Source organism: Mustelus asterias, chromosome 5 (assembly GCF_964213995.1).
Source record: "Mustelus asterias chromosome 5, sMusAst1.hap1.1, whole genome shotgun sequence".
NCBI classification, from domain to species: domain Eukaryota; kingdom Metazoa; phylum Chordata; class Chondrichthyes; order Carcharhiniformes; family Triakidae; genus Mustelus; species Mustelus asterias.
The window spans coordinates 87,173,305-88,092,694 of NC_135805.1; the positions used below are offsets into that span (position 1 = coordinate 87,173,305).

Genomic DNA, 919,390 nt, shown 5'->3' on the forward strand with positions numbered 1-919,390 from the left:
AGAAGAATGTGAGAAAAATAAGAAGATCATGCAATAGAAACCTATAATCAAGTGATGTGCATTGGGAAATTGTGCTACAGGTTTATTCTCAATTCTCAGTTACAATACCCAAACAGAATTACAATATTTAGTGTGCCTAGAAACTTGTTTCACTTCCAACTGTACCCAACAGTGCAACGCAAAAAACAGCCATGACTTATTTTATGATCACTTCTTGAATTAGACAAAGTTAAAATTCACAATTGTTCAAAGCAAAAAAAATGCTCAGAAACAGAAATACTAATTGGGAGGAATCTTCCACTCCTGCCAGTGGAAGTTTGGTAGCTGGAAGAACTCAGTATGGTGTTAGGTCCAAAATCAGTTTCCCAACGTCATGATGAACTTTAGGAATTAAGATCTCAGGACCTTAAAGGCGGGTTAAAGGGAGGTTAAGCTTCCCAATGAACAATGTCAGGAAGCCCTTTTGCAGCATAAGCGTGACATGTGTGTTCATTAAAAGTGTGGTGAACCATAGTTGGTTACCACTATGAGTGCTGAGCCATGGATGGTCAGCACTATGGGTGTTTGTAGATATGTTACTGTAGTTACTGTTGGTGTTAGGGTTGGGCTGTTCTACCTGTTGATATTGTTCTGTGGTACACTCCAGTTGGCTCCACCTACCTGGGGAAGTATAAAGGTCACTGCACTGCCTGGTGACCCTTTAGTCTGGGATTGTATTGTATATAGTGTGCTCCATTCTTGTTAGTAATAAAAGCCTTTATTTCCCGGGTACAATCTAGCCTCCCGAGTGATTTAATCGCGCATCAAAAAGGTCACCTCGTTGAAATCAAGTTACCCTTCCTAATTGAGTTCCTCGCTCATCGGAATGTAGAATATTCACTTTTATGATGATATATAAATGTTGTGCACATGGTGAGCTTCACCTTTTCCACAACTTTGAGGTGAGTAGAATATGCTTTTGTTGTCCTGGGGGCTGCTCACTCATATTGAGTGCCGGTAGGGCACGCTGTGCAAAGGCTAGACATGGGAAGCAGATAAAGTGTGAAAGGCTGTCTGGGTGCCCTTTAAATACAGTGCCGGACCTTCAATCTCATAGGGTAACTGAGGGGATGGCAATTTCCTGCCTGACCCGCTGTGAGATTTGCCATGCTCCACACGGATGCGTAGATAATGAGAAGACTAGTCTGAGATCATGTATGTGCTGCCTAGGCAGTGCTCCACAGCACTATCTGCCATAGTCAATTGATGCAAGTTAGAGCCATTAGAAGCAGCACTGCACAAACAAATTTCTCACCCCATTTAGTGGCAACAAGAATGAGTTCATTGCTATAGACAGAAAAAATCTGTCAAATGTTATTCCTCTGGAGCAGCAGTGAGTTTCCTCTTGATGGCAGAGATCTTGTCAAGAGTCCCCTTTGTGCCTTTCATGAGGAAACAGGGATGGTGTCAAGTTGGAGCAGGTTGGGATTATACTCGCTGGAGTTTAGAAGGATGAGAGGGCATCTGATCGAGGAAGAGAAAATTTTAAAAGGGATTGATAAATTAAATGTAGACCAAATATTTCCTCTTATGGGGCAATCTAGAACAAGAGGTCACAGGTGTAGGTTGTGAGACAGTGGATTTAAAACTGAGATGAGAAGGAACTACTCCTCACAGAGGGTGGTGAGATGAGGAGGAACTACTCCTCGCAGAGGGTGGTGAGATGAGGAGGAACTACTCCTCACAGAGGGTGGTGAGATGAGGAGGAACTACTCCTCACAGAGGGTGGTGAGATGAGGAGGAACTACTCCTCGCAGAGGGTGGGGCAGATTTAGAAAAACCCAGACCAATGTATTAATTGTTCAGGTGAAATCACTTCATTTTTTAAAATGTCAATACACTCCCCCGCTCTCCTCTCCTGAAGACTTCAAACTCATTACTGCATCATCGGTTCACAGACTGAGTTGCCCTTCAGTATCTTGGTGATTTCTCACGTTTGGGCCTGGACAGGTAATTGAGCAAAACTCTAGATTATCCATCAAACTTTACAACCTCCATTAGACATGCTCAGCCAGGGGCTGTCCATAGTTCACATGTGACAATTCTTCAGTCTCGGCCGCATAGGAGCTCTCAGATTCCATGGAATATCCAATCATTGTTCTACATCTCTTTAATCCCATATCCAGCTTTTTTTAAGGTTTCTGCTGTGCGGATGATTAACTGACATATGTGTGCGTATGGGTGGATGGGGATAGACAGTTTTACTCTAAACTCAATTAGACTGCTCCAGGTCCAAAAGGAGGCACTAACATAGAAACATAGGAATTAGGAGTAAAAGTAGGTACATTCAGCCCTTTGAGCCTGCTCCACTACTCAATCAGATCATGGCTGATCTCTCCCTGGTCTCAAATCCCCCTCCCCACCTGTTCCCCATATCGCTTATCCCTTTTTAAAATTAAAAATATATCTATCTCCTTCTCGAAACCATTCAACGATTCAGACTCCACCGCGCGATGGGGCAGTGAGTTCCACAAATTCACCACCCTCTGCGAGGAGTAGTTCCTCCTCATCTCAGTTTTAAATCTACTGTCTCGCAACATACACCTGTGACCTCTTGTTCTAGATTGCCCCATAAGAGGAAATATTTGGTCTACATTTACTTTATCAATCCCTTTTAAAATTTTCTCTTCCTCGATCAGATCCCCTCTCATCCTTCTAAACTCCAGTGAGTACAAGCTCAAACTGTTTAATCTCTCCTCAAACGTCAACCCTTTCATCCCGGAATCAATCTGGTAAACCTGCTCTGAACTGCCTCCAATACCATCACATTCTTCCTCAAATAAGGAAACCAAAACTAGAGACAATGCTCCAGATGTGGTCTCACCAACACCCTATACAACTGCAACAACACTTCATTACTTTTATACTCCAGTCCCTTTGCAATAAATGCCAACAACCCATTTGCCTTTTTTATTACATGCTGCAGCTACATACCGACTTTCTGTGATCCCTCTGCCTGGATGTATTTTGAATCTGCTTTCTATTTAGGTAATAATTTGCCTTTCTATTTTTCTGCCAAAATGGACAACATCACACTTATCCACATTAAACTCCATCTGCCAAATTTTGGCCCATTCTGCTATCCTATCTATATTTGTCTGTAAAATCTTTATATCCTCTTCACTGCCTGTTTTCCCACCTATTTTAATATCTTCTGCAAATTTTGCTATGTTACACTCTGTTCCCTGCTTGCAGATCATTTACACAGATTGTAAACAGCTGATGTCTGAGGACTGACTCCTGCAGCATCCCGCTAGTTACATTTCACCAGCCAGGGAAGGACCCATTTATCCCAACCTACTGCTTTCTGTTAGTCAGCCAATCCTCAATCCAATCCAGTACCCTGCGATCTCACCTTCTGGATGAGTCTTTTATGCAGCACCTCTGGAAGTCCAAATATACCAATTCACAGGTTCCCCATTATCCACTTTGCTGGTCATGTCCTCAAAGAACTCAAGAAAGTTTGTCAAGCATGACTTACCCTTCATTAACCAACATGGCGGATTGACTTTCCAAATGCTTGTTCATCTCCTCCTTGATGATTGATTCCAGCAGCTTCCCCACCACAGAGGCCAAGCTAACTGGCCTATAGTTTCCTATTTTTTGCCTCTCTCCCTTTATGAATAAGGGCATCACATTTGCCTGTTTCCAATCCACCGGGACCTTACCAGAATCCAAGGAGTATTGAAATCACAACCAATGCATCCACTATCTCTGCTGCCACCTCTTTTAATACTGTAGGGTGCAAGCCATTACATCCCGGAGACTAATCTGCCTTTAATCCCATTAGTTTATTCAATACCTTCTCCCTAGTGATGGTTATTGCACCACATTCCTCTACATTAATGACAGCTTTTGGAAAATCTTCATTATTCTTTACTGTGAAGATAGAGGCAAGATATTGGTTTAGTGCCTCCACCATCTCTGTGTTCCCCATTAATATACCTCACCAGTATTGTCCTCTAAAGGGCCAACATTTACTTTAGCTATTCTCTTCCTCTTTAGATACTTATAGAAGCTTTTAGTGTCTGTGTTTATGTTTTCTGCTAGTTTCCTTTTGTAGTTCATCTTAGCTCTTTTGATTCTATTTTTAGTAGCCTTTTGCTGAACCTTAAGGAGAGAAAAGAGCTCCTTCATCCAAGGAATTAGGATCAAGAAGGCAGATGGAATGTTGTTGTTTATTGCAAGGAGGATCGAATACAAAAGTGGAAAAATTTTGCTGCAGTTGTACCAAGTGATGGTGACTCCACATCTAGTACTCTGTACTATGTACTCTGTTGGTCTCCTTACTTAAGAAAGAAAATAATTGCATTAGAAGCAGTTCAGAGAAGGTTGACATGACTGATTCCTAGGATGAAGGAGCTCTCTTACGAAGAAAGTTTGGACAGGTTGGGCCTGCATTAATTGGAATTTAGGAAAATGACAGGTGATCTTATTGGAACATATAAAGATCCTGAGTGGACTTGACAGGATGGATGCTGGGAAGGTGCTGCCAGAATGTTTAAGTTTTTCCAGCACTTCTGTCTTTAATTCAGATCTGCAACATCCACAGTATTTTGCTTTTATTTTGGTGTTAATGCAATTTGGCCCGTACACAAGATGAATGGCATCCTTCAATCACTTCAGCCATCTTACGAAGGAAGCCAATGGGGCAGATTTGAGAAAATGACAATTTTATTGCCTCCTTTCTGGATCTGAGGCAGTGCCTCAGTCATCTTTTTGATCACACTTCCATTAATGAATGCAATCCAACCCATTTCTGGTTACGGTTTGCATAGATGTGCAGGTTTGGTTGATTGGCCATGCTAAATTTCTCCTTCGTGTCCCAAGATGTGTAAGTTAGGGGGATTAGCAGGGTAAATATGTGATTACGGGGATAGGGGCTGGGTGCAAACTCGATGGGCTGAATGGCCTTCTTCTGCATTGTAGGGATTCTATGATTCTATGTTTGCATAGAAACCTGGTTCAACTGAATTAAGAAACTAATGCATTGAATGAGAGAAGATCATTCGGTCTGCCAAACCTGTACCTTCTACGAATTATGCATAATTTACTCTGTCATGGATTGTTCCCTGAAGAAATCTATCAAATTTTGCTTGCCACTGTAAGCTGAATCAATACTTCCTCCAGAATAAACTTTTTGCCTTCATTGGTATGAAATTCCAAAGTCCCAGCAGTTCGGGAATTGTTTTCCACATGTCCTGCCAACACTTCAATCTGTATGAATCATAGAAACATAGAAAAACTACAGCACAAACAGGCCCTTCGGCCCACAAGTTGTGCCGAACACATCCCTACCTTCTAGACCTACCTATAACCCTCCATCCTATTAAGCTCCATGTACTCATCCAGGAGTCTCTTAAAAGACCCTATTGAGTTCGCCTCCACCACCACTGACGGCAGCCGATTCCACTCGCACACCACCCTCTGTGTGAAAAACTTCCCCCTAACATCTCCCCTGTACCTACCCCCCAGCACCTTAAACCTGTGTCCTCTCGTAGCAGACATTTCCACCCTGGGAAAACACCTCTGAGAGTCCACCCGATCTATGCCTCTCAACATCTTATACACCTCTATTAGGTCTCCTCTCATCCTTTGTCTCTCCAAGGAGAAAAGACCGAGCTCCCTCAGCCTATCCTCATTAGGCATGCCGCTCAATCCAGGCAACATACTTGTAAATCTCCTCTGCACCCTTTCAATCTTTTCCACATCCTTCCTATAGTGAGGCGACCAGAACTGAGCACAGTACTCCAAGTGGGGTCTGACGAGGGTCTTATATAGCTGCATCATTATCCCTGGACTCCTAAACTCAATCCCACGATTGATAAAGGCCAGCACACCATACGCCTTCTTAACCACCTCGTCCACCTGCGGGGCCGATTTTAGAGTCCTATGGACCCGGACCCCAAGGTCCTTCTGATCCTCTACAGTACTAAGAGTCTTTCCCTTTATATTATACTCCTTCATCCCATTTGACCTACCAAAATGGACCACAACGCATTTATCCTGGTTGAAGTCCATCTGCCACTTGTCCGCCCAGTCTTGCATCCTATCTATGTCCCTCTGTAACTTCTGACATCCCTCCAGACTATCCACAACCCCACCAACCTTCATGTCATCGGCAAACGTACCAACCCATCCCTCCGCTTCCTCATCCAGGTCATTTATGAAAATGACAAACAGCAAGGGTCCCAGAACAGATCCCTGGGGCACACCACTGGTGACCGACCTCCACTTAGAAAAAGACCCATCTATACCCACTCTCTGCCTCCTTTGGGCAAGCCCGTTCTGGATCCACCGGGCAGCAGCCCCTTGGATCCCATGCCCTCTCACTTTTACTAGAAGCCTTGCATGGGGACCTTATCGAACGCCTTGCTAAAATCCATATAAACCACATCTACCGCCTTCCCTTCGTCAATGTGTTTAATCACATTTTCGAAGAACTCCACCAGGCTCGTAAGGCACGATCTGCTCTTGACAAAGCCATGCTGAGTATTCTTGAGCATACTAAACCTCTCTAAATGCTCATATATCCTGTCCCTCAGGATCTTCTCCATCAGTTTACCAACCACTGAGGTTAGACTCACTGGTCGGTAATTACCTGGGCTATCCCTATTCCCCTTCTTGAAAATAGGAACCACATCCGCAATCCTCCAATCCTCCGGCACCTCTCCCGTCTCCATCGACGATGCAAAGATCATCACCAGAGGCTTGTTATCAATCATTATCAATCTAAATCCATTTCTACCGAAATAATCATTCTTTTAAAAAAACGTTTCAGGTAATTTTCGGGTGAATTTTAACTTATTCATTCTCAGGATGCGGTTGTCTCTGGCAAGGCCAATATTTATTGTCCATTTGCATTTGCCCTTGAGAAGGTGGTGGTGAGCTGCTTTCTGGAACGGCTGCAGTCCATGCGGTGTAGGTAAACCCATAGTGCTGTTAGGGAGAGAGCTCCAGTATTTTGACCTAGCGGCAGTGGAGGAACATCTGTATATTTCCAGAACAGGGTGGTGTGTTTTACAAATGGTGGAATTTACAAATGGTGATGTTCCCATGCATTTGCTGCCCTGTCCTTCTAGGTGATAGAGTCTATGGATTTGGAAGGTGCTGTTGAAGGAGCCTTGGTAAGTCACTGCAGTGCACCTTGTAGATTGAACACACTACTGCCACCATGCATTGGTGATGGAAGGAGTTAATGTTGAATATGGATGGGGAGTCAATCAAGTGGGCTGCTTTGTCTTGGATGGTGTCAAGCTTCATGAGTGTTGTTGGAACTGCACCCATCCAGGCAAGTGAAGACTATTCCATTGTATTCCTGACTCATGCCTTGCAGATGGTGGACAAACGTTTGGGATTCAGGAGGCGAGTTATTCACCACAGAATTCCTAATCTCTGACTTGCTATTTTATTTCAATTTAGAGATTGAACTGGACTAGCCGCTGTATTTAATTCCATCCAGTTCAATTTCTGGTCAATGGTAACCCTGAGGATGTTGATAGTTGAAGATTCAGTGATGGTAGTTCCATTGAATGTCAAGGGGAGATGGTTAGATTCTCTCAAGTTGGAGATGGATTCCTCCCGTGGTCAATGCTGCCTTGATACTAAGGGTTGTCACTCTCACCTCACGTCTTGAGTTCAGCTTTTGTGTCTATGATCGGATAAAGGCTGGAATGAGGTCAGGAAACAAGTGGCCCTGGCAGAACCCAAACTGAGCATCCATGAACAGGTTATTGCTGACTAAATGCTGCTTGGTAGCACTGTTGATGACACGTCCATCACTTTGCTGACGATCAAGAGTAGAATATTGGTTGGTTTGGATTTATCTTGCTTTTTCTTCGCAGGGCAATGATGGGCAATTTTTCACATTGCCAGGTAGTAATATAACTGTTCTCATGAAGTATAAATTACTGTTCCTTTTACAATCTAGCAAGAGTACAAGACAGAAAGCTTAGGGCATGTGTCTTTTTTCAGCAATTCTCAAGTTCCATTCCTCAGGAACTTAAAGATGCTTCCATCGTACACCTTTACAAGAGGAAGGGCAATCGGCAAGTATGCGACAACCATCGAGGAATCTCGCTGCTCTCCATTGCAGGAAAAACCCGCGCAAGAGTCCTGCTAAATCGTCTGGTCACTCATCTGGAGCTGGGCCTGCTTCCAGAGTCACAGTGTGGCTTCCGCAAAGGTTGTGGGACTATTGACATGATTTTTGCCGCGCGCCAACTTTAGGAGAAGTGTCAGGAGCAGAATCGCGAGTGCTACACAATCTTTGTTGACCTTGCGAAAGCCTTCGACACTGTCAGCCGACAAGGCCTGTGGAGGATCATGTCAAAGTTTGGCTGCCCCCCCAAATTCATTCAGATGGTACGCCAGTTCCATGATGGCATGATGGCCAGAGTACTGGACGGCGGAGAATCCTCTGAGGCATTCCCAGTCACCAATGGTGTCAAACAGTGCTGTGTGCTCGCACCCACACTGTTCAGCATGATGTTTACTGCCATGCTGAATGATGCCTTCCAGGACAGTGTTGCTGGAATCAGCCTTAAGTACAGAGTGGATGGGAAGCTCTTCAACCTGAGGAGACTTCAAGCTATTACCAAAGTGAAGGAGACTGTTCTGAGAGACTTCCTCTTTGCCGATGACTGCGTCCTGTATACTGGCTCAGAGCCAGAGATGCAAGTCGGTATGGACAAATTTTCCACGGCTTGTGACAACTTTGGACTCACCATCAACATTAAAAAGACCGAAGTCATGCACCAGCCTGCTCCTCATGCACCGTACACAGAACCCATAATCACAATCAAAGGGCAGAAACTCCAGGCAGTGGATCAGTTCACTTTTCTTGGCAGTACCCTCTCCCGAGCAGTGACTATTGATACAGAAGTTAACTGCAGAATAGCAAAGGCAAGTTCTGCATTCGGTAGACTGCGTTCCACTGTATGGGAACAAGGTGGGGAAGACAATGGGAGCACAGCTGACTACCTTAAATTCTATGAACCATTGAATCCTTCCAGTGCAGAAGGAGGGCATTTGACTCATCGAGCCTGCACCAACAACAATCCCACTCAGGCCCTATCCCCGTATTTACCCCATGTATTTACCCTGCTAATCTCCCTGACACTAAGAGGCAATTTAGCATGGCCAATCAACCTAACCCACACGTCTTTGGACTGTGGGAGGAAACTGGAGCACCCAGAGGAAACCCAAACAGACACAGGGGCGAACGTGCAAACTCCACACAGACAGTGACCCAAGGCCGGAGTTGAAACTGCACCCAATTTTGTTCTAGACATAGGTGGGAGCGTGCAAGCATCTTTACAGGAGATGTTTTTGATACAAAGCTGAGAAGTACTGCCAAAAATTCATTCAAAGTTAGAGAAAACTTTGCTTTACAAGGTGCAACCAGTGTTGAATGAGCCAGACTGTAAACTGAATTGGTAATGAATACTAGATACAACTCACTAACATAATATAAAAGAAGCCCATTAATCATAACAGTTCAGGCCTCTTCACGATTGACATGGAATGGAGAGGTGTCCCGATCATGGGCTGGGATTTAATGGGGCAGCGGTGGCTTTGTCCAGGGGCCAGAAAGTTGAAAACCTCACCTTGACCGTTTTTAGGATCCTTGATCAGATTTTATATCCATTAGGCAGATAATGAGCTTCTGTCCCTTTAAAGGATGAGATCCCGTTGCCAAGAGCTGTCCCCAATCGGAAAACCTGTTTCCAGCAGTGGCCACTGCTTTATCCGGTCTAGCAGAGCATCATGGATCATCATGGACCACCCTCAGACCAGGATAAGTGGGGTCAGGTTTGCCAGGGCCAGCCAGGCAGGTCCTGGTCTGGGGGAGGTGGTTGGCGAAGGCAGGGCCTGAGCTTTGCTGTTTCAATATACCTTTAAAGGATGGAAAAATACCATCGTTAGAAGGAAAGTGTGTCTTGTGATCCAACTTCAGTTTCACTTCGGCCTGTGAACAGAATATAATCAGCTCTGCTGTCTGTGTTTTTAAACTTTCTATGCATGTATCTCTGTTCTCATGTGCCTAGTTCAAATAAATGAACCTACAATCCCATATGAGTGATTGGTACCTTTATTTCATTATAAAAACATGACATGCTATCCAGCGGTGGTCAAACAGCGCCCCAACAAGATTAAGTTCAGGTATGACAGGATGAACAGTCTTACACCATGCTAAATGGCATGAGATGACCCTTGATGTTTTGGTCAGACTGCAATGGGTTTGCAACATCAGAGAGTGTTGTAAATGCAGTGTGCCGACGATGGAGAAATGCTCGGAAGACACTGTGAGATTGTACTCAAATAAAGAGCTGGTAAGTAGACCGATCCCTCGCGGTGAGGTTGCAGCGCATAGCCTGTCAGTTTTGAGTGGGACAGCATGCCGAGAGGACCAGCACTGGGTTGGTCTGTCAGGAAAGGCAAGTGACCAGGGTGCGGGGCTGAATCAATAGTGAATGAGAGAGCATCGAACAAAATAAACCCCAAAACCATCATGAAATCAGGCCAGAGAAGGTTGTGATTATAACGGTTGGCTTTAAGAGTTGCTGAACAATAAATTGAATAAAACAAGGAGGAAGGTCAAAGGGAATGTCCACAAAATTCCCCAGTTTGAATTGGGATGCAGCTGGCTGACTGTCTGAATTCAGAATGTTTAAACAATGAACAGAGCTATGGTTTCTTGATTCATGTGTGTCTGAACCAGACAAGCTGTGGTGAACCATCATTGGTTACCACTGTGGGGTTATTCCAATGTTACTGTTGGGTTAGGGTGTTGACACTGTGGGATTAATATACCTGTGGTGGATGTTGTTATGGCACATCCTGGTCGGGCCCCGCCTCCTGGGGAGAGGTATAAGACCCTCTGCTCAGGCGGGACCCCTCCAGTCTGGATTGGTGTACTCGTGTTAGATAGTTCCATTGTTTGTCAATAAAAGCCTTCAATCGCTGAAGCCTTGTACCTCGTGCTTGATTGTCGCGCATCAATTTTATTGACAAACACAAAACTCTCGACAGTAAAGAGAGTATGGAGCAAATGCTGAAACCAGAGCGTCTGACGCTGGACCCACGTGCGGTCGGTGCCTCTAACACCTTCGACCACTGGCTGAAGTGTTTCGAGGACTACCTGGCGGCCTCTGCAGCAGTTACTACGGACGACGACAAACTCCAGGTCCTCCACGCGAGGGTAAGCGACACGGTCTATCTTGCGATTCGTGCGGCCACCACTTACCCGAGGGCCATCGAGCTCTTGAAGAAACGATACACGAGACCACCCAACGAGATTCACGCTCGTTACCTCCTCGCTACACGACGTCGGCAGTCGGGCGAAACCATGGAGGACTACGCCAATGAGCTCTTGCAGCTTGCCAGGGGCTGCGACTGCAAAGCTGTGTCGGCTGAGCAGTATATGTACAACCTCGCCCGAGATGCGTTCGTAGCAGGGGTAGGGTCCTCATACATCCGGCTTAAGCTATTGGAGAAAGGGAACCTCAACTTGACCCAAGCGATGGAGATGGCTGAGATGCTGGAGGCAGCGTCGAAAAGCTTGGCTCTGTACCCCAAAGACCACGTGGAGACAACGTGGCAGGAGCAAGCACAAATCCCTCCTCGCCTCACGGGCTCGCGCTCCCATATCAACCAGACGACGGCGGCAGCTCCAGGCGGCCAGCGATGCTATTTTTGCGGAGGAGCCAAGCATCCACGGCAACAGTGTCCAGCAAAAACGGCGATCTGCAGTCAGTGCGGTAAAAAGGGGCACTATGCTAAAGTCTGCAGGTCGAAGCCCAAGAACGGCAGTGCAGCCTGTGACCCTCCAGAACGGAGACAATCTCCTTCGGCGTCGCAGTACCCGCGAGGCCCGACCACGTGCGAATCCAGGACGGCGCCATCGTGGCTGACGGAGGAGGAGGATGACCACCAGGAGTCGCTACACTTGGCGCCCTCACCCACGTGCGATTCATGGGGGCGGCCATCATGGTCGACGACGACCAGGAGCGACCAGCAGGGGTCCTCAGTATCAACCTCGGTTGCATGCAGTGACGCCCAGGGGCCAACGGTGGCGTCGATCTCTCTGGACCAGACAAAGCATCACAGGCTTGACAGTTCGATGATGAACATCAAGGTAAATGGTCGTACTGTGTATTGTCTGTTTGACAGTGGGAGCACCGAGAGTTTTATTCACCCTGACACTGCAAAAAGGTGTGGACTCCGGGTTCTACCTGCCAAACAGACAATTTCTATGGCATCACGGTCCCGGTCTGTACCGATCCAAGGACGTTGTATGGTAACCCTAGAGGTGCAGGGCACAATTTACGAGCGATACAGGCTCCTTGTGTTGCCGCACCTTTGCGCGCCAATTCTCCTCGGACTAAACTTTATGGTCCACATGAAGAGTGTGATCCTACAGTACGGTGGGCCACTCCCTTCACTGGCAGTAGGGAATCAGCCGCAGCCTCCAAATTGCCCAAAGCGCCCCGCATGCAATCTTTCCACACTAAAGATCACCACACCTTCTTTATTTAAGAATCTGGTACCAGGCTGCAAGCCCATCGCTACTAAAAGTAGGCGTTACAGCGCTGAAGACCGGATCTTTATCAGATCTGAGGTTCAGCGGCTCCTCAAAGAAGGGATCATACAGCCAAGTGCTAGTCCGTGGAGAGCGCAGGTCGTGGTGGTTAAAAGCGGGAACAAACCCCGGATGGTCATCGACTACAGTCAGACCATTAACCGTTATACGCAGCTGGATGCGTATCCTCTCCCGCGCATATCTGATATGGTCAATCAGATTGCGCAGTACCGGGTGTTCTCCACCATAGACCTTAAGTCTGCCTACCACCAACTCCCCATCCGCCCAGAGGACCGACAATACACGGCTTTTGAGGCGGATGGTCGTCTATATCAGTTTCTTAGGGTTCCATTTGGTGTCACCAATGGGGTCTCGGTCTTCCAGCATGCTATGGACCGAATGGTGGACCAGAACGGGTTGCGGGCTACCTTCCCGTACCTGGATAACGTCACCATCTGCGGCCATGACCAGCAGGACCATGACACGAATCTCCAAAACTTTCTGCGCACTGCATCTCGCCTGAATCTGACCTATAACAGGGAGAAGTGTGTATTCCGTACGCGCAGGTTAGCTATCCTTGGATACGTGGTGGAAAACGGGGTCATCGGTCCTGATCCAGACCGTATGCGCCCCCTTACTGAACTTCCCTTGCCCGCTAGCACAAAAGCACTGAGGAGATGCCTCGGCTTCTTCTCTTATTATGCGCAGTGGGTCCCCAACTACGTGGACAAAGCCCGTCCGCTCATCAAGTCCACGACCTTCCCACTCACGCCAGAGGCCCAATTGGCCTTCAAGGCTTTGAAAAGTGACATTGCGAAAGCCACGATGCACGCGGTGGATGAATCCATCCCTTTTCAGGTGGAAAGTGATGCATCGGATTTCGCCCTGGCCGCCACACTAAACCAGGCAGGCAGGCCCGTCGCGTTATTTTCCCGCACCCTTCAAGGCCCCGAAATTCGGCATTCAGCGGTGGAGAAGGAGGCTCAGGCCATTGTGGAGGCCATCAGACACTGGCGCCATTACCTGGCGGGGAAGCGGTTCACCCTGATCACGGATCAACGATCCGTGGCGTTTATGTTCAGTAATACGCAGAGGGGCAAGATCAAGAATGATAAGATCTTGCGGTGGAGAATTGAGCTCTCCACCTATAATTACGATATTATGTATCGTCCAGGGAAGCTCAATGAGCCCTCGGATGCCCTCTCGCGCGGAACATGCGCTATCATGCAGGAGGACCGCTTGAAGGCCCTTCACAATGACCTGTGCCATCCTGGAGTCACTCGACTCTACCACTTCATAAAAGCCCGCAACCTGCCCTACTCGGTGGAGGATGTCAGGTCAGTAACGAGAAGCTGTCAGATTTGCGCGGAATGCAAACCGCACTTTTATCGACCGGACCGGGCACAATTGGTCAAGGCCACTCGCCCCTTCCAGAGGCTGAGTGTGGATTTTAAGGGCCCCCTTCCCTCAACGGACCGGAATGTCTATTTTCTCAATATCATAGATGAATACTCCCCGGTTCCCGTTTGTTGTCCCCTGTGCGGACACGTCGACTGCCACAGTGATTAAGGCATTCAGTGATCTTTTTACCCTGTTCGGGTACCCCTGCTACATACATAGCGACAGGGGCTCGTCGTTCATGAGTAACGACTTGAGGCAATTCCTGCTCTCATACGGGATTGCCTCTAGTAGAACCACGAGCTACAACCCAAGGGGTAACGGACAGGTGGAGAGGGAGAATGCTACAGTCTGGAAGGCTGTCCTATTGGCGCTGAAGTCCAGGGGCCTTCCAGTCTCCCGTTGGCAGGAGGTCCTTCCAAATGCGCTTCATTCCATTCGCTCCCTCTTGTGTACGGCAACCAATGCTACTCCCCACGAGAGGATGTTCTCATTCCCTCGGAAGTCGTCCTCGGGGATCTCCTTACCAGCCTGGTTGACGTACCCAGGACCCGTCCTTCTGCGGCGACATGTGAGGGCCCGCAAGTCCGACCCCTTGGTCGAACCGGTCCAACTCCTCCACGCCAACCCTCAGTATGCCTATGTGGCATATCCTGACGGGCGAGAGGACACAGTCTCGATTCGAGACCTGGCGCCCGCAGGGGACGTAGCAACTCCTGTCGCTCCTATACCCCCTGTCACGAACCCCCTTTCACTTCTTTCTTCCCCAGACGTGGCGCGGTCAGCACCGGGACCAGTGCATAACAGTTATACTCCCATGTACAGCTTGCCTGAGACTCGGAGATCGGCGCCACCACAGAAGGTTCCAGGATCCCCTGCACCACCGCCTCACCAGGGTCAACTGGCCCGGGAGTCCTCGAGGGGACAGCCGGACGCTGTTTTGGAGAGAATGCCACCGCAAGCACCTGCTCCGGTGTCACAACCGGTGTTGAGGAGATCACAGCGACGGTGCGGTCCTCCAGACCGTCTGGACTTGTGAATTTTGTATATATGTGACCTGTTTTCACACCCCGCCGGCCTTTGTTTTTAAAGGAGGGGTGAATGTTGTGAACCATCGTTGGTTACCACTGTGGGGTTATTCCAATGTTACCATTGGGTTAGGGTGTTGCCACTGTGGGGGTTGTTATAATGTTGTTGGGTTAGGGTGTTGACACTGTGGGATTAATATACCTGTGGTGGATGTTGTTATGGCACATCCCGGTCGGGCCCCGCCTCCTGGGGAGAGGTATAAGACCCTCTGCTCAGTGGGACCCCTCCAGTCTGGATTGGTGTACTCGTGTTAGATAGTTCCATTGTTTGTCAATAAAAGCCTTCAATCGCTGAAGCCTTGTACCTCGTGCTTGATTGTCGCGCATCACAAGCAAACCATAACAATTTACCTAGCAACTGGGAACGAAGGGCAAGACAGGCTGAACACATCAGGATTAATAGCAGAAGAGCTAAAGGATGGCAAAATGTCAATGGCAGCAGGATAGGACCCTTATATGGCCCTTAATTGGTCACTGAAGGACTTCAATTCACCTGTGGGGGGAGCGCCATCCGCCACCTCACCCACTGCTGGTAAGATGTTGGTAGTGGCGGGAAGGGGCTGGCCAGACCACCCCCATCCTTCCACCTGGTTTTCTTGACCTCCCTGTCTCCCAATCCCCTCCTTTAGACTCATAGGCCGGGATTCTCCCATCCCTCCACCACTGGAATTCTCGCGGGCGGGGGGCGGATCATGTAAAGGTCCACTCGGATGGGAATCTCCAGTTTTCAGGCGAGCGTGGCCGGAAAATTCCGCCCACAAAGTCACATCCACAGCATCTAGAGTCTGCCTGATGCACATTGCATACAAAAATCTACCCCATTACTTATGTGGCAACGTGCTTCGGTTAGCTTGTAATTTCTTCTAAAAAATGCTGAGTTTAGAATATGTCCTGGGCCCCGAACAAATTGTAAATCCTTTCTGCACAAAAATCCTTTATTAAAATATTTTTAAAATGGTTTACAATTGAGGTACAGAGTTTTGTAAACACATTGATAGTTGGTATGGTAATGGATCTTAAAATACTCATTGTTCTCCTTCTGTTTTAAGGTCTGATTGATTCCTCAATAATAAACACACATTCGGTACAGATTGTATGCACAGAACTTTCTGAATTTGCATTCCCCAAAGGCATTGAAAATGACAGAGTAATTTATGCGCTTAAGGACAACAATGGCCTTTTCAAATGTAACAAATGTGTTTTCTCTTCCAACAAAGTGAATCAAAATGTTTGAAATTGTATTCAAGCAACAGAGAAAGGAAACAATATGAGCTCTAAATCTATTTTATTAGTGTTGCGATTTGTGGCTTTATTAATACTGAACAAGGTATTTTACAATGTTCATCTGTTTCTAGTCCAGAAATTATATTCGCGGTGAAGGTTTTGATGGATGTCATACCCCTAACCGGTGCTATTAAGACATTTAAAATGATTTTCTCTCACCAGCTTATATCTGATCACTAATTCTGCTTGCCTGTGCTGTTTCCTTATGGGATGTCTTAAGTGTAATGATCATTGTCCATCACTATGTCGTCAAATTGTGTACTGTCAACATTATTTGACATTTGACCACCCCTGACAGTCCAAGTTTCAGCAATCTGACTGAAAAAGTAATCAGGAGAGTTTGTCACTTCTCCATTAGGCTGTTTCCATCGCCTCCGATTTCCAATAACAATTGACCAAACAGAAAGCGCAACTAATGATTAGCCTTTTATTGTCGAATGCCAATTGTAGATTTAAAAGACAAAAGCCATTGTCTTCGGTCCTGTATACTCATCAGTGATTCCATTTCCACCACATAACACCAACCCCCGCCCCACCCACGCCACCCCACACCCCCAAATTGACTGTTGTTTCAGGCTACACAACACTGCTTTTAAAGTTTAAAGTTTATTTATTGGTGTTACAAGGAGGCTTGCATTAACACTGCAATTAAGTTACTGTGAAAATCCCCTAGTCGCCACACTCCGGCGCCTGTTCGGCTACACTGAGGGAGAATTTAGCATGGCCAGTGCGCCTAACCGGTACATATTTCGGACTGTGGGAGGAAACTGAAGAACCTGGAGAAAACCCACGCAGACACGGGGAAAATGTGCAGATTTCGCACGGACAGTGACCCAAACCAGGAATTGAACACAGGTCCCGGGGCGCTGTGAAGCAGCAGTGCTAACCACTGTGCCAACACTGCTCACAATCTCAGCATCCGAATCAACCATAAGTTAAATTTTTGATCTCATACCCTCATCATTTCAAAGACTGTCTATTTCTACATCTGTAACATTACCTGTCTCGGTCCCTGAGATTCTCAACCATGATGTGGAGTTGCTGGCGTTGGACTGGGATAGGCACAGTAAGTAGTTTCACAACACCAAGTTAAAGTCCAACAGGTTTATTTGGTAGCATGAGCTTTCGGAGCGTTGCCCCTTCATCAGGTGAGTGAAGAGTTCAGTTCACAAACTCAATTACAAGATAATGGTTGGAATGCGAGTCTTAACAGGTAATCAAGTCTTTACAGATGCAGACAATGTGAGTGGAGAGAGGGTTAAGCACAGGTTAAAGAGGTGTGAATGGGTTCATGTCACACTATGCCTGGGTTTGCAAAATCTCACTAACTGTCCTGGCTGGAGACAATTCACACCTCTTTAACCTGTGCTTAACTCTCTCTCCACTCACATTGTCTGCAGCCTCCCTAAGATGTATCCCACTTTTTTCTTACCTGCCTGCTCTCTAAAGCCCATTCATATCAACTTCACCCCTCTCCATAAGGGGTCCAAACCCCTGCTCGTCCAATAAGCCAGACTTGCCTCACTCCGGGATCCATTGGGCCTTCTTCTTGGGACTGGTTACAGCTCTGGCAGAACCCATTGATTAGATCTTGTTGTGGCCCAGACTGCTGGAGCTGACAACCCAATTCAAATAGCAGGCAATTCCCGAAGGTGGGCCTCCTCCCCAGTGAGGGCCAGAAGTCCCAAGTTAGCCCGCCTGCATCATGCTGTGCCAGCGGGCTCGACTGGTGTGGTGCTACTCAACTTCCAGCTGACTTCCCTTCTGGGAGGGGTGAACCGTCCACCCCCACATCCCAGTTTCTCAGCATTGCTGGGATTTCTGAATCCCAGTTCCCAATGCCTTCAATTTAAATTCTCATCCCTACGTTTAAATCCTTTCATGGCCTCATCCAGCCCTATTACTGTCACCTTCTCAAAGCTTAAAACAGCCTCTCCCAAAATTTTTGTTCTCCGACCCTAGCCTTTTGTGTGAGCATCCCCCCCTTTGTTCCACCATCTCACCCACCTGCATTGGAGATTAAGACTGAGACATAATAAGGGCAAGCATTTCAGAAAAACGATTCAGTTATATGAAGTTCTATTTTATATTAGGTTCTGTGTTTGCTAACATAGAATTAAAATAACTGAGACGAGAGCTGACATGCAATCTCCGCAAGGCAGCAACAGTCGTATAAAAAAGCTTTGGAAGCATAATTGGTTTTTGGAAAGTTCAGTCGCATGTTGATTTTTTTCCCTAATTGTCATTAATAGATTCAGATGAAATTTTTCTTGCGTTGTGTCACATGATGAATTATTTTCTCCAGATCATTGCTGATTCTCATTCATGCCGAACAAGGACGTTTAGAATCATGCATTAATGTATTTTGGGCAAAGGGATACAATGGACATGTATTGGCTAAAATAAAGTGTCAGATCAAGCCCAAGATCAGGTGCAATGCCTTTTCCTGTCAGCTTCGATCTTGTTTGTCTCTCTCGTGGGGACCATGAATTGGATTCAATTTGAATTTGGTTTTTGGAGCAAGAAAGGAGATGAAATTGGGTCTGCCCCATTCACCCGGGGCGGCACGGTAGCACAGTGGTTAGCACTGCTGCTTCACAGCTCCAGGGACCTGGGTTCAAATCCCGGCTCGGGTCGCTGTCTGTGTGGAGTTTGCACATTCTCCCCGTGTCTGCGTGGGTTTCCTCCGGGTGCTCCGGTTTCCTCCCACAGTCCAAAGATGTGCGGATTAGGTTGATTGGCCATTCTAAATTGCCCCTTAGTGTCCCGGGATGCATAGGTTAGAGGGGTTAGTGGGTAAATATGTAGGGATATTGTGGATAGGGCCTGGGTGGGATTGTGGTTGGTGCAGACTCGATGGGCCGAATGGCCTCTTTCTGCACTGTAGGATTCTATGATTCTACCCCCAAATTGGTGCTGTCACTTCGAGCACAGAAACCTGTGTAAGAATTGTGCAGCAAAGAGTGGTGAGAATGTGGAACTTGTTACAATTTCGGACACAACTGCTGCTACCATGGGGATAATTTTGAGCTCGCACTTTCCATCTGTGGAAATGGCAACATGTGCTCCAAATCCGGCGAGTTTGAGTTTCGATCTTACTGGCCCTCATAAAATCATAGAATCCCTATGCAGAAGGAGGCCATTCAGTCCATCAAGCCTGCACTGAAAACAATCCCACCCAGGCCCTATCCCTGTAACCCCACATATTTACCCTGCTAATCTCCCAGACACTAAGGGTTAATTTAGCATGGCCAATCAACCTTAACCTGCGCATCTTTGGACTGTGGGAGGAAACCAGAGCAGCCAAAGGAAACCCTCACAGACACGGGGAGAATGTGCAAACTCCACACAGACAGCAACCCAAGCCGGGAATCGAACCCGGGTCTTTGGCGCTGTGGGGCAGCAGTGCTAACCCTTGCCAGTGGAGTGGTGTGAAACACGCCGCGGGATCGCAGGAAGGTAATTTAAATTCATGAGCGTGTCATTAGTGAGCACTCTCTCTCTCCGGGACTTCTTCCCCCTCACCGGATATTCAGCTGCATTCCGAAGTGAGTTGCTGGCATCCCTTCCTGACACCCGTGACTCTGCCTTTGAAGCTCCAGCAGCAGTGGGATGATCGGACTCAGGGACATCATTGGCTCAGCGGAGTCCTGGGCTCCGGCATCCCTCTGAGTGCCAGTTCCCTGGGACATTCCTGCCTCCACCTGCTGTGGATCTTCAGTTTGAGGTGCTCACCAGTGAGTGACCCAGAAGCCTGTCTACTTATTGGACCCCCCCGAGGTGTGATGTCTCTTCCATGGTCGGGTTGGAGAAGTCGCCCTCTGAGCTGCTGGAGTCCAGTGGCTCTAGGGGGCCCAAGGATGGTCTGACCTGTTTCACTGGTTGGCCTGCAAGAAAAGGGACCTGGCATCGATGCATTACTGGGGATACAGAAGGGACTTTAATTATTCACTTGAGACTTGAGGAATGACAGCAGATGTGTTGAGGATTCTCATGTTTCTCTGCTGCCTCCACTTCACCAGCAGCGCAGACACACTCTTCCTCCTCCCCGGCCAGCTCAAGGGCTCGCTCTTCAAACCGTGTGAGGGTTCTCAGCCCGGGCATGACTCCATCTGGCTGCGCCCATGGATGTCTATTGTGGCTGAGCTTGTCTTGCAATGATACAGAAAGGAAGAGTGTAGATGGGAGAGTTGACATTTAATATGGTGATGAGGTTTTGGCAGGTATGGGTCATCGGTGGGAGCTGGGGTCTGCGGAGCACGGCAGCAATTGGGGAAACATGGTAATTATGGGAGGGAGGGGGGAACCTGGTGTCTGGTGTTGGCAAAGGCCAAGGTGGCTGAATGGGAGAAAGGGTTGGGGGTGCGAGGGGTGTGCGAGGGGGTCCAGTGGGACCCTGGGGGTGGTTCACTTACCCTGGCTGAGCAAAGAAAATCATTCATCTCCTTCGGACACTGCTGCTCTGTCCTCTTCTGGAGTGCGCTTGCACTGACCAAGGCTGTGACTGCATCCCGGGCAGGGGTGGTGAAACCACTGGACGGCCATCTCCAGGAGCGGGGGGGGGGGGGGAAAGAGTGTGTCCCGCCTCTGCTCCACTCCATGCAGCGTCCTGGTGAGGGCCCCTCCGAAAAGTGCGGTGCCGCCTTCTTGCCTGCCATCCCTTGCAGTTGTTGTGGAACCAGTGCTGGGAGCCGTTTATATGGAGTTCCCCAATGCCTGTAGCAGTTAAGTCGCTGTGCGGCGGGAAATCAGAGGCAGCACATCGCTGGAGCGGTGTGAAACTCGGAGGCATAAATATTATCGCTAATGAGGCATAAGATTTGGCCCGAAAATACGCTGGTGCCATTGACGGAAACACTCCATTTTTCTTGCCAGAACCAACACTCTGCCATTTTTTGATAAGATTTCGTCCACCGTATCTATTATTTTTTAACGTGTTAACATTTTGTAGCTATCTTGCTCATTCACATAATAAGTGTAATTGCTCATTTAAGAGATTTTGGATCTGGATTTAATGAACTCTTCATTTTCCCCTCTTTATGTCTGGTTCCAGTCAGACAAGTAATACACAATTGCTGGTGAATCAGGGGCTGATGTAGTGAGCTATTCCTGAATGAGCAGGAAAATGATGTTTCGGAGAGCTGCAGGAAGACATTTCACATGCATAGCTGCTAGGCCATGACATAAATCAAACTAATCAATTGCACGCTGTGATGTCAAGTAAAAACGTAAGGCAAAATACACCAACACATCAGTCACTTTCTTCCAGCTGCCAGCACCCAACATTCACTGAAATGCTGGTGCTTCATGTTTTTATCCACAAAGGCTGCTGATGGGAAGTTGGACATAAGCAAAAGTAGCAATCTCTCTCTCTCTCTCTCTCACAGTGGCACCAGATTTATTACAAGAACAGGTCATGCAACTCACAATTATTCAAACTGAGTCGAGCTTTTTTTTTGATGCCATCTAAATTGGATTAATTTGCATGATTTAGATTTCAAATTCTGTACCAATCTCATCAGTGCAGCAAGGAGCAATTCAGGCAGCAGGAGGAATGGTGATTGCCCGTTTATAAAATGCAATGCTAAAAATTGAATTTCTTCACCCCAAGTAACGCCCTTATCTTTGATGTGGCAGCATTTTGATGGCGGCAGCCTGTTTAAACTTTCTGATGCTGACATTATTTGGTTACGTAACCTTTATTTCCTACACCAACTTTTCAATGTTGAAATGTGACCCCTCAGCTCTTTTCAGACATCCTATAATCAGCACGGATTTGTGAAGGGCAAGTCGTGCCTCACAAATTTGATAGAATTTTTTGAGGAGGTAACTAAGTGTGTTGATGAAGGTAGGGCAGTTGATGTCATATACATGGATTTTAGTAAGGCGTTTGATAAGGTCCCCCATGGTCGGCTTATGATGAAAGTAAAGAGGTGTGGGATAGAAGGAAAGTTGGCCGATTGGATAGGTAACTGGCTGTCTGATCGAAGACAGAGGGTGGTGGTGGATGGAAAATTTTCAGACTGGAGGCAGGTTGCTAGCGGAGTGCCGCAGGGATCAGTGCTTGGTCCTCTGCTCTTTGTGATTTTTATTAATGACTTAGAGGAGGGGGCTGAAGGGTGGATCAGTAAATTTGCTGATGACACCAAGATTGGTGGAGTAGTGGATGAGGTGGAGGGCTGTTGTAGGCTGCAAAGAGACATAGATAGGATGCAAAGCTGGGCTGAAAAATGGCAAATGGAGTTTAACCCTGATAAATGTGAGGTGATTCATTTTGGTAGGACAAATTTAAATGTGGATTACAGGGTCAAAGGTAGGGTTCTGAAGACTGTGGAGGAACAGAGAGATCTTGGGGTCCATATCCACAGATCTCTAAAGGTTGCCACTCAAGTGGATAGAGCTGTGAAGAAGGCCTATAGTGTGTTAGCTTTTATTAACAGGGGGTTGGAGTTTAAGAACCGTGGGTTATGCTGCAACTGTACAGGACCTTGGTGAGACCACATTTGGAATATTGTGTGCAGTTCTGGTCACCTCACTATAAGAAGGATGTGGAAGCGCTGGAAAGAGTGCAGAGGAGATTTACCAGGATGCTGCCTGGTTTGGAGGGTAGGTCTTATGAGGAAAGGTTGAGGGAGCTAGGGCTGTTCTCTCTGGAGAGGAGGAGGCTGAGGGGAGACTTAATAGAGGTTTATAAAATGATGAAGGGGATAGATAGAGTGAACGTTCAAAGACTATTTCCTCGGGTGGATGGAGCTATTACAAGGGGGCATAACTATAGGGTTCATGGTGGGAGATATAGGAAGGAGATCAGAGGTAGGTTCTTTATGCAGAGAGTGGTTGGGGTGTGGAATGGACTGCCTGCAGTGATAGTTGAGTCAGACACTTTAGGAACATTTAAGCGGTGATTGGATAGGCACATGGAGCACACCAGGATGATAGGGAGTGGGATAGCTTGATCTTGGTTTCAGATAAAGCTCGGCACAACATCATGGGCCGAAGGGCCTGTTCTGTGCTGTACTGTTCTATGTCTATGTTCTATCCTTTGGTCCTTGCAATGAACCTTTCTGGGAATTGAGGCCACTCAAATCAGGCCCAAAAGATGTGGAAACATTTTAGCATTTTGCGGAACTGAAAGGGGCAGAATGCTCCACAAGGTACGTACAGGCCACTGCTGGCCTCTCCTCACCATAACCACCCCCACCTCCATCTCGCGACAGATTCCCTTCACAGACTGATTTTAATGCCATGACCTGGACTAAAATTCATCAATTGTCAAATGGCGAGATGCACTGAGATGCCTCAATGGCACCTGCAGCTTCCCAGATTTATTCTGGTGGTGCATGAAGGTAAATTTATTTCAATTCTCGGGCCTTTCCATTCCTATGACCATTGCCACCTACTGCTAGAATCACACTTCATTTGGAGCTCAAAGGAATTTAGGTTTAGGTTTATTTATTAATGTCTTAACCCACACAGACATGGGGAGAATGTGCAGACTCCGCACAGACAGTGACCCAAGCCAGGAATCGAACCCGGATGCCTGGCGCTGTGAGGTAGCAGAGCTAACCACTGGGCCACCATGCCGCCCCCTCATTGTTCCTGAGGCAAGAAAGTTTGAAAGCAGACTCAGGTTGATTATATTAATACAATCTTGCAGTAAATTAACTCCAACACACCAAACATGTTGCTTTACCACATGGAAGAAAAGTCATGCTGTATCACACACATATTTCACAATGTGGCAGCTCAAATTCCCTTACTCATTGCACGAGTTTCCTAAACCAACATCAATGTCTTTACTAACATTGGCAATGAAAGGAACGAGCTTTAAGAGTCAAAAAACATATTCTCGTTCCATGTGTTTTTATAGAGAAAGAAAAGGAGGGTTGCTGAACATGAGACAAAAGAAAGTGTGAAAGGGAATAAATAAATCTGAAAAACTGAACTGGGGAGGACTAGAAGGACTGCAAAGAATGTCATAGATAAAATCCCTACAGTGCAGAAGGATGGCCCATTTGGCCCATCGAGCCTGCACTGACAACAATCCCACTCAGGCCCTCTCCCTGTAAACCTCTGTATTTGCACTGCTAATCCCCCTGATACTAAGGGGCAATTGAGCATGGCCAATCAGCCTAACCTGCACACCTTTGGACTGTGGGAGGAAACCAGAGCACCCGGAGGAAACCCAGGCAGATACGGGGAGGACGTGCAAACTCCACACATACAGTGACCCAAGCCGGGAATCGAACCTGGGTCCCTGGTGCTGTGAGGCAGCAGTGCCACTCCTCAGGAAAGGAAAATATGAGGTTTGGCAGCAGTTACTATCATTTCTAGTTTATCCTACTTTCATTTGTATTTATTGTACGTTTCTTATTTTAATTCCCTTGTTTGCCTGTACTGTGCTTGTTTTCCATGTTGAAGTGCCTGTTACCAAGCCAGCATTGTGCTGATAAAATATGCAGCATTAGATGCTCCCTACCTGTGCAATTAAATAACTCCAGAGGTGCCTACATCAGGTGAAGCCTGCACTGAAGGAACATACATCTTTCTTTTTCTAAATCAGACAGAAGAGGAGAGTATTTTGTATTGAAAGTACACCCCAGGATTTTCCTCTCCCTTGAATCGAATCGTATTTCAAAAAAAACTTTTTGTGTCCTAGGCAAATTACATTTGGGATAGTAGATTCACCTTCGAGCATTGTAGGAAGGCAAGACATGACCTGCCTGATAAACAATGGCCTCTGGGATTGTGCACTTTTATTCCAGCTATTTCCCAGCATCAGAAGACTCTTGGTTGTAGCCAAAAGCTGATGCTTTGTGATGACTGAGATGTTGCCAAAGTGCTTGCCTGGGAAACAAATATAGATGGTTCTCACACAGCTTGGTTAAAACAAACAATTTTCTGCAAGATTTCATAATTTTGGTAAACGATCCTGATTATTTTTTGGATAGGCTGATTTTAAAACTGATACATTTTAATCTTGGAGTTGCAGTTAAGGATATCATGTTATTTATTCCTCAACAATGAATTGAGCCAAAGGTCCATCACAAAACACATTTAAGAAGGCTAAAAGAATAGCTTTTTCCAATAAGAGTTGCATGAATAGAAAAATATGATTGTTAGCATTTTTTATCATGGTCCATTTTAGATTATAATTTTAGATATTATGATGAAAGGAACAAGCTTTAAGAGTCAAAAAACATATTCTCGTTCCATGTGTTTTTATAAAGAAAGAAAAAAGAGGGTTGCTAAACATGAGACAAAAGAAATCATAGAAACCCTACAGTACAGAAAGAGGCCATTCGGCCCATCGAGTCTGCACCGACCACAATCCCACCCAGGCCCTACCCCCATATCCCTACATATTTTACCCACTAATCCACACATCCCAGGACACTAAGGGGCAATTTTAGCAATGGCCAATCAACCTAACCCGCACATCTTTGGACTGTGGGAGGAAACCGGAGCACCCGGAGGAAACCCACGCAGACACGAGGAGAATGTGCAAACTCCACACAGACAGTGACCCGAGCCAGGAATCGAACCCGGGTCCCTGGAGCTGTGAAGCAGCAGTGCTAACCACCGTGCTACCGTGCCGCCCCATGAAAGGGAATAAATAAATCTGAAAAACTGAACTGGGGAGGACTAGAAGGACTGCAAAGAATGTCATAGATAAAATCCCTACAGTGCAGAAGGTGGCCATTTGGCCCATCGAGCCTGCACTGACAACAATCCCGCCCAGGCCCCATCCCTGTTAGATGAAATGTGTAAGAAGGCCAAGACACAAACAGAAGACTAAACCTAAGGCTAAAACTCAGGCAGAAGGCTAAACCTGTGTTGTAACAGAGAACAGTAGGGTCAAAGTTAAAGTGTTCAGACAATTTGATTATCTAATAAGGAAATATCAGATTGTTTATGTTCTCGTTATGATAGTCATATCTCCTGTGATGTTGGTGGGTCTGAGATTTAAGTCAAACTGCAACTGATTCCTACAAAGATTCCATAACTATTGACTTGCGAAGTGAATGCCTCTCTCCAGAAGTGAGCTGGAAGCTTGTAAAGTTAATAGAATCATAGAATCCCTGCAGTACAGAAGGCGGCCATTCAGCCCATCGAGTCTGTACCAACTGCAATCACACCCAGGCTCTATTCCCGAAACCCCACACATTTACTCTGCTAATCCCCCTGACACTAGGGTCAATTTAGCATGGCCAATCAACCTAACCCGCACATCTTTGGACTGTGGGAGGAAACCAGAGCACCCGGAGAAAACCCACGCAAACACGGGGAGAATGTGCAAACTCCACACAGACAGTGACCAAGACCAGAATTGAACCTGGGTCCCTGGTGCTGTGAGGCAGCAGTGCTAACCACTGTGCTGCCATGCCAATGTGTTGGTACATTGTCAGAATTAACTAACTCTTCTAACTTGCAATTTTCTAATCATCCAATATTTGGAAGTCATATGGCTAATAAAGCACAGGAGTTGCCATCACTCAGATCCAGTTACAATCCAAGGACTAAACTTCCCCTGTCTATTGGACTCAAGCAAGGAGGTGGGATGGCTGGCAATATGGCAGGAGTCATATCCTGGAGGGCCCTGAGTGAATTCCTGAGGGGTTAACCTTCCTTTTGCAGCACTCCATGGCACGTCGGCAGCAATGGCTGCCTTTGTGCACTGCAACTCCCTGTCCAAATTGTTACGTTTGCCTGTCGAGCCTGGTTTCTCAAAAATACTGACAGGATCTTCGAGGGAGCCTCTCTTATTGCCCCTTCCTTTAAAACTCACTGTCACACCATGCGGGACAAATATACTTTACTTTTGGAAGCAACTCATCTCTCTCTGCTTAGCCACATTGCTGGATACTCAGCCTTGTCCTTCTTTCCCATTTCATGTGCAGATGTTCCACAGTGTCCCGTGTAAGCAGAGGACGAAAAAGAGGACAGCATTGATTCAAAAGCAACATTCAATCTTATATTTGCGAAAAACAATTCAAGAGCTGCCCCCAGGTGTAGTTCAGAGGGCACGCTAGCGGGGTCCGCACATAGAGACACACTCAGCAGGAACCAGGACAAGAGTAGAGAAGGACCAGGAAGTGACTCTTCCATAGGAGAATTTATATCTCAGTCCTTCTGCAAAAAGCAATGTTGGAGAGAATGGAGAAGTCCAGCCCTAATCTGTAGGCTGTTGTTGCACGCAGCATCAAGACCATGCAGTCAAACTTGGAGTGAGCATTTGAGGGGAGTGATGGAGCCTCTCCCGATAGCTCTGACAATTTTGGTGGGGGTCAGGTTGCTGCTACCTTGGCTTTGCAAGCCAACATTCCCACTGATACAGAGGAAATCATGAACAAGAACATTCCAGCACACTTGTAATCAGGATTAAACAAATTCTGAGAAAGAATTCTACACAAAGAATTTCCTAGCCAATCTGGTGTAAGATTAGTGAAATCTTGTCTGAAAAGTAAGTTTTTGTAAGCTGAGAATGATGAGCCAGAGACTTACCTTGATGAACTTGAAGATCTTTTTAAATCGAGATTATGAAGGTTGTTCTCACTGTGATTTGCTGGACAGATTTAGGAAGTGAAATTTCAGGAACGCAAGAATACTAATTTCTCAGAATGTGTCCTGATTCAGGTACAGGCCCTTTATTAAGATACAATAATCATGCCTTCATTTGTCTCAGTCAGTCAAAGGGAAGCATTGGTTGTACTCATCAAACATTTAATCACGAAGTGGGCTTTGTGGCATCTGTTTTGGACCTAGAGAATGGGTGAATGACATTCCTCAGCATCTTTACTGCATAATATTATTCAGGTGAATTTGAATACTTCAGAGCACAGCAAACCCCCATGTGTTCAATTCAAACCCTGTGATTATCAATTCAAGCTCTGATGATGTAATTTTCTGTATTTTGCCTTTAGCAATTCTCACCAGCCAAGCCAGGTAGTTGAGTCAATGGCATGGGGGTGGTGGTGGTGTTGTTTATGAAATGCAGACAAATTGTTAGTGGAAACATGGTGATTGCTGAATATTCTGGAATCTGCATTCAGTTACTAGATGGTAGTTATCCAGAATTTTCCTTAAGTTTAGTTATGTGGGATAGGTTCAATATTGGGATGGATTGATGGTGTATGCATTAATCTGGGACATGGCATCGCTGTCTGGACAGCATTTATTGCCCATCCCTAGTTGCCCTTGAGAAGGTGGTGGTGAGCTGCCTTCTTGAATCGCTGCAGTTCATGTGCTGTGGGTTGACTCACAATGCCATTAGGGAGGGAATTCCAGGACTTTGACCCAGTGACGCGAAGGAATGGTGATATATTTCCAAGTCAGAATAGTGAGTGGAACTTGCAGGTGGTGGTGTTCCCATGTATCCATTCCCTTGCCCTTCTAGATGGGAGTGGTGGTGGGATTGGAAGATGCTGTCTAAGGATCTTTGGTGAATTTCTACAGTGCATCTTGTAGATAGTACACACTGTTGCTACTGAGTGTCGGTAGTGGAGGGAGTGGGTGTTTGTGGGTGTGGTGCCAATCAAGCGGGCTGCTTTGACCTGGATGGTGTCAAGCTGCTGAGTGTTGTTGGAGCTGCACCCATCCAGTCAGGAGGGGAATATTCCATCACACTCCTGACTTGTGCCTTGTGGATAGTTATTAGGCTTTGAGGAGTCAGGAGGTGAGTTACTCACCGCAGTATTCTTAACCTGTGACCTGCGCTTATAGCCATTGTGTTCATATGGCGAGTCCAGTTGAGTTTCTGGTCAATGGTAACCCAAGAATGTTGACAGTGGGGGATTCAGTGATGGTTACACCATTGAATGTCAAGGGGCGGTGGTTAGAGTGTCTCTTATTGGTGATGGTCATTGCCTGGCATTTGTGTGGTGCGAATGTTATGTGGCAGTTGTCAGCCCAGGCCTGGATATTGTCCAGATCATGTTGCATTTGAACATGGACTCCTTCAGTATCTGGGGAGTCCCAAATGGTGCTGAACATTGCGCAATCATCAGCGAACATCCCCACTTCTGACCTTATGACAGAGGGAAAGTCATTGATGAAGCAGCTGAAGTTGGTTGGACCTAGGACACTATCCTGAGGGACTCCCGCAGAGATATCCTCGAACTGAGATGACTGACCCCCCCCCCCCCCCCCCCCCCCCCCGCCCGGTGCCAGGTATGACCCCAGCCAGCAGACCCCTGATACCCATTGATTCCAGTTTCGCTAGGGCTCGTTGATGCCACACTTGGTCGAATGCAGCCTTGATGTCAAGGGCTGTCACTCTCACCTCACCTCTGGAATTTAGCTCTTTTGTCCATGTTTGAACCAAGGCTGTAGTGAGGTCAGGAGCTCAGTGACCCTGGCGAAACCTACTGATGAGGTTATTGCTGAGCAGGTGGGGCGGCACGGTAGCACAGTGGTTAGCACTGCTGCTTCACAGCTCCAGGGTCCCGGGTTCGATTCCCGGCTCGGGTCACTGTCTGTGTGGAGTTTGCACATTCTCCTCGTGTCTGCGTGGGTTTCCTCCGGGTGCTCCGGTTTCCTCCCACAGTCCAAAGATGTGTGGGTTAGGTTGATTGGCCAGGTTAAAAATTGCCCCTTAGAGTCCTGAGATGCATAGGTTAGAGGGATTAGCGGGTAAATATGTGGGGGTAGGGCCTGGGTGGGATTGTGGTCGGTGCAGACTCGATGGGCTGAATGGCCTCCTTCTGCACTGTAGGGTTTCTATGATTTCTATGAGGTGCTGCTTGATAGCACTGTTGATAACCCCTTTCATGTTCTATTGTTACCTACATTACTGGAGAGGCTGATGCTCTGACTGATACCACATTTTACAGCTTTTATGTCAGCAGTTTTGCACAGCAAGGTTTGTACAAGGAGTTACAATACAGATTGTTTTTCCATCAACCTTCGCACTTGGTCGTGAATAGAGATGATCAAGTAGAAAAACTGATGTTAAACCACAGGGACCTTTGCAATTTAGAAACATTGAAACTAGAAGCAGGAGTAGGCCATTCAGCCCTTTGAGCCTGCTCCACCATTCATTATAATCATGGCTGATCACAGAATTCAATATCCTGATCCCAGCTTCCCCCCATATCCCTTGATCCCTTTAGCCCCAAGAGCTATATCTAATTTCTTCTTGAAATCACATCGTTTGGCCACAACTGCTTTCTGTGGCAGTGAATTCCACACATTCGCCACTCTCTGGGTGAAGGAATTTCTCCTCACCTCAGGCCTAAAATGTTTACCTCTTATCCTCAAACTATGACCCTTAGTTCTGGACTTCCACACCTTCGGGAACATTCTTTCTGAATCTACCCTGCTCAAAGTTTGTAAGTTTCTATGAGATCCCCTCTCATATATCTAAACTCCAATGAATATAATCCGAACCAACTTAGTCCCTCCTCATCTGGCAAAGATGCCAGGAATCAGCCTAGTAAACCTTCGCTGTACTTCCTCTATAGCAAAAACATTCTTCCTCAGATAAGGACACCAAAACTGCACACAAACTCCAGGTGTGGCTTCACTAATGCCCTATGCAATTGCAGTAAAACATGCCTATTCCTATACTCAAATCCTCTCACTGCTTAGGACAGGTACCTCATTCTCACAATTTGCCAAACGAAAGTATTATGTAAAATTCCAAAGAATGCACTGTGTAAGGCCGCTTAATAAAAAATAAATGCTTAGACTAAAGGCCAGTGTTAATAATAAGGTGCTTCTATCATTTCATTTGCTTATATTGGCAGGTCAGCTGTGCTGATATGAATCCCATTTATTTGTTCTGGATGAGACAGTCTTGTTTTTATTTTAATTGTTTTTATTGACATTGTAGCTTTATTTATGATTTTTACCTTTTGTATCGACTGCACTATCCTCTTTAGATCTTTTAAGCATCCTCCAACATTGATGTTGTACATTCTTAGTAATCAGGTCTGTAACCATTAATAGAGTTATAACTAATTACCAAGAAATTCAGCTAACACACTTTGAAAATGATAAACGGCCTCTATTTTTTAAAATTAGTATTGAATGATACCAAAAAATCAATATTATTGGTACATTTATCATAATTTAAAACTGTAATGATAAAGTGGCAGGAGGAGTAAGTAGCCAATGGAGAAAATAGCTTCCTGCTAATTGATGTCAACATGTGAATAAAATAAGCAATAGGACAATGTTTGCTGGTGAAACTACTCAAGGTCTACAGAAAACAGGCAATGATAGATTGTTTGCATTTTTTTTCCTTTCTGATTCTCAGTTATTTGTTATTTGCTCCACCTTTAATTTCTCTCCTTTTTTCCTCCAACCAAATAAATAGAAGTTAATATATTTACTGATGCTCCTTTTAAATTTGTTGCCAGGGGAAATGTGAGAGTATTGCTAATTATTTACAACCATAGTAAATTATTAATTTTCTATTTCTATAAAAATATGTATGGATGAAGCAATGTTTTCACTTTGGCTTTTGGTTCAACATTTCTCAAAGAAACTTGCGCCCATAATGTCTCTCCCAAGTGGTGCCTCACAGCGCCAGGGACCCGGGTTCGATTCCGGCCTTGGATGACTCTGTGCGGAGTCTGCACGTTCTTCCCGTGTCTGCGTGGGTTTTCTCCGGGTGCTCCGGTTTCCTCCCACACTCCAAAGATAGATTAGATTGATTGGCCATGCTAAATTGTCCCATAGTGTCCCAAGATATGTAAATTAGGGGGATTAGCAGTGTAAATATGTGGGATTATGTGATAGGGCAGGGGTTTGGGCCTGGGTAAAATAATCTGTCCAGAGAGTCGGTGCAGACTCAATGGACCAAATGGTCTCCTTCTGCACTGTAGGGATTCTAAGTAACTTGAATATGATTGGGAACTTACCCTGCAAGTAACAATAGAGGCCTATGGCCTATTACTCCCTGCTAGATCAAATTTACATTATTTTCAAAGTAACGCAATAAGATAACTAGTGAGTTCAGTTATTGAATTGTAAACTAGATTTTTTTTCCTATTTGTTGTCATTGGGTGAATATAGACGAGGAAGCATTGATAGCTATAAAGTGGCAATCACTTAATGGGTTTATATGGAACTCAATTCCTCCACTAAAATAACAGACAGAAGCATTTTACATCATTGCAGCAAGCTTTCAACTGCTCCTCTGGGCTGATCTCTAGCCAATACATCAGTGCCGGATTTAGACTTGGTGAGGCCCTAAGCTATTATAAAGCTTGGAGGCCCCTTGTTAAAAAGACTTTGCTGATCACCTTGGGTTTGTAGATCCTTATCTGTTTCTGGAGTAAAGTACTAAAGTAAGCTTTTCCCCAGGTCTGTGGTGACGTTCACGAGGGGTCATAGGTTCAAGGTGAAGGGGGGGAGGTTTAGCACAGGTATCAGAAGGACATATTTTACACAGAGGGTGGTGGGGGCCTGGAATGCGCTGCCAGGCAAGGTGGTGGAGGCGGACACACTGGGAACGTTTAAGACTTATCTAGATAGCCATATGAACGGAGTGGGAATGGAGGGATACAAAAGAATGGTCTAGTTTGGACCAGGGAGCGGCACGGGCTTGGAGGGCCGAAGGGCCTGTTCCTGTGCTGTATTGTTCTTTGTTCTTTGTTTGTCAATGTTTGGTAATTTTTTGAGTTGCTCTTCAAGCTGGTGCTTTCTTTTTCTTTTCTGGTATCTGCTCTTAAATGTTCTCTTCATTGTAAACCTTCTGAAATTTTGTGAGGCCCCTACGGATTGTGAGGCCCTAAGCTGTAGCTTGTTCAGCTTATGCCTAAATCTGGCACTGCAATACATACTGAACTGTTGCCATTTGGAGCTGAACAGTCTATACCTAAACTCACACCCTTGGATATTTAAACAAAAGACGGAACATCCATGAGACCCTTTTCCCCCAGGATTCCTTAGTCTCACACAGGATATATATCGAATTGTTGAGAAGTTGCACTGCTCTCAGGCCTCCAACAATGGTCTTTTAAGTAGAAGATGTGGGCGATACCTGGGCATGATTATCTTTAATTGTGTCCCTTATTCCCTCTCTCACAGCGAAACAAGCACGGGGGGCTGTATTTGCATCAGGGACAGTAAGGAGTCTAACAACACCAGGTTAAAGTCCAACAGGTTTATTTGGCAGCAAACACCACTAGCTTTCGGAGCGCTGCTCCTTCGTCAGGTGAGTGGGAGTTCTGTTCACAAACAGGGCATATAAAGACACAAACTCAATTTACAGAATAATGAATAATGATTGGAATGCGAGTCTTTACAGCTAATCAAGTCACAGACAATGTGAGTGGAAAATCCACTAACGAAGGGGCAGTGCTCTGAAAGCTAGTGGCAGTTGCTACCAAATAAACCTGTTGGACTTTAACCTGGTGTTGTTAAGACTCCTTACTGTGTTTACCCCAGTCCAACACCGGCATCTCCACATCATGACTTTGCATCAGGGAGGCAGAAATCAGAAGTCAGCATTCTTCCCAATATTGTGATCTTGCCTCTGTCCCAGCAGTGCTGGCAGGGGAAATTTTCATCTCCTGAAAAGAGGTCTACCCCTACACTGGAACCATCCAGGTCAGGGAGTGCAGGCTTGCTATCCACACCTTTATCCTGAGCTGGTGGAATCAGAGGATTGCACATGTATTCTCCACCATCAAACGGCACCATGTACTGGCATCTTTAAGATGTTATGGATAGTAAATTGGTTAAAAATCAAATGCAAAGAGTAGCAGCCATTTCTATCCTGCTTGTGTCTTACCTTTTCTGTAGTATTGAATGTTATTTCCTGGCCAGGACTGTTCGGATGGTGGAGTCTCTTCCTACCATTCGAGGAGACGGTGCGAACACATTGTGCTGAAGGAGATTCAATTGGCTGGAAGCAGGAAGTGGGGACAGGCACCCACAGAGGCCAGACCTTTTGGTGGGGTGCCTGGTTGTGTAATAGGAGGCCATTGCTGGAGGTACTCTTCCCTGACCCTTCTAACCCAAGGCCTGAGCAGGGTCACATTTGGGCTTCCACCCTGCCCGTAAATTGGCCACTTGTGGGCATCAATTCGGTGGCGGCGTCTCCATACAGACTCCTTACAGACTCTACTACACAATTAGAGTCAGAGAGTCATAGAGGTTTACAGCATGGAAACAGGCCCTTCGGCCCAACTTGTCCATGCCGCCTTTTTAAAAAATCTCTAAGCTAGTCTCAATTGCCCACATTTGGTCCATATCCCTCTATACCCATCTTACACATGTAACTGTCTAAACGCTTTTTAAAAGACAAAATTGTACCCGCCTCTACAACTACCTCTGGCAGCTTCTTCCAGCCACTCACCACCCTCTGTGTGAAAAATTTGCCCCTCTGGACCCTTTTGTATCTCTCCCCTCTCACCTTAAACCAATGCCCTCTAGTTTTAGACTCCCCTACTTTCGGGAAAAGATGTTGACTATCTACCTTATCTATGCCTCTCATTATTTTATAGACCTCTATAAGATCACCACTCAGCCTTCTACGCTCCAGAGAAAAAAGTCCCAGTCTATCCAGCCTCTCGTTATAACTCAAACCACCAAACCCCGGTAGCATCCTAGTAAATGTTTTTTGCACTCTTTCTAGTTTAATAATATCCTTTCTATAATAGGGTGACCAGAACTGTAAACAGTATTCCAAGTGTGGCCTTACCAATGTCTTGTACAACTTCAACAAGACGTCCCAACTCCTATGTTCAATGTTCTGACCAAGCATGCCGAATGCCTTCTTCACCACTCTGTCCACCTGTGACTCCACTTTCAAGGAGCTATGAACATGTACCCCGAGATCTCTTTGTTCTGTAACTCTCCCCAACGCCCTACCATTAACTGAGTAAGTCCTGCCCCAGTTCAATCTACCAAACTGCATCACCTTGTATTTATCTAAATTAAACTCCATCTGCCATTCGTCAGCCCACTGGCCCAATTGATCAAGATCCCGTTACAATCGGAGATAACTTTCTTCACTGTCCACTATGCCACCAATCTTGGTGTCATCTGCAAACTTACTGACCATGCCTCCTATATTCTCATCCAAATCATTAATATAAATGACAAATAACAGTGGATGCAGCACTGATCCCTGAGGCACACCGCTGCTCACAGGCCTCCAGTTTGGAAAACAACCCTCTCTAATGACCCTCTGGCTTCTGTCAAGAAGCCAATTTTGTATCCACATTAGATACCTCACCCTGGATCCTGTGAGATTTAACCTTAAGCAACAACCTACCATGCGGTACCTTGTCAAAGGCCTTGCTAAAGTCCATGTAGACAACATCAACTGAACTGCCCTTGTCTACCTTCTTGGTTACCCGTTCAAAGCTATGCTGACTGTCCCTAATCTGTCCTTGCATCTCTAAATGCCTGTAGATCCTGTCTCTCAAAATACCTTCCAACAACTTACCCACCACAGATGTGAGGCTCACCGACCTGCAGTTCCCAGGCTTTTCCCTGCAGCCCTTTTTAAACAAAGGCACAACATTTGCCACTCTCCAATCTTCAGGCACCTCACCCGTGACTATCGATGATTCAAATATCTCTGCTAGGGGACCCGCAATTTCCTCCCTAGCCTCCCACAATATCCTGGAACACACTTCATCAGGTCCTGGGGTTTTATCTACCTTGATGAGCTTTAAGACTTCCAGCATCTGTTTCTCTGTAATATGTCCTCAAGACATCACTATTTATTTCATCAAGTTCCCTAACACCCATACTTTTCTCAACAGTAAATACTGATGAGAAATATTCATTTAGGATCTCACCCATCTCTTGTGGTATCCGCACATAGATGACCTTGTTGACCCTTAAGGGGCCCTTACTCTTTTGCCTTTTATGTATTTGTAGAAGCTCTTTGGATTCTCCTTTGCCTTATCTGCCAAAACAATCTTGTGTCCCCTTTTGACTATCATGTGGCTCTCAACATCATATCATGGGTGGTACAGTTCTCCAATTCCACATCAACACCTACTCTACAGAAGACCCTTATACTACACTGGCATGCTGCTGTCCCTTAAAGGCTACGCCCCCCTTTCTTTATAAAAAAATACATTTTCCCCTTCCAACAAATTATGATTGCTTAAAGTACAATCCTCAACTGGCCCCACCTCCTCCCCCTACCCCCAAGCAAGTCTCCAATTTTATAAATTCAGTCGGTCTTGTGGTTTGACAATTCTTCCAGCTCTCGGTCAGTCACGTTTGGAGGGATGGTTGTCTCAGTAGGTAGGAGTTGACTTTGTCTGTTTGGTGTTGAAACAGTAACTTGTTTCCTGTACTTGATTGCCTTCATTTGATTCGCTTTTTGCGTTCCTTCAGGTTGCATTTCTCTCAATCCAAAACCCCAGCTGCTTTGTTTGGACACAGTGGGCGGGATCTTGAGCCCACTCGATCCGTCTGCAGGAATGGCGCTGTGGGCTCAAAATGCAGAGCGTTTGAAAAAACCTGATTCCCACCGGCAAGATCGCTTTTTCCGACTTTGACCTAACCTCGCCGGTGGAGTGATGCGAAACATGCCAGGTGGGGTGTGAAACTCATTGGAACGCATCAGCATAACATCAGTGAGCACTCATTCCAGATACTGAGGCCGCACCAAATATTCAGCGGGCACCGGCGTGACATCACATTGGCGCCATTTACAACAGCTCTATATAAACGTGAAACTGATGCCTTCACCGCCGAGGGGGATATCAGAGATGAGCACTCAGCCGGCTATTACTTTTCAGGCAGTCCAACATTCAAGAGGCACTAGGGAGAATGATGGGGATGTGCAGAAGTGCAGCTCAAGGCCAGGACTGAGGGTCACTGTGACCATCAGGGGAGGGGGAGGGGGAGGGGGGGAGGGGGGGCAGGTTGCCGGGTCTGGGTGGGTAGCTCAGAGGCCTTACCTTCCCTTCGTATCGGGTTGCCCCTTGCTCCAAGGGCTTGTACTGGCTCCCAAGCAGGCATCGCTTCCTGGTTCCTCCGTGTGGGTTAGTGTTCAAACCTTAGCTGATTGGATTCCCTTCCTTGTTGGGAGCTGCAAACTGGGTGGGAGACAGCCACAACACAGGGGCAGTAGTGGGGATGACTGAAAGGTCCTGGGGTCCTATTTTGTGAGAGGCCAGGCTGCAAGGGCAATGTTGGGGGGGGGGATATCAGTAATGGGGAGCTACCCTGTCTCATGAGGCATAAAAACCTCGTGGGAGCGGCTAGAAAATCCTGCCCAGTGTGTCATCATTACCACTTACCTTTCCACCGATTTTCCTATCATCCGCAAACTTGGCAATAGCACAATCACTTCCCCCGTCTAAGTCGTTAATGTATATTGTAAATAATTGTGGCCCCAGCACTGATCCCTGTGGCACTCCACAAGTTACAGGTTCCCATCCCGAAAGCACTCCCCTTATCCCAACTCTCTGTCTTCCATTCGTTAGCAAATCCTCTATCCATGCTGATATACGACACCTAACACCATGGGGTCTTGTCTTATTAAGTAGACTTTTGTGCAGTACCTTATCGAACATTTTTAGGAAATTTTTAGTATATTACATCGCCTGGCTCCCCTTTATCTGACCTGCTTGTTCTCACCTCGAAGAATTCTAATAAATTTGCCCGGAATGATTTCAGCTTTGATGATTCATTATATTGGCCGGGATTCTCCCAACAAAATTCTAAGTGCCAAATTCGTGTAAAAATGGGAATAACTCTCGCTTTTTTTAAGCGGTATTTTTAAAAATGAATCTCCCACACTCTGAGTTATGCAGAGTGCCTCAAGGAGATTCACGCTGAAAATCAGGGGGCATATTCCCACCCATGAGGCCGGCAGCATAGTGCTGAGTGGGCCACTGCGCATGCGCCAATCTGTCAGAGTGGAGATCAGAGCATGTGCAGCAGCCTTGCACTGCCGGTCTCCTGATTACTGGCCAGCCTGATCGTTGGCCAGTCCCCCAACCCTACAATGTTGCCTTCTGAACCCCCCAACCCCCAATCGCTGGCCTCTTGGATGTCTCTGGGCCAGCCCCGGCCACCTTGATCTCCCCCTCTCAGCCCTGAAGCCCCCCCCCCCCCCCACCCCGATGGCCAATCCCGATCAGCCCTCTCCTTCCCTCTGCCACAGATCCTGACTGCAGAGTGGCAGTGGGACCTCCCACCCCCACCGATTTCACCCCAATAGGCCTTGCCCCCTCTGGCCCCACCCGTTTGATACTACCTGATGCCCAGTAGGGAGTGCCAAGATGCCCCTTGAACATTGACACTTTGCCCCTTGGGCAGTGCCAGGGGACCAGGCTGGCACTGCCAGGCTGGCAATGCCCAGGTGGCACCCCTCTCACCCCCGACCTCCTAGGGGGCGTCCATGGCCTCCGTTCACTCCAGCGAGGTCGGGTTGCCAGCTCCCCATTAGTGGGGAGCTGTTGTAAACCCTGCTGAAGTGAACCACTCCTGGCAGGCCCGTTGCACTGCTAGAATAGCGCAGCAGGCTGGGAGAATCAACCCCCTTATGTTTATCTAAATATTCTGCTGTTGCATGCTTTATAATGGATAACATTTTCCCAATGACATGTATTAAGCTAACTAGCCTGTAGTTACTTACTATTTTCTCGCCTTATTTGAATAAGGGTATTACATCAGCAGCTTATCTGGGACATTTCCAGAGTTTAAAAGTTCTTAGACGATGACTACCAGTGCATCCACTATCTTTCTAGCTATTTCCTTTAATACCGTATGATGCAACCCACTAGGTCCAGGGGACATATCCTTTAGCCCTGTTAGTTTCCCTGGTACTTTTTCTCTTGTGATAGTTATTGCATTTATTTCCTCCCACCTTAATTTAAAATCACAAGAGGTCTGGACAGAGTAGATGGGGAGAAATTGTTCCCACTCGAGAAGAGATCGAGAATGAGAGGGCACAGATTTAAAGTAATTAGTAAAAGAAACAAAGGTGAGATGAAGAGAAATGTTTTTACGCAGTGAGTTTGGAATGCACTGCCTGAGAATGTGGTGAAGGCAGGTTCAACTGAAGCATTCAAAAGAGAATTAAACTGTTACCTGAGAAGGAGAAATGCATGATTATAGGGGGAAAGCAGTGGAATGGGAATAGGTGAGTTGTTCATTTGAAGATCCAGTGCAGACACAATGGGCCAAATGAACTCCTTCCACACTAACAATTTTGTGAAATAGAGGTGTTGGGTTACTGAGGCAGTGAGCTGGTTTTAATTGGATGATTCAGTAGTTTCTGCCATTGGGTTTTGCACTATTTGGAAATCACTTTGATTGCACTTTGTTCTCCTAAGAGGTCAAACAAACCTTTCTGGCTTTGTTAATTCTTGCAAGGATGTCTTCAAAATGCAGGTTGTTTTCCTTTGTAACCTACTTTGTAAAGTTATCAATCTCGATAGTGAATATTTTTAGCCTGTCCTTTGAGGACATTTACTTGGCAAAGAACTGTTCGTTTGCTATTGTTATTTTAAAATTCATTCAATGACAGCAGAACTTTATCAAGGCAGATTAGTGAGACTCAATTGTATTTTCAACAAGTGGAATTGAATTTAAAAGAGAACCATTATTTTGCATGTTTTTGTTGCTGGCGAGGCCAAAATTATTGCCCATCTGTAATTTCCCAGAAGTTGACTGTGGGTCTTCTTAATGGTTAGATACAACTGATAGGTCGTTTCAAAGGGTAGTCACGAATCAAGTGGGTAGATTATGACTTTGTACAATAATGTAAAATGGGTGATAGTGAACTGGCGGCCAGTTTTACATCTCTCTTGATTTTTATTTCCATTTGGAGATGTAAAATGATCACCAATTTGTTTTATACTATCACAAGTCAAGATCTACCCCCAACCTGTGTGAAATGTGGGCCAGATTGGGTGAGGATAGTCAGTTTCCTTCCTTAAATGAGTGTGACTGTAACTCCAGCACCTTCTGACACATTGTGCCTATTCCTGCTCCTAATTCGCTTCTCGGCCTTTTGGCTAAGATCAAGTGTAGTATGGAGAGGATGCTGCACTTGGTTGAGGTCATTAGGTTACATTGAAGCTTCATATGTTTCATATGAAGCAATTTTTAAAAGCGGCATCTCGGCCTTTTGGCTAAGATGCAAATGAGCCCAAGTCTTGGAGGAGGAACCTCCCCCTTCTCCAATCAGCTTGGCTCATGTAGATCGGGCCCAGGACAGGGTGATTTGGTCGCTTGCCCTGTCTTGTCAGCCTGGATCGGAAATGTCTCAACTTGTTGAGACTCTGAATTGGATTTGATTTGATTGAATTGGAAAAGTATTTTTTAAAAAATTCCTGCTCCTAATTCATATGTCCGTATGTGTGCATTGTTGCTGCAACTCCAGCAGGAATGTGTTAAAATAGTCACAAATAAGGCCTAGAAGTTTTGAAAAAGGTCATTGCCCTAAAATGTTAACTGCACTTCTCTTCTGCAGATGCTGCCTGATCTCCAGTCATTGGCACAAGAAGCAATGGCAATATGAGGAAAACCTATTTCACACAGTGAGTGGTTAAGATCTGGAATGCACTGCCTGTGAGTGTGGTTGAGGCAGGGTCAAACTGAGGCATTCAAGAGGGAATTAGGTTATTATCCGAAAAGGAAGAATCTGTAGCTCTACAGGATGAAGATGGGGGAATAGGTACTCGGTGAATTGCTCCTCTTAGGAGCCAACACAGATATGACTGGCTGAGTGGCCTCTTTCTGTGCTGTAACCATTAGGATTTTGGACTGATGAGTCTGCTGCACAAATAGCAGCATCCTGGGGCAGGTGTACTGTGGTCCCACAGATTGTCTCTGTGGCGGTGCAGCATGTTTTCAGTGAGGAGCAACAGAAAAACTGGGGGAAATTTTGTGGAGTCCACAAAAGCAGAAAATATCGCGTGCGGGATGTCTTAACTCGGCATTATGGGATTCTCTAATTTCTCAACAGCCGGTTAAAATGTAGAGATAAAGTCAGTGGCAGCATTGCATGCATTCTGCCAGCCTGTAGTAGGATCCGGCTTGTAATATATTTGCATTCCATGAATACTCATTAGCATAAAATATTTTTTAATTACACCCTTCCATCAGGATAATGTCAGCAACACACAAGAGTCTTGTGGCACCCGGTTCATGATCATCTAAAGGCGGTGCCCCTGTGGGCTTAGTGCCAGTGTATCTGCGGTCAGTGGTTTTCTTGGTGTTCTGCACTAACAGAGTGCTACCATCAACCCAAAAAGATGTTCTGCCTATCACATAAAGGAGTAATCTGGTATTTGAAATTAAGTGCCAGTGTGATGCTAGGTATGTAGGCCATGCATCCACTGACTGGTGGATTGTATCAAAAACAGCACATTCCTTTGGCTGTTTGCAACAGGCAAAGCACTGGCCACACCTAACCAGCCTGTGCTTGCAAAATTCAAAACATTGGGCCCTATTTTACCATTGCCTCGCACCCGTTTTCGGGCGCAAAAACGTGGTAAAGTCGGGTGAGAGGCTATTATTTGCATGCATTTAAATTGAATTAATGAATTGCCTGCCCAACTTTATCAGCATTTCCCACTTTACCACCACGTTTGCCAATCTGGAACCGCGCCGTAATGGACCTGCTAAATAAAAGTCTGAAACGGACGCTCCAGCTTCTGAAGAGCGCGTTCAGTGTTTCCAACGGCTGACTCAGATCAGTGGTGAGGGGGAGGAGGGAGGTGGTCAGATCATTCTCTGGGTTGGAGGGGGGAGGAGGGGAGTGAGGCCAGATCGTTGTCTGGTTGTGGGGGGGAGGAGGAGAAGGCGGGTCAGATGTATCTCCGTTGGGGGGTGGGGGGGGCGGGGGCGAGAGGGCTGACCGTTGTCTGGTGGTGGGGGAAGGGCTAATCGTTGTCTGGTGGGGAGGGAGGAGGAGGTGGGTCAGATGTTCCTCTGGAGGGGAAGGGGAGTGAGGCCAGACCATTCTCTGGGGTGAGGGTGTGTGAAGCCAGTTCGTTGTCGGGGGGGTGGAGTGAGGCCAGATTGTTGTATGGGGGGGGAGGAGGAGGGAGGCGGGTAAGATGTATCTCGGGTGCGGGGAGGCCTGATCGCTCACTGGTGGGGGGGGCAGATGGATCTCTGGTGGAGGGGCAGGGGGGTCCGCTGTCACTCTGCGGGCGATCGGTGGGGAGGGGAGGGGGGCAGGGGTGGCGATCGGTCTGGGTAGTGGGGGGTGGATAAGGGGGACAGTGATGTGTGTGGGTAGTGTGGGGGTGGATAAGGGGGACAGTGATGTGTGTGGGTAGTGGGGGGGTGTTGATAAGGGGGACAGTGATGTGTGTGGGTAGTGGGGGGTGGATAATGGGGACAGTGATGTGTGTGGGTAGTGGGGGGGTGTTGATAAGGGGGACAGTGATGTGTGTGGGTAGTGGGGGGTGGATAATGTGGACAGTGATGTGTGTGGGTAGTGGGGGGGGGGTGGATAAGGGGGACAGTGATGTGTGTGGGTAGTGGGGGGTGGATAAGGGGGACAGTGATGTGTGCGTGTAGTGGGGGGGTGGATAAGGGGGACAGTGATGTGTGTGGGTAGTTGGGGGGTGTTGATAAGGGGGACAGCGATGTGTGTGGGTAGTGGGGGGTGGATAAGGGGGACAGTGATGTGTGTGTGTAGTGGGGGGGGTGGATAAGGAGGACAGTGATGTGTGTGGGTAGCGGGGGGCGGTGGATAAGGGGGACAGCAATGCGTGTGTGCACCATCACTCCCGATTTTCGCTCCCGGGCCGCTTTCTCCGCTTTCTGCGGCCCGGGAGCGATCTGACACGGACGTACTTTTTCAAATTTTTTTCAAACTGCGCATGCGCAGTTCAGAGCTCCGATCGTTTTGGCCGCGCTAAGCCCCGCCCACAGCGCGAATAGGACTGGAGATGGCTGAGAGCGTATGGGGGCGCCTGAAAGCAGATTTCTAAGTCGGATCTGCATTACGCCCAGATTCGGCACGTAGAATGAAAATGGTAAAATCAGGCCCATTGTGTCCAACATTAGAAGTGATTCTGCGATTGTACAACACTTGCTAAACAATCCTGATTGTAATAAGAACATTGACAACCAATTTATCATTATTTTGGCCTCTCAGCATGGCTCATTTACATGTGCTAGAAGCTACATGTATTCACACAGGGGTCCTGTCCTTTGCAGACAGAAGGAGCATTTATAAACATTGCACCTTATTCAACTAAACAAAAGCTTAAAGGAGAGCCATTCCCTGGTTTGTTTGCCATTGCAATGCCTTGATCAATCATAGTCAACCAGCCTGGTTTGAATTTTTAAAAAAGCTCAGCAGTTAACTGCTCCCTAGTGCATTCATCATGGTAACATTTCTACTAATCAGATTCCACTTACCAACCAATCAACAGTCTCTTCTCATGCAATATAAATTGTTGTCCCCTTTACAATTGGTATTCATGCAAATTCAGTCCTGATGAGTGCAAGATGAAAAGCTTTGACAGCATGTCTCTTTTTTCAGCAATACTCAAGTTTGTTTAACTCAACGGCACAAGTGAGGGGAGCAGGAGAATTGCAGCTTACATGGAGGCTCAGGACCGGCAAGGGTGATTCAAGCATAGGGGGTGTTTTGGAATGGGTTAGGGGCATGGAAGAAGGATAGAGAGCAAAGTTGGGAGCATGGAGGAGTGAAATAGGAAGAACCTGGTATCCAGCTATGGTGGGTGGGTGCTGGGGACAGTCGGTCAAGGAAAGAAAATGAGGGGGTTCAAAGGGCAATGTCAGTACTATCCAAATGTGGGTCCATCTCAGAGTGTTGGCTTGCAGGGCCCTTAGAGGGCTTTGAGTTCACCTACAACATTTCAATTAATTCCGCTGAGAGTGATCTCAGACACTGTTCCTTTCAATGCATAGTCCCATAGTGTGGTGAGTACAACCCTGGATACCAACATGAACTTCAGTAAAGAGTGAATGAAGAACAAAACATTGGCTGGGATTTTTCCACACCCCTCCCATGGTGGGGTTTCCAGTGGCAGAAACAGCTCACCATTGTCCGCAGACTGGATCTTTGAGTCCAACCGAAGTCAATGGCCATTTGCATATTGTTCAGCGGCCGTGTTGACATGGAACAGTGTTGATATGGAACCTGCTATTGGTGTGGGGAGGTTGCATTCAGTGGGACCAGGACATCTTGCTGTCAGGATCAGAAACTCCCGTCCACTGTTTCTTCCACAATAAAGGAAATGTACCTAACTCCACAATAAGTGTGTGCCAACAAGGAGGTGTACCAATACATTTAGCTCACTGACTAAGCCAGTCTCAACAAATGACAATGATGCACATGCGATTAACTAAAACCAATATAATGTGAAATATTTATAGTTTAAGTTTAATTTTGGAAAACACTGGTGCCACCTTTGCCCTTCAATAAGTCTTACGTTAGGGCATTTGAGTTGGGATGGAAAGTTATGACCCTGGTGCAGAACCTCACTGTTTGACCAGGAGTTCCATTACAGGCCACTCATAGTTGCACCATTGTGAGCTGATGGCAGATTCTCCCAGCGTGTTTTGTGTGCTTGCTGCTGGCACTCAGAATTGGAATTATAATTGCATGGGAAATGGTAAAAAGAGAGAAAGTGGAAGTGATGAAAGGCTGTTGTCAAAATCCTGGCCACTGAGTGGAATTAAAAATTGGATTGAAGATTCATGAATTTTAAGAAGGACCAATTGAAAGAAAACACATTGTAAAGGTTTTTTTGGGTTTCTGAAAAATGCATTCATGAAGTCAATATTTAACAGCCCAAAGAAGATACTCGAAAAAGACTATTTGTGATGGACAATTTTCAGAAATTGGCCAAACCTTGTCTCCCAGCATTCCATGGAATCTGGACATTAAAAAAACTTGATGCTAACCAGCAGATAACCTAACTTTAGGGGAGCAGGATACTGATGTTTGTAAGTTCATCAATGTTACAACAAACCACTAAAAAGAGAAGTGTGAGCCTTAACCTTTTTCTCCACCCAGATGTGGTCAGGATGAACCTTTGAGTTAGGAATATAAGAGGAGTGGTGTTGGTTCACCGACCTACCGACTATTGATGCAAGTGCCTGGAACTACTACTACTATGTAGCTACTGTTAGGAGAACAAATGTAGTTTTAAGGGATTCATATTTGCATTGATAAACATTAGAAATAAGGTATAGTTTTAAGCGGGTTTAATTTAATATTTCTGTTGTTATGGTTCAGGTTAGAAACTCAAAAGTGTTTTATGTAGCCTGCCTGGATCTTAAGTTTTGCATAGAACCATAGAAAATTACAGCTCAGAAACAGGCCTTTTGGCCCTTCTTGGCTGTGCCGAATCATTTTTTGCCTAGTCCCACTGACTTGCACTTGGACCATATCCCTCCACACCCCTCTCATCCATGAACCCGTCCAAGTTTTTCTTAAATGTTAAAAGCATTTACCACTTTATCCGGCAGCTCATTCCACACTCCCACCACTCTCTGCGTGAAGAAGCCCCCCCTAATATTCCCTTTAAACTTTTCTCCTTTCACCCTTAACCCATGCCCTCTGATCATTTTCTCCCCTAGCCTCAGCGGAAAAAGCCTGCTTGCATTCACTCTATCTATACCCATCAAAATCTTATACACCTCTATCAAATCTTCCCTCAATCTTCTACGCTCCAGGGAATAAAGTCCCAACCTATTCAATCTCTCTCTGTAACTCAGCTTCTCAAGTCCTGGCAACATCCTTGTGAACCTTCTCTGCACTCTTTCAACCTTATTTACATCCTTCCTGTAACTAGGTGACCAAAACTGTACACAATACTCCAAATTTGGCCTCACCAATGCCTTATATAACCTTACCATAACACTCCAACTTTTATACTCGATACTCCGATTTATAAAGGCCAATGTACCAAAGGCACTCTTTACGACCCTATCCACCTGTGACGTCACTTTTAGGGAATTCTGTACCTGTATTCCCAGATCCCTCTGTTCAACTGCACTCTTCAGAGTCCTACCATTTACCCTGTACGTTCTACTTTGGTTTGTCCTTCCAATGTGCAATATCTCACACTTGTCTGCGTTAAATTCCATTTGCCATTTTTCAGCCCATTTTTCCAGTTGGTCCAAATCCCTCTGCAAGCTTTGAAAACCTTCCTCACTGTCCACTACACCTCCAATCTTTGTATCATCAGCAAACTTGCTGATGCAATTTACCACATTATCATCCAGATCATTGATATAGATGACAAACAACAATGGACCCAACACCGATCCCTGCGGCACACCACTAGTCACAATCCTCCACTCAGAGAAGCAATCCTCCACAACCACTCTCTGGCTTCTTCCATTGAGCCAGTGTCTAATCCAATTTATTACCTCCCCATGTATACCTAGCGACTGAACCTTCCTAACTAACCTCCCATGAGGGACCTTGTCAAAGGCCTTGCTGAAATCCAGGTAGACAACATCCACCGCCTTCCCTTCATCCACTTTCCTGGTAACCTCCTCGAAAAACTCTAATAGATTGGTCAAACATGACCTACCACGCACAAAGCCATGTTGACTCTCCCTAATAAGTCCCTGTCTATCCAAATATTTGTAGATCCTATCCCATATCACACCTTCCAATAACTTGCCCACCACCGACGTCAAACTTACTGGCCTATAATTTCCCGGATTTCTTTTGGAACCTTTTTTAAACAACGGAACAACATGAGCCACCCTCCAATCATCCGGCACCACTCCCGTGAATACTGACATTTTAAATATGTCTGCCAGGGCCCCTGCAAGTTCAACACTAGCTTCCCTCAAGGTCCGTGGGAATACCCTGTCCGGTCCTGGGGATTTATCCACTCTGATTTGCCTCAAGACAGCAAGCACCTCCTCCCCTTTAATCTGCAAAGGTTCCATGACCTCCCTACCTGTTTGCCCTATTTCCGTAGACTCCATGCCCGTTTCCTCAGTAAATACGGATGCAAAAAAACCATTTAGTGTCTCCTCCATCTCTTTTGGTTCCAAACACAGTCTACCACTCTGGTCTTCAAGAGGACCAATTTTATCCCTCACTATCCTTTTGCTCCTAACATACCTATAGAAGCTCTTTGGATTTTCCTTCACTCTGTCTGCCAAAGCAACCTCATGTCTTCTTTTAGCCCTCCTGATTTCCCTCTTAAGTAGCTTCTTGCACTTTTTATACTCCTCGAGCATCTGATCTGTTCCTTGCTGCCTGTACATTTCATACAACTCTCTCTTCCTCTTAACCAGTGTTACAATCTCCCTCGAGAACCAAGGTTCCTTATTCCTATTTACTTTGCCTTTAATCCTGACAGGAACATACAAACTCTGCACTCTCAAAATTTCTCCTTTGAAGGCCTCCCACTTTCCATTTACATCCTTTCCAGAGAACAGCCTGTGCCAATCCACACTTCCCAGATCCCTTCTCATTTAATCAAATTTGGCCTTTTTCCAGTTCAGAACTTCAACCCGAGGACCAGATCTATCCTTATCCACGATCAGGTTGAAACTAATGGCATTATGATCACTGGATCCAAAGTGTTCCCTCACACTCACATCCATCACCTGCCCTAACTCATTTCCCAATAGGAGATCCCATATCGCATCCTCTCTAGTTGGCACCTCTATATACTGATGTAGAAAATTCTCCTGAACACATTTTACAAACTCTACCCCATCTAAACCTTTAACAGTATGCGAGTCCCAATCTATATGTGAAAAATTAAAATCCCCTACTATCACAACTTTGTGTTTCTTGCAGTTGTCAGCTATCTCTCCGCTGATTTGCTCCTCCAATTCTCGCTAACTATTGGGTGGTCTATAATACAACCCCATTAATGTGGTCATACCTTTCCTGTTTCTCAGCTCCACCCATAGGGCCTCTGTAGACAAGCTCCCTAATCTATCCTGCCTGAGTACCGCTGTAACATTTTCCCTGACCAACAATGCCACCCCCCCCACCTTTTAAGCCTCTTGAATTTAGTTAGGATAAGCATATGTTTCATTTCAGGTATGATTCAAATGACCCATTAGGGAGCTTTTTATCAAACAAAGTTTATTTAAGAATATAGTTAACATATATAGTAAGAATAACTTTCATAACTTCTATCAATTACCAACAGCACAAAACAACTATGGTAATGTCTAGCCTTTAACAAATATACCTAATATGTTTCAATCAAACCAATCCCATAAACAGCCCTTTGCACAGGTTCAACACAGTAAAGACTAATGCTCATGTGATACTGGAACAGAGTCCTTTGGATGAATGCTGCAGGTCTCCTGATACACTCAAAATAGTTTGAAGTCAGAACAGCTTCCCAGAACACCAGGATCTCTGATCAAACCAGCAACAGCAGATTTTCTGCTCCAGGAAGGCTTTGAGCTAACCAGCAGAGTTTCCAAAACCAGGGAGAGAGAGACACACACACATCTTTCTAGCTTGATGTCCCTTCTAACACTAAAACCTGCAGCTCAGAACTGAAAGTGAAAGAGCTCCTGTCATCTGACCTGCAAACATTCTTCTTCCTGACAATGCAGGATCATAAAACTAATTCCCAAACTAAAAATAAACAACCCTGATTTAAGCCCTGAAGGAGCAATAAGAGGACCTCTCCAACCAACTCGGCAACAATGACCTTAGCTGAGAGTTACAGAGGAAATGATTTTTTAAAAACTCTTAAAGGTACATTAACATCACACTATGGAAGGAAGAGTAAACCCTATAGTTAGATTCATGCTGGTCAAAGGTGTTTGTATGTGTGGGGGTTGGTTCAGTTCTAACTGTGTTTCTATTGTGCTTAAAGAGGACTACAATGTGAAGAGTAAATAAGCCAGCAGAAGTTTGCTGGGATTGTTTCGCAACTGGAGGCCCTTTGGGAGGTTTTTTGTTCATAGTTTAGCTGAATCTGTTGGCAGTTGGAGACAGGACACTAAGGAGTGAACATCTCTCAATTCTGCCAGAAGAAAAACTGGACAAGCTTGGAGCTGCAAAGAGGCAGGCTGCCCAAAAAACAGTTACTATCCAGATAACCAGGGAATTGGGACAGAAAGATTGTCTTAATATGACCAAAGTTAAGAGATCAAAGATCAAGGGATTTAACAGGAGAGTTCAAGGAAGAGTGAAGAAAATGCTTTGAGTTAAAGAGACAATTGAATAACCAGATTTAAAGTGGGAATACATAATTCAGAGGTAAATAAAAAGTTTGAAGCTATTTTAATAGAGCCTGGGAATTGAGAGTTAAAGCAATTGTAAGCAGTTTGTTCAGCAGGCAAGACAAATAAATCTTTAAGGGGTTGGTGTAAAGGCTGGATACTGGATTTGTTATTGGAAGTGGAATAGGAGCTTTGTTTAAAAGGGTCATTTGGAAAACCTGGACTGAATTTCAGAATGCAAACCACTAATGGAAAACATTATTGTGAAAGATTTTAAAGCATGTTTTTGGGAGTGGAATTTGGAAACTCTCACGTGACAATTATCTGGGGCATTCTGAGGAGAAATCGATCGACATTAACTTGGGTTTGGAGTGGTGTGTGTGTATTTGGCCACAGCCAATCTGTGTACTTAAAGGGATGTTGTGTTACTGAGACCATTATATCTTAAGGTGTACTTTGTAATCCATGTTAATCTTAAAATGTGTGTGTATTTGTTAAGATAAGGTGGGGGGAAGTAAAGGAGTATTGCATTATAATCCATTTTTTCATGCTTAATAAATGTTTCTTTTCTATTGCTAAACTTAATTGATGGTCCTCCACGTTTTCTAAACAAAAAGTAAAAGTGGTCTTTTGAACCAGGGTTCCATTTCCATCATAAAACTACTATTTGGCTTTTCAACTTGAATGAGAAAAAAATCTAACAAAACATTGTCATTTTTAAAAAATCAATTTATTTCAACAAATTGAATCATTTATAGAAAATTGGCATTTACAGTATTTGTTTTTTTTATATCTAAAAAAATCTGCAACTTGCTCTACAGAAGCAAAGTGGAAAGTAGAGTGTACATTTCACACTTCCTGATTCAGCACTGCGACATGGCTGCATGCAGTGGCAGGTTTGCATGTAAGCCAGACCGAGCAGGAATGTGAACACAGACTCCAGGATTTCAAAGAAGTTTCTATTGATGGATCTCTTCCTTGTCCACCTGGGAATAACATTGGCGTAGGAAATCATTGCATTTTTTTGATACCTCTTCTATCATACCTGTAAGGACTTCTAATAGTCCCAGCATGTTAAAAACCAGACCACAATGAACCAAGTATTGCATTTTGTACAACAGTTCAGACATGTGGTAGTACAACCAAGGCAAAACTAAAATTAGAATTCAGAATGAACAAATCTGGCAACACAACGCTTTTAACTTCTACTGAATAAAGATATGTGCAACGTCGTTAAAACTATGCAGTTAGGCAACACTTGAAATGAGCAAATATTTGATTGTAGTGTTAAATGTTAAAAACATGATGTATTTAATTGAGATTCACTTTCAAACTTACATTGTGATAACAATCAGAATTATGCCTCAAATGCATACACTGTGCAAGGACATGCTGATTTTTTGCACTGACTTCTGAGAACCATTCCAAACAAAATATTTCACTACCTGGCTTGGGTGTCGCATTGCACAATCTAATTTAAATACTACATTCTTTCCAATAATTAGTTCAGAACTGGCTAAACCCAAAATCTAATCCAGTTTACAGTACATTTTAAATTTATCCCAGCAAAAATTCACTTCAAAGTATTATTGACACCCTGCTGATCTGAAGTTGTTATTATTAACAGTTACTCAGAAACCAAATGCTGTACAAATTCTGAAACAAATTAATATCAATAAAATGCACATTGACAGCAAATGACAGAAAAAATACACTAAAACTATTATATAATTAAATCAAGAAACAATACTGATATGCTGCTTGGGAGCTTGATCCAATAACAGGATGCTTGCAAAAAAAAACCCAAACTGATCCTGTAAATGGAAGGATAGTTTGTCAGCGTGAAGCACCTTGAGGGAAACACCACATTAAAGAGAAAGCAATTGAAATATTGTAATATCATATGCCACAAGTCTATCTTAAGCTTATTACGCTTTCATGGAAGGAAAACAATGTACCGGGTTAAAAAGAATGCTTCTTGAATACATTCATTTGTGCATTTTTCTGTACTGGGATCTCTTTAATGATTTATGTTTGTTGGATATGCTGTACATGATGCATGCTGTGTAGAACACATATTTTACAGAAAAATGGCAGCCCTATTGGGGAATTCTCTGATAGGCTTCATCCCTGGTCCCTGTAGGAGCAGCCTACACTGAATGTCTGCTCAAATATTGCCAATGCTGACTTCTGGGAAACGTTTGTATTGCGGTCGAGGCTGTAACTGCTGAAGGATGAGCTTTGCAATTTGTTTTTCCAACGTTATTTTAGATCAGTTAACCTAGACTCTCCAACTGAGGAGCCTCTCAGAAATCAGATGCTGCACAGATTCTGAAACAAATTAACCTCAATAAAATGTACATAAAGCAAATGCCAGAAAAAATACACTAAAACTATTTTATAATTAAATCAAGTAACAATACTGATATGTGGCTTGGGATGTTGATCCAATAATAGGAAGCTTGCAAAGAAAAAGCCCAAACAGACCCTGTAAATGGAAGGATTGTTTGTCAGCGTGTAGCACCTTGAGCACCTTTAAGAGAAAGTAATTGCGGGAGAGTCACTGGGTTCCCGCCTGATGTGGCCAACTTTCTGACCTGAGGGTCACTTGAATATTGGAGATAGCCTTTCTACCTTTTGCTGGGGAGTTGCATTGATTGGAGACAGCGGGAGGAGGAAGGCAGCTACTGAGCTAGAATCATAGAATCCCCACAGTGCAGAACGAGGCCATTCTGCACCAACAACAATCCCACCCAGACCCTATTCCCATTACCCCACATAATTCCCCTTACACTAAGGGGCAATTTAGCACAGCCAATCCACCTAACCAACACATCTTTGCACTGTGGGAGGAAACCAGAGCACCCGGAGAAAACACACACAGACACGGGGAGAATGTACAAACTCCACATAGACAGTCACCCAAGACCAGAATTGAACCCGGGTCCCTGGCGCTGTGAGGCAGCAGTGCTAACCACTCTGCCACCGTGCTGCCTCTGCTTGGAGAAGGCATCATAAAGTGCCTTCTTTGCTTGGAGAAAATATTTTTTTCCATAAATATTTTATTCCTTCTGCTTTGGATCTGTGCACAGCCACACTTTAAGAATACTTCCACAATCACCTCCATAATTGAACCAGCAAGGCTCCCTCACCACTCTCACTAACCTTTGAATGTAAGATGTTGGAACCAAATAGATGTCCTATGCATCCAGTTTTTAAACTGAGACTAAAGTACACAACATGGTGGAGGCTGTGCTTTCCTCACTTCCAGGTCATTTTTGTGCAACTGTCCAAATATGGGTGACAATGTTTTTTGCCAACTCGCTGCTGTTCAGCATTCGTGGTGGTAGGACATTTTAGTGCTCATTTCAAGGAGAATAATTGGCCCTATCCACTCCAGAGACAGCAGAAAACGAGTGCATTGTGGCCAGAAAACCTAGACACTGTCTGTATTTAACTAGGAAGCAAGTTACTAGATCTTGTCAAGGGATATAATTCAAAAGAAATTAAATTTCTTTATGAATCAGGCAAGATAACGGAATTTCAAATTTTAAACATAACTTCCCAATGACTACAATTAACACTCCAGGAAAATAACATCAGCGTAGACAAAATGGACCAACGAATGGGTCAGGGTTATTTAAAAGCAAATTTATAAACAAATCAGAGTGGATCAACAATTCATTATTTTAATTTCAGTTTCATACCAGAAATTTAAATTAATTAAACCTGATTCCATTAACCATTTGATATTTTTCATGAATAATATAAATGAGAATGCAATCAGCTGTTAAAATAAACCAGAGTGCATGTTAATCTGCTGCCCATTGAACCTCCATATGAAGATATTATAGACCAAACCAAAGTAATACCCTTGTGACGATCAATATATTAAGAGGCTTTCTGTCACAGAACTGAGACTCCTGTTGTGTCAATGTAGATGTTTCTCAACATAAAAGCTATTTCATAGCAATAACCTTCTAGATCATAACAAAACAAAATGAATATGTCGATGTTTCATACTGGCACATGAGTATTAAATACATTTGTAATGATAAACCAGCAGCATCATAAAGTGCCTTCTTTGTTTGAATTTCCGAATCTTTTGGTCTGGCAATCAATATATAGCGATACAATCAGATTTAAAAGGAATCATTACTTGTGGCTATTCTTTGAAAAGTTTTGCATACAATCAGAATGAATCTATAAATCTAACCTGCATACTTTGAAAAAGGATTTAAAAAAAAAAGCGGCTTAGAACTGGCAAACGACCAGTCACCTAGACAAATTCATTGTTACAACTATTAGCAAAAGCGACCTTGGATCATGCTATTTCAAAACTGGCTTGTTTATTTATTTTTGGATATGTGGAGTACTTATTTTTAAAGATGTATTTCTAGGGTTCCAAGAATCTTTCTGTACATAACTGACTGCTCAGAACCACCAGAAGTTCCAAGCCCGTGGGCTACAGGACATCACCACTGGCCCCACTTTTTTGTATCTACTTAGACCACAAAGCTGAAAACACTGTATATTAAATATATATTAAGAATAGCAATTGCTATATTAAAACATAATGTTATTGTTTAGGATTGTAAGTGTACCAAATTCTGATCCTAGTAATCTTCTCAGATATTGTAAGGTTCATGATACAGGACCAATGGTTTCATTCAGCTGTGAATTCAGTTGGTGCGAATCAATCATTAACACCTGTTAAGATTTCTTTTTCAATCCAGCGTGCAGTATAATTTCAAAGATAAACTGTGCATGTTATTCTGTAACTTTATCGAGTTCTTACACACCATTTCTTTTTGTTCGCATTGACTATACTTTTGACCATTTAGAAAGACACACCTGTCACAGAAAAATAATTAAAACGCAAGAGATGACAACTACATTTTCATAAGAATAAGCAAAAACGAAACAAAAACTGATTTGTATTCAGCTGAACTCCCAATCCCCCTGCAAGCTATAGATAGAAAATGTACATTCTTGGACCATAAATTTGCTGTGTTATTTATCCCTAAAATCCTCAAAGATTAGGCACGATTGTCAGAGATGTCAGTCAGTATACACAAAATAAAACAGTAATATGATCAGAAACATCTCCAAAGCCTGTCTGGCAGCTATCTTTCTTTCAGATTGCACTAGTTTCATTGTTGTTTGGTCCCCAGAGAGTGGAGTATTCTTGTTCTTCTGTGTGACAGCGTCGTCATTAATTACTTGGGGGGGCTCTATTTGAATACAACAGCCAGTTGTCACAGGCTTGTATGTACAACAATCCAGCTCAATTGTCTGTGGCAGACCTCTATAACCGTTCAATGTCCCGGTACTTCTTGCGCAGGATGGACACTTGGTCTTTGAAAAGGATAGGATCCAACCTCATCTGTGAGTGAATGAGAGGCATGAAGCCAAACCAGCTGGCAAAAGTGTTCATGCAGGTCTGGCGTTGTGCAAAATGATCTGGATCAGCCCAGCGGGAAGTCTTTGATCCCTGGAGAGAAAATGCAGAGGCAAAACTCAAAAATGAAAATTAAGTTAATATGGCCAGAGACCAAACAAGTTATTTAAAATGCTTCCAATACCACTTTGAAAAGCTTCCCTAACATCAAACAAGAGATTTAAGCCAATGGGATATTCCACACATTGCAGACATGAGATAAAGAAACACAAGAAGGATAGTTCTAACTTGTTCTAACAGGTCAGCATTTCCCATGAAGGAATCATATTTTTAAAAATTATCTTAAAAAGAATAATACAAAATAGGAAAATATGGCCTGCAACCTGTTACCTTGTTAAGTAGAAAGTTTGTACATTAGTAAGCCAGGTTGTTATACTGCCTTCAGTGTGAAGTTTATTGGAAATTATTTTTGATTGCAAAATTTAAACTGGTAAAAGAGAATCCTCTCTGAGAAGATTATTTCAGTCGTATTTCAGTCATGGAACTTTAACGTTGAGACTTACAAGTTAACCTCAAATAAACTCTGTTCTTTCAGGTTCAACCCTAGCATTGTCCATACACCTGCCGACAAGTCAACAGTGTTGCTGTTTACCAAACAGACCTCTACCGACCAGAGAATGAACACCAACACTACCTATCTCACCCCTGGACTATGACCCCTACTATTGAACATCAAACTATCGTTTCAAAGTGTTAATTACTTCACTTCCTCTGGATAACTTCCCTCTGCAATCTGACATCTCACAATCCCCCAACCCTGCTTTTTTGAGAGTTTGGGGACTGGCAAACCTGCCCAGAAGCAGTGTAAATGCTCAGGTTCATACTGGGTACATGTGAAATTTTGAGGATTGAAAGATGGGACAATACTATCCTGGAATGTACAACTTGAGGGATGTGGGGCAGTCACTTCAATTATTGGATGGCCCCAGGATGGTTGGTCACCCTGCTCCCAACACAACCAAAATGACTGCCCTGGGCGACTCATTATTTTAGCCTATTTTAGCAATTTGCTGGACCCGACCATCTCCTCTTCAGCACGGACATCCAACCCCTCTATACCTCCACCCCCACCAGAATGGCCTGAAGACTCTTCTTCCTTGAACAGAGGTCTAACCATTCCCCATTCATCATCACCCTCTTCTGCCTGAATGAACCTTTTTCACATTGAACAACTTTTCTTTTAATGCCACTCATTTCTTCCAAATGCAAGTTGCTGCAATGGGAACCTGTGTGGGTCCTAGCTATGCCCAGTCACCACCCTCAATTCTTTTTTATGTTACATTGATGACTGCTCTTCCCCCTAGCTGGAAAACTTTGTTTCCAATTTTCATCCTTCCTTCACATTGACATAGTCCTCTCTCACTCTGCCCTTCCTTGACTTACTTCCCTGTCTCCATTTTTGGAGTAAGAAGTCTAACAACACTAGGTTAAAGTCGTTAGACTTCTTACTGTGTTTACCCCAGTCCAACGCTGGCATCTCCACATCATGACTCCCATTTTTGGAAACAGACTATCATGAATATCCACTATAAGCCCACTGACTCGCACAGATGCCTAACTAAAGTTTCTCATAACTACTTTCTGCAAGGTCTCTGTTATATTCCCCCAGTTTTCTGCATTGCATTTGTTCTGATGATGTCACCTTAGATACGAGTGCTTCTGGTATGTTTTTCTTTTTTCTTAACTGAGGATTCCCTTCCACTGTCATTAGTAAGCCTCTCCATCATGTCCATTTTATTTTCTGTACTTCCCCTCCCTCCCAGAACCACAGAAGGGTTACCCTAGTCCTCATCTTCCACCTCATCAGCTAACACATTCAAAGGATCATCCCCTATCATTGATCCCAATTTGAGTGTGAAGCCAAGAAAGACATCAAACCCTTCCCTTTCGGCATTCAGAAGGGACCGTTCCCTCCGAACAAGCTGGTCCATTCATCAATCACCCCCCAAAACCCCATTCCATTTCCCACAGCACATTACCATGTAATACCTGACCTTTTACCTCCTCCCTGTTCAGAGTTCCAAGTACTCATGTGAATCGGTGATTTATTTGTTCTCCTTTCAATTTAGCTATATTGGCTGTTCAGTTTTGGCGATATTGGGTGTTTTATCCAGAAAACTAGGTGGTGAAGGATAGAACTAGAGCCAATCTTTACACACTTTTCTTTACAGAGAGACATTATAAACATGCACCTCCTAACCCACAATTTCAATCTTTTCCTATTTATAGCTGTTTTGAAGAAACCACAATTAAGTGCCCCATTTGAAGGAGTTACTACTAATCCACTATAACAAAAAAACTTCCAATTTAAAAATAAATAAATCCATTTATGGAAGATGGGCATCACTGGCTAGGCGAATCTTTATTGCCCATCCCTAGATGCCCTTGAGAAGGTGGTGGTGAGCTGCCTTCTTGAACTGCTGCAATCCCTGAGGAGCAGGGCACCCGGACTGCTGTTAGGGAGAGAGTTCCAGGGTTTTGACTGAGCAACAGTGAAGAAACAGTGAGGTATTTCCACTTCAAATTGAATTAAAAATTACATTCTCGGAGCTGATAATGCACCATGGCAGCCACCACCAATACTACCCCCCTCCCCGCAACCAGGTGCCCACTGTTAGCGAAAGGCTGCAAATGTATCAGCAGACACTGCATCCTCCCTCTCCAGGGACACCTGGGAGTGGACCTAGCCATGGAAGGGAGGCAAGCAGACTTGAGTGCCTGCTCTTTTTTATAGGAGTACAAGTAAATCCCCAGTAAATGCTCACCACCTCCAGAAAATAGGGCCGCACAGTGGTTAGCACTGCTGCCTCACAGTGTCACGGACCCGGGTTCTATTCCCGGCTTGGGTCACTGTCTGTGGGGTCTGCACGTTCTCCCCATGCCCGTGTGGGTTTCCTCCGGATGCTCCGGTTTCCTTCCACAGTCCAAAGAGCAGCTTAGGTGGATCAGCCATGCTAAATTGCCCCTTAGTGTCAGAGGGATTAGAAGGGTAAATATGTGGGGTTGCAGAGCTAGGGCCCTGGTGGGATTGTTGTTGGTGCAGGCTCGATGGGCCGAATGGCTTCCTTCTGCACTAGGGACTCTTATGAAATTAAACACAAAATAAAAATAACGCTGTGGGAGACAAAACGCAAGCTGGGAGGCCACTTTGGAACAGCTCCATTGGGTGTGATTTCATGGTCTCGCCCGACCAGAGACCGGAAAATCCTGCCCGAGGTCCACGGGCTTTCCCATTTCCCACCCCTCGCCTGCTTGAATTCCCGTGGCAGGTGGGACGGTAGAATTCCGACGGCTAATTCTGCAAGCTTGTTCCTAAATTTTTGCTCAGCTGACATTTTAATTCTCCGCCTCACTCCCATGCTGACCTTGGTTTTCTACACTGTTCCAACAATGCTGAATGTAAGTTCAAGGAACAGCACCTTAATGTTCAAATAGGCTGTTGAGGGCCTCCAGACTCAACATAGGTTCAACAATTCCAGAACATCTGCTCGTATTTTTCAAATGGCAGCTGACCATGATTCCGCTGTTTCCATTTACATCTCATCGAGAGACCTATCCTTCATTTCTTTACTTGTTTCAGTATCACCACCTATTGCCTTGCACCATCAATCTTATCACTTAAACTCTCCTGCCTTTCACTCTATCTCAGACCTTCTTTATCTTTTCGCTCTTCCCATCTTCCCTGCCTATATCATTATTTAAAATCAGTTCTGATGAAAGATTTTTGATTTGAAATGTTAACTCTTTTTCTTTCTGTACAAACGCGACTTGTCCTGCTGAATATGTCCCAGAATTTTCTGATTTTGTTATAAATAAAAATCGTAAACATTATTTCCATCGTGTTATGGATCTCAGTGAAGAACGCTGCAACACAGGAAGAGAATACTTCTGTGTTCTGGTTATCAGTTACAACAGCATGCAAATGTATCCGATGCGAGAATGGCTTCTCATTTCAGTACTAGAAATGATCTTTAAGCACCCCATATTTTAACGTGAGTCTTACAAAATAAAGCTACTCTTAGTGATGATGACCACAAAGTTATTATTTATTGTAAAAACCCATTCGGTTTACTACGATTCTTTAGGGAAGGAAATCTGCCATACTTATCTGGTCTGGCCTACCTGTGACTCTCGACCCACAGTAACGTGGTTGAATTTTAATTGCCTTGTCAAGTAGCCAAACAAGCTACTCAATTCAGGGGCAATTATGGATGCGCAGCAAATGCTGGATCTGCCTGTGGTGCTCAGATCCCATGAATGAATCAAGAATAAAACTGATTTTGGTATTGATAACAACTATCTTGCAACTTCAAAAGTGCTATTTTTTTCTTTGATTGTTACACAAGCTAATCCTGAAAAATCTCATCCTCTGCTTCTAACCTTCATGTGAAGTCCTGGAAGTGCACAATGTGTGAAGCTCAAAAGGACAATTCAGGCAGCAATACGGAATTTGCTTTCCAAACAAGATGGAAGATGGCAATTACTTTTATCTTTAATGCAGTCTTAGAAAATTGAATTCCCAAGTCTATGTTTGCATGTTGCTCTTTTTAATGTGCTTACAAATACACCATCAAAGCACTTTTAAGTGGTTCATTTGTTCTCAGGACCAGGGTGATGCTAGCCAAACCAGAGTTTGATTGCCCTTCTCCAGTTGCAATGAAAAGGTGGTGGAACATTTCTTTAAACTGTTGTTGTCCAGGTGCTGACAACAATATTGTCCCACAATGATGATTTTTTTTATTCTTTCATGTGACATGAGCATGATTGGTAACCACTGCAGTTATTCTGTTGTAGGTAGAGCCACGGTGCCCTTTGGAAGGGAGTTCCAGGATTTTTGACCCAGTGACAGTGAAGAGACAGTAATATAGTTCCAAGTCAGTATGTGTGTGGCTTGGAGGGGAACTTGCAAGTTGTGGTGTTCCCAGGCATCCGCTCCCCATGTCCTTCTATGTAGTAGAGGTTGCAGGTTTGGAAGGTGCTGTCGAAGGAGGCTTGCTGAATGGATCTTGTAGGTGGTACACAATGCTGCCACTGTTTGACAGTGGTGGAGAGAATGAATGTTTAAGATAGTGGATGGGATACCAATCAAGCTGGTTGCTTCGCCCTGGTTGGTGTTGAGTCTCTTGTGTGTTGTTGGAACTGAACTCATCGAGCTAAGTGGACAATATTCCGTAGACTAAACATTTCTGATCAATGGTAATCCCCCAGGATGTGGTTGGTGGCGGATTCAGTGATGGTAATGTCATTGAATGTCCAGGGTAGATGGTTAGATTCTCTCTTGTTAGAGATGGTCATTGCCTGGCACTTGTGTGGCACATATGTTTTATTTATTTCCAAAAAGGTCACACACACTACAAATGATTACAATCACAGCATTTACAACGATTTCAAGATTCAAAGTCATCAGTAAATGTGGATTGCTATGGAAGGCTGGGGAGTGGTTGTAAGTGTTCGCTTGAAGGTTAACTCCTCTTGAGGAACAGAAAGGCAGAGAGAAAGAGGATATGTGATCCATAGGAAAGGAAGCCAAAAAGCTAAATCTTCATGTTATACCCTGTTACTTGCCACATAACAGCCCCAGCCTGAATTTTGTGCAGGTATTGCACATATTGGCACATTAGTTCAGTATCTGAGAATTTGCGAATAGCGCTGAACATGGGGCGGCATGGTGGCACGGTGGCGAGCACTGCTGCCTCACAGCGCCAGGGACCCCGGTTTGATTCCTGACTTGGGTCACTGTCTGTGTGGAGTTTGCACGTTCTCCCTGTGTCTGCGTGGGTTTCCTCTGGGTGCTCCGGTTTCCTCCCACAGTCTGAAAGTCTGCTGGTTAGATGCATTGACCCGAATAGGCTCTGAATAATGGCGACTAAGGGAATTTCACAGTAACTTCATTGCAGTGTTAATGTAAGCCTTACTTGTGACTAATAAATAAACTTTACTTTAAACATTATGAATCATTAGTTAACATCCCCACTTCTCACGTATGATAGGGGGAAGGTCATTGATGAAACAGCTGAAGATGGTTGGGCCAAGGACATCCTGAGGAACCCCTGCAACAACATTCTTGGGCTGACATGATTGGCCAACAACCACAACCATCTTTCTTTGCGTTAGGTTAGACCAACCAGTGAAGAGTTTCCCCCTGTTCCCATTGACTTCAGCGCGCCTTGATGCCACAGTCAAATGCTACCTCAATGTCAAGGGCAGTCACTCTCAGCTCACTTCAAGTTCAGATCTTTTGTCCATGTTTGGGCCAAGGCCGTAATGAGGTCAGGAACTGAGGCGGAACTCAAACTGAGCATCAGTGAGCAGGTCATTGCTGTGTTAGTGCCACTTGATAGCAGTATATGGTTAAGTAGGAATTTCCAGGATCTGACCAGTGTCTAAGAAGGAATGACATTAAGGGCGGGATTTTATGGCCTTGCTCATCCCGAAACCGTAAGATCCTGCCTGAAGACAAGGACCTTCCCATGTTCCTCCCCTCGCCCACTCCGATTCTCTTGTCAGACGTGATGGTAAAATTCCAGCCTACATGTCCAAGTTATGGTGAGACACAGGGGACTTGATCACAGAATCACAGAATACTACAGTGCAGAAGAGGCCCTTTGGCCCATTGAGTCTGTACCAACATATGAAATGCCCTGACCTGCCACCTAATCCCACTTGCCAGCACTTGGCCCAAAGCCCTGAATGTGCCGAGTACTCATCCAGGTACGTTTTAAAGGATGTGAGGCATCCCGCCTCCACCACCCTCCCAGGCAGTGCATTCCAAACCGTCACCATCCTCTGAGTAAAAAAGTTTTTCCTCAAATCCCCCTTAAACCTCCCACCCCTCACTTTTAAATTGTGTCCCCTCGTTACGGATCCTTCATCTTGAACACCTCAATCAGGTCGCCCCTCAGTCTTCTCTGCTCCAAGGAAAACAACCCAAACCAATCCAATCTCTTTTCATAACTTAAATGTTCCATCCCAGGCAGCATCCTGGTAAATCTCCTCTGCACCCCCTCCAATGCGTTCACGTCCTTTCTATAATGTGGTGACCAGAACTGCACACAGTACTCCAGCTGTGACCTCACCAAAGTTCTATACAGCTCCATCATGATGACAATGATATTCCCATGATTTTGGTGTACTTGAAAAATTTTGTGCTTTATGGAAGTTGCAGAGTATACTCACCAGACTGAAGTGACTGTTTCAATAGTTATACCTACGGGTCGATTTTAACCCCAGGAGGGTGAGAAGTTTAAAATAAGCAGGTTATTTATCCCCTCAGAACTCAATCCTATTTCTGATTTTAAGTTGCAGGGCTCAGCAGACAGATGGACTGTTTGCCTAAAACAGGCAGAAATCTAATCAAATTATGTAAATTGGAATCCTATTACTTAGCAGGTCTGGAATTGTTCTGTAGTCAGAGAGGCATCCCTAAATGTTCCTTTGGTGGGCCAGGAGGAGTGGGACTGAATCTAGCTCTTTGCTTACATGAACTGAACACAAATGTGCAAGGAAAGAACACATACATTCTTCAACTGAGTGATCGAATCACAGCATTCATGAAGAAACCTGCATTTTGGAGGAGTACTATGCTGAAGTTGAGTTAAGACTCCTTCCTGCAACTTTCTGAATTACTGTCTGTCAATGAAATCAAACAATGCTGAACGACCATTCTCAGTCACTTTATACTTGGCACAATTTTCCCCCGATCTGGATGTGACAATGTTCGATTGGATGCAAAACCGCTTTCAATGTCAGTTTGGCACCATGGATTTGCCTGCAGCTGAAACTGAACAGCTTATTGAAATGTCATGCCAGTGATTTTTGAAAAAATATAAGTTCCAGTTTCTGCATCAGAATTCCTGTTTAGTATTGGTTATCTGACATTGCACGAGGCACTTGAAAGTGATGGTTCTTTTTTCCAGCACGTATTTGTGTGAAGCTGAATTTAGAGCACTTCCCTGCTTCAAATCTTAATATCGAATATCAATCAACCCTGGATGTCTAATCCGAGTTTAGATGGGCAGTATCAACCATGTTGCCAGATTTTAAGAGACTGTGTCACAACATTTGTCCCATTAGGTCTGGTGACGAAACCTGTTGGACTTTAACCTGGTGTTGTTAAACTTCTTACTGTGAGTGCATAAACTAACATTTTTACAAATTACTTTAAAACACAGATTTTCATACCTATACAATGCATTTTACATCTATCTTCAATGTGCAAACTTAAGTAATTAAATACTAAATGTTATCAAATGGCTGTTTTGTTGGCATCCAGAGTGGTGTTCATTTTTAAGTGCTTAAATGGGGTCACACTGGAAAATATTTAGGGAAACACTGGCCTAGAGGCTCTCCCACTTTTATTTCTCTTCTCTGATTTATTTCCCCTTTGCTAGTTTTACTGAAACCTTCAATTTCCTTCCCTTAATCTCCACAATAAGTGTCACTGTTTTTGAATGGTAGATATCTGCATTCCTAAGCTCCCCTTTAGTGTGTGGTTAATTTAAAGCAGACTTTCAGGGGTTTAGAAATACAGTATTAATTCATACACTTATCCTGGAAAATTTAATTATTATGTCATTAACACACCACACATTCAAGAAAGACACAATTAAAGAAAATAGCGCTCTTCTACAAGTATTAAACCAAAAGAATAGTTAACAGTTCATATGTTTGGCTTTGTGTAGGAGTGATGTGGAGATGTCGGCATTGGACTGGGGTAAACACAGTAAGAAGTCTCACAACACCAGGTTAAAGTCCAACAGGTTTATTTGGTAGCAAACGCCACTAGCTTTCGGAGCGCTGCCCGCTCCAAAAGGGGCAGTGCTCCGAAAGCTAGTGGCTTTTGCTACCAAATAAACCTGTTGGACTTTACCCTGGTGTTGTAAGACTTCTTACTATCTTTTTGTGGGAGACCATTAGTTTGGGCTCTGATACAGAGGTGATGTTTTCAACTCTTGAATTATAATTCTGATGGGTCCAAAAAGCTGAAGTCAGATATCTGGATTGGTGCAGGATTCCTTCAAATAGATGAATATTCAGCAGGTTGTGAAACTTTGGGGTTTTCAAACCAGCAGGTCAATTTCTTCACAGATAAACTTGAATTTTGGAATCAGGCTGGAAAGTTTTGAAAGATTTTACAACCTTCTGGTTCTTAAAAGGCAAATATGGCACAGCCTTGTTGCTGCTGTTGCTTTGTCATATTTGGAGTTCTCTTGCAGACTGTCTAGGCCTTTTCTGGGTCAATAGATCAAAACTCGTTATCGCTGGTCGGTTTTGGTCACATGACCAGTACTGGCATTGTCTAACCAGAATGGTTGGGAAGTACAAAGGCATTACGACACAATAGGAGGTAGATGGTGCTCTTTCATATTTAAAGGTAACCGATCTGTTTAGCTCCCTTTGGTGAAGCATTGATCTTGGAAACAAGAAGTCTAGGGGTCTATTGATTCTGTGTTTGAGCTAGACTTCGAACAATGGTGGGTGTGAATTCCACAAATAACATTCATCTTGGTATGTCCATATCAGAGGAAGGTTACCACCCAGGTGATTCAACTGCAACTTTCCAGAAACTTGAGGTAGTCTATGTTAAACAAGCAAGGGTCACTTGACTGTTGGCAGGCATCAGCGTCTATGTTAAAATATAAAAGACAGTTCCAGAAGATTCCACAGGAACACAGTCCATGTTTGAGCTTATGAATAGGACATGGCTTCACTGGACATGACACTAGATTCAGTAACAAATCCTTTTTTGATGCATTTCTTGTATACTGGGTTAGAAAGAAACTGTAAAAGCTTTATTTCTCTGTCCCTTTAACTTATCTCTTCTGGTCAATTAATATTGGGGTGGTTGAAATTTCCCGTGATTGTTACACTTTTTAAAATATACTTCCCTAATTTGTTTGCATTTTTTTCCTCCACCTCCTTTTCATTATTAGGTGATCTGCAAACTACAGCTATGAGTATGATTGATCATTTATTATCTTTATATGTATGGATTTTATCATAGAATCCCTACAGTGCAGAAGGAGGCCATTCGGCCCATTGAGCCTGCACCGATAACAATCCCACTCAGCCCATATCCCCTTAATGCCACATATTACCCTGTTAATCCCCCAGACATTAAGGGACAATTTGGCATGGCCAATCAACCTGACCTGCACATCTTTGGACTGTGGGAGGAAATCCATGCAAACACGAGGAGAACGTGCAAACTCCAGACAGACAGTGAGCCGACACTGGAATTCATCTTGGGTCCCTGGTGCTGTGAGGCAGCAATGCTAACCACTGTGCCACCGTGCCGCCCCAATGTTTGTCTTACTGATGGCTGCATCACAATTGGCTGTTAAATAGCAGAGTGGCAGCCGGTATTCCCCTCAATGGGATCTTCCTCATCTTTGGAGAAATATTTTTCTCTGGCTGCTAAAAGTGAGTGAAAAAGTTGGTGAATATAAAGTACAATAAAACCTTTTAAAATCACATTGGCTTTTTAAAAAAAAGAACTCATATTAGTGAATAGAGGAAGACATATCTATTGATGTTCAGATCCTGCCCAAAAGGTTTTATTAAATCTTCCAACAGTAAATCCAACATTGTGTGAACATTCTGATTATTATCACAACTCCAATTAGGCAAATCATACCAAGTTATGAGGCTGCAATAAAAAATCATAACTTCCAACATTGCTGAGAAATAGATTCTTCAATTAGAATGACAGAGGTACATTTACTGGTTATTGTTGGAGTCTTGGTTAAGTTGAATTTTGTAGGTGTAGGTGAAATTTGGGCCGTGATTTAGCGGTTGCGCTAGCTGTAATGGCCGCTAAATCTCACAAGAGGCCAAATATGGGATTTGTACTGCCGAGGTTTTAGTCCATGATCCACCCCCACGATACCGCTATCAGGTTCATACCCAGGAAGGATGCAACTGTGATTAATATATATTAGCTGCTGTGATCACTATGCTGGGGGCTCAGAGGTAAATATAGCCCTCGGGTGGTGAGGGACATGCCCCTGGAATCCTGGCAGTGCCAACCTCTTGGGAGCCCAATTTGGGGGCTTCCCTTATTGTGTGGTTGGGGGGGGGGGGGGGGGGGAGGAGGAGATGGGGGTGGCGGTGAGGGGGGAGGTGTGGAATGTGCCAATGCCATTGGGATGAGGGAGTGCCTTGGTCCCAGGAAGGGGAGGGTCGTCCCAATGCTTTTGGTTGGGGTTTGCCCCAATACTTGTTGTGGCTTTTCTGTGTCTGGGGGAGATTATTTATTTGTACTGCAGAATGGGGCACCCTATAAAGACAGTACCCCAATCTCTGTGGAGCAAGGCTTGCTGGCTCTATTAGGCCCCACCATGCCAGAGTGACGGCACAAACTATGCCCCAAGATCCTCTGTGCACTGAGTGCCACAGGGTCTGAAGCGAAAGCACGGCTGTGTAGCTGGAGGACAACACACCGGTTTTCAGCCTGAAACTAACACAATTTTGGGAAGGTTCCACCCTTGATAACTAGGTGACTATAGACCCCTAGCACACATAGTCACAGGCATCTAATTTCTTCCCCTAACTTTCTCTCTTGCTCTCTAAACGTGCTGACCTTTGTTAAAGTTAATTGATCCTCTCCAACAGTTAATTCAAGTGACGATTTCTCCATAACTACTCCAGCAAAGATCAGCTAACAATGCCAATCAGAGATCTATCCAGCTGGTTTGCATGGTTGAGTTCCACAATGGGCAATTTTAGTAGCAGTTGAATCTCCACATTTTAGCCCAAAAAATCTATTTATTTTCTTTCCTGATTAAATTAGGCACCCTTATTGACAGTCTTAGAATACATGCAAATAATGCTAATTGCTTTTATTTCAAATGTTTATCCCCTGTAAGACTGAATGTGTTTAAGTGTACATAACTGTTTATTTTTAACCACAAATCATTCTACAATGGGCTATCGGTATTGTAAGTACGTTTAAACTGCATAACTAGGGTAGTAGAGAAGGTTTTGAACTAAATAGTAGGAGCAGGGATCAAATGTGGGCAGATGTGCTATTTCAAAGAGTAGTGACAAGGGAAGAGAGGAAAGTATTAATATGGGAAATGATAAACAGACCATGACAGGAAGGAACAGGGAGTACAAATCTAAGAGTAAATCAACAGATAAAGCTCGAGGTTACAAAAATAATATAAGGACGAAACATAAGGCTCTGTATCTGAATGCAAATAGCATTAGAAACAAAACAGATGAACTGATAGCGCAAATAGAGATTAATGAGTACGATCTGATAGCCATTACAGCGACATGGCTGCAGGGTGACATAGATTGGGACTTGAATATTGAAGGGTATGCGATTTTTAGTAAGGATAGAAGCTAAGAAGGATGGGAGGTTCTGTTAATTAAGGTAGGCATTAGCGCAATAGAGAGGGCTGAACTAACTTCAGAAGCATTTTGGGTAGAGATGAGGAATGATAAAGGCACAAAGTCACTTGTGGGAGTGGTGTACAGGCCCTCCAACAGCAATCATATGGTAGGACAGGATGTCAAAGAAGAAATAATGGGAGCTTGTCAGAAAAGTACAGCAATTATCATGGAGGATTTTAATCTACGTATCAACTGAAATAATCAGATGGACAAAGGTAGCATGGATGACAAATTTCTAGAATGTTTTCGGGGTAATTTCCTAGATAATCACATTCTGGAGCCAACCAGGGTGCGGGCTATACTAGATCAGGTATTGTGCAATGAGATAAGATTAATTAATGACCTCATAGTGAAGGCACATCTAGGTAGCAGTGACCCTAATATGGTTGAATTTTACATTCAGTTTGAGGTTGAGAAGTGTGGGCCTAAGATTTAAATTTAATTAAAGGCAATTATGAGGACATGAAAGCAGACCTAGCAAAAGTGAACTGACAATTTAGGTTAAGGGATAGAGATGCAGTGGCAGACATTTAAGGGGATAGTAAAAAATGACCAAATGATTAATAAAGAGGAAAAATTAGAGTACGAGAGAAAGATGGTTAGAAATATAAAGTCAGATAGTAAGGATTTCGATAGATGTTGGAAAAATAAAAGAGTTAAAAAAAGTGAGTTTGGGGTGTTAACAATTGAAAATAAAGAGAACCCAGATGAATTGAACAGTTATTTTGCATCATACTTCACTACAGAGAATACAAGTAACATCTCAGGAATAACGATAAATCAGGAAGTGGAAGGGAGGGAGGAACTCAATAAAATGACAATCACCAGGGAAGTGATACTTAGCAAATTGCTGAAGTTGTGGGTTGACAAGTTCTCGGATCCTGATGGATTTCACTCTAGAATGTTAAACCAAGTGGCTAGTGAGATAGTTGATGCATTGATACTAATTTTCCACAATTCACTAGATTCAGGGAAGGTTCCATTAGATTGGAAAATAGCAAATATACTTCCTTTATTCAAAAGGGGAAGGAGACTGAAAACAAGAAGCTACAAGCCTGTTAGCTTAACATCTGTCATAAGGAAAATGAGAGAAGCTATTATTAAAGACGTTATAACAAAGTATTTAGAAAAAAATCAAGGTAATCAGGCAGATTCAACATAGTTTTGTGAAAGGGAACTCATGTTTAACAAATCCATTTGAGTTCTTTGAAGAAGACATATGTGCCATCGAAAGAGGTGGATGCATTATACTTAGATTTTCAGAAGGCATTTGATATGGTGCCTCATCAAAGGTTATTGTGGAAAATAAAAGCTCATGGTGTAGGGGGTAACATATTGGCATGGATAGAAGATTGGCTAGCTGACAGGAACGAGAGAGTAGGCATACATGAAACTTTTTCTGGTTGGCAGGAGTGGTGTGCCATTGGGATCAGTGCTGGGACCTCAGCTCCTTACAATTTATATGAATAATTTGGATGAAGGGACCGATGGTGTGGTTACTAAATTTGCTGATGACACAAAGATAGATAGGAAAGAGGATATACGGAGGCTACAAGAGGAGATAGATAGGTTAGGTGAGTGGGCAAAGATCTGACAAATGGAGTATAATATGGAAAAATGTAAGTTGTCCATTTTGTCAGGATGGATAAAAAAGAAACATATTATCTAAATGGTGAGAGAGTGCAGAGCTCTGAGATGCAGAGGGATCTGAGTGCCCTAGTGCATGAATCATAAAAGATTAGAATGCAGGTGCAGCAGGTAATTAGCAAAGCGAATAGAAGATTATTGTTTATTGCAAGAAGAACTGAATACAAGAGTAATTTATGCTTCAGTTATACAAGGCATTGGTGAGACCACATCTGGAGTGCTGTGTACAGTACTGGTCTCCTTATTTAAATGCATTGGATGCAGTTCATAGAAATCATAGAAACCCTACAGTGCAGAAGGAGGCCATTCGGCCCATTGAGTCTGCACCGACCACAATCCCACCCAGGCCCTACCCCCACATATTTACCCGCTAATCCCTCTAACCTACGCATTTTAGGATTCTAAGGGGCAATTTTTAACCTGGCCAATCAACCTAACCCGCACATCTTTGGACAAGAGTTCTGAGAACGTTTACCAGATGAATACCTGGGATGGACAGGGTATCTTATGATGAAAGGTTGGACAGGCTAGGTTTGTACCTGCTCGAGTTTAGAAGAGTAAGAGGTGACTTAATTGAAACATACAAGATCCTGACTAGACTTAACAGGATGGATGTGGAAAGGATGTTTCCTCTCATGGGTGAATCTAGAACTAGGGGCCACTGTTTAATAATAAGGGCTCCCACATTTAAGATGAAGATGAAGACAATGTTTTTCTATGAGAGAGTTGTGGGACTTTGCAGTTTTTTTCCTCAAAATGCAACTGAGGCAGAGCCTTTGAATATCTTTTAAGACAGACATAGATAGATTCTTGATAAGCAAGGTGGGGAAAGATTATTGGGGGTAGGTAGGAATGTGGAGCTGAGGTTAAAATTAGATCAGCCATGAACGTATTGAATAGTGGAGCAGACTCGAGGGGCCAAATGGCCTATTCCTGCTCCTGGTTCATATGTTTGTGTGTAAATGACATAAAAATATTTCTCTGTTCATTTAATTTTATCAGTGCTCCAAACTTCTTTATCTCTACTTCTTGCCTAATATTAGTGAACAAGAGAAAAATATAGCCCTTAATAATGTGAATAGCAAAGTGCATCAGGCAATCTATGTGATTTACTGTGCAGAGTTGCTGGAACATTTTGAGTGTGAACTTTCGATGACATCAAAATATAATCTGCACAGAACCATCTTGCCATAAACAAGCAGTTCAAAGCTTCACATTTCACTGGCAGGAATTATGCCTCTTAATGAAAAATTTCATTTGGCCTTGATGCTTTATTTGTTGATTTGCTGGTAATTCAAAACATGGCTTATAATAGTTGATTAAATTGTTCAAGCTTATTTAAAACATAAGATATTTGTACTTTCTGTCATAAATCATTTCTTTTTTTCTATGGGTTTTGAATAACTGTGAAGATGGCCTCTGAAGATGTAATTAAACACTCAGGTCAGCAAGAAACAAAAGGTGAAAAAACAGCAATATTCAGAAAGATGTTGCTCAACATATCATTTGACCTGAACTAACAGAGAACCAACCCAGTTTTTTTTGAAGGCCTCCCTCAAGCAACCTCACTTTTCTCATAACCCAACAGATTCATCTCAACTCTTTATTGATATTGTTATGAAACATAAACAAGCATTACAGACTTTGAAAAATAACCCTATTATATAAAAATACAACATCAATACACAAGATATAATCCTGCACATAACTCTTGGAAGGATCTTGGAAGTATTGTTTTTTAAATCTGCACAGTTATTTGTCTATCAGGCCATGTTCACTTGCTGAGATCCACACTGAAGTTATTCATTATTCCCCCTTTAACTTTAAAAACTGTTAAAATCTGGATCTATCACTGAATGTCGAGGAAATGGCCACATAATTATGCAATGGTAATAATTATCTTAAATCTTGAAGGAACATTTTGTGGAATTCACTGGGATTAAACAATATGGCCTATAAATGTGTTGTGGCACTGTCCGTTTTAGATACAAATTGGCCTCCTTAACCCCCAATATCATGAGCAGGAAATGTAAAGCCTGACATATTGGGAATGGAAATAAATGTCCTTTACCCATGCTTGAAGGAGATATTAAGCCCTTTGCATATGTAAATAAGGAGTCTAATTCCTGCTTCAAGATTGTCCCAAATATCATTGCTGACTGCACTCAGGAAAGTTTGGCCTAGGAGGCATAGCCTACTAATCACAAAGCTAACTCGTCTATCTGAACCTGGAGCTGTGAGAGGAGGGATGCTCCTCCAGACTCTACATATAAGGAATTTATTGCTGCTGCTTTTGATCCATCAAGGCCGCCGCTGGCACTGACATTTGATCATCCCAGCTCCTGGTCTGACCCCTTGATCCAACCCTACTGCCTTCTTTGCCGACCCCCAGTTGGCCCCTGTGGACTCTGCTCCATTTTGGCCACTTCTGCATTCGCTGTCAACCTCTGATCACCCACTTTGATTTACAGGCTCTCTGGCCCACGGTCTGAATGCAGACCCAACACCTGAACCCACCTACCTGAGGGCTGCAAATAATCTCTGAGACCATATTGGCTTCTTTTAAAATGAAGCCCCAACTCAATATCTGGGGAGCCACATGTTTTACCATACAGGTACAAAGAAAAAAATCTTGTGCCTCTGTGCGGTCCATGTCTGTATCTACATAGTGTGAAGGAACAGAGATCCATCTTATTTAAGATGATAAAACATGAAGGCCTTATTTTAACAGGAGTGAATATAGGGGAACTGGACACGGAGGGCAGTCTGCTAGATTTGTGGTGCTTCCAATATTCCAGCCACAAAAATCCATGAAAATCAAGAGTGAAATTTCCAAATTAAAGTTTTAAATTTTGAAACATCCCCAAGAAATGGAACTGGAGCAGTCTGCAATCTTAACATTGATTTTGCTGATGGATGAGGAGCTACATGAACTCTGCTTGAAACCTCAAGCCAATCAGATTGTGCAACGTTGGAGATGCTTCATTGTATCTTTGAAGCTGATCTGATTGACAGCTTTGCACTCAGACTTTTTGGGACTGTGATAAATACAAGCAGCTCAACTGACTGAACAATATTTCTAGATCACTGCAGTGAGACGGGACGGGATGAGAATAAAGGTATATACCTACACAAACAGCTAATCAAAAAATTCAGCAGACTCAGGAAACAGTTTAATGCGCTGGTAAAAGTTAAATTAACATGACACTATTATTACTCTGCTAATTTAACTTCTATGCTTAATTCTTTCCCATAATCAATATTTTATATATTAGTTGGGAACATATGGTTAGTTAACATAGTATTTATCTGCCTTTTGGAGAGATGGAGAATATACAGTGCAGTTATGTGTCAACTTGGTTTAGTTTGTAACGCTCGATAACTGAGCTAAAGGATTATGAGATGACTTTTAATGCCCGCTCCGCTGGCAGCTTTGAAGGTGGAGGGGGCACATAAATTTCAGTGGTGCCCTTTCCACTGCCTACCCACCTGCCCCTCCCCTGTCTGAAATGTAATGAGGAACAGGGAAGGCATTGGGCAACCCACCCATCCTTCTGCCTCCTGAAGCCCTTAAGTGGTCAATTAATGATCACTTAAAGGCCATACTCCATCACTATCTTACCCACGGTGAGGAGGAGGTATACACCACACAGGCAGCTCATTAGCCTTATCTGTGCAGGTTGGTGTCAGGCAAGGCAGGGGACCTCCTATAGGGGCTCATTCAAGGTGCTTAAGAAACATTATCTGGTCACTCATTCATTTTCTATTTGTGGAAACTTGCTCAGTGCAAAGTATCTGTGGGTTTTCCCACATGGAGTAACTGCACCTCAGAAATAAAATCCACTGGGATGTCCTGAGGACATGGAAAGCACTTTATAAGTGTAAATTATTTCCTTATATCTGGAATAACAGAAGGCTGGTGTGTTCGAGGGACCCTAGTGGCACTCAGTGTCAAACTTGGCCTAGATTTTGAAGATAATGACAAGTGAGTTGAGATGGACAATTTATGATGGAAGTCCGACAACTCCTAGAATGGAACAGCCTGTGCTGCATTTTGTAGTAGCCTCTCAATGCACCTAAGATGCGGTCCCAGTGATGTAGGTGCCTGAGGAGAGTATAAGAGGATGCCTCCCTGAGCCTCCTCAAACTTCAGCATCAGGGTTACCAATGGGTGTGCCATGAATGTTGCCCACATGTATTTAGTCACCCACAGTCCTTGTCATCTGGTAGAAAGGAGTGCTGTATTGTGAGTAGGGGAACATAATAAATTCTAACAAAACTTCAGCAAGAATACCAGAACCCACCTTTGGTCACTGCTGTGTTTTACAAAGTGATCGATTAACAGTAGATCTGGAAATTGATCTGGGGCTGAGAAATAACAGTGAAATGACAGCCTAATGAATGATTAGAGAAACTGCAGACACCACCCTTTCTGCTCAACAGACACTAACAAGTTGACCCGTTAACTAAATGTAGTAGATCATTCGTCAGAGTTTTGCGAAGTATTGGATGGCAAAAGTATCCCATGGCTTGTGACCCAATATAATTCATCTCTGTCAGCTTTCTGTGCTCTTTTTTCCTTTCTGTATATAACACTGTCCTCTAAGTTAGAGATGGTGCAGCTCCTGGTTCTGTTATGCACTGCAAATGTTAAAATAATTCAAGGGCAAATTAGACACATTTCAAGAGATAATATCCTCATGCTAAAGATTTTGGAAAAGTGTTTTTATTTGATTGCAATTCCAAGATGCAACTAAAATTGAAACTGCATCATTGTGTTATTTGTAAGCAATGTCACAATGAAGATGATACATGTCTATTCTGCTCTTACCTGTTGAAATAGAAATAAATCATCTTTTTGCCTGAAGACAGTGCTCCTTTAATAACAGAGTAATTATTCTGAAGTTTATTTGTTTTCTTAATAGACAGCCAGTTCATTTTAAAGGCTTCTCATCTTATTGCAAGGGCAATGAAATACAGAAGTCGGGAAGAGTTGCTGAAACTACAGAGCCTTACTGAGACCACATCTGGAGTACTATATATAGTTTTGGTTTAAGGCATATGATTGCATTGGAAGCAGTTCAGAGAAGATTCACTCGCCTCATTCCTGAGATGAAAGGATTGTCTTATGAGGAATGATTGAACAGGTTAGGTCTATTTTGAAGTTTAGAAGAGTGAGAGGCGATCTTATTGAAACATACGAGATTCTGAAGGAACTTTACAGGGTGGATGAAGGTAGGATACAAGTAGGGTGTTTCCCCTTGTGGGGGAGTCTACAACTTGGGGGCACAAGCTAAAAATAAGGAGTCTCACATTTAAGACAGGGATGAGGAGGAAATTTTCTCAGCGAGTTGCTGGACCTTGGAATTCTCTTCCCCAGAGAACAGTGGGGGCTGGGTTATTGGTTATATCCAAGGTTGAGTTCGACAGATTTTTGATTGACAAAGGAATCAATGGTTATGACAGGCAAGCAGGAAAGTGGAGTTAAAGCCACAATTAGATTAACCAAGTGATGGGCTAAATGGCCTCTTCCTGCTCCCATTTCTTATGATCATCACTCTCAGTATTCCTACAGACTCTGCCTACCTTGGTCTTTCTAACACTCCATTTTTCAATTGATTTGGGAGCAGCAGTGAGACAAAAACGTTAAAATAAAAAGCTTCCCGCCTCTGTCATTTCTTAAAGGGTCTTGATTTAAGCAGCCAGCTTTAATAATCTATTCAAATTGAGTGCAAAGTCTGCTCATGGATGGTACAGTTGTAAAATGGCCAATGTCAATTGGCAATATTAAAAGTTTACACAATTGCAATCTTTCAGATAACCTTAATTCCTCCCACTGCTCTCTCTGTCCATGTCCTGAAGCACTTTATTGTCACCCTCTGATTTGACCACTCGGTTTGCTAGGTCTGAATGCACATGTTGTGGTTTCCCCACCGATTTCCTGTCTTATCAGCAAGCTGCTTTCCAGTGTTGGAAACGTGAGGACAACTCTCCAAGAGCAAAAGAGGTCCAACTATCAAAATAGTTTTCATCTCTCACTGGTGACATCAGATGGGCTTTTTGATTGGTTCATCAAATATACGTTGAAGATGATAATTAATTCCATTGTGAAAATAGTTGAAGGCAAACTGAATGAGATCCAAGAAAAACAGTCCCCACCATTTCTATGGTCCAAGCTCATCTCCAACAGTTGTCCACACTGGACAATTCTTTGCCCAACACCAGAAAAGGCAATTACAAAAGTGCACTATAAAATACTAGGCCATCAACTATTTCAAACATTTCAATAAGTACTTAACTCATACTTAGTGATTTAAAGATCTCTGCTGATTTTAGGCACGATCTGATTTACATTCAGATTCAATCAGCTGTTCTCACCACAGTAAAGTGCAATTACTTTAGTAATGAAATTCTTGATCCAACTATTAACAATTAGGAGAAGCAGATGCTCAGTAAGATTTCCTGTGCTTTTAAATTATGCTGGTTATTTGCTTTTTGTTTTACTGCCCACCGTGCATGGAGAACAAATTGTGTTAACACCACATGGTCACTATAAATGACAGTGAAATATTTATTCAATGTGCAGTGGAGTCATCAACCAAACAAGCAGAACACTGAATGATATAGCCAAGGGTCCCAGGGCGGGGAGGATCGTGAAGGCCTGGCTGATTGCGAGGGGGGTCTCGCCGGGGGAGGAGGGTGGGAGGTCAGGAGGTCACTGAGCCTTAGGGGGAGGGTGCTCTCAGTCAGAAGAGGCCACCCAAGATCAACCTGCATTTTCAGGTTTCCCCTCATGAGCTGTCATCCATCTGCCAACCTAAAGATTGGAAATACCCTTTAAGTGTCCATTAATTGACCACTTAAGGGCCTCATTTGGGGCAAGGGGAAGCTTCCCGAGGCACTGCAAATCTGGGGCATGGGGGAATCCCATCTGCGTAATTTCATGTTCCCCCTGCCCGCCTAAATATCCGCTGGGGTGGAGCATAAAATTGTGGCCCTAGATTCAAATCTGACCCATATTGATGGGATGAAATTCCCCAAGGGCTACTGAAAGTGTTCTAACTGGAATGGGTTTTGGCAGTCTGGATTCAACTCTGAGCATTGGCATTATCACAAAACTATCCCTAACTGTTGCTCATTCAAGGCTAAGGATGGTAGGTTTGGGGAATTGTAAAAGGTATCACACCAGTGTAATAGGGGGTGCTATTCCCACGATCCAGATGGAAACAAGTAGTTGGGGCAGATTGGAGGGAGCTTTGCTTTGTTTCTGAATGACATTGGATGAACTATCATTGTGACCCTGCACCTTCAGGAGCGCAAAAAGCAATGGCAGAAGCCAGAAGATCAGAAGTCAATACAAGTCTAGGACAGCACTGCAAGAGTCTCCACTCACCTGATGAAGGAGCAGCGCTCTGAAAGCTCGTGATACCAAATAAACCTGTTGGACTGTAACTTGGTGTTGCGAGACTTCTTATTGTGCCCACCCTAGTCCAATGCCAGCATCTCCACATCAGAGTTTCTCAAGGCAGCACTCTGAGCCCAACTATTTTCAGTTGCTTCACCAATGCCCTTCCCTCTATCATAAGATCAGAAGTGTGTCTGTTCCCTGGTTAATGCACGGTGTTCAGCTCCATCTGCCATTTGTTAATAGTGAAGCAGTCCATGCCAACATGCAGTAATACCCAGACAATATTCAGGCTTGGGCTTGGCTTGATAAGTGGGAAGTGACATCACAAACATCAGGCAATGATCATCAGCAAATATCATAACCATCCTCCTTGACATTCAACAGCATTACCAAACCTCCCGATCAGATCGTCATCCTGGAGAGCTAAAATTTAAAAAGTGTTGCATTCATATAGCATCTTTCGTACCCACAGAATGTCTGAAAGAGTTTTAAAACCAGTGAAGCACTTCTGAAGGTATTGACTGTTGTAATGTACAAAATGTGACAACCAATATGTACACAACAAGCTCCCATAAACAGTAATATGATAGTGGCCAGATAATCTGTATCTGTGATGTTGTTTGAGGGATAAATAATTGGCCAGGGCAGTCAGGATAAATTCTGCACTCTTCTTCCTTTTCATTGGCTAGAAATGGAACAGGGCCAACATACAAAGCATAGCTACTAGAATTAGCATCCCAGTACTACAATTCAGATGGGAGTCAAATCTATTTTTCTTAAATTTGTATAGACTGGGCTCTGGAAATATGGAAATATTTTCATTTTTAAAAATTGTAACAAATGTTAAACTGTTAAAGTGAAAAATAAATTTTGTAGATATAAAATTGAAGATAATAAATTATGGTTAGTATGATATTGATTTTTACTTCATGAGTCTGACTGAAAGCATAACTCGCAAATGCCGTAGGCACTAGTGAGTTAAGTTGATTTCTTCTCATGAGTGAAGTAAAGATCGATATCCTATTTGATCTCATTTATTGTTCTATGCATTGATTGACATTTCTTTCCCAACGGTGCTGCATTGTATTTTCTATGCCTTCCATTTAAAGACCTCTTTGCTCGAATTTTCTTTGGGGCTTCTCCTGCTGTCGGACCACAGTAAAAACACAATGACCAGCAGGGAAAGGAAGGAAAAGCATGAGTTTGAACAAGAGGCAATGGAAGAAGATTACCATTTTAATGGGGTCACAGTGGGAGAAAGGACTGAATGAAAGGCCAAAGTGTCTATGTAGAAACATGGGACTTGAATGGGGTGAACTGGGTCTTGAGATGAAAGATCATCTTTGTTTAGATCTGGATGGGGTAAAGTAATGTTTTCTGGCTCTAGATGTGGTAGAATGACTTTGTCTGGGTTTGGAATGGGTACAATGGTTTTGTAAAAATGGTCATGGGAGAACGGATACCAAAACCATTTAAAAGTTTATTTAGTGCTCCTATTTATTCTATATATCTTCTACCCTCCTCATTTTAAAGTGCACATAAGGACTGTTTTATAAGCTGTTGTTGGCTTCCATTTTATTAATTTTAAAAAAAATAAAAGCTTTTTAATTTTCATGTCATGATTTTGTATGTTTATGACGGTTTTATTATATATTAGCATGATGGCAACATGGTGGCACAGTGGTTAGCACTGATGCCTCACAGTGCCAGGTACCTGGGTTCAATTCCGGCCTTGAGTGACTGTGTAGGGTTTGTATGTTCTCCCCGTGTCTACGTGGGTTTCCTGTGAGTGTTCCAGTTTCATCCCATAGTCCAAAGATGTGTAGGTTAGGCGGATTGGCCATGCTAAATTGCTCCTTAATGTCCCAGGGTGTGTAGGATAGGTGGATTAGCAGGGTAAATACATTGGGTCACAGGGATAGGGCCTGGATAGGATGTAGGCTCAATGAGCTGAATGGTCACCTTCTGCACTGCAGGGATCCTACGATTCAATAAAAAGTGAAACCAAAAATCTCCTACTGGCATGTAAATAGTAAATGGATAGTAAGAGGTGGGATGGGACCTGTTAAGGACAAATAGGGTGATATAAATTTAGAGGTGCAGAGAAAGGCTAGAATAAATTTAGAGGTGCAGAGAAAGGCTAGAATAGAATGTTTGTGCCAGTTTTCCTAAGGATATTGGTATCAACAGAGGCAGAGATACTAATATCTCTGTGGTGAAAATTGATAGGCACAATGTGCTAGAAAGGCTGTCTATGCTTAGAGTGAATAAGATACCTGGTTCAGATGGCTTTCATCCCAGGTTGCTAAGAGAAATGTGCTTGGAGTTAATGGAAGGGCTTGCCATAATCTTCCAAACTTGCCTCGTTTTGGGGTGGTGCTAGGGGATTGGAAAGTGGCAAATCTGACACCTTTGTTCAAGAATGGGCAGTAACTACAGGCTAGTCAGTTTTACATCAGTAGTGAGTAAGAGTCAATGCTGATATGCATGAATGAGTTTGGTATTGGAATACAGAGTAATATTTCAAAAATTGATGATGATACCAAACTTGGAATTGTGACAAACAATGAGGATGATACCAATCATCTACAAAAGATTATGGATAGGTGAGGAAAATGGGCAGGTAAGCAGCAGATGGAATTTAATACAGAGAAGTGAGAGAAAATGCATTTTGACAAAAGGGTTTAGGAAGAAGCAACATAGACTAAATGGCACTGTTTTAAAATGTTTACAGGGACAGAGCAAACTTTGCATGCTTTGTGCATGTAGATCTTTGAAGATGGCAGGATGTATTGAGAGAGAAATTAGCACAGTATATGGGATCTTCGGCTCCATAAATAGATATACTGAGTACAAAAACGGGAAATAACATTGAACCTTTATGAAGTTCTGTTGAGACCACAGTTAGAGTATTTTGTCCAGTTCTGGTTACCACACCTCAGGAAGAATAGGGAAGTCCTTGAGAGGGTGCGGAAGAGATTTACTTGGTTCCAGGGATTGGGGATGTTAGCTTCAGGGTTAGATTGGAGAAACTGGGGTTGTTCCTCTTGGAGCAATGGGGTTGAGATTTGATAGAAGTGCACAAAATTATGACAAGTTTAGATAAAGTAGACAAAGCAAAATTGTTCCCATTATCCGATGGTTCTAATTCTAGGGGTTTTAAGGCTTTGAGCAAGAAAGCAAGGTCTCACATAACAGACTACTATGTAAAGTTAATGCACATGGGATTGCAGGTAATGTCTTGAGATGGATAGAAAGCTGGCTAGCAGATCGGGAGCAAAGAGTTGCTATAAATGAGTCATTTTCTGATTGGCAGTCAGTGACTAGTGGGGTTCCGCAGGGATCTGTTCTAGGACCCCAACTGTTCACGTTATTTATTAATGATTTGGAAGAGGAAACTGAATGTATTATCTCCAGGTTTGCAGATGATACAAAGTTGGGTGGGAGGGTGAGCTGTGAGGAGGATGCAAAGATGCCTCAGTGTGATTTGGACAGGCTGAATATGTGGGCATCTTCATGGCAGATGCAGTATAATGTGGATAAATGTGAGATTATCCACTTTGGTAGTAATAATAGGAAGGCAGATTATCATTTGAATGGGTTCAAATTAAAAGTGGTGGATACTCTGCGAGACCTTGGAGTTCTCGTGCATCAGTTGCTAAAAGTGCACAGGCAGTAAAGAAGGCAAAGGTATGTTGGCCTTCATAGTGAGAGGATTAGAGTATAGGGATAGGGATGTTTTGCTGCAATTTTACAAGGCATTGGTGAGGCCACACCTGGAGTATTCATACAAGATGATCAGAGGATTAGATAGGGTGGATAGTGAGAGCCTTTTTCCTCGGATGGTGATGGCTAGCACGAGGGGACATAGCTTTAAATTGAGGGGTGAGAGATATAGGACAGATGTTAGAGGTAGGTTCTTTACTCAGAGAGCAGTAAGGGCGTGGAATGCCCTGCCTGCAGCAGTAGTGGACTCGTCAACATTAAGAACATTCAAATGGTTATTGGATAAACATATGGATGATATTGGAATAGTGTAGATTAGAGGGGCTTTAGATTGGTTTCACTGGTCGGCGCAACATCGAGGGCCGAAGGGCCTGTACTGCGCTGTAATGTTCTATGTTCTTCTATGTTCTATGTATTGTCATAGAGTCATAGAATAGAATCCCTTCAGTGCAATGGAGGCCATTCGGCCCATTGAGTCTGCACCGACAACAATCCCACCTCGGCCCTATCCCCGTAACCCCACATATTTATCTCTCTAACCTACGCATCCCAGGACACTAAGGGGCAATTCAGCATGGCCAATAAACCTAACCCGCACATCTTTGGACTGTGGGAGGAAACCGGAGCACCCGGAGGAAACCCACCCAGACACAGGGAGAATGTGCAAACTCCACACAGACAGTCACCCAAAGCCAGGAATCGAACTCGGGTCCCTGGAGCTGTGAAGCAGCAGTGCTAACCATTGTGCCACCATGCCGCCGGTGTGCAGTTTTGGTGTCCTTATCTGAGTAAGGATGTCCTTGCTATAGAGGGAGTGCAGCAAAGGTTTACCAGGCTGATTCCTGGGATGGCAGGTCTGTCATGTGAGTCGAGACTAAATTGGTTAGGATTATTCGCTGGAGTTTCGAAGAGAGGTGATTTCATAGAAACTTATAAAATTCTAACAGGGTTAGACAGTGTAGATTCAGAAAGAATGTTCCCAATGGTGGGGGAATCCGGAACTAGGAGTCATAGTTTGAGGATAAGGGGCAAACCTTTTGAACTGAAGTGAGGAGAAATTTCTTCATCCAGAGGGTAGTGAATGTGTGGAATTCACTGCCACAGAATGTAGTTAAGGTCAAAATGTTGCCTGATTTCAAGAAGAAATTAGATATAGCTCTTGGGGCTAAAAGGATCAAGGGATATGAGGAGAAGGGGGGAATCAGGATATTGAATTCGATGATCAGCCATGATCAAAATGAATGGCAGCGCAGGCTTGAAGGGCCAAATGGCTTACTCCTGTTTCTAGTTTCTATACATGCAGCGAGTGCTAAATGACTTGGAACTTGCTACCTACAAGGGTGGTGGAAGTGGAGGTGATCAATGATTTCAAAAAAATAAATTGGGTAGGTGCTTGAGGGAAATAAACTTCAAGGGCTATGGAGATATGGTGGGAGAAATGGGACTGACTGGATCGCTCTGTAAAGAGTCGGCACAAACTCAATGGGCTGCCTGCTATGATGTTATAAATCTGTGAATATCACATTCCAGAATAATTTTTTTTGGCTTCAACCGTTGAATCACTATACATGTCCTGGAAAATGCATCAAAATGTGTCCAAAATTAAAATTAATTGCTAGACAATATAGTTTCATCATCAGAGTTAATTTCCCACTTTACAAATGTGCCAATGCACCGTGGCAAAAATTACACTTTTGGGTATTTGAGTTTATTCATTTATAATCTAACTGATGGCAATGGACCTAATTGTATATTAAGCCATCGCAGCTTCAGGTTCCACTGCACTCTCTTTGTAATCACTTGTTTTCAAATGCCATTCGATTTTAGTTTTAGCAGAAGAATAAAATGAATTGCCAAATATCCCCAAACGCCATTAGAATCCTGAAATCCAATGTGATAAAAATGAATGAATTTACCTCGTCTTGAAGCAGTGGCCTTGATCATCAGGCTGTTTTCAGTTACGTGCTCTTTTTGAGTGACCACTTCGTTAGGCACAGTGCAAGCTTTGCTGGAACTGTTTATGAGCTTCTCCATGTTTATAAGTGAAACAAAACCTGATAAAATGGTGTAAGATTTGACCAGCATTTTATACATACCTGCTGCATCATAGTTTCCTTGTACTGCTTTTTCTGTGTGACTTTAATCGGAGGGAGTTTGGTGATGGCTGAAACCAGAAAGTTCATTAGGATATCTTCACAGTTTGTCATCTGGTCTATCATGTTGTGAAGACTGGCTGGCAAGTAATAACTGTACAGGTAGTGATAATATCTGTAACAAAACAGAAATTTCATATAGACATCTATTACCCAATTAATATCTTCCAACTCAGAGCATAATTATGACAGAACAAGTGAGTGGGAGGATATTTCCTCCTACTGATATTGGAATATTTTCATCAAACAATCATGAATCACAGATGCTGCCTTTCAAAGTTGAAAATAAATTGTCTTAATTCGTGTCAACTGGTTGAAAGCTAAAACAAAATGGTTTTGGGTAAAAATTTGTTTCATATTATTTCGAGATGATTCTCTCATTTGACACTTACAACAACGGGCTGGATTTTCAAAGGGGTCAAGGTTGGGATCTCAGGCAATTTTAGCGCCACTTGTCTTCTTGCCAGTTTGATGTTATAATCCCGCCCACAGCCATTTTCAACAAGGATAGCTCGGGGACAGATTGGCTCGGGGACAGATTAGCTCGGGGACAGATTGGCTCGGGGACAGATTGGCTCGGGGACAGATTAGCTCGGGGACAGATTGGCTCGCTGCTGGCGGGCAGCCAATATTTTCAACTAATGGGTCTTTGGAGTTCTGGCATTTTCAGTTGGCAATATGGGCAGCCATGCTAGGCTCAGGGTGAAAGGGGGAGGGGGTGTATGAAAGATTAAGGGTGGAATTTGCAAAGGTCCATTGACTTCAGGCAGGATTTTCTGATCTTGGGGCGAGTGTGGCCAGAAAATTCCACCCCAAATGAGGGCCCACCTTGGACCCAAAACAGCTACCCGGGCACAGCTGTGGCTTCTGGCTGTCCTGGCATGTTGGTGCCTCCAGGATGATACAGACAGGCATTTTAAAAAGTAAAAACAAACTTGCCTGGCCCTTTCTTTCATGGACTTCATGCTCAGATTGACAGCTCCCACCTTAGCTGCTGCAGACTGGATGGGGGCCCGCACGCTGACCTTCAATTGCCTGGAACATTGAAGATTGTGGTGGACACTGTGCAGGATTGGGGCCCAGCGATAGCCCCCGCTTTTGGTTACTGACCCCTGATTAAAAATCCTGCCCAATATATTTAAATGAAAATGACAATACAAATAAATGCTTGGTTTTCAGCACTCAGGACAACAATCTTTAATTTTGAAGTATATTCCTCTGTATCTGAATCTTGCAACACATGCAAGAAGGAAAGGGCTAATGATTTCCAGCATTCACAGTATCTTTTGGTGTTAAATTTCTCTTCTAGAAATGCCCACCTTGAAGAAATTCTGCTCTTCTCTCTGTTGGGATTTCTGTTTGTTTATTTTACAGATGTTTGCTCTTTTTCATCTTTCACTTCATCTGTCACTTTAAATTTATCTACCTCATTTCTGGTGTCATGGATGCAAGTTTCAAGTATTCTTGGACCCTATGGATCCTTCTTGCACTTCACATAAGACCATAAGACATAGGAGCAGAATTAGGCCACTCGGCCCATCGAGTCTGCTCGGCCATTCAATCATGGCTGTTTTATTCTCATCCCTATTCTCCTGCCTTTTCCCCATAACCCCTGATCCCTTTATCAATCAAGAACCTATCTATCTCTGTCTTAGAGACACTCAATGACCTGGCCTCCACAGTCTTCTGTGGCAAAGAGTTCCACAGATTCACCACTCTCTGGCTGAAGAAATTCCTCCTCATTTTTGTTTTAAAGGATCGACCCGTTAGCCTGGGTTTGTGCCCTCTGGTTCTAGTTTTTCCTACTAGTGGAAACATCCTCTCCAGATCCACTCTATCCAGGCCTCGCCGTATCTTGTAAGTTTCAATAAGATCCCCCCTCATCTTTCTAAACTCCAACGAGTACTGACCCAGAGCCCTCAACCGTTCCTCATGTGACAAGCTCTTCATTCCAGGGATCATTCTTGTGAACCTCCTCTGGACCCTTTCCAGGGTCAGCACATTCTTCCTTAGATATGGGGTCCAAAACTGCTCACAATAGTCCAAATGGGATCTGATGGGAACCTTATACAGCCTCAGAAGAACATCCCTACTCTTGTATTTTAGCCCTCTCGACACGAATGCTAACATTGCATTTGCCTTCCTAACTGCCGACTGAACCTGCACGTTAACCTTAAGAGAATCTTGAACAATGACTCCCAAGTCCCTTTGTGTTTCTGATTTCCTAAGCATTTCCCATTTGGAAAATAGTCTATGCCTCCATTCCTCCTTCCAAAGTGCATAACCTCACACTTTTCCACATTGTATTCTTTGCCCACTCTCCTAACCTATCCAAGTCCTTCTGCAGCCCCCCTGCTTCCTCAATACTACCTGTCCCTCTACATATCTTTGTATCATCTGCAACATTTGCTGATGCCATCCATCCTTCCAACCTCATCCTTTGCCACCTTTCCACTACCCTAACCGGGCAGCACGGTGGCCCAGTGGTTAGCACTGCTGCCTCACAGCGCCAGGGACCTGGATTCGATTCCCAGCTTGGGTCACTGTCTGTCTGGAGTCTACACATTCTCCCCGTGTCTGCGTGGATTTCCTCCGGGTGCTCCGGTTTCCTCCCACAGTCCGAAAGACGTGCTGGTTAGGTGCATTGGCCATGCTAAATTCTCCCTCAGGGTACCCAAACAGGCGTTGGAGTGTGGCAACTAGGGGATTTTCACAGTAACTGCATTGCAGTGTTAATAAACTTTTAACTTTTAACCTTCCGCCTTACTGCACTAATACTTCTGATATGTCTTTTTTTCTCAATTCCATAATCCACACCACTGTGGTTGAAAGCACCCTTGGCCCATTTCTATATCCAGCATTTTCATCCCTTCCCCTCACTCCCAGAACCATCATAGGGGTCTCTTTCTCCTCACATTTCAACTGAGCCTCCACATTGAACAGATTATCCTCCTCCATTTCTGTCTCAGCAGTGATGCCAATATCAAATACATCAACCAACCCTTTTAGCATTCCAAAGGGACTGTTCTCTCTGCAACAGGGACTGTTCTCTCTGCAACACCCTGGCCTACTTTTCAATCACCCTCAACATCCCTTCCCCTTCCCATACGACTGCAGGAGAGGCAACCCCTGCCTTCTTACCGCGTCCCTTCACACCATCTAAGGTCCCAAACTTTCCTCCAGATGAAACAGTGATAGACTTGCACTTCTTTCAACTTCTTATACTGTATTCACTGCTCAGGATATCATAGAATCCCTACAGTGCAGAAGGAGACCTTTCAGCTCATCGAGTTTGCACCTCCCACAATCCCATCCAGGCTATATTCCCGTAACCGCACATATTTACCCTGCTAATCCCCTGACACTAGAGTAAATTTAGCATGGCCAATCAACCTAACCCGCACATCTTTGGAGTGCGAGAGGAAACCGGAGCTTAGTTTCTTCTATGTTGAGATTGGGTGACTGCTTTGCAGGGACACCTCCATACAGTCCGCAAACAAGACCTTACACGCCATCTTAGACGTTCACTTTTGTTCTTTCCTCCCTTCCCCACATTGCCTGCTTCTTGTGGGATAGAGGGAAATTTGGTCAATTGGATAAGTAACTGGCTATCTCATAGAAGACAGAGGGTGGTGGTGGATGGAAAATTTTCAGACTGGAGACCAGTTACCAGCGGTGTACCACAGGGACCAGTGCTGGGTCCTCTGCTATTTGTGATTTTTATCAATAACTTGTAGGAGGGGGCTGAAGGGTGGGTCAGTAAATTTGCTGATGACACCAAGATTGGTGGAGTAGTGGATGAGGTGGAGGGCTGTTGTGGGCTGCAAAGAGACATTGATAGGATGCAGAGCTGGGCCAAAAAATGGCAGATGGAGTTTAACCCTGATAAGTGCGAGGTGATTCATTTTGGTTGGACAAATTTGAATGCAGATTACAGGGTCAACGGCAGGGTTCTGAGGAATGTGGAGGAACAGAGAGATCTTGGGGTTCATATCCACAGATCTCTGAAGGTTGCCACTCAAGTGGATAGAGCCATGAAGAAAGCCTATAGTGTGTCAGCATTTATTAACAGGGGGTTTGAGTTTAAGAGCCGTGGGGTTATGCTGCAACTATACAGGACCTTGGTGAGACCACATTTGGAATATTGTGTGCAGTTCTGGTCACATCACTATAAGAAGGATGTGGAAGCATTGGAGAGAGTGCAGAGGAGATTTACCAGGATGCTGCCTGGTTTGGAGGGTAAATCTTATGAGGAAAGATTGAGGGAGCTAGGGCTTTTCTCATTAGAGCGTAGGAGGATGAGAGGCGACTTGATAGAGGTTTATGAGATGATGAGGGGGATAGATAGAGTGAACGTTCAGAGTCTATTTCCTCGGGTGGATGTAGTTGTTACTAGGGGGCATAACTATAAGGTTCATGGTGGGAGATACAGGAGGGATGTCCGAGGTAGGTTCTTTACTCAGAGAGTGGTTGGGTGTGGAATGGACCGCCTGCTGTGATAGTGGAGTCGGACACCTTAGGAACTTTCAAGCGGTTATTGGATAGGCACATGGAGCACACCGGAATGATAGGGAGTGGGATAGCTTGATCTTGGTTTCGGACAAAGCTCAGCACAACATCGAGGGCCGAAGGGCCTGTACTGTGCTGTACTGTTCTGTTTTCCATGTTATACTTGCTTAAAACCTAACTTTTCTTGCCTTGATGTCATGCAAACTGAAGCACTAAAATATGTTTCTTTCTCCACAGATGCTACCTGACCTGATGAGTATTTCCAGCTTTTTCTCTTTTTATTTCAGGATTCCAACATGCAGAGTTATTTGCTTTTTAACCTTTATTGTTATGCCCAGCATTCTGCAATACAACTCTGAAACTATATACTAAATTCCCGAGAGTGAAATGATTCTTTCTCTAATGCTTCTACTTTTTGTACAGTATTGTTTAACTTGTGGGAAGCATTTCTCCACAGCAAAGTGAATGAAATTTGGGATCTGGGATCATGGATAAAAACCAGTGTTTCATCATTGGAATTGGATTTGGTCTGTGACGCAGCCTTTAGTGAAGTGGCATTGCTTTCTATATCAAGTTGTATATCTCATTATTTGGAACTTACAGTTTTCCAACTCGTGCAGCATCCTATCCCCTAGTAACTCCTTAGTCTCTTTCTTGACAAAAATCCAGATGTTAATTTGTTTCACCACAACAGATTGTGGTATAATGATGTACCACTAATTTGAATATAAGTCTTCGAAGCGAATATAATTGAGATCTGACAAGCCTTTCACTGATCAGCACTGATGATACAAAAACTCTCAATTTGGCCCAATGCAGTTATCAGAAAATTATTCTATTTTCACTCGTATTTTTCTTATTCTGCATGTTGAGCTACTTTTGGCTTATGTGCAGAATTTCACCCAGCTGTGAAATTGTATTGCATCAGAAGTGCATCAGAAACATATATATGTAAATTAATACAGTCGGATGATTTAACAATCACATTCAAATTTTGAATTTGTGTCAGTAAAATGGTCAAACAATTATATAGATAGGGAATTACTCCGGTTTCAAGTATCATGTAATGGCAAACACCCCTGATACATTCCCAGTTAATATGGATAGATTTATTATATTATGGATAAGTTTATTACTTGGAAATATTTGGATAATAGCAGCTTGGTTCAGTAGGTAGCATCGTCCCCAATAAGCAAGGTAGTTGTGGATTCAATCCCCACTCTAAAACCTGAGCACATAATCTAAACTATAATTTTATCTCAGTGCCAACACAATGTTGGAGGTGGCATGCTTTGCATGAGATGTTAAATTGAGATTGTAGCTCCCCATTCAGCTGGACACTAAAGGTCCCATGGCACTATTTGAAGAGGAGCAAGGAACACCTCCCTGTTATGGTTAAAATTCCTCCCTCAAAAACCCATAAGATAGACTCGCTGGTTATTCATTTCAGATTTCGAGCAGCTGCAGTATTTTGCTTTAGTATTAATTGGTTATTTATCCTGTTACTGTTCATGGGAACTAATGGGACTGGTTTCAACGACAGACAGTTTTTGGGCAGTGAAGAGGGTGACTGGGCTGCTCACCAAATGCCATCAGATTGAGGGCAGGCAGAATTGAGGTCAGGGTTTTCAGTTGGTCTGTGCCCAAGCCAATGGATACAAATCGATTTCATATTTGCTTTTCCATCGCTGATTATTTTATAATTACCTATGCTAAAATCTAGCTGCGTAAGTATTTTAATCCATCCATATCCCCTGGAATGTTATTAATCTCTAACATTTATCATCTGGCCACACATCTGCGTGTATCAGCAAATATTGTCAAATTACTAAACATCCATTTCTTTCCAATGTTTATGTCTCGACTGCTTTTTGAAATCTAAGCAGCAAAGAATCTATTCACAAAAGAAACAGTGAATTCAGAAATGAGTTTAAATATAAGCACTTACATAATCATTGATGCAACCGAATGAACAATATGGCCGAGAATTTGGTTCACACTGGAATTCAGCCATGACAATAGGATTGTCAACTCAGGCTGGATGTATATCTGGAGATTTTATCACCAGAGCTCCCATCACCTTCCTCCAGAGTTAAACAGCATTTGTTCCCAGCTCCAGTAATTCTGCAACTTAATTTTTTTAAAAATGTTCCTCTGAATTTTCTCTAGGTTTTGCTCGCTGCAGAATCTTCAACTCCCCAACATTCGAGGGCCATCCTGGAGGATTTGCAATGACTGTGGTGCTAAAATGTCTACAAGAAAACCATGGAACATTGGTCCTTTTGATTGGTTCTCTGGAGGTTCCTGTTGCATCCCAGGAAGCAGTGACAAATAGGTCACTGGCAGGAGAATGGGGATGAGAAAAATATCAGCCATGATTGAATGATGGAGCAGACTCGATGGGCCGAGTGGCCTAATTCTGCTCTTATGTCTTATGGTCTTAGGCCAAGAGTCAGTTGATGGGGTTACAGACATATGGTCTACTGTGAGCCTGGGAAGGGATGGTGAGCAGGACTCGGGTAAGTGTGAGCTGCAGAGATTTGCAGTTCCATTATGGTGTCAGAAGCAGTCCTACTCCTCCTGGCAATATGGTCAGGATTGTCAAGATTTTTGTACTGACTTTCATTGTGGCAACCTGCAGTAGTTCTTTTATGGCCTCCTGCTGAGAAGGTGTTAGGCTTGAAAAAACTGTACTCAGAATGCACTGGAGTCAGTTGTAACCCAATTACAGAAAAGGGCTTGAAACAGATGCTAATGCCTGGATTTGCAGAGGGAATAGGCTCAACTCCACTTTGGGGCGAATTGTCAAGCATGCTAATGAATTTGACAAGTTGCATTCTCCTGGCGAGGAATGAGCCCACATACATGCAGCATATCATACTGGATTCTTCAATGCCTATTCTTCACCCTAAAACAGACACTGCATGATCCCATTTCTAGGTCTCTTTCAGCTCTCACCAGCATTCCTGAAAAGATCGGAAAACCTTAATTACAGAAGCGATGCCTGAGGCTAAAACGCTGTCTTATATTTCTTAACAGAAAGAAACAACTTACGTTACTGGAGCTCAGAATAACCTAACATTGCATCTTAAGTTCAGCCAAACAATTCAGACCTTGTCATGCAGAGAAATGATTACAGTGCATGCTTAATGAAAAATCAATAGTTGTGATATTTTAGTACTGACACTTCCTTCCAGCCTGTTGATGATATGACATCTTTCAGAACATGGCTGTTCTCCTGTTCGTTCAGTTTTCTGTGTCAAAACCACACTTTCTTCGAATACAACACCGTCAATTAATTAATGTCTTCCAAATTTGAAAACACTGTATGAAATTCACTGTATGAATGGTCTCTCGCAGTCATTTTGGAAAATTATGTTTTTTATCAGATCTTTTTGAGTCAATTATCAGGAGCTATTTTTGCTCTCACTAAAGAAGTAATAAAGCTTAAATGTTTCCTCACAAATCTACAAAGAAAAAGTGTTGAGTTATTATGACTCTTCCAAATTAAAACATTAAATCAGCTCCCCTTTGATTTATGGCTTCTTTGATGAAACGCATCATGCAGCCTTTATTTGTGTTAACTACCAAGGTAGAACTTCTGCTATGAGCCAGTGAAAAATATATAATTAAATCCACAAATAAATCAACTATTCCCTCTGGTGCACATTTAAAATTGGCGATGTTCATTTGACTTTCAGCAGCATTGAGCTGCTCTCTTCCTGTTTAAAGTTTTATTTAACTGTGATTGGAATTCAACATACAAACAATCGCTCTCTAACCTCCAAAAATTAAAATAATGGAGTGCTGGTTAAAACATTTTGTGACAGTGGAAAAGAGGCCATAGTAGTTCAGCTATTTGGTACTTGCCCTGCATGATTCACCTTTCTAACCGTAAAACAAAGATGTGTAACCAGCAGCCAATCCACCACCATTTGCCTTCTGCTGAGTGTTACAACGGCGGTAGAAGGGAAGCCCAACATGGCCCCACCACCACCAGATATTACCAAAAGTGGGGAAGACAGTGATTTGGGGGCCTGCAGACTGAGATGGGCAGCCAAGTAAGGTAATGAATTGGTCGATTTTACTGGCATCAGAATAAACCTGTGTCGTGTTGGGTGCTACATCGAGCTGGCTTTCCCAGCAGATTCCTGGAGAGGTGTGGGCCTTCCTTTTCCTTTCATATCACAAGGCAATGATCATCCCCACAATCCTAATGCCACAGATGTTCACCATGCCAATCTGTTTGCATGGCTCTGGTACATTGAGCCATTTCTTGCCGGTCCTTCATGTATGCCAAAACATGGCAGCACATTCTCCTTTCCCTTTCAGCCTCTGTATTAGCTACCATGATGGTGAGGCTACAGAAAAATGCTGGAAAATCTCAGCAGGTCTGACAGCATCTATGGAGAGAGTCGAACCAACGTTTCGAGTCTAGATGACCCTTTGTCCAGCTCTGATGAAAGGTCAGACATAGGAGCAGAATTAGGCCACTCGGCCCATCAAGTCTGCTCTGCCATTCAATCATGCCCCTTCTAGCCCTGGCAGATGTGAAGATCAATCCTGGTATTTTGATCTCAGGTAGCTCTGTGATTAATATCTTCATTCCATTTCTACTCAGCCATGTTTATTTACCTTTCCCATCATGTTTAAATGCATTTCAAGTACCCCTAACCGCAATGTTTACAAAGACTCTAAGCCTGACTGACAGCTATAGTTTTTCAAAGGGAATAGGTGGCCTGCAAAAGAGGAAGTGAAACCATTAAGCTGTGAATGAAAGCTTATTTCAAAGCACTGCACTATGAAATTGGAAGATATCAAAGATTTGCAGTGCAATAGAGAGGGTTTCAAAGGTTTCAGCTTTCTAGGAAGGCTTAGAGACTTCAAATAAAACTGTGTGAATACATTGGGGCTGAGTGAAAGCTGTGGAGAGGAGAACACTGCTCTCCTCCCAGTGAAATTAACATCCCCTGTCTGTCAGGGTACTTCAAAGGGGTCTGCTCACACCTGCAGTTTCTGACAAGGAGAAAGGGGAATCTCTGCTGCAGAATGGAGTGTTGCTGTGATTTAAAAGCCTGTCAGGTGACCATGGGGGCACAGAGATTAAAGTGATCTGATCACTTCAAATATTTACAGCTGACAGGCAGGAATAAAGATGTTAATCACAGAACCGTCTGAAATTACAATGCCAGGGATAATCTTCAAGTCTGCCAGAGCTAGAAGGGGCAGTCCAGCTATGGGACTCCCATCCCAGGGGAGAGTGGCAAGGTCAAACCCTTGACCCCAGCCTGAGCCCACCCAACCCCCAAGACCCTTGGGGGACCCTTGCCCTGCAGCCTGGCAGCAGCAGAGAGCACATAAGCACTGGATCTACCTCCTTGAGCCCCCTCAGGGCCCAAGGTGGCAGGCCAGGGTATCTGTGCTGGGGGCACTGCACCATTGGCACTGTCAAGGCACATAGCCTGAAGTGGGGACTTAGTAGTGATCTGAGGGGGAAGAGAGGCTTTTTACTCTTATGTGAGGAATAAAAGAATGACCAGGGTGAGGTTAGGGCTGGTCAAGGACAGTAGTGGGAACTTGTGTATGGAGTCAGTAGAGATAGGCGAGGTGATGAATGAATACTTTTCTTCAGTGTTCACCAAGGAGAGGGGCCATGTTTTTGAGGAAGAGAAGGTGTTACAGGCTAATAGGCTGGAGGAAATAGATGTTCGGAGGGAGGATGTCCTGGCAGTTTTGAATAAACTGAAGGTCGATAAGTCCCCTGGGCCTGATGAAATGTATCCTAGGATTCTTTGGGAGGCAAGGGATGAGATTGCAGAGCCTTTGGCTTTGATCTTTGGGTGCTCACTGTCCACGGGGATGGTGCCAGAAGACTGGAGAATGGCGAATGTTGTTCCTCTGTTTAAGAAAGGGAATAGAAATGATCCTGGTAATTATAGACCGGTTAGTCTTACTTCGGTGGTTGGTAAATTGATGGAAAAGGTCCTTAGAGATGGGATTTACGACCATTTAGAAAGAGGCGGATTAATCCGGGATAGTCAGCACGGATTTGTGAAGGGCAAGTCGTGCCTCACAAATTTGATAGAATTTTTTGAGGAGGTAACTAAGTGTGTTGATGAAGGTAGGGCAGTTGATGTCATATACATGGATTTTAGTAAGGCATTTGATAAGGTCCCCCATGGTCGGCTTATGATGAAACTGAGGAGGTGTGGGATAGAGGGAAAGTTGGCCGATTGGATAGGTAACTGGCTGTCTGATCGAAGACAGAGGGTGGTGGTGGATGGAAAATTTTCGGATTGGAGGCAGGTTGCTAGCGGAGTGCCACAGGGATCAGTGCTTGGTCCTCTGCTCTTTGTGATTTTTATTAATGACTTAGAGGAGGGGGCTGAAGGGTGGATCAGTAAATTTGCTGATGACACCAAGATTGGTGGAGTAGTGGATGAGGTGGAGGGCTGTTGTAGGCTGCAAAGAGACATAGAGAGGATGCAAAGCTGGGCTGAAAAATGGCAAATGGAGTTTAACCCTGATAAATGTGAGGTGATTCATTTTGGTAGGACAAATTTAAATGTGGATTACAGGTCAAAGGTAGGGTTCTGAAGACTGTGGAGGAACAGAGAGATCTTGGGGTCCATATCCACAGATCTCTAAAGGTTGCCACTCAAGTGGATAGAGCTGTGAAGAAGGCCTATAGTGTGTTAGCTTTTATTAACAGGGGGTTGGAGTTTAAGAACCGTGGGTTATGCTGCAACTGTACAGGACCTTGGTGAGACCACATTTGGAATATTGTGTGCAGTTCTGGTCACCTCACTATAAGAAGGATGTGGAAGCACTGGAAAGAGTGCAGAGGAGATTTACCAGGATGCTGCCTGGTTTGGAGGGTAGGTCTTATGAGGAAAAGTTGAGGGAGCTAGGGCTGTTCTCTCTGGAGAGGAGGAGGCTGAGGGGAGACTTAATAGAGGTTTATAAAATGATGAAGGGGATAGATAGAGTGAACGTTCAAAGACTATTTCCTCGGGTGGATGGAGTTATTACAAGGGGGCATAACTATAGGGTTCGTGGTGGGAGATACAGGAAGGATATCAGAGGTAGGTTCTTTACGCAGAGAGTGGATGGGGTGTGGAATGGACTGCCTGCAGTGATAGTGGAGTCAGACACTTTAGGAACATTTAAGCGGTTATGGAGCACACCAGGATGATAGGGAGTGGGATAGCTTGATCTTGGTTTCAGATAAAGCTCGGCACAACATCGTGGGCCGAAGGGCCTGTTCTGTGCTGTACTGTTCTATGTTCTAGAGGCTGAGTGGGGGTCTGAGGGGCTTAAGGGGGTCAGGTTACCCTCATGTCTGCGTGATGTGGGGGATTGTGACCCATTGTTTGAGTGGTGGGGGGGGAGGATGTCCCTCTTTTCCAAGGGGTTAATGGTGCTCCCCTGGGTCCTCAGGGTCCAGCATGCCAAGGCTATTTTCCAGCACCAAAACCCACCAGGTGCATTTCCTGCTGGAGAGGAGGCTGAATGGTTGGGGACCAGTGAATGGGTCGTCAAACCCACTGTTTGGATTCCAATTATTGGGTTTGCATAATAATCAGATTGCTGCCTGCTCTGACCAGGAACCAGATCAGGGCTGGTGGGTTGGGTGAATCGCAATAGCCATCATGCCTGGCGGGAATCCCGATTTTTGGCCGACACCCCATCGAGCGGGGCATCGGGATTCCCGCAGGCTGTCTGACAAAGCTGGAGAATCCCACCCACTGTCTCCATTGCAGCAGCTGTCCTGAGTGAGCAAGTAAGAAGTGCCAGCCCGTCCCCTCTCCTTCCTCCACGCCTGCCCTCTTCCTGCCTTCCCCAGCATTGCTGTGCATTTCCCAGTCTGGATTTCACGCTGGCTGTCTGTTAATTTTCCAGCCAGCATGAAATCGCATTTTGAGGTCAATTGCCACCAGAAACCCATTTCTTGCCCATTTCTCAGCCGAGTGCACGCACTCTACGGGCAAAAGGTTCAGGCCCAACACTTTCCTGGGGCATTGGAGACTCTCAGTCTATCCACTGTTGAAACAGAGGCTGTTGCCATTGTCCCCAAGCATAAACACCTCGCACCTTCTTCCAGTAAATATAGTCAGGGTCCCTTTAAATTTCGAACAATAACAACACCCAGACTTGCTCTCGGGCAGACTTCAGGACATGTAACATGACCCCTTCATTTTACCTTAAAAGAAAGGCACAATCCCAAAACAGTGAAGGTAATAATGTTTATTAATGAAAATAAGGAGTTTTGCCGAGGTGAAGCGTTTCACAATGTATCGAATAGTTAAATTCCATTTAAAGCTTAAAGTTTATTTATTATTGTCACCAGTAGGTTTACAGTAACACTGCAATGAAGTTACTGTGAAAATCCCCTGGCCGCCACACTCTGGCCCCTATTTGGGTACGCTGAGGGAGAATTTAGCATGGCCAATGCACCAAACCAGCACGCCTTTCAGACTGTGGGAGGGAACCTGTGCACCAGGAGGATACCCATGCAGACATGGGGAGACCATGTAGACTCAGCACAAACAGTGACCCAAGCAGGGAATTGAACCCGGGTCCCTGATGCTGTGAGGCGCTGTGAGGCGGCAGTGCTAACCACTATGCCACCCCATCTTGCTTAAAGTTGAGTAAGACAGACTGGTGATGTGCAGTGGTGTGCTGTTTTCATTGTCTGTTTAGTATTTTAATATAAACAGAAGTCATATACCTTGAAATTAATCAGATCATCAGTTGTTTATGTATTCACCATACTGTGAAATAATGTAGCATGACATATTCTTCTTGGCCATTCTTGGAATGATTGAATCAATAAGAATGTTAAAGATGTGAATATTTGGTTTAGGTCACAAAAGTTGTTCTAGGGCAATGTGAGTCAATTTCCATAAAAGTGACATGTTCAGCCCTGTCAGAAGAGTGATGGATACTGTAGAATTAAAGAAAGCATGCATCCTCTCAAGTTACTTTAGTTACCTTACTACTAATGTAACGGCAGCAAAAGGCAAAATATGAAACACATTAATCAGTTCCATTGACAGCTAACCTTTTTAATCCAGTCAAAATTCTGGTGATGTCAAACTAAATACTGTAATTCAATTTATTATTACACTGGAAGCATGTTTCATAAGCCCTTACAGCTTCAAAATTCTTGAATGTGATTTGAAGTAAAAGGAAATAATATTAGCCTTAATACATCATTTCAATCACAATTATATGCCATTATCTATCTACTTGTGAAAATAATTTTGAAACTCCCTTTAAATTAGACTCAAAATTAATTTATTGATAAGTGGAAAGTTGAGACTATAAGTTGTAACACATGAATTTTAATGTGGGCCAGAATTCTCTGACCTCGCCTGCGACTGGGGTTATCCAGTCCTGCGGCTGTGTACAGAGATTTGGTTGAGCGCCAAATTCTCCGTTCTCGCTAGCAGCGGTAGTGGGGCGTGCAAGACCGGAGAATTCCGGCCTCTGTATTGAATATATGTAAAGTTGTTTCGATGGGGGGCGTAAGAGAGCAACAAAGTAGATATTCTAGATAAATCTGAGAATGCCCCTATAAGTGATAAAGGATCTAAAATCTGGAAACTATGGTTTGTGCCAACAGTGTACCAAAATCTAACGTGTTCATTGGAAATTCTTTAACTTACTATTTTGTTTACCAAAAGCACAACCCTGCAAATTAGTCTCATCTCTAATAATGATATGGTGCAAAATCCAAATGCTCTAAATTATGAAAGAATGGGAAAATGAAATATTGATTTATTGCAGTTCTTTAAAAACATCTGAAAGAAATTTAAACATTCTGATATAGAATTCTTGATGGATTACAAACATAAAAAATGTTGTTCTCTACTGAGGAGTGTGTATAATATGGTAGTTTTTCCATAAAATAAAACAACATGAACTACTAAATATAAAAAAAGGATAAAGTGTAGCAAAGTGAATGTGAACTTGCCTGTGATAAAATGCTGCTCCTGTTAGAATCATGGAGTACTCATTGGTCCATTTCGATGTATACCCCCATCGCCCCTTAATGTTGTCCCAGTAATGACTCCTAGCTGGGTAACCAACGATACGGTCTGGGAAACTGTGCCACACAATGAAGGCAAAATCAACCTAAGAATAAGATGATAAAGTCAAAGGTCTGTTTCCATAGTCAAAAAACTCAAATATAGGCATTTGGAGACTAGCAATGGAAGTGTTCACATTCCAGTAAAGCAATCGTGGAGTAAAATATTTACAGCATAGGTTTTGTGGTTCTGGGAAGGAAAAAGAACCAATGAAAATATTGAAACTTTTCCCACAAAATATGGGAGAGGAAACAGTCTCATTACATATTTTCTGTAGAGTTGTACGGAAACTTCAATTATTGTTGTGTACGTGGTGTTTGTCTGTCTCTTTAAGACAGCACAGCAGGAGTGAGTCATCTGACTTGACAGACCAATGGGAACTGAGAATGAGTGATCACACCAGAGTCCTCCCTCAGGCATTTTACTTCTGGAACCATGTTCTAAGCACGTAGAACAGGAGCAGTTTCATTTACAAGGCAGTAATGGTGTAGGACATTTGTCAACAATGCAGATAGGCACAGTGATCCAATAAACAAGGCTTGTCTCCTGTGCCATACATGTCCTGTAAAATACATGCATCGATGCCAGCTTCAGGCTTTGTGCATTGTGGACATATAAAGCTGAAAAGGATTTAGTTGCTGACAAACCAGAGATTCACCTTGACTGAACGATAATAAAAAGGAATTATGAAAAAAATACGATCAAAGAGTTGGGAATCAAATCACATACTTTACAAAGAAATTCTGTATATTTTTAAAATCTATTTGAATACAAAACACCCTCCTTGAAAAAGTATTCAGGGAACTTATTAACAGTAAGAAAGTTAATCATTCCAATATTGTTGAAATGTCCAAAATAATGCCGTAGATTCCCAGCAATCTCTATCTTTAAGTCATACGTTTGATCCCATACAATTGAATTCACAAGTGTAGTGGGGAAATTAAAGAAATGGTTACCTGGCACACAAAATGGTTACCGGGGAAGGGACATTAAACAGGCACTGGCTTTTAGCACAGACAGTTACTTAAAGTTAAAACATGCAGGGACTAAAATGCTGCAGGAAGCTAGTCAGAGCTTGAGGCACTTTAAGATAAGGGCAGACCCAGAACAATAAAGACTGATAATATCAGCCTTAGATGGGAACATAAATACATAAATGCAACAACACCAATCACTGAATGGATAGATCGAAACCAGTCATTGATAGAGGAAATGTATCCATTCTATGAACAATGCTATGTTAACTGCCCATGTCTGTAACTGTCTGATTGTAACGATGTGTTAACTATCGATCACCATGATCTGTCTACTCAACTTATAACGATGTGTTAAATGGCTAATGTCCGGACTACCTATTGTCTGAAAGGTATAAAAATGATCAACTGCTATTGTGTAATTGAGAAGGTAGCTGCCAAGTACTGCAGAGTACCAGTGCTTTCTCCCTGAAGCTTCGTGTCCGAAATAAAACTGTATTATTGAACCTCCAGTCTGACTCCGGTGGTAAATTTCCCAAAACACAAGAACATAAGGTCCAAAGATGTGCAGGTTAGGTGGACTGGCCATGTTAAATTGCCCCTTAGTGTCCCTAAATGTGTAGGTTAGGGGGATTAGAATGGTAAATACTTGGGGTTATGGGGAACAGGTCTGGGTGGGATTGCCCCTTAGTGTCATGGGGATTACATGGGATTAAAAGGACAGGGCCTGGGTGGGATTATTGTTGGTGCAGACTCGATGGGTTGAATGGCTTCCTTCTGTACTGTAGGGATTCTGTGAGGTAAATTCATCTCAGGTAGATGAGAAAGTAGAATATAAATAAAGGGCTAAGTCAGAAAATATGGGTTAGCATGGCTTGACAGGGGTCAGAGAGGATAGCATGACTTGAATAAAATGAAGGTATACAAAGAATGGAATGCTCTGGAAAAAAAAAGCTACAACCACATAAGTAATTTAATTATGGGTGTAATTGTATTCTGATAAAGACCGATTGGGTAAACAAGGTAGGAAGTCCATTGTATTGAGGAATGTGATTAGATCTGTACAGACAAATAGCCTGCTCTGCCAAACGATAAGATCATGGTTGACAAATATATTTGTCTGATTGGATCTGTGTAAAAGATGGCTGATGTGATTAGATTTGTACAGACAAATATATTTGTCTGATTGGATCTGTGTAAAAGATGGCTGATGTGATTAGATCTGTACAGACCTGAATAGATTCGTATGATCTGTATAAAAGACGGCTGTAATAGGACACCTTTGAGCAGCTCCTTCTGATCACTCCCAATGGCCATTGTAAGTGCAAAATAAAGTAATATTGTGTGGATTTGCCATGATGTAGGTTGTTCTTTAAATGTTTTCTTTAAAATAGACTAGGGCAAGACATTATTCAAGGCAACTAAATAACCATGGAGACTGACCCCTTACCTGACAATCTCCCATTTTAAAGAAAGTTAAAGGGTAAATTATTGGTTACTGAATAGGAAATCTGGAAGTCAGGTGCCAAAATTCCTAATATAAATTTTCGGGTCTGATGATAGAAATGTATCTCCGAGTGCCATTTTCTATCACCCTGTGAAGCAAAATCAAGTGGTTAATGCCTCTCTAACCCTCAAATCCCCCCTTATTCTGCAAATGCTCCAAGAAATCTGCTCGTCAATACAGGGCCATTCCACTGTCACTAATTAAGATTTGTTGCTTTGATAGATTATATACTCCATAGCAAAATGTGTGACAGCAAAACCATCTGGCTATGCTTGCATGTCAATAGCCTACTCAAATGAAGAACTTATCTTTCAAAATTCAATGCAGTTCACCATCTGCACATAAGAAATAGGAGCAGGAGTTGGTAATTTGTCTCTTAGAGCCTGCTCTGCCAAACGATAAGATCATGGTTGATCTGACGGTGGCCTTAACTTGACTTTCCTGCCTGTCCCCCATAATCTTTGGCTTGCTTGTCAATCCAAAAATCTGTCTAACTCTTTAATGAATAAACTCTGTTCATTAGGGGCGGCACGGTAGCACAGTGGTTAGCACTGCTGCTTCACAGCTCCAGGGTCCTGGGTTCGATTCCCGGCTCGGGTCACTGTCTGTGTGGAGTTTGCACATTCTCCTCGTGTCTGCGTGGGTTTCCTCCGGGTGCTCCGGTTTCCTCCCACAGTCCAAAGATGTGCGGGTTAGGTTGATTGGCCAGGTTAAAAATTGCCCCTTAGAGTCCTGGGATGTGTAGGTTAGAGGGATTAGCGGGTAAATATGTGGGGGTAGGGCCTGGGTGGGATTGTGGTCGGTGCAGACTCGATGGGCCGAATGGCCTCCTTCTGCACTGTAGGGTTTCTATGATTTCTATGCCGGTTGGATTTTCCCATTCTGATGCAGTGAATGGAGGTTTGGTTGGCTGCCAAATTCTCGAACGTCACTGCAGTGGGAGTGTGGCGTGAATGGCAGGTACGATTGCACTCATTGATCCAGACTACACTATGCGCTGGAAGAGAGCATTCCAAAAACTAATGAACCTCTGAGAGAAGAAACTTCTCATCTCCATCTTAAATGAGAGACCCTTATTTTTAAATTGTGCTCTTTAGTTCTAGACTGTCCCATGAGGGGCAACACATTCTCAGTTAACCCCCTTAAAAGCTTATATACTTCAATTAGATCAACTCATGTTCTTCTAAACTCCAATGAATATAGATCCAACCTGCTCAACCTTTCCTCATAAGACAACCCCTTCATTGCAGGAATCAGCCTTAGTGAATCTACTCTGAACTGCCTCTAATGTAAGTTGTCCCTCCTTAAGTAATTTGGCACAAAATGTTTCTGTGCCAGGCACCATCTCAAGCCCATTGTTGCTATTCTCACAAAATCACAGCCGAGATACAACAATGTCATTTTAAAATCTATTTCATAATATCTGTCTGAGAACAATTTTAATCTGCCAACATTTGAATTGTCATGACCTTGGATCACTTTCATCCACCAAACCTAAGTACTCAATATCTTTTCTGGCAAAATCTTTTAAAAAATGACATACTTGAGTCGAGTGAAGAATGTAGTGACAAGGTTAAAATGTTTTTTCATATCTGGATGGCTGCAGTGACTCTATGCTGTCAGCTGAGAGAGTTTTGGGGAAAGTTTAACACAAACATTATAAGCAGAGTTGATGAAATAGCTCCAGTAACTAATATGATGAAAAGCTATGTTATGATAATAGCATATTTTAATGTGTTGCAATGCATCAAATTTCCTTAGGATTTTGGTGCTTAAGTTTCAGCAGGATCAGGACTTTTGCTGAACTACCAACCACAGTGACAAATGAATTTTGTTTTCACGAAGAAATATTTAGCTGTATCTGTAAATTTCGGTGGCACAGTGGTTAGCATTGCAGCCTCACAGCATCAGGGACCTGGGTTTGATTCTCGACTTGGATCACTATCTGTGCGGAGTCTGCACGTTCTCCTTGTGTCTGCATGGGTTTCCTCCGGGGGCTCCAGTTTCCACCCACAGTCCGAAAGGCGTGCTGGTTAGGTGCATTGGCCATGCTAAATTCTCCCTCAGTGTACCCGAACAAGCGTCGGAGTGTGGTGACTAGGGGATTTTCACAGTAACTTCATTGCAGTGTTAATGTAAGCCTACCTGTGACACTAATAAATAAACTTTTAAACTATATTTAGCTTAGATACAGAATCCAATATAGCAAAACTACATAGCAATTGATTCACTAAAGGCAAGATTAACTCTACTTTGGTCAGAAAATAGGAAAGGTAACTTATTATCTAAATGGAGAGAGACTTTGGGTGCTTCGGTGCAGAAGGATCTGGGTGTCTTTGTGCATGAGTCGTAGAAAACTGGAATGCAGGTACGGCAGGTAAAAAGGAAAGCAAATGGACCTTGGCATTTATAGCTAAAGGAATAGAGTATAAAAGTAAGGAAATGAATGCATGGCTCAAAGACTGGTGTGGGAGAAGTGGGTTCCAGTTCATAGGGCACTGGCACCAGTACTGGGGGGAAGTGGGGGCTGCACTGTTGGGATGGTCTAGACCTGAACTATGTTGGGGCTGGGGTTCTAATGAGTCATATAACTGGGGAAATAGAGAGAGTTTTAAACTGAATGGTGGGGGCAAGGGATCAAATTTGGGAAGGTGTGGTATATCAAAGAGCAGAAACAAAGCAAGAGAGGAGGGTACTGATATGGAAAATGAAAAACAGACCACGGCAGAAAGAGAGTACAAATCTAAGAGTAAATCAGCAGGTTAGACTACATACAACAAAAACTATAAAAGGATAAAACTAAAGGCTCTGTATCGAAACACAACAGCATTTGAAACAAAACAGATGAACTGATAGCACAAATAGAAATTGATAAGTATGATCTGATGGTCATTACAGAAATACTTGAGATACTAATAGATCCCTAGATTCGGGGAAGCTTCCATTGGATTGGACGATAGCAAATGTAACTCCTTTATTCAAGAAGGGAGAGAGACAGAAAGCAAGAAGCTACAGGCCAGTTAGCCTAACATCTGTCATGGAGGAAATGTTAGAAGCCATTATTAAAGATGTCGTAGCAGGACAATCTGGAAAAATTCAAAGCAATCAGGCAGAGTCAGCATGGTTTTGTGAAAGGGAAATCATGTTTGAACATTTTATTGGAGTTCTTTGAAGGAGTCACATATATTGTGGATAAAGGAGAACTGGTGGATGCACTGTACAGAAGGCATTTGATAAAGTGTCACAGCAAAGGTTACTCCATAAAATAAAAGTTCATGTTATGGGGGTAACATATTGATATGGATAGAAGATTGGCTCGTTAACAGAAAGATAAGACCGTAAGAAATAGGAACAGGAGGAGGGCCTTCAGCCCCTTGAGCCTGCTCCGCTATCAATAGGATCATGGCTGATCCGATGTTTCTCATGTCCACTTTCCTGCCCTTTCCCTGTAATCCTTGATTCCCTTACTGATCGAAAATCTATCTATCTTAGCATTAAATATACACAATGACTCTGCCCTCGCAGCTTTCTGTGGCAAGGAGTTCCAAAGACTCACAACCCTCTCTAAGTGAAAACATTCCACCTCATCTCAGTTTTAAATTGGCACCCTTTTAATCTGAGACCATGCTCTCCGATCCTAGACTCTCCCATGAGGGAAAACATCCTCTCAGCATTTACCCTGTTAAGGCCCTTAAGAATTCTGCATGTTTCAATGAGATCATCTCTCATTCTTCAAAGTTCCTATGAATAGAATCCCAACAGGTTTAACCTTTTCTCATAAGACAATTCCTCTGTACCAGTGATCATCCTAGTGAATGGTCTCCAATGGAACAATATCTTTCCTTAGACAAGGGGACCAAAACTGCTCACAGTATTCCTGATGTGGTTTCACCAGTGCTTTGTACAGTTGCAATAAAACTTCCCTACCCTTATACTCCAACCTCCTTGAAATAAGGGCCAACATTCTATTAACTGTCCTGATTATCCGTTGTAGTTTTTCTCTATTTAAATAATACTTTGGGCTGCATGATGGCATAGTGGTTAGCACTGCTGTCTCACAGCATCAAGGACCTTGGTTCGATTTCAGCCTTAGGTGACTGTGTGGAGTTTGCACATTCTCCCTGTGTCTGTGTGGGTTTCTTCCGGGTGCCCTGATTTCCTCCCACAGTCCAAAAATGTGCAGATTGGGTAGATTGGTCATGCATTATTGCCTAGTGTCCAAAGATGTGTAGGGTAGGGGGATTAATGGAATAAATGTGTGAGATTATGGGTTTAGGGCAGGGGATGGGCCTGCTCCACACTTGGCTCTGTTAGAGAATCAGTGCAAACTCGATGGACCAAATGGCCTCCTTCTGCACTTTAGAGATTCTATGATTCTGTTCTTTTGTTCTCCGGTTTCTAAACTTGCTGATGACACACGAGGATAGGTGAGAAAATAAATTGTGAAGAGGACATAAGGAGGCTGCAAAGGGTGATAGTTAGGTTAAGTGAGTGGGCAAAACTCTTGTCAAATGGAGTATAATGTAGGCAAATGTGAAATTGTCCATTTTGGCAAAAATGAAAAAGTAGCTTATTATCTAAGAGTGAGAGATTGCAGAGTTCTGAAGTCCAGAAGGGTCTTGGTGTCCCAGTGCATAAATCACAAAAGGTTACTCTACAGGTGCAGCAAATAATTAGGAAAGTTAATAGAATGTTATCATTTATTGTGAGGGGAATTGAATACAAAATAAGGAGGTGATGCTTCAGTTGCACAGGGCATCAGTGAGGTCACTTCTGGACTTTTGTGTTCAGCATTAGTTTCCTTATTTAAGGTAAGATATAAAAGCATAAGAAGCAGTTCAGAGAGGTTTACAAGATGAAGACCAGGAATGGGTTTATGAGGAATGGTTGGCAAGGTTAGGATTGTATCCACTGGAGCTTAGAAAAGTAAGAGGCAACTTGATTGAAAAATGGAAGACGCTGAGAAGTACTGACAGGGTGGATGTGGTGTGGATGTTCCTTCTGTTAAGAGAATCTAGAACTAGGAGTCACTGTTTAAGAATAAGAGGTTACTCATTTAAGGCAGACGAGGAGAATTTCTTTCTCACAGAGGGCCATGAGACTCTTCCTCAAGAAGTGGTGGAAGCAGAATTATTGAATATATTTAAAGCAGGGCTAGATAGTACTTGATAAGCAAGGAGGTTATCAGGCAGGAATGTAGGGTTGAGGTTCCAACGAGATCAGCCATTATTGAATGCTAGAGCAGGCTTGAGGGCCAAATGTCCCACTCCAGCTCCTAATTCATATGTATGTATGTCTGTCTTATATCTAAAAATAATTTATTTTCTTGTTTTTTTCTGCTGTTTAATGGCTTAAGACCACTTTAGTTAACTTTCGTCACTGACAGAAATGATAAAACCTGAAAAATAATCACATGTTCCATGGGTCCCATGGATAATAAAATGCTTTTCCTAAAAAAAATAGTTTTCTATCTTTCTTGATGAAAAAAACTCACTGTAGGTATTGATTTGAAGTTCCAAACAGTTGTAAATGGCTATGACTATAACTCATGTTGGGATAACGTTACTTAATTAAATATTCACCAGGATGCATTATTTTTACGAACAGTTAAGCCGCCATACATAAACATCAATTTGTTCTGTTACTTGCTTCATGTCTTTCATAGGTGAAATAAAATGCTTGTTAATAATTTAATGCAGCTATAAATTATACATCGCTCAATTATTTAAGGATACCTATGGCAATGCATAATATATTGTCTCAGACTTTGATGGAGTACTGTATCTAACAGTGTGTGCCATTAAGTGACTTCGTCTCTCACTCTTCACTTCATAATATTTCAGTCCTAGAGATTGCTGGGACCCTGAGCTGATAAAAGCACAGGGAGCGTTCATGGACTCTCTGGGGCCTTAGTCAAAGACAGGACCAAGAGTGACGAATGTGCTTTAAAATTTGATAATGAAACAGTGGAAAAGGAAATAGAGTGAATTAGAGTCAAAATAGGTGAAGAAGAAAAATAAAGAGAGGCGGAATAAAACTGCATTCAAAAAATGAGAACAGAGGCAGAGGGTAAAAGGAGAAAAACATTAAAGAAAATCTTTTATACCAATTTACAATCTGCTGGAATGAGACGATACAGTTTGCAATGTTCCCTTTGGGCCAGAGAGGTTGAGTGGCCTTCCTAGGAACATTAATCTTCTCATTAAATGGGATTTTATAAAGTTATGTAGAAGCCCATAGAATCATACAGCACAGAAGAGGCCCTTCGGCCCATTGAGTCCGCACCAACACATTAGAAACACCTGAACTCCCACCTAATCCCATCTGCTGCCCATTGGGCAGCACGGTGGCACAATGGTTAGCACTGCTGCCTCACAGCGCCAGGTTCAATTCCGGCCTTGGGTCACCGTCTGTGTGGAGTTTGCACATTCTCCCCATGTCTGCGTGGGTTTCCTCCGGGTGCTCCAGTTTCCTCCCATACTCCAAAGATGTGCGGGTTAGGTTGGTTGGCCATGCTAAATTGACCCTAGTGTCAGGGGATTAGCAGGGTAAATATGCGGGGTTACTGGAATAGGGCCTGGGTGAGATTGTGGTCGGTGTAGACTCGATGGGCCAAACGGCCTTCTTCTGCACTGTAGGGATTCTATAATTCTGCCAGAACTTGGCACATAGCCCTGAATGTTATGATGTGCCAAGTGCTCATCCAGATACTTTTTATAGTTTACGAGGCAACCTGCCTCTACCACCCTCCCAGGCAGCACATTCCAGACTGTCACCACCCTCTGAGTAAAAAGGTTTTGCCTCACATCTCCCCCAAACCTCCTGCCCTTCACCTTGAACTTACATCCCCTCGTGACTGACCCTTCAACTAAGGGGAACAGCTGTTCCTTATCCACTCTGTCCATGTCTCTCATAATCATGTATATCCTCGATCAGGTCACCCCTTAGTCTTTTCTGCTCCAATGAAAACAACCCAAGCCTACGCAACTTCACTTCGTAACTTAAATGTTCCATCCCAGGCAGCATCCTGGTGAATCTCCTCTGCACCCCCTCCAGCTCAATCACATCATTCCAATAATGTGGTGACCAGAGCTGCACACAGTACTCCAGCTGTGGCCTCACCAAAGTTCTATACAACTCCATGTCAAATTACTCCATCCAAAGTATATCACCTCATACTTTTCAGGGTTAAATTCCATCTGCCACTTATGTGCCCATTTGACCATTCTGTCTATATCTTTTTGTAACCTATGACACTCCATCTCACTGTTAACCACTTGTCCAATCTTTGTGTTATCCGCAAACTTACTAATTCTGGCCCCCACATAGTCATTAATGCCATTTATATAAATGACGAATAATAGCGGGCCCAACACAGATTCCTGTGAAATACCACTGGATACTAGATTCCAGTCACTAAAGCAGCCTTTTGTCATCACCTTCTGTCTCCTACAACTGATGTGGAGATGCCGGCGTTGGACTGGGGTAAACACAGTAAGAAGTTTAACAACACCAGGTTAAAGTCCAACAGGTTTATTTGGTAGCAAAAGCCACACAAGCTTTCGAGGCTCTGAGCCCCTTCTTCAGGTGAGTGGGAATTCTGTTCACAAACAGAACTTATAAGACACAGACTCAATTTGTAAATTGAGTCTGTGTCTTATAAGTTCTGTTTGTGAACAGAATTCCCACTCACCTGAAGAAGGGGCTCAGAGCCTCGAAAGCTTGTGTGGCTTTTACTACCAAATAAACCTGTTGGACTTTAACCTGGTGTTGTTAAACTTCTTACTGTCCTACAACTGAGCCAATTTTGAATCCACTTTATCAAATTACCTTGTATCCCATGTGAATTTACCTTCTTTACCCAACTTTCGACAACCAGTTTAAATGGCAACTCATGTGCAAATGCAGAAATATATTTTCTTTATTTGTTCATGAAATGTGGGTGTTACAGATAAGAGCAACATTAATTGTCCATTCTTAATTGCCCTTTACTGAGTAGTTTACTAGATCGGGCGACACGGTGGCACAGTGGTTAGCACTGCTGCTTCATAGCGACAGGGACCCGGGTTCAAATTCCCAGCTTGAGTCACTGTCTGTGTGGAGTCTGGACGTCCTCCCCATGTCTGCGTGGGTTTCCTCCGGGTGCTCCGGTTTCCTCCCACAGTCTGAAAGACGTGTTGGTTAAGGTGCATTGGCCATGCTATATTCTCCTTTACTGTACCCAAACAGACGTTAGAGTGTGGCGACGAGGGGATTTTCACAGTAACTTCATTGCCGTGTTAATGTCAGCCTACTTGTGACACTAATAAATAAACTTAAAAAAAATAATTTCAGAGGCAGTTAAGAGTAAACCATATCGTAGTTGGTCCAGAGTTATATGTAGGTCAGATCAGATCAGCAGATTTTCTTCCCTGAAGGAAATAGATTTTTATGACAATCTGGTAGTTGCATGATCATCATTACTGATGATCATTTTTATTCCAGATTTAATTATGAACTGAATTCAAATTCCCTGGCAGCCAGTTTGGATTTTGAACTCCAGTATCCAAATTGTTAGTCCAGGCCTCTGGATTATTGCTCCAGCGACATGAATACTATGCTATTCCTTGAAACTTGAGGGGTGGTTGAGAGCAAGCTACTGTTTTCACAAAACTGAATTGAAGATGCAGTGGTGCAAATTGCCCAGCAACATGTGGTGATTGGCAGTTCATGGGGTAACTCTTCTTTGTCACAAATTGTCACAAATATTTTGCACATTAATAATGGTGAGCATCTTTGTTACTTTGACAAAGAAATCTGAGTCATTGTCGTTATTCTTCAGATCTTAGATAACACAACCTGGGTGAAAAACAAATGGCAGATGACAATGTGGCTGCAGCATGTACCATTTACAAGATACACTGCAGCAACTTGCCACAGCCTCATTTACAGCACCTCTCAAACATATGACCTAGAAAGATAAAGGTAGCATGGGAACACCACCATTGGCAAGTTCTCTTTCAATTCATATATCATTCTGACCTGGAACATTGTTCCTTCATCATCATTGGGTCAAATTCCTGTCATTTCCTCCCCAAAGGTACTGCAGAGGCACTTACACCGCACAAACTTTAATAGTCCAAGAAAGTGGCTCACCAGTACCTTCTCAAGAGCAATTAGGGGTGGTCAATAAATGCAAGCCTTGCCAGCATCATCCACATCCCATGAATGAATAAATATATATATTAAAAAAACCCTTAGAAATATTTTAATCAATACAGTTAATTTACTACTGATGATGAATCACACATCATTTCTTTTCATCTTTATTTAAATAAAAAAAAACATAGTTAGCTCTAATTTCTTGTCATTTATCCCATGAAATCGATTCCCAATCTGTGTTGTTGAAAGACACACAGGAGTAAATTTTCCAATCCCGTCCACTGTTGTGGGTGGCATGGACAATTTAAAGGTCAGTTGAAGACTGGAAATATTTTTCTCCCTGGAAAGACGGAGAATGAGGGGAGATCTAATAGAGGTGTACAAGATTATGAAGGGGATAGATAGGGTGAACAGTGGGAAGCTTTTTCCCAGGTCAGAGGTGACTATCACGAGGGGTCACGGGCTCAAGGTGAGAGGGGCGCAGTATAACTCAGATATCAGAGGGACGTTTTTTACACAGAGGGTGGTGGGGGCCTGGAATGCGCTGCCAAGTAGGGTGGTGGAGGCAGGCACGCTGACATCGTTTAAGACTTACCTGGATAGTCACATGAGCAGCCTGGGAATGGAGGGATACAAACGATTGGTCTAGTTGGACCAAGGAGCGGCACAGGCTTGGAGGGCCGAAGGGCCTGTTTCCTGTGCTGTACTGTTCTTTGTTCTTTGACCTCGGATGGGGATTTCCAGTCTTCAAGTGGGCGGGACTGGAACATCCTGCCCTCAGAAATGTAAAATTATCATAAGTCTGGGAACTTAATGCTTATGAATTTTTATTTACTGCGAATAAAGTATCAGGTATCAATATGCTTCTCTTTTTATATAAACTAATTTGGTAAACCCAAATAAATTTTAAGATGTGAGCCTCTCAAGATGTCTTTACCAATAAAACGCAACAGTCAGACATCAGTTACTTTCTCTCAGGGTCAGGAAGCTTACAGCTCAGCGCATTTCCCATTCCTGTTTATAATAATGGAAATAAACAATGGGTTTGTTTTTAATTATTCCTTTTTGAAAGCTTCACTAGATTGACTGGCTTTTTCTCCTTGACAGGTTAGTGTGATGCCTCAAAGTGAGAGCACTAATTTATTGCCAATTAAAGCCACTTTTTAGGCAGGTTTTTTTTCCTGTAGACAGGTTTGCCTCAAGGAACTGAATTTAGACTCATTTCATGTTGAAACTTTACAGGCACAAAGGCAGCACATTTTCACCTCATTAGTGGGTGGTTATGAACTGATGCTGGAAGACATGTTTTGTGTCACTCAGATCCTCTCAGTTGCTTTTATATATCAATATATAGAAACAGTGTGGTAATCTTTTTGAAACAGGGATTGTGTACAAAGTTTATATGTGTTTTGTTTTATTTCTACTTCATGATGTAACTCCACATTGCGATGCTCCAAAAAGCCTCATGAGACTGGAACAACCTGTTCTGAAACAGCTGCAATGTCACTACGTGGTTCCATTTGACAAAGTGCACACTCCAAAGGGCATATTTTCTGGTCCCGGTGCTTAACCGGTATAAGGCCATAAGACATAGGAGCAGAATTAGGCCACTTGGCCCATCGAGTCTGCTCTGCCATTCAATCATGGCTGATATTTTTCTCATCCCCATTCTCCTGCCTTTTCCCCATAACACCTGACCCCCTTATAAATCAAGAATCTATCTATCTCTGTCTTAAAGACACTCAATGACCTGGCCTCCACAGCCTTCTGCGGCAAAGAGTTCCACAGATTCACCACTTTCTGGCTGAAGAAATTCCTCCTCATCTCTGTTTTAAAGGATCGTCCCTTTAGCCTGAGGTTGTGCCCTCTGGTTCGAGTTTATCCTACGAGTGGAAACGTCCTCTCCATGCCCACTCTATCCAGGCTTCGCATTATCCTGTAAGTTGCAATAAGATCCCCTCTCATCCTTCTAAACTCCAACGAGTACCAACCCAGTCCTCAACCGTTCCTCATAAGACAAGCTCTTCATTCCAGTGATCAATCTTGTGAACCTCCTCTGGACCCTTTCCAAGGCCAGCACATTCTTCCTTACATATGGGGCCCAAAACTGCTCACAATACTCCAAATGGAGTCTGACCAGAGCCTTATACAGCCTCAGACGTACATCCCTGCTCTTGTATTCTAGCTCTCTCAACATGAATGCTAACATTGCATTTGCCTTACTAACTGCCGACTGAATCTGCACGTTAACCTTAAGAGAATCTTGAACCATTTCGAAGATAGTCTATGCCTCCATTCCTCCTTCCAAAGTGCATAACCTTACACTTTTCCACATTGTATTCCATCTGCCACTTCTTTGCCCACTCTCCTAACCTGTCCAAGTCCTTCTGCAATGACTACCTGCCCCTCTACATATCTTTGTATCATCTGCAAACTTAGCAACAGCGCATTCAGTTTCTTCCTCCAAATCGTTAATGTATATTGTGAAACGTTGTGGTCCCAGCACTGACCCCTGAGGCACACCATTTGTCACCGGCTGCCATTGTGAAAAAGACCCCTTTATCCCCACTCTCTGCCTTCTGCCAGTCAGCCAATCCTCTATCCATGCCAGTATCTTACCCTTAACACCATGGGCACTTAACTTATCTAACAGTCTCCTATGCGGCACCTTGTAAAAGGCCTTCTGGAAATCTAAATAGATCATGTCCACTGGTTCTCCTTTTTCTAACTTTACCTAACTGGTATCACCAGCATGCTGTGATTTTGTTCTCCTTAATCAGGAGGGTAGGGAGATGGTTTCGCTCAGTTGGCTAGACGGCTCACACATGGTTCAGAATAATGCCTGCAGTCCAAATTCAATTCCAGATCCAGCTGAGGTGAATCTGGGACCTGCCTCCTTGTCCAGTCTCTGAGAGTGGAAGGCCATGGCAAACCACCACTGACAAAAACTGTTCTGAAAATAGCTCAGGATGAAGCATCAGCAGATGATGAGTCAAGGACCTGTCTTTGGGCTAAGGACTCATACCATACCAACTGGGAAGGGAGTGAATCTGCTGGACCTATGGGACCTGCTCTAATTTACTACAAATGATAAGATGGAAAACTCAGGGACAGAGCTGCCTTGAATGTTGGGGGAGATGATTAGGCTTTTCCTTGATCTTGATAATCATTGCCTGGCATGTAAATGCTGTAAATGTTACCTGCTATTTGTCAATCCAGACCTGGGTGTTGTGAATACCTTACAGGAAGTTGGAAACCAGACTAACAGAAAGTGATGACTGGCCTGGGATTCAAGCTGCGCTAACAGAAATGGTGGCCTCAATTTTCATCACATTGGGTTGACTCAGGAGCCATTTAAAAATGGCAGGTGCTCCCCAATCCCGGTATTCCTGACCTGATCCCCGGGCTGTGCAATTTTTCAGAGTGCCTTTGAAAGGTGCGGGCTGCTTTCTGTCAGGATCCTGCATCCGGCACTTGCCACTTGGCTGACTCCATTGTGGAAAAGAGGCAGCTCATATTGCTCTGCAGTTTTTATGCAGTTGGGCCAGGTTTTTAAGGAGTCATAATTCAGGGCCCTTAGAGGAATTGTGAACCCTGGTCTGCATGAGAGGACTTTTTAAAAAGTTAGTTTAAAAGGTCCCCCTCATGCTCCCTATATCAAGCTCTACTCTTCCACTCTCCCGTCATGTCCTCTCAAGCCCCCTATGTGAAGCTATGGCATTTCCATGGCCATTGACCAACTGTACATTGTCTAGAACCAATGAACACTAGAGTGGAATGTGTCAAAATAACCTCAAAAGGAAGTCATTCGTTAAGAACTTTCTCCTATGTTTGAAAAGAGTCTTAAGTACAAGCTAATAAAAGTGTCAATCATCTAGGCTCTTTAAAATTTTTTAAAGTACAAATGACAAACCCTTGAAATCCATAATACATGTAAACAAACACTGTGATATTGACTGTGAAAGCGATTATTTTTAGATTTCTCTTAGTTTAGACAGAATGCAGACATTGATGATGACTTACCCACATATTAATGCAGTAAGAGATTTAAAGCAAGCAACTATGATTTTAAGACATATAAGTTGACATTTTAAATGCATTTCAATATTTTACTATGATTAAACATTTTCAATCAATGCAAGGTACCAAAGCGTAATGGGAAAATTAAATAATTTGACCATAGTCCTGGGAACCCTAGCTCGTATGGCTATATCTGGGAGATTATTGTAAGGGAACACATTTTGAAATTTTAATGAATAGTTGGTTCGCAGCCCAGATATAGATTAGACATAGGGCCTGATTTTACCATTTTGAGTCTAAGTGCTGAATCCGGGCGTCAAATAGATCCGCGCCTGGAATCCTCTTTCCTGCGCGCCCATACGCGTTTTGCCGGCTCTGGTCCGATTCACGCTGTGGGCGAGGCTTAGCGCTGGCGGACCAATCCAAGCTCTGAACTGCGCATGCGCAGTTCGAAAAAATCTGACAGAGCGCGCCCGGGCGGGGAGAAAAAAAAAGCAGAGAGCAGGGCTCTCTGACGGTCATCCTCTGGTCGGGCGGGAGGGCGTGGGGGACCCAGATCATCCTCTGGTCGCAGGGGGGGAGGGGGGGGTGGGGGGACCCAGATCATCCTCTGGTCGCGGGGTGGGGGGGTCTGCTGCCAGTCTGCAGCCGATCAGTGGGGAGGGAGGGGGCAGAGGGGTCCGCCGCCACTCTGCGGGCGATCCCTCCTCCCCACTGGAGGAACGAATCCCTCCTACCGGAGTGAACGTGCGGCCATGCCATCCCACAAAACCTTCAGGATGAAGCGATTTCTCGCTAAGAAGATGAAGCAGAACCGGCCGATTCCACAGTGGATCCACATGAAAACCGGCAACAAGATCAGTACAAGTCCAAGAGGAGACACTGGAGAAGGACCAAGCTGGGCCTGTAAAGGGATACACCATCACTGGTACACTACCAGCCACAGATTACTCTTCCCTGCAGGGGCAAGAGAGCGGGAGAGATGGATGTGGCTGGTAGTGTACCAGTGATGGTGTATCCCTTTACAGGCCCAGCTTGGTCCTTCTCCAGCGTCTCCTCTTGGACTTGTACTGATCTTGTAGCTGGTTTTTATGCGGATCCACTGTGGAATCGGCCGGTTCTGCTTCATCTTCTTAGCGAGGAATTGCTTCATCCTGAAGGTTTTGTGGGATGGCATGGCCGCACGTCCACTCCGGCAGGAGGGATTCGTTCCTCTGGTGGGGAGGAGGGATCGCCCGCAGAGTGGCGGAGGACCCCCCTGCCCTCTCCCTTCCCACCGATCGGCTGCAGACTGGCAGCGGACCCTCCCACCCCCGACCAGAGGATGATCTGGATCCCACCCCCCGCCCGAGGATGATCTAGGTCCTGCCCCCCTCCTCCTCCCACCTCCCCCCAACCCGAGGATGACCTGGATCAAGGAGCCATTGGAGGCTCTGACCCCGCTCTTCGGAAGCTGCAGCTTCAGACTATTATTTTGCAGGTCACTTACAGCGCGGATGCGGATCGGGCCAGAAGACGATAAAGTGAGATTTGGTGGTAGAGTTGGGTGCGCGGTTCATTAAGTCGATTTAAATGCATGCAAATGCATTTAAATCGTCGGGCTTCCCGATTCGGGCACGGGCCGGACCCGCGCCTGAATCGGGTGTCGGTAAAGCCGTGATCTGCTCGGAATCGGATGCAGATCGTGGTATAGGCCCGACGCCCAACTTTACCGCGGTTTTGTGAAATCTGGCCCATAATCTTAGATACAAGGACAGATGTCTAGTCAATCTTGGCAGTGAGCCAATGGGAAAACTCCATGTTGGCCATTATAGTAATGGCTGCCATATCCAGGCAACAGCGAAGTAATAAAACTGGAGTCGGGATAACGTCCGGTTAGCAACGGGCAAATAAGAAACCATTATGCTAGAAAGTACTGAACTGAATTTTCTGACAGAGATCTATATTGATGTATTGACATTAAAATGAAATTATTCTTATACTCCTAACTTAATGTAAGGCGGAGAATTAGATTAAGAAAATGTATAACTGTCTTGATTTTTATTGATAACATCCCTTATTTGAGGGGTCTAGGCATTCTGTATCTGAGACCATCATCAATATCTCTCCCATTGATCACTGGTTTTTTAATAAAGTTTTACCTTTATACCGTGACATTGGTTTCCTGGGTATATTTGCCACCTCATCGGAAAACCCCTCTTACAGACTGCATGATTATATGAGAGCAGGGACAGCTATTCTAATAATAGAACACCTGCTCCACAGAGGAAACATTGTTTGATTAACAGCTCAGGCTCTCTGACCTATGCTGTCACTTTCACAATACTTGTTGCACAAGTTAAGTGGCTTCAAGAGTTTGTGGGTTGTATTTTTTGAGATTTCAAACAGCCTGGATGATTTAACAATATCTTGTACTTCAGACTTCTATTTACAAACATAGGGAAAGTTCTCAATGGATGATTTATTTTCAAGGGTTTTTAACAACCTACTCTACATTATAGGGTCTATTGGTTCTAGAATGTGTACAGTGGGCCAATGGACATGGAAATGCTATAGCTTGGCATACGAGGTATGAGGGGTATAGGGGATAGGTGATGGGGCAGAGCTTGGAATAGGTGGCATGTAGATTAGTAAGGGGTGGGTGGAAGTGGGGAGCATGACATCAGGGACATGAGAGCCCATGAGCGTTTGTTTGGATGGAGAGTGTTTGTAGGGTGAACGGGGTGTGAGGGATGAGGGATGGAGAACTTTTTAGACAGCTCAGCTCCACACTTGGCAACTCCTGTGGCTGCCTCCGCACTTCTTCCTGGGTGACTAGTCCGATTCTAGCTCACACCTGCCTCCTTCCAATGAAGCTTCCACCTTTGGGGGCACTTTCTCTCAGGTGGGAAGGCCAAGTCAGGAAATTTCCCAAATCCCCGACCTGCCATGAGGACGGAAATCCAGGCCTGTGCCTCAGAAACTGATGTGCAACATATGTGTACAAGCTGTGCTCTAGCTACATGTTGGTGTGAGCCTCCTCCTAAGCTACTATATTAGACATCAACATATGCAGTCAATCAAATCAGATCACTTAATAACAACAACTTGCATTTATATAGTACCTTTAATATAGGAAAATGTGGCAAGGTGTTTCACTGAAGCATAATTAAGCAAATATTGAGAAAGAGCAAAGGGGGAAATAGAAGGAAAAATGACTGAAGGAAGTAGATTTTAAAGAGGATCTAAAAGGAAGTGAGAAGGATGGCGAGGTGAGGATTAGGCAAGGAATTCCTGAATGTAGGGGCTGCAAGCACAGCCACCTTTAGGGTAGAACAAAGGGAGACAGGGCTACACAAGAGGCTCTAATTGGAAATATGCAGAATTTTGAAGGGTTGTAGGGATGGAGTAAAGTCAGGAAGGGGCAAAGCCATGAAGGTATTTGAACATGAGGATGAAAAATTGTAAATGAACGTGTTTGGTAGGGGTGGGAGACAATGCTGTTTATGAAGGACAGGAGTGATGGGTGAGTGGGATTGTATGTTCATTAGGAGACAGGAAGCAGAGTTTTGAATGAGCTAGATTTTTTGGAGAATGGAGGTTGGATGGCTAGCCAGGCTGATCCCAGCACAGGGAGGCCAGCCACTATCTGCATTAGTGGTTGTGCAAAGGCAGTCAGAGGCACCATCCCTCAGGAGATCAAATGGAGATTCTGAATCGTGTTTTCCCGAGTGACTCACCTCATTGCTTGACAGCACAGTGTCTTCATCTAAGCTGAGTACAGCATCTGTCTGGATGACGTGATATGGGAAGAAACGACTGCTCATGCTCTAAAAATACAAAAACAGCAAGTTTTATAGTCCCTGGAACTTTCACACCATCCAATATTCATGTTTAATTAAGCTTTCCTAAAGAACTCATTCGGAATAATGTTTTGTAATATATGTTTGTAGTTTACCAATCTGACTTCTTCTGTTATTCTTTTATTTTAACTAAAATACCGTTTTGTTTCAATGTGATATTCTATAAATAAGATGTAACGCTGCTACTATTCAGTAAGTTACTGCTATCTTTTGGGAAGTAAAGCAACAAAAAATAAATTCCAAGCACAATTTCACAATACTCAGTTCTTGAATATGTGAATAAGGCAGCTAAAATGGTAATGAAGTTCATAATACCATTTACTGCTCCTGCTCCTGTCCATTGCCATTTTACCTGAGGATCTTCTCCAGTGTGGCCCAGGTTTCTGCCTGCTTTAGGTAAGAATCTATTCATAACATGCAAATGGGGTCTTGTGCTAAAAACAATTTTTAACCTGCCAATGGATAAGGTGTGTACTATGTTTGTGTTTAATTCTAAACTATAAATAGATTATGAGATAGGTCGGTACAGCAAAACAAGGAACAATTTATTTAATGTCTTTGTCAGTCCAAGACTGACTTCCCTGAGTCACCTGGCCCACTCTCCTAAAGGAGCATAACACCCCAAAACTACATATCATAGAATCATAGAAACCCTACAGTACAGAAAGAGGCCATTCGGCCCATCGAGTCTGCACCGACCACAATCCCACCCAGGCCCTACCCCCATATCCCTACATATTTTACCCGCTAATGCCTCTAATCTACGCATCCCAGGACACTAAGGGGCAATTTTTTTTTTAGCATGGCTAATCAACCTAACCGGCACATCTTTGGATTGTGGGAGGAAACCGGAGCACCCAGAGGAAACCCACGCAGACACGAGGAGAATGTGCAAACTCCACACAGACAGTGACCCGAGCCGGGAATCGAACCCAGGTCCCTGGAGCTGTGAAGCAGCAGTGCTAACCACTGTGCTACCGTGCCGCCCTGTATAACAGTGTGCACTGCACACATCGCTCATTGATAAAATCTGTTGAGTGGTCTAAACATTTGTCCTTAAAAGGGCAGCTTCTGACCTCTCAGAAAACAGGGAGTAAAGGCTTTCTCTCAAAAAACGAATTTTGGAGACAGAAGGAGCATCCATGATGCAGCTGACCCTACTCAATTCTTCTGGTCCACTATTGGCTCATCAGCTCTTCCCCCAAGGGCATTGCATTCTCTTTCCAAATCAGGCTTCTAGTCGGACTTCAAGAAGGAACTACTGAGATTTTTGCCTTGCTGACTGGCAAGTTGGCTGGTTCTGCAATCGCTGTTTGCCGGCATTAAAGGAATGAGGCTTGTCCATTGAGCTGGTTGAACCTCTTGTCAAGATCTCCATGTTACATGCTCTCTCTAATCCTTGTAGCCATATGACAACCTGAAAATGGCGGCACGTGAGTCAGCTCCTTTAAACTACTGTTCGTGCACAGCTGTGCAAACAAGACCTAAAGGCCTTGTGTACTTAAACAAATTTCCCATGCACTACAAAAAACATTAGACGGTTTGTTGCTGCAGGTCATTGCCTGAACTCATAAGCCCCACCTACACCACCTCCTGCCGAACCCCACCATGATTCTTAACCCAATTAACTGACATCCTGTGTTGCTATAGTCTGATTGGCTGAAATTATAGTCAAAACTACCAATACATGAGTTTCCATGCCAGGAATGCTATAAAGAGGGAAATTTACTTGATGCCAATAAGGAGGTGAAATACCTAATTGAATCAAAATGTTGTGAAATCATGCTTTATATATGTATATATATATTAATTTACTGGTTTGGAACCCCTAACTGTTTTTTTTAGTAAAGACTAAAGTCACTTTCCAGTGACTTGGGATCACAGTCAAAGATAGCTACACACTTGCATCACTGTATTTCCTGCATTCCAGAACTACTGAAATGGAGGCATCCTATGGGCGGCACGGTAGCACAGTGGTTAGCACTGCTGCTTCACAGCTCCAGGGTCCCGGGTTCGATTCCCGGCTCGGGTCACTGTCTGTGTGGAGTTTGCACATTCTCCTCGTGTCTGCGTGGGTTTCCTCCGGGTGCTCCGGTTTCCTCCCACAGTCCAAAGATGTGCGGGTTAGGTTGATTGGCCAGGTTAAAAAATTGCCCCTTAGAGTCCTGGGATGTGGAGGTTAGAGGGATTAGCGGGTAAAATATGTGGGGGTAGGGCCTGGGTGGGATTGTGGTCGGTGCAGACTCGATGGGCCGAATGGCCTCCTTCTGCACTGTAGGGTTTCTATGATTTCTATGATTTCTATCTGCAAAGCAGCACCAGGAACGAGGGGATGAGTGGGGGTCATCTCCTACCCTATTAGTAAAGCATCCAGACAGTCACCTCGTACTCAGCTGGGTGGAGACAAACCATTAGACAAAATCACTTGGGTAATGAGCTGGAAGAGGGATTCCTATCCATGATCTAATCAAGGTAACCGGAATACACCAGCCAGGACCATATTTGGGCCATCGAGCAGTTGGCGAGATAAGTTACATGACAAACCAACCCTTTGTATATTTCAAACCCCTTCTATCCTTGCAGAACTGGTCAAGTAATTGGGACACTGAAGCGACAAAACCTTGAGTAAATTCCTTCCCTCTCTCTCTCCATCTATCATGCAAGTCGAAACCTGATTGCTGATTCTAACTATCCAGGTACTGCAGACAAAAATTTTAAAAATAACTTAATCTTGCACTATTGTCTCTGGAAGAACAGGTAAATCGTTCATCTATAGCCTCAACACTGAAAGCAGCAGGACAGAAAGTTCGACCTGGGGTCAGGTGTAGATGTGTGTTTGTACGTGTGTGTATATGAGTACATGCGCGTGAGTGCGCGTGCGTGTGCGTGCGAGTGTGCATGAGTGTGCATGTGAGTGTGCATGTGAGTGTGCGTGTGCGTGTGAGTGTGCATGTGTGTGTGCGCGTGTGTGTGTACATGTGTGTGTGTACATGTGTGTGCGTACATGCGTGTGTGTACACACACTTCAGGTGTATATATTTGTGAAAGCCAGAGCTGGGTTTAGTACAACAAAAATTATCTTCTTTTCTCTTTTAAAACTGAAGAGAATCTGTATGATCGTAGATCTTCTATGGTTACAGCATGTATACAGGTAAACACTCACAGAACTGGAAAGTCATAGAATCAGAGAGAATCATAAAGTGCAGCAGAGGCTCTTCAGCCCATCGAGCCCGCACCGACACATTAGAAACATCTGAACTCTCACCTAATCCCATCTGCTAGTACTTGGCCTATAGCCCTGAATGTTTTGATGTGCTCAGTGCTCATCCTGATACTTTTTAAAGGATGTGAGGCAACCCGCCTGTACCATCCTCCAGGCAGCGCATTCCAGACTGTCACCACCCTCTGGGTAAAAATGTTTTTCCTCACATCCCCCCTAAACCTCCTGTCCCTCACCTTGAACCTATATCCCCTCGTGACTGGCTCTTCAACTAAGGGGAATAGCTGCTCCTTCTCCAATCTGTCCATGTCTCTCATAATCTTGTTCACCTTGATCAGGTCCCCCCTTAGTCTTCTTTGCTCCAACGAAAACAACCCAAGACTATGCAACCTCTTTCCATAATTTAAATGTTCCATCCCCGGCAGCATCCTGGTGAACCTCCTCTGCACCCGCTCCGGTGCAATCACATCCTTCCGATAATGTGGCGACCAGAACTGCACACAGTATTCCAGCTGTGGCCTCACTAAAGTCCAACATGAATTCCCTGCTTTTGTAATCTATGCCTCGATTGATGAAGACAAGTGTCCCCAATGCCTTTTCACCACTCTACTAACTTGCCCTTCCGCTTTCAGAGATCTGTGGATAAACACGCCAACGTCCCTTTGTTCCACAGAACTTCCTAGTGTCCTACCATTCATTGAGTACTTTCTTGTCAAAATGCTCCTTCCAAAGTGTATCACCTCAGCCTTTTCAGGGTTAAACTCCATACTTATCTGCCCATTTGACAATCCCGTCTATATCTTCTTGTAGCCCAAAACACTCTGCCTCACCATTAATCACCCGGCCAATCTCCGTGTCATCCGTCTATTCTTTTTTTAAACAAAATAACTTGTTGTAGTCAAACGAGGAGGGGGGAAAAGATGGGTGTCATTTGACACCCCCCTCCCCTCACCTGATTGCAATATAAAGAAGTGAATATTAATTTTTCTACAAAATGAATATCTAGTCAATGTAATTGCAGGAACATGCAGTTTTGAAACATGCTACCTCCAACTGCGCAATATTTTCAATGAGTAATTAATCATGGGGGGAAAATAGCACTCTCTCCATTTTTGTTGGAAGAGAAATTGTCTCAGCAAAATAGAGGAACATTGGTTGATAAACATTCAAAATTATTTGTGCAGAAGCAATTTTTTAAGGGTGAGATTTTTTTAAGAGGATTGGTTTAATTTTTGATGGCTTTGAGTTATCGCCCAGCTATGAACAATCCATTCACAGCAGGTTTAAAGGCATTTGGGGATTGTCAAGTAACTGCCTAATATATCACAGTGGAATCTGAAAGGATAGTATAGACTCCTTTTTAATGAAATGTGTACTTTAGAATTCCCTATTAATTTGTAGTTATACTAGACTTCTATAGCACCAGCACCATACTTGAACTTCATACATTATTGAAACAATGAGATGTCTGCAGTTGGCTTGATAATGATTTGAAAAAGAAAATCAACATTCAGCTTACAATATTTTGATTACCTTCACGTAACACATACGATATTGAAACAAGGCAGATAAGGGCAAGAGGTTTTAGGCTCAGCTGTTACAACTGGTCAAACCCTAATGCTCATTTGTGCCAACCCTTCAGCTCATTAGAACAAGTGAAAGTCACAGGTTTCAGTTCAATTGTTAAAGCACGATTATATCGCAAGGGTTTTTTCATTGCCTGAGCTGCCAGTTGTTTAGTGGTGAAATTGTTGTGGAATGTCAGTACCTTATACTTGAATATCAGAGTTAGATTGTTTCAATGCAGTAATAGCGAACTGAACTACAATTAGTTGGTGTATATATTTGTGAAAGCCAAAGCTGGGTTAAGTACAACAAAAATTATCTTTTCTCTTTTAAAACTGAAGACAATCTGTATGATCGTCGATCTTCTATGGTTACAGCATGTATACAGGTAAACACTCACAGAACTGGAAAGTCATAGAATCATAAAACGCAGAAGAGGCCCTTCAGCCCATCGATTCCACACCGACATATTAGAAACACCTGAACTCCCACCTAATACGATCTGCCAGCACTTGGCCCATAGCCCTGAATGTTTTGATGTGCTAAGTGCTCATCCTGATACTTTTTAAAGGATGTGAGGCAACCCGCCTGTACCATCCTCTCAGGCAGCGCATTCCAGACTGTCACCATCCTCTGGGTAAAAATGTTTTTCCTCACATCCCCGCTAAACCCCCTGCCCTTACCTTGAACCTATGTCCCCTCGTGACTGGCCCTTCAACTAAGGGGAATAGCTGCTCCTTATCCAATCTGTCCATGTCTCTCATAATCTTGTACACTTCGATCAGGTCACCCCTCAGTCTTCTTTGCCCCAACGAAAACAACCCAAGACTGTTCCATCCCCGGCAGCATCCTGGTGAACCTCCTCTGCACCTGCTCCGGTGCAACCACATCCTTCCGATAATGTGGCAACCAGAACTGCACACAGTACTTTAGCTGTGGCCTCACTAAAGTTGTATACAACTCCAACATGACTTCCCTGCTTTTGTAATCCATGCCTCGATTGATGAAGGCAAGGGTCCCATATGTATTTCACTACTCTACTAACTTGCCCTTCCGCTTTCAGAGATCTGTGGACAAACACGCCAAGGTCCCTCTGTTCCACAGAACTTCCTAGTGTCCTACCATTCATTGAGTACTTTCTTGTCAAAATACTCCTTCCAAAGTATATCACCTCCCACTTTTCAGGGTTAAACTCCATCTGCTACTTACCTGCCCATTTGACCATTCCATCTATATCTTCTTGTAGCCCAAGATACTCCGCCTCACCGTTAATCACCCAGTCAATCTTTGTGTCATCCATATTTTTAAAAAATACTTTATACTTGAATATCAGAGTTAGATTGTTTTAATGCAGTAATAGCGACACTGAGCTATAATTAGTTGATAGGAAGCATAATTTCATATTGCTTTATATGACATTACAAGTGTTGCCATCTTCTCCTTGGTTGGAAATAGCACTCTGTAAGGCAATTGGGGTAGAAACCTATTTTTAATTCTTCTTGCAGGTAACAAATTGACAATGAGCCTGCAACATTTGCTCAATGAAAGAGATTCGGGGCTGACCTGAAACAATCTTGTAATAATTGGGATGTGCTTATCAGAGGATGTTTGCCACTTTCAATTCTTTCAATGATATACTCTGGGAAGGGGGGATGGAGAATGGGAGAGATGATCAGGGCTAGCTGTGGGCAATTAGGAATGCCATGGAGTTGGGAGGAACATTTTATTTTTTAAAAAAGATCTCTTGTTGGCTTGGTGGCAGCTTAAAGGCCTGCATCCATGGCAAGAAAAGCTGAACACCTGGTGCCTCCCCTGCTTAAGGAATTCCAATTGCAAGAAGAGTAGCTAAAACAGGTATTTGGGCCCTTATTTGTATATACCAGGGGTCCTAATACTTGGACTAGACTGCCACCAAGTCACAAGGCATAACCTCATCAAATTGGCCCTTTTTAACTCGGCCCAACATCTTCTCCAATTATATTGTGCTTGCACACCAATTGGTATCAAGTTAGAACTTTCTGCTTCAAAATGGTAGTGATGGATAAAACACAATCATAGATAGTAATAGACAATTTCTCAGGTGCGACAATGATACTTCCACTGCCTCTCCTTTGGGATACACATCCTTCGACAGCACTTTCCAAATCCACAACCTCTACCATCTGGGAGAAAGGCAGCACAAACATGGGAGCATCACATCCCAGAGGTTCCCCTCCAAGTTATAACCAGCATGACTTGGAAGTATATCTCCATTCCTTCACTCTGGTTGGGTCAAAACCTTTCCTAACAGCACTGTGGGTGTACCTATACTATATGGACTGCAGCAGTTCAAGAAGACGGTCGACCACTACCTTCGCAAGGGCAACTAAGGATAGGCAGGAAATGCTGGCCTAACCAGCGATGCCTACATCCATGGAAATAATTTTTAAAATATTGGTGTAAAGATAGCGGGGTTAAAACATGATGCCATACATGTATGCAGCAACATCTTATTGGACCAGCACAAAGAAAATAGAATTCCGGTCCCTATGTTATCAGAAATCTTAAAATGAATTCTAGGAGCAGCTCAGCAGTCAGCAGTTTTTGAATTGTAAATTGTCAATTTACCACTTGCTGCTAGGACAATACACTCTCCATAATTAATAACCAAAGTGAAGCATTTGAGAATAAATTCCTGCCTGATTATTCACAGGTGGGATAAGCTACAAATAATTTGCATAACTAATAGCACTCACTTCACATAATTGTATAGGTTGTTAATTTTAGAGCAATATAACAGCAAAAATCATCTCCTCTCATTCATGTAAGAGCTTGTCCTTCATATGATAGGGAAAATATATTTTAAGTGGACAATTTACAGTTGCTTACTTAGTCTCACTGACAGAATATAAAAAATATACTGTTTGTTAAATTATCAAAATTTAGCCATTGAAAATGAACGTATCAGAAGCTCTTTAAGCAGCCTTGCCATATGATTATGCACAGATAGCAGAGTATTACTTATGCTACAATATACTTCAGGTCTACTTTCCCACAACTGCTCCAACTGAAAAATCAACACCATGTTGAACATGAGTGTCGAATAATAGTCTTTTAGAAAAATGAAAGATATCTTTCACACTGATTAGAGTGAGCGAACGGCATTCATATTTGAGATCTGTCAATCTGCAGCCAAAAGGTGATGTAGCTATTTGGAGCTCTTTGTAACTTGGCCACAAAGGTAGTCAAACGCGTTGAGATAGTCACTCTCCTTTACTTATAAAAATATTGAAATTCAGTACAGCACTAACTCAGAACTGGAGGCAGCGAGTTCCACAGGTCCCTTGTGGTGAGACCAAACCTGCAAAGGCCCATGATATCACTCACACATGCTAAAACCCGCTAAAGACATCACTGTATAACAGAGAGCAATGTGTAACTTCAGAACTATGTGCTAAAAAGCACTACAAAAAACTACTCTGGTGTAATCCACAGGATGGGTAGTGGGTGGTATCTGGAGACAACACCAGAAAGTACTGGTTATCTATAGTTTGAAAAACGTTTTGCTAAACTGGGAAATGTTTGCCTTTGTGAACATCGGGTCATGTAATTGTATCCAAACAAATATTCCAGGAGCTAATTTCCCCTCATAAGGATTCACATATACATATTTAGCTTTACATGAATTGGAGGTTAACTTTGAGCTCTTAACTGTTGTCCTTTCCACGCACCAGACAAATGCCGGATCTCGCCATGATTAGCTATGACTAGGTAAATAAATACATAAACCTGAAGACACTTGACATTTAGATAACTAGGTAAAGAAACTGTGTAGCAACATAAACACAATTTGTGTCAAAAGGTCTAGTTATAATTTGCATGTACTTTCCACAACCGCATCATGGAAACTATTCTGCTTACCCTGCTCTTTAAAAAAAAGCATACAGCAAAAAAATGAAGAAAGCAGTCTTACAGAGAGCCCAGTTTCAGCTTTTGCAAAGAATAGTAATTTTACTTGTGAAAATTATAGCATCATAAATGGTTACATCACAGAAAAGGCCATTCTGCCCTTCATGTCCATGCCAATTGGATAAGGTGAATAATCATGCATGATACATGCTCCTTGAACAGCTCCAAGTAAGTCAATGTGTATGTATTCAATATACCTGAAAGTGAATGGGCTGAATTCAACAAAACGCCCCTTTCTTAGCCGAAAGGCCAGTGGGAGTGGGGAGGGAACCAGTCCAGGGCAGGTACCTGCAGCCATTAAGGCTGGAAGCACGATTTCCACCTCTCAAAAACAGGTGGTAATACCTCAGAGACCTGCCAGCCAATCAGAGGCCAACAGGTATTGGCAGTGCCATCATGGTCACTGCAAGTATTGCCAGTATTGCACTCGGGGCTTGAAGGGACATTCAGTGATGAACCAGAACTTTGTAAGTATTTGGGATAGGGAGGGGGGTTGTCGGGGCGGGGGGGCACGTTTGGTGATCAGGATTTGAGAGGCCATAGGAAGAGGGGAACTTGGGAAGCCCTTGGATGAGCCCCATGGGCCAGTTTTTGAGGGAACCTCCTTGGCCACCCTCAACCCTCACAGGGAAATCTGCTGGGTTGGCTGCTTGCTGTGACCCTCTCCCACATCTGGTGTATTCATGGCAACGTGAGATGAGGCCCTTAAGTTTAAGTTTATTTATTAGTGTCACAAGTAGGCTTACATTAACACTGCAATGAAGTTACTGTGAAAATCCCCTAGTTGCCACACTCCGGCACCTGTTCAGGTACACGGAGGGAGAATCCAGCATGGCCGATGTACCTAACCAGCACGTCTTTTGGACTGTGGGAGGAAACTGGAGCACCTGGAAGAAACCCACGCAGACACAGGGAGAACATGCAGATTCTGCACAGACAGTGACCCGAGCTAGGAATCGAACCCGGGTCCTTGGTGCTGTGAGGCAGCATAGCTAACCTCTGTGCCACCATGCCGCCTAAGTGGGCATTAATTTCCCACCGAAGGGCTTCAATGGCCTACTGGCAGACAGGCCACCTGTGCCATCCCCGCCGCTGGTATAAATGCAATAATGGGTGGAGAGACCACCTGCTGGATTTTTACACCCCCCCCCCCGCAACCCCCACCCCCCATGTTCAAACTCACTGAAGGGAGACTTAAAACCCAGCCCAGTAATGATGTTATAAATAATTTTACCATGATCTACCATGACAGTTATATGATACAGGTTCCTGAACACTGGATGCAGAATTTTACTCACTGGACTGAATTTGGCCACAAGTGTCCCATGATTTTCCAATCGTTAATTTTAGTTTTTGAGCAGGCGGTCTCAGAAATTTCTAAAAACAAAACCAAAGACCAATATCACTGCCATTAAACTGGGGTCAATTTTTTTCCCCTTCTCTGTTGAATTGCTGTTTCTCTGATGCCAGTACCATCTTGGTTTCTTGCTATTAGTAAATAATAGAGCTTCTCCTTTTGGTACATGTCCTATGGTTGTTCATCTATGTCTGGCAATGACAGATTTCACATTTGCAATGTTTTGTACAATTTCCAGTGGTGTCTTTGATTTATAGTATTAAAAGAGACATCACCCAACTGACTTTTGGGACTGATCTTGGGCTGGATTTTGTTTTGCTGGAGTTCTGGAGGATTATATGTCTTTCCATTTCACACCAACCCTCATACCCACAATCCTCAACCCTCTCCCCATGCCCCTCGATGCTGATTGTCACTCCAAGGAAATTACAGCCCAATATTTTCAGAAACTTGCATTTTTGAGCCCACCTGGCTCTGAATCTACTTGTTGTCAGATCAGTCTGACAGAAAGCCACAACCTTTGATTTAGAGACTAATGTGCAATCAACTGAGCTAAGTTAACACATGTTAAATTTGTTATTGTTGTAAGATTCTTATTCTGCTGTACAGTGTAGGAATGGCTATTTTATTTTGTCTTTCCCCTCTTGTATTTTGCTCAATTTTGCCTTTGTACGTGATATTGCAATGGAACAAAAATTCCAATATGCTACTAAAACATTACCTTCTTTGAGAAAGCTTAACTCTGGGCAATTTGCTTTGTTACAAACAATTATTACCTGTTACTTGAGTCTCTCAGTTTGTGATGTTGCTGGGCTGGCACAGTCTCCAGCACCCAAGAAAGGCCCACAAGTTGACATGCCTCAATCAAATTTTGAAGAGACAATTAAGTATTTCTAAGCGTCACAGTGGCACAGTGGTTAGCATTGCTGCCTCACAGCCAGGATCCCATATTCCATTCCAGCCTAAGGTCACTGTCTGTGCGGAGTCTGCACGTTCTCCCCATGTCTACGTGGGTTTCCTTCGGATGCTCCAGTTTCCTCCCACAGTCCAAAGATGTGCGGTTTAGGTTGATGCTAAATTGCCCCTTAGTGTCAGGGGAATAGCAGGGTAAATAGATGGGGTTAAGGGGATAGGGTCTGGGTGGGATTGTTATCAGTGAAGGCTCAATGGGCCAATGGCCTCCTTCTGCACTTTAGGGATTCTATGATTCTACCATACACCAAGCCCAAAAGTGACAAAGCTCAAACAGTTTGTAACCAACAGCTCAAACTGTATTCAGTCCAACATGCTTCTTTTGCTAATTCCTTTTTCCTCCAAGAACACTTAAGGAATGGATCAACTTTCCACAAATCTCAGTCTCCATGCCCTCTAAGGATTTATTTAAGGGAAACCTGTTGAACTTTATAAATGAATGTGAGCATTGACTGACCTCATTGTGCACTGCCTGTGAAAGTTCCTTTGCGGTACGCTGGGAAACCTTATCAAGTACCAAGTAGCACTAAAAATGACACTTCTGTAAAGAAAAATTGCTTTACAACTGGGATTTCTGGCACAGTATGTTTCTGACTGAAAATAAATTGGAGCCCTAATTAACGGATGCATTTAATCATGAATGAAAATAAAACCCAAATTTCAACTGAAAAATACTTTTTATTGTCTCTCTCTTTCTGAGACACATCTGTCACCTATTGATTTTGTTTACATTGGAGGGGAAAATAGATTGATGTGCCGATAGGAACAAAGTGAATGGGTGCAAAGGATTTCAATCTCAACTCCAGGAGCCAAGGGGCTAGATATTCCTCTGCTATAGTTCTACACTCCCCACCTAAATCAATGCCAATTTAAGTAGTCTTTCAGAAGGGAAATTTGCTGGGCTACAAAGAAAGTGCAGGAGAGCAGGATTAGCTTGCAGAGAACCTGCACTCACAGGATGGACTGCATGGCCTCCTTCTATGCCTGTAGCTACTTTGATGGTTCTCTGCTGGACGGAAGTTCATCTGCTGTTCCTCAACCAATTAGTCACAATAACCAGTTTGCCATATGTAAATAAGAAGGGAGAGCATAGCCAGGGACCTGTCAGATTTCCCTGCCATCAACACCAATAACTGTCAGGAAAGAGGTGGTAACAGACTCTTGAAGTTCCTTTCAGAGAGAGACTACCCAGTACTGAGTTCACCTGTACCTTTCCTCAAGCCCCAAATACTGCCCATCTTGGATTTCAACTCAGTTTCTGAGACTAAACTAACATGGAACTTCACATCTACAAGGCTTTTCATTGCTCCCAGCTCCACCCACAGTGTGGCTCCTCTTGTGGTGCTGGAATAGGTATCCTAATCTTCCTCTGATCAACCCACTCAGAGGAAAATCTAGGCATTAATATAAGTTTAATGAATCGGAGACAAATAATAACAAAAAGTGTCCTATTCATTATGGCAGATGAATCTGAATGGCAGAAAGTCTAGTCGGAACAGCAAAATTTTAACTGCTGAATTATGTTATAAATGATAATACGTTATTATGTTATATATCATTAATTAAATTAGGTTGTGATCAGATTTTTTAAAATGACTTAGACTCAATTGACAAGATATATTTTGAGGTGCTAACATAAGGAATTATGGGATACCAAAAGGTTAGCTGGCCTATAGAATGTTCCATGACATGGACTTTATGTAACTCTTGCTAAAACACTTAGGAGGCTAAATTGGGTATTCCCTGAAACCAGAGACTGGGGTCACAATGTGCGATTAACCCAACTGAAATGCACTATCTTTGTGCTCCTAGTTGATTAAGAGGATTGCTGTGTGCAGCCAGGACTAACCACACACTACTTATTGGCAGCTCGCACCAGCAGGAGGCCTGAAATTGTAACTTTCTAGTGTCAATTAAAGCAAACCTGCATTGTTTAAAGCTGGCCTGCACCTCAAATAGGGGAGGTGCATTGTGGGATGGAGAAGGTCTGAGGAGTCGTACAGGAGTTGAGTCTGATCTGGGAAACTGGAAAAATTACAAAACTGGAAAGAACATTTCAGATCTGGACTGAATATCTTAGCGGAGGGGGTGGAAAAAAGAGAGAAGTCCTGTATCTGCAAGGGAGCAGAAGGCTGTCCAGACACACAATCACGCCAGTAGGAGCAGATAGCCATTGAGGTCAATGCCAGACGCTTAGACTTGAGTACCTTGAAGCAGTACAGCAAGAGGTTCAATGATCTCACAAGAAAGGTCAAGGTATCTTCAAGTATTATATCCTACTAATTCATAGACTCATAGAATCCCTACAGTGCAGAAGGAAGCCATTTGGCCCATCGAGTCTGCGCCGACCATCTGACAAAGCATCTTACCTTGGCCCAACCCCCACTCTATCCCTGTAACCCCACGCATTTACCTGACTAATCCCCGAACCGGCACATCTTGGGACATTTAGGGGCAATTTAGCATGGTCAATCCATCTAACCTGCACATCTTTGGACAGTGGGAGGAAACCAGAGCAGCCGGAGGAAACTACACAGACACGGGAAGAACGTGCAAGCACCACACAGTCACCCAATGTTGGAATCGAACCCGGATCCCCGATGCTATGAGGCAGCAATGCTAACCATTGTGCCACCGTGCCGCCCCAATTGCAACAAGAGTCTCAGAAACTCTTCAATTCACCACCCTGTCACTCACCAACAATATATTAATCAGAACTCATATCTGAAAATCAAACATTCCACCGTACTCACACTATTAGCACCCTTACAAGTCTCTGACTCACACATCAGAGCTTGCACATAGTGCCAGCAGTTCAGCCATGACAGACGAACCAGCCAAACAAATTGCACAACATTCAATTACATACTTCCCTTTCTTGCATAGGAACCAGCTGAAGAGCTCAAGCTTCCATGTCCCAATCCCTGTGGGGAGATAGAGCTCACTATTATTAGAACAGTCATTGCTGAGATTGTGGCCACTAACCGAGTCTCTGACTTTTCCCCCTTCTCCCTTGTGCTTTTTATCTTCCGGGTACTCAAGAACAATTGAGCAGTGGAGGAAAATCAAAAGAAAGCAACGTTGAAGTCACATTGTTACTTGATTTCACACTTGCAGCCATCAGTTCAGATATTGAACCAGAGAGACCTACTAGTGCCTCATGTTATGCCGCCTAATTGCATAAGAATTCTATAATATTCCGAAAAACAACAATTTTTACAGTGGCCTTTTTAATGTAGTGCCAGAATTCCCCTTGGGTACATGGCCCAACCCTGCCATTGAAAACATCCTGTCCTCCGCCAACAATGTGTCGGTACTCTCTCTGGTCGATAACTGGTTGACTGGTGCTTAATCACAACAGGATCTTCTGGCTAGCACAGAAGCTTTGAAGTCAGTGAAATGTATTCAGCATCTGCTCACCACTCCCTGTAGACTTTTGAAACTGGAAACAACCCGTGGAAAACACCAAACGTGTAGATCTGCAGCAACAGCCAGAAGAAATCAATCAGCAACAAATACGCAAGTAGATGATTGTACCTTGAAACAGCACTGGCAGGGCTCTTTCCGGTTGCTTTTTGTTTATTCATTCACAGGGTGTGGGTGTTGATCCATCGACAATGAAGGGACGGCGATATATTTCCATTTCAGGATGGTGAGTGGCTTAGATGGCAACTTCCAGATGGTGTGTCCCCAACTGTCCGCTACCTTTGTCCTTCTAGATGTCAGTGGTCATGGATTTAAAAGGTTCTGTCTGAGGAGACTTGGTGAGTTGCTGCAGTAGAACTTGTCGATGGCACACACTATTGATACTGTGTATTGGTGGTGCAGGGAATGAATGTTTGTGAATGGAGTTTGAATCAAACAGGCTGTTTTATCCTAGATGGTGTCAAACATCTTGGGCGGGATTTTACGACCTCGCTTGGGCGAGACTTGTAAAATCCCGCCCGAGGCCAACGGAGAATTTCTTTCTGCAAGCCTCGCTCCCCCGGATTCTGGCCCTTGAGTGTTGTAAGAGCTGCACGCATCCAAGTAAGTGGAAGGCTTAATGTGTTCAGCTGTTTGAGCTTAACGGGTGGCATTGGTTTGAGGTACGAGCTCCCGAAATGGCATCTGAACATCAAATCAGCATTACACCTGATTGATGTCATGATCTGCCTATTCTGCATAGTTCCAGTGGACTTTCACTGCACAGGCACTAACAGCTGCACGAAGATGTTATCTGGCGTCTTAAGATTCATGTCACAGCTATGTGCGTGTGCGCATGTGCCTTAGATGCTATTTTGGAGCTTGAAGTGCCTGAACAGCAGGAGTTATTAAGCCTGACTTTTTCCCCTTGAACACCAAACCACTTCTAACCACAGGGAACATTTGGGGTGACCCCCATCAAATTTATTTTGATCCTAAAGACAATCGCGTAAAAATTCTAGGATATCAATACAATGTTATTCAAGTCTGATCTGGCATATAGCTGATGAGATCTATTACACCAGGGGCTCAATATTTACGGATCACAGAAGGTCAAGGCAGTGGAAGCATGTGGCGCACCAGCTCCTGCCTTGTCCTGTGATTAAACACCAGCCAGACAGTTAGTGGTTGACCAACGAGAGTACTGACAAATTATTGGCCGAGGGCAGGGTGTCTGCAAAGGTGGGTTTGGGCAATGGATCTGAAGGAGATTCTGGCACCACATTGAAAAGGCCACTCTAAAAATTGATATTTTTCAGGATATTATAGAATTCTATGGAGTTAGTTGGAATAGTGTGCAGCTATCTGGCAGAAATATTATTTCTCTACTCTCTCTGGTCAACCCATAAACCGTCATTAGACATGTCGAGGTTGCCAAGTTCAGGTTTCCATGTTGACATTCCTAAGTTGATAGGTTGGTATCTTGTTCACTCTTATCTAAACAGGTGGCTAACAGGAGTTGACAAATGGCTTCCAGTATGAAATAAGCTAAAAGATGATCTCAACTAACGTGATGGACAGTGGAGAGGTGACACTTTGGGTACCTGTCCTGCAGCCACTGGCCAGAGCTACTTCAATAAGTGATTGACAAAGGATCAAATAAAGCATATTAATGGCTGTTTGGGGACAGGATTCAATCCTCATCAGGCAGTTCCTGATTTTGCCTGGAAGAAGACCAGGGAAGATGGAGAAACGCCAGGGTAAGAGCTTCCCAATACTTTGGTTACTGAGCAGAGGCTGCCACCACAAACAATTAACATATGCTGTGCCATCCATTCGTTTGTCCTCTGGGATTTAGCTGATACATCATATCTAAACTGTTGTTTCTTAATAAAGTTTCTGATTGCCTTCTTTGGGTGATCTATGACTCCTGAGCCTTAAAAACTTACAAATTGGTGTCCAGAGTGGGATCTCAGAGATATTGCGGGCAGGATTTTCCAGCCACGTTCGCCCCAAAACTGGAAAATCCCGTCCGAGGTCAATAGGGCTTTCCATGCTCCGCACCTCACCTGCTCCGATTCCCGTGGCAGGCAGAAATTCACCCCTGTATGTCAGAGGCTTCAGAAGCCACATTTTTAGGTCTTAATTAAACATACGTGGACTAGTTCCAAGCAAACCAGGATTCACAATTGGTTTGGCATATGCTAGGGAATGATAGAGAGTCTGACTGAGAAAACAAGTATGTCTGGGATGAGAGATAGCTTGGAGCTGGAGAAGAATGTGACAGAGATTCCGAGTGTATTGTTGATTAGCTTTCTAAAAAGATTCAGAAAGGCAAGATTAAGTTAAAGAAACAGCAGAATAAATTGACCTTAGAGCTGAATAGAAAGTATAGGGAGTTAAGGGAACAGATAGATAGGTTGCAAAAGTAAAGTGATAGGAGAGCATTGCTGTTTTGCACAACAGCTATACTGGTAACAGGGGACACATCATAGAGCACATATAAGGAAAACACAGGTGATTGACAGTCAGAAAATGCCAGACTAAATGAAGAGTTAGAAAATGTAAAAGGGGCTTTATTGGAGTAAATCCGGCAAAAAATGTTGTCCCCCTGAAGCCGTACGCTCCCCACGCTAAGCTAAAAACAGCTTCAGACACAAACTGGCCAACAGTGGCCACTTGTGGCTGCTTTCTCCAAAACTAAGGCAAGTAACTCCTCCCTCTGCTCCCCCTCTCCAGTGCAATGAGGGAATGCCAGTGCATGTGGTCACTACAAGCGTGGACCACAGGGCAGGTTAAGACCAAGATAGAAGAGGGCGCGAGGAAGAACCATCGTCATCTACTGGAGTCAGGAAAGAGGTCACAGCAACATTCTTGCATAGGCCCTTTTCCCTGGTGAGGTTAGACCCCTGAAAGAGGAGTTGGATATGACACCCCCTTCCTCTGGCACCACAATGGGAAGTTGTTAAGATCATAAAGATGACTTTAAACAGTTTGTCCTAGCTGTATGTCCCCAAGAGTTAAAGCAAAAGATGGACTGAGACAGTATGACCAATGGCTCACTTGAGACGGTAGAAGCTGACCTAAAAAAATGGCCCCAGAGGAAGAACATTGATTTTCACGAGGTTCTGGTTAGCAAAAAACAGACCCCAACTGAAGACCCAGGTGTATTTACAGAAAGGTTTCATGACTGTCTCCGCCACATGAGGGGCAGTGAGGGCCACCATTTTGACTCCCTGAGCTTCAGGAGCCTTTTTCTGAAAGGGCTGTAGCCATTAACCCATAGCACACTGAAAATTTATGAATAATATAGTGGCCTAGGACAAGCTGATCCACCATTTTGGTATTGTCGGGGAACAGGTGTGTTGTAATGGCCCCCCAAGCACCATTGATGAAGCCTGAGGTAGCGGTTATTGAAGGCCTATTGCCTAACCACAATGCCAACCAACCAGGAACTCGGTGCTGAGAAGAGGCACCCTGTTGTGCTGTTTTAATTATAACCGCCTGGGCCACTATGCTCATGATTGCCACAATGGGTGCACTGCCGAGCCTGACAGTAACAGCGAATCCTCATTTTCAACTCCTCTTGTACAAATGAATCCCGACCCTGTTGAGCAGCAGTTAGAGAGAATGGAGGCAGCAATAGAGGCCAAGCAAAGTAATAACAGAGTTTGACCAGTTGCTGCATATCAGATGCCCAGGTAAGTAGCTCCAGATCTCCACTGATGTGAGAAAGCCTCCCATAGCGAAGTGATTCCCAATCTAAAATACAATGGTATTGAGAGACCATCAGACTACACTGTTGATAATGGAAGCTGTCAGTAATTAATGTTTCCTCTACCACCATCATCCATGATCTTTAACCCACCCCATGAAGCAGTATTCTTACCTAGCTGAGACTACGCCACACACTTGAAACACGGCAAGTCATTGTAAACAGAACGTTAATCATGAATGTTAGAAATCCAAAAAAAATCAGCTAAAGAGTTTGGAAACCATTGGCATTTTATCTAAAATGCTGCCAGCTTTTGTGTTGAGAAAAACTATCATTAAAATTACTAAATGAAAGTATGCCTTTATGTACGAATTAAAATGCATGCTTGCAGCCGTGTAAAGACACTACAATTTCACAACAAATGAGTTTCAGCCTTGACCTGCAGAAATCCGCTTTGAGCTTTTCAGAAACTTTGCTTCAGAGCTTAAAGAAAACTGCTAAAAACACTCAACTTGGAGGTGTGAAGACCTGGTGGAGATTCCAGGGGATATGCACACTCTGGCAAGGACATTGGAGGAGTTCATCCAGCTCATGAGCATTGCAATCTCCCTCTCGTCCGCACGTGCAGATATCTCCATTGAGAGATTGCTCACAGGGGGTCCTGGTGGATGCGTGGCTCGCACTGCTTCAGTGCTCAGCCCCTGCATCCAAATTCCTTATCGTAATCATCTCTTCAGTGGATACCTCCTATTGCTCGCACTCCTGAAAAGTGCATATGTGACTACATGATGCAGTGATGTGCTTGTGAAATGCTGGACAGGTCTCCAGTTGCTCCTTGAAATGAGTATGAGGCATAAATGTTCAAGGCTGCAATCAATTTACGAGCCACAGGTATGGGTGTCTATCTGCACAATTAGACCTTATCTCTCCTGCCACAGAGGTGTCACTGTCTCCTGGGAGCCTGTCTGTACGGTAAGATATTCTTCTTAGACGGCCTTGCTGACACTACAACCTTCTGCCCCTTCAACATGACCAGCTGCCTCTTAGTCAGCAGGGTGCTGCTGTCCCTCCTTCTTCCGTTCAAAAACACGTCACCTCTATCAGCAGGCTCAGCTGCTGCTTTCACCTTGAGTTCTTCTCTAGCCCTGATAGAACACCAAGTTTGCCACTCATGCAAGTCAACCGAGAATAACTCCCCTCCACCCCCCCCCCCCACCCCCATTTGGATCAAACACTTCCTGAAAAATGACAAAATCTGAGTTAATTTGCAATTTATGCAATGTCCTATATTGGGGGATTGCAAAAAATTCAGGCCCAGGTCTCCATTCACCCACTTACACTGCTACAGGATTTCCTGGGATATCCCGTGTGTGAACAGTTGTGCCTGTGCTTGTAGTTGGTGCAGGCCCAACGTTGGTAGGGAGAGGCTGAAGAATTCACGTGGGAATGTAAAACATTTCCAGCACCCCTCCCACCCTGACTTTGACAGCCAGTGTGTGTTGCTGCAGGTTTCTCATCAGGCAAAAGGAAGGAAACATGAGTAGATGGTTCCTCAGAGGCACAGTGTTAGCTATTATGCTGTAATTCTTTAAAATGCAAATCAAAGTACTAATGTTTAACAGTCTTCACATAATATTTTTGCTCTCATGTATTAAACTGGAGGTGATACCATTACTGAATAATTGCATGGGGAATACTATTTCTTGTTGTAATTTATTAGAAATTCAGGAAAGGTTGAAGTTAAAAGGGACAATTATAGAGCCAGAGGTTAATATAAACATGCACTGTTGCCAAGTTTAGTCCAAAGACATAAAATTAATCAAGGCTGAAAACAAAACTTGTTTGAGAACGACGATTACCAAATTAAAATAGGTTTCCTTGCATTGCTTATTGTTTTTATTTCTATTTCATACTTCTCATTTCTCATTGATGAAGTTACAAAATTGTGTTATACATTTATTAGATAAACTCAAATTAGCTGAAAGTATTCTTAAAATCTCGGTATTTGCCATCTATTTATCAGTCAGGTGGATTGCCGAGGTGTGTTCTGTCTTCAGTGTAATGGAATTGGCAAACAATGTGAAATCTTTTCTTCAATTCCCATTGGTGCTTTTCTTTTCATCACTATCTGTTGTCAAGCCAGCTATTGCCTATGGGACGTGTGCATTTCAGCTCCATTCCTCCAGTATAAATAATTCATCATGGAGGTACATGGGGGTCAGTAAGAAGCAAGCAGCTGGGGATCGTAAACAGTCTTAAATACAGATCTTTGCTCATTTTGCCTGTCAGCAGAGTTCAAATAAAGTTGTACTGTATCATTGAGCTGAAACATTTGCAGTGCTGTCCCTAATGAAATCGTCATGTATTATAAAGCACAGCCTAAACGCATCAGCCCAGTCATTGGATTTCTGCAGATGGAGCAGACTGGTGATGTAATAAAGAAACTGTCACATGTCTGTCGTTGCTCCAGATGGTCCAACCCCCTCACCAGAGAGGTGACTCATCCCATCAAGCTCATTTTATCTCCTAGAGTGGTCCTGCTGTAAATTTGGTTTTATTATTATCCTCCTATTCTCTGAACTTCCTAAATCATAACCCAATTCTATCAGCATGTTGTTCTAAATTACCTCTGTGATCAATGAGACTAAGGTACCTTGCATGGTTAGCCAGTTTATAAGTTTTCACAATACGGTGTTACAAAAACAACCATCCAAGATGCATTATCGGTCAAACTTTGATTCTGGAACTGAAAATCTTTGAAATGAAGCTTTTATTAGAATCTACAAACCTTCTTGGGACTATACATAGTGCGGTTTCTTTCATATTGCTCAGCATTTGCGAAAAGATCCCTCCAAACGTTTATTTAGCAATGATCTGCTTAATTTTGTTCTTTGTTCCTGAATCATTTCAAAATGGTTGCTAGTTTTTATCGTTTCCATTTCCTTCCTCATTTAAAACCAAATGCAAGGCATCTCTTCTCACATCCTCCATTGAAGAAAACAATCTTGATCCTCTTACTTTGGTGGATCTATTTTTTTTTAAATGTTGCTCTTCTGTGAAACCTATTCCTATGATTTATTTTACATGCTGCCCAAAATGAAATGCAAAGTTCTTGCAGGACACAATAATGTATTGCACAAAGTCAGTATTGCGTACTTTTCTCAAACTCTTTGTGCCTGAAAATGCCATCTCACATTGTATTTGCATTAAATTAAGAGTGATTTCAGTCATTAACATGACTATATAGTCTCCTGGTATTCCCTTTCAGGTCATGGGGGGGGATTTAAAATGTACTCTTCCCCCCCCCCCCCCCCCCCCCCCCCCGCCCCCCCCCTTATTCCCTTTAATCTCCAAAGGCAATTTAATTTTAATTTCCTAATCTTTCCTAAGAGTTTCCCTTTCTTTCCTAATTTGCATGCAATCAATCTCCATCTGTTTTTAACACGCAATTTAATTCTTTACAGGCTACTTATGTTGCTGAGAAATCTCCTGATTGCTGGAGTTAGAATGAGATATACCCATGGTAGATGATTACCAATTACCACATTTTTACTGGGAATAATTTTATAAAATCAGGTCTCCATTAACATTGTTTTAGCCCCAGAAATAATTCACTCTAATGGTAGCTTTATTTGCAGCAGTGCCTTGTGTTGCTAATATCTAGTTCATAATTCATATGTTTTAGAAAATAACTTCTAAATTTAGAAAGTTAAAGACTTAAATGGAAAGCAATGGAAAATCTTGACTGAGAAACTGGTGATAATACTGAACTGAATGAAAGTTAACAAGAAGGAAATTAATTACATTTAATTGTTACCCCATGTTTATCTTGCAAGGTTAGAGTTGAAGTGTAAATACCGGACAATTGATAACCCATTTCTGGACCTCTTGATAGAACAAGGGTATCTATCATTACTTCCATAAAATAAGCTAAAAGCTAGAAATTGAGATGAAGGGCAGTAAAACTCCGTCAGAGATCAAAATTATTGGTATGTTTTCCCAGAATCAAGGAAAGCTTTGGAATGAAAAAATGGTTAATTTGCCTTTCTACCTGGAAACAGGCCATGTGCGACATGTTGCCAAAGAGGAAATCAGTGTGCAGCTTTGGTTAGGAAGTTACTTTGTTTAACTTATTTGTGTGTGTTTACTGACAAAAGTAGGCAGCACATTATGGGAACAGAGAGAGGCAGTTGCAGCTTTGTTTTGGTGAAGACTGCTTCTCACCGGGTTGAGAGACCCAATAGGCAATGACAGTCAGTTAGGCCTACATTTCAAGCAGATAAGATACTAACTTCATTACTTGCTTCATGGAATGTGAATGGGGCTCTATCTCAGTTTGGATTTCATGAGGGAGAAGCAGCTTAACAATTGGTGTTAGCTTGCAGATAGCGGAAAATATCTACAGTGGTCCTCACAGAGCATTGTAGCAGAAAGCAGGCAGCAGATTTAGCTTGGAAAGCTGTGGGGAAGCAGTTGGATCTGCAGAAAACCTGAACAAGGAGTTGAGTCATCCAAAGTCATGACGTCAATAAAGGAAATAGTGGGGGGTTGTGTAGCCAAAAAGGTAATGGAAGGATCCCAACAGAATCTTACCTTGGAGGAATGGCTGGAATATTAATGAGAATGAAATTAAATTCTGGAGGTCTGTGTCTAATTGTGTGCTTGAGGTCGAGATGGGATACTTTGGGATTTGCTTATTCTCCCAAAGTAAGCTGTTGGAGATCGTAGTTTTTAAAAACCATTATACTTTATTTACAGCTACGACATACACATTGGAACTCTGCAAGAGTTTGGAACTTCTGCTCCCTTCAGATCTCTGTTACTCAATCATGTGGTGTTACATCATCATTCTATCAGCATCATAAGATGCTGATGTTAACCCCTTACTTTATATCTCACCCCTCAAGTCTTTATCTCTATAATATTTAAGAACATAAGAACATAAGAAATAGGAGCAGGAGTAGGCCATCTAGCCCCTCGAGCCTGCCCCGCCATTCAACAAGATCATGGCTGATCTGATTAGTTCCCCTTCCCCATAACCCTTAATTCCCTTATTGATCAGAAATCTATCTACCTGTGACTTAAACATATTTAACAAGGTAGCCTCCACTGCTTCAATGGGCAGAGAATTCCAGAGATTCACCACCCTCTGAGAGAAGAAGTTCCTCCTCAACTCTGTCCTAAACTGACTCCCCCGTATTTTGAGGCTGTGTCCTCTAGTTCTTGTTTCCTTTTTAAGTGGAAAGAATCTCTCTGCCTCTACCCTGTCCAGCCCCTTCATTATCTTATATGTCTCTATAAGATCTCCCCTCAGCCTTCTAAACTCCAACGAGTACAGGCCCAATCTACTCAATCTCTCCTCATAAGCTAACCCCCTCATCTCCAGTATCAACCTAGTGAACCTTCTCTGTACTCCCTCCAAGGCCAATACATCCTTCCGCAAATAAGGGGACCAAAATTGCACACAGTACGCCAGTTGCGGCCTCACCAGTACCTTGTACAATTGCAGCAAGACCTCCCTGCTTTTATACTCCATCCCCTTCGCGATAAAGGCCAACATTCCATTTGCCTTCTTGATTACCTGCTGCATCTGCAAACTGAGTTTTTGCGATTCATGCACAAGGACCCCCAGGTCCCTCTGCACAGTAGCATGTTGTAATTTTTCACCGTTTAAATAATAGTCCATTTTACTATTATTCCTTCCAAAGTGGATAACCTCACACTTGTCAACGTTATACTCCATCTGCCAGATCCTCGCCCACTCACTTAGCCTATCCAAATCTCTCTGCAGACTTTCCGCATCCTCCACGCAATTCGCTTTCCCACTCATCTTTGTATCATCCGCAAACTTTGTTACCCTACACTCGGTCCCCTCCTCCAGATCGTCTATGTATATGGTAAACAGTTGAGGCCCCAGCACCGATCCCTGCGGCACGCCACTAGTCACCAACTGCCAACCAGAAAAGCACCCATTTATTCCAACTCTCTGCTTCATGTTAGGTAGCCAATCCTCAATCCACACTAACACTTTACCCCCAACTCCGTGTACCTTAATCTTCTGCAGCAACCTTTTGTGAGGCACCTTATCGAAAGCCTTCTGGAAATCCAAAAACACCACATCCACCGGTTCCCCTCTGTCAACCGCACTCGTTACATCTTCATAAAAATCCAGTATATTCGTCAAACACGACTTTTCCTTCATGAATCCATGCTGTGTCTGCTTGATCGAACCATTTTTTTCAGGTGTCCTGCTATTTCTTCTTTAATGATGGATTCCAACAATTTCCCAACTCCGGACGTTAAGCTAACCGGCCTGTAGTTACCCGCCTTTGGTCTACCTCCTTTTTAAAACTGTGGCGTCACATTAGCTGTTTTCCAATCAGCCGGCACTTCCCCAGAGTCCAGCGAACTTTGATAAATTACAATCAACAAATCCGCTATTACTTCTGCCATTTCTTTCAGTACCCTGGGATGCATTCCATCCGGGCCTGGGGACTTGTCTACCTTTAGTCCCATTAGCCTACCAAGCACTACCTCTTTAGTAATAGTAATCGTTTTAAGGACCTCACCCTCTACAGTCCCACAACCATTAATTTTCGGTAAGCTATTTGTGTCCTCTACCGTGAAGACCGACACAAAAAACTTGTTTAAGGCCTCGGCCATTTCCTCATTTCCCTTTATTAAATCCCTCTTCTCATCTTCTAAGGGTCCAACATTTACTTCAGCTACTCTTTTCCTTTTTATATATTTGTAAAAACTTTTACTATCAGTTTTTATATTTTGTACCAGTTTAGTTTCATAATCTATCTTTCCTTTCTTTATCGCTTTCTTAGTAGTTCTTTGTTGTTTTTTAAAGCTTTCCCAATCTTCTAATTCCCCACTAGTTTTGGCCACTCTGTATGCATCGGTTTTTAATTTAATACTCTCCTTTATTTCCTTAGTTATCCACGGCTGGTTATCCCTTTTCTTACATTCCTTCTTTATCACTGGAATATATTTTTGCTGAGTACTGAGAAAAATCTCCTTAAAAATCCGCCACTGTTGCTCAGCTGTCCTACCAACTAGTCTGCGCTCCCAGTCTACATTAGCCAATTCTGCCCTCATCCTATTGTACTCCCCTCTGTTCAAGCAGAGGACACTGGTTTGGGACCCTACTTTCTCACCCTCCATTTGTATTAGAAATTCAACCATATTGTGATCACTCATCCCAAGAGGATCCCTCACAAGAAGATCATTAATTTTACCTGTCTGATTACACAGGACGAGATCCAAGATAGCTTGCTCCCTCGTAGGTTCTGTAACATACTGTTCGAGGAAACTATCCCGACAGCATTCTAAGAACTCTTTCTCAAGTCCACCGCGTCCGATTTGAGTCAACCAATCAATATGCAGGTTAAAATCCCCCATGATTATTGCTGTTCCGTTTTTGCACGCATCCATTATTTGCTTGTTTATAGCCCGACCCACCTCAAAGTTATTATTTGGGGGCCTATAGACCACGCCCACCAGTGACTTTCTCCCCATACTATCCCTTATCTCCACCCACAACGATTCCACATTCTGCTCCTTAGAGCCGATATCGTCTCTCACTACCGCCCTGATGTTATCTTTAATTAACAGAGCTACCCCACCTCCTTTTCCTTCCTGTCTATCCTTCCGAAATGTCTGATACCCCTGGATATTCAGTTCCCGGTCCTGGTCACCCTGCAACCACGTTTCTGTCATGGCCACTAGATCATGCCCATTTGTACTGATTTGTGTCATCAACTCATTCACTTTGTTTCGAATGCTACGTGCATTCAGGTAAAGTGTCTTTATGTTAGTCTTTATATGGACCCGATTTGTTAGTGCATTCTTTTGATTGCACGCTCTGTCCCTACCTGTCGCAAACTGGTTATCCTTCCCCAGACCGTCTCCTTGCACTGCGTTGACCACCTCCCTTCTTGTGTTTGTCACCTTTTTTACTCTGCCTGAGCACTTGACTCCTTTAACTAGATGAATGTCCTCATCATTAACCTGCACTCGTACCCTCTCCTTTACCTTTGATTTTGTAATTCCCCATACCCCTGAACCCTCCCCCCCACTATTTAGTTTAAAGCCCTATTTACAGCCCTGGTTATACGATTCACCAAGACTCTGGTCCCAGCACGATTCAGATGAAGACCATCCCATCTGAACTGGTCCCATCTTTCCCAATACTGGTGTCAATGTCCCATAAATTCAAACCCATTCCTCCCACACCAATCTTTGAGCCATGCATTTACCTCCTTAATCTTATTGACCCTGCGCCAATTCGCTTGTGGCTCAGGTAGTAATCCAGAGATTACCACCTTGTTGGTTCTGCTTTTTAATTTGGCTCCTAGATTTTCATACTCCCTCTGCAGAACCTCTGTCCCTGTTCTGCCTATATCGTTGGCGCCTACGTGGATCACTACAGCTGGATTGTTACCCTCTGACTCCAAGTTCCTCTGCAGCCCAGATGAGATATCCTGGACCCGAGCACCAGGCAGGCAACACAACCTTCGGGATTCTCGATCCTGGTCACAAAGAACAATGTCAATGCCCCGAACTATACTATCTCAAATTACCACTACATTTCTTTTTTCTTCCTCCACCTGAACGGCTCCATGTACCACGGTGCCGTGGGCAGTTTGCTCGTCCTCCTTGCAGTCCCCATTCCCGTCCACACTGGGAGTAAGAATTTCAAACCTGCTGTACAGATTCAGGGGCTGAGGCTCTTGTAACTCCACCTTCTGGATCCCAATTCCTGCCTCACTCGCAGCTACACCCTCTTGTCCCTGGCCCCCGGCTGAATTTGTTAGTCTAAGGGGTGTGACTGCCTCCTGAAACAGTGTCCAGGTAACTCTCCGCCTCCCTGATATGTCGCAGTGTCTGAAGCTCAGACTCCAGCTCATCAACCCTGAGCCGGAGTTCCTCAAGCAACCAACACTTGCTGCAGACATGCTCACTGGGAACCACAGTGGGGTCCACCAGCTCCCACATCATGCAGAAAAAACACATCATATGACCCTCCATCACAATTAACTCATTTAAGTTATTATAAAATAAGAAAAAATCCTACCTCCCTCGCCCGTTTCCGCCTCAGCCCAATGAGCCAAAGCCCTTTAGCTCTCACTCTGCTCCCTGCTCACTCCACTGCCCGCTAATGAAGCTGCCCGCTGGATAGTGTGGCCTGCCTTTTAAACTTTACGCGCTAAAAAACCCTTCTCAGCTCACCCCATGGCCCACTTCCGCTTTACTTTTAAAGTAACTTTCCTAACAAAAAACAAACCCCGCGAAAAAATAAAAATTAGACAGTCGCCTACCTTCACTCTCCCGCCACAAATCGATCCTCCTCTCAGCTTGTTCCGACAAACAATGAGAGAGATTTGCCAGGTGAGTGATTTTATATATTTTTTAAAAAACCCTTCCCAGCTCACCCCACATAACAATATCTTTAAGAGAGAAAGGTCTGAGCGAACCTTTCCAGAGTCTGCAGCTTCCCTGGATTCACTTCCTTTCCCTTCAGTTGCTTCAAGTCCCCAATTTCCCCCAGAATGAGAAAAGAAATGGAAAGGGGGAAACATTGATATTTACATCGATATTTACATCCTCCTACATCTGCCACAAGGTCTTAGACTTCACCAGTTTAGTCTCTGAGGTGCCTTGACTAATCTTCCTGATCTTTTTCTGAGGTCAAGGATAGTTTGTACTTTCCCTTCTGCTTGTGTATTTTTTTCCCTGGGTGGTTGTAGAGCTTTAGTCTGTCTTCTTCTTTCTCTTCAGGATCTGAGTAGTATGGCCAAATTTATTTTGGCTTTCTTTCCAAAAATATTAAGGCTTCTGCTTATAGTTCCCTGATCTGTCTCAATCCTATATGATCGCAGTTGTGGAGTTAATTTGATTATTGTGCCTCCTCTCTGTTGGTCTCAAACCTATTCTCTCTCACCAGGCTTCAGCACTGATAACTCACATGCCTTGTGCCTGTAGTTAAAGTTAGGAGCCTGCTTGTTACTTTGTTCTTCCTCACGTTGTTTTACCCTCTCATGGTTATATTGGTTTAAGTTTCTGTAAGAAGTCTCACAACACCAGGTTAAAGTCCAACAGGTTTATTTGGTAACACAAGCTTTCGGAATGTCGCTCTTTCTTCAGGTGAGTGAGGAGTTGTGTTCACAAACAGGGCATATATAGACACAAACTCAATTTACAAGATAATGGATGGAATGCGAGTCTTTACAGGTAATCAAGTCTTAAAGGTACAGACAATGTGAGTGGAGAGAGGGTTAAGCACAGGTTAAAGAGGTGTGAATTGTCTCCAGCCAGGACAGTTAGTGAGATTTTGCAAGCACAGGCAAGTCATGGGGGTTACAGATACAGATAGTGTGACATGAACCCAAGATCCCGGTTGAGGCCATCCTCATGTGTGCGGAACTTGGCTATCAGTTTCTGCTCAGCGACTCTGTGTTGTCGTGTGTCGTGAAGGCCGCCTTGGAGAACGGTTACCCGAAGATCAGAGACTGAATGCCTGTGATTGTTGAAGTGTTCCCCGACTGGAAGAGAACAGTCCTGCCTGGTGATTGTCGAGCGGTGTTCATTCATCCGTTATCGTAGCGTCTGCATGGTCTCCCCAATGTACCATGTCTCGGGACATCCATTCCTGCAGCGTATCAGGTAGACAACATTGGCCGAGTCGCAAGAGTATGTACCGTGTACCTGGTGGATGGTGTTCTCACATGAGATGATGGCATCCGTGTCGATGATCCGGCATGTCTTGTAGAGGTTGCTGTGGCAGGGTTGTGTAGTGTCAGGATCGCAACAGACACCTCCAGACACTGAAAGACACCCTCATAAGAACAGGATATGGCGCTCGACTCATCGATCGACAGTTCCGACGCGTCACAGCGAAAAACTGCACCAAACTCCTCAGAAGACAAACACGGGACACGACGGACAGAGTACCCTTCGTCATCCAGTACTTCCCCGGAGCGGAGAAGCTACGACATCTTCTCCGGAGCCTTCAACATGTCATCAATGAAGACGAACATCTCGCCAAGGCCATCTCCACACCCCCACTTCTTGCCTTCAAACAACTGCACAACCTCAAACAGACCACTGTCCTCAGCAAACTATCCAGTCTTCAGGAGAACAGTGACTATGCCACCACACAGCCCTGCCACAGCAACCGCTGCAAGACGTGCCGGATCATCAACATGGATGCCATCATCTCACATGAGAAGACCATCCACCAGGTATACAGTACATACTCATGCGATTTGGCCAACGCTGCCTACCTGATACGCTGCAGGAAAGGATGTCCCGAGGCATGGTACGTTGGGGAGACCATGCATCCGCTACGACAACGGATGAATGAACGCCACTCGACAATCACCAAGCAGAAGTGTTCCCGTCCAGTCGGGAAACACTTCAGCAGTCACAGGCATTCAGTCTCTGATCTTCGGGTAAGCGTTCTCCAAGGCGGCCTTCACGACACACGACAATGCAGAATTGCTGAGCAGAAACTGATAGCCAAGTTCCGCACATATGAGGACGGCCTCAACCGGGATCTTGGGTTCATGTCATACTATCTGTAACCCCCACGACTTACCTGTGCTTAACCCTCTCTCCATCACATTGTCTGTACCTTTAAGACTTGATTGCCTGTAAAGACTCGCATTCCAACCATTATCTTGTAAATTGAGTTTGTGTCTGCATATGCCCTGTTTGTGATCACAACTCCTCACTCACCTGAAGAAGGAGCCTGAGACTCCGAAAGCTTGTGCTGCCAAATAAACCTGTTGGACTTTAACCTGGTGTTGTGAGACTTCTTACTGTGCGTACCCCAGTCCAAAGCTGGCATCGCCACATCATAAGTTTCTGTGTCAGAACTGGGAGTTGTGTTCTTAATCTCCTTCCCATCAATAATACAGATGGGGAGAACACATTTTGTAGAGATTCAGAAATTTAAAAGGACTAAATTAAGGTCTTCGTTCTTTTGATTTTGTACGGTAAGGAAGCTTGGAATGGGGGTGGGGGGAGTAAAAAGTAGAACTGAGTGTTGTAGCTTACGTCCTTGTAAGTGGTAGTGTTTAGTGGTACTTAACTTGTTTCATTCTTTTTGTTATACAGTAAAGTTTATTTTTGTTTGAGAATGTGAACTCTTGTGACACAGTTCTGTTGCTGAATTGCGAGGTGTCCGGATTTCTTTAAATATTCACGATCCTGAACAGGAGCATAACAACATTCAGTGCATACGTCCTCCATCCATATTTTAAAACATTTCTTCAATATGCTTTTCATCAACAGGCTAGTTTCCATTTGTGGTGATTCCTTAATTTAAAATCTCTGAGTGGGGCTGTATGTTAGAGACACACAGACATCCATTGTGATCCAGTGTTGCTTGGGGTGTAAATGGAGAAACAGATGCTACATAGTGCACCATGATACCACCTACCCCAAGCTCTAGTTGGGCATTATGACAGATGAAAATGGGCAGACCTGTTACAATCCCAAATGATGTTACTACTGTACAGGAAGATCCCAGAATGGAATCCTGGTTCAGAAGACTGCAACACTTTCCTTTTTCAAGAAAACTTTGAGGAACAGAGTCACAGGGTTGCTGATTAACTTTTAACAGCAAGAAAAAATTATTAAACACGAAAAGTGTAATTATAATACAATACTCCTTTACTCCCCCCCTTAGCTTCACAAATGTATACAGTTTTCAAAGCTAAAACCCCACTCTGAAACCAAACGGCCAATGCTACTCAACTAATCTTTCATGGATTTCTCAAATTCCTTCCACATGAGTGACTCCACTCTCAAAAGGTCACGCTTTAGAATCTTATTTCAAGCAATGCTTTCTATCAGCCGTTTTCATTCAGAATCCAGCTCCAGATTTTCCAAATATCTTTTCAAACCAAGCTTCCACATCACTGTTTTGATAAGAAAAAAGAGCACCAGGTTTTCCAACTCTCCTTTCAGAATTCTTTTGTCTTGAACTACAACATGCATCCAAAATGCTACACAAAGTCAGGTACTCAGTCCCCAACAAAATACTGTTGCTTCAAAAACTGGAAATAAGGACACTAAAACTTATGATTGCGAAACGTGGCTCGTCTGTGGCCAACCAGCTCTTCTCTTCCCGAACAATACCATGAACAATACCCTATTCCAAAGACATTTCCTCTTTAATCCTTTTTATTTCAATATTCCTGGAGCTTTTTTTCCATTCCTTGGTTTCTAGAACTAACTGTCCTTTAGTTTCTCTGGAGCATGCTTTTGTGCACCATATTATTCCATGGTATGGCTTTCCTTCTGCTAACATAGCTGAGAGCTGTTCACTCACTTGCTTCTAAGCCCCAACTGCTATGAATTCAGCTAAAGCTACACTCAAAAACCTTCTGCCCCTAAAGGTGCCCCGGTTGCTAAGCAACAACTTTTTACTTCTCCCAGCTTGTTTATTTTACACCTATAACCCTCTCTAAGCATAACAAAAGCACAGTTTGAACTGACTGAAAGCCCCACACATACAAACACCTTTGTCTAGCATGAATCCAACTAAATGTTTACTCCTCTTACACAGAATGTACTAAATTAAACCCATTTAAATCCATATCTTCTTAGAATCTTAGAAACCCTACAGCACAGAAAGAGGCCATTCGGCCCATCGAGTCTGCACCGACCACAATCCCACCCAGGCCCTACCCCACATCCCTACATATTTACCCACTAATCCCTCTAACCTACGCATCCCAGGACACTAAGGGCAATTTTTTTTTAGCATGGCCAATCAACCTAACCCGCACACTTTTGGACTGTGGGAGGAAACCGGAGCACCCGGAGGAAACCCACGCAGACACGAGGAGAATGTGCAAACTCCACACAGACAGTGACCCAAGCCGGGAATCGAACCCAGGTCCCTGGAGCTGTGAAGCAGCAGTGCTAACCACTATGCTACCGTGCCGTATTTAACAATACAAACATAGATCCCTTAAAACTATTTCTGTTTTCCTGACAGATTTCTCACACATCTCACAAGGTCACAAAAAATGCAGAAAAATAATAAACAGACACGTGAATGACAGAAAGATTTTACAGCTGGGATTTTCCATTTTATTTTGGTTTCAGATACAGTCCCAACGGAGTAGCACATTTGCTCCCTACAGCGGATTAATGATATCTAAACACTAAAAAAAGGAAAATCTGTTTCCAAAGGTCAGAGGTGGAAGGGCACTGTTATAGACCAACACCCACAAAAATGTGTCCCATTGTTAAAGCATAATCACTGTGTCTCAAATGTTCCAGCACCACGATAACATAGTTGTGTCGTGAATTGATTCAGATGCTACATTTAAAAGGAATCTTGTATTACCTGGATAGATTTGTTTTCTTGAGGGCTTCGTCCATTTCCAAACAATTGAAACTGAACATATACAACACTTTCATTTATTTGTGCAAATAGCTCTGTGTTAGGCTGCTCGCATTTACCCAGCTGTTGTTCAGGTCTTTGCTTAGCATGAATTCTACTCAAATTGATTCTGACAGTTGACCATTAAGATTCAGCTCTTCTTTCGTGTAGACCGTCAAGTTTTCCACAACAGCTCTATTAACTTAAAGCTGATCTGTGCTGGAAGAAATCACACTTACTGCAAAACCTATTTCAGTTATTAGCATAGCGACTAGGAGACTGCGTAGCCTTGGTCGTACAATAATAAACATTTACTGGTAGCTTTCTCTGGGTATAACAGGAACATTACATTGCCCAGCCATTTAAGAACAATTAAGATGCATTACAAAAGAAAATATTCTTACTCAACATTGTGAGGATGTTAAAACCGACTCACCTTACTTTCTCCTTCAATTACAGTTATAGGCACTGGGGTGGAGGGCCATTTGTTCTTGGGTGGTAATGATCTATCACAATTCCATAACACTATAATCTAAAAAAAAAATCAGGTGATGCATTAACATTATTTTCAAATTAGAAACATCTTTCATTCGCAAACATCTTCATGACCTGAAGAGCTTACAGAGAAAAGCTTAGGGATTTTTAAAATATATATTTTTCAACCATTAGCATCATTAATACTTTCTTCCACAAACATACAATCAGGTCAATTAATCTTACATGCTAATATAAACTAACTGTTTTCAAAATTATAGGTACCATAAGAGATTAAAGAAAAAAGATTAAACACTTAATATTAACATTCATTTAAAAAAAAATCTTAGAACAAAATAAACAAAGCTCGATTGTTCTGAATTTTCAGTTCATCAGATTGTTCAGTTGGTAAATTAATTGGGACTGAACCACGCACATCAGAAAGGTTCCACTTCATCCCCAGCTATGTTCTGCTTGTTGATCTCAGTCATTGATTCCAGTCAAGATGTTGTAACTAGTCTCTCTACCTCTGGGCCAGGGAGGAGAATAAAACACCATTATCCAGGCCGCCCATTTCTGACTGGAATCCACTCCCTCTGTGTGGACATTGGATGCAGCTGGGTTAGTCTGAAATTTCCTCCTATGATTGATACCTTGCCAATGTTTATTGCCTATTCTAAGTTAACTCAAGAAACATGGGCACTTGAGTGAGGTACTGAAAACCAAACACCCGTCACAAACTTCACTTTCACATGAATCAGTATCATACATGCCAACTTAGAAATGCTGCAAAAGCTAGCTTTAAAAAAACAGCCAATTCAAAACAGCCCTGAAAATGTATAAATAAGTATTTACACAGAAAGTACAGGAAGACATAGGCTTGTAATCTCAACTCTAACATTCCTTTATCCATGTTGCAGACATATTCATAGTAGATGGAAGCCTGAAAAGGCATAGAGATGCAAAATACATGAGTGATGGGAACTTCTTCTAAGTTCTCCGAATTGGCTGTCATATCTTTAATAGAAGATCAGTGGAAACTTTGAATGCACCAAAGTTGCTGCAACTAATTGAGAGAATGGAGAGGAAATTGTGGGTAAAGAATTATATTCTTTGGTGTTTGGGTGGATACCAACCAGAAGGTTTTCACTTTTAATATTTTATTTGGTGCATTTTCCAGCATTTTTGATTCTGCATTGATTGCAGTCAGGGTGACATAACTGGCCTCAGAACCTCTACAGCTCTTTGAAAGAGTTATCCCACTCACTATTTCTTTCCACTTAGACCTGCAAACGTTCCCTCGCAAAGGCGCCCTTTGCTTTATTGAGGCGAAGTTACTTGTCAAGCATCATATTCTTCCAAACATTTTAAATCGACTTTTCCTTCTGAAAATATATTCAGTATGTGAGGGTGGGGAATAACTGTTAAAGAGGGAGATACAGTAGGGATTAGATCGGCTACTTGTTTTGCATACCATCCCACTTTTACTGTCTAACTTTATAGTAATATAGATGACTCAACCAATTTGTGTGCCCCTCATGTGCACACATGCATGTGTTACACTTCAAAGATAAAATCATCCCAGAACTGTTTTAATAAAGGAAAAATAAACAACTCTGAGGTAAAAAATATCCATTTTTCTCCTCATCATTTTCAACCACATGGACACTTTTATTAAGCCTTTTCTTGCAGCAGAGCCCACTTGATGTTATAGATACGTAAGGGAACAGTTGCACAGGGATTCCTATAAATCAGCATGTAAGTTCGTGCTGGATTCTGACAGAAAGTTTATTTATTAGTGTTCATAAGTAGGCTTATATTAACACTACAATGAAGTTACTGTGAAAATTCACTAGTTGTCACACTCCGCTGCCTGTTCGGGTACACTGAGGGAGAATTTAGCATGGCCAATCCATCTAAACAGCATGTCTTTTGGACTGTGGGAGGAAACCAGAGCACCTGGAGCAAACCCACGCAGACACGGGGAGAACGTGCAGACCCAAGCTGGGGATCGAACCCAAGTCCCTAGTGTTGTGAAGCAGGAGTGCCACCATGCCACTCCATTCCATTCAGAGCCACTCGCTGACACCACCATAAAAGATGAGTTTATCAAATTATCAGAAATAATTTGAAATACTGTGCTACCAAGGAGTTAAGAGTCAATAATAAAAATTAGGTAAAAATGTTTTTGCTATGTTGATGGGGGGATTTCACATTTCCGGTTACCCATATATTTATAATTTATGTAATTTAAGATGTGGAGATGCCAGTGTTGGACTGGGGTAAGCACAGTAAGAAGTCTCACAACACCAGGTTAAAGTCCAACAGGTTTATTTGGTATCACGATCTTTCAGAGTGCTGCTCCTTCATCAGGTGAGTGTTCAAATAAACCTGTTGGACTTTAACCTGGTGTTGTGAGACTTCTTACTATGTAATTCAAGAGTCAGATTGATACTGTAATTTCTGCAATCCTGCAGGTATGGTCTTCCTACTATTTACATTGGATACACCCATTCATAATATTTATAAAGATAAATATGTACAGACTCACATTTACATATATTAATTTATCTCCAACTAAATACCACTTTTGCCCATTTTTCTCTCCTTGTAAGTGCTGCCTGATTACTCTAAAAATATTGGAAATAAATAATCCTTCACAAAATCTACCGTTCTTTTATTTCCTGACACACTGTTTGGTGCTTTATTGATGTACAAATATATCTTTTATGGGATGTTAATGTTTTTGGTCATGAAAGGCAGCATTTGTTGCCCATCCCTAATTGTCCTTGAACTCAGTTGTTTGCTTGGCCATTTAAGAGGGCAGTTAGGAACCAATCACATTGTTGTGTATCTGGAGTCACACATGGGCCAGATCAGGAAAGGGTGGCAGATTTCCTTGCCAATGGGACATTAGTGACCAGATGCATTTTTACAACAATTGATGATGGTTTCATAGTCACAATTACTGAGACAAGCTTCCATATCCAGATTTTGTTCATTCACTGAATTTAAACTTTGCCAGCTGACATGGTGAGATTTGAACCTGTATCCCCAGAGCACTCGCCTGAATTACCTCGCCACCGTCTCTCCCAGAGAGTGCTTTATCACGGAGTGTTATAATGTAAATTTTTCATATGGAGGAGAATTGCATTGCTGGAAGCCAGATTCTTCTTCAAAATGAGGAAGAAGAAATGACAATATGTTGCCCAATGTGTGTTTTTAGACACCTCCGATTGGACAATGCAGATTACAGTTTTAAGTTTAAAGTTTATTTATTAGTGTCACATGTAGGCTTACATGCAATGAAGTCACTGTGAAACTCTCCTAGTCGCCACACTCTGGTGCCTGTTTGGGTACACTGAGGGAGAATTTAGCATGGTTAATGCACCTAACCAGCACGTCTTTCAGACTGTGGGAGGAAACCGGAGACCTGGAGGAAACCCACGCAGACACGGGGAGAATGTGCAAACTCCACACAGACAGTGACCCAAGCTGGGAATTGAACCCAGGTCCCTGTGGCACTGTGAGGCAGCAGTGCTAACTACTGTGCCACCGTGCTGCCAGATGGGCAATACTCAAAGTTTCTGAGCAGGTGACTTGCTTGTATCCTTGGTTAGGAAATGGTGTAGTATAACTTAGAATAGAGAACATTACCTAAAGATGTAGCACTAAAATGCATATAGTTATTTCTTATCATTTCGTATGGGAGCACATGAAGAAGAGAGGTTTGATTCCCAGTCTATGTCTGTGACAAGTTTGCTGATTACAGCAAAGGATTTGAAATATTGTCATTGGTCTAAATCCCTGGATTAGGAAGTGAACAAAATAATCATCCAGGGTTCCTGCTTATAATCGCGATTCAAATGGCCCCCCTTTGCAACGTGCACAAATCCTAACTCAGGAGCAAGAGTATTCCCACCGAGTAAAGCTGACACTTCAGTCAGACATCTTTGCATTTGTGCCTTTCTGACAATATAATGGGCCAGATTGTGTGGTCAGAATAACGGTGAGGCTATCAGCTCATTGTTATTAAGAAGTAAATTGGAGAGCAATGCCCAGCATTTGCAAATGTGCTATTAAACATGCAAACCAAGAAGCTGCTTTCTGATTTGTTCTCCTGCACAAACTCTATGATAACAATGATTCACCGAGAGTCAGGCAAATACATGGAAGGTGTGGAGTTAGAATCATAGAATCCCTACAGTGCAAAAGGAGGCCAGTCGGCCCATCGAGTCTGCACCGACAACAATCCCACCCATGCTCTATCATAAACACACACATTTACTCCGCTAATCCCCTGACACCAGGGTCAATTTAGCATGGCCAATCAACCTAACCCGCACATCTTTGGACTGTGGGAGGAAACCGGAGCACCCGGAGGAAACCCACGCAGACACGGAGAGAATGTGCAAACTCCACACAGACAGTGACCCGAGGCCGGAATTGAACCTGGGTCCCTGGCACTGTGAGGCAGCAGGGCTAACTACTGTGCCACCATGCCACCCCAGTTGCTGTACTTACTCACCAGTTAGCCACTAAACACAGGAGAAAAAAGTTTGAACTTGTCCATTTAGATAAAAGTGAATTTTTAATTCATAATAACTCTTAATTGCTCTCGCACAATGTCTCTGGCACAGAAAAATAACTTTTACAAGAGTGGAGGCTTTTCTTCCTTCAGATTTTAATTATTGGTGGAGGAGCAACAGTGCTGCCTCCCAGCTCATCAAACATACCTATTTTCTTGTCTACCATCACACCCTGCCTCTGGAAATTCCCCAACAAAGGACCCTGGGAGTGGCAACCATGCCTTCCCACACCTCAACAAGCTTTGGTGAGGCCGCAGCTGGAATACTGTGTGCAGTATTGGTCCCCTTATTTGCGGAAGGATATATTGGCCTTGGAGGGAGTGCAGAGAAGGTTCATCAGGTTCACCAGAGATGAGGGGTGTTGATTATGAGGAGAGACTGAGCAGATTGGGTTTGTACTCGTTGGAATTTAGAAGGCTGAGGGGGGATCTTATAGAGACCTATAAGATAATGAAGGGGCTGGATAGGGTAGAGGTGGAGAGATTCTTTCCACTTAGAAAGGAAACTAGAACTAGAGGGCACAGCCTCAAAATAAAGGAGGGTCAGTTTAGGACAGAGTTGAGGAGGAACTTCTTCTCTCAGAGGGTGGTGAATCTCTGGAATTCTCTGCCCACTGAAGTGGTGGAGGTTACCTCGTTGAATATGTTTAAATCACGGATAGATGGATTCCTGATCAGTAAGGGAATTAGGGGTTATAGGGATCAGGCGGGTAAGTGGAACTGATCCACTTCAGATCAGCCATGATCTTATTGAATGGCGGGGCAGGCTCGAGGGGCTAGATGGCCTACTCCTGCTCCTATTTCTTATGTTCTTATGTTCTTTGAACCTTGCCCCCAGGCTATTAACCCATACAGTCTTCCTGCATACTCACAACCCAGTCTCACAGCTCCCAGATCCCCTGCAGAGGATGTCTCACTGCTTGAGACTCGCAATGACTGTAAGTTGTTGCTCAAAACACACTAAATGGCCATGGACAGCTGTATACATAATGTATACATGTACACAAGACTCACCTGACGAAGGAGCAGCGCTCCGAAAGCAAGTGGCGTTTGCTACCAAATAAACCTGTTGGACTTTAACCTGGTGTAGTTAGACTCCTTACTACATAATGTATGGCAAGGATCATTTGTTTGGGGCTAACTTCAAAATCCAGGCCAATACCAATGCAGCAATGGTGAAATTTAAAGGTTCACAAAGATCGCTATCCATTCAGCCAATGGGTCACAAAAGGACAGCTTAGCCATTTGCATATTGAAAGGTTCCACATTTTTGTCCTTCCACTTAAACCTTTTAGCTTTTTTACCCTCCTTTAAAAATCTTGCTGGAACCGACAGCTGTGAAAAGTTTTGGTCAGCCTTTCAAATGGCCCAGATTGGCCCGTCTCCGGATGGTCGGAAACTGAACATACTCCAAAAGATGCACTAGGGGACCGCTCAGAAGCCCCAAGGCAAGGACTCAACAAGAATTGCTCAGGAAGTTTCCACTTCTGATGGGCAATTACCCTGTGCCCTAGGACCCTCTGAAAAAGTCTCCAAGTCTGAGTAAGAGTCGGTGACTTTGGACAATTCTGGCTTGTTAACCCGAATAATTAACTAAGAAATATTCGTAGGAAAAACGATGTCGAACTCCTGGGTAATTATACAACTGACCCGCATCAGTTGGGAGTACATTCACTGTAGAATGAGGAGGAAGTCCATAGAAACCTTTAAAATTCTAACAGGACTAGACAGGGTAGATGCAGGAAGGATGTTCCCAATGGCGGGGGAGTCCAGAACCAGAGGTCAATTTAGGACTGAGATGAGGAGAAATTTCTTCATCCAGAGAGTGGTGAGCCTGTGGAATTCTCTACCATGGAAAGTACTTGAGGCCAAAACATTGTGGGTGCAATCTTACCGGCTGTTCATGCCACATTCCCACTGCAGCGAGTTCGGAGAATTTGGCGCCCAGTGGAATGGGAAAATCCCATCGGGGTGAACTGCTGTAACATTCCGCCCTGTATATTTTCAAGGAGGAGTTAGATATAGCTCTTGGAGCTAAAGGGATCAAAGGATATGGGGGGAAATCTGGAATAGTTACTGTTTTGGATGCTCAGCCTAGACAATTATGAATGGCAGAGTAGGCTCAAAGGGCTGAATGGCCTATTCCTGCTCCTATTTTCTATGCTTACCCTGTAAACCAGGATAGTTTGTGCCTGCAGTCTACTGTGGAAAGGCATCATAGCTGATCCCAATCCTACCTCACCTGAGGATGAAATTCTGTTCATAAAAATCAGAAAAATGCATACTTTTCTCCATTATTAAATCACTTGCCACTGAAGTTGTAGAAATGCATGGATGTGAAATGAGACTTCTGAGATTGCTCTGATGCATGTGCTTGTAAATTATGGAGAAAAATAGATGTCAGTCATTTTTCACTAAAAGTGGAACTGTTTACCGACTGATGTTTACACAGATGCTCTTTCTGGCAGATATCATAGAATCCTACAGTGCAGAAAGAGGCTATTTGGCCCATCGAGTCTGCACCAACCACAATCCCACCCAGGCCCTATCCACATATCCCTACATATTTACCCACTAACCCCTCTAACCTATGCATCCTGGGACACTAAGGGGCAATTTAGAATGGCCAATCAACCTAGCCGCACATCTTTGGACTGTGGGAGGAAACCGGAGCACCCGGAGGAAACCCACGCAGACACGAGGAGAATGTACAAACTCCACACAGACAGCGACCCGATCCGGGATTCGAACCCAGGTCCCTGGAGCTGTGAAGCAGCAGTGCTAACCACTGTGCTACCGTGCCGCCCATTGGATCATTGGATTACTGATTGCCATCATTGGATAGCAATCAGTAATGGGAACTCTGGTTCATTTTTCCTCTCTGGGTCTATTCTAGCATCTGTAGTCCTGGCCTAGCTAAGATCCGTCAAGTCCGGATAGGAACAAAGGAACCTGGAACTTTCTGGCATTTTCCAAGTATAATTATTTGTTTTCTAAAATGAGATTCTGATAAACAATGTGAAATATCAGAAAACAACAAGGTTAAAATCAGGACCTGTGGACCATAACTGAACAAAAATTTTCAAATAAATTAAAAGTTATAATTTGTTTTTCTACAGCACAACTCTGCAATGTGTTAATATTCTTTCCTCTTCGTTGCGTACCTGCTTGCAGTATTTTGATCTTGAAACAGCTAATATCAGTTTAACAATGGGCTGGGATTGCGACAGAAGAGGAGAAACTGCCTGAATGACTGCTGTGAACTCCTCTGTTGGGTTTGTACCTGTTAAAACAAATTTACATTCATATTGAAATAATGGAAACAATCGGCTCATCAACATAAATTAATTTGAACAGAACATGAAACTCTCAAAAGCAGAACTGGTGGCTGATTTTGAAGTAAGAAAGACAAGCTAATCATTTTACCTCAGGATTAACACATACAATCACTAAACAATGTTCCGAATTATCTTGTGGACTAAATGCACTTTTGGTTTGCTGTATGAGCCACGAAAACCAGGAAGGTCACAGATCCAATTCTGAATGAGCTAATTCTCACCCGCAGCAGTATGGGACATCCATGTGTGCCTCGCTAGGGAGGTCAAGAAAAGAAAAGTCAGTCAGGTTCCTACCTCAAATCAGTGCCTAGTGAGTTCCCTTTAAACTGGATACTGACATGGCCAGGCTCAGCTGTGATGTGCCACACAGTTAAATCACCTGCCAACATTCACTGGCTGTGCTCATAATTTAAGAATAATCACTTGGGCACGATATGGGAGGGCTGTTGTGTCTCTGGCATCACACAGCAACTTGTGTCATAAAAGGCGAGAAGAAAATTGAAAATAAAACATGCAGAAATCCTCCTGTGAAAAATTTTATTAAAAATATTTATTTGTGAATAATCAAAAAGTCTTATAGAGGAAGTACAAAAAAATACATGTGAAAAGGTTCAAATAAAAAAAGACAATTTCACGCCACAGTGGCCATTGCAGCTCTTCTTTTGTATCTGGGTACTATTACTACTGGGGTTTTGCACTTGTACAAAGGCTGCATTTATACTGCCACTTATTTTTAACCAAGTGAAGTGATTTTGGTGCACATCAATATACAAGTGGGAGTATAACCCAGGATATTTCTAAGTGCACCAAAGTCCAGAGGACTTTGACCCCATTTTGCTGGTGGTTTTTTAAACATTGGTTTGAGCTCCCCAGGATTGCAATACAAACCCAGTCTCTCTTATGCAAGGGTACATAGGAGGATATAAACACGCAACTACAAAACTAAATCTGTTATTTATGTGGCAAATTATTTTCCTCAAGTGACTCTGGCATTGATTTAACTGGATGCCCCCATCTCCCTCTCCAAGTTGGTTATGGCTGACAAACTACACACTGAAAACAAAGGATGAAGTTTTATAATTAATGGACCTGTCCTTATTGAGCCAGCCCCTGCGGTGTGATAGACTCCTGCACGTGTTGTTTTATGTCATTGTTTGGCTATTCTGATTCAGTTCTCAGTGAGGAAACATGACATAAAATGTAAAAAGAAAGTGTTTGTCAAGAAGAATAAAGGTTAAACACATGGTTATAAAATTTAATCATTTCATCTCGTTGTCAGTTTTACTTTGGTGGCTAATGATTAGGAAAGGAAAGAATACTTGAAAATTTGGCTAAAGTCTGAAAAAGAAAAGGAAGACGTGCATTTACTTAAGTGCTTTTCATGACCACCAGACATCTCAAAGCACTTTATGGCTACTGAAGTATTTTTGAAGTGTAGTCACTGTTGTGATGTAGGAAATGCCTGGGATCACTTTTCTGATTTAACCAGGCTTTAACTGAGTGGTGCTTTATTGGTTCCTCCTGAACCAGTATCGCAGGTTGTGAAGATGGAGCCAGGACAACTCCTGCCATCACCCTCGGTGGCGAGGTTGCTGGATTTCTGGCCATGTGAGAGAGGTGAATACACAAGATCAACTAGGGGGGGGGATTGGTGTGAGATGCTTCCATGTTAATGAAGCTCTTCCACAGAGCCCAGAAACATCGATGCTTGGAATATATAGATTGACCTGGGCTAAATGTGATCCAGAGGTGAATAGACAGTGTGCTGATTTGTTGTGACACCTCGCCCCCCCCACAACCCACAATTCATGCTGAGTCTAATCGAGTCCAATTTTCATCTCACAATTGGCTTATTCTGGCAAGGACTCAGGTTCTCTTGTGTGTTATTTATGATTCTGTGTTCAATGGTTACTTTAAATGTGAAGCAATCATGCAATATGTTTTTTTTATATAATCTGCTGTAGCGATTGCACTGCATCTGTTTTCTTTCTAATTGTGCTGGTGTATATTCATTGGAGGAATGCTGAACAGACATAGCTTAAAATGCAGAGCAACGTAATCTTCAAAATATCACAGAAAACAGATTATTGAAATTGAAAATGTCAAGTCAGATGCTCTTTTTTAACAAGTGAGCAGATTAAATTTACATGTTCCAATATTAACCTACATAAAACCTGTGAGTGACCTCACTCTCAACCGCACAATGGATGGTCTGACAAATATAACTCCTAACAGATTAACAGGACATTATTCTTCCTTCAGAAGCATGGCTGTGCGCTGGAGGCAATTTTAGCTGCACTACATCAATGGCAATAAATGGCTCAAAGAGACTTAGGCTTACAATTTGACCGTACACTTGACAATCAAAATTAGATTTTAAAACACCAGCTATTTTAAAATGCAATCAATATCTTCCACCCTTTCAATCATAGAGGCATCAGAGCAGATAGATGAATAAAGGGATAAAATTAACAACACGTAAGTCAGTGATTTTCTGAGTCCTTGCCTGTCTTTGAGGTGCCTTGCATGCTGTGGGGATGCATCACGGGATCGCTAGCCATGTTTTGCTGCTATGTGTTTGTGGGATGCAAGGTATTTTACTGAGGGTGAGGATTCTTATAATTTAAATCCCAGAGTTAGAAAACACGACTTAGCCCATCAATAGCACTCCATCCAGAATCTATGTAAGAACTATTGTCTCATGGACCACCCCGTAACCACCCCAAACACACTCTTACCATGACCTCCTGCTTTAAGAAATATTAATTCCATTCCCTGACTTGCCTGCCTGCACAACAAAGGTATTCCTCTATCAGCCTAAAGTCCCCTTCTCAACATATATTGATTCATTTAAAAGGATTTTCAGGTCATCATTTAGAAAGGCATGGATTAATCAAAGATAATCAGCATGGATTGCTTAAAGGAAGGTTGTGTCTGACTAACGTCATTTCACTTTTGAGGAGGTAACAAGAAGCATCGATAGAGGCAGTTGATTTGATGTAGTCCACTTGGATTTAGCAGGCTTTTGACAAGGGCCCACATAGCAGACTGATTCGACAAAAAATGGATCCAAAATTGGTTCTGAGACAGAGTAAAGGCTTTAAAAAAATTTTCAATGGCATGTTTCTATAGCTCTTGGGACTAAATGGATCAAGGGATATTGAGGGGGGGGGGGATCAGGATATTGAATTTGATGATCAGCCATGACCAAAATGAATGGCAGAGCAGGCTCGAAGGGCCAAATGCCTTATTCCTGCTTCTATTTTCTATGTTTATGTTACTATGTTTCTGTGTGGGCATCGCAGGCAAGGCCAACACTTATTGCCCACCCCTAATTGCCTTTGAAAGGAATGGCTTGCTAGACCGTTGCAGAGGATAGTTAAGAATCAAACACATTGCTGTGGGTCTGGAATCACACGTAGGCCAGACCAGGTAAGGATGGCAGATTCCTCACCTAAAGAACATTCATGGACCAGATGGGCTGTTACAACAATTGACAATAGTTTCATAGTTGCCATTACTAATTTTCAATTCCAGATTTTATTAATTGAGTTTAAATTCCACCAGCTCCTGTGGTATCTCCAGAGTATTAGTTTGGGCCTCTGGATTACTAGTCCTGATTACTATCACTGTTTCCCTGGGTTATGGTTGTCAGGTGTTTTTGTGACTGGAAGGCTCCTGTGGGTTCTGCAGGGTTCCATACTGGGTCCCTTATTTTTCGTGATATATATTAATAATTTAGGCTTAAGTATGAGGGCATGGTTAGGAAGTTTGCAAATGTTACAAGAATTGATCAAGTGGCTGATTATGAGAAAAAAAAACTGTATACTGCAGGAAGATATGAATGGATTCTGTCAGACAGGCAGACAAGTGGCAAATGGAATTTGATCCAGAAAAGTATGAGGTAATGCATTTGAGGAGATAAACAAGGCAAAGAATTACACAACAAATGTTTGGATACTGAGAAATGTAGAGGAATAGAGGAAACTTAAGTGCATATCCACAGATCCTTGAAGGTAGCAGGACAGGCAGATAAGGTGGTTAAGAGAGCAAAGGGAGGCTTTCCTTTATTAACTGAGGCATATAGAAAAAATCAGGGAGTATATTAGAATTGCATAGATAGGCCACAGTAAGACTGCTGCATACACTTCTGATCAGTGCATTATAGGAAGGATGTACATGCACTAAAGAGGAGATTTCAGAGGATATTGCCAGGACTAGAGATGTTAGCTGTGAAGCAAATGCTGCCTCAGAGGGGGTGGGAGTGTTTTTCTTCAAATGTCTCTGGAATACTGTCCACTCAGTCTGTGGCTAGGAGGCCACCTCCTCTCACTGGCCATTTTTTGACCACCGCAGGGGACCCACGTACTGACTGAGAAGTCCCAGCCAGGACAGGCAAAGAGCCTTAATAGGCTTCTGAAGGACCTCAACTGCTGCTTGTGGGCAGTTAGCCACCTCGCCAGCAACACAGCATGCAGCTACTGAAGATGGGTGAGTGAGTGTGGTGCCTGAGTGTATGCAATTCAATGTGGGCGACGCAGCATGAGTGACTCAGTTTGGGTGTCTAAATGTGAATGACTGAGCAAGGGTGTCTGCGTGTGGCTGACTGCTGCCAAGGGAGCTGAAGAAACCATTAATTATGAGAATATAAATTTCCTCAGTAGATGAAGTGTAAATGATCAGCCAACAGTTAATTAGAATGCAACAAATCATTGAGGTGGGAGCGATTTAGATCCTTCTCATTAAAACAACACTATACGCTGCAATTTATTGGCTCTCTGAGCATGCAACAATACAATGCTATTAAAGACAGGAAATGCATTGCACAAATATTGCACTGTTTTATTGTATTATTTGAACAGAGCCATCATTCATTCATTAGGGTGCATATATTGAACATCCCCATCACTTCTGGCAGAAAATCCAAGACATGGTGGTGCCCTGAGAGAGCCGATGAATCAAGTCTTCAATGTCCTTCAGAAACTGCTGTAACCTCATCAAAATGTTTCCATAATATGTTCATATCATAGACTCATTAATGATTTCATCTTGGACTCCTTGGCTGTGCAAACTATCCCTTTAATTTGGTAGATCTCTATAAAATAACCAATTTTTAAGCAGAATAACTCTGGTTCAAAAGGATCTATAATGGCTAACAAAATGCCATTTTGCATTATGATTGACATAACCTGACCAAGTTAACAGCAACAATGCCATGATTTAATAGTCAGCTCTAGCTCAGAGAGATGGCGATAATTATTATGCATCCATTTCTCCTTACCACTGTGAATTTAGACATCGTTATCCAATTTCTCTCTTATGAATATGAATGTTTGACAAATATTCTTTCCCTTAGATTTGTGGTTAGTAAATCATTTTGATTTGATTTGCTTTTGAAATGAAGATGGCATGAGGTTCTACATGTCTTAGCCACATGTGGAAAATTTCTACATCAACATTTTAAAAAGTCAAGGTCAATGTTGCCTCGAATATTTTTGTAATGTACACTTATTCAGTTAGGTGCATGGGCCCTTTAAAATTTTTTGCACAGCCATGTATGTTCTGCAATTTAAAGGGGTCAACTTGTTCTTATCCTGAGTGGGAACCTTTGGGTTGCTGCACCACTGCACAGCTCTGGGGTGGGGAACATTGGTCATGGCGAATTAACTGCAAACAATAGCCATCAAAAGTTTATTTATTCGTGTCACAAGTAGGCTTACATTAACACTGCAGGAACACTGAAGTTACTGTGAAAATCCCCTCGTTGCCACACTCTGGCGCCTGTTTAGGTAGAATTTAGCATGGTCAATCCACCTAACCTGCACATCTTTGGACTGTGGTAGGAAACCGGAGCACCCGGAGGAAACCCACACAGACACGGTGCGAACATGCGGACTCCACACAGACAGTGACCCAAGCCGGGAAGCAAACCTGCGTCCCTGCCGCTGTGAGGCAGCAGTGCTAACCATTGTGCCATCGTGCCGCCCCAAATATAAATTATATTCCCCCTGGGGGAATTGAACCCCGGTCTCCCATGTGGCAGGCAGGGATACTAAACACTATACGCAGAGCCAGGGGAGAAGACAAAGGCATAATTCAGTGCTCTAATCTTGAAAATGACAAGAAGCTAACAACATAAATAATTAAATAATAAGGTTTGGCCCAAAAAAAATGTTTTAAATTATATGATTATTTAAATTATTGCTTTAAGTCTCCAAAATGGTGGCAGCAGATGCTGCTACCTGTCAGGCTCCCAGCTGCTGAAACAGCTGTGTGGTTCACTATGGTAAATATAGCATCAAATGTTGGATCTGCCAAAATTTTACAATAAATAATAATTTGAATAGGACTTGACAGCAAGAACATTACGTTCACTTCAAGTATTACTTATTATAAAACTACAGAAGATATGCACCATAAAATTACAAAAGGCATAAGATAATGAAATATGTTTCTACATCAGCACCCAGGACCTGACACATGGCAAAGTCTACCAAATGAGACAGTGGGGAAGAGGACACAAGGACCAGCTTTCTAATGTACAGATATACTTTATAATTTGGGGGACTTATTTCCTCTAAATTGGATTAAAACCTTGTGAAATTTTGATTATTCATTTCTTCATTCAAAGCTACAGTGCTGTAAATGCAATCCTAAATAGATCGTAAAATAAGGCATAAGAGGAAAAATAGCCTGTACAGGGAAAAAGGGTGCATTAGGATGCACGCAAGAAATTGAAGCAAATCATTTAAGAAAGGAGCTTAGAGTCGTAGACAGACGTGTAAAATGCACAGCAGCTGATGCTGTGAGAAACAGTAAAAAAATCTTTTAATAATAAAACAGCAAGAGAGCAGTCAGAAAAAGGGTGGAAATCAGAAAAGATAGAAATCAGCTGAAAACTGAGGATGAGCACAAGACAATAATTATTCTTAATGACTCCAAGTATTCTGAACCAAAACATAAGGAGCCTACGCTCCCTGAACAGTTATCCCAAATAAAATCAATAACAGACAGAAAAGCTAGAGAGGTGAACTGGGCTGGAAATAAATTAATCCCCAGGGAAATATAGTATTTATCTCAGAGTTCTGAAAAAGAGCAGGAAGGAGATTTGCAAAATGCTGGCTATCATTAGGAAGGACCATTGGACACTGGGGAGATGCCAGAAGATTGAAAACAGACTAATGTGGTGCCCATATTTAAAACATGTGACAACATAGACACAAATAACTCAGGCACATCAATCTTACTTGAATTCTATTATTGGGAGTGTGATCCGTACAACAATGATCTTGTGATTAACAGTGAATATGGATTTAGAAGGGGAAGATACTGCTGACTGACTTCCCCATCTTCTTTGAAGAAATGAAAACCCAAGAGAACTGTTTTTTTAGGCTTGATGACAAGAAGGGAGAGGCAGTGGTATTGTCACTGGACTCCAGAGTAATCCAGAGATCAAGGGTAATGCTCTTGGGACTTGGGTTCAAATCCAACTATGGCAGATGTTGAAACTTGAATGCAATAAAAAGCTGGAAATAAAAGTTTAATGATGACCATGAAATCATTACTCGATTGTCATAAAAACCCAGCTGGTTCACTAATCCCCGTTAGGGAAGGAAATCTATCACCCTTACCTGGCCTGGCCTACATGTGACCCAGATCCACAGCAATAAATGCTGGCCCAGACAGTGACACCACATCCCATGAACAAATTTTAAAAAAGGCTATTCAGTCCATCTTCATTCACCCTTTAAAGAGATCTGGATGATACCCTAGAGTGCACTGAATGTATATCCTGTGCCATATGGAAATTCCAGAATGTGTCCCAGCAGGACAACCACAGGTGCAGGAAGAGTTGTCAGCTGGAGTTGCTCAAGCTCTGAGCTATCTGTACTGGAATTGCATCTGCAGGCTGAGAGGTCAAGATATCATATTCAATATTGCATCCCACATCAAATTCCATATTTGATCATCCCAATCCTTGCTTATCAATGTTCGTTCCTGATCCACACAGACAGTGACCCAAGCCAGGGATCATATACAGGACCCTGGAGCTGTGAGGCAGCAGTACTAACCACTGTACCACCATGCCTCCCTGAGACTGATTACAGAGACAAGTTTTCTTAATTCAATACTTTTATTAATCGTATTTATGAATTAATTGAATTAAATTTCACCAGCTGCCTTGGTGGGCCTTGAATCCATGTCTACACAGCATTAGCCTTGGCCTCTGGAGTACTATTCCAGTATCATTATTACTATGCCAATATTGCCCCAGTAATCTGACAATATTATGATTACTTAACACTTCAGAAAATGTAAATCAATAAAATATATTCTACATCAAAAATACACATCTAAAATTACAGTACTCACCCAAACTTAAATAATAAAAAGGAAGAGCAGCTAAATTTGTTGAATACTGTGGTAATATGTAAAGTCCACCTGGTGGTTTATTCCATATGAACATATTTCTTGCTATATGTGAATATATCCTATCGTGTATAATCTGTGGAAAATAATAAAGTGTTATTCAGTTTGATTTTCATTGTACAGTTTGATATAAACTTCGCACAAATTGCTAAAAACTACAATGCTCACCACTCTTCCATGCTACAAGTATAAGATATTGTTAGAGAGGGGAGACTGGAGGTTTGCTGTGGACTCTCAAAGAAACACAGCTGCTTAGTTAGGAACACAATTTATTCCACTGAAGCAGCTCAAGAAATGAACTGAGACTCGTACTTGCAGTTATGTTTTGCTATTAAAATTAAAATATCTTCTAGTGTCAGCGACAGTGGTGTACTTTGTGCAGGAACTATTTCTCATTGCAATTATGACTTGCTTAAAAAGCATTAAAAACTTACAACTTCTTGCAAGACCTCCAATCAACTGCAATTAAATTTTGCAATGTTTATTTTATCGAATTACTTGCAGTTATCAAATATGTAGAAGTAGCTGTGTTTTAACTTTGTACAAAGTGACTGGCAGTTTAACATTATCATGTTAATAGTACGTTTTCAACAATAAACAAAAAAAAATTCATTTGGATATGCTAATATATTCAATACTATTGTCATGGATACAATTTCAATCCAAAAGTGTGGCTGCAAATTCCATTCATAGTTTTTTTAAAATTCTTTAATCAGATGTAGACATCACTGACTAGACCAGCATTTATTGCCCATCCCTGATTGCCCTCGAGAAGGTGGCGGTGAGCAGCCTTCTTGAACCACTGCAGTCCATGTAGTGCAGGTACACACACAGTGCTGTTCGGGAGGGAGTTCCAGGATTTTGACCCAGCAACAGTGAAGGATGGCAATATAATTCCAAGTCAGGATGGTATATGACTTGGAAGGTGCAGGTGGTGGAATTCCCATGTATCTTCTACCTTTGTTCTTCCAGGTGTAGAGGTTGAGGGCTTGCAAGGTGCTGTTGAACGAGTCTTTGGTGAGTTGTTGCAGTGCATTTTGTAGATGGTACACACACCTGCTACTGTGTGTCAGTGGTGCAGGGAGTAAATGTTTAAATTGGGGATGGGGTGCCAATCAAGCAGGCTGCTTTGTCTTGAATGGACTGAAGCTTCTTGAGTGTTGTAGGAGCTGCACTCATCCAGGCAAGTGGAAAGTATTCTATTACAGTCCTGACTTGCGCCTTGTAGATAGTGGACAAGCTTTGGGGAGTCAGGAGGTGAGTTACCTGCCATAAAGTTCCCAGCCTCTGACCTGCTCTGGTAGCCACAGTATTTACATGGCTAGTCCAATACAGTCTGTGGGCAATGGTGTGCCCTGTTTGAGAGCAGATATCCACTCCATCTGACGAAGGAGCAGCACGCTCCGAAAGCTAATGGCATTTGCTACCAAATAAACCTGTTGGACTTTAACCTGGTGTTGTTAAAACTCTTACGGCAATGGTAATCCCCAGGATATCGATAGTGGGGGATTCAGCAATGATAATGTCATTGAATATCTAGGGTAGATGTTTGGATATCTCACATTGGAGTTGTGTGGTGCGAATGTTACTTGATATTTATAAGCCGGTGCCTGAATGTAGTCCAGGTCTTGCTGCACATTGGCACAGACTGCTTCAATCTCTGAGGAGTCACAACTGGTGAACATTGTGTGGTCGTCAGTGAACATCCCCATTTCTGATGTTAAATAGAGGAATGATCATTGATGAAGCAGCTAAACATAGTTAGGCCTCTGACACTACCCTGAAGAACTCCCAGGGCAATGCCCTGGGACTGAGATGATTGACCTCCAACAACTACAATCATTTTCCTTTGTGTTAGGTGTGACTCCAACCAGCAGGGAGTTTTCCCCCTAATTTACACTGATTCTAGTTTTGTTAGGGCTCCGTAATGCTATGCTCAGCTAAATGCTGCCTTGATGTCAATGCCAGTCACTCTCACCTCATCTCTTGAGTTCAGTCTTTTGTCCATGTTTGGACCAATGCTGCAATGAGGTCAGGAGTTAGTTGGCCCTGGCAGAACCCAAACTAATCGGTGCGCACATTATGCTGGGTTAATACCGTTTGATAGCACTGTCGACGACACCTTTCATTACTTTGCTGATGATTGAGATTAGACTGACAGGGTGGTAATTGGCTGGGTTGGATTAGTCCTACTTTTTGTGGGCAGGACATACCTGGGTAATTTTCCACATTGCCAGGTAGACGCCAGTGTTGTAACTGTGCTGGAATAGCTGGGCTATCAGCGCAGCTCGTTCTGGAGCACAAGTCTTCAGTACTGTTGCCAAAATGTTGGCAGGGCCCATAGCTTTACAGTATCCTTCAGTCATTCCTCGATATCACATGGAATGAATAGAATTGGCTGAAGGCATCTGTGATGCTGGGGACCTTAGGAGAAGGATCATTCACTCGGCACTTCTGACTGAAGGTTGTTGTTTCAGCTTTATCTTTTGCACTGATGTGCTGGGCTGCCCCATCATTGAGGATGGGGATATTTATGGAGCCTCCTCCACATTAATTAATTTTAAGTTCATTTAATCGTCCACCACCATTCATTACTACGTGTGCCAGGACTGCAGAGCTTACATCTGATCCTTTGGTTGTGTGATTGCTTACTCTATCACATGGAATAGTTCTATGTTGTGGCTTCACGAGGTTGATGCTTCATTTTTAGGGTATGCTGCTCCTGGTGCACCCTCCTACACTCTTCATTGGACCAGGGTTAATCCCTCTGCTCAATGGTAATGGTAGAATCAGGATATGCCGGGCCTTGGAGTTACGGATTGCGGTTGTGTACTATTCTGCTGCTGCTGATGGCCACAGTGCCTCATGAATGTCCAATTTGAGTTGCTAGATCTGTTTGAAGTCTGGGAATTGAATTTAGCACAGTGGTTGTGGCACACAACACAATGGAAGGTATCCTCAATGTGAAAACAGAGACTTTGGCCAGAATTTTCCATCCCGCCCACCACGGGAATTGTAGTGGGCGGGACTCAGACCATGCAAAGGTCTGTTGACCTCAGACGGGATTTTCCAGCCTTGGGGCGAGTGGGGCCAGAAAATCCCGCCCTCTGTATCCACAAGCATTTGGTGGTGCTTACTTCTACCGATACTGTCATGGACAGATGCTTTTGCAACAGGTAGATTGGTGAGATGAAGTCAAGGAGGACTTCTGTCTCTTGTTGGTTCCGTCAACACCTGCCGCAGACTTAGTCTAGCAACTATGTCCTTTAGGACTCGGCTAGCTCTGCCTATATTGCTGCTACTGAGCCACTCTTGGTGATGGACAATGAAGTCCCCCACCCAAAGTACATTCTATGCCCTCGCCACCCTCAGTGTTTTGTCCAGTTGATGTTCAACAAGGATTCACCAGCTGAAGGGGGAGGGAGTGTGTGGGTGGTAACCAGTAGGAGGCTTCTTTGCTCATGTTTTACCTGATAGCATGAGACTTCATGGGTCCAGAGTTAATGTTGAGGACTCCCAGGGCAACTCATTGCTGACTCTATACACCATGTTAGTATCTGGGATATTGTCTGTAAAATATGATCCATGAGTATGACTATGTCAGGCTGTTGCTCAACTAGTCCATGAGATAGTTCGCCCAATTTTGGCACAAGCCCCAGATGTTACTAAGGAGGACTTTTGAAGGTTAACAGGGAGGAGAACTTTGCAGGGGGTTGATGGACTGGGTTTGCCATTATCATGTGCGGTGCCTAGGTCAACACCAAGTGATCTATCAGGTTTTATTCCCTTTAGACTTCATTGCGGTTTGATATAACTGAGTGGCTTCAGAGGGCATTTAGGTAGGATTGCAGATTTCCTTTCCTAAGAGGCATTAGTAAATCAGGTGGGTTTTTAATGACAATGTTTTTGTGGTCACTATTGCCGAGACTAGCTTTTAGTTTATTTCCAGGTTCATTAATTGAATTCAAATTTCAGCAGCTGCCATGGTGAGATTTGAACTCGTCTTCCCAGAGCATTAACATGGGCCTCTGGATTGCTAACCCAGTGACATTACCACTATACCACTGTGACATTTTCATAATTTACTGAATGATTGAAAAAGGTTCCCCCACAGCTACTATTATGCAAGAATAAATTCACTGATTCAGTACTCCAACAGGGAGCCATGCTTGAAATATAGGTCAGAGATGGAGCTATGACAGTGTGGTGTTGAATCTACAATCTGCACTCCTTTGAGAGCAAGATCAGCAAATTTACTCCATTAATGTCATCAGAACAACAATGATGACATTGAAACAAAAGTACCATCCTCACTTTGTCCTCCACATTCCATAATGTTTATTTTTGAAAATTAAGTACCTTTACAACCTTTAAAAAGTGAGCTTGCTTTAAAATGTATATATCAATAATACAAACTGTATGTGCGCCGTCATTTAACAGGTCGGTGTCAGCACTGATTATGCGTTTCTCCATATTAATTGTGTTAACACTTACTGATACCCGCCCAGTCATGTTTTCTTTATGAATTTCTGAACAATGTGTGTAATACGGCAGTTGCAAACTCTGGCCACTGGGTGACACTTGTGGAGCAGTGTATATTTCTTCTCTCAGCTCTAAATTGGTGCCATATTGGAAACCACTTCAATTAATTAGCTTTAATGAATACTTTTACCAGTATTTATAGTTGGCAATGCTTTCAGGTCATATATTTAAAATGTTTCTTTGGCTCCTGTTCTGACCAGGCCTCTGATGTTTCCGGCCTCATGAAAATAGAAGGGAGTTTTGGTACGTGATAATGTATACCTCTGTTTCTTTCATCACACAACAGCTTATATTTATTGAGTGCCTTTTGTGTAATGAAATGTCCCAAGGCACGACACAGGAACATTATAAAACAAAGTATGACACTGAGCTACAAAAGGAGATATTAGGTCAGATGACCAAACGTTTGGTCAAAGAGGTAGGTTTTAAAGAGTGCCTTAAAGGAGGAAAGTGAGGTAGTGAGGGAGAGAGACATAGAGAAGGAATCGTAGAGTTAGGGCCCTAGATAACTAAAGGTGCAGCTAGCAATAGTGGATTTGGTTTGATTTATTATTGTCACATGTATTAACACACAGTGAAAAGTATTGTTTCTTGCGCGCTATACAGACAAAGTATACCGTTCATAGAGAAGGAAACGAGAGAGTGCAGAATGTAGTGTTACAGTCATAGCAAGGGTGTAGAGAAAGATCAACTTAATGCAAGGTAAGTCCATTCAAAAGTCTGACAGCAGCAGGGAAGAAGTTGTTCTTGAATCGGTTGGTACGTGACCTCAGACTTTTGTATCTTTTTCCTTACGGAAGAAGGTGGAAGAGGGAATGTCCGGGGTGCGTGGAGTCTTTAATTATGCTGGCTGCTTTGCCGAGGCAGCGGGAATGTGTAGACAGAGTCAATGGATGGGAGGCTGGATTGCATGATGGATTGGGTTACATTCACAACCTTTTGTAGTTCCTTGCAGCCTTGGACAGAGCAGGAGCTGTGATACAACCAGAAAAAATGCTTTCTATGGTGCATCTATAAAAGTTGGTGAGAGTCGTAGCTGATATGCCAAATTTCCTTAGTCTTCTGAGAAAGTAGAGGCGTTGGTGGGCTTTCTTAACTACAGTGTCGGCATGGGGGGGCCTTGGGGGATAATAAATCAAATCAAAATTAAAATCCTAAATCTCCATGCCTCAGGTAGCAAAGGATTCAAAGCAACGAGCTGTCTAGTCCCAGTAGAAATTGTTACAACCTGTCTATTCTATGTCCATCCCCTTCCCTAACATCCTCTCTCCTCCATCTCTTTCTGATCTTATCTCTTTCTTCCTTTCCAGTTCGTCCTTTTCACATCCCACATCTAATGTCCCCTCCACATCCATTGCCGCCACACTTCTTCTCTTTTCTACTGCCCGCATCATTTATTCTCCTCTTTCTCCTTCATCCGTCTCCTTTCACCAACCACTCTCCCCATCTCTGTCTCCTTTTCCCTCCTCCGTCTGTCTCCTTCAATCTGCCATTTGCTCTTTCCTTATTTACCTATACCACTATTCCCCTGCCCTATTATCCCATTGTCACCTTCTCATTACTTGATCCTCAGTATCTGTTTGCAACACCACTGAGAGGTCAGATTGAGGGGGAGGGGAGGGGGTCACTAGAATAAGTAATAATTTGCATATGGGGTGAAAGCTTTATTTTGGTTAATTCAAATGTTTTTGCAAAGTATTCCTGTCTTAAGCCTAAACAGAAGAAAATAATTGTGACAGAAGTCATACAGTGTCTGTTCTTCCCAAATAACATTATTTTGGCAAGGGCATCAATTAATCTATCCAGAAATGGGTGGCAGAGAGCATTCTCTCAAGCCTTGTGACGTTATGGGATTAGGCAATCTTCTGACCTTGGATGTGATATGTAATCTTCTTGTCAGTCTATCACTCTTTAAACTCTATCACTGTAGCTCAGCAAATAGCATCAAGGTTGTAGCAAACTGCTATTTGTCAATTCCATCTAAAATTGGACAGTCATTCCATTATTTCTTTACTTAAAATCAGTCAAGTGCTTTTCGGAAATCATATTGAATCGATAGATAAAATGCAATGAAAAATGTTTGCACCCCTCACAAAGTGGCCTAAAAAATATTCTTTCCTCAATTTATTCAATTCATTGTAACGTTCAAATTATTCAGGAAAATATTAGGGTTACATACGAGGATTTTTGTAAGGTAACTTAAAACATGCAATTTTCTTATTTGAACAACTGGCTCAAAAGTAGCTCTCAGCTAGGAGTAAAATAGGGAAAATCATATAGCAAAGAAGAATTTTATCTCTAAATAGAGCTATTTAAAAGGACACTTTATGATACTCATCACATGTATGGAAGTAGGATAAGTGTAAAAATATTGTGTGGAAACCGTGATAGGCAAAACAATGAGAGACTAGATAATAAACTGAAATAATATGTTTTGTGACATTTGTGACTGTATTGTGCAAATATCCACTGGATACAATGTTAATGGAACCATTGTTATTTGTGAACAGCTATTTGTTAATTGAATAACAGCAAACTGGAAGACACACTTTGGACAGCTATTTATTTAACAACTAACAGCCATGTAAAATACTAGGGAAAATAAAAACATCAATTATTCAAGATGTATGCAACTGAAACTAATGTCTTGATACTACAAATTGTGAAATCTGTGTGAATTTGATCTTAAATATACAATTTAGATTCTACTATAGAACAGGTTAACAAGATAGTTGTATTTTCTCTCATTTAAAATAGTGTTTCAGTCATCTTTGTTTATTCAAAATAACTTAATTTAAATGATAAGTGTAATATCAAGGCTTATGTTTTGGGGATGCTAATGAGATGATGCCAGTCATTCAATTCAGAAAGAGGTTAGTTTTGTATGAATTTCAGCATTGGGTAATATCAGACTCAAATGTGGTTTCATTGTGGTTATGAGGTGGAACTCACTAACAGCTTTGGTAACAGTAACAAAGTACTGTCCTGAAGTTACTGCATTTTATTTCTGTTGCGTAATGCCACCAGAATGAACTTGCTTGTCTTCTTCAAAGAAATTAAGCAAATAAAAGTAGGATTTATGATCCGATTATTCTGTCCTTTGAAGTCTGAAGAATAGTCTGACAAAATAATTGGATCAAGACTTGAAGAGGAAAAGTTTTCAGAGCGATGAGGAAAAGGCAGCAAGTGGACTAATTGGGTAGCTTGTTCAAAGAGCTGGCACAGACACTTTGTGCTGTACAATTTTATGAAGAGAAAGTTTATCATTCTCACCTTTCAAGTGAAATTTCTGAACTGGAGGGATGAACAAAAGAAAACATTCTATTACTATAAGGCATGAAAAGACTGGCCTACACAAATTCCCTCTACCCAACAGCAACAGTCTCAGGAGTTAGCCTGAGGTACATCTCACAGTTTGCGTTTGTAGTGTGGAGTTTTGCCTTTGGAGCACACATTGAAGACTTGACTGGAGGGGTCCAGAGGTTCTGCAGAAAATTCTGTTCACTAATATTGGAAAAGAAACATTTTGTTTTCTTTCTAAAAACCAAGTTTAATTCCAAAAGACTGCTCTCACTACTGGAGATGGGTTAGCGTGTTTTTTTATAACTGTACCTGGTTTTATAAATAAATCTGATCAGTTTTAGCTTGTTGAAAAATCTGGTTTTGGTGCAGTATTTTCCACTGATCTGATATGTGTGTGAGTGTATCTTTAATCTAGTAACAGTCAAACCCTTGGGATAACTGTTAACTATTGTGTCTACACACTGCATGGCAAAAAATGCGAAGATACAGATTCCAGATAGTAGGGCTCACAGTCCATTTATGGAAGCTGCTGGCAGGTCATTGAGTGGGGGAACTGTGCAAAAGAAGCCAAAGCTGCAATAAATTAATTCAAAGTACAAAAGTCGATCCACTCACCTCTAAAGTAGTTAATACTATCTTTTCTGCAGAAGAAAAATAAGCATCCCAAAGGAATTGTGTTTGTTGCCTAAGTGCCAATATCTTCTCATGGTGTATCGATCTAGTTATTGAAGGAATCTGCAAAAAAAAATCACAGAGAGAGAACAGGAGAATTAAATGAACATTGCAAAGAATTCTGGATTGGGGTGGCACAGTGGCTAGCACTGCTGCTTCACAACACCAGGGACCCAGGTTCAATTCCTGGCTTGGGTGACTGTGTGGAGTTTGCACATCCTCCCCGTGTCTGCATGGGTTTCCTCAGGTGTTCTGGTTTCATCCCATAGTCCAAAGATGTGCGGGTTAGGTTGATTGGCCATACTAAATTGCCCCTTAGTGTCAGGGGGAATTAGCAGAGTAAATACATGGGGTTACAGGAATAGGATCTGGGTGGGATTGTTGTCGGTGCAGGCTCAATGGGTTGATTGACCTCCTTCTGCACAGTAGGGATTCAAAGACAATACCAAAAATGCTTTAGGTGCAACATAAATATGATAGCGTCTCTGGGATCATGGAAGTATCATTTTATCTGGTTATCTTTTGTGTTTGCTAGTGACAGTTAGTGTTTGGTTTGCTTTTAAAAATTAAAAAGGTGCACATCATCTCCTTTTAGTTACTCTTCTGTTATGAACACACTCCTAAAACATCTCTTTCTCACTTGCTTTTATTGCCTTTCTCTATCCTAGCAGTAGCTGAACTATTCCTATTCTCTACATATCTTAAATGATATCCTACACTCTCCTCTCTGCCTTTTTAAATGTGCTAAAATCACTGTTTGTCACTTCGGGCAAATAACAGAAGATGTTACATGCAATGCCAAAGTGAGAAGAAGGATAAAGATAACCAGAAGTAATTTTGTGAAGTTGAAGGATGTGTTAACAACAAGAAAACTCAAGCTTGCAACAAGGAAAAAAACTCATATGATGCTCCTGTGTGTCTCAGAATCCTAGATGATAAGTAAAGATCTGTGGAAGCAAACAGAAGCCTTTGAAATGTGGATGCCAAGATGTATGTTTAAAATTCCAAATGCAGGTGATAAGAAGAGTTGATTGAAATTGGAAGAACAAAAATAACTCTAAAAAGAGACACCTAGAACAGAAAATGTCAGTATTTCGGTCATTTGAACAGACCTGAAAAGCTACAGAGATCTCTTCTAGAGGGCAAAGAGGAAGGCAGCAGAAAGAGGGATCGACCTCAGCATAGTTAGATGACAGATGTCACACAGTGATTGCAGACAAGCTACCGTGGATGTGTCAGGATGGTGCAAGACAGGGGAGTGTGACATGTACCACAACAGTAGATCTCCTGCTAGGAGTAACTATAAGCACTAGTAATCATCAAGCTGTCTCTTCATAAGCTTACAGCTGAAGGTGGTAATTCAGGACCCTTAATTCATCAATCCAGAACACATTATATACTTCTTGGCTGCACCTAATTGTTTCATAGAAACCCTACAGTGCAGAAGGAGGCCATTCGGCCCATCGAGTCTGCACCGACCACAATCCCACCCAGGCCCTACCCGCTAATCCCTTTTTTTTTTAACCCGCTAATTTACCCGCTAATCCCTCTAACCTACGCATCCCAGGACTCTAAGGGGCAATTTTTAACCTGGCCAATCAACCTAACCCGCACATCTTTGGACTGTGGGAGGAAACCGGAGCACCCGGAGGAAACCCACGCAGACACGAGGAGAATGTGCAAACTCCACACAGACAGTGACCCGAACCGGGATGACAAATAAATGATTCCTGGAGTTTTGTCTCCAGCTTTTGGCCCACATGTTGATTAAAAGTGTTGATATTGTATGGATGAAGAATGAGCGCCTCCCGACATTGATTCTAATATTACTATTTTTTTGGTTTGACTCTATGTGCCCTTTGCCTTTTTCGCACAATTTAAATGAGTTTTCCAACGTGGCTTACTATCTTATACCACACAACTGATTTAGTTTTTCATTATGGCTGGAACATGTCCAATACTATCAGGCTCAGTTGACCTCTGCCAAAACTGCTTGCTACTCTAGGATCATCCCACAATGTGAATATAATTTTCTTTTGCATCACTAACCATCTGGTTAAACTCTTCTCCCCTCCCCCAGGCAGCTTAACTTGCAACAGAAGTGCAAGGCGCTCAGGAACTTATTTGTCATTAATATTAGAGATCATTCACTCAGAGGTCTCTGCCCCATGCCTCTGTTCCCCTTCCCCACCCAACCACACTCCAACCTCCATTCCCTTCTACCCTAGCTATGAAGCAGAATCTTTCCCCAGTTCCTCTCCTTTCTCACCTCATGGCATCAGCTTATCCTGTTCATAAAACCCACCTTCTGTTCACATAACTCTTTTCCCACTGAACTGGTAAACACCCAACATTCCTTCCTGGTTCCCATGCTAGCTGATATTGATATTTTCAGGCACTGTCAATCTTCCTCTTGAATCTGCCATCATCAGCCCTGCTTCAAATAATTCAGTGCTGACCCAATTAGACATTGCAAACTACCACCCCATCTCTGAACTCCTATTTCTGTCTAAAGCTTTTCAGCATGTTGCTACCTCCTGTATACCAATACATGTGACAATAATAGATCAAATCAAGTAGAATCCTACCCATTCCCATCTTTCAACTTCTCCAATCAAGTTTCCACCCCAGCCACCAAACCGCACTGGCCCTAACCAAAGTCACAAATGATATCCTCTGATTGTGAGCATTGTGCATTATTCCTCTTCATTCTTCTTGATCTATCTTCAGGAATGCAGCCATCATGGAAGGTTGTACAGATCATAGAGGTAGGGAGACATAATGCCACATACTGATTTGAACACAAGGACGAGAATTTTAAAATTGAGACAATGTTTGTTGGTGAGCACAGTAGGTGATAGACTATCAAAACTTGGTGCAGATTGTGTTATCGGTAGAAGCATTTATGGGAGTTAATGCTGACAAGGAGAGCATTAGAATAGTTGTTTCTGGAGATAACAAAGGCTTGCATGAGGGTTTCAACAGCAGATGAACTGAAGCAGGGCGATGGTACAGGGTTGCAAATACACTGCAGGCATCTTAGTGATGGGCAGGGTATAGGATTGTAAGCTTACCTCAAGGTCCAGTACCGTCAGCTATTTTTATGGAATGAGTTCCTAATTCTGCCTACCAACATGAGGAGAGATTATGCTGAATAGGGACAAGTGTTTGCAACCCTCAGTCAAAGCATGCCAAAGTACTTTAAGAGCAAGTTGCCCATTTACCTCCAAAGCCACGAATGAAATGACCCAAAAGGAATTGGAGGAAAAAAAGAGTTTTGCCTTTAAAAAATTGATGTATAGAGATGATGATCCTGTACATTTGCTGGTGATATGACTTTTGGGAGACTCTGGTATTACATTATTACAATATATTCAGGGTCAATATGTTTCAGAAATAGTTCATGAGGAAATTGCTTTTCCTTATTAAACATCAAAATTGAGACTGTAGCTTCACTGTCTCCAAATTCCAGGCAGATTTGTAGATTTTGATTTATAGATTATCCAGGCTGCAAACGATGGATTCTAGATACAGATCAAGTTATTTATTCCTTAAAGGACAATTGGTATTTTGTTTTTAAATTCCAAGCCATACCAATCAGACATAAAAATGGTTTGCTGGCAAATGTCAAACATTGTGAATGTATTACATCTTAAATTGCTGCACCATCAAGGGAGCTTTATTCGAAGAGGAGGCAGATGTCAAAACCAACCAGGCAATCAGGTGACTAGGAAACTCCTGTTTGCATCTCATCTGCTGACACATTAGAAATGGTTAATATCCTAATTGCCTGTTGATGGAGAATAAATTATTTGATCAACAGATCCATCGACTTTAACATTAGTGTAAAAGCCAATACTTAATTGAAGATCAGCGACATGGTCCTCAGTTTCCTGCCTCAAACATGAGTAGGGCTACAAAGATGCTCTTTATGAGGCTGAACTCCCACGTAACAATAAGCCATTGAAAATAATGGCAGAGATTGGACTGTCCTTTCTTTTTTTGTGCAAGTCAAGTGTACCAAATTCTTTCAGTGTCATTCTGCTTTTAGAAACATAGAAACATAGAAAACTACAGCACAAAACAGGCCCTTCAGCCCCACAAGTTGTGCCGAACATATCCCTACCTTTTAGGCCTACCTATAACCCTCCATCCTATTAAGTCCCATGTACTCATCCAGGAGTCTCTTAAAAGACCCTATTGAGTTTGCCTCCACCACCACTGACAGCAGTCGATTCCACTCGCCCACCACCCTCTGTGTGAAAAACTTCCCCCTAACATTTCCCCTGTACCTACACCCCAGCACCTTAAACCTGTGTCCTCTCGTAGCAGCCATTTCCACCCTGGGAAAAAGCCTCTGAGACTCCTCCCGATCTATGCCTCTCAACATCTTATATACCTCTCTTCGGTCTCCTCTCATCCTACGTCTCTCCAAGGAGAAAAGACCGAGCTCCCTCAGCCTATCCTCATAAGGCATGCCACTCAATCCAGGCAACATCCTTGTAAACCGCCTCTGCACCCTTTCAATCTTTTCCACATCCTTCCTATAGTGAGGCGACCAGAACTGAGCACAGTACTCTAAGTGGGATCTGACGAGGGTCTTATATAGCTGCATCATTATCCCCGGACTCCTAAACTCAATCCCTCGATTGATAAAGGCCAGCACACCATACGCCTTCTTAACCACCTCCTCCACCTGCGGGGCCGATTTTAGAGTCCTAATTTTGTGCAATTATCTAATAGCTTTAGCCTGAACATGCAATGTGGTATTTCTCAGCTTTTTGAAGAACTTAGTGACCGTCTCGCATTGTCCCCACTGTTTTGTTTGGTGCAGCTGGATTATGAACTTAGCACAAATAATGGCACAAAAGTGTGTGTGTTAGGAATCTGCATTTTACATGGACACCAGCATAGCCAGAATTTTACCGTCCCACCCACTGCGGAAATCGGAGCGGGCGAGGGGCAGACCGTGCAAAGGTCCGTTGACCTCGGTGGGATTTTACGGTTTCAGGACGAGTGAGACTGTAAAATCCCGCCCAATGCCTGTGTTTGTTGTTTAAAATCAGAAGAGAACAAACATCCCACACTAAGCTCCTACACTCAATAAGATTCACTGAGCTAAGTTTTAATATGAAATACTCAGTCCATGGTGACACAAGACAGGAGACCTGATGGTGACTCTATAACCTTTCCAAGATGAATTACTTATTTCTTTTAAAAGTCAGAATTACAACAAGTTTAAGTGTAGTTAGATTTGGATAATCATAATACTGGGTTCAGAATTTTGCCGGTCTTGGTATCCCAGCACTTAATAGCCTTTCTCCTAAACATGCATATGTATGAATCATCATCCATCATCTATATAAAACCTACTGTCACAGTACCAAATTCTGTAAAGTTGTGTCCATAATTTCTCTTTAGTTAACTGATCGTACATCATTTTCCTTGAAGACAACGCTGTGTTATGTCTTTAGATATAAAGGAAATCAAGAAAATCAGAGCAAACTAATGCATGGGGTAGAATCTTTCTGGAATGTACACATTCGCTGCAGGAAGGCCAGCAGTGGATTGGAAACCTCTTTGATTCAGTAGCCAGATCTTTAACTGAGCCACAACATAAACAGCCAGCTTCCAGATCCTGACCAATGACAGAGTGTGAGCGTAATGATGACCTGCACTCTGTTAAAGTAAGGATTTCTAATCAAAGGGACACTGGCAGAGATCAGAATAGCTTAATTAAACATTGCTTCCTGAGGTTTCAGATGCCCTCGGAATGGAGAGAAGACCTACAAAGGCTGCTCAGTGCCCCCACCCCCGACACCTCAAGGTCACTTACTTCCTGGAGGTCCTGCCGTGGGATTGAAATGAAGTTCTGTTTCCTGTGGATGGTTAGAAGAGATCAATCTTTAAAACTAAGCAAGCATGGATGGGTGGCTGAGAAAGTGAGCAGGAGAAGTGTGATTCCCTCCAACCTGGAGACTGTGCACCAAGAAGTTCAATGACCGAATGAAGGCAGGAAAAGTGAATGGCAATCCATTTTCAGGTGCCACATCCTACAATCAGACTATGAGCATTTTGTTGCACGGCACTCTTTTGAATAATGCACCTTAGAGCTCCACTGATTTCCCTCTCTCCAGACCCCTTCCCACATTCCCCTCCTGAACAACACACCCAATACACCTTCATCTTTGTACCATCCCACTCATGCTTCATGTCACCCTCCAAATTATTGTCACTATAATCCCCTTGCACAATCCATTTCTCAATTTTCACATCCAGGCACTCTGCTTTCTTTCCTTGAAGAAGAGAACACAACTTAGTGGAAAGGCAGAGAACCCAGGAATGGTCACCCACTTATAGCCACTTTGACAGCCTCTGGCATCAACTGTCTACCTGGTCTGCGATTAAGGAGCTCTTGCTGTTGTGAATGCTGAAGGTTCCTGAGGTGCTAATTCTCAGATATGCTGAGAAAGCTGCCTTTTGATTGTGTGTTGGGGGTATCACCTCTTTGGATCTTTGTGTCCGTCCCCCCTGAGCTGAGGAGAAGACAGCTAGTATTGCTGCTGCTGAAAGTGACAGTCCAGCAGCTACGCAGTTATAGTCTAAAGGCTTTCCAACCTGTCGGATTTATTGAGCAATGGCTCTTCATTGCATTCTCGCCTTGTTGACTCTGGCAAGTTATACACAGCTTGGGAAATTTGTCTTCTCACTGCTAAAGTCAGAAAACTGGGTTCAATCCACAATTAATTTATGGTTTAAATTATTTATCTGACCGCTCCCTGTTTGCCTGCAAACCCACCCTGATTAAACCTAGAAGTTGGTGGAATCAAGCTGGATTCCTGACTCGCTTCCAGCACTTTAACTCCCCTTGATTCCCCCCAAACCCCTCTTGTGGTAACAATTCTGCCCATATTATTATATTGCCAATTGTTAAGACATATCCACACAAAAGGTAATTGTTCATTTTATCAGATATCTGCATGTTGTTTTTTAAAGTTTGTGAAGATAGGGGTCAATAAAGAAAGTAGAGTCATTTTAATTAAAAAAAGCTTTAATGATTACTTTAAGTTCTTATGTCCAGCTCAGTCTCCATAGCAACAGAAACAATAAAAAGTCAGCTGCGATGATCAAGCTGTACAGTGAACTGAACGGCATCAAAATAGTCCAGTTGCTAGAAATACACAAACATCTTGAAACTATATAATAAATCTGATCTTCATGCTCCTGCACTGTTGTGTTTTAAATCATGACCCACTTTGAATAAGGGCCTGTTCTGAATCAAACAACTCCAGCTCACCCGCAGCACCACCCTTGTTTCCCACACAGTTTAAGAAAAATGTGATTAAAAAGTCTTGTAAATCATGTCGGCAGCAGTCATTTCCATCTAACATCCATCAAGTGGGAGAGCTGAGTACAATTAAGATGGAATCCTTTTAGTTGATTTGAGTAGCACAACTTCAATTTAAAGATTTACGCAGTGAATTTTGTTTCACACACTGAGTTCCAAGACTGTGTGAATTGACTGGTCCCAGGGCAGCAGGCTGGGAGGCAGTGGAGCAGGGAACTTAGTGGTGTGACCTATGTCCCATTGGTACCTTGACTCAGTCCCGCCACCAGGAAAGTTTTCCAACTCGTTCTAGATTGTCCTTTGTGGGGCAATGAAAAGCCATAGTTTTAGGCTTAAGGGCTGGCAGATTTATAACAGAAATGAGGAGGAATTATTTCACTGAAAGGGTCGTGAATCTGTGGAATTCTCTACCCTAGAGTGCAGTGGACACCAGAACACTAAACAAATTTGAGGAGATAGATAGGTTTTTCTTTAGTAACAAGATGAAGGGTTATGGGAAGGGGCAAGAGGGTGACGAGGAGGCCAAGACCAGCCATGATCATATTGAATGGCAGAACAGGCTCGAGGGGCTGAAATGCCTACTCCTGCTCCGAATACTTATATTTTTATTTGCTCGCACTGCAGCAATCCCATAGGTTCCATGGTGCAGGGAGATGGCTGCCAACAGTAAAAGCCACCCCCACCATTGCCACTGGAAGGATTTGCCCTCCGTTCTCTGGGGCCAGTCGGCTGAATGTATCAGAAAATTCAAGTTATGCTCACCCTACGGAGGGGTTTCCATTTTGTTTCATTCTTCTAGTTTCCTTGCTGAGGTTCTAGTGTTGCCAGCCCTCTGATTTCGATTTGATTTGATTTATTATTTATTATTGTCACATGTATTAACATACAGTGAAAAGTATCGTTTCTTGCACGCTATACAGACAAAGCATACCGTTCATAGAGAAGGAAATGAGTGCAGAATGTAATGTTACAGTCATAGCAAGGGTGTAGAGAAAGATCAACTTAATGTGAGGTAGGTCCATTCAAAAGTCTGACGGCAGCAGGGAAGAAGCTGTTCTTGAGTCGGTTGGTACGTGACCTCAGACTTTTGTATCTTTTTCCTGGCGGGAGGTGATGGAAGAGAGAATGTCTGGGTGTGTGAAGTCCTTAATTATGCTGGCTGCTTTGCTGAGGCAGCGGGAAGTGTAGACAGAGTCAATGGATGGGTGGCTGGTTTGCGTGAAGGATTGGGCTACATTCACGACCTTTTGTAGTTTCTTGCGATCTTGGGCAGAGCAGGAGCCATATCAAGCTGTGCTACAACCAGAAAGAATGCTTTCTGTGGTGCATCTGTAAAAGTTGGTGAGAGTCGTAGCTGACATGCCAAATTTCCTTAGTCTGCTGAGAAAGTAGAGGCGTTGGTGGGCTTTCTTAACCATAGTGTCGGCATGGGGGGACCAGGACAGGGTGTTGGTGATCTGGACACCTAAAAACTTGAAGCAAAGCCTGCCAACTATCCTTAATTGGCAGCTTCCCTGCCTGCTGCTCTTAATTTCCTTCTCCTGACAATATCATGTGTGCTTCTGCCTCACGATCATGTGAACTTCTAACCCAAACAAACCCTATGATGAGACTTGCACCAGTTTGGAAAAATCTCAACCAATAACTGCAACCTTTAATTCGTTTGCCATGTTCATATCAGATTTTTAAGATAATGTATTTATTTGCGCTTTATGTTCGCAAGACCAGCACTTAGTGCCCATCCTCACTGGTCTCAAGACGGAGATGGGGGTTTTCTTCTTGAACCACCACCATCCATATGATAACATTACTGCCTTCAGTTACTGGTTTGTTGATCTCCTTGAGAAATTTGTTAACGGCCAGAAAGTGATTTCCAATTTGCAAATCTGCAAACCTATACAGGGTGCTGCATGTTAGTGTTCATTGTAGGGTTCAATGCAGAGAGCAATTAAGAAATCATTTTAAAGAGAAAAAGTTTTGCCATTCAGGGTTTTTGTGAGCGATCGAGCACAGTACCTTTCAGTTGGCCTTTTGGCCACTGTCAACATCCTTGGGGTTACCATTGACCAGAAACTCAACTGGACTCACCAGCCTTTCACTTAAAAACATGATCCCCCCCCCCCACCCCAGTCTGTGAGGCCCATGCACTGACTGCTAAATCAGAGAGGCCATGTAAAATTGCAGATGATTGCCTTTTTAATGGGTTTAATTGCCTATTTAATTGTCAGCACTGGCTGTCATATGGCATGAAGGCATTAAGATGCCTGCCTGAAACCCTCGTACGATGTGATTGGGGCGACTGTGCATCCACTCCTAGAATGTAAATTCTGGCCACAGTCTTTCTGCCGTGGGTTTCTAATCTCTGTATTTGAAGAATTTGCTCTGGAATTCTCTCCAAATGTCACTTCCACTCATACTGCTTTAAGAATGGCACACTGCACAGTGTTTCAATCTCACCTTCTGAGATTCCTTGCCACTGAATCTATGTGTTTGATCAATCTTCACCTTCCAAGCACAATTTTAGATCTTCAGCTGTGCCAAGCAGAACGCCACTGCTCCAAAGGGTTACCTTTGCTCTTATGGCCCACAACATGGAGTCACCAAACATTGGCTGTCCTCGTGGATCCTCTTTACATCAAGTCTGCTCCTCACAGCTTTATCTTTAACATGGAGCCTACTTCTCTGTTCCTTTCCCTCAAATTTACTTAACAGCGTCTGTTTCTGCTCTCTGTCCTTGTCCCTTACCTGGGACTCATTTCTGGAACCTCTTTCTGTCCCATTCTGTAGGTTGGGACCTTGTCCAGTGCCCTGCTCCCTGGGACACTCGACACAATGGCATTCCAGTTCAGGTCATCCGACCTACAGCTTTGTGCTGTTTCATGTCTTTGCATCCCTTTTCTTTTGTGCAGGCGTGCAGGACATGTTCCCAGCAGATGCCAACTGCACTGGTGCGGCCATTTCCCAGCTGGCATATGAACAGAAGCCCCAAGGTCCACCAGAAACTGTGGTTCCTGAACTGTGACTATCAATTCAAAGCCAAAGCAAGTATTGGATTTTGTGATAATAGTTATAAGAAAATGCAACAGAGATGGAAAAGCTCCCTCGACTGATGGAGGAAAATAAAGCTGTAGGGAGGTATGATTCTAAAGTAAAGAAACTACATGCTCAATTTAATGTCACTAATTAGAAATTCATGTGACTTTTTTAATGAATAGATTAATGCTCTCCGGGAAAAGAAATCATCTGTTTGATGTAATTAATTCACTAAACTCTTTAAACTAGGTAAGTTAAAGTTATCATTGAAGAATCAAGAGTAAGAATGTTACTGAATGAATTACCTGATACACTAAGTAATGTGCAGACAGAAATTCTAACTCCTAAAGTCAAGCTGCTTTAGATTGATGGGTTGAAATTCGTTTTAATTGAAAAAGCGTGACTGTCACTTTTTTCGTGTAATTAACTCATTAATAAAATAATGGAAATGTGTGACTTCTAAATGCAATCCCCTTATTGGTCATTAATTGTGGCTGAAAACATTCCCCGGTTTTGTATTAAAAGTTAAATTTTACTTCTCGAGGTTGTTAGATTCTAGAGAGATTGACATCTAACACAGTGATTGTGGAATTGGTTGAAATATTTGAGGAGCAATGGGACAGATTCCGGAATTGTAAGCAAATAAAAGAAGATGGATTGGTGCTTTACAGCAGTAATATAATGGACCTAAATGGTGGGTTCAGCTAAATGGATGAATGACTTTTGCTCATCTCTATCCACTCAGGTTGTGTGTCAATCCTGACAATCACAACCATTTTACTTTATTCAGAGGATATAGTGAATGCTATTTTATCTCATCATATTTGACAACAGAAGCTTATTGAATAGTATCATTTGAGCAGGATAGAATTGAATGCAACTTGCTAACTATAATTGACAGTAATTGAGCACATACGATCATAGATTGGTTACAGCATAGAAGATGGCAATTCAGCCCACCGTGCCCATACTGACTACATTAGAGATTATTTTATCAAATTAATGGATTAAAATGATAAATGATCATCACTACTGTATATTTATCTACACTAGGTGGACTTTCAGGTTCACAGGACTCCTGCTAATAGACTTCACGAGAAATTATTTTCTCTTTTTATTTAACCTTCTGATGAAGTTGAATTAGTATCCAAAAGAGTAAAATACAAGTCAGAGGAAGTCATGATCAAACTGTACAGTTCTATGGTAAGACCACACCTTGAATAATGTGTCCAATCCTGGTCACTGAGAAAACAAAGCAAGAGATTCAGCTTTGGGAACAGTGAACAGAGGAGTCTTAGGGCTGGTCCCCAGAGTCAGTGCTTTTAGTTAGGAAATACCGGAGAAACATGGGCTTTTCAACCTGGAAAGGAGGCAACAGAGAGGTGAATTTATAGTCAGAGGTAAGCATATTTAAGGAAATGAAACAACAATTGTTCCAGAATGCCATGTTAAGCTAAACTGTGGGAGTAGGACTAGAGGATTTAGTAAATGTTGATATTAAGTCATTCGTCATGCAAAGAATGAGCAACAGTTGAAATAAACTTTCAGATAGAATGGTATCGGCAACAAATAATAGAAACAACACTGTGGGATTGGAATGACTTTCTAGAGGGATAAAGTAAGATGAGTCAAAAGATATTCCTCAATATAAATCTCTTGTAATCCTCTAACCAAAAGAATCTAGGATCCTAGTTTACTGTGGTTTATAATCATAGTGATTACCATTTTTATACATGATGTACTTGTCAAGCATTCCTGATCGAGATTTATTGAGGTGTACAGAAAGTTTTTATGATTGACGGATAAGGTATTACAGCCTCAGTGTTGCTGAAACTGTGGTGGAACTCAGCTGCCGGATATACATGCTACTGGTCTTCCGTTTCACCCAATACAATATAACGGGTGATCAGGTAGTGTGCACAATAGACAGCAAATCTGAACCAGTCAGTTATCTACCATTGTCAAAGTTCGAAGTTACTTTCATTATTTTACTGGAGCTTTCTTTATTAAAAACCACAATGGAAGTTTTACACATGTTACAAATTTCAGTCTCAGAACTAACCCACCAAGAGGTTTCTGCAGATACTCTAAAAGATTAAAGCTTTTAACTTTGACTGAGATGGGTTTTTTTTTGGCAATGGCAGAAAATGGGAGGTAACAGATTGGGAGCTGTTATACACCACCTGATTTTCCTTTGATGGAGCACTGGACAGCGTATATAATGGATAATTGACTCCCAGTGTATGAATATTATTGTACAAGTAGCTTTCATCAAATTTCTTTGCTCTCTATTTTAACAGACATATTGAATGAAACATGGTATAAATGAATTTTATATAAAACATTCAGCTAATAATTTTAAATCACAAGGCTTTTAGGAACATCCACATTACTAAGCCATTAACTGAACAAATGATTTGTTGTTGCATAAATACACTCAAAAACTGCCTCTGCAATTTTTCTATGCACTATTGCTGTACTTGTACAGGAGATAACAACATATGCACTAAGTGACTAAATCCATGGGATGTTGCGCTGTACCAAATTATATGTGCTAGCAATGTCGAATATAGTGTAAAAATACAAATCTGTTCCAAACACATCAACAGCTTCAAAAAAGTGTTGATACCCATCTATGTTGAGTTGCTGTACTGTGCCAGATTTGCTGTTTGCAAAGTTATCCCTGCTTCATCAACTAATTCTTTTAATTGCATACTGTGATACCAGAGGGTGGTTTCAATGCTATTTTATCCCCAAGATTAAGAAACGTGTTGACGAGTGCTGAGAATTAATTAAAACTTTGGCAATAAAAATGATTACTTGCGTCAACAACTCAGAGAGATTGGATGCTTGGGAGGCAATAGTCAATCACAGGTAATTTTACAAGTTCATGCTTTCAGCTTAGGATCTGCAATAAGAACACTTATCAGGAATTTGGGCTGAAGGTCAGATGGCCTCACAGGATCTTATGCCCTTAAAATGTGCATTAATTCACACACTGCAATTCCCCCATGTAGGAGCTCCACTCAGAGGCACATATTGGTACATTCTACCTAAGAATTGATCTGGCTTCATGCATGCACCAGAAATTCTGAAGTTCTAAAATTAAACAACATTATGAGATCTGCTGGCAGACATTGGCAGATCCTGTGATGAAACAAAAATAGTCAAGCAAACATTAACTCCATGTAAACAGATTCAAATACCGGTAACTCTTTGTTCCCCAAATCCCTGCTCTGCTTCTATGATCCTTAACATTTCCAAATTCCAATCAATTCTTCGAGATCAATTTAATCTATTGCATTTTTTGTTAAATCATGGACTTCACTGAGTTATGAACCTTGGTCTTTCAATTAAAAATCCTCTTTTACATTGGCAGGAAGATTAAAATAAAAATTACTACTCATCTGTTTGGAAGGCCTAACACACACATAGGCAGTAACATATTTGCTCAACAGTGTGGACCCATTCAATCAGATTTCCACTGTTCAAAATGTGTTAGATTTCAATGCTGGCCTGTCAGATTAATATGACATAGAATGGAAAGATTACCATTATGAACACAGAGGATGAGCAAATAATAACTGTGGTAGCAAAGATGCTGAAATTGTCAATGCTCACTGTCATCACTCCACTGACTGCAACTTCTGGAGTCCACACACGAGCAGTTCAATGCGGAAATCCAGATGTCACTGGCAGTGATTCCATGCCTCGCTATAATGTGCATTATTGAAGAACCCCAGACTGCAATTATTTTATCAGTGTACAGACAAAAACTTTCCTTTCATTGATCTCACTGTAAAAACTCTTGAAAAAGCTACACATTGTTGAATGGGGCAGAACTGGGTTTTTAACAGTGTGCTTCATTCATAATTACTACTGGACAGCTTGAAAGGGAGCTCTTGTGGCACAGTGATTAGCGTCCTTGCCTCTGAGCCAGAAGCTCCAGGTTCAAGTCTCACTTGCAGGACTAAAGTAAGCAACAGGTTGAGCATTATCTGGCTAAGTCCTTCCAACATGCCAGTGGCAAGTGGTAAGAGCGGAACAGCCTCCTGGTCAGCCATGCTTAATGTGGAGTGGCCCGGCTCAAGCTATAAACATCTGGCGACAGGCGAGTGATATGCTCCAAGAAGAAACCTCACTATGGGAACAAATAAAAGTCTGCCTTGTGCACCACGAGGCGCAGAAGATAAACTACAACAGCTTGAAAGACTAATTTCATACCTGTGGAATGTCAAATTTCTCCATCATAAAAAAATAATAAATTACAAAACAATTGTTGCGATTTCAGCTTCAACCTTAATCCTGTGTGCATCTGCCAGATATTTACTTCACTCAGAAAAAAATGACCATTCAGCACATTTTATTCCTGGTTTGCTGTAGTGTGATTGGCTGCTTACCCTCCTTGATAACACCACAATTGTTGGATGCTTGGAAATCCCCTTAAACTGGCTCCAGCTTCAAACTAACATTGGGAAAGGGGAAAATCTATTCCATAGAGATTGCTAGATCTTTGTGGGCAACTTTCCTCAAGATCTTGGGTAGCACTAGTACTCCCATGCTGGCTGCAAAATCTGAGCATTTTTAAAATTCTTTCATGGGATATGGGCATTTGTTGCCATTCCTAATTTAAGGGTCGACCACCTTACTGTGAGTCTGGAGTCACATGTAGGCTAGACCGGATATGGAAGGACAGTAGTGAACCAGATGGGTTTTTAAGATAACCGACAACAGTTTTTGGTCGTTCAGATTTTTATTCAATTCAAATTTCACCATCTGCCATGGTGGGATTCGAATCCAGGTCTGCAGAGCATTACCCTGGGTCTCTGGATTACTAATCCAGTGACAATACCACCCAACAGTTTAAATTAGCTGCACGCAGTGAAGGGATTTCCTGAAATGTGGGGCATGATGAACACCTACAAGTAACTCCCTAAAGCAGAAGCCTTTAATCAAATGTGTGCTATTTGTACAATGGCAAGGCAAGTAGTTTAAAGTTTTTAAAAGTTTATTTATTAATGTCACAAGTAGGCTTACATTAACACTGCAATTAAGTCACTGTGAAAATCCCCTAGTTGCCAGACTCCAGCGCCTGTTAGGGAAGAAACCGGAGCACCCGGAAGAAACCCACGCAAAAACAGGGAGAACATGCAGATTCATCACATACAGTGACCCAAGCTGGGAATTGCACCCGGATCCCTGGCACTGAAGCAGCAGTGCTAACCACTGTGCCACCATGCCACCAAGTAAGTAGGGAGAGATTTGCAAGCTGAAAAGCAACATACCAGCCAGAAAATGAAATTATAATTGTAGAATGCCATCCAAATATTGGATCTAAATGGTCCAAATGACACACAAACTCGACAGAATAAATGGAATGACCTATAAAGTGATTAAGTGGCAAACAGGTAACAGCTAAATGGCAGTAGTTCCATTTTTACCCATTTTAATGTGAATTTTCTGTTCCTTTTTAGATGTTTTGTATCTGTAACTTTCAGTTCTATGAAAGTGTCTTCTCCTGAAATATTGGCCCATCTGTCCTCTCTACAAATATATACTGAGCAGCCTAATGTTTCAAGCATGTGTGTTTGTGTTATCCAACAGACCCCTGTCATTGTACTTGGACATCATACTTTTCTCAAATTCAGACTTGTGGTGTTGTTGCCTTTAGCACGTCAGGCCACCCTTTAATATATATGAAGTCAAATACATTTTTATATCCTACTGGCAAGTCAAACCTCAATGCATCATCAAGGAGCTTACACCAACAGTGCAAATTATTTATTTTATCAAGTGGTTAACATAAGCCTCACTTTGTTAACAAAGAGCTCAATCAATCATTTAGAGCTAAAAGGTTTCACAATTTGATGACAAATTCTGAATGTGTCTAGCAGAAAATAGGTGGCTGTTTCCCCCGCCGTCCCCATCCAAACATTAGTCGGGAAACAGTGTGAGAAAACTTCCTTGCCAAAGAATAAAACACCTCTTAAAATGCTTCAGGCTATTTAAATGATAATAGAAGACACTTTGGAGAGTTTGGAGAGAATGAAAGGCTTCAGTTGTGTCAGAAATTATGAAAAGTTAAGATTGAGGGAGTTGTACACGTCATTAGCAAACCTGATTAACCTTTAACTTAACTCTACTGTTGTCCATGCATGTTTTGTCTCTACTGTGACCGATTAAAAGCAATTATGTTTTTATAATGATAATACTAAATAAGGGTGGAATGAATGTTTGGCTTTAAAATAGGCACTAAATTATGTGTGCACCTTGGCCCAAGTATATGCACTCTCTAATTCCACTTCACCTGACGGCTACACTGGTCTTGATCTCCAGGTTCAATTTAAACTCATTCTTCCCAATTGGAAACGGGCAGATGCAGAGCTAAAATTGTTACACTAAGACTCTATGATCATCCTCAACACTGGTGCTCCACAAGGCTGTGTCCTCAGCCCCTTACTATACTCCTTATCCACCTTTGACTGTATGGCCAAATTCCCCTCCAACTCGATTTTCAAGTTTGCTGATGACACCACCGTTGTGGGCTGGATCTCAAACAATGATGAGACACAGTGCAGGAAAGAGACAGAGAATCTGGTGAACTGGTGCAACGACAATAATCTCTTCCTCAATGTCAACAAAATGAAGGAGATAGTCATCGACTTCAGGAAGCATAGTGAAGGGCATGCCCCTGTCTACAATGGGGAGGAAGTAGAAATGGTTGAGAGCTTCAAGTTTTTAGGTGTCCAGATCACCAACACCCTGTCCTGCATTCAGCCTTGGATCTTCAGGTAAGCGTTCTCCAAGGCGGCCTTCACGACACACGACAGCGCAGAGTCGCTGAGCAGAAACTGATAGCCAAGTTCCGCACACATGAGGACGGCCTAAACGGGGACGTTGGATTTATGTCACATTATCAGTAACCCCCACAGCTTGCCTCCTGGACTTGCCGAATTTCACTGGCTGTTCTGTCTGGAGACAATACACATCTCTTTAACCTGTGTTGAATGCTCCCTCCACCCACATTGTCTGTACATTTAAGACCTGGCTGGCTGTAGAGATTTGCATTCTAATCAGTATTCTGTAATTTGATTTCTGTGTCTGTTTGCACTGTTTGAGAACAGATATCCACTCCATCTGACGAAGGAGCTGTGCTCCGAAAGCTTATGGTATTTGCTACCAAATAAACCTGTTGGACTTTAACCTGGTGTTATGAGACTTCTTACTGGTCCCTCCATGCCAACACTATAGTTAAGAAAGCCCACGAACGCCTGTACTTTCTCAGGAGACTAAGGAAATTTGGCATGTCTGCTACAACTCTCACCAACTTCTACAAAAGCATTCTTTCTGGTTGTATCACAGCTTGGTATGACTCCTGCTCTGCCCAAGACCGCAAGAAACTATAACGTGTTGTGAATGAAGCTCAGTCCATCATGCAAACCAGCTCCCATCCACTGACACTGTCTACACTTCCCGCTGCCTCGGAAAAGCAGCCAGCATAATCAAAGACCCCATGCACCCCAGGCATACACTCTTCCACCTTCCTCCGTCTGGATAAAGATACAAAAGTCTGAGATCACATACCAACCAACTCAAAAACAGCTTCTTCCCTGCTGCCATCAGATTTTTGAATGAACCTACCTTGCATTAAGTTGATCTTTCTCTATGCCCTAGCTATGACTGTAACACTACATTCTGCACCCCCACCTTTCCTTCTCTATGTATGGCATGCTTTGCCTGTGTAGTGTGCAAGAAACAATACTTTTCACCGTTGTCATGTGAGTATACCTTTAAGAAAGTTTTTTTAAAATCATGCAGCTTACAGCTTCAGCGATGTCATTGGGGGTGGAGCTAAGCTGTGGCAGTCAGGTGATCGGGCTTTCAGTTTCATTTGTGTAGTCAGGTGATAGGGGATTTTTTTCCTTTGAGTTTTCAGTTTCGTTATGGGGAGTGTGTTGGAAGCGGTTTAGCTAACAAGCAGTCTCTCTCTCTCTCCCTGTTCTTCTCTTTGTTTGGTTCTGAAACTATTATCAGTTCGCTGAAGGAGAGGCTCATTGCCATCCTGCCTTAAAGAAGCTGTGTTTTGGGAAACAGATTCGACTACAACCTCTTCTGAGTTTCTTCATTCAGCATTCAACCCAGGAGACTGGATTGCTGTAACAAGTGGACATTAACCTATGCTGTATTGTGCTTATTTGGAGGGTTTTGTGTATTGGATGTTGGCTTTGGTTGGAACACATTAGAGATATTCTTTAAAACTTATATATTGTGGTTGTTGTGTTTCCTGTTCGTAATTGTTAAAAGTTCTTGCTAATTGTCTTACTATACATGTCAACAATATTCTTAATTAAACTTTGTTTCTGATAAAAGCTTCTCCAGGGTCACACCTGAAGTGAAACCTCTCATGCTCATCCTAGCCAAACTGAAACGTTAAATGTAATGGCGAGCTTCATAGAACACCTTGAAGTATCTGACCTGACTTGTAACACTGTATACTAACAATAATAAATCAAATCAAATCAACCTTATCCCCATGTTCTCACTCGATTCCTGTCCACTGCTAATTGGGTCTCTTTTCCTGGACAGACAAAGTTAGCAACCCGGCTTAGACTGAAACTTCATTAATACAGACAAATCGGGCTATCATTAGAGTCCCAATAGCATTTTAACTTGGCTGTCGTTGGTGCCACACTCAGTAAAAACTGAGGTGGAAGAGATGTCCGTTTATGATATTTCAAAATCTTTCTTAACAGGCAGGCTAGGAGTGGGAGTGTTCCTGAAGGTTCCACAAGAGAAATTTCGTCTTCTGCTGCCTTGGCTCCCCTTCTCTGCCCACCCATGAAATTCCAGCACTCACTGTGCCTTACCTTGGTGATAGCAAGCAGCCTCCAGGCTCCATATGTTTTAGGACCATGGAATCATAGAATCCCCATAGTGCAGAAAGAGGCCATTTGATCATCAAGTGTGTGCACTGACTCGCCAAAACCCCATGCATTTTACTAAGGGTAAGTGTTGTGCCTGAAGATGGCCAGGTGCCTTTTTCTACCTATTGTGGTCAAGCAGCTGGCAGATGGGATGAAAATGAAGCTCAGAAGTTTAAATAACCTCGGTCTCAATACAATGACAATGGTTGAGTTTTACACAGGTCTCAGCCCCTCCTCTGGCCGAACACCAGAACCCAGTTTAAATTGTGTGTGTGGAACACCATTGGATATCAATTTATAATATGAGAAATCATCCATTTTGTGCATCCAAGATAATTTTTCCATGATAAATTCCTATGTCCACATTTATGATGGAAACTGTCTTTGTAAACTTGTCATGCTGCATTTACACTCTCTTACCATTAGTAGTAATGTAGCATTTGTGAATTCTCCAGCTTCTTAACCTATAATGTAAATGCCTAACCTCAAACGAGCTAATCCTGTGATTTCCAAATTGGTGCACATTTGTGAGTTAGTCATGAATAATAATATAAATACAATGATATGTGGGCAGATCTCCCATGGTGTTGTGCATGGTGAGTAAAAAGATTCTCTGTTTTACAACAATAGAAAATGTATACCATGGATAAAATCAAGGCTACTGATTTACGGTCATTGAATAAAATATATTCAATTTTCAATAAGATGGATTCTAGGGATTTTTGCACTTTGGGGATTCTGTTTCACATCTCTACATTATTATTGTGAAAACTGTACATGAGTGGTATTTACATTTCATATACATTCCTTTACCCATATATTTACTATATATCCTATACCAGTTTAAAAAGAGTATACACAGCGTCATGATACGCAAGATTTATTAATTCAGGATAAACATTTATGCCCTGATGATCCAAAAGCTCTAATGAAAGGTCATCAACCTGAAACATTAATACCTACGCTTGCATGCCATGAATATTCATTTGTGTGAAACACTTTAAAATTACGTCCTAACTTCAAGATAAAGTCAGCCAAGCATGAGAATCGGGTGGCACCCGGTTCACATTTGTTTAAAGGTGGCATGTACCAGTCAGCTTTGTGCAGTTGTGGCTGAGGTCAGTGGCACAAGGGAGGAGGAGCAGGAGAACAGCAACTTGCATGGAGGCTCGGAACCAGCAAGGGTGAGGAGTGGTGAGGGAGAGAGGTGTGGAGTGGGGTCGGAGACAGAGGCATGGAGGAGAAGGCATTCAGAGGAGGACAAAGACTAAGGTCAGGGGCATGGATTAATGAAGTGGAAAGGGCCTGACAGCCTGGGTGTAGTGGGAACAGGCAGTTAAGGCAAGAAAATCAGGTGTTTAAGACCTAAAGTCAGCACTGTCTAAATATGGGTTAATCTCAGGGTTTTGGCTGGCTGAATCCTCGCAGGGCTTTGGGTCCACTTACAACATTTTCATTATCCCAGCTGAGAATGATCTCAGACTATGTTCTTTACGGTGTATAGAAGGAAGGGCCAGCTGAGCCTGCAAGTTCAGCCATGTCCTACAGGGTGGTGAATACAACACTGGATGCGAACATGAACATTTAGTGAAGAATGAACAAAAAACACAACATTGTTTCTTCCACAATAAAAGAAACGTCCCTAACGCCACTGTAACCGTCAATGCATGCCAACCATGAGGTGCGCCAGTACATTTAGTCTCTGATTAAGCTAGTCTCAACAAATGATAATAATGCACACATGAATAAAATGAAACCAAAGTTATGTGAAATATATACAAGTGAAATTTGCTTTTGAAAAATATTTGTGCCACTTTTGTGCTCTCAAATCTTATTTTAATGGCAATTAGTTAGAGTCATAGAGGTTTACAGCATGGAAACAGGTCCTTCGGTCCAACTTGTCCATGCCGCCCCTTTTTTAACCCCTAAGCGAGTCCCAATTGCCCACGTTTGGCCCATATCCCTCTGTACCCATTTTACCCATGTAACTGTCTAAACCCTTTTTAAAAGACAAAATTGTACCATCTCTATACTGCCTCTGGCAGCTTGTTTCAGACACTCCACCCTCTGCGTGAAAAAATTGCCCCTCTGGACCCTTTTGTATCTTTCCCCTCTCACCTTAAACCTATGCCTTCTAGTTTTAGACTCCCCTACCTTTGGGAAAAGATATTGACTGTCTATCTGATCTATGCCCTTCATTATTTTATAGACCTCTATAAGATCACTCCTAAGCTTCCTACGCTCCAGAGAAAAAAGGCCCAGTCTATCCAGCCTCTCCTTATAACTCAAACCATCAAGTCCTGGTAGCATCCTAGAAAATCTTTTCTGTGCTCTTTCTGGTTTAATAATATCCTTTCTATAATAGGGTGACCAGAACTATACACAGTATTCCAAGTGTGGCCTTACCAATGTCTTGTACAACTTCAACAAGACGTCCTAACTCCTGTATTCCATGTTCTGACCAATGAAACTAAGCATACCAAATGCCTTCTTCAGCACTCTGTCCACCTGTGATTCCACTTTCAAGGAGCTATGAACCTGTACCCCTGGATCTCTTTGTTCTATAACTCTCCCCAACACGCTACCATTAACTGAGTAAATCCTGCCCTGGTTCGATCGACCAAAATGCATCACCTCGCATTTATCTAAATTAAACTCCATCTGCCATTCATCAACCCACTGGCCCAATTGATCAAGATTCTGTTGCAATCCGAGATAACCTTCTTCACTGTCCACTATGCCACCAATCTTGGTATTGTTGTGGGAAAAGTACCACTGGGTCAGGCTTGAAGGTTTCAAGAATAGTTTTATTTTAACGAAGCTTCGTGGGAGACCAAGGCACTAACAAGCAGCAAACCTTCTCTCAATGAGACAATAGGAGCAGTCCATCTTTATACCCTTTACACAATAGATGGACCGGACATCTAGCCATTATCACATCGTTGTAATCAAATAGGTGATATATCGTTAACACATCGTTATAGACAAATACAGACAGATACAGACATGAACATGTTAACATCGCATTGTCTTATGAATGGATACATTTCCTACGTCAATGGCTATCAATGGTTTTTAGTTTCGGCCTATTCATATAGTAATTTACAGTAATTGGTTTTCCTGCGGTTATGTATTCCCAATCCCACCTGTAGCTAATCTCATTATCTACCCCTATTGTCCTTATCCTTAAGCCCTGGCTGGCTTCCTGTAGGATTTGATTCCTGCATGTTTAACTTTGAATAGCTGTCTGTCCTTTATGTTTTAATCTCAGGTGGCTGTCTGTACTGAAAGTCAGTGCCCGTTTAATGTCTCTTTCCCAGGTGACTGTGTGCCAGGCAACCATCTTATGTGTACCCGTCTGTATATTTTTCCCACTTCAGTATCATCTGCAAACTTACTAACCATGCCTATTAAATTCTCATCCAAATCATTAATATAAATGACATATAACAGTGGACTCAGCACCGATCCCTGAGGCACACCACTGGTCACAGGCCTCCAGTTTGAAAAACAACCCTCTACAACCACCTTCTGTCTTCTGTCATCAAGCCAATTTTGTATCCACTTGGCTACCTCACCCTGGATCCCGTGAGATTTAACCTTATGCAACAACCTACCATGTGGTACCTTCTCAAAGGTCTTGCTACAGTCCATGTAGACAACATCTAGTGCACTGCCCTCATCTACCTTCTTGGTTACCCCTTCAAAAAACTCAATCAACTTTGTGAAACATGATTTTCCACTCACAAAGCCATGCTGACTGTCCCTAATCAGTCCTTGCCTCTCTAAATGCCTGTAGATCCTGTCTCTCAAAATACCTTCTAACAACTTACCCACAACAGATGTTGGGCAGGAAAGTTGTGACCATGATGAAGAACCTTTGTGTGTAACCAAGAGGCTCTTACATACCACATATAGCTTCAGTATTGTTAGCTGACAGTGGGTTTCAAAAGTGAAATGTTTTCTCTACTGCACGATTGCTTGTGTCTCACGTGCACAGGACCAGTGCCTTGATTTTAATTGTAATTGCAAGGGAAATGGGAAAAAGCAATAGAAAGGAAGTGGTGCATATTTGCGGTTATGCCGTAGGGAATGATAAATTATGACATAGACATAAGCACATTTATTGTCCAAGATATTATTATAGGTGAGCATACCTCTCTCAAATTCAAAACTCTTCAGTTTAACAGTGTTACTGCCATTAATCAGCATCAATGTAATTAGCAAGCATCACACTTATCCGATTTAGGTTTGTTTGCTGCAATGAACCATGCTATTTAAATGTATATTCTTTAATTCTATTCCACAGTATCACCCCCATTAACAAATATTAGTATTATTAGCAGGTATTGCACCCATCCGATTTCCACAAAGCATACACTGCTTGAACTCATAGTCAGTTGTCAACCCTTTCTTTACAAACTAAATCATGCAAACTTCTGTGTCACTTCACAGAAATCAAACAGGAGCAGGAAATATCAGTTGTAACATTCATAAGTTGCCACCTTGCTTAAACGAGCATACAATTCTGATCTCAACATAACAGTCCTTAACTTTTGAGTGTTTACTTAACAATGAAGCTTTATAGCTTTAAAAGATCACATTGCTATACGCAGGCAACCAAATTATACGTTGGGAATCAATTTTCATTTCTACTTATTCAGCAGAATAATACATTCTAAATTTTATATGGTATAATCTTCCTTTCCTTATGAAACAGCAGATCTTGTGACCTTACATGAGCAGAACAGGAGGGATGCCTGTATGTAACTGAATGTGGAACTCAAAATTAAAATTCTCATAGGTTTTGTGAAGTCCGTGATATTTTTCCTTGGTTTGGAAGAAAGATGAAAGACCTTGGGTCCCATGGTGAATGTCGTTCATGATTTTAAAAATGGGCTATTTATACTTATAAGTGAGCCCATGCATGTAGGTGTCACTTACAGAATTAAATAGCACAGAATGAGGACATTCTTTTACTGACTGTAAAAGTTTCTACAGGTATGTAAAGAGAAAAAGATTGACAAAAGCGAATGGAGACGCCTTATTGTCAGAAAGGGGAGATTTCATAACGGGGAACAAAGGAATGGCTGAGGAACTTAATTCGTACTTTTTTTCTGTGTTCAACAAGGAAGACATGAATAATGCACCAGAGGTTCTGAGAGAAACAAGTTTTAGTGAGGAGCTGAAGGAAATCAGTATTAGCAGAGAAATGGTTTTGGGGAATGGATGGGATTGAAGGTGGATAAATTTTCGGGGCCTGATAATCTTCATCCCAGAGTATTTGGAAATAGTAGATCCACCTGGTGGCCATTTTCCAAAATTATTTGGACTCTGGACTGGTTCCTACAGATTGGAGGGTAGCTAATGTAAATCGCTATTCAAAAAGGGAGGTAGAGAGAAAACAGAGAACTATGGTTCAGGGAGCCTGACGTCGGTACTGAGAAAGTTGCTAGAGTCCATTATCAAGGATTTCATAACTTGGCATTTGGAAAGCAGTAGTATAATCAGACAAAGTCAGCATGGATTTACAAAAGGGAAATCATGCTTGATGAATCTACTGGAATTCTTTAAAGATGTAACAAGTAAAGTTGACCAAGGAGAATCATTGGATGTGATTTATTTAGACTTTCAGAAGGCTTTCGACAAGGTTTCACGTAGCAGACTACCATATAAAGTTAAAGCACATGGGATTGCGGATAGGGTCTTGAAATGGATAGAAAACTGGTTAGCAGATAGGAAGCAAAGAGTTGGCATAAATGGGTCACTTTCTGAGTGGCAGGCAGGGGCTAGTGGGGTACCACAAGGATCCATGTTAGGACCCCAACTGTTCACATTATATATTAATGATTTGGAAGAGGGAACTAAATGTATTATCTTCAAGTTTGCTGATGATAAAAAGTTGGGTGGAAGGGTGAGCTGTGAGGAGGATGGAGAGGTGCCTCAGTGTGATTTGGACAGGCTGAGTGAGTGGGCATAAGCATAGCAGATGCAGGATAATGTGGATAAATGTGAGGTTATCTACTTCAGTAGCAATAATAGGAAGGCAGATTATCATTTGAATGGGTGTAAATTAAGACTGGTGGATACTTAGTGAAACCTTGGTGTCCTTGTATACCAGTTGCTGAAAGTAAGCGCGCAGGTACAGGAGGCAGCAAAGAAGACAAATGGTATGTTGGCCTTCATAGTGAGGAATAGGGATGTTTTACTGCAGTTTTACAGGGCATTGGTGAGGCCACACCTGGAGTATTGTGTGCAGTTTTGGTATCCTTATCTGAGGAAGGATGTTCTTACTATAGAGGGAGTGCAGCGAATGTTTACCAGGCTGATTCCTGGGATGGCAGGTCTGTCATCTGAGGTGAGACTAAATCGGTTAGGATTATATTCATTGGAGTTTAGAAGAGTGAGAGGGGATGTCAGAGAAACTTATAAAATTCTAACAAGATTAGACACCGTAGATTCAGAAAGAATGTTCCTGATGGTGGGGGAGTCCAGAACTAGGGGTCATGTTTGAGGATGAGGGGTAAACCTTTTAGGACTGAGGTGAGGAGAAATTTCTTCACTGGGAGAGTGGTGAATGTGTAGAATTTATCACACAGAATGTAGTTGAGGTCAAAACGTCAAGTGATTTGAAGAAGAAATTTGATATAGCTCCTGGGGCTAAAGGGATCAAGGGATATGAGGTGAAGGCGGGATCAAGATATTGAATTTAGTAATCAGCCACGATCAAAATGAATGGCAGAGCAGGCTAGAAGGGCTGAATGGTCTACTCCTACTTCTATTTTCTATGTTTCTATTTGGCACATTGAGCCTGTACTGGCTCTTTGACAGAGCTATCCAATCAATCCCACTTCTCTATTCTATTTCTATATCCATAAAATATTTCCCCTTCAAACATTTACCTAATTCCCATTTGATAATTAAAACTGAATGTGTTTCTGCTACCCTTTCAGGCAATGCATTGCAGAACATATATGACTCATTGCATAAATAAAATTTTCCTCAACTCCCTTGGTGCTGTTGTTGATTGCCTTAAATCTGTGACTTCTAATTACCCACCCTCCTGTTAGTGAAATCAGTTTATTTCTATTAACTCCATCAATGCCCATTATAATTTTGAACACTGATACGATCTAGCCTCAAACCTCTTTACTCTAAAGAGAACAAGCCAAGCTTCTCTAGTTTGTCCACTGAAGTCCCTCATCTCTGGGATCATTCTAGTAAATGTCCTCTGAGCATCTCCAAGGCACTGAAATCCTTCCTAAATGAACACAACATTCCAACTGAAGCCTAACCAGTGATTAAATTTTTTTTCAGCATATCTTTGTGTCACTTTGAATTCTATTCCTCTATTTATAAAGCCAAAAATCTCATTCTCTTTTTTGAAAGCGCACATATTTTTTGAACTCTTTAAACATTTCACTGTGGTGAGAGAAGGAATGTGATTCTTGGTAAAATGAAAAAAAAACAAGCAGCAAATGGGCTAGGAGTACCTATGCCTTTCCAACCACTGCAAATTCAGAGTCAGAGGGCTGGATTTAATGCAGCCTGTCGAGATAGAAAACATGGCGGCCAGGCGCACTTAATTATGGGAGAGGCCCAGTGTCAGTCTCCTGACGGCGGCAAAATCTCCCCCGATTAAGTCAGAGGGCAGGAGGAGCTGACACTGGAATCCCGGACTCTGTTAGTGGGATCTCAATTAGGTTCATTAATGGGCCAACTGACATCATCACCCCTGAACCCACTTCAATTTAATGGTGGCTCAGGTATAAATTGGGAGCCACAAGTCTTTCACGTGTTGTTGGAAAGCAGGGTTTGCAGAACTCCTTTGTAGTCAGGCATTCTGTACCCAATCGAGGATTCGGGAACTCAGGCAAGGATGTGGTCGCTGAAAGTAATCCCTTGCCCTTAATTACTGACCCTTGCTCCCCCTCACCCCTGAGACCCCCCACCCCACAACCTCCATCCTGTCCTCACTCAGCTTTGGCCTGTGATCCATTGATGAACCTGGGCCTCCAGTGGGTTCACTGCTGCCAGCAGCAACCGCTCCGGCTGTCATCAGGAGCTGCCGGCCTCTGATTGACAAAAGACTCTCAGTGAGCAGGACTTCCACCACTGTGGGCCTCAATTTGCCACTTAAGTGCCAAAGGGAACTTGAGCTTAAGCTTCCTCAATGGAAGTGAACGGGGTTCCCCTCAGTTCTCCAACCAATCGGTGAATCTCCCGTCGGCCTGTCAAGTTCCCAGTCAAGATCACTCCTGGCACAAGATCCACATTAATAGCATTAAGAATTAAATGAAACTCAATAAATAGGGATGTTACTCAGTTACCTGGATTGCCTGAATACAAAGGTGGCAAACTTACCGACCCCACCAGGAGTGCACAGGCATTTGTGAAATTTTATTGTCCATTGACTATCCTTTTCTGGTCCAGTAGGGTAGGTTAAAATGACCCCAATAATATTTGTGTTTCAAATGAATGCAGAATTGGTGGAAATTTTCATTATCTTTTTCAGGAATTCAGCCCTCTTTTTTAAGCTGTAAGTAAATTATTTCTTTTATGGAACTGCAGGCTTACCAGAAAATAGTTCCACAATAATGGGAGATAATCATGCAAAGAAAAACCATTCTACATAAAGATTGATTTACTTTATGGTCTATGTCTAATTTTCCTTTAGACGTTTAATCTTTTCCTGCTTCTTTTTGAATATGTTAAGAATGATTATCAAGAGCACAGTTCTTTAAAGGGACCATTAAATACATTTACATGTAGTACAACCATTGTATTCTGGTGAATGTGTTACCTGTAGAAGAAGCCTCTCATCCCCTATAACTGCTGCTTTACTCCAATCAATGATCTCTGAAAATGGTAGCTCCCATCCATTGCTCAGTAATACTGGGATACATGCAGCCTGTAACAAAGGATATTGAAAGCTATAATTACATTACACTCTTTACCATATTAGTTTTAAGTTTGAATATTTTAAATGAGCAACTACAGAGATCTTCAAGACAGGAGTAGTTATTATCCATTTTCTACTATGTGCCTGACAGTCCGAAGTCAGTTGTAACTATGGGGGCAGGACACATCCTTCTAGTCAGGCAAATCAATCAATTTTCTGGACTTTAGAATCTCAGATTTCTCGCAAGACTTAATTTAAGCTCATATGTGTGAAGGTGGAATCAGCTTGGGGAGTAACTCTTGATAAAATGGGGAAGGAATTAATAATTAGGAATGTCACCAGGCCAAAAATATAAAAGAACTGGTACGAAATGATCAGATCAAATGGTAAATGCATTACGAACAGAAGAGTAAATAATATAGAGGATTTAAATTACAGATATTTAAAATGAAGCATAGAGATGCTACAAAGTGGGGAGGTCAATTCATATCATGGATGCAGCACCATTTCAGTGTGTTGAACGATTGGGCCAGAAATAAGACAATAATTGATTTAAGTAGTGATTCTGAAATGGTGGAAAGGTTAGAGCTTAGGCAGAACTGATGATCATAATATTATTTAATTCAATAGTATTGACAGGGATAGCAGTTAGAAATAATGAAACTGATGTATCCAATTTTGAAGAACAACTGGAACCATTTAAATATGAGAGCAATAAAACCTTTCTGTACAGAAAGAATCAGTACCATGCATAATATGATAACTTTTAGAACTAAACTTGCATCTAAATTTATAGAAACAAAATAGGAACTGATGCTATTAAAACTTAGAAGTGCCCCCTGAATTCGTGGGTGAGTTCAACAATAAGATGGCTAAAACGTGTATATACGTTTGAAGGACGTCTCAGATGCAATTTCCAGTCGATGCTGAGATAACAGTTGATTAGGAAGGCAGTAACAACGTTACATTTTTTGTCATTCACGAGGTGTATGCATTATTGGCAAGCCAGCATTTATTACCCATCCCTAATTGCCTTTGAGAAGGTGGTGATGAGTCACCTTCTTGACAATTAAGTGCTTGCTGGGCCATTTCAGAGAAAATTAACAGTCAATGGCATAGCTGTGGGTCTGGAGACACATGCAGGTTAGACCGAGTGAGGACGGCAGATTTCCTTCCCCAAAAAGGACATTACTGAATCAGATTGATTTTTTACAAAAATCGATCACAACTGATACTCGCTTTTTATTAGTTTTTTATTTCAGGTTTACTTAATGTACTGTTCTTAAATCCTCCAGCTGCTGTCATGTGATTTCTCTGGATCATTAGTCCAAGCCTCTGGAATACTCATCTAGTAAAGTCATCAGTATACTGCTGTTCCTGAATATTTACACATACACAGTTACAGTTGGCCTCAACACTCCTGGATTTCAGAGAGAGAAAAATGACAATATTGTCTATTCCCGCCTCTGTTAATATTGGGTGAGGTTTAGCCATAATACCCACTCTATGATCAGAAACCTGTCAATAATCATTACCCAACAGGCTTGGACATGGACACTGGAAAGAGGTTTCAGATGAGAGTGAGTGGAGCCTGTGGAACAAAAGCCCTGGAAAATTTGATGGAGAAATGGAGGAATTAAAACAAAAAACTGGGGTTCTTCAACAGTCATGAAGCACTGAAAAAATGATGGATTACAACCATGGGAGTTTAAAGAAATTATAGGAAAAGAATGCTGTTGTGAATTTTTTTCTGCTCATTGGGCTCCGAGGTGACACAAAGAATGGAAAATAAGTATTGTTATTCCACTCTATAAAAATGTTTGAAGCATAATCTCAGGAAGTGTAAATCTGCCAGATTAAGATCTATTTGGACATATTTACATTTAAATCTATGGTGAGAGTCTACCAGAAAGAAAGCAATCTAAGAGAACAGCCCACATCCCTGTGGTGAACCATCGTTGGTTCCCACTAGATAGTACTGAGCCAGGGTCTGGCCAGTACTACAAGTATGTATATATGTTGCTGTTGGGGTTAGGGATGGGTTGTTCTACTTGTTGCTGTTGGGGTTAGGGTTGGGCTGTTACACCTTGTATTATAGTTATTGTGGTACATCCCAGTCGGGCTCCGCCTCCTGGGAGAGGTATAAAGGTCACTGCTCTGTCTGGGACCCCTCAGTCTGGGATCGTGTATATAATTAGTAGCTTCGTTGTAACAGCAAATAAAAGCCTTTATTTCCTGTGCATCTCAAGCCTCGTGTGTGATAACGCGCTTCAATCCCATCCGATTTAGAATCATAAAAGGCAGACCATTCAAATCTTAAAAGATATAATAGTAATTACATGATATGAAAATGATTGATAAGAAGACTTTTCAAATGCATTTGATAAGGTTCCACACATACTTGTAATTAAGGTGTGTATTCATTGCATTCAAAAAATATAAGCTGGATAATGATTTTATGATATAATATGAAACACGGCAATTGTCAGTGATTGGGGCATTTTGTTCAGAACAATTTTCCAATTCAAGCAATTCATATCATTTCTGATTTCAGTGGGGGTCTGCACATTAAACATCCAAGTTTATAAAGTGTGCCAGTTAAGGTGGGAACATAGGTTCTAAGTGGAGTGACATGATTCAGTAAAAATATACCAACCTAGAAACCTAGTAACTTAATGGCTTATGCATGATTAAAAATAGAAAAAATTATAAACAATTTATACTTTGGGCTTAAAATCATAATCAATTAGGCAAAATTTCAAGAGCTGTAACAATTAACAAAAGATAGATCATCTACTCAGGCATTTTGATTTCCAGGGCATAAATGGCTTTGTGTATTCCAAGGAATCTAGATGCATTATAAGTATTCAACTTTATATTGATCAGAAGTGCATGAAGTACCACTTACTTGATGACACAGATCCAGTTTCTGTATTTCAATAAAAGGGAACACATATTGAAAGGTATTGAAAGAAATGTCAGAGGTAATAGTGGATGCGTTAGTGATTATTTATCAAAACTCGTTGCATTCTGGGGTAGTGCCGGTTGATTGGAAAACGGCTAATGTTACGCCGCTGTTTAAAAAAGGAAGGAGACAAAAGGCGGGTAACTATAGGCCGGTCAGCTTAACGTCTGTAGTAGGGAAAATGCTGGAATCCATTATTAAAGAGGAGATAGCAGGGCATCTGGATAGAAATGGTTCGATCAATCAGACGCAGCATGGATTCATGAGGGGAAAGTCGTGCTTGACGAACATGTTGGATTTTTATGAAGATGTGACGAGGGCGGTTGATGGAGGAGAACCGGTGGATGCGGTGTTTTTGGATTTCCAAAAGGCGTTTGATAAGGTGCCCCATAAAAGGCTGCTGAAGAAGATTAGGGCACACGGAGTTGGGGGTAGTGTGTTAAAGTGGATTGGGGACTGGCTATCCGACAGGAAGCAAAGAGTCGGAATAAATGGGTGTTTTTCTGGTTGGAGGAAGGTAACTAGTGGCGTGCCGCAGGGATCGGTACTCGGGCCGCAACTGTTTACCATTTATATAGATGATCTGGAGGAGGGGACGGAGTGTAGGGTAACGAAGTTTGCAGACGACACAAAGATAAGTGGAAAAGTGAATCGTGTGGAGGACGGAGAAGATCTGCAGAGAGATTTGGACAGGCTGAGTGAGTGGGCGAGGATATGGCAAATGGAGTATAACGTTGAGAAATGCGAGGTTATACACTTTGGAGGAAATAATAACAAATGGGATTACTATCTCAATGGAAACAAATTAAAACATGCTACCGTGCAAAGGGACCTGGGGGTCCTTGTGCATGAGACGCAAAAGCCCAGTCTGCAGGTACAACAGGTGATCAAGAAGGCAAATGGGATGTTGGCCTATATTGCGAGGGGGATAGAATATAAAAGCAGGGATGTCTTGATGCACCTGTACAGGGCATTGGTGAGGCCGCAGCTGGAATACTGTGTGCAGTATTGGTCCCCTTATATGAGGAAGGATATATTGGCATCGGAGGGAGTGCAGAGAAGGTTCACCAGGTTGATACCGGAGATGAGGGGTTTGGATTATGAGGAGAGGCTGAGGAGATTGGGTTTGTACTCGTTGGAGTTTAGAAGGATGAGGGGGGATCTTATGGAGACTTATAAGATAATGCGGGGGCTGGATAGGGTGGAGGCGGAGAGATTCTTTCCACTTAGTAAGGAAGTTAAAACTAGAGGACACCGCCTCAAAATAAAGGGGGGTCGGTTTAAGACAGAGTTGAGGAGGAACTTCTTCTCCCAGAGGGTGGTGAATCTCTGGAATTCTCTGCCCACTGAGGTGGTGGAGGCTACCTCGCTGAATATGTTTAAAGTGCGGATGGATGGATTCCTGAGCAGTAAGGGAATTAAGGGTTATGGGGATCAGGCGGGTAAGTGGTCCTGATCCACGTCAGATCAGCCATGATCTTATTGAATGGCGGGGCAGGCTCGAGGGGCTAGATGGCCTACTCCTGCTCCTATTTCTTATGTTCTTATGTTCTTATATAGTTACATGTTTTATATCATTGAACTATGAAAGGAGACAAAGTCAGCTCAAGCTGTTGACATTGCAAAAGACAAGGCAGAAATTAAATAGGCCGGAATTTTACCGCCTCGTCCTCCACAGGAATCAAAGCGGGTGAGGGGCAGATAATGGGAAGGTCCGTTGACCTCAGGCGGGATTTTATGGTTTTGGGGTGAGCGAGGCCATAAATCCCAATGTCTCTTAAGTTTTAAAACTGTTTGAATAAAGAGATTGATGTGTTTTCTGAGGAAGCTAGAATGATAAGCCAGTGATCATAGCTGAAAGCTGAAAAAGCCACATATTAAATATAGTTTGAAGTGTAACTTCTTTGCAGAACTGCAAGTCAAGCAGTGTAGTAAGTGTTAACTCAGTACAGGAAATAAAAAAGTATCTATTCAATGCAGAGATGGAGAAAGACCAGTTGCTGAAACGGGAAGGTGAGGAGAATGGTCCGTGTAAATCCCAAACGAGGGACTAGACAGTGAGGTGAACTGACACATTGAACACTCTCCTCATTCCTACTATCTTATATTAAGTGCATAATTTAAATGTGTAATGTCCTTTCAGCAGACTGGCCAACATTCTTGTCAACCTATAGCACTGGAAACAAATTAGTTTGTGTTTCGTCTCATTGCTGTTTGGGGGATCTTGCTGGCTGGTATGTTTGCCTCCATAACAATAGCCTCTGGACTCCCATGTGATTCATTGCACAAAGTGCTTGAGGTATCTCGAGAGATGTGACATGGAACAATATAAGAACAAGTACTTTTTTCTGTAATTGTGCATTATAATTGTAATAGTTATTCTTGTTCTAAATGCTTTATTCAAGGTAATATTGCATTAAACTGTAATTTGTAACAGATGGGTTTCATTCAAAATAACGTTGGTTCATTACTGCATCTAAATACATTGGATTAACCAAGAATGATCAACCTTTGTATTAATTTAATGTATCTAGAATTTTTATTAATTGTTTCTACAAGGGCCTCAGGATTGTGATTTCCGAAGTAACCTTTGGCACAATCACGCTGCATATTTAGTGTGGAAAACAGATTTGGGGTGAGACAGGGGTTAAGCCGCATAGCAGCATAGCACATTAATACTGTAATACGCTGCGTCACTGAATGGATAAGAACCTAGCTGATGCCTTTTTGATTTCCAACTCAGCAAATTCCAGAATATTGGGAAGTGCAAGGTGAAAGTTAAGAATGTCTCATTGGATGATCGAAAAAAATCAATTATCTCGTCTACTTAGGCTGCTTTTACACACTTCGCAGTGCTGGTTCGATAGAGGGTTGCTTAGCTACCCCCTTGTCCTGAGGAATAACGTATGCTGCAAAGATGTCAAAACAAAGGAGAAACTATTTACTCATTATGGTGGTGACATGGTAGAAAATTATCCGTAAAACAGTTTGTTTCCTGAACCAGAAGATGGATGGTTCAAGACCCATCTACGAATTATGAACTTGTGTTCAATCCTGACACCACACTTTAGGTACTGGGGTTGGGGGGAGTAAGAAGAGAGCAGTGAATGGTTTAAAGCATTGCTTTTCCACAGGGACCAATATTAATTACATATGGTAATTAACTGGGTTTTAGGTTGTAAGTCTTCAAATAATTACAGAAAGATCAGGGATAAAAGGTATGCACATTCTTCTGAAATATTTGATTAATTATTTAACAGTACCATCAATCATACACGAGAGAACAATATTGGTATGCTGTTTTGTTTTGTAGTTGTTACAGTTTTGCAACTGCGATCGCCTCTGCCAAAATTCCATTTAAATGCGTACCAATGTAATTGAAATATTAGGAAGCTTTATTTGCACAATAATAAATTTTGTCATACTCCGATATTTTTCCAAAATATCTACTCAGGTTTGCAATTGCTTTGCTAGGTGAAAGGTCACTGTATAGATTAGGAAATGAGAGGTGTAATAATACGGAACCCCACATGCTATCTATCTGAGCCGAGAACAGGTGCACCCTGACACTTGTTCTAAATCCAGATGAACTGCTAATAGTTTTCCCTTTTTAACAAGATGATTAAGTCGCACTGCTGGAGAGCCCTACAGTCTGCTGCTTTTCAACCTTGACTGAAAGAGAGACCATCTGGGAACATGGGTTATGGAGATTAATGTCAATATTACATGTTCTAAATTTAATATGAAAAAGTAGAGAATTTTAAAATTGTATAAAAAATTGTTTCGCAGTTGCATTAGTAGATTGTTATGAGTCATTACAAAGTCTTCCAAAGGTCCAAAGAGACTATTTGGAACTCAAGGTTAAAATTATAACCATTAAATTATGTTAAAGAACAGCTAATAGTCTGTGAACATCCTCTTGTTTCTCTAGTGCATTACCTGAAGAGCCTCCAGAAATCGGAAAGAACCCAGCCTCCTCCCTCTTGGGACAAGACAAAAGCTTGAATTGTGCAGCAATTCTTGGTATTCAAACCTGTAGAGACAAAATAAATAAATGCAATTAAATCCACTATTTCGACAAAAATAGTTCTTAAAATCATGAGCACTATTTTAATTGTGTCCCTTCTTCTTGGAGAATATCGAAATAGATCCTGGTTGTTTCAATGCAACAACTTTGCTTTGAAATAAATCTTACTCAAAGACTGACTTATGAGGCAGAATGATTTCCTAGTTCACTCTCAATAATCTTCATGTCAAATAAGTAGCAGACAAGCCTTGCAGTTTTGGACGGGCTGGTGGGAGGTTACATACCATAAAAATCGATGGTGGACGATAAGTCACCAATTAAACAAACCCACTGATTAATTTCAGGAAAATCTGGTTGGAAGTGGCCAATCCACCATTGCCCATATTATGACCATGCCAAAGCTAGGGGATGGGGAGACTTTCGGTTGGCTGCCAAATGGGCGTGATATTGGCAATCTACTTGTGTCACTTACCCAACATAGCAATCAAAAAGCCCAGAACATTTGCAGACTTAGGCATTATTATAATTTTTTCAGTGAGTCATTTGTGCCACATGCTGGTGGCGGAATCGAGCTGGAGAGGATTGGCCTGAAAATACCAGCTCCAGGTGGCATATCAATTTCAAGGCCAATCCTTGTGCCAGCAATAATCACCAGTGCAGGGGGACAGCGGGAATGGAATCTTGCTCTCCTCTCCATTGAGGCCAATTAGAGTTTGTTGAAGTGGGAGGGCGGAATACTTAAAGGGGTGCAGGGATTTCAGAAGCTTTCAGTTTCTGAGCAGCTAAGGGGAGGTAGGTACACAGTGGGATGTCAGGGCACCACTCTGGCCCCATTAAAGGGCCAGCAGGGCAATGGGGGACTGAGCACTTTTAAGGAGGTGTCACCTTAATACTGAGCTGAAGGGAAGGAGAGTGGGCACCCTGCCAAGCTTTTCAACAAAGTTAGTAATTCTCTGGCATTGTGGGGGCAGTAGAGCAGGGAAGAAGGTTGCCAAAGACAATTGAATGGCCATAAGTCCCAGAATGAAGGCTCAGATCTTGCAATAGGGGCACGATTCTCAGACTTTGGGCCCCACGGCAATAAAGGGCAACACCCTAAATAGGAAGGACAGAAATCCAGGCCTCATGAGGAGAAAAAGGGCAACAGAAGCCAAACCATTAACACAGGATTGACTGGTGGAAATTGATCTACCTGGAAATCACCAAGGACCAGTGCCACAGCAGACTGACTCTCCAGGCTGATGGTCACAGAGATCTAAGGCCTCATCACCAAAGATCTTCATTTTCACAGCACTGGTTGCCATGCCCTGCCAGTAGTCATCAAAGTCACTGTGGCTATAGGCATCGTCATTTCTGGCTCCATCCAAGGATCAGTTGCGGACATTATTGCACCACAAAAATACAGAAGTTAGAATCAGGAGTAAATCTCACAGCATGCAAGCCTGCTCCAACATTCAATATGATCATGATTCATCTAGAGCTTCAACTCCACCTTCCAACCCACTTCTCAGATAGCCTTCCCTTTCCCATATATCCTTCCCGCTCCCCATATATCCTTCCTTAAGATGAAAAATGCACACAGTATTCCAGGTGTGGTCTCACCAAAGTCCTGTAGCAAGATGTATTTATTCCTGTACTCCAATCCCCTTGTAACAAAGGCTAACTAGCAATTTGCCTTTCTAATTGCTTGCTGTATTTGCATGAATTCCTTGTGTCTCTCCGAAAATCTCTGATTACTCCATCTATACCTTTTGCTTCCTGTCCACTAACAAATCTTTTATCAATCTTAATATATGATTTGATTTGGTTTATTGTCACATGTATTAGTATACAGCGAAAAGTATTGTTTCTTGCGCGCTATACAGACAAAGCATACCGTTCATAGAGAAGGGAAAGAGAGAGTGCAGAATGTAGTGTTACAGTCATAGCTGGGGTGTTGCTATATTGTTCCCAACTTCATGATGATTTCTTATCTTGCTTTGTGATGGTTTCCTAAACAACATATTCCAACACTTTCCCAATGGCTGATACCAGGCTACCTGGCCTGTATTTCCCTGTTTTCTCTCTTCCTCCTTTCTTGAATATTGCTGTCACATTTGCTAACTTCTAAACTGCTGGGACCATTCCAGAATCTCGGGAATTTTGGAGAATCCTAGCCAGCCAGAGCATCTATCTCTGCAGCTTTTATAATCCTAGGATGTGGGCCATCAGGCTCTGGGGATTTGTTGGATTTTAGTCTATAAGTTTCACCGGTACTTTTGCTATCCTGGTATTAATTTCCTTAATTTCATCACTTTTTAGCATCGAGGTTACCATCGATTTTTGGTATGCAACACCACTGCATCTTGCTGGTCACTGAACCCCTCTTTGCCAAAGTTAGCACATTCAGTTAACGACAGACACATCCTCACAGTGAGATAAGGAAGTGAGTTTTGCCTCTATTGCTAGATTGTCCTAAGTGCAGGCCATCATCAATTGCACCCAAGTGACCATCATGATCATTGACCAACTGATAAGAGCCATCAACAAAAAGGTCTTCTTCTAATCGCTCCAACTGGTCTGCAACCCCAACAAAGGTTCCCTGCTGGTGCGTCAGCCGTGGCTCAGTTGGTAGCACTCTCACAAGGTTTCCGCTCCAGAGTTTGAGAACAAAAATCAGGGTTGATATCCCACTGCTGTACTGAGGGACTGCTGCATTTTGGGAGGTAATTTCTCAGATGAGGCATTAAACTGAGGCCCTACTTGCCTGTTTGGGTAGATGTCATAGATCCCATGGCAATATTTTTAAATCCCTAGCAGCCTGGCCAATATTTATCACTGAAACAACCTCATAAAATACAAACGATATGGTCACTATCACATTGCTGTTTGTAGAGGTTTGCTCTGTGCAAATTAACTGTTGGATTTCAATAGTGACTACATTTCATTGGTTGTAAAGTGCGTTGAGATGTTTGGTGTTCATATAAATGCAAGTCTTTCTTTTTAATGTGTTCACTTGCTTTTCTGGTAGCTGATATGACTCCTTCATCCCAGGCTATCTGGGATCTTCATTCCAACTCTCAAACTCTATAGATGGGTCCTGGGGGACAAGGGAAATGCCTGACGAAATGGCTACTCACCCGTCTCGTGGAGCCCCAGACAGAGGCACAGAATTAACGCAACTAATGTCAACTTCTCACCCGGACAATCATTTAGCAGGCCATCGGACGATTGAAGATGCAATTCTTGTAGCTAGAGTGACCATGTGTTGGCCTCCAACACCTTCCTGTAAATTTCTTATTCATTCTGGTGGTCAACTGCGCCCTCCAGGCAGGTGTGAACCCTGAGGACGGAGGTCATTGCAGGCAGAACAAGTGCAGGAGGTGAGAGAGGAAAAGAAATTGGAGGCGGAGGGATGACGCAGAACAGAGAGGTGCTTCGCTGTTACATGACGAGGTGAGCTACTCATGTCGCCCTCTGAGAAGAAGACCTCCCTCTGTTCCTTTATGACCGCCAACATTAGATCTGGATTGGCATTAACAAAGGGAGGGGCAGCCATGCCCTGGGTGCTAGGTTTCCAGCTCCCTTGTGGTATCTCACTTCCCTCTACTGAAGTGGAATGCTTTGGCACAACCAGCAGATCTCTCCCTCAGAACAATCAGCTCACCCTCACAAAAACCTTAACTTCAATCAGTTTCCCACCGAAGGCCGTTTTCTGACTCCTGGTTCCCATCTCCATGACGGAAATTCAGCCCGTGATACCTCTTCGGGAGAAAGAAAGGGAAAAGAATGGCAGCTCTTCCAGCTGACTGGCAGGTAAGGTTTCATAGGGAGAGAGGAGCTGGGTGGGAAACGTGTAAAGCAGGATGGGCCAACAGCAGATTGAAATAATTTTGGGGCTCAGGGGCTCCCACTGGCCCCCAAAAAGACTGTTCAAAGAACTGGAGAGGCCTTTAAAGCTCCTTTGGAGGTCCATAAATTAGGCCTCTCAATGCCTGCAAAAATGGAACTGATATATATATTATGCACCTTTTGCCAGTCTCCAATCACTTGTATAACAGGTATTCCACTACTATTGCAAAATGCAAATCACCTTCTGCTTGTGTGGGAGTGGACGATGCCCATATAGTTATGTCTGAAACTTGATTCAAGCAGATAGATCAGTGCACAAGGTCCCCACGAAACCTTGGACTGCTGGCCATCCTTTTTTACAACTGGGAAACAGGCAGCAGGCAGATGAAAGCTTTGCCTGTGTTGTTTTAAATCCGGATGGAATCACTTTCTGTAATCTTCTTTTGGCAGTAGAGCAAGGATCTTTCCCTTTATTTGCACATAAAATATGTATGTCACAGTTTTTGGATTTATAATCTGCAGGGCAAAACATTCACATAAACATTAATGTTTCCTCATCATTCGAGGAGAACGCAAGGAAAATATTCCCTCTTGTTAATAATTAACAGAATCACCCTTCAGTTTGAGTTTTTTCATGAACGCACTGGCATTTCTGCACAGCAACCATCATTAACTCATTTCCCGGGCCCCGCAGCCGTTATTAAAAAGGGACATTTCAATCCTACTGAGTACAGTGCACATTCCAACAAGTCAAAATTTGTGTACAAAGTTAAATGCCCTGGGAATTTACACGTTTAGCATTTTGCAACTGTTATAGAGATATATTTTTGGAAGAGTGTGCACTTTTTAATGCACTGGGAATATTATACACCATTCAATGGTTTAGAAAACTACAGTTCAAACTATTAGAATATTCTATACAGTCCATTATGTCATGAATGCTGCATGCATTTGAAACACTGCAGACAGATGAGAAACTGAATACTGAAAGCAATAGTTGAATGTAAGCACATTGTATAGTACAGTGTGTGCACACTTGGGGAGCTCATTGTGCCTAGTTCAGTGTGGCAGAACCACTTCATGTGGTTACGTATTTTAAGAGCAAAAATTCTAATTTTTACAAAATACTGCACAAAGATAGTTTACTTAAATGATCATACATGGTTTATTGAATCATATAATTATATAATCTAATATAGATTATATAATCAGCTTGGAGCACTATCCTGGTCCCATAGATAGTGAATTCTACACAGTTATTGCATTGGGTTCTCATAGTTAAAAAGAGTTGGAAATTATGAGTCTCAATTAACTCACAATTGTTTGCCAAACAACAGCAACTTGTATTTGTTTAATTTTTAAAAATGCCACAGAGGCTTCACAAGCAGGTTATGTGAAGAATGGCACCAAAGCAGGATTACGAGTGGTGACCAAAAGGTTAGTTGAATAGATGGATTTTGAGGGGTTTTTATAGAATGAGAGAGATGTGGAAAGATGGAAGCATTTAGGGATGGAATTCTGGAAAGTATGTCTCAGCAACAAAATGCTCTGGTACCAACATCAAGGGTGATGAGAGGCACAAGAGGCCAGAGTCCAAAGGTACAGAGAGTTAATGGGTAAAGGTGGGATTATGTGACAGGAGGAGATAGCTAGAGCAAGGTCATGAAGAGTCACAAAGACAAGAATGAGGTTTTAAATTCAAGGGACTAGAGACAGTCAGTATGGAGTGATGTGTGAACAAAACTTAGCATGGGACAGAACACAAGATGAAATTCATGCAGGATGGAAAACTGTTCATGAAAGCACAGGAGCATCCAACTCTGGAGGTGCATGAGGGTTTCTGTAATGGATGAGGTGAGGTGGGACAAAATAATTAACAAAAGGTGAACACATGTTCTGTTCATAGATTACAGATAAAAGTAACTAATGAAATACAGGGCGGTCATGTAAACAGGAATGTTTTCATTGCAGAACAACAGTGAATTAAGAGTCTATATAAACAAAAGATAAAGTACCTGTGCTATTGATGATCAGTGTGAAAATGACTACGTTTGATGGGTTCATACTTTTTACTGTAGTTAATGTAGCATAAATTGTTGAATGGGTTAATAATTGTTCTTTATGTCAGAAATACTGTGCATAATTTAACAAACTGATTTGATTTATTATTGTCATATGTATTAGTATACAATGAAAAGTATTGGTTCTTGTGCTATACGGACAAAGCAAACCATTCATAGAGAAGGAAACGAGAGAGTGCAGAATGTAGTGTTACAGACATAGCTAGGGTGTAGAGAAAGATCAACTGCAAACAGTATACGTGGAATATGAGTTAAGGAAGAACTTGCAGGAATTCACGTGGCAACACAGGTTCTGCCAAATCACATCCTGAAGAATGGAAACCTTTAAAATTATGGCATAATAACATTTCTTTTCAGCCATTGCTTAACATGCATCATAAAATAAGCATTCCGAACTTTTGGCAGACCAAGAGAAAGTCACAATTTTTGCTGTGTCAGGCAGTGTGAAAGAAAAGTTGAAATGACCAAATTGAAGATGTTGGAAGAAATTATGATGCTGAACTAGTCAGATTGATCATCATGGCAAAAGTTTCAAATGTCAGGGGAAACACATTTAAAGAATAGGACTAAGAAGTGAAGATGGTTGATACATTTTTACATAAGATATATTGGACATATGGAGCAAGTTACCAGACAACGGCACTAAAGAAAAGAGTAAAGATGAGTTCAAGTCCTAAGCCCTTATGTTTCAGAAACTGAACTCAGCCGGCAGCTAAATGGGGATGAAACCAAACAAGAGATAGGCTTGTGGAACTTAATGACCCATTCCTGATTTTAAAAATGATTTTGTATCTATAATGTTCAATTTAGAAATCCGCTCAAAATAAGTTCTGAAAGTGAGACCCTTGCATTAGAAAATGTATGACTGTTATAGACTCCCTTAGTCAAATGATAAGACAAAAAAGTTGACCATCTTGTCTTGTGGGGAGTTATGGTGGTCTCTGCATGGAACTTAGTAACCTGTATTAAGCATTACATTGATACTAGGGGTCTCTATAGGAACATAATTCCAAATGATGCAGAAATGCCATAGCTTCATATGAACTGGGACTGGGTAGGTATTCCTGAAAAATTACTAATATATTGGAGTCTCAAAAAAAGACATAAGATCTACAAGGATGCCATTTTCAATTCTAGTAATGCTGTGTCTGATAACTGAAAATCCACCAACGTTTCTCCGCTGTTGACCAACTTGGTGGAACTGTACTTGCCTCTTTCCATTCCTATCCATCTAATTGTAGCTAGAGAATGACTTCTCTCTTTGCTCCATTACCTCTGTCGTTCCCCCAAGATCTATCCTTGGCTACCTCCATTTTCTCATCTACATGCTGACCCCCAACAACATCATCCAAAAACACCAAGCTGGTTATCGCCTGTATAAAACCAAATCAGAACGTTCTGGAAATGCTCAGCAGGTTCGGCTGTATCTGTGCTCTTTCATCAGCACTGCATGAAATAAAAAATACAATAGGTTTTGAGTATGTAAAGGGTTGTGGCGGGGGGGGGGGGATGGTGGTGAGCAAGGAGGCGGGGGGTGTGGGGAAGAACAAATGGGAAGGTCTTTTTACTGAGTCGGATAACTCCAGTTGGGAAATTTTCTAACTTGGGCTTCCCACCTCGATAGTGAAAATCCAGCCCTCAAGAGTCTTCTCATTTGAAAACTCACAGACTGCTGCCATTGAGTGCGAGAGGAGGCAGCAGATCAGAAAGAGGGTGAGAGAGACAGTAAGGAGAATGAAAACAGCGTGAGGGGAGACAGTCAAGAGATCGAAATCAGTGAGAGCGAAGAGACAGGACGTTGAAAACAGCCCGAGAGGAGAGGCTGTTGGGAAAGTGGAAACAGGATGAGAAATCGGAGCGCGAGCTTGGAATTTGGAGCTCCTGAGGTGACATCAGGATTCAAAAGTGAGGCAGGGAAAGTGGGAGCATCTAACTGGGGGAGTGCAGCCAACTAAGTATTTACTACTTTTAATCGCTTTATTTTGTGGTTTATAGTTTGTAAGGGCTATATTCTTGAGTAACGAGGACCAGGGAAGAAGGCCCCAAGGAGTAATTGATACTATTCTCCTGTTCTGTGTGGGAAGCCGGGAGTATTTCCAGCCGGGAGCCAGCATGTGTGCAGGAAGTGTCTCCAGCTGCAGCTCTTGGAAGCCCGGGTTTCGGAGCTGGAGTGGTGGGTTTGGACAAATTGAGTGAGTGGGCAATTGCACGACAGATGCAATATGATGTGGACAAATGTGAGGATATCCACTTTGGTAGCAAAAACAGGAAGGCAGATTATTACCTAAATAGCTATAGACTGAATGGGGAATGTGCAATGAGACCTGGGTGTCCTTGTGCACCAGTCACTGAAAGTAAGTATAAAGATACAGCAGGCAGTAAAAAAGGCAAATGGTATGTTGGCCTTCATAGGTTGAGGATTCGAGTAGATAGGGCAAGGAGGTCATGCTGTAATTATACAGGGCCTTACTGAGACCACACCTGGAATATTATGTGCAGTTTTGGTCTCCTTATCTAAGGAAGGATGTTCCTGCTATGGAGGGAGTGCAGTGATGGATTACCAGACTGGTTTTTTTGGGATGGCAGTACTGACATATGAGGAGAGATCGAGTCGGTTAGGATTATATTCGCTGGAGTTCAGAAGAATGAGGGGCGATATCATTGAAACCTGTAAAGTTCTGACAGGATTAGACAGGGTAGATGCAAGAAGGACGAGCAGCAGCTTCTCACCTGGCTAGGGTAGGAGACCTTCAGTTTCACTGATCAAAGACAATCCGTTATGTTTCACTGAATAAGCACTCACTGCTGTGCACTCGCCTCTGTGAGCTTGCCGAATTGCTAATAGGTCAGGAAATGGGCCCAGAATCCGTGGTTCAAACACAACTTATTGCATTTTAACCAACACAACACAATACAATTTTAATATTGAAATAATTTTCCCAACAACTGCCTGGGTTACCCCACTCACTGAAAACCCAAATGGGGTCAGCACGATAGTACAATCCTGACTCAAAATCACATTTAAGAGATTTAACTCCCTGTAAACACCCAAACCTGCCTCTCCGTGCCTGTCACAATTCTCCCTACATCACATATCATGTGATACAAGTTTCACACAGATCCTTTTTCAAAAATGTTTTTAAATTACATAAAAGCATGTCAGACAGAAGGATATCAGACATCTCTTTTACAAACCTAGTGGAACACTCATCACAGGACAATAATACTTGGTATATTTACAATATGAATAGTTAAAAAGGCGATATAATGCTTGATTCATAGGCAAAATGTTATTTTGTGTGAGTACAATAGTTGCTATACAGTATATAGCATTGATAAAGAAATCTATTACAGCAACATTCTCAATAGCAAATATTCACTCGGAGATTTTGCAAGTTCCTTACTGTACCTTTATCACAATGTGCTATTACAAGCATGGCTTGCTTTGCTTGATTCTGCGAGTGGAAATGCAAAGCAATCATTCAGATTTTTCTTCCCTTGCAACCTTGGCAACAGGCAAACCCTTTCTGACAGGTATCTGCAATTAGCTGCAACTGACGGACTGTAACCCAAATTTCCAACATATGAAACTAGCAAAATCTGACCAATAGCTTAGTAAATGTGCAAGTTAACATGCAAATACGAAAAGCAATTAGGAAGCCAAATGGTGTGCAAGCTTTTGATACACAAGATGATAAGGGAACATATACATCCTTCACAATAAGAGAGGTGAGAGCACTGCTGGAGATTGATGCATAGGACAAAAGTGACTTGTGGGGCAGAGAAAGTAGGAGTTGGGTGGAAACTAAATAATGCATGAGGTTAACAGTTTGTGGGAAGAGTGAACTTTTGGAGTAGACGTAGAGTAAATGACAAACTCTAATAAAAGCTACTAAGCATGTGCATAAGGAGCTATGTCACACTGATGTCACTCACTGAAGGAAGTGACTGAGAAGCATCTTAGAGAGTAGCTCCTGTTATATTTTGGTCTTGTTTAACCTTTGTAAATAATTAGCATGTAAATAAATGTGTTTTCATCAAAAGACCATTGTCTCCAGCAAGATCTTCGAGAATCATAGAATTAGAGAATCCCTACAGTGCAGAAGGAAGCCAGTCGGCCCATCGAGTCTGCACCAACTCTCTGACAGAGTATCTTACCCAGACCCTCTCACTATCCCCGTAACCCCACACACACATTTACCATGGTTAATCCACCTAACCTACACATCTTGGGACACTAAGGGGCAATTTAGCATGGCCAATCCACCTAACCTGCACAAGTTTGGACTGTGTGAGAGAACCGGAGCACCCGGAGGAAACCCAAGCAGATGCGGGGAGAACGTGAAAACTCCACACACATAGTCACTCAAGGCCGGGTCCCTGGTGCTGTGAGGCAGCTGTGCTAACCATTGTGCCACCCTTAAAAATAAAAAGCTAATGACTCAGAAGCTAACTCCCGACTAAGAAGCGAACGAATCCCGAGATAACACCCCCCATTAACAGACTAATGCCATCTTATCACGTGTGACTGTAAATACAAATCATGTCTTTCTGCACTTACAGATAATGTTGAAAAACAAAATGTATCTTCAAACATTGTACCTGACAATGCAATGATAAGGAAAGACTGTGGAAAAAGGGATAATCAGCCATGGATATCCAAGGAAATAAAGGAAGGTATCAAATTGAGAGAAAAGGCATACCAAGTGGCAAAGATTAGTGGGAAACTGAAGGATTGGTAAATCTTTAAAGGTCAACAGAAAACCACAAAAAAAGCTATAAAGAAAACTAAGATAGATTATGAGAGTAAACTAGCTCAGATTATAAAAAAGCAAATGTTTCTACAAATATATAAAACATAAAAAAGAGTGGCTAAGGTAAACATTGAGAAAAGATTGCCTAGATTTGAGTGCACAACACAAAACAAAGTTTGCTTAGCTTATTTTTTAATTGAGCAATTACTTTATATATAATGATCAAGTTAAAAATGACTTGTTGAACCTCTTCATCAACAGAACCTAATTAATGTAGTTTTGAAAAAATGCACCTGGAAAGCAGTAAGCCTGGTTTCTATTTGTACTGTTCACCTAGCTCACTCAAGTAGCATTATTTACACGGAGAAGCTCATGTTAACTAATCATTCCAGTAGTCCAAGTTTTTATTCTTTATGACATTCTGTAACAATCATGAAAAATAGATTGATTACTCATAATTTTATCCAACACAGGTGAAAGAGCTTCAAGTAACTCAAAATATGAACAAAATGATCCAATTCTGGGTGCTGCACTTTAGGAAGGATGTGAATGCGCTGGAGAGAATGCAGAACAGATTCATCAGAATGGTTCCAGGGATGAGGAACTTCAGTTACAAAGACAGATGGAGAAGTTAGGACTGTTTTCCTTAGAGAAGAGAAGGTTGAGAAGAGATCTGATAGAGATATTCAAAACCATGAGGAGTCTGGACAAAATAGATAGAGATAATCTATTCCCACTCATAAAATGATCAAGAATAAAAGAGCACAGAATTTAAAGTAACTTGCAAAAGAAGCAAAAGCATTATGAGAAAAAACTTTTTTCACGCAGCAAGTACTTAAGGTCTGGAATGCACTGCCTGAGAGTGTGGTGGAAGCAGGTTCAATCAAAGCGCTCAAAAGGGAGTCAGACTTGTATCTGAAAATGAAGAACGTGCATGGTTTCAGGGAGAGGTCAGGAGGAGAATGGCATTAAATTAATTGCTCATTTGGAGAACAGGTGCAGACTTGATGGGTCGAATAGCCTCCTTCCACGCTGTAACAATTCTGAGATTCTATGAAAGGCACCTAATAACCAATGGAGATTAATATATTCAATTACAATGATAAAGTTATGTTCGGGACAGGATTCTGTTTAACATAATTTGCACTGAAGAATGTGAAGAAGGAAGATATTCAGCTTCAAGCCTGTTCCGCTTGCTATTCAATCATCGTGGGTCTGTATCTCAACTTCATCTGCTTGACTTGGCTCTGTAACCCTTAAAAATCTCGCCTAACAAAAACCTATCACCCCAAAATCAACATTTTCAACAGCTTTTTGGGGGCGAGAGTTCCACATTCCCATGATCCTTTTGCGGACAATGATTCTTTTAAAATATTTTATCTAGAGCCAGAATTGAAGGGTATGTATGTTAATACAAAAGCATAAAGACTAATTTGAAAAATTTAAAAGTATAAAATGATGGAGGTTTATAGTATAATAAATATCTGGCACACAGTTTGACAGGATGGGAATTAATAGTTACATTTAATGTGAAAATAGAAAAGGATAATGAATAGTCAAAGATAAGTATGCTAGAATGGAAAAAAAAAGCTAAAATTCAATGAACTAAGAAGTGATCTGACCCAAATTAATAGACAGAAAAAAATAGCATATCTCTTCTCAGCCCTCTATACTCAAAAGAATACAAAACACGTTTAAGCAACCTGCCCTCAGTATTTAGCCCTTTAAGCCCTGACGTCATTCTACATAATTCTTGTAGGAAAGTAGATTAACACAATTCATTGTGATATTTGAATCAGATTGCGATTTTGTCTTCGCTGACCAACCCTTTGTATCCACATTGAACAATACTGAATTCCTGCACTTTCTAAACTAAAACAGTAAGCGCTGGAAAAACTCAGCAGGCCTGGTGGTATCTGTGGAGGGAGAAATTTCTCTCCACAGATGTTGCCAGATCTGCTGAATTTTTCTAGCACTTTTTGTTTTTATTTCAGACCTCCAGCAACCTTTTGTCTTTTGCTTTCATTCCAGTATTTCCTGGATATTTTTCTTTTTCACACGTTTTATAACATCAACATTATCACCAATGTGTCTCACTCACACTAGCATCCTGAATATAAGAATACCATAAGGCTTTGTGTACTCTCAATAAAGTGACACAGCAGAAACATCAGAAAAGCAAATTGTGTGATTTCCTGAACCAGCTCACTGAGTGTGACTGTTAATTTTTGGGCAAATGAATATTGTGGGTTTGTGCCAGATAGAACTGGCTGAAACGACCCAAACTCATTTAACTTGCAAGACTTACAGCTGGCAGACACGGGAGACTTTCATTTCATCAGTCTGGGCTGTATTCCAATCCTGGTCCCAGAGGTGATAGGACAGTATGTTAATCCACTGCAGCAACCAACTCTGACAGAAGAGTTGGCACAAACATCATATGTGTCCAGTTCAGACACAAAACTGGGTGGTGTCACTCCAATTTATTTTCATAAACCATCCTGCAGAACTATCTGTTGATGACTAGCACTGGTAGTGCAGTTCCATGGCTGTCATGATGTGGGCAGGGATAGTGAAGTTGTCCCTCCCAATAAGGGCTAGCTAATTATTGCTTTTGTTCGACATCAACAGTATTTCAATGAGATTGTACTGTACTATGTAATGGACAGCATCAGGAAATCATTCTTCTAAGAGGCTCATGTTTACTGTGGGCCAATTATCAGTTGTAACTTGACATGACCCTGAAACGTCGCAATTTCTTTTCAGTCTAGACACATCTGAATTTTTCTTGCGTGCTGCACAGAAATATTTACCCTCTACCCGTGTCACCCAAACAGCACAGCTGAGGTGACAATGATAATGACTACAACAACTTGCATTCTTATCGCAAAAAGCATTGCAGAGCTTCAGATCTGACTCAACCAGGAGCATATAGAATCTGAGAGGTTGTTGAAAACACTATGAAAAAAGTAGGTTTTAAGAGAGGTTGGGAGAAATAGTGCAAGGCAGAGGATTTGAAGAGTGGATGTCAAAGTATAGGAATCATACTATGCCACCAATGGGAAAGACGAGAAGTAGGGAACATTATACAGCTACATAGAGAGAGAGCAGGGTAGTGGGATTAGTTCTGAGATGCTTCAGCAAAGACTGTGAAGTCAGGTAATTAAGAAGGCAAATGGAATTTTGATCTGCGTTGCCCCACGGAAGGGGTTTAAAAACAGGGAGGCTATGTTGCAGCAGTATAAGGTGCTGGTGTAGTTTTGGTCTCCTTACTTGAGAAATGATATAATGGCACTGGAGGGGGTGCAGAGGAGATTCACTAGGTTGATTCTGGAGTTGAGAGCGTTGGCTTACGTGGAGAGACTGCATAGATTGGGACTATACTCATTGGAATTCAGAAGAATGGGCGAGGATCTTATAGAAACATATAAATTATGAAGGGAATAGATAAGATAGAAGCAGGGAGGTTGTTTCTATTGGCCGGATGGGGTTTAAAAAGAGGGAGGGGCTATGTTGCAGCAGTATAAGGTGCTGGTGAGGCCACACCTGGAGTACTGTGTAGTTTTGGTCTCCTTACTAGGGAGCATGACCTCAAAATAAGGGGGAGCAGATTTACTGAGTTGAGGAGGAACTCAAATCAAATTAAATCGAACTTCTTCACTCAAAGGGTTGTGAATCTATGGAACTTCCCACCCAGTAAAGCAGTTGAGGCTAACTGTCGAATGTTTTTAAGGCAAAGATTGATAAGATTTTTGAACAGTAGAGGAATTAAGGGCTATGGTGAGCGGGTGGGTAAGTGGAGCTCAGTCCACGAAAGGATCAGCCATGATCTTATTGAATGGCGGAGCAGGTTCGAGGGGCCAGGTGGCCTACTTCTGCTCCTAGTTCTTATGTACAAAAGGGGCAAGGATATGAATCTGGAGGGGGGAAGATTTTGACTTTGGTGTGTTGAGCTGCTTCTCTCAGGAGACCTTGGTTGCAACTTGCTGCAGATCTGATGTTAGCTGTTTTCCCCCTTTTCTAATTGTTCTACAGTTATACCATTTCTTTCCCTTTAATTTTATCCCTGTGGAGTTGGCTCTTGACATGTCAGTTTCCTTATCTCTCCATTTTGAAGTCACCACTTCTATAGCCCCATTGTTTTCTCTAGTAACATTTGTAAAATATTTGTTTTCCACTGCTTGGCTCATTCACACCTTATCATTTCTCCAGCTATCTACCTCTAATCAACACCCCGCCTTTACTTTGTATTTTTAATCTTAATTTTCACCGATTCTTAACATAGCAAAAATAGTGGATGGCAACAGTATGCTTTTAATCTTAGAGATGCCCACCTACCCTTCCTGACCCCACATTCAGTTAAGTGATTTTGTTCAGAAAACCTATCTATGTGGCATCTTTTATGGCTGCCTCAAGCCTCTTCCAATTATTGTCTTTATTAATAAGAATTGTTCAAAAGCTGCATGGCTGCACCTAGCTCCCGACATGTCTCCTGCCGAAAAGGACTCCGCCACTTGGGATGATTCCCACTCTGCGTCCGAATTGGTCCCTCAAGCCAAGTGATCCTTAATCTGCTGTGAGGGCAACAATCAGCACAAGATGGTTTTCTTGAATGCGCCTGGCCTAGTGTCAGCTGCACTTAGAACAAAACCAATTTGGTAAAGGGGACATCAAAGACACCTTAGGATCTATATATGTATGTGCAAAGATCTGCAGCCTATTTCAGGGAAACATCCTTTATTACCTCTTTTGATTCCTATCCCCAAAATATCAACAAACAACTTTCATTCATCTAGCTCTTTGAAAGCAGGAAAATGTTGCCCGTACACACGCCATTCACCTTTGACATCCATTAAATGCCTATAAAATAGGTGCAGCATTGGTGAATTTCTAGGTCAAAATTTTGAGAAGAAAAGACAGTTTATGTTTCTTATTTCACCACATTATTATCTGTCAGTACACTCACAAATTTAATGGCTTTGAAATTGGTTTAGAATCATTTCATTTTAACAAAATTCCTGGTGAGTCCAGAATTCTATCATTCAGCTGAACATAATGCCATTAAGCAGTGTAAATCCAATTTCATAGGTATAATGCTGTCAGCTGCAAAAGTAATTAAATAGAGTTATCCCTGGGCTATAGTGCTTCTCAAGCAAAGACAATCAGCTGTCACCAGAATGTGATCTTCCTATTCTACTTAGTTGGCTATCAGCTGAACTGATGCATTTTTAGCCTAAATGCTAGCCAACGTGCAATTGATTTTAAAAAGAACAAACTGAGTGTAATTTTAAGTAATGCAGCCCAGCAGAAACTGACAGGATTAAATCAACTCTGAATTTTATACCTTGCCTGATTCTATAGCTTCAAAGAGAGAACAATTGGGTGGGATGTAAAGCAGGTAACTGATCTATTCTTATTCTTTTCTTTCTGAACAGGTTACATTAAAACAGTCCCCCGGATTCTCCAGCCCAAATAGCAATAGCAAGTATGGAACACATTGCAGTCGATAACCTTGCTTTCTTCATCATTGTTATTTTGTACAAAATAGGACTGCATGTCTTGAATTTCACAGGATTATGTGGAATATACACCACAGAAGCAAGTCATTCAACTCATAGAATCCCTTACAGTGCAGAAGGAGGTCATTCGGCCCATCGAGTCTGCACCAACCACAATCTCACCCAAGCCCTATTCCCGTAACCTCACATATTTACACTGTGTGGTGAACCATCGTTGGTTCCCACTGGATAGTGCTGAGCCAGGGGCTGGCCAGTACTACAAGGATGTACATATGTTACTGTTGGGTTGTGCTATTGTTGCTGTTGGGGTTAGGGTGGGGTTGTTACACCTTTGTACTGTAGTGTTGTGGCACATCCCAGTCGGGCTCCGCCTCCTGGGAGAGGTATAAGAGTCCCTGCTCTGGCCGGGACCCCTTCAGTCTGGGATAGTGTATATAAGTTCTGGTAGCTTCGTTACAGTAAATAAAAGCCTTTCATTTACTGAGCTTCAAGCCTCGTGTTTGAATAGCGCATCACACTGCTAATCCCCTGACACTAAGGGTCAATTTATCATGGCCAATCAACCTAACCCGCACATCTTTGGACTGTGGGAGGAAACCGGAGCACCCGAAGGAAACCCACGCAGACACGGGAGAACGTGCAAACTCCACACAGACAGTGACCCGGGGCCAGAATTGAACCTGGGTCCCTGGTGCTGTGAGGCAGCAATGCTAACCACTTGTGCCACCATGCCGCCCTAGCTAGCTTGTTCTGGTGCTTACATTTCAGAAATCTCCTCTCATTCCATTGATCTCATCAGTCTTTAAAGTACTTGTCTAATTTTCTTTTCGAAAGCATCTGAGTTATTTGCTTCAATAATTTCCTGAAGTAGTCTTTCTGAGTGAAGACATGTCTATTTATTTCCATCTTGGATTAAGTAAGTGTCTTGCATTTATAGTCCCCAGTTTTGGATTCTCTCACAAGTGGAAACATTCTTTCACATCAACTCTGTCCAACCCATTTGTAATTTTAAAATTCTTCAGCAAGTTACATCTAAGTCTTCCCTTTTTCAAAACAGAAAATCCCAATTCTTTCAATCTTTCCCAATGGCTGAACTCTTTTAGCTTTCATCCTTCTCAATCTTTTTTACACTTTCTCCAGTGCTTTTATATCTTTTTTAAAAGTGCAGATCCAGAACTATGCATGTTAGTCGAAATGTACCCTGACCAAGATCCTACAGAAGCTTAACATAATTGCAATTTTTTTCAATACAATAGGCATTAAATGGGTGTCAAAGCATCTGATCTGGTGAATGGCATGTGTACAGGCAACATTTTCCTATTTTCAAGGAGCCATATAAATGAAAGTCATTTTTTTGTTGTTATTGGCACAGGCATCAAAAGAGGCATTGAGGATCTCTCCATGAAATCGGCTACAGTACTTTTGAATCTTATATCCCTGGAAACAAATCCTAGAGGGAAAAACTGCGTAGCGCAGCTTCAACCACTGCTAAGCAGAGACTATGTTAATTCACCAGGGACAGGCAGTCAGTCCCATGGGCCATTATATGCAGGTGACAGCCCATGGTGCTGCCTATCCCTGCAGAATCAATGCAAGTCTGCATAGTGCTGCTTGAACTGGACGTACACCAATCATTTTCTTCCTCGCCATTTTTTAATTGTCTTGCTAACCTATGATGCTGCATTTAAATAATTTGTTCAAGTGTATCCTTTGCTCCTCTATACTATCCAGTTCCTTATTTTCTAAGGTGCAGATGATGTTTTGTTTGCCTACCGAAGTGTATCACCTCTCATTCATCTGTCTGTTTTGTTCATTTTCCACTTAACAGCCCAGTCTGCAAGTTTTCCAATGTTTACTTGTATTATGTTCCATGCTTCCTCAGTGTTCCCTTTATCCTCCAGTTTGATATAACCTGCAAATTGTGATATTGAGTTACATGTTTCTAAGATCAAATCATTACTGCAAATTATGATCCCAGCACTGATCCTCATTACCCTTGTTTTCCACCTTTCTCCGATCTAAATAACTTCCCTTTACCCTGACCTCTGACTTTATTATTTTTCACCAAATTGCTGCTGTTTCAGCTATTTGTCACTTCAGGACTCCACATATGTTCTGGTACCTTATCAAAGACCTTTTAAAAATCCAAGTGTCAGGCATCTACTACATTAGGTTAGCATCTTATGATCAGTAGATTGTTAGATTAACAATCTTTCCATTACTTCTCCAAAAGAATTTATCCATTTAATTAAGCATGACTTAGCCCTTTGCAATCCATAACTAATTCTTCATAAATTTTCTGTCCGAAGATGCTTTTCCAATACTTCTTTCAGTATAACTTCCATAATCTTTCATACTGCTGATATCAAGCTATGGTTCTGTAGCTTCCAGGTTTGTTCAGCAGAATAACATTCGCTGTCTGCCAATTCTCTGGCCCTATTCTATCTACTATGGAACGTCTGTACAAAAACACCACATGTATTCAGGCGAAACCCCTGCAATTTCAACTTAGATGGACCAGATGCTGTGTCTGGATGGTCAAAAAATCCTTCACCTAGGTCTTGTTTTCTCAACTTTCAAATGGGAGGGCAAAGAAAATGTTTCTGAAGCTCTCCTTGAACTGAGGAACCATTGACATTAATGACTGGGAAGGGCTTGCTACCAAGTGTTCAGAATGGCGGCAACTTGTCCATCAAGTTACATTATGCATTGAATCATACATCTTTATGGTGAGCAGAGCGTGGCAGAGAAGGTAAGAAAAATAAGCAAATCCTGTACTCTGGATCCCACTACCTCACAGAGCATGCTGTCCCCTGAGCTCAAAGATGGAGAATCAGCCTGTTCAGTAACATAAAGACCCATATGATAGAAACCAGTGACCCTGAGTAGACATCATCAGTCAACAACTTATGTGTCTTTATCTTCAGATTCCATTTTCTCTTTGGTTCTTTATTAACCCATGATGTGCCATAGCTAAGTTGCTCATCTTCGACTTTGAGAGAAATGCATTTTTCTTGAAGTCGAGATTCCCTTTTAAAGATTTCCCAATGTTTCTACCTCGTTGTTTTCAAGATTTTCTCCTGGTTTCCCCTCTTTAGTTCCATCTTAATTTCCTCATAATTAGCTCCTTTACCATCTATCACTTTACTCTTTGTCCTACTTTTGCTATTCTCAATCCTGATATTGAACCTTACCATGCTGTAATCCTTATGATTAAGATGCTCCCCAGATCTTACTTACCCTATCTATTCCACTTCATTGTTTATTTCAAAATATACCAGTAATTTGTTTCTTATTAATCTCCTTGTGTACCGAGACAACAGGCCTGTATATATTCCAAACACTCAATTCACCTTTCTTGTTCTTTTGCTTCTCCAGCCAGTTACCTGAAATCTCTCATGATGATTATTCTATATCTGCTACTCACCTCATAATTTGCCAACATATTTCTTCTTCCAATTCCTTCCAGTCCAGCATTTTGTGATCAATTGTATTCCTGTAATAGGGGGACAGGACCCTTCTTTTCTTTTAGCTTAATCCATATGGATTATAAATTTATCTTACCCTAGTTGTTCCCTTTTTATCCACTGCAGAGCCATTCTACTTCTCTTTCTCCAGCCCGTTTCCTTCCAAAATGTTTTATAATCTATAATTTTTGATTGGCAATCCTAAATCTTTCTTGGCTTGTTTAAAGGTTTCCTCGCCTTGTTGGTGATGCGCGTTATCACACACGAGGCTTGAGATGCTCAGGAAATAAAGGCTTTTATTTGCTGTAACAACGAAGCTACTAATTATATACACGATCCCAGACTGAGGGGTCCCAGACAGAGCAGAGACCTTTATACCTCTCCCAGGAGGCGGAGCCCGACTGGGATGTACCACAATAACTATAATACAAGGTGTAATAGCCCAACCCTAACCCCAACAGCAACAAGTAGAACAACCCATCCCTAACCCCAACAGCAACATATATACATACTTGTAGTACTGGCCAGACCCTGGCTCAGTACTATCTAGTGGGAACCAACGATGGTTCACCACATTCACCCCTCCTTTGAAGACAAAGGCCGGCGGGGTACAAAAAAAACCAGAATAATTTGTCATCAGTCTATAAGTTCAGACGGTCAGGGGGACCGCACCGTCGTTGTGACCTCCTCAATACCAGCGATGACACCGGAGTAGGCACTCGTGGTGGCGTTCTCCCCAAGGCGATGTCCAACTGTTCCTCCACAGTCTCACGGGCCGGTTGACCCCGAGGTGATGGTAATCCATGGAGTTCCGACACACCCTGAAGTGGCGACCATCCTCTGGACTCAGGCAAGCTGTACACGGGAGTAAAAGGGTTAAGTAATGGTCCCGATGCTGCCCGCGCCATGTCCGGAGGGGAAACAAGAGTTATGGGGTTTGTAACAGGGGGTATGGGAGTGACAGGGGTTTCTACGTCCCCTGCTGGCGCCAGGTCACGGATCGAGACCGTGTCCTCTTGCCCGTCAGGGTATGCCACATAGGCATACTGAGGGTTGGCGTGGAGGAGATGGACCTGTTCGACCAAAGGGTCGGACTTGCGGGCCCTTACATGTCGCCGCAGGAGGACAGGTCCTGAGTATGTCAACCAAGACGGTAGTGAGGTCCCAGAGGAAGACTTCCGAGGGAATGAAAACAGCCTCTCATGGGGAGTAGCGTTGGTTGCCGTACACAGGAGTGAGCGTATGGAATGGAGCGCATCAGGGAGCACCTCTTGCCAACGGGAGACTGGAAGGCTTTTTGACTTCAACGCCAGTAAGACAGCCTTCCAGACTGTAGCATTCTCACGTTCCACCTGTCCGTTACCCCTAGGGTTGTAGCTCATGGTTCTACTAGAGGCAATCCCATATGAGAGCAAGTATTGCCTCAAGTCATCGCTCATGAACGACGAGCCCCTGTCGCTGTGAATGTAGCTGGGGTACCCGAACAGGGTAAAAAGATCACGGAATGCCTTGATAACTGTGGCAGCGGATGTATCAGAGCAGGGAATAACAAAAGGGAATCTCAAGTACTCGTCAATGATGTTGAGGAAGTACACATTCCGATCTGTTGAGGGAAGGGGGCCCTTAAAATCGACACTCAGTCTTTCGAAGGGATGAGTGGCCTTGACTAATTGTGCCCGGTCAGGTCGGTAAAAGTGCGGTTTGCATTCCGCGCATACCCGACAGCTTCTGGTTATGGACCTGACATCCTCCACCGAGTCGGGCAGATTGCGGGCTTTTTTAAAGTGGTAGAGCCGAGTGACCCCAGGATGGCATAGGTCATTATGGAGAGCCTGCAAACGGTCCTCCTGTATACTGGCGCATGTTCCACGCGAGAGGGCATCCGAGGGCTCATTGAGTTTCCCTGGACGATACATGATGTCATAGTTATAGGTGGAGAGTTCAATTCTCCACCGCAAGATCTTGTCGTTCTTGATCTTGCCCCTCAGCGTGTTATTAAACATGAACGCCACGGACCGCTGGTCTGTGATCAGGGTGAACCGTTTTCCCGCCAAATAATGGCGCCAGTGCCTGACGGCCTCCACAATGGCCTGGGCCTCCTTTTCCACCGCTGAATGCCGAATTTCGGGGCCTTGGAGGGTGCGGGAAAAAAAGGCGACGGGCCTGCCCGCCTGGTTAAGTGTGGCGGCCAGGGCGAAATCAGATGCATCGCTCTCCATCTGAAAGGGGATGGACTCATCAACAGCGTGCATCGTAGCTTTCGCGATGTCGGCTTTTAGTTTATCAAAGGCCAATCAGGCCTCTGGTGTTAGGGGAAAAGAAGTGGACTTGATGAGCGGACGGGCTTTGTCCGCGTAATTGGGGACCCACTGTCCATAATAAGAGAAGAAGCCTAAGCATCTTCTCAGTGCTTTTGCACTAGTGGGCAGGGGAAGTTCAAAGAGGGGACGCATACGGTCTGGATCAGGGCCAATGACCCCGTTTTCCACCACGTATCCGAGGATGGCTAAACGGCACATACGAAACACACACTTCTCCCTGTTGTAGGTCAGGTTCAGGCGGGATGCAGTGCGTAGGAAATTCAGGAGATTTGTGTCGTGGTCCTGCTGGTCATGGCCGCAGATGGTGACGTTATCCAGGTACGGGAAGGTAGCCCACAGCCCGTTCTGGTCCACCATTCGGTCCATAGCACGCTGGAAGACCAAGACCCCATTGGTGACACCAAAGGGAACCCTGAGAAAGTGATACAAGCGACCATCCGCCTCAAAAGCCGTGTATTGTCGGTCCTCTGGGCGAATGGGGAGTTGGTGGTAGGCAGACTTGAGGTCTATGGTGGAGAACACCCGGTATTGCGCAATCTGATTGACCATGTCAGATATGCGCGGGAGGGAATACGCATCCAGCTGCGTGTATCTATTAATGGTCTGACTATAGTCAATGACCATCCGGGGTTTGTTCCCACTCTTGACCACCACGACCTGCGCTCTCCACGGACTAGCGCTAGGTTGTATGATCCTTTCCTTGAGGAGCCGCTGAACTTCAGATCGAATGAAGATCCGATCCTCAGCGCTGTAACGCCTACTCTTAGTCGCAATGGGCTTGCAGCCTGGCACAAGATTCTGGAACAAGGAGGGTGTGGTGATCTTCAGCGTTGAGAGGCTACAGGTGGGGCGCGTTGGGTAATTTGGTGGCTGCTGTTCTCCCACTGAAAGCGGAGGGAGTGGCCCACCGTACTGTAAGGTTACACTCCTCAAGTGGACCATGAAGTTTAGTCCGCTAAGTATTAGCGCGCAAAGGTGCGGCAACACCAGGAGCTTGAAACGCTTGTAAACTGTGTTATCACGCAACTCCCTAGCACGGTGACAGACCGGGACCTTGATGCCATAGAAATTGTCTGTTTGACAGGTTGAATCCGGAGTCCACACCGCTTCACAGCGTCTGGGTGGATAAAACTCTCAGTGCTCCCGCTGTCAAACAGACAATAAATCAAGTGGTCGTTTACCTGAATGTCCATCATAGACTTCACTGCAGGCGGCTGAGATTGACGAGGATGACCCCTGCTGGTCGTTCGCGGTCGGTGCCGACCAACATGGCCGCTCCCATAGGTCGCACGTGGGTGATGGCGCCAAACTCAGCGACCCCTGGTGGTCACACATCTCCGACTCCGTCGACCGTAATGGCGTCGTCCTGGCCTCACACGTGGACGAAACCCTCGACGATGCCGACGACGAAGAACCGGGCTCCGAGGAATCGCAGGCCGCACTGCTGTTCCGAGAAGCAGATTTAGATCGGCACACTTTCGAATCGTGCCCCTTCTTACCGCAGGCGGAGCACAACACAGCTTTAGCGGGACACCGTTGCCGAGTATGCTTTGCTCCCCCACAGAAGTAACACCGCGGGCCGCCCGGAGCTGCTGCCGTCGTCTGGCCCGAGTGTGAGCACGCCATCACGCAGCTTTTCGAACCCGAGGGACGAGGAGGGATCAGCGACTGCTCCTGCCACGTTGTCTCCACGTGGTCTTCAGGATACAATACTAGGCTTTTGGAGGCCGTCTCCAACATATCCGCTAGTTCTATTGCCTGGGTGAGGTCAAGATTACCTTTCTCCAGTAGTCTGAGTCGGATGTAAGATGATCCGACTCCTGCCACAAACGCATCTCGAGCGAGGTCGTTCATATTCTGATCTGCTGACACTGCTTTGCAGTTACAGCCCCTGGCTAGCTGTAGGAGCTTGTTCGCGTATTCTTCCGTCGTTTCGCCGGACTGCTGTCGTCGAGTGGCTAAGAGGTATCGAGCATGCATTTCGTTGGGCGGTTTAATATAACGCTTCTTAAGAAGCTCGAGGGCCTTTGTGTAGTCAGTGGCCGCACGGATCGCGAGGTAGACTGTGTCGCTTACCCTCGCATGGAGGACCCGGAGTCTGTCATCATCTGTGGTGACCGCTGCGGAGGCTGCCAGGTAGTCCTCAAAACATTTCAACCAGTGGTCGAAGGTGTTAGAGGCACCCGCCGCACGTGGATCCAGTGTAAGGCGTTCAGGCTTCAGTATCTGCTCCATACTCTCTATATCGTTTATTTTTTCGACGAGAGTTTATTTACAGCAAATAAAATTGATGCGCGTTATCACACACGAGGCTTGAGATGCTCAGGAAATAAAGGCTTTTATTTGCTGTAACAACGAAGCTACTAATTATATACACGATCCCAGACTGAGGGGTCCCAGACAGAGCAGAGACCTTTATACCTCTCCCAGGAGGCAGAGCCCGACTGGGATGTACCACAATAACTATAATACAAGGTGTAACAGCCCAACCCTAACCCCAACAGCAACAAGTAGAACAACCCATCCCTAACCCCAACAGCAACATATATACATACTTGTAGTACTGGCCAGACCCTGGCTCAGTACTACCTAGTGGGAACCAACGATGGTTCACCACAGTTGGTTCTGATGACGTGTCATTGATCTGTTTCTCTGCGCAGATGCTGGCTGACCTGCTGAGTTTTTCCACCATTTTGTGTTTTTATTTTGGCTTATTTAAATGTCTCTTCAAAGCAAATGGCATAGCAATGCACACATCCATTTGAATACATTTCTGATAAGAGTGCATTTATACAAAGAATTTAACAGGAGTGTGCAACAGCATACTGTCATTAAACCTGTATGGTGTAAATCAGCTGCTATGGCCTGACCTGACCAGTGTGAAGCAGATGAACAATCCTAGCTATGGTGAGTCCCCTTTTCATTCAAGTACCATGTAAGGCCCTGACTCAGGATTCAGGCTGTATTTATGTTGAAGTTTCAGCGTTTGTGAAAAACAAAATGACTTTGCATTGACACTACATTTGTGGTGCAAGTAATGGCCCCAAATAGAAGTTCTTTTCTCACTATATGGTGGACCTACTTGTTTTATGAGCTTCAAACCATTCATAGATGCTGATTTTCCTCAATGTGGCATCTGCAAAATGCTCAGTTTCCTATTTGGCTCTGCAATGTATTCCAGCATATTATTAGCCTCAAATTGCCCGAGTATTCTTTGTGATTGATCAATTGATCAACAAACACCCCTCAAAAGCTCACCTTTCTTCACGGTATACACTTATTTCATGTTCCAATATGCTTAACGTGCACAGAAAAATTCAGCAGTCGGTGAGTTCTTGAAAGTAAGCAGAGAATTCTGCCAAATGCTGGGTACATTACCAGAGCAAACAAAGATTGTACAGCAAGGTCTCATTTCCCCTGAGCCTTTAAAGGGCAGGGATATGCATTGACCCTGGATGCTGCAATGTTCCAGGCATAAACAAACAAAAGCAGTGCCTATGTAAGTGGATGTTCCAGTCTGGTACTCCTTAGAGAAAGTAACTGATTGCAACAGTGAGCTGCTGCCTGTCAATCTGAAGCATATTTGCATTGCATGTAGCCAGCATTTGTCAATCTAAGGATGCAGGCTTACTGCTGGCCGTCACTTCAATTGCAGTGGAAAGTATCAGTATTATGTTTTGTTTAAAATCTACAGTATGTTCAGGATTTATTTCTCACATTTTGTGACTGTAAACATATAGAGTTGACCCAAATGTTCTGCATTCTAAAGCATTTCATAGCTGTACCTTGTGTATGATGGAAAAAAACAACAGCAACCTGCATTTATAAACTGCCTTTTATGTAGAAAACCATCCCATGGTGCAAAATTGCACAAAAATGATGCTGAAACAAAAATGAAAATCTTAGCAGTAAACAAAAGCTTGATCAAAGAGGTGAGTGTTGAGGAGAGTCTTAAAGACAGAGAAGAAGTTAGAAAGGTTTGGGGGATAGGGAAGGAATTCCATATTGTTGGTTTGAGATGACTGAAAGTATGGCTGCTGATAATGTTACAAGATGGAAGTGGATATGTAAAAGGAAAGGCTCAAAGGGATGCTCGGTGATGCGCGATTGATTCACACGGGAGGCTAGGACGTACCCGGGAATAAAGGCTTCTATTCACGACAAATAGGAGCACACTACTCAACAATATTATCCCAGACTAAAGACTACTAGGAAGTAGCAGTGACCTTTATACTCCTGTAAGAAGGCGGAGCCAAACGGAGTGTACCATATAAACAGTAATAACAGGTGGAACACCCAAACCCTAACCCCAACAGTAACAAGAGTAACATATGTACAAGTACCCATAGTGGTAACCATCTATGGTTCACCACACTCGGTTCAGGTTGATGGTGAGTCTGGAAGATTGAAGGAAGGTTACAGAGGTGAATTTTCTGACAAGGGTGAAGTCCTGCTGCCGGGCTAGAAGTGGAAGATGGTACGCTTCTGTTGGCTGAAATGGGCCAATATAAGAGGAGGAGGTGCTGAGGGTGTCATCATTGTACAATGATCGCATATTGGCAGATGATGCCACCTAGAGGTAGAATGTTGATGAAGAGGAGGAAGGAACCAATGATAGATTCTTAATTTACTGTGTGGGAAAAGGAAGAGAAAACAGATTGGAGCAGATCCAGCTACCATTGGCTAGGTCAGAGGATAATCAACCAAGGACAACCTCATTCAACTGAATAATGAAGGAAAGGTGCTAATGGAATACAATGTGGTTAATGTGTCAAAGGTTGCAGAGAGCTCAAGGTGAAATAATGCAGCCCAGTAATGGTGGATGTTAGTTGTGACTTTGGTTAGGAGTGTTTGAGGTGCTGTATGAAATCCTGATGGATGAGATACAAACATGGGGTGTAGAAAAGATAGACATGTTCAAGATATTTTTTAGAACAAGAGAAGTTGCACATGGAGCAAGAAAAACCAAAAATGCTGAAAATGCTTAGCAGATCAGGCAGTATCTGTGAAGAATGAAACACAATTAACATTTTCGGTTGATGACCTTTCATCAGAGCAGGAAAAAGTTAGAGACTCAACAGATTTTAAGCAAGAACAGAGTCAGAGAATGTGAGGAGTTAAGGATGAATGAAAGGGAAGTTCTGTGATAGTGCGGAAGGCGGGAGAGATTAAATGGTGAAAGCGATGATGGCACAAGGCTAAAGAAGATAGCAATAGGGCAAGTGAAGATATAAAAGATAAGTTAAGATTAGGTGTAAATAGAAATAGTGGCATTATCACCAACAGCTGCTGTCCAAACAAATGGTGACAGTGGTTACGATCTGAAATTATTAAACTCAATGAAAGCTGAAAGGTTGAAAAGTGGTGAGTTGAAAGATCAGGTGTTGCTCTTGGAGTTTACTTTGAGCTTCAATGGAACAGTGTCGGTGGTCAAGGGTAGAAGGAGTCGAGTTGTCAGGATGGAGAATTAAAATGGCAGTCGGCTAAAAGCTCACAATGTGATCTCCTTTACACCAAACACAATTGAATGACCATTTTGTGGGACATTTCTGTGGTGATTGTCCTTTTAAGGGTGACACAGGAGAAGAGGGACACCTGGTTTGAGCAACCAATTGGGGCTGAGAGTGGGGAATAACCCCTGGGGGGGGGGGGGGGGGGGGGCGGAGTCCTCTCTTTGGCAGAAGATATGTGGAAGACATGTATGGACTGGGACAGTCAGTGGTGGGGGGGGGGGGGGGGGCGGGGCGGCGGGGGTGGTGGCTGCTTGCCTCTGTACAGTTTTCCCTCATTAATAAATACCCTCTGTGTTTCTGATAAAGTCTATGAGCGTGCATCATTAAAAGTTCTGTTCAGGCCACATTGAGCTCCTGGTCATCTGTCAGCAATGACTGAAGATGATCTTGGAGTAGTGGTTGATTTTGACAGAAAAGAGCGAGATCTGATAGTGCTTGAAGTGATTCAGAATGGTCTTATGGGTTCAATGGAAACAAGTGAGCAACAGATACACTCAAATTTATGTTTCCTGGACTTGGAGAAAATCTGTGTTCCTTGGACTTGGAAACAGAAGGTGGCGGCATACCAGGGACACCCACTGGGCTGGGAGAACGCGAGGGGCAGAAAATAGTCTCGAGCAAGGCGCAAAACAGGCAATACCTGATGGGCAGCCAATTATACACAGTGCCTGATACTTAATTCCATTGACTGGAATGAAACTGAATATCAAATTCTGTGTATAACTAGCAGCTGATTCAATGCCTCCTGTTTTGCACCACTGCCTGAGATAAATGTCTATCCTTAAATGTTTTATTTGGAACAAGGGCAAAACAGGTGGATGGATGAGGGAGCGGTTGATCAAACTGACAGCTGCAAAAAGTATTGCATTGAATGAAATGCCAAAAGCTAGCCTGTTGTGATTTGGAAGATTCAATTAGACACATCAGTTAACAAAATTAAAAGTTTGTGACAAAAAGGAAATTGTAAACTTTCTATGCACTGCTGGATGTACCTAACTCAACGGAACCAAAGTATGCCATAAGACAGTTAACCCTTAGACTTCAATTAACTGCAGTGTACCTTATGTCACCAGAAATGACTGAATTTATTGATTTACCATGCTCAAAATGAGATGCTAATATATATATTAGCAACAAAGATAGTCAGAGTTCAGTAATCCTCTATTAATCTAATAATAGGAACAGGAGCAAGCCATTTTGCCTCTTGAGCCTTTCCTGTCATTTAATGAGATCATGGCTGATATATCTGCAAATGCCTTATTTTCGTTAATACCTTTGGTTAATGAAAATCGATCAATCTCAGGTTTAAAATTCACCATTGACCTAGCATCAACTACAATGTGCAAAAGAGCATTCTAACTTCCACCATTCTTTGCAGAGGAGCTTCCTCATTTCAAACCTGAAAGGTCTGGCTCTAAGTTTTAGATTATGCCCTTTAGTCCAAGGCTTTCCAACCAGTGAAATAGTCTCTATTTACTCCATCAGTTTCCCCAATAGCTTGAAAATTTTGATAAAATCTTCCCCAAGTAGTTTAAATTCCAAGGAATATAAGCCTAGTTTGTATTATCTCTCCTCATTAATTAACACTTGACATCTTGGTATCATTCTAGTAAATATATGCTGCACTCCCTCCAAGGTCAATATATCCTTCCTAAAGTGTAGGACCCAGATTTGCTGAATACTCCAGGTGTGGTCTAAATAGGACTTTTGAAACTGCAGCATAATTTCTACCCACTTGTATTTTAGTCCTCTATTCCATCTTCAGCCAATTTGATTTACTTCATATATTACCAACAAACATCTGACAGTACTGCAAAGACTATGGGCCCTGACAACATTCCAGCAGTAGTACTGAAGACTTGTGCCTCTGAACTAGCCATGCTGTTCCTGTACAGCTACAACACTGACATCTACCCAGCAATGTGGAAAATTGCGCAGGTATGTCCTGTCCACAAAATGTGGGACATATCTGACCCAGCCAATTACTGCCCCTTCAGTCTACCCTCAATCATCAGCAACATAATGGAAGGGGTCGTTGACGGCACTTAAAACAGCACTTAAATCTGTTCATTGATGCTTAGTTTTGGTTCCGCCAGGGCCATTCAGCTCCTGACCTCAGCCTTGCTCCAATCATGGACAAAAGAGCTAAACTCAAGAGGTGAGATGAGAGTCATTGTCCTTCACAAAAAACAGAATTTGACCAAATATAGCATCAAGGCGTTCTAGCAAAACTAAAGTCAATAGGAACGAGGAGGAAAACTCCACTGGTTGAAGTTATACACAGCACGAGGGAAGCTGTTGTTGTTGCAGGTCAATCTGCTCAACACCAGGATATCACTGCAGGGGTTCCTCAGATTAGTGTCCGAAGCCTAGCCATCTTCAGCTGCTTCATCAATGACTTTTTCTCCATTATAAGGTCAGAAGTTTGGATGTTCACCGATGACATTGCACAATGTTCAGTACCATCCGTGACTCCACAGATGCTAAGACAATCTATGCCCATAGGCAGCAAGACCTGGATAACCTTCAGATTTGAGCTGATAAGTGGCAAGCAACATTCATGACACATAAGTGCCAGGCAATGACTATCACCAACAAGAGAGAATCTCACTATTGCCCATTGACATTCAAAGGCATCACCATCACTGAGTCTCACACAATCAATATTCTGGGGATTGCCATTGAACAGAAACTGAACTGGACCATCTATTAAATCTGTGGCTGCAAAAGCAGATCAGAGGCTGGGAATTTTGTGGCGAGTAACTCCCTAAAGCTTGTTCACCATCTACTAGGCACAAGTCGTGAATGCGATGGTATACTATGTACATGCCTGTGTCACAAAAACATGCTTAACGCTAAATAATTATTTTTAATCCACTGGTTGAAAAACTGAACATAAAACAAAGGCCAGATTTTTCCTCGAGATATCCTTGGAGATATCAGGAAAAGCAGCATTGAAGCTGCTGATGGCAATGGTAGCTTTCTCCACCATATATTGCGGAACTTTGAAGAAAAAGTCAAGTCCTGGTTCCCATGACATATTGCTGACAGGGCGGCCTCAGATTCGCCTTACCCGCCATACACTCAGACACTAGATGATCTGAGGTGCCAGGCCACTCTAGTGCACAGCGAGCAAACCAGTTTACTCAGGTGCTTCCCGACAGCCCTGGGCACTACCTGGGCATGAATCTCTACCTCCCCCCAAATATTGCACTCACCTGAGCTCTCCAGGAGGGAAATTGGGAGATCTGGACTGCCGGGGGGTGGGGGGAAGAGATTAAGGCAGGCTGTGGGGTGGGGGTGAGGGCTGGCCCAGACATGTTGGAAGGCCAGCGATCGGGATTGGGAAGGGGAGGCGCAGTGATGCGGAGTCTTGGGGCTAGCCAGCAATCAAACTGGTCAGCGATCGGGAGGTCGGCAGTGCGGGGCTACTGTGCATGCGTCGATCACGGCGCTGACAGATCGGTGCTTGCACAATGGCTCGCTCACCACTTTGCTGCCGGCCTCTAAAGGTTGTGAATGTAGCCCAATCCATCACTCAAACCAGCCTCCCATCCATTGACTCTGTCTACACTTCCCACTGCCTCGGCAAATCAGCCAGCATAATTAAAGACCCCACGCACCCCGGACATTCTCTCTTCCACCTTCTTCCTTCGGGAAAAAGATACAAAAGTCTGAGGTCACGTACCACTGACTCAAGAACAGCTTCTTCCCCGATGCTGTCAGACTTTTGAATGGACTTACCTTGCATTAAGTTGATCTTTCTCTACACCCTAGCTATGACTGTAACACTACATTCTGCACTCTCTCCTTTCCTTCTCTATAAACGGTATGTTTTCTCTGTATAGCGCGCAAGAAACAATACTTTTCACTGTATACTAATACATGTGACAATAATAAATCAAATCAAAATCAAATCTCTCGCATGAATAGGCCCTGCCCACTGAATTTCAGCGTGATTCACGCTAGTGTACTCTGCAGCGCAGAATGTAGGAGATTCATTTTGAAAATCCCGTTGAAAAAACCAGCAGAATTTACTCCAGTTTTTACGCGAATTCGACACATACTTTTTTTGGGAGAATCCCACCCCATGGCTTTACACTTCTCACTATATGTTTTTGCTCCCGTTGCTGAACCCACCCAATGTGAATGGGAGAGGAAAGTTCTCTTTAGAACACAGACAAAAAATGTCAATTGAGCTCACAACAAAGGTGGCGATCCAATTTGCAACACTGTACTCTCCACATTCCAATCCAATAAGATGGAGATACCACTTCTCCAATGACCCATTGAGGACAATGACCTCAGGAGAAAATATCATGGCATTTAGCTGGGGGTGAACTCATGGGTGAACTCATCAAGTTACAGTGGAAACACACCCAATCAAATGCACAATGGTATGCTGAGCAAGACAGCAGATTCCCAGACACAAAATGATTAAGTTACAAGGAGAAATGCACTAGTCATGACCATGTTTAGGTAATGGTCATGTGACAAACTACCCCACCTTTGTGTGTGTTTAAAGTTCTGTTTTCTCTGCAGAAAGAGGACAAGTAACTGAGACACTGAGGGGTTCGCTCATTTCCCTCTCTCTCCAACCCATCTTGCAAGCTTTGAACTCTGTATGCTGATTTGTGACCATCCCAGGAATGCACCTGCTGCAGACAGAGACTTTTAAAAAAAATCCCCCCCAACACTACTGTCTCCAGGAGAGCAGCCAAATCAGCCGTCTACATTTTTAAATTGGAAGCTTCGAAGCCACTGAAGGCCACCAAATTCAGCTTGAAGCCAGCTTAGTCACCAAACTACAAACTGCATATCCCTTTTATTTCTCTGGGCTCTACAGTGACAAACCTATCCTTCTACACTTCGTAATCCAAGTATAAAAAGCTAACCTTTTTATGTTAACCTCAAGAAAATCTGTTCGATGTTTTTTATGATCACAGCATGTAAACAATTAAATGCTCACTGACTTGGCATGTACATTCTTTTCAAAAATGCCCATTGCAGTCAAATGAAGAGAGAGGAAACAAAGAAGCCATTCAACCTTTCCTCGCCTGATCGTAGCACTGGGTTGAATGAAGCACCAACAACACTCAAAACTCGGTATCACCTAGAACAGAACAACCCACTTGATTGGCACATCATCCAATACCTTAAACATTCACTACCAACATACAATAATAGCAGTAATATGTATCATTTACAAGATACTCTACAGGAACTTATTAGACTCCTTTGTCAGCACCTTCCAAACCTGCAATCTCTATCACCAAGAATGACAAATGGTGCAGACACAATGGGCGGGATTTTCCATACCCATCTGCAGTGTGTTATGTGGTGGTCAATGGAGAACCACACCCACAGCAGGAAAACATGCCGCAGCGGGGCTGGAGAATTCTGCCCATGGATACACCGCCACCTGCAAGTTCCCCTTCCAGTCACACATCATCCTGAATTGGAACTATATAATTGTTCCTTCACTGCTGCGGGATCAAAATCCTTGAACTCCCTGTCTAACAGCACTGTGGGTGCACCTACACCACATGGACTACATCAGTTCAAGAAGGCAGCTCACCACCACTTTCTCACCTTAGGAATTGGCAACAAATGCTGACCTAGCCAGCGAGACCCACATTCTGTGAAAGAATATTTATAAAAAGATACAGCGGTCAGCATTCTGTAAGCCTTTTGATTATTTCCTGTTCATGTCATTTTCATGATTCGTTTACACAGATTCCAATGTCTCTGTGCCCTCCACCATTTCTAGCTTTTCACCATTTAGAAAGTACCTTGTTCTTCCCATTATTAGGTCCAAAGAGGGAGACCTCACATGTGCGACAATGAAATCTATATGCTATAGTTTTGTCTATTCACTTAATCGATTAATATCTCTTTGTAATTTTTTGCTTCCAATTACACTGCTCTTTATGCTGCCTATCTTTGTATCACTAGCAAACTTGGATTCGTAGCTTTTGATTCGATTATCTAGGGGACCAATTAGTTCAGTTGGCTAGATGATTAGGGTGCCGTTCAGAATAATGACCGCAGTGCAGGTTTGATTACTGTTCTGGCCGAGGACCTGCCTCCTCGCCCTGTCCCTGAGAGTTGAAGGCAATGGTAATCCATCACTGACAAAAACTGCCGAGAAAACAGCTCAGGATGAAGCCTCAGCAGGGATCAGCCAAGGACCTCCCTACAGGCAGGGCACTCATGAATGAATGAATCCCATTATCTAAGCTATTAATAAATATAGTATATAGTTGAGGTGGGACACCACTAGTCACATTTTGCCAATTCAAATACCTGTCCATCATCCCTGATTTTTTGTCTTCTGCCACCCAGCTAAATTTCTAACCAGGCCAATAATTTTCCTTCAATTCCATAAACTTGAATTTCAGCTATCAGTCTCTAATGCGGGATTTTATCAAATGCCTTCCGAAAGTCCATATAAATAACATCCATAGATTTTTCCCCCATTCACTACTTTGGTCACCTCTTCAGAAACTTCCTTAATCAAGTAGGATTTACCCTTTACAAATCCATACTAACTCTCTCTGATTAGCTGAACAATTTCAAGGTGCCTGCCAATCCATCCTAAATTATACATTATACATGGTCTGTGATCTGGATGCAATAACAGCAAGAAAAAATTATAATTACTTTAAAATATTTGGAGATCTGTAATTATTTTAAAAATGTTTGGAAAAGACTTTTAAGAGTCTGTCTCAATTGTAGAGGGATCAATTATAAATTTTGGTTAACCAGAAATACTGGTCCGTGTGACCAATTCACCCTTGAGCTAGATGCAGCAGCAATTGTAAAGAAGTCAAAATATAGAGGCTGTGTGGCACACAGATTTGAACAGAGACACCATGAAAAAAGAGGAGCTAAAGGTTGGGAAGGTTCCAGAAAGAAGTGCACCATTGTGTGGAGGATTGCACAGACGGATCCCTGTTTAATTGGACATGGCGAACTGCGACCGAATCCTTGAAGGAAAGGGATTGGAATTGTGTTTGGAAACACTATGTGGCTGAAACTGAGAGCATAGCACATTGAGTAAACTGTCTACTAACTGTGTGAGCTAGTCTTTGTTGTATCTGCTACTCCATATATAATGACTTGCCCGTTAATTCGTGTTTAATTTGCATTGATTCTGATTCCTGTTTAGGTAAAGTTATAAAATATGAAATCTTGTCTGGTAATTCCTGCATTTGGGGATCATTTGTTTTTTTTTTCAGTTTATGAATTCCCACAGGGGTCACAACAACAGCTTCATAATTTCCCAACAACAGATTTTAGGCAATTTCTGGTTTTCCTGCCTCATGTTTCTTAAATAACAGAATGACATGCACAACTTTCCAATCTAATGGCACAGTTCCTGAATTGAGAAAAGTTTGAAAGATTATAATTGGGGCATCTGAGGCATTCTTATTCTCAAAATCCTGAGATGGAAACCATCTGATCCTGGGGAGTTGTCATTCTTTATTGCCATTATTGTTTTCATTGCTGTTATCTTGCTTGAATTAATTTTGGTGAGTCTACAATGCTGTTCTACGATTAGCATTGTTGGGATATCTGGCACGTTGATTTCTTCGTCTACAGTCAATACCAATGCCAAGTAATCACTTAACGTGTCCGCCAATTCCTTATTTTCATTGAGAACATCACAGTTAGTAGTTTTCAAGAACTCAAATTGCTCCTGACCACTCTCTCTTTGTCCTAATATAATTGCAAAATTTTCTTATGTTGATTTTGAAATCCCTTGTAAGCTTCCTGTCATGTTAAACTTTACATTATGCATCTGAAGCATAGGTTCACATAAATATTCTGCAGTAATATTTTTTAAAATAATGAAATTGATAGGAAAAAACACAACTAGAAGATATTAAAACTTGATGTAATTCTTAGCTGATTCGTTTTTGATAATGAAACTTTCTGTTTAACAGGAAGACTTTCCTTGCTTGCTCTTTGAATTAGCATGTATATGCAAACTAAAACAGAGTGCACTTTTAAAACTGATCACAAGTTCTAATAAATAGAACGCAAAATGAAATCAGCAAAATATCCAGTTTGTAACACTTACATAACTAACTTTATCAGGTTTATTTATTCATGTCACTAGCTACATATTCTGCTGTCCACTTATGTGGTTTTTCTGCATTTTTCTTCAAGATACAATTATCTGCTTTGACCCTCAGTAATGAAAACAGAATTGCTCCAATAAAATATGTTTCCCCCTATGGCCTGATTAAACAGTCTGACAGAAAATAGATGAATTGGTATAGACTGATATTTTTTAAATAGGTCTTAGTTGTTCTAATATAAAGCACTGATTCATTTTTCTTACAATAATTTGCTCAGCTGTTTTGCTCACAAAGGTTGTATATTTTCTGCTCTACTGGGTGCAGAGGGTACATATACACAGAAGCCTGCGACAGCTTCTTGCCAAGTTTAAACAAAATATGATATACAGTAAGGAAACAATGAGCCAACAGAATGTTTTAATGCACTGCCAAAATTGACCAATTCCTGGAAATGGATAAGAAGCACCACGATTCTTCCAGATGTGCATGCTAGTGTGAATTGTATTATATTGACGGAAGTAGTGTCTGTAATGCCAGCACTAGGTCATGTCTGTAAAACCAGTATAATGCCCACCTTATACTGTGCCTGATACATGCTGTCTCCTCATGCTGCTATTACTCATTCCAATTTCAGCTGCAGCAAGTACTGTTTATCGCAGAAGTATAAGGCCGACATATTTACAGGTCCAGACTCTAATCATGCCTTTGAGTCTTCTTGTGTACCAATAGCTTTGTGAATTAATTAATACTTAAGTGTTTCAAACCTGACAAATATAAACACTGAATTTTTACTCTCGCAGAGCCAGGAGTAAATTATGTCACTGTTATAAGAATATAAAGAAGGTCACATAATTTAATTCTCAAGCAGCCTTGATGATAGTTCAAGCTCTCCATACTTCAATCTCCAAAACAGAGTGCAGTGAAAGCTGTCAGTGGAAATTTCAGCAGTTACTATGTCCACACGACAAACTCCATTCCCGAGCTACTGACTCCACCCCACTCCCTGGTAATGAGGCTGAACCAGATTGCTCACGTGAAAGGTCATTCTGATGAAAGATCATGAACCTGAAATGTTAACTCTATTTTTCTCCAGAGATGCTGCCCGACCTGCCGAGCATTATCAGCATTTTCAGTTTTTATTTCAAACTGATCACAACTCTGGTGTCAGACTTGACCCTGAACTGAATTTCCAACCACATTTTACAAAGATAGTCTAATTCTGCCTTTGTAGTATTGTCCAAATCATCTCCCGTCCCAGCTTACCTGTTGCTGAAATTTCACGCTTGCCTTTGTCACTGCTAGGTTTGACAATTCTAACACACTCCTGACTGGCCTTTCATGTTCTACTCCCTAACTCACACCAAGTCCTGTTCACTCATCACCCCAAGACCATGACTCCTCCAGCAACACCCTGATTTAAAAATTCCCATTCTTGTTTACAAATTCCTTCAGGACCTCACCCTCTCCTATCTCCCCAGCACATAATCCTACGAGATGTCTCTGCTTCTCTAATTCTGACTTCTTGGACATGCTGATTTTATTTTCCCTATCAATGGTGACCGTGCCTTCAACTGCTTAGGCTCCTAAGCTGTGGAATCTACTTGCTCAATCTCTCTACCTCACTTTCCTCCTTTAAGATTCTCCTTAAAACCCACACTTTGACTGAGCCATTTACATCTTCACTTGACCATCCAGCATGGACCTGCTGGAATACGATAGCCAGAGCTGTGGCCACAAACCGTCTTGTGCAGGAGGATCCTCTTTGTAATAGTGGCTTGATTGCTGTGGCCACGCATGATATTTTATTTGCCCCAGTGTAAAGAGAGCACCCCAATGTGAAGTACCCTTACAGTCTCCTACTTGCTTGGTGGTAGCACCACCACTGAACATTCCTTTTGAACTCCTGGTTCATTCGCAATCCCTAAATTGGGGTTGGTTCCCAGAAGCAGCTTCTTAATTGGTGATCCTCCAGGAAGATCACAACCTACCTCCCACCATAGACATTTTTCTGGGTTCCTGACCTGGAACTGAAGTTGATGTCAGGATCATGAACCAATCAGGAGAATTCAGCCCTTTTCTAAGAACAGCCACTCTCATGGGCTATTCTTAAGCCGTTCTCAAAAAACAAAATAGTTAGTCCTTAGAGAAGCAAGTTAGCTCTCTACACCATTTAACAAAGCTGAGAAAATGAATAAACTGAGAGCCAAAAATATCCTTCCCTGAAATCTCAGCTGAAGCAAAATCACGTCTGTTCAGTTATATTTGAGATGCAGCAGACATGATATAGTGAAAACTCCTCCAGTGCATTTAATATGGAGGATAATGAAGTTTTCACTTAAAGTGCTTTTAGCACTGGAATTGAGAACTAGGTTGTGTGTGCTTCCCCGTCAGGTGTTGATCTCAAAGCTACTAAATAGAGAAATAAGCTGCCATAGCCTTCAGCTTCATGGTTAAAGCCTCTTGAAGAAATAAACAAATCAAGGGTTTTTTTACATCTCATAAGGAAAGATCACGTCAGAGTTCCAGGGAAATCACATTCCCATTATTTGCTCTTCGTCCCGCTTGTTGTTCTGTGAAGCTGCCGTTTGATTTTGGATTTAGAAATGATGGCACTGAATTCACAAATACTCTTTTATATCGCATGAAGGAGTGAGCCACAAATAATTGGAAATTGGTCAATAACTGTTCAGACTCATTAAATTCATAACTTGTCAGTTCGGCTGAGAATTTGACCATAAGTCTTCACACATCCTAATGACAATAAACTTTGAATCTGGCAAAGAAGCAATATGCCACATCTCTTTACAGAATTTCAGGAAATTCCTGTTTCTGACTTCCCTGGATTATTGCTATAGGAACTTCCTGAGTCATCACTGCAACGTGTTACAATACTAGGCTTTGAGATAAAGTTCCTTGCTAGTTCAAAAACATGGAACACTTTTGCTGATTAAAAGGCAACTAGTTATTGGCCAAGGGAAATTCTGGTTAAAATAACATGGCGAATACTTTCACACGGGGAAATTCTGAGCTTGCAGATTGTAAACCAGCTTGGCTACGGACAACATTTAGAACAATTAATGGCTTTCGAACGCCCCATAAAAAAGACCAACTATGCATGCAATCAGTTCTGGCAAGTATTAATTCTCCACAAAGATTTTACTGTCTGATTTGATTTCAGTGAAGCCAAACACTTCACGGTGGAATGTCTATTCCTGAGATTCAGAGTGGCCCTCAAACTGCTGATTATTTTGTTATAGTAGAAACTAAACATAAAAGCTAAGGGGCACATAAACATCATCAAATCCATGAGTCGCAGCTTTATACAGATTTTAGGACATGTAAACCAGTGATTTTGTATTGGTATGACAGTATTTTACCAGCACAGTGGTTAGCACTGCTACCTCACAGTGCCTGGAACCTGGGTTCAATTCCAGCCTTGGGTCACTGTTTGTTTGGAGTTTGCACATTCTCCCCATGTCTGCATGGGTTTCCTCTGGGTGCTCCGGTTTCCTCCCATGGTCCAAAGATGTATGGGTTAGGTTGATTGGCCATGCTAAATTGACCCTCGTGTCAGGGGATTAGCAGGGTAAATATGTGGGATTATGGGGATAGGGTCTGGGTGAGATTGTGGTTGGTGCAGACTCAATGGGCCATATGGCCTCCTCCTGCATGGTAAGGGTTCTATGAAGTCACATTTTTACACAATTTTTTGCCATAAATATTACACATTCACAGTGCTGCCCCACCGGCGCTGTTTTTCTTTAATAGTTTTTTATCAATATCATGAGTATTAAATCATTCTCTGCATCACCCTATTTGCAATTCCCAAATAATGAAGTGACATTCATGAATGGACAATATTCAGGGTAAGGCTAATAAGTAGCAAGTAATATTAATACCACACAAGTGTCAGACAATGACCATTTCCAATGAAAGGAAATCTAACCACTTCCACTTGACATAAAATGGTATTACCATTACTGAATTCCCCACCATTGAGTTCCTAGGGGTTACAATTGATCAGAAAGTTAACTGGACCCAACAGACATAAAAACTGGATATTCTGTGGTGAGTAGCTCATCTACTAATTCCCCAAAGCCTTTCTACAATTCTCAAGGCACAAGTCAAGAGCATAATGGAATATTCTTTACTTGCTTTGATGACTGTAGCTTCAGTAATACCCAAGAAACTCAACACTAACCACGACAAAGCAATCTGCTTGATTGGCACCCTACTCATCAGCTTAAATATGCACACCCTGTCTCACCAGTACACAGTGTGTACCACAAGATGCATTATAGCAACTCACCAGAGCTTCCTTCACACCTTCCAAACCTGCGACCTCTACCACTTAGAAGAACAAAGGCAGTACATGCAAGTTCCCCTTCAAATTACATGCCATCCCGACTTGGAAATGTATCACCTTCACTCACTTTCACTGGGCCAAAATCCAGGAATACCCTCCCTAACAGCACTGTGGTGTATACGCCACATGGACTGCAACGGTTCAAGGAGGAGGTTGACCACCACCTTTGTAAGGCCAATTAAGAATGGGTAATATATGTTGCACTTGTGGTAATGGCCACATCCCACCATCAAATTTTTAAAATCTAATTTAAACACATGCTAGAAGTTGTAAACCATAAATGCAATTACTGCACAGTTTTAAAAATCCTACAAATTGAACAACTTATATTTTATTTAAGAAAACAATTTAAATACGACAAGTATTGCTGATTGCAGAGGATGGGGTGACCGTGAAATACATTTACTAGAGGAAGTTTGAGAGTGTTTGAAGGTCACTCAAGGCCCTCTGGAGATGATGGCATAGAATGTGTGAGCTGTCTGTTCCCAATGCGACCAGGTAGGAAGCCATCAAAGGTTACTGAGACTTGAGTTAATCTACACAAAGCCTGCAATTTTTGATAGTTGGTGACTTTTGATCCCCCCACCACCATCCCCCAGACGCCCACCGCACCCAATCTCCCAGACATCCACTTCGAGCTAAAATCTATCCATTTTAAGTTTTTCCTTCCTGCACCACCCAGCAAATTTCATTTGACCTATCCTGTGATGCATGAATAACTTCCAAGAATGGCTACTTTTCAGTTGCAGATTTCATGCTTGTATGGTGGAGCTCAAGCAGAAATAATTATCTGTGAATGGATTTAACTGAAGCATAAAAATATGAAATTGAATCTTCCTCTTAAATTCAAGCATCGATGTTCTCAGCAAGAAATCTGAAGGTTGCCGTTTTTAGAATTTTTTTTCCACCTCTTAATTTCCATCCAGCCTTTCCCGCAGACTGATTTATGTGCTGCAGTAAGCTTTCATGTATGCTGCCCGAGCATCATTGGAGGCATCACAGCAGAGTTAATTCAGTTCTCATTCACTCTTCACACGCACGGTTTGCAGCATTGAATAGCAGTCAGGAAGTGCTTTCCCAGCTCATAAGCAATGAAACCACCTGAAGCATTCCCACTGAGATCAACTAACTTAGAGCAGACTGGCGAACAAACATGGGAACTTTCCAAGCTCAGTTCCGCACGATGCGGCAAGCAGCTGAGCAATTAGAGGAGCCGGCTATGTGCTTTTGAAGGAATTACTTACTGGTGGGTGTACTTTTATTAAGGACCCATCCTTCAGTAAAGGAAAGGCATAGTACTGAATCTCTGGCTGGTGCATGGGGTAAGGCTCATTAAACTGTTCGATTAGTTGATCTGGAATCAAAGTTGCCGAGGAGAGATGTGATCTATATTTTATGGGCCAACAGTCGTAGAAACATGACAATGGCAGGTGTCTCACTGCATTAAGTCACTGTGTCAGGTACAGTGAATATTCACCCTTAAGACTACATTTTAAATATGATGGTGAGTGTAAAAAGAAAAAGTAGTGAAATTTCTCAGCATATAATACAAATATGGGTCTTAAATGTGGCACCATCTTATCTTCACAACTTATTAATATACTTATATTTCCTTCATTAGACAGGCTACAGGGGTCATCTCCAAAGATATGAAAAGTGGCATCAAATGTCTTCTATATAAAATCTGAGGATTTGTTTTCTGTAAATATTCAATGCTAATACTTTAATAACAGTAATATAACATAACTATGCATTGCTTTAGTTGTAAGTTTGTGAATAAATCCAAAGTAATTTTATTAAAATATTTCATATTTTATTCAGCAATAGTGCTGAAGACCTGTGCACCAGATCCAGCTGCTCCCCGACCTAATTTTTTTCAGTATAACTATGACACTGACATAGCCTGATAATATGGAAGATTGCCCATCCAGAAACGAAAACCAGGCTAATTCAGATGGACAAATTACTGCCTGATCAGCCTCTTCTCAATCATCGGTAAATTGATGGAAGGAGTCAACTACAGAATCAAACAAAAAATATTCACCAATAACCTGCTCACCAGCATTCAGTTCTAATACTGTAATATTCTCTATGTTACAACTGTGATCACACTTCAGAAATCTTTCTGGGTGATGAAGATAATGCAAAAGGAAACTTTCAGGATTAATGAACTATTTAATCAAAATCTCTGTAAAGCATATTGGGAGATCCTGAGTTTGAAGAATTATTTGAATTGCAAAGATTTGCAGAGCTATGGGAAAAACCAAAAGAGTAGGTCTCGTTAAATAGCTTCACCAAAGAGATGGCACAGACACAGTCAGCCTAATAGAATGATACACAGTAAAAGAAAACTAAGATCATGAAAGGTTCTCTCTGTCACCACCTTCATAACTGATGCACTGTGAATGCACAGGAGGCTCGCCATGACTTTGACAATGAGGAGGATAGGAACACAATGTTGTGGGAATTTAATCATCTCCTTCCTGTGCAAGTCACACATTAACGTGACTTGGCTCAACATTGTAGAACTTTCCTACATAACAGCACTGTGGGAATAACTTCATTGTAAGAACTACAACTGTTCAAGAAAAGCCACATCACCTTTTCAGGGCAATTAGGGATGAGCAATAAGTATAGACTTGCCAGCATTACTACATCTCAAAATTAAAAAAAACTATAATATATATATCATTTACATATTATATGTATTTATATTAGATTATGCACCAGATATTTAAATGTATATTAATTTTATATATTAATTTTGCAGACTTGACATCATTATATGCAGTGTTTAGTGATTGATTATAGACAATATTTGCTCCTGTTGAATATTTCAGATGATAGTCCTTAATAAATATTTATTCATTACAGAGATTTTGATAGAATGGTTCTCTAATCCTGAAAGTTTCCTTTTGCATTATTTTCATTGCCCAGAGAGATTTCTAAGAATCCACATCTAAACAATGATAAAACAACACACACAATTACCCAGGCAAACACGTTCGAGGGGGAAATCATGGATAGTGTCAGGGGTCGCAGTTATGTTCGATGAATCAAAATTCTTTATTTTCTCATTAGTGATGGTATTTGCTGCTTTTGCAGCTCAAAAGTTCAGTAGAAAATTTAAACTGGAGAAAAATATACAGAGTGTAATCAAAATTTAAATAGTGACTGAGTGCCTCCAAGGGGAAGAGGCTGTTAAGGGACATACATTTTATTTAGAAAAGTAAGCAGGTCTGATAACCAGCAAGGTATCTGTCCCGCAGCTAACTAATGTCTCACTTGGCAGAAATATCATATAAATACAAAGACATGTACTTATATATGGTTTATATTTAAGCTAAAAGTCATAATTTCAGGCGCTTGCTGCTATTTACACAGTTCAGGTTTCTCTGTGATGTTGACATGATGTGGAGGTGCCGGCGTTGGACTGGGGTAAGCACAGTAAGAAGTCTCACAACACCAGGTTAAAGTCCAACAGGTTTATTTGGTAGTAAATACCATAAGCTTTCGGAGCGTGCTGCTCCTTCGTCAGATGGAGTGGTCTCTGTTCTCTAACAGTGCACAGACACAGAAATCAAGTTACAGAATACTAATTAGAATGCAAATCTCTACAGCCAGCCAGGTCTTAAAAGGTACAGATAATGTGGTTGGAGAGAACATTAAACACAGGTTAAAGAGATGTGTATTGTCTCCACACAGAACAGCTGGTGAGATTATGCAAGACTAGGGGCAAGCTGTGGGGGTTACTGATAATGTGACATAAATCCAACATCCCGGTTTAGGCCGTCCTCATGTGTGCGGAACTTGGCTATCAGTTTCTGCTCAGCGACTCTGCGCTGTCGTGTGTCGTGAAGGCCGCCTTGGAGAACGCTTACCTGAAGATCCAAGGCTGAATGCCCGTGACTGCTGAAGTGCTCCCCCACAGGAAGAGAACAGTCTTGCCTGGTGATTGTCGAGCGGTGTTCATTCATCCGTTGTCGTAGCGTCTGCATGGTTTCCCCAATGTACCATGCCTCGGGACATCCTTTCCTGCAGCGTATCAGGTAGACAACGTTGGCCGAGTTGCAAGAGTATGTACCGTGTACCTGGTAGATGGTGTTCTCACATGATTGACATGATTGTCACTTGACATGAACCAACATATAATAGGCTGAATGTCTCTGCTGTGCTGTAAATTTCTGAAGTTCTAAGAGGTTGATTTTCTTATAGGATGCAATTCCAATATTCAGCAGATACATACACAATTCCTAGAGCAGAATGTAAGCAATAATAATGACGATGCTACTTTTTGTAATTGCTCCCAGCTTACAACACAACAGGAATTTTTTCAGCGCAAGACCCTGTATTCCATTGCTTTCTAATACACACGCCAGGACAAAGCTGTAGATTTCGAGCAGAAGAGAATCAAATCAAGGCCACGGCCTTAATACTCCTAGAAGACTGGTAGTAATTTTGCCTCTCGTTTTCCCACTGCTCTGCACAGAGGAGCCTGGCCTCGACTGGCAGATGCAGTATCATTTAGGAAAATGTCCACTTTGGCAGGCAAAATAGAAAAGCAGAAGTTTATTTAAATGGAGAGAGAGTACAGAACATTGCAGTACAGTGGGTTCTAGGTGGCCTTGCACATGAATAAAATCAGGTTAGCAGGCAGGCACAGCAAGTAATCAAGAAGGCAAATGGATTGTTGGTCTTTATTGCAAAGGGATGGAGTATAAAAGTAGGAAACACTTGCTACTACTGTGCAGGGCATTTGTGACACCATATCTGGAGTATTGTATGCAGTTTTGGTCTCTTTACTCAAGGAGGGATTTACTTGTTCTGGAAGAGAAGGGTCAGTGGGCTGATTAGTGGGACCAAGAGGTTGCTTTATGAGAAAGGGTTGAGCAGGTTGGACCTATTCTCAATGGAGTTTAGAAGAATGAGAGGTGACCTTATGGAAACATATAAGATTCTGAGGGGGCTTGACAGGGAGATAGTGAGAGGATATTCCCTTGTGGGGAATCAAAGAACTAGAGGCCATAGTTTAGCAATGAGGATGCCTCCTATTTAAGCTGGAGATGAGGAAGAATTCCTTCTTTCAGAGAGTCTTTGGAATTCTCTTCTACAAGTAGTGAAGATGGGGGTCATTGAATATATTCAAGGCTGAGCCAGACAAATCTTTGTTATAAAGGGAATCAAGGGTTATGGGGAGCAAACAATAAAGTGGAGTTCAGGCCACAGTCGGATCAACCGTGATCTTTTTGCATGGTTCAATGGGCTTACTTATTTTTATATGTTCCTTTACAGAATGTAGATATCACTGGCTAGGCCAGCATTGATATCCTACACCTTATTGCCTTTGAGAAGGTGGTAGTGAGCTAACTTCTTGAGCTGCTGCAGTCCGTGTGCTGTAAGTACACCCACGGTGCTGTTAGGGAGGAAGTTTCAGGATATGGAACTAGTAATAGTGAAGGAATGACAAAAAGGTTCCAAGTCAGGATGTCGTGTGGCTTGGAAGGGAACTTGCAGGTGATGGTGTTGCCATGCGTTAGTTGCCCTTCACCTTTTAGATGTTAGAGATTGTGGGTTTGGAAGAGGTAGCAAACAAGTGAGCTGCTTTGTCCTGAAGGTGTGGAGCTTCTTGAGTGTTGTAGGAGCTGCACTCATCCAGGCAAGTGGAGAGTATTCCATTACACTCCTGACTTGTGCCTTGTACATGGTGGACAGGCGTTGGAGGTCAGGAGGTGAGTTACTCGCCACAGGATTCCTAGCCTTTGACCTGCTCTGGAAGCCACAGTATTTATATGGCAAGTCCAATTCAGTTTCTGGTCAATGGTATCCTCCAGGATTTTGATAGTGGGGGATGCTATCAGTAATGCAAATGCCATTGAATGTAATGAGGAGATTTTTGGATCCTCTCTTGTTGGAGATGGCCATTGCCTGGAACTTGTATGGTGTGAATGTTACTTGCCACTTGTCATCCCAAGTCTGGAAATTGTCCAGGTGCATTTGGACATGAACTGAGGAGTCACAAATGGTGCTGAACATTGTGCAGTTATCAGTGAACATCCCCACTTTGGACCTTATGATGAAAGGAAGGTCATTGATGAAGCAACTGAAGATGGTTGGGCTTAGGGCACTACCTTGAGGAACTCCTGCAGTGAAATTCTGGAATTGAGATGATTGACTGCCAACAACCACAACCATCTTTATTTGTGCCAGCTATGACTCCAACCAGTGGAGGGCTTTCCCTCCAATTCCCATTGATGCTAGTTTTGCCAGAGCTCTTTGATGCCACATTTAGTTAAATACTGCCTTGATGTCGAGGGCAGTCACTCTCACCTCACCTCAGTTCAGCTCTTTTGACCATGTTTGGAACAAGACAGCAATGGGTTCAGGATCTGTGTGGCCCTGGCGGATCCCAAACTGAGCATCAATGAGCAGCTTAGTGCTGAGTAAGTGATGTATGATAGCACTGTCAATGATACTTTCCATCACTTTGCTGATGATCAAGATTAGACTGGGGAAGTAATCGGTTGGGTTGGATAGGTCCCGCCTTTTGTGGACAGGACATAGCTAGGCAATTTTCTACATCACTGGGTAGAAACCAGTGTTGTAGCTTTACTGGAACAGTTGAGATAGGTGGCTAGTTCTGGAGCTAGTGCTGGGCCCCTCGATCATTGAGGATGGGAATAATTGTGGCACCTCTTCCTCTGCTTTGTTGCTTAATCTTCCACTATTATGCACAGGGCAACAGAGATGATAAGCAAGGCTCCTCTGTCTTTTCACTTCTCTATTGATCGAAGACAGTGTGCTTAAAAAAGGTGTTTTCGCTCCTAAATACTTTAATTGTCATTGACAGGCAAGCGACAGGTTTTTTAAGTTTCAAAAGAAAGACAAATGTTTATTGCATAACGCTCAAATTAAGGTATCTATATCCAAACCCACGCATATACATACACACACCTAGATAAAGGTTGTGAATATAACAATAGCAGGCAATTATGTTTTAAGATTTCAAAAGCTCTTCAATTATAATTACTTTATCCCATGAGGTGAAGATTTGGAACAATGTAGGCCTTTAATCCTTTTGTCCACTAAAGAAAGCTCTGGTAGTTTAGAAGGACAAATGTACTGTTATTTTATGTTTGTAATAACAGATTTCTCTTTATTATACCCCAATCAAGGTGCAATAGTGCAGCCCTGGTACAGTTCCTTAGGTTGAGAATTCCAGGCCTTCTCAAGTCTCTGCCACTATATGACTTCAGAGCAAGTGATCATAGGTTTGATTGATCATTTTTCCCTCCAGAGGCAGTGATGTTTCTGCCTGTCTCACCAGAATATGTCTAAGTTGTGCTTCTAAGCCATTTTTGGTGATGGACATTGAAGTCCCCTACTCAAAATATATTCTGTGCCCTTTCCATCTGTTTCTAATTGTTCATTATGGAGGAGTACTGATACATCAGCTGAAGGGGATAGTGCAGTGGCATCAGTGGTAATTAGTAGTAGGTTTCTTTGCCCAGGTTTAACCTGATGTCATGAGCCTTGGGGACATTGAAATCACTTTAGATCATGACAGTGATGTTCCCAAGTAATATCTTTTTCAATTTAGAATGCATAATAGGATTTTTCCAAATGGGGAACAAGTCATAATGTGTCTCATAGAAACTAGAAGGAATAGGCCATTCTGCCCTTCGAGCCTGCCCTGTCATTCATTATGATCATCAAGTTCAATATCCTGATCCCCCTTCTCCCATATCCTTTGATCCCTTTAGCCCCAAGAGTTATATCTAATTTCATCACGAAACCACACAATAATCTCAATACTTACACAATGCTGATCAATGTAATGGTCAACTTAGCTTTGCAAGACAGAACCATATCACAGGAGTAAAGACACCACTAACATACAATCCAGAATCTAACCATCAAAACTGAAAGAACAGTCGTTCTTGCATTTCAAGGCTTGTCAATTAAAGAATTCCAGGAACTTTGTCTCCACTAGATTCAATAAGCAGTATTCCAATGTTCTCCTTTCAAGTCTCCCATTAGCTTCAGCTCATCCAGAATTCTTCACCCATATTCTAACCTGCAGCAAATTCCGTTCAGTCAACTAGCCCTGTCCTTGCTCACTTGTATTAGCTTCTAGTGCCCTCATGCCTAAAATTTTAGACCTCCTTCATGTTTAAATCCATTCAGCCAGCAAAGCTCACATCCTATAAAAATGGATAAAATAAACAATAATCTCCCCACTCCCTCTGTCCACAAACTCTTTCAACCACCACTGCATTCCTCCTCTCCCACTCTGATTATGGTGTATGTCCTCGAGGTCCATCTGCTCTCTCTCATTCAAAGAGCAGGGGAAATATCCCTGCGTTCTGGTCAATATTTATCCCTTAATCACAGTCACCAAAATCAGATTATCTGGCCATTATCATTTTGATCTTTATGGGAGCTTTGCACAAAGTTGCTGCCAAGTTTCCTACGTGGCAACAACAACGCTTCAAAATATTTTGTTGGTTACAAACCACTTTGGGACATCCTGGCATCATGAAAAGCATTCAATAAATGTTTTTTTTTCCCTTTCTGGTGGTGCATCCCCTCCTCCCCTGGCCCACAATTGGTGGACTTGCCTTTATTCACATTAGCCCCATGTTAGAATGTAACCAGCGACAACTTTGTATTGGATGTAATGTGACCAATGGGAACAAGATGTAATGGTCAGCTGACTCAGTAAACCATGGAACCAATTACAGTGATGTATTGGTCAGCTGACCAGCTGACTCACTATAAATAAGGAAATATGTAGAATTGTGGTAGCTTGGGGTGGCCCAGGGCGAGGCCCCAAGTTTGGAGTAATGATGTTTCTTTATTAAAGCCCTTTCTTTGATTTATAAGTTGGAGTAAGTTTTGTTGTATTTTCATTAGCTGCATTTTGAAGAGTTCCTTCTGAAGAAACACCCCAAAGGGTAATCTACCTCCTCAACCATCCTAGCTTTCCACTTTCCTCACATCCTTTTGGTTGCCCATCCTAATAGCTCCTTCTTGTACCTCTGTGATGTGCTTTGGGCCATCTTTCTACATTAAAGGTGCTAAATAAATGCAAGTTTCCACTGTCATGTGTAAAACAAATCGTCGGAAATAATCTGAGCTCCATCCTAACTTATATCACGGTAGTGTTTAATTTTAATTGGTGAAAAAGCCTTTCTTTAATTGCATAAAAGTAAAAAAACAGATCTAAATATTGGGTGCATTTCACATACTATATACATTAAGTTCAGTTACATGTTATGTAAGAAAAAACAAATAGCTGAAGGAAGACCTTTTATTTCACCAGTAATTAGTATGGGCATGAAATATTAGAAAAGAGTTAAGGAACCATTTGTCCAAAATCTCATTTTAGACATGAAGGCTCGCAGCATATTTGCGCGAAAGAACAGAAAATGGGAAATCTATTTGTTATGGTGACAGACAACAGTGAGACTTAAATGGTTGCTAAACTATAATTCCTTTTGAATCAGTACTGGCTCTTTTTATCTGTGATGTTATAGCAAACGGGACACATCCATCTATCTTCTAGAACATTTCGCTGTTTTATTGTAGACTGTTTCCAAAGTCAAATTTGTTTGAAATTTAAATTTCAGTGATTCACTGAACCACTCCTTGGGGGTGAGGTGTCACAACAGTTATCAGTCTCAGTGACACACACACAAATTGTGCTGCAGGAACGAATCTTTATATGCCTCATTCACAAAGGAACTTTGATTAGTCGTTTAAGTTACTGCACACTATAGCTGTCAAATGCTGTCCATTGAATACAATTCCAAATCCTTATCTTGAGTTATATTCTGGGTTGGAAACAGTGAAAAAGAATCCAATTCCACATGCAGAGTAAAATACTGCAAAGTGATGAAAGAAATACACTCACAAATAAACAGCAGCAGCATGCAATTCTTCATTCAAGTAAGGTCATATATTTCAGAAAAATCAGTGTGACATGGTGAATTATTATTCACTTATTGCAAAAAGTACTTAAAGACCCTTTTCCCAAAATGATAATTTTATGTTCTTGACAGATTGGCTTTCTAGCGTAATAACTACAAGTATTATAAATAAACGAATGTTAAGTATTAAGCTGCAGGAAGGTGTAAAAATGCTTCTGAATTAATGCCTTTGTTATTTTAAGTGTTGGCTACTTCCAATTTTTAAGCCTGAGTAGCGTGTATAACATTTTTCCCCGCCAATGATAAAAATACTTTTCTCGTCGAGGTGACGTAATTCAGTTGCTCTCTGCGGTACGCCATATCGTCTTCAATTTGTTTACTTGTATGGCTGGCCATTTGCTTTCTTAGTTACATCTTCCAGCAGCTATTAACTATTAAAATGAACTATCTTGAGAAATTAGAATTTCAGGTGGGCCACAGAACACGATGCCCGAACAAATCTGGGACCTATTTGAGATCTATTCAAGAGCTAAATGGAATCAACATGAATTATCCAGAAAATGCTGGGGAAACTCAGCAGGTCTGACAGCATCTGTGGAGAGAGAATAGAGCCATTGTTTCGAGTCTGGATAACCCTTTGTTAGAGCAGTCTCCAGACTCGAAACGTTAGCTCTATTCTCTCTCCATAGATGCTGTCGGACCTGCTGAGTTTCCCCAGCATTTTCTGTTCTTATTTCAGGTTCCAGCATCTGCAGTACTTTTTCTTTATCATGAATTATCCAGAATGAGATAAAGGGAGCAAGTAGATCAATGAGTATTTGGGAGCAGTGCCAAAAGTAATTTAAAATGAATTAAAAGTGCTGAATATCATGTGGCACATAATCTTATATCTATACTGTGTATATTCAGTTAATGTCCTGAGAATGGTTCCGGGGATGTGGACTTTGGTTATGAAGATTGGAGAAGTTAGGGCTGTTCTCCTTGGAGAAGAGAAGGTTCAGGGTAGATTCGACAGAGGTATTCAAAATCATGAGGGGTCTGAGCAGAGTAGGTAGGGAGAAACTGTTCCCAATGGTGGAAAGATTAAGAACCAGAGAACACAGATTTAAGTTGATTGGCAAATGTAGCAATTGCAACATGGGAAAAGCTTTTTCACACAGCGAGTGGTTAGGATCTGGAATGTGCTGCCTGAGAACGTGGTGGAGGAAAATTTTAAACACAGATTTCAAAAGAAATTTGGATCAATACCTGAAGAGGGAAAATTTGCAGGGCTCTTAGGAAAAGGCAGGGGTGGCATTAGACAAATTGCTCTTGGAGAGAGTTGGCATAGACATGAAGGGCCAAATAGCCGCCTTCTGTGCTGCAACCTGTGATTTTATATTGCAACTTATGGCGCAAGGATAGATTTTCAAAGGAAGGAAATAATTAAGGGTAGATTAAAATTGTATAGACTTAGAAAGCTGCGTGCATGTCCTGGCAGATGTTACTACATTCAAAAAAGAAAGAAAATGGAGAAAAATAGGAAAATAAGACAAGGGTTTGAAAAATCTGTGGCTTTCTAATGTATTCTTGTTGTAGCTCCAAGGATAAGAAGAGCCAGAAGTTACGTTGTATGCTTGCAGGGCCACAGTCTCAGAATTAGAGGTCAGTCTTAGGACTGAGGTCTGGAGACATTTCATTACTTACAGGTATGTAAATCTTTGGAATCCTCCACCTAAAGAACTGTGATGCTCAGTCACAGAGTATTGACAGAGGTTAATAGATTCTTAGGAACTAGGAATCTGGGGATAGTGCGAGAAGGTGGAGTTGATCGCAAATATCAGCTACCATGGCCCAGCAGACTCAAAGGGCAAAAGTATCAGCTCCTATTTCTTACGTTCTTATCCTTGTTAGACGTATTCTGGCATTTACAGCAGGATACATGTATCCCACAGATTTAAGTCGTGCAGTTTTGTGACTGTTACAAGTTCCTTAACAGTTATATGTTTTGCTGCTACCAGTGCTTTGTTCTTTTGATGATTCAGAAGTGTAGACCTGTCAAAGGTCACTAAATGTTGAGAAGGGATTTGTTGTTGTCGTAATAACAGTGAGATGATTAGTGGTCCCAATTATTTAAATAGAAATCAGACAGCAACTTCTGGTGACTATGCAGGCATGATTAAACATGGAAATCCAGAAGTTGTTGAAGATCTGATGTTCCTCCAAAATCTTCCTGAAAATGGCGGCACCTGACTCCCGATTCAAATACAACCTCCCGTTCAAATACGTTGGGGGTGAGAAAGCCCAACAGCTTCTGAAACAACAGAGACAAAGTGCTAGAGATCCGAGACAGGCCTTCTAACCAGCCCACCTTGGCCACAATTCCACCCCCACGGTTGCCTACCATCTGCTTCCGAGGTCGGAGAGCCCACCTCCATCCTATCCCCGCCACCCCAAGGCAAAGATTGGCCTTGCAGGGCCCTTTAAATTGAGGTGGGTCCGCTGAGTGATGCAACTTGTTGAGTTGAACCACCCACCTTGGTAGCCAATATCCAGCCCTTAGGATTACGAACATAATGGGGTCTGTTCTGAAGTGCTTAATGCAAGATGAACTTCAGCCAGCAGTGTCAAGGTAAATTTACTCCAAGACGATTCTGAGATGGTTTTGAAATACTATAAATAGCAATCCTGCACTCATCACTGATAAACATCATGTGCACTTGCATGTTTATACAGTATCTCCCTCCTGAGATTACATATTTAATTTATGGGGCTCTTATCTTTTATTTTAACAAGGCTTTTCCTAATAGTGTGGCAAACATGAAACAGCTCTGTCTCATTTGAGCTTAGTAAGAAGTCTCACAACACCAGGTTAAAGTCCAACAGGTTTATTTGGTAGCAAATACCATAAGCTTTCGGAGCGCTGCCCCTTCGTCAGATGGAGTGGTTATCTGTTCTCAAACAGTGCAAACAGACACAGAAATCAAATTACAGAATACTGATTAGAATGCAAATCTCTACAGCCAGCCAGGTCTTAAATGTACAGACAATGTGGGTGGAGGGAGCATTCAACACAGGTTAAAGAGATCTGTATTGTCTCCAGACAGAACAGCCAGTGAAATTCTGCAAGCCAAGGAGATAAGCTGTGGGGGTTACTGATAATGTGACATAAATCCAACATCCCGGTTTAGGCCGTCCTCATGTGTGCGGAACTTGGCTATCAGTTTCTGCTCAGCGACTCTGCGCTGTCGTGTGTCGTGAAGGCCGCCTTGGAGAACGCTTACCTGAAGATCCAAGGCTGAATGCCCGTGACTGCTGAAGTGCTCCCCCACAGGAAGAGAACAGTCTTGCCTGGTGATTGTCTAGCGGTGTTCATTCATCTGTTGTCGTAGCGTCTGCATGGTTTCCCCAATGTACCATGCTGTCCACACAACCCTGCCACAGCAACCTCTGCAAGACGTGCCAGATCATCGACACGGATGCCATCATCTCACGTGAGAACACCATCTACCAGGTACACGGTACCTACTCTTGCAACTCGGCCAACGTTGTCTACCTGATACGCTGCAAGAAAGGATGTCCTGAGGCATGGTACATTGGGGAAACCATGCAGACGCTACAACAACGGATGAATGAACACCGCTCGACAATCACCAGGCAAGACTGTTCTCTTCCTGTGGGGGAGCACTTCAGCAGTCACGGGCATTGAGCCTTGGATCAGAGTACCATTCGTCGTCCAGTACTTCCCCGGAGCGGAGAAGCTACGGCATCTCCTCCGGAGCCTTCAACATGTCATTGATGAAGACGAACATCTCGCCAAGGCCATCCCCACACCCCCACTTCTTGCCTTCAAACAACCACGCAACCTCAAACAGACCATTGTCCGCAGCAAACTTCCCAGCCTTCAGGAGAACAGTGACCACGACACCACACAACCCTGCCACAGCAACCTCTGCAAGACGTGCCGGATCATCGACACGGATGCCATCATCTCACGTGAGAACACCATCTACCAGGTACACAGTACCTACTCTTGCAACTCGGCCAACGTTGTCTACCTGATACGCTGCAAGAAAGGATGTCCTGAGGCATGGTACATTGGGGAAACCATGCAGACGCTACAACAACGGATGAATGAACACCGCTCGACAGTCACCAGGCAAGACTGTTCTCTTCCTGTGGGGGAGCACTTCAGCAGTCACGGGCATTCAGCCTTGGATCTTCAGGTAAGCGTTCTCCAAGGCGGCCTTCACGACACACGACAGCGCAGAGTCGCTGAGCAGAAACTGATAGCCAAGTTCCGCACACATGAGGACGGCCTAAACCGGGATGTTGGATTTATGTCACATTATCAGTCACCCCCACAGCTTATCTCCTTGGCTTGCAGAATTTCACTGGCTGTTCTGTCTGGAGACAATACAGATCTCTTTAACCTGTGTTGAATGCTCCCTCCACCCACATTGTCTGTACATTTAAGACCTGGCTGGCTGTAGAGATTTGCATTCTAATCAGTATTCTGTAATTTGATTTCTGTGTCTGTTTGCACTGTTTGAGAACAGATAACCACTCCATCTGACGAAGGGGCATTGCTCCGAAAGCTTATGGTATTTGCTACCAAATAAACCTGTTGGACTTTAACCTGGTGTTGTGAGACTTCTTACTGTGCTTACCCCAGTCCAACGCCGGCATCTCCACATCATTTGAGCTTTGCAGAGGTTCTTTTAATTTAATCACTAGAATCTTAAAAAAAAAACGCTGGCAGAATCTAGGGCCAAGCTTAACTCGAGACAAACATTTCAAGTTTCTTCAGTTGTTCATACATTTAAAAGGAGGGACCAAGCCATTCTCAAACACAGGTGTGCGACATGTTCAGACATAATGGGCTTGTCATATTGTTGTGGTACCTAACTCCTGATAGGCCTGGAAGTCTTTGGGGAACTGGCGCAGGTCAGTGGTGGTCAGTTGAACCCAATTAGGGAGCGACTTTACACCAGATCACAGGTTGGGGCTGGCCCTGATGTCGGGAAGCTCGCATTGGCTGGTGGCTGATGCTGGAGCAGGCAGCCAGCCTTTTGTTAGAGATGGAAATCATCCTATAGACTTCTTAAAAAACTCTTCAGTTTAAAACCTCAGCATCTGAATTTCAGTTGCTTCAGCACAAGAAGATGTTTCAAAGTCCAGATTCCTCCACCATCACACAAGATCATTCAATGGCATCAATGTGTTCAACTGAGGTCTGAGATGTCTCAATCCAACTAACGCATCCACTCCAGTGTTTGATGATGAAGGGAGACAGGGTGGGTGATTCCCAGGCTGTCACTACCTCTCCCTTTCCTTACAGGCAGCCTCCCTGTGACTCAGATCTATGGTGCCACTTTAAGGAATGGCCCCTCAGCATCTCATGTGTTCACTGCTCCTTTAACTTTTCAGATTCACAGAATTGTCACAGCACAGAAGGAGACCATTTGGCCCATCATGTTTTCACTGAACCCAGTACTTCTAGGTTCTGAATGTCTTGCCTGAGGCTCTACCCCTCAGGGTGTCAACTAAATAATTTTTTACACAGAGAAAACGTCTCCAAGGTCAATCTAGAACCCTGTGACTCGGTCTCCCGGGAGTCCAAAGGACTCTCTCAGTAAGCCAAGGGAGCCACATATAAAGCCACCAGTTTTCACTGGGTGAGTTCCTGAAAGAAAAACAAATGTGAATATCTATAAATAAATACGGCAGGATTGAATTGCATCAAATTGCATTTTGTAAGAGGGCAATTTAAGCACATCAATGAACTTTCCATCGCTTGTTATTTTCCTGTTGCTGACTTAATTGCTTATAGTTTTCCCACCGCTGGGAGTCTGACATGCAGCCTTTTATGCAATACTCTATATTTCATGCAATACTCTAGGGCGGCACGGTAGCAATGTGGTTAGCACTGCTGCTTCACAGCTCCAGGGAACTGGGTTCAATTCCCGGCTTGGGTCACTGTCTGTGTGGAGTTTGCACATTCTCCTCGTGTCTGCGTGGGTTTCCTCCGGGTGCTCCGGTTTCCTCCCACAGTCCAAAGATGTGCGGGTTAGGTTGATTGGCCATGCTAAAAATTGCCCTTAGTTTCCTGAGATGCGTAGGTTAGAGGGATTAGTGGGTAAATCTGTGGGGATATGGGGGTAGGGCCTGGGTGGGATTGTGGTCGGTGCAGACTTGATGGGCCGAATGGCCTCTTTCTGTACTGCAGGGTTTCTATGATTCTATGATGTCCTCCTGCCATCCTTCCTGCTCCAGTGGGTTCACAAAATCCAGCCTATTATACGATAAGCAGCTGAAAATGTTCTTGAAGGCAGGTTGGGATTCACCTATGAGAATTATGTGCAATGCTGAAGCTGAAAATTCCAGAGTAAGAAAGGCCTAAACATGGCCATCATTTTAACTGCGAGTTATTTAGTTCAGTTCCAGCTGGTGCAATTTTGAGAGATGTCATCAGAATCCCTGGGAAAAAATGAACAATTTAAAAGTCATCCAAGGATGACTCTTTCAAATTGCGGTGGTATATGAAGTACCAGTGCAGTGAGCTCCTTGACTCATCATTACATGTTGTAAAGATAGAGGAAAATAAACATGGATCAAGTAGTTGATCAACTACAGTAGTTGAAGAAATGTGGCAATGACCTGAGGAAAATCTCCTCGCTTATTCTCTCAGTCAGATAATATGAGTAGCACGGAAGATTGGGGGAAGTCGAAGGAGAAAAGAGATTAAACGTAAATATTCATGAATGACTATACACACAACTTTAATAGGTTGATGTCGATGGCATCGAGCAAACTTTAAGAACTACAAGTGAACTTTAATACAGTTTGATGGAAAAGACTTGTGGAGAAAATATACACAGTAAAATTTCAGCTGTCCAATTAATTCTCTTGAATCATGACTCAAATTCTGCAGCTGGACACCCCTTTCTGGATCAGTTATGAACAAAAGAAACACATTATCCCCCTACTCATCTGATAGAAGATATTTATCAGCAATTTGCGAGATGCAAATAGTCACACGAAACCAGAGAACTCGGAGTCAGCACAGAAAGCTGTTTGGAAGCTGTCCATTTCCAGGTAATGTTGAGCACATTTATTGGTTGCAACTGGCTCCAGCTGTTGTTCACATTTTCCACAGTACCATTTCAAATTGTGAAAATTAACTAAAGGAAATGAATATGTTACATAGGGCCTGTTACATAAGCCACCAACGAGATCAAAGAATCTCATATATGTAACACCTAGTGAAATGCACTAAGCATGGGTTTCCTCAATGTTATTTGAAAGCAAGACACTAGTTAGACCAGTTACTAGACTAGTTAGACCTCAGCTGAAATATATGCAAGACACGAGTCAGCTGGAATGTATACAAGACACTAGTTAGACCCCAGATGGAATAGACCTCAGCTGGAATATTGTGTACAGTTCTGGGCGCCACACTGTAGGCGTGGCGCCCAGAAGGATGTGAACGCACTGGAGAGAATACAGAGGAGATTTACAAGAATGATTTCAGGGATGAGAATCTTCAGTTCTGAGGATAGATTGCAGAGATTGTGACTTTTCTCCTTGGAGAGAAGGCGGTTGAGAGGAGATTTGATACAAATGTTCAAAATCATGAGGGGGCTGGACAGAGGAGATAGGGAGAAACTGTTTCCCTTTGTAAAAAGATCAAAAATGAGAGGGCACAGATTTAAGGTGATTTGCAAAAGAAGCAAAGCCTTTTTCACACAACGAGTGGTTTGGGTCTGGAATGTACTGCCTGGAAATGTGGTGGAGGCAGGTTCAACTGAGGCATTCGAGAGCATTAGATTATTATTTGAAGAGTAATAATTTGCAGGAGTACGGGGAAAAGGCAGGGGAATGGCACTAAGCCATAATGCTTGATTTGGAGAGCTGGTGCAGACATGATGGGCTAAATGGCCCCCTTTTGCGCCATAACATGATCATATTTATGTAGTGCCTTTCAGAATCCCAGGGTGTCCCAAAGTGCTTTAGAGTCAACGCAATATTTCTAACCTGATCAGCCAGATCTAACTGAATGGCTCTGAGCAGCTCAAAGTGCCAAATAACCTGCTTCTAAGTCTATGTTTATACCAATGCACTTTTGAAGTGCCACCAGTGTTGTAATGTAAGAAACGTCACAGCCAATTTGTGAACAGCAAATTCCCACAAAAACAATTTGATAGTCATAGAACCCCAATAGTGCAGGAGGACATTCAGCCCATCGAGTCTGCACCAACTCTCTGATAGATTATCTTACCCATGCCTTCTCCTCCACCTATGTATCCCCACATATTTACCATGGCCAATGCACCGAACTGGTACATTTTGGACTGTGGGCGGAAACCAGTGCACCCAAGGAAACCCACGCAGACATGGGGAAAACATGCAAACTCCACACAGCCAATCACTCAATGCTGGAATTGAACCCGAGTCCCTGGTGCTGTATCGTAGAATCCCTACAGTGCAGAAGGAGGCCATTTGGCCCATCGAGTCTGCACCGACCACAATCCCACCCAGGCCCTATTCTCATAACCCCTCATATTTACCCTGCTAATCCCCCTGACACTAGAGTTTATTTAACCTGGGCAATCAACCTGACCAGCACATCTTTGGACTGTGGGAGGAAATCCACGCAGACATGGGGAGAATATGCAAACTTCACACATAGACAGTGACCCGAGGCTGGAATTGACTGGAATTGAACCTGGGTCCCTGGCTGGCAGCAGTGCTAAGCACTATGCCGCTGCGCTGCCTGTGACCTGCATTTTTGCAATGTTGATTTGAGCAATAAGTATAGGTCACGTCACATCCAGGATAATTCCCTGCACTTCTTCAAAATACTGCCATGGGATCTCTTCAATCTACCTGATAGAGTGGACAAGACCGTGTTTAATGTCTCACTTGAAGGAGGCAGTTATTGCATAAGTGCTGAAGGTAGCAGTGCCCATGAGAGCTCATTTACACAGAAGTGTCATTCATGTAGCAGCACACTGTCGCATGCATTTCCCTTCCTCCTTTCAGTCCCACTGTCTTATCCCACTCTTCCATTTTTCTGCCGCTTCACTACCTGGCTTGTCATATACTCAGAAATACCCTACAGGAGGTATGTCTTCCCCATGAACATCCTTTCTCATCTTTATGGAATAAGAGGAGGAACAGCAGCACAAATAAATGAGGACATTAAGGCATATGTCAGAACACATCAGCTCACCAGGTAGCATCCACCATAACGGTTGGACGAGCAGCACAAGTGCTTGGAGGACTGATTCAAAGAATTTATAGCAACATATAATTCATGATTTCTAAGAGTATATCTGCTCCAGCAGCATTTATAATCCTGTGTTTTATACTGATCAGAATTAGTCTGGATGCATGTTATATTCTAGTGTATGCATGTGCGTATTCTTCTTTGCTTGTGCATTAATTCTCCCTATTCTACGTAACCTCCCCTTACATGTAGTCTCAGCAGAAGGCAGTTGATGGTAAGCATCCATGTGGCAAGAGAATGGGAATGAAATAGAATATAAATAATCCTGCCAGCAATCAGGGAAAAAGAAAATCCCTCAACATGCTCAGTAAGAGACATGAGGTTGAAGTACATTAACAATTATTCTCATTAGCCTTGTTTGTGAAACATGCTATCTTCTTCCCATTTGCATTTTGCTTACCCTATTCCTAAATGATAGTCATTCTAAGACTTAGTAACAAAGTACAATCATATTAGTGCAGGTCTGCTCAGAGGTGCTGCTTTACATCCACTAAGGTTAGCCCATGGCATGGCTCTTGGATTTAAATACATGGTGCTCTCACTCTTGTTGTATTTATATATATTCTACTTCTATTATTACAATATTGGGCCAGAACTTGCTGGTGAACAAAAGTAAGAGACCACTATTGAAAAGGTGAAGACTGACTACCAACTTGTGGTGAGGAAGAGATGACTGTTGTGTATTGCTAACTGGCACTGTCCTGCTGTTCGTCTCGCAAATAAAATGGCTCTCCCTGAGTTTTGTGGATTAATTTACCAACTAAACTCACTACAGAAAATTAGGGCTAGTAATTGGCAGCGTAAAGAGCCTTTACTTAAGCCAGTCTGGAGAGGGAACAATCAAAACTGGAGTCATATTCCTGGAGGTTCTGAGGCTGGAATCTTATTACCGTTCACGCCGGTGGAATTTTCCCATCTCACTGCAGTGAACAGAGATTTGGCTGGCTGCCAAATTCTCCAACCTTGCTGCAGCGGGAGCGTGGCATGGATGGCAGGTAAGATCGCGGCTTTAGAATTTTTTAAAAGTGCTGCTTTTAAAAATATTTTTCTTTCTTTTCGTCTTTTTTTCTCTCACTCTTATTTTTAATCTTTCTGTCTCTCTTTCCCTTTCCTTTATACGTCTAATTTGGCCCTGCTTCATCGACTAGGCTACTGTAGCAATTCTTAATGTATTTCTGGGCTCCCCATTACTGGACAGCAAAGAGTGCAGCACAAATTCATTAGAATGATACCAAAAATGAGTAGTTACAGAAAAAATTAGTAATTTTAGCATTATGCAGAAATGATTGAGGCAGGTTTTTCAAGTTTATGAATGGTTTGAAGAGAGTAAATAGTGACTGGTGTACTTCTAACTGGCAATTCAATAGCAGTATGTAGGGTGTAGGGAGGTGCACAATGTAAAGATCATCCCTAGAATATTGAAGGTGCAAGTTGGAAGAAATTTTCACAAAGGATTAATAGAAAATAGAATACTTAAGCAATACTTAAGCAAAGTGGTTATTGCAACAGGGGCTATAATGTTATTTGATAGGAATTGGGTATTTATTTGCCAAAGAATATAAAAAAATACGAGTTCAGACAGGGAAATTGAATTAAGTTTGGCGGATCCATTTTAAGAGCTAGCATCGAATGGCTCTGCTCTGTTCCACAACATTGATGGTTCTAATATTCTGGACCACATTGCATCTGGTCCAGAGTTTATTTCATACAGGAGCCATTGCTTAAATTGCTTTTAAATTCCATTAAAGAAAGTTTATAAAGTCAATAAATGGCTCGCGAGCAATGACTTATGATCCATTTTGTCACAGCTAGCATGCATAACTAACAAGCCTGAAGGGCCAAGGGTTACATTATGTATTCTTCTCACAAACTGGTTTATTTTCCAGTACAGTACAGTTCCAAAGTCATTTATTGGTTTTGTTAAATATGTTTTGGTGTAACTAATCAGGAGTGTTAGTGAGAGTTCCTCCGAGAAATAAACTGTGCTTTACGTGGTAAAGAATATTTTCTACATTGTGACGGAACACTGAATTTATTTTCTAACATGCTGCAACAGCATACTGCTATATTCTTCAAATGCTTGGAATATTATAAAAATATTTGAAAATAATGAAATGTAGAAACTGTACTCAATCATTAAGAATACCATGAACACTACCTATACTTTTTCATATAAATATATGCAACATTAAACATTCAAGTTTAAAAAGAACTATGATAACAGGAATAGCTTAACTGTAGACACTTCATTCTGATGGCAGGCGCAACTGATTTATTTCTCTAAGAAAAAGATGACTGTGCCAGTAGTTCCTTTCTTCCAATAGAGGTTCTGTAGAAGCAAATCTACAACACAACTGTTTTTAAATCACAAATCGTGCCAGTTTTAGCTCTAACGAAGGATATAAATCATGTTGGCAGGACTTCTCAAATCTTTATTCCAGTAAAAAAACAAACTTTCTGACAATTTTTCGCTGAAGAAGTGACCTTTTGAATATCATTCTCTTTGAGACAGCCCAAATCAGATTCCACATCCTTCTGACACCACTATCTCTGACACAGTAATTTTCCAACAGCACCTTTCAATGCAGCACGCCCTCAGAGACAGCATGCTTTTTGACAAAGTGAGTTCAGAGACCAAAAAATATGAGCAAAAACAAAGGGCTAAATCTGTCAGCTATAATAACTCACATTTCTGGGTGCAGTTCTGATAACAGGGTACATTCCAAACAATGATTAAAATAAAACACAGCTAAATTCAGTCTTAAGAAAACTGTATTTCAGCATTTGAAAATAAAATACTGTGTATTTTTATAATGTCTAGACTGTTAAACTGCAAAGATTAGGGTCTTTTTCATTCAGCAGCACTGTGGTGAGCCATATTGGAGCACCAAGATACAGCATCATAAATGGAGGAAAGCAGTTTCAAGTCTCCACTTCCTAATCCCAGTTGAACTGCCTACTTCTGAATGACCCTCAAATCTGGGAATGGAGTAGCTGGAATGAGAAAGACCGTACAAACACACAAAATAGCAACAAAAGTAGACCTTTCGGCCCCTCAAGTCTGTTCTGCCATTCAATAAGATCCTAGATCATAGAATCCTTACAGTGCAGAAAGAGGCCATTCAGCCCATCGAGTCTGCACCGACATTTTAACCAGGCTCACTCGCACCCTATTTCCGTAACCCCGTGCATTTTACCCCGCTAATCCCCTAATCTACACATTAAGACCCTAAGACCATAAGATATAGGAACAGAATTAGGCCATTCGGCCCATCGAGTCTGCTCTGCCATTCAATCATGGCTGATATGATTCTCATCCCCATTCTCCTGCTTTCTCCTGTAACCCTTGATCCCCTTTTAAGGGGCAATTTAGCATGGCCAATCCAACTAAACTGTACATCATGGCTGGTTTGTTTGTGTTTTGAATTCCACATTCCCATCTACACTCCCCCTACCTTTGATTCCCTTGCATAACAAGAATCTATCTACCTCCAACTTAAAAATATTTTGTGACCCCAACGCCGTCTCTTTTTGAAGCAATGTTCCAAACTCACACATACTCAGCAGGCTTGATTTCATTGGTCAGAACATTGAATACAGGAGTTGGGATGTCTTGTTGAAGTTGTACAAGACATTGGTAAGGCCAAACTTGGAATACTGTGTACAGTTCTGGTCACCCTATTATAGAAAGGATATTATTAAACTAGAAAGAGTGCAGAAACGATTTACTAGGATGCTACCGGGACTTGATGGTTCGAGTTATAAGGAGAGGCCGGATAGACTGGGACTTTTTTCTCTGGAGCGTAGAAGGCTGAGGGGTGATCTTATAGAGGTCTATAAAATAATGAGTGGTACAGATCAGCTAGATGATCAATGTCTTTTCCCAAAGTTAGGGGAGTCTAAAACTAGAGGGCATAGGTTTAAGGTGAGATGGGAGAGATACAAAAGTGTCCAGAGGGGCAATTTTTTCATACAGAGTGGTGAGTGTCTGGAACAAGCTGCCAGAGGTAGTAGTAGAGGCGGGTACAATTTTGTCTTTTAAAAAGCATTTAGACAGTTACATGGGTAAGATGGGTATAGAAGGATATGGGCCAAATGCGGGCAATTGGGATTAGTTTAGGGGTTTAAAAAAGGGTGGCATGAACAAGTGGGGCGGAAGGGCCTGTTTCCATGCTGTAAACCTCTATGACTCTATGATACTTCTGAGAAAAAAATCAGCTCTGTCCTAAAATGGCAACCCCTAATTTTAAAACAGTGCCCCTTAGTTCTGGACTCTCACACAAAAGAAACATCTTTTCCATGTCCATCTTGTCAAGACCATTCAGGATTTTACATACTTCAATCAAGTCACTCCTCACTCTTATAAACTCCAGTGAAAACAAGTCCAGCATGTCCAACCTTTCCTCATAAGACAACCCACTCATTCCAGGTAAGAAGGGTTTGTATTATATATTGCCTTTCTCAATTTCAAAACTTAACAGAGCACTTTGCAGTTAATGATTACTTTTGAAGTGTAGTCTCTGTTGTAATGTAGGGAAAATAGGAACATGGCAGCCGATTGCAAACAGTCTTTAGCTGTTTGTTGATAACATGAGGAGTGAATTAAAGTGGCTGAAGACTGGCATCTGTGATGCTGGAGACCTGATTCACTTAGCTACTAAAATTTAGATATTGTCTATCAAACTACTTTGACCTCGTACTTCAGCACAATTCGGTGGTGGCTCCTGGAATCTGTCATATGTTTAGGATATAACATGAATATGGGAGGCATAATTGGCTGTGTAGATGGTGAAATTATGAAAGTCCTGTACTTTTAAGACAAATTGATCCCTCATCTGTGCAACTTTTATAAAGTGGAAAGCTTACACTTTCGGACAACATGTTAATTTAATCATTCATTTCCTATCCCTTGGATTCTTGGATCACAATTTATATTTAAAGCTGCTATATTATTACTGGGTTGGTCTGCACAATTGCTACAGCAACCTCTTTCAATAATACTACAGTCAGCACTTTAGGCGCTTTCAAGCCAATCTAGAAGCACGCAGCTAAAATATTGTCAGTGCTAAGTTTTTCAATTTTTGTACCTCTGGAGCTGACATCAATGTTTGTATAAATGAATGGAGCTTTCCTGGACAAATTTGCAATTTATACTGTCAGAATGGTGCAATACATCCTAACACTCCATTAACAAATACATATCGCAGAATTTAGCAGTAAAAGTGTTCTTTTAGATTTGCTGCAAATACTGTGTTTCACGGGTTTTATAGGTTGTTCAATTGATCTGAAAAATCAAATAGTGGACAGTCTCTTTCTATCCAAATATTCTACAGTACAATACAGTGATCCATTGTTACAACTCAGCCATAACTAGCTATGAGTTGACTCCTTATTTGATCCTAATGTGGGTTATCTGGATTCAGGTGGTCGCATACTTACATCTGTAAGAAGTCTCACAACACCAGGTTAAAGTCCAACAGGTTTATTTGGACTGTTGAACTTTAACCTAGTGTTGTGAGACTTCTTACTGTGCCTACCCCAGTCCAACGCCAGCATCTCCACATCATACTTACATCTGTCTTAGAAGACTGCAGGCTTTAGCCCCGCTCTGGACTTGAGTGCTTAATCTCAGTTTCAGTGCAGTATTGAGGGAGTAATGCAGAAGTTCAAATTTGCAGATGAGGGGTTAAAATGAACAAAATAAATGGTGGCGCAGTGGCACAATGGTTAGCATTGCTGCCACATAGCGCCAGGGACCCGGGTTCGATTCCTGGCTTGAGTCACTGTCTGTGTGGAGTTTGCACGTTCTCCCTGTGTCTGCGTGGGTTTTCTCCGGGTGCTCCAGTTTCCTCCCACAGTCCAAAGATGTGTGGGTTAGGTGTACTGGCCATGCTAAATTGCCCCTTAGTGTCAGGGGGACTAGCTAGAGTAAATGTTTGGAGTTGTGGGGAAAAGGTCTAGGTGGGACTGTGGTCAGTGCAGACTCAATGGGCCGAGTGGCCTCCTTCTACACTGTAGGATTCTATGATTCTATGAATCAATCCGTCTTTTCACGTGGACATAAAATCACCTGAGTTACAGTTTCATGAAAAGTAGAGTTCTTTCAGTGTCCTGGCCATCATTTATTCCTCAACCAACATCAGCAAAACAGGCTAATTGATCACTTATCTCATTTGCTGTTTGTGACATTTTGCAGGTTTATATGGGGCAGCACAGTAGCACAGTGGTTAGCACTGCTGCCTCACAGCGCCAGGTACCTGGGTTCGATTCCCGGCTTAGGTGACTGTCTGTGTGGAGTTTCATGTTCTCCTTGTGTCTGCATGGGTTTCCTCTGGGTGCTCCGGTTTCCTCCCACATTCTGAAAGATGTGCTGGTTAGGTGCATTCCCCTAGGCACCGGAGTGTGGCGACGAGGGGAATTTCACAGTAACTTCATTGCAGTGTTAATGTAAGCCTTACTTGTGACTAATAAATAAACTTTACTTTTACTTTTTATCTACTGATCGTTTGGGCACAGAATAACACTTCAAAATAATCCAAATGCTGCTAAGTGTATTTGAGTTAAGGCACCATATAAATGCTTGTTCTTTATTTTCAGATTTTTCCATCTTTAACTTAGATTTGCTTTAAACAATAGCAAAGAATGAGGTACTATTCGTGAAGTTTGTGATTCATTGACATGGCATAATATATTGCATAATATATTGCATGAAGGGTCCTCATTTCAATCCTGAGTTCCTGCATTGTCTTCACCTAATCAGCACAAGTTATTTTCTATAATGATCTGGATATTCCACAGGGTGGCAAAAACAATGGAATGCTGCTTCGCTCAAACTTTTCTACATCCAAACACCGCTCTGCAATTCTTGCTGGGCAATCCCAGAAATGCGGATTGTGGCATCCCTGGAAGTGCTCCAGTGCAGCACTGAAGCATTGGAGGGAAGACAGGGCATGCCCCTTTTTACGGCACTAACTGCTGTATGGTAAGTTTAAATGTCCAGTGTGAATGCTAATGAATGGGTGAGTGGATGAAAGTTCGTGAACAGGAAGGGTGATATGGTGGGTAGGTAGGTTGACAGATAGGGGAGTTGGTAGGTGGATGAGTGGCAGGTGGGTAGGGTGTTAAGTGGGCAGAGTACTAAGTGGATAGGGTGGAAGGTTAGTGAGGTGGTAAATGGGTATGGAGACAGATGGAGATGGTAGTAAATGGGTAGGGTGATAGGTATGTAGGTTGGCACAAAGGCAGCTGGGTATGGTGGAAGCTGGGTGAGATAGATGAGGTGGGTGGATGAGTGGATTGAGTTGGCAATCAGGTGGGGGAGGGGGGAGCTTGCGTAAGTTGGCTAATAGAGTAGGTCATTGGGTGGTTGGGGTTAGCATGATTGGGGGGAATCAGTTATGTAGTTATCCAGGAGTTAGGCTAGGTTTTAATCTGTCTAACATTTCCTGGGTAATTACCAGGGAACTCTCCAAAGGCTCCAACTCTAACTCAGAGTCAGAGACTTTCGTGGAAGGTCCCGGGGAATTGCCATCGGAAGTTCTAACTTCCTGGACAATTCCCATGGAAGTCAGTGCATCTTGGGTCATATGTCTGGTCTCTGATGATCTGGAAACTGGAAGATCTGAGCCAATTAAAAGAGAAAGTGATGAAGTTCAGGAGGAGTCATATTGCACTTGGAACATTAACTCTGTTTCTCTCTCTCTCTCTTCAGATGCTGCCACGCCTGCTGAATAGTTCCAGCATTTTGTGATTTTATTTCAGATTTCCACTATCTGCAGGATCTTGCTTTTATTCAATATATTCTCAACCTCTTAAATTAGACAGCATTTGCAGGTCACATTTGCAGATACTATTCATCGACAATTTCTTTGTGCTCTGAATTTCTCAGGTAGGCCCCACAATTTCACGTGGTTGGTTAACCATCTTCAACAGGTTATTATGTGAGATGCTGAAAACAATCTTTAGAGGGAAATTCAGAAGGTGGTCATTATGGACTGCTCTTTACCACCCAGAATAGATTCTGTCCCGGCACTGGATAAAGGTCAGGTGCAAAATACGACAAGAGTATTATTTGGAATTGCAGATCAGTTTTCTGCACATAGAAGAAACTGAAACACAAGATGAAAAAGCAGTACAGGACATGCTCCATAGTGTTCGGCAGATGAGTTCCTCTCTCGTGCATTCTTAATACACTCAACTGTAGCGAGGATCTCATCATGGGATTCATATGGATGCCGAAGTCTATCATATAGTTTCATTTATCAGTAAACATTTTCTGTCTGGTTTGCATCTTTATATCCCATCCAGAACAAATCCTTACTTTACATTGTGGATGAACTTGCATACACCCACATTCTGTAGCGTCCTTTTATCATTGTCCACATTCCACTTCATGCCCATTTTAGGTCAGAGCTGACCAACAGTCTACAGATGACACTTAAAACCGCGTGGGCCTCACATTGCTGAGATTGGTGAGGTTTGGTGCTCAGCCACCTGATTCTCTCTCCCAGTTAAAATCAGAACTATTGGTTTTGCTTGTGCTTGTTGTCAAGGATGAGATAGTGTGAATAGATTGTGTAGAAACATGGGCTTCAAAAACATGGGGGTGATTCCCCCATCCCATTTCACAAGCTTCCCGCTGGACGCCACAGCCTCTGCGCATCTCCAGCAGCCGTATTTCCTGCTCGCAGCTGAATAAATTATTTAAATCAACATGTCCACCTATTTTAAATATTATTAGCAGGCCGGAATTGAAATCTCCGGGCCTGCTAGCCTCGCCCCCCCCCCACACTAAGAGTGGTTCACTCCAGCGGGGGTTAGTATAGCTCCCCACTATTGGGGAGCTGGTGGCCCAACCCTGCTGGAGGGTTGGGCGCTGGGGGGATGTCCCCTGGGTAATGCTAGCTTAGCAGTGCCAGCCTGGCCCCCAGCACTGCCCAAGGGGCAAAGTGCCAATGCCCAGGGGGCACACTGGCACTGCCAATGGGCATCAGGCAGTGCCAAGGCAGGTCTGATGGGGGCAATTGATGGGGGTGAGGGGGGGTCCCCTCTGCCACTCTAGTTGAGTGACAGAAGGATGGAGGCCAATGATCGGGCTGTGGGGGGGCTCAGAGGGGCAGCGATGGGGGGGCCGCAGGGCTGGCCAGTGATCGGAAAGCCAGCAGTGCGGGCTACTCGGTGCCAACAGTGGCCCATTCAGTGCTATGCTCCCAGCCTCTCCAGTGGTAATAGGCCTTGCCCCCTGATTTTCAGCATGATTCACGATGAGACACTCTGCAGTGCACAGAGCGTGGGAGATTCATTTTGAAACTCCCACTGAAAAAAACAGCAGTATTTACTCCAGTTTTCACGCAAATTCGACACTTAGAATTTTTTTGGGAGAATCGCTCCCCACATGTTTTCTTCAGGGCTTCACAATTTTGTTCTAACAAAATTAAGAGTACCTACTTGTGCGCAACAGTGTTGAATGTTGTGACATCAGACAAAATTGGTGTCCACTTACCATGAAGGGGCTATAACCTGGCCTGGCCTACTCTAGCGACATGTGCTTGCCCCATCTCGTATACTCTAGCTCTGTCTCCAAGCAGGCTGAGGACTAAACTACATATAACTTACCAAATAACAGTAAATAGTGACCAGTGGTTAGCACTGCTGCTTCACAGCTCCAGGGTCCCGGGTTCGATTCCCGGCTCGGGTCACTGTCTGTGTGGAGTTTGCACATTCTCCTTGTGTCTGCGTGGGTTTCCTCCGGGTGCTCCGGTTTCCTCCCACAGTCCAAAGATGTGCGGGTTAGGTTGATTGGCCAGGTTAAAAAAAAATTGCCCCTTAGAGTCCTGGGATGCGTAGGTTAGAGGGATTAGTGGGTAAATATGTGGGGGTAGGGCCTGGGTGGGATTGTGGTCGGAGCAGACTCGATGGGCCGAATGGCCTCTTTCTGCACTGTAGGGTTTCTATGATTCTATGATATGTAATTGTGCTGCTCTCCCTTCTATTACTTCCTGGTTTCTGATCGGGTTTTTTTAAAATCGGAGCTGGAGGAAGGTTTGTCAGTCATGAGAAGGAAAGAAAAGGAAGAGGGATGAGAACTCATCATACACCAATTCAGACTGGATGATATGCAGGTGACGATAACAGTGTGGGAAGAGAGAGAGAAAGTTTGCATATTTTCTACCTACTTTATATAAAAACAATATAACGCCACAGTATACTCTCATTCTCACACCTGTTCGTAACTTGTACAGTTCATGAATTATGACACCTCCGTTTGGTTGCAATTTCTTTTCAGGGATTTAAACTCCATTGAATCCAGCTTCCAATGTAAATACTTCCCTCATTATTAATCTAATGCACTGTAATTAATCACATGGCTACTGATCATGCATCACACAGCAAAACTCTCATTACTATAGAACTAATATCAGTTAACATCCATCATAATCAGGTTGGCCAAAGATGTCACAATTCCTCACCACAGCACTGTCCTCTCTGCCAGCTCCTGCAGCTAACTGCTTGTTCTGATCCTTCCATACAAGGTGAACGTAATATGTTACAAAAGCCTAAATCCTTTATCCACCGGGACAGATAATGTGTGACTTGCCCATTTGCACAATGGCCAGCTCTCAGTCTCAACATCAGTGCCTTTTAAAATTAAAACACTGGAACTGACTTTAACAGCATTTTAAAATTTATTTTCATTTTCTGCAACTGACAACATTATTTTAAAGTCTGGCTTTTACAGATTAATGAGCCAAGTGTGAGGAAACTATCGGGAAAAAAAAAACAGAACTCATTTAGTTTGTTACTTTCATACCACAGGTCCACATGTTTTGCAATAATATGTAAAATGTACAATAGTGATCTGGCAGCCCATTTTACACTTGGCCTAGTCCATCAATTTCACCCCATTGTTTCTTGGTAATATGATTTCCACATTGGAAATTGAAGAAAAATAATTAACATGTTTGTATAAAAACCTTTGAATATTCCTTAAGCAGCTAAAAAGTCACAGCGTAAATTGTGTAACCCATTTGCAAAGTCTGCAACTTGTGTGTCAAATGGCAATTAAGAAAATCCCAACTTTCCCTGGATTTCCAACTGATTTCCAATTTCAACTTCCCCGCTATTTTGATTTGATTTATTATTGTCACATGTATTAGTATACAGTGAAAAGTATTGTTTCTTGTGCACTATACAGACAAAGCATACCATACACAGGGAAGGGAGGGTGGGAGGGCGGGAGGGAGGGAGAACAGGGAAGGAAACGAGAGAGTGCAGAATGTAGTGTTACAGTCATAGCTAGGGTGTAGAGAAAGATCAATGTAATGTGAGGTAGGTCCATTCAGAAGTCTGTTGGCAGCAGAGAAGACGCTGTTTACGAGTCAGTTGGTACATGACCTCAGACTTTTGTATCTTTTTCCCAATGGAAGAAGGTGGAAGAGTATGTCTGGGGTGCATGGGACTGGTAAAACCACAAGCACATATCTTCCCAAACAAATCAAATGTAAATGTTTGCAGCTCTCTCAATAAGCATTGCACTCCTCCCAATCCTCACTGCCCAATTCAATATACAAAGAACTGTATTCTTGGACCCAAAAAGGAGTCAATTTTAATAAAAACATATTTTTTCGACATATATTCACATTCTGTTAGTTTCATGATTTCCGCCGCCACTCTGAAGTTTATGTTTCAAATATGCTCTGACCTATACTAGATGTACCTAAAAACAAGGGGCCAATCTGGTGAACACAGGACTGCAAGCACAGTAAACAGCACACAGCAAGTAGGATGCTATTGAGTGATCTCAACTGACCAGATCAAAGTTTTTCATTCTGCCACATCTAATCATGAATGGCAAACAATTAAATAACCAACCAAGACAGAAGACTCCATGAACATCCCCACCTTAATGATGGGGAGCCCAACTTGTGATTGTAAAAAGACCTGGCTGAAACATTTACAACCATCTTTAGCCAGAACTGCCAGTGGACGATCCATTTGTCTATTCTTGAAATTCCCAACATCACGGAAGTCAGTCTTCAGCTAATTATGCCTTATTCCACATAACATTAAGAAACAGCTGAGCGCACTGGATACAGCAAAGGCTTTGGGTCCCAACACAATCCCAGCAGCGGTACTGATTGAGCCACTCCAGTATTAGTTCTGCCTCTAGCTAAGTTGTTCCAGTACAGCACAACACCGACACCCGCCCAATAAAGTGGAAAATTACCCAGGTTTTATTGCCCTGTTCAAAAAGCAGGACAAATCCAACCCAGCCAATAACTGCCCCATCAGCCTACTCTCAATCATTAGTTAAGTGAGGAAGGGGTTGTCGACACTGCTATCAAACAAAATGTACTCACCAATAGCCTGCTCACCAATGCACAGTTGGGGAGTTACCAGGATAAATTAAATACAGGCCTCATTACAGCCTTGATCCAAGCATGGACTAAACAACTAATATACAGAGGTGATGTGAGGTGAGATGAGATGCGAGTGACTGCACTTTACAGGAAGAAGTTTAACAACACCAGGTTAAAGTCCAACAGGTTTATTTGGTAGCAAAAGCTTTTGCTACCAAATAAACCTGTTGGACTTTAACCTGGTGTTGTTAAACTTCTTACTGTGTTTACCCCAGTCCAACGCCGGCATCTCCACATCATGACTTTACAGGAAGGCAGAGATAAAAACAAGCATAGCTGCAAGGATGCCTTATAAATTGAAATCAATGGAAATCAGAGTGGAGGGGTGAACGGGGGACCTGATATGGATGTAACTGCGCCTTCTGCATCTAATTTTCTGATTAGCTTGGCTTTAGTTGCAGATTTAGATATGTGCAGGAAACTTGTGCGAATGGACAACTAAAGGATCACTTCTGGTATCAAAAATTCAGAAAGTTTTGCGAAAGGTTCAGGATGCTGAACCTACTATCAAATTTTACCATGCTCGAATGGAGTGGACTCAGAAATTGACAGACAAATCAGAAGATAAGGGAATCCCAAAGTGCAGACATATTGCTGCAGAAAAGTAACAGTCCATCCAAGCATCCAACCTCCATTTGCTCTCTGCTAAAGTGGAGGCATGGCTGCGTAGAAATGGTTACAACTCAAAGAAGGGTTGCACCTTGGAGCACATCCTTGTACCATCCCCACTGGAAAGCATGCCTGCAAAGGCTGAAGCCAAGATTTAGGCCAAAGTGGAACACTGTTCCCACTGACTACACCACACTATGCTGCATAGTGACTACAGGTGTCCTTGCAACAGATTGTACAGATTTGCCCCGGCTCTCTGTTGATCAGATCCTGTGAAAACAATTCCTCACAACTGACCCTAGGCAGTCACATTAGGGTCTCTGATATAGTTTGTATCCTGGCAGCTATGACCAATCAGGATACAGTGGCTGTTGCTCATCCTGACCTTTCTTTTCGGCAGTATTATTGCAAGTGTAGCACAACAAGATTGAGATGTTTTTGAGGTAGCACATAATGGGTCGAAATTTCCTGGCCTCCTATTGACGGGAGTTGACGGCAGGAGCTGGGAAAATTGGTTGCGGGGGGGGGGGGGGGGATTTAGGGGGGTGGGGGGGGGGCGGCAGTGAGCTATGTCAAGACAGCTTCCAGGTGATTTCCCATCACCACAGAAGCAGGCAGTTAAATTAGGGAAATGAAGGCCTCAGTTAGAGACCATTTCATGGCAATGTTGGTATTTTCCTGCTGGAGAGGCCAGTGTGTGCAGTGGCTGCCAGCTTACTTGAGGCAGCCTCCCAATGACAGGCCCTGCCAGTTCCCAACTGGGAATTGAGGCTGACATCGAGGTTGCAACCTAATCTGGACTATATTTCATTTGATTGGTCATTTACATATCGCATTGTTATTTGATTTGATATCCAGTTCCTTTGGGAATACAAACCTCCACCTGCACTAATCATCTAGCAAAGTGAAGTATGTTTATCTTTATCAATAGATACAGATATCTGCATACCACTGGGTTGGCATTGGGCAACTCTTTTGCAGCCTGACTGGCCTGACATTCCTCCACTGATTTTCCTCTTTTTTTCCAAACAGCTGAGATAGGGTGATTCCCACTGAGAAACCTTTTGGGGCCAATGATTGGGCTTTCAGAGGAAAGATACTGTGAATGCAAGGTAAGTTCATATGATTGAAGTCACACTTGGCACAAAAGGACATGGTTGTGCTTTATGAAGGCCAATCATCTCAGCCCAGGACATCACTGTAGAAGTTCCTCTGCACAATGTTTTCGGCCCAAACATCTGCAGCTGCTTCATCAATGGCCTCCCTGCCATCATAAAGTTAGAAGTGAGAATACTCACTGCTGATCTCATTGTTCACAACTCCCCAGGAAGTGAAGCAGTCTTTTCGCCACATGCAGCAAGTCCTGGACAACCTTCAGGCTTGGACTAAGAAGTGGTAAGTAACATTTGTGCCATGCTATCTCCAACAAGAGAGTATAACCACTTCTGCATGATGTTCAACACAAATACCACCACTGAATTCCCCCAGCATCAATATCCTGGTATTCATCATTAACCAGAAACTTATTTGGGCCAATGAACAAATACTGTGGCTACAAGGGCAGGTTAGAGGCTGGCAATTCTGTAGTAAGTAACTTACCATCTGACTCCACAAAGCCTGTCCACCATGTACAAGGCAAAGTCAGGGCTTTGATGGAATACTCTCCACTTGCAGCTCCAACACCCAAGAAGCTTGACAACATCCAAGGCAAAGCAGCCTACTTTATTGGTGCCCTATCCACCACCTTAAATATTCACTCCCTCCACCACAAGTGCACAATGGGAGAACTGTGTACCATAAACAAAATAAACTGTCCTATCTACCACCTTAAGCATTCACTTCATCCACTGCCAGTGCACAATGGGAGAAATGCTACCAAATACAAGATGCACTGCAGCAACATGCCAAGGCTCCTTTGACAGCACCTTCCAAACCCGCAACCTCTACCACCTAGAAGGACATGGGCAGCAGGCACATAGGAACACCACCACCTGGAAGTTTCCCTCCAAGTCACACACCAGTTTGACTTGGAAATATATCACCGTTCCTTCATTGTTGCTGGCCAAAATTGTCGAATTGCCTCCCTAACAGAAATATGAGTGTAACTTCACTCCACCTTCTCTTGGGCAGTGAGGGATGAGCAATAAATGCTGGTCTTGCCAGCACCACCAACAAAAAATTGTGTTTTATCTCTTTCAATCTGCAATTCTCTTATCCAGCTAACCAGCAATTTAATTTTAATCAGTCATCCATCATTCCCAGCTACCAGAGCATGAAGGAAGTCATCAGCTGGTATAGGTGCAATCGGCCATAAATCAATAAACGTTCTTCCGAGCTCTGCCTATTGGCATATCTCCTTTAGAAGATAATAACTGTTATGACAATTGACTGACTTCACAGTCCTGCTCAGCTCCGCCCTTAGTTAAATTATTTCAGTGAGCAAAGTAGAGAAAGTGAGTGTAACAGCAGCTTGTCACTATGGTACCTGGTAAATTCCTCTATGATCAGGTGATGAAGGAAAAGCAGAGCAAATATTGAAGATTTATGTTAAAATATAGGAAATAATAGATAGCAGCATCTTCCAAATCTGCCAATTTCCTGGTGTGCATTCCGAGCAGGCAAGGCACAATGACAGAAATATTGTATTGCTCATGTAAAAGTCAATCCCATGACTTTAGAACTAAAAGGCTGAATTTTTCATTTACCTCAGGGTGGCATAGTGGCACAGTGGTTAGCACTGCTGCCTCACAGTGCCAGGGCCCTGGGCTCAATTCCCAGCTTGGGTCACTGTCTGTGAGAGTCTGCACGTTCTCCCCGTGTCTGTATGGGTTTCCTCTGGGTGCTCCGGTTTCCTCTCAGTCCAAAAGACGTGCAGGTTAGATGCATTGGCCATGCTAAATTCTCCCTCAGTTTACCCGAACAGGCGACGGAGTGTGGTGACTAGGGGATTTTCACAGTAACTTCACTGCAGTGTTAATGTAAGCCTACTTGGACACTAATAAATAAACTTTTAAACTTTAAAAGGCGACAGCTAGTTTTTTTAAGGATCAAATCACATTGTGATTCTTAATTATATATTGATATTACTACAGTTGGTTAAAGGTACAAAGGGAAATCTTTGGAGGTTCCATCTGCCTACGCTAGCAAAACCTCCCAGCCAATTGACAGACTAATGTGTACCACATGATCTATCACAAAGCCTTCAAGAAAGAATAACAAGTGTGCAGCTCAAATTAAAATGAAAGTTGGAGCATTCACTGAGTAAGTTAATAATTGTAAAGAATGGGTTAATGAGGATTGCCAAAATAGTCACACTATCACCAATGGAACCATCCATCTCACTGCCTTAGAGAAGCAAGATAGTCATTCAACATTCAAAGTCAGTGCGAGATGGTGTGCAAGATTCATGAAAAGGCACGATTGAGTACTCTCGTCAGAAAACAAAAAATCTTCTGCTTGAACCCATGAACATACATGAGTGACATGCAGCGGAATCAAGAGCCAGAATCAGATAAGGACACGTTAAAAAAAAAAGTAGGAATGGGACAAGGAACATTAAAAGGAGGTTTTGTACTGGAATGCTCAGAGCATTTGAAATAGAATGGATGAATTAGTTACACAAATAGATGTAAAGGGATATGATATATTACGGAGACCTGCTCCAAGGTGACCAAGGATGGGTGGCACGGTAGCACAGTGGTTAGCACTGCTGCTTCACAGCTCCAGGGACCTGGGTTCGATTCCTGGCTTGGGTCACTGTCTGTGTGGAGTTTGCACATTCTCCTCGTGTCTGCGTGGGTTTCCTCCGGGTGCTCCGGTTTCCTCCCACCGTCCAAAGATGTGCAGGTTAGGTTGATTGGCCATGCTAAAATTGCCCCTTCGAGTCCTGAGATGTCTAGGTTAGAGGGATTAGTGGGTGGGATATGGGTTTAGGGCCTGGGTGGGATTGTGCTCGGTGCAGACTCGATGGGCCGAAGGGCCTCTTTCTGCACTGTAGGGTATCTATCTATCTAAACATTGAGGGCTATTCAATATTTAGGAAGAAAAAAGTGGTAGAGTTGCATTAAAGAAGGTATTGACACAATATTGAGGAAAGATATTAGCACAAATGATGTGGAATCTGCATGGGTCGAGTTAAGAAACACGAGGGGAAATAACATTTGTGGGGTGGTATACAGACCACCAAACTATGGTGGTAATGTGTGGAATAGCATTTGACAGAAAATCTGAGATGCATGCATCTGAAATACACCTGAAGCATAGGAATGTCGTATGGGCCTTAAATCCTTCACCCAGGCTTTATAAAAATAAAGGAGGGTATCAGATATAACCTTTACCATTGTTTTGCTTTTCCTCATGTACATTAATCTACATACATATAAACACGCAAACCTCATGGGGCCCTCCCAACTCACCTTAGTTCATTCAACCAAAATACTCTAAATGTCCCCTCACTGCAGCATCAACTTGGTTGTTAAATGATTGGCGTTTTGCTTCCATGATTCTGATCAGGAAGTCAATTCCATATATTGATCACTCTTCCTGAGACAGCTTCCTGATATGTACCTTTCACGAGCATGAACCTGTGTTGATTTGTCCCACTCATGTATGCTATTTTGAAGTTCCACATTTATTCCTACCATCATGTGAACTGTGGTTTACCTCAGGATATGCACAGTAATATCTTTGCTGAATCATCTGCAGCTGTCATGATTGGTTTTCCTTCTTGAAGGCAACATGGATTTATATTTCCTTGTCTTCTTTCTTGTTGTTAAAACATTATTTTTGGTCTACAATAAATGCTCACTGTCACAAATGTGTAGTTTTGATATATAATAGATTTTGTAAAAAAAAGCTAATCTTGCTTTTAAATGGACACAAGAAGCCTTAAAGATTGCTTCCAAAACTCTCTCCAACTACAATGTTATCAATCTTCTCGATGACTCCAAGTAGATTACAGAATTTTCCGGACATGTGAAGACATTTACCCTAAAAGAGGTAACAGAAACTCACTGACAATGGCTTCCCTGAAGGTATGAATATCTCACCAAACTAGGAAGAATGGGAGCCATTCAGGTTTCTGGTGGACACAATTAAAAGGTTACTTATCTTGGCTAAAAGACAATGGATGGGACCATGCCCCCACCCCTGGGCTAACCCAATACCTAATGTGGAAGTATGATTCAACAGTTTGGGATAGCAGCTATTTTGAGTTTTGAACTTTGTAAACTCTGGCCGAGTACAACCATTTTTGTGCAGAGAACCTAGAAGAGGATAGTTCCGTGTCAATAGCTCTCAGCTGAAATAACTGTGAACAGAATGTGAGAGCTGGATTTCTCTCTGCTGCCTGGAGTCACAGAGGAATTTGTCTAGAAATCATCATGGCTCTGATAAAAAAGGAATCCAGGCAGTATTCAAGTGCTGTGCTGGCAGAACCAGTTTAAAAAAAAAGAGACCTTCATTCGATATCCAAAACTGCTCTACCTTCTGAGTCCACCTGACAAGGCAAACACTGACTAATCTTACTACAAAACCCATGACACCTTCATTCCAGACAGCCAACACATCCGCAGCAAGGACTGAAATGAATCTAATCTTTTTAAGTGTAGCATTAGGGTTTGGTACAGAAAGGGTTGATGTGGTACTGAGCACAGTGTCGCTCACAGCACATGACCCACACCCAGGTTCAGTCTAGAGGTGGACAGAGCTATGGGTACCAGCAAGCATGGACATAGCTCTAAGCATTATTTATAAATATACAGTAAAAGGTTCAAGCTAAGAGTCAATAAAGACTTAAGATTAACAAATGCATGACTATGAAGACTTCTTCAGACTTACCGAACTATAATCAAAATCCTATAACACGATGGCGGCTTGTGGAAAAACCCACGATCTCTCTGAAAATGCAGAGACAAATTAAAATGCTGGTAGACTGAGAAACAAGTCAGCAAAGCAGTCTGACTTGAAAAGAAGCTCCAGAAGCCGAGGTGCAGAGGAACAATCACCAGGAAAAAGGTGCAAAGAAAGTCTTGGAAGCGGGAGGTGAAAATTTAAAATTCTTAACTGCAACGGACAACTCCATAGAATCTCCTCTGGAAGTTCAGTTTCTAATCCCACAGAGATAAAGGTGTGAGCTAAATCTTTAAAACTTTAGATTACATCGAGTCCTGGGAAATCTTTAAATAACAGAGTGCAATTTTTTTTTAAATTACTAAAACTGATCCTCAAGTCAGCTCTGAACATGAGACATCTGAATTCACTCCAAAAATAAAAATATAATTAATTAAATAATCTGGGAGAACCCCCACTTCTAAATTCAGCTGAGACAAAGCAAAAGCCAGGTTTCCACAAATTTGTGACTTTAAAGTAAAACACTGAGCAAGAGAGCCTGGAGTCTGTTGCTCAAGGTAGTCATTGTTGACATTTTTTACAAGCTGAGCATGATCACCATGGTAACATAGTCAGCCAAAACCAGCAAACATGGGAAACCCATTTGTCTCCAAGTGAACAGCAATGTCATTTTGAAATTCCTACATAGATTCGCTTATAAAATTAAAGAAATTCAGAAAGTTCTTAAAGCAGAACATACCCTTTTAAATTTTTAACCATGCATCAGAATTTCAAGCATCCAGGACAATTTGGACTTATCCAAAGGGCCAAAGCTAATGAAAAATTGGGGTTCTAAGGAAGAGAATTTGTAAACTATCAGATTACACTGGTCAAAGTAGAAAGTCAGAAAAAGTCTAGATTAAACCTTTTTTATACTGGCTTGGTGAACTTGTAGATGAAGTAAACTTAATGCAGTGCATCGATGAATCCTCAACCAGTTTCAATGAAATATTAAAAGCCTTTGATGAATATTTTAATCCTCAAGTTGTGGTGCACATAAAGTTTAAAAAGATAGAAAACCCCAGCAAGGCTGCAAAAGGACAAAAGACATTACCCAAGGAAACAACAGTAGGTTGTCAGAAAGGCAAACAACTTTCCATAAGTCCCAAAAATTTGCACATTACAATACATAGACTGCAGCAGTTCAAGGAAGCAAATACCACCACGTTCTCAAGGACAATTAGGGATGGCTAATAAATGTTGGTCTAGCCAGCAACACCAACATCCCATGAATGAATAAACAATATACTTCTCTATTTAGGTACCTAATTGGCCCAAGTGCTCCTCTAACAACCCTTTACTATTGGTATGCCAATAGAAAACTTTTGGGTTCTCTTTTATGTTAGCCTCATGTTTATTGTTGTATTGTTTCTTTGCCCCTCTTACTTCTTTTTTTCACTTTTCCTCTGTATTTTTATATTCAGTCTGATTCTTCTTCGCATTATCAAGCTGACTTCTGTTCTACACTGCCTTTATCTTACTCATTAACTCTTTTCACATCCACAGAGCTCTGAATTTGGTTGGCTTCTCTTTTTCCCATGTTGGAATGTACTTAAACTATGTCCGAAACATCACCTCTCTAAACACTGCCCATTGCTCTATTAAGTTCATACTTTCCAGTCTTTGAATCTAATTTACCCAGCCCAGATCCCTCTTCAATCTGTTGAAATGGGTCCTCCTCCAGTTATTTTTCTCCTCTGCTTCGCCACATTTAATTTTCCATGTTTGTTTGAACCACTTTCATTTGGACTTGCTTCACATTTGTCAGTCAAGTGATGCTTTGAAATATTTCCTTTCATTCAGCAAAGTCTCATAAAATCATAGGATGTCTGAGCCTGGAGTAAAATACTTGATAGTGCGGTTATAAAATGCTGCATTTGTTCATCATTAATGATTAATGACCACAAATCGGCTTTGTTGGATATATTTTGCTCATGTCACAAATCCATTTTCCCAAGAGTGGAAATCCTCAGAGCAGAACCGAACATGTTTGAATAGCCTGTAAGCATGTGCTACTGAATTCTTCAATTGACTCCACTTCGTACTTTACATCCGTAAACTGAGCAAATCACGGACTAAGTTCTTGGGTTAATGATTATATCCATTCATGTTAATCATTTTCCTGGAGACAGCCCGAGGGAGTAGAGTGGACATCACTGTGACTCCAGGCTGTTCTTGTACCACATAACTAACTGATTGGCATCAAGTTCTAGATGAGTTATAGCTTCCCACTGCTCAATGTTGGCAAAACTGATGCTTTTTCTTTTGGCTCGCACCAGCAGCCAATGCAGGTGGCTTTGATTGATTGAACTCCTAGTTTCTCACTCAAGCTGAACTCTGGGCAATCTTAATATTCTGTTGAATCTCATGTGAACCATTTACCCCATCTCACTAAGACTTCAACTCTGATGTATAGTATTATTTACCTCATTCATCAGCTGGTGGGAAAAAGGAAGGAGGTGGCCAGGAAGCATCCATAGCATTGTCATTGTGAGGCCAGGACCATTTTAATTCTACAGAGTTGAAGGAAGGACTGTCAGTTGCATTACCTGAAGAATCCGGCAGGCCACTTATATCCTCTCTATGATTTCTACTGTACTTCCTGATTATATTTAAAGTGGGGATGAGCCTCTATAATTAGGAGTAGAAAAGGCACTTCAGAGAAAAATCAAAAAAAGCTTGAAGGATTCTAATTAACAAATCATAAAATTTGCATATGTTCATTATGATTAATATAAACTTCAATTTGCATTTAAATGCCATAAATGTCAGGTGTGTGGGAATTGTATATTGGTATAGGTTTCTGTACAAACCTTTGTTTAAACAAGTGTCTCCCTTCACCACTTGTAGCATTTGCAATTGTATGCACATTTGTCAAAACATAAGGTTAATAGTGACTTCTATTTCTAATTGCTAGACAGTTTTAAATCTTGCGAGAGCACGTTCGAAGATTTGAAAGTAAAGGTAATAGCGAAGAGGATGTTGCAAAAGTGAGTTTCAAGACTGATCAGATAGTTTCCATAGAAACCACCTCCAAAAACTGCAAAGAATAGCTTTGTATAGAGCTAAGGTATGCAGAGATTTATTTCAATCTGTCAAAGTTAGTGCAATTATGTGACAAGTCTGGGGGAGAATCTATGGGGAGGGCAGAAGCATGAAGCTGGAGGGCATTCCTCTCACTAGTTTGATAGGAATCTCCAAATGTTTGTCTGACAGATAATGGAACCCTTCATCTAACCCAGTGACCCACAAAAAGAGAAAGTAGTTATTTGGTAACACCAACAATTTTATCTCGTTCTCCAGTTCTATTTTTACAGAAGTGAATTCTTTCAGTGTGTTGAGCTGGAGTTGTTCTAATTTACAGGCTAATTTGTTGAGTTGACATTACAAGAGACATTCAACACCAGGCAACGAATAAATGGCAGGATTCCAGTTATTTTCCAACTTTTGCCTGTATTTATTTGCTTTCATATTATTTGCCATCAAAAGGTAATACAGAATGTGAAAATACCAAACATTGGAAATAGAGGCAGGAGGAGGCCTTTATCCCTTCGAGCCTGCTCTGCCATTCATTATGATCCAACTCAATAGCCTGTTCTGACTCCCCCCCTGCCCCCAGCCCGTAACACCACCCCCATATCCTTTGATCCCTTACCTCCCAAGAGCTATATCTAACTCCTTCTTGATAAAATACAACGTTTTGGCCTCAACTACTTTCTGTGGTAGCGAAAGGCTTATCACTCTTTGGGTAAAGAAATTTCTCCCCATCTCAGTCCTAAATGGTCTACCCTAGATTCTCCCGAGTCCTGGACTCCCCCACCAGCGGAAACATCCTTTCTGCATCTACCCTGTCTAGTCCTATTCGAATTTGATAGGTTTCTATGAGATTCCCCCTCATTCTTCTGAACTCCAGTGAAAACAACTCAAACTGACTCAATCTCTCCTCATACATCGGTCGTGCCATCCCAGGAATCAGTCTGATAAACCTTCTCTGAACTCCCTCCACAGCGAGAACATCCTTCCTCAGATAAGGAGTCCCAAGCTGTGTCAGCTGCAAATTTGGAGATATTACATTTAATGCCCTCATCTAAATCATTAATATATATTGTGAATAGCTGGGGTCCTAGCACCAATCCCTGCGGTACCCATTAGTCATTGCCTACCACTTGGAAAAAAAAAACATTTATTTCTACCCTGTGTGTCCTGTCTGCCAACCAGTTTTCTATCCAACTTAATACACTGCCCCCAATCCCATGCGCTTTAATTTGATACATCAATCTCTTTTTGTCAAAAGCCTTCTGGAAGTCCAAATAAGCCATATGCGCTAGATCTGCCTCATCAACTCTGCTCGTTACACCCTCAAAGAATTATCGTTGATTCGTCAAGCTTGAGTTCCATTTTGTAAACCCATGCCGACTCTGTTCGATCCTGCCCTGTTTTCCAGGTTCTCTGGTATGAAATCTTGTATAATGGTCTCTAGAATTTTCCCCATTACAGACATCAGGCGGGTGACCGGTCTATAACTCTCTGTTTTCACTCTACTTCCCTTTTTAAGTAGTGGGGTTACATTAACTAACCTCCAATCTGTAGGAACTGTTCCAGAGTCTATAGAATCTTGGAAGATGACCACCAATACATCCGCTATTTTTAGGGCTACTTCCTTAACTCTGGGATGTAAATTATCATGCCATGGGGATTTATTGGCATTCAATCCCATAAATTTCCCAATGTCATTTCCCTACTAATACTAATTTCCTCCAGGTGCTCTCTCTCACTTAAACTCTGTGCTCTCCAACTTTCTGATATGTTATTTGTGTCCTCCTTTGTAAAGACAGAACTGATGTATTTAGTTGGTCAGCCATTTTTGTTGTTCCACATTATAAATTACCCTGTTTCTGACTGTAAGGGACCTACATTTGTCTTCACCAATCTTTTTCTCTTCACATACTTATAGAGACTTTACAGTCAGTTTTTACGTTCTGTCAAGCTTACTCTCGTACTCCGTTTTCCCCTTCTTAATCAATTCCTGTGTCTTTTTTTGTCCTACGATAAACAAAAGGTACAAATGACATGCCTTATTGTCCTGTGGAAGTTACATGCTACATTGGGACCTAAAGTCAAAAAGATAATGTTAAGGAGGTCTTTGAGTAGACTATTTAAAATGGTACTCCAATCAATGCCATCTCGTTGTGGCATTTAGATGGCGATTCTCCTCAGGGAGAACAAAAGGTTTTTTAGTCAAGTTCACAGTACAATGAGTTAAAAAGATGCCTTATTCCTTCAGCTCAGTGGTCATGTTCCCATTATAGGCTACATTCTTAAATTGAGCAGCAATCAATTTTTCTCTTTGGGCACCTGGTGTTAGAATCAAGTATTGTTGGGCCAGATACAATGTGGTAAGATGCAGAGTAAAGTTCCATCTCAAATATTCCCTAAATCCAATCTTCAAAGTGCATCCCTTACTGCTATACTGTGAATATTTTCATTTCCCACATCAGTTATCCTTGTGGCCAATTTGAGAATGCCAATCTAGTGTCAAGTTATTGACAGTTTTGTCCCATGGGCATCCACTCAATAAAATAATTTACAGAACTCATACAATTATGAGAAAAAGGATACTTTCAATGCTTTCACTGGACTGGATCCAAACCTCAGTCTCAGCTGACAGATCAGGTTTGTATTTCACTCTATCAGCTCGAGTCAGACTCTAACAGGGATCAGGATGGAGTTACTTAATGCACAATGAAGATGGGGGAATTCTCTTCCAATAAATTAGCAATAAAAGTAAGTATAAGAATGACTTAAATGGAAAATGAAACATGTTTAATTTTTGTATACTCCTGATAAAATCAAGTATTTTGGATTGATGCATCTAAAAAGCTTGACTAACTGAATGTATTCCTTCACTGGCTTGTGTGTGAACTGAACAAGCTGAGAATATATCCAAGTGTGAATATCATGAGGTTATTTGCATCACGTTCAGCAGAGAAAAGGTCATGGTACATTGAGGGAGAGGATTATGTGGTAGACTGAATGAAGTTAGAGAGCTGGAGCTGGATGCATTCAGGATCATCTGGGATGCTGAGCACTTTATAGATAAGAGTTTTAATGAGGCGGTCACACCAAAAGTGCAGGCAGAGAGTAGCTGGGTGACCACCAGGAAAGGCAAAGGGAGCAGGCAGAGAGTGCAGGAGTCTCCTGTGGCCATTCCCCTCGTAAACAAGTATACCGTTTTGGATACTATTGGAGGGGATGACTGTTCAGGTGAAAGCAGCAGTAGCCAGGTCTGTGGTACTACGACTGGCTCTGGGGCACAGTGGGAAAGGGTAAAGGTAAACAGGACCGTAGTGATAGGAGACTCGATAGTTAGGGGGACAGACAGGAGATTCTGTGGCCACAAATGGGAGTCTAGGATGGTGTGTTGCCTCCCGGGTGCCAGGGCAAAGAATATCTCGGAGCGGCTGCAGAACAATCTCAAGGGGCAGGGTGAACAGCCAGAAGTCGCTGTGCACATTGGCACAAATGACGCAAGAACAAATAGGGATGAGGTCCTGAGGAGTGATTATAGAGAGCGAGAAAAAAGGTTAAGAAGCAGGGCCTCGAGGGTGGTAATCTCAGGATTACTTCCATGCCACGTGCTAGTGAAGGTAAGAACAAGAGAATATGGCAGATGAATGCGTGGCTAAAGAATTGGTGCAGGGTAGGGATTCAGATTCTTAGATCATTGGGGTCTTCTCTGGGGCAGAGTTGACCTGTTTAAGAGGGACAGGTTGCAATTGAACTGGAGGGAGATCAATATCCTGGGAGGCAGATTTGCTAGTGCTACAAGGGAAGATTCAAACTAGATTGGGAGGGGTGTGGGATCCTCAGCAGCAGAGAAGCAAATAAGGGGCTGAAAGGAGATGCAGTACTCAGCAATGACAAGCTGAATAGACATGATAGGCAGGAGCACGGCAGGGAGCAGGGAAAACCTGTTGGATTAAATTGCATCTATTTCAATGCAAGAGGGCTGACAGCTAAGGCTGATGAACTCAGGGCATGGATAGGTACGTGGGACTGGGATATTATAGCCATAACTGAAACATGGCTAAGGGAGGGACAGGACTGGCAGCTTAATTAATGTTCCAAGGTACAGGTGCTAGAGGTGGAGGAAAGAGAGGAGGGGGAGTTGCATTTTTGATTCAGGAGAGCATCACGACAATAGTCAGAGATGAAATAGTTGAGGGATCATCCAACGAGGCTTTGTGGGTGGGACTAAGAAATAAGGAGGGGATGGTGACCTTATTGACGTTATACTATAGGCCCCAAATAGTCAACGGGAATTAGAAGAACAAATATGCAGTGAGATTGGGGAGACTTTCAGGAGTAATCGGGTTGTCACAGTAGGGGATTTTAATTTTCCTAACGTAGACTGGGACTGCCATAGTGTTAAGGGTTTAGATGGGGTGGAATTTGTTAAATGTGTTCAGGAAAGTTCCCTCAAGCAGTATGTGGAGGGTCCTACTCACGAAAGGGCAAAACTTGATCTACTCTTGGTAAATAGGGCAGGGCAAGTGACTGAGGTGACAGTGGGGGACCACTTTGGGACCAGGGACCATAGTTCTATTAATTTTAAAATACTTACAGAAAGGGACAAAAGTGGTCCACACTTGCAAGTTCTAAATTGGGGCAAGATGAATTTTGATGGAGTTAGACAGGAGCTTGCAGGGGTTGATTGGACTAGCTTGTTTGAGGATAAAGGGACCTTCAGCAAATGGGAGACGTTTAAAAGTGAAAGAGTTCAAGGTCTCTATGTTCCTGTTAGGGTGAAGGGCAAGGCTGGCAGGAGTAGGGAACTCTGGATGACACATTGAGGTTTTGGCCAGGAAAAAGCAGGCATGGCTCAGGTACAAGCAGCTGGAATCAAGGGATTCCCTGAAGGTGTGCAGGGGATACAGGAGTATATTCAAGAAGTAAATTAGGAGGGCAAAAAGGGGGCATGAAGTAGCTTTGGCTTAGAGGATTAAGGTGAATCCAAAGGGATTCTTTATGTATATTAAAGGAAAAAAAAACAAAGATGCATGGAACCGCAGGAGATGGACAAGGTTCTCAATGAATATTTCTCCTCTGTGTTTACTGTGGAGAAAGATATGAAGACTTGGGAACCTGGGAAAGTTAGTGGCGATATATTGGGGACAGTTCGCATTACAGTTGAGGAGGTGATGGACGTATTAAAATGGATGAAGGTGGATAAATCTACTGGCCCTGACCAGGTTATCCAAGAACATTACGTGAGGCTAGAGAAGAAATTGCAGGAGCCCTGGCTGAGGTATTTGCATCACCGTTAGCTACGGGTGCGGTACCAGAAGACTGAAGGGTAGCAAATGCTGTGCCCTTATTTAAGAAGGGCTCCAAAGAAAAACTGGGAATTAGAGACCAATAAGCCCAACATCTGTGGTGGCTAAGTTACAAGAGAGGATTCTGAGGGATAAGATATACAGGCATTTGAAAGACAGGGTTTGATTAAGCATGGCTTTGCGCATGGGAGATCATGCCTTACAAATTTGTTAGTGTTCTTTGATGAAGTGACCAGGAAGATTGATGAGAGCAGGACGGTAGATGTAGTCTATATGAGCTTCAGTAAGGCCTTTGATAAAGTTGCATATGATCGGCTTCTCTGGAAGGTTAGATCACATGGAATCCAGGGAGAGCTGGCAAATTGGATATACAATTGACTTGACGGTAGGAAGCAGAAGAAAATGGTGGAAGGATGCTTGTCGGATTGGAGGCTGTGACTAGTGGTGTGCAGGATGTGGAGATGCCGGCGTTGGACTGGGGTAAACACAGTAAGAAGTCTCACAACACCAGGTTAAAGTCCAACAGGTTATTAACCTGGAGAGAGTGCAGAAGAGATTTACAAGGATGTTGCCAGGACTCAAGGGACTGAGTTATAGGGAGAGATTGGACAGCCTAGGACTTTTTTCTTTGGAGCATAGGAATCTGAGGGGTGATCTTAAAGAGGTGTATAAGATCATGAGAGGCATGGATAGGGTGGATACACTCAGTCTTTTTCCCAAGGTTGGGGAAATCAAGGACCACAGGGTATAGGTTTACATTAAGAGGGGAAAGAATTAGTGGAAGCCTGAGGAGCAAGTTTTTTTATACAGAGGATGGTAAGTGTGTGGAATGAGCTGCCGGAGGAATTGGTTGAGGCCGGGACATTGACAACGTTTAAAAGGCATTTGGACAGATACATGGATAGGAAAGGTTTAGAGGGATATGGGCCAAATGGACTTAGCTTAGATAGGATTTTTGGTCAGCATGGACCAGTTTGGGCTGAAGGGCCTGTCTCTGTGCCGTAGATTCTATGACTGATCAGCTTCTTTATAAAATGCAAAATCAAAATAATGTGAATGCAGGAAATAAAAACTAGAAAATGCTGGATATAATTAGAATGTCAAGTAGAATTTATAGAGAGAAACAAAACGTTTCGGGTTGAACAATCTGTAACTGAACACATAACATTTCAGACAGTGAAAGCCAATCTCCAAAATGTGACATTGCTTCAACTCCCAGCATCTGCTAGAGTTTCAGAGATCAACTTTCTGTTGTATATTTGTACGTGAACTGGGCATTGCTGGCCAGGTCAGCATTTATTGCCCATCCCCTAAATGTCCTTGAGAAGAGAATGGGAGCCGCCTTCTTGAACTGCGGCAGTTTGTGTGGTGAAAGTACTCAGCTATGATGTTGGGTAGGGAGTATCAAGACATTGACCCGACGACAGTGAAGGAAGAGTGATAGATTTCCACATCAAGATGGTGCGTGGCTTGGAAAGGAAATTGCAGGTGTGGTGTTCCCTCGTGCTCCAGGGTACAGCTCGCGGGTTGGGGAGATGTTTCAAACTCTCTGACACTGCTAGAGATTAAATTCAAAACACACTGTGAAACTATACTTATAAATTATTATTGATGATGTTATCACACAAATCCTTAATATCAGATTTCTCCATCCACTGTGTTAACAAAAGTGTTAACTTGTTTATTCAAAATGGATTAGAACTCACACTCAATTAGCCGAAAGAAGAACCTGATGGGAATATTAATACAATTGGCAACAGAATCTCCTACCCTGCTGAGTAAACACACGTGCCTACTCACCATTAGACTGTCAAGCAACAAGGACATGTTATTATATCAACCCTTTTGGAGGTTTGCATGTATTCCCCACTTATAAAGACAGCTAGAAATCATGCAAGTTAAAAAATGTTCCCTTTGTTGCATTAGTCCTAGCTTCAGATGTTATCTGTCTACCTATTTGTTATTATGCAGATACGCAAAACACATTTGCATGTGCAGATAGTGATGGCAGTTTTTAGTGAATTGTTGAAATATTTGAAATAGATTGTAGCGTCTTGGGCTATATTACTGCAGTGCACACAACACACTATCTTGTTTGAGTGATATTATCATTCAAAATTATAACCAACTGAGGAAGAGTTGTACAGTAACTACAATTAAAATACATAAACATATATACTTCCTGGTGTTATTTTATCTTTACAGGTGATGTAATAGCTACAATATAGGACTGTCAAACAGCATAACAGAAGATTGTGCCCACAGTATAGACCAATGCTAATTCTTACCCATTTACACAATGATGACACACAATATCCACTCAGCTGCTTACCTCCAAAAAGAAAAGTTAGCTTATAATACTCAAAATGGGAACGATTCTCCCACTTCCCAGCGCCATTAGTAGATTGCACTGGTCCCAGAGAATAGCTTGCGGGCCTAAAAATCCATTTCATACCTGCGCCAAACAGTATGAGTGTCTCCTGGCCCCTTCCTAATGGCACGAACCAGATGGCGCCCAGAAAGGACGCAAGTCCAATTAGCCTATTTAAACTAGCATTTAAAATTCATAGCCTGTTCAAATCCCAGTGCATGGAATTCGCTGGCCTTTGGGCAGAGCGCAATAACAACGAGAATCACTATTGGTCCCCAGGTGCACAGAGAATCTGGCAGCGGGGCAGTGCCCGATATAGATCGGGACGCCACCTATAAAGGGCATCTCAGTCTGTGCAGAGAATAAACTCAAACCACACCGGTCTCTACAAGCAATGTAGCACACACTGCCCACTGCCCCACTGCCCCCCCCCCCCACCCTCAAACAAGCATTGGAGTGCATCCCCAACACACAGACATCTCCTCCCCCAACCTCACCACACATAAGAGGATCCATCCCCTGCCCGAATGGGCCCCACAGAGGGCCCTTCCTGGCACTGTAAGGTTAGCACTGCCAGAGTGCCAAGGGGCAATGCCAGGGCATTGCCCAGACTTGTCCCTCACCAGCCGAGGACTTTATTTACCTGTGTGTGCCAGCATGGTCATCATTACTGGTTTTTAAAAACTAAAACAGGTAGTGATTCGCACCAGCATGACGTCACGCTGGCTGGGTGGGAAGATGTGTTGAGGGTGAAAGTAGTGGTGTCAAAATCACTAATTATATGATAATCTATGTTAAAATCTGATAATCAGGCTTGCGCTGTTCCTGGGAATGAACCTGATTTCATCATTGGAGGGAGCAGGGAAGATCCCGAACTGAAATCTCGCCAGCGCATATCACGTTTTTAGCCTCTTGCAAGATTTAGAGGCCATTATGGGATTTACGTCCACAGCTAGCATGGTCAATATATCGCAGCCAGAGAGAGAGAGATCAAGAAGGGAGATGGGGCATCAATGGGGGTGGGGGGGGCGGTGGTGTGGTGGAGGGGGAGGACAGGGGCAACACCTTCTTGAACAGCCTCAGTCTTTGCAAGCAACGCTACTGGTAGATATTGCTTGTTTTTAGAGATAGCTCTGTGATAGTTAGTGTGAGGAGCCACAAATGACTCCCATGCTGCCCAACTGCAAACATGATGATTCAGGTCAGTACCTATGGAAGTTGTAATGCCGACCAACATGTCTGCTAATTTCAGAGAACTGATAACTTGTGTTAGGACTGGTTCCAGTGAGGAATTCATTGTACTGAGTGGAAAAAGCACCAAATTTGCTGTAAACAAACAGCCACTCCCTGTGAACTGACTTATGACATATCCACACAATATCTGGTAATGAAGAATTGCTAAAGTCAAATAATACATCCTTGTCACAACCCCTCGTGTCCTTGTTTTTCGATAAAAGAATAATCACTCTGTCAGACTGTAATCTTCAAATCATGCTTGTTAAAAATAAAGTCAAAAAACAAACGATCAATACAGCAGGTTACAGTGTGTGATTTGCAATCCCTTGGTTTGCAAAAAATATCTAAGAACATCATGTTTCTCCTCTGTTATCCATCTCAGTGGGACTGCAGCATATTCAAAATCCTTCATGGCTCTACCCACCTTACATTTGTAACCTCCTTCAGCCCTTCGACCATCCCAGAAGTCTTGGCTGCTCCAATGGCAGCGCAGCATGAGACACTGAGGATTCAGAGTGACAAGGGATGAGTGCTAAGTTGAGGAATAGTTACAGGTAGGAGGATATCTCTGGTCAGTCTTCCTCAAGCTACAATCTAGATTAATGGTTAGACTCTGACTTAGGACCTCAAAACTAGTTAGAAAGCTAGTTAAGAAGACTAGTTTAATAAATCTGCCTGGCAGTGGCAGTTCTGTCAATCAACTGAATTACTGGAACATGTCACAAAGGCAATGTAATAATGGTGGGGGACTTTAAACTTCATATAGACTGGATCAAAAAGTTGGCAAGGATTGGTCTTGAAAATGAGATGAGGCAGCAGTGCTAACTACTGTGTCACTGTGCCGGGGCGGCACGGTGGTTAGCACTGCTGCCTCACAGAACCAGAGACCTGGGTTTGATTCCTGGCTTGGGTCACTGTCTGTGTGAAATTTGCATGTTCTCCCCATGTCTGCATGGGTTTCCTCCGGGTGCTCCGGTTTCCTCCCACAGTCCAAAGATGTGCGAGTTAGGTGGTTTGGCCATGCTAAATTGCCCCTTAGTGTCAGGGGGAATAGCTAGGGCAAATGCATAGGGTTATGGGGATAAGGCCTGGGTGGGATTGTGGTTGGTGCAGACTCGATGGGCCGAATGGCCTCCTTCTGCACAGTAGGGATTCTATGGATTGTTTTTGTGGCAGTTTCCTGGAGCAATACATTGTGGAACCAATGAGGAAGAAAGCAATTTAAGATCTAGCATTGTATAATGAGGCATGGTTAATGAGTAATCTCACAGTAAAAGATTCGCTGGGAACGACTAATCATAATACAATTAAATTCTATGCTAAGCTTGAAAGGGACGTACACCAATGAGAGACCATCATCTTAAACTTAAAGCCAATTACATAGGTATGAGGGGAGAATTGGCTCAGGTTGAATAGCTGGAGAGACTGAAATGTTTCCCATAAATAAACAGAGAGAAACAACAATTCAAAATGTTCAACAAAATTACATTCCATTGAAAAAGAAAACCTCAGCAAGAAAGATCCATATGCAGTGTACTCAGAAGTCATAGAGGTTTACAGCATGGAAACAGGCCCTTCGTCTCAACTTGTCCATGCTGCCCCTTTTTTAAAAATCCTTAAACTAATCCCAATTGCCCACGTTTGGCCCATATCCCTCTGTACCCATTTTACACATGTAACTGTCTAAACGCTTTTTAAAATACAAAATTGTACCTGCCTCTACTACTACCTCTGGCAGCTTGTTCCAGACACTCACCACCCTCAGTGTGAAAAAATTGCCTCCTGGACACTTTTGTATCTCTCCCCTCTCACCTTAAACCAATGCCCTCTAGTTTTAGACTCCCCTACATTTGGGAAAAGATATTGACTATCCAGCTGATCTATGCCCCTCATTATCTTATAGATCTCTATAAGATCACCCCTGAGTCTCCTACGCTCCAGAGAAAAAAGGCCCAGTCTATCCAGCCTCTCCTTATAACTCAAACCATCAAGTCCTGGTAGCATCCTAGTAATTTTTTCTGCACTCTTTCTAGTTTAATAATATCTTTTCTATAATAGGGTGACCAGAACTGTATTCCAAGTGTGGCTTTACCAATGTCTTGTGCAACTTCAACAAGACGTCCCAACTCTGTATTTAATGTTCTGACCAATGAAACCAAGCATGCCAAATGCCTTCTTCAACACTCTGTCCACCCGTGTCTCCACTTTCAAGGAGCTATGAACATGTACCCCTAGATCTCTTTGTTTTATAACTTTTCCCAACACCCTACCATTAACTGAGTAATTCCTGCCCTGGTTCGACCGACCAAAATGCATCACCTCGCATTTATCTAAACTAAACTCCATCTGCCATTTGTCAGCCCACTGGCCCAATTGATCAAGATCCCGTTGCAATCCCAAATAACCTTCTTCACTGTCCACTATGCCACCAATCTTGGTGTCATCTGCAAACTTACTAACCATGCCTCCTATATTCTCATCCAAATCATTAATATAAATGACAAATAGCAGTGGACTCAGCACCAATCCCTGAGGCACACCACTGGTCACAGACCTCCAGTTTGAAAAACAACGCTCTACAACCACCCTCTGTCTTCTGTCATCAAGCCAATTTTGTATCCAGTTGCTACCTCACCCTGGATCCCGTGAGATTTAACATTATGCAACAACCTACCATGCGGTACTTTTTCAAAGACCTTGCTAAAGTCCATGTAGACAACATCAACTGCACTGCTCTCATCTAACTTCTTGGTTACCCCTTCAAAAAACTCAATCAAATTTATGAGACATGATTTTCCACTCACAAAGCCATGCCTCCTGTCCCTAATCAGTCCTTGCGTCTCTAAATGCCTGTAGATCCTGTCTCTCAAAATACCTTCTAACAACTTACCCACTAGAGATGTGAGGCTCACTGGCCTGTAGTTCCCAGGCTTTTCCCTGCAGCCCTTTTTAAACAAAGGCTCAACATTCGCCACTCTCCAATCTTCAGGCACCTCACCTGCGACTATCGATGATTTAAATATCTCTGCTAGGGGACCTGAAATTTCCTCCCTCGACTCCCACAAAGTCCTGGGATACACTTCATCAGGTCCCGGGGATTTAACTACCTTGATGCGCTTTAAGACTTCCAGCACCTCCTTTGCTGTAATATGTACACTCCTCAAGACATCACTATTTATTTCCCCCAAGTTCCCTAACATCCATGCTTTTCTCAACAGTAAATACTGATGAGAAATATTCATTTATTAAAGATTAAAGATAGTGTCTGATTTTTCAAAAGAGACTTCAACGGTTGCAAAGAATAGTAGAAAGTTCATGTTCATAGAATCTCTACAGTGCAGAAAGATGCCATTCGGTCTGCACTGACATTAATCCCACCCAGGCCCTATCCTTATAACCCCACGTAATCCCCCTTACACTAAGGGGCCATCCCACCCCGACTTGTTCCCTGTAACCCCAAGTGTTTACACTACTAACCCCTCTAACCTACACATCTTGGGACATTAAGGGGCAATTTAGCATGGCCAATCCACCTGCACATCTTTGGAGTGTGGAAGGAAACCAAAGCACCCGGAAGAAACCCACGCAGACACGGGGAGAACGTGCAAACTCCACACAGATAGTGACCCGAGGCCGGAATTGAACCCGGGTCCCTGGCGCTATGAGGCAGAAGTACTAACCACTGTGCCACCGTGCAGCCCAAAGTCTAAGGATTGAGAGTGTTTAAGAATCCAGCAAAGGACGGCACGGTAGCACAGTGGTTAGCACTGCTGCTTCACAGTTCCAGGGACCTGGGTTCGATTCCCGGCTTGGGTCACTGTCTGTGTGGCGTTTGCACATTCTCCTCGTGTCTGCGTGGGTTTCCTCCGGGTGCTCGGTTTCCTCCCACAGTCCAAAGATGTGCGGGTTAGGTTGATTGGCCATGCTAAAATTGCCCCTTAGTGTCCTGGGATGTGTAGATTAGAGGGATTAACGGATAAAATATGTAGGGATATGGGGGTAGGGCCTGGGTGGGATTGTGGTCGGTGCAGACTCGATGGGCCGAATGGCCTCTTTCTGCACTGTAGGGTTTCTATGACTTCTATGACTATCAAAAATTTGATTAAAAGATGAGAAATTGAATATGAGTACAAGCTAGCCAGGAATATGAAACCAGATTGTAAGAGTTTCTACAAGTATATAAAAAGGAAGAGAATAGCTAAATTAAACACCGATCCCTTAGAAGCAGAGACAGGAGAACTTACCAGTTCCAAAGAATAGTTATATTAGACTCAAAATATCAACTCTTAATTCTCTATCCACAGATGCTGCCCAAGCTGCTGAGTTTATTCAGCATTTCTTGTTTTTATTACAGGTGAAATTATCATGTGTAACAAAGGAATGGCAGAGACATTGAACAAAAACTTCATGCGCTGTCTTCACAGTAGAAGTTGTATACAAGTGCTAAAAAGTGAGGGAATTAAGAAAATATTACTGGAGACACAAGTTACCAGAATCTGATGGCCCACATCCGAGGATTCAAAAAGAGATAGCTGCTCTGGCTATGATTTTTCAACATTCCCTAGATTCTGGAGTGGAAGAGGTTGCTGAACTGGTGCAATTTCTGGGACCTTGCCAGTCCCACCTCTTACTATGTCAGAATAAATGATGAGCTGGTACAATAGTTGCTCACCTTCTCCCATGAGAATTTCTCCTTATTAGAAAAGCGGTGCAGATTCAGCAGAACTAGATTTCAACACACATTGTACCGCAATTCGCCAACTGCGGCATACACCATGTCCCATGCTCTCGCTAAGATTTTGAGACCTTTATATTTAAATTTCCAGCATCTGCCAGTTGTTCAATGTCCCATTCTAATGGATGTCGTGTTATTACAGAGCACAGCAACAATTATCGATATTTTGCCTTTCTGAAATAAAACGAGATCATCCTGTATTCTTATTCTGCTGAGGGCAACGGTCCATTCATTGCTAAAATAACATACTTTTGCAGCTGTTCCATTGTTCTAATGTCAATTCCCATTTATTAGCTTCTTCTCTAACAGTCAATATGGAAAATCAGTGAGCCAAGCTCATCAGTGTCCCTACCTCCCTGAGTGCCGCTCCCCCCCCCCCATCTTTGCACAGTACAGCTGAGAGGAAAATTAAAATATTAACTTGCTCACACTTGTGAAAGAATGCTGCTTGTTCCTGTAGCTAGTCTAAAAATGTTAGCCAACATCATGTGTGGCACTGTGCCAATGCAAAAAAATATACCACCTGTGCTTGGGATCAGATTCCAACTGACGGTTTTCAACAGAATCATGATGCATCTGCTTAGCAACAGAAATAGATATTTTTACCACATTGTGAGGGAATAAGTAATATCCTATGGAAATGTCCAACTATTAATAAGCAAGTGAAGAGAGAGTCTGATTATTTCACAGAGGATAGAAAGTTGGCCACTAAAGTTGCACAATGGGTCAGTGTGTTGCTGTTCTGACCTGCTGTACCACTGACCGACTATTTCTCATTTGCAACGGTTACTCAGGCCACTCTTGAAGACCTCAGATCAGATAAAGAGCATCAAGAATCATCTGAGAGTAGATGAATAGTCAGACTTTCAGCTGGAGAATGATTCAAAAGGACTGAATATTTTTAATAATTTGAAAATAGAATTAAAACATTCGGAAAAACCTGTGTGAATACACTTCTGTAGATTAAGGAAGGGCAGTGTTGCCCATTCTTTTAATTCTGGAAGATTACTATATTCCCCAGAATATGAGAACACTCATTTTAAACTAGATTGTCTGTAACAAGGATACATTTACATACTTTTGCCTTGAGAAATTACTCTCAAGATATCAATAGAGTAGGCTGCTTCAACGACTTCAATGTTATCAGGCCCATGTAAAATAGATAGTCCTGTACAACCTTAATTAAACTAATAAAATCTCCTTTTAAAAGATTATTTCATGGGCTGTGAGCAGGGCTGCATTTGTTGCTCATCCCTAATTTGATTTGATTTGATTTATTATTGTCACATGTATTAACATACAGTGAAAAGTATTGTTTCTTGCGCGCTATACAGACAAAACGTCATAGAGAAAGAAACGAAAGAGTGCAGAATGTAGTGTCATAGCTAGGGCGTAGAGAAATATCAACTTAATGCAAGGTAAGTTCATTCAAGTGTCTGACCGCAGCAGGGAAGAAGCTGTTCTTGAGTCGGTTGGTGCGTGACCTCAGACTTTTGTATCTTTTTCCCGACAGAAGAAGGTGGAAGAGAGAACGTCCGGGGTGCGTGGGGTCCTTAATTATGCTGGCTGCTTTGCCAAGGTAGCGGGAAGTGTAGACAGAATCAATGGATGGGAGGCTGATTTGCATGATGGATTGGGCTACATTCACGACCTTTTGTAGTTTCTTGCTGTCTTGGGCAAAGCAGGAGCCTTACCAAGCTGTTATATAACCAGAAAGAATGCTTTATATGGTGCATCTGTAAAAGTTGGTGAGAGTCATAGCCGACATGCCAAATTTCCTTAGTCTTCTATGAAAATAGAGGCGTTGGCGGGCTTTCTTAACTATAGTGTCAGCATGGGGGAACCAGGACAGGTTGTTGGTGATCTGGACACCTAAAAACTTGAAGCTCTCTACCCTTTCTACTTCATCCCTGTTGATTTAGATAGGGGCGTGTTCTCCTTTGCACTTCCTGCAGTCGATGACAATTTCCTTCATTTTGTTGACATTGAGGAAGAGATTATTGTTGCTGCAGCAGTTCACCAGATTCTCTATCTCATTCCTGTACTCTGTCTCGTCATTGCTTGAGATCCGACCTACTACGGTGGTGTCGTCAGCAAACTTGAAAATCGAATTGGAGGGGAATTTGGCCACACAGTCATACGTATATAAGGAGTATAGTCGGGGGCTGAGAACACAGCTTTGTGGGGCACCTGTGTTGAGGATGATCGTGGAGGAGGTGTTGTTGCCTATCCTTACTGATTGTGGTCTGTGAGTTAGGAAGTTCAGGATCCAGTCGCAGAGGGAGGTGCCGAGGCCTAGGCCATGGAGTTTGGAGATGAATTTCGTGGGAATAATAGTGTTGAAGGCTAAGCTATAGTCAATAAATAGGAGTCTGACATCGGTGTCCTTGTTATCTAGGTGTTCCAGGGTTGCCCTTGGGAAAGGTGGAGGTGAACTACCTTCTTGAACCTCTGCAATCCACGTGGTGTGGGTACATGTACAATGCTTTCAGATCCAGAGACAATGAAGGAACGTGATACAGTTCCAAATCAGGATGGTTTCTGGCCTGGAAGCGAACTTGTAGGCAAACCTGGAGGTAGTGGTGTTCCCATGCATCTGTTACCCTTGAACCTGGTGGTAGAGTTTTATTTTTCAGAGTTTTGGAAGGTGATGTCGAAGGAGCCTTGGTGAGTTGCTGAGGCGCATCTTGTAGGCGGTACACAGGACTGCCATTGTGCATCAGTGGTGGAGGGAGTGAATGTTTAGGGTGGTGTATGAGGTGCCAATCAACCAGGCTGCTTTGTCATACATATTATATAACATACATGATGAATAGCACAATGAGAAGCTAGATAAGTATGTAAGTTAGAAAGGTGTAGAAATGTGCGCGGTGGCACAGTGGTTAGCACTGTTGCCTCACAGCGCTGGGACCTGGGTTCGATTCCAGCCTCAGATCACTGTCTGTGTGGAGTTTGCACATTCTCCCCGTGTTTGTGTGGGTTTCTTTCAGGTGCTCCGGTTTCCTCCCACAGTGCAAAGATGTGCGGGTTAGGTTGATTTGGCCATGCTAAGTTGCTCCTTAATGTCAGGAGGATTAGCAGGGTAAATACATGGGGTTAGGGCCTGGGTGGGATAGTGCTGGTTCAAAGGGCCAAATGGCGTCCTTCTGCACTATAGGGGTTCTATGATTCTATATGTTGATATAATGAAATGTAGGAAGATGGGAAGAGACTTGTGTGGAGCATAAGCACAATTGGCCCAAATGGTCTGTTGCTTTGCTGTTAAATTCTTTGTATTTCTCTGCAATGGCTGGACAGTCTTAACTATTTTTTGAAAGCAAAAGATGATAGATACTGAAAATCAGAAATATAAACAGAAAATGCTGTAAATATTCATCAATTCAGGTCTCGAGCTCAAATGAAAGGTCATCAACTTCAATTGCCTCTGCTTCTCTCTGCACTGATGTAGCTTGATCTGCATTTTCTGTTTTTACACCTTGAAGATTTTATGTTCACTTCAGTCTATGTATTATCAATATTTCATCATTGAAATAAATTACAGATTAAAAGATGAATAAGGGATTATAATTCTCCCTGCTTTAATGTGTAACTTTTTCCTAATTAAGTAAAAGTTGCGTAAATTTCCAAAGCACAATAATAATACAATTTCTACATATGTTTCATTCTCACCTGATCAGTCCTGCATTTTTCCAGGCCTGTTGGGATGACAAGACACTACTGAGTCCATTTAACCATTGACTTACACAGTACCTGTAAAAATGTTCTCATGAGACTGGTGGAGAGGAACCTAGGGGTGCACACTCTTCAATCTATCCACACTGAAGATGTAGAGGACGCGTGCAATATAAATTTCCAACACATACTTTTTAAATTATACCATTAGATTTGGCAGATTGCTGATGGTACAATGCCAATGACTACTCACACCAATAAAGGCAACAATCTTAGTTCCTTTATAGGAAAGAGAATGTTATCAACACAACGCAAACACCACCGAACAACTGGAGGCCACCTGACGTGGTATCAACAGCAAAAAGTAAGAATTAAACTAAAAGCTTACGAAATGCTAGTGCAATATTAACACTGACAAGGGCAAGCTAAAATGCATAGTATGGCTATGGTTTAGACTGTGCAGTAATATTGTCCACTTCTTACAGCAATGTAGCTCAGTTTGTATGCTGCTGCACTGAACATCTATAATGCTAATTTTTCTCAATTAAAATGGACGTGAAAATGCAGACATTTGTCTGCTCACTCCACTACAATTTTACAAGCTGTCATTCCAGAATATTACATTGTTGATCCCCACCACATGAAATCATTTCCAATTTGTATAGAATTCTTGATCCCTGCACAAGATATTCCCTCAATTCTTCAATTATCAGGATTCAGCAGCACTAAAAGCAATCAACACATTGACAATATTTCACTGAGGGATCGCATTCTTTTTAAAAGCTCCAATCACTTTTGGTTAAAGTTTAGTATACTCAGTTGTGACAATTTTGGGAACTCTGCTTACAATCTGATCTGATCCCACACCAATTTCTCATGAATGTACCTCTAAATTGTATCACTCTTGTAGCTCCCTTAGATAATGAGCAAACTGAAGATTGAGGGAAAATGTGGCAATAAAACTACAGCTGATTTTATAACATAGGATATCATTACTGTATTTTCTGCTAACACACTGGTAGGGAATGCACTTTATACTAAAAGCACTTCTTTCTATCCTACCCTCTCTCCCTTAAGAATGTTCCATTCTGGACAGCCTGAGAATGGTTGTGGTTGTGATGATACAAATAGTTTCAATCGACTATTAATACTTGTTTTCTTTCAAAAAACCTGATCCAAACATAATCCTAAAGTGAAAATGGCTTAATTAGGGTTAATTTATGTACTGCAAGTCCAATTGCTTTTAATTTGCATTTTAATTACTATGTGACCTTATAGCTACTGCACACTCTTTGCAATGTTATGCCTTAGATTAGTGCATGTACTATTATCCACTTCATAACTGCTAACCAGCCCTGAAGAACTCACCTTTCTATCAATGAATGCAATTGTGACATCTCCTACTTTGGATGAATTTACTGATCTGGAGTACTGACAGAAATTTGGCACATTTCGAATTCCTTTCCCTTCATTAAAATCTTCCCACCCAATTACACATTGTCACCTGCCTTGCTCAAACTGCTGCAGTGGTGGTGTACTTTGAATCACCAAGTCCCACTTATCCATCCACACTGACGCCTTTGCTTCCTTTGAGCACCTCACGTTTAAAATTCTTACAATTTAAAACCATATCTCTTAAATCTTCAGCTGATTTTGCGTGATAAAATTCCCCTTTCTCCCCTCATTAACCTTTGCAGTAGAACTCCTGATCCGTGGTACTTCAGCTTATGTTTATACACTCTTCTTCTCCTCCCCCCCCAATCATTCCACTCTTTTATCCTCACTCCAAGTCAACAACCACCCACACACAATACAACTCTTACCCACACCATCAACCTCATCAACTCTAAAAGCACCGCTGCCACACAGCACCAGGAACCTGGGTTCGATTCCCGGTTTGGGTCACTATCTGTGTGGAGTTTGCACATTCTCCCCATGTCTGTGTGGGTTTCCTCCCACAGTCTGAAAGACGTGCAGATTAGGTGCATTGGCCATGCTAAATTCTCCCTCAGTGTACCCGAACAGGCACTGGAGTGTGGCGACTAGGGGATTTTCACAGTAACTTCATTGAAGTGTTAATGTAAGCCTACGTGTGACTATTAATTAAACTTTACTTTTGGTAAATGAAAATTTTGCATTCTGCCTGATTAAGTTAACCACCATATCATTTCCCCCTACATCGGATTCCTAAACCTGTTAATTCTGCTTCTTTTTCCACAGATGCTGCCTGCCTTCTCAGTATACCCAGCACTTTGTTTTATTTCAGATTTTCAGCATCTGCAGTATTTTGCTTTTAGGCTGTTCGATCACCTCTCCTCCTTTGTCCAAGAATTAAACTAAAAGCTTACGAAATGCTAGTGCAATATTTCGTAAGTTCGCATAGTTCCATATCGACCCTTCCCAATGGAACAAATGCATCATCCCCCAAAAATCTACCCTGGTGTCTTTCCTCTTCATGCTGCCCCTTGGTGACATCAATGGTAGGCATGGATCACCTTATTTATTCCTTGCTAAGCTACATTGAGCCCCAATTCATTAAATTTTAAAACCCTTGTCTGCATCTTCAAGTCCCTTTGTGGCCTCACGCTATCCTAACTTTACAGCCTCCCTGCGGCAAGTTTCCTCTCAGCCCTTCTGCTCTGTGCTGTTATGTTTCCATATCCTTCATCTAACAATAGTGGTACAGTTTACAGCCATCTCAACCCTTACTGTCAGGAACTGCCTCCCTAAATATCTCTCTGCTCCTCCACTTCTCCCTCCACCTTTAAAAACTTGCTCAAAATTCATTGTTCTAAACCAAGCTTCAGTCTTCCTAATATTTTTATGTATGATTCACTCTTAACATATTTCTCTGAATTGTAAAAAAACTCAAATTTTTGACATTAAAGCCACTTCATAAATGCAAATCACTTCAATTGTTTTTATTTTTTTCTCCTTTGGTCCATCATGCCACACAGAAAGGGGACCAGCTTCTGAGCTTTTCCTTGTGTCAGCTCTGTAATTGGTTGCTAGAAGCTTCACAAAGCTTCTGAGTTGACCACCATTGCCCACCTGCTTCCACTACGGTGCTTTCCTGCTTACTGTGAAGGAAATCACAGTGAGAAATCCAAACTGACACCCTTTCAGGCGCAAACAGTGGTGCAGCTGTGCAAAGTTTAAGTTTATTTATTAATGTCACAAGTAGGTTTATGACATGCAATGAAGTTACTGTGAAAATCTGTGAAATTACTGTGAAAAGTGAAATTACTGTGAAAAGTGCAATTTGGCAATCTTACTGTAGAATGAATTCCAGAGTGTGGGTCCTAGACAACAAAAAGCATGGCTGTCAATCTTGGCATAAAAAATGGGGGATTCACAAATGCTCTCAGGGCAGATTCACTGGATCACAGTCACAGAAGGCTTCATTGTGACTTTGACTAGGGCTGTTTTGGAGGGAACCTCATTAAACATTTGGAAGAAAGGTCAAATTTGGAAGTTGTGGGACAGATAGGCATGAAAATGGGAGCTGACAACCGATTTAAAGTTTTTGCGAAGTAAATGGACGTTGGGGATGGCAATGTAGTTTAAAAGGGCCAGAGGTCTGAGGTCATTTTTGATGAGTGTGTTGATGCTGGCAAATTTGAAAGAAAGGATACCACCGGATAAGAGGAAACCATTTACACTGATAACTTGTTTTGATGAACTTAGTTCAAATCTTTTTTTAAAAAAATCACTCTGCATTTAAGAAGTCATTAAAAATCCAATTATGTAAATGAGATTGCAATTATACATTTTTTGTAAAGAAAATTGTCCACTTGAACATCCAATTCATTGGTTAATTAGTTCAATTTAGTGCATTTACCATTTCTAGTGTCACAGCAAATTACTAAGATTCAAGATTTAAGATAAATTTCCTAACGTCAAGCGCTCAGCTACAAATTAGTGTATTTTGTCTTCCAATGGGCCACAATCTTAAATTGTCAATTTGAGAATTTTTTATAAGTGAATATTGTTAATTTATTTTTAAATAACCATAATTAAATCCAACATCAGCCACCTGAACAGAAATTGTTAAAAAATGTCAAAAGGTCTCCACTTGAGAGATTCTTCTGTTCAAGCAGTTTATACATAGATATAATTTTTTTTTAAAAGAAGAAAGCTTATATTTGTTAGCTAATGCAAGATTTTTTAAACTGTCTGGTAATCTTTAAGCAACTTTAACAATTTAGAATTGTTCAGTGAAAACACTTAGAGAATACTGGGATATCAATATATTAGCTTGTTTTCTGACTTTGTAAGTAATTGCATGATATCTTGCCTAGTGTTAATGAGGGGGCTATGTCGATTTGAGTGATATTGATTTGTCAACAGTAAAATAAGGGCAACTTCATTTTTTTCCTGCTCGATCTTTGTGCTCCCATTTCTTCAGCACTATTTTAAGTTTATTTGTTATATTCAGCCATATGTATTAAATTCTGCATGAAAACAATTTGTGTGAAAATATAATTTGCAATGATGGTTGGCGGTGTGATCAATATCTTATTTAACTTAACAGTTTAACTCAAAGTAGGAGATGTTAGAATCTGTAACCATTGAACAGCATCCAGTAAAGGGAATAAAAGTGAAGGAAAACGTGTGTCAAAAGCAGGAGGCCATTTAAGGAGTACTTAAAGCCTCTTCAAAGCAATCAAAGTTTGCTCTAAAGGTATATTATGATGCTCTGTATCATGCAGCTAGGAGTGTCATTAGAGAAATGAAACTCAATCAGTCAGACATTCCACTTAATGCTTTTTGCAAGACTGTTGACCTTGTGTCTTGTATAGCTCTCATAAAGAAACCAGAAGCAATAGGAAATCACAAATTTTACACAGAATGGATACTCCAGATCTCAGATTATTGTTGTCTGTCACCTATGATGCCACTCAAACTACATTAATAAAAGATTGATAGACTCAAAATATTGCAGATGCTGGAAATCTGTAATAAAAACAAAGTGCTGGAAACACTATCAGCTCTGGTGGCATCTGTGGAGAGAGATGTTTCAAAAAGGACATGACTCTTTCAGAACTCTTCCGAACATGATTCAGGTCTGCAGTGTTGAAGGATTGACTGGATGACAAGGTAAAACCTTGCATTACTTATCAGTCAGGTTCAAGGTTGTCCATCACCTGACCTATTTGACCCCTACTTCAATGATGTATTAAATCTGAAAGTAATTGGCATTCCTTTTTGAAGATGATATTGTGTTGTTGATAAATGTATCAGCTTGGCTTTATATTGGATTGCACAATTCATCAAGCTACTGATGAGGAGTTCCTAGTACATGACAACCAGCTACCAGGAATCAAACTCAAATTTATCAACTTTACAATAACCAATCACTGGTTACCTTCCTTGGGGAAAGGAAGTTATGTAAGTTCTCTTTGTAATCAAGGTGTCCCTAGATTGAATCACCCGTGGTATATTTGTCTATTCAATAATCAAGACAGCTAGGTGTCTGGTACTCCTGGGGACCGTTTATAATCCATCAGTTAGGTTAATACGTTGACCAAACATTTGGGGTTGGAATTTCTCTCAATCAGCAGTGGAAAATCCAGCAGGCCAGATCCCTAATCTGTGGCAATGAAAAGCTAGACAATGTTCTATTTTAGTTTGTGTATAATTGCACATTGTGTTGCGATTAAGACTAGCTTCAATTTTATTCAACAGCATCCTCATCATCATATGATGGAGATAATCATGGTGGACAATATCAAAATTGTGAACCTGCACTTTTGAATGTGCAGAAATTCCCTTCGGTTTGCTTTTAGGAGATGGAGTAATAGTGCACAATTCAGCATCACCTATTCTTCACCGTTACCAAGAGAACAGTATTGGCAGTGTTATAAAAACAGCACCACACATGTTCACGACTTACATCCTAAAAATAATAGCAACTTGGATTTAAGGCACTTAATTAATATGGAAAAGATTATAAAATATTTATAATGTAATACCTTTGCTATATACCACTACAAATAACCTTATTCCACCACCTGCTCAACACATAATTCTTTCCAAATGGGTGAGTCATAATGTTATAGTTACAAAAGTTGCAGCACAGCTTAACTCAAAGGGCAAATAAATTGCTGCGTATGCAGTGAATTCTCTTAAAACAGTAGTGTCTGCAACTATAAAACTTGGTGACTTAAATATTTACAGTCACAAACAAATTAAAGATATTTTTTGAAAAGTGTAGCCTTGGATGCAGTTAAAAGTAAAAGTAAAATTTATTAAGCAGATCATAGTTGTATAATTCACAAAAGATCAAACAGGCCTTCGGAGAGTTTCTTTGCTCCCATTGTTCATGGTAAAAAAAAACTTTGATTGTGTTAATGTCTTTGAAACGATGCAGGTTTTGCTTTTTCCCTGAAACTTGCAGAGAAACAAAACCCAGCTCCAATCAGGTCATGGAATATCATTTTAGTTTGAATCATACAGCATGACTGCAGGGATCTAAGGTCCATCAACAACTACAATGGCATTTAGTGTCAAAATAAACTTCAAAAATGAAATGGAACCAATTTTACGATCTCCAACTAATTCATCCGATGTTTTTCAATAAAGTCTAGGCAACATGGCAAAGCAATTTTAAAAAGATAACAGAAATATATATAAAGCCACAATAATGAATTTATATCTACAGCAGTAAAAACATAACATTCTGGAACAGTGGGTATGCTAAAATTTTAGAAACTAAAAATACAGATTTAATATTTTGAATATAGACTTCATCAGAACCAAAGGATCTACACCCACATTTTAAACATTTTTTCTCTTTTCATGTGTTAAACTAGTAGTTATCTATTTCCAGCATAAATGGGTTATATTACAGACTTTTAGATATTATGATCTATATTTATAGAACTGTGGCATGGTGCCACAGTGGTTAGCACTGCTGCCTCACAGCTCCAGGGACCCGGGTTCAATTCTGGTCTTGGTTTACTGTTTGTGTGGAATTTGCACGTTCTCCCCGTGTCTGCATGGGTTTGCTCTGGGTGCTCCTGTTTCCTTCCACAATCTAAAGACGTGCAGGTTAGGTGGATTGGCCATACTAAATTGCCCTTAGTCTCCCAAGATGTATAGGTTAAATGATTAGTGGGGGTAAATGTGTAGGGTTACGGGGATAGGGGAAGATGCCCTTTTGGAGAATTGGTGCACACTTGATGGGCCAAATGGCCTTTTTGGCACTGTAGGGATTCTATATGATATTGGAATAGTGTAGATTAGAGGGGCTTTAGATTGGTTCCACTGGTTGGCGCAACATCGAGGGCCGAAGGGCCTGTACTGCGCTGTAATGTTCTATGTTCTATAATTCTATGTAGAAATATTGCAAGAGCTTTGCAATAGATCAGCAATGCTTGCTTGGAATATTGTGTCCAGTTCTGGTCATTCTGCTACAAAGAAAAGTATGAATAGGCACTGATAAGGGTACTACGAACAGCAAGCTGATCCCTAATGTAAAGATTACTTTGAGGATATATCAGATAGATTCAATTTAGAAAGAAGGCAATTAAGGGGGAAGAGTTACTAAAGTGATTGTTGCAATCCCTATAGAGACCAATAACTTTTAACAAGCCATTTGAATTTCCAGTAATTGACTGGCAGCATCACACAGCAAGATTGAGACTTCTAGTGTAATAAACAAATTAAAAGCAATACTGACTAAACATGGCAATTTATACTCTACACTACAGAAAAGATCCACCTGTGTATTTTAACGCAAGCAAAAATACAATGTCATGGTTATTTTTTACTCTGTCCCTTAAGTGGACACTTTATTTTCTTGGAACAGCCCAAAGCAATACCCTGCTCCCGATGGTCTCCTTCCATTTTCCTTATTCAGCCATGTAACTTCTCATACCAGGACTGACTTTGACTGTGAGGATTACACTGGAAATCCCTGCTCTAGCCCAAGCTAGGTGAATTTTCCAGCCTCCTTTAACTCCTCAAGAAAACACTCTCTTGAATCAGAGCATGAACTTCTACCTACACTCTATGTGGCGAAGTATTTTCTCTGCTTCGGTTGCAGGTCGAGCATCCCCTATCTCCTGGCCTTTGCCTCCAGATGGCTACTAACTCTTTGGGTTTGTAAGGTTCAGGAAATACTTGATAAAGTTCTGTAAGCTGGGTTGCTATGGATTCTTCCCTTCCCAAAGCCCATCTCCATGGCAACATGAATTACATGGCTTTATTTCCAGATAGAAATGTCAATTAGCTAACAGCTAGACATTCCAGTTTCGAACAAAATAGACAATTTAATGTATAACCATTTATAAAGCCAGACATTCCTAACATTCCTTTTAGACCTGAAGATTTGCAGTCTACCTACAGTCAACACAGATGCTTTTGCCAATGTATAAAGTTGTGAACATCTGTCACCTTCTGAGCAAGTCTCCTGACTTAGGCCCCTCTTTTCCCCCATTGCAACTAAGCCACCTAGGCTTGCTCTCAGACAGTATACAGAGCAGGTCATATGGTCCCTTCATTTCACCTTAAATATAATTTTACCATCCTCATATTTATAACATGTGAGTTAAGTAAAACATGGAATTTGAAATAAGCCAAGAATGTAGAATCAAACGGGGGGGGGCAGGGGAGGGGGGCAGGGGCGGGGGGGGCGGGGAGGGGGGGCAGGGGAGGGGCGGGCAGGGGAGGGGAGGGCAGGGGAGGGGAGGGCAGGGGAAGGGGGGCAGGGGAGGGGGGGAGAAGGAAGGGAGGGAGTAACATGCAAGTAAAAGACACATTAATGGCTTGGGTGAAGAAACAGAGTATTATATATCCATGTTTTAATAGAATGATATCGCACAGAAGGCGGCTGTTCAGCCAATTGTGCCTGTGCCGGCTCTTTGAAAATGCTATTGAATTTGTCCCACGCTCTTTTCCCAAACTCCTACATAATTTCCTGCTTCAACCATTTGTCCAATATTCTTTTAGAAGTTACTATTGGTTCTGCTTCCACCATTCTTCCAGGCCATGCAGTTCAGATCTTGACAATTCACTTAAAAAAATTGTTGCCCAATGTCACTTCTGGATCTTTTATCAATTACCTTATAGCTACGTCGTTTTTGCCAAAGAAACAGCTCTTCATAATTTACTCTATCAAAACCCCTTATGATTTTTAATACATGTGCCAAATAACTCCTTGACATTGTGACACGAGTGTATCTTTAAGAAATGTATTTTTTTTAAATCATGTTCTCTGCAGTTGTAAGCAGGCCTTTTGGTTTCATTGTTGTTGCCGAACTGTCTGTCTTTTTATTGCTGTTTCAATGGCTTAAATGGGGTTCTGTTTATTTCTAATCTGGGCCTGAGGTACTTTCTGGGATTTGTTTTATGACCCTGCATTGTTAGGAGGAAGACTGGTTGGCAGGTCATGTGTTTTGGACAGTTTTGTTTTCTTTGTAGTGAATTCAAGGTTTCATTTTCAGTTTGGCTGCTGGCTGCTGTTTTAGTTTAGAAGGGGTGTGGACATCAGACTGAAAAGCAGTGTTTCTCTCTCTCTGTCTCCCTGGTATTGGAAATTCTGCTGGATAGCTGGAACCAAGGCTTCTTGCCTTCCTGGAGTGAAAATTCTGCTGCTGGTGGTTTTGCTAGTTATTACTTAGAGTCTCTCTCTCTCTTTGCGTGGTATTTTGGAAGCTGTTCTGACTTCAAGCTTGTGTGTGCATGTCTCAAGAGAACTGCAGCATTGAAGCAAAGGACTAAGTTCCAGCATCACGTGAGCATTTATATTTGCTGTGTTAAACCTGTGGCAAGGGTTTTGTTTATTGGGAAGTTTGTTTGATTGGAACATTGCATATATTTGTCAAGGGTTATGCAATTTCATGGTTGTTTTTTTTCATCTTTGTAATTGGTAAAAGTTATTGCCAGTTTTCTTTCCATACATGTTAACTGTATTCTTAAATAAACTTTGCTTGATAAAAGTTCCCTAGTGGGTGAGTTGAATCATACCTGAAGTGAATCATCTCTAGCCAAATTCAAATTGCAAAACTTATGATCCAGGCGGACTCTATCAAGCACTTTGGAGTTTGCGACAGTCCCAGCCACTTTCTAATGGCATAAACCAGATTATGCCCAGATAGAGTGCGAGGCCGATTTGTATGAGGTTGACTGGATCGCAGTCTCATTAGTGAGTTTGGCATGTGATCGTACCCCTTCCCGGAATGTTCCCAGCTCTCTGGCAGGAGGTCACTACTGGAGACCTGGCGTGATGGCCACACCGGGGGACAAGGAGGCCATGAAAGTCCCTGGGTGGCTGAGGGCATGGTCAGGTGGTGCCCATCAGGCTGTGCCCACCTGGCACATCAGCAGTGACCACCAGGCATCCTGACGTGCCAGTTAGGCACCCCAGCAGTGCAAGTTGGGCACCCCGGCAGTGTGCCGGGACAAGCACCAAAGGTGTGGGCAGTGGAGGGGGTGGATCACGTCGGGGATCATGATGGGGGGCCACGTCAGGGACAGTGATGGGGGGATCTGTCGAGAGGGCCCCGATACTGGCGACCCGTGATGTGGAGGGCTGGAGGAACATGCCACCGATGAGGTTTGGGGGGAGGGAGGGAGTGTCTCAGTGCACTGGTAAATTAGGGCATCCTTGCAAAACAGCACCTGAATGCTCTGAAGCCAGGCTCACTGGCATGTTTAGGCCCTTCCCCCTCTGCCACTTCTTCCAATTAAATTTCGTCTGACTTTTCTGATGCTCCATGTGCTGGGAAAAACCTATAGTACAATGTCTCTTTAAGAACAAAACACACGAGGGAGTACATTGAAATAGGATTAGTTAGTTTCCTGATTATGATATCACTAGGTTCCAATAAATTCTCATGAGGATGAACAGCTAAGAAGCAAAGGGTAAATAAAAAGTTTAGTGCAATGGGGTTTAGGTTTCAGTTTGCATTTTCCGGCTGCCAGTTCAGAACACTGAGAATTCATGGAAAAGAAAACAAGCAAAGCTGGCTCGATATGTGAGGTAATGCATGTTGGAAGGTCTAATACAGATAGGAAATATACAGTAAATGGCAGAACCCTTAGGAGTATTGATAGGCAAAGGGATCTGGGTGTACAGGTACACAGATCACTGAAAGTGGCAATGCAGGTGGAGAAGGTAGTCAAGAAGGCATACGGCATGCTTGCCTTCATCAGCCGGAGTATTGAGTTTAAAAATTGGCAAGCCATGTTGCAGCTTTATAGAACCTTAGTGAGGCCGCACTTGGAATATAGTGTTCAATTCTGGTTGCCACACTACCAGAAGGATGTGGAGGCCTTAGAGAGGGTACAGAAAAGATTTACCAGGATGTTGCCTGGTATGGAGAGCATTAGCTATGAGGAGAGGTTGGAGAAACTTGGTTTGTTCTCACTGGAGCGACGGAGGTTGAGGGGAGACCTGATAGAAGTCTACAAGATTATGAGAGGCATGGACAGAGTGGATAGTCAGAAGCTTTTTCCCAGGGTGGAAGAGTCAATTACTAGGGGGCATAGGTTTAAGGTGCGAGGGGCAAGTTTTAAAGGAGATGTACGAGGCAGATATTTTACACAGAGAGTGGTGGGTGCCTGGAACTCATTGCCGGGGGAGGTAGTGGAAGCGGATACGGTAGTGACTTTTAAGGGGCATCTTGACAAGTACATGAATGAGATGGGAATAGAGGGATATGGTCCCCGGAAGCGTAGGGGGTTTTAGTTAAGTCAGGTAGCATGGTCGGTGCAGGCTTGGAGGGCCGAAGGGCCTGTTCCTGTGCTGTAATTTTCTTTGTTCTTTGTTATATGGAACAGTTTTTGTTTGGCAGTCTTCAAACAGCTCCTGGTTTCAAAGCAAGTCTCTGAGATTAGGGCAGAAACTCTGTAATTGTAACGGTAATACAGTTGGAAAGGACAGAACAGTGAAGACAGGAAAAGTGCGGGATTATGGAAAATTGGACAGTATCCGTTGCTACTGTTAAAATAGTGCCAGAGAAGTAGTGCTGGTCAGAGAAGAGCGTCTTTGGGGCTTCACTGCCATCAGGACTATCATGACGAGAGTGAGAGAAATTTTGTAGACCTGCATATTGTCCGTATTAATCATGTCTGGGGACTTTGGAAGAATACAGTTGCTGGTAAATGTGATGCAAGGGCTGATGGGTTGGATGGGAAGTACAGGTCATTAATATATATATATTTAAAAAACAGTGGCCTTATACTGACCCCTGGGGAACCTCACTGCATACTTTCTTCCAGTCTGAAAAAAAAACCATTCATCACTACTCTGCTTTCTATTACACAGTGAAGGTAGTGGTGTAAAGGTATTGTCACTGGACTATTAATCCGAGACCCAGGGTAATGCTCTGATGATCTGGGTTCAAATCCACCATGGCAGATGGTGAAATCTGAATTCAATAAAAACCTGGAATTTGAGGTTCAATTATGACAATGAAACCATTGTTGATTGTTGGAAAAACCCTTCTGGTTCACTAATGTCCTTTAGGGAAGGAAATCTGCCTTCCTTACCAAGTGATTCCAGATCCACAGCAACCTGGTTGACTTTTAAACGCTGTCTAAAATGACAAAAGCTAAATGCTGGCCCAGCCTCTTTTACAGAGACATTGGCAACATTTTTTTTAATTCAAGGTAGATGCAAATTACTCATTCAGTACCTTAATTACACTCTCTGCCTCTACAAGGTCTCCTTTTTGGCCTCTAATCAGCCCATCTAATCAGCTAAGCTATATAAAACCTTGGTTAGGCCACATTTAGAGTTTTGCATGCAGTTTTGGTCACCACATTATCAGAAGGACGTGGAAGCTTTGGAGAAAGCGCAAAAAAGGTTCACCAGGATGTTGCCTAGTCTCAAGGGTGTTGGCTCTGCGAACAGGTTGAATAAACTAGGATTGTTTTCACTGGAAAGATGGAGGCTGAGGGGAGACCTGATAGGGGTCTACAAAACTGAGGGCATAGACAAGGTGGATAGTCAGAGGCTTTTTCCAAGAGTGGAAGTGTCAATTACATCGGGGTACAGGTTCAAGGTGAGAGGGGAAAGTTTAGGGAAGATGTGCAGGGGAAGTTTTTCAAACAGCGAGTGGTGGGTGCCTGGAACGCACTGCCAGCAGATGTGATGGAAGCAGGCACATTAGCAACTGGATGGGTACATGAATAGGGAGGAAATAGAGGGATACGGACTGAGTAAGGGCAGAAGGTTTTTTTTTAGTTAGGGCATCATGATCGGCACAGGCTTGGAGGGCCGAAGGGCCCGTTACTTGCTGTACTTTTCTTTGTTTGTTCATCCTTCTTTTGATGACATTTTTACCATTTATATGTGATGCGCGTTATCACACACGAGGCTTGAGATGCTCAAGGAAATAAAGGCTTTTATTTACTATTACAACGAAGCTACCATGTATAGTACACGATCCCAGACTGAGGGGTCCCAGACAGAGCAGTGACCTTTATACCTCTCCCAGGAGGCGGAGCCCGACTGGGATGTACCATAATAACTATAATACAGGTGTAACAGCCCAACCCTAACAGCAACAAGTAGAACAACCCATCCCTAACCCCAACAGCAACATATATACATACTCGTAGTACTGGCCAGACCCTGGCTCAGTACTACCTACTGGGAACCAACGATGGTTCACCACAATATGGTAATAAAATACTTCTGAGCTGTCTTACCCTTACACACCGTCTACCTTCTCATTTCCTTTGAAGTTCTCCTCTTGTTCTTGCTGTACTTTGCTTGGTTCTAAACTGCAGATGATCACTAAATTACGAGACTTTGTCAGTTGTGTGGAAGGGAACAAAATGTTACCAAGGAGTGGAAGAAAAGTATTTTGTTTAGTTGAATTTTGATTGTTGATTTCTTCACCATCACTATTTCTTGATTCAATTTTTCTTTGATGTTGTTCCTCATGCAATTTCCCATTCTTTCTTTCTCATAATCCAGCTCCATTCCTAATGTATTCATTGATGTATACACATTTAGACCTTTTGAATAGTTTACTGCTAGAAACAATCAAAATCGATGCTGCATATCATTGTCCATGAAAAAGCTTCAGATGTGAAACTGTCAAATTAAACAAAATCGGCAACTTCAGCCGATCACTTCTGTTCCCCTCAGCTATGTACTCCTTGAGGTTGAACACTATTTGTAGGAACTGAGGGAATGTGCTTTGGGTGTGGGACTTCAATGTCCAGAACAGACTCAGCAGTATCACCACTAACTGAATTCACAAGTCCTGAGGGTTATTCCTGCCAGATTCGGCCTGCACCCGATGGTGAGGTAACCAACACATGACAGAGTAACTTACTTCACTCCATACTCACCAAATATGTTGATGACTTTGGTTTTCTAATGTCATTGTGACTTAGTGGGGTTGAAATTAATCTTTGGTGATATCGTAAAATGGGCTTTAGTAACATCATGCCTTTCCCAGTGTTCTTTTCCTTCAACTTCAATGAAAACATTACTTCTGAACAAAATTCAGCATCACTACCTTCTCCAAATAAGTAACTTTGAAAGTTGTGGAGCAGACTTACACTAATTGATAATGGTATCACAAAAAACTCAAATGATTCATGGTATTTAGGAAGAAGTCACAACTATTTTTCCTTTAAAAGATTTTGTAGTGTGACACACATTATTGCTTTGATAGTTCTGGGCATGAACATCCTTAGGGATTCTCCTGCTTTGCCATCCTAACTTCAATGGGTATTTGGTGAAAGCATTGCTTACTCATTTAGACAGGGTTTCCACTGATTACCTGCCATTAACCTGTTTGTTTTAAAATAAGTTGGAGCTGCCCTGGCATCACTGTTTTACAGAACAAATACATAAATAAAGAAAGGAATCAGGATATCGACAGACTCACTTAGAGATACACGAGATAAACTTACTGTACTGTCAATGAGGTGATAAAAATAGTAAATAGTTACTTTGCTTTGGTATCTATCAGGGACTCATAAAGTTGAAATGACATTAGAAGAGGAGATCAAAATTCATACAATGGATTTTAAACGCGAAAGCAGGAGATCCTTGATAAACTAATCAAATTTAGAGAGGATAAAATCCCTGATCCGTATGGATTGCGTCAGCAACTAATAAACAAGTTAGCGAAGAGATAGCGAAAACATGGTTATACACACACACACGCACGCACTTACATTCATTGGAAAAGGAATATTACCAGTCATCTGATGTTATTCTTGTATTTAAAAGGGAACGGATCAAACTATAGATCAGTGAGCTCAGTGCCACTGGCAGAAAAGAGAGTGGAATCTTTACCCACAGTTGTAGTAAAGAAACATCTAGAAACCAAAAACACAATAACAATTGTCAGCATGGATTTCAAAAGGGAAGCTCGTATTTTACAAACCTTAACTGAATCTTTGAAGAAGTAACAGGAGGATGTAAGTAATATGTCACAGGAATATGTGACATAACACAGATGATGTAATATATTTGTATTTTCAAGAGGCTTTCAATAAGGTACTATTTCATAGACTCATGCCTAAGGTCAGATCATATTGAGTCAGGGAACAGGTAGCAGAATGGTGGCAACCTGGCTACAAAAAAGAAAACAAAACAAAGTATGGGTTAAGGGTAGCTGCTCAGACTGGAAAAAGGATAATAATGCAGAGATTACTTTTGGGAGCACTGTTGTTTACAATTTGCACCAATGATTTGGAATGAAAACAGAAAATGCTGGAAAAACACAGCAGGTCTGGCAGAACCTGTGGAGTGAAATGGAGTTAATATTTTGAGTCCAAGTTACCCTTCTACAGAACAATGATTTGGACTTGGGAATTAGAAGAAGAATTTTAATTTTTTTGGATACACCAAATTGCGAGGTGTAGTAATAGAAGCAATGTGACAAAAGACATAAATAAATGTTGTTAAAAATTCAAGTACAGGGTGTGGGTGTCACTGGCTAGGCCAGCAGTTACTGTCCATCCTAGCCCTTCAGAAGGTCGTGGTGAACTGCCTTCTTAAAGTGCTGCAGTCTCTGAGGTGTAGGTACACCCACAGTGCAGTTAGGGAGAGAATTCCAGGATTTTGACCGAAGGACAGTGAAGGAACGGCAATATGTTTCCAAGTCAGGATGGTGAGTGACTTGGAGAGGAACCTCGAGGTGATGGTGCTACCAGGTAGATGCTGCTCTTGTCCTTCTAGATGGTAGTGGTTGTGGGTTTGGAAGGTGTTGCCTAAGGAATCTTGGTAAATTCCTGCAGTGCATCTTGTAGATAGTACATAAGGTTGCCACTGTTCATCGGTGATGGAGGACTGAATGTTTGTGGAAGGGATTCTAATCAAGCACGCTGCTTTGTACTGGATGGTGTCAAGCTTCTTGAGTGTTGTTGGAGTTGCACTCATCCAGAAAAGTGGGATGTATTCTTTTACATTCCTGACTTTTGCTTTGTAGATGGTGGACAGGCTTTGAAGGTCAGGAGGAGAATTGCTCACTGCAGGATTCCTAGCCTTTGACCTGCTCCGGTAGCCACCATATTTATATGGCGAGTCCAATTCAGTTTCTAGTCAATGGTACCCCCCAGGATTTTGATAGTGAGGGATTCAGTGAGGGTAATGCCACTGAATGTCAAGGATCAATGGCTAGATCCTCTCTTGTTGGAGATGGTTATTGCCTGGCACTCATGTGGCACAAATGCTACTTGCCACTGTCAGCTAAAGCCCCGATATTGTTCAGATCTTGCTGCATTTGGACATGAACTGTTTCAATATCTGAGGAGTTGCAAATGGTGTCGAACATTGTGCAATCATCAGTGAACAACCCAATTTCTGACCTTGTGGTGGAAAGAAGGTCATTGATGAAGCAGTTGAAGATGGTTGGGCCTAGGACACTACCCTGAGGAACCCCTGCAGTGATGTCCTGAAACTGAGCTTATTGACTTCCACCATCACACCATTTTCCTTTGTGCTAGGTATGACTCCAACCATCAGAGGGGTTTCCTCTGATTCCCATTGATTCCACTTTTGCCAGGGCTCCTTGATGTCACACTCGGTCGAATGCTACCTTGATGTCAAGGGCTGTCACTCTCACCTCACCTCTAGCATTCAGCTCTTTTGTCTATGTTTGAACCAAGGGTGTAATGAGGTCAGGAGCTGAGTGATCATGGAAGAACTCAAACTGAGTGAACGCAAGCAGAATACTGCTGAGTAAATGCCACCTGACAGCACTGTTAGTGATCCCTTCCATCACTTTGCTGATGATCGAGAATAGATTAATGGTACTGGCCAGGTTGGATTTGGCCTGTTTCTTGTGTATGGGACATACCTGGGCAATTTTGCACATTCCTGTGCTGATGCCAGTGTTGTAACTGTACTGGAACAGTTTGGCTAGGAGTGCGGCAAGTTCTGGAGCACAAATCTTCAGGACTTTTGCCGGAATATTGTTAGGGCCCATAGCCTTTGCAGTATCTAGTGCCTTTAGCCATTTCTTGATATCACGTGGAGCGAATCGAATTGGCTGAAGACTGACATCTGTTATGCTGGGGACTTCCGGAGGTGACAGAGGTGGATCATCCATTCTGGCTGAAGATTGTTGTGAGTGCTTCAGCCCCATTTTTTGCACAGATGTGCTGGGCTCTTCCACTGAGTTGTTTAATTGTCCACTATCATTCACGGCTAGATGTGGTAGGAGTGTAGAACTTAGATCTGATCTGTTGGTTGTGGGATTGCTTAGCTCTTCTATCATGGGGTGACACAGTGGTACAGTGGTTAACACTTCGATTCACAGCACCAGGGACCCAGGTTCAATTCCAGCCTTGGGTGACTGTCCGTGTGGAGTTTTCACATTCTCCCTGGATCTGCTCCGATTTCCTCCTGCTCCAAAGATGTGCGGGTTAGGTTGATTGACCTTGCTAAATTGCCCCTTAGTGCCGGGGTGATTAGTGGGGTAGATACGTGGGGCTACTGTCAGCGCATACCCAATGGGCCGAATGGACTTCTTCTGCACTGTGGTATTCTATGATCAATTGCTGTTTATGCTGTTTGGTAAGCAAGTAGTCCTGTGTTGTACCTTCACCAAGTTGACTTTTAAGAATGCCTAGTCTTTCATGGCATCAGTTGGCATGGCAAGAAATTGTACAAGACATTGGTAAGGCCACACTTGGAATACTGTGTACAGTTCTGGTCACCGTATTATAGAAAGGATATTATTAAACTAGAAAGAGTGCAGAAAGGATTTATTAGGATGCTACGGGGTCTTGATGGTTTGAGTTATAAGGAGAGGCTGGATAGACTGGGACTTTTTTCTCTGGAGCGTAGGAGGCTTAGAGATTATCTTATAGAGGTCTATAAAATCATGAGGGGCATAGATCAGCTGGATAGTCAATATCTTTTCCCAAAGGTAGGGGAGTCTAAAACTAGAGGGCATAGGTTTAAGGTGAGAGGGGAGAGATACAAAAGGGTCCAGAGGGGCAATTTTTTCACAAAGAGGGTGGTGAGTGTCTGGAACAAGCTGCCAGAGACAGTAGTAGAGGCAGGTACAATTTTGTCTTTTAAAAAACATTTAGACAATTACATGGGTAAAATTGGTATCGAGGGATATGGATCAAACGTGGACAATTGGGACTAGCTTAGGGGTTAAAAAAAAGGGGCGCCATGGACAAGTTGGGCCGAAGGGCCTGTTTCCATGCTGTAAACCTCTATGACTCTATGGGGTCCAGTGTCAATGTTGAGGACTACCCAGGGCGATTGTATACCATTGTGCTGCCGCTACCTCTGCTGGGTCTATCTTGCCAGTGAGACAGGATATACCCAGGAATAGTGATGGTTGCATCTGGGACATTATCTGCAAAGTATGATTCCATGAGAATGACTATGTCAGGCTGTTGTTTTACACAAGTTTGGCACAAGTTCTCAGATGTTAGTGAAAAAGACTTTGCATGGTGAACAGGTCGCAATTAACTACAACGGAATGGCTTGCTATGCCATTTCAGAGGGCATTTAAGAGTCAACCACATTTCTGTGAGTCTAGAGTCACATGTAGGCCAGACCAGGTAAGGATGGCAGGTCCTAAAGGACATTAATGAGCCTAGTGGATTTTTATGAGAATCATTAGACTTTGAATTCCATTGAGTTTAACTTCCACCATCCCCACGGCGTTGGGATTCGAACCCAAATCCCCAGAGGATTCCCCTGGGTCTCTGGATTATTAGTCCAGTGACAATATTACTGTGCCATCGTCTCCCCTATTAAGTTAATAAACTTGTAGAATGGGCATGTTACTGGCAAATGAATCTCAATGCAGACAGGTAAGAATTTTGGCAGCAAGAATACTGCTTGAATAATAAGTCTAAATGAGGGAGAGGAGCAAAAAAGATTTAGGGTTACATATACATAAGGACATTAGGAATTAGGAACAGAAGTAGACTCAAAAATCAGGAAAAAAGTTAAAAAGTTAAAAAAAGTTAAAAAGAAAAAAGTTAAAAGGAAGGAGAACTCAGGAGATGTTATTAATGGAAGCGTTAGAATTCAAAAAGGTACAAAAACTAGCATAAGGGCACTTTATCTGAATACTTGTAGCATTCGAAACAAGGTAAATGAGTTGACGGCACAAATCATTGCGAACGAGTATGATTTGGTGGCCATTACATAGACATGGTTGCAGAATGGTCATGACTTGGAGTTAAATATCCAGGGGTATCAAACTGTTCGGAGGGACCGACAGGAAGGTAAGGGAGGTGGTGTAGCTCTGATATTTAAGGATGACATCAGGGCGATAGTGAGAGATGATATAGGTTCTGTGGAAAAAAAGGTTGAATCCATTTGGGTGGAAATTAGAAATAGTAAGGAGAAAAAGTCACTGATAGGACTATTATTTAAATGGTAAAAAATTGCAGCATGCTACTATGTAGAGGGACCTGGATGTCCTTGTGCAAGAATCACAAGGAGTTGGTTTGCAGGTGCAGCAGGTAATTAAGAAGGCAAATGGAATTTTGTCCTTCATTGCTAGAGGGATGGAGCTTAAAAACAGCGAGGTTATGTTGCAGCTGTATAAGGTGCTGGTGAGGCCACACCTGGAGTACTGTGCACAGTTTTGGTCTCCTTACTTGAGAAAGGATATACTGGCACTGGAGGGGGTACAGAGGAGATTCACTAGGTTGATTCCGGAGTTGAGAGGTTGGCTTATGAGGAGAGACTGAGTAGACTGGGGCTATATTCATTGGAATTCAGAAGAATGAGGGGAGATCTTATAGAAACATATAAGATTATGAAGGGAATAAATAAGATAGAAGCATGGAAGTTGTTTCCACTGGTGGGTGAAACTACAACTGGAGGGCATGGCCTCAAAATAAGGGGGAGCAGATTTAGGACTGAATTGAGGAGGAACTTCTTCACATGAACAGTTGTGAATCTGTGGAATTCCCTGCCCAGTTAAGCAGTTGAGGCTACCTCATTGAATGTTTTTAAGGCAAGGATAGATAAATTTTTGAACAGTAAAGGAATTAAGGGTTATGGTGAGCGGTCAGGTAAGTGGAGCTGAGCCCACGAAAAGATCAGCCATGATCTTATTGAATGGCGGAGCAGGCTCGAGGGGCCAGATGGCCTACTCCTGCTCCTAGTTCTTATGTTCTTAGACAAATTCAGCCCTTTGAGCCTGCTCCGCCATTCAATCAGATCATGGCTGATCTCTCCCTGGTCTCAGATCCACCTCCCCACCTGTTCCCCATATCCCCTTATCCGTTTTTTAAAATTAGAAATATATCTATCGCCTCCTTGAAACCATTCAACGATTCAGACTCCATCACACTATGGAGCAGCGTGTTCCACAAATTCACCACCCTTTGTGAGAAGTAGTTCCTCCTCATCTGAGTTTTAAATCTTCCGCCTCTCAATCTATACTTGTGACCTCTTGTTCTAGATTGCCCCACAAGAGGAAATATTTAGTCATTTACTTTATCAATCTCTTTTAAAATTTTATATACCTCAATCAGATCCTCTCTCATCCATCTAAACTCCAGTGAGTATAAGACAAACTGTTTTAATCTCTCCTCACAAGTCTACACTTCCATCCCCGGAATCAATCTGGTGAACATCCTCTGAACTGCCTCCAATGCCACCACATCCTTCCTCAAATAAGGAGCCCAAAACTGGACACAATACTCCAGACCTGGTCTCACCAACACCCTATACAATTGTAACATCACTTTTCTACTTCTATACTCCAGTCCCTTTGCAACAAATGCCAACATCCCATTTGCCTTTTTTATTACATGCTGCACCTGCATACCGACTTTCTGCGATTCATGAACAAAGACACCCAGATCCCTTTGCCCGGATACATTTTGAATCTGCTTTCCACTTAGGTCATAATTTGTCTTTCTATTTTTTTCGCCAAAATAACCTCACACTTATACACAAAGCATATAAGTGTCAATGCAAAAAAGATTGCATTTCTATAGCACTTTTCATGGCCTCTGAAAGCTACAAAGTGGCTTAAATTGAAGTATTTTTGAAGTATAGTCACTGTTGTAATAAAAGAAATGGAGCAACCTACTTGTGCAAGCAGCATGCTCCTATAAAAAGAAACGTGATGGTCACCAGATAAGCTGTTTTAGTGATGTCATTGAGGGATAAATATTGCCAGGACACGAGGGATACCTCCCCGGTTCATCTTCGAATCCATGATATAGGATCTTTTCCATCCACCCGATGGAAAAGATCCTATATCTTTGGTTTAACATTTTATCCAAAAGATGACTGTGTCGCACTCCCTCACTACTGCACTAGAGCCTTGATTTTTTTATTCAAGTCCTGGAGTGGAAACGGAATCCACAATCTAATTCAGAGACATGAGTGCTACAAACTGAGCTATGAGTAACACTATAATAATGCCATTTTAAACAAAAACTCAGGCACTGGAGTTCATTTCTAAAGGGATAGAAATAAAAAGCAGAGTAGTTTTATTTTGGATAATACTTATATAACTTAGAGAACCGTACATAGTTTTGGTCTGCATATTCAGTCCACACTTGGAGAATTGTACCCTGTTCTGGTCTCCATACTGTTGAAAAAGTGTAATGGAATTGGCAAAAGTGCAGAAAGATTTCATATGGCTGATACCAGAGGATATAATTATCAGGGAAGGTTGAAAAGGTTGGGACTCTTTTCTCAAAAAGAGAGATGATGGAGGGACGATATGATCTTTTAGACTACCTCCCCTTAACCATAAATGACAATCCACTTACGATATGGCTTCAAGTTATGGATCAATGGGTGGCTGGATTTTACATGGACTATTATTCTTTATCATAGAAGGTAAATTCACTAACTCAGAGCACCAATCAGGGGCTGCAATTTGGTGAATCATTACTACATTTCTATAGATTAATCTAGAATCATAGAATCCTTACAATACAGGAGGAGGCCATTCAGCCCATTGAATCTTACGACCCTCCAACAGAACATCTTAACCAGACCCTATCCCCGTAAGCCCGCATATATACTCCACTAATCCCCCTAACCTACACATCATTGGACACTAAGGAGCAATTTGCCATGGCCAATCCACCTAACCTGCACATCTTTGGACTATGGGAGGAAAGCGGAGCACCCGGAGGAAACCCACGCAGACACAGGGAGAATGTGAAGACTCCACACAGTCACCCAAGGCCAGAATCGAACCCGGGTCCCTGGCGCTGAGGCAACAATGCTAACCACTGTGCCACCCGCTAACCACTGTGCCACCCTCTGACCTTAGCTCTATTCTCTGTTCCCTGAGATTATATACTTAAAGAATGACAAATTTAGCTCTTTATTCTAATTAAAGTGAAATTGATAATCTCTTGAGATTTCTATTTTTTTAAAATCAGGTTGTCAGATAAAATACCACATACAAGCATTGTGACATTTAGAAAGCAAAATGCTTCCGTGATTAAAATAATCAGTGCACAAAATCAAAGCGCATACAGCATAACCACTGTCATTTCTTCATTTTTCTTGTGAAATAAGTGTAAAGCAGAGCTGTATTTAGAGGACTGTTTGTAAGCTGTATGGCTTCCACCCACTCCACCTTTCACTAGCAACACAGCCAGGCAAGTAATTGGCCCTGAAACAGAAACATTCCACCATGATTCATATTCAACTGTAACAAAGTGGAACTTAATAAGGTACTGCTTCAGTCATCAACATTTTACCATGTTCTAATTAGGTTTTTCCCATCGATATTGTGTAGATTAAGAATTAGGATGGACCATGTAATGCATATAAAACTAAAAGGCAAAAATCAAACATTTTTAAAGACAGGAAAAAAAAGTAGCTTCTCCACATGTTGTAACATGAAATGTTCCAGTTTGAAAAACTGATTTGTTTGCAAATTTAGATCTATGAATATTATGATAGAACTGAGAAGCTGCAGTAAGCCACATGCACAGCAAACACCATTTAGCATAGCTTGTTATTTGTCACTAACTGACTATACAATCAAAAATAAGTGACTTGTGTTGTAATGGACTTCAAAAGTGTTAAAGCAGAAAGATATGTACTCAGCAAGCAGAGTTATGTTAATTTTTCTGATATATGATCGGTTCAAAAACGTAAAACTGGCCTTGAATATCTCGCACATGATATTATGAATGGAGCTTGGAATTTCAAACTCCTTGATTGGAAGAAATTGCTATCAGCATCTACATTGATGTTTTTGCAAACTGAGGAAAATTGATTGTTTTGATTTGCAACATTTTATTTTAAGTTGAGGCTTTACTTGCATCATAAAATGCTGCCCAGCACATTTTAGTACAACAACAAATAATTTTAGTAAAGTCTGGTACACAGAGTGCATGTCACATGGTGAGCTACTGTACGTTTATGATTTGCTAATTGTAAAGACCTCAGAAAATGATTCACTACATTTCTTTTAAATTCATTCAAGGGATGTGCAGCAGGCTTCAGAATTTATTGCCCATCCCTAATTGCCCTCGAGAAGGTGGTGGTGAGCTGCCTTCTTGAGCTTCTCCTGTCCATGTGGTGTAGGTATACCCACAATGCTGTTAGGAAGGGAGTTCCAGGATTTCTTCACTAACAGTGAAGGAACGGCATTATATTTCCAAGGGAGGATGGTTTGGAGGGGAACTTCCAGATAAGACTCCCAAATATCTGCTGCCCTTGTCCCTCTAGATGGTAGTGGTCATGAGTCTGGAATGCCCTGCCTAAGGAGCTTTGGTGAGTTCCTGCAGTACATCTAGTAGATGGTACACACTGTTGCTACTGTAGCACTGGTGGTAGAGGGAGTGAACGTTTGTGGATAGGGTGCCAGTCAAGCAGGCTATTTTGGATGGTGTCAAGCTTCTGAGTTGTTGGAGCTGCACTCACCGAATTCCATCACACTGCTGACTTGTGCCACAGGATTGGGTGAGTAACTCACTGTTGGTAAACGTCTTCCTGGAGTAATTCTTCATTCAGTTGCTGTACTTTCTAAGGCAATGGAGTAGCTCCATTCTCTGCCACTACATCAATTACCATTTTCCCCATGTTCATTTAACATTTAGGAAAGTAATTTCAAATCACCTGGCAAAAATGTCACTGTTTAATCCCACTGCTACTTTTGTTTCCCCATTTCAGATTGTCCAGTTTTTGGATGTGTTCAAGAAACATTGTGTGTGTGACAAAGGGGAATTTTGCATCGAATTTGACCCGTCATCTTCTCCCTGCTGCTGCTGTGATTCTTTGAGCACAGAATACAAAAATGTGTTATTTCCTACTCCTGTTCTCTCTCACACCATGAATTTAAAAACATGCCACATTTCATCCCATTCAGTCTTAAATTTGCAGCAACATTTTTTCCTCCTCATTGCTATTTTGTTTGCCTGTTTACCAGCGTTTCTTTTTGAAGGAAATGTATTTGTAAAAGATAAAAGCTGTGGGAGGAAAGTGAAGGACACTGTAACAATGCATCAATATGGACTGTTTGCCCAAAATGAATTACACAGTGAAATTGTGAATATTGGCAAACTGAATCGTAATGAAAATCTTAAAAAATACACAGCAGTTTTTAATTAACGTCTAACACAGATAAAGTAATGATTTGCATAGAGAAGCTTTGCTGAAAAGTTCTAGCCCCTTTACGAAACGTTAATTTATCTTTCATGACATGCACCGGAATTCTATGCCCTGCCCGCCAGATTTGGAGTGGGTGAGGGTGGACAATGGAAATGTCCGTTGACGTCGGGCAGGATTTTCCGGTCTTGGGTTGAGCAAGGCCGTAAAATCCCACCCACGATATTTTTTGTACAAAATAAATATGAAAGACTTATATGTGTTACGATTATGAGGTTGAGATTATGATGTTTTGGGATTGTCTTTAAATTTAAAATAAAATGGAGAGTCATGTCACCTGTTCCGAAGACTGCTAAAGCCTAAAGTGGTTAGGGAGGTTCAGATTATGTTTCTGGGCAATGGTGTTAATGGTTGGGGACAATTGCAGCAGTCCCTGAGGTTCCAGTGGGTCTGAGTCTCCCCAGAAGGGAGCTGAAAGTTTTGGGTCGCGATCTTACCAGCCGTTCACGACACGCTCCCGCTGCAATAAAATCAGGGAATTTGGCATCAGTCAAATCTCTGTTCAATGCAGTAGGATGGGAAAATCCCACTGGCATGAACGGCCGTAACATTCCAACCTTGGTTTGTAGAAAATCTAGGCATTATAAAACCTATATCTCTGAAAGAGAATGGAAATCATTGAATCCCTCTAGTGCAGAAAGAGGCCATTCAGCCCATTGAGTCTGCACCAACTCTCTGACAGAGAGTCTTGCCCTCTCCTCTACCCTATCCATGTTGCCATGGCTACAAAAACAGAAAATGCTGGAAAATCTCAACAGGTCTAACAGCATCTGTGGGAAGAAAATAGAGCCAATGTTTTGAGTCTAGGGGACCCTTTGTCAGTGCTTTTATTTTACCATAGCTAATCCATCTAACCCGTTCAGCTTTGAACACTAAGGGGTAATTTTACCAAGGCCAATCCACTTAACCTATAATGCCAATTATGTCCAGTAATCGAAAGCATAGCCAGTTTTTGAAAAGTGTGACTGAGGGTAACAAATTGTGAAGAAATGGTAAACAGATGGCCTTTTCCAACTAAAATACCTCTTGCAGAATTCTGTGCTAGGTGAAGATTCTGGGCAGTTTGTTTGAGACATGGCAATAGAATAGATGCAGAATGTGCAATTAAAATATTCTGCACGAGCTTCTGGGTGCGAGAAAAGTTAACTAATCAACAAGAGTCTAATGAGATGACACATTGGAGTGTAAACTTTTTAGCCCCAGTCATCTGGTGTATAGTGTTTTCTAAAGTTTAAAGTTTATTTAATAGTCACAAGTAGGTTTACATTGACACTACCAGGAAGTTGTGAAAATCCCCCAGTTGCCACACTCCGGTGCCTATTTGGGTACACTGAGGGAGAATTTAGCATGGCCAATGTACCTAACCTGCACATCTTTCGGACTGTGGGAGGAAACCGGAGCACCCGGAGAAAACCCATGCAGACATGGGGAGAACGTGCAGACTCCGCACAGTCACCCAAGTTGGGAATCGAACCTGGGTCCCTGGCGCTGGGAGACAGCAGTGCTGACCACTGTGCCACTATGCCGCACTGGTCACTGCATCCTATATAATTGTAATTCCACAGCATGAAATGGCCTGAGAAGAAATACAAGTATGTAACTCTGCTCCTGTGATCCCACCCTTAATTATCAGATGCATATATTCAATTAAACATTCAGGAAAGCAATTCTGTTCTCTTGGCAGCCTTGATCTGGGAATGCTGTTTTCAAGGATAAGTTCAGAAAATGTTATCCGGACAACAGAAAGGTGCACTGCCTTACATCTGCTGCACTCTTACTCAAAATTATAATATTGTGATTTCTGTAAATTGTCTACATCTGTCAGTCTTTGGATTACCTTTAAATGAACTGTCAAATATTCTCCTGTTCTTTGTCAAAAATGGTTCTGTCAAAGTCTACCCCACTGTTTTGTTTCAAATACAGAGTGCTGGTTGTTTACATGCTAATGAGGTGCTATTGAGAGAAAGTGAGAATATACCTATATATGCTTGCTAGTTATTGATGGAAATTGGCATCTGAGGAGAATGAATATTTAGGTACACTCCTGTAAGATATATGTCGGATTAGGATTTGGTTTAATCTCATAAGATTTTTTTATTTCTTTTTCACTGATAAATAGCTTGTGGACTTCCATTGCAGCTGAAAATAATAATAGTTAATTTGCACATTCCCAGAGCCCTTCAGGGTACGAATAACATTTTGCAAGAAAAAGCTTAGTCAACAAGGAGGAGTCTTTTGGCAATAAGGAATAAGGGATAAGTGCTCTTCCAAATAAGAGAGTAGTCCATATCACAAAAGACAGTGGTCGACAGATTTGTCAGGAAAACTGAAAACCAGCTTTTATCACACCATAATGGTCGGGAGTTTTCGGCATTTGTGGTGATCACAACTGTGAAATTGACAATACTACTAGCATATACACAGATACAGTTAAATGGAGGAATCAGGAAGATGCTGTTGGTAATTCCCTACTCCTCCACAGGGTGCACTATTGAAGACCTTGAAGGTGACAATCTTCTCAAAAGGGCTAAAGTGTCGAAAATCTCCCATTTTATACTGTAATATCATTGTTAAATGCCTCCAATCTGAAAAAGTTATATCACGTTAAGTTGTGACTGGGTTTTTTAACAATGTACCAAGGCATGACTATTGCTCTCAAGGTTTTTACATTAGTGTAATGTCATTTTTTTCTATTATGATTAAAATTCCATTTATTATGAATGTTTAAAAGAATGTTTATGATATTTCAGCTTCTACTATGCATGCTCTAATCTTTATTTCACTCTGTGTAAAATTGAACAAAAGTGAAAGACATTCCGTTCATTTTACTTCCTGGTTTACTGTCTGAGAACTCTTCAATGTACTGGGCTGCTTAGCTTGCTGTTACTCAGCATTGCAGGCCTCCCAGATTTGGCCCCAGATTCAAAGTAATGTCAGGAGATTACTTGATTTCAGGTGGCTTTCTTCAAGGTCAGTAGCGACTGCTGTTGTTTCATCACTGGCCTCAAAATCCAAGCCAATGAATCATCAAGGTTACTAGGATGAATGGAAGTGACTAAAGCCTTATAAACTCCTTTGGTATCAATATTCCTTTTTCAGTTTCACCTACTTCTTTATTAGATGATGTAGTCATGTAGTATCATTTCCTTATGTATTTGTATTTTAGGGTTTCCTTCGTTAGATAGATATGTGCGTTTAATATATATATATATAAAATTAAATCATTAAATTTAGAATTTATAAATAAAATGCTTCTGTTAATGTATCTTCCATATGCCAGTTCCAAAAAGTAAATTCTAACTACTTGGCACAAGGTAACTTATTGGGAATGAACTTCACATCTGCAATCCCTTTTAAAAAATCAATTATAAGCAATTTGCACTCTTCAATCCTTGTTTAAAATGAATGCTAACACATCAGGATACTGACTTCCAATGGTACAACAAGGGGAATACACACAAAATAATTATGCAGTTCAAAGCTAATCATTATATTACAAATGGTTTAATTCACATTCCAATGTTTTTTGCCAAGCTAATGCAGTTCCTCACATGATCATCTGTTTTAATTAAATATAGATTGGAACTTCTTATCACAGAGCACCCCAGTTGCATTAAAAACACGTACCAGTTCATAGAGGTGATTAACTCATTAATTGTACTCCATAATGCCATACTTTTTATAATAGACTTTGAAAGTCTGTACACAAATGTAGAAACAGAGATATGTTGGTTGTCTGAAATAATTTTAACAAATTTCCTCAGCCTGACAGATCAGATGAAGCTATAATCTGAACAAAAAATGATTTTCGGTTCAAGAACAAATTTTATTTTTAAGTCAAAGGCACAACCTATGGGTAAGAAACTTGCCCCAACCTATGCAAACATATATATGGCAGAGTGGGAAGAGAATGTGTTTTAAGAGCGTGTCCCAGGTGCTCTCTGTGTGTCACTACAGATATTTGGATAACATTTGGGTTATCTAGACTCAGACAGAAACAGAATTAGAGGGATTCATAAATATCATCAATAATCACGTTCATTAAACCTAAAACCACAAAACCACAAAGAAAGTGTTAAATTCCTAAACACTGCAGTATTTAAATTGGCACAAGATAGCAAAAAAAGTTTATTTTTAAATATCTGACACACACACATGCATACAAACAGACATGTACAAACACTCACATCACTCCTTCGAAATGATGGGGCTCTAAATTAATTTGAACTGGATACCACAAAGAAAAAGAAACAAGAGATAGTGAATTGCAAAATTAGCAACACAGCTAACAAATGGTTTGAATCAAGTATAAGGTATACAGTTTTCAGTCAAGCTTAAAACTGAAAATGCCCATAAAAGTCCACGAGCTCACAGGTTTCGTAATCCCTATGATTAACAGAAGAAACCATATTTTACATCCCTGAATCATGGGAATTACCATCAGTTCGGATGTTACTGTTCTAATCATTTGAGTTTTTTGTCTGAGGAGTGATCGGCAAAAGAGGGTGATCGGCAAACGGGGGGGAGGGGGGTGTGGTATGTTAGCGGGCTGATCGGCAAAGGTGGGCATGTAGGGGGGTGGTGATCGCTAAGGAGGGCATATGTGGGGAAGTGATCAGCCAATTGGGGGGGTGTGCAGGGGGGCTGATCGGCAAAGGGGAGAGGCTGCAAGGGGGTGGGCTGCGGATGGGGTTGTGGTGGGAGATTCATTGGGAGGGTCCCGATGCCCCAGTGCTAACCTGTGTTGCTATGGGGAGAGGGGTGGGCTTCCCCAGTGAGCTTAGGCTCTGCCTCTCCTGTCGGTGTGAATCTCCCAACTGCCAGAGTGTGGGAAGATTGCGCTGGGTAGCTCACTGAAAAAAAGAGTGAAACACTCCAGTTTTCAGACTATTTTGACACTTGGAATTTTTTGGGAATATTGCAGCCTCTGTCTTTGGAGGAGCAACAAGAGGAGGAGAGACAGAATCTTTGATTGGAGGAGCAGCATCTCACAGGCTCTGTCTCTCCCATATACAGGGTGACTTTTCCCTCATTGGTCACCCCCATGATTGATTATTCGTGGCCATTTTGGCAGCTTTCAGGGCAAATTTGCTTGCTCCCCATGTGTAAATTCTAACCCTGATTGTGGGATTTTAGGTGGACACATTTTGACAGTTTTGCCTTTTGCGCCAACCCATGGGTCTTTGGTCCAACTACAGAAAAACTGTTACCATTGTTCGAACTATAACCTAAATCTGCCCGTGCTACACCTGCTTTGTGTGTTAATTTTTTATGCTGAATACAGAGTAAAATGTACTATTTCTTCATATCCATCACCTTGATGGGCATAAAAAAATATAAATTAAAATAATTGGTTGAAAAAATTAGGAATAAAACTCATCACCTGTCTATTAGGAGTCACATAACTTTTCAACAAGCAGCATGATGAGAAGCTCATACTGTGAGATTTCAGTAGGTTCTTCGTGTAAAAATAAATTACAGATTGAGAAAGTGTGTGACAAATAGCCACTATCCATGCTAATCTTTTTTGTACATGCACCATCTGGAGCCTTGTACTGGAAGAAAGTAATCTGCAAGATTTACTAACAAAATGGTAGAGGTTAAGTGTATACATGTTCTGGAATGGTTATTCTTCGAGGTTTCTAAATATTAATCTTCTTGGCTTATAACAACATATTACTGCATTAAATCGATCCTATAAACTTAGCAGCCACGTTCGCTCGTGTTGCTTGACCTTCGACAGCTTCCACATTCCAAGTCATGCATCTGATGGTCCACCAGCATTGTCTATTCGTACAACTATCAAAGATCAGTAGATATATTATCCACGTAAACAAAAGGATTGCCATTTCTTCTGGGTCTCTATACTGTTATATTGAAAAGTCTTATTGTTCAGTGGGGAATTTACTGAACAGGCTAGCTGAGCTAGCCTGTTCAGTGGGTGGCACGGTAGCACAGTGGTTAGCATGGCTGTTTCACAGCTCCAGGGACCTGGGTTCGATTCCCGGCTTGGGTCACTGTCTGTGTGGAGTTTACATGTTCTCCTCGTGTCTGCGTGGGTTTCCTCCGGGTGCTCGGGTTTCCTCCCACGGTCCAAAGATGTGCGGGTTAGGTTGATTGGCCATGCTAAAATTGCCCCTTAGTGTCCTGAGATGCATAGGTTAGAGGGATTAGCGGGTAAATATGTAGGGATATGGGGGTAGGGCCTGGGTGGGATTGTGGTCGGTGCAGACTCGATGGGCCAAATAGCCTCTTTCTGCACTGTCAAGTTTCTATGATTTCTATGAGTACAGGAGTTTGCACCAAAATTGATCTGCTGGAGAGTGCACTACGATAATACAAAATGCTTTGCCATAACAGCATAGATTTTTTTTAAAGCTCAGACCATACATGTATGTCATGGCCACAAAGGATAGCTGAAGTATTTGCTCACCATATATGTGAAACCAGATGGTGTGTTTTGGATGATATCACCATGGGGTAGCATGTAGATGAGAAATAGAAGGGAGGGCGGCAATAATAAATCATTGAGGAACTTCAGAGGGGAGAGAGCAAGAGAGAATGTGAAGTCATTGCAGGCCATTCTCTGGCTCTGACTGGAAAGCTAAGGATATACTTAAACATGAGTGTGAAGTTGTCCATTTTGGCAGAAAAAATAGAAAAGCAAATTATTACCTAAATGGAAACAGATTCAAAATGCATCCGGGCAGAGGGATAGAGTCATGGATGTTTACAGCATGGAAACAGGCCCTTTGGCCCAACTTGTCCATGCCGCCCTTTGTTTTTAAAACCCCTAATCTAATCCCAATTGCCCACATTTGGCCCATATCCCTCTATACCCATTGTACCCATGCAACTATCTAAATGCTTTTTAAAAGATAAAATTGTACCCGCCTCTACTACTACCTCTGGCAGCTTGTTCCAGACACTCATCACCCTCTGTATGAAAAAATTGCCCCTCTGGACACTTTTGTATCTCTCCCCTCTCACCTTAAACCTATGCCCTCTAGTTTTAGACTCCCCTACCTTTGGGAAAAGATATTGACTATCTACCTTATCTATGCCCCACATTATTTTATAGACCTCTATAAGGTCACCCCTCAGCCTCCTACGCTCCAGAGAAAAAAGTCCCAGTCTATTCAGCCTCTCCTTATAACTCAATCCATCAAGTCCCGGTAGCATCCTAGTAAATCTTTTCTGCCCTCTTTCTAGTTTAATAATATCCTTTCTATAATAGGGTGACCAGAATTGCACACAGTATTTCAACTGTGGCCTTACCAATGTCTTGTACAACTTCAACAAGACATTCCAACTCCTGTATTCAATGTTCTGACCGATGAAACTAAGCATGCCGAATGCCTTCTTCACCACTTTGTCCAACTGTGACTCCACTTTCAAGGAGCTATGAACATGTCCCCGAGATCTCTTTCTTCTGTAACTCTCCCCAACGCCCTACCATTAATTGAGTAAGTCCTGCCCTGGTTCAATCTACCTTGCATTTATCTAAATTAAACTCCATCTCCATTCGTCAGTCCACTGGACCAATTGATCAAGATCCCATTGCAATTGGAGATAACTTTCTTCACTGTCCACTATGCCACCAATCTTGGTGTCATCTGCAAACTTACTAACCTTGCCCTCTATATTCTCATCCAAATCATTAATATAAATGACAAATAACAGTGGGCCCAGCACTGATCCCTGGTCACAGGCCTCCAGTTTGAAAAACAACTCTCTACAACTACCCTCTGGTTTCTGTCAAGAAGCCAATTTTGTATCCATTTAGATACCTCACCCTGGATCCCGTGAGATTTAACTTTATGCAACAAGCTACCATGCGGTACCTTGTCAAAGGTCTTGCTAAAGTCCATGTAGACAACATCAACTGCACTGCCCTCATCTACCTTCTTGGTTACCCCTTCAAAAAACTCAATCAAATTTGTGAGACATGATTTTCCACTCACAAAGCCATGCTGACTGTCCCTAATCTGTCCTGGATCTGGTCTCTATGTTCATGAATCGCAGAGAGTCGGTATGCAGGTGCAGCATGTAATAAAAAAGGCAAATGGAATGTTAGCATTTATTGCAAAAGGACTGGAGTATAAAAGTAGAGAAGTGTTGTTGCAAATGTGTAGGGTATTGGTGAGACCACATCTGAAGTATTGTGTCCAGTTTTGGTCTTCTTACTTGAGGAAGGATTTGGTAGCATTGGAGGCAGTTCAGAGGAGGTTCACCAGATTGATTCCGGGGATGAAAGGGTTGATGTACGAGGAGAGATTAAACAGTTTGAGCTTGTACTTGCTGGAGTTTAGAAGGATGAGAGGGGATCTGATCGAGGTATATAAAATTTTAAAAGGGATTGATAAAGTAAATGTAGACCAAATATTTCCTCTTATGGGGCAATCTCAAACATGCGGTCACAGGTATAGTTGAAAGGCGATAGATTTAAAACTGAGATGAGGAGGAATTACTTCTTGCAGAGGGTGGTAAATTTGTGGAACTCGCTACCCCATAGTGCGATGGAGTCTAAAATGTTGAATGGTTTCAAGGAGGTGATAGATATATTTCTAATAAAAAAGGGATAAGGGGATATGGGGAACAGATGGGGAGCTGGATTTGAGGCCAGGGAGAGATCAGCCATGATCTGATTGAATGGCAGAGCAGGCTCGAAGGGCTGAATTTGCCTGCTTCTGCTCCTAATTCTTATGTTCCTATATTCTCAATGACTGAACATTCACAGGCACTAGTAATGTAGTGGCCCAGGATGATGCTCTGGGGACCCAGGCTCAAATCCCACCATGGCAAATGGTGAAATTTGAATTCAATAAAAAATCTAAAATTAAAAGTTTAATGATGACCGTGAAACCATTGTCGACTGCTGTAAAAACCCGTCTGGTTCACGAATGCCCTTTAGGGAATGAAATCTGCCATCTTTACCTGCTCTGGTCCACGTGTGACTCCAGACACACAGCAATGTGGTTGACTCTGAATTGCCCTGAGGGATGGGCAATAAATGCTGGCCCAGCCAATGACATCCACATCCCATTAAAAAAAATTTAAAATCTTGTCAGGGTTCAGAATTCCAAAGATTCTCAAGCCTTTGAGTGAAAGAAATCTCTCTCCAGTTGAGCTCCAGCTGTTATCCTATGACCCTGAGTTCTAGCCTCTCCAGCCAGGAAAATAGTTTGACCACATCTACCCTGTCAAGTACTCCAAGAATTGCATGTGTTTCAAGAGATCCCTTCTCATTCTTCTAATCTCTAGAGGACAGGGGTTAATCTTACTTGATTTTTCCTCACAGGACCGACCTCTCATCACAGGAATCAAGTTAGTGAACCTTCATTGCGCTGCTTCCAAGGCAAGTATATTTCTTTGGAATAAGTGAACCGAAAGTGCACACAGTGCTCCAGGTATGGTCTCCCCAAAGCTCTATCTATTTGCAGCGAGACACCCTTATTGCAATATTTCAAGCCCCTTGCAGTAAAGGCTAACATGGCATTTTCTTGCCTATTTCTTGCAGCCCCTGCATGTTAACTTACTGTGATTCATGTAAAATGACACACAAGTCACTCTTAAAAGCAATATTAGCCAGTCTACTATCTTTCAGAAAATATTTTGCTTATCCGTTCTTCCCACCAAAGTGGATAATTTCACACTTGTCCATATTATACTCCATCTTCCACCTTTTCTGTAGAATGAACTGGAAAAGGCGAATTGTCCTCAGCTGCATCTAGCTTGTGATCTATTATAGCTACTCTTCAGTAAGAAACTCATTTGTACAATAGAGTACTGACAGGGAGCATTAGTATGTAGTTGTTCTTAAATGGAATGCATAAAGTCAATGGATAAGTTGGGAATTCGATAAGAGTGGGAGATTTGTGAAGGGCAGGAGGAGGTACTGTTTTCTGCCTTAAATATTTATAGTAATTCATGTTATAATAAATAATTAATTTGATCTACATTTACCTATAATCTATATTAGGTAATTAGTTAAAAACAAGAAGCTAATTTGATTCTAAACACACAGATTTTAATTATATAACCATTTTTGCAGTAAGTGCCTGCATCTCAATGATCATCAGCTCAGGGTTGTTGAACTTATGTTTGAGGTGCAGATGTTGTGGGTCATCAGGGAGGGGGAAGAGTTACCTGGACACTTTGATCCAGGAAGCAGTCACGTCCTTAGGCTCGGAAGGATTGCAGACCTGTTTAGTCGTCATTGGTAGGGAGGTGCTACTGAGAGTCAGGCAGGTAAAGGGACCCTAAGTGTAGGGTTGGAGGAGCCTCAGCCTTTTCTCTTATCCAACAGGTACCTGGTTCTTGCAGACTGTGTGGATGAGCGCGGAGTCTGTTAAAAGGACCGAGCAAACTGGACACAGCACCATTTAAGTAGGTGGAGTGAAAAGGAATGCAGTAGTGATAGTGAACAGTGTAGTTAGGTGAATAGATATTGTTCTCTGCAGCTGTAACTGGAAATTCTGAAGAACGTGAGTCATTATAAAAACAGCATTTCCCTCCCTCCTTCCCGAAATTTCCCACTCTAACTGAATTTCCAATTTATCCATTTAGTTTATGCACTCCATTTCTGGTCACTTTGTACAACCACACATTAATGCTCTCTATCAGTATTCTATTGTACAAGGGGGCGTCTTACTGGAGAGCAAGTGTTACCAGTATGGTGCCATGGTTGAGAACATCTCCTTATGGTTGAATTTTTACGGCCCCAGAAGGCAGGGGGAGCTGGTAAGATCATCAGGAGTTAGGATGGATTGGCTCCCCAATGTGGTCCCAGTGTTGGGGAACTGTACTGACAGCAGGACCAGAGGTGGATAGGCTGCCTGTCCAAAGGAAGCAGGCAGTCAGTTTCCATAACCAAAGGTTCAATTCGGAACCATTTACAGTGCCGATGGCATTTTGCCAGTGGTGGACCAACCACCTGCCATGTGAAGTGGCCTCCAGGTAAATGTAGGCAGCTTCCCATTGGGACCCCTGGGGAGAAGGTCTTATGCAGCAAAGAAAAGGAAGGCTGCTCCTGCAGCCCCAGGTATATTTTCATAGGTCCTTCCCCTCCCGCACTTGGTCTTTTGATTATTTTAAATGTTGTCCTCACCAGCGTGTTGTCAGCCTCAGGTCTTCTGCCTGTGTCAGCAGTGACCATCAAAACCGATGGTCCTCTGATTGGGCCAGCAACTCTTGGGGATAGATGGCTGTCCAGTGGAAGTCATTTATTTGGCTGTTGCCAGTAATATTCAAGGAGAAGCCAACTGCCTGCCGGCCTTCAGATATTGGTACATCTTGCAAAATCTTAACTTTGGAGGATCCAGTTGTTATAATTCATGTAGGATACAATGATGTAGGTAGAATGAGGAGAGATTCTGCTGAGCGAGCTTGAACACTTATGGTCAAAATTAGTATGCAGAACCTCAAAGGTAATAATCCCTGGATTACAAACAGCCATGTGAAAATTGGCATTGTGTCAAATAGATCAAAGAGTTGGATGCATGGCTCAAAGAGTGATGAGGGAGCCTGGGGTTCTGATTCTTGGGGCATTGGCACCAACACTGGGGAGAGAGAGAATTGTTCTGTTGGGATGGACTCCACAGGCTGGGAACAGCATGTCAGTAAATTGAATAACTCGGGTTGTAGTCATGGCTTTAAATAAAAAAGGTGGGAAAAGGGTTCAGGTGAGGGGAGGTTTATAAATATAAATAGAAGTCAAGGCCATAGAGCACTGTAGTGTAAAGATAAGCAGAGTGTGAAAGAAAGGGACAGATCACAATGGTAATACGAATTGAATACATTTAACACAGGGATGGACAGAGTTTTGATATCCCAGAGAATCCATTAATGTGAAGAATGGGTGGGAAAGTGAAGTTGAAGCCCAAGCGCATCCGCAGTCATATCAAATGGTGGAAAAGGCTCAATGGGCCACAGGGTTTACTCCTGATGCTATTTGTTTTGTTCTTGTGCAACAGCACATCAGTGAATAAGGTCAAACCAAGGAAAATGATAAAATGTTGAAATTAGAGATGGAGCAGGCTCGAAGGGATGAATGGCCTACTGCTGTTGCTAGTTTCTATGTTTATCACAATGTGTGAAACATTCTTAACAAAATAAATAAATTAATGGCACAAGTGGAGGTAAATGAGTATTGTCCATTTGCCATTATGGAGCCACAGTTGCACGGTCACCGAGGTTGGAAACTATTCCAGTGCACTACATGTTTCAAAAAGAAAGATCAAAGTGAAAAGCAAAATAAATAGTCCTGATAATAAAGGCTGATATAAGTGAGGAAGCATCTTGGTTTGGAAGAGCAGGAAGTGGACTCAGAATGGGTGGCATTATGAAACAACAAGGTGTAGTTCATAGGCCTCTAACAGTAACTAGAGTATTAATCAAGAAATGAGAGATAAAAATGTAGAGAGAAATAGAGTTAACATTTCAGGTCTGTAATCTTTTAGCAGAACTGGGAAAAGTTAGAGACATAATAGATTTTTAGCAAGGGATAGATGGACAAGGACAATTGTGGTCGGTGCAGACTCGATGGGCCGAATGGCCTCTTTCTGTACTGTAGGGTTTCTATGATTTCTATGATTTCTATGAAAAGGAAGGCCTGTTATACGGTGAAAGTCAGGTGAGAGTGAATGACAGAAGAATTAGTGTTCCAGAGCTAAAAGGAATGGTGTTGGAGCAAGAAAGAAAACAAAATAATAAAAGTTGTCTCCAGGATAGCTTTGGGCTGCTGACCAAAAAGAAAAAACAAAGCGAGCAAAGACGAGGAAATAAAATGGAGCAGAAATTATTGTCTGAAATTGTTGAACTCAAAAGTCCAGAAGTGCCTAATTGAAAGATGAAGCGTTGAGCGTGAGAGCACTGTGCGTAGTTCCCCAGAAGTTTTGGTTTCCAATCTCACTTTCCCTATAGCAACTGGAAGGTTAATTTCCCTGCTTCAGTTAGGGTCTGTCTCAAAAAATACAAGCCTTGATGTGGGCATTGCTGGCAAGACCAGCATTTGTTGGCCATCTCTAATTGCCCTTGAGAAAGCGGTGGTGGGGATGAGCTGCCTTCTTGAACCGCTGCAGTCCATCTGGTGCAGGTACACCCACAGTGCTGCTGGGAAGGAAGCTCCAGGATTTTGATCTCGGGACGGTGAAGGAATGGCCTTGCCCTTCGCGGTGGTAGGGGTCAGAGGTTTGTCGTCGAATGAGACTTGGTGAGATGCTGCAGTGTATCGCGTATATAGTACACACTGATGGCTGTGTACATCTGTGGCGGTGGGAGTGAATGTTTAAGTTGGTGGATGGACTGTCAGTCAAGGTTGAGAAATAAAGTTCTGGAAATGACAGCAGTTATCACCTGGTTTGAAGTTTAAACATATCACATACCAGAATACCACTATCGGTTTCTAATTTCTGTTTTTAATACTTTAGCAAAATTAAATTCCTAACAACATTGCCTCCAAGAAAAAAAATCCTTCTTTGAAGACTGAGGCAAACGAGAAAGAATCTTTGTTGCTTTCCTACCACACAGCAATAAATTAGAAAGAATAAAATAAAGCCCAAGCCAAAAAGCATGGAGGAGGGGGGGGAAGGGCGGGAGTTCACAAAGCCAAGTTCTGCATGAATACTGAACAAATGCTTTGAATGCGAATGTGATAATTCGGCATCCTGGGGTTCTTCTCTGTACAGCAACAGCATGCTCTATTATTTACGAGTAATTCTTTATTTCACAAGTATTTGCATGAACAGGCACACAGACATAACGAATACTGACATGTTGTACCCTGTCTGACCTGACACTGTTGTCCTGTCCAGATGTACACCTCACGCTGTTTCTAGCTGCAGTGAAGCTAATGAGATTCTGAAGGTCATAAATTGGTAATGAAAAAGCAGGCACACTTATGCCTTCTGACTCAGTATTCAGACACAATCTTCCTCTTTATTGTGCCTTTATTTTTTCAGCTGAACAGATGCAATGCAGAAATCTGTTTCTCTCCATGGCTGCTGCCTGACCTGCTGTGAATTTCCACCGTTTGCTGTTTTTATTTCAGCTCCCCAGCATTTGGTGCATTAATTTTAGATTTCCAGCTTCCATAGGATTTTGCTTTTGTGTTAGTTTTCAATTCACTGCCATCGCTCTTCCAGGAATGCCCATCTTGAAGAAGTTTCACTCTCTCCAGTGAAATTTCCATTTGTCTCTTTGAATCTGTTCATCATTGCTTTTTATTTCACTTCTCATGTTTTTTTTTATTCGTGGGACATGAGTGTTGCTGGCTAGGCCAGCATTTATCATCATCCCTAATTGCCTTTGAGAAGGTGGTGGTGAGCTGTCTTCTGAAAGCACTGCAGTGCATGTGATATTTACCAAAGTCTGCTTTCACAGTCATATCTCCTTCCTTAGCAATCGTCTCCAGCTTCAACTTATTCCACATGGTTTCCATATGAAATCATACCCTTTGTACCTGCTGTTCTCGCCACATTAATTCTGATAAAAGATCACCGCCTATTTTAGGGCGGCACGGTGGCACAGTGGTTAGCACTGCTGCCTCACAGCTCCAGGGACTTGGGTTCAATTCCCGGCTTGGGCCACTATCTGTGTGGAGTTTGCACGTTCTCCCTGTGTCTGCGTGGATTTCCTCCGGGTGTTCCGGTTTCCTCCCACAATCCAAAGATATGCGGGTTAGGTGCATTAGCCATGCTAAATTGCCCCTTGGTGTCCTGGGATGCATAGGTTAGAGGGATTAGCAGGGTGAATATGTGGGGTTATGGGGATAAGGCCTAGGTGGGATTGTTGTCGGTGCAGACTCGACGGGTGAATGGCCTCCTTCTGCACTGTAGGGTTTCTATCATCTTTCTATGAACTGAAACATTAATTCTGTTTCTCTCTTTACAAATTCTGCAAATTTTGCTGAATATTTCCAATGTTTCTATTTCAGAAACCTTTGTTGTTCACTCACACTATTGGTACACAGCATAACTACTTCTTAATCCGTGGCTGAGTTTCAAACACCACATCTGGTCCATCATTGTGTGCTTAATTCTGCCTCCTGAATAGTGTCCATTTACATACTACCTCATCCTTACCATCCCTGAAACCCTCATACAAATCTTCGCCACTTCGAAGTTCGACTCCATCAGTCTTTGTCTCCGCAATCTTCCCAGCTTCATCATACTTAAACTTTCATTCATTGTGAACTTAGTGTCGGGTAGAATGTAATAACATTCTATATGCCTATCACATTATTTTTGACAACCTCAAATGGCTTCCTGTATCCCAGTATTTAATATTGATATACAGCCTTTAAAATAGAAAACAAAATCCCAAGGCACCTTACAAAGGTGCAATGAGAAATGGACAGCAACCTAATGAATAGGGCTATTCAGAGAATTGAGAGTCTCTTTTGGTTGTAAAGGGGGCTTAGAAGAGGAGGGGAGGTGGAGAGGTAGTAACGTTTAGGGAAGGAATTCCAGAGGCCAAGACATAGGTACCAATGGTCAGGTAAGGGAAGGGGCAGATACACACAAAAGTAAGAGGAAAAACAGTTAATGGGTGGGAGCACAGGCAAGAAAATGTTACAGAAATATGGAGTTGAGAGTCCATGAAGGAATTTGACACAAGGGTGAGAATTTCAAATTTGAGCATTGAGAAAGGGGTGCCAAAGTCTGTCAGCGAGGTGATGGTATGCATGGATGCACAAAAAAATTTTGGATTAAATAGTCAATGATTGACAAAGGATGAAGGATGGTCAGGATAGCAATGGAATTGCCATGTCTGGAAGTGACAAAAACAGGGATGAGGGTTTCAGTGCCAGATAGGCTGAGATAAAGGCAAATGTGATCATCCTCAGCCCTATATCCCAATCTGTGCGCTTTGCACCTTCATCAGTTTTGCACCGTTAGATTAACCGTGTGTTCTGTTCTGTTCCTGCTCAACTCGTGACTCAACCTTTAGCCAGCGTGCATGTATTATTTTCAGTTCAGTCATCATGCATCTACACGCTAGAACACATCCACCACTGCCTGAAATTCATTCCCCAAATCCATTTATCTTTCTACATCTCTCCTTTCCGGCAAAAATCTCTTCAAAACCTAACTCTAACTTCACTTTTGACCAGAACTACTACTTCTTCTGTCTCCATCGTTATCCTATATAAAAAGCACCTTGAGCTTGTTGTTCGTGTTAAAATATGTAAGTTGCTGCAGATGATAAAATGTTAGAATTTATGAGGCAATAAATTGCCTTCATGCTGAATAAATGATGAGACAATATCAATTTAAATCATTTATGATCAAACAGAGGTCTGTAACTTGACAAATGCACTTAAAATCGGAATTGTTAAAAATGACCAGGTGGCATTAAATCAGAAGCACAATTCTAAATTTAATACAAAACAACATTCAAAACTAGAAACAATTGATCAACTGACACCTCTCAATCAATCAAACACCAGGATTTTCTAATCATTCCACGAGGGCTACAAACAACTTTATTGAACCGGAAACGCAAGGATTACGTTCCAAAACCGTTAAATGATTTTTTTAAATGAATTTATTATTTTGAAGTTTAAGATTTTCATTTCTTCTCATATCTGGTCCAGAAAATAAATAGTAAAGCTACAACTGTCAAATCATTATGACCTTGATTATATTGTACAAATATTTCATATGTAAAATGGCAGATAAAGGTACTTCATAATATCTAATGAATGTTAATATCTTTCACAATAATTTCAAGATTCTGACTTTGAATTTAGGAAAAATAAGGAATTAGACTGTCATTTATTGTGCCTGATTAGGTGTAGAAGTATGTATTAAGGAGAAATGGGCAGGGAAGATTATATACCCATAAAATGTGCTTGGAATATTTTAATCTATTTAAATGATGACAGAAAATCAAGTTCTGTTATGGGTGTGCAATTCAATCTTCCCAGCATTTGTTCTTGCACTCTTTCTAGGTGGCTCTTTACACCCAAGCACAACAGAGGGTAATTTGCCCCTAACATTAACAAATATCATTCCTACCCATCCCTTTTTCCATTTAATACAATTGTATTATACATCAGAGACACCAAGAGCTTTCTCAACACCAGCTGTAGCTGGTCATAAATGACTTGGCTTGGAACTTTGTCATTTCTTTCACTGTGGAAGCCTTTTATTATCCAGTAAACTTGGCAATTCTAATATATCATTCATATTACTTTCCTTATAGAACTCTCATGCCTCTTAAAAATATAAACCAAAATAAGGGCCTGTTCAATCGCAAATATTTTGACAAAACTGAAGTACTGAAAATCTCTTTGAAGAGAACGATATCCTGGAAAGAAGCTGATTTTTGCAAAATCTTTACAAATGGAGTCCTGAGGGCTCAGAATGGTTCAGCTCATTAAATCAAGACAACAATTTTTGTTTAAATAATTCCTAAATCAGGTCAGGGCTGAAGCTTGGTCGAGAGGAGCAACAAGAAATTGTACCACTATTGTTCAAGACTAGCTGAACTTAACAAAATTACATATTTTTCATCATAAATAAGAGTAACACTTTATATTATCTAATTTATTGAACAATCAGCAAATAAACCTATTTATTCAGCTTTGCTGATTCAAATTGTTTTCCTGCATGAATAGGTCTGTGAGACAATTTTAAACAAAGACCCAACACATTTCAGAATCTGTAACAACTCAAATTATATACTGCCTGTGTTTTTTTTCTTGGTATCAATTGCAGGTTAAATTCTTGTGAAACATCTGTGGTTACACTGCTATTTTAATCACACACAGGATTTTATCACACAGTGAATGAATGCATGCATCATTATGGTTGCTGATGTGTGCTATGACAACCACCTTTGGCTAAACAGAACTATCCTGCCGGCTCTAAATAAAACATAAATATAATTTAAAAAGGTGGCATTGAGTACAGCAGTTTACAATATTATCTGATCCTTCAATGAAAAGAGTGCCTTGTATTCATTTCTGGGTATCCGCTCTTTTTGCACTTAAATGGAGTTTAAGGTTGTGAGGTTGGAAAGGAATTAAAATTGGAAGCCCATCTCTCATCACTAACAATAAGGTTCATCATGGAAATTAATTATCGCACGATTGTTCGCAGATTCAAAGGTTCACCACATGCATGAAAATTCAGGCCAGAATTTCGGAAGAGATGGGCATGGATTTGAATTGTCATAACATGTTCAACAATCAGAGAGAGAACAAAAGAGGTTGGAGATAGGATGATAGTTGAAAGAGGATATTAAAGTTGAGGACAGAGGAGAAGATTTGAAGATTTAACAGTTTGAGAATTAGATCCCAAACAAAAAAGTCACTAAAGGTGTTCATGAGCATTGGGCTGAGAAAAAGTACTTGTGTGCTGAGAAACCGGGCAAGTAAAGGATCAATCTTGCAGCAGTTGGGTCTCATGGAGGCCATGAGCTGGTGAGGACTGGGAGTGGGGAGAAAGTGCCAACATGATACAAAATCATTGCAGAAGTGTGGTGATAGTTAAGAGGGGCAGAGTCATCAGGCAGGGGACAAAGAGGAGGCTTAGGCAACCAAATGGAGAGCAAGTGGAGAGTCTCAATCTTCAAAACGAAAACAGATCCATGCACTTGTCACACAATGTTTTAACTGAAAGTGGGGAAGGGAAGAATAGAGTCTGAAGTTATCCTTATCCTCCAGAATAATCTTGGGATTTGGGGGAGGAATTGGGATATATCAGTGGTGGGTAGGTGAGGTACTTTCCACTCATTGGACAACTTAAGTGTTCAAGGTTCTTCATCAAGTCTTCTCTATTCATTATATTTCCATCAGGTTTGCATTATTTACATTTAAGGTAAATTTCCAAATACTTAGCTCGCAGAATTACTCTACCCATTTCTTGTATTTTGTTGTTGTCAGGGTAATGAACCTAAAATGTCAGAAAACTAATCCTGTGAGAGTTGTGTGTCTGTAAAATCTTGGTGTTTTTCTTTGCTATAGTAGCAACAGCCAAGTCAAATTCTGCCTAGAGCTTTTCTTCTAATTTTATCTACAATTTATACAGAATGTGTGATGTTATTTTTTCAAATATTTTGGATATCCTTAAGGAAACTTTATACCACATTTTAGTTGAGGTCCTGGAATGCAAGAAATGTTTAAACGTGTTTTGAAGACATATTGTTGGCATCTATATTATTATGCCTTTGTATATTTTCCAATAACCGCACATTTTCCTAAATATAGCTGTGCACAAAAAAATTAAGTCAATAATGTTATCAACCACACAGCTACTGAGTCCTGAACCGCCAGTACCCTGCATGTACAGCACATGTTGCCATCTGACCATTGCACAAGTTAAAGTTCAGTCTTTTAATTGGGATTTCTGTTAAGGCCGGATAAATCTCACCTGCGACAAGCATGTGCATATCCCAGCTGTGCAAGCTGTCCTGCTGACTTATTAGTTGGCAATCAAGAGCAGGCTTAGAAGAAAAAAATGCTATGTGGATTGGAAGAGGTAAAAAGAACAGATAAATTAGCTTACTGAGTGCAGTTGGTAACAGTGCCACTTGGTACATCAGTGGGATAAAACAATTGTTAATAATCTTACAGAAGCATTTTGATAAGCTTTTGTACAATATATGGCAGCAAAAGAAATTTGGAGTTAATTTTGGGATCTCCACTTCTCCACCTCAAAGGTCTCTGTTGTTACTTCAAAAGCAAGCAAGACCGAACCAGGGGGATACAGCAGAATCAGGGCTTAAAATATAATGGTTTCACCCTCAAGACATTTCAGGAAAACATCTTTTATTTCAATATTTTCAAAAGTGGCTACCCTCCTGGTTGGAATCACAATGCCAGTGCTGTTTCTGAAGCTGTGGGTGGAAGGACATGCATCATATTCCCCTTTTAGTTGACAAACAGGTTAAAAACCCACTTTTTGGCATTAATAATGGCCCGCTGATCAAATGGAAAAACTGTGCATTTGCTAAATGAGGATTTCATACAAGTGTAGATTTTCCAAGATCTCTTTGGTTCCTGCTGCAAGTTCCAATCTGAAAATTGTGAACAAGATGGCTGCGATTTTTTGTCACTTTATTTCATCTGATGGGGAATTCAGAAAGCTAAATTGGTGCAAATCAAATCATAGAAAATCATAGAATCCTACAGTACAGAAAGAGGCCATTCGGCCCATCGAGTCTGCACCGACCACAATCCCACCCAGGCCCTACCCCCATATCCCTACATATTTACCTGCTAATCCCTCTAACCTACGCATCTCAGGACACTAAGGACAATTTTTTTTAGCCAATCAACCTAACCCACACATCTTTGGACTGTGGGAGGAAACCGGAGCACCCGGAGGAAACCCAAGCAGACACGAGGAGAATGTGCAAACTCCACACAGACAGTGACCTAAGCCGGGAATCGAACCCAGGTCCCTGGAGCTGTGAAGCAGCAGTGCTAACCACTGTGCTACCGTAATCGCATTAAATCTGCCAGTTATGTAAACCCGCTACTGAGAATTATGGAAATGGACAACCGTGGTACACCAGCATGAACAGAATGAATTTTCATTCACATGTCTTTCACAACATTGCAAGGCACTTAATCATCAATTAAGTACTTTTAAAAAATAAGTGCAGTCTCTGTTATAATGTTGAGAAATTAAGCAGCCAATTAACACAAGTGAGGTCCTAAGAACAGCTTGAAAATAAATGACCAGATAATCTGTGTTAATAGCTGCTGGCTGAGGTACAGATATTGGCCAGTACATCAGGAGAACTTACCTGCTTTAGGAATAGTACCATGGAGTATTTCACATCTATCAGAGATGGGTCAGGCATTGGAGAGGTTGGGTCTTGGAGTGGGGGTGTAGTGTCGGATTAGGCCTTGGGAAGGAGTTGTGTCCAGCTTTGGGGGGGGGGGGGGGGGGGAGAGCATGTGGGGGGAGGAGAGAGAGAAGATGGTGGGGGCAGATAGGGTTGTGCCTCTGTGTGTGTATGTGGGGGGGGGGGGGGCGGAGGGGGAGAGGTGGTAGGATAGGTTGGCGAGTTCTGTGGGTTTGGGGGAAGGGTTCCAACACGACTCTGCTCTCTGGTCTGTGTGGAACTATACCAAATGCTTTCTGGAAGTCCGCGTACACCGCATCAACAGCATCACCTTCATCAGCCCTCTCTGTTACCTCTACAACAAACTCTGGAAAGTTAGTTAAACATAACTTTCCCTTAAGAAATTCATGCTGTCTTTCCTTAATTAATTCACATTTGTCCACATATTATTTTTGTCCCGGATTATTATTTATTACAAGTTTCCCCACCACTAAAGTGGACTGGCCCGTAGTTCCTGGGCTTATCTTTACATCCTTTTTCAAACAAAGGTGTAATATTTGCAAATCGCCAGTACTCTGCCACCAACGCTGAGTCTAAGGAAGACAAGAAAATTATGCCAGTGCCTCTTCAGTTTTCACTCTAACATCCTTGGATGCATCTCATCCTGTCCTGGTGCTTTATCAGTACAGACATCATATACAATACCTCTTCCTTATTGATTTTAAATCCTTCTAGTGTTTGAATTAACTCCTTTTTCACCGTGGCCTGGGAATTATTTTCTTCCTTGGTAAAGACAGATGCAAAGTATTTATTTAATGCTTCAGCAATGTCCGCTGCCTCCATGTGTAAATCCCCTTTTTGGTCCAAAACCAGCCCTATTCCTCCTTTTACCATCCTCTTACTATTTTTATGCCTATAGAAGACTTTGGCATTCCCTTTTAAAGCATTCCTTTAAAGGAAAGCAGCATCATACTTAATGAAAGTAGAGTTGTTTTTCTGTAGACAGTGCCTTCATATTCTCACTCTACTACAGTGTTTCTTCCATACGAGATCTTAGGATCATAGAAACATGAATAGGTCATTCAGCTTATTGAGGCCAATCCAGCATTCAGCTGGATCATGAATTATCTGTACTACTTCTCCATTTACCTGCCTTAGCCCCAAACCCCTTGGAAACTTTACCTAACAAATATCAATCTCATTCTTAAAAGCCCATTGTTTCAGTATTCACAGTCTTTTGAGGGAATGAATTTCAGGTTACTATCAGGAAAAAGTGCTTCCTGATTTATCTCCTAAATGGCCATCTCGAATTTAAAATTATGCCTTCTTCTCCACTCTCCCATCAGAGGAAATGAGGTCGCATAAAATCTGCCAGTTATGTAAACCCATTACTAAGAATGACTGAAATGGACAACCATGGTACACCAGCAACAACAGAAAGAATTCTCATTCACGTCTTTCACAGCAGCGCAAGGCACTTCACCATCAATTAAGTACTTTTTTAAAAAAGCCTGTGTTATAATGTTGAGCGCTAAAGTTGGGATAGTTGAAGCAAGAATGGGTGCAAGAATTGTGATGTGGAATTATCCTGTGCCTGTTGCTTCCAATGTTCATGCCTGCATCCTGCTTGCCAATTAATATGGGGCAGAACACTCCCACGGTCCTGCCAGTGGGTCAACGGCGAGTGGGACGAGCAGGAGTCCAAAAATCGGTTTCACTCGAGTGAATTTCCCATGGGATCTTCTGCCATGGTGGATTGGGAAACCCACTGAAGACTGGCGTGAACTTGATTTGCATCCCACGGATGGGGTGCAGATGAAGGCCTGATTGGGATCTTGTGGGAACACAGACTGGTCCAGAACATTTCTGGAACACCCTGGGGTGCAGAAGTCAGTAATCACCTCAACAATGCCTGGGGATGTCTCCAGAGTTTGGGATGGAGGCCGCCAGCAACCCTGGATTCCTGATCCAGGACAAACAAGGGTAGATGGAAAACAGGATACTGCCTTTGCTGGCAGCCCTCCTCTAATCTCGCAGCTGGCCCTACTCTGCGGCATCTCTGCTCATTCCCTCAATCTGTATTCCAAGTGGAATGTCTACTACTGCACCCAGGTCCGGAAGCAACTAGTTTGTGCAGAAGTCATTAAGTCAGGACTAATTCCCTCAGCACCTGCCACAAAAGGTCATTGACCTGAAACATTTTTAAAAAAATCTCCCTTGAAGCTGCTTGACCTACTGAGTATTTCCCAGATTATCTGTTTTAATTTCACTCACTGTAAGACTTTTGGAAATTTAAAGAACTCTAGAAAGCATCAGACGGATGAATAATTGTCACCACTGCCGGGGGAAATTAATCAGCAACTAACCTGAAATGATTTGATGATGTCTGTAAGTGGCGGGCTGTTTTTTCTGCTTCCGAACACAAATTGAGCAGTGTGTGATTAAGGAGCATTGAGCTCCAAAATGGCACCACTGGCATCAAATCAGTATGCCTACTCTGTATACATCTAGCTAAAGTGCACTGTCTGCACTTAACACCTTCACCAATTGGCATCCAGCACAACTTACGTCAGAAAAGTGTGAGCGCATCAGGGACACCATTTTCAACATCTAAGGTCACTTGTAGCACCCAGAAAATGGGTGTTACAAATTCAAATTTACACTGTCTGAATCTATTCCATTGTATTCTTCTATCATTTTAAAACATAAAATCACTCAATCAATCTGAATACTCAAGGGAATACAAACCAAGTGATAAATTCATCTGCAATCCCTGCACTTTTTACACATATATGCAAAAGTTTTCTTCTAGTATTAAATCTAAATTAAACCCCAAGGCTTTTTACTCTTATGTGAGGAATAAAAGAATGACCAGGGTGAGGTTAGGGCCGGTCAAGGACAGTGGTGGGAACTTGTGTATGGAATCAGTAGAGATAGGCGAGGTGATGAATGAATACTTTTCTTCAGTGTTCACCAAGGAGAGGGGCCATGTTTTTCAGGAAGAGAAGGTGTTACAGGCTAATAGGCTGGAGGAAATAGATGTTCGGAGGGAGGATGTCTTGGCAGTTTTGAATAAACTGAAGGTCGATAAGTCCCCTGGGCCTGATGAAATGTATCCGAGGATTCTTTGGGAGGCGAGGGATGAGATTGCAGAGCCTTTGGCTTTGATCTTTGGGTCCTCACTGTCCACGGGGATGGTGCCAGAGGACTGGAGAGTGGCAAATGTTGTTCCTCTGTTTAAGAAAGGGAATAGAAATGACCCTGGTAATTATAGACCGGTTAGTCTGACTTCGGTGGTTGGTAAATTGATGGAAAAGGTCCTTAGGGATGGGATTTACGACCATTTAGAAAGATGCGGATTAATCCGGGATAGTCAGCACGGATTTGTGAAGGGCAAATCGTGCCTCACAAATTTGATAGAATTTTTTGAGGAGGTAACTAGGTGTGTTGATGTAGGTAGGGCGGTTGATGTCATATACATGGATTTTAGTAAGGCGTTTGATAAGGTCCCCCATGGTCGGCTTATGATGAAAGTAAGGAGGTGTGGGATAGAGGGAAAGTTGGCCGATTGGATAGGTAACTGGCTATCTGATCGAAGACAGAGGGTGGTGGTGGATGGAAAATTTTCGGACTGGAGGCAGGTTGCTAGCGGAGTGCCGCAGGGATCGGTGCTTGGTCCTCTGCTCTTTGTGATTTTTATTAATGACTTAGAGGAGGGGGCTGAAGGGTGGATCAGTAAATTTGCTGATGACACCAAGATTGGTGGAGTAGTGGATGAGGTGGAGGGCTGTTGTAGGCTGCAAAGAGACATAGAGAGGATGCAAAGCTGGGCTGAAAAATGGCAAATGGAGTTTAACCCTGATAAATGTGAGGTGATTCATTTTGGTAGGACAAATTTAAATGTGAATTACAGGGTCAAAGGTAGGGTTCTGAAGACTGTGGAGGAACAGAGAGATCTTGGGGTCCATATCCACAGATCTCTAAAGGTTGCCACTCAAGTGGATAGAGCTGTGAAGAAGGCCTATAGTGTGTTAGCTTTTATTAACAGGGGGTTGGAGTTTAAGAGCCGTGGGGTTATGCTGCAACTGTACAGGACCTTGGTGAGACCGCATTTGGAATATTGCGTGCAGTTCTGGCCACCTCACTATAAGAAGGATGTGGAAGCGCTGGAAAGAGTGCAGAGGAGATTTACCAGGATGCTGCCTGCTTTGGAGTGTCGGTCTTATGAGGAAAGGTTGAGGGAGCTGGGGCTGTTCTCTCTGGAGCGGAGGAGATTGAGGGGAGACTTAATAGAGGTTTATAAAATGATGAAGGGGATAGATCGAGTGAACGTTCAAAGACTATTTCCTCGGGTGGATGGAGCTATTACAAGGGGGCATAACTATAGGGTTCATGGTGGGAGATATAGGAAGGATATCAGAGGTAGGTTCTTCACGCAGAGAGTGGTTGGGGTGTGGAATGGACTGCCTGCAGTGATAGTGGAGTCAGACACTTTAGGATCATTTAAGCGGTTATTGGATAGGCACATGGAGCACACCAGGATGGTAGGGAGTGGGATAGCTTGATCTTGGTTTCAGATGAAGGTCGGCACAACATCGTGGGCCGAAGGGCCTGTTCTGTGCTGTACTGTTCTATGTTCTATGTTCTATGATTTCAAAATTGCATTGAATTTTCACTGTGTCGTCATACTTTTTACAGATCCTTCCTGAAGCTTATATCTGTTGCTGTTAAAAATGTTTATCTAGTTTAATGGATGGTTTTGAAATTATACTGACCTTTATGCTTTTACAACAGGATAAGCAATTCAGAAAATACAAAAAAAGCGTGGTCTTAGGTAGTAAAATGGAGATATGGAGAAATTTAGTGGAGGGTGGGGGCCCGTCTGGTTTCAAGATGGAGGGGGAAGTGATTGTCTAAAGCTGTTGAACTCAATGTTAGTCCCGAAGGCTGTGTTGTAATCCCTGGAACATTGCAGCAGTCCAAGAATAGACACGTGGGCATGAGAATAAGATGCTGAGCTGAAATGGCACGCAACCAGAAGGTTGGGGTCATCCTTGTGGATGGAACAAAGATGGTCTGCAGAGCGGTTATCCAGTCTCTCTTTGGTTTCCCCAATATAGAGGAGGCCACCTTGGGAGCAGCGAAAACTGCAGACCAAGTTGAAGGAGATGCAAGTGAAAGGCTGCTTCAACTGAAAGGAGCGTTTGGGCCCTTGAACAGTGAGGAGGGGGGAGGTAAAGGGACAGGTGTGGAGGATGATCCGTTGAATATGGAGGTTGCTGGGGTGAAAACTGAAGAAGGACCCTGTCATGGTTCTGGGAGGGAGGGGAAGCAGTAAAGGCAGAGGTATGGGAGATGAGTTGGACATGGTTGAGTGCTCTGTCAACCACAGTGCGGGGGAATCCTTAGTTGAGGAAAAAGACCGACGTGTCCAAAGCGCTATTTTCGAAAGTGGCATCATCAGAACAGATGTAGTGGGAACGGAAAAACTGTAAGAATGGAATGGAATAGAGTCCTTACAGGGGGCGGGGTGTGAGAAGCTGTAGTCGTGGTAGCTATGGAAATTGGTGGGTTTCTAATGAATATTAGTGGTCAGTCTATCATCAGAAATGGAGACGGAGCAGTCAAGGAAGGGAAAGGAAGTGTTGAAAATAGACCACATGAAGCAGAGAAGGGAGGAAATTGGAAGCAAAATTGATAAATATTTCAAGGTCCAGACAGGAGCATGAAGTGGTAGCAATACAGTCATTGATGTGACAGAGGAAGAGTTGATGGAGGGGGCCTGAGTAAGACTGGAACAAGGAGTGTTCCACATACCCCACAAAGAGACAGGCATAACTGGGATCCATGTGGGTATCCATAGTCACACCTTTTATTTGCAGGAAATGAGATAAATCAAAGGAGAAATTATTTAGTGACAGGACAAGTTCAGCTCGGCAGAGGAGAGTGGTGGTGGATGGGGATTGTTCGAGCCTTATTGAGACAAGGAGGCGGTTCGGGCTGGGAAACTGAAATTTTTTGATGTGATGTAGGGCATCGGAGGAATCACGAATGTACGTGGGAAGGGAGTGAACAAGAGGAGTGAGGCTGGTGTCAAGGTAGGAAGAGACGAGTCCAGTGAGGCAGGGACAGGCTGATACAAAGGCTGAAACCCTACCACTTCGCTCATCCCGGAATCTGAGCGGACAAGGCTCCCAGAACAGAAATCGCCATTGGCCTCAGGCAGGATTTTACATCTCGCCTGAGCGAGGCCATAAAATCCCGCCAAATGGGTCTAGCTGGGCATTCCTATTTGGGGATTTTGCGAAGGAGATTGAAGAGGGCTGTGCTGGGTTGGGAAACTGAGGTTGAAAGCTGGCTGGTGGGCGGGGGCGGGGAGAGAAAGAGATATCCCCAGAGCCTATGAGGTCAGTGACAGTCCTGGAAACTATAACTTGATGTTTCCTGATGGAGTCATGGTCAAGTGGCAGATAGAAGGATGTGTTTGAGATTGGCGCTCAGCCTCTGCGAGGTAAAGGTCAGGTCGCTGGATAACAACAGCAACACCCTTGTTAGCAGGTTTGATGACCAAGTCAGGGTAGGATTTGAGAGACCAGAGTGCAGCCAGTTCTGAAGGAGACAGGTCGGAGTGGCTGGGGGAGGCAGAGAAATTGAGGCGGCCAAGGCCACGCTGACAGTTCTCAATGAAACGATCAAGAGCAGGTCAAGGGCCAGAGGGTGGAGTCCAGGTAGAGGGAGAAGACGAGAGGCGGGTGAAAGGATCCATTGAACTGAGGGAAGACTCCTGCCCAAAGAAGTGAAGTAAGAAGTCTCACAACACCATGCTGGTGTTGTGAGACTTCTTACTGTGCTTACCCCAGTCCAACGCCGGCATCTCCACATCAAAGAAGTGAACACAGAGATAGAGGCAAGGGAAGAAGAATTAAGCATTGTGTCGAGCTGTGTCACATAATATATCTGTGCTCAAACACCTACAAATATCTCAATTATCATCCTCTGTGATGCTTAAGTTTCCTTGTTTTCTGATCTTTAAATCCTCATTTTCATTTCATTTAATCCTGTCCCTAACAAACAATATCTACAGTAAGCATTCACCAAGTCTAACAGCTTAAATGCTGTCCTGTGAATGTCTAGTTCTTATTGGTGGGATTGCAATACTCAAAACAGTTTACAGTATAGCACTGTTCTGAATATAGATACTCATTGAAAAAATAAATAAAAGTTCTGGAGCTGCAGCTCCGATTGTCTCCATCTCTCCAGGTATTATCTTTTACCACTTCTGCATGAGCTGTATTTAATTTGGGAGTTTGAAGCATTTAATCTCTTTCACTGCTGTGCTGATATTCTCCTGTTCTTTGAACTCACTAATGGAGTTCAATTTTTAATAATTGCCCTCATCTCCCTGCCCTGCCTACACGATTTGCATGAATTATTTATGCCTGGCCTTTAACAAGGCTTTAACCAGCAAATACTTCAGTTTCACTAACTTTCCTGACTATTTATGGATAGCAGCAGTCTAGCATTAAAGACAAATGAATAATCCATTATTATTTTACACTAGTTATGCGCAGCAACCATCATTAAAATTAGTAACCTAGGGAACATATGTTCCAATGTTTCTCCACTCATTTTATTTTCCAATATTCATAGAATCCCTACAGTGCAAGGGGCAGCAATTCGGCCCATCAAGTCTGCACTGACTCAGCATCTTACCCAGGTCCACACACCCCACCCACCTGCCTGATCCCTGTAATCCACCTTACCTACACATCTTGGGACAATAAGGGGCAATTTAGCATTGTCAATCCACCTAACCATCACATCTTTGGACTGTGGGAGAGAATGGGAGCACCCAGAGGAAACTAACGCAGAAATGGAGAGATGTGCAAACTCCACACAGACAGTTACCCAAGGCTGGAATCGAAACCGGGTCCCTAGCGCTGTGAGACACCAGTGCCACCGTGCCACCCTACTGCAGAATTGAAAAATTGTGAGAGTTAGCTGCCAGGTATCCTCGCCCCAGGTTTGAAAATAACAAGAGCATAATATTATCAAAAAAGACTTCTAACTTAAAAGCATTTTTTAAAAGTTTACTTGGTCGTATGAACATATGAATAATGACAGGAAAAGACCAACTAGGTCAAACTAACCTATCTCACAGAATTGTAATACCTTGTGTATCACAATATATGCACCCTCCACTTCACCCCTGATCATGTGATCTTCTGGGAGAAATGTAAAACCAGACAGAAACTGAGGCAAATTCAGAGGAAAAGAATCTGAGAAGTTTATCTTTGACCATACCTACTGCTGATGTGATCTTAACCAGTCCAAGCAATCTCCCTGATCCTGATAATACTGTGCAGTGTCTAACCTTTTGCAAGGGGTGATCTCCAACTCAGTTAGATACAAGCTCCTGACTTAAGAAATTCAGTGAACAGCCATACACCACAAAAGCTGTCAGTTTGTTCCACCAGGAGCTTGGAAAACAAACAGTCTCCAAAACATCTAACCTGGATATGAACATTAAAAACTTATACCACTTAAACTCTTGATGCGCTTAAACCTATTTCATTGAAACAAACAGTTAACCCTTATGCAATATATATACCCTGTATCAGTTTGCCCTTAAGTCTCTATAAGGCTTGAGGTCAACCCATTTTCTTTTAAGTTTTTTTGGAATCCCATTTTAACCCATGTTTTCTTTTGATCGAATTTTTGAGTATTGCTGAAAAAAAGACACGTCAAAGCTTTTCATCTTGCACTCATCAGGACATTTCACAAGAACATCAGAATAATGGGAAAACAGTGACGCTAGGTATATAGACCATACATCCCACTGACTGGCAACGGATTGCATCAAACAGTATGTTCCAGCTGCAGTTCGCAATGGGCAAGGTACAGACTGTACACACTCAGTCCGTACTTGCAAAACTCAAAACACAGGGCATGATTTTCTGCAGTGTGTTTTGTGGCAGCAGAGGTGGCCCATCATTGGCAGGTGCCATATCTTCTGATCTTGCCGCTGTAAATGGGGTTTCCGGTTGTTTACAGCCTCCGCCACTAGAGTTGCAGATGGCAGGAACAGCCGGAAAATCCTGCCCACAGCGTCCATCATTAGATGTGATTTCACGATTGAACATTTGCTGAATAATCCTCAGTGTGCTAAGAACTATGCTGACAACGTATTTAAGATTGTCAACTGGGCTCGCAGTGTGGCACATTTGCATGTATTGGAAGCTACATATATTAATACATACAGCTCTGTTTTTAACAGACGGAAAGAACAGGTACACACATTGCCCCTGTTTCAGCTAAACAAAATGAGTGACAGCCATTCGCTGATTCATTCCCCAGTGCAATGCCTTGTCAAATCAGGGTTAAGCTGCCTGGTTTAAATTTCAAACGTTGGCAGTAATCTGCCAATTTCTGTAGTTAAGAACCCCCCTGCTGTTAAATGTGAGGGTGCTCCAAAGCCCCAAAGGGTAATTGGAACACTGGTGTATATTTTCAATTTGGCATAATGTGAGAAAGATATGCAAACCAGGGAGGAATAGTCCAGTCTTGTTGAGATCAATTAAAAAAGAATATTTCTTAAGTTCAAAAGAAACATATGACAACAGTACACTGAATTACATTAATGGCTATATGCCCGCAATATCTCAAGAAGTTACCCTTTGTTCCCAACTACTGACATTTCCTGAACTCTGTCCCTTTTCTCCCAATCAACATCCAATATTAAGTAACTCTACGGACTAAATCAAGAATATAGTTACCACCCCCACAGGTTATTTTACAGGTTTGGGAAACCTGTCTTCAGTATTTAGCGGAGAGATTCTTCTTGGTTCAAGCTCTGATTTTGAGAGCAGCCTTTCAGCAACAGCTTGGTTTCAGGAGAGCCTGCTTTCTGCGGCTGGGTGTGGCTATGACAGTAGCTGTTTCTCTACCTTTTTCTCCAGTTACCTTGCCACAGATTGATTGTTTCTTCGCTTTGATGTTACCTACCCTGTCCAGGCTTTCACTTATCTCTTCACTTTAGTCAGCTCTTCCATACACCATTGTTTTCCCCGAGTCACTTAGGTAAACACTAATTCACATCTCAAAAACACCCCTTCGGACAACTGTACTTATCGGTTCCCCCTTTATCCCATTTCTTTATCATATTTTAAATCTCAATTCCATTTTTAAAATCTTGATTTCCCTCAATTCTCAACACCTTCAACTGGTGCATTTGCCATGGCAAATACCTCCACCAGAGTCCACTTGCCCACCAACCAACATTCTTTTCACATGCAGTATAACTTGTTGTTCTTCACCTTTTATTGGTATTGTTGAGTCCTGATGAGTGCAAGATGAAAAGCTTTGACGTGTCTTTTTTATTAATGCTTGTACAGTAAGTTGCTTTAGATATGATACTCATACTTGCAAACAACACTCAGATGTCCTGTGTGCAAGAATGGACAAAGAGTGGTGAAACAGAGGAAGATTGCATGACTGAAGAAATTGAGAAAAGAAAATGCGTAGAGGTTGAAGATGTTCCAACACAGAACAGACCATACATGGCAAATAACAAACAGAAATGAGCCCTCTGACAAAAAGAATGAAGTTTGAAGCTGGCTTCAAGCTAACAGTCGTAACATTTGTTAAGTTGTCAAATAACTGTGTTGCAGGAAGGAAATCTGGTATTAGTAAAAAAAAACTGGTGTGAGAATAGAAGGAGGAGGAATCTGTCTGATGAAGATGCCCAAATATTCCATGAGAATGGGGACCAGCCACTCACCTGATCTGGAGATGTTTCAAAATAGGCCCTCGAAAACTGTCATGATGCTGACATTGTCATCAGGAATGTACTGTGAATATACACACTTATGTAAGTCAAACCAAATCCTGAATCCAGCAAAGGTCTCAGAGAAACAACTAGTTGATGTAACTGTTTTAGGGAATGAAAATGTCACGTGTTGTAGCAGAAGACTAAGATTGCTCATAAAACTGCTCGTAAAATGCAGAATATCCAATTCACTGGATAGGGAGGAAGATGCTTGGTTGTGGAGGGATGATTCTGGAACTGGAAGTGCTAAATCTTATCATGATGCCATACCCAAAGTGACTTGGAATGAATTTAATGAACTCTTTGCGTCAGATGCCAAAGGCAATGGCCGAAAATTTCCGGCCCTTCCCACCAGCAGGACCTTCTGATTCCGCCGATGATGATCCCCCAACGATGTATTCCCCGGCAGCGGAGGTTGCGGTGCACGCCGAGCCCTGTAGACACTGGCAGGACCGGAAGATCCCACCTCTAGCCTATGGCAGGCTGCCTCTGCTGCTGGAAAATGCAAGCGGGGAGGCTGGAAAATCCCACCCAATGAATTTGATGTTGTTAAAACATTTTGATTGCAGTTAAAGTATCCTTATTGAATTCATTCATTCAATAACATGTGTTACATTGATTTAATTTGAAATATCAGTTTGTTTCTCACGCTCGTGGCTCACATTTTAAATTTGGCATTGAAAGAATTGTTCGAGGTTTCACAAGTCGATTCATACGCCATGCTCTACGGAAATTGCCAATCATGGGACCTTTCAGTGATGCCTACATGACAACAATCACTGGCCGTCAAATAAATTTATTCTATGTGAAATACAATGACCATTACAAAGATGAAGAGTATTTTAATATTTAAAAAAGGTAAAGTCACCAAAATTCCAGGTGACCAAAGGCTGCTGTCTCTCCTTTGATGGAGAGAGCTGACTGGTGGTGATTTAACCTAAGAATCACCACACCTCAGGCGAGGGGCAAGGTTGAGAGGGCAGAGCCTTCATGAATAACCTCGGCTGGTACACGAATTGAACTCATGCTGTTGGCATCATTCTGAATCACGAACCAGCTATCTGGCCAACTGAACTAACCTACCTCCCATTTTAATATTATCCTAGTACTAAAGTCACATCCAGGAGTATTGCTTTCATCTGCAACTATCTTTACATTCTAGTTGTAATTGTTGTAAACATTAAAGACCTAATTCGCAATGAATTAGAAGTTTTATTGCAATTATCCTGCAATTGGCACCAGTAAAGCAGATATATTGTGGATTGCAGTAACTCCATTATTCAGTGAGCATCTGCAGACTTTTGTTGCACTTTTACAAATGATATAATTGGCCTCTTATTGCATCCCATGACTACAAGCAAAGTAAAGTCACGTGTTGTTTTGGAAATCAACAGAATAGCTAATGCAGCAGAAGAATACAAAAAAGGGGACGGTGGCAAGTCAGCTCTGAAAAAACTACTTCCTACAAAGGTGACTAGTACTAAAGTGAACTTTCCAGATGGATCAAGCTCAGGTTCACGGGAGACCATGAAAAATAAACGGCAACAAAATACTTTCTCAAACAAAGAAAACCTCTCAAATCATGAGAGTTCCCCACACATTCAAAGCGGAATGTTCTGATGTAGAAACAGTTTTATTTCTTATTCAGTTGGGTATCATTGTGCCCAAGAAAATAATTTATTTATTTGAGTTCTGGTAAGGCAGGGTTTTTGGTATTCTCTTTTCTTTTGGGATGGGGGAGGGGTGGAACAGAGGACTGAATGACACCTTTTGGCTTGATTTATCTACGTTAAGTGTAGTGTGGTCATACTTACAGAGGTGCAGTCAGTGCTGATACAATGGTGAAGTTGACTGAAGACGATCAGCTGCACAATACTGGCCTTCATTCAAATTATTGGGGCAATTGCGATGCTGTCCACTTTCTACACATTTCCAATATGCTTTATGAATAGTTTGGAAGCTTCAGTAATTAGAAACAAGCTTTTCACAAACATTTCAAGAGCATGTCTAACATAAGGTGGTATAATTGAGCAGTTAGTTCCAGCTCCAATGCACTGCCCTACAAAGTGGTGGAATGGTTTGAGATTCTCCGGCCCCTGTAATGGGCTGAGAGGCAGGAAAGAAACAGCGCTTTTCTGCTCCTGCTGAATTTAATGGCAGAATCAGACATACAAGGATCAGGAAGGCAGGTGAAATGGACATCCAGTTGTGGGAAGGGAAACAAGTATCCCTTTACTATTTTCTGGGAAAAAAATAATATTTATATTGTGTGAATGCTGTGGTGCCTTTATGCTTTACAGCATTGAAGAACAAACAGATAGGTGAATAAAACTGGCAATCTTCAAGTGCAACTAGTGGTTAGGTCCCCCCCCCCCCCCTCAAACAGTACAGTCTGGACATGACATAGATTTGTTCCATTCCATTCTGAAGATGCCAAACTTTCAGATAATAACACAGTTCAATATTGTGTTGGGGTTGCAGGGGCACTTTTAACCCTACCCACCTGCATGCATGCAGTGAGGTGGTTTACCAGACAACATCTCAGTCACTTCCTTCAATTTTAACCTGCTCTTCTGACCAGGTGGCAGGTGTGAGAAAATAAAACCAATGGGATCTCTTCTTTAACTATCCAGATTGGACTCTGATGGTCTTTTCAGGACTACCATTTTAATCAGTAGATTGAGTGGGGATGTAGTTGTGTTTTTCCACCAGGTTAAACTAGTGGGAAGAATTGGGACCTGAAGAGGCCAAAAGAGGTGATTTTTAAAAAAAAACTTTATTTTACTTTCGTCATGGAGTTGGAGTGCTGCACTGTACCCCACAAATAATATCTAGGCCTCCTCGTCCAAATCACAAGGCCCTCCCAAAACAATCTCCCCATGACTGGTATGAGAATGGTCAAGTCCTGGATTTGGGCTTGAATTCAGAAGCTTTGCAGCCACATACATTACCACTATGCCAAGAAGGCACATGTAATGCCTAAAAGTACATTTTGTGGATCAATCACTGTACTCTAATGAAAAAAGTACACCTAATATTTTTGAAAAATTTTAGGCAGCAACATATAATCAGATCCTTCCATTATGTTCATTGACTGCTATCTCAATCAGAAAATTCCACATTGACAAGATTAAAAGAAATAAGAGTAGGCGCGTCTGGCATGTGGGAGTCTTTTAAGGAACGATTGATAAGGCTGCAGGATAGGCATGTGCCTGTAAAAAGGAAAGATAGGAAAGGTAGGATTCGAGAGCCGTGGATAACCAGGGAAATTGAGGATCTGATTAAAATGAAAAGGGAGGCGTACGTTAAGTCCAGGCAACAGAAAACAGATGGAGCTCTGGAGGAATACAGAGAGAGTAGGAAAGAACTCAAACAGGGAGTTAGAAGGGCAAAAAGAGGTCATGAGATGTTCTTGGCAGGCAGGATTAAGGAGAATCCTAAGGCATTCTATTCATACGTTAGGAACAAAAGAGTTGTCAGGGAGAAAATCGGACCTCTCAGGGACAAAGGAGGGGAATTATGCTTAGAACCCAAGGGAATAGGGGAGATCCTAAATGAATACTTTGCATCGGTATTCACGAAGGAGAGGGGCGTGTTAACCGGGAGTGTCTCGGAGGGAGGTGTTGACCCGTTAGAGAAAATCTCCATTACAAGAGAGGAAGTGTTAGGTTTTTTAGGGAACATTAAAACTGACAAAGCCCCAGGGCCTGATGGCATCTATCCTCGACTGCTCAGGGAGACGAGAGATGAAATTGCTGGGCCTCTGACGGAAATCTTTGTCGCTTCTTTGGACACGGGTGAGGTCCCTGAGGATTGAGGATAGCGAATGTGGTCCTGTTGTTTAAGAAGGGTAGCAGGGATAACCCAGGAAATTATAGGCCGGTGAGCTTGACGTCCGTGGTAGGGAAGTTGTTGGAGAGGATTCTTAGAGACAGGATGTATGTGCATTTAGAACGGAACAATCTCATTAGTGACAGACAGCATGGTTTTGTAAGAGGGAGGTCGTGCCTTACAAATTTGGTGGAGTTTTTTGAGGAAGTGACAAAAACGGTTGATGAAGGAAGGGCCGTGGATGTTGTCTATATGGATTTCAGTAAGACATTTGACAAAGTCCCACATGGCAGGTTGGTTAAGAAGGTTAAGGCTCATGGGATACAAGGAGAAGTGGCTAGATGGGTGGAGAACTGGCTTGGCCATAGGAGACAGAGGATAGTGGTCGAAGAGTCTTTTTCCGGCTGGAGGTCTGTGACCAGTGGTGTTCCGCAGGGCTCTGTACTGGGACCTCTGCTATTTGTGATATATATAAATGATTTGGAAGAAGGTGTAACTGGTGTAATCAGCAAGTTTGCGGATGACACGAAGATGGCTGGACTTGCGGATAGTGAAGAGCATTGTCAGGCAATACAGCAGGATATAGATAGGCTGGAAAATTGGGCGGAGAGGTAGCAGATGGAGTTTAATCCGGATAAATGCGAAGTGATGCATTTTGGAAGAAATAATGTAGGGAGGAGTTATACAATAAATGGCAGAGTCATCAGGAGTATAGAAACACAGAGGGACCTAGGTGTGCAAGTCCACAAATCCTTGAAGGTGGCAACACAGGTGGAGAAGGTGGTGAAGAAGGCATATGGTATGCTTGCCTTTATAGGACGGGGTATAGAGTATAAAAGCTGGAGTCTGATGATGCAGCTGTATAGAACGCTGGTTAGGCCACATTTGGAGTACTGCGTCCAGTTCTGGTCGCCGCACTACCAGAAGGACGTGGAGGCATTAGAGAGAGTGCAGAGAAGGTTTACCAGGATGTTGCCTGGTATGGAAGGCCTTAGCTATGAGGAGAGATTGGGTAAACTGGGGTTATTCTCCCTGGAAAGACGGAGAATGAGGGGAGATCTAATAGAGGTGTACAAGATTATGAAGGGGATAGATAGGGTGAACGGTGGGAAGCTTTTTCCCAGATCAGAAGTGACGTTCACGAGGGGTCACGGGCTCAAGGTAAGAGGGGCGAAGTATAACTCAGATATTAGAGGGATGTTTTTTACACAGAGGGTGGTGGGGGCCTGGAATGCGCTGCCAAGTAGGGTGGTGGAGACAGGCACGCTGACATCGTTTAAGACTTACCTGGATAGTCACATGAGCAGCCTGGGAATGGAGGGATACAAACGATTAGTCTAGTTGGACCAAGGAGCGGCACAGGCTTGGAGGGCCGAAGGGCCTGTTTTCTGTGCTGTACTGTTCTTTGTTCTTTGTTCTAAGCCTGCCTTACCATTCAGTAGAATCTGACTAATCATGGTTGATATGATTGTGTGTGCCCTCATAATCTTTGAATCCCAGCGGATAAAATTATAAAAAATTAATTAGTGCCCAACTCACCCTCCGCCTACTTATAAGATCCCAGGGAATAAATAGAGAACTCCCCTGTTCTTCTTCAAAGTAGGAGCATGGAATCTTTTCTATCCACCTGAAAGGACAGATAGGGCCTCAGATCAACGTTCCATCTGAAAGATGGCAGCTGTAACAGTGCAGCACCTCCTCAATAGGGAGTCCTCACTTAAAGTTATGGCTGTGCTGAAAATAATGATTTTAAATGAAATGACTTTAAGTGAATCATGGGTTCCTATAGAACTCAATGTTAAAGCCAGAGTTAAGTTCCTTCAGACATTTGACATCTTGCACAAGTTGAAATACTGTACCATACATGTGCAGTGCTATGCTGAAATAACTCAAATATAAAATAACCCATTAAATATAAAAATACAATACATAATATAATTTAAAAAAATTGCACTCCCTTCAGTTCAGTAATTTTAGATTGAGCAGGCTCCATCTAGTGACAGTAGTTGGTCAATGCATGAAGCTGCTGGAATGCTGGAACTGACAACCTACACTGAATAACCTGTGCCACCAAATGAAGCCCGGGGTTTTCAGTTTAGAATGGGAGCCAAAAGTGGAGCATGCAGTGAAACCAGGGCAAAGCAGCTGAAAATGGACCTTAGTAATAGCAGAGGGTGGGAGTCAAGGGCTGGGAGGCCAGGAAAGGAGGCAAGCCAGAGAGCAATCGAGGAGCTTGGAGCTAGCAGAAAATAAGGAGACTTGGAGGCAGGTTGGACAGCAACATCGGGGGTTGGACGCAGGCCCAAGAACAACATCACTGGGGAGAGGCAGGTCAGAGAACAATGTGAGGAGGCAAGGTGACACAGGGGGAAGAGGGACTGAGGGGTCAAGAGCAGAAGTGCTGCGGGAATGGATTTATGTGCAGGCAGGCAGCCCATAGAAGAGGAAATCTGTGGCAATCGACTTGAGTGAAACTGACAATATTAAACAGATACACTGACACTACTTCATTAACATGCAACATGATGCAATGTTAAGTGAAATGATGTTAAGCGATGAATTGCTCTACTGCGCTGGAGTGGATTTTGAGTCCACAACTCCACGCTTTGTAAATTATATAGGAGGTACTAACATTGATCCCGTTGGGTAAACGTAGTGTAGGTTGACTTCTAAAAATATGAATTTGGAAACATTAATCTTTTGCTTAAGTATTCAGTGCATACAATGTGTATGGTCAGCAGAACTGTACACATATACTCAACGAAATTAATCCTCTGTGTCCTGCATTATAGCACTATACTTTGATAATGAAAACCATTAAAAAAATACATTTGAGCAGGAAAATGGTTAACATGAATACGTTTATCCCACATGCAATGTTTATGGAAAACCAATTCACAGAACAAATGCAAATAGTTACCTGGTGGAACCAGCAGTGGATTTACAGTTAGTGAGGTCCTGTTCTCAGCTTCATTTTCTCTTCTGTCCCTGCACCCCCGCTCTCTCTTCCCCCACTCCTGTGCCCCCACTCTTTCTTACCCCCACTCTGTGCACCCATTCTCTCTTCCCTTTTCCACTTTGTGCACCCATTCTTTCTTGCCTCCCCCACTCTGTGCACCCATTCTGTCCTTCTGCACCCATTCTCTCTCTTCCCCACACCCAAGCACCCATTCTCTCTCCCTTTCCCATCCCCCTCATCAGTGGTATAGTGGGAGATGCAGGAGCTCTAAGAAATTGTGTTGGCCATATAATTTTTCAATCTTCTATTACATTGTTTCCCTATGTATTAATCATTTGTGCCCCCAAACATCAGTAAAACTATGCTTTTTCAGTGAAAGATATTAGTGCTGGCTGGCATTTTATTTGAAACCTGGATTCATTGAATCATTAGTCTTTAGCATAATCAGAATTTGTTTTTCCAAAAAGTTTATTTATTAGTGTCACAAGTAGGCTTACATTAACACTGCAACGAAGTCACTGTGAAAATCCTCTAGTCGCCACACTCCAGCGCCTGTTCAGGTACACTGAGGGAGAATTCAGCATGGCCAATGCACCTTTCTTTCAGACTATGGGAGGAAACCGGAGCACTTGGAGAAAACCATGCAGACACGGCACAGACAGTGACCCAAGCCGGGAATCGAACCCGCATCAGGCAACAGTCCTAACCACTGTGCCGTCCCAAAATTTTGTTATGCAACAGTTTAATTGTGTAATTCAAGCAAATTACAAAAATGCTTTGCTTAAAGATATGGAACAAATCTGGGTAAATAGTTATAATGCAGATCTGCCATAATGGCAGAACTAGCTCAAGGGGCCGAATGACCTCCTCTTGTTCCTATGTAGATATCAATGAATGTTGTTTGGCATGTGTGCAAACATTCATGTATCAAGTTCTTTCTCCAATCAATTCAAAGTAGTCCAGATCTTGAAGAATTATTAGTTAACTTCAGCTATATCTGATAGCTATACATGGAGTCTTGCCATTGTTTTATACTTTGTGAAATGTTTATTTTTGAGGTTACTTTCCCTATGTACCTCCATTAAAGCATTTATATTTCTGCTTAGCATATACTCACCTATTTACGGAAAGAGCATAAATTTTCTGACGATATATGTCAATTATTTTTCTTCTTTATAACTTATTTCCATCAACCAGAACACCCCAATCTCCATTTCTAAAACCTTTCTTTTTACCTGAAAATTGAGCCCATTCTTAAAGTAGGTACCAAATCGTCTGCAATAATAATTTTCTCAACCAAATGAAATCTGATGACACAATGACTATTGATCTGAATTGAGGGGTCGTTAGGACATGGAATGTTCCCATCAAAAACAGTAACTGAAATAGAATCTATCATGTTTCATATCTGAATTTTTTTTTAAAGAGAAATATGGGAAATAGGACAAGACAGATAGTTCTGAGAGTTATGCAGTTACAATGCTTGCCAGAGTAACTTCCTACTATGCTGTGAAATTCTATGACTTCCATATGGAAATTGGATATCATCTCAGGAGTACAGCTACTGATTAAATCTGTTACTTCCCAACATGTTGAGTAAGAAATTCCTGCCTTCACCTTCAACTATCTTTTCCCCTGCCATATTATCTATTGAGTAAGGTAAAACACCCTAATTATTGACCAATTATCACTGTTTCATAATATACATAGCTAATGGTGATGCTTCAAATGAAGCGATTGACAAAACTTCTGGGGCCCAAAGAAACCTCTATATTCCTCTATATTATAGAAAATTTTGTTCTCTATGACCCAAGTCTTGATCCTTGTAAAACATTAATTAGGCTGGGAAGCTTAAAGAGGTCGCAGCTCTACTGCCGGGATTCTATAACATAGGTTTCTGTCTGATTTGAACCTGCTTGTGATAACATAAAGGAGGAAAGGACATCAATCAAAAAGCAGAATACATTGCTCTTTTCTGAGGGAAAGCCGGCTTGAAGTGGACTGACTTGGTCTTGTCTCAATGCTGGGCGGAGAATTTTACCTTCAGAATGTGCTTCTCTCTCCCCGTGAACTGGTGGTGCATTCCTGTTTGCTACTGTGATGGTGGCTACCCCTTGAACACTTCCAGTCGCCAACTGCATCACAAGGCCATGTGACATCTCTCTGTGTGGAGGACACAGAGCATCAGCTCACACCTGAAGGTGTGGGCCCATTTCCTAGATACAAATGGGTCTCCCACACACATACACTAACTCACTCTCACTCACACAGATGGCAAACAGCCTTTTCCTACTGGGGGATGAGAGGTGAAGGAGTGGGTGATGGGGGGTTGGTGAAAGAGGGGAGAAAAGGGGATGAAGGGAATGAGATGAAGGGGATGCAATCCTAGTTCCCACTGCCTAGTTACAGGTGCACAACTCCAATTCCAGCCCCATCCATATGACAGCCACTCCAACTCACACTTTCTCAGATTCAAACTCCTGAATGCTGGGCACCAACTGCTATTGCACGCCCATCAGGTAACGTGGGCTGTGTCTCCCTGATTCCTCACTGCGAAGATCCCCAGCCACATGTAATTCCGAATAGGTGGAATGTTTCCACAGCACCTGCGCAGAACCAAGAGCTGCAGCAAATTAGATCAAACACAGCCTCTGGGATCAGGTGGCACAGTGGTTAGCACTGCTGTCTCTCAACACCAGGTACCTGGGTTCAATTCCAGCCTCGGGCGACTGTCTATGTGGAGTTTGTACCTTCTTCCCCTGTCTAGATGGGTTTCCTCCGGGTGCTCCAGATTCCTCCCACAGTCCAAAGATGTTCAGGTTAGTTGGATTGACCATGCTAAATTACCTCTTAGTGTCAGGGGGACTAGCAGGGTAAATAGATCGGATGAAGGGGATAGGGCCTGGGTGGGATTGTTGTTGGTGCAAATGGCCTCCTTCTGCACTGTAGGGATTCTCTCATCTGTGCTTGGCTGAGATTTTTGAATTGTGAGCAGCTCTGCCTGAATGACTGTGAAAGACATCAATCAGAGAGCCTACATTTTGAGGCTCTGCTGCCTTTGGGTCCCCGTGCTAGAGCACAGTGTGTTTCATTGCAAATCTGCCCCTGGGTGGAACTCTGTCAATGTTAACGCAATTGCTTGCCCTCATTTGTCTCACCACCTCATCCAAACACACATTTAAATGAAGATAAAAGCCCATAACAACAACTCTTTTTGGGAGTGGAAGGTACAAACTCAAAGAAAAATTGGTATGAGCAAAATATCTTACCAACTGAATTAACAAAATCTCATCAAATCTATACAGTAAACCACAATGGTCAAGTGCAAGAGTAAAATAAAAAGATGTAGCACTGCAGTATATCAAAGTTATTTCAGAACTTTGGCCACAAATTGTAACACAATCTGAACACTGAACAGATTAACTGACCTTTGCATGGTAACCGGTTTTATCTCGAGGGTTTTCGATAGAACAACTTAGAATCATAGAAACCTTACAGTGCAGAAGGAAGCCATTCGGCCCATTGAGTCTGCGCTGACAACAATCCCACCTAGGCCCTATCCCATAACCCATATATTTACTCTGCTAATTCCTCTAACCTACATATCCCGGGAGACTAAGGGGCAATTTAGCATGGCCAATGCACCTAATCTGCACATCTTTGGACTGTGGGAGGAAACCAGAGCACCCGGAGGAAACCTACGCAGACACGAGGAGAACGTGAAAACTCCACACAGTGACCCGAGACCGGAATTGAACCCGGGTCCCTTGCGCTGTGAGGCAGCAGCGCTAACCACTGTGCCACCGTGCTGCCCCACTTATATAGAGAGAATATAGAATCCTATTATTTGCTTTATAGCTGCAACTGAATATTTATGCAAAAGCAAAGTATAACATTGCACCTGGGTTCCATGAACCGTTTTGTTTAGAAATTAGAAGCAGCTTTGAAGTTATTGATGTGTACAAGTTACGAATGCTATCATTCCATAGCACACCTCATACATTTGTCAGGGCTCAAGGATTTTCTGCGGTAAAATGTCAAATTTGAAAAAAAAATCATGTTGTTTAACATGGTCAATTTAGAATTCTATTCTACGCCAACAAAGCTTTTTAACAATCACCACAGCTTCGATGCATGCTCTGATAATTGTTTTATGTATTTCTATCTCTGAAAATGTGTCTAATGTTATAATGCCATGAAGATTTTTACTTGAGCTCTGTACTTTCATCAAGAACATTTTTGGCATTTACTGAGACACTGATCCAAAGTCTGTGGTCAGCGGTGAAGCAAAGGCGCTCGCTCGCTCCTTGGCAACAAAGTCTCGCTGAGAAATTGAACAGTTTCTCGAGTGAGAATTTCACCTCCAGCACTGTGCAGTGGCACTGCAACTGATTGCAAAGTTCTTTACTGGGCATATCGTGGAGCAGCAATGGTGTCATCAGGCTGTTCAAGCAGCCTGTCACATTAAAGGATTTCCACAGATATCTCCAGACAGCAGACAAAAACACGAATAAAATCACTTGAAATTTATTTTACCTAGAACAACTTAAAGGTTGTGATATACATATGGGCTGAAGGTAGAAAGAAGGTGAAACAAATTTGAAGAAAATATTTTAATAAATTATTTCAAAAATTAGTGTAAAAATCTACTAATTAATCATTACAAGCTCTGCATAACTACCAGGTACGCTTCACTAAATTAGGTGTAAATCTTTTAAGGGGCTTCCAGCAATTTGTGATGAAAATTGTAATTCTCTGGCCTGGGGGAGTGGGGAGTGGGGACCAGGGCGGGGGTGTCATGAAAATTTTAATCCCACTTCTCGACTGAAGTGTGCGCTAAGGCGCAAAGAGAGGCAAAATACAGGCAAAGTGGCCATTGTATTTACTGCAGGCAATGAATGAAGAAAGCAGGGGTAGAGATTTCAAGACTGGAAACAAAAATTCCAACTTTCTGGATGCCCTGCTGAAAATAACATCTCTTTTTAATAAATTTACTTGAAATTAAGTGTTTTTAAAAGTAGGTTTCCTGCCCGGCAGCCAGCCTGATCAACAACTTGCTTGCTTGTGAGATGAGGAAACAGTCAATGGCAAGTAAGGAGGAGTCTATGGGGAATGGCGAGATGTGAGAGTTGGCTGATCACAGGAAGGGCAGTGGGCTCAAACAGAGGTCGCATGGGGGGAACTGGAGATGGGAGGGTGAGCACTCCAGGTGACAGGGCTTGGGGGGTAGGGGTGGGAGTCATTAAAAATTTTAACAATCAGCCTTCTGAGAGTAGATGGAATGTGAGCATCACCCCCAACCACCAATTTGTCTCTGTTAAAACCAGCTGTGAAGAGGTTGGGGTTTGGGTTGAGATATTTTAAATTTTCACTTCTTACTCCCTCCCAGCCCATCCATCCTCGGGGGTTAAATTACCTTCAATGTGCTTGACTGTATTTACATGCTATACCACATTCATTAAAGTAAATGTCCATATATCCTGCTTTTTAACTCCTGTAGTGCAATCTTGTGCATTTGTCATCCAGTGAATTTGCTAATGAAATGTATAAAATGATAAATGTTGCCTTTTCTTCAGGTCCTCTTCCAGCTTGTTCATTCTCCTGCAGGCAACCACTTAATGGAAGTACGGTTCCATGGGCAGCAACACTACCCCTCCAGTGCCTCATCTATTCTTCATCTCTAAGGTCAGGAACTGAACGCCAGCAGATTATTATATAACCATTGTTACGGAGCTGACTTCTGTCCTCACACAACACCCATACAAATGCACTTTTCAGTATGGATCATGTAACAGTCATCAGATGTGGGAATCCTTGTTGGCATTTTCCTGGGGCACTATTGTTAGTTATAGCATTTCCATCACTGACTCAGTTGGGAACAATCACCTCAGTAAAGCCTATAAATCAAATTTGGGAATGACATTTCAGAGATTTGGGTGGCATTGATAAATAACTTAAGCTTTGCTTTTGTGTTATGTATATGCAAACTTTGCACTTGAGATTAATCTATGAAAAACAGAAGTTAATTTAGGAATAAGAGTAGACAATATTTGATCTTTCATTAAAAAAAGGTTACAATGTCAATGATGCTCACTGATCTCCAACAGGTAGGATTTATTTCTGGGTTGGCATTCAGAGTGATAGTGAGGTGAGACTCAGACAACAACTACCAGTTCTATTTTCGGAATGCATTCCACCAGTATCCTGAATTTTCCGCCAGGGCAGGGCCCAACCCCTGTTTTAAAAGTAGGGTCAAGCCTGCCCATGTGCCTTGGAAACCCTAAGCTGATATCACGGTCATTGGGCTGTCAACTGGCTCAGGAGACTTCTGCCCATTTCTCAGAGGAAATCCCACTGAGAGCTGCTGGCCAATCTGACAACTCTCCAATCCCAACAGCACCACAGGGATCATGGCCACGACTGGACAGTGCCCGACAAACGCTGGAACCAAATTGGAAAATGGGTGGGTCGATTATGGCAGGGTCGGTCTGGCAGGCCCCAGCGAGAAGCTGCTAAGGGTGGGAGTGGGGAGCAAGCAGAGCAAGAGTAGGAAGTATTATGGGGGAGGTCTCCTTGGGCATAGTGGTAGGAGGCCCAAAAAAGACCATTAATTGCCAATTCATTACCCAAGGGCGGGCAAGCCACCTGAAATAACAGCAGAGGCAGGTAGATAATGGGAACGGCAGACCCCACATGCTACCCCATTGTACATCCCCCATCCCCACCTGCCAGCTCACTCCCAAGGAAGGGTGTGAAATTCAATCTAATAGTTACAGGGAAGTGGAGAAGGAGGAGTAATGACTTTCAGCTACTGGCAAACCAAACAATTTGCTAATGTGGCAGCCCTCTTGAATTTAACTACAGGGTCTAATTTGAATTTTATTTCTTTGTTTTTTGCCTGGCAAATGATCAGATTGACAATCTGGCCAGTGGGCACTCTAAGAAAAGAGGGAGAGGTTGCAGCAAGGTGAGGGGTAGCAAAGCTGCCCCTGGCCCACAAGCTGTGCTGAAAAGCACTCATCTGATGTCGTCGGCAATTCTTGTGTCCCTTTAGCTACTATGTTTCCTGAGCCCTGGAAAACTGAGTCCACGGCTGTAAGTGCAAATGGCTGCTGAACTCTGTTGCTTTCAGTCTCATGAACATATTTCAATTATTGACCTGCCTCTCAAGAATGGGCTACTCACTCGGTCCCCAACCCACCTTGGTTAAACCGAATATGAGCACGTTCTTCTGTTTGCAGCTTGGAGCCAGATTTCCAACTTTTAATAATTTATACCCCACACTCTTCTCACACCTGTCCTGAGAGTTCATTCCCACCATTCTCCACCTTGTGGTCATGCTCTGCAATTTCCCAATTTAAACTGGTGCTCTGAATTTTCCGACTTACGAAGGTGTATCATGTAAACCCTTTTACAATGTGCAAGGACAGATACTCTCAGAGAATGGAATATGGAAAACTATTGTGATTCCAGTTATACTGATGATGTTAAAGAGATTGGATTCAAATTTCACAACATGCACTTGTTTATTTATTCTTAATTAAAAACTGAATTGAAAGACTAATTACAAACTAAATTGGAGCTGGCCAAAATGTCCATAGGGGATGTTATTCTACTCTTAAAAATGGTGACATTTCCTTTTCAAAAAACCTGGACTCGTTATGCATCATTGGCTCATTGCTTAAAAAACATCTTGTTTCCTTCTAGCTGTTCAGAGTGCACACAGTCATTATCCTATTGCCAACTGATTAAATTATTATATTCATGAGAATATATCTTACTTTGAGAAGAATAAGTATTTCCAGAAGCTGTTTCCTTCTAACAAGCTGTGAGGTATCTTAAAATACCTCTGACAGCTTATCAAACTCTTTATATTAGTCTACAAACAAAAGCATCCATATGTCTTGCAATCTGTTCCAACCACAACTTTATAGACTACCTACTACCAAGCAACTAAAACATATAGAGGGTGTTTTTGACTATCCAACAGTCAACCCACAGAGTACATAGGCCAGCTATCCAGTCCATCGAGGGCGAGACCACAGTAAAATGCTGAAGGACTACATGTCCCAAATGGACACCCACTGCACATTGGTGGCTTTAATCTGTCATAATATTAGGGCAAACAGTTGGCAGAAAAGTAGTTCCTGGGTGGAGTGATTGCAGAATTTAGGGAAACAATGACCCATGTTATTCATAGAATCAGACAGCGCAGAGGAGGTCCTTCAGCCCATCGAGTCTGCACTGACTAGTGGTGTCAGGTTGACTACCAGGTTTTGCTGAGCGGTGTCCATGGTGCATGCTCTGTTCACTCGGCACTTAGGCCCTATGTAGTTCATAATATCCATTTTACATAGGACCAGAATTTGCTTAGATTAACGAGGTCTCTGCAAAAGACCCAACTTAATATAGCAGTCGAGCAGAAATGGGTCAGTAAGTTGACTACCTTGATTTTAATTCCACTACTATCCTGTGTCTGCCAGACAGAGTTAAAATCATTCCCATCACTTCTTGCTAACAAATTATTGCTTTGCTTTCTTTATCAAGAGAAAAGTGGACTGGCAAAGAGTTCCATATCTATTGGAACATATTGTGGCCTACAATATGTAGCAGCACAAGGACTCAATATATTAAAGCTGTGATACCCCAGGAAAGATATAATTTGAAAATACAGCCACCTCAACATATTTCCTCAATTCCATTGTTGTGGAATTACAACCCAAATTAGTAAAGATATCAGTACCAAAGATATTTTGTTGCATTTTGTGAATCTCAGGCACCCATTATCAATCTGGACACGAGACCAGGACTAATCTTTTTCCCTAAAGAAGACCGAGCAGCAATGTGCCCTTAAACATTTTCAGAATGCAGTGATGTATTTGCGCTTTATATTCTCCAAGTGACTATGCCACATTGAGCCAGCCTCATCCAATAATATAAGGACAGCTCATTCCCAGATTTTAGCAACAGCACATAGTACAAATGCCAGTATCGCAAAGGCCAGACTTCCACTGCCAGCAGCTGCTAAAGGGATGCTGGCTGACTTTAAAGAGGTACTGCAGATTTTATAACAAAAATGACTGCTTATAATATATCATAAATGCCCCTATTAGTTGGAGATAGAATACTGAAAATAACCTTTATGGTACGTGCTTCATTATCTCCTTCTCTTTATCACTGAATATTATTCTTATGATAAAAATTATTATAGTGCAATGCTCATGGTCTTTGTAATTGCTAAGGAAAGGCAACATTTAAAAGGTTAATTGCATTTGCAGTTGAGATTACACTGTCATTGTCAGCACACGGTTTCACTTGGAATTTAAATCAGCCTGCTAATATATTTAGTTTTGTACATGCATGCAGCTTATCATGGAACATTACAGCACAGGAACAGTCCACTCAGTCCATTCAGTCTGTTTTTCTCCAGATAAGCCACCTCGACCAATTCCACTCTCCCGCTCACTCCCTTTATATTCCAGTATTTAGTTTCAAGCAACTATCTAACTTCTTGTTAGAATTACCTGTTGTGGCGGAGTGTCTTCGACATTTGACATCAGCATCAAAAATGGAGAAATTTGAAGTGCTGTGGTGAAATCACAGCAGAAGTCGAGTTTCCATGGTATTTCAGACTGATTTTTAAAAACTTGCGAAGGAAGCCAACTTGCCAAGCTCCCTATCGAAGTAGAGTTGGCCAAGGCTCTGCCAATTGAGCTTGTTTCCTTTGAGGAAATCAAGCTGTTTTTTTACTTGGGTACAAAAGTCGGCATCTTACAAAAGTTTTAAAATATCAAGTATTTAATTTTACTAAGAAACCATTCGCCAACGAAACGGTAAATAGTTCAGGATAGATTTTTTGAAGTAATTTTCACACATTTTTGATTGAACAGTTACAAAAAATTCTTACTTTTTGAGACTAGCCTATTTTCAGTTGCATTAATAAAACTGCACCAAGTTACAACTCTTAAATATATCAAGCAATGTTCTTTATGCAAAGAAATAAAAATAATTACATCCAAAACTCTGCCCAGTGACACTGAGTGATAAAGGACTTCATGTTTGTGACTGTGCAATTAAGTTTCAGTGGAAACTTGAACTATTAATTCATTTCAGAAAACCAATGCACAACTTCCACCTGGATTACTGATTTCATCCAAAATGAAAACTCAACTTCATTGTCTTTGAATATATATTTGAAAGTATTTTTTAAAAAAATCATATGTACTTATTTGGGGTTGCTAACAAACTGCAGGATGTAAAATCCAGTATAGAATTTAATCTGTCATAGTCAAAACATTGAATTAAGCCTTTGAATTTCACTATTTTTATTGAGGTAGGTAGCTCATTAACAACTGCGTAGTTAAACAAACTCTGGTGAGATAATAAGGTAAAAGCTTTCTGAGGTTGCCACATTTCATGAAAAAAATCACTAAGGATTAGCTTAGGATAAGTTAAATCATTACTGGTGTTCAGTGTTAATCACAAAGTAGCTAAAACATTAATTAGTCTGTCAGAGGATACAGAGGAGGTGCAGAGAGCAAGCCATGCAAGTTTGTGAGTAAATGTTGATCTGATGATAGCATTTCATTAACAGAAATCATCATATTGCTGGAACCCAAATAAAACAAAGTTTCTACCGGAACATCACAATTTGTGTTTTCAAATAAGAACGTCCATCAATACATTCCCTTAAATAAACTGATCAAATGTAATGCTTCTCAATAGATTGCAGAAAACATGAGCATCTGTTTGAGAGTTCTCATACAAAGCTTATATCCTGTATTTTTTTTAAATGAAGCAATACTAAAATTTAGACATGACTATAGGAAATAGGAATGTTTTTAGGGGGGGGAAGGGAGGGGGAAGGGAAGGGGGAGGGGGGAGGGAAGGGGGAGGGGGTAGGGGGAGGGGGGAAGGGGAGGGGGTAGGTGTAGGGGGAGGGGGAAGGGGGGGAGGGGGAAGGGGGGAAGGGGGGAGGGGGAAGGGGGGAAAGGGGAGGGGGAAGGGGGGAAAGGGGAGGGGGAAGGGGGGAAAGGGGAGGGGGGAAGGGGGGAAAAGGGGAGGGGGGAAGGGGGGAAAAGGGGAGGGGGGAAGGGGGGAAAAGGGGAGGGGGAAGGGGGAAAGGGGAGGGGGGAAAGGGGAGGGGGGAAAGGGGGGAAAGGGGGGAAAGGGGAGGGGGGAAGGGGGGAAAGGGGAGGGGGGAAGGGGGGAAAGGGGAGGGGGGAAAGGGGAGGGGGAAAGGGGAGGGGGGAAAGGGGAGGGGGGAAAGGGGAGGGGGGAAAGGGGAGGGGGGAAAGGGGAGGGGGGAAAGGGGAGGGGGGAAAGGGGAGGGGGGAAAGGGGAGGGGGGAAAGGGGAGGGGGGAAAGGGGAGGGGGGAAAGGGGAGGGGGGAAAGGGGAGGGGGAGGGGGGAAAGGGGAGGGGGAGGGGGGAAAGGGGAGGGGGAGGGGGGAAAGGGGAGGGGGAGGGGGGAAAGGGGAGGGGGAGGGGGGAAAGGGGAGGGGGAGGGGGGAAAGGGGAGGGGGAGGGGGGAAAGGGGAGGGGGGAAAGGGGAGGGGGAAAGGGGAGGGGAGGGGGATAGGGGAGGGGGAGGGGGAAAGGGGAGGGGGAGGGGGAAAGGGGAGGGGGAGCGGGAAAGGGGAGGGGGAAGGGGAGGGGGAAAGGGGAGGGGGAGGGGGAGGGGGGAAAGGGGAGGGGGAGGGGGAGGGGGGAAAGGGGAGGGGGAAAGGAGGGGGAAGGGGGAAAGAGGGGAGGGGGAAAGAGGGGAGAGGGGGAAGGGGAGGGGAGGGGGGAACTGAGAAGGGGAGGGGGGAAACTGAGAAGAGGAGGGGAGGGGAGAACTGGGAAGGGGAGGGGAGGGGGGAATGGGGAAGGGGAGGAGGAGGGGAAGAGGGGAGGGGGGAACGGGAAAGGGGAGGGGGAGGAGGAGAGGAGGAGGAGGGGGGAGGAGGAGGGAGTAGGAGGGGGAGCGGGGAGGGGAGGGGGGAATGGGAAAGGGGAGGAGGGGGGAGGGGGAGGGGGGAGGGGGAGGAAGGAGGGTGGGAAGGAGGGGGGAAGGCGGGGGGGAAGGAGGAGGGGAAGGGAGGGGGGCAAGGAAGGGGGGAAGGGGAAGGTAGGAAGGGGAAGAGGGGGAAGGAGGGGGGGAAGAGGGGGAAGGAGGGGGGGAAGAGGGGGAAGGAGGGGGGGGAAGGAGGGGAGGGGAAGGAGGGGAGGGGAAGGAGGGGAGGGGAAGGAGGGGAGGGGGAAGGGGAGGGGGAAGGTGAAGGGGAGGAGGGGGAGATGGGAGGAGGGGGAGAGGGGAGGAGGGGGAGAGGGGAGGAGGGGGAGAGGGGAGGAGGGGGAGAGGGGAGGAGGGGGAGTGGGGAGGAGGGGGAGGAGGGAGAGAGGAGAGGGAGGGAGATGGGGAGAGGGAGGGAGATGGGGAGGGGGAGGTGGGAGGGGAGAGGGGAAAGTGGCAGAGGTGTGAGGGGGAAAGGGGCAGGTAGCAAGGGGTGACGGGAAACGAGGTGTAGCGGGGGCCGAGGGGTGGGGGGGGGGCGAGGGGTGGCGGGGGCCGAGGGGCGGCGGGGGCCGAGGGGCGGCGGGGGGCGAGGGGCGGCGGGGGTCAAGGGGCGGCGGGGGGCGAGGGGCGGCGGGGGGCGAGGGGCGGCGGGGGGTGAGGTGCGGCGGGGGGCGAGGGGCGGCGGGGGGCGAGGGGCGACGGGGGCGAGGGGCGGCGGGGGGCGAGGGGCGGCGGGGGCGAGGGGCGTGGGGCGGCGGGGCGGAGGGGCGAGGGGAGGAGGGGCGAGGGCAGGAGGTGGATGGGGAGGGGATTGGAGGGGATGGCGAGGGCATGGGGAGGGGATGGGGAATGGGAGGGGAGAGGAGGGAGGGGCAGGAGGGGGGAGGATGGTGGGGGGGCAGGAGGGAGGGGGAGGAGGGGGAGGAGGGAGGGGGAGGGAGGGGAGAGGGGGGGAGGGAGGGGAGAGGAGGGAGGGGGAGGAGGGAGGGGCAGGAGAGAGGGGGGCAGGGGAGAGGGGAGGGTTAGTGGGGTCAGGGGGAGGGTGAGGAGGGGAGGGTGAGGAGGGGAGGGTGAGGAGGGGAGGGTGAGGAGGGGAGGGAGAGGAGGGGAGGGAGAGGAGGGGAGGGAGAGGAGGGGAGGGAGAGGAGGGGAGGGAGAGGAGGGGAGGGAGAGGAGGGGAGGAGGGAGGGGGAGGGAGGAGGGGGGAGGGAGGAGGGGAGAGGGGGCAGGGGAGAGGGGAGGGTGAGTGGGGGCAGGGGGAGGGTGAGGTGGGGAGGGAGAGGAGGGGAGGGAGAGGAGGGGAGGGAGAGGAGGGGAGGAGGGAGTGGGAGGAGGGAGGGGGAGGAGGGAGGGGGAGGAGCGAGGGGGAGGAGGGAGGGGGAGGAGGGAGGGAGGAGGGGCAGGGGAGGGGAGGAGGGGTGGAGAACAGGGAGAGGAGTGGAAGGAGAGGAGGGGACGAGTGGAGGGGGAGAAGGGGATGAGGGGAGGTGAGGACTGGGGAGGAGGGGAGGGGAGGGGGACAAGGGGAGGGGGACAAGGGGAGGGGGACAAGGGGAGGAGGGGAAGGGGAGGAGGGGAGGGGGACGAGGGGAGGGGGACGAGGGGAGGGGGACGAGGGGAGTGGACGAGGGGAGGGGGACGAGGGGAGGGGGACGAGGGGAGGGGGACGAGGGGAGGGGGACGAAGGGAGGGGGACGAGGGGAGGAGGGAAGTGGTGGTGGGGTTGGAGGGGAGGGGAGGGGAGGAGGAGGAGGGGCGGGGAGGAGGGACGGGGAGGAGGGGAAAGAGGGGCGGGGGGAGGGGAAAGAGGGGCGAGGGGAGGAGGGGCAGGGGGGAGGAGGGGCAGGGGGGAGGAGGGGCAGGGGGGAGGAGGGGCATGGGGGAGGAGGGGCAGGGGGAAGGAGGGGCAGGGGGAAGGAGGGGCAGGGGGGAGGAGGGGCAGGGGGGAGGAGGGGCAGGGGGGAGGAGGGGCAGGGGGGAGGAGGGGCGGGGGGAGGAGGGGCGGGGGGAGGAGGGGCGGGGGGAGGAGGGGCAGGGGGAGGAGGGGCGGGGGGAGGAGGGGCGGGAGGGAGGAGAGGCGGGAGGGAGGAGAGGCGGGGGAGGGGGGGAGGGGCGGGGGGAGGAGGGGCGGAGGGACGGGTGGGGAGGAGGGACGCGGGAGGAGGGGCAGGGGGGAGGAGGGGCGAGGGGAGGAGGGGCGAGGGGAGGAGGGGCGAGGGGAGGAGGGGCGGGGGTAGGAGGGGCGGGGGTAGGAGGGGCGGGGGTAGGAGGGGCGGGGGTAGGAGGGGCGGGGGAGGAGTGGCGGGGGAGGAGTGGCGGGGGAGGAGTGGCGGGGGAGGAGTGGCGGGGGAGGAGTGGCGGGGGGAGGAGTGGCGGGGGGAGGAGGGGCTGGGGGAGGGGAGAGAAGAGGGGCGGAGGAGAGGAGTGACGGGGAGGAGGGGCAGGGGGAGGAGGGGCAGGGGGAGGAGGGGCAGGGGGAGGAGGGGGCGGGGGGAGGAGGGGCGAGGGGAGGAGGGGCGAGGGGAGGAGGGGCGAGGGGAGGAGGGGCGAGGGGAGGAGCGGTGAGGGGAGGGACGGGGAGTAGGGACGCGGAAGGGCGGGGGAGGGATGGGGAGGAGGGGCGAGGGGAGGAGGGGCGAGGGGGTGCGAGGGGAGGGGAGGGTCGAGGGGGGGAGGGGCGAAAGGGGAGGGGCAGGGGGAGGGGCAAGGGGGAGGGGGAGGGGCGAAGGCGGGGGGGAGGGGCGAGGGGGGAGGGGCGAGGGGGGAGAGGCGAGGGGGGAGAGGCGAGGGGGGAGGGGCGAGAGGGGGAGGGGCGAGAGGGGGAGGGGTGAGAGGGGGAGGGGCGAGGGGAGGTGGGGCAAGAAGAGGGGAGGGGGATGAGGGGGGTGAGCTGGATGAGGGGAGGGGGATGAGGGGAGGGCGGTGATGAGAGGGGAGGGGGGGTGAGGAGAGGGGGGAATTGGATGAGGGAATCCTGTCTGTTCAATGTCACCCTCCACCTCCCCCCCCCCCCCCACCCTTGCCACCACAGGCCAAAGTCTTTCCACTGCTACTTTTTTACAAACCAGAAAAATTAATCACAATTTGTCAAGTGCCAGTGATCGTAGCAGAGGCGGGTCCTCTATTACTCTATGAACTGCCGTTTCTGTTATTAATTTCTGTGCATCATCTGTTGAAAATCTTTAAATACAGCCATTAAGAAGGTTGACATTATCACTGTCATTTTTTACTCATTTACATTTTAAACACTTATAATACAAAAGGGAATTTTCAACAGTATTGGTCATTGACATCTGGAATGAACTGTTACATGGGGAAAAAAAGACCAGGGTTAGTTGTACCCACAGTATGTTCAAATGATAGATGGTTGCCCTGAAATTATATTTTTTTTAAGAAAGGCACGGGGCGGTATTTAATTTGAAAGAGCGAGTAGGTTTGGGAGGGGCTAGGTGGTTAAAAGCACTGCAAGTGACAACATCAACTCCCCAATTTCCAGATTTAATTGCAGGCTGTTTTCTGTGCATGAAGTCCCCTTGGGAGAGGCGGGTTGCCAATTTACGCATATTAAAACCTCATTAACAGCTATTACAACAGGGGTTTTCAATTTTAACTGCCAGTGCCAGTTTTCAACAATGATCGCACAGTGACAACTGAGGATGCTGAATAAATGATAGGCAGGAAAATCCCTTAAACAATGACCTGCTGCCTTGTCCAAATGAAAGATTTTTGCTCACAGTACTTGTTCCAGGAGTGGTGGGGTAACACAGTGGTTAGCACTGCTGCTCTCAGCGCCAGGGACCTGGGTTCGATTTCCATCTTGGGTCACTCTCTGTGCGGAGTCTGTACGTTCTCCCCGTGTTTCTGTGGGTTTTCTCCAGGTGCTCCGGTTTCCTCCCTCAGTTCAAAAGACGTGCTGGTTAGGTGCATTGGCCATGCTAAATTCTCCCTCAGTGTACACGAACAGGCGCTGGAATGTGGTGACTAGGGGATTTTCACAGTATCTTCAGTGTTCATGTAAGCCTACTTGTCACACTAATTAATAAATAAACTAAGGAGTATACTTTCGCTACTTTGGAGATGATTTCCACATTTGAGGTCATTTCTTCTGACTTTTATGACATTGGAGGAAACTTTCACCAATTTGGAGGTTTGATCCCCACATTCCATCTACATCAGATCAGCATGAATACCGCTTACGCTGTTTTACCTCTGACCTTCGATGATGACCAAGGTAAGCCATTGCACTCAGCAGCACCAGCAAAATATGCAGAAGCTTTCTCTGCACAAACCTGCTGGTCAGGAGAGAGATGAGCAGAGTGGTGCAGCCCGCAGGAGGTGAGTGGCACAGGATCATATCTGAACACCATTTTCTCAGGGACTCAAGCTATCCATCAGATTATTGCAAACATTTGCAACACACTGAAAGAAGACCTGCTGCCGTGAATTTGGTGATTATGCTTTTAGTATAGTAGCTGTTATTAGGACCTCAATCTTCAAATTCTTCACCTCAAGCTCATTTTCAGGGATCTGCCGGAGATTTTGACAGAAAACCACAGCCTGCTACTCACAAATGCATGACACAGTTGACCAATGTCACGTTTGCCAGGGTAAGAAATTGCACAGACTTTTCCACCGATCCAGACAATCAGAATGATGAATGAAGGACTCAGGTTGTGGCTGCTGCCAACCAGCTGTGGTTGGCTTCCCACGGGGGCAGAGTGAGATTGCCTACGCACATGAAAATGGAGGGACAAAGACATTACCCAAGTGTGTTCATTAACAATAAGGGTTTTCACTCATTCACTGTGCAGCTAATGTGCAACTATAAGAAGGTTATCATGCAGCTGGGCGCAAGATTCCGAGGGAACTGTCCTGATCATGACAATCCACCCATCCTGAGCTTTTTGGACCTGGGAAAAGACATGCAGATTGGCTCCTCGGGGACGAGCTGTCCACTTAAAATAGGGCTGATGACACCAGACAGGAGCTCAAGCTACAATCATAACCATATGATAAAGAGGTGTGTAAAAATGGACAACATTTCTTGAGGGTGATTGTGAGAGATAGATTGGGCAGGATTTTATGGCCTCGCTCGTCCCGAAACTGTAAAATCCCGCCCAATGTCAACAGATCATCCCATTGTCCGCCTCTTGCTTGCTCTGATCCCATGGCGGGCGAGGCGATAAAATTCCAGCCATGATATTTTACGAATCTGTGAGTCAATGTCTGTGGCTGATGATCAAATGGATGTGTAAGGAAGTGCATTGACAGAGAGGGATGGTGCATCTACAAAATGAGTTGGTGTGAGGAGTGATGTGCAAGAATAGGGTTTGGAAACCAGAATGAGGAGGTTGGGATTTACACAGCACAGCGTAGTTGAACATGTCGGCTTTCCTGTCTTGATTAGCTAATTAAACCACTTCTGGCCTTGTATTCTGGAGCATGGCATCACACTCCTTACGCTAATATCCACAGCAATCTCTAGTCACACACTCTTGCTTTCTGAGGCACGTATCTCCCTGCCATCCTTACTGCTGACAGGACCTGTTCTAGGAAGATGAGTGTGAAGCAAGGCGCAGCCTTGCCATGTTGGGAATCCATTGATAGAGATGATACCTCTGTTCTCTCTCTATAGAATCTGTCAATTGTCATGATGTCCCTTTAAATAGTCATCGTGCCTGCTTATGCTAATTGGTCAGGAAACCGAAAATTTAGATGCAAATCCAGGAGCCAGTTTTAGTCACTGATAAATGTATTGCAGGATCTCTGAACTCCCCAGAGTTCCCATATGTCAAAATTCTACCAATAGAAAGCAGCATTGATCAAAGTTTCCTTCTTCAATTTTGTTGGATTTAGTTTAATTCTTGACAATATGTTGATATAAACTTGCAATTATATTCCCTCAAAAGAACAAATTTGATTAAGGTTGGTCCCTATGTCTCTGAGGTGGATGGCATAAGTGACAAAGTATGTAAAATTGCATCTGGTTTTGTGTTTGTGTAAACCTGGATTGTGTAAACCTGGCTTATATTCAATGCATGATTCATGTGTAAAATTGTTCTCATTGTAGATGTTGGTTACCTTCTTCAGAGTGCAGGCTGGTGTGCATTCATGAAATTTCTCTGCAAGCAGTTTTATAATCTGGTAACATCAAGCAATGATAAAAGAACAATAGGTTACGGCTCCAATGAATTCAAAGTCAGAGCTCAAAATACTACAACCAATGGTAAGAATCCATAATAATCATTCAGTACAAGGTTGGCCATGTACTTATAATTCTGTACGATCATTAAAAAAGAATTTAATGGATTCACAAAAGATTAAATAATATAGGTCCTTATAGGAGATCTTTGGAGAAAAAATTATACAGGAAAGCTATAGAATATTGTATTGGATACAAAGAACTGGAATATTTCTGCCACTGGCATTGGCACTGACCTGAAATTTTTGGATTCATGTTCCAGGTGCAGCATCCATTTTGCGTCCCTTGCTTGGATCTGAGATTTCACTGATTTCTGGTCTTCAGCGTTTTCCTACAAACTTTCCCCACATCACACCCGATCCCAGATGAATGAGTTAACGAGGAAGAAATGACACATTGATTAAACATGCCTTTTGCCGTGTCATTAGTTCTGTTGGCAAAGTTATCCTTTTCTGACCAAGGTGAATAAAATGGCTAATACTCATTTATAATTATTACAAATCAATCAGGAAAATAAAGGATTTTTGCAAGGGATTGCACTCAGTAATTTAAAATTATACATTCAGGAAATTGGATATTGTACATAATCAACATTATGGGCCTGATTTTACCATTTTGAGTCGAAGTGCCGAATCTGGGGGTCAAATAGATCTGCGCCTGGAATCCTCTTTCCAATGTGCCCATACGCGTTTTGCCGGCTCCGGTCCGATCTGCGCTGTGGGTGGGGCTTAGCGCTGGCAGACCAATCCAAGCTCTGAACTGCGCATGCGCAGTTCGAAAAAAATCTGACAGAGCGCGCCCGGGCGCGAAAGAAAAAAAAGCAGAAAACGGAAAGAGCGGCTCTCTGACGATCATCCTCTGGTCGGGGGTGGGGAGGCTGGGGGGGGGGGGGGGGGGGGAGGAGGTGGGAGGAAGAGGGGGGCAGGACCCAGATCATCCTCTGGTCGGGGAGGTGTCCGCTGCCACTCTGCGAGCGATCCCTCCTCTCCACCGGAGGAACGAATCCCTCGTGCCGGAGTGGACATGCGGCCATGCCATCCCACAAAACCTTCCGGATGAAGCGATTCCTCGCTAAGTTGAAGCAGAACTGGCCGATTCCACAGTGGATCTGCATGAAAACCGGCTACAAGATCAGTACAAGTCCAAGAGGAGACACTGGAGAAGGACCAAGCTGGGTCTGTAAAGGGATACACCATCACTGGTACACTACCAGCCACAGCCATCTCTCTCGCTCTCTTGCCCCTGCAGGGAAGAGTAATCTGTTTTCATGCGGATCCACTGTGGAATCGGCCGGTTCTGCTTCATCTTCTTAGCGAGGAATAGCTTCATCCTGAAGGTTTTGTGAGATGGCATGGCCGCACATCCACTCCGGCAGGAAGGATTCGTTCCTCCGGTGGGGAGGAGGGATCGCCCGCAGACTGGCAGCGGACCCTCCCCCCCCCCTGCCGACCAGAGGATGGCCCGCAGAGTGGCAGCGGACCCCCCTGCCCCCTCCCTCCCCACCGATCGGCTGCAGACTGGCAGCGGACCCTCCCCCCCCCCCCTGCCGACCAGAGGATGGCCTCGGTCAGAGAGCCGTTGGAGGCTCTGACCCCGCCTCTGACCCCGCTCTTCGGAAGCTCCAGCAACGACTTCAGACTTTTATTTTGCAGGTCGCTTACAGCGTGGATGCGGAATGGGCCAGAAGACCGTAAAGTGGGATTTGGCGGTAGGGTTGGGTGTGCAGTTCATTAAGTCGATTTAAATGCATGAAAATGCATTTAAATCGTCGGGCCGCCCGATTCGGGCATGGGCTGGACCCGCGCCCGAATCGGGTGTCGGTAAAGCTGCGATCTGCTCGGAATCGGGTGCAGATCGCGGTATAGGCCCGACGCCCAACTTTACCGCGATTTCACGCCTGGTTTGGTAAAATCAGGCCCAATTTTATCTCTTTGTGATATGTCTAAAAAGTCACACTTTTAGCTACAGGATTGCTTTTAATTCTGATAAATCAGTTTCACAGGATTGATGGCTGTTCTGTTCGCAACAAAATGGAAAATTTTGGATATAACAGAAAGTAAATATGTAAATTTCAATGTGCATTATCAGAATAACGTTTAACAATTTTAAAGGACAACAGCTTACTGCACTCCATTATTATGGTAGCATCAGCTTGTTCTTGTCAGCATTTTATCAGCAGCTAGGTTTTATTGCAACAAAAATCTGAGTGCATAATCTTTTGTGCTTATGATCTCAGGAACAGAGAGAAATGCTGAAAATTCGAAGGCCTAGCACTTTATTAAAAGGTCTGTGGTTCTATTGAGTAACATTCCAGATTGTAATGCGCTGTGTTACCTTTAACATATCCTAAAATTAGCAATCAGAGGAAGGTATCCTTATTTATTCTCACAACAGTCACTTTTGCTGAGTAAACCGAATGTAAAACAATGCCAGCTTTCTTATTATTGCACTTCTACATGGAACTCGCAAACATGTTCAGAATTATTAACTCTTTCATTTTTAAAAACATTTCTGGACATGTACCAAGAATAGAGAAACAAATTATTTTTAAAAAGACTAATTATTAGCATTATACACTGGAATACAAGCCAAACTTAAGTTGTGTCACACATACATTTTTATTCTAATGATTTAGGAGCTACATGTCGAGGAATCTGTTACCCTACTCTGCTAAAATAAGTGACCAGTTTCTGATTATTTAAAATGATTTAATCTACATTAGATTGCTGTATTTCTTTATGCTAGCAGAGCTTCTAATAAATTTAACTTAAACACTGACTGATTTTCTTACGATGCTGAAGTTCATCTTAATGCAATATTATAGTTTCCCTTACCGTGTACCCTCCGATTCACCAACAACTGGAAAGAGAAAAAATTTACTGCATTTAGCACTTGTACAGCTGGTAGACCCAGGGTTGGATTTTCGTCTTCCATTGGATAGTTCAAGGCAGAAAATGTCCCTGCTCAGCAGGCTCACCTTGGTAGAAAGTGCCCTGTCAAACTCAATTTTTACTCTGGAGGTTGGGATGATGGTAGAGAGAGTCAAGCCTGCTGCCTCTGGAAGCAGATTGGACTTGACCACAGGGGCTGCCAAGTGCTGAGGTAGACCTGACTCTCCGCGACTTTGTCCCAGTTATTTGGTTGCATTTTAGGTCCCCTAACGCTCATTCCTAACAACCCATCATCTCACCCACTTCCCATGCTACCTCCATGCTCCATTGCCAACTCAATGCAAACTCATGCCCCATATCAATAACAGAAGTTTTAAGCACCATCACATCTCTTAAATCTTGTACAAATAAATAAAAACGTTGAGACATTGACAAAAGAGATGATAGAGGGAACAACTTATTATAACCACATAAAGATGTCAATCAAGCAGAGTCAACAGTTCTGTCTAGCTGTGTAAACAATCACCCACTCCCAATAATCTTTTTATGGGTCTGGTGTCTCAGCCAAGCCTCATGTTGCCACAATGACAATGGTATACAACTACTGTGTAAGTCTAGTCTATAACTGGACACAACACTTAACTGTATATACTGTTTAGTCTGCTTTCTAACTGAGCACTGCCACAATGGTCCTATCAATCTCCGCAAGGATGTAACATTTTTTAAAACCTTCCAATCCATGTGTCATGTAATACATCTGGATTGGACTATAGAGCCTGTGGATGTAAGATGACGTTTATTATATTTCATCAGTATTATCAACCTTTTTAACTTCACAAGAAGAACATCACACATAACACACTAAGCCTGCTCACCTCAGCATATCTAACAAATTTTACAGAACGTTCAATTGAGAACAAAACCAGTAATTAATATGTTTATGCTGCACAACATATATCAAGTATAATTATTAGTCATCTTTGAACTTCATTTAGTTTTAACTACACTTTCTGATATTGCACATCCCAGCCATTTTTATGTGACTGTAATTCATGTATTTATTTGATATGAGCTCAAGTAGAATATTATGCTGGCAGAACATTTATACTCTTAACAGATTTGTCTTTTTCATAAATTCTCAAATTTGGCATGTTATTTTTGAATCCTGTCAAATGCTGCAGAGCTGTTCCTGTCGAGATCTGAAAGTGAAGTAACTTGATAAGTAAATGTCATAACATTTCAAATGTATTTAGTTGAAATATAAGAATAACCTGTTTGGCCCTGAATTGGCTGTGCCGCAACTTAAATTATATCTGTGAACCGAAGAGGCAGCTTGCTCATCTGCAAAATTTCCTCCGCTCTTTGTAATTAGTAAGTACAAATGTTTGTTCACAATCAGATAACAAGCTTCAGGTATACTAAAACCAAACTGTTGTATTGTGGTGCAATGCAGCATACCTGGGACTTGGTCTTTTTTCAGAGTAAGCAGAAGATAAGTGCTTCATGTTAATGGCTGATTCAAGTGTGTTGTCCTTCATTTGGTGCACTCAATGCTAACAAGATCAATTGAAAGTGTACATATTCAGACATGACATTCAATCTGCATATATTTTCTCCTGGGGCTGGCAAAAGCTCCCAATATAAGGATGCACAGGAGTGACATCTCTGCCTGCTTTCCCAGGTTCAGATATAGCAGTATAAACCTGTGGCATGCACCATTACACTTGAAAGCTTTTGCAACTCATGTGCACTGCAGAGTGCAAATATCTGAAAATTACTTCAGTTTGTCGAGGTCAACTCAAACCTATTTGTGGTACTGTCCCAAGAAGTGAGTGCTTGGAGAATTATGTTCCACCTCCATTAACCCATCTAAAATTGAGATACCAAAAAACAAACCATATAACTTAATGGGCTAAAGACTAAGTGATGGCCTCGTGGCACTATTGCTAGACTATTAATCCAGAAACTTAGCTAATGTTCTGGGGACCCGGGTTCGAATCCTGCCATGGCAGAGAGCCGAATTTGGATTCAATAAAAAATGTCTGGAATTAAGAATCTACTGATGACCACAAAACTATTGTCGATTGTTGGTAAAACCCATCTGGTTCACTAACAGGAACAAAATCTGCTGTCCTTACCTACTCTGGCCTACATGTGACTCGAGCCACAGCAATGTGGTTGACTCTCAACTGCCCTTGGGCAACTAGGGACAGGCAATAAATGCTGGCCAGCCAGCGACGCCCATAAATAAAAAAATGTTAAACTGAATTCTCTGTAGCACAGAAAAAGAATGAAAGCTAATGTACTTGTCACTTCTAGCTTAAGATATTGGCAAATGCAAGTAGCTTAACTGATCTCCACCCTTCATGACTGGATGCTGCAAGGTTGCAAAGCTTCGACTTATTTAACCGTGGTCTCACTTAGCTTCTATATATAACACAATGTTTCCATTGGTTAGCCCTCATGTGGTTTAGTGTTGTAGCTTCATCAGTTTAACACCTCATCGTCAGGTCCGCCTAATGCTTTTCCCAGCATGTTCTTCACACTTTTCACTTAATCAGGGTTGATCATTTGGTTTAATGGTAATGGTAGGAAACAAGGAATATATATGCTGCACCGCCAGATTACAAGCTGTGATGGTATATGAATCTGCTGCTGATGAAGACTCAGTGTTTCAAGGTTACATAGTTTTGAGGTGCTAGATCTGTTCTTAATCTATACCATTTGGAACACAGTTGTAATACCACATAAAATAATAGAGGACATCCTCAGTGTGAAGATGGAACCTGGTTCCATTGAGTATTATATGGTGTTTACTTCTACCAGTGCTGTCATGGTCAATGCAGCTGCTGTGTTGGTAAAGGTGAGGTCAAGATGGTTGTTCTATTGTGTGGGTTCTGTCAACCCAGTCTGGCAGCTATGCTTTTTGGGATTCAGCTTGAACAGTTGTGATACTCCTGCATCATTATGGTGATGGAACTTTGAATTTCCACACCTAAAGTACATTCTGTGTCCCTGTCGCCTCTAAATAGTGGTCAACTGAAAGAGTGAGAAAGCAAGAAGTTTTCTCATCATGTTTAGCCATGAGATTTTGTAGATATCATTGGCAATGTTGAGGACTTCAAGGGCACTTCATCCCTCATTATATACTACAATGTCCCCATCTAAGGTATGTCTGTCCTGATTGCAGAACAGAACATACCCAACAATGGTGATGAAAACTCTGGAACCATTGTCTGAAGGATATATAACTTAAGTATGTCTAAGTCAGGCTATTACTTGACTAATCATCAGGATAGTTCTCCCAATTTTGGCACAAATACTTTGATATTATTGAGGGGGGCTTGCAGAGTTGACTGATCCCTAGGTTGCAGCCAAGTGGTCCATCTAGTTTTATTCTTGTTTCCTTTCCAGTGGTTTAATACAACTTAGATGTGGCTCTTGGAATATCTCCATGACAAGTATTTAAATATCAGCATTTTTAGTTTTTCCTGTAGGCACAAAAGCAGTGATATATTCACTACCAGTTGATACAGAGAAAATCCTGGCCAAGGTTAAGTGTATTCTAAAACATTACGAAAATGTTATTGACTTTATTTTAACAGCAATAAAATGCAATATAACCGCAGAATGTGTTTGGAGATAAAATATTTGGAGATAAAGTATTGTCTTACACATGATGTGAACCATAATAAACAGCTTGGAATGAAATTACAGTAATTACATGAGAGAAGGCAGTTTTGTCATGATTCAAATATATATCTTAATTGCAATCTACAGGCTTCATTATTTTAGTGCTATTCCTTTGGATTATTTAGTGAATCAAAATTCCACAAATTTGTAGGTTACTTATGAGCATAATGATGTCACATTCATATGAAGTCAATCACCTTGTTAGCTGAATATTGACTACATTGGTAAATGTAGGTTTGGAACAGTGATTGATAGGTGGTGGAATGAAATGATGTCTATAATGGCATCATAGAATGTCCTTCACATTCTTAGCACATTATGTATCTGCTATGTGATGTTGCTTCTTTTTAATGAAGACTTATTAGTGGAAATTAGTGACTGACTCAGATGCCCTCCCTCGCATTTACTATGATGCAGGTAATCAGTGAAAATCAGGATAAATTGGTCCAAGATTGAAAATGTTCTGATGAAAATGGCTAATTATTCAGCTTAATTATTCTTCTATCCCTTCAAGTCATGTTGAAAATTAGTTGCAAGTCTGCCAGAATTATTTTTGTTCAGAGCTCTGAATTTTCACATAACATTTACAATTATCTGTAGTGATGTGGCAAAGCAATGCCCCTTCGTAAGCATTTTTATTTTTATTGACAGAAATGAAAAATGACTGATTCCACTTTCAGGCACGAGTGGGCTCATTGCAAGCCTCATGAAATGTAAATCCTTATATTGTTTACTAATAGGAAATTGTGTTATTTTAACAACCAATAAGATGTGAACCGTAATAACCAGAAATCCCTCGATGAAGCAAGAATTTTGTAATCATTGATATTTTATGAGGCAAGATATATAACTGCTTTCTAATAATTCCCAAATGTTTCAGTCTCAGTTCTAGCCTTACTGTTCCTACTTACTGCCCACTCAACACACTATGCTGTGTTGTATCTTGGCCACATCTACCTGTTCAGCCTTTGAAGATATCAATTTTAAACTAAACCAGTGTTGACTTTATTTTTTTGATAGTTTGACAAAATGGGAAGTTCCTTTATACTTAGATTATAAATAAGATTATTTTTTTGGGTGAATGACGCGAACATTTTCACCATGCTCATTTTTAAAGTATGTATTTTTAAGTTAATACTTTTAAATTTAAGGTACTAGCAATTGTGGAAGCTTTTACATTGCTAAAGTCAAGGTCTAGGTGAATATGGTTAAACTTCACATGTGAGCAGGTCCCTGGTTAAAACTGCAGTGAATAACAAATGGTTGTTATTCTGGGCAGGTAGTACCTCCAGATCAAACAGGCATTATCCCATGGGTGTATAGAAAGTCAGAGCAGCTGTAACAAGCTAGAACTGAAGCAACAGCAAAACATCATAAAGGGAAGTCACATAGCCAATCTTATGATATTTCATGTTAACAACCTGGGTCACTACACCAAGAGACCTATTTACACAGGAACTTCTTGATTTGTATTTATTGCTGCAGTCCAAACGTTCTTTCATATGCAGGAAAACATTTGTAATGTAAATATGGAACAAACATATAGGTGCAACAAACCTATCATGCTCATTGTAAACAGAAATGAAAGCTATGTACTCCACTGCAAGTTTGAGAAAGCTACACTCACATGAAATCTAGTCCACAAAATGCAGCCTCAGACTTCAACTTCCTGACAACAGACAAGAATAATCAATTTCAACAAGTATTATGGCATCCGCCATTGAATAAGTCTTTTTGTTGATTTCTACACATTTTAGCAATGGAATGTCATCACAGGAATTTTTCTTCCATTTGTTAGTATCCAAAATTACATAATTCTGTCATAGTGGCATCTTTAATCTTTAAACGCGATCCAATTCTAACTTTACCACCTGGCGGGGCATGGTTCATGAGCAGTTAAAACTGTGGGGATCCAATGGGCATCTTAATGGTTCAGGTCAGAAATGCATTCATCAGTAACTGATAGGTCATTTGATAAATATATTTAATCTAATTTAATACAGGGTCCCATTTTCTCATAGAGATGCCAGTAATATTTTAACTGAGATGGACTATAATTCTATTCAGCAGTAAACACAATCAGTAACACCTCCAAAACTGGGAGAACTTCTGGTTTTTTGGCAGCTCCTCAGGGTCAAGGATGGCCTGCTTCCACTCTGGGGAGGTGGGTTCTGCGGTGGCTGCATAGTTCCAATCCTGGAGCCACTGACTCTGCCACAGGTTTAACAGGTAGTGTTTGATGAGGTGAGTGGGTGTGACGCTCTGGAGGCTGCGGTCTCTTTCCGCTGTTCATGCTTGACTTCTGCGTGTGCTATCCAGTGACATGAGGTGATTGGTTCTTTCGCGGATGTTTCCTCTCCGTGCGTTCCAAGTCAAGTGATTCCCATGTGTCAATGGGGATGTTGCATTTATTTGGGGAGGTTTTCAGAGTGTTCTTGTTTCATTTCCTCTGTTCTGCTAGTGAGCGCTTGCCATTGCAGAGCTCGGAGTAGAGCACTTATTTTGGGAGTCTAATGTCAAGCATGCGGACAATGTGGCCCGCTCATCATAGCTGGTCAAGTGTGACCAGTGCCTCGCTGCTGGGAATATTGGCGTGGGAGAGGACGCTCACATTGGTACACCTATCCTGCCAGTGGATTTGCAGGATTTGGTGATATCTCCAGGGATTTGAGATGTCTGCTGCACATTGTCCATCTTTCTGATACATACGGGAGAGAGGGACCATGGCTGCCTGTAGACCAGGAGCTTGGTGCTGGATTTGAAATCTCAGGCTTCAATTACTCTGTTCTTCAGGCGTTCAAAGGCTGCACTGGCACATTGGAGTCAATACTGGATTTCATCGTTAATGTCTGCTCACGCCAAGTGGAGACTCCCAAGGTATGGGAAATGATCCACACTGTCCAGGGGCTCACTGCGAATCTTGATGGTTGGGGGGCAGTTTTGTGTGGCAGGAGGGGGCTGGTAGAGAATCTTTGTTGGCTCATTCTCTCATATGCCTCGGTAAATGCATCAAAAGTGGTTTGTAGCTCAGCCTCTGAAGGCTTCATTTACGTACTGCAGCTCGATGACAGAAATTGGGTGGTCTTGGTTCTGGCTTGGAGGTGTCAAAGGTTGAACAGTTTCCCGCTTGTCCGTTAGGTTAGCCCCACTCCAGTGGGGGGCTTCAGGTGTGGAGTGTTGCTCTGAGGAGGATGGAGAAGAGCATTTGTGTGATGACGCACCCCGTTTGACCCCAGTTTGCACACGTATTGGGTCTTTGGTGGTTCAGTTGCATGTCATCATGGAGCAGGCGGAGAATGGTGATTAATTTCTGTGAGCAGCCGAATTTGAGGAGGATGTGCCACAATCTCTCATGGTTTATAGATTCAAAGGCCTTTGCAAAATCAAAGAAGGCCATGTGCAGAGATTAATGCTGCTCCCTGCACTTTTCCTGGATTTGCTGAGGCTGAAGATCATGTGCTTCTTGATGGGCGGAAGCTGCACTGAGATTCATGGAGGAACTCTTCAGGCACTGGGAAGAGGTGATTGAGGAGGATTCTCGCAATGACCTTTCTCATGGCGGAGAGTAGGGAAATCCTTCTGTAATTTCCACAGTTGGACCGGTCTCCTTTCTTCAAGATGATCACATTTAAGGTGTCTCCGAAATCTCCTGTCAGGCTCTCATCCTTCCAGACAAGGGTGAAGAGATTGTGGATTATTGTCAAGAGTGCCTCTCCACCACATATTAATACTTAAGCGGGGATTCCATTTGTGCCAGAGGCCTTGCTGTTTTACAGTTGCCAGATGGTTTTTTCAACCTCGTGGCAAGTTGGTAGCGCTGAGATGGTGGTGGGTAGCGTGTTGCGGGATGGTGTTGAGGGCACTTGCGTCAAAGGCTGTGTCTTGGTTGAGGAGGTCCTCGAAGTGCTCTCTACAGTGGGTGCTGACTGCCTCTCTGTCTTTGATGAGCACCTTTCCGTTTTTGGCTCTCAGTGGGGCAGGTCCCTGGCTACTCAGACCATAGATGGTTTTAATTGCGCTGAAGAAACTGGACACGTCCTGGTTGTCGGCAGCAGCAAACATTATCAGTAACACCTCCAAGACTGGGAGAACTACTTAAAGAGACCATCCACTGCAGTCATTTGGGGTGTTGACTGCGAAGCTTTGCTGATTATTGGATTCTCAATAATTTCAAAGATTGGAGGTTGCTTCTTTTAGACTTTTTTGCCTTTCTCAGGCTGACTAAAAACTTTTCAGATCATCATGGGCATAATATGTTTGGGCACCTCCCGTGAACCCAGAAATATGTAGGCTGAGATCCATTGATTCCATGACATTCTTGCTTGCATAAGAGCTTGCACTGCTCAAACTTTCTTAATGAGTAGAAAGAAGTAGTGGGCGATAGGAAGGGCAGTAGGAAAAGAGATTGGCATTTGGAAATAATTGCTTTCAGACACTGACAGAGATCTGATGGCAAAACTGGCAATAAATATTGCAAAATGGAGCAAATTGGAAATTAAATCTGAAAACAATTTCTAGATGGCCAAGGTGAGGCTTTATTGGTCCCTTCATTGGCTTCCCAGTCTGAGACCTGCGAGAGCCATGAATCACGTCAACATTCAACCACATATTCCATTATTTTTCAGCCTAAGTGACTGTAGCATGACAACAGGCATAAATCCAGCAAATTCACAGTTGCCATTGACTACAATAATGTGCAATACACACTGACCATAAAATTGTGCATTTCTGTTCTGATTGTAAACTAATCTTTTTTGTTAATACTTAGAGAAGTTACTTTGGTCACTATACATATCAAAACTGCAACTAAGTTTTTCAAATAAATGTATTTTTAGTCTTGTTACAAATGACCGAGATACCTCAAATCTCTCCTTAGAAGAACTTGAGAGATTTTCCATCCCTTCCTGCCAGCAGAATCTTCCAGTCCCATCGAAGGTAACCACGCCCGTGGTAGATTCCCTGGTGGCAGGACAGGCAAACCATGCAAACACTGGTGGGACCAGAAGATCCCACCGGTGGTCAACTGCGAGCTGTCTCCACCACCAGAAAACACACCACGGTGGAGGGGGTGTGCAGAAAATTCCACCCATAGGCACAGAATCTTGATGCAAGGGCAACATCCTGAATTTCAATGTTCTTTGGAGTTCAAGCAGCTACAACAATTTTGCAGGCTTGGAATTTTAGGATTCAGTGATTTTTTTCTCCTCATTAGGCAGGGAAATATTTTCCACTTTTTGCATCACAAGCTTTCAGAATCTAAAAAAAATTTGAATGACCTTATCCACTGCTGGTCATCAGGACAAACAGCTCTTGCGTACTTTATACACAGTAAACCTTGTGCATTGTGCAATCCACATTCACATCCTCCGAAAGGCACCAGCGAGATATTTCCATTATCTCATGCTTTCTTTGAGTAGCAAGTTTTGTTAAGTCTTCACTGTGAATTTCCATTGGGGATTCCTCAAAATTGCAGCTACTAATGGCAGGAGACTTTAGTCTCACTGATGAAGATTCTACATTCAAATCCAGATGTCTGAGGTGAAAGAATAGTTACCTCATCCACTGTGAAATTCAATCCTTAATTAGCAAATGAACATTTATAATGGAATATTTTAACTACTGAATATGTATATAGGCTGCCAGATGCTTTTTTTTTGAGAATTCCTAGCTATTTCACAGTAGAGAAAAACTTGCTCCATATTAGAAACTTGCTCCACATTAGGAGCAAGATGTACTATCAGGTCTGACACCCTGCACAAAAATTATATGCCACGAGCAATAGAGATTTTAGTACTGACAACAACAACTTGCTGTTATTTAGCACCTTTAACATATTAAGATGTCTCAACGTACTGGTTTATTTTCTTGGCTCATTACATTTGAACAGGTATTGACCATAAAAGTCAATTTCTCATGGCTAGAAGATGGATTGTCAAAGGTTTTGAAGGATTACACTTGATGCTGGTTATTTTGAAAATCAAAACTAGCAGCCGAGTTTTCCAGGCCTTGATTAAACTGGAATTCAATATGATCACGGCTGATCATGTACTTTCAGTATCACACTCTTGCTTTCTCTCCATACCCCTTGACCCTTTAGCCACAAGGGCCACGTCCAGCTTCCTCTTGAACATGTCGAATGAACTGGCTCCAACAGCTTTCTGTGGTAGAGAATTCCACAGGTTCGCAACTCTCTGAGTGAAGAAGTTGTTCTAAATCTCAGTCCTGAATGTTTACCCCTTATTCTTAGACTGTGACCCCCAGTTCTGCACTTCCCCAACATCAGGAACATTCTTCCCGCATCTAGGATTTTATATGTTTCTATGAGATCCCCTCTCATTCTGCTAAATTCCAGTGAGTCCAAGCCCAGTCGATCCAGTCTTTCTTCATATGTCAGTCCTGCCATTCCGGGAATCAATCTGGCGAACCTTCACTGGTCTCCCTCAATAGCAAGAATGTCCTTCCTCAGACGAGGAGACCAAAACTGCACACAATACTCAAAGTGTGGCCTCACCAAGGCTCCCGCTCCAAGGAACTGGAGCGGGAGCTGGATGAACTTCGGATCATTCAGGAGGCAGAGATGGCCATAGATAGAAGCTTCTGGGATGTAGTTACTCCGAAGAATGAGGATAGATGGGTAACGGTGAGAGGGGCTGGGAAGAAGCAGTCAGTACAAGGATCCCCTGTGGTCGTTCCCCTTAGCAACAAGTATACTGCTTTGAATATTGTTGAGGGAGACGACCTACCAGTCGTGACCAGATCTCCAGCACTGAGTCCGTCCCTGTGGCTCAGAAGGGAAGGGGGTGGAGCAGGAGAGCAATAGTTATTGGGGACTCGATAGTTAGAGGGATAGATAGGAGGTTATGTGGCAGCGAAAGAGACTCACGGATGGTATGTTGCCTCCCGGATGCCAAGGTCCGTGACGTCTTGGACCGTGTTTTCAGGATCCTTAAGGGGAAGGGGGAACAGTCACAAGTCGTGGTACACATCAGTACCAACGACATAGGTAAGAGAAGGGACGGGGATTTAAAACAGGAATTTAGGGAGCTAGGGTGGAAGCTGAGAGCCAAGACAAACCATGTTGTCATCTCTGGTTTGTTGCCGGTGCCACGTGCTAGCGAGTTGAGGAACAGGGAGAGAGTGCAGATAAACACGTGGCTGCAGGGATGGTGTAGGGTTTCAGTTACGTGGATAATTGGAGCACATTCTGGGGAAGGTGGGATCTGTACAAACAGGACGGGTTGAACCTGAACCAGAGGGGCACCAACATCCTGGGAGGGAAATTTGCTACGACTCTTCGGGGGGGTTCAAACTAATTTGTCAGGGGGATGGGAAAATGAGCTGTAGTCCAGAAGCCAGTGTTGAGTGGAGTGAGGTACTGAGGAGGGAATCAAGGTCGCAGGAGTGTACCGGCAGACAGGAAGGTGGGTGGAAATGTGTCTACTTCAATGCAAGGAGCATCTGGAATAAGGTAGGTGAACTTGTAGCGCGGATTGGTACTTGGGACTACGATGTTGTGGCCATTACGGAGACATGGTTAGAACAGGGACAGGAATGGTTCTTGGAAGTTCCGGGGTATAGATGTTTCAGTAAGAGTAGGGAAGGTGGTAAAAGAGGTGGAAGAGTAGCATTGTTAATCAAGGATAGTTTAACGGCTGCAGAAAGGCAGTTCGAAGGAGATCTGCCTACTGAGGTAATATGGGCTGAAGTTAGAAATAGGAAAGGAGCGGTCACGTTGTTAGGAATTTTCTATAGGCCCCCAAATAGTAATAGAGATGTGGAGGAAGAAATTGCAAAACAGATTATGGATAGGTGTGGAGGTCACAGGGTAGTTGTCATGGGTGACTTTAACTTTCCAAATATTGATTGGAACCTTTATAGGTCGAATAGTTCGGATGGGGCAGTTTTTGTATAGTGTGTGCAGGAGTGTTTCCTGACGCAATATGTGGATAGGCAGACAAGAGGTGGGGCTACTTTGGATTTGGTACTGGGTAATGAACCGGGCCAAGTGTTAGATTTGTTTGTGGGAGAGCACTTTGGAGATAGTGACCACAATTCGGTGTCTTTCACTATTGCAATGGAGAGGGATAGAGCCATACGGCAGGGCAAGGTTTATAATTGGGGGAGGGGTAATTATGATGCGATTAGGCGGGAATTAGGAAGCATAAGATGGGAACAGAAACTGTCAGGGAAAGGCACAAATGAAAAGTGGAGCTTGTTCAAGGAACAAATACTGCGTGCCCTTGATAGGTATGTCCCTGTCAGGCAGGGAGGGAATGGACGAGTGAGGGAACCATGGTTCACAAAAGAGGTTGAATGTCTTGTCAAGAGGAAAAGGGAAGCGTATGTAAGGATGAGAAAACAAGGTTCAATTAGGTCGCTTGAGGGTTATAAGGTAGCAAGGAATGAGCTAAAAAAAAAAGGGCTTAGGAGAGCCAGGAGGGGGCATGAGAAGTCCTTGGTGGGTCGGGTCAAGGAAAACCCCAAGGCTTTTTACTCATATGTGAGAAGTAAAAGAATGACCAGGGTGAGGTTAGGGCCGGTCAAGGACAGTAGTGGGAACTTGTGCATGGAGTCAGAAGAGATAGGAGAGGCGATGAATGAATACTTTTCTTCAGTGTTCACCAAGGAGAGGGGTCATGTTTTTAAGGATGAGAGTGTGATACAGGTTGATAGGCTGGAGGAGGTAGATGTTCTGAGGGAAGATGTATTAGCAATTTTGCAAAATCTGAGGGTCAATAAGTCCCCTGGGCCAGATGGAATATATCCTAGGATTCTTTGGGAGGCAAGGGATGAGATTGCAGAGCCTTTGGCTTTGATCTTTGGGTCCTCACTGTCCACGGGGATAGTGCCAGAGGACTGGAGAGTGGCGAATGTTGTTACTCTGTTCAGGACAGGAAATAGGCATGACCCTAGTAATTATAGACCAGTTAGTCTTACTTTGGTGGTCGGTAAGTTAATGGAAAAGGTCCTGAGGGATAGGATTTATGACCATTTGGAAAGATGCAGCTTAATCCGGGATAGTCAACATGGATTCGTGAAGGGTAAGTCTTGCCTCACAAATTTGATTGAATTCTTTGAGGAGGTAACTAGGTGTGTAGATGAAGATAGAGCAGTTGATGTCATATACATGGATTTTAGTAAGGCATTTGATAAGGTTCCCCATGGTCGGCTCATGAAGAAAGTAAGGAGGTGTGGGACAGAGGGAGATTTGGCTGATTGGATAGGTAACTGGCTATTTCATAGAAGACAGAGGGTGGTGGTGGATGGAAAATTTTCAGACTGGAGACCAGTTACCAGCGGTGTACCACAGGGATCAGTGCTGGGTCCTCTGCTATTTGTGATTTTTATCAATAACTTGGAGGGGGCTGAAGGGTGGGTCAGTAAATTTGCTGATGACACCAAGATTGGTGGAGTAGTGGATGAGGCGGAGGGCTGTTGTAGGCTGCAAAGAGACATTGATAGGATGCAGAGCTGGGCCAAAAAATGGCAGATGGAGTTTAACCCTGATAAGTGCGAGGTGATTCATTTTAGTAGGACAAATTTGAATGCGGATTACAGGGTCAATGGCAGGGTTCTGAGGAATGTGGGGGAAACAGAGAGATATTGGGGTTCATATCCACAGATCTCTGAAGGTTGCCACTCAAGTGGATAGAGCCGTGAAGGCGGCCTATAGTGTGTTATGAGTATGCGGCTTGTAGGAAGGGACTAAAGAAGGAAATTAGGAGAGCCAGAAGGGGTCATGAGAAGGCCTTGGCAGGTAGGATTAAGGAGAACCCTAAGGCGTTCTATAAATATATGAAAAGTAAAAGGATGAGACGTGAAGGAATAGGGCCCATAAAAGGTGAAGGCGGGAAAGTCTTACGGAACCAGTAGAAATGGCAGAGGTGCTTAATGAGTATTTTGCCTCGGTTTTCACAGAGGAAAAGGACCTGGGTGGATGTACTGCGGGCTTGCGGTGGACTGAAAAGATTGAGTATGTGGACTTTAACAAAGAGGTTGTGCTGGAATCTTTGAATGGCATCAAGATAGATAAGTCGCCGGGTCCGGATGGGATGTACCCTAGGTTACTCTGGGAGGCGAGGGAAGAGATTGCAGAGCCTCTGGCAATGATCTTTGCGTCGTCGATGGAGATGGGAGAGGTGCCAGAGGATTGGAGGATTGCAGATGTGGTTCCTATTTTCAAGAAGGGGAATAGGGATAGCCCAGGAAATTACCGACCGGTGAGTCTAACCTCAGTGGTTGGTAAGCTGATGGAGAAGATCCTGAGGGACAGGATTTATGAGCATTTAGAGAGGTTTAGTATGCTCAAGAATACTCAGCACTGCTTTGTCAAAGGCAGATCATGCCTTACGAGCCTGGTGGAGTTCTTCGAAAATGTGACTAAACATATTGACGAAGGGAAAGCGGTAGATGTGGTTTACATGGATTTTAGCAAGGCGTTCGATAAGGTCCCCCATGCAAGGCTTCTAGAAAAAGTGAGAGGGCATGGGATCCAAGGTGCTGCTGCCCTGTGCATCCAGAACTGGCTTGCCCAAAGGATGCAGAGAGTGTGTATAGATGGGTCTTTTTCTAAATGGAGGTCGGTCACCAGTGGTGTGCCCCAGGGAGATCTGTTCTGGGACCCTTGCTGTTTGTCATTTTCATAAATGACCTGGATGAGGAAGTGGAGGGATGGGTTGGTAAGTTTGCCGACGACACGAAGGTTGGTGGGGTTGTGGATAGTCTGGAGGGATGTCAGAAGTTACAGAGGGACATAGAAGATGCAAGACTGGGCAGAGAAGTGGCAGATGGACTTCAACCCAGATAAATGCATAATGGTCCATTCTGGCAGGTCAAATGGGATGAAGGAGTACAATATTAAGGGAAAGACTCTTAGTACTGTCGAGGATCAGAAGGATCTTGGGGTCCGGGTCCATAGGACTCTAAAATTGGCCCCGCAGGTGAAGGAGGTGGTTAAGAAGGCGTATGGTGTGCTGGCCTTTATCAATCGAGGGATTGAGTTTAGGAGTCCGGGGATAATGATGCAGCTATATAAGACCCTCGTCAGACCCCACTTGGAGTACTGTGCTCAGTTCTGGTCGCCTCATTACAGGAAGGATGTGGAAATGATTGAAAGGGTGCAGAGGAGATTTACAAGGATGTTGCCTGGATTGAGTGGCATGCCTTATGAGGATAGGCTGAGGGAGCTCGGTCTTTTCTCCTTGGAGAGACGTAGGATGAGAGGAGACCTAATAGAGGTATATAAGATGTTGAGAGGCAGAGATCGGGTGGACTCTCAGAGGCTTTTTCCCAGGGTGGAAATGGCTGCTACGAGAGGACACAGGTTTAAGGTACTGGGGGGTAGGTACAGGGGAAATGTTAGGAGGAGGTTTTTCACACAGAGGGTGGTGGGCGAGTGGAATCGGCTGCCGTTAGTGGTGGTGGAGGCAAACTCAATAGGGACTTTTAAGAGACTCCTGGATGAGTACATGGGACTTAATAGGATGGAGGGTTATAGGTAGGCCTAGAAGGTAGGGATATGTTCGGCACAACTTGTGGGGCCGAAGGGCCTGTTTGTGCTGTAGTTTTTCTATGTTTCTAATATCTTGTGTGGTGCAAGCTTGAGGGGCTGAATGGCCTACTCCTGCACCTATTTTCAATAAGAACGTAAGAACTAGGAGCAGGAGTAGGCCATCTGGCTCCTCAAGCCTGCTCTCACATTCATTGAGATCATGGCTGATCTTTACGTGGACTCAGCTCCAATTACCCACCTGCTCACCATAACCCTTTATTCCTTTACTGTTCAAAAAATCTATCTTTGCCTTAAAATCATTTAACGAGATAGCCTCAACTGCTTCACAGGGCAGGGAATTCCACAGATTCACAACCCTTTGGGTGAAGAAGTTCCTCCTCAACTCAGTCTTAAATCTGCTCCCCCTTATTTTGAGACTATGCCCCCTAGTTCTAGTTTCACCTGCCAGTGGAAACAACTTCCCTGTTTCTATCTTATCTATTCCCTTCATAATTTTATATGTTTCTATAAGATCCCTGTGGAAGGGGGTTTTAGGTTAATTCGCAGAACCACAGGCAGATTCTTAGGTTTAGCAACAGCTGGGGAGGAAAGAGTTAAAGTGATTCACACTTAACTAGATCTGTTGCCAGTTTATTCATATGTGAATGCATTACTGAGAGCAAGATGAATATAATATGACTAAGTATTAAGTATCTTTATATCAAAATACTGAGTGATGTATTTAAACATATTAAAAGTATTTCAATATGGAATCACCTCAGTCAGAAATGCGGACATTGCAGAAATGGTGATGAAGGTTCAGAAGTTCATAGCTGAGTTAGCAGAAATGCAATAGTTTCAAGATTTGGGGACAGAGGATGAAACATAGTTATATTCAAACAATGAGGCTCCTATTGTCCAGGGTTGGGAAACATGCCATCGGCTCAAAGGGGCAAGTAAATCAAAAACATCTTTCTGTTCATGGACAGGTAGTGAGAGGAGAAATTAATGCTGTTTAATGTAACCCCCTTCCTGTCTGTGACAACACATAATGGGGTTAAAAAAGCTCTGCTACTTTTGAGTATCAGAGAAAATATTAAAATGGAGGTTAGGATATTTTTAATGTTTAATTACCTTGTTCCAATCCTGATTGACAGAATTAAAGCCAACATTTTTCTTGGATAACCTACTGTCTGTATTTTCTGTCATGGGTGACTGATCAAAAGTATGACCAGGCTGCCATTTTTAAAATTGCTGCATTGTACATGTAAATTAGTTGGTGCACGAAAAGGAATTATTGGTGAACATATTATTTAGTATCTCCTGGTTTAATTTTAAAGTCTATGGGGGGCGGGGGGGAGGAGTTTTAACCTGACAAGATGGGTGGTTTGTGAGCAGGCTGTAGTTTAAAAGAGGGAAAATGCCAGTGTTTCAGGAAACCAAGATAACACATTGACTTCTGCTTTTAACCTGAGTGCAGTCTGCAGCACACTCCCCACCCCATGAGGAGGTGTGGGTGGGTGGGGGGGGGTTATATTTAAATATATAAAGTACTGAATATACAAATATATAAGTAAATACATAAAGACCTGACTGCTTTTGGCTGGTACCCTCTTGGTTTAGGAGATTGGGAAATTCCCATCAAAGACCTGAAGCAGTACAACATGAAATAAGTTAACTTACAAAAGTCACGTGGCTACCAGACACAAATGAGAGTTGCAGCAGAGAAAAGAACAGAACAGGCGCATTTCCAAGGAGCTGTGTTTGTGTAGCACAGCTAAACAAGACAGAAGGCCAAAGACAGAGTTGGAGCAGGGATTGTGAATTGGACAATTTTGCCACTTCTGAGTTTTATCAGAGTGGACCAGACCATGGGGTTTATTAAGGAGATAAAGGAGTCTCTGGGGAATTTGTGCCATCAAGACTGTCATGAACTTGCCTGAAGAGGTTCTGATGGAGTGTGACATTTTTGGTGACAACTGTTTTCGGGGACCTCAGATGGAATATGGCTGCCAGTGAACATGACTTAAGGGCTGACTCAATTGAAGGGCAGAGTGAGAGATTCTACGTACTAGAGGCTGAGTTAGAGAATGTAGGAACCGCACTGCGCGTGGTGCCACATGTTGGTGGGGAGAGTTGAGGGTACTTGTGGTTACGCAAGATCTATCTTTGTTGTACTATTTAAGTAAATTTACCTTTGTATTTTAATATCAGTTGCCTGTTAATTCATGTTTAATTTGCATTGGTCTTGATTTGTGTTACAGTAAAAACTACAAGTGGTAACTTCTTAATTAGGTAGCCATCCAGTAAATTTGGTTATTTTTATTTATGGTTGCCCACAGAGATTCTAACAGCCTATATAGAAACTCCCCAGTGCAGTCAATGGATTCATTAATAATAAACATGTGCATGCATGTTAGCTGGAGAGCAGCAACACAGAACCACAAGCACAGATCAAATGAGCTAAAAGCAGATGTAGGAGGAGGGTCATGCCAAGAGGGAAATTAAGAGGCTTGGAAACAACGTCATGCAGGTGGGAAGTATAACATTGTTTTTGGCAAGAAGATTTGATTGTGTTTAGTATCTGAGACATCATTCTTAGTATAGTTCAAAAATGATTAAAAGGAACACAAGTCATTTCCAATTCAACCTGTAGTGCCATTACTAAATCCTGACTCCCTGCTGCTGCAAGAGTTGGTATCACATGTCAGATAAAAAGAGAAAAATAGAAAGGAAAGGAACTCTCACTTACACTTCTATAATATCTGTTGGAAAAGAAGTCTTACAAAAAATAACATGGGTTATACCCAACAGTGAATTTACTATTACCAGAAAGTCGATGCCACAAATTAACCTCAGAATTGTACTGAATCCAAAAATAGCTTTATAAGATTTTTATACTGTTTTGCCAAGGGAGTTGCTGAATTACATTTTTTATTACTAATGTATCAATGGTATGGAAAATATGCCACTGTTATTGTATAAAATGTCATGATTGTTTTGCTGAATTAATAGAATTAGCAGACTGGAATCTCAAATTATGTCTTTAGCGCTGAAATATTTTAATGTAATATGGCCATTGTGGAGCAAAGAAGTTTGAAATATTAAAAACAGAAGCAGTAATACTGCATTATCCCCTCAGCCTATGAGAATAGCATTTGCTTATATTATTTAAAATACAAAACATTACTATCAGTCTGAATGGAAATTGCTACGAATTGAGAAAGTGCCGATATTATAGATTCACTTTGGGGCTGCATTTAATGCCAGTGGCGGTGGCCCTGACAGGAGCTGAAAATGATGTGGAGATGCCGGCGTTGGACTGGGGTAAGCACAGTAAGAAGTCTCACAACACCAGGTTAAAGTCCAACAGGTTTATTTGGTAGCAAACACCACTAGCTTTCGGAGCGCTGCTCCTTCGTCAGGTGAGTGCACTTGTGGCTTTTGCTACCAAATAAACCTGTTGGACTTTAACCTGGTGTTGTTAAACTTCTTACTAAGGAGTTGAAAAGCCAGGGGAACCCAATGTGATTCTGTACCCATTAGGCAATTAACTGCCTTGCAATGGTGCTGCCGTTCCATTAAGGATGGAGATCTTGCCTCCAAGAGCTGCAAAGCAATAGGAGGACCAGCGGCTCTTCAGTCCCAGCAACTCCACCAGGAGTGGTGGCCATTGCCAGAACTGCACCCAGCCAGACTCAGCAAAATGGATCAGGCCCAGGAATCCAGCAAAGTAGGGTCAAGCTTGCCATGGTATGGAAGGCAAGCCCCAGCAAAGATGGGGTGGAATCACTGATGAGAGGTGGGGGTTGATCCTTCCTTCTCAGGGGCTCCTTCATCGGACTTGATAACTGATCAGGAGGTCCACCTGAGCCCAGAGGGAGGTCAGCAGCTTTTACTTCCCTCTGCTGGAATTCTACCAGTTACAGCTGTAAGAGGCCTTTAAGTAATGTTAATTGTCCATTTGCTTAAGGGCCTCAATTGGTATCCAGGTGGGAAAGCTATCTACGAGTGGGAAAGTTATTGTCTATCTTTCCAACCGCTGTCTGAAGTAACTGGAGTTGGGAAAGCAACATGTACTCTACCCTTTGCTCTCAGCTGATTGTACATCAAGTTAGTCAGTCAATTAAATTTCGCTTTTGATTTTCAATTGACTTCCAAATGTTTTCGAACGCCACCTAAAGCTTTTAAAATATCCCTATTGAAAAGTAACTAGAAATAATTTTATCATAACCTGATAGAATAAATATGCTCTAATTATATATTGCGAGTCACAATAAAAAGTTAATGGATCATCATCATCATGCAAACAGCAGGAATTAATTGTCACTTCTCTTAGGTAAACTATCTGGCAAATTACGCTCTTCATATACATATTGAAACGGAATTCAGCTAAAGGTCAAGAGGATTGTTTCAAATCAGCATTGGTTTGAAGACATAATTTTTGACTTTACAATAATTATACCGGTTTTATTGACATAGATTACCTCTCAATTACAATAATATTTTATTATTTTCCCACACAGTATTGTCTGACAAATTTAATATTCAGTAAAACTATTCAGTATATTTCTAAATACCAATAGAAAAAAGCTCTTAAATCGTTGCATTTTATTTCATCGTCTATCTCAATAAAATCTAAATACAGGAAGGATACATACAATTATATAGTCATCAAGTGTATAACTTTATGAAAATAAGAAATAGGAGCAAGAGTGGACCATATGGCCCCTTGAGCCTGCTCCACCATTCAATATGATCTTGGCTGATCTTCTGCCTCAACTCCACTGTCCCACCTGCTCCCCATATCTTGATTCTCTGACAGACCAATAATCTATCTTTCTTGGCCTTAAATGTACTCAGCAATGGAGAACTCACAACCCACTTGGATAGGCATTTCTAAAGTGTTTCAAGCCTCTGAGTGAAAAGATTTCTCCTCATCTCAGTTCTGATTATTGATCCTTTATCCTGAGGTTATGCCGCTGTGTTTTAGATTTTCCAGCCAGGGCAAACAATCTCTCAGTGTCTACCCTTGTTAAGTCTCTTCAGAATCTTGTGTGTTTCAATGGGATCACCTCACATTCTTCTAAACTCCAGAGCGTGTAGGCCCAATTTAAAGAGCCTCCCATCATAGGTCAACCCTTTCATCCCAGAGACCAATCTATTAAACCTTCATTGTATCATGCCCCAAGGCAAGTATATCCTTCCTTGGTTATGGAGACCAAGAATGCACCAAACCCTGTGCAATTTTGACAATATTTCTTTATTTTGGTAGGGGAGGCAGTGGCGTAGTGATATTATCACTGGACTTGTAATCCAGAGACCCAGGACAAAATTCAGGGACGCGGATTCAAATCCTGCTATGGCAGATGGTGACATTTGAGTTCAATAAGTTAAAAGTCTAATGATGACCATGAAACTGTTGTCGATTATTGTAAAAACCCATCTGGTTCACTAATGTCCTAAAGGAAAGGAAATCTGCTATCCTTACCTGATCTGGCCTACATGTGACTCCAGATCCGCAGCAATGTGCTTGATTTTCAAATGCCCTCTGGAAGAGAGGGCAGTTAGAGATGGGCAATATATGCTGGCCCAGCTAGTAATGCTCACGTCCTATAAAGTGAGTGAAGAAAAAAAAACTTCAGCCCCAGGACACCACCGCAGAAGTTCCCCAAGGTAGTGTCCTAGAACACCATATGGACGGCAAGAAGGTGCCATCTCATTGGGAGATGGGAACAAGTACTGGCCTTGCCAATGACACCCACACTCTATGAGTGAATATAAAAAAAATCTCCTTGCAATGAAGGACAATATGCCATTTTCCTTCCTAATTACTTGCTGCATCTGCATAATACTTTCTCCTTTACGAGTAATTTTGCTGCAGTAAAATGAACAACTGCTAAATATCATGATGGACTATTTTTAGATTACGGAGTTTAACTGATGAAGCATTATTGAGTGACATGGGTTGTTGGTCTAATTGCAATATTACAGTCTGGACTTTATTTATTGATAGGGCTGATCAACCAGTGCATGACATTGGGGGACATCCACTACCTATTTTCTCATCTCTCCATCTGTCGTCCACTGTCTACACCAAGGCCTCCAGTGCTGTGTCTATAAACCTTAGGGCACATGCTCTGTCCTGTTGCGGCATTAGTCAGTCTTTTTTCTGCTCAAAATGTCTTCCCAGCCAATTCCAGCATCTGCTGCAGCCAGAATACACCTCCCCTTTAAGAGGAGCAGGTTTGTTTTAAATAGTGCAGGTTAGCTTTAAGTGGTGATAACCTCATAGAAACTTGCCCCCCCGCTGCTGAAATGTGCTACCACTCAACAGCGCTATAGTGATAGGCTGCATGCTGCTATCTTTGCATACTGCCTGCATTGGAAGGGGCCAGCACAGTTTCATTGTGAATCGAGATCCCACATCCGTTTTTGTTGGCTAATTCCCCCAACCCCATGCTTTAACCCATGATGCATTTTAAAAATAAACTGTAACTTATTTTCAGGCTTATACATATGACAGCCAGTAACAGATCAGCATATATTTTCAGCTTTGTCCTCTGCCAGCTTTTCTATTTCAGTGCCGTGCAGGGGGCACTGCACCACTCTTTGTATATGGTAGCTCATTTAAAAACAGATTCCCTATTTTCTCCTAATTTTTCTCCTAATGAGATTCATTATTTTAATATTGCTACTCACAGTCAGATTCGTCTCTTTGGAAATAAATTTCAATGAATAAACCTTGTTTTGATTGGCCCAATTTAGAAGCTAATAACCAATAGTCAGGAATGTTCAGTTTCTTCTTCAAATAAATCATCACTTGATAAAAGAGAGTATTTTTTCCCTGCTTAGGGCAATAAACAAATCCCATTGCACAGTCTGAGGAATTGATAGAAGAGTGTAATTTACCTCAAGGATTCTAATGTAATCTCTAACACAGTAACAATGCATCTCAGACACATCAACAATGCTGACATGTTCCTTTCTGTTTGGTCTGGAAAGCTTAATCTTTATTTAAGAACATTTTGCATTTTATGTCAAATGTCACTTTCCCTATGGATCAAGACAAAACTGCACTGTTCTCAGTGAAAATTTTAGGCATTCCTGAAATTCTTGTGAGCAAAAGTGTTAAACATACCTCTAAACAACTACCATTTAGTTTATCCCCATGTGAATGTTATAACCTACAAAGAAAGAATAAGTCAGCATAGATAAATGTACTGTATTGCAAACGTTGGAACCCGCAGGGCTGCTGCAATGATGTGATTTAATAAGGAATTTACTCTATCAATGGAATCTAATAAATTGTTTTAGTTGGAACCTTTATTTAAGCTATTCTGCACCAATGCCTTTTGCCGCATTCCCAATTGCAAGAGTAGTCATGTAATAATTCTTCATGACTAAACACAGATCGTGTTATTTTACAAGAAATATGTACCATGGTTCACATATCATCTTCTGTGCGGTCTTGGAAACACTCTTGTCTATCATGTTCATTGAAATCATACTGTAGTTTTGTAAAACAGTGAGGCACATATATCGATAAAGTGCTTTTCTTTGGGGGCTATTTTATTTTTTATTCCCCATAGAATATTAATCCACCGCCTGCTGTGAGATGTGTCATTGAAGATAGAACTGATCTGACACTATGAGAACTCAGCAATCTTTGTACTGCAAGACCTGGATAATCTATTACCTATAATGTGGCATGTGAGGAAATTAGAACAAAAATCTTCTAGAAAGATTTTTCAAAAGTGTCCTTTGTGACAATAGAATCATAAGTTAATACAATAGATGCAAGCAAGAAATCTAAGAAGAGTAGAATTTTATCCTGTTGGGCTTCTATGTGTGTGCGCATATAAAATAGATTATGGTAAGTGGATTTCGCTTCCCTTGTTGAAATCGTAATGGCTACTCAGAGATTCATAGCTATAAGATTCTTTGATCAAGAATTAATCAGCTTTATGCACTTTCAAAGCTGAGATTTTGCATGCTGAAAAAGCTAACAATTTTGTGTGTTTTGCTCATCGGAAGCTTTTTCCACATTAATATTGGACAGACGCATCTTCATTGTTGTTTCCTGTCAGTAATGCTTCACAAATCTGTGTGGAAACAGCTGAATGGTAAATTACAGGCAGTGTGTTTACCTTCTCACTTATATGGGACTGTCTTTATGATATTCAGATTTAATATTATTTTAGCTACAACTGATCAACTGTTCAAGCACAGCTGGAGGAATATGTGCAACGAAATTCTGCACTTGATGCAATTCCAGCACTGGGTATTTTACACAACACATTTTACACTGGCAATGCACAAAGGAGACAACTTTAGGCTTTTCAAGGTCCTCCTGTTAACATTGAGTCATTATTGAATCATTTTGGCACAGAAGGATGCCTTTTGGCCCATTGAGTCCATGCTGGATATGACAGATATGTTTCCAGTATAATTTGCATCAGACAAGTGATTGCTGCATCTTGAGGAAATTAGCCAAATGTGTAACAATTCCTGGGAAAGTGAGGACAGTTCCTTACAGGGATCCCCTGCTTATAACCACTCTGGCTCTTACCACAAGATTATGCCTTTAAGTTTCAAAATGATAAACCATGCAGCAACTACGATAATTCTGAAAAGTGGAATGGTGTGAATTCATAGTGCATATTAACTATCTCAATACTGCATTGAAGTATCTGCTTAGATAATGTACTCAAAAACCTGCAGTGAGAGTTGAAGCTGTGACCTTCTGACTCAAAGGCAAGTACAAGCACTGAACCAAGTCGATACCTAAAGAAAAAGAACCTCAGTGTTCCCCCCACTTGATCCCGATAAAATGAGCAATGTGGAAAAGTGTTCGTGTGGATTTTGGAATGATATAGAACCAGGCTTAACTATAATTCCCCAACAGTGAAACATTCAGCTGACACTTATTGTATATATTCACACGTGAACAATAACCACTTGTTGCTAAAAAACTACCAACATTTATGAAACTATATAACCTGCAGCACTGAAAGGAGAGGTAAGCAAATTGGATTGCGATAATTGATATACCCCTCTAACCTTGCAAAATGGTAATGAAGGAAAAAAAGTTATATTTGAAACTACATTGGAAAAGCTGTTTGCATTATTCTGCTTACTCTATGCTTACGCCGGTTTGTTATGGTCAAATAGACAAAAAACAGAATATGCTGTGAGCCGTGCTCACTTCCTTCCTCCTCATTTTTTTCTCCTCTTCTTCAGTTACCTTAAACAAACTTGTCCTCTGTGTTGCTTGGAAGCAGCCACGATGAGACACTTACAATGCAATGAAAACTCTCTTCCATTCCTCTTTAGGAAACACCTGAACTTTGTTTAGAACCTCTCCACGATGGCCCATGATTACTGAGAGAACCATACCACAATGCGCATGTGTATTAACATGCCATTAATTTCCAGATTAAGGGGAGAAATGATGGATTGAGACATAAGAAAAATTGTCTACCACCTTACAATGAGTAAAATCAGCAACTTTTATTTGCAACAACTAACCTAACAGACATACTTCACATGATACAGGTATATTCCTGAAAAGAGAGAGACATGTTGCCAAAGCTTTTTGCCTTGCATTCATCAGGACAAATTAAACATGCCAAATTTCAACTAATCACAACTTGTGCCACAGAAGAAAAGGGTGCTGATTGGTTGGCAAGTTGCCATGGAACTATTGGCTTCCAAACTCTCAGGTACTTCAAAAAAGGCATAAGGCTTGAACATATTCCTTTTGTTTGCAGAGAACTGGTCCTTGTGTATAAACCCACAGTCAAAGCAAGCTTAAATGAATCATGTTCTGAACTTGACTGATTATCTTAAATAGGTTGTTATTGTAGCTATTAGCACACGCAGGATTGTTCAGCAAGTATTCTCCAATTACATCTGATAGTAGACACTTTGTTTTGAGTTTTGCAAGCATGGGCCGGTTGTGTACGGTTAAGTGAATTCTGCATAAAATTTGAAACATTTTGTCATAAAGGTTAAGTAATCCTAATGCATTCAAACATGTTTTAATAAACGAGTTCTTTTGAGGTAAATGTGCCTGGATTCAAAAGTCGCTGTATAATAAATCTCTACAATATGTGGCTGTAGATTAAAGGTAATAGGATTATTGCAAACATTCTTGTGTCATTTTGAAAGGGCTGACAAATGAAAATTGGGTGTTTGGGTTTTGATTAAACCAATTTCTACATGATCCTAACAGACAGAAGCCAAACAGCTGACGTTTGCAGGAATTTAAAATATAGATTTTATCTGCAGGTTCATAAATTCTTCAGTGAAAAGTACTTCCTGATACTTGAAAGATTTGAATGAAATAAGGTTAACTTTTTGTCAAATTATAGTATTGTTATTATTCTTTTATAGTAGCCTGTAGAAAATGTTGGTGCTGCTCCTACACATTTTAGATTTTTAATGACTAATGGATGGTGCAAGCAAAGATTAAACAGAAAATTACATTTTGTTGCCATGTCTGGCAGAAGATTAAGGCACCAAAGTCAGTCCACCCATGCCCAGATCCACAAATCTTGTTCCAAATTCCAGGGATGAAGTCATTTGCCCAGTCAGGGTTGGCAGCTAGAAACCTACATCCAATCCAATTAAGGTATTCCCTAAGGCCCATTCAGACTAAAGATAAGTAAAAATAATTTTCAAGTCCAATTAGAGGCAAAAATTTATTTTAAATAAGGCAATCAATTCCTTTGCATCCTTTTGTTTTGGCCAATATCTTTGACATTAAAAAATGAGGACTTTAAAAGACGTACTGGATATTTTCATCTTCAGGTGAGACAGAGGAGGGGTAAAAGAAGGAGCATTGCATTATTAGTTAAGGAGGCAGTTCCTGCAGTAAGGAGAGATAATATCTTGGAGGGGGCATCAAATGAAGCTTTGTGGGTAGAGCTTAGGAATAAAAAAGGGACAGCTACGTTGCTAGGTGTTTATTATGGACCCCCAGATAGTCAGCAGGAAATTGAAGAGCAAATATGTGCGCAATTCGCAGAGGCGTGTAAAAATAATGAGGGTAATTATATTAGGTGATTTCAACTTTCCCAACATTAATTGGGATAGCCATCATGTCAAGGGCTTAGATGGAGTAGAGTTCTTAAAATGTATACAAGAAAACTTCTTAGGTCAACGTGTAGAGGATCCAACAAGGAATGGTGCAGTGCTGGACCTAATTCTGGGGAATGAAGCCGGACAGGTGGTTGATGTGTTGGTGGGGGAGCATTTTGGTGATAGTGACCACAACATGGTTCAATTCAAATTTGGTATGGACAAAGAAATTGACAAGTTCAGAAAAAGGTTTTAGATTGGGGAGAGTAGATTTTAACAAAATTAGGCAGGACCTGGCCAATGTAGCCTGGAACGAGTTACTTGTGGGGAAATCTACAGAAGAGCAGTTGCGGGGGGGGGGGGGGGGGGGGGGTGTTCAAAGATGAAATGGGGAGGGTACAGGCCCAACATGGTCCCTCTAGGTTAATAGGAAGGTGTAACAAACCCAGAGAACCATGGATGACCAGAGACATTCAGGATACAATGAGAAGGAAAAGAGAGGCTTTTAAGAAGCATAAGGGGAGTAAGTCTGTGGAGGCATTATGGAGTACAGAAAGTGCAGGATGGAGCTTAAGAAATCAATTAGGAGAGCAAAGAGGGGATATGAGAAAGCTCTGGCTGGTTAAAGTAGGGAAAATCTGAAGATATTCTAGAAGTATATCAATGGGAAGAGGATAACCAGGGAAAGCGTAGGACCCATTAGGGACCAAGGGTGGAGGCAGAGGACATTGGTAGTGTGTTAAATGAATATTTCATATCTGTCTTCACCCATGAGAATGAGGAGGTAGTTATGGAACTCGGGACACGAGACTGTGAGGCTCTAGAGAAAATTATCATAGGGAGTGACAAGGTATAGGCGGGCTTAAAAGTGGACAAATCTCCAGGTCCAGATGAATTGTGTCCTAGGCTGTTGTGGGAGGCAAGGGAGGAAATTGCAGGGGCTCTGACCCAAATTTTTAATTCCTCCCTCACCACCAGGGAAGTGCTAGAGGACTGGAGAATAGCTAATGTGGTCCCACGATTTAAGAAAGGTTGTAGAGACAAGCCAGGGAACTACAGACCAGTGAGTCTCAGGTCTGTGGTTGGGAAACTACTGGAGAAGATTCTGAAGGAGAGAATCTATCTCCATTTGGAGAGGCAAGGTTTGATCAGGCTTAGTCAGCATGGGTTTGTCAGAGGGAGGTCATGCCTAACAGATATGACTGAATTTTTTGAGCATGTAACCAAGTGCAGATGAACGTAATGCGGTTGATGTAGTTTACATGAATTTCAGCAAAAAGCCTTTGACAAAGTCCCACATGGGAGACGTATTAAGAAAGCTAACGCACATGAGATACAGGGTAATCTGACAAGGTGGATTCATAATTGGCTTAGCAGTAGGAGACAGTGTGGTGACAGACGGCTGCTTTTGTGACTGGAGGCCAATGACCAGTGGCGTACCACAGGGATCCATGCTGGGCCCCCTATTGTTTGTCATTTATATAAATGACATAGATGACTATAGATTGGCTGGATGGTTAACACTGAGGTTGAGTGTCTTGGGTTACAGGAAGATATAGACAAGATGGTCAAATAGGCGGATAAGTGGCAGATGGAATTAACTCTGAAAAGTGTGAGGTGATGCACTTTGGAAGGAGTAATTTGACAAGGAGGTACACTATGAAAGTCTGACATTGGGAAGTTCCAAAGAACGAAGGGACCTTGGAGTGTTTGTCCATAGATCTCTGAAGGTGGAAGAGTAGGTAAATAGGGTGGTGAAAAAGGCATATGGCACACTCATCTTTATCAATTGGGGTATAGATTACAAAAGCAGAAAGGACATGATGGTATTGTATAGAAATTTGGTGAGGCCACAGCTGGAGTACTGTGTGCAGTTTTGGTCGCCAGATTATAGGAAGGCCGGGGGCGGGGGGGGGGGGAGAAGGTGGGTTGCAGAGGAGATTTACCAGGATTTGCCTGGGATGGAACATTTAAGTTATGAAGAGAGGTTGGATAGGCTTGGGTTGTTTTCGTTCGGGCAGAGAAGACTGAGGAGCGACCTGATTGAGGTTTTCAAGATTATGAGGGGCATGGACAGCGTGGATAGGGAGCAACTGTTCCCCTTAGTTGAAGGGTCAGTCATGAGGGGACGCAAGTTCAAGGTAAGGGACAGGAGGTTTGGGGGAGATGCGTGGAAAACCTTCTTTACCCAGAGGGTGGTGGGGGCAGGATGCCTCACATTCTTTAAAAAGTACCTGGATGAGTACTTGACACACCATAACATTCAAGGCAATGGGCCAAGTGCTGGCAAGTGGGATTAGGTAGGCAGGTCAGGGCATTTCATGCATTGATTTTTTCTTGTCACATGTATTAACATACAGTGAAAAGCATTGTTTCTTGCGTGCTATACAAAGCATACTGTTCATAGAGAAGGAAACGAGAGAGTGCAGAATGTAGTATTACAGTCATAGCTAAGTTGTAGAGAAAGATCAACTTAATGCAAGGAAAGTCCATTCAAAAGTCTGACAGCAGCAGGGAAGAACCTATTCTTGAGTCGGTTGGTATGTGACCTCAGACTTCGGTATCTTTTTCCCAACGGAAGAAGGTGGAAGAGAGAATGTTCGGGGTACATGGGGTCCTTAATTATGCTGGCTGCTTTGCCAAGTTAGCGGGAAGTGTAGACAAAGTCAGTGGATGGGAGGCTGGTTTGCGTGATGGATTGGACTACATTCACGACCTTTTGTAGTTCCTTGCGGTGCAGACTCGATGGGCCAAAGGGCCTCTTTTGCACTCTAGTATTCTGTGATTCTGTGAATATGATTCCTAGAGAAGCCCAGGAACTCCCAGACACATGTCCTTGATGTACTGGCAATAGCTTTCCTCACGAGACACACATTTGTGAAACAGTGGGAGGAATGGTTCTCAAGAGCAGCTGTACCAACCAAATGAAATTGTGATCTCAACCACAGATTCCATTAGGAGGAGGACATGTTTAAGCAGAAAGTCACAAATGAAAAATGTGGAAGAAATAGGAATGGAGGCTTTAAAAGTGAAACAGAATACTTTTTGAATTATATTTGCATAAGAATAGACAATCTTCTCACCTATCTAAGTACACTATATTTGTCTTACTGCACTTACAATAAATCAAATGTCCTCACTCTGTCCCAGCAGCTTAAAAGGGAAGAAAGCAAACTTTGCTATTTTTGGTAACCATATCACCCTCCATGTACTGATGTGAACACTCACCACCAGAATGGCATCCATGCAACTAGCAACAGAAGTGTGTCAGAAGCCATTTTGGAACTGAAAATGGAGGTGCTCCAGAACTGTGTTTTGTGGTGCTAACATTTAAAATGTGACCTTGTTGCAACTGATTTGGAGTGCATAATCCAAGCTGTTGAAAGCAGTTCCACTTTGTTAAATAGTACAACTGGCACACTGAGGCTGTGCCAAGCTGTTTCAAAAACTTCCCACCTCCCTCTCTGAAGCATATGCCCCAGATAAGAACATAAGAAATAGGAGCAGGAGTAGGCCATCTAGCCCCTCGAGCCTGCCCCGCCATTCAATAAGATCATGGCTGATCTGATGTGGATCAGTACCACTTACCCGCCTGATCCCCATAACCCTTAATTCCCTTACCGATCAGGAATCCATCCATCCGCGCTTTAAACATATTCAGCGAGGTAGCCTCCACCACCTCAGTGGGCAGAGAATTCCAGAGATTCACCACCCTCTGGGAGAAGAAGTTCCTCCTCAACTCTGTCTTAAACCGACCCCCCTTTATTTTGAGGCTGTGTCCTCTAGTTTTAACTTCCTTACTAAGTGGAAAGAATCTCTCCGCCTCCACCCTATCCAGCCCCCGCATTATCTTATAAGTCTCCATAAGATCCCCCCTCATCCTTCTAAACTCCAACGAGTACAAACCCAATCTCCTCAGCCTCTCCTCATAATCCAAACCCCTCATCTCCGGTATCAACCTGGTGAACCTTCTCTGCACTCCCTCCAATGCCAATATATCCTTCCTCATATAAGGGGACCAATACTGCACACAGTATTCCAGCTGCGGCCTCACCAATGCCCTGTACAGGTGCATCAAGACATCCCTGCTTTTATATTCTATCCCCTTCGCAATATAGGCCAACATCCCATTTGCCTTCTTGATCACCTGTTGTACCTGCAGACTGGGCTTTTGCGTCTCATGCACAAGGACCCCCAGGTCCCTTTGCACGGTAGCATGTTTTAATTTGTTTCCATTGAGATAGTAATCCCATTTGTTATTATTTCCTCCAAAGTGTATAACCTCGCATTTCTCAACGTTATACTCCATTTGCCATATCCTCGCCCACTCACTCAGCCTGTCCAAATCTCTCTGCAGATCTTCTCCGTCCTCCACACGATTCACTTTTCCACTTATCTTTGTGTCGTCTGCAAACTTCGTTACCCTACACTCCGTCCCCTCCTCCAGATCATCTATATAAATGGTAAATAGTTGCGGCCCGAGTACCGATCCCTGCGGCACGCCACTAGTTACCTTCCTCCAACCGGAAAAACACCCATTTATTCCGACTCTTTGCTTCCTGTCGGATAGCCAGTCCCCAATCCACTTTAACACACTACCCCCAACTCCGTGTGCCCTAATCTTCTTCAGTAGCCTTTTATGGGGCACCTTATCAAACGCCTTTTGGAAATCCAAAAACACCGCATCCACCGGTTCTCCTCCATCAACCGCCCTAGTCACATCTTCATAAAAATCCAACATGTTCGTCAACCACGACTTTCCCCTCATGAATCCATGCTGCGTCTGATTGATCGAACCATTTCTATCCAGATGCCCTGCTATCTCCTCTTTAATAATGGATTCCAGCATTTTCCCTACTACAGACGTTAAGCTGACCGGCCTATAGTTACCCGCCTTTTGTCTCCTTCCTTTTTTAAACAGCGGCGTAACATTAGCCGTTTTCCAATCAACCGGCACTACCCCAGAATGCAACGAGTTTTGATAAATAATCACTAACGCATCCACTATTACCTCTGACATTTCTTTCAATACCCTGGGATGCATTCCATCCGGACCCGGGGACTTATCCACCTTCAGTCCCATTAGTCTACCCAGCACTGCCTCTCTGGTAACATTAATTGTATTAAGTATTTCTCCTGCTGCCAACCCTCTATCGTTAATATTTGGCAAACTATTTGTGTCCTCCACCGTGAAGACCGACACAAAAAACTTATTTAAAGACTCAGCCATATCCTCATTTCCCACTATTAACTCCCCCCTCTCGTCCTCCAAGGGTCCAACATTCACTCTAGCCACTCTATTCCTTTTTATATATTTATAAAAACTTTTACTATCATTTTTTATATTAATTGCTAGCCTAGCTTCATAGTCTATCCTTCCTTTCTTTATCGCTTTTTTAGTCTCTCTTTGTTGTTTCTTAAATTTTTCCCAATCACTTGTTTCTCCACTATTTTTGGCCACTCTGTACGCAGCTGTTTTTATTTTAATACTCTCCTTTATTTCCTTCGTTATCCACGGCTGGTTCTCCCTTTTCTTACAATCCTTGTTTTTTGCTGGAATATATTTTTGCTGAGAACTGAAAAGGATCTCCTTAAAAATCCTCCACTGTTCCTCAGCTATCCTACCTGCCAGCCTGCTCTCCCAGTCTACCTTAGCCAATTCATCCCTCATCCTATCATATTTCCCTCTGTTCAAACAGAGGACACTGGTTTGGGACCAAACTTTCTCCTCTTCCATCTGAATCAGAAATTCGACCATATTGTGGTCACTAGACCCAAGAGGGTCCTTCACAATAAGATCCTTAATTCTACCTACCTCGTTACACAATACCGGATCCAAAATAGCTCGTTCCCTCGTCGGTTCCGTAACATGCTGTTCAAGGAAACTATCCCGACAGCATTCTAAGAACTCTTCCTCCATTCCACCCTTACCGACTTGAGTCTGCCAGTCAATGTGCATGTTGAAGTCCCCCATGATTATTGCCGTTCCGTTTTTACACGCATCCCTTATCTGCTTGTTTATAGCCCTCCCTACCTCAACATTATTATTCGGGGGCCTATATACCACACCTACTAGTGTCTTTCTCCCTCTACTATTCCTCATCTCTACCCATAACGATTCCACGTTTTGTTCCTCAGAGCTTATGTCATCCCTCAGTACTACCCTGATATTATCTCTTATTAATAGCGTGACCCCACCACCTTTTCCTTCCTGTCTATTCTTCCTAAACGCCTGATACCCCTGGATATTCATCTCCCAGTCCTGGTCACCTTTCAGCCACGTTTCTGTAATGGCCACTAGATCGTACCCACTCGTGATGCACCATTATGGTACAGGCGCCTGCCAAAAATATGCATATATTCTTGACTCCAAGATCTGTGATGGAGTTAAGGAGTTCATTGGGGAAGACAGAATTTTCACCTGTTCTGATCCACCTTCAAAAGAGCTGTGTGGAATTTCAGAGCAATAAAACGAAGTTCATTTGCATTGCATTCCGATTACATAAATGCATTTCTTCTCGAATAATGAAATCAATGTTAATTCTAAGATCTTTGTGGCATTACATTTGGCATGTTCATACATGCTTCCCTGAAAAATTACCTTTATGGTTTTGAAAATGGTCTAATGTTTCAGGGTGCATTATTTTAAAACAGTAACTGTTAATACGGTCAAATGCATAACACTTACAAATTCAACTAGGTCATATATAAAGCACTGGGTACTTTGCAAGCATGCCATGCTCAGTGCCAGGAATATGGATGCACCATTGGGCTTTTAATTCCCTCTTCCGAGATGAAGTTTGAGGTGCTAACTATGTAATTCAATGTTGCAATAATGGACCATAAAGCAGCTAATCCCACAAAGATAAACTGCCATTGAATCCAATAATAGATCACAAAGGTTGTGTTGAACACTGTTTTCTTTTTACATGGTGCTTAAATCTATATATTGATTTAGTTTAAAAATGTCATTGTTGCTTAGAAGTAATTCAATGGCCTACACAATGTACATTTTGTGTTGTAAGCTACAATCTTGCAAGACTCTTTACACCTTTAAGTTATGACTTCTATACCTATCAGCCCAAAACGTATGTGGACCCTTTTAAGAAGAAAGAGCGGAGAGTCAACGCACTGTTTTCCCCTGTTTTTGACCCTGCCTCAAATGCCAAGGATGAAGTTATTTAAATATTTGGAGAAAACACCGTACACATGGGACACAATAGATATTCCTACCACATTCAGAGGGACACCCAGCTGCTCTGGGAATTGGCACCTGAAACTTATATTTGGCCGAAGGCAAGTGGCTATGAGGATTATTAGAATTCTACTAAGTAACAGAAGGCTAACTTTTCCAAAAGTTAAAAATCGCTCAATATTTTCAACATCCAAGGAACTTTCTTCAAGCAGTGGAATCTCAGCAAGTATAGGTCTTCCTTGGCTTTTTGAGACAAGCTGCATGAAATTGCTAGAGAAGCCTGAGAACTCCAGCACCCACCTTACACCCAACTGGCATTCCCAAATTTTCTTGGGTTGGCCTTAAAAAACAAACATACTCCCTCCCTGGTGACAATTTATGGGGATGCAAATCAAATAGATTTGGATCACATACAAAATCCTTGCTCTCCCCAGAGAGAATTGTGCTGGAGTTGCACATTTCTACAAACTGCATTTTCAGCCTTTCCTTTAACCTATGAATGTTTGCAAGGTAATCTGTGCAAATAAATATACATACAGTGACTGGCATTCTTAGGTAGTAAGATGGGTAAAAATTAGTTTTCCATTCCTGGGGCAGGCAGGCAGGAATTTGGGGCAAAACCTCTTGCTTCCATCATGATTCCACCAGATTAAAATAAATTGATTGGCCCGGCGGGGGCGGGGGGGGGGGGGGGGGGGGCCGGCGCATTAACAGAAGAGGTGGATGGTTGATCACAATCTGCACATGCCTCTTGAACCGAGATTGTGCCCTTTCATGGAAGCTTATTCCAGGCAGGAATTCAGGCTGGCTGTAGTCCTAGAGCTTGTATCTGGACAGCATGGTTTCAGCACCCATGTTCCACTGGCCTGTGTTCTGAGGTAGAAGGGTAGAGCCCTGGCATATTCTGCTGTCCTAAGAGACGGCATAACCAGGCAATGGATTACAGCTGTTGCCATTTTATTGAGCCCTCCAGGCATTAAAGAACTAGTATTTAGGCATGTGGCCAATCTCCCCAGCACACGCAGGTTGCTCCCAACAGCCCACATCTACTGATTACAATTTCCTTGAGGTGTGCTTTGGTCAGAGTCTGTAAAATGTTGGCATTTTCTTCTCTGCCTGTGTCTGGTGTGGCGGCTTCTGTGGTAAACATTCTTGAAAAGTATCAAAGATGATTGAGAAATGCAGTTAGCATCATGGCTCCCAGGTAATCAATCATATCTACATATACTTTGGCAATCCTCTGACCAAACAAAATTCTCCTAATTTGTCCTTCTTTGTTATTGTGGCAATGTTTAGTTTTCAGGCCTCTGATCATTGGTTCATTGTCGAAGGAACAAGCTTTTCCCAATGCAGAATTAACTTATCAAAATGCTTCATAACTTTGCACTCCTCTACAGGATCATTTGTTTACCTCCTTTATTCCTGTGAACAGAGCCCAGCATTTTCTCATCTCAGCCTTTTATCCCCATTATCATCAGAAGATAATAGCCTTGACATATTTCCTAAGGTGCTCAAAGCAGAAAACAATATTTTAACTGTGAACTAACCAATGAATTGTGAAGCTATAACATTAACTACTCAGAAAAAAATTCCTTTTTTAGTAGAATCTATAAAACTTGCAGTTAATATATAATTTAATCATCCAACTAAGGCAAATCTAATAAGGATGTAAAAAAGCTAATTAGGATGCATGTCATAGCAACAGTGCCAGCTGCTGTAGCTCATTAAAATATGGCTTAAACCAGTTATTTTCTGCAATATGACATGATCCACTGCCCGGTAAGAAATAGCTGTCATAAATAAATGGCATGTACAATTCAAGGAGAGTGACAAACATGTAAAAATGCAATTATTTTCTCAAGAATCACTGAATCTGCTTCACTTGAGTAGCACCTTTTCTATGTAACACAATTTCTGTGAAAATGCAGTTTTAAAATTGGTTTAATATATTTAAATGACTAGTTTTTACCTCCGTTTCCTCCTATTTTTTGAAGGGTTTTCTCTTGGAGATTGATGATGTTGGTCAGCCTCTGATACTTCACCCAAGTTCTTCAACCATTCTTCAGGTCCAGGAAATTGCCAGTAAATTATCTGAGTACAGGACATCAAAGCTGAGCCTTCACTAAACAGATACATATATGCATTTTTATCAAGAGTCACAGGAGAGTGATCTAAAGAAAGAACTTCAGGCAATTTTCCTCACCCTAACTATAAATACTGTGGCTACAAGAGCAGGTAAGAGGTTGGGAATTCTGCACTGAGTGACTCACCTCACAACTCCCCAAAGTTTGTCCAGCATCCTCGAGCACAAATTGTGATGGAATACTCTCCACTTGTCTGGATGAGTGCAGCTCCACGATGCTCAAGAAGACATCACCCAGGACAAAGCAGCCCAGTTGATCGGCACCCCATCCACCAGCTGAAAATTCCACTCCTTCCACCATCGGTAGTTCTAGTGTGCGCCATCTACAAAATGCACTGCAGAAACTTACTAAAGTTTCTTTGATAGCACCTTCCAAACCTGCAACTTCTACCACCTAGAAGAATAAGGGATCACCCCACAATCTGCAAGTTCTTCCCCAAGTCACACACTATCCTCACTTAGAATTACATTACTGGTTATTTATCATCAGTGGGTCAAAATCTTGGAACTCCCTCCCTAACACACCTTTGGGCGGACCTTTACCACAGGGACTGCAACAGTTCAAGAAAGTGGCTCACCACCAGCTTTTCAAGGGCCATTAGGATTCAAAGTGTTAGCCTTACCAGTGACACCCATATCTCATGAAGAAATTTAAAAAAAGGGTAATAAGGACAATTTTGTGTTCCTCTCAGCATTCTGGATGACAGCAGCCAAATCAGGTCAGAGTTCAAGCCTGAAACCTTCCCCACTTGCATAGCTGAGCTATTCACTGCTAAGCTAACTGGGCAGTGAATGGTGGATATTTAAGTAAAATCCAAATAGAAACTAGGATGGATGCAGTAGTGTTAAAAACTCTAACTCACAATTCCTCAGGTCACAATCCCAGCAGCAACACTGGAATCAAGTAAGGAACTGCCTGCCAGACATTCTTGTTCTTTACAGGTACACTCACTTACCTGGCCTGGACCCCACTGGTGGGATCTGTGTCTATTCCCATCCGGTAGCCATCACACAAACAGTACTTAGTGAATCTCAGGAATGAGCTTGTCGAGTACCCGCAAACAGCAGTTACCTTTTAATGTGGTATTGCTCCATACAAAACAATGAGAAATTACAAGGAATAATGGGTAACCAACACAACCCAGTCTCTCACTAGATTTAGGGTAGGCCACCTATAACATACTTTTACAGTTTGGTTTGCAAAAAAGGGTTTAACAGAACCTTGAAATGAGCTTCAATAATGGGACAAGATGGATCTTATGCACAGGTAACTTAGTACAAATTAATTTTCAAATACCTTTAAATAATTGAAGGCCCTGCCTTCTCAATCATTTGAGAACGGAGTAACGGACACCACTCGGCATCACCAGGCAGGAGTGTTCCCTTTCTCTCGGGGAACACTTCAGAAGCCAAGGGCATTCAGCCTCTGATTTTCAGGTAAGCGTTCTCCAAGGCGGCCTTCAAGACACACGACAACGCAGAATCGCCGAGCAGAAACTGATAGCCAAGTTCCATACACATGAGGACGGCCTCAACCGGGATCTTGGGTTCATGTCACACTATGTGTAAACCCCACCATTTGGCGTGGGCTTGCAAAATCTTACCAACTGTCCTGGCTTGAGACAATTCACACCTCTTTAACCTGTGCTTATTCCTCTCTCCACTCGCATTGTCTGTACCTGTAAAGACTTGATCACCTATAAAGACTTGCATTCCAACCATTATCTTGCAATTGAATCTGTGTCTATATGTGCCCTGTTTGCAAACCCAACTCTCCACTCATCTGATGAAGGAGCAGCGCTCCGAAAGCTCGTGATTCCAAATAAACCTGATGGACTTTAACCTGGTGTTGTGAGACTTCTTATTGTGCCCACCCCAGACCAATGCCAGCATCTCCACATCAATAATTTGATTAGCATTCCAATTGGTATTAAACACTTTTATAATAATGCCAATGCTTTGTATATACTTTTAGATATTTTAATTGTCACTTTGATACTATATCAGGACATCACTCCACCTTCCTAAGTGTCACAAGATTCTAGCATTAACAATAAAGGGGTCCTGAATTGTGAAATAACTAAAACATCACTGATTAAACATGTATAAGTCATGAATGGGTGCTCTTCTTAAATTCCTGTGGTGGAAACAAAAGCTCTGATTTTAGCACTGTCCATATGGGATGTGTAGGAAGGATTAATATGGTGGACAGCTGCTACATGCCATGTCCCTGAAGTGTTTGCACCCCCTGCAATATTTTTATCTTCTGGATTTTGAAAGCATCAAAGTTGCTTGTCACAGGCAGGTGAGGAGCTCATAAATATTTAAATCTTTCAGTCTGATGATGCAATGTGGGCCGCACTGTCAATTTAGCTCTGAGATGCGTGAACCATCAAAGTCTCACCAGCAAAAGCTGGCAGCAGGCAGCATCAAGGCCCTGGTAAGTTCCTCCTTTTATTTTTTTAAGGTTCCTTCTGGACTTATGCCCACTTTAGAATTGGGCGATATACATTGTGACTCAGGAGCTTTCCTTTCAGGCTCACTTGTGAAGATAATTTTCACACATCAGAGGTGTACATGACATTTTGGTTATACACCTGGTGTAATAAATGTACATGTCAACATTTTACTCATGGGCTAAAATCCTGTGAATTGCTCTAAAACAATTTCTGCTGAATGGTGGAGAAATTCTGATTGTAAATCCTATAATATTGTTACGAGTATCTATTCCATAATTCATGTCTGTTAGAGGTATAGCTTTTAGTGTAAGAACATAACTTTTGGATTGGAGATTAAGAACATTATAAATAACCCTAAAATGAATGCAAACCACATTAGCCAGGGTTAATTACAGTTAAAAGGTAACCTGTGTCTATCTTACAAGGTCAGAGTTGGAAGCTGTTGATGGAGCTAAGTTGTCTATTGCGACTTTAATAAAATATTAAAATCATTAATGCACTTCCCGGATGAAAGACGTTAAAAGTAGATGGCAAACAAGGATTCTTTGGTGAGATGAGCAATTCTGGGAAAGAGGGTTGTAACCTCCATTAGAGATATAAATTATTCATATGGGTCACAAATTCAAAGGGGTTTTTTGAAGGTAAAGGATAGTTCATTTACATTTATGTTTGGAATATATCAGGTATGCCATGTTGCCATGGAGATGGGCGGGGTTGGAAGGCTCCTTTCGTTTAATTTATGGTGTATCTTTTTACTAATAGTAGCAAGCAATCACCAGTTCAGTTTAGGAACAGACAGAAAAAGTTACAATTAGCAAGACTTACATCTTCAGTAGTCAAAATAGTAACTTCATTGTTCATTGCACAAAATACAGGTGGGTTTCGAGTTCAGTTTGGGGACAGAGTTTGTGAGAGAGAAGAGGCTGGAGGATTTTCCTAGCTTGGAGTTAGAGGAAGAAATCTACAGTAATCTGCAAAGTGAGAACAAGCCAGTTAGCCTGGAGAATATAGTGAAACCTGAGTTTGAGCTGACAAATCTATGGTCGTGAAGTTTTGAAGCAAAGTTGGTGGATTGCTTAGCCAAAAGCTAATAGAAAGGTCTCTATGAAATTGTGTACCTCAGAGAAAAGAGAAATCAATGTGAATTCCAGAGGGCTGTAGCATACCCTTGGGTTGGTCCCAGGAAAAGTGAATGAACCATCAAAATTTCATAAGATAAAAAAAACTCTTGTGGATGGAATTAAAAGTAAAATTAGAATCATAACGTACATGGTTATAAATTATAGTGTTAAATTAGTAGTGCTTTCTTTCTTTTGAACAATGAAGTTTGTTTTTGGTAGAATTGAGATATCTTGTGGCATAGAGTTTTCAGTTAACTACTGGGATTTGGATAGACTAACCAGTCTTTATGGAGATCATAACAATTTCTATTTTCTGAAATATGACAGGATGATATTACTGTAGCTGTTCTTTACATAAGATTTGCATTTAGCAGATATTAAGTAACAATCATTCTGTGAAAAGTTATTTTTACACCAAAAAAAATTACACAGAAAATGAAATACTGCTGAACTGTAGTGACTATGGTAACGTTGAGTATAAAGCAAACCTTAGATTAAACACATGGAGGAAATTCAGGCTTCTAGAACACAGCCTATCTGATTTTCCTTTGATTCATTTAAATCTATCTATAAAATTTCAGAATATAGATTAAGGTGGGTGACTTGGATGATGAAGTAGACTACACTCATTTCATCTCTGGGTTCAGGATTTGAATTCCAGACTGATGATAAAGAGTGACATTGCCTGTGTGGCTGGCTTCTCTGGGGTAACTGAATGTTGCTGTATCAAATTCAAAATGTTCATTCTCATCTTCATATCCATCCAGAGCTTCCTCCACTCCTGCTCTGCAACCCTCTTCAGTAATGGGCTTTTTACATTCCCATAAGCTTTTTAGTCTTTTTAGTCTCCTCTCCATGATTCCTTCATCCTGATTCACCATTGTTGGTCGAACCAGCAGTCACCAACACCTTACTCTTTTGAACTATTTCCTAAACACGTTTATCTCACCACCTTCCTTATAGCCTGCAAAATTATTCCCAAATCTCACTTCTTCAACAGGCTTTCAGTCACTTAATTGAACACTTCCACAATGGCTCTTCATTCGTTTCTTTATTCCTCTGGCAAGCAGTTTGGGACATTTCTCTGTGTGGAAGTGGTACATTAAAAGAAGTCATCATTAATAGTGACAATAATTGAATGTCCAAAAAGGAGTGCGTCATTCTCTAATACTTATATGCCTCATCTTGATGGGTACACAACTTACAAAAAAAAATTAGGGATAGATTTTACACCCCATTAACTATGCAAGTGATTTCTTGCATTATCTTATTAAAATGAAAACATTCCAAATGATTTAAAATCAGGACAGACACTACATTGATTAAAGATTAATGGACAGATTTTCATTCCTTGTACATGGGTGTAAATAATGATCAGGTGGAGTACACAGATGGATGGAGAGGATCAGGTGGCTATAATATAGTCCGCCCAATTTTCTGTCCATTAATTTAAATGGAAGGATAATCAGATAGGCTGCATTATGGATGTGCAAACCTCCCAATATACTTTTTCTCTATGGATTCCACCCAAATTATTATTTATGCCTAAGTATAGAAGAGTGTAACCTCCCCCTAAGTAGCCATGGTGATCTTATCACTTGAGAATAATAATGGTTTCAGTGTTTAATAGACCATTACATTTTGAACAGTTGAAAGAAAACTAAGATTCCTGAGGGGAGATTTTACGCTCATGGTACAATTGAGGCTTGGCTTCTGTATCACATTGCATTTGATACGGTGTTCATTGGAATAATTATTCACAGTCAGCTTTTGCCTTATGCAGGGATCAAACCTGAATCTAACCAGTTGTTTCAAATTAAAAGCACGTATGCATAAAAAGATAACTGGCTGCTTATGTGGACAAACGGCACTTCAACCTTACAAAGCTTTAAATTGAATAATATATACTTGTCAGGTTTGCCAAAGGCTAGAGTTAGGGGAGAAATGGAAGATATTGATGAAAGAAAACCCAAAGTGGGTGGGCAAAAAAGATTCTGTGGCCAAGTGATGCATTGTTACATGATCTGACCTTATGATGATAAATAAATGGATATACAGCTGATGGTGGTCCTGAAGGCATTTCACGGCACCCTTACGAGAAGGCAGCAGTGTATTATTGAGAGAACCTGGTTCAGGCTACATAATCTGGCCAAACTTGAAAGAATCTGGCAAGGAAATACTACTCAAAATACCATTCATCTTGGAGATGACCTATGATTATATATTACAAATTGTTACTGTCAACCTATTTCACATTTACTGACCACCCTTACAGCTCTTTCACCACATATCTGATCGCCCCACGACTCAGTGCCATCTTTTATTTTCATTTCTTATCTCCATACTCACTCAGAATCTCATGTGCAAACATATTTTGGAACGCTGCAGAAAAACTCATTGTAGTACACTGATATGTAAGCTAGTATTTTTAAGTTTTTACTTTTTTGATTCAATGAGTGCCCAAAAGGAAGAAATATCTCTGACCAAAATCTCTGGACTGATAATTTTACAAAAATCAGCCACACTATCACAGGGGCAACCAACAACACAAATACATCTACTCCTGGAGATTCAGTTCCATGAGCACAGTAGAAGAGGGGCAAGTGCAGGTAAAATGGGAAGAGTCACAATCTGCTGGTTGGAGGGCAAGCTCAGGTATTCCATTAGTCCAGCCTACTCAGAGCAAGCCTACAAATGCAGTTTGATAGCTCAGCATTAGAATTTCATGAAGTGATTTGAAATTGTGCCAAGCAGCCTGTTAAACTCAGCAATGTCTATGAAGGACTTCACAAGCCACAGGTGTACAATACAGGACTGTTTTACCCAAATGGAGTGAAGTTCACAACTCTGCACCAGAGTCTTTTTGACAGATTAAGCTCGGATATATGGATTTTCCTTAGTACTTCCCTCAATTTCTGATTTTAACTTTTGCAGGAGACCAGACGAGCCCTGGAAAAAAATGTAGTCCTCGAGAAACAGCAGGCTCTAAGCTAGCTTGTTGGGATTTACCATGTCACAGTATCAGGTTCCCATCTGCACAATGCAGGCAAACTACAAGACCATGAGGAACTTCTGGATCAATTTGAGTGGCTACAGTACTGGCAACAGCTTTCATGGAGGTCCTGACAAATTGGAAACTGACTAACAAAAGGCATCAGTAATGTCGAGAATGGTTCCAGGGATGAGGAACTTCAGTTACAAAGATAGGTTGGAGAAGTTAGGTTGGCTTTCCTTGGAGAACAGAAGATTGAGAGGAGATTGAATGGAGATACGTAAAATCATGAGAGATCTGAACAGGGTAAATAGAGAGAAACTGTTCTCAATCGTGAAAGAATTGAGAGCAAGAGGGTACAGATTTAAAGTAATCAGCAAAAGCAGCAAAGGTGAATAAGGCAAAACCTTTTCGCAGCGAGTGGTCAAGGTCTGGAATGCACGACCTGTGACTGTGTGGTGGCAGCTTCAATTGAGGCATTCTAAAGGGAATTAGATTGTTTTCTGAAAAGAAAGAATGTGCAGGGCAGGAGAAGATTGCATTAGGATGAGTTGCTCATTCAGAGAGAAGGCACAGACATGGTCAACTGAATGGCCTCCCTCTACACAATAACAATTCAGTGCTGTGGAGCCAGGAGCAGTAGCCCCGCTCCTCCTGACTCTTTATTAAGGTAAATTAAAAGATTACCTTTCTGTTGATGGCCTCCAGTAGTATCTTTTCAGGAGTACTGACAAGGTCATTTTTTCAATTGAAAAACTAAGCCGAACACACTTAGAACATGCTCAGCTACTGAAAAAGTTCAGATACGCACTCTTAAACAAACATTAGCCCCCTCATTAACATGTGTAAGGGTCCTAACCCTTAGGACCCCTACACATACTAATATGAACAGGAATGCCTTCGTATAATCTTAGCCAATATGACATTAGGCATATATCTCAGGCAAGTTTAGGCGCAAGACACAGTCCTGCAAAATAGAACCATTTTGCCATTGTTTCACATCTGATGAGCAGCTAAAAGGTTGGATTTTACTCCAAATGTTGCAGACATTAAGCACGACTAAACAGTCAGACAATGCTACAGTATACATCTCAATTTCAGAACAATGGGATTAAATAAGGTCAGCTGTACCCTGTGCTAGACCATTGGGTTCAAGCAAGGTCATTGTCAACCACCTGATAGTGGCTATTCACCTCAATGGTCAACTGCTCTCTGCTGTCAGTATTAAATAGCATCTAGTGGAAAACTCATATAATCTCAGTCAAAACTAAACTGACCACCATAGACAAACATGACCTATTGTTTGTGGATGATATTTCATGTCATTGCCCACCAGATTTATAAGCCACTCTCGATCTCTCCAATTTTTCACACAAGAAACCCAGTCTGTCTATAAATGTGCCAAAACAAAACTCATATCAATTCACAACTGGTCGGCCAAATACCTCATCTCCAATGTATGTTGAAGGAGACTCTGGAATACATTGAGCACCTTCCCATATCGCAGCAGTCACCTCTCCCAAAAGGTCAGCATTGATGAGAAAATTGAACACTGTAGTTTCAAGTTAGCTTTCTGTGAAGTATAGCAGCAAGCGTTTAACAACAAAAACCTTAGAAAATCAACAATAGTCTTAGCATACAGAGGAGTAGGCATCACCACGCTCATAATGCAGCCAGACCTGGGCTGTGCATCAGCGACACACAAGAGAGATAGAGAAATTCCATTATCAAGGTCTCCGTTACATCCTCTGGATTCAGTGGGAGGATAGTCAAACAAAAGCCAGTGTCCCTTCTGAAGCCAGGTTCACAAACATTCAAGCAAAACTTATGCACAATTAGCTTTGTTAGGTTGACCACTGCATCTGCATGGCCGAAAATTATCTCCCCTGCCAGGTCCTGCTCAACTCTCAAATGGTCAATCCTCCAAGCAAGGTTGAAGAAAATGCATCAAAGACATTCTGAAGCTCTCGTTGAAGCACAACAGCAATGACCTTAATAGCTGGGAGCAGCTTGCTACCAGTTGCCTAGAAAACTTGTCCATCAAGCTGCATCATATTTTAGCCTTCAATGATGAGGCAGAGTGATAGCAAGAAGTGAAGAAAATGAAGCAAATTGTGTGCAACAGATCCCCACTACCTCATGGGTCAGCTGCCTCCTGTGCCCAAAAATCTGTGGGTCAAAAATTGGCACACTCACTCACATGAAGACACATAGCAAAACTCATTACTCTGAGTAGATGCTATCCTTGAATCTAGGAACAGCCGACCCTGGCTGCACTTCAGGGTGATTCTGAAAATTTGGTAATTTTAGGATACATTTCAGAAAAGTCTGCCTCCATCGTCAAAGTGAGGTAATTCCAAAGAATTGGAGACATGCAATTTGATTTTATTAAAACTAATATATGTCCCCAAAATACAAACAAATTGATTTTACAAAATACATCTAACAGTAATATTAAAAAGGAAATGAAATAGAAATTCCACCTCATAGTAACGAACAAGAATTTTACAATTTCAAAACCAGAATTATTTTTTGAATTAAAGTATGGAAGTTAATGCTTTGAGAAGACAGAAGGCAAGCACAGCAGTCAAGCAGACAGCACTCTGTGGAATGCAAACCTCCCACTTGCATAGTGTTTTTAGAAGTGAAAGTATAATTCCCAGAGAGTTCTTACATAGCAGTTGCTTAACATATGATAATTTTCTTCCTGTGTCAATAATGAACTGTTAGAGTTTGAGTCTGAAGTACAAAATTCAATGAGTGACAAAAGTGACTGGGAAGCTGCAGAAAGAGATATATTTGCTGTGCAATGTTACTCCAAATTATAAAATTAACTTTGTGTAGATCCTCTCACAAGGAACAAATCCTTTCTCGACCTTTCTCTAGTAAACAACTGCTGGCACTTTGGGGATCTTCACATCTATACTGAAACAAGACTGATCCTCAGGGGACCTTCAGATCTATACTGAAACATGACAGATCCTCCAAATGTATGCATGATATCCAGTAAGGATAAACAACAACAACAACAACAACTTATATTTAAATGGCATCTTTATATAATGAAACCTCTCATGGTGTTACACAGAAGCGTTTCAGAGTATGATACTGAGTCACAAAAGCGATCTTAGGTCAGGTGACCAATAGCTTGATCAGACAGGTAGCTTTTAAAAAGTGTCTTAAGGCGGCAAGCAAGCTCAGAGGTGTAGTTAGGGAATTTGAGAGCTTGGAGCCTAGGCAACTGAAGGCACAGCCACCAATGGTGGTACAATTATGGTTGGGGATGTATAAGAGGCCAGCATAAAAAGGACACATATCTCAAAGGGTTGTGGAGCTGGAGGAGATTACAGAGATAGGGATGGACAAGGCTATGTAACAATTTGAAAACAAGGATAAGAATTATAGAATCAAGATATTGCTTGACTGAGAGCGAGTATATGCCTGTGAGCACAGGGATTTTAAGGGACCTGGTAGGGGTTAAGACACAGGCAGCAAAGTTTTAGGTGACCTCAAGAACGTGGGAAGATGAGCCAGGAGTGTGTTGGAATAATTGAGTCTAGTGATAATGAAGGCAGGGTTGAGGGTTTCAGCAGCAGATAAGCTGGCAGGGGCGAAGCAATGTTACGAAGGTGGAAATTATTGAGTTGGAATAATTGAAAGAACAGGAAGTGTGTCATAGACAAATGAGCTCAGAGAAGGATGAGGGGAGATAAAGGAGAAAAGATGGGCAAGGAGGAATATTGAAGGAAGTTTGTCTAGGCAGCAAAGTGGAGGAGAGGGATGTGGCAGAGGCAGTTGATCAGGTTGCCTCAATCTTAAAGATGGCATGAATATGAGGTCAGAAGTTTGTGAATAGATTTGTTTAATTTCAGACTTGTGCCAGGAAGAGGGATGGAGTTAGTTGTTAAGGAGTTTGGAGTGGGGACCAAAAAGTCTTCCCAATATTTAATTGAAGAAAATTTACTGCTCATCCAATACTGAATGTAGAATAAGTAGCCTAATAATTTAGCAATAGTGGAGGAATTGAAAGAGATGGTGGTGAGGTAGAGCTGGGTGTTATCAGTGTACATGCAAAAGCTGTGCCTTCTGATATATCTACATGCTGGCCACAAGAAATAGAAAAGGGTCAAGGATTGATTCTTGGGGACCACAAGAGGTAATGGTAAAGAACAGGGAGAGGAGCTACTGCAAGCAAGTTTCTAGCTACGATTAGATAGGTAAGGATGCTGGATGATAGTGGAAAGGCATTGAAGGTGGTTGGTGTGGTCAATAATACCAAAGGTTCCAAACAAGTCAAGAAGGACACAGAGAGAAAGTTTATCTTTGTCACAGTCAGATAGGCTGTCATTAATTATGTTGATAATAAGCTGTTTCAGTGATGTGGCAGGAGTGGAAACCTGATTGGAGGGTTTCAAACATGAGAGATCTGGGAAAGATGGCAGCAGATTTGGGAGGTAACGACACATTCAACGAATGAAGAGAGGAAAAGGACATTGAAAATGGGATGGTGATTTCCAAGGTTGAGGGCTTTTTCTATAAGGAGCATATTGGTGACAGCACATTAAAAGGAAAAAGAGGGATAACACCTGAAGAGCGAGAACCATTAACAATAACAACCAACAGGGAGCCAGGAGGGGAAGTTGGTTGATCAGATGCCCAGTTGGAATAGGATCGAAGGAACGGGAGTGAGTGTCATAGATAAATGAGCTCAGAGAAGGCATGAGAGGAGAAAAAGGAGAAAAGGTGGGCAAGGAGGAGTATTAAACGAAGTTTGGCCAGCGGCAGTGGAGAGGAGGGATATGGCAGAGGCATTTGATCAGGTTGTCTCAATCTTAGAAGTCCATGAGCTGCTTAGGCCTGTTTGTGTTGAGGGTGGAGGTATAGGGAGAGGGGTTTAAAAGACAATCAGCAGTCAAGAACAAAAGCTGGGGACTATCATGCAATCCAGGATAAACTTAGAATAGTGAGCAGTTTTAGCAGAGAGTAGGATCTGGTAGTGTTTTAAGTGGTGCAGCCAGACTTGACTGTAGACGGCTAAACCAGTTGTGTGCCATATTCTTTCCAATCTGCATCCCTGTGAATGGAGATAAGGACTGTACCGAGGCGAATAGCCAGGGGGAGAGAGAGTAAAGGTTTTATTGGGAATTAGGCTGTCAAAGGTGGAGTTGAGGGCATGGTTGAATATATGAGTAGCTGCAAAAATCTTGCGGTAAATAGAGGGCCATAGGGTAGATGGTCACGATTTTGAAGGTGCAGTTGTAAATGAATTGGGGATACCATTTTCCATGGATAGATACAGGAGGAGGTAAGGTTGGAGCTTGAAGAGGGATGTGGGTGGTGAGCGATATGGGAAAGTGATTAGAAAAAGGAGGATAAAGCAGATGAATGCGTGGTTGGAAAGATGCTGGCTGTTAATCTTTTCATACTCTCACTTTGCTTATCTGATTTGCTTTTTCACTTCTTTTCTGAACCTCCTATATTCAGCCTTGTTCTCCAATGTATTATCAACCTAACACTGTTTTTTCTTCATCTTAATCTCCCTCTCTCTTGGTGTCAAATGTTGTTAATATGTTACTGCTAAATAGTGGAAGCTAGGTTCAGCACTATGCAACCTTGTTCTTCTGCATTATGACTTATTTGAAGGCAGAGAAGTGAAACAACCACAAGTTTTTTTGATCAGCTATTGAAGATATTTGTCTGATTCTCTTATGAATCATAAATATCTGTTTCTCCAACACAGATTAATAATTCTCTCCCAGCAACCTTTCAAGTGATCTATCATGTCCTGGATAAAAAGAAGCTTCACTGTCCATCTAGCATCCCTTATGCCAGGTATAAGCAGCCTTCTTAAAGGGGTCAGGTAATGACCCCTCAGAATAAACCTCACAGCACTGAAAAATGTCATTTTTTAAAAATGGAGTCAGACCGCACTTCCTAACTACAAAAAAGCTGCAGCCACACTTACCTCCCTGCCAATAACCTCACCCTTTCCTACTACTGGTCTTAATCTGTACGACTGCAGGTCAAAATCAGTTAGATCCAAGTGGCAAGCTGTGTCAGAACATCCAATAAATACTCGCAACCTACTGGGATTTCAATGAGGTGGCTTGAGGACAAATTTAATATGATCCTCAGATTTTTAAATTTTGGTGCACACTTATTGCACATACTTGTGTTTAGCACTATCCAATTTCTAACCCACTCCTGCACTCTCCCAATCTTTGCATTACAAAAATAGGTCGAAGCAACTGGCTTTCTCTCTACGGACAGGGGTTTACCAAACAATAGGGGTACGTGTGAAGATTGTGGGTGTCTTCAGGCTTTAAAGGGCTAAGTGCAAGTTTTAAAATCATGTAACTGAACATGAGGACAAAACTCTTGAACTTCCAAAGATGACAATGACTTTGAAATTATTTTCCAATGCTTGAGGGGGAAGATTGACTGACAAAGACCTGCAAATGGAAAACTGAATATGAAGGCAGGAAAGACTAATAAATTTTAACAGCTTGCTGAATGCCACAGGACTCTGTGTAGCTTTCCTTGTATCTCAGAAAATATATGAAGCTACACGGTGTGAAATATCCTTTACATTCCCTCTCTAGTTTATAAAAGCTCTTTTGTAAGCATTCAAGGCCAGCGATGAGAGGAACCTTTTGCCCAAATTCCTTATCCCTTATCACACATTCATGCCAGCAGGATGGAGTCCCCGCTGGAAAGTAAGCCCTAAAACTCTGGAACTACTTTGCAGCAGGATGATAAAGAAATTGGAATAAATAATCCAATTATTATAAACACATGCCTAACTAAAAATGAATTTTTAAAAAAGTATCAAGGGTTCTTCTACTTAAGTCCAGGTCATGAGGATCTGATAATAGCTCCCGTGCTCAAGTAATAATGCTGCTCTGCAGATGCCACTTCAGCAAATTACCTGAAGCAGTTGGCAGATTAAAGCCTGCTATATTGTGGTTGCACACTGAGTGATATGACATGATGAAGAAACACATGAAACTGTGGGCTTGTGCGTGACTGATGAATAAGTCTCATTAAGGACACAAATTTCATGCAATAATAGATTTAAAAACACTGTCATTATGAGGTATTTGTGTCAGCTTTATCCTTTAGCTATCCTTCAGTGTTCTTCAGGATAGGATCAAGGACTCTCCACGAGAATGGGAATTCTTCAAGTGATAAAAGCTTTGCAATTGCTTTATTTCTTCAAAAATAAACAGACTGGCCCAAACTTTCTTTCGGAGTTAACCTGACCTCCTGCTCGAAATGAAAGGATGCAAAAATGAAGCCCAAGAATAAAATCCATTTTACAAGAGTTGGAATTTTATTTTTGTGAAATAATTGCCAAACACTAAACCACAAAACTGCATTGCACAAGAAAGAAATCTTTGGCTAGATACAAAATTCCCAAATATTACTACTTACTTCATGTTGAATGCTATTAAATTATGAACCAGTTTGCTAAATTGTACTGTTATCAAGCTCATTTATTGATGTAGACAATTTTCTCCTCTAGCTTGATCTAGGATATTAACAATTTTTCATTTTATTAATCAAAACATGAAATGTCATCGGAATCTTGAAAGCAGTACCATGGTGGTAGGGAAGCATACTTGAAGTTGAGAGCTTATTTATAAATGATGGTAAGTGACACTCTACTCTCCATGGGGAAACATGTCCTGAAGTACTGATCATCAGTGTAGCATGCTCCTTCAGAAGGTGGGGCTCAAACATTTCCATTTCTCATAGTCCTTGGCTTCCCTCCTGGTGCAGGAGATCCTAATATTCGGAAATAGTAAATCATTTAATCTTTCTCAACACCTTATGCAGGTGCACATCTATTCTGCTAACTATCAAATGCATGTGGGAGATGGGGGTTTTGACTGCTGCACATTTATCAAAAGGTGCTTGCTCAAGCATATTTGATTTCCTGTCACTTTTTTCACGCTTAGTACTTCCCTGTTTCTGGACTTGGTTAAGGCTGTCAAATATTAAAAAATAATTTTCAAGTTTCTTAACGGATGAAACAATGGACAGAATTTTATAGTCCCCCGCTGGAGGGTTTGCAGGTGGCGAGGGCCTGTAAAGTTTACTGGTTGGCCTTCTTCCTGCCCACATGCCTGCCTCCTGGCTTTCCACAATTTTAGTAGGGACATGTGAAGCCTAGAGTGCCCCACCTCCCCGGCCCACCCCACACTTGCCCAAATTGAGGTCCTTAAGTGGCTAGTTATTGGCTACACTAAGAGCTGCTTTATGCCCAGCCTCAATTTTGAGGCCAGAGGATAGTGGTGGATTTGCACTTTTGGGGGCCCCCAATGATGTCACCCCACTTGGGTAGCATTAATGCTCCACCGCCTGGTAACATCAGGACCTGCCTACCAGTGACATCAGGTCTTGTCCCAAATGATAAGAAGACATGCTCCCTAACGACATTATTGCTCTCCTGACCATGCCTATCCTCAGCTCTCACAATGCAAGCCACAAAAATACAAAAAGGTACACAGGTCATTGCTTCAGTGTTTTTTAACATATGAAAACAAGCTTGTAACTGATTAATTCAAATCCACAATGTAAGCTGCAAAGATACAAAAAAATTACACAAATGACAAATCACCGCTTAATTGCTTTAGTGCTTTCTAACTGATGGAAACAAGCCTGTGATTGATCAATTGAAATCCAAGCCTACCTATTGGTAGAGATGGTCAATATTGTGATCCATGTGTCCTGACTCGAGCAAACATGGAACTGGCTGATGAGCAACGAGATGGAGATTCCAGGACAGAATGTGCCAGAAAATGTCCAGTGCAGGAGGAAATATTCCAATCAAGTCGAGTCCAGTGAGTCCAAGTCCAATATCAGTGGTTTTGCTGGCAACCGTCTAGCAGGATTCTATTCTTTGTCCAAAAAGAGACTTTCTGAAGGTGAGTATTGAGAGCAATGGGGAAGGTGGTTATTTGCTGGTTATAACTGTCTGCATGTGCAGCTATAGTATTAGGCCAGCAAATAGTGGTCCCATTTGAAAAACATAATTTAAACAAGAGAATATAGAAGAGGGACAGATTTTTAAGATTTTCTTGCTTCATTAGTTGTTTGCAATGCATGGCAATTTAGATCGCTCTTCTTCTGCACTTTTTCTTCATAATATCATCATTGGTAAAATCTTGTTAAGGGTGCATTTTCAATCATTTCAATGTTGAACTTGTCAAATGTTCCTGACTCATCGTACTCCGCAGACCATTTTAAACTTTTTTCAATATAGAGAAAGAGCATTCGTTGGGAGATTTGTGACAGGTATTGTTAAAAATATTTTCAGAATAGCAAACCATTACGTACAAGTCTGTACAATTCAACTGATGATTTCAAAGCACAGAGCTCATAATTGTTGATGAAATTAATGAATTGTTCCACTTCATCTTCAAAAAGATTTATATCTACATTTTCCTGGTAGAATTCACTTAATTTCTTATAGCAGTGGCTTAAATCAGATATCAGAGGGACGTTTTTTACACAGAGGGTGGTGGGGCCTGGAATGCGCTGCCAAGTAGGGTGGTGGAGGCAGGCACGCTGACATCGTTTAAGACTTACCTGGATAGTCACATGAGCAGCCTGGGAATGGAGGGATACAAACGATTGGTCTAGTTGGACCAAGGAGCGGCACAGGCTTGGAGGGCCGAAGGGCCTGTTTCCTGTGCTGTACTGTTCTTTGTTCTTTGTTCTTTATAGCATTCACATCCAAACTTCTGTTGAAAAGCATGGAAAATAATTCAACAATTTTGTTGAGAGATTCACTTCTACTCTGCAACTGCATCATTATTGTGTCACAAATAACACTGACGGTCTCAAAGATGATCTTCTCTTTCCCTGTTAAAGTGATTTCATTGTCTCCAGTTTAATCAAAAAATAACTTCCTGCGTGTCGTATGCTTCTCATCATCAGAGGGACCTGTATTCTTTGTTAATGTTAGTGCCTTTGCTTCCATTGAGATAGTAATTTCGCACTTCCATGACAAAACTTCTGGCACCAACAATTGTGAAGCATTCAATAAAGTTGTATCAACATTTTGCAGTGATTTGCTGACAGCATTGATTCTTTGTAGTAAATAGTTCTTCAAAACAGTTAAAAACTGCAATATCATACCAAACTTCTCTGCTTTTGCTTCAACTTTCACATGTGGTTTTTCTAAATTTGACGTGGCTATGTCTGATAGGCATTCCTTTATGTCAACAAAGTTCCATTTCAAAGCAGCATCTGCATGAGCAGACCACCTGGTGTCAACAAATTCTTTTGACTGTAAAACATGCATGCTCCAAACGTGATTGCAGCGTTTTCCACCGATGCATAGAAACCGAAAAAAAGCATACAAGTTTTGAACAAAGTCACAAAATATATGCTGTCTCACTTGATTCAGCTGCTGCATTGCAGATTAAATTCAAGGAGTGACTGGAACACGGGATGAATAGTGGACACAGGCTTGCATTGTTCAGTCTAGCTTGTAGACCTGAATATTTTCCTGCCATATTTGCAGCATTATTGAAGCTCTACTCGTGACTATTTTTGATGTCTAAATCTAAATTTGTAATGATTTTCAAAACAGCTACCACCAGGCACAGAGAAGTTTTGGATTGTAGCTGGACAAAACAGAGAAATTGCTCTTCAACTTAATCATCATTGGTCACATATTTTAAAATTAATGTTAATTGGTCCACACGACTCACATCTGGTGTTGAATCAACTATTATGGAATAGTATTTGGCATCTTTAATTTCATTCGTGATTGGTTTCTGAGCTGCTCTGCCACTATAGTGATCATAGGTTTTGTGTGTTAAAAAGGTTGGTATTCGCTGAGCCACAATAGTGATAGGTTTTCAAATGCTTTTTAAGAAGCTCATCAAATTCACTGAGATAGTCAAGGCAGACTGATGACTCTTCATGTCCTCTAAAAGGAAGTTCCAAGGAAGACAGCAGTTTAACTGTGGCATCAACACGTTTCAGAACTTTCCTCTAATAAGAATACTCCTTTTCAAACTGAGCCAATAACACAGAATCAATTCTTCCAGATAATTTACGTTTTTGAATGATGCACATACAGATTAATATGACTTTTGGAAGTTTCCAACATTTCTCCAGTGAGAGTACCCGTCAACGAATGCATGTTTCCCTCTTCTAGTGTCAGGGAATAATTTCCAAACATAACAAAAGGCTGCCTTAGACTGTTCAGAAAAAAAAACAACCAATTTATCTTTTCCATCATGCCATTTCTTTTCACCCTCTGAAAATGGGACTCACAAAGACTTCTAAATGCTTTCATCCTCCAACATCAAACTCTTTTCTCAAATTTTTCATATCACCTATGTTCTCTGGTCTATTTATTATAAAATATTCAATCACAGCCAGTGGAAGAGATTTTGGCCATAAGGCAATGTCTTCAGGGTAGGTTTCTTCCCTCACTTCCGCTGCAGAGGAAAGACCTTGAACAGTATCCTCCTGACTTCTATTTTCACAGAGCCCACTTCTTCTTGTTCTGGAACTTGCTGTCCTACTTTTTCAGGCGATGTGGTATCTCCGAAAATTGGCACGTCAGAGTCATCAGATAATTCACCCATAGTTTCGGTGGATGAAGTTGAATGTGCAATTTGTACACTGCTCAACACTTCAACTTTTTAAAGTAAAAGGACAAACTGTCTTTTTGTTGGGCTTTGTCCTTTTGCCTTGCCTTCAATTTTCTGTGCTTTTGACTTCCAGGTTGACAGTGCTGCTTCATTTTGACACATTTTAACAAATAGATTTTCTGAAAGAGTAGGCCTTTTTTGCCATCTACAGTCCTGGGGTTCATGTTGCCCCTGCTTCCTTGACAACCTCTCTGTTGTGCTTGCTTACTGGCTGCCTAGCTATGGTGTGGCCTTGGCTTTGCCTTCGCTTTCCCAGTCCTCCTCAGCCCTGACTGGGGTTCAAGGTGCTCCTGCTCACGGAATGACTTCACTGTTCTGCTGGCTGCCTGCCTTGCTAACTGGCTTCCTCATTTCACCCTTGGCTTGTGGCCCAGCCATCTTCAGCCCTGTTAACTTGATTGAGTCATCCCGCTGCTTCTCTTGAAAACCGCCGCGTCACCTCAGCCCTCACACTTGACTTCTGCTCGACAATGCGGGGATCGAGAGTCAACCCACTACTCCCCTCGATGACTGCCAGCCAGCACCTGCCCTCCTCACTTGGCCCTTACACAAGCTCGCACCCCAAAACCTCCACCCTCCACCCAAGATAAGCTCACAACATGACCTTGTTGTTGACTCAGACTGCCTGCCTGGCTATCTGGCCTTTTCTGTCCTGGTTAAGAAACCTGGGCTGCTGCTGGTTTAAAAATATATGAGCTCTTTGTTACTGCTGGCTGCTCTTTCCTCCAAAGTCACAAAATGATCTTGCGCAGTTTTCCCACTCTAAGAAGCCTTCACCAATCAGAGACTGATGTTGCTCTGCATTGGCTGATGATAGGATCAAAAAATGTGAGCCGATTAGAAAATTCAGAGCTCTCAGGTTCTGACTGGTGCCCCAGAGCCACTGACCAGCAAGGCAACACCTCCCTTGGTTGGACCCTGTTCCTAGGCATGATGTGTTTCATTACAAGTCCGTATCTGCTGAAGGAGCTCAGAGGTGACAAGAAGCCAACAGATTATCCTGCTGAGGCCTTCGACAGGAAAAGGGGAAGTGGGGACATCTACCTCAAGGGTCCACTTTCCACATCAGGTGCCTCAACTCCATGTTTGCCCTACTAGGCCTCACCTCCCCCACCCACCGTTAAGCACCCTGCACTTACCTCATCCTGGACTCTTGGACATACAATCTAGAGACTGTTTGTAGTCCCAGTCCTAGTCATTGTTGCTACTGATGCTGCTGGGACTACAGAGCTGTCAGTCAATCAAACTGACTAGAAGCTCGCTGACATGGGACATCCTCCTAAGTGAGGGGCAAAAGTCTCATTTTCAACCAGTTAACACTCCTTGATACATTCACTGCCTAAACCCATCATCTGAAAATTTCTGAGCAATAATTATTCCTATATACAGTTTCTTGCCTCTAGTTATCTTTTAATTTTGAACGGCTGACCAAGCTTTCCACATTCCCATATTAGGCATGCTTCCTGAACAAGACCAAGTTGCATAAGCAGCTATGACTAATTCTTCAAGTAAGTTAGCAGCAGAAAATTGGGAGCAAGCAATTCATTGTATTGCCATCTAGCTTTATTCTAGCAAGGAGGAAAAAAAAGTAAAAACTGCAATGGTAGTGACAGAAAACCCTTTAGTTTTAATGGGCATGCTAAGCACAGAGATGGTACACATCGTAAAATCTGTGACTTTACATATTTACCAATTTTCCTTTCATTTGCATAATTTCCTCAAGTTTCATAATGCTCCCACTCATTATGTGAAATTACAATATTATTAGAGATGGGAATCTGATGACTTTAATCACAACTCAAATTCTGGACTCTGCTTCTTCATGGATGGTTTCCACCCACCAGACGTTTTACACTATCAATCAAGATCTGGACAGGGCACCTGAATATCCCAGTGTTATTCATCTTCTATAATGTGCTTGGTTTACAGTCTTACTGCCCTCGTCCAGTAATCTGTGGCTTTGCATTCATGTTGCTATGCACTTTTTTTGATCAGTGAAAGAATCTTCTTTTTCTCCCTCACCAAGGCAAAGGTGACCATGTTAATCGTCTAGGGTACTTGATATGGTTCTGGCGGGGACAAAAATGACTACCAAGGTCAAACTTCTACTGCAAATAAGACAGGATACCACAAACAATTGAGTTTTGGACGAGTTACTGGTTTGCAATATCCTCTCCTTGCGTTTTCTCTCTGCCTCTGCATTTGAAGGAGGACACACCATTTTTTACTTGGCTGCACCAGGTGCAGCACTCCTGGGTGAGCTTCTTCCAGAATTCTGCAATAGGGACTTATGGAGTATAAACTCAAAACATACACTTTCCTTTAAAACAAAGTGGAGTTGAGAAGTCAGTTGACCTTTTCTTTGCTATTCAATACACATGGAACTATACAAAGCCCTTGAACTGATCTTCAGGACAAGTCATATGCAAATAAATCTTCGCAACATATCTTTGAGAAGCCATTAAAATGCCACAAAGCTTTCCTGTGGTTAATAGCTGCATATTTCCAAACTGTTTTCACAATATGGCTTTTCAACTTTGTAGTTGAAATCCAGAAAATGGGTGTGAAAGAAACGATTTTATCATGATTAAAAGTTTATTTCTTTGTCACAAGTAGGCTTACATTCACACTGCAATGGAGTTACTGTGAAAATTCCCTAGTCACTACATTCCGATGCCTGTTCGGGTGCACTGACGGAGAATTTAAATGGCCAATGCACCTAACCTGCACATCTTTGGACTGTGGGAGGAAACCGGAACACCCGGAGGAAACTCATGCAGACACGGGGAAAACGTGCAAACTCCACACAGACAGTGACCCAAGCCGGGAATCAAACCCGGGTCCCCTGGTGTTGTGAGGTAGCAGTGCTAATCACTGCCACCGTGCCGCCCCATGGCGTACGAATGGGTGGAATTCAGACTCCTTTAATGTTTGACAACATCAAAAACCATTTGTGAGGACAAAGAACAAAGGCATGCTGATCACATGACAGAAACTAGGTTTCAGGTCAGGCTATTTATTAAGGCACATCTTTGGAACAGCAAGGGAGAAAGATTTAAACCAGCGAAGGAACATGACCCTGCATAAGAACCATCAGTAGGCAGAGACATCAGGTTGGCCTTTATCTCTCCGTGTGAGGAACTGAACCAGGTTTCCCTACAGGTCTTTGATTGTACCTTGACCTGAATGAGAAATCTGCAATAGCAATAATCTATAATAATGTCATGGCGAATCCCAACATCTCATACTCTGAACATCTCATTGTTTATGGATGGGCCCACACCCAAAGACTATGGGCTTTCCAGACTGCCTATTTCCATGTTTCATACTGGACAAAAGGAAACATTGAAAGTCAATGGCCACTATCAACTTCCCATTGAATCATGCTGGCTTCTTGCATCTAAATTAAACTGACTGGACCTCAGAAGTGTTAACCCAGTGAGCATGTGATCAATACTGGTTTCAGCTGCTGCACTCTTATTACTTCAGGACTCAGCAGATCCATCAGTCATTATCCAACCTGAGAACCAGACTCTGAAACTTGCTGCAAGCCAGCAAGCAGACAAAGTGCTTAACCTGTTCTGGTTTGAATATTCACCTGAAAACCAACGTTCTAGGTATTCAACCACATGAAGCATCACAACGTGTCTTGAATCCTTTGCTTTACAAGACTTCCACTTCAATTTTAAATCATCGAACCCATTCAAGAAACCACAGGCTTGCCAGGTGGGAGAGTGAAAATTGTAAATTGGAGGCTGAATTAACCGTAATCTGTAAAAGTGCACCATCTTTATTCATATCCAATCTTTGTGTGTGTGTGCATGACATTCTGGTTAATTCTGATTGCGTGTGTGAGATTAAATAAACTTCTTTATTTAAAACTCATGAAAGTTTGCTCCTTCTGTAATCATGATTTTTTTTCTTGATTCTGAATGTCTACATAAGAATGCAAGGGATGCGGCTGCATATACATTGGAGTATTGATTAATAACCATTTATATTTCTTTTTAAATTTGCAAATAAACCTGTTATTTGTATGTTCTTCACAGTTACAGCATACAGAAGATTAAAACACTTTTTCCTTTAAAACACCTCTGTGTTTGGTGAGTTGAGAGGTCGGAATAATGGGAACCATTCCTCTCATTTCTCCCCTGTCTGTAACAACTCGAAGTCTATATCAACATTCCTAAGTGAAGCCTTAAGTGGTCCTTGTAGTGTTTCCTTTAAACACTATGAGAGTGCACTCCAGACTGAAGCTCTCCATAGAAGATGCACTTTGGTAAGTGAGTGCCACTTAACTCTTTCAGTCAATGCGAGAGCAAGAAACCATCCTGTGAGACGAGAAGATACCTCCATTATCCACCTGTATGAGCAAAAAGGAACTCACCTCTTTGGCGACAATCAAAGGAATCCTGCTCTACTTCAGCAAAATCTTTGCTAAAATCATTTTGAACCATCAAGTGCAACATCTCAACTAGGATTTGCTGCCAAAAAGTCAGTGCAATTTCAGAAAATATCAAGGCACCACTGATATAACATTTGCAGTTTAGACAGCTCCAGCAGAAATGCCAACGACAGAACATGGACACCATGTTTGTTAATCTCAAGCAAAAGCCGAATGGATGACAAAGCCAGCTTTTATGTTTTAAGATTTTTACTGTAACAAAGAGACAAGAGCACAATTGATTAAACATTAATTTTGCTGGCAAAATGGAGAAATTTCAATGCCCTGAGAAATTCATGAAATTGTAGTGCTCTCAAATATGTATCACTGTTGAAGAACTATGAAATTATATGGGAATGTAAAGTAGAACATTATAATGTAATCAGAGGCCGATAACTTAAATATTTATATCTGGAAATGCATAGGTAACAGTTTCACATTAGATATTAAACTATATACAGAAATACTTAAAATCATATCTCCAAGAAAAATATAGGTTCAGTAAAGGGAGGGTGTGACTGACAGTAAGCCAGAAAGGGTAGATTTAGAAGAAGTTGAGAAGGTGATCACACAGACTATGATCTTCTCCAACAGGTAAATCATACTTGCTATTATTACAATTATGAGGGTTATAAGACTGTTATGTTTTGGGACTGTCATTAATTCAAGGTGAAATGACAGGGGATGCATCGGTCATTGCGTCGGTATGTGGGTGGGAGCTTGTACTCAGAATGGAAAGCCAAAATTCATGTGAAGTTAAAACGAGACTGGTCGATTCTCCTCGCGTTAGATAGAGGGTGGAGTCTTCAGGAATACTTGCACTATGAAAGACAGTCCTGGAGTTAAAAAGTATCCAGGCTAGGAAAAAAAAGATCGGAAATGAACTAAACATCATTTTGCACTGGTTCCAGGAGAACTGAATATCTACTGAAAAATATTGTAACACACACTATTTTTTGGGGGGTTAGTTGAAAGTTCTGTTCTGTAGTTTAAGATAAAAATTGCTGACAAAATTAACGTTTAATCAATTGTTCTCTTGTTTGTTTGTTACAGTAAACATCTTAAAACATGAAATCTGGTTTTGTCATCCATTCAGCTTTTGCTGAATTTTTTAAGTTATCAGATTCTCTGATTAGGTTATCAGACAGAAACACTGGGAGCAGCGTCGAACTCGCGTAAAAACTGGAGTACATCACACTGTTTTTATCAGCGGGAGTTTCAAAATGAATTTACCACACACTGTGCGCTGCAGAATGCATCGCATAAATCAGTCCAAAAATCTGGGGGCAGGGCCTATTCTTGCTGGAGAGGCCGGCAGCATTGTGCTGAGCGGACCACTGCGCATACGTCGATCTGTCAGCGCCGAGATCAGCACATGTGCAGTAGCCCCGCACCCGGATGGCTAGCCCCAATTTCTGGCCTCCCTCCCTCTGTCACTCAGCCCAAATGTAGAGTGGCTACAAAAGCAGTGCAGCGGGCTGGGAGAATCACCCCGTTATCTATGAGAACAATATGAAAAACTACATGGTGGACATCACATTGCAGACCAAGGTATCAAGGCTCAGAAGGCTCTTCAAGATTTAGAACAGCAGAATAAAAATTTGGTAGGAAAAGAGGATTCCTTAATAGGAAAAAGTTGCCACATTCTGTCACCTAAAATTGAGAAACCAGAAGGGCATATTGCTTACCTGCTGGTAGTGTAAGGAATATTGCAAGGCAACTGAGAGAAATTTGAAAAGGGAGCGGGTAAATTCAGTTAATTTGATCCATATTGGAATAAACAACACAGGTAGGTACAAGAACTAAGTCCTGCTGAGGGGTGAGGAAATTAGACATTCAGTTAAAAAGTAGTACACAAGGGTATTAATCACTGAAGTACTGCCTGTGCTACATGCAAATTGGCAGATCAGGCAAGTAAAGGCTTAGCTAAAGGGCTAATGTGTGAATGGGGGGTTCCTTTTCATGGTATGCTGACACCAATACTAGAACAGGAAGAAGCTGTAACATTGGGAGGGTCTCCACCTAAACCTGAAACAACCTAACCCTCACATCTTTGAAGTGTGGGATGAAACTCCAGATTTTTGGACTGATTTATGCGATGCATTCTGCAGCGCACAGTGTGTGATAGATTCATTTTGAAAACTCCTGTATTAATTTTAAGTAGCTATCTGTGCTAAAAGTCAGTGCTTGCTTAATGTCTCTTTCTAATAGTATCTAATAATGTCTCTTTCAAATAGTAGCTATCTGTGCTAAAAGTCAGTGCCTGCTTAATGTCTCTTTCTCAGGTAATCATTTTATGTGCCAGGCAACCATTTTGTGTGTCAGGTACCCATCTCTGTGATTTTTCCCACTACAGGCCTCAGCTGGAATATTGCGTCTAGTTCTGGGCACTGCACTTTACGACAGATGTGAAAGCATTAGAGAGAATGCAGAAAAGATTCAAGAGAATGGTTTGAGGGACGAGGAACTTCAGTTCTGAAGATAGATTGGAGAGGTAAGACTGTTTTCTTTAGGGAAAAGAAGGTTGAGAGTAGATTTTTAAAAACTACTCAAAACTGTGAGGAGTCTGGACAAAATGGATGCTCATGAAAGGATTGAGAACAAGAGGATACAGATTTAACTAGTTGGTAAAAGAAGCAAAAAAGTGACATGAGAAAAAAACTTTTTCACACAGCGGGTGGTTAAAATCTGAAGTGCACTGCCTGAGAGTGTGCCAGTGGCAAGTTCAATCGAAGTATTCAAGAGGAAGTTAGGAAAACTATGTGCAGAATTATGGGTGGGAAAATGGCACTCAATGAATTGCCCATTCAGAGAGCAGGCAGAGACACAATGGGCCAATTTCTTTTTATTCATCGTGGGACATGGGTGTCACTGACTGGCTAGCATTTACTGCCCATCCTTTTGCCCGAGGGCAGTTGAGAGTCAACCACATTGCTGTGGCTCTGGAGTCACATATAGGTCAGATCAGGTAAGGATAGCAGACTTCCTTCCCTAAAGGGCATGAGTGGACCAGATGGGTTTCTCCGACAATCGATAATGGTTTCATTGTCATCAGTAGATTCTTAATTCCAGATATTTTTTATGGAATTCAAATTTCACTATCTGCCGTGGCGGGATTCGAACCCAGTCCCCAGAACATTAGATGAGTTTCCGGATTAATAGTCTAATGATAATACCGCTCGGCCTTCCCCTTGCCTCCTTCTGCACTGCAACAATTTTGTGATTCAGTGAATTTTCATTTCACACTGTCTAAAGTCTTATTATCTTTTGCTACTGTGGAGCCCAAGACTGCACAGTACTGTAACTGAAATCTTATTAAGATAATATAAGTTCACCATTACCTTTTGACTCTAATTGTACATTTGTTAGGCATAAGGCTAGAATTGCTTGAATGCATGTAATGACAAACAAGGGTATTTTATCTGAATCAAAAGAACACCTGCATCTTGATGGGAAGTTCAATTTCATTTTATAGGAAATATGAGCATATTGAAACTGTAGCAAATTTTACTGAATGTGATGTGCATTTCAGAGACTACTTTTTGACTTCAGAATACACCAAAAACTGTCTTCTACACTGCCACATCGTACATATCAGTGCCAGATACTAACAGCGCATTATAACCACATTAAACTGCAGGCTTTATTTCAATTTACAAGTACTCTATTGCAGCACATTTTTCAAATTATCAGTCTTTTAGAGCTGGCCTGCTTTTAATAATACAATAGTGAGGAAAACATTATGCCATGGGAAACATTCAAATACTGGATAAAAACGTCATGATGCTTTCATTTTATGTCAATTAGTTGAAGTAAGTCTGTGCATAATTTCCACAGAACACATTGATAATAAAAACACAACTTAAGTAACAAATTAATCAAAAAGTGATATTTTTCCTGTCACAATTGTTCTAGCATAAAATACAGAAATTCTCATTTCATCAGTAATAAGAACTGCCCTGTGCATTCAGATTTTGTTTTACTTCACTCATGGGATGTGAACGCTGGTCAGGCCAACATTTGTTGTGCATTCCTCATTGCCCTGAAGAAGATGATGCTGCCACCATTAATGCACAGTAGCAGCAGACTGTATCATCTGCAAGATGTACTGCAGGAACTCACCAAGGTTGCTTAGACAGCAGCTTCCAAACACACGACCGCTATCATTTAGAAGGACAAGGACAGCAGATATATGGAAACATCACCATCTGGAAAATCCCTTCCAAGCCACTCACCATACTGACTTGGAAATATATTACCATTCCTTCACTGTCACTGGGTCAAAATCCTGGAACTACCTCCCTAACAGCATTGTAGGTGTACCTACACCACATGGGCAACAGCGTTCAAGAAAGCAGCTCACCGCTTCCTTCTCAAGGGCAATTAGGGGTGGGCAATGAATGTTGGCCCAGCCAGTGAAGCCACATCATTTGAATGAATGAATAAAAAAATTGTTATGGGGAGATGGTTAGAAATGGCCAATGCTTAGCACTTGTGTGGCATGAGTATTATTTGCCATTTATTAGCTCAAGCCTTGATGTTGTCCAGTTCTTGCTCCACGTGGGCACAGATTGCTTCAGTATCTGAGGAGCTGCGAATAATACCGGACACTGTACAATCATCAGCAAACATCCCCAGGAAAGGTCATTGACTAAAGAATTATAGATGTTCGGGTTTAGGACACAGCTTTGAGGAACCCCTACAGCAATGTTCTATGGCAGAGATAATTGACCTCCAACAACCATAACTATCATCCTTTGTGCCAAGTATAACTTCAGGCACTGGAGAGTTTTCTCACTAATTCCCATTGACTTCAATTTTGGTGGGACTGTTTGATGCCACACTCAGACAGACTCCTTGATGCCACACTCAGTCAAATGCTGCCTTGATGTTAAGAGAACTCACCCCAGCCTAACCACTGCAATTCAGCTCTTTTGTTCATATTTGGACTAAGGCTGGTTCTGGTGAAACCAAACCGAGCATTGGTGAGCAGGCTATTACTGAGTAAATGCCCTTGATAGCACTACTAATGATACCTTCTATCATCACTGTTTAGCTACGCTTAAGACAGGCTGTGCATAGGACAAGAACTTGCCCCGTATCAAGTATCATTTTTAGTTTGCCTCTTTGAGAATGATCATATACAGACTAAAAGATCCTGCCATAAATAAGGAAAAAGAACAAGCTAAAATAGCTCACACAAAAACAAAATACTGCAGATTGTGGAAATCTGAAGTAAATACAAAAATATGCAGTAAATACTCAGCCCATCCGGCAAGAAAGAGCAGAGTTGACATTTTCTGCAACCTTTCATTGGTCCTGATTTAAAATCACAAACCAGGAAGTTCATGTTTTTTGATCAATACATGTGTTGCCCTAATTAGTCTGGCAGATGAGGCATTTAAGGATGCCTCTAGCATTCTGATACTGTAATCTTCCACACATGGAACTGATGATATAGGAGATGCTGCACTGAGGAACTTGTGATGCGAATTTTCAACTTCATTGTCTTGACCTGCCTATTTTGAACCAATCCATTTTGCGTCTGCTAGTTTACTACCCAAACAACAAAGTCAAAAATTTTTTACTTCCATTGGCACAGGACTTGGCAGACGATGTTCGGCAAGAACAGGCTCATGGCGTTAGACATGAACTAAAAATTTGTTTGTCCTATTTTTTGAGCACAATGATCGAGATTTGCAATCTTCCTATGCAATTCTGTTGGAGTTGGGAAGCAAGCAAACGTGGTGTTCCCATGTCATTTATCTGAGAGAAGCATAGGGCCTTGATCATCACCCTGGAACCCTCTGCCTTGCTGTTCCATTTACCATGTTTTAAATTACAGAGTGCAGCTCTATGAGAACAGCCTAGTTTTAAGAGCAGACTGGCTGCACCGCATACATTCAGCACAACTTGTTCAGTCTCCTGCTGAGTACAGAGGCAGCTGGCTGTATGAGGAGGAAGACAGCAGTGCAGAAACCACTCAGCTTCACATTATAACCATATTAATGTACAGAATCAAATCTGCAGGCTACTCATCTCCAATGGAACCAACAATGACAGGTCATGAATTGTGCCACACACCTAAAAGATGGATATGAATTTTTATACCTTGATCTCTGAGCTTCTGGCCCAGCACTGTAATTGGTACACAGCCTCACCTCTCAGCTCCAAATATTAGTGTAGATTTTTTTTGTTACGGATTTTTCAGAGATAAAGCGTATAACCAATGAAAAAACAGACTGAAAATTTTGATCACAGCCAATTTAAAGAAATAATTTGTATTATATTGAAACTTGCACCCCCTCGATGTGTCAAATGCATCACAGCCAATGAATTAGCAGACAGTCCTACAAACAGTAATAAGATAAATTACTCGATAATCTGTGTTAGTGATAGTCGTTGAAAGTTAATTGTCAGTCAGAACAACTGCAGGTGTTCTTTAAATAGTGCCATGAGTTCCTTTATATCCATCAGGTGGTGCAGTGGTTAGCACTGCTCCTCACATCACCAGGGACCCGGGTAACTGTGTGGAGTTTGCACATTCTCCTCCTCCTGTCTGTGTGTTTCCTCCGGTTGCCTCCCACAGTTAGGTGGATTGGCCATGGTAAATTGCCCCTTAATGTCCCAAGATGTGTAGGTTAGGGGGATTAGTGGGGTAAATACGTGGGGTTACAGGAATAGGGCCTGAATGGGATGCTCTGCCAGTGCAGACTTGATGGGCCAAATGGCCATCTTCTACACTGCAGGGATTCTATGGATCTTACCAGGCAGAATCAATCATCAATCTCAAGTAATGGGGTTGTGCTTCAAGCCCAAACCACGGACTCAGGATAGAATTTAATGTCGGCATCAGGGGTATTGCCCAAAGACTCGCATCGCCTCCTATCGGAAATGTACTCAACTGACATCAGTGGGCCCTCCCTGGGATCAAGGACTCTGGGGCGGAAGATCCGCGCACCAGCCAGAGACTGGAAGCTCTTCATTGCAAATCAGAACCACAGGTGAGGCAGTGGTTGCAATCATTAATGCCTCCACCTGAGGCCCAGGATCAGAGGGGACCAAGGCCCAGAGGTGAGCGATGTTGGGAGGGGTATTACGAGATGAAGGTTGTAAGGAGAGGGGGAGAGAAAGATCAACTGCGAGGGCAGGGGGATGGCTCTCAGGGAACACCACCACCAACCATCCCCCATCCCCACCACCACTACCACCCACCCCAATATTGGCTCTTTCAATCAAGTACTAAGGGTTTTGAAGAAGGTTTTCCTCCCCCAATTTATGAGCCTCAATTGGCAGTGGGGTGGAAAGGCTGTCCATGAGTCTTCCAATTCCCAACCGGTTAAATGCCACCACCACCAAACAAACCATGGGGGAGGGCATTAAATTCCATCTTCAGAAGAGGTTCCATGAGGATATCAATATATTTAAAATCCAAACTAATATAATTAAAATCAAACAAATCTTGGCAGGATTTTGAATAATGCAAGTACCACCTACCAGTTTATCAGCAATGTAAATAAATGTTGCAATCAATGCAATTTCCCTTTATTTGTAGTGATACTTCACTAATTGCCTTGCTATTCAGAAGGACTGGGGAGGGGAAATATAATTATAAATCCCACGCTTTAGTATCACTAGGGAATGATTTTGGAATCTAGCAGGACTCTTAAGTTTGGAGTTAGACATACTGCAGTAGGGCTACTGAGTTTAACAAGAATGGAGTTGTCCTTTGATCTGGTATTATTGTGGAGGAGGAAAATTGTGGATTGGCAGAATTGAGGAACTTGAACCCAAGACTTGGCACAACTGGCAACTAAATGTGATGTTTGGTTAATTGGTGGTTTCTTGGTATCTGTCACATTGGAGAAACAGGACAGAGGCCTGGCAGCATTGGCTGGGGTTGGTGACAGTGATTCAAGGCCTAGCAGCACTTTCTAAGCGATGTTTACAAATGTTAAATTTAGTGCTTGCGATTCCTGATCATCCCTGTAACTGCCTCCATATACACAGAGGTCCCAAAAATAGAAACATTTTATTCACTAACTATTAACCAGACAAAAGTGCTAACTATAGTGCTTTCACAAATTAATTTATTGGGTTTTCCTCTCTATAAAAAGCAACTGTTAGTAATTAGATAGTCACAACTCGTGATGATGGGATAAGATAATTAGAACAAAAGCAAAACACTGCAGATGCTGGGAATCTGAAATTAAAACAAAAAAAGTACTGGAAATACTCAGGCAGGCAGCATTTGGACAGGGAAACAGAGTTAACATTTCGAGTTGATGACCTTTCATCAGAATAGATGAAAGGCCATCTGAGATAAGTAGAAATTGTTTCCGTCAACTTTTAACACAAAAATAAAATGAATCATTGAGTAAATTCCTATCTATCTCTTTGATCTTGATGCACTTAAGTGCAGAGCAGAAAACAAAAGCTACAACAGGTGTGTAATGAGTATCCTAAAGAAATTGTTTCAGGCAGTGGCGCAAAATGAATGACTAAAAACAGAAAATGCTGGAAACACTCTGCATGTCTTGCAGCATCAGTGAAGAGAGAAATAGAGCGAGGGTAACCTTAAAAGACACAGAAACATAGAAAATAGGATCAGGAGTCGGGCATTCAGCCCTTTGAGCCTGCTTCGCCATTCATTATGATCATGGCTGATCATCTAACTCAACAGTCTGGTCCCACCTTCCCCCAATATCCTTTGATCCACTTCACCCCAATCTAACTCCTTCTTGAAAAGATACTGGGTGGGATTTTCCAGCTGCGCTCACCCCAAAACTGGAGAATCCCACCCAAGGTCAATGGACCCTCGCCCGCCCACTACAATTCCTGCGGCGGGCAGGACGGGAGAAATCCCCCGGCTATGTTTTGGCCTTAACTGCTTTCTGTGGTAGTGAATTCCACAGGCTCACCACTCTCATGGTGAAGAAATGTTTCCTCATCTCAGTCCTACATGGTTTACCTCACATCCTTAGTCTGTGATCCCTTGTTCTGAACTCTCCCACCATTGGGAACATCCTTCCTGCATCTATCCTAATCCTGTTAGCAGTGTATGGGTTTCTATGAAATCCCCCTCATTCTTCTGAACTCCAGCAAATATAATCCTAACTGGCTCAATCTCTCCTCATACGTCAGTCTCGCCATTCCAAAAATCAGTCTGGTAAACCTTCTCTGCACTCCTTACATATCTGAAACATGAACTGCTTCGCTCTCTCGCCACTGATGCTGCCAGATCTGCTGACTGTCTCCAGCATTTCCTGCTTTTATTTCAGATTCCCAGCATCTGCAGTATTTTCCCGTTTGTGACACAAAATTGGAAGTATTGGATTGTCTGTCTGATACTTCATTCCACTGCAGCTAATGGAATTGAATAGCAGATGTTTTAAATGGCAAATGACTGTTCTGACACCACCTACTTTGTGCCTTTGCCCAAAATGAATTTCTAGCCCCTTTTTTTTTCCACTCACACACATGGCCTCCTTGTTTTTAACAAAACACTCTGTAGCTTTATCTGAATGACAAATTTCAAATAATTTTCTGAAACATTTCAGCACTAGCTGTTAAATATTCCTTCGGTACAGCTGAACGTTTCCTGCTCCAGACAAGATGGGCCGAATGGCCTCCTTCTGCACTGCAATGATTCTGTTATGTGGCATGGACAACGTCAGACTGTACAAGCAAATTTGACTCAGAGCCAATGCGCAAAAAACATCAAATCTAAGCACAGGCCTTTGAGATGTTAAGCTCTTAAAGTGCAAACTTTGACCATTGTATTAAAAGATGTACAAGACAATTCAATGATTAAATATTATTTTATGCTGAAATATGTACTCCCTGGTTTAAAATTCAACTTCTAAAAGAAAAGGAACATAAAAATGATTTTCTGAAACTATTTTGAATGAATTATGAGGATTTGACGTGACACGTTTACAATAGCAAAAACCATAAAAATGCGAACAATAGAAATCATAATGGGAAAAAGTTGACATAAGAAGTATGACAGAATCCTAACAACAAGAAGTCCAAGATACATATATTGGAACAGCGCACATGCATAAGCTTTTCAATACAGTGCAGATTGACATAAATATGTACTCGACAACTCATCTTTATCTTTTTTGTTGAGCTTCCTACTTTACCTCTGAAATGTTGACTTCAAATACAATTTAGGTTGAAGAATACTATCATCATGGCTTTCTGCTCAGTAAGTTTGTAGCTTCGTTCCTTAAATATTCAGCAATTATATATTTTTCCCATTACATGCAACTTTGTTCCATTTTAGTGGACATAAGGAAACATAATTCTAAACCTTATCGATTCTCCTGTAAAAGTTTGCCTGTATGAATTTTCTGGCACACACATCATGGTGCAGTGGCAGATTAATTAGTTCAGCCATGATAAAAAAAACACTTCTATTTCATCAGCCAAACAAAAGATGGAAATGACAGCAATATTCACACAAATTACCACATAAAAAGGAATCAGGTTTGAATAAAACTTCCATCTGTTCCTCCTCCAGTCAAAATATTATAAAATGCTGTATTATTTCTGTGCTAAGTTAATTAGTGGGAACAACTTCAAATATTTGTACACAATGGCTCTGATACTTGAGTTGTTGACAAAAATTGTGTTGTGTTGGTCCAATTTGCAAAAACTCCTTCCCCATAGTTCAGAAGTTGGACTGCATTGAACTTTTGTGATACAAGCCTAGCCTCTAGCCTACAGATATAGAACAGGCTGGCTCAGCTTGGCTGAACATGCTGCACACTTAGTTAGAAATCACAATACCCAGTGAACAAGTAGCTTGGAAAGGGCTCCAACTTACTGTCAGTGGAAATGTTACATGTTGAGTTGCATATAATTGTTCACATTATGTACAATGAACACCTGTAGCTAATGATGCTCCCTTTGATATTGTCTATTCTGCTACACAAGGTACAAAGAAGAGTGACCTTATTTGATGTTGAAGGTATGATTTGCATGGAAGGAGATCATTGAGTGAGTTAATGCAGCCCCTCCAGCTCTCTTATATCCAATTGCAAATGAGAAAGCAGTTTCCTAATATGAGGAGGGTAAAAGTAACTGTATTCCTCAATTTTACTCATTTCTTGTGTGCCCTGGCACAACTCCATGTTGAGAATTCCTGTTCTCTCTGGGTAGTGCTATTTCAAGAATTGTACACAACCACTGCCTTTTAGCATATACATTTTCAATACACCAAAACTGCATGATGGGCTTTTCTTAACAGTGTAAATTGTACTTGTCATTCGGTAATCAGGTGCTGAAGCATCTGGTCTTCTGCTGCAAGGTGGTTTCTCATAGCGGTTAACTGCCATAATGTAGAGGATAACTCAGAGCCTAAACTGTGCACTCCTTTCTCCTTCCAATAACGCAAGCACTGTGGAATGCTGCACAATGAAACCATCATAGTTGCTCCATGGAAAACAGCCACCGACATGCATAAAGAGCTCTTGTAATCCGAAAACACCAGAACACCAACTGAGCAAAACATTTTATTTTCATGATAATGATGCAATTGATACAAAGAACCCTGGTGCCACATGGGTAGCATGTGTGCCTCTTCACTCTCACAAGAACATTGTCACTTTGTGAAAAGTGCACACTGCCCAACTAATGCTTTCCACCCCAGGAAAAGTGATGAAAGTGTTGATCATTACAAATATGGCTTTTATTGATTCCTTGATACAAGTGCACTCAGCTGTCTCGTCTCAATTATGCAAATTCATCCTAACTTTTTAAGTGATGCATCAAAAACAGCAATTTGCAGGAGTAAGGGAGTTGGGAAAATAAATGAAGGATTTTCCATTCAATCTAACCAATGAGACCATTAAAGGAGAAAGAAGTGAGGTCTTCCTTACAATGTGGGCTAGTCACACGCAGTTATTGTTTCTTCACACTCATTTCTACTCATCATTTACCCACCCACAGAAACAATACATACAGTTAATATTGCTTGGATAAATAACGTTGTACACTTGGGTTTGTTGTACAAGCGACCTCTGATGTCAATGTATGCAAACAAAAGTTATCACTATTTTAGGCACCACATGAAACCCGGGGCAGAATTTAACAGGGTTTACCATCCCACCAGCCAAGGAGCTGGCAGCAAGTGCATCCCCACCAAAATCACGGTTGCCCAAAACCATTTATGCTAATTGGTTGTAGAAAAGACTTCTGCCCCTTCGTGGGAGGAACTCCCCATCTCCGAGAGCTCTGTAGTTCCAGCACTATCACAGGGAGTGGTCATCACTGCTGGGACAACATCCACTCCCAGTGGAGAGCCAGGAACTGGACAAAAGGTATACACAAGGCATAGGGAGGAGCCGGGAGGTGCTAGGACTGAGAGGAATAGGGTGCTTGAATAAGAGCCTGGGAGGGGGGCTGACCAGGTGGGGGTGGGGCCCAACTGGGAAAAGGGAAAAAGGCCTAAAGAGAGAAGCAACCCCCTTCTTCCCAACCTAGGTCCAAGTAGGCTAACCTGCTGGCCTATCCCCTCTCCCTGACCTCCTCCCAGTTGGGTGGGAAGCAGCCTTTATGTGGCCATTAATGGGCAAACTGTTTTTTTGGGCTAGTAGTTAATATATATCCACCCTTATCGGTGTATACATTTGGGATGCTAAAGATTAATAGACATAGTCTTCCTTTGGCACAATCCCCAGCCTGGCATCCTTCCAAACTTTCTATTGTTCTTTCTACCAAAAAATATACATATAGTGGATCCCCATTGAAAAACTTGTCACAATTCACAGGACCTAATCAAAATACAGTAATACCAAAACCAGTGACACTGAAAGTTTTCAGCTACTCAGCAAATCAGAAAGAAATATTCTAGAGCGCAGGAACAAGTGGTCAACGTCCTTGAATGCATCTTCAAAAACCGTATCCTTACAAACAAACTATGTTCTTCACATACTTTCCCATTCACACAAATCGTCCTTCACTCTCCCACAAACATTCTCCATCAAGCACATCTCTTTCCTAATATTCATAGTCTCACCCTCATGCACTAACCAATGCTGCTAGCCTTGCAGATACACATCTCATAGCTTGTACACACTTTCAGCAATTCAACTATGACAGGCACACCATCCAAACACATTGCATCACAATCACTGATACATTTATTGTATTACACACTTTCAGGACAAAGTGGCACAAAATCACAATAACTAATCAGCAGGGGATAGCCACTCTTACATGGGGAAATGGTGCTGGCCAATATTGAAGCATCCACAACAGAGGAAGTGAACAGCAGATGTATACTCCAGAGGGCACCAATCAGTGAAAAAACTGTAGGACAAATTTGCAGGGAAAATACAGAGAAGTGCAAAAACTATACAGTAGCAAAATTAGGGGACTTTAATTGTTGTACTTTGGATTGGAATGGCAATAATGTAAAGAAGGGGAAGAATTTTTGAAGTGTAAATTTTCTTGATCAGCATGTTTCTAACCCAATGAATATACAGGCATATGAATTAAGAGCAGGAGTAAGCCATTCAGCCCATCAAGTCTGTTCTGTCATTGAATAAAATCATCTCTAATCGGATTGTGGCCTCAACTCCACCTACCCCCAATGATCTTTGACTCCCTTGTTAGTCAAGAATCTATTGACCTCTGCCTTAAAAATATTCAATGACACTGCTTCCACCACTCTCTGCAGAGGAGAGTTCCAAAGATTTACAACTCTCACAGGAAAAAAATATTCTCATTTCCATGTTAAATGGGAGACCCCTTATTTTTAAACTATGTTCCCTAGTTCTAGTCTTTCCAACAAGGAGAAACTTCCTTTCAAGTCTGTCAAGTCCCCTCAGAATGATTTGTTTCAATAAGATCACTGCAAAATCTTCTAAACTCCAATAGATATCGGCCCAGCATTTCCAACTTTTCCTCTTCAGATAATTCCCACATCTCATTTATCAGTCAAGTGAATCTTTTCTGAACTGCTTTAAATGTTTCTATATCCTTTCTTAAATTAGGCGACCAAAACTCTACACAGTATTCAGATGTGGTCTCACCAACACCCTGTATAATTGGAGCAAAACATCCCTACTTTTATATTCCATTCCCCTTGCAATAAATTACAAAATTCAATTTGCTTTCCTAATTACGTTTTGTACCCAGAATATTAACCTTCCCTGATTCATGTGACAGGACACCCAGATCCCTCTGTACCTTAGAGTTTTTGTTTTAATTTTATTCCTTTGTCACAGTTACAAGGCCAATGTGCAGAGTTGACAGGGCAAGCCCTTAATCCATGTCCTTGCTTGCGCCAAAAAGCAATTCAAATTGAATCCAATTCAGGGTCCCCACAAATTGAACATATTGGATCCAAGCAGACAAGGACAGGCATTACACCTGGTCTTAGGCTCGATCCAGTGCTTGATCTTGGCCAAAAGACCAGTTCTGCAATCTCTCTCCATCCAAATATTCTATTCTTCCTGTCAATGTGGACAAATGGACATTTTCCCACATTATACTCCATCTGCCAAATACTTTGCCCACTTACATAACCTATCCATGATCCTTTATGGACTCCTTCTGTCCTCTTCACAATTTACTTTCCTACCTATTTTTGTGTCTTCAGTCAATTTAGCAACGATTCATTTGGTCCCTTATTTCAAGTCATTAATGTAAATTGAGGCCCCAGCACTGATCCTTATGGCACTCCACTCATCACATCTTAGCAATCCGAAAGAGACCCATTTATTCTACTCTTTGCTTTCCATTAGTTAGTCAATCCTCCATCCATGTTAATAAGTTAACACCCTACATCATGAGCTCCTATTTAGAATAGTAACCTTTGATGCCTTTGTCAAATGCCTTCTGAAAATCTACGTGCAGCACATCCATAGGTTCTCTTTCTCTTCATTGCCTGTTACTTTCTCAAAAAACTCCAATAACTTAGTCAAGCATGATTTCCCTTTCATAAAACCTGTTGACCCTGCTTCCTGTATTTGGAGATTTTCTAATTGCCTTCTTAATTTTAACCTCCTTAATTTTTTTGTTTATTCATTCATGGGATGTGGGTGTCCTAAGGCAAGAATTTACTGCCATCCCTAATTGTCCTGAACTGAGTGGCTTGTTGACCACTTCAGAGGGCATTTAAGAGTCAACTGCATTGTCAGTCTGGAGTCACATGTAGGCTAGACTGGGTAAGGACAGCAGATCTCCTTCCCTAAAGGACATTAGTGAGCCAGATGGGATTTTACAACAATCGACAATGGTTTCATGGTCATGTAGATTTTTAATTCCAGATTTTTACCGAATTCAAATTTGAATTTGCCATGGTGAGATTTGAACCTGAGTTCTAGAGCATTTGGGTCTCTGGATTACTTGGATCTCTGGATTACTAGTCCAGTGACAATACCAGTATGCCACTGCATCCCCAGTACATTCCAGCAATTTGCTTATTCCACATGTTAAGCTAACCTGGCCAATAGTGTCTTGTTTTCCACCTCTTTTTTCTTGAATAGAGGAGTCACATTTGCTATTTTCCAATCTGATGGGACTTGGACTGATTCCTGGACTCTAACTTATTTCACAAGCGTGGTGCATAGAGCTGGATGCAATACTCCAGTTGAGGCTGAACCAGTGTTTCATGAATGCTCATCATATATTTTGTACTCCATGCCTCTATTTTGACAAGGAATGAGGCAGAATCTGATTCTGGAAAATGAGGCAGGTCAAGTGGATCAGGGAACAGGATCATAAAGTTTAGGCTAGCTATGGAAAAGGACAAGCAGCAATCCAGAGTAAAAGGAAATTGGTGAGAATAGCTCCATCCCAGGTAAATTGGAGTCAAAGACTGGCAGATCAAACACTAAAAGAAATTGACTCCCTTGAAAAAGGAGATGATTGCTGTACAGTTGAGATACATTGCAAACAAAGAAGAAAGGTAGGATAACCAAAGTCAGAGCTCCCTGGATGATGAGAGAAATAAAGATCAAAATGAAGCAGAAAGAGGGGGCATATGGCAGATGTCAAGTTAATAATACAAGTGAGAACCAGATGGAATACAGAAAATAGACTTGCCAGCATAACTGAAACTCATGGAATAGAAAGAAAAGTGGCACTAAGTCACAAAGTTGGCTTAGTGGCAGGAAACAGAGTAGTGATGATTAGTTATCTTTTAGGAGTTCCCCAGGAGTTAGTCTAGGACCACTACTTTTCTTGAACTATATAATGTCCTCGAACTTCACTGTGTAGGGCACAAATTCAAAATTTGATTATACAAAATTTGGAAACATTTTGAACTGCAAGAAGGATAATAATAGACTTCAAGAGGACATAGGTTGATGAAATGAGTGGACAGGTGGCAAATGAAATTTAACACAGAATTATGAAGTGACATATTTTGGAAGGAAGAACAAAGAATGGCAATATGAAATAAAAGGCACAATTTGAAAAGGGTGCAGTAACAGAGGCATTTGGGCCGGTATGTTATGGTTGTTCACGCCAATGGGATTTTCCCATCTCACTGCAGTGAATGGAGATTTGGCTGGCCGTCAAATTCTCTGACTTCGTTATAGCGGGGCATAACATGAACGGCCGGGTTTGTGCGCACAAATAATTGAAGATAGTGGACAGGTTGAAAAAGTGATTAAAAAGGCATAAAGAATCCTGGACTTTATAAATGAGGCACAGATTGCTAAAGCAAGTACATTATGATGAACACTTATAAAGCACTGGTTCAGCTCAACTGGAGTATTGCATCCAATTCTATGAACCACATTTAAGGAAGATTTATCAGAATGGTTCCAGGAATGAGTAGCTTCAGTTGTATGAATAGATTGAAGAAACTGGGGTTGTTCTCCTTAAAGAAGGTCAAAAGGATATTTGATAGAGGTTTTCAACATCATGAGAGGTGTAGACAGAGCAAATAGGGAGAAAATCTTCCCCTTTGGCAGAGGGGTTGAGAACCAGGGGGCACTGATTTAAGTTGATTGGCAAAAAAAACAAAGAAAAACTGTATTGTCGTTATGATTTGGAATTTACAGCCTGAGAGCATGGTGGAGTAAGATTCCATTGCAGTTTCCAAAAGGGAATCAAATACGCACATGAACAGAAAAAAAAAAGCAAAACTACAGGGAAAGGGTGCAGGTGTGGGGTGAGCTAAATTGTTCTTGCAGAGAAGGGGCATGGACTCAATGGACTGACTGGCCTCCTTGGATCAGTAACCATTCTATGCATTTTATTAATTGAAATCCATGGACAAATCTCCTTTCATCGTTCAAGCCTTTTTCTTTTATCAACCCAATATTACAGTTGATAGAGATGGGTCATCACACATTTTGTGACGATGATCACTTTTTCCATTAAACACAGCGCTACATTAACCATGGGAGCACGGCTCACATGGGCTTCCTGTTCATGTAGTTTGGGGACCTTGCCACAGTTAGAAGGAAAATAGGTGGGATAAGACATGGGATGGTAATGACAGAGAGGAAAATGGCATTAATGATGCTACATGGTCAACACTTTTCTGCATATTTTTCACTTCTTTGTTAGTCGTTGCTTCTGACAAATTCCAACAATTCACTGTCAAGACCAGCACATTTGTTTATTCTTTTCATTGTCATGTGTTCCAGTTTATATATTTAATCATTGTGGTAATTTTATGACAATTTCATTTTTAACATTTGTCTTCCATATTCTCCAAGCCTCTCCATTGCTGAGTTAGAATTACTATATTCAGTATCAGGAAATTAGAAAATGACAAAAAAAATACACTAAGTTTCATTCTGTGCAGCACACATATAGTTGTACTAATTACTGTATCAATTAAGCTCTGTAAGAAGTCTCACAACACCAGGTTAAAGTCCAACAGGTTTATTTGGTAGCACGAGCTTTCGGAGCGCTGCTCCTTCATCAGGTGAGACTACCAAATAAACCTGTTGGACTTTAACCTGGTGTTGTGAGACTTCTTACTGTGCCCACCCCAGTCCAACACCGACATCTCCACATAACAATTAAGCTCTGTGACAGTCCGTAAAAAAAATGAAGCCACAATTTTCATAGAATTGGCAGGCATGCTGGGTAACAGGTGACATACTAGGGCAAGTAGGGGATCTGCAGGTACTCGGGATCTTAATGACAGGGCCTCATTTAAATATAACTTCCCAGGCTCTTGCCTGACAGCCAGTCAGATTCACTACGTGACCAGCAGGTGATAGTGAGAATTTCATTGTCGGAGGCCAGAGGTTTAGGGATTCCTTTAACATCAGGAATGGTCTTTTTCTTGACATTGCAGGATGGAAGAGGAGGGGTGGGGAAACACAAAGATCAGTGGACTATAAGGGCTGGTTAAGCCTAAGGACTCCTTGATAGACCAGGAGGGAGTATTGCTGCTTCTCTTAGCCCACAAGTAGTTCAAAGAGAGGGAGAGGTGGCTGACTGGAAGCTGTGCCAGGATGCTGCTGCTAGACAACACAGAAAAGCAACATGGGACTGCCCTGCATGGACAATTAAATTACATTGTGGCCCCAATGACATCATTAGGCCATGGCTTTTGAATCTACAGTAATCTCCTGTCTGCATTCAGGGCCTGAATCCTTGCCATAAACATTGTAGTGACCATGTAGTGACATGTGGCAGACCTCAATTATTGGCACGTACCCCCCAATCAATTCCTCCTGCCTATGGATGGGGGTTAAAATTGAGATTTTAGTCTTTACTTGTCAAAGGTCAGTCAGTGAAACTATTCATAGCTATGATGACCAGATGACCAGCTCGGAGAGTACCTGTTTTTCATAAAATATCAAGGTGTCCTGGAAATTTGCTCAAAATAGCTCAAATGTCCACGATTGGAGCTTTTCACTCTTACATAAACTATATCAGAGGTTTCCATTGGCATTTTACCTTTTCGCACAATATCTCTTCTCTTCACTCCTGTCTTCTGCCCTTTACCGTGTGCTCCATTTACTGTCACAAACCTTAAAAAACCCTCTTGTGATGCACTGCACCCTGCACACCACCCGCCAACCCAACGATTGTGCCAGGACACTCCCAAATGCATAGACATCCTTCTCACTGGCACCCAGAGTCAGGAGTATTTTTTCCTCAAAAAATGGTCCTCGATGGGACAGCTTGAATTGTAAAACTTTTGTGTTCTTCCATTTGTTTTGGGCTGCATTAACTTTATTTACACCCCACCTCTTATATCTTCCCCACAAGAACAAATTCTCATATTGCTTCTCTCCTCTATAACCTACTGACAACAATCATCCAGCAATAATTTATGTCCAGCGGTTGATCTGAGTGGCCTTGAACCACATAGCTGAAAAACCATTTTTTGAAAAACATATGCACCGATATTCTTTAATCTGAAAAGTAGCAACACATCATGAAACCTGTTTAAAATCAAAATGAATAGCTCATATGACACCAGAACCACAGAGTTAAAAGGTCATATTACCTCTGGCTACAAGCAGGATCTGGATCACCTCTATCAGCTTCATCAGATTTTACTTACAATTGCTATGGAAACATGATAGGTTTCCATGGCATGCTTTTGAAGCATTAAACAGCAGAACAGAAAATAAAAATTGATACATATCTATATGTGCATGTATAATCTGTAAAGTCAATCATGTTGGGCTTCACCAAAAAGACAGTGGCGGCTATTTTACCGTTTTTTTCTCAAGTGCTGTGCAGACTTGAAATTGGGAGAGTTTCAGATCCGTCTTTTGGGTGTGTTTTCAGGTCTCTGATGCTGCATATGCATATTAGCAGTAGCAGGGGTCTGACAGAGAAGAGAGAGCTGTCAACCCCTGCTGGTGCAGGCTGCCTGAAGCAGCTCCTACCCCCTGCAATCACAGGGCCTGTTGCCCAAGATATGGCCCCCGCCGACCCGCCGCCCCCCCCAGGCCGATCGTGGACTCTCCTTCCCCACCGAACGCAGACCCGCTGCCCTCTCCCCACCGATCACTGCCGAGTGGCAGTGGGGTCCCCTCTCCCTAACCCCCTACCGATCCCTGTAGAGTGGCACCAGGCCCCATCCCCCATTAGCCCTTGCCCCACTGACCCCACCCCCACTTCCCCGACCCCTGGCTGCCCAGTGGGCATTGCCCAAGTGCCAGACTGGCACTGCCCAAGGGGCATCCCCTCTTGCCCTTGACTTCCCCGGGGGCCCCAATGGTCTCCGGTTCCACCGGCAAGGCCAAGTCGACAGCTCCCCGTTCATGGGGAGCATGTCTATTCCTTGCCAGTGAGAGCCTTTCCCAGCGAGGTCATAAAGGGGGACAGGCCCGGACGATTGAGCACCAGGCTCACTAAGCAGATGTAATACAGCATTAAAATAAATTTACATGCATTAACCTGCCTCTCACCCATTTCCTGCGAGAGGCTGACCGCGCCGGAAATCCGGTGCTTGTAAAATGGCGCTGGTTGTGAAAACTGGCACCAATCGTACTAAGCGCTTTATGCCCGACTTTACCACCACGTCCTGTCCAAAAACGGGCGTGACGTGATGGTAAAATCTCCCCCAGCAAGAAAGATTTCTAGCAGTTTACTCCAATGACAGAAATGATGACAATCAAACTGTAGTGCACTGGGCAGACCGCACTACAAATACAACATACATTTCTACTCACAAGAAAAAGAGATATTCAAATACTAAAAGGCTTGAAGAGAAGAGCCGTGAAGCTGATCCCTACCATCAAAGATCTGAGTTAGGAGGAAAGAATATTCATTGTGAGGGGGATTTAATATAAAAGTAGGGATGTCAGCTTTAGTTATGCGAGTCATTGGGGTGGGAAGGTCCAGTGTCTGTTGGGGGAGCGGTATGCTTCATGACATTCTCGGGGTTTTAGATTGTTTCTTTGCGGAAAAATGTTTTGTGTGTTGCAAACCTTCACTATCTCCTCCTGGAATGCCTCCTACTGCTCACCCCTTATTTACCTTCAAGCAGTTGTTTTCAGTCCACTTTTGCTAAATCCCATTTCAGCTTAGTAAAACTGGCCTTTCCTCAAGTGAGAACTCTTGCTCTCCTGGTCTTTGTCCTTTTTCAATGCTGCGCTGGATCTAAAACTAAACGAATGATGACCATGGCCACCAAATGCTCTTCCCCTGATATCCACTCCACCTGCCAAGCTTCATTCTCTAAAACTAAGTCCAAAATTGCCCATCTCTTGATGGGATTGTTATATACTGGCCAAAAATGCTCGCCTGAATACATTTTAAGAATTCTAACACATTTTCATCATTCTTAAAGATATTTACAATTATGAAGTGCTTACAATGTGGACATGAAGATCCCAACCCGAATTTCCATTGACTCAGATAGACTCTGAGCCATTTAAAAATGGCGGGCAGGATCCAATTTTAGTATTCCAGCCTCCATTTCCAATGCTTCCAATTTTTCCTGGCATGCATAAGGGTGCAAATAGCAGGCTACATATTTGGGCCAGCTTCTCCATGACATTTTAGTTTGTGGCTTGTCAAAGGAGTCATGAACCATAGTCTGGAATTGGGACACTTACGAAAGGTAAGTTCAAAAGTCCTTCCACACGTCCCCTCAAAGCCAACTCAATACCCCCAACCACTCCCAATTGCCCCTTATACTGTCCATGCCAACTCAATGTCAACTCATGCTTGCTAACCACCCACATTGCTCCTCATTTTTCATGCCATTGCTATGCCAACTCACGCCCCTTACATGCCCATTCATTTAATATGCACTCTGTATATATCCAATGATGTGGAGATGCCGGCGTTGGACTGGGGTAAACACAGTAAGAAGTTTAACAACACCAGGTTAAAGTCCAACAGGTTTATTTGGTAGCAAAAGCCACACAAGCTTTCGAGGCTCTGAGCCCCTTCTTCAGAGCCCTGAAGAAGGGGCTCAGAGCCTCGAAAGCTTGTGTGGCTTTTGCTACCAAATAAACCTGTTGGACTTTAACCTGGTGTTGTTAAACTTCTTACTATATCCAATGAGCCACATAATAACAATAGCAAGTGTGGAACTGTGTGAGAAAAAGGCACCCATTCACAATTTTTCTTTTAAAACCAAAACTATTGTCAACCAGACAGACCATATAAGTATCAACAACAGAGGCTTCAAGTCACAGAAAGAATAACTTATCATAATCACTTGAAGATGTCAACCAAGCAGAGTCAACAATTCACTTCAGTTGTCAAAACAGAACACCTTGCTGAGCTGATGCTTTAATTGGTCTGGGCTCAGAGCCAAGCCTTATTGTGCATGCTTGACTGTGAATGTAGACTAATAAAAACGTTAGCTCAGTTTTTGAAGTGAACTGTTGACTTTGTATGATTGACATCTTTAGTAGTCATAATAGGTTGTTCTTTTTGCAATCTCTTATGTCAATGTCTCAATGTTTATTTGGAGAAGAATACGAAGTGTGACAGGTTTGAAGCCTTTGTTATTGAAACTTCAATGGTTTGACTGATTAACACTTTAATAGGATTGTGGGAATAACAGCTTTGTTTTCAAAATAAGTTTTGTGAGTGGGTGTATTTTTTCTCTCAGCAATTTCATTGTTATTATATGGGCCGCTGGTTATGTACATAATGCATACAGCATGACTGAACATGAGAAGGGACACATTGGCATTGTGTTTGCATTCACAGTGTATAAGGGTGGTTGGGGCATTAGTTGGCATGGCATTTGCATGAGTTAACAAGGAAAATACAAGAGGGTGGAGGAGGTATAACCTGGAGGGTCTAAAATCTTCTAATGTAAAAGTCAGATGATGTCCCAGAGAACCAAAGTGGGTTTTACTAACCATCCCATAGCAGCACTCAGCAGTCCCCATGACCGCCACGCTTGACTTCCAAGGTCACAGACCCAACTCCATTCAGCAGCCATTCCTGCAGAGCAATAACTATGCGCAAGAGGTTATTTTTTACCAAGACACGCCCAGCAAACCAGGAAATTTCCTTACTCGAGTTACCTTTTCATTTGCCAAAATTGTCCATTGTTTCCACTTGTGGGTGAATCTTGTTTGTGGAAGGGAGATTATAAATACAAGACAAAGAACTTAGTATAAATTTCTTTGTAGGAAGTCCAAGCCACAATTTTGGTCTACACCTCCAAGTCTGCCACCCTTTTGTCAAAGAGATGGCTGTATAGCAGATCCGATCCAGGAATACCTGTAACATGAGGACATTGCCACTTTTGAGGGCTGAGGTCATGTATGTTCCTGGCTCCACTCACATTATTTTGCTTGGATTCTTTAGGGGTGATGAAAAATCTATTGGGATAAGTTTATCTGGAATTAGGGCATAAGGTTCAGACCCAGTTTATTTCACACTAAAGTTGCTCTTGACTCCTGCCAAAATTACAGTGGCAGTCTCTAAGAACCAGAGAATGGATTTTTGGCCCCAGAATATATGATCTTAAAATTATGTCTGATGTACATTTGTATGTCCCAATCCAATTATCCCACATCATCCCACCATCATTACCTGAAGGCTGAACTTCACTTTGACTCCATGCAATACCATTAGAGATTAACTGGCATAATATAATGTTGATATACACCAGAATCCTTGGCCTCTCATCTTATACAGAAATGTAACTGATTTCAAGTTTGAATGTACCATACTCTTAACACTTGAAAAATCAAATATTTTACAGCAACACTGAGTACATAAAGAGAATGTGTTACTGTGAAGGACACATGCAAGGAGCATCTGTTGATGTAAGCAAAAATGCAGTGGTATCCAAAATATTAAGCAAATGTATCTGTACACAAAAAAAATTGAACTGAATTATTAGAAAGTTTGAACAGTATGGGGAAGTTGTATTTTTGTTAAATCATGAACTACTTAGCCTAAATACATTATAATGCAAAAATATATATTTTCAGCTGTGATTCATTATAGAAGTGCAAATGAATAATGCAACTGGAGCAGGATTCTCATAATTACCTTTCTCAATCCAGGGTTGTTATTACATGACTACTAATTTACAGGGTTAATTAGGCTTCATACTCATATAGAGGAAAGATACAGGCCTAGAAATGCGATGGAGCCAGGCCCTTTTCTTGGTTGCTAACCAAATGCCTAAGCCTCCAATATAGCAGGGAGGAAGTGCATGCTTATGACAAGCTAGAAGAGGACCGTCCATGGCATAAGCAGATAAACAGTTCTCCAGGCCTTTGCCTGAAACAGCTAATAAGGTCCTTTGCACCTGCAAAGAAAGACTTGAAAACTATAGTATTGTTTCAATATTATATAGTATAGTCAATATTATATAAATGCTTAAAATTATGAAAGAATGAGACATGGTTGATAAATGCTTGAGGGATTGAGGTTGAGGGACCACAGATACAAGATTAAACATAAGTGATTTAGAATAAACAGCAGGGCAAACTTAGCATAAAGAGTTGCAAGGCTATGGAGTTCACTTCCAGGGTGAATGATTCAGGCAGAAACTGCGACAGTGTTCAAGATTAGATTGAGAAGTTGGATAAAGGAAAAGGGTGGAGGGGTACAGGAGTAAATGTGATTACAGTCGTTTCCACATGTAGATAGTGAACACTGACATGGACCGATTGGGTAAAATTGTCTGTTTCTGTGTTGCAACTTCTACATGCAGGGCTGTCATCTGCTCCCACACGTTCAAAAGTACTTCAAATTTTCCAGCATGCTCCAAAATTGACTTATGAGGATGGTGTCATGCAATGTAAAATAGAGCTATCATCTTTGCAACTGTCTCTACTTCATCTGCCACAAAATATAAGATCAATTACTAGATTCCTCCATCACTTGACTATTGATTCATATCTGCAATCAGGCCTCTAGTACCTCAACGTCATTATCACTTTTCAATCTCCCAATTCAACCTTGGCAAAAGCTGCCAATGAATTAAGATGTATTTTCAACCTTTCCATAAGCTGTAAGAAGTTACGTCCCCTTATTGACAGGTATCCTTACAGAAATGGCACAAAATGGCACCATGCTGATCTAGAACCTGTGAAACCATCTGGAGCCCGTGGAGCCAGCCGCTATTGGTCATTGCCAGACATGTCAGAGCCTGCAAGGATGGTTGGTAGTATAATGGTGGATCTGCTCAGCACAGCTCAAGTGGCGTAAGTGCCTTCTTACCTCCCTGGAATGTTTTTTGTTAAGTAACCTTTTGTGCTGGTAAAAGCCAAACCCCCTTGCTGGCCATCACAGATCTTGTCACTTCCAATGAAAACATTCCCTCACCTGGTAGATGGGGCTACATTTATTACTGATTTTCAGCTTCATGCGCATCATCCTTCAAACCACATGGTACCTCATCAGCTCGGAATATATCAGTCTGCAATAGGTCACAATTTAAGGCAGCAGTGAGGTATCTGAGCCACAAAATGTCAATCCCATCTCAGTAACTAATAACCCACAGAAATAAAAATAAACAATGAATTGTGAAAACATAAGAGATTGTCACGCTTTTCTCATTGATTTTACAGGACAATTTTAAACTTGTTCTTCCACAATCAAAGGGATTTCAACACATTAACAAATTTTCTCTCTAGTCCTAAATGTCAGAACTCTAAAGGTTAAAATTTTTTTTAAAGTGTTTCAAAAGAATTATAGCAGATAAGGCAAAGATATGCGGACGTATATTTATTAAAATCAAACCTCGTTTGCTGCCGAATTCAGAGAATGTTTCTTTTCCCCAAGGCTTCTGCAGTTCCCTAGATAGACAATGCCATAGACAGATAAATTAAATCCCCATAATCTCCTTTAAGCATTATGATCACTGGTGGAACTAAATAACCGAAAATCATAATTAAAGATCCATTGCTTGTAGAATTTTTTTGTTAGCTATTACCTAAGACAACATAATGAAGGCACTTTTAATTCTTAGAACCTAAAGGACAATTTCTCATCAGCCACACATTAGATGCAGCGGCAGAAGGATGAATCTAATAATACCAGTCAAAGATGAAAATGCGCAACTAATAACTGAGCATTAGCCAAGGCTTAAGAGCATTTTGTGTCTCTTTTTTATTCTGAGTATCATCAATTTGCATTTATGAAGCTAAGATGGTAATATTTCACAAAATCTTCAAATGTATACAGTATGAGATTTCCTATGCAGGAAGTTAATGATTTCAGCCACATCTGGTTCAGGCAACAAGTACACACCAGATTTAATCTGGAAGTAAAGAAAGAACTTTAGCAAACTATAAACACAGGATGTTCTCACGCACTTCAAGCAATTGGCAATAACAAACCATTGGTGGAGTCCTGGCTGCAAATCGCCACTTAGTCACGTGAATAATGTTATGATCTGGCAGGTGGCAAAAGTTGCATAAACCAAATGCCAAAGAGAAACTTGGCAAGCTGTCACACTTCTTTTCTTTTCGTATTTTTAACAGAAGAAGGTACATGCACTGAAGTCAGACGCCACAAATTCCAGTAACATTTTGAGATTTTTAATATTAAATTAAAACATTTTAACAGAAGAAAGGAAAACTTAAACATGCAAGGTTACATTTACACAGTAAAATTAGTCTCACAGAACACACACACAACACACACACACACAGACTCTAACACTTTCTTCACACTAATGCATGGCGTGATATGTAAAAGAATGAAAATTACAATCATTAAAAGTAGAAGGTTCTGGTGAAGAGCCTGGTATTATGTGCAACTGTGATGTTTTGTTATATAGAAGTAAAGATGTATTTTGTCATATAGAATATAGAAGAGTATAGAAGATGACAGAAATCTAACCTTAGGCAGAGAAAAAAGGTGGCAAGTGTGGGAAGGGAGGTGGTCAATGCAGGACTGAGGGTGTTGTACCTAAATGCGTGCAGTACACGGAGCAAGGTAAATGAGCTTGTTGCGCACATTGAAATTGGCTGGTACAGTGTTGTGGGCATCACAGAAATGTAGCTGCAAGGGGATTTAAATATCCGAGGATATGTGTCCTATCGAAAGGACAGGCAGATGGGCAAAGGGGGCGAGGTTGCATTGTTAGTAAGGAATGAAGTTAAATTGATAGCAAGAAGCGATATAGGATCAGAAGGCACAGAATCTCTATGGGTAGAGTTGAGGAATTGCAAAGGTAAAAAGACTATGATGGGAGTTATGTACAGGTCCTCTAGCAGTAGTCAGGATATGGGGCAGAAAATAAATCAGGAGATAGAAAAGGCATATAAAAAAGGCAATCTTACAATAATCATGGAGGACTTCAATATGCAGGTGGACTGGGAAAATCAGGTAGGTAGTGGATCCCAAGAAAACAAATTTGTGGAATGTCTAAGAGATGGTTTTTTGGAGCAGCTTGTGAACAGGTAATTCTGAATTTGGTGATGTGCAATGAGACAGACTTGATTAGGGAACTTAAGATGAAGGAACCATTAGGAAGCAGTGACTACAATATGATAGAATTTACCCTGCAGTTTGAGAGGGAGAAGCTGGAAACAGATGTAATGATATTAGGGTGGCACAGTGGTTAGCACTGCTGCCTCACAGCGCCAGGGTCCCAGGTTCAATTCTGGCCTCGGGTCAGTGTGTGTGTGGAGTTTGCACTTTCTCCCCGTGTCTGTGTGGGTTCCCTCTGGGTGATCTGATTTCCTCCCACAGTCCAAAGATGTGCGGGTCAGGTTGATTGGCCACGCTAAATTGACCCTAGTGTCAGGAGGATTAGCAGGGTAAACACGTGGGGTTACAGGAATAGGAAATAAAAACAATAACTATAACTAGAGAACAAATACCAGGGAAACTAATGGGTTGCATCCTAGGATATTAAAGGAAGTACCTACAGAAATAGTGGACACTGGTAATAATTTTCTAAAAATCCTTAAATTCTGGAAAAGTTCCAGATGATTCAAAAACTGTCAATGTAACTTCATCAATGTAACCTTTACTCAAAAAGGGAAGACAAAAGGAAGACAATTATAGGTCAATTAGCTTAACATCTAAATTGGGGAAATATTATAGTCCATTATAAAGCATGGGATAGCAGAGCATTGCAAAATACTTAATATAATCAAAGCAAAGTCAGCATGGCTTCATGAAGGGGAAATCATGCCTGACAAATTTATTAGAATTCTTTGAGGTGGTAACGAGCAGGTTAGATAAAAGGGAACCATTCAATGTAATATATTTGGATTTTCAAAAAAACTTTTGATAAGGTACCATACAAAAGGCAACTTAATAAGGTAAGGTCTATCGTGCTGGGGGTGGTATATTAGAATGGATAGATGCTTGGCTAACTAATAGAATGATGTGGAGATGCCGGCGTTGGACTGGGGTAAACACAGTAAGAAGTTTAACAACACCAGGTTAAAGTCCAACAGATTTATTTGGTAGCAAAAGCCACACAAGCTTTCGGAGCTCTTAGCCCCTTCTTCAGGTGAGTGGGAATTCTGTTCACAAACAGAGCTTATAAAGACACAGACTCAATTTACATGAATAATGGTTGGAATGCAAATACTTACAACTAATCAAGTCTTTAAGAGACGAAACAATGTGAGTGGAGAGAGCATCAAGACAGGCTAAAAAGATGTGTATTGTCTCCAGACAAGACAGCCAGTGAAACTCTGCAGGTCCACGCAACTGTGGGAGTTACAAATAGTGTGACATGAACCCAATATCCCGGTTGAGGCCGTCCTCGTGTGTGCGGAACTTGGCTATCAGTTTCTGCTCAGCGACTCTGCGCTGTCGTGTGTCACGAAGGCCGCCTTGGAGAACGCTTACCCGAGTTTCACTGGCTGTCTTGTCTGGAGACAATACACATCTTTTTAGCCTGTCTTGATACTCTCTCCACTCACATTGTTTCGTCTCTTAAAGACTTGATTAGTTGTAAGTATTTGCATTCCAACCATTATTCATGTAAATTGAGTCTGTGTCTTTATAAGCTCTGTTTGTGAACAGAATTCCCACTCACCTGAAGAAGGGGCTAAGAGCTCCGAAAGCTTGTGTGGCTTTTGCTACCAAATAAACCTGTTGGACTTTAACCTGGTGTTGTTAAACTTCTAACTAATAGAAGACAGAGAGTTGCGATAAGAGGGGCATTTTCATAATGGTAACCTGTAACTTGTGGAGTGCCACAGGGATCAATGCTGAGACCATAATTATGTACAATATTTATTCATGATTTGGATGAAGGAAGTGAATATATGATTGCCAAGTTTGTGGATGACACAAAAATAGGTGGAAGGCAAGTGATGACGATGACACAACAAGTCTACAGAGGGATATAGGCAGGTTAAGTGACTGGGCAAAAAATTGGAAGATGGAACATAGTTGTAGGAAAATGTGAAGTTATGCACTTTGGTAGGAAGAATAAAGGAGCTGAATATTATTTAAATGGAGAAAGACTGCAGAAAGCTGCAACGCAAAGGGATTTGGGGGTCACTATGCATAAATCACAAAAAGCTAGCATGAAAGTTCAGCAGGTAATAGGGAAGGTAAATGAAATGTTGACCTTTATTTCAAAGGGAATGGAGTATAAAAATAGGGAAGTCTTGCTAAAACTACACAAGGCACTAGTTAGACCACACCGAAAATATTGTCAACAGCTTTGGTCCCCTTATATAAGGAGAGATATACTGGCACTGGAGGCAGTCCAGAGAAGGTTCACTAGGTTGATCCCTGGTATGGAGGGATTTTCTTATGGGGAAAGATTGAGTAGGTTGGGCTGGGCTGGATTTTAGAAGAATGAGAGATGACCTTATTAAGACATATAGAATTCTGAAGGGACTTGACAGCGTAGATGCCGAGAGGTTGTTTCCCCTTGTGGGATGGTCTAGGACCAGAGGGCATAATCTCAGAATAAGGGTTGCCCATTTAAGACAGAGATGAGGCACAGTTTCTTCTCTCAGAGGCTAGAGAATCTGTGGAATTATTTACCACAAAGGGCTGTTTAGGCTGGGTCATTAAGTATGTTCAAGGTTGAGATAGACAGATTTTTAACCAGTAGGGGAACCAAGGGTTATGGAGATAAGGCAGGAAAGTGGAGTTGTGGATTATCATATCAAATCAATCATGACCTCATATGAATAGCAGACTAGATGAGATGAATGGCCTCCTTTTGACCCTATGTCTTATGGTCTTATTTGGAATATCCTGAAAGCATGAAAGGTATTGAATAAATGTGAATTTCCTTATCTTTATCTGTTACAGGTATTAAAGTCATAAATTTTTCTTTAGAGTTCTGCAAAGAGGATGCATGGACAATTCTAGATTGCATGTTTTTCTATTGCATTGTTCCATCCTACTGATGGAGGTTAATGCTCTCCCCATTGCGAGTTTGGTGGCAGGGGAATTTGGTCAGGTGGAGGATGGGGACCACAGCACCTTCTCACATCTACTCCAATTAAAGCCTCTGGATTGCCTTTTCACACCCTGCCATTGCTGCCAACATTCCCACCCAGCCTGCGACTCCCCCCCCCCCCCCCCCCCCCAATCACTCACCTGTGGTCCGGGATTCAGTGATCTTACAAGACCTTGGCTGAGTGACATACCAGCAACAGCCACTGTCATCCTGCTGGCATTGCCACTCAACAGACCTTGGATTGTCTGACAGCTATTGGCAAGTAGGACATTCCCCCCCTTGGTCCTTCATCATTGGGAAGATTCACCGCTGTTTAGTTAAGTGCCTGAATGGCACTTATTCAGCAGGTCTTCTGTAAAAGAGGCGATGCAGTGCTTCTGTCAGCTCTCCAGCCAGCGGGCGAGCCCCTTGTTGCCTCTATTAAATCCAGCTGTGCGTGCAACTGTTTCCAGCCATAAAATCTAGCTCACATTTCAACTGGTGTTTCTAATGTTCTGTATGTCTTTCCCTCTAAAGGCTATAGATAGATGTAAAAGTTCCCATGGTACTATTCAAAGAAGAGCAGCAAGATATCTCACTGTCCCAGATACATCGCTCAATCAATAGCATCAATGATTAAATGTTTAATGTTTATTATTCATCCTTTCCTTGTCATTTACAAATTGGCTGCTGCATTTGCCTTCAAAACAATGATTATTACTTGAAAACATTTTCACAATGGCTGTGAAGCGTTTTGGAACATCACAACTTTAAAGGTGCTAAATTCTCTTATCTTTACTGGTACACATCAGCGCATCAGATCTGCAAACAGGATGCATGAATAATTTTAACATGAATATTTTTAAAATATGTATATGGAAGGAAGGAATTGGTTTGATTAAAGGCTACAAGAAATGTTTGATTATGCTAATTTTTGAAAAATCTGAGTTCAGTTTTAATTAAATTCTCTTAATGTGAATTACTTACCAACGAAACTCAAATTGTCTAGATCATTAAAACTGGTGAAGTAGTTCTGTTCCCAAAGCTGAATGACTTCAGCAACCTGAAAAAGTCTACAAAGTCTACACTTAAATAATTCACCTGTGCGCGCCAAACAAAATTACATGGTATAGTGGTTTCAAGCTTAAGTTACCCCAATTAATGAAAGAACATGCATTTATAAAGCACCCTACACAACCTCAAGAACAATTAGAAATACTTGTGAAATGCAACCAATGTTGTAGTGTAGTAATAGACTGCAGCCAATTTCTATATAGACAGCTATGACAAACAACAAGAAGGTAAATGATCAGATATTCTGGTTCAGTGATGTTGGTTGAAGGATAAACATTGGTCAGGACACCAAATAATCTTGCTTCTTCTCTTCATGAATACTGCTATGGGATCTTTTACTCCTACTTGTGAGGAAAGGTGGACTTTACTTCTCATCCAAAAGACAGCAGATCTAACAGGGTAGCACTCTCTTACTCACTGGACTACCAACCCAGATTATGGACTAAATTCGCCAAGTGTTGTCCCTAGCAAGAAAACCGGTGAGATTCCTACTGGGAGGATCAGTGTGATTCAGTTTGCAATTCATTTACACACAAATTTTTTTTGGAGCCTGGGGATATTCACACTGAATTCTCCCACACTTGGGAATTTTCTTTGGAGTGAGGACCTAAATAGGCCGGCAAACCCGGCTCCACAGAGACCGCGCCCCCGGACATCACAGCTCCCCGCAGGCATGGGGCATACCCCCAACTCCTGACCTCAGAGGGAAAACTCTTTCTTTCCCAACCCCCCTCCCCCACCAACCATCCTTGCCAGCATCAGGGTATCAACCCATCCCCACAAGTGAGCGAAACCCCACTATGGGGTAGCCAAAGGCCCCGCGCCTTCAAACACCCCTTTCAGGTGCCACCCCTTGCTAACATGGCACCTCCCAACCATGTCCCTGACCACAGAGGGATTTCAATGGTCTCAGAAAGCCCTGGTGTGGTCATCATGACTGGTCTCCATTTGTGAAGATTAGCAGTGATTCACGTTGGGTTCCCATTGCACCCGAGGGTTGGTGAATTGCAGGAGCCAGGAGAATCCGGCTCCAAACTGATCCTGCAAATCGAAATGATTAATTAAATGTTAATCGAGTTCACACCCCTGCTGGACATGAACCAGATTACGTTGGGGCATGGGGGATGGTAGAATACCAAAGGGAGTTCTCCCAGCGCTAAGTGCGCTGTGGCCCCTCTTCCATGGTTCTACAGCCCCATGCTGTCCTAGTGCGATCAGCTTCTTCTTCAGCTGCTTTATCAATTATCAATGACCTTCCCTCCATCATAAGGTAAGAAATGGGAACATTTGCAGATGATTGCACAAAGTTCAGCAGCATTCGCGATTCTTCAGATCCTGAAATAGTCTGTGTCCATATGCAGCAAGACCTGGACAATATTCAGGCTTGATTTAGGGTTGATAAATGATAAGTAACATTCATGTCACACAAGTGCCAGGCAATGAACATCTCCAACCAGACAGCATCTAACCATCTCACTTTGATATTCAATGGCATTACTACTGCTGAATCCCCCGCTATCAAAGTCCCTGGGGTTATCATTGACCAGAAACAGAACTGAACTAGCCACATAGATATTGTGGATACAAAAGCAGGTCAGAGGCTTGGAATTCTGCAGAAAATAATTTACCTCCTGACTTCCCAAAGCCTCTCCACCATCTGCAACGCAGAATTCAGCAGTGATGGAATACTGTCCACTTGCCTGGGTGAATGCAGATCCAGCAACACAAGAAGCTGGACACTATCCAGGACAGAGCAGCCCACTTGATTGGTATCTCATATACCACCTTAAACATTCACTCTCTCGACACTAATGGACAATGGCAGCAGTCTACAAGATGCAGCAACTCACCAAGGCTTCTTTGACAGCAGTTTCTGAACCTCTGACTGCCACCACCAAAAGGACAAAGGCAGCAGATGTATGGGAATACCACGACCTGGCAAGTTCCCCCTCCACATCCTCAAGTCACGGACCTTACTGACTTAGAACTATATCACTGTTCCTTCACTGTTGGGTCAAATTCTTGCGAATCCCTTCCCTGCAACATATGGACCGCAATGGTTCAAGAAGGCAGCACCTTCAGGGCAATTAGGAATGGGCAATAAATGCTGAGCTAGCCAACATCCCAGGAGCAAAATCAAAAGAATGACACAAGTTTGGCCTCAGCTGGAGTATTTGGTCTGGTTCCAGTTGCCACACTTCAGGCAAGATGTGATGGCATTAGAGAGAGTGTTGAAAGGTTCATAATAATAGTTCCAGGGCAAGGAACTTGAGTTACAAAGATATATTGAAGTCAGGACTCCATTCCTTGAAGAGAAGACCAAGAGAACATTTGACAGGGGGATTCAAAACTCTTGTGTGGACACAGTAGGTAGGGAGAAATTGTTCCCATTCGTGACAAGATCGAGAACGAGAGAGCACAGAGTTAAAGTAATTGGTAAAAGAAGCAAAAAAAAGACACAAGGAAAAATGTTTTACACACTGCAGGCGGTTAAGATCTGGAATGTGATGCTTGTGAGTGTGATGGAGGCAAGTTCAATCAAGGCATTCATTAGACTGTTATCTGAAAAGGAAGAATGTGCAGAGTTATGGGGAGAAGTGGGCGGGGGGGGGATGAACGGCATTAGGTAAACTGGTTATTCAGAGAGCTGGTGCAGAAACAATGGGCCGACTGGCCTCCTTTTTTGTTGCAAAAAATCTGTGATTCTGTGAACAGCATTCATTGTAATAGGCAGCATAAGAATATCAGATGTAATACTTAAATTTAATTTGCACATGGTGGGCAATATTTGGTTGGGCACTTTCAGCCTCCAAGCTTTCTTCTAAAAGGCACAGTTTCAGTGGAATGCCTCATTTTTCTTTTCTATCCACCCCAGAAGTACCTGAACTCTGACAAAATCTGACTATAGCATCTATTTTAAATTAAGGTATTAGAGGGAAATATCAACAGTATTTATTCTATCTAATTTTAATTTTACAAAGATGAACATGTTTTCATAAATCTGTACAGCTTTAAACATACATCATGTGCAAATATTTACATAGCTGCTCAAAATAACAGTGTTGACGGAAAAGAATAAAGTTTTCTATCACTTATCGCTGAAAATAATATTGAGTTTGTCAGAGACAGATCTTGTTAGAATGTAAAACTTTCCTCATCATAACTTATGGTGAAGTTGATTTCCTCCAAAATCATTCACAAAGGATTTCCTTCTTTGCTCTAACTTCATCGTCTTCACTCAAACTGCTAATGTTTTGAAAGAAACAAACTGGTATTGTTGCACTTATTTAACTATTGTTAAGATAAAACAGGATTGGCAAAATTGTGAAAAGGTAATGCAGTTCACCATCACCTTCTCAAGGGCAATTACAGATGGGCAATAAAATCACTGGCCTGGCCTATGATGCCCACATCACATGAATGAGTAAATAAACATTCTGGACAGGGAGCTTCATACTTTGAAATCGAAGTGCAAACATGACTTTCATGTATAATAAAAAGAAAAAAGACTAGAAATAAGTACTCAGCATATCAGATAGAATATATCGAAAGAGAAATGGATTTCATTTTCCCAGACCCATGATAGCAAGCATGGAGCTGAGGGAGCCAGGAAAATGGCAGCATGGGGTGCATGTCGTGATGAGTCCATGATACATTCTCTTCACTGGGCAGGGTTGGAATTGGTTCAGCTGCCCACTCAACAGCCAGTTTCTTAATTAAGCCCCAATTAGATGCGATCCTGCAGCCTTACTGGAGTCTGGGAGGTGGGGATGTAGAGGTGGAACATCATTAGAACTAGAAGCTTCAAGCAGAAACTCATCACGGCTCTTTAAGCAGCACCTTTCAAACCCATGTCTGCCACCATCCAGGAGGGCAAGATACCTGGGAACACCATTGCTTGGAAGTTCCCCTCCAAGTCACTCACCATCCAGACTTGGAAATATATCATTGTTCCTTCAACAGCACTGGCTCAAAATCCTGCAACTCCCTCCCTAATAGCACTGTGGGTGTACCTACATCTCAGGGACTGCAGAGGTTCAATGCAGCTCACCACCACCTTCTCAAGGGCAATCAGGGATGGACAATAAATGCTGGCCTAGCAAGCAACACCCACATCCTGTAAATGAATGAAAAAAGCTTCAATGGTGGGGCCATGACCATGAAAGTCGCAATCGCAGACAATTGTGATCCAGCAAAGGGGGTTCCCCTCCATGCCAATGTACCTGAGGCCTAGATTTTGTTTATTTCTGCATTAATGTGGAGCCCAGCAAGGGCACGTCCATGTTGAGGGGCCCTCTCTTTCTTCAACCTGCCTCATCATTGCCCATCTGTCCAGGTTGGGCTACCAAGGATCCAGAACTGCCAACCTTCTGGAATTGGGCCTGCAACTTCCAAAGCTCACCCACTGTCCTGAATTGAATGGCAAATGTGGTGGTAGCCAATTAGGAGGCCGCCTCACTGAGTTGATTCCACTGCCAGCAGGTACAGTTTGAAATCCCCATTTGATCCAGTCTTTGGGGTACCAAAGCCCACAACAAAATGCATCACAACATTTCATGTCAATGACAAAAGATTTCTTGTTCTCTGGGTGTTCCTATCTGCGTGTTCCTATCTGCATGGGATAAACACAGATGAGGAATCAAACCTGGGACATTCCTTCACTGTGTGTTAATGCACTGAGCATTCTGTAGGGGCAGGCCTGACTGCTTAAGGGGGGAAAAAATTGGATCCAAAATTCCAATAAGGCCCTGGGCACTTCTGTGAGGCAGCTTCTATACAGAGAACAGAAACTGGGACAGAATCAGATTCCACTGGGATTCTACCCCACGTAGAGGAGGAAGAGAGATTCCAATTAGTGAAACAGGAAGAAAACGGACCTGCCCACTTTGCCCATATCTTAGCTCAGAGGAACATATGGAAGGATTTCCTGTGAATCCAACCCAGAATTCCTTTTAAAGCTCTCACCAAAACTAATTCCAGTTGACAGCCCGAGGAAATACCCTAAAAGGACTGACTGTGTATATCACATTTCTACTAATAAAGTGGTACAACTGCAATTTTGTTTAGAAGAATCCCTATAGTGCATAAGGAGGCTCTTAACTGACAACAATCCCACCCAGGCCCTATCCCCATAACCCCAAGCATTTACCTTGCTAATCCTCCAGACACTAAGGGCCAATCAACCTAACCCGCATATCTTTGAACTGTGGGAGGAAACTGGAGCATCCAGAGGAAACCCATGCAGACACGGGGAAAAAGTGCAAACTTCACACAATCACCCGAGGCCAGAATTGAACCTGGGTCCCTGGTGCTGTGAGGCAGCAGTGCTAACCACCGTTCCACCCCATGCCGAATTTTGAATTCTAGGCTACTGCCACCTTCTTAGTAGTGACTTATTACTCCGGTTACTGTACACCTAGTGATTAGCCATGCAACAGCAGTGACTGTATGTGTTTTCCTTATTACTATAGAATATTGTATACACAGCTGCACTGACTGAGAACTGCAAACTGGGACTTTCATTTAATGATCTACAATAATCTTCCCTATTTTGTCTTCAATTTTCACAAACAGTATTGGATCATTATACTCAGTCGCCTTGAATGGCATTTTGAATTTGGATTTCTTCACCAATGTTTTCCCCTTGGAATAATCTTCGCTTCAATCACAGCATCCCCACTAATGTTTATCACATTTGTTGTACTTCTTTCAGTCTGGCATACTGTATTTCATGATCATGTTTTGGTGTCCTTACATTAGAGAGATCAAGCACAGATTAGATTATCACTCTCGCTGACACCTCCATTCTTTCACAAGTGTGATCGTGGGCATCTGGTTTCTTGCCACTTTAATTCTCCAACCCACTCCCACTCTGACTTCCATGCCCTCAACCTCCCACACTGTTTTAAATGAGGTTCAGTGCAAATACAAGAAACAGCACTTCAGGTTTTAATCTGGCACTTTTTAACCTTTTGGTCTCACCACTTGGAGTTCCATAACTTCAGATCATAAACATCACTTTCATTTTCTCCAAAAGCAGAAATTGGCAATGGTTCTGCTTTGTACAACTCCTTTGAACACACCTTTTACTGTCCCATTACCACTTCTTTTTTTTATTGCAACTTCATCACTTTTGTCAATCATCTCTTCCCTCCACCCTATCACTTATGTTTCTTCCTTTCTCCCACACCCCACAGCACCCAACCACATTTTCCTTAGAAACTGTCAAATCTCAGAGTGTTTCCAGTTCTGCTGGAAGTTCATCAAACTGAAATGCTGAGTGCACCTCCTGCATTTTCAGCTTTCATTTCAGTATCCAGCATTTGGAGTGTTTTGCTTTTGTTTGAATATTTATCACACTGCATATCTTGTATACAGCCTGGAACATTTTTCTATTTGTTCAAATACCATTTTGGTTTATTTGTCACTGATACACATTCAATTTATTACATAGTAACTTGACCAAAATAAAATGGGACAGATCATGTTATTCTAAATATTTCATTTACTATATTGCAATTACTAAAAACCTACAGAATGAAGCACGCTGAAGGCACCTTCAGATTTTTTGGATGCACACTTTATTGCAGCACAGAGCAATGTGTGGAGGCATAGTTAACAGGAACAAATTGTGCCGTGCCAGTAAATTAAATAGCAGGAATGGGAGAGGAATAGTAATATTAACAATCTTCACATTACAGAATTACATTACCACAATTGTAATTTCCAGATATTGCATTTCATAATGATTTCTCATAAAATAAAGTGCAACACCAAAAAAAAATAAACTAAAGCTATCACTCTAGTATTTTAATTTGAATGGCACTGACCACAATCTTAGTTCAGCATTTCTGTTCTGTAATGCATCAAAACAGGTGCATATAGCTCAATTCTGCATTATTCCTAATGAAGAATTCCTTGGCTGTGATTTTGCAGTTGTAATGATCATGGATGAAGCTGTCAGCATTCACCTTCATTACAACTGTTAAAATAACAGAAGCTTCTAATACCCATTTATATGCAGTCAAACACCAAAATCTAGAAGCTGGTGCACGTGATTCCCTGCTCCTCTGCAGGGTGTGCAGTTAAAACTCCCACAGATGAAAATCTTCTGAAATCACTTGAATTAATGTGAACTTCAATTCTTAGGTGATTAGTCCCTCTGTAAATTGTTTTGAGAAAGTTATGCCATGCTGAATGAGGTGTAACTGAATTTTTAAAGCATACTAAGTTCATAATTACTGTTTAACACCATTTCTGGACCTGAACATTTTTTATATTTGTGGAATGTCACCTTTCTCTATAATGATAAAAACAAATGTATTTTTAAATGAAAAACATTTTTTAAAGCATTTTTATATTTCAGTTTCTACCTTAATACCATTTTCTATTCTCTAACCTTTAAAGGTTAGGAAAGGTAAATTCCACACCACAGAAATAGCTAGACCTTTATGGGGCAGCTTTGAGGTCAGCAACAAACATCATCGCTTCACCAATGACCATGATAGTTGGACAATTTTATTAATATCTGGACAAGTCACTTAAAACTAGTGAAGAGGTACAAAAGAAATCAAATGGGTGAATAGAATATTAATCTTTATCTTAATGCTGTAGAAATACAAAGGAAATTAGGTGGTGCTTCAGTGGTACAGATCCTAACTGAAGAACTGTATTCATTTATCACCACACGTGAGGAAGGATTATTGACCTTGGTATGTTTCTCATTTTTGCTTCCTCACACTAACTCTGTTCTCTGCATACAGGCAAAATTGTAATTCAGTAACTTTTGAATTACTGACAAATAACATGCTTAATGAAGCACACAGAACTGCTCTACATTTCTTTTTCAGATTAAAATCAGAAAGAAGCACTTGATGGAATATTAAACTTTTATATTCAGTGCTGGTTCAATCAGGTTTTACATGCTTCCTATGCACATCATAACCGGACCTCCATTCAACACCCCTCTTCTGGCTTCCTGTTCTAGCAAAATCATTCCCCCAAATTTTCACAGGTTACCAAAATCCACAAGCTGATTGAAACTATTTGTTCTGCACCTCACTTGTCACTCCATTATGGCCTGTTCAACCCACCTACTGCCAGCCTTCCATCTTGGCCTCCCTTACGGAGCAACCTTCCTTCACAGACATTGTTTGGATTAAGGAATAGGAAATACAGGAAGTCATTGATATATCCCTTGTGACAAAACCCATTTGTTGAATGGCAGGCTTTGAATTACAACAGTGAGAGTGGTCTTTGCTAAACAGATTCAGGACAGACCAAGGCCCCTAGCTTACATCCACTGTTGGAGTCTCAATACAAACTCCTTATACACTTGTGGAGAGACACAAACAATGTTGCACATTGCTGAGGTGCGTCTCCTCTATAGACTAAATGGTGGACCAATCACTTTAAACTCAGCAAATGAGGAGGCTATTGCTTGGCTTCGGGAACTTAAATTCACTAAATAAATTGACCTTGGAGGTGTGACCTACAGCACAGATTTATCAGAATGATATGCAAACAGAAAATGTTGGAAATATTCACAAGTCAGGTAGCATCTGTGAGAAAAAAACAGTGTTAATGTTCTGGAATTATGCCTTTTTCATTAGAACTTTTCACAGATGCCTTCTGATCTATTGAGTATTTCCACCATTTTCTGTTAAAATGTGTGCTGCATTCATGATGAACTGAACTTCTTTCAATGTTTCATTTATTTACACCTGACTTTAAATCAAGCTTACAGCAGAGTTAAATGGAACAAGGACATTTAAAATATCGATTGAACATGGCATGAGCTAATCACTTGGGACATCTCTCATTTCTATTTCTTACTCCATACCTGTTCTGCGCATGCAGGCAAGATTGTAACTCAGTAACTTTTGAATTACTGACAAATAACATGCTTAATGAAGCACATGGAACCGCTCCATTTCTTTTTCAGGTTGAAATTAGAACAAAGCATATGATGGAATATTAAACTTTTCTTATTCAGGTTCAACCAGGTTTTACATGCTTCCTCTGTATCATTGACTTACCCTCTCCACTAAAGTTGCAATGCACATAACCATTTTCTAAGAAGGTGTCTTTTAATCATTCCCACTCTCCATACTATGGGCAGAATTTAATGAGGCCTGCTGGAATGGGCAGATTCATGGGCACCTAGGATAATAGCGCAAAAAGCTAAGTGCCTGACTCCCACTGACTGGAAAACTGTCCCACATTTAGTGATTGGCAAGAAGAGACTGACACAGGAAACTTATCCAAAGGGAATTAGGCTCGTCAATATACCGCTTAAGATGAAATATCTTGAGCCTATCGAGATTTATTTGTGGCTCAGGGGTTAGACAAGACTCTCACAGATCTCCCATGCCTCCAAAAGGTTGCACACATTAACCCCACATGACGATCCATTATGAAGGCCAAAGTGTATTACCCAAAGCAGCCATCTCTCCTGGTCACGCTGCCAGTCATGAGGCTGGCAGCTAGTTGGAGCGGGATTTCTGGCCTACTGGAAACTTAATCTGACAGGAGACCCAACGCTGTGCCCATATCCGCGTGCTTACCTAATTGCATCAGACCTCTCAGGAAAAAGTGACATGGAGTTCCAAATGGCTGTCCGATACACACACAATGTTTTGGTTTAAGAAACCTCTGCAGTTTCTATGGAAGACTTCATGGAAGCTGATGCTTTGTGATAGAAACAGAAATTTATATATACATTTTCTGCAGGTGTAGAAACAGGAAATGATAAAATTATGACAAACAAAACTTATAAAATGGCAAACATGAACTTGTGCTACTCAATAGTACAGAACTGTCACCACAATGAAAAACTCAATATTTAAAAAAAGTGGTTTGTTTTCTTCAACTAACTTGAAGATATATCACTGTTGCATAGATAATTGCTTTGATAATTGTACAGATTAGGTGAAAAACCCCCTTCTTGTAAGACAAGATGTTAGATGTTCAGTATATAGAACAAGAAAGGGTGAACTCTCTGCAGAAATACAAAGTGCAAGACTAGCAAAGAGATTCCAGCACAGGAACAAGAATTTTGGAGACATTTGTGGACTGAGATTCATTGAGGAAAGGTGAGGTGATGGATGTGTGAAACTGATGCAAATTTGGATACAACAAAGGGAGAGGTGGTTGAGAAGTAGAGCTCGGTTTCGCCAGTATGCATGTTGAACATAATGCCATATCTTCAGATGATGTTATAGAGGGGCAGCAAGGTGACGATGAGGAAGAGGAAGGCTATATGGATAGCTATTTGGATTTCAGCGCTAACAGTGCAAGGTTGGGAAGAAATGCTATGATTGAATTGGTAAGAACGGAATTAAACAAGGATACTCCCATTCAGCTGGACAACAGGAGAGAAGTGTTGAAGAAGGATTGTTTGATCAAACATTTAAAATACTTCAAAGATATCAAGAAGAATGAGAAAGTATAGTTATACCATGGTTTCAGTCACAAAGTGTGTCCTTTGTGACTTTAATTAGGGCAATTCAGAACTGCCAAAGGGACAGAAAAGAAGTTGATGCAATTCAATCATGAAGTCACAAGGAATATTGGCATGGATTTGGAAGTCCAAAGGTTTCAAAGACTTTGAAGAGGCAAGGGAGATTGACTATGTCGTCAGGAGAAAAATGCTGTGGATGCTGGTAATCTGAAATAAAACCAAATTCTAGCATTTTCTGGGATAACAGGTGGGATAACTATTTTTCTTTCCATTTTTCCTATTATTGTAAAATCCAGGCTACTGTATTTTTTTATTATTAGTTTATAAGACATGGATATCACTGGCAAGGCTATCCCTAATTGCCCTCAAGTGGTGGTGAGCAGCCCTTTTGAACTGCGGCAGTCTATGTGATGAAGGTGGCTCTGCGCTGTTCCTAGGGAAGGTCATCCAGGATTTTGACTCAGCAACAATGAAGGAGCAGTGCTATATTTCCAAGTCAGGACTGTGTGTGACTTGATGAGAACTTTTGAGTTTCTAAGCACCTGCTGCCCTTGTGATTCTCAATGCTAGAGGTTGCAGATTTGGGACGCACTGTTGAAAGAGGCTTGGCAATCTTATAGAGATGGTGCATACTTTAGACATTGGTGGTGGAGGCAGTGAATGTTTAAGGTGGTGGGTGGGGTGCCAATCAAGCCTGCTGCTTTGTCCTGGATGGTGTTGAGCTTCTTGAATGTTATTCGAGCTGCAGTCATTGAGACAAATGGACAGCAGTCCATCACACTCCTGATTTGAACTTTGTAGATGGTGGAAGGAATTTGAAAAATCAGGCGGTAAATTGCTCAATTCAGAATGCCGAGCTTCTTACGTGTTCTTGTAATCCCCTATGTGGCTGGACCAGTATGGTTTCTGGTCAATGATGACCTCCAGGATGTTAATGATGAGAGTTTTGACAATGGTAATGCCATTGAATGTCAAGACGATATAATTAGATTTTCTCTTGTAGGAGATAGTCATTGCCTGGACACTTATTAGTCCAAGCCTGAATCCTGTCTAGGTCTTGCTGCACACGGGCACAGACTGCTTCATTATTTGAGGAGTTGTCAATAGGAATGAACACTACAATGATCAATTACATTGCAACATTATAACAAAGAATAAAGAACAAAGAAAATTACAGCACAGGAACAGGCCCTTCGGCACTCTAAGTCTGCACCGACCATGCTGCCTGACTTAACTAAAACCCCCTACGCTTCTGGGGACCATATCCCTCTATTCCCATCTCATTCATGTACTTGTCAAGACGCCCCTTAAAAGTCACTCCCATATCCGCTTCCACTACCTCCCCCGGCAACGAGTTCCAGGCACCCACTACTCTCTGTGTAAAATATCTGCCTCGTACATCTCTTTTAAAACTTGCCCCTCGCACCTTAAACCTATGCCCCCTAGTAATTGACTCTTCCACCCTTGGAAAAAGCTTCTGACTATCCACTCTGTCCATGCCTCTCATAATCTTGTAGACTTCTATCAGGTCTCCCCTCAACCTCCGTCGCTCCAGTGAGAACAAACCAAGTTTCTCCAATCTCTCCTCATAGCTAATTCCCTCCATACCAGGCAACATCCTGGTAAATCTTTTCTGTACGCTCTCCAAAGCCTCCACATCCTTCTGGTAGTGTGACGATCAGAATTGAACTTTATATTCCAAGTGCGGCCTCACTAAGGTTCTATAAAGCGTCAACATGACTTGCCAATTTTTAAACTCAATACCCCGGCCGATGAAGGCAAGCATGCCATATGCCTTCTTGACTACCTTCTCCACCTGCATTGCCACTTTCAGTGACCTGTGTACCTGTACACTCAGATCCCTTTGCCTATCAATACTCCTAAGGGTTCTGCCATTTACTGTATATTTCCTATCTGTATTAGACCTTCCAAAATGCATTACCTCACATTTATCCGGATTAAACTCCATCTGCCATCTCCCCGCCCAAGTCTCCAACTGATCTATATCCTGCTGTATCCTCTGACAGTCCTCATCGCTATCCGCAAATCCACCAACCTTTGTGTCGTCCGCAAACTTACTAATCAATCCAGTTACATTTTCCTCCAAATCATTTATATTTATATTACAAACATATATTACAAATTATGATGGAGGTAAGGCCATTGTTCGAGCAGGTGAAGATGTTTGCACCTGGGACATTCCTCTGAGGAATTCCTCCAGCAGTCTTCTGGCAGAGACGGACCAAAATGATTGGTTGCAATTACCACAATCATTTTCCTTTGTGTTTGGCATAATTCTAGTCAGTGCAGAGTTTTCCTATGGATTCCCATTAACTTCAGTTTTGCTCGGGCTCCTTATGCCACTTGGTCAAATGTTGCCCTGATGTTAAAGGCAGTCACTCTTACCTCACCTCTGGAATTCAACTCTTTAGTCCATGTTTGGTTCAAGGTTATAATGAGGTCTGGAATGCAATGGTCCTGGCAGGAGCAAAACTGAGCATCAATAAATGTTGCCTGATACTATGGTCAATAACCTCCTCCATCACTTCGCTGTTAATTGAGTCTTGACTGATTACTGTGTTTGTATGTGAAGACTATGTCAAAAAAAGGTGCAAAACAATGGGATTTAACTTTTGTCCTGTAATTTTGGCAGTGGTATTCATTTCAATTCAAGATGTCAATAAGGCTTTCACAACATGATCCAGTTGAAGTTGTTGTTTCTGATATAGACACATGAAATGTTTGCATTGTGACTGCAAAAGCAATCAGACTAAATCCATACATTTACTTTGAATTTCTGCATATCCCAGAACACTTACTTTACAACAATCATCCTGAATGAAGATCAGATCTGGAGCTGACATTTACTGTGCAAAGACCTTTCTTAACTATTCTCCATGGGTCCATTGTGTCACACAGTAGCAAGCATGTATTGCAAATGTACAATAAACAGCATTAAACAACTAAAGGCAGCTGCTGAATACTACAGCTTGGGTACTGCAACCCTGGAAGCTGTCTGACCAGAGTACATCAATAATCATATAAAGGTAGCAGTGCATAATTCAATAAAAATCAATTTTTAAAAGTGTGACATTTAAAAATTTATATTGCATCTCTCATGACCTCAGGACATCCCAAAGCATTTTGCAACCAATTAAATAGTTCTGAAGCGTTATCACTCTTCTAATATTGAAAATTTATGTCCAGCAAGATCCCACAATTAGCAATAAGATACCATTATAAGAACATTAGAAACAGGAGCAGAAGCAGTTCATATGACTCTTCAAGCCTGCACCAATATTTAATAGGAACATGGCTAATCTTCATCTTCCACTCCACTGGCGGCATGGTGGCACGGTGATTAGCACTGCTGCCTGACAGCGCCAGGGACCCGGATTCGATTCCCGGCTTGGATCACTATCTGTGCAGAGTCTGCACATTCTCCCCGTGACTGTCTGGATTTCCTCCAGGTGTTCCGCTTTCCTCCCACAGTCTGAAAGAGGTGCTGGTTAGATGCATTAGCAATGCAAAATTCTCCCTCACTGTATCCGAACAGGCGCCAGAGTGTGGCAACTCGGGGATTTTCACAATAATTTCATTGCAGTGTTAATGTAAGCCGACTTGCAACGCAAATAAATAAAAATAAATAAAATAAAACTTTCCCACTGATTCCCATGTCCACGATTCCCAAAAATCTATCAATCCAAGCCTTGAATATACTTAATGACTAAACACCCATAGCTCACTTGAGTTCAGAATTCCAAAGATCCACAACCCTCAGAGAAGAAACTTCTCATCACCATTCTAAATGATCCACCCCTTTTACTGAGAAAAGGGCCCTAAGTCCTAGACCCTTCAGTTAGGAAAATTGTCTCCCTGCAGTTACTCTGTTAAGCCCACTTGACATCACCAATATTTCAATGAGATAACCTCCCATTTTCTTAAAATCCAGAAAACATAGACCCAACTCTGATCCCAGGAATCAATCAAGTGACCTTCATTGCACACCCTCTAAGACAGGTAAACTCTTTCTCAAGAACAGAGACCAGAATTGTATTCCAGTTGCAGTCTCGGTCACGATTGCAAGTCCCTTCCAATAAATGCCAATGTATCATTCACCTTCCTAATTGCTTGCAGTACCAGCAAGTTAACTTTCCGTGTTTTGTGTGCACATACCTCTGAACCACCAATATTTAATAGCTTCTCATCGAAAAAATATTGTTTTCCTACATTTCCTATTGCTACAGACAGGAGGGGGTGTTAATTCAAACAGCACTAATTCTCTTCCCACCACCCATCTTTTGATTTGATTTCCTCTTTATAAGTGGTGGCATTTTTCCAACCCCTTGGTTTCAATGTGATCCAATTTTCTATTAATAACCCCACAATTAAACTTATGATATGTTGAAAGGTTAGCTTATTTGCACACACTCAAAACACAGGGGGAGGTTTGCCACATTGCCTTCTATGAGGTCAGTTGTGGCTCTTCGGGGATAATGATATGCATGTTTCCCTGATACTGCCAGGTAGCTTTTTTGTTCAGGGTCACAGATATAGATTCACCCAAGTTAGGTCTTCGTCCAGTTTGAAAGTTTGAGATAGCAATGAGCATACCTCTACATATTTTATAAGAAAAATATACAGAGTGAGGTTTTAATCCCTCACACTATCATAGTGAATAACCTCCCATTTCCCCACATCATGCTCACATGCCACCTTCTTGTCCACTCACCTAACCTGTCTATATCCCATGCAGATTCCTTTTGTCCTCCTCAAAGCTGACTTCCCCACTTAGGTTTGTATTCTGAGCAAACAGCTATATTACACCTGATCCCTTCATCTAAGTCATGAAAACAGATTGAGATAGCTGAGGTCCAAGTACAATCCTGTGACACCTCACAAGTAAGAGCCAGTCAACCTGTAAATGAAATAAAAACAAAGTGCTGTAAATACTCAGCTGGTCTGGCAGTATGTGTAGAGGGAGAAACAGAGTTATTGTCTTAAATTTAATTCAACTCTTTTCCATTTTCTGTTCATAGCCAATCCTCTAACTATGCTAATTTATTACGTCCATATAATGTTCTCATGAAGCAGCCTGATTATGTCCCTACGTAAAAGCCTGAATGAGACAATGCAGGACTTATCCTGTTACAAATGCCATACACAGAAAGCTGTGTAAATAAATTTAAAGGGATCACACACTGAAAAACTGGTTGCACACCCGAACTAAATCTTTTAAGGGAATATTGTCCCCCATGGCAAGAAGCCTAATCTTACATAGCAACTTTTTGTGTGGCACTTTATCAAATGCCTATCAAAAATCCAAATATACTACCTTTCACTGGTTCTTTGTAGTCTTACCCTGCCAGTTACATCCTCAAAAATCTGCAACAGCTTTGTCAAGCATAATTTTCCTTTTATAAAACTGTTAATTCCATCTAATCATTTAACAGTGGTTAGCACTGCTGCCTCACAGCGCCAGGGACCCGAGTTTGATTCCTGGCTTGGGTCACTGTCTGTGCGGAGTCTGCACGTCCTGCCCGTGTCTGTGTGGGTTTCCTCTGGATGCCCTCGCGCCAGGTGGATTTACACAGAAACTTCATGTCAGAGCAACCTTCTCAAAAGTCAACCCATGGAAAGCGACTGGCCCAGATGGGGTACCCGGACGAGCACTCAGATCCTGCGCCGACCAGCTGGCAGGAGTATTTGCAGATATCTTTAACCTCTCTTTACACCAATCTAAGCCCCCTATTTGCTTCCAGAAGACGACCATCATCCCTGTACCAAAGAAAAGCCAGGCAGCGTGCCTTAATGACCATCGTCCGGTAGCTCTGACATCCATCATTATGAAGTGCTTCAAAACATTAGTCATGGCTCGAAGCTATTCCAGCCTCCCAGATTGTCTGGACCCACTGCAGTTCACCCATTGCCGCAACAGGTTCACACCAGACACCATCCCCCTGACCCTACACTCAACCCTGGAACACCTGGATAATAAAGACACTCATGTCATACTCCTATTTATTGACTGTATGTCAGCCTTCAACACCATTATTCCTTCAAAACGCATCCCCAAACTCTGTGGCCTGGGTCTCGGCTCCTTCCTCTGCAACTGGATCCTAGACTTCCTAACTGACAGATCGCAATAAGTAAGGATAGGCAACAATACCTCCTCCACGATCATCCTCTACACAGGTGCCCCACAAGGCTGTGCCCTCAGCCCCTTACTGTACTTCTTATACACCTATGACTCTGTAGCCAAGTTTCCCTCCAACTCGATTTTAAAGTTTGCTGATGACACCACCGTAGTGGGTCGGATCTCAAACAATGATGAGATGGAGTACAGGAAAGAGATAGAGAATCTGGTGAACTGATGCGATGACAATAATCTCCCCCACAATGTCAACAAAATGAAGGAGATCGTCATCGACTTCAGGAAGCATAGTGGAGGACATGCTCCTGTCTACATCAATGGGGATGAAGTGGAAATGGTCGGGAACTTCAGGTTTCTAGGTATCCAGATCATCAACAACCTCCAAGTGGAAGATATAGTTAAGAAAGCCCACCAACGCCTCTACTTTCTCAGGATGACTCTTAGCTATTACCTAATGATGCACCGAACAGATGTTTCTGACTCGAGGATTTCTGATATTAGCTTATTGGCTGACTGACGGATCTATATGATCATTAGAATGTTGCAGATGTATAGAACGTTGGTTCGGCCGCATTTGGAATACTGCGTCCAGTTCTGGTCGCCACCCTACCAGAAGGACGTGGAGGCTTTGGAGAGAGGACAGAGGAGGTTTACCAGGATGTTGCCTGGTATGGAGGGGCTTAGTTATGAGGAGAGATTGGGGAAACTGGGGTTGTTCTCCTTGGAAAGACGGAGGATGAGGGGAGACTTAATAGAGGTGTATAAAATTATGAAAGGCATAGATAGGGTGAACGGTGGGAAGCTTTTCCCCGGGTCGGTGGTGACGTTCACGAGGGGTCATAGGTTCAAGGTGAAGGGAGGGAGGTTTAACACAGATATCAGAAGGACATATTTCACACAGAGGGTCGTGGGGGCCTGGAATGTGTTGCCGGGCAAGGTGGTGGAGGCGGACACACTGGGAACGTTTAAGACTTATCTAGACAGCTATATGAACGGAGTGGGAATGGAGGGATACAAAAGAGTGGTCTAGTTTGGACCAGGGAGCGGCGCGGGCTAATTGTTCCTTGTTTCTCGTTTCAAGGCTTCATTCTATGATCATCTTGCTGGTGCCAGTACAGAGCGAGACTGCGGATAATTGGGAACCTGTCTCGGGGGCAGGGAATTCAGATGGTGTTCGTGGAAGTGGAAATGACTAGGGTTGGGAAGCATTTTCCGATCAGGGCCATTGTGATCTCCTGGACTCGTTTCGATCGCCTCAGGGGGTCGGAGAGGAATTTCCCAGATTTTTTTTCCCCATATTGGCCCTGGGGTTTTTCACTCTGGGTTTTCGCCTCTCCCTGGAGATCACATGGTCTGGAATGGGGGGGGTGGGGGTGAGTTAATAGGTTGTAATGAACAAAGCATCGTAGCTGTGAGGGACAGCTCAGTGGATAGGATATTGGTATGTAGATAGGCTGGAAAATTGGGCGGGGATCCTGGATTCAGGATTCAATCCTGGACCGGGGAGCGGCGCGGGCTTGGAGGGCCTGTTCCTGTGCTGTATTGTTCTTTGTTCTTTGTTCTTTGATGCTAAGGAAATTTGGCATGTCCGCTACTACTCTCACTAACTTTTACAGATGCACCATAGAAAGCATTCTTTCTGGTTGTATCACAGCTTGGTATGGCTCCTGCTCTGCCCAAGACCGCAAGAAATTACAAAGGTTCATGAACGAAGCCCAGTCCATCACACAAACTAGCCTCTAATCGATTGACTCTGTCTACACTTCCCGCTGCCTTGGAAAAGCTGCCAGCATAATCAAAGACCCCACGCACCCTGGACATTTTCTCTTCCACCTTCTTCCGTCAGGAAAAGGATACAAAAGTCTGAGGTCACGTACCAATCAACTCAAGAAAAGCTTCTCCTCTGCTGCCATCAGACTTTTGAATGGACCTACCTTGTATCAAGTTGATCTTTCTCTACACCCTAGCTATGACTGTAATACATTCTTCATCCCTCTCCTTTCCTTCTCCATGAACAGTATGCTTTGTCTGTATAGCACACAAGAAACAATACTTTTCATTGTATACAAATAGATGTGACAATAATAAATCAAATCATTGCAGTGTTAATGTAAGCCTACTTGTGACACTAATAAATAAACTTTAAAAAAAACAATTTTCTAATTGCCATTATATCACTTCCTCAATAATGGATTCCAACTTCTTCCTATGATTGATATCAGACTAACTGGCCTGTTATTTCCTGTTGTCTCTCTCCCTCCTTTCTTGATTAACAGTGTTAAAATGGCTGTATTCCAATTTATGTGATCATTCCAGAATCAGGGAATTTTGGAAGACATTAACCAATACATCCACTGTTGCTGCAAGTTCCTCTTTTAGAATTCTAGAATGTAGGCCATTAGATCTAGGAATTTGCTGGATTGTTATCCCATTAATTTCTCCATAACTTTTTCTTTGTAATGTCAATTATTTTAAGTTCCTCACTTTTCTTAGACGTTCGGTTCCCTGCTATTTCTGATATGTTTTTGAATCTATCTTGAAGACAAGTACAAAACTTTTGTTTAATGTCCCTGCCATTTCCTTATTCCCTGTCATAATTTATCTGATCTCAGCCTCTTAAGGTGCCCACATTTAATTTTATTGTTCTCATCCTTTTTTTAAATTCATGCAGAGGCTAATTTTCTCCCCTTTCATTTTCTGGTCATCCTTTGCTGGTTTCTACAACTCTCCCAATCCATGGGCTTACTTCTCTTCTAGACAATATTAAAGGCCTCTTCTTTTGATCTAATACTATCCTTAGCCTCCTTAGTTAGCCATGGATAGATCACTTTTCTTGTGGAATTTGTATTTTTCAATGAAATATATTTGAACTATATTTGTTGAAATATATCTTTGAATGTTTGCTATTGTTTTTTCACATGGTTTCTGAATCTACCTTACTCAACTTGTCCATCATGCACATGTAGATGATCTTATTTTATTTAAGACTCTAGATTTGGATTAAATATATCACTCGCAAACTCAATATGAAATTAATCATATTATGATCATTCTTCCCCATAAGATCACTTACTATGAGATTATTAATTAATATTACACAAGCTAAGTTCTGATTATAACATTTTCTCTGGTTGGTGCCACAAAATATTGTTCTAGAAAACTATCTTGAATACAATCCATGAACCTATTCTCCAAACAACTTTCAACAATTGTATTTAATTAGTCTGTAGGAAGGTTAAAGTTTCCCATAATCATTGGATTTCCTTTGTTACAAGCTCTTTTAGTGATTAATGTTCTAACAGTAAAGCTGCTGTTAGGGTGTATAAATGAATCACACGAGTGTTCTTTGTCCCTTGTTATTTTTTAAATCCACCCATACTGGTTTTACTTCCTGATTCTCCTGCACCACTATTCTCATTAAACTTTCTTATCAGGGTTATTCCTTTATTATCAGGGTTATCCTCTCCTTTTCCATTTTGTCTTTTGAAATGTCAAGTGTAACAAACTTCAGAAACTTACCATAATTTTAAATCGTAGTTGGAGATCAAGAGTTTAGAGGACAGGAACTAAAGTTCCCAGCGAGCCTCAGGCTTGTTGTATATGCACCAGATGGGAGATGGCCGCACATATGCAGTTTGTAATTTTTAAAAAATGTTTTCGGGTCTTTCACACATGCATTGGTCAGAAAATAACTGTACATGTGGAATTTGTCAATGTCATCATCTTCAGACCATGCGCAGAAGAAAAAGAAGAAATCTGAAATGGTGTGAAACTGGAGATCAAGCGAACTGAAAAGGAGCACATTCGACAAAATTGTCCAAGGGAGCAGGACACGAAGAAGAGGACAGGGGAAGGTTCCAAACCAAGAAGAAGGTCCAAAACCAGGAAGAAGGTCCCAACTAGGGAGTGGGAGAGAAAGAGGTCCCGGATTAAAGTCCCAGGCCAGGACAGAGATCGATCGCACTGAGCCAAAGTCAATGACAGGAGCAAATAAAAAGGCTCCAAATTAAAGAAAATGGCAGTGAGCAGACTTGAAGCAAAGTGGGCTTGAAAGAAGGCTTGAAGACCTGAGGAGGCAGCCGACAGTTGGTGACTCCTTACTGTAGACCTTTTGAATTAATGGTGTTCCACTTGGCATGGCCAAAAGTCCAATATTAAGTTTCAACAGTGAAGCTTGAATGTGTTCGAGATCTGGGAAAGGAATCTTGGAAGGTGAGATTGAAACCCTGGGGCTGGATCCTTGTTGAAGGAGACCTATTGGGTCTGACAATTGACAGGAATTCCAAGGAGAGTTCAAAGAGAACTCTTGAATTATCCAATAATGGTTTTCAACATTATTTTTGAGGGAAAGTATTAGCTGAGTACAAAGCCTTGAAAAAAACTTACATCTATGTAGCACTTTTCAAAATTGCGGGACATGCTAATTAAATATTTTGAATGTGTATTCACTGTTATATAGGAAAAGTCAGTGTGTGATAACATTATCTAGGATCAGCTGCACAAGATAATTTAAAAGGAAAATATTGTGAACATTTTTAATGGCTTCTTTGGTAATTTAGAATCTATGAAACAACAATCTAATGTAATATTGTACATTAGATAACTTCAATAGTAATAAAATGCTGTGTCTTTCAAGTCCAAAACAAATTGTTGTGTAATAGAACATAGAACATAGAAAGCCACAGCACAAACAGGCCCTTCGGCCCACAAGTTGCGCCGATCACATCCCCACCTCTAGGCCTATCTATAGCCCTCAATCCCATTAAATCCCATGTACTCATCCAGAAGTCTCTTAAAAGACCCCAACGAGTTTGCCTCCACCACCACCGACGTCAGCCGATTCCACTCACCCACCACCCTCTGAGTGAAAAACTTACCCCTGACATCCCCCCTGTACCTACCCCCCAGCACCTTAAACCTGTGTCCTCTCGTAGCAACCATTTCAGCCCTTGGAAATAGCCTCTGAGAGTCCACCCTATCCAGACCCCTCAACATCTTGTAAACCTCTATCAGGTCACCTCTCATCCTTCGTCTCTCCAGGGAGAAGAGACCAAGCTCCCTCAACCTATCCTCATAAGGCATGCCCCCCAATCCAGGCAACATCCTTGTAAATCTCCTCTGCACCCTTTCAATGGCTTCAACATCTTTCCTGTAATGAGGTGACCAGAACTGCGCGCAGTACTCCAAGTGGGGTCTAACCAGGGTCCTATAAAGCTGCAGCATTATCTCCCGACTCCTAAACTCAATCCCTCGATTAATGAAGGCCAGTACGCCATACGCCTTCTTGACCGCATCCTCCACCTGCGAGGCCGATTTAAGAGTCCTATGGACCCGGACCCCAAGGTCCTTCTGATCCTCTACACTGCTAAGAATGGTACCCTTCATTTTATACTGCTGCTTCATCCCATTGGATCTGCCAAAATGGATCACTACACACTTATCCGGGTTGAAGTCCATCTGCCACTTCTCCGCCCAGTCTTGCATTCTATCTATGTCTCGCTGCAACTTCTGACATCCCTCCAAACTATCCACAACACCACCTACCTTGGTGTCGTCAGCAAACTTACCAACCCATCCCTCCACTTCCTCATCCAGGTCATTTATGAAAATGACAAACAGCAAGGGTCCCAGAACAGATCCCTGGGGCACTCCACTGGTCACTGACCTCCATGCAGAGAAAGACCCCTCCACAGCCACTCTCTGCCTTCTGCAGGCAAGCCAGTTCTGGATCCACAAGGCAACAGCCCCTTGGATCCCATGCCCTCTCACTTTCTCAAGAAGTCTTGCATGGGGGACCTTATCGAACGCTTTGCTGAAGTCCATATAGACCACATCCACCGCTCTTCCTTCGTCAATGTGCTTGGTCACATTTTCAAAGAACTCAACCAGGCTCGTAAGGCACGACCTGCCCCTGACAAAGCCGTGCTGACTACTTTTGATCATACTAAACTTCTCTAGATGATCATAAATCCTGTCTCTCAGGATCCTCTCCATCAACTTACCAACCACTGAGGTTAGACTCACCGGTCGGTAATTTCCCGGGCTGTCCCTGTTCCCTTTCTTGAATATAGGGACCACATCCGCAATCCTCCAATCCTCCGGAACCTCTCCCGTCTCCATCGACGATGCAAAGATCATCGCCAAAGGCTCCGCAATCTCCTCCCTCGCCTCCCACAGTAACCTGGGGTACATCCCATCCGGTCCCGGCGACTTACCAACCTTGATGCCATTCAATAGTTCCAACACATCCTCTTTCTTTATGTCCACATGCTCGATCCTTTCTGTCCTCCGCAATCCAGCAGTACAACCACCCAGATCCCTTTCCACCGTGAATACCGAGGTAAAGTATTCATTAAGCAGCTCCGCCATTTCTAACGGTTCCGCACAAACTTTTCCCCCTTCACCTTTTAATGATATCTAGTGTAACAAAACTTACCCTAAGATCTCAGCAACACACATTGATTTAGAAGCATAGTCAAACTTTGATGAAGTTTTGCAATTTTTCCTATCATGCTTGGCTGAGTCCAGCAGCATATTGTTCATAAAGGAAATACATCTGACAATTTTCTTGTTGTGATTGTTTTTGTTCACATTGAACTAATGTGAACAATAGAAAAAAGTCACAATGTATAGCACATTCAAAATAACTTCTCAACCCTTTTTCTAGGAAAAACTGAGCACTGCTGAATATTAATGACTTTTTCCAAATTCCAAACATTGTAAGCACTGTACCGTCAGATGGTACATTTGTCTTTAACTTGCTTGAATGAGTTGATAAATCAAAATTCATCACACGAACACAAACTGTGTATATAATGTGCAAAAAATGACATCATACTATGGAAACTGTACTTCCAAAAACTTTTAGCCTGCCTGACCTAGCCAAATTCAAATAAACTCAGTCTTTCACAGGAGACACCATCCAGTCATACAACAGTAATAGTCCTAAGACACCCTAATAATATGTATTGACAGGAGAGAGGGCATTCAACTTTTGGTTGTTCATTGGGTAATCAGTAGGATTTTGTATTAAAATATATTTGAGGGGAGACATTGCCCGCAGAAAATGCAATTACACATATCAAAAGCTTCATATTCATACTTCGAACCAATCAGTTTAAGGGCAATTAGAGATTAGCAACAAATGCTAGCCCTACCCAATGATGCCCACATCCCATAAAAGAAGAAAAAATATGATTTGTTAATAATTTCAAAACTGAACATTTTTATTTATGTATTACAAGGGAAGTACATTGGAGTTCATTGGTGTAAAAGATAGCTTTAACTTGTATATGGATTTTATTCAAGACTATATCAGTATTAATGAAATAATATCTACTTCTGGAATGTTTCTAACAATGTAAAGCACAATAATTAAGCCTGATTCACAGACAATACAAAGTATAGAAATATCTGCCTTTCATTATATTTTATACTATATGGCAAATATCTGGTTTTACTTTAAAATTTTATTAATGCAGAAAGCAGAAAGGATAGTTGTTTCATAATTGGAAATGTTATACATTGATTAGTGTCTCTCAATCACCCATTGTTATTTTACTTTAAAATTAGACTTCAATGATAACATGGAAAATACATTTTCCCTCGCCTTTTTCATGTGATGTCAAAAAATCACAAATGAGGAATGCTGCTCAATTTATTTGGCCAATCAGGTCACTGGTTGTTGGAAAATTACTAGCGTCTAATTAACAACAGGGTGAAGGAACATCCAAAATTTTTCAAATAATTAGAGAAAGACGGTATGAGTTTGTTAAAAAGAGATCATGTCTAACAAACCTGATTACATTTTTTGAAGAAGTGATCAAAGTAGGGAACAGGGGGATGCCATAGTGTCATTAGGTGCAGACCATGCATCTGCATCGACAAACTACACTAAACGAATACTAATCCCACTTTCCAGCATTGGACTCAAAGCCTTGAATGCCATGAGATTTCAAGTGCTCAACCACATACTTTCCTGTCTCTACTACCCTCTACAAAGACTCGCATTCCAGCCATTATTTTGTAAATTGAGTTTGTGTCTTTATATGCCCTGTTTGTGAACAGAACTCCCACCCACCTGATGAAGGGGCAGTGCCCCGAAAGCTTGTGGCTGGTGTACCAAATAAACCTGTTGGGCTTTAACCTGGTGTTGTGAGACTTCATACTGTGTCTGGGCAGTGCATTCCAGACTCCCACCATGCTTTGGGTAAAAAAGAAAAATCCTCAGATCTTCTCTAAACCTCCTGCCCCTCACCTTAAATTTATGCCCCCTGATTAATGATCCTTCAACCAAGGTAAGCAGCTGCTTCCTATCCATCCTGTCCATACCTCTCATAATCTTATACATCTCAATCAGGTATCCCCTCAGCCTTCTCTGCTTTAAAGAAAACAATCCAAGCCTCTCCTGCCTCTCTTCATAGCTCAATGCTTTGTCCCAGGGACCATCTTGGTGAATCTCCTCTGCACTCTTACCAATGCAATCACATCCTTCCTATAGTAAGGTGAACAGAACACACACATTACAAAACTTTGATTAGGCCACAACTGGGTAAAGCACCAACATAACCTCTTATAATCTATGCCATGACTGATAAAGCAAGTGTTCTGGGTTAACTATCCTAGTAACCTATCCTGTCGCCTTCAGGGATCCATGGACAAGCATCCCCAGATCCCTCTGCTCCTGAGCGTCCTAGTGTCCTACCATTCCTATGGATGTTATTTATTTATCCTTCCAAAATGCATTTTATGAAGTCTAAAGTTCCGCTGAAGGGATTGGTAATGAAAATTGAAGTTCATGGAATTAAAGGCAAAGTAACCATCTGGAAGTGACTGAGCAGGGATTGGGGCAGGTCTGCTACTTGGCACGATGTAACGAGTGATGTCCTGCAAAATCTGTGCTGGGCTTCAGCTATTCACCACATAACTAACTGTTGGATGAATATAACTTATTTTAGCTATTTCTACATCCCTAGTGGAAAATATCAAGAATTCACATGAGGAAGGAATTCTGTGCTAAATGGCTATATCTGGAATGTTACTTACAATATAAACTAAAGTAACAAGACAGTTTGAGAAATACCTTTAAAAGTATGGGACAAATACACTTTCTAAGAAAGGAAATTTCAAAGTAATTTGAACAGAACAGGCTTCGTATGTTGTAAAATTTGAAGTAATTGGGGGGTGGGAGTAATGGATTTAAGACAGTGAGTGAATCAGGTGCTGTTAAGACACTGCTACTAAAATAATTCCAAAAGACTGGTAAAAATGTCATCTTAACAAATTAATATCTGTTAGAGGTTAACTAAAAGGCCATGTATGATTCACCAGCTTAATAATTTAATTACCCACAGTTTCTCTCATAGGACACACATTCTTCTCTGAAATCAGCTTACATCCCTCAAGTATTTGGCATATCGAATATTTTTATGTGATGTGGCAGTTTTCAAAGATGAAATCAGCCAAATGTTCTGTCCCAGTACATTCTGAATTTCAAACTATTTAAAAAACTGACCACAAAAGGTCACAAAGGATGGCTGCCTGAAGATCACCTGACTTCTTTTGTGGATTGAAACAATTGCCTCTCTCTCAAGAGGGGACAAAGGAACCCAGACTAATGTTGAATCACTGCCTTTTCCTGAATCTAACTCAAAAGGGTACAATCAATTGAAAGGATCATTCAAATACAAAGACATTGGCCATCTCAAACTCTCAAGGTGTGAAAGCCACCACACAGGATGTGTACTCGACGTAACCACAAAGGATTTTGAGCATGTAAAGAATCGCATGAGACAGCACTGTTTGTTGTCTGCCTTTAAATCAATAAGAAGCTGCTTACAGACAGAGAGGAAACTCTACCAAAATTAATTGAACCATCTGCAAGTCTTCCAAACAGCCACGGTAATAAACAGCAATGCCTTCAAAGCAGGAGGAGGACTCTCCCACAACCTGTTTCAAATTCAAATTCATCTGAAAACCTACCTCCTAGAAATTCAACTACAAGGTTACAGCTTGCTGAGAACACCTTGCTTTACCCAGACTTCCACTTCAACTTTAAAGCATTATATCCATCTAAGAAGTTACAGGCCTGCAACAAATGAGATTATGATAATTATAAGCTGCAACGTGTTGTTCTTAAATTCATCTGTATCTAATCTTTGATATGTGAAAGTGTTTGTGAGGTGGGTGAGTGGGACAATGGAACGATTTTCTTACCTCACTGCGCCTGGTGCGGAACATGCCAATCTGGGAAAACAGTGTGCAGACCTAAAAATCAGTTTCGCACCTGACGCGAAAGTTTGCGATCGTCACAGTCCCTTTCTACTGGCATGAACCGGATCTTACCCAGAAACAGCATGAGGCAATTTAGCATGAGATTGACTTGATTTCAATCTCATTCACGAATTCAGCACGTGATCGCCTCCCCTCCCGGAATGTAACCACCTCTTCAGTGGAAGATCAAGCCAGCATGAATCACTACTGGTCTCCACTAGCGGAGACCTGGCGCGATGGTCATGTCAGGGGGCTTGGAGACTATTGAAGCTCCCAGGCGGTCGTGGGTATGGCCGGGCATTGCCCATTGGGCAGTGACCACCTGACGCCTGCCATTGCCCACTTGAGAGTCCTGACGGTACCAAACGGGTGGGACTTGATTGGGGGCCGTGATGCCGACAACCCGTGTTGGGGAGGGGGTGGAGAAACATGCCGCTGATGAGGGAGTGGTCCCAATGACCATGTTGGGGGGGGGGGGGGGGGGTGGAATCTCCCAGTGCACTGAAATATCAGGGCACCCTTGCGAAACAGCGTCCGGACAATTTGAAACTGGGTTCATACTGTGGCATAACTGGGTTCCCCCAAGTTCTGCCACATACCTCACCACACTCCAAAAAAGTGACTGAGTGTGGGGCATTTGTAGTCTGGAGCACACCTGAGGGACAGGCGTGGATTATTCTTGCCGTATGACACTTAGTTATTTTGGGAAAATTTTGCCCATTGTATTTTAAATTCCAGAGCATGTGCGTTACATTAATTAACCTCCTTTATTTTTAAACCCACAGAATACTTGCTGCTGAAAGTTATTTAATTGGGGTTCTCACCTTGAGGATAGAATAAGGAAACACCACTCTTAGACAGTGATCACAGACAGTGAAAGGAAACACATAAATTCAGTGAACAAAAGGCTGTCTTCTACTATTTGTTCTCAAAGTGAATGAATCTTCAAAATTGTTCTTATCCTGTGTGGGAAAAACTGATTATCCATTGAGAAAGGGAAATATTTCACACACATCCATATTTAAGAAAGAAACAAGGTTTAAATTGTAAAAAGAGCTATCAGTGTGACAATTAAGAACTTCAAAGATATATTACTCATCCTATCTTTTCCACTCTTTGGTCCACTCTATGAGACTCAACAATGTTTGCATCCATTAACAAATTCTTTTAACACAGCATATAGAGCAAAGCTCATAAAAATACACAGCAGGCTCAAAGAAAACAAATCCCATCTAACCTATTTCCATCTACTGTGGCATAAGGCTTGAACATAAATTTGAAGAATCTGCATTATCTTTTCCAATAATAACAGAATTTTAATTCATGAAACACAACCCACGTTACTGAGAAGAAACATTTCTATCAGCTGTGTGCGAAAAGAGCTGAGTTGTCGACAGCAAATAAAGGATTCACAAAAGTTTTTTTAAAATACAAACTGCAGTGCGACCTGATGTAATTAAATAATATACACAATGTAAATTTAAGGATAAGCTGTCATTTACACAAACAGAAAGTAGAAAAACCTTTCAATCAAACACAACATCCAGACAATAAAGATTTGCAAGTGATTTAATGGTGAAATTAGTTATTCAATTGAGACAATGTTAGCTATTATTAGTTGCTTAGTAAATAGGACATAACCATAAACTAAATGACCTTCATTTCTCTTGGTGTTATTAGTAGAAATTGTTGATATCTGGAAATTAAAATGTTTTACAGATAATTGGGAAATTAGGGTTAAAGCAAAACAGCAACATCAAACTTACATTCTCACTGCTATTATTTATGTTGTATGATAATTGGTGATCACATGTCACACATGCTTTTAATTCACTGCAATCCATGGTTCCCTTGAGACATATAACATGTAAAAATCAATGTAGCATCTGATAGTCTTGTCAATGCCAGTAATTTTCAGACTGGTCAATCTAGTAGAAACTTGTGGATCTTAAAATCCCATGAATTCCAAACATGGATAATTAGAAATTCTGCAAATCAAAAGCCAGAACTAAGAACAATGCTACTAAGTTACTATTGTGACAAAACATTGCAAACATTTTTCAGTACTGCAGTGGGAATGAATTTCAAGAGACGCATTTGTTTTGTCTTTACAAATATTCGTCACATATTAAAATATATTTAAAATCGTAACACAACAATGCCATTACATCTGCCACAAATAAGAAAGATGGAATTTAGAACTTGCATTTTATAACATCTTTCATGACATCAAGTAGTGTCAAAGAGCTTCATAGTCAATGAATACTTTTGAAGAGAGTCACTATTTTAGTGCAGAGAAATGCATACACAAAGTTCCACAAGCATCAGTGTGGGAAATAACCAGATAATCTCTTCCGGTGATGTTATTTTAGAGGTAAACTTGCTAATCTTTGAATAGTCTCATAAAATTTTTTTTTCATTTTCTTTGTCTTCAGATGTGCCCACTGCCTCGGCAAAGCAGCCAGCATAATTAAGGACCCCACAAACCCTGGACATTCTCTCTTCCATCTTCTTCCGTTGGGAAAAAGATACGAAAGTCTGAGGTCACATACCAACCAACTCAAGAACAGCTTCTTCCCTGCTGTCGTCAGACATTTGAATGGACCTACCTTGCATTAAGTTGATCTTTCTCTACACCCTAGCTATGACTGTAACGCTACATTCTGCATTCTCTTGTTTCCTTCTCTATGAACGGTATGCTTTGTCTGTATAGCGTGCAAGAAACAATACTTTTCACTGTGTGCAATACATGTGACAATAATAAATCAAATCAAAATTTGGCATGTCCGCTACGACTCTCACCAACTTTTACAGATGCACCATAGAAAGCATCCTTTCTGGATGTATCACAGTTTGGTATGTTCCTGCTCTGACCAAGACTGCCTGAAAGTAGCCCAGTCCATCATGCAAACCAGCCTCTCATCCATTGACTCTGTCTACATTTTCCGCTGCCTTGGAAAAGCAGCCAGCATAAGCAAGGGCTCCATGCACCCCGGACATTCTCTCTTCAACCTGCAATTGTACAGGGCATTGGTGAGGCCACGCCTGGAGGATTGTGTGCTGTTTTGGTGCCCTTATCTGAGGAAGGATGTCCTTGCTACAGAGGGAGTACAGCAAAGGTTTACCAGGGTGATTCCTGGGATGGCAGGTCTGTTATAGGAGGAGAGACTAAGTCGGTTAGGATTACATTCACTGGAGTTTAGAAGAGTGAGAGGGGATCTCATACAGTAGTCCAAAAGTTGCCATACTGTGATTTTTTTAAGATTCACCATTGCATTTTGACTTTTGCATATTCTTTATTTCTTGTCAAAAAATCTATTATTTCTTCAGTTTTTTTTAGAAAGTCTCATTTGCTTGAGATGCTGTTACTAATATCCTGTGAACCTATACCTTCAAATTCCTCTTCATTCCATCTGCCTTCCCCCATTAAAAGTTCAATTATTATTTTTATTTAAATGTGCTCCCATACATCTATTGATTCTGAGTTACATTGGCTTGCTTTTACCCTTTCCACCATCTTATCACTATCTATGTGGTTTCTGTTGGTCCTCAGAATTGTTTACTGTGCTAGCTAGTCATTCTACAATTTTTCTCCTTCATCTTCTCTGTGTCTCAGGAACTCCTTGCTATTAGCATTGTGAGAGCATCTTCACCACAGAGTCTACCGCAGTTCAAGAAAAAAATCCACTGCCACTTGCTCAAGGGAAACTTGAGATGGACAATAAATGCTGGCCTTTCCCACACTACCCAGCTCCCCAGTATGAAAAAAATGTCTTAAACTTGAAACTTTTCCCCCAACCCAATATACATACCCAGATGCAATCCCACAAAAGCACCCAAAAGGACATCAACTTTGACTCTTTTTTTCATGTAAATGATGCCCCATATTACATGTTGACTTGTAAAATATTGTCTACCTCATTTAAAAAACAACAAAGGGTGTGAAGCAGTGTACAAAAATAAACAAGCAAATCGACAGACGTATTTGGGAGAATTTCCAAATTTTTTGACTATGTGCCAACTCAGGCCCACTTGCGCCATCTCCAGCTTTTCCAGTCATATTTTCTGACACCCCCAGGTCAAAATAAATCCTGGAAACAAGTTCCATGATGTCACACTGGTGGGCAAGCTCATTCCTGCAAGAGATCAGAGTGCCTTTTCTAAAGGGCACCCTAATTCAAACAAAATAAAAACAAGAGAGGTTTACCCCACGGACACATGAACCACTCCATATTGTGTATTCATGTTATTCAAAGGCACTTTAAGGGAACAATCACGTGACATCCTGATAACATCATCAGCCATTTGCGTGGGCAAATGGGCAGTGTATTTTAGCAACCTGAAGAGTAAACACCTTTCCAGTAAAGCTCTTGTTTGTTTGTTCCCTCCTGGTCTGCAAACATAACCTTTAAAAACTTGCCCCACACCCAGGAATCCCTCCTCCATGCACATGCTGCAGAAAGAAGCCCCCCACTTGTGAATCACCTCCTACCTGGGAATCACGCCCTAAGGACCTACCCACCAGAAGCCTCCTCTCCCCAGCACTGTCCCCTTGCATATTACCCTTGTCCTGGCATGACCCTCTTCCCCCAGGGGCTGTACCCACTCACCTGTGCGCCCCTGACACAGTTTCTCTTTGCCAGCCCCCTTTTGTCAAAAGCTATTGTAAACCTGGGAGGATGGTGGGGGGGGGGTAATAGAGCAGGAAAGCCTGCAAATTATTTTAAAATGTATGGTAATGGCAGGAACCCCATTACATTGACTGGGACAATCGGAACAGAAAATCACAGAATCCCTACAGTGCAGAAGGAGGCCTTTGGGCCCATCGAGCCTGCACCAACAATAATCCCATCCAGGCCCTATCCCTCTTAACCCCAAGTATTTACCGTTAGTTCCCCTGACACTAGGGGGCAATTTAGCATGGCCAATCAACCTAACCTGTACATCTTTGGAGGGTGTAAAAGCCATCTGGGGACTCTGTTGTAATCACCACCATTCCTGCCTGCTGGAAATGGGGCAGAGAATGATGGCCATCGAATAGGATTACTGATAAATTGGTAATTGCTTAATTAGATATACTGTCATTTGTGCTAAATTATCTTTAATTATGAATATAGTCAGTTTCATCTCACAATACCCACACCATAATTATATAATTCTTACTGTAAAAAGGCAGTAATTGTGATGACAACTTTGAATAAAGATATCACATAAAGAAACAGTCTCTGCATATGCCATGATGTTTTCAAATTGTTAGTTTGAAATGTTTACAACATTCCACTATTCAGTTAGAAACTTCTACACTCTTCAAAGCACTTTAAAAGAATGTCAATTTGCAGTCAAGAACAAAGTTAGATAATAATATTGAGCAGCACTTTATTTACATATAGGGGTAAATTACAAGTTGCTGCCTTAATGTAAAACTAACATTAGAATTGAAAATGAAAGGCAGGCAGTTTGTATAAAGAAGGCCACAATCAGTCTTATGCAAATAATAAATCTACCCCAAAGGAATGTCTAGCATGTGAGCGACATCCTGTGTAAAGCAGCAGTTCTTTAGTGGTGGACTAAGATTACCCCTTGAATTTTTTTTAAAATCAGAATAAAAGACCATCTTAATTACTTTTTAACTGTTTGTGACTGTAACCTTGCTTCTTGAGAAGAGGTTCCTTTACATGCACATTTGGATTACAGTCTTGTGCTTGTGAATCTCAATTTCCACACATGGGGCTGAATGGTACGGCATTCTTAGGAGCAGAATGTTAAGTGGAGTATTCCCAGTACCTTCCTGCCTGCCCCTCTGCAATTTTATCAGCAGTAGAGGAGGACCACCCGTAGGTGAGTTATAACCCTTAAGAGACCCAGGGAGAGGCCATCACAAACTGTTCAGCCAGTCATGTTTCGCTGGGTGGGATATTGGCCAGGCAATTAGGAGGAGTGCCCATCAGAGAACCCACCCCTCAAGATAGTCTCCTTACCCCATATTTCCCCTCTCATTACTCGGTCCACCCCAGTTCCCATCTCCTCATTCCCATCACCAGGGCCTGCCAGCCTGGCCCCAGCGAGATTCCAGGATTCCAGCTCCATTGTAGCATGCTTCCCTTCCCTTGGGACTGACTGCAATTCCAGCACTGCCAGGACCAGAAATCTGCCGGGTATTTGATTGGCTGCACATCATCCCCAATGGGCCACTTCAAGCTAATTAATGGCTTGACGGCTGTTAAATGGCTGCACTGCAGCAAGGTGAGCCAGCCAAGCTGGGGCGGACTTGTCCCTGACATTTAGGGGAACCTTGCCTCCAGCATGAAATTCAGCCCAAGAAGTTACATAGTACTTGCAAAATATTCCATGTGAAATCAGTGGAACTACGTACGAGTGACTCAGCATCAAATCACCTGATAGTCTCAGTCTAAGAAACGTAGTAATGTAGATTTGTATTTGGTAGCATAATATTACATATTATAGGTTGAATCAGAGATTAAATTCATGGAATTATAACTAAATACAATTGCCCTGATTTGTCCTTCTGTTCTTTTTTTCTAAATCTTGGCAGCTCAACCTCAGGAACTTTTGCAAAGATTCGAGGTACACTGCGCTAAAGGTTGTGGTGCAATAATTTGCCTTTAAGATCTACTACTTTTGGAAACATTCTCTGGTACGTTTCATGGTTGATGTATTTTGAAATCAACATCCATTCTCTTTTCCTACAATTTTCCAGAAAATTTGTGTGTTTTCCCTCAGGGATGAAATACTTTAAATAAATGTTTCTTTGTGTTTGCAAACCACAAATGACATACTGAATGTTTTTCAAATGGATTATATAGACTGAGTAGAAAGTGCTGCTTGCTAGATTTATCTACCCCGGGATACAATTTCAACTGTTCATATAGCTCAATAGACCTTTCACTAGATCAGGTTAGATATAACAACAAGAAAAATAAGAGGATTTGGCTTCCTTTATGACTTTAGCCCAATCAAATTGTTGACATTAGCATCGCTGCAATAAGTAAACAAACCTGTCAACAGAACATCTACCTAATTCTCCAAGCACCACCTGCCACCCATGTGGAAAAGTCCACATGTTGCGCATTGGACTCATCAGCCATCTCAGAACTCATCGAACTGGAGCAAAATCAAGTCAGCCTCAATCCCAAGGGACTATCTTAGTGACAATAAAAGCAAAAGTGTGGCAATTGTAGTTTTTTTTATAGAGCAATAGTAGGAAGTGATGTGAATTCATTCAATTCAGCAAACATGTAAAGCAATAAACAGAAAATATATTTGGGAGAAGAACTGGGGTTTTACTTAAGAATAATGGGTGCAGCATTTAGGGAAGGATGATAGTTCTGTTCACAGGTCCTCTGTGGGGGAAATAATCTTCTCTTAACATCTCCTTGTAATGGGATAGCTGGAATTGGGGCTAGAATTGCAAATGCAGGAACAGACATATCTTATCACCCCAATTTTTTTTTTATTCGTTCATTGGACATGGACGTCGCTGGCTGGCCAGCATTTGTTGCCCATCCCTAGATGCCCGAGGGCAGTTGAGAGTCAACCACATTGCTGTGGCTCTGGAGTCACAGGCAGACCACACCAGGTAAGGACAGCAGATTTCATTCCCTAAAGGACATTAGTGAACCAGATGGGTTTTTCCGACAATCGACAATGGTTTCATGGTCATCATTTGATTTTTAATTTCAGATATTTTTTATTGAATTCAAATTCCACCATCTGCCGTGGCGGGATTCCAACCCAGGTCCCCAGAACATTAACTGAATTTCTGGATTCATAGTCTAATAATAATATCACCAGGCCATCGCCTCTCCAAATGCACACCAAAGAGCCCATTTCTCTTCCTTCTTTCCCTCATCTGAACAAAAACTGGCTGGTATGCTTTTCCCAATGCTAAATTCAACATTTTTGATGGCTAGTCCCAAGAGTTGGCTGATACCCAAACTAGTGGGGGTCGGCCCGCTATCTCAACCACACAGTTTTCTTTGCTAGCGGCTGACTCCGGATTGAATTTCTAGAAAATGAAACACTTGGGATTTGATTTTTATGTTCATTGTCCACATCGAGGATACCTCAGGAAATGTATGTCAAGCACATACAATGCAGATATCTGCAATTTAGATTTCCATTATTTTTCCCTGTTCTACTGCCCCTGGAAACTGGCACATATGGGCTATATAGTTGAAGCAGGTCTGCATATGTTTATTCAAAAACACATCACGGTTGCGTTTACCTGCATATCTCAGTGAAAGACCAGATGTTTTGAATTACAAACAATAACAATAAAAACTGTAAACAAACAAAGAAACAGGAATAAAAATGTCCATGTAAGTAGCACTTAGGAAATTCTGGCACCATGAGATATTTGGCAGGGCAGAACTTCCTATGTGGTTTCTAGCCTAGCATTGCCTCATCCTAAATCTCAAGATAATATCATTTAAAGCGGAGGTGGAAGCCAAGCTGGTAGAGGTTCAATAGCGATGTCTGTCTCACTGAACCAACATATCCCTGGAACTGCATCCTGAGTGTGTGTCCACTGTGGTAGATCTTCATGTTAGACCAAAAGCTGCACAAATATTCTTCACTCCAAAAGAAATAAAACAAATCTCTGCTGGTGAGGACCACTGGCCAGACACAACTACTCTTGGGCCAGAGGTGTAACTAGTGTGATTCTTGCGGTAGCCAGAGAACACCTCCAGAAAATGAATAATCCAAAACAAAAGGCACAAATATTTTTTAGAAATGCATAGAATTTTTTTTTTTAATTGCTGTTTTAATTTTTATTAACAAGAGCGATGCAGATTCCAATGGCCATCACTGGATTATCTTCATGATCTTATTCAGCTAAACGTTCGATTGATGCAAATTTGTATCAATTTGTAAGTGACTAACACCAAAAACAATTTTGTGTGCTTTTCCTCAAATCACAAAGGGCACAGTAACCAGTAAACTAATGCACAAAATAAATCTTTGTTCCTTTTAATATCAGATACCCAAGAACTTTGACATTTCCAAGGAAGAAGACCAGAATGATGGAGACAACATCATTCAATCTTGCACTTTCAAACTCTAGCACTTGCAAAAACCAGTTCAGAAACCATTGCTGAAAGGTATCAGTTTGAGGACAATATTGCTTGCTGCAGAGCAATCAGTTGGAAACTCTGATTGCTTAGGCTACAGAAGGAGTCTGATGAGCATATACAATTAATTGCACTGGAAAGTTGATGCACAATATCAAGAAACACGGAGGAGTTCAGCTCCAACTTGGTACGAGGCTTTGTGCCTCCTTTCCAGCATAGAACAGCTGGTCACCTCCAACATCACACCTGTGGAACCAACTATGTTGTAATGTTTTATGATTGATGGCACAATTTCCACTGCAGCACAAACAGTTTCCATCAAAGTTCTGACTAATGCCTCTACTTCAGATTACTGGCACCGTAACTACCACTGCTAAAAGGACATTCTAGAGCATCATGGCAGCCCTTCAACCCATTCTCCAAGAAATCACTTAGATTGTTGAGATGTCACCCCAAAAGTCTAGAAATGGCTCTATGGAGTACCAATTTGTTGTTCCCTCAGGATAACAGCATTCATGCTCCCACCATGCCACACTTGCTGTTCCCTGTCAGGCAGCCAGCCGCTGCAGCCCTAGCTGAGGTGGTCCAGTCTTAAGGCAGGTCTACAGCTACAGCTGTTCAAGGTCATCCTCCAGGCCATTTGCACGTTTCTCAATTAAAAGCCAACAAGCTTTCCACTAGCAACGCTACAGCCACTGAACATCATAGGGACAAGGGGAAAGGTAAAGATATGTAGAATACAGGCTCTGAGGGTGAATGGTTGCATTTTGCAAGCATTATTGAATCAGTAAATTGATAAATTTCGATTTGAATTTAGTAATAGTTTTATTTCTGCAATGAACTGAGAGAGGAATCAATAAGGATTGTTAGAAAGAGGAGGATGTGACAGCCAGTGAAAGAGAAAAGATAAAGCGTTTGGGACAGTCAATGAATGGAAAGGTGAAGTTAAGGTTACTGGTATTGCTCGTGAATAATCTGACCACATACAGCCCTAGCAAAAGGAGCTATGTTGCGGCCTTTCTTCCACTTCCTCGTGCACTTCCTCCGGCTAAGTTTCTCCTCCAACAGATAATAGCAGGGATTTTTGCTCTTCATGGCGATGCTATACAGCAAGCAGCAAAAAACCACGAATCTCAATACCCACTCATGCAAATAATGCTGGACTCTTCCAAAATGGCCCAGACAGTGGAAGCATTGCTCAAGGACAGCAATTGTGCGCTATACGGTGTTTCTTGTCAGCATGGGCCCTCATTTTAGGCCTGATGTGTATGTACTTAGATCGGAGTTGTGAAACATGTCGTAAAGAGAAAACCCAGTACCCAGCCTCTGAGTTGCCATGTTGGTTCAAATATAGGTGGAATAGAAGATTGTACAGATTAAAAGAACCTGACCACCTGGACAATGGACATTCATCTCCATAATGTGCTGCCTGTAATTGCACAACATTTGATTTGATTTGATTTATTGTCACATGTATTAACATACAGTGAAAAGTATTGTTTCTTGCGCGCCATATAGACAAAACATACCATTCATAGAGAAGGAAACGAGAGAGTGCAGAATGTAGTGTTAGAGTCATGGCTAGGGTGTAGAGAGAGATCAACTTAATGTAAGGTAGGTCCATTCAAAAGTCTGACAGCAGCAGGAAAGAAGCTGTTCTTGAGTCGGTTGGTATGTGATATCAGACTTTTGTATCGTTTTCCCGAAGGAAGAAGGTAGAAGAGAGAATGTCCGGGGTGCGTGGGGTCCTTAATTATGCTGGCTGCTTTGCCGAGGCAGCGGGAAGTGTAGACAGAGTCAATGGATGGGAGGCTGATTTGCGTGATGGATTGGGGCTACATTCATGACCTTTTGTAGTTCCTTGCAGTCTTGGGCAGAGCAGGAGCCATACCAAGCTGAGATACAACCAGAAAGAATGCTTTCTATGGTGCACCTGTAAATGTTGGTGAGAGTCGTAGCTGACATGCCAAATTTCCTTCGTCTTCTGAGAAAGTAGAGGCGTTGGTGGGCTTTCTTAACTATACTGTCGGCATGGGGGGACCAGGACAAATTGTTGGTGATCTGGACACCTAAAAACCTGAAGCTCTCGACCCTTTCTACTTCGTCCCCATTGATGTAGACAGGGGCACGTTCTCCTTTACACTTCCTGAAGTCGATGACAATTTTCTTCGTTTTGTTGACATTGAAGGAGAGATTATTGTTGCTGCACCAGTTCACCAGATGCTCTATCTCATTCCTGTACCCTGTCTCATCATTGTTTGAGATCTGACCCACTACGGTGGTGTTGTCAGCAAACTTGAAAATCAAATTGGAGGGGAATTTGGCCACACAGTCATAGGTGTATAAGGAGTATAGTAGGGAGCTGAGAACACAGCCTTGTGGGGCACCGGTGTTGAGGATGATCGTGGAGGAGGTATTGTTGCCTATCCTTACTGATTGTGGTCTGTGAGTTAGGAAGTTCAGGATCCAGTCGCAGAGGGAGGTGCCTATCCCCAGGCCATGGAGTTTGGAGATGAGTTTCGAGGGAATAATAGTGTTGAAGGCTGAACTGTAGACAATAAATAGGAGTCTGACATAGGTGTCCTTATTATCTAGGTGTTCCAGGGTTGAGTGCAGGGCCAGGGAAATGGCGTCTGCTGTGGACTGTTGCGGCAGTAGGCAAACTGTAGTGAATCCAGGTAGTCCGGGAGGCTGGAATTGATTCGTGCCATGACTAACCTTTTGAAGCACTTCGTAATGATGGATGTCAGGGCCACCGGCCAATAGTCATTAAGGCACGGTGCTTGATTTTTCTTAGGTACCGGTTGCAGATTATGGGAGTGAAAACACTTTTAGTTGATGAATTTGGATGTGTTCAGATGAGGTCCAAGCAACACTGCCGTTGGTAGTCTGTGCAACAGGGAGTTCTGCAATCCATGCAAAACCTCATACTCCCGCATCCTGCTCATCCATGGCAAGAATGAATAACAAGTATACGTTTATCATCATAGAGGGAGCTGTGACCTCTGATGGCTGACTGTTTGGAAGGGCATTGAAAGAGGCGAGCAGAAATGAAGTTGGTGAGAAGCAGGCCCAGAGAAAAGAGGCTATAGAATCCTGCACCTTCTCAACCACTGTCTTCCTCTGCATAACGTGACAGGGACTGCCATGCCAGAGCAGGGCTCCAGAGCCATATAAAGCAATACTTAACACAGAGTTGATCACCACAGGGTAAATTGTGTAAAGAATCAGAGGGTACATTAAGACTATTGCATCAGCCTGAAAGAAGCCAAAATCATAAAAATTAAGAGTCAAGGTCACATTGACAGGCATGTATAATGCTGCTCTTGACATTCTTTATGGTTGCAATTGTGGCTGCAATAGTTGACAGATTTCAGTCGCAACTTCCTTTGTGAACCAGACATTTTATGCACTGATCTATGGCCAATCCTGCAGCAAGAAGGCATCTAACTTAAAGTAAACTGAAATTAAAGGGTCAAGTGGCTGGACTGTGAAGGCAGTTTATACACTGACCAATCAAAAGAAACTGATCAAATTTTGTATCGAGGAACTAACTCTAACCGTACTTTTAACTGAGCAAAACAAGCTATAAGCTGAAAGGAAATTATTCATACAGAGACTTCATGAATACACTAACCAAAGAAGATAGATTAATCAACCATACACAATGGCATATGTTTGTTTAAATTTAAGTGACTGTCCTGAGCTCATGTGGCCAAGCTGTTAACAGGACTTACAAAATAACGACCATGGTTCCACCAGGTCCAGATAGGTTCCCACATCCCTCGGAAATATTAATTTCAAAATTGTTGTAAAGGTTAAAAACTCATTCACCAGTGGGTGATATTGATAAGCTCAGAATGTTCCCCAACAAAATACCTATGGGTAATAATGGTTAGAACATCAAACAGAATGAGGACATTACCTTGGACGACAATAGATTATTTGCTAACTTGGGATATGGATGTAATCAAATAAAACACTCCATAGTTTGCAGAAACAGATGAAATTAAAGTAATAAAGAATCAAAACGGCGGAGGGGTTGCGTCAATCACTGTCACAGGTGTAATCCTTGCACTGTAAAAAGTATGCACTTAGGGATACACTCATGTAAACTGCATAATAACCACAGGTGGACTTGATCAGCCTCGCAGATGGGAAGATGCTCTTCTGAGTGATTGCTAGGTCTAGTAATGGAATCCATTTTCTAATAGTCATTACAACAAATTTAACTACCTCTGACAACAAAATGAAGACTAATTGTAGTTACCTGAAATCATGAGTTGGTAATTTGTTATGAGGTAGGAGACAGAAAGTAGCAATAAATGGAATGTGAACTGATTGATGGAAGTGATAAATGGTGATCCTCAGAGTTCTGAACTGAGAGCTCAGCTTTTATATACAGGCTATAATACCCAAGTTTACCAACAACACCAAATTATTAGGCAATTTAAGTTAAGATGGGAGCAGCAAGTTATAAAGGGACATAGACTGTGAATGGGCAAAACTGGCAAAAGTTCAACATGGGTAAAAGTCAGGCCACCTAATTTGAATCTAAGACACTCAAATCACAATATTTTCTTAATAACAATAGATTACAAACTGTGGGAAGCCAACCATTTTGTTTTTTATAATTTATATAACATTTTCCACAACATATTTGTACCAACATTTTCTCATGGGATAAATCATGCTGAGGTTTTAGGTTTTACTTGTGCTGGGGCATGTTACAATGTTACAACATGCTGGGACACATCTGGGAATGCAAAGATCCAGGAGCTTTCAAAGAATCACTCCCCTCAGGATTTCCAGACATTATCCCAAATGCAACACAGCTATACCCGACACGAAAAATGGACATGGATGGAGGACGGGGCGAAGTTATATCGAGACGACGTGTGGCGGAGAGTGAGATAGGGAGATTAGTAACTGTTAAAACGGTTGGCTTCCCACAGTCCCCCCTTTAATTCTTCCTGACACTTTACGAGAGAAGAATTAAGCAAGCAAGAGCATATATTACGAGGCATTCTCATCTATCTTTAATGGCCCTAATCCTTTCCATAGAGCAGCTTTCAATAGAAGAGGAGGCACAGCTTGGCTAGCGTGCGTACTGAGCTTGATTATATATATGTGTCGACATAAGGGTCAACAAGAGGGGAGACCGATATGACAGTGAGATACTTGGCGTCCTCCGAAGCCTCGTCCATAGCTCGCTTGCAACAATATTTAATGACGACAAAAATGAGATACAAAATCAATAAAAACATCAAGAAAAACACAATTCCTTGTCACTCTGTTGCCCTACTTGGCACAACAAATTCATTCCTCTGGACAGCTGAGATTTGAACAGGCAACCGCGTGATTTCAGCGCAGCTAGTGGGGATGTTGTTTTAAAAAGTTTCGTCAGGCTGTAGTGGATCGCTGCTTAATCTGTCAAAGGAACAATGCTGCGACCAAGGTGCAGGTACCACAACTAAAAGCGCCTGCACCTCCGGAACCATTTCAGCACCTACAAGTGGACTATATTTTGCTGCCACCCCGCCAAGGGTGTGCAGACGTTTTAGTTACAGTGGACAAATTTTATAGATGGATGGAGGCAATTCTTACATATCGCGCCACCGCCACACACACAGTGAAGGTCCTCTACATACCTTGGTGGGGTCTGCCTGCTAGTATAGACTTGGATCAGGGCACACACTTTGCAAGGACTATTGGTCAGGAGGTTGGTCGCTTGCTGAACATTACCTGGAACTTCCATGTCCTTATCACTGAGAATCATCAGGACAAGTGGAGAGGACAAACCGTACATTAAAGAATCGCCTCTCCAAATACCATCAGGAGGGCCCGAAATGGCCTCAGCACTTCCCATAGTATTGTGCAGTATTCAAGCGACCCTGAATAAAACCACCGGGCTGAACCCTTGAGGTTATTATTGGCAGACCAATGTCCTTGCCAGGAACCACTGACCTCCTTTGGGCTGACTCTCACATGATGTGCAGCTCCATCATGACATATTGTCTAGCACTAACCAAAGCTGTAGATTCTGCTTCCCAACTGGTTGCTGCTGCTTGGGAGACACCACCCGAAGGCGGACATGACATCGTTCCAGGCGAGTGGGTGTACATCAAGAAACCTCAACATGAACCGCTTGACGCTAAGTGGGAAGTTCTGCTTGCCACACAGTCCACAGTGAAAGTCAAAGGCGAGAAAACTTGGATCCACGCATTACACATCAAAAGATGTTGTTAATTTTACTATTTTTGAATCCAGCAAGTCTATCATCCAAGGATACCAGTGCTCCCCTGGGAATTACAGGAAAAGGCAGCCATCACGTAGACTCAGCGCTTCTTCTCTATCCTGTTTCCATGGTATGGCACAGCCAAATTGACCAGGGAAAGTGTCAATACAGCCTCTGTCCTGGAGAAGGAAGGCAATAATACCTTTTCAGTACTGACTAAGATTAATGATGAGATAGTAACTATTTTCACGGCAGCCCTCCAGACTGTATGGCGTTAGACTTTGTCTAAGCAGCCAAGGGGGGACCGTGCGCTTCAATTGGCTCTGAACGTTGCACCTATAAACCAGAAAACTCAGAATCCATCACTAATTTGGCCGAGCATATCAAAAAGGAAGTCGAGAACTCAAACAACTTCCATCATCTACCCTATGGAGCTGGGCTTCTGGATGTTTGGGTTCGATGAGAACATCCATAGTGCAGGGACCCGTGTTTTTCTTGATGTTTTTATTGATCCTGTATCTCATTTTTGTGGTCATTAACTATTGTTGCAAGTGAGCTATGGACAAGGCTTCGGAGGTCATGAAGCTTATCTCTGTCACATCGGTCTCCCCTCATGTCAACGCATATATATAAAATCAAGCTCAGGACACGCGCTAGCCAAACTGTGCCTTCTCTTCTATTGAAGGCTGTTCCATGAAAAGGATTGGGGCCATTAAAGATAGATGAAAACACTTTGTAATATATGCTCTTACTTGCTTAATTCTTCCTCTGTAAAGCATCAGGAAGAATTAAAGGGGGGACTGTGGGAAGCCAACCATTTCATTTTGTATAATTTTAATGACATTTTCCACAATGTATTTGTATTGACAGTTTCTCACGTGATAAATCATGCTCAGGTTTCAGGTTTTACTTGTGCTGGGGCATGTTACAATGTTACAACATGCTGGAACACTCTCAGCGCATGATCAGCTAACCTTGGCAGAGACCACTAACTCATGGACAGTGCATGATCAGAGGTCAGAATTAATTAGAGTCAGCTGCCTCTGCAAATGTGTTTAATTAACCAATGAATGTAAATGGGCATTCTCTGGAGTAATGTATAATAATGACTGTGTAAGAGAGAAAAATAGAGAAAGACGGGTAACATCATGTAAGACAGAGAAGGAACTCCTAATAAACTCTTTCGCTTGTACTAGACCACACGGTGTCAGTGAATTCTTGAACCTAACAATACTATGGAGAAACAAAAGGATTTGGGTATCCAACGTATAAACATCACTGAAACCTAATGCACAGGAACAAAGAGCAATCAAAACAGAAAACGGAATGTCGCCCTTTACCTCAAAAGGGACTAGAATACAAAGGGAAGGATGTTATACTTCAGTTGTAAAGAACCTCGGTCACATCCCAACTGAAATAAGTACAGCATTCAGTTTTCAGCAAAACACGTCAGGAAATAAAGAGTTAAAATATGAGGTCACATTGTATGAATTGGGGTTAAATTCCTTGAGTTAGAAGATTGCAAGGTAATCTAATTAAGGTAGTTAAAATAGTAAAAATATTTGAAAGAATAGATAGATTTATTTGCTGGTGGAATCCAGAACAAGGAGTCATAATCTTAAAATTTACAGAAACGATTTGGATTAGGGAATTGGGAATATAACAAAAAATTACAGATGACATTCCAACATTACAACTGTATTACATTGGCTTTGAGACATCCAGTGTTTGTAAGAAGCATTGTAAGAATGTAAATATTTCTTTATTAATTCAGGGATACTGAGGAAGAGCATTAAAAATTTAAAATAATGTTAGGATACTTGCAGAATGGGTGTGAATTTGGCAAATTAATTTCAACATAGGTACGAGGTGGTGCACTCTGATAGCAGAACAAGGAGGCAACATATTCCTTAGAAATCAAGGCTGGAATTCTCCGGCCATTCACACCAGCATGATGTTCCGGTCCCACTGCAGTGAACGGACATTTGGCTGAGCCCCAAATTCTCCGTCCTCGCTTGCAGTGACGGCGGGGTGTGAACAGCCAGAGAATTCCAGCCAGGAGTCGAAATGGGATAGAGGACAAAGGGACCCAAGGATACAGATTCATAAACCATCAAAAGTAGCAATACAGATCAACAAAGACATTTTAAAAAGAGCAAACAAAGCACAGAAGTTAATTTCTAGAGGAACAGAATTGAAAAGCAGAGTTATGTTAAACTTGTGTAGTACCTTGTTTAGATTATAGTGCACAGTTTGGATTGCCATATTACAAAAGGAATATAGAGACACTGGAAAATGTACAAAATGATTTACAAGGTTAACACCAATTCTGAGGGGTTATACCAATCAATAAAGACTGAACAAGCTTGAGCCATTTTCTCTAGAAAATTAAAAGCTGAAGGGAGATCTAATTAACAGGGTTGTTTGAAATTATAAAATAGACATAAAGAAAAGGTTTCTATTTGTGGAAAAGCCAAACCTAGATGGTAAAGGTACAAATTAGCCATTAATAAATCCAATAAGGAATTTACGAGCAACTTTTATCTATGGGAACTGCTACCGCAGGGAGTATTTGAGCCAAGTGACACAGATACATTCAAGGGAAAGCTAGATAAGTACATGAGGGAGAAAGCAATATAAGGATATGCTGATAAGTTAGATGAAGTAGGGTAGGAGCAGGTTTGTATGGAGAATACTCATTGGGCTAAATGGTTTCACTTTGTACTGTACATTCTATGTCTATAATCTAATTAATGGTGAAACATGTTTGAGACAGAATGGCCTACACCTGTTCCTCTGTTCCTAAGATTGAGCACCAGTCAGCAATGCCTCTGAAGGTCGTCGCTGCTGAATGTATGTTACATTCTTTCCTTAAGAATTTTTTACACGCCATTTCAGTTTTTATTTTATTTCCACAGTATTCAAAGACTTCATTTGTTGTTGGGGGAAAGAACTGCAAGCTGCTTTCCAGTCCCCCCCCCCCCCCCCCCACCTCCAACCCATGAATGCAACAGCAACCTAGAAATGATAATGCCAATTAATTTCCCCTCTCTCTCCCTTCCCTCTAGCAAGGTACTTCAATTTTCAGCTACCATCACTCAGATTGGGAGCTGATTGGAAGGGTAAATGGCCTCCAATGGACTCAATCTACTTCACTGCTCTGGATTATTGTTGTAACTCTACTGTGCAACTCATCATTTGAGTTATTGGTGAAGGCAGTTTTATCATTTGAACTGTAGGTGAAACATAGAAACTAGAAGCAGGAGTAGACCATCTGGCCCTTCGAGCCTGCTCCACCATTCATTTTGATCATGGCTGATCAACGAATTCAATATCTTGATCCCCCTTCCCCCCCCCATAGTTCGAATTAAAGTTTCTTCAAGCTTTCTGTTAAAATTTTGCTGACTGTTCCAAATATTTCTTTCGAAGCTATCATATCAATATTCCCAAAAAGTCAACATCTACCCACATTCATCATCAGAGTCATGTAGCAGTAGCTGTACCTACATCAGTGATAGAAATAGAACCATATCTCTCTTTTAGCTGTACTAAACTAAGGACATTTTGCAAAAAAAGTACATCAAAGCTACGAAGAGACAATGTTATCCACCCAATCATGGAGGCAATCTTATTTGACAAAATCTCAGAAGCTTTTTGCACAGATTTTTGTTAAACCAGTCCATCTATTTACATTCATGGTCTCATTATTTAGGCATCATGACAAATGTTCAACTACCACAAAATCTGATGTACAATTATACTTTTCAGATATAGTTTTACGTTTTTTATTCAATTTTCTTCTCCTCTACAATGACCCATGCCAATACACAGTCCAGGGTGCTAGTATCTGCACCTGACCAAGGCATTGCACCCCAGTAGTCTTTCCATATTATGGGGTGATCTTACCATTGCACCCTGCCAGCCGATGGGTGGGGAGAGGCAGTAAGATCGCAAGAGAGTCGAGAAATCGGATCGCGCCCGATTTCTCACCTCACATGAACTTACCGGCACCGGATATACGACGAGGTCAGCCTCACACCCATTTCGGCGCGAGGCTAAATAATTTATTTAAATTAAATTCAAATCTGTTTAGCATGGAATTAATGAGCCCGGGACATTATCATCCGGGCTCACCTGACTCTGTAGCCTCTCTGGGAGAGGGTTTCTCTGGGGAGAATCACAGCTGGTCCTCAGCCACGGGAACCAGTTGTGATGGCCTCGCCAATAGAACTGGAGGCCAATTAGACCCCCCGGGGCCATGCTAAAGGGACGGGGGCAGAGGCGACGGTTGGGGGGGGGTGGTGGGGAAGACTCACTGTCACTCTGCATTAGGGATCAGTGAGGGGAGAGAGGGGGACCCGCTATCCGCCTGCATTAGGGATCAGTGGGGGGAGGGATGAAGAAAACTGGGGCTGGCTATGGAAAGGGGAGGAGGAAGAGTAGTGTGCTGAGGCTGGTTGACAGCAGCAGAGGCTGAGTGACAGGCCTCTGCTGCTGGAGATCTGCACATGTGCAATTGCACCCTCTGCTACCCTCAGCAAGCGTTTGGGAAATTTAAGCCCCTTCCCCTCTCCCAACAGGCAAGAAACCATTTTTGAGGGTGTCTTATGTCTAAGCAGATAAAATAACAGATTTGAACTCACCCAAAAAACTGATCATCAATCTCCCGTTTTCACACTCGTCCTGGACTTAGAAATGTTTTCGTAAGATCGCCCCCTATGTGTCAGCAAAATATTCTGGGGTGTAGGCGAAGTTGAGGGTGAAGATGGAGGGGTTGAGGGTGGAGGCAAGGGAGGTAATCAAAGCCTGGCCCAATCTTTCCTCACTCAATAAACTATATATGCCCAATTTCCAGGTGTGATCTTTAGGTGCCAATTAAGAACAAGTACCTTGGTAGTATTTTTAATGTGGGCAAAGAGACAAATTGGATTGTCCTTGCTTCTCTCACAGCTGATTTAAACAAGCTCAACATCAACCTAAGATCAACCCTCCTGCTTTGTATGGCCTCAACACTAAACAAGGCCTGCAGTCACCAACTATGCCATTGATGCTCTCATATCCTGTTTAATTTTCTTTAAATATTTTGGTGATGATGAACAAGCAACTCTTCATAAAACCAAAAATAAATCTTAAATAGTGAACTTCTATTTATATACAAATATAGACAGGGGTGCTTTAGTGATATTCAACACTCACTTTGGGCAATATAGATGCAGAAAAGGCTGAACTGCCATGAGAGGTGGTCAGAGCACTTTGAGCACAAAATTGGTTGACAGGACACTCGTCAAAATGACTCTAAAATTATATTGTCCAGAAACAACTACAAAATCAAGATTTTTATACATAAATTGCTTTGGAAAAGGCCAACATTGGACTGAACAACTGCAGCTACATCCAATTGCAAGGTCAGGGAAATCTGTCTTGACTGAATAATGGAACATACAGTAGAGTGGAAGATGTCTCATTCAAAAACAGTGTGCTACTTAGACACAGGAGAAAAATCAATGCCATCGATCAAACTATATGGCAGAATGCAATTTTATATACTCAATTTCCTTTTATGCTTAAAAGATGAGAAATATTTGCACTGGACAAAGACTTTTCCAAGTCTGCACTCATAATAGCAATAACCATTTTCAGATGAAATATAGCACTGACATACGAATGGTATTCACCAGGTGTTTGAGAAGTTCAACCTTGGAACAGCATGCCTACAAGATAGGATTTTTTCTACTTCTGTCACATTTTTGTCAGGCTTTACACATAATGTTTCACATAGCCTTTCTGAAGAAGCTGAGGTTGATAAATTAAATACATAAACAAATCTTTTATTTCATCGAGGAGAGGTATTTCAGCTCCTTGATCCATGTAACGGCAGAGATTTCCTTTCAAAAAGAGTGTTGGTGTTAAGTTACAGGTCACTCAGGAAGTCCAAGTTGCTGTGGGAACATTCATTTTTACATTAATGTTGTAGCTTGGAACCATAGCTAGTGAAGACAGAGGCGCGAATGTTCTTTCCATCACATTGCTGACCAGGAATCTCTCCCACTGTTACCACCGACCATTGGCATGTTGGAAGGACTTTTAGGTTGACAGTCAACCTGTTTGGCTGCTTTGTGAACACACCTTCCTTGGCCATCAAATCCTGGTGTGGGACTCAAGCCCAGATCTTGAAGAGCTGAATGCCTAAACTGATTAGGTTACAAAATCTGCTGTCCACAAAGTGAGGACTCAAACCCAAGCATGACACTAGTATAATGACCAACCAGTGTCCTTCTAGACAATGGTGGTTTAGAATCATATCAACTATCTGTTGCAGGCTCAGTAAACTGACACCTTCACCAAGCAGGTCTGCTGCACTTGAAATTGAAGAGCTAGCCTCAATGCAAACTGCAGAGGGGGAGGTGACCTGCCACTAGAGATGAGATTTCTTCCCTCCCACCCAACCCACTGAATTTCTGATAACTACAAAACTGAAGCCTTAACAGGTAAAATGGTTTCAGCACCACGTTATCCTAATCAGCCTCCTCTCCAGCCAGCCTGTGACAACATGTTTGCTGTCACTTATTCCACACCTTCACCCTAGCTGCCACCACCATTTACCCCCTCTTTATATTCCTGACTTGCAACATTTTGATTCATTTTTTCCTTAAAATTAATTTGCAGAAACTGAATGCTGGGAGTTTCCAATTTGTCAACATTCACTTCTGCCATAAACCAAAGTTTTTTTTAAAAAGTTAATTTATTAGGGTCACAAGTAGGCTTATATTAACACTGCAATGAAGGTACAATGAAAATCCCCTAGTCGCCAAACTCCAGCGCCAGTTTGGGTACACTGAGGGAGAATTTAGCGTGACCAATGCACCTAACCAGCACATCCTTTGGACTGAGGGAGGGAACCCACACTGACACGGGGAGAACGTGCAGACTTTGCACAAACAGTGACCCAAGCCGGGAATTGAACCCGGGTCCCTGGCGATGTGAGGCAGCAGTGCTAAACACTCTGCCACCCTACCCTACCGCCCATAGAGAGAAGCAGGAAATTTACCCTTAGAGAGTTTACTGACAAATGTAGCAAATATAAATTTACAAATCTAAAAAAACCCTCAAAAAATGCTCAGAACATCAAAACACATGTGGCTTTCAAAAAGCGTGTATACATCTTGAAACATCAGAAAATGTTTCATGTGAGATTTCAAACAGCAATACGCAGGCAAAGGTAAGAGTCTTTTTAACTGTCAGCAAAGAAATAGATTGAATAGGTTTTGCTGATCAGAGTTGGCATTTGCCTGAGCAATTCATTTTTAATCACGACAATTGTTAATAAACACCAAATTTACTTGAAATAAAGCTTCCAGAATTCAATTGCCAACTTTTCAAAGTTTTTTTTTGGGAGAAAAAGAAAACGTGAGTCTCAGAGAATATGGTGAAACACCCTTCTACACTTGAAATCATGATGTGGCACAGAATGTGTGCTGGTGACCTCTAAAAAAAAATGATCATACTCAGAATGAACAGGCAACTGGAGGTGACAGGTTTTTTTAAGGCCTACAAGAAGGGACCTTTATAAAATGAAACACTGCATAATTGTTATTATAAAAATGTGAAATATTATTTTTTTCAATACTGTTTAACACCTTATTTTGCATGTTAGAGACATTAGTTATTAATCAGTGATTCAATTAGTTTATCAATAAACGATGACAAGAAAAAGTCACAGACTTGAAACATACCGTTCTGGATACTGTTGGGGAAGATGGGCTATCAGGGGATACCAGCAGCAGCAGCCAAAGCAGTGGTACCACGGCTGGCTCTGTTGTTAAGCAGGGAGGGACAAAGGGGATTAGAGCAATAGTTATAGGAGACTCTATAGTTAGGGGTGCAGATAGGCTTTTCTGTGGACGTGAAAGAGACTCCAGGATGGTATGTTGCCTCCCTGGTGACAGGGCCAAGGATGTCTCTGAACAGACAGAAAGCATTCTGGGAGAGAGTGAACAGTCAGAGGTCGTGGTACATATTAGTACTAACGACATAGGCAGGAAGAGTGATGGTCCTGCAGCAGCAGTTTAGGGAGTTACGTAGAAAGTTAAAAAGCAGGACCTCTAGGGTTGTAATCTCAGGATTACTCTTGTGCCATGTGCTAGTGAGGCTAGGAATAGGAAGATAGTGCAGCTCAGCATATGGCCAAACAGCTGGTGTAGGAGGGAGGGTTTCAGATATCTGGACCATTGGGGTCTCTTCCGGAGCAGATGGGAGCTGTACAAGAAGAACGGATTGCATCTAAACTGGAAGGGCACAAATATTCTGGCCGGGAGATTTCACACGGGAGGATTTAAACTAGTTTGGCAGAGGGATGGGAACCAAAGCAACGGGTGAATTAGCCGAAGGGGAACCAGAGAGTAGGGCCAGTAAGACTCAGAGAAACAGAAGACAGGGTGGGATTGCTAATCAGAAAGGGTCTGGTGGACTGAAGTGCATTTGTTTCAATGCGAGAAGTGTGACAGGTAAGGCAGATGAACTTAGAGCTTGGATTAGTACTAGGAACTAAGATGTTGTTGCCATTACAGAGACTTGGTTAAGGGAAGGACAGGATTGGCAGCTTAACATTCCAGGATACAGATGTTTCAGGTGGGAGAGAGGGGGATGTAAAAGGGGTGGGGGAGTTGCACTACTGGTTAAGAAGAATATCACAGCTGTACTCCGAGAGGACACCTTGGCGAGGCAATATGGGTAGAGCTCAGGAATAGAAAAGATGCAGTTACAATGTTGAGGGGACCCTGCTCGTCCCTAGGGCTGCAGGGCGGACTCGGCTCCACAACAACTTCAGATCATGAACTCTCTTCTCCACCTTCAACCCATTTATTTTAAAATTTATTTTCATTTCTTCCATTGTTCCATTTTACAATTTTTTTCCCCTTACCACAGTCTCCCCTCTCCCCACCCCACTAGAACCATCTGTTACCTGTTTCAGGTCATCCTTTGACCCACTACTCAACTTTGATCTGCTATTTACACTTTCTGATCGCTTAACAGGCTGCAATCGGCACCATTCTTAGCCATGATCACCACCATTTACATTCCCTTTGTCTTTTTTCTTTGACATCTTTGTCAATCTCACCTGCCTCCACCTACTACTAGCTCTCTGTCCAGCTCCCATAGCTTCCCCGCCTCCTCACCACAACAGTATAAATCTCATCCTATTTTCTATTGTCTTCAGCTCTGATGAAGGGTCATCCAGACTTGAAACATTAGTTCTATTCTCTCTCCACAGATGCTGTTAGACTTGCTGAGATTTTCCAGCATTTTCTGTTTTTGTTACATCTTCTAATAGATGACTACTTCACTCTCTGTCAGAATGAAGAATTCTATCATCCAAAGGGACTTCGCATAGCAAGATTGTTAATTAATCCTTTCTCACTGTGCGATCCTACGAAATCCTATGAGACTCGTCTCCAAACTTCGTAGCTTGAGGCTTGGCTCAAGAGAGAGAGGTCCCCCTCAACAAACCAGTACCGCCTCCCCTGCACCCTTGATGGGGACCTCAGGGTCCGAAACGGACACAAGGGACAAAGCTGCAGTGATTCCCCTACCACTTGAAGTGGACGAGGAACCAGACCTCCGGCGTTCGCGGCAGAAGAGACAGGCACCCAACCGTTACACACCGCCCACATCAGAGGCCGAGTTGGAGGATCCTGACCCAGCGCTCAAGCGGAGGAAAAGACCCAAGGAAAGCAAACCAAGGGGATTCCTCAGACTTTGGGGGAGGAGGACTGTGATGACTTCAGCTAGGCTAATGAGGTTGGCTTGCTAGAGTATCCTAATTGATGGTTAAATCAGGGAGCCTCATGCTCCCTATTTAAAGCAGGTGTGTCAGACGCCCAGCCTGCATTTCAGCAGGGAGCAACTGGAGAGCTGGCTGTGTACAGATGTATGGTGCAAATAAAGTAACTTGGTGACGGAACTTTTGCCTCCATGGAATTATTACAACAACATTTAGAAAGCATTAATGGTATTGAACAAAGCCAGCATATGGGTTTATGAAAGGAAAATCATACTCAACAAATCTACTGGAGTTTTTTGAGGATGTAACTCATAGAATAGATAAGAAAGAAGCAGTGAATGTGGTGTTCCTGGATTTTCCAAAGGCTTTTGATATGGTCGTTCATGAAAGGTTAGTGGGCAAAATTAAAGCACATTGGATGGAGGTAATGTATTGGCATGGATCAAGAATTGATTGACAGATAGGAAATAGAGAGTGGGAATAAATGGGTTTTTTACTGAATGGCAGTCAGTGATTTTGTGAGGTACTACAGGGATCAGTGCTTGGACCCCAGCTGGTCACTATATAGATATATAAATGACCTGGATGAGGGGACGAAATATAACATTTCCAATTTTGCTGACAACACAAAACTGAGTGGAATTGAGAGTTGTGAGGAGGATGCGAGGAGGCTTCATGGTGTTCTAGACAAGTTGAGTGAGAGGGCAAATACATGGCAATGCAGTACAACATGGCTAAATGTGGAAGTTTGTACTTTGGCGTGAAAAACAGAAAGGAAGAGTATTATTTAAATGGTGATACATTTAGGAAGTGTGGATGTACAAAAAGATCTAGGTGTCCTTGTACACCAATCATGAAAGTGGAGAAGCAGGTCCAGCAAGCAATTAGGAAGGCAAATAACATGTTAGTCTTCACTGCAAGAGGATTTTCTAAAGTAGAGATGTCTTATTGCAGTTATACATGGCCTTGGTGAGACCATACGGAGTATGGTGTGCAGATTGGTTCCTCTACCTAAGAAAGGATATTCCTGCCATAGAAGAGGTGCAGCGGAAGTTCACTCGACTGATAAAGGTTGGCTGAACTGTCCTATGAGGAGAGTTTGGTTTGACTGGGCCTGTATTCACGAGAGTTTAGAAGGATGAGAAGAGATCTGATTGAAACATATAAAATTCTAACAGGGCTGGACAGACTAGATGCAGGGAGAATGCTTTCCCTGGATGGGGAATCTAGAATCAGGGGACACTGTCTTAGGATATGGGGTAGACCATTTAGGAATGAGGTGAGCAAAGATTTCTTCACTCAAAGGGTAGTGAATCTGTGGAATGCTCTACCAGAAGGTGTAGAGGCCAAGTCACTGAATATATTCAGAAAATAGATCATTTTTTTACGTTTTAATGGTATCGAGGGGTATGGGGAGAGTGGAGAAATATGCATTGAGATAGAGGATCAGCCATGATCATATTGAATGGAGGAGCAGGCTAGAAGGGCCTACTCCTGCTCCTAGTTTCTACGTACAGGAATTAGAAAACTTGAGAGAATAAATAGGTTAAAGGCTTATTTGCATGTATCAAGTCAGTGTTTGGTAAAGACTGTAAGACCGTAATACGTAGGAGCAGAAGTCGGCCATTTGGCCCATCACACCTGCTTCACCATTCAACGAGATCATGACTGACCTGATGTGATAATCCTCAACTCCACGTTCCTGCCTTATCCTCATAATGCTCGATTCCCTTACTCATTAGAAACCTGTCTATCTCAGCCTTGAACATACTCAATGACCCAATCTCCACAGCCCTCTGTGGTAAAGAATTCTACAGATTCACTACTCTCAGAGGAGAAATTCCTCCTCATGTGTGTCTTAAATGGGCAATCTCTTATTGAGATTATGCCCTCTGGTCCTCGACTCTCCCACAAGGGGAAACGACCTCTCAGCATCTAGCTTGTCAAGCCCCCTGAGAATCCTATATGTTTCAATAAGATCACCTTTCTTTCTTTTGATTTGATTTGTTGTCACATGTATTAGTATACAGTAAAAAGTATTTTTTTTGCGCGGTATACAAAACATACCGTACATAGAGAAGGAAAGGAGAGAGTGCAGAATGTGGTATTACAGCATAGGTGTAAAGAAAGATCAACTTAACACGAGGTAGGTCCATTCAAAAGTCTGATAGCAGCAGGAATGAAGCTGTTCTTGAACTGGTTGGTACGTGTCCTCAGACTTTTGTATTTTTTTTCCCCCGACAGAAGGAGGTGGAAGAGAGAATGTCCGGAGTGCGCAGGGTCCTAAATTTTGATGGCTGCTTTTCTGAGGCAGAGGGAAGTGTAGACATTCTTCTAAACTCCAATGAGTACAGTACACGCAACCTCTCCTCATAAGGAAATCCTCCATACCAGGGATCGACCTTCTCTGGGCTGCCTCCAACAACAGTACATCTTTCCCTCGATAAGGGACTAAAACAGTATTCCAGGTTTAGTCTAACTGGTGCCTTGTATAGTTTTAGCAAGACTCCCCTATTTTTAGACTCTATTCCCTTTGAAATAAAGGCGAACATTCCATTTGCTTTCCTTATCAGCTGAACTTTCATGCTAACATTTTGTGATTTATGCACAAGGACCACCAAATTCCTCTGTGCTGCAGCTTTCTACAGTCTTTCTCCATTAAATAAATTTTAGTTCCTTTATTCTTTCTATCAAAGTGCATAACTTCACATTTTGCTACATCAGATATCATCTGACAAGTTTTTGCCCAAAATGGTCTTCAATGCAGTTAAAAAAGTATGATGCACTTGGGTCTGTGTTAAAAGCAAAGGTAGTTTTAAAGCGGCATGGTAGCACAGTGGTTAGCACTGCTGCTTCACAGCTCCAGGGACCTGGGTTCGATTCCTGGCTTGGGTCACTGGCTGTGTGGAGTTTGCACATTCTCCTCGTGTCTGCGTGGGTTTCCTCCGGGTGCTCCGGTTTCCTCCCACAGTCCAAAGATGTGCAGGTTAGGTTAATTGGCTATGCTAAAATTGCCTCTTAGTGTCCTGGGATGAGTAGATTAGAGGGATTAGCGGGTAAAATATGTAGGGATATGGGGGTAGGGCCTGGGTGGGATTGTGGTTGGTGCAGACTCGATGGGCCGAATGGCCTCTTTCTGTACTGTAGGGTTTCTATGAAATTTCTATGAAAAAAATATTCGTATTGGTAAACGTCAGAAATAAGATATAGTCAAGTGGGATTAATTGAATGTTTCTGTGCCCGGAAGGATAAAACCTATACTTAGATTCATTCTGGACAAAGATGCTTGTATATGTGGGGGTTGGTTAAGTTCCAACTGTGTTTTTATTGTGCTTAGAGTGCCAGGACATGAGGAGTAAATAGAAGTAGCAGTCGTTGATTAGCAACTAGGTATTAACTACTGCAACTAGACCCTTCAAGGTGGAAAGGATTTTTGTTCTTAGTTTTAATTGGATATGTTACAGTTCAGGTGTACCCTGTATGTGTCCCAAAGTCCAAATGATCTCAAGCCCTCCCTCCTGCACTATCTTTCCAGCCACAGACTCATCTGTTTTATCTTCCTTTGTATGTGTGGCACTGGAAATAATCTGGAGATTATTATTCTAAGGGCGCGATCCTACTGGCTGTTCATGCCACGCTCCCGCTGCAGCGAGATCAGAGAATTTTGCAACCTGCCAAATCTCCGTTCACTGCAGGGGATGGGGAAAACCCGCCGGCGTGAATGGCTGTAACATTTTGGCCAAAGTCTACTTGCTAATTTTCTACCTTACTCCCTAAATCCTGACTGCAGGACCACATCCCTCTTTCTAAACCTATGTCATGGGTAACAATGTTTTGTATTTTGTTCACCCCTTACTAAATGTTCATGTTAGTGTCCTGTGTTGCACCTACCATTCTGTGGAACATGGCTGAACTTGCAGAGTCATCTGGCCCTCCCTTCTATGCATTGCAAAGGACATTGTCCAAGATCACTATTGGTGGGGAAGTGAAATGTTGCAGGTGAACTCAAAACCTAGAAGGACTCTATCAGTTAACACCAAAATGGACCCACATTTGGACAGTACTGACAATGCACTTTAGGCCCCTTATTTTCTTACCTTGACTGACTGAGCCCACCACCCCTCCCAACACACCCAGGATGCCAGGCTCTTCCCACTTAACTCCTCAATACCGCCAACCTCATCTCCGTCTTCCCTTGGATACCCCCTCTCATTCCCCCATGTCCCTGACCCCAGTCCACAACCCCTCCCACCACTAACTCACTCTTGCTGGTCCCAAGTCTCAAAGCAAGTTGCCATTCTCCAGCTCACTACTCTTATGCCAAAGACTACAACAAGGAAAACCAGTGACCTCAGACACAGTTGCACAAAGCCAACTGGTACACACCCTTTTAAACAAACATGGTCCAGTGCGACAAAGTTAGTAGTGCACGCAAATCTTATCCTAAAGATATTTTTTAACGTTTTGTATTTTTGAATATTCATTGCATGCAAATATATTACAAGTGCAAACCCGCCACAGAATAGCATGACATGGCACCAACACACTACTGACATTATTTCTGCATCTCGACCTACTGTCAGAAAATCAAAATTCCGCATCCCACCTAATTTGGTCACCCCAATGCCACATTTCCCATTCTTGCAGGCTATATAAAATCTCCCCCAAAATTACTGCTTCACCTGCCTCCAATCTTGCCTCCTCAGATTCAACCCAAGATTTCACTTCAATATTCTTATTTTGCTTTTAACAGTTTCCCTTAATGCCTACCAGGAAGAGATATTTTACACTGTTAACAAATGTATTACATCATGTCCTAAAACCTAACTATCTTTCTCATTCAATAAAGTGTTAATGCACTGGGGAAATGAAAATGTACCTACATGTAAGCTTGTCTACATCCCTTCCCTCACCCCACCCTCCCAGGAGCTTTTAACAGTTGGAATCATCCTTAACAGTTGTAATCTGGACAAGGCTAAGAATTAGCATCCTGCAATACATTGCTTATGCAATTTCTCATGTACTTCCTATTTTCAGAGGTACTACTCTCCAACAAGTTCTCCTATTGACGTTGTCTTTGGCTCAGTCATAGTGCTCTTGTCTCTGAGGCAGAAGACTGTGAGCTCAAGCCTCACTCCAATCCAGAGACATGTATACTAAATTATGGTTGACACCTTACTGTTGTAGAGGGAGTGCAAATATTTTGTATGTTTGACAGTTGTCAATTGCATTGAACAATACCAACTAAATATCATATGACTTGTATATACTTTATACCACTGCATTAATGCATGTGCGTGACCTTGTCAGCCAGCACTCTGCCTTAGTGGCAAAGGTAATGTGAAGAAAACAAGATTAACATTTTTGAAATAAATTGTTTTGTTCCTCATGACATAAGTACAATAGGTAATCATAGAATGCTAAGAATATTTTATGATTAGCAGACTGGCTTGCAAACCAATTCTTGTGATTCTCATTCTTATATTGGTCATTGCCAATGTAGAAGTATCAAACTGGTATGGCATCTGTAAGCAGAGATGGAAACTGACTGAATCCTATGATCAGCAGATATTCCAGCCCCACTGTTGCCAATGAATAGATCCATCATTTAGCAATCGCATCATAAGTTTTACAAAAGCACCATAGACCATCTCAGTAGGAATGAAAGTCAATGCTAAGAATCTATATTAAAAGGAATCATGCTTCAAACTATGTGACTAAGAGAATGGAATAAATTGCACAAGGTATGGACTGAATGAAATAGTTGATGAGCATAGAGGAAAATGGACAAAATAACAAATATACTGATAAGACCTATGTACTGTAAGTTTGTTTATCGTATATCTTTCAGAACGTTATTCCAACTACTTTGATTAGTTTATTTTAATAACTGTCAATGGACTGTCTCTTATTACCCTGCAAATCCCAGTACTTTAAAAAGCGAATTAACAAGGTATTAAACAGCTAGTAAATAAATGGCTCATATAGCTTCAGGCATTTTGTTGATCCTGTTCAATTACAGCAGAATCGATGACCATGTCACAGCATATTAACAGACCAGTGATTTTCCATTGAAGAAGGAAAGATGTGCGTACAAGCTTATTTATCATTTTAAAAACTCAGTTGTGCAAGAACTGTATGAATCAAATGGGTGCCTTCTGCCAGGAAAAATAGTGATGATATGAAATCAGGGAAATTCAATGAATTGGAATGTTTGCTACTGATTATACATTTTTTAAACTAAGGTAAGCTTGTAATAATGGAGAACAAAAAATAAAGAGTTTTGAATCAGTGTTAGTGGTCCAAAATTAACTTTGCATTTACACTCAAAGATAATCTCGCAAAATGAAGGTAATTAAATCTGACTTCTGAAAAAGTTAATTCAGATGAGGGAAGATCGAAAGGGAAAATCTGTATATCAGAAGATGATTAAACCTATTCAAAAGTGGCTGATTCAGACATCAGCCACAGCAGGAACAACTGTTTAACTCATTGCAAACCACGAAGGTATAGCACAGCATTTGAAATTGTAAGGGATACTAGAGAGGTTAAGTTCTCCAAAGGTTGAGGCATTTGAATTGGCTAAAATCTAGTCGCAAATTAACAGTAAGGGAAATGAAAGAAAGAGAAGGGAAAGAGAGGAAAAGGAAAAAGGAAAAGCAGAAAGGCAGAAGAGAGGTAACGCAACTGGAAATGGAGAGGTTAGCAAAGGAGGAAAGCGACAAGGAGACAGAATTCCAGCTTAACAAGCTGGCAGTTAAAAGAGAGACATCAGGAGGTGGCAAGAAAGATCTTATTTTCAGGTCAGAACTCAGTGGGTAGATGTTTAAATTCATAGAGGCTCTTCCAAAATTTGAAGAACATAAGAAATAGGAGCAGGAGTAGGCCATCTAGCCTCTCGAGCCTGCCCCGCCATTCAATAAGATCATGGCTGATCTGAAGTGGATCAGTTCCACTTACCCGCCTGATCCCTATAACCCCTAATTCCCTTACCGATCAGGAATCCATCTATCCGTGATTTAAACATATTCAACGAGGTAGCCTCCACCACTTCAGTGGGCAGGGAATTCCAGAGATTTACCACCCTCTGAGAGAAGAAGTTCCTCCTCAACTCTGTCCTAAACTGACCCCCCTTTACTTTGAGGCTGTGCCCTCTAGTTCTAGTTTCCTTTCTAAGTGGAAAGAATTTCTCCATCTCTACCCTATCCAGCCCCTTCATTATCTTATAGGTCTCTATAAGATCCTCCCTCAGCCTTCTAAATTCCAACGAATACAAACCCAATCTACTCAGTCTCTACTCATAGTCAACACCCCTCATCTCTGGTATCAACCTGGTGAACCTTCTCTGCACTCCCTCCAAGGCCAATATATCCTTCTGCAAATAAGGGGACCAATACTGCACACAGTATTCCAGCTGCGGCCTCACCAATGCCCTGTACAGATGCAGCAAGACATCTCTGCTTTTACATTTGGGATCTCATGGGATAAAGGGGGAGGTGGCTAGATGGGTGGAGAACTGGCTTGGTCATAGAAGACAGAGGGTGGTAGTGGAAGGGTCTTTTTCCGGCTGGAGGCCTGTGACTAGTGGTGTTCCACATGGCTCTGTATTGGGACCTCTGCTGTTTGTGATTTATATAAATGATCTGGAAGAAGGAGTAACTGGGGTGATCAGTAAGTTTGCGGACGACACAAAACTGGCAGGACTTGCAGATAGTGAGGAACATTGTCAGAGGCTACAGAAGGATATAGATAGGCTGGAAATTTGGGCAAAGAAATGGCAGATGGAGTTCAATCCTGATAAATGCGAAGTGATGCATTTTGGTGGGAATAATGTAGGGAGGAGCTACACGATAAATGGAAGAACCATAAAGGGTGTAGAGATGCAGAGGGACCTGGGTGTGCAAGTCCACAGATCTTTGAAGGTGACGTCACAGGTGGAGAAGGTGGTGAAGAAGGCATATGGCATGCTTGCCTTTATAGGACGGGGCATAGAGTATAAAAGTTGGGGTCTGATGTTGCAGATGTATAGAACGTTGGTTCGGCCGCATTTGGAATACTGCATCCAGTTCTGGTCGCCACACTACCAGAAGGACGTGGAGGCTTTGGAGAGAGTACAGAGGAGGTTTACCAGGATGTTGCCTGGTATGGAGGGGCTTGGTTATGAGGAGAGATTGGGGAAACTGGGGTTGTTCTCCTTGGAAAGACGGAGGATGAGGGGAGACTTAATAGAGGTGTATAAAATTATGAAAGGCATAGATAGGGTGAACGGTGGGAAGCTTTTCCCCGGGTCGGTGGTGACGTTCACGAGGGGTCATAGGTTCAAGGTGAAGGGGGGGAGGTTTAACACAGATATCAGAAGGACATATTTTACACAGAGGGTCGTGGGAGCCTGGAATGTGTTGCCGGGCAAGGTGGTGGAGGCGGACACACTGGGAACGTTTAAGACTTATCTAGACAGCTATATGAATGGAGTGGGAATGGAGGGATACAAAAGAGTGGTCTAGTTTGGACCAGGGAGCGGCGCGGGCTAATTGTTCTTTGTTTCTCGTTTCAAGGCTTCATTCTATGATCATCTTGCTGGTGCCAGTACAGAGCGAGACTGCGGATAGTTGGGAACCTGTCTCGGGGGCAGGGAATTCAGATGGTGTTCGTAAAGCAGAAGTGGAAATGAATAGGGTTGGGAAGCATTTTCTGATCAGGGCCAGTGTGATCTCCTGGACTCGTTTCGATCGCCACAGGGGGTCGGAGAGGAATTTCCCAGATTTTTTTTTCCCCATATTGGCCCTGGGGTTTTCACTCTGGGTTTTCGCTTCTCCCTGGAGATCACATGGTCTGGAATGGGGGGGGTGGGGGTGAGTTAATAGGTTGTGATGAACAAAGCATCGTAGCTGTGAGGGACAGCTCGGTGGATAGGATATTAGGATGTAGATAGGCTGGAAAATTGGGCGGGGATCCTGGATTCAGGATTCAATCCTGGACCGGGGAGCGGCGCGGGCTTGGAGGGCCGAAGGGCCTGTTCCTGTGCTGTATTGTTCTTTGTTATTCTATCCCCCTTGCGATATAGGCCAACATCCCATTTGCCTTCTTGATCACCTGTTGCACCTGCAGACTGGGTTTTTGCGTCTCATGCACAAGGACCCCCAGGTCCCTCTGCACAGCAGCATGTTGTAATTGGTGTAAGAAGATGATGTTGAAGAATTTTTAAATTCGTTCGAGAAAATACCTAAACAGATGAAGTGACGAAAAAAAATCTGGACATTACTTTTACAGAATAGATTAGTAGGTAGTGCTGAGGTATGTGCATTGCTGTCAGAAGAAATATCTTAGGAATATGATGCAGTGAAGAAAGCTGTCTTTAATGCTTATGAGTTGGTACCATAACAGAAGTTTTGAAATATAAGAAACAGCCTGGACAAACATAGTGATTTTGAAAGGATTAAACAAAGTAATTTTAATAGGTGGATAAGGGTATTAACAATAGAGGGAACCTACGAAGCCCTTAGAGAAGTGATTCTTTTGGAAGAATTCAAAGACTCACTGCCTTCAGTGATTGAGCTCATGTGGAGGAACAAAAAATTAAAACTGCTAGGCAGGCAACAGAACTAGCAGATAACTAAGAATTAGTCCATATATCAGAGCCTTTATTTCAGCACCCTTTTAGATTTGAAAAGGATAGAAAAAGGGTTAAAATGTCAAGGCGAAGGGGCAGTTGGATATTCAAAGGTGATTTCACTTCAGAATAAAAGTAGCTCATGAGGTTCCATTACAGGGGCATTTAGGAGAAGGAAAACTCAGGCTAAGATGCAGGAACAGTTTTTATGGCCTGGATGCATAACAATGTAGTTAGATTCTGTTGGATACGTCACATATGTCAAGTGATAGGAAAACCACAAACTGTACTAGAACATACACCTTTAATACCTGTCAAGACCCAGGCCAGAAACTCCAAGATGTTTTGTGAAGATAGCCTAGATCCTAAGTTTTACATTTGATCTTGTCATGGGTAAGCATGCTTCACTTCAGGTATGATTCAAGTAACCCACTAGGAGGCTTTTATCAAACCAAGTTTATTTAAGAACACAGTTAAAATATCATAAAAAGATTTAGCATAACTTTTATCAATTAAAAGAATTGAACATGACACAGTATAAACCTGAACTGGTCCTGTGAGCGTTGGATTAAATTTCTGAGACTTCCCAGTTCTGGAACTTTCAGCAAGCCTCTGCAGCGAGAGAGACAGACACTGCCTTCTTGCACCAACTTCCAGCAGCAACTGAGAACCGAAACTAAAAACTGGACTTTTCTGTGGAAACAAAACTGTCCCTTGGCAGGTCACCTGACCTGTCAATCATCCCCAAATCAAGCTCCACTCAGCAATCCCCAAAAAGATCATTAAACCACAGAACATTGCATTAGTCCAGATTTAAATCTGCATGATATTCATTATATTGCTTCAGTAATTAGAGGACACCGGTTACAGACATCATGGCACAAATAAAATGCTAGGATCTGCTTGACAAACCTAAAAAGAAACATGATTAAAATACATTTCTTAAAGGCACAGTATCATCACATAGCCATTCTAGCATTTGAGAAACCTTTTACTAAAGTCCTAATAGAATGTCTGTGACCAGCTTCCTAAGACAAAAGGCGGAAATCAATAATTGCTGATAATCATGAATATGTCTACCAGGTTCCCAGAAGAGTCCTATTAAGAAATATTAGAGCAAAAAGGGTTGTAGAGAAATTGGCTAATTTATTACTCGATATTGTAGAATCATAGAATCCCTACAGTACAGAAAGAGGCCATTCGGCCCATCGAGTCTACACCGACCACAATCCTACCCAGGCCCTATTCCCGCAACCCTAAGCATTTACCCTGCTAATACCCCTGACACTAGGGTCAATTTATCATGGCCAATCAACCTAACCCGCACACCTTTAGATATGGTTTACCAAAAGAGATATAATCAGATCAGGGGTCAAATTTCATGTCAAAGTGCTTAGGGAAATCATAAATAGGTAGGGTTAAAGCAGTTTAATTGGTCAGAATCAAAAGGCCATTAGAAAGATGCCATCAGACTTTGAAAACCATGATGCAGTCAGATGATATAGTCAGAATTATCAACTATGTATCAAAGTTCAGGGAAAGATTAAACGGAGCATGTGAATTGGCAAGAGTATTAAAAAATATCACAGCAGGTGAAGAAGACAGAAGACTCATAGTTTCGTAGCTGGGGACAAAGTATTAGTTTTGTTGCCAGTATTAACGAACTATTAAAAGTCAGATTTAGCAGGCCATACCAAATTGAGAAGAAACTCAAGTATTAAATTATTTGGCAAGAACTCCAGATAAGAGAAGAACTGACAGAGTATTTCAATCAAATATGCTCAAGTAGTATTCTGATTGGGAGGATAACCAAACAGAAGTAGTAATGGTAGTGATGAAAAGGTCGTCAGGAAACGGAAAAGTTAAAAGATTCTGAAAGTGAATTTCCTCAAATTCAAAGGAAGTACTTAAAAATGTAAACAAATTCTGAGTTACCTTCCAGTTAAGAATCAAAGTGAGTTAAGAGAGCTATTGCAGTTGCATAAATCTGTGAAGATAAATTGAGAAAAACAAATGTAGCCATGCATGGCATAGATGTAGAAAACTCATTTCCAATAAAACAACATTCTTATAGGTTGAATCCTATACGGTTATCACAGGTACAAAAATAAATTGAATTTATGCTCAAAAATGGCATTTTGAAATTGAGTTCTAGTGATTGGAGTTTACCTTTTGTGATGGCACGAAAGCCAGATGGGACCCAAAGGCTGTATGTAGACTACCAGAAAGTTAACTCAATAACAAACAGAGTTCATTCCCCATACCACATTTGGATGACTGTATCAGAAAAGTGGGACAAAGTTTGTTACAAAAATAGACTTGCTGAAACGATATTGGCAAGAACCTTTAGCGAAAAGAGCAAGGAGATTCCAGCCTTTGCAACCCCAACTAGGCATTATCAATTCAAAGTCAGGCTGTTTGGAATGAAAAATGCACCTGCAACTTTTCAGAGACTAACAAATAGGATTGTTAATGGACTGAGTCATTGTGCTGTATACATTGATGATTTGACGTATTCAGAATTGGGAAGAGCACCTACAGCGTCTGAAAGAACTATTCAATCACTTATAAGATGCTAATTTGGTAATTAACTTGGAGAAGTGAGTTTGTTAAACCACAAGTTGCATATTTAGGCCCTCTTGTGGGACTTAGTAAATGGCCCCATGAGGCACAAAAATAAATGCATTGCGGAGTTCCCAGAGAGCTGACACTATAGTTCAGAAATCCCACCAATGCCTCCACTTTCTCAGGAGGCTAAGGAAATTATAAAATAATGGAAACCTGATACAAAATCAGAAAATGCTGGAAACACTCAACATGAAAGGCAGCATCTGGAAAGAAAAGAAAAAAGAGAAATGTCTGCATTTCTGCTACGACTCTCACCAATTGTTACAGATGCACCAAAGAAAGAATCCTTTCTGGATAGATCACAGCTTGGTATGTCTTCTGCTCTGACCAAGGCTGCAAGAAACTACAAAAGGTTGTGAACGTAGCCCAGTCCATGAAGCAAACCAGCCTCCCATTCATTTCCTCTGTCTGCATTACCCGCTGCCTCGGAAAACCAGCTTAGCTGTGATTGTAACACTACATTCTGCACCCTCTCCTTTCCTTCTCTCCTATGTACTCTGTGTACAGTCTGTTTTGTCCGTATAGCATGCAAAAATCAATGTTTTTCACTGTACCTCAATACATGTGACAATATCAAATCAGAGGGAATTTTGTACTGTTTCTGGGCAGAATGAGTGCTTTCTATAGCAAGTTTGTGCCAAGCCTTAGCTCCAAAGTTGTGCCATTAACTGAACTCTTTAAAGTAGAACATGAATTATAACTGGACAGAGGAGTGCCAAAATATATTCAGAAATTTAAAAATGGTGTTGAAAACAGTGTCACTTTTAGCAACACCCAATTATGCCAAACAGTTTAAATTGGCTATTGATGCAAGTGATTTTGGCATTGGTGTTGTGTTACTGCAAGACAACGCAGATAAGAAAAGTCCACAGGATATTTTTCAAGAAAGTTAGATATTCATCAACAGAAACATTCTACTTTTGAAAAGGAAACACTGAGTTTGGTTTTGGCACTGCAACATTTTAAAGTTTCTGTTGCCAACAGTACATCAGGGACAATTGGCTATACGGACCACAATCAACTGCGATATTTGGAAAAGTCTTGAGTTCGGAATACCAGGCTATTTTGGTGGAGTCTGTTACTCCAATTATTTAACTTAAAAAATTATCCATGGGGCTGGAAGAGAAAACACAATTGTAGATGCAATATTAAGGATTTAAATTGTTAAGATTTTACATTTGAAACTGGTGGGAAAAGACTGTCATAGCTTCTATTTTCAATGAAACTTTGGGTTATATAATCATATTAATGCATATTGTAATGCGTTTTGTAATGTCATTTTATACAAGTTGGAAACGGCAGGAAACACTTGGAAAATTAAACCATTTTAAAAAATTTAATGGTTCATTTCTAAAAATGGGGGAAGGTGTCGGAAAAAGAGTGATCATATGAAAATATCAGAGAAATCTAATAAATTGAAATATTTTTGCTGGTTATCTATTTTTTAAAAACTATTGGAAAATGTAAGCTGCTTAAGGCAGGGGCAATTTGGTTATGCTAATTGAACTAGTTCTTTTGACATGTAAATAAGCCTAGCCATACTGCAAACAGATGTTTACCTAAGGCAAGTTGATAACAATGGAGAATCAAACATAAAAGGTTTAGAATAGGGTGTACGCAAAATGGTGGCGCGGCACCATGGTGGCACAGTGGTTAGCATTACTGCCTCACAGCACCAGGGACCCGGGTTTGATTCCTGCTTGGGTCACTGTCTGTGTGGAGTTTGCATGTTCTCCTTCTGTCTGTGTGGGTTTCCTCCCACAGTCCAAAGATATGCAAGTTAGGTGCATTAGCCATGCTAAATTCTCCCTCAGTGTACCCGAACAGGTTCCAGAGTGTGGCAACTAGGAGATTTTCACAGTAACTTCATTGCAGTGCGAATATAAGCCTGCTTGTGACTAATAAATAAACTTTAGGTAACCTCATGAAATGAAAGTAATTAAGTTTGACTTCTGAAGAGGTTAGTTCAGATAAGGAAAGATCAAAAGGAAAAACTGTATACCAGGAGACAATTAAACCTATGCAATGGTAGCTGATTCAGACATTAGCCATAGCATTAATAGCTGTTTAACTCCCAGCAAGCCAGGTCTGTGAAGAAAAGTTGTTTTGCGAAGCCAGTTGTTTGTTTCACCTCAGAAGCAAACCCCATAAGATACAACTGCCTGGTGTGGTGATTGTTACTGAACTTTAAATAGTTTTTAAAAATCTATAAGATGTCATGGGACATAAGGGGAGAATTAGCTCTGAAGATAGTGCAATATTGTTTGGAACTGGGTAGAGTTAGTGACAATGTGTATAGCCATTGTCTTAATTAAGCTCTGACAAAAGGTCATCCAGATCCCCAAACATTGGCTCTATTCTCACTCCGCAGATGCTGTCACACCTGAGACTTTGCAGCATTTTCAGTTTTTATTTCAGATCCCAGCATTCCCAGTATTTTGCTTTTATCTTAGTTAAGGGTACTTCTAGTTTATTGTATTGTTGTGTATTTTATTGCTCAATAAACATTTATTTTATTTTAAATCATCACAAAACATTTGGGACATCATTCTTTGAATTCCAAACTTTTCCTCACCTTACGTTAAATTGCAAAATACAATTGATGGCACTTGCTTCAAGTTCCCCTGCTAGGATTGGAATAATTGGTGGCTTTTGCTACCAAATAAACCTGTTGGACTTTAACCTTGTGTTGTTAAACTTCTTACTGTGTTTACCCCAGTCCAACGCTGGCATCTCCACATCAGGATTGGAATAACCCAGTGTTTACCATCAGCTATGTCCTCAGCACTTCACATATTATTAAATACAACCTGATACCATGTAGTAACAATTAACTTCATTGTATAATAAAGCAAAACAACTTTTTGAACTTTTGGCCCAATAAAAAAGCAAAATTAACCATTTTCAAATTTTAATATAAAAGAGATGTTGTAAGCCACAATTTTGTCATTGTCATGTTGCATATTTTGTGGTGGTACGTTTTTCTTTAGGAAACTTAACTCCATTATCTAAATAAACTCCTGTGAAGCCATCTACTGTGGCTGACAGATTAACTAATTATGAAGTTACAAAAATGATAAGACAATGACATATGTTTAATCTGTGTTAAATTTATTTATATTTCTGTCATTACTTCTTGTGTTATTTATCTGTTCAATTTTGCCTCTGAATTAGAACTGACTAAAATCAGCACCAACTCAAGTTCTGGTGAAGAGCTATCCTATATCAACATTTCCCTATTTTCTTTTCTTTCCAGATGCTGCCTTTCATGTTGAGTGTTTCCAGCATTTTCTGATTTTGTATCAGGTTTCCATTATTTTATTGTTTCAGTAAAATAAAAATCAAATTAACACCTTTCACCCGCTGGGATAATCCAACAATGGTACTAATGAATCCTGGCTACCAAATAGTTACTGAACAGTTTGCACTGAACCAACTGCGCACAGTTGTTCAGATCAATTAAAGCCACTTAAAGGTGTGAAAGAGTTGACTGGAGTTATTGTCTTAAAAATCAGACTAAAAGGTTTTGTTAAACTTAGTTGTGAATAAAATATTTGAAATGATCTCAAATGACCAAAAGAACACTTATTGTGTCAAGTAATATGAACAAAAGACAGAATAATGATTAATTGCCAATTAAATAGTTTTTGTGCAACACTGATGTAGTATAATCTTCCATGAGGATTTTTTTTACTTCAAAAAATTGTGTTTTAATGTATTCAGACCAACGAGCTCTAACTACAAACACTTTTATCAGCATGTACAGATACCAGATACAATTTTAAAACATAATTAAATGATTTGGAGAATACAATTTATACATGTTTCCAATGCCTTCATTGAAGCCAAGAGCAAAATCAGACCCATCTGTGTCAGGCATTAGTTGATGCAGTCAGTTAGAATACTGTTCTTTTGCTTCTGGGTTCCAGATTCAAATCTAGCTCAGAGTGATGGGATGAAGGCCACTTCTTTCTGTTGGATTTAAGTAATCCATGTAAAATTAGCTTGTGAAGTCTTCATTCTTAGGGAGCTTGAGCAGTACCAAACTGGCACTAATATTGGAATCTAACCCACAGCAACCACAGGAATGTCTGAAATGGGAAGCTGTCAGATCTTCAGAGTTGCTAACACAGCTCTGACTCTGTATGACAAATTGTGAAGTTTGTGCAGGTGAACACTGGGAAGATTGAAACTATTGATTTTGGCTATGGCTATAAGCTTCACTCCTTTCCCACTGATCCCTCAATTACTTTCTCATGTAAGATTATGGAAAACTGTTGTCTTCTATTCATCCCCGAACTGAGCTTCAAACTCCACATTCTATCCGTTACTAAGATTACATACTTCCATTTCCACAGTAATGTCCACCTCCACCACTAACTCACCATGTCCCATCAGTTATTACTTTATCCATGCTTACGTCACCTCTGAACTCTATTTCTCCAACATCCCCAAGTTCTATTAATTTGTCCAGAATTCAATCTCCCATATCCTGCCCCACATTAAGCAGGAAGGCTTCCTCCGGCATCACCCCTTACTTGCTGACCTACACTAGCTCCATTTCCACCTATAGAATGGATTTAAAATTTTCATCCTTGACTTCTCAACTTTACTTTTTCAATATCTTTGCAACTTGGTCCAGTTTATATTCTCTTAGCTCTCTTGTTTCGATCTTTTATGCACCCCACTCTTCCATCATATCATTCATGGTGTACAGCTGTCCCAGTCCTAATTTCTGCCACTTGCTCCTAAAAACATCTTCCTCACTTCTCTCCCCACCTTTAAGGATCTCTTCAACATTAATCTTTTCAATGAAGCTTTCAGTCACCTCTACAACGGTTTTTGTTTCCTTGTCATTATCCATTTTTTCTTCCTTGTTTTGCAAAATAACTTGCAAGGTTTTTGAAGTTAAAGACATTACATAAATAAACAGGAATTTTAACAGCTACGAGTGCACCCAAGGCATGGGTAGTGAATTTTTGAACTTGATTGTAAGCTATTTTGCATAAACATTGTACACTCCACAAGAAGGTTAATGCACAGTCTAACATGCAAGTACTGTATTATTGTTTGTTCATTTCTCTTAACTTCTCTTAAGCAACATTATCAGGACGTGTAGGTTTCCAAACTATAAGCTCTTCTATTTTCATTACTAAGTTGTTAATTTCCACAAGCTATACATGAATATGAGGGACAAGGGACTATAGGTTGGAGTTACAGATTAGGCGGGAGGAGGCTCACGTGGAGCCTCTAGGAGACACTAGGATGGACTAGTTGGAGCAAATAGCCTGCTTCTGTGCTAGGGTATGATCCTTGCAAACTGATCAAAATTTACAGCAATAAAACTATTATCACTGGCCTGAAAAAATGTAAAAACTGCATTGCTCTAAATTGCGTGTCCTGTTAGGATACAAATGAATAGCTGTGAATTTTAGCACCAAAATTCCAAAAGAAAACATTTAATCAGAAGACCCATCATTACATTGAAAACACCTTTACATGTGAAGAGAATATTAGATTCCCACCACTTAAAAATCCACTACGTTCAGAAAAAAATTCAAGGAATGCTAAAAGAAAATTACAATTCTGGAGTGCCCTTTCACAGCTCTCACTAACATCTTCAAACTCATTACATACAATTAATTGCCTTAGAGTGTGGTGACTGTTAGATAAATGAAGACGGTTATATTTTGTTGTGTGTTAAATTAATACAATGAGATGAATTATCCAACAGTTGAACTTTTAAAAAATGGTACTGTTTGAAGCAAGAATGTTGGCGAGGACACTGGCAGATCTCCCTGCTTTTCATCAAAATGTATTACAAAACCATCAAATCCACCTGAACAAATACAGTAGGCAGACATGAGCTGGCTGATTATTTCATTCAATGAAAGACAGTTCCAAAGGGGTCACATTCCCTCAAGATTGCACAAAAGTGTTAGCTGGTACAGGCCATAAGACTACTTCTTCGCAGTTTTAATTCAACAACTCACAAGAAAAATATTTAATTGTTAAGTTATAATCAATGACAAAAAATGGAATTTGACAAGAAGTCAACACTTGATTAAAATCTAATGAACAACTGCCTGTAAGAGTACTACATACCTTAAAAGAAATACAAAAGACACGTGGATGATTCAAGTGTACAACTAAATGTTCCCATTTTATAATAGAGCTCAGCAAAGTCTGTAGAATATTTAATCAGCTTAAAATTTAATAAACATTTTTAATGTTATTAATGAATGGCCACAGATAGACATTCCGATAAAATAAACCATCTCTGGTTTATTGGAAGGTATTTGTGAATTCAAATCAAAATAGCAAGACCACATGAAAGCTACGCTGAGGCACATTTTTGTATAAATATTTTTATTTTACATTAGCACATTTTTGTGCAATGGTTCAATTCCAATACCAGATTCAAAGTCACAGAATTGTTGCAATAGGAGCTATTCAGCCCACCGTACCTGCACCAGCTCTCCGAATGAGCAACTCTGCTAGTGCCATTCTGCCACTTTTACCTGTGACTATGCACATTCCTCCTTTTCACAGATAACTAACTTAACACTCCATTACATACTTGTACTTTAAATATTGAAAATCACAACTGACCACATCCTGTTATACTTTTATTTCCACCTAACAGTTGCCTAATACTCCACAGGATCTTGAGGGTTCCATCACTTCTCCAGGACCAAACCACTGTCAAGGATTCACTTTGATTCTCGAAATGTTCTTGCCCTTTGAAATTCTCCTGCTATTCTCCAAGTTATGAGATTTCTCCGGGTGCTTCCACTACAATCCAGCTTGGTGAATCCTCCAACTTTCCTTCAACACCTCATGATTATGGATTCTGCAGTTCAAGTATGGGTCTCGCTGCATCCTGGATTTGTGACTCCAAATCAGAAACATTCCCAGCTTCCGACAGGTCTCTGCTCCTCATTCCAGCTGCTTTAAAGTCTTCAACTGCATATTGCTGTGCAAAATTACACACATAAAATGTAAAAGCAAGAAAAAGCTTCCCTGCAATCCATTCCCACAGCCAAGTGTAACACCTTCGATGTCCTCAATAGAGATTTAAACTGATTATCCACAATTCCCAAACATTCCCTTTGTTTTGGGAAACCATGTGGTGATGATGGCAGCGTGGGGCTGAAGAGGGGAAGAGCGTGCCCCCGATGCTTCTGTGGTGTGTGTGGGCTTGGGGGAGGGGGGGGGGGGGGGGGAGTGAGTCACCCCGAAGTTTGTCGGGGGGGGGGGGGTGGTTCCATGGTTGTGGGGGGAGAAGTGGGAGGAAGTCGATTATTCTCGCAATTCAGGGCACGCTTTAAGGATGGCACACCAATCTCTGTAAACTCTCAGGCCTCGCCCCGCTAAACCACGCCCCCAATTTGACAGTGTCAGAAGATCTAGTGAGAAAACCTGGCTCAGGTTCTGGAGAGAGACACGCGGTTTTCAGTCAGAATCTGACATATGACCATTTTTTGGGAAAATTCTGCCCTCCATCTCCAGCAAACTGCTTGCAGAATCCAATTACATTAGGTTTGTAGATCAGCTTCTCAAAACAGGTGTTTTAATATGTCTTACATTAAAAATTCACTCCTCAAAATAAAAGATATACTTCTAAAACATATGAATCATAAAGTTAGATATTTATAACATTGTGCATTTTAGTCAAACCCAAAAAGAGGCATGGAGATCACTAACTAATCTAATGATCTGTGATATATTCATTCCGTAGTAAGAAGTCTTACAACACCAGGTTAAAGTCCAACAGCCACTAGCTTTCAGAACAGGCTGTCCCTTCGTCAGGTGGGTGGGGGTTCTTTTCATTCCATCAGAGAAATACTCTTCATGTTGTATGAGCAGCAGGGTGGCACAGCAGTTAGCACTGCTGCCTCACAGCACCAGGGACCCAGGTTAGCTTCCAGCCTTGGCTGACTGTGTGGGCTTTGCATGTTCTCACCGTGACTGTGTGGGTTTCTTCCGTGTGCTCTGGCTTCTTTCCACAATCCAAAGATGTGCAGGTCAGGTGGACTGGCCATGCTAAATTGCTTCTTAGTGTCCAAAGATGTTTGGTTAGCTGGATTAGCCATGGTAAATGCACGGGGTTAGGAGGATAGGGTAGAGGGGAGGTCCTGCCGGGATGCTCTTTCGGAGGAGAGCCAGAAGGGGTCACGAGAAGGCCTTGGCAGGTAAGATTAAGGAGAACCCCAAGGCATTCTATAAATATGTGAAGAGTAAAAGGATGAGATGTGAAGGAATAGGACCTATAAAATGTGAAGGTGAGAAAGTCTGTACAGAACCGGAAGAAATAGCAGAGGTGCTTAATGAATCAGCCTCATTGTTCCACAGGAGCAGGCTGAGGGTAAGGGAGCTTGTGTGTGCACTAATTTATTTAATTATTTTTCAGTTAAATTAGTGAAAAAAATCGGAGGTTTTTATTTCTAAACAGGAAATAGGCCCAGCAGCAGCCTGGGAAGGTTTTGGAGGGTTTAAAAGTGCTTTACTTGGAGGTTTCAGCCTCATTGTTCCACAGGAGCAGGCTGAGGGTAAGGGAGCTTGTGTGTGCACTAATTTATTTAATTATTTTTCAGTTAAATTAGTGAAAAAAATCAGAGGTTTTTTTTTCTAAACAGGAAATAGGCCCAGCAGCAGCCTGGGAAGGTTTTGGAGGGTTTAAAAGTAGGCCGCACCTTTGAGCGGGCAGCGTCGTTAGCGGGCAGTGGAATGAGCAGGGGACAGAGTGAGAGCTAAAAGGGCTTTGGCTCACAGGGCTTCGGCGACGAAGGTTGTTTGTTTGTTTTTCTTTGGTTACATCCCCTTTTTGTTTTATCCCCAAAACTAAAAAGGACATGGCTGGTATGAGTGGGAGGCCAGTATACTGCATTCAGTGTGGGATGTGGGAGTTCCTGGAGACAACTTGCCTCCCGGAAGTCCATATCTGTGCCAGATGTGTGGAACTGCATCTCCTGAAGGATCGTGTAAGGGAGCTGGAGCTGAGGCTCATTGAACTCAGTTCAGTTAGGGAAAATGAGAGAGTAATAGATAAAAGTTATAGTCAGGTAGTGACACCAGGGTCTCGGAAGGAAGACACGTGGGTCACAGTTAGGAGGGGTAATAGTCAGAAGGGTGATGTGCCAGAAAGTACCCCAGTGGCAGTCTCCCGTAAAAGAAAGGAATGGGCAACAGATGGGAGAAGGGAAGGGAGTGAGCAGTCTGTGGAGGGATCCCCTGTGGTTGTCCCCCTCCAAAATAGGTATCTTGTTTTGGATTCTGTGGAGGGGGATGACCCTCCAGGGTAAGCCACGAGGACCAGATCGCCTCCACGGAGACAGGCTCAGGGGTCCGGAAGGGAAAGAAGGGGTTTAGGAGAGCGATAGTTGTGGGGGACGCAATGGTTAGAGGCACGGACAGGCGCTTCTGTGGGACTGAACGAGAATCCAGGATGGTAGTCTGCCTCCCTGGTGCCGGGGTACTGGATGTCTCCGAGAGGGTAGGAAGCATATTTAAAAAGGAAGGTAGTCAAACGGATATGATTGTACACATTGGTGAAAATGATGTAGGTAGGAAGAGCAGGGGGGTCATACGAGAGAAATTCAGGGAGTTGGGTGCTAGGCTAAAAAGTAAGACCTACAGGGTAGCAATATCTGGACTGCTCCCGGTGCCTAGTGCAAGTGAGGCTCGGAACAGGGAGATTCTACAGTTGAACGCGTGGCTAAAGGACTGGTGCAAGAGGGAGGGTTTTAAATTCATAGATAACTGGGAAATCTTCAAGTCAGGATGGCAACTGTTCAGAAAGGATGGGTTACACCTTAACTGGAAGGGAGCAAATATCCTGGCTGGGAGTTTTGCTAGAGTGTTTCGGCAGGATTTAAACTAGTGTGGCAGGGGGGTGGGGAACAAAACAGGAGGTCAGCAAATACTGAGGCTGGGGTCGAGCTGGGGGCCAGGGCAAGGCTAGCTAAGAAGAGGAGCACTCTGGAGGAGGAGGACCTGACTGGGCCGAGAGGTCTGGAGTGCATCTGCTTCAATGCGAGGAGTGTAACGGGTAAAACAGACGAACTTAGGGCCTTAATGCTTGTGCGGAATTTGGATGTGGTTGCGGTGACGGAAACTTGGTTAAAAGGACAGGACTGGCAGCTGAATATTCCGGGGTATAAGTGTTTTAGGCGAGACAGAGGAGGGGCTAAAAAAGGTGGGGGAGTAGCGATATTAGTTAAGGAGCATATTACCGCGGTGCAGAGGGTAGACAACTTAGAGGGGTCATGTACTGAGTCGCTGTGGGTGGAACTCAGAAACAGGAAGGGTGCAGTCACTATGCTGGGGGTGTACTACAGACCACACAACAGCCCACGGGAAGTGGAGGAAAGGATATGTCAGGAGATTCTGGATAGGTGCAGAAAACATAGGGTTGTTGTAGTGGGGGACTTTAATTTCCCTGGCACAGACTGGAAAGTGCTTAGAGCTGGGGGACCGGACGGGGAGGAATTTGTAAAATGCGTACTGGAAGGTTCTTTGGAACAGTATGTAGATAGCCCGACTAGAGAGGGGGCTATACTGGACCTAGTTCTGGGAAATGAGCCTGGTCAGGTCGTCAAAGTTTCGGTAGGGGAACATGTGGCAAATAGTGACCACAACTCTGTTAACTTTAGGATAGTAATGGACAAGGATGAGTGCTGTCCTACGGGTAGGGTGCTAAATTGGGGGAAGGCTGACTATAGCCGGATTAGGCAGGAATTGGTGAATGTTGATTGGGAGAGGATGTTCGAGGGTAAGTCCGCGTCTGGCATGTGGGAGTCTTTTAAGGAACGATTGATAAGGCTGCAGGATAGGCATGTGCCTGTAAAAAGGAAAGATAGGAAAGGTAGGATTCGAGAGCCGTGGATAACCAGGGAAATTGAGGATCTGATTAAAATGAAAAGGGAGGCGTACGTTAAGTCCAGGCAACTGAAAACAGATGGAGCTCTGGAGGAATACAGAGAGAGTAGGAAAGATCTCAAACGGGGAGTTAGAAGGGCAAAAAGAGGTCACGAGATGTTCTTGGCAGGCAGGATTAAGGAGAATCCTAAGGCATTCTATTCATACATTAGGAACAAAAGAGTTGTCAGGGAGAAAATCGGACCTGTCAGGGACAAAGGAGGGGAATTATGCTTAGAACCCAAGGGAATAGGGGAGATCCTAAATGAATACTTTGCATCGGTATTCACGAAGGAGAGGGGCGTGTTAACCGGGAGTGTCTCGGAGGGAGGTGTTGAGCCGTTAAGAGAAAATCTCCATTACAAGAGAGGAAGTGTTAGGTTTTTTAGGGAACATTAAAACTGACAAAGCCCCAGGGCCTGATGGCATCTATCCTCGACTGCTCAGGGAGACGAGAGGTGAAATTGCTGGGCCTCTGACGGAAATCTTTGTCGCTTCTTTGGACACGGGTGAGGTCCCTGAGGATTGGAGGATAGCGAATGTGGTCCCGTTGTTTAAGAAGGGTAGCAGGGATAACCCAGGAAATTATAGGCCGGTGAGCTTGACGTCCGTGGTAGGGAAGTTGTTGGAGAGGATTCTTAGAGACAGGATGTATGTGCATTTAGAACGGAACAATCTCATTAGTGACAGACAGCATGGTTTTGTAAGAGGGAGGTCGTGCCTTACAAATTTGGTGGAGTTTTTTGAGGAAGTGACAAAAACGGTTGATGAAGGAAGGGCCGTGGATGTCGTCTATATGGATTTCAGTAAGGCATTTGACAAAGTCCCACATGGCAGGTTGGTTAAGAAGGTTAAGGCTCATGGGATACAAGGAGAACTGGCTTGGCCATAGGAGACAGAGGGTAGTGGTCGAAGGGTCTTTTTCCGGTTGGAGGTCTGTGACCAGTGGTGTTCCGCAGGGCTCTGTACTGGGACCTCTGCTATTTGTGATATATATAAATGATTTGGAAGAAGGTGTAACTGGTGTAATCAGCAAGTTTGCGGATGACACGAAGATGGCTGGACTTGAGGATAGCGAAGAGCATTGTCGGGCAATACAGCAGGATATAGATAGGCTGGAAAATTGGGCGGAGAGGTGGCAGATGGAGTTTAATCCGGATAAATGCGAAGTGATGCATTTTGGAAGAAATAATGTAGGGAGGAGTTGTACAATAAATGGCAGAGTCATCAGGAGTATAGAAACACAGAGGGACCTAGGTGTGCAAGTCCACAAATCCTTGAAGGTGGCAACACAGGTGGAGAAGGTGGTGACGAAGGCATATGGTATGCATGCCTTTATAGGACGGGGTATAGAGTATAAAAGCTGGAGTCTGATGATGCAGCTGTATAGAACGCTGGTTAGGCCACATTTGGAGTACTGCGTCCAGTTCTGGTCGCCGCACTACCAGAAGGACGTGGAGGCATTGGAGAGAGTGCAGAGAAGGTTTACCAGGATGTTGCCTGGTATGGAGGGTCTTAGCTATGAGGAGAGATTGGGTAGACTGGGGTTGTTCTCCTTGGAAAGACGGAGAATGAGGGGAGATCTAATAGAGGTATACAAGATTATGAAGGGTATAGATAGGGTGAACAGTGGGAAGCTTTTTCCCAGGTCGGAGGTGACGATCACGAGGGCTCACGGGCTCAAGCTGAGAAGGGCGAAGTATAACTCAGACATCAGAGGGACGTTTTTTACACAGAGGGTGGTGGGGGCCTGGAATGCGCTGCCAAGTAGGGTGGTGGAGGCAGGCATGCTGACATCGTTTAAGACTTACCTGGATAGTCACATGAGCAGCCTGAGAATGGAGGGATACAAACGATTGGTCTAGTTGGACCAAGGAGCGGCACAGGCTTGGAGGGCCGAAGGGCCTGTTTCCTGTGCTGTACTTTGTTCTTTGAATATTTTACCTCGGTATTCACGGTGGAAAAAGACCGGGGTGGCTGTACTACAGGATTGCAGCGGACTGAGAAGATTGAGTTTGTTGACATTAAGAAAGAGGATGTGTTGGAAATTTTGAATAGCATCAAGATAGATAGGTCGCCGGGACCGGATGGGATGTACCCCAGGTTACTGTGGGAGGCGAGGGAAGAGATTGCAGAGCCTCTGGCGATGATCTTTGCGTCGTCGATGGAGACAGAAGAAGTTCCGGAGGATTGAAGGATTGCGGATGTGGTTCCTATATTCAAGAAAGGGAATAGGGATAGCCCAGGAAATTACCGTCCGGTGAGTCTAACCTCAGTGGTTGGTAAGTTGATGGAGAAGATCCTGAGGGACAGGATTTATGAACATTTGGAGAAGTTTAGTATGCTCAAAATTAGTCAGCACGGCTTTGTCAAAGGCAAATCGTGCCTTACGAGCCTGGTGGAGTTCTTTGAAAATGTGACTAAACACATTTTCGAAGGAAAAGCGGTAGATGTGGTTTACATGGACTTCAGCAAGGCGTTCGATAAGGTCCCCCATGCAAGACTTCTCGAGAAAGTTAGAGGGCATGGGATCCAAGGGGCTATTGCCTTGTGATCCAGAACTGGCTTACCTGCAGAAGGCAGAGAGTGGTTGTAGATGGGTCTTTTTCTGAATGGAGCTTGGTCACCAGTGGAGTGCCCTAGGGATCTGTTCTGGGACCCTTGCTGTTTGTCATTTTCATAAATGACCTGGATGAGGAAGTGGAGGGATGGGTTGGTAAGTTTGCCGATGACACGAAGGTTGGTGGTGTTGTGGATAGTTTGGAGGGATGTCAGAAGCTGCAGCGTGACATAGACAGGATGCAAGACTGGGCGGAGAAATGGCAGATGGACTTCAACCCAGATAAATGTGTAGTGGTACATTTTGGCAGGTTAAATGGGATGAAGGAGTATAATATCAAGGGTAAGACTCTTAGCAGTGTAGAGGATCAGAAGGACCTTGGGGTCCGGGTCCATAGGGCTCTTAAATCGGCCTCGCAGGTAGAGGAGGTGGTTAAGGCGGCGTATGGTGTGCTGGCCTTCATCAATCGAGGGATTGAGTTTAGGAGTCGGGAGATAATGATGCAGCTTTATAAGACCCTCGTCAGACCCCACTTGGAGTACTGTGCTCAGTTCTGGTTGCCTCATTACAGGAAGGATGTAGAAATTATTGAAAGGGTGCAGAGAAGATTTACAAGGATGTTGCCTGGATTGGGTGGCATGCCTTATGAGGATAGGTTGAGGGAGCTCGGTCTTTTCTCCTTGGAGAGACGAAGGATGAGAGGTGACCTGATAGAGGTGTACAAGATGTTGAGAGGTATAGATCGGGTGGATTCTCGGAGGCTTTTTCCCAGGGCTGAAATGGCTGCTACGAGAGGACACAGGTTTAAGGTGCTGGGGAGTAGGTACAGAGGAGATGCCAGAGGTAAGTTTTTCACTCAGAGGGTGGTGGATGAGTGGAATTGGCTGCCGTCAATGGTGGTGGAGGCAAACTCGATAGGGTCTTTTAAGAGACTTCTGAATGAGTACATGGGACTTAATAGGATTGAGGGTTATAGGTAAGCCTATATATAGGCCTAAGTAGGTAGGGACATGACCGGCGCAACTTGTGGGGCGAAGGGCCTGTTTGTGCTGTAGTTTTTTTATGTTCTGTGTTCTAAATTTGATGGGCTGGATCGCCTCTTTCTGCACTTAGGGATTCAATCACTATTTTCTAGATAATTGTAATTGCTATCCAAATTAGCTGTTTTTAGCCTATGTGACACAATGGTAGTCATGCTAAAATATTCAGTTGATAATAGCAGTCAAATAAATATTACACAACAAAAGTATCATGTAGGAAAGAAGTAGGCAACATGATCCATATGTAGACTTGTAACTTGCAGTACGGTGATTTAATAGATTGCTCCTAGTTTACCTAATTGACACCATAATATTTGTAGATGCACCATCTGAAAATATGCACAATAAAGAATGCACAAGTGGGGTCCTTTTACTGCTAAATATACAATTTTTAAAATGTTCCTTTAAATTTTCTTTTTCAATTTTTCTTCATACGCATTCTGATATTGATGATGCCGATGGCCAGAAAGATGTACATGCAAACAATTTCAAACTTGGCTATTTTTGAAAGGAATCCTGAAGGGTGCGGCAGTCTGATGATCATGTTTCTACATAACTGATTCCAAAGTTGTTCGCTCTAATCAGTCAAGGAATGGATTTATAAAAATGTAAATGATCTCATTTACAAAACAATTTAAGAACATTACATCAGGTATTAAAACATCACATCAGTGAGTACCAATAAAAATTTAAAATAACATCACTGTAAATGATCCTTTTACTTTTTACTGCCAAGGTGCTTTTAAAAAAAAATCTAGTTTGATGCTGGTGTCAATAATATATTCAAATGGAGTAGGGTCAATTTTAACTTGGGAGTGGGAAATGAGAGCGTAGATGCCAAAGTAGGCGATGAAACCTCTGGGTGCAGAAAAAATTTAAACATGAAAACAAATTCAGCCAATTTAAGAGCTTCAGTTCAAGTTAAGCTGACATCAGTCTGGGTAGCAGCTCAGGCATTACAATTGTCCTCACTGTCCTCGATCCAAATAAGGAAAAAATCAGCCAAGCTGTCCACGCCTAATCAGTATTCACTAACATCTGGTAGAAAGTACACATCTACAGGTATCGACTGAGAACAAAACTGCAGAGAAAAAATATCATGGGTAATGCATATGTTGCCATTGACTGAATAATTTGCACATGTTGAAAATTTCACATTTGTGTACCCTTACAGCTACCAGTTTGGTTATAAATTCTTACATCCTTATTTATAATGGAAACTGTCATACTGTTCCTGGTGGGGAGGTGGAATTACTGTGTGACAAGTTTACATAGGCAGTTTCTATAACAATGACACCAACATCTATTTTGAGAGTATAAAAATAAGGACAGAATATATAAATTAAAATCACAATCCTGACTTGGAAATGTATTGCCATTCCTTCACTGTTGCTGGGTCAAAATCCTCCCAAACCCTTCTGTACCTACACTGCATGGACTGCAACGGTTCAAGAAGGCAGCTCACCACCATCTTCAAGGGCAATTCGGGATGGGCAACAAATGCTGGCCTAGCCAGTGAAGCCCGTATACCTTGAATGAATTTTTTAAAAATGAGACTGATTTACACCTGTTCACGCTAGTCCAAATATTCCTTTGTCCTCTAACCCTGTTCCACCTGCATGCTGCAGAGAAGTTTATTGTATACAAGGGGTACAGACAGAGTGAATATAAAAAGGAGCTTGATATATTATATTTATTTATAATATATAAATATATTATATTTCCCTCTTAATTGTGGGAAAGAAATGGAAGTGAAAATCTGAACTTCAACCATTTGGGCAGATTTTAATTATTCATTTTCCGATTGGGACATAAAGGAAATAAATAGAGAAGGAATGGAGTACGTACTGATTTTCTTCCTCATCAGTCAGCCGACAAAGGCCCGGTGTTTCCAGATATGGTTGAGTAACAAAATTGGTCAGATAGATAAGCTAAAAGTGGGTGAGCAATTTGGGAACAGTGGCCAGAATATTGTAAGGTTTAAGCACGAACTAGAAATGGAAAAATCCAGTACAAAAATTAAAACACCTTATTGGATCAGGGCTGATATTACAAAGGTGAGGAGCAAGCCAGCTGAAGTGAGGTTGAAGAGGAAACTGGCAGAGATGTTTGCAACAAGAGGTTACAGTGGTATAAATTATATATACCATTAAAGAATGTAACAATCTGCCTATTAAAAATCTCAGTATATACTGCATTTTATGATATGCTTCTTGAAAGAGTTAAAGAAGATAGAGGGCTAAAAATTGGGTTGCCCTAGTTTCTGTCCCTGCACGTGCCCTTATCTTCAAAGACCATTCTGCGGGCCATGGAAGAAGAGCCAACAGAATTGGCCACACATGAAAAGGACTGCAAGACCTCCATAACATTACTACGTGAGGCAATTTTACAACCACAGGGCTGAATTTTCATTCTAGGGTCCTGATCTCAATATCAGGAAATGAATTCCAAGCCTGGAAACCTGGAGATGTCAATGGCAGGTCACTGGTCGTGATTTTCAAGTAGGCCACTTCTAGGAGCCCTATTCAATTAAAGATTGTGGCTGGGTGCCAAGTCTGGAAGGCTTTCAGCTCTAAAGGATCAGTATCCCGTTAGAGGTGGGAACTGTGGATGTAAGAACATAAGAACATAAGAAATAGGAGCAGGAGTAGGCCATCTAGCCCCTCGAGCCTGCCCCGCCATTCAATAAGATCATGGCTGATCGGACGTGGATCAGTACCACTTACCCGCCTGATCCCCATAACCCTTAATTCCCTTACCGATCAGGAATCCATCCATCCGCGCTTTAAACATATTCAGCGAGGTAGCCTCCACCACCTCAGTGGGCAGAGAATTCCAGAGATTCACCACCCTCTGGGAGAAGAAGTTCCTCCTCAACTCTGTCTTAAACCGACCCCCCTTTATTTTGAGGCTGTGTCCTCTAGTTTTAACTTCCTTACTAAGTGGAAAGAATCTCTCCGCCTCCACCCTATCCAGCCCCCGCATTATCTTATAAGTCTCCATAAGATCCCCCCTCATCCTTCTAAACTCCAACGAGTACAAACCCAATCTCCTCAGCCTCTCCTCATAATCCAAACCCCTCATCTCCAGTATCAACCTGGTGAACCTTCTCTGCACTCCCTCCAATGCCAATATATCCTTCCTCATATAAGGGGACCAATACTGCACACAGTAGGTAGATGCCTCTGAAAACCTTTTAAAATACAGAAGCCCTTTTATAATAGAGAAGAGTCCGGAGCTGCCAGGCTCTCATCATGGTGAGGCAACTCCTCCACAAGATGACTAGCACTCACTGCTGTGACCCAGAGATGGAGGCTCCTGCAGTTGGAGTACATCTCAGTCTTCCACCATGAGATTGCATCTCTCCCCTAGCCACTCTTAACCCTTAGCAGTGAAGTAGGGCCACATACCAACTGTAAAATTCCAATTGCTGTCAGCAATGTGGCCCTAATCAACCCTTTAGGTGGCCTAATTGGCTACATGTCTTCAGATCCAGCCTTTTTCAAAATAGCTTAAGGGTGGGAACATGCCAGCAAACCAGTACAGTGGCTCTGCTTCATCTCTGTAGCCAAATTAAAATGAAGCTAGGAGACTCCAATCCGTAAGAATTTAAATGATCATTAATGAATGGCTGAAAATATAATTTTTGATTTAAGATGCAATACACAGTTAAATCAACAAATTTTTAATAGTGTTTAGCAGATATTGAAATGATCCAAATTTAACTTTGGAAAGTAACCACAGAATATTTTTCAAAAAGTCATGAAGTACACATTAAAGTATCCATACATATATCACAGTGGAGCAAATAAGCAAGGTGCAATTTTATATTCAGTCTTCCAGTTTATGATATATTCTGAACCCTTTTCAATAGCTACAATACTTATAAGCCATCAACAGATATCTAATGTTCTTTCATTTTAAATATAGATCATCATGGCACCTTGGTCTAATATTTTTAACACTTCTCAAATTTCACATTCCTATATTCCTATTCCTGGAACTATATTTGCTTTAAAATTTGTGTACCCACCCACCTACCCACAAACCCCAGGTGTATGAAGATGATCTGAAGTTAAAACTGTAGGATGACAGTAGTTCAGAGTGGAATCAGTACAGTTCAGCAGTAAACTCATATTTAATTTTTTTTGCAATTAACAATTTAAAATAGTGTATAAATGGAATACACTATGAAGTCCCATGAGACACAATTTATATTGCACTCATGACACATACCATAATTCAGTTACAACTGTAGCACCTGCGAACTCTCAGGTCAGCCCACGCACGGGATATAATCATATCCCATGGGTCTAATGTATTTTCTACATCTCCATACTGATGATGTCACCATTATTCAAGTGCCAGCACTGAGGATATTTCCGTGTTTATTCAGCAATTCCCACAACCAAGTCCAGCATGCCTTTGAATGTCACATTTGACAGCGCTATCTTAGCCCTAAATATATTAACTCAGTTGTCAATGACAAAATATTAATGCCTTTCTCCATGATGGTATATAACTATAGATTGTTCAAATACATAGAAATGAAATAAAACAAATACTTATCACTTTAATTCCGTACCACAGCAAATCTAAATTATATTTTATTTATATTTAGATACCAAACTGTGAATCACAGTTAAGCCAATTGCATTTTAGAGGTGGGAGGGTGCAAATTAATTGAATATTCAATTCATATTTAAAAGATTTTCAGGTGTCAGACAATCATCTCTGAGAAGACCAGGAGTAATTCAAATAAACCAATAATGCTCAACAATCACGATTCAAATATAAAAGGTGCAAAAACATTAATTATTTGGCATTATAGCCTAATGATAGGGGCTATGGGCACAAGAATCATTACATTACTTGTATTATAGCCTAATGAATGTCCAAAGATCTGTGGTTTAGGTGGACTGGCCATGCTAAATTGCCCCTCAAGTGTTCCACGATATGTAGGTTAGGTGAATTAGCGGGGTAAATGTGTGGGAATACAGGGATGGGCTGGGTCTGGGTAAGATGATCTGTCGGAGGAGGCCTGATGTGCCGAATGGCCTCCTTCTGCATTGTAAGGATTCTATGAATCTATGGCTATGCACTATATTGGCACTATCATAGGGCCAATTTATGAGCTGACCAAACATATGTTGAAAATTTAGTCACTTCACAAGCAGAAATATTTATTCAATGGCATAACCTAATCATCACTATCCTGTATCAGTAGTGCTCTGTATTTTGCTGGATTATTCACGATCCTTTTGCTATATGAAAGACATTTATAACTCATTCATGACTAAACAGCTTATTATTAGTTTTCCACATCCATATGATAAATATCACTTCAGACATTCACTACCCTTATATATAATCCAAAGGTCCAATGATCTTGAAGGCACATTTTGTGGAATGTGTGGAGCTCAATAAAACACAGAAGACGACCCACTGTATCCGGATCTCTCTCCAGCCATCTACACCCCTCTTGCCAGTAGATCAAGGTAAGTCAGAATGAGAGAGTGTGAGGCTGACAAGGCACTATTCTCCCTCACTAGAATACAATTCACTTGTAGGTACCTTATCATATGCCATTCATCATCTATCTGTCACAAGTCCTGTAGTGATGGGCGAGTGACATAGCAGCAGGTGTAGATTCACTACGAACTGTACACAGGCAGCTCAGGCCATGAGGTCATTTTTACTGGAATGAAACAGAAATGGAGCTCGGCAGCCTCGTCAGTGTCAATTTTTAGGACCACACTGATCATAGAATAGAATAGATCATAGAAACCCAGCCGTGCAGAAACAGGCCATTCGGCCCATCAAGTCTGCACCAACCACAATCCCACCCAGGCCCTACTACCATATCCCTACACATTTACCCGCTAATCCCTCTAACCTACGCATCTCAGGACACTAAGGGGCAATTTTAGCATGGCCAATCAACCTAACCCGCACATCTTTGGACTGTGGGAGGAAACTGGAGCACCCGGAGGAAACCCATGCAGACACGAGGAGAATGTGCAAACTCCACACAGACAGTGACCCTGTCTACTATCATTGAATCCTTACAGTGCAGGAGGCGGCGATTTGGCCCATCAAGTCTGCACCAACTCTCTGGAAGAGCATCCTATTCCCATAATCCCATACATTTACCATGGCTAATCCACCTAACCTAAACTTTGGGGGCGGCACAGTAGCACAGTGGTTACCACTGCTGCTTCACAGCTCCAGGGACCTGGGTTCGATTCCCGGCTCGGGTCACTGTCTGTGTGGAGTTTGCACATTCTCCTCGTGTCTGTGTGGGTTTCCTCCGGGTGCTCCTGTTTCCTCCCACAGTCCAAAGATGTGTGGGCTAGGTTGATTGGCTGTGCTAAAATTGCCCCTTAGTGTCCTGAGATGCGTAGTTTAGAGGGATTAGCGGGTAAATATGTGGGGATAGGGGGGTAGGGCCTGGGTGGGATTGTGGTCGGTGCAGACTCGATGGGCCAAATGGCCTCATTCTGCACTGTTTCTATGACACTAAGGAACAATTCAGCTTTCCTCCTCCCTAATCGCAACAAGACATCTTGAATGCACCCCTATTCTATGCATTGACATCTAATAAACTAGGTCATTACCAGACAGGGAAACAGATAGCATGTATGTGTAACAAAAGCCATGTGCAGCAATTACAGCTGAATTGGCCTCAGTGTTATCATTTCAAAGCATCAAGAATTATCCCCTTAGATCTCCTAATGCACAAACATCTAGTCACATCTCAATGTCTCAAAGCTCCAACAGGTAGTCATAAAGGAATCTCTCTTGGAGAGTCACCTCTGTACAACAAAAATGGACACTTGCTGCATTGACAATAACTGGAAGAGCTTCAGGACATAGTGTTCCATTGTCCTGGAAAACTTTGGTCCTACCAAAGATCAAGATTGATTTGATGTCAACAATGAGGAATCCAGAAACCACTGGAGAAGAAATATTGCATTTACATGGTTTTCCTCAATGACAAGTAGTTACTATTCAAGCATGATGTTTACCAAAACATCCATCGGACTGAGAATGCAAGACGCCTAACAAATCAGAAAGCAGATGAACACCATAGAAAGCATTCTATCCAGATGTACCACAGCTTAGTATGGCTCCTGCTCTGACCAAGATTGCAAGAAACTACACAGGGTTGTGAACATAGCCCAGCACTCAAACCAGCCTCTCACCCATTGACTCCATCTACACTTCCCACTGCCTCAGAAAAGCAGCCAGCATAATCAAGGACCCCATGCACCTCGGACATACTCTTCCACCTTCTTCCATCAGGAAAAAGATATAAAAGTCTGAGATCACCTACCAACTGACTCAAAAATAGCTTCTTCCCTGCTGCCACCAGACTTTTAAATGGGTCGACCATATATTAAGTTGATCTTTCTCTACACACTAGCTGTGACTGTAACATTATATTCTGCACTCTCTCCTTTCCTTCTCCCCTATGTACTCTATGAACGGTAGTTTGTCTTTATAGCACAGAAGAAACAATACTTTTCACTGTATCTCAATACATGTGGCAATAATACATCAAATTAAATCAAAATAAAATTCAGTCATATACAGACCACAAATTCTGGAAGAGATTCTGAAATCTATCTACAGGCCACATTCTACTGGTTCATCACCAATTCTTGGTGCCAATGGATGAGAAAGAGCTCAAATTCTAGAAACATGGGCAGAGCATTTTCACCACATCTTCAACAGGCCATGCATCAGTGAAGAAGCAATGCACAGCTGCCACAGGTTGCCATCAATTGCTCTTTTGATGCAATCAAATGCCTGTCTAGCGGCAAAGCTCAGGAGCTGATACTAACCTGGTTGAGATTAATGCCTGGTTAAGAAGCTCACTAAACTCTCTACGTCTATGTGGGAGCAAGGAACCATTCCACAAGGATACAAATATGCCTCCATTATCCACTGGAAAAAAAAGGGAAAGGAACTTCCCAATCTTGCAATAATCATAGAGGAAACTCACTCCTCTCCATCGCTGACAAAACCTTCACTAGAATCTTTCTAAACTGCCGAGTGCAATATTTCATAAGAACACAGGAGTAATAGTAGGTCACTCAGCCCCGCAAGCCTGCTCTGCCATTTAACAAGGTCTCCACTATCCTCGTATCCTTTGTCATTGGTATCTAGAAATCTACCTTTAAACACATTCAATCACTGACCCTTCACTGCCCTCTGAGGTAGAGAATTCCAAAGATTTACCACCCTCTGACTGAAGAAGGTCCTAAATGGCCTACCTCTTATTTTGAGACTGTCTCCTGATTCTAGACTCTCCAACCATGGGAAACATCTTTCCTGCATCTACCCTGTTGAGCCCTGTAAGAATTGTATTTGCTTCAATGAAATCACTTATCATTCTTGAAAATGCAGATACAGTCTCCTCAATCTTTCCTCAGAGGAAAATCCTGCCATCCCTGGTCTGGTGAACATTTGTTACACATCTTCTATGGCCAAAACCGTACACAATACATTTTGTGTAGTTTCACCAAGGCTCTTTACAACTGTTGCAAAACTTCCTTATTCCTATGCTCAAATTCCCTTGCAAAAAAGGCTAATGTACCATTTGCCTCCCTAATTGCTTGTTGACCATGCATTTTAGCTTTCAGTGACCTATGAACAAGTACACCCAGGTTCCTATGGACATCAACATTTCCCAATCTCACTCCATTTAAGAAATACTTTGTGGGGGCAATTTTGAACCTGCACTATCCATCTGCAGGAATGGCTGCACATGCTCAAAACAGGAGAGCGCAATTCACACCAGCGAGTTTCTGAGTTCCGAACTTACCGGCCCCTCACAAGTGGAGTGGCGTGAAACACGCCTTGAACCACCGAAAGTTTATTTTAATACATTAGCAAGCACTCTCCCCGAGACTTGCCCCCTCACCGGATATTCAGCAGGCAATTTACAACAAGTTCATCCAGATGTAAACCCATTGTGAGGGTCTCCTCAGGGTTGTAAAGATAAGTATAGACCCCAGGGAAGAGAGGCATGGCCACCTGGCATTGCACCATGGCACAGCCAGGTTGACATAATGCCAGCCTAGCAGTGCCAACCAGTGCTTTGGGCTGGCCCTATTGGGAGCCTCATGGAGGAGGGGGATTCATTCCAATTTGGTTTTGCGCAGATGGAGGAGCAGGGTATGTCGGCAATGGCTGCTGACGAGTGGGGTGGGGGTGTGAGAATGAGGGGCTGATGATCAGGGGAAAAGGATAGAGAGGTGCTGACTCCGATCAGGGATGGGGAGGGAGGGCACAGGAGACCTCTGTGGTGGGCTGGGGGGTGGTTTACTTAGGTTCTGATTGGGGTGCCCTTTAATGGTGTTTAGGCCCTGCCCCCTACATGACAGCCTGAAACACGTGCCCTTGAATTTTTTTTTTAAACATAGTGTCTTAAGATCTGGAGAGAAACGTGCCGATTTTCTATGCAATTTTTTTTTGAAAATTCCACCCTTCATTTCTGTTTTTCTGACCAAAGTGAATAACTTCACATTGTCCACATTAGATTCCATCTGCCACATTCTTGCTCACTCAGTTATGTCTGTCTAAATCTCCTTGAAGCCTTTTTGCATCCCAACCAGGATCTGTTCCCAGAGAATCAGTGCGGTTTCAGAAAAGGTTGAGAAACCACTGATTTTGTGTTTGCTGTTAGATATCTCCAGAAGAAATACCAAGAACAGAATACGGACTTCTACGCCACATTAATTCATCTGACCATGGCACATGCAGGTCTTTGGAAGGTAATAGAGAAATTCAGCTGCCCTAAGAAGCTCATTACAAAGGTTTGACAGTTCCAGGAAGGCATACTTGCACATGTCCTGAACGATGATGAGTCTTCTGACCAATTCCCAGTTACTAAGAGGTAAGCAAAGCTGCATGCTAGCACCAACTTCTCCAGCATGTTTTTCTCCACCGTGCTGTCAAATGTTTTCCATGACGGTGGTCCTAGCATTGCAATCAGATATTGCATAGGCTGGATAGTACTCAATCAGAGAGGACTTCAGTCAAAAACCAAAGTCTCCAAGGACAGACATCACAACTTTCTGTTTGCTAATGCCATTGGTTCAAAGCTGAACATGTAAAGTGGTAGACTTGTTCTCAAATGCATTGGACAACTTGACTTTATAATCAGCAGAAAGCAAACTGAAATAACATACCAGCCTGCTCCACGAAAGCCCTATTTTTAAAAGTTCATTCATGAGACATGGGTCGCTGGCTTGCCAGCATTTATTGCCCATCCCTAGTTGCCCGAGGGCAGTTGAGAGTCAACCACATTGCTGTGGCTCCAGAGTCAGACGTAGGTCAGACCAGGTAAGGACAGCAGATTTCCTTTCCTAAAGGACATTAGTGAACCAGATGGGTTTTTCCGACAATTGACAATAGTTTCATGGTCATCGGTAGATTCTTAATTTCAGATTCATTTTTATTGAATTCAAACTTCACCATCTGCCATGGCAGGATTCGAACTCAGGTCCCCAGAACATTAGCTGAGTTTCTGGATTAATAATGTAGCGATAATACCACCAGGCCATCGCCCTCCCTATCTATCCCAAGCCCCAAAGTTCCAATCTATGAGGAGAACCTGTCAGCAGCAGACAAATTCATTTAACGCAGAAGAACACTCTCAAGCTGTCCATCTTGATGATGAGACACCTGCAAGAATTGCCATAGAAAGCTGAGCCTTCAGCAAACTTTAAACATCAGTCTGGTAGTGAAAAGAAGCAAGTCTGCCTGCCAAACTAGAAGTCTATAGAACAATACTCTGAGCTACATTGGCAATATTTGGACTGCGTACCAGCTTCATGCCTTTGGAAGCTTCTGGAGATCAGATGGCTGGACAAAATACCAGACACTGAGGTACTCACCTGAGCTGATATGCCAAGCATCCACATGACGTTGAGATGGTCACAACAGGGTTGTGCTGATCTTGTAGCCAGAATGCTTGACACTTGCTCACTAAAGCGACTCTTCCATGGAGAGGTTGAATCTGTGGTGCACTCTTATGGTGGTCAAATGAAGCATTATAACAACACCCTCAAGGTTTCACTTAGAGTTTTGAAATTGACTTCAAATTCTGGGAAACGCTCGCCCAGGATTGCTGCACCTGGCGCAATGAAATATAAAAAGCATGTGCACATAAGAAACAGAGAGAAAATCCCGAGCCAGCAAATCATCCAAAACTCAATAGACTGTGGCATCTTATCTTATCTGCAGAAGAACCTTCCAGGTGCAGATCAGTCTTAGCAGTCACCTATGGAGCCACCGGAACCCTTCCAAACAGATGATGAATGTGATCATCTTCACCTTGAAGGATGAAGAAGGGAAGGGAAGGGAAAGAATCACTGCTGTCTTCATCAATCTTAACTGGTTAATATCCACTGGTTTGGTAACTATTTCAGCTATTCTTCAAATGGTAAATGAGCCAAATTAATAGAAAATCTTATTCATGGTAAGAACAGATACATGTCACCCACTGATGCAGTACAAAAAAAATGTTTTTCATCACTCTCTGGAGGATAATCAGCTCTAACCTGTAATGCATACATATTGCAAATAGTGCCATGTTTAATTGCTTTCAATAACAGTGGCTGTTAGCCCTCAAGAGACGTTGCTAACAAGAACAATACTAGCTGCAGTTGTTTCATCAGCGATCTTATTCAACTGTGTGTAAAAGTACAGTAACAGCTGGCTGAAGGTGGAGTTGGGGCAATTTTATAATTTCCCATAATAAATTTTATATGGATGTCCTCAATATGATGCATTTACTTTTAAAGCAATGCTACTGTTTAGCTACAAATAAGCAAAACTCCCTATTTTAAGAATTAATACATACACTACACTTCAGTAATTTAAAAGTGAAGCCTGTTTTGAAAGCCAGTGTGTAGTCATGTAGAATAGTTTGATGGAAACAGATTTAATACACTGTATATTACACTAAACTCTCCATTCATTTATAACTGGAAACAAACAACCTAAATACAGCTTATTTAGAAAAGGTTGCTGAATTATTGAATGCTTTTACAAATCTCACTGAAGCCAAAACACAATTTTATGAACTGGAAGGTTATAAACAGTCATGTCCCTCAGAAGTATTGAAATCATTGTTCTTCTCTATCTTATAGCACAGTAAGCAAATTTGACAGGTCAGTGGAATGGGCAGGTAGATGGGAAATGAAATGTAATGCAGATAAGTATGAAATTATATAATTTGAGAGGAAGAATAAGCAAGGGAAGTGTAAACCAAATGGTATTTAAAGAAAAAAAACAGCACAGAGGCTTTAAAAGAGGGAGGACAAGTTATTAGGTCCGCCATTTTATAATAAAGGAGCAGTATACAAAAGAAAGTCATTCTAAACATGCACAAATCATTGGTACGGCTACAGGGATATTATATCTAATTTTGGGGCCAGGACTTTCAAGGTCCCATTTGGGACCCAAACAAAATCACCACTGAGCAGGGCAGCTGGAGGTTCTGCCTCTGTTCCCACCTTCAGCCATTCTCACAAGGGCAGGGGAGAAAGCTGGCCCCAGAATTCCCACTTTTATGTAGGAAGCACGTGACAGGATTATGAGCTCATTGGGAGCCCAGCCGAAGTATTTTTTTAAATATTCATGGAATTGGCTGGACTTTAGCAGATGTTTTTACACCAGCAGCATGGAGTCGTAGACCCTGGATTGGAGGCAGAAAGTGTTTAACAGGTAAGCAAAATGGTTTTACTTCCTTTATAGTTCACCAAAAAATGTTGTAGCATGAATTGTATCTGTGTTCAGTCAGGTAAGTTATGGCAGTACTGTGATAGGATGATGTAACTGCCCTTAAACAATACATTTGCCAGATTGTACAATTGGAAAGCTGTCACACTAAATATGTAAATATAAAAGTCTTCAGCCAAGTTATAAATTTAATCTAATGGATAAAAATGTAGAGTACATTTCAAATCTTTGGAAGGTAACCTAGTATGACAACTAAGTGTAAATGTTTAATCTTTTCCCATTGTTTTTCTGTAATCAGTCTAAACATTTGTTGAGGTAACAGTTCTGAAGTCTTGTTTATTTGCTGAGAGGGGAAGCTTTTTGGGATCAAAAACAGACCTTTTAACCTGCCTCCCTTTGACTCAGTCCACCTCCCTGACAGGCCCCCCCCCCCCCCTTCCAGGCCATCTCAGCACCCAGAAGATTCAATTTTCTGACAGACTCGAGTCAGCTGTGGGATTCCAATGGCAGAATGAGCCCCATCTCCCAATTCTTACCTCCGATGGAAATCTGGCCCTGGATGTCTTACTTTAGGAAGGATATCAAGGCTATAGAGAAGGAACTCACTAAAATGGCACTGGGAATGAGTGACTTTCATTATCAAGTGAAATATTTCATGCCAACAAAAAAGTTGAAAGGCCTAATACAGCTATCATAAATTATTATTTTGGTATGGTAAAATGGGAAGAGCTCATTTATGCAGAGAATGGTTCAGACTTGGGAATTCCCATCAGAAATAATGCAGAAGCAGAATTCCTAATAGGGCAGATTTTCCTCTCCCAGAAGGCCCGAAGAACAATTTGAGCAAAGCACACCAAATCTGCACTGATTTACCTGTTGGGAGTAATTTAAATATTGATAAAGTCTGTGTCCAAGAGACTGCTGGGATAGTGAAACTCCAGAGATCTTCAAGGCAGTATAATTGGGTGCAGTTAGTTTTATCCAGTTTTATGCAAAATTATTTTAGTACTTTCATGGAAAGAACTATAATCTTTTATGGCAGGATTGAAAGTAACAGCTTTCTTTGGCCTAGAATTTTTATTTCCCCTTGTATAGGAAATGGGTTCCATTGATCAATCTGACTTTCAAAATTATAGAAGTGATTCAACAATGGATGTAGTAATCAGTCAGTTTTATGGACAAACCTATTGCAGACTTTTCACAGGGTGTATGGATTGGTGATAGGTAATTCAGCAACAAGGAGGCAGAAAATGAAGCAAGCTGCGTTTAAAGCCTCGAGAGAGTGATTCACTTATTTTAAAAGCGTACTGTACTCAAATTTGATGGAATCAAGCTTACACACTATACATTAGAGGTCTCCAAAGAGACAGATTTCTGTGCAGTCCAGTGTTTAGAAAAACAGGACCATTAGCATGTCAGCTGTTCCTGAATATTTAAAAATATTGAAACTCACTTTTAGCAGCAAGATGCTAAAATTTAAATCTCTCTACTCCTCTTGTTTATTATGTGCTTTTCCCAACTACACGCTTGCACTGTCATTCCTGTCTGGGTGGCAGCAGCACTCCAAGGAGGAGCTTGGATGCCTCTGCCATCTGTGTTAAAGGGAGATGATTACATCACAGCAGTGTAGTGTCAAACAGTAGTTGAAGGAACAGGGCAAACAAATGAGAGTATGAAGAATGATGTTTCAGGAATAGGACAAGAGTAATAGTTTGACTGCATGCTTTTCTTTCATTAAGGTGTAATTGTATTGACAGGAGGAGCAAGAAACCTTTCCTTATGGTTAGTAAGCAAGTGTTAGTGGTTCAAGAGAGGGTGAGTCAAATTTCTTCAGCAGCTGTCCAGGGGACAGCTTTCCTTTACCTACCTCCAAATAAGTATCATCACAAGACAGATGAGGTGTTGAACAGTACTGAATGCAGTCTTAATCACCAAGTGTAAAAAAAAAATCAATTTTTTGAATACAGGAGTTGGGACATCTTGTTGAAGTTGTACAAGACATTGGTAAGGCCACACTTGGAATACTGTGTGCAATTCTGGTCACCCTATTATAGAAAGGATATTATTAAACTAGAAAGAGTGCAAAAAAGATTTACTAGGATGCTACCGGGACTTGATGGATTGAGTTATAAGGAGAGGCTGAATAGACTGGGACTTTTTTTCTCTGGAGCGTAGGAGGCTGAGGGGTGACCTCATAGAGGTCTATAAAATAATGAGAGGCATAGACAAGGTAGATAGTCAATATCTTTTCCCAAAGGTAGGGGAGTCTAAAACTAGAGGGCATAGGTTTAAGGTGAGAAGGGAGAGATACAAAAGTGTCCAGAGGGGCAATTTTTTCACACACAGGGTGGTGAGTGTCTGGAACAAGCTGCCAGAGGTAGTAATAGAGGCGGGTACAATTTTATCTTTTAAAAAGCATTTAGATAGTCACATGGGTACGATGGGTATAGAGGGATATGGGCCAAATGCGGGCAATTGGGGTTAGCTTAGGGGTTTTAAAAAAAAAAGGGCAGCATGGACAAGTTGGGCCAAAGGGCCTGTTTCCATGCTGTAAACCTCTATGACTATGACTCTATTTTGCCAAATACGTCAGGTGCTAAGGAGGTAAAAAGATAACCAAAGACATAGACTTAAACTGAAATAATGGTTTAGCCTGTACTTAGTACAAGACAATATCCTGGCAAAGGTGTTGAAACAAATGCTAGAAATGGCTGCCTGGAGGTGCATTAAACAGATTTTAGGTCAGCTAGTGCTCAAAGAGGCTGAACAGCATTTTGGTGGCACAGACTTCCACTTACATTCTCCCCTGTGTAATAACTCCATGGAGGCAAAAGTCCCGTCACCATGTTACTTTTTTTACACCATACATCTGTACACAGCCAGCTCTCCAGCTGCTCCCTGCTGAATACAGGCTGGGAGTCTGACACACCTGCTTTAAATAGGGAGCATGAGGCTCTCTGATTTAACCGTCAATTAGGACTCATCAGGTATCTCTTTTTATGTACCAACGAAATAAACAAAATCAAATTAATTGAGGGACAACTCAAAAAGGGCAGCTCTCTAAAAGGAGGGGGAACAGCCCAAACCAAAAAACAAAGCAGAAAGGAAACTTAAAACATCAAATTAAAATGTGATTATCACGGTCAATAATACACCCCAGTCCCTGTGGTGCCCAGTGAGCATGGAAGGCGTCAACTGTGCCTCCGGACACCACATGCTCCCTCTCTCGGGACATCTGGCTGCGAATATAGCCGCGGTAGAGGGGCAGACAGTCAGGGTGGATGACCCCCTCGATTGCCCACTGCCTAGATCTATTGATGGCTCGCCTCACTAGGCCCAGGAGCAGGTTCAAGAGGAGGTCCTCCTCCCGATCTGCCCCCCTCCACACCAGGCGCCCATAGATCTGGAGCATGGGACTGAAGTGCAAAGTTCAAACTCTAGCAAGCCAACCTCATTAGCCTGGCTGAAGTAATCACACTCTGATAGCAATCAGCTGTTTGGGAGTAAACAAGGCGCTGAAGCAGATTTCATACGCTACAATTCTATATTACACAAATTGTCTTGAGAACTTCACTTAGAAAGAATAAGTGTTATGCTACTCCACCTTATAGGAGTCACCAGAAATAAGGGAGTGCTTGAACATGGGGACATCTTGCCAGACATCCCTCCTGGTCTGGGCAGGGAATCAGAAAAGAACATGAAGTTAGGTAGAATAACATTAGCTGTTTCAAAAGGGAGGAACAGGCAAGGTGGCATCCCTTTCTCATCTAGGTACTGGACAGCACTCCTTCCCAGAACCTCCAATGCCACATCAATAATCTGTGCACCTGTTCTTTTGATCCTTGAGCCATCCTGCAATATGCTGCTATGTGCCAGTCAAAAAACACTATACTTTCAGGAGAGTGGGTACGATGGTCAGATGGAAGCCCACAGATATTACTCCACAAAAATTGCATCTAATCAGCACTAGCTAAATCTGCAAGTTTCTGGTTGCCGCATACAAATAAAATTAATCAATTAGCCCAAAGAATTGCATGCTAAAGCCAGATTTTCAACCAGGCATTTCTTATCAGAACAGCATATGTTTAGCACCCATTTTTTTCACCTTTTGGCTAAAGCAACACCCTAACAACATTCAGAAACAAGTTCTAAAGCTGCACCACCATTTTGAAAGGTATAAAAGCGAAATGTCTATCCAGAAAATGGCAGGATGCTCTCCAAAGGCAGTGCAACAGGTAGTCATGGCAATCAATGCCAGGAATCTAGCTCTGAGGAATTGGATGCAGCGCCACAAGAAGGGAAATTACCTCCAAAGTGGTCAAGGTCAGTGACTAGGTCTTCAATTGCAATAAAGTCAGCACTGTGGCACAATGGTTAGCACTGCTGCCTCACAGCACCAGGGGCCTAGGTTCAATTCCCGGCATGGGTCATTGTCTGTGTGGAGTCTGCACATTCTCCCCGTGTCTGCATGGGTTTCCTCCGGGTGCCCCAGTTTGCCCTCTTAGTCCAAAAGACGTTTTGGTGAGGAGCATTGACCATGAAAATTCTCCCTCAGTGTAGCCGAACAGGCGCCGGGGATTTTCACATTAACTTCATCGCAGTGTTAATGTAAGCCTACTTGTGACACTAATAAATAAACTTGAAAACTAAAGTGGCACATTGCTCAATGAACCACATCATCATCTTTTATCTACCATTGACCTCTAGCACTCACAGCTCATTCCAAACATTCAGAGCTTCACCTCACACTCACAAGCTTGGCACTGCTACTAGCCTCAAATGTACAATTCACAACTTGCACACAGTGCCAGCTATTCAGCCATGACAGCAACATCATCCAAACACCACACCACCCTTCCTCACTTTTGCATGATAACATGACATAAAACTGGAATCAGCAAGAGCTAATTAGTGGGCATCAGATACGGCTGCATGACCATGGCCTAGTGGAGAAAATAGTGGTCACCATTGTTGGAGTGTGCTGAAACCATCAAAGATGACAGTATCGTCATACCGAATCCTCCTCCTCAAATCTCACTATTTGCATGTAAGCATGCACCTCTTGCTTTTCACCCATTCCATCACCACAATCCTATCATTGTGCCTTTCTCCTTTTAGTTTTGCAAGAACTGAAGTGGTGGAAGCACAAGCTTCTCTCTGGCAAAGGGGAATGATATAAAGTTAACCCTCACTGAGTAGATAATCTCGGTGGCATCCCTTATGCAAAGCGAATGGCGAACTATAAGATGTGGCAAATATCTCCAGCTTCAGCCTGGAAGGCATTTGGTACATTCACAGCCTCTGGCAATATGGTCCTTGTTCTGCTCTAAGGTAGCAGCTATCACTGTAGCAGGTGGGAAATTTCAGTAAGGACACCATTAGTGAAATGGGAACATATCACACATTTTCTTCACTGAGAGTCAGATGAGAGAATTACTCCTCTTTCTTCAAGCAGCTCATCTTGCTCTGTATGCCTTCTGTTCATTCTCGAAGTCATGCTATATTCAAAGAGGAATGCTTATTAGTGCATATCAATTGCTTGGAAACAATTGGTATAATACGCAAAGATAAAACTAGAATATGTTGGAAATACTGAGCAGAGCAGGCAGCATCAATGGAGAGAGAAACAAAGCTAATATTTTTCTTCAAAAATAAGAAAAATTAGAGATGTAGTAATCTGTTTTAAGCAAGTGAAGAGAGAGGAATAAGAACAAAAGTGAAGTTATCGGACAAAATGGAAGGCAGAAGAGATTAAAAGACAAAAGGATTCATGGTGCAAGGCCAAAGGAAGGGATAACAGAACAAGTTAAGAAACAAAAGTTCTACCATGAAGAGGTTCAGTTACTTGATCAGCACTCGTAGCCACCAGCTCAGATATTGACACTGCAAAGATCTTGGAGGTTAGTATAGAGCTGGGGCTAGCACGTAGGCACAAGTAGTCTGGCAAGGCTGGTTCATTTGCTAGTTTACCGGAGGGAAAATTTGGAGACCAGTGATGGAATCAAATGAGGAACATAATTAGATAGCGTACAAGAAAACATTGATGGTCATGCAAACCGAGATGCTGATTGGTCTGCCACACTGCCTCCTTTGGAGTTTGGCTTCAATTTGGCAAAAGACATCGCACAGCTCTCTGCTGCCTCTATTCAATCTTTTGTCATCCTACAGACCTAGAAGCACTGTAACTGCTGCCCCCATACCCATTGCAATGTGTGTGTGGACAGGTTACCTAAATCTCTGCCCTCCTGGCGGTAATGTAGCAACACTCCTTGCAAAATCCAGGAATTCACCACTGTACTTCCAGGCATTTTGCAACAGCAGTAGTTCTTAAAATCACCTCAACTGCAAGTCCGACATCTGGCCTTAAGTAACGCTAGTATTTGGCCCCTCTTTGAACAGAATGCCTGATCCGATTGAGTGACAAGCAGATTCATACAATGAACCTTTATGGTCCACATTTAGGCAATGAACATCCACTAGTATGGCTGTGAGATGACAGAATACCACCCAAACATCTGCTTCTGGTACACAGACTCTGCCTATGTGGATTTCCTTCTCAAGATGACGAGCTGCATGACTGATCAGAACTAGCTGCTAACACAGCATGCAACTCCATGGAGGGGAATCTGTTTCAGTAGTGCAGTGGAAGGTGGTGTTATGGAGATGAAATTTGCATACAGTAAGTTTAAGATTGTACTTTCCAGGTTGGAAAGAAACAACAGAAGAACAACTTAGCAGTTCAAGTGGTTGGAAAATATTCAAGTCCTCCAACCAAGTACTACTTCAATTTGCTTCCTTCAATGAATTAATTTGAACAATTATTCATCAGGATGGTGCATGAAGAACAATGCAGAAGTATTAAAGAAAAAACTCACGAAACATTAACGTATGAAAATTGTGTTGGATTATACCAAGCAATATTAATCACAAACATGGAGAGGTTCATGATTCAGATTGTCCCACACTTCCTAGCCAAAAGCAACATAATAAAAAGTTTATCTGTAAATGGCCAGAATATGGGAATTATACCTTAAGCAAAGCAGTTTGCAATCACCAAAAAATATGGCTTTTGCAACATTTGCATTAAACATAAAACAACTGAGTTTTAAAAATAATACACACCACAAATTAACTCCTGACAGTAGTGGTTATCAATCATCTTTCATTAATTTAATCAGCGACCTTTTCCTTTACAGCCTTCTTGCTCAATTTTCAAAACACAACTCAGACTGCATAACCAAGATCAGGGTCCAATGGCCACAAGAGTTTCTGCAACCATTCTTACAGTCAAGGTATACCAATAACCATGTTTGATTATAGGTTCGCAACAAACCTATTTGATTTAATCTGCAAACCATAAAAATGTCAATTTTCGAGAATTTTTGTCATTAATAATATATTTATACTTAATACTGCCATAATACACTTGCAGAATTCAGAACTGCAATACCCTGTTTATGGTGGTAATTTTCAGGTTATCCGGAAATTATACCTTCATTTGTCATTGCTAACTGCCTGAATTAAGTTGCTGAATTGACACTAATATAAAACACATCGGATTGGATTCAGATATACAGCATCACCAGGCTCTTACTCAAATTACTGCTGGTGCTTTTTTTTTTCTCCTGCAACTGTTTGCTGCAACTATATCACTATTTATCCCTTTCTGCAATTTCCACAGACAACAAAAACTTGGGAGAATCTTAAGCTATGCAGGGGATTATATGGTTTTCTCAGGAGAAAAAAGTTATTTGACCCCAAAGGGAAAAATTAGCTCCTTAGAGGCAGCTTTAACAATGGGAGAGTCACGGGAACAACAGATTTGAGGTCAGAGTAGGTAATGAAGCCAAGAATATCAATAGAGGAAGTTGGACTAAGGGTAGAGCCTGCAAAAAGAGGTTGGCAGCAAAAGGACATTAGAACACTAATTTTCTTTTTAAATTCTGGATGTGTGCAAGCATAAATATAATAGCTGGCATTTGTGTGTTTATTGCAGAAGGAATTATATACCAGCTTTCACAACCTGAATACATCCAAAAGTGCACAGGCAATGAAGTACTTCTGAAATGTTGTCAGTGCTGTAATGTAAATCCCAACCACCTCCTATAATGTAGCACACCCTAAGCACTACACTGAATTGTCAGTCTAGATTACATAGTAAAATAGGGCTTGAACCCACACCTTCTGATACAAAGGCGAGCCTGCTAACTCTGAATCAATGCTGATACCTCTTTAAAAAATAATCATTCAAGCACGTAGAGTTTCCTAGCAACACAAGTAGGCCACCTTTGCTGAATCCACTTACGCGGACTTGAATACTGAGTTCAAATTACAATATTTGGTTCAGAATAAGAAATGCAGACCAAGTCACATAATAAACACTGGTAAATACGATTCTGCACCAACACGGTGAGAAAGTGGACACATTTTTATTTGTGCCTGTGGTACTATGTTCTCTTAAGCGGTTTTATGAACACAAAGTGCAGCTGACAGCAGTTGCACTCGTGCTATCCCATAAGTATTTTGTTTTGTTTGCTGGGGTGGCTACAGGTAAAAAGAGCAGTAGCCATTTTTTAAACTTCATTAAAAATTTTACTTCTGCACGTACCTCCAACTTCACTTCACTTCCGACTGTCATTTTTGTCGCACTTTTATGTTTAATATTTAACTTCAAGTTCTTTGTGTAATCTCTTAAAACTGAATTTGCCTACATAAACATTTGCCAATTACTGTTCGTTAATGAATCAAAAAAATAAACAATGCTCTTTTCATTCACTAACTGAAAATTGGAATGTTCCAAATGAGGCTTCAAATAAAAAAACATTTCAATTAAAACAATTTAAAGTTAGTCATTGAGTTGTTATCTAAAGCTTTAATTCTAGGCCTTAGTCCCTCAGGAAAGTTTGAACTTGGGTGGATTTTTCAAATCTCACAGCAGTTGAAAATAACTTACAACCACATATGTGCATGTGCCATTTTCACAACTTCCAAACATGTAATCTGTTTATTAAGAGGACTGCGAAGTAGCAGAGCTTATCTATTCATCCCACGAGGATTTATCAACAACAGACTATGCTAGTGAAGAGGAGGGTATGTGAGATGCAACTCCTGTGATCAATGTACCACTGATGGAAGAAAAAATGGTTTTATGCTTATTGATGCTGCAAGTATCTCAAAAGGCTTACTAATAACACAATTGATTTTTCATAGCTGAATACATGGCACACAACAACGCCAGAATTTCATGCGGAGGCGATGGCCTCACCTCTGAAAGGTCAAGTGAACCCACCCCCCTGCATCGCCAAGAATCTCTGGCCTAATTTTATGGCCATTAGGCTATTAGCCTGGGTTGCAACTTCTGCCCATATCTTGAAGGAAGTCCTGTCACTGAGAACTGCTGGACAGTCAGATAGCTGGCAGCTCTCCTGTCCCAGTAGTGCCACTGGGAAGCATGGCCACTGCTGGGAGTTCAGCCAGTCTCCATAAGAAGGCCAGACATCAAGATAAGTGGAGCGCATTTTGCCAAGACAAATGAGGCAAGCCCTGGCAAAGGTGATGGAGGACACAAATCAGGTTGCAGGGAGATAGTGGTGGAACAGGAGGTACACCCCCAGCCCACAGATGGAGATAAGATTCCACACTAGAAATGCACATCAAGAAGCTGTGCGCTCCCAATCCATGACATACCATTACTTAAATTCATGCCAAAGTGTCTTAAAACATGAATGTAAGGACAGAAAACATGTGACGACAGAGAAAATCATTGTGAGGTACTTTAAATCGTTGCAGCAGAGATTAGAAATTAAATAAAGCAGATGAATGATGACCTGCAGAGAGAAAGCTGAAATTATTCACCAGCTTGAATTTTGGAACATTGAGGAAATGGTATCTCATGTGGACTGCATAAAGCCCTATGTTGTGCTAGACTTCCAAATGTCATTTGCCAAAAACTAGTAATTAAGTTCAAAGCAGTGACAATTCAAGGTAAAACTAGCAAATGGAGAGGAAATTGGCTGAGGATGGTGAACAGTCTGTATGTGTTGGAGGAGTTATGTCACTGTTTGAGGGAGCAGAAGGGGCGGCATGGTAGCACAGTGGTTAGCACTGCTGCCTCACAGCCAGGAACCCGGGTTCGATTCCCGGCTTGGGACAGTGTGTGTGTGTGTGTGTGTGTGTGTGTGTGTGTGTGTGTGTGTGGAGTTTGCACATTCTTCCCGTGACTGCATGGGTTTCCTCCGGGTGCTCTGGTTTCCTCCCACAGTTCTGATGTGCCGGTTAGGTGGATTGGCCATGTTAAATTGCCACTTAGTGTCAGGGGAACTAGCTAGGGTAAATGCATGGGTTCTGGGGATGGGGCCGGGTGGGATTGTGGTCGGTGCAAATGCGATGGGCTGAATGGCCCCTTTCTGCATTATAGGATTCTATGATTCCAATTAATGAGTGTGCTGTCCCAGAGTTCAGTATTGGGACGAATATTATTTCAAATTCACAATAATGACTTGATTCAAATATGTAATACTTTAAAAAGTCAAATATTGCTCATGCTACCAAACCAGGATGGGCAGTTGTATCTGATGAGTAGTACAGGAAATACAAAATATGCGAGGAGGAAGTGCAATGACTGATAAGATTTAATGTAAATAGGAAGAAAATAATTGGTGGGATTATTAGGCTGCTAAAGCGCAAGTGTGTTTCCCCATTGACCATAAGGAATGACTAATTCAGTGGCCTGTTTCAGCAATTGATAATATTAAAAAAACTTCACACCTGTTGTATTTGGAAGGCTCTGGTCCCAGGCACAAAGGGGGTTAACTGACAGGCTTATCCTTCTACTGGAAAATGTCACAATGATAAAAATCTACAAATCTAGCAAAGCCATGCATTTAAGTAACAAAATAATTAACAGACATTTTTCCACATCAATGAATTATACAAAAGCAAAATATTGCAGATGCTGCAAATTGGAAACAAAAACAGAAAATGTTGGAAATACTCAGCAAGTCAGGCAACTGTGAAGAGAAACAGAGTTGGCATTTCAGGTCAATAAGCTTACATTAGAACTGGTTCTGATGATGAAAGGTTATTGATTTGAAATGTTATTTCAATACGCCATGTTACTCGACTTAAATAAAGTAATTCTCAGCTAACCCCCTGCATTATCTTTTTAAGCCATTAGGCCTCTGCTAGATCTGTGTAACTGCCTCTATCTTAGGCCTACCCGACTAGCATTCTCCAGTAGTTGGGTATGCTTCACAGATTAAACCCCTCCTGGATGCCTGAGGCGAGAACCTTTTAAATACAAAAGGGTGTGTTTTTTTTAATTGCTGAAACAGGCTACTTTTAGTTTGTGGAGAAACACACCCACATTTTCGCAGGTGAATAATATTATGCTTCACATGGTCCTTATTGAACAGTGCAGCCTGTGATTTACTATAGGAAATGTCACTGGAAATCTATTTCTTACATATGTATGCATTTAAATCACTGAATGGTTTTCTTTGCATGGTCATTTTGCAAATTGTTATGCACTGGTTTTCTTTTTGTCAAATTATAATATTGTTCAGAAACATGTCAACAAGATATAATGATCATCTCTCATACTCTCAAATGGTAGGAGTTTTTTTAATTTAATTTGCTAGGGAAAGGCTGCAACTCAAAATTCTCAGCAACATTGTGCCACTATTTCAACAGCTGAGAAATGGGATTTTTCTTTCAGTTCTGCAGTATATTCAAAATCATATTGATCGGGCCAGAAGGACTCAGTTAACATGATGCATGCGTTAGTAATTCCTATCAACACCAAGCCTAAAAAGAGATGGAAATTAAACATAAGCAGAATTTGCCAAACCAAATACTGTCATTATCCAAAATGATTCTTAAAAGAAGTCATTAAATCAAGATTTGGCTTTTGGATTATAGGGAACAAGGTAATTTATAGAAACTGCTGTGAAACTTTGCCAAGTGATTTCAAGACCACCTCCATTTATACAGTACCTGATCATATCTTTCAAAAACGTCTCAATGCACTTCATAGACAATTAATTACTTGAATGCAGTGACTATTATGTACATACATTTTCTAGTAGATTGTGGGTGTTGAGATGAAATTTTGATCATTTGAAAATCAGTACAAGTTTTGCAAAAGGATACTGCAATCCTAAAGACTATTCAAGACTGCCATCACCTGCCATTAATGAGTACATCAAGAAACTGCAATCTCTATCCTTTAATATTATTAATATCTTACTATTCCCACGAGGAGGATGAACAGAATAATCTTTGGTACCGAAGGCTGTTTTCCACTCTCATTTATTTTCAACAATGTTGGCAAAAGGTGAAGGTTATCAACACCAACAGAATGACAATATATCACTGCAATCCCTCCACTTACAGAACGCTTTTTTGAGTGCATCCTGGAAGCGACACATTAACTGCAGCGGCATCCATGCTTTGCCAATCAGATCTTTCTTATTGAGAGTATAATATATTTAGAATTCTACATGAAGATCCATAAGAAAAAAAATCACAGTTCTAAAGTCATTACTGAATACAAGGAAAAAGATGTGTACAGACCACTTGACTACAAGCGCAGCATTGATGTTCACTAGTGTCAGTTATAGATATATTTTATCGCAATAATGTGATGTGTAATTATGTCTTAATTAATAGATTACAAATTCTAATGTCAAAATATAAAATGCTGGAAATACATAGCAGATCTATTCAGTTCTAAAATAAGACAAGTTAACATTTTGGATGAAATCCTTCGTCAGAACACAGTCATCGCAAAAAGTCTCACTTGAAACATAAATCTATTTTGTTTTTCTTTCAAGATGCTGATTGACCACATATACTTCGAGTACTTCTAAATTTAAAATATTTGTAGCTTTCGCTTTTTAAATTCAAAAATAAAATTATTTTTCCCAAGCATAAATGTGTACATACAGTAAATGTGAATCAAAGTTCTATCATCCATCTTTAGTTAATAAACTATACAAAATTAATCCGTATGTGCAGTCACATACAATTAAAAATAGTTGAAAGTACAGAAGGAGGCCATTCGCACTATCATGTCAGTGTAGGCTCTCTGCAAGCTAACCCCACTCTCCTGCATTTTCCTTATAACTCTGCAAATGTTCTCTCTTTCGGTGCTTATCATAGAATCCCTTCAGTGCAGAAGGAGGCCAATCGGCCCATCAAGTCTGCACCGACTCTCCAACGGAGTATCCTATCCAGGCCCACCCACTGCCCCATCCCTGTAACACCACGTAGTTACCCTGCAAATCCCCCTACCTACACGTCTTTGAACACTAAGAGACAATTTTACCATGGCCAATCCACCTAATCTGCACATTTTTGAACCGTGGGAGGAAACCAGAGCACCCGGAGGAAACCCAAGAAGACACAGGGAGAGTATGCAAACTCCATACAGTCACGAAAGGCTGGAATCGAACCCGGGTCCCTGGCACTATGAAGCAACAGTGCTAACCACTGTGCTGCCTGCTGCCCAAATCCAATTCCCCAATTTCCCTATGAAACCCACAATTGAATCTGCCTCCATCACCCTGGGTGTAAAACATTTCTAAAGTTGAAAGGGTTAGAAAAAATTGTACAGTGAAAGCATAAACTGAATACCTCTACATCACAATATGCTCAAAGAACACTGTACTGCTTGCTTACTATAGTGAACCCCTAAAATAACTAAAAGTCAATTATAATGAAGCAAGACAATATTGCTATTACAGCATTCAAAGTCCTCTGACCGTCATAACAAAAGGAAGTCATACGTTTATACAATGTCTTATCGGAACACTCAAAAGTATTTCAAAGTGTTTTATATACAATAAATTGTTTTAAGGCAAGAACTGTTTCAGTATAATAAACATAGCATCCATTTCTATATAGCAAGGCTCTACAAACTGCAATGTGGTGAACCATCAGTTAACATGTTTGTAGGGGTATCGCTTTAAGCAGGAATGCTCAGTAAAACATTGGAAGAACTCTGCACTCTTTGAAAAATGCTGTGGGATCTCGTGTCCATCAGGAGTAATATTCCATTCCAAGGAGTGAGACATTGTAGAATTTCCACAATACCCTACAGGGATGTCACCATTAAAATAAGGAGGCCCAGTGGTTGCACCCCTACTGCTGGACCAGAAGCTCCAAGTTCAAGTCCAACACCAGAATTTGTTGGCCATCGAAGTAGAGTTCAACATGGTTCAACGGGCCGATAATCAGCTCTGAAATCCTTCCCCTACTATTCTCCGAAGGATAAAATGCAGTATGTGTGTGGAGATATGTTAACAACCATTAAATGCATTTAATCATGTAAATTTACTGTATTTGAACAGTGGATACAAACTAAACTCACCACATGCCTATTTTCTTCAATGTGATGTTATCAGCTCGAACTTTCAGCAACTTGCCACACAAAATGTTTAAAAATCTAAATGTGAAAGGGAGGTTTAAATGATGTCAGGTGCCATGAGATACCCTGCCAAACAAAATATGCCATCCCCCACTTCCTAACCCTCCTCCACAAGGAAAGCTACACTGAGATGAATAAATGAACACTAAAATAAATCCAGAATATCTCTTTTTTGCCTTAAATCTTATATTCCCAGAAAATGTACACGAGGTATTACACTGAAAAGATTTACACTCGCTAATATATTTGTTTTAGAGGAGTCTGCTGAACAGCTAGAGTTACAGAGATTAATGTTTAAATGGTCCATCAAAATGAAAGCATAGAAAAATCCATTGAAGTGTACCATTTCTAACGTGCTTGCAGCAATTGTCAAAACGCATAGCACCAGGATCTATCCGTTCCCCTTCTGGTTTACCCACAGAGGTGATTAACAATCCCAAATGACATGCTTCACTTCATTTTCATAAGCATGCATTTAATTCTTCTTTAAAATGCAGAATCTTTAATTTACCAAATTTACTCAAAACAGTTCATGTTGTCTTTGGGTTATACAAAGTAGCTTTTCCAATAAAAATCATTAAAATACATTTAATTACTGAAGAGAACAATTAACGCACAGCCAACAACCATTTAAATCCAAGTAAGGATACAATTGATTTTAAGCACAAGCATGTTTATACTTGTAGCTTGACATGAAGAATTCTTCAATTTGAAAATATACCAAGTAATCAAATTAAATTTTAAAAAGATACTGAAAACTTTAATAGTACAATTTTAAAATTGTTGAGCTGCAAAGAACTTGAAATACAACATATGAAACAATAAATCAGTTAATTAGAAGGGTGATTATTACAATTGTCTTTCTTTTTAATTATATCCTAAACTAACGACTTAACCATCCTTACATACATGAGGATTTGTTTAAAATGTAAAGTTAGGATCACTGGTTATATTATATATATTAGAACTTTATTAGGACTGATATGGAGACACATTTTAAAATACTCTTAGCCCTATGTTCTTGCATTATCATCTCTCCACAATTTAATATAAACCTTATATTAAAATTGACGTTTATTTTGGAAACAGTAGGGTAAAATTGAAACAATATATAGCTATAAGTGTTCAACTTCCAAAAGTGCTATGATTCTAACCTGCGCAGTACTTACTATTTTCACTATGAAAGGTTCACAATGCAAGACCCTCCCAGAGGGCAAACTACACAATTGAAAATCAATAACCTCATTCAATAAATCAGAATTGGCCAGAATTGTGAAACAGGTTAATGCAAAAATGTGCTTAATTGAACTATAAACAAAAAACCCAATTTCTACTTGCACATTGGCCAGCAAAAATGCAGCACATCACAGCATACAGGACTTCAAAGATAGCAATAATCAAAAGGAGCATGTTGATCTACAGAACTAGAAACATGTACTTTTGAGTAAACAATTTACTACATTCTGTGACAATTGCATAATCTCAAATACTGTTATTGATTAAAAACTTTGCAACTTTTATAAATATTGAACTTGTAGGAAAATATCAAATAGCTTAACCGACAGAAGTACATTACACATATTCTTTTGAATAACAGTTTACAGTCGGATAAAGTCAGTAAATAATGGTGAATGTTTTACTAAACAGCTAAAAGTAAAAGACCAAAGCTTTGGACAAAAATCAATATTTACATGATTCAACCTTAATAACATTTCAAATATTTATGAAATAAAGTTCATGGTAAGAGTAACTTAAAACAACAATGCAGTATCCAGTTTATGTTGTACAATTCACAACAAAAGTTTTTTAATTAAGATAAAGTCAGTGGTAATGGGGATTGCAGGCCCATTAAAGAAATGCAGATGAGACCACAATGGACAATAAGTACATGGCAGACTTATTAAATGGACATTTACGATCTGTTTTCACAGTGGATAAAAAGCACAAAAGAACCACAGTGCAGGGACCTAGACATAAATCAAGGAGAAGAAATTAAGATGGTGTTGGAGAAAATAATGGGACTTAAAACAATGGTTTCCAGCCTATGGTATTAAAAGATATAGGAAGTTGCAGATGGGTTAGCCAATAATGTTCCAATGCGCTCTATAATCAGGAATTATGCCAATGGATTAAAAAACTGAAAACATCTTTATTATTTAAGAAAAGAGAGAGGTAAGGAGAAAGCAGGTAATAACAGCCCTGATAGTTTAGTGTTAGTTGTGAGGGAGTTACTGGAATCTATCAGAAACTGTGGGTGGGACTTTTCAGTCAATTAACTTTTGACCACTCTCCCAATTTTCCTATCCTGCCCTCGACAAGGCCTGCCATTGGCCAGACCAGAAAATCCCGGCCTGTGTCACTGAGCATTCATCAGGCATGAGCGGATCATGTCTGACTATTCCAACCTAGAGGTCAAAATTTGATTCAAGTCTGCTTGCTCTTCACAAGTTCCAACCAGTATTTTCAGATCCTCAGCTGCCTAGTCAATAGTCCTTAAAAGTGACCATTGGGTGGCTGCTAAAAGAAAGCTCTAAAACTTCCTAATAAAAGTGTTTTTTATAGAGTTGGAAGTAGTGCTACAATTCAAATTCACTCCAACAATGACCACTGTTGTCCAAGCCCCACATCAACTACAACTCACCCCCCACCCTACCATTAACCAGTTTTCCAGCCTTTGCGCTCCTCAACTTTGCCCAAGGTCTCTACTTGAGTCAAAATTTGTTAAGGCCTGACAAGCCTGCATCATAGCATTTAATTGACATCCAAAATTTGCTGAATCAAAATGATGAAGCCAAAGAACAAATGTAGGTCATGCCTTGCTCAGATTTGCCATCTTGTGTGTCACCAGAATCCTGTCGATTTCACACAAATTAATTTAGGCTCCATTTATACAGATGGACTGAGGAAGATATATGAAAGTGTGAAAAACTGTCAGATAACATGTAATGTGTGGAAGTGCAACATAATCCACTGTTTATCAGAGAAAGGCAAATTAGAATATTTTCTTAATCAGGAAACACTAGGAACTGTGGTAGAACAAAGGGGTTTATGTATGAATGCATAAAAACTAATGCACAAATAGCAATCAAAAAGGCTAATGGAATGCTGGCACTTATTTCAAGGTATTTGAAATACAAAAGTGAGGTGACAATTCTTGCAGAGCCATCTGGAGTATTGCTTTCAGCTTTGGGCACCAAACTGGAAGGAAAATTTATTAGTCTTGGAAAGGATGCAGCACAGATTTAATAGAATTTAAATTATAAGAACAGATTGCATGAACTCAGCTTTTATTGCCTTCAGTTTAAAAGATTGAGGAGTGATCTTATAGAGGTCTTCAAAATGACAAAGGAATTTGATGTTTCTCTGTATCTATCCTATTTCTGATAGTGGATTATCCAGAGCAAAACAGCAGCATCTTACCATGACAGCTAGGCCAGTCAGGATAGAAAATCCAAAAGTACTTTTAAACACAAAAAGTGGAGGAAGTTAGGATCTCTCTCTGCCCCTCCATCCTCTCACAAAAGGTTATGGATACTGTGACAATTCCAACTTTTCAAAGCTCAGATCAATAGATTGTTGTTAGATGAGGCTGTTGAGGGTGATGGAGAAAAAGAGAGACAAATGGAGCTGAGATACAGATCACTATAACCCAAGAGAATGGCAGAACTGTAGTAGGCTTCAGGGGCCTACTACAGTTCAAGTGTCCCTATTACTGATCACCCTATTTGGGAGAATCTTTCACTTAGGTAATCAATTCCTCATATCTACAAATCCAATGAAAACATTTCTGCCCATTTTCTGCAATTCATTCAGTGGTGATTATTTAAACAAGTACAATAGCGAGAGTTTAATATGCATCTAATTATCTATTTTATGATAAGCTCTGATCAATAATTGTCCTTAGTACCTCCATTAGCATAAGCGCCACACCTATGTGCCACTCGGTAAGCACTGCATCTAGGGACAATGATTTTCTCTCTATCGACCATGTCAGGTTGAGTAATCAGCCCATCCATGATGTGGTTTTCTAATTGTTGAGCTATAAAGCAACATGGCAAGTTACAAATCGTGACATTTCCTCATACCAAACAATTGCTAATGTGTCTCATTGTTTGAACGTACCATGAAATTGCACTACAATGAAAGTGGATAAGAAATTTTCATAACACCAATACTTAATAAAAACAACTTACATTTAGAGTGTATTAATGTCATTATAAACAAACCAAGGTACTTTAACAAAAACCATGGCAATAAAAAACATTTTTGACATTTTTAGAGACCAAGTCAGAAGAAAAGATCAAGAGAGATGACCAAAAGTTTGATCAAAGAAGTGGGTTTTAAGAAATACCTTAAAAGAGAGGAGGCAGAGGTTGAGTGACTTAGAGCTTTAGGGAGGGAACTCCAGAGCTTCTCACTAAGGCAGTTGAAAGTATGGAAAATGGCAGAACAATTAAAAGCAGGGATGCACAGGAGAGCAGAATTCAAGGGCTGCAGAGAAGGCTTGAAGGGCAGGAGGAAATTAGCCAGGTGGGAGGGAGACATGACATAGAAGGATTTGAATACAAGGATGAGAAATTTAAAATATATGCTTTGTTAAGTGGGGACCTACTGAGTGTCAGGGCACAAGGTAATGGGTGAATGAGATTTGGAGTGCATTTAAATCCAAGCAGCAGAGTTTTGAATGAACACAAGATTAATAATGGACAAGAGTCCATTATTAAAGAGGAAATAACAGAGCATCTGAATAAGAATGGTTCGATCAAGCAGACGCAGCATGGATTCATGAAGGGAAAGTCGTGTTTGACAAATCTACTGGACTTTTATGAAGATGTCACTAGTGCGGTTGACAGAGGGGAACCGGTGGATGTGGTGTTTTTAGATTTCCAGAAGGCGTTCGATAAGGTGCCTCACAAAAGGTTGCTGCAGAAGATTGGGGTACACGGAGTTAGGGGTAAGGTGTTGGCGTGGATTGGGGATTGGCTATCTAACAGGAAGCAGAGAGTTGGGATAAATGGGTGCTTTTCTGGTTGGCAGTTGGTGACCAGTGGCGTGCCGCAGGGATCGGTGCTGGGGCCTCAATTGTTTACCATTTACATAGATGATCTGGAGGAGGGGACTGAATGTAGGGTATTCAAGTTTGCTGATGACACGAAGGTGAGTGGGAAAGCGAATTGCGTGGAGGACGCGGAAAGTCTGCAGAGAGATTTGGATAGGCTGAGCGAGTGGGCGAGGATCTGGCAGATGGAATATAACGTTAGCAAATGTGAGGTTATCCACTTTGGAAGAAATAATAGTAAATTGGAATATTATTTAAATGGAGAAAAATTACATCGTGCGACTGTGCAGAGAGACCTAGGGGTCCTTGTGCACGAATCGCAAAAACTCAGTCTGCAGGTGCAGCAGGTGATCAAGAAGGCGAATGGGATGTTGGCCTTTATCGCGAGGGGGATAGAATATAAAAGCAGGGAGGTCTTGCTGCAACTGTACAAGGCACTGGTGAGGCCGCAACTGGAGTACTGTGTGCAGTTTTGGTCCCCTTATTTGCAAAAGGATATATTGGCCTTGGAGGGAGTGCAGAGAAGGTTCACCAGGTTGATACCAGAGATGAGGGGTGTGGCTTATGAGGAGAGATTAAACAGATTGGGTCTGTACTCGTTGGAGTTTAGAAGGATGAGGGGTGATCTTATAGAGACATATAAGATAATGAAGGGGCTGGATAGGGTAGAGGTGGAGAGATTCTTTCCACTTAGAAGGGAAACCAGAACTAGAGGGCACAGCCTCAAAATAAGGGGGGGCCGATTCAGAACAGAGTTGAGGGGGAACTTCTTCTCTCAGAGGGTAGTGAATCTCTGGAATTCTCTGCCCATTGAAGTGGTGGAGGCTTCCTCGTTGAATATGTTTAAATCACGGGTAGATAGTTTTCTGATCGATAAGGGAATTAGGGGTTATGGGGAGCAGGCGGGTAAGTGGAACTGATTCGCTTCAGATCAGCCATGATCTTGTTGAATGGCGGGGCAGGCTCGAAGGGCCAGATGGCCTACTCCTGCTCCTATTTCTTATGTTCTTATGTTCTTATTATAGGTAGTGAAAGATGGGAAGCTTGTCAGATGAGCATGAGTATAGTCAAGTCTCGCTATAACAAAGGCATGGAGAAAGAAAGAAAGCCAGAATATAAATTATCAATAAAATAGATAACAGTTCCAGTGTCTATTCAGCTGGAATGTATGGATGATGATACAAGTGCCCCATTAAAATGTTTCAGCTGGTTTTATGAATTTAAGACTTCGTTATTTTATAGTAAAGTCAAGCATTATATTCCCTGACATACTTCCTATTGTAGAAATGTAAGCAATTTTTAAAGTGGCAATTTATAACATATTTGCAGAATATCAGAATATTTTCAGAAATTGATTTCAAATGTACCAGCAATCATGTACACCATGTGTATATCCATCAAAACCAAAAAATGACACCTATGAAGAAACAGCAGCAATGTTTGCTCTCCTTTGAAAAAGGAAAACATGAAATAACCATTGCTGATAACTGTATTCAGTGCATGAACATATACTACACTCTGCATGAATGGCAGCTTAAGCACTTCCATGCGACTCATCAACTGCTATAATAGAATCAAAATATAAAAGTTTGTTACTTACTTTTCATATTCCTCGTTGTCTTTATCACACCTGGCATCTTTGTGTTTTTCCCAGTCCTTCCCATGTTTACAAGTAGTTAACAAAATAATATCTTCTCCATTATGTACATGATACAATGCGTTTCTGGTTTCTGACCCAATGCCAGTTAGGTATCTTTTACCTTTAAAAACCAACAGATATTTTCTTGTTGGTGGCACATTGTTGTACATAAGCCAGCCCCTCTCACCTCCTTTTTGAGCATGCTCTTTGGAAAACAAGGGGATGGACACATCAAAATCCGATCGGAAGTTATCCATACTGATACTGGCTTTAGCTAACATTGCCTGCCCAATATCAAACCCTAAATCTTCTGTGTAATCAGGCCAAGTCCCTGAATACAGGTTGAATACAAGATGATTTCTCCCATTATTCCACAATGGGAGGCTTTGAATTTTAGCTTTCACATTATGAACATACTGAAATGAAAGTTGATCTCTGTCCAAGGTATCAATGCTGAGGACAAACAAGCATGCTTGTCTTGGATCTGATGTATAATATCTCGAATCCTCAATAGTAGTAAGGATTTTTTGATAACTTTCAGAAATCTTCTCCCCCTTTTGAAGTGGATAGATGTATACTTTGAATCCATTCCTTTGGCAGAGAGAGGAATCAAAGCAAGTCTCCATCCTGCATTTTCGATTCTTGTAAACACTTGCTTTGATCTCTCTCCTCTCCCTTGGAGAAAGTCCAGGGTTGATGCCAAGGTGGGTTCCCTCCTCTTCATTATTTTGCCCATCTTCAAAGCTGAAATAGCTGCTCAAGAGGTTAATCCACACAGGCCAACGGTGTCTGATTGGTGGTGAGACCTGATTTCTTACGTTGTGGTGAAGGTGATCCGATGACAATGATGAAGATGAAGGTAAATTTGGGGACAACTGTCGGACCCGTGCTCCTCCCAAGTAGAAAAGCAGCAAAAGACAGGCGCCCAATGACACTAGAAGATACCTTTTCTTGGCCTGCATGTGGACAAGCGGGGGGCCGCTGGAGATGCATAAAAAAGGACGATGAGGGAGTGTGGGGGAAAAAGAGAGAAAGCAGTTACCACTTAGAATTTGATAATCCCATATATCATAGACAAAAAGAGAATTGATCACAAACTCTCACTTAAAAAGTTGATTTTCAATGGCAAGTGTTTCTAGAAAGCCAACACCAAAATTCCTGCCTTTGTAGCTGATGTGACGGGAGTGCGAAGTCCAGTAGTTTGTGTTGACTGTGAGCTAAGGAGGGAGTGTGTGCTGAGGTAGGATGCTCACAGCTCAGCCCCCTCCAGCCCAAACTGGAGCAGAGCAGAAGAACCTTACTGCCGCCATGTTAATGTGGTTACCAAGACGAGGAGCAAGCAGCTCGCCTCCTCCACTCACACAGAACCTGGCTCAGAAACCTGACTTTCACCACCACGCAGCCCGCGGTCCTGAATGCCAGGCAACAGGAACAGCAGCAAAGGCGAGTGTCAGCAGTGAGAATCACTGTCATCTTGCTTTAGAAATATAAACAGAGCCCCACGTGCTTTAAATTGGCTCTGCGGTGTACCTAGAGGTTTCTCATCAAAAATCTTTAAATCAGCACAAATACCAACATTTAAACAAGACACAAACTAATAAATCAACTTAAAATACAAGCTGTCATAAAATAAAACTGAGGTTTGGGAACGCAGTCCCAGTTACTATTAAAGATGTTCATTGCCCATAAGTAGTATTTTTCTATCAACGATTACTTCATGTATAATTACAATCCAGTATATTACCTGGATCTTGTCTGGGAGTTTCAGTGCAGGAGCCTGTCATCAGGAACAACTTTTTCCCTTTTTCATTCTTTTACTCTTTGAGCTGATGACAGTCATCCTGTGTTCGTGTGTGTACATTTCATAATTGTTTATGTTGCTGAAATCCTTTTCGTTGGGCTGTCATCTGGAAAAATCAAGTGCCCTTGATTTTATTTATTTTTAATTATTCAAATCTACAGTCTAGTCGGCGGAGAAGCCAAGGTCATCATCCGCAGAGCAAACATATTTTCCTGATGATTCTGATCTAGCTGCAGACTTGTCGTGAGAAAGAAAAGTTTCCCCGGTCCACCGTCAGTCATCAGTGATAAAGGTCCTCATTTTATTAATAAAACAAGTGGGGAAGAAGGAAGAGGGATGGGGATTCAATTTTACGAAGAGGAATAAAATCAATCGCTATTTTTTTATTTTGAATCAAAGAAACTCCCTCAACTTTGGAAAATCTGGTCCGTTTTAAACAACTCCCTTCACAGCGTGAGCGAGTAAATGCCCCAAATAAACGTGCACACAGTAAAGAGCAGAGACATCCTTCAGCGGCAATCCCCTCAGTGAGATGGTCTCCCAGGGACTCGGATGTCTTCAAGTGCAGGAGACGCCGTTAGATTCTCTGCTTCTAATTTCTTCCTGTCAGTCTCCCTCCTTCACTGAAGCACCAGAGAGGAAACAGGTCCCCCCCGTGCTGCGGACACTGACTCCCACAAGGTGTGCCCCCGGCGGTGCGTGCAGTTTCCTCGTCCTTTTCCGCGGCTGCTCCGGACATTTGTCGGGCTCTGAGCCTTGTGTGTGTCGAAGCCAAGGCGCAGCCTGTCCCTCGCGCTGCCTCCTCAGCACCGGCTCGAGCCGCTCCGCTAACCGCCCTCTCCCCCTCGCGCTGATCTGACTCGATAGCAGCTACCCTTTTCCCCGCCCCCTTCCCTCCCCTTGTTCTTCCATTGGCCGAAATGGCCGCAGCGCCTGGGAAATTCCCTCCGCCGATTGGACGATCGACACGTCAATCACTGCGAGCCGGGTGGTGTTTCACGAGACGCGCACGCGCAACGAGTTTTGATGAGCCGCCGGGGAGCGCCATGACGTCATCCCTCCTCCTGCCCCCCCCCCCCCGGTTCACGTTCCCTCCCTGTGCGGGAGTTAAAGGCAGTAAGAAGTCTCACAACACCAGGTTAAAGTCCAACAGGTTTATTTGGTAGCAAAAGCCACTAGCTTTCGAAGCGCTGCTCCTTCATCGGGTTAAAGGGACAGGTGTGTCTTTTCAAGAGTGAAGACATCAACTACGGATGCTGCAAATCTGCAAAAAAACATACAACATGATGGAAAGACTCAGCAGGTCTGGCAGCAGCTGTGGAGGCAGAAACAGAATTAACAGTTCAGCTCTGTAACCTTTATCGGAACTACTCTCTGCTGTCTTGCCTAAACAAACCACCAGCGCTCAAAATCCAAATTGTAGCCATGCCTTAATCAATTGCAACCAAAAATAACCACTCATATTTGAATAGGTGTGATGTGGAGTTGCCCGTGTTGGACTGGGGATAGGCACAGTAAGTAGTCGCACAACACCAGGTTAAAGTCCAACAGGTTTATTTGGTAGCACAAGCTTTCGGAGCGCTGCCTCTTCATCAGGTGGCACGGTGTAACAGTGGTTAGCACTGCTGCCTCGCAGCACCAGCAACCAAGGGTCAATTCTCTGCACATTCTCCTTGTGTCTGCATGGGTTTCCTCTGGGTATTCTGCCTCCCTCCCACAGTCCGAAAAATGTGCTGGTTAGGTGCATTGGCCATGCTAAATTCTCCCTTAATGTACCTGCCAGCGTGTGGCGATTAGGGGATTTTCACAGTAACTTCATTGCCTTGTTAATCCAAGCTTACTTGTGACAATAATTAAATTTTTAAAAGGTGCTTCAGCTCTCTACCCTTGGACCACTTTTAATTTACATAAATAACCTAGATTTAGGAACTCAATTCAGAGTGGTTAGGTTTTCGGGTTATATCAAATGAGGAGAGATTTGGAAGCAAAATGTCAAAAGTTATGAATTAGACAAGATAGGTAAGTATACAGAACACTTTTATGCAGAGAATATTTTATGCAGAGAAAAATGAAACACTAAGCACAGAAAACAAGAATACATAATGGACATATTCCAGAAACTGGACTGAAATATCTAACAATAAAGCTGAAAGACTCTGAAGAATCTTGATAGCCTCAATGCTAAACAAATCAAATAATGCAGAGCAACAATCAATAAAAACAAAAATAATAACAGAAAATGCTGAAAAGACCCAGGAGATCAAGCAGCATCAATAAATCCTGTTGGATTTTGAACTATAAATCAAAACAATAGAAATGTCAGAGAGGCATGGTCAAACTTTATAATGCATGTTCAACATGCAGACACATGGGAACACCACCACCTGGAAGTTCCCCTTCAAACCACTTACTATCCTGCCTTGGAAAAATATTGCCGTTCCTTCACTGTCACTGGGTCAAAATCCAGGAACTCCATCCCTAACAGCACTCTGGGTTTCCCTACACCACATGGACTGCAGTGGTTCAAGAGGGCAGCTTACCGCTACCTTGTCAAGGGCAATTAGGGATGGGCAATAATTGCTGGCCTAGCCAGCGATGCCCACATCCCATGAATAAATAAAAAGCTATTGCACTCTGTTCAAGTCATCAAAAAGGAGCACGATCCAAGTGTTGAGGTAATGCAGGGAAAGGGCATGGAGCTGATTCATATTAATAGAGTTATGAGGAAAGACTGGAAGAACTTAGACAAGGAGGCATGTGAGAGGTAACCTTGTAGAAGAATTATACAATATTCAAGAGTAGAGAGAACAAAGAAAATTACAGCTCAGGAACAGGCCCTTCGGCCCTCCAAGCCTGCACCGACCTTGCTGCCCGACTGAACTAAAACTCCCTACCCTTCCAGGGACCATATCCCTCTATTCTCATCCTATTCACATATTTGTCAAGATACCCTTTAAAAGTCACTACCGTATCCGCTTCCACTACCTCCCCTGGCAACGAGTTCCAGTCACCCACTACTCTCTGTGTAAAAGATCTGCCTCGTACATCTCGTTTAAACCTTGCTCCTCGCACCTTAAACCTGTGCCCCCTAGTAATTGACTCTTCCACCCTGGGAAAAGAAATTCACAAGAAGTTACTTTAAATTCAACTGTGAGAGAAGAACGAGTAGACACAGTTTCAAATTAGTGAACGGTACTTTTAGAACTGATAATAGGAAGTTCTTTTTCACATGAAGTGATTAACATATGAAATAGATATTCAGACATGGTGAAGACAATTTTAAGAAAATCATTTATGGGATGTTGGCAAGGCCAGCATTTATTGCCCGTTCCTAATTACCCTCGAGAAGGTAGTGGAGGGTTGGCTTCTTGAACTGTTGCATTCCACGTGGTGTAGGTACATCCACAGTGCCATTAGGGAGGGAGTTCCAGGACTTTAACCCACTGACAGTGAAGGAATGATGATATTTTTCCACTGCAGGGTGGTGAGTGACTTGAAGGGGAACTTCCAGGTGGTGTTGTTCCCATGTTTCTGCTGCCCTTGTCCTTCTAGATGGTAGCGATCTTGTATTTGGAAGGTACTGTCCAAGGAGGCTTGGTAAGTTCCTGTAGAGCATCTTGGAGACAATACACACTGCTGCCACTCTTCATTGGTGGTAGAGATAGTGAATGTATGTGGATACGGTGCCAATCAAGCTGGCAGCTTTGTCCTGAATAATGTTGAGCTTCTTGATTGTTGGTGGAAGTGCACTTGCCCAGGCAAGTGGAGAGTATTCCATCACATTCCTGACTTGTGCCTTGAAGATGGTGGGTAGGCTTTGGAGAGTTACCTGCTGCAGGACTCCTTGCCTGCAACCTGCTAGAATATATTATTGGAGAGTAATTTAAGAAACAATTGAATCCTATAGTATAGAACTACTTTCTATGGATAAATTAGAATGGACCAAAATGTTTTTTTTATCCTTAATTAACTTGAAAACTCTGGAGTATAATTTTGTTAAAAAGCACTGCATATCCGAAAAGAGGAAAGGTGCATTAATGTGTCAGGTAACCCTTAAATCAGAAGAAGATCATGGATTAACAAATAAATTTAAAGTGAAGTAAAGAGGAAATGCCAGCTTCAAATCCTGCAAGTGTAAAGGGGAATGGGTTCTCTCGGATTATAACAGGAACATTCAGAAGCAAGTTAGCAGGGTCATCCAAGTGGCAAAGAAATATTTTTTTTAAAAGATGAAAAGACGACACTTAATAGTAAAAAAAGCATTCAGTGCTTCAAAGCCAATTGCTAACTTTTGAAGAGTAGTCACTGTTGTTGTGCAAGTAAATATGCCACTGAATTTGTGTATACCAAAACCCACAAACAACAATGAAACAAATGACCAGCTAATCTGTTTATGGAATTTTTTAGAGAAAAATGTTAGGCCCTGATCTTCTTTGAGTCTTGCCCTAGAATAATTTATTTCCATCTAATTTATATCAATTCAGAAACAATGACATTTTGTAAAATTTGCAAGGTGGGCATTGGTAAAAGGGACAGAAAGTAATCAGGAATTACAGATTCAATTGGAGAAAATAAGTGCGTAGACTAAAATATGGCAAAGGAAACTTTATATAGAAATGTTTAATGTCATGCACATGTTGCATTCAGATGGATTTTATACAACTATTCATGCCTCATTTGGATACGACCTCCCCACTGGTTTAAAAACTCTTACATTTATATTTTTCTTCAGTTCTGATGAAAGGTCATTGACCTGAAACATTAACTGTCTTTCTCTCCATAGATGTTGCCTGGCCTGATGAGTTTTTCATACCAAATTTCCAGCATCCACAGTATTATATTTTATAAGGCAAATGACCAATTCACTTCATGACTGGTGTTAAAATAGCTAAGTAAGAAACTAAAAGAATGATTGGCGTCTGGTAGATTCAGTGCTCTACATCTCTAACTAGTGCAGGGCAGAATACTGAACTTCAAAACTGGCAAAGCAGCATATAAAATAGAGATTATGATTAAACTATATTGTGCTCCAGCCAAACAGAACCTTGAGTATATTTATTTTGATCACCGAGAAACAGGGAAGACATGCAAACACTCGAGGCAGGGAAGGGTCATAAGGTGGGTCATAAGGTGTTGTGAGTTATGATGAAAGTCTGGAGAACGTGTTTTTTTTTTCAACCTGAAAAGTAGATATATGAGGCAACTTATACTAGATTGTACTGGACACCAGGAAGATAAGGTTATGGAAACGGTAAGTCCAGAATATTAATTTTAAAATAAATAGTCAGAGTAGAACAAACCAGCAGGTATTCCAACTGGAAAATATTGACGTCAAGAGGTGCTCCCTCACATAAGCATGATCAATAGTTGGAATAGCATTTCAAATAGCTGGGTGGAAATTAAAATCTTGGAATAATTTAAGAAATAATTGGATATTGCAGCGGGGACACTGTAGTACCTTCCTCGTGGATGTGCTAATGTTGATCTAAATGCCCTTTATCGTGTAACTTTAATGCAGGATAAGCAGTGGTCGACAGAACAAACAGTCGCCTTTTGCCAGATATGGATATATTGTAAAGTGAAATTGCCAAACATGGCTGTTATTTTATCCCTGACCTCAGTTGATTGTTTTGCGATTATGATTTTATTTGCTTACGCAGATGGACAATATTTGTGTAATTCATCAAATAATTGACATCAATTGTATGACTCACAAAGTAAATTAAGATTTAAAAATGCCCAGATATTACGTAATTCTCTTTAATGCATTTTCTTAATATGCTCATCAACACAACTCAAGTTAAAAAAAAGGTTGTGTTCACTTTGTCTGCAACACGTTTACCATTATAATTATTGATATTCCACTCACGTATGTTGAAGTTTTCAAGCAGTGAAGCATCATATTTAGACAGATATGCTGGTCTTCATCTGCAGTAGGAATTATGTTCCATTTCATGCAAATAGGTGAAAACGAAAATGCAGTATATTTCTGAACATCTGTTCGATCCAATCTTGCATTACTTGGATTACATCTGCACATAACTTGGTGTGATACAGCAGAGCATGAGCTTGGCAAACGCCGGGCATTGCAGGGCATACCTGAGACTGCTGGCTTTGGACTGGATATACTAAACCTTGTCTTGGAAACAGTCAAACTAATCCTTTGCTTCTTGTACATTTATACCAAATGGCAGCCATGCTTTAATCGTCGTTTTATTGTAGACAAAGGAAAACACGTTCAATTGATATTGCACGGCTGTTCATTTTGGACCGAAATGTAACTAATTAGTAAAATAGGAAACAAGGCTATACAGGTTTTTATAGTTCATACTATATATATATATATATATATTTTACGACTTATTTATTTTGCGATTGTATGTCGCCCTTCGAAGTGAAAATATCGTGGCTCGGAAGGAAGCATTTTATAATTCTGGACATATGAATTGAAGTTATTTATATATTAATTTTATTTACTCCTTTAGTTATATGTACAATCACATCCGGAACAAACACAATCCTTTTTATTTTAACTTTTCCAATTTTAACATTGAAATTACATTTTGTGGTAGTTCTTGAAAAATAATTAAGTGGAAAAAGCAAGGAACTAATTTATTTTAAATAAATAATGACATGAGAGACATGAGATTGCATTTATTTGTAACGTTGTAAACTCAAGAGTCTGCAGAATCTGGAGACCAGCACTGTTTTTGCTATGTTCACTTTCTTCGCAAAGCGTTTATCTGCACTGCACTCTTTAGAAACCCCTAGCTACAAACAGCAGATTGTTTATAACCACATAATAAATTCTGTATACTGATGAGTAATTTGTTATGTATTAATTTAATTCGCCCCGTGAGATGAGTCTCGTGGGAGTGTTCACAATACATCAGAGAACCAAATGCATGTTTTACACAACAAACATTATTTAAAACACACCCTTGAGATGTAAATTTTCTAACTCCAGTGCAGTTCAGTAATAAAACTCAGAAATACCACCCAGACATACATAACAGGAGAAAACTTTCATTTTGTTTTGTGTCAAGGGCAATTTTGTAGCCTCGCTGACGTGTATTTTCAAGGCACAGAAACCTTGGCTTTAGAATTTAGTGGACGGGATTTGTTTTGTTTTTATGTTTGTAATATGTGCCAGTGTTGTTAATATATCGGTTTGAAAAACGGTCCATTTCAGTTTGTTTAAAAAATATCCAATCTTCCCTTTCGAAGCAGTTGGCTGCAATTATTCACAAAAAGCGACATCTAGTGGTTTAGCGAGCTACTAAAAGGTTATTAAAACTTTGGAAAGCAGAAAATTTCTTTATTAAATATGGAACTGCTGCTTTCCTGATCATGCCGTGGTCGCATAAAAACACAAGCTATCGCAGAAAATAGATTGCACCTTGAAAATGGTACATCTGACCCCGTATAATTTACTTATCTTTCCATGCTTTGAAAAGAAGTGCCTGCTGTCCACATGGGGATTATTTAAGTTTTTATATACATCTGCATTGGGAAAAATATATTTCACCCATCATTTACAACCAAAAGGGATGCTTTATTTTCTTGGGAGAAACAATCTTGAATAATTCACTCTGAAATTTCATAACAGTAAATAAAATGCTTATTTCAGTGAAGGGACCAATGGGTGAGCCAGCGCGTTTTGTTCTGCACCCAAAAGATTCATCTACCGGCGGCGACAGGAACGCACGTGGACACGCATTAACAATCGAGTGTTAACACAAAACACAACGCGATTCTCAGAGGGAGTGGGAGAAGCAGGCAAGGAACACTCATTAACTCATAGCAAGAGTCATCCACACTTGAATTAGTTCTATTCTCTCTCCACAGATGCTGTCAGACCTGCTGAGATTTTCCAGCATTTTCTATTTTTGTTTCAGATTCCAGCATCCCAATCATATACAGTACAGAAGGAGGCCATTCGGCCCATGGAACCTAGAGGGACAATAATCCCACTCAGGCCCTATCTCCATAAAACCACTTATTTACCCTGCTAATCCCCCTGACACGGGCAATTTAGCATGGCCAATCAACCTAACCCACACATTTTTGGAATATGGGGAGAGACCGGAACACCCGGAGGAAACCCACATGTAATTTGCTTTTATATTATTATACAAATTTTCTACTTGTTGAGATGTTGATGGGCCCATTAACAGGCCTCAAAGGAGCAGTTTGAAATGTTCAATCTGGACTCTGGGGAAACTGGCAGCGCCTAGGACAGGTCAGGGTGAAGCTGTTTGTGAACATATGAGAGCTAATTGATGCATTGGTTAAAAAAAATAAGAAATGGGGAATAATGCTCAGCTGCTCAACCAGTGGCAGAGTTTTCCTCACCGATGCTGTGAGGTGGACATTTGTGAATAATGAGTGGTGGAATTCCTGAGGAGGATGTGAGGTTGCTGGCATCACTTGGGCAGCAGAGGAAGCACTGGGGAGTGAGGGATGGGCAGTTGATGAGTAGAAATGAGAACAGGCTACTTTGACATTGGGCAGAATTGTGAGCAGTAGCTTCAGCAAAAGCCATTCTTGTCAGGAGAAGGTCAGAGATGCAAGTGAGGGGTTGCCAGGAGAAGGCACTGCACAAGACCTAGAGTGTACTGCACAAGAGTCAGCTATCTTCAAATGGCAGTTCATCGTGCCACCAAGCAGATTATGAATGAAATATTCCATTTTCAGACTGATGGGGCAGTGCAGGTTTAGAGGACATGTGGGTTTGCTGCCATTGATGGCTTCTCTCAGGATCGGAGATGTTATTGGTTGTGCCCACATAGCCATCAACGCACCAAGAGACCAGCCAGCCAGTTTTGTGAACAGGCTTCCATTCGTTGAATATACAACTGGTCTGTAACCACAGGAAGTTCATCTTGCGCGTCTGTGCCAGGTTACCAGGTGGCTGAGTGCCTCTACACAGTCATTGCTAGCCTCATCGGCAGGGGGAGACTCCACAAAGGCTTCAGTGCCACATCGTTCAGCAACACAGACACACTGACCATGGTTGGGTTGAAATCCAGCTTTGAATGGGAAGCACTGGGTGAACAGCATATGACAAGTGAATCAGCGGAGGAGGAGAGTGAGGGAGAACTATGGGCACTCATTCTGTTCAGTTCAAGTGCATGCTGCTGCGTACAGTGGTTGAGGCCTGTTATTAGGTGTTGCTTGCCACTCTTATAAGGTCATATGAACATATATACAAGCATACAAATTAGGAGCAGAAGTAGGCCATTCTATCCCTCAAAACCATGACTGATTGTAACCTAAACTCATATTCCTGCCTATCTCTGATAACCTTTCACCCCTTTGTTAATTAATAATATATCTAGCTTGTGGTAAACCACTGTTAGCTTATTGCCTGTGTGTGTGTGACATGCCTGGACATGCCCCTGCCGGCCCAGCCTGGGACTCCTCCCCCCTGGTCCAGGTATAAAGGTGACTGCTCCCCACCCCCTGCCTCAGTCTCTGGACCAGTTCACTGGCATGGGTGTGCTCCAAGTCTTTTGCTAATAAAAGCCTATTTGTTCTAGCATACAAACTAGTCTTTGCTTGATTGATAGTGCATCATAGCTCTGCCTCAAAATTATTCAAAGACCCTGCTTCCGCTGCCTTTTGAGCAAGAGAGTTCCAAACACTCCCAATCTCATCTCTGCCTTAAATGAACAAACTCTTATTTTCAAAACCATGACCTAGTTTTAGATTCTCCCACTTGAGGAAACATCTTCTCCACATCCACTCTATCAACACCGCTCAGGATCTTAAAGGTTTCAATCAAGTTCATCTCTTACTCTTCTAAACTCTAGTGGATCCAAATCTAACCTGTTCAAATTTACATCATAAGACAACCTACCCATTCCTGGTAAACCTTAAAAATAATAACTCATAATTTATTTTGTGGGATCAAGATCAGGAAATGCTCTGGGAGTAAGGTTCTCCATCTCTCACGTCTGCCTTGATACGCTATCACAAATCAACTTGAGTAGCCATTATCAGCAAACCCTCCATTTTATTTCAAGTACCATTCAAGTACACAAGGAGATGTGGTGCCAGTGCTGCAGAATAATAGAACATCTATCTCTTGATTTCCTGTGTAAAGTATTCCTGATCTCAACCCTGCCATCGTGGCACCTCAGAAGAAGAGGTGGAATCAGCAGGGAGGTTACCCTTTGATGTTCCAGGAGGTCAAGATGAAAGGGGTGCGATCTCCCCAAACAAATTCAAAGTGTGAAATTCAAAAAGTCTGAATACGAGAGCTAACCGCACCGGTCTTCTCAGCACACCCAGCACCGCAACCTTACGACGCAGTGCAACGAGAGAGTCTCAGTGTGATTCGCTCCAGCATGGACCCTTCTGGCGTGTGACTCGCACAAAGGCTGCAGCTATACGGCATTAAGAAGGTGGAGCTGCATTTAGGTGCCGAAGATGGATTTACAGTCAGTCACGCCAGGAAGTTGACACAAGAGCAGCCCCAAGGTCCATGGAGGGAGAGCTGGGACATCTGTTGGATGCTGTTGAAGAGAGGAGGGTCATTTTCTTCCCCAAGGACTGGTGACGTCCCAGGGACTGGGCTGGCAACACGGCCTGGGAGGCAGTGGCAACGGCAGTCAGTACCCGTGCACTGGCACAGAGGACCAGGGGCCAGTGCAAAAAGAAACTGAATGGCCTCCTGTGCACAGCAAAGGTGAGTGTTCATCCCGTCTTGGCATCGATCCCGTCTGTCATGCCCACAATGTTCACCTCCTGACACTGCCTTCCCTTCCAGCCATTCGGCTTTCAATCCCCCTTCTGTCCCCTCAGGAGTGGGAGAAGACTGGAGGTGGGTTTTCTGAGTTGAGTCTCTCCACTCCCTCTGAGGAGAGCGCACTGGAAATTTCAGAGGAGGTTGAGGATAGAGCCGTGACCAACAGCCAGGTTGGCGTTCGACATGGAAGCGAGGATCTACAAAACCTTCATTCATATGACCTATCATCAGTAGGTTGCAGCGTGTCTAATTCCTTTCCCTCCCTCGCACTGAACCATGTGTCCTTTGTTGCAGGAAACAACCTTGATGAGGATGGTCCGTTAGGAGTTGTTGAACCCCCCCACTGCTCCCGCTGGGACACCTGACTACACTGCCAATGACACCTCGGAGGAAAGCACCATGGAAACCTCCGAGGAAAGCGAGTTTGACACAGGCATCCACCTCAGCATCCACAAGCACACGTACAGTCACCATGATGGGACACGGTGAGGCTTCTGGATCACTGTCTGGTGCACAGAACACAGCCGTAGGTGTACAATGTCTGTGGGTTCGGCTAAGCAGAGTTCTGCCAGAGTCATGGACGCAGCTGGCCCCCAGTCAGGTGCCAAATCAATGGGATCAGTTCTCCCAAAGCTGCTGGAGATGCAGTAGCTGAACTGGGAATTGCAGGAGGGGCTGTTAGCAACATTCTAGCAACTGCAAGGCCGCTTGGAGGAGTCCCACAGCTTTCAGGTGCAGGAGATGGTGCTGGCATTGTGTGGCGCCCAGAATAACACTGCACGGGTGGCGTCCACAGTGGAAAGCCTGGGGCAGGAAATGGTCGCCATGGCTGGCAGGGTCCAAGGCATGGCCGAGTCACTGAGGGCCCTGGGAGCATGCTTGAGACACAGAGGGTCATGGCTGCGGGCTTTGAAAGCATGGCCTAGTCAAAGCGGGCCATCACTAAGGGGCTCCAGAGCATGGCCCAGTCTCCGAAGACACTGAGGGGATCCAGCGCTTGGTCCATTCGCAGAGGGCTGCTGCTGAGGGCTCGCACACCATGGGGCAGCTGCAGTTGGGCCTCCAGGATTGGCAGAGCCAGGTGATGCCAAGCCTTCTGGAGCTCACTCCAGCTGCCCCTCCATCCTATTGAGTGTCCCAGGGGCCCTGGGCATCCAGAGGAAAGCTCATGCCAGGGCCTTCCATATGGGAGACCCCGGCTGTCGCCAGCACTTCTGATTCCCCCAGTCCTGACACCGGTACATCTCACGGGCAGTGGGATGAACAGGGTGGCACGGCTATATCCGTGACACCAGAAAGTTGGCCACTGCCCTCCAGGTCCTAGCCCTCCAGGAGATGCGCACCAAGGGCATCACAGGCTACGAGGCGCAGAACACAGCTGACTGCCTCTACCTCTGACGTGTATCCTGGGGGGTTACCGAGACAAAATGGTAGGCCACAGAAGAGTAAGAAGTTTTAGGATCACCAAGAGGGCATGGGTGAAGGCATGCACAGTATGCCTCTCACTAATAAATGTTATTGCAGCCCGCAACTGTAACTCCACTGTCTGTGATTCGCCACCCACAGGGATGTCCGTACCCCGACCGTACTCAGAGAGGCTCAGAGCATCGTCCTGTGCGAGAGAGGCCCTTCAGCTCATCTACTCTGTGATCCACAGTTTTTAGCACCTGTATCAGACCCCTGACTGCTCTGGTATTCCAAGCGCTACCCCAGAAACACCATCATGGCAATGAGGTCACCGCCCCCCCCTGCCACTGACGGGGGGGCTTAGCAGTCAGTGCTGCACTACTCCCATCCCTGCCGACCCACTGAGCACTACCAACAGTGAGGGCCCTCAAGGCCCACAGTGGCGGCCTGGCCTGGCATCCTCATCACCCACCAGACCCAAACACTGGCTCCCCACGGCCCCATGCCAGGCCATTGGGCTGCATGGTGTCTCCAAACCTCATTCAGATGTGATCCTAGGTGCCAATGTGCAGTCAGAGAACAGTTGGAGTCAGACCTCTGGTGCACCAGGGCAGCATCACCGTGTGCCGCATAGTGCGTCATCATCACCCTCCTGCCTGGACCAGTAACTCGCTAACATGGCCAATCTCATCACCCTGCTGTGATGTCAGTGGGACCCATGGCGAGGGGGTGTGGACGGAGGGAGGGGGTGGTTTGAGGCCTGCAAACTGGGCTTCCTGTTGGGCATGACCCATGTTGAAGTTGATATAATGGCCTGCCCAGGCATACAGGGCTTCTGTCACCTCACAAACACACTTATGTATGGTGGACTGCGAGATGCCGCAGAGGTTCCCACAAGCGGTCCGGAAGGACCCAGTAGTGTAAATGTTGACTGCCGCTGTGACCTTCACTGCCACTGGGAGCAGGTGGCCCCAAGCCCCACAAAATGCAAGGTCTGCAAGGACCTGACACAAGTGCCGCACTGTATCCTTACTGAGCCGGAGTCTGTGGCAGCATGCAGCATCCGGCAGGTCATCGAAGGACATGAGGGTCCTGTACACCCTGGGTCTCTGTCTCCTCTCTTCCCTGGCCCCTCCTCCATGGGCCAATGGGCAGCCATGTCCTGACCCTGACCGCTGGTCCCCTGTCCTCCTGCTATGGCCTGGGCTGGCCTTGCAGCATGCGGACGTCTCCCTCCTCCTCCTCAGCAGCCACAAGAATCACTGCCAGGTTTATGAGCTCCAATGCAAAATCCAGGAATGGCCAGCAATTCAGACAGACGGTGGAGAAGCACACTCATGACTAGCATGAAATGGGTTTCCATTGAAGGCGGCACTGCAGAGTCCATGCAGTGTGAAAAACTATGTTAACTCCTGCAGATCTCCCTTGATTGGGGCAACAGCTGTCAGACCTGGTTCTTGTAACTGTTAGTGGGGCCTGGGATGGAATGTCTGCAGAAACCGTGGAGCCTGTCCAGCTGGCAGATGGCAGGGTAACCAATGCGCCAGTGGGGTTGGGACTCAACCTCATATGCAATCCCTCAGGGGTCATTCAGCAGCCAGGGGGAATGCACACACCAAAAGCCCCAAGCCAGCTGACCCCTGACCCGAGAACCCCCAGACTGGCACGGCCCACCCCAGACCCATGCGCCCATGCACGTCACCCACCCCATACCATGGCAGCGTCTGAGATCCCCCCTGTACCCCGCAGGTTGGTGCTCAGTGGTACAAACCTTCTCACTCCCCTTCGCTACTGTTGTGCCTAATCCAGACTTTTATAGAGCAGCTGTGATTCACGCCGCGCGAAGTGGGAAGCATCCGGGGGGAAGGGAGTAGCAGCTGTGTCAAGTTCACCAATAATATTGAAATCCATTAAAATGCAGGACAATACAGTGGCTGGAAAGATAGCAAATCACCTGACGCCAGACACGATTCTAATTTTTTGCCTTGCACACTATTTTCCCACCTCGCCACACGGATCGACGGATGGGCTAAGGTGGTAAGACCATACCCAAGGGGAATTGGCAAGAAAGAACTTGTGTTTATGAAGCCCCTTTCAAGACCTCAGGGCATCCTAAAGTACTTTACAGCCAATGTAATTTTGAAGTGTACTCATTGATGTAATGTAGGAAACTTGGAGGCAATTAATGCACAGCAAGGTCCCACAGAAAACACCACACCAAGATAATGACCAGATTTTTTTTTTGGTTGAGAGATAAACATTGGACAGGATACCGGGTGAACGCTACATGCTTTCTTCAAAGAGTGCCATGGAATCTTCTACCTCCAACTCAGAGAGAAGGGACGGTCTTAATTTGACATCACATCTACGTACTTGACGTACTTAATTTGACATCACTTTCTACGTACTGCACTGAAGTGTTAGCTGAAGTCTTTGGATGAGATTAAAGATGCAACCTTCTAAGTCGAAGGTATGAGTGCTGTTACTGAGTCAAGACTGAAGCCTGGGATCGGGACATCTACATTATTTTGCGGAGGAATGATACAATGTAAGAATCATTGAGTTTTACTGCATCAACTGGCCCATCGGTTTGTGCCACTTCTTTGCATGATTGATTACCTTCTTATAGTTCTGCAAATGTTTCCTTTCCTAGTATATGTCCAAATATAACTTGTGAAAGTTACTGTTGAATCTGCTTCCAGCACCCTATCAGACATTGCATTCCAGATGATGCAACTCACTCCACAAAAATAACGCTCCTCATTTTCCCCATTGGTTTTGCCAAGTATCTTAAATTTGTATCCTTTGATTATTGACCTACCCGCTAGTGGAAACATTTCTTCTGGTTTACTTTATTTAAAACACCTTATAAATTTTGTAGATGCCTATTAAATCTTTGCCTAATATTCTTAGCTCTGAGGGGAAGAGCCCCAAATTGTCAAGCTTCTCCAATTAAATTAATGCAAAAAATGTTACCCATCACACAATCTTACTTTCTCAATTTCTGTTGAAGTTGCTAGTTTATTCAAAACAGCAATATCATACTGAACACCCGCAGATGATGCATGTTCCCTGTAAATGGAACTGACACATAATTGCAAGGAGAATTGGAATTATAGTGAAGCTGCTTGATATTCTGAAAACATATACAAATAAACAGAATGGTCTACTCCTGTACTAAATATTCCTGATTCTCAAACAATTTACAGCAGCAATATAGCATATTGTTTATAAATTAAAGAAACCTACCAACATTTGGAAATAATAACAGGAACGTTCACAAAGTTTCAATTCATAGAATCATAGAATCCCTACAGTGTAGAGGCCATTCAGCCTATCAAGTCTGCACCGACAACAATCCTACCCAGGCCCTATGCCCGTAACCCCACGTATTTACCCTGCTAATCCCAGACACTAAGGGGCAATTTAACATGGTCGATCAACCTAACTAGCACATCTTTGGATTGTGGGAGAAAGCCAAGCACGTGGAGGAAACCCACACAGACACGGGGAGAATGTGCAGACTCCGCACAGACAGTGACCCAAGCTGGGAATTCACTGTGAGGCAGCAGTGCTAACCACTGTGCGACCTTAATGCCCTGCTGGCACAGTGATTAGCAGCACAAATTAAGATAAATTCTAATAGAATCAAAAGAATAGTACAGCAGAGCTGGGTGTCATTCAGCCCATCAACTCGATATGGCTGTTACAAAGCAATCCAGTTAATTCTACTCTCTGACATTTTCCCCATAAGCCTAGCTTTTATTTTTAAGCATTTCTCCAATTCTCTCTTTCCTATTGAGCTATCCACCACCATAGCAGGCAATGCATTCAAGATCCTAATCACTTGTTCTGTAAACAAGGTTTCCACACATCACATCTAGTTTTTTTGCCAATAATGCGGAGATGCCGGCGTTGGACTGGGTTTTATATATTTCCAATGGCTGAAGAATCGATAACCAGAGGGCAGTTTTATTGGCAAAATAAGAAGTCTCACAACACCAGGTTAAAGTGCAACAGGTTTATTTGGTAGCACAAGCTTCCAGAGGGCTGCTCCTTCATCAGGTGAGTGACAGACAGTGACCCAAGCTGGTAAATGACCCACTCACCTGATGAAGAAGCAGTGCTCTGAAAGCTCATGCTACCAAATAAATCTGTTGGACTTTAACCTGGTGTTGTGAGACTTCTTATTTTGCCAATAAAACTGCCCTCTGGTTATCGATTCTTCAGCCATTGGAAATATATAAAACCCAGGATCCTACATGCTTTATTATCTGCCTTGTCCTGTCTTGATGTGGAGATGCCGGCGTTGGACTGGGGTAAACACAGTAAAAAGTTTAACAACACCAGGTTAAAGTCCAACAGGTTTATTTGGTAGCAAAAGCCACACAAGCTTTCGAGGCTCTAAGCCCCTTCTTCAGGTGAGGTAAGCCCCTTCTTCTCACCTGAAGAAGGGGCTTAGAGCCTCGAAAGCTTGTGTGGCTTTTGCTACCAAATAAACCTGTTGGACTTTAACCTGGTGTTGTTAAACTTCTTACTGTGTTTGTCCTGTCTTGCCATCTTTAAAGATTTGTGCACAAGCATTCCCACATTCCTCTCTTCGTGCAAACTCTTTAAAAGTGTATCATTTAGCATTTATAGTCTCTCCTCATTCTCCTACTAAAATATACCACCTCACACTTTTCTGAGTTGAATTTTATTAATTTTTCTTTAAATCTACTATTGTCTCAGTGTGTAGCACATTTCAATGTTTTGTGAGATCTGCAAATTTCAGAATTGTGCTGCTGTACCTGCAGGTCCAAGTCATTCTTAGAACTGGCAGCGCTCCTGCTACTGAACCTTGGGAATTCTTCTGTATACCTCCCTCCAGTTCAAATAAACTGCTGTTTGCCACAATTCTGTTCATTTACTCCTGACCAATTTTGTATCTATGCTGCTACTGCCACTTTTGCTCCAAGGGCTTCAATTTTGGTTTTTTTAATTCATTCGTGGGACATGGGCATCACTGGCTGGCCAGCATTTAATGCCCATCCCTTGTTGCCCTTGAAAAGCTGGTGGTGAGCTGCCTTCTTGAAATGCTGCAGTCCACATGCTGTGGGTTGACCCACAATGCTGTTTGCGAGGGAATTCCAGGATTTTGACCCAGTGACTGCTAAGGAACAGTGGCAATATATTTCCAAGTCAGGGTGGTGAGAAGCTTGGAGGGGAACTTGCAGGTGGTGGTGTTCCCATGTATTTGTGCCCTTGTCCTTCATATTTGTCTTGTTAACAAGACAAATATGTGGTATTTTGCCACAGCATTTTGAAGTTCCAACATCAACTGCTCTGCCCTCATCTACTCTCCCTGTTACCTCATTAAAAAATCTCAGTCAAGTTAGATAGACATGATTTGTCCTTAATAAATCCTTGATGCCTCTTATTTATTTGCTTGTCCAAATGGCTGTTAATTTTCCCCAGATTATTGTTTCTAAAAGATTTCTAATATTGACATTAAATTGACAGGCTTGTAATTGCCAGGTTTATATCCTCCCTTTTTGATCTCGGGTGTGGTATTCATGGTTCCCTCAGTGCTTTTGCATCACCCTGTATCTAAGGAGGATCAGAAGATTGTGCCCAGCACGCTCTGCAATTTCTAACTTTACTTCTCTCTGGGGTGGCACAGTGGTTAGGTTAGCACTGCTGCCTCACAGAGTCAGGGACCCGGGTTTGATTTCCGGCTTGGGTCACTGTCTGTGTGGAGTCTGCATGTTTTCCCTGTGTCTGTGTCAGTTTCCTCCCACAGTCCGGAAGACGTGCTGGTTAGGTGGATTGGCCATGCTAAATTCTCCCTCAGTGTACCCGAACAGGTGCTGGAGTGTGGTGATTAGGTGAGTTTCACAGTAATTTCATTGCAGTGTTAATGTAAGCCTACTTGTGACTAATAAATAAACTTTTAATAAACTGCCATATATGATGCAACCCACCCAGATTTGGTGATTTATCATTTTAAGTATCACCAATCTTTATAGTACCTCCTCTATTATTATCTCCAGCAGTATCCTCATAAGCTTCGATTGTCTAACCGAGCTTTGGCAAGACTTCTTTGGTAAACATTAATGTCATTTAAAAAAAAGATTTCCACTTATACAGTATGTTTCATGACCACTTCAAAGTGCTTTATAGCCAGTGAAATATTTTTCAAGTGTAATCACTGTTGTAATGTACGAAATGCCAATTTGCACATCGCAAACTCTTACAAACAGTAATGTGATAATGATCAAATAGTCTGTTTGTGATGTTGATTGGGAGATAAATATTGGCCAAGGCACTCGTTTCTTCTTTCAACTAATGCAATGCAATTGTTTACATCCAGGAGGCACATGGGGCCCTGGTTTAACATTTCATCCTAAATACCCATTTAATTTCTCAGCCATGCCTTCTGCCAATAGATTTCCTTTCTGGTCTCTACACTGCTCCTGTGATTACCATTTTACTGTTACTATACCTACAGAAGACCTTTGCATTCCTTTTCATGTAAGCAGCCAATTTATTCTCATACTGTCTGTGTCCCTTGTATTTCTTTTTTCATTTATCCTTCATAATTTCTATATTCAGCTGAATTCTCCTTTTTATTATCGAACTTACACCTGCCATACACCTTTTTCTGATTCATTCTAGTCTCTCGCTCTTTCATCACTAAGGGAGCTCAGGCTTTTACTGTCCTCCCTTTCTCCCTTGTGGGAAATTACCCGGACTGTCACCAAACCATCTCGTCTTTAAATGCCATCTCTTGCTCCTTACATTTCTGTATGCCAGTCTTTGAGTTAATTTATCTGAACCAGAGCCCTAATACATTTTCTATAATTAGCCTCCTCCAGTTAAGTACATTGCTACTCAGCCTTTTACATAACTAAGCTAAACCTTACAATACTTATTACTACTATTCCTGAAGAGTTCCCTAACTGTTGCATTCTCCACTTAACCCACTTCCATTCCCCAGAAGTATATCCAGCACTTTCTTCACTGGGCAGACTGTTCAAGTATGTTTTCCTGGACACTCATTACATATTTCTCCCCTTCTCTGACTTTAATATAACCACTGCCCCATTCAACATTGAGGTAATGAAAGTCTCCCATTATCACAACTCCATTATATTTGTATCTTTCAGAAATTGATTTACAAATTTTCTTCTCTATCGCCTTCCCTTTATTTGGTGCCATTTAAAATGCTCCAATGTGCATGATAACTCTTGTATTGTTTTGCAATTCCAATCAAATTAATCCTGATGCCTCAAAGACAATCTTCTGTTTTTAGTACTGTCATATTTTTCTTAGTCAAAATGGCTACTGTATTTTCCTTCTTAATTGTTCCTGAATACCTTGTATCCAGAAACACTGCAGATGTAATCCACTTCTTTTTTGTGCTAGGTTTCCTTTCTCACCACAACATCAAATTCCCACATAGCTATTTGGCTTGCAGCTCACCAAGTTTGTTGGCCATACTTTGTGCACTTACACACATGGGGGTGGCATTTAATGGCAGTGATGGGTTCTCACCTTCCAGCTAGAGAGCTGGCAAGAGCCCCATGTCAATTCTTTTTGGGAAGGCCAATTGAATGAAGTGCCAATTAGACACTTAACAAGGCCATGGCAGGCCTCCTTGACTACCAAGGATCTCAGGAGTGGAAGACTTGCCCACCAAGAGCTGCTGATCAATCAGAGACAAGCATCTCTTTATAGCTGGGCACTACCACAAGGTAGTGCTGCCAGTATGCCATCCACTCCAAGGTCTCAGATCGCTGATGGACCCAGGCACACATGAGTGATGACATTGCATGAGGGGGTTAAGCAGCAAGGGAAGGGAGGAGATCCTTCCTGATGTTGGGTGCTTCGATTAGGTACTGAGTAAGATTGAACAAGGATATTCCCAAGAGCCTGCAAGCAATGTTGACATTGTTTGATTTTTGGGCTCCCCACATGGTGAGTTGGGTGAATTTCAGTGGCAGCAGGATGAAGCCCTTAAGTGGGCATTAATCGGGAGGGGGGCGGGGGTGGTGTTGGGGGCACTCGAACCCTGATCTAGGGAGCTGGCATAGGAAGAAAGGGACTGCTGAAAGCCACTTCCCTGCCATGCACCCAACACCCCACCGCATCTCTGCCACCCACCCAACACCATCTTCATAGGCAAACCCCCCCCGTGATTCAAACCCTGCTCCAGGGATCCTGTAATGATCCCTGCTGAAAACCCCTGTGTGTTACAGATAGTGAACATTTCTGATTACTGGCAGCTCTTGGGGACTTAATCTGGGGACTTAATCTGATGGAAAGTCTGATACTGCCCATATGTGTGCCTTTTAATTGTGTCAGGGTTAGGGTCAGACCCCCAGAGAATAGTAAGGTTCCCACCAGTTCTCCAACCAATTGTTGGGATTCCTTTCACCAACACTAAATTCTGTCCAGGTGCAATCCATCCATCTTGCCACAGAACTAATTCAAATATTCAAGGATTTTGAGCCTTCCTTCCTCTTACCACATATTAGCCTACCATATTTCTACTCTTACTAGCTTATGGCACTGGCAGTAATTTATAAGATTCTTTCATAGGATATGGGGGAATCACTGGAAAGGCATTTATTTATCCTTGAAATTAGTGACTTTGCTAGGCCAGTTCAGAATCAACCACTAAAGTCTGAAGTCACATATAGGCCAGACCAGGTAAGGATGGCAGATTTTCTTCCCAGAAGAGCATTCGTGAGCCAGGTGGATTTTTTATGACAATCATTAATAGTTTCCTGGTCACCATTAATGAAACTAGCCTTCAATTCCAGATCAAATAATCACATTTAAATTCCACCAGCTGCAATGGTAGGATTTGAACCCATGTCCTGGGGCATTAGTTGAATGGCTAGTCTAGTGACATTACCACTACACCATTGTCTCCCGTTAACAATGTGTGACCAAATTCCCCTCCAACCAGATTTTCATGTTCGCTGATGACATGACTGTAGTGGGTCAGATCTCAAACAATGAGGAGATAGAGTACTGAAAAGAGAGAGAGAATCTGGTGAACTGGTGCGACGACAATAATTTCTCCCTCAATGTCAACAAAACAAAGAAAATAGTTATCGACTTCAGGAAGCATAGTGGAGAACATGTCCCTGTCTACATCAATGGGGACAAGTAGAAATGGTTGAAAGCTTCAAGTTTTGAGATGTCAAGATCACCAACAACCTGTCCTGGTCCCCCCATGCCGACATTATAGTTAAGAAAGCCCACCAATGCCTCTACTTTCTCAGAAGACTAAGGAAATTTGGCATGTCAGCTACGACTCTCACCAACTTTTACAGATGCTCCATAGAAATCATTCTTTCTGGTTGTATCACAGCCTGGTATGGCTCCTGTTCTGCCCAAGACCGCAAGAAACTACAAAAGATCGTGAATGTAACCCAATCCATCACGCAAACCAGCCTCCCATACATTGACTCTGTCTACACTTCCCGCTGCCTCGGCAAAGCAGCCAGCATAATTAAGGACTCCACGCACCCCGGACATTCTCTCTTCCACCTTCTTCCGTTGAGAAAAAGATACAAAGGTCTGAGGTAACGTACCAACCGACTCAAGAACAGCTTCTTCCCTGCTGCCATCAGACTTTTGAATGGACCTACCTCACATTAAGTTATTCTTTCTCTACACCCTAGCTATGACTGTAACACTACATTTTGCACTCTCTCCTTTCCTTCTCCATGAACGGTATGCTTTGTCTGTATAGCGCGCAAGAAACAATATTTTTCACTGTATACTAATACATGTGACAATGATAAATCAAATCAAATCAAATGCCACGATTTTTACTTTTTAACTTCTTCCATAACTCCTTAAACTTTGACTGCAGGACCTCAGTCCTTTTGCTCCTAACTTCATGACTTCATGAGTTCTGACATAGACCATCATTTTAGTTCTTCCCTGCCGCTGAGTAACATTCTGCATCCTCTCCATGATATCCCTTACCCTCACACCAGGAAAACAACAAACCACAAGTCTCAGGTTGATGACGACGACAGATCTATCTGTCTGGCCCCTGACTTTTGAATCCTCAATAACTACTGCATTCCCACACTTTTCTGTACTCCTGTGCAGTTTTTTTGGCTCATAGTACCGGGCTTGGGACTACGCTCCTTTGGGGTATGGTCACCTTCGCCAATATTCAATGTTGAATATCAGTTTGAATGCCATACCCTAGGATAATTCCAGCGCTGTCTGCCTCTTCCTATTTTACTGGGTAGCCAACCACTTGCTATTCTGAACTCTGTGGGGTGACCATCATCTGGAAATATGCTGTCTTCGTGCAACAAATCCAGCTGCCCCTCCAGCTCTGATACCCTCAGCATGAGTTTGAGCAACTGGAGACACTTCCTGCATACATAGGCCTCCATGACGCAAAGTGCTGTAAAGTTCCCACATTGCAGTCCCTCCATTCAAAATAAAACCTTTGAAATAATCTCCTTAGATATAAAGTGATTATTTTCTACTTGTTATTAACTATGTCTAAACTGTGAAGTATTAATGCTTATGTTAATGAGCCCATGAAAATATTAATGATGTAACTGTGGCATCAGTAGTCAGATTACCACAAGGCTCCAAAGGAGTGAGCGCAGAATAATCTGCATTCTTAATACCATGCCTGAGGTCTTTGTAAATAGCTCTTAATAAATTGTTTGAAGTTAAACTATACCGGCTATCTCAAGTTTGCCATAGGGTAAGACTAGAGAGTATAATATTAATGAAAATTGCTAATGCCTGGCAACTACATCGAAACATAAACTACACTGCTATTTTTCTACTTAATCCTCACAGCAAGCTACATAAATACTAAATTATTTCCTCAAGTTGAACAAGAATACTGAGGCACTAACACAAAGAACAGAGATATTAGATCCCTAAATACTAAACTAGTTAAAATACTTAACCTTAGAATCATTGCTCCTCTATACTGGATTCCGACCATCACCAAATTCTCAGCTTCCACTCTGTTTCCAATCCACTCCAATTGCAATAAACCCAGATGACAGTAGGGGCATCACAGTTGAGCCCAATATTGTCTACACCCAACATCCAAAGTGGCTCCCTTAAAAGTATGACCCATAACTCAGTGCAACCGGACAACAAACGTGCACATTCCCAATCTACAAAGTCAAGTTCAATAACTTGTCTTTATCTAATAAACGCAGGAGAGATTTTAAGTTTATTTAAAAAAATATATTTTTGTTCTAATGTTTTCCAAGAATTTTGGATATGATCTTAAAGCAAAATTCCTTGCCAAGAATATATATAAATGTTAAGGTTTTATTTCACCATTTGTTAATGAAGGCAACATTTATGAAGGTTTTTTGTTAAACCAGGAGCGTTAACCATAGGGAACCATGCCATTCTCTTTCCATTGCTGCGTAGTCTACATTTTCAATGTTTTCAGTTTTGACGAGAAATCTCAGATTTACCTGGAGAAAAACATATTTGTTTTTCCTTGTGGAGTATTTTCTACTTTGACCATGTTGATCTTAGCAATACTTCCAGAAGTTGTTGTTCACATTGCTTAAACAAAAGTATGTTATTATTAGTGAATTTTTGAATGCGTATCTTAACTCCTTTTGGACTTCAAAGCTGCCATGCTAATTGTAAAGACCTATCTCTGTTCAGATACATCAATGACAGATTTTGAAGTATATCTAAATCTTTTCAAATTTCATTGTTAAATCTATGCTTGTAACTTCAAATTAAATATTTTATGCATTCAGGCATTTGATAAGATCTCACATAAGAGACCACTTTTTATGAAGATTGAGGCCAATGATATAAAAGGAAACTCAGATACACAGCATGGATGAATGTAAGGGGACAAAAAGCAGAGAAAATTTGAAAGGATGTTTTTTTCACATTGGCAGAATGTGGATAGTGGTTTACTCAGGGATCTGTGGGAGGGTCTCTCATTTTTGATTTGATGTAGAATTACATAGAATGAAGTAAAGGCCAGTCAGCTCAAACAATCCATTTTATACTGATGGCCTCCAACTTTACATGTCCCAATAAGTCTAAACAATGGGGGCATGGTTCTTAGACAAGGATAAGCAGGTTTGGATACATGCAGGGAGTTTTATCCCCTAAAAGTGATGCTACATTGGGATCTTGACATTGTTTTGTCCTCTTCTGAACTTTTAATGAGGTGGGTTTGAAGGCTAATGGGGAAACCTATCCAACTATCAGATAATGGATATAAATATTCTAAATAGGAATTAAATTGTGTTTTATCCGAGGATTCTGAACTTAACAAATGGAACTATTTTCCCAACTGTCAGCAACTTGCTAGTGTTACTGAGCTGAGTACACAGCGAGTGCTACTTCAGTGAAAGTAACAGGGTGAGAAGCCAGTGAAGCTGAAGAACTCCAGCTGTGGCCAGATGAGAGGCTGCTGCTCACAGCACTACTTCCCAGAGAGTGCTCTCACTGCTTGACAGGTGATTGCCCACTTCTTGGAACTAGAAACATAGAACCTAGAAGCAGGAGTAGGCCATTCGGCCCTTCGAGCCTGCTCCGCCATTCATTATGATCACGACTGATCATCAAATTCAATATCCTGATCCCCCCCTTCCCCCCATATCCCGATCCCCCCCTTCCCCCCATATCCCTTGATCCCAGAAATAATTTCACTTATCTTGAATTTTGTAGCTTCACTTCAGTTGCACTTCCCTAATGCCAGTCTTTACCATGGCTAACCTTACATCTCTGATGTAGAGTATGAGTAGCAACACCACCAACACCAATAGCTCCCACAGCAGCAGGAGGAGCCACCTCCTCCGCCACATGCCTCTCCACAGGGCAGAGGGGATGGATACATGATCCAGCTCCAAGGATGTGAGACTCCAACACATGTTTACAAGCAGAGGATTAGCTCCTCCAATATATGGGAGCACCTGTGTCTCAAGATGCTCAGGATTTTATGGCAGATCTTTGCTGACATCTGTAGGCTCCTGGAACAAGACCTCTTTCCCAGTGGACCTGTGGCTATCAAGGTGCTTATCACTGGAGGATCAGCTCTCTGTTTTTGCCTCTGCCCAATGTTGTGCGCTCTCTTTTCCTGCAAGGAGAGAAAGCAGAAAGTAATGTTTGTTAGTATTGTGTGGTTAGCAGGGAAAGACATTACTTGAGGAGGGTGACTGTGAGGCATGTGTGCAAGAGGGCAATAGTCTGAGGGTGATGGTGAGTGTTGGTTATTGAGAGAGATATGAGGTGCCTGAAGAGAGAGGAATGAGTGCATCTGCAAAGTGTTTTGTTCTGAAGAGTGTTGTGCAGGAAAGCCAGGCTTGGGACCTGAAGCTATTATGCTACTCAACTTTTCCACCTTCCTGAACCCTGAATCTGTTGGTGCACTGTCTCCAGGTTCGAAAGACCACACTTTTGATGCCGACTTCCTTGGCCACTTTCATCCATGTCTGCTTGGTTAGTTACAGCCTGCCAACTTGAAAATGCCTCATTTAGCCCTACTCTTTGTTTCCTGTCTGTTAATCAATCCTCTATCCACATGAATTTATTGTCACCAACTCCATGAGCCTTGATCTTGCATATTACCCTTTTGTGTGACACCCTAGCGAAATCCAAGTATGCCCATTCAATTTACTCCCTTTATCTATCCTGGTAGCTACATCCTCGAAAAATTCAATTTGTCAAACACAATTTTCCTGTTGTTAAGACCATGTCTCATCATACTATAATTTTCGAAGTGTATTATTTAGACTTTGTTAATAATAAATTCTTATATTTTCCTGGAAACCGATAACAGGCTAACTGATCCATAGTTCCCTGTTTTCTTTCTCCCTCCTTTCTTGAATAGCAGTGTTGCATTTGCTAACTTCAAATCCTTGGGACTATTTGAGAATTTAGGGAGTTTTAGAAATTCATAACCAGTGAATCCATTGGGCCCGATTTTACCATTTTTATTCTAAGTGCTGAATCTGGGCGCAATTCAGATCCGACTTGGAAATCTGCTTTCAGGCACCCCCATTAGCACTTAGCTTAAAAAAAAAATCGCAAGTCCGAATCGTGCTGTGGGTGGGGCTTAGCGTCCCCGAAACGATCGGAGCTCTGAACTGCGCATGCACAGTTAGAAAAAAATTTGAAAAAGCACGCCCGTGTCACATTGCTCCCGAGCCACAGGAAGCGGAGAAAGTGGCCCGGGAGCGAAAAGCGGGAGCGATGGCCTCCAAAGACATCACCCTACCTCCACACCATAACTGTCCTCCTTATCCACCCCCCCGCTACCCAGACCGATCACAACCCCTGCCCCCTTTCCCCCCGATCGCCCGCAGAGTGGCAGCAGACCCCCCTGCCCCCCGTCCCCTCCACCAGTGATTCATCTGGCCTTCCCACCACCCCCCCAACCAGTGAGCAATCGCTCCCACCCAGAGACTCATCTTACCTGCCTCCCTCCTTCCCCCCCACCAAACCAGAGAACGATCTAGCCTCACTCCAACTGCCCCCCCAGAGAACGATTTGGCCTCACATTCCCCCCAGAGAATGATCTGGCCTCCCCCCCGCCAACCCCCCAGAGGGACATCTGACCTTCCTCTTCCTCCCTCCCCACCTCCTCACCAGAGAATGATCAGGCCCGCCTCCATTCCCTCCCCCCCCAACCCCCAGGCAGACAACGATCGAGCCTCTCTCCTCCCTCAGCCCCCCCCAACCAGAGAATGATCTGGCCTGCCTCCCCCTCCCAGCCCCACCACCGATCTGAGTCAGGGAGCCGTTGGAAGCTCTGAACTTACCTCTTCAGCAGCTGGAGCGCCTGAAATAGACTTTTATTCAGCATATCCATTTCGGCGTGATTCCGGATTGGCGAACATGGTGGTAAAGGGGGAAATGCAGATAAAGTTGGGCGGGCAGTTTATTAATTCAATTTAAATGCATGCAAATACAATTTTAATCCCCGTTGCGCCCGTTTCAGGCACGAATCGGATCGCGGCCATTCCCGGGCCTCGGTAAAGTGGGCATCTGCGCGGACGCGGGCACTGATCACGTTAATGGCCTCACACCCGACTTTACCACGTTTTGCGCCCGTTTTCAGGTGCGACGCAATGGTAAAATCAGGCCCATTGTCTCCGCTGTTGTCTCTTTTGGAATCCAAGGATGTGGGCCATCAGGTCATGGGGATTTGTTGATTTATTAGTTTTTTAAGCTTCTCCAATATCTTTTCTCTGCCAATATTAATTACCTTAAGTTTCTCGCTCATCTTAGATCCTTGGTCATCCTCATTTTCTGCAATGTAACTTGTCTTCTATTGTGAAGACGGGAACAAAATATTTGTTCAACGTCTTCGCGATTTCCTCACTCCCATGATAATTTCTCTTGTCTCTATTTTGTATCACTCATTGAGTGCCTTATTCGAGTTTTAACGTCGCTCATCGACTGCGCCATGCACTTCCAAAAGGAATCAGAGCGACATCCACCAAGATGGTACCATAGCCCTAAAGCAAAAGGCAGAAACAGGGGGTTGATCTCATGTACGATACGGCCTCAACCATAGAGTTGCAGACAAGCAGACTGAATCACACCACTGAAAACGGAGACAGGCAAGGTTAGTTTTTGCTCGATTGTCTGGAGACGTTTACCCTTTAAATCATCACGCGAAAACTCGGTGATGTTTATTAAAGCAAAACTACAACAGTACAATTGGCAACACAATAGATCCAACAATATTTACAGTAACATATGATACCCACACGCGCAACCTGGGAGTAGTACCACTCGCAGTCTGACCATGCCCAACCCTTCGGGGCATGGTAGACTTTAGTCTTAAAGGTAAAGTCTTTAGGTTCCCGTGAACCTTCTCCTTGTCCTCTTCATCCGGTTTGTGATCACCATGAATGCGACGGGACACCAACGTCCATTCATTTCTTCACACCGGGTACAGTAATTTCGAGTTCACTCGTAGACCGATCGTGTGGGCTGGAGTCACGGTTTTTGCGCAATGTACATCCTTTCGATGGTCGAATGCATATCACCAACTATCCCCGGGACAAGTTGGATACACTTGTCACATACAATAATTTCTTTGAATTACTGGGTTTATAGGCCCAGAAGTGTGTTTGGCAGTTCTCGGCCAGTCGTCTTGCAGCACATACCACATCTGCCAGTGTTGTGGCTGCTTGAAACCCTGCGGGACTATCGGTCAGGCATGACTCACTGTGGTTTAGAACGCCAAGATGACCACAGCTAAGCAAGTTCTGCCACGTCACAAAGACTCACACTAGTCCAACATACCACCTATTTTTCTGCTGGCAGTCTCAGGTGGTAGTGGTCCTAGGGGGCATAGTTGCTGCCGCTATATGCTTCTCGGCCAATCATTAAATATCATCTGTCGATGCCCTTAGAGATGACACCAGGTGGTTCCTGCGGAAAGGCATGACTCACTGTGTTATAGAAACAAGAAAATTCACACAGCTAATAGGATTAGAGACTCTGGGACCTCTGCGCATGAATGGATGAATAACTAATCCCAAACCACCTGTTTGTAATTGCACTCTTAACGGAGGACAGAGAAACAATTGCATCCGCGTCACTTCTCGGCCAGTCGCTTTAGCATCGTCACTTGGCCCTAGTGACGATATTCCTGGCGGGACCACCGGGGAGGCGCGACACACTGTGTTATAGAGAGTGAGAAAATTCACACAGCCACTGTAACTACTCCTCTTAAGAGAGTCATAGTTACTCCCGCCGACATTAAGGGACCAATGTTTCCAGCTACTCGTCACCCCTATTTAAATACCTGTAAAAGTTCTTCCAATCTGTTTTTATATTCCTGACTAGTTTACTCTCCGCTTCTATTTTTTCCTTTAATTTTTATTTGCATTTTAGTTGGCATATTTTGGTTTTATTTCAGATTTCTATCATCCGCAGTATTCTGCTTTAATACTTTCCTGGACTGTGTTGAACAACATTTCAAATGTTTTCTATTGCTGTGCTAATCATTGTTTATCAATATTGTTGTCCATTTTATTTGCTGCAAAGTTTTATTCTTAGCCCCTGAAGATCAATTTTTTCCAATCTGTTTATCCTGTCTAAATTTATCTTAAGGATTTGGCCATAAACTCGGGAGGATCTATACTGATGTTTGTTCATAATAGCAGATTAGTGGGCAAGGCAAACTCGGAACAAACACACAGAGACTGCAGGAGGATATTTGCAGATACATGGCAGGTGCAGTTCAAATTTATTTTCATTATTCTTGGGTCATGGGCATCGCTGGCTGGCCAGCGTTTATTGCCCATCCCTTATTGCCCTTGAGAAGATGGTGGTGAGCTGCCTTCTCGATTCGCTGCAGTCCATGTGCTGTGGGTTGACCCACAATGGCGTTTGGGAGAATTCCAGGATTTTGACCCAGTGACTGTGAAGGAAATGTAGAGAAATATGAAATAATACATTTTGAGACAAAGAACACTAAAAGGAAGTAAACAGTCCTAAATTCCAAAACTAAGGATCGTAGAGATAAGACAATCCAGGAAAAGATTAATCTAGAAAATGGCAAGAATGTAAAACTTGCTACCATGTGGAGTAATTGAGGTGGATTAGTTGGCAACTCTGCAAGTCTCAACTTTAGCCAATTAAATGCTGGGAAAGTGTTCCCCATTGAATCTTCTGACATTGGGGTGGGAAATCCTGCCCATGAAATAAAGGGGAGTAAGTTCATGTGGAACAGCACCCCTGGTGTAGAGACACTGAGCTGAATTGTTTCTGTGCTGTAAATTCTATGTAATTCTTCGGGGGAATGCAGAAAATAAAGAATCAATTTAACTTTTGGGCAACCAACCAGCAGAGAACATCAGCTACTTATTTGGTGGCAAAGTGTGTCAGCAATTTTAAAGCCCTGGCTTGATTTTATTATGACTGTGAGCTGTGGACAAGCAACCCAAAGCAGCTCACTGGTTTTGACCGACAGTCAGATAACTGGGATCCTGCCAGCAGATGCAGTCATTTCCTCAGGGAAACTGCAGGGACACAAGCCCAGACCAGCAGAGACCACAGGGGCACAGAGTAGCTTACCTTTATATGGGGCCCTCTCAACTGTAATGCTGGTGAAATTGATTGGAGCATACATGCTATACAGTCTGACCAGTGCCTTATTAAAATGACAATTGGAATCCTATGAATATCAAAGGTTACCAATTTACTTATCAAAAAGGGCGCCCTGTTTGAAACAGGTAGACACTTCAGCTGCCTGGCAATAGACCTCTAAAGTAACAGTGAGCTGATTGTTGGGAGTTAATTGTGTGAGTCCATTGATTCCAGTTTGAAGCTGTTATAAGTCGTCAGCCACATAGATCTTTGAAATTAAGAGCACAGGTTGCAAAGGGCACAAAAGGTAACTGTAATTTTGAACTTCATAGATAAGGACATTGAATATAAGAAAGAGGAAGTCACTTTGATGCTTCGCAAGAATTGATTAGGTTGGGAACTTCATTATAAAAGGCTGTTATGGACAGAATTTATTTGGTCCCTTTGGTCCGAAATCAGGTTGTTTGTGTGTAAGGTGTAACTCCTTACCCTCAGAGTGATTTTTCTTAATTCAAAATAAGTTCCAACAGCAGGCTTTCTGGCGATCTTTAAAAGTAAATAAGGATATTTATTATCACACACTAGCCCTGGATGTTTGAACAAAAAATCTCAATAACTCATCTCACATAATACGACATGCAAAAAGTTAGATACAGAAGAAGTTAAAGTTGTAATTATAAAAATGGAATTTATAAGTCATTCTTTATATCAATGCTGGCCAGTTGCCTCCTTGGTTGAGTCAACAGTTGGAGTGAAGGTTTTTTAGAAACAAAAAATTCTCATGAAGCTTTTCTGTCTGTACACATTAAACATAAAAACATAGGGAATGACATGCAGGAGAAGACAAGACCGATCCGCCAAGCCTGCCCCACACTGAATAATAGTCAAATCATCATAACTAGGTATCTCCTACCTGCCTGTCCTCCCCGACCTGCAGCCATATCACTTCCTAAGAAAGCAAAAATGGAGAAAAGCCCAGGGCCAATGAAAGGAGGAAAATTCAAAAAATGTCTTCCCAGTTCTTCCATTCTCTTTAGTTCGACAAATTCTACTTTGTAACAAAGAGTTCTAAGTTTAATGCTTTTCTTTGAACTCTTCCTGATAGTTTGGTATTTCTTTCAAGATAACCTGTCCAAAATCGCATAGAATATCATAAATGCAGCCTCACCAATAATCTATAGGAGGAAATAAATTTTTGTTTCAATTATAGGACAATGTCATTGACATGGATGTGAATAGGAGAGTTGTTGTTTCACTTGCTCTGGCTGACATTAATGAACTCACTTGCATTTCCGGGCTCAATACATTTGCACAAGCCAGATGGTTCCCCAATAAGGAGGTGTCCCTTGGATGTATCCAACTGAAATTAGGAGAGAATATTCAATCACTGTTGTAAGCCTGAGAACCCTATAGAAACAGTAATGGCTCTAGGTCCTTTTGGCTGCTATTCAAGCACAAGTTCAATTTTCACAAGATCCCTGGATAACAGAAGGGAAATGGGGATCTGGTATGGTGGTCTAACTCCTTTTCCTTTTGTTTTGAACCGGGAATTGAGTATTCCCAGGCACTTAACAAAGGAAAGTCAACTCTATTATTCGAAGGGTGTGGAAGCATGCATGCATTGACAATTTTAAGGGACATTTTTCCTTCAGGACTTCTTTTATGAATAAATTTGGAAGCATAGAAGATGTTAGCTTTAGTTTTATATATACCTTTGCTGGTTGTTAAGGTTGTTCTGCTAACAAACCTGTCATGAGTACCAGTCAATGTAGACAGGGCTTCTTCTGAACCAGTCCAACTGAACTTTGAAGTCCACATCCTGACAAATAGGGCTCAATTCCACTGGCTTGTGGGAAGCAGGATTGGAGGCAGGAGCTGCAGTGTCATGATGCCAGGAAAGTTTCCCATCAGAGGGCAGGAAGCAGGTTGTGAGGATGATAGGCTGTCTGCTCTCCGATTTCCAAACTTGAGGTTCCAAGTATGGACAATTTCATGGGGGCAGTTTTGCCAATGGCAGAGCAGCCCCCTATAGCATGGGGAAGTCACCAGCTTTCCTGCAGTATCCTGGGGGTCCATCAGACCCGGAAGCCCCATGGCTCAAAGAGAGGACTGGGGCACACAAAGCAGTCCCCGTGGCAGCAATTACCACCCCCCCCCCCACCCCCCTTGAGGGGCTTCACCTTCGATCCTCAGTGTTAACCATTTTGAGGCAGCCTGAGCTTTCTGACCTGCATCCGCAGGGCTACCTCTCCCTGTGTTTGGGCTAGTGGTAACAGGAGTCTGTTTGCCATCCTTAATTGGGTAGCGGACCCGCAAGTGGACAATTAAGAGGCCACATGCAGCAAAATCACTTCTGCTGGCAAGTGTAGGCTTGGGACTCGCTTTTTGTGCCAACATCAGGATTCCAAAGCCCGCAGCAAAATTCAGCACATAATCTCAATGCTTACATTCATTGTGTCTTTGTATACCAACAAGTTTAATACACCAATACATTCACCTCCAAGCTCCACATGGTTAAAATATATCATGGTTTCACAGAATTTGGCAACACATGACAAATTCTGAAAAGTAAAGTTGCACAAAGTTCATCACTGCATCAAAACTCCTACTTCTGTGCAAAGTAACAGCTTAGAAACATTGCTGTGAGAAAAATGGACCTTCTTTAGAGCAGGGATCATTTTCAATAATCTAAAATTTATGTATTTATTGTCCACATGTTACTGGCTATGAATGACAAAAATTTAAGAATAATGAGCGGATGTCAGTCCAATTAGGACACAATGTACTCATCAATCAAAATGATCTTAAAAGTTAAATATGTTTCAAATGAGTGTCACGGGGAAAATAAATATTTTGTAGATGTGAGAAAGTATAATTATGAAGCAACTATAAGCTATTTCAGCTTTAATTTGTGTTCTGACAGCTGATAAAGAGTGGAGTTTGTGTAATGTTGTGTTTGTTTGCTTTATTTTGAGTTTTCAGAGAGGAATATTGTTGAGATTAACCATATGGAACACTGGTTCTGCCAGACTTTTCTCTTCCTCTTTCATTTTGTCTAACATAAATCACTGGTCCCATGTTGCTGCATCAAATGTCAAAACCTTCCATTGTGGCCAGGTCAATTTGAAAGATATTTGATGTTAGATATTGAGCTGGTTGGAAGTTTAAAGTTTCCATGTCAAATTGTTTCAAACTGTGATGAGTTATAGTTGAGTAAAAATTAATTTGAACAGAAATGTATTGAAAGACCACTAGCTAACTCAGGTAATAGCAGGGATTAACACTCTAACCTATCTACTTCCAATATGACAAGTCAATAGTTGCTGACTAGTAATTGCAGACATAATGAAAACTTCCAAAATCCAACTTGGCAGTTTTTAAGTTTACAAGCTTATCTTGGCCCAGAGCACTCACACCTCTGGGTCATGTTAAGGCTTGAATTCGTAATTGAGACTGACAATCAGCACAAAACTTAGGGAATGCTGCATTGTTGGAGGTGCCATCCTATTTGCATGCTTGGATTATGTAAAAGATACCACAGCAGTATCTGAAGAAAAGCATGGTATTCTCTCGAAACAAATATCATCTAAAAACAGACTGAAGAATGGTCATTCATCTCACGGATGTTGATGAATGTTGCTGAGACAGAACAGTTGCTATGTTTGCAACAGATAGTAAAACCCTGATTTTACCGGCACGGCCATCCGAGGCTCATAAGATCGTGCCAGAGGCCAATGGGGAATGCCGTTATGTGAGCCTCGCCCGCCCCGATTTCAGAGCAGCCGTGCTGGTAAAATCATTGGTATTCAGTGGTATTTTGCCACTTATTGGTACATTCCTCCACCAAGGCTGAAAGCAAGAGGCAGCACTACCTTGGCAGGTGGTGGGGTACAGGGCAGCATATTTCCAGGCAGAAAGCTGGTAGCTCAGTCGCATCAGCAGCACCATTCCTGGAGCTGCAACAACAGGTATAGGGTACCTTAATGGCGAGCATACCTTGATGATCAGGTAGGTGTTGGGGAGGAAAGTGGGGCCAGACGGCCTGGCAGGCAGGCCCCAGCCATGGGGGAGGAATTCATAGAATACTGGTAGCATTGTCATTAAGAAGGGTTTCCCAGTTGCACCTGGCAGTTTCCCTACAAGTTGGCAGCTTCCTCCTGATATGGACAATATGCCCTTAATTTGTCACACAAGTGGTTTAATTGGCCAGTAGGTGGATGGCCAATCCATCACATTTCCCCAATCTGACAATATTTCAAGGCAGTGGGAAGACACTTCAGGCATCCCTGCCCTCACCTCCCTCTGCCACTCTGGCACCATCCCATCATCCAGCCTGTTGCCAATGGACTGGAAAGATTTGTCCCTGAATTTCAAAAGTAATTCCATCTGTGAAGCACTTTGAGATATTTTGATATGGTGAGGTACTATATGAATTAAAATTTTATTACAGATCAGGAAGAATGTGCAACGATGGTAGAATATTGACTTAAGATTTATTGTATCGTTTCACATGGACAACATCAATATGTTCTAAAAAGAATAGAAGAAAGCATGAGAAAAAGGAAAGATAATTCCATTTAGTGGCCCATTCCAACAACCCAAGTAAATATGCACAAGTAAAACTTCTAAGGAAAGAAAATTGCCATATTTCTTCTTATCCCCCGCTTCTCCAAAAGATAATGATTGGAAGTCAGAGGACGTCAATCTAACATTACCATCGATATTACTGAACCTTGCATCCCAGACCTGAGCCTAGAAATTCAGCCTGCAGTATCTGTTTTTTGAGTGATAAATTGCCCACATTCGGGCTAGAAAGAAAATAATTCAGTCTAACCCAGGTGGCTCTAATCAATAAATGTACAAGAGAATACAAGAAACCTCAGAAGTGACAGCAGCAATTAAATGCTGAGATCAGAGTGTACGTTAAAGTAAAAATAACCGATTTAAATTGTAATCTGCTACTTGCTCAGAGAAATGTAAAACTTTCTCACAACTGAAACCATGAACATGGTAAATCACGTTGTTGTAATTTAATGAACTCCAATATATTGATGATAAGAAATTACAGCATTATGTGTTTTCACGCTTACCCTGGCATTTAATTTATTTTCATATTAAGCAGAATCTTACTATTTTTTTTCAGTGTCAGGTTCAGACTGAAAACTGAGGTGTAGTTCTTCAGCTGCACAGCCAGTTTTCACTCCAGATCTTGAGCCTCTCTGATAAAAGAAATGAGGGGTGGTATTTACGCCGTCGTTCTATTGAGGCATGATAGAGGCGGCAAGGCCAGTTCCACAGAGATCAAGGCACCGTCTTTAAAGGGCACCCCGATCAGCACTAAAGTGGAACTCCCCGCCCCCCCACTCTCCTCACCCCCCACCACGGAGATATTGGAGGCTCCACCCCGACACAATCATCCTCACAATCATTAGGGAATCCCCCCTTCTCCATAAAATCATTGGGGGTTCCCCCCACCTGCACATTCATCGGGGGCCCTCTTGTGCCTGTCCCCCACCACTTGAGGTATCTCAGGCATCTCCCCTCCTCACTGCACACTCCCCCCAGTGCCTGCAAGTTCCTCCTTCACAGCCCACTCTTCCCTCCCCCCACCCCTGCCCACTGCACATAACTGGAAACCCTGATCAATGGGGCTCCTACGAGGGCCTGCCCTGGCCCAGGCTGGCACTGCCAGGTTGGCACAGTGCCAAGCTGTGCCAGGGCATTGCCCAGGCATGTTCGTCTCCTCTGGGGACTATAATTACTTCTGCGCCCCAGGGGAACCCCTCAACTGAATCTCGTCTTTCAAAAGCTGTTGTACACCTTGCTGACATGACGTCACATCAGTGAGGTTTGAATATTCAGTGGGGGGGTGGGGGGGGAGGTGATCATGTGGTGGGGGTTGGCTGATTATATGTAAATGTATTAAAATCCATTAAAATGAGGCTTTTGCCATTTGTGACGCCACCAGCGAGGGGCGTGGAAAAATCAGGAAACGCCATTCTCTCCAGATTTTCTTCCCACTTAGGAGTTTTCATGGACCATTAACATTGGCTCAAAGTCGCCCATGTTTCTCAAGGAAATCAATAAATATTTGAAGTTTTCATATTTTATCAACACGATATCACATTGTCCATATCTGTCCTAATGGTTCTATCATAAATATTGAAGATCCACCCTTAGAACCATTCTATCAATTTATTTATCTGAATGTATATGTATTCTTTCAAAAAGTATTTGTATCTCTTATACATGCTTAAAAGAAAACTTTGGTTGTTAGGATAAAGGAAAAAATATATGTACGGTCCTGTTGCATGAATATGTCTGGAAGATGTGTTCCTATTGCTAGCAAGTAACTCCAAAAAGCAACGGCTCAAAACCTTCCAGATGCACACTTTCCACTTGATTTATTTTCCCAAGAACTACACTTCAGTCAACAAAATAAATTACTCTGTGCCAAAACTTACCACTCATAACAAGGTAACAACGTTTAGGTAATTTAGACATGGAGCAAATTAGTGAGGGTTTAAATAAACAAATTTTGATTCTACCAAGTACAAATAATTGCAAATAATCACATATGCCTTGTATGTTAGAACGATTAGATACACAAACGTATTAAAAAGGTTAAATGATAGCTAGAACATTAGATTGTTAAATGAAAGGCACAAACATTTGATTTTCCCTCCCCTTTGAGCTGTTTGTCACCCACATCTTTCTCCAGCTGAGAGGTTTCCTGATTCCCATCAATGCCTCTTCATCATTGCTGGACAGAAGATTAGGTTCAAATTGAATAGGTCAGATGTAGGCAGTTTATTCAAACCCCTGCGGTTGTATCTTGACAATCTCTGTTTAGCAACCTAGCTAAGAACTGACTGAACTTGCTCAACAAATGACAAGCAGCCTTGGAACAAAACTTATGACCTTGCAGTTCAAAGACGGGTTACCCTTGGATTGTTCAAGATCTTCTTTATGAATGTTTTAGAAACTTACTTAGAATTGGGCTTTTCGCCACATCCTTATGAAAGAAGAATATTTCCTGCATCAGTTTTTATTTTTCCCAGAAACAAAATGCCAGTAACATTTTTCTGATGTTGCGTGTTACAATTTTTCTGTAGACTTTGATTTTATTGTAACTTTACTGCTAGAACAAACACAACAGTGATCGAAGAGTAAAATATTGAATTATTTACACCTTTATTTGTTACACCAGTTTTTTTCAAATTAAGAATGTAATTTGATGTGAATTAGCTGCATTGATTAATTGAAAGATCTAAATTTAATCCATTAAAGTTTAATTGCCAACACAAGCCATATCAGTGATATAACTTGCTTCTGAAATATTGCATCTTTGTAATTCCAATATATTTGGAGATAATGTACTGAATATTAATTTCCATGCAAATTGTATGGTAATATTGAGACTTATGCATTTGCAATATTATCCAGTCCCGTATGACCATAGGCAGCTGAGGGGATGTTGTGAAATATAGAAGAGATGAAAAAGTCAACTAGGAGATCATAAATAAAATAATTGTCAAATTAATTTGCTCCACATCATCTCTGGGACTTACAGGAAGACTAATAGCAACATCTAAGCAATGGACTTGGGCCTTAGAAAACAATTCATTACTGTGGCATGCCTTAGAAAAGCTTTCAACTATTTTAAATGATTTATCATAATTACTGCTCTGCAAAGGTCATGAGAGGTGAATAATTCAGGATTCGAGCCATCTCCATCCAGTTTTGAAAAATAACACAAAAGCCTGGAGCAACTTCACAAGTCTGCTTTTGGAAAAAACAGTTCTAGTTGATAAAAATCAGTGTGACTGTGTGATGTTTAATGTTTGTAAATGACAAGGTTTAATTGATGATCTAAGGAGGGAACCTATGTATGTCGAAACAAGTTTATGATTTTAATACATGCAGCACATAGAGGAAATCTTCCTGCTTTATTTTCTAAAGGATAAATTCTTTAACTTTTCAAATATGAGATACTTGCTCAGTTTGTTTTAAAGGTTGCAATGGGTTATGAATAAGCCTTACCTCCAAACTTGACTTTTGTGACATGATTTTGCAAAATGATGTTTTATATAGTTACTGCTTCTGCATCAGCTACATCCAAATGACTGAAAGCTAAGGCTTTTCTATTGTTTGATAAATTGTTTTCTTCAGCTTTCTAAATCTATTCTTAATTTTAGCATGTTTTGGTCATTTGTGGGGAGAGAGTTGGTTTAATATCTAAATCAACTGTATAAAGGGCCAGGACAAATTAGGAACCAAATGATAACACTCAAATGACAATTTTCCTGGCAGCATCAAAATTAAATCAGAATCTAAGCTTGGTAAAGCACTTTTCATAAACACTAAAGGTCAAATTAAGTTTTTCTCAGTATTATTTGCCAGTTTTTTCTACATAACTAAGAACACACATAAATACTGCTACTCTAATATGTTGCAGTAATATAGAACTAAACTGAGTATGTGTGATCCACATTTTATTTGAAAATTAATCTGTTATAGCTGTTGGTATTTGTAGTGTTAATGGAGCTACACTGCGTAACATAGACTAGCTGCCACTGTATAGTTAGAGTATACAACCCCAAGATTGTACAATACAGCTCCTGGATTCAGGTAAATTGCTTAAAATGCTTTCATTCACTTTTTTTCCACAACTGAAATTACCAATGTCCAAAATAAGCGCTTAAACAAAAATTATTTTTAAAATTGCACACTTCACAAAAACATTAAGTTCATCTGTTGAATTACCTTTTATAGCTTCCATTACATTTTTTAGTTGAAGGCTAAATGCTGGATTTAGATTTTGACTGAAAGCTGTGATTCTGAGCTGAGTCAGGATTGTGCAGTCTGAGCATGTGCACCATACCTAATTCTCCAGAATACATCAGGACTGTTCGATCAGCTATACTGATGGACTGTTCCTTTTTATTACCTCCTGCCGCATTCAGTTCAGTTGCTTTTCAAGAAATATTTGTAAAGAACAAGAGGATACGTTTCAAAAGCCTCACAGGGAGCCAAAATCTATATTGAGCACTTTTTAAGCAGAGGTATGTGTTGTGTATGTATGAGAAAAAGGATGATAATATCATCATTACACACTTCTAGCTTCTGTTTTGTTCTATACAAATAACCTATCGAAACAGTGAGTGATGTCAAGATTATAATAAGATTACATGTGTAGGTGGTTCTGAAAGCATCATGTAATATATGAGTTACCATGAGATTGGATGTAATGTTACATGACAGCCTCCAAGTGAAAATACAGATAAAAATCATCTCAATGTGAGCAAGATTTTCAATATCCCCCCATCAAGTTTTCTGTCCTCAATCCTGAATTCCAAACCTCAAGCCTACCCTTTCACTGAGTAAGACTTTGATCTAATCCCCCTCCTCCACTGAGATAGAAAGAGGCCTTCGTGCCAGCCCCACAGAACTAAGTTTCAGCTTCATTGCCCTTCACTTATAGGTTTCCAGACTTTAAACACCTCCCTGAACCCCACACCCATGAGCACTCTTGCACCCACTGAACAATATTTCTCTCACTGTGCAGGATTTCAGACTTAATACCCTTCCCCCTCATGCCGAGCATTTTGGTCTCAGTCCTAGAGGGGGGTTTTTCTACCCCCATTTTGGATGACTGGGAAGGATAGAGTATCAAGAGGGAAATCGCAAAACAGCTTTTATGCTAACGGGGTTTCCCCTCTCAACTGTACCTGCCCTCTGCCAGTAGCATAACAGGGTTTCTTCCATGCAATGATGGGAACCCATTTGAATATGTTTTAATACAATGGCAGGCATCTCTACCGTAGTGCCCCCCCCCACCCCATGTTGGAAAGCCTGGCAGCATGATAATATGTTGGCGGGGTTTACAACAGGTTTTCAAAAAACGGGGAACTGGTGCATTGAAGCTGCTGGGGGTGCACAGGTAAGTACAGTTCCCGAGGGAAGAGGGTCATGTCCAAACAGTAAACTGGCTGTGCTGGGGTGGTGGTGGAGTGGGAGGGTGGGGGTGCGGTGCTCGGGGCTCTGTGTTCATGGGAGGTGGTTGGCGAAGGGGCACAGGTGGAGTCTGTGGCTGTGGGAGGATTCTATTGTGGGGAGGAATCTGATGGTGTTGAAGGGGGCACTATGTGGAAGGAGGGATTCCCTCTTCCTATTTCTATCTTTCTGCCATCGGGCACCCCTTAAAAATGGCACGCCAATCTGCCAAGAGCCGAGATTGCTGGTGGGATGGTTTCATTCAGAGCCCACCCTGCCGCTGCGACATCGTGGGACCCGCCTCATTGATTTCTTTTGCCAAAGTGCCAAAAGTTGGGATGGAGAAAGCCAGTAGTGAGTAACACTGAGCTGTTTTGGTCCCATTATTTAAGGAATTGGAATACTGCGTCCAGTTCTGGTCGCCACACTACCAGAAGGACGTGGAGGCTTTGGAGAGAGTACAGAGGAGGTTTACCAGGATGTTGCCTGGTATGGAGGGGCTTGGTTATGAGGAGAGATTGGGGAAACTGGGGTTGTTCTCCTTGGAAAGACGGAGGATGAGGGGAGACTTAATAGAGGTGTATAAAATTATGAAAGGCATAGATAGGGTGAACGGTGGGAAGCTTTTCCCCGGGTCGGTGGTGACGTTCACGAGGGGTCATAGGTTCAAGGTGAAGGGGGGGAGGTTTAACACAGATATCAGAAGGACATATTTCACACAGAGGGTCGTGGGGGCCTGGAATGTGTTGCCGGGCAAGGTGATGGAGGCGGACACACTGGGAACGTTTAAGACTTATCTAGACAGCTATATGAACGGAGTGGGAATGGAGGGATACAAAAGAGTGGTCTAGTTTGGACCAGGGAGCGGCGCGGGCTAATTGTTCCTTGTTTCTCGTTTCAAGGCTTCATTCTATGATCATCTTGCTGGTGCCAGTACAGAGCGAGACTGCGGATAGTTGGGAACCTGTCTCGGGGGCAGGGAATTCATATGGTGTTCGTGGAAGTGGAAATGACTAGGGTTGGGAAGCATTTTCCGATCAGGGCCATTGTGATCTCCTGGACTCGTTTCGATCGCCTCAGGGGGTCGGAGAGGAATTTCCCAGATTTTTTTTCCCCATATTGGCCCTGGGGTTTTTCACTCTGGGTTTTCGCCTCTCCCTGGAGATCACATGGTCTGGAATGGGGGGGTGGGGGTGAGTTAATAGGTTGTAATGAACAAAGCATCGTAGCTGTGAGGGACAGCTCGGTGGATAGGATATTGGTATGTAGATAGGCTGGAAAATTGGGTGGGGATCCTGGATTCAGGATTCAATCCTGGACCGGGGAGCGGCGCGGGCTTGGAGGGCCGAAGGGCCTGTTCCTGTGCTGTATTGTTCTTTGTTCTTTGTTCTTTGAAAGGTCTCAGCTGTGATTCTCCCATCCTGTTCCACTAATTTTTTAGTGCAGCGGGCCGGGAGAATCCCATGGCGGCCAATTCGCAGGGTTTGCATGAGCATTCACACCTGCTTGCATCTCCGAGCGTCTGTTCCGTGTTGGAAATCAGCAAGGAGACGCACAGACCATTTAAATGGTCATTTTAATATTATTTGCATATCATTAACAGGCCCAGAACTGAAGTCTCCGGGCCGGCTAGAGTCTCCCACCCGGCCAGAGTGTTTCAATCTAGCGAGGATTACATTAGCTCCGCATTTTTCAGGAGCTAGCAGCCTGGCCAGACCTCGGAGTGAAGGGGGGGGGTGAGGGGAGCAATCGGGGACCCTCAGGGGGTTGGGCACTGCCCAAGGGACAAAGTTCCAATGCTCAGAGGGCATGTTGGCACTGCCCATTGGGTATGGGCAGTGCCAAGGGGGCACTCAGTGGGGGTGGGGGGTCCTGCTGCCACTCTTCAATCGGGATTGGTGGGGGAAGGAGGGAGGCTAGTTGGAAGGGGGGGGGGGTGGTCACCCTTCTGGAGGGTGAGCACTGCAGCGGGGGGGGTGTCAGGACTATAGGGGATGGTTACTGTTGGGAGGGGGGTGTTGGAGATTGCAGTGGGCCAAGGCAGGGGGCGTGGCCCAGGAATGGTCAGGGGAAAGCAGTCAGGCTGTGGGGTGGGGGGGGGTGGTGGTGAGAGAGCCGCCAATGCAGGGGTCACGGGTCTGGCCAGCAATCAAGCTGTCCAGCAATTGGGAGGCCGGCAGTGCGGGGCCACTGTGCATGTGCCCATCTCAGTACTGACAGATTGGCACATGTGCAGTGGCCCACTCAGCGCGCTGATTTCAGCCTCTCCAATGGGAATAGGCCCCGCCTCCTGAAATTTAATGATATTCACTCTGGTGGCCTCTGCAGTGTACAGAGTGTGGGAGATTCTCCTCTGAACTCCCACTGAAAAAAACAATGTGAATTACTCCAGTTTTCACCCAAAAAATTCTAAGTGTCGAATTTGCGAGAATTCTGCCCATCATTTCATTGGAGACAGTTCAGAGAAAGTTCATTAGGATGATTCCGAGTATGGAGGGGTTGTCTTCTGAGGAAAGGTTAAGCAGGTTGGGATTCTATTCATTGGAATTTAGAAGAATGAGAGGTGATGTCATTTTCAGTTTTTGTTAAGGACTATTCGTGTCTGGTATCCCACCACATCATAAAGTCATTATGGCACAGAAAGATAGCATGGCCATTCTGCCAATTAAATCCATGCCAGCTCTGCAGAGCAATCCGGTCAGTGTAATTTCCCTCCCTATCTCCACAACCCCACAAGTTTGTTTCCTCAATTACCTACCAAATTTATTGTCTCCACTTCCATCCCTCTCAGAGAACGAGTTCTCGGCCATGAGTGCTCATCACATAAAAAGGTTCATCTTCACATTCCCTCTGCACCTCTTGCCCAAAACCTTAAGTCTGTGACCTTTGGTCCTTCTACCATCAGCTAATGGGAACAATTTTTCCTTGTCAAATAATGTTCTACTCTCAATCTCCTTTATTCCAAGTGGAATAACTTCAGTTTCTCCAACCTAACCTTGTAGTTAAATTCCCTCACCCCTGGAACCATTCTGGTAAATCTCCTCTGCACTTTCTAAAGGACCCGTACAACCTTCCTGGATGTAATACACTAGTTATACAGAAAGGTTCAACAAAACTTCTCTGCTTTTGTCCTCAATGCTTCTATTTATGAAACTCAACTAACCATACGCTCAACAATTTGCACCACCAAATTGTTCTGCCACCTTAAAAGATTGATGCACATGAACCCCCAGGTCCTTCTCTCCTTGCACACTCTTTAAAACTGTCTCATTAAAACTATTTTGCCTCTTCCTATTCCTCTGCAAATCCATCCCCTCACACTCCCCTGTATCAAATTCTGACAGTTGTCTATCCATACTGCCAGCCCATGTCCTGTTGCAGTCAAAGTGCACATCCCCTTTCAAAGCTACACTCTAAAGTACACATGTCAGTATCTGAGAGACAGGGAGAGAGTGAGTGACTGTGATTCCTCTTTATCACTGCCTTCCTGCTCTTCCACCTCTTGCTCTTTCACCACTGCCTCGCCAGGTGACAGCTCTTGGGTTTCTGAAAGACAAAATGCACAAGGATAAGGTTCAGTGAGGGGAGGGACAGAGAGCAGGAGATGCATGTTTACACCATGTGCAGGTTGTAAATTTGAAGAGATTGTAGGATGATGGAGAAATGAGACGTGAGAAGGATGACTCTCATGCAGGAATCGTCTTCAATGGCTTAGCCCAGTGCTTAGCCATGGCCTCAGTCAAGGTTGTTCTAGTTATGGAGAATACATGTTCTCCATGGGGGTAAGGACATGCAGCCATGCCTGCCTCCCACTGCTTAGGTGTTACTGCTTTCTGATTATGTGCCACCTTAATCGTAAGAGAGAAGACAATGCAGTGAGTTTGGGTTAAATGGCTGATTCTATCTAAGTTGTAAGATGTGGGCTTGAAACTTGCAGGGGTGCTGTGAGATCTGGAAAAGGCATGAATATGAGGTCCAACCAAGATTAATATAAAAGTTATCAGTAGGTGAGTGAGGAGTGCAATGAATTAAGCAGTGTTTTATTCTTCCACAGGATGTAGACATGGCTGGCCAGGCCAACATTTATCACCCATCCCTAATTGCCCTTGAGAAGGTGATGGTGAGCTGCCTTCTTAAATCACTACTGTCCATGTAGTCCAGGTACACCCACAGTACTGTTAGGAAGGGAGTGCCAAGATTTTGACCCAGTGACAGTGAAGGAACAGTGATATATCTGCAAGTCAGGATGGTGTGTATCCTGAAGGGAAACTTGCAGTTAGTGATGTCCCCATGCACCTGCTGCTCTTGTCCTTCTACATGGTAGAGATTGCAGGTTTGAAAAGTGCTGTTGAAGTAGTCTTGGTGAGATCTTGCAGTGCATCTTCTAGATGGCACACACAGATGCCACTATACGTCAGTGATGGATGGATTGACTATTGAAGGTAGTGGATGGGATGCCAATCAAGCGGGCTGTGGATGAGGAGGTTAATTGCTCAGATGTTAGGATATGACAATTGAAGATAAATGTCTGGACCTTTAAGAGTCCTTGCACTTCAGTAAACCTCTTGTGGCACCATATCCAGGTCCTTGGGACTACCCTGCTTGCATTGATCAGGATAGCTATCTGCCCCCATTGCCTTATCAGAGTTTATCTGGAGGTCTTGCTAGCCCCTTGCGAAAAGGTGGCAGCTCTCTTCTTGTCCCCCTGCATCAAAGCCTTCAGTGCTGGATCTGAGAACCTTGGAACATGGCCTCTGCCTCATTGCATCATTAGTCAGTCTTCTTCCTGCTCAAAGTATCTTTACTTGCCACATCCAAAATCTTCTTCAGCCAAAATGCAACTCCACTTTATATGGCACAGACAGACTTTAACTAGTGCAGGTTAACTTTAAGTAGTGCAAGTGTCTCACAAATCTGTCTCTCAAACACAATGCTGAGGTGTACAGTTCATTTATGGCAGGCCTCCACACTACTATCATTCAAATTAACAGGCAGCATGAAGCCTGCATTGGTTGGACCTCATATTCATGCCTTTTCCAGATCTCACAGCACTCCCGCAAGTTTCAATTGCCTGCATTGGAAGGATTTATAACAGGTTTATAACATATCATGAACCTCGAATGGCTACAAATGTCATTCAATGTTTCTTACTAAATCTGAAAAAGATGGATGTCTGTTCAGAGCTTAGTTGTCAAAATGTGGCACATCTCATTAAAATTGGCATGAGGTGAGGCCTGTTTTCGGGAGGTATTGAATTTTGTCCCCATAACATTTTACAGATTTTCAAATTGCATAGTCTACGAATTCAGATAGGTAACATGCTCTATTGTGAAGAAAACATTTTGTAAACTATTATGTGATGAAGTTGTCTATATAGACAATTTGAATTTCTACATAAAGTACAACTTCAGTTCAGGAACCAGACTGTGTTGAACATGTAGCAATTGGCCCCTTCATTGGCACTTTGGCAGGATTAGCAGAGCTGCGCAATTTGTTCATTGAAATGCAGCTCATTGAACTGCTGGCTAAGCACAACTGATAAATCTCATGCCAATTTTAATGAGATGTGCCAGATTTTGACAACTAAGCTCTGAACAGACATCCATCTTTTTCAGATTTAGTAAGAAACATTGAATGACATTTGTAGCCACTCAGTCAATATGTCGAGCAAACTGCAGGTGTTTCCTTTACAGCTATCCTGAAACCTTGTGCATGATTCACACTTTATCATGTCCTCTAGATAAAGGGCAATGACTTGCACATCAGTTGGAATTTAATTTCACAGTAGAAGTTGGGGCTGCTTTTCTCAGCATTTCAGTGTTCCTGACAAGCACTATCCTCGGTGGTGGGAAGGATGCAAAATACATCATTATACCGTGTAGCTGCCATATTGGAGGAGGTATGTGTGCCGTGTAATCTGAGGGAAAAAAAATACTGGAAAGCATCTAGAAATAAATATTCAATGTAAACAGAGTGGGTGTTAATGTGATTTACATAGGTGGATGGAATAGTGGCTACAATGCGTTGCTACATGGAATAGCAGGATGTAGTCACTTCCAAATCTGACCTAGACCTTCAAAGAAAGCTAATGAAAAGTCAGGTGGGAGTGGCCTATGAAGTGGCAGGAAGCTGCTAACATGGACCTCAAAGCAGATAGATAATTGTAAGGAGATTTGGGAGGGTCTTGAGATGGAGACTGGAGAAAGAACACTAGGGGTGGGGAGTTCTAAGTTTTCTCCTAAGGTGTGGAGACCTAAGGTATACCCATGGAAGACAGCCAACACCCAAGCAATGGCCAGTGCTGCCACTCTTGATGACCAGTGTTGTCCATGATCCACACAGTTTTTTGCTTCCATCTTGTGCTTTCTTTGAATGGATCTTTAATTTTTTTAAAATTCATTTATGGGATGTGGCCATTCCTGGCAAGCCCAGCATTTATTGCCCGATCCTAGTTGCCCTTTAGAAGATGGTGGTGAGCTGCTTTCTTGAACTGCTGCACTCCCTGAAGTATAACTACACCCACTGTGCTGTTAGGAAGGAAATTGTAGGACTTTTCCCCAATGACAGAAGGAACAGAGATGTATTTCCAAGTCAGGATGGTGGTATTCCCAAGACTCTGCTGCCCTCGTCCATCGAGATGGAAGTGGCCGTGGGTTTGGAAGGTGCTGCCTAAGATGAGTTTCTGCAGTGCATCTTGAAGATGGTACATAATGCTGCTGCTGTTCGTCAGTGGTGAAGAGAATTAATGTTCGTGGAAAGGGTAGCAATCAAGCGGCCTACTTTGTCCTGGGTGGTGTCAAGCTTCTTAACTGTTGTTCAAGCTGCACTCATCCAGGCAAGTGGAGAGTATTCCATCAGGCTCCTTTGACCCACTTGTGCCTTGAAGATGGTTGATAGGCTTTGGGAAGTCAGGAGGGGAGTTACTCACTGCAGGATTCCTAGCCTTTGACCTGGTTTTGTAGCCACAGTATTTAGATAGCTAGTCCAGTTCAGTTTCTGGTCAATGGTGACCCCTAGGAGATGGTCATCACCTGACACTCGAGGTGCAAATGTTACTTGCCACTTGTCAACTCAAACATGGATATTGTCGAGGTCTTGCTGCATTTGAACAAGGACTGTTCCAGTATCTGAGGAGTAGTAAACGATACTGAACATTGTGCAGTCATCAGCAAACTTTTCCACTTCTGACCTTGTGATGGAATGGAGGTCATTGATGAAGTAGCTGAAGATGGTTGGGACTAGGACTCTACACTAAGGAATTCCTGCTGTGTTATCCTGGAGCTGAGATGATTGACTCCAATCTCTTTGATTCCCATTGAGTTCAGTTTTGCTGGTGTTCCTTGATGCCACATTTGGTGGCACACGACATACCCAGGGTGATGGTGGTGTCTGGGGCAGTATCTGTAAGGTATGATTCCATCAGTATGACTATGGCAGGCTGCTGTTTGATCAGTCTGTGAGACAGCTCTCCCAATTTTGGCACAAGTTCCCAAATGTTAGTAAGGAAGACTTTGCATGGCCGACAGGGCTGGGTTTGCTGTTGTTGTTCCTGGTGTGTAGTTCGCCGCTGGGTGGTCCATCCAGTTTCATTCATTTTTGTTTTCTTTTTTGCTGTACCTCTGTCTTTAACCCAAATAACTCAGGAGGTGCGTACAACTGACTGGCTTGCTAGGCCACATTGCAAATCCTTGCAGAATTCCTTTCAACTACCTGCAATGGAATACCTTTTTCTTTACTCACCACCCACTCAATAAGAGTTGCTCTCTCACCTCTTCCTTATCATCTTCACTGGTTTCAGACCCTCCATTGATCATGAAATCAACAATGGCTACTCCAATGATAACAAGCACTCGGGCCCCCATGGGGGTAAGGAAATCCAGATGCATTGCCTCTCCATTTAGGTCTGGCTACCTCTTGTTGTGTGCCACTTTATCTTGCAAGAGAAAAGATAAGTGTCAGTAAGTGTGGTCCTCTGTCAAGGCCACCAGTGTACCATCCAAGAACTTGAGAACATTTACTCCATTGTTGTTCCATTATTGAGTTTTGTTTTCTAGATTGGAGTGATCTGTACAAGGAATTCCACTGTTTACTCCAGTCATAGAAAGAGCAGAAATAGACCATTCAGCCTTTCGTGCCTTCTCCGCCATTCAATATGATCATGGCTGGTGATGCATTATAAGAGTTGCAGGTTGGCTTTAAGTTGTGGAGGCTAGCTTTAACTCATACCAACTTCTCACTGTTTTTTACCCACTGCTGAGATGTGCAGCCACTCAATAACATGATTAACACTGACGCCATGTTACAGTCATGGCAAACAGCATGAAGTTGGTGCTGCCTGCTTCACCTTGAATGGCTTTAGGGTAATCACATATCTCGAACTCTGCATCTGTTTTCAGGGGCTGTCCAATTTGTCACCATAGTCTTTGACATTAAAGGTGGACTACATACATTTTCATGATCAAAAACATTGCAACAGTTTCCTGACGATGAGAAACCAGCTGGTTAGTGCAGGCCATAAAGCATGGAGGGTGTGAACAACAAAGGTGTACCCTGAGGTCAGGAGGTTCAGAAGTCATTTGGGAGTATTTGTTGAAAGGGTGGAAGCTTTTGGAACATTTGTGATTATAGATTCATAGGATTGTACAGCACAGAGGGGGCACTTGGCTCTTCATATCTATGCTGGCTCATTGAAAGACCAGCTGTGCTTAGTCCTGAGCTCTGCTCTTTGTCTGTAACTTACCGAGTAAGTTGCTCTTTATCTGTAAAGCTGCAAGTTCCTCATCCTCAAATCCAAAAAACTCTTTTAAAAATTCTTGAATCAGCTTCCACAACTTTTCAGATAGACCATTCCCTGTCCTGGCAACTCTTTGCACGAAACATTTTTCTTCATCCCCCCTCTAGATCTGCTGATGATTTTGATTCAATGACCTCTTGTTATTGATCCACTCACCAGAGGAAATCATTTTTCTCTATTCCATCTAAACTTATCATCTTGAAAGCCTCTATTAGGTCACCTCCTAACTTTCTCTATTCTAAGGAGAACAGACCAACTTTCAAAACTTTCTTATAATTGAAGACCCTCATCCGTAGTAGCATCCTGGTAAACTTTCGTTTTAAGATCATTCCGGAATGTGAAGCCCAGAATATTCTAGCTGATGTGTAATCAGTGATTTATAAACTTTAAAGCATTATTTTTTTGCTTTTATATGTGGTTCCTCTATCTTTAAACCCAAATAACTCATTTGCTTTTAAAACCACCTTATCAATTTGACCTGCTACCATCAAGGATTGATGTGTTTCTCTGATTATTTTCAATTTAAAGCTCACTTGTGGGTGGATGACAATCTATCTTGGCAGCTATAGCGGAACTCCTTAAGTTAAATATATTGGGGACAATAATTGAAATTGGGAAGAAAGATTTTGTACGATATGATCAATAAACAGTGAAAGTAGAAGGTAAACAATTAGAAAGGAGGAAACCAGACAACTCATCAGGAGCAGAGCAATTGACAAATTGCACAACTGTCTTAACATTGACGATACAGTTGACATAGATGACAGACAAGATATTTTAATCATAAAGATGTATTATCAGCACTTTTGGATTGTCCGTGATGTTCACAGCTTCATACATCAATCAATCATGTTGGCAGTAACTGCGGACCTACCTTCTCAAAAGAGATTAATCAGTACGGCTTACATCTTGGCACTGAAGTAAATTACTTGCTGAGCAATGGTTAATGGGGATGTTCTGGATGTATAAAAAAAAGGAGCAGTTGTTTTGTTTCATGGCTGCATTGAAAAATGTGTTTCTTTGATCAGCTAAACTATTTAGTGCAATACAAGGGACAAGGCGGAAGACAAGAAGATACAGCCAAACACACAGGTACGGCATTATCAATTTTATTAAATCAATGATGGATCATTATCGATGCCAAAAAAAACTTAGAACATTTGCAGAATTGCACAAATTAATCAATCTAGGTGGCTAACCTCTTGTGTCGAAGCATCACTGTCACGTGACAGACAGCATATTGGTTTAGGTTTCCAGCATGACAGGCTAAATATTAGGCCATTGTCTATGCTAATAATAGGTATACCACCTGATTTAGGACTCAAACCAGAAAGAGGTTTATCCTGAACATAACAGACTTTGAGCTGACTCTATTACTACTCCATTAGTCTATTTTGATCATCAGCAAAGTGATGGAAAGTGTTATAGACAACGCTATCAAGCAGCACTTACTCTGCAATAACCTGCTCACTGAAGCTCAGTTTTGGTCCTTCCACAAACAGTCATGTCCTGACCTCATTACAGCCTTGGTCCAAACATGGGCAAAAGGACTGAACTCTAGAGGTGAGGTGAAAGTGACTGCCCTTGATATCAAGGCAGCATTTAACTGATTGTGGCATCAAGGAGCCCTATCAAAACTCATAGAATCATAGAAACCTTACAGTGCAGAGTGGAGGCCATTTGGCCCATCGAGTCTGCACCGACCACAATCCCACCCAGGCCCTACCCCCATATCCCTACATATTTACCCGCTAATCCCTCTAACCTACACATCTCAGGACACTAAGGGGCAATTTTAGCATGGCCAATCAACCTAACCCGCACATCTTTGGACTGTGGGAGGAAACCGGAGCACCCGGAGGAAACCCACGCTGACAAGAGTGACCCAAGCCGGGAATCGAACCCAGGTCCCTGGAGCTGTGAAGCAGCAATGCTAACCACTGTGCTACTGAAGTCAATGTGAATCAGGGGGAGAACCTCCCACTGGTTGGATTCAGACCTCAATCAAAGGAAGATGGTTGTGGTTGTTGGAGGTCAAACATCTCAGTTCCAGGACATCACTGCAGGAGTTCTTCAAGGAAGTGTTCTGGGCCCAATAATCTTCATCTGCTTCATCAATGACCTTTCTTCAATCATAAGGTCAGAAGTGGGGATGTTCTCTAATGATTGCACAATGTCTAGCACCGTTCATGAATCCTCAGAAACGGAATTAGTCCGTGTCAATTTGCAGCAAGACCTTGACTGTTAATTGATGAGCAACATCCATCCCACACAAGTGACAGCCAATGACTATCTCCAACAAGAGAGATTCTAACCATTTTGCTATTCAATGACATCACCTTCATTGACTCCTCCTCTGTCAATATTCTGGTGGTGTCACCACTGACTGGACACTATGGCTACAAGAGCTGATCAGAGGCTAGGAGGTCTGCGGCGACTAACTCACCTCTTGATTCAAGAAGCTCAACACCATTCAGGAGAATCTTGCTCGATTAGCACCCCATTTACCACCTTCAACATTCATACCCCCAACACCAAGACACAGCGGCAACACTGTGCACCACCTACAAGATGCACTGCAGCAACTCACCAAGGCTCCGTTTACAGCATCTTCCAAACCTGCAGCCTCCCCCACCCTGAAGGACAAAGCAGCAGATGCTTGGGAACACCATCACCTATTAGGGCAAAGATGTCCAGCAGGATGAAATTTGCACTGATTAATTATTGAAACATTGTTTTGAAATTAATTTTTGTTGCTGTTTCTCGGTCACCTTGCACAAATATTGAAATGCACCACAACCTCAATAATCCACATCTGATGGCCCCAGTTATGATCGTTTGCAAAAGAAAAGATGATGCAAATCAAGAAAAGTTCAAGATTGTACATTGTTTTCTCATTAAGATATCAGTCATCTAATTGATCAGGTATCCTCCCTGTTGTACATACTCTTTGATCTGTTTTCACAGACTTGGACTGCAGGTTTGGAATTTTCCACTTGCTCCATTACTTTGGTCTGCCCGAGGCAAAACTTTTAGCCTACATAAAGACTGAAGGTAACTTCATCTCATGGTTAAGTGCTAGCAAATCCAAGTCCTAGCATATTTTGCAATCCTTCTACGCCACTTATAGCAGAGCTGAGGTAGGAATACACTCTAAGGACCTTGGAATTTCAGCCTAGAATAATTTTTAAAATGATTCGCTTTTTACATCATTAATTAATTTGAATATTGCTGAAATACCATCATCCCACTCCAACAGAGTTAATACAGAGATGCAAAAGTAATAGATATCAGACTATTCAAGCAACAGCCTGATATAAATATTACTCATAGAACCATACCTTACAGACAATGTTCCAGAAACCACTATTTCTGGGAATGTTGATGCCGAGTATTCCATCACGGAGCTCTAGCAAAACTGGAGTCAACAGGAATAAGGGGAAACCCTCCATTGGTTGGAGTCAGACTTGACACAAAGGAAGATGATTGACAGCTCCAGGACAGCAGTGCAGTAATTCCTCAAGGTTGTGCCCTAGGCCCAACCATCTTCAACTGTTTCATCAATGATCTTCCTTTCATCATAAGGTCAGAAGTGGGATATTTGTTGATGACTGCACAATGTTCAGCAGCATTTGTGATTCCTCAGATACTGAAGCAGTCCATGTCCAAATACAGCAAGACCAGGACAACATCTAGGCTTGGGCTGATTAGTGGCAAGTCATTCACGCCACACAAGTGCTAGACAATGACCATATCCAACATGAGAGGATCCAACCATCACCATGACCTTCAATGGCATCATTGAATCCCTCTCCCCCCGAACTCCCCCACCCCATAAACATCCTGAGGGCTACCATCAACCAGAAGCTAAACTGGATGAGCCATTTAAATACTGTGGTTACCAAAGCAGGTCAAAGGCTAAGGATGCTGTGGCAAGTATCTCACCTCCTGACTCCCCAAAGCCTGTCCGCCATCCACAAGGCACAAGTCAGGAGTGTAATGGCATTTTCTCCACTTGCCAGGGTGAGTGCAGCTCTAACAACACTCAAAACGCTTGACAATGTCCAGGACAAAGCAGCCCACCTGATAGCTACCCCTTCCACAAACATTCACTCCCACCACCACTCAGCCCTTTGAGCCTGCTCCGCCATTCATCAAGATCATGGCTGATCTAATAGTAACCTCAACCCACATTCCTGCCAACACCTGATAACCTTTCACTCCTTCTCAATCAAGGTCAGTAACAGCTTTCATGCGAGCTGCTCCTACTGTATCAACTTTCTGAAGTCTCTACTGTTGTTATCACATCTCTATGACAAGTTATTGAATGCATTATTGTACACAACCAATGTGTATGAATATGCTGATATAATTATTCATGCAAATTGTGGAAATTGAATTAATATTGTTCTATAGAAATTGATCTCTATCTCTATCTCCACATTTGCAGTCCCAGAGCCTTCAAAGTTATTTCTCTAAATAAATTCACTATTCTATCATTTAATGTAATGAGTTATTTGTACATATGGGTCCCACCAGCTATTTCATGTTATGCTCCAGGTGACAGCTTTACATTTAACAATGTGAATTGATACATGGTGATGGGGCCCATGGGAATTTTCCTCTGTAGTACATCATTGCATTTGAACAACCATACATTTTTCCCTCTTATTAACTTTCTTATAAATGTTGCTAATTTTTTACATGTTGGTGCAGTGCGGTTTAAATTTTCATGACATGACTCTTGTCCAAGTCCACATTTGTCCAATTGTGATTATGTATGGCTACATTCTTCTACAAGTTTGCTTTTCTTCAAATCAATCAATCTCTTCTTAAACTGCCTGTAGAATTGTTGATATTGAATTCATGTTATTCAGGAGAGATTGGTAAGTTTGTTACCACCATATCACACATCAGGTTATTGTCGTGCATGACAAAAATCTTCCATTGTATAGATCACAATGATATGAAAAGCAAGGTTGCTAAATGTGCTTTTTTCCTGCTGTCGCTGAGCCATTTTCAAATAAATCTGATCAGCTGCATTGAATTTTTTTTGCAGAACATAAATTTATCTTTAGTAAACTGAAAAGACCTTGCAGCTGTTTGGAAAGGATAACAGGACCATTATACCTGGTGCATTCTCAGTAGTCATTTTAATCTCTAACAAAATTGCATACTCCAAAGGTGCACATTCGCACCTTTTATGAATAGGTAACAAACAATTATGAAAAATGTGCATTTAATCTATTTTCAAAGAAATGATGCAATTTTGGTAATCAAAATCTGTGAACTGAAAACAAATACAAAACAGGTCTACATACTGAATTTGGTGCATTTTTGAGTAATTTCCTTGAATTGACCTGGCAGTAGGGGAAAGACTTTACAAACATGCCATCTGAATGTGGAGCCTTGCTCTCTTGGATCGCAGGAATTTCCACAATACACTCCCATTTGGAAAAATGACTCTTGCAAATCAACATGACAAAGGCAGCAAACTTCCATGCAAGGAGAAACCCAGGCTGCGATTCTCTCATCACGACCCACAACTTTTCTGGTGGGTCGCGATGGGAGATGCGCGTCGCCAGCCTTGTACCGGGATTTGCGCATGTGCCGGGAACGCATGCGCATCTCCCACAGCCGGCGAACAGTCGCTGGTCAGACCACGCTGGAAACCGGTGGGAAGGCAGGCAAGTCATTTGAATCGGTTTTAAATGTATTTTAAATCTGTTTAGCAGTTCGTTATCGGGAACTTTCAGGTCCCAATTGAATCTCCCACATTGCCAGGAGTACTTCATTTCAGCGGGGTTTAGAGTAGCTCCCCACTTTCGGGGAACTAGCAGGAGACCCTGCTGGAATGAAGGGGGGCAATTGGGGCCCCCTGGGGAGGTCAGGTGGCGGGGGGGTGGTGCCGTCTGGGCATGGGCACCCTGGCAGTGCCAACCTGTGCTTCCTGGCACTGCCCAAGGGACAATGTGCCCAGGGGCCACCGTGGCATTGCCCACCAGGCATCAGGCAGTGCCAAGGGGATGGGGCCTAGGGGCAATCAGTGGGGATGGAGGGTCCTGCTGCTACTCTGCAGACAGGATCGATCTGGGATGGAGGAAGGGTAGTAATTGGGGCGGGCTGTGCATCGGGGCGCTCCGGAACGGGTGGGGTGGAGGGGGGGGGGGGTGGGTGGCGGTGGTCAGGGCTGGCCCAGGAATTGTTGTGGGGGCTGCGATTGGGCCGTGGATGGGCTGGAGGGACAGCCCTGCGGGGTCCTGGGCTGGCCAGCGATTGGGCTAGCCAGCAAACGGGGAGTCTGACAGATCGGGGCCATTGAGCATACGCAGAGTTCCAGAGCTGTCAGACTCCGGCGTGAATAGGTCCCGCCCCCCCAGGGTTTTTAATGATATTCGCGACTGGGACCTCTGCAGTGCACAGAGTGGGGAGATTCGGGTGAGAAGCTGAACTGACAAAACAGTTGGGATTTAGAACAGTTTTCCCACCAATTCAGCGCTTTTGGGAGAATCGCGGACCCCCAGTTCCAAAAAGGATTAATATCACAAATAAAAAAGGTCTATACACTAAATTTGGTCAAAATATTCTTAACACAATAAAATAAACATAGTAAAAGAGACTTGAATTTTACAAGTGAATTTCAGTAATGAACAAACACTCCATCAGTTTTGTGTAAGAACTTTTGCAGCGAACGGTTTATTGATGACAAAGGGTGAAAGATATCATCACAATCACATGCAACAACACTGCAGAGGAACAATAGAAAATGAGATCTCTAAAATTGATGGAGTTGGCAAGTGATTTCATTCTTTTTTGCATCTTTTAATTAATGTCACAAAAAAATATATCTGCAAAGTATATTTCCAACATGATAATCCAAACTATAATCTCAGTGCAGTTTATTCCTTATCATTTCCTGCCACCAAGCACTTAAATATTTGTGAATTGAGGGTACTTTATGTTCCGTATGGCTAATCATACACTATCGGATATCAGACTTCTCAAAAAATTGTGATAACTAATAGTATACATGATATCACCATGATGTCAGTTGTCCACAATGTTAAGGCTTTAGAAATTAAACAAAAATGAGGGAAAAAAATTGGGACACACTATTAAATTATAGCAGCAGTGAACTCATTTAGACTCGAAAGGAATAAAGAAAACTCATAAAAAAGCATATCCCTGAATACCTTTGCACTGCCAGATCATCTGTACTTTAAAATACTCACTTTCAGAGCAGTATCACGATCCAATCATGAGGTTGTCAGGGACTCAGCAGCGTATCTGGTCAGGCTATTTTGTACACATTCGTGATCTAATGATAATTGTGGCGTTATTTCACAGTAAATTCTGCTTAGCTATAGAGCACATAGGTTAAAGTACCAATAACATAAAATATTTAAAATAAATGATCAGTTACCAAGTTCTCGCACTACCAATGGTGGAAATTCCAGACACTGGCATCAGTAGATTTAACAATTAGAAATCAATTATCTCCAGCATTATAACTGAGATGGGGGAATTGCTTTGGCAAAAGAGATTTGTTGAAAAAAATGATGCTGTGGCCACGGATCAAATTGTAATTGGTGCTAATTTGACTGAAAGATTTGCCCTCCAATCTTAACATTCAATCAAGCTGTAGTTCCTAAATTACAATTGAGTGCACCTGCACATTCATGACTCATTATTGCTTGATTTATTGTAGGTGCTATTCATTATAATCGTCAAACACTTATGTATCTATAAGCTAGAGTAACCACACCACAGATGATGATTGTCGGATGACAATATTAGACTGAGGCCTTTAAAGAAGACATATAAGATATATATTTTTTTATATATGTATATAAACCAAGGTACTTACTGTCAAACTTGGACATGAAGCATAATATGCAATGATACAATTACAACATTCAAATTAGAAGATGCTTGCTCAGAAAATAGTGAATGTATGGAGCAGATTATTAGAAATTCTCAGTCAGCTGATGTTTGGGTGGTAAAACATATCCAAGATTGAACAATTTTAGACAGACATAGCAAGTTTGATAGTTCAAATAACATTTTCTTATTCTAAGCTTTTTTGTATTCTTAGGACATGTTTATTTTGTGTTTTTGTATGTGGCAGCTGGCAAGCAAGGTTGAAGACTCGGAAAAGCCCTCATACAATTTTACCAATTGAATATAAGATTAGCAAGTAAGGCTTCCAGCCAACTCTTCCTCTCTTCTCCTTTTTCTGATGCTCTGAATTGAATTCCTTCTTAACAGTGTCATGTCGGTCTAGCATCTTACATGTAATCCAGATATTTTCTACATAAGGGTAATTTCAAAAAGTTTATATTCGCACAGTTTCTGTCCTTAAACATGACCATAAAGAAACTATTTTGGCAGCTGATCTGCATCCCTTCTGTGACTGATTCAACACAGCTACATCTTTACCTGCATTACCAGTGGCGATTGTTCATATCCGTACCTTGCCTTTGGAAAGTTAGGAATACTATTTAATGTCAGAATGTTACAGAGGTACCATGAGTGGAACGTACTCTCTGTAAGAGTCCGAGTCAGAGCTGCCCATTAGAATTTTTTTTTATTCACTTGTGGGACATGGGTGTCAGTGGCTGGCTAGAAATTATTGCCCTTTCCTGGTTGCCCTTGAACTGAGTGGCTTGCTACGCCATTTCAGAGGGCAGTCGAGAGTCAACCACATTGTTGTGGCTCTGGAGTCACATGTAGGCCTGACCAGGGGATAAGGATGGCAGATTTCCCATCCTAAAGGACATTAGTGAACGAGATGGGTTTTTACAACAATTGACAATGTGTTCATGGTCATCAGTAGATTCTTAATTCCAGATTTTTAAAATTGAATTCAAATTCCACCATCTGCCATGGCAGTATTGAACCTGAATCCCCAGAACATTAGTTGAGTTTCTAGGTTAATAGTCTAGCAATAATACAACTAGGCCATCGCCTCTCGCTAATGAAGAGTATGGAGCTCTGGAAGTGGGCAACATAAAAACCTGCAAATTGAAAAAATATTTTGTACATTTTCCACTAAATACACACCAGCATCACTGGATACAAGGGGCAACTTGCATTTACATACCTCCTTTAGCATGGCATTATGTCCCAATTACTTCATAAGAGATGTAAGGAAAAAAAATGGTTATTAGCAGGGGTGAGGTGACCAAAATCTTGGGAGCAGAGGTAGGTTTAAATGATGATTGTAAAAGAGGACTTGGAAAGGTTTAGGGATATAATTCCAGGGCTTAAAGCACAGCCACCATGGGGCTGAAGCTCAGAAAGATGAACGGGAGCGTGGAGTCAGATAAAGAAAGAGCTTAGTGGGATGGTGTCATAAAATTGTAAAAGCTGGTATAGACATGGAGTAGCCAGACCATGAAAAGATTTAAACGCAGGATAAGAATTTTAAATTAGAGGATTTGGGGAACCACAATCTAATTTAGATCAACAAGAATTGCATTAAGTATGGAACAATGATGAGCTGACATTTGCAGAATGTGGAGAATCGCAGCTAGCCAGGGGAGGATTGGAGCCGTTAAGTCGAGAAGTAACAAAGTTGAGGCTTCCAGCTGAAGTTGGGTCTCATGGTTGTATTAGATTTGGAGTTGATGCAGGAGAATTTAAGGGTGAAAGAAGAGAGAATAACATGTTCAATTCTATGGTTGGAGGGACATGGTGAGAGTTTGCCTTGGCAGGCAAGAGGAAGAGTAAAAGCAGAAAAGGCAGGTCAACTGTTTTGATGACAAAGTCCATGAGCTGCTCATCATAGAACATAGAACATAGAACATAGAACAGTACAGCACAGAACAGGCCCTTCGGCCCACGATGTTGTGCCGAGCTTTATCTGAAACCAAAATCAAGCTATCCCACTCCCTATCATCCTGGTGTGCTCCATGTGCCTATCCAATAACCGCTTAAATGTTCCTAAAGTGTCTGACTCCACTATCACTGCAGGCAGTCCATTCCACACCCCAACCACTCTCTGCGTAAAGAACCTACCTCTGATATCCTTCCTATATCTCCCACCACGAACCCGATAGTTATGCCCCCTTGTAATAGCTCCATCCACCCGAGGAAATAGTCTTTGAACGTTCACTCTATCTATCCCCTTCATCATTTTATAAACCTCTATTAAGTCTCCCCTCAGCCTCCTCCGCTCCAGAGAGAACAGCCCTAGCTCCCTCAACCTTTCCTCATAAGACCTACCCTCCAAACCAGGCAGCATCCTGGTAAATCTTCTCTGCACTCTTTCCATCGCTTCCACATCCTTCTTATAGTGAGGTGACCAGAACTGCACACAATATTCCAAATGTGGTCTCACCAAGGTCCTGTACAGTTGCAGCATAACCCCACGGCTCTTAAACTCCAACCCCTGTTAATAAAAGCTAACATACTATAGGCCTTCTTCACAGCTCTATCCACTTGAGTGGCAACCTTTAGAGATCGGTGGATATGGACCCCAAGATCTCTCTGTTCCTCCACAGTCTTCAGAACCCTACCTTTGACCCTGTAATCCACATTTAAATTAGTCCTACCAAAATGAATCACCTCACATTTATCAGGGTTAAACTCCATTTGCCATTTTTCAGCCCAGCTTTGCATCCTATCTATGTCTCTTTGCAGCCTACAACAGCCCTCCACCTCATCCACTATTCCACCAATCTTGGTGTCATCAGCAAATTTACTGATCCACCCTTCAGCCCCCTCCTCTAAGTCATTAATAAAAATCACAAAGAGCAGAGGACCAAGCACTGATCCCTGTGGCACTCCGCTAGCAACCTGCCTCCAATCCGAAAATTTTCCATCCACCACCACCCTCTGTCTTCGATCAGACAGCCAGTTACCTATCCAATCGGCCAACTTTCCCTCTATCCCACACCTCCTCACTTTCATCATAAGCCGACCATGGGGGACCTTATCAAACGCCTTACTAAAATCCATGTATATGACATCAACTGCCCTACCTTCATCAACACACTTAGTTACCTCCTCAAAAAATTCAATCACTTGTTAATGATTAAGTTATTGGGGCCAGGACAAAGGAGCGCAAAGAAATGATCTGACAGAAGATCCCAAAGGAGTAGGCAGTTTTGGCAGAGAATTGTGATGCTTGATAAAGCTTGAATTAGCTTAACTAAATCATATGAAAACTGATTAAGTCAGTTATCCAGCAGAGGTGTTCAGGTAGTCCAAAGCTGCACAGACCAATAGGTGTTGAAATTGATGTGCTCCATATTGCACTATATTTCACAAATATTGTAGAGATTTGACAGAATGGTTTGTCAAAAGTTTAACTTTTAGCTCCATAGCACTGAAGACATACCTCCATGTTTACGTCAATAACACAGAAGCTGCTGCAGAATTTTCTTGTAACCTTAAAACTGTTGAGTTTGAACACCATGCAACTGCTGTAAATGTCTTGTTTAGCATGAAAAGTAACAGATAAATCCAACAACCATACTTCAGTAAAGCCATCTTAGAGCTTGCTATCAGACTGAAAATAAGATTTATAGATTTAAGAACAACAGAAGGAGAAAAATCAGAACAGCTCAATATAATGATCTCTAGATTAATCTACATCAGGGCATGATGGCAGAACATCAAAGTTGTTTTGCCATTGAAAAATTTAAGCTCTTGGCAAAATACTTTTACTTAAGTATTTAGAATAGCTCTGAATCCAGTTACATTCTTTTGGTTGGCTCTGCATAAAAAATATCAATAATTCTAATCCAAATTGCCTTATTTCAGTTTTCAGACAAACAATACAGTACTATAGTAAACCAAATTCTGATTAATCAGGCAATATAGCATGTATTCAAGCCCTACATAAAACAATAATATTGACGAGGACTGTGTTGAAGAAATCACATACTTGAAAGTACTTTATTTCATGTCTAGAGGGCAGAATTTCCACTGAATTTATTTTAGCTTCTCCATATTAATCCAGTGAGCTGGAGTTGGAAGAGTTCTTTGGGAGTTATTCTAACTTCCATTGCCACTTTCAGGAACTTTTAATGCGGAAGTGTCAAGAAATGTTGAACATTGGTGGGCATATTCCAAGGAAATGTAAATGATAGGAACATTTCACTCAACATGTATCCTGCCACTTGTACCCCACTCGCATTGGGTCCTGGGTGTGCTATTATGTTCCTGCCATTTATTATTGCTATGGCACATGAGGTAATTTATTCAACTTAATAGCCTTTTTCAGCTATCCTAGAGACAACTGAATAATTACACTATGGCAGACTCAATTTTCCTCATTTCCTCAAGCTTGGCGCCCTGAGATCAACACAGAGTATAGTTCATGGGTGGATCACTGGGGCAGCTGGAATGTCCACTCAGTCATAGAGACACTGGGATTCCATCAAAGTTGCAAATCCTGCTCCATGTGTTCTATAGTAATGGAAACAATCGATTAAAGAGGACAAAAATATACACTGTATATTAGTTCACAGGCAGGGAGCGATCAGAGTCTGTTCTGAGGTCAGCAAACCTGAAACTACAGATTTCCCAAACCTCTTTAATTGCTTTTCTCTGTAGGTTTCCCAAATGCACCCAACCTGGCTGGTGAATCCTGCAATGCAGGACTGCAGCTGAATTCGGCAGAAAGCAGATAGATCCAGTAGTGCATTGGGTGGGAATGGGATTTAGGAGAAATTATGAGTGTGGTGATAGATAGGGAGGCAGTTAGCATTTTTAGCTTTTTAACATCCCACCTGAAATAAGGCTACTCATTTTTCAAGGGATGTTAAAATCACCCCCTCGCTCTGCCCCTTCCCCCCTCTCGCCCCCCCCGCCCCGCCACCAAGCCATTAATTCTACTGCATAAACATAGAACAAATGCTAAATCATGCTGCATCACCCTTTAAAGCCTTCAAATGAAGATCTGTGTCACAATGCAAAAGGATAACATTAGGCATGCAAGCTTTTGGAACATTAGGGAACAATGCTTTGATTATTGAATATTAAAACAAATTATAAAATTTACTCCTACAGAACTTTATATTTGGCTTGAAGTGCGGGAAAAGATTAATAAACTATAGGATGTCCATGGTCTTATAAAGTAAAATCTACAGTACAAGGCTTCAAAGCATCTAATATACTGACATCAGCAGTCTGCAGCTTTTAATTTGTGAGTGCTACACCAGTTTGTAATTTATTCTGCAGGAGACAGCAAAGTGCAAATTTCCATTATAGTAGTGGGCTTTTAAAAAGCTCGATTTAGAATATCCTAAGGGATATTTAAATATTCTCTGCCACATATTCAATAAAAGCAAAGGGCTTAGAATGACTTTGAGCTTAGCTTTTAATCAAAAGTTTTTCATTAAACAAAGTGACATGTTGTATATTGTTTGAGTTCTCATGGCATGTAACTATTATAAATGACATTTCATATTTCCATTTCACATCCCCCCCCCTCCCCAAATATGGCACCATGTCTCCATGCAGCACTACGCAGACAACCGCACTGTTCATAGTCACATCAACAACTGTCATATCTCCCACAATTGGCTGACAGGAGCAGCAAGCCAAAATGGGCAATGTTATTTTATCATCTTGCTTCAAGTAAAATGCTCAATTAATGCTAAGTGCTTTGCTTAGAGACCTAGTTGAGAAATCAGAGACTTGTGGTACCTGTGAAGTATTCTTGTGCAAATCTCCTTAACTAGTTAAGAGCTGGGTGCTCACGTATTGGCATGCTTTTCAATCAATCACAGAATAACAGTCACTGCCTTCTAGAACTAATTAATTGTTTAAAGTTATTTGGGATGTTACAATGTGAAAAGTAAGATGCAAATCAAGATGTATGGGCTTAATCCTGAATTTAACTCTTTGTTAATGGGAGAATATTAAGATGGAAAAAAATAAAACAAATATTGTAAGGAAACAAAAGTGTGTCATTTACAGCTTGTCCTAATTATTCTGATTAATGCAGTAATGCAAGTGGAAATATCCTATTTGTTGAAAACCATAGAGATGTCCCATGGGAATAAACTTGCAGTAATACAATTAAGAATCATGATGCATTGCAATACCCTGAGGATGTTGAAGATGCTAACATACAAAGAATATATGTTATTGAATAGTTATTTTTACAAGTATGATGTCTGGCACAATGACTTAATCATGGAATCAAGGAATCACAGAATGGTACAACACAGAAGGGGCTATTCAGACAATTGAGCCCATGCCAATTCTTCGGTAGATCTATCCAACTAATTATTGAATTTTGTGCAATATGCAAACTTTGAAATTATGCTCTGTATTCCCAAGTCCAGGTAATTAACATATATCAAAAAGAGCAGTGGTCCTAACACCAATCCTCACCTTTGTTAGGTTTTCTCCAGTTTGAAAAAGTAACTGTTCATCATGACTCTGTGCTTTGTCCTTTGGCCAATTGTCATTGTTCCTTTAATCCTTCCTATATCATTGGGTCTCAAAGGAACACAACCTCTGGTTGTTCTCTCCTCCCCCCCCCCCCCCCCCCCCCCCGCCCCCCGCCCCCCGGCCTCCCCCAAAACCTTCTGCGCCTTTTCAGTAATGTCCTTTACTCTGGGACTGGGAAGCGACACGCCATGTGGAATTAATGTCAGCAGTTGGAAAGGTTCTGTTTTACTTTTTGGAATATTGAATTTCCAATGTCCATTGTATTTCTAAATTTGCTGTGCAACTCCCCCATTCAGTCATCTGCTCCATGATATCATGATTGCATTACCCTGGGGTCTCATCACCCTCAATAATAGGTGGAAATGAGAACTGATATAAGAAACTCCCAGAGAATTGCTTCCTACCTCAGCCTCAGCCTATCCTACTGGAAGGCCAACCATAAACTCCCTGAGATGATCTTCTCCTGGAACTCCTCCTGGAAATTCTTAGCCACCCATGACTCCAACCACTCAGAAGCTTTGAAATCATTTTGGATGTATAGTATATTATGACTACCAAGAAGGATGTAAAGTTATTCATCAAATCTACATGTCGGATAATTCATAGAATCCCTACAGTACAGAAGGAGGCCATTCAGCCATCGAGTCTGCACTGACCACAATCCCACCCAGACCCTATCCCCCTAACCCTACTTATTTACCCTACTAACCCCCTGACACAAGAGTCAATCAACATGGCCAATCAACCTAACCTGCACATCTTTGGAATGTGAGAGGAAATTGGAGCACCCGGAGGAAACCTACGCACACATGGGGAGAATGTGCAAACTCTACACAGACAGTGACCCAAGCCGGGAATCGAACCGGTCCCTGGTACAGTGAGGCAGCAGTGCTAACCACTGTACCACTGTGCCGCCCCTAAATGAAAACAAAACTGATGCACAACTAAATGCGATTTCCCTATACTATCAAAGGGATCACTATCTAATTCTGATGAAGAGCAATTTTTGGTTATAACTTGTTTCCATGTTGTGTACAAACCAGAGCGTTATAACTGTCCAGCCAGCTTATCCATCCAGTTTCCAGAGAGAAGGTATATTCAATTTGCCTTCATTCTAGTGCTTGATTTTGCTCTCTTAAAGTCGTAATATCACCGTTTGGGCTAAAAACATAGATGTGGATACAAAATGTGGTGGATGTAGGACCAGAACAGGAGTATTGGCCAATTAATTATCCACTCTCCTGAAGACCAGAGGTGGCCACATGAAATTTAGAACAGATCTTGAGCAAATGTTTGTGAAGAGTCAGCATCTAAAGCATTGTCTTGTTATACTGTGTTATACTGCGAGCAGTCTCTGCACTTAGCAGAGATCATCAAAGCTAGAAAAACGAGAAAGATGCAGCTTTGATGTCTGCATGAACATCTAAACAAACATTGACCATAATTAAGCTGTCTTTCAACTTACCAGCAATTAAATTAGGATTCAGTTTCCTTTAATAGCTTTTAATTTAAGTGCTCAGATAGGAAAAAAATCATCTGCATTAGGGTCTTCAAAGTTCATTTTTGTTCAAGCGATTTTAATAATACTCACATTCTGCGGAAAATGTATTCATAAAGCCAGCTTTCAATTAGCTAGATTCTGCCGCTCTGAGGGATAAATGTCAAAAGGAAATAAGAGCCTCAATCATCCCCTGAGAGGTGCATTTGTGCCAGAATGCTGGGACAGAAATGAAGTATAATAAAAAAATTCAAACTGGTGCAGTTCAATTTCTGGCACTCGGAAGAGATCATTATTAAACCCCCCAAGGTTAATGCATTGGTGTGTCAAAATTAAAGCCTCCAGGGAGGAATCATTGTTGGCAAAATTTACAGGAACTTTGATATTCAGCCTTGGTGGGTGAAAAATATGCAGCATCCCTGACCTTGTCCTTTGCGTATACTGAAGCTGACATGTAGTTTCGTAAGAAATGTTCCAAAATCACACAAAATGCACAACAATTCTCTGTACTGCCTTGTCATAAGAAACCTAAAAAGGGACACCCAAGTAGGTTATTCAATTATTTTGTAAACAGGATGGGTAAAATCACAGCATTTCCTTTTGTGCTATGACTGTACCTATGCTGTCAGAGAAAGGCTGAAGGTCCAATTCAGTGATCCTTGCAAAATGGAGCCAGGTTCAGCGAGGTCAGTTCTGCATATATTTCACAAGCGCAAGGGATACAATGAATCAAAGAGGACATGGAATCCTAAGCAACTGTTAGTTTGCTGCATTGTTTTGACATTGCTGGCTGTTTTGGCTGCATTGAAGAGCAGTTATGGAAAGTCAGTTAATGGAATAGATGCAGAACTTTCCCCATTCGTGGTGACAGTTTTGATGTTCACCTAGCAGAAATGCAGCAATGGCGTTTAGCTGTATTGGAGGCTGAGAAAAATCACCCTCAGCAACTGGTTAAAAATAAGAGGAAGAAGGGAAGTTAACTGGAGCTTTTCTTTTCACTAAAAAGGCCACAGAATTATCAAGTACGTTACAAATGAAGACTCTTGAATTGGACAAATGAGTACAAGATTGAATGATGCAGATGACTGGGGGAAAGATATGGAGGGAGATGAAGACAGTTTGTAAAAAAGGGAGTTTTCTTGTTCTTAAAAATATTTTGAACAACAGTTGGTGGGACACAAGTCTGACGGTCTTAGAAACGCAATGGGATGCGACAGGCCAATTCAAGGAATGGACATCATTTAACTAGAACTTTCTTGCAGTCCACGTGTTGCAGCAACACCCATGGTGTTGTTACAAGAGGAATTCCTGGATTTTGGCCCAGCAACACTGAAGGAACGGCAATATAGACTAGAATTTCACCGGCCTGCTCCCCACTGGAGTGGGTGAGGGATGGAACATGGGAAGGTCTGTTGACCCCGGGCAGGATTTTACAGTTTCGGGATGAGTGAGGCCATAAAATCCCACCCAGAGTTTCAAATCACAAAGGTTTGGAGGGAAACGTGCTGCAACCCTTGTCCTTCCGGGTTGTAGAGTTCTTTGGTTTAAAAGGTGCTGTCAAAGGAGGCCTGGCAAGCTGTTGTCACTTGTGGATGTTTACCACTCCTTTGTTGTTAATCCATTTTCGAACTATAGATAAAGATTTTGGCTGGAAAATTGGCTTCTTAATTTTGATGCTACAGGTGCCATTCTAATACAAAATAGCCATTGCACATATTGGGCACATCCCACACCGAATGCCAGCTTGGTGTTAAGAGTGTATTGTATTTTAATGTTTGCTTAATACAAACTTACTAATCTCACACAGGACTGCTAAACTGAATGTAGGTTAGGTTTATTTGAAGATGCAGTACATGATTGCTCAGCAAACAGATTTACTATAAAGATTCAACAGTTACTGTTAACAGGAAAGTACAGCTGCAACTCCTTTGCACCACATGCTGCTAGCTAAACTGAAAGCTCCTCTGGACAATATCCATTGTGTGGAGGTGCCGGCGTTGGACTGGGGTAATGGTCAGATGGTTTACATCCTAGCTACTTTCACATTAGTATTTTCAACCACTCCACTCCAGCTAATGCCCTATCCTAAACAAACACCCCTGAACACACCACCACCACCAGCAGAAAACAGCTACCCCTGGCACCAATACTATTTAAAGGGACCATCAACAACTTGCAGGTTAGTTGAAGACAGTTGACTCTGTTCGAGTTTGTGTAATTGTTTGGTAGTTTGCACAGTTGGTTAAAGTTGGTGAAGTTGACAATTGTGTTCGATGTAGAGAAAGTCTTGATTGTGGCATAGGTTCTGGACAGATGACTTGCTCCTGGTCAGAGGTGTTGTGCCATGCCCCTTGGTCTACCGCAAGGTGGATTAGCTAGGAATATAGCGTCATTCTCTGTAATTTCAGCTCTCTACTGCCAATGGCCTAAGTCATTGCCACGCCAATGATGGCCACCACTGTCCTCTCCATTGGAGTGAGCCTGGTTCCTATTGGTTATCCACTGCTGTTGATGCCTCCCATTATGAGCCACCTTCTCCTGCAAGGGAGACAGATGAGAGTCAATAAGTATCGAGCTGTGTGATTGGATGATATGGCAGTTGTTGTTGAACAACTGGCAGTGTTTGTAAACAATGACATTTGAGTGTGAAGCTCACAAAATATTAATTATGTAAGGGTGAGGATATATATTTTAGTTATGAGTTATGCTTGATTGTCGGTAGATGGGTGAAGTAGGTGTGGTGAATGGAGAAGTGTGTGAGGCTGATGCTTCACTTGTAAGAATATGGCATGTGAAGATACATCCACTGGCCTTGACCACTCTCATGTGAGGTCACTGAATCTGTTTGCAGTACTGCATCCAAGTTCTCAGAACAAGACTGTGGTAGCTATTCCATGGCAGCTATCTGCTCCCCTTCCCTTTGTATGGAGGATCTTGTAACCCCCCCACCCCCAAGGAAAAAAAGCGTTCTTCTCTTACCCACCTCCAACACCAAGGCCTTCAGTGCTGCATTGGAGAAACTTGGCCATACTCTGCTCTGTTGCACCCTTTACACTCCTCTTTCTGCTCATAAACGCTTCTTTAACTCGTTCCACTGCCTGCTGCAGCCACAAGCACCTCACATTTCAGAGGCACAGTGGTTAGCACTGCTGCTTCACAGCGCCAGGGACCCGGGTTCAATTCTGGTCTCAGGTGACTTTCTGTGTGGAGTTCGCACATTCTCCCCGTGTCTGAATGGGTTTCCTCCGGGTGCTCCGGTTTCCTCTCACAGTCCAAAGATGTGTGGGTTAGGTTGATTGGCCATGTTGAATTGCCCCTTGGTCAGGGGGATTAGCAGGGTAAATACATGGCATTATGGGGCTAGGGCCTGGGTGGGACTGTTGTCGGTGTAAGCTTGATGGGCTGAATGGCCTCCTTTTGCACTGTTGGGATTCTAGGACCCTAGGTTCAGGCTAATTTAAGAGGCGTCCCATGCTGAGACATGCAGCCACTCAACAGCACACGTTACTCTGAGCTGCAGACCACAGCAATGCAAATTAGTAGGCAGCATAAAATTTGCGTGCGGCCTGCGTGACTACATTTGGGTGTGAGATAAATGCGCACCATGATCCCTGCATCTATTTTCCAACTTTATCCAATTTTACCCCTTTGATTTTAAACAAACTGGAGCATGTACGGGTTTGAAATGACGTCCATGTGTGGATGACAGTTTATTGAATGAAATGACATGCTTTTCAATATTTCTTGGAATCAGCTAATGGAGGTCTAATTGGTACATTTTACGACAGTAAAATCAATAATTACTGAAATGTGTGTATGCAATGCAGAGAGGTAGACATGGAGGAACCCAGGAGGCTCCTTTTACAGCAGCAGATGAACGTATAATAATTAACAAAAAGGATAGATGCAGAACTGTCTGTGTTTTAAAGAGCTAGCTAAATCTAACATTATAATTTTATGAGCACTTATGTATGGATTATATTTTTGTTTTCTCTTGCCGTATTGATAAACATAGTTAACTCTTGATCAATGTGGTTGAATCATGACCTGCATTGAAAATCATTTGTGCAGAATTATCTTGTTACTCATCGCAAGCAGCTTTATTTGACTCAAAGATTAGTGCTTTTCTCCCATTTGACAGCCCTGAAGCATACCCTTCTAGCAGATGTCGACATGATTTTTATGTTCAAAGGCATTCAGTGTGCTCAGAAAACGATCAGTGATCATTTAACATAATTTGATATCAAGAGGTCTAATTTAGAAAGTGCCTTTCATGAAGTCATCAGTGCTCTTTGACATCAAATGTGATGTCAAAGAGGAGGGAGGCAATGGCCTAGTGGTATTATTGCTAGACTATTAATCCAGAAACTCAGGGGATCCGGGTTTGAATCCCACCATATCTGGAATTAAGAATTTACTGATGACCATGAAACCATTGTTGATTGTCGTAAAAACCCATCTGGTTCACTAATATCCTTTAGGGAAGGAAATCTGCCATCCTTACCTCTCCTACCTCTCCCTACTGACCCAGTGAGTGTCAGTGTGTGTGAAACCCATTCCCACTGAGAGTCAGTCTGTGTGAAACCCCTTCCCCAGTGAAGGTGAATGGCCGGAATTTTACCAATCCACCCACCACGGGAATAGGAGTGGGTGAGGGGCAGATCATGGGAAGGGCCGTTAATCTCTGGCGGGATTAGTTTGGAATGAGCGAGGCCGTAATATCCCGCCCAATGTGTGTGAAACCCCTTCCCCAGTGAGAGTCAGTGTACGTGAAACCCGTTCCCCACTGAGATTCCGTGTGTGTGAAACCTGTTCCCGAGTGTGAGTCAGTGTGTATGAATCCCATTTCCCACTGAGAGTCATTGTATGTGAAACCTCAGTGAGAGTTGGTGTATGTGGAACACAAACCCCAGTGTGTACCTGTGAGTGTGAGACTCATATCTCAGTGAGGGCCAATTTGTGATTGATCGGTGATTGATCCGTATGGCATCCCACACAATCACTCTCTTGGTGTTATGTATTGTGTATTTTGGGATTATGTGCATTATAGGATCCATGTTTTCTTTTAGTTTGACTGCTGAAGCATTAAAGAACAGTTGTGATGTTAAACACCTCCTGTATGTACATGTGTACTGACTGATTTTGAAACGTACCAGAACCAAAAACATAACAACTGGGAATTCAAAAAATCCATTGCACAGTTTGGTAGTTGTCACCTGATGTCTGAAACTTAGTCAAATTTTGTGGTAATCTCTAGAACGTAGAATCTTTCCTAACAAACAAGTTCTGATGCCACCTGAATGCTTCTGAATGCTTTGAAGGTAATTAAATGATAGTAAATGATTGGAAATTATGTTACTTAAACACACTGATGTCAATTGATGACTAATGATGTCAGTTGATCATTACTTGAGATGTCAAACATTGGGTCGAATGATAATTTCTGAGCAGAGATGATGTCAAATGATGGCTAAATGATTGCTTTTGAGAGTACATCTATCACAAAAGAGCACAGATGCATGCCGTTAAATGCAAATGAAGTTAAAATTTACTATAGTCATAACTCTATTGTTTTCCTCATATGTCTTCACGAAAAATCTTAAGTGCTTATTAAACATAAAAGGGATTATTCTAAAAAAGAGACAAAGGCAATACATAATAGTTTACAACACTGATGCTGTATGCATTGTCATTTGAAGTGTGCTTCATGCAGGATGTCTATAATGATCTTAGTCTGATGCAGTTTCACATCTACTGTTGAATTCTAATACAATGCACATGAGATCCATCCAACTGACGGTATTATTAAATGCTACTACATTATAGTACTGTGTACTATTAAAACACCCCTTTAACCAATAACATTGCAGAACCAGAAACCAGCACTCTTTCAATTGTTCATACTACAAAACCAAAATCATATTGCACAAAACCTTTCTGCTTAATTTTTTCTGACCAGTCAAATTGCAACTTTTCAAATACATTACAGAACAAAGAGTGTCCAATCATGTCATGATCTATTTTTCTTAAGATACAGTCATCGTGACATTCATTGTATAAGCTGCACCTGAGAGAAAAGCAGTACGTACAATAGACCGTAAATTTTATTTGGATAAGTGCACCTTAATTCATGTAACACAACCATTCAGGGCACTAACTCACAGGAGTGCCTTTATCACGCTAGTGCCACTGACCTAGGCCATAACAATCATCTAATGACTTAACCTGTGCCACACTTTGGTCAACACCGTGCCTTGGATGTTTATCTCTGGTGATTTCAGGCAATTATCTGGGTCCTAATTTATTTTTGAAGAATAGATTTGTATCCTTGCTTGTGTAACATGTGAAATAGTCAATAATTGGGCACGTTAGGTTCAACTAACAAATAATTGAGAGCTGAATGAACCTGGATACAGATGAGTCTCAGGGTGTGGCTTTTATTATTTTCCAGGATCTGTTTGCAACAGAATCTGGGGCCTGTTTCACTGATCTTCTCCGGGCAAAGATACTCAATGAGCTGAAGAACCCCCAAGGCTGAAGGTCCATGTATGGATCACATCACTAAAGGATTTCCTAATTGATCATTGTTCCTTACAAAATACTGTAATATGTATGTCCTGGGGCTGCAGAAGTGGTGAAAATTCCTCGAACACCAATACTTTCCACTTCCTTACAGAGGTTCACTAATTATATAGCATTGACACTAGGTTTCAAAGCAGAACAGCAATCAATCACGGCATTGTGAATAGCTTGCTGCATACTTCACTTTCCAGTTGTACTGTTCAATTTCATTGGAAAACCTCCTATGACTAATCAGGTATCTTCATCATAAAAAGATGTCTTGGGCAAGATGCTGGCCTCATAACAAACAGCACCTTCCAACTCTCAGCAATAGGTGTTTCAGTGATATGGGCCAAGATACTCAGTCACAAAAAGTACTAAAAGCTGATCTAAGCAAGGGGATGAGATGTGGTAAAACCATGCAGCATTTTTGTCAAAGATTTAATCTGGTATTAGCATCTTTAATTCTGACATGGAACACAAGTTAAAAATCAATTCAATTTGTGGAAATCGTGTCTCATTATAACTAGTTAACATTGTTACAAAATCATCCATTCATTCAGAATGGTACCTGAAGGGACTGCTTGTTTCCTTCTCCACACACAGCATACTTTGTCTTCATGTCCTAAGTGACACATCCAAAGTTTAGGAAAAGAACCTCTGTTCCTCACTTTGCTAAGTTTTTTTAAAAAAATGTATTCATTCATGGGATATGACCGTGACTGGCAAGGCCAGCATTTATTGTCCATCCCTAAATGCGCTTGAGAAGGTGGGGTGGTGAATCACCTTCTTGAACCGCAACAGTCCATGTATTGTAGGTACACCCACAGTGCTGTTAGGAAGGGAGTTTCAGGATTCTGACCCAGCGACAGTGAAGGAACGGCGATATATTTCCAAGTCATGATAATGAGCAGCCTCGGGGAGCTTGCAAGTGGTGTTCCCATGCGTCTGCAACTCTTACCTTTCTAGATGGCACAGGTCACAAGTTTGGAAGGTGTTGTCAAAATAACCTTGATGAGTCACTGCAGTGTATCTTGTAGTTGGTACACACTGCTGTTATTGTGTGTTGGTGCTGGAGGGAGTGAATGGTGAAGCTGGAGGAGGGGGTGCCAGTCAAGCTGGCTGCTTTGTCCTGGATGGTGTCAAGCTTCTTTTGTGTTGGAGCTGCACTCATCCGGACAATGGAGAATATTCCATCACACTCCTGACTGTGCCTTGTGAATGGTGGACAGGCTTTGAGGAGCCAGGAGATGAGTTACAGTCTGCAGAATTCCCAGCTTCTGACCTGCTTTTGGAGCCACAGATCAGTTTCTGCTCAATGGTAACCCACAAGACATTGGCAGTCGGGGATTCAACAGTGTTAATGCCGTTGAATGTCAAGTGGAGATGGTTAGATTCTCACTTGGAGTTGGTCATTGTGTGGCACTTGTCTGCCTTTACTGTTATTTGCCACTTATCAGCCCTATCCTGAATGTCGTCCAAGTCTTGCTACATATGGATATGTACAGCTTCAGTATCTGAGGAATTATGAATGGTGCTGGAAATTGTGCAATCATCAGTGAACATCTCCACTTCTGACTTTCTGACAGAGTGCTTGACACTTGGTCCTCATCCTCTCCCTTCCCCTGCCTTTCTCCCATTCTGATGTGGCGATGCCAGCGTTGGACTGGGGTAAACACAGTAAGAGTTTTAACAACACCAGGTTAAAGTCCAACAGGTTTATTTGGTAGCAAATGCCATTAGCTTTCGGAGCACTGCTCCTTCGTCAGATGGAGTGGAAATCTGCTCTCAAACAGCGTTGACTGGGTGTGAATTTTCAAAAATTCCTTTGGCTTTGGATCTATGAAAGAACCATCTCATCCTAAAACCATCTCACCAGGCTTTTTCCAGTCTCCGATATGCGCACATTGCAATAGAGAGGGAGAGAGAGAGAGGAAGCAGTTGTGCAAGTGGCAATAGAAGAAAAGTAATATGTAATCAGAGGAAGAGGCACAAATAAGAATAAAAAGGGAAGAGAGAAGAAAAACAGTGCAGAATCCTAAGGAAGAAAAGGGAAAAATGAGAAGAGAAGGGGAAAATAAAGAAAGAGAAAAGTTTAAAAAGGAACAATTCAAACAGCAATAAATACGACTTCCCTGACTACCCCCTCCCCCAACATCCCTGTCTTCCTGTTGCCACTTTATAAGTTTAATCACTTCCTATCCTAGCCAGGTGAAACACTGGGAGAGGAATCACAATGTGGAGATGCCAGCGTTGGACTGGGGTAAACACAGTAAGAAGTTTAACAACACCAGGTTAAAGTCCAACAGGTTTATTTGGTAGCAAAAGCCACACAAGCTTTCGAGGCTCTAAGCCCCTTCTTCAGGTGAGTGGGAATTCTGTTCACAAACAGAATTTATAAAGACACAGACTCAATTTACATGAATAATGGTTGGAATGCGAATACTTACAACTAATCCAGTCTTTAAGAAACAAAACAATGGGAGTGGAGAGAGCATCAAGACAGGCTAAAAAGATGTGTATTGTCTCCAGACAAGACAGCCAGTGAAACTCTGCAGGTCCACGCAACTGTGGGAGTTACAAATATTGTGACATGAACCCAATATCCCGGTTGAGGCCGTCCTTGTGTGTGCGGAACTTGGCTATCAGTTTCTGCTCAGCGACTCTGCGCTGTCGTGTGTCGCGAAGGCCGCCTTGGAGAACGCTTACCCGAATATCAGAGGCCGAATGCCCGTGACCGCTGAAGTGCTCCCCAACAGGAAGAGAACAGTCTTGCCTGGTGATTGTCGAGCGGTGTTCATTCATCCGTTGTCGCAGCGTCTGCATAGTTTCCCCAATGTACCATGCCTCGGGACATCCTTTCTTGCAGCGTATCAGGTAGACAACGTTGGCCGAGTTGCAAGAGTATGTACCGTGTACCTGGTGGATGGTGTTCTCACGTGAGATGATGGCATCTGTGTCGATGATCCGGCACGTCTTGCAGAGGTTGCTGTGGCAGGGTTGTGTGGTGTCTTGGTCACTGTTCTCCTGAAGGCTGGGTAGTTTGCTGCGGACAATGGTCTGTTTGAGGTTGTGCGGTTGTTTGAAGGCAAGAAGTGGGGGTGTGGGGATGGCCTTGGCGAGATGTTCGTCTTCATCAATGACATGTTGAAGGCTCCGGAGGAGATGCCGTAGCTTCTCCGCTCCGGGGAATCACACCCAGCCAACGGTAAACACACAGCCTGCAGCCTGACACACAAGGGCCAACAGGTTGGACTTTAACCTGGTGTTGTTAAAACTCTTACTGTGTTTCCCCCAGTCCAACGCCGGCATCTCCACATCATGACAACATTAAACATGCAGACTCACACACTAGGGCCAACATTAAACATGCAGACGGACACACTGGAGGACTGAGCAGTCACTTTAACACACTAGAGCCTGTATTGAACAAGCAGCCTGGAACACCAGAGCCAGCACTGAACACCCAGCTGCATCAATATCACCATTCTGTAAGTGAGAATTCAAAGAAAACGGCCATCAGGACACCACAAAGATTGCACAATGAAAAATTCAAGAAGATTATCTCTGGTGCTGGAGAATCCCCTAAGATCTGGATAGAAACAGAAATATACCATTGAGGTAATTCTAGGACCTCGCAGCCAGGGAATAAGACTCGCATCTTGCATATTTATATTGGTGTTTCTTTTTCTATGTCTGTCCTTCTGAACAGTAAGAATAAGAGCATTGGGTGCTCTCTAGAAACCATTCTGTATTGCAGGATGGCAAGCAAAGTGCGAGAAGTGGGGAGAAACCTAAGAATAGCAGCTGGACTTCAGATATAGCTGCGAGCAGCGGAGTGAGCAGTGTGAACAGGCTGTACCAGGGGAGCAGCTGCAGTCGGTGATATTGGAGCAGCGAATGCCAACAGCAGTAGTTTGTGCCCAATGCCATACAAACCTTGAACGGCCTGATCCACCAGGGACACTCGCCATCACACTTGGAAGCAGTGGCCTGGGCAACTGACAAGATGTGGCAGAATCAAAAGTTGAAGATATAGTGGAGAAAATGATTTTATTTGAAGGGAAACAGTTTTGCAGATTTTAATGGTCCCATTTTATCTTTTGTGTTCCTGCCCTATTTCCACATATGTACTGGCCACAATTTTTAGGGCTTTTTAATGACCTTGACTCATTAGGTATCCATTAATTCACACATGGACTGGACTTCACTTTACCTACCTTTTAATGGTCTCAAATTTTAAAAAAAATTTGCAACATCTCTCTTCTGCCCTGAGACAGTTACATAAGGAGCCTGTTGTGTAATGTCAGCTTGCAAGCACAATACAGGAAACCCATATCATAGCACCACCTACAGGCATAATATTTATTACATATGAATGTAGATATTATATTGGACAACTCAGTGACAAACGCTGATGTATGGGTTTCAATACATTTTGAAATGGAATGTAGCAATCCATCAATTGATTTTAATGTAAAATGCATCATGCATATATCTTTTTATTTATTCCTTCATTGGATGTGATCAAGGCCAGTGTTTGTTGCTCATTTCTAATTGTCCTTGATTTGAATGGCTTGCTAGGCCATTTCAGAGGGCAATTCTGGAGTCACATGTAGGCCAGACCAGACCAGACCAGGTAAGGATGGCAGATTTCCCTTCCACATTCGTGAGCCAGATCCAACAATCAACAACAGTTTCATGAGACTAGCTTCTTAATTCTAGAAAATCAATTGAATTTAAATTTGAGCTCCTGTCCCAGCATCATTAACCTGGGCCTCTGGATTATTCGTCCAGTGACATTACCCCTACACCACCATCTCTTGATTAAGAGTAACTCCAAAACTAACTCCTTTTCAAATTTCTGGCTATTTTAATTACAATTTGCTCAATTGTGTTTAATGCAGGCCAATATTAAAGAAAATACTTTAAATAATGTGTAGCTGCCCACAGACATAAAACATCATAATCAATATGTGGCAGTGGAATTCAGCAGGAATCAATAAATGTGAACTGAAAGGATTTCACCCAACCTAATTGTTATTTTGAGCAGCAAACTCGGGTAACAGTAATATTCTCTGCACTAATATCCAGTTGCTGCTTCATGTAAAAACATGCTGAAATGTATAGGAACTGTGGGAGTTATAAAATCTATTTTTCTCTTACTGCTCCAAGTTTAACAGAAACTCAGAATTTATTAAATTAGCTTTGTAGAGACATGACCAGAAAGACCACAAACTGATTGGCAACACACATGTTATTTTTAGACTGGATACAGTGGTTGCATTCATTTTATAGACTCCACGCATATGCTGCAATAAGCATCTAAAACAACCAACAATTAACTGCATAAATATGAGCTAAAGTGAAGGGACAGGAAGAATTTTTAAAAATAGACACACTTAGAATGTACTATCTTCAACTCCTTGCAAGGTCAGAAGAAATTTAATGACCTGCTCCCCATGAGATTTGTTTGCAGCCACTTGGTATGTGTTGCACTCCTTTATTTATGTTCTAGGATTGAATTTTCAACCACTGATTCTTTCTCCTGTCTGCTTCACCTACCACCTAGGAATGCATCTTTTCTCACCAGGTATGTGCAAGCCTCCTTAACTCAGGCCTGTCCACCTTAACTTCATGCCTCTGCTATGATTTTCATGATAAACTGTTCTAACAAAAGACTTACTCAAAGGCAAACATCAGCACTGAAATTGCATGGAGGTTCTCCTGGGTTTTCAATAGAGGAGACTGGCAGTACCCTCCAGGAAACAGTGAGTTCAGCCATTTACATTGGTGAGATCTCTGGCCAGCGGCAATACTGCCGTGAAGTTTTCTGCTACTTGATGCAATTGTCCAAAGTCCTGGCTCAAACAGTGATAGGCCAGCGCAGTCTCTCCAGGGCAAGTCCAATGAGTACAGGAGAGTCGAAGGAAGGTGATGACACACCCCTTTTTTACTGCATTTGAAATAACTACACCAAGGCGTGTCCCTTCACCAATTTTCAAATTATTTACAATAGTTAGTAATACTCAGACGGGTACTTCCCAGTACAGAGTATACACCTTGAGTGCCACCTTGAGTAATCCGGACACTCCATGTTGTACACCTCGACAGGGCTCCCGGATTGGACAGTATTAACTGCCCCAATCAGGGAGCTCATATTCTAACAGCTCCACCTTGTGGACTTCACTAAAGTCATTACAGTCCCGAGCCTACTAGTTATATTGAAATGAGAATTTGAATATGTTAATCAGCTCTACACCGATTTCTGGCACGGAGCTAGAATACAAGAGCAGGGATGTATGTACGTCTGAGGCTGTATAAGGCTCTGGTCAGACCCCATTTGGAGTATTGCGAGCAATTTTGGACCCCATATCTAAGAAAGGATGTGCTGGCCTTGGAAAGGGCCCAGAGGAGGTTCACAAGAATGATCCCTGGAATGAAGGGCTTGTTGTATGAGGAACGGTTGAGGACTCTGGGTCAGTACTCGTTGGAGTTTAGAAGGATGAGGGGGGATCTTATTGAAACTTACAGGATACTGCGAGGACTGGATAGAGTGGATGCGGAGAGGCTGTTTCCACTAGTAGGAAAAACTAGAACCAGTGGACACAACCTCAGGCTAAAGGAACGATCCTTTAAAACAGAGATGAGGAGGAATTTCTTCCGCCAGAGAGTGGTGAATCTGTGGAACTCTTTGCCGCAGAAGGCCGTGGAGGCCAGGTCATTAAGTGTCTTTAAGACAGAGATAGATAGGTACTTGATTAATAAGGGGGTCAGGTGTTATGGGGAAAAAACAGGAGAATAGGGATGAGAAAAATATCAGCCATGATTGAATGGCGGAGCAGACTCGATGGGCCGAGTGGCCTAATTCTGCTCCTATGTCTTATGGTCTTATGGAACTGACGGCGCTGTAAATCCGGCTGCCGGAAACGGCCTCCACTAGAGTCTCCTGGCCCACTGTGCTACAAAAGCAGCACAGTGGGATGGGAGAATCCCACCCCCCCCACCTTTACTTTGGGGACTGGCTGTACTTCCAGCGGTGGCCACCACTCGACCCTGACACTACTGGGACTACAGAGCTACTGGCCATTCGATTGGCTGGCAGCTCTCTAAGGCATTGCCATTTGGGGCAGAAGATTCCCCCTTAGCCAATTAACATCCCATCAAACATTAAATGGCTGCAGGGCAGCCAGTATCAGCATGAATGCGATCCCCACCGATTATTCATGTCATGGTGCGGGAAACCCCATCATCTGAACAATACTGCCCAATGTGATTTTTAAATGTACATAAATCATGCAGTATATGTCAAAAATCATGACACAGAAGAAAACAAAACTAAAACATGCAACAAATTCATCCTAGTTCCAGCTAATGTTATATAATCAAATATAAATTTCACAATTAAGGTTTTATGCTAACTTACTTCAGGTCTCAAGAAAATCTTTTATCTACCCCCTTCAAAAAATCTCAACAGATAAAGGAAAACGAACATTACTTTCGTATTAAGTTTTAGTGGTTCTTTTATAAGTAATCCCTGCCACTCGACTGGATTGTATCAGTTGAGGAATTTAATTATACCTATGCGGGATTGTCAGTAAAGTGAAGGCTGCCTGATATTTCTGCCATAAAGTTATGTAAAGCCTGATTCCTCTCCCTCTTCATCCCTACACCAACCCCAAACACCAAAGTTTAAAATAGCTTTGGAAATATATTTTATATCATGTTATACAGAATTACAACGTTATAACTCTTGTTTATGCAGATACTCTATGCATCAATTAAGCCACTCATTAAATATTGACTCTCTGACTTCTTTGTCTGTCTCTCTCATAATGCCATTTTCTCTTGATCCTCCCTGCCTTGTTATCACGTTATTTTTATTGTTTCAAGGCCATGCATTATTATAATGATTATCACCAGCCCTGAGACATGATTTTCTTAAGTCATGTAGTATGTGCTTATCACTGCTTATGCATAGCATGTTAAAAATTTCTTACACACTAATATTTCCAATGTGTTAAGATCATGGATGTGAAATTGGGCATGGTAGCACCCGTTTATTGCATGTTCCAATGGCTCAAAGTGCAAAAATCACATCCTGTGATATGCAAGAAAATTACTGCTGGCAATGTGCTGGGCACCATATTTGTAAAGGACTTTATACCCATGCACCTAATGACAGCTGGAGCTGTGCAGAGTAAGCAGATCATGGCATAATCAGCACATAATGCTCACTTAATAGCAACAGTGCCATTTGTGAGCTCCACTCTCTAATCGGCACCTGGATTGAACTATATGAAGCGTTGAATTCCCCACCCCCAGTTGCTAAGGCGACTGGAGTAGGGGCCTGCTGTGGGTTGTGGGATAGTGGGGGGATGGGAGGCAGGCAGGGGGCTGGTGGAGAGGCCAGCCAACACCACCCTTGCTGCTGGTATAAATGGCAATGGGGTCAGGGCTAGTCAAACTGCCCATTGGATTCAAGGAGCCCTCCCATCGATGGGGAAGTGTGAAGTCCAGCCCCTTTCTTAACTGAAGGGCCCCTCACCTTCAGCAGAGCTATTTAAAGAAATCATGAACCCACTTCCAGGTTAAGGGGTGGATTATTTATTTTGGAAGTTGGTGTATTCTAAGTAGCTTTTATGCTTTCCTGTATTTGCCAAAAGATACATTAATCTCAAGGGAGTGGTCGGACTGGTTCGGAATTACTTTATTGGTGCCTTAGAGGCTTGGGTAGAAACTAGTTGCTAACATTAATGGTATTGAGTATGATTTGTAGAATGCAGATCGGATATGCAGAACAGAATAAGCTGCTTTAAAAAAGGGAGTGGGGGGGCGGGTGTGGGGTGAGTGGAGACAAGGATTCTCAGATGGAGATCATCGACAGACAGTGTCTTCAGGGAGCAATTCTCTTATCTAAATCTCAGTGACAACCAGGGCTTGAGATGTCATTGCTTCCTAAAGAGATCTTGGCTGAAATCTGTCAATTTTGTCACCACAACTGTAGCTTCAGATCAAGGTAAGGACCATAGTCTGTGTCTGCCAAGATGACAGTGACTGCAGTGATTAATAGGAAAATTATGTTGTGTGACTGATGGGCTCGGGGGAGGGGGGCAGCTGGGGGGGGGTGCAGCGGGGCTGCTGGGGGGGGTGTAGCGGGGCTGCTGGGGGGGGTGCAGCGGGGCTGCTGGGGGGGTGCAGCGGGGCTGCTGGGGGAGTGCAGCGGGGCTGCTGGGGGGGTGCAGCGGGGCTGCTGGGGGAGTGCAGCGGGGCTGCTGGGGGGGTGCAGCGGGGCTGCTGGGGGGGGTGCAGCGGGGCAGCTGGGGGGGGTGCAGCGGGGCTGCTGGGGGGGTGCAGCGGGGCTGCTGGGGGAGTGCAGCGGGGCTGCTAGGGGGGTGCAGCGGGGCTGCTGGGGGGGGTGCAGCGGGGCTGCTAGGGGGGTGCAGCGGGGCAGCTGGGGGGTGCAGCGGGGCAGCTGGGGGGGTGCAGCGGGGCTGCTGGGGGAGTGCAGCGGGGCTGCTGGGGGGGTGCAGCGGGGCAGCTGGGGGGGGTGCAGCAGGGCAGCTGGGGGGGGTGCAGCGGGGCTGCTGGGGGGGGTGCAGCGGGGCTGCTGGGGGGGGTGCAGCAGGGCAGCTGGGGGGGGTGCAGCAGGGCTGCTGGGGGGGTGCAGCGGGGCTGCTGGGGGGGTGCAGCGGAGCTGCTGGGGAGCATGTATTTTCCATCTAACGTACACTCCATTTAATTGAAGATGTATTACAAAACTCCTGTATTTATTTAACACCATTAACAAAGAAATTTGTTCTAATACACTTTAAAGTTGTGAGTGTTGTGAGACTTCTTTAAAGTTGAATGTAATAAAAAAGAATGGGCCCAAGTAAAAGAAGGAGATTGTGGTACAGATCATCAAAATACCTGTCAAAAGGCCTGAGTTCTAAGAAGGGTCATATAGGAGGAGAGGGAGGTGGAGAAGTAGAGGGAATTTAAAAATAATGCTCCCTGCAAAAGGTTCTGATGAAAGGCCACTGGCGGGAAATGTTAACTCTGGGCTGAATTTTCCCAGTCAAAGTACAAAGAACAAAGAAAATTACAGCACAGGAACAGGCCCTTCGGCCCTCCAGGCCTGCACCGACCATGCTGCCCATCTGAACTAAAACCTCCTACTCTTCCAGGGACCATCCTATTCATGTGTTTGTCAAGATGCCCCTTAAAAATCACTATCGTATCCACTTCCTCCACCTCCCCCGGCAGCGCGTTCCAGGCACCCACCACGCTCTGTGTAAAAAACTTGCCTCTTCCAATAGCTTTTTGCTTGTTGCTGCAGGTGTTGATGGAGGGGCAAGGAAAATTCATGTGCGGAAGCCATTCATAACGGAGATAAGAATCATTTTATTTTTATTGTCCAGAATAATCGTAAATTTATGGGTGATTTTGGCAGAAGACAGTGAGACATAGCAGCCCAATAAACTTGTTTACTGATGCCACTCGGTCATGCTACAATGTCACGAAAACATCACTTCACCAGAAATTATACGGATTTAAAATGTGTTAAATTTTTGTTGATTGTGTACCAAAATGGAATGTCTCCGCTGATAGCTCAACTGATAAAGATACAGTGTGTGGCATTGACTATTTATGCCCAGGTTCAACCCTAGTCTATCCCGAGTTATCTGATCACAGCTGAAGTATGAGTGAGGATATTAGAATTAGCGTTAGTATCCCTGCAATAGAGAAGAACAAAAATAATCGCCCAGATATCTCACTCCTTATTGCTATTTCATATTTGAAAAAGAACTATAAGCCTTCAGGTCCAAATCTTGAGCTTAACAAATTTAGATCTTAATCACCATTTTCTTTTGGACACTCTATAACCATAAACACCACTCTGACATCCATTGCTTGTTTTCATGTTCTGTTCCTTTATCATCTCCCTTGCACCATCATCTCTTTTATAATTTAATCACTCCTGCCGTCCATATTATCACAGACGTTTCTCTTTTTGTTCTTATCTCACTCTTCCTATTACCCGGCTTTGTATTCACTTAAAAGCTGTTCATCACTCACGTCTTTCAGTTCGGATGGAAGGTCAGCATCCTCGAGCATTAATTGTTTCTTCCCCATCGATGCTGCCTGACCTGCTGATCATTCGCAGCATTTTCTGTTCAGATTTCGTGTTTCTAGTTTCTGCGGTATTTTACTTTTATCTACATGGATAGTGGATGTGGATAGAATTGAAATCAGTTATTTTGACCTTCAACGTGACACAACTCATCAGCGTTCATTGCCTCGTTGTAATGGTGAAGAACAAGCTCTCAAGATGAACTCCCAAATATCTGTCATTGTCAATGGAATGGCCTCAGTATGATTCATTGCTTTGAGGAGAGAGTTACTGGTGGGGACATTCCATTTTATAATCATTTTCCCATGTCATTTTAAACTCAGTGGAAAAATGCCAGCGGATCTCTAAGGGAGCATTTGATGAAACATGAAACATTCAGCTGGATGCAATTTGCATTGCTGGAAATAACATCAGTGTTTGAAGGGTGACTAGTAAAGTCTTGTGCTCTTAACTCACTTGTGAAATGCCTCAAGATGCGTTGCTATGTTAAAGATGCAATATAAAAATGCAAGTCGTAGCTGTAGCCAGTCTGCACGAAAACACATGAGTGTTCCTACAGATACAGAAATGGACGAGCAACACAGTCCACAACCTACTGGAGTTTTGGTGTTCCATGAAATGGTATCTTGACTTCATATTATAGAAGAATATGTTTATAGGAATACTTAAAAAAAAAACCTTCAAATAATTATCCAACTGTGTTATGTTTGGATGGTGATCATAATTCTTTCCTCCCAAATATAGGCCTGGAATTAAGGATTTTGACAGCGCACTGTCAATGTTCGCTGTCATTACCTCTTTTAATCTGACCATAACCTCAGGAATTAATCTACAAGCAGATTAATGTAGAAACCCTAACATTCTGGCCTATCAGTCACTGTTCAGGCACAGGCTGTGAGCTGCAGGCTGATTGCAAATTCTAGGCTATAGACTCTACGAGACAGATTTTAAATCAGTAGTTGGGAACCGGACATGGCCCATATTCATTGGCAACTCCACCAAGCCAGGTGGGAGTTGCCAAAGACAGCACGGAGACTGCGCAGGGGCAACCCTTCCAAATGATGGTCGACAGCTGCAGCTGGTGCTCAGTGGCCTTTATGGGTTCATATTGGTCTTTTTTTTAAGTTAAATCTACAACACTGCTTTCTAGTGCCAGCCATTTTTCTTTGTAAGCTTTAGAGCTTCTTTTTAAGCAAAAGTTCTTCTGAACATCAGCAATTCTGGTTTTACTTAATTTTCTTTTTTTAAACTTAAAGCCACAGCTCTTTACTCCACAAGGTTATTTTCGCTTTTTTTAAAACTGCACCTGTCTTTTAGCTTCTTGAATGCACTGCACTAGCTTGGGGCACTGTCTGTGCGGAGTTTGCACGTTCTCCCTGTGTCCGCGTGGGTTTCCTCCGGGTGCTCCGGTTTCCTCCCACAGTCCAAAGATGTGCAGATTAGGTTGATTGGCCATGCTAAATCACCTTTAGTGTCAGGGAGATTAACAGGGTAAATATGGGGTGTTACGGGGAAAGGGTCTGAGTGGGCTTGCTGTTGGTGCAAGCTCAATGGGCCGAATGGCCTCCTTCTGCACTGTAGAGATTATATGATAAAAAAAAGATATTTATTGATAAATTGTACAGCAGCCATGGCTTTAGCTAGCGCCCAAAATGTCACTGCCTCGGAGCCTCTCTCACCATGGGATGATTCCACTCTGAGTCCACATTCAGAGGCCATGTGACTCTGTGTTGCCCTTAAAGGGAAGATCACCACAGTTACAAAAATACTAATCCCCTTTCTCCTAATTTGATTAACTCTGCTAGATAAATGCATCACTTCAAGTCACTGTTGGAAGCTCTATCTATGTTAAAGGAAACAACAATGTAGACAATTCCCAGGTTTATTGAAACGAAAAAAAAATCTTTAAATGATGTTCATTTGAAAGAAATAAAAGGGGCGATCTTACCGGCTCGTCATGCTGGTCGATCAGCATGGTGAGCTGTTAAGATCGTGAGAGAGGCAAAAACAGGGTTCGCGCCCGATTTCACACCTCTCGTGATATTACCGACTCCAGATTTCTGGCATGACCAGCCTTACGCTCAGGAAGGGCACGAGGCTGATTTAAATATTCAGAAGGTTATTTTAATATAATTAGTGAGTCTGGGATGGATTCATCCAGGATCACTTGTCTTAACGACCTCGCCGGTGAAGGTCGTCACTGGCGAGGATCACGTATGGTCCCCACAAATGGGGACCTGATGTGGTGGCCTCACCAGTGGGACTGGAGGCCATTGAGGCGCCCGGGTGGTCGGGGATGGGGAGGCAATGCCAGCCTGGCATTGCTGGCCTGGCACTCTGGCCCTGCCGGCCTGGCACCCTAGCACTGCCAGTCTGGTGCTGCCCACTGGGCACCAGACAGTGCCAAGGGACAGGGCCCTGATAGGGGCAGAGCCTAAGGGGAGGGGCTTGGGCCATGAAGGGGCAGGGCGTGAGGCAGGGGCAACTGCGCATTCTGCAATCAGGGATCAGCCAGGGTTGCGATAGACTGGGCCATGGGGAGGAGTTTGCGGTGTGATCAACTGGTCCTGGGGGATCGACCGGGGCAGACATTGGGGTGATGATCAGCTGAGGGTGGGGGGTGGGATTTTGGGGCGACATCCAGGGTGATTGGGGGGCAATCAGTAATGAAGGCCAGCAATTGGTGGGGGACGAGCGATATCCAGTGAAGTGGGGGCACTGACAGATCTCTCTGTTTTGCTGCACAGAACAGAGAGATTTCTACAGGCGTGATAGCACCCTTTAGTGTGAGTGGCTGGTTTTCCGGTGAGAATAGACACTGTTCACTCCCTCTTCTGGCGTGAACCCCACTTGGCCTCTATTTTTGCACAAAGTGCCATAGGATCGTGTCTGAAAAAATGGGTGCAATTCTCTCCAGTTTTCACGCTCGTTCAGCACTTAGAATTTATTTTGGTAAAATCGCGCTAAAATGTCCAATAAGCTTTTGTGTCTCTTCTAAAAAGTTTTGATTTTCTTGCAAAAATTGCTTATCTCATTGAGTTAAATATTTTTTGTGATGTTCTACTGATTTGATGAAGGTATCATTTATGTGAAAGGTATCAAATATTGCAAAAGCAAGACCATCATGAAAACATACACTGGATAGATTTGATTTCAGATATTTTTTGAAATATCTGGCACCTGATATCAAATAACATTAATACCTTCTTCATGGATGGGTTTCAAAGCTTGTTGATGTTAGTAGTTGAGTGAAAAGATCAGAATAATAACATCGACTGCATTTATTTTTAATTCCATCATGTCTCTATCCTCCCACCTAAGTTTCACACTGTCACTTCATTGTACAACTGTGTACTGCATAATGGTTTTCAAACGTGGGAGCCTAAAACTGAAACCATTAAACATTTCAAGCAGCTATCTTTTCCGGCAGGTATGTCTAAGTGCACTATTAGCTTTTATCACTGTTGTCAAGTGCAGCCATCCAATTTAAATTCAATATAATGAAAAGCTGACAGTATATCGCCTCCACTTGTCAAGTCATTTAACTGGTTGAATTTAAAAGGTTACGAATGGATACTATAATAGAATTTTTTTAAATCAAATGGACTACATTATACCTTCCATGCATACCTCAATTTCTGTTATGACAGATTCATGACAAAATGTTACAGATTACATCTCGTAATTACTTCTTTGTAGTTAAGTGAATACCATTAAAATAAACACCCATTTATAACAAATCTATTCTGAATCTGGTGTTGAGAAAGATTGGAGTACCTAACTTTATGGCCACTGGCATGGTGCAATCCCAGCAAGACAACTGTAATTTGTCCTGGCAGGAAATTTCACTTGTCAGAGGTCCATGCTGAGAAGTTAGACAAATGTTCCCCATGAATTTCTATCCACTGACTACCTCTAATATTCTTATTTTTCCATGAGAACAATGGTTAAATATAACATTCATATGAATTACATTTTAAATAAGAAGGGATAAAAAAGAATGTCTCTTTATGGGTCTAAAAATGTACCACAACCCTATCACCTCCCACCTCTCCCTAACCCCATGCAACCCCCATTTTAAATTTTCACCATTCTCGGTGGCCTGTAACACTCAGAGAATTGTACCATTTTACTTCTCACTCCTAAAATCCACACGGATTTTGGCTTAATGCAAACCTTATTTTCTAATGCTTTAATTTTTCTCCTCCACCTCTTTTAAAATTTGAAAATATTGTAGTCAGGAATATTAAGTTTCCAATCCTATCCACAACTCAAGATATGTCTTACTTGTTGCCATATCATTACTCTACATAGTTATTAATAATCTAGCACTTCATTTTGTTTTGAATGTTATTTGCATTTATATACAAATCACTCAGTTGTAATATTTTTGGCAGTCTTATTCTTTTTAATTCCTCCCTTTGTTTTTTTAAAAAATTCTTTCCTGTTTTCTCCTTTGCCAATTTTCCTCAACTTGTTTTTCTTCACTCCTGTCATGTTAGCTGAAAACTCACCTACATCGCAGTGAGGACTTTGATTCTAGTCTTGTTTTGGTGAGGTCTGTCCATAATCTACTGGCCACTCCTGCACCTGGAATCTAAATTTCCCCTCCTATACCACCTTTCCTGCCATGCCCTTAATGGTTCTCATTATTCCTATACTGACTAGTACATGACAACAGAAGTAATCCTAAGATTACCTCTCTTCTTTAATCTATCTCCTAATTTCTGAAATTCCCTTTACAGGACCTTGATTCTATTTCTTGCTTTCACATAGTCCCAATATGAATCAAAATGTCTAATTGTGCCTCCCACTTTCCAAAATCATTTGGATACACTCCAGTGCATCCAATTAACTTGGCATCTAAGAATCAAAATTCTACCCAGGGTCCTATCTAGTCTGTTGACCATGAAGTTTCTTATTACTACTGAATTTCTATACTTCACTTCCCAACACATAACAATCATTTCTTCCACTGAGCCATCATTTCACTGTACCACCTCCTCTGAGTTGTGATCATTATCAAAGGCAGTCACTACTGCAGACTTATCTCTCCATTCAGCACTCCAAGGGCATCACTGCATTGCATCCTATCTTCTCTGCCTAATTCAACAGATAACCACAGACTGCCAATCCTCAATAACTGCTCTACTTCAGCTAATCATTTTGTGAGAATGTGGCTGGGAATCCTTCAATCTCCTGCAGATGATGGAACCTTTCCTAAGCCACTTCATAAGTTCAGAAACCTTGAACTTGAAGAGAAGTGGCTAGAGATGGTTGATAAATATGGAATCGTTCTGGACAGGTTAAGAGGATCATCTCCATTTTGCAAGAACCTCACCTCCGAGGCTTTAGGTGTGCTCCCAGATTAAACTAAACTATTTGATTTGAGTTGATTTGATTTTTTGTCACATTGGGTGCCACGGCAGCACAGTGGTTAGCACTGCTGCTTCACAGCTCCAGGGTCCTGGGTTCAATTCCCGGCTTGGGTCATGATGCGCTATCAATCAAGCAAAGACTAGTTTGTATGCAAGAACAAATAAGCTTTTATTCGCAAAAGACTTGGAGCACATCCATGCCGATGAACTGGTCCAGAGACTGAGGCAGGGGCTGGGGAGCAGTCACCTTTATACCTGGACCGGGGGGGAGGAGTCTCAGGCAAGGCCGGCAGGGGCATGCCCAGGCATGTCACACACACACACAGGCAATAAGCTTAACAGTGGTTTACCACATTCATCCCCTGCTTTTAAAAAAGAGTCGGGCGGGGGTGAGGTGGGTGGAACGATATTGACAGAATTACAAATTTACAAATTCAGTCTCTCTGGGGGCTTGATCTGCCGCTGCGACCGCCGTAGTGCCGGTTGTGGTGTCAGTTCCGGTGGCCACGGTGTTGGTTCAGGCGCCAGGCTGTAGTCGCTCGAGTCGTCTGTGCGTGGTGGGGGCTCCTGGGGCTCAGGCGTGCTGTATACGGGGTTTGCGGGTGTGGGGTTGTGGGTCATCGTGGTACCTGGGGCACCTGCGGGTGCCAGGTCTCGAATGGAGACCGTGTCCTCCCGCGCGTCGGAGTACGCCACATAGGCGTATTGGGGGTTGGCGTGGAGGAGCTGGACCCTTTCGACCAGGGGGTCCGACTTATGGGTCCTCACGTGCTTCCGGAGCAGGACAGGGCCTGGGGACGTCAGCCACAATGGTAGTGAGGTCCCCGAGGAGGACTTCCTGGGGAAAACAAACATTCTTTCGTGATGGGTAGCATTGGTAGCTGTGCAAAGGAGTGATCTAATCGAGTGTAGTGCATCAGGGAGGACCTCTTGCCAGCGGGTGACTAGAAGAACTTTAGACCTCAGAGCTAGTAAAACGGCGTTCCCTCTCTACCTGTCCGTTCCCCCTGGGGTTGTAGCTGGTGGTCCTAATCGAGGCTATGCCTTTGGAGAGCAGGTACTGTCGCAGCTCATCACTCATAAAAGGAGGATCCTCAGTCGCTATGGATATAGCTAGGGAAACCGAACAGGGTGAAGAGGCTGTGCAGGGCCCTGACGACCGTGGCCAAGGTCATATCCGGGCAGGGAATAGCGAAGGGGAAACGTGAATATTCATCAATCACGTTGAGGAAGTATATGTTGCGGTCAGAAGAGGGGAGGGGGCCTTTGAAGTCGACGCTTAGGCGTTCGAAAGGGCAGGTGGCCTTTATGAGGTGTGCTCTGTCTGGCCGACAGAAGTGCGGCTTGCACTCTGCGCAGATCTGGCAGTGTCTGGTTATAGACCTGACTTCCTCAATGGACTAGGGCAGGTTACGGGCTTTAATGAAGTGAAAAAACCTGGTGACCCCTGGGTGGCAGAGGTCGTTGTGGAGAGTCTGCAATTGGTCTATTTGTGCGCTGGCACATATTCCCCGGGACAGGGCGTCTGGGGGCTCATTGAGCTTCCCGGGCCGGTATAAGATGTCGTAATTGTAGGTGGAAAGCTTGATTCTCCACCTCAATATTTTATCATTTTTGAGCTTGCCCCGCTGCGTGTTGTTAAACATGATTGCAACTGACCGTTGGTCCGTGAGTAGGGTGAATTGTTTACCAGCTAAGTAGTGGCGCCAGTGCCGTACAGCTTCCACTATGGCTTGGGTCTCCTTCTCGACAGAGGAGTGTCGAATTTCAGGGCCTTGGAGGGTTCGTGAGAAGAAGGCCACGGGTCTGCCCACCTGGTTAAGGGTGGCGGCTAGGGCGAAGTCAGACGCATCGCTCTCCACCTGGAACGGGATGGATTCGTCTACAGCGTGCATCGTGGCCTTCACGATGTCTGCTTTGATGCGGTCGAAGGCCAGGCGGGCCTCTGCCGTCAGGGGAAAAGAGGTGGATTTGATGAGCGGACGGGCTTTATCCGCATAATTGGGGACCCACTGGGTGTAATACGAGAAGAAGCCCAGGCATCTCCTCAGTGCTTTGAGGCTGGTGGGGAGGGGAAGTTCCAGGAGGGTATCGCATGCGGTTGGGATCAGGACCGATGACCCCATTTTCCACAACACAACCAAGGATGGCGAGGCGGTGTGTGCGGAATACGTACTTCTCCTTATTATAGGTCAGATTTAGGAGTGCCGCAGTGTGGAGGAATTTGTGGAGGTTGGCGTCGTGGTCCTGCTGATCATGGCCACAGATGGTGACGTTATCCAGGTACGGGAAGGTGGGCCGCAGCCCGTTCTGGTCTACCATTCGGTCCATCTCACGCTGGAAAACCGAGACCCCGTTGGTGACGCCGAAGGGGATCCTAAGGAAGTGATAGAGGCGGCCATCCATCTCGAAGGCAGTATACTGGCGGTCCTCCGGGCGGATAGGGAGCTGGTGGTATGCAGATTTTAAGTGGATGGTGGAGAACACCCGATATTGCGCAATCTGATTAACCATGTCAGATATGCAGGGAAGGGGGTACGCGTCCAGCTGCGTGTAGCGGTTAATGGTCTGACTGTAGTCAATGACCATGCGATGTTTCTCCCCAGTCTTGACAACGACTACTTGGGCTCTCCAGGGGCTGGTACTGGCCTCGATGATCCCCTCCCCTCGGAGCCGTTGTACTTCGGACCTGATAAAAGCCCTGTCTCCAGCACTGTACCGTCTGCTCTTGGTGGCGATGGGCTTGCAGTTGGGGGTGAGATTTTCAAACAGTGAGGGAGGGCCGACTTTAAGGGTCGAGAGGCTGCAGGTGGTGCACGGTGGGCAATCTAAGAACTGCTGATTGCAAACGGAGAGCAGGGGAAAAGGCCCATTATACTCCATGGTGACACTCTGAAGCTGCCACAGGAAATCTAGCCCCAGGAGTACGGCAGCACAGAGCTGTGGCAGCACGAGGAGCCTGAAGTTTTTGTACACTGTGCCCCGTACAGTCAAGGTCGCCACGCAGTACCCGAGGACATCCACCGAGTGGGACTTCGAAGCCATGGAGATCGTTTGCTTCACTGGCAGTATTGAAAGGGCATAGCGACTCACTGTGTTAGGGTGAATAAAGCTCTCCGTACTCCCACAGTCAAATAAACAATTTGTAATGCGACCGTTTACCTCGATGTCCATCATGGACCTGGCGAGTTGGTGAGGCCTGGATTGGTCCAGCGTAACCGAAGCCACCGTTGGATTTTGCGATGCGGCTGATGGCACCCAAGATGGCGGCCCGCACGGCTCACACGCGGCTGAAGGTGTCCAAGATGGCGGCCCGCACGGCTCACACGCGGCTGAAGGGGTCCAAGATGGCGGCCCGCACGGCTCACACACGGCTACCGGCGTCCAAGATGGCGGTCCCCGTGGGTCGCACGCGTGCTACTGGGCTTGGAGGTCGACTTCGCCCTGCATAACTTCGCGTAATGGCCCTTCTTTCCACACGCGGAGCAGATCGCATCCTTCGCCGGGCAGCGTTGTCGGGGGTGCTTCCCCAGGCCGCAGGAGTAGCACTTCGGGCCTCCAGAGACTGCCGCAGCGGTCGGGTCATTGATGGGACGTGGCGTGGCGTAGGCCTGCGGCCCTCCCGAGTACAGAGGTGGCGGCGACTGCGGCATCCACGATGCGCCCCCATGGTCGGAGGTGTAGGCCTCGAGATTACAGAAAGCCACCTCTAACGAGTCGGCAAGCGCCACAGTCTTTTGTAGGTCCAGCCCACCCTGTTCCAGCGGTCATTGTCGGATATAGTTTGACCTGATACCTGTGACATAGGCAGCTCTGATTAAGTCCTCAGTGTTTTGGGCGGCTGTTACAGCCTTGCAGTTGCAGGCCCTGCCAAGTGCTCGCAACGCATGCAGGAATTGGTCGCCCGATTCTCCTGGCTGTTGTCTGTGAGTAGCCAGAAGATGTCTGGCCTAGATTTCATTAGACTGTTTGTTGTACTGGCCTTTTAAATGTTTGATCGCATTCTCGTAAGTTTCAGCGTCTCTAATCATCGAGAATACTTGATCGCTTACCCGGGTGTGGAGCATGTGTAACTTGTCGGTTTCGGTCCGGACGGCGGAGGCGGAGGCGGTGAGGAAAGTTTCGAAACATCGCAACCAGTGATCAAAGCTGTTAGAGGCTCCTACAGCTTGAGGATCCAATTCTAATCTATCGGGTTTTAGTATCTGCTCCATCCCAAAACATTTTGCAAATAAAATTGATGCACTATCAATCAAGCAAAGACTAGTTTGTATGCAAGAACAAATAAGCTTTTATTCGCAAAAGACTTGGAGCACACCCATGCTGATGAACTGGTCCAGAGACGGAGGCAGGGGGGTGGGGAGCAGTCACCTTTATACCTGGACCAGGGGGGGAGGAGTCTCAGGCAGGGCCATGCCCAGGCATGTCACACACACACACACACACAGGCAATAAGCTTAACAGTGGTTTACCACAGGTCACTGTCTGTGTGGAGTTTGCACATTCTCCTCGTGTCTGCATGGGATTGCTCCGGTTTCCTCCCACAGTCCAAAGATGTGCGGGTTAGGTTGATTGGCCATGCTAAAATTGCCCCTTAGTGTCCTGAGATGCGTAGTTCAGAGGGATTAGCGGGTAAAATATGTAGGGATAAGGGAGTAGGGCCTGGGTGAGATTGTGGTCGGTGCAGACTCGATGGGCCAAATGGCCTCTTTCTGCACTGTAGGGTTTCTATGATATATTGTCATATATATATATATATATATATACAGTGAAAAATATTGTTTCTTACACGCTATACAGACAAAGCATACCGTTCATAGAGAAGGAAATGAGAGAGTTCAGAATGTAGTGTTACAGTCATAGCTATAGAATAAAGCACAACAATATAATGGATTAAATCCTGAAGTAAAATTTTAGGCCAGCTGCACCTCAAGGCCCAACAGCCAATGAGATTGAATGCTCTCTATTTTTTAAAGAGTCAAATCCATTGCTAGTGAACTCAAGAATGGCAGTGGGTGGTTATCTATTGGAATAGAAGTCAGCTGTGTTGTGGTGGGAGTGCGGCTGTAAATTGCACTGAGCCATTCAAAATTCGATTGACTATGTCGGGGCTGGAAAACCCTGCCGGCAGTAGAGGCTGTAAAATCCCACTCACAAATTCAAAGAGTTCCTGTTACTAAAATATAATCAAAATCCATTAAATAATTTTAGTTCTCTTGCCTCCTGATTATTCCCCCTGAGGCTGAAGCCCACACTCTCTTGACCTAATTTATTAGTCTCATGTTGCTCAAGTTTTTCTTAATGTTTGTTCACCAGCTTGAGCTGACAACTAACTGTTTGTTCTATTATCCCGACATATCTGTTCTTACCTTATGCTTGCTGCTAATATGCAAACATTTGGAAACAGTGAACAGGAAAAGACCAGCTGATCCATGAAGCCTGCTCACATCTCATGATGACTGGAGCAGCCATGTAAACTCCTCTTGGCTGTTTCTGCAAGCTCCTCTCTCAGTGGTTTCCTTACAAGGATAAATAAGTGTCTCAGTTTTTTTCTAATCTTTCCTTGAAAATCAATTGTTTGAGGCTGAGGATCAGCCTCTATCCTATGCACCTCTTGAATATTTTCTTTATATCTTTGTGGCCAAAGCTATATGCAGTATTAAAGGTGCAGTCTGACCAATGCACAGTACATTTTTAGTGAGACATTGATTTATATTCAACTGACCTAGCAAATATTGTGATGAATCTATTTATTTGTATTCATGATTGAAATCTGCTATCACCACCCAATTCCTTTCCACTTCATCTTTAGTTATTTCCACATCAGAGTGTACTTGTGTGTGTACATTTTTTTCTCCTGATCTGTCGCACTTATGCAAAGATGATGGGGTAGAGTCGGTGGCACAGCGGTTAGAACTGCTGCCTCACATTGCCAAGGACTTGGGTTCAATTCTGACCTTGGCTGACTGTCTGTGTGGAGTTTGCACACTTTCCCCGTGTCTGCATGGGTTTCCTCCGTGTGCTCCGGTTTCCTCCCACAGTCTGAAGATGTGTGGGTTAGGTTAATTGGCAATGCAAAGTTTTCCTTTAGTGTCGAGGGACTAGCAGGGTAAATATGTGGGGTTGCAGGGTTAGGGCCTGGCTGGGATTGTTGTTGGTGCAGGCTCGAAAGGCCGAATGGCCTCCTTCTGCAATAGAGTGATTCTATGATTCTGTTCTATGATTCTCTACTCAGTTGCACTGAATATTATGGTGCAGTTTGCCTGAAATCAGAATAAGCCATGCTTAAGATCACAGAAAGTAATTCCAATTATGTCTTTGCCTTATTTATCCTTTGTAAATAGTTAGTGTATAAATACATTTTATGAGAATAAGACCATTGCCTCCAGCAAGATATCTTCTAGTGTAATAAACCAGTGAATCCTGTGAAAAACCCACACTAACAGGTGGTGGCAGCAATGACTACACCCATAGAGGTACGGTAGAAAATGGCAGAAAAGGCCTCAATAAAATCCAACAACATCAATGGATGAAGCATTGTACAATACCTTGTTTGTTGCAGTAGAAGTTTGTAGACCCTCTAGCTTCACATGAACTGAACAAGCTTCATTCTCTCAAGCAAGAGAACACAGCAGTCCAACCTTTCCCCAATGTACCAAGAAGAAGGGAAAGGAAAAACAGGAGAAAAGGAAAATCTCTGTTCATTGCATTTATTCTGCAAACCCTTACAAGGAGTAGATTCTGGAGAGTAGTAAAACTGTACATCCTTAAAGAGAGCTGAGAACACATTCAGAGATTAATGCCACCAGTGCAAGACACTGAGGGAGAAGAGAATGCGCCTATAATAGTATGGGGATAAAGACTTGTGTGTGTGTGTGTGTGTGTGTGTGTTGGGGGGGGGGGGGGGGCGATACTGGAGATGTAGACTAAAGGGTTAACTCTAATGGTAATTACTGAGTATGTGCATAGGGAGTTATTTCAAAGTGGGGTCACTGACTGAGAGGAGGTAAGTGTGAAGCGCCTCAGAGAATAGCTGCAGCTATGTCTTATTTAACCTTTGTAAATTGTTAGCATGTCAATAAATGATTTGAACCAAAGACCTCCACAAGATCTCTTACAGAGTAAGAAGCCAACAAATCTTGAGATAAACCCACAGTAACAGAGACACTCATTTAAAATGCTTGTTTCTTTCATGAAAAACCCACTTTTCAGATGTATTAATCAAACTGCACCAAGTTCCCACCCTTTAAAATATAAAGGAATATTTTTAACACAAACATTTTGTTAAAAAAATTGTTTTAAAATGCTTTTCAATTGTGATGATGCAGGGAAGATTTTGCATTTCATGATGTGTTTGATTAGAAGCTTCAGAAAACAAAACACTTGTTAAAAAGCTTGCGATTTTGGTACAATCTGCATCTGGATCACCGATTGTGGCTGAAGAGAAATGTTACACCAATGTGTTTTTGAGTTGATACTTTAATGTTCAGTCATTAAGCAAACAGCATTTAGAAGCCACCTGAACCACAACATTGCAAAATTCTATGATTTGTTGCCGTAATCTTTCTCCTGACAGCTTTGACAGTGTATCTAGTATTTTAGAATAATTTTCAAGCACAGATCTGTTCAGTTTGAATTTAACTTTTTATTTTGGATAATTTCTTTCGGATCCAAGGGATCGGGTATTCAAAGCCATGACATCCCATAATCTTGTTCCAGGATATAAAAGAGAGAATTTTGTTTGAATCAGACAGTGAGGCATTGGATGATCTCATGGGCAGTTACAGAATTAGATAAGAAAAGACAGCTTGGAAATCAAAGAAAAAGAGCTAATTTGGAATGAACCGATAAGACTGATGTTCTTGAAAAATGGTGAGCATCTTTAAAAGTAAACAATAAAAGATCGTGGCATGAAAATACACTCTTGAAATGGTTTGTGAAGTTTAGACTTACCCATGAGAGTGATCTAAATTCTAAGAACAGAGATATATTAAATAAAAGGTGTTTTAAAATGTCCCAAAAATGAAACAAGATATACATATGCGTGTGAATAAGTATTAGACCATAAGACCATAAGACATAGGAGCAGAATTAGGCCACTCGGCCCATCGAGTCTGCTCCACCATTCAATCATGGCTGATTTTTTTCTCATCCCCATTCTCCTGCCTTTTCCCCATAACCACTGATCCCCTTATTAATCAAGAACTTATCTATCGCTGTCTTAAAGACACTCAATGACCTGGCCTCCACAGCCTTCTGCGGCAGAGTTCCACAGATTCACCACTCTCTGACTGAAGAAATTTCTCCTCATCTCTGTTTTAAAAGATCGTCTCTTTAGCCTGAGGTTGTGCCCTCTGGTTCTAATTTTTCCGACTGGTGGAAACATTCTCTCTACGTCCACTCTATCCAGGCCTCACAGTATCCTGTAAGTTTCAATAAGATCCCCCCTCAACTGTCTAAACTCCAACGAGTACAGACCCAGAGTCCTCAACCGTTCCTCTTCATTCCAGGGATCATTCTTGTGAACCTCCTCTGGATTCTTCCCAAGGCCAGCACATCCTTCCTTAGATATGGGGTCCAAAACTGCTCACAATACTCCAAATGGAGCCTAACCAGAGCCTTATACAGTCTCAGAAATATATCCCTGCTCTTGTATGCTAGCCCTCTTGACACGAATGCTAACATTGCATTTGCCTTACTAACTGCTGACTGAACCTGCACGCTAACCTTAAGAGAATCTTGAACAATGACTCCCTAGTCCCTTTGTGTTTCTGATTTCCTAAGCATTTTCCCATTTAGAAAATAGTCTATGCCTCCATTCCTCCTTCCAAAGTGCATAACTCACACTTTTCCACATTGCATTCCATCTGCCACTTCATTGCCCACTCTCCTAACCTGTCCAAGTCCTTCTGCAACCCCCCTGCTTCCTCAATACTACGTGTCCCTCTACATATCTTTGTATCATCTGCAAACTTAGCAACAGTGCCTTCAGTCCCTTCCTCCAAATCATTAATGTATATTGTGAAAAGTTGTTGTCCCAGCACTGACCCCTGAGGCACACCACTAGTCACCGGCTGCCATCCTGAGAAAGACCTCTTTATCCCCACTCTCTGTCTTCTGCCAGTCAGCCAATCCTCTATCGATGCCAGGATCTTACCCTTAACACCATGGGCATTTAACTTACTTAACAGTCTCCTATGCAGCATCTTGTCAAAGGCCTTCTGGAAATCTAAATAAATCACGGCCACTGGCTCTCCTTTATCTAACTTCCTTGTTACCTCCTCAAAGAACTCTAACAGATTTGTCAGACACGACCTCCTCTTGACAAAGCCGTGCTGACTCAGTCTTATTTTATCATGCACTTCCAAGTACTCTGCGATCTCATCTTTAATAATGGACTCTAAAATCTTGTCAATGACCGAAGTCAGGCTAACTGGCCTATAATTTCCCATCTGCTGTCTCCCTCCCTTCTTAAATAGTGGTGTTACATTCGCTACTTTCCAGTCCTCTGGTGCCCTCCCTGATTCCTGAAAGATCATCACCAATGCCTCCACAATTTCCCCAGCCATCTCTTTTAGAACCCTGCGGTGTAGTCCATCCAGTCCAGGTGATTTATCCACCTTCAGACCTTTCAGTTTTCCCAGAACCTACTCCTTAGTGATGGCCACTACACTCACCTGTGCCCCCTGACTCTCATGGAGCTCTGCCATCCCACTGGTGTCTTCCACCGTGAAGACTGATGCAAAGTAACTATTCAGTTCCTCTGACATTGCTTTGTTTCCTATTATTACTTCTCCAGCCTCATTTTCCAGTGGTCCAATGGCTATTTTTGCCTTTGTCTTACCTTTTATATATGAAAATATATATATATGAAGTATGAATTATATTTAACAACTAGTCAGTAGAAGTGAGTATATCTTGACGTAAAACAGAAAATCTATTAACTGAAACAAATGGGAAATCATAACACTTAAAACATTCTGAAATGTGGGACTAACATACAGTCCACTAAACTTGATTCTGATTTAAATTATTAATTCTTGATAATCTGGTGGGATATTGTACTGATTTACAAACACAATCCCCCCATACAGGAGATGGAGATGGATGTGTATTCTCCATGTACTGAGATTCGAATCAGAGGTGGATTTTCATAGGAAGGCAGTAAATTAGATGAAAGAAGATACACTTTTAGAAATACAGGGTTAGCAAACACTGTCAACAAGGACTTGTAACAAACAATACTTAATTCACTAGCTGAGTAGTTACTCCATGCTTGTGCTCTTTCCGCATTCTGGGGAGAACACCCACGCTCCGGTCATGTGACCCTTTTTGTAGCCGCATCATCACGTAACCACCCGATCTACAAAATTGAGGCCCACTTTTTGATGAAGATTACAGAATGCAATTGGCAGAAGATGGCATGGCTTTTCTGCTTGCATTTTGTGTTGGAGAATTTTGTACGATACAACAAACCTACATTTTTGGAGAACAAAAAGAAACTATAATTACTAAATATTTGGTGTAATGGAATACCAATCTCTTTTTGTGTTTGATGCACCAGGAAAGTATGAGATAACTCAAAATAATATAAAAAAAACAACACCTTGGTTGATTTTAATAATTTAAGAGATTAAAAATGAACGAAATACCACCAGCTCAAATTGCTGCTCGACAATTATGCAAGAAAAAAAGCCTAGAAATGTGTTATCCATCACCCAACTTGCAGAAACTAAGAGATAGACTAATAGTTCCTGAGGTGGAACTGACATATTGAGGTCACTCTCCAAAGTTACAACCTTAATGCCTCCTTATTGATAGAATATTCCACAGCAAGTCACTTTTGATTTCAATGCGTACAGTGTACTTGAGTGAACAGAGAAAACAGTCAGTGTGTTCTTGGTGAATGTGGCCAACATATAAAACTCATAGCAAATTTAAAAAGTAAAATGACAGGTTTTTCACAGGCTCATAAAGTAATACCATATTGTTGTGAGTTGGTTGTACTGAAGGTAGTATTCATTTCCTCTGGGATGGAAGATGGAGCCAAGATTTCAGGAAAACAAGGGGTAATTTTTTCCATGATTAGAAATGTTTTATTTAAAGTAATATAAGAAAGTGCAAGGAAAAAAAATAATAGATCCTGTGCAGTTGGATGAGACAAACTAAAAATGCCTTATCTAGCTTGTATTGAACAGAACAGCAACAGATGGGGCGGCAGGGTAGTACAGTGGTTAGCACTGCTGCCTCACAGCGCCAGGGACCTGGGTTCAATTCCCAGCTTGGGTCACTGTCTGTGTGAACTTTGCACGTTCACCAAGTGTCTGCGTGGGTTTCCTCCGGGTGCTCCGGTTTCCTCCCACAGTCCAAAGATGTGCAGGTTAGGTGGATTGGCCATGCTATATTGCCCCCTAGTGTCAGGGGGACTAGCTAGGGTAAGTGCATGGGGTTGTGGGGATAGGGCTTGGGTGGGATTGTGATCGGTGCAGACTCGATGGGCCGAATGGCCTCCTTCTGCACTGTAGGGTTGTATGATTCCATGATTCTAGATTAAGTTCCATGCAAAAATAAATATTGGGGTTAGTAACAATACATGTATCTTAATATTCTCAACAACATGTGGAATATTATCAATTCAGCTGTAAATAACACTGGCAAACATCTCAGGACTATACAGCTCCCACTTACGTTATTGTGGTTAGATTTTTGGGGTCAGACAGAGAGAGAGGACATGTCCCCTTTTCAGGCAATTGCAGACCAATTAACCTAACATCAAAAGTACAGACATGCTAGAGTCTATTACAAAATATGTGATAGCCAGACACTTAGAAAATATCAATAAGATTAGACAAAGTCAACATGGATTTATGAAAGCAGAAATTATGTTTGACAAATCTATTGGGAGTTTTTTGAGGACATAACTAGCAGCATAGATAAGGGAGAACCAGTCGATGTGGCGTATTTGCATTTTCAGAAAGCTTTTGATAAAGTCACACATCAGAGATTAGTGTGTAAAATTAAAGCACTTGGGATTGGGGTTGATATATTGGCATGGATTGAGAATTGGTTAGTAGACAGGAAACAGAGAGTAGAAATAAATAGATCCTTTTTGAAATGGCAGGCGGTGACTCGTGGCGTCCTCAGGAATCAGTGGATAGCACTTCTGCCTCACAACACCATGAACCCGTGTTTGATTCTAGCCTTGGGTGATTGTCAGTGCGGAGTTTGCACGTTCTCCTTGAGTGTATGTGGATTTCCTCCAGGTGCTCTGGTTTCCTCCCGCAGTCCAAAGATATGCAGGATAGGTGGACTGGCCATGCTAAATTGTGTAGGTTAGGGGGATTAGCGAGGTAAATACGTGGGGTTACGATGATAGAGCCTAGGTAAGATGCTCTGTCGGAGAGTTGGTGCAGACTCGATGGAACCAATGGCCTTCCTCTGCACTGAAGGGATTCTATGAGTGCCTGGGCCCCAGCTATTTACAATATATATCAATGATCTTGATGAGGCAATCAAATGCAATTTCAAAATTTTCTGGTGACACAAAATGTGAGTGGAATATGAGTGGTGAGGATAATGCCAAGAAGCTTCAGTGTGATTTAGATGGCTTGAGTGACTGGGAATATACATGGCAGATGCAGCACAACATGGATAAAAGTGAAGTTATTCACTTTGAAAGGATAAACAGAATGGCAAAGTATTATTTAAATGGTGATAGATTGGGAAATGTTGATGTACAAATGGGTGTCCTAGTATACCAGCTACTGAAAGTGTGCACGCAGGTACACCAAGCAGTTAAGATGGCAAATTGTATGTCGATTTTCATTGAAAGAGGACAAGTGCAAGGATATCTTACTGCAGTTGTACAGGGCCTTAGGGACACCACACCTGGAGTATTGTGTGCAGTTTTATAGAAAGGATATACTTGCCATGGAGGGAGTGCAACAAAGGTTCACTAGTCTGATTCCTGGAATGGCGGGATTGTCACATGAGGAGAAATCAGGTCAATTAGGCCTGTATTCACTGGAATTTAGAAGAATGAGAGGGGATCTCATTGGAACATGTACAATTTTGACAATTCAGGGCTGGATAGATTGGATGCAGGAATGTTGTTTCTGCCCATTTCACCAGCCCAGCTATGTTCCTTTGACGTTTATTCATATTATCCTTACATTTTGTGTCATCTGTAAATTTCAATATTGTGCCCTATAACCCCAAGTCGTTAATGTAAGTCAAAAACAGCAGGTCCCAGGCGCTGAATCTTGGGAACTCCAATCCAAAAAACTGCCTCACCATAACTCTGTTTTCTAACTCTTAGTTAATTTCGTATCTATGTGACTACTCCCCCTAGCTCTTATCCCATGGGCTTAATTTTACTAACAGGCTGTTGTGGTGCTTTATCAAACATTTCTATATCCAAATGCACTGCATTGCCTCATCCAGTTACCTCACCAAGACAGTCAATCAAATCTGTGTTATGGACAGGATGGGGGTTAATTTAAACAGCACCAATTTCTCCTCTCATTATCTGTCCATAAACACAAAGGTGTTTTGATTTCTTTCCCTCTTTATAGGTGATGGCATATTTCCCCAAGCCCTCAATTTTTGTGTGATCCATGTTTTTATTAATAACCCTACAGCAAACTCCATTTTATTTTAACCCACTCAAAATGCAGGAAGAAAGGTTTGCAACATTATAGTAAAGGGGGGGATAGGGAAAATAAGGTTTTACAATCCAGACCACAAAGAAAATAAATATTGGTTCATGTGAGTGTTAGAGACCGGATTAGAAATCCCAAGGTATATTATGAAGTTAGACGAGACTCCAACTCAAAGGCTGCTAAATGTCCCAGCCATCATGAGTTGAAAGGAATACTTGCGCGGCCTTTTGTCTCAGCAGCTGGGTTATCAGATGCAAATGGTCTTTGTATAGTTCTCTTCAAAGCTGGGCTGTGCATTCCCTGGGTGATGAGATTTGATAACGAGGTGCGAGTTTCCCCAAAACTGTAAAGTGTCTTTTGTTCTGGGGTCACAGACAAATAAAGGTTCAGTCATTTTAGGGATCTTGTTCAGCCAAGCTCTGGTTTTAAAATTTAGAAATAGCAATATAAGGGAGTATATGTAATATATATATAATATATATATGTATATTATAGAAATGTACAGTGTGAGATTTTAGTCTATCACAATAGTTAAGCACAATTAGCACTCGTAAATCTGTGCTGGCCTTCCATTGTTAGTGTAAGCTTGTCCAAGTTGCAGTTAATTTTCTCCTAGGTGATTGTTTCTAACAGCTTCTGCAACACCCATGTTAAATTGCTTGGTCTGTAATTGCCAGGCTTCCCCTGCTTCCTCTTTCTGAACAAGCGTGTAACGCTTGCAATCTTCCAGTCCCTGTCTATAAGGATTGAAGGATTAAGGCCAGCACCAGTTGTTGTTTGTGTGTGGGTGGGGTGGAGAAAGCCTGTGTTACCATGAAATCACATTTTCCCTGTCAACTATTCACAGAGGAGCACTGATTGCTATGATAGCTGCTGGCTCACACTGCACTACCCTGATAGCAGCAAAAAAAAACTCTGATGGAAAGCAGCCTGAAATGCGAAGTAAAAGAAATTAGAAAATGAGGGAGATGTAATTAAGAATTGAATGACTGTATAGATTATTGTCCAGAACTGCAATGATTATTTTGATGCAGAATTATTGCTGAATTAATTGAAATTTTAAAAACCTGAATGTTGCTACCATGAACAAATTGACTGGCAGTCGTGAGATCAGTGGAATAATATCAAACGGATGTGAGGAACTGAGTCTTACTCCACTGCCCTAGAAATATCTCCTTTTCAAATATATATTTGATTTCATCGTTAAAGTTACTGTTGAATTATATTTCACCACCCCTTTTTGCCAATTATTTTAAATTTGTTTTCTTTGGTTACCAATCCATGTCAACGGCTTTTACCAATAGCTTTTCCTTATTTACTCATTCAAAACTTTTCATAATTTTGATCAACCGTGTTAACATGATTTTTGACATTCTCCATTTGAAGAAGAATTATCCCAGTTTTACTCTCCACATAACTGAAATCCCTCATACCTCGTACAATTTAACTAAACTTGTTCTGCACTCTCTCCAAGGAAGGCTTTGAAATCCTTCCTCAATTGTGGTGCTCAGAATTGGCCACAATACTCCAGCTGAGGCCCAAACAGCGATTTTATAAAATGTTCAATGTAACTTCCTTACTATTTGTACTCTATCGTTATGCCTTTGTCATCTGGTAGCCAACCAGATTGAGAGGTTGGCCTGCAGTTGGGCAGCAAGGTCTGCATTGGAATGGGGAGAAGAATGAAGGAGGGAGGCTCAGAGATCAATGTGAGGGTGAAGACCTCATGGGAGATTATGGGTAGGACTTTACAGCCTCGCTTGTCCCGAAATCATAAAATCCCACCCGAGGTCAACAGACCTTCCTGTGCTCCATCCCTCGCCCGTTCCAATTCCCATGGCAGGCAAGGTGGTAAAATTCAGGTCAATATAACTATAGGAGATAATGAGTCGCGGATTGATGTGATTTCAGTGAGAGTATCCACTCATGAGGAGAGAAGAAAGTTTAGCTTGCATAGGGGAGATAGGGGAGAAACCATTTTTATTGTCCTGGCCCACAGGCAGTGCTGGAAAAGCACTTACCTGCTTGATCTAGTAATTCTTGCCTCCTTTAGTCACTGGTTTGTCCAGCTTGGAAAACCCAAATCTCAGCCATTAAATTATTTGTGTCTCCAACCCGGCTTTAAGTGTGTAACAGATTGGTTGAGGGTTGTGTTTCAGATTTTTGAAATTTTAACACATTTCCTCCCGTGACTTCTTCTGATGCCCTCTCAGCTTTCGTGGGAGATTAAAGTTCCACCCATGACTCTATTTCTAAAACCTTTTATGTTTATGTTTCTGATGTCAAGACATAATTATAATGCTGTGATCTGAAAAGTGACCACTAGAAGGATTAAAGAGGTTGAAATAAAGTTGAAAATAATAAGGTTGTGCTCTTCAAAGTGAGAGATGTCAATACTTTGGCAGTCAATGATAGCATCAGCTATTTGTAGCTCCCACCACTTCTGTATCATAGCTATTACAATTTGCCAAGTCATTCATGTGAAAATGATATTCTCTCACGCCCTTCCTCCAAAAAGCTACACATTGCAGTTCAAGAATAATTTCATTTAAGTGTCAAGTTTCTGTCACCATACAGATTTTGATGTTTTGCTATATCAGCACTGATGTTATTTTTTGAATTGCACTATTTCACATTGCAGCTATTTCAACATCTCTATTTCTTAAGGAGAATAAAGAAATCTTCTCAACGAGGTATAGTTGTTCTTTTGCACGCATGCTGCTCATTTTATCTGAGAGCAAGCTACAAGCCCCCACCTTAGGTGCAGTCACCTTGTAAAGCTGATTAATAGGTGCAGCAAGCTATATTTTGAAGTACTTCTCTATACTACTCATTATAGTTATCAAGTAATAATTAGAAAAAAAACGGCAAATTACTGACATTATAAATACAAACATTTGTATATATGAACTGTTATGACACTTGATCAGACCTCCAAGTTGTTGCTGAGATCTGGTTAGGGACCAATAACATTTTGTTTAAAGGAGGCAATATTTAAGATTCAAGACATTTGTTAACAGAATAAAGCATAAGATTGCAAACAAACAAAATAAACTTTACTATACAAGATTAGAAAGATAAAACAATTTACAATATGTATCTTATATTCTAACATTCAGGATCTGTATGAGGTACATGTGAATTAACAAGCAGACTCTGGTCAGACATATCATACTATACAACAAATGACAGATGCGACCAAAACAGATTCCTTGAATTTCTCAACAATCCAACCGGATGTCCGTAACACTGAATCAACCAATCTCATTGAAACATTAGGCCATAACTTCCGAGCAGTGGCAATCAGCATCAGATTGCCTGTCCGTACCCACATACCTATGCTAAATTTCTCAAGTACCTGTCTTCTCCTGACCTTCTTGACTCAGGCTGGGTGAGATTCAGGCAGCGCAGTGGGTCCTTGGGTCCAGTGTTACCAAAAAAAGCAGCGAGAAGGAGGGAATGCCCCCTTTCTAACAGCACTAGCTGGTTCAACTTCCCCATAAAAATAACAGGCCCGGTAGAAGGTACTTAGATGGAATTTGGAGGGGTTGGGGGGTGCGTGAAGTCGTCAGACATCGGAGGGAAGCGGACATCATGGGTGGGCAGACTTCGGGACAGGCATCAGGAAGATTGGACATCAGGGGGTTCAGACATTGGTGTGGGAGGTCGGACATGGGGAGGTGGGGTTGTGTCAGGTTCAGTCAGGTCACAGGGTGGGATTGGGTCAGGGGGATGGGACCGGGTCAGATTGGATTCAGTTGGTGGAATGCATGTCAGGTCGGATGTAAGGTTGGGTTAGGAGGTGGGAGTCAGGTCACGTCTGGATGGTGTGCCCACCAGGTTGGGTCAGTGGGGTGGGGGCAGTCATTTAGAGTCAGGTTGGGTGGTCAGGTTGTGGTGTGGAGGGGGGGGGAGCTGGTGGGTGAATTCCATGTGGATGTGGGGTCAGAGGTGGGACATACCATTTGGGGCTGTGCATGGTGGGGATGGTGAAGACCCCTGGATGTTCAGGAGAGCATTGGGGGCGGTTCCTTTTGGACTGTTATGTTGAAGTTAGAAGTCTTATTATTTCTCTAACTCTTTCAGAGTGGCTATTGGTGTAAAGCTGGCAGAGCTTTAACCATATAAATCATTTTGTAGGACGGTTCCTGGTGCAAATATCCAAGGTGCAATGTAATACAATGGGGAAGCCTTAAACCACAATGGTGATTTATTGAACAATAATTATAACTATATACAAACAAGCTCAGTACAGATACAGATTGAGTCCCACTGACTCCTGGGCTCAAACGTCATGTTTCACCTGCCCAGACCACGTTCTGCCAACTGATAGGCTGAATTTTGCGCGCTCCATTCCGATAGGCCCCAGCAGGGTTATGTGACCCATGAATGCTTGTCCCCTAAAGGGGCCACTCTATTATGTTCCTCCTCCCTTAAGTTCCCTGAGAATGATACAAAAAATAACTCTCATACACAACAATGTATAGTCAAACAGAATCTCCAAAAAGGGGGCCATTTGGTTCATAAAGTCAATTGCTCTGGGGGTTTCTGGATTCTTGCAGAGCTCGTGTAAGCATGAGATATTTCGCTTCAAGTATGGTTTAAATGACCCACTAGGGAGCTTTTATCAAACAAAGTTTATTTAAGAATACAGTTAACATGTATAGAAAGAAAATTATTAGTAACTTTTACCAATTGCAAACAGGAAAAAAAAACAACCGTGATATTAAAGAACAACAAAGAACAAAGAACAATACAGCACAGGAACAGGCCCTTCGGCCCTCCAAGCCCGCGCCGCTCCCCGGTCCAGGATTGAATCCTGAATCCCCGCCCAATTTTCCAGCCTATCTACATACTAATATCCTATCCCCGAGCTGTCCCTCACAGCTATGATGCTTTGTTCATCACAACCTATTAACTCACCCCTACCCCCCCATTCCAGACCATGTGATCTCCAGGGAGAGGTGAAAATCCAGAGTGAAAACCCCAGGGCCAATATGGGGAAAAAAAAATCTGGGAAATTCCTCTCCGACCCCCTGAGGCGATCGAAACGAGTCCAGGAGATCACACTGGCCCTGATCGGAAAATGCTTCCCAACCCTATTCATTTCCACTTCCACGAACACCATATGAATTCCCTGCCCCCGAGACAGGTTCCCAACTATCCGCAGTCTCGCTCTGTACTGGCACTAGCAAGATGATCATAGAATGAAGCCTTGAAACGAGAAACAAAGAACAATTAGCCCGCGCCGCTCCCTGGTCCAAACTAGACCACTCTTCTGTATCCCTCCATTCCCACTCCATTCATATAGCTGTCTAGATAAGTCTTAAACGTTCCCAGTGTGTCCGCCTCCACCACCTTGCCCGGCAACCCATTCCAGGCCCCCACGACCCTCTGTGTAAAATATGTCCTTCTGATATCTGTGTTAAACCTCCCCCCCTTCACCTTGAACCTATGACCCCTCGTGAACATCACCACCGACCCGGGGAAAAGCTTCCCACCGTTCACCCTATCTATGCCTTTCATAATTTTATACACCTCTATTAAGTCTCCCCTCATCCTCCGTCTTTCCAAGGAGAACAACCCCAGTTTCCCCAATCTCTCCTCATAACCAAGCCCCTCCATACCAGGCAACATCCTGGTAAACCTCCTCTGTACTCTCTCCAAAGCCTCCACGTCCTTCTGGTAGTGTGGCGACCAGAACTGGACGCAGTATTCCAAATGCGGCCGAACCAACGTTCTATACATCTGCAACATCAGACCCCAACTTTTATACTCTATGCCCCGTCCTATAAAGGCAAGCATGCCATATGCCTTCTTCACCACCTTCTCCACCTGTGACGTCACCTTCAAAGATCTGTGGACTTGCACACCCAGGTCCCTCTGCGTCTCTACACCCTTTATGGTTCTTCCATTTATCGTGTAGCTCCTCCCTACATTATTCCCACCAAAATGCATCACTTCGCATTTATCAGGATTGAACTCCATCTGCCATTTCTTTGCCCAAATTTCCAGCCTATCTATATCCTTCTGTAGCCTCTGACAATGTTCCTCACTATCTGCAAGTCCTGCCAGTTTTGTGTCGTCCGCAAACTTACTGATCACCCCAGTTACTCCTTCTTCCAGATCATTTATATAAATCACAAAAAGCAGAGGTCCCAATACAGAGCCCTGCGGTACACCACTAGTCACAGGCCTCCAGCCGGAAAAAGACCCCTCCATTACCACCCTCTGTCTTCTATGACCAAGCCAGTTCTCCACCCATCTAGCCACCTCCCTCTTTATCCCATGAGATCCAACCTTTTTCACTAGCCTACCATGAGGGACTTTGTCAAACGCTTTACTAAAGTCCATATAGACAACATCCACGGCCCTTCCTTCGTCAACCATTTTGGTCACTTCTTCAAAAAACACCACCAGGTTAGTGAGGCATGACCTCCCTCTCACAAAACCATGCTGACTATCGTTAATTAGTTTATTCCTTTCTAAATGCGCATACATCCTATCTCTAAGAATCTTCTCCAACAACTTCCCCACCACGGACGTCAAGCTCACCGGCCTATAATTACCCGGGTTATCCTTCCTACCCTTCTTAAATAACGGGACCACATTGGCTATCCGCCAATCCTCTGGGACCTCACCTGTGTCCAGTGACGAGACAAAGATTTGCGTCAGAGGCCCAACGATTTCACCTCTCGTCTCCCTGTATGAACATTAACAGCTAAATACCGTTCCAACCAAACAAATCCCAAAAACAAAACCCTTGCCACAGGTTTAGCACAGAAAATATGAATGCTCACATGATGCTGGAACTTAGTCCTTTGGTTGGATGCTGCAGTTCTCTTGATACACACACAGACAAGCTTGAAGCTAGAACAGCTTCCCGAAACACCAGGGAGGGAGGGACAGAGAGAGAGACTCTAGGTATTAGTTAGCAAACCACCAACAGCAGAATTCTCACTCCAGGAAGGCAAGAAGACCTGCTTCCAGCTATCCAGCAGAATTTACAATACCAGGAAGAAAGAGAGAAACACTGCTTTTCAGTCTGATGTCCAAACACCTTCTAACTAAAACAGCAGCCAGCAGCCCAAAACTGAAAATGAAACCTTGAATTCACTATGAAAAAACAGTCCAAAACACATGCCCTGCCAACCAGTTGTAAATTCCAAGTCAATGCAGTAGGCCCAGATTAAAAACAAACAAAACCTCATTTAAATCATTGAAGCAGCAATAAAAGGACTTCTAGCAGACAGCTCGGCAACAATAAAAAAACTCAAAGCTGCTTAACTGCAGAAGACATGATTTTAAAATAAACATTTCTTAAAGGCACAGTATCATCACACTAAATGATGTCCTGATTACAGGAGGCTCACCAGGTCAAACCTAAAGGAATTTTTGAGAAGATTTAAAGAGGTGGGGGCCTGAAATGAGAGAAATGCACTTTCTAGGTGGATAAAGTTACATACTTGGGTTTCAGGATAGATGCTAAAGGCTTACATCCTTTAGAGAGTGAGTTTAGAGCCATAAAGGAAGCCCTACAGCTCAAAAATGTGTCAGAATTAAAATCATTTCAGGGAATGGTAAATTATTACTGCAGATTCTTACAAAATGTGTCTAGAATCTTAGCCACACTCCAACAGTTTTTGAAGAATCATCAGCGTTGGAAATGGAGGGGAGCATTTACCAAAATAAAACAGGCTTTATACCCGTCAGCATTGCTAGTACACTTTGATCGAACCAAACTATTGGTAGTTCGTTACATGTGATGCCTCACCTTATGAAATGGGAACAGTTTTGTTCCACAAGATCCCAGATGGACAGGAAAAGCTGATTGCATTTGCCTTTAAGACATTATCAGATGCATAAAAAATGTTTTCTCAGATAGACAAGGAAAGTCTGGCAGTAATATATGCAGTGAAGAAGTTTCATCATATATATGGTAAACATTTCACCATAGTTTCAGATCATAAGCCTTTCTTGGTTTTATTCCAAGAGAATAAACCCGTGCCACCGATTGCCTCTGCAAGAGTGCAGAAATGGACTCTATGGCTAGCTGCATACACTTACTCTTTCCAGCATTACCCAGGGACACAAATATTGAATGTGGATACACTGAGCCATTTAGCTCTGCCACAAACAGTACCTTCACCACCAATACCACAAGAAATCGTGTTAGCGCTGTACTTGATGAAGACTTTGCCAGTTTCTGCAAATCACATAAAACCTTAGACCAAAAGAGACCTAGTATTATCAAAAGTTAAGAGGATGGTGATGCAAGGATGGTGATATGATAAGTGAGAACAATTTAAACAATACAAACAGTGTAGGTGGAGATAAGGACCACGATTCTCCCAAACATTCTGAATTGGCGGTAAAACTGTTCTAGATCCCGACTGTTTTCTCAGTTCAGCTTCTCACCCGAATCTCCCCATTCTGTGCACTGCAGAGGTCCCAATCGTGAATCTCATTAAAAACCCAGGGCAGCAGGGCCTATTCGCGCCGGAGTCTGACAGTTCCGAAGCTCTGCGCATGCGCAGTGTCCCCGATCTTTCAGACTCTCCGTTTGCTGGCCAGCTCAATCACTGGCCACCCTGGGACCCACACAGTGCTGCCCCTCCAGCCCCCCCCCCCCCCCCCCCAGGCCAATCGCGGCCTCCACGACAATTCCTGGGCCAGCCCTGACACCCCCCCCCCGTCCCGGAGTGCCCTGATGTCCAGCCCATTCCCCCCACCAGTGACGATCCCCCCACTCCCTCACTCTGGCAGAACCCCCCACTGATCCCCCAGGGGTCAGAATCCCCCCCGGAGGCAGGCCCACCCTGGCAGACCAACCCCTCCCCCCCCCCCCCCCCCCAGCCTGCCCCAATCGCTGCCCTCCATTCCAGACTGATTCTGTCTGCAGAGTGGCAGCGGGACTCCCCACCCCCACCGGTCACCCCTGGACCCTGCCGATGCGCAGTGCCAAGGTGCCCTCTGGGCATGGGCACTTTGCCCCATGGGCAGTGCCAGGGGGCACATACTGGTACTGACAGGCTGCCCATGCCCAGGGGGCACCACCCCCCTACTGCCCGACCCATTGCGGGCCCCGGTTGCCCCCCCCCCTTCATTCCGGCGGGGTCTCCTGCTAGTTCCCCAAACATGGAGAGCTAGTGTAAAACCCCGCCAGAATGAAGTACTCCTGGTGGGATGGGAGATTCAATCATGACCCGAAAGTTCCCAATAATCACATTTAAAACATATTTAAAAGACATTTTTAAAAGATTCAAATGACTTACCTGCCTTCCCGCCGGTGTGCAGCATGGTCTGACTGGCGACTGTTCGCCGGCTCAGGGTGATGTGCATGCGTTCCCGAAGCATGCACAAATCCCAGTACAAGGCCACTGACGCGCATCTCCCACCGCGACCTGCCAGAAAAGTTGCAGGTTGCGATGGGAGAATCACGGCCATGATGTGAAGACGGCGTTTTATTATGATGGGTTTGTGTTATAGTGCCAGCCCAGGGACAATGGCTTTTGTTACAGGAATTGCATGAAAGCACTAATCTGAAGTCATGTTTGGTGGCCAGGCGTCATTAACGAAATTGAAAGAATGGTCAGAATGTGCCCAAATTGCTGTCATACAATACCACGCCAATAACCACAGGGGTCATGCCAGCTGAATTACTGATGGCATGTCACTTATGGACCCGGTTGGATTTAGTATTTCCAGATTTGTCAGGGAGGGTGGAGGCTAGACAAGCCTCCCAGAAAGAAAATCATGACTTGAGGACAAAGGATATAGTTTTCCAATTTGATGATCTTGTCCTGGCCAGGAACTTTGCAGCAGTACCAACATGAGTGGTTGATAAAATTGTGGAAAGAATGGGACCGGTCTCCTATGTTGTAGAAGATCAAGGTCGTTGTGTAAATAAATATGTGGATCATTTGAGGAAGAGAGTGGCCTGATAGCCTGTGGTAGACTCTTGCTCATCAGTTGCTGATACAGGGATCCCTGTTGTCACTGTGGAGATGGGACATTCCGTGGTTTCCAAAACCGAGGAGACAATAGCTACTGAAGACCCCGGATTGGTGAGTTTACCTTTTGCAGTAGCCCACTCAGATGCCTCACTCACTGACATTCATGGGCGGAATTTTCCCCTAATATTCTGAGTGTCATAACGGCGGGAGTGCTCCATGGCGGTATTTTCGGGAAACTTGGCTCTGCAATCCTCCGGCATTCTGTCAATTTTTTTGACAGCTGGTGCTTTGTGCTGGTATGGGGGTACACGGAGCCTAAACTCGCCAGTGAAACTGGTATCAGAGTGCTTGGGCACCATTTCGCAGGATGCCACGATCTGCCAGTGAACCGGGAGACATCCTCTCACCGCATCTCCCATGGACATCGGAACCCCTCCCTTCACTGGCAGCATTGTCACCCGCTACACCGGCACGGGTCGCCTGAATCAGGGCATCAGGGCCCTCCCAATGGGTCCCCTGTCAGTCCCGACACGCCCGCCTGTCATGACCCCATCCCTGGCCCACCCCTGCATTACCCCCCTGCACGACCCTCCCCTGCATAGCTCCCGTGCAAAGACTCTGTCATTGTGCATTGCCTCCCGTCAGAGTGCATAGCCCCCATCAGAGTACATTGCCAGCTCCACATCATTGTGCATAGCCCCCATCAGAGTACATTGCCAGCCTCCACCCACCCAGGGAGTCAATGGCCTCTGATCCCCCACGTGGCCATGGTGCCAGGTCTCCACTACTGCAGAGATGTCATGCCAGCGAAGGGGAAAGCAGGCTTGCTGGACTCTCTAATGACATGGAGATCCAGCCAATGTTATGGTAATGAGCTTTGCACCCTTTCTGGGTCTCATGCTACATTCCCAGCTCGCCATGCTGATCAATGGCATGGCGAGCTGGTAAGATTGTGCCCCATAGCACTGCATTGAGATGATCTTCCAGAGTCCAGAAGTCTCCTGACAGACTGAACTTGTGTTGAGATTTTCCTGAGGTTTCCTTGTTGAGATATGCATGTCTATGTTTAATGATGTTCCTTTTGTTTCATTCAAAGGTGAACTCAAGCATTAGGGGGAAGGGAGTGTGGGAGTATGGCTCCTTTAAGGAGGCGATCCCCGAGAGCCCCGTGATCAGGCTGGACCCTATGGAGAGGCAATATGGGCAGCCAAGCCAATCGGGTGTAAGGGAGTGTGTCCTGGATCAGGGAGGAACTTCAGTTGTAGCCAGGGAACAGAAGTGTGTAGCCGTGTATTGTAATCTGTTAGACCACTGCTTGTACATGTATTATTGGCAAAAAACGCTTCTTAACTTGAAGCCACAATGAGTTGCCTTCAAAGTTATTATAATAACACATTGAGAAATTTCGTAAAGACGACACCAGCTGCTAAAATTCACTCACAGGATTGTTAATCTTCGGAATTCTCTATCCCAAAAGGTTTTGGGAGCTTAATAGATCAGAGCAAAATAGATCATTAGGTTTCCAGCTTCAAGATCTGATCTGTGCTAAATTAGCTGATTTCAGCCAGTCCCAATTGCAGCCTATAGTGATGTAGCGTGAGTTAGTACCCGGAGGAGAAATATCAACCAGCATTATCACTGCTGACAACCATTCAGTAATCCCCTTTCTAGAAAATGCAAACTTTGATCCTGGATGAGAATCGCTGAGGCTCTGTTGTGGTGCCTTTTGTATTTAAATAGCCTGCAGACATTGTTTAAACTCACACAGGAAGAATGGAAATTCAGTGAGGGTTGCTGGTGTGGAAAGAACAGATCCCAGGATGATACAACACTTTTGAGATGACAGGAAAATAGAAGCAAAGATTCATTTTTATGCCTGTATTTTTGAACAGTTTAGAAGTTTGCTGTTCATAACTTTTGTTGAGCACTCACTTCATATGTTCATTCAGCACTGGCCTAAATCAAATGGTGCTAAAATAGGATAAAAGCAAAATACTGCGGATGCTGGAATCTGAAACCAAAAGAGAAAATGCTGGAAAATCTCAGCAGGTCTGGCAGCATCTGTAAGGAGAGAAAAGAGCTGACGTTTCGAGTCCTGATGACTCTTTGTCAAAGGCTCATCTGGACTCGAAACGTCAGCTCTTTTCTCTCCTTCTGCCAGACCTGCTGAGATTTTCCAGCATTCTCTCTTTTGGTTGTGCTAAAATAGGTACATGCCAAAGCACACCATTTTCAAAACTCAAGCCTGTTGTTCTAACTGAATACTTATTGCAACGTTGAGTAAATTTGGCAGTACTTTACCTAAGGGCTGGAAACATTCATGTGGTCATGGTTTGAGATTTTGGGGGAAGGGATACGGATGGACAGTCACTGGGCTCATGCCAACCACCTTCTCCTGGGCAATTAGGATGAGCAACAAATGCTGGCCTTTCCAGTGACATTCACATCCCATGAAATAATTAAAATATTAAGGTCAATTGAAGCAAGTAGGAGAAAGGCATGTCAAAAATTGGGAGGAGTTATTCCAGCTGGTGGATGTACCCATGCTTAGAAAATGATCTTGGGAGTTCTGATGAAAGGTCACAGCCTGAAAATACAGTTTCGCTCTCCACAGATGCTGCCAGACCTGCTGAGTACTTGCAGCATTTTCTGCTTTTATATATTTTTTATTCATTCATGGGTTGCGTGCACTGTTGGTGAGGTGAGTATTCATTGTCCATTCCTAATTGCCCTTGAGAAGATGGGTTGCCTTCTTGAACCGCTGTCGTCCATGTGGTGTAGGTACACCCACAGTGCTGGTAGGAAGGAAATTCAGGATTTTGACTCAGCGACAGTGAAGGAACAGCATTTTGTTCCAGGTCAGGTTGATGAGTGGCTTGGAGGGGAATTTTCAGCAAATGGTGTTCCCATATGTACGCTGCTCTTGTCCTTCTAGACGATAGCGAACATGAGTTTGGAAGGTGCTGCTTAGCCAAACTTGATGAGTTCTTGCAGTGCATCTTGTAGATGGTGCATGCTGCTGCTACTGTGTATCAATGATGGAGGGAGGAAATATTTGTGGATGGGGTGCCAATCAAGCAGGCTGCTTTGGATGGTGTCGAGCTTCTTGAGTGTTGTTGGAGCTGCAATCATCAAAGCCAGGGTATTCCATTACACTCCTGACTTGTGTATGGTGGACAGGCTTTGGGGAGTCAGGAGTTGAGCTACTCACCGCAGGATTCCAAGCTTCTGACCAGCACTTGTAGGTACAGTATTTATACGGCTAATCCAATTCAGCTTCAGGTTAATAATAACACCAGGGTGTTGATAGTGGAGGATTCAGCGATGGCAATGCCATTGAATATTAAGAGGCAAGCTTGCCCCAAGCCAAGCTGTTCCTGTACAACTACAACACTAGCATCTATCCCAGGAAAATGAAAAATTGCAGAGGTATGTCCTATGCACAGAAAGCAGGACAAATCCAATCTGACCAATTACTGCCCCATTAGTCTACTGTTGATCATCAGTAAAATGGTGGAAGAGGTCATCAACAGTGCTATCAAGCGGCACTTGCTTCACTAATTGCTCACTGATGCTCAGTTTGAGTTCCGCCAGGTCATCAGCTTCTGACCTCATTACAACCTTGGTTCAAACATGGACAATGAAGTTGAATTCCAGAGGTGCCATTTGGAACCCCTCAGAACAGGCGCCAGAGTGTGGTGACTAGGGGATTTTTACAGTAACTTCATTGCAGTGTTAATGTAAGCCTACTTGTGACACGAATCAATAAATTAACTAAATGAAAGGAAGGTGCCAACCACATTCAAAGCCTGGTGTCAAGTGCCCATTCTCCTTGCTCCGTATGCAGCCCTTACCAAATGCCCAGTCACCCTTTGCCCTGTTGACTCACTAATGGGCCTGGGGGATGCCCTAGGGCAGGCATGACTGTCTTGCTGCTATGTAACTGCATCTCCTTAGCCATTCTGAAACTAAAAGCATCCACAACCTGTCCACCCTTTAAATATCCCACCCTTCAGTTCATGGTATGTTAAATCCATTCATAATCATACTTCATCATAACTTTATGATGTCACCGCAGTCAGGTTACATTAAATGTTTGTTTCCCCATGAACATGTAACCATTTGATTAAAAATGGAAAAAAGGGGGTCCCAAGACACCAGCAAGTGGACAGATATCTTCCTTTTAAAGATTAAGCAATTGAGTAGAAAGCAATTCCATCTTGGATGGAAAGTGACTGCTTTAGTAACTTTAGGCACTGCTTTCAGTACTGCACATGTAACCTGGATTTTGTCTGACCAAGTAGGATGAAAGTTTCCTTTCTTTAAAAGCTATCAGAGTTAAAAGAAATTAATTTCAGCAAGTTCAGACCAGTTACTTGTTGATGCAAGTCCACAGAAGAAAGCAATCCATAATTAGCACCAAGTTATCAATCTTAGAAAGCTAGCTGGTATGGGAACTGAAAATCAGAGAATACTCCTGAGAGTTTTGAGTCAAAGCATGCTGATGGATCTTTGTGTTACATCTGAATCACATTATAGCTACCCTGGGAGTGTTTGAGGCTCACACCAAATGAAAACAAAATGAAAAATGTTTCACCGACCATCAACCACATGCCTTATCTAGATAAGCACAAGGTTGTACACTCTCTCCCTCTCCTTCCCTCCAAAATTCAAGAGAATAAGGTAGCCTGCAGACCAGTTCGGTAGTGTTCGGGGAATTCATGTGTCTGACCTATGCAACTAATTTCAATACACCAGTGTACGTTATTCATTTTGTTTTATTATTGAGAACTACTGACCCAAGAAAAATATTTCTCAACAAATTACTCAGAAATTTATCAGGATCCAACTTGATCTCAGTAGTAAGAGTAGGAGTCAGCCATTTGGCCCATCAATCTTGTTCTGCTATTCAATATGATCATGACAAACCTGATTGTGGCCTTAACTTCACTTATAGAGTCATAGAGGTTTACAGCATGGAAACAGGCCCTTCGACCCAACTTGTCCATGCCATCCTTTTTTTTAAACCCCAAATCTAGTCCCAATTGCCTGCATTTGGCCCATATCCCTCTATGCCCATCTTACCCATATAACTGTCTAACTGCTTTTTAAAAGACAAAATCGTACCCGCTTCTACTACTACCTCTGACAGCTTGTGCCAGACACTCACCACCCTCTCTGTGAAAAAATTGCCCCTCTGGACCCTTTTGTATCTCTCCCTTCTCACCTTAAACCTATGTCCTCTAGTTTTAGAGTCCCCTACCTTTGGGAAAAGATATTGACTATCTCGCTGATCTATGCCACTCATTATTTTATAGACCTCTATAAGATCACCCCTCAGCCTTCTACGCTCCAGAGAAAAAAGTCCCTGTCTATCCAGCCTCTCCTTATAACTCGAACCATCAAGTCCCGGTAGCATCCTAGTAAATCTTTTCTGCACTCTTTCTAGTTTAATAATATCCTTTCTACAATAGGGTGACCAGAACTGTAAATAGTATTCCACGTGTGGCCTTACCAATGTCCTGTACAACTTCAACAAGACGTCCCAACTGCTGTATTCAATGTTCTGACCAATGAAACCAAGCATGCCGAATGCCTTCTACACCACTCTGTCCACCTGTGACTCCACTTTCAAGGAGCTATGAACCTGTACCCCTAGATCACTTTCCTGCCTGTCCCCTATAACTCTTGACTCCCTTGTCACTCAAAAATCTGACTAATACATTCACTTACCCAGCCTCCAAGTATCTTGCAATAAAAGCCAACATTCCATTTGTCTTCCTAATTACTTGCTGTACCTGCATGGTAACATTTTGTGATTCATGTACAAGGACACCCAGATCCCTGTGCTCTGCAGCATTCTGTTATTGGGTTGTTTTAACCAGTCAGGGTGGGAGGGCAGTGCATGGGAGGAAGGTTAAAATAGCAAAATTGGTGGTTTTTGGGAAGCCAGCATAAGCCCATCATCTAACATATTTGAATGGAGCTCATTCATTTGTGCACAGGACACCCCCACAGGACTGGCAGTTCTGATTTATGCTGACTAGCAATTGGATGCATTTTAACTCTGAATCCTGTTATTAACCACCAGTCCACAGGTTTCCCAGGCTTCCAGGTACTCATCATATTGAACAAGGCTCCAGCATAAAAGATTAGTTGACAAAGTTGAAACTCAAGGACTAGGAAGGTCAGTGTCAATTTAGATTTAAAAATTGGCTTATGTGCAGAAAACAGCAGGTTGTGTTAAATGGTTTATCAGATTGAAGGATGGTAAACAATAGTGTTCCCCAAGGCTCAATGCTGGTACCATTGCTGCTTTGGTATTTATAATTTACTTAAGTATTGGAATGCAGAGTAAAATTTCAAAATTTGTCAATGATATCAAATTTAGAGGTATGGCAGTCAGGAAAGATGATGCCAATTGACTACAACAGGACATAGCTAGGCTAGCGGATTGGCAGACAAATGGAATTTAATACAGGAAACAAAATGCATTTCAACAGAAGAGACAGTTCGAAAGAGTGTGCAGGAACAGGGGGACTTGAGGTTTCACATGCATAGCTCCTTGAAGGTGGCAGGACATATTAGAGAGTTATTAATGGGCTTGATAAATAGTGACCTTGAGCACAAAAGCAGAGAACCTTTATAAAACTTTGGTTGGACCAAACGAGAATATGTGTCCGGTTCTGGTTTAGGAAGAATGTGTGGATCTTTGAGAAAGTGCAGAGGGGATGTACTAGAATGGTTTCGGGATGAGGGATTTTAACTACAAGGTTAGGTTGGAGGAGCTGGGGCTGTTCTCCTTGGAGATAAGGACATTGAAGGAAAATTTGGCAGAGGTAGGATGCAATCTTCTGGTTCTTCACACTGGCAGAACCTTCTGGTCCTGCAGTGTACAGGATTGTGGCATATTTAGATTAGGTAGACAAAGAAAAAGTGTTCCCAACAGCTGACCTTACAAGACTAACTGATACATTTTTAAGACTTTGGGCAAGACATGCCCAAAGTCTTAAAAGAGGTGGAGGAGTGGCATTGTTAATCAAGGATAGTTTAACGGCTGCGGAAAGGCACTTCGTGGGGGATCTGCACACTGAGGTAATATGGGCTGAAGTTAGAAATAGGAAAGGAGCGGTCACGTTGCTAGGAGTTTACTATAGGCCCCCAAATAGTAATAGAGATGTGGAGGAAGAAATTGCTAAGCAGATTATGGATATGTGTGGGGGTCACAGGGTAGTTGTCATGGGGGACTTTAACTTTCCAAATATTGATTGGAACCTTTGTAGGTCAAATAGTTTGGATGGGGCAGTTTTTGTGCAGTGTGTGCGGGAGGGTTTCCTGACACAATATGTGGATGGGCCGACTAGAGGTGAGGCCACATTGGATTTGGTACTGGGAAATGAACCGGGCCAAGTGTTAGATTTGGTTGTGGGAGAGCAATTTGGAGATAGTGACCACAATTTGGTGTCTTTTGTTATTGCAATGGAGAGGGATAGGGCCGTACGGCAGGGCAAGGTTTACAATTGGGGGAGGGGTAATTATGATGCGATTAGGCAAGAACTAGGGGGCATAAGTTGGGAACAGAAACTGTCAGAGAAAGGAACTAATGAAAAGTGGAACTTTTTCAAGGAACAAATACTGGATGTCCTTGATAGGTATGTTCCTGTCAGGCAGGGAGGAAATGGCCGAGTGAGGGAACCATGGTTCACAAAAGGAAGAGGGAAGCTTATGTAGGGATGAGGAAACAAGGTTCAGATGGCTCGATTGAGGGTTACAAGTTAGCAAGGAATGAGCTGAAAAAGGGGCTTAGGAGAGCTAGGAGGGGACATGAGAAGTCCTTGGCGGGTCGGATCAAGGAAAACCCCAAGCTTTTTACTCTTATGTGAGGAATAAAAGAATGACCAGGGTGAGGTTAGGGCCGGTCAAGGACAGTAGTGGGAACTTGTGTATGGAGTCAGTAGAGATAGGCGAGGTGATGAATGAATACTTTTCTTCAGTGTTCACCAAGGAGAGGGGCCATGTTTTTGAGGAAGAGAAGGTGTTACAGGCTAATAGGCTGGAGGAAATAGATGTTCGGAGGGAGGATGTCTTGGCAGTTTTGAATAAACTGAAGGTCGATAAGTCCCCTGGGCCTGATGAAATGTATCCTAGGATTCTGTGGGAGGCAAGGGATGAGATTGCAGAGCCTTTGGCGTTGATCTTTGGGTCCTCGCTGTCCACGGGGATGGTGCCAGAGGACTGGAGAATGGCGAATGTTGTTCCTCTGTTTAAGAAAGGGAATAGAAATGACCCTGGTAATTATAGACCGGTTAGTCTTACTTCGGTGGTTGGTAAATTGATGGAAAGGGTCCTTAGGGATGGGATTTACGACCATTTAGAAAGATGCGGATTAATCCGAGATAGTCAGCACGGATTCGTGAAGAGCAAGTCGTGCCTCACAAATTTGATAGAATTTTTTGAGGAGGTAACTAAGTGTGTTGATGAAGGTAGGGCAGTTGATGTCATATACATGGATTTTAGTAAGGCGTTTGATAAGGTCCCCCATGGTCGGCTTATGATGAAAGTGAGGAGGTGTGGGATAGAGGGAAAGTTGGCCGATTGGATAGGTAACTGGCTGTCTGACCGAAGACAGAGGGTGGTGGTCGATGGAAAATTTTCGGATTGGAGGCAGGTTGCTAGCGGTGTGCCGCAGGGATCAGTGCTTGGTCCTCTGCTCTTTGTGATTTTTATTAATGACTTAGAGGAGGGGGCTGAAGGGTGGATCAGTAAATTTGCTGATGACACCAAGATTGGTGGAGTAGTGGATGAGGTGGAGGGCTGTTGTAGGCTGCAAAGAGACATAGATAGGATGCAAAGCTGGGCTGAAAAATGGCAAATGGAGTTTAACCCTGATAAATGTGAGGTGATTCATTTTGGTAGGACAAATTTAAATGTGGATTACAGGGTCAAAGGTAGGGTTCTAAAGACTGTGGAGGAACAGAGAGATCTTGGGGTCCATATCCACAGATCTCTAAAGGTTGCCAGTCAAGTGGATAGAGCTGTGAAGAAGGCCTATAGTGTGTTAGCTTTTATTAACAGGGGGTTGGAGTTTAAGAGCCGTGGGGTTATGCTGCAACTGTACAGGACCTTGGTGTGACCACATTTGGAATATTGTGTGCAGTTCTGGTCACCTCACTATAAGAAGGATGTGGAAGCGCTGGAAAGAGTGCAGAGGAGATTTACCAGGATGCTGCCTGGTTTGGAGGGTAGGTCATATGAGGAAAGGTTGAGGGAGCTAGGGCTGTTCTCTCTGGAGCGGAGGAGGCTGAGGGGAGACTTAATAGAGGTGTATAAAATGATGAAGGGGATAGATAGAGTGAACGTTCAAAGACTATTTCCTCGGGTGGATGGAGCTATTACAAGGGGGCATAACTATAGGGTTCGTGGTGGGAGATACAGGACGGATATCAGAGGTAGGTTCTTTACGCAGAGAGTGGTTGGGGTGTGGAATGGACTGCCTGCAGTGATAGTGGAGTCAGACACTTTAGAAACATTTAAGCGGTTATTGGATAGGCACATGGAGCACACCAGGATGATAGGGAGTGGGATAGCTTGATCTTGGTTTCAGATAAAGCTCGGCACAACATCGTGGGCCGAAGGGCCTGTTCTGTGCTGTACTGTTCTATGTTCTATGCGAGGCGCAGGGAGGGTGAAATAAAAACCTTTTTATGGAGCAAGAGGTGATGACCAGGAATCCACTATCTAGAGGATGGTGGAACAGGGACAGTCACGATTTTAAAAAAAGTGGATAGCCACTTGAGGGAAATAAACATAAAGAGCATCGGGGATAAGAGCGGGATGATGTGACTGACTGAATTGCTTTACAGAGCTGACATGGACTTGATGGGCTGAATGTCCTCCTTCTGCACTGCAATCTCTCTATAATTCTAGGATGATATGTGTTGACAGGGCTGAGCAACTGACAGGCCGAAAATCTCTTAGTACAGAAGTCTGGCAACTGTTTTGTTGCCAAAGTGTAAAGTTTTTGCTGTCAGGACTTGCTCTGAATCTGTGCTTTCACTGCTTTGGAGGTGGTTTCCAAGACTTAGGAAGTCATTTCTGCTACCTTGCAGTCTGCTCACTTTGATCACTTTCCAGCGGTCAACCTTTGGATCAACACTTTTATACTTCCACCTTGGATGAGGAATGAAAAACGCAGCAGCAGCAAGTGTAGCTGTAGCTTCTCCTCAGCAAGTTTCCATTACATGGGACAGAAGAGATGAACACAGATTTCCAACTCTCTGGAGGTGATATCCCCAACACAGGATATACATGAAGAGGATAGGATTTCTGGACATGACAGAGCATGAGTGCTTCAGGAAGGTCAGGTCTTCACGTCAGGTCATTGCTGACATTTACAGCTTCCTGGAAGAAGTCCTCCTGCCAAGTGAGCATTGCCAAAGGTGGTCAAAGTCACCACAACTCTGAATTTCATTGCATGCTGCTCCTTCCAAGAGTCTGTTGGTGACTTTTGTAGACTGTCACAATCTGATGGGGCCACCACTTTGCTACTGATGAGATGTGGTAACGTGGCCCCTTTTAAACAGGTGATCCTTTGGAGGCCACGTGATTGGGCTGGACCGTATCGAGAGGCTGTGCAAGAAACCGAATCAATCGGGAGCAAGGGCGTACTTCCTGAGATGGGGAGGAATCTCAATTGGAGCCAGGAAGGAGAAAAGAGTCGACTTGTATGTTGGTTCTAAAAGACCCTTCATATATATATATATATAAACATATATCATATTAGTAATAAATTGTTCATTGTTGCAGCCACAATGAGTTGCCTTCAACTTTACTACATGAGGCCAATCAGAATAAGAGGGTCTTTGGAATTGCTGCAAAGGCTGGCTTCCTGATTCTGCTCTTACCTCAGGTTGTCTGCTATTGAAATCCTCATCCATGTCTTTACTACCTGATGCGCTATCAATAAGGCGAAAGACTACCGATATGCCAATATAAGTGTAGGCTTTTATTCACAACAGAATCAGGAGCAGATCCCAACATATAACCAACCTGGACTGAACAAGGGGGAGGAGACAGCCACCTTTATACTAGGTGCCCAGGGGAGGAACCAAACTGGAAGGGGATGTGTCCAGGTATGACAAGCACACACAACGGTGGTCCATATAGGACAAAGGCACAACTGAGGTCCACCACACTACCTTTGGATACAACTATTGCAATACATTGCTGACCGACCTCCCATGTCTATCTTGCATAAAATTGATATCATCCAAAACTTTGCTATCTGTATTCGCACAAGTCTCAATCTTATTTATCTACATTAGTTCTCAGATAAGCAACACCTTGGTTTTAAAATTCTCATCCTTGTTTTTAAGGATCTTCATGGTTTTATTTTTCCCGATCCCTGTAATCTCCTTCAGACCCCCAACCCCATATCTGCTCTCATCTAGTTTTGGCTTTTTGGACATCAATCGCTCCAATGGTGATGGCCATGCCTTCTGCCTGGGCCCTAAACTCAGGAAATTCCTTCCTAATCCTTGCTCTCTCTCTACTTCTCTTTCCTCCTTTAAGACATTACTTAAAGCCTTAATGGCCAAGTTTTTAACCATTTGCCCTAACATCACCTTGTGTGGTTAATTATCAAATCATACTTTATAATGCCGTTGTGAGGGGTCTTGGGACATGTAAATAATACTAAGGTTGTGACACAAGTATAACTTGTTGTTATTCCAGTATCTTCTAAGTGAAAACTTGAATCTTTCAGTTTGATAGCTTGAACTTGAATTATCGCAAGAGTGAACGTGTTCAGCAGATAGCAGACCAGAGTACCCCTGCAGGAAAACAGCTGCAAGGAGAGTGGAGATTGGTATATTGTGATTGTTCGATGTAAAGTTCAAGCTGTGATTTGGTTTCTAAATTACCACTACAAAGGTTTTGTGGTGGCCAGCATCAATCAACAGCAGAACTTGAATTCAATTTTGGCTGGAGGACAAAAATTCTTGAGTGTCTCGATAAACATAATTATTTTAAACTGTGGAGTTCACCCCTTGGATTTAATAGCCTGAAGCAAATGCTGTTTCTCCTGACAGCGACTTAATACAACAGACTGCAGCTGGGTCAAATAGATGAGGTGTGAGTTTGGGAAGCAACAAATTCTAGTTCTATGCTGGAAGAATGAATTCAGTTGAAGGCTAAAGCAGATCACTTTCCTAAGTCTGAGTGAAAAGAGGTCAGGCTTGCTAAAGTGTCAGTAGAGCACTGATGAAGAGCAGACAAAGATCTTCTTACAACTGCTATCCATTTGAAAGCTATGAAGATCCTAACAGGACATTGAAGACAAGAAGGAATACTCAGCCAATGAAAGAACTAAAGCAGCAATCCTGAATCGATTACATTTTCAGAATGAACTGCAGAAATAAAGTATGGAGAACAAAATCTTCATGGGGAGCCTGCTGATCTTACACATCTGGATCAATCAAAATCTTTGGAACTTGAGATGAACTTATCTTGATTCCATAATAATTGATGGTTATTTGGGTGTATGATTCCAGAAATAATGTTGTGCTGCAGAATCATATATATCATTTTCTGTAGTCATCAAGTCTTCATAAAGCGACTTATTTGCCAAGAACAGTCTTAAGGAGGAAGCTTTTTATTGATGATATTTTCTAAATCAATGTGGCCCCATTTCATTGGGATACAATCTAATGTTTACAATTGAAAGAAGGTGACAATTAAGTTCAATGTGGAGACCTGCAAAATGGGGCAAAAATCCAGGAAAGGGACAAAAAAATTGGGCCAAATTCTCCAGTCTCCAGACTGCCAGAGATCGGATGTAGGACCAAAAATGCAGGCCAAGACCTTGTGTGTGTCCTGATGGGTAGATATACGTAAGAATTTCCCAGGTAGTTTCAACTTCCAGGAGGCAATTTCTCTGCTCTCTGAGACCCTCTGCAAATGTCTCTAACTCTGAGTTAAAGTTGGGACTTTGGACTGTTCTGTGGGTACCTTCTTGAATAGTTACCCAGGAAATGTTAGACAGATTAAAACCAATTCTAACATATGCATAACTACACAAGCAAGACCCGATCACCCCTCACTACCCTATAAACATCCAGTGTCTCCCCAACCCCTTAGCTAACCCTTTGATTCCCTGACCACCCCCACCTGACCCAACTACAACCTCTAAACTTGCCCCGCTCTGACTGACCCCCACCTGAACCAACTGTGGCCTAAGTACCCCTTCATCCACCCCACTCACTAACACCTCCCTCACATATCACCTCCCTCACTGCCACCTCACCCATTCTATCCACCTACTAACTCACCCACGTCCACCTCACCCATGTTATCATCTCACTCACCTACTCCCTCACTCACTTGCCACTTCATCCACCCTCCTCACTTACGTCATCCACCGACCCAATTATTCATTCACCCATCCACTCATTCGTTGGCTAACATTCAAAATGGATCTTTAAACTTACCAATGTGCAACCCCAGGTACCATAAAAAGGGTGCATGTCCTGTCTTCCCCCAACTCTACTCCACTCCAATGGAGTTCCCTGATGGATGCTTTGCTGCACATTTCTTTGGAAGCAGGGCTCAGAAGGTCACAGAAGAAATGTGCATCAGTGTCGAGTTAGGAGAACTTACAAGTGAAACAGAAATCCAATGATCATTGCTGCTGCCAGGAAGATCAGGCTATATTTGGGACAGTACAGAGGGAGTTCTGCCCTATCTTAAATGTCATATGTTGAAGCCACAGCTGCCTTTTTAGATGGACATATATGGTCTAATGGCACAATTTGAAGAAGAATCGCCTGTTATCCTGACCAACATTTAACCCTCCATCAACACTACCAAAAACAGCTCAATGCTGGGAGTTTGCTGTACACAAATCAGAAGTTGAATATCCTTCCCATTAAAACTATAACTGTGTTGCAAAAGTACATCACTGGCTGTGAAGTGCCTTGAGGTTATGAAAAGTGTCATCTTAGGGTCTTAAAAGCTGTTAAATGAACGGAAAAGAAAATTGGGTACGAGATAAAATGGGCTGTCAACTCCTTATCACCCATTATTTCAACCAGTGATAAAGTTCAAATTATCTCAACATTTGTCAGTGTTCCACTTAAAACACAATTGTTTTCATGAGGAATACAATTCTTAGATATCACATATTCCTACATTCCTATGTTCTAGTCCTCATCTAAAATATTCTGAAAGTTATTAGAAAGAATACTATTAATTTTCAGTGTGACAGACGATGGGTGCTTTTTTTCATGTTTAGCCTGTCTGAATTTATTGGCTGATATCATTATTACAGCAGATTTGCTTTACTGCTAATGTGTTAACTGAAAAGCACAGCAAGTCAAAAATTACTAATTGAACTTGTATTTAATAGCTTTGTTTCTCTTATAAAACACTGTGCTCAGTCAGTTCAAAGGATACAAGTGTGAGGATGACCGCAGGTCAGCAGTCTTGTAAGACTTGCAGACCTAATGCTTTATCAAGCCAATGCTTGAAATGTCAATTTCAATTAACTCAAGAGATATAGAAAAACAGAACAATACTGGCTCCTGGATACAATTATCAGGAAACAAGAGCGAGCATGTTATCTGACAAGATGACTGGCAGCTAGTAGAGTTAACGATACTTGAGCGTAACAGCAGCAAATGAAAGTCACATTCTCTGCAGTGCCCCAGAAGTAATCCCATAGCTGCAAATGCTAGTAACTGAAAGGGGAGCAAAAATGTCTTTAAAAGATATAATTAAGTCTAAGCATTAAGAAACAAATCTTAAATATGTCAGCCAAATCTGTCTGGATTGCCAGTGGCAAGCACTGTCATTTGAGCTACTGTGAAGCAACAATTTCTCTAATATTGCTGACAGATGATTTAAGAGCACTCTCGAGGTGCTGGCAAAGTATTTCTGTACCTCTCTTCAGTGTAATTTTCAGGGAGGTATTTATCTACAGATTTTAATCCTTATTGTCCACAACTATCATTGGAAACTATCTGGAATTCTGAAGTAATCAATCTTCCACTTTTGACAGCAATGGGGCCTACTTCATCATAGTTATAGCTTCTAAAATTCCTCAGCTGCAGCCCAATCTGAGCATCAGAAAGTGTAACTGTTCCCAAGGTACAACATTTAAATGGTTGGATAAAATGTGCAAACCTGTATTTACATTTACAACATTTCATTCTCTATGATCTTTTTCACATTTCCTCTCCGTGGTTATTTTCCAAAATTGAACTTAACAAGCCATAAACCATAATCTTTACATGCATTTAGATCCAATTTCATTCAACATGAGGAGCTCGTTCAGGCAGAGAGTGCCCCAGGGTGCTTGCTGTCAGCAGACTGCTGGAGACCATGATGAAGCTAAGTCCAATGGGTCCCTCTTTTCTAGTGCCAGATTGTGCAGAGCGCAGCAGGTATCAATGATAAGCAACACACATTCTGGAGGCTATTGCAATGCAGAACCTGATTGGTCCAGACAGTGGAACCTTTTCTTCAGCAGCCCAGACATCCTCTCAACCACCACCGTTGTGGATGCATGACTCCTATTGTGCCTGTCTTCCACTTGTGTCCTTGGGTGCTGGAGTGGTGTCATGAGCCACCTTTTAAAGGGATAACCTTTATCATCCAGCAGCCAATCTCCAGCCAAGCTGGAGCCATGAACAGTCTTGGCACCTGGGTGTGCCACAGGATGTTTGCATGATAAGAGGTGCCTGGGTACCATGTGCAAACTTGCAGAATCTGCGTCTTGTGCTTGCAAACTATCTACACTTTATTGGAGTGGTAACCCTTTCTATTTACAATGGCACCTGGTTGACCTGCTGGTAACTTGATGGCCACATGAGCCCTGTCTATGGAATCCTGGATGTGTGGGAACAACAACAGCTGTGAAGTTTCTACTTCGCTCAGCCTAGCTGGCTATCCATCCGGTAATGAATGAATGTGAGGACCCTTGGAACAGAACGTTAGTGATGAGCTTGATGCAACTAAGTACAGCTAATTAAGGCACTCCATTCAAACCCCCCACTGACCCCTGGAAAGATCCAGGTCCAAAAATATTGAGGGCTACTGTGTCTTCAGAACATTGGTATTGGGTGCCCACCCACACAATTTGAGGAAATCTCTGGCTCAATCATCTAGCATATGGATGTCACAGTGAGGTGAAGCCTCCTGCAACACTGGACCTCAGACATGCTGAGGTAGCTGTATCATTGCCTGAACACTCTGGAAGCAGGATTGTGGTGTGTTCTGCGATGCCTACTGCCTTATTCTCCCTGCTCGCCCTGCAACCCCGAAAAGGGCATAAGGCTGATCTCAATATTTAAATTCTGTTCTGGAATCAGAATCACCTGGGCTTACTTGCTTCTGCGGCCTCGCCTGTGAAGGTTCCCACCAGTGAGGATCAGGTATGCTCCCCGTCAATGGGGATCTGTCGTGATGACCTCGACGCTGGGACCAGAGGCCATTGAGGCCCCCCCCCACCCCCAGGAGGTCAAGGGCAGAGAGGGGTACACTTTGGACAGTGCAGCTGGGTAGTGCCAGCCCAGCACCCTGGCACTGCCCACTGGGCAGTACCAAGTGGGCAGGGCATGAGGGGGTGGTCCAATTAGGGGGTGGGGCGGACACTGCACACTCTGCAACTGTGATCAAGGAGGGGAGGAACTCTGCGCGCTCTGCAACTGCAATCGGGTGCTGGTGGTGGGGGGAGGGGGGATGGCGGTGGAACACTGCGAACACTGCAACTGGTGACAGGCCGGTCCATGTTACACAGAACAGAAATCTGAGCATGCACAATGGTGCCCTCTGCTGCAATCTGCCAGCTTTCAGCAAGCCTCCCTCCCTTGCTGGCAGGAAACACATCTTGCATTATTTTTTCACAGACTAAGGTATGATTTGATTTTTAACTCACCCAAAAAAAAGTACAATTCTCTCCCCTTTTCACGCTCATTCGGCACTTGGAATCTTTTTGAAAAATATAACAAGGGAAAAGTTCTGCTGGTTAAAGTTTTATTGTCCATGAATCTTCCCTTATTTCAGAATCAAGAGAAATGTCCCCTGTAATTTTTGTTTGCTGTGCTTGGCCACGCATGCAGCCTGTTCGTTACCTGCATGGCTCATTCCCAATTACTGTGTGGTCACATACCAGCACAGCCTAAAGAGGACATAGAAACATAGAAAGTAGCAGGGGTAGACCATTGGGCCCTTTGAGCCTGCACCACCATTCAATATGACCCTGGTTGATCTTGCACTTTCAGTATCCCACTCCCACTTTCTCTCCCTTGATCCTTTTAGCCACAAGGGCCAAATCCATCAAGGGCCATTGACCGGTTACTTTGAGAAGGTGGTGGTGGATTTTCTTTTTGAACCAATGCATATGTAGCTGTTTGTTGCTATTAAATAGCTTTTTAGATTGCATTGGCATTGGTGTGGGACTAGGATAAAGTAGTTATTTTTATTAGTCACAAGTAGGCTTACATTAACGCTACAGTAAAGTTACTGTGAAAATCCCTTGGTTGCCACACCTGGTGCCTGTTTGGGTACACTGAGGGAGAATTTAGCATGGCCAATACACCTAACCAGCATGTCTTTCGACTGTGGGAGAAAACCGGAGCACCTGGAGGAAACCCACGCAGACATGAGGAGAATGTACAGACTCCGCACAGCCAGTGACCCAAGCCGGGAATCAAACCCAGGTCCCTGATGCTGTGAGGCAGCAGTGCTAACTATTACGTAGAAACTTAGAAGATAGGAGCAGGAGGAGGCCATTTGGCCCTTCGAGCCTGCTCTGCTATTCCTTACGATCACGGCTGATCGTCCAACTCAATAGCCTAACCCTGCTTTCTCCCCATAACCTTTGATCCCATTCACCCCAAGTGCTATATCTAGCTGCCTCTTGAATACCACCATTGTGCCACTATGCTGCCTATCCGTGCTGGATAAACTGGGAAACCTGTACTTAGACTGGGAAAGACTGGCAGACTTACTTCCCTTCCCTAGTGAACCGAGTGTACTCTCATGACAATCTGACAAAGCATGGCCACTTTTTAGTTTTTATTTCCAGATTTGTGGAGTTTCCAGATCTGTGTGGAGTTTGCACATTCTCCTCGTGTCTGCGTGGGTTTCCTCTGGGTGCTCCGGTTTCCTCCCACAGTCCAAAGATGTGTGGGTTAGGTTGATTGGCCATGCTAAAAATTGCCCTTAGTGTCCTGAGATGTGTAGGTTAGAGGGATTAGTGGGTAAATATGTAAGGATATGGGGATAGGGCCTGGGTGGGATTGTGGTCGGTGCAGACTCGATGGGCCGAATGGCCTCTTTCTGTACTGTCGGGTTTCTATGATTTCTATGATTTATTGTCAGTTGGAGAAGAAAAAGCATCAATCTGAGACACACAAATTAAAATGTTAATTCTTCTGAGAAATTACACTGTAGTCATGTCTCACTAATTAGTACCATTGAACCTTCTAAAGTTCAAGGCCTATTGATCCAAAAGAACAAACCAAGATTGATTGCCGTGGACAGATAAGGTCTTACGGTCTGTCTTTTACCCAGTGATTTGAACACTGGGGAGAAAGAGAGAGGGACGAGGAAGTAAGTGTGTTTTATAAAATAAATTAAAATCTACAAATGAAGGTTACTAAGACATGCTTGTTTAGTTGAATGACACCTTTAATAGTGATCCCTGTAGTCAAATTAGTCATTTTGATTGATTGCGTTACTTGAAGCAGAATGTTTGAGGTTTTCAAAATAAGTCGGCTAAGCAGAAGATTTTCAGGAAGTTTTGGAAGGCAGTAGATCAACAAACTCTGAAAGGGCTTTAAAGGTTTAAGCCCATCTTCAAAATGTCAGAGAACATTTAAGGGTATAAAATCAAAAAAGAATGAGAATAGAAGTAGAAATTACATTTGCTGAGTTCACATTCCCTGCAGGAAGAGATGCCAATAAAGAGTGCATGAGGGACATTCTGGTACATATTGCCCATGATATGTCAAGAATTAAAAATCATGATTGACAACTTGTGGGCAGTGCATGCCCAAATTTCTGATATGTTCTTTTCATAGAATCCCCTCAGTGCAGAAGAAGGCCCTTTGGCCCATCGAATCTGCACTGACCTCTATCCCACCCAACCCTATCCCCGTAACCTTACATATTTACCCTGTTAATCCCCCTGACACTAAGGGGCAATTTTAGCATGGCCAATCAACCTAACCTGCACATCTTTGGAGTGTGGGAGGAAACCGGAGCACCCGGAGGAAACCCACGCAGACAGCATGCAAACTCCACACAGAAAGTGACCTCAGGCTGGAATTAAACCCAGGTCCCTGGCACTGTGAGGCAGCAATGATAACCACTGTGCCACCGTGCCGCAGGTGGGGGTTTTGGCAGGTGAGGGTTCCCACTAAAAATTAAGGGCCACACAATTTAGCAATCTAAATTCTATGATAGAAACAGAGCACAGTATTACAACCAGATAAAAACATGGGACATCAAAGTTAACTGAAACAGGCATATCTATCACGGACCTCCAGCAACTAGCAGAGCAAAGTGCTATCAACATTAGATGAGCAAGGACAAGTTGAACTAACAGCAGGCACTGTTTGATGGCCTACCACAGTAGCTTTTCAGACAATATTGTTACAGTATTAATTGCATTATTGTAGGTATAGCTTGACAGTGTTAGTAATGCATTTCTACACCTAACTCAATCCTTCCTGTCCTAGAATCATAGAATCATAGAATCCCTGCAGAAGAAGCCATTTGGCCCATCGAGTTTGCACCGACTCCCCGTTAGAGCATCTTACCCAGGCCCTCTCCCCGCCCTATCCCCTTAGCCCCACACATTCACCATGGTGAATCCATCTAACTAGCACATCTGTGGGAGGAAACCGGAGCACCCGAAGGAAACCCAAAGAGACTTGGGGAGGAAACTCACGCAGACACAGGGAGAACGTGCAAACTCCACACAGTCACCAAAGGCTGTAATTGAACCCAGGTCCCTGGAGCTGTGAGCACCATTGTGCCACCATGCCTCTTCCAAGGGTTGCAAAAATATAATTCATAATTCATCTATTTTAATATATAACTTTTAGTTTTTAAAGTTTTATTAAATGGAGCCATCTGTTTGAGAAATTGGTAAACACAACTCTGATATCTCTGTCTCTCTCTCTCTCTCTAGCAGTCCCTCAAAGCAAGGAGGATGCTTGCCATGGAGCCCATTGTAAGAGCTTGCACATGGAGATTTTTAATTTGGGGAGGCTGACGCGCTATAGCTGCCACAGCAGCCTGAAGGCTGACCAGGAAACTCTTTCATTCTTACCGCCTGCCAAAGGCAGATTGGACAGATTTACAGGTTAACAATCAAACAGCCTGGCCGCACCACAAACACACCTTCCTTGGCCATCAAGTCCAGGGTTGGGACTCAAACCCAGAGCTTCTGGCTCAGAGGTAGGGATGTTATGCACTCCTCCACAAAACCTCCAAATCTTCCGGCAAATGCAACTCAAAAAAGTCTCAGTTCATTACACTTAAAATGTAGACTGTATTTATTAAATATAGCTGTGAAATTGATGATAATATTAATCCCTTTCTGGGACTATTACGGATCAGGTGTACTCCTCAGATGACCAGTCTCACTTAAGGTTGAGAAAAACAGGACTCCCAGGCACTTAAACAGATCTGACGAAATGATTTAACTCTCCTGGAAGGAATGAACCAGCAGAAAATGTAACTGTCCTCCAGATAGTCTTTTAACACGTTTTAGCTAGAACCAGGTGCTCCAGTTTTCTCCCACAGCCCAAAGATGTGTGGGTTAGGTGGATTTGCCATGCTAAATTGCCCTTTAGTGTCAGGGGGACCAGCTAGGGCAAATGCATGGGGTTATGGGGATAGGGCCTGGGTGTGTTTGTGGTCGGTGCAGACTTGATGGGCCGAATGACCTCCTTCTGCACTGTAGGATTCTAGAATATAAGAACCTGGATATTATAAGGGTCCGGGTATCTCTCCTCAACAATGGACGTCTCCACTGAAGAGTGTACAGAGGTGAGTTCTTGCATTTGGATACAGCAGATGAAATAAGACAATGACAAGGAATCCCGCCCACCCCCCACCCACCCTCCCTCTGCCCCCCACCTGTGACAGGGGAGTTGGCTCACCATTAACCACAGGAAGGATCTTCCAGTCCCGCCAAAATCTATGGTGTGTTGTATGGCTACCCTGCCCGGCCTCCAGGGAACCTGCTGCAGGGTGTCGGCATTGGCAGGACCGGATAATCCCATCAGTGGGAAGGGCTGAAAAATCCTGCGCAATATATTTTCTACATTATATAAATGTTTATTAAAGGACCAAACATGCAATTCACATTTCATGCTAATTGCAATATTAACAGCTCTACGAAAGCCAGTATAATGTTGTTTCTATTACAGAGTCCAAGTATTATTAATGAGCCTGTGGAACACTGTGGGTGTACCTATGCCACATTGATTCTGAGGGGTCCTCTTGTGGGAGAATCTGGAACTAGGGGTCACTGTTTAAAAATAAAGGACCATCAATTTAAGACAGAGATGAGGAGAACTTTTTCTCTCAGAGTGTCTTTGGAATTCTCTTCTGCTGCAGAAACAGATTCTTTGAATATTTTTAAGGCAGAGGTGGATAGATTCTGGATAAGCAAGGGACTGATAAATTATCAGGGAAAGGTGGGAAGGGGAAGTTGAGGTTATAATCGTATTGAATGGCAAAGCAGGCTTGAAGAGCAGTAGAATAAGATTGCTAGTTGCTATTTTGCCCTTAACCCTCTCTCAAAGGCAGGCCTTTAAAAATAATCCATTTTGAAGGAACCATGTTTCTAATAGCAAGCATTTATCTGTTTTAATAACTCTGAACGCAAGAGAAAGCGACTCAATGGAACCAGAATATAGCCCTGTTGCTCCCATGACTTGATCTTTAAATGTTCTCCAAGGCCTTAATTTCAGGAATATGCGTCAGGTCACTTGTGTTCTGATTTGAACTGCCCTAAACCAAAGGGGGGCACTAAAACTTTCTATGAAAGGCAGCTGGCTTTCTGGACCTCAACTGCCCTTGAAAAAAAGTCCATCAGGAATAATCTGTGATTGCTGTTAACTGGAGGTATTTCCTTCCTGCACTAAAAAATATAAAGTGAGGGTAGAGACAAACTTTATTGTAGAGCCAAATGGCAGCCAGCACCATAGCAACACTGATCCAGATGTGGTCATCGCTCTGCCAACGATAATCTCTCTCAGTGGGCCATTTTGGGTAAATTAAACACTTAAAACGCAATGGGAAATCTCATTAACCCATTGCTGAAGCTGGAAGGAAAAATATTGTGAGTGCAGCGTCAGACTGCTTTCAATTCCATGGTAAGGAAATGGACATTTGCAAGCTTATTAAATAGCCATGTTGCAAAAGGTAATTTCTTGGAATTGGTCCCCAAGGAATCTTCTGTGTTGCTCCTGTGTAATAATTTGCTGCTTTGAATGGTGCTGGATCTGCTTTAAATTTCCTGTCAGAAACATTCTCTGTAGTCTATTCTTGTGTGCACATTACTCTACTGCCGTAAATAGAATAATTTTGATAAGCATATGGTTTGAATATGAATATGGGATTTAAATCATCATAATCTAATGCGATGTTGATTGAGTTTCATTATCGCCTGTTGTTAACATCTGTTCTGATATGAAATCTACAATCACTACCAGTAAAAGTGATTACAGCACTCAGGTTGAGTTCATTTTTTGACGGTGATTGAATGTACATTTATTGCAAACTACCATTTTTCATTTGTTACAAAGCAAAACAAAACAACTACAGATTTTTGGGGGGCTAGTTTATAATTGTCATCATTTTTACGAGAGTGTGAGAAATGTTGTGGTAAGTGAGCCTCTGTTCTGTTCCTTTGCACATTGTTATGTAACACACAATATAAATGTGATTGGGGATATAGCAACATTCTTAATGCCGGATGTACTCTCGGAAATGCTCAAGCACTCCCCATGGTGAGTAAATCATCTTGAAGTAAACCTGCTAGCAAATGAGTTTTAGTTGGGGTGGGGGTGAAGGTGGGGCTAATAGTAGAATTTAAAAAAGGGAGAAAAATGATATTTGCATCTATCCATTTTTCAGTCACTCGTGGGACATGGGTGTCGCTGGCTGGCCAGCATTTATTGCCCATCCTTAGTTGCCCGAGGGCAGTTCAGAGTCAACCACATTTCTGTGGCTCTGGGGTCACATGTAGGTTAGACCAGTTAAGGATGGCAGATTTCCTTCCCTAAAGGACAACAGTGAACCAGATGGATTTTTCAGACAATTGACAATGACTTCATGGTCACCAGTAGATTCTTAATTCCAGATTTTTTTTATTGAATTTAAATTCCACCATCTGCCGTGGTGGAATTTGAACCTGGGTCCCCAGAACAATAGATGAGTATCTCAATTAATAGTTCAGCAATAATACCACTAGGCCATTGCCTCCCCTATCTGCCTCTAATAATTTTCATAACATATTTGTGGAAAACTGTTAAGTAATGGTGTACATTTGAGTAAATTGTAACTTCTGTCAGCAAGCAGACTGGAATCATACATAACCAAATTATAAAGTTTAATTTCAGGATGACAACAACAAGTTTAAATCACAATAGTTAATGCAATTCCACCCAAAACCAAAGACATCTATTTTTGCAGGATAATTTCATAGAATCCTTACAGTGCAGAAGGAGGCCATTCAGCCCATCGAGTCTGCACTGACTCTCTGAAAGAGCATCTTACCAAAGTCCATCCCGCCATATCCCTATAACCCTACACATTTACCATGGCTAATCCTTCTAACCCACACATTTGTGGACACTAAGTGGCAATTTAGCATGGCCAATCCACCTAACCTGCACACCTTTGGACTGTGGGAGGAATCCGGAGCACCCAGAGGAAACCCACACAGGCATGGGGAAAACGTGCAAACTCCACACAGATAGTCACCCAAGGCTGGAATTGAACCCAGGCTCCTGACACTGTGAGCTAACCATGGTACCACTATGCTGCACATGTGTCCACCATAAGCTTTAGAAATTAGAACGTTTGATCCTGGTTGGTGCAATCAATAGTATCAATTAGTGTAAAGTGTTCACACATGGGTCACCAAATCCTGTGATTATTCTTTGCAATCTGCCCTTGGTGACATCATCCATAGTCACGAGGTGGAGTCTTCTGCCCTTTCTGGGGGTGGAGAGGGCATTTAATCCAGCAAGAGGGTGAGTACTTCCTCCCTACCTGTCTCCACTCTGATTAAGTCTAGGGCAGGAAGACCTGTGACCTACCTTCCCAACCGACAATCAATTGATGTCTTTAATTGGACAATTAATGACCAACCGACTGTCACAGATATTAATTGAGCTGTGGGTGGGCCTGTTGTCACGTGGCATGCAGGACAGTAATCTATATAGGCTGCTTCTTGGTCTTCCAGAAGGGTGGGGTCTCTCCTTCAAAGTGCTTGATCGAGGGACCCAGCATTGGGAAGGGAGAGGTCCACTGAGAGCCAACCCCCTGCTCTTGCAGTCAATGGCCCCGACACTGCTCTACCCGCCAAACCCCACCTTGCAAAATCCCCCCTGCCATTACTTACCTGTGGCCTGGGTCGCTCTGCGATATTAGACCTCATATAAATGTCTTACCCGCAGCAGTCTTCGCTTCCTGTGGCGCTGCTGAGCAAAACAGTCGCCAGCCATCCCATGGTCCTGGTACCAGGAAAATGCCCACCCCTGGCCTCTCCACGTACTAATTGGCTGGTGACTCATTGAGCCTTCCTCAAAGGAGGCACCACAGGTGTCCAGCCAATTCTCCAGCCAGCAGGTCAGACCCCTTTTGCTTCCACAGGATTCCACCCTTCATTTCTCCTTCACTGACTCCATTTTGTCAGATTTCACCTCCCTAACCCAGTCTTGGATGAATGACATTTTTCTCCAGCTCAACAAAGCAATCATTGTTCTATTTGACCCCAAGATGAGCTTCTATCCACATAACTGAATCATTAATAGGACACTGCCACTGCCTCAGTTCAGCTTTGCTGAAACTCTCATCCACGCATATGTTACCTCTAGATTTGAAAACTCCAAACACTGCTGGCTAGCCTCCCGACTTCCACCCTTCTTGGGTGGAACTTGAGTTCATCCAAAACTTTGCTGCCTGCCTCTTACCTCACATCAAGTTCCATTCACCCATCTCCCCCAACTCACTAAATTGGTTTCCAGTTAAACAATGCCTCGTTTTTAAAATTATCATCCTTGTTTTCAAATCACTTTGTGGCCTCATCCATCCATATCTTTGTAAACATCTCCATCCCTACAACCTTCTGAGATATTTGCATTCCTCCAATTCTGACCTCTTGCGCATTCTTGATTTTAATCGCTCCATCATTGATGACTATGCCTTCAGCTCTACCTTCTTCACCTCTCTACATCTGTTTTCTCCCATAAGATGCTTCTGAGAAAGGATTCCTTTGATCATCTCTTTGGTCACTGCCTCATATCTGCTATGAAGCCACCCTTTGGTGGTAGCTCATGCGCTGAAGGAACAGCAGAGGGAACAGATTGGGTCAGCTAAATTGCCCACTTCTGTTCCTAAATAAAAAATAAATTACACCATTTTCATTTCTAAACTACCCTTTTACATGTTTTTCTACGTCTATATTTGTTTTGTATTTTAACTTTTTTAAACACTTTATATACAAATCATTATGAATCTTCATTAACTGCACAGGCCATGCCTGAGCTAGAACTATAAAAAATTAAAAATTGTATGCACATTTTTCATGCCCAACTTGAAATTGTTCTGTACTTTGCTCACACCTATTTATAAACATTTAGGCCAGGATTCTCCCAAAACAAAACTAATTGCCCAACGGGTGAGAAAATGGGAGCATTTCCTGCCCGTTTTTTGGGCGTACTTACCTGAATGAATTTCTGACACTCTGAGTAATGCAGAGTATCTGAGACTGATTCAAGCTGAAAAGTGCTGGGCAGGGCCTATTCCCGCTCGAGAGGCCGGCAGCATAGTGTTGAATGGGCCACTGCGCATGCGCTGATCTGTCAGTGTGGAGATCGGCACATACGCATTGCCCTCCCCACCCCCCTCCCCAATCACTGGTCTTCTCTGGATTGGAGGATAGCTAATGTGGTCCCATTATTTAAGAAGGGTAGGAAGGATAACCCAGGTAATTATAGGTCGGTGAGCTTGACGTCCGTGGTGGGGAAGTTGTTGGAGAAGATTCTTAGAGATAGGATGTATGCGCATTTAGAAAGGAATAAACTCATTAACGATAGTCAGCATGGTTTTGTGAGAGGGAGGTCATGCCTCACTAACCTGGTGGAGTTTTTTGAAGAAGTGACCAGAATGGTTGACGAGGGAAGGGCCGTGGATGTCGTCTATATGGACTTTAGTAAAGCGTTTGACAAAGTCCCTCATGGTAGGCTGGTGAAAAAGGGGGATAAAGGGGGAGGTGACTAGATGGGTGGAGAACTGGCTTGGTCACAGAAGACAGAGGGTGGTAGTGGAAGGGTCTTTTTCCGGCTGGAGGCCTGTGACTAGTGGTGTTCCGCAGGACTCTGTATTGGGACCTCTGCTGTTTGTGATTTATATAAATGATCTGGAAGAAGGTGTAACTGGGGTGATCAGTAAGTTTGCGGACGACACAAAATTGGCAGGACTTGCAGATAGTGAGGAGCATTGTCAGAAGCTACAGAAGGATATAGATAGGCTGGAAATTTGGGCAAAGAAATGGCAGATGGAGTTCAATCCTGATAAATGCGAAGTGATGCATTTTGGTAGAAATAATGTAGGGAGGAGCTATATGATAAATGGCAGAACCATAAAGGGTGTAGATACGCAGAGGGACCTGGGTGTGCAAGTCCACAGATCCTTGAAAGTGACGTCACAGGTGGAGAAGGTTGGTGAAGGCGGAATATGGCATGCTTGCCTTTATAGGATGGGGCATAGAGTATAAAAGTTGGGGTCTGATGTTGCAGATGTATAGAACGTTGGTTCGGCTGCATCTGGAATACTGCGTCCAGTTCTGGTCGCCACACTACCAGAAGGACGTGGAGGCTTTGGAGAGAGTACAGAGGAGGTTTACCAGGATGTTACCTGGTATGGAGGGGCTTAGTTATGAGGAGAGATTGGGTAAACTGGGGTTGTTCTCCCTGGAAAGACGGAGGATGAGGGGAGACTTAATAGAGGTGTATAAAATTATGAAAGGCATAGATAGGGTGAACGGTGGGAAGCTTTTCCCCAGGTCGGTGGTGACGTTCACGAGGGGTCATAGGTTCAAGGTGAAGGGGGGGAGGTTTAACACAGATATCAGAAGGACATATTTCACACAGAGGGTCGTGGGGGCCTGGAATGCGCTGCCGGGCAAGGTGGTGGAGGCGGACACACTGGGAACGTTTAAGACTTATCTAGACAGCCATATGAACGGAGTGGGAATGGAGGGATACAAAAGAATGGTCTAGTTTGGACCAGGGAGCGGCGCGGGCTTGGAGGGCCGAAGGGCCTGTTCCTGTGCTGTATTGTTCTTTGTTGTTGTTGTTCTCCGCAATGCCCCTGATCGCTGGCTTTCCCAACCCTGCCCCTGCCCAATCACTGACCTACATACACCCCCAGACCAGCCCCGATCTATCCCTGCCGTGCCAGCCCCAATTCCCCCCTCATCCCCATGATGGCCAGCCCCGATTGCCTCCTCCCTCTCTCTCCCACCGATACCAGCATGGAGTGGCAGCGGGTTCCCCCCCCACCCACCGATTACCCCCCCCCCAATAGGCCCTAACCCCAGTGTGCCCTGCCACCTCTGGCCCCACCCCCTTGGCAATGCCCAGTGCCAGGCTGGGACTGCCCAATGGGCACACTCCTCTTGCCCCCGACATCCTGGGGGGGAGGGGGCTCAATGGCCTCTGTCCCCACCAGTGGGGTGAGGATGCCCGTTCCCCGTTAGTGAGGAACAGTTGTAAACACCGCTGGTGGGAACCAATTCTGGCGGGGTTGCGGGGGGCGGGGGGGGGGGGGGGAAGAGACACTAGCAGGCCCAGAGAATACTGCCCCAGGCCCGCTAATCATATGGAAATGTCAATATCAGTGACATTTCCATATGATAATCAGCTCCACGCAGGAAATCGGCTAATTGTGCTAAAAGAAAGGTGCTCGCAAAATGCCACCCACTGGTGTTTCTCGGCCTTGATGTTAAAACATAAGCCCAAATTAGGGCTTGACACACAAAGAATGCTCCAGTTTTTCCAAGAAACAATGGGTTCGAATCTCCAGCCTCACACACTCATCCGCAAATTGAGCTAGGGCCGGAGAATCACGGGAGAGGGGCCGTAGTGCGGTTAGCGCCGGCGAGAACCCCTTTTGGGATTCCTCCAGTTCCCATGCCTCAATGTAATCTGGTTCATGCCCGGTGAGGATATGAACCAGATTAGCATATTTAAATAAGCAGGGTCAGTTTAGAGCCAGGTTCGCCCAGCTCCTGCCAATCTCCAATTCTTGGGTGCAGCAGGAACCCAGTGCAAATCACTATTGGTCTTGACAGAAACTAGTCATGATGGGGCGGGTGGGGGACTCGGAGGCCATAGAAGTCCCCAGGTGGTCATAGAAATGGCTGGGTAATGCCCTGGCACTGCCCACAGCACTCTGGCATTGTCGACCTGGCTCAGTAGCAGCGCTATACTGCTGAATAAATTTAAATGTAAAAAAAAACTAAACGTAAAATAACACTTGATAATTCAACCTCATCTCAGTGAATAGGATGAAGCTGTTTGTTAGCACACAATTTGTGGAATCTTGATTTAATTTCAAAGAGCTTCAACAGGACATCAGTCTCTACATTCAAGTGGCTGCTATACTTTTTAAAAATTTGATTAAATGAAGAAAAGAACACTTCACATAGATGCACTACGGCAAAATGAACAAGCATTTCAATGGCTCTTTTGGACAACTTAGGGAACCTTTTTGAACTGAGAGCTAGAACTGGTCAAGAGGCACTGCTGGGGTGGTACAGTAGCACAGTGGTTAGCACTGCTGCCTCACAGTGCCAGGGACCTGGATTCAATTCCCGGCTTGGGTCACTGTCTGTGTGGAGTTTGCACGTTCTCCCCATGTCTGCGTGGGTTTCCTCTGGGTGCTCTGGTTTCCTCCCACATGCTGGTTAGGTGCATTGACCTGAACAGGTGACTAGGGGAATTTCACAGTAACTTCATTGCAGTGTTAATGTAAGCTTTACTTGTGACTAATAAATTAACTTTATCTCTCAAAACAGAGACAACAGTTTCATTTAAAATCCTTTTTTCTTAGAATTGGGACAATTTCGGTTTAGGGTTGCTAACTCTTTATCTTTGTCCTGGGGTGTCTAAAAGGTGAAGATGAACCTGCTGGACATTGCAACAAGCAACCAAAAATTGTAGGGCAACTAAAATAAATTGTGCATTTTTTTCAATTTCTTTGAACTCATTCATTTATTCATTATAAAAATATTTGGAGAAGGTTCTTAGGGCAGGATGTACTCACATCTGGAAGAGAATAGGTTTATTAGTGATAAGCAGCATAGTTCCAGGTCATAATATATAAATCAGGTAGTCAGTATATTAGAACGTCATTTTCATGATTGATGTTGCAAGTGAAAGTAAAACAAAATACAGTATTAAAAAAAGGAATTTTGCATTGACACAGTGAAAATTGAATCTATGGTGTGAAATGCTGACTGATTTTGTGTTCTATTCACTTCAGCTTCACAATTAGATTAATGTGGCCCCTCATCTCTGTGTGTCTAACAGATCAATGTGATGTCCAGTGTATAGATGAAAAGAGGTTATATTACTTCTGCTTTTGTGTGCTAGTTTGATATTTATTTTCAGCCTTGGTTAGTAGCAATGCAGGAAAGAGAGACAAATGTGAGAGTCTCTCCCTGTCAGCACACAGCCTTTCTATTGGCAAGTCCTCAACTGTGCATCTTTGGGGCTATGCACAGTTATATTTGTAGCCTCAGAAGAACTCAGGAGGTTTGAGACATGCAGGCCCACTGGCATGTGGATATGCCCTGCCACTCATGAACTAAACCAACTTGTAAGGTGCTGACCTACCACAATCTATCTATTGGTGTTTGCACCTTAGAGTCTCTGCTCAACAGGCAGAAGAAATCCATTGCACCAGGCAAACAAAACAAACAAAAAGGAAAAAGCTGCCTACTTTTCGATTGGCAAGCTGGAAAATCAGGACCACGTGCACAGAAGTCGAAAGATTACTTGCTGCTGGTAGATCTCCCATTCCAAAGTGAGGCTCCTGAGCACACCAGACCATGCTTAACACAGAGCTGATGACTGTGGCATAAACAATTGTCTTCCAAGATGGAAGACTGCTACTCAAGGTAATGTGTTTAGACCTTCTTATAAACATCTATGATCACTTTGACAAAATAGCAAGTTAGAAGTCTACAAAGAAAGGGATTTGAAAGAAAACAGTATGTTCTCTAAAAGAATTACTTGTTCTTTAGCTTTAAATCAGTTTTTTAGGATCTGTTATTAGCCAGTACTAATGGAGCCTTAAAGGCCGAATTGCGTGACCTGCCACATCTGTTGCTAAACCAAATGTTGTAGCAATGCTGGGATGAGTCAGCTGGATTTGTGAAGTAAATGAATCTCACACTTTGTGCCCCCTCCCACAAACAAAATTCAATCCCTGAAGGTCCACAATCATTTTTGTGGTTTTGCAAGAGTGAATAATCATCACTGAATTGCCACAGTAAGGAGGAAGGATTATCCTCGGAGTTCAGTTCTTTAAATGAACAGCTATGTCAAGGGATCTTGGTGCTGAAACCTTGACTAATGTCTTAGAGGCAAAGCTTTATCACTTTCATATTATGTTCGATATATTAAGTCTAAGTGATGCAGAGGACTAAACCATCTGTCTGGCAAAATGACATCTACTTTGAAAAACAGACAGCATTAAGTCTAGGGCTCAGCAATTAATATCAGCTTTCAGTGATGCCTGTTAAGGGTCATAGCTGATATAAATTCCGACAATCACAGCCTGTACCCCGTGGTACAAGAGCTCATTGCTACAATTGCACCTTTCAGCAGACCTCATATTGGTGTTGTCATGATCCTCACTGATGTTACGACCAGACAATTCAGATCCCAAGATGGAATCAGGCTTCATGGACTTTAATTTCTATTTTTTACTTGGAAATGTGGAGGGCAGCTACTGAACACATTCACAGAGACTGGTGATGAACTTCTAACAAAAGGATCAAACTTTTATTCAACAAGAAAAGATTACAATACGCCTTCACTAAATATATATACAAATATATATAATTTATCTATAGAGTATAAAAGCTGGAGTCTGATGATGCAGCTGTATAGAACGCTGGTTAGGCCACATTTGGAGTACTGCGTCCAGTTCTGGTCGCCGCACTACCAGAAGGACGTGGAGGCATTAGAGAGAGTGCAGAGAAGGTTTACCAGGATGTTGCCTGGTATGGAGGGTCTTAACTATGAGGAGAGATTGGGTAAACTGGGGTTGTTCTCCCTGGAAAGACGGAGAATGAGGGGAGATCTAATAGAGGTGTACAAGATTATGAAGGGGATAGATAGGGTGAACGGTGGGAAGCTTTTTCCCAGATCAGAAGTGACGTTCACGAGGGGTCACGGGCTCAAGGTGAGAGGGGCGAAGTATAACTCAGATATTAGAGGGATGTTTTTTACACAGAGGGTGGTGGGGGCCTGGAATGCGCTGCCAAGTAGGGTGGTGGAGGCAGGCACGCTGACATCGTTTAAGACTTACCTGGATAGTCACATGAGCAGCCTGGGAATGGAGGGATACAAACGATTGGTCTAGTTGGACCAAGGAGCGGCACAGGCTTGGAGGGCCGAAGGGCCTGTTTCCTGTGCTGTACTGTTCTTTGTTCTTTATATATTTACAGATATATACAAATTCATAAGGATAACAAAGGAAACTCATCATATTATATTCGAATATTCACAGTATACAGCTCATGTAAAATGACAGACGAACTGTGGTCTGACACATCACACTTCAAAAGCAAGGACAGAATCTTACTGGAATCTGTCTGAGTGCCGGACCAAAAAGCGGTGTGGATCCCCTCAACTTTGGCACCAGGTTTTCATTTGGAATTTTCAATTGAAATTGACAATGATTTTTTTGCACAGGTTCACACTGTGCTAATGGTGTCCTCCCACTGATTTGCTTGCCCAAGAGGAACTTCAACTGTGCAATTACTAGGGAGCTCTCTTTAAACACCTCCCCAGCACTCCTTAGCACTTGTTGCAGAACCAGGAGAGGGGACGGCTGCCAGGAAGCCAGTCCCCACAATTTACTGAGGCCTGGCGGCACGGTAGCACCGTGGTTAGCACTGCTGCTTCACAGCTCCAGGGACCTGGGTTCGATTCCCGGCTCGGGTCACTGTCTGTGCGGAGTTTGCACATTCTCCCCGTGTCTGCGTGGGTTTCCTCCGGGTGCTCCGGTTTCCTCCCACAGTCCAAAGATGTGCGAGTTAGGTTGATTGGCCAAGCTAAATTGCCCCTTAGTGTCCCGGGATGTGCAGATTAGCGGGTAAATATGAGGGTTAGAGGGATTAGCAGGTAAATATGTAGGGATATGGGGATAGGGCTTGGGTGGGATTGTTGTCGGTGCAGACTCGATGGGCCGAATGGCTTCTTTCTGTACTGTAGGGGTTCTATATAAAAAAAGACTGCTGGATGCTGTGGAGTAGAGGCGGGACCACCTTTACCCTTGCTCCTGAAGCAGGCCTCTCAGCAAGTTTACCACTCCCTGCCTGGGTAGTGGTGGCTGCCCATCATCAGCGTCAATGTACTGCAGAGGATTCGGGACCACAAGAAAATGAATGATTTTCTTCGAGTGGCCAGGGTAATTCAGCCTCCTCCAATCTCTCAGCGCACCACTTCACTCACACTTTGTACCCACAATATGCTATCTCCCCAGCTACCTCACAGTTTGCTAGCACATATCACTATCTCCTCCCCCTTCCCACCCTCCCTCCCCCCCAGTTCCCATTGTGCCCCCCTCCTATTAATTGCTCTGCTCCTTGCACTCCTGCTCCCATCCATGTCCCAAGCACACCAAACCTCGCCCTGTGAATGGGCATATGTCCCGCCTGCACTCTCTTCCTGTTTCACATTGCAGGACAAAGTTCAGCACAATACCTGTGAGCAGGCAAAGTCAGCTGGCGTCATGCCCGAGAAAGGGCCCCTCATGCCGTACAAGCAGAGAGCATTTGAAATCGTCGGTGAGGACGAGGAACGGACCTGTGCAGAAGGCGAAGTGGGGGTTGCAGATCCAAGTGGGAACTCTCAACTCATGTAGTCATTCATCAGTTTTCACGTGAGTAAACCATGTGCCTTTCAATCCCCCATGATACACTAATTTCCTTCTCCTTTCCATTTTTGGGCACACACAGAAGCAACCTCTTCTCAACCCCCGGAGACAGACATGAGCAGTTCTGAGGGCGAAGAGGGGGCACAATTGTCACATGCACAATTCACCAGCACTGATACTCACACCTCAGTGGAATTAACTAGTAAGCAGACTTCACCCATTGGTAAGCACTTCGCAGCTGAAGATCCGCAACATGGGGAGGCAGGAACATCCCAGGTAACTGGCATTCGGAGGGACTCTGCTGAGCCCCTGGACAATAGTGTGTCCCTAGGTCGGGTCATCCCAGGGTTGATGGGAATGCAAAGGGAGATACGTGAGCATCAGGAAGGGGTGACAGCTGCCATTCCTGGAATACAAGGCCAATGGGAGGAGTCCCATCGCTTTTTGTCTGAAAAGATGATGCCGTCACTCCAATGCAACGAGGCCAACACTGCGAGAGTGCCGTCCACAGTGGAGATCTTGATGCAGGATGTACACTCCATGGTGGGAGATGTCGGCTGCATGGCAAATGTCAACTACATGATGTAACCCCAGCATCATGGGCTCTGGCAATGACCTGAATGCATCATCTGCAGCAACTGCTGACAATGGAGAACTGACAGTCTCTGATTGGCCAGCAGCTCTTGGGGTGGGATCTCACCTCCATGGGGAACATAATTCTATGAGAGGTGCGATGTTGCTCATTTAAGTGCCTAATTGCACTTAAATAGCTTCGGGTGAACAGGTGATACGAGTTTCCCACTGGTCTTCCCACCTGCACATTATTCCACAAATCAACTTTTTTTCTCTCCACAGATGCTGCTTGTCCTCCTGATTATTTTCTGTTTTTGAGAATTAATTCAAGTCATTTCAAGTTGCTGTACCATTCTTTATGATGTAATAAGGGTCATAGTTTCCAAATTCCCCAGTGCTACATTGATTGATTCTCTGGTCTATGTCTTCCTCAGAGTAAGTTTTCAGTCTCCAGACATTCCTGATTTGTTCAACAAAAGAATTCAAACACTCCCTTCCACCTTCTTCCATCGGGAAAAAGATACAAAAGTCTGAGGTCACATACCAACTGATTCAAGAACAGCTTCTTCCCTGCTGCCATCAGAATTTTGAATGGACCTACCTCGCACTAAGTTGATCTTTCTCTACTCCCTAGCTATGACTGTAACACAACATTCTGCACTCTGTCCTTTCCTTCTCTATGAACGGTATGTCTTCCCTGTATAGAGATTGGCACAAAAGCAAAATGGGTAAGAGGGTCAATCCATGGCTTACAAAGGAAATTAGAGAGAGTATCCGATCTAAGGAAGAAACATAGAAATTGGCCAAGAAAAATAATAGGTCTGAGGATTGGGAGCAGTTTAGAATTCAGCAAAGAAGGACCAAGGGATTGATTAAGAAGGAGAAAATATAGTACGAAAGTAAAGACAGACACTAAGAGTTTCTATAGATATGTGAAGAGAAAGAGGGTGGTAAAGACAAATGTAGGTCCCCTACAGACAGAAATGGGGGAATGTATAACAGAAGACAAAGAAATGGCCAAGCAACTGAATACATACTTTGGTTCTGTCTTCACAAAAGAGGACACAGATCAGATGCCAGAAATTTTGGAGAATGCAAGATTTAGTGAGAGGGAAGAACTGAGGGAGATCAATATTAGTAGAGAAATGATGCTAGGAAAGTTGATGGGATTGAAGGCAGGTAAATCCCCAGGGCCTGATAATTTACATCCCAGAATACTTAAAGAAAGTGGCTCTAGAAATAGTGGATGCATTGGTGGTCATCTTCCAGGATTCTATAGACTCTGAAACAGTCCCTGCAGATTGGAGGGTAGTGAATATCACTCCAATATTCAAAAAAGGGAGGTCGAGAGGAAACAGGGAATTGTAGACCAGTAAGCTTAACATCAGTAGCGGGAAAAATTCTCGAATCCATTATCAAGGATTTTATAGCAGAGCATTTAGAAAGCAGTGGCAGGATCAGACAGAGTCAGCATGGATTTATGAAGGGGAAATCATGCTTGACAAATCTGTTGGAATTCTTTGAAGATGTAACTAATAGAGTTGACAAGGGGGAACCAGTCGATGTGGTATATTTGGATTTCAGAAAGTGCTCGACAAAGTCCTGCACAAGAGATTATTGTGCAAGATTAAAGCACATGGGATTGGAAGATGTGTATTGAGATGGATAGAAAACTGGTTGGCAGAGAGGAAACAAAGAGTAGGAATTAATGGGTGCTTTTCAAATTGGCAGGCAGTAACGAGTGGCACTAGGGATTGGTGCTGGGACCCCAGCTATTCACAATATATATTAATGATTTGGATGAGGGAACAAAAGGTAACATCTCAAAATTTGCAGATGATACCAAGTTGGGTGGGAGGGTGAACTGTGAAGAGGATGCAGAGATCCATCAGAATGATCTGGACAGGTTGGGTGAGTGGGCAAATCAATGGCAGATGCAGTATAATTTGGATAAGTGTGAGGTTATTCACTTTGGAAGCAAAAACAAGAAGGCAGATTACTGCCTGAATGGCTATAAATTGGGAGAGGGGAGTGTGCAGTGGGACTTGAGTGGGACTTGTGCACCAGTTATTGAAGGCAAGCATGCAGATGCAGCAGATGGCAAAGAAGGCAAATGGCATATTGGCTTTTATTGTGAGAGGTTTCGAGCACAGGGGCAGGGATGTGTTGTTGCAACTATACAGGGCCTGGTGAGGCCACACCTAGAATATTGCGTGCAGTTTTGGGCTCCTTTTCTGAGGAAGGATATCCTTGCTCTCGAGGGAGTACAGTGAAGGTTTACCAGGCTGATTCCGGAGATGGCGGGACTGATGTATGAGGAGAGATTGACTAGGTTAGGATTGTTTTTGCTGGAGTTCAGATGAATGAAGGGGGATAACATAGAGACTTATAAAATGCTCACAGGTCCAGACAGGATGGATGCAGGGAGAATGTTCCCGATGGTGGGGGAGTCCAGAACCAAGGGTCACAGTCTGAGGATTCAGGGTAGACCATTTAGGACGGAGGTGAGGAGACATTTCTTCACCCAAAGAGTGGTGAGCCTGTGGAATTCATTACCACAGGAAGTAGTTGATGCCAAAATATTGAATGTATTCAAGAGGCGGCTGGATATAGCACTTGGGGCAAATGGGATCAAAGGTTATGGAGAAAGCAGGATTAGGCTATTGAGTTGGACGATCAGCCATGATCGTAATGAATGGCTGAGCAGGCTCGAAGGGCCAAATGGCCTCCTCCAGCTCCTATCTTCTATGTTTCTATAGTGTGAAAGAAACAATACTTTTCACTGCATACTAATATATGTGATAATAATAAATCAAATCAAATCTCAATAATATATAAACAAAATGGGTTCATCTCTGAATTCTTTGCACTGTCAGAAGAATTCCTTTTTAGTCCTGTTAAGTTTCAAGATGGCAGAAGGCCAGAACACTATCAGTTTTCTTTACAAACCCAAAATTTAAACAAGCAAGACACCCACATGGAGATATCGAGCTATTCTTTAATTAGCTGGACAAACATACAAAGAATACTGAGAGAATCTAACTAATTCTGACATTATTATTTAAATATACAAATTTACAATGCAATACACTGGGTGGTAGATTCTGTTCTTGAGTATTATTATCGGTGATGGGAACGGAACATTTATTTATTTATTGTCACAAGTAGACTTACATTAACACTGCAATGAAGTCACTGTGAAAATCCCCTCGTCGCCATACTTTGGTACTTGTTCGCAAACTGAGGGAGAATTTAGCATGGGCTATGCACCTAACCAGCACATCTTTCAGACTGTAGGAGGAAACCGGAGCACCTGGAGAAAACCTATGCAGACACAGGGAGAATGTGCAGGCTCCGCACAGACAATGACCCAAGCCAGGAATTGAACCCGAGTGAGGCAGCAGTGCTAACTACTGTGCCATCATGCCGTTCACTGAGAGTGAATACCATTCAGGCCAAGATGACTGGCTTGGCAAGGTCTCATGCTGTTCAACTCATTACACATGCATGTGCAAAGGTCACGGCAAATCTTGTGGCGGGGGTGGGCAGAAAGTTGCTGTCCCCACCCTTAATTTAAATATGGCCAATTGAACCTTGACCCTCCAGAGGTCAAGGTCCCTGGTGCCATATTTAAAGGTGAACTAGACTGCTATTCGACCAGTACAAGCAGGAGCTTCAGATTGTGAATCCCAAGTGATCTCTCAGAGCAGACAATATGTGGCCCCATGATTCAGCAACACCTCCTTGCAGATGCTCCTCCAGACTGTCCATGAAAAGTGGGAAGTACTGCTTCCCACAAATGGCAGCAGGATGTCCTCCTATTTTACCATGGTCGCCTCGACAGTGACGGTTCAGGTCCATGGGGCTCAAAAGAGAACTGTCCGGCAGTGTAGAAAAAGGATGAACAATCTGCCACATTGTGCCATGTTAAGTGGCATAGTCTACTCACTGAAAAGTGACACTCATTGAGGAATTAGGTAGTATAAATATACACAGGGATGTCAACAGGAGTTTGGGTTACAGAACTAAGCAGAAGATGGGACATGTGCACAGAATGTTTTCAATTTTCCACCAGTTGCAGAACATCCTACTTGTTAGTCACTTACTGGGGAGGGCTCAGGAGTTGCCATAGGTATGCATGTCCTAAACTGCTCATACATTCTTTGCATTGACACTCAACCCTTCTGTCTCTCTGCAGGACAAGAGCGTGCATAATCAGAGACAGCTTGCCAAGACCAACAGCAGCATTCCATATATTTGAGTCCAAATTGCATTTGAAGAGGAGGTCACATCACGGGTTCGGAGGGCCAAAGGGCCTGTTTCTGTGTTGTACTTTTCTTTGTCCTTTTCTTTGCCCTGCACAGAAGATGAGACAGAATTCCTTGAGCTAGCCATTATGGATACCCCCAGTCTGCAGTTGTCAGATTGTTTAGATACAAAAGCCTGCTTAGGCATCAACTAAATCTTTCTCTTCTGCATTCCCCGGGTGCCAGCAGAAAAAGGTGGAGGAAAAGAAGGCAGGCCACCAACAGCTCAACCTCCAATCCCACCTTTGATGTTGACTCGCAATCCTCAGAGGATGCATCATCACGGCATTCACCTGCACCCTTCATCAGTGCAGAAACATTCACCTCGGTGGGTACATGTCCCGGTTCAGCTCGGGGTCACAATCTGGTGAGAACATCACTGATATACCTCCACAGCTGATGGAGTAAGTGACATGGTCTCTGACAGTTGGAAGGCTGCTGGAGATGATGAGTCTTTGGACCTGCCATAAAAAGCATGTTGGGGATGTCGGGACAGTCAGGGGAAAATCATGCAGAGATGCTAGAGGACATGCACAGAATGGACCAAAGGCTGGAGGAGTCCGCCCATGGTCTGTTTGTTGTCGCTCTGGCATTTGAGCACTTAGCTGCCTCCATGGAAAGAGTGGCGGCCGGCGTAGAGCCTCAAGACCGGCAGAACATGCAATTGCTGCTAGATATGTGCTTAGATCTGTACCATCACTCTTCCAAGGGTGCAGTGCTGCAGTGCCTAGGCGGAATTGTGTTTGCGAGCAATTTTGGGCCCCATATCTAAGGAAAGATGTACTGGCCCTGGAGAGAGGCCAGAGGAGGTTTAGAAGAATGATCCCAGGAATGAAAAGCTTGATGTATGAATAGCATTTAAGGACTCTGGGTCTGCACTCAATGGAGTTTAGAAGGATGAGGGGAGGAGCACACTGAAACTTACAGAATACTGAAAGGTCTGGATAGAGTGGACAAGGGGAAGATATTTCCATTAGTAAGTGAGACTAGGGTCCAAGGGCACAGCCGCAGAGTAAAGGGACAACCATTTAGAACTGAGATGAGGAAATATTTCTTCAGCCAGAGTGTGGTGAATCTATGGAATTCATTGCCACAGAAGGTTGTGGAGGTCAGGTCATTGAATATATTTAAGATAGAGATTGATAGGTTCTTGATTGGGGGCAAAGATTACAGGAAAAAGGCGGAGAATGGGGTTGAGAAACTTATTAGGCATGATAGAATGGTGGAGCAGGCTTGATGGGCCGAATGGTCTAATTTTGCTCCTATATCTTATGGTCTTATGAAAGGGGAATCAGGCACGTCAACCATTTTCTAGGTGCCCTTTCTGGTTAAGGAGTCAGGTAGGTGCCACTGTGTCCCGACAGGGAGGAAGAGTGCTGACGGGGCATCGCAGGTCTTCAGCCCAGAACATTCCAAGGGTGCCCTACCACTCAACTTTTTATCTGCCAGTGACTTCATTGCCTCCAGCAGCTCAGGCTGAGGAGGGGGCATCTGCACCTGTGCACAAGGGTCTTAGCAGGCTGGGGCCCTCTATATCTTGGGCCACGAGATGATGTCTGCCAAGGTCAGTACAGTCAACAGGACATAGCATTTAGCAAGCTGTTTCCACCTCAATTATGTCAGAGTTGCACCTGGGAGTGGTGATAGGAAAAGAAAGATACAGAAGTCTGGAAGCATGCAGGTGGTATTAGTGTACATCCATAGTTTTGGTACTTGTGAACATATGTTGTCTTTGGAAGTGTCCTGGATTCTCATCTTGCTGTTGGTTGTTTCAATGATCATAGTCATTTAAGGACATTAAGCTTAGTCCCCAGTCAGATCCTAATAATGCCCTTCTACTGAGTCACTTCTCTCACGTTATCAATATTGTGATTACTGAATATTCTGAGATGAAGATGCTTAACCGCTGACCATCATTTGTGAGTGTATGGCCTAGGCATGTGTCATGCAACCCATTACTTGCAGCTCACCAGGGTCTGAGCCCTGAGAATGATGTCTGTGCAGTGTGCTCAGTGAGGTTGTTGCATCTCCTGCTGCTGTTACCCAGGTACAGGATGTGGTTAATACAAAGAGTCCCGAAGAGGAGTTAACCAGGCTCCGTGAGTGGCAAGGAACACTGTACATGTCATTTGAGGATGAAAAGTGTGACGTTCTCCACTATGACCTTGGCAATAGAAAACCAGAGGCTCCCCAGATGTTAAGAGAATGATTGGTTGTGCACGTCCAACGTTATTAATGTTATTAGTCATGGGCCTGCAAAATAAGATACTAAAAAGAATAAGGCCAGACCAGCACCTGATGTTTGTGTGCAAAGTATTAAACATTGGGGAAAAAATGGGTCACTCATGAGCACAACAAATGGTGCAGAAAACATAGTTCCATTGGTTCAATGTGCAGAGAAGAACTACATATGTTAAAACGTTGAGCATTCAGAAATTCACACTTCCATCTTCTGAGGGAAACCTCACCTGCTATTTCAATGACCCCCCTTCCTTTTCCTCCCAGAGCAATCTGTTCCTTATCAGGCAGGAGTAGTTTTTATGAAGATCCTTTATAATATTGTGACTTGTGAAATGCAGAGCTCCAGTGGACTCTGTTGTATTCAGGGTTTTATATATGCAGATATGTTCTGTCAATCTGTATATCTTGTGTATACCTCAGGGACTGGATACCATGCACTGGATTTACACGTAAGACTCTCCTCTTATGGAATCTTTCAACATGGATCTCAGGTTGACTGATGTGGCTAGTATTAATTCTGTTTCATCTACCCAGGTTTGGGAGTTCACAGTGCATATATTTACCTATATCAGAAGTACAGGCTTAGCTGGAAGGAGAGACCGAATAAATTTGCCCATAAAAAGTTAAGTCCATCCACAGCTATTGCTTGCACCAGTGAATACATTTATAATTACTATTACTATCATTGCCGTACTGTTCTCTGAAGTCCAGTTTTTGACACAGCTGACAATGAAGGAACAGCAATACAGGATGGTGTGTATCTTGAAGGAGAATTTACAGAGACTGGTATTCTTCTGTGTCTGCTGCCCTTATCATTCTGGATAGTAAAGATCAGGGATTTGAATTGTATTATGGAAGAAACTTTGGAGAGTTGCACCAGTGGCAGACGAAGGGAATGTTTAACATGATGGATGGGTATTTGCCAAATATCCTGTTGTCCTATATGGTTTTGAGCTTCTTCAGAGTTGTTGGAGCTGCACTCATCTGGGCAAATGGAGAGTATTCCTGACTTGTGCCTTTTAGATAGTGGACAGGCTTTGGGGAGTCAGGAGTTGAGTTACTCTCCACAGATTTCCCAGCCTCTGACCTACTCTTGTAGCCATAGCATTATAGGGCTGGTCCAGTTCCAATTCTGGTCAATGGTTAACTCCAAGGTGTTGATTGGAGGATTCAGCAATAATAATTCCATTAAGTGTCAAGGGGAGATATTTAGAATTCCTTTTGTTGGAGAAGGCCATTGCCTGGCACTGTGCAACATAATTTTACTTGCCACTTGTCAACCCAAGATTGAGAGTTGTATGGGTCTTGCTGCATGTGTGCACAGGCTGCTTCAGTATCTGAGGACAAAAGCAAAAACTGTGGATGCTGGAAAGCTGAAATAAAAACAGAAAATGCTGCAAAAACTCAGCAGGTCTAGAAGCATCTGTGGAAACAGAAACAAAGTTAAGTTAAAATGTTAACTTTTTCTCTCTCCATAGATGCTGCTAGACCTGCTGCCATTTTCCAGAATTTTCTGTTTTTATTTTAGTATCTGAGGAGTTGTGAATGGTACTAAATACTGTTCAATCATTAGTGAACATTCCAACTACTGTCCTCATGATGGGGGAGAAAGTCATTGATGAAGCAGCTGAAGATGGTTTTGCCTTGTACACTAATCTGAGGAACTCCTGCGGCGAAGTTCCAGGACTGAGTTGATCAACCTCAACCAAGCCACAATCATCTTTCTTCTTACTACATCAACTTAGTAAGCATCTAGCTGGTGCACAAAATTGTCCTGAGAACAAGAATCATACTCAATTAATGCAAGCGCTTTACTAAATTACAAGAATGTGTACAGAGAACCTTCATGTTATTTCAGCAGTGCAAGTTACACCACCTGGTGGCCTGCAAAATGCTAGCACCGTCTGCCAGCTCTGAATGTTGGGCAACTGTGAAACATGAACCTAACGCTTCTAAATTGCAGAACACAAACTTATCCACTCTTCTTCTTACTACTAGACCCAGACCGTGACACATTAACCATTGATAAAATAAGAGGCACACTGATGAAATACAAATTGCATTATTAAGTCAGAATGAATTGAAGCGTACTGGAAAACCTGTCATTTAGCTAGTACAAAAGAATATTTTATCCATGAGTAATTTTATGCTTGCTCTTTTGCTTAGGGAATTATTATAGAATATCTGCCACTTCTAACACATTGAAGCAATTACTACTAGTAAAATAATTGGTAATAGTATCCAGAAAATGTTTGCCTGTGACATTTCTGCCGAGATTTGCAGTACTGCCTAATAATGCATGCCCCTGAGCAAGTCCTGTTACTGAGACAGTCAATAATATGTATATAAATATTACAGGAAGACTGGCAAGTATTTTGCTTTGAATGATGTGCAAGTATACAAGAGATAAAACACAGCAATTATCTTTAATTTAGTTTCAAGGCACAGGAGTATTAGCCAATTAAAATACGTATTTCTGGGATCAACTAGAAATATGAGAACAACTGGATCAAATTACCCAATGGAGAGTGTTGGGGAAGGAACTAATTAAACCCATTCAATTGGGTTTTTTTTCAAAATCAATCAGACAGGAAAGAAACTTCAAAACACATTCCTAGGAGTTGATTGTAAACAGTTACTCACTTTAATTGTTACAGACGAAGCTTACTTCATTTTAAACAGGAGTCACCTTGAATGCAATCTGCTAGAAAAAGTTGCATAAACATAAAGGGAAAAGCATAACTTGTATGTTGTGGCTCAGCAAGTGGTCAGGATGTACAAAGCACTTCACATTTCATTAATTATTTTTTGGAATAAAATCTCTTCTATATAGGCAGCCAATTTGCGCACAGAAATATCCCAGAAATGGCATCAAACACAAATTAAACTTTTGTTTGGAAATATTGGTTGAAGGAGGAACATAGGCCAAGGCAAAAGCAAATACTGTCATTGAACCTTTTACACGGACCTGGAACAGGCAGACTGGTTTAATGTGTCATCTGAAAGATAGCAAAATCCAGCACTTCCTCAGTAATGCACTGAACTATCAGGCTGAATAACATGCTCATGGACTCAAATGGGCTTGAATCCATAACATTCTGACTCTGAGGTGAGAGTACTGTTTACTGAAAGCATGCTTCAGTCAAAGCTTCTAATTTACCAATTTACTCTCTTGAGATAATCAGGCCAATCTCCACGGTATTAATTGATTTCCTCAATTGATACTGAATTGCAGCTACAGCAGTGGTGAAATTATTCTGATCCACTGGCAGAGTCCAAGAAAGTAGTTGTGATTCAGTTGAGTGGGTCAGACAGGAGGTTACAGCAAGGTTAGATACCCGCAGGAGCACTGGTGCAAAACTCAGTGAGGGAGGAGGGTGGGCAGCTGCAATTGGTATTTTTGAAAAGCCCTCAGTAGGTTCTTTGGAGATTGCCAAGAGAAATACAAAGGGTACATGTGGACTATTCAAGGGCATTCAACTCTGGGAAAACTTAAGTCAAAAGAGGAAAGATAATATGAGACTGCAGATTTGCTGTATCAGCAAATTCATTTGATTAACAAGCTGGCAGATAACATTGAAAATAAGCAGAGGAAATATTTAAAATGAAGGTAAAGTACAGAGCAAAAACATTCCACTACATGTGTAAGGATTGGGAAGGAACATAGAAACATAGAAAAACTACAGCACAAACAGGCCCTTCGGCCCACAAGTTGTGCCGAACACATCCCTACCTTCTAGACCTACCTGTAACCCTCCATCCTATTAAGCTCCATGTACTCATCCAGGAGTCTCTTAAAATACCCTATTGAGTTCGCCTTCACCACCACTGACGGCAGCCGATTCCACTTGCCCACCACCCTGTGTGTGAAAAACTTACCCCTAACATCTCCCCTGTACCTACCCCCCAGCACCTTAAACCTGTGTCCTCTCGTAGCAGACATTTCCACCCTGGGAAAAAGCCTCTGAGAGTCCACCCGATCTTTGCCTCTGAACATCTTTGATGCGCGATTGATTCACATGGGAGGCTAGAACGTACCCGGGAATAAAGGCTTTTATTCACTACAAATAGGAGCACACTACTCAACAATATTATCCCAGACTAAAGACTATTAGGAAGTAGCAGTGACCTTTATACTCCTGTAAGAAGGCGGAGTCCTGGGCGGAGCCGAACGGAGTGTACTACATAAACAGTAATAACAGGTGGAACACCCAACAACCCTAACATATATACAAGTACCCATAGTGGTAACCATCTATGGTTCACCACAATCTTATACACCTCTATTAAGTCTCCTCTCATCCTTCGTCTCTCCAAGGAGAAAAGACCGAGCTCCCTCAGCCTTCCTCATAAGGCATGCCACTCAATCCAGGCAACATCCTTGTAAATCTCCTCTGCACCCTTTCAATCTTTTCCACATCCTTCCTATAGTGAGGTGACCAGAACTGAGCACAGTACTCCAAGTGGGGTCTGATGAGGGTCTTATATAGCTGCATCATTATCCCCGGACTCCTAAACTCAATCCCTCGATTGATAAAGGCCAGCACACCATACGCCTTCTTAACCACCTCCTCCACCTGCAGGGCCGATTTCAGAGTCCTATGGACCCGGACCCCAAGGTCTGAGTTTCATTGATAAAAAAAGAGATGAGATCAAAAATGAAAGTGCATAATTAAATGAAGGCTAGTGTGAGCTTAAATCTAGGACAGTGTTGGAGGTAAAAGGCTGGCTCTATATTGTGGGAATCAGGTGGCATAGAAGCATAGGAACATAGAAAATAGAAGCAGGAATAGGCCATTCAGCCCTTCGAGACTGCTCCACCATTCATTTTGATCATGGCTGATCATTAAATTCAATATCCTGATCCTGCCTTTCCCCCATATCCCTTGATCCCTTTAGCCCCAAGAGCAATATCTAATTTCTTCTTGAAATCACACTCACCCATCACCATGACATTTTGCCAGCAACAGGAAAGATAGCAGATGCCATTCCCACCTGGAGCTCCCTCTGGAAGATCCCATCACTACTATTGATACAGAAACCAGAAACCGACAGATTAGAAGAATTTGTTCCTCACATAAAGTGAATATAAAATAAATTGAAATTGTCCCTTAGAGTCCTGAGATGCGTAGGTTAGAGGGATTAGTGGGTAAAATATGTGGGGGTAGGGCCTGGGTGGGATTTTAGAATCATAGAATTCTACAGTGCAGGAGGCGGCTATTTGGCCCATCGAGCCTGCACCCAGGCCCTATCCCCGTAACCCTAAATATTTACCCTTCTAATCCCCCTGACACTAAGGAACAATTTACTATAGGCAATCAACCTAACCTGCACATCGTTGAGGTGTGGGAGGAAACTGGAGCACTCGGAGAAAACCCACACAGATACGGGGAGAACGAATTTTAAAGGGGAATGAGAAAATATGATAAGAGTGGGTATCTCTGATGTAAAGCTAACACTGGCACAAGTATGATAGGGTAAATTGTAGCCTACTCTGCTGAAATTTCTATAATTCTATGATCACTATTCCATTCCAGTCTGCTACCTTCCAAGACAATAATGCAAGATGGGTTAAAACAAAATTCAATTTTGCAGTAAAATGTAAAAAGCAAATGACAGGAAAAGCAAATGAATTTTGTATCTCCATTAAATGAAATTTAGTTCGAAAATGACAAGTCAATTAAACAGTCCAATACTACCTTATTAAAAAGCAAGTGAGGAAACATTGGACAAGTTGCAAATTTTGTCTTGTCCTAAAATTGTGTTGAAATGTAAATTAGGCAGGGTATCATAGATCAAATAGTTGAACACCAATAGATGGCAAAACATTTTTGGGCTTTTTAATGGTACACTATCAACGCACAGCTAAGGAGCGTAGACACCAAGAAGCGATATGTCTTCCTTTTTGGAAGCAATTTAAGTGCCTTGAGAAAGTAACCAATTTAAATAGTCAGTTATATTATTCTGAATGCCAAAAATAAAACACTGCAACAAAAAAATTGATGACACATCCAGAAACATGCAATTAGCAGCACGTGAGTCTGCTGGACTGAAACTTGGTTTTGTAATGGTTCAGGTCAGAAACTCCAAAGTGTTTTATGGAGCCCGCCTGCATCATATGTTTTGCATCTTGAATTTGGCTAGAATAAGCATGATAGGTTTTACTTCAGGTATGATTCAAATGGCCCACAAGGAAGCTTTTATCAAACAAAGTTTATTTTATAATATAGTTAACACGTGTAATAAAAAAATTAGCAAGAACTTTTATCAATTACAAACAAGAAACAAAACAACCCACTATAATATATAACTGTTAACAAATATATTTAATGTGTTCCAAGCAAACCAATCCCGGAGACAAAAGACCCTTTTCACAGGTTTATCACAGCAAAGACTAATGCTCTTGTGATACTGGGCTTGATTCCTTTGGATGAAGTCTGCAGTTCTCTGGATAGACTCAGAACAGTTTGAAGTCAGAACAGCTTTCCAAAACACCAAAGATTCTAGGCAGTCACCAACAGCAGATTCCCCCCCTTCAGAAAGGCAAGACTTTGCTTTCAGCTAATCAGTCTAATTTCTAAAACCGGGGCGAGAAGAGACTTCTTTTCAGCTTGCTGTCCCTTCTAAAACTCAACTCTTACTGCAGCCAAACATTAAACTGTCCAAAAACACTTGACCATCATCATAACAATGCAGGATCATAAAACAACCCAGTCAAAATAAACAAACCGCCTCCCCCTACCCCCCATTTAAGCAGCAATAAAAGGACAGCTCCAGTCCAAGCTGGCAACAGTGACATCAGCTAAGGCTGTGAGCTGCAGAGAGCATGATTTTTTAAAAAAAATCTCTTAAAGGTACACTAATGTCACAACTTAATAACAAAAATAATAATAAATATATAAACTGATACCAGAGTGGGAATGTTGGGAGTAGTGACAGGGACTTTATAGATTTCACTAAGAGCAATGTTTGTGCCAGAGGTGGGAGGACAGTCCTCCAAGACACTGCACGAATCCGGCTCTTCAGAGCTGACTTTTAAAAGTTGGTTATATTTAAGAGTTTGGAGTTTAAGTTTAAGGCTCTATTATGAGTGAAACTTACCTTCATTAGTACGCTGGAGTTCTTCTTTTGAAACAAGTGTCTAGAGCTGCACACTTTCAATTTCCCCATCAGTGCCAGAATAAGCAAGATGTTAAATGAAATTTCATAATCTAAGATCGAGCAAAATGCAAAATGTCAGTCCCTTTAACAATTATAATTTGTCTTTTGCGTGGCCTCATCTGAAATACAGACCCAACTTTTGTGACAGCAGGCAAGGGCATCACCTAGTCCCAGGAGGCAGTGCCAAGGGGCTGTACCTGGGGCAGTATCCAGTAATTTCAGGGCAGTGACCAGGCAGTTTCGGGAAGCAGTCCCAGGAGTGTGATTTGTTCCAGGGTAACTCCTTTCCTCTCTCTGTGCTGGAGTAGCATTTAAAAATGGTGTCCCAATCCTCAGCTGACTCAGTTGCTGGTTGGGCAGGCAAATCAGAGGTCAACGATATGTTGTGGGATCTGCCCCTTTATTCAAAATCCCAGACTGTACGGCAGAGAAAGCTACCTGTGCTTGTCGACAGATCTGACGCCACCTTTTCCACTTGACAATGGTCTTTGCCGATTTCTGGGAAAATCTTGCCCTTAACCTTCTGAATTAATCCTATCTCAAGTTTGCTGCAGATTATTAACAATTTGGATCACAAAAACTGCGGGATTGAGAAAACACACTATCAGTATGAGGAAATAAATGCAGTGAAGCTTTCTCCCCTGTCTGTAACAATATATTTTGTTAAATGGTGATTTGTAATTTTTAATATATTATTTTATGTAGATGATATTATCACTTCTTTTGATATCATCTATAGTCCTAATCTCAATCGCTGCGTTCCAAAAGCAGAGACTGAAATCTCCAATTCTCCTGTGGATTTTAATTTTGCACTGTTCTTCAACACAGATGACAAATATTAGCATCCAGAAGGGTGTAACTTGTATAAAGTTACATGTTTGTTTACATTGTTATGTATTTATATTGAGTTTTAGTAGCTGCAGTAAGAATTGTGTATTAATATATGCATGTCGTCACCGGAAGTGATGTCACAGTTGCTATTGCGGGGAAACTGCCAGAGTGAAGAAGCAGCCTGTAGTGAACACATCTTGTAAATAAACTATAAAATAGATTTTAGCCCTCCACGTTTCCTAGTGTCAATGCCACAGTACACAACACAAAAACCGGTGACGAGGACTTCGAATGGCACTTGCTAACCACAAGGAAGTAAAACAAAATTAACAAAATATCAGATAAGAAGACTTGGAAGAAAAGCTCTCGCCTGTGCTCCTGACATCACAGGCGGGGAGGACATGAGTAATGATCTTCTGCAGAGCAATTATAGAGCTACAGACATTTTTTAAAAATAGGCTGAAGCTTGGATTGTTGCCTTATTTAAATGGGAAAAGCAAGGTAGCCGTTGAAAATACATTGCAAAGTCTGCACATGGGGAACTTCCATTAGGAAGAAAATGGTGGGAGTTTTCGATGCCTTGGGACTCTTCTATGAAAATGTGGAGTGATGGGACTCCTATCCTGAGCATTTTTACTATTTTGTGCAGGTAAACAAAATAGCATAAGCTATTAGGATTCCCATGTTCCTGAGCATGAGGTGGGGGGAACATAAAATCCTCCTTCAGCAGCCTTGGAAACAATCCATCTGACCCTGGTGACTAATCAACTTTCAAGGATTCCAACTCTTCAAGTACTTCCTCTCTCTTTAAGGTTATCCTGTCCAATATCTCACAGTGTTCCTGAACTACTAAACCTGCATCATCCCATTCCTTTGTAAACATGGAAACAAAATATTCATTTAAAACCCTTCCGACAGCCTTTGCAGCTATACCCAAGTTCCTTTCTTCATCTCTGATAAGTCCCACTTTATCCTTAACTAAACTTTTACCTTTAATATATCGGTAAAATATCTTTGGGTTTTCTTTAACTTTATTTGCTAATCTTTTTTCATGCCCTCTCTTTGATTTTGTTAGCTCCTTTCTTACTTCATCACTGCACTTCCTATATCCATCTAGGCTATCTATAATGCTTAGTTCTTTGTGCCTATCATCCACTTCTAGCGGAATTTTATGACCTCGCTCATCCCAAAAACATAAAATCCCGCCTGAGGTCAACGGACCTTTTCATTGTCTGCCCCGTGCCTGATCCAATTCCTGTGGCAAGCAAAATGGGAAAATTCCGGCCTTTCTTTTTCCATTTGATCTACCCCTGTATTCTTCTAGACAACCAGGGTGTCTAGATTTGGCAATAACACTCTTATTTGTGGACGGGACATGTCTACTTTGTACATTTAGGATCGTGCTTTATAGTGCTTCCCATTGGTTTTCCACAGATTTATCCCCTAGCAGTGCTGTCCAGTCCACCTCAGCCAAGTCCCTTCTCATTCCTGCAAAATTTGCCTTTCCCCGGTTCAAAACTTTTTTCCTGATTTATTGCTGTGCTTTTCTATGGTAATATTAATTCTAACAGAATTTTGATCACTATCCTTGATATGGTTGCCAACTATCACTTCACCCACTTGCCCTTCTTTGTTCCCCAAGACTAGGTCTAGAATTGCATCTCCTCTCATTTGGGTTTGTCACTAATTGATTGAAAAAAAATTCCTCGACACATTACATGAATTCTGTTCTCTCAGTACTCCTTATACTATTTGAATCCCAGTGAATATTGAGATAGTTAAAGTCTCCTACTATTATTGCCCTTTTGTTCTTACAGGCAGAAATTTGTCTACATATTTGTTCTTCTATCTGCCTGTCACTATTTTGGGGTCTATGGTATACTTCTTATAGTCCTGAGCACCCTTTTTTTATTTCTAAGCTTAACCAATAAAGCCTTGTTTGTTGACCTGTTCAGTATGTCATCCCTTCTCGCAACTGAAATTGATTCTTTAACTATTAGTGCTACTCCCCCTTCTTTTTTATCACCCACTCTTTGGTGTCTGAAGACTCTATAACCAGGGATATTGAGTGGTCTATTTTGCATCTCCTTCTGCCAGGTTTTCATTTTAGCCAGAGAACCTTCTCGAAGGGCGTGAAGAGGGGGGTTGGAAGTGACACCTAGAGGCCACCCCCAGCGATAAACTTGCTGTTGGCAGCAGAGATGCAATAATGATCCAGCGAGGAAGCAGCAAAGACTCGAGACCAACCTTCACCACATGGAAGACTCTGAGTTTGGAACTCAGCAAAGACCCAAGACCAAGGCTCATATCCGGTAGAGCGAGCCTGGCCAGTTCAATCTCACAGGTAGTATCTGGGTCTTGGATAAATTAAGATAGAATTGTTTATTTGAGTTAAAAGAGTGTTGTAAGAAGATTGGTACCAATTTTTTCTGTAAAAACAAAGTTTATTTTAAGTATAATCGAGAATCGACTCTTGTCTTTTGTTTCATAGAAATCATAGAAACCCTACAGTGCAGAAGGAGGCCATTCGGCCCATCAAGTCTGCACCGACCACAATCCCACCCAGGCCCTACCCCCACATATTTTACCCGCTAATCCCTCTAACCTACGGATCCCAGGGGCAATTTTTTTTTAAACCTGGCCAATCAACCTAACCCGCACATCTTTGGACTGTGGGAGGAAACCGGAGCACCCGGAGGAAACCCACGCAGACATGAGGAGAATGTGCAAACTCCACACAGACAGTGACCCGAGCCAGGAATTGAACCCGGGACCCTGGAGCTGTAAAGCAGCAGTGCTAACCACTGTGCTACCGTGCCGCCCACAAGTCGTTGAGTTTGTCTCACAAGTGAGAGCACCTGGGTAAATGAGTTTTAGTGCAAACTGGTCAAAATGTTTAAATTTCCAGACAACACTGGGGTAGCAATTGTGGTGAACCATCGTTGGTTCCCACTGGATAATACTGAGCCAGGGTCTGGCCAGTACTACAAGGATGTACATATGTTACTGTTGGGTTGTGCTACTTGTTGCTGTTGGGGTTAGGGTGGGGTTGTTACACCTTTGTACTGTAGTGTTGTGGTACATCCCAGTCGGGCTCCGCCTCCTGGGAGAGGTATAAAGGTCCCTGCTCTGGCTGGGACCCCTCAGTCTGGGATTGTGTATATAATTATTGGCTGCTTCATTACAGTAAATAAAAGCCTTTATTTCCCGAGCATCTAGCCTCGTGTTTGATAACGCGCATCAATTTTATTTACTGTTGTTAAACTCTCGTCGAAGAAAAAAAAAGAGAGTATGGAGCAGATCCTGAAGCCGGAACGCCTTACACTAGATCCACGTGCGGTGGACACCTCTAACACCTTCGACCACTGGCTGAAGTGCTTCGAAGACTACCTGGCAGCCTCCGCAGCGGTCACCACAGATGATGACAGACTCCGGGTCCTCCATGCGAGGGTAAGCGACACTGTCAACCTCACGATCCGTGCGGCCACCGATTACACAAAGGCCCTCGAGCTTCTGAAGAAGTGTTATATCAAACCGCCCAATGAAATACACGCTCGTTACCTCTTAGCCACTCGACGACGGCAGTCTGGCGAAACGATGGAGGAATATGCGAACGAGCTCCTACAGCTAGCCAGGGGCTGTAACTGCAAAGCTGTGTCGCCTGAGCAGAGCATGAACGACCTCGCCCGAGATGTGTTTGTGGCGGGAGTCGGATCGTCGTACATTCGACTTAAACTATTAGAGAAAGGTAACCTTGACCTTACCCAGGCAATCGAGCTAGCGGAGATGCTGGAGACGGCCTCCAAAAGCTTAGTATTGTATCCGGAAGACCACGTGGAGACAACGTGGCAGGAGCAGTCGCCAATCCCTCCTCGTCCCTCGGGTTCGAAATGCTGCGTAAAGGCGTGCTCACACTCGGGCCAGACGACGGCAGCAGCTCCGGGCGGCCCGCGGTGTTACTTCTGTGGGGGAGCGAAGCATACTCGGCAACGGTGTCCTGCTAAGGCTGTGTTGTGCTCCGCCTGCAGTAAGAAAGGGCACTATTCGAAAGTGTGCCGATCTAAATCTAGGAACGGCAGTGCGGCCTGCGATTCTTCAGAGCTCGGCTCTTCGTCGTCGAAATCATCGAGGGGTTCGTCCACGTGCGAGGCCAGGACGACGCCATTACGGTCGACGGAGTCGGAGGTGTGTGACCACCAGGGGTCGCTGAGTTTGGCGCCATCACCCACGTGCGACCTATGGGAGCGGCCATGTTGGTCGGCACCGACCGCGAACGACCAGCAGGGGTCCTCCTCATCGATTTCAGCTGCCTGCAGTGGCGCTCATGAACCAATGGTGGCGTCGATCATCCTGGACCAGGCCAAGCCTCATAGACTTGACAAATCCATGATGAACATCCAGGTAAATGACCACGTGATTTATTGTCTGTTTGACAGTGGGAGCACTGAGAGCTTTATCCACCCAGACACTGTGAAGCGGTGTGGACTCCGGATTCAACCTGCCAAACAGACAATCTCTATGGCATCGAGGTCCCGGTCTGTCACCGTGCTCGGGAGTTGCGTGGTAACTTTGACGGTGCAAGGCACAGTTTACGAGCGTTTCAAGCTCCTAGTGTTGCCGTACCTTTGCGCGCCAATACTTCTTGGACTAACCTTCATGGTCCACTTGAGGAGTATAACCCTACAGTACGGTGGGCCACTCCCTTCACTGGCAGTGGGAGAACAGCTGCAGCCTCCAAATTGCCCCGCCTGTAGCCTCTCGACGCTGAAGATCACCACAGCAATCTTGCTGGTGTTAGAGACTGTATACAGGGAAAAGCTCAGATATTATTCCCTTGAAAGCTTCAAGAATAGTGTTGAAGACATACACAAGTGAAGTGGTTCCACTGAAGTGGTTCCACTGAATGGCCATAATGAAATAGCTGTGCAACTTAACAGGCAAACAGCAGATTTGCTTTTACATCCAGTAAAGGGCAATTATCCATTGATGGATAATGGGTCAAACATGATTAGAAAATATTTGACTGAACTAGGCGGAAGTCAACCTGATTACTAATATGAATCAGGCCTTACAAACATTCTAAAGAAACACACTTTGTATTTAATGGAGAATTGAGGAGTATGAAAGACTTCACAGTTAAATTGAAGATTAATGAAGGAAGTCAAGCAAAATGCTTGAAGGCAAGGTTGGCACTCTACGCTATCTGGCTGAAAGTTGAGGATGTCTTGGAGCGATTTATGAACACAGGAGTCTTGGATCTTGTCAGTATTAGTGAATGGGCCACACTAATATTACCAGTCATCAAAAAGAATCAATGCACATGAATCTCTAGGTCCCTCTGTCCCTACACACTCTGAATGGTGTCACTCAATATTTATCACCTATCCCTTCTGCCAAAATGCACAACTCACAGTTCTCTGTATTAAATTTCACCTTCACTTCTGTGCCCATTCTGTTAGCCTATCTATGTCTTGTTCAGTCAACTGGTATCACTCTTAAAGTCTGCCAGTCCGGTATCATCAGCAATTTTTGAAATTTTACTTGTATTTCAATATCCAAGTCATTTATATACAGGTACAGGATCCCTTATCCAGCATCTCAAATCTGGAAGGATCCGAAAACATTTGAAGTTGGCCCACTGGGTAGAAATTTGAATATTTGAACCCTTTTATTCCTTTGTTTTCATAATTTATTTTGTGTGTTATATATACATGCTAGATCTTGGATCCAAAACCCGTATAATTCCCAAATCCAACACACATTCAGTCTTAAGCTCCTGGATATAGGGTCTAGTATTTATAGTAGTGATCCTTAGCACTGATCCTTGGACACCAAGGTCTACAATCCTCCAATCTGAAAGATGGCCATTTACCACGATTTACTGTTTTCCAAGCTTAAGTCAATTTTTGTGTGCAAGCTGACACTAACCCTCCTATTCCATGAGCTTCAATTTTATTAACAACATTTTTTTGGAACTTATGTGGTTCTTTGTCAAATCCTTTCTTAAAAATCCTATGGGCAAAACCATTCTATTCCTTTTTGCAACCTTTTCTGTTACTTCATCATTAGTCAAACACAATCTGCCTTTTACAAATCTGTGCAGGATTTTTGAATTAACTCAAACCTCTCCTAGTATCTGTTAATATTTTCTTTGATTATTGTTTCTGAACTTTACCCACCACGGTTGTGAAACTGACTGGTCTGTAGTTACTGGGAACGTCCTTACAATAAGAGTGCAATATTTGCACTCTGCAACCCCCTGGCATCTCTCCAGTTTCTCTGTGAATTTGGAAGATTATGCCAAGCCCTTCATCTATCTTCACCCCCACTTCCCTGAGTAACTTGTGATGCATGCCATTTGGACCAAGCACTCCATTTTTAAGCATTGTCGTTTTTTTTCCAGTAAATCCTACCAATCAATTTTCACCCCATCCATTACTCTACCATCTTCACTTCTGCTTATATTTTATCAGCCTCTTCCTTAGGAAATGCCGATACAAAGTGCTCACAAAGTGCTCCCCTAAACATGAATCACTTTCCTTGTCCCTAATATGGGACAAGGAAGGTGATTCACTTGACCCACCCTGCAAACTTATCTCTACCTCTTATTATATAGCTGTGAAGATTTTAGGACTACCTTTCATGGCAACTGCCATTCTATTCGCATATTCTCTATTTGCCAGTCTTATTTTCCTCTATATATCCCCTCTCAAATTATTGCATTAGACCTAGATCTTGCTTGATGAATTCAGGGCAGATTTTCATGGCGCATGTAGGAAGGTCAGGAAACCTTCTGACTTGGCAGACCCATCTCCATCAAAACGGCTCCTGCTCACTATGCTTTTATTCCAGGGTGGCAAGGGTGGGATGGAGTTGGACCCACCACTTCTGGAGGCAAGACTAGCTGCCAGATTGGCAGAATGGAATGACAGCCTCGGTTTACTGGGACAGCTGCCCAGTTTTAATGATAAATATTAGGTTCTCAAAACCGTAACACCCCCTCCCCTACCAATCCACATGCTCCTCCCATGCACCTTCCATACACCCGTCTGTTCCTCATTCTACTTCCATGCTTCCTTATTTTCCACATGCCACTTCCTTGCACCTGCTCCCACTCCTGCCAGTATTCATAAAGGGCAGACTTTAGGAGCCAGGCATTGCAAATGGTTATGAAAATAATTAAAAAATTAAGTGAAGGCAGTGCAGAGGAACATACCAGATGCAGGACCAGACATACCCAAAAGTGAGGTGTCAGCCTGTGAAACACAAAACAGGATTATTTAAAGTTTATTTATTAGTGTCACAAGTAGGCCTACACTAACACTGCAATGAAGTTACTGTGAAAATCACCGAGTCGTCACACTCCAGCGCCTGTTCGTGTACACTGAGGGAGAATGTAGCATGGCCAATGTACCTAATCAATACATCTTTTGGACTCTGGGAAGAAATCAGAGCACCCGGAGGAAACCCACGCAGAGAACGTGTAGACTCCGCACAAATAGTGACCCAAGCCGGGAATCATACTTCGGTCCCTGGTGCTGTGAGGCAGCAGTGCTAACCACTGTGCCACCATGCCGCCCCATAGCAAACTGTGGAAGTAGCATGTTCTAGACAGAGCACAGTAATCTTATGACCAATGGATCAAATCAAAGCTTCATCAAGGATCTTCCCTCCGTCATAAATTCAGAAGTGGAGACGTTTGCCAATGATTGCACAATGTTCAGCACCATTCACAACTCCTCAGACTCTGAGGCAATCCATGTTCAAATGCAACAAGATCTGGATAATATCCAGGTTTGGGCTGACAAGTGGCAAGTAACATTCGCGCCACACAAATGCCAGGCAATGACCGTGGCTCATGTACTGCAGTGATTCAAGAAGGTGGCTCACCACCACCTTCTCAAGGGCAACTAGTGATAAGTGCTGGCCAGCTAGCGACGCCCACGTCCCATAAATGCATTAAAAAAGGGCTTGTCACATCCAGTTGTGAATGGAGATGGACAATTAAACAAATAACTGTGGGAAGAGGCTTCACAAATATCCCCATCCTCAATGATGGGGGAGTACAGCACATCAGTGGAAAAGACAAGGCTGAAACATTTGCAACTATCTTCAGCCAGAGGAGTCGGGTGGATGATCCTTTTCGGCCTCCTCCTGAGGTCCTCAACATTTCAGGAGCCAATTTGATTCTCTCCACATGATATCAAGAAACGGCTGAAGGCACTAGATACTGAAAAGGCCATGGGCCCTGACAATATTCTAGCAGTAGTATTGAAGACTCGTGCTCCAGAACTAACCATACCCCTAGCCAAGCTGTTCAGTATGGCTACAATACTGGCTTCTACCCAGTGATATGAAAAATTTCCCAGGTGAGTCTGACCCACAAAAAGCAGGACGAGTCCAACACAGCTAAATACCATCACATCAGTCTATTCTCAATAACAGCAACGTGATGGAAGGAGTCGTTGACAGTGCTATTAAGATACATTACACCACAATATCCTGCTCACGACTCTGGAAGGGTGCAGCTCCAACAACACTGGGCTCTGCCAGGGTCAGTCAATTCTTAACATTTTTACAGCCTTGGTCCAAAACTGAATAAAAGAGCTGAACTCAAGGAGTGAGGTTAGATTGACATCAAGGCAGCTTTTGACTGAGTGTAGCATCAAGGAGTCCTAGCAAAACTGGAATCAATGGGAATCAGGAAAATGCTCCACTGGTTAGTCATACTTTGCACAGCAAAGGATAATTTTGGTTGTCGGAGGTCAAACATCCCATTCCCTGGGCATTGCTGCAAGAGTTCCACAAGGGTCAACCATTTTCAGTTGCATCATCAATGACGTTCCATCCAGCCTAAGGTCAGAAGTGGTAATTTTCACTGATGATTGCACAGTGTTCAGTGCGCATAGTGACATCTCAGATATTGAAGCAGCCAATACCCATAGGCGCAACAACTGGAAAATATTCAAGCTTGGGCTGATAAGTAGCAAATAACATTCACGCCACACAAGTGCCAAGCAATGACCAACTCCAACAGGAGAGAGTCTAACCATCTCCATTTAACATTCAATGGCATTACTATCTCTGAACCCTCCAGTATCAACATCATGGGGTTACTGTTGACCAGAAACCGACTTGGACCAGTCACGTAAATACTATGGCTATAGGAACAGGTCAAACACTAGGAATTCTGTGGAGATTAACTCACCTCCCGATTCCCCAAAGCCTATCCACTAATTACAATACACAAGTCAGGAATATGATGGAAGGCTATCTACTTGCCTGGATGAGTACGTCCAAGAAACTCGACATAATCTAGGACAAAGCAGCCCCTTTGATTGGCACCCCATCCACCACCTTAAACATTCACGCTCTCCACCTCTGGCACATAATGTCAGCTGTGTTAAATATCTACAAGGTGCACTGCAGCAATTCACCAACAGCACCTTCTAAACACTCGACCTCAAACTAGAAGGACATGGGCAGCAGATGCATGAGAACACCATCACCTACAAGATCCCCTCCAAGCCACAACCATCCTGACTTGGAACTGTACTGCTTTTCCTTCACTGACACTGGATCAAAATCCTGAAACTCCCTAACAGCACTGTGGGTATACCTACACCACACAGGCTACAGCAGTTCAGGAAAGCAACTCACCAACATCTACTCAACAACAATTAGTGATCAGAAACAGGTGCTGGCCTTGCCAGCAGTGCCCGCATTCTGTGAAATAATAAAAAAACTAAGAAAGTTCCCATTGAAGCACATTTGATACTGAAAAGAATGCTTAGTCATGAAACCCATTCAACAAATGTAAATCACCTTAAATGGCCAATCTGTTGTAAAAACAAACATCTATTTCACCTACCACATCAAAGATAGCTAATCTTTCAATAACCTCTTAAACTGACAATCAAAATATGAACATACCACTTAGTTCAGCAGGGGGTTGTGAGGCTTGTCATGATGACAGGACGTTGTGACGAAGTGAGATTTACCTACAACTTCATCAGCTAACCACAGACATATTGAACTTAAAGAGGACCTGTGTTAAAAAAAAAATAAGGAAAGACACTGAGCAAACATAGCTGCCATGGGTCACCTGATGTCTGAAGATGTAAGTTGATTACTTTTCTGGAAAGTTTCTGTATGAATTGCACTGCAGACCTGTTGCATGGAATTTCATACCTGGGGGCTGTCAAGGTTCACTTCATACTTGAAAGGAAGGCGTTAACACATCAGAATGTTGGACTTTGATTAATTTTATTTCTCTCAAGACAAAAGAGCTTCCTAACTAGCCATATGCCAATCAGATATTCTAAATGCTGTGTGGAGGAATCACCTGTTGATTTCTATCTTGTACTGTGCCAAAAGCTTTCAGAGATGAAAAGATCAAAAATGGGATTACTTGATTGACAACAATGAATACAAGATATGCTAATTGAATTAATTTCTGGGAATATACAGACAGGAGCTTAAAAATTGGTTCTACCAAGCAGAATTAGAAAGGAGGAGGAGAAAAAAATACAATTATCTGAAAACATTGCTGGAAGAGAGCAGCAAAGATCTGTCTCTCTTTGAAGCTTAAAGAGCCTGAACCAAGCCAACTCCAGAATTCCACAGAAAACCAACTATTTCAAACAGCTGTAATATTCAACAATCTATGTCACAAAGGTGAGCTAAGGACTTTGTAGGAGCTTTTTGGGAGACCAGGTATAAAGGACTCACGGAGACAGTAATTCTGGTTGAAGATGTACTTTATTGCCCAGGCCTGGTCCACACACATGGGAGAATAATTTGGGCAGCCCAAATTATTCTGAATTGCATTGCTTTTGGTATTATAATTAAAAGATTTTCAAAAATCATGTACCCTCCCCCTCTGCTCATCCTGCTGGATCAGAGCCAATCATTATTAGTATAAAATCATTTTTCTTGACCAACAACACTCTTCTCTCTGATGACATGGGAATACATAAATAAAATTGTTTCCCTGTCTCCTCGCAACTCTTTATTGGTAAGTTGTATTGCTCTATTCATTCACCTGTCTGGGATAGTTTTGTACTCTCTGGGGCCCACACTGATAAGAGGGTTCCTTTGCTTCTCTCAGTAGCTGTATTGTTTTCAAGGAATGTGGTTCTTCGTACTTAGCAATATCCCATCATGCTTAGGGCAGTGTAATTGTCCAAGATGTATGCTTTAAATACAGAACATGTTTTCAAATATACATGTTTAGATTCTCTAACAGTGGTTATATGTGTTTCTATGCAAACAGTACCTTTGGAACTGCAGGTATTGTATACTTTCACTATATATTCACTCTAAATTGACCGATTCTGATCTATTTAGTCCCAGGTTATCCTAACCCCCTCTAACAGACTTAATCATATATTTTTAACTTTGTGACTTTTGATGTGTGTCCTTGTTATTTTTTTTCTCAGATTTACTGATTAATAGACTTCTTTCACTCAAGAGAACTTGGTTTGATTGGCAATTTCTTAAAAATAAATAAAAATCAATAAATGAACTGGAAAATGTACTTAAGGGGAAAATAAATTTTTAAACATTTGCTGCAACCAACCAAGGGGGCTAAATAGAAGAGGAACTAGATCACTCCTCCTCACCTGGCTGTAATAAGCTTTTGAAACTCATAGTGGGATCAGCTATAATGACAATATAAACTATGGAGACTAGTGAAACTAATAAAAATGAATGTTCTCTTTTTTTCCAAACAACATCAGATGTCCTGTCAATAAAAGCAGTGCATGAGTACGTAGGCACAGTTTTCTCTCACTGAAGGATGTTGAAGTTTAAATAAGTTTTACATTAGTAATGGAGTAGAGCAAGGATCAATCTAAAGCAGAATTTCTAAATTATGCATTGTCTGTATAGCACACAAGAAATAATATTTTTCACTGTATGCTAATACATGTGACAATAATAAATCAAATCAAAAATAAATTGGAAGAGGGCTATCATGAAAAGAAATATAGACGTGATCATTAGTTATTGCTAATTAGCCATTTTAATAGCTCTCTATTGTCTTCAAATATCCCTTTGAAAACTCAAATCCCCAAATATTAAACCTTTCATGTTCATATTTTACCTGTGTTTTGGATCAATAAATTTTTAAAACACCTGCCCTTGTTTTCTGAAGGATCTCCTGTAAAATACATGTGTTCATTGTTACTTTTGAGACTCTTTTGAAATGCAACAGCTACACATTAATTTCAACACTTGCATTATTTCAACAAATGCAAAATTCAGAACTACTCTGCTTGTAAATTAAGACCACCATGAGGCCTCAGTACAAAATGAAGAAAGATGACACCTTTAGTCTTTCATGTCTTAGATTCCACAGACAATCTAACTCCAACAATTTCTCCTTTGATTAAGCTTGGATACACACACAGCGTTACCCTTACCTAAACAGCATATACACATAACACAGAATTATAAAAATAAGCACATATCATCACAGATGTATTAGAATATTTTCCCAATGGAAGGAATGCTCTTCTACATTGAAAATAGAAGAAAACACTGATTGGGATCATAAATTCAGTGATATGAAGTTCTAAATAGGTTCTGTCCTTGCCCTCTCAAGGACATCCTCTCTTTACAATGCGACAATGTCTTTCCTAAAGATTACTACCACCCCACTGTCAATGTATCAGCAAGTGCATGTTTTGGTAATTACATTGTTAAGCTAATTGTCTTATTAATGACAGGTAATGCTTATTGGCTCAATCTCCTAAAGAGTATAAATGGACACAGCTGGAATTGTTGCTATGGGGAAACTGTAAGGAGATTGTGTTTCTGTTGAGCAGAATAAACTTGGTGGAAGGTGGGAGACTGTCCAGAAGAGCATTGAAATAGCTGTAAAAGAGCAACATGCTGCTGATGCTGAAAATTTAAATAACAGCAGAAAATGATGAAGCATCTGTGGAGAAAGAAAAACAGAGTTAACATTTTACGTCAAAAGATCACCAACCTGTAAAGTAAACTCTCCTCCTCTTCCCATAAATGCTGGTATTTCCAAGCTTTTCTGTTTTAATTTAGAATTACCATGTTCGGAGATAACAAAGTATTTGAGAAGACAGTTGTAGCATTGGTGCCAATTTCTTACATTTCACATTCTGACTGAAGTCGTTATTATAAAATCAAAAGTCAAGAACCCAGTTTGACTCCAGAAAAAAGTCAAATAAATTTCTTCTTCCAGGGAGTAAAATAAATCTGTATGCTTATCCAGTTTTTCACCTACTTTGAATCAATCACCGCTTCAGAAGCTCAATCAATTAACTTACCATTTACAACAAGGAGGAGGTTTGCCAATAAGTTCTTCAGAGTTAGTTTGGACCTTAATTTCAGATTTGCACTCAAATTCTTGGAATTGCTGTGAAATTAAATCACTTTGCATTGACACTGCATCGGCAGCATAAATGCAAGTCACGTGATTGCATTTATAAACATTGCCGAATATATTTGTTTGCCTGCAACCCTCGCCATTTTTCCACACTTTTATATGTCACAGATCAATGTAAGAACAGATCAGTCACATGTCGATATCGTGAGTCAGTCAATCTTTACTTTTTCTCAATGTAAATATCTGCATGATCATACTTTACTGGTCAGCAGCAAGGCTTTTCATGGGCAACTTTAGTTTCTGTGTGTTGAAGTGTGGTCCTCAAACAGATGCAAGTATTTGAAAACATCCAGGACACAAAAGTGCAATGCAGCATTTACCCGAATCTTGGCAACAACAAGTTAGGAGGTTCTTCTCCCAGTCTTCACTGGGCAGACAGTAAACAAATTAACTTGTAGATTTCCTGCTTAGCAAAACCAGGACCATTGGCAAATCTCCTGCTTATAGATGGTAAATGAATCAATTGTGCTTCGCGAGCAATGATTCATTCAAAGTATGTGAAAAACAGGATAAGCATATAGATGAGTATTTTAAAAGTCTAAAATTCCTGGAGGCTCAATTATTGCTACTTTGCTGTTAAAGTACATTCAAGATACAGAAACAATTTCTCCCAAATTTACTTCAATGCTTTTGTCCTTCTGCTTACTAGACCAAAAAATAATAGCCTAGAAATTTGATTGTACACTGCTCACTTTTTACTGCTGACGAACCCAGTATGACATGTGCGTGTTCATTCTGCATATGAACTATGCCATACACCATATTGGTTAGGGGACCCTGAAGCACCCAGGACAGTTGCATGAAACTTGTACCATTTTTTCAGGTGCAGAGCAGGCTTTTTTACTTACCTATTGTTGATGCAGGAGTGTCACTACCAGTCACTACTTGTCCTATTCCCAATTGCCTACACCTCCCCTTAGCTCCACTGATGGCTTTGGTCAGTTTATGAGTGAGCTGCATCGATTCCTCCTTCACACTCGACAAACAGCCTCTGGGGTCACACCTCACTAGTATTATTCTAATGAGACGAGCAGATCAAGTTGCTCGAATCCTGCCGCAGGTCTTATCATGGGCTCCTTCTGGATTGCAACCTGATGAGTTCAGTAACTGGAAAATATTTATTTACTAAATTTAACAACCTGGACATTCGGCCTGGATGAAAATGCAATTGGAATAATTATCATTGAAACCAATTTCACCCACCTGATCTCAAGTGGACTTGCCCCTTTGCTGTTTTCTGACTAAGTGCTCATGATTTGCAGGGGTGGGACAGGGAGAAGTGATGGGAACATATAAGCTGCTGCAGGACTTAATCTTCAGGGGGTGAGAATCGAATAAACTCTTGAAGAAAGCAATGTACAATTTGGCTTGCAAGCAATGTCACCCAGCCAAGTTGGAGAGCATAAAGTTTCTGGTTCACTAATGAAGTCCCTCTTAGAAGTTAGATAATGCAGGGATATTCTGTTTAAAAATAAGTAGCATAGGCCCCAAATGAGAGAAGCACAGCAACAGTGGAATTACCAGAGGAATAACTGGTATTATGACCTCACATATGCAAATGCCATAATTATCTGATCTACCACCTCCTCTCTTTGGATAGTATTGAAGTGTTTGAATTGGATACTAATGTCCTACAAGACACCCTTCACCAAAGGTGTTCATCATTCACACCTATATGCATTTGCCTCACGAGGTTTGTAATTACTTGTAACATGTTTACCTTGGGAATTCCTGCAACCCATGGCAAACAATGCTCATTCTCATTTTTTGCATTCTTTTTAAAGGCAAATGCAACCGTAACAGCAGACAGCAAGTTTGAAGATGGGAGGGTGAACACTCACAACTGCACTCATTGTGACCACCTATATAACCTGCCAACAAACTCGACCACAAAATCTTCACATCAGCCCTACTGAAAGCAATGTCATCTCTGCTCTTGAATGAACCATTCTGTCCTTTCTTCCTTTTTTCTAGACGTGCCTGAGAAAAACATGGTCAAGGAATAAGTAGAATCAAGTCCCACTGCTTTTGTTCTACCAGAACTTCAGCACATGCATCATTAGCCAAAAGACATCCAAAAGTGGAGACATATTGAGTGAGCCAGAATGAACTGCACTGAATGAAGCATTGTACATGATAAATATGGGACAGCTGTGGTTAGGAGATAAGGAGTGAAACGTTGCTGGTTGGAGAGTCAGAAGGCATTACTCCTTGGCTGAAGGCCTGGGGATCGGGATCACACAGGACCTGCTTTTAACAGAAGGATACTTGCAGTACATATATGCAGGCCCTGAGAGCATGTCAGACGTTGCAGATACGGGATGAAATAGAAGACTGCATGCAGTCCTCTAACTGATGGCTTCATAGTACTCCAACCAATCCTGGAGCATGTGGCAGTTCCAAGCAGATCTGTGACAAGTCCCCACAACAGAAGTGCTAATGGCAATCTGTACTACCTTTACTGATTCTGGCCAGAGGCCTGGAATAAACAAGTTGTCTTCTGGACTTCAAACTGGAACACTGTTAGGTATTTTAAAGGGTTTGAGTGATTTCACTGGCACCGTTTGTTCAATTTTCCTGGAATACAGTGTGGAGGTATTATCTAATAGTAATACTAATGACATGGCTAGAATGGGCAGGCATGATTTTATTTTGACCCTTAAGCTAGTCTACTCCAAGGCCCATACTTGTGGCTGAAAAAAACAGAGGCTAACTTACACATGCAGCTACCCAGATAGTGTATTCTTTTGTAGGTCATCTTGGGACTTAACTGCTGTAATACAAAAGTCTCTTTGGTCCCAGAGGATTCATCTCAGAGCGCAACTGCTAGCTATCATTCATGCTCCCATTCAGATAGCTCCTCAGAGAAGCACAGGATGAAGTTTTAGAGTTCCAATTCACAAATTGGCAAAGAAGCAATACTGTGATCTGTATTAAGGGAAAACACACACGCTGTATGACATTTGATGAAAAATATTCTTTCACTAAAGTTGATGTGTTGCAGATATTGTTTTTGGCAATGTGTCCAAGTGGTTTGGTGGAAGGCAATGAATGGGAACTGTGTAACCTAAGGCAGACAGAGAAGGCTCTGTAGATTATGGCATACCTATGGTTGTGAGGGAGAAGGTGTAGGCTCGGATTGTTCATGTACTGGCCAAATCTGATAGCCCAGGAAAAAGTTCTCTAAAATCGGAATATATACCAATGTCGCTTTAGCCAGCAATGTGATCTTTTCCATATGTTCTTCAGATGGCTGCTGGTCCTATCTCTCTGGCTAATTTCCTTTGTCTCCACAGGAATCTTCATCACCTATGGTATGCAGATTGTGGCCTCTTTGTATGGCTGAACATGCAGCATATAACTCACCATCATGATCCTTCATATCTGTGCTGGAACTAGAATCATGGGACCATAGTTTGCAACAACACAGAAGGAGGCGATCTGGCCCATTGCATCTATGCTGGCTCGCTGTAAGAGCTACTCAGATAATCCCACTCCCTTGCCTTTTCACCATAGCTCTGCAAAGACTTTGTCTTTGAAGAATTATCCAACTCCCTTTTGAAAGCCAGGATTGAGTATGCCTGCACCACACTCTCAGACAGTGCAGTTCAGATCCTAATCACGCACTGTATAATATATTTTCCTTGTGTTGGTTCTGGTTTTGTCAATAACCTTGGCAAAGTGACTTCTGGTTATATATAAGACCATGAGAAATAGGAACAGGAGTAGGCCATTCTGCCCCTCGAACCTGCTCCGACATTCAACAGGATTATGACAGATCCAACATTCCTCACATTTGAGCATACATACGAATTATGAGCCATTTGGCTGCATGAGCATACTCCACAATTCAGTAAGATCATGACTGATCCGATTGAGGCCTCAACTCCACTTTCTTCCCAAGGCATTGACTCCCTTGCCAATCAAGAATCTATCTCATTCAGACTTAAAAATATTCAATGGCCTTGCCTCCACTGATCTCTGGGGAACAGAGTTATGCAGAATTACGTCCCTCAGAGAAAACATTCTCACCTCTGTTTTAAATGAGACACACCTTATTTTTAAACTTTGTTCCCTAGTTCTAGTCTCTCCCACAAAGGGAAGCATTCTTGCAGCATCCACCTTGTCAAATCCCTCAGCATCTTATGTTTCAATAAGATCACCTCCCATTCTTCTAAACTCCAATGGATACAGGCCACAGCCTATCCAACCTTTCCTCATAAGATAACCCCCTATCCCAGGAATTAGTTGAGTGAACCTTCTCTGAACTGCTTCAAATGAAATTATGTCCTTTCTTAAAAAAGGAGACCAAAACTGAATAGCATTGAATCTTGCTTTTTCATTACAATGAATTGAGGAATTATCTTCACTATTTTCCAATTTGGTGAAACTTTTCGAGACTATATGGAAATTTGAAACCAATCCATCTACCAGCTCAGCAATTACTATTTGTGACAGGATTGGTACCAAATTGAATAGCATTGAATCTTGCTTTTTCATTAATTGGCAACCATTTCGTGGAGGTAGAGGGGCAATACCAATCTAGCAGCCTGTAAGCTGGTGCTGGTTATACTTTGGGATCAGAAGGGCAATTCCTACTTATACTGTGTGGGTGTTTTTAGTAGTTTCTTGTACGTAACTGTCTTAGATTATTAAAGTCCTGTTTGTGTATGTATCTTTTCTTCATTGTAATAAATAGTCTTTTGTAAGTGTTATACTACGACTGAGCTGGTTACTGCTCTCACTGGGTATCATACGTGGCTCCTTACACTGTTCCTATAAACAAAACTATACACCACCAGGAACCAGTGTTTACAAGTTGGGATACCCTTGCAGATAGCATCAGCTGGGTTCGTGACATTAAGTTATGCAGGTTTTGAAGATAAACAAGCATAATATTCACCAACCAATCACTTATTTGTTTTCCTGAGATGTCACACTGATTTCTCTCAGGACATGGCCATTCTGCGCTCGAGCCACAGACTGGACTGGATGGGATTGGATAGTTCTTCTTGGTGGATAGCTCTTCTAGGTGCTGTTGTCTGTCTTCAGGTCCGCCTTTTTCCCACTCTCCCAGGTGCTGCTGATTGTCTTTGGGTCCTCCTATTGCCTTCCCTTCCTCCAATTGTCCATCAAAATTCCTTTCAGTCCCAGCTTTGCAAATCTAACCTTGTAACTGAAATCTCTCATCCCAGAACCATTCTTTTCTGCACCCTTTCTAAAGCCTTTACATTCTTCCTACAGTGCAGTGCCCAGAATAGGATACAGTACTTCAGTTGAAAGAGAACTAGTGTTTTGTAAATGTTTACTATAACTTCCTTGTTTTTGTACACTATGCCTCTACTTATAAAGCCCAGGATCCCGTAAATCTCATTAACCTTTCTCAACCTCCTCATCCACCTTCAATTAATTTATACACATATATTCCCAGCGCTCTCTGCTCCTGCACCCCCTTTCAAATTGTGTCCTTTATTTAATATTGCCTTTCCTTGTTCTTCCTACCAAAATATATCAATTTGCAAGAAAAGTAGTGGTCTTAATACCAACCCCTGGGAAACCACCTTGTATACCTTTCTCCAATCTGAAAAACGGTCATTCACCATTACTCTGTTTCCCGTCACACAACTTATGCTCCCATTGTTCATATTATTCCATGGGCTTCATCTTTGTTGACATGCTTGTTATTTAGCACTTTATCAAATGCCTTTTTGAAGTCAAAGTACCCATATGAACAACATTACCCTTATCATCTTTTTCTGATACATCATAGAAAAATTCAATTAAGTCAGTTAAACACAATTTTCCCTGAACAAATCAATGCTGGCTGTATTGCAGAACAATCCCCAAACAATCCAAGTGCCTAAGCTGAGCCTACAACATGGCTTTACATGTTCTATGATGGCTGCATATATCATGTTGCTGACCATCTGACCAATGATGAAGGAATCTTATATGGTCATGTGGATGCCCTACTTGACTCCTTAGACATTAGGACATCAATTTTACAGAGTGGCTTGCTGATGATGAAGCTAAAGAAATCACGAGCTCGAAAGAACAACATATGTGACTTACTTAATGTATCTTTCGGCTATTTGGCCCAACGCCCAGGTGGCAGCCTGGAATGACCTCAGGAGAAAGCATAAAAAGTTAAGAGCACTGATGCACTTAGTAGTCGCTGGTATCACAATCCATATATTCAGGATAGTATATGGGTTCTTATACAGCATGTAGAATAACTCACTGACAGCTTCCTTTGTAAAACTGTGCTTTCATAGGCACTTTGCTTACCCAAGTGCAATTAGAAGCAACTCCACTTGCATAACTTGATGGGGAGGCAATATCCCAGCTTGGATGCGAGATACATGCAGTGCAGGCTCACCAGTCTTGCATGCCTTTGCTCCTGTTCTTTCAACATGTAAAGATGGAGAGAATCAGTAATGGAAAACTCATTAAACTATGTCTGCAGGAGGGAATGGCAGCCCCACATAGCTACAAGCACATAGCTACTTGGGAAAACAGAACATAAAGAAAACATCTGGGACCAAGAAAGAAATATGAATACTGACAAGCTTTTCATCTTCTGAATTGCCTTTCCCCAAGTTCCTAACAGCCCTTGTCAAATCAGGCAGAAAAGTAGAATATTTTTGAAATGAATGAGAGCCTAGTAAACAATTCTTTGCGTTAAATTTTGTCTGCCATCTGCCTGCCCAGTATATCTCTGTTCTCTTAAAGCCTATCACTATACTCCTCATAATTCACCATGTTTCCAAGTTTTGGGTCACCTGCAAATTTTGAAATTGTGCCCTGTATACTTCAGTACCAATGCCTAGGGAAACCCCACCATATACTACCATGGACGGCACGGTGGCTAGCACTGCTGCCTCACAGCGCCAGATACCCGAGTTCAATTCCGGCCTCAGCTCACTGTCTGTGTGGAGTCTGCACATTCTTCCTGTGTCTGCGTGGGTTTCCTCTGGGTGCTCCAGTTTCCTCCCACAGTCCCAAGATGTGCGGGTTAGGTTGGTTGGCCATGATAAATTGCCACTTAGTGTCAGAGGAATTAGCAGGGTAAATAGGTGGGGTTATGGGGATAGGGGCATGGGTGGGATTGTTGTCGGTGCAGGCTCGATGGGCCAAATGGCCTCCTTCTGCACTGTTGGGATTCTATGATTCTATTCCATGATTCTACATACCTTCCACCAGTCCAAAAGCAACCATTTGCCACAAGTCTGTTTCCTACCACTAAGCCAAATTTGTGTCTTCCATTCCATGGGCTTCGATTTTTCTGGCAATCCTATTTTGTAGCACTTAGAGTCATCGAGTCATAGAGGTTTACAGCATGGCAACAGGCCTTTTGGCCCAACTTGTCCATGCCGCCCTTTTTTTAAAAAAAACCCTAAGCTACTCCCAATTGCCCGCATTTGGCCCATATCCCTCTATACCCATCGTATCCATGTAACTATCTAAATGCTTTTTAAAAGACAAAATTGTACCCGCCTCTACTACTACCTCTGGCAGCTTGTTCCAGAAACTCACCACCCTCTGTGAAAAAATTGCCCGTCTGGACACTTTTGCATCTCTCCCGTCTCACTTTAAATCTATGCCCTCTGGTTTTAGACTCCCCTACCTTTGGGAAAGGATATTGACTATCTAGCTGATCTGTGCCCCTCATTATTTTATAGACCTCTATAAGATCACCCCTCAGCCTCCTACGCTCCAGAGAAAAAAGTCCCAGTCTATCCAGCCTCTCCTTATAACTCAATCCATCAAGTCCCGGTAGCATCCTAGTAAATCTTTTCTGCACTCTTTCTAGTTTAATAAATCCTTTCTATAATAGGGTGACCAGAACTGCACACAGTATTCCAAGTGTGGCCTTACCAATGTCTTGTACAACTTCAACAAGACATTCCAACTCCTGTATCCAATGTTCTGACCGATGAAACCAAGCAGGCCAAATGCCTTCTTCACCACTCTGTCCACCTGTGACTCCACTTTCAAGGAGCTATGAACATGTACCCCTAGATCTCTTTGTTCTGTAACTCTCCCCAATGCCCTACCATTAACTGAGTAAGTCCTGCCCTGGTTCAATCTACCAAAATGCATCACCTCGCATTTGTCTAAATTAAACTCCATCTGCCATTCATCAGTCCACTGGCCCAATTGATCAAGATCCCGTTGCAATTGGAGATAACTTTCTTCACTGTCCACTATGCCACCAATCTTAGTGTCATCTGCAAACTTACTAACCATGCCTCCTATATTCTGATCCAAATCATTAATATAAATGACAAATAACGGTGGACCCAGCACTGATCCCTGAGGCACACCGCTGGTCACAGGCCTCCAGTTTGAAAAACAACCCTCTACAACCACCCTCTGGCTTCTGTCAAGAAGCCAATTTTGTATCCATTTAGATACCTCACCCTGGATCCCGTAAGATTTAACCTTATGCAACAACCTACCATGCGGTACCTTGTCAAAGGCCTTGCTAAAGTCCATGTAGACAACATCAACTGCACTGCCCTCATCTCCCTTCTTGGTTACCCCTTCAAAAAACTCAATTAAATTTGAGAGACATGATTTTCCACTCACAAAGCCATGCTGACTGTCCCTAATCAGTACTTGCGTCTCTAAATGCCTGTAGATCCTGTCTCTCAAAATACCTTCCAACAATTTACCCACCACAGATGTGAGGCTCACTGACTTGTAGTTCCCAGGCTTTTTCCTGCAGCCCTTTTTAAACAAAGGCACAACATTTGCCACTCCCCAGTCTTCAGGCACCTCACCCGTGACTATCGATGATTCAAGTATCTCGGCTAGGGGACCCGCAATTTCTTCCCTCGCCTCTCACAATGTCCACTTTATCAAACATCTTTTGGAAGTCCATGTAAACCACATCAAAGTCATCACCCTCATCAACCCTTCCTGTTACCTCATCAAAAATGTTAGATAAAAGCAATTCCCTACAAAAAAATATAATAAATACAATTCAGCCAATTACTGACCTACCAGTCTAGTTTAAAAGCATCAGCAAAGCAATGAAAAATGTTGTCAACAGAGCTTAGCAAAAACATGCTTACCAATGCTCAGTTTGGGTTCCCCTAGGACCAACTGTGATATTGTTAGGTTATGAAATCAGTCATGCAGTACCAATCTTATAATGATCATTATCAGGCCTATGTCAACAGAAAGGGTGAAATAGCAAGCACCATTTTTTTGCAAACAGCAGACAGTTTTATTTTTCAAATATTTAAAGGGCAGGAGATTTAAAAGTCTTGACAGCTTGGCAGTTTCCTTTGACAGTTTCAATGAGTAATGGGTAAGAGGTTCATTGGGATGATTGTTTTTAAAAATGCAGAACAGTTTAAAGGGTGATGGAAAAGAATGAGTTGAATTAAATACTGTGTGTGAATAGTCAGTGCAATGACAGGTCAACTTTAACTAACCAATTATAAAAGTGCTGTATGGAATAGACTTCCAGGAAGAGTTGTGGAGTCCTTCAGGACATTGGAATTAAAAAGAAATATACCTGCCTTCCTTCAAGCTCTCCGGCTACAGTCGGACAGCATATCTTATTAAGATAAATATCTTATTTTATTCCCGGCTACAGGGCTTCTCTGGTCCCTATTTAATAGTGGGATACCCTATGGATTTATCTTCGATTCCAGGAGCTTTTCCTGGACCTCTTTTAAATTTACTGGTCTGCTTTGGCTTTGCTGCAATCAAGCAGCCCTCACTCAATGTTTAAGGCTGCAATCTCACCTTCTTGGGCTTCTGGATCTTCACTAACATCTTTCACTAACATTTGATTTCCCAACTCTTGTACTCAATGTTCAAACCGATGAAGGCAAGCATGCCAAATGCCTTTTTAATCACCTTGGCCACCTGAGTTGCCACTTTTAGGGAACTGTGGACCTGCATGCCCAGATCCCTCTATACGTTAATGTTCCTAAGGGTTCTGCCATTTACAGTATAATTCATACCGAATTTGATCCTCCAAAATATATCACATCACATTTGTCTGGATTAAACTCCATCTGCACAGATGGACAGATGGTAGCACAGTGGTTAGGGCAGCACGGTAGCACAGTGGTTAGCACTGCTGCTTCACAGCTCCAGGGACCTGGGTTTGATTCCCAGCTTGGGTCACTGTCTGTGTGGAGTTTGCACATTCTCCTCGTGTCTGCGTGGGTTTCCTCCGGGTGCTCCGGTTTCCTCCCACAGTCCAAAGATGTGCAGGTTAGGTGATTGGCCAGGTTAAAAATTGCCCCTTAGAGTCCTGAGATGCGTAGGTTACAGGGATTAGCGGGTAAATATGTGGGGGTAGGGCCTGGGTGGGATTGTGGTCGGTGCAGACTCGATGGGCTGAATGGCCTCCTTCTGCACTGTAGGGTTTCTATGATTTCTATGCCATTTCTGTGCCCAAGTCCCCAATCTATCTATATCCTGTTATATCCTCTGACATTCTTGGCACTATTAGCAACTCCGCCAATCTTCGTGTCATCCACAAACTTATTAATCAGACCACCCACATTTTCCTCCAGGTATCTCTTAGGTCTTTGACTCGAACGGTGATATGATTCAGGAGGTGCCAGTTAATTGATATATGATGTCTCTGTGGTAACATGGCCCTTTTAAGGACAGGAGCTCATGGGTCATGCGATCCTCTTGGCCAATCAGGAGGGAGTGCTTGAACCATCACCTATCAGGTGTTAGGTCACAGGTCCAGGAGTGAGGGAACCTTTAACGTGAGCCCGGAAGTCGGTGGAACTGGACCTGTACCTGCATTGAGCTTTGTTTTTATACAGTTTTATTTTTCCTTCAATAAATCACTGTTGTGATTCAAAGCTTCTTTGTCGTGATACTGTGCACTCTAACAACCTTCATTTCTTTTCCAATTTGTCCTTCTGGCAGAAGAGGCTGTTTGTTATAATGAGGCTATTCCAAGCACACTTTGTCAGCAGGAAGATAGCATTTGCACTGGCTTTTCCCGTGCCATTTTTTCCCAATGGTTCCTCTCCAGATATCAGATTCACAGCCAATCCTGGTATTAAAGATCGCAGGAGGATGATCTTTTCTCGTTTTGGGATGGCACTGAGAAATGTGTCAAGGTCAGAATAGAACTTTACCTCAACATCTTCATCAGAGTCAAAGGTTGTGGCACAGTGGTTAGCACTGCTGCCTCATAGCTTTTGCTACCAAATAAACCTGTTGGACTTAAACCTGGTGTTGTTAAGCCTCATAGCACCAGGGACCTGGATTCAATTCCAGCCTCAGGTCACTGTCTGGGTGGAGTTTTCTCCGGGTGCTCTGGTTTCCTCCCACAGTTCAAAGATGTGCGGGTTAACATAGAACATAGAACATAGAACAGTACAGCACAGAACAGGCCCTTCGGCCCACGATGTTGTGCCGAACTTTATCTGAAACCAAGATCAAGCTATCCCACTCCCTATCAACCTGGTGTGCTCCATGTGCCTATCCAATAACCGCTTAAATGTTCCTAAAGTGTCTGACTCTACTATCACTGCAGGCAGTCCATTCCACACCCCAACCACTCTCTGCGTAAAGAACCTACCTCTGATATCCTTCATAGAAGTTAGGTTAGGTTGATTGGCCATGCTAAATTGACCCTACTGTTAGGGGATTAGCAGATAAATATGTGGGGTTATGGGAATAGGGCCTGGGTGGGATTGTGGTCAGTGCAGGCTCGATGGACTGAATGGCCTCTTTCTGCACTATAGGGATTCTATGATTCTACGATGGTGGCATATCGATTATAGCATAGCGATTACAAAGACACCTCTGTTCCAATACATGTACCAATAATCTTCACATAAATAGTTGTTCAGATCTGGCATGCTGATCCAATAACATCACTGATAGCAAAATAGTCCAACTATCTCAGAGCAGCTCCAGTCATCACAATAGATTTTGATTTTGGACTCATCTGGCAGGTTCTCCAGACTTTCAACACTGGCTTTAACATTGGCGCCCCCTCCGTGGATCACCATCTTGATTTAGTGGAGAGGCTTGTGTGCTCTAATGGCAACCAATCCACAATCACGTGTTCCAAGGAAGTATACAACCAAATAATCCAGGAATTCCAGATGTCAGCGGCTCGAGATTAGCTTTCTGCCCAGTCTGAAGTAACAGTTCCCAGTGCAATCAATAAAGTCATTCAGGGATGCTCATCATTCGTGAGCCATTGGAGTGGTCTACTGGAGAAGATCAAAACACCGGCCGGAATTTTACTGCCTCGCCCGCCCCAGAATTCTGGGGCGGGCGAGGCTCGCAGAACGGCATTCTCCATTCGCCTTGGGCGGGATTTTACGAGCCTCGGGCGGGCGAGGCTGTGAGTCTCTGTGAAGAGAGACATTACTTTTGAATAAAAATTACTCCCCTCCGCAAATAGGAAAGAAAACTGAATTATCTTGCAAAACAAAACTTTGGTCAACTACAATTTTGAATTATTAAAACAGAACTAAATTAATCTGCATTTTTACTTCCATTTTGTTTTTTTAAATCCTAAATGCACTATTATCCCTAAGGAAATGAAACACAATTAATCACTCTACCATTCCATTGCTTTTAGAAAGACGCCCATGAGAGAAAGAAATACCGTCAAAGCTCAGTAAGTGGTAAACCATATTGTGTCCTTGGTACGTGTATGATTTCACTGCTGCTCTAAAATATTTGCTGTGTCGAGGAATTCATCTTCATATTCAAGTCCCTTGCAGTTTTTGTATTTGCACTGCAAGCTTTTATCTGTTCACGATTTTTTCAAATTTTTAAGCTCAATCAAAATATTTATAGAAAGTTGGTGGTGTTACAAGAAAGGATTGTGAAGCATGTTGTCACCTCTGAGTTCTTATGTTTTAATTCTTTTACTCTACTGAAATTATTTCAATTGGGAAGTTAATATTTTTTATGAATTTAAGTGCCTAAGTGATATGGAAAGACAGGCATGGATTGTTTACTTGATCCGCAGCATCACTGGGATTTCCAGAATACCTGTCAAAATGAAACATAGGTGGAATTCTGTGAGCGTAGTGCAGTCTGTGAGGCAAGAGGCGCAACACAATGCTAGTGGATGGCATCTGGAGAGAAGTCCAATGTGTTTACACCACAGGCAGCACGGTGGCACAGTGTTTAGCACAGCTGCCTCACAGCACCAGGGACGTGGGTTCAATTCCAGCCTTGGGTCACTGTCTGGGTAGAGTCCTCACGTTCTCCCCATGTCTGAGTGGATTTTCTCTGGGTGCTCCAGTTTCCTCCTATCGTCCAAAGATGCATCGGTTAGGCAGATTGGTCATGCTGAATTGCCCCCTAGTGTCCCAAGATGTGCAGGTTAGGTGGATTGATGAGGTAAATACATGGGGTTACGGGGATAGGGCAAGGTGGAGGGCCTGGGTAACATGCTCCGTCAGAGAGTAGGAGCAGACTCAATGGGCCAAATGGCCTCTTCTGCACTGTTGGGATTCTATGATGACACTAGTGAATATTCTCAGAGGTTGGTTGGTGGAGGTCATGATTGAAGACTATCGGGAAGTAATTCAGTCCGTTGTTGATGATGTTACCAGCTCTTTAGAATAACATAAGAACAATAGAACTTCAGAGCCTCACAGATATAAGGAGGCAGGAACTCTGTGGGAGGTTTGCCGTGGTTGCAGTCAGCAGCCTCAGTGAGAGGTAACATGTCATTGTATGGAGGGTGATAGTAACCAGAAGCTATAGCAATCTGGAAGCTATTCAAAAGTACTGGTGAGGTATTCCGATTGAATGTTCTCCCTGACCTGCAACTACAAAGTAGAGGTGTGGCAGGCCTTGAGAAGTGAATCCATCAACTTGCAATGGGACTCATTCCTCAGGCTTCTACACATCCAATGAGGGGGAGCATGAGAACAAAGAAAGAGCAAAGAATAGTACAGGAGAGGAACAGGCTCTTTGGCCCACCAAGTCTGTGCTGACACAGATGTCACGTTAATCTAATATTTTCTTGCCTCGACATGGTCCATATCCCTCTATTCCTTGCCTATTCATGTATCTATCCAGATGCCTCTTGAATCTCGTTATAGAATCTGCTTCCACCACCTCCTCCGGCAGCGCGTTCCAGGCATTCACCAACCTCTGTGTGAAAAACTTGCCCCTTACATCTCTCTTAAAATTTCCCCCTCTCACTTTCAACCTATGCCCCAAGTAATTGACCCTTCGACCCTGGGAAAAAGACGCTGACTATCCACTCTATCCAAGTCTGTCATGATCTTGTAAACCTCTATCAGGTCCCCCCTCATCCTCCGTGCTTCAATCAAAACAATCCAAGTTTGTTCAACCTTTCTTCATAGTCCATACCCTCCAAACCAGGCAACATCCCGGTAAATCTCTTTTGCACCCTTTCCAATTCATCAACATCCTTCCAGTAGTGTGGTGATCAGAATTGTACACAATACTCAAAATGCGGCCTGACCAAAGTCTTATACAGCTGAACATGATTTTCCAATTCCTATATTCAATGCCGCGATCGATGAAGGCCAGCATGCCATATGCCCTCTTGACCATCTTGTTCACCTGAGTTGTCACCTTCAGGGAACTGTGGATCTGCATGCCGAGATCCCTCAGTATGGCCATATTTCTCGGGGCTCTACCATTTATTCTATACTTTCCTTCTGCAGTAGACCTCCCAAATCACATCACCTCACATTTGTGCAGGTTAAATTCCATCTGCCATCTTTCGGCCCAGGTCTCCAGCCGATTTATATCCTGCTGTATTTTCTGACAATCCCCCTCACTATCCACTACTCTCACAAATTTTGCATCATCTGTAAATTTACTAATCAGACCACCTACATTTTCCTCCAAATCATTTATATTTATTACAAACAACAGAGGCCAAGCACTGATCCTTGTGGAACACCACTTGTCTCAGACCTCCAGTTAGAAAAATACCCTTCCACTGCTACTCTTTGCTTTCTATGCCCAAGCCAGTTTGTATGCACCTTAGCAGCTCACCTCGGATCCCATATGACTTCACCTTCTGAATTAGCCCGCATGAAGAACCATATCAAAGGCTTTACTAAAGTCCATGTATATAACATCCACTGCCCTGCATTGGTCAATTTTTTTTGTCACTTCTTTTAAAAATTCAATCAAGTTTGTGAGACACGACCTCCCCTTCACAAAATGATGCTGCCTATCGCTAATTAGCCTATTCTCTTCCAGATGTGAGTAAATCCTGTCCCTAAAATCTTCTCCAATAATTTTCCCACCACTGATGTAAGGCTCACAGGCCTGTAATTTCCCAGATTGTCTCTTCTGCCCATGATTAAAGAGCATACAAAGATTTTGGCCAAGGCCTCAGCAATTTCTTCCTCGCCTCTCTTTTTATTCTGGGATTGATCTTATCTGGCCCTGGGGACTAGTCCACCTTAATGTTTTCCAAAATCTCCAGTACCTCTTCCCTTTTTATCTCAAGATGTCCTAGAATGTCAACATCCTCCTTTCGACACTCACCATCCACCACATCCTTCTCCTTTGTGAATACTGATGCAAAGTACTCATTAAGGGCTTCACCCACCTCATCTGGCTCCACACACAAATTCCCTCCACTGTCCTTGAGTTAAAGTGTAGTCAGAACCAATTTTCACTACTGAGGTATCCAAAACAGATAGATCTGGTAGGAGAAATTCTAAACTTATCTAGCCATTTGAAGAGGTAGGTACTCTTTTGTAGAGGTAAGGAATCCTTTTGAATAAATTAAGGGATACCTTTGGGAGAGGCTTGGTTACCTTTGGGAGAGGTCAATTTCCCTTTGAGATTGTCAAAAATAGACATGTATGGGCATAAATTCATTGGAACTGTCAAAGGAAACTGTCAAAGGAAACTGCCAAGCTGTCAAGACTTTTAAATCTCCTGCCCTTTAAATATTTGAAGAAAAAACTGTCTGCTGTTTACAAAAAATGGTTCTTGCTATTTCACTCTGTCGATTAACACAAGCCTGACAATGATCATTATAGGATTTCATACTGCATGATTGATTTCATAACCTAACATTATAACAGTTGGTCCTTGGGGAAACTGAGCATTGGTAAGTCCGTTTTAGCTGAGCTCTGTTGACAACATTTTTCATTGCTTTGCTAATGCTTTAAAATAGACTGATAGGTCAGTAATTGGCTGAATTATATTTATTATATATTTTGTAGACAGAGCACACCTGAGCAATGTTCAACTTTGTTAGGTAGCTTTTTATGTTGTAGCTGTGCTGGAACAAATTGGCTAGAGGTGTTGCTAATTCTGGAGTATTCCAGTGGTCAGGTTGGAAGTGCTCTGATATTTGAATTAGAAGACCCAGGTTTAAATCCCATTCCAAGATATTTTGCCCATGGAAGGAGTGTTCACATAGCTCAAAGCAGGTTGTTAAACAGCTGCAAAATATTTTCAACGTAGCATACCATTTTCCAAGGGAGAAGAGTGTGAAGATTTGTAAAACAAACGAACAAAGCAATTTTTTAATATTATGTGAAGTAAATTGAATTGATTCAAGACACATCAACAATTTTTTGGATTAATTAAGGAAAACCAGCACAGATTTGTTGAACGGAATTGCTTTTATCTAACATTTCTGATGAGGTAACAGCGAGGGTTGATGAGGGCAATAACTTTGATGTGGTTTATATGGACTTCCAAAAGATGCTTGATAAAGTGCTACAAAATAGGGTTGCCAGAAGCCCATGGAATAAAAGACACAGCAGATACAAATTTGGCTAAGTGGTAGGAAACAGACATGTGGCGAAAGGTTGCTTTTATGGTTGCAACTACATGTTATAACCCCCATGAAACTCAATTGCAACTAAGTAGACTTTCTCACATGTTTGTGCGTGCTCCAGCATGGTGCCCCTCTGTTGCTGAAGTGGAGACAGGTGCTGACCTTTTTTGCTTCATGACTTTCAAAGTGTCTCATACCCCTCTCATCCAGCTGTTGTTCCGCAGAACTCATGGAAGCGGTGATGATGTTTAGGGCTGCACGCACTTATAGCATCCATCGGGGGTTTGTTGGACAAGGCTCCCCAGGAGCGTTGCTACCTTCTCAATGGAAGATGCCATACAAACACCTGCCAGAGATATGTCCGTACTGATGGTCTGCATCATCTTCACCTTTCTCACATGAATGAGAATAGTCAATGGAAGCTCTCCTAGATGCTCATGTACCTCACTGTATAGATCCAGCATCTACCACCTCATTGTTGACTACAGAGGCATGTCATTAGCCTGAAACTGAACATTGCTGTGCCCTCCCACAGCCCTCCCAGTGTGATTGGTTACGACTGCCACAGCCATCAACTGCACTCCTTGTACATGACTATCCACTGATGAGAAAGCGTCTGCGTTGGTGGCGGCTGGGGGAGTGATGTGATGCTGCACCCTCGGAGGTCTCCTCAGAGGTGGAAGGTTGTCTAACAGGTTCTGTAGCTAATTGTTCTTATCCATTACCCGCGCGAGAGAGAAGAGTGATGAGAGGGCAATACATGTTCCAACATACCCTCTGAGTACTCAGTACCTGCAGCTCTATATATGCAATGATTGACGGCTGCAACTTTAATATTATTGACTACATTTGCCTTGCCAGGAGACAACAGATCAGTGATTTTTTTATTGACACTGCAGCTATATGCGCAAGGCCAAATCATGGCTGCTCACCACCTTTGCAATCCCTGTCCATCCTTTCTGGCTGGCAACCCAATCTCTATCTGTCAGCCTGAGGGAAGAGGACTTCCCTCCATGCTCTTGCAGCCTGGAAGAACACCTCCATGCAGGTATTAGAGACTCTGGAAGCTACCCCTGCTCCGCACTCTGCTCTTTCCCCATCTCAACAGATGTCAGGGCTCTATTTCAGATTCCTCAGGGCTGCTGCCTTTAGCAGTATTGCTGGTTGCCTTTTAAAGATGTAACCAGCCTTGCCTGACCGAGCAGCATTGCCTCTTGCCTATACCTCCTAACTGGCTGGTTCCCACATATTCTGGTCAATAAGCTGCATTGTGTCCCCCCACTGAGCATGTAATATAGGGCTGGTGCCAACCCCAGCAGCTTCCCGCCCATCCTGAGCTCACCCCCATAATACTGGGGAGGAGTGCCAAAACCAGTGGTCCACCCCGCATATTTAAATACATAATTGGTAACAAGTTCAATTGACTTTGCTAATGTGCTGTCCATCCCATAGAGTGGTTGGCATGGGCAGTTGGGTTGGATGAGTCAAACCACATTTTTAAAAACTTTTCAAAGGCAGGAAAGGAAGCAGAGTACTATCTTTGTGGGGACCCTTTGTGCATCGGGGGGAACAACCATCCTAAGATATTACCTTCATTTTTTTTCTACCCGCTTGCTCTATAAAACACCCCACTTCCAACCTCTTTGCCACCCCCCAAAGTGTTCAAATCCTCCCTGTCCAAACCCCAGACTTACCTGGGTCTGGATTCCATGGCCATTCTTCTTGCTCCTGGTTGCAGACCCAGCAGCATCCCATAAATACGCCCTGGGAATGGTGAGGCTGCTGGAACTGCTCGTCAATCTGATTGGAGGGCAGCTCCCGAGGTGGAGTGGAAGTCCCACACTGCCCCAACTCAACCCACCCATAGCACGGTATGGCTGTAGGATGGGCTGGCGTGGAGCAGGTTGGTGCCTGTGGGGGGAGGAGGGGGGTTATGATCGGCTCCCCCTCGTATGGGCATGTCGGTCCCAAGGTCGGGACTTTGTTGGTCCTGGTAAAATCCTGTCCATTGAAACTGTTAATGCCAAGTGTGTCTTTGTAATCTTGTCCTGTGGTATTATATGGTTAATGTTGCATAAATATATAGTTTATTTGATGGCATTTATTCCTAAGCCATTAATTTATTCAGTTTCAATTTTTTTTTCAAGGTAATAGATGGGAAAAAAGTGTTTGCTATTTAGAATACTCCCATCATCTTTCTTCTGAAAAAAACCTACCTGACATTTTTTTTTACATTTTTGTACAGTACTGTCTTCCCACTGAAAACTGCAACAGCCATTGTCAGCCCTTTCCTGCATCAGTTCACTGATGTAGGTTAGTGGGGTGGGGAGGACATTAGAGTATTTTTAGAGAGGTTCCATTGATTTCAGTCAAAGCTCAAGAGTCAGATTACCTTGAGGTCAAATCAACGCCAATGAAAAATCCAAAACACCAATTCCAATTTAAATTAATGGAACCACTCCTGAACTCACGTTGATCATCAGCCAAGTATACATCACTGAAACAGCTTGTGAATGTTCATTTCACCAGTGCTTCCCATCAGACTGCTTCTTTACACGGAGGTGAAGGTTTTTGACGGATTCAACACAGAGCCACTTCAGCCCCCAAACTCTGGACTATTGCCAATTGCAACATTTAATTGAAAGACCTTTATTTTGTTTACAGTCCTTACCAAGGAATTGCCTAACCTATTGGCTAGAAATAAATATTACCTAATATTAGCTATGCATACAACAAATCGTCCACAGCTAGATGTTTGGAGAAGTTACTGCTCAGCTATCTGCTTTGAATTGGGCTATTTTCCTAAAGCTGCCCAGTGTTTATCACCAGAGTTCCAGAGATGAGTGTCACACTAACCATCCTGGTTTGTGAATGTCTCCTAAATGCTTAGACTGTTGTTCATTGTCAAGCTGCTTTGGAAGCTTTTCTCTTGCATGTTAAATAGAAAAAACACATTTCAATCATGCACAATTTAGTGCCTACAAGTGGCTGATGTCAAGATTTAGGATATTATTTTAATCCAATCAGTCCAGCAAGGCGCTGATGGGGTCAGGTCAGCACTCGTTTTTTACTGCAACCAGTATTATTTCCCATTGACTTCTGCTTTAATGCCTTAAGTTTTTTTTTAGGTTAAAATGATCCCTGAATTCTCGCCACAGGCCTTCAATTAGATCTGTCTTCTGATTATCGAGGTTAGGATTTTATGACTCCCTTCACTCCTGCTGAGTACATTTTCAGTAGGGGTAACATGTAAAATATGTGAGCTGCCCAGCCCACCTTCTCCTCGCTGAAACCTAACCTCTTTCGCATAATATGGAGGGTGGGTAAATCACCCACTAGGGCACCCATTCTTAGGCTTTATAAGGACCTAAACTACTAAGTTAATTGGTAATTAAAGGCCTCACTGCCAAGTAACACTGGGTGATACCTGAAAGGTGGGACAGAGTGCAGCTGATTTTGAAATGGCTTCTTTGAAAGGTGAGTAAAGAAGGAGGGACACAGAAATCAGGTGGTGCCCTTTAAACATCACGGGCACCCTCCCCAAGATGTTACCCCAACTTCATTCCTCCCTGCCTGCCCTCTGAAACCTGACCCCCGGCCTTCTCACCCCCTCCATAGGTTCGGAGATTCCTCCCCACCCTGAGACCCCAGCACTTACACGCTCCGGTGGTTATCACTTTTCTCCTTACAGTCCTGGCAGTGCCCACTATTAAGTGCTGGTGTTGCCTGGACTTATACAGCTGCCAGTCAATGAGATTGGCTAGCAGCTCACATGAGTGGGTCTTCCTGTCCACTGAGGGGTGGAAGTTCGACCCGGAGCTTGTTAAGCCTGCTCCCTGCTGCGGGCAGACTTTTTAAATATCAATCCATTAGGGATTGTTAGAGAATTTTAAAATACTTTGGGTTTTAAAACACTCATAAAGCTACTAAAACTGAGTGGATTAATTTTGGGTCAGAATCACAGACTACCTTAAATATATTACAGAGGTATTGCTTGTATAGAAACACATATAACCACAGTTAGAGGATTTAAACATATATTTCAGATTTAAACATGTACTGTTGAAGATAGTCTGTACACTTTGGCCAAAATGCAGGCTGCCCCAAGGCATAACGGGATGATAGCTAAGTGAGAAGAATCACGTTCTTTAAGAACAATGCAGTCACAGAGTGCAGTTCTGTTATCAGTATAAGTGTTGGAAAGTGCAAGTTCCCAGACACTAGAAATGAATAGGATTATTCATTTTTACTGCTAAGGTATGCCTCACCAGACAGTGGGAAAGAACTTTTGAACCCTGCAACCTACATAATAGAAGTTGCTAAGAGACAGTGGGTGAACTCTATAATTTGCAGAGTAGAAGTTGCTAGGTGACAGAGGGCGGGAGCTTCTGGATTCTACGGACCAAAGAATTTCCATGCTGTCAGAGGGTAGAATGTAATTGGCCAAGGTATATGACATTCATTAACAATGATTGACCTGTGCTAATGATAATTGAATCATACCTGGTAGGGGTGAACCAGAGGGCAGGAAAAGTGAGCTTGGAATATGTATAATTATATTGACTAGTGTAATGTAACTTCAGAAAGGATTTGGACTGCCCAGCTGCCTTTCTCCAAGCGTATGTTGGTCAATAAAGAACATCTTTCACCGGGATACTGCCTTCGTGAATCTATATATTAGCTAAAGTTTTGGTAATACTTGGTCTCTGAAAAAGCCCCTCCAACAGGGATCAACTTTTCTTCCGGGGTGGGTGGTCACAAGTAGTATGCCCCCTTAAAATCCAGCCCTAGCTGGTCTTGCCAGACACAAAACCTGCTCTCTTCCTCAGCCCATATGCAAGCCAGTAGAAGATGAATTTGTGTACTTAGAATATGTTCCCAAGCCAATCTGCTCATGCAGAATCTATCTAATATGTCCCCAATTTAAACCAGGAATGCTAGAAAATCAGCTGTAAGATTAGTTTTTCCCACATCAATTGAAAGTTTCTTTCTTTGTAGCATGAAAATCTCCCAAATGGAGAAGGTTCTTTCAACAATAAACCTGCCTGGTTCTGGTATTGAATTACCGAAACCACCAGAGAGGAATGAGTCAGTTCCAGTCTATAAAAGATAAAAGTGATGAGCTCAAAAGGTAATTAACTCTGATGAAGAGTCATCTAGACAAGAAACGTTGGCTCTATTCTCTCCCCACAGATGCTGTCAGATCTGCTAAGATTTTCCAGCATTCTCTGTTTTGTCCTATTGCCATTGTGTCATCTTGGAGCAAACCTGACTCAAGGAGAGCTCAAATATCACCCTTTGCAGGTCATTAGGTGATATTTGTTTTGTATCCTTCCGAGAGCAGCAGGGTCAAACAATGCACAGACTGTGATTCACAGGCAGTCTGTTAAAAAAAAGTTTACATCTAGACAGAGTCTATGTTCTATCACCAGAGTGAGCTATGTCATTAAAGGTTGGTTCAGGATTTATTGGAAAGCTGAGGAAAGGGTGTTCAACAGTCACTAGACATTACAACTCAGTGACAAGGGGAGAAGCAAGCCTATTGGAAGCTGAGAGTAACTTTGGACTGATTCCTGTGAAGACTGCAGCCCTATAGAGACCATGCTGTAATATATAGATGCATATTTTGGGTATATTAAAATGCTAATATTGAATGTCTTTTTTGTAGTTTAGTGTATTTATTGCCTACTAAGCAATGCTTAGTCTAGATTGATTGTGTTCCAGTAAACGCCTTAAAACATGAATTCTTATTGTGGTAATCCTTTTAGTTGGTCACCAGCAATTCAAATCACTTTTTTAAAAAAGTTGTAAATCTTTACAGCAATCATAAGAATAAAAGAAGCCCATTCAGGTCATCTGGTCTTTTCCCAGCCTCTATGCTCCACACATGCTTCCTTCCATCCCTATTTCATCTAACCCTATCTCCATATTCTTCTTTTCATTCATCCCTCATGTGTTATCTAGTTTCCCCTGAAATGCATCTATGATTTTCACCGTGGTGAAATACCTACTTGTGGTATTGAATTCCACATTCTAACCACTCTTTGGTCAAATAATCTTCTCCTGAACTCCCTATTGGATATATTAGTGACTATCTTATATTTATGACCCTAATTAATGTGTCAGAACATCTATTATTTGACTTGAATTTATAGCCACAATGCAGTCAGGAAGATGTTGACATGGATAACATTCAACTGAAAGGTACCTAGTAATTTCAATGTATCTTCCCTCTAGATTTAAAGAAGTAATCTGAAATCTTCTTCAAAAGTTTCCACGCAACAGAATATTACATTCTCCACATACAACTGTTACTTGGTACTCCAAATACCACAGAAAAAAAAAATCACTGTTGTTGTTAAACACAGGTGCTGACTAAACATTTGTGAGTCAAAAACTATGCAGTCCATAATAGAAAGGGTACAACTGTCCACTTTTGCAATCTGAAACTTGCCTGGGAAAAAAGCCAAAAGAATGTGGGGGCGATTCTCCCAGCCCACTGTGCTGCTCTAGAATCAAGCGGAGGCCATTTCGCAGACTTCCCGCTGGGCATCACAGCCTCTGCGTGTCTCTGGCCGCCAGATTTCCGGGATTGAACTCTCCGGGCCCACTAGCATTCCCCCCACCCCCCAAATACCAGGATGGTTTCACTCCAGCGGGGCTTACAGCAGCGCCCCACTAACGGGGAGCTGGCAGCCTGATCCCGCTGTCGTGAAGGGGGGCCATGGAGGTCACTCCAGGAGGTTGGGGTAATGGGGGGTGCCCCCGGGCATTGCCAGCTTGGCAGTGTCAGCCTGGCCCAGGCACTGCCCAAGGAGCAAACTGGCAATGCCTGGGGGTGCTTGGCACTGCTCAGCAGGCATTGGGCAGTGCCAAAGGGATGCAGTCGGGGGGAGGGGCGGGGGGGGCAGAGCCTACTTGGGGACGGGGCCTCTGGGGGGTAGATGGTGAGGGTAGATGTGGGGGTCCCGCTGGCACTCTGCACTCGGGCTTGGTGACAGAGGGAGGGAGGACAGCAATTGGGGGTGGACATCGGGGTGGGGAAGTGTCAGGGCTGCAGAGGGGGTGGTGGAGATCGAGGCTGGCCTGGACATATCCAGGAGGCCTGCGATCGGGGGTGTGGGGGGGTTCCCATGGCCAGCGATGCACGATTGTGGGGCTGGCCTGCGATAAGGAGGCCGATTTTCCGCTATGCCAGATCGGCGCATGCGCAGTGGCCCACTCTATGCTGCTGGACTTTCCAGCGGGAATAGGCCCCACCCACCACTTTTCAGCATGATTCATGCTGGTGAACTCTGCAGTGCACAGAGTGTGGGAGATTCATTTTAAAAATTCCACTGAAAAAAACCAACAGGATTTACTGCAGTTTTTACGCAAATTCGGCACTTAGAATTTTTTGTGAGAATCCCACCTCCCTCTCTAATATAATTAAAAGCCTTTGAAAGGCAAAATCTCACAAAACCTTAGAGGTTGAGGGAAGACCTCTTTATACTTCAACTCAGACACACTTACTGAAATATGCTGGAAAACTTTAGATACCCAGAATCCAAGGTCTGATAATCTGAGTTCTTGAAGTGAAAACTTTAATGAAGGTGTTAAACATTCATTGGGCACGAAATGCTACTACTGGTCAGACAGTGCAAGTACAATGTGGCTTGGTTCGATCACCATCATCACTATTGCTCTGTCTGAAGGCAGGTCCTTGGCTCATTGTATGTTGATGCTTCATTCTGAGTTTGTTTTCTTGGCAGCTTTTAGTCAATGGTGGTTTCACTCTGAGGGGCAGGTGAGAAGGCAAGTCCCAAGTCTACTTCAGTTGGAATGGGAATCAAACCTGCACTATTGGCATATTTCTGAACCACATACTAGCCATCTATCCAACTGAGCAAACCACACTCCCACAGCCCACAATCACCACCAACACCACCACCGCCCACGACCAACAGCACCCACCGCCCACTACCACCAATTCTATCGCAACCACTACCAGTGCCACTACCTTCCAACACCACTGCCACTGCCACCACCTCCTCGCTTTATCCACCTGGAATTTCCTGTTGCTCCAAGGGCTTTTTTGACAATGGCCGAATGGAATATTTATTGGTTCTGGTGTCCTCAAGTCAATCGTTTAAATAATACCTCTATATCCTTGACTCAACTATCACATAGTTTTCCTTCCATTTCTCCCAAAACATTCTGATTTTTCAGGTAAGAAATTCCATTTCTATCAATGTGATAAACAAATCCAGAGAAACCAGAAAGAAGAAAATTAAAGAGCCAGAAACTGTGAAAGCCAAGGAGAAAGAAGTTCATGAAAGCTAGTTGTCTCTTTTCATTTTTTTCCCCTCATCTGTATTTGCTAACAACCTTTGCATGTTGTGACTTTGCCATGTCTTTTGCAAAAAATTCTTAATATGGCTCCAGCTGGCAACAGATTTTCTAATCAAAGACAAGTGAATCCTGTGCATTTTAGCTTAATATTCAAGCTTTGACTGACAAAATATGTGAGTCAGTGGGAATGCAGAATAATGAGTATTTTTATCAGCATGAACAGTCAAAACACATGAGTCTGGCAGAAACATAGTGTAAATGTAACACTAAAAAAAATTCTCGACAGCTATGCAAAGCCCTGGTTAGACCATATCTGGAGAACTGTGTATAGTTCCAGGCACTTGGAGTGGATATATTGGTCTTGGAAGGAGCACAGAACAGATTCACCCAAATGTTACTAGTACTTCAAGGGTGAGGTTATGAAGAGAGATTATAAACTATGCCTTTACTCCATGGAATATACAGGCTTAAGGGAAGATTTGGTTGAACTTTTTAAAATTTTGAAAGGAATTAACAGGGTAGATAGAGGGAAACTTTTCCTGCTGGTGTGTGAATGTGTGTGTGGGGTGGGGGGTGGGGAGGGGGTTGTTGCAGTCGAGGACAATGGGACCGAACATTAAAATCAGAACCAGAACTTTTGGGAAAGTAGTTAGGAAATATTCCTTCATGCAAAGGATGGCAGAGTTTGGGACTCTTCTGCCAGAGAAGCAGTCAGTTAGCACCAAAGTACTCATTTTAAATCCGAGATCTTAAGATTGTTTGCTAGACAAGGGTATGGAAAATATGGAACTTAGGCAAGTGGATGATGTTAAGATCCAGCTCAGCTATCTTCCTGCAAAACTAAAATCAATGGGAATCAGGGGAAAACTCTTCACTGGTTAGAATCATTTCTAGCACAAAGGAAGATAAATAGTTGTGGGTATAGGAAGTCAATGTTCTCAGTCCCAGGACATTGCTGCATGAGTTCCTCAGGGTAGTATCCTAGCCCCAACCATCTTCAGTTACTTCATTAATAATCTTCCCTCCACCATAAGGTCCAAGTAGCGATGTCCATTGATGGTTGCACAACGTTCAGTACCATTTGTAACTCCTCAGATACTGAAGCAGTCTGTGTATGTATGCAGGAAGATCAGGCCAACATCAAGCCTTGGGCTGATAAGTGAAAAGTAACATTCATGCCACACCATTGCCAGAAAGTGACCATCTCCAATGGAAGAGAATTTAACCATCTCCCTAGGACATTTAATGGCATTAACATCACTGAATTCTCTATTTTTAATGTCTTGGAATTACCATTGACCAGAAACTGAACTGGATCAGCCATATAAATACGGTGGCTACAAGAGCAGCTCAGAGTCTGGGAGTTCTGCAGAGTCATTCATTTCCTGACTCCCCAAAGCCTGTTCACTATCTACAAGGCACAATTCAGGAGTGTAATGGAATACTATCTACCTGCCTGGATGAATACAACCAGAAACACTCCATAAAGACGCAAGAAGCTTGACATCAATCAAAACAAAGCAGACCACTTGATTGGCATCCCATCCATCACCTTAAACATTCACTTCCTCTGCCACGGATGCACAATGGCAGCAATGTGTACCATTTACAAGGTGCAGCACAACAACTCACCAAGGTTCCTTTAACAGCACTTTCCCAACCCGTGGCCTCTACCACCTAGAAGGTGAAGGCCAGCAGGTGTATGGGAACACCACCTCTAGTATCTAATAGGATCTGTTGATGGATAATATTAAATATCTAGTAGTTTAAGGTAATAGGATTAACACATGTTGTTTGTTGATTAGTTAATTATACTCAGATATCTACATAAAGACCATTCAGCCAACACTGAGGAAATTGTTTTAGAGTTAAGTAAGCTCTGCAATAAACAGTCTCTACAACAGCATTGTATTCTCAGTGTCTTCTTCATGACTAGGCTTAGGAGTTTCTCTAACAACAATCACCTGCAAGTTCCCCTCCAAGCCTGACTTCATTGTTCCTTCACTTTCGCTGAGTCAAAATCCCTCCCTAGCAGCACTATGGGTGTACCTATACCATATGGACCGCAGCGACATCAAGAACTCATCACCACCTTCTCAAAGACAGTTAGGGATGGGCAACAAATGCTGGCCAAGCCATCAAAACCTACATGCTATGAATGAATAACATAAAATTCAGAGACTGGTCAATGGCTGAACCATCAGGAAACATCCCGAATCAGAAAATTCCCAAAGTGAATTCTTTGCCTTTGAACAGAGGAATATTTGAACTATAAGACATACAAATATTGCAATGCAGATATTTCCAACATCAATCAAGAAAACAGGAGTCAAATCAAGTCCAGAAACAGATGTACATGCACTGAATATGATATTAATACAAGGAATGGAGCAGCTGAATAGAGGCTCTGAATGAAACTAAAGCATTCACTTCCTCCACCACTAATGCAGTGGCAGCAGTGTGTAGCATATACAAGATACACTTTGGCAACTCACCAAAACTCCTTTGACTACACCTTTCAAATGCATGACCTCTCCCATCTAGAAAAATAAGAGCAACTGATTTATGGGAGTAGCATCATCTGAAGGTACCCCTCCAACCTACACACCAGCCTGACTTGTAACGACAGCTCTGTTCCTTCACTGTGACTGGGTCAAAATCCTGGCACTCCCTTCCAAACAGCCCTGGTATGTTCCTGCTTTATCCCCCTTTTCAACTCCTAGCAACAGCCGTTCTGCCTAACTGACACGATGAGCAAGTTACTGATGACATGATGTCTTGCTTCTGACCACCCCGGTTCCCTTCACACACACCACCCTTCTCCTACCGATTTTCGGCTTGCAGACACCCGAGAATTACCAGTTGCACAGCCACAATAGACCCAGTAGGAGAATAGAAAGCAACTGCACAGCACAGGTAAATAAGTCTTTCCAAACAAACTGATGCTCACAACCACCAGCTCCGATATTGGCTTGGCATGTCCCTTGAAGTCAAATATAGGGTTAGGATCAGCACATGATATGTCAATGAGCATGAATGGGCTGCAGCTAGGCTGGGTTCGTTTGCTAGCTCTTTGAACAGCAAGTTTTACAGATGTGTTCTGCTGCAGAGAATTCAGATGAGAACCTTATTGTTGTGACATACATGAGTGTCGAGATGCATGGCTCGCCTGCCAGACAACCTCTTGTCACAGTCAATGAGTTTGCAGGAATCCAACTCTAATTTTATAGGGAGCATTGCACAGATCTTGCTCTCTCTGAGTCCTCTGTTCCACTTCCCTCGAATACCGCAAGCCCAAAGGCACTGCCACTGCTACCTCCATATCTGTTGCTGTGTGGGCAGTTCACTTAATCCTCTGCCTTTGCTGTGAGTTGAGGAATCCTCTCAGAACGTGTCCAAAAACACTACCATACAATTTACAATAACTGAAGCTCTTCAAAACTATTTGACCTCCAAGTTGGGTGCCTGTTCCTTTAACTAACTTTAGTGCAGGGCCCATCATGCAGCACAGAAACAGCCTCTTTGAAGTCTGGACCTGCATTGTCCAAATTTAGCACTTTTATGTCATATTAGTCAGTAGGACAGTACTTCATCAGGATAACACTCTTTCTGAGGTTCAATGTGGTCATCTGTAATGGGCACCCTTCTCAAGAAGGAACAGCGAATGACATATTGTGCCCCAGCAAAAGGGTGCTAGGCTTCCATAGTACCACTGATGGTTAATACGACAGAGAAGAAAGCTGTGCTCTCAGACTTTAGTTTACATAGAACTTTTAAATTTGATTCCAATGTCTTTAATTGTTTGGGGCATATCTAGATAGAAAAATTATATTATGAGGCGCCTACACTTTTAATAGGCAATTCACATTTTATACAACATTTATAAATCTTCAGAGCTTATAGCTCTTATATCAACAAGAACAAATTTCCATTGACAGCAACAATCACATCACATCTGACTTTGTGATACAAGAGGCAGCCATCAATCCTCACTGCAGAAACAAGATTATCCATGATAATATAGACATTCTGATAGCTACTTAAATGCTTCATAATTAACGACAATCAGTTAAGATACAAATGCTTCATTTGTTAAAGACATTTCCTGAATCACAAGCTTTATCTATTAATTTTTCAATGCCATGGCCAAATGATGTATAGCATTTCGTGTTCACATCTGTCAGAAGGTTTTAAAAATATTTATTGCATCCTGTGCAACCGGAATTCTCTTCGAGATTCTTAGATTAAAGGGACAATGTTGTGAGGCTTTGATGACTGCATAGAGCCTCGTTAGATGAGACTGAGTGTCACAAAATCAGCCCAATAATTTTATGGACATATTTCTGACCTATGTTCCCATCCAGACTCACCAAATTGCCCTTATTTCAAAGGAAGTTTAACTATGATTTCATGATTAACCCAAATAAACCTCACCCTTATTCTATTTAATTACTTATTTATCTGCTGACAGGATAGGAGCAATTAAGGTCTTGCCTCATTTGCAGCACTTCCACCTCTGTGTTAGCAGTTTGCGCATTACATTCACACTTGAGAACTGGAACACATTATCAAGCCTGACACTTCAATCCAGTACTGGGGGAGTGCTGCATTGTCAAATGGATGAGATTATTAAGATTTGAGATCCTGCCTGCCTGTTCAAATTGATCCAAAAAATTCCAGAACATTATTTATACAGGAGAAGAGAATCCTTCCATGCCCTGGGCAACATTGGTCTCTCAATTAATATCAAAAACATAGTCAATTAATCGATTGTTTGAGGGCTGTGCTATGTGCAAACTGGCTACTGTGTTTGCCTATGTAACAGTAGTGACACTTTGGAAGTGATTTGTTGGTGGTGAAACACATTACAATGCAGGACACAATAAAGCACTAAATGAATATACATCTTTCTGAGAAAACAGCCAAAACTGGCTGGATTTATGGTCCAAGGGGCAGGGGAAGTTTATTTATTGATTAGTGTCACAAGTAGGCTTACGTTAACACTGCAATGAAGTTACTGTGAAAATCCCCTGTGAAAGTTGTGCCTGCTACCCCTGGGAATAGTTTGGAAGCAGCCACAAGGGCTGCCGAGTGCCGGGTTCCTACCTTGACGCCCTTGGAATTTGTCATTGCTGTAACAAAAGTAATTAAGTCCTCTAGTCATCGCCCCTCACACCCCACCCACTCCCCATGTCCCATCCATGCCAACCTATACCCTCACCCACACCTCACGTGTTATAAGACCATAAAACATAGGAGCAGAATTAAGCCACTCGGCTCATCAAGTCTGCTCCAACATTCAATCATGGCTGATATTTTTCTCATCTCCATTCTCCTGCCTTTTCCCCATAACCTCTGATCCCCTTATTAATCGAGAACCTATCTATCTCTGTCTTAAAGACACTCAATGACCTGGCCTCCACAGCCTTCTGCGGCAAAGAGTTCCACAGGTTCACCACTCTCTGGCTGAAGAAATTCCTCCTCATCTCTGTTTTAAAGGATCATCCCTTTAGCCCGAGGTTGTGCCCTCTGGTTCTAGTTTTTCCTACTAGTGGAAACATCCTTTCCATGTCCACTTTATCCAGGCCTCGCGGTATCCTGTAAGTTTCAATAAGATCCTCTTCTCATCCTTCTAAACTCCAACGAGTACAGACCCAGAGTACTCAGCTGTTCTTCTTCATTCCAGAGATCATTCTAGTGAACCTCCACTGGACCCTTCCCAAGGCCAGTGCATCCTTCCTTAGATATGGGGCCCAAAACTGCTCACTATACTCCAAATGGGGTCTGACCAGAGCCTTATACAGCCTCATATTAGCATCATATTAGCATTGGTTATAGAACATGTTTCTTAAGAAAGTCTTTGCAATTTTCTCTAGGTTAGCAGTAAGTCTTTATTAACTACTTGTAAATATCTACATATATGCAGCAAAGGGTACAGGCAAGCAGCTATATCCATGTCTAAACTTTAATATGTTTCTGGCCAGCACCACACTGACCCTAGGTCTGGTTCATGTGCCTTCTTACATCACTCTGCGGTTATGTAGCAGGCAAGCTAATGCATATCGGCACTCATGCCCATCACTCTCCCGTATGCAACAACAATAAGGTTCTCACCTGAATCCTCTGCAGTCTCATATTAATCTTATATATAGCAGAACCTTATACTAGACCTCTCTTTATTCCATGGATAAATAGGCACATAAGTTTACTTCGAGTCTTATATTGTTATAACTCTTACGTATTTACCTTATTGTTACAATCTTAATGCTTTTCCAACATTATTGCTAATATGGTATTAGCATGTCCTGGCCATCTCTCTCTTCACGTTCCTGAAGTTATAGGTTCAGGCGGTCTGGAGGTCTGACAACCCTTCCATACCTCATTCGTCATTCTCTTGGAAGAGTGGCAGGCTCAGTTGATTCTGGTTCTTGTTGTGGTGATCCGTGGTCGCTGTTACTCTCGATTGTGTCTTGTGGAATGAATGAATATCATATTCATAGAATCCCTACAGTGCAGAAGTAGTCCATTCGGCCCATCGAGTCTGCACCGGCTCTACGAATAGAGCATCTTGCTGAGGCCTTATCCCCATAACCCCATGCATCTACTCCGCTAATCCCCCTAACCTATACATCTTGGGACACTAAGGGGAAATTTAGCAAGGCCAATCCACCTAACCTGCACATCTTTGGACTTCTTGGTGCTGCTTTTCCTTATTTTTTCTCTATGTGAGTCATCTTAAAGCCCTCTAAGGCTGAAGAAGAATGTACTTGTGGTGAGAAGAAGGTTTAGTGGTATGCTCACTTCTGCATTTTGTTTTCGGTGATGAGAGACAGGTACCAGGTTCTAGCTCCCTTGTGATTGTGGCACACTGGCTGGAGGTTGCAGCGTGTTCACAGTGGTTGCTGTGTTGACCACCTTGTACATCATCATAGTTGAAGGTAGAGGCTTCTCAGTCTGTTGATCGTTCTCTTGCACCTCTTCCACTGGAGGCATCATGGTAATTCTGAGGACAGTACGTTGGTCTAACCATTGGGAACATTCCGAGACCTGGAATGATAATGGACAAACCTGCTCTGCAAAGAGAGCTCAAAGGTGAAATCCGAGTCTGAGTACATTTTAAGGTTTTAATACTCAGGACCAGGTTTCTTCAAGTGGCTAATGAAAATGGCAATCTTAATATCTTCCACCCATCCACCACCCATAACCCGTCATAGAATCCTTACAGTGCAGAAGGAGGCCATTTGGCCCATCAAGTCTGCACCAACAACAATCCCACCCAGGCCCTATCCCCTTAACCCCATCTATTTACCCTGCTGGTCCCCCTAACACAAAGGAGCAATTTAGCATAGCCAATCAACCTAACCTGCACATCTTTGGAGTGTGGGAGGAAATCGGGGCACCCGGAGGAAACCCATGCAGACACAAAGAGAATATGCAAACTCCATACAGACAGTGACCCAAGTCTGGAATTGAACCCGGGTCCCTGGTGCTGTGAAGCAGCAGTGCTAACCACTGCACCACTTTGCCACATTTGGGGGGCAGTTGGGTTGGAACTGGTGATTGGGGGGAGCCTGAGCTTCATGATGGGGCAGGGAAGGGGTTTCTGTAGCAATGAGTGGGAGGGGATCCATCTCATTATTTTGTGAAAAGGTGCCTTTTAAAAAGGGCACTTGATCTCTGAGGATCCGGCCTTGCCAGCGATTTTAGGCCCCGAACATTTCTTCCAGCCCAGTTTACAAAAAATTGTCTAAGTGCAGGTGGATTGCACTGACCCCACCCCATGGCAGTCACATCGTGTTTCCCAGCGGAGGCCACACTTAGTAATTTCTTGGGAGAATTGCACCCTAAGTTACTGATCCCAAAAGCTTGTGGAGCTCCCTGTAGGATGAATGTGATAGGTGAGTGGAACATGTATGCAGAGGTCTTATGGGCAGTAATATTTTGCATTGGCTTAAGCTTATGAAGGGTGAAGGTGGACTGCTAGTGAGGAAAGCATTTTGATTGCTCAGGGCATATCTAGATGGAAAAACTGTACTACTGGGTGTTTATACTTTCAATAAACAATTCACATTTTATACAGCATTTATAAATCTTCAGAGTTTATAGCTCTTACATCAACAAGAACAAATTTCCATTGACAGCAACAATCACATCTGACTTTGTGATACAAGAAGCAGCCATCAATCCTCACTGCAGAGAAAGGTTTATCTATGATAATGCAGGCATTCTGATAGCTACTTAAATGCTTCATAATTGGCTACGATCTATTCTCATAGTCATGCGAACATATATAGGAGCGTCAGCAGTAATGAAGAGGACAAACAATGTTTCTGTTGTGGAGGTGCCAATCTTAGCGATGGCCCATTGGTTTTACAGCACAACTCAGGATCAAACAGAATGGTGAGCCGATGAATCATTATGTTCCATCCAGGCAGGCAGCTGAGTTTCAGAGTCAGAATATAAAACAGATTAGAGCTGAGAAGAGGAGGGCAAAATGCCTTCAGTATGGTCAACATTCAGCTGTACTAAGTTTTGGATCATTCAGGTCTTCTTGAACACTTGGATGTTATTTCAATAGCTCTGAAATCAATGATGTGTTGGAGAGATGGAGTTTTGATTTTCTTTTGTAAAACGAAAGATCGCAGAATCCAACAGCGCAGAAGGAGGCTGTTCGGCCCATCGACTCTGCACCGACCACGATCCCACCCAGGGCCTATCCCCATAACCCCACATACTTTCACCGCTAATCTCCCTGAGACTATAAGGGGCAATTTATCATGGCCACTCCACCTTAACCAACACATCTTTCAGACTGTGGGAGGAAACCGGAGCACCCGGAGGAAACCCACGCAGACATGGGGCGAACGTGCAGACTCCACACAGACAATGGCTCAAGCCAGGAATCGAACCCGTGTCCCTGGCACGGTGAGACAGCAGTGCTAACCACTGTGCCACTGTGCCGCCCCTGACTGTGAAATTCACTCATAAATTTTATTGGAAAATTATACTCCATTTTTTACTTCACATAGTGGCAGGCAGGTGAGGGGGTGACAAGAGGAAAGCGCAAAGTGATAGAACAAATTTATCAGAGGTTCAAAGGACACAGCAAATCAGAGAAATGTGAAATTAATTATTGAATGAAAAATCCTTTCTAGCTGCCCAGACTATGAAACCTGATTTCAATTAACAATAATTCTCAGTAATTTTGCTGATAGCTCCATTAAAAATGTGGATTTGGTGCTGGATAAGAAGAGAACAGACTTAACTTTTGATTTATTTTTTCCTCCTTTTGCTCTCATTGTAAACTGTTGGCTCTGTTGAGTTGAACATGTTGTACATCATTCCAACTGATGGCTGTATGTATCAGACAAGTGCAGAAAAAAACTTGAGCATGGATTCAAAAGATAATCATAAATTCTTAATATAATTTCATAAAGCCAACAACTGTGTGCTTTGAAAGTGCCATCATCTTCTATTTGGCACAGTGAATTATTTATAATTGCTAACGTAGTTTTGATAAATGTTATAATACAAGTACAAATAGATATTCATTGATATTCTGAGCATAAAGCTTGTACATATATATGTATGGATAAGCAACATTTTCAGAAATGGCTTATTATGTATTAAAGAAGGACAAGAAAAAGTACTGTTATCCTGAATAGGTATGCAGAATATTTGCATCTTTTGTAACTGTCTCTACAAAAACCATAGAAAAAGAAATAACTAAAGACTTGTATTTATTTCACACTTTTCATGACAAGTGGATGTCTCAAAGTGCTTTACAGCCAATGCAGTATCTTTGAAGTGTAGTCACCATTGTAATGTGGGAAATAAAACAGCCAATTTACACACAGCAAACTCACATAAACAGCACTATGATAATGGCCAGATCATCTATCTTTATGATGCTAATTAAAGGATCTATATTAGCCATAACACCAAGATAACTCCCCTGCTCTTGTTTGAAACAATGCCGCTTGATCTTTTATCTCCACTTGAGCTAGCAAATTTGATTTGATTTGTTATTGTCATATGTATTGGGATAGGGTGAAAAGTATTGTTTCTTGCGCGCTAGACCGACAAAACATACTGTTCTTCGAGTACATATGGGAGAAGGAAAGAAGAAGGTGCAGAATCAACAACGGAAAATGCTGAAAAAGCTTGGCAGGTCTGACAGCGTCTGTGAGCAGAGAATACAGCCATCGTTTCGAGTCTGGATGACCCTTTGTCAGGGTGCAGAACGTAGTGTTACAGTCATAGTTAGGGTATCAAGAAAGATAAGAGATTGAAATAGAGCATTGTTAAAGAGTTTATAGAGTGCTGTTTTAAAAGCATAGAACGAAAGTAAAATATAGAATTAGAGGGTAAGCTGGGGACAGCTCACAAAAGATTGCCACGCTCCGGTGCCATCTCTGTTCACTAAACAGATGATGTAACATATCATCCAAAAGACAGCACCTCTGACAATTAAATACTTGCTCAGTACCCAGAAAACTCAAAAAAATAAGTCTGAAACTTCAGGCTCAAATACTACAATAAAGCAGTCAAACGTATTGCGGGGAGGAGATTAGCATCTGGAGGGCATTTTAGAGTCATAGCATCATAGAGCATGGAAACAGGCCCTTCAGCCCAACTTGGTCACGCCGCCCCTTTTTTAACCCCTCAGCTAGTCCCAATTGCCCACGTTTGGCCCATATCCCTCTATACCCATCTTATCCATGTAACTGTCTAAATGCTTTTTGAAAGACAAAATTGGTGTACCTACCTCTACTACTACCTCTGGCAGCTTGTTTCAGACACTCACTACCAGCTGTGTGAAAAAATTGCCCCTCTAGACTCTTTTGTATCTCTCCCCTCTCACCTTAAACCTATGCCCTCTAGTTTTAGATCCCTACCTTTGGGAAAGGATATTGATTATCTAGCTGATCTATGCCCCTCATTATTTTATGGACTGCTATAAGATCACTCCTCTGCCTCCTACGCTCCAGAGAAAAAAGTCCCAGTCTATTCAGCCTCTCCTTATAACTCAAACCATCAAGTCCCCGTAGCATCCCAGTAAATCTTTTCTGCACTCTTTCTAGTTTAATAATCCTTTCTACAATAGGGTGACCAGAACTGTACACAGTATTCCATGTGTGGCCTTACTAATGTTTTGTGCAACTTCAACAAGAGTCCCAACTCCTGTATTCAATGTTCTGACCAATGAAACCAAGCATGCCAAATGCCTTCTTCACCACTCTGTCCACCTGTGACTCCACTTTCAAGGAGCTTTGACCTATACCCCTAGATCTCTTTGTTCTATAACTCTCCCCAATTCCCTACCATTAATTGGTTCGATCGAGCAAAATGCATCACCTCGCATTTATCTAAATTAAACTCCATCTGCCATTCATCAGCCCACTGGCCCAATTGCAATCCTAGATAAGCTCTTCATTGTCCACTATGCCACCAATCTTGATGTCATCTGCAAACTTATTAATCATGCTTAATAAATTCTCATCCAAATCCTTAATATAAATGACAAATAACAATGGACCCAGCATCGATCCCTGAGGCACACCACTGGTCACAGGCCTCCAGTTTGAAAAATAACCCCCTGCAATCACCCTCTGTCTTTTGTCATCAAGCCAATTTTGTATCCATTTGGCTACCTGACCCTTGTTCCCTTGAGATTTAACCTTATACAACAACCTATCATGTGGTACCTTGTCAAAGATCTTGCTAAAATCCATGTAGACAACATCAACGGCACTGCCCTCATCTATCTTCTTGGTTACCCCTTCAAAAAACTCAATCAAATTTGTGAAACATGATTTTCCATTCACAAAGCCATGCTGACTGTCCCTAATCAGTCCTTGCCTCTCTAAATGCCTGTAGATCCTGTCTCTCAAAATACCTTCTAACAACTTACCCATTACTGATGTGAGGCTCCACTTTGAGGCCTGTAGTTCCCAGCTGCATAGTTATAGGCTAGCAAACAAAGGAGCAGCTAAAATGTGTCACAATAGGAAAAGGCTACACAGAAAATGTAAATTATAGAGGGTTGTGTACAGGAGATCTGAATAAAATAGTGACAATGGGCAGACACTGCAGGAGCTGGCAATGCAAAGATTGTGATGGCAAATTTTTAGGATTTCTTGCGGTATCATAATCTGGGGCAAGGGTTTTCGGTTAATGCTATTTCCCGTCTGGCACTAATAAAGTTGACAGGAAATGTATTCTCATCACAGCAGCCCAACAGCTATTTGATGCACTGCGGAGCTATAATTGACGAGGCAGGGCTTCCACTCTTCACTTGGAAGGAAGTTGGGAGGCGATGGCCTAGTGGTATTATCACTAGACTATTAATCCAGAAACTCAGTTAACGTTCTGGGGATTTGGGTTTGAATCCCGCCACGGCAGATGGTGGAATTCGAATTCAATAAAAAAGATTTGGAATTAAGAATCTACTGATGAACATGAAACCATTGTCGATTGCCGGAAAAACCCATCTGGTTCACTAATGTCTTAAGGGAAAGAAATCTGCCATCCTTACCTGGTTTGGCCTACATGTGACTCCAGAGCCACAGCAATGTGGTTGACTCTCAATTGCCCTCTGAGATATCCTCCTTGCAAGCCACTCAGTTCAAGGATAACTAGGGATGGGCAATAAAAGTGCTGACCAGTCAGTGACGCCGTGTCTCACAAATGAATAAAGAAAAGACTGCTACCTATCTAAATGGCCAGCAGCTCTGCAGTCCTATCAGGTATCATTGGGAGCATAGCAACTGCAGGTATTGCAAGCAGACACTACACTAAGTGCCAGAGCCCACAGGGTGAGTTAAGTCTAGGATATCACAAGAGGCAAGGCTTGTAGAAGAGCAGACTCAGGAGAAGCAGATGGGGTGGGAGAGGTGGGTGTGGGGGTGGTCATGATGGCAAGGCCAGATAAGAAGGGAGAACCCAAGAGTGGGCAGACTTTCATGGGGTATGCCTATACTGGAAAGGGAGCCAGTATTCAATGTGCCTCTTTCACTCCTGCCCAAGGCCTGAACAGGCTTACATGCTGGGTCTCCACCCCACCCAACATTCTTGAACTTCTGACACCAGCTTCAACTGTATCAGGGACAGATGGGCCACTATAGGCCTCACCCATTGTAATAGTATGGTGCGCTTCAGATATTGTCATGAGTCTACAGACTTCATTAGGAACATAAGGTATTTATTGATAACAAGAAACCATAGACAAAGGGGTTGTAGCCCATGGCTGCCTGGAGCAGCGCTCCAGCCATTTCATGTTGACCACATGGCTGCCAGGTTTATTTTGGTACATCTGGTATGAAAGAGGACTTCACCCTCTGGGGTGATCACTTGCTCTCAGTTCCTATTAGTTCCTCAAGCTGGGTGACACTCTCCTGTTGTGCTGTGTTAAAGAGACAGACACCACAACCACTACACCCACCTCCTGTGAAATTGTGGACAGGTCGGGAGCATCAGTAGGTGGGGAGATAACCCAGGGAATTTTACACGTTTCCTGCCAACAAATTGCCAGTGGGGTGGCATAAAGTTCTACCGTGGATTCGATGGCTGATCGATCAAAATTTTACCTGCTATAGAAAACAACAGGGTTATCTAATGCATTAATTATCATAGAATCATAGAATCCTACAATGCAGAAGGAGGTCATTCAGCCCTTTGAGTCTGCACCGACCATAATCCCATCCAGGCCCTATCCCCAAAGCCCCATGCATTTACCCTATCTAGTCCCCCTGATACTTAGGGGCAATTTAGTATGGCCAATCCACCTAGCCGCACATCTTTGGATTGTGGGAGGAAACCAGAGAGAAAACCCACACAGACATGGGGAGAATGTGCAAACTCCACACAGACGGTGACCCAAGCGAGGAATCGAATCCAGGTCCCTGGAGCTGTGAGGTAGCAGTGCTAACCACTGTGAAGGCATGACTGCCAATTAACGATCATATGGAAGGAAAGAGAATGCACAAAAATTAAGACCTGGAGCAATGCAGAATTCAGGAGAGTTTGCAGGGTTGGAATAAATGACTAAGGTAATGGCCATAAATACAAGGGTGAGACTGTTAAATCTAAAGTTATTGGACTACTAGAGACCAAGGCATTTCAGCAGGGACAAGGTTGTAAAAGGATCCATTCAGTTCCTTAGCTCAAGTTTAGGAGGTAAAGAATGGGAGTCCAGCTAGGCGATCAATGGATGGGTTATTTGATGTATGGGCTGATGATGGTGGTTTTGACAGTAGGTCAAGTATCTGAGTACACTCCTAACAGGAAGTACACACTCAAGTAGAGACAAAGGTACTTGTAAACAAGCTTTTTCTAGCATCAGTCAAATACAGTAAAAAGCATGTTAACAGAAATGGGAAACCCCTAAAAGACTTTGAATGACTGTATTTCTGAACTTTACATTAATTTTTAGTTTTACATGACTAACTGCCGATTACAAATAAATAGAATGGAATCAAAGGCCAATAAACCAAATCATCCAATATACAATAAAACCAAAACTTCTCTTGAAAGCAAATAATTAGGTTTAAATACTGAAATTCTATGTGTTTTATGGATTGTTATACAGCCTTGTAGAAAGCTCAGGGAAAAAAAAAGTTGCAACTCCTAAGATTCATCCATCATTGTATTCTCTAGTTATTCAGCAAAAAAAAATAAAAATCAGAACTACAAAATTAAATTAAGGTAGAAGCAACATATGATTTATATGACTGCAAGACTGAATCTTCTATTAAAAAAAGGAAAAAGCTTTCAGTACACATGGATCATAAATAACCTGGGACAAATTAGGTAGGATACATCACATCAACCTGTAACAGGCCTACCCAGCATGCTTTGCCTTGACCCGTAAATGCTGCAGTGCGATCCACTGCTTTTTAAAGCAAAGATAAATCAACCTCCAAAGGTCTGCTGATGTCAACAAAATATATTACTGATACCATGTGCTATTCAAGGAAAACTAATTTTCCATACCCTGATAATAAACTACATAGCACTCTGGCCTTTCTGGCAGCGTGCCCATCACAGCCAGGGCTATGTACCTCATTTATCTTGACAAATGGCTGATCCAACAGCATTAGCCATATTGAACCTAGAGATGTTCCCCAGGTCTGACAGGAAGGTTTGTATTCTAATGGAAGCCTGACAGCTTGTTCAATTGCTACCTTCTATCACAAATCTTCACTCAGGCCTCTGGTTTTATTATTCACTCTTCAGCTCTTTTTTTTCTCAAAAGTAAGAAATAGTAATCATGCTCTCCACAGTCATCAGTGCTATAAATATCATTACAAATCGACTTCTTGTATTAGATAGAGGATTATGAACACATTTTTAACTACATGGTCTGTTGACCAAACACTGTGTTTCTTCTAGTTCTTAGGTTTCAATTTACCCTTTCCAGAAAGGAGGGAGAGAGAAAACAGGGAACGACAGGAAGGATAGTCTAATATTAAACATTGGGAAAATGTTGGAATCTATTATTAATAGATATAAAGCTATAGTGTGATTAAAATAAGTCACCATGGTTTTACTAAAGGGAAATCCTATTTGACAAATTTATCAGATCTTTTAAGGATGCAACTAATCGTGAAGATAAAGGGGAACCAGTAGATGTAGCACATCTGATTTCGAAAAGGCATTTGATAAGGTGCCACACAAAAGATGGAATTTTACGAGAATGATTCTAAGTGTTCAGCTAGCGGGAAAATGGGAGAATTGCAGATCTGTTTTTTGGGTGAGTTTTTCCACCCAATCTTGTGCACATAGTGCATGAAAAAATCAGCTAGACCATTTCTAGCTGCTACAGGCAGTGGGTGGGGCTTAATTCATCAGCCAGCCTGCAGAGGAAGCTGTTGCGCATAGGTAGACCTCTGTGTCTGCACATGCGGAATAGCAACAGCAGAGTGAGCTATTGCGCATGTGCAGACTTCTGATGCTGCACAAGTGCAATAGTAACAGCAGAGGTCTGACAGACAGAGAAAGAGTTGTGACAGCCTGAACACAGCTCCCCCTGCAATCGCAGGGGCCGCATCCAATCATGAGTCCAAAACCGCCTGAAAATATAGCCCCCGCTGCCCCACCCGCTCCCAGACTGATTGTGCCCCGCCCCCCCACCAATGACCTGCTGAGTGGCAGCTGCCCCCCTCAACCCACTGATTGCCTGCAGAAGGGCAATGGGCCCCACTCCCTTCCCCCAACAATCGTAACTGCAGACTGGCAGCTAGACTCCCCTCCCTCTCTGTTCAGGCCACCCTGGCCTGGCCCCACCCTGGCCTGGCCCCACTCTCATAAGCCCCATCCCTTCAGGCTCCATCCCCATAGGCCCTGCCCCGGCACTGCCCGGCAGGTGGGCATTACCAAGGTGCCCCTTGGGCAGTGCCAAGGTGTCAGGCTGGCACTGCCTAGTGGGCACCCCTTTTCCCCCGACCTCCCTGGGGGCCTCAGTGGCCTCCGATTCTACCGGCGAGGACAATGCAACTGTTCCCCATTCATGGGAAGTCGGTGTTTTCCTTGCTGGAGAGAACTTCTCCCGATGAGACCCCAGCAATTACAGAGGCCTGTTGCCAATTGCCCCTAAACCACCTGGAAATATAGCCCCCGCTGTCCCACCCACTGCCCAGAATGATCACGCCACCCCAATCGCCTGCAGAGTGGCAGCTGTCTCCCCCTCACCCCACTGATTGCCTACAGAGTGGCAGCAGGCCCCACTCGCTCCCCCCACCAATCGTAGCTGCAGATCGGCAGCTACACCCCCCGCCTCCTCGATCAGCCACCCCAGCCTGGCCCTGCTCCCATAAGCCCTACCCCTTCAGGCCCCATCCCAATAGGCCCCAACCCAGCACTGCTTGGCAGTCCATGCTAAGGTGCCCGGTGGGCATTGCCAAGGTGCCAGGCTAGCACTGCCCAAGGGGCACCCCCCCTTGCCCCCAACCTCCCTGGGCCATCACAGTGCTGTGTTCTCAGCCCCTAACTATACTCCTTATACACCTATGACTGTGGCCAAATTCCCCTCCAATTCGATTTTCAAGTTTGCTGACGACACCACCGTAGTGGGTCGGATCTCAAACAATGATGAGACAGAGTACAGGAATGAGACAGAGAATCTGGTGAACTGGTGCGGCACCAATAATCTCTCCCTCAATGTCAACAAAACGAAGGAGATGGTCATCAACTTCAGGAAGTGTAAAGGATAATATGCCCCTGTCTACATCAACGGGGACGAAGTAGAAAAGGTCGAGACCTTCAAGTTTTCAGGTGTCCAGATCACCAACAACCTGTCCTGGGTCCCCCGACACTACAGTTAAGAAAGCCCACGAACGCCTCTACTTTTGCAGAAGGCTAAGGAAATTTGGCATGTCAGCTACGCCTCCAACCGACTTTTACAGATGCACCATAGAAAGCATTCTTTCTGGTTGTATATCACAGCTTGGTATGCCTCCTGCTCTGCTAAAGACCACAAGGAACTACAAAACGTCATGAATGTAGCCCAATCCATCACGCAAACCAGCCTCCCATCCATTGACTCTGTCTACACTTCCCACTGCCTCGGCAAAGCAGCCAGTATAATTAAGGTCTCCACACACCCCGGACATTCTCTCTTCCACCTTCTTCCTTCGGGAAAAAGATACAAAAGTCTGAGGTCACGTGCCAACCGACTCAAGAACAGCTTCTTCCCTGCTGCTGTCAGACTTTTGAATGGACTTACCTTTCATTCAGTTTATCTTTGTCTACATCCTAGCTATGACTGTCACACTACATTCTGCACTTCTTGTTTCCTTCTCTATGAACAGTATGTTTTGTCTATATAGCGCGCAAGAAACAATACTTTTCACTGTATGTTAATACATGTGACAATAATAAATCAAATCAAATCAAACCATTGGCCTCCTGTTCTGTTGGCGAGGACAACACAACTGTTCCCCATTCATGGGGAGCAGATGCTTTCCTCGCTGGAGAGAACCTCTCCCAACGAGGTCACAAATGCAAGCAAGCTCACTAAAAACATGCAAAGCAGCAATAAAATATATTTAAATAATTTATTCAGTCTCTCGTTGGAAATGGGTGATCGGTTGACCTTGCCGAAAATCAGGCTCCTGTGAGATAGTGAAAGGCAAGAAATCAGCCGCGATCTTGATTTCTCAGCTCTCGCGCAATTTTACCGGTTTGCCCCATCCATCGATGGGCGGGGCAAACTGATAAAATTCTATCCAAAATATTAATATGCAAGATAAGGGTTCATGGAGTTGGAGTTAATTTGTGATGCTAGTGTGTCTTTGTGAATTTTTTTTTACATCATGTTCTCTGCAGTTTGTAAGCCTTTTGGTTTCGTTTTAGCACGGGCTGCCTGCTTAGATCTTTTTTTATTGCTGCTTAAAGGTTTAAATGGGGTTTTTTTTTTTACTTGGGGCCTCAGGTACTTTCTGGGATTTTTTTTATGACCCTGCGTTGTGAGGGTGAAGATTGATTCACATGTCAAAGTCAGGTGGATCCTCCCCAGAAGAATCCAAGGATCCATTTTCAGTTTTGGTTTAGAGTCGGAGGCTGTCCTGGTTGTCAAGTGGCAGGCAGGTTTTTTTCTCTCTCCCTGTTCTTGTAAATTCTGCTGGCTAGCTAGAAGCACGTCTCCTAGCCTTCCTCGAATGAAAATTCTGCAGTTGGTGGTTTGTTACTTAGTACCTAGAATCTCTCTCTCTCTCTCCCTGGTGTTTTGTGAAGCTGTTCTGACTTCAAGCTTGTCTGTGTGTGTATCAAGAGAACTGCAGCATCCAGCAAAGGCACTAAGTTCCAGCATCACGTGAGCATTTGTATTTTCTGTATTAAACCTGTAGCAAGGGGTTTGTTTGTTTGGAACGGTATTTAGCTGTTGAGGTTTATACAATATCATCGTTGTTTTTTTTCTTGTTTGTAATTGGTAAACGTTATTGCTAATTTTCTTTCTGTACATGTTAACTGTATTCTTAAATAAACTTTGTTTGACAAAGGCTCCCTGGTGGGTCGGTTGGGTGGCACAGTGGTTAGCGTTGCTGCCTCACAGCGCCAGAGACCCGGGTTCAATTCCGGCCTCGGGTCACTGTCTGTGTGGAATTTGCACATTCTCTCTGTGTGTGTGGATTTCCTCCCGGTGCTCCGGTTTCCTCCCACAGTCCAAAGATGTGCAGGTTAGGTTGATTGGCCATGCTACATTGACCCTAGTGGAATTAGCACAATAAATATGTGGGGTTATGGGAATAGGGTCTGGCTGGGATAATGGTTGTGCAGACTCAATGGGCCGAATGGTCTTCTTCTGCACTGTAGGGATTCTATGAATCATACCTGAAATGAAACTTATCCGAGCCAAATTCAAATTGCAAAACTTATGATCCAGGCGGACTTCATAAAACATTTGAGTTTCTGACCTGAATTATAACAATATCTTAGCATGGATAGAGGATTGGTTAATAGACAGGAAGCAGAGAGTGGACATAAACTAGGTATTTTCAAGTTTTCAGACTGTGACTATTGGAATGCCACAAGGGTCATTGAATCACAGAATCCCTACAGTGCAGAAGGAGGTCATTCGGCCCATCGAGTCTGCACTGACCACAGTCCCACCCAGGCTCTATTCCAGTAACCCCATATATCTTACCCTGCTAATGCCTCTGACACGAAGGTCAATTTACCATGGCCAATCAACCTAACCTGCATATCTTTGGGCTGTGGGAGGAAACCCTCGCAGACAAGGGGAGAATGTGCAAACTCCACACAGAGTGACCCAAGGCCGGAATTGAACCCGGGTCCCTGGCACTGTGAGGCAGCAGTTCTAACCACTGCGCCACTGTGCCGCCCCTTAGTGCTGGGGACTCAGTTATTTTCAATCTATAGTAATAACTTCGGTGAAGAAACAGAGAGTAATGCATCTAAGTTTGCTGATGATACAAAGCTAGGTGGAATGGTAAGCTGTGGGGAGGACACAGAAAGGCTGCAAAGATATACAGATAGATTAAGTGAGTGGGTAACAAGATGGTAAATGGAGTATAAAGTAGAGAGTGTGATGCACCATCAATCAAGCAAAGACTAGTTTGTATGCAAGAACAAATAGGCTTTTATTAGCAAAAGACTTGGAGCACACCTATGCCGATGAACTGGTCCAGAGACTGAGGCAGGGGGTGGGGAGCAGTCACCTTTATACCTGGACCAGGGGGGAGGAGTCCCGGGCAGGGCCGGCAGGGACGTGTCCAGGCATGTCACACACACAGGCAATAAGCTTAACAATGGTTTACCACATTCACCCCCTGTTTTAAAAAAAGAGTCCGGCGGGGGTGAGGTGGGTGGAACGATATTTACAGAAGTACAAATTTAGTCTCTCTGGGGGCTTGATCTGCCGCTGCGACCACCGTAGTGCCAGTTGTGGTGTTGGTTCCGGTGGCCGCGGTGTTGGTTCAGGCGCCAGGCCTTGTCGCTTGAGTCGTCTGTAGTCCCTTCCGATTGTCAGGTGCGTGGTGGCGGCTCCTGGGGCTCAGGCGTGCTGTATACGGGGGTTGGGGGTGTGGGGTTGTGGGTCTTAGTGGTCCCTGGGGCACCTGCGGGTGCCAGGTCTCGAATAGAGACCGTGTCCTCCCGCCCGTCGAGGTACACCACATAGGCGTATTGGGGGTTGGCGTGGAGGAGTTGGACCCTTTCGATCAGGCGGTCCGACTTATGGGTCCTCACGTGCTTCCGGAGCAGGACAGGGCCTGGGGACGTCAGCCACGACGGTAGTGAGGTCCCCGAGGAGGACTTTCTGGGGAAAACAAACATTCTTTCATGAGGGGTAGCATTGGTAGCTGTGCAAAGGAGTGATCTAATCGAGTGTAGTGCATCAGGGAGGACCTCTTGCCAGCGGGTGACTGGAAGACCTTTAGATCTCAGAGCTAGTAAAATGGCCTTCCAGACTGTCGCGTTCTCCCTCTCTATCTGTCTGTTCCCCCTGGGGTTGTAGCTGGTGGTCCTACTCGAGGCTATGCCTTTGGAGAGCAGGTACTGTCGCAGCTCATCACTCATAAAGGAGGATCCCCGGTTGCTATGGATATAGCTAGGGAAACCGAACAGGGTGAAGAGGCTGTGCAGGGCCCTGACGACCGTGGCCGAGGTCATATCCGGGCAGGGAATAGCGAAGGGGAAACGTGAATATTCGTCAATGACATTGAGGAAGTATATGTTGCGGTCAGAAGAGGGGAGGGGGCACTTGAAGTTGACGCTTAGGCATTCGAAAGGGCAGGTGGCCTTTATGAGGTGTGCTCTGTCTGGTCGATAGAAGTGCGGCTTGCACTCTGTGCAGACCTGGCAGTGTCTGGTTAGACCTGACTTCCTCAATAGAGTAGGGCAGGTTACGGGCTTTAATGAAGTGAAAAAACCTGGTGACCCCCGGGTGGCAGAGGTCGTTGTGGAGAGCCTGCAATTGTTCTATTATCAACACTCTGATCAAGACCTTTGATCCGGACCTTCAGAACACCCTCCGTGCTCTCATCCCACGTACTCCCCGCGTTGGAGATCTCTACTGCCTCCCGAAGATACACAAGGCAAACACACCCGGCCGTCCCATCGTATCGGGCAATGGGACCCTGTGCGAGAACCTCTCCGGCTATGTCGAGGGCATCCTGAAACCCATTGTACAAAGAACCCCCAGCTTTTGTCGCGACACGACGGACTTCCTACAGAAACTCAGCACACATGGAGCAGTTGAACCAGGAGCGCTCCTCGTCACAATGGATGTCTCAGCACTCTACACCAGCATCCCCCATGACGATGGCATTGCTGCAACGGCCTCAGTGCTCAGCGCCAACAACTGCCAGTTTCCAGATGCAATTTTACATCTCATCCGCTTCATCCTGGACCACAATATCTTCACCTTCAACAACCAGTTCTTCATCCAGACACACGGAACAGCCATGGGGACCAAATTTGCACCTCAATATGCCAACATCTTCATGCACAGGTTCGAACAAGACTTCTTCACCGCACGGGACCTTCAACCGATGCTATACACTAGATACATCGATGACATTTTCTTCCTTTGGACTCATGGTGAACAATCACTGAAACAACTCTATGATGACATCAACAAGTTCCATCCCCCCATCAGGCTCACCATAGACTACTCTCCGGAATCGATTGCATTCTTGGACACGCGCATCTCCATTAAGGACGGTCACCTCAGCACCTCACTGTACCGCAAGCCCACGGATAACCTCACGATGCTCCACTTCTCCAGCTTCCACCCTAAACACGTTAAAGAAGCCATCCCCTACGGACAAGCCCTCCGAATACACAGGATCTGCTCGGATGAGGAGGATCGCAACAGACACCTCCAGACGCTGAAAGATGCCCTCATAAGAACAGGATATGGCGCTAGACTCATTGATCAACAGTTCCAACGCGCCACAGCGAAAAACCGCACCGACCTCCTCAGAAGACAAACACGGGACACAGTGGACAGAGTACCCTTCGTTGTCCAGTACTTCCCCGGAGCGGAGAAGCTACGGCATCTCCTCCGGAGCCTTCAACATGTCATTGATGAAGACGAACATCTCGCCAAGGCCATCCCCACACCCCCACTTCTTGCCTTCAAACAACCGCACAACCTCAAACAGACCATTGTCCGCAGCAAACTACCCAGCCTTCAGGAGAACAGTGACCAAGACACCACACAACCCTGCCACAGCAACCTCTGCAAGACGTGCCGGATCATCGACACAGATGCCATCATCTCACGTGAGAACACCATCCACCAGGTACACGGTACATACTCTTGCAACTCGGCCAACGTTGTCTACCTGATACGCTGCAAGAAAGGATGTCCCGAGGCATGGTACATTGGGGAAACTATGCAGACGCTGCGACAACGGATGAATGAACACCGCTCGACAATCACCAGGCAAGACTGTTCTCTTCCTGTTGGGGAGCATTTCAGCGGTCACGGGCATTCGGCCTCTGATATTCGGGTAAGCGTTCTCCAAGGCGGCCTTCGCGACACACGACAGCGCAGAGTCGCTGAGCAGAAACTGATAGCCAAGTTCCGCACACACAAGGACGGCCTCAACCGGGATATTGGGTTTATGTCACACTATTTGTAACTCCCACAGTTGCGTGGACCTGCAGAGTTTCACTGGCTGTCTTGTCTGGAGACAATACACATCTTTTTAGCCTGTCTTGATGCTCTCTCCACTCCCATTGTTTTGTTTCTTAAAGACTGGATTAGTTGTAAGTATTCGCATTCCAACCATTATTCATGTAAATTGAGTCTGTGTCTTTATAAGTTCTGTTTGTGAACAGAATTCCCACTCACCTGAAGAAGGGGCTTAGAGCCTCGAAAGCTTGTGTGGCTTTTGCTACCAAATAAACCTGTTGGACTTTAACCTGGTGTTGTTAAACTTCTTACCATATTCCCTGGGACAGGGCGTCTGGGGGCTCATTGAGCTTCCTGGGCCGGTATAAGATGTCGTAATTGTAGGTGGAAAGCTCGATCCTCCGCCTCAATATTTTATCATTTTTGATCTTGCCCCGCTGTGTTATTAAACATGAATGCAACTGACCGTTGGTCCGTGAGTAGGGCGAATCGTTTATCAGCTAAGTAGTGGCGCCAGTGCCGTACAGCTTCCACTATGGCTTGGGCCTCCTTCTCGACAGAGGAGTGTCGAATTTCAGGGCCTTGGAGGGTTTGTGAGAAGAAGGCCACGGGTCTGCCCGCCTGGTTAAGGGTGGCGGCCAGGGCGAAGTCAGACGCATCGCTCTCCACCTGGAATGGGATGGATTCGTCTACAGCGTGCATCGTGGCCTTCATGATGTCTGCTTTGATGCGGTCGAAGGCCAGGCGGGCCTCTGCCGTCAGGGGAAAAGAGGTGGATTTGATGAGCGGACAGGCTTTATCCGCATCATTGGGGACCCACTGAGCGTAATACATCTCCTCAGTGCTTTTAGGCTGGTGGGGAGGGGGAGTTCCAGGAGGGGACGCATGCAATTGGGATCGGGACCGATGACCCCGTTTTCCACACCACAACCAAGGATGGCGAGGTGGTGTGTGCGGAATACGCACTTCTCCTTATTATAGGTCAGATTTAGGAGTGTGGCGGTGTGGAGGAATTTGTGGAGGTTGGCGTCGTGGTCCTGCTGATCATGGCCGCAGATGGTGACGTTATCCAGGTACGGGAAGGTGGCCCGCAGCCCGTTCTGGTCTACCATTCGGTCCATCTCACGCTGGAAAACCGAGACCCCGTTGGTGACGCCGAAGGGGACCCTACGGAAGTGATAGAGGTGGCCATCTGCCTCGAAGGCAGTATACTGGCGGTCCTCCGGGCGGATAGGGAGCTGGTGGTATGCAGATTTTAAGTCGATGGTGGAGAACACCCGATATTGCGCAATCTGATTAACCATGTCAGATATGCAGGGAAGGGGGTACGCGTCCAGCTGCGTGTAGCGGTTAATGGTCTGACTGTAGTCAATGACCATGCGATGTTTCCCCCCAGTTTTAACAACTACTACTTGGGCTCTCCAGGGGCTGGTACTGGCCTCAATGATCCCCTCCCCTTGGAGCCGTTGCACTTTGGACCTGATAAAAGCCCTGTCTCCAGCACTGTACCGTCTGCTCTTGGTGGCGATGAGCTTGCAATCGGGGATGAGATTTTCAAACAGTGAGGGAGGGGCGACTCTAAGGGTCAAGAGGCCGCAGGTGGTGCGTGGTGGATGATCTAAGAACTGCTGATTGCAAACGGAGAGCGGGGGAAAAGGCCCATTATACTCCATGGTGACGCTCTTAAGGTGACTCAGGAAATCTACCCCCAGGAGTATTGCAGCGCAGAGGTGTGGCAGCACGAGGAGCCTGAAATCTTTGTACACTGTGCCCCGTACAGTCAGGGTCACCACGCAGTACCCGAGGACACCCACCGAGTGGGACTTTGAAGCCATGGAGATAGTTTGCTTCACTGGCAGTACTGAAAGGGCGTAGCGACTCACTGTGTTAGGGTGAATGAAGCTCTCCGTACTCCCACAGTCAAATAAACAGTTCGTAATGCGACCGTTTACCTTGATGTCCATCATGGGCCTGGCGAGTTGGTGAGGCCTGGATTGGTCCAGCGTAATCGAAGTCACCGTTGGATTTTGCGGGTAGTCGCACGCAGCTGACGGCGTCCAAGATGGTGGCCCGCATGGCCCACACGCGGCTGGTGGTGTCCAAGATGGCGGCCCACACGGCTCACACATGGCTGATGGCGTCCAAGATGGCGGCCCGCACGGCTCACACGGCTGATGGCATCCAAGATGGCGGCCCGCACGGCTCACACGTGGCTGGTGGTGTCCAAGATGGCGGCCCGCACGGCTCACACACAGCTGATGGCGTCCAAGATGGCGAGCCGCACGGCTCACACACGGCTACCGGCACCCAAGATGGCAGCCCCCGTGGGTCGCACGCGGCGCTACTGGGCTTGGAGGTCGATTTCGCTCTGCATACCTTCAAGTCATGGCCCTTCTTTCCACATCTGGAGCAGATCGCATCCTTCACCGGGCAGCGTTGTCGGGGGTGCTTCCCCAGGCTGCAGAAGTAGCACTTCGGGCCTCCGGAGATTGCTGCAGCAGTCGGGTCATTGGTGGGACGTGGCGTGGCGTAGGCCTGTGGCCCTCCCGAGTACAGAGGTGGCGGCGGCCGCGGTGTCCATGATGCGCCCCCGTGGTTGGGGGTGTAGGCCTCGAGATTACGGAAGGCAACCTCTAACGAGTCGGCAAGCGCCACAGTCTTTTGTAGGTCCAGCCCCCCCTGTTCCAGCAGTCGTTGTCGGATACAGTTTGACCTGATACCCGTGACATAGGCATCTCTGGTTAAGTCCTCAGTGTTTTGGGCAGCTGTTATGGTCTTGCAGTTGCAGGCTATGCCAAGTGCTCGCAACGCACGCAGGAATTGGTCGCCCGATTCTCCTGGCTGTTGTCGGTGAGTAGCCAGAAGATGTCTGGCGTAGATTACATTAGACTGTTTGTTGTACTGGCCTTTTAAATGTTCGATCGCATCCTTGTAAGTTTCAGCGTCTCTAATCATCGAGAATACTTGATCGCTTACCCGGGCGTGGAGCACGTGTAGTTTGTCGGTTTCGGTCCGGACGACGGAGGAGGAGGTGAGGAAAGTTTTGAAACAGCGCAACCAGTGATCAAAGCTGTTAGAGGCTCCTACGGCTTGAGGATCCAGTTCTAGTTTATCAGGTTTTAGTATCTGCTCCATCCCAAAATTTTTGCTAATAAAATTGATGCACTATCAATCAAGCAAAGACTAGTTTGTATGCAAGAACAAATAGGCTTTTATTGGCAAAAGACTTGGAGCACACCCATGCCAATGAACTGGTCCAGAGACTGAGGCAGGGGTTGGGGAGCAGTCACCTTTATACCTGGACCAGGGGGGGAGGAGTCCCAGACAGGGCCAGCAGGGACGTGTCCAGGCATGTCACACACACACACACAGGCAATAAGCTCACAGTGGTTTACCACAGAGTCTGAAGTAACACTTTGGTTGTAAGAGTAGAAAAGCAGAATATTTTTTAAGGTGTGAAACTTGTAAATGTTGAAGTTCAGTGAGACTTGGGTGTGCTCATGCAAAGAACACAGCAGGGGATTCTCCGGGCCTGATAGCTCCCGGCATAAATCACAACAGCCTGCAGAATCGGGCATCAGGCAAAAAACGGGTTTGGCGCCACATCAAACCCATCACAATGCTCCCAGCCCACCCTGCCAACCCCAATTGGGTTTCCATATCATGTGGGAACCCGATAAATGTTCAGATTGCTTTGTTTACATCCATTTAACAGGCTTGAAGCCCAATTCAATTTCCGCCTATGATTCACCCACCTCCCCACCTCAACATTATTATTTGGATTTCCAAAAGGCGTTTGATAAGGTGCCTCACAAAAGGTTGCTGAAGAAGATTGGGTCACACGGAGTTGGGGGTAGGGTGTTAGCGTGGATTGGGGATTGGCTATCCGACAGGAAGCAGAGAGTCGGAATAAATGGGTGCTTTTCTGGTTGGCAGATGGTAACTAGTGGCGTGCCGCAGGGATCGATACTGGGGCCTCAACTATTTACCATTTATATAGACAATCGGGAGGAGGGGACTGAGTGTAGGGTAACAAAGTTTGCAGACGACACAAAGATAAGTGGAAAAGTGAATCGTGTGGAGGGCGTAGAAGGTCTGCAGAGAGATTTGGACAGGCTGAGTGAGTGGGCGAGGATCTGGCAGATGGAGTATAACGTTGACAAATGTGAGGTTATTCACTTTGGAGGAAATAATAGCAAATTGGATTATTGTCTAAATGGAAAAAAATTACAACATGCTACTGTGCAAAGGGACCTGGGGGTCCTTGTGCATGAGACGCAAAAACCCAGTCTGCAGGTGCAACAGGTGATCAAGAAGGCAAATGGGATGTTGGCCTATATCGCAAGGGGGTTAGAATATAAAAGCAGAGATGTCTTGCTGCATCTGTACAGGGCATTGGTGAGGCTGCAGCTGGAATACTGTGTGCAGTATTGGTCCCCTATTTGCGGAAGGATATATTGGCCTTGGAGGGAGTGCAGAGAAGGTTCACCAGGTTGATACCAGAGATGAGGGGTGTTGATTATGAGGAGAGACTGAGCAGATTGGGTTTGTACTCGTTGGAATTTAGAAGGCTGAGGGGGGATCTTATAGAGACCTATAAGATAATGAAGGGGCTGGATAGGGTAGAGGTGGAGAGATTCTTTCCATTTAGAAAGGAAGTTAGAACTAGAGGGCACAGCCTCAAAATAAAGGGGGGTCAGTTTAGGACAGAGTTGAGGAGGAACTTCTTCTCTCAGAGGGTGGTGAATCTCTGGAATTCTCTGCCCACGGAAGTGTTGGAGGCGACCTCGTTGAATATGTTTAAGTCACGGATAGATGGATTCCTGATCGGTAAGGAAATTAGGGGTTATGGGGATCAGGCGGGTAAGTGGAACTGATCCACTTCAGATCAGTCATGATCTTATTGAATGGCGGGGCAGGCTCGAGGGGCTAGATGGCCTACTCCTGCTCCTATTTCTTATGTTCTTATGTTCTTATCTGCACTGAGCGGGCTTTGGTACAGGTCCACACAATCGTGAACCGAGTGCGTTGGCCCCCAGGAACCAGCACAAACCACTCAGGAAAGGGGGTCCTCCTTCCCCCCCCATATCACACAGGTATAAGGGTGATTCGACCCACCCCTCCCCCCTCAGCCCTCTTCCCCTCCTTTAGACTACCCATCCAGGCCCCCTTCACCCTCAGTTCCACCCACTCAAGGGGAACTCCCACTCTGTGGGGGGACGGGGCTTGAGTGGGAGGTCTGATGGGGAAGGGGGCTGTGGGGAATCTGAGGGGGGGAGTTAGGTCTGGTCACCCTCATGCCTGCATGGGTTTGGGGGGTGGGGGGGGTTACCCATTATTTATGGGTGGAAGAGGGAAAAGCTTCCCTCTTCAGTGAGGGGTTGGTGGTGTTCCCCTGGTCGGAGGGTAGGGGGGGACACCATGTCATTTTTGGAGGGGGGGAGGGTGGAGATCGGGTGCCCTTTAAAAATGGTGCCCCGATCTCTGAACAGTGAGGTCGGCCAGCGGGTTCCCCGAGATGCATAAATTTACATCCATCAGATGGGTGCAGCCCACCTGACAGATGCTGCCAATGCCAATGGGAACCACCCAAGATTTCCTGCTGGCATGGGCACATAGTTCCAAATTGGGAGAATCGCAGCCGTGAAATTTTGCATACAGGCATGCGAGCAACATGGATGGAAAATGGCATGTTGGCCTTTATTACGAGAGGATTGAAGTGCAGGAAATCGAGACAACTTGTTACAATTGTGCAGAGTTTTGGTGACATCACATCTGGAACAGCATGTGCAGTTTTGGTCTCCATATATAAGTAAGGTTATATATGCTTTAGCGTTGGTACAGCAAAAAATCCACTAATTTGGTCCCTGGGATGAGCGGGTTGGCCTATAGTGAAGGGCTTAGCAAAAAGACTTATTCTCTGGGGTTTAGAAGAATGAGCGATGATCCTATTGAAACACAAGATTCTGAAGGAGTTTGAGAGGATAGACGTGGAGAGATTGTTTCCACTGGCCAGGGAATCTTAAGGCTCCGAAAGCTTGTGTGGCTTTTGCTACCAAATAAACCTGTTGGACTTTAACCTGGTGTTGTTAAACTTCTTACTGTGTTTACCCCAGTCCAATGCCGGCATCTCCACATCAGGGAATCTAACACAGGGGCACACTCTCAAGCCAGAGAGAAAGAGGAAATATTACACACCAGGACTCACAAATTAAATCCACAAATTTGGTTGCATTCAAAAACGAGAGAGAGAGAAAAAGATTCTGATTGACCTGGATATTGACCAGAATGGTTCAGTTAATTTTGTTTTTTAAAAAAAACAGCCAAAATCCACATTGGTCTTAGAGGGAGAGCAAATAGCAAATGATTTCCAGCAAACCTGCTCACCACAAACTAAAGATAATCTGTCAATAGAGTTTGGAGGAACACCATGCCTTTCAACTAAAACCTAACAAGATTGCAATTTCATTTATTAGTTACAAACAGTGGCCTGTTTAAATCTAAAAATAAACGCAAATGTTTCCAATCCCGTGCACCACTCGTTCTCTTGGAACCAGTGTACCAGAAGAGCTACAAGATATTCTTGCAATTAACATTTACACACCTGAATGCCAGTAGCCCTGCAGTTATATCCCCCAAACATGAATCATTATTAAGCAGTTTTATAATAAGTCATTTTGTACATGACTTTAACCAAGGGAAATACATGAAACAATAGTCGGTGGACTGAATTACATGCACACATAATTAACAAGAATAACAAGAATAACACCAATAAAGACAAGAGTCGCTGAGCAGAAACTGATAGCCAAGTTCCGCACACATGAGGACGGCCTAAACCGGGATGTTGGATTTATATCACATTATCAGTAACCCCCACAGCTTGCCTCCTGGACTTGCAGAATCTCACTAGCTGTTCTGTCTGGAGACAATACACATCTCTTTAACCTGTGTTTAATGCTCCCTCCACCCACATTGTCTGTACCTTTAAGACCTGGCTGGCTGTAGGGATTCGCATTCTAATCAGTATTCTGTAACTTGATTTTGTGTCTCTGTGCACTGTTTGAGAGTAAATTTCCACTCCATCTGACGAAGGAGCAGCGCTCCGAAAACTTATGGTATTTGCTACCAAATAAACCTGTTGGACTTTAACCTGGTGTTGTGAGACATCTTACTGTGTTCACCCCAGTCCAACGCCGGCATCTCCACATCACCACAGCCACAACCACAGCAGCCTTGCACACTCCCTGTGCATACCAATGTGTCGCTGAACACCATTTGAAAACCATGTTCTACCTTCCTATTAATAAACCCGGAATATTAAATGCATCATTAACTGCTCTCTCCACATTCTCTCTCTGCCACCTTCAATGATCTGTGCACACATACATCCAGGTCTCTCTACTTCTGCACCCCTTTAATAATTATACCCGTTATTTTATATTGTCTCTCCAAGTTCCTCCAACCAAAATGCTTCACCGCACACTTCTCCACATTGAACTTCATCAGCCACTCCACCAACTTGTCTATATCCTTTTGAAGTTCGACATAGTTCTCTTCACGATTTTCAATACTTCCAAATTTATGTCATTTGCCAACTTTGAAATTATCCCCTCCACACCAAGATGTAGATCATTAATATGCATCAGGAGAAGCTCTCAATATCAATCCCTAAGGAACACCACTACAAACCTTCCTCCAGCCTGAAAAATATGCATTGACCAGTATTCTCTGTTTCCTATTGTTCAGCATATTTTGTATCCACATTGCTACTGTCCCTTTTATTCTATAAGCTACAATTTTTTTCACAAGTTTGTTGTGTGGCGCTGTATTGAATGCCTTTGAAAGTCCATGTAAGAACAGTATTAAGTACATTGACCCTTTTTGTTATCTCCTCAAAAAACAAGTTATTTAAGCGTAGTTTCTCCTTTAGAAATCCATGCTGGCTCTTCCTAATCAATCCGGTTTTCCATGTGACTACAAATTTTATCCCAAATAATTGTTTCTGGAAGCTTGCCCACCACTGATGTTAAACCGTCTGGTCTGTAATTGCTGGAGCTATCCTAATAACCTTTTACGAACAAGGGCATAACATTTACAATTCTCCAGTCCTCTGGCACCGCTCCTGTGTCTAGGAAAAACTGGCAAATTAGAGTCATCGCCCTTGCAATTTCCACTCTCACTTCCTTCAATATCTTTGGATGCAACTCATCCAGTCCTGGTGCCTTGTCAACTTTCAGTACTGACAGTCTATTTAACACTTTCTCCTTATCAATATTCAACCTTTCTAGGGACAGAGTTTCCTCATCTGTCACCATGTCCTGGGTAGCATTTACCTCCTTGGTAAAGACAGATGCAAAGTATTCATTTAATACTTCAGCCATGCCTCAAGCCTCCATGTTTTTCCCTTTTAGGTCCCTAATCAGCTCTAGTCCTCCTTTACCACTTTTTAAAAATTCATTCATGGGATATAAGCACCGCTGGCTGGCCAACATTTATTTCCCATCCCTAGTTGCCCTTGAGAAGGTGGTGGTGACCTGCCTTTTTGAAATGTTGAAGTCCATGTGCTGTGGATTGACCCACAATGCAGTCAGGGAGGGAATTCCAGGATTTTGACCCAGCAACAGCGAAGGAACAGCGATATATTGCCAAGTCAGGATGGTGAATGGCTTGGAGGAAAACCTCCAGGTGATGGTTTCCATGTATCTGCTGTCCTTATCCTTCTAGACAGAAGTGCCTGTGGATGACTTTGGGTTTCCCATTTGATTCTCACTCCTATTTGACCACCAAAATCCTGCCCCATGTAATTCTAAATATTACATGCAGCATCTTTTTTTTTTTAAAACTACTTTGGCCATTGATTTGTGTAATTTTACCTAGAGCTTCAGGCAGAAATACAGGAATAATTTTATATAATTAAAAGTGGTTTCTTCCGACACTTGATTTATTTTTAAATCTTTTAACATTCCATCATAATAATGCATGAATAAAGCACAAACAAAAAACACTTAAGAATGGAAATCTCATATTCTACAATGCTTAGTATCATTAAAACTCAAAGAAATGCTCCATTCTTCAGTCGGTCAATTCGCAAAAGAACAGAGGAAACTCAACTTTTCATTCCATCAGTATGCCTGGCCTCCTTTGACAAATGTACATCAGTAGTAGGGGGACATGACTATATTTCCATAATATGGTACAAAGCTGATAAATCTAAACCTTTTGCTGTTCCTTATTTACAAGACAGTTTTATTGATTTCTCCGTTCAGCCAGAGCTATGAATAAATTATGAGGCAGTGACAAACAACTTACATGTGTTGATGAATGAGGAGGGAAGAAACTGGTTTTATATGCAATTCATTTAATCTTACATTGGAAATCTTATGGCAAGTTGGTCATAGTTTTCCGTAAACAATGCACCTCCTTCATCTTTCAGCTGCAAGATCAGCAACCTCTGCAAGTTTTCCTTCTTAAAATAGAGTTGATTAAACTTCTTCCTCAAGCACAAATACAAGTCAAAAAATAGGTTATTTTCTGAAGGTGTAGAAATATACATTTTAATCCTTTTTTTGAATAAAAGTTGTTCAATCACTATGTTCCCCTTTGACTATAGGGGAGGAAATGCATGGGGCTTGGTTCCCACAGAATTTTTTAACCGAGGCAATTGGATGAGTTCATATTTAAAGCCTAGTAATAAACGTGAATGGAGAATCTCATCTATTTTGTTGACTTTTACAGCTAGCTGAAGTAACTGATAACCAAAGGATGAGGGCTATCCAACAGCTTTGTGGAATTAATAACAAGTTGGTTGGCTGGACTGAAATGCATAAATTTTGCCCAGTGAGTGATCCCTGGATTTCTACAAAAGGTTCTTTGCTATGCACATTATTTATCTATTATTTGAAGGTAGGCATGTCTTTTCTGAGGATACGGGGCTTTAGGACATTGATAAATATAGGGGAGAGCAAAAACATGCAACTGGATATTAATGTTGATTAATTAGGTTCCATGACTCAATTTGTCCCAATAAATGTAAGGTGCTGAATATTGTAGAAGAAAAGATCATTTCTCGATTCATGATGAATAAATATTACAGAACAACCTATTAAATCTGCAAAAGAAAAGGATTTAGATATAATTTTTGATATTTTGTACTTTGCTTGATTACCAATGAGACCTCATACAGAATCTTGTACAGAATTTTAGGCAGCCTTTCTTCAAAATGATTCTACCATTCGAGGTGGTTTAGAAAACAGTGCCAAAAATGATTCCTGGATTTAGAATTACAGATAGTCCTCTAGTTTATGATGTTCCAGTTGCAACGAATGGCACTTCCACTGATTTTAAAACAACACCCATTTCAACTTTACAATGTCGGTTTCAACTTTACCACAGCACGACAGCACATTCATATATGTGCACTGATATTCTGTGTCACCCATCTATATAACTGGACATGTTGAGTTATCTTCATTAGATTGGAAATGAGCATTTAATTCAGTTCAATTTTTTAAAATTGCATTTATACGCTTATGTTATGTTTAATAAGTCCTCAGACTCACTTAGCTCAAGGTTAAACAGGCAACTGACAGTGATCAATGACTTCATAATATTCCCCACACTAACCTGTACTAAGGAGTACAGACATTAACAGTCACCTCAGTGGACATTAATGTTGAAGGGCAAGAGCTGAGAGCATTTAACACCATGAGTAATTTCTGGCCTTGGTTCAGGAATCAATCCCCAATTTTTACCATTATTCCTGTGGGAAAATTGATTCCGACTAACGATGTTTCGACTCACAATCTAGTTTTCAGGAACCAATTGTGTTATAGGTTTGAGGACTGCCTGCATACTTTATAAAGAATAGGTCAGTCGAGTGGGAAAATACATCCCGAATCCCACAGCAACATGGTGCGCTTGCACCATTTTAACATATTAACTAACATATTCACATTTTTAACTTTTGTCCATTACTTGGGCTGGATTTTACGTGTCTCTGACCATGAGTTTGAGGGTGGTGGAGCAAGTAAATCCACCAGGTGGCCTTCCTGCCTTGTATCTGCCACCTCTGATGTATCTGAAATTTTATGGGGTCACCTGCCTGCTCTTGGCCCTACTGAGGCCTTAATTGGCCAACTAATGGCCACTTAAGTGTGTCATTTTGCCGCCGCCTGTGTTTAGTTGCACAGGCTGGTTGTTGGGCTCTTTGGGCCCACTGGCGGCACCCCTGCCATTATATCCCTTAATCCTCCCCTCTATGCTCTTGAGCCCAGACCCCCATTCCCCTTGGCAATGTCCACCTTCCCAGATTTGCCTGGGCTCCACAGTTTGGCAGGACTACCTGTAGTCTCAGCAGTAGCCATGGCCACTGGCTGGCGCTGCTGGCACTAAAGAACTGCCATCCAATCTGATTGGTTTACAACTCTTTAAAGCAGGACTTCTTGCTGGGAAACAAGTGTGAGTCTCATCTTCAGTCAATTAATGTTGGTCTTAGCATTGGATGGACTCCCTGTCCAACCTTTTAAGCCAGGGCATTGGAGACCGTGATACCCCTTACAATCCAGGCTTTTGTGACGGTAGTCAAATAAAAAGTTTTGCCTTGAGCTAGATTGAAATAAAAACTGAAAACCTCAGTGAAGGCTGAACATATTAATAAATCAGATTGTGAAGTTAGGAAAAAAACTGCATTTGTCATTTCATTGTCCTGTGATCACCTCAAAGTGCGAATGAATTAATTTGCTTTGTAGTCAATCTGGCAGATAGTTTGTAGACAAAAATGTCCCACAGACAGCAAATGTGATGAATTAAATTTTTATGTTAAAATCCAGGGAGGAAAGTTGGCCAGGGCACTCTCAGGCATGGGGTCTTTAAGGTCCATCTGAAAAGACAAACAGATGTAGTTTAAAATTTCATGTAAACTTACAAAGCAATGGTCCCTGTATTGAAATTGCTAGATTAGGAATGCAAGGCCTGAAACATAAACAGTGACTGTAATATATAATACATTCTGGCAGAAATAACCTACCAAAATCTTTGTGTACAGTAAAATCAAGTATATATTTTATGAGTATGCCATCATGAAATATGGATGCATTTACTTTAGTGGTTTAGTGAAGCATTATGGATATAAATTCCTATCTCATTAAAAGTTTCAATGAAAAACACAACTAAATCTGGAGCAATGAACACTACTTTATCAGATTGCAAATAGTGTAAAGGGTTAGCCGAGTGTTAACTGTGAGCAAATTTATAGGGTGGGATCTTGAGCCCACATTCGCCATCCACAGGAATGTGGGTCGGGGCTCAAGATCTGCTGAAACTAGAAAATCACCTATCTCGCTGATAAGGTCATGATCTCAAATTTTCATCGCCCCCTCACCGCTGATATAATGAGGCTCACGCCCATAATAGCCATGAGTTTGATTTACATTCATTTTAATATATTACCATATAATTAAAGACTCCTCCACCAGACATTGAGCCACTGCTGTATTTTCAAACCATGCTACAATGAGACATGAACCTGCCGTGGGGATCCCCCAGGGTGTAAAGGTATTACCCCTGGGGGAGAGGGACATGACCAGACAGTGCTCTGGCACTGTCCACCAGCACAAGTTGGTACTGCCAGGTTGGCATGGTGCCAACCTGTGTTGGGGACAGTACCAGGGGAGGACCCCAGTGGGAGCCTCCTGGCGGAGTGGGGTGGGTTCATTTATATGTGATGGTAGATAGGAATGGGTGTGGGAGCTGGGGATGTTGGTGATAGCCATTTGGGAAAGGGCTGGTGCCGGCGATGGCTGTGTGGGTGGGGGGAAGAAATGCTAGCTTCGATCAGAGGGGTGGAGGAGTAATGGGGGCGGGGCGGAGAAATATTGGCTCCGATTGGGGATGGGGGAGAAATACCAGCTCCGATTTTAATTTTAATTTTAATTTTAATTTTAACTTGACTAATATTGACTGGAATTGTTATAGCTCTAGCTCGTTAGAGGGGTCAGTTTTTGTTCAAAGCGTGCAGGAAGGTTTTTTGACTCAGTATGTAGACAGGCCAACTAGAGGTGAGGCTATATTGGATCTGGTGCTGGGAAATGAGCCAGACCAGGTGCTAGACTTGGAAGTTGGTGTGCATTTTGGTGATAGTGACCACAATTCGGTTACGTTCACCTTAGTGATGGAAAGGGATAGGCATGAACCTCGGGCCAGTGGTTTTAGCTGGGGGAAGGGTAATTATGAGGCTATTAGGAGAGAATTAGGAAACATAGGTTGGACTAGGAGATTACAGGGACTGGGAACGTCCGACATGTGGAGTTTTTTCAAGGAGCAGCTACTGCGAGTCTGTGATAGGTATGTCCCTGTCAGGCAAGGAGGAATTGGTAGGGCTAGGGAACCGTGGTGCACCAAAAAAGTTTCTTTGTTGGTTAAAAAGAAAAAGGAGGCTTATGTTCGGATGAGACGTGAGCACTCGGGTAGTGCACTAGAAAGCTTTAGATTGGCTAAGAGGGAGTTGAAGAGCGAGCTTAGAAGGGCTAAAAGGGGACATGAGAAGACTTTGGCGGATAGGGTTAAAGAGAATCCTAAGGCGTTCTATAGGTATGTCAAGAACAGAAGGTTGGTTAGGGCAAGTTTAGGGCCAGTTATAGATGGCAGAGGGAAGTTATGTGTGGAACCGGAGGAGATTGGTGAAGCATTGAACCAATATTTCTCTTCGGTGTTCACGCAAGGGGACATGAATATAGCTGAGGAGGACACTGGGTTGCAAGGGAGTAGAATAGACAGTATTACAGTTGATAAGGAGGATGTGCAGGATATTCTGGAGGGTCTGAAAATAGATAAATCCCCTGGTCCGGATGGGATTTATCCAAGGATTCTCTGGGAGGCAAGAGAAGTGATTGCAGAGCCTCTGGCTCTGATCTTCAGGTCGTCGTTGGCCTCTGGTATAGTACCAGAAGATTGGAGGTTAGCGAATGTTGTCCCATTGTTTAAGAAGGGGAACAGAGACTTCCCCGGGAATTATAGACCGGTGAGTCTCACTTCTGTTGTCGGCAAGATGTTGGAAAAAATTATAAGGGATAGGATTTATAGTTATTTGGAGAGTAATGAATTGATAGGTGATAGTCAGCATGGTTTTGTGGCAGGTAGGTCGTGCCTTACTAACCTTATTGAGTTTTTTGAGAAAGTGACCAAGGAGGTGGATGGGGGCAAGGCAGTGGACGTGGTATATATGGATTTTAGTAAGGCGTTTGATAAGGTTCACCATGGTAGGCTTCTGCAGAAAATGCAGATGTATGGGATTGGGGGTGATCTAGGAAATTGGATCAGGAATTGGCTAGCGGATAGGAAACAGAGGGTGGTGGTTGATAGTAAATATTCATCATGGAGTGCGGTTACAAGTGGTGTACCTCAGGGATCTGTTTTGGGGCCACTGCTGTTTGTAATATTTATTAATGATCTGGATGAGGGTATAGTTGGGTGGATTAGCAAATTTGCTGATGACACCAAAGTCGGTGGTGTGGTAGACAGTGAGGAAGGGTGTCGTAGTTTGCAGGAAGACTTAGACAGGTTGCAAAGTTGGGCCGAGAGGTGGCGGATGGAGTTTAATGCGGAGAAGTGTGAGGTAATTCACTTTGGTAGGAATAACAGATGTGTTGAGTATAGGGCTAACGGGAGGACTTTGAATAGTGTGGAGGAGCAGAGGGATCTAGGTGTATGTGTGCATAGATCCCTGAAAGTTGGGAATCAAGTAGATAAGGTTGTTAAGAAGGCATATGGTGTCTTGGCGTTTATTGGTAGGGGGATTGAATTTAGGAGTCGTAGCGTTATGTTGCAACTGTACACAACTCTGGTGCGGCCGCACTTGGAGTACTGTGTGCAGTTCTGGTCCCCACATTACAGGAAGGATGTGGAGGCTTTGGAGAGGGTGCAGAGGAGGTTTACCAGGATGTTGCCTGGTATGGAGGGGAGATCCTATGAGGAGAGGCTGAGGGATTTGGGATTGTTTTCGCTGGAAAGGCGGCGGCTAAGAGGGGATCTTATTGAAACATATAAGATGATTAGAGGTTTAGATAGGGTGGATAGTGATAGCCTTTTTCCTCTGATGGAGAAATCCAGCACGAGGGGGCATGGCTTTAAATTGAGGGGGGGTAGTTATAGAACCGATGTCAGGGGTAGGTTCTTTACCCAGAGGGTGGTGAGGGATTGGAATGCCTTGCCAGCATCAGTAGTAAATGCGCCTAGTTTGGGGGCGTTTAAGAGATCCGTAGATAGGTTCATGGACGAAAAGAAATTGGTTTAGGTTGGAGGGTCACAGTTTTTTTTTTAACTGGTCGGTGCAACATCGTGGGCCGAAGGGCCTGTTCTGCGCTGTAATCTTCTATGTTCTATGTTCTATGATTGGGGGTATGGGGGAAATGCCGGCTCTGATTAGGGTTGTGGGGGGGTGGGGGGCGGGAAACAAAGCCTCTGAAACCTCTGTGGTGGGACAGGGTGGAAGAGGTTACTTGCTGCTTTGATCCGGGTGCCCTTTAATCATGATGCCCCAATCTCTGTGCAGTTGTGCTTTGCCAGTGTGTTGAGGCCCCACCCCTCTACATGACAGTGTGAAACACACCAAACTTTTTTTATGACAGAGTGGGGTAAGATCTGGATGGAAACACATTGTTTTACTTGCCGGAACCAACGTCTCACAGTTTTTTGGTAAAATTACCCCCATAGAAACCACTAATGGAGATAAAATTACTGAACATTGCAAAATGCAGGTGTTAATCCAGAAGATCCAACAAAGATTTGTTAAGTGTATGTCTTGTTTGATGACAGAATGGAGATTTTTGAAGTGACTGAATGGGCAGATTTAAAAAATGCAATAGAGATGGTGGATGGAATTCTCCCAAAAAAGTTCTAAGTGTCAAATTCGCGGGAAAACTGAAGTAATTCATGCTGGTCTTTTGAGTGGGAGTTCACACCAGAATCTCCCACACTCTGTGCAATACAGAGGCCACCAACGTGAATATCATTTGATTTCAGGGGGCGGGGTCTATTCCTATCCAGGAGGTTGAAAAACCAGCTGAACTCTACACATGCACAGTGACTCCGGATTGTCAGCCTCCCCATTTGCTGGCCAGCCTGGGAGCCCCGCAGTGCTGACCCCCCAACCCCTCCACGGCCGATCATGGACCCCCTGACCATTCCCGGGCCAGCCTCCCCCCCCCCCCCCCCCCACCCCCCATCCCGGATGGCCCCGATCTCCAGTACCCCCCCACCCACAGAGCCAATACCCCTCACGCTGGCAGGTGGGCAGTGCCAAGGTGCCCCCTGGGCATGGGTGCTTTGCCCCATGGGCAGTACTGGTGGCATAGGCTGGCACTGCCAATGTGCCTATGCCCAGGGGGCACCACCCCACCACCCAATCCCCTGGGGTGCCCTGGTTGCTCCCCCCTTCACTCCAGCAGTGTCAGGCGGCTAGTTCCCCGAACGTAGGGAGCTAGTCTGAACCCCGCTGGAGTGAATTACTCCTGGTGGGGTGGGGGATGCTAGTGGGCCCAGAGAATTCAGGCCCGGGCCCATTAATCACATTAAAATAAGTGGTAAAGTAATTACCTGGTGTCCCCGTGGGTTTCCAGCGCAAATCAGACAGTACCAGGAATCCGGCGCTGGGAGATAAGCACGCGGCGGGAACACATTCACGAATCCCACACATGCCTGGACGCGAGATTCTCCCACCACACCACGCTAGAAAATTAGCGGGGCAGGGTGGGAGATTCGCCCCCTGGTACATTTGCTTGTTTATGTATATATCAAATGTCTTGCAACATTTTTTTTTACATTAAAGTGCTTTGTAAAGACAAAACACAAAACTTGGTAGGCTCTTCTTATGGCTTATCTACCAGCACTCATATTTTTGGAAAATTGTGTTCAGTATATGTACCACTAGATCTCGTTGTTCATTCACACTTTCATTTTCTTTCCATTGAAAGTGTGCTCCAGTTTGTTGTATTCTGATCTCCCACATCTCCTCCTTGACTTGCATCTGCCATATGCCTGCCAATTCAGCTAATCACAGAATCGGCCATTCGGCCCATCAAGTTGCACTGACTCTCTGAATGTGCATTCTACCTAGTCCTACTCCTCTGTCTTATTCCTGTAATCTTTCACATTATTTCTTTTCAGATAGTAATCCAATTTCCTTTTGAGTACCTCAATCAAACCTACCCACACTGCTGCCTCACAGTGCCAGGGAACTGGGTTTAATTCCCAGCTTGGGTCACTGTCTGTGTGGAGTCTGCACATTCTCCCGTGTCTGCATGGGCCTCCTCCAGGTACTCTGGTTTCCTTCCACAGCCCGAAACATGTACCGATTAAGTGCATTAGCCATGCTAAATTCTCCCTCAGTTTATCTGATCAGGCGCCGGAATGTGGCGGCTAGGGAATTTTCACAGTAACTTCATTACAGTGTTAATGTCAGCCTACTTGTGACACTGATAAATAAATTTTAACTTTAAACTCTACAACATTCTCAGGAATTTCATTCCAGACTCCAACCATCCTTTGGGTGAAAACACTTTTCCTCATCACTTTTACTCCTTTTGCCAACTATTTTCAATATGTTTTCCAAAAATATTTTGCAGTTTAAAGTTCTTTTCTAAAAAATTGTCAGCATATTCTGACATCATATTACTGAGTATGGGAGTTTGCTGTGTGCTAATTGGTTCCCAGGAGGTCTTGTGGCACAGTGGTAGTGTCCCTCTCTCTGAGCCAAAAATTCCGGATTCAATTCCTACTCTAAGACTTGAAGGCCAATAAAAGTGTGTTCATAACATGGTCAAACATGTTAAGAGTGAACCTGCAAATCCTTCCAACACACCGATGGCTAGTGGCAAGAGCAAGAAACTCCTAGTCAGCCATGCTTGATGTGGAATGGTGCACCTCCAGGAATTATTAACTATGGGAACAGATGAAAGCATGCTTTAGTGCACCGCTAGGTGCAGGAAGAGAATTGGAATTGGCTCCCACATTTTCTACATTACAACAGAGATTACACTTTCGAAGTACTTCAATGACTGTAAAGTGCTTTCAGATGTCTGGTGGTTTCGAAAAGCACTATATCAATGCAAGTCCTTCTTTTCCCCCAGTTTTACCAGAATTTCTGAACAATCTTTCAGCTTTGGTGTTGTACCAAAGATGAGTGAACTTGAGCTGCACCATCTCCATATCTAAAACCTATGCAGGAAAGCTTTATTTCCAATAATCTGCCCAGTTATATTTTGTAATTTGCAACTGAGCCTGCATTCAATGCAAAAAGTGGCAGGCCAGCTCAGCCTGGAATTTGTTAACAAAATATCTGAAGTTGTAACCAGGATTGTGTGCAACTTCCATGCTCTATTTTTGTCATTTCACACATGATTATAAATAAAATTCTAAGTGCTGATGGCATGCACGTGAAATGTGCACATTTAAGCTGCAGGGGAAATTTGTTATTGGTGAAACCCGCCATCAGCTGACAATGCAGCATCAATGGGCTTGCTACTAAAGAACCTCCTGTGTAACAGGGAGGCTTTGCATCACAGCCAGAGCATTAGTGTTGGAGAGTGTTATATTCATGGTAGAACAACTTCAGATGATTAGCTCTACCCCACCTCAACCCCTTTGTTTTCATTTTATTTAAGTTTTTATTAAATTTCTCAATTTTATCTCTCTCCCACCCATTCCACTACTCCACCCCTCCCCCCACCCCCCACACACACACACACACACACACATCTTCATCTATCACAGCTTACCCTCTGATTTCAGCTTCTCTGTCATTTGGTCATTCACACCTTTTATTCTCTCTGTGGACAGCCATTAGCAGCCTTTCCCCTTGTTTCTGTGGCTATGACTCATCTTTCATTCCCTCACCCTGCAGAATAAATATCTCCCACTTTCTATGCCTTTCAGCTTTGACAAAGGGTCATCTGGATTCGAAACGTCAGCTCTTTTTTCTCCTTACAAATGCTGCCAGACCTGCTGAGATTTTCCAGCATTTTTTCTTTTGAGTGCTTTATTCATCCCTGTTTAATCCTAAGACTCTATCAGACCCAATACTTGACCATTGAACCATACTAACCATACAGTTCAGCAATGCCTCCCTGCAGGTTCTGCTCCAGGATGTCAGGGAAGGACAGCAGGTGATCTTTCCTGCAGATGGCATCAGAAGGCCCTCCTGCTAGACCGAGGTGGTCTGAAGGGAGGTTGCAGAGGAGGTGAGCAACTGTGGGATGATAAATTGAAACTGGGTCCAGTGCAGGAAACAGGTCAATCTATTCCACTCCACAAGGGAATTACCAGTGTTGCATCTTCAAAAGGTGTCACTTGCATGGTCATCAATAATGTGCATGTGTAAGTGAGCTGCTATGTCAGAAAGGTGAATGTGAGATTATTCGGAATCCATGTGGCATTTGAGGACAAAACTTGTGGAAATATGCCTTTTGTATGCACTTTGAAGCAATATGTAAATGTCAGGCGAGTATGTGATGAGGATGCATGCAGAGAAGGGAGTTCAGAGCCATTTGTTACATGTCAATAACTTTGTACTTTTCCAAAAGGACAAGTAGACCCACAATTCCCAGGAGTGGAGTGGACAGGAGGAGCTTCTGGCATCAGACTACTCACAGCAGCCGAGGAAGAGGCAAGGGAGATCATTGATGAGAAGGGAGCATAATTGGTTGTAGATGGCGAGGCTGGACTAGCTAGATATAATAAAGACAGGCAATAATTCTGTTGTTGGGTATGGAGGAGTCCATTTACTCCATGTGTTCTGCCATGTCTCAGGTGTTTGAGTGTATGGCTTTATCCATAGATAGGATGGCAATTGCCATGTAGTGCTACATAGTATGAAGTGTTAATGTTAAATATGTAATTATAACATCAACATCATCAGTGAAGTAAAATCACAGGGCAGCAGAGCATGGAGAGAGGTAATTCTATTAAGGGTCTCGTGCTGTATGTGGTTGGTATAACGTTCAATAAGAAGGTAAAAGTTATGGATTTCTATGCTTCTGGGATTAGTAGGTTTCTCTTCTTTTCAGAATACAAAAAAGATTATGATCAATAAGACAAGTTTCCCTCTGGGATTTAGTTTGCTCAGCAAATAAATCTGTTGTGGTCATAACAAGATGCGTTATTATTGTGTGAACCTTGTATAAAACAGGCTGTCCCCGGCATCCCTAAGATACAAACAATGTGAGTGGAGAGAGCATCAAGACAGGCTAAAAAGATGTGTATTGTCTCCAGACAGGACAGCCAGTGAAACTCTGCAGGTCCAGGCAGGCTGTGGGGATTACAAATAGTGTGACATGAACCCAATATCCCGGTTGAGGCCGTCCTCGTGTGTGCGGAACTTGGCTATCAGTTTCTGCTCAGCGACTCTGCGCCGTCATGTGTCGTGAAGGCCGCCTTGGAGAACTCCGTTCTCGCTGAGCAGAAACTGATAGCCAAGTTCCGCACACATGAGGACGGCCTCAACCGGGATGTTAGGTTCATGTCACACTATTTGTAACCCCCACAGCCTGCCTGGACCTGCAGAGTTTCACTGGCTGTCTTGTCTGGAGACAATACACATCTTTTTAGCCTGTCTTGATGCTCTCTCCACTCACGTTGTTTGTATCTTAAAGACTTGATTAGCTGTAAGTATTCGCATTCCAACCATTATTCATGTAAATTGAGTCTGTGTCTTTATATGCCCTGTTTGTGAACAGAATTCCCACTCACCTGAAGAAGGGGCTTGGAGCTCCGAAAGCTTGTGTAGCTTTTGCCACCAAATAAACCTGTTGGACCTTAACCTGGTGTTGTTAAACTTCTTACTAGGATGACTACATCCAGGGTGCTGGGCCCTTTCTTTCACCCAAATACCACCCTCCACCACAACTCCCTGCACCTGAACACCAACCTTTCACCACTTTTATGCCACAGAGACAATGCTTACCTTAGTCACAACTGTACAAAGCCACAAAGTCACATACCACCTTTAAATGATCATGAACTGAATGCCACAAAAGTATTGTGCACCAGTAACTTCATCTTAAGGATAGGACTTCATTAAAAACTGTTTCACATTAATGAATATTCATGGCATGTTACAATATGAGCCAGTCACAGGTCAGCATCAAAATATGAAATCAGTCACTGATGTACTGAGTCTGCAAGCTACTGTTGATTTTGGAGGTCCAGGTAAGACCCTTGTGTGACTTTGTATTGGGTGGAGGCAGAGTTGCCACTTTGGTGTCACTTGATTTCATTTGAAGCTTGTGATTCAAGCGTGCAGGTAATTTATTGCTTCAACAAACATGAGTTAAAAATGTTCAGTGAGAGGTGGCAGTGAGTCTGGTGTGATGAAGGAAAAAAACCGATCATTTTAGAAACTAAATGAGAGGATTTAAAGAGTTTTGAGGCTGGAAAATGAGCAGTTAATATTGAGAGCATTTGGGTTTCACTGCTGCAGTTCAAGGTTCAGGGAAAATAGCAACATTAAAGATTTATTATTTACATTGTACCTTCTCCCAGCTTATCAGGAAACAGTGTGGTGAGGATAAGCCAATAATCAGGGAATTCTGGCATACCAACTGTATCCTCAAAGGTATTGACAATATTACTGATTTACAGAATCAAGTTACATCATGTCTGAACGTGGCAACAACCTCAGAGGGTTTCACGAAGTTGTCCCCAAAGTTTAGCAGCAGATCATCACCTTGGCGAAGGAAGCTTTGCTTTAAAGAGGTGGAGAAATCTGGTGTGGTGGAATTGCTCAAGCCCCAAGAGAAAAAATTGTCAAATGGGGATTTAATGCAACGAGAAAAACAAGAAGAAGAAGAAAAGTCCACGATTGAAGAAACACCAGCCCCTCCAATGTTCACAACAAAATGGTTGTCATGAGCTTTTTAACTTTTCGAATAAGCAATGTAAATCTTCACCGAGTTTGATCCAGAGAACACAGCACCAAAGTGATCAATGATGGCAGTAACTGCTACAAGGAGATCTACTAACAGAAGAAACAAGAGCTGTTCAACAGTCTTTGGATAAATTTTTCAAGGTTGTTGACGATATTGCTCCTTTGTCCCAATAACTCCACCAGGACTTGAATGCTCAGAATCATAGAATCCCTACAATGCAAAAAGAGGCCATTCGGTCCATTGAGTCTGCACTGACAACAATCCCATCCAGGTGCTTTCCCCATATATTTACCCTGCTAATCCTCTGATAGTCACCCAAGGTTGGAATTGAACCCAGGTCCCTGGCACTATGAGGCAGCAGTGTTAACTACTGTGCCATCTAATCAACTGACTTAAATTCAAAACCAAAATCACTCTGGATTCAGTCTTTAAGCTTCTCTATGCAGAAGCTGCTTGTATGTGCACTCACTCAGAAAGCATATTTGAAAATGGGTCTTTCACTAAATACCCGAAAAATAAATCCTCTTCCAACTAGTGCATACCTTGTGAAATTCTTCATCGCTTCCAACGTGTCAGTTCAGCCTTTGGCTGACTAGAGACAAAGGCATTTGAAGACCACGGTCTCAAATCTGAGCCTAAAAGTCATGGTTTACGAGGCAGCAGTAATTCCCACACTCTGAATTATGCTTCAGAGACTTGGACGGCCTAAAGCTGACAGTTCAAAACACTGGGGAAGTACAGAAGATCCTCCAAAATCTGTGGCAAGAAAGGTATTCCAACAGAAACATCCTCTTCCAAGCCAACAAGCTCTGATATTAAGGCAATAATCACTCAAAGACAGCTTCACTAAAAAGCTTTAGGGATGTCCTCAAATCAGCACTGATGAGGTCAAACATCCCTGCCAACTCAAGGGAGTCCTGGCTTATGACTGACCAAACTATAGAGTGCTCATTCAGAAAGGTACCAAGCACATTGAAATACTTTGTCAGGGCAGATAGAGGTGAAGTTGAGGTATCGAAAAGAGTGTACCAACATCCAAACAATTCACCTATCAAACCCTCTAAGCAGCACTTGTCCCCAGTGTGACAGAGTCTACAGTTCAAGCATTGGACTCATCAACCATCTTAGAAACAGAGTGGAAGCAAATCCCCAAGAGACTGCCCAAGAAGAAAGAGAAACTGATGGGTGTTGTCTAATTTAAATTTATATGCTTTTTATTTAATATTTAGTTATTTATATTACTTTACAAGTTATTTCATTTTAGAACATTCAGTACTGCACAAGTGCTACACTTTGTTTATCCCGACAGGAAATGTCCAAAAGAACCTCACTCCAGCTTATACATTGATTCTTATTTGAACGTCTGATTCATTTAAATTTGATTCACTTGAAGTTGCCTTCACCCAACCCTCTTGGTTTTCCTGTCAACGTGTGCCCCTCACCAACCCCCCAATGATCCCATATACCCTCCATGCCAACTCAATGCCAACACAATGCCCAAACAACTCCCAAGATTCCTCATACCCTCTATGCTAATTTTATAGCCATTCGCCCAACATCCACCATGGGCAGATCACAGAAGCCATGTGGAGATGAAATAAAACAAACTTCTAAAAATCTAACACAGCTCTCACTATACAGACTAGATAGTGAAAAAAAACTCCCATTCATCAAAGCATCAATGCTTTTCAATCTCCTCAAGTGGTTAACCTCTTATAAAACAAATTTCTGTTCATACCACTAATCCTTTGACAGCCTCTTTAAGATATCATTCAAACTTTGAACTCAGAATTACCTGCTTGGTTTAATTGCTTTTGAAACTCAGCTAGGCATAATGAGTAGCCCTTCAAGAATTAACAATAACCCAGCTTAGTTACATTATGTACACTATATAAATGGTGAGCTACTAAGTAGGCACCTTTCCCCAGAGTGCTGCCTGCTCTATTTGTTGCACAAAGTCTCAAGCACATGACTGTTGATGTCATGGTTACCTCATGATCTACATCCCTCATTATCATACCTATTCTATTAGCTCATTAAACTGCAGTATTTACACAACATTGAATATGAACCAAAAATATATAAATATGTTTACTTGCAAAAATAATCACCACCTATTTATTCATTCTCAAAGCTGTATTTAAAAACATTTTTAAAAAATTATTTATCTTGAATGAGGCCTTTCACGGTTAGCTCAGTTGGTTAGAATGTAGTACTTAAATTGACAGTGCAGGGTCAATTCCTGTACTGGTTGAGGTAGTTCTTGGGGCCTGTCCATTGTGATATCATTGTACCATTGAGACATGTTGAGCAACCATTGGCCAGTAAGGATGCTACATGGAGAGAGAGAGAGAGAGAGAGAGAGATTGTGCGGTATTCTACAAAGGCTAACATCTCAAATTGCAGGCAGTGAAAAATGAGCATACTTGAACTGGAAGACCTAAAGTACTGTTGTTCTTAAAATATACATGATGTGTAGAATCTGTCTTTTAGAAATGTAGCATATTAACACGCAAACCTGAAGTTGCAATCTGTCATTCATTGCTTCCCCCATACCACCCACACCCTACCACCCTCCCACTCCCCTCACCTCACCTCTCCCGACATCACCCATTCAATCCTCCCACTACCCAGTCCCTCACTTCCCCCCACCCTACTCCATCCACCCACCAGCAACCCATTCACTACCCCCACACCACCCACCCCCTCACCTCCCTCATGTTACCCACCCACTCCTAAACTCACACCCCACAATCCACCCCACACCTCCCCCCTACCACTCATCCAATCCCACACCTTTCAACCACCCATCTCCCTCCAAACCACCCACCCACCTCCCTCCCCCACCACCACTCCACACTTCCCTCCCCCTCAAATCTCCCATCCTCCCCACCACCCACCCTTCCCAAACCACTTTCCCCACAATATCCACTGCTCCCACAAACCCCTAGCCTGCAAGCAGCAAAATCAAAAGATATGGGGAAAATCTTCCCTTTTTTGCTCACAAATCAATGTCGCAAACACATAAAAAGTTACTTCTTGTTCAATCACTTCTCAATGGGTTTTGAATAGCGAGCTGAGTAATAATTAGTTCTGAACAACTGATCCAGTCCTGAAAAAATAACTTTGCATTGATGGAATGTTTTTAACTTAACCATTATGATTAATTCTAGATTTTTAAAGTTTTTTTTAAAATAGGTTTTTGATATTTCAGTCTCTACCTTAAATCCTTATGTACATCTCAATCTTTACTTTGCTCTCTGTAGCATTTTTTAAAATGTGATTTGATTATTAGTGCTTTTCATTTCCTGGTTGGCTGTGAGAGTTCTGTCATGAAATTGGCCACTTGGACAGTTTGATGACATCACTGCAGCTGAATACTGAGAATACCCATCAAACTACGTTACAATCAATTGCATGACAAGAGGAAATGCTCTTGTCACAGAGATCAGAAGATTTCATCACGGTCCCTGGTGAGCACCTTTCTTTGTCACTGACCACAGAATCCAGGCCAAAATTTCCATCTCTGCCAGCCTAACAATTTAATGTCAAAAAATGTAACATTAGAAACACAAAATGTTATTGTAGACAAAACAATTCTTAATATAATCCTAATTTATGCTGGCATTCTTTCATGCGGGTTATTATTTTTGGAATAAACTTCATTTAAATTTTGAGTTAGCACCAGCAACCAAACTGAGTCACAACATGCGCACCTGGATAGTAGGTTGGAAGACAGCATTTTTTTATAACGATATCCATTAAAAGAAAATACTGAATTCTAACTTGATGCATATTTTTTCAATTTAACTAGAATACCAAGCAACAGGTTCCTAATTAAATATTTTACTGAATGAGCTCGTGGTTTTGACAGCATATTTATCTCTATTCAGAGAGTGTATTTAGATGATTTTTAACAAAACCTGAAAATACTATGTACCAGACGTATTGGGCAATATTATAGTAAAATATGGAATGCCTTTAAAATGCCTTTCCATTAGTTATTTTACCTTACAGCTCAATCATGAATTAACTAATTCAAAACATGACTTCATACACATTTGCCATCATCTATGTGAACTGAGAGATCAGACAGAAAATGCTACTATTTTATTGTTGCAATTATGCACCAGCAAATTAACTAACCTCACAAGAATTACCTTCTATCACAGTCTGCCAAAATGCACTATGTATTTTCATATAAATTATAAATTAAATGTAACAAACATGCACAGTACCCATTTATTGTTAAAATAATATTGTTGCAAAGTCAATAATGCAATAAGTCACTCCACATTACTAATGGATAAATTTCTCCCTTTAAAATTACTATTGCCAATATGTTGAGCATTGAAACAATAAATAGCACAATATGCTAAAAAAAATTACATTTTTTCCTTATCTGTAATTTAGATCTGATCTCTGTTGAATACTATTAACACATTGATGCAGAAGTTCATCAATAATGTCAAGAACTTTATATTCTCACCCCCCTTTAACAGGTTGATAAATCCCCAAAATTTGAATTGTATTTTCAAAAGCAAAATCCAATCCGAAATCCAATTAACTAGAAATTCTGCCTGTTTTTCAGATATACTGAGTAAAATGTGTTGCTGTATGTGTATATTTATAAGTAAATGCTAATTGCCCATTCGGCATCTTTCATCAACCTGGATAGCATTTGCACTTTGTAGTAACACTTAACTATAAATCCACTGATATCTTCACATATCTAAAGTTACAATTCAAGCTCTGAGAGTGGATTTACTTCCCATTGACTGGTTAGCAATAGTGCGGGACTTTCTCATGCCCATCTCAATCCATCTCCACTCTCCTGAAGTTTCCTCTCATGACCATAACTACACATGCAGAGTGGGGTGGTAGTAGTTGGGAAATCATGTTTAGCCAATGAGTTCTTTGAAGGTTTCACATGCGCTGTTGAAGGGAAACCTGTGGGTGCACTGCATTTAGATTTCCAGAAGGCATTTGATAAAGTGCCACGTCAAACGTTATTGCTAAAAATAAAAGCTCATGGTATGGGGGTAACATATTGGCATGGATTGATGATTGGCAAGCTAACAGGAAACATACATGGCATAAATGGGTCTTTTCCTGGCTGGCAGGATGCAACAAGTGGTTGGCCATAGGAATCAGTGCTGGGATCTCAACTTTATAATTTATATAAATTACTTGAATGAAGGTACTGATAGTATGGTTGCTAAATTTGCTGATGACATAAATAGGTTGGAAGGTAAATTGTGAAGGGGACATAAGGAGGCCACAAATGAACATGAATAGATTAAGCGAGTGGATAAAAATCTGGCAAATGAAGTATAATGTGGGGAAATGTGAAATTGCCTATTTTGGTAGGGAGAATAAAAAAGAAGTTTTTTATCTAAATGATGAGAGATTGCAGAGCACTAAAGTGCAGAGGGATCTGGGTGTCCTTGTGCATGAATCACAGCAGGCTAGGATATAAGTACAGCAAGTAATCGGGAAAGTTAATAAAATATTATCATTTATTGTGAAGGGGATTAATTACATAAGTAGGGAGTTTGTGCTTCGCTTGTACAGGCCATGGTGACCACATGTGGGGTAAAGTACTGCTGTCCTTATTAAAGGAGCGATATAATGCAGTTCAGAGAAGGTTTACTAGACTAATACCACGAATGGGCAGGATCTCTTATGAGAAAAGGTTGGAGAGGTTAAGACGAACACGAGGCAACTTGATTGAAACCTTTCAGATCCGGAGGGGTATTGAAACAGTGGATGTGGATCGGAAGTTTTCTCTTGTCGAAAAATCTAAAACTAGTGGTCACTGTTTAAAAATAAGGGGTCGCCATTTAAGACAAAGATGACAAGAATGTTACTTCTCTCAGACTGTTGTGAGTCTCTGGAACATTCTTCCTCAAAAAGCAGTGGAAGCAGAGTCTTTTGAATATTTTTAAAGCAGGGCCAGATATATTCTTGATTAACAAGGGATGAAAGGTCATTGGGGGTAGGGAGGAATGTGAGATTGAAGTTACAACCAGATCAGTCATGATATTATTGAATGGTGGAGCATGCTTGAAGGGCCGCGGCCTAATGCTGCTCCTGATTCACATGTTTGTATGTTGGTACCTTACCTCATTGGGTTACTGCGGCTGGGAAGGGAAGTTAGTTGAGTGCTGTTGCAGTCTTTAAAAAGTTGCAGCGAATTAGAAATTGGACATAGCTTCTTGTACAACAGAAGCCTTAAAGTCTCAGCAGCAAGCAGCATTACATTCATGTTAGTATAAGGGAGTGACTCATGAGGATTCAGGGTAGACTTTGTTCAAAGGAGGTAGCTGAAGCAGTAAGTCTATCCTCCTCCAAATTCCCTAACACACAGTTTTAAAAGAGATTCACCCCAAAAAAAACTAAAGTGTCATAATAGTGAGAATAATGGAGCAATTCATGCCCCGGCCACATGGGAACTTCAGTGGCCTCCAAACCGCCCCCCCCCCCCCCCCCCCCCCCCCCCGCCGGCGCAACCATTATGCCAGGTGTCCACTTGTGGAGCTCAAAAGTGATTCTCGCCGTTATCGTGCCATGCCCGAAGGCTGGAGACTTCCGTGCGCTGGTATTCGAATGGGCTATGTGTATTTAAATGTTACCTTAAATATGCTAATCGACTTTGCACCTATTCTGGGTATGATCCAGTTTGTGCCATTAGGAAGTGGTTGAAAGAATCGCGAACTGTTTGGCATCAGGCATGAAACCAATTTTTAGACCCACAAGTTATTCTCTTGGATTGGCACAATCTGCGCCAGGCACAGCAAATTTGGAAAATCACCCCCATCATCTTCAAATGAATGGCCAAGGGAAGTCACTGTTTGTATTGTACACGGCACGGTAGCACAGTGGTTAGCACTGCTGCTTCACAGCTCCAGGGTCCTGGGTTCGATTCCCGGCTCGGGTCACTGTCTGTGTGGAGTTTGCACATTCTCCTCGTGTCTGCGTGGGTTTCCTCCGGGTGCTCCGGTTTCCTCCCACAGTCTAAAAGATGTGCGGGTTAGGTTGATTGGCCAGGTTAAAAATAAATTGCCCCTTAGAGTTCTGAGATGCGTTGGTTAGCGGGTAAATATGTGGGGGTAGTGCCTGAGTGGGATTGTGGTCGGTGCAGACTCGATGGGCCGAATGGCCTCCTTCTGCACTGTAGGGTTTCTATGATTTCAATGATCTATGATCTTGTACTAATGACAGAAACTTCTTATTTTTTTTGTGTCTTCAGTTTCGTGCCAAGGAAACGGACCGATACAATGGGAATCTCTGAAATCATTAAAGGACCTCTATAACCCAAGATAAATCCATGTCCAACTTTCCGTGATTTTTTTTAGAAATCATAGAAACCCTACAGTGCAGAAGGAGGCCATTCGGCCCATCGAGTCTGCACCGACCACAATCAATCCCACCCAGGCCCTACCCCCACATATTTTACCCGCTAATCCCTCCAACCTACACATCCCAGGACTCTAAGGGGCAATTTTTTAACCTGGCCAATCAACCTAACCCGCACATCTTTGGACTGTGGGAGGAAACCGGAGCACCCAGAGGAAACCCACGCAGACACGAGGAGAATGTGCAAACTCCACACAGACAGTGACCCGAGCCGGGAATCGAACCCGGGACCCTGGAGCTGTGAAGCAACAGTGCTAACCACTGTGCTACCGTGCCGCCCATGAATGCACACTACCTGCCACAAGGGGTTCTACTCATTTTGAAGGGCAGTTAATTTAAATTCTCATTAAACAACGCAATTCTCAGCATGGGATGTGCGTTTATAAGGGAGAAAACAAGTGTCTGTGCCATTTACATTCCTTTAAAACTGACCAGAGTTTATACAAGCAGTGCCCAGAATAGAATATCCAGGGGGTTATCATTGACAAAAAAATGAACTGGACTAGTCATATAAATACCATGGCTACCAGAGTAGGTCAAAGGTTGGGGATCCTGCGGTAAGTAATTTACCTCCTGACTCCCCAAAACCTGTCCACAAGTCAGGAGTGTCATGGAATACTCTCCAGTTGCCTGGATGAGTGCAGCTCCAACAACACTCAAGCTTGACACCACCCAGGACAAAACAGCCCACTCAATTGCAACCCCTTTTACAACATTCAATTCCTCCACCACTAACAAACATTGACAGCAACAGGTACCATCTACAAGATGCACTGTAGAACTCACCAAAGTTCCTTAGGCAGCACCTCCCAAACCCAAGACCACTACCATCTAGAAGGACAAGAGCAACAGATACCTGTGAACACTATCACCTGGAGGTTCTCCTGACTTCAAAATATTCTGTGATTCCTTTGCTATCGCTGGGTCAAATTCCTGGAACTACCTCACAAAGAGCACTGTGGACATATGGATTGCAACGGCTCAAGAAGGCAGCTCATCACTACTTTCTGAAGGGCAACTAGGGATAGGCAATAAATGCTGGTCTAGCCAGCGACGCTCATGCCCCATAAATGATTTTTTAAAAATAAGTCCTGGGAGTTTTGTCCAGCTAAGTTTTGCAGTCTTAGGGAAAGGAAAGCTGGTTCAGGGTTGGATAGAGTGGGATGGGGGTGTTGCTCGAGAGGCCAGGGAGGAAGGAAACACTCCAGGAGCCAGACATTTTGGGACAGTGCCCGAAGTTGAAAGGAGCCTATTGTTGGAAAAGCAAATAACCTTGATAAAATCATTCACAAGCTCTTCTCTGTTAGTGTTTAAGATGGAAATAGAAATTGCAAGGGAGGAATGTCTAACAAAATGGTTAGTGACACTGAAGAGGAGTTTGGTGAACTCTTATTTTCTAAAAGGTCTTGGAATAAGAGGAACTGATTGTGGTGAAGGAGCAGCGGTATTGTTGGAGGTAGTTATGCCAAATTGGGAGGTGAGTGGACAAAACAGTTGATTTCCAATATGTTCTGCAGTCTGTAAGCCAAAAACCTCAGCAGTAATATAGCAAGGAGTTGATGTCATGAAGAATATTGTGGAGCTGAGAATATAGGTCGAAACACATCTTGAAAATAGCAATATTAACGTGGATATTGGGCCAAAGAGAACGACAGAAACTTGCGGGATTGAGGGCATGTCCACCTCACAAGGGAAAAGGGGTTTGGAATAGACAGCAAGTTATGTCTGAGGAATTAGTTGACTGAAAATTGCAGACAACGCACTCTTCTAGATTGGAGATTGGAGGAATTAAGTGGTAAAAAATTAGGATCACACACCTTAGGATATGGATCACACCAGAATGTGAGAAACAACACTTTGTAAAACATTTGTTCCTCCACAAACAAGACTGAGGATTGTTTTTTTCATGATCCTTTATCATCCAAAACTTTCCCCCTTAGCCTCTGGGAGCATCATTCTCTGACGGTTTTTGCTTCGTAATTTTCACAGTCTCTGCATTCAGCAACTCTGCAAAGTGTATACTGTGGGGCATTTAGTCAGAGGTTGGTAAGCGAAGGAGAAAAGAAAGAGCAATCAGAGAAGGTGGGTCAGGGTAGAATTCCAGTGCAGCTGGCGGTCTCCAAAAATGAATTTTTGCTGTTTTGGGAGTTGTGGAGAGGGGTATTCAGGCAGTAGTTGGGTGCTTGGGTGGGGTTGCTAGTTGCGTGGTCAGAGAGGATAGTCAGAGTTTTATGGTGTAGTTCGGGGATGAAGCGGGTTGGGGCTGCAGTCAAAGAGTCAGGAGGTTAGTCGAGGCATAGGGTTCAGTTGGGGAGGTCAGTACCATTGTTACCCAGGAGTTGGAACTGATTTTAATCCTTCTAACTTTCCCTGCGAATTACTGTGCTAAGAGAAGCAAAACCATCTGAAGTCTCCAACTTTAACTCAGAGTTTCAAAGGGTTCCATAAGACCACAAGGTATAGGAGCAGAATTAGGCCATCCACCATTCAATCATGGCTGATAAGTTTCTCAACCCCACTCTCCCACCTTTTCCCCATAACCTTTGACCTCCTTACCAATCAAGAGACTATCTATCTCTGTCTTAAATGCCCTCAATGGCCTGGCCTCCACTGCCTTCTGTGGCAATGAGTTCCATAGATTCACCACCTACTGGGTGAAGAAATTCCTCCTCAGCTCAGTTCTAAAGGGTCATTCCTTTACTCAGAGGCTCTTCCCTCGGATCCTAGTCTCTTCTGATAATGAAACATCTTCCCTACGTCCACTCTATCCAGGCCTTTCAGTATTCTGTAAGTTCCAATGTGATCCTCCCTCATCCTTCTAAACTTCATCGAGTACAGACCCAGAGTCCTCAAACATTCCTCATACGCCAAGACTTCCAATCCCAGGATTATTCTCGTGAACCTCCTCTGGAACTTCTCCAGGGCTGGCACATCCTTACTTAGATACAGAGCACAAAATTGCTCACAATATTCCAAATATGGTCTGACTAGAGCCTTACAAGACTTCAGTAGTACATCCCTGCTTTTGTATTCTAGTCCTCTTGAAATGAAAGCTAACATTGCATTTGCCTTCCTAACTACCAACTCAACCTGCAGGTTAACCTTTGCACTTCCAATTTCTGAATTCTCTCCCCACTTAGAAAATAGCTTCCGCCTCTATTCTTCTTATCAAAGTGCAAAACCTCACACTTTCCCATATTATATTCCATCTGCCACTTCTTTACGCACTTTCCTAACCTGTCCAAGTCCTTTTGCATCCTCCCCACCCCCTCAATACTACCTGTCCCTCTACCGATCTTTGTATCATCTGCAAACTGAGCCACAATGCCCTCAGTTCCTTCATCTAGATCATTGATGTATAAAGTGAAAAGTTGCGATACCAACTCTGATCCCTGTAGAACTCCACTAGTCACCGGCTGCCATCCTGAAAAGTTTAAATTTTATTAGTGTCACAATAGGCTTACATTAACACTGCAATGAAGTTACTGTGAAAATCCCTTTACTGTGAAGTTACTGGAAAAAGGACCCCACACTCTCCCTCTGCCAGTTAGCCAATCTTTTATCTATGCCAGTACCTTGCTTTTAATATCATAGGCTCTTATCTTATTCAGCAGCTTTCCGTGTGGCACATCGTCAAAGGCCTTCTGGAAATCCAAGTACATAACATATACTGGCTCTTCTTTGTCTAACCCGCTCATTACCTCCTCAAAGAAGTCTAACAGATTTGTCAGGCATGACCTCTCCTTTGTGTAACCATCCTGACTTTGTCCTATTTTACCATGCACTCTCAAGAATTCCAAAATCTCATCCTTAATAATGAACTCTAAAATCTTACCAACGACCAAGGTCAAGATAATCCATCTTTTGCCTCCCTCCCTTCTAAAACAGTGATGATACATGAGCAGTTTTCCAGTCCTCTGGGACCCTCCCTGACACCAGTGATTCCTGAAATATCAGCACTAATGCATCCACTATCTCTTCAGCTATCTCCTGCAGAACTCTAGGGTGTCATCCATCTGATCCAGGTGGTTTATCCACCTTCAGACCTTTCCATTTCCTTAACACTTTCTTCTTAGCAATGGCCAGCATACTCACCTCTGCCCCGCCTCTCTTGAAATTTTGGTATGTTACTGGTGTCTTCCACCATAAAGACTGATGCAAAGAACCTATTCAATTCCTCTGGCATTGGTTTGTTCTGATGTGGAGATGTCGGCATTGGACTGGGGTAAACACAGTAAGAAGTTTAACAACACCAGGTTAAAGTCCAACAGGTTTATTTGGTAGCAAAAGCCACACAAGCTTTCGGAGCTCCAAGCCCCTTCTTCAGGTGAGTGGGAATTCTGTTCACAAACAGGGCATATAAAGACACAGACTCAATTTACATGAATAATGGTTGGAATGCGAATACTTACAGCTAATCAAGTCTTTAAGAGACAAAACAATGTGAGTGGAGAGAGCATCAAGACAGGCTAAAAAGATGTGTATTGTCTCCAGAGAAGACAGCCAGTGAAACTCTGCAGGTCCAGGCAAGCTGTGGGGGTTACAAATAGTGTGACATGAACCCAATATCCCGGTTGAGGCCGTCCTCGTGTGTGCGGAACTTGGCTATCAGTTTCTGCTCAGCGACTCTGCGCCGTTGTGTGTCGCGAAGGCCGCCTTGGAGAACGCTTACCCAAATATCAGAGGCCGAATGCCCGTGACCGCTGAAGTGCTCCCCAACAGGAAGAGAACAGTCTTGCCTGGTGATTGTCGAGCGGTGTTCATTCATCCGTTGTCGCAGCGTCTGCATAGTTTCCCCAATGTACCATGCCTCGGGACATCCTTTCCTGCAGCGTATCAGGTAGACAACATTGGCTGAGTTGCAAGAGAATGTACCGTGTACCTGATGGATGGTGTTCTCACGTGAGATGATGGCATCTGTGTCGATGATCTGGCACGTCTTGCAGAGGTTGCTGTGGCAGGGTTGTGTGGTGTCGTGGTCACTGTTCTCCTGAAGGCTGGGTAGTTTGCTGCGGACAATGGTCTGTTTGAGGTTGTGCGGTTGTTTGAAGGCAAGAAATGGGGGTGTGAGGATGGCCTTGGCGAGATGTTAGTCTTCATCAATGACATGTTGAAGGCTCCGGAGGAGATGTCGTAGCTTCTCCGCTCCGGGGAAGTACTGGACGACGAAGGGTACTCTGTCCACTGTGTCCCGTGTTTGTCTTCTGAGGAGGTCGGTGCGGTTTTTCGCTGTGGCGCATTGGAACTGTTGATCAATGAGTCGAGCGCTATGTCCTGTTCTTATGAGGGCATCTTTCAGTGTCTGGAGGTGTCTGCTGCGATCCTCCTCATCCGAGCAGATCCTGTGTATACGGAGGGCTTGTCTGTAGGGGATGGCTTCTTTAACGTGTTTAGGGTGGAAGCTGGAGAAGTGGAGCATCGTGAGGTTATCCGTGGGCTTGCGGTACAGTGAGGTGCTGAGGTGACCATCCTTGATGGAGATGCGTGTGTCCAAGAATGCAACCGATTCCGGAGAGTAGTCTATGGTGAGCCTGATGGTGGGATGGAACTTGTTGATGTCATTATAGAGTTGTTTCAGTGATTGTTCACCATGAGTCCAAAGGAAGAAAATGTCATCGATGTATCTAGTGTATAGCATCGATTGAAGGTCCCGTGCGGTGAAGAAGTCTTGTTCGAACCTGTGCAAGAAGATGTTGGCACATTGAGGTGCGAATTTGGTCCCCATGGCTGGTCCGTGTGTCTGGATGAAGAACTGGTTGTTGAAGGTGAAGATATTGTGGTCCAGGATGAAGCGGATGAGATGTAAAATTGCATCTGGAAACTGGCAGCTGTTGGCGCTGAGCACTGAGGCCGTTGCAGCAATGCCGTCGTGGTGGGGGATGCTGGTGTAGAGTGCCGAGACATCCATTGTGACGAGGAGTGCTCCTGGTTCAACTATGCAGACGTTGCAACAACGGAATGAACGAACACCGCTCGACAATCACCAGGCAAGACTGTTCTCTTCCTGTTGGGGAGCACTTCAGTGGTCACGGGCATTCGGCCTCTGATATTCGGGTAAGCGTTCTCCAAGGCGGCCTTCGCGACACACGATGGCGCAGAGTCGCTGAGCAGAAACTGATAGCCAAGTTCCGCACACACGAGGACGGCCTCAACCGGGATATTGGGTTCATGTCACACTATTTGTAACCCCCACAGCTTGCCTGGACCTGCAGAGTTTCACTGGCTGTCTTGACTGGAGACAATACACATCTTTTTAGCCTGTCTTGATGCTCTCTCCACTCACGTTGTTTGTTTCTTAAAGACTTGATTAGCTGTAAGTATTCGCATTCCAACCATTATTCATGTAAATTGAGTCTGTGTCTTTATATGCCCTGTTTGTGAACAGAATTCCCACTCACCTGAAGAAGGGGCTTGGAGCTCCGAAAGCTTGTGTGGCTTTTGCTACCAAATAAACCTGTTGGACTTTAACCTGGTGTTGTTAAACTTCTTATTGGTTTGTTCCCCATTACTACTTCTCCAGAGTCATTTTTCAGCGGTCCAATGCCCACTCTTGCTTCTTTCTTACCCTTTATATATCTAAAAGAATAACTTTTGCAATCTTCTTTTATATTACTGGCTAGCTTACCTTCATATTTCATCTTCTCTCCCTTATTTCTTTTTTAGTTGTCCTCTGTTGGTCTTTAAAGGCTTCCCAATCCCCAAGCTTTCCATTAATCTTCACCACATTATATACTTGAAAAGCACAGGGTAATGATACAAAAGGAAGTTGAAATTCCCCGGACAATTCCCAGGCAGTCATTGCATGGGGGCTTTTGAGGAGTTCCCCAGCGTATCTTCTACGTTACTCTGGGATACAATCCTCTGGAGAACAAAAGATCTGGGCCAATGAGATTTTGCAAATAGAAAAATGCAACCTTGAATTAGCCACTCTTACTTTTGGTGAATTTTGAAAATCAGGTAAATTTTCTGGTCCCATTTGCTGTGGGAATTGTAATAGGTGGGACAGAAAATTTGGCGGACCATTCATAGATCCACTGACCTCGGGCAGGGATTTCCATTCTTGGGGCATGCACAGCTGAAAAGTCCTGTCCAATATTCTTTGTGCAAATTTTCTCAGCGAGAGGTGATGGCTAAAGCAGATGGCTACTGTTCAATGTTGTTTAGTGATAGTCCGTGGTATTAGTGAAAGTTTGACAAATGAAAAAAGGCTTGGTCCAAACTAATGAAGAAAACAGATTAAAATTGAGATTTTAATGTGATTGGTGTTAATTCCTGTGCTGATAGGTTAAAGGTATTTGCAATCAGTTTTCAAAAATAATTTGATTTACCTGCAAAAAATGCAACACTTTTATATAAAAAATAAAAGCAAACACTTAAGCTGCAGCACATTGTAAGTCCTCTTTCTGTCAGCTCTGATTAAGTGTTTCCCCCTGAGGTATATTTCCTTTTACTGCAAGTCAGCAGTTCTCTGATGCACTATTGCACCATCCTGGGAAATCAAGTGCCAAGTGTTTCTGAAACAAGTTATTAATCACAATCTTTAATTCAATATCAAGTTACAAAATCCCCTCAAGATATTCAATAGCTACAGTTCTAACAATTAGTTATGTTCATAGAGGAGAAAATGCATATATATATATTACACACATGTAATTAAAAAAGTATTAAATAAGTGGATTGATGTGTTAACACGAGTCACAGCTAAATGTCACCAATCATAATTATTAGTCCGCACATTTGATAACTTGTAAAGGAATAGTTAGAAAAACTGAAGTACATACCTAACTGCTTTTGTTAATATTTTGTCTGTAACTAGATTAATATTACATGCATTGATATTGAAAATAAGCTTTGTAAAATATTGAAATTCATGTAGAAGTATGTCCCTATCCCTGCCCTTCTCTCTCCCACCCCAACTCCAATGTAAATAAGCTTTGAATGCAGGACTAAATAAGCTGAATCAGCCGCTAAACCTGTAATGATCCCTCATATCTTCTGGTTCCTCATATCTTCATCCCGTTGACAAAATGCAGACAGGACGTACAGGGCTGGATTTTACGGGCTGCTATGTTCTCTGTCCCTATTGAAAGGTCAGTGGGGAAACCACCAGTAGAAGGGCTGCCTTGCTGAAATTTAATGGTCAATTGGCCATTGATAGGCTGGAAAGCAGATTTCCACCCCTGAGGGATAGTCATGCCTCAAATAACTTCTTTAAAATTCTTTCACAGAGTTTGGATGTCACTGGTTAGGCCAGCATTTATTTCTCATCTCTAATTGATCCTGAAATTCCTCTTGGCAATGTCATGACCAGTCTTGTCTGGTTTGAATTTAAAAAGTTGGCAGTTAACTGTCCCCTGGTGCATTCCCCATGGCAACACCTCTACCAATCAGACTTTCCAACCAATCTGCACCCTCTTCTTACACAGTATAAATTGTTGTTCCCTTAGTATTCGAGTGATTCTGTCCTGATGAGTGCAAAAGAAAAAGCTTTGATCGCACATCTCTTTTTGCAGCAATACTCAAGCTCTGTGCTACCAAACAACTATTAATATTATTTTTTTAAGTTTTCACAAGATTTGATTCAGAGCATCAGCAAGCCGTGGTAATTTAACGTTCCCAAACTCTCAAATAGTTTGTTGGTGGTCCTTTAATTTATTGCAATAAAAAGAGAAAAATCAGTTGTGCTCAGAATCCTGATTTATTTATACCTGCAAAGGCAGCAGTAAGGCTTTCCACATCATCTTGCATACGCAGTTGCAGTATTTCCTTAAGCAATGATTGACGATGGTTCTCCTGAGCAATACCCATTTGTTCCAGCTTTCCAGCGGTGAGTCTCAACAAAGCACGTCCTGTTGATAATAAATTTTACAAATAAGCATTTACTCATTTAGATGGGTTCACTTATTTATAATGGCAACGTCTGAAGAGCGCTAACGTATAGAAAACTAATTCTGATTACAGCTTAATCACTACCCTGCAGAATTAGAATTTTCATCAACTAGAATCCATAATTTGTTTTACATCCATGATATCCATTTCAACTGTTTCTTAGAAATCTACATGCAAATTAAAAACAATTTTAAGACAACTTAGGGCTAAATCTTACCAAAATAAAGCAGAGTTGATTTATTAGTTCCACAAGTAGGCTTACATTAACGTCGCAATGCAGTTACTGTGAAACTCCCCGAGTCGCCACACTCAGGCGCCTGTTCGGGGACCACTGAGGGAAAATTTAACATGGCCAATGCACCGAACCCGCACATCTTTGGACTGTAGGAGGAAACCAGAGCACCCGGAGGAAACCCACATAGACACAGGGAGAATATGCAGACTTCACACAGACAGTAACCCAAGCCAGGAATTAAACCTGGGTCCCTGGCGCTGTGAGGCAGCAATGCTAACCACTGTGCCACCATGTTGCCCCAGAATATTGCTTCTGCCGAGAAAACCAACGTGTTTCTCTCCAGAGAAACGGGTTGGTTTTTATCTCCAGATCTACAACACTCCGCCGAAAAGTATCAAAAGTGTGTCGTCGTAAAGGGGAGCGGGGCCTAAACACACCGGCAAAACTCGGCTGCACGGAGAACGGGGCGCCATCTTCAAAGGGCATTCCAATTATAACCTGAGCAAGCCTCCCCCCACCCCCAGACCACCGCAGAGGCCTCAGGGTCTCCCCTCCCCCAAAGTTGGCCCCTTTCACACAACCACCCCCCCCACTCGCACCCTCCCCGCACAGTCAGAGCCAGCACCTGGATAATCACCGTCGGCATCCCCAGCTCCTCCGTCCGCTCCCAGCCACCACCACCACCACCACCATATCTAAATGAATCCCTACCCCCCTCACCCCAACACACCCCCCCTCCTCCCCCCCATGAGGCTCCCACTAGGGCTGGCGCCTTGACATAGGTTGGCACTGCCAGGTTGGCATGGTGCTAAGGGCAATGCCAGGGGGATGTACTTAAGTTTGCACCCCTGGGGAGACCCCCATGTCGGGTTCACACCTGTGTGAACCTATTGTAAACTGCACCGATGTGACGCCATGTTGGCACAGTGTCAATATACTGGTGAGGGGGAAGGTTAACATTACTTGAATACATTCAAATCAATGTAAAGTAGGTTCATGCCCTTTATCGGTGTGAACTTGATGACGTTGCCAGTGTGGGGCAGGGAAGATCTGAAATCATGTTTTCACCAGTGAGATCAACAACCTCTGGATCCTGAGCCCCCACTGGCATTCACACAGATGGCAAAGGCGGGCTCAAGGCCACCCCCTATAAGTTTTAACAGTTCCTTTAACCAGGATTCTAATGTATGTGCTGGTCTATGTCTTTTTTAAAAACTTAGCTATAAGAAAATATTAACATTTTGGCAACAAACTGCTTATGAATAAAGAAAATGCAAACCTAATTTTCAGTTTGCAAATAGATTACACAATCTGTATCCTGGACCATTTCAGAGACTGATGTTGCAATTTCAACAAAGCAAGTAATGAACTTTAGACCTTTCCACTTTAAAGAACTCTGATTACATAGATCGTTCAGTTCCACACTGAAAGCTGAAAAGCAAGTTAAATTCTGCAGAGTGTCAAGAAGACACATTACTCAGACAGGACACAGTTTATGAGGGTCAATAATTGCTATCAGTGTCAGTGTCAGCTCCAGTTGTAATTCAGAACAGCAAAGCATTTCAAGTTAAATTACTTATCTTCCATATGGCCTTCATCTGAATGTAGTTTTATCGCCCACATTCACCAGAATAGGCCAGATAGGATGTTAATCATAGGTAAATGCCCTTTGACTTTCACTTGCAATAGCCTTGCATGAACTATATGATCATCTTGTGCTTTGCAACAGCCCTAAATCATTCAGCTCTCTTCAACCTGAACTCTTAGCACCAAAAAGAGAATTACACACACATTTAGTAGTACATTTCCTGTGATATTGCTCATGATAAATTGGATGATAAAGGGCAGAGATGTAATACAGAATGTATTATTCTTCTGAGATGCAGATATGTCCCTTTAAGAACACAATGTCAAGTTACATATTAAAGTAAATGAGGACTCAGGTTATTCTGAGTTTATCTGAATGTTTCGCAATACAATGTGAATATCTGTCTTGTTTGAAACCTACTCCACCCAGTTTATAGGTTGCTTCCCATATTACTGGACCATCCTCCCAGTTCCATTGCACGCACCACCATTCAACACCCACCAAATTGTTCTCAGCTGAACAAGACCTTGAATACTTATCCAAAAGATCAACTCACAGTTTGGACAAGAGAACGGGCTGTTATGAAGGAGGCAGTGATGATGCAAGAGTTGGCCAGTCACAACGAGGCTGGGAAAATGCATCCTTTGTCCAAATCCAGGAGAAGAAGTGGGAGGCATGTCACGCTCCCCCAAGCTGAAAGAACCTGTAATATTGCCATGTGGAACTGAACACAGGCAATCTACCTTTTTAACCACCCAACAGGTAGCAGCAGAAAGAACTCTGTCCAAGTAAATTGCCTGGCCCTCATCTACACTGTGTGCTACTGGAAACATTGGAACTCCTGTATCGGTGCCTGTAAGACTAATTTTCTGCGTGCCTTATCCCATCATGGAAGTCATCTCCTCTGGAAAGACAGGTCACTCTGCAACAGTTTCAGCCTGCTAATCTCTGAAGGAAATACAACATTGGCCTTTTGATTCTAGATTCTGGATCACGTGAAACTATAACTCTTATTTTTGTTACGGTGCTGCCCTGTACCCCTTTCTCTCCCTTATCCTTCTTTTATTGTATGAGTGCAAAAGGGGTAGACATTGCAAAACCCCTTCCCACAAGTCCCGCCCATCCCAAGACTGGAAATTCCTGCCCAAGGTAAACAGACCTTTCAACGGTCCATCAAATCTTCTGTCCTGCCTGTGATGATTCCCTCAACAGGCGGGACCAGAAAATTTACCCTCACATTTTTATGTATATAAAATAAACCAATCCTCTTATCTTATCTTGAGTTTGCTGTGAGGATTGGATCACTTCAAACTGAATGGCGTGGCTGCTTTTCAGAGGCAGCAGGAAGTATAGACAGTGTCAATGGGCGGGAGGCTGGTTTGCGTGATGGATTGGGCTTTGTTCATGACTCTTTGTAGTTTCTTGCAGTCTAGGACAGAGCAGGAGCCATACCAACCTGTGATACAACCAGAAAGAATGCTTTCTCTGGTGCATCTGTAGAAGTTGATGAGAGTTGTATTGGACACGTACCAACTGGCTCAAAAACAGCTTCTTCCCTACTGCCATCAGACTTTTGAAAGGGTCTACCTTGCATTAAGTTGACCTTTCTCTACACCCCAGCTATGACTGTAACACTACATACTGCACTCTCTCCTTTCCTTCTCCATGTACAGTATTTTTCATCTGTTTAGCACGTAAGCAACAATACCTTTTACTGTATACTAATACATGTGACAATAATAAATCAAATCAATGGCAGAGGGCTGCAGCCATTGGCCTGACTCTGCAGGAGAATGATGATAACTTGCAACGAGGACAAAGCAATGCTTCTCTCATCCTCAGTGATACATCGGAATGCTGCCTAACAGAGAGCTGCATGTATCATGCCAATGGATGGGCATGCCAAATTTCCTTAGTCCCCTAAGAAAGTAGAGGCGTTGGTGGGCCTTCTTAACTATAGTGTCGGCATGGGAGGACCAGGACAGGTTGTTGGTGATCTGGACACCTAAAAACCTGAAGCTCTCAACCATTTCTGCTTCGTCCCCACTGATGTAGACAGGGGCATGTCCTTCACTACGCTTCCTGAAGTCGATGACAATCTCCTTCGTTTTGTTGACATTGAAGCAGAGATTATTATCGTTGCATCAGTTCACCAGATTCTCTATAGCTTTCCTGTACTATGTCTCATCAATGTTTGAGATTCATTCACTGAAAATGTGCAACCAAACAGTTAGATAATGGAGCTAATATATCATTAGCTTGACCTTACACACACTGTGGGAGACCTTGTCACCTGCAACACCCCTCGTTCTGGCAACCAGAGGCGATCAGGGTACCTCTTGCTTGATGGCCAATTCTGACTCTGTCCACTACTCAGTGTTCTTCCTCCTCCTCGGCATCATCAGGCCCACCGCCCTCAACATCCCCCTCATCTGAGGAGATCTGGCGCTCGCCCATCTCCTCCAGGTCTAGGTTGACTTCCCTCTGCAGAGCTAGGTTGTGGAAACAGCAGACCACAATAATGCGAGAGACCCTCTGAGACCCTCTGTATTCTAAGGCACCCAAAGAGCCATCCCTCCAGCTGCTGCTCTCCCTCAAAGAGAGCTGGGATTTACGAATAGCCCAAGTGCTCCATTGGAAACAGGCACACACCTGCATGATGAACATGTGGTTGCAGACGAGTTGAGAGAGTGGAATCCCTTGCGGTTCCTGAATAGCACTGCATGCCGCCATGGTGACTTAAGAGCCACATGGCTGCAGTCTATCATCTCTGCTCGGTGGCAAAGCCCATAGCCCTGGTGTCCTAGCTTGTCTGGTTCCAGTCAAAGTTGATAAACGTTTCAGCCTGTCATAAAGGGCATCTGTAAGTTCCCTAATACATTTGAGTGGCAGACTGGGAGGTGCCACAGATGTCCCCTGTGCTGTCCTGGAACAAACCATCAGCATAAAATTTCAGAGCAACTTTAACTTTAAGGGCCATAGGCATTGGGTGTTCTCCAGTTCCATGGGATGCCAACTCACGCAGTGTGAGACAGAGATGGTCCACTGTCCCCTGGGACAGACACAGTCTACTCTGGCATGGCAGCTTGGACAATTGAAGGGAGGTACATCAACATTGGAAGATTCTTGGCCACCACTGTCTCTGACATTGTTGCTCTCCCATGCATGGTCCTGCTCCCTGAGCAGCAGTAAGCTGCTGGTCCTGGCCATGTATAGAAGTACATCATTGTTTCCGCTGCTGGTCAATCCTGATCAGTAGAAACACCAACTCCATAGGCTCCATCATTCTGATGAATCATGCACTGGTGAGAACACCACAGTGAGTGCTGAGGAGTCCTAACAGATCCCTGACCCTCATTGCTCCATGCATCTGTGGCTTCCACCCCAATGCTTCCCATTACCCTGTGTGAATTTCTGCTCTCCCTCATAGCACCCACTCTGACACGACAGCCACTTCACCATGTAGCTTCCTCTGTAATCCAGCAGGTTGAATAGTGTTGAGCCTCTATTGTCTCTTGGCATCTTACCCGCACATTCTGCCACAAGCCGACAAAAAAACCAAAGTCCTAACCCTGCATAGCACTAAAGTGGATCCGACATTATGCATGACAACAAGGTTTCCATCCTGATGGGGCATCTCAAAATAGTACTAGACATGATATTGAACAGGGGGTGTGGTGCCAACTATCACCATCCTACCTTGCCAGCAGGTTCTCCGCAGTGCGAGTTGCGTACAAGGCTTGAATTCAAAGAGTGTCTACATTCTTGGGGCTTGGTGTTCTAAAGGGTTAACCTTTGTCCTCACATTGTGCAGCTAGATCTAGCTATTAAAGCGGCATGTTGGACTCCTCTAAGATTCATCAGTTAATCGCTCTGGCAACAACATTAATCTTGACGAGATACAGCTGATACTTAAGAGGTATGCAATTAGCTTTTGAAGCAATTCCTGAGAGGGCAGCCTCATTCTTCAGGATCTTCAATGCTATGCAGTTAAGTAGCCTTGCATGAGAGCAATCAACACACTCTCACTGTTGGACCTGAGAGTCAGAGTTCACAGAGAAGTGGATTTGAATTTCCTGTCCAATAATCCCCTCTGACCTCATACCATTAACAGTGTGAGGGTTGTAGTTTTCACTGCATTCGTCCTTTCCCAAGTGAGTGTGTCTTTAGGCCTCATGAGACAGGGTAACTCCACATCATTGATACTCCCCACATTGCCCTTGCAGCTTGACCTCTCTCTAAGCAGTCACCCAGGACCTCAAAGTCACACCCAGTACTGCCCCTCTGTTGTGGCTGCCTCTCACCCAGTTTGCAGCTCCAACAGGGAAGGACATCCACTCAGCTACTGTTTAATCAATAACCTAGCATAGAGGAACTGGGAACCGATGCCTGTGTGGCAACCAGCACATTCCCTTGGTAAGGCCTCTGATTGACCGACACACCCTGAAGAAGGGAAAGGGTTAATGTTTTTTTTGTACTCAATGTATTTTGTACCTAAAAGGTTGAACTTTGTACCTGGAATGTATCACAAACCTAACGTTTCCTTGTGGCGAGTCATCCCTTTTTTATATTGCTCCTGGTAGTAGCATAAGCCATTTGTTCATGTCTTTCATCTTTTACTTTAGTATAAGCCATTTGTTCATGGTTCCCTCGCTTGTTTATATCATTCTGATAAAACAGACAGTTGAATATAGATTTTAGTCTTTCTTTCCTGTAGGCTTGTCTATGATTTAAACAGAGGAAGCAGCTACCAAATGGTAGAGTGCGAGAATGGCCGTTTGAAGGAGGACTCCCACTGGGACAGTGGCACTCAGTCACTTCAAAGGAAACGCTGCGGGAAGAGCAGGGGACCAGAGGTGACACCTTGACTGCAACGACCAGAAGAATTGTGCTTTATGACCCAAGGATACCAGATGGTCTCTAACCATGATCCAAAGACTATCAGAAGCTGTTAAAGGAACTATAATTTACGATCAAGGACTGTTAACTGGACTTTGCTTCATGACTTGTATTGGGAACCCTGATGTATAAATATCCATGCTTCTTGTGTTCAGTGAGAACTTTGGCTTCCGCTTCCAAGGGGTTAAGTTCTCCCATAAGCTTGTGAGAATAAAGCCTGACTGTATTTTTGACTCATACCAGCCTATAGAGGTATATTTTCCGACTTCACACCCCCAACTCTATCCCCCCTCCCCTGATTGTGGCAATCCAACCCTCACCTTCTGCCCCGAGCTGCACTCTTGTGAGTTTGCAGCATTCTCCCTGTTGCCCCTTGTGTGTTGGACTGCTGAAGAAGTAACAACCACCTGAGTGCTCTATTCCAAAATCCCCCTCAAAGGTGACGACGCAAGTTCTCGCTTATGTACACCTGTTATATAAATGGTGCCAATGTGACATCGTGCCGGCACCAGGTGAATATTCAGTGCAATCTTAACATCCAGAGTGAGTGCTCACTAATGGTTTGCTGACACATTCAAATTAGGTTCATCCCCTTCCCCGGCATGTTTCACATTACTCCACCGGTGAGGTCAGCTCAAAATCAGAAAACACAATCCCGCCAATGAGAATTACACTTTTCCGAACTCTCCACATTTTGAGTCTGCGTCAACATTCCAATGGACGGCAAACACAGGCTCAAGATCTTGCCCAGTGTGTGAGAATAGATTAATGAATAACATTTAAAAAACCTACAAGTTTTTTATAAATATAGAAAGGATAGCGTTGAATGGAAAACAAAAAGGAGATCTTATGAAGCCAGAAGGCACTAAATGAATACTTTGCACTTGCACTAAAGAAGTTGATGTTACCAACGTCACATATTGCAGAAAACAAATTTGGACTGGATAAAAATAAAGGAAGTACTTAAAAGGTTAGTAGCACTCAAAGTGGAAAAGCCACCCAGTCCAGTTGGGATGCAGCCTAGGTTTCTAAAGGAAGGAAGGATAGAAATTGCAAAACCTCTGGCCCCAATCTTCCAATCATTCTTAGATATTGGAATAGTGTCAGAGGGCTGGAGGTTTGCAAATGATGCATCCCATTAAATAATAGGGTAATAAACCTGGGAACTACAGACCAATCAGATCTGGAGAGGAAACTTTGAGAGACTTGAATCCACCACAAAGTTAATTAGCACTTCGAAAAATATGGGTTAATAAATGAAAGTTAGCATGGAATTGTGAAAGGGAAATAACTTTATTTAAATGACTCAATTGAGATCTTTGGAGAGAGATAAACCTAATGGGATTGATGTTGTTAATATGAACATTCAAAACACATTTGATACAGCACCATCTAATTAACTTGTGAGCAAAATTAAACTCCATTAACTCTATTCCGCTATAAGCCCGACCACTGACTGGAAAGGCGTCAGAAACAGTTGAGCACGTGCACTTGGCCACAACCACACTGCAGTGGTTGGCACATGCACAAGTTTCCTCATGGAATCATCAATGTATTCCAAAACATTGAAGTTTATTTCACAAACTATTAGTTATGTTGGGACAACCTCAAAATGTTTCCAAATCATTAGAATGAGACACAGTCATTTTATGTCCATTGAGGGATAGGGCCGTACGGCAGGGCAAGGTTTACAATTGGGGGAGAGGTAATTATGATGCGATTAGGCAAGAATTAGGGGGCATAAGTTGGGAACAGAAACTGTCAGAGAAAGGAACTAATGAAAAGTGGAACTTTTTCAAGGAACAAATACTGGGTGTTCTTGATAGGTATGTCCCTGTCAGGCAGGGAGGAAATGGCCGAGTGAGGGAACCATGGTTCACGAAAGAGGTGCAATGTCTTGTGAAAAGGAAGAGGGAAGCTTATGTAGGGATGAGGAAACAAGGTTCAGATAGCTCGATTGAGGGTTACAAGTTAGCAAGGAATGAGCTGAAAAAGGGGCTGAGGAGAGCTAGGAGGGGACACGAGAAGTCCTTGGCGGGTCGGATCAAGGAAAACCCCAAGGCTTTTTACTCTTATGTGAGGAATAAAAGAATGACCAGGGTGAGGTTAGGGCCGGTCAAGGACAGTAGTGGGAACTTGTGTATGGAGTCAGTAGAGATAGGCGAGGTGATGAATGAATACTTTTCTTCAGTGTTCACCAAGGAGAGGGGCCATGTTTTTGAGGAAGAGAAGGTGTTACAGGCTAATAGGCTGGAGGAAATAGATGTTCGGAGGGAGGATGTCCTGGCAACTTTGAATAAACTGAAGGTCGATAAGTCCCCTGGGCCTGATGAAATGTATCCTAGGATTCTTTGGGAGGCAAGGGATGAGATTGCAGAGCCTTTGGCTTTGATCTTTGGGTCCTCGCTGTCCACGGGGATGGTGCCAGAGGACTGGAGAATAACGAATGTTGTTCCTCTGTTTAAGAAAGGGAATAGAAATGACCCTGGTAATTATAGACCAGTTAGTCTTACTTCGGTGGTTGGTAAATTGATGGAAAAGGTCCTTAGAGATGGGATTTACGACCATTTAGAAAGAGGCGGGTTAATCCGGGATAGTCAGCATGGATTCGTGAAGGGCAAGTCGTGCCTCACAAATTTGATAGAATTTTTTGAGGAGGTAACTAAGTGTGTTGATGAAGGTAGGGCAGTTGATGTCATATACATGGATTTTAGTAAGGCGTTTGATAAGGTCCCCCATGGTCGGCTTATGATGAAAGTGAGGTGGTGTGGGATAGAGGGAAAGTTGGCCGATTGGATAGGTAACTGGCTGTCTGATCGAAGACAGAGGGTGGTGGTGGATGGAAAATGTTTGGATTGGAGGCAGGTTGCTAGCGGAGTGCCGCAGGGATCAGTGCTTGGTCCTCTGCTCTTTGTGATTTTTATTAATGACTTAGAGGAGGGGGCTGAAGGGTGGATCAGGAAATTTGCTGATGACACCAAGATTGGTGGAGTAGTGGATGAGGTGGAGGGCTGTTGTAGGCTGCAAAGAGACATAGATAGGATGCAATGCTGGGCTGAAAAATGGCAAATGGAGTTTAACCCTGATAAATGTGAGGTGATTCATTTTGGTAGGACAAATTTAAATGTGGATTACAGGGTCAAAGGTAGGGTTCTGAAGACTGTGGAGGAACAGAGAGATCTTGGGGTCCATATCCACAGATCTCTAAAGGTTGCCACTCAAGTGGATAGAGCTGTGAAGAAGGCCTATAGTGTGTTAGCTTTTATTAACAGGGGGTTGGAGTTCAAGAGCCGTGGGGTTATGCTGCAACTGTACAGGACCTTGGTGAGGCCACATTTGGAATATTGTGTGCAGTTCTGGTCACCTCACTATAAGAAGGATGTGGAAGCGCTGGAAAGAGTGCAGAGGAGATTTACGAGGATGCTGCCTGGTTTGGAGGGTAGGTCTTATGAGGAAAGGTTGAGGGAGCTAGGGCTGTTCTTTCTGGAGCGGAGGAGGCTGAGGGGAGACTTAATAGAGGTTTATAAAATGATGAAGGGGATAGATAGAGTGAACGTTCAAAGACTATTTCCTCGGGTGGATGGAGCTGTTACAAGGGGGCATAACTATAGGGTTCATGGTGGGAGATACAGGAAGGATATCAGAGGTAGGTTCTTTACGCAGAGAGTGGTTGGGGTGTGGAATGGACTGCCTGCAGTGATAGTGGAGTCAGACACTTTAGGAACATTTAAGTGGTTATTGGATAGGCACATGGAGCACACCAGGATGATAGGGAGTGGGATAGCTTGATCTTGGTTTCGTGGGCCGAAGGGCCTGTTCTGTGCTGTACTGTTCTATATAAATGTAAGCACTTAAAAATGCAATTTTGTACTAGAAGACTGCCAATTATCATACATTGTGATTAGCTACTGGAGTAAATTAAGAGATAAGAAACTAAGTGAAAATGTAGTTATGCAGTACGATGGACAGTTTAAGACTGCAATAATATTGTTCTTTTGAAGGTAGAAAGCCTTTGTGCGGGGAGTACCTAACAACCCCGGTTACCTCATTAGGTGATAATGAGATTTTTAATCCCAGGATCATGGTTTTAAGATTCACATTAAAATTTATTTTTAAATATTTTATTCAAAATATCATCTTTACCAATAGTAAAACTCCATTGTTGAGAGAAAATAGTTTTGGTTTCCAATACCAGATCTTATTCAAACTAATTGATCACTGGGGGAATAGATAGTTATTTTTGTCGTTAATTCTTTTCATTAACTGGTTTTGTTCCAGGATGGGCAGTGGGCTGGGCTGAAGACATGCCTCTATGCATCAACATTTTATTGAATTAAATTTTGAAAAAACTGAACATCCCCAACCCCCATCACACTCCGTATGCCCCATCCATGCCACCTCCCCATATCCCAATGCCAATCCATGCCATGCTACACACTCTGCATGGCCCTTCATATTCCTTATGCCCCCACATCTCCATGACCACTATGCCAATTTATTTCAAATTAATGTCAATCCATGCCTCTCACCCGTTTGCCCTCAGCCCCTCTATGTCAACTCACTGAGCATTTTTGACAGCTCGTTGACAGTTTGTTCATTCTTTCACAGTTCATTAACAGCTTGAAAGTTCTTTGACAGCTTTGATAGTTTATGCACTTATTACACACAAACCCATGTTTGCATTTAACAATCTGAAAGGTTTTCTTATCTTTCTTCAAGGGTGCCTTGCCTATCTGAAAGATGTTCCAGGAGGATATCCAAAGGTATACCTTACTTCTCTAAAGGTGTACCCTGGCTATCCAAATAAGGTCACCAAGTTCAAACCAGCTCTTACCTGGTCTAATCTGAACATTCTGGGTTTCACACTCCTGGCCTACCAAAATCCCACTTCAGTGGAGGCAGGAGGTGATTTAAATGGCCAGCCACCTCCATGAACTACACATGCACAAACCCTGGCCCAACTCCAGTCCCACCCTTGAAAAAACAAAAAATGCAATGTTCACAGGCAGAACTTAGAATTTCTAGGCCCATCTGACATTTTTGCCACAATGGGGAGGCCCATCATCATAACAAAATTCTGAACCATGGTAAACTCTTAGGATAGTAGCAAAGTCAGGAGAACAAAGTCAGATTGGTGAAATGGCCAGACAAATGGCAGATGACATTTAATGCAGAGAAGTATGAAGTCATCCATTTGGTTGGAACAATGAAGAGAGACAAAATAAATAATCTAAATGGTACAAGTATAAAGGAGGTGCAAGAACAGATGTATGAAGTCTTTGCTGGTGACGGGATATTTGAGAAGGCTGTTAAAAATGTATACAGGATCCTTGGCTTTATAAATTGAGGAACAGAGTACAAAACTATGAAGTTATGCTGAATCTTTATAAAACACTGGTTAAGCCCTACACTGGCCCATTTTGGCCAATTTTGAGCACCATACTGTAGAGTGTCAAGACCACAGAGTTGTGCAGATTCAATAATAACCTCCAAAAAGGAATTGGAAAAATACTTGGAAAGAGGACAATTACAGGGCTATGGGAAAAGAACAAGAGAGCGTGAAACATACTTGGTAACTCTTTCAAAAGATTCAGCAGAAGCATGCTGGGCTAAATGATTTAAATTTATTGAATTGAGTAGACCTACACAAGTCTTGGTATGCAGTCTCAATGCCGTATTCAATCTGCTTCTCCCCAAGTTTTACAGAATGCAATGTTAGGGACAGCTTTCAGTTGTGAGCTATGTTAATTAGGAATGGAATTGAAATCATTCGGATTAATTGGATTCTTAGAAATATCTACAGTTAAAACTCTTAAAAGGGACACTGCATTTGTAATTCTCCTTTATAAACAAGAAATAAGCAATACATTAGATCAATGATTTTATAAACTTATTTCAATAACTTCTGCCATTTAGGTTAATGAGAACTTTGTAAGAAGAGTAAGACAGGAAAGATGTTCCTCAAAAGCAGTAGTCAGTAAATTACCTTGGTCCATTTCCATGCCCCCATTAATGGCAAATTACATGACAGCATTGGCATTGAAGAAGTGAGAGCAGATTGCTTGCTTTCCATCTTGGCTAAGGAACTAAATTGAAAATGATTTAAATATGAAAGAGGGTAGAAAGGATAATCAAAGAAAATTAGCATGCTGTTCCTGATTATTGAACTCAGTAAAAATGCAAATTCAGATTTGAGGATTGCACAATCTGAAACCAAGAATTAGGTGTGTAGGCAAATATAGAATTTAATTTAATTTAGTTTGTTCCATTTCACCACATCACATAATAATATGCATCAATGGCTTCCACAATAAAGTTATATAGACTTTGAATCTCAGACAGTTTGTTAAGTTCTGACAAACAAGACAATTCAATATCCAGAAAAAGATTTGAAACATTTCCACATCAAACTGATGCATTCTTAAAATTGATTTATTGTAACCAACTGAAAGATCACACTTTAAACTTTATATTAGTGACAGAAAATCAATATTGAAGAATGACCCCTGATGTGTACCTTCTTAAATCTTTGCTGAATCAAAACTGAATTGTACAGCGTTACTTAAATGGCTGAAGTGCAGTTGAAGGTTTAAGCAAGTCAGTTGAGGCACACAGCAGTGTTGCCTCATCAACCCCTAAAGTAGAATAATAAAATGAGGAGTGTGCTCCTACAGTCACGATGGTGGTCCCATGGGCCATCAATCTGGTCAGGAATTCCAGATTTTTATTGAATTTTCAACATCTGCCATGGTGGGATTTATACCTGGGTCGCCAGAGCAGTGGAGTCCCCTAATCCAGTGACATTCCTCTGACCTGGGTATTCTGCTGCAGGGAGATAACTTTGCCACCTCCATAGTTAAGGAAATGGTGGGTGGGCACCTCCTTGCAGCAGATGTACAATAATGCGCCGCTCTGATTAATTAACATTATGCCCCGGCATAATGTGAGCAGTTGGCTCTCCATCAGCAGCTTTCACTGGTGATATCCAGGCTAGTCATTCTAAGTGAGACTTCAACTGCATCATCAATGTGGCTGAATGATCCAGCAGGGCCAACAACAGACTGGACGCCATGTCCAGGCTCCTGATGGAAATATTAAAAGATATTAAGCTGCACAACGTCTTCAGCAATCCATGCTACAGATGGAGCATCAACTACAATTGAAGGATCATCAATTCAGTGGAAAATATTCTTTAGTCTGCCTGCAATTTGTTAGTCTTCCCATGCAACGAGTTGTCCACGATGCAATGTTGCAGACTGATATATTCCAAGGCCTAGGACTACATGCTGAGGGGCGCACTAAAGTTTGGGGCAGTTGCTGCAGAGGCGCAATGGGGAAAGCTCACTGTCCCAGACCTTTCAGCCATTTTGCACTGAGGGGCTGGAAATTGTATAGAACCCCTTGGGTTGTATGAGTCACATTGAATGTACACAATAGATATTACATGTATCACAATTACATTGAAGCACATCAGAGTGCAACATGATCTATGTAAATAATTTGAATATCATTGCAATCTCAGTATTTTTTTCATTCAGGGGATGTGGGCGTTATTGGCTGGGCCAGCATTTATTGCCCATCACTAATTGCCCTTGAACTAAGTAATTTGCTTGGCCAAATTCAGAGGGTATTTAAGAGTCAACCACGTTGCTATGAGTCATATAGGCCAAACTAGGCAAGGGTGGCAGCTTTCCTTCCCAAAAGGACATTAGTGAACCAGATGGGTTTATGACAATTGACAATAGTTTCATAGTCATGAGACTTTTTATTCCAGATTTTTATTGAATTTTCATCATCCACCATGGGTGGGATTTAAACCTGGGTCCCCAGAGCAGTGGGGTGCGCTAATCCAGTACCGACCACTACGCCACTGCCTATCCCACATAATGACCATTTTGAAAGGTTTTGTAATGTTCCTTGAGGTATTTTATGAATAAGGTGGGGTTTTTTTTAAATTAAATGTTTAATAGATCAACTAATTTTGCTGCAATAATAATAGTGAGGCCAACTGTTACAGAAGGGAAAATCTGACAGCAACTTCTGATGTGCAGTGGAACATGGAAATCCAGAATTTGCTGTCAGAGATACCCTGCACAAGGTGCACTGTTGGAAATTTTTAAAAGAATAAACATTGGATGTTTAGCTTGTGTTTGTCTCTTATCTCTTCTCCTTAATTTTATCTGTACGTTTTTAGTTTAATCCCCAAATGCCCTTTCTTTTATATTGCAATCTATTGTGTGAAATTAGAATCGGAGAACAACAAACTAAGGTGCAACAAAATAGTCACTGAAATTCCCTGAGTCCAATGATTAGTTAAATCTTTCTAGGCTGGAAGAAATATACACTTGAAATACTGTGTATTGATGGTATGAAATGTCATGGCATCGAACGCAGTAAAGATGGCTTCCTCCACCCAGATCCTCCAAGGAAATAGATTTTTTTTAAAAACTTGTTTTCCCAGTAGAACTTTGCCTTTAAATTACAAAAATAATTTGTTCTAAAAGGTTAAATATTTGAAATATTAGAAGATCCATTTGCAAGTTACAGTTGTGATGCGCATCAATTGGACACGAGGCTCGAAGCTTCAGTAAAAGAAGGCTTTTATTAACTAACAATGGAGCTATCAGAACTTTAACACACTATCCCAGACTGAAGGGGTCCCGTCCGAGCAGGGAGTCTTATACCTCTCCCAGGAGGCGGAGCCCGACTGGGATGTGCCACAACAGTAACAAACACAGGTGTAACAATCCCACCCTAACCCAACAGCAACATTAGTACAATCCCACAGTAACCTATATACATTCCTGTAGTACTGGCCAGCCCTGGCCCAGTACTATCCAGTGGGAACCAACGATGGTTCACCACATTCACCCCTCCTTTGAGAACAAAGGCCGGCGGGGTACGAAAACAGACTAAAATGTCAGCAGATTATAAGTTCAGACGGTCTGGAGGACCGCACCATCGTTGTGACCTCCTCAATACCGGCGGTGACACCAGAGTAGGCACTTGCGGTGGCGTTCTCCCCAAAACGGCGTCCAGCTGTTCTCCCACAGACTCACAGGCCGGTTGACCCTGATGAGACGGTAGTGCAGGGGATCCTGACACATCCTGCGGTGGCGACCATCTTCGGGGCTCAGGCAAGCTGTGCATTGGAGTAAAACTGTTAAGCAATGGTCCCGATGCTGCCCGCGCTATGTCCGGGGAAGAAATAAGGGATAACGGATTCGTCACTGGGGGTATGGGAGCGACTGGAGTTGCTACGTCCCCTGCAGGCGTCAGGTCTCGGATCGAGACTGTGTCCTCTCGCCCGTCAGGATATCCCACATAGGCATACTGAGGGTTGGCGTGGAGGAGGTGGACCTGTTCGACCAAGGGGTCGGACTTGCGGGCCCTTACAGGTCGCCGCAGGAGGACGGGTCCTGGGTACGTCAACCAGGCTGGTAAAGATAAGGTTGCCGTACACAGGAGGGAGCGAATAGAGTGAAGCGCATCAGGGAGGACCTCCTGCCAACGGGAGACTGGAAGACCTTTGGATTTCAACGCCAATAGGACCACCTTCCAGGCTGTAGCATTCTCTCGTTCCACCTGTCCATTACGCCTAGGGTTGTAACTCGTGGTCCTACTAGAGGCAATCCCGTATGAGAGCAGGAATTGCCTCAAGTCATCGCTCATGAACGACGAGCCCCTGTCGCTATGGATATAGCTGGGGTACCCGAACGGGGTAAAAAGATCACAGAATGCCTTGATCACCGTGGCAGCTGATGTGTCCAAGCAGGGGACAACAAACGGGAACCGGGAGTACTCATCTATTATGTTCAGAAAGTACACGTTCCGATCTGTTGAGGGAAGGGGGCCCTTAAAATCAACACTCAGCCTCTCGCAGGGGCGAGTGGCCTTGACCAAATGTGCCCGGTCAGGTCGGTAAAAGTGCGGTTTGCATTCCGCGCAAATCCGACAGCTTCTTGTTACCGACCTGACGTCCTCCACCGAGTAAGGAAGGTTGCGGGCTTTGACGAAGTGGTAGAGCCGAGTGACCCCAGGATGGCACAGATCATTATGGAGGGCGTTCAAGCGATCCTCCTGAATACTAGCGCATGGTCCGCGCGAGAGGGCATCCGAGGGCTCATTGAGTTTCCCTGGACGATACATGATATCATAGTTATAGGTGGAGAGTTCAATTCTCCACCGCAAGATCTTGTCATTCTTGATCTTGCCCCTCTGCGAGTTGTTGAACATGAACGCCACGGACTGCTGGTCCGTGATCAGGGTGAACCGCTTTCCCGCCAGGTAATGGCGCCATTGTCTGATGGCCTCCACAATAGCCTGGGCCTCCTTCTCCACCGCTGAATGCCGAATTTCGGGGCCTTGGAGGGTGCGGGAAAAAAACGCGACGGGCCTGCCCGCCTGGTTAAGTGTGGCGGCCAGGGCGAAATCAGATGCATCGCTTTCCACCTGAAACGGGATGGATTCGTCTACCGCGTGCATCGTGGCTTTCGCGATGTCGTGTTTCAATTCCTTGAAGGCCAATTGGGCCTCTGGCGTGAGTGGAAAAGTCGTGGACTTAATAAGCGGACGGGCTTTGTCCGCGTAGTTGGGGACCCACTGCGCATAATAGGAGAAGAAGCCTAGGCATCTTCTCAGTGCTTTTGCGCTAGCGGGCAAGGGAAGTTCAGCAAGGGGGCGCATACGGTCTGGATCAGGGCCAATGACCCCGTTTTCCACCACGTATCCCAGGATGGCTAACCGGCGCGTACGGAATACACACTTCTCCCTGTTGTAGGTCAAGTTCAGGCGAGATGCAGTGCGTAAGAAGTTCTGGAGATTTGTGTCATGGTCCTGCTGATCATGGCCGCAGATGGTGACATTATCCAGGTACGGGAAGGTAGCCCGCAGCCTGTTCTGGTCCACCATTTGGTCCATAGCACGCTGGAAGACCGAGACCCCATTGGTGACACCAAATGGAACCCTAAGAAAATGATACAAACGACCATCCGCCTCAAAGGCCGTGTATTGTCGGTCCTCTGGGCGAATGGGGAGTTGGTGGTAGGCAGACTTGAGGTCTATGGTGGTGAACACCCGGTACTGCGCAATCTGATTGACCATATCAGATATGCGCGGGAGAGGATACGCATCCAGCTGCGTATATCGGTTAATGGTCTGACTGTAATCAATGACCATCCGGGGTTTGTTCCCGCTCTTGACCACCACAACCTGTGCTCTCCACGAACTAACACTGGGCTGTATGATCCCTTCGAGGAGTCGCTGAACCTCAGATCTGATGAAGATCCGATCCTCAGTGCTGTAACGCCTACTTTTAGTAGCGATGGGCTTGCAGCCTGGTACCAGATTCTGAAATAAAGAGGGTGTGATGATCTTTAACGTAGAAAGATTGCAGGCGGGGCGCGTTGGGCAATTTGGAGACTGCAGCTGTTCTCCCACTGCCAGCGAAGGGAGTGGCCCACCGTACTGTAGGATCACACTCTTCATGTGGACCATGAAGTTTAGTCCGAGGAGAATTGGTGCGCAAAGATACGGCAACACAAGGAGCCTGAAACGCTCGTAAATTGTGCCTTGTACTTTCAAGGTTACCACACAACATCCTAGCACAGCGACAGACCGGGACCTTGATGCCATAGAGATTGTCTGTTTGGCAGGTTGAATCTGGAGTCCACACCTCTTCACAGTGTCAGGGTGGATAAAGCTCTGTGCTCCCGCTGTCAAACAGACAATAAAGCACATGATTGTTTACCTGGATATCCATCATTGAACGATCAAGCCTGTGAGGCTTAGCCTGGTCCAGGATGATCGACGCCACCGTTGGTCCATGAACGTCACTGCAGGCAGCTGAGGTCGACGCTGAGGACCCCTGCTGTTTGCTCGTGGTCATCGTCGACCAAAATGGCCGCCCCATGAATCGCACATGGGTGAGGGCGCCAAACTTAGCGACCCCTGGTGGTCATACTACTCCGACTCCGTCGACCGCAATGGCGTCGTCCTGGACTCGCACGTGGACGAACCCCGCGAGGACTTCGACGACGATGGTGGTGATCCCAGTTCCGAAGGGTCGCAGGCCGCACTGCCGTTCCTGGGCTTCGATCTGCACACCTTTGCATAATGCCCCTTTTTACCGCATGCGGTACAGATTACCGCTTTAGCGGGACACTTTTGTCGGGTATGTTTTGCTCCTCCGCAGAAATAGCACCGCGGGCCGCATGGGGCTGCAGCCGACGTCTGGCCCACATGGGAGCACGCCATAACACCACACTTCAAGCCCGAGGGGCAAGGAGGGATTTGCGACTGCTCCTGCCACGTTGTCTCCACGTGGTCCTCTGGATATAGGACTAAGCTCTTCGAAGCCGACTCGAGCATTTCAGCTAATTCCATGGCCTGAGTAAGATTGAGATTACCCTTTTCTAGCAGTTTGAGACGGATGTATGAAGACCCGACCCCGGCCACAAACGCATCTCGGGCGAGGTCGTACATGCTCTGCTCAGCCGACACCGCTTTGCAGTCACAGCCCCTGGCTAGCTGTAAGAGCTCATTGGCGTAGTCCTCCATGGTTTCCCCCGACTGCCGACGTCGTGTAGCGAGGAGGTAACGAGCGTGGATCTCGTTAGGAGGTTTCGTATAGCGCTTCTTTAGAAGCTCGAGGGCCCTAGGGTAAGTGGTGGCCGCACGGATCGCGAGGTAGACTGTGTCGCTTACCCTCGCATGGAGGACCCGGAGTCTGTCATCGTCTGTGGTGACCGCTGCGGAGGCTGCTAGATAATCTTCAAAACACTTCAGCCAGTGGTCGAAGGTGTTAGAAGCGCCCACCGCACGTGGATCTAGCGTCAGACGTTCTGGCTTGAGGATTTGCTCCATACTCTCCTTTCTTTTTTACTTCCGTCGAGAGTTTAATTTTAGTTAATAAAATTGATGCGCATCAATTGGACACGAGGCTCGAAGCTTCAGTAAAAGGCTTTTATTAACTAACAATGGAGCTATCAGAACTTTAACACACTATCCCAGACTGAAGGGGTCCCGTCCGAGCAGGGAGTCTTATACCTCTCCCAGGAGGCGGAGCCCAACTGGGATGTGCCACAACAGTAACAAACACAGGTGTAACAATCCCACCCTAACCCAACAGCAACATTAGTACAATCCCACAGTAACCTATATACATTCCTGTAGTACTGGCCAGCCCTGGCTCAGTACTATCCAGTGGGAACCAACGATGGTTCACCACAAGTTGATTCTTGATTTTTAGCCCATCTAGAGGGGCTAAACGATAGTTTTTACATATACCACAGTGAAATGAGGTGTATAAATAGGGTGGAAAGATTAAAAACAGAAAATGCTGGAAATATTCAGCAGGTTTTGCAGCATCTGTAGAAAGAAAAACAGGCTGCATTTTCAGAGTCTGGGAGACTCCATAGACCATTAACAATGGTGGCTAGCAACTGATTTCAGGATTCCCTGTCCCATTGCTGGTGATTCCAATTTTTAGCAGTGTGGGAGATGGGCGCAGGCTGGTGTGGGCTGTGATCCAGCACCCTGCACTCTCGACCCTGGTCAGCTCTATAGCAGCAACAGGCATTTCCGAGCCCCGTGCAATATTTAAGAAGTCAGAGTTTTACAGCAGAGCAAGAGGCCCTTTGGCCAATGTGCCTGCACTGGTCACCAAGCACCCATATATTCTAATCCCATTTTCCAGCACTTGGTCTGTAGCCTTGAATGCTATGGAATTTCAAGTGCTCACCAAAATGCTTCTTAAATGTTGAGGGTTCCTGCCTCTACCACCCTTTCAGATAGTGAGATCCAGATTCCTACCATCTTCTAGGTGAAAAGGATTTTCCTCAAATCTCCTCTAAATCTCTTGCTCCTTACCTTAAGTCTATGCCCCCTGGTTATTGATACCTCTACTAAGGAGAAAGGTTTCTTCCTTTCCACCCTATTTATACACCTCATAATTTTGTATACCTTGATCATATCCCCTCTCTGCTTGAAGGAAAACAACCCCAAACTAACCAGCTTCCTTTCATGGCTGAAATGCTCCAGCCTTGGCAACATCCTGGTGAATCTCTTCTGCAACATTTCTAGTGCAATCACATCATTCAAGGGTTCATGGTTCACAGCCCTTCAGGAGGTGTTGTGAACCATACTCTGGATGAGGAAACTTATAGAAAGGTGAGTTCAAAAGGTCTTAACCATGTGCCCTTGTCAACCTATGTCCCGCCACGCACCCCCATGGCCCCTCACATCCTTCATGCCAACCTATGACACTTTCATACCCATTCACCCAGTATACACTCTGCACTGAACCAATGAACTCTTTAGTAACAATAGCATGTATGGAAAAGCCTTAAAAAAAATTATTCTTTCATAACTTTCTTAAAAGATGTTCTTTTACTACAGCCATATAAAAGTGTCAATCACCCAGACTTTTAAAGTTAATAACAGGAACTAAAAGCACTTCCTGTCTCTATCTTCTGTAAATAAACATTGTATAATTGACAGAATACGTCACTGGACAGAGAAATGCCTTGGGTTTGCATGAAGAGTACAGCAGACCATGTGGGAAATTAAAGAGGTACAGGTGGGCATTGAGGGTATGAGGGCCCAAGCAATTGTGCAGGGGTGAAAGGGTGTGAGTGGCGAGGGCCATTAAACTGTTACTATTACAACTGGGACAAAGTCCCATTGCAATGTGGGGGACCCCATGGCAGACCTTTTGGCTGGTTCCAAACTCTTTCTGGGGGCTGTTTTGTGGGCCTGACTCCAATTATCATCCACACCTCTCGAATGAAAATTCCACCTTTGCAGACACTTTTGCCTGAGACGGGCATGCCGACCTGGGAAATTTCCTGACTCCTGCTACCCATCTCTAGAATGAAAATCCAGCCCTACGTTTCAGGTCGATGACCTTTCATCTGCTGTAATTTCTAGTTGCACTGAGATTCTAAACCATGAAGTATTTTGCTGGAGATGCAAATTCTATTAGATTTCTTTCCCCCTCACTCTAAAGCTCAAAAACATTTTCCCTGCAAGTGTGTGCTGATAATAGTACAGTGAGGGCAATGGGACATCTGGGACCCCCTTGAGAAATGAGATCGATGGTCTACCTCCTTATTCAATCAGATTTAAAGATTGAGAAAGAAACTGAGCAACAACAGAGAAGGATCATAGAATCCCTACACTGCAGAAGTAAGCCAATCGGCCCATCGAGTCTACACCGACTTTTAGCCAGACTTACCCCATAACCCACATATTTACCCCACTGGTCCCCTAATCTATATATTTTGGGACACAGGGGCAATTTAGCATAGCCGATCAACCTAACCTGCACATCTTTGGACTGTGGAAGGAAACCGGAGCACCCGAAGGAAACCCTCATAAACGTGGGCAGAACATGCAAACTCCACACACACAGTCACCAAAGGCCAAAATTGAACCCCGGTCCCTGGTGCTGCGAGGCAGCAGTGCTAACCACTGTGCCACTGTGCCGCCCTGAAGATAAATTAGAATTAAATCAGTTACAAAAATGAGGAAGATTACACTTTGAGTGAAAAAGGAAAAACATTTCTTAAACATTTGTAAGAACAAATTACTACTTGTAGGAAAGACATTCCAAGTTTAAACACTTCCTTTTCTGGGTGGTTAGTTTGATTGGCATTGCATAAACATAAATATCCTCATTAAAAAGATACCAGCCCTAGCTCTCTGTTGTGAGTTTAATGAACAATGGATATGTAACTGCTGCAATGTTGTGAAGTTTATGATGAGATTAAGGCATGTTGCTGTTTCCCCAATGTTAAGGTCTGAGCTGCGTTAATCATTCAGCCATTTGTAGTGATTCGTATTCCACAAAGTATCTCTTTGTTTTCATTAGTTTCTGGAAGATTTACATATTAATAATAACAGCAAGTGCCAGTAAACGTGCTGTTATTCTGGCTGCAAATTCTGGGGCATTTTACATGCATTGAGACTTGGCATTTATTGACAAAATACTATTGAACAGTCAGATCTTCAAATGGTTTTCTAGAATTCTGGGAAATCTGGAGGGTTCTTGCTGAATCTGAAAAACTAGGATAAATAATGCTACCTCAGATACATACAATCAGGGAGCATAATTGGCTATCTTAGTGCCACTAACATTACAATACTGACAGCTTGGTCAGCCTGGAAGCTAATGGATTGGATCATTTGAATTGAAAATACACAATTCAAACTGGAGAAATGGCTCTAAAGGAAATATCAGAATATAATTTCTGGATTTAACTGTGCCTTGAGCATGATAAAATTTGAGGATATAAACATTACCAGGGATACAGACTCTCATCAGGGTATTTAGAAACATAGAAAATAGAAGCAGGAGTAGGCCATTCAGCCCTTCGAGCCTGCTCCGCCATTCATTCTGATCATGGCTGATCATCAAATTCAATATCCTGATCCCACCTCCCCCCCCCCGCCCCCCACATCCCTTGATCCCCTTAAACCCAAGAGCTATATCTATTAGAAAATTGATTCGTTTCGGCTTCAATTGTGTCAGCATCATGCATCAGTGGAAATCTCCCAAAATACGATGGTGAGAAAACAGGAGCAATCCACTCCAGTATCTCAGGTGCCCTCACACCGCAGAGTGGTGAGGTGCGTGCCAGTACTGGGAGAGGTGGGGGCATTCTGGGAGGGGTGATGATTGCATCAGGACCCCCAACATGTCCCACCAATCAGGATTTGATTCACCCCTGCATGGCCCTCCCCCTGTCATTGTCCCCACCCAGGTCCCCTTTGTCACTGACCCTGGTACATTGACAGTGTCCAACTGGCACTGCTGAGTTAACTGGTGGGCACTGCCAGGGTGCTTGGTGGGCAGTGCCAGATGGGAGCATTCTGCGAGGGCTGATGATTGCATGCTGAACTCGCTAATGAGATTGAGATCCAGTCAATCTCACGCGGCGATCTGGTTTGTGCCATTGGAAAGGGGCCAGGACGATCACAAATTGTTTGGCGCCAGGTGCAATCTGTGCCAGGTGTGGAGAGATCGAAGGATGGTTCCCAGCATCTGTATTCTACCACCATTTACAAATGTGGTGAACAATGTGATAATGACCAGATAATCAATTTTGTAATGTTGATTGAGGGATAAATATTTGGCCAGGGCCCTGGAGATAACTCACTGGTAATAACAAAATTAACTGGCACATCAGATTCACAAGGCCCAGTTAACTCTCAACTATTAAATTATTCTGAACCAGATGTGTAAAGCAGTGGAGGGACAAACTGCATTGCATATAGAAGAATGGTTACTCAAATTCTTCTAATCCATTTAGACCAATATTGTCCGATGCATTAGCTTCAAGCCTCGTGTAGCTAATTGGTAATCCACATGTGACTAATTGCATTTTCCATGAGGAAATAAATGAATAATACCGTTGTTTGGCATATGATCTGAATATCCTTATTTATTTGAATGTAATTCTCATATGCATTTTAAATTTACTGTAGGTTTGTTGGCAAAATGGCAAGACAAAACTGCAGAATGTGCAAGTTATCAATGTATGTACTTTACTTCCATTGTTATTCCTTACTGGCTATCTGCTAAAATAATGCATAACTCACAGTCGGAGTGCAACTTCATTCCAGGGGTGTCCCCCAACACATCTTCTGAGGTACCTCTGGGGTATGATCCCCCAGATAACACAAGTTCTGGGCCATGGTGAAAACACCAGAGTTCAGTATCTTGGAAACACCAGTATTATATGCAAGTTTAACTTTTCGAAAAAAAAATGTCAGTCATCATGGTCAGTTCAACCAGTCTGAATGATTGTATCAGAAGAATTCAGGCTCAACCAATAATAGGCAACTACTGCAGGGCAATGACCAGGCAATGGGTAAGCAATATCCAACCATGTCCTGGATGAAGGGCATAGGTATGTCTTGTTGTGTGAATCAATATTCTTAGTAATCCCTGATGAACACAAAGTTTCACTCTCAATTGTCAAGTAAAAGCCGAGGACCAGTTTTTAAAATGCAAGACAAATTCATGTCAGAATTCTAACTTTGATGAAAGAGAAAGACTGCAATGCTTCACACTGAGTGGTACTAAATGTTTGGTAAATAAATATAGACAAAATACATTTGCCAACATTATATGCGAGGCATTTTTAAAACAAAAACATGAGTGCAAGTGGCCAAAATGGTGCCACCGCATAGACCACATATCAGACATTCCAAGGGTATATTCCATATCCACCAGATACATTCTGCTACCCATATTTATTTGCCAACCGTCCCTCAGCAGGAACTAACTGTAGGTTTCTCCCACAGAAGTTTTAAAAGGATATCCAGTAGAAATACATTTCACAAAACTGGCTCTCAAATCATCACTGTTTACACTTTAGTGCCACCTAGTGTTATCAAAGCATAAAATGATAAAATGTCCAAAGTGAAAGCAATACAAGTGATTGGAGCAAAAGTAATATTTTTTGCACAGGTAGAGTTCAAATCCTTGGGTTCAGGGTTAAAAGAAAATACAGTAGTTCTTGTTCAAATATTTCTGCTGTTATAAACTGACGTACATTAGTTTACAGTGAGATTTCAATGTTTTCTTCATCAATGGCAGTAGGAACAGTCCTGGTAATTTCAGAAACAATATTTTAATAGGCATCCATTGTGAAAAGAATCAAACTGCATCCATATTGGTAAATACTTGTGCTTTAATCAGTTTCAAAGAATGTGCCAGGAGAAACTGATGATTTGGAAAGATTAGCTAGTTCATTTAAGCCAGAATTTTTTCTGACATCCAGTGAGCATCCCACATCCAGAAACTACCTTACCACCCACTCTCCCAAGATGTTTCACAAAAGGGAGGGTGGGTACACCAAGCAGGAATCAGAGAAAAGTGTTAGAAACAGTAATTGAAAAGTTGTGGGGCACGATTTTTTTTCAGCAGCGCATTTGGCCAGGAAATGTCAGGGTGGGGGTTGGGGGGGGAATATAGTGGGATTCACGACTGACATCCAGCCTAACCACCACTCCCTCCCCTCCACTGGCGTGAATCCCCCAACAGACTCTGAAGCACAAGAGTCTCTCATGGGGAGACCATGCAGGCGCTACGACAACGGATGAATGAACACCAGTCGACAATCACCAGGCAGGAGTGTTCTCTTCCTGTTGGGGAACACTTCAGCGGTCACGGGCATTCGGCCTCTGATCTTCGGGTAAGCGTTCTCCAAGGCGGCCTTCACGACACACGACAACGCAGAATTGCTGAATCGTGTGACATGAACCCAAGATCCCGGTTGAGGCCATCCTCATGTGTGTGGAACTTGGCTATCAGTTTCTTATCTGTAACCCCCACAACTTGCCTGGGCTTGCAAAATCTCACTAACTGTCCTGGCTGGAGACAATACACATCTCTTTAACCTGTGCTTAACTCTCTCTCCACTCACATTGTCTGTACCTTTAAGACTTGATTACCTGTAAAGACTCACATTCCAACCATTATCTTGTAAATTGAGTTTGTGTCTATATATGCCCTGTTTGTGAACACAACTCCCACTCACCTGATGAAGAGGCAGTGCTCCGAAAGCTTGTGCTATCAAATAAACCTGTTAGACTTTAGCCTGGTGTTGTGAGACTTCTTACTGTAGGTATTGGCACAGATGATAGAACGAAAGGTGCAAAGGGAGGTGGGGAGTCTGTGAAGCAGAGGGTACAAGTTGGCATATGGAAAGTTACAATGGTCAAATGAAGTGAGGCCACGGAGGGAATTCTAAAGACTCAGGTTCAGAAATGGACATATTGGGGAATGGAGGACCAAAAGAGGTCAGTGAAGGCAGGGACTTAGTACAACATAGTTGCAAGGACATAACTCTGGATGTGTTGGAATTTTGTGCAAGGAAAATCTCAGGACAGTCGTGCGAGTAATGAAGACTTAGATGAGTAATAAAGTTAAGAGTTTTAATGATGATAGGGAGAGAGGTGGGGAATACTGAAGTGGAATAAAAGAGTAAAGCCTTGCAAATCAAACATGCAATGTCCTAAAATTATAATTGTTTTTATTGCGTATGAATAACTTGGTCTTCTATAAGTATCTTAAAAATGTTAGCACCAAGTACTGTCCAAAAATTAATGAAAATATTCTTGTGTTTCTGCATTTGCTTTTTCTAATAACAATCCGAGTCACAGCCAGACACATTACCATTTTGGAGGAGAATCGAAAAACCTGAGATTATAACAAAAATGTTGTTGCAGAGAAGAATACCATAGGCCCAAAGATAAAGGAACCAACGTCTAGACTTTAATGATCCCACTAATCATGTGAAGCGTTATGAAACAACAGGATCTTTTATAGATCTAGTTTTATACAAGTCATACATGCCGTAAGAACTACCTCAAAATACTAGCCTCACAGATTCATAGGTCAATGTGTCATCCACATGTCAAGGCAATTACTATGCTACCATGCAATTATAACCAAACTGCTAAAGTTACACATGAGGTGACGATAATTGGTTGAACAGCTTAACACTTCAGTTAGTCTGCTAATAATGCTAGCGAGAAACTAACAACCTTCATCACAGCTCTGTGGATATTAACATTCACAGCTGCCTCCAGCATTCTGAAGCACAGTCTTCTGGAACTATGAGAGAAGAATCGTGTTGCTCTTAGGCTGATAAGCCACTTTCAACTCTTATCTGCATATCAAAAGAGCACTAGCTCAATTTGTCAGACCATATAGTCGATTATAAATATGTATTGAATTAACAAAAATTTCAACTACCAGCTTTTTACGTGACTCATTATTTTCAATTATTATGAAAGCTATGAAACACTGATTTCATCTTAACATAAAACATTAATAAAAAAAATCAGCCTCCAGGGAGTTTCTAAACATTTTATAATAATTAACTTCCTGTGCAATCACATGGTAATTGATTGCCATTTGACAGGCTTCTGCATTAAACAACAAAGCACCAATCTAATTTTAAAAGCAGTCATGACATTACTATGCCATTAGGAACCAAACAACCTAAATTTCAGCATTTGTTTCTTTTTTATCCAAATTGCAAATCCAACCCTGGAGCCACTAACAGCTCAATTTTCTCTCAAATGAGTGGAAATGGAAAGAAATTGTCCCTTATTTAGCTGAATGTGAAGAACTACAATATCAAAATGTTATTTTAACTGCTGTGATTATAGATGATCTCTCCAGTTTGTAATTTTTCATGATTTCCATAAAATTTGGATTCTTTAAAACTTTCAAGGAGTGATTTTGGAGGAAAAGCCAATAGGCGTTCAATGGAAACAGCCTCCAGTCACAAAATAAAGCTGCATCATCGTATTTCTTTAGGAATTGGCTGATGCCTTTCAAAGGCGTTAAACAAGGTAAAAGATTTAGATTCTGAACCAGAAGAATAAAAATTTTGCATTGTGAAGTTTTTTAAATGGTAAGTGCAGAAAAGTAAAGCTATCACACTTCAACAAGAGCAAATGAGTCTACCAAAAACAAAACTACACACCAGATGATGATGGAAATTGGTTATCATTAACTGCACACTATATAGATGGTTGCCCATTCTAAGCATGTGCTGTACAAGGGGTACAGGCCGTACTTCACAAGTTGAGGCACATCATCTTCCCTAAAATGTGGTTCTTGAGCCAGGATCACCAATGATCAAGCAGATTATATAGATTATTTTAATTTAGAGAAAAAAATGTATTAATGCATTTTCTTCAAGTAAAAAAAGAGGCAATATCACATGGCATGGTTTGCACTAGCTTTGCCTAGTTTAATAAACATTGGATTAAATTATTTACATATTTTCCAGCATCAACAATTTACACACGTAAGACAGATAATGGCACAAGGATATAGGTTGTTCCCTGCATGTATAAGTTCTGGAAATTTTAAGGTATCTTCAAGTAACTAAGCAGCTAACAAAGACGATGATACAAGTTATATCCTAAATGATATTTTACCCCTCCTGTGAAGGTATTTCATGATCATGTTACCAGACAATAATATGGCTAGCTTCAAATTAATTTTGTGAACATAACTCTGCAAGTTGTCTTGCATAATGGATTTTTAAAAAAATATTTTTGGGAACAAGCGTGGGTTTGCTTCGGGTGCACCGGTTTCCTCCCACAGTCCAAAGATGTGTAGGTTAGGTAGGTATATAGAGACAGCTTGTCTGTGAGAGTTGAGAGATAAAAGAGGTAAACAGATTAGGTCCATGCATTTGTAATGAGAGGTTATGGTGAGGTTGAATTTACAAATAAATAGGTTGAGTTTAAAATTTGCATTATGAGATAATGGGAACTTGACATTTTAGCTGTTGAATTTCAATGGGAAATTCTGAAGTGATGAGGAATTTTTACAACTTACAAAGGTTGCATAAGTAAACAAGGGAAGGGATATTAAATTTTATTGACCTGAAAGTAGATGCAATAGCAAAACATGAAAAATACTTATATTTGGAAAGGTTGAGTTAAAAGAGGTATTTGAGGACAATGGAATCTTAGATGAAAGGGAAAAAAAATATTTAAGGAAAGATGTTAAGCTGAGTTGGTGTAGCTGTGTGGGGGAATATGTCTTGGGACCAGAACTGTGCTGGGAGGAGGTGTGAAAGTTGCGAGTTTGAAGCAACCATCCAGTTCAGCCAGAAAAATCTTTGTATTCAGAAAGCAGACGTTTCTGAACCTTTGTTTTGGAGTTCCATTCCAAGGTCATGTAGTTTATCTTTATCCAACAGTCTTGGATAATATTACTAGATTTTTTACAGTTAAAAATCTATAAGAGGAGTTTTGCCAAGAAGGTAGTTTAGTTGTATGCTCTAATCAAGTGGCGTTTTTTGGGGGTGAGACTGCTTTAATATTGTGTGTTTATCTCTTTTGTTAATAAATCTTTTAAGTTTAGAATTTTGAAGGTGTTACTGGGGTTCTCTGCTTCAGGGGTCAGTAGCTTTTCATCCTTATTTTCAAAATACAAACTAAAAGGTTTATGATCAGAAAGACTGGTTTCCTTTTGAGAATGGGTTTGCTCAGCAAATAACATCTGCTGTGGTTGTAGTATGATCATGGACAAAAACAATTAAGCCAGTTGCTTTTTCCCTATGTAGGCATGATTGATAGGTGGGGTGTTTGTGGGGTGGAGGGGGCGAGGGGAGTTATTACCTGTAGTATAGCTGCTTGGTGCAAGAAGTGGTTTTAATCCTTCAAACTTTTCCTGGCTATCTATTCCGTTAAGAGAGTCCGAACCATCTGAAGTCTCCAATTTAAGTTGGAGTTTCAGATGGTTCCACGTGTGGGTTAATTACCTACTGGAAATTTAAACTTCCTGGAAAATTCCCCTGCAATCCTTGCCTGGCGTAGTCCCCAGCGCATCTTCAACCCCTGGAGAATGGAAATTCTGGACCAGTTAGTCTTTCGTTTTTTGTTAGAAAAAGGTATACATTTGCACAACACACCATACATTCTATAAAAAGCCATTGTATGTCTTGATTGCATCATGTTTCTACAAGGAATGTATTGATGAATATATATTAACTATGTTTGCCCTTCATGGCTATTGGCTTGCCTTAGTTGCAGCTTGCTTTGAGTGAGGGCTAAAGAAGAAGTCACGCAACGGACAGCTCCAATTAGAGGCCAAATGTCGCTTATTCTCAGCAGTGCACATCTGCCACGTGCATCAGCAACAAGTTTGTTATGGAAAGAACTATTTCTCACAACAACGAGATATACATATACACCTCCTCTCAGCTAGTGGTGAGAGCTGGTTAAATAGCGCAGTGGGGCAGGAAATGTAAGCGGGAGGCCAATAACGGGAATCGCAACCCACCGGTTGCAATTTTCCCAGACCACTTTTGTTGACATGATCTTAATAGTCATTAGTTACTTTAACTCTGTTTAGTGAGCCTGAGACTGTATTGTCCGGGCTCACTTAGGTTTCTAACCTTGCCGATGAAGGTTCCCACCAGTGGGGATTACAGCTGATCCCAGCAATGGAGACCTGACGTGATGGCCTAGCTGGTGGGACTGGAGGCCATTGAGGCTCCCGAGAGGTTGGGGGCAAGGAGGGCAGTGCCCCTTGGGCAGTGCCAGCCTGGGATCCTGGCAGTGCCCAGACAATGGCAAGGGTTGGAGCCTGAGGGGGCAGAGCCGGAGTGGGGAGGAAGGAAGGAACTCTGCAGAAGGTGGGGGCTAGTGGTGGGGCGGGCGATTGGGGATCAGGGCTGGCCATCGGGAGGCCAACGATGGGTGGGGTGGTAATCAGTTGGGCGGGGGGAGGGTCATGACAAGGTATATCGGGAGATCGGCACATGCCCGATAGCCCCCTGAGTACTCTGCTGCCGGCCTCTCCAGCGGGATTAGGCCCTCCTATCACCTGACAGCCTCTGCAGATCCGACTTTTAGACCCATTCTCACATGCCCCCATACGCACTCCGTCTGAAAAAAAAGCAGCGATTCTGAATCGTGCTGCAGAAGCCCGTGGGTGGGGCTTATCGCACCCAAAATACTGCAGCTCCAATTGGCGCCTCCAACTGCGCATGCGTAGAAAAAAAAAGATAGAGAAACGCTCCCCTGCCACATTGCTCCCGGGCCAGATAATGCCTCCCCCTGACCCCCACAGACATTGCCACAGCCCACAGCATAACTGACCCCCTTAACCCCCCCAACCCCCAGAACGATCATGGGCCCTTCCCTCCCTCCCTTCCCCCCCACCGATCACACACAGTGGCAGTGGACCCCCCTGCCCCCCTACTAGAGAGCCATCTGACCCACCTTCCCCCCACCAGAGGGCCAGCTTATCCGCTCCCTCCAGAGATCCATCTGATCCGCCTCCCTCCCCCCCACCAGAGATCCATCTGATCCGCCTCCCTCCCCCCCACCAGAGAGCCATCTGACCTGCCTCCCTCCCCCACCAGAGAGCCATCTGATCCGCCTCCCTCCCCCTCCCCCACCAGAGAGCCATTTGACTCCTCACCCATGGCTTTTCTCTCTCCCCCCCGCCCCCCCCCCACCCCTCCCCTCCGAGAGCCACCGGAAGCTGGAGCGCCCAAATCAGACCTTTGCGAATCGTGTCTGTTTCGCACTGATTCTGGATGGGCGAACGCAGTGGTAAGGAAGGGAAGTGCCAGTAAGTTTGGGCGTGCAGCCCATTAAGTCAATTTAAATGCATGCAAATGCATTTAAATTGACGTTGCGCCTGTTTTGGGCACGGCTCCCACGGTGGCCATTTTCAGCCCTTGGTAAAAGGGGGACGGGCACGGAGGCGGGCACGGATCGCGCTACTTGCCTCACGCCCAAACTTTACCAAGTTTTCACACCCGAAAACGGGCACAATGTGGTGAACCACTGTAATACTGTCTGTATATGGGATATGCCTGGGCACGCCCCTGCTGCCTCAATCTGGGGCTCCGCCCTCCTCGGGGTATAAAGGTGGCTGCTCTCCACCCCTTTTGCCTCAGTTCGGGTTAGCCATCGGTTTGGGAGTGCTTCTGTTCTTGTTAATAAAAGCCTGCTGTTTCGCAACATTTAGTCTTTGCGTAATCAATGGTGCATCAATTTTATTAACAAAATTTTTGAAATGGAGCCACTCCTGAAACCTGACAAATTGGACTTGGATCCGCAGGCAGTCGGCGCCTCAAATTCTTTTGATCACTGGCTGCGCTGTTTTGAGACCTTCATCGCCTCCTCCTCATCCATCGTCGTAACAGACATCGACAAACTGCATGTGCTCCACGCCCGCATCAGCGCTCAGGTCTTCGCGATGATCCGTGACGCAGAGACTTACCAGGAGGCAATCGATCTCCTCAAGAGCCAGTACAACCGGCAGCCGAACGAGGTCGACGCCAGACACCTGCTGGCCACTTTCAGACAGCAGCCCAGGGAATCGACTGAGCAATTCCTGCGTGAACTGCATGCACTCGGCAGAGCCTGCAACTGCAAGGCCGTTTCAGCCGCCCAAAACGCCGACGACCTGATCAAAGATGCCTTTGTCGCGGGCATCAGGTCGACCTATATCCGGCAGCGCCTGCTGGAACAAGGTGGGCTGGACCTGAAGAAAACTGTGGAGCTTGCCGCTCGCTGGAGCTGGCTTTCCGGAACCTCGAAGCGTATACCCCCGACCACGAGGGCGCACCGTGGACACCGCGACTGCAGCCATCTCTGTACCCGGGAGGGCCGCAAACCTACGCCACGCCCCATCCCGAAGCCGAACTGACCACTGTGGCAGTCCCCGGAGGCCTGAGGTGCTACTTCTGTGGCCTGGAGAAGCACCCACGACGATGCTGCCCGGCGAAAGACGCGATCTGCTCTGGCTGCGGTAAGAAGGGTCATTACCTGAAAGTTTGCAGGGCAAAATCAGCCCCCAGGCCCAGCAGCGCCATGTGCGATCCGCGGGAGGGACTACCTTCGACGCCATCGACCGGGTGCGATGCGTGGGTGCCGCCATTTTGGACGCCAGCGGCTGCGTGCGACCCACGGAGGCCGCCATCAGCCACGCGTGACCCACGGGAGCCGCCATCTTGGGTAACATCATCCGAGTCACGGGGGCCACCATTTTGGGAACCGTACACCGCATCACCTAACCCGACAGTGGCCTCAGTCGCGTTGGACCAGTCCAGGCCTCACCAGCTCACCTGGTCGATAATGGACATCAAGGTAAACGGCCACACTACTAATTGCTTATTTGAGAGTGGGAATACGGAGAGTTTCATCCACCCTAACACGGTGAGGCGCTACGCACTGCCAGTACTGCCAATGCAGCAATCAATCTCTATGGCTTCGACGTCCCGGTCAGTGAATGTCCTCGGATACTGTGTAGCAAATCTGACTGTACGGGGCACGGTGTATGACAAGTGCAGGCTCCTTGTGCTGCCAGAGCTCTGCGCTGCCATACTACTGGGGCTAGATTTCATGTGCCACCTTGGGAGCGTCACTATGGTGTATAATGGACCTTTTCCCCCAATCTCCGTCCAAAATCCACAGCTAACAGACCGGCCACTGCGCACCACCTGTGGTCTCTCAATCCTCAAAGTCGCCCCTCCCTCGCTCTTTGAGCACCTCACCCCCGACTGCAAGCCCATTGCCACCAAAAGCAGATGGTACAGCGCTGGAGATAGAGCGTTCATCAAGTCCGAGGTGCGACGCCTCCTGGGGGAAGGGATCATTGAGGCCAGTACCAGTCCCTGGAGGGCCCAAGTGGTGGTTGTCAAGACTGGGGAGAAACTTCGCATGGTCATTGACTACAGTCAGACCATCAACCAATACACGCAGCTAGACGCGTATCCCCTTCCCCGCATATCTGACATGGTCAATCAGATTGCACAATATCGAGTGTTCTCCACCATTGATTTGAAGTTTGCATACCACCAGCTCCCTATCTGCCCGGAAGACCGCCAATACACGGCCTTCGAGGCGGATGGCCGTCTCTACCTCTTCCTTCGGCTCCCCTTCGGCGTCACCAACGGGGTCTCGGTTTTCCAGCGTGAGATGGACCGAATGGTGGACCAGAACGGGTTGCGGGCCACCTTCCCATACCTGGATAACGTCACCTTCTGCGGCCACAATCAGCAGGACCACGACGCCAACCTCCAAAACTTCCTCCACACTGCGGCACTCCTCAGCCTGACCGACAATAAGGAGAAGTGTGTATACCGCACGCGCCGCCTCGCCATCCTTGGTTGTGTTGTGGAGAATGGGGTCATCGGCCCTGACCCCGACCGTATGCGTCCCCTCCTGGAACTTCCCCTCCCCACCACCCTCAAAGCACTGAGGAGATGCCTAGGCTTCTTCTCATACTACGCCCAGTGGGTCCCCAATTATGCGGACAAAGCCCATCCCGTTCATCAAATCCACATCTTTTCCCCTAGCGGCGGAGGCCCGGCTGGCCTTTGACCGCATCAAAGCGGATATTGCGAAGGCCACGATGCACGCCGTAGACGAATCCACCCCATTCCAGGTGGAGAGCGATGCGTCTGATTTTGCCCTAGCCACCACTCTTAACCAGGCGGGCAGACCCGTGGCCTTCTTCTCGCGCACCCTTCAGGGCCCTGAAATTCAACACTCCTCTGTCGAAAAAGAGGCACAAGCCATCGTGGAGGCTGTGCGACACTGGCGCCACTACTTAGCTGGCAAACGGTTCACCCTGCTCATGGACCAACGGTCTGTTGTCTTTATGTTCAGTAACGCGCAGCGGGGAAAAGTCAAGAACGATAAGATTTTGAGGTGGAGGATCGAGCTCTCCACCTACAATTACGACATTTTATACCGGCCTGGGAAGCTTACTGAGCCCCCAGACGCCCTGTCCCGGGGGACCTGTGCCAGCGCGAACCTAGACCGGTTACAGACCCTCCACGATGACCTCTGCCACCCGGGGGTTACCAGGTTCTTCCATTTCATCAAGGCCCGGAACCTGCCATATTCCATTAAGGAAGTCAGGTCTGTAACCAGGCACTGCCAAGTCTGCGCGGAGTGCAAGCCGCACTTCTATTGGCTGGACAGAGCACACCTCATCAAAGCCACCCGCCCTTTCGAACGCCTGAGCGTTGACTTCAAAGGTCCCCTTTCCTCCTCTGACCGCAACGTATACTTCCTCAACATTGTTGATGAGTATTCGCGGTTCCCCTTTGCTATTCCCTGCCCAGGAATGACCTCAGCCATGGTCGTCAGGGCCCTGCACAGCCTCTTCACCCTGTTTGGTTTCCCCAGCTACATTCATAGCGACCGGGGTTCCTCTTTTATGAGTGACGAGCTGCGCCAGTACCTACTCTCCAAAGGCATAGTCTTGAGCAGGACCACCAGCTACAACCCCAGGGGGAACAGACAGGTGGAGAGGGAGAATGCGACAGTCTGGAAGGCCGTTTTATTAGCTCTCCGGTCTAAGGGTCTTCCAGTCTCCCACTGGCAAGAAGTCCTCCCTGATGCGCTACACTCAATTAGGTCACTACTGTGCACGGCTACCAACGCCATCCCTCATGAACGAATGTTTGTTTTCCCCAGGAAGTCCTCCTCGGGGACCTCACTACCGTCGTGGCTGACGTCCCCTGGCCTTGTCCTGCTCTGGAAGCACGTGCGGACCCATAAGTCGGACCCCCTGGTCGAAACGGTCCGGCTCCTCCACGCCAACCCCCAATACACCTATGTGGCATGTCACGACAGGCAGGAGGACACGGTCTCCATTCGCGATCTGGCCCCCGCAGGTACTACGTCCCACGGCCCCTCACCCCCGGCTCCCAACGTCGTCCATGATGCACCAGAGTCGCAGCACGCTCATTTAGCCCCCGTGTACGGCATGTCTGAGCCCCAGGAGCAGCCTCCACACACCCAGCAGTCTGAAGGCGCTACGGACGGCTTCACCGGTTATGGACTGGCGTCTGACCCATCACCGCAGCCTCCTGAACTGGCACCACGGCTGACATTGCGGCGGTCGCAGCGGCAGATCAAGCCCCCGGAGAGACTGAACTTGTAACTTGAATCAATAACTTGTGACTGTCATTCCACCACCTCGCCCCCACCGAACTCTTTTTTTAAACAGGGGGTGAATGTGGTGAACCACTGTAATACTGTCTGTATATGGGATCTGCCTGGGCACGCCCCTGCTGCCTCAATCCGGGGCTCCGCCCTCCTTGGGGTATAAAGGTGGCTGCTCTCCGCCCCTTTTGCCTCAGTTCGGGTTAGCCATCGGTTCGGGAGTGCTTCTGTTCTTGTTAATAAAAGCCTGTTGTTTCACAACATCTAGTCGTTGCGTGAATCAATGGTGCATCACACAACTTGATGGTAAAATCGGGCCCTTTGATTTTTTGGGGGGGGAGAAAATCACCCCATTAACTTGTTTGCTGTTAGTTACTCTTCTTCTCCGGTCAGTATGCTCTACAAGCTTTTGAAACTGGCAACTCCACATTTGCCACTGAAGAATTTTGTATTAGCATATAAAATACCAGAGCTGCCATTCTGCTCACCACCTCCTCCAAAACAATATAAGAAAACAATTATAATTTAATTTGAAAATATGGAGCATTAAACCACTCCTTTTCTCCTTCACTCCACAACAACAATTGCCATTTATATAGTATCTTTACCCCATATTGGTTAGTCTTAACACTAATTATGGATAATTTGGAATTAACTTCATGTTTAGATTGGATGAAAGTTGTACATAAATCATAGCAATAACTGTCAATATTCCATATAATAGCTATCAGAGTACATATCCAGAGAAGTTTCTGTAATACATTTTTATAAAACGTAAAATCAGTCTCAGGACGTCAGGACACAATTTGAGTTCTTCAATTTTGCCACGGTTTTGTAGTGTTTTCCATTCTATATTACATTTTGCCATGATCATTGTTAAGTTTCAAATTAGTATGACCATTCATCCACAGAAAAGATTTAGAGAAACAAGCTACCTTTAAATGGTTGATTTTTGAAGCAAATAATATCTCACAAGTTGACTGAAGGCAGTGAAACAATAGGTAGTTAAAATGCTAATGAGTTTCCCAAGTGAACTGTAAATGATAAGCTTGTTGTGGGAATTACAAATCACCTCAGACTTTGGGAAGTCTCCAGTTCCTTTCTGTTTGTGAATAGAGGAATATTTTTTAAAAAGCAAAAGGAGGTAACAACATCAAGTATATGAACAGGATGCTCCAAGAGAAAGCTGTGGCCAGGATTAAAAGTAGTATGCAGGTGGAGCCATTTTATTTGTCAAGTAATTCAAATATTGAATGCTCACCATTATTTTATATTCTAAAATGGAAACAAGCATATCGATTAAAATAAGTGAATCTGGTCATTGATCCGTACTAAACACAAGTTGCTCGAGCTGCTTACAGGATGACTAAGCACTAAATATGACAGAATATCCAAGACGTGGCCTTAAATTACAAACTTTACACTTACACATTCCCAAAGCTTCCTTTGCAGTACAATGCTTAGAAGCTTGAGGGAAGGCAGAGGTGAAATTGAGAAAATCTTAAATCAAAGCAAAACGTTTGCTATATTCACTCATGAAACAGGACTGTATGAAGAAAAGGATCATTTCTGATTGCTCTACTAAAGGAACACTAACTTATTTTAAACTCTTACCTGAGATAGCATGTTCAGATATTGCTTCTACAAAAATAGAACTATGTCTTGGACATTGGCTTCTTATCCACTCGCATACTTCATCCTCTGTCCACAAGGCAACTGGTTTATTTTGCTTTGATGTATTTTGCACTACTCGAATCTTACATTCTTCAAGTTCAAGCTGATTCCCAGAGAAATTAAGAGGTAAAGTCTATCGGATAAAAACAAACGTTAGAAAATGCCAACTGCATCCCACAGTAATTTAAAGAATTAACCAATGAAGCAATTAAGTAACTATTTGGCTGACCTTAAACAACTTCTGGAAATGTGTAACTTTGTAACGTTGGCTGCTGAATTCAAGTATTTGCTACTCTCCAAAATTGTCATAAAAATATATAGTCAAACAAATGGCAGGAATTTTTAAAATACAACACAGTTGATCAAAATCAAGTTTTTACTGTACAGAGACAAGTATTTTCTCATGTTTAATATTTTACCAAGTTTTAAATTGGACGAGGGTCAGTTCTTGAGTTTATTAGCATCAGTTCAGTAGGTCTTAATATTGACAAGCTTTTCCCTTATTGATTATAAAATTCAGGAAATAAAAAAGCGAGAAGTCATATTGTTCAATATATGATAATATAAACTATAAAACCTGAAGCCAATGAATACTGAATTACAAATTGCCTTAAAAATTGCCATTTTTAAATTCATGCCACATGCCATCTTGGCAGTTTTAAAAATAACCCTCTGAAATAACTGTTTGTTCATTTCCAAATACCAAAATTAAAAAGTGACTCAACTACACAAGGAATGTGGTGGTGATCAATGCCAAAGAGGGCAGCATAAATTCCCTTAGCTCAGTTTCTGATTGGTTCCTAAATGCCATTCCATCAGTTCATACAAGGTGAAATGTTTCTGTTACAGTATAAGAGTTGACATGAGAACAATATTGTGTGTGAAAGTACACAGCAATAGGCAGTGAACAATATCTCAATTTAGTAAACCTAGGAAAACAAATTGGTATTTCATATCAAAATCATCACTCGGGTCAGATAAAGCAATTTAGAAATTCGTTTCCCAAGTTCACATTTTGTGATAGAGATAAGTAACTTAGAAAGTTTGGATTTCATTTTCAGAGGATGATAGTGAGGCTGCTTCAAAATGCTATCCTTTGGATGGTACAACATGAGCTTCCAGTCCCTATCATAGCCAGTGCTCAGCAAAGGCAAAATATTTCCTCAAGGTTAGGAACAGTGTGCATGGGTCGCTTTGTCATGTGCATTGACTAATTATAGATTGCCAAAGGTGGAAGCCTCAGAGGAGTCTGGCTGCGGAAGGTGTATAAAGCAAAGCTGACTTCAGGAAGTGTGGGGGAAAAAAAATGGAAGAGAAAAATACCATAAATTCTCCTTCTGACAGAGCAGAATCAATGCTTCTAAGTTAATAAAGTCATACTTGGGCATTCATGTACAGTATATTGCACTAATAGTTCCAGTATCTCCTTATTTAAAAATAACCAAATGAAGATTATGCCAAATGTCACAAATTTGTTTGAAAATTTTAATGATCAATGTGTTGAAGTGAATTAATTGCCATGAATACAAAAATTAGACATCAGTCTGTGCCCGCTTTTAAAGTTAGCCCATTGGGTAAAAAGAACACCCATACATGAACTTTATGTAAAACCAAACTGCAAATTTCAACTTTTTATTTATCCCTTTTTTTTACTCGTCTTGCACTCCACACAAACCATTGGTCAGGAAGTCAATGTGTCAGATTGTTCTATGAATTACGAATTTGTCTATTACAAAATGTGACAAACTGCTAAGTGAATGCTGAGAGGAGCTGAGGTTGATTGGAGTTACAATTTACCATTCTATGTGGGTCAAAAGCACTTCACATAGTCTAGCTGAGATTAGAAACATTTTTCCGAGGGAGTACCCCTCATTTAGCACTCCTAACGTGTTCTTAAAGAACAGCATGCTAAATAATAATATGTTAAAAGAAATGCACTTTCCTCTAAGAAAATATATAACAAGGATGGATTATGTCCCTAATCTGTCTTTTAAAAAGCTAATGGCTGCCTTGTATCTAACTGGCCCAAAAATCCTCCGACTAACTCCTGTGGTAACATATCCAGGATGTGGACAACCATGGTCTTCCATTGGATTGACCCATGATTATGCTTGGCAAAGCAATGCAGTGGCTTGCCATTGTCTTCTGTAATATAGCCAACCAAGAAACTCTCCTGTTGTTACCATCAAGCACTTTGAAGGATTTTTATCACTTTATAAACATACTTTCCATGGCCATCAAGTCCTGGAGTGGGATTTGAACCTGGACTTTCTGACCCAGATGTTGAGAGACTATCACAACTTCACAAATAATTTACTAACCCTTAATAACTTACTAACTCTTGATAGCTTACAGTATTAACTCTTTCCTTCCTGCTCACCACTTTCCTCCTCCAGCTCGCCGCCTTTCTGGCTCCTTGCTTTCCTCCCCAACTTTGCAGTTTGCCCTCTCCCACGCTCTGATCCCCCCCCCTCACTGCCTCCCTGCCCCATCCTCACACCCATCATCTCTCCTGCACACCGACCATCGCACTCACCACTTCCCTCTGTTGTATCAAGGAGGGATGTGGTGAACGGAAGTGTCAGTGAGTGCGTGGGATGGGCAGGGAGGTGGTGACTCAAAAACCACAATAAAATGAAAATAACAGCGGACTATAGGGGGATTTTCCAAATTTACCAAACATACTAAAACCAAAATGTACCATGAGATAGTGTTTTAAATGAGTGCTTAAAATGTGACAACAATAATCCCTCCCTCCATGTCAGTAAAAAGGAGATAGTCATCGACTTCAGGAAGCATAGTGGAAGATATGCCCCTTTCTACATTAATGGTGATAAAGTGGAAATGGTCGAGGTGCTTCAAGCTTTTAGGTGTCCAGATCACCAACAACCTATCCTGGTCTCTCCACGCTGACGCTACAGTTAAGAAAGCCCACCAATGCCTCTACTTTCTCAGGAGGCTAAGGAAATTTGGTGCGTCTGCAACGACTCTCTCCCATTTTTACAGATGCACCATAAAAAGCATCCTTTCCAGATGTATCACAGCTTGGTATGGCTCCTGTTCTGACCAAATCCACAAGAAACTACAAAGTGTTGTAAATGTAGCCCAGTCCATCACGCAAACCAGCCTCCCATCCGTTGACTCAGTCTACACTTCCCGCTATCTTGGAAAAGCAGCCAGCGTAATCAAGGACCTCATGTACCCCGGACATACTCTCTTCCAGCTTTTTCCATCGGGAAGAAGATACAAGAGCCTGAGATCACGTACCAACTGACTCCAGAACACTTTCTTCCCTGCTGCCATCAGACTTTTGAATGGAGCTACCTTATATTAAGCTGATCTTTCTCTGCACCCTAGCTATGACTGTAACACTATATCCTGCACCCTCTCCTTTCCTTCTACCCTATTTACTCTATGAATGGTATGTTTCGTCTGTATAGCATACAAGAAACAATATTTTTCACCATATGCTAATACATGTGACAATAATAAATCACATCAAAATGCTAACCCAGTAGCTACTGACCTGTAAATGGTGCTCATAGTGATGTGCTGGATTTGTTTGGCAGGATTTATAATGCGGCTCTGGTGCATCTTCATAGTCCATTACTGAATGACAAATATGCAGTTCGGATAAAAGGTCTCAAGTTATAATTTGTTCAGTGACAGATGCAACCAATAATAGGCTGTTACCTATTTGCAAAATAAATAGCATTTAGTCCACTGAATTTCAATAGCAGTTTTCAAAATACAATTTGAAAATCCTAAACTAGTAGAGGATCCATTAAATTGTGTTTTTATTTAAGTTCTAAGACATCTGCAGACCAGTTATGCTGTATAGTTTCTGGGGTGAGCACAGCTAATATTGTAGGCGCAAAGTCCAAAAACTCAAACAGAATTTTGGGGTTTTTTAACTTGCTTTTGCACACAAGTGTGGCATAACCATAGGGCCTGCTGAGCCTACTCTTCCTTTCAATATGGTCATGACTGATCTTGGGTTTCAACTTCATTTCCCACCCACTCCCCATATCTCTTAATTTCCTGAGAGAACAAAAGATTGTGCGGATAGGAAGTGGAAGGAGGCAGGGGATGCTGGCATTGACTGTTGGGGGGGGCAGAGAAGGGTTCCAATATATGGGTGAGGGGGGGTGGCATTGACTATTGGGGAAGTTGGGGAGAGGTGCTGACTCTGATCAGGGAGTTGGGGGAGGGTGGAAGAGGTACTGACTCTGATCAGGGAATTTGAGGTGTGAATGCCTACTTCAGTCATAATGGGGAGGTAGCCCCTGAGACCTCCATGGTCAGCTGAGGGAAGGTTTATTCATGTTCAGATCGGGGCACCCTTTAAACATGGCACCCCAATCTCAGTGCAACCAGGCTTTGCTGGCATGTTTAGGCCCCACCTCCCTGCATGACATCGTGAAACTTGCCCAGTTGTTTTGTTTATGACAGCATAGTAAGATCTAGAAAGAAACATGCTGTTTTTCTCACCGAAACCAACACTTAGCCAAATTCTGGTAAGATCACCCCTCCAATCTCTCAGCATTTACCCTTTCAAGCCCCTTCAGAATTTTACAGATTTCAATGAGACCGCCTCTCATTCTTCCAAACTTCAGAGAATAAAAGCACAATTTACTTAGCCTCTCATCATAGGACAATTCCCTTGTCCCAGAGACAAATTTGGTTAGGTGTATTGGCTATGCTAAATTCTCTTTCAGTGAACCCGAACAGGTGCTGGAGTGTGGCGACTCAGGGATTTTCACAGTAACTTCATTGCCATGTTAATGTCAGCTTGTGATAATAAATAAACTTTAGTGCACACTGTTCATACCTTACAGTAAATGGTCAAATTCTATGATTATCACATTTTTAACAGTGAATTGGTTTTTTCTTTTAAAATATGAAGATAATGGTCCAAATCTTCTGGTGTCCGGATCATTGGATACAAGACGTATGACCCTGGATGTGCATCAGGACTCTGCAGAAGGCCTGACATGCTCACCTCTCTGGGAATTGCCTGGGAAGATTCAACTTCCAATGATTACTTCCCCTGCTGCCTTTGTGAATGTCTCTGTCTCATATCAGAGTCAAAGGTTTCGGACAGTTCTGTGGGATTTACCTGGAAAGGTACCCGGTAAACGCTGGACAGAAATATCCTAATCTAATTCCTAGTTAAATAAGGCACTGATCCCCCACTCTCCCCAGCCCCACTCACCATGACCACCCTAATTCCCTACTCAATTCCTGACTAACCTCTACCGCCTGGCTATCTCCAGCCTGATATGACTATCCCTGACCACCTGACTACCCCCCTGCCTCCTCACCAGCCAACTACTACCTCACCCGCCTGCCACCCTCCCACCTATCACCCTACTTGTCTGCCATGGGGACAGCGATGTAGTGGTATTGTCATTTTACTAATCCAAAGACCCAGGTTTATTCTCTTAGGACCCTGGTGCAGATCCCACCATGGCAGATGGTGAAATCGGAACTCAATAAAAATCTGGAATTAAAAGCCTGGTGATGACCACAAAACCATTGTTGATTGGTGTGAAAACACATTTTCATCACTAATGTCCTTTGGGGAAGGAAGTCTGCCGTCCTTACCTAGTCTGGCCTACATGTGACTCTAGACCCACAGCAATGCAGTTGACTCTCAGCTGCCCTCTGAAATGGCCTCGCAAACTATTCAGTTCAAGGGAAATTAGGGATGGGCAATAAGCAATAAATGCTGGCCCAGCCAGTGATGCTCACATCCCATGAATGCATTTTTAAAAACTCACCTGCTTACCCAGCGACATATCTGCCCACTCACTCATTCACCAACATTCATACTTAACTTTAAACTTTCCATAGCAGCAATCTGACAATGATCCGACAACGCAGGAGATCCCGGCCATTAAATGGCCCTGATATTGCTGTCAGTGACTCGCCGTGGATGTCAAGAAAAGCTTCTGAGAGATCTAATGAGCGCTGTGGTGAAAGCCTTTCCTTTCTCAACATGCAATTGATTATAGCATTGTGTAATGAGGATTCTGGGTATGGAGCAGCAATGATGTCATTCAGTCGTAGAAACAGTTAATTACTTCAGTTCTCTGCACCTTACCTGTGACTGTAACACTACATTCTGCACCCGCACCCGCCCCTTTCCTCCTCCCCTATGTACTCTATGAATGGTATGTTTTATCTGCATAGCGTGCAAGAAAGAATACTTTTCACTCTATCCCAATATACGTGACAATAATAAATCAAATCAAATAACAATCATCACATCTTTCTTATAATGCAGTGTGCAATACGCTACATGTGGCCTAATTAAATTTAGTACTTTATAACTCCGGAAGCTTGATGCTATCCAAGACAAAGCAGCCTGTTGCAACTGCCACCTCAAATACCCTCCACTGTTGGCGCACAGTGGCAGCAGGGTATACCATCTGCAATATGCATGGCAGCAACTCCCAAAGGCTCCTTTTGACAGCAATTTCCAAACCCACAACCTAAGCCAACTAGAAGGGCATTTGCAACAGGGGCATAGGACCACCATCACCTATAGGTGCTCCTCCCAGTCACACACCATCCTGTCTTGGAACTGAATCACTTTTCATTGTCTCAATATGATCGCTTCTCATTCCTCTAAACTCCAGTGAGTGCAGGCCCAACCTACTTAACCTCTCATAAATAATCCCTTCAATCCCGGGATTACCTGGTGAACCTTCTCTGGACTGCCTTCACTGCTAATATATCATTCCTTAGATAAGGGGATCAAAACTGTTCACAATATTCCGGGTATGGTCTAACTCGTGCCTTGTATAGATTTAGCAAGACTTCCCCAATTTTTATTCTCCATTTCCTTTAAAATAAAGGCCAACATTTCATTTGCCTTCCCTTATTACCTGTTGAACTTGCATGCTAACTTTTTGTGATTAGTGCAGTAGGACTCCCAAATTCTTATGTGCTTCAAGTGTCTGCAGTCTTTCACCTTTTAAATAACATTCAGATCCTTTGTTCTTCCCATCAAAGTGCATAACTTCATATTTTCCTACATTGTACGCCAAGTTTGTTCTCACTCACTCAACCTGTCTATATCCGTCTGTAGATTCTTTGGGTGGAATTTTCCCATCCCACCCACCACGGGAATCGTAGCAGACTGGACTAGATCATGCAAAAGTCCGTTGATCTCAGGCGGGACTTTCCGGTCTTGGCGAACGCAGGCGGGACTTTCCGGTCTTGGCGAACGCGGCCGGAAAACCCCGCCCAGTGTGTCATCTTCATCACTTGCCTTCCCATCTGTTCAGCCCCACTATGCTTGGGCATAGTGAACAGCAGAAAATTGTCTGTGTTCATTTACAGGCTCTGGGTGCAGTTCCACGCCACCGACACCCCTCTTATTAACAAAAGGTCCGTTTTTCATCCCATTTTCCATTCTCTCCCTGATTCTGCTGGTTGTCAGCATACATTGCCCTGCAGACAGGCCAGCCGAGGTATCACTATTTGAGGGCGGCACAATGGCACAGTGGTTAGCACTGCTGCCTCACAGCACCAGGGACCCAAGTTCAATTCCGGCCTCGGGTCACTGTCTGTGTGAACTTTGCACATTCTCCCCGGGTCTATGTGGGTTTCCTCCAGGTGCTCCAGTTTCCTCCCACAGTCCAAAGATGTGCGGGTTAGGTTGATTGTCCATGCTAAATTGACCCTAGTATCAGGGGGATTAGCAGGTTAAATGAGGGTTACATGAATAGAGCCTGGGTGGGATTGTGGTCAGTACAGACTCAATGGGCCAAATGGCCTCTTCTGTTCTGTAGGGATTCTATGATTCACCAGCATTGTGTGTACTGCTGGAGATGTTGCTCAATGGTTTCCACATATCAAGTTCTGGATTCTGTTCTATTATACATCCCACGCCCCTACTTCAGCTTTCAGTGACATGCAGATTGACTCAGGATATCAACACATTAACAAAGTCAATTTTATTTTCTTCTTTTTTTCCTGTGGAATTATTTAAATATATCGCTGCCTTTTCTGATTGTGAATTATTCTGGGATATGCTGAGGGCATGGGAGGTGCTATACAAGTGCTAGTTTTTGATTTCTTTGTCTGTGACTACAATCTTCTCCCAAATGCCCAAGTTCTTGTGGCGTCCTGGCCAGTATTTCTGACTTGCCTAATCCCTTACTTACACTGTACCCTTTCCATAGGGATGAATCTAAACAGCATAGTGAGCCTTCATGAGGGATATTTCATGAGAAAGATTAAAGAAAATTTATGTGACTCAAATTTCATTGGTTTATAATACCGATTTAGCAAAAGCAAGTTTTCTTAACTCCAAATGCAGAGGAAAATATATACTTGACAGCCAACCTACGGTACATTCCTATATTAAATCCCAGGTAGCCTCCCCTGTGTGTACACACTTGATTGTTTTAGTTTGTAATTAGTTTTAACTTTATTAATTTCTGTTCATATATGGGAAGAAATTGCAGATCCCCTAACCGAGAAATTTGCATCATCGATTGTCACGGATGAGGTGCCTGAAGATTGGAGAGTGGCAAATGTTGTGCCTTTGTTTAAAAAGGGCTGCAGGGAAAAGCCTGGGAACCACAGGCCTGTGAGCCTCACATCTGTGGTGGGTAAATTATTGGGAGGTATTTTGATAGACAGGATCTACAGGCATTTAGAGACGCAAGTACTGATTAGGGACAGTCAGCATGGCTTTGTGGGTGGAAAATCATGTCTCACAAATTTGATTGAGTTTTTTGAAGGGGTAACCAAGAAGGTAGATGAGGGCAGTGCAGTTGATGTTGTCTACATGGACTTTAGCAAGGCCTTTGACAAGGTACCGCATGATAGGTTGTTGCATAAGGTTAAATCCTACAGGATCCAGGGCGAGGTATCTAAATGGATACAAAATTGACTTCTTGACAGAAGCCAGAGGGTGGTTGTGGAGAATTGTTTTTCAAACTGGAGACCTGTGACCAGCGGTGTGCCTCAGGGATCAGTGCCGGGTCCACTGTTATTTGTCATTTATATTAATGATTTGGATGAGAATATGGGGGGCATGGTTAGTAAGTTTGCAGATGACACTAAAATTGGTGGCATAGTGGACAGTGAAGAAAGTTATCTCCAATTGCAACGGGATCTTGATCAATTGGGCCAGTGGGCTGACGAATGGCAGATGGAGTTTAATTTAGACAAATGCGGTGGAATGTCTTGTGAAAAGGAAGAGGGAAGCTTATGTAGGGATGAGGAAACAAGGTTCAGATGGCTCGATTGAGGGTTACAAGTTAGCAAGGAATGAGCTGAAAAAGGGGCTGAGGAGAGCTAGGAGGGGACATGAGAAGTCCTTGGCGGGTCGGATCAAGGAAAACCCCAAGGCTTTTTACTCTTATGTGAGGAATAAAAGAATGACCAGGGTGAGGTTAGGGCCAGTCAAGGACAGTGGTGGGAACTTGTGTATGGAATCAGTAGAGATAGGCGAGGTGATGAATGAATACTTTTCTTCAGTGTTCACCAAGGAGAGGGGCCATGTTTTGCAGGAAGAGAAGGTGTTACAGGCTAATAGGCTGGAGGAAATAGATGTTCGGAGGGAGGATGTATTGGCAGTTTTGAATAAACTGAAGGTCGATAAGTCCCCTGGGCCTGATGAAATGTATCCTAGGATTCTTTGGGAGGCGAGGGATGAGATTGCAGAGCCTTTGGCTTTGATCTTTGGGTCCTCACTGTCCACGGGGATGGTGCCAGAGGACTGGAGAGTGGCAAATGTTGTTCCTCTGTTTAAGAAAGGGAATAGAAATGACCCTGGTAATTATAGACCGGTTAGTCTGACTTCGGTGGTTGGTAAATTGATGGAAAAGGTCCTTAGGGATGGGATTTACGACCATTTAGAAAGATGCGGATTAATCCGGGATAGTCAGCACGGATTTGTGAAGGGCAAATCGTGCCTCACAAATTTGATAGAATTTTTTGAGGAGGTAACTAGGTGTGTTGATGAAGGTAGGGCGGTTGATGTCATATACATGGATTTTAGTAAGGCGTTTGATAAGGTCCCCCATGGTCGGCTTATGATGAAAGTAAGGAGGTGTGGGATAGAGGGAAAGTTGGCCGATTGGATAGGTAACTGGCTATCTGATCGAAGACAGAGGGTGGTGGTGGATGAAAAATTTTCGGACTGGAGGCAGGTTGCTAGCGGAGTGCCGCAGGGATCGGTGCTTGGTCCTCTGCTCTTTGTGATTTTTATTAATGACTTAGAGGAGGGGGCTGAAGGGTGGATCAGTAAATTTGCTGATGACACCAAGATTGGTGGAGTAGTGGATGAGGTGGAGGGGTGTTGTAGGCTGCAAAGAGACATAGATAGGATGCAAAGCTGGACTGAAAAATGGCAAATGGAGTTTAACCCTGATAAATGTGAGGTGATTCATTTTGGTAGGACAAATTTAAATGTGGATTACAGGGTCAAAGGTAGGGTTCTGAAGACTGTGGAGGAACAGAGAGATCTTGGGGTCCATATCCACAGATCTCTAAAGGTTGCCACTCAAGTGGATAGAGCTGTGAAGAAGGCATATAGTGTGTTAGCTTTTATTAACAGGGGGTTGGAGTTTAAGAGCCGTGGGGTTATGCTGCAACTGTACAGGACCTTGGTGAGACCGCATTTGGAATATTGCGTGCAGTTCTGGTCACCTCACTATAAGAAGGATGTGGAAGCGCTGGAGAGAGTGCAGAGGAGATTTACCAGGATGCTGCCTGGTTTGGAGTGTCGGTCTTATGAGGAAAGGTTGAGGGAGCTGGGGCTGTTCTCTCTGGAGCGGAGGAGATTGAGGGGAGACTTAATAGAGGTTTATAAAATGATGAAGGGGATAGATCGAGTGAACGTTCAAAGACTATTTCCTCGGGTGGAAGGAGCTATTACAAGGGGGCATAACTATAGGGTTCATGGTGGGAGATATAGGAAGGATATCAGAGGTAGGTTCTTCACGCAGAGAGTGGTTGGGGTGTGGAATGGACTGCCTGCAGTGATAGTGGAGTCAGACACTTTAGGAACATTTAAGCGGTTATTGGATAGGCACATGGAGCACACCAGGATGGTAGGGAGTGGGATAGCTTGATCTTGGTTTCAGATGAAGGTCGGCACAACATCGTGGGCCGAAGGGCCTGTTCTGTGCTGTACTGTTCTATGTTCTATGTTCTATGTTCTAAATGCGAGGTGATGCATTTTGGTAGATTGAACCAGGGCAGGACTTACTCAGTTAATGGTAGGGCATTGGTGAGAGTTACAGAACAAAGAGATCTAGGGGTACATGTTCATAGCTCCTTGAAAGTGGAGTCCCAGGTAGACAGAGTGGTGAGGAAGGCATTCGGCATGCTTGGTTTTATCGGTCAGAACATTGAATACAGGAGTTGGAATGTCTTGTTGAAGTTGTACAAGACATTGCTAAGGCCACACTTGGAATACTGTGTGCAATTCTGGTCACCCTATTATAGAAAGGACATTATTAAACTAGAAAGAGTGCAGAAAAGATTTACTAGGATGCTACCGGGACTTGATGGATTGAGTTATAAGGAGAGGCTGGATAGACTGGGACTTTTTTGCCTGGAGCATAGGAGGCTGAGGGGTGATCTTATAGAGGTCTATAAAATAATGAGGGGCACAGATCAGCTCAATAGTCAATATCTTTTCCCAAAGGTAGGGGAGTCTAAAACTAGAGGGCATAGGTTTAAGGTGAAAGGGGAGAGATATAAAAGTGTCCAGAGGGGCAATTTTTTCACACAGAGGGTGGTGAGTGTCTGAAACAAGCTGCCAGAGGTAGTAGTAGAGGTGGGTACAATTTTGTTTTTTGAAAAGCATTTAGATAGTTACATGGGTATGATGGGTATAGAGGGATATGGGCCAAATGCGGGCAATTGGGATTAACTTAAGGGGTTGTTTTAAAAAAAGGGCAGCATGGACAAGTTGGGCCGAAGGGCCTGTTTCCATGCTGTAAACCTCTATGACTCTATGAATTCTCCGACTGCCAACCAGGAAGTGAAAAGCACTAAAATCAAATCACTTGTTAAAATTTTACACGGAGTAAAATGAAGGATTGGGTCATAGGTATGGGGTGAAGGTACAAACTGAAATATCATGAAAATAAATGTTAAAATGTAGTTCAAAAGTCGAGTCATTAATCTTAATGGAGAAATTTAAAATAACACTCCACAAATATATTATTTTTTTCAGGGCCAGGTCAGTTGTTTAGCAACAGTTATTCCTCCCAATGCCATTAATAACCCCATTACTCCTGATTGAAACTCCTGAAACTTTAAAATAGAATTTGTAATCACCTTGCAAGGACAGAAATGGAGAAGTTCTCACCACATCAACTGATGATTGCTCTATGTAGGTGGCGGGGCGTGATGAGAGGACAGAGTGAACTGGGTCCACAGCACACCCTGTCGCAGAGCATTGAGTGACAGTCCGCTCCTTCAGGATCTCTGTTGTCAATCTGCCAATCAACAAAAAACAAAAATTGCAGTATTCATCTGCAGGGGAGTAGTGACGGCGAACATTGATTGTTCCGCGTTTGCCATCAAAAACCACTGCAAAATCTAGGTCGTTATGTTTTGTTAATGTATCAACATTTTGGATCAATAATTTTCTAGTGAGATTAATAATCCAAAATCATCTAATCAATTTATTGCCCGACATCACCAATAATCCATTGATCCACCCCACAGTAATAACCCCTTTCTGCATAAGAGCGTTTATTCGGAAAGTCAAAGTTTCTTGTTTCGTATTTCAAATGTGTGTGCAATGAATTTCAACATGTTCTGCCCCGAAGCAGATTCACTGTCATTTTTCCTACAAGCTTTACTCATAAGCAATTACTTCTCTCTCCCTTCTTATTACAGCCAAGCGCATTATTCCTCTTACAGGAAGAGTAGTAAATTAGTAACACCTCATCAGATTGTCAAGTAACCGTCAGTGTTTTTTTGCTGCATTAACAGCAGCGGCCTTGGCAATGCCACTCACAACCAAGGCAACCAAACATCAAAAAAAAATTCACTTTGCCGATATTCCTAAATATAAAAAACATCTGTGTCACCCGATTCTATTTCGACACACCAGCAGCTTTCCTGAAATATCACTCGTTCTGGCCTTTTGACGACTCGTAGCCTTGGACCTTAACCTGGGTGAAAGGTAACATCTTCCCGACACTAAAGCGAGTGTCGATATTTACACGAAGGCTCAGAGTCGCTAAAATGCTGTTCACTGCTCGATCAAGTTTTAAATTCAAACGGGAGAACACAAATGAAACAAATGCTAAATTGTGAACTGGTAACGCGCGAATATTCAACTTCTACAAATTCACAGTAAATCAATCATACTGCACATGTATGCTCGCATACCTGGCTCTCTACCCGGAGTTCACGGTGCACACACACCTGGTTCTCCACCCGGAGCTCGCTGTGCTCACATACCTGGTTCTCTACCCGGAGTTCAAGGTATATACACACCTGGTTACCCAGAGTTCACGGTGCACACACACCTGGTTCTCCACCCGGAGCTCGCTGTGCTCACACACCTGGTTCTCTACCCGGAGTTCAAGGTATATACACACCTGGTTACCCAGAGTTCACGGTGCACACACACCTGGTTCTCCACCCGGAGCTCGCTGTGCTCACATACCTGGTTCTCTACCCGGAGTTCAAGGTATATCTACACCTGGTTCTCTATCCAGAGTTCATGGTATACACACACACACCTGGTTACCCGGAGCTCGCGGTGCTCACACACCTGGTTACCCGGAGCTCGCGGTGCTCACACACCTGGCTCTCAGCTCCCCAGGTAATCAGAATGTGTTGCGCACACCTGAATCCGGTTCTGTCAGTCATACCAATGTGCGCGCGCAATCAGCATACTATTCAAATAAAAGCAAATTACAGCGGATGCTGAAATCTGAAACCAAAAGACAAAATGATGGAAAATCTCAATAGGTCTGGCAGCATTTGAGAGGAGAGAAAGGAGCTGACGTTACGAGTCCTGATGACCCTTTGTCAAAGCTCATTCCACAGTAGTCAGCATACTATACAACCTCGTTGTTCATTCGGATTGGCCTTGAACATGCGACATGGGGTTCCTTGGATGCCTGTCACCCAAGAGAAATAGCTCCGTAACTCTTTTAAAAAGTTACTTTGTATGTTACCTTTGATGACTATGATGTTCACATACGGTTGCCAACCTGGGTTTAACGTATTTCCGGAGATTTGATGGTATGAAATATTTGACTTTTTTCTTGAAATTATTAATACCATTTCTAAGTCAAAGAAATAGCACAAAATAATAAAGATTTACGGACAAGTGCGTTCAAATAAAAAATATTTCTATGGTGTTTCTACAGGATTGATCACAAAGGAAGTAGCACTGATTCAGGATAGGTAACATAACTAAAATGTTCAGACAATTTTATTAACCTTTAAAGTATGTAATGAATTAAATCAAACAAACCTAATTTAATTCACTGCCTCTCACGCCCTCCCACCAAACTGCACCTTCGGGGAGGTAAGGCTGAATCCTCAGAGAGAAGAACCAAAGATGCTTTAGTACCAATGAGTACAACAGTGTAAATCACAAGCCAACACCAACTCCCACTCATTTCAGTTTGTGTCCCTCCCTACCTCCCCCGTTTGTATTGCCCTCCCCCCTCCCCAGACAGTGTTTGTTTCTCTCTTACCCCCCTCCCCCCGACGCAGTTTGTCTTTGTTTACTTTCTCTCTCTAGCTTGTTTCTCGCTTCCACAATTTATGTTCTTCAGTCTCTCCATACCCCAGTTTGTGCTTTGCTCTCTCTCTCTCCCAGTTTCTTCCTCGGGACTCTGAGTTTCCAGGCGATTGATTTCCTATGGATCGCCCTTTAGCTTCATCCTTGCCACCTCCAATGTAGCTGGCAGACCAGCAAGATTCAGGAACACTGACTGCAACCCAGAACTGCTTGGGTGTTGCACGAACCATTGAAATAGGGACTGTTTCTCCCTTGTCGCCAGGTCAGGATAACCATTCATCCAAAACTTCAGTGCAGCCTTGAGGGAGGTGCCGAATTTCCGTTGAGACGTGTAAACCAATGTTCTCCATGATTACTATTTCAAAGACCAGCAAGAGGATTCATCCAGTGTCCTAAAGTTTATTTATGTTACAAGTAGGCTTACATTCACACTGTAATGAAGTTATTGTGAAAATCCCCTAGTCGCCACACTCCAGGGCCTGTTTGGGTACACTGAGGGGCAATTTAGCATAATGTGGAGATGCCGGCGTTGGACTGGGGTAAACACAGTAAGAAGTTTAACAAGAAGTTTCCAAGAGAAGGGGCTTGGAGCTCCGAAAGTTGTGTGGCTTTTGCTACCAAATAAACCTGTTGGACTTTAACCTGGTGTTGTTAAACATCTTACTGAATTTAGTATAGCCAGTGCACCGAACCTGAACATCTTTGGATTGTGGGAGGAAACCAGAGCACCCGGAGGAAACACATGCAGACACAGGGAGAATGTGACCCAAGCTGGGAATTGAACCTGGGTCCCTGGCACTGTGAGACAGCAGTGCTATCTACTGTGCCATCATGCCGCCCCCGTTTTGTCTTTCAACCAATTATCTGGTCGTAAACTACTTTTGGACATCGAGGACGTGAAGGGCGCTTATCAATACTGATCAAATTTGCTTTTTTTTCTGCTGCTGCACTGCACCAGGGATCAAGGTTCAATTCCCGACTTGGGTCAGTGTGTGTGTCCGGGACTGCACAGTCTCCACGTGTCTACATGGGTTTCCTCTGAGTGCTCTAGTTTTCTCCCACAGTCTAAAAGACGTGCTGGTTAGGTACATTGGCCATGCTAAATTCTCCCTCAATGTACCTGAACAGGCGACGGAGTGTGGCAAGAAGGGGATTTTCAAAGTAACTTCATTGCAGTGTTAATGTAAGCCTACATGTGACACTAATGAATAAATTTAAAACTTTAAACTAAGCTGCAGTTGCAAAAATGGATTATGTAAATATACAATTTGATTTTCATGTAGACCCAAGTTGTTCAAACTGTGCTTGAAAACTTGAAGCACCAGCCAACTAAAATCCCCAGCTTTAATGTTGAATCTTTAATCAACAATAGAGAACCAGTGCAGAACAAGATGCAGCATGGAGTAATGAACACCTAGAACATCGCGACTGTATTAACAAATATGCAAATTATTCCTCTATCCTTAAGTGCCATGCAGATACAGAATAAGAGAAAAATAAAGGAGCCATTGAATTGGTTATTTTTGTGTGGGTTCTTATAGATGACTGGCAGTTGTCTGCAATAATGCAAATGAACATGGCTAAATGTGTACGCGCGCCAAGCCGTCTACAGGTTTAATGTGATGCATGTCATAATTTATGGCTATTCAAAGTTATGTATTAAAACTGAATTATCTTGCCGTTTGAATTAAGCTATGTAAGTAATTCAAGGTTTGAATTTTGCCCTAACCAATTGTAAAATGAACAACAATATTATGCATGAGAAGAGAGCACTGATTGGTTTGCAAGTGGACTCTAGTAGAGGCATTGCCGATGGAGAATGCACAAGGGTACAATTAACTGTCAAACTTTTGTTTAAATTCAAAGTGGATAGCCTGTCAGACCTTCCAATAAACCTGATTGCAGGTGGAAAGAGCAGAGAGTTTCATGAAGTCATAGTTTTACAGCACAGAAAGAGGTTCTTTGGCCCATTGTGTCTGTGCTGGCCATCAAACATCTATCTATCCTAATCCCTTGGTCCATTGCCTTGTATGCTACTGCATTTCAAGTGCTCATCTAAATGCTTCTTAAATGTTGTGAATGTTCGTGCCTCCACCATCCTTTCAGGCAGTGAGTTCCAGATTCCCACCACCCTCTGGGTGAAAATGTTTTTCTTCAAATCCTCTCTAAATCTCCTGCTCCTTAACTTAAATCTATGCCCTGGTTATTGACCCCTCTACTAAGGGGACAATTTTCTTCTCTGCTCTTTGAGAACTATGTCCCTCAGAATTTTGTACATCTTGATGAGGTTCCCACCTCAGCCTTCTCAGTTCTAAGGAAAACAATGGTAGTCATGATGTAGAGATGCCGGCGTTGGACTGAAGTCTAACAACACCAGGTTAAAGTCCAACTTTAGTCCAACAAAGTCCAAAGTTGGACTCTAACCTGGTGTTGTTAGACTTCTTACTAAGGAAAACAATCCCAGCCTACCCAGCCTCTCTTCATAGCTAAAGCACTCCACCCCTAGCAACTTTCTGGTGAGTCACCTCTACACCTTTTCTAATGCAATCACATCCTTCCTATAGTGTGGTGACCAGAACTGCACACAATACTCCAGCTACGGTCTAATGAGCATTTTATACAGCTCCATCATGACCTCCCTGCTGTTATATTCCATGCTTTAGCAAATAAAGGCATACCTCTGATCCTCAATACTGGTTTCCTGGTCAGGCATAATGCAGAAGGCAACAGCAAACTGGTGCAGTAATTTGCCAAGCACAATCGCGGACCAATCCAATGGAAGTTTACGGTTGCCAATACCCTTTTAGGAGGTGAGGGAATTGATAGCATGGAGCAAAATTACGGATCATTCAGCAGGTTAAAGTCTAGTGACAAAGTGTGAAAAGGCAGCTACAAAGACAGAAATAAATATTCTACTGTTACTTAAAGAAATTACCCATAATTGAGAGCTGATAGCATGGGGCAAAATATTTCGTTCTATTTGAGAGAATTGTGTAGCCAGAGGGAATATTTTCCAACAGCAGTGGTGTATGACTGATTCTGTTGGAATGCAGTCCAGAGTTTATTGCCAGTGTACATTTGTAAATACTTTTTTGAAAAAGGAGATATTTATGGAAATTTTGATATCGATATATTTCTTCGAAACAATATTTAACAAGAACCTAAGAGAATTATCAAGTGGGCTGTAAACTTATTTTAAGTTCAGATCATTTGTTGTAATACCAGATTGTTAAGCTTTCTGGAGCATTTTGCTCATCAGTTTTTACTCGTTCAAACACAGTCCAGACTAATATGAGAGTCTTTCCACAGGTAAGAATGTTCCTGCAGCATAGACATGTTCCAACATAGCTGAGTGCGGTTTGATGAAACAGTACTGATGGAACAAGTAGAAACTTACCTGCTACATTTTAAAATACATTTTCATTTTATTTCAATTGGCCATTTACTAACCCGGGACTCTGACAAGTTATGTTTGGAAATGTTTTACTAAACCCCAAGAATAGTAAAAGCATTCTTGAGTATAAACAAATATAAGATGGCCTGTGAAATTTAAGGTGGTGATCAAATTTAACTGGTGTCAGTAACCACAAAATCAAAGCTTCAGAAGTTTTCAATGTCATCCACATTCCAATTCAATTACTGTTTTACATCCCTGCCAGATATTACTTATTTTACATAACATGTAATTTTAATAATTACTGTTCCAACTTGTTTGAATTATTTCCTCATGCTATCTGCAATATTTGCCTAGTATTGTTCAACTGCTGGCTTGCAAAAGCACATATATGTCATGGTGCTTAAGTTTAGCCAACATGACAGATTGAACCTTTACAGAACTATATGCTTACTATTAAAGTGAAATGTATAATTTAGTTTGGGGCAGCAGACCTGAAGAAGGTAAATAGTTATATAATACTATCTAGTGATTTGGAGTTATACTGTTGAACAGAGAAAATATGGGTATTGGAACACATTGTACATGACTGCTGAAAGGATTTGGAAATAAGCTTGTGAGGGATGTTAAATTATTGCTTCCTGGAACATAAATAAATTAAGATTGATTTTTCTTGATGCATAGTGTAAAGTGTCACAGCCCAAACTCCAATCCACACTTTCATCCAATCAAGCACTTCACAGACCACAGCTGTAAGTAAACACATAATCTGCAAATAGCTTGGAAAATAGTAATGGCTTAGTCCAGGGAAGGGCAGTAGAGTTCTGTAGGGTGTGGGCTAAAATTCCAGATGGGATCAATGTGCAAATGTGTTGAAAGTCTGGCCAGTGCACTGGAAAAACTGGATAGAATCTGATTACATTGGGATACGTGTGTCTGTGTATATGTCAGTGTGTAAGATGAAAGCTAAATAAGATTTTTTTTTCAAACAACTCAAGTGCAATTTCATCTTGTACTTTTGAGTAAAAATTGTGCTTCTTCTTCAGTTCTTTGCTTGAAAGCTGATCCAACCCACAGCGCCATGATATCCAGCACAGATAGGACAGGGAGACAAGTCCCAAATCCACTTCAACCCAAACTGGGATGGAAATCCATGATGATAGCACCAATCTGATTTACACTGGCTGTCCAACTAACTGGCCCCCAAAGAAATCCAAGTTGCTATGGCAACATGCATTTTTACGTGAAAACAAAAACAAAACACTGAGATGCTGGACTCTGAAACAAAAATAGAGAATGCTGAAAAAACTCACCAGGTTTGGCAGCATCTGGAGGGAAAGAAAACAGTTAATGTTTTGAGTCCATTTGACTCTTCTACTGAAGAAGAGTCCAACCGACTGGAAATGTTAATTCTGCTTAACAGCACTCTCTGTTTTGGTTGCATATTTACATACATGTTGTAGTCCACAGCTACGAATAGTGATGGTAAAAACTCAAATTTTCTGTCTATTACATAGCTGACCAGGAATCTCTTCCACTCTTATCATCAGCCTATGTTGGAATGATTTGCAGTTTAATACTCAATTTGGTTGCATTATGAACGCACTTTCCTTGACCATCAACTCCTGGTGTGATCAAATATTGGAGAACCTGAAGCATTTGGCTCAGAGGCAGGGATGCTATGAAGTGTGCCATAAGAACTGCTCAATTAACAATTATGCTAAGGCTCATTAATTTAAAAAAGTTCCTCCTGCATCCTCTACACTATTGAAACAAGCTTTAAGCTACAGAAGAGGGGACTAACTGTTATTAAATATGGGACAATACACCAAACTGTGTAACTGCAGATAGAAATAAATGCACTAGAAAGGTTGTGTCGTAACAAGCGCCTGTTTCAACCAAACTCCTCAGGACTTTGGAAGCTTGGAAAGTTTTTTTATTAAACAAAACCTTGGCAGTAAGATAACTAAGGTTAACTGAATGTTGTGTCCCTTTCCTTTTATTGGTCCATCCATTACTTTTGTCCAGTGCAAAAGTAATTATTAACACAATGCTAGGCACTTCCTCATTAAATTTAAAGATTACGTTTGTACTTAGTGGTGCAAATATAACTTGTGTGTAGTTCTTACACTACAGTAATGCTCTGGATACCTTTCATGTACCAGACAAACAAAAGCTAACTCCACATGATCTGAAATGTGAGCTTTTGTGCAAAGTAATCTGGGTGAGTGGGCTATAGGAAGAACAGTATATTATTTTGCCAAAGAGGTATTCAGTGGTAATAGCACGGCTAGCACCAAGTGTTCTTGATATCTCCAACTAGCAGGCAGCTAATAGGCTTACGGTTTATCGCAGAATACAAACAACAGATTAGCTTCATCAGGAAATAAAATTAAGCAGAAAAAATAAGAGCAAAACAACATAATTCACTAGGGTACAACACTTAACATCAAATGTGTTCAAATTCTGAGCAATAATATTCTTTGATTAGAGCAGACATTCATAATGAAAAGGCTTTGCATGGTACGCTGAAGTAGTCAACTTGTTGCTAACCTGGCAAAGTAAAATGAATAAAAGGTGTAGACTATTAACCCGAGTTTATAACTTTCTGCCTTTGATCAACCTGTTATAAAAGAGCATTAAAAGCTTACAATGATTCAAACTGTCAATTAAAGCAAGGTTCAAATTGAAATGTTTTTATTTTATTTTATACTTTTCCAATTCAATCAAATCAAGTCCAATTCAGAGTCTCAACAAGTTGAGACATTTCCGATCCAGGCTGGCAAGACAGGGCAAGCTACCAAATCACACTGTCCTGGGCCTGATCTACATGAGCCAAGCTGATTGGAGGAGGGAAAGCAATACCTCCTCCAAGACTTGAGTTCACCTGCATCCCAGCCAAAAGGCCGAGATACCGCTTTAAAAAATTGCTTCATATGAAACATATGAAGTTTCAATGTAATCTAATGACCTCAACCAAGCGCAGCATCCAATCCATACTACACTTGATCTTAGCCAAAAACTCCATATGCAGTACTGGTTGAACAAATGCAACATTGGCACAGAAGGCAAGAGTATTGCTGCTCCCCCTAGTGGAGTTGCCAGTACACATCTGCAATATTTGTTAAGTACATTAATCGCAGCTACGTTTTAAATGGAATATGTGTGTTTTACATACAGATAAACAGATAGGAAACTGTACAATGGATATTGCAATGTTTTAGTTTATCTTCGTACAAAAGTATAATCTGTCAAATTGTGTACACCACAAATAGCCATACACAAATCCGTGTTTCTAATGCTTAAAAAAAAAATCTTGTTTGGATGGACGTAAAATATTGGAAAAAAGCTTTGTGATTGCAAATGTTGTTAATTTACTCAACTAAGTTATTTGTTTTCTGAAACAAATGGCTTTCAAATTGGCTCTTTGGATAAACCCATCAGCCAATATGGTATCAAGATACAAGGGCCAGGAAACTCTCCAGTTCAATCACTGTTTTATGTTTAGTAACTGATCTGATCCAACAGTGGGGCTAACACTGTTGACCTCAGGGTCCATAACGTAGGAAAGGAATGAAAGGTTATTGACCTGAGACATTAACTCTATTTCTCTCTCTCTACAGATGCTGCCTGGCCTGCTCAGTACTTCCAACATTTTCAGTTTTTATTTCAGATCTCCAGCATCCACATTATTTTTTATTGCTGTTAACTCGGGGGGGGGGGGGGGGGGGTTGAGGCTGGCCGCGTATGTTGGGGGGGGGGGGAGGGGGCAGCAAACAGGCCATGGGCGAGGGGGTTGTCGGAGGGGCAGCGATGGGGGGGTTGCTGTGCTGGTCAGCAATCAAGCTGGCCAGCAAATCAGGAGACCGGCAGTGTAAGGCTACTCTGCATGCACTGATCCCCGCGCTGACAAATCGGCACATGCGCAGTGGCCCACTCAGCGCTATGCTGCCAGCCTCTCCAGTGGGAATAGGCCCCGCCCACTGATTCTTCGCGAGATTCACGCTGGTGCATGCTGCAGTGCACAGAGTGTGAGAGATACATTTTGAAACTCCCGCTGGAAATAAAGCAGCAGGATTTACTCCAGTTTTTACGCAAATTCAACACTTAGAATTTTTTTGGGAGAATCGCCCCATGATCTTGTTAAATGCACAGAGTAAGACAGCATCATAACAAATAGTGCAGCTTGTCACAGTGTGTGAATTTGGTGACTAAGGGAATTTAGTGCAGTGAGTCATAGTTTTGCAGCACAGAAAGAGGCCCTTCGTGTCTATGCCGGTCATTAAGCTCCTGTCTATTCTAATCCCATTTTCTAACATTTGGCCTGTCGCCTTGTATGCTATGGCATTTCAAGTGCTCATCTAAGTACTTCTTAAATGTTGTGAGGGTTCCTGCGTCTACCACCTTTTCAAGCAGTGAGTTCCAGATTCCCACCACCTTCTGGGTGAAAATGCTTTTCCTCATTCTGCCTCTTAACTTAAATCTATGCCCCTTGGTTCCTGAGGGAAGCAGGTAAGCGATTGGTTGTTGAGTATTTTCACAATCACATTTTTGCTCATTTATCTTTCAAATATAGGATAATTCAGCAGCAAAAGGAAGGTTTTATTAATAATAAGGCTTACAGCAGTAGTAAAGCTCAGTGGGTGAAGCAGGGTTTGTTAGTTATGAATAAATTTTTAAAATATTAATTAAAACTTTAAAAAGATGGCAGGTGATGTGTTGCGACTGTAGAATGTGAGAGTTCTTGGGATTCCAGTGTAATCTAATGTAAACACATCTGTAGTAAATGCCAATGGCTTGAAGGGTTTTGGCTCAGAGTCATTGAGCTGGAGGCTGAATTGCAGACACTGCAAATCATCAGGGAGAGGAAAAGTTACTGGGACACTTTGTTCCAGTGGTCACTGATTTGGTCAGTGATCAGGTACAGGAGAGTGTGACTGCAAATGAGGCAGGTATGGGGATTGAGAAAGTAGAAGCGGAGGAGCCTCAGCTGTGCAGTTGTCCAATAGGTTTGAGTTTCCTGCATCTTGTGGAGATGCAAATGGGGGCTGCAGGGTAGTGGAGCTAACTGACTGTGGCACCATGGTACAGGAAGTCAATCAAATGGGAGGAATTAATAAATATAGTGGTCATATAGTCAGGGGGATTGACATAGTTCTATGCAGTCAAGAGCATGAGTCCAATGGTAAGTACATTGACAAATGTTTTACTGAGTACCATGTGTAACAATATTACATGTTGTGCCCTTTCTTCCATTGTTCAATAGCTGCTTGGTATCTGACTAGGCTATACCTGACCTATTTGGTATCTGACTATGTTGTACCTGATTTATTTGAGAACAGTTTTGGACAACAATCACAGACAATAGACAGTTCAGGCATGATCGACCAAATGGTCTCCTTCAATGCTGTAAGATTTATATAAAGCATAGTCATGCAAATTGTTTATGGCAGTCAATGAGATACATGCAGTTTCTGAAGCTCCTTATAGTTCTTATATTTCTATTTTGGGCACTTGTTTTGGTCAATGGTATTTTTATTTTTTTAAATTCACAACAAAGGATTTGTAGAATATCTTTGCTACTTTTTCAATGACCTTGGAGGTTTTATTTTATAATTCATGGGATGTGCACATTGCTGGTTGGACCAGCATTTAATGCCCATTCCTTGAACTAAGTGAGTCAACCACATTGCTGTAGATCTAGAGTCGCATATAGGTCAGACAAGGATGGCAGATATCCTTCCCTAAAGGACATTAATGAAGCAGATGGGTCTTTACCACAATCAACAATGGTTTCTTGGTCATCATTAGGCTTTTAATTCCAGAATTCTTCTGAGGGTTTCTTATTTTTAATTGAACATTTGTGCCAAAAGACGTCTCCATATTTTTCTTTTCTGACTAGATGTGTAATGCAATCTTTAAATAATTCCCAAAGTCACTTCAAGGACTGTAACTTTTGGTCATACTTGTTACTTAATTGGTCAATAATTTTTTTTCCATAAACAAAACATAATGAAAAGCTTGTAAAATCTTTCATTAGATGGAAGGATTTCTCAATTACTGTCCTAAATATGTTCATCTTCAATCAAACGGCAGCAATTGCAGTTCAATATTTCAAAGACCACAAATAATAATACCTTTAAGTTTATCTATTGACATACTGCAAACTGAGGACTTTAATTCAGGAACTTTTAGCAGTGCATTACTTACTAATCTAATATCAATCCAATGATTCTTTTTAGCCCACAATTTGAATTGTTTTTAAATAAGAGCCCATTTTTAGTTATTCAATTTTTATTAATGTGGTTTAATGTCATTTCATTTGCCATTCATAAGTAGTCCTGTTTCATATACTCCAACAATGGCATTATTATAGGATCAAAATTGAGAATTATAAACTCAATATGCATGTTTAAAATTACTGTAGTATTAATATTCTTAATCAATAATCAAGTTCATTTTTAGGTAATAGGTAACTCTCACCCATATCACTAGGATAAAAGTAGAATATCTGCCATTAATTCGAATATTTATTGGTGCAATGATAATTACTCACCTGTTCTGCTGTAAACCATATCAAATATAAGCATATACTAATACAAACTATAGTTCAAATTGTTTGATGATGAAATTACAACAAAGTTACTTTTTCAATATTGACTTCACTGGGGTAAATAATTACAATGGAATAGCATGTTTCTTGAAAGTGTTTTTGATTTTTTTATTTCAAACAATGGATAAGCTCATCATTAATGCAACCATGGTAAAAATCTAGTGTATAAGACCTTGACACAGGTTTTATGCGTATGTGCACTAGTTTGTTAACACACTTC

At 42.7% G+C, this 919,390-nt stretch overlaps 2 protein-coding genes and 1 pseudogene across 2 annotated transcripts; 1 reads left to right on the forward strand and 2 right to left on the reverse strand.

Annotated features, from left to right (window-relative positions):
• Positions 1-40,323: 40,323 nt before the first annotated feature.
• Positions 40,324-40,533, forward strand: LOC144494568 (U2 spliceosomal RNA; annotated as a pseudogene).
• Positions 40,534-54,626: 14,093 nt separating this feature from the next.
• LOC144493675 (exostosin-1-like) lies at positions 54,627-597,378 on the reverse strand. The gene is made up of 12 exons (XM_078212975.1): positions 596,505-597,378; positions 594,722-595,741; positions 209,421-209,514; positions 202,418-202,525; positions 174,253-174,372; positions 165,736-165,868; positions 157,189-157,307; positions 149,399-149,494; positions 116,250-116,339; positions 96,774-96,934; positions 82,229-82,400; positions 54,627-54,985 (listed from the first exon to the last, which is right to left on the reverse strand). The coding sequence occupies exons 2-12, from the start codon at positions 595,720-595,722 to the stop codon at positions 54,800-54,802; spliced, it is 2,280 nt and encodes a 759-aa protein (XP_078069101.1). The 5' UTR covers positions 595,723-595,741; positions 596,505-597,378; the 3' UTR covers positions 54,627-54,799.
• Positions 597,379-824,987: 227,609 nt separating this feature from the next.
• On the reverse strand, positions 824,988-907,853 carry LOC144493676 (sterile alpha motif domain-containing protein 12-like). Its single transcript, XM_078212976.1, has 5 exons — positions 907,828-907,853; positions 897,938-898,020; positions 894,352-894,544; positions 856,375-856,515; positions 824,988-830,208 (listed from the first exon to the last, which is right to left on the reverse strand). Exons 2-5 carry the CDS (start codon positions 898,016-898,018, stop codon positions 830,198-830,200), a joined length of 426 nt encoding a protein of 141 aa, XP_078069102.1. The 5' UTR covers positions 898,019-898,020; positions 907,828-907,853; the 3' UTR covers positions 824,988-830,197.
• Positions 907,854-919,390: the final 11,537 nt, after the last annotated feature.

Bases quoted from the DNA above. Each gene is read 5' to 3' on its own strand.
- LOC144493675 (XM_078212975.1), bottom strand. From the start codon at position 595,722: ATGCAGGCCAAGAAAAGGTATCTTCTAGTGTCATTGGGCGCCTGTCTT. The intron at 202,526-209,420 runs GTAATGCACTAG...CCTTTGTTACAG, and splicing joins GATTTCTGGAGGCTCTTCAG to GCTGCATGTATCCCAGTATT. The intron at 174,373-202,417 runs GTAACACATTCA...TTTTTTTTGCAG, and splicing joins ATGAGAGGCTTCTTCTACAG to ATTCCTTCAATAACTAGATC.
- LOC144493676 (XM_078212976.1), bottom strand. From the start codon at position 898,018: ATGGACTATGAAGATGCACCAGAGCCGCATTATAAATCCTGCCAAACA. The intron at 894,545-897,937 runs GTCAGTAGCTAC...TTTATCCGATAG, and splicing joins ACTATGAGCACCATTTACAG to ACTTTACCTCTTAATTTCTC. The intron at 856,516-894,351 runs GTAAGAGTTTAA...TATTATCAACAG, and splicing joins ATCTGAACATGCTATCTCAG to GACGTGCTTTGTTGAGACTC.